The sequence below is a fragment of the Hermetia illucens genome, chromosome 4, assembly GCF_905115235.1.
Source record: "Hermetia illucens chromosome 4, iHerIll2.2.curated.20191125, whole genome shotgun sequence".
NCBI lineage: Eukaryota > Metazoa > Arthropoda > Insecta > Diptera > Stratiomyidae > Hermetia > Hermetia illucens.
Window position 1 is genome coordinate 152,845,102 of NC_051852.1, and position 1,032,186 is coordinate 153,877,287.

The 1,032,186-nt window shown below is 43.7% G+C and overlaps 7 protein-coding genes and 3 long non-coding RNA genes across 19 annotated transcripts; 4 read left to right on the forward strand and 6 right to left on the reverse strand.

Moving 5' to 3' along the window:
- Positions 1-1,352: 1,352 nt before the first annotated feature.
- LOC119655886 (ubiquitin-associated domain-containing protein 1) lies at positions 1,353-10,880 on the reverse strand. Its single transcript, XM_038062032.1, has 6 exons — positions 10,414-10,880; positions 2,583-3,042; positions 2,312-2,517; positions 2,124-2,241; positions 1,742-2,045; positions 1,353-1,581 (listed from the first exon to the last, which is right to left on the reverse strand). Exons 1-6 carry the CDS (start codon positions 10,626-10,628, stop codon positions 1,436-1,438), a joined length of 1,449 nt encoding a protein of 482 aa, XP_037917960.1. The 5' UTR covers positions 10,629-10,880; the 3' UTR covers positions 1,353-1,435.
- Positions 10,881-23,597: 12,717 nt separating this feature from the next.
- On the forward strand, positions 23,598-28,178 carry LOC119655593. Its single transcript, XR_005249925.1, has 2 exons — positions 23,598-27,379; positions 27,634-28,178. It is a non-coding gene; the product is annotated as an uncharacterized LOC119655593 (long non-coding RNA).
- Positions 28,179-34,232: 6,054 nt separating this feature from the next.
- LOC119654866 (centrosomin) lies at positions 34,233-159,493 on the reverse strand. Of its 4 annotated transcripts, XM_038060456.1 has the most exons (13): positions 122,763-123,279; positions 94,392-95,055; positions 75,537-75,580; positions 64,672-64,907; positions 60,717-60,875; positions 60,552-60,650; positions 59,588-59,791; positions 52,726-52,917; positions 43,922-44,110; positions 43,817-43,849; positions 43,327-43,488; positions 41,011-43,066; positions 34,233-35,374 (listed from the first exon to the last, which is right to left on the reverse strand). In XM_038060456.1, the coding sequence occupies exons 2-13, from the start codon at positions 94,463-94,465 to the stop codon at positions 35,034-35,036; spliced, it is 3,789 nt and encodes a 1,262-aa protein (XP_037916384.1). In that variant the 5' UTR covers positions 94,466-95,055; positions 122,763-123,279; the 3' UTR covers positions 34,233-35,033. The 4 variants fall into 4 exon arrangements, with proteins under 4 accessions (XP_037916384.1, XP_037916383.1, XP_037916387.1 ...); XM_038060455.1 differs by lacking the exons at positions 94,392-95,055; positions 122,763-123,279 and adding an exon at positions 159,246-159,493; XM_038060459.1 differs by lacking the exons at positions 52,726-52,917; positions 94,392-95,055; positions 122,763-123,279 and adding an exon at positions 159,246-159,491.
- A 191-nt stretch (positions 159,494-159,684) lies between these two features.
- Positions 159,685-180,725, forward strand: LOC119654867 (golgin subfamily A member 1). Of its 3 annotated transcripts, XM_038060461.1 has the most exons (8): positions 159,685-160,507; positions 160,567-160,929; positions 168,679-169,104; positions 169,195-169,293; positions 169,974-170,408; positions 170,501-170,740; positions 177,931-178,131; positions 179,835-180,725. In XM_038060461.1, the coding sequence occupies exons 1-7, from the start codon at positions 160,355-160,357 to the stop codon at positions 178,090-178,092; spliced, it is 1,878 nt and encodes a 625-aa protein (XP_037916389.1). In that variant the 5' UTR covers positions 159,685-160,354; the 3' UTR covers positions 178,093-178,131; positions 179,835-180,725. The 3 variants fall into 3 exon arrangements, with proteins under 3 accessions (XP_037916389.1, XP_037916390.1, XP_037916388.1); XM_038060462.1 differs by lacking the exon at positions 179,835-180,725 and having other exon boundaries at positions 159,686-160,507; positions 169,195-169,269; positions 177,931-179,022; XM_038060460.1 differs by lacking the exon at positions 179,835-180,725 and having other exon boundaries at positions 159,687-160,507; positions 177,931-179,022.
- A 19,098-nt stretch (positions 180,726-199,823) lies between these two features.
- Positions 199,824-267,649, reverse strand: LOC119655141 (ALK tyrosine kinase receptor). Of its 4 annotated transcripts, XM_038060877.1 has the most exons (16): positions 254,266-254,480; positions 253,637-253,911; positions 236,116-237,098; positions 226,440-226,650; positions 225,508-225,996; positions 224,992-225,311; positions 217,408-217,574; positions 217,150-217,337; positions 216,917-217,082; positions 211,474-211,762; positions 210,813-211,410; positions 210,647-210,748; positions 210,371-210,578; positions 209,699-210,302; positions 209,442-209,642; positions 199,824-203,316 (listed from the first exon to the last, which is right to left on the reverse strand). In XM_038060877.1, exons 3-16 carry the CDS (start codon positions 236,812-236,814, stop codon positions 202,417-202,419), a joined length of 5,142 nt encoding a protein of 1,713 aa, XP_037916805.1. In that variant the 5' UTR covers positions 236,815-237,098; positions 253,637-253,911; positions 254,266-254,480; the 3' UTR covers positions 199,824-202,416. The 4 variants fall into 4 exon arrangements, with proteins under 4 accessions (XP_037916805.1, XP_037916806.1, XP_037916804.1 ...); XM_038060878.1 differs by lacking the exons at positions 253,637-253,911; positions 254,266-254,480 and adding an exon at positions 267,042-267,649; XM_038060876.1 differs by having other exon boundaries at positions 253,637-254,480.
- An 8,478-nt stretch (positions 267,650-276,127) lies between these two features.
- LOC119655992 (periodic tryptophan protein 1 homolog) lies at positions 276,128-289,693 on the reverse strand. The gene is made up of 10 exons (XM_038062229.1): positions 289,480-289,693; positions 289,335-289,393; positions 289,120-289,271; positions 288,983-289,051; positions 288,791-288,886; positions 288,449-288,731; positions 282,534-282,804; positions 282,269-282,444; positions 276,382-276,530; positions 276,128-276,316 (listed from the first exon to the last, which is right to left on the reverse strand). Exons 1-10 carry the CDS (start codon positions 289,567-289,569, stop codon positions 276,282-276,284), a joined length of 1,380 nt encoding a protein of 459 aa, XP_037918157.1. The 5' UTR covers positions 289,570-289,693; the 3' UTR covers positions 276,128-276,281.
- Positions 289,694-304,369: 14,676 nt separating this feature from the next.
- Positions 304,370-773,115, forward strand: LOC119653520 (ras-related protein Rap-2c). The gene is made up of 4 exons (XM_038058188.1): positions 304,370-306,518; positions 747,038-747,175; positions 747,246-747,363; positions 770,772-773,115. The coding sequence occupies exons 1-4, from the start codon at positions 306,384-306,386 to the stop codon at positions 770,927-770,929; spliced, it is 549 nt and encodes a 182-aa protein (XP_037914116.1). The 5' UTR covers positions 304,370-306,383; the 3' UTR covers positions 770,930-773,115.
- LOC119653522 lies at positions 367,983-368,410 on the reverse strand. The gene is made up of 3 exons (XR_005249712.1): positions 368,377-368,410; positions 368,185-368,313; positions 367,983-368,121 (listed from the first exon to the last, which is right to left on the reverse strand). It is a non-coding gene; the product is annotated as an uncharacterized LOC119653522 (long non-coding RNA).
- LOC119653521 lies at positions 599,785-685,091 on the forward strand. 2 transcript variants are annotated; one of them, XR_005249710.1, is made up of 4 exons: positions 599,785-600,034; positions 607,609-607,646; positions 637,247-637,309; positions 684,941-685,091. It is a non-coding gene; the product is annotated as an uncharacterized LOC119653521 (long non-coding RNA). The 2 variants fall into 2 exon arrangements; XR_005249711.1 differs by lacking the exon at positions 607,609-607,646.
- Positions 773,116-796,868: 23,753 nt separating the features above from the next.
- Positions 796,869-797,327, reverse strand: LOC119654125 (ras-interacting protein RIP3-like). The gene has a single exon (XM_038059288.1). The coding sequence runs from the start codon at positions 797,325-797,327 to the stop codon at positions 796,869-796,871; it is 459 nt and encodes a 152-aa protein (XP_037915216.1).
- Positions 797,328-1,032,186: the final 234,859 nt, after the last annotated feature.

Below are 1,032,186 nucleotides of genomic sequence, written 5' to 3' on the forward strand. Positions count from 1 at the left end.
TTGAACGCTAGCCTGGAGATAGGTGGGGACGCCACCTTTAGCTTGGAACCACTGGTATGGATGGATGAAGTGCCAGGATATATGGCAGTAGCGGGAAGCGGAGCGTCATTGGCGACAGGAACGATGTCAAAAAGTGGGGCGGCTGTGTCGCGATTCGTGACTTGCTGAGGAGGCTGCGGAGATTGTCCCGTTGTAGGCGCGATGGAGCGAGACAGGATCGGAGGCTCGGTGGGCCGTAACTCGTCGCATGAGGGCCGTTGGATCAGGGGTGTAGAGCCAGTGGAAGCAAACCTGCTGTAGGGAGGCATTGTAGGTGAATTCAACACAGATTTAGAGGCCTGGTGCATTGATCTTGGAGAGCATCCCGCAGATCCATCCATTAAGCGTCGGGGTTGCCTTGCCGATATTCCCAGTACCAGTCCGCCGCTTCTCCAATAAACAAGGTGTAGGCGTATTCCAATAAAATAGAAAAATTCCCTTGCAGAGTCGAATGATCTAAGGATTCGACTCGGAAAAGGAACTTTTCTATTGGCAGCGATCCCTCGGAGCCGTCATATTTTAAGCCCCAAGAGTTCAAGATGTGCGATATTTTAAAATCCGGTGCGGACCCACGCATCGGAATAGAAGCATGAGGGATCAAAGCGCTCAAAGGATCCCCCACATTCCCGAGCCTGGCTAGCACAGAGGCGTACAAGAACGTGTCGACTGAGCACTTTGATGGAGCTTCAATCTTTGCGGGCGGACCTACACGGTCAATTTCGCCAATTTTTTTTGTCGGTTTGTGGGATAGTTCTGCCCTCTAGGTCGTTGTCGACCACTTAGGTTGATCAACTAATCCTCCTATTTCCCTTAAGTTCATTACAACTGAAAAGTATAAAAAAGTGACTAGAAAATAATCAATACTATCAAGCGAACCAAAAAATAATGCTTTCATGCTTCACCTGTGCGACAAATATCACTAATGCGGTTTTCAGCTCCAACGAAATCAGTATACGCAAGCACCTACTATAGTTGCATTCTCTTTGCTTTTATAAACTCTCAGGTTTGCTAACGAATAATGAGCATTAATTCGGTTATATTTACATGAAATTTATCTAGTATCGACTAATGCCGTCAAATCAAGATAACTGTCGACCGGAAACACTATCTTAACGCAAAATAACGGCTTCAATTCCATTCAGAGTAGCTACCAGTCAAAGGATTGGCTAATTCAAAGTCCAACCAAAAAAAAAATTGAATACTGACATTCGTAGATTTGTATTTCGCTTCAAACCATTATCATCACTTCCTCTCTTCTCGGCAATACCTGGTCTATGTTTCGAAACATCGTTGCGTTTCAATGTGATAGTATCTGTTTCCTTGCATTTATTTTTTCTCAAAATTTTGTTCCTCACATGCTACTTAACTCTAGAAAAGAATAAATGCCCACCGGTAATTATCGAACATTATTAAATTGATTAATGCCTAGAATGTGCTTCTCTTCATGGTACTTTCGTAAAATATGCGATAAAACCGATGAGGTATCATTGTCTCCAAGCCACATACTTAACGCATTATGATTTTCCAACATTGATAGATAGGCTGAGGAGGGAACAAAGAAAACAAAATGAGAAATTAATCCAGGATTAAGGAAATTTTATCGCAGCCCATTGAGCTACTTTGCGGGCTTATCATCAGAAAAATAAGTGGAAATTCACCCGACCTTAGACAAGCGTATTTGTTTGCTACGTGGCGTACTTACCTATAAACATTTTCGGATTGTTAAGACTCAATTGAACCTGAGGTGATTCCATCATTGCTTTAAGAATTGGTGAATCATTTGATAGACCATCTCGTAATTCCGTTAGGCTAGTACTACGATTACCACACAGCCATTCACATGCAGCCGATTGATTATTTCGTGTCATTTTCAATGCTTTTATCACTTCCTTCTCGGTAAAACCCATATCTACAAGCGTTCGAACCATTTCCTGCGGCGGTGGTACATCACGGTGACTATAAGTACGAACAATATCCAATAGAGATTCGATGTTTTCAGCGACATTCTAAATGGATAAATGAAAACGAAAGAGACAAGGGAGGTTGTTGATTGGCCTAGTTGCTTTTTAGTTGATGCTACTCACGGCAGCGTGGAGAGACTTCGAAGTAGACGAAGGCATTTGGGAGGTGTCATCTTCAGGAACTTCCTCTATGCTGTTTTCATTCTCCACCAGCCAATCGAGAGCGGATGCATAGACTCCACTAGAGAAGAACAAATTCATCCAAACAAACCATAAAGCTCTGACAATACGGAGACCAATTTTCTACTCACTTATTAATTTTTAACGAATAAACGACTTTTTCTCTGGGAAATCCCATTTCAACAAGGCACTGGATCGTGTCACTTTGGTGTTTTCGTTTATTTAAAAGTCGTTGCCTTAACATTGAGATTAAACGGGTCGCAAAAGGCCCAGCTCCGATAACATATGCGGACGACATGGCCAAGGAAATCAGTACTTTCCGAACATCAAACTGCAACTGTAAATCGAACAATTCTAGAGTCAGGCAATCCAAATACAATAAAAAAAAATCAACACGCTTACATCAGACTGCAAAACTAATTCATTAATATCAACTCGAGGTGGTGCTGCATCGCTTGTTGGTATATCTTTTGTCGCCACACGTATATCATCTTCAGTTGGTCCATGCAAATTGTCCGTACTATTTAAAGGGTTTGTGCGTTTCGTGCTTAACAAAAATATCTCATTGTCTCTAATATTTGCCTCGTCCAATGTAACACCTTCATTCACCGGCACCGTTGAATCTGGTCGCACTAAACGGTATCGGGTATAAAGTTGCCGAACGTCAGGTGCAAATACTGGTAGCGAACCAGGTGTTTGTTGGAAATTGTCGATTGCTTGATTTTTCAATTCAACCAGTTTGGCATTGAGGGCAATATGAATAACTTGTGATTTACCGGTTGGACTGAAAACCTTAACTTTTCGAAAAGCACCCTTTGAACTTGTAGGAGTTGGTGTTGCAGATGTGTTTTCTTCAGATTTTCTGAAAATTGGATAATGAAGGGGTTCGGATTATTTTTTGTAGCAACCGATGAAATAATAAATTGAAATTTACTACGAACTTGAGGTAAATTACGGACGATGATTGAACAGAGGGAGGGAGGGAGGGGGATTTATTTTGAATATTTCAGAAAGAAAGAAAAAAGATACAACTTTCATGTATGTGATTGCAATTTGTGAACTCGAAAAGGGCCAATAAAATTAATTGCGAACTCTTGGCCGCGTTCGAGAGAAGAATTCTCCGAAGAATTTTTGTCCCCTTACATGAGGAAGGATGATTCTGTAGCCTACATAACGACGAAATCTATGAGCGATACCACGACCGTCTGATTATGAATAAAGGATAATCCAGCCCAAAAAGTCTATAAGATCAATATCTATGGTAGAAACGGTAGAAAGACGAACGATGGCGTAGTTCAGGTCGCCAGACAGCTTTTCGAGGTATTGAATTGGTGGACCTCGGCACAAAACCGAAGTATCTGGAGTTTCTTATTAAGGTAGGCCTAGACCGGATACGGTTGTTGCGTCATTGATGATGATGATAGAATGGACACTCGCAAATAAAGTCCACGGATAATTGTTGTAAAGGCAATAATTTTCCTTTTGTCCAAATTCAAAAATGCGTTCCTATCCCTTATTACCTGCCCTGGTACATATTGGTGACCTAGGTGTAGTCTTGACCAGGGTCCGTCTTCTGAAGAAATATTTACACTCCATCTTGCTTTAGTGTCCCGTTGGAGGATATTGCGTAGCATAGTGCAACTTAGCATTTTGTCGAGCGTAGAAATCATGGCAGAAAACGACCAAGTCCCCCCCCCCACTCCCTCAAAAGTTGAAAGTCCTTCTTCATTCCGTTTACTACAGTTTTGCAAAGTACGTCCTGCTTTGGAGTTTACCATCGTCAATGTGGGGTTCCATTCAAACCGCACCGTTAGAGATATTCAAAAAATAGTTCACGAAATTGCTCTGGGTAACCTGAGTCATGATGCTGATATCATCAAATCACCACCTGAATCCGACAAATACATGACCATCAAACAGTGAATTACCATCGCTTACGTTATATCCGAAGAAGTGGAGATTATTGAGCGTTTGACAAAACGAGAGTTTTGGAATCAAACACTTTCCCAGCTTCTCCGTGCAAAAGAACTAAAAGGAGGAAACGAAGTCGTAAACACATCCCCAAATCACCTTGACTGCAAGATATCCCTAGTCAATGTTCGGGCCATACACAGCATTTCGGAGGCAACCAATCAACCTCACGTTTTTACGGTCGTCGTTTTTATCGCCTGCAATGGTAGAGATCCGAAACCGTCTCAATTAATTAAGTTCGCGTAGATCATGTGAGCATCGTGATGGCGACCGCAGAAGATATCATGTAACAAAACCAGGAATTTTGCCTTATTATCACTGAAAGAGTCGGAAAACGTGTTCATGGATATATAACGCCAAATCTTCCGAAAACTAGAGCGAACATTAACGAATTCGAGAGTACGTCATCATCCAAAGTGGTTTCCAGCAACCTTTCCGGTCTAAGTTTTTAATCGACGTTTTTGTCATTCCACGTAATAAAACCTAAACCTGCTGCAGCCAAACCTTTGCCGCTAATGATGCCATCATCGAAATCTATGGCCAACAAGCGCTGACCGTCCGTCTTGGATCTTACCGGAATTCATCTGAATTTATTTCGTCTCTTGGTGCCGAATTCATTAAGCATTTTGGTTTAATCATCGTCATCAAAGATCCGCGCATTATCCACCCTTAAACAAAGTTGTCTTCACGATGATATCATAAATTCCTCGAACATATTGTTAAAAACGAAACACCACAGCAGCCCTTGGGCATCACCGTTTCATCTTGTGCTCAAGAGGAATGTTATACCTCATCCTTGTGATGATTAGCGACGACTAAATGCCGCAACAAAACCTGATTGAGCCGCGTACTCGTGTTTTCGAAATGGGATCTACCCAGATTGCCCCATTAGATACTCAGCGCCGAATCTGGCATCCCAGAAATAGCAATCACCACACTCTAGGAACTGTTTGAGTTTAACGTTGTGGGATTGGGGGTAAAGGAATACTGTCTAATTGTTTCAATGATTAATGAATGACTTGCATCGAAGTCTCGATTTCTGTTTGTGCTATATTGACAATTTGATAACATCTAGGTCACCGGAGCAACACGTAATGCATCTTCTTTTTGTATTGGAAAGGTTGAGCAGATTCAGAGTTATCATCAATGTCGCCAATAATATATTTACTGTTTCAGAAATCGAATAGCTCGATTATAAGTTACCAGCGGAAAGATAATGAATTCTAAGCCCAAATTTCGTATAGAAGTTCTGCGAAGTTATGAAAGAACATCGATTTCTAAACGACTTCATCACTTTTTTGGAACGATCGGACGCTTGAAATCATCCTAGCAAACACGAAGAAAGCTGGAAAGAGTTCAATTAACTGAATTTCCGATGTCAGCAAAAACTTTGAGACTACCCTTCTGGAGTATTACCAGCCAAATCAAAAGTTTGCTTTTACCGCCGAGGCATCAGATGTAGAAATAGCCCCCAAAAAATTATCGAGACCATAATAGTTACCACTCGCATACTTCCAAAAAAAGTTACACCCCGGGAGTCTCTAGCAGGCGTCGATAGTTCTTTGCCGATGGAGTGATGAGAGCCTGATACTGCCAAGATGACAGTTATGACTTGTATCAGGGTAGTATGCATTGAAATAATCACCAATCGACACTATCTGTTTTCGACTTACTATAATATGGGGGACCTCGTAGCTCAGCAGTAGGACTTTAATCGTTAATCGTGCATAATCTAACTTCACTTATGCTTCGTCAGTTCGAGGTCAAACATGGATTCAAAGGATCTCGGCAGTGCACCCACCGCATTAGTCTTTGGAATCATTACAAGGATTCCTAGAAAATAGATTATAAATGCCAAATATTTCCCGATGTGCACTTGCAAATAAAGTTGGCGGATTATTCGTTGTAAAGGTAATGGTTTTCCTTTGGTCCATATTCGACAATGCGTTCCTCAGAGTGGTCGAAGGGGCTCACCAGGGATTTCTCACTACAACGCATCATCATCATCATCATCAAAGCAGGGGATATATGATCGTGTACTGTTACCAAAATACTCTCGAATTCGGCCTTTCAGATATCTAACTACAAGCAGTTATTTGCTTGTTAATAGGGGCGGAGAAAAACATGTTTAAGATAATGCAGTCAACTTTATTACATCGGTTTAGTACTGATTTTCTTTGCAGAGTGTCCTGATAGCTGAGTGGTTAGAGCACAAGCCTGTCGTACGTAAGATCGCGGTTCAAATCTTACTGGTGGCAGTGGGATTTGATCGTGATGTGACGTCGGATACCAGTCGACTTAGTTGTGAGTGAGTGCCTGGGTCAAATCAGGGTAATAATCTCCTATAAGGTACTATAATCCTGTAGTGTACCGTTACGGTCTTGAATGAAGTGCTCTAATACACTTCAAGGCCCTGATCCAATATGGAATGTTACGCCAACGATTATTATTATTCTTTGCATTACAGAAAAGAATTGCGTAACGGATGCTTAATCAAGAACTGCAGCTATTGAATTGTACCAAACGCAGTCGGTAAATAACGAGCTGAATGAGCTGCATAAAGTTAAAACTGGATAGATCATTATGTGCTATTTATTGTGGCTTTTCAAACAGGTATACCTAGACCGTACATCCCAAAGCCTTTGATATGACGAAGTTGAATTTGCCATCTCGAAGCGCCTAATAACAGCTGATCAATTAGAGCAAGGATGCTTTCGGAAATAACGCTGCGTAATGAAGATTTGGATGGGAGGACGAGACCTTAACGTCACGTTTATCTGTCGGCTATCCTCGTCCTCCAACGTCAGTGATCTAAATATCCCGATTTCGGTTAGCTGTGCACATTAAAATATATCTCTGGATAATGAGATTTTTGTGGATGTTTTGCAATGACGGCGGCAGACGCCCTTCAAGCTTTCAAGCTGACGCCAATATAATCATCCAGAACAAGGTTGGTTCGCGTGGGCGTGAGCCGCAGTTCCGAACAAAGAAATTCGAATCTACGACCCAATTTAAAAAAGTTATCTCCGAACTGAGCCAGGAATTCCTTGCACAAACGTTAAAAGATCGGCCTAGTAACTGGCTTCGCACTCTGGAATCAACAGCGTTCTTAGCAGCATCCTTCGCGCATTGCGATTAAAGAGTCCGTTAACAGTGTCCAAACTGTTCCTTTGGCTACGACGACTATCCGAAAACATACCGAGACTGGACGTGGGCACTCCAAGTCAACCTTGGTTTTGGAGTTAAGGAAGTTTAATGGCAGGAACTTGTTCGTCGGAAGCAGTAAATCATCCCCATTCAACGGCCGACTGTTTGTAACATACGCCCCAGTTTGTACAATTTTACAGTAACAACGTTTGGATTGCGAAACGCCGACCAGTCCTTCCAGTAAATTGAGAATGAGACTTAAGAATTTTTGTGTTTGAAAAGCCCGATGAGCGTGAGTAGCACTTACGTATATAGCGGGGCAGACCCACTCTGTTGCAAACGCCTTATCTCTGGTGGATGAGACAATCAATCTCTTGATCTGAAGCTGCAAAGTTATTATTATCGAAGGATCAATTATTTGGTGCGATGCAATCCTCTCGTCGCCCGAACCGGTTGTTCTTAGAAGCATGCGGAGATGAAATTTCGACGTGTTTTGTCATCATTGGCACCCTACAGCCTGTGTTAACTTCAGGCAAAATCAAGGAGATTCATATAGCCTAGGATACGTAGTAATTTTCGGCAATGGTCACGCTGCGCAATGGTAGCGTTGGGCAGGACAGGAAAGAAGAAATCCAAACTTGCCAGTGCCCAAAAAAAGATTCTAGTAGATCTTTATTAGTATTCAAACTGTTCATATAGTGCGGTGGTTTCAAGTACTCAATCACCTTGCGTGACAGGTTTTCGCGTTGACCTTGGATCTGCCTGTTGAAGGATTAGGTGGCAAACTCGCTTGCTGGAAGGTTCTTTTCTGGAACTCATGCTATAGTGCACCGAGCAGTGTCACGACCAGCGTCGCTGAAAGCTCTCCTAATGCGCCACCAAGTAAAGCAAATTGCCCCCCGCTGCTGCCAAGAGTGTTAATTGGCATACGAAACAGTGTTGAAAGAGATCCTGGGTGCATCGCCTGAATAGTTAGTACTCGGAACTACTCTTCGGTGGCTCGGTGAATGATTCATCAACAGTGAGAACAATATCAGTCATTGCGAGTTCTGTAACAAGTTACAGAAGCATATGCAAGAACTCATCCCCGCCCAACCGCCCGGCCGTAGGATTAGAATACCAGGCGCTCGTTCATAGATTTTTGAATGGATCGACACCGAAATCTTTCATCGTATCGTTAAAAGGACTGGAGACTGGAGACATGAAGAAACACCGGTAGAAGCATCGTCCTCTTTACATTACATTTCTGGAATTAGATAAAGCGTTTGACCGTGTGCCAGACGAACTCATCTGGTACGCTTTACGACAACAATTAGTACCAGAAGAACTCGTGCGCTGAGTTCAATTGCTTTACCACGACCCGAAAAGTAAAGTTCGAAGTATGGCGGGTGTATCAAAACCGCTTCGTGTATCTGTTGGTGTTCATCAAGGAAGCACCCTCTCAACACTCCTTTTTGTTCTTCTTATGGACACCGTCACACGGGACATCCAACGTCTAGCGCCCTACACACTGCTTTATGCAGATGATGTTTTCCTAGCGTCTAATAGCAAAAACCACCTCAAGCAATTTGTCCGAAAATGGAATGATCGCCTCATTCAACACGTTCTCTGATTGAATCTGAATAGAACTGAATTTTAGACGACTGATCCCCATAAAACAGGCGCAATCACTGTCAGCGGCAGTGGTCTGCCCAGAACTGAGCGATTTAAATACCTCGTATCAACGCTATAACCGAATGGAGAACTGCGTTATGAAATTGCTTCATGCATTAACGCAACCTGGATGAAGTGGCGTTCCACAACTGGTGTCCGTTGTGATCGACGTATCAACGAATCAAATCTAAAATTTATTGTAATGTCGTCCGTCCTGTCGTCCTCTATGGTTCTGAGTGTTGGCCGACTGTATAAGACACTGAACGGCGTCTTGCGTTAATGGAGACGAAGATGTTGTGTTGGACTAGTGGCCTGCCACGTTGTGATTACATCCGAAATGGGGATATCCGCGATCGTTATGGGGTTGCACCGATCGTGGAAAAATTGCTAGAGAGGCATCTTCGATAGTATGACCACGCAATTCGCGCTAACGAGAATTCATTTGGCAAGGTTGATCTGAACATCGAAGTCGTTGGTAAACGACCAGAAGGTCGGCCGAAACAACGGCGACTTGATACGTTGGATTGGGATCTCCAGATCCATCGAATGTCACCAATCTTGTAAAAGAGAGTAACGAGAAAGGAAAGCTGCATGCTGCAGGGTATTAGTTTCACTACTGATGTCGACCCAAAACCATAGAACAAGAAATTGAGTTGCCTGACTAGCGAAAAACACCGAAAAAGTGAGATCCGCTGCCGCTTGATCTGTTGGACACTTTTTATTCTTGACGGATGCCACTAGCACGAGCATCCTTCATAGATGCTTTTCCAAAATGCACTACTATTTCTACTCAGCTTCCAATAAGATTCGTCCAAACTAAGTTCAGTGGTTAGAACTCCCAAATGCGAAACTGCTGAGGAAAAAATCTAAGGTTTCAACCTGAGGCAATAAAATTAAAGTTTGGAATGGCTGGCTTAGTCCTTTCCTGAGACGTAAGAGATATCTGCCCTACTAAACTCGTCCTGTAGCCAACCCTATTTACTCCCTACTAAGCGTTGAGCCAAAAGCCAATTCGACGCTGAAAATGTATTATTCTGAGAGAGTAATTATTCTGGCCGTGGTATAATTCTCCTACCTGGACGAACGCCTCGATTGAGTGTTTCCCATGCGCGCCTCTTTCCTTCTTGCCGAATTTCGATACAAACAATTTGCCCAGCTTAGCTACATACACATCCGAAATCAATTTCAATTCCCTCTAAAAGGCGACTACTAACCGTTTTCGGAACATAGAAACCAACTTTTCCATGATTCAACCAACTTTCGCGCGTTTTCTTCGTCGAATTCGGAGATCCCTTCAATGCGAGAGCGGAACGGCCGCGGATGGCATGCCCAGGATCCGCAACTGCTGCAGGCGGTAGGGACAGGTCTTACTTAATTGGGGTGCAGCGGACTAAATCGGGGGTTTTGTCTTGCCTCGGGATCAGAAACAACAGATCAAACACAACAAAATAGAGACACTTACAATTTTGACGTAGTCGCTGACGATTTTTGTTTTTCGCTGACTCGACGACTTGAATTCAGGCTCAGAGCCGGCGATGCACTTGTCGACGCACCCGACGGGATCGCCGATCCTGACGTCGCGCCTAACGTCGATGACGCCACATCGTCATTTCGCTTCCTCGAGGCTAACCATCTTGCGCGACGTTCAGCGAATTTTTCACGAACCCACGGGATCATGGCTCCACCTCGTCCTCCATCTACTCTGCGCTGCTTGTTAGGTCGATTATTTCCACGATTCGCAACCACATCGCATTTTCTCGGGGCTTCCTCTCAATATTGGGGTTTGTATTTGCTGCGAGATTTCGTTGCTGTCATCGTTTGGTAATTAGATGCGATTAGGTTGCATGGGTGATGCAAATCTTAGGGAAACTGCTGATAGAGAAATTTATGTTTTTGTTTATTACCCCCGAAAAATGTCTTTCAGGAAGGGTAAACTGTCAATGTGACAAATGGAATGAGCTATTCGTCCAGCTAGGGGTGGGTTGTAGCTATCGAGGAATGTATAAAATTCATGACCGGAGACATGTTTGCCATAAACTGAGCACAATTTGACCCACATCGGGTAAGTTCCGGTGGGAGGACAACATGTGTGGATATTTGAAGGGACCGCGGTCATTCTTCATTTTGGCGGCATTTGATGTGGTCTACGTTTGTCCTGTTGTGATGTCATCGTTCAAATATAGTAAATTTAACAAAGTGCAAATATATTGTAAGTCGGAGTGGAAGCCAAATTGTTTTTAGTTGTTAATTCACAATGAGCTGTTTACACGATGCACGTGTTCCTCAAGTTATTCCAGAATTTTCTGGAGTCGAAATTCAGAGTTTCGTTTCGAAAGTGGATTATTAAATACAAATGGTAAGCTCCTGCAATCAAGCATCTAGATTCTAGGATTAAATATTCCCTACAAAACCCAGCTTTATCGTTGTGTCTAGTTTGTAACTTTCAGAGGTTAGTGAATAGAATTAATCAGCCTCGCTAGGAGACAACTCCCAAAGCATTATTAAAGTTCTTGTTTCCTCTGCAATACAAGGAGTGCTGAATAAGGAATTAGAATAATCACTTCCCAAGCGTTTCTTTTAATGTTTATTGCTGAAACAGCTTGAGTACTTTGCAAGTCTTGTCTGCCGAGAACCAGACTCTGCCTCTGTATGTTTAGTTTGGATTCACAGGCAATCTCTGTGTCCTTCGAGAAGGCCTTTTCTAATAGGCTGGTTAGACAAAGTATATCGTTATAATATAGTCGAATCCGTATGATATCGTATCAACTCTAGGATATTCCAATAGTTTAAACGATGTCTAAACTAATAGCAACTAACGATATGGGACACTCCCAGTACGAATCGCCTAACAGGTTGTTTGCATATGCAAAAACATCCTAGTGCCAAGGCTGGAACAATATAAAAGGGATTATGTAAGCTCAATGATATTGAAATGTGAAATATCTGTGAACTTTTGGTAGGGCAGGCACAGCAACCCGAACTCGACTGGGAGAGCTGTTTGTCTCAGGCAGTTCAAACCTAACCCAACACATCTCAACCAGAAGTGCAGGATTTCATCGCGTTATATATGGTCTCGACTCGAAGGGAAACTTCTGTTGTCTGGCCTCAAGTCAAAAAAGGTCTATTATTTGCCTCATGGAAAAATCACTAAGTCTAGCTTGGAGTTGGTTAGACCCGTCACATAGGGGACAACCTGGTTGGCAACTTACAGCGGAATTGCAAGCTGTGGTTTTTCGCTTATGCTGCAGCTACGATTACGAAAATATCAATTTTGATATTTGTGAATGGAGCATCAGGTTGGAAACTAAGTTGCACTTTCTGTAGGGTATTATTATTATTATTCTGTGCAGGGAAAGTCACACCGCGTCCTTAAAGAACTATTGTGCCCCTTTTACTGGTTATAGTGTACCTATTGACCATAGTATCTCAAGCAAGCCTATAACCGTCAGCAACTTTAGAATGTTCCCTACTTTCAGATCTTTCAGTTTTGCATCTGGTATTAAGTGTCCTCCCAGGCCTCGACCTATTTTGCACAAGTGCCGGACACTGTCCCAGGATGTATACAGAGGTTTCGTCATACTGTTCACAAAACCTGCAGGCAGTGTCCGTAGATATCCCTAGCTTCCCTAGGTGATAGTTCAGCCGACGATGAGCAGTGAGAATTGTCACTATGATTCGGAGGTTCTTTTTGGTGAGGTTTAAGCAATCCTTTGTGCGCATGGGTTCGTATCCCCCTCCATCCCTGGTAGGCCCGCCCAGTATAGTTCCCTCAACCGTTCCTCTTCATTTCTTAGAGTCATAGCCATGAAACCGTTTCCGATTCCACAGAAGGGTTCTGGCCCGTGTGAAGGCGTCCCTGCTCCCTTCTTGGCTAGTTCGTCCGCTGCCTCGTTGCTTTCCAACCTAGCATGGCCTGGAACCTGAAGTATCTAGACCTTGTTGGACGAGCCGAGTGTATTCAGTCTCTCAAGGCATTCCCATACCAGTTTAGAGTTCACCTGGTTGGACCTAAATGCCTCGATCGCTGCTTGGCTATCGGTGAGAATAGCTATGTTCTGCCCCCTGTAGTTCCTTTGGAGATTAAAGGAGGCACATTTGTCTATGGCGTAAATTTCCGTCTGGTATTTGCTAGTGTACCTGCCCATTGGCTCAAAGTACATTTTCCTTGGACCAATGACACCGGCACCCGCTCCCTCTGCTGTGAGGGATCCGTCAGTGTACCAAGTAATCAGTTGCTGGTTTAAGCCGCATGTCGCAGCCACGCTCTCCCAGTTTGCCTTGTTACTCCAACGTGTTTCAAACTTCTGATCTCCTTAAGTAGCTTAAGTACTGAGGAAGAAAGTAAGTAGCTTTCGAAATACGTATTTACTAACTATTAAAATATATTGTAGTAGGAGCAAGCTATCTAGTTTTATTTTTATTTAGAAGAACTACAAGCATCGGAACGATAACTATTCTCGATGTCATGTTATCCATAATTCGGGATACCGCCTAGAAAGAATATCAATCTTCCTTCGATCTAGACAGCAGTAGGGTAATTTGCAACCTTAATAGGGTAAAACATCTGTACTCCTCAAGATTTAAGAATTCATGATCTGCGGAAAATGAATTGCAATTTGGTTAGTAAACCAGTTGAAAGTCTGTACTTTGCTTTAAAAAAGTGAACTTTCCGGCCGAACCGTGTTTCTCACGGAAAGTTTTCCTTAGTTTTCATTGCTCGGATTCAAAATCCTACCACTAAGAAAAGCGTTTTTTATTATTTTAAATAATTAATCGCTAGAAACACCGCATAATTACACTCAACTTAAGGGTGGGTTTGCAGCCAATTTCTAAAAATTGTAGTAATATACTGTTATTAACTCTTATCTGAACAGAAATATTTTCGATCGTAGACACCATGCAGTGGTAAGCTCTTGATTTTTTTTAAATTCATTCCCCAACTTTCCAACAAATGTCAGAATTAAAACCGGATTCGGAAAGTACTCACCGAGCCCTACACACATGACTATATTTGGTGAAAAAAAATGTCTTACACAAAACCTTAAGGCATTAGACGCTGCGTCATCTTGGAACCAGCGTGACCGGAAATGTGTTTGTGATTGTACAAAAAGGAGCGATTTCCACTTGTTGCTACGTTTAGTCTCGTTATTCTCAGGGCAGAGGTGAAGTAACGTCTGATGAGAGTTGCTTGTTCTGGACGAAATTGTTAGTCGTTTTTTTTTTGCACGTTTCCTAGATATACAAATTGATCGATGCCTTCGATACTTTGTCCATTGATGCAGAAAGGGGAAGTGCGATGATTCGTCGAATTGAGAATCTTGATTTTGCTGGCATTTATCTTTCTCGCTTTCCAAATCCAGTGCCATTTGACGAAGTTCCATGACCCGGTGAGGGACCAAATAGATGTTATCAGCGTAGTCAAGATGTTTGAGAAGAGATATCATCGTCCATTGAACTCCTTCTCCTTACAAGGCAGCAAAACGAACGTCACTGATAACAAGAACAAGAAGAAATAATATTAATGACAATCCTGGCAGACTTCTGTTTGGATCTCAAAGTCCTCCGAGATTTTACCTCGGTGCGGCACATGACCTGCGCCATCATGTCGTTCTGAAAATAACTTTTAGTTTCTCTGAAATGCCCCTCCTGCTTAGAGTATTTCGGATGTACTCCCTGTTCGCACTATCGAAAGCTTTCTCCAAATCGATTTAGAGCAGGAAAATTAGAAATTCATACTCCACGCACTGTTCCAAAATGATCGGCAGGGTGTTGATTTGCTCAATGTAAATAGGAGGATCCGGCCAGGAAGCCAACCTGCTGTCTGTCGATCAATCTCTCGAGGCGATCATCGATGCGTTCCAGGTTAATTTCAGCTATTATCTTTCCAACAACAGGGAGCACGTAGATACCCCCAATTGTCACATTCGAAACGGGTGCCCTTTGGAATCTTAGCGATCGTCCACTCACTGGGGATTCCCAAGATTTCCGTACGAGTGGAAGTAGCAGATATGCAGTAAGTTCAGGTGCAGCGATAAATAACCTTGCGGGAAGATCGTCGAGCTCAGCGACTTTACTCCGTTTGAGTGCTTGATGGCCGAGATGATTCTTGGAGGAACAGTCCGTATCCACATGTCATGGCGGCTAGCTATTTCATCCTCAAGAGGAAAAATTTCATCGGATGTGATGGAGTTAAGAACTACGATGAAGTGTATTTTTCAATTTTTTAGCTGGTCTTCATCATGTACGGAGGTCGACGTTGACGTCCTTCGCAGGACTATCAAGAAATTTGCGACCACATACAAGCTCTTTCGTGATGGGGTCTACACTTCTGAAATCATTACGTTTTGCGGCATCATCCGCTTTCCTCGGCAGCGCAATAACAGCTTCACTTTTGTCACGGCGCACACTACGCTGAATTCTCGCGAATTCGCACGGCATTGGAGTTCGAGTTCGTCACACATGCACGCACAAATATGGTGGTGCGTCGGTTTCCATTTTTTTTTTTCTATATATTGGTGCTTACTCATAATTTTCTTAACGAAAAAGGGGTCCTGATTCGTTAATGGTAATACTCCCCAAACCATTGCAGATGACGGCATGTTTAACGGTTTTCTTAATGCAGGACTCATCAACAAACCTAATATTTTTAAATATTGAATGGTATTGAAAACAGTAAAAACATTAAAATTAATTAAATTTAACGGTTCTGAACGAATACCAATATTCATCTTTTTCCAATATTCTACGCTCAATTTTGAATATCGCTTAACGAATTCAAGTTTCACTTTCTTCATTCTCTTTTTCCGAAGTCCATTTGATCATGGACCGTATGCCAGTGCAGAAGTGAGGCAGCGTCTGGTGAATTGCCTTTTCCTTGGATTGAATCTTCACTCGTATTTTTTTGAAAACTTGATTGCTCTTCAGCCTAAAAAGAGGGAAACAAATTTTCTTCTTAAATGGGCCTCCCTCAACGCCCAAACAAAAAACTAAGTAAATTTTGGCATAAAAATTTGTCCTTATTCAGACCGGACAGAACCCTTAATGTTCTGTAAGAGATCAAATGGGACTAGATTAAATATATCTGCTTAAAATGAACTGCATAAACGCCTTGAAGTTGTGTTTGGTAGATAAGTAGATACAATACGTTTTGGTGTTTTCGCTTATGCAATATAATTTACAAGAAAGTTGTGGACTTGTTGGTTGTTTTGAAATTGAAAGAAAAAAAAATTAAGAAAAGTATGTGGTGCTGAAAAAACCCCAGTTTGGCAAACAATGTGGACAGGGGTTTGGTATGTTAAGGGTTAACGTGTATTTTCTCATTGTTTATTGATGTCGTGGAAATTGTTTATTACTTTTTATGTTTTTATAAATCATAGGTCTAACATTCGATTTCCATTAATTTTGAGTTTTCCTTTTTCAGCATTCACCTCACCTGGAAAATTCAAACTCGAATGGCTACGATGGGGCAAGTTTCCATAAACTACGAACTGGAAGCAGACAAATATATTGTATAACCAATTCGCTTGGCTGATTTAATTTTGCGACATTTATTTTTCGCCTTCTTGAGTAGAAGACGTTGCTTAAGGTAATGGCTTTCGGGGGTAACTCAAATGTTTGGCTTAATTTTGGGGGTCAAAAGTCGTCATTCACACATCTGCATGTACCTTTTTTTTTCTGAGCGGGCATGAGCGTACGGCGTGAAACAACGCAAGAGTTTAACTGCAAACTGATTTCGGGATATACACCGAAATCGCTGGGACCCCTTAATTTTGCATAAAATTCCAACAATCATTGGAACCTTTTGGTACAAATCAGAGTTACCTAGGTCGAAAACCACAGTGAAATTGTTAGAAAAGTTGAAGGAGCAAAAGTTAATCAAACATATTAAGAGTATTTAAAGGCTTAATTGGTCCAGTGTTCTAGTGAGAAAAACTCTTGAATTTAACAGTATATTTAAAATGTAGTCCAGCTAAGCACTCTTAAATTTTGTATGATTGCCATATACCTTCATATGAGACATTACGCTCGCGTGCTGCTGCCGATTGTTGGCAATATGTTCCAGTTCCTTACAAGATTTTCCGAAGAACCTACTAGTTTGATAAATTTGCTGAATCCTGTGTTCAAGATAAAAAAAAATTCGTCACAGTGGCGAAGCAAAGAAGGAAAATTTCCAAAATGAAGAATGCACTGTCCCGTATGTGATAATAAGGTAGGGTTCCGCTCTTACATGACATGAGTATGCTTTGCTTTTTTATTTAATTACCTTACGATGTGAAGAATTTAAAAAGGAAATTGTTTGATTATCGTTGAATAATGCAACATATGAAAGTACCAGACTTCAGGTTTGGTAGAATTATCGGCCGATAGACGGATAAAAAGCATTTCTATCAGAGCCAAGCGATTTTCTCGTCCTCATAAGAAACTGGAATTCGAAAGTTTTGAATTACAGCTCCCCAGAGGACAAGAGTAATCTCTACTCCAAAATACTACACAAAATCTTTCTTTTTGTATAGCATAGGACGGGTTTGATACATGCTAATATCGCCGCAACGAAACCGCGTAACTGGTTTTATCGGTGATTTTTCCCTAAAAGAATTTTCTGAATTATATATGTCCTGTCCAAAACTACTTTCGATCCTTTATCGACTGTGGTAGAAGCTAAGGACTAGATTAAAACATATCTATTAAAATAGCCAAATAATTCACTCTTGAATTGTGCGGTTCGCTGTAATAGACACATTCAATCGCGGTTAGCTTCAAATTTCAAATAAAGTGGAAACTTCCGTCCTTATCAAAACCGAGGAAGAAGATCTACTTATCCTCGGCTGACGAAGGGGACAAGAGCAACTGTCTTGTATTGCCTGCATAGAGTTTCTAACTATGCAGTTGTATGAAGACATACACATACCGTATGCCAACATGAAATACAATAGTCAAAAAAGTTTGTCAAAAATGCCCAATAAAATGAACACAAGGGGAAAAGTATGAAATCAATCTGTTTATTATGCCAGAATGGATTGTAACTCAAAAGAAACATTATTCAATACACATGTAATAATGAAATCAATCGCGCTCAAAAAACAGAATCAAAACAGTTTTTAATACTTCGTGTATCCATCGTTGGCTTTAATTACGGCTAATAACCGACCAGGTATCGATTCCACCAGGGTTCGAAGGTAATGCTTCCCACACATTACCATTATTCCATTCTTCGAGGAGTCGCGTTCTCAGTTCTGCCTTATTTGTGACCGGGTGGGCGCTGACGAATAGGTTTTCAATGGGATTGAGATCCGGTGATTGGGAAGGCGTGGGTGATACTTTAGGCCAGTTGTAAAGGAGCCATGGCCAGATTACATACGCTTTATGTTTCCGATCGTTATCCTGGTACAGCTGGAACGAGTTTAAGGTGCTTAGTTTCTCAGCACTCTGGCGCAGATTTTCTTTTAAAATTTTGATGTAGTCTTTGGCAGGTCATCGTTCCTTCAATAAACTGCAGTGCGCCTATTCTAACGCCGCGAAACAACTCCAAACCATGACGTTTCCGCCACTATGTTTAATGTTCACATTCACATTTTTCTCATTAAATTCAGCGTGTTCTTTTTCGCCAGAATTTTACCTTTCCATCGCTACCCAACAAATTGAATTTGAACTCGTCACAGAAGGTAACCCTTCTCCAAAAAGTTTCGTCTTTCAAGATATACTTTTCTGCAAACTCGAGCCGCTTTTTCTTATTCATTGAGGAGATGTACGGTTTATTGCGAGTGGTTCGGGAATTAAAACTGGTACTTTTCGGCAGGTTTCTAGTTGTTTAACCCAAATTTGTTTACAGTACGTTCCGAGTAATGTGTTCAGCATTTACTTTAGGATTACACTGAACTTTTCGAGGGATTATCCCCTTATCTTGCAACGGCCGTTTTCAGATCGACCAGAGCGTAGTATCCTGTCAATCCTATCCTCGTTTTTATAAGCCCGGAGTATTTTATAAACAATGCATGGTCTCATATGCAATAATTCTGGAATTTTGTAACCCAATAAACCTTTTTCCGAACTAAAAATCACCCAACTGGCGCTTTTCAAAGTATCACAGAATTTACGCAATATCTTTCATTTTTTGTTATTTTACGCGATCACGCGGTGGGAGCTGTGGGCGCTCACGCATACTTTTACGTCGAATTTAAGGGGGAGTCCCCATACATGCAAAAGGGGGGTATACATTTTTTTCATCAAATATAGTCATATGGGGTATCGGTTAGCACTTTCCGAAGCCGGTCTTCATTTTGACATTTGGTGGAAAGGTGTTGATTGCGGGGGGTCCAAAGTGATTATTTCTTTAACGGGCCGATTCTCAGAAACTACCAAACCAAAAAATCAAGAGGCTACCACTATATGGTGCCTAGGCTCCGAAATACCTTCTATACCGATATTCTTTCAAATAAAGCTAATAATAGTATATTATTATAATTTTTGGTAATTGGCTCTACAACCCCCCTTAAATTTATCTTAGCACCACGAAATTGTGCAGTAATGTAGGCTATAACATAGAGCATGATGGAAATCGCACTATTACTAACAAAGTTAACAGGTCAAAGTTGTCTTTGCAAATTCAAGACTGAATTTTAATAACACCCGAAAGTGGATACGCTCACATAATATATGCATATATTACATGCTACGTAATAATGAGGCAAATGCACACTCAAATGTCTTAATATAAGAAATACACAAAACCTTTCATACCTGAAGCGTTCTTTATAAACTTTTTTTTGACCAGTGTAATTGCAAAGATGTTGAAGGGCATTGATAAATGCTGAAAATAGTTGCACATATATGTGGCTGTGACAATGTAATTATGGCAATGTTTGGTAAAAACTTGATCAACCAGAACCTTAAGGTGATGACAATCGTGCAGCGTAGTTTCGGGAAAATATTCAATCAAAATAAAACTGCCAATAAATAAACAAAACAATTTTAAATTTACAGTCCTATTTATAAGCCAGAGAATTTAGTTTAACTAACCTTTGGTAACGTAGTAGGACAAGATTAAATTCTACTCAAAAAAACTATGCAATGTGTTCCAATTTGCATAGGTTTCAAAGTTAGATACAAACTTTTTCATATTAACTAAAGCAAATTTTCATAGATAGCAATAATCGATAAAAAGTGATTGCTTCACGATTTCGTATGACACCAAGTAGTTTCGGACTTAGGATCCCTCAATCAATTCTCAAACAAAAAATAGCAATAATTAGACTTTTTTCCTCTTTCAAACTATAAACTTAAAAAATTTACTCTCCCCTGTACCATAGCGACTTGGAATTTGCAAGTTACATAGATATTCATTCGCTCTTTGCAAGCTAATGCAAGTCTTTCGTCCTTAATGATTGAGAGTAAAAATAAGACCAAATCGTAAGATTCGATTCTGAAAATATAGCCAGAAATCGTCGCCTGAACTGTGCTATCTTATGATGCAGGAGATTTCGTTGCTTTAGCCGTCTTAGGCGCACTGCTTCAAATGGAAATAGTGGAGCAAACTCTTAGGTTTCAAAAAATCAAGCCAACTTTTTTTTTCGAAATATGTCTCCTTTTTATGCTTACAACGGCGGAACATCACAAGGACAAATACAATCATCCATGACGAACTGGCAACGACGAGGTCGAGAGGCTGACGCTTAACTAGCTCGGCCACTGCAACGTTTTTCAAAAACCTAATTTGTAGGATCTCCTCCTAACAGGCAAGAATACATTTCTTTTCATTAAATTAGGACCACTATAAAGCTCTTTTTGAGGGACTTTAACTTTTGCATGTACCGATATTTCGGCAGCCAGATAGTCCTTTCTTCGATGCTTATTTAGATTAGAATTTATTTGATCCTTTTAAACTTGCACTAATTAACATTGTGTAACAATTAAGTTGTAAGCCTTTTATGAAAATATCTGAAATGTTTTGTGCCTTAGGTTTTCCTTGAAAGTTTTGGCAAAACTTCTAAAATTGTAAATTTTCGTTTAAGAATTGAGGGATTCCTAAGTCCGCCATCCACTTAATGGCGGACCGAACCATTTGGAAAGCAACATGCTTTCGCGGCTGTGGTCCACGGAACCCCTAAAATCGTGTTATCTTTACCGATTATCTCAAAATCATGACCTACTAGACATTTGATACAAAGTGGTCCCGAATTCATTGTCATTCTTTTGCTTTAGCGATTACAGGTAAGTACAATCCATAATTATGACAATCTCAAAGTCTTGTTTACAACAGCTTCGGAAAAGTATTACATTTTTCGAAGTTTTAACCGAGACGAAATCAATATCACAGTCGTTATAAACTACATAATGCATTCCAAATTATGGAGCATAGCCGCCTGCTACATTGAACTTACATGCAAACTATCAACCGTCCTTTCCACTACCGCAAGACGAAATCAAAGTCTTATGCGGTATATTTAAGGGACCAGACCAATGTACCTATTCTCAATAGCTAAACAACTAGCATATGGTTGTTAAGTTCATAAAATAGTTACAATACTATAATTCCGAATTACACAGTGCACAGTAACACTGCTTTCGTCCTCATCGTGAACATTTATAGTCTCATCATAACTACCTCTTCGGAATAAGTTTTCTATTGAGGATATAAAACGAGACGATATCAACGTTTTGTAATATATAACCGCGTAATGTTCATAATTTATGTGGCATAATCGACCAAATACATAACGACTTAGATGCGTTTTCTAAACGATATCTGCAGTTCGAGGTAAAGCAGAAGCATATGTCCAGCAGGGAAGCGATTCCACAAAACCATATTCAATTCTGAGAATTTTGGGAGTTGGCCGATATATCAATAAATAAAAAAAATCATTTACCAGAAATGTAATAAGTTATGAAAGTCTAGAAGCTATGATTGTAGTGTTTGTATATCTTGAAAGGAATAAGATGATATCGCTAGGTCACATTTGGTTCAAATCAAGAGAGGATGGTCCGATGCATATAAACTGATTGAAAAAAAAATGGAAACAAATAACGGTGGCCAGGGCAGGAGTACAACATATTTCTTGGGGGAATTTTCGTAACTGAGGGGCCAACACCAACGAGATGTAGACCGCGTTTTTTTTTTCATCGTTATGAAAACCTGACAATCAGTTTCAGTTAAGAGGGATACATCACTAATATACTCTGAGTCGTGTTAACATAATAGTAAGAATTTTTAACTTGTAGTTCGTGCATTTTCTTTAGTCTGGTTTGCTTTTCTCACTCACTTTCCTATTCCTGTGTCACTTTCTCGTTGCAACCAGATCACACCAAAGTCGACAATAACTGAGCTCGTGTGTAACTCCATTTTTGCGTTTGAGCCTTACAATGTGATTATGGACCTGTTTATATTAAGGCTAATTGCAATCGTTCATAAGCCTCAACTAGGCGGGCTTTACACGCATACTCTGGTATAATTTTCGCAATTAGCCTGTCAAATCGAGTTAAGCACACTTTTTTCACGCCTTTTAATATCAGACAGCCCTTCGCGACTTCAGCGGCGTTCTGACTGGCCTGGCGATCCGTAGGTAGCAATGAAATATTCAAATTTCATTCAAAAGAATTTGTAATTTCCCTAATTGATATTGTCACGGGAGATTTTATTTAATTCGATGAGGAAGGGACGTCCAATCCTGCCGTTTACTTCTTTGTGGAATGGAGAACATCAGTTTCATTTCCATCACACTCAATACTGTGATTAGTTTACAGCACGAGGGAAGCACAAAGCCCGCAAACATTCATGACGAATAGGGGTTCGAACTCGAGGCATTGAAATCACGAGGCTTGCGTTCAACCAACTCGACCATCGCACCAGAATATAGCGTTGATGTATTTTCCAAGTATTATGAACGATTTAAGGACTTCGCACCATTAATACGCGGACATCAAATATACATGGGAAGGATTTTTAAAAAAGTACTCTTTATTATATTTCATTTGTAAAAGTATTTTATTCTTCTATATACTCTCTTGCCAAGGCAATGCATTTTTTCCTCCGAATTGAGTTTTTGAATCCGGTTCTCATACAATTTCTTTGGACGTGCTTGAAGCCACTGGCGCGTTGTCGTCAAATCGCTCTCCTCTAAGCGCTTCTCTAAGTGCTGCGAGACAAGTTCGGACTGTATGGATGATGCTCTAAGGTTTCCCAGTCAAAGGGGTCCGATTTTTGATTCGGTGAGTTGGTTACGTTGTCATGAAGAAGATTCACGCTTTTGACGTGTTTTACTTTCTTTTTTCGCCGTAATGCCTTTTTCGCAGCATCCAGTATTTTACAGTAATACTGTGCATAACTAGTGCGCCGAGCATGTAGAGAATCGAGATGAATAACACTTTTCCAATATGAGCTTACGCTTCGATGTTTTCCAGTCCTTATTTATTTCTCGGAGATTTGGGTTCTTAGCAAAAAAACTGCGAACTCTTTGCCGTGTTCGAGAGAAAAATCCTGCGAAGAATTTTAGGCCCCCTACATGAGGATGGACGATTCCGTAGCCTACATAACGACGAAATCTATGAGTGATACAACGACCATCTGGTTGTGGATAAAATCCAGCTGCGGTCGGCAGGTCTTTTAATCCGCATGGATGAGGATGATCCAGCTCGGAAAGTCTATAAGGGCAATATCTGTGGTAGAAAAAGAAGACGAAGCAGGCCCTGCCTGAGATGGACCTCGGCACAAAACCGGGATGTCTGGAGTTCCTTATTAAGGCAAATGCCGGTTGTTGCGGCGTTGATGCTACTGATTCGTCCTTGGGCGGCGATCGTGGCTCAGTTTCTTGACTTTCTCACACTCTCCAGAGAATTTGACACGCAAATACTCGGGCCTCCCCGTTCGCGCAATTTCTCCAGAATTTCGGGCGGATGCACTACCTTCCTGACCAAAAATTTAATTGATTCTTTGCTCCACGGTCACGTGCACTTTTTTTTCGCTTATAATTTCCGTCGATACTTGGGATTCAAAAGAATTATAATCGCTCTCCCATTTTCAATAAAGGCACCGGCTACCTGCACATCAATTCTTTCCAAGTATAAGACCCCATCGAAATCTTAAAAAAAAATCAGCCAGAATGTATCAATCTCATATTTCCGATTTTCTGGTACGTGGAAGAAGTTCTGCCTAGTAACACATGAATTTAATTGGTAATTGTTCATTTAGCAGCGAGAAATGCAGCTTCTTGTTAGTACTCAGTAGACGATCCATAATTACGTACCGTCTGTTTTCTCCTAACGAGAACTATCGAACTCCGAATTTGATGTGCCAATAATTCCCTCGAATAGCCAGGGCCTTAGAAGTTCGTCTACCGTTTTCTTTCCACTTGCGGCCACATATAGCACCCTCAGTGCGATCGGAATATCGTCTTTAAAGATGGTTCCAGTCTACTATTAATTATTTAATTTTTTTTCTTGATAGCACCACGATTTCTCAACGTAAAAGTTTAACTAATTTATTTCGTCTATGTGCGCTGCATCCTTGACTGGTGTTCGTTTCGTTCTTGTGTGTAACTGATTCGAAATTTCTCATTCCTTCAGACTATTCACACACACAGACTATTTTTATTTTAAGGCATGCAGTCCTTTTTTACATGCTAAGCTACAATACATTCTATTATTCTACCTAGCAAAGCCGTAAGTTCTCTCAATACCTTGAAAAATTGTTACAGTAGAACTAAAATAGATACAAAGCTCAAATTAAGCCAGAAATGATCTTGGCGTTGTAGGCTGGCGTAAAATCCTGCTGAAAGCAACAAACATTACCCTCGAAGAATCTTTCATTTAGCATTTAGAGGCTCAACTACGATATCTAACATCTGTTCTTACACTGCTGAGTTGAGGTCTTGATATCGGTTTCACAAAAATGAATATCCGTCACGCCGTGGTAGGAAACTCCCCACCCTACCATCATTAAAGAAGGGTGTGGTACTAACTTTGAATGCGTGGTGCTCAACGTTTAGCCCCTCTCTCGGCCGATCTTCGATGTCATCTGCTTCTCTGTACCGTTGCGTTCTTACAATGCCTTCTGATTCCGGGGTCCTTATACACAAATTTGGTAGAAAATATGAAGTTATCCTGAAACGTAGAGAGAACTAGAAAGTTCCAGAGAAATGTGTGGCGGGATACAACGATGGCTCAAAAACAACACAGGGTTCTGGAGCCGGGGTCTACTTCTCGAATAATAACGGGAAGTGGGTTTTTCCTTTGGGACAATATGCTGCTGGTTTTGAAGCTGCGATCCTAAGGGCAGAACCTGGATGATCGACAAACTGTTGAAGGACAGAAGCATCCTAATCTGTAGCGATACCCACCAGTCGTTTGATCACCTCGAAAATCGTTAAGGAATGTAGAATGGGTAGCATCACATCCATTAACGGAAATACCGCGATACATAAACGAATTCAGGATATTCTTTTAGACGGGGGAGTCGAGCCACCACGGTCTGAGTGCTTAGAGGCTATGCTTCTCCCCCCACCATAAGCACACAAATTCTGGTCTTAATATCTACACCTAAACTGTTTTCTGGAATATACTCTACTATTAGCCGTTTGATTTGTTCATTATAACTAAGGTTTAGTCTTTTCGTTTGGTCTGTGATTTCCGTGAAAAGTACTCCCCATTATTTAGCTTCGTAATTTGAAGATTGCTTTATTCGCTGATTTATCAGTGACATATTTATGGTACGACGTGGTGGTGTCATCGTGCACACACATGCATTCGTGGAAGGATTCCTTTTTATTTCCAGTCAACTTTTATTGATGATTCAATCTTAATACTCGTGCTAATTTGAGTGGTCGTCACGTAGAGTACGAACGTGTTTCAGCGTATGTGATTTTCTGGACGTCGTCGCTCTAATCACTACTCACACTCAATTACTTCCTCGAACTACTTTTTCATACACACTTTGGTGTCGTGCAGTTCCCTTCGTGTTATCATAGTTCTTCAGAGCCTTCATGGTCTCTTGTGTTTTTTTCGTCAAATTAGAAAGGATATCAGATAAGCCGCTAACTTTCGCTTTTGAGTTGTCTTCGAAATTCAATGTTATCTTTTGCCGTATAACAACGGTATTAACCCTCGAATGTTGAAAAAGGTGATATATAGATATCGATGGTATACAAAGATGAAATTTAAGAACTCTATCTTATTTTAGATGTGTCGTCACCGTTTTGTTTGTAACTGACTCGGAATTTCTCATAAACACAAACCAATTTTCTCTTTCTGTTCATTCTCATCTATCCTACATATCTTTAAGTTTGCAGTCCTTTCTTATATGCTAGGCTTCAATAAATTCTATGATTCTTCCTTAATGCCATGAGGCTTATCCCGGGCTTTGGAATCTAGAAAAATCTATATATCTTAAAAGTTAAGTATCACAACAATGTAACAAATTTATATGCACGAGTACGTCTCAATTAAGTTCCGCGGAACTCAATAATAGTTCCTAAATGACTTTAAAATTCGGGACAAGATCAAACATTTTCTGCTTTTCAATATCTGGACAATCAATCATATTGATTCAGAACGCTGAAGTAGATACATACTTTTCAAACAAGTAAAACTTTACGTCCTTTGTGAACGTTAGGGGGAGATCCATTATGATTTCACTGGTCCACATTAAGGACAAGATTATTGGTTCTATGTGTTTGAACTTCACAAAATTCATCTGATTTGTGTAGAAGAAAAAAGGTAGAATACATTTTATTAAAAATATTAAGGATGGACTATCATGTCTCCTAAGGGACTTCGGTTCCACAGATGATATCTGCTTACTTTCTTATCGAGTCATAGATTTCAGATAAATAGTTGCAGATTTAGCAAAAATCCTTGAAAAAAGGTAAGACTGAAGATAAATCGCAATGCATTCAAGGAGTTCATTGCAGCATGTAGGATTTCGAAAGACGTTGGTTGATACACGTCAGACAGTGATGTGAGAACCTCATGACTTCACCCGTATGAGAAGCTTATAATCGAGAGGAAGTGATGATCCAAATCATGACCTGCTACTGAAAGGGAAGAGGCTTAAGGAATACATCACAATAAAAACAGAATTTAGAGCTCTAGTTATAATTAGATATCAATTTTAGTCCCACTCCGGAAGCCTTTAGGAACTCTACACTGCTATTGGGTGAAGTAGTTGGGACAGAGCAAATTAATCTATTTTGAATTTCTGTGCAATGTTTTGAAGTTGCATCGATTGTTAAGGTAGATACATGAACTTGACATGTTCTAACAAAAGAGGCTAAAAAGGAATAAAAAAACCTGACTTAGAATTTTGTATATTTATTGTGGTAAAAAAGAAAGTCATGAGAAATTTGACCATGAAGTTTATCAGTTCCCTGCATTTTCTGCAAGCGTCTGTACTTCAACAAGCTTCGCTCTAAGTGCTCTGAAAATTTCACAGCAAACAGCAGGTACGTATCTTCAAGTTTTTCGGGTGTTACACTTGTAAATTAGTAGTTTACCGTTCAAAAGAAAAAGGTCCTTTCTATCCAAGAGTATTAGTTTATTTTGAAGATGATTGTACTATTTTTGTTTGAGAGTACCAGGTTTCTTGTTTTCGAGATTGCTCGGAAAAGAATCGTATTTTTAGTCCTAGCTAACAACCGAAAAGGTGTTAAATCACGACATCGAAATTATTTATTTAAAAATTTATTTAATCCAATAGCATTGTGCGCCTTTATCAAGAGAATCATTTTGAATGCTCCACCGTAAATGGCTGATTCATTCCCTTAAGGCCTAATCTGGTTTAGAATCCTGGAAGTTGTGACTCTAATCCAGTCCCTTTGAAGTTTGCACATCAGAACTTAATCTGCTGCAATTAAAAATAAAGGGACGAGATAAAATCTAGTCTATCTTATGACGCCTAAACAATGTAACTAATTTGTGTAGATGATATCTAATAGACACAAATTTAAAATTGACCTAATTTTATATTATAATTCTCTGACGTACCATGTAACCATTATCGTGCATTCATTAAAAATGTTTTGCTAGCTTTGTTGAGGCAGAACTCGATTGAATGGACGAAGATTATTATTTATAACCTTTTCACGCTTTACTGTCATCTATTGTCTTTAATATTTGTCAGATAAGGGAAGGTCACAGAGTGATTATAACTTTTTTAATTTAATCTCTTCTGAAATTCATATTTTATTGTAATGATGTTGAAACGATGATATTTCCTTCAATAAAGTGAACAAAGAAAACAAATGAAATTGTTTTTAATTTATAAAACCCTCCCCCATATTTCCTTGATATCCGAATTTTCCTTTGCTAGGATAACAGTAAAATAAAAAAGAATATTGATCTTCGTTTGGAGCGGTCGAAGATTTGGATATATGGTAGGTAAAAATTAGACCTATGTACAGAATTAACTTGCAGAAATGGATTAATAGATGATATAAAACTGGAAATCCGATTGGAAAAAGACGCTTCTCGCCTGAATGACTCAAAAAAAAAAACAGTATTTTAATGAAGCAGCTTGGTGGCGGATTCTAGGTGTAATTACAATTGATGCTATTAATTTCGATGCATTCAATATGTGAGAAAAATATTTCTGCTCTAGATAGGTTTATTTAGCTGCTGAACAGAGACTAAAAGGAACAGTTCCGCAAGGAGACGGCACAATTGAGCAAGCTTCTTCTGCTTACATGCAATAATGGCGAAGATGGCTTCACTTGTTAGGAGAAACAGGCATTTCAACCAGGAAAGGTGAAACTCCGTATATTATACGATTAAAGATCGTGGCAAAGTGTACTTTCCAACTGATGCTATTCACCATCAAGACAAGGAAACCTGAATTCCATCTACCACGGCTGAATAAACAAAGATTGGTTCTTTCCTCTAATGTAAAGTATCTGGGTGTAATCCTGGATCCTAAGCTAAATTGGAGGTTGAACATAGAACTGAGGGTTAAGAAGGCCTGTATAGCCTTCTATACCTGCAAGAAATGGGGTCTCCGGCCGAGGATGGTTCTCTGGATGTACACCGCTGTAGTGCGTCCGACCCTAACGTACGGCTCTATTGTATGGTGGCAGCCTTTGAAGAAGAAATACAATAGAATCAAGCTTAATAGGATTCAAGAACTGTGCGTGCAGGTGCTACGGGGCCTCTGCAGTCCTGCCCGGCAGATGCAATGTACTCCTGCATCTCCTCCCCCTAGACCTCCACATCAAATATGTAGCAGGGTGCAGTGCCGTCAGACTACGTGAGTCCGGACGCTGGACAGCGAAGTCCTACGGCCACAGCAACATCCTAGATGAAATACCTCGGGAAATCTGGGCATCCCCCACGGACTATGTCACACGTAAGCTAAACTTCACGAGAAACTTTGCTGTGGACCTTCCAACCAGGGCAAAGTGGAAGACCGGCGGCATGTTGCAAGACAATGACAAGGTATTCTTTACGGACGGATCAAAGATGGTCTATGGAGTCGGTGCGGTAGTTTTCTCAAATACACACGATGTATCCAAGTCGTATGGTCTCCCCGGTTTCGCCAGTGTATTCCAAGCGGAAGTACTGGCGATATTGAAAGTCTGTCGATGGCTGGAGCGTGATTCGAGCCCCAAGCGTAACATAGCCATTCTGACCGACAGCCAAGCGGCCATCAAAGCCGTGTATTCAACGACGACATCTTCCCGGCTAGTGGGGCGGTGCAGAGACGCGCTCAACCATCTGGGCGGCACGCTCAAGATCACTCTCCCTTGGGTTCCCGGGCAAACATAGAGGGGAATGAGCGGGCTGACGGATTGGCCAGGCGAGGCTCTGCTCTTGCCAGTCCCTCGGCGAATACAGTCAGTGGCGGCTGTCGGAGGCCGAGTCTACTCGCACTACCTAGCAGCCGCGGGCCTGAGATGACGAAGGCTTACAAGCTGTGCCAAGTCAAGGAGAATTTGGCCCGCTTATAACATAGCCCGATCACGAGAGCTCCTGTGCCAGACGCGTGCAAATGCATTCAAGATTACGGCGGTCTGCACGGGGCACTGGCCCATAGGGGACCATGCCGCTAGGCTCGGCATATCCTACAACTCGCATTGCCGAAGCTGCGGAGAAGGAAGGGAATCCCTCATGCACTTTCTCTGCGATTGCCCAGCTCTGGCTAGAGTCAGGCCGCGGACACTGAGTAAACCATTCTTTGGGGACCTCAGAGAGATTTCTGGCAGCAGGGTCGGAGAGCTGCTTTCCTTCGTGAATGCTACGGGCTGGCTCTGAAGATCCGAGCCGGCTGGACTCTGCCTCCCTGCTCACATAACAACAATCACGGTCTTAACAGTTTGTGGCATCAAAACGGCGCGCCAAAGCGCCAATTGGGCTCCTCGGAGCGGCCACTGATACCTACCCGTACTTTCCATGTGATAAGTTGTTCGTTATCGTGAATGAGGAGCATATTATTAAGGAGGTCATCCCGTGTGTTGGATCTGAGGAATCGATTTTTTTTATCAATTGTATCTAGATATAGTGTAGAATATATGAGCAAAGTGATTTTTTGATATTTGGAGTCATTCGGAAATTACAGACTTAAACAGGTAAAATGTCACATGTCACATGCCGTAATAAAACGCGTATTTATCCGTCTGAATGACCGCTAAAATCACAAGAATTGAAACCAAGGTTTTACTTGTGTTTCTTCAAGAGACTTAAGGTTTATGACTAGATATAGCAGATTAATGATCAGTTCAGATTTGCATTCTTCACGAAACTGCATGTTGAAAATCTGCTGCCACCACTGCCCAAAATCTATCCAACGAAATTCTTTGAAATTTTCAGGACTTATTTAGAACATAATTCTACGGTCCGCAAACTACGATAATTGAGATTCATTCAGTAGTTTCGCTTTTATTTATTAAAGAAACCTTGAAAAAACGCCAAAATTCGCAAGAAAAGTTTAACAAGGCGCCAAAAATATAGCCTTCAATATTTTTTAATAATCTTAGTTTGCGGACTGTGATTAAGTCTGCTCGTTGAAATGCCGTTTACATTTTTAAGGTTTTGTGTGAAACAAAACCTTATTAGAATCGAGTCGATGCATGTCTGCCACAGCCGATTTATTCGGAAACGGCTGGACCGATTGTCACGGAACTTGGTTGGAGCATGTGATCTGTTGTTCCCTTTATATACAGCAAGTACCGCCATTTTGTGTTAAGTTTACAGGGGGCCTCCCCATACATGTGAATGGAGGGTGTAAAATTTTTTTTTATAAAATGTGGCCATGTGGAGTATCAAATGAAAGGGCTGAATCAGTACATTTCGAAACTGGTTCCTTATTTGATATTGGGTGAAACATAGGGGAGTAAGGGCTCAAAATAGAGCCCAAAAAAATTGTAGCGGGTCTCGTTCTCAGAACCTATCCAACCGAAAAATCTGAAAAAAAAACCAGTAGTGCATCTACGAAATCTAGGCCTCAAAATACATTCGGTTCCGATATCTCTACAAATAAAGTTAATAATAATAGATTTCCACATTTTAGAAAGTTACCCGGCAACCCCCCTTATGCTCATCCCAGAAGTACAAGATTCGGCACGCGTGTAATGGAGAACATAATGAACAATTTTTATACTCGAAGCGCGAGCTTGCGGTATTCTGACTTGTTTCTTTAAGGTAATCACAGCGCTTTCTAACGTGGCAGCAGAGAACACTTTTTCTGGAGACGGGTGCTATTGGGCTGAAAAAATACTACGCATGCTCATGTCAATAAATATATGGTGAAAAATTCGTATTTGTACCTTCATCCAGTTCTTCACCAAACATTTATAAAAAAAACGGGCTTCACACGGGATGAACCCCTTAACCTCCTTAACTTTGAAGATGCCTCAAATACATCAACGTCAGTGGAATCGATCTACTATCAATCGAACGGAAGTTTATTGACGTAAGATGTCTTAAGGACTGACCACAAAGGATGGCTTCTGGATAAAGTCTTTCCATGACCATTTGCGAACCATCTTGCTGAAGAAATCGGCAAGTTTGCGGAACATGGATTTGCAGATGATTCACGATTTAGTCCCCCCATAAGTTACCGGTAAGTTTAATCGCAGCGAATTGACGCTGCTCGTTGTTGGGCGCAGAAGCGAGAGCTTCAACCAATTCTCGGAAACCTTTGTTTGATTGGCTGCTTTGGGCCTGGGCTGGTCAAACTTTGTGAAAGTTGAGTCACTGTTTGCTTGACTGAAGATTTCCCAGTTGCCTTCCGGGTTTTGGCAGCTCCTCGTCTGGCAACCATCTCTTTATAAGCTGGACACCCACGGTAGCTTGCAGGGTGCCCAGTTTGGCCACAGTTGCAGCAGTGTGGAACTTCCGTCGTGGGTCTTGAGAATTCCCCACGTCGATGGCTCTTTGCCCATTTAATGCATCTGTGCACTTTTGAGCGATATGCCCAAAGTTTTGGCAGTTGTAATACTGCACTTCTTCCACTGATTTGACCTTTTCGAAGGATGAAGAATGTACTTCACCTTGACTAAGTTCTAAGCGGTAAAGGGGTTCTTGTAGTGGCACTAAGCCCTTCCTTTTTAATGAGCGAAAAAAAAATTGGCGTGGTCCCCTGTGGACTCTGCGAAAATGAGACTTCTTTCATCTCTCATATTTTTTATGGACGCCTTTAGGGATTTCAGTAGCTGTGGTAATCAATATTATATGCTGTAAATGGGGAAATTTTCTCCTTTTTGAGCTTTAACGCACTACTGGGCGGAATGGCGAAGTCGCTGCTTGACGTGGCTCGCGCAGTGGAGGATAGTCAGCCGGTAATTCCGTTGGTTTGGTTACGTTCCCGTTCATAGCGGGAAAAACTGTTGCCAGCATAGATTGCAGAGATTTCATTGTGTGCCTAAATTCGCTGATCGTTTTCATTAGCAACTCGATTATTCTCATGTTGCTGCAGCACATCATCGTACTTAGCTCGCATTTCGTCGAGCGCGCTGGCCTTTTTAGGCATTTGTTGCTGTCATTGTCATCGGATACCATTGATAACTCCGGTCCCACCCCATCCTCGGAAACGTCGTTAATACGCCGGGTATCGTTGATTGTTGTACGGCGCTTAGGGCCGCCTTTCTCATTAAAAATCTTTAAAAATAGTTTTCCAAGTTTATGATAGAAAATGAAACTTAATTTTGAAAATTGGTCGATACAGATTGCTTAAAACGTGGTTGACGAGTCACAACGCTCGGCGGCCATCTGGCAGCAATACAAATTTCGGCTCCTATTTATTAGTGTATTCCTTTCCTTTTAGTAAACTCCCAGAAAAAGGTTGAAATCCCATTTTTGGAGCAAAACCATTATGGAAAATTTTCAATATGCTTTTCGCACGGCAGGTGCGGTACGTTGCGCCATCGTGCTGGAATCAATAACTCTCCAAGGCATTTTTCCTCGATTAATTGTTGCAACAACTCGGTGATCATGGATTGGTATCCGTTACCATCATACGGGGTTATATGGCCTTCGCCATCTTCAAGAAAGATTGGTCTTATGATGTGTGTAGCACACAATACTTCCAACAGTGTTTTCAGTGTACTGCAAAGGTTCTTGATGTGCGATTCCAACATTTTCCGGGTCCGAAAACCAGCAATTTTGTTTATTTATCGCCCCGTTAAGACTGAAATGTGCCTCAGCACTCACGATGACTCTATTCCGAAAATATTGGTTATTTTGTACAAATTCAGGCATCTTCTTGCCATATTCCAGGCGGCATTTCAACATACCTTGATCGCTTAAAACAATACGATTCAAGACCGAAGTTCAAGTTGGACTGTTGCACTACCGTTGATGAGAGGTTGTAGCTGACCGGATGTGGGGTCACTTATAATGCTCCGTTCCTCTATAATTTTACTAACAACTTTATTCTTGGACAGCGTAATGAACCCGAAGTTAGTACCATCCATGGCGTGATGGAGATCCAGTTCGGGTGTACTTGTAAATAAATATGAGCGCCCCCTGCGAAGGTCAATTGTCTAAAATATTTAGAATTTCCCCTCATCAACCCTAGATATAAAAAGGGTGATCCCTCGTCAGCCCATGAATTTATTTGTTGCATCTCGTTGTTATCATATTAAGTTTCGTTGCTTTGTCCCAACTCCTGGGTCCCTTTGATTTGTTTCTATTAAGACATAGTTTTGGAAAAGTTTGATATTCTTACTCCTCGAATTTGGAAGTAGTAGGGGCGAGTAAATTAAAATTCCACACTGTATTCGAGGTACAGAGATTAATTAGAAATATTTGAGGAAGAAGAGGGTATAAAGGAATTGTTTAAGATGAAAATTTGAATGAAAAGAACAGTTCTTATCTCAATTAAAATCAAATCAGTATATTCTCTTTTCAAATAGTTAACACAATGAGAATTACATTTAACAATAATTCTAAAGAAAGAAATAAAAGCTGACAATAAAATAAAAAAAATGTTTGAGCATTCGGACCATCATTTAAAAGAAATACTAAAGAAATAGATGTAACTTAGGCAGATAAAACAAAATCATTTACATCCATCTTAGTCGTTATCGATACAGCAAAATTACAAAATGGCACAATAAATAAATACATCCATTTAGATCTAATCATTGAAAAATCATTTTTACATTCTTACATTGACGGGCCTCAAAGTCTTTTAGTTTTCTTAATTAAGAATTTGTTCGAAATCATTCTCACAATAAAATAAATAACATCTGCATCTGCCAAACAAAAATTTAGGATGTGATTGAAAATGAAGATTTTTTCACAATTGAGCATGGTCAAAGTGAGCCGGACGTTAATCTGATCCTGAGCAGGAAAAATGAAAGAAACTGAAATTATCAGCGAAATCTATACCAACTAAAGTAAAGTAAATTAAAAAGTTCATTCAATATGAATGGCACGAGTAATGTTTTCATAGTACATTTTAGTAAAAAAAATATGTGCATTTCTCTGCATTCCGTTTTGTTATGGTGTCCCTTCCGAGTCGTTAACTCCTTCGCTTAAGGTCCTGGTATTAATTACAGTTTTTGAGGTTCAGTGAAACGGATAAAACTTAAACATTCGCAGTCATGGTATTAGAAGATGATGAGTACGGAAGTAGTAAAAACGCAGGCAGAGAGAGAAACCGTTTTACTTTTGTGGGCTCTCCTTTTTGGGGGTTGCTAGTTCAGTTTCGATGTTTGTGCGAACACAGTTCAACACGTTTTGTGTTTTGAGAATTTGCAGCCGGATGCCATGCTCGATCTGTTCCTTACGCTGATTGGCCGCACGTAAGCTATTCCATGTATTCTCCAAGGCACGTTTTTGACGGATGACCTTTCGCCGCAATTCGGCATTCTCCTGATCCACTCTGGCGCAATCATGACCGGTCACGGAAACTGTTGTTTCTAGTGCAACGGTGCTACTGTTGCTGTTAGTTGCATCGATTTTAGTAGATTGAGCAGGGTTAGTGCTTGTTGTGCTGGACACGCCTGTGAAATTTAAGATTTTCGTTAATTTTCAAGAAAGTTAATTGTGGGTCTAGTGTTCATGCAAGTGATAGATTGCTGTATATGATATTTCTAGATTCATGAATTCAAAACCAGCTAAGAGTTCCATTCAGGGTAGACGCTGTCTTACTTCTGCGATGAGAGCAGCGTCGCCGGAAGCAAAGGTACCAAAAGGGAATTGGAAAATGAATGCCTTACTCACGAGCCAAAAGTGTGGGAGACAGTTGATTCCAAACTGCATTGAACCGCAGGGGTCCATTGTACTCGACGTGGAGGAACCGATTTCATATCAAATCAAACATTCGAAAGTATCGGTCCAAAAGTGCAGAAAAGCATTCAATTCAAAAAAGAATCAATCGAGAGGTGGAAAAATATAGAAGGCAATTGAACTGCAACCAACTTCAGACTGCTATAGTTTCCTAACTGTTCATGACAGCGCGCTTAAATTTTGCCTCATGACAGATAATTTTACTGTATACAAATGTGCGATTTGCGTTTAGTGAAAAGAAAAAAAATTCGTGATGGAATTCAAACGCGGTAGCGTGATTGCTTTATATTTGGCTGGAAATTCACAAGTAGCTATTGTTAGAGCCCTACAACACTTCAACGTTAATAAATCATTTGTATCTCGAACCATGGCTCGTTACAAAGATACTGGCAGCATTGCAAAACGCTATGGTGGGTTGGAAAAAATCAGCAACATCGTCAGAAATGGTTCGGAAAGTGAAGAAGCGAATTGAGCGAAATTCCCGTCGCAGTGGCAGAAAATGGCTGATGAGCTTAACATATCCGCTTGAAGTGTGAATATTGCAAAATGAGCTTAAACTGAAGCCTGAAGTTTCAAAAAACACACGATCTTACATCACAACAGAAAAAAGTAAGAGTGGAACGAGCCATAGAGCCTATTTACGATTGGGCAGTTTGTGAACAAACAAAATGATCGAGTTTACTTGCCAGAGAGGTCTTTCTAAAATTAATATCTTCGGCCGGCCACCAGAAAGCAAGTAGCACCAATGGTGATGGGCTGCCATAGCCGCCTAAGGACGCTCTCCGCTCATATTTTTGGACCGTGGCATCAAGATAAATGCAACAATCTTCCGCGAAGCTGTCTTTGAGTATTAAAGCCCTGGGCAGGCAAACATTTCAAGCAAGCGCTTTGTCGGAAATGGACCACAAAACCACTTGCGGGCAGCATGTGATGCTTTCATGTGCCGCCTCAAGGCCATTATTCGCGCCAAAGATAACGATACTAGAGGAGCAAATCCCGTCGGGAGAGTGAGGGAATGAATTTTTTTTAACCCAGAGATTTCTCGCGGCTCCAAAATAGACACTTTAAAAGAATCAGATTGATGATGCATCCCGATTCTGCACTTTCTCCCAACGATCCGCATAAAGCAATCTTAATCGTTGAGCGTCTATTCCCATGATATCCCAATTGTTTGTGATGCCCTCATTAATGAAGATTATTGGCAATCCTTTTTCATGCACTCTTCCGATTGTTTTCCGGGTAATCTACCAACAGACTGCGTGTAGTATCATTTTATGTTGTTGCCATTTCTCTATAATTGCAACCCAATCATGCCCAAGTGCCATCATTGATAGTTTTGTAAAATGTGTTTCAGCTCCCTCCAGGACTTCCCGAGAAGCTTGCACTCTTCCTCCATTATTCTGTGATATATTCTTCGGGGGCGATTCACTTGTCGATCATTTTGAGATAGTGGATTGCCTGGCTTAGGCAGCAACGAACTTGTACTTAATGTGTGTCCTATCCATTCCACTTCCGGTTTTTGCTCAACATGTCTACGGGTATCTGGACTGTGCTGTTGATGTGTCAAGCGACATCAGGTTCGGTGCCGCCATTGGCAGAAAAGATGCTTTCTAGATATACAAATTGATTAATGTCTTCATTCAATGCTGGCCATTAATTTAGATCGGAAGAGAGTGGTGGCCAGTCAGAGTGAAACGAACTGTACTTGCTAAAAACGTCTGTAAAATACATTCCGGCAGAACAAATTCCCAATATTCAGCTAAATTTATTCTACCCCAAAAGCCAACCCAAGATCCAGTTAAATTTACCCTACCCCAACTGCCAGATTTGCACATAGAAGAGATCACCTCCGAAGCACCAATGATGGTGACTAAAGAAATATGGATTTGAAAAAATAGGCTAGCATAAAAATTCAAATGAAATGCGCACCCGATCAGTTACAATGTTCAGCGCTGGGCAATGTTATTATAAAATTCGTTAACAGACAATTCATCAAACACTCGCTACCCAACGAATGACAACATTAAATATGCAGAAGCATTTACAGCCTAACAACTGATTAGACGCTTCAATTTACCCTTATTGAAGTTACCTTGTCCATGTAGGAATGAAATTTCCATTGTAATACCCAAGAAATTTGAGACGACTGCCCTTAAACAACTAGCGATCACCCGTTACTTGAAGTGCTACTACATCTCAAATTTAGAATGTCATCAAAAACGACACTCTTGCCTCCAACAAAATATGATGACCCTTGATTCATCAATGACCTATTTGTTAATGACACGGTACGTTCGCTACTGACCGACGAGCCACGTCGGATACATAGCGGGAATATTTTGAACAGATTTCAAGGGAAGAATTGCCTTATTCATCAACTTCACAAGGGCTACCGAAATCTGAAGCAATTATCACCTGCCAATGCCACAACAATGCGTGGGGAAATGACGTCCTCACTTACTCGAGGAGAGCGACCTGATCCGAATCTGCAAGGGACTCATCTGAAGTGGTTCTTGCAATGAAGCTTCACCGAAGGTTATCCGGTACCATAGGAACCGAGACGGCCCGCTGAGAGCATCTGAATATGATCTCGGCCCGGATATTTGCGATTGACTCTCTTGTGGGTGTTTCATTGTGGTTGCGGCTGCGCCCATATTTTGGGCAGAGGTCTCTACGGACTCAAGCATGGAATTAAGGGAGTACAGTCCGGTCGCCGTATCCCTTAGTTGCGGTAGAGGTGTTAGATAGGCCTCGTATCAATGCTAGTATGAATGTTGAGCCTGTATTCAGTATAAACCAGTACCACTGTGCTAGTCACGGCGGGGTTCTGATTATAGTCTCCAAAATAATCTGTGTCCCAAGAGGACCGTGGGGCTATGTCTACACAGCAGAAACTCGTGTTAGACCGTCAGGACCTTCATGTCAACGCTACAGTAGTTGAAAAATCAATCAAACGAATGAAAATGAGGAAACCAGCAAGACTCTCAACAATCTGATGGACAAATAAACACGACCCCTCCAATATAGGAAAAGAAAAGTAACCTAACATCTCATTATTACCCTATATCATCAAGATTTTTGAACGCATTTGTGGCGAGCACATTTGGGACGTCGTTGAAATACCCGTAAACCAAGTCAGATTTATCAAAAGCTCCTATCAACTTTTGAGGCAGTACACGTTGCACGGTTTTTCATGGAGAAACACCGTGATGCATCATCCTCTTCTTTTCCTTCAGTCTTTGTCTCGTTCACAAGCGGGGTCGGTTTCGCCATTTAATTCTATCGAATGCCTGATCTGAGTGCAATCTCGAGGCTTTTAAAACGCCATCCAGCGTATCAGGCCACCGTTGTTTCAGCCTGCCCCTTGGTCGTTTACCATCGACTCCGATGTTCAGACCAATCTTGGCAAGTGAATTCTCGTTAGCACAAATTGCGTGACCATACCATCGAAGACTCCTTTCTGCCAATTTTTCCACGATCGGTGTAACCCCATAACGATCGCCGATATCCTCTTTTCGGATGTGATGTCCGCGATCGTTATGGGGTTGCATCGATCGTGGAAAAATTGCGAAGGACATCATCCTCTCCACATTACATTTCTGGATCTTGACCGTGTGCCACACAAACTCATCTTACACACTTTGCGGCAATATCTGGTGCCAGAAGAACTAGCTTCTGCCGCAATCCGAAGAGTGAACTTTGAAGTGTGACAGATATATCAACATTGTGCCTCGGTCAGTATTTATCAAGGTAAAGCCCTCTCACTATTTCTCGTTGTTCTTATCACGGACACTATCACACGGAACACCGTTCAGCATTTTACGCACTGCTCTAAACAGATGATGAGCAACTTCTACAAAAGTGTAATACTATATGCCCCTCGGTCTCCGAATCTGAATAAAAACCGAGTTTTTAATGACCGGTCCCAATGAAACAGGCACTAACATCGTCAGAGGTAGCGACTTACAGGGAACTAAACGATTTGAGTTTCTTGGATGCTCTCAGTCAACGGTGAACTACACAATGAAATTGCTTTACATTTCAACGCAACTTGAATGAAGTGGAACAGAGTACCTTTGCGATCAGTTCTTTAACGAACGCGTCATTTCCATCATTCGTTCTGTTGCCCTCTATACTTCTAAATGCTAGTCGACTATCACAGCGGATGAACGCCACCTCGCAGTAGAGAAAATGAAGATGTTGCGTTGGATCATTCGTGATATATACTGATCACATCCAATCAAATCATCAAATTTCTAAAGAGGCTTCGATGGTCCTGCAATTTATGCTGACGAGAGCTCAGTAACTAAGATTGGCCCGAACATCGCAGTCAATCGGAAACGACCAAACGGTGAACGGACACAAACTAGTTCGCTCCACCTGACGAATCATATGACTGAGAAAAGAAGGCAAATTCGATCTAGACGAGGCGAACCCGCTAACGGATGGAGCGAAAAATAAAAACTATCGAAGACCTTTGGTACTATCAGCCATACAACCTCTGGATGAAATCAACCGTGCAGTGCTCATAAATCCTAATGGATTGTCAAACATGTGATCGGCTGATATTCTTTCAAGGAGTTTAGATGAAATCAATCCGAATTTGGTAAAATTAAACAAGATATCGGCCAAAGAGGAGTGAAATTGCCAGCCTTGCTTGAAATGGTGTACGGAGAGAATCTGTGTCTGCCCGCCGACCCTGTGCTGGACATCAGACCAGGGTTAAGCGAATCAGAAATACTGCGTCTGCTTAGGAGGTTGAGGGAAGGAGGGATCATGAGACGTGTAGATACTGCAACTACCATACTAAGACCCCTTTACTGGAACGAGGCGAGCACTCGTTCAAGCTCAACGTCCGAGGCGGGTTCAAGTGGATCTCCTTGTCGAGGCTGAAAGCGTTCGACGAGCGCGTGGTCGTTTCAAAAAGGCATCCGCGAAGCGTTGGATTCGCCCAGTGATCCTCATTGGCGAGATCACGTGGTCGGTTTGCTCCGCTGAATCTGCACGGTTTCAGTTGCGGGCGGAGTGATGTGGCGCCACATCAGAAGCGCGAACCTAGGCACCATTATGAATTCGCCTCCGCGGCTGCATTAACAGCTGACGGACTGACATGGGACGGGGGTGACGAATGTGAACATGTGCGATAGATCAATATAATTGAAACTTCATATACAGCAATTGATTGTGATCTTGCCCTAATATTCATACTTAATTAATTTAAGATTATAAAAAGTATTAGCCTCAAATTTGTTAAAATTAAAAATATTGTATACCCAGACGGTGGGACAGAGAAGTATTGTGTTCGTATTACTTTAAATCGGATGATAAAAAGAGTCCAACAACCACTTACCTTGACCTCCTTCATCGACAATATTCAAAGGATGTACTTCCGCTTTAGGCCTCAGCACCGCTCTGTAAGCGTTCTCCACGATACCAGCTCCATGGTCGGTACTCGATGTACGCCCAGCATCACTTTCAATACCCAAGTCGGGCGAAGAGTTATCCAATCGTTGGACCACGTTTCGCTCGTTCCTACTGATCGCCGCAATAGCTGCATCTTCCGACGTATATCCGGATCTTGTATGCGACAGATCGCTACCACTGGAAGTTCGTTTGACTGCTTTCTTAATCTCCGCCGTGGCATTCATTACTTGATTGTGCAGAATGTTGTTTTGCTCCAAAATTAAATCTCGTTCATGCTTGATAGTTGTTAGCTCTGTCATTAGTTCTTGTAATTGTGCCTCGAGTTGAAGTTTCTCTGTAACGGCTTTTGTGCGTTCAACAACAATCTTAGATGACTGCAATGTAGCCTCATCTAGATTTTGTTTCAGAGTTCGTCGCTGCTTCTCATTCTCAATTAGTTGTTCATTAAGTTCAGTCTCGTTTTCACGTAAGAAGTCAACGGTGAATTGTGCTTCAGTTAGTTTCTTCTGGACATCCTCTAGTTCACGTTTAGTTTGTTCATAGATTACTCTTGATATCCATTCGCGTGCCAGATATTCTTTGTGATTATTTTCGATTTGTTCAAGTTTTTCTTCATATTTTCGAGATAACTCGATTTCCTTGGCATTCATTTTTTCCTGCTCTTTCAGCACTGCCGCTTCTAAGTCATGCTCGTAGTTTTGTTTCAAAGCGTCGTACTCCTCACTTAGCGACTGCATCTTCGATTCAGCCACATGAATATCGGCGGTTAGTTGATCGCGCAGAAGAGTGACTTTGTCGAGAGCCGCTTGCTTCTCTTCAATCTGCTTCTTGTACTGATCCACTTCACCGGCAAATGCCTCGTAATTACTTGTCTGCTCTTTCAACATTTTCATTTCAGCTTCTAACTTGGCGTTGAGTTTGCGATGCTTTTCTAACTCGTCATTGATTTCAAGTCTTCGCAATGTTTCCTTCTTAAGTCTGTTATCAGCATCCACTAAGTCACATTGCGCTTGTAAAATTCTATTTTCCTTCTGAGAAATGATTTGTTCTAATTGAGTGATTTTATCGTGTTGTTTAGCTTTGCTTTTGCGGGTCACATCGGCTAGGCTATCAGTGCTGGTGTTTCCGGTACCACTTTCTTTGGTAGCTTTGGCCACTATTTTTGCCCCAAGAGATTCTTCCAGGCCTATCCGTGCCATGGAAACATTTCTATCTGGCTCAGACCATGCTTCTGATTCAGATTGATTATCAAACTTACTTGGAAGACTGCGTCTCTCTTTTTTAGCCGAGTCTGGCGCTTTCTTTTTCTCCAATTCTTTCTTCAAAGCTTTCACTTCAGCTCTGAGGCTCTCAATAACTTGATTATTTCTCGAGTTTGCAGGCTCATTTAAGCAATTGAAAGTTCGATTTTCCTTATCAGAAGTCTGGTCCAAGATGCTGGTTATGTTTCCAAGAATCTCCAGACCGTGATCGCCTATTGAAGTTACACTGAGTGATAGAGACATGCTGTTCAAGCTTCTCGATAGCTCCAAGGATCGCTCTACAGCCTTTCGCATAGCTTTTCTGCGATCAGCACCCAGTGATCCGAGAATATCCTTGTGACTGAGTAGTGAATCTAAGAAGCCAGCCAATTCTTCAAGTCGCTCGGTTAACACGCTGCACAGATCAGCACATTCTTTACGCCAGCGTTCGGCACGTTCCGCGTCCTCTCGGGCTTCGCGTAATTGTTGCTTCAGTTGCTGAATAGATTGATCCGTATTTCGCTCATTTACAACACTTAGTTTTTGTATTAACTTGTCCACTTTCAGTTGCAAGCGTTTATTCTGCTCTAATGCGTGAATGTAATCTGAATCACTGAATGAGTGTTGCAGTGGATCTACCTCTCGTACGGGACTGCTCGATGTTCGACCATTTGATTTGACTAGTTTAGTTAGGCGCTCGATTTCGCGATTTTTCTCCCACAGTTCTTTGTTGATGAGGGTCTGTGGAGAAAAAAATTCAAGAATAAGTGAATATATGTAGTAGGCTTAGTGAGAATGTCAAATATGAAATAATAAGGAAGGCTCTTCAAGGAGTTTATTGTTTGTAAAGAAACTGATACGTCAAACAATTTGTTTTGTGCGAAAAGTATGACGAAGATGAAATCCACCTAATCAGCTCCAATTGGGACGATATTGAAGCACTTAAGAATCATCAGCCCTTAAGGTCACGCTAGCATTTACAATATCCTTCTCTCCCTTACCTGTAAATTGGCCGTCTTTCTCTTAACCTCCTGTTTCAAATTGACAATCTCGGCATCCTTCTTAACTAACATAGCCTCAAGTTTTCTAGTCGGCGATGTGCTGGCATTGACGTTACTATCGCAGAGTCCAGTTGGGTCTGTCCCGTACGTGGATTCCGTATTCTAAAATGTTAACCCAAGGAAAAATACACATTTAAACTAAAGACTCTCGAATTTAATCGTTGTTTTCTTCATTCATTTTTCCATTTAAACAAGCTTCCAATGAAAATAAATTATTTCAGCCATTTTAAATGAAATAAATATACATTCAACAAAAAAATCGGTTTATTGAGATGAAAGGAATGGTTAAAATATATCATCATTTAGGAGTTTTGCCTCATGGATCAACTTGTTCGATTTCATGAAAAGCTGTGCTCGGGATAAATCGGAAAGGAAGTTCGATGAAAGGAGTGATACAGGTACTGAGAAGCTTTATTGAATGATGAATTACCTCTTTTATGTACGACATTGTTTGAGAGCCGCTCTGTAAAAATAACAAATGAAAATGAGCGAAAATTTAGCTCGTCTAAGTGGCACGATGAGTTTAGTAAGTTACCGATTTTTTTAATTTGTCAACTTCATGTTGAAGTTCTTTGGTGTTCTGCATCAGTTTCTGTATGGCTTTACAGGATTTTTCATATAAAGTCGTCTTTTCTTGGAGCCGTTCTTCCACAGTGCTCAGTTCGCAAATCTTATTGGCCAGCTGACTCTTGCATTCATATAATTCTTCCTTCAGCTTAGTATTCTGAAATGAGAAAAAAGTAAAATAAATATTGAGGCTCATAAATGAAATTAAGTATGTTGCATAAATATTTATCCCCAATATCTATTGGGGCAGAAACACAGAAAAATCAGCTTCCATAACTATATAATCAGTTGGAGTACAAACAAGTTTAATTGTACACCGACGTGAACATGAGACCAGATCTGTTCCTCATGGCACTTAGGAAGTCTGCATCCTGAACAAAATAGGTGCACATTGCGGAAGCTCAACGCAAATTTTTCCATCCGTATATAGCCATAAATCAAATTCATTAGCCCATAGTGTGGTGACTACACCTGATCGGAACATGCCGCAGGACTTAGTGTTTGATTCATTTAGGAGGAGCTCCACGATCCTGCGATCTCCTCCGAAACCAACGTTGATGAAGGAAGGAAATTAGGGAAGCTCCCGGAAGGCTAATAAATACGGAAGTACCCAGTGGGAAAACCAAGCAGAGGAGCAGTGTCAGAATCCGGACGAACCATCGTTTGCTCTACTCGGAGGTAAAATAGTAGAGTTGTCTGAATTTATAAAGGACAAACATAATGTGCACCCGGCCACCAAAAACATGGTCAGTACCATTGATGTACTATACAATAGTGTTGAGGACGAAAAAAATGTCTCGAAGAAATCAAACGTCACCCAGGCACAAGTGACACTCCCTCAAAATCCAAAGGACGGTAAGCTTGAAAAGTGGAATAGAGAGGGCGCGAACGATTCTTTCGGATCCTCACAGGACGCGAAAATGCAAAAAGGCCCCCATCGGCAAAGGGGAAGGCAAACAAAGTTACCAAAATCCTGGAAACTGCGGCGCCGGCTGCAATCGACCCAAGGGAGGTAAAGCCCCAAAAAGGAACCAAGGAAGCATGGACCTAGGTTGGCGGAAAGAAAAGTGCAACACATAAAAGAAGATTACGGTCCGAATTAATTAACATCTCCAAAAAAGGTGATATGACTTACGCCGATATCCTCAGGAAGGTCAAATCCGACCCTGAGCTGATGGACCTTGGAGAAAACGTCAGCGGAATCAGACGCTCTCAACAAGGAGACTTGATGCTGGAGGTGAAGAAATCTCCGGGCAAAACGGTAGAAAATTTCCTCGCCAAGGTGGAGAAGAAGCACAAGTACGGGCCAGAAAGCAGGAGATTGTTATACAATGTAAGAACATTGATAAAATCACGACCATATATCCGTGACGCCTTACAAAAGCAGTTCGAACCACTTGGCTTGCAAGATTCCGCAATCAGGGGACTGAGGAAGGCACACGGAGGCACGCAAACAGCAATTATAAGCTTACCAGCTGAAGCAGCAGTGCTGGCGGCTAGTAAAGTAAAAATAGGTTGGGTCGTATTCCGACTCAGGGAGCAGGTGTCCCTCAAGGGCTGTTTTGGATGCCTGGAATTTGGCCACATAGTGGCGAAACGCACCGGTGACCGTGACAGATCAAAAAGAGCCTTGAATGCAATAAAGAAATAAGGTTAATACAAATCTATGGGACCTCAACCACTGCGAGGCTGCGCAAGACCTTCTCTCGCAGACCATCTATGAGAAGGGAATCGAAGCTGCCATAATCAGCGAGCCTTACCGCAATAATAAGAGCGCTGCCTGGACAGCAGATATAACTGGCAATGCGGCAATATTGGCGTGTGGAAATTAAGCCATTGAAGAAGTGATGGAGTTTCTAGAAGTTGGATTCGTCAGGGCGAAAAAAGCTGGTATCTATATATATAGTTGCTATGCTCCACCAAACGCGACGATGGCAGAATTCGAAAGAATGCTAGATATGCTAGTCTCGGATGCAAGAAGCCGAAACCCCAAGATCAAAGCCTCTGCTCGATATCGTGATGATGCTCTTCTCCCTGGATAAATGGGAGCGCAAACAACACAAGCAAGCATTGGACGTCTACACCATACCTGCGGTAACTGAGGAGGAACTTGCTCAAATTTGACGGAGAATTGGTGATAACAAAGCACCCGCTCTGGATGCTGTTCCCAATAAAGCTCTTAAACTCGCTGTTAGGACCAGACCCGACTGGTTTATCAGTGTTTTTGAAATATGCATTGTAGAAGGAGTTTTCCCCGACCGGTGGAAGAGGCAAAAACTAGTTTTGCTCCCGAAGCCGAATAAGCACCCAGGAGACCCATTACCATGCCGACCGATTTGCCCCATAGACACGGCAGGAAAGATGCTCGAAAGGGTCATCTACAATAGACTGCTCCCTATCTTTGAATATAAGGATGAACTATCGGAGCAACAATTTGGATTTCGACAAGCCCACTCAACGACCGACGTCGTAGACGTTGCTTTGAAGGTGGCTCGAGACGCGATGTCGTCTAAAAAATGCTGTGCCGTGGTGACGTTAGGCACCAAAAATGCATTCAATTCCGCTGGTTGGGAGTGGATAAAAAGCTCACTGACTAAAACGGGTGTCCCTAGTTATTTGACTAAGCTCCCCGACAGTTACCGTTCGGAGAGGACACTTTGGTACAACAAGGATGAGGGTTCCAAGCAGTACACCGTCACCGCAGGAGTACCACAGGGCTCAGTGTTGGGTCCTCTCCTCTGGAACGTCATGTACAATGGGATCCTTGTCCTACCCGTGCCAAAGGAGGCCACGATAATCGGTTTCGTAGATGATCTAGCTGAGTGAACACGTTGAAATGTACGCTAGCGAAACCATTAGCGCTTTTATGCGTGGCTGGGGATGGTTCAGCTTGACCTTGCGGAACAAAAGACGGAGGCGGCCTTATAGCCGTAGGAAGAGGAATACGGTTAACATTCAAGTTGGTGGTCACATCATCACTTCGAAACCGGTTATCAAATACCTAGGGGTAATGATTGACGCTAAAATCAATTCCAAGGGACACCTGGACTATGCCTGTCAGAAAGCGGCAAATACGATCATTAGCGCGGATGATGCTTAACATTGGAGGCCCAAGATAACACATCGTTCAATAAGTCCCGGGACTAGCGTAGAAATGGCGCTAATAATGCCATTTATATACCAAGGTTCAGAAGTACCAACCTTCAGATAAGATGTGTCAAAATTTGATGTAATTCGAAACATAACCAAGAAAGCTATAGTGGTTAAACTGACGCTACCTTTCCAATCGTGAAAAAATGGACCAAAACGAATTGAAATAATAAAAACTTGTTGTTTCTTTTTCGTTGGTGTGGGTATTTATTCTTGCAAATACCGATATTTCGGGAACCACTTGTTCCCTTCATCAGTGCAAACAACTTGTTTGCACACCACACCAACGAAAAAGAAACAACAAGTTTTTATTATTTCAATTAATTAATCGTTGGAAACACCGCATAATTTCACTCTGACCAAAACGAGTTTTGTGTGTTGATAAAACATTGTTTTCTAATGGGGAAAAAACACTGTTCAAGCTCAGCAATGGCTTGAAAAACGTTATCCGGACTCTACTCCGTCGAAAACAACCATTTGTCGGTGGTTTTCGATGTGAAACGCGTACTGATACAAATGATGCGGAACGTTCGGGTCGGCCAAATGAGGGAGTAACTCCCGAAAACACCAAGCAAGTATTGAAAATCGTGATGGGTGACCGCAAAATTAAAGTGCGCGAGATAGCTAAGATGGTGAACATATCAACTGGTAGTGCATTTACTATTTTGCACCAAAAATTGGCTATGAAAAACGGTTTTTCCAAATGGCTGCTGCGTTTGCTCACAATGGAACAAAAGCAACAACGTATTAATGATTCGGAGAGCTGTTTGGCACTGTTTACTCGCAATAAACAGGATTTTTTGCGTCGATATGTGACAGTGGACGAAACATGGATTCACCATTTCACTCCGGAGTCAAGTCGGCAGTCAGCTGAATGGCGTACGACCGGTAAAAGCCGCCTGAAGCGTCCAAAAACACAACAGTCGGCCGGCAAAGTGATGGCGTCCGTATTGTGGGATGCGAATGGTATAATTTTCATTGACTACCTCGAAAAAGGAAAAACTATCAATAGTGACTACTACATGGTGTTATTGGATCGTTTGAAGGCCGAAATAGCAGAAAAACGCCCACACATGAAGAAGAAGAAAGTCATCTTTCATCAAGACAACGCAGCGTGCCACAAGTCAATCAAAACGATGACCAAATTCAACGAATTAGGCTTGCAACTGCTTCCTCATCCTCCGTACTCGCCGGATCTGGCCCCCAGCGACTGCTGGCTCTTTGCGGATCTCAAAAAGATGCTCCAGGGAAAAAGATTTGGCTCAAATGAGGAGGTGATCGCTGCTACTGAGGCTCATTTTTAGTCAAAAGACAAATCGTTCTACAAACATGGCATTGAAAAGTTAGAGAAGCGTTGGAATGATTGTATAACCCTTGAAGGAGATTATGTTGATGAATAATAAAGAATTTTGCCAATAAAATGTTGTTTTCATAGTTAGTCCCGGGACTTATTGAACGATGTGGTACATACACACTATTATACGCACCAGTTTGGGAGGAAGCACTAGCGTGTGAGAGTAATTGCAGGAGCGTAAATATGACTTATAGCTTGGTGGCGCTAAGCGCATTGAGAACAATATCAGGCGACGCAGCGTGTGTTATTGCGGGAATGATCCCAATAGACATTCTGGCAAGTGAGACACGGCGGTTCCGCGGGGAAGGAAGAAAGCGAAAGTGGGGGTGGTTTTAGTGAGTGAGAATACTACAGATACAGATCAGACATTCGATAGAGCTAAATGGCGAAACCGATCACGACGAGCCTACCCCGCTTGTGAACGGGACAAAGGCTGAAGAAAAAGAAGATTTATTAGACTGAATTAAATCAACTAAAACGCATTCACCCAAGATTATAACAAATTTCTAATTTTAATAATATAATTAAGTACAAAATACATTCACTCTGTATGACAGAAAAAAAAAACGGAAATATACAAAACCATTGAGACATACAACGAATAATATCACGAATTAATAAACGAAAATCTCGAATTCCAATAAGTATCACAGATTTTTATCCAAATTGTTGATTAAATTAAACTTCATATTTCAATCACTTATCCCTTTAGTAAATTTTCGATAGATATATTTTATTCCGCATGGTGCAAACATTCTTTTATCCAGAAAACCACCACCACCATCTTCCTGAATAATGTATAAATAAAAAATCTGTTCTATAACCTTTCGAGTATATGGAATGGCAAACTTTTTAAAATTTTGCCAAATACAGAAATTACAAAATAGGAAACAGATAAAAAGAAATTGATGTTAACTTTTCGTTATTTTTTATTGTTTTTTTCTTTGTTTAAAAAATCAAAATTAGTTTTTTTTCTTTTAAATTGAAAGAAAGTCTTAATATTTATATCTTGATTAAAGTCCTGTTTTCGTAATTTCTTCTAAAAATAATTCAACGATTGATTGTCACATTTGTTGAGTTCGCAGGCATAAAAAATAACATTAATTTCTTTTTGTTCTACTAAACTACTTTCATTCACATATTTTCGTGTAGAGAAAATAGTGTTCTTAGCTTTACACACTACAAACCTAAAGGAGATAACGAGCGTTAACATAAAAAAAATTGAATTGCTGGACAAGTTTAACACTAAAGTAAATCATTTGGTTTGTTCAACCATTCAGGCATATCATAAAATGATCATCGCTAGGATCAGCGTTAAGCATACTATCAGTAGAAATCCATACAAGAGCCACAGCAACTTTTGTCTCAACACAATGGAAGATGAGCTGCTATTTACCTTGGGTCTAGCATTGTGTTTTTCTATCTCTGATGCAAGGATGTCATCCCCCAGCTTGAAATTTGCTCCTGTTTCTGGATTCAGGTGACTCAGACATGAAACTAAGCTCGTTTCGCTTGATTCACTTGATATAAGTGCTCCTTCTTGCTGTGAGGGGCTATTTATCACTTTCTCTAATGGCATGGGTCCTTTATTCAGACTCTTCATTGCTCGCTCGAGATTTTTCACAGAATTAATTTCACTTTCATCTTTGACTATTTTGCGTGCACTTCCCCCACCACTACTCGCGATATACTTCATACCATTCAAATTTGCATTGTGGAAGGTTTTCGTCTCCCGAATATAGAAGCCAGGATCTTGGTACACTATGGACTGTGTGTTGATAGTTTTAATTGTGTCGTAGCATAGCTTTTCTTTAAGTCTAAGATCAGTTGTTCGACTGCCTCCGGTGTCTCCTATATTCTCATAATCGCCGGAAAGCTGCCGAAATAGTGGATTCGCTAAAAAATGATTTGAATTGGGCGGTTGCTTTTGATGATTAGGCTGTCCTTCATTTTTATGCGTCCCAGGAAGAAGGCGGCGTCTTTCTAATTGCCGATCCTCCTTTCCCCCAGTATTCATACTTTTTCCTAAATAGATATCTAGATTCCGGGCGGTTTCCATTTCTTTGAGTTTCGAATGCTCTAATTTCACGATAATATCCTTGAGGTTGCGGTTTTCTTTGGACAGTGTTCGTTGCTCGGCTCGCAATTCGCTTATAACCTTCTCATATTCGTCAATGGTTTTTGATAGTTTCATTGAATTGTTTTTTCTGTTTATTATCGTTAACTAGTTGGGAGAAAATCAGATTGTCATGAGATTTTTTTCAAAAGACATCAATATCGGATCATGTTCCTTTCACATTCAATTGTGCACGATGGTGAAATGGCAGGTTTTTACCTTTTTCCAAAATATTTGCAAATGCATTTTTCCGAAATAGTTGCCCAACTGAACGTTGCCGGAATGATCCAAACGAGCAACAAAAGTAACTGAAATAAATTATACTGCAACAATTTGCATTGATGGTGGTGGTGGTGGTGGTTTTTCCTTTTTTCCAAAGTAATTATTGGCAAATCGAATGCTTATACGAGGTTAGACAATTAAGTAATGAGACTGACTTTATTGCCGCGCTTGTGGTAAACCTGCAACCTTCAAATTCCCTTCCCATTTCCCGGCATCCTTCCCCTCTCCATTGATATACATATTCACCATCACCCTCAGCAGGCACACTAAACGAGTTTGCCTGCTGTGTCGTGTTGAGTAGACGTGTGTTGGTGGTGCTCGTCCCAAAAATGGAGAAACGAAATCTAAAGCAACGCGTCGCGATAAAATTTTGCGCCAGATTGGGCGAAATAGCTTCGGAAACGTACGCAAAAATTGTAAAAGTGCATGGTGATAGTGCTCTTAGTCGTGCTCAGGTGTTTCGACGGCATAAAGAGTTTAAGGAGGGGCGTGAAAGCGTGGAAGATGAGGCGGGGAGTGTGAGACCAGTCGAGGTGCGGACTGACGCGAATGCGCAGTGTGTGCGCGCCCTAATCCGTGAAGATCGGCGTTTAGTAGTTCGAATGTTGGCCTCGGAACTGGGTATGAACCGTAAAACAGTCAGACAAATTTTAACATGTGATTTCGGGATGAAAAAGTTGAGCGCGAAGATTGTTCCAAAGAACCTTCCTGAGAAGCAAACGCAGCATCGAACGACCGTCGCAGAAGACTGCAGAGAACAAGTGGAAAACGATCCCACGCTGCTTGATCGAGTTATTACAGGCGATGAGAGCTGGTGTTTCCAATATGACCCGGAAACCAAACGCCAAAGCTCACAATGGTTGTCTCCGCACGCCCCCCGTCCGAAAAAAGCTCGCCTGAGCAAGTCGAAGGTGAAAACCATGATTATTACTTTTTTTGATAGCCGTGGAATCATCCACAAAGAATTTGTTCCACCGAGGTAAACTGTAAATCAAGTTTACTATCGCCAAGTACTCGAAAGATTGCAAAAACGAGTCAACAGGGTGCGCCCAGACATCGTTCTTCACGACACCGCGCCGTGCCACACCGCTCTCAGCGTGTGCCAGTATTTAGCCTCTAAAGGCATCGCCGTGTTGCAACAGCCGCCTTATTCGTTCGATGTCACCCTGTCTTTTTTGTTCCTTAGAACAAAATCGATGGTCTAAGGAACCCATTTTGAGTCAATTACGGGCATCCAAACGGCCGTGACGAGGGTACTCGAGGACATCTCAGTCGAAACGTTACGAAATGTTACGAAGAGTGGAAAATGCGCTGGAATCGCTGTATAGCTGCCCAAGGGGACTACTTTGAAGGGGATGGCAGAATTGTAAAATAATTTTTAAATATAGGGTGTTTATGGAATCAGTCTCATTACTTAATTGTCTAACCTCGTATGGAATAATATTTAAGATTTTGACGATGAGGAATAAAACAATCTCCCGATATGCTTTTGGCTAAAGTGATTGCAAATATCTGCGTCACATGTTGTGCACATGTAAGGCGATGGGCGTTACAAGAGATTATTTTAATAGGAGCGAACTATTCAAGTGAATCCAGCAACAATTTATAATAAAGAAAGCAGAATTTCTGTGTATATCATTGCTGGCAAAAGTCAGTTCTGGCGCACCGACAAAAAACTAGAGGCTAACTCAATTTTTAACATCTTTATATTTTCCCCGGAAATTTTGTACAGTATTTGATCCACTTTTATTTATTTAGCCTCGAAGTATAACATATAACCTCCACGAATTGGAGGATCTCTTTAGTGTAGGTAAAATGCAAAAATGAAACACATTAAAGCGATAAAGCAAATAAGCCATAAAATCCTTACTTGCATCTCTTCCATTAGACGTTGCTGTTCTTTCAATTTTTTATTGCGATCCTCGAAATTCAATTTTTCTCGTTCTAATTCAGCTTTAAGTTTGTCTAGGCTCATATGCAAGGATTTATTTTCAGAGGATAATTTCATTGCTTCGGTTTCTTTTTCGCTTGTCAATTTTCTAGTGCGATCTTCATATTTTTTCTTAAATTATTTGAAAAGGAAAGAAAAGGGAGACGTGAAACACATAATAGTTAGAGAGCAGCTTCAAAATTTGGATTTTGGTCGATTTTGGCGAACAAGAAAGACTAACCCTAAAGAGATTGTTACTTTCTGAAGTTACTCTTAGATCTATTCTTTCGCTATGATAAGGAGCAAAATTTTTGGTGATTATGAAGGAAGCAGGGGGGGAGGGTATGGTCTGGCCGTTTTGCTCTGCCAACGATTATGCACGAGATGGGTATTAAAAGTGGACCAAGTTGTCACGAATGGGCACGTGGAGCCGACAGAATACGCGTAAGTCGAGCGGACGAACAAGCTGCAAATGAGAGCAAAGAAGGTCGATATCGCAGAAGACGAGAGGAAAAAGATGCTTTGGACGTCTTGAATGATAGCTGTTTGCTGTACGGGCCTGGTATCGATGATCCTGTGTAAGTATATAGTAAAAAAATGCAAAAAGTAATTTTTTTCACATGAAAAACTTTAAGGCGATTTTCTTTAAAATCTATTGCATCGACCCTTTTAAAATTTGGTACACATTTTCCCTGTATAATTCACGAGTTAACAAGAATTGACAGCGTTACCCAGAGAAACTCATATACCAATAGAATCACTTTGGCTTTTTGTTTTAGATGATTGAGACATGGGTTATAGTCGGCACCGCAAAACTTTTTTAGACACGTCTCACGAGATTTGCTGCCAACGGTTTAGTATTTAATATTTTTCGCTGAAATTTTTAGCAAATATTCTTAACATGATATTCTATAATATTGTAATATTTTCATTTAATATGCATTGCCTGTATTTCGAAAAAAAAAAAAAAAGAAAAAATTTAAATGAGTCTTCTTTCTACTGTACAGACCGTATCCCCCCCGGCCCCCCCCCCCCCTTAAGAAAAAAAAAATAATTTATGGAAGAGAATACCCAAAATGCTTTCAAATGGTGTTACATGTAAGTGTCTAGAATTACTTCAACCGCGTAGCTATGCGAGAGTGTGCACCATCTGTGTAAACAAGTCAGGTTTTTCCCTAGTGCGTTACCTATGTGGTTTCGGGTCGATCACAATTGTGTGCTGGAGGTAAGGCGAAGCGGTTGATCTGGTGAGTGGCATTTATGAAGTAGTATTTTGGATAAGCGTGTTTGATATTGTATTTTGCGCCCCGGATTAATGGGGTTAGTTCCCCAAGCCCTCTGAATACGGAATGTGTTTCCTGAATAGCGGGATTTGTTCCCTAGGAAATGGGATGTGTTTCCGGTTTGCCTCAACGCAAAAGAGATGTGTTCCCCTTAGTGTATGAGGCTCCTCACTGAGTATTATGTAAACTTATCCTTCTACATCTTTCCAGGTAGTGACTCGAACGATGCGAGGAACTCAACCTGGGCAGCCAACGCTTCCATAAACATAATTAATTAGTGTTCTTGTGTAAACATGTCACTTGTTGTCTTAAAATTTAGTAAAGTCAGTCTATTTGAAAACTGCACGTGTATTATCTTAACAGCTATTGTGAGGGGATATTATTTCAAAATATTAGAGAAAAAAGAGTAGAAAACCCTTGAATCTGGTTCACTTTAATAGAAAAAACAGTTTTATACAGTGCAATGAACACAGGAATGGGGAACACCTAATTTAACAATTGACAACCATGAGAGCCGGCAGAGCTATACAATAATCTGAAAAAAATCGAACATTTTGACTATTCAGATACGACATCATCTAACTGCTGCTCCCACGGAGCAACAATCGGCACCTGCTTAAATATCCTGCCTAGATAGTACGAAAAGATGACTCACATCCGAGTTTACACCGAAATGGATATGAAAACGCAATCACTTTCGAATAAATAAATATTGTACGGCTCGAACGAAATACATATGTAACAAGGGAAAAGGAACAATAAACGACCCGGCAATGTACATAGTCGCTATCTAACGGTAGCTTCTGCGCTAGAAATAATCTTAAGGAAAGCAGTCACGAGAAGTACGGATCTAGCCACAAAATCGTCCAAGATAGGAAAATGGAAGTGAAGATCCTTACGGTGGATGAACAAAATTGGGAGACCTTAATATGATGCACAGAATTAGGAAACTTTCTATGTGCCCAGCCTACAATTTTAATATTAAGATTCTGGTTAACTTTGTCAGTATGGATGGAAAATGTCTCATTTCCCTAGTTATCAATTGAAACAGTATATTTGTAATGATTATTGATTGGAAATTGTAGCGTCTTAATGGCTAGCTAGCGAAAGACTCTATTATGGAAAACGAAAATGATTTGTCTCATTCGCAATAAGGATTCGGCCGAACTCAATCCATTACAGGAAAAACGATAAAATTTGGCAAGAGATGGGGGAATCCCTGCAAATGCTGTGTCTTGTTGGTTTTTAGAAATGTTGAGAGAGGCCAAGAAGACAATAGCGGTGTCAGTATATATTTTAGCTTTCTGCTTCTGTCCCATAAAAACCATCAAAGATAACTGCGGATAATTTTGTAACAGTTGTCATCGTAATACACCCAGAGTGTACACAATACGTGAAGAAACTGCCTAGGCAAACCTTGAATATTTACAGGGCAAAAACATCGATGATGATTTTGTTTCGCTTTTATTTTTAAATTTCATTTCGTGTGTATAGCCTTTTTGATTTGGTCACATGAATGCTTATTACAAGTTGCCAATCGTTTGAGTAGTCTGCGTCGATTTGCATTCAACTTCTAACTGCAAACCGAAGAAGGACTGTAGAGAGGTGCAGCAACAGCGGCGCAACATATACCAAATTTTGCTAGAAATCATCATCATCATCATAAACGGCGCAACAACCGGTATCCGGTCTAGACTTGCCTTAATAAGGAACTCCAGACATCCCAGACCAATTCGATATCCCTAAAAGCTGTCTGGTGTCCTGACCTACGCCATCGCTCCATCTCAGGCAGGGTCTGCCTCGTCTTCTTTTTCTACCATAGATATTGCTCTTATAGACTTTCCGGGCTGGATCATCCTCATCCATATGGATTAAGTGGCCCGCCCACCGTAACCTATTGAGCCGGATTTTATCCACAACCTGACGAGTCATGGTATTGCTCATAGATTTCGTCGTTATGTAGGCTACGGAATCGTCCATCCTCATGTAGAGGGCCAAAAATCCTTCGGTGGTTTCTTTTCTCGAACCCGGCCAAAAGTTTGCAATTTTTCTTCCTAAGAACCCAAGTCTCCGAGGAGTACATGAGCACTGGCAAGATTTGTCTTGTACAGTAAGAGCTTTGACCCTATGGTGAGTCGTTTCGAGCGGAACAGTTTTTGTAAGCGGAAATAGGCTCTGTTGGCTGCCAACAACCGTGCGCGGATTTCATCGTCGTAGCTGTTATCGGTTGTGATTTTCGACGTTAGATGGGAGAAACTATCAACGGTTTCAAAGTAGTAGTCTCCTATCTTTATTCTTCCCGTTTCACCTGTGCGGTTTGATGTTGTCGGTTGATTGGTTTTCGGTGCTAACGTTGCCACCATATATTTTGTCTTGCGTCAATTGATGTGCAGCCTAAGATCTCGCGCCGCTTGCTCGATCTAGATGAAGGCAGTTTGTACATTCCGGGTCGTTTTTTTCCATGATGTCGATATCGTTAACATAGGCCAGTAGTTGGGTCAACTTAAAGAGGATCGTACCTCTTGCATTTACCTCAGAATCACGTATCACTTTCTCCAGGGCCAGATTAAAGAGGACGCATGATAGGGCTTCCCCTTATCGTAGACCGTTGTTGATGTCGAAGGGTCTTGAGAGTGATGCTGCTGCTTTTATCTGGCCTCACACATTGGTCAGGGTCAGCCTAGTCAGTCTAATCAATTTCGTCGGGATATCGAATTCTCTCATGGCCGTGTACAGTTTTACCCTGGCTATGCTATCATAGGCGGCTTTAAAGTCGATGAATAGATGGTGCAACTGGTGTCCATATTCCAACTGTTTTTCCATCGCTTCCCGCAAAGAGAAAATCTGATCTGTTGCTGATTTGCCTGGAGTGAAGCCTCTTTGGTATGGGCCAATGATGTTCTGGGCGTATGGGGCTATCCGGCCTAGCAAGATAGCGGAGAATATCTTATAGAGGGTACTCAGCAACGTGATACCTCTATAATTGTTGGCGGGACCTCCAACGCGCTGATATTCTGGTTTTTCAGTAGCTCATCAAAGTACTCAACCCATCGCTCCAATATGCCGATTTTGTCAGAAATCAGATTTCCCTCTTTTTCTCGGCAAGATGAGCATCGAGGTGTATAAGGCTTCATCCTGTTGACTTGTTGGTAAAACTTCCGCGCCTGGTGCGGTTGCTCCCTGTACTTTTCTCGTTCACAGACTTGTTGGTTCTCCCAGGCTTCCTTTTCCCGTCTGTGAAGTCGCTTCTCCGATTGACGGAGTTCGTGATGCCCGCGTTCTTTGGGAATGCAACATTACTCGGCATGCGGCATTCTTCCGTTCCGTAGCTTCCATTCATCATCAAACTAGCCGTTCCGACTTTTTTGCAGCTGGGGCCAAGTATCTTTGTGGCCGTATCAATGATAACATTCTTCAGGTGGTTGTGAAGATCATTTGTTGATGCTTCATCTCCAGGATCTCTGTTGACTGCGGTTATTGCAGCATCCATTTCCCTCTTGTAGCTGTCGTGGAGGGCTGTGTTGTGAATGGCTTCAGTATTCACTCTCACCTGATTGTCAGAGGGGATTGTAGGTGGTGTCGTAATTTCGAACTCGAAGCACCACGCCAACGAGATAGTGATGCCAGTCTATATTGGCCCCCCCTATATGTTCTGGCATTCATCAAGGTTGGGAGGTGGCGGCGTTCAATCAGCTCGTGGTCAATTTGGTTGAAAGTGGTCCCGTCTGGAGAGGCCCAAGTGTGTTTGTGGATCGCTTTCCGTGCAAACCAGATACTTCGAACAACCATTTCGTGCGATACTACTAACTGAATAATCCGCAGTCTGTTCTCATTGATATCCCTATATAAGCTATGGGAGCCGACGTATCGCCTGAATATGGGCTTCTTTCCTACTTGACTATCTCCAAGTATGATTTTGATATCATACTTGGGACAGGCTTCGAGGGTCCGCTCAACTGCCTCGTAGAAGGTATCCTTCTCCGATTCTGCAGTCTCCTCTGTATGGGCGTGAATATGAGGCTTATATTTCTAAACTTGCCTCGCAAGCGAAAAGTCCATAGCCTTTCGCTTATATTTTCCACGCCGATAACAGCAGGTTTCATTTTTTGGATGACTAAGAAACCTACTCCGAGCACATGGTTTACTGGATGACCGCTAATAGCTAGGAAAATTTTAAAAACAACAAAACAACTCATTGTTTAATAGAAGAAAATATCGCGGTTATTCATTCTAAGAATATGCGGAAAAATTGATGGAAAATTTACAGCGTATATGCCAGCTAATTGTTAATGACGAATAAAGTTGGATTATGTGGCTAAGGGCACGTTAGATATGGCGAAGCCCAGTCAGTATTAACAGGGTAGAAAGAACTAATTGAAAAACGACTGTTGTACTCATATTCGATTAGTATTTTTTTTCTTGAATAAACTGCATATTTCATCATACCAAAAGTACTGGATTTTTATGGAAGACAGAGACAAACCCTCTCTACTAATCTGATTTTCTTCAATTCTGACATATACCCATCTGAAAGAGATATATTTACCGATTTTATAGCATGAACAAATATTCTGGATTATATTCTATCCTTATTATTTCATTTCCTTAACTTATTCTTGTGAAAATCAGCGCTTTGATAACACGTAGCGCGTAACAATTTTCAAATAATTCTCTCTTCTGCATAACCAACGAAAAGTGGAATCCATTATAACTAAAACAATCGTGCTCCGATTTAACAAATTCAAAACCGTAAAAGTCCTCGTTTTAATTCAAGAATAAATGAATACGATCTCCTTTTCTTCTCCCCATCAACTTTCAACAAAAACAGCACAATGGTTACTATTACTACTACTAAATGACAGACAATAAAAAGCATTGCACACATCATTTGCATTCGATACTCTCCCATAAACATATCATATATCACTTTCAAACCGTATTAAACTCATGAAGTACCTCACAATTCACAGATTGGGAGTCAGATTGAAGATTTACGACAGACATGTGGACACTTAAAACGTGATGCTTTATTACTTTAGACAAGAGTCCCGCAATGATACTCACAACGAAAGTGTCTAATTTTAGATGGCAAGTGTCGTGGAAAGGGAATAAAGAAAAAAAAGATTCAAAAAAAATTTAAGACGAATAGAGACGGACGAGCAACCGCATGACCAAGGAAATAGAAAGTCTGAAAAGTATTTTTTCTTTTAAACATTTTCATTGTTACAGGAAATGCAGCCCTTTTTGTCGGAATTTCTATGTGGCGTCCAATGTGACATTTATGACTGACTGCCCAGCATGTTGTTTTCAATTTAGAGAAGAAAATTTTCCTGTAATTTGACTTAATGTCCTAAAATCCATTAGCTCACGGAAAAATTTGTAAAATTTGAAAAGCAGGAAATTCAGGTTTGAATTTGTTTCCAACGGAACTTATCTTTATATAAAACATTTCCCTAGTCTATCTCCATTACCTTTTGGTTACATCTCAAATTCTATAGAAAAGTAGGAAGCAAACTTACCTCCAAACTAGCTGTATCCTTGGCTTTTTCGTCCAGTTGTTCTTGGAGTTCAGCAATTTGAAACTCCAGTTGTTTGATGGTGTTCTCCCGATCTGTTAATGACTCATCTTTATTCGCGACGAGTTGCTCCAATTCGGTCTGTTTACTAATCAATTCGTCAGTCTTTGCTTCATAGTGTTTAACTTGTCCTTCCAATTCGCGAACCTAAGTGAGATGTTAAGGTAATGTTATGGATTTGATGTAGAGAGCTATTATGTGCATAGGAATAGTATTGAGCATTAGGGTTGTATTGATTCCTATGTCTGGGTTGCTTCATCGGGGTACCCTGGCCTGACACTATTTCGAAGCTTTGTCGGCTTAGTGGTCAGGTACCCGTTAACCAGGAGGCAGAAGTGACAGTAAATAGATCACATATCAAGAAGTGGCATCAACTCCATTACCATATGCCATGAAATGGAATCCATTAACCCAGGATAGACGACGAGTGGATCGCGCCAAAAACACATAGCGCATAACAGTGATGGAGGAGTTATGAAAAGAAAAGAAGAGCTGAAGCAACTTCTGAAGTAAAATGCTTCACAAAAGAACAGAAGATAGATATATGTAAGATCCATCCTAAATATGTTTAGCCCTTTCAGAATTATCTGTTTTTTTTTCCGAAAAATCTTCAGGAATGTATATCTCAGTTTGTATTCGAAGCGCAGTCAGTTTTGCATTTTAAAAAGATCCCTGCTTGACTGCACTCTAGCGAAAAAAAAAACAGAACACACTTGAAATAAATTTAAAGCATTCCCACATCAAATAACTAATAACTAATACTAATTTCTTCTATAAAGTCCGGCTTATATCAGTGAAGAAATAAGTACACAATCCAGACAGACAAACAGACATTTGCACAATTTCATGGAAAATAGGAAAAGTGTCGATTTGTGGAAAATCTAGGTAAAAATAGTAGAATAACAACTTTTTGTAGAATGTCAACGTCTCCCATAAGATCGCTGCGTCCCATTAGTTGATCCATGTTCTGTTGGCCTGCTGACCTCTCGAAGTGCTTGTTCTCTTCCTGTAGTAAAAAAAATCAGGCAACGTGAGATTCACTAGTGTATTTTGACTTTCAATATCACAATACCTCCAAATACTGAATTCTTTGATTCAACTCCTCAATAATTCCGTGGCTTTTTTCATCGTTCTCTTTCTGTTGTTCCTCCATCAGTTCCATGGCCTTGGCTGCTTCACATAGAAGCGATTGCTTTTGCTGGAGTTCTTTTTTCAAAATTTCGTTGTCAACCTGGAATTGTGTCAATGTCATGATTGAGTATTCAAAAATTTCTGTGAAAATATTTCGATATAAACTTTGAATTAACATTTAACAATTAAAAAGTATGGTATATAGATTTTTGTAGTATCATATATGTAAGTTGACTTGTACTGACTTATTGAAATTGGGAGTGGCCAGATGACTATCCCGCTTGACCAGAATCAACCATGAGGGGTGAGTTATTCTAAAATGGCGAAATTGTCCTCGAAGTCCCCTAGCAATAGCGTGAAACTCTACTGCAGTGTCCCGTCGAGTGTGGTTTGCACGCCGCAGTATGAGCTAAGCTCGGGAATATGGGGGGGGGGGGGGGGCTCCTTCAGCTCATCATTTAATCTTAAAGCGCGCTCTGGACATCTACTCAAGGATCATACATACACACAATATACTTTAGCTGTCTTTCTGAATATAGAAGAGGCATTCAACAACGTGAATAGCAAAGTTTTTGTTTAGGATATGAGGGATCCTAAGTCCACATCTACTTAATGTTAGATTGGATCAAATGGAGAGCAAGTTACTCCCCGTTCGTCCACGGACCTCTAGGGCATAGCACCCAAGTACACAAAAAGAAAGAAACGCTTTCGGTCCGCTGCTCCCAGGGCAGAGATGAAGTAGCGTGCGCATTGGATAGTATCTATGTTAAGAATCAGGGTAGTTCAACCTCTCCGTCCGGGTAAGGGTGGTGACGCAAGCTGACGAGACTTTGTGATGTTAGTTATTAGTTATCTATAGTATAATATAAGGTTGTTGCATATGAAGTAGCCGTTTTGGCAAACAAGTGAAGTTAGTTCCGATTTTGGTGTATCAAACCACTACCAGTTGACGCTGTTGGTGTTGAATATTGAAGTATAAATACTCCTACATTTAATCAAGGAGTCATTTCAGTTTTGACCATCGTTGAGGTAACAGAGAATAGAAAGGAAAAAAGGATGGGCAAAAGCCAAGAACTTATACTTTTTCTGTATGAGTTCAAACTCCGTCATAAAGCGGCGGAGGCGACCAAGAACATTAACAGCGCATTTGGAGCTGATACGTTAAATGAACGAACCCCACGGCGGTGGTTCGAAAAATTCCAGTCAGGCGACGTAAACGTTCAAAGTGAGCCACGTGGACATCCAGGACCATCGATTGACAACAACGAGTTGCGTTTGCTGGTCGAATCCGACACACGTCAGTCTGTGAGGGACATTGCAGAGAAACTGGGCGTACACTACTCGACAGTTTCCTGGCACTTGCAACAACTTGGAAAGGTGAAAAAGCTCGACAAATGGGTTCCGCAGGCCCTTACGGAGCAAAACATAGCGCTTCGAATAGAAATTTGCAGTTCTCTACTCACCCGCAACAGAACCGATCCCTTTTTGCACAGAATAGTGACATGTGATAAAAGGTGGATATTATATGACAATCGTCGCCAATCAGCACAATGGCTAGATGCTGATGAGCCACCGAAGCATATGCCGAAACCGAGCCTCCATCCGAAAAAGGTTTTGGTGACTGTTTGGTGGTCTATAGTTGGAATTATGCACTATTATTTTTTGGCACCTGAAGAAACGATAAATGTACAGAACTACTGTGCCCAACTCGAGGAAATGCACCAAAAATTGAGTATTCAACGGCCGAGATTGGTCAACAGAGATGATGTGATACTCATTCACGACAATGCACGACCTCATGTTTCCAGAACAACGGTTCAAAAGTTGAACGAATTGCAGTATGAGACTCTGCCTCATCCACTATATCACCGACCTTTCGCGAACTGACTACCAGTTTTTTAAGCATTTGGATCATTTTTTGGCGGAAAAACAATTTAGGAACAAAGAGGCTGTCAAAATTGCCTTCGACGAATTTATCAACACCCGACAGTTGGACTTCCATGAAACTGGCATAAATGCTCTTGAATCTCGCTGGGAGAAGTGTTTTGAATCGACTGGCACCTATTTTGATTAAATAAATAAATTTTTGTAAGCTTTACAGTCGTTTCAAATTTTAGTACAAAAACGGCCATTTCATTTGCAATAACCTAATAGTTATTAGTGCTAGGAAAGGTGTTCCTGTGGGCTGCAAGATGTGAAGCCTGTCATTAAACCAACCGAGTTGAAGCTATTTACCACCAAAACAAGCATGCCCCGATTTCACCTCCACAGCTAAATGTACAATAATGGACATTTTTCCAATGGAATCTGAGTATGCTCCTGGATCCTAAATTGGAGAATTAACATAAAGCTGAGGGTTAAGCGGACCTGCATAGTATTCCACGTCTGCAAGAAGACGTTCCTGATGAAATATGGTCTACGCCAGAGTATGGTTCTTTGGGTAAACACAAACGTGGTCCGTTCCATCCTAAAGTACGATTCTCTTGTGTGATGACATGCGCTGAGTCGGAAATACAATAGGGTAAAGCTTAATAGGATCCAAACAACCGCATGTGCAGTGCTACTGGGACTCTGCAACGCTACCCGGCCTCCCTCTAGATCTTAATATTAAATGCCCTGTATTGTGCTGGCTATAGTAGCATCCTAGATGAAGTAACACGGGAACTCTGGACATTTTCAATAGGCTAAGCTACTCGCAAACTGAGCTTCTAGAGAAATTGTGCTGTGGGGTTTCCAACCAAGGCAGTGTGGAACTGAACCGGCGATATGTTGCGCGATTATGAGAAAGTATTCTTTACCGACAGATGGTCTGTGGAATCGGAGCGGGAGTATTCTCGGATTTGGACAGTGTAGCTGAGTCGTACCTTTTTCTAGCACATGCCAGCACATTCTATGCGAAGGTGCTGGCAATATTGGAGGTCTATTAATGACTGGGGCATGATCCAAGCCCCAAGTAAAACGAAGTTGTTCTGACTGATACCCAAGCAGCCAAAACTTTGGATTGAATGGCGAAATCTTTTAGGCTAGGTTTTAAATTTTTGGAATGGCTTTGCTTTCTTAGTTGACTTGGGGAAGTTCGGATGGTCTATTTGTCCATCGTCCAGTCACAATAATATCCTTTTGAATTACATTGTGGATCAGATGGAATCACAGATTATTTCATTTGAGGACTCCTCCTGTTTCCTGAAATTGAAGGGACATCGCCAAATATTATGACCGGAAGATGCCAAGAAAGGGTGGCGGATCCCAAAGACCGCACCCTCTTAAGATCTGGGGCAGGAGAGACATCCACTGAGATTTCAACCCGTCATGAATTTGCCTTCGTTCCCGGCATCTGGATCACGAATCCTCCGGGTCAACGCGAGTAATCAAACCAATTTTTCTAAATTTCAATTTTCAGGTTCGCGTTACTACTATGTACTGTTTGCGTAATCTCGTGCGATATACTTTTTTTGTACGATGACTGTTTTATAATGACAAGAAACTGAAGTGTGCAAAAGAACCAACACACATTCTCGAGCCAGGGTAGGCTAGGGACATGCAAGCGCGTATCAGGATATATTTCAGTAGGTCGGCCCTTAGGTGACGCGGAGCTTCCGGGTGAATTTCGCAATGATCTTCAGGTTTTCAGATAGCTCAGCCCCCTCTGGATGATCCTGACCTAGGGGTTTATTTAACCATCCCAAACTGTAACAAATTTTAGGAATGTATTATGCTCAGACATCCATTGAACAATATGTTTCCATTCATGCTGGAAAATAGAGTGCAAAGAGAACAATAAACCTTTTAACCTAATTCTCAGTAATATTAATCACACACAGCTATTAAGTGAACCATGAAAACGATGACACAAATATTATAGTTAGCATCTAATATGAATCAGAAAGCATACGAACCTTAAGATCGACATTCTGCTTCAAAAGACTCTCCTGGCCATCTGATGATGAATTTGCCGATGAATTGTACCCGGGTACCTTTTGTTCCACGAAATACAATCGAAGTTTCAGATTGAAATTTTCGTTCCGTAAAGAAGCCATCTGCTCTTCGAATTCCCGAACGGAGCGACCTTGCCCCGGTGATGCATTGCCCCCATGCTGTAAACTCATGCTAGGCGATCGGTATCCAAGAGCATCTGTTTGGAAAGAATAAAAATATCTTTAATGAAACATATTCCTATGACACATACAACTGAATTTGGAAGAAATTAGTTCAATTTTGTTAGCTAAAAGATACTCTCTGGGGAGAAGTTTTAATAACCCTACCCCAAGGAGAACTTTAAGGACGACAGTCTAGTTAGGCAGTGTTTGGTGTGTCCTCTGTCCTTTTTTAAAAGTCACTTATTCACATCCTTATGCACCCGTAGGGAGACACTTAATTTCTACTCTAGATAAAATTAAGTACAAACCATTAATGATTTGTTCTATATCCGAAACAATAACCGTATTATTTGTATCCATTGTTAAGCACGCGTGAATAAACAACTGGAGGAATATTGTACGTTGTAGAAGTTAGATGCGAGGCGATCAGTGTAAAAAACGAACGTAATGTTTGCTTCAAACACGAATTTGAGAAAGAAAAAAAATGAGAAATGATGAAAACTAAAACTTTGAATTTTTCAGTGAAATTTTCGATACGAAGGAACTCTGTGTTATCGTTGAATTTACAAATACAAATGAAAAAAAAATTAATTAATATTTTGATAAATAAACAAAAAATTGCTTTCCTGTCAATTAGACGTACAGAAGTCGTAGTAGTCAAATAACAAAGTAGAAGGGTGAGGATATGCCGCGTTAGGGGGTGTATTTATTTATTGAATGGACAATAAACAGAAAAAAATCCAATTACATATTGCCCTCAGAAGGAGGAAAAAGCCAAAGATAGTAGTTTGCACTGAAAACTAAGAGTCCACGAGACCAAGTTGTCGTGCATTATCGGGGAATGGAAATACGAGGTTAGACAATTAAGTAATGAGACTGATTCTACAAAAACCGTATTTTTAAAAATTATTCAACAACTCTGCCATCCCCTTCAAAGTAGTCCCCTTGGGCAGCTATGCAGCGAGTCCAGCGCATTTTCCACTCTTCGTAACATTTCTGGAACGCTTCGACTGGGATGTCCGCGAGTACCCTCGTCGTGGCCACTTGGGTGTCCGTAATTGACTCAAAATGGGTTCCTTTGACCACCGATTTTGTACAAGGGAATAAAAAAAAGTCACAAGGTGACTTATCGGGCGAATAAGGCGGCTGTTGCAGCACGGCGATGCCTTTAGAGGCTAAATACTGGGACACGCTGAGGGCGATATGGCATGGCGCGTTGTCGTGATGAAGGATTCAGTTAGGAGCGACTCGTTTTCGCAATCCTTCGAATACTTGGCGATAGTAGACTTGATTTACGGTTTGCCCCGGTGGAACAAATTCTTTGTGGACGATTCCACGGCTATCAGAAAAGGTAATAATCATCGTTTTCAGCTTCGACTGGTCTCCCACTCCGCGCTTCATCTTCCACGTTTTCACGCCCGTCCTTAAACTCTTTATGCCATCGAAACACCTGGGCACGACTAAGAGCACTGTCACCAGGCACTTTTACAATTTTAGCGTACGTTTCCGAAGCTGTTTCACCCAATCTAGCGCAAAATTTTATCCCAACGCGTTGCTCTAGATTTCGTTTCTCCATTTTCGTGATGAGCACTACCAACACACGTCTACTTAATATGACACAGAAGGCGAAGATAGAGCGATGGTGAATATATCAATGGAGAGGGGAAGGATACCAGGAAAGGGAGAAGAGAATTTTAAGGTTGCAGGTTTACCACAAGCGCGGCAATAAAATCAGTCTCATTACTTGTCTAACCTACCTCGTAGGCTTCGAGTTCCGCGAAGGGCACACGGAACGATAGCAGCAGAAGCGGAGCAGTTCATCAGGCCTTTAAAGAGTTTATTTCTATTTTGTGGGAAGCAAGGGAGACGAAAGAAACGGAGAGGGCGGGATAGTCAACCCGGGGGAGATTCATCTTGAAGAAGAGCGAGCGAATGAATTTGCGCTGTATCTTTTCCAGGGCAAAATAATCACAATTACAGAAGGAGGGCCAAATCACGGAACAATACTCAAGGATACTTCTCACGAGGGTGTTAAAATGCATTATGGAGGGTTGAACCGAGGTGAAATCAGTACAAGAACGCAGTATGAAACCTGACATTTTGGAAGTATGGTTGGTGATATCAAAACTGTCAAAACAGAGTTTATCGTCGAAGATTACGCCAAGGTTGAGCATAGACTTCAGATAGGAGGGAGAGCAATCACCAAGAGAGTAGAAGGAAGTGTGAGAAGATTTGGGCGAGTAACACATCGAGTGGCATTTGCTGACATTAAGAACCAACTAACTGCGCACCAATGGACCAAAGTATCCAGATTTCCCTGCAGGGAAGCGCAATCCAATGAGGACGAAACGGAGAAAAAAAGCTTGAGGTCATCGGCATATAACAAGCAAGGACAAGTGAGGATAGAGGGGAAGTCGTTAATAAAGAATAAAAATAAAAGAAGTTCTAGAATGGATCCTTGTATCACATCAGAGGAGAGGGAAAAAGGACTAGAAGCGCAACCATCAAAGGAACCGCTACGAGATTGGAAAGAGAGGTAGGAGGCACTTATTACATGGCTAAAAAGTGATGTAGGAATGTTGAGAGAGGCAACTATGGATAATAGTATTTGGTGGGTAGCGGAATAGAAGGCATTAGAAAAGTCCGTGTAAATCTCGTGGACTTCCTGTTGAGAGTTGAGGCATTTGGCCACAAAGTTGGTGAGGTCCAGAAGATTAGTAGCAGTGGATCGACGTTTTATGAAGCCATACGGCCCCTTTGCTATAACATGGCTAAAGTGGATGGTTAGCCAATCACTGACGTACCTCTCGAGGATCTTGGAGCAGGACAAAAGGAGCGAAATAGGGCGAGAATTCTAAGCACGACTATAGTCACCGCCTTTGTATATGGAAAAATAAGGGCTTCTTTCACAGGCTGAGAAAACGACACTCTTCGACGCTCTTATTGAAAATAATGCAGACAGGAAGGGAAATGAACTTAGAGGTTTTAATCAGGAAGAGGTTGAGAAGACTATCGGGGCCGGGTTCGGCATTGGCATCAAGGTTGCCAGTAAGGTACTGCATCAAATAGGGAGCAGAGAGGGGATAGGCAGGAGATCCGGAGGAAGCTATACTCAGAAGGGGGAGAGAGGAAGAAAAGGGAGAGGAGTTATACATCGAGGAGATGTAACTGCAAAGTAAATTACAGGATAGCTGAGGAGAGGTAACAATGGCGCCAGAGAATTTGATGAAAGTGGAAGGGAACTAGGAGGGATTGCGCGCGTTACGGATGTGGGACCAGAAAGGCTTTAAGTTACCACGCGCCAATTCGGCTTCAACACTGTCCAGATAACCCTTCCTAGACTTATCTATCAGCGAGTTAACTGAAGATCGCAGAGCGTAGAAATGGACAGAATCTGCGCGGTTTCCGGTGGTTAAAAACTTTTTCCGCGCAGCTTGCTTTAGACGAATTCTTTTATGGATTTCAGTAGTGAACCATAATAAGTAGCGGCACAAGAATTTGGGGGAGGAAGGAACGTAACTAGGGAGAATGTCAGACAGAATTAAATAAAAAAAGAGGAGGGTTTGGGCGCAGATTAATGGTGAGAGAATGGGAGCCCAGTTCATTGACACCAGAACTAAGTTCAAACCTTCAAAGTTGCCTTTACGAAAGTTAAGCCTAGAGGGCTTGCGCATAGTATTGGAGTTGAGGCGTGGCAGTAGTACCTCGAACTCAAGAGCAAGATGATGGGCATCAGGAACAATATAGGAAAGAGCAAGAAAAGATTGAGAAAGGAGTCGTTCTGTTATGTTGGAGAGAACTAGATCGAGATTGTGATTTAGATGATTTATGGTGGAACTAAAGAGCAGCACAGGTGTTCATGAAAGTGAATAAAGGGAGAGACGGCTGAGAGGAACAAATTGGAAGTTGTAGCGGGCCGGGAATGTGAGGCTAAGAAAACAAAGGGTGGTTAAAGTCATCCTAGACAATGAAGGGAAGAGAGGGGTAAGTCACAGTAAGGACATCTGAAATGCTGTCATTGCACAGATGGGAGGGACGGAGGCAAGGGAAGTACACGCAGCATATAATAAAAAGACTGACGTTGGGAGGGAAAACACGTAAGGTGATACAATCATAAGCGGTAGAAGATGTAGAAAAGATGGAATCGGCTCGTAGGGGGGACACTTAACCTCGATCAAGTTACCTCCACCAGCTGACTTACCTGAGGCTACGCGATCTCTGTCGCAGCGAAAGACAGAGAACGCCTCGAGGAGCTCATCCAACCACGTTTCAGTGATACAGATGAAATGGTTTTGGAAAGTCAGGGCAGAAAGATTGAAACACGACAGCTTGGTACGTAAGCCTCTCACATTTTGATAATGAAGACTTAGGGTACTTGACAAGCTGTTCGACGAGGCAGGCGGGCGACACGAAAATTTGTTCGTAAATTATTCCGCTGGTAAGGCTTAATGAATATTCCCTGCGACCAAAAGAACGGTTGGGCGACGGCATGGATGTCCAGTGGATACGTCACTTTGAAGGATGCAATTACGCGGTCGGATCAGCCATCCTTGGTCAGTTTCATGCACGAAAGAGGCGACGGAGACGAACAAGCTGTACTTTTGATGTAATTAACAACTTCATCAGAAGAAGTAGAGAAGGCAAGTCTGGTAACGAAAAGTTAATTAGGCGGTGAAGTGATTTGCAGCAGAGGGCCACCTGAGAGCTCGGAATGAAGCTGGCTGGATATCTGGTGCACTGCCACGGAAGGCATTGATAATCCGGTGAAGAGATAGTGCGCTGAAGATGGATTAGCTGCCACTGGAAGAGCTATGGAGCTCCCAAGTTCTTCTAACGGCGGATGAACAGCGGCCTCTCCTGAGGAAACACATTCGAAAGGCGAAGTTTGTGCTGGAGGGTTCGTTTGGAAGGTTGAAACCATCCGAGCCGCATCAAAACAGTGCGAAGCAGTAGGAGTAGGCGGGTTACGTGCACGTAGGGGCGAAATGTATCGAAATTTTGATTGGTCCAGACATTTTTACGCTTACATCCGATAAAATTCTGAATAAACACCCTCTGGGATGCTGCTACATCCTCTAACTATATACACGTGTGAGCACATTTTTCACATTTGTATATTTCCCAACATCATACCTTTCCACATGTCCTAAAACGCCTTCAATGCGCAATGAACTAAAGAAACCATCACATAATATTTAATTGTTTTTGAAAGAAAAAAATTCAAAAAATTTTCTAAATTTAAAACAAATTTCTGGACGTTTGCCAAAGCACGAAAAGCTCTTAGACATTGTGTAGTCTCAAGTGGATATTTTTCCATGATTTTTTCAAGCGGAAATATTTTTCTAGTTGCAGAATCGCTACTTCTTAGTTTTCGTCAATGGTCACTTGAAATCAAATCAATTTTCCTTAAGAAAAATCATCTCTGACACGTTCATTTTCTCATTTCCATTTCCTCGTGTTGCCCTAGAACCATCATATCAACATCAAAGGAACAAGAAACTGTATGAGACGGTTGTTGACTTTCTCATGGGTGCATCCTAAAAATCAATTAAAACAGAAAATGAGCTATTGCGTGGTCTTATTCACAGTCTTGGAATTTTGTAGGACTTGTGAGCTAGATGATGGTGCTCGAGGCTAAGATACTTTACTGCTGATGCGCTTGTATATTGACAACATGTAATGCAGATCAGAGTAAGGCGGACCAAAATAATGGAAGTCCTCTTGTTAGCTGTGGTTCTCATGCAAAAGTGCATCATTAGGTATGCGCTCGTACGTAGATTATATTTTAGGTTACGCTAATTAGAACGAATTTCTGTCCAACTTCTCGTAGTGAAAGATTGCATCGCAAGGGGAGAATGATGCACCAGAAAGTTGGCACAGGTGTGAAGACTTTCTGAAATAATTTAATTGTCCACTTGAAGAAGGGAGGCTTCAGTAGAACTGAATTTTTTGGCCTAGTTGAAACCAAATTAAATGGCTAGAATACTACTGTTTTCGACGGAATTTTGATATTACGATGTGGACAATGCAAATTTTGTTGAACACAACAGAAATTTTTCCTAATATTTGGCGCCAACTATGCTTCAATTTTGTGGTAAAACACGTCGTATTTTACAACATGTGTATATATAGCTCTTGGCAAATGGTTTGCGAAATTTTCGAAGCATACAATGCATTTTATTTCATTCGGGTTAACACTTTTACAACATCATGCAAAACGTACAATATTAACCGCGGAATATTACATTAATTCCTATGTGATTGCCAACCGTCGCTTCTGCTGACACATACAAGCTCTTTCACAAGTCCAGTCTTCCATTTTTCTGAGTGCTAAGGAAATGAACTTGGGTACATAGGGGTGAGTCGTTGAAGGTTCAACGTGAGCACCTGTCTAGAAGACTTAATCCCACGGTCTTTTTAAGACACGGATTGATTTTATGATCACCATCAGAGCCCCGCTGTGACAAGCAACAACGGTACCAGTCTATACCAAGTGCATGGCTTAGCATTCATACTGGTGGATGCAAGACCTACCTAAATCTCTACCGAACTAAGGAGTACGGCACCCGTGATGAAACGCAACACCACGCCGAGGCCAGAAGGTCTCTTCTCGCTTGAGCATAACCAACAACCCCCATGAAGCTCCCACTCGGGGGCCAACTGCAAATAACCGAGCTGTACTCACACACAAGGGGAGTTCACCCGAAGTATGAGAGTCCAGGGCCTATTTCGGTTCCCATGGTACCAGTATACCCCTGGTCAGGTTTCGTGAACAATTTGCCACTTCAGATGAGCCCCGTGCAGACTCGGGTCTGATCACCCTGATTAGTCCTTTTGAGCATTCGCCTACTGCATCACGGCCGGCAAACCAAAGTGAGTACAGCGTCTCCCGGTGCCACCACTCCTCGGCCACTTGGTTTGGTTTGGTCTTCCTCACCGCCACCTCTGAGCACCGGGTACATAGAAGTTGGCTCTCTTTCAATCATGAAGGTAGAACTATACCTCACTGAAAATAGGTTAATAGCATATGTTCGGCCAACCCAATTGCAACTACAGAAGTGCCTGCAGGCTGCCATGATATAATAAGCTAGTTGGGAAATCTGGGGGGAGTCCCGACACTTCTGCCTCTTAACCTGCCATTAGTCAAAAAGTTCATGTTGTACGGAAATGGCCATTGAAATTCGCAGTAGAATTGACAAAAAAAAAAAACCGGAACCGCAAAACTGTTTCGGCAAGACTGCAAAATCGAAAAAAACTGACTTAACCACATGCCTGGAATGAAATTACTTCGCATCACCTGGCTTCTTCTTCTGGGGGGTGAGAGCATCTCATATTTTGTTAAGCCAATAGATGTCAGACTGTTGTGGTTTCCTCTTGCTTCATTTGCCATGTCTGGCCTAAACTTACACCATACACACATCAACCAGCTGCCGACATTCACCACCAAGCGATAATATTGTTGTAGTTTTCAAGTCCGCTTACACTCTGACTTAAAGCTGCGTTTTGTATGTTGACATCGTCTGCACCTTCGGCTAGTTTGTCCGCCTCATGGATGTCAAAACTCTGCTCGGCTGAAGTGATTTTTATGACTGGGTCGAGTCCCGCTTCTTCTCCAATCGACTCGACCCATTGGCAAATAAGCGGTACATTCTCAACGACTCGGTTTCCGGGCACGGCCACGCGGTGTAGCGAGTTCAATGGCCACTCGCTGTTGAGAGCTTTAGTGGTGGCATCCGTTGTGCGGTAGCTGCACTTCTACACCGTAAATTAAAATTCAGGCTGTCGCGTCACATCACTCCGCCCTCAGCTGAGACGTGAGGTTTTAGCGACTGAACCCGGAATGTAGCTCCATTTACATGTTAAAGCGTACACGCCGTTAGTTAGGAGTTGTGTCAGATGGAAAGAATGATTTTAGTCTAAATAAGGAGACCGATTTTGGGTAGCCTCCGATCTCGAGCTGGAAAAAATGCTTTGCCCGCTCGAGTACGCGCCCTCATAAGGCGGTTGAAGCGGCTTCCAGAGGCATCCGTCCTGACCAGGATGTGCGCACATTTATCAAGATCTTTAGTTGCGCTGGCTATCGCGGATGCATTACCAGTGGGTGCTGTCGGTTTGATTCTTTTTAAGTTTTCTCTCAGCAGCCGCAGCAATCCTGCGTCCGTGAGACTCGATCTTCTGTCAAAGACTGGGTCATTCGGGAGCCTTAGGCTCTCCCCCTTATACCAGCCCTGTGGGGCTGGCAACAAATTTTTCCCGGCTGCCTGTTCGGAGGTCAGGTAGGACGAGAAGCAAGACCTGCGTCCAGGACGGATCGTCGCGGGCCATGATAGCGGATTTCAGCGTCCGGTGCCAATGTTCTAGCATCCTATTGGATTGCGGGTAGTATGCAGTGGTCCTATGGCGTTTGAATCCCAGGAGTTTGTCTAGCTTCGAGAAAAGGTTCAACTCAAACTGCATTCCCTGATCAGTGATTATCACTGCCGGGACTCCAAAGCGAGGGATCTACTCTCAACAGAGTGCTTCGGCACAAAATTGTGCTGTAATGTCAGCCAGAGCCATTGCTTCAGGCCACCGTGTAAACCTTCCGATGATTGTGAGGCAATACCTGAAGCCGTGCGAATCTCGCAAAGGGCCTATGAGGTCAAGATGGATCGTGTGGAACTGCTTGGTCGTTCGAGGGAATAAGCCCACTTCGTTTCTTACATGCCTGGTGACCTTATACTCTGGCCCAGGAGCTGATGTCCTTGTTCATAGCGGGCCAGAAGTATTTTCCGATAACTAACCGATTCGTTGTCCTGATGCCTAGATGCGCCAAATCGTGAACTGCATGGAACACTTCCTTGCGAAAACGGGCCGGAATGTATGGCCGAGATTCCTTTTCCGAGTCTTCGCAGAAAATAGTGAGGTTTGAGTTGCAAATAGGTAATTCCCGAAATTTATATTTGGGGTTGGACTTGAGGCTCTGAAGTGCTGTATCATCTTCTTGTGCCTTGGCGATAGCCGGAAAGTCAACTGAGGCGGGGATGTTTACTTCGGAGATACGTGACAAAGCGTCAGCAACTATGTTCTCCTTGCCGGACACGTGCTGTATGTAAGAAGTGTACTGGCTTATGAAGCTCAGGTGTTGAAGCTGACGAGGGAAAACTTTGTCGGGCTCTTGTTTTAAAGCATACGTAGAGGCTTGTGGTCCGTGAACAGTGTGAACCGCCTACCTTCTAGGGAGAGACGAAAGTGTTTGATGCTCAAGTACGCGGCGAGCGGTTCTCGATCGTAAGTGCTGTGGTTCCGTTGAGCGGAGTTCAGCTGCTTAGACAAGAAACTCAATGGTTGCATGATTTGATTCACCTTTGGTGAAGAGCAACACCTACTGTGACGTCAGAGGCGTCAACAAATACGGCTAGGGGTGCGTCTAGTTGAAGGAATGACAAGAATGTAGCATCAACCAGCTGCTGTCGGGGTTTTTCAAACGCCTGGACACCCTCTTCAGACCACACAATCACTCGTGTGTCCTTGGTTTTGGGACCAGGCAAGTACGCGTTCAAAACAGACTAGTGTTGGGCGGCCTTGGGCAGGAAACGACGATAGAAGTTCAGCATGCCCAGGAACCTCCGCAGCTCTTTCACTGTCTTAGGACGCGGGAAGCTTGAAATTGCTTGCGCGTTGTCTGGGTTGAGTCGGATTCCGTCAAGGGTATGGAATGACCGAGGAATCTAACTTGATTCTGGAGAAACTTGCATTTGTCCACGTTTAGGAGTAGTCCGGGCTCAAGGAGACATTGGAAAATGCTCAGACTCTGACATCATCCAGGTATACGAAACAGAAATTAAGGTTTCGCAGGGCCGAGTCGAAAAACCATAGAAAGATTTGTGCCGAGTTGCGCAGCCCAAAAGTCAGCCGCATAAACTCGAAGAGTCCAAAGGGTATGCATAATGCCGTCTTCGGAAGCTACAGGGATTTGGTGGTAGGCTTTGGCTAAGTCCAAGGTCGAAAAGATGAAGCAGTTTCCGAGATGGTGCGCAAAGTCGTGGATGAGTGGTATGGGGTATCAGTCTGCAGTGGTCTGGGCGTTTAGCCTTTGGCAGTCCCCACAGGGGCGCCATTGGCAGTTTGACTTAAGGACCATATGGAGTGCTGATGACCAACAGCTGGAATTGGTGGACCTCGGCGCAAAATCAGGATGTCTGGAGTTCCTTATTAAGGCAGGCCTAGGCCGCATACCGGTTGTTGCGCCGTTGATGATGACATGGTGGACCGTTGTGCCGCGGTGATTGGCGGCATTGATAGCTAGCGACATGCGAAGAAGGAAAGTTTGGGCTGCATCATGGAAGGAAAAAATAGTTGCAGAATGAAGGAAACCAGAAAAGCTTGGGCGATGATAAGATAAACAATTTTCATGCTTCCTTTTGGGAGCGCGCGGGACAAGGAAGATTATGTAGTGTACTGAAGAGTGTATTGATTGATAAAGGACTCATATAGTACTAGGAGCTGTGGATGTCATTCATTCTCGCAATAAGTCTTTGTCTTTTTCACAACGCGAATCTGATTAATCAAAGAACTGAAGAAATCTGTTAAGGGAAGAACAAGAAACTTTAGCAAAGCAATTTTACTCAATTAGCTAACAAAATTGTAATTTCTTCTTTAATAAAAACAAATCAACTACTTACAAGTATTATCCATAGTGACATCTTGGAGTTGTCCCGGACTTGTACTGAAAATAGAAAAGAACAAATAATCAATTAGTTGAACGAGCATTTGATATTTAATTTGTCCTGTTGAAAGCAGTACTAAATAATATGTTTTGACTAGAAACCCTACTATTTGCAGACATCTTCTCCATAAAATCATGTAATTAAATTTTAGTTGGCACTTAAGACTACCAACCTAAATTCTAGATTCATTTCTGTGTTTAGCATAATTAAATGGAGGCAGGCCAACAGTATAACTACATTCAATTCAGCAGCGTCGTGAAAGTCATATTTCAGAGCACTATCTTGAGCCAAACAACATGTTCCTTGTTTTGTTTAAATTTAGACATGAAAATTATACAAGCCTACGTGAGCAATGTGGTCAGTTCTTTGTGCTATATGTGGTTACATGCAGTTCTCTCGGAAAGAGGATTGACTAATTCTTAATTTATCGCTGCAGAGATAATCCCTTTTCACGATAAATAAACATTAAACCACAGGAGATTTTCAGAACGTTGGTTTGTGATAATAATCCGTCTGGCCTGGAAATGCAGTATTAAAACGCCATTTTGGAAGGTCAATAATGGTATTTTCCGTTCATGGATTATTTCGTCTAGTGCATTTTACAAATAATAACCACGGGAGACGAAATTTAAAGGTAAGCTAAACAGAAGAACCTATAAATCCTTAACGATGTTTCCTAAAAACTTTTTAACACCCTACCTATTATCTACAGATTTGAACTAAAAAAGAACAAACCAAATCAGTTTTCCATTAAATATCAGGCCATTAACGATCCAGCATAAGTAGACTTGCATAAAACTACTAAGCTGCTGACTTTGAATTGATTTATTTATAGTTGAAGTAGTTCCCCCACTACGCTCATGTTTGAACCGAGGCAATATTCTAGATTTGAACTTAGCAGCACATGCATTAAGTAAAAACAGGGTGACTTGTTTTCGCAATTTTTACTGGACCCAGTACGGAGCCCTATGGGGCACCTGCAGTGATAACGTACTCCTGGGGTCCGTCTTGTAAATAGCTGTTGACAATAGCTGCAAGATAAGCGGGAATACCAATCTTCGCCAGAGATTCCCGTATTAGGTTCCAATTTGCCACCACCACGTAATATTTGCTAGTACTGCCCTTTCCATGGATTGCATTTTCGGCCAAGCTATTTTGATGGCATCATGGTTGATCTGGCTTTACGGCACCCATACTGCCGATCTGAGAGACCTCCCTGGCTTTCAACAACCGGGAGTAATCTATTATAGATTACTCGCTCTAACATTTTGCCCACAGTGTCCAAAAGACAAATAGTTCTGTAGGAGGTTGGCTCATCTGGAGGTATGCCAACCTTAGGCAGTAACACCAACTTCTGTCGATTCCATGATACAGGAAATATCCCCTCGGACATGCACGCTTCGAACAACTCAGCGAACATGTCCAGTCTGGATTTCACGGCAGGCTTACGGGCCCTATTCGGCACACCATCCAGACCCGGAGCTTTTTTATCTCCTATCCTAGCGCAGATATCCAGCAGCTCGCCTTTGGTGACTGGCGGTATAGACGTGTCCTTCAGAGGTTGCTGAAAGCTGTCTATGCCCTCCTCTCGCTGGGGGAATAACCCCTGGATAATTTTTAACAAGAGTGAAGGGCACGGGATCTGCGAAGATGATCAGGCTCTGAATCGCCCCATCACAATTCTATAGGCGCTCCCCCACGGGTTTACGTCCGCTTCTGAACAGAGCTCCTTAAAGCATTCCCTCTTGCTCCGTCGCCTCCTTACAGGCGCGCTCCTTTTGCCGTTGGCCGATTCTGCCTACCGCTCTCTGAGCCTTTTACTGGGAAATGAGTACCTCCTAGGCATGGATGCGTCACACGCTTTGGCGATGCATTGGGCCACACGGACAGCTACTTCCGTAGAGGCGCCTGCTTTATTAGGTTTGTCTAACCACACCTCTATGAAGGTATCTCATCCAGAACTTTAGCGGACCAGCCTGACATCTTTCTTGGTTTTGGGCATGATGGTTTTCTGCCCAGTGACTCCACCCGTAGCCCAAAGATTACCTGGTGATCGCTGTTGGTGTGCTGACGCACCAAGTCATACCACGTGCCAATGCAGGGCTGACAAAAGTTAGGAGTACGATTGAAGGAGACCCCCTTTTTGAAAGGTGTTTACATATCCTTCGTTGGCAAGAATGATATCCGACTGTGCGAAAGCGTCTAATAGACCGCGATCCCCTGCATTTGTCTCTCTGTTACCCCAGTCACGGGCCCAAGCAATGAATTCACCATCAATCACGCTTGGACTACGACCCCTTGCGTCGAGAACAAGACTGTCAAGCATTTCCTCGAATTCGGGCAGTGTCAAGCTTGGTTGGGCGTAACAGCTGTACACACACACCCCGTTTATTTTCGTCAACACAAAGCCGCTGTATGTCTGACCCCCAGTACATTGTATGGCATATCGACCGCATGCCTATATCTCCGCTCCACCAGTCGACTCTGTAACACATACGCCACCGTAACGGTTTCTATAGGGTTCATTAATGATGGGAATTTACACCTCGGATTCATAGATGGTCTGCTCGAGTTAATGTTGAGGCACCCTACAATGATTGAGGTTTATTTGAATAAACCTCATTTTTCATTGAAGTCAGTGCCTTGCTAAATTCCGGGCATTTAGCACTTCCGGCAATATGCCGATAATCCTGTCCCTCACTTCCTTCGCACAATAAGCATTTGGGGTCCCTATTGCACTCTTTGGCAATATGGCCTTTCTCTGCACACCTTCTGCATCGATCGAACTGATCAATACCGCTGGTGCATGCCTTCGCGAAATGACCACACGCGAAGCGCACTTGAAGCACCTCTTTAGAGAAATCTGCTGTCAGACGGCAAACAACCCATCCGATTCGAAACTTCCCGGCCGCCAAAAACTTCTGCGCTGCGTCCACAGGCAATCGCAATGTGGCTTAAGCTTTCCGCAAACTCACAATGGAGTCTTCGGCAAGTTCCTCCAACTTGAACAGTTCCATCAAGGCAGTGCAAATTTCTCCATTGGATGTCGCTTCATCGAGATCCTTACACTTTCTGTGACATTCTCCCCAAGTGAATTCTTAACCTGAGTTCGGAAGCCATCAGTTTTCCCCAAGCTGGTTTTTTTCAGTTCAAACATGAGGTCATCCTTTTGGGTCCTTCGAATCTTGCTCACATTTCCGCCTAGATCTTTTAGGTCGGGGTTGTTGTAGAGCACTTTAATAGCTCTCACCATTTGTTTTATGGTTTGGTGCACGTTGTGCTTGTCCTTGATGAACTCAGACAGCTCCACTATTTTTGCACCAAGCCGTGTGAAGGGTAATTCCTCTGCTTCAGGGCTCTGCTCTCCATGATTCCTAACCAGATTACTACTTTCAAATAGTCCTTCACATTTGGCATTCATTGACCTTCCCTCCGTTTTATCTTTTCTGATGTTTGGCATTGGCGGAGATCTCAAAGTTGACGAACTTCTTCTGAATGGGTCCTTTTCCTGGTCCTGGAGCGCCTGCTGCTGCTGCTCCTCTTGAATATGTGCGGTCGGTGTTGTTGCTGTTTTTGTCGTCCAGCGATCTGCTTTCAATTCATCCTTCTTCGATTTTGTTACTGGTGTTCTTGGTAGAGTGGTACTTCGCTTGGACACTTCCTTTTCAAGATCTAAAACACTTGTAGCATTAGATGAAACGGTAGCCAAGTTGTCCACCACCGAGGCACTGCGTCGAGGGATATCGACGACCGAGCACTCGCTTGCTCACTCCCGCCGGTCGCAGGTACTGGGGTTCCGAGCCCCTGCACCGTAAGTTTTCTCCTTTTCACGTCTTCGATAGTGGTTTTATGTTCTGGGTATCCTTTCCATAGCCATTTTGGTTCGCGCACCAGAGATGAAAGCTCTGGGGGTTTAACGTGAGTACCTGCCGTGTAGGCATAATTCCACGGTCCTCTTCGGACACGGATTGATTTTGGGACAACAATTAGAACCCCGCCGTGACTAGCACAGGTTTATACTCAGTATTCATACCAGTGAATGCGAGGCCTATCTAACACCTCCGCCGCAACCAAGGGGTACGGCACCCGAGTTGTACAGCGCAACTCCACGCTTGAGCTCCGAGGAGCTCTGCCGGCGATGTAGGCATAACCTCATTCACCATGAAACTCCCACAAGGGGGCCAACGGCAAATAACCGGGCCGAGAACACATCCTCCAGGATTTCTCCTGGAGTATATGCTCTCAGAAGGTGATACCGGTTCCCATGGTACCAGATAACTTCCGATGAGGCTTCGTGACAGAGCCACTTCAGATGAGTCCCTTGCAGACTCGGATCTGATCGGCCTCCTTGAGTAGGTGGGGGGAGTGCACCAGAGATAAGCAAACACTAGCCCATGCACAGTCAGAAAAGAAAAGTGCATGAACACATATTTACACATCAATAGGCATGCTCCAATCCGCCAGTTGGATCTGGAGTGAGGAGTTCCTCACAGGAATGTTTGTCTGTCTGTCACACGAACTCTTCTCAGAAACGGCTATACCGATTGAAACGAAATTTGGTGAGAAGATGGGAACTGTGAACGCCCATACATGCAGTGAGTGATATCTTTCTATGTTGAGGTTAAGGGGGGTCCCCATACACGCAACATTAACATTTTTTTTCACCGAATATAGTCACGTTATCAAATGAAAAGTCTTGGTTAGTACTTTTCCAACCCGGTCTTAGTTTTGAGATTTGTTAGAATGGCGGGGAGTGGGAGGATTTCTTTAACGGACCCATTCTCAGAAACTACCCAACCGAAAAATCTAAAAAAAATCATGAAGCCACCTCTATACGGTGTCCAGGCCTCAAAAAAGTTTATCCCAGAGTTATAAAAGTCGGTAGCAGTATAGAGTATAATATGAAGCATATTATCCCCTAGTTTGATCAAAATCATACTATCACTAACAAAGTTACAATAGCTCATCAATATCACACTAAATTCTATACAATTCTGTGATTGACATTTTACGTTTTCTTAGAGCAATTGAAACTTGACTTATCACGAACTCCGTCGAGCGGAGAAGCGACTTCACAGACGGAAAAAGGAAGCCTGGGAGAACCAACAAGTCTGTGAACTAGAAAAGTACAGGGAGCAACCGCACCAGGCGCGGAAGTTTTACCAACAAGTCAGCAGGATGAAGCCTTATACACCTCGATGCTCATCCTGCCGAGACAAAGAGGGAAATCTGATTTCCGACAGAATGGGCATATTAGAGCGATGGGTTGAGTACTTTGATGAGCTACTGAACAACCAGAACATCGGCGAGTTGGAGGTCCCGCCAACTGAAGACGACGGACAAATACTGCCACCACCAAGTTTAGGAGAAACAGTCCGTGCAATTCATCGGCTAAAAAATCATAAGTCGCCAGGAGCCGATGGAATTACAGCCGAATTGGTTAAATATGGAGGCGACCAGTTACACCAAGTGGTTCATCAACTTGTGCTCAAGGTATGGGACAGCGAATCAATGCCTGACGATTGGCAGCGAGGCATAATCTGTCTCATACATAAAAAGGGAGATATCACACAGTGCAGCAATTATAGAGGTATCACGTTGCTGAGTACCATCTATAAGATATTCTCCACTATCTTGCTAGGCCGGATAGCCCCATACGCCCAGAACATCATTGGCCCATACCAAAGAGGCTTCACTCCAGGCAAATCAGCAACAGATCAGATTTTCTCTCTGCGGCAGGCGATGGAAAAACTGTTGGAATATGGACAACAGTTGCACCATCTGTTCATCGACTTTAAAGCCGCCTATGATAGCATAGCCAGGGTAAAACTGTACACGGCCATGAGGGAATTCGGTATCCCGACGAAATTAATAAGACTGACTAGGCTGACCCTGACCAATGTGCGAGGCCAGATAAAAGCAGCAGGATCACTCTCAAGACCATTCGACATCAACAACGGTCTACGACAAGGGGATGCGCTATCATGCGTCCTCTTTAACCTGGCCCTCGAGAAGGTGATCCGTGATGCTGAGGTGAATGCAAGAGGTACGATCCTCTTCAAGTCCACCCAACTACTGGCCTATGCTGACGATATCGACATCATGGGAAGAACCACCCGAGACGTTCAAACTGCCTTCATCCAGATCGAGCAGGCGGCGCGAGATCTTGGGCTGCACATCAATGAAGGCAAGACAAATACATGGTGGCAACGTCAGCACCGAAGACGAATCAACCAACAACATCAAACCGCACTGGTCAAACACAAACACGAACAAGAATAAGGATAGGGGAATACAACTTTGAGACCGTTGACAATTTCTCCTATCTAGGGTCAAAAATCACAACCGATAACAACTACGATGATGAAATCCGCGCCCGGTTGTTGTCAGCCAACAGAGCCTACTTCAGCTTACAAAGACTGTTCCGCTCGAAACGTCTCACCATAGGGTCAAAGCTCTTACTGTACAAGACTATGATCTTGCCAGTCCTCATGTATTCCTCGGAAACTTGGGTTCTTAGCAAGAAAAATTGCGAACTCTTGGCCGCGTTCGAGAGAAGAATCCTCCGAAGAATTTTTGGCCCCCTACATGAGGATGGACGATTCCGTAGCCTACACAATGACGAAATCTATGAGCGATACCATGACCGTCCGGTTGTGGATAAAATCCGGCTCAATAGGTTACGGTGAGCGGGTCACTTAATCCGTATGGATGAAGATGATCCCACCCGGAAAGTCTATAAGGGCAATATCTATGGTAGGAAAAGAAGACGAGGCAGACCCTGCCTAAGATGGAGCGATGGCGTGGGCCAGGACGCCAGACAGCTTTTAGGGATATCGAATTGGTGGACCTCGGCGCAAAACCGGGATGTCTGGAGTTCCTTATTAAGGCAGGCCTAGACCGGATACCGGTTGTTGCGCCGTTGATGATGATGAATTGAAACTTGAACAGATACCAGAGTAAAAAATCAAGAATCCAGACTGTGATCATTTTCCTATTTTAACTCGACCTGTCTGATCATTCCACACTTCTTACTAGACTCAGTGTGCATTCTCACGATCTTGCAGTAAACACCCAAAAGGATATTTACTAGAACCCCAACTATCCCTACTAGTCTACTATAAACTTGTTTATTTCTAGTATTTTTTTCAATGTTTATAAGGCGTCTCAAGATCCAGGAAACTATGCCAATTGTTTACGAGTTCCATGAGACCAACCAATATGAATGCTACAAATATTTTGTCAAGTGCATAGGGCGTGATATGTGGTGCGTTTGTTTAGTCTTCCCGTTGGAGATGGGCACGATGTGTAACCTAAGAAAATTAAGAGGATGAAGGTGGCTAAAATTGCAACATATGCAAAAAGTGTTAATGGATATATGAGCAGTTTATTTTGGAAAAGTAAATACAAACACAATTTACGACCTGCCTGATGAAGACCAATCCTCACCGGATGATTGAATAAATAATGGAGATAGGGATGGGAACTATAAATTTAATTGTTTAATTAAAGCCATGCGGTGAATAGTGTGAAAAGTTTTGGATTTGATTTCGGGCGAGTTTTGAAAGAAGTTTTAATCGCTGAATGTGCATCCAGGTAAAGATAAATAATTGAAGAAAAGAAATATGACTCCGGAGCCAATCTTAATTTGGATTAATTGTTCGGAATTCATGGGGTCTTGAGTCCGCCATCAGCTTGATGGTAAGTCACACCACTGGGGAAGAAATTTTCTCCCACTATTTGTGGTCCACGAGCCCCCTGTTTTGGGCTAGCACCTAATTTGCAAAAAATATAATTTGCGGTTTCGTCCAGGGTAGAGGAGCTAACTCATCAGACGTTGTCTCACCTCTGCCTTGCGAGCATGGTGACCAAAGTGGTTACATGCTAGAATTTTCTCCTTTAAATAAATCCATAATTATATTCAGGTCAAAAGCCATTCAGTAAAATTCAGACCTAAGTTGGCCGAAGCTATTCTATACTTTGTTTAGCTTGTGATCACTTCGGTCACGCTACTACCAGGGCAGAGGTGAAGCAGCGTCTGATGAGTTGCCTCTGCCCTAAACAAGACCGTAAGTCGCACTTAACTTGAAGATTAATATTACCGAGACGAAAATGAGTAATTTATTCTTTTTTCGTCATAAATATGAAAAAAATTTAAGTTTTGTTTAGTTGATATACTAATTTTCCTCTTCTTCAGTCTTTGTCTCGTTCAGAGACGAGATCGGTTTGTCTTGATTGGTTTCACCATTCTGCTCTATCAATGGCCTGATCTGGATGGTGTCACGAGGTCCTCTCTTCACCATCCAGCTTATCAAGCCATCGTTAGGGATTAGATTTTTGTCTGCTACTTAAGTCAAGCCTAAAATGAATAGACAGGGGGTAGCTTTCTCCAAAGGTTTGTTCTGAAGAAGGGGGTAAATGACTCCCGAAATATATCCGTTTAAAACTAAAAATTCTAGTTTGGAGAAAGCTACCCCTTGTCTATGCTGATCACATAGAACGTCAGTTGTGAAGCGCCACTTCATTCAAGTTTTGCTGAAATGTGTCTTTATGTCTTAAGCGATTTCTATTGACATTCTGACCCCCCCCCCCCCCCTTTCCTGTTGAAAGTCAAGTTTCAAAACATTAGATGATGTAAAAAAGGCAAATCTAAAGTTCAGAAGATCGTCTCAAGCTTCATAGTTTTATTCTGGTTCAACAAATCTAAAAACGACCAAAATAAACTGATAAATTAGTTAGGTTTCGAGCGACAACCGATGGTACTAAAATCATTCGAAACTGCATCGAAAATGAGCCATCTACAGAAACTCGTAGGCTTTCTATGAGGTTAACTTATAATGAGTATCTTAGCTTTGACTCTCGTACAACAAAAAAATGCTAAACCACAGACCCTCCCATACGAAGGAAAACTCAGAGAGCACTATACGACTAAACATCTACCAAATCCAGCATACTACTGTGATCAAAAAGTAATAAGACAATTGTTTTGAAATTTCCCGGGCATTAGAAATAGAGATATTTTTATTTTTAAGTCGGTAATACCTCAACTGATATCTATGTCAAATGTTGAGACCATAGCGCTAGTGGTTAATGGGGTACAAATTGTTTACAGAAGGCAAAAAACGCGTTGAGGACGATGAACGTCTTGGTGGTCCTTCCACGTCTACCAATGAGAATGACGTTAACTAGAACAAGGATTTCTTGAACCCAACTTGATGATGATGATGCTAGGTAATGGGATGATGCTTGGTAATGCGGTAATGTTAGATGATGTTGTAATGTTTGGTGATTGTAATGTAATATCATACTTTTAGGGTGGTATCACTTTTGTAATATTACATACTCAGCTCTATTTTGAGGCATCCCCAACCAATATGATTACATACGTATGTATATGTATTTATGGTATATATTAAAAAAAAAAACCTCTTTAATAATAGATGACAAAGCTCGTGGCGTATAATCATGCTATTCGCTGCAACATAGATTGATAGATTGATATGTCCACCAATCACTCAGCGGACATTTCTTACTTCTTTCTTATTTGAAAATCATTGAAATTCCTAGAAAAAGACAAAGCAGAACAATGATTTCCTCTTTAATTTCATTTGATCTTAAATCTCCTCATCGCACTGCACTCAATTACTTCAATAAGAAAATCTATAAAATTATAATTTTCAATTTCCAAGAATTTTCAAAATTGAAAAACTAAAGTATTCCTAGAAATCAATAATCAACACGTATAGCATGCTGGAGTTTTCTAGATGGCTACCAGATTTTCATGACGCCTTTAGCCGTCAACCAATTTTCAGTTTTGATTTGGAAAATGAGGAGAAATGTACAGATGAATCTTTGTTTATTTCAGAGTTTATTTCAGACATTGGTAAACAAAAATTTCAAATTATGCCTCCCCAAGGTTATTTTAAACATGAAATGCGCAGTCAAGTTGAGTCGGGGAGATGTTTGTTAATATTAAATGATCAAATTTAGTAAATGATAGAAATCATATGTGGAATTATATCGTCTGTAAAAATGTAATATTTCGAAATATCAAGTAGCGAATCCAAGGCAGAATTATAAGTAGAAAATGATATGAGAAAAAAGTTCACGAAAGTTAATTCTTTCGAAGGTTTCCCATCTTTTGGATACTAAGGACAAGAATATGGAATAGTAATAAACAATTACTGAGTAACAAAAGTGTTCTGTAATCTTTTTTTTTGTAACTTTCTCTTTGGCAGATTTTGAGATTGAAGATTCTTCTCTGCGTTATATACAGTCTGTCAAGTAAGAGTGTGGTCGACTTCACTGACAGGTAATGGAAGATTTCGCTCTAAGTCCTTCGCGAGCCGATAGAGGAAAGCTTTGTCCTTGATGTGTTGTCAACAAAGATTCAGTTGTCGTTGATCTTTTGAAAGAGAATCACCTTAAACGCCATGAGTGCTAAGTATGCATCGCGCTACGAGGCTGTGTTCCTTTGCATCCACCCGAAAGGTCCCAAAATGTCGCAATCAGCGGCTGCTAAATATATGAGAAAGTCGAAGGCATTTGTACAGAAGTGGATACAGCGATATAAAGTGACTAAAAATGTCGATCATTTACCAGAACGTGGCTCGATAGGAAAAGTGAAGAAAAAAGAATAGTGAATCTGTTTTCGCGGAATCCTGCTTTAACACTGCGGCAAGGACAAGCACAATTAATGGCAAAAGGTTTAGATATATCCTACGAAACTATCCGAACCCATCTTTGTACTCATGATCTGAAATGGCGCAACATAATGACGAAGCCTCTGTTGACTGAAAAACATGTGAAAAAGCGACTCGCTTGGGCGCATGAGAATATTGATAGAGATTTTGAAAATGTCATTTTTACTGATGAATGTTCTATATGGGTACGTTCTGTCCTCACGCGAGCCTGGTCAACTTCCACCAATAGGCTTCTTCAGCGGACCGTAAAACATGGAATAAAAGTGCATCTTTGGGGCACTTTCTCAAAGCAGGGATTCGGCACTTTGCACCTTTTTACTGGCAACCTAAATGCCGAGAAAATGATAAAAATCTACAAAAAGGCTTTACTGCCATTTGCCAAACGATGGTTCATCACAAGAAATGAAGATTGGATTCTGCAGGAGGACAACGATCCAAAACACCGCAGCAAGGTCTGTACTCAGTGGAAGACTCAATCTGGCATCGTTACATTGGATTGGCCGTCGTTGTCGCCAGTTGCAAACCCTATTGAAAATGTGTGGGCATATATTAAACGGAAGCTTCGTGGAAGACGCACATACACTTTCAAGTTTGATATCGCCTTCTGTTTGTAGTTAAGTCCAAAATTAATAGACCATTAGCTTAATCCCAACTACAATTTTATTTTATTATGTATATATATATTTCGGGAGCAACTTACTCCCTTCATCAGTACAAAGCTTTGTACTGATGAAGGGAGTAAGTTGCTCCCGAAATATATATATACAAAGCTTTGTACTGATGAAGGGAGTAAGTTGCTCCCGAAATATATATATACATAATAAAATAAAATTGTAGTTGGGATTAAGCTAATGGTCTATTAGCTTTCAAGTTGTCTTACGAAATTCGTCGGATCTGGAGATCCTTGCCACTAGAATACGCTGTCAAATTAGTAGAAAGCATGCCTTGGAGATGCCAGGCAATTATCGACGCCGGTGGTGACTGGACACATTATTGACCGAATCGCATCATTGTTTGTAATGTGTACAATGAATATATGAATATGAAAGTTTCATCAAATAAAATTTTTTATAAATTAACACGACCACGCTCTTACTTGACAGACTGTAGATATGTAGAACAGATTTCTATTTTATAGATGTGGGTTTTTGGCATTTTTCTGGAAGCGCCTTCCCAATTCTAATCACTTTATTGAATCTTACCTTTAATTTAAAGTAGAAAACCATGGTGTATTTATTTATTATTTATCTCTAATCTGATCCCAAGAGATCGCTGAATTGCTATCAGGGTAGAATCCTGGATAAAATGTCAAAAACCAAAAGACTGAAAGGGTACATCGTGGTTTTAATCGGAAAACACTTTTCCACATGTCATGTTGACGTAAGTTTTGAGAATACCCTTTTAAATAGCGGTCGGTGGGGAGAAATTGGGACGAAAGTGATCGGATGGCACGATGACGGATCGTTTTGTCGATATGGCTCAATGAAATCAAGCAAATGAGAAGTTTGGCCAACGCACACGGAACTTGGGAGATTTATCAGTCTCAGGGCCTAAGGTGAGAGATGATGCTATTGAAAGACCTACAATATAATTTACAAGTTGGCAGACGATGATGACGATGAATGCAATTATCTGAAGTTTTTTCGACCTAATAGACAAACTTGATGATACACGAATCCAAATTATTTCCGAACTATTAATAGATTGCGATGGCCGGAAGACCTTTGACTAGGATGAAAACACGTCAACTGGTATTCCGGACAAAGGAAGAAATGCAAGGTGTTGCGCGAGCAGTAAGCAAGGAATACCAGATATCCGGTGCCTTATGTTCGTCTCACACGTATACGGTTCCATTCGGTTCAGTCAGCCTTACAAATTTTAGGCAGAAGCAATAAATACTGGTAGATGATAGCGGTTTAGCGTTCTTATGTTGCAAGAGAACATTCAAAGAGTCTTCTTGATTTGAATATAAAGTCTATTTTCTGATACCCTGAACGGAGAATACAGTAGATGTATCCACGTGGAGTGTACTTCAGCAGTTGTAAATTGTTCATTATTTATGACGGCAGTTCTTCAAAAAAAAAAATGATTTTTTAGAAGATACCAGAAAATGATCCATGGAATTTTTGAATAACAAACGCGACCCATATTCAATTTTTGTTGACCAGCATTGGACTACTCCAGTGGGAGCGACAGGTGTGAAACACTCAAAGTCTGGTGACCAAGAACAGACTCCAGCAGAAGCGGACGGTACGGAATTACTGAGATTTCGATAAGCATGAACACCACTGGCGCTGACATTTTTCATATTGAAATCTGCCGAGGATGCGAATATTGAACTAACTGAGACTCCGGTTACGCGGAAACGAGGTCCCAGTAGACCACAAACCGAAAAGACAGCAAAAGGGTAACATACCGTAAATTGCACGGGTAGAATCTCACTCAAGAGGAATATGAAAAGATATTCTCCTGGCCGAGATTTCGAAAGATAGAGTAATGGATCTGATGTGAATGATTAGCACTAGGCGTTCGTAGCAGAAATAAAACGATTCCTGAAAAGTAATAATTGAGTTCTGATTGACCTCCCTAAAGACCCCAACAACATTGGTAGGCATGTGCTTCGCGATAAGTTGAATTTAGACGGGACATTTGAAAGGAGGAAAACGTGTTGAGTTTTTCAAAGATTTTACCAAATTATGGTGTCCATTTTTCAGATACTTTTGCCCCAGGGTGCATTATGTTATAAAAGTAATGCGCATTTATCGAGAAAAATAGATGGTACAGATGGTTAAAAATCTTCAAAATAGTCTCCTGTAGCATCGATACACTTACGGAGACGTTTCTGCCACGTCTGAAAAGCGCCTTGAAACTCCTTGACTTGAATGCGTTTCAGGAACCTTGTAACTTAAGCTTGAATGTTTTCCACTGACTCCCAGTGCTTTCCCTTCAGCTCTTTTTTCAGTCGGGGGAACGAAAAAAAGTCACATGGAGCCAAATAAAAGCTGTAAGGAGGCTGGGGCACCACGGAGGTCTTGTTCTGGGTCAGGAAGTTGGTAACGACGAAGGCCGTGTGGCTGGGAGCATTGTAGTCGTGGAGATTTTATACGTCTTTGATATCAGATCTGACGCGTCCGACCCGTCGTTTCAGTCCCTTGAGAACTTCCAGATAAAAGGCTGCGTTGACAATTTGTCTTTGCGGTACAAACTCGAAATGAAAGATTCCTCTGACAAGGCAATCAGTATTGTTTTGTGTTTGGGAGATGACTCTCTGTACCACTCGGAGCTCTGCCTTTTGGATTTGCGCTCTCCTTAAAGGCCTCTTGAAGCATTTGATAAGTTTCGGTTGCATTCTTCCCAAGCCGCACACAGAACTTGATCGCGTACCGCTGTTCCAGTGAGAACTCTATTATGCAGTGACAATCAGAAAACAGACTTCGCACTGCTCAGAGCAAACTGAGACGCATTTGAAAGGGCAGAACGCCCTCCACAATTTCCGCCCCATCTGATCGTGCTGCGATGTATAGTTGCGTCATAATAGAACAATGCGTATTACTTTGATAATGCAGCCTGTATGTGGATTGACAATAAGACTCGCTGCGAAGTTTGGGATAAATATAAGGTATAAACACAGGAACTTCAAGAAGACGTTGTAGAGCATGGCGATATTCGAGGATGACTTCGATTTGAACAAAAAAGTTCGAAATATGCTTAGCGGGTTCGAAAGAAACAAAGTGTGCTTGCTGAAGAAGTTATTAGATGCCATTAAAAGGCGACAGGAAGTGGTATTAGAAGCTAAATGTAACTTTTGAGAAATTATACTTCGTATTGGAACAGGGGAAGACATAACTCTGACAGTTGTGTTCGTTGCTGATGTTTCGATGGTCTTCAGGGATCAGAAGGCCATTTATGCGTGCGGTCGATTTCGCAGTCAAAGCTGGGACCGGAGAGCATCGTATTCATTCAGGGCAATGCTAACAAAAATACATTGAAAAATTCTTCAAATTCGGGATGAACGATTGCTATCCTGGTGTGAAACCTTCGAATCGCCGGAGCAAGCTGTCGAAGGGTAAAATTATCAGCATAAGATGCGACGAAGCAGCAACTTCGTCATGCTATTAACATAGTATGCTGGTCCCAAGCCCAGGTAAAGGAGGAGGGTTTGAGGCAACTTACTCTGTACTATCCGCATTAAAACAAAAATAAAATGCTGAGACCAGGGGAAGAGATAAATAGAGTATAGTTGGAGTTCTCTTGGTGGCAGGTCCCGCGACAGGCCGACCAAGAAAATGCATACAATGTCGTTACAAGCATGATGATAGGATTGAGTCATAAGCCTCGGAGAAATGCTAGGGCGTCCACCTCAGTCGACGCGGCAGGACCGGCCCCGGTCTGGTGCCAAAAGCTGCGACATTGAACGCGAACGTGAATGGTTATAAACTTCTCTATTTTTGTAGCCCACACACTCAATATGGTGTTGGTATTGCCATCTCAGAAGGTTTCCGTGATGCCATTAAAGAATTCGAACGATTTGATGATCGGCTGATGAAACTCACCATTATATCCGCTGATCGCACTATTCACTTCTTCACCGCGTACGCACCACAGAGAGGTCGACAGGATGCCGAGAAAGATGCCTTCTGGGAACTTCTCGATGAAAAGACTTGTCAAGTGCCTGCTGACAACGATATTATCATTGCCGGCGACCGTAATCGTCATGTGGGTGGAAAGGCAAACGGTAACAGGTGCCATGGTGGAAAGGAGTTCAGAGCGCGCAATGAGGGTGGCGAGCGTATAATCGATTTTGCGGACACCCATGACCTTGTATTTATGAAAACATGGTCCATCAAACGATTGTCTCATCTTCCTACATTTTATAGTAGGAAAAGTCAAATGCAAATCGACTATATTCTGATAAGACGCCAAAATTGCACCACTGTCACTGATTGCAAAGCCGATCCCTATGAGACGATCGCACCTCAACATCGACCATTGATTGCCGTCCTGCGAATTAAGTCACCGATAAAACAGCCTGAGGAACGCACTGGCCAGCCGCGTATTAAATGGTGTTTCGTAAGAAGAAAGAGAAATCATCTCACTTACGCGATTACCAATCATTACGAATGTGGAAAAATCGTGGAACCAAATGAAAGACACGATCCACAAAACGATCTCTGCAACCCTCGGGGTCACCAAGGCGGGTAAGCGGTACATCAACCGAGATACTTGGCTTTGGAATGATGATGTTGAAATGAAGGTCAGTGCAAAGAAACGCCTCTATCACAAATTTGTCGATGATAAAACGCTTGCTAATTGGCAAATTTATAAGAATACCAACCGTGAAGCACAGAAAGCAGCCGCTGTCATCCGAGCGAACCATTACAAAAATCTTTACGATAAACTGGACACTAGGGATGGCGAGAGAGATCTGTACCGACTTACTAAAAGCCGTGATGAACGCACACAGGATATCGAACACTTCTGTTGTATTATTGACAAGAACAGTACTTTGCTTACCAACTGTCGACCCGCAACGGATAGATGGCGAGAATACTTCGAGCAGATTTCAACTGAAGAATTTGCTCATCCTCCACTTCCACAATCATTGCCGACATTTGGAGCAATTCCACCAGTCAGCGCAACTGAAGTCGAGGAGGCAATAAAACAAATGAAATCGGGGAAAGCAACAGGACCTGACGACATCGCATCTGAGCTCTGGCAAGCGAAGAGCTGGGACCCAACACTGTGGCTCAGTGAATTCTTTAACCGGGTTATTCAGGAAGGAAGAACACCATCTGACTGGCAAGAAAGTACCACTGTTCCAATATGGAAAAAGAAAGGTAGCCCAGCAGAATGTTCAAATTACCGTCCGATCCGGTTACTTTCCCATACCATGAAGATTTTTGAACGCATTCTTGACAACCATATTCGCGAAATCGTTGAAATAACCATGAATCAAGCCGGATTTGTCAAGAACTGCGGAACTACTGACGCAAATCACGCTGCGCAGTTACTCATGGAGAAACACCGTGAGAAGCATCGCCCTCTTTACATTGCCTTTCTGGATCTAGAGAAAGCGTTTGACCGTGTACCACACGAACTCATCTGGTATGCTTTACGACAACACTTCGTGCCAGAAGAACTCGTGCGCAATTGCTCTACCACGATCCGAAAAGTAAAGTTCGAAGTATGGCGGGTGCATCAAAACCGCTTCGTGTCTCTGTTGGTGTTCATCAAGGAAGTGCCCTCTCACCACTCCTCTTTGTCCTTGTTATGGACACCGTCACACGGGATATCCAACGTCCAGCGCCCTACACACTGCTTTATGCAAATGATGTTTTCCTAGCATCTGATAGCAAAAATGATCTCGAGCAACTTGTCCAAAAATGGAATGATCGCGTCATGCAACGCGGTCTCACATTGAATCTAAACAAAACTGAATTTTTGACGACCGTTCCCCATGAAACAGGCACAATCACTGTCAGCGGCAGTGATCTACCCTGAGCGATCCTTGAGTGATCTGCACTGAGCGATTTAAATACCTCGGATCAACGCTATCAGCCAATGGAGAACTGAGTTATGAAATTGGTTCACGCATTAACGCAACCTGGATGAAATGGCGTTCTACAACTGGTGTTCTTTTTGATCGACGTATCAACGAACGTCTCAAATCTAAAATTTACCGCAATGTCGTTCGACCTGTCACCCTCTATGGTTTATGGTTCTGAATGTTGGCCGACTATAAAAGGCAATGGACGGCGTCTTGCCGTAATGGAGACGAAGATGTTGCGTCGGACTAGTGGCGTGACACGTTTGGATCACATCCGAAATGAGGAAATCCGTGATCGTGATGGGGAGAGGAGTCTTTAATGGTATGGTCACACAATTTCCGCTAATGAAAATTCACTTGCCAAGATTGGTCTGAGCATCGAAGTCGATGGTAAATGACCAAAAGGCTGGCTGAAACAACGGTGGCTTGATACGCTGGATGGGGGAGATTGCACCCAGATCAGGCATTCGATAGAGCCAAATGGCGAAACCGATCATGACGAGCCGATCCCGCTTGTGAACGGGACAAAGATGGAAGAAAAAGAAGAATATTAAAAGGCGGCAGGAACTGATATTAGAAGCTAAATGTAACTTTTGAGAAATTATACTTCGTATTGGGACAGGGGAAGACGATAACTCTGACAGCTGTGTGCGTGGCTGATATTCTGTTAGTCTTCAGGAATCAGAAGGTTATTTCTGCATTCGGTCGATTTCGGTGTCAGAACTTTGTTGTAAAAGATCTGGGGCCTGAGAAGAAATTCCTGAGCATCATGTCCATTCTGGGCAACGCTAACAAAGGTACAATGAGAACTTCTTTAAATTAGGGATAAACGATTACAATCCTGGTGTGAATTCTTTGGATCACTGGAGGAAGCTGCCGAAGGCTCAAAGCCTCAGCATAGGATGTGACGAAGCAGCGATTAAACTGCGAGACGGCAACGCATTGCGCAGCTTCTTAAAGTTACTATATCGTGAATTTGTGAGGGAATTAAGGCATTGTCAACGATGGCATGTTCGGAAATTTCCTTAACAATTTTTACGGCGCAGGGCGTTGGGAAGCTGCACTGGTACGACCCTTGAGAGTAAAAGCTAGTGTTGGACTATCTACGCAGCCAGGTTTGAACCAATTCTTGGATTAGTCGATCCTGGCTGAAGGAGTTGCCAACTACACGGCAACTCCTGCTTGGAGGATGTCTAGTATTTTGCGACTCCAGGAAGAAGAGTGCTTGTTTCGTGGCTTTAAACACGGTGGAACTAGGATACATGGCCATGTCAAATTGTACGGAATAAATGTTTTTAACTAATTTAATTTATTGAATCCACATTGTTGACTATTAAGTCTGCTTTACAGTATATTTATTCCACCGCATATCAACTGACAATTATAAAAGAATTAAAAACAAATGCGGTGTTGACAGCTTTTTTGGCACTTTTTGCTTCGTGACGTGATTATGTGCATATATTGTGCCAAGGTTAATATAATCAAAATATAATAGAATAAAATATGTATAATTGCAATACTTTGAATACTTATTAAATTCTATAATTAATAATATCTTACCAAAATGGACTCAACGTAGTCCGCCGTTTAGGTGTTGAGTTATTTGTCGTATTAAATCGAAACAGTCCCGCCATTTCGATATTTATTTTAAAATTATTACACGAGTTTTAAAATATTTTACTAAATAAATTCGAAACACACAAATATATTTATAAATGAGAACGTTAACTCACAGAACCGATAATTCAACCCGTGTTGTAGAGGATTTAAGATGTTCAGTATATCAAAGGAGTATTTCTAAAAATTTTATTTAAATTCCTTCTCTCAAGTTAAAGCATAAAAAATTGCACTTTATTTCTCACAATGATTTAAAAACATTTTACTGAGTTCACAAACACAATATCTTATAGATACACTAAGCAGTCACATTTTTATTAAAAAAATATGTTATGCATTCTCACGAACATCCACCCATGTGCTTATATGTTAGAACACGTTTATCTGCAGCACCCTAAAGCGGTGCCTTGCCAAATTCTCGATTGTGATAGATTCTATAAAATTTCAAAACAGGTGACATGTTCTGTCCGCACTGGGATAGTTCCTAGATTATCCCTTTTGATATCTTTTTACATTAATGTGATGAATTATTCACAACTTCCACTTCTGGTGGCGATAGAAATTGATTAATGTCTGACCCATTTTACCATGTAATTTTAGATACATTCTGTAAATCAGATTAATATTATTCTAGATTGCAACTGTGATGTTTAGAAATTAACAGGTGCATGTTTGTGTTCAACACATTTTTAGGGATGAAAATGTTACATGTGAAACCGAAGATACAAAGATATTTTTACAAAAACCACTCGTTGCCAGGGAAAATGTGAAAATATGTCAAGAAAATTTTAATCTGCCAAGTACCAAGTAGAACACAGGACATACCTTAATTGAGGTTCTTAAGGACTCGTGGATGTACCAATTTGTCACAATTTCGTTCGTTAACACACCTAAATGAGACTTTTCACTTACAAGAAGTTTCAAGTAGGGCATGTGATGGATTTCGTAGGATTTGTTTTGCCAAACAAAACACTATGGTTACAGAAGGAGAACTCTGCTAAAGGTTACCGAATGAATGGGGATATTTTTGTAGAATTTACTGCAAAAATGATTTCATTTTAATAAAGATGGCGAGGTCATACAACTTTCTTCCATTAAGCATAGCATCTTTGTGCTATTTTTCATCCCACATGCTATTTTTGCTGAGAATATTTCCACCGACAACATGGCGAGCAATCAACAGTTTGTCGAGGCATGATAAATGCATGCGTACATATATGTACATAAGAAAAAAAAATGTAAAGCCCAAGGAGACGGAAAGACATGATGACCCAGAAGTTCATGCCTTATCTATTTTACAGAGAACAAAATATTTATTGGTATCAATATTTCAAGAAAAATCATTACTCAAAAGTTTTGTAAACATGATAAGAACTTTTTTTCATGCTATAAAGTTTTATTGGAGAGCCAGAAGAAATCTAAGATATTTTGTAATATTGCGATATCAATATTGAGCAAGCAAACATCTAATGCTGATGGGAAAACTTGCAGGGAAACTTTTTTTGATGAAGGCTCGGAGCAATATACTAAAAAAAGTATGAAAATATGTAAGCAGCTTGATTTTAGAGCAAGTCTCCCATGTCTTCCAAAGAGAGATAATTTTGTAAACTTCGAACATAAATAGGCAGATAAAAGATAACTATGAAATGATTGGTGGGGTACGAATGTGGAAATATAAAATATAGATTAGAAAAGTCAAATTCCGAATTTTCCAAGCCGAATTCAGGTAAATTACTTTCCCAATTAATTTCAGAATCTGCCAAACCAATTACAGAATTTTCCAAACCAATTTCAGAATTTTTCATTCCAAATTCAGTTTTTTTTCAACATTTTGTTATAAAGTTCCTTGAAAAGTCTGGCCAGCCTCTATTAAGTTACATAATTATTAGAAGGTTAAGTAAGGCGACGACTCCAGGGAAAAGCCAGTCTAACCCTTCAGCAATTAAGTAACCTAGAAGAGAAAGATAACTTTGAGAAAAATGTGAAATAATTAAGGCAGTTCGTGGCTTTTTTGCCACTGGTAAATGAAAGAGAAATTAGTTTTTTAGCGATAATGATGCCAAAGCTCAGGTTCTGAAACATGTAAACACCGCTGACCGGGAAACGTCTGACGTAGTCGACATCAATCTAGAGAATACCGTCAAGACATTGGGTTTGCAATGGATTCCTAGAGACGACATATTCACCTTTAAAGTGAAACTGCCTTACGTCTCAGCGAACGAGCCAGTTACGAAACGAATAATTACATCCAATGCTGCAAGATTATTCGATCCACTTGGTTGGATCCAGCCCATCATAATAGTTAGCAAGATATTTATCCAAAGGTTGTGGCTACAAAAACTGGATTGGGATAAGCCCGTACCTGACCAGTTGAAAATCAAGTGGCTGACCTACATAAAGGAGTGGCCAGCGTTATCCCAACTTCAAATACCACGATACATACATACGTCTGATGGCTGCAAGGTAGAATTCCATGGTTTCTGCGACGCGTCAATGGCAGCTTTTGCAGCGGTATCTGCGAACATATTAACATCGAAATCGAAAGTGGCACTCTTAAAAGTACAGTCAGTACCCCGGCTATAATGGAACGGTGCCGTTTTACTATGCAGATTGATGAAACACGTGAAGCGAGCCTGCGAATTCCCTGCCGACACAGCTGAATTTTACTGGACGGATTCGACCATTGTCCTCGCTTGGTTGAGTGATCACCCAGCACGGTGGAAAACGTTCGTCGCAAATAAGGTGAGCGAAATCCAGGCCACGAGCAACTCTAGTCAATGGAGACACGTCGATACAGAGTGTAATCCGGCGGACATAGCGTCACGGGGAGTGACTGGTTCTCAGCTCCTCAAAAGCGGCGTAGCAGCCAGTAAAGAAATAAAACACCAGTTCATGCAAATGATGAAAATCATTCAGTCCGTGATAGCTAACGACAAAATCACCTGGCACTTCATACCCCCGAGCAGTCCTCATTTCGGAGGATTATGGGAAGCTGGGGTGAAGTCAGTCAAACTGCACCTGCAGAAAGCAATCGGTGACAGCTTGCTAACAATGGAGGAAATGTATACGGTTCTAACCCAGATCGAAGCAGTTCTTAATAGTCGGCCACTCATGCCCATCAGCGACGACGTTAATGATCTGGAAGCACTCACCCCCGCGCATTTTTTGATCGGCTAACCACTCATATCAATCGCGCAAGAAACCCCGAACGAAGAACTAAACCTGCTGGAAAAATGGAAACTGACACAGCAAATTGTAAAACAATTTTGGAACCGGTGGTCAGATGAGTTCATCTCAAGGTTGCAACAAAGGCCAAAATGGATGAAGACAAAGCCGAACATGGAACCCGGACAACTGATGTTAGCTTGAGAATTATCCTCCATCAATGCCCTTTGATGCTATAAAGTTATAGCACAGCCTTGGCGAGGAAAAAGGAAATTAGGGATTAGGACTAAGGGAATGCAGAAGGGGTTGAGCGCGAAGGAAGTGACTATGCACTCCTTGCCTGATGTTGTATGTTGTAGTCAAACGGGAAGACAGAAGATGGTAGTCTGTTCCACATTCATATAATTCGAGATAAAGATTCGTGGTATTTCAGGATGCGACTAGTACTGACCCTTAGAGTATGAAGATAGGCTCTACAAGGGATAGGACCTGATATTTCCTGGGAACAGTCGCGGTTATAATAACGATAGAGGAGAGAACGACATCCAACATTTCGTCTGTGATTAGGGGGCTCAAGTTGTGATGTGATCCTTACATCACCGATGAGTTTAAAAGCTCTTCTTTGAACTTTATCAAGAGCGGACAGTGCAGTTATACCTGCACCCGCCCAAATATGAGAGTTGTATTCGAGTCTAGATCTAATGTGAGTCTTGTATTATAGATCTGCGCTAGATTGAATGGTGAAAAATATTTTTGGCAACGATTCAGAAACCTCAAACATTTCATCGCATTTTTCGCAATGCCGAAGATGTGGTGGGTCCAGCTGAGCTTACTAAGGATGTTAATACCCAGTATATTGAGTGAGGGTAAGTCTAGAATATCCCTACCATCGACAAGATTGTGAGGAGGGGGGAGCACATAGTTTATTCAAAATGGGACAGCCATAGGTTTTAGAAGCATTGAACTGGACACGATTTGCTTTGCCCGAAGCAATAATAGACGATATGTCCTCATTGAATAACTCAAACATGCGCTCCCGGTTGACACGCAATATACTACGACTAGAGCTAGCCAGCGAATTAAACCAATACGCGAAGTCAAGAGTGCTGTCATCAGCAGGTATGGGCTGGACACGAGCAATTTTCCAAACTGATGGAAAGATAGCCTGAGCATAAGAAAGATGAAAAATTTTGCGCAGAGGTCTAGCCAGAGAAGAGGTGAAGCTTTTTAGAACTACGGGCAAGATACCATCAGGACCGACAGATCTGGACACATCGAGCTTGGCTAGTAATTTAAAAACTTCCCTTGTGCGAAAGTGCAAGGATCCTTGATGAGTATCGCAACTTTGTATGTTGGGATAGCTCTGCGAAGGAGGTGGAAGATTAGAGTTCGCAGATAAAATTTCGGCGAATAAATTGACCTTACTCAGTGAGTCACTGAAAATTTAACCATTATTTATGAGAGGTGGAACAGAGGAGCTTGCGAAATTATTTTTCCCTGCTTTTGTAAGTGGCCAAAAACTTTTACTACCCTTTTGGCTGGTGGACATTTTCTGTCTTATACTTTGATCAAACTGGAATTTCGCTTTTTCAATAGTGGACTTGCAAATGTTACGTTTGGATATATGAAAATCTGAACCTATCTACACGACTAGGTTCGCGGTGAATTTTCCTTGGAAAACACTATTTTTTCAATGAAATTTCTATGTCGCACTTTCAGGCCTGACGAGACGGGAGTGGAAAGGCAGAGATTCCCTCCAGGTAGGGAGTTTCTTCGGGAGGTCGAAAAATAAGTTTGAATGAAAAAAATGAAGCAGGGGCCCGCATAATTTTCTCCCCGTGTTCCTACAATTTCCACTCCGGGCCCGAACAGGTAGGGGTAGGGAAGGTATATTTTTTTTGCTATTGTACCGAAGAACAGCGTACAATCAAAAATCAATACTACTCAGAAATATTTTTGAAGAAAGCAAAGGCAATTATAAGAAATAAACGTCGTGGATTTCAGACGATAGTTGTGAATCTCTAGGAAGAAAACGTATGTCCTAACACTGCTCAACTAATCCGTGAAGTCATTAACAAATCAATCAAAATCATCCTCTTTACAGCCTCGATTTAACAACATGTGATTCCCATTTGTTTGGTCAATTGAAAAGTTTCAGGATAACGAGGATGGCAAAAATTTGTGGTAATGTGGTTCAAACACTAAACCAAGAGTTCTTTAAAGTCGCTATAAAATTTTGGGGCAAGGGCATAAAAGCTAGTAATTCCTTAGGACAAGTGCATCGATGTGGGGGGAAATGCCTAGTCTAATCAACGGTGGTACTTGACTGCGTTAGTTGTAGGCAGCCAGGCTGAGAGATCCCCGTAAATTCAACCTAAGGGAACACAATTTTGCAAAAATACAAGTCATAACACAAGCCTTGGAAATAATATAGCGCGGTTACCAAATGTGCTCTTTAGCTAGAATAGTCGCGCATTCAAAGTTACCCAGCGTCGAGCTTCCAGTGTCAGGTTTGTTTAATTTTTTTGCATAGTTTCTTATACTGAATTACATTTTTTCCCAGCGTTTTGGAGGTGTCATCAGCATAAAAAATTAAAAGCTCCCAGCGAATAATTTTCAGATCTAATTCGAAATTCCAGAATTTAAATTGCAAAAACTAAGATACATCTTTGCAAGTTTTAGATATCTGGGTGAGTACACTTTATCAAAACCTATAGCCCGAAATGCAAACACAAACAAATTTGATTACTTTATCAGCACCAACATCCTGCTTGCTGAATGCAGAAGCCATACAAATTAACGAACATTTATTCACATACATCTAGCCATGTTCATACAGAATTTTGTGAATAATTGATTGCACAACTACGGGCATGTTACGTCGGGTGGGTGGTTTGATGTAAGTCTAATGTCAAATCAACATTGTCGTAATATCATTGAGACAAATGATAATCTCCCAATCAACTACGTGTTAGGTGACATACATATTACAATACAACTGTAGAATGCTTGTAGGGCGCCACGGTTTCCCTTGCCTCAATTGATTGAATCTAATCAAGCTATTTGTTTGCGGTGACCGCTTGCTAACTGCTCCCGATGTAAACCGCGAGTTTACACCCTAACAAAAGCGATAAGCATTTTGGAGTGTAAGCTGCCTTTTCATCCGTTACAAGCGTAGTGGTTCAGCAAAGAGGGTTACATATGCGGCGATTTTAAATCATGCATATGTAGAGGAGAGCTGGACCAAAGGGGCGATTGGTTGATTTGTTCGACTCTACAAATGTTAATTGAATCACTTCAACTATTAGGTAGACATATTCCTAGGCCGCGTATTATACGAACGGTTCATACCAATTATATGCAAGCATACAGAGATTTTCGCCTCCGAAGGTAAGTTACCTCACATTAAGGTATCAATGAACTAACAACACAAAACGACGAATTAAATCATCCCTCAGGTTAGGTTAAACTGGCTTGGCGGAGGGAGCTGCAGCTCCGAACACTTAACTCTTTTGCTAGGCTTATTGTACTGTTCGCTCTTCTTCTTTTACTTCAGCCTTTGTCCCGTTCACAAGCGGGGTCGGCTCGTCGTGATCAGTTTTGCCATTTGGTTCAATCAAATGCCTAATCTTAATGCACTCGAGAGGCTTTAAAATCCCCATCAAGCGCATCAAGTAATCGTAGTTTCGGCCGGCCTCTTGGTCGTTTACCATCGACTTCGATGTTTAGACCTATCTTAGCAAGTGAATTCTTGTTAGCGCGAAATCGCGGATATCCTCATTTCAGATGTGATCAATCGCAACATCTTCGTCTCCATTACCGCAAGACGCCGTCCATTGACTTTTATAGTCGGCCAACACTCAGAGCCATAGGGAAGCGACAGGACGGACGACATTGCGGTAAATTGTACTGTTCCATAAATCCCCTATTTAACAATGTCACGCTTGCGGACTTAGCAGGCTTTCGCAAATCTGTGAGCGTTTTCTACCGCGAGTACACAAATTCTGATTTGAAGGAAACCTTTCTAAGTATCTTTTTATAAGGTCTTATGCAAAGAGGCATCTGCATATAAAATGCAGGACCGTCTCTTGCGTACATTGATACAAATAGCTGCGACTACTACCCCAGTGCCCTAGTACTCAAGGCAACTGTATCACTTATACGTGATGAAGGTTCACACTACCCCACATTTTATTATATATTAAACGTCAATCGTTATGATTGAAGAACATTTATACTTACACATACACCAAAAAATCTGCGTACATTTTATAAGTGCTAAATATAGATATAGATATGAATCAAGAAAATGGCCCTGATTTAAACATTCTGAAAACAGGGTACTATCTTGGGAATGCATAAAAGCAGTTTCGATGAAAAACTGTCACAAGAAAAGAAGATATGAAGATGTTCAGCATTCGGGGATTCCCCTAAATATCCAGTGAAAATACATAATTTTCGAGTTAATTTGTGTGAATTAAAAAATATCCTTAACTATGGCTACTTGTGGATAGGAAATAAGTGTTAGTGAGCGTAAACTGATCCTAAATTTGCGGCAAAAAAGGGTAAAAGTTTTCGTGAAATCGCGAATTTAGTCGGAAGAACCTTGTCTATTTGGCATAAAAGGACGCAAATTAGTGTGGAGCAAAAGGAACACAGCGTTCAATGTTCTAAATTTGATTCCACTGTAAAGCATTCTTACATTCTTGTTGAACAAGTGGTTCCCGAAATATCCTTCGCGTTTGAGCAGAAAGCCGACAAAGCCAACTTCGGCACCTAAACTTCATAAGCCAGTTTACTTCGGATATCCAACATGTGTCTGGCAAAGACAATATACAGTATGCAAAATTCGTATTCGTACACCCTATATTTTGCGGGTTTTTGGGTTATTTCTGAGAAATGATAGAAAATTCGTTCAATCTTATATAACAATTTTTTACATAAATATGTATGTAGTTGTTATAGAACATTAATCTTAAATTTTATTTACATCCGTTTGTTCAAGAGAACATTTTCCAAATTCAATCGAAGCAAAATTCGTATTCGTACACCCCGATTAGCGGCTTGAACTCAATCCCTGTACGATATTAATCATTTTGCACTGTAAAATTCTAACGGTAAATTCTTGAAAAAGTGTGGTTGACAGTTCGAGCTAAAGTGTTTTGGGAATTATAAATAAAGAGTTAATTCTTTAACAAATTTTCCAAATGAGTCGAAAAGGTAGTGAATTTTCGAACAGTAATCGTAAGATAGTGATACAGCTATACAAGGACGGTAAATCCTTGAGACAAATTGCAAAAATTATGCATAGGAGTCACTCGACAATTCAATCTGTAGTAAAGATTTACAATTCGTCTGGTAGAATCAAGAAGAAAAAAAGAAATGGAAACAGATTAATTTTGTCAAGGAGACACCAATCCTTTGTTCGGCGTGTTGTTCGACAGGATAACACGATAAGTGCAGTGAAATTAGCAGGACTTTTGCAAAACCAGTTCCAAATTAAAATTACACCCCAAAGTGTTCGGAATTATTTGCGTAGATTCGGTATACAGAGCCGGACTCCTGCTTCTAAGCCATTTATCAATAATGTCAATAGAAGAAAACGGTTAAACTTTGCAAAAAGATATCTAAACAAGGATTTTCGTTATTGGAAACGAGTAATTTTTTCAGACGAGTGCAAAATTAATCTAAAGTTGTCGGACGGACGGGTTCGTATATGGCGACAAAAAAATTAGAGGCTATATCCAAAAAACATGCTTCCTACATTTAAGCATGGAGGTGGTTCGTTGATGATTTGGGGATGTTTTGCAGCTTCTGGTGTTGGAAACTTGCATTTTATTGATGGAATAATGAACGCGAAGCAATATGTGCAAATTCTTAAAACTAATTTACATCAGAGTGCACAAAATTTAGGAATTCGTAGGAAGTATATATTTCAACAGGACAATGATCCGAAGCATACGGCACTTCACACGCGGCTTTGGCTACTCTAAAATTGTCGAAAGTGTTTAAACACGCCTCCACAGAGTCCTGACGTTAACCCAATAGAAAATTTATGGTCTATTTTCAAGAAGAATCTAAAAAATTACAGTATTAGGAATAAAGAAGACCTGAAAACTGCCTTGCAGACCGAATGGCAAAATATTTCACCGAACTTAACCCAAAAATTAGTTCAATCAATGCCAAATAGGCTTAGAGCAATAATAAAACAAAAAGGATTTCCCACGAAGTACTAAAACTATATTTCTAGCACATTTTTTGAAGTCTGTAGGTGTACGAATACGAATTTTGTTTTGAGTTTTATATGAATTACTGTTTTTATTATTAAGTTTAAAATATATTTTATACTTGTTATTATGTACATGAATTAACCTCTTCATTTGCTATAATATTATACAATTTATTTATCTCTTAATGTTATATTTGACTTAAAAATAACAAATAATAGGTAAAAAAATGGGTGTACGAATACGAATTTTGCATACTGTAGTTGTAGACACTTTGTCACGCGTTTCAGAGGTTAAAATCCCTGCCACGGTCGATTTTTTGGCAACCGCCGAGGCACAGAAGGATGACGCAGTGCATCTGAGCCTCAACTCCAAATATAAATTTCGGAAGTTTCCCCTCGGCTCAACCTCCGAAATACTCTGGAAAGAGTCTTAGGCCATATATTTGGGCCGTTTTTGCATTCTACGCAGTACACGATCTTGCGCATCCATACATTCGGACAACGAATCGGCTGGTCACAAGCAAATATTTCTGGCCCTTAATGAATAAGGATGTTAACTCCTGGACCAGAAAGTGCATTGCGTGCCAGAAGTGTAAAGTCATCAAGCACATACAGAAAGAAGTAGACTCATTCCCGGGATCTCCAAAGCGTTTTCACACGATCCACATTATTGGCGCCTTGCGAGATTCGCTTCAAGTATTGCCTCACAATCATTGATAGGTTCACACGGTGACCTGAAGCACCAACTCTGGCCGACATTTGCGCACAATCGTGCGCTGAGGCCCTTTGTCGGGAATGGAATCCACGCTTTGGAGTTCCAGCCGAAGTCATTACTGACCAGAGAATGCAGTTCGAGTCTATCCTGTTCTCGGAGGCTAGGCTTCAAACGCTATCGGACGACTGTGTACCACCCGCAATCCGATGGGATGTTGGAACGCTGGCATAGAACTTTGAAGGCCTCTATAATGATACTTGGCCTACTTACAGCCAATCGTGAGGAGTTTGCCGTCAGCCCCGCCGAGTTAATATACGTGGAGAATTTGAGACTCCACAACAACCCTATGTTCGACACCAGGTCAACCCTTTCCACCATTGGGCTTTCGCGTTTGCTCCGGGGCACCGTGGCCAAATTACAATTACCTTCGCGATGAAGGCTAACACCCCCATGGACCTGAACGTGTGCACGCACGTCTTGGTTCGCGTGGATGTTTCCCGGAAGTCCTTGCAACTACCATATGAGGGCCTTCATGAACAGGGAAGAGCATTTTTTTAGGCTTAATGTCGACAACAGGCCAAAGAACGTCTCCGTGGCCAGGCTAAAGCATTTGTCCCCGGGGCTGAGGTCTCGGAGAAGAAAAGTGCATGACGTGTGAAATTTGATGGGAGCCCCTAAAGTTGGCGGACTCCTGGCCCGCCGAAACCCAGTGTCAGCCGGAGGTGGGGTAGTGTGCAGCCGCTTATCGGAGATTCATTCGAGCTCCACACCCATAGCGACACTTACCATGGCTGGAAACTTCCCCACCTGAGTGGCTCACCTATCTATTGATGGTAGTTTGAGTTAGCTGTCAGCCGTGGAAAAACAAAGGAAAAAAAGAAAACTGACATTAAATGAAATTTGATAAAATTTTGTATTTGTAACTCACATAAAGTGTTCTCTGTAAAAGCTGACTGGAAAGAATACTGTTGCGGGGACTACTATTGCTAACAAATTCGTCTCCATTCCCCAGATAAAGATAGCCTTTCAGTTTCTGTTCTTGGATTGTATCCTCCTTTTTCTTTTACTCTCACATGCATATCAGCGGTAAACCATTTTGGGTTGTTTTTAACAACACACAAGCAGTGCATTTACAGTTATTTTAAAATAGAGCTTTCGCAACAAAACTATGGACCCTATATATATAATTGTCATTTATTCCTCGGCGAGGTCTAGCGCGTCAACCACTCCTACACGCTATCGCTCGTGCTTCGCTGAAATGCGCTTGTTTCCCCAGGATTTTCTGAGATGCGGATTCCACTGCATGGCGTAGCCAGCAATGCAATTGTCGCGCCCTTAATGTGTGACCTATCCACTGCCACCCGCACGTACGGATGACAGGCCTGTATGCCGACCAAGTTCTTCGTTTGAAATAATATCAAGTTAGCGTACTCTGATGATACGACGTTTTCAAGCGACAGTGGGGATCACTTTTCAGATTTTGAACAAGGCAGGCAGCGATGTTCTGCTCATTAATGTAGATAGGTCAATGATCCGGTGGGAGAGCAAACAGATCAGCATAGTCGAGAGGTTTCAGGAAGAATGTTATCGTCCATTGAACTCGTTCACTTCCTCCGAACAGGACACCACATAGAACGCACGAGAACGAGATGCAACCCCGGGGGACATCGCTGCGAAACTGAACTCTGAGGTATTACCTTGTTGCAGCACGTGTTTTGATTAAAAAAAATCAAAGACAGAAGGTGATATTTTCAACATTAGGACAAAACTCAACATTAAGGTTAGGTGCAATAATACTTCTTTTAAGAATGTGATACGGAAGCCATTATGCTATGCTCGATTCGGTGGAGTGTCAGCCTCCCGATCGTATTACTTCCAGCTCGAATTCTCGTTAATCATGGATGTCTGTATTCATCTCTGTACTCCTCGGCTGCTGATGAATTATTACTTGCACAGCATGTGTTGATGACAGCGAAATTGAACCAGACTCTCATTAAACCCCTCCCCATCCCACCTGCCACAAGAAAAAAAAAGTCTAGTGGGCATCGTCCATAACCCCATTGCAAAACACACAATCCGGAGATTGCGTCTTTCCAATCTTGTGCAGGTAAGACTGAAAACCTCCATGACCACTTAAAAATTGGGTAAGGAAATAGTCAGTCTCAACATGTTTCCGATTCAGCCACGCACCTAAGTTGCCGATGAGCCATTGCCGTTCTACACGAGCAACAACATCACATCCCTTGGCTTATCTGTGTTGCGCTTGTATATGGCTTGACGCTCCTTAGCAAGAAAGGCAACCGGGATTACACCCGCGACCGCCATCACGGCCGGTTCAGAGACAGTGCAGTACGCAGACGCCACCCGCAAAGTTCCCCGTTTCTATACTTGCGCAAGACGTTTACGATATACCTCCTTGCTAAGAGCGTCAGCCCATACCTCTGCGCCGTAAAGCAGGACAGACTGCGTTGAGCTCACCAGGAGACGTTGCCTGCTAGACGTATGACCCCCAATGTTTGCCATTAGCCTACTTAACGCCGAAACTCCAGCTGCAGTCTTGTTCGCTGCTGCTTTCATTTGCTCAAAAAAGCTCATCTTTGAGTCAAGAGTCAACCCGAGGTACTTTATCGCTGGTTTTGACTCGATTATCGACTCGCCGAACGATATGAGACGCAGGGTCGGAATTCTCTGTTTAGTCAGGGTGACTACTTCGGCTTTTTCCAGTGCAAGGTTGAAACGATGAGTAGTCTGCTGAGTCAGCTTTGCGTCTGTTCGACAGTGCGTCCAGCAACAAGCGCCGCGACATCATCTGCATAGCCGACCAGGCGCGACTCTTCTGGCATGTCGAGTTTAAGTAGACTATCATAGGTAGCGTTCCAGAGATCCAGCCCTAGGAAGGGTCCCTGTGCTACCCTCGACGTGATCTCCATCCTCCTCTGACCCTCTAGTGTTTCATAGAGCAGGGAGCGGTTCCACAGATAGTCCCTCAATATCCGTAAGAGATAGTTCGGCACGTTGAAAGTATTACCATGCCTAGAATGTCTTTCCTTCTTACAGAATTAAAGGCATTTCTGACGTCAAACGTCACGAGGAGCACCACCCGATGAGTTCGGCGGCTATGTGCCTCCGCTCGTCGAACGGCATCCACGACTTGCATGACAGCATCAACTGTGGATTTCCCTGCTCTAAAACCAAACTGCTGGGGAGATAAATCTCCGGCAGCGCGTATCGCTTCAGCGAGTCTACTTCTGATGAGCTTTTCGAGCACTTTTCCAGCAGTGTCAAGCATACATAGTGGGCGGTATGAAAACGTCAACTCGGGGTCGCCTTTCCCTTTATGGATCGGTGCAAGCCTCGCCACCTTCCAACGAGCCGGGAAAATGCCCTCTTTCAGGCAAGCGTTGAATGCGCCGAGCAGTGGGTCTAAACGGGTTTAAAATACCAGTTTGTATACCTTTGCTGGAATACCATCGGGTATTGGCGTCTTCTTGCTTTTCACTGAGAGGACTGCCTGTTTCAACTCTTTTATAGAAAAAGTGGACAATCCTCTGCGCTCTCCGCGCCGACATCATCATCCCATACGGGGTGCGTAGGGAATAATTCCCGTACAATGCGGTCCATCTGCTCGGCCTTAAGTGAACAGGGTTTCTGCAGAGCCCCGATTTTTCGGGTTACTAGTTTATTACCGAGTTCCCATCCACCTCGTCGACCAGATCTTGCCGTGTCGGGGTGCCGCACACCTAGAGTTTGTATCAACTACTTCCAGAACTCGCCACCCGGCTCTACAAACACCAATCAACACAATTTTCGAGCCTTACAATCACCCAATTAAGGATATTACAATCATACAATAACTGGCATACTTCACTAAGTATATAAACCGCTTTGTCCATCACGTCCCCTACAAAATTATTCATCAAAATTTCCATAACAAATTCTTTCTCAATTAAGTAAGTTCTTGAGAAAGGCTGAGTACTATCTAAAGTTAATATGGGCCCACTCTAAGTTGGCTGCAATTTTATTCGCGCAAGGCCTTGATGTATTGCGAGTAATTATATTATAAAACTGCACTCGAACGCAACAAAAGATTAGATAAAACGGTTTCAGTTTTGCATTTTGTACTGACCCCGTCGTCCAATGACCCGCAATGCATTTTAATTGGCCAGAATTGAAGACATGATATCAAGCGGGCAAGCCATATCACTACCCAAAAAAAAAAAAGAAAAATTAAATGTACTGTCTTTTGTCTGCTTTGTCCAGATAATATACAAAGCGAATATCATGGTAGAAACTTTGATTGACGAGGCAATTTCGGATAGAAAATATAATTATTTCGAACTTCGTATCGCCTACATTTGTCACTCATTTTTGGAGTAATAAAAGTTGATTAGTTAAAATCTGCTCAATTTAAAACAATGTTTAAAATGTGCTAATTATATATTTGAATATTTTTAGATTTGATGTCATCATTCAATCTAATTTTTTCAAAGTCTAAAAAATTAATGAATGCGGCGTTTAGATGCCATAAAAAACGGAAGTACTGCAATCAATTTTGGGGGAAGTGAGCTGATAACAATGAAGCACGTCAGCAGCTATTCCACCTTTCACCGTTTCCTCTGGCTATCGCAAAATATGAAAGAAGCTTTGGGATCTACGTGACTACCATTGGGAATTCTAATCAATAATTTATTGCTTGAATAGAAATTAAATATATAAAAAGCTTTATTTTTGATCGGAAAAAATTTCGAAGTCAACCATAGTGTTATTCAAATGCAGTGGCGTAATTCTATACTGAAGATAGCTTAGAACATTTCAGTGGCCAAAGAAGTCAGTGGAACGGACCGTCCATTAATTAACTGTGGATTGAATGGATGTTGCTGTTCTACGATGCAACTTAAAAAGATATATTTGAATGGAATCATATCTTTATGTTTGATCGGTGAAAAAGGTGATTGCTATGCATGCGAAACCTGAAATACTGAACTGAATGCAGAGCGAACAGAAATAGATATCAGAAAGCCAATCCATTTCTATTCAGATTGTATCTATAATCTTCAGAATTTAGTAGATATTAGTGACTAAATTTTCCAATGTTGCAATAATAAGTGCAGTTTTCCGTATGCATTTGCAAGTAGCTTCCCTCAAACACTGTTCTTCTGAACAAGTGTGATTAACAATGCTTCCCAAAATATTCCTCTGAGCTCCCTTCCGTTTTGTATTCAAATCTACATACATATCAGCAACCTTAGGGCAATTTTCCAAATAGAAGTATCTGTGCTTCTATAGAATAATTAATTAGATGTTAATGTGATCTTTCCGTACTAGGTGATCATATAAACAAATAATATTGCGCATTAGCTGCATGAATGGTGCATGAAAGGCATACGTAATTGAAATGGTTGCAGTTTTAATAGGTTCAATTGATGTCGCATTGGTACGTGAACCATCTGTTTTGTAGTGACGGTCGCCTTCCTATAAACAAAGATGATTCTATGACACAGCCAAATAGGGTAGAATAGAGCATGTTGATAAATAAATGTCCATAAAAATATCCAAATTAATTAGAGTTAGCACAGTCTTTGAGAAGAAAATCGCGTTCCTAAAATAAACTTGAAGGGGGTTTCTCAGATAATTTCCATAATGTGGAATAATGATAATAATAATTTAACACAAGGAGACTATAATAAGCAGGAGCTCGATCTAAGGGTAGAATTTTTATAGGTGAAGTGAAGTACGGCAAAAGATTGGTGGCCTGAGTTGTTAGCCTGTGCAGAAGCGTTCTGCGCATCTTCATGTACGGTCAAATATTTGGGATCACATTAGACCAAAAACTACTCTGGAAACATATGTTGGAAAAGCACAAGGACTCTGACGACTTCCAGGTACATAGCTGGAAAAAAATGAGAATCCACCCCAAAAATGCTGCCCTGGATACAATTCAATAGTAATGCCAATGATTACCTATGGGGCGGTAATTTAGGCAGAAAGAACTTAGCTTAGTAGACCAGCCAGGGAGTTGCACAAACTTCAAAGACTGGGTTGCATGTGTATCAGTGGGACAATGACAACATACTCAACGGTTCCCTAGAGATCCTTCTGGGATTGACTAGTCTCCATCTACAAGTAGAAGAGCAGGCAAGGAGGGCGATCTTCAGAATGTCTGGGAGTACCAGTGAGGTGGGGAGCTGCCAAAATCGAAGGAAAATTTATATTCTTTCTAGGCGGCATTCCGAATTGCTGATACCAAGGGATAACGTGACAACGAGGTTCCACTTCGGTAGGAAGTTTGAAACACGTTGGAGCAACAGGCCAAACTGGGAGAGCGTGGTACACTGAACGATCCTCTACGGTACAGGGAACAGGCGCGAGGGTTATTGGTACAAGGAAAGTGCACTTTGAGCCTATGGGCAAGCATACCTGCATATTTGAGGCAGAAATATACACCATAGGCAGATGTGCCTCCTTCAACCTCGAAAAGAACTATAGGAGGCAGAACATTGCTATTCTAACCGACAGCCAAGGGGCTATTAAAGCATTTAGGTCTTATTAGGTAAATTCCAAACTGGTGTGGGAATGCCTTAACAGACTGAATATGCTCGGCTTGCTCAATAAGGTCTGGATACTCTGGGTTCCAGGCCACATTGGGTTAGAAGGCAATGAAGCAGCGAACGGAGAGGAGTAGCGATGCCTTTACACGGGCCACAGCCATTCTGTGGAGTCTAAACTGGCTCCGACATTGGAAAATTAAGAGGAACGGCTGAGGCAACTTTACTGGACGAACTTACCAGGAATGGAGCAGTCCAGGGTGCTCTTAGGGGAATACGAACCCAAGCGCCCGAAAGATTGTTTAAACCACACCAAGAAGAGACGCCGGATCATAGCTGGGGAATACTCACTGATCACTGCATGATAAACTATCACCTGGGAAAGGTAGGGATATCTACGGACACTGTCTGCAGATTTGATGAGGAGAGTAATGAAACCTTCACGCATATTCTGAGACAGTGTCCGACACTTGTGCAAAGTGGGTTGAGGTACCTGGAAGATGCCAGATTGAAACACTTGGAAGTAGGGAACATAATAAAGTTTCTGTCGGCTATAGATATCAACGACATACTATAGTTTATAGGTATACCCTAACCAGTAAAGGAACGCAATAGTTTTTTTAGGGCGCAATAGGACATCCCTTGACAATATTATCATCTTCATGTACAGGAATGGGTTTTCAGGTGAGCGATGGGGTGCGGTCATACAGTTGCGAGCATGCGTCACACTACATGATCAATTCGAGTGCCAAGTTGACCACGAGGATACGCATACACAAGGAGGCTATAGATTATTCCAGACGTAATGGACGCACTAGCATGCCATACACATAAAGTATGCGCAAAACATGCATATGTCCGTAACTTTTCTTGCACAGCGCACCTATCCCCAAGCTAGTCAGATATTTTCGCCCGTTTTAAATTTCTAGTCAACTTTCCTCTGTATGGTTTTCTCGATATACATACTATGTATTGGGATGGAATGGATTAGGCCTTAGGCTTTACGACGGTAAGGTGAGAAACGACCTGGGACACGACTAGCATTCCAAACAGCGAACATTTGTGTGTTCTGCCTGAGGGTTATGTGTTCTTAGTTCGTATGTCAAATTTTAACTTGTTCTCCTAAGTAGTTTGTCAATATGATTTTTTTTGGGCGCGTTGCGTGTTTCTCTTTAAAAACTAATAAATTCTAATATCGTATTTTTTTTTCGTCTTGAATGGATTCATCCCTAAGGTTCGTTTTACATGTGTACGGTTCCATTTGGTTCGGTTCAGTTTCGGTCATTCGGTACCTAATTGAGACCGTATAGGACCGATTTATCCCATCTGTATGTAGCCCGTTGTGAATATGCATTTAGCATGTCAGACTACTCACTTTAGTGTGATATTGATATTTGGTTGCAGTAAATTTACACGGTGAAGTCAACTTTGAGCTACCGTAACTCTGTTAGTAATAGTATTATTTTGATCAAACTTGGGGATAACGTGCTTCATACTAGAATCTATATTACTACATTTCATAACTCTAGGATAAACTTAAGGGGGGGGGGGTTTATTCAATTTCTCAAAAAACATAGTAATGTACCATTATTGACTTAATTTGAGCAGAGAGTATTTTGAGGCCTGGATACCGTATAGAGGCAGCTTCACGATTTTTTTCCAGATTTTTTCGGGTAGGTAGTTTCTGAGAATGAGTCCATTAAAGAAATCATCACTTCCGATCCCTTCCACTAAGACCAATCAAGACCTTTCATTTGATACCCAACATGACTATATTCGGTGAAAAAAATTGTACACCTCCTTTTACATGTATGCAAACGAAACCGCAGAAAGCAATCAGTTTCGGTTTTGACCTCACAGCGGGAAGATTCTAATAAGTTGTTGTCGTGTTTTTTTTTGGATGAAATGAACAGTTAACCGAATAGGAACCGTGTATACGTGAAAGGGTTTCATTTGGTTCGATTCGTTTTCGGACCAAAACCGTGCCGCGCCGAATGGAACCATATATGATGTGAAACGAACCTAAGGAGGAGGGCAGAGGTCTTGTAAATGAAACATCAACAAATGATCTTCACAATCACTTGAAGAACGTTTTCATTGATACAGCCACAAACATATTTGGCACCAGTCGCAGAAAAAATCGGAACGACTGGTTCGGCGATGAATGTAAGCTAGCAACGGAATGGAAGAATACCGAATAATGTTACACTTCCAAAGAACGCGGACAGGCGCCGAGATTTATCACGAACTTCGTCGAGCGGAAGAGCGATGAAAAAAGGAAGCCTGAAAGAACCAACAGGGCTATGATCTCGAAAGATACACGGAGCAGCCGCACCAGGCTCATGAGATGTACCAGCGCACATGAGACATAGGTTCACCATCACACACCATAAATGAAACAGCAATGAATGTAAGGTGGATCAGTGCCAAAGAAAGTGAAGTCGATCCTCCCTATGCTCGTGATTTGACGCAGATTTCTATCTGCTCCAATACTGAAAGCAATTTGCGTTTGGCAATCGTTTCGCGTCCAATAAAGAAGTTAGAACCCGAAGGTAAATTTACTAAGGGCCTTCTAGTTCATTCTAGAAGTACAAGGTTATATATAAAAGTACTGATAAAAAAAATGAGAATAAATTGGTCTCTTTATTTGGTCTAGGCGGGGAGATCTAGCAGTATCTGATGAGCGAAACCATTAGTCCTTTTTTTGAAAAACTTCATGGATTTTTTCGATTTTAATGACCACAGTGGATTTCTGTTTTGGGAGGTAATGGTCATCTGCGATTACTGCAAATTCATAGGAAAATTCATGAAAAATGCACTGTGACAATGCAATGACGTTATCAATTCGATTGTGCAAAAGAAAATGATCATGATTTCCAAATAAAAATCCCTGTTTAAAAGATATGCTTTTAGCACCATTGAGTCATCAAGTGACATCCAGCACAGACCTTCAAAAAAATCCCAGATACGCCGCCGTTGACTGTACATCAAAACGGAAATTTCGGTGGAATAAGCGTAAGCAAAAGATGCTGGAAAAAATAAATAAATAGCCGTAATGGCAAATCAACAGAAGAATGCCAGATCCGTCCTAATCCAGAGTTAAAAAGTTGGTATGAAACTTGATAGAAAACTATTGAAAAAATTCTGAATTAGAAATGGAAAAGTCTGAAATTGAAATGAAAAATCCGGAAATCGACTTGGAAACGTCTGAATTTAGTTTGGAAATTCTTGAAAAATGTTCGGCAAATTCTGAATTGGTTAGGAAAATTCGGAATTTGATTTGCAAAACGTATAAACCATTTGCAAATGTTTGTTACTGGGTTACTTGGTTTTGCAGCAATAGAATGGCCTTATAATAGATCGATGATGTTGGCGAAAATTCCTAAAATTTTCTCTTTCCACTTCATTTCCAGAAGAAATTGTTCGTAGTATAGTGGTGGCCTTCATCGGGCCAATGTCCAGCTACGGCGCATTTTTAGCAATTTTCAATGCACTAATGACGCCTTTCAATGCGAAGTTCTTAATAAGCTCATCTATGCATAGTAAAAAAAGTCGACGATTATTGTATATAGGATAACATTGGTCATATTTCACTGAAGTATGTTTTTTGCAAATAGACTTATTCTTAATCAAAAGTAAAGCCTTTCTTTTTTTGTAAGGATTTAGTAGAGGAAAGCTTTCTACACACGCTCAAACAATCATGACACATTTAAGGATACTCGACTTTTTCACGTTTTATGTCGTACAAATCGATATAAATAGATTAAATGAGCCGAATTTCTTTGGCGCCGTAAATCTATCATCCTGCCTAAAGTCAATTTCAATTGGTGGCAACTGGAGATCGTTAAACATCTCCTTTCCTCAAAAATATATGCAAAGTGTATATAAAACTCGATTGTGATAGTTTTGCATTCTCTGCCAGCAGCAGGGAGTTCATCACTACAAGCCATGATGATATAATCTCCGTCTCCGCTACTGTTCTCCCATTGAAAGCTAGTTGGTAAATTTTCCTCATTACGATATTACTAGGTCTCACTCTCACGTGCTTTTAGTACTTGCGTAAAAATGCTAGGAATTTGTATCGAATGATTGCAACCCCGTAAAAGGACAATGATGCTAGCACTTGTCAGAAACAGGACGACCTATAAATTCAGTATCGAATGATTGTACGATAAACAAAGGAGACAATTCGATTCACGAGAGACCGATAACTTGAATTGATGTTTAGGATATGCGGGATCCTAAGTCCACATCCATATGATGGTGGACTGGACCAAATGGGAAGCAACTTACACATTTTTTGGTCTACGGATCCCTAGTTTGGGACATAGCACCCAGCCATTCAAAAAACTAAAAAAAAAAACCGTCCAGGGCAGAGGCAACTCTTCAGAAGCTGCCTCACCTCTGCCCTGGGAGCAGCGTGACCGAAAGTGGTAACAGGTGTAAAAAAGCGCCTCCCAGGGCAGAGGTGAGGCAGCGTCTAAAGAGTTGTCTCTGTCCTGGACAAAACCGTTAGCCATTTTTGGTTTTTTGATTTAAATTGATGATTACAAACAAGTATGCTAGAAATAGAAAGGTCTAATGAGAACTTCTGTGGTATTTAGATTTGGTATTTGCAATCTAAATTGCAATTGAATTTTGGGGAGGAAGATAAAGGTAATAAATTCGTTAGTACAACATACATTGAAAATGATGAAAAGAAATGAGGCCTTCATCAGATGTCGAATAAGAATGGTTTACGTTTTTTCTGATCTAATAGCCACTAGCGAAGTGGTTATATTACATAAAAAGTAATATTTTCACACAGGAATACTTCAACATATGTAAAGACCTTCCTCCCTATTTTTGATGAGTATGTAAGAGAATTCCGTAGTCGTGTTTCAGAATAATCTTTGAATATTCTCACCCTTCTCCAAACGGCAATATTTGTACGAAACTCAGTAATAAATCCTTGATCAAAGCTGGTGGTTTTAAAACTCCAACTCCGACCATGACACATATGTTTTACGTCAGTGTACTTGTATTCATATGAGCACCGCATTAAAATTCTTCACATCTTCCCCAATTCAAAAGATTGCATAATCGTCTTTACAACCAATCTAGTATTCAAATTGAAACTAGGCTATCTATCCAACTTAGGAGGAATATCATACATCACACAACACTCTGACGTATTCAGAACGTATCTAAAGTATCGACAGAAGAAAATTAACGACTTCCTGTTGGAAATTTTCGTAGAAATAGTTACGGGAATGCTTATCTTCAGAATCTTCATGGATTTGAACCAGGCCATGATTCAGGGAAAATCTTTCCTCCAAAGTCATTTTTTTTAAGCAAATGGAAACATATGTGTCTAAATTAGTGAATGTTTATATGCGAGTCTTTCCCAAAGATCTCTTTGGAGCATAGTTTAGGGTTTTCTCAAATTTCTTTTCTGTAGTTCAGTTGTCAGCGCTTCTGGCTGTATAAGTCTGCTTAATATTCTCCAGAATATATTCTAGAAAGGGCCGCTACAGATAGCTTTCCACGTAATACGGTGTTGTGATGGAGTGGTGAATGAAAGCTTCGTTTTGATGCCCATTTTTTCTCTATTTATAGAGGACAAAAACCCTGGGGACTATTGCGTCTTTCCTACTTCAAGGAAACACGCTACGTGCCGAAGAAAATTCATACGATTGAATGCCGAGAACTTACTATGTGGGTGGCAATTGGGCGATTTTCAGGGAGTTTTTTGGAAAGGTAAATGAGGAAAAACAAAGATTCGAGCAGAAAACTATGTGCCAGTTGGGAATTGAGGGACTTCCGTAAATATGAGTGATTTTGATTGGTGTTTGATTTATGTGGGATTTAAGTAAGGTCAGGAAGATGAATAAGGGTGTGTCTTATAATTATTTGAATAAAATGCAGTATATGAAGTATCCAATCATCAGATAGTTGCTATACGTGCAGCAAGGGTAATTATAAAAAATTAAAGATTCGTGTGAAATTTCGTACACGACTTGGAAATACGTTTCTGACATTATTGAATGAACTCCAATTTTGAATCTAGAAATAGATTAAAGTGGAGTTGGATATTATAATTAATAGGAAATTGATAGGAATGGCAGCTACAAAAAAAAAACAAAAAACAATATTTTTCCACCTGTTTGCGGGTGCCCAGAGTAATACCAGTGATAACGTACCACATCAATTACGGAGAAAGAAGTGAGAAGGGCCGTTTATATTTTTGGTATATAGACCCCCCTTTTTGGGCAAAGTACACAAATTTTTCAAAATTTACATCTGCACAACTTGCATGAAGTGGCCTTCCACAATAGGTGTTTTTTGTGATCGACATATCAACGAACGTCTCAAATCCAAAGTTGACCGCAGTATCGTCCGCCGTATCACCCTTGTATGGTTCTGAGTGTAGGCCGACTATAAAAAACAACGAACGGCGCCACGCGGTAACGAAGACAAAGATATTGGTTTGAACATCGAAGTCGATGGGAAACTCGTCAGACGCTAGCCCACCTATGTATGTCCTCGGGGAAGCCAATCGTTGATATCTTCGCAATATCTTTAGTAAGAAAAGAAGAAGTGGCAGACCCTGCTTCAGATGGAATTATGACGTAGGCCAGGAAGACCTCGACGCAAAACCGGGAAGTCTGGAAATCCTTACTACGGCACGCCGAGACCGGATACCGGTTGTTGCGCCTTTGATGATGATGATAATTCGCAACGTTCAGCACAGTGAGTTGCGGTGGTTTCCTTACCTATAGATTCTGCTTTTCTTGAGAAAGTATCCAAGGTTTAGCTTACCTAAAAAACTCAAGAATACATAAAATGGGGATTCAAAACGAAAATTGATTGCTGCAGGCGGTTCGGAAGCCGAGAAAAAGATGACAGGCCTCAGTCCATGCCGAAAGGGCTTCATTATTAGACGAACTGATGTGGGCGGTTATTGATCTGAGAGGACCGAGGCAATGCTTTCAGAAAGTCAAGACTGGAAAAGGACTCTAGAAAGAAGAAAAAATAACAGTGTGTATGCTCAACTATGTGGACAAAGGGTCCCAGGGCGAAACGTGGATTGGTACCCACGATGGAGCATAACACCTGAGAAACGTCTGCTGAGCCAGCACCGACAGCTCTATTACCAAATCCTATCTCCACGTAGTGACCGCTGGGAGCTCTTTCTTAACGAAAAGCTACAGACGGAAAAGGATGAAGGCGAGTCTCCCGCGCCTAAAAACGGCACAAATTGTACCAACTGGTCTTCCAGGTTGGAGGTTGGGTAGGCTGACAACCCTACACGGAAAACAATTTGTTACGAAGCCACAACAGGAGCCTCGGACTTGACGGATAACACAACGACGAACTCGGCAACGACAACGGAATAATGATTTGCGTATTTTCTCATGGAACGTGCGCTCCATGTACAAAGATGAAGCTGCCAAGCAGTCAACCGATACCCTGCCCCAATACAGGAGATGCGTTGTGCAGGAACTGATTTCCTGGAGAAGAGTCGCTACACTAAACATTATAGTGGCCATCCAGTAAACCATGTGCTCAGAGTAGGTTTATTAGTCAGCCAAAAAATGAAACCTGCTGTTATCGGCTTTGAAAACATAAGCGGGCGGCTATGCACTCTGCGCTGGCGAGGCAAATCTGGAAATATAAGCTTTATTAACGTTCACGGCTACAGAGGACACTGCAGAATCGGGGAAGGATAGCTTCTACGAGGCAGTAGAACGAAACCTCGAAGTCTGTCCCAGATATGATGTCAAAATCACACTTGTGGATTTTAACATCCAAGTAGGGAAGGAGCCCAGGCCCAGGCGATACTTTGGCGCTCATAGCTCACATCAAAATACAAATGATAACGAACGGCGGATTATTCAATTAGCAGTGCCACAGGAAATGGTTGTTGGAAGTACCTGGTTTGGACCACTTTCAACCAAATTGACCACTGACTAAACGCCGCCTCCTCTCAGCCTTGGTGAATGTCAGAACATATAGGAGGGCCAATATAGACTCGGATCCCTATTTCGTTGGCATGGTGTCCTGAGCTCGAATAACTCCCTGACAATAATCCCTCTGACAATCAGGTGAGAGTTAACACTGAAACCATACACAACACAGCCCTCCGTAACACCTACAAGAGGAAAATTGATGCTGCAATAACCGCAGTCAACAGAGATCTCGGAGATGGAGCATCAACAAATGATCTTCACAATCACCTGAAGAACGTTATCATAAATACGGCCGCAAACATACTTGGCCCCGGCCGCAAAAAGAGCGGGAGCGTCTGGTATGACGATGATTTTAAGCTAGCAACGGAACAAAGGAATGCTGCATACCGAGTAATGTCGCACTCCCAAAGGATGCGGGCACGCGCGGAGACTTATCACGAACTCCGGCGAGCGGAGAAGCTACTTCACAGACGGAAAAAGGAAGCCTGGGAGAACAAATAGGTCTGTGAACTCGAAAAGTTCGGGGAGCAGCCGCACCAGGCGCACAAGTTTTACCGACAAGTCAGCAGGATGAAGGCTTACACACCTCGATCTAGATCCTGGCGAGACAAAAAGGTAAATCTGATTTCCGACAGAATGGGCATATTGGAGCGGTGGGTTGAGTAATTTGATGAACTGCTCAACAACCAAAACATATAAGTTGAAAAAAGAGAACTGGGTTTTTTCCTTATCCTGTAAATACTTTTATTTTTTCCCACATACGATGGCTTCGGAGACCACGTGCTTCCTTCCTCAGTGCTAGTACCTAATCAGAACATCGGCGAGTTGGAGGTCCCGTCAACTGAAGACGAAGGACAAATGCTGCCATCACCAAGCCTTGGCCAATGAGCCAAGGGACAGGTGGACTGCGCGGCTCATCGACAAATTAGACCCATGGTTGGACAGAACGCACGGTGAAATTGATTACTTCCTTACCCAACTTCTAAGTGGGCATGGAGGTTTTCAGTCTTACCTGCACATGTTTGGGAAGGTGGGATCTCCTGATTGTGTGTTCTGCAATGGAGTGGCGGAAGACGCTGAACACACCTTTTTCTCTTGCGAGAGGTGGGACGGACTTCGCTAGCAGCTTTATGCAGACTTAGGGGAGCTCTCTCCAGACAACATTGTCAGAGAGATGCTGAAGAGCGCTGGCAGCGTATTGCGCATTATGTTCGGGCTCTTCTTATTGCGAAGAAGATTGAACTCGACCGGCGGAGTGATCGGACGGTAAGGGGTTCCCTGAACTAACAACAACTCCCTTCCTCCCCTCCCCTCCCATTGGTGAAAGGAATTCCCTGGCATGAAGGCTCCCAAAGCCGGGAGAGCTAGCCTGAAGTAATGTGTCAAATGGTTCCAGGCTAGTTTTCTGATTTAAAAAAAAACACCAAGCATAGAAGAAACAGTCCGTGTAATTCATCGGCTTAAAAATCATAAGTCAGCAGGAGCCGATGGAATTACAGCGGAGTTGATTAAATGTTGAGACGATCACTTACACCAAGTGGTTCATCAACTTGTACTCAAGGTGTGGGACAGCGGATCAATGCCTGACGACTGGCAAAGAGATGTTTCATTTACATAAAAAGGGAGATATCACACAGTACAGCAATTATAGAGGTATCACGTTGTTGAGTAGCATCTATAAGATATTCTCCGCTATCTTGCTAGACCGGATAGCCTCATACGCCCACAACATCATTGGTCCATATCAAAGAGGCTTCACTCCAGGCAAATCAGCAACAGAGCAGATTTTCTCTCTGCGGCAAGCGATGGAAAAACTGTTGGAGTATGGACATCAGTTGCACCATCTTTTCATCGACTTTAAAGCCACCTATGATAGCATAGCCAGGGTGAAACTGTACACGGCTATGGGAGAATTCGGTATCCCGGCGAAATTGATAAGACTGACCAGGCTGACCCTGACCAATGTGCGAGGCCAGATGAAAGCAGCAGGATCACTTTCAAGACTATTCGACATCAACAACGGTCTACGACAAAGGGACGCCCTATCATGCGTCCTCTTTAACCTGACCTGTGTGGTCGGTGATGCTGAGATAAATGCAAGAGGTACGATGCTCTTTAAGTCCACGCGACTACTGGCCTATGCTGACGATATCGACTACATGAGAAGAACCACCCGAGACGTACAAACTACTTTCATCCAGGCGGCGAGATCTTAGGCTGCACATCAATGAAGGCAAGACTAAAGTATATGGTGGCAACGTCAGACCCGAAAACCAATCAACCAACAACATCAAACCGCACTGGTCAAACGGGAAGAATAGAGATAGGAGACTACAACTTTGAGACCGTTGATAATTTCTCTTATCTAGGGTCAAAAACCACAACTGGTAACAGCTATGAAGACGAAATCCGCGCATGGTTCTTGGCAGCCAACAGAGGCTATTAGCTCTTAGTGTACAAGATCATTATCTTTCCAGTCCTCATGTATTCCTCGGAGACTTGGGTCCTTAGCAAGAAGAATTGCGAACTCTTGGCCACGTTCGAGGGAAGAATCCTTCGAAAAATGTTTGGCCCCCTACATGAGGATGGACGATTCCGTAGCCTGCAAAACGACGAAATCTATGAGCGATACCATTCCCCTCAGGTTGTGGATAAAATCCGGCTCAACAGGTTACGGTGGGTGGGTCACTTAATCCGTATGGATGAGGATGATCCAGCCTGGAAAGTCTATAAAGGCAATATCTATGGTAGAAAAAGAAGACGAGGTAGACCCTGTCTGAGATAGAGCGACGGCGTAGGTCAGAATGCCAGGTAGCTTTTAGGGATATCGAATTGGTGGACCTCGGCGCAAAACCGGGATGTAGGGAGTTCCTTATTAAGGCAGGTCTAGACCGGATATCGGTGGTTGCGTCGTTGATAATGATGATGATGGAAACCTTCCAATTTGGGGAAAAGTTCATAAATTTCGACTCGATATCTGTACTCTACTTTTTAATGTAACTTTGGGAATAGAATAAAAGCGAATTTATTCATTGCAATTCAACGAAATGCTGATACAATTTCCAACTGAGACTGAACCAAAAACACAGGATAGCTGACTATATCTTCAAAAGATGATGCTAGATACAGAAGCCCAGATGTTGATAAGATAAATAACGAATTTCAGATTTTTCGAGTGTGAATGATACGTATGATTCCGAGATAACACAACAAATAGACACTTGTACTAATTCGCAACGATTATATGTTTGATGTGCCAAAGTACATAATGACCTCTTTATCCAACTTTATTGGGCTAAATCAAATAACGTATCATCATATGGTAATCATCGTGAGTCAACAGTGTAAACTGTGCGCGGAAATAGCGTGTTTTGGAAATTTTCTTTTCCAAATTGTTCGTTAATCAGTCAGCTGAAGGATGTCAGGATTAGTCACTGTACCTTTTGAAGGGGAAATTAGGGGTTGATTAACTAAGGGTGGGAGTAAATGTCAATGTGGGGGTGGGCAAAAAGGAGGTAGTGTACGATGAATCAGAATATGTACATATAAAGAATTGGTACTTGGCAGGATCTAAAGTGATGCTGTGAGCATCTTTTGTCTACGTTATAATCCAAATTCGTGACGCTATTGCTGAGTAGATGAACACAAACGCAACTCCACTGTCGTATATTATTGGCCTTGTAAATATATTATTAAAAGTGTCCATACACAATTCACCAAAACTACGTTGAGTGCAAGCTTAAATTATTTCACATCCATTGTTACTGTGAAGTAAATTTAATAAAGCTCAATCAAGGAGTCAATATACAAATTTCAATTCGCGTTGATCACAATTTGACCGTTGGAATAAATTTTTGAATGGTAGCCCCTCAAAGATACAAATCACTAAATCACTTTTGAAGTTAAATTTTTGGAGCCCGACTAAAAAGGATTCATTTAATTTATTTTTCTTTTGACTATTCAACAACAATAATTCAAGATAATCAAATCAGGCCACAATGAATCAATCAGTCTACGAATGAGCGAACATTCGAACCGAAAAAAATGTTTATCAACGCGCGTCCAACGAAACCAGAAGCAAGAACAGAACTGAAATCCACGGGCATATTGTATGGTAGAACTCGGGAGAGAAATTTACGAAAACGTTCTTGAGTTCTAATAAAAAAATTCATCAGAGTTCGGTATTGCTCAGACTCAGATACTGAATGTACATTTGTTGAAATGTGTTGCATATGATGTTTATCAGGGGAGAAGCGTCAGAAGCGGACATCATTCGGATTTGTTCGGTTCACTAGTTATCGATGTAGTTTTTGCATAATTGTGGGCAATAAAACCCTTTTAAGAAAGTACGGAGTTTGAAAGGGGGTGGAGCAGATGTTCCTATCTGTTTAACAGTCTGTAGATATCAACACTCGTCGAAGTGTAGCGTTTTGTGACTCACTGGTGATAAAATGATGAATGAGACTAATTACTTTCCTGATAAGCAGATTGACATCGTTCTTAAAACCACTCCACCAAATAACCGAAAGAGGTAATTTATCTATTTAATGACATTTACCCCTAGATTGGATTTACGTGAAACCGATCCCTTTTATGACCATATCTTGCTATCAAGCACAACAAAATGTTTCCACGTTTCAACAACACATTTTCAGACGACTCTCTCTTGCAACATCAATTGCACATGAGCAAACCCAAAAATAACACACATTGAGGGGTTCGTTTTTCACAGCCCCTGTGAGTTGAAGTTTCATTTTGTGCACAGGCCAAGTGTTCGTTTCCCTTTCAACATTCTGAAATCCGAATTCTATTCAAAATAGATGGCATCGTTCCATGTACTCGCAGCAGAGAGACCAGTAGACCAGCATATGGACAGGGAACACTAGGGTTTCCTCCGACTTGAGAATTTACGCCAAGATAGATTCAACGGAGAGTGGTAGTATTTTGTAATAGAAAACACTTTTCGTTTAGTGTGATACCACCCCAGTGACGTAGGATGAGTAGCGCGATGGATTACGTGTAAACGAACAGGCATGTAAAGTTGATAAGAAACACACTATCAGCAGGGAGAGAAACAAACATGAAAAGTGAACTTTGTCAGATTAAATGTGTTTGTTTTATCACTTTTCCTCAACTTCCGTGGAGATTGAAGTGAGCTTGCTTAGTGTAATCTCAGTACACTCATGAAGTGCTTTTCTAATGAACAAGCAAGCACAGGCGTACACAATAATTCGTTTCATCGGTTTAGAATTTCAAAGTCTTTTTCAACAGAAACATGGGGTTATCAAGAAACTGACTTAATATCAACATCGAAATCTGAATATTTTAGTGATAAAAGAGTCACATATCCACTGCAAGTTCTTAATAAATGCACTAATATTTGTAAAACAGGACCAGCAGAGAAGTTCATAGAAGACTATATACTATATGTTTTACAGAAAGGCAATACAATTTAAGCGGTATCTAAAGAGTGGAATTCTATCTTTCCCAGTCATGAACACACCCCACAACATACTATTTAATAAGTGAGGTTCAGCTCACTTAGAGCCCGCGTCACACAAGTTTCGGACACTGACTCAGAACATGTTCAGAAGTTACGTCACTCACTGGATATCCCTAGTTTTGCCAGGTGAAAGTTTAGCCTGCAGTGACCAGTGAGTATTCCCGCTATCATCTTCTTGGTGAGCCTCAAACAATTTTTCGAGCGCTTGGGTGCATATCCCCCATTAGCACTCTGCGATGTTCCATTCTTGATAGATTCACCTAGTACAGTTCCCTCATCTGCTTCTCTTAATTTTTAAAGTAGTAACCATGAACCCATTTCCGACTCCACAGCATGGCTCTGCCTTCCGGAAATTCTGGAGATCGCCCTCTTTCTTTTCATCTGTATGCGCAATGTTTGCACTCCTAGGAGTTCACCTACCACCACACTCCACACTAGTGGCGATAGTACCTCACTTTGAGGACAACCTTGAGATCTCGAGCTGGAAGAAATGCTCTCCCCGCTCTAGAACACAGTACGGACCTTCGTACGGAGGCTGCAGCTGCTTCCGGACAGCATCCGTCCTGACTAGGACGTGCGTCCACGTATCCAGCTCCTTGGGCGCACAGGCAGGTGCGAACGAGTGTCGGGTGGGAGGTGTAGCTTTAATGCGGCGGAGATTGTCTCTCAGCAGGCGCAGCAATCCCAAGTCTGAGACCCGATCTCTTGTCGAAGACCGGATCACTTGGGAACCTTGGGTTCTCCCCGTATACCAGCTCCGCGGGGTTGGCAGCAAATTCCTCTTGGCGGGTTGTTCGGAGGCCAAGTAGGACGAGAGGCAAGACCTGAGTCCAGGACGGATCGTCGTGAGCCATAATGGTGGTTTTCAGCGTCCGGTACCAACGCTCTAGCATCCCATTGGATTGCGGGTGGTATACCGTAGTTCGTTGGCGTTTGAATCCCAGGAGTTTGCCTAACTCCGAGAAAAGGGTGGACTCGAATTGCATTCCCTGGTCAGTGATGACCACTGCAGGGACGACAAAGCGAGGGGTCCACTCTCGACAGAGGGCTTCAGCGCAAGATTGCGCCGTAATGTCCTTCAGAGGTATTGCATCAGACCACCGCGTAAACCTGTCGATGATTGTAAGGCAATACTTGAAACCGTGCGAGTCTCGCAAAGGGCCTACGATGTCGAGGTGTATGGTGTGGAACCGCTTGGTAGTGCGGGGAAATGAGCCCACTTCTTTTCTTACATGCCTGGTGACTTTACACTTCTGGCATGTGATGCACTCTCTGGCCCAGGAGTTGATGTCCTTGTTCATGGAGGGCCAGAAGTATTTCTCGGTGACTAACCGATTTGTGGTCCTGATGCCTGGATGCGGTACGTCGTGAACCGCGTGGAACACTTCCTTGCGAAAGGTAGCCGGAATGTATGGCAGGGGTCTCTTTTCCGAGTCTTCGCAGCAGAGAGAAAGCTTCGAGCCGAAGGTGGGCAACTGCTGCGCCTTGACGATAGCCGAGAAGTCGAGTGAGGCAGGGATGTTAACCTCAGAGACACGTGACAAAGCGTCAGCAACTATGTTGTCCTTGCTGGACACGTGCTGTATGTCGGACGTGAAATGGCGTATAAAGCTCAGGTGTCGAAGCTGACGAGGTGACGCTTTGTCGGGCTTCTGTTTCAAAGCATATGTGAGGGGCTTATGGTCCGTGAACACTGTGAACGACCTGCCTTCTAGGGAGAAGCGGAAGAACTTAATGCTCAAGTACGCGGCGAGGGTTTAACTGTCTGGAGAAGAAGCTCAACGGCTGCCAGATTTGATTCACCTTTTGGTGAAGAGCAGCACCTACTGCAATGTCAGAGGCACCAACAAAAACGGCTAGGGGTGCATCTTGTCGACGAAATGCCAAACATCAGCCAGTTGTCGTCGGGATTTATCAAACGCGCGGATAGCCTCTTCAGACCACACAATCTCTCGTGTGTCCTTTGTTTTGGGGCCAGGCAAGTACGCGTTCAAAACGGACTGGTGTCCGGTGGCTTTGAGCAGGAAACGACGATAGAAGTTTAGCATGCCCAAGAACCTCCGCAAATCCTCCAAAGTTTTTGGACGCGGGAAGCTTGCGATTGCTTACACGTTGTCTGGGTCGGGCTGTATTCCGTCAGGGGAAATGAAGTGGCCGAGGAATCTCACCTGTGTTTGGAGAAACTTGCATTTATCAACGTTTAGGACTAAACCGACCTCAAGGAGACGTTGAACAATGCAATTGAGATGGGCTAAGTGCTCAGACTTTGAGGAAGAAGCGACCAAAACATCATGTAAATATACGAAACAGAAGTCGAGGTTTCGCAGGACCGAGTGAATGAACCTTTGAAAGGTTTGCGCCGCATTGCACAACCCGAAAGTGATCCGTATGAACTCGAAGAGGCCAAAGGGTGCGCTTATTGCCGTCTTTGGAATGTCTTCTGGAGCTACAGGGATTTGGTGATAGGCCTTGGTTAAATCCAAGGTCGAAAAAATGCGGCAGTTTGCAAGATGATGCGCAAAGTCGTGGATGAGCGGAATAGGATATCGAACAGTCTACGCGTTTAGCCTTCTGTAATCCCCACAGGGGCGCCATTCGCCATTTGACTTAGGGACCATATGGAGTGGGGAAAATCAACCGCTGTCCGAAGGTCTGCAGATACCCTGTTGCGTAAGTTGTTCGAACTCTTTCCGTGCAATAGCCAGCTTCTGGGGTGGTAGGGGACGCGCTTTCGAGAAGATAGGGGAACTAGTAGTGTTAATGTGGTGCTGCACATTGTGCTTCACTGGTTTAGAGAGACCACATTCGGTAGTAATCTGGCTGAATTTTTGGAGGAGTGCCCGAACACGAGAGTCAGTAATGTCCTCCAAAAGTACGGAAAGATTGTTGTTAGGAAGAGATTTAGCCTCACGAAATAAGGTTGGTTGTGGAGTCTATATGGGTCCTCCAGCAACCCATAGTGACGCAAGAAGTCTGCGCCTAAAATGGGGAAGCTAACATCCGCCAGGATGAACGTCCTACGCAAGCCAAGTACCCGTAGGTGTTAATTCGGGAGGAATTTGCCGCTGCAAGTTTCAAAAATTGAGGAAATAGCCAATGATGCCTGGGTACGGGAAGAACCGAAACCTGCACACCAGTATCTACAAGACAACTGCGCCTGCTGAGAGGGTCATAAATTGTTAGGCGACGTGGCGCTGCGTTCTGGGTGCCGTCGCCAGGACCCCCCGCGGATCTAGTTTTTTGAGGTAGGCGTGAATTTACACGGGATCGTACATCTGATAGCTTTTTCGCCGAATTTGCGATGGTACCAACAAATGCTTCGGTCTGTAGGTTGTCCTGACGACCTGCTACCCGATCGCTTTATTTCGAGCAGAAGACCGCGAGCGAGCTCGCAACTTGGCGCCCAAACGCTGAGCATCCAGCGTCGTCCTCATCTTAGACGTACTGGCCACAAGCGCGGCCATCTCGCGCTTCAGTTGGCCAACTTCGTCAGAAGCCTGCAGCCGCAGCTGCCAGCGGCCCAAAAAACCGGAGACGCACGGGAGGACCGCCTGGGTGCTATGCGGAAGTCGTCTTGCCCATCGTTTTTTGTTTACACAAAACCTTAAAAATGAAAATAAAAAAAAACACCAGCTCGACAGCGTGTGTGAAGCGGTAAATCTTCGGATCTCAGTGCCGCAGTCGAGGAGGGAAGATCCACGACGGATCACAATTTCGATCCCTGTTTCTCCTGCCTCAGATATTTTTTGAGGCCCCTGAGGTTCCCTCGCTTCCTTGACATCCCCAGGCCATTATCCTGTAGGATGTCCCTAAGTTTTCAACTACTTGTTCACAACACCCGCAAAACTCTCGGATGACAAGAATGCCATCGCAACCTCAAAATTTGTTGCAACATGTGTGCAGAATAACTTCCGCCCACAGTACTTATAATCAAAGAAACAACAGTCGAGTTGGACCCCGTTGCAGATAATTTGATAATAAAAACAGATAAAAGGGATCGCATGATCGGGAGCCCCTGAGGTTCCCTCCCTTCCCTAGGGACATCCTCCTAATAATGGCCTGAGGATGTCAAGGTAGGAAGAGAACCTCAGGGGCCACGACTTCTTGACTATCGGAGGCGGAGGAGGCAATGATTGAAGCTGTGATCCGTCGTGGATCTTCCCCCTCGATCGTGGCACTCGTGTCCGGAGATTTATGGCTCCACACACATCGCTATAGACACGTGAATTTTTGTATAATGGTACGTGAGGGATTGAAGCGCTTAAAGAACCCCTCACATTCCCGAGCATGGGCAGCACAGAGGCGTGCCAGCACGTGTCAACGGAACCCTTTGATGAAGCTTCAGTATTTGCGGGCAGACCTTCAAGGTCAACTTTCAAACCAATTTCTTTTAGGATTTGGGATAGCTCTTACCTCTAGGTCGTCTCCGGCCACAGGGGATGGTCGTTTGACCATCGTATCCCTTTAGGTCATTACACAAATTTTTCCTGTTCAAATTTAATTAATCTTGCGATATATCTTGGGGAAAGTCGTTGATAGATCTAATAGAAGGATCAACACAACAAAGCGCAGACACGCAGTGTTTTCTTGCCTACACATCCTACTGTGATCAAAAGGTAAGGTGAAATTGTCATTTAAACCCCCCGTGCATTAGGAAACAAGGAAATTTTCTTTTCCTAGGTTAGCAGGACTGTTTGTCAAAAGGTTTATTTATCTTCGAGTTAGACGTGTTTTTTTGTAAACAACCAAAAGTGAATTTTTCGATTTTTACAATGGTTGATTTTGTTGAGCAAAGAACTTGCATCAAATTTTGTTTCAGGGACGAACATTCTTGTGCGGATACGTTGAAAATGTTGCGGAAGACCTTTGGTGAGCAAACTATGGCACAAAAAAAAATGTTTTTAAGTGGTACAACGAGTTCAAAGCGGGCCGAGAACGCATTGAAGATGAACCGCACTTTGGACTACCATCAACGTGTACCGACGAGGGACATGTCTAAAAAATTAAAGATTTGGTGCTTAAAAATCGTCGAGTGACAATTAGAGGCCTCGTTGATAGTGTTGGAATATCATTTGGCTCAGAGCAAACCATTGTGAAGGATGTTTTGTGTCTCAAACGCGTCAAGTCTCGATTGGTGCCAAAATCGCTCATTTTTTTGGAAAAAAGCGTTGCGTTGATGTGTGTGAAACTTTACTGTCTGACTATCAGGACCACTTGAAATGCATCATAACTAGAGACGAGACTGATTTGGCTCCGTGCGACTTCTGGCTATTCAGCAAGCTCAAAAGGTCAATGCGGGGACATAAAGCTCTGTCCTCTAAGTTGCCATTAGCTAATTTGGAGGGGTCCCACCATTCGAATCTGTTCCGACAGTCGGTCGGCATTATCAGCACTAAATGGCAACGACATATCAAGCCAGTTGGTGTGCAGTTGTCATCAGGTGCTTCTGAATCTTGGCCAACTGATGTGGGTGCCGGGGCACTCTAACATCGCCGGTAATGAGGAGGCTGATAGACTGGCTCGCCGAGGGTCTGGATCCACAATTATGGGACCAGAACCAGCTCTTGGAATCCGACCATCTACTGTCAAGTCTACTCTGAAGGGTGAAATTGCAAGGATTCACGCAACCGAGTGGAGAAATTTGGACTCTTACCGGCAGGCGAAAATCCTTGTGAAAGAGCCTAGGGCCACTAGAGCGGCATTTTTGTTGTCCCTTAAGCTGTGGGACATGAAAACCCTAGAAGGGGTTTTAACGGGACGCTGCTTCTTAAACTACCATATTGAAAAGATTGGGGTAGTGGTTTCGGCTATATGCAGCCAATGTGAGGAGGAGGAGAAGACAGCCCTGCACTTTTTATGCAGCTGCACAGCATCTCAGACGAAGACACCTTGGCAAGGTTTTCTTCAGTGAAGAATTTGCACACTCTGTCTCTGGGGAATGTTCTCAGATTCGCTAAAGCCTGCGAACACCGTAGGCGGGAAGCCATTGAATAGGCAATTTACGAGGATAGTACAATGGACCTAACAATGGCGTAAGTGCTCGGAGCTGCAGCTCCCCCGAGTAAACTAAACTAACTAGCCAAATTGGAATGTAAATGCCTGTTCCAGATTTTTGACTTCAATTCTATTTCTGACTGAAGAAGGATATTCTCTGTCAAACGATACAATTTTGAAACGATAAGTTCAGCACGCCACTGGTTTTCCTATGATTCATCTCATCCTCATCTTCAAGGGTGCTCTGCTACCATAACAACAACCCAAGGAACACGTGCCTATATTGTGCGCATGTAAGAGCGGACGGACATAAGAACAATGTTTTGCAACCCCTCTCTCGAACAGTTCGCCGGCAACATTTCACCACACACACCGAATTCACATGGTGGTTGGCCTGACTATTAGCATCCTATTTTTTGCAGACTCATACATCCTAATGCAATGTGTAGCGTCTGGTTCAATGTTCTGTTTTGAATCGTTTTTCAAAAACTGCCGGTACTCTTGGCAACCCACTGGGAGAACCTGATCTTTCCCCGATATGAACCTGAAAAACGAACAGAACATTCCAAGGATGTTATCTGACATCCTTTTCTGTAGGCAGGGAAATTGTTGAACACTTATTGCTGGTTGAATTGTATTGGGAAAAAACTAATTTGTCCCTTTCCATTCGTTGTTCATACATATGTACACATATGAGTATCTTTTTATTTCCATAAATTGAAACTGTTTTCTTTGCAGACTGGGATTTAATTGAAGTTCATTATTCGCAAATTGAGGCAAATGCAGGGTAGGTGAAAGGTTAAAACAATAAATGTGCATGAATAAATGAAAGGGGCTGAGGATGGGACTGCAGCTATGTGTTTAAGTGGTTTTTACAGAAGCAAGCCTCCAGTTTAAACTTCCTGTTTGCGGTAGGTTCAGCGCAATGGGGCAAGAATTGCAAATGACATAAACTCAAGTTGTACTCTGAACTCTCACAGGGAATGTAATGCAATTCAGAATTTCAAGAGTACGCAGCTATGAGAAGTAGATTTAAGTGGCTTTTAGATATTCCAATCTTTTATGCATTGTTCCGTATCACGCAAGATAAAACTTCAAATCTTCATCTTTCATCATAATCAGCTCAATGATATGTGCTTGTATGGTATGGAAAATGGGTTGCAAAACGCACATTGTTCAATCATTGACCTATATAAACCCCATTGTCCTCCTTTAATATCTTTCAGCACTTCCGAACGTCGATATCGTTGTGCACACGATGCCATCAGATCTGTAGAATATTAGAAAAATGCATAAACGGAGCTTGAATCATCATAAACTCCAAAAATAGTCACACGTTATTGAAACGCAATGAACCTGAAAGATTTTGAAGGAGATTGGAACCTCAATAAATGCATAGAATTCTCATCTACTCTTCTGTATTTTTCTTATAATTGCAGACCATCTGCTGGCACGTTTTTGGGATCATTAAACAGAGGCAAATGTTTGTCAATAAATTAGATACGTTAACGTTCTGTTTTTTCAAAGTGAAAAAAAGATGTGTGGTAATTTCGGGGAAAATCGAAGCACTGGGCCCAGTTTCAAATATTATTTTATTACTAAACCAATTTACTTTGATGTAATCAAAACAGCCTCTGAATCCAGAGATTCACTGGGCACTTAAACTGCAGCCAATGTAAACGGTAATCAATTATCTGACCACTCGTGGATGTTTCAATTAAATTTATAAAGTTATCGCTGGACCTAATATAAACGAAGATACTAGTCCGATTTGAACGAAACCGAATCGTGTATCTGTTTTCCCATTGCTTAATTGCATTAGGAAACCGTAAGGGAGACTGTTTTCGATAAATAGTAAATTTTCTGGAGATTCGTAGGGATCAAAGGGATGATGATACGAATTGTTTGTTATTTAAACAAACCTCCCGCCGAATGACTGAACGTTTGGCTATGGAAAACCGACGTGTTTTGCTCTTAATCCAAACTATCGAAAATTCTGCTCGATTGTACATCAATTATCCTTCCATTTAACGTAATAATATTATCAACAGTAAACATTTTTCATGCACCATGTTTAGAATATGCCGAACTAAACAACAAGAAGAAAGCGGACCTCATCCAATGGTTCAACAGAACGTCTTCACAATCCCCGGGGTGACCGAGGAGGAACTACGGGAGATCTGTGGACGAATTCAAGAGAGAATAAGGCTCCAAGATTAGAGGGGATTTCGTACGAAGCCCTGAAGTTGGCTGCTCAAATCAGGCCCGCATGGTTCAGAGGTACATTTGAATCATGCATGGTTGAAGGAGTGTTCCCCGCCCAGTGGAAGAGACAAAGGTTGCTTCTGCTCACGAAGCCCCACAAAACACCTGGCGCACCCTCTTCATATCGCCCTATCTGTCTGTTTGACACTATGGGGTAGGTGTTGAAGAGGGGGATATACAACAACCAGCTTTCGTTCGTCAAGCTAGCGGGCGGTCTATCGGAGCAGCAGTATGGGTTTCATAAAGCGCGGTCCACGGTTGATGCCATTGCAACGGTCGTGGATCTGGCCCGGAAGGCATCGGCCGCTGGTAAACGCTGTGCGGTGGTAACCTTGGATGTCAGGAATGCCTTAAGCTCAGCCAACTGGGGTTGGATTAAGGGCGCCCTAGCTAAACTGGGTGTCCTTGGTTACTTAGCTCGGATAATCGAGAATTACTTTTCGGAAAGGCCTTTTTGGTACGATACGGACGACGGACCGAAGAAATATATTGTGACAGCAGGTGTTCCCCAAGGTTCCGTACTGGGGCCCTTGCTGTGGAACATAATGTATGACGGAGTGCTTGGCCTTCGCGTGCCAAGGGAAGCAACATTGATCGGTTTTGCAGACGACCTGGCAGTTGTAGTGGTTGGGAAAGTTGAGAGGTCTGAGGTTTCTAAATATTCTGAAATCGCAGAAGGTACAGAACTTCAAGAGTTAGTGATGATGGACATTGAGATCAAGGAAGAAGGCGCTGATAATAGAGACGAAACGATTCAAAGGCTAAGTAAGGATGGTTTTCGTTGACTAATCCACTCGACTTTAATTTTAATCAATTCTCTTGACAGAATGTGTACCGAGCCAATGCAATCAAATTTGTAGCGGTTTAGGAAAGAAATGTGGTTATTACAAAAATGTACCTACATGTGTTTGTTTAGGATAAAATGATTAAATGTTGTAAACCAGCAGCTGAATAAAAATAAAGATTTTTTTTATAACAATTATCTGAAAATATGGTGTATGAATTTTCTGTAGATTTTTAAAAAAAAACGATATCTTTTTCTATCTCCATCCTTGCAAGTGGGACTTCAGTCTTCGTCGACATACTCCATTGGCACCAAGCTCTCCGCCCACACATTTATTCCAGTGTTGGAAACACGTTTTAGATTGGCTTTGCTGTTCGTTTTACATCGTCGATATCCATAAAAAACTCTCAGTACGATTGGTCGTGCTTCTATGCGCTGAAAGTCCTAGGACTTTATATATCGTTCGCACGCTTGGTTACAACGAGGCAGTACAGCATGAAAGAAAGTATTTTTTCGAATAGCCGAACCAATTTATATCACCTGAACTAATAATCTAGATGTACAATTGAAGTTCTTACTCCATTATCCATATCCATTCCTCCTTTCCCAGTTTATTTTGGATAGATGCGATCATGGAGTTGACCATATCCCAATTCTCTTCTTGTGCTTCCATTCTCGGCACCAGATTGTCTTGTTCCAGCACCTCTCCTAGAGTCTCTTCTAGATTCTTCCTTTCTTCCACAAATCTCGGACAGTAGAAGGATACATGCTCTGGGTCCTCTGGGACTCCATCGCAATTTGGACAGTCGGGTTAGGTCACCAATTTAAACCTGTGCAGCTATTGGCGATATCCTCCGTGCCCCGTGAGAAACTGAATGAAATTATAATCTCACCGTGTCGTCTCTCCAACCACTCCTTAATGGCAGGAATGAGCCCCACCAGGACGTGGAACTGTATGCAAGTGGAACCATTCATACCATCAAAACATGGCTCCACAAATGGTGAAATTGGACCTGGCGGAAGATAAGACGGAGGCAGTCCTTATTATCAATCAGAGGAAAAACAACACTGTCAAAATCTGCGTTGGTAATCACGAGGTCGTTTCAAAATCAATCATTAGATACCTGGGGGTAATGGTCGATGCCAAATTAAGCTTCAAGGGTACCTGTACTATGCTCGCGAAAAGGCAGCAAAGGCTAGTTCATCTCTAGCAAGAATGATGGCAAATATTGGAGGGTCAAAATTTAGTCGCCCGCTGCTTATCGCAGGGGTGGTGAAATCCATCCTGCTATACGCGACTCCTGCCAAGGCGTGAGCACTGGATAACACAGCGAATCGGAAAAGGATAAGTTCGGCATACCGGCCATTCGCGCTGACGGTTTAGTGCAGTGCATATAGAACGATATCAGGTGAGGCAGTGTGTGTCATCGCGGGAATGATTCCCTTGGATCTTTTAGCGAATGAGGCACACTGTCTCTGCCGGAGAAGGAGGGAGAATCCGGCCGAAGCGACTGCGGGCTTCCTAAAAGCCACTAGAAAAGAGCTGTACAAGAGATGGCAGCAACGGTGGGATAATTCCGAAGAAAGCCGCTGGACCCATGCACTGATCCCGACCGCAAGCATGGAGAATTAAATTACTACCTGACGCAGTTCCTTACGAGACATGGTGGATACAAGCGGATTGGATAAGTCCGCTACACCCGAGGATCCCGAGCATGTTATGTTCCACTGTCTGAGATTCGTGAAGAAGATTAAACGATGCCCTCAACGCAGTTATCGGACCCCATAATTTCGTGGAGGAAATACTGAGGTCCGCAGCAAACTGGAACGCGATAAGCAGAACAGTAACTGCGATACAGAAGAAGCTGAATGAACTGGAACGAGCTCGGAAAGCGCGACGAACGCGTGACTTGTTTGTGATGGTGTAAATCAGAGCCCTTTTCGCAAAGTAATACTTCACGGTGGTCCCGTGAGGATATGGGCGGAGAAGTGGGGGTAGTTTTAGTGGGTGAGAATCCCACACACTGCTGCAACCTGGCGCAGCAGCGTCTTTTCAAGAATTCCACCTCCACCCATAAAAAAAAACAAACAAATAATTGAGTGCGACCCATAAAAAAAAACAAACAAATAATTGAGTGCGGCCCTCTTGCTTATCCGTACTCATAATCAACTACGAAGTGCACTTTGATTTTTTAGAGGTAAACGCCAAGAAATACGCACAAGCTTTTACCCTGTCTAAGAAGCTCCAAATGTTATCAAGAAAGTCGTATTCAAATGATTTCTGCGACCATTGTTAGGGAGTGTGGTGCCCATTGTGCACAGAGCTCCAACTAAATCTCTTCCAGTTATTATTCTGTTAAGGGAAAGTCGCACCGCGTCCTTAAAGAACTATTGTGCCCCCTCTTCCAGTTAATCGATGATTTTCCAAAACAACATCCTGTATTTTTACTATGACTCCTGCTTTTGATATCCTTTTTGGACATTTTACACGCGGATTTGCATCAATATTCAAGGAGTCCTCGTACTTTCTCCCAAAAACAAAACTTTTATCCCTGCATCATATTGAACTTTTTTCATTGTCATTCCGAATGGCCAAATTCATAGAACAATCTAATTATAAAGAAACTGGATTGTACACATCTGCCTTTTTCATTCAAACTACTGCTATGCGACCATCGAACCTCGTGGACCTTAAAACCCGATAACCTCAAAGCGATTTCACTGTTAATACGCAGGAGTATCCTCTTAACATGAACGGTAATTGGATGGGTCGAATCGAAATTCGCTAATTGAAAAAATGTTAATTCACGCTTAATAGAAATACATACATCCCAATGGCGCCCGACATGCCGTCTTCTTTGGTTCTGAGTGCCGGACGACTATAAAATGACAATCAACGGCGCCTCGCGGTAATGGGGACCAAATTGTCATCATGATCATCGAAATCAAAGGGAAATGATCAAAAAGCCCACTAAAGCAACGTTGGGTTGATACGCCAGATGGTGATTTGGCACCCTCTCCACTCCGTCTAGATCAGGCGTATGATCGAGGAAAATGGCTAAACCGATCAAGACGAGCCGACACCACTTCTGAACGGGACGAGGATTTTTTAGTGGCGTTCCAGTTCCCCTTGCGATACTCTCATGTTAAAAAGTTCACCAAATCACCAATTCTCCCCCTTCTGTAACCAGTTCTCCCAGAAATGAACTTCCAAGAGAGTCTGCACTGGCTCAACTCTGGTGTCTGTGAAAGTTCCATTTCATTTTCTAAGAGAGTCCAAAAATTGAAAACCTCAATGACTCCCAGGTCGTAAAAACGGCAAAAATGCAAAATCGTCGTATTGCGGTGGATTATACCTCATTGGAGAGAGAAGACGGCCCAGATTCAGAAAATGTAAAATTTTTAGCGGTACGACGTTTGGAACGTGCGATATAGCGAAAAATCTGCAGCTTCGGAGCCCCACGGAAAATCGAAGAAAATTGATAATTTACACGACCCCCGGGTCGTAAAAATGGGCAAAAATGCAAAATCGTTAACGTTGGAGGTTCCTTGAAGAAATAAAACAGAAAGGGCGCCAAGAATCAGTATCAGAAGTTGATCCATATTCTGAACAAAATTGCAAAGAATATGAAGACGGGTATTGTCGATAAGCGTAACGAAAGGGACAATGTTAAATTTCAGGCTACTGTCAGTGAATGCAAAAACCAAAAACTAGCAGAAAAGATATTCTACACACCAGCACAATACCAGACTGTGCAAGGGTACGGAAGCCGAACAATCACAGCAGAATGCAACGTTGGCCGAAGTCCTTCAGCGAATTGGTCAGGTGTTGCTTACAGATAATGCCAGCGGATAATAATTCCAATAGTGACAAACTATCGTTGGAGGTTATTCCACACCTGTGGGGGCCTTATTGTGGGAAATAGTTACCGAGTACTTTCTTGGAAGTGAGGTGGGTAAGGTGAGACCCATCCCATCTTTTAATTTGGGTACCACATCATAGCATAGCGTGGGAAGGATTTGGGAGAAGCTAAAGTCCAAGCTATTGACATAGATTGAGATTCTTAGGAAACTTGTTATCGAATCTGGCTGCCGAAGGTCCACTTTGGCAGGGACAGGCTCATCCAACATCTGCGCTTTTAGAATTCTGCGGTTAATATAGACGACTGGGGGAGAGGGAGCTTTCAACAACGTTAGTACCAACGCCATCGAGGAAGTCTTGACTTGGATTATATCTATGCCAAGTATCAGGATAATCCAGTCGGATTTGGGAGGCAACCACTTGACCAGAGATGTGAACAGAGGCACGCCCCAGGGTGGCGCCTCTCACCGGTGCTCTGGTTAATAATATGCCGACGACTTGGTGATATTAGTGTCAGGGATATTTCCGCCCAAAGATGTGCCTGTGGGCTGCAAGATGCGGACTCGCCATAAACCCAACCAAAACGCAACTGATGCTATTCTCCACCAAGACAAGGATACCTGAATTCCACTTACCACGGCTGAATGAACAGAGATCGGTTCTTTCCTCTCATGTAAAGTATCTGGGTGTAATCCTGGATTAAAAGCTAAATTTGAGATTGAACTGAGGGTTAAGAAGGCCTGTATAGCCTTCTATGCCTGCCAGAGAACCTTTGTAAGGAAATGGGGTCTCCGGTCGAGGATGATTCTCTGGATGTACACCGCTTTAGTGCGTCCGACCCTAACGTACGGCTCTATTGTATGGTGGCAGGCTATGGGTAAAAAATACAATAGGATGAAGCTTAACAGAATTCAGAGAAGCGCATGTGCAGGTGCTACCGGGGATCTGCAGCCCTGCCCGGCAGATGCTCTCAATGTACTCCTACATCTCCTTCCCCTAGACTGCCACATTAAATACGTTGCAGCGTGCAGTGCCGTCAGACTACGTGAGTCCGGATGCCGGGCAGCGAAGTCCTACGGCCACAGTAACATCCTAGACGAAGTACCTCGGGAAATCTGGGCATTCCCCACGGACTATGGCACACACAAGCTGAACTTTACGAGAAATTTTGCTGTGGACTTTCCAACCAGTGCAAAATGGAAGACCGGCGGCGTGTTGCAAGGTTATGACTCAGTATTCTGGGGTATTCTCGAATAAACACAGTGTATCCAAGTCGTATGATCTCCCAGGTTTCGCCAGTGTATTCCAAGCGAAAGTACTGGCGCTATTAGAAGTCTGTCGATGGCAGGAGCGAGATTCGAGCTCCAAGCGTAACATAGCCATTCTGACCGACAGCCAAGCGGCCATCAAGATGGATACAGTCGGTGTTTCGCTGGCGGCTGTCAAGGGAGTCTATTCGCACTACCTAGCAGCCGCGGGCCTAAGATGGCGAAAGCTTACGAGCTGTGCCAAGTCAGGGAGAACATAGCCCGACCACGAGAGCTCCTGTGCTAGACGCGTGCAAATGCATTCAAGATTACGGCGGTCTGCCCTGGGCACTGGCCCATAGGGGACCATGCCGCCAGGCTTGGCATACCCCACAATTCAAATTGCCGAAGCTGCGGAGAAGGAAGGGACACCCTCATGCACTTTCTATGTGATTGCCCAGCTTTAGCTAGAGTTTGGCTATGGACACTTGGTAAACTATTCTTTGGGGACATCAGAGAGATTTCCAGCTGCAGGGTGGGAGAGATGCTTTCCTAAGTGAATGCTAACGGCTGGCTCTGAACATTCGAGCCGGCTAAACTTTGCCTCCCTGCTCTCATAACAGCAGTCACGGTCTTAGGAGTTTGTGGCATCAAAACGGCGCACAACAGCGCTCCTCAGAGTGGCCACTGATACCTACCATACCTACCTACCTAGAGAAGCCCTTTCCATGGTACGGTTCAAAGGCAAACTCACTAACTAGACATTCACAATTGGAGTATTAAAAGATTATAAGTGCCCATCCTGTACAGAGAAAGTGGAATCCACCGAGTAATTCCGAAGTGAATGCCCAGGCTATGCACCCTTCACACGCCAGCTTTTTGATGCTGATGCACTCCAGTTGAAGCGAACGGTATCACATCTACTGATGGAAATCCTGCGGCTTATAAACGAATCTGGGATATTCTGCTAGGCTGGGACGTTAGGTGCCATGGACTATTAGGATTTTCCCCAATTTTTCTTTTTCAAAATCTCCCAAATTCTTTCGACATCAGTCATGGAAGCTGTTTTTCTATAAGCAAGTTCTCAATCACAGCAAAAGCCTGAAACCTAAAGTTTCACTTCAACCTGGGAATCACTTTGTCCACTAATGGTCCTAGTTGCAATGATGAACGTACATTGTTGCCATCAGGACTATTGACGCTACTATGATACTACGATATATAGCTTTATATTCAGTGGGTCTCATTTACAAAGCATACTTCATAGAACTAGATCGCTTATAAGATCATTCAAGTCTCTCAACGCATAAAAGGCATTTTATGTGCAAAATACATATCTGCTGTGAAGAAAAACGTGTGCATTAACGACCATAAATATCTTTTGTAATGAAAGATTCTTTCTCAGGGAAGCTACTCTATAAAGTGAGCCTAATTGAAAGCAATATGACTTATAATCTCTTTATCATATCAACAGCTTGAATTTGCATTATTCAGCTGAAGCGATATGGATTAATTCTGTTTTTCTATCTTACTAGATATACACAGCCAACTACACCCATAATTCCGACTCCATTCCATAGAGAGGCCGTTGGAAGTGAGGAAAACACTCAAATGCACATACGATACGCACTGAAAGCCAAATAGTCCGACGATGATAAATTCATTAACGTTTTGCATCATTTGCCTGGGTTGGCCAAAGAGTCTGCACGATGCCTGCACTATCTACGTAAGCTGTTTTCCAACGGAAAAATCGGCGGAAAATAAAATTTTATGTTCGAGAAGAAGAAATCAAATGATCAAAGCACGCATTTCATCTCCGCCCGAAAAGTAAGATTAATTAAACCGCACTCAATTGCATGAGGAGGAGGTCCTGGCTTTCTCTTTGTATTCAATGACTATTGGAGCTGGGCCAGAAAATTGGATGCGCCAAAAACTAAAGCGAAATTTATAAAGATACGTCTGTGCATAGTTTCAAACAAGACGGCGATGTGGTATTCGTGTGTTAAAGGAAATTCTTTAATTTGCAGTAAAATTTAGTAGACAACGGAGAGTACATAGACGAGACATACAAATTTTTTATTGGAGCATACACTTTACATGGGACTGAGATATTTAAACGTAGAAATGTTTATATTTTGAGTCCGTCTAATGTTCATTTCAGGCCTACTTCCGCACATAAAGAGCTCTTGAGAATGCGCTAAATAAAATGAATTGAAAGCAACTGTAAGGTGTGGCGAGCTGCATACCAAAATAACTCAGATTTTATAGGTAGGCGCTGCAAAAGTTTGAAATTTAGGCAATAAAATTCGCCCTCTTACATAGATATGCGCGCTTTTCGTAAAATTACTATAAAAGAATTTAAGAAGAATACTTGTAAGGATTACAGAAGTTTCAAGAGATCCCTTTGAAGGGGAAAGTACAGCTGAAATATAGGTTAGAAATGTATATTATGGTCATTAATTACAATATTCCTGACATGAAAATAACCTTAAAGGAAGAGCCTCTGAGAAATAGATCGATTGAAAACAGCATTTCCTTTTTTCCTATAACTTTGTTAATAATAGTTTTATTTTCTTCAAACTTGACCAAATTGTGCACTATATTATCCCTTACACCCATGTACTTTTGAGTTAGACATAAGGGGGATTGCCGGGTAAATTTCTAAAAAACTTTATTGTGCAGATATCGGAACCGGATGTATTTTGAGGCCTAGATTTTTCGGTTGGGTAGGTTCTCAGAACGAGACCTGTTACACTTTTTGATGGTCACATTTTGAGCCCTCACTCCCCTACGTTTCATCCAATATCAAATATTGAACCAGTTTCGAAAAGTACTAATTGAGCCCTTTTGTTTGATACCCGACATGGCCACATTTTATGAAAAAAAATTTTGCACCCTCCATTCACAAACTTAAAACTAAATGGCGCCACTTGCTGTATGTAAAGAGAACAAAAAATCACACGCTCCTACCAATTTTACCAATAAACCGAGTGTGGCAGACAGACAGAAGCAGGGGCTCGGAAACACCCGGCGGCTTTTGGGAGTAATTAAGCGGGCTCCCGGTCGTCGATATCCCTCGGCCGCAGTGCCTCGGTGGTGGACAACTTGGCCACCTTGGCATATAATATTACAAGTGATTTGGATCTGGAGAAGGAGGTGTTCAAGCGAAATACGACCTTACCGAGAACACAGTAACAAGGTCAAACAAAGATGAACTGAAGGAAGATCGTTGGACGACGAAAACCGTGATAACAACTACCGCATATGCTCAAGATGCACGACAGCAGGAGGTGCTCCAGGAACGAAAAAGGGACCCATTCAAAAGAAGCTCGTCAACGTTGAGATCTCCACCAATGCCAAAGACGATGAAAGAGAAGGTTCAGGCGAGGTCAATAAACGCCAAAAGTGAAGGAGCGTATAAAAGGAGTAACCCTGCCGGGGCTTATAGGGAGCAGCGTCCCGATCCGGAGGAATTACCCTTCACCCAGCTTGGGGCAAAAATATTTGAGCTGACCGAGTTTATCAAGGACAAGCACAACGTGCATCAACCTATAAAGAATATGGTTAGGGCTATTAGAGTCCTCTATAATAGATCGCAGATGGAGGAAAAGAATAATAAGGATACGCCGAAACCCGTTGTGCCAACAGTGCCACAAGCGACCCAAGTGATGCCTAACCGTACTACCATCGAATCACGGCGAAATAAACGAGTACGTGAAAAAGCGGAGGATCCTCTAAATAATCAGCAGGCGTCTAAGAGGAAAAAAGGCGAACAGGACATTCCGAAAACCAGCACCAACAGCTCAGAAGGAGGAAGGCGTACAGCGAATGTAGGAACCTCGACCAAGGCGAACGAAAATGATGGATGGACTAAAGTTACCAGCAAAAAAGCGAAAAGAAAAGCAACAGTACGAACTCGTCCAGATGCGATTGTTATCTCCAGTAAGGGCAATCTGTCCTACGCGGAGATACTCAAAAACGTCAAAGCTGATCCCGACCTAAAATATCTGAGCGGAAATGTGAATAGAATCCGAAGATCTCATGTTCGAGCTGAAAAGAGTGTATATGTATACAGCTGCTACGCCCCACCAAGTTTGACACTCTCTGAATTCGAGGAAATGCTTGATAATCTTGTTCTCGACGCAATGGCAGGAAATCCAAAAGTGATTGCTGGTGATTTCAATGCTTGGGGCCTAGAGTGGGGTAGCAGAGAATCAAATGCTAGGGGGCGCAGTTTATTAGAAGCTTTTGCGCAGATGGACATAGTTTTGGCTAACGAAGGTACTGTAACATGTATGTGCTGGTGCGTCAGCGAACGCTACGCCCACAGCGATCACCAGGCAATCTTGTTTTGTTGAGCCCCAGGGCGAAGAGCTATCATGCCCGAAACCGAGACAGATTTCAGGCTGGTCTGCAAAATCTTTGGATGAGCAGATCTCCATAGAGGTGTTGTTAAGTCAACCTAATAAAGCAGGCGCGTCTACGGAAAGAGCTGCCCATGTGGCTCAATGCATCGCCAAAGCATGTGACGCTTCCATGCCTAGGAGGTCCTCATTCCCCAGTAGAAGACCAAACTACTGGTGGAATGATGAACTGACCGGCCTTCGATCAGCCTGCCACCGAACCAGGAGAGCGGCTTAGAGGGCGGTAGATAGAGTCGATCAGGGGCAGAAAGAGTGCACATATAAGGCAGCCCGCAAAATCCTCAAGCTCGCCATCCAGCGAAATAAGAGGAAATGCTTTAAGGGCCTCTGTTTGGAAGCGGATGTAAACCTGTGGGGGAGTCCTTATCGAATCGTTCATCTCCGCAGACCGCGTACCCCACCCTCTTGCTGAAAATCATCCAGGGGTTACTTCACCAGCAAGAGGGGAGCACCGACACATTCCAACCACCTCTGAATGTGACGTCAATTCCGCCTGTCACCAGAGACAAGCTGCTGGAGATCTGCGGTAGAATAGGAGACAATAAAGCGCCAGGCCTGGACGGAGTACCGAATAAGGCCCTTAAGCTTGCCCTGAAATCCAGGCCGAACATATTCGCTGAGTTGTTCGAAACGTGCATGTCCGAAGGAATATTTCCAGCCTAAGCCTGGCAAACCTCCAGGTGAACCATCCTCATACCGACCCATATGTCTGTGGGGAAAATGTTAGAGCGGGTAATCTATAATAGATTACTCCCAGTTGTTGTGAGCCAAGGCGGCCTTTCAGATCGGCAGTATGGGTTCCGTAAAGCCAGCTCCACGGAGAGGGTAGTACCAGCAAATATTGCGTGGTAGTAACCCTGGACGGGACAAACGCATGCAATTCGACCAATTGGAATCTAACACGCAAATCCCTAGCGAAGGTCGGTATTCCCGACTATCTCGCTGTTATCGTCGATAGTTATTTAACTGAAAGGAGGCTCGGGTATGACACTGATGACGGACCCCAGGAGTACGTTGTTTCCGCGGTTTTCCCGGGCTCCGTATTGGTCCCACTACTGCGGAACATCATGTACAATGATGTGCTTAACCTTCCCCTTCCGAGGGAGGCCACAGTGGTGGGTTACGCTGACGATATAGCGCTGGTTGTTGTCGCAAAGCATCTCGAAGACGCTGAGTTATACTCAAGCGAGGCTATCAGTGCTATTAAAAGTTGGCTAGAAAGCTCTGGTCAGACACTTCTGGAGGAAAAAACAGAAGCGATCTTCATTACTAAGCGCGGGAGGAGAAATTACGCCTGGTGGTGATAGATAGGAAGCTCAGCTATAAGCAACACGTACAGTATGTTCGCGATAAATCATTCACTGCTAGGATGGCCCCTCTAAATTGCTTATAGCTAGGGTGGTGATCTCAATCATGCTCTATGCGACCCCAGTTTGGAGGAGTTTGGGACAAGAAATGGATCCACTTCAAGTACCCGAAACGCAAAACCATACGTCCTCGCTTTGCAGCGTAGCCTCAATTATGGTGTTCGGAGACACTTGGTGCCCTTCGGCTGGCATGCGATGGAGATGAAGCTCCTACCTTCTGCAGAAAAAAAAAGGTGTGACAGGCATCATCTATCATATCTTTGGACTAAATGCAGTCGGGCGACCATGATTCTGTGCAGGTAAGACTGATGATACCCGCGTTCGCTGAGCAGCTAAGTTAACCTCACCATGCTTTCAATTGAACCACGCTCGCACGTCATTAACAAGATCCGCCCATCGATTCTCCTTCTCAGAATTACTGCCATACGTTAAGAGTACGGGCTTACTTCATGAGCGACGATTTCATTATTTCCCTCTCTTTTTGTGTGGTATATAGACAACTTCCCCTCTGTATGGAGAACCTATCAGAACAACTTCTCCTGTCACCATTACTACTCGCTCTGAAACGATACGATAGGCGGACCCAACTCGCAAAGCTCTTTGCTACTGAATAAGGGGCCTCTGACATTGCTCATCATCCGGAAATTCGCAAACATTCTAGCTGCAGCCTTGTCTGCTGTGTTACCAATCTACTACAATTAACCTCATCTCCGTGTTTGTCATGATGCCGAATTATTTCACCGCCGGCTTCAACCAGACCATGACTTCATCAGCCTAAATAGGGAGAACTGTAAAAACCCTCTTCTTGATCAGGATGACCACTTCGGTATTTCCTGAGCTAGGGAGAATCTATGTTCAATCATTCATCTGCTGATTCGTCACATCACCATTTCCAATGGGGTGGCATTTCGAGTTGTAGCAGATTATCGTGTGAGGCGTTTCAAAGGTCCGGGCTGAGAATACACCCCTGAGTCGACCTCGATGTGACCCTCATTCCACGCTTCCCTTCCTGGGTTCCGTAGAGCAGAGTGCGGTCCTTTAAATAGTTACACAATATCCACAAAAGGTAGACTAGAATATGGGAGCAATTCAGTACCTCGGTATGTCGCACCTCCTCGCAAAATAAATAAATTAAGTGTGATAGGGAGCATCACTTCTCAACAGTGGCAACTGTGTGCCTCAGGCAGTCCCACCAATTGAGCAACTTCCTCAATAGCATCAAGTGCCCCATTCTAAAACCATATTGTCCTGGTGAGACGTCGACCGCAGCATATATTGCGTCAGCTAATCTGGCTTGATAAACTTTTCAAGCAGTTTCCCCGCTGTGTCCAACTTACTAGGGGATGGGTACATTGATAGTGCCCCGTGGTCGCCTTCATCTTTGCTTATCAGCACGAGCCTCACAACTTTTCAGCGGAAGGGAGAACACCCGCTGTCAAAGAAACATTGAACGCGCTAAGTATCATAGTAAGCCTGGCTAATACTTGAATACAAATTTCAGCACTACCTTGCAAATACCATTCGTTACTAGTGCCTATTTTGTCTTTCACTGGCAGGACTTCCTCTGCCAGTTCCTTTGAAGTGAAGAATGGGCATTCCTCAGTACTCTTCCTCTCGTCGACAACTTCAGCCCGATTTCTTTAACGAAGTAGAGTGGTCGATTAGCACCCAGTTTTTTGTTGATCAACTTATACCGGAGGCTTCATGGGTCACTGTTAATGTCACTAGCCAGCTTCTGCTAGAAGCGTGCTTTTTGCTTGATGATTTCATGGCGGAATTTCTTTTTCACTACCTGTATGCTGGGGATCTAAGGACTACTTTGTGTTGTTCTTTTGCGCGCTGTGCAATCTGCTGAAATCTGAAGCAGTTCCTCCGTAGATTTGCAATTTCAGCTGTCCACCAGTACGTGACACGTGACTTCCCGTGAAGAAGTCTCCTTTTGGGGACGAATGCATCGCAAGCTCCAGTGATAAGGTTCATTATTGAGTTTCCTAGCAATTCAGTCGCAGTTCTTTTATCCTTGTCCAGGTCTTGTGGCTCGTTTATCCCTTGTGAGAGAGCTTTGGTAAATTTGCAAATTTGTCAGAGATGGTGCCTTCGCAACCAGGGCTACAAAATGTCGGAGTGGTACCAATATATAAGACAAAAAGTCCCGTCTTTGAGGCCATCTCTAAAAATTTGTGGGTTCACCGGCTGGGCTCTCCACATCTGTAGGACCAGCGGAGAAGTTAGTGTACCAGGAGCTGATGAAACCCGGTGTGACTAACTGGGTTTCACCAGCTCCTAGTACACCAATATCAGCCGCAACTCGTCAACTTGAAATAAGCACTCATTGGAAAAAGACCATAACATGGAGAGACATCAAAGTCATTTTGCAGCAGGATTACACCTTAGTCCAGACTTTGGTGAAAAACACCATTTCCGCCCTTAGCAGAGAATTGGTAACTAACCCTAACTACTCCCCGAATCTCCAGAGAATACCCAACAATACTGTTTACTGCCGTGATGCTGAAATGGATATAGACGATAGGGGTCCATTCTCAAGCACTCTAGGGATTATGAACTGCCGCTTTTTCCACGTGGCACTGACGGTCTCACTACGCACTAACAGTGCAAACGGCGCGCTCGTGCCACTATACTTATCTCTTGAAATGAGGGGGTAGGTACAAGAAACAAGCAAGGTCAATTTTTTTCCGAAATGAGAACCAATAAATAAGCCATTTCGAAAGCCTGTCTGAGGAGATTTGGGTAAGGACTAGATCTTAAAACTGTCACTTGGTTTATATATCATAATTTCTTTGAGGAGGAAACGGGAAATTCTATTCCACTCCAAGCCAAACTTCTCAAACGCTTCGATGCTTTTCTAGTTCGACTAACCCGCAGTTTCCTGATCATGTGTCAAACACATGCTCCCACTTCTCTTTATACCTGCAAACTAAAGACCGCCATTTTGATCCTGCTATCTTATATATTGGCAATTACTCCAAGCCTAATTATCCAACCACCTTTGGACTAGATAAACTCCTCCGGAATAAGATAACGACTTTGAGGCACAGAAAAACATATTTTAATTTAAACACGAAAGCAAACGGCTTACAATACAAACAACCAGAACAGCTGCTATCGCGAATAAACCAAGTGCAATATAAAGTCCCCATTTCGTCCTTTGTATGCTCTCCCTCGCTTTTCGAGCGATTCTATCGTCTGCTTTCATTTCCTGGGAGTACCAAAACACTGGAATGAATACATCTCGTGAAATTCCCTTAGACAATTCGAAATCCTGGCTTGGCCGAAGTCTCAAGTTGAACTGAAGGCGAATATAGCTTTGCAAAAGAAGTCCAGTTTGAATGTCTATGTACATCAAAGACCGATGTATACTTCTGTTCGGATGAATTCCACTCAGCGATTCTACTAAATATGCATCTGCCATAAAAAAATGAGGATAGGACACATAAAAAGGAATTCCACGCCAGCATTTTGAAATATCAACTAAGCCATTTGGTGGGCATCTGTTGTAATCAGAATCCGGACAATAGCATCTAGATTCATTGTAAATCTTACCACTCGCCATTGTCGCTTCATCAAATGTCCATTTAGTGGTATCAGTTTGTTCTTCACCGATATGACCACTATATGACAAGAGAATGGATCGACAAAGCTCTGGAGAGAAAAGAAATTTGTGAATACTTTGTTTAGTCATCGGTGGCCATAGTTCTCCCAGTGATCCTTGCACGATGTCGCAGCCTTCAGCATAAGCTTCAGTCCTGTCTAGACCGTTTAAAAAGTATATATTGCCCAGCGTCGAAAGATTTGTAGATCCCGTAGACATGGTAAAGTTGCCACTGAATCGAGAAAAAGTAAATTCTCCAGTTGGTTGGCCAAGGATCAAATGATCCTCATTAAACAACAAATTTCTGATAGTCGTTGTAACTCTGGCGCGTTTTTTATTTATCGATGCTCTTTTGAGTGGCACTGGCGCTTCTGCAGGGTTTAGGCTTATAATAGTGTCATTCAATGTCCTTCCTTTCGATAAACCACTCAAAAATTTCCAAGATCTTGCTTGGATAAAAGATACTGTACCGTTTGAATGCCATATCCAATTGGTTCGGTTTTTATACTCCTGGAATACGTATGGTCCTAGCTCTTCGAAGTGAGGCTTTACCGATTTATTATAAACGTCATCTGAGTTCGTCCAATTAAAAACGTACACTTTCAAGTAACTTAGCGAAGGATTCGCCACACATGACGCGTAAGATATAGATCCATCACTCAAGACAAAATCTGCTTGAATTAGTTTTTTCACTATACTCGGCCAAACTACTATCACAATCACTCCCAAAACACAGGAAACCAAAGCAAAGAAAAACATGCAAAAGATTCCAAATCTGCAACAGATACAACACATGATTCATCTGATTTTATTGTAGATCGTTCTGGATGAAAGATTGTGTCTTGTCCAGTAGGTCCTTTGTAGTATCAATAATAAATAGATGTTCTTCATAATTTCACTAAACAGGAAAAAATAATTTAATTTTCATTTGAAAAATTGTTTTGTATTTGACAGGAACTTCTTAAAGTAGATATCCAGGAGACATTTGAGACATTTGCATGTGCCAAAATAAATACCTTTAATAAATTGGCGAAACTCAGGATGACATGGCAGTGAAAGGAGGAGTCTTTACACTCAAGGAGGACCTATAAGTTCAGTGCCTGTTCAAACTGTATATGTACATATGTCCAGGTGCTCAGAGGTGGCGGCGAGGAAGATGGGGCGGCAACCCTATCGGCCAAACCAAAACCAAGTGGCCGAGGAGAACCTCCATAGTGGTGGCACCGGGAGACGCTGTAATCACTTTGTTTTGTCGGCCGTGATTCAGTAGGCGAATGCTCCAAAGGCCTAATCAGGGCGATCAGACCCGAGTCTGCACGCGGACTCATCTGAAGTGGCAAATTAGTCACGAAACCTTACCAGGGGTATACTGGTACCATGGGAACCGGGAAAGCCCCTGGACTCACATACTTCGGGTGAACTCCTGTTGTATGTGAGGACAGCTCGGTTATTTGCGGTTGGTCCCCCTACTGGGAGTTTCATGGTGGTTGTGGTTATGCTCAAGCGAGAAGAGACCTTCGGGCCTCGACGTGGTGTTGCATATCAACACGGGTGCCGTACTCCATAGTTCGGTAGAGATTTAGGTAATTCTTGCATCCACCAGTATGAATGCTAAGCCATGCACTTGGTTAGACTGGTACCGTTGTTGCTTGTCTCAGCGGGGCTCTGATTGTGGTCACAAAATCAATCCGTGTCTGAAGAGGACCGTAGGATTAAGTCTCACGACAGGTGCCTACGTAAAACACCATGGGCTTCACTGTACATATGTCCAGAGTGTTGAAAAATCTTATTTCCTTTTGAATTCCAGAATCACCCCCATAGCCCCTTTCAGATGCTTCGGAGAAGGCGTGGATTTAAATGAGCCTCGGTTCTCTGCAAGGCTTGGAAACTTGACATTATTAAGTATTTTGAGCTCCTTTCTAAATGAAACCATTGATGATGAAGGTGCTTCGGCAAGGACTCGTTCTAAGGAAAGCCCTCTTTCTATAGCTGCCATATGAACATCTTCGCAGAAGCGAAGGGTACTTCGACATCTTTCATTAGATGGTTGCTGTACCTCGATAGACTTTTGGGGTATCAAATTAGCGTCGTGACTAATGTCATATCGTATCGACTGCCATGGGGATCATTTCTCCATAGGGTAAGTTAGAACGGCTAGGCATCCTTTTGGAGGCCGAACACGAATTTAGGCAGCTAGAAGCGAAGTAGGATAGACAACAACTCGGACTGGAGGGCTGATATGTCGTTGAAAGACATCGGGAACCACATGCAATATCGTTTTTGCGCTGGCTAGTTTCAGCACCTCATAGTGAGGTATGATGACTTTGACAACGGCTCCTTGTTCGTCTCCCTCATATGGCCCATATTCGCCCATAAGTGGGACGTACTGGACATTGAGTTCAGCCTTCTTCCCTGGGAAATGAATCTTTTTACGGCTGAGTCAACAGAGTTTTGTCGGTGAATGGCAATCGGATAACGAAACTTCCTACTTTATCTCGTTCTGCAGTTTGCAAAAACTGTAACTTGTAGCGTTGCTCGTTGTTGACATTTTCTAGCTCCCACAACGTCGACAATTGATTATTCAATGATTGATTCTCTCTATAAAAACCATATGACGACTCTTGATCAAAGTCTGCGTCGTCAGAAGCCGCGAACTTGCTGATGATGATCCAGCCAAATTTGATTTACCCGATGGAGGGAAACTTCTTATAGAATTCGGCGCCAAATAACAAGTCTAGGCTGGTAAAAGGTTGGCGAATATGTATTGACAAATTGACAGGATCCAATGGCCAGGAAAGTTGAAACCATGCAACTTTATTCATGACAATAGCGACCAGTGGAATCGTGAATCCCTTGATTGAATGGACACCTTGACCTTATGGAATGTAAATATCTTTTAGGCATCACTTCGCTGACGTTAATCCTTTTGCTGATCCGTCTCAACCCCAGGCGGGTGGTTAAATCCTCTGAGAACAGATTTACCAGATTGCCGGAATTTATCTGGGTTCGGCGGTAAACAATTGCAGTGACTAATGGCATGCTACAATCTGGGGAATTGGTTGCGTGTGCTGCGGTAGTTGGGCTTACTTCTGCGGTTAGAAGGTCGCGGTTCAAATCTCGCTGGTGGCATAAAGATTCGTTATCGTGACTGGATGTTGGACACCAGTCGACTCAGCTGTGAAAGAGTACCTAAGTCAAATCAAGGTAACAATCTCGGCCAATATGGATTGTTGCGCCAACGATTTTTATTATTATATATTCCCCGATGTGCATGCATTGCATTTAAGTTTCGCTGATAGGCAAAACAGGCAGATTTTGTACTGTTTAACTAAATCAAGAAACACTGTGGTAACTGCTTCCTGCAGCTTTGTTCAAGGGTGGCATTATTGGATCCCGGCAAATGGAACAGTTTCCTTTCTTATTCATTGTGTAGGAGCAGGTTGCTAGCGCCTCTCGCTATTGATATGAAGGTTAGCCTTTATCGTGCATTGATTCGAATCTGCTGGAATCTGCTGTTGATAAATGGGAGCAATGCATCCTGGAGTTGCAACTCCATGGATTCCTTAACCCCAATTACAGGTAGGGTCCGCATATTTGCGTCTAACTTACAATCGGATTCCAAGCATGCCTATGTTCTCCAGGTACAACAGACATTTCCTGGTGGTGTCATAGAGCGTCTTACTATGGTTTCAACCGTGTGGGTAGGTTAAGAAAGAAGCCGATTGATGAAGGTTGATGTCAAAATACGCTTGCTGCTATAGCAGTTTGCAAGCTGTATGAGGACCTCGGCTTCACCTTGCAGATTGTTTTTAATATACCATAGTTTGGCAATTGTTGTTAGCTTGGCTGTGAACAATTTGCCGTAAAGATTCATGGATCTGAGCCCGCTTCAAATAGACCCCATCGAACTTGGGATATCGTGTCTAGACTATCGTCCTGGCGGAGGTAATTGTTCAATCAGATGATAACTGCTTGTAACTTTTGCTCCGTATGGCAATAAATGTCGGCGGAATAACTAGATCCTGTTGGTCAGTGGCTTTGGTTCGATACTTTTCCTTCAATTCGCAAAACTATATCTTATATCACTCAAGAATCCCAAGATTGATTTCACAGAACTTCCTTATGGATGAAAATTCTTTGATATTGGTGCATCAAACTGCTCCCACAATTCTTGCAATCTCGCCGAGGTTTTTGAAGGAACTCATTGGTGCACCGCTCAAGAGGAAACTTCGTGAAATTGATTATCAACTTCGCAATCTCTTTCCCCAAGAGAACTTTGCTGAGCCGCCAATGACTCCAGTTATCGAAGTACTACTTTCTCTATTTTCCCGACATTGTTGAGGCGAAAAGATGGTGATGAATAGAAGAGACACAAAGTCAGGCGAGGCTCCCTGATCGACGTAGTTGTGCTCCTAAATTGAATAGGTCTAGCTTGAGATAGTGTCTCAAACGTCTTGGAGTTAGTGTCCTAAACGCAACAGGGAGGTGTTTTAAGCGGTGGTTTGGCTGATACATGAGTAAACCACTGTGTGCGCGAACGCATTTCACCTCCCTTGGCGCTTTCTTCAATCGAGCGAAAATTTCAACGATAGAGAGTAAGATCTCTCGCTAATGTGATAACCGCCCAGCAGACAAGTCCACTTCCTTCCGTCTAATTTCTCTGGACATTCCTACCCCTTATGGTGTAGCAATATGCATGCCCTCATTCCAAAAAGGCTTCGTCTTCATAGTGGTTCCGTGTGTCATAGTTCATAGTGTCAGTCCGCTTGGATCAGCTTTTACATACTAGGATGAGACCAATTTCATCCACATTCACAAGCTTCACCTTCTGACAGACAAGAGGAGGGAGACGGCCACGGTTTCGTACCAGGGCAGAGGCTGCCTTCCTTCTGCTCTGGGAACATCGTGACCGAAGCGACTCGCAGGTGTTATCGCTCCCTTTTATAATTCGCAAAACACGACAAGGATGCGAATTATATCCGACGTAGCCGTCTTCGCCCTCTTTTACTTTTTGAACTTTGGGTGTTAAACGCAAAAAGGGGAGTCCGGGGAACATAAAGAGTGGGAGCAAGTTACTCTCCATTTGGTTCGGTCCGACATCAAGTGGATGTGAACTTAGGACTTCTCAATCCGTAAACAAAAATTGTCTTCTGGAAAGTTTAGGCAATAATGCCGTGGACTGACCCCCCTTCTTATTTTGGGGGGTCGTGCTCTCCCTTTGGATTGTAGGCCCTAAGACAAGCCTTCTATCGCAATGAAGAGCATACCTTTCACAAATTTTTCTGAGGGAGGGGGAACATGAATTTGATGAAACCTTCAAAATCAGTGCCTCGTCCACTCAGAGTCACGGGATTACGCAGGCATTGAATTTAGCAAATTTCGGATTGCTGACTAATTTGACGTTATTGGATCAATTGCCAGCTTTACATTATGCGATGCTATACTTACAGGTCAGGACTTGGTGGTAAAAGGGTAATACAAGTCCCAGGGCGAAACGTGGATTGGAACCCACGATGGAGCATAAACACCTGTTGAACCAACTTCCCGATGGGGACTTTGCAGCCAATAAGCTCAGACTTAAGGGAATTAACGGTGAGGGCCCACCGGTTGAATTACGCGAACCCTATTGATTAGGAGTTTGAGAGAGGGAGAGGCTAGTGAGGGCCTGCGCCCGCCCGCTTGTAGGATGGTGTCATCAGCGAAGAGAATCCCTCCTGATGCGGGAGGACCATCGTCGTTGGGGAGAAGGGCAGGTGAAGGGCTGCATGAGTTGCCGCTGGCTTGGGCGATAAGCTTACGGGAGGGAGGGGAATATCGTGGAGGAAGATGTTAAAAACTTTGGGGCCTAGAATAGGTCTCTGAGGGACTCCTGAGTTTACCGGGAAGTCGATGGAGCGAAGTCCATCGAAGCGCACGTGGCAAGTTCTGTTGGAGATGAAGTCTGCGAGGATTCTAAATAAGGGGAGGGGGCAATTGGTCTGAATTAGTTTGTAGAGCAAGCCCTCTTTCCAAACTGAATCAAACACTTTTTCAAGGTCTAAGGCGCAGACTACGGTGCAATGCCTATTTTCCAGGTGATTGCTCAGTGGATCTGAGGTTTTCGAAGCCGAATTGATTGGAAGTGGAGTGGAATGATAGGAGAGTAGTGTCTATTGGGATGACTTAGTAAGATACGTTCGAAGATTTTTCCAATATTGGAAAGAAGAGAGATAGGCCTGATATTTTTGAGATCACCCGAGCACCCCTTCTTAGGGACAGGTATAAGGAGGGCTGATTTCCATGATACCAGGAAGTATCCGTTGTTCAGGCAGTTGTTGAAGAGGATGGCGAGACGTTCACTGATTGTAGGCGATTACTTTCGCAGGACAAAGTCGGGGTCCGAAGATTTTTTATTGTTAGACGGGATGATTGGAAGTTCGACTCCTTCTAGGGAGACAAAGAAGGAGGCAAACGGGCCTATTCTGACTATATCAGTCAGGCAGCTGGAGGAAAAGGAGCAAAGGTAAGACCGTTCCAAGTTCAACCTTTCATCGTTGACAGTAGTGGCGATCAACGAGTTTCAGATGGGGTCCGCTGGCGATTTGGCTCTGAATAAGTGGCTAAGTTGTCTTCCCAAGCGGATATTTTTTCCTCAATGGAGTGAAACTATTTTTATCGGGTGGTAGTTGACGTTAAGAGAAAATTTTTTTCTTCCACCCAATCGATTAATTATTGAGAAAACTTCTGGGCCAGGTTTGAGGGATTTGAGGAGTTTCTTGTACGATGCATTCAGTTCGGACCGAATAGCTCCATTGATTTTGCTGGACAGGTCTTTGATGATTTCAGAGAGGAGACAATAGTCAGAGTTGCATCTGTTGCATAACCATTTCCTGCGCTGCAGTAGTCTGTTTCTATCGCGGACTAAGAGGAGGGTTGAGGGGGAAAGGAACCCGTATTTGTAACAACCAGGTTCTTTAACTGAAGCATGTTTGTCAATTGTAGTTTCGAAGGCAGAGTTGATTTTCCAGATGTATGTATCTAACTCAGCATTAGAGTGGATGCGCGATTTGTCCCAGTGCACTGGATAAGTCGTGTTGGAAATCATCCCAGCTTGGCAGATTGAAGGATCTGAATTTATGCGGTGAGTGAAGGGAGAAGTTGCTGTAAATGCAGAGAGAGGCTGAGGGCATGCTGATCGGAGTGGGCTGCCAAAGAGGAGTTGCTGGTAACATATGCTGGGAGATTGGACGAGATTATAAAGCTGTCTAGGAAATAAGACCCATGAGGGAATAAGGGCACTCCAACATTAATGATGTCCGCGCTAACGAATGGGCCTGACTGAAACCAATAAAAGAGCAATTTGCCGTTTTCGTTGTTAACTGGATCGCCCCAAGATGCGTGCCTCGCGTTGAGGTCACCGCCGAGAATGAAGGCATCGAAATTAGGCGAAATTTTTCAGAGTTCGGACAGAATGGGAACGAGGTGACGACCTGTACCGCCCGGGAAGTAGAGAGAGCCGATTAGGACTCCGAGGACGCCTCCACCCCTAACAGGAAGTCTAACTACCGTTTCATACCGAAACCTGTCTTCATACCAAAACTTGGGAAATATGACTATTCTAATCCAAAGAACTTCAGACAGATCAGCTTGGCTTCATTCTTGCTGAAAGGTTTGGAGAGACTGGTGGAGCGTCACATCCATGGAAACACACTTAGGTCACACCCACTTAGTGAAAACCAACATGCAGAGTGGGAAGTCCTATGAGTCTGCTCTTCATTCTTTGATCACAAAGATAGAGGATGCAACTTTGAATGGTGAGTACGCTATGGGGGTGTTCGTGGACATCGAAGGGGCTTTTGACGCCTTTTCAAAAACTTTGTGATGCCGCCAGAGAACATGGTGTTGATGATGCTTTAATTAAGTGGATCCATGCTGTGCTAACGCAGAGATTGCTGTGCGCTGAGGTGGGTGTCGATCGCTATCTGACTGCAGCCGCATCGCAGGGCTGCCTCCAAGGAGGTGTGCTTTCGCCACTTCTGTGGAGTATGCTGATCGACTCGCTACTATGCGAACTGCAAAATTTGCCAATACATGCTCAAGCTTATGCTGATGACGTGGCTGTACTTGCTGTTGATCGGGATCTTGGAACGGTGTGTAGGAATATACAACGTGCCGTTGATTCCATAGACGGCTGGTGCCTCAGACATAATCTGTCCGTTAATTCAAAAAAAACACAATGGTATTATTTAGAAAAAGGAGGAAACTGAATGGTCTTTGCCTTCCAGAGATGAGGGGCACTACCCATCAACTCTCCGAAGAAGTGAAATATCTGGGAGTCACTCTAGATAAAAAACTTCTTTGGAACAAACATGTAGAGGTAAAGATGAAACGGGCTCTCACAGCTTATGGGTTGTGCAGACGGACCTCGACATGGGGACTCAAGCCTCATGTGGTAATTTGTGGATATACGTTGCCATCATTAGACCGAGTTGGTATCTGCATCCGTAGTGTGGTGGGTTAAGGTGGACAAAAAGGTTTTCACCGTAAACTAGCCGCACTGCAAAGAACTGTGGGTCTGGGTATCACTGGTGCCATGAGCACGACATCCGCCGGCGCAGCTCTGAATACACTACTCAATTTGCAGCCTCTGGATATATTTTTTCAAAGCACTGCCATGAGAGCAGCTCATAGACTAATTCGATTAGATCTATGGAGAAACAACGGATGTGGGGGGCACAGAGCATTGGAAGAGTTACTGGGAGTACTGAATCCAGTTCTTACAATGCCTTCCGATTCTCGTGTCCCCATACATCTGTAGAAGATATGTAGTTACCCTGAAGCGTAGAGAGGACTGGGAAGACCCAGAGGAATGCGTGGCGGGATATATGGAAGTCTTCTACACCGATGGCTCAAAAACAGAAGAGGGTTATGGAGCCGGAGTCTTCCTCTTGAATAAAAACGAGAAATGGGCTTTCCCTTTGGGACAATATGCAACGGTTTTTCAAGTCGAAGTTTATGCGATCCTAAGGGCGGCAAACTGGGTGATTGACGAGCGGTTGAAGAGCAGGCGCATCGCAATCTGCAGTGATAGTCAAACTGCATTGAGGGTGTTGAGTAGTCCTTTGATCACCTCGAAAATCGTCCAGGAATGCAGAAACCGTTTGAACTCTGTTTCTAGATTAAATACGGTGGATTTACTCTGGGTACCTGGTCATTGTAGTGTATAGGTTGCCTTAGCAAAAGACGCTTCAACTTTCCGCATGCCCGGACCGGAACCAGCAATTGGGGTGTCAGTAGTATTGGCTGATGCTGCTTTCAAAAGCTGGGAACAAGCTTCCCATAACAACAGGTGGCGAAGCCTTAATCCTGCTAGACAGACTAAACTTTTCCTGTCAGAGCCAAACAAACAAACTGCAAAGTTTATCCCGTCGAAAAGCAGGAAGACTTGCAGGAGTATTGTGGGCATTCTGACTGGTCATAATTCACTAACTGGGCATATGTTCAGAATAGGAATTACTCAAGATGATACGTGTCCATCCTGTAATGAGGAAGGGGAATCCACGGAGCATTTCTTATGTGAATGGCCTATGGACGCATCAGATCTTTGGTGCCGATGTTCTCCAATTGCGACGGGTAGCATCACATCCACTAACGGAAATCCTGCGATACGCTAACGAATCGGGAATATTCTGTTAGACGAGGATGGCGAGTACAATGGACCAACACGGCCTGAGTGCTCAGAAGCTGTAGCTTCTCCCCCACCACAAACACACGCCGCCCGGGAAGTAGGGAGAGCCGATTAGGACTCGGAGGTCGCCTCCAACCCTAATAGGAAGTCTGACTACTGCTAACAGACAGTTTGATGCCAGTGCAACCGATGGGATGGTATTTGCCCTAAGTTCCGCTTTAACTAGTGTGGCTGTGCCTTTGCCCGTGTCGTTACGGAAAGTAATGTAACTGGGAGCACATAGTTTTACGTTGGGGGCTTCCCCCCAGCCTGGTTTCGTTTAGGAGAGCGAGATTAGGATCGGAATCTTCTTGGACCTTGTGGAGAGCGAAGCATTTGTCGTTAGAAATGAGCAAATTAGTGTTGAGTGTGAGCGCCTTAATTTTGGTTGTCTAGAAATTTGAAGAGGAATTGTAAGTACGTTTCGGGTTTGTCTTCAGGGGGGAGACGAAGATAGATGTGGTAAAAGGTAAGTCAACTCAACCCCTGGCCAATGCGGCGAAAGATGGTGACAGTGAGGGCGGGGCGGTCCAGTTGACAGGAGGCAGAGGGCTAGGCTGAGAGGCACGAACAAAGGAGGGCCTGCCAAGGTTGAGGAAGAACGGAGCATATCGGGAGTGCGGGATGCTTTCAGCTCTCTCTTTGCGCTGGATTGAGTCCCCCCTACGAGGGCACCTCGAGAAGTTGGCTGGGTAACCCAGTTGATTACACATTGCACATTTGAGGTGTCTTGTGAATTCGACCGGGGGCAGTCCCTAGAGGCGTGTGGGCCCGCGCACTTGACGCATCTGGGGTCGTCTCCGCAGTTTGAGGAAACGTGGCCGAGCTCTTGGCAGTTGAAACATTGGGTGACGTCCCCTTTTCTGGGTTTGATCTCTACATCCCAATAAGATTCATTTAGGGTCAAATAGCTCTTTGAAGGGTTTGCACTTGGTTTGGTCATTTTCATCAAATATATGGTTTTGCTTGCTTCCTAACTGCCCTTTTTACTTTGATATATAACATTTACATTATTCACCAATGAAGACAGCCACGACGTTGCAATTACAACTTGGAAACTGCAAATTTTACACCAACAAGACAAACGCAGAAGGTAACCTCCATGACCTGAACCGGTCTCTTAACCTTGGACATTGTTCAAGCAGATCAGGGTCCTAGCTCAATGTCCTTTCATTATTTCTATTGCAGAGGGATAGCATCCTCTTAAAATAAGCTTGTTGTGTTTTTTTATATTCTCATATTCCTATTATTGTGTTAATTTGAAACAAAGTAACGAATTCCCGGTAACCGATTAAGGCAACAGTTACCCCAACGGATGCGACCAAATTAGCTTTTGATTCCCTGAGGCATATACTGAAAACGATAGCCCATCATCAATTGCTTATTTTCCTAGAACAATATTCTGTGAAATAATTCATTTTTCACTCACATTTCCGGCTTTTCTTCTGGAATTTGCTGGCATTCTTCCGCAGCGACACACTGAACAGCTGCTTCTGCCACTTCAACGCTACTTTCCAAGCTCATGACGCACTAGCTTTATTACAAATTTCTATCAAAAAGATAAGATTAATTCCCGTATTTCTTAATCACTCGCGAAATATAAAACAAGAGACAATACACAATCGATAAAATAAAAAACGACCACAATTAATCAAGACAAACGACAACTTCAAATCTGCAGAAGTCAGTTGCAATCAAATAAGAACCGACGAATAAAAATGCTGAGGGGAATTGGTGGATATATGTTCAGGGTGTTTTCCATTCAATGGTGGGAAGAAATCAGTGTTACTCATGTTGGTTGCTGCTTTGGGACTTTACGTTTAGTGCAATTTACGCCGAAATTCATAGAAGTGCATCTTGTATCTTATTTGAAGGGTTTTTTAGACAAATATTTCTGTTTCATTGAAAACGTGACCATTGCCTCTCAGAATATAAGCTTGGCAATGCCCCTCAAGGGTGTTTATCTTGTGCAGTCAAATGACTTGTCAACTGTCAAAGCTGGTCGCGGTCATTGGTGTCCAACAGTCTTATTGGAATTGCAACTCTTCTGACTATCCCGGTTAAAGTGCTCACCCGGCGGTGATCTGTTTACAAACAAACGTCCGGTAACATGGCAATTGCCGAAACTTGCTCTTGAACCAATAAAAGCATTGTGTGTCCCTTTTCCCACAACACACCACCCCCGTCCGCGAGTCGCAGCCGTTCGCTGTGACAAAATCGCAATGAAACGACTTTCTTATCAGCAATTGTGCTTCCCATTGTTTATGCTAATTTGTAACGTGTAAAACGAGTCGCAAGGTGAAGTGGAAATTACGGACGAGATATCTCCACCGTAAGCTCAGTGGTACGAGCGCAATTCAACTGCCGAATGAGCGCCCGAAGAATTTGGTTTCGTCACAACAGTTTTGCAAACGACGACACTGATCACCAGCAGAGATCAGGCGCAGGAATTTCGAAATCGCTGGAGCCACGTCTGGCGCACATTCGTAGGGTAGGGAGGAAACTAGCTACAAAGTCATCACGGAGCAACTAACACAAATGTTCACGTCGCTCAAGAATAAAATCAAGGAGGAAACGGGAAATGAAGTCCCCGCGCTTCCAGCCCGCCTGCCGAGCTCGAGCGGTAGCCGCTACAGCCGTGGCAGGCTATCCTCAGCAGCCAGTATTGCGTCACTCGACGATTGGGAGCAGGTAAGACCAATTGCATCCCCCGATCCGCTCCAATTACTATCTTACAATCCATTTCCCAGAAAGAAACCGAAATCAACAATCTCCGCGTGCAATGCAACGAACTGACCTCCAAGCATTGTGAGCTTTCCGCGCGGCTGGAAAAACTCGAAGAGGAGAAATCGCGTCTCGAGAAAACCAACGAAATCCTTCTGGAATCGGTGCGGGTGGCGCAGACACAGAAGGATTTGATCTGCGCCGAACAGGAGAGCATACAAAACATTCAACAGGCGGAGATCGCCAAACTGAAGTCGTTGCTTTCGTTTCGGGAACAAGAAGCTGTTGATCGATTGGCTGTGATAAAAACAAATCAACAACAAATTGATAATCTCAGAACGGAACTGGAACGACTGAAACCCATTGAGCCGATGGCGGAAGATTTGAAGGTAATTTTCGAGCTGGAACGGGGGTGGTAATGTTCTGGGTTTGCTAATTTAGTTCATGACAATGGGACTCTCTGGGGTAAAGCTTCATCCAGAATCAAGTTTATTTCCATAAAATGAAGGCTTCTTACGGGCTGCACTTTTCTGCTCTAAAGTTTTTATTTTTGTCTGCGTTGCACTAATTGAACACTAGTAATTTTCATTTATATTTCGGAGGTAGTTGAGGGTAAAATGAAGGAAATAAATTAAAAGACGCCGGAGGACATGCGCATACGTTGACTATTGAAATTTGGGTTCTGCTCAGTGTGTGAATATTTTGATAAAAGCTTATACCTATAGATAGTGTCGTTCACCGTCCCGCCCTCTATGATTCTTCGCGTTGGCCGACTATCAAAGACAATGAACGGTGTCTCGCGGTAATGGAGACGAAGATATTGCATTGGACGAGTGGCGTAACACGCCGTGAACACATCCAAAATGAGGGCATCCGCAATCGATATGGAGTTGAACCGATGGTAGAAAAATGTCGAGAGAGACGTTTTCGATGGTGTGAACATGTAATTCGTCCTGACGGAAACTCACTAGTGTGGACATCGAAATCGATGGGAAACGGCCAAAATGATCGCCGCAACAAAGTTGGTTTAATATTGTAGACGGTGATTTGAGAGCTTCTCAACTCCATCCAGATTGGGCCCATGTAGACCAAAATAACGCAACTGATGAAGACGACCCGATTCCTTCTGGACGAATGTGGCGCTGCCTCGAGAAGGCGTTAGCTGCGATGCCGCGAATCATTTTTGAAAAAATTTACTATGCCATTTGCGTGCCTTTTTATACAACAAGGACTTCTTTTTCTTCAGCCTTTGTGCCGTTCACAAGCGGGGCCGGTCCGTCGTGATCGGCCTCGCCATTTGGCCCTATCAAATGCCTGATCTGGATGCAATCGCGAGGATTTTAAATCCCCATCCATTGTATCAAGTCACCGTTGTTTTGGCCGGCCTTTGGTCGCTTACCATCGACGATCGATGTTCAGACCTTGGAAAGTGAATTCTTGGTGGCGCGAATTACGTGACCATACCATCGAAGACGTCTCTCTCGCAGTTTTTCCACGATCGCTGCAACCCAATATTGATCGCGGATATCCTCAATTCGGGTGTGATCAAAACGTGTCACGTCACTACTCCAACGCAACATCTTCGTCTCCATTACGCAAGACGCTCTTCATTGTCTCATATAATCGGCCAACAGTCAGAACCATAGAGAGCGACAGGACGGACGATAGTGCAGTATATTTTAGATTTGAGACGTTCGTTGATACGTCGATCACAAAGAACACCAGCTGTGGAATGCCACTTCATCCAGGTTGCGCTAATCCGTGAAACAATTTCATAGTGCAGTTCTCCATTGGCTGATGGCGTTGACCCAAGGTATTTAAATCGCTAAGTTCTGGGCAGGTCACTGCCGCTGGCAGTGATTGTGGCTGTTTCATGGGGATTGGTCGTCAAAAATTCAATTTTGTTTAGATTCAATCTGAGACCGTGTTGCATGAGGCAATCATTCCAGATTTGGACAAGTTGCTCGGGATCATTTTGGCTATCAGATGCTAGGAAAACATCATCTGCATAAAGAGGTGTAGGACGCAGGACTTGGATATCCCGTGTGACGGTGTCCATAACAAGAAAAAAGAGGCACTGTTGTCGTAGGCATACCAGATGAGTTCGTGTGACACACGGTCTAACGCTTTCTCTAGATCCAAAAATCCAATGTTAAGAGGGCGATGCTTCTCACGGTATTTCTCCATGAGTAACCGCGCAGCGTGAATTACGCCAGTAGTTCCACAGTTCTTGACAAATCCGGCTTGATTCACGGTTATTTCAACAATTTCGCGAATACGGTTGTCAAGAATGCGTTCAAAAATTTTCATGGTATGGGAAAGCAACCGGGTCGGACGGTAATTTGAACATTCTGCTGGGCTACCTTTCTTTTTCCATATTGGAACAGTGGTACTTTGTTGCCAGTCAGATGGTTTACTTCCTTCCTGAATAACTCGATTAAAAAATTCACTGAGCCACAGTGTTGGGTCCCAGCTCTTCGCTTTCCAGAGTTCAGATACGATGTCGTCAGGCCCTGTGGCTTTCCCCGATTTCATTCGTCTTATTGCCTCCTCGACTTCAGTTGCGCTGACAGGTGGAACTGGTCCAAATGTCGGCAATGATTGTGGAAGTGGAGGATGAGCAAATTCTTCAGTTGAAATCTGCTCGAAGTATTCTCGCCCTCTAGCAGAGTACCTTTCTCGTAATTAACGCAACAGAAGTGTTTGATATCCTGTACACGTTCGTTTCGGCTTTTGGCAAGTCGATACAGATTTCTCTCGCCATCGTAAAGATTTTTGTAATGGGCTGCTCGATTGACAGCGATTGCTTTTTTTGCTTCACGGTTTCCTATAAATTTGCTAATTAGCCGGTGTTTTATCGTCGAGAAATTTGTAGTAGAGGCGTTTCTTTTCACGGACCTTCTTTTCAACATCGTCATTCCAAAGCCAAGTATCGCGGTTGATGTACCGCTTACCTGGCTTGGTGACCCCGAGGCTTGTTTTGTGGATCATGTCTTTCATTTGATTACCCTAATCGGTTGAAATTAAAAATCTTCGGCAGAACTTATTTGAGGAATAAAGAAATTGGTAAATTGGTCTTACGTATGGACAGATTACATTTCTCAATCTTTAATGTTAGTAAATACCTTCAGCAGTGCGAAGAGTCGACAGTGAAGAATTCGGCAAGTAAAAACGTGTGTCTTTTCAAGACGATGAAATAACAAACCATACCGCAAATAACACTTGGTATCCAAAATAATGGCAAAGTATTTGTGTCAATTGAAACTGTACGAAATGTCTCAAGAGACTCAAGGACGTCCAAAAGTGAAGAAGCTACACTTACAGTGAGGCATTAAAAACGGCAGCTAGATTTGGCGAATAAGTATAAATCTTATACTATTGAGGAATGGAAGAAGGTTATATAGCCGGACGAAGCGAAAATTAGTAGATTAGGTTCTGAAAGCAAGCAGTAGGCATGGAAACAGAAAGGGTCCAATATCTACTGTAAAATTTGGCGGCGGCTCTCTGATGCCATGTGAGTGTATGAAATAAAGTGGCACTGGTCAGTACAAGAGGATTATGAGCAGAATGACGACATTGGAATAATTTCCCATTTTAGACAAATGTTTATTGGAAATCAAAATAAAATTTTCCAGGAAAGTAGCCACCCCAAACATGCAGCCAAGTTTTCTAGGGAATAGTTTGCAGGGTAAAATGGATATTCTGGACTGGACTCTCCCCCACATCTAAATTCGATAGAACATCTGTGGGGCATTTGAGACGAGAACTGGGCAAAGTGCAAAAAGTCCCTACATACGCCGATGGACGCCCATGACAGAATAAATGCTACATTATGGGGGAAAGGAAGTTATACTAAGTAATAGTGTGAAGTTTCAAAAAATTGATCGAGTATGTTTAGTTCCTGTTTTATTTTAGTTTATATTTTATGTCACGTGGAAGATGGAAACCTGTACCTTTTTTTATAATATAGTTTATTAGATGTAGTTGTCCGGATGGGTCAAGTATTTAGAGGGCTGTTCAAATTCCCCATGTCTGAATGTCAGATACCGGTCAACTTAGCTGTGAATGAGTACCTGAGTCAAATCAGGGTAATAATCTCGGGCGAACGCAATGCTAACCTCATTGCCTCACAGCTGAGTCCACTGGTATCCAACGTCAAATCACTTTACAAATTCCACTGCCACCAGTGAGATTTCAACCGTGACCTTCCGTATGACAGTGCTCTAACCACTCAACTATCCGGACACACATTGAGTCACTGTATATATAAATATAAAGTGGAATATATCGGGAATAGGCTGCAAACATTTATTAAGTTACAGCAAATAGAAGAGCACGCGCCATATTGACATGTATACAAAACGAACATTTTACGCAACACAACTAAGATTCTGTTGAACCGATCGGGTTGAAATTTTCACACATTATTTTACACATCAGTATTTCTTATTTTTATTCTGGGTTTTCAATGAAGAGTAGACGCCATTTGAATACACATTTAGCAAGATAAAATTCCAATTGTGATTCGGACGATAGAGGCAGGCTCCAGATTACTACAAATGGAAGTGTGCTAATGACCAGCGACACACCTTTTCTTTAAAGAAGAGAAGAAGAAGATTTTGACCGTAAAAAAACAAATACAAACGATTATCAAATTCATTAACTGAAAATCTAAAAAGTTTGAACGAATTACATTTATTTTTATCGCCAAAATAAATTCTAAAACAAGTCGGGAAACCGAAAACTGGACGCTTCAGTTATAAAAGGTTTTGTGTTCCCCTATGAGTGCATGACAGCTCCGGGTATAAATAATTAAAAATTCAAATGCGTTCTATTTTTGAAAGAGCCTTTTACACTAATAATTTCTTCTGGAAAGCTCTATGTTGATAATAGTTTCATCACAACCTCTGATTTTTTTGAGACTCATAGGTTGGGTATTTTCCGAAAATGAGTTGTGTCTTACTTCAAGTGTACACATTTTGATTCCTTACTTGCGCATTTTACAATTTACTTAAAAATTTCTACCAGTTTCTGGGAGACCTTTCATTTGACACCCCACATTACTATTTGGTAGAAAAAATTGTGACATCCCCCCTTTGCATATGGGGAGCCCCCCTTTAAACTCTACCTAAATTTGTGTCGCTCGGTGTATGCGTGGGATTTCATAGTTGCCATATGTTCATCGAATTTCGTTTGGATCGATGGACTTGGAACTTGTGGACAAACAGCTCTTAGATTTTACATTACCATAACGCAACGTTGCACAATGCCATCATTATTCTTTAATTATTGACCAAACACATATCGAATACCATCCAAACTCCAACGAATTCATCTGATTTGTCTGCCTGCGATTTTTTTCTAGAATGAAGAAACTATTACGGAGTATGCTTTTCACCAGCGGACAGCAGATAAGAGAAAAACGGATGATGGCTCTAATGGACATAGCAAATACTGAGCATAAAAATATTTTAGTTATTATCAATAAGAAGCACGCAAGCACTTCTCCAGAGTGGTAATTTTCGCCGCGCTGGTCACGACCCCACTTTTCCACTCACTAGACGTTATCAAAATTCTTTAGAGTTGTGAAACAGTAAATAATGGACAGCTTTGCAGAAACTATAGGCATGAAAGATCAAGTAGGAGACTAGACTATCAAGTCTACCCACAGCTTATGGGGGAAACATTTTGTTAAGGGGGAGCAGTTGGTGCTGCGTGCGTGCGTTACGATAATGATTAGCCACTCTATCCACAAGAGGTAAAACTTCACCAGTAGTAATAGATGGCTAACAGCAGTATATAGTTCCATCATCAGACCAGCTAATTGTGATGTTCACAATGTCGGCGCTTTGGGTAGATTCCCCTGCTACTGAGTAACTGCTCTACTTAACCCTTTAGCAATTAGCTAACTATCAGGGAAGAGACCACTTCGGTAGAGAAAAAGTTCAGGTGGTTCCCAACGTTCTAAATCCAAGTAAATATCTGGAAGTAATTAGCACTGACACAGTACTCCCCAGTACAATTACATGGTACCAACATATACCCCGCAGCACGACCTGGGCCGAGAACGTTGACATTTCCGTCTGGATGAATTCACGGAGGGAATTTGCTGCTTGACTGCGCATTTCTCCGTTTGCAGCTTTTTGAGTTGAATTGATAACCGTTGGACTAGCTGGGTTGAACAGGTTTCTTCCGATAAAGATGCTTCTGCGATGCTTGATGTCGAAGGAAGTGCAGGATAAACCTTGTCAGCTAAGTTGGTTGCAGTTTGTAGTGTACTGTACTGTACATCTCGGTTTATTCTTCCCATAATATCAATATCGTCAGCATAGGCCAGTAGTTGAGTGGACTTGAAGAGGATTGTCCCTCCCGCATTTGCATCAACATCGCGGATCACCTTTTCCAGGGCCAGAATGAACGATGTCTTAGATCGTTGTTGATGTTGAATGGTCTCGAGAATCATCCTGCTGCTATTACCTGGCCTCGCACATTGGTCAGTCTAGTCAGTCTTATCAGTTTGATTGGGATACCAAATTCGCTCATGGTCGTGTAGAGTTTCACGCTGGCTATACTAACTATCATTGACGGTCTTGAAGTCGATGAAACGATGGTGCAACTGACAGTCAAATTCCAACAGTTTTTCCATTGCTGGCCACAGAGAGAAAATCTGAGCTCCTGCTGATTTGCGTAGAGTGAAGCCTCTTTGGTATGGGCGGATGACATTCTGGCCATATAGGGCTATCCGGCCTTTCAAGATAGCGGAGAATATTTTATAGATCGTTCTCAACGATGTGATGTCTTTATAATTGCTGCACTCCCCGTTTTATGTATGAGACAGTTACGTCTCCCGCCAACTTAATCCCAAGGTCTTCTTGAGACACAGATTGATTTTGTGACCACAATCAGAGCCCCGCTGACACAAGTACAACAACATAAACTGATATACTGAGTGTATGGCTCAGCATTCATACTGTTGCAAGACCCATCTAAATCTCTACCGAACTAAGGAGTACGGCACCCGTTTTGAAGCAACACATGTTTGAGGCCCATTGGTCTCTGTTCGCTTGAACCTAACCACAATCCCCATGAAGCTCCGACTAGGGGACCAACGGCAACAACCGACCTGACTTCACATGAAACAGGAATTCTCCTGAAACATGGTGACAGTATACCCCTGGTTAGGTTTCGTGCAGACTCGGGTCTTATCGGGCATTCGCCTACTTCATTGTGGCCAGCAAACCGATGTGATACAGCATTTCCCGGTGCCATCACTATGGAGGTTCTCCTCGGCCAGTCTGAGTTTAACTTTGCTGTGCTCCATTTGCGGGTGTATCATTTTTTGTTAGTTGTTGGGTCCTCATGAGCAATTTCAATTTCATAAAAGACATATTGGTGAACAAAATTGACTGACGGTTTCGTTCCCTCTTTTTTGGGCTAACCATCCAACTTTTTTAAAAAAAATTGATTGAGGGGTGCGTGGACCACGAGAGAGGAAGTGAGTTGCTTCCCAAGTGGTCCGGTCCGTCGTCAAGTGGATGCGGACTCAGGACTCCCTGCATCCTCAACAAAAACAGACATTAGTGATTATTGCCCTCATAGTCTTCGAGAACTTTCTAACTTATGGCCCCTCTGGTTAGTCTCTCCGATATCACGGTTATTATGTCCTTGTAATCCGGTCGTCTAAAGATGAATCAGAGTCCTTGTTTGCAACACTAAATGTGTGGCACGTAGAAGACTCTTTCATAAAACATTCAAAATTAGTTACAAAGCGTTGATCCACGGGGCAGGAAACTTTGGGTTCATTTTCTGTATATTAAAACGATTTTCATTATATATAAGTCGCCATAAATTGCCACTAGTTTCATTTTGAATTCAATCTTTCCTAGATTTTTAAGAAAAACCACGCACTATTGCATTCTGCTGCACTTTTCCATTTTATTCATTTTTATCTAAACTTCTTTAATCGTGTTGTCGCCATTTAAATTATTTCAAATTGTTTTTATTTAAAGTGCTTGTTACATGTTTAGTTTTTGGGTTTGATTACACACACACACGCTTTGGGTACGTATTCACGAAATGAAATTTCAATTTCTGCATTCCCCATTGAAGTTGCATAAAAAACGCTTCCTCTTTTCCAGGACGAATTGGAGCGGTTTCGTCATAGTGCTCAGCTCGAAAAAAATAACCTCACAACAACGCTGGCTGCAGTTGAGGAGGAAAATCGTCATTTGAAAAGTCGACTACAAATCGTAGATCAGTCTCGATTAGAGATAGTTGCATCCCTGAATTCTGATGAGAAAGTGCAGGCACTGGCGCAAGAAAGAAAATTACTTGAGCAACATTTAGAAGAGGCTCATCTGCAATTATCGGATATAAAGAGTTCTTGGAGTGGACAGAATTTAGCTTTGGAAACACAATTGAGTCGTCTTTCGAAACAAGTCGCCGAAGAGACGACGGAAAAACGGAAGGCCATCAAAGCTAGGGATGAGATGAGCGAGAAAGTCAAGCAATTGGAATTTGATTTGGCCAAGTGGAAGGAGGAGGTTCAACAACGTGATAATAAGGTAAGGGATGGATTGTTGTGTATATTTTTCAGCACTCGTTTCGGGTGATGTAGAAGAGGATCAGTAATTTTTCCCACTTGTGATCTCCAGATTGCGCTGCTAGAAGATGAAATCGACGAACTAACATCAGCTTTAAGGGAGTGTCGTCTTGAAAATGAGGAGGAGGTAGCATTTTTACGTAATAAAGTCGTAAGTAACGTGGGAAACGGTGACACCTAATCTTAATATTAGCCTTAAAAAGACACAAATTCGCTTCCAAACTTGCTTTTATTAGCCTTATTGTATTTCAATTATTTAATTAATTTTTTTAGTTATTTACTTATGTATTATGTTTGGTAACTAACACACTCCGAAAGTATTATGATTGTTGATATTTTGTGTTAGACAAGTTCTAAGTGTTATTATTCCTTAAATAAATATTTATTAGATCAAATATATCCTTGTTTTCTTTTTTAAATTATGTTTATAGTTATTCTTTTCATTACCAAGTTGGTAACGGGGGGTTGGTGGAAATCTTTTAATGGAACTTGAGTTGGTAATATTTCCATAAAAGTATTCCTTTGAGAAGAGTAACTCTTTGAACCCAGTAAAGGTAATCGATTGTCTGAATCAATATATTTCATTATTCGTTGGTGGAAGAATCGAATCGCCTAGAAAATTCGGGAAAGGGTTGAATGTTCTACGATTTTTTTGCTTAATAGAATTACATTTCACAACCCCACAGAGATTTAGTCACGCAGTAATGGAATGTTCCATTTAAATTCGCTTTTCATTTTGCACTCCATTTACGTATGCTTTCCTACTAACGCCTTAGCTCCACAAGGCACATTTCCATCACACCCAACTCTAGCTGTTAATCCCTTTCACAGGAATCACAAAATGAGGAAATTCTCGATCTGAAAAATCGCCTTAATGCCGCAGATGAACGTTTCAATGAGTTTGTCGAGAAATCGGAGCAGGTCACGCAAGCTTTACGCAAACAAAATACATCCCTTCAAGAGCAGCTACAAAACATTACGAATGCATTTGAAACTGAAAAGCAGGAGAAGCTTACAGCATTATTACGCAATGCAGAAATATCCCAAAGTGAAGAAATCCTTAAAAAGGAACTTCGAATCGAACGGAATGAAGTAACAGAACTACTTGACAAAGTAGAAGAGCTTGAGAAGGCCTTACGAACGAAGGACGATGAAATTTTAGTTTTAAATTCCAAACTAGAGGAATTGAGTGCAGCGATTAGTAGTCAAAGCGATCAAATTGCACACGTGAATGATCTCCATACGCAGCTAAACGAAAAGAACAAGGTACGGCTGAATTAAAACAAACACAATATAAACTTAATTTATTCCAAAAATAAATAAATGTCTCAATGGATTTGTAATCTCTTCCCTTGCAGTCAATAAAGGTGCTCAACCAACGACTGGCTGATTTGAAGAAAACATTGCAGAACGAAATAAAAAGCAGTAATTTTAGCGAAACGAATGTTTTAATGGCCGGATCGGTTATTGGTTCAGAGAAAGCAATTCACAATGAAATCCGAAGTAATGGCAATTCAACAGGCGGCTCTATTATTATGGACGAAGTGAATTTTAAATATTTGAAACATGTGATAGTGAAATTCTTGACTAGTCGAGAGGTGAGTATTTTTATTTTGTTGTTTGTTATTTTAACGAATGTGGATACGCTTTAATTCTGTACTAATTAATCATTGAAATGTTGAAGTTGTCTTATTCTATGGCGCTGCAGTATAATGTCGGTCCTTGGGCTCCTGAAGCCTTCATCTTGCCTCTTTTTGGTCGAGTGATGGCGTCTTCCAATTTCGGAAAATAAGCTGCATATAGCGTATATTGTCCACTGAGCCCTCCCATATGTTTCGTGCTTTTCCTGGCTCTACATCACCTGCCCCGAAGCTGTCGAATCTTAATATGGACGACGGCTGCTGCTTCGTTGTGTGATAGGTACAACTCACTGTTGTATTTTATTTTGCTTCCGCCGTCTATCCTTACTGGGCCTATGAATCTCAACATTCGAAAGCACTGATTTTCTACTCTCCGGCTTGGTTCATCGTTCACGTATCCCGTAATATAGGACGGGCCGGCTTTGTTTTCCTGTGTGCATTTCTAGTTTTCAGATTTGACGGTATGAATGTTTTGTCGGTCTTTTGTGAAAGTGGTGCCTGAATAGACAAAACTGTGGACGTGTTCAAAGTTGTAATCCTTTAATATCGTGTTTGGTCTGATTAGTATCTTCCGTCTGGTTTGTGGAATTATTTTGGCCTTCATTCTCTCTCAATCATGCCAGGATATTTATATTGTGGCGATGCCACGTCCGCCTTTACTAATTATTTTAACTACCTTTCTTTTGGTCTTCTCCCTAAAATTATTTAAATGTTATAGAGATACGTAGAGCGGGCACACTTGCTGCCAGTCGAAATAGATAACGCATACAACCACTTACGCGAACAACTAATAAAGCAGTTGCGTGCCAGTCAGTCGAAGATAACTGGAGGGCACTATCATGAGTCATGATAAACCCTTCTAGCATCTCCGTCGCCTACACAGTCTTGGCCGCACCGCAGTTCTAGAACCACTGATGCAAATTCTATGAGTAAGATACTTATCATCTGCCACTACAAACTGTAGCCTACTGAGCTGATAAATTCTACGTCACAACAGTAACAGAAACCCTTTTCACACAGCTAATCCAATAGTTGTCAAATCAACTGGCAGACCTGCGAACTAAGCTATACGCGGTTAAAGAAGAGTCCCTCTCTGTGAATTTTTCCGGACGTAAACGCGTCCACCCCCATCACGTTCACAATACAGTTCCGAAACTCTTGAACCCATTAAATGCACGAGACCGTGTAACTGGGCCGCGAGGAATGACCTCGATTCATCCTCTTTATGTCATTTGTCTTGTTCAACAAAAACGCGTAGACACGGTTCCTCTTAGAAAGCCGCGCCGATATATGCGTTTATCCGCGCTCTAAATTTTAGGAACCATGCAGAAACACACAATGCGAGCTTTCGGCAGTCAAAGGGCCACAGATTGCCACATACGGAACCACCAACCTAACATTCAACCTTGACCTTCAAAGGAATTTCCCTTGGAGATTCATGATAGTGGACATTTCTAAACCCATGCTCGGCGCATATTTCTTAGCACCGACTATCAGGACAATTACTGGAGGAAGCCTGTACCGATACAATCCACTGGACTTTCCGGGAATAACTCTCCCGGACAGAGCCGGAAGAATGACGTACCAACGAGCTAAGCCTTATGTAGCTACAACATCAGGAAATCAGTTACTTTGAAACCCAAACGCGTTGAGGAAAAGAACTACCGTGAACTAGTTAGCATTCGCGTATTCATCAAATAGTTCATGATCTGCGCTCGTGCATATGGTGTCTAAAAACTAAAAATTACGAGTGCAAATCGTGTAAAGATTATCGCGCGGATTTGCGTCGACTAGTACCTAGTTCAGCACATCCAAGATTTCATCTGAGCGCTCAATGGGAAAAATATCTTTTCAATAATAGATCTAGTAAGAGCATTTAACCAAATCCCGACAAGTGAAGAAGGTATACCAAAAACTGCCATCACAGCACCATTCGACATTTGGCCTGTGAAATACAGCACAAAAGTTCCAGTGATTCATCGAGGCTTTGAGAAGTTTTGTTTCTGCTTTATCACCAACCACTTGAAATCTCAGCTCTATAGGTTGAAACGATATGGAGTGGTAATGAATCTCAACAAACGCATTTTTGATGAGCAAGAGGCCAGTTTCTTAGGATACCATGTCGTTGGCTAACCAAAGTCAAAGTGATCCAATTTTACGTAAAATAGATCAGAGCATTCTTGGGTATCTTAACTTTTAAGAGAAGGTTCACATCCAGAGCTATAGCAGTACCCGGCATTACTCTTCCAGATTTTTCTCAGTAAAATCAATCTAGCGCATTGTTTGGAGCTTTCAAGAAAGCACTCGAACGACCATCGTTGTTTGTGTATCCGAAACTTGACACACTTCTGGCCATCTTCTGCGATAGTCTGGTTGTGATTTGAGCAGCCATTCAACAAAACACCAACTATAGCTGGGAGTCATTGGATTTTTTCCCAAGGAAGCTAGGTCCAATGGAACGTAAATACGAAGTATATTGCCAAAAGCAACTGGTTCTGTACCTAGCGACAAAATACTTTTGTCATATGGTTGAAGCAAGAGAGTTTCCTGTCTTTATGGGTTACAAACCGTTATAAAAAGGGCGAGCCATCCCATCCAGGACAAACGTCAGCGACTATCAAAACCAATCAATAGTAACTCCTCATGTAACTTAGCCAGTCGGGGTCCTTGCGCCACCATAATCTTGATTCGAGCACGTGTATCGGGATGTTATCGTTATGCCTTATTACGAGGGGCAACGCTACTGAGTGACCATGGTAGACCGTTTTTCACGTTGGCCGGAGATAGTGTGGCGGCACATCGGAGGCAAGAACCCGCGACTGCATTGCCGGCGGTGAGATCACCTCTATCAGACGCACTGAATTGCCACCGACACAGCTGGCGACCTGGCACGGAGCCGGCGAGCGCGTTCCTTCTTTCTTCTAGTTTCGACTATCGGCGAGGGCGGAGCTAGTAGAAAAGTGCACATAGTAGTAGTATTTTTTATTCTTTTCTTACCCGCAGTAGTGTGCTTCTTCCGTACAAGTGTTTGGTTGTGATTTTCATCACTAAAATAAAGAGAGAATCTATATTTGCGTCATCAATTTGATCACGTCGGCCACGTGAACATCAAGTAACGCTAAAATAGCACCGCTCCCAACTCAAAAAGCCATCATAATTACCAGAGATTATGGATCTCCAAATTCGCTACACCACTCAGAGTAGGGAAGGTTTCAAGGCCCAACTCGGATCAGAACTATAGCGTACCTTTCTGTAGTTAATAATTTAGTTGACCGTTTTTATCGTTAGTTGAAAGTAATGATACGCTACTACCTTCCTCCACCATATACGGAGTGGAAGCATTACTTATAGTACTACTAAGCAATCGCGCAGCTTCGGAGGAAGACATTGGCACAAGCGCTGCGGAGTGTATGGTAAGCCATTATTTCTCCTAGGTGAATTTTTCGATTCACCATCCAACAATAAAAAGTATACACGCATAACTTTGAACTGCCGACAACAAGTTATGTCATTTCCAACAACAATATCAGGGCCTATTTCAGTAATCAGTTAAACAGGCAAGTTTTTTAAATTGGAAGTTGTCAGGCACCATAGGATCCATCGATCCAAACCTGTTTACGCGATGGGTCACGACATGAAAGGGTATCCGATCTTGAAGAAACACCAGAAAATCATCGTAACAATGTCTGCTTTCTGAAGAGACATCACGAAAATCGGTCAAACTTCCCTTTAGTTCCCACAAATTCCAGTAGACGGGTTAGGTTTCCAAATCGGTACTAGGCAGGAGGTTAGTAATTTCTCGAACCCGGCTGCATGTGGAAATAATATCAACATATATTCTCAGTTAGTATCAGGACACGGCCAGCTCGATTATCGTAATTTCCTTGCATCCAATCACTGACAGTGGAGTCCTGGCGCAGTGCTAATTATAATACTTACAGACATATACTTGAAAAAGAAAATCAGGACCATCTACTTTAATTACCTTCCTTTTCTACCCAAGTGATAGTTTCCCAAAAAGTTGTTTAATTGTTAGAGGGTTGATGAGAGCAATGACCATTTCAGCTGGTAGGCCCCAAAATATCATTCCAGGTAGGCAACTATCTGCGATAATTTGAACGGTAGCGTATAATTTAAATTCGCTGGCAACTTTCGGATTGTATTCTCCAAAATGATGTTGAAAAACGTTGAGGCCAATCCATCGCTTTTCTTTAATTCAGAGTCTGTGCGAAACGCTTGTTAACTTGCTTTGTATCTTCGCTTGAATGCTAGACAGCTCCCGCAGTATAGTTTGTCACATTTCTTATAAATAGGGCAATTGACACTTTGCACTAATCCTCCAGCATAAATGTATTTTTCGGGGGACTTTAGCGATTAAATTAGTTGAAATGTTTAAACGGTTTTTCCTTTTTCGGTAGTGTTTTATTTTAATACATAGAAACCGATATTTCAGTACTACAAAGCCGTGTAGCAAACAATATTTAGGAGCTCATGAAGCTTACTGATCATCTCCACACTAGGCCTGATCAGAGAGGGGGGAAAGGGAGTTATTTCTCCTGGGCCCGAAGTTTTTTCGGTGGACTAGACAATTCCTGCATTATTTTTACTCCAGACACGGTTTTTCTCGTTGTGTTATGCCATTTATCTTGCCAAATCATTGAGGTTCATTTCTGCACTCTATGTTGGGCATAATCTTTCATGGATAATTGCTCTCCACTCAATTTCGCAAAGAGATGGTATTTGTTTCTCTCCATTGTTGGCCATCAAATCGGCGAAGGTGGGCAAGTACACATGTTTTGTTGTTATCACTTCTGTACAAATACTTTATTCCTGAGTCTCTATGGGGTCTTATTTATATTGACAATTATTTGTGCCAACAAAGTTTCCTTCATTGGGTTATTATAAGTTAAAGATCTCTATTCACGTCTTCATATTCCACTAACTAACGGGATTTGTGAAATCGAGGGCAATTCTTACGTAAATCGGCAACCAAGATCATAGAAAGAAACTCCGGATCCGGAGTGAAAATTGTTTAAAAATCAACCTAAACCCCAGATCTGGGAGCAGTTACCTTTACTCGCAATCAGATCGTGCAAATGTCGGAACGTTGCGTTGCGGGACCGTTACCAGATTCGACTGAAATATGCCTCGTTTGAGCACTCTTTCTTTGAAATGTTTTCTAACAAGAACTCGTATTTCCGTACTTTAAACTTCATCTTCCAAAGCCTAAAGCCCATCCCACAAAGCAGATGAAATCAATTCACCAAGAACTTATATGCTGCGAGCTTCCTTGCAAAAATAGGCCTAATTAGAGGAGGAAGGAAAAGGCTATGCCCCTCGAGTTCTGACTGTTTTCACGAGCGTGGAATGGTATCTTCATTGAAATAAAGTAACAATAGGTAGACTCGCATAATTTTCATTCCGGGCACGGATGTTCTCTCCACAGCTCTGCCTATACTCCTTGTTTATGGTAGCTCCACCGGTATTCCATCCACATCCGGTGCCCTGTTGTTTTTCAGTGTTTTAAGCGCATCCTTGATTTTTGAAAGTGCAAGTAGTGAAACAGATGCTTGTATGGCCTCTTCTCCTTCGATGTACGGAAATTAGATTGTGGCGTACAGTGACTCCTCGAAATATTGGGTGAATTGAATTTTTATCTGCTCCATGTCACCGACAAGGATCCCACATACGTTCCTGTAAAATATGGTTCTGGGCTGCAATTCTGCTATTATTCTTTTCATGAATTTGTAAGCGGATCTTGAATTATGTCTTCCAAAGTTTCCGTTCAATCTGCAAATCTCGTCATTTATGTGCTTGCGTTACGTCTTCCTGCAGATGTTGCCAGCGATATGACTTAATTCTATCTATTTGTCTGTTTAAGCTTTTGTGCGTCGCGTTTTTCTCATCGATGACCTACTAGTGTCCTTCTTCAAACTATTCACACCTTTTACGCCAAGGTTCGTATTCGATAGTTTTCCCTGTATCCGTCTTTAAGCTGAATCCACTTTACGTCAATGACATTGGCTTCCTGATGTTGGTTCAGCATCTGTAGGATTTGTGCTTGTAACATTCCGACATATTTCGATATCATCTCCTCATTTTGGGCCTTATCAATCAATGCACTCCTGTTATTTGGTATCCACCATCGATATCTTGCTCTGGTGAAACAGCCACCACTGTCGCAATTTGCCCCGCGGTATGAACTCAGGTCAACGATGCTAGATGCCCAAGTTCTCTTGTAGATTTTGTGGAAAGCAGGTCGATACGATCGCCATATTTCTGCCGTAAGTGAATTTGATGAGGCAGTTCCATTCTTGTCTTTTAAATTGTGGAGAATATGGCGTTGATGTCGCCGTGTGTCGTTCAAAGGCAGTGAATCAAATACTAACCCAAAGCGACGTCGTTATCGTCCCTACCTTCCATTAAAATATATGCGCTGATTAGCCCAACGTTGAAAAATTTATTTTCCACTTGAAGCGCACCAATTCTTTCATTAATTGGTCTGAGGGCGGTAACGCTGCGAGCGAAATTCTTATGAAATACACAAACCATGCAGTATCCTCGCGGTCCAGACTTTTTTCCGCTTTTGTGTGCTAAATAATTTCGTCCCCTGGATTACTTAGACTTCTATCTTATACTTTTCTACCTGTTCGATGAATACTCCAAACACACCAGTTCTGAACAGGGAACGTACGTTCCAGGTCCCGAACTCGGAGACCTTTTTCTATTGGCATAGTCATCGTTGTGTTTCCTATGCGATCCGGAGCTCAGTTTAGGATTCCAAAATAATATTATTTTGTAAACAAGTTTTATTCTGTTGTACGCCCCCAACCTAGAAAACTAGTCGGCTCATCTCTATTTTACCATTCACCATCGCTCCTCTGCTGCTTCACATAGCTAAGGGATCACCAGTGTGGAGGGGAGAGTAGGATTTGATAGTAGGACTGTACTTGTTAAATCAGCGTGCGCTATCCAAGTTTAATAAATCTAAATCTGCAAACCCCCTTAAGAGACATACTACCCTTCTATCTTTATATGATTGTCATGAAGCCTGTTATGGACCATAGCACGTCAACCCCAGAATTTCCTATATCCTAACTACCTTTAGCAAATCAAAATTTCAAATATTTTTTTTGTCTTTATTAAAGGTCGAGGCACGGCACTTAATACGAGCAGTTGCTACTCTACTTCATCTAAATACCGAAGAAGAAAAACTCCTCCACGACACCCTGACGTGGAAGATGAGTTGGTTCGGAACGAAACCGGATCATGGCCATGGCCAGCGGGCATTTTCTATACCGCCAAGTTAATATCGAATAACAGCTGTAGTACTTACTATTCTTATAAAGGATTCGATACGAATCTTCCCATTCTCGGATGGCGCTTCCAGGATAAAATTGTCGCATTAATCATTCACGCACACGATTGCAGAGAACAAAGTTGAAATAGAGAATCCCAATCCGAAAAACAAAAGAAAAAAACATAGAAAATGACAATAAAACATTTTGAAAATTTGAAAGAAAGAAGGAATCTTTCTGAGAAAATTATGAGCAGCTTTAGGAAAAAGATACAGGAGGAATATTGGAAGTATACAATTAGATCTTGATTCGTTTGAGCGAGAGAAGCATCATTTATACGTCACTTAATCGTTAAGAAATAGAATAAAATATTAACCAATTATCACCCAGAAGCTGTTTACTGACCATCACCTACTACGCTGATTCAATTCACATTAGAAGTTAGATTATTGCATGATCAATGTAGATAAGGTTCCCAAGAAATCGAAGCCAACCTAGCAAAAAAGAACCTTGAATTTTGGAATAGATACAATTGTTAACAATTTATTACTATCACTAATGAAACATCACCATCCTAGGCCAGTTCAATTCAACATCGCATTCCAAAACAAAAAGCGACTGAATAGTATTTATCAGTAAATGAGTTAAGCCAAAAATAATATCAGTTATCATATTATTGTATGTATTGAATGAAATGTGTATTAATTATGATAAGTGAATCCAGCATGTACTATATTGTTCATATGTTCATATAATTACGATGCTAACCATGTATTATCCTTTCGCCTCATTTTTCATTTTTTGATTCGAATTTCTTTAGTTTAGAAAATGCTGTGTAATTCGACTAATGGATGGAAATTTGCATTTATTAAGTTTGTGATTTTAACATGATCTTATTGTTTTTGACAAGACTTTTTCAATTAAATTATTATGTAAAACTAAGCGAATGGATTTTATTCTAATTTTACAACCAAACATCGTCTTTTTGAACTGATTCTTAGAATTTTTTCTTAGGAACCGCTAATAATATAACACTATCGAGTAAGAGTTGGTTCCTGAAAAAGGTTGTGCCAATCTTGGCCATTGAAACTCTCCAACCGTAGCATAGGAGCGAACGCAACACGGGCACATGGAATTTCCTTTTGGGTCCATTTCGGCGCCCTTCTTGTTACGTACATCCAAATGACAGCTCATGCGGTGGCGATTAGTTGAATCCCAGCTGACCTTGTACGTTGCTTTAAGGGGGTCATCCGGTGTGAAGGACGTTTTTTTTGGCTTTTTTTAGAATTTTTTTGTGAAGAACTAGATGAAGATACAAATACGAATTTTTCACCATACATTAATTAATATCTTGAGCATGAGTAGTAATTTTTCCAGCCCGATCGCATAGTTCGTTATTGAAATACAGAGCAATTTATACACCCATCACCAAAGAAAGGTGTTTTTCTGCTGCCACGCTAGAGGGCGCTACGATCATCTTAAAGAAAAAAAGTAAACAGCATTTTAACGTCAAGACTTAACTACAGTCCGCAAACTAAAATTATTAAAAAATATTAAAAGCTAAATTTTTGGTGACGTGTTAAACTTTCTTTTCTGAATTTTGGTGTTTTGTTAAGGCTTTTTTAATGAATAAAAAAAACTACTTAATGAATCGCATCCTTGATCAACCGGATCATGGCCATGGCCAGCGGGCATTTTCTATACCGCCAAGTTAATATCGAATAACAGCTGTAGTACTTACTATTCTTATAAAGGATTCGATACGAATCTTCCCATTCTCGGATGGCGCTTCCAGGATAAAATTGTCGCATTAATCATTCACGCACACGATTGCAGAGAACAAAGTTGAAATAGAGAATCCCAATCCGAAAAACAAAAGAAAAAAACATAGAAAATGACAATAAAACATTTTGAAAATTTGAAAGAAAGAAGGAATCTTTCTGAGAAAATTATGAGCAGCTTTAGGAAAAAGATACAGGAGGAATATTGGAAGTATACAATTAGATCTTGATTCGTTTGAGCGAGAGAAGCATCATTTATACGTCACTTAATCGTTAAGAAATAGAATAAAATATTAACCAATTATCACCCAGAAGCTGTTTACTGACCATCACCTACTACGCTGATTCAATTCACATTAGAAGTTAGATTATTGCATGATCAATGTAGATAAGGTTCCCAAGAAATCGAAGCCAACCTAGCAAAAAAGAACCTTGAATTTTGGAATAGATACAATTGTTAACAATTTATTACTATCACTAATGAAACATCACCATCCTAGGCCAGTTCAATTCAACATCGCATTCCAAAACAAAAAGCGACTGAATAGTATTTATCAGTAAATGAGTTAAGCCAAAAATAATATCAGTTATCATATTATTGTATGTATTGAATGAAATGTGTATTAATTATGATAAGTGAATCCAGCATGTACTATATTGTTCATATGTTCATATAATTACGATGCTAACCATGTATTATCCTTTCGCCTCATTTTTCATTTTTTGATTCGAATTTCTTTAGTTTAGAAAATGCTGTGTAATTCGACTAATGGATGGAAATTTGCATTTATTAAGTTTGTGATTTTAACATGATCTTATTGTTTTTGACAAGACTTTTTCAATTAAATTATTATGTAAAACTAAGCGAATGGATTTTATTCTAATTTTACAACCAAACATCGTCTTTTTGAACTGATTCTTAGAATTTTTTCTTAGGAACCGCTAATAATATAACACTATCGAGTAAGAGTTGGTTCCTGAAAAAGGTTGTGCCAATCTTGGCCATTGAAACTCTCCAACCGTAGCATAGGAGCGAACGCAACACGGGCACATGGAATTTCCTTTTGGGTCCATTTCGGCGCCCTTCTTGTTACGTACATCCAAATGACAGCTCATGCGGTGGCGATTAGTTGAATCCCAGCTGACCTTGTACGTTGCTTTAAGGGGGTCATCCGGTGTGAAGGACGTTTTTTTTTGGCTTTTTTTAGAATTTTTTTGTGAAGAACTAGATGAAGATACAAATACGAATTTTTCACCATACATTAATTAATATCTTGAGCATGAGTAGTAATTTTTCCAGCCCGATCGCATAGTTCGTTATTGAAATACAGAGCAATTTATACACCCATCACCAAAGAAAGGTGTTTTTCTGCTGCCACGCTAGAGGGCGCTACGATCATCTTAAAGAAAAAAAGTAAACAGCATTTTAACGTCAAGACTTAACTACAGTCCGCAAACTAAAATTATTAAAAAATATTAAAAGCTAAATTTTTGGTGACGTGTTAAACTTTCTTTTCTGAATTTTGGTGTTTTGTTAAGGCTTTTTTAATGAATAAAAAAAACTACTTAATGAATCGCATCCTTGATCAACCGGATCATGGCCATGGCCAGCGGGCATTTTCTATACCGCCAAGTTAATATCGAATAACAGCTGTAGTACTTACTATTCTTATAAAGGATTCGATACGAATCTTCCCATTCTCGGATGGCGCTTCCAGGATAAAATTGTCGCATTAATCATTCACGCACACGATTGCAGAGAACAAAGTTGAAATAGAGAATCCCAATCCGAAAAACAAAAGAAAAAAACATAGAAAATGACAATAAAACATTTTGAAAATTTGAAAGAAAGAAGGAATCTTTCTGAGAAAATTATGAGCAGCTTTAGGAAAAAGATACAGGAGGAATATTGGAAGTATACAATTAGATCTTGATTCGTTTGAGCGAGAGAAGCATCATTTATACGTCACTTAATCGTTAAGAAATAGAATAAAATATTAACCAATTATCACCCAGAAGCTGTTTACTGACCATCACCTACTACGCTGATTCAATTCACATTAGAAGTTAGATTATTGCATGATCAATGTAGATAAGGTTCCCAAGAAATCGAAGCCAACCTAGCAAAAAAGAACCTTGAATTTTGGAATAGATACAATTGTTAACAATTTATTACTATCACTAATGAAACATCACCATCCTAGGCCAGTTCAATTCAACATCGCATTCCAAAACAAAAAGCGACTGAATAGTATTTATCAGTAAATGAGTTAAGCCAAAAATAATATCAGTTATCATATTATTGTATGTATTGAATGAAATGTGTATTAATTATGATAAGTGAATCCAGCATGTACTATATTGTTCATATGTTCATATAATTACGATGCTAACCATGTATTATCCTTTCGCCTCATTTTTCATTTTTTGATTCGAATTTCTTTAGTTTAGAAAATGCTGTGTAATTCGACTAATGGATGGAAATTTGCATTTATTAAGTTTGTGATTTTAACATGATCTTATTGTTTTTGACAAGACTTTTTCAATTAAATTATTATGTAAAACTAAGCGAATGGATTTTATTCTAATTTTACAACCAAACATCGTCTTTTTGAACTGATTCTTAGAATTTTTTCTTAGGAACCGCTAATAATATAACACTATCGAGTAAGAGTTGGTTCCTGAAAAAGGTTGTGCCAATCTTGGCCATTGAAACTCTCCAACCGTAGCATAGGAGCGAACGCAACACGGGCACATGGAATTTCCTTTTGGGTCCATTTCGGCGCCCTTCTTGTTACGTACATCCAAATGACAGCTCATGCGGTGGCGATTAGTTGAATCCCAGCTGACCTTGTACGTTGCTTTAAGGGGGTCATCCGGTGTGAAGGACGTTTTTTTTTGGCTTTTTTTAGAATTTTTTTGTGAAGAACTAGATGAAGATACAAATACGAATTTTTCACCATACATTAATTAATATCTTGAGCATGAGTAGTAATTTTTCCAGCCCGATCGCATAGTTCGTTATTGAAATACAGAGCAATTTATACACCCATCACCAAAGAAAGGTGTTTTTCTGCTGCCACGCTAGAGGGCGCTACGATCATCTTAAAGAAAAAAAGTAAACAGCATTTTAACGTCAAGACTTAACTACAGTCCGCAAACTAAAATTATTAAAAAATATTAAAAGCTAAATTTTTGGTGACGTGTTAAACTTTCTTTTCTGAATTTTGGTGTTTTGTTAAGGCTTTTTTAATGAATAAAAAAAACTACTTAATGAATCGCAATTATCTTAGTTTGCGGACCGTAGAAAATATGTTCTGCAGAAGTCCTGAAAATTTCAAAGAATTTCGTTGGATAGATTTTGGGGTATGGTGACAGCCGATTTTCAACATGCAGTTTCGAGAAAAACGCATTTAAAAACTAGAATGCGATTTTTAACCATAAAATCTTAACTGGCAATTAATCTGCTATACCTAATCCATAAACCTTAGGTTTCTTCAAGAAGCACATGTACAGCCTTGGCTTCAATTCTTGTCCTTTTAGCGAAGTCATTCGGCAATCGACATAAATCTGGCATGTGACTTATCACGTATTCAACACTATAATTTCCAAACTGCTCCGAATATCAAAAAATCACTTTACCCATATATTCCACACTATATCTAGATACAATTCATGCCAAAAAAAAAAAAATTCGATTCTGCGGATCCGACACACGGGATGACCCCCTTAAGCTTGCCCATTGCACCACCAATCACGGCTGGCACAGACCCAAGAAAACAATAAGCTAGAGCAAGTCGATCGGTCCATAAAGCCCTCAAACTGTTGGGGTGTGCATAATATTTACGTTTTTTTCGACCGAATCTCCTTGAAAACGATGAATTGTTAGTGGCAATGGAGAAGAAGGATGGGTTCAACCTATATCCTAAAACCATAAAAAGAAGAACCCAATCCCTGGGTTACGTTATGAAATTTCTGAAAATTCCTGAGTTCACTACAAATGATCCTCCAAGAGCAAGGAAGACCGTTTGCACAATTGCGTCTGACAGCTGAATGGACAAAAATCACGAGGAATTATTCCTATTTGGTTACTCGGAATGTGGGGTCTTTACAAAACTGTTAAATGCCACAGAGCCGCTTGCAAGAAGAACAGTACACCGCCATCAACATCAAGGGCAGGATTCTCGTAAGGTGTTGTTGTACGTTTGGTGGGATATTCGTGGGAATATTCACCGGTAACTGTTAACACGCAACCAAACTTTAGCGGAACTATAGAGTGCCCACCTAAATTGTTTCAAGGCCGAGTTGGAAAGCGTCCATCCCTGACGAATAGAAGCCAGTGATATTCCAGTTTAGCAAAGCTAGGCAACACAATGCTGAGCTTCCTCAGGGAAAAATCGCGAAGTTACATTGGTGGCAGTTGGTCCAACCTCTGCCCCTGTTCCGCTCCTTGGGCAATTATTTGAAAAGAAAGGAAAGGATTTTTTTAGCGAAGACACTATAAAAATCTACATTTTATCAAAAAGACACGTTTTCAGTATATAATAAGCTTCAAAGGAAACTATTTAATAGATTAAAAATGCAAATATTTTTTTTTTAATTTTGATTTTTATTACAAAAAAAAACTTATGCACGCTCCCAACACTTACAAGCAATAGTGCCTATTACATCAACCGGCATTTCCCTGGAGAAAGGTACTGAAAGGTTGAAGAGACCTATTCAGCGTGAATCGCTAGTAAAATCGGAGGGCAAAACGAAATCCTGACATGGAGTGGCCTTTGCAAAGCATTTGAAAAGGCATTCCTCCCCAATTTACAGATGGGGATGAAAAAATATCTATGGCTTTGCCAAAGAGATTCTCCTTCATTTCGAGCCAATATAATTGCTCGAGTGTCCGTGGTTAAAGTACAAGGCTATCGTACGGAAGGTCGCGGTTCAAATCTCACTGGTGGAAGTGGAATTTGTATCGTGATTTGACGTCGGATACCAGTCGACTCAGCGGTGAATAAGTACCTGAGTCAAATCAGGGTAATAATCTTCGGCGAGCGCAATGCTGACCACATTGCATCCTACAGTATACTGTAGTGTACCGTTTCGTGAATGAAGTGCTCTAACACACTTCAAGCCCTAATCCAATATGGATTATTGCGCCAACGATTATTATTATTATTATAATTGCTCGAATCATTTAAGAACAAGTACATCAAAAGAAAGCTCCAAGGCTTTACCTAATTACAGGGGAGTATCGGGAAAAATATTGAAAAAACTTCCAGGGATCGCAAATCGCCCAACACATGACCCAAATATCTAACGTAATTCTACGTTTCGTCTATTACTTCAAGGCTTGAAAGATTTCTGAAATTACAATAAAACTATTACAATAGGAGGTGATTCATTTAGTGATAAAACCTTGTGTGAAACAAAACCTGGCTTGTCAATAAAAGTCGTAGACTTCACTTTTACCGAGCCAAAAAGTAAAATCAGTCGCCCACCAAAAAAATTCATCGGTTTTCACGCTGTTTGGCAAGTAGCCCCACCTTGTTCAAATCAAAACTTACTAAGATCACGAGCTCCAATTTTATATAGCAAGTAATTCATGATTATGCTTTTATAGCCGTCACCATGGAGATTAGGATTGCGATGGCCAACAGGTCATCCTGAATAGTCGGCGACGAGCAAGAGGCAAGAGTTATCCCAAAAACCTAAAAAGATGGCGAAATTTACCGTGAAAGTCTGCCCGCAAATATTTAAGCCCGTGCTTGCATACCTCTATGCTGGCCAGGCTCGGGAATATGGGGGGGGGGGATCCTTTGAACACTTCGATCCCTCACGCGTTATTATACAAAAATGTACGTGTCTTTTTAATCAATGCGTGGGTCCGCACCAAATCCTGAAAATTCATCAAACATTGGAATTCGCGTAAGCCTTCGGAAAGATCATCCCGGGAGTTAAACCTGAAAAATAAAAAGCAAGTCGTATGAAAGGTTTTGGTTGTATCTTGGGTGAGTATATTTAAGTGCAGAGCTATCCCACCTATACGTAGCCCGTAATGAATATGCATTTAGCATGTCAGGCTACTCAGTTTAGTCTGATACTGATATTTATTGCTTTGAGTTGCAGAAAATTTACACGATAAAGACAACTTTGAGCTACTGTAACTTTGTTAGTAACGGTACGATTTTGATCAAACTTGGGGGTAACATGCTTCATGCTATGGTCTATATTATCGAAAAGTACTAATCAAGACCTTTCATTTGATACTCAACATAGCTATATTCGGCGAAACAAAAATTAACACTCCCCTTTTGCATGTATGAGGTCTTCCTCCTCCTCCCTTAATCTCAACGTAGAAAGATGTAACTCTCTGCATGTCTGGGCATTCACAGTTCCCACCTTCTCACCAAATTTGGTGTCAATCGATACAGCCGTTTTTGAAAACAGTGCATGTGTTTGTAAAACAAAACCTTATTAAGATAAGACAAGACCGCGTAAAACTTCGAATCGAGCACTCAATCAAAAGGAAGTTCCACAATGAATCCCATCTTCTATCGATGTTTCTCTTGCCTCGGATGTGCGGTGAGGCGCGCCCTTGTCCCTGTATCCCTCCTTGTCTTGGGATCCTCAAGCCAATCTATTGGAGCGTGCCCCTAATAAGGAGAGTTTTGCGGGGTCAAATAAGAGGAGATCAGAAACTGGAGAGGTGGCGCCACCCTGAGGCGTACCTCTGCTCATAACTCTGGTGAAGTGGCTGCTTCCCAAATCAGCCCTGAGTATCTTAGCATGGATTAATATCCCATCGTAAAATACCCCTCCTATCCTATACTAATTAAGGCTTCCTTGATGCCATTGGCACTAAAGTGGTTGTCTCCTCTATGTTCTGGAAGTTATCTAGAGTATAAGGCTTGTGCTAATTACCTCATATGTAGAATGGCATTCTCTCCATAATCGTCGTTAAGTGGACGCGCTCTAGGGACTTCGACACGAAAGAAGTAAGGCTGATTGGTGAAAAGTCGGCGCGTACAAATCCAAGAATGTGGTACGTATTTCAAAGAGGTGCAGCTCCGATAAATCTCGACAAGCCACGGGACAACCCTTTTCTGTTGCTTCTGTAGCAAGGCGGAGAAGGTATTTATAGCCTACCTGATTTTACCCTAGGTGATTACCGATTTGATAGTCTCACACGACTGGGGCTGCATACCCGCCGAGCAAGACTCTGACTCACAATCTTCCTCTCAGGCGGAGAAATGCATCTTAACCAATAAGTGCAGGGTTTCACCAGAAACTTCCATTCAGGAGCTTTCCGACTTTTGGGGTTCCTATGTTCCTTGGACGAAATCTTACTGTGTCTCGCAGATCCACTGGTGCTCTCCATGTTCTGAAAATAGTTGAACCAGAGCCGATTATTGGCAGTCTTGATGGTCGACTTGTATTTCTTGAGGCAGTCCTTGCATTACTGCCAATAGTTGTGCCTCTAGGTGCCCCCTGGTCAGTTTCCTGAGGATGAATAGGTCTTCATTCTTCCACGGTGGTAGCGTCTTCTTTCTGTATTTAGCGTCTATCGTGCCAGTATACGTACTTTAGAGTTTGTTCTTGATAACTCGACTAAACTTCCTCCAGTCGATCCTCATGAGGTGTTTGAAAGGACCTTTGCATCGATATTTAGACTGAAAAGTATCCAGCTGTGATCTGAGAAGGATCCTTGGTTAGGCACTCTCCAGCTCTCCACCCTAAAAGTACCATTGTCGGTTAGTAGGGTGATATCAAGGCCCTCCTCCTAACCGTCACAGTTCTCTGAGCTGGGAAAATCGATGGTTAGTGTACTGCCCTGTTATACACCGATATATTTATATTAATAATAAAATCGAACAATGACTCATCTATTTCGTTGATTTCCGAGCTGCCCCGAAGCGTATGCCTTGCATTGGATTCGCAGCCTTAACAGATTGATCTTGTTTGCTGCTATAGTGGTCATCAAATGTTGCAGTTCTTCTGGCGGAGCTGATCGGTCGTGAGGCATGTAGGACGAGGAAATATACACGTTCTCTGCCCCCACCTGCTTCAGTTTGGCCACGACTAGGTTGGTGGAAGTCACAGAAAAGGGTGCAGACTCTTCTTCGCGTGGATACATGCTGAGACTGTCCTGATCACCGTCTCCTGTGCTGTGAAATAAATTATAATATTTGCTTTGGTGCTCTTTGATAGTTCGATTGCCAAGGATCCAGGGCTTCTATACTAATGCGATGTCTTCCTCTAGGAGGAGAAGAGAAGCGGATTAGCCGAGACGCACTTCGAGTGCTGCAAATTTATTTACGTTACCCTCAGCATGATCTAATCTTCGTCGGACCATCGTTCCGCATTTCCTCCTACAGTTCATTGGCGTCGTCGATTGGATGCAGGTCGTTGTCCGGTTTTACAGAGCGGAACACTTCAACCTTTGCTTTTCTGACTCCGAGCCGCACTTTATAGTTTACCTTTTCCAATGCGTCCAGCCGCTCTCCGTTTATAAGAACCAGGAAAGGTTGGCTGTTCATCCATCTGGGGTTCCTCCTCCTTAACAACTTCGTCGTCCATGGAAATCTTGAGGTTTTGAAGGCGCAGGAATTGGATCTTCTTGTCCATGTGGATCTTCGGCAAAAAAATGCGAGCGACCGGTTTCCGGAATTCCGTCGTAGCGGATAACTTTGAACTTTGCTCACTCCCAGGCGTCGCTAATCGACGCACGAACCGAGAAAGTCCCTGGAGAATTGGTCCTCGCAAGCTTTAATGTCGAACTCACGGATCACTTGACAGGAATCAAAGTAGAGGATGGAGCCCGAATGTTCGCCTTTGGACCTCAAATGATGCTTGATGACCATTTCCGACAGTCTGGCCTCAACACTGGTCCACACCGGCGCTAGTTTGCCGCTAGCGGAGTTGTCATCCGTCAACGCTACACGTAAATTGCTCCTGGCCACGTCGCTGAAGGGTTTCGTAGTTTATGGCTCGTCGGCTGGCTATTACTGCTTTCCTCTCTCTAGAGGTTGCTTAGCGTCCGAACTCTTGCCCACTCTGCTCCGCTTGTGTTTTTGTTCGACTTCGTCTTGAGATCGATGGCGATTGAAAGCAGGGGGTTTCACCTTCTGCTTGCCTGCCAGGCGTTTGTTGTTATATTCTTCAGCAATCCCCTGGTATTTAACGAAGTCCTTCTCATCCCGCTCGTCAACAGTACCGGCCTCCGTATTCTTCGCAATCTTGCATTACAAGCTGGAAACCACTTGTCCGTCTGCCGCCTCGCTTCGGGAGATTCCTGCATTTGGTTTCAGCACAGCTCTCTGGGCGGCTACTGTCCCCAGTCTGGATGCCAACTGCTGGTCCTGCGTCCGTTTTTTGTTTTTATTAGTTGAATCCATGTCTTGGTCCTACGAGTAGTCCGGAAAGAATGTTCACCCTTACTAGCCCGGCCACCAGGGTAAGAGTCTTATTTGAAACTGAAGGTTCCCAAGATATTCAGAGTTCGCATACTAAAAACCGAGCTTCAGATTGGCTGCGCAGCCCTCAGCGTATGCTGTTACACTTTGGCTTGGGGCCTGTTAGCATCTTTTGCAGTGCAGGGAAGACGATCTGCGGACTGTTGCTTCGGCTCATTTGGCGCCAAATCTAGCTTTGACCTGAAGTATAATCAGATCAAGCTACCCAATTGAATGCAACATAAGTCTCCTGTTCATTTCTCTTTGGAGTAGAGGATATCCACACAGTCTTTTTCTTCTCTTTGGTCCTTTTCGCCACGCTTTATTTTGAATGATACTACAGTTCAGTTTCATTGACAATTAGTTAATGCTGATCATATGATAAGGATACACCAACGGGATAACCACAAAGCCAAACGCAAACATTTATGATGAGTTTGTTTCGAATCTCAGTCAACAAGATCGAGAGGATGACACTCAACCAGCTCAACTATCACGTAGCCAAAAAGATACAGGAGCAATACATGCACCGCCGAAAATGTGTAAAAACGCAGGAGATCTGAACTAAGTTTCAAATTGGGCTCCAGTATTAGGACTAAACACAATAAAAAAAATACGCTGGTCAAGAACTCAATTGGTAATCAATTTCTAAGGATACTTGATGAAAGTTTACGGAATTTTAGACGGAATAATTAACTAATCTAAATAGTAAAGTAAGTAAAAAGTGTAAAAATAGTTATGAACTAATCGGAATGAAACTCGTGCAAATTTATCAATTTATGTATGTATATTTCTCTTTATTTATATATCAAGTGTTTAATGGGTCATTCTTTTTCATTTTATAATTTTATTCTCTTTTAATAAGTATTATTTTTAAACTTATTTAAATTTTTTATTTGTTTTATTTAAGTTGACAATGCATGGCTATGTTGTTCATGTTTCTATGCAACATTTAAGTATTTGTTTTCTTTTATTTATAATCCTGTAGTATCCTTTTTCTTTTTTCTTCACTATTATTAATTATAATAGATACATTTATGTAATTTCTTTTTTTTTATGTATATTCACGATGATTTTCGTATTTTTTTTCTTGATTTTTTGTGTTTTTTTCTCAAATTAGTTTGTTTTATTGAAAGTTTTTATTATCATTATCTTTTAATATCTGCCTCAAATTTTTGGATTTTTATTTCCTTTTGGTTTTGAAAAAGGAGTTTTGTCAACTTATCTTGATGGGTGTTATTATTGAGGTTGGTATATTGATTTGTTTGTTTTTGTGTTATTTAAACCTCCTCGAAAATGCTTTGATTTCATTTCGACTTTCTACCTTTGTAATTCATTCCTGGCTTTTCTTCTACTTGTTAATGTGCAAATTTTTCCATGGTCAGGAATCAATCTGTATTGTAATGTGAACTTTCTTTAAATAGAGCTTTTTTTAAATGTGGAAATAAATTTAGTTCATTCTATTAATCTTCCTACTATTATCATAAAGCTATAAAAATAAATTATCTTATTTATAATTTTATTATTTTTCTCACTTTTTGTGTACTTTTTTTTGGGTTTTTATTTTTGTTTCGTTCGAAAATTAATTGATAATGTGATATAAATATTATATTCTATTTTTCCTCTCTTTTTGTTCTACATCTGCTGCACTGCTTGCATTCCTTTCTGTTTTATTATTTTTATGAATCTTTCATGAGGTCCTTTTCAATTTAGGCTGTGTGTTTCTTTCTGTTGGTACCTTTTAGGATCTTTTGTGAATATCGTTTATTGTATTTGTTTTATCTTAAATCTTAGAAAGTTCCACTATGGAAATTAATATACTATTCTCAATTTGTTGGGTAAGTTGTAATCATGTGTGCGTAAGGGGAAATGCATATTATTTTTTTTTTTGTTTTCTGCTCAATGGAATTACGTATATTCTATTTCTGTGAGAGACACATTTTGATAGTTAAGTCAATATTAGTTATTACAATTAGTTCTTTTATACTTAGACACAGTTATTTAATACAAAAGTATTGTTATTAAATTATATTTTGTTGTTGACTGGCCAAGTTGTAACATGTCGGTCTGCTTCAAGGGAGTGTGTGTATTCAAAGAATAATGGAATACTAAATTCCAATCCAATTATTAAGGTCTATTGGTTTACTTAAGTAGAAAGCTTAATGATAATGATAATTACTAACTATATGGCATGTATTTAATGTTTTGACGCGTGTACAACGTTTATAACATTTATTTATATTTATATTACCTCTTATGACCTAAAATATATTTTTCTTAATTTTTAAAATTATGCTTGAGTACATACAACTCTCTTTTATATTATTGTATTTTCATATATTTTACCTACATAAAATTCTCTTCACTAAGTATTGTATAACTATACATTCAATTAACTTTACCTTAAAATATATTTTACATGTAGTTAAAGCATTTTGTTTCACATTTTCTTTTATTTTTGATAAACTAAAAAGGACTGAACAAAATTGTCAACAAAAATATCAAATTCATCCAATGAATACATCAAAATATTCGGCTTTTACTGTTTTTTAAAAAAAAACAAATTAACTATTTAATGAGCCCCAAATAAAACATTTAATTAAATAAAAATATTTACATATTTAAAATATTTCTTCACTTCTTTTATTTAAATTCTAGATTATAATTGTCAATTTTATTTGTATCTTGGGAATATCAAGAATAACTATTGACCAATTTATGGGGAAAACTTAAATTTGACTTTAACACAATTTTTATGAGATAATCAATATTTTGGAATGATTCATGTAAGTAGATTATATCTGCATAGCTCAATCAAGTTTATTGGTGAAATTATAATACTGAGAACCGGAAATTATAATACCGAGAACCGGAGCTAGGTGTAGGGAAATTTCAGTTTTCTCATCAGCTTGTGGGTATCTTGTCCAAAGGATAATATTGCATCTAGTGAAAGCAGACTGCCGGCAAAATATCAACTACGTCGGGAGGATTCAAGCGAAGTCTAAAAGAAAGTGATACCCCCTTGTACTAACCTGTGACCTGGATTTGAAACATGCCTCCCCTCCTTAAATTCGACGTTAAAGGATGTAAGTTACTGTATGCGTGAGCGTTCACAGTTCCCACCTTTCTACCAAATTTGGTGTCAATCGCTATAACCGTCCCCGAGAAAAATGACTGTGACGGAGAGACAGACAGACAGACCCCCAGCAAGAGGAGGGCATAGACAGCTTCCAGCGATATTGGTGTGACGGTTGTTGCACGCCTTCTCGAAGAAGTCGAGCTCTATGCAAATTAAGCAGTCTATGAGATTAAATCCTGGTTAGAGAATGCTGGTCAGATTGACTGAAAAATATAGCAAATAAGAGAACGATTGCAGCCTGCATCTTGCATAAGTGTACTCCCAACATGTTGGGGTTACAGAACAATATCCAATGACGAAGCTTACGTAATAGCAGGAATGGTCCCGATTGAGATTCTGGTGAAAGAAATACCACGACTTTACGATCGAGTGTATCTCACTGGAGAATCTCCTGCCCGTCGGCGACAGTTCGCACGAACTGAAACTGTCGCGGTATGGCAAGAAAAGTGGGACGACTCTGAAAAAGGCCGCTGGACTCAAAAAATCATATGGGATATTCGGAAATGGATCGAGCGACCCCACGGCGAAGTAGCTTTCGACCTAACTCAATTCCTGAGCGGACACGGAAGCTATCGAGCATATCTCTATCGATTTGGGCGTGGTGATTCGCCATATCGCCCAAATATTGCAGAGGACGCAGAACACGTTCTTTTTAATTGCCCCAGATTCGAAGCCCAAAGGGCTAATTTAGAAGCTACAACCGGGAAGCACTTTACACCCGAAAATATAATGGAACTTATGGTGAAAGCAAAGGAGATATGGACCGAAGTTGAAAAAGTGATTGCAGCCATCGGAAAGAAGCTTAGGCAGGAAGAAGTCATCCGAAAGAATGAACGCGAGAGAAACACGAATATTAACAGGAGCACAGAATAAATGCTGATCCAGCCCCGCGACGTAATACCAAATGGGAGTCCCGCGGGGAGAGTGGAAGGAGAAGGAGGTGGTTTTAGTGGGTAAGAGTCCCACATAGCCGTGTGACAGAAGCCTGCGGTAGCTTTTGAAGCTTTCCACCTTCCATCGACTAAAAAAAAAGACAGACAATCCCCGAGCAATGGAAGCTACAAAAGCTAATACTCATTCTGAAGGTAGGTAAACCATTGGGTGACCCCTCCTCATATAGACCGATATGTCTGGTCAATACCATTAGCAAACTATTTGAACGAGTAATATATAACAGACTGCTCCCTGTTGCGGAAAAGGAAGGAGGCCTTTCCGACAAACAATTCGGATTTCGTAAGGCGAAATCAACTGTCAACGCAACCAGCATGCTGACTGGCTTGGCTCAGGCTGCAATAGAAGATGGAAAATGCTGCGCAGTAATAACCCTCGACGTAAAAAATGCGTTCAATAGTGCAAAATGGAAAAAAATAATCGAGGCACTCGACAAGATACAGGTCCCGAAGTACATTGTACGCATTGTGGTTGAGTTTCTCCTTGGGAGAAGACTTTACTGCGAATCGGACGATGGGCTAAAAATATTCCCGACAACTTGCGGAGTGGGGAGGGTTCTGTCCTGGGTCCCTTGCTGTGGTTAGTTATGTATAATGGAGTGTTGACGCTACACCTACCGGACAACGTGACAGCTATTGGCTTCGCCGATGATATCGGAATAACAGTGGTTGCAAAGATCCAAGACGAGATCGAGATCTATGCAAATGAAGCGATGGGAGATCAATTCCTGGTTGAGAAAAATTGGCCTTTCACTTCAGATCAATTCCTGGTTGAGAAAAATTGGCCTTTCACTTGCTGAATATAAAACAGAAGTAGTTCTCACTAACAAGAGAAGAAAGAACACAACTGTGAAAATCAAAGTTGGGGAAAAAACAATTTACTCCCAACCCTCGTTCAAATACTTGGGAGGCGGGGGGGGGGGTAGACAAAGTCGACGTCTTCTGCTCTCTAGGGTAGTCAGCTCTGCACTATTCTACGCAGTTCCAGTTTGGGTAACTGTTCTGAATAACAAAGTGAACTGCCGAAAATTGGGAATGGCGTATCGGCTAAGTGCACTCGGGGTATGCCATGCGTATCGGACAAAATTAGGAGAAGCAGGATATGTACTAGTAGGGATGCTCCCCATAGACATCTTGGCGAATGAAGGCCGGCGACTCTACGACAAAACGTATGCAGCACGGTGGGAATCTATCGAAAGGTGGCGAAAGCGATGGGACGAGTCACAAACTGGCCGTTGGACATACCGCATCATTCCGGATATTCGGAGATGGTTTGAACGAAGTCATGGAGAATTAAGCCACGAATTAACACAATTCTTAAGTGGACATGGAGGTTATTGTGCTTATTTACATCGATTTGGTCACGACGAATCACCATGCTGCCCAAGATGTGGTAACGTGGCTGAGAATGCGGAGAATGTCATATTTGATTGCCCCAGGTTCACCGCGCACCGAACAAGAATGGAAGCGGCCGGAGACAGGCGTTTAACACCCGAAAGCATTATGGAGTTCATGCTGGTGACAACGGATGCATGGAACCAGGTTGTAAAGGAACTGCAAGCTATTCGCCAACAGCTTAGGCAGGAAGAACTACGACGAAAATAAGGAAGGGAGAAAACCATAATGAGCCGCAGTTAAAAGCTGATTCAGCCCCGCGACGCAATATTTTGTAGGAGTTCCGTGGGAAGAGTGGAATGAGAGGAGGTGGTTTTAGTGACTAGAAGTCTCACATAACTGCGTGGCAGGAGCCAGCAGTAGGTTTTGAACCTTTCCACCTTCCAACGCCGAAAAAAAGACAGACAGGCAATAAACCGAGGAACGTAGAGATTTGAAAAAAAACTAAATCAGCATACTTTCTAGAAGACAGCAACTTCTTCCTCGCAGTTTGTTTTTGACGAAGTTTTTTGTGAACTTCAGCGGTGAACCAGACGGAGTAAGAGCGTAAGCACTTATTAGAGGAGGGGACGTAACAAGGAAGATCAGAAAAAATGATGCTTGCTCACACGAAAATGAGGAGAAGAGGGGAACCCAGTTGATTGCTGCCAGGGCTGAGTTCAGACCTTCGAAGTTCGCCTTACGAAAGTTGAACTCGGTAGGCATGCCAGCGACAGAAGAGTGGAGTAGGGATATCTGAGCATCGAACTCGAGAGCAGAACGATAGGCATCAGGGGCAATGTGAGACGGAGCATGAAGGTATTAGGAGAGGCAACGCACGCAAAAGTTAGAGAGGACAAGGTCAAGAGGGCGATCTGAGTGGTTCCTAGGAAGGGTAACACGAATTGCGTCACAGGTGTACATAAAAGTGGATAGAGGAAGGGCAGGGTGGGTGGAGTTATTAGGGAAGGAGGGAAGGCCAGGAGAGCATTGGAAGATTAAAGTCGCCACAGAGAATGAAAGGAAGTGAGGGAAACAAACCGCTTAGGACATCTGATAATCTGGCTAAGAAATCCTCGTACAGAGAAGGCGGGCTGAGGCAGGGAAATTATACACACGATATGATAAAGGGGCATTCGTTTGGCGGAATGACTCGTATAGTGACAGAATCGTAGGTGGAGCAGGAGGAGGAAAAGATGATTTCTGCACGGAGAGGGGACTTAACAGCTATTAGGGTACCTCCACCAGTTGTCTTGCCAAGCGCAGCGGAGTCTCTGTCACAACGAAAAACAGAGCAACCTTCGAGGAGCTCAGAATCTAAAATCCTGTCATCCAGTCAGGTTTCAGAAATGCATATGACATGATGTTGGAATGTTAAGGCAGACAGTTTGAAATCCGACAGCTTGGTCCTTAGACCCTTACATTTTGATAAAAGAGTGTGAAGTTGTCAGAATCATTTAGATTCGGCGAGGCAGGCGGGCAGGCAGGAAATTTTCACGAAACTTAATCCTCTGATAAGGCTTGACGAAGACCCCCCGCGGCCAAAAGGCAGATTGGACGATAGCGTCGAAGTCGTGGAGATATGTCACTTTGAAGGAAGCTGTAACTCGGCCAGGAGTAGTCAGCTTCAGACATGAAAGAGGTGACAAAGTTGAATTGGCTTTGCTTCTGGTATAGGCCAGAATTTCGTCGGACGTGGTGGAGTACGCTAGCCTTGACACGAACAGCTGTTTCGGCGGGGCAACGTTCAATTGGCGGCCGCTCGGGCGACATGAGGTCGGAAAGGCCTGCGGTTCAGCGGTGGGGGGAGTCGATGATGCACAGAAGGAAGCGTGTGGTGGTGCTAATGCAGCGACGGTAGGACAATCGCCAGAAGTGCGTAGCATAGCCGATGCTGAGTAGGCAACATGTCCCTCGAATGGAGGACGATTTTTCAGTTGGCTGGCGGAGGTCGTCGGGTTGATACAATCTTTTATAGACGCACTGGAATAGTGCATGGCAGATAATTAGTCGACCGGGGCGACTTAGATATGGTGCCAGTATTGTTGGCTGCAGTCGCTGGCAGGGTATAAGCGGAGCCAGCCAGAGCGTCTCAGGAGCTGAGGCTACGCTGGTGCTCGATGAAGCAGCAGCTTGTGGGAGAAGAATTGACGGTGGTTTTGAAACAGCATGTTGAATCGAACTGTGTGTGTTAATGCAGCAGTTGAATTGCATCAGGCAGCAGGCATTACTACGATAGGTAACGTTCGGTGAACAGTTGGCGTGAACGCAGAGGGAATCTCCAAACATTTGGCGTGGAAGGTCGTACCACAATACCCATCGCAGTCTACAACATTTTGGATTAAGAGTGAATGCCGTACGAGTGTGATTTGTCCTACCTAACAAAAAGGAGTATGAGAATTACAGAGATATATGTTACCATTGCCTTGTACCAGTTATAAAATTTTAGCAAAAGTATTAGAAAGTAAAATCAGTGTAAATGCCGTCAAAATGATTGGCGATTACCAGGAGAGGTTCAAATCTGGTCGATCCACTACCGGAACTCCAAAGAAACGGTCCGACTCACCGGAATGAGTCTGAGTACCTCGGCGACGCAGGTCAGAATCAACAAACATCTAATTAACGGGTTTGACACAGACAACAGACTAAAGCAGGATGACGGACTGGGTCTACTTTTATTTAATCCAGTACAATCTGCCAAAGTATGGCAGAGAACGATGACGAACCGGGTACAACCAGGAGCTTGGACGAAATATTTGACGAGTCAGAAGTTGTAGTGATCATCGAGTTGCAAAAGTTACGTTGGATTGACCAGGTCCAATCCGCAGATAATACGGTAATATCAAAGAAGGTATTCGAGGGAAACCGCGAAGGACAAAAGCCGGTGGAAGAACCAAGGAAACGCTGGGTGGATGGTCAATAGACGAAGATATGGCACCACTGCTCCTATTCAAGGATTGGGTGGGGTACGTTGTCAAAGAATCAGATCTCTTGAAGGTAATAAATTCTGAAGACGAATGACTATGATAGTCAGGGATAACAACAACGATCATCCGGGTTGACTGGAGGCAACTACGAAGACAGAGCTATTTCATAATCCCAATTTCTAAAAGTGGGTCAAATATCGATGGTTTCACTGGCACCGAAATACAACCTTTGCTACCCAGGCTCGGAAATGCGAGAGTTGCACATAAGTGCTGAAGAGGCTGCAACTCAATTTTAGCCATATTTTCAGTTTTTGAGATAGATTTGCCATTCCGGTTCACTCCAGTCAAACCGGGTAGTTTTCTTGTCATCTCCAACTATCATGGTCATTACAACGCACCTAATGCCTTAAGATCGTGAAGTTTTATGAAGATGAACCGCTCGACAGTAACATAGTTCCAGGATCCAGAAAGACTACAGTTTGTAGAATGTTTTTTTTAATGAGTTTTGATGTAGATACGGTAATCTGTTACCATGAAGCATTCCATTGTATAACGTTGAAAGAATAATTCAAAATTTTAATAATCTTCATTTTATCACAATATTCAAATAATTTTGTCTAAGCCAATTAAATTTTATGGTTTTCCCTTTTTTCTATACACATTTACCAAATAATGATCAAAGTATAATAATTATTTGGCAATAGAAGGATAATAACTAGATTTTACAATTGAATCTTGTAAAAAATATAAATATATATAATATAACTATGTGCTTATATTAATCTTTCATAATGAATATTATTTCTTTTGATCTTGAGAACCCATTTTATTTATCTTACAAAATATATTTTATATTTATTTGTTTTATTTTTATTTTATTTTTTTTTTGTTTTTTGTCATTTCTTCGTTGCCAAATTGTTCGACGATTATATTTTTTTGTTATGTAACTATTCGACAATATTTAGTATTTCAGTCTATAAAATAATTTTCATATATACTTTCTACGTTCCTTTGGATATTCAACAAAATATTTAAAAGATTGAATTGAACTCCTTTTGGAGCATATTTAAATCAATGATAATTGAGCCATGAAATACTCTAAAAATTCGCTCAATATCATCAATTCTGAGATATATAGTGACTAAATATTGCGGAATAATTAGATAACAATAATTCACCTGTATGTCTTATATTTATTATCTTCTTCATTTTTTGTTTGTTTGTTTGTCTATGATTCATCTGAAAATTTCACAATATAAATATTATTAGAAAAATGCGTACAAAAATTTTTCATATGCATTGAGCAAAAGCATTTATGCGTGTATAAAATTAGAAAAAAATTCAAAACGTATACTTGTCAAGTTAAACTATTTTTAAATAATTATAACACACTTCAAAATTTCATCTATAAATTCAAAGTAAGTCGTATATAAGCAAGAAATTGATTTGACCTCAAATAATAGTATTTTGTTTCTCGCTAGAGCAAAATAGTAACAAAGTTTTTATTGTTCATGTTTGAAATGTTCGCAACAGATTGAATATGCTTAGTAACTTTAGTTAGATATTTTTCAGATTGATTTGAAAGTTTTCACTTGAATGTAAATGCCGGTTTACGAATGGATAGTTAAATGTAAATAAGATGGACTATCTAGTTAAGACAAAACATAAATTTGATTTAATTGATTGGATTCAAACCCGTTTATTTGAAAATTTATATATGTGTTACTGAGGATTGGAATAATTTATAAAATAGAAGAATTTTACGCGTTTAATCCGAAACTCTTAGTGCAAATAAATGAAACGTATTAGCAAAATAAATGAATAAAAATATATTTATTTATTTTTTCCGGAAAAATAGTTTATTTATTTACGAATTAATAAATTAATGATTAAATAAACAATAATTGAATCAATAAAATAGATAAGACTTGTTAAAAACTTCTGCTTTAAAAATAGATTTAACATAATATAATGAAATAAGACCAATCATTTTTTACCAATTGGCAAATATTTTTAATATTGTTAACATACTTATCATGAATTGTTACAATTCGCATCGATTGCCAACTGTATTTCTGCTTTTAAATTTTACACATGAAAATTAGAAAGAAAAATAATACACATCGTTCCTTTAAAATAAATAATAAATTTTATTCTTTGCTTGCACTTGATTGAAATTCTTAGTTTTGCTACATTTTCAGGTATGAGATTCATATTTTTTGCATGTATAGTGGTTGAAATTTATATATAAATCATGTTTTTACTTTTTCTGGATAGTTTTATTCTATTTACAACACTCTACATGTTATTTATTTTTCTGTTTTCCCACTTAATTTAACAGTTTGCTTTAAATATTTTTACTAAACTTAAACATTATAAATATTACAACCATAAATTTCATTTATTTATTTAATTTATTCAAATATATTTTATTTTCATGTTTTTTTTTCTTTTATATATGCAATTGTAAGTTATTTGTATTATTTTTTTCATCAATAATTATTTATTATATTTAATTTAAGTGACAATGATGTGTACGAACGAGTATGTGGGGTGGAGAGGGGGAAGTATGTGGTGTGTGACTAGTAGCTTTTCGAACGGATGTTTGGCTTCTACTTTTTGCATCAGCTCCGTTTTCAATGATACTTAAAAATCAATCTAATATGTATCTTTTCTCTTATGTATCTACTCTTAATTGTATTCTTACGGATGTATATGTGTTTTTTTTTGTGTTTTCGTTACGAAATACTTTGTTTTAGTGTAATTCCACCATTTAGATTTATATTCTTTTTGAATTTGAATATATATTATATTACATATAATATATCTATATTTTTATATCCTTAAAAATAGTATATGTGTGTATGCTTCAGTGACAAATAAAAAAAACATTGAATTATCGAGAACATATCTATTGGAATTTTTATTCGAAATGAGAGAACAATTATTAGTTTATCCATTTGTAAGAAAACTGTTTGTTTTTTATCCCGAAGCTGATGGGATTCTATGGATTTATTGTATTTTAGGGTCATTGCAACTTAAAAATATTCAAATTTAATAAACATATTACTTCAGGATTGCCTTGAAACTAACCTCCAGAAGTAATGAGTAAAACATCCAAAGGACAATTAATACAAATAGGCGTATGGAACAATGAAACCATACAACATAACCCCAAGGATTATATCAAATTTAATATAATAGAGAGAGTATTGAAAAATTGTTTTAAATTCAGAACAATTTAACTATAAAAAGCTTGGATATAACATTTTTTTTTTAAAATAAAATAGCATTGCTACCACTATTAACATATTTAAAATTATAATTGTAACGCATTTGGACGGGATTCACTTTAGGCAATAAATAACAGCAAATTAGTTAAATATAAACTTAATTGAGAAAATATATGGAAGCATAGAAGGTATTGCAAAATATCTCAATTATTCGGTGAATTGGTTCATTTAAAATTTGCTTTGTTAGTTTTTCGATATTTTTCAGTGAAATGTAGGTCAAAAAGGTAAAATTTAAACCAAAATTAGAGAAAATTCAAACAATTTTCAAATGATACCAATTCGGCAACTATATCTTGTTAGCACATTATAAAAATTTTATCAGGCAATGCATAAAATTTAAATCTATAAAAGCATTTAGCGAAACCATGTTTTGCGTATGAATCTTACTATTGTATCTATTTTCATGTGTTCGTTATAAACTACTTAGTTTAGTTATCATTCTTTTCATTTATATATATGCCTTAAATATTTATGTTTCCATTAATTAATAATGCATATTAAGTATACATTTCATATGCACTGACCAACTTAACTTGTAGCAGTTGATGAAAGTCACGATTTTCAATGTACATTTTCGTTTAACTAAAAAAAAAATTTCAGTAGATTTATAATTTATTAAATCCAATGATAATTATCTCATTGGTTTTCTCTTTTATTTTATTTTATTTATTTAATTAATTTTAATTTATTTATTAATAAATTTTATGAAATTTCGTTTTTCGTTATGAGCAAAAATTCCCTTTCTGCTTACACGCTCATGTATTTTTTACATAATTTCTACAATTTCTTTTTCATTTTAATTCACTTTTATTAATTTCTTTTTTGTGTAACTATCAATAAATGGGGTTTTCTTTTTTGTTTATTTCATTCAGTTTAGATGTAATGAAATATCTTTCTTTCAATATTCAATGTATTATTCTAAAATACAATTCTACGTTTATTACATCAGTTTATTCCATTTATTTAAAATATTTTATCCTAAAACTTACCTAACATAGATGTACATGTATAATAATAAAAATATCTACTTTCAATTCGTTTTTATATAAAAAATAATATATAATTTAATAATTAATATAAAAAACAGTTTAATGATAATGATTTCGAACTAAGTCAGATTGTGGGACGTGTAAATCCAATTGTTCGAGCATTTTCTTCTCTAGAGACGTTTGAATGTGATTTTGTAGTTAATAAAATAATCCTCATATGATTAAGCAATTTACGTAAATATCATTTTGTTTTTATCGGTTCAGCACACTCTCACTCACATGTTACGAGAAAAGATCTTAATGTCTTCACATAGTTTCTTTCGTTAAATGACTTTAGTCTTGTTTGTTGCTTTGTTAGTCCTGGTTGCAATCAGGACAATGACTAGCTACCCTAGTCAGCTCGATTACAACCAAGTAGCAGGTTCTTTGGCAGTCAGTTAACAGCTTATCTCCGAATGGTTCTCCTTGGCAATGTACCGATCGTTGAATCCTTGAATGGCAAATGGGGCTGAGCTGGCACTTATCGTTGAACTGCTTCCATCGAAGCTGTTACTATTTCCATTACCATTCATTTTCTCCGTTGGCGACTGAGGCACCCCATTCGGAGGAGTGGGGGATTGTGTTTGTGTTGTGGATATTTGGTGGTTGCAGTGCTGCTCCCCATTTTTCAGGGAGTTGAGCATTTGTACATTGGCATAGGACAATTTGTTGGCCGGCTGATGCGGCTGCTGTAGATTTCCATGTGTTTTATTAAGTGCAGATGGATCTAGTGTGATTCCATCTATTTGAGCAAATGACACGGGTGGCTTAATTGTGGTAGGGGTTTGCTGTGGTGTATCCAGACTTATCAGAGTTGGTTGATAGTCACCATCATTACTGGTGACTTGGCAGGCAGCGTTATGCTGGGGTGGTTTCTTCTGGAGAAGTTGGTTTTGGTGCGGGAAGTGGTTGTGATTGATGTGGTTGGGGACTGCGTCCAGACCATTCACTTGGGCTTCTTTTGTGGATAAAAGAGGTTGCCCACTATGCGAGTTTGGCATTGTGAACGAGGTCTCCCAACAGCCACCATTCTCATCGCGACATTTCGTTACGGGCGGTGAGGTCACTACAGGTGGGGCGTACATTAGGGCTGTTTCCGATAGTGTAACGCCAGTTGCTTCATTTAATAGCCGTTCGACTGTATTTCTAGCATCTGGTAAGGGTATTAAATAGTCTGACGAATTAGGAGCCTGCAGACAGAATTCATCGCTGCATGGAGGACGTACGATTGTTGTGTCGGTTTCACTCGCTTGTTGGTGAGCTATACTCGGAAGTGGAGCATTCATTACCTCTGGATCCTGTTGAAAAAAAAAAGAATATTTCCATTAAAATAACATAAAAAGCATTTCTCAATAGATAACAACTTCTAGAGCCATATAGCTAGTAATGTTAACTTTGACTAAATTGGTACTAATGTTAGACCACAAAGAAGACCTTTTCTAAACGTTCTTGTTTAGTTTTGGGTACGTAGAGGCCCACACTTAAAAACATGAAAAATAGTTTCAGTATGAAATATTATATCACTCTTAGGCAGAAAATCATCACGGAATTACTACCTTCATTTGCATGCTGCATTATACTAGCTAGAGCCCCTACCAAAAATGGTGGAAGAGAAGCATCGCACATGATCGGCGTTCTACAATCACTTGTGCGTGACAAATTCTGCGTAACATTTTGATGGTGTTGGTGTCGTGTATGTGATGAAGCGATCAAGCAGTGGAATGCAGGATGGACAGAAGCGGAATATAGTTCACTGGGAGCCAACTTGTTTCTTTTTGAGGGTGATATATGGCTGGGAGCCAACCAAGCCTCCTGTCTACCGAAAACGTTAGTGACTGGTGATAGCCACACCCGGTACGAGGTGACTCTACTGATAACAAAACGCTACTGATCTAGACTGAGGAGTCGAAAACACCTTCCTGAATCCAGGGTGCCCTTTGAACCGTGTCTGTTGGACATTTTGCAGTCGAGAGTAACCCTAAGGGGACCAGGAATTCGAATACCTCCTGGTCCCCTGAGGGTGTAAGTTTCACCTTACTGAGCTACGGGGGGATATGGAAAGCAACCAAAAAGCTTGAAAATAATAACAAACAAGCGAAACCCCGTACCACACACAAACTGGCACATCAGACGGCGGCACATCTCCGCAATTGAGAGAGAAATAAGAGCCAGGTGACTACACCTAAAAAAGGAAAAGTTGGGAAATCAAGCTGTGGAGCCCAGGTCAACATTGGAATATTGCGAAGACCGCAACCAACAAAGGCCACTCCTCAGTAGAAATACGTCAAAAATTAGTATATCAGACGCCAGCAAGGAGGCATCGGCAGTAACGCAGGTGCTAAAATCTGGGTTATCTAAAGGAAGGCATGAAACTAAAAGAGCCACTTAAGAAGGTTCAGGGCAGACTAAAGCCTTCAAAATCGGAGCTAAGATAGTGAGAACAGCGGAGATCAATCCACAAGAGAAGAATGTTTTCAAAATACCCAAACCCGAACGTAAGAGGGGCAGAGGTCAGGTCATTCGACTGGCCATAGTACAGAAAACAATGGATTGCGAAGCTCGTGTTCACCGGCATATACTTTCGACCAAGCAGTATACTGATGAACTCCACGATGGAGGACGCTGCGGAATGGCTTAGGATCACAGTTCCTAAATTGCTAAGCTCGAAAGAAGCAGAATGGTCAAGAATTGTGCTTGGCATGATATACCAGGAGCACACATAATGATAGAGTGTCTTCCTAAAGCGGCAGCGGTGGAGACGACGAATCTTATGGGCCTCCTAATTGCTCAAAATGATGACCTCCATTCGCGATTATAAAGAGCCTTCAGAAACAAGGTGGAGGGCAAAGGCAAACTGCTCACAATCGGGGTAAATAAGTGATCGCTGGAGGCAATCAAACGACAAAATTAACTTCTCAATTATTGATTTGGCAACATTCCTGTGTATGTGGAAGGGGTTATTTCGGACATTGGGTGGAGCACCTATCGAAGTCTCCGAAGGAATCACATGGACCAGAGAGGCTGAAAGGGCAGGAAAGTGAACCTGCTCTCCAATGAGTAGAAGAAGCTGGACCTGGATCTTTTGAGCTCAAGGTGTAAAGCGATATGCAAGAAAGCGCCATGTCGTAAAAGGAGGAGGATGACTAATGGACCCAATGACTAGAACTAAGATCGCCCAGGTAAGCCTCCACCATGCAAAAGCTACATTTGCGATGATTACAACGGCAATTTCCAAGGAGAACATTGGAATAGTACTGGTTGGGTGTACCTTGGGCAGATTCGTGGTCTGCAAGCAAGAAGTATGCAAGTAACTTGAGTCTCCTCTTGCGAAAAACCAAGAGCTTCCATAATTTTTAAAATATATATGAACGTCTTTCAGTATTCTGACGGGAGATCTTCTAGCTGTCCAAATTTCAGCCGGAGGAGAACTCGGGAGGAAGACCAAACCGGACTATGAATCACTCGTAACTGATGCAGCAGGAGGAGGGGCTGCGTGTAAATCCAACCAAGACCAATTAGTATCATTTTCTAGGAAACGCAAATTTCATCCCAGAGAGCCAATAGGTTACTTGACATGGAGGTGAAATGAATAATAGAAGTCAAATATTTGGGAATCACACTAAACCAAAAACTACTCTGGATTGTGTCATATGTCGGAAAGGTCTCTGATGACTTGCAGGCCCATAGCAGGGAAAAATTGCAATCCACCTCGGAAGTCCTGCACTAGATACACTGCTATAGAAAGGCCAATGATTATCTATGGGACAGTAATCTGGGCAAACAGGACTGAATTCAGTAAAACAGCCAGGTGAATTCGAAACTAATATGGGGATGCCTTAACAGACTGGACACACTCAGCTCGCTTACTAAGGTCTGGATACTCTGGGTTCGAAGTCATATTGAGTTAAAGGGCAATGAGACAGAACATGGTCGACCAAGAAGGAGCAGGGTGCCGTTATGCTGACCAGAGGCATTCTTTGGAGTCGGAAATGGATTCATGGCGACTACGCTAAAATACGAAAAGGAACGGCTGAGGAAACTACTAGGCGAACTTACCAAGAATGGGTGTGGGGTCCAGGGTGGTCATAGGGAATACGAACCCAAGCCAAGAAGAGCCTCCGGATCATCATCGTAAATTATCATCTGAGCAAACCAAAACCCAAGTAATGCGATAAGTGCAGGGGTCTGGGCCACACCACAAAAATCTGCAAGTCTAGTAATGCGAGATGTTTAAGCTACGGCAAAGAGGATAAATGTGGAGGAGTTGCCAAGAGAAGTCTTGTCTCTTGTGCGAGAGCCCTGAACTAAAGCTGGTGAATTTACGTTGCACGTAAACGTTTCAAGGGCAAGCCAATGACAGTTACGGGAGGATGACCAGATCACGAAGGAATACTCGAGGATACTTTCCACGTGGAAGTTGAAGAGAGTTCAGAGGGTTAGTTGGAGTTAAAGTCAGAGAAGGAGCGAAGAGAATTTTGTAGGTAAAGGAAGTGGGTTAGGATATGAGCGAGTAGCATATAGAGTGATTTCTTACGTTTAGCGCTAAACTATCAGGGGAGTACCAGCGGTCAGATTGAGGGGAGATACAGTCCATAGATGTCGATATATCGGAAAGCAGCTAAGGTGGTTGGGATAGAGCAAGCAGGGACCAGTAAGCAGAGGGAAGGTCGTTGATAATAACTAAAAATAATAGAGTACCAAAATAAAGCTCTGTGGGACGCTAGAGGAGGGTAGAAGGAACGGGATGTGCAACCTTCGAAAGAAATGCAATAGGATCGGTTGGAAAAGTAAGAGGTAAGTCATGAAACAAGTGATATGGGAACGCTGAGAGAGGTGAGTTTGGACACAAGTATCCTATGATTTGTAGGCTTTATAAAAGTCAGTTTAGATAGTATGAACCTCCTGCCGTGAATTTAGACATTTGGCTACGAAGTTAGGGAAGTCGGGCAAGTTGGAAGCAGTGCACCAACGCTTAACAAAGCCATGCTGCTCTTTCACTATTCCCTGGCCAAATTGAATGGTTAACCAGTTGCTAACATGATTTTGGAACAGTAGGAGAGAAGCGCGATGAGACGGTAATTCTCAACAAAAGTGCGATCGCTGTTATTACGAATGGCAATGATGAGAGCCTCTTCCCACAGAATATGAAAATGGTTCTCTTTGAGGCTCTCGACTAATGGAGAAAGGAGAGGAACGGGATTGACCTGTTTTAAGGAGAAAGAAGTTAGGAAGTCCTTCGTGACAAGGACCTACATTGGCGTCAAGCCTGCCAATGACGTATTCGACAAGGAAACGGGTAAGGAGGAGAATGGTAGGAGATACGAGGCAGACTGTAGTATCCATTAGTGGAATAGAAGAAGAGGGAGGAGAGGCAACATAGACTAAGGACAAGTAGTGGCAAAGTAAATCACAAGATAGTTGGATGGAGTTAGCAGAGAAGCTAGAGGATTTAATGAAAGGAGAGTATAGCTGGGCGGAACAGGGGAGCCTTGAAAATCAAACTTGAGAGCAAGATGAAGGCGGCCAAGGGTGCATAGGAAAGTTAAAATCACCACAGAGGATGAAAGGAAGGGAACAAAACGGTTATGACTTCTGATAATGTATGGAAGAAATCTTCGTACAGAGAAGGGGGCTGAGGCACGGAAAATATACACAGGATATGATAAAGGGACATAGGTTTGGCGAAATCTCTCGATGATTTTGAAAGGGAAAGGGGATTTCACAACAGCTATCAAGTCTCCTCTGCAGGTTGTGCAGCGCAGTCACTGTAACAACGAAAGACATAGTAATCTTCGAGGAGTCGGCTATTTAAAATCCTGTCATCCAACTAGGTTTTGAGTAATTAAGATGAGGTGATGTGAGAATGCTAAGGCAGATAATTTGAAATCCGACAGCTCGGTCTTTAGACCAGTTTCATTTTGGTAAAAAAAGTCTTAAATTATGAAAATTATTCAAGGTCGGCAAGGCAGGCGGGCGAACCAGAAATTTCTTCGAAGTTTAGCCCTCTGATAAAGTTTGATGAAGACCTCTTGCGACCAAAAGGAAGATTGGGCGATAGCGTCGAATTCGTGGGGATGTGTAACTTTATAGGAAGCTATCTTTCATCAGCTCCACACACAGCCATCTTTCGTCAGCATCACACGATAGGTCACGACGTTGAATCGGTCTTGCTTCTGATATAGGCCAAAATATCGTCGGAAGTGAGTAAGCTAGACTCGACACCAATAGTTGTCTTATTGGTGAGGCAACGTTCAGCAGAAGCGCGCTGGAGTGACATAGGATCGGGATGACGACATGTGTCTCGCGGTTCAGCGGTAACAGGCATTGGTGGGGCGCTGGAGGAAGTGCACGGAGGCGCCGGTGTAACGACAGTAGGACGATCATCGAAGCTGCGTACCGCAACTAATGCCGAGTAGCAAACGTGTCCATCTGATGGAAAGCGATTCTTAGTTAGTTGTTAACTTGGAGGCACCATCGGGCTAGAGCGATCTTTTATATTTGCACGGGAATGGTAGACTAAGGCGAGAGATTAGTCGGACGAGGCGACTTATGCAGAGCCAGGTAGGGGTGTTTCACAAGCCGAGACTACGGTCATGTCTGATGAAGCAGCAACTTTAGGTAGCAAATTGGATGGTACCGTTGAAATTGCCTATTGAATTGACACTAAAGTAGCCCTTGACGCAGCAGTTGAATCGCACCAGAGAGCGTTGTGATAAAAATGCGTCTAACATATCCCTTCATTTCAGATGTAAATGATGTGGATGGTTTTCCATCCCAGGAAGGTGAGGAGCTAACAAGGCAAAGGTAACATCACGTTCCCCTTGGGTACATCATTTCAAATATCTTCCAAATCGTGAGATATCTGCTTCTCAGTGAGTACCAGGAAACATATGATCTAACTTGAAAAGCGGAACAGAAGTTTGACGTCTTATCTTCATCAATGGCATAACAATCGATGTTCCGTCTAGATCTGCCTAAGAAATTCTAGTTATTCTGGTGTTGCACTGAGGTCAACCAATTATATGTTCTCTTTTTTTCTCTTTTTTAACCTTTGCCGCGTTCAATAGCAATCCGTAGCAATGGATTGCTAGAAGAAAATACGGGACCTGCGGTGAAAAATCAGGCTCAGGGGAACCACCCGCCCTCTTACAAGACTTGGCCTAAAAGTTGTCTGGCGTCATGGCCTACATCATCGTTCCATTTGAGATAGTGTCTACCACATTGTCTTTTTGTCCCTACCGTCTTTCCGAATAGGTCATAGGATAGATCTCCATATTGCCCTTAGATTTCATTGCTGTATAGGCTACAGAATCGTCCATTTGCCAGTAAGAGACCAAACATGGAGATCCTGATTGGTTAACTAAATTTGATATTATAAAATACACACCAAATTTAAATGCTGACAGAAGCTTTTATTACTTACTTGTGTGCAAGCAGTTAATTGCTCCAGTAAAGTTGAAAATGTTGGTCGCTCCTCTGGATTAGGGTTCCAGCATTCAACCATTATCCTATAAATAGCTTGCGGACAGCCCGGTGGTGAGTCCAGACGCCCACCGTGTGTCACCAAGTTCATAACTTCCCTATTCGGAAGTCCTGTATATGGCATTAAACCTAAACTAAATACCTGGAATAAAATTTAACTTTAGTTCGGTTTCAAATTTGACCTGTAATTGCACAAACCTCCCACAGCAATACACCAAACGACCACACATCCGTTTTCGACGTAAAAATACCATCCATAAATGCTTCCGGTGGCATCCACTTTATCGGTAACATCGCCTTGCCACCTTTCCTATAATAGTCGGATCGGTAAATGTCTCTGGCCATACCAAAGTCTGCGATTTTCACCACCCTCCCTGGACCCTTACTACTCAACAAGCAATTTCTAGCCGCTATATCGCGATGGATGAATCTCTTGCTCTCCATGTAGCGGCATCCTTTTGCAACATCCAGTGCACAGAACACCAGATCTTTCATGGTAAGAGCAGATGGTCTTTCGGGCTTGTTGCGCCCCTCTCGGAGGAAATTCTTTAAATCACCCCCAGCTAGAAGTTCCAAGACTATGAAGCGAGGATGACGGTCGAAACACACCCCAATCAGGTGAACGATGTTGGGATGATTGAATTTCGCCATAATTGCAGCTTCCATTAGGAAGTCGGTTTCAGCCTGTCCTGTAGATAATTCGGGTAAGGTTTTAACGGCGACCGGCATTTCAACTGCGTCGCCATCACGATGTCGATATAATCCTTGATATACTTCGCCAAAGGCTCCTTGACCGAGAGCTCTGTAGGGAAAAAGAAGTTTAAATTATTACTGGTACTGAAGCGGATAAGGGTGGTAATTTGTACTCACTTGACTAATCGTAGACTTTCTCTAGCTACTTGTGGTAATGTCTTAACATCGATATTACCATTTAATATTCCATCACAACCGTAATTTGGATTAAAATTAGTTAAAGCTGAATCGTCGGCATTGTGCCGTAAACGACTTAATTGCAAATCTTGCTCTAATAACATTTTGTGTCTTAGAGCAGCCTGTTTTGTTCGTTGATATCGATTATCTGTTGTAGGAAGCCAAAGGAAATGAGTCACTAGGACACAAACTCCTAAGATAGGATGTGATACTTACACAACATAAATATTAATGAAGACAACGCTGCTATCAAAAGTATTGAGATTAACGCCAAAAACGATATCCAATATTGAAGGGGTATTTTATCAACGAAGGGTACTGAAAGAAATTGGGTTGAAAGTCAGCTTTCAGTTGACATCTAAATAGTTTTCCTAAAACTTACATTCGCACGCAGTGTTATTTCGCAATCTCCATCCTTCCGGACAAATACACTGTGTCACGGACCTATATTCATCTAATGCAACACAACGATAATCGCAACCACATCCAACAACAGCCGGAATAATCATAACTGACCCAGCACCACTATTGGCACCTTCGTACACCCCACTCAAACCACGAATGCTTCGTTTCAGTCCAATATATGAAGACCCTCCTTCACCACTCGATATATTCAGAAATGTTGAGCCCCCAGCATATCCCCCTCCGCCACCACCTGTTCGACAACCACCTCCACCACCCCCGAAACCACCTTGTCCATGATATCCACGCAGCTCATAGCAAGGCAATCCACCACGTCCTCCCTCCAGCAAGGCTGCCCCGTAATTAATGTGAGGCTTGGAATAAACTCCATAACCTCGCCAACCCCCTCCCGGTCCAGCTGTTCTATTTGTTTCACCGTATACTCGTCCTATAGTGTCTGACATGTTAGGGTTGATACCCTGACCATGCTGGAAGTCATCGTCCAAATAACGTCCAATTCCTAAGCCACCTCCACCCCCGGCCACAAGAAGTGGAACTGGATTCTTTGCATTATTCAACTGAAATTTCAAATATAAAATTACGTTAGACTTTGATGAAGTAGTTGTTTTGTGATTTCTTACCAAAAATATGAAAGTTCCTCCACCACCTCCTCCGGCGCCATCCTCAATGACAATGTTTCGAACCATGTCCGTCTTAGAATGGTATAACTCGTTGGGCCTTTTCTCTGTCACTTCGCAGCCTTCGTCGCGGTATCCTATCGATTTGATACAGGCATGTTCGCCCGCTTGACCAACCAATAAATAGAGTTCCTCATTTTTATGCAGTTCCAAAACTGCTATTGATATCGCACCACGTGAGGAGCCAACTCCTCCGGATCCAAGACCCCCACCGGCACCTTTCGCTATCAAACTGAAGAAAAAGGAACATTTTATTTATTCAAAAAACTGCAATCTTCGTATATGTGTCTATAAAGGAATCTGAGTAATCAGCACTGAAGGATAACAAATTCTTTCAAGAACGAATTGCCAATGGCCGATACTCATCGGAACAGACTGGGATTCTCCAAAGCCGTCGACAACTCCTTGTCGACGTCGATGAGGTGACGTGAGCCTAGTTCTGCCAGGGTGATAGTTGTGGCGTATATCAGGAGTCAGTCTCTTCGGGACCCTAGTCGGGTACTGTACATTGAGCCGATGTTAATACCGCGTTGTGCCAAGCGAGCGCTAATTCGTCCGTAGGTTCAGCTACACGTAGGTCAGACGCAGAGAACTGCGGTATGTCCCTGAGATTGTACTTGTTCCTGACTATTGCGGTCCTCTCTGTTGCACACGATACGGTGGCAAAAAGAAGAATAGGGACAAGAGAAATAAAGCGGATACGAATAGTGGAGCACCAAAAGAAAAGATACGGAGACGATGGAGGACTAGATAGCCAGTCCTGCTTATTAAGCCGATAGAAGGCAAGACCTTTGCTGGAGTCCTCTGTGGAATACATTATAGGATCAAGTCTCAAGTTAGCGGAGCAAAAGTGCCTTTCATTCGGAAAACGAAAGGTGGTGTAATCCTCATCGAATTAGGCCTAAGACAAAAAACAAAGATACGTTCTATGAAGCGGTCAAGGTGCTATTAGGAGAGAAAGCTTTGATTTCTAGCCTAGAACCTACATCAGTTCGAGAAATCCAAAATCTTAACTGCAATACAGAAAACAACGAAATAGAAGAGGCCATCATGCGCGAAGGTATGGAGGTAACCAATGTGATCGTGGCGCGTCTGGTGAGAGCGTTGCACACACTGTGAGCTAGGGTGCCCAGTCTTCAAAGTAGAACTGGAAAGAGCTAGAACGCGGTTAACATAATCCGCATCCTACAGATCAATATGAACCGGAGTGCAACTGCTCATGAGTTTCTAGCGCAGTTCGCTGCGGAGATCAAAGCTGATCTAATGCCCATCAGTGAACAGTACTGAAGGAAGGACCCAACTTCATGCCACCCAATATATCAGGTATCCCTGTCATCTAAGTTCCGGCATCCACCTTAGGGTTCTTGCTCAATGCCGAGGCTTCGTCTGGATTCGATGTTTACGGGTAAGATTTTTCAATATATATCTAACCCCGAATGAGGCGATGACGGACTTTTGACGTAGGCTTCATGCTCTGGATGATGCCCTCTTGGGCACGGAGGGGGTGACTTTCGTGCCAGAACACTTGAACGGGGCATGCTTCACACCGGCTTCAGAGGGAAGCGAATTCTCGAAATAGCAGTGAGAACAGAATTCGTAATTTTAAGCACCGGATCCACTTCAATGCGGCGGCGCCCAGATTGCGAGGGAAGCATGCCCGACGCAACCTTTACGTCGGGATCACTGGTGTCGCTGGTGGACAGGTGATAAGTCCTGGAAGACTTCTTAGCAAATGTTCATCAATACATCACGTTCGAAGTGATTGAGGCAACCCGTGGGTGTTCACCACTCCGGCGCCCTTCCTATGGGTGGGACGTCGCGAAGATAACCACCGAGAGATTTGTCGCAGCTCTTAGAACAGGTGGAGTTGCGTTGGAGATACTCCGGGGAGTCGTGGCGCTGCAGCAGAAATTGCCATAGATTCAGTTATGAATTTGATAATGGCACCTGCGGAGCTTCTATGCCCAAGAGGGCATCGAGTCATGGCAAACATTTTATGTGTTGAATGGCGGAAATTGCCGAGCTCCGGAAGGAGTATCACAAACTTTGCCCCTTGACACAACGCCGAAATGGCCACAAGGGCTCATGTTACACAATGACAGAGTACAGATCAGTCAAAAAGAGATTCTGCAGCGCGATAAACAGAAGCAAAGCTGGCTGCACCTAATCGACGAGATGAACGGGGACCGGTGGGGACTGGGTTTTAAACTGGTAGCCCAAAAAATCGAGCCTTGTTCACTTAAAGCCAAGCAGATGGACAATATTGTACGGACACTATTTTCTATACATCCCGTACGACCCACTTTTCTCTAGAAAAAAATTGAATGGCAAAATCCTCTCTATGAAAACTAAGAAGCCGCCAGGACCCGATAGTATTTCGACAGAGCTATACAAACTTGTGTTCCAACATCGGCCAGATCTACTGCTCGTGGTATCCAACGCTTGCCTGAAGGAGGTAATTTTTCCTTCTGGCTAGAAGGTAGGCTTTGATTGATCAATAAATGGAAAGCGACACTAAGTTGCCTTCTGCATTATGGAGGTTGATCCCTATGATAATTTGCTTTAAGAGCAGGCGGAAGTACGCGGAAGCCGAGATCGATGGATAGTGCTCCTTATAACCCTCCATGTCACAAATTTCTTTAATTCTATAAGATGGAAAGACATTCTAAGCAAACTAGACAATCCATTCTACTTGCCCAGCTCTTTCTTACGTACATTGAGAGATCTCCTGAGAAACTGATCCCTGTTTTATGGGACGCTAGATGGTCAGGGGAGCATGGAGCGGGAGGCAGCGTAAGGATCTATCCAAGGACCAGACCTCTGGAACGCTTTTTAGTCTGTTAATATTTGACATCCCAGAAGAGTCGAACCTGACACTTTTGCTGGACACACTGTTGATCAGGCGCAAAGCATACTTGGTATATTGATGGGTCGGTTAAGGGTTCAACCTTGCATTGGAAAAGACCCAAGTAATCATCCCGCCTGAAAAGAGAATCCCGACCGTGTGTCCAATGTCGATCGGCGAGTCGATAATCGAGTCTGCAGTTGGCTAATGGCTAAAATTGGGTGTCTTACATTTAGCAAAGCGACGTCTTCTAATGAGTAATGCAGTCTGTTCTGCTCTACGGAGCAGGGTTATGGGCTGATGCTCTTGGCAAAGCGCTTTACGCGGGTACAGCGATGGAGAGCTTTGCAGGTGGCATCGCACTGTCCCTGAACCGTTTGTGATGGATCGCAGAAGTGATCCCCGTTGTTCTTCTTGTTAAGGAGAGTAAAGCACAAGGGAGAAGACAGAAGGGGGAGGGGGGGGGGGGGGGGGGGGCGGTGGTTCATGAAGAGAAGAGCTCTCTCCAGATAACACTGTCGGGGAGATGGCAAGGAGTACTGACGGCATTGCCGTCGGGTTTTTCTTATAGCAAATAAGATGGAGCTCGACCGGTAGAGGAGCCAAATGTCAGGGGGTTCCTTGAACTAACAGTTCCCTTCCTCCTCTCTTCTGCCGTTGGTGAAATGAAATGCATTAAATCGAGCTCTAAAAAGTAGTTGGAAGCCAGGCCTAAATATGCAGATTAAACATTACCTACCCCAGGTTTCATTTCGGTACAATTTTCTATCCTCAACACTCTCAACGGCATATTTTAAACGAGCTCTGTTCCAATTTCGGGAGTAGAATACTCTTTAATGAACAACCGAGTTCACTATTATCAACTAACCTGTCAAAATTCGAAAAATTGGCGAATTATTCAGATCTGCCAGCCCCTAAGTACGGATCCTCCGAAGTATTCGATGATACGCATTTTCTCGCTGGGGTGTTATCAACGTTTCTACATTTTTTTGCTGAACGTGAAGATAGCAAATCTGAAGCTAAGCAATTTGTTGCCCTGAGTGGTCCTGATCGGCTAACGAGAACTGGAGAGGAAAAGCCGAGCACTTTGGTATTTGCGTCGCCAAGTCTTCGACCCCTGAAGATGCGTTCTTAAGCCGCCTTATAATATTGCAGTTTAGTTACTATGCTCGTTTCTGAAAAACATGTACCTCAATTTTAAGTGGTTGATTTGAGTAAGTTGTCCAGATGACATCAAGAAGTTCCATAAAGGACTTAACATGACACTGACAATCACACTTCCAAAGTTTCCTGCCGTTGCAGTAGCCAGTGCAGTGGCTAACCAAGTAGTCCCCGTAACGACGTTTCTGATAATCCCGACTCCAAAGGAATCAAATTTAACTGGCCAGTGTCAGACAACGGGCTTACCAATCCTTGGCACCTTCAGACCAATAATGTCTCTAAAGCTAGTCCACGCCCCTGTCACTGAAGAGCATATATGCATGATGGCATAGCAACGCCGAATTACCGTGCAAAGGCCTTAATTTTAAATGGAAAATGCTCTTATACTGTGGAGATCACATTCCAAATTTGCATCCACCACTCTGCAGATAGGATAGTTTGAAGTTGGGCAACTGGTCCAGGCAGAGAAGGCAAACATCATGCTAATTGAAATGTTTTCGAGGCGAGTGCGTGTCTTCCCAATTAGCAAAGAGAGGCACTTTACGAATGCCATTCACACCTTGGTGGGGTATAGCTCACCGATCACACCCACGCGCCATCGCACACAATGGACTGACTGAAGTCCCGAGGGGCCCGCAATCCTCTTCCACTTTTCTGCGCCCAGTGCTTTTGGGGGACCCACTTGTCAGCTATCTTAGAAGAATGGGTTCCGAAACAAGTTTCGAGTTTGAGGTTCCATTGCATGGCGTAGCCAGTAATGCTATTGTCGGCCCTTCTTAATGATGCTCTCCCTATCAATGGAGATATGGAAAGTACGACCCATCTGACCAAGAATCTTGGTTTTCTTGGTGCCCTAAACGAGGGGTCCGTGGACCAAAAAAAGAGGGTGTAAGTTGCTTCTGGTTTAGTCCGATCCACCATCAAATGGATGCGGACTTAGGGGCCCGCAATTCTTAAAAAATAGAACCCAAGTCGTCTGGGATTTCTTTGAGCAATCAGGATAACATCATACAAAGAGTATAAGTAGGTTAATGAGTCGAACAGCGGGGACAAAAGGAGGCATCTCCCCCGCGTGGCATTCTACAGTCGTGCTCTAATAAGTTTGCTGGAAATCCTGTGCTAATCCTAAGCCTGTGGAAATTTGATGCTGGAGTTGAACCTCCAATGAATTAAATTGATTGGGCATTTTCGCACCCCATTCTCGAATTTTTCCCCACTATGACCCTGCCTTCAACAAATTTAATATTACTGAAAACAGCTTACTTTAATCCTAAAACATCGAATATGGTATTTACCTTAATTGACTAACATTCGTTACAGGATCATTTAGATGCAATTTGACCAACAGGTCACGTATAAAATCTTAAGATATCAACTTACGTGTAATATCCTTCGTTGGGAACCTTCCACACTTGAATTCCTTTATATATGGTGTCATTCAAGACTCTAGTATAGTTTATTACTTCTGTATTGTTGTACGCAACCTGGCACTGCTCCTTCGAAGGACCGTAAATTCCACGCGCTCCACACGTCGTCAGCTCAAACACTTTATCCAATAAAACCCTAGTTAGTTCGTCCGTTCAGAGAAACCGAATTAGTAGTATTGTACTTACTCGTTTTATTCTCAAAATCTTTATGGGGTTCTTTTTGAACCCCAATGCGCGGATCATAGTAATTGTACCCATGAAGATGTTCCGAAGGTATGTTCAAACCAAAACATTCAGGACTCAATGATATATCGTCGACTGCTACGTCTGAAAATATCCTCATTCCCATGCGTGCTTCAAATTGTAGGAAGTACCTAGAAAAGGATAGTTTGACGTATTATATTATAGTGAAAGGTTGTTGAGTATTTCCATTGAAAAACATACTTATGCGTTATATTCGGTAAATACTGTTCTCCTCGAACCCAATCTTCGCCTAGGTTTTTCGAGCTCCACCATAATGTCGTGGTGAAGTTTTCTTTCTCCCGCATCTCCACCACTGAAAGGTTGATGCTTCCTGCATTCATGCCGAATTGATGAACGTGAAATCGTACCTAATAAGGAAAGCAAATTAAGAATAATAAAAAACATTATCTGATTTATGTAAATCCAAATTTTGGGCAAAATTCAATCATACGCTTTAAAGATACAACCTTAATACAACTCTGAAAATATGAGGAATATTGAAAGACGCAAAGGCTGCAGGTACAAGAATATACCTCCCAACCAGATTATCCCAAGGGGCAGATGGTGTAAGAAAGAAGAGCTTACCTATTGCTCCTCAGCGAGCAGTACCGAGACAAGGGTTCACCATCGTGGTATGCCAATATATCTGGCCTTGCTGCCATCTGGGTAAGAGATACGGTAAACTTGCCAGTGCGGGCTCATGGTCGAGGAGATGGCTTCGTTGAGGTTCTTTGCACGGAAGTGACTTTATCCAGCATTTACCTCACACTGAACGAATCTCTGTCCGCTTTTCGGCATAAGCTCGCCGGATTGGAGGATGAGATTAGAAACACAGAAGGGGGCGTTGTAGACGGAGAAGACTTTAACTCCAGAGCCCCGAAATGGGACTTGGCCCAACCAGATTCTCGAATAACACATATTTTGGAGACGGCTTCCAGGACAGGACTTATCCTCCTAAGTATCTATAGTACTCCGACATTCTACTACTACTATCCCTGACGCAACGTTTGCTGCTGAGCCCTTAGTGATGAAAAGTACTGAAAGATTTCACGGCCAGTGACCATCAGTACATTTCCTTCGAAGTGACAAACGGCTTCTCTCAATGTTCTGACGTCCGTCCGGGTAGAACATAAGGCCAATTGAAGTTCGAAAATTTCCAGAAGCTCTCTCAAGAGGGATAAATGAGCCACAAAACCCAAGCATGGACAGAAAAACTGCGCCTAAATCGCTAGTACATTCAGCAATGAGCCTTATCACCACAGTTTGCAATATATCGGCGTCCAAAAGTATTGGTGGAAGGCTAAAATTGCAAGTCTACGAAGGAACTGCTTCAGACGTCGAGAGATTGTTCAGCATGCAAGAAGTCGAGATGAGGTGACTTTCAAATCCGCAGAATATAAGAGAAAGAAAACGGAACTCCTCCACAAAATTAGCAGGCAGAAAACATGCTGCTGGCAGGAGCGTATCACACACAACCCGGCCAACCAGGCGGAGGCACATATCCAAAAACCTGAGAGCCCTGTGATTACACCCAAAAAGTGATAAGTTAGGGCATCAAGCAGTGGAGCCAAGGTCAACACTGGCATACCGCGAAAACCATACCCAACGAAGACCACAGCTCAAAAAACAGGGACAAACAAAATCACGTTTGGAAACAGTATATCAAACGTCAGGAAGGAGGCAGACCTCAGTGGCACAGGTGCTAAATAGTACCTGCGTTATGTGAAGGAAAGCCAGAAACCAGAAGGGACCCCTAAAAATGCTTAGGACAGACTTAAACTATTTTTATCAGAGCCAAGTAAGCGGAGAGCTATTAAGGGCAATTGACTGGCCATACTGTCAAAAACCTTTCATCACTGGTGAGTAGCAGGAAACTATCGAAAAATTTGCCGTCAGGCAGATGTGCAAGGTATGGACTGCGAAGCTTATGTTCATCGGGGTACGCTTTCGACTAGGTCACATACTGGTGGACTGCGCGATTGAGGGCGCTTCTGAATGGCTAAATTGCCAGGCTGGAAAGGAGAACAGTTGACATGTGCTAGGGATGATATACCAGGGGCACACGTGGCGGCAGTGTTTCTTCCTAAAGCCGCAGCACTAGAGACGGAAGATCGTATGATACCCCTAATTGCTCAAAATGAGGATATCCATACGCGATTATGGAGAGCCTTCAGAAGCAACGTAAAGGGCAAGGGTAGACTCCTCACGATCGGTGTGGATGACTGATCCCTGGAAGATCCCACCGGAGTCACCAGACTGGTGAAGTACTCTGAGAAGAGGAATTGGAGGGCGTGGGATGAGCTCTCTATGTTGGATAACCGAATAATCAGATTCGACAATGTGGGCAACTCCGAAGTAAAAAAAATAATCCCAGGAGAATGGATTGCGATTCCTAGGCAACGCACCAGAGCATCAACATGGCTAACCTACAAAGGGGCGGTGATATCAGGAACGAACAGCCAACAGCTGCTAAGATTCTAGCCAGTTGCACAAGTACATCACCATTGCCATCAATAAAATCAGTCACCGCAAGCACAATTGCCCGGCAAGCAGCTGCAAAATCCGCAAGTGCAGCATCCACAACAGCCTTCACCTCAACAGCCACCAAAGCATCATTCACTGTCACAAGAGACAACAACAGAGAGACGGCGCTTTTCTATTTTTCCTCTGCTCTTTCCGCTCGTTTCTCTATTCATTCCACTTGTGTGTTTTCCCTCTTGGGTTGTTCGCTTCCGCTAAACGATGTCCTTCGGACTAAAGTCGGGTCTCTCGGAAACTACCTTGGACGTATGGGTGCCGCCGTTTTGGCGTAGGAGCCCGGCAGTGTGGTTCTTCCAAGTCGAGGTCCAATTCTCTTTGGCCGGCGTCACAGTGGATGCCGTTCGTTTCAATTACGTGCTGGTCGGGCTGGACGAGGAGACGGTTGAGCTTGTCTCCGACGTCCTCGAGGACTGGTCTTATACTCGACTAAAAGAGCAGCTCATAAAACTCCTGTCAGTAAGTGAGACGGTTAAACTTAACCACTTACTAACATAGCTAACACTACTTGACCGTGCGCCAAACCAACTGATGCGTGAAATGAAGCCGTTGAGTGATGACAAAGTCAGCACCCAGCTGCTACAGTCTTTGTGGCTGCAGAAGCTTCCGAAGAACACACAAGCCATTCTGACATGTGCAGATTCGGAGTCTCTGCGTGCGGACAAAGTTCATGAGGTCCACGTACGACCCATGGTTGGCGAGGTGTCTCGCCACAACTCAAGCCAGGTGACTTAGCTGTCTGACTTGGCAGAGGCCGTCGGTGCTAGGTAGGACTAGATCAATGCTTAGATCCGCCTCCTGAAATGGGCAATCGGTTAGTAAGTCGTCGGGATCTTCGGTAAGTACTGGGGCATGCTGATATCATCGTAGGTTCGCTTAAAAAACTACAAAGTGTACTAGCCCCTGCAATTTCTCACCAAATAAATCAGACTTTCCGGAAGTTCTGGCGACTGCTACCCGAAATGCAGCACCACGTCGTCTCATAATCTATGACCCCTTGAGCCGGCGGATCTACCTGGTCGATACAGGCGATGAAATCTCGGTTCTTCCCGTATCCTGGCATAACAATTTAATACCACAATCATTGAAACTCGTGGCAGCAAATCCTTCGTCGATCCGCACGTATGACTACAGGCAAGTAGACTTGAGTTTAGGACTTACACGAGGGTTTTCTTGACTTCATAATCGCGGACATCAGTATACCCATCTTAGGCGTGGATTTCCTGTGCCACTAAGGATCGCTAGTGGATATGCATAATAAGTCCTTCATTGACCCCACAACTTCGCTTGGATCATCAGGAAAAATCTCATCCTGCCCATCCAGCACTCTTTCCATAATTTTTGAAGACGTTGCCGACACACATTTTCGCGCACTTCTTCAAAAATATCGCAACATCACTACCGAGCGTAGCCCCTCTGAGTCCCCATTTTTCTCTAAGGTCCCTAAATCCAGTGGCGAATGGAGACCTTGTGGCGACTACAGACGTCTAAATGCCCATCCGACTCATCCACAATTTTGCGCATCTGAGTTCAAGTATTTAGAACACCTCGAGTGCATTTTTCAACGTCATCTTGAGGTCGGTCAAGTACTTAACGTTGAAAAGTGCAGATTTCTACAATCGCAGGTGAAATTCCTTGGCCCCTTGATTACCTTTGATGGCATCGAACCGGACCTCCTAAAAGTGCAAGAGATTTCGAGCTCCCCACTGTTAAGGATCTCAGAAGATTCTTGGGCATGTTAAACTTCTATCGTCGTTTCTTGCCCAAAGCCGCCCACCATCAATTGATCCTTCAACGCCTTCTTGTCTGGGCCGAAAGCCAAAGACTCCCGTCTGATTATGTGGTTCCCAGAGGCATTTGAGACTACCAAGGAACAGCTGGTGGATGCTGCACTTCTGACATTCCTTCTGCAAGATGTTCCCCTAACCGTTTTCTTCGATGCTTCAGACATCGCCGTAGGTGTCAAGGAAATCAAATCTGACAACCGTTGACCTTTTTCTCCAAACAGCTCAATCCCGCTAAACGGAGCTACAGCACCTATGATCGTGAGTTATAGCCGCGTACCAATTAAATACGTCCGGTATTCCCTTGAAGGTAGGCCGTTCACATTGTTCATGGACTATAAGCCACTCAGTTTTGCTTTGAAACAAAATCCCGATAAAACTTTGGCGCTTGAGCTTTATCAACCAGTTCACTTCCGATATTCAACCCGTGTCAGGCAAAGATAATATGATTGCTGATGGTCGCAGAGGTCAAGATCCCCGCCACATTCGATTTTCCGGCAATCGCCGGGCGCAGAAGGACGATGCAGTTCTTCATAGCTTGAGGACCAAGTCCAAATACACATTTAGGGAGTTTTCTATCTTCGACTCAACATTCCTCGCAGTATATACTGAGCGAGACCTCAGATAAGGGACCAAGCGCATATATTCCGAGTGACTTCCGAAAGAAAGTATTTCACACCGTTCACGACCTGGCGCACCCAGGCATTCGGACAACGAACCGGTTAGTCGCCACAAAGTATTTCTAGTCGTCCATGAACAAGGACATTCATTCTTGGGCAAGATAATGCATCGCATGCCAAAAATGTAAAACTACGATACATGTGAAGCAAGAGGTAGGAGTGTTCCCTCGGTCCACCAAGCGTTTCCACACAATCCACCTCGACATCATTGGCCCTTTACGAAACTCGCACGGTTTCAGGTATTGCCTCACAATCATCGATATGTTCTCGCGATGGCCTGAGGCGATAGCTCTGAAAGATATTACTGCACAATTTTGTCCATAGGCGCTCTATCCTGAATGGATTCCACGCTTTGGTGTGCCGGCAATTATAATCACCTACCAAGGAATGCAATTTGAGTTCTCTCTTTCCTCAGAGTTGGGCAAACTCCTTGGCTTTAAATGGTACCGGACAACCGCGTACCACCCGCAGTCCAATGAGATGTTTGAAAGGTAGCATACGATGCTGAAGGCCGTTACAGTGGCTCAAGACAACCCTTCTTGCCCGCAGGTCCTGCTACTCGTTCTATTTTGCCTCCGGACAGCCAATCGAGAAGAATTTGCTGCAAGTCCCACGGAGGTAATATACGGGGAGGGCCTGAGACTCTCCAGTGATCCTGTTCTCGACATCAGATCTGGATTCAACGCTACCGGTCTGATGGGTTTGCTCAAGAACGCAATGCCAAAACTGAAACCGTCACCACCCACCAGCCACGCAAAAGCCGTGACTGATGTGCTCAGGGATCTCGAATCCTATATGCTTGTCCTAATTAGGATGGATGCTCTTCGGAAGCCGCTGCAACCACCTAACACCGGCCTCGTTCTATTTCAGACTTGTCAGTTAGACCTTACCAATAAGAAGGTACAACGGTCTACGCCAAGGGGATGCCCTATCATGCGTCCTCTTTAACCTGACCCTGGAGAAAGTGATCCGTGATGCTGATGTAAATGCAAGAGGTACGATCCTCTTTAAGACCACCCAACTACTGGCCTATGCTGACGATATCGACATCATGAGAAGAACCACCCGAGACGTTCAAACTGCCTTCATCCAGATCGAGCAGGCGGCGCGAGATCTTGGGCTGCACATCAATGAAGGCAAGACATAATATATGGTGGCAACGTCAGCACCGAAGACGAACCAACCAATAACATCAAACCGCACTGGTCCAACAGGAAGAATAAGGATAGGAGAATACAACTTTGAGACCGTTGACAATTTCTCCTATCTAGGGTCGAAAATCACAACCGATAACAGCTACGATGATGAAATCCGCGTACGGTTGTTGGCAGCGAGCAGAGCCTACAAAAAGCTTACAAAAACTGTTCCGCTCGAAACGTCTCACCGTAGGTTCAAAGCTCTTACTGTACAAAACAATGATCTTGCCAATCCTCATGTTTGCTTGGAGACTTGGGTTCTTAGCAAGAAAAATTGCGAACTCTTAGCCGCGTTCGAGAGAAGAATCCTCCGAAGAACTTTTGGCCCCCTACATGAGAATGGAGGATTCCGTAGCCTATATAACGACAAAATCTATGAGCGATACCATGACCGTCCGGTTGTGGATAAAATTCGGCTCAATAGGTTACGGTGGGCGGGTTACTTAATCCGTATGGATGAGGATGATCCAGGCCGGAAAGTCTATAAGGGCAATATCTATGGTAGAAAAAGAAGACGAGGCAGACCCTGCCTAAGATGAAGCGATGGCGTAGGCCAAGACGCCAGACAGCTTTTAGGGATATCGAATTGGTGGATCTCGTCGTAAAACCGGGATGTCTAGAGTTCCTTATTAAGGCAGACCTAGATCGGATACCGGTTGTTGCGCCGTTGATGATGATAACGACAAATTGCTTACAAAGACCCATTCCGAGTTCTGCAACGATTTTCAAAACGCTTGACCAAAAAATTGACTGATCGAAAAATTATCCAATCCTTGGACCGAAGTAAAATATACCGGAAATACCTCGAAAATCCCAACGCAGTCAACGGAATCTGCTGAACAGAACCTCGAGAACTATAGGACTAAAAGTTGTAGATACACAGAAGTTTCGATTTGATTTCTGATTGTGCGAAGGACATTAGGACAGCGCTGAAAAGGGCTTCAAGCCAATCTCAGCTACGACATCACACTCATCACAAAGACCAACCCTATACTTGACACCATCTACGGGATACCAGTCCCAGCCTCGCTTCGTTGGCAATAAGCCTCTCTCCCTTCTAACTTTCGAAGAAAGACATTGCGAACTGAACGGTTCGGAAAGATCTCGTACATACATTTTAATTTGAGGCCCTTTCTTTCAGTTATTCCTAACTGCAAGTAGGACTAGTCGTCGACCAAGAATTGGGTCTTCCAATATTGCATGGACTTCCATAAAAATGGTGACAGATACATGTTACAGGTTTCCTACAGCAGCATTTCAAAAAAGTTATGTCCTGTCACTTGGCTCTCTTATGTTAAGGGGAAGTCGCACCGCGTCCTTAAAGAACTATGTTAGCGTCATGCAATCATAGCATAAGGTAACAGTCGAAAAAGTCAGGAGTTGAAGTTTTTCCGGAGGAAAAGTACTGTAGACTACAAGGATAATGAAATACTGCAACCTAACAAAGCCAAACGTCGCTCTTCGAATTCTCCTGTAAAAGGCACTATGAAAGCCTCCATTCCTGGACCGCAACAATTTCTGTTTACCACTTGCCTAACCTACTTCCATTCATATGTTACTAAGTCCATCAATGATCCAGATACTCACCATGCACGAGTTCCTGTACGGTGACGACATATTCGAATGAACCGATGGCGGAGGATTGAAAATTACGCTATTCATAATAGCGTTACTTGCAAATCCGACATATTTCCGTTTTTCACTATCGTTCGCATGTTGGTTCATATTCACGTACATATAATAGCCAGTGACGTTTGTATGCTGATACGTATGATCCGTATTTGGTCCTGTTTTATCGGTGGGAGTGGGCCCAGAATGTCGTGACCACATTAATATCGGTTTGTCGGAGTTGTGCCAACCGCACCAGCCACTCTCAAAATCACATCGTCCACCAAACGGAATCTTGTCTATGAAATGGAAAACAGATACAATTAGAATTTTCATAATGGAAAATGGATAGTTCTATTTCGGGTCCTTATGGAGACCGCAAGCTGAAATGGGGGAATTGATTCTTCGTCACATTTTGGACATTTTAGTTCATTGTGATCGAAGGGAATCGATTCCCAATGGAGATAGAGTTTTGATGTTGAATCCATTACTTACCACAATTCAGAAGCTCATCCTCATTTTCATCGCAGTCAACATTGATATCGCATATCCTGGGAACATCAATACACACAGCCACCTTATTCGTGGTGCACTTCACCTCAGACAAATCGCAAGTCTCATTCTTAGCTCCTTCCGGGAAACAATTTCGCATCCTTAAATTATCAATGCTGACATGTCCCCGTTGCGTTTCGCTTGTCGGCCCCGGCACTACTTCGAATAAAATCTGAAAATCCTTTGAAATACGTCCAATACGAAATGTAATCAGTTCCCATCGTCCGAAATCATTGCCGGCTATTTCAGTTGGTACCCAGGATCCTTCGTAGGATCCCAGTGGCTCAATCACTACACGAATACTTCCATGGGCCATCGCGCTCTGATGCAGGTAAACCTCCAGATAGCAGTTCTCGCGGGTGATGCTGAACTGCGGCGAACGGAGGATTGGCTGGGGGGTACCCTTTGTAAGACGCACATGAAGGAAATGACCTGGGCAATAAGGACACAATTTAAATTTAGATGTGAATTTATGGACATGGGGTGGCAGGACATCGGTTCGCTTTAAATACTTCTAATTATCGGGGCTGTCGCGAAAATATGCAAATGCTCGAATAAAACAAGGAGGTCAGATAGAATTCACACTCTAAGGATATATCCCTCCTCAATTGCCGCGAAAATAAAAATAAGTTCTGTCGAGCTCAAATGTATTTTTAGACTCCATCCTGGACTGTCGTTTTCCTTGAATTCAACGACGGTCCCTGATATACATTTAGGAGTAGAGATCTAGGTATATTTCGCGGAAATCTGGACACTCGCTTCACATTAGTAAACTAAGGGAAAGGACTCCCATCAAAATGGGTATTGCGATAACTTTAGTTAGTATCCTGCGCTTATATGTGGAGCGTCCAATCCAAAAACAAATTACTACTCACCGTAAGCATCATTCTTAGGATCGGCATCTGGGCCGGGCATCAGTCCCGTCATATTTTGTTCCCGTAATAATTGGCCGGTGACTACTTGAAATCCATTCGGAATATCCTTATCCCATTTCCAGGCGCATTCCCGTTCAAATGTACACTTAACGCCAAGCATCTCCTCCATATCGATTTCTGGATTATCTTCCGGTGGCGGACGAAGTGCCGGCTGAAAATAGAATTTTCCGTAAATCAATTATGTTCTGGTTTTAACAGGGAATCGAAGAACTTATGGAAGTGTGGTGAATAACAAGGACGAAATGCAGATTTGATGGGCGACTCTATCGACATGACGATGGACAGATACCACCGGGAACCGTGACGAACACTATTAACAATTTTCTAAAATGGTTGGAAGCTAATAGCAAAATAAATGGAAAAATTGAACATTTCATGGATAGGTAATGATAGGATGCGAGGAGCAGGTAATGACAGGATGTAAGCGCAGATAACTGAATTATTTTATGATATTCTCGGGGACTTTAAAAAGTTGGTAATGCTATTAAATGTGAAATGTGTTTTCCTATGCTTTGTGCAAGTTCCGACCAGGACACTTTTCGCACCACTGGATAATTCGTATTGAGTTAGAATAATTGGATCCTGGGAAATACGAGCTAATAACGTTAAACAAACTTGACGAGAAACGCTAATTATTATGATATGAGGATCGAAAATCGATTTCTCAGTTCTCAAAAACAAATGCGTAGTTTTTTACGGAAGTAAATGACGGAAGAAAGAAGAAGGAACTTCGCATACCTCACAGTTTGTTAGTTAGCTATAACTTTGTCTATCACCAATCCTTCTTTCTGGCCCATATATCTGTTCACCAGGCCGTACAAACGCATTCGCGGGTCAATGCAGAGCAGGTCGTCTACCAAAATTTTAAGGGTTTAAAGGGTTTTAAACCATGTTGAAGGAGGAGGTTCTTATTTTTCTCGGATCACCTGTATTCCTGAAACCTGGCTTCATAGTTACGTATTAAGCCCCTAGTTTCCCGAAGAGTGCTTCATTCTCTCGCAGTTACAAGGCTCTGGCTACATCCCCTAAAACCCCCAGGCGGTGGAACTCTAATTGGAAATAAGCATCCCTACCGCGCTGAACCCGTCTACCTCCCTTAGTGATGCGTTACGTGGTTCTTTCCCAATTCTGTTCCGTTTATCGTTTTTTTTTTAGTGTACTTCTCATCTCTCTCTCTCATAACGATTTGCGCATTTTCTCATGGAACGTGCGCTTCCTGCACAGACCGAATATTGCTCAGCAGCTAGCCGATACTCTGTCCCAATATAAGGCTGATGTAACAACGTTGCAAATGATTCGCTAGACAGGGACAGAGAAGAGCCACTACACCATATATTATAGTGGACACATATACTAGTACGCTAAGGGTGTCCAAAAACACATGAAGATGGAAACAAAGGACTTTGAGAAGGTGTCTAAGGCGCGATCAACCAGAAAGGATAGGACAGCAACTCCCTTACTGAGAGGAACTGGAAACCTGACTGCGGCTGTCCAGCCGGTGACACTGTTGCCTAACTCTTCCAAAGAACGGGAAGGGAAGGCTCGGCAGAAGGAAACTTCAGCCGCAGAAGAGAGAGGCCTACAGGCTTGCCTTTCAGAACCTTCCCCTCCGCGTCTACTGGGAAAAGCGGAAGAAAGGGAAGCTGGTGATGTAGACGGAACTGGTCTAATTCCGGTATATGGAAACAGATAAGTGCAGCCCGGATACTGTGAACCTGAGAGGGCCCTCAACCGACAACAACGGAAAGCATTGCGAAAGAAGATGAAGTTTTTTGGGAATGAGGATATGGTCGTTGGTACACCACCAAGTGTGGCGCTGTCCAGAGAAATCGGACGCAAGAAAACGGAACTGTCGGCGAAAGATGAGGACAAACTGGTAACCCCAGTGAGATCTACACTAAACGCAGCAGACTTTTCAGTTAGCGGTGGTTTTCAGAATAGACTGCAAACACAAACATGTCTTCAAAGATAACAGTTGGTCAAATTAACCTGCAGGATGCCAAAGCCTATTCCTATCTACTGGCGGCAAGGATGGCAAAGTTGCAGGACTGTCCTCATACATTTCTGATTCCAGAGCCATTGGTACGTTTTAACAAAATCTGCGGTATTGAATCAGCCAAGGAAACTAGGATGTTCTTCGAAGAAAGGTCCTCGAGAGAGTTGTTAGTAGTCTCACTCTCAGATCACCGATACCTAGAATTCAATCTGACTATTGCGGGTAAAGAGTATGCAATACAAGGACAGAAGGCGAGACTCTAGGCGACTAAAGACTCCTTTAGCGCTGGAAGATGAATTGGAGACTCTGAACTGTACACTGTTGGAGTGCTATGAAGAGGCTTGTTCCATTTACCGAAGCCAAAGCGGTAAAAAGGTTCCTTGGTGGACCCGGCAACTGCGAAAACTCAGGAAATCAACCAGGCGACTTCTGAACCGTGCTTACAAAAGCAATAAGAGCGAGGACTGGTTAAACTTCCGGAACTCATAGCGTGAATATAAGAAGCTCGTTAGATGATCGAAACGAAGTTCCTTTAGAGCGTACTGTGAGGAACTGGAAGGCGAAAGAGAGACTGCAAGGCTGTGCAGAGCCCTTGAAAGGGATGAGTGGGCCAAGTTGGACTCTCTTAGAAAACCCGATGGTACTTTCACAAACTCCAGATCTGAATCAGTACAAACCCTTCTGGAAGTATACCATCCGGGAAAACGAGTGAGAGAAGTGGTAGGGGAGAGTTGACGGTTCTTGCAACCCCTTCAACACGCAAGTGCTACAAGGTGAACTGAAACACTGCGAAAGCAGCTATTACCTATGAAAAGGTGAAAGCTGTCCTTTGAACATTTCAAAGCACCTGGCATGGATGACGTCTATCTAGCAATGCTAAAGGAGTATATGGAGCTCTTAGAGATTGCTAAGAAATTTGTTTCTAACAGGTCTTGCTTTGGGCTATGCGCCTACCTCTTCGCAGAAGGTTAAAGTAGTTTTCATACCGAAGCCTGGGAATGATGACTATTCTAATCGAAAGAACTTCGGACAGATCAGCTTGACTTAATTCTTGTTGACAGGCTTGAAGAGACTGGTTGAGCGTTACATTCGTGGGAACACACTTAGGTCGCACCCACTTAATGAGAACTAATATATTTACCAGCGTGGAAAGTCCTGTGAGTCTGCTCTTCATTCTTTGGTTACAAAGATAGGGGATGCAACCCTGAAGGGAGAGTACGCGATGGGGGTATTCTTCGACATTGAATGGGCGTTTGACTGTGCGCCTTTTCAAAAACTTTGTGATGCTTCCTGAGCGCATGGTGTTGATGATGTGACCAGCATACTCCACGGAAGTGGCGACAGCACACCTCCTTTGAGGAAGTCTTTCGTTGCTTCTGCTGTTTGGTATCCAATCCACTTAACATTGCATTGACAGCAATGACATATCAAGCCAGTTGGTTTGGAGTTGTCAACAGATGTTTCTGAAACTTGGCCGACTGAACGAAACTTTCCTGATGTGGGTACCAGGGCACTCAAACATCTCTGGTAATGAGGGAACTGACAGACTGGCTCACCAGAACCAGCTTTTGGCATCCGACCATCCACTATCGAGTCTACTCTGAAGAGTGAAATTGCAAGGATTCACACTACCGAGTGGAAAAATTTGAACCCTTACCAGCAGGCGAAAATCCTTGTGAAAGAACCTGCCTGGGTTGCCAGGGCGGCATCTTTGTTGTCCCCCAGAAGTAGGACATGAAAACCCTAATAGGGCTCCTTAAACTACCATATGGAAAAAATTAAGGTGGTGTTTTCGGCTTTGTGTAGCCAATGTGCGGAGAAGGAGGAGCCGGCTCTGCACTTTATATGCAGCTGCCCGACATGCTCAGACCTCAAACGAAGATACCTTGGTAAGGGTTTCTTCAACGAAGAGCCTATGCATTCTGTCTCTGGAGAATGTTTTCAGATTCATGAAAGCCTGCGAACGCCGTCAGCGAAAGGCCGATGAATAGGCCATCTCCGGGGATAGTACAATGAGCCAAGCATATGTCTAAGTGCTTGGAACTGCGGCTCCACCCACTAAACTAAACTAACTAACTACAATTTAACTAATTCCGACAGCGAGCGCTGATTCGTCCGTGAATTCCGGGATCAGCTTAGCATAGATCAGGCCTCAGGGAACTGGGGTAGGGTCTGTGCCCCTGAGGGTGCACCCGTTTCTGACCGTACACGATCCGCTGGTGAAGAATGAATATAAACCAATGAAAAACTTCGACGAAATAGCAGGGAAGGAGGAAGGGTTAAGTGCGTTTGGGAGCAGCACAAAACCGCGTCGTTCATCGCGGCGATCAGCGAAAGAGACAGCGAGGGCTGACATAACCGACGTGACGCCGGGACGCCCAAATAAAGAGGAAGCCTTACTAAGTGGCGCGACTGACGATGCGGGAACGGCAACTCTAATACCCTGTAGTGCCCTTGTTCCGAAAAAAAGTCCAGTCCAGTCCAGATTCAGACACGAGTTGAGTGCAAGTGCAGTCGGCCGTCCTAGCTAGAGCCGAAGAGGAAAGGCTCATCAGGAAATACCCAGCAGTGGTGAAGCGTATGCGGTCGGCAACGTTCCTCCAGAGGGACGCCAATAAAAGCGTCAAAAACGGACTGATGGAACTGGATGAGCTATTAGATCATATCTCCTTCTACAGATGAACGTGGAGAGCAGCGGAAGACAATTGAAAAGCAGAAACAGCCGCACTCCCCGCTGAGAACGCTGCTTGCGTCGAACGGACGGCAGGTAGCTCACTGCAAAACGAACGGGAGAAAAAGACGACGACGTGCCTGAAGGAGATTTTATCAAAGTAGTTTCCAGGGTGTAAAAGAAGCGAAGCAATATAAAAGGAAACAACTGACTACCCCGCCAGGAACCCGTCTGTCCAAAGATAAGGAGGCTGCAAACCAAAAACCAGTAGCAGAAAAGGCGAGGAAACGAAGGACTAGGCCGTCGATTCTGCTCATTAAGCCGACGGAAGACAAGACATTTGCAGAAGTCCCTAGTGAAATCCGCTGCAGGATGAAACCCGAAGACAATGGAGCAGAGTTGTCTTGCATACGGAAAACGAAGGCGTGCGGAGCCCTCGTCGAACTGGGTCCGAAGACGACTAGCAAAAGTACGTTCTGCGAAGCGGTTAAGGGGTTATTGGGGGAAAAGCCTCTTCTTTCTAGCCTAGAGCACATACGCTCTCTAAAAATCCGGGATCTTGACAGTCTCACGGAAAAGGTTCAAGTGAAGGAGGCAATAAAGCGTGAATGTCCACAGCTAACCAATGCCCGAATAGGTATCATCTCTGTGAATGCTCCAGACCAAAAACTCGTCGTGGTGGAAGTCCCCGAGCAATATGCGAGGAAACTCCTTAGCAGGAGGAAAATCAAAAATGGATGGGTAGTATGCAGGGAACGTATGCGGATAATCCCCACCAAGTGCTACAGGTGTCTGGACTATAGACACAGGTCACCAATTTGCAAGGGACCGGACAGGACGACAGCATGCGGGAGGTGCGGTCACGTGGGTCATCAAACGAAGACCTGCAATGAAAGCGAAAGTTGCGTTCGCCGCAGAGATCGTGGCGCGTCTAGTGAGAGCGTCACATACACTGCGGACTGCGTATCCAATCTTTAGGGCGGAACTGGAAAGGGCTAGGACGCGAATGGACGCGAAGTGCAATCGCTCACCAGTTGCTAACTCAGTTCGCTGCGGAGGTAAATGCTGATCTAGTGCTAATCACCGATACCGAAACAGGGACCCAGCTTCATGGCATCTCGACTTATCAGGGATCGCTGCCCTCTGGGTTCGGGGCGACGCTCGACTTCGTGTTCTTGCCCAAGGCCGAGGGAATGGGCGTTTAGGGATAACGTTTTTTAGCGTTCACCTGACACCGAATGAGACAATGCCGGACTTTCGACACCGGCTTGATGCTCTGGAGGACCCCGTTTCGAGCGCGGAGGGATGAATTCTACTAGGTGGTGATTTTAATGCTAGGATCCTAGAATGGGACATGTCTCAGCCAGACCCCAAAGGGAAACTGATTCTGGAAATGGCGAGGAGAACCGGACTCGTAGTTTTAAATACTGGATCCACGCCAATGTTTCGGCCCCCAAGCCGTGAAGGAAGCATTCCTGACATCACTTTTGCATCGGAATCTCTGGTGGACGGGTGGCGAGTCCTAGACGACTTCTCGGCAAATAATCACCCGTACATCTCGTTCGAAGTGGTTGACGCTACTTGCCGGCGAGCATCAACCCAACGCTCCCCCCTGCCTGAGGAATATCGTGAGGATGAACATCGGGAAGTGCGTCAAAGCTCTTGGAGCAGGGAGAGCCGCGCTGGAGGGCACCCCGGGGGGTGGTAGCGTCGCAGCTGACACCGTCGTAAATTCAGTGATGAACCTGATGACAACGGTGTGTAAGGCTTCCATGCCACGGAGGGGTCCCAGCCACGACAAGCCTTCTATGTACTGGCAGACGGCAGAAATTGCCGACCTACGGAGGGAGTGTCATAAGCTCCGCCGTTTGGCACAACGTTTACACGCCAACGAGGAGGCATGTGTAATAAAGGTATAGTATAGATCAGCAAAAAGGAAACTCCGCAGTGCGATAAATAAAAGCAAAGCTCGCGACTGGTCAACGAGGTGAATGAGGACCCGTGGGGATTTGGCTATAAGCTTGTCACCCGGAAAGTCGAAGCTCTGCGGAAGCCCTGAATACTAACTACCGACCAAATAGACCGCATTGAACGGGCATTATTCCCCAGACATCCTGTACCGGTTGATGTTAATAGCGCGGAAAGCATCGAGGATTGGCCCCTTTTAACATTGAGAACTGGTGTTCCGCCAACGGCCAGAATTCCTGCTTGTGGCGTTCAACGCTTGCTTAAGGGAGGGCATTTTTCCTTGTCGCTGGAACGTGACCAGATTCGCGCTGATCAGCAAGGGTAAAGAAGACCCGAAGCTTCCGTCTGCATATCGGCTGCTGTATATGCTTGACACGGTCGCGAAAGTGCTCGAGAAGCTCATTAGGAGTAGATTCGCTGAAGCGATCCGCGCTGCCGGCAACTTATCCCCAAATCAGTTCGGGTTCAGAACAGGGAGATCCACAGTGGATGCTATTATGGAGGTCGTAGATGAGGCTTATCGAACCGAGGCACCCAGCCGCCGATCTTGACAGATAGTGCTCCTCGTAACGCTTGATGTCAGAAATACCTTCAATTCCGTAAGATGGGTAGATGTACTAGGCACATTAGAAAACTCATTCCACGTGCCAAGCTATCTCTTATGGATATTGAGGGATTATCTGAAAGACCGCTCCCTGCTCTATGAGACGCTAGAGAGCCAGAGGAGGATGGAAATCACGTCGGGAGTAGCACAGGGCTGGAGCTCTGGAACGCTTCCTACGATAGCCTGCTGAGACTTGATATGCCCGAAGAGACAGATAGATCACTGCTCATGGTTTTAGCCTTGCACTGCAAAAACCGAAATAGTCATCTTGATCAGATAGAAAGAACCCGGACCCTGCATCCCATATCGATCGGCGAGTTGACTATAGAGTCAACACCAGCAGTTAAATACCTTGGTTTAATGCTCGACTCGAGAATGAGCTTCTTCGAGTAAATCAAAGCAGCAGCGGACAGGCTCCAGCTGGAGTCTCGGCCTTGAGTCACCTAATGGCGCATGTTGGGAGCCCTATATCTAATTGGCGGTCTCCTTATGGGAGCAATGCAGTTGGTTCTGCTCCATGGTGCGGAGGAATGGGCTTATGCCCTTGACAAGGAGGTGCAGAGTGGCGGACGACGCTGAAAACACCTTTTTCTCTTGCGAAACGTGGGACAACTTTCGTCAGCAGCTTTATGCAGACACAAGGGAGCTTTCTCCAGACATTGCCGAGGAGATGCTGAGGAGTAGCATCTGAGCTGACAGGTGAAGCCATGTTGCCCATGTTGTCCTTCTCGTCGCCAATAAGATAGAGCTCGACCGGTGGAGGACCCGGATGACAGGGAATTCTTTGAATTGACAGTTCGCTTTCTCCTCTCCCCTCCCGTTGGTGAAAGGAATTCCTCGATTTGAAGACTCCGCAAAACGGAAGAGCGGCAATTTGAGGTTTTTTGAATTTTACACCAAAATATCCTACATATAATTACCGAAGAAACGTAAATTTGTGGTGTCCACTCAATTAAGGTAAACTAAAAATAAAGCTAACGAAGGTAAGAGGTCAAGTCGTTTAGACCCTTGCCAAACTCAGGCGTTAATTATAAATGAACTATCAGTGGGAGGGATTTTGAAGGGTTTAAAACCCATTTCATCACTAGATAAAGTTGTGGTTGTGCATCATTAATTTTGAAAAATTACTGATTTTAATTCCCTAATGTAGTCATCCACTCTCGTTATCATTCAAATAAAGTCGCAACCCCTTTTATCCATTACTCCCCCAACCACGCATCCATCAAATGTCGAGAAAGTGCTCATCAATCGACTCTATTCCTCGTATCGTTACCATTGATATTATCAAAGTTCAAGTTTATTGCGTGAGTATTTATGTAAAATTAAATGTTAAATGGTCACGTTTCGTGGTGTACGTATTGTGGAAAGTGGCTTCACTATACTATAGAGATAGTATACACAGATAAACAAGGAGCGCAACCCCGCATGTAGGCGGGACAGGTACTCCCGGACTCCTGCTTATCCAACCCTGAACAGTTCACTGCACCTATGCGCCCCATGAATGCAAAACTGCCGCAAAATAATGATTACAATTTCAAACCACGTGAAGGACTTCTCGACTTTTTTGCTGCTCTCCACACGATACTTAATACGAACACGATAAGGACAACGTTCAGCATCAAAGTTCGGTGATATATGTCCTGCCTACCTTCAGACACTATTCGCCCCAGCAAGTTAGGGTTTAATATTTCAATGGAAACACATTCAAACATACGAGTATTCACAAAGTCAAAGAAATTTTGATCCTTTAATGTTACATCCAACCGAAAGGCCAACGCGACAGGAAAAAAGGAAAATTAGCGAAAGACATATCCATGTGACTTTGGCATGCTCCATTCGCCATCAGCCATTATTGTTATTGCCACAAGAAAAACACTGATGGGTCCTGTAAACAAAAAGTGTGGAACGGAGACTATTATCATCGTCCCACAAGGACGGCATTTAGACTGTGAACATTAGGAGAAAACGAACTGGCAAAATTCAACACCTACTTGAAAATGCCTTCTCGTATCCTTGCCACGTTGGGATGCGCGACGAAATCGTCTAGGATATGTGTATGCTGCCAGTGAGTAACTCATTAAGATGAATGCGATATTTTCAATAGAATCTGACTTCTGAACGAAAAACTACTCGTAGGTGAGCAAGCCAGGATACTAAGTCTGCACGTTGGGATGGCGAAAGGATATGGTGAAAACGAGTAGGATTAGTCTAGCGTGCATGACAAAGTGAAGAGAAAATTTCATATGATTTAGAGGTTCAGGTACTTAGCGTAGGCCTACAGTTCCTGGAAGTCCTTATGCAACCATGAAAGTATCTCTAAATATGCTTCCTGTAAAAATATCCTTTTTCAAAAAGCTAAAAGATTCGTAATACTTACAAAATGTCCATTTGCATGCAACCTCTCCAGTCGCTTGCTCTGCAACGGTTCCACTATCAGCGGATTTCCGGCCACCGTCCTTTGCGGATCATCACTCTGACCGTCCCCCTTCACCGTCTTCCTCAGCATTTGCATAGGATTCAAATTCGACGACGACGACGAAGGATATTTCTTAATCGCGGGTAACGGCTCATCGGTGTTATTTCCAGCGAACAGACCCCAGTACTGATGCTGCCTCTGTCTGGGGTTGTACCCTATTTCAGAGAAATGTCCATCGGGCGGTCTGTCTGCTGGTAGGAATCCTAGTGGCGATTGTGTTGTAAGGAATTGTCTGAATTTATTGTAGCCTCGATCGCGTGGCTTCTGAAGACGTTCCCGTCCCGAAGGATAGGATATTGGTGGAATGGCAATCGAGTTTGGTCGAAGGGGTGTAATGGTCGATGTATGCGACGAGAGAGGTATTGATGGCGAAAGTATTGCTCGACCCTGTGCACTATTGTACGGTATTTGGGGTAACAGTCCCGTTGATGAGGATAATGATGACGACGATGACGACGACGATGCCGATCCCACGGATGAAGAGGATATGCCCAGGGACGACGAGGACGATACCGGGCTTGTATTGTTGATTAGGGGACGTTGACTCGTTACAAACGATACGAACACTAGCGTTTGTACGATTATCGTAAACTTGTGCATTTTTCCAGTGTTTTTCGTTATTCGTTACATTTGTTTTGAATTATTTGATTTTTCTTATAAAAACGAAATCGCCTAGGGGAGTCGTTAAGCGATATACGGTGATGCTTTGTACTAGAGGATGTTTCTTATTTTACTCCTTTGATTTCGAATTGTATTAACTTTCTACTGAATGTTCCACTGTAGTGTCCATTCTTGAGTAGTTTCTTACTATTTGAGTCTTCGCTTTAAAGTTTGCCATTTTAGAAGGTTTTATCGTAGGAATCATTTATAAAAACAGAGTTCACCTGAAATGGGAAAAAAAATATTGTTAATAAATTTACTACGTAATAAATTTAAGATTACAAAGGATATGATATCCCTGTGTGCAATTGCCAAATCTTTCATTAGGTTCGTCCCTTCGTGCAGATAAGGGGGCGACCAAACTTGGAGGCACAGAGTAAAACTACAATTACAGTGCAAGGCTTTGGAAAACTAGTACCGGCGGCTCTCGACTTTCAACCAAAGCACCTTAGTAGTGGAACCCTTGGCATCGAATGTTACAAGCGCACGGAAAGAACTAAAATTCGTTCCATCGTTGAACATATTCGAGAGAAGCTCGATTCTTCGCTGATCCCTTCCTTTTGGCCACAGGGAGAGAGAGAGTGAATCTGTGGAAGACAGGCTCTCCACTTCAGTGGAAAACCTACACCCGGTGTCTACAGCGCGATCAGCCAAAAAAGATAGTACAAGAACTCCCTCTTCTAAAATACGGGAGAGGAAGGCTCGACAGAAGGAAACTTTAGCCGTAAAGGAGAAGGGACTACAGGTTTGCCTATCAGAACCTTCTCCTCTGTGTGTACTAGGGAAAACGGAAGAAAGCGAAGCTGGTAATGTAGACGCAACTGGTCTAACGCCGGTATGTGAAAACAGATCCATGCAACACGGACTCTGTGAACCTAGGAGGGCTTCTAGCCGACGACAACGGATAGCACCGCGAAAGAAGGTGAAGTTTCTTGGGAATGAGGACATGGACGTTGCTACACCACCAAGTGTGGCGATATCCAGAAAAATCTGACGCAAGAAAGCGGAACTCTCGGCGGAAGGTGAGGACAAGCTAGTAACCCCGGTGAGATCCATACGCAGCAGACTTTTCAGTTAGCGGCGGTTTTCATATTAGACTGCACTTGTGGCTACAAACACAAGAGTTACATAGTCAAATCAACCTACAGCATGCCAAAGCTTCTTCCTATTTACTATCTGGTTCAAGAGCCATGGGTTCATTTTAACAGAATCTGTGATATTGGATCAGCCAAAGGGACGAGGATCTTCTTCGATGAAGGATCCTCCAGACCGAGTTGTTAGAGCCAACAATTCTGTTCCCACGACCTTGTTGCGATCAACTTATGTCCGAATCCCTCCCGCTAGTGGATGTAGCCTGCCCGGCATCGCCTACCATTTCCCTTCTTACCACTCTCCTTGCCGAGTACCTTATTGGCAAACTTGATGCTCTGGCTACGACAATCTTCCAAACCTCTTTTTGCTTAAAACTGGTTAATCCATCTCCCTTCCCCTCTCTCTTATTTTCAACAAAAGCCTCGAAGAGAATCACTTTCCCGGCTTCTCTCATTATCCCCATTTATAAAAGTGGCGATTGTACGCTTGCCGAGCATTACTGCCACATTTCGTTCCTCCCATCCTGTTCCAAAATCTTGGAAAGAAATGTCAGCGACTGGTTGTCCGCCCACTTTGGTCACCATATAGTGAAAGAGCAACACGGCTTTATTAAGCGTAGGGGGTGGACACCTCCAACCTGGTTGACTTTACCAACTTTGTGGCCAAATGTCTAAATTCACGGCAGTGAAGTGAAGTAGATAACAATTACACTGATTTCGCTAAAGCCTTCGACACTGTAAATCACGAGATACTTCTATCCAAACTCTCGTCTCTAAGCGTTCCCATATGATTAATGGTTTAGCGCTAAACGTCAGAAAGTGTCACTCTGTCTGCCATTCCCTAAAATCCTCACCCACTTCTTTCTCCTACTCTTTTAACGGATATTCATTATCCTGCTTAAACTCCACTCAAAACCTCGGAGTCACTTTCGAAAATAAGCTCCGCTTAGACACCCATTGCCTCGAAGTCACCAATCGAGCAGCAAAGTTGTTAGGGCTTATACTTCCCCCTTGTTCTGATGTGGACTCTATCCAACCCTCCTTAGCTCCTTTCAATTCCCTCGTGAGGAATACCTTCGAGTACTGCTCCTTTCCTTCCCGTAACTGTGATTGTCTTGCCTTTGAAAATGTGCAACGTAAATTCAATCTCCTTTAAGAAAAGGTTCCCTCGTGTGGACTACCACTCCCGCCTCCGCTTTCTGAACCTCCCCTTCCTACAACAGCGTAGATCCTATTTGGATTTATGCACATTTTTTAAACTTTCCTCAGGTCTGATGGACTGCTCCGCCGCTAACGACATCACCTGCCGTCCTGCGTCTTATAACGCACGTATCGCAGACATTTTCAACGTGACCTTCACAAAGCTCGAAATCTACTTCCATTCCCCAATTCCTAGGCTTTGCCGAAATTACAACGCACACCAGTTTGGTCCTATTAACTTCTCTACTTTAAGTAGTTTTAAGCATAAGATAAGATTATTGCGTTCTTCTCCTCATGAGGACAATAAGTAATTGGTGTTCACTCTGTTTGTTATCCGCCCAGACGGACGCAAACCCCCGCGATCGAAAGCGGAACTGAGTAGCAGACGGATGTGCAAAGGAAGAAACCTTGTCGCCAAACCACCTCAGCGATGCAAGATGCAGCAACCAATTGATGGCTGCCCTTACCGCAATGGGTTCGTCAAGGAGCTCCAGAATATAAGGGCCATGATAAGTGACATCTCCGACAAGAAGGATACGTTCTACGAGGCAGTGGTTTCCAGCCAAAGGATCTGGATTGTCTCACGAAAACAGAAGAAATGGAGGAAGCGATAAAAAAGGGTTACCCAGATGTGACCAACTTCAAGGTGGGACAAAAAAAAGACTGACGGTTTCATCCAGGGCAGAGGCAACTCATCAGACACTGCCTCACCTCTGCCCTGGAATCAGCATGACTGAAAGTGATAACAGGTGGAAACCACTTCTTTATAAATATAATCGCAAAAACACTACAAGAGTGCGAATTACATCCAAGGTTTTTTTTTGGTCACGCTGCTCCCAGGGCAGAGATGTGGCAACTTCTGATGAGTTGCCTCTGCCCTGGACGAAACCCTCAGTCTTTCCTTTGGTATACTTGGGTGCTGTGCCCCAAACGAAGGGTCCGTGGACCAAAAAACGTGGGAATAAGTTGTTCTCCATTTGGTCCGGTCCAACATCAAGTGGGTGTGGATTTAGGATCCTTCAAACCAAAAAGTCAAGGTTGGAGTTACATTTGTCAACCCCAAAGGGCAAAAATGCGCCATTTTCACTGTCTCTGAGAAGACAGCGAGCCAACTTCTTTATTGCGGGAAAATAAAGATGGGTTGGATCATTTGCAGTATAAGGCGAAGGACAGTTCCAACTCGCCTGTTTTAAAGGCAGGACAGGAGCACTTTATGTTAGAGGGTTAAATGAGCGACAAGAGCCAGGCGGGGATAGAAGAACTACGACCGAATCGCTAGTACATTCAACAATGAGCCTTGCAACACATTGGCCCCTAAAAGGAAACTCCATCGCGGAAAGCTACCTGTGTACTGGTGACCGACTGAAATTGTAAGTCTACGAAGGAACTGGCTCAGACGTTTTATTGCTCAGCGTCCAAGAGGCCAAGATGAGCTAATTCTTAGATCCGCAAAATACACGAGAACGAGAAAGGAACTCTGCACGAAATCGACAGGCTGAAGGCACATTGCTGGCACGAGCTAAGCAGCGACGTAAACAAGAAGCCGTGAGCCCTCCCCCCTCACCCTGTTCCATGAAAGCAGTGAAGATGGAAGAAATCGTGCAGGACCTTTTTCTGTGTACCCCATTCCAGCCGCCAGAGTTGACGCGAGGGAGTGTGTACTCTTCACTGTAAAGCAACCAGAGGAGTAGCCTCGAGAAAGCTTCTCGGTGAAGAGCGAACCGCGAATGACCGGTACACGTCGGGACACACTGGGAGTCTCCGGAGCCGTCGACAACTCTCTGTCGGCGTCGACGGGGTGATGTGAGCGTAGCTCTGCCAAGGTGGTAGTTGCGACGTGTATCAGGAGCCAGCCCCTTCGGGACCCTGGTCGGGAAGTGTGCATTGAACCGGTGTTAGTAGACCGCGTTGCCCCGAGCGAGCGCTGATCCGTCCGTGAATTCCGGGATCAGCTAAGCGTAGGTCAGGCCTCAGGGAACTGGGGTAGGGGCTGTGTCCCCGAGGGTATACCCGTTCTTAACTATTGCGGCCCGCTCCCTTGCACACGATGCGCTGGTAACTTTTTCATGGAGAATGTTCTGACAATTATAAAAAAAAAAGACGAAACAACAGATAAGGAGGAAGAGCTGGGTGCGTTTGGGCGGAGCACAAAGATGCGTCGCTCACCGCAGCGACCAGTGAAAGAGGCAACGAGGGCTGATATACCCGATGAGACACTGGGGCGCCCAAATAAAGAGGAAGCCTCATCAAGTGGTGCGACTGACCGTGCGGGGATGGCAACTCCACTACCTTGCAGTGCCCCTGTCCTGGAAGTAAGCTCAGTGAGAAACGCTAGTCCTGAGCAGATGGATTTGGGCACAAATCGAGTGGAAATGCATTCGACTGTCCTCGCTAGAGCCGAAGAGGAAAGGCTCATCCGAAAGTGCGCAGCAGTGGTGAAGCGTATGCGGTCGGCAACGTTCCTTCAGAGAAACGTCAGCAAAGGCGTCAAAAACGGGCTGATGGAACTGGAGGAACTACTGGACCGCGTTTCCTTTTATAGACGCACGTGGAGAGCAGCGGAAGACGATTGTAGAGCAGAAACAGTCGCACTCCCCGCTGAGAATGCTGCTTGCGTCAAACGGACCGCAGATAGCCCTCTGCAAAGTGAACAGGGGAAAAAGCGGAAAGAGGACGACGTGCCTGAAGGAGACTTTATCGAAGTAGTCTCCAAGGCCCAAAAAAAAAAGGCGAAAAAGGATAAAAAGAAACAACGGACTCCAGCGCCAGAGACACGTCTGCCCAAAAACAAGGAGGCTGCCAACCCAAAGCCAGTAGCGGAAAAAACGACGAAACGAAGAAGGACTAGACCGTCGGCTCTGCTCATTAAGCCGACGGAAGGCAAGACATTTGCGGAAGTCCTTAGTGAAATCCGCTACAGGATGAAACCCGAGGAGAACGGAGCAGAGGTGTCTTCGATACGGAAAACGAGGAGTGGTGGAGTTCTCGTCGAACTGGGCCCAAAGACGACCAACAAGAGCACGTTCTGCGAAGCGGTCAAGGGGCTATTGGGGGAGAAGGCCCTTGTTTCCAGCCTAGAACCCATGTGCTCTCTGGAAATACGGGATCTTGACTGCCTCACAGAAAAGGTCGAAGTAGAGGAGGCGCTAAAGCGCGAATGTCCAGAGGTAACCAATGCCCGGGTAGCTATTACCTCTGTAAATGCTCGAGGCCAAAAACTTGCCGTGGTGGATGTCCCCGAGCAATATGCGAGGAAACTCCTTAACAGCGGGAGAATCAAAATCGGATGGGTAGTATGCAGGGTACGAATGCGGATAGTCCCCACCAAGTGCTACAGGTGTCTGGACTATGGACACACGTCAGCAGCTTGCAAGGGTCCGGACAGGAGGACAGCATGCCGGAGATGCGGCCAAGCGGGTCATCAAGCGAAGACTTGCAAGGAAAGCGAGAGTTGTGTTCTCTGCAGGGATCGTGGTGCGTCTGGCGAAAGCGTCGCACACACTGCGGGCTCGGGACGGTGTCCGATCTTCAGGGCGGAATTGGAGAGGGCTAGGGTGCGAACGCCATGATCCGCATTTTGCAAATTAATATGCACCGGAGTGCAACCGCTCACCAGTTGCTAGCACAGTTCGCTGCGGAAGTAAATGCTGATCTAGTGCTGATTAGCGAGCAATACCGAAACAAGGACCCGTCCTCATGGTATCTGGACTTATCGGGCACCGCTGCCATCTGGGTTCGGGACGACGTTCGACTTCGTGTTCTTGCCGAAGGCCGGGGAGACGGATTTGCCTGGATCCGGTGTTTAGGGATAACGTTTTTTAGCGTTTACCTGACGCCGAATGAGTCGATTCCGGACTTTCAACGTCGGCTTGATGCTCTGGAGGACGCCGTTTCGAGCACGGAGGGACGAATCCTGGTTGGCGGTGATTTTAATGCCAGGGCTCTTGAATGGGGCATGCCTCAATCAGACTCCAGAGGGAAACGGATTCTGGAAATGGCGGCGAGAACCGGACTCGTAATTTTAAACACCGGATCCACGCCAACGTTTCGGCGCTCAGGTTGTGAAGGAAGCATTCCCGACATCACTTTTGCGTCGGAATCTCTGGCATCATCGGTGGACGGGTGGCGAGTCCTAGAAGACTTCTCGGCAAGTGATCATCAGTACATTGCGTTCGAAGTGTTTGACGCTACTTGCCGGCGAGCACCAACACGACGTTCCCCCTGCGTGTGGAATGTCGCGAAGGTGAACATCGGAAGGTTCGTCGAAGCTCTTGGAACAGGTAGGGCCGCACCGGGGGGCACTCCGGGGGGTGGTGGTGTCGCAGCTGACACCGTCGTAAATTCAGTGATGAATCTGATAACGGCGGCGTGTGAGGCTTCCATGCCCCGGAGGGGCCCCAGGCGCGACAAGCCTTCTATGTACTGGTGGACGGCGGAAATTGCCGACCTACGGAAGGAGTGTCATAAGCTCCGCCGTTTGGCACAACGCTTGTACGCCAACGAGGAGGCATGTGCCATAAAGGCACAATATAGATCAGCAAAAAGGAGACTCCGCAGCGCTATAAATAAAAGCAAAGCTCGCGGCTGGCAAAATCTCGTTAATGAGGTGAATGATGACCCGTGGGGACTTGGCTATAAGCTTGTCACTCGGAAAATCGGGGCTCTGCGGAAGCCCTGCATACTGAGCACCGACCAGATGGACCGCATTGTGCGGGCATTGTTCCCCAGACACCCTGTACGGGTTGATGTAAACAGCGCGGAAAGCCTCGTGGATTGCCCCCTTTTCACAATGGGAGAACTCGAAGAAGCGGTTCTCACTATGAAAAACAGGAAGGCGCCAGGCCCTGATGGCATCCCGGCGGAAGTTTACAAACTGGTGTTCCGCCAACGGCCAGAATTGCTACTCGTAGCGTTCAACGCGTGCTTGAAGGAGGGCATTTTTCCTTCTCGCTGGAAAGTGGCCAGACTCGCGTTAATCCGTAAGGGTAAAGGAGATCCGGAGCTCCCGTCTGCATACCGACCGCTGTGTATGCTTGACACGGCCGGAAAAGTGCTCGAGAAGCTCATCAGGGGTAGACTCGCTGAAGCGATCCGTGTTGCCGGGGACTTATCCGCAAGGCAGTTCGGGTTTAGAACAGGGAAATCTACAGTGGATGCTGTTATGGAGGTCGTAGATGCGTTTAATCGAGCCGGGGCACACAGCCGCCGATCTCGACGGATAGTGCTCCTCATAACGCTTGACGTCAGAAATGCCTTCAATTCCGTAAGATGGACAGATATGCTGGGCACACTAGAGAACTCCTTTCACGTGCCAAGCTATCTCTTGCGGATATTGAAGGATTATCTGAAAGACCGCTCCCTGTTCTATGAGACGCTAGAGGGCCAGAGGAGGATGGAAATCACGTCGGGAGTAGCGCAGGGATCCATCCTAGGGCCGGACCTCTGGAACGCTTCCTACGATAGTCTGCTGAGACTCGATATGCCTGAAGAGTCGCGCCTGGTCGGTTATGCAGACGACGTTGCGGCACTTGTTGCCGGACGCACTGTTGAACAGGCGCAAAGCAGACTTGGCATATTGATGCGACGGGTAAGCGGATGGATGACTGCTCACGGTTTCAACCTTGCGCTGGAAAAAACCGAAGTAGTCATTCTGACCAGAAGGAGAATCCCGACCTTGCGTCCCATATCGATCGGCGAGTTGACTATAGAGTCAAAACCAGCGGTTAAATACCTTGGTTTAATGCTCGACTCGAAGATGAGCTTCTTCGAGCAAATCAAAGCAGCCGCGGACAGGGCTGCAACAGGAGTCGCGGCGTTGAGTCGGCTAATGGCGAATGTGGGCGGCCCTATATCAACTAGGAGACGTCTCCTCATGGGAGCAACGCAGTCCGTCCTTCTCTATGGTGCGGAGGTATGGGCTGATGCCCTTGACAAGGAGGTGCATCGTAAACGCCTAGCTCAAGTGCAGAGGCGGGGAGCTCTGCGAGTGGCGTCTGCTTATCGCACTGTCTCCGAACCGGCTGTGATGGTGATTGCGGGAGTGATCCCCGTTGCCCTCCTTGCCAAGGAGCGCAAAGCTATCTATCGCCGTAAGGGCGAAAACTTAAGAGAAGTGGTTGCCCGTGAAGAACGTCAACGCACCCTTAACGAGTGGCAAGTTTCTTGGCAAAATGAGCCAAGGGGCAAGTGGACTGCGCGGCTCATCGACAAAGTAGACCCATGGTTGAACAGAAAGCACGGTGAGATTGATTACTTCCTTACCCAACTTCTAAGTGGGCATGGAGGTTTTCAGTCTTACCTGCACAGGGTTGGGAAGGCGCGATCTCCTGATTGTGTGTTCTGCAATGGAGTGCCGGATGACGCTGAGCACACCTTTTTCTCTTGCGAGAGGTGGGATGGCCTCCGCCAGCAGCTTTATGCAGACACAGGGGAGCTCTCTCCAGACAACATTGTCAGAGAGATGCTGAAGAGCGCTGGCAGCTGGAATCGTATTGCGCATTATGTTCGGGCTCTTCTTACTACGAAGAAGATTGAACTCGACCGGCAGAGGGATCGGACGGTAAGGGGTTCCCTGAACTAACAACTCCCTTCCTCCCCTCCCCTCCCGTTGGTGAAAGGAATTCCTTGACTTGAAGGCTCCCAAAGCCGGGAGAGCGGGAGGGCTAGCCCGAAGTAATGTGTCAAACGGTTCCAGGCTAGTTCTCTGATGACAGGGAGGTGTTTAGTTGGTAGTCCGCCAGCGTGCTTTTGCGGGAGTCCAACACTCTGTGCGTAAACGCATTCACCTACCCTACTCCAAAAAAAAAAAAAAAAAAAAAAAAAACCAGAGGAGGCGGTCCTATCCATCTAGGATCAAAAAGCACCAGGACCGAATGGTATTCCCAACGAATTGCTGAAGGTTCTGTTCAAATATAAGCGGGACTTGCTACTCTACGCATCCAACTCATGTTTGTATTTTCCCCTCCCATTAGAAGATTGCAAGGTCTGTGCTAATAGGCAAGGGCAAAGTCGATATACCGTTCTCTCAGTATGTTGAACACAGCCAAAACTAAGTGACGCCATAAGTGCTGTGGGAGGCTAATCACCAACACAATATGGTTTTAGAGCGGGCGATCCACAATTGATATGATTGAAGAAGTGGTCCAGACGGTGAAACTGGCTGAGACACATAGTCGCCGAGTGCTGAGTGATAGTTTTGTGACAATTCTACAAGGTGCCAAGTACCACCTGAGGCGCTGGAAAATCGTTTCCATACTCCAAACTACCTTTTACAGATATTGAGGAACAATTTGAAGCATGGTGAAAGTATGGATCCGGGAAGGACAGCGTAAAATCAAAATCATATCGGAGCGACTCAGGAATCTGTCGTTGGTCTGGGTGTTTGAAACGCATTATTCAATAGTTTTCTACGACTCAATATGTCTGATGAATTGCATCTGGTCTGGGGATGGTGATGCGGCAAGTCCTGCGAGTTGCATCCGCCTATCGTACTGTATCGGAACCAGCAGCAATGGTGATAGTGGGAGTTATTCCGATCGCTCTCCATGATTTTGAGTGGAAGCGAAAGGAGAACCTGCGCTGTCTTCGCATGCAAGGATGTGGTGATTGATGCCTGCCATACCTTTTTCTTCTACAGAAGATGGGAGCGCCAACACCATCACCTTCCGATGGATGGATTTCAAGCGTCTCCGGACACCACAGTTAAGGCCATGCTGTATAGCGAGGACACGTGGAGCCGAGTGGCACGATACACTCAAAACAGGAGAAAAATGGATAGGAAAGATGCGAGGATAGCTGAGGCCACTTGAATCACGGAGTTGTGCTCCTACACTGAATAGATCTGGCTTGAGTTAATGTGTCAAGCGACTTCAGGCTAGAGTACTAGACCCAGGGGAGTGTTTTAACTGGTAGTCTGTCTAGGACAGGAGTCCGCGACCTTGTTCGTAAATGCATTTCACCTTGGTTGGTGTACGGCAAGGCTCAGAGTGTAGGAGGAGTCAAAGCGGCGAGCATAAAAAAGGGCTAGATGACACAAGTGACGCTCGTTCAAAACAAGAGAGAAGAAAAATCGGGGAAAAGGCTATGCGAACGGTTAAACGAATCAACAGGGCAGCCAACTCCAAATAGAAAAAGGAGCTCAACTCTCAAAGAAGTGAAGCGGGTGAGGAGGACGGCTGAAGCTACCGACGAGAGGCATGTAGCCTTAATTATGGAAAATGGTAGCGGAATTCACAAGGAAGATATGGAAGCTAGGAGGAAGGGGACACTTCAGAGAAGGAGATATCGAAAGAAGATGAAGAACACAAGAACACAAATCGCAAATGAAATTGATACAAATCATCCTGCACCACTGCGAAGCTATAATTAGTGAGCATATCGAAATCATTTGGGGCATTTGAGTCAAAGGCCCAACGTGTATTCTAGGGAAAAGAGGATTATTAATCCACATATATAACTGCTATCCGCCACCCAGCGCTACATTCGTCGGGTATAATCAGATGCTGAGCGCTGTGGTTCTGGACATAAGACATTGACCGAAAAACATAGAAGAGGATTTTGACACGTGGTCTCTCAAATGGAGCAGGTGGACAACACATGAAAGACGATATGTTCTGCTCGGAAAATTTGCAAAGCTAGATGTGGTATTCGCAAATGTCGGGGCCCCACACTCTCTCCGAGAAAGGACCTTGGGATCTATGGTGGAGCCGATATATATCAGTGCCGCATCGGGCAGTAGAGCCGCTTGGCAAGTCAATAGGGATTATAGTCACAGTGACCACGGAGAATCTACATCGAAGTCAAAGGCGAATCAAGTTCAAAAAAGGGCACAGTCAGAATGATGGGTGGTTTGCCCGGCTGGACGACGGGGAGACACGATTTTCGCGGCTTAGATGAGGCAACTGCGGGGCCGCTTAAAAGAGGTGACTCGGAGGATTTAAAAGTACTGACATCAACAGTTGTGCGACCATGGCAATATAAACACTTAGGGTGGATCTTACAGAGTCGTAATGAAAAGATTGCGAAGATCACCTCAGGTGGCCAACCCGCCCTTCCTTAAAGACATTATCGCCACCCTATTTCCTCACCACCTACACACACAACAAACGATGATCCAATTCTACGAGTGCGAGAAACTTCCAGTATGCAAGGATCTAAATATGTAGTAGGATCGACGATTCACAGGCACCAGATTTGGATGGCACCCCTAACAGAGCTCTGACGCTGGCAGTGGAAACTGGGCTCGTTTTTCGCTAACACTTTCGAAGCGAACCTAAAAGAAGGAATATTTCCTGCTCAGTGAAAAAAGCAACAGCTGGGTTTATCGTAGTTCCGGTTCCAGCGGAAAGCAAAGGATATTTAGTGAAAACCGCCCATCGATGTGAAAGAGGAAGAAAAACATTTTGATGAGACTCCGCGGAGCATTAAGTGACAAACAGCATCAGACGAGCATTGAAAGTAGTGAGAACGCTTAAATATAGTTGTCAAGCAAAGATTAGCCTCTGCGGAGACAAGGATGGACGCATAATGAACAAAGATTAATTTGCTAAACAAAAGATGGGCATCCTACTTCTTGGTACTTCATTAGCAGCAACGGAGGAATGTTCTTCCGAAAGTGAACACTCCATCCCTGCTATTGATCCCCCATCTATAAAAGAAAAGAGGTGAGGTCGGTGAGGTGGTAAAATACATCCAAATACTGATGGAATGAAGGGAAATCATTTACCATATCCACAAAGAAGGCGAAAAACTGGCATGTGGAAACTGCAGGTGGATCCTAAAGTATTCACCAATATTTTGAAATTTACGCTGAAAACTTAATTGGCGAATATCGAGTGCTCTGTTAGTTGAGGCCTTAGAAAACACTCAAAGTCTTCCCTGGTTGTCGTACGACGTGACTAAAAGGGATAGAAATTTGTAGACTAACAACCTCCAAATTTTGACACTTTACCGCTACCAAAAGGTCAACAACGCCTCGGATAGGGACTGACCTCATGGCTACGACCTTTGGCTATTGAAAATGGACTATGATTGGTTTCTGGAATTTGCTTACGCTAATCGACAATGGTAGTGAGGGTCCTCAGAATGCTCGCTTTCTCCAACTCGAGCGAGAATTACACCAATATTTTGAACTTAACCGAGATAAGATAGAGGGATTCTTGAGAGTACTTGTCTCCCCATTGTGGCAATGTTCTTTTGTACTCTAGCCGAGCACTAGCAGACACGAATTCAGTGTCGGATTATTTCTGACAGTTACCGCAAGGTGCGCTCTCATGGCCAGGAAGCCGTCTTCTCCAGAATGTCCCTCCTGCGTAGAAGACGCCAGATAGACTTCCTGTTCACGCTGTTCAAAGCTTTCTAGAATTCAATGAAGAGCAGGTGAAGCGGAGATCTAAATTCTGCACACTGTTCCAAAATGATCCATAGAGTGTTGATGTGGTCAATGAAAGAGGATCCAGCGCGAAAACCAGCCTGCTCTCTGTCGACCAAGCTTTCGAAGTATCCTTTGATGTATTACAGGATTATTTTAGCTATTATCTTTGTGACGGCAAGAAGTACGCCGATACCCCTCCAGTTTTCGCACTCAAGATGGGTGCCCTTTTCTGGAATCTCAATGGTCCTCCTCTACTTCTACTCACTGTGAAAGGCCTCAGATTCTCAAGTTTTCCGTACAAGTGGCAGTTGCAGATTGGTAGAAACTGCAAGTGCGGCCATGCCTGATGAGGTGGATGATCCTGACATTGGAATAAAATTTCCACTCTTAATAAAGCGAAGGGGACCTAGGTCAACCTGACAAGAACTGCACCTTTACTAATCGTGTGTGGAATGTAGTGGTGGCCAGCGAAAGCATGCACTTAATTTGACATCATCCTAAAGTTCAATTTAAAAAATATGTCTTCCATGATTGCTGATTGGAGACATTTTTCATTGGAATCCAGCATTAGGTCACTCCCTACCACCTATCCGGATCCTAGCGGAACAAATCGCTACGAAAGGAAGGTGTTACTACTTCTGATCGGCTGCGATGACAGCGCATGTAGTGAAGTTTCGAGAAGCAAAGATATCAACGGAAGAGGCAAGTACTTTCTCGACTCTAATAATGGATAATAATAATAAACCAAAACTGCGCCGCACCCGGTCCCAAGCCCGGTTGTGAAACGAGGAGGGATTCAGTCTCAATTTCTGTACGCCACCGCAGCGTCTCAGGGGGTAGGTGAGGAAAGTGCAGGAACTTTGCAGTCTTGCAGATTACTCACTGAGGAAGCTACACCTGGCAGTTAGGGATAAAATGCACCACCAAAAATGACAAGAAGGAGAATTTTAAGGTCCAGTACGAATAACCGGCGGAAGTCGTCTGACTTAGTGACTGGATCGGACTCGCGTAATGGACAGTACGGCGTCGAAATCGCTAGTCGTGGGGTCGTTCGACGTCTATGCGCCACGACGACCAGGAGTATTGAGTATAGTGATTAACGAGTTTTTGGAAGAGCTAACTAACACTGGAATAAAGATCCAAAGTTGTATTATTGACATTGCAAACTCTATACCATGAAACTCCCAGGAAGGGACAACCGCAAATATGAGGGCCGAGACTACATCCTGCAGGAATTCCTCCTGAACATACGCTCTTAGAACGCTTTCCCGTTCCCATGGAACCAAAAAAGCGTCGAGCAAGAGCCACTTTATAGTAGCTAAAATAATCCCGGAGCGCATTAAAGAACGACTCAGTCGCTTGATCGACAGAGAGCAGGATTATTTCTCCGCAAGATTCTCCTATATTGACCATATCACCACCATTCAGATCTTTTTGGAACAAGGAATGGAATTCAGTTCTACCGTTCACCTGTCTTCATCGATTTCGAGGAGACTTTTGGATCTCAGATGGATACCGAAACAATACACACTCTATACAACCCGCCTTTGAATATTGATGAGCACTTGGCTACCCCTTGGCGCGGTTGAAATTGCCGGCCACGTTAAAAGATCTAGCTGTCTGCGAAAACGTGATAGAGAACCGATGAATGAAGAGACCAGAAGAGACTGCTACGTGTTGGTATGGGTAAGATGCGTTGGGGTTCTGTCACCGTAAAAATGTGCAGAGGATGCTGCAAATAAAAATATACATGACGGTATCCTTCTCATCTATAATGCTGAAGAAGTGGTAGGAGCACTTCACTACAATTTACAATCGAATAACATCCGATGAAACTCCACCTCAAAAACTTGATCGCTGAAGAGCAGGTTGGTTCCGTTTTGGATCTTTCTTTACCAACCACATTAAGACCCTTCGAATCGTTATGAAGCAATATCAGAGGTTTAAATTACCGCTACATCTGCTCTTCGTCGATTTAAAGAAAATTTTCGATAGTGTCAACAGGAAGTGTATATGAGATGCTCTACGGAGGAGGGGCATTCCAGACAAACTGACAGCTATTATCAGAGCGATATATAACGACGCAAAATGACAATTCGAGGTAAATTCTTAGAGGAATGTGAAATTCAAAGTGGAGTTCGTAGGGTTGTATCTTGTCACCGATATTATTTTCCCTTGTTATCGGTGACATTTTTTTAGACAGCCTTGTCCGGAAAACATTGAGGAGCTCAATGTACAATGTCATCTTCCATCCTTCTTGTTGCATTAATTAGTGGAATATCGAAGGCGTCAAACAATTCGCTTACCTAAGAAGCGTTGTTTCTGTCGATGATGCAATGCCTTCGCAGTACTCTGCCCTGACAATAACAAATGAAGTACTTGGCGGAAGTGGAAGTGGATAGGTCACACATTGAAAAAAGGCAGCATGGAGTTATAATTTCACAGAGTTCCTGATCTTTTAACTAATATTCCTTCAAGTTGATTAACCAGCGAATTCATAGGAAATATACCACTCACTAAGTAAGCTAGTGTAAACTATTTCCCAAGTTCTGGCCGGTATTGAAGCAAATAGTTAAGGGCAGTTGAAGGTTTGCGGGGACTTGAAAAAGGAGCTAGGTGTGGAGCAAGACATGAGTGGAATTGAGCAAGATAGGGTATCAACTGGGCGTTATATGTAGCTGAAAATTGGGAGAACCACCAAAACTTAAAAAATCCCTTAACTTGTCCTTAAAATCTGATAATTTGAGGTAAGGTAGACCTTGGGACTTGGCTTCATTTCAACTCCAAAAAAGTCCGTTAAAAAATTATTTTCTCTTCTCATTGCATGTTTCGAACCAAATGTGAAATCAGTCACTGATATTTTCAACCCCCTCCCCCAAAATATCACAAGCTGCATCAAAAATCACCATAGTGGTTACCGAAATCAACAATCGATAAATTACCAGGTCTAATTGGTAGATATGCATCCAAGATGAACAGCGTAAAACCTTTCCTTACACCAGGTCAACATGAAAGGACACCGAGCTACTGCAAAACTCCATCAAAAGGTTAATCATTTCAACGAAGACCGAATAAAAAGGTTAAAGCATCCCACTTGTTCCCTCTGCACACAAAATTCCACACAATAGGATGTATGTACAACATTGAAATCAAAGTGGGTGTACCGAAGCGGGTACAAACGATGCTACAATGGCAAGCGTCCTCTAATCCTCTTAGAACTGACTTTCTTACGGCGCTCTTTCACCCCCACTGCTAATAAACCCTATCAATTACTTAACGAAAATACACTGCATCGCACTTCATCCCCATTGTAAACTGGCTGCAAGTCCCAGCTAAACAAGAAACTGCATTCCAAATTAATGGTGTGGTGATCCATTTAATTTTATTAAGCAGACAAGGGTGACTGGGGTTGGGTCAGTAAGAGATAAGGACAGAGGTTAAATATGCGAGTGCATAGCATGAATTGCGTGCTGGAAGCAAGCAGGGGGGACATGGCCGACCGTTTTTGAGGCCAAATGCCAAATTTCCTATGGCGAAAATTAAGGAGGGTTGGTTTTCCACCGGCTGAAAATTACGATCTCCATCTCAATTCTTATTTTGGTAGCACACCGTCAGAGATACACGTCGGAAGTGACCAGTCTTTCCCGTCCTTGCGGCCCGGACCGGAGGCAACGCTATTCAACGACATTCGGCCGCTGCTGGGGCTGTTGTTGTTGTTGTTGTGTTGTCTGTGACGCAGCTAATTTTCATTTTTCCTTTTGACGCGAGCCGCCGCCGTCGACTTTCCCCATTTTCCCTAGACTCTCTAGACATCACCAGCCGAACTAGATAATCCTCTGTCGCGATGCTTTCAAGATTTATTATGTCGTGTGTGTTTATTTATAGAGACCTTAAACATGCACCGAGAAAATCCATCCATCCATCAATTCGAGTGAAAACTTCCCAAGATTTTCTTGTTTTTCGGAAGTCTGGTTGGGTTTTTGCTGCACCATTCTCCTATTGTAACGGAATGACCGACGCACACAGGATGTGTTTTATAACGCATTAGGACAGGACAAAATCCCATAAAATTACAATTAAATGCAGAAAAGACATTCACCATTGAACAATTTTCCACATTTCCATTATTTTTCACAAACCAACTGGCATTTTCGTATTGTTTTTCACCACCATTTTCAGGACTAGGCACTCCGGGCTACAAAAATTCGAAGGGAGTTCTCCGTCGCATATATGGAAAAACCAGCACCGGAGTCGTTTGTCGCGACGTTTTTCACAATTGGAAACAACCGAAATTTTCATAGATTACACGCACGAAAACCGTTTTACTTTCACTCGTTTCGACACTGACAATTTCTTTTTCGCTTTTCAGCTTTCCTATAAAAATATGAAAAATCACAAACACGGATTTTCTGCTTTTCTATAATCAGTGCGAAAAAATAAGAGGTAACTTTTCGTTCAGGGGATGCTGAAACGATGGGAAAATTTTCCAGTCATCGTAATCCTGTGCTGAGATGCTGCGTCAATGCAAGGTTTTCCTCACTAACACAAACATGTCGACGAAAGAAAATCCTTTCCACACATATCCCTGCTGCTGATGCTGCTGGTCCAACTCCACCTCCTTAAAGTTTGAGGAACCATAGGCAGAGGAAAAAAAACTATCTAACAAGAATTTTTCGGTTTTGGAAGTTCATGTTGCTTTCCTCACTGAATTTTCTGTTTTTCATTTACTTGCATTACGTTTTTTCCGCGTAATCCCAACTATGTGCTTGCAATTTCCCTCGAACGCGACCGTAGCAAGCTGGGAGCGAATTATTCGGGAAAAGAAACAGATTCATAACACAGAACTTTTCCAATGGTACAACGCAACGGACTAGTTAGGATAGGAAAAATGTCCTGTTTTTCCCGACCGACGAAGACTAGCAAACTGCAGAACGTAGCGACAGATTCAGAGATTTTCTCCCCCTCAGCGGAATTGGAAAATATGAGCGGATGCTCCCGGAGTGGTTCTTAGAATCTCGACAAGATGCTCGCGTATCACATACGATGCGAGATGAAAACTCAAAGGGAGGAAAATTCCATCACATTCACGCATACACATACTCTCTCGGGAACATGCAGAGTGAAGTAACATCGTTTTCAATTAGCGGGAAAGCTGTTGAACTTTTGTTTGGGTATGAACCCCAAGCATGGGAAACTCGGCCTTAGATGCCGTCTCCACACAGTGTTAAATTGCAAACTTGCTGTGTCCTAGGGCATGTGAGGACGCAGGCGCTTTTCCGGCCCGACAATTTCCACTCTCGACTCAACTTGACTCTCGGTGTGACAGGTGGATCATTAATTTGCAATAGGGACTAGGCGAATGCTGCGAATGGAGCAGGCCAACCGTTGGGAAGGATGTTACTGTGTACTGAGGACCAAGATAGATCTGTGACTGTGTGGCGGTCGGTACACGGCAAGGATGCTGCAAGTATGCGTTTCAAGGAAATAGATACACTAGATTGTATTATCGGAGGATTCTGAACGAGGGAAACTCGATTTAACGACGAAAGGAAATTTCAAGCGGGAAATTCACTTTTGAAATCAGATTATACGTCCACAGGTTGAAAATATTCTTGGTTGCAGCTTGATTGGAAATGAGAACGGAAATCGATGGTTGAATAACTAAGGAAATAGCTCTAAAGTGGGAAATATCTTTGGATCAGGATCAGGAAGTGAGAATATTTATTTCTTGGTAGGTATTCTGCCTCCGCAACTGGGAAATGCAGCATAAACAAGTAGAACGAGGATTGATGCTTATCGACTTTATTGGGTAGAATGTTGTAACCAGAATGGGGAAAATTAGTTTAAGGACAAAAATAGAGCAGAATATACACTGTGGCGGGCTGATCCTTTACCTGGCTAACTACCTACAATGGGAAATCATCACTCTTACGTTGCCCAGAGTTAAAATTATCACTTTTTTCTTGTTCTCAAAAACGACATCCATAAGCAGCTTTCAGACAGATGGACCGGCATGGAGAAACGAAGCGCAATCGAAAACAGCTTACCAGACCAGTGTGCATCTTACAGAGATGGCGAGGGTCTGTACGGGTGCTGTTTAACATTCTGACCGATGCAGACCATGCAAGGAAAGGGTACTTTACTCGGGAGCGTGACAGGGACCTCAAGGGGGGGTGGAAAGATCACTTGGATAGGATACAAACTGCCGGAAGTATCAAGTGCCCTGAATTCAAAAAATGGGGTTGATTCAAATCAATCTAAGCCATTATAGGATTGCTCATTGCTCACCTACAAATCAGAGGTGCAATTGACTATAATAGGCAAACTCCATAGAGACGCGAGGCTACCGATAGCCCAACCGGCCCAAGCAACCTCAACCTCAACAGCCGAGACCAGCTGCTGCAGCCTCATCTAAGAAGGAGGTACGTCGAAGAATACCTCCACTCATGGTAGTCAAGAACTCGATTGCCTTCAAAGGTATAAAAGAAACCATGTCTCGTGCACTCCCTAATAACTACCTGGTCAAGAAATCAGGTAGTTCCCATCAAATTATTACCAAAATGCCGGAAGATTACTTGACCGCAAAAAAAATCCCTGTGGAGAACAAGAATAAGTTTTTCACGTACACCCTCCCTTCTGAGAAGACGACCAGCCTCATCCTACGAGGCCTTGATACGACGTTCTCCCCTCCGGAGATCGTCGAAGAGTTGAAGGCTCAGGAAGTCTCAAACACTGTGAGCGTAAAACGCTTTGCCACGATCTGGGCAAAGACAAACAGCATCAACCTCGATCTTTGGTTGGTCACTTTTGACGCGACCTTTAGCGAGGAACAGCTGCGAGAAGTTAAGGCTATACAGCACATGATTGTTCGCTTCGAACAAATCAAAAACAAACAAGTGCTAGAGCGCAAAAATTGCCAGCGCATCGGACACGCGACAACCAACTACCACCTCACATACAGGTTTGTTAAGTGCGACCAGCTACACGGCCCTGGCGAATGCGCCAAAACCGAAGTGCGCCGAAGTGCGTTAACTGTGGGGGCAACGACCACCCCGCCAACTACAGAAAGCGCTCATGGTCCAGGTGGTGGCAAGGAAGAACGCACAAAAACGTGCGCCTTCCACCCACCCTTTCCCCGCAACTGCCTCCAGGTGAGCAAGCAGCGAAGTGCGTTAACTGTGGGGCAACGACCACCCCAACAACTACAGAAAGTGCCCACGGTTCGTCCAGGTGGTGGAAAGGAGGAACGCATAAAAACCTACGTCTCCCACCCACCCTCTCCCCACAACTACTTCCCGTTCCACTGGTCGTCCTATCACAAACTCAGCCTTCACCCGACCGTCTGTGTCCTCACCAACATCTCCAATCCAGACTTCCTTGAATTTGCCCGCAGACATGAGTTCGAGCTTTTCCTTGGCGAGCACAAACCCGATATAGTTCTCCTATGTGAAACTAGGTTGAACTATAGATACAATCCTTCCTTTCCCAATTTCATCTTTTTGCGGACTGACCGACCACAGATCAATTTTCCTTCCTCCATCCTTCCTTCCTCGAAACGGTCCCTGGCATCAGCGATCACGATGCCATAATCCTCCGCATCAAACTCCCGGATACAGTCGTTCGGTCCACTCAACCTTCGGTTCCCGACTTCCAGCGCGCAAACTGGAAACACATCAACTTGGCCCTCAAAACCAAACTTCAACCCCTCCTACTCCCAACCAACTGTACAGTTCCTAACGACTCCATTGACGTAACAGTCCGTCAATACACCGAAGCAATTCGGAAAGTATGCGACGAACTAATCTCATCCCGTCCCTTGAACTACCGCAACCAAATCACCTTGCCTGACGACATCCTGGCCAATATCCACTATAAAAAGACTCTCAGGCGGAGATCGTTTAGAAATCATACACAATCAATTTCTCCACAACCGCCTCTCCAACATCGAACTGAATCCTGGTACCTACAAGGAACTAAGGAAAACCTGCCTGCAAATCAGTCCAACAAAACGCGATCCTACCCCAAAACATCCCACCCACAGGAAAAGTGAACGTCCTTGCTCACCACTTCCTCCAAGCCCACCACTGCACCCTCCACTTCCGTGAACCAAGTTTCGACAACGAGGTAAGCGGAAAGATCTCCCAACTCCTGGCCCACCCCTCCTACCTCATTCCCCAACCCACACACATTCCCCAACACACACACGCCCTCGCCGATCCAAGTCAGCGAGAAAATATCCTCCCCATTCACTTTCTCAGTCCAGACTCCGTCAGGGCAGCCATCGCTGCCTCCAAAAACAAAAAATCAGTTGGACTTGACAAAATGCCCTCCATCATCCTCAAGAAATGCGCCGCTAGCATTGCTCTCATTATGTCCTCCACCATCAACCACTGCCTTATCAACGCCCAACTTCCCAACAGATTGGAAGAGTGCACGAATTGTTCCTATTCCAAAAAGGAACCAAAATCCTCTAAATCCCGATAGCTATAGGCCTATCTCAATCCTCTCATCATCTGCCAAGATATTCGAGCGGATCATCAAAGTCATTATCGATGAGCATTGCGACTCCATTCACTCCCACAATTCCAATTCGCCAACCGACCCAAGCACTCGGTTGAGCATGCACTCCTCGTGCTCAATCGAACATCCTCCTCGGCCTCAACCGGAACGCACCGACCATACCCTGTCTTCTCGACATAAAGAAAGCTTTCGACTCCGTATGACAATACGGACTCGCATCCAAGCTTTCCGAAGTTCTCCAGTTCCATCTGCACCTCTGCAAGCTAATTCTTAGCTTTTTTGATGGACGGAAATCCCCCATATTCTAGGCTGGCATCCCTCAGGGATCAGTCCTCTCCGCTACCCTCTTCTCCCTGTTCACCGCAGACCTACCCAAACCAAATCCAATCCGAATCCTCTAATACGCGGATGACCTCATCCTCTACACCTCCACCTGGCTGGGATAGCCGGTGAAGCCCGCCTGAGTTCCTATTTAGACGAGCTCCACCGGTATTTCACCCGCTGAAAACTATCCCTAAACCCGCAAAAATGCGAGATCATCGTATTCTACAGTAACGCTAAAATGACACCGAAAATGAGGAACGACATATCAACCCTATCCCTGAAGATCCACCTGACACCTCCCACATATCACGAAGGCACTAAGCCGTGCAACTGGTGCCTTCAAATCCCTCTACTCAATCCTAAAATATAGCAGCCCCACACCTCAGAAAGTCAAGCTGTTTTGCTACAAGCAGCTTATCCGTCCTCTCCTTATTTTCGGCTTCATTTTCTGGCCCGACACTTCCCCTCACCAAATCGAACGACTCCGTCTCAAAGAGCGCAGAAGCCTACACCACTTTTCGAAACAAGAACGAAGACCGCTCCAAATACATCTCCAATCAGATCCTCTACGACTCCTGTCAAACTCCCCGCATCGACGCCGTCCTAGCCCGTCATGCCCTCAAATGCCTATCCCATCCAAACCCACTTATCTTCCAGACCATGCAGATCCGGATCGTTGAAGAGAATCTTCTACGAACTCATCTATTCCCTCAAATCCTCCTATCTCTCCAGTCCCGAAACCTTCCTTTTGACCCCGATGGTAGAGTAATCTTCTTCAACGGCATCTACTCCTCTTCCCAGTTTTCAAAACCCACCCACCCTCAGCGCAAATCCTAACTTCCTTTCCCAAACCCCTCACGCATCCTCCCTATCCCAGCCCACTTCCTAGTTCCTTCCCCCGCCGGCATGATAGACAGGTTGGTCAAAAATTGGCGGTGACTTTAATGCGTGAGCCAGAGAATGGGGAGTTTCACTAACAAGTGCTAGAAGGCATTACCTATGAGAGCTTAAGCATAAGTCAAGCCTCAGGAAACTGGGGTAGGAGTTTTGCCTCCAAAAGTGTACCTGTTCCCGCCGAGACAGCGGGACACTTAAATAAAGAGGAGATCTTGCAATGTGATGCGGCTGCCCGTGCGGTACCCTGCAGTTCTCCTGTTCGGTAAAAAAGGCAAGAGAAAATCATTAAACCCGAGCAGTTCGAGCAGATAGAATTGGAAGAACGCTTGAACCTATTTCTTTCTACAGGCGAACATTGGCAGCAGCGGAAAACCCGCGAAAAGTAAAAATAGTCGCGGTTGCCGTTGAGAACACTGTGAGCGCCGAACAGATCACAAATAGTCCACTGCACAGCGAACTGCGGAAAAAGCTGAAAGAGAAAAACGCGTCTGAAGGAATCTTCATCCAAGTTGTCTCCAGGGCCCAAAAAAAGAAGACAAAGATGGATTAAAGGAAGCAAAATGCCACTCTATCAGAAAATCGTCTGCCCAAAGTTATGGCAAGTGTAAATGGTAAATCACCAATGAAAAACCGACGGAATGCAAGACATTCGGCGAAAATTCGCAATGAAATCTGCTATAAGAAGAAGCCTAAAAAGAGTGGAGGATAAGTGTCTTTCATACTAAAAATGAAGGCTACCATATTACGATAAATCCTCGCTGAATTAAACTCGAAGACAACTAACAAAAGTACCTTTCTAGGAGACGATTGAGGAGCTACTGGGAGAGAAGGCTCTGGTTTCTAGTCTGGAGCCTATGCGCTGTCTTGAAATCCGAGATCTTAACTGTCTCCTAGAAAAGGTTAAAGTGGAGAAGCACACCAAGTGTAAATGTCCCGAGGTAACCACACAATGCCAGCATAGGTTTCGTTTCTGCGAATTCTAGAGGCCAAAAACCGGCTGTGGTGAAAGTTGTTAAGCAATACCCGAGGAAACTTTTTAAGAAAGACCTTGTGTCTACTGCGCATGCTACGGAAATGCCTAAGACTTTCGGCCAAACTCCCCTCCGATTTCTCGAAAGGTGCGCCTTTACGAAAACCTCACCGGGGGTGCAACTCTAGCAGGTTGCCTTGTTTAACGCCACAGCCACCTCGAGCCCAACTCCACCGTTGAGCGCATACAAAGCATGCCTGGACCATTGTTCAATCCCGAGGCGATTCCTCCTAAGCTGGTGCAATCGTCTGTTTAATTCCTTTAGGGATCTACTGGATTCGGAACTCACTTTCACCTCACATTCGAGGTCGTTATGGCATGCTTGGATACTGCACGTTTTTGGTGGTTACACACTACGATACCCAAGACTTGTCAAAACTCAGCTTTTTCCCTCGCTATTGGTCTAGCATGTTCGTACCAGTGGTACTGTCTCCGCAAGGTTGGATCTTCGTCAAAACAAAACTATTCTATGAACAACAAGGACTTCCTTACTGACAACGAATACCAGATTGTTTGCAACAAGCTCTCCGGGAATTTCAAATGATCAATAAAAGAAACACCTCTGGCTTCATTCATGGCTATTTTGCCGGTTCATTTGTCGTCCTTCTGGAAAGCCAACTCGTAAGTGTGGAAAAGTTTAATTCACCTTCATCAACCATCAAATATGCGTTGAGACTAGGAAAAGGTCGCCGAAATCTTTTGAATACACTAGGGGTAAGCAAGAACAACTATTTTTAGGCGGAATTTTTAAAAGCGTTTAACCAAATTCGCAGATTGCCAGCTCTGCAAAATCGTTGACCAACTAGTCTCTGGGGATAACAACTTGTTCCAGTTCTAGCGTCACTTGAGGACTCTGGACGGATCTCCCGTTACTAACGATATCATCAAGATCAACTAGGCCGGTCTCCTCCTTCAAGCCATCGCTAGCACACTGAAAGTCATCAAATCATTTCCCTTGCCTAGTTAAAGAGCTCGTCCATCACGTTTTCATCCACCACAGTCACCAGCGCGCAATGGCAGTCATGCGCGTTTCCATGACCCAATTTATCCCATTTACTTGAAAGGAGGCGGAAAATCAGCGTCAAAGGCGCTCCAAGTCGACATCATTGAGCCGATCACGCGACAGGTCGGCATCTAAAAGCTCAGAGTGAGACAGCTTTTGCTAGTATCATCGTGTTTACGGTGACCATACCCGTTACCGCTATCTCTGGTATTCTTCCCTGGAATCTAATCAGGGAAAGTACTAGTTCTGTCTTCTACTCAAACGGAGGAGGTCGGCACTACCACAGCTCCCGTAGAAAACCGCCTACATATGTTCGACAAGAATTGAAACATTCCCATCAATATAGATCGTGAAGTCATTGCTTCTAAACGTGTTAAAAAATAAGTGACCGCCTTAAGTCATCAAGTTTACGGTGCCTAATTCCTTATAGAGTGTCAGGTATGGTATTCTGTCCATACAATCCAACCTACGCTTACGCTGAGCCTTCAATTGAACTGTCATCCATGCAGATTTCCTCTCCAACTACAATGTGCCCATCGATCTCTCAGGCCATGGCCTCACATCATAGGGTTACATAGTTTTCACACGAGTTCTCAGCATTTCCGTTATCAGCCATGCGGAGTCATCTCCAGAGGTCCTGAATGTAAACCAGAACAGTGTTTTATAGAAAACGGTCGGAGAAGGCCTTGCCTAAATAAGCGCTGCGGCTGCTTATAACTGCACTAGGCTCTAGATAATAAGAGGATATTTTAATAAAGCCTGTATTGACGAGTATAAGGACGAGAATATCGACAAAATCGACGATATGCGCTATGCCTTCACCTCCATGGCAATATGACAATTGAAATCACCCACTATGAAGGTTTTAGTCGTCGGCGCATTAAAGTTCTTCGTGTCTTTCCTGGCTACGTGTTGCCCGTGAAGGAAGAATAGAAATGATCAGCTGAGCTTCATCAACGGGTCGTCAAATCACTTGACTTGACTAATGACGTCACAGGAACTCTCAGAGATAACACCATATTCAGTGCGTAAATTAATAAGTACACGAGCTTATGACAATTTTTATCACATTCATATTGTATATCGCAGTTTTTGGCACCACACCGTAGATATCGACGCGCCTCTTTCGATGAGCTCCATATTACCACTGAGGGTACCAATAATTAGCTTGCAGACACGGATTTGTATGGTTCGGACTACTTTGCTTACACCCTGACGCCGTGGTTTTTGATGTCAGTATTTCGGGAGCCTCATTAAAGTTCACGCCCCTACAAAGGAGACTGCAGAGTCGGAGAAGGATACCTTCTACGAGGCAGTAGAACGAACCCTCGAAGCCTGTCCCAGATATGATATCAAAATCATACTTGGGGATTTTACCAGCCAAGTAGGGAAGGAGTCCGTATTCAGGCGATAGGTTGGCTCCCACAGTTTACACGAAAAAACAAATGATAACGGACTGCGGATTATTCAATTAGCAGGGTCATACGAAATGGTTGTTGGAAGTACCAGGTTTGCGCGGAAAGCGGTCCACAAACATACGTGGGCCTCTCCAGACGGGACCACTTTCAACCAAATTGACCACGTGTTGATCAAACGCCCCCACCTCTCAGCCTTGATGAATGTCAGAATATATAGGGGGGCCAATATAGACTCGGATCACTATCTCGTTGGTATGGTGCTTCGAGCTCGAGTAACAATACCACCTAGAATCCCCTCTGACAATCAGGTCAGGGTGAATACTGAAGCCATCCACAACACAGTCCTCCGCGACACCTATAAGAGGGAAATGGATGCCGCAATAACCGCAGTCAACAGAGGACCCGGAGATGAAGCATCAACAAATGATCTGCACAATCACCTGAAGAACGTTATCATGGATACGGCCACAAGCATACTTGGCCCTAGCCGCAAAAGGAGTCGGAACGGCTGGTTTGACGATGAATGTAAGCTAACATACATCACTGTCAACACGCTTACCGGGCAGGACGGTCAACTGAAACTGCTCTGTATCAGCTGACAGAGGTACTACGGGACGCCATAGAAACAAAAGAAATTGTACTGTGTGCGTTTTTGGATATCGAAGGAGCATTCGACAACACATCGCACACAGAGATACAGGATGCCCTGAGCCGCAAAGGAGTGGGAAACACCCTGGCACTCTGGATGGGTAAAATGCTAGAAAGCAGATAAATAGAGGTACAAACAGGTACAAATTCTATTATCATGAACACCACTCAAGACTGTCCACAGGGTGGAGTACTATCGCCGCTGATGTGGAGTATGGTAGTGGATGAACTCCTGGACGTGTTAACTAATACTGGAATACAAGTCCAGGGCTACGCGGACGACATTGTTCTAATCTGTAGGGGCAAATATGAAGATACCCTATGTGATAGAATCCAAACTGAATTAAGGGTTACTAGTGCCTGATGCAGGAAGGTGGGACTGCGGATCAACTCAACCAAAACCACCATAGTACCATTCACTAGGAGGCGTAAGCTGGATCACCTGAAAGCCATAACATTACATGATATGGAGGTGAAACGAGAAACATAGGTCAAATATTTGGGAATCACGCTAGACCAAAAATTACTCTGGAAGACACATGTCATAAACACTTGTCGAAAAGCCACGAGGGCTCTGATGACTTGCAGATCCATAGCAGGAAAAAAATGGGGTTGCAGCCCGATGATACTACTTTGGATATATACTGCAATAGTAAGGCCAATGATTGCCTATGGAGCGGTAATCTGGGCAGAAAAACCCAACTCAGCACACAAGCCAAGGAATTACCTAAGCTCCGAAGGCTGGCTTGCGTGTGTATCAGTGGGGCAATGAGGACATGCCCAACGGCATCATCCCTGGAGGTCCTTCTGGGATTAACCCCTGTCCATCTGCACATACAGATGCAGGCAAGGAGATCAATATTCAGGATGGCCGGTAGCATGAGTGAGGCGGGGAGCTGCCTAAATCGAAGGAAGATTGATATCCTTTCTAGGCGGTATCCCGAATCACTGATACCGAGGGACAACATGACAACGAGGTTTCACTTCTATTAGAAGTTTGAAACACGTTGGACTAACAAGGCAAACTGGGAGAGCATGGCTGCGGCATACGGCTTAAACCAGCAACTGGTTACTTGGTACACTGACGGATCCCTCACAGCAGAGGGAGCGGGTGCCGGTGTCATTGGTCCAAGGCTAATGTACTTTGAGCCAATGGGCAGGTACACTAGCATATTCCAGGCGGAAATTTACGCCATAGACAAATGTGCCTACTTTAATCTGCAAAGGAACTACAGGGGGCAGAACATAGCTATTCTCACCGATAGTCAAGCAGCGATCAGGGCACTTAGGTCCAACCAGGTGAACTCTAAACTGGTATGGAAATGCCTTGAGAGACTGAATTCTTTGGGTTCCAGGCCATGCTGGGTTGGAAGGCAACGAGGCAGAGGATAAACTAGTCAAGAAGGGAGCAGGGATGCCTTTACACTGGCCAGAACCCTTCTGTGGAATCAGAAACGATTTCATGGCTATGACTCTAGGAAATGAAGAGGAACGGTTGAGGGAACTATATTGGGCAGGCCTACCAGGGATGGAGCAGTCCAGGGTGCTTATTGGGGGATACGAACCCATGCGTACAAAGGATTGCTTAAACCTCACCAAAAAGAACCTCCGAATCATAGTGGGAATTCTCACTGGTCATTGTTGGCTGAACTATCACTTACGGACACTGCCTGCAGGTTCTGTGAGGAGGAGGACGAAACCTCTATGCACGTGCTGGGACAGTGTCCGGCACTTGTGCAAAGTAGGTCGATTCATCTGGGAGAACACTTAATACCAGATGCAAAGCTGAAACTTCTGGAAGTGGGGAACATACTAAAGTTCCTAACGGTTACAGGCCTGCTTGAGATACTATGATCAACAGGTACACTATAACCAGTAAAAGGGGCACAATAGTTCTTCATGGACGCGGTGCGACTTTCCCTTAACAGAATAATAATAAGCTAGCAACGGAACGGAAGAATGCCGCATGTTGCATTCTCAAAGAACGCGGGCACGCGCAGAGACTTATCACGAACTCCGTCGAGCGGAGAAGCGACTTCACAGACGGAAAAAGGAAGCCTGGGAGAACCAACAAGTCTGTGAACTAGAAAAGTACAGGGAGCAACCGCACCAGGCGCGCAAGTTTTACCAACAAGTCAGCAAGATGAAGCCTTATATACCTCGATGTTCATCCTGCCGAGACAAAGAGCGAAATCTGATTTCCGACAGAATGGACATATTGGAGCGATGGGTTGAGTACTTTGATTAGCTACTGAACAACCAAAACATCGGCGCGTTGAAGACGACGGACAATTACTGCCACCACCAAGTTTAGGAAAGCCAGTCCGTGCAATTCATCGGCTAAAAAATCATAAGTCGTCAGGAGCTGATAGAATTACAGCCGAATTGGTTAAATATGGAGGCGACCAATTACACCAAGTGGTTCATCAACTTGTGCTCAAGGTATGGGACAGCGAATCAATGCCTGACGATTGGCAACGAGGCATTATCTGTCTCATACATAAAAAGGGAGACATCACACAGTGCAGCAATTATAGAGGTATCACGTTGCTGAGTACCATCTATAAGATACTCTCCGCTATCCTGCTAGCCCGGATAGCCCCATACGCCCAGAACATCATTGGCCCATACCAAAGAGGCTTCACTCCAGCCAAATCAGCAACAGGTCAGATTTGCTCTCTGCGGCAAGCGATGGAAAAATTATTGGAATATGGATCTCAGTTGCATCAACTCTTCATCGATAGCATAGCTAAGGTAAAACTGTACACGGCCATGAGAGAATTCGGTATCCCGACGAAACTGATAAGACTGACTAGGCTGACCCTGACCAATGTGCGAGGCCAGATAAAAGCAGCAGGATCACTCTCAAGACCATTCGACATCAACAACGGTCTGCGACAAGGGGATGCCCTATCATGCGTCCTCTTTACCCTGGCCCTCGAGAAAGAGAGGTACGATCCTCTTTAAGTCCACCCAATTACTCGCCTATGCTGACGATATCGATATCGGGTCACTTAATCCGTATGGATGGGGATGATCCCACCCGGGAAGTCTATAAGGGCAATATCTATGGTAGAAAAAGAAGACGCGGCAGACCCTGCCTAAAATGGAGCGATGGCGTAGGTCAGGACGCCAAACAGCTTTTAGGGATATCGAATTGGTGGACCTCGGCGCAAAACCGGGATGTCTGGAGCTCCTTATTAAGGCAGGCCTAGACTGGATACCGGTTGTTGCGCCGTTGTTGATGATGATTTCGGGAGCCAGTTACTTCCTTCCTCATACATAAGAACTGAGGAAGGGAACAACTGGCTCCGGAAATATCGATATATGCGATCAAATATACTAGGATTGTCCCTAATTTAAAAAGCAATCCCATGGTCTCAACAGGACAGGGGTCCATCATGCTGTGGTTTAGATGGGTGTGTTAGAATTTTTTCGAGGCTTGTTAGGTGGGGGGATATGCTTTGAAGAGGATATTGTTACGACCGGGGGCTTTGTAAAGCGCTCCCACTATCTGAATTCATCTTTTTTCTTGGTCCAGTGCCGGAGTAAGGGTATTCAAGTTCTATTTGATCGGACTATCGAAATTATTGCATTCGTTTTGCTATATACAATACTAGGAAATAAAGGTTAAAGCTTGTGCAGGAAGTAGTCAGTAACTTACCAAATATCGATTCAGCATGCGAATATAACTTCTGGCGCATCGCTACAAATCCTTAGTGAACGCTAGTTCTCTAAGGAGTAATCATATCTTGCAGTATTTTCAGTTTAAACTACGAAGAGCATAACTGCGTATATCAGATACAACCGAACTTGCATACCACGATGTACATAGTATCATTTCTAATTTGATATTCAAATTATCTTTGTTACTACCAACTTTAATTACAATCAATCTAGAACCGGATGTACAGCGTCACAATTTTAAATAAATTCAAAATTCACTAAAACCACTTCAGCACTAATTTCCTCCCGTCAGTTGCTCCGTCGTCACCACCATCATCATTTATCGTCACAGAAACGATGACCATAGCCACCGTCGTCTTGAAATAATTCTTGAAGCAGACCAGCGAGAAAGTAGGAAGTTTTCTCCGTGCAAACGTGAAAATATCTCGAGTGTATAAATAATATTCAAGTATCTTGAAGGGGACAATTATAGAAAACCCACAAAGTTTGATAAAATTCGGAGCATCCGTTCAAGTGCACGTTTCCAACGAATACGACGGCTATTAAGGCAGATTCACATGTGCAAATGAATCAAGTCGGACCGGGATCAAGGCATCTTAGAGACTGCATCCCAAGAAAAATAGCTGCGATGAGCACGGCAAGAATTATCAAAGATGCTGAACAGGGTTGGTTGTAGATTTGGTCGGAAAAGAAAATAGCTCTTATATTCGGAAGAACAACCCCAACAAAGACGGATGCGAGTAAGGTTGGGAAGGGAGAAAGTCGCACCACCGGAGGTTGACTGCGCTGTTCAACTACTCCCTTGAATATTGATCTGCCTATCAACGAATAGTTTAACTTCATGGATTTAGGATACGTTACCCGAGTTAGTTGAATATCAGCCTCTCCATCTCGTGCATCCCAGAAAAAAGGAGATCTACCAGCTTTAGACCTAGTCTTCAACAGTGGATATTTCTTGGAATCTGGTGACCCGTATACCCATAGGGATCATCATGCAATCGTCTTGAATCTGAGAAACAAACTAAGAGAGTATCAGGCACACAATCAGCAGAACTCTTGATATACCGGCGTGCGACTAGTCATCGGCCAGACGATACACATATCCCAGTAGAAAGCCCGACTGCCGGTGGAATATCTGACTTTTTGTCAGTGAATCATCTTGCCAGATGAATAACAAGAGCAGTAGGTAGAACTGACTGACTGAGTTGAAATAGCATACCAGCCCAGCCATGGGTTCCATTTAACGAAACCTTCTTGGATGAGAGATCCTAAAGCCATACGTCCAGCTATCAAAATTGTTAGAGGTAACCATGCTGCCATAATTCTGTTCACAGGGCCTAATGGCGGTCATCTTGATATTCCAGGTTAATGTCAGGGGATGAAACGTCATCGTTGCCTCCGCTTACTTATCCTATGTCCTATGATATTTCGTGTCCTCCACCAATGCAAGAATTATGGAATCTGGCTGTGTATGCTGAATCAAGTAGCCTTGCTAGGTTGTGATGCGAAGACTCAACTTAGGTATTTGTTGGGGTAGGAGCATTTCGACGGAAGGCTACTAGAGGAAGAACTGGAAGGCGAAAGACTGACTTCAAAGCTGTGCAAAATTATAAGGATGAGTTGGCAAGGTTGGGCTTTCTTAGAAAACAGATGACAGAAGAGCGGAAGAGGGGGGGGGGGGAGTCGGCGGTTTCAGCAAACCGTTCAACACGAGAGTCTTGCACGGGTAATTGGAACATTGTGAGAGCGGTGGTTATCAATGAAATATAATATAATGCTACAATGTCCTTTGAACCACTTAACTCCGTCATGTTATTTACATAGCATGCTGGTCCGAAGCCCAGGTAAAGGAGAAGGGTTTGAGCCAACATACTTTGTACTATCCTCAGTAAAACAAAAATAAAGTGCTGAGATCAGGGAAAGAGATAAATAAATTATAGTTGGAGTTATTCCACTATGATAAATCCTACCTGACTTCTCTTGGTGACAGGTCCCGCAAAAAACAATATGATCGGATCGAATAACAAGCCTCGCAAAAATGCTAGGGCGTCCACTTCAGTCGGTATTGTCAAAAAATGTGCAAGTGTTTTTGTCGCATTGACGACGTGCCATCTCACCACTCCTCTTTGTTCTTGTTATGGACACCGTCACAAGGGATATCTAACGTTCAGCGCCCTACACACTGCTTTATACAGATGATGTTTTCCTAGCATCTAATAGCAAAAATGATCTCGAGCAACTTGTCCAAAAATCGAATGATCGCCTCATGCAACACGGTCTCAGATTGAATCTAAACAAAACTGAATTTTTGACGACCGATCCCTAAGAAACAGGCACAATCACTGTCAGCGGTAGTGATCTACCCAGAACTGAGCGATTTAAATACCTCGGGTCAACGCTATCAGCCAATGGAGAACTGCGTTATGAAATTGCTTCACGCATTAACGCAACCTGGATGAAGTGGCGTTCCACAACTGGTGTTGTTTGTGATCGACATACCAACGAACGTCTCAAATCTAAAATTTACGCAATGTTGTCCGTCCTGTCGCTCTCTTTGGTTCTAAGTGTTGTCCAACTATAAAAGACAATGAACGGCGTCTTGCGGTAATGGGGACGAAGATGTTGCGTTGGGCTAGCGACGTGACAGGTTTTGATCACATCCGAAATGAGGATACCCACGATCGTTATGGAGTTGCACCGATCGTGGAAAAATTGCGAGAGAGGCATTTTCGATGGTATGGTCACGCAATTCACGCTAACGAGAATTCGATTCCCAAGATTGGTCTGAACATCGAAGAACGATCAAAAGGCAGGTCGAAACAACGGTGGCTTGATACGCTGGATGGAGATTTAAAAGCCTCGAGATTGCACCCAGATCAAGCATTCGATAGAGCCAAATGGCGAAACCAATCACGACGAGCCGACTCCGCTTGTGAACGGGACAACGGCTGAAGAAAAAGAAGAAAGAAGAAGATTGCAGGGTCGTTCAAGATTTATTCGAGCAGACCACCTACGAATGGGAGGTGGAAATTTCCATCATTATCGAACCCTATAAGAACCGTCACGGTGGCGTATGGGTTGCAGATTCAACTGGTGAAGCGGCTATATGGGCATGCGGTCGACAAGCCATACAATGTACTGGGAGTCAGGCATACAGCGTCTTTGTGTGGGCGACAATAAACGGGGTATATGTGTGTAGCTATTACGCACCATCAAGTTTGACACTGTCCGAATTCGAAGAAATGCTTGACAGTTTTGTTCTCGGCGCAAGGGGTATATTCCAAGGGCAATTACTGGTGACTTGCTGGTTGGAGAGAAAAATGCAAGGGGCCGCAGTCTATTAGACGCTTTTGGGCAGTTGGATATAATTCTGGTCAACACAGGTTATGTAAACACCTTTCAAAAACGGGGTCTGCTTCAATCGTAAACCTAACTTTTGTCAGTCCTGCCTCGGCACGTGGTGTGTCCTGGTGCGTCAGGAAGGACTACACCCACAGCGATCACGGGGCAATCTTCTTTGGGCTGTAGGTGGAGTCGCCGGGCAGAAGACCATCGTGCCCGAAACCGAGAAAGATATCAGGCTGGTCTGCTAAAGCTCTGGATGAGAGGACCTTCATAGAGGTATGGTTAGATCAACCTAATAAAGCATCAACCTAATAAAGGAGGAGAAGGCTGCTCATGTGGCCCAATGCATCGCCAAAGTGTGTGCCGCATCCATGCCTAGAAGGTGCTCATTTCCCAGTAGAAGACAAAACTACTGGTGGAATACTGTACTGGCAGCCTTTGATCAGCCTGTCATCTAGCCAGAAGAGTCGTTCAGAGGGCGGTAGGCAGAATCGATCAAGAGCAAAAAGAGCGCGTCTATAAGGAAGTCCGCAAAACCTTCAAGCTCGCCATGCTTTAAGGAGTTCTGTTCGGAAGCGGACATAAACCCGTGGGGGAGCGTCTTAAGAAACGTGACGGGGCGATTCAGAGGACGATCATCTCTGCAGATCACGTGCCCTTCACTCTTGTTGAAAATTATCTAGGGGTTATTCACCCAACAAGAGGAGAACACAGACAGCTTCCAGCAACCTCTGAATGTGACGGCAATACCGCCAGTTCCTAGTGACGAGCTGCTGGAAATCTGCGCTAGAATTGAAAATAACAAAGCTCCGGGTCTGCCCGGCTTGCCGTGAAATCCAGACCGGAAATGTTCGCTGAGTAGTTCGAAGCGTGCATGTCCGTGAGGATATTTCCTGCATCATGGAAGCGACAGAAGTTAATGTTACTTCCTAAGGCTATTTCTCTTTTGGACACTGTGAGTCAAACGCTAGAGCGAGTAATTTATAATAGATTACACCCGGTTTTTGAGAGCCAGGGAGACCTCTCAGATCGACAGTATGGGTTCCGTAAAGCCAGATTAACCATTGATGCCACCAAAATGGTTACTGGCTTACCCGAAGATGCAATCCACGGAAAGTGCAGTACTAGTAAATATTGCGTGGCGATGACCCCGGATGTGAGAAATACAGTCAATTCGGCCAATTGGAATCTAATACGGGAATCCTAGGGGAAGATTGATATTCCCGCTTATCTTGCAGCTATTGTCAACAGATATTTACAAGAATGGAGGCTTTGGTATGACACTGATGACGAACCCCAGGAGTATGTTGTCTCTAGGTGTCCCACGGGGCTCCATACTGGACCCACTGTTGTGGAACATCATGTACAACAATGTCCTTAAACTTCCCCTTCCGGAGGAAGCCACAGTGGTGTGTTACGCTGACGAAATAGCGCTGATTGTGGTCGCAAACCACCTCGTAGATGCTGAGTTATACTCATGCGAAGCGATCAGCGTTGTTAAGGGTTGGCCAGAGAGTTTTGGTCTGACACTTGCGGAGGAAAATACAGAAGGGGTCATCACCAAGCGCCGTAAAAGAAATTTTGATCGCATTCAAATTGGGAATCATACCATCACTTCTAAATCTGCCATCAAATACTTGGCAGTAATGATAGACGGGAAGCTTAGCTATAAGCAACACGTGCAGTATGTTTATAACAAAGCATTCACTGCAAGTGTGGCCCTGGAAAGGATGATGCCGCACGTGCGAGTGCCATGGCATGCTTCCACGTTGTTTATAGCTAGGGCAGTGAGTTGGATCCTGCTCTATGCAGCTCCATTTTGGGGAAAGGCATTGCAGGTTACAGTTAACGGTAACAAACTGAGTTCAGTTTACAGAAGAGCAGCCCTAAGGGTGTGCTCGGCATTCATGACTGTCTCAGATGATGCAGCATTCGTCATCTCTGGAATGATGCCCATTGACATCTTGGATGATGAGATGACGAATATACACAATGCGAAGTCTATCTTTCCTTCATCGCAGACGAAGAACGCCGAAAGGGAGAGACCTCTAAATAGACGGCAAGAGCTTTGGGAACGCTCGAGAAAGGGTCGGTGGACATACAGGCTCATCCCTGCCATCAAGGAGTGGTTGGAGAGACGACACAAATATAATCTTACCCAATTTCTCACGGGGTAGGGAGGATATCGCCAGTACTTGTTCAGGTTTAAATTAGATATGTCACCCGATTGTCCAAATTGCAATAGCGACCCAGAGGGCCCAGAGCATGAATTCTTCCACTGTTCAAGGTTTGTGAAGGAAGAACCTAGAGGAGACTCTAGGAGAGGTGCTCGTACCTGAAAATCTGGTGCATGTCAGGAAGACTGGGGTGACGTCAACTCCATGGTCGTATCTATTCAGAGCAAATTGTGAAAGGCAGAGGAGACTAGAAAAGCGCGGTTACGTACGCCGCGTAGAAATGAAAGGGGGCCAAGCTAAAATGAGCTGATTCCGCCCCGTGGTGTAATACCGTATGGTGGTTCCACAGGGCTTGGGGGAGTCGGAGGTGGTTTTAGTGGGTAAGAATCCCACACGCTGGGGTGTCCAGGCCAGTGTTTTTTGAAGATTTCCACGTCCGCAAAAAAAAGACGGATAAACAGACAGTAAATCGATTTTAATAAGGTTTTGTTTTACACAAAACCTTAACAAGGGCAGATTACACGATTTTGACAGTCTACGCTACTTAAGCGAGCCGCAATTATACCTGATGTCTCGGTCAATATAGTATAATTTGGGATAGAAATTTTGGTTGACATCAATTTGTAACCGTGACTGTTAACGGGAATGGTCAACCAAAAATCTACACCAAGCAATAAGTTTTTGTGAATGCATTACCATCTGAAGAACCTCCTATGCGTTGACCTCCCATATACGGAAATTTTGCTTGCTTCCATAGCCATAAACCCAAAAATGCTCCTCGTCGCTAAAGATGAATCCGTTTAGTGTACAAACGACTTTACGTATGGTCATTAACTTTGAGATCCTAGGTCAGCTTCATTTATGTGGTCGCATGTCCAAGCCCCGACGCAAAATTCGCCAAGTTGAAGTGTGTGACGAACCAGACTTTCTCGGGTTTTCCTCTAAACTTCCATGGATATTTTCGACCAATTTGGCTTTCCTTTGATCTACGAGCGTTGGCTGATTATTTACTGAACCGCCACCTCGAATTTGGCCACTAAATGTTGGAAAAACTTTGAAAGACCACCGCGTCTGTCATAAAGTGAGTGTACTAATGAACACTTATTTTGATAATAAAGTTTGCTGCTGAATCTTTTAGCTTGGTGACTGAATAATATACAACAGATTCGACAGACACCGCGAAGACAACATTGCCCCCATGGTGTATCAGCATGGCCTCTCCCAAGAGAAGACTACACCCAGGAAGAGCAAATTGAGTTTCTAGGCGGCAAGGTTTACGTTCGAAGCAGCTAACTGACGCGTGTGTTGATGACACCTAGATAGTTTTCTGGTGTATGTTTCTTCTTCCCATGCATCCCATACACGACACTAACCTCAGAGTAAATACGCGACATTTTTCACGCGCAATTGATTAAAGAACGTAGAACATGTGCAATGCTTTTTTTCCACCATACAAATTCAAGCAATGCGCTGGTAGACTCCCGTAGGTAGTCTTCTTGACCTATTCCTTTGGAAATGATAATAGTCTCAAAAGATATGATCCCGAAATGTTTAATTTGGAGATTCTTCAAAACACCCTATCTCTCCACTCAACAAGCGTGAAACTAAAAATCACTTTTCGCAGATTTCCTCGTATTTCCAGGGTACATACATAAAACATATGTTGGCATTCCTCTAATGAATGCACCGCCTGTGTCTAATTCCCACTGCACGGAGTCTTCCAGATGATCGCTGGGCTGCACTATAAACAACATGAATGACTACATCGTCATTGATCGTTCGCCAAATAATATTCTCCTAAGATTGTAAATAAACAAGCAGCGACTGAATTCTCGCAGATACCAAAGTATCTGTTGTCTCGTGCGGGAAATGTGGTTTCTAAGATAATCTTGGGTTGGCGTCGTCATTCAATTTTCAACCATGCCCAAGCCTCAGTTAATGCAGTTGGCATCACAGAGACTAATTTCGGATAAGCTTTTGATCTGATTGCGAATAGACTGATTTAATTTAATTTACTTAATCGCTGAGCTGAGGTTGGAGGTTGGACGTAAATATTTTGAAAGAGCCAAGAAAGTGCTAAATTAACTGCAGATTGGAGGATTCAGTGCGCTGAGTGATTTTTCAATATGAGATGTTTTGCGGATACGGGATTTTAACTTTGTTAGATGCAAATTATTTTCTTGAGTTTGGGTTGTTTAGATTTTGGCGAGCCTCATAAAGCGAATTTCGCAGAAACTGAACTGTAAGATGTTTATATCTTTATGAAGTTGAGAACATAAATTTGAATAACGAGAAAATGAAAAATGGATCGAAATATACGAACGAATACTTTTAGTAGGATCAACGATAAGACAGAGAACTTGGCATTGAGATCAGTCTAGTGGGCGCCTCAGTTTATTCGCATATTCTGGCAATTTATTTAAAATGAGGCAAATGGTACCAAAATCACCCGCAAACTTTGTCCTTCATAGTATCTAACTCAGATCTATTTACAGTGTACAAGGGGAGTCACTTTTTTCTTTAACTCAAAAGAAAACAATCACATTTCTGAGGCGCTCATATGTTCACCGTCCCTAATAAATCTTCCTTACAAATTCCAAGTCGCATGTTAGCATTGCAATGAAAAATCGTTTCCACTTTTACCCTAAAAAAACTGCCGACAAAAACATGTGAAAATATCACACTTGAAATTGTTATTAATAAACCACAAAAACTCAGAGCACGGCCATCCCTCTTGGTACCCATAAGCTTGGTGCGTTCATTCATTCATTGAACAAGCGCAACATATCATGCAGGAAAGACGTGCCGAAGAATATGTCAAGCATGCGTGCGGCTGTTTCGTCTTCGACGTCACTCAGCACTCCACCTAGAATTCATGCCAAAATTCGCAAAATCAGGCAAACACGGAGCATGTCCTTCGTCATTACTTTCGATGGTTTTACTGCTAACTCATCTGATGCTCTAATGGTTTTATGCACACATTTGCGTTAACTTCCCATTTGAGTATTTTTAACTTTGGAAATAGAGAAATGATTTCGGGAGAGTGGCGTCCAACTAGTAGGAGATGGTCGCCCTGCAACTAAGCGCCAAAATTTGTCCCCTAATTATATAAATTTCTTTTAAATCGTTGGGCAGCCTTTGTGTGGGTGCTGTTCACACTTTTTAGACAAAAACATTTCCACAAACCACAGAAAATTTGTTTTTTAATCATCAATCATGTAGAAATTAGTTGTGACCGAAATTTAATCCGATCCATTAGCTTAAGGTTGGCAATGGCTCCAATCAGTTCTGCTTGGCAAGCATCTTATGTGGTCCGGATCATGTGTACAGGAAAACTTGGGACGCATCTTTCGCGAAAATATGTGAATTTAGAGACAGAATAGACCTAGGACGGGGTGTTAGCGTCAATTTTCTCGCGTCTGGTCTGGTGACTTCAACGGATTGGAACTGAAATTTATGTTTGTTTCTGCTTCCCGAATCTGTTTCAAATTTTGAGGGTTTGTTGTCGGTTAATTTCAAATCAAAAGATGTTTCGTTGTGTTTCATGTCATCTGGTTTATTCAAAAAATAGATATCCAAATAACAAAATTGGATGTACAAAAATTGAAGAACTTATTCCTCTATTTTGTGTTTTATATACTTTTCACAGTTAAAATAAAAAATTTAATTATAAAGGCGAAGGTGAGATGTTATCGTCATTGCTCACTATCAATTCCGAAGGCAAATCGCACTGCAATTAAAGAAACAGAAAAATTAATCGACAAAATTAATCAAGGCGCAGCTACGTTTCCTTACCTGGTTCGAAATTCTTAATGTTATAGACTTTGAATGGTTGCGATTGCTTTTCTCCTCCAAATGCAAATGTGAAAGGATCCTCTGGACTTTGTTTCATGCATTGTAATCGGCCCAACTTAAAATCGTGGGAGTAAATTTGCTTTAGCTCACTGAAATTAGATTCAAATGGATACATTCAATAAATCAAAGACAGAATAATAAATTAGAATGAAAAATCTTAATTCTGTGGCCCAGCACTCGTATGCACTGTGCACACGAAAGTGGCAGTGGATAGGCCACGCATTACGGAGGGGCGACAATTGCATTGCTGGCTACGCCATACAGTGAAATCCACTCTCCCAAGATGGTCGACAGGTGAGCCATCCCAAGGGCACTTGGCGCAGAAAAGTAGAGAAGGAGTGCAGGCATGTGAGGAAATCATGGGGAAAGCTGCAGTGCATTTAAGGTAACCACAAACGATGGTGCGTAGGTGTGGCTGACGCACTATACCCCACCAATAGTAAATGGCAATCATATATACGATGCCCAGTAAAAATAGAGTAGAATTAATAAAGATTCTGAAGGCTTCCCCAAAATTTCACATCTCTTAAGGCATCACATCTTCTTTGTTTCTAGTCTATTCCGTTTGGTAGCGGGGTCTTCTCGATCGGTTTGACATTTCTCCTGGTCATAAGCTTATTCGGTAAGGCTTGCAAATCAGCATCTAGCATATCATGTCATCGCTATATTGGCTAGTCTTTGGATTGCTTCTCATCGAATAGCATATTTCGCCTCTCTTGCAACATCTTTACAATAGAACAAACAATTCAGACTTGATCATAGCGAGTTATGTTGCCGATCCAGTGCAACATCTTTATCTCTATTACTGCGAGGCGGCGTTCGTTACCTTTAGTGGTCGGCCAGCTCTCGAATTGAAAGAGGACAACAGGACGAATAACGACGCGGTAGTTTTTGAATTTGTGGCGTCCGTTTCTGCATTGATCACAAAGGAAACCAGCTGTGGAGATCCACTTAAGGTAATTCACGACAGCCATTCACCATTGGTTGAAAGCTCTGATTTGAGCTACTTAAATCGGACAGTTCTGGCCAAATAGCTGCAACTCACAGAAACCCTGCCGACCATTGGTGTCGGTTGTCAGAATCTTTGTTTTATTCAAATGTAACTGTAGACCATATTTCACGTCAGCTTTGAGATACCACAGAAATACATCATCTGCGTTTAGCAGCGTGTAAAATTCTTGGTATACACAGTTTGGTTTTGATGTACTTGAACATTTTGAACTCCGCTCTTCGAAATAGAGCAGACGTCCTCGAATAGTAGATGTCACAAAAGCATCTTCTTTTTCTTTAGCCTTTGTTCCGTTCACAAGTGGGGTCGAATCGTCGTGATCGGTTTCGCCATTTGGCTTTATCAAACGGCTGATCTGGGTGCAGTCTCGAGGCTTTTAAATCCCCATCCAGCGTATCAAGCCACCATTGTTTCGGCCTGCCTTTTGGTCGTTTACCATCGACTTCGATGTTCAGACCAATCTTGGCAAGTGAATTCTCGTTAGCAGAAATTGCGTTACCATACCATCGAAGATGCCTCTCTCGCAATTTTTCCATGTTGTCACAAAGCATGCAAGATGAAATTGTGGTAGACAAACAAATGCGGAGCGGAATTTCATTCGCCTTTTTCTGGATTAATTTGTTCAAATAATGCATTCTGTAATCTGCATCTGAATCCGGATAGCTGAGTGGTTAGAGCACAAGGCTGTCGTATGGAAGGAAGGTATTTGTATCGTGATTTGACGTCGGATTCCAATCGACTCAGCTGTGAATGAGTACCTGAATCAAATGAGGGTAATAATCTCGGGCGAGCGCAATTCTGACCACATTGCCTCCTACAGTGTAATGTAGTGTATCGTTACGGTCTCGAATGAAGTGCTCTAACACACTTCAAGGTTCTAATCCAGCATGGATTGTTGGTAGGTTAACGGGAGAATCCGTCGAGAACTCCCCGCAACATCAAGCACGTATGCAGCATGGTCTACTTTTGCATGGTTTGAACCAGACTGTGCGAAAGTCCCAGGACATCAAGGGAAGTCGTGAGGGATTTAGGTACAATACCTGTAGCTGACAATACAACAACCCGCTTGAGACGCCAAGTTTCTCTGATTTCCCGGGCCAATCGCTGATAGTTCACCTTCTTCTTCACGTATTTCTGTTCGATGTTGTTGTTATGGGGGATAGCAACATCAATTATATACACGTCAGGCTTGTTATATAGAGTATGGCGATCAGTCAGAACTTGCCGGTTCCAATACATGCTGTAAGTAGAACTATCACGTACTGGTTCCGGCTCATATCGGGTTTACCGATATGAGGACATGTTCCCGTGATCAGCTCATGCTTGTATGCAACGTTTTGATGGATAACCTTACATACAACATCATGCCTGGTGATGTATTGCAACGGTGCCATAACAGTACAGCCAGAAATGAGATGGTCCAACGTCTCTAACGCCGAACCACACATTCTGCACTGGTCGTTCTCCACCCATTCTTTCATGATGAGCTTTTTATAAGCTCGGGCGGCGACCACGCCATCCTGAATGGCACACATGAACCACTCCGTCTCAGCAAAGAGCTCCCCAGAACACAGCCTATTCGACATATGCAAATCAACAAATGGCTGCCAAAGACAATTCACGTGTTTACCATGCATTGCCTTCGACTTCCATTCATCGATCCGCTCTTGGTCCGACTTCACCCTACTCAGAGAATTGAAAGATTGATCCTTCAAGCTAAGAGGAGACAATCGACAGTCTGCCTTACAGACAGCCGCATGCAAGGGACACGCCTGCTCTTTGCTGTAAAAATAAGCGCGCAGCGAGTCGACTTGGCGATGATGTTGTGCCGTCACGTCAAACACGCCCCTGCTTCCGATGTCACGAGGCAGGTTCATCCACTCCACGGCAGAGTTTGGATGATGTATTCGGAATTTAGACATATTAGTCCGTATCCGCTGGACGTTTTCCAGACCGGTTTTCGCCCACGGAAAATTTCGAATGCATAAGCCAGTGAAGAGATAACGAATACATTCAATGTGCTTATTTTTATTCTTTTCTGAGAGATGCGATTTCAGCACTAGCCTCATTCAGTGTCATGCAAAACCAAAGGGGACTCAATGAATCCCCCTAGAAGATGCCTCTCCGTATGTGGATAGGCTCTGAGATATTAGCACCCACAGATGAAGGCACTGATGAGATGATGTGCCACCCTTTCATGACTGTCGCCAAAAACTTTATTAGTTTGGGATCAATGCGATACAGATGTAGGAAATCAATTAGCCAGGTATGTTGGTACACATTGGCCCTTCCACTAATAGTGGACGTTATGAATTTGTAGAGGATCGGTAAGCAAGTAATCGGTCTTGTGTCTGCGGGTTCCTATGCCGTACCCTTTTTCGGGATAAGATAGGTAATCCCCGCATTATGGGTGGAAATTCCTCCGGCCGACTTGATTTATGTTGTGTGCCAACCGACCATGTGTACTGGTGAACTTTTTGTACCTGAAGTTCTGCACTCGATCCAGACCTAGGCCCCTCCAGTTCTTCGAGCTGTTCATGGCTCGTCGAACTTCCTCTTCGGGAACATCCGCAAAATTTATGCCAGGCGTAGTAGCATGGCGGGTGCGTTCGACGTTCGAATCTTGTGGAGTTTAGGCCATTGCTGCTCCCAAAATTGGTTGGCCTGTAGTTTGGCACTTTAGCTGCTCTGACTTTCCGTAAACCCGTACAGAGAGAAGGCAAGAAAAACAGGCGAGGATCAGAGGAGGCACAAATACGACCCTTGGGAACTATCATTGGACTGGTAACATCACACACCCACCTGTTGATATTGCCAGAGCTGAATTGAGTCAGCCTAGCAATGTTCTGCCTTTGTGAGTCACATCAACATTTCAGACGAATTTTCCATGGTGTATCTCTTCGGTCACTCAAACCAATAACGCGAAAGCGAATCTTCTGATCTTGCAATCTGACAACCGCAACTGCACCACAATACAGAGCGACATATCAGCACATGGTGATCATTGATTTGCGATAGAGTTTTCGGCGTTACTGGGGATGCATAGAGCCTGGGTATACCGGGCAAAGGATCTATTTTCGAGAATTCTATACACGCTCTTTGGAATTCGTCCCGAACCTCAGCGGTGATTTCAGCCGGTCGGTGAAGGACAGTGCTACGGCGAGTATGGAAACTGTTGCCTGCAGTGTGGCGTGGTGTTGTCTATGACGCCACCTCACGTTGTCTATGACGCCACAAGCGTTACTATTGGCAAGGAACTTGTGATGGAGATGTATCTACTCATGGACCTTCATTTGGACATCGGCGACTGATGAATCGCTTTTCGGGCTAGGCTCGATCTACACTTCTTTGACTTTCGTGACAGTCGGCGAAATTATTTTGTCCCTTTTCTCACAAAGCCGCCACCATTTAATTCGCCATGAGTTGATGCATTCTTTGCGTGGTTTGATGCGCAGAATCACAACCAATGGTGAACGGGCTACCAAAATACAAGAATTTAAATTTCTAATCCTTTACCGCGTTCAAGTTCAATATCGCAGTTTCTAACAACTTATCATCGAGAGTTTTGCAGATGTTAATACGCCTCTTCCGAAGGGCTCTCGCAAGTCCCTTCGACTTCCCAGTAAGCACACTAATGATAAGCGTATAGACAAGTATTTTAACCCATATTAGTTTGGTTACGTCCTGGAGTCTTACTCACGTCAAGAAAACTTGCCGATTTCTAGAAAGATGATGAATCGACTATGATGAATTCCGTAGCTTTTTCCCAGGTATAATATGTGGCATTATCACCTTGATGAATGTCATTCTATGAATTACCTTGGTCGACCTGTCACCAGGAGCCATTTTTATAAAAAAAAAACCAGTATAATCGTTGGATGATTTATAGAATTCATCATAAGAATGTCACTCAGCCATTTTAAGATAATAATTTTCCCAGTTTGAGCCGTTAACCGGGATAGGAATGGAAAAGTGCATGTCTTCGATTAGGAAGCACAAGCGGAAGCACTACGCGCATCGTTTCGTGTATTAGCGTACACTTTCAGTTATGTAACCAACTCCCGAGTTTCTTTGTCAATGCCTATCGATAGAAGGCACTTCATGTGTTGCCCTCCCCAGTGCGATAGTATTTCCATATCCTGTATAGAATTAGATAGCTACCAACACTATCAGGAATCAGTGACGGTGGGAAAACCAGGCGACAAAGGCAAAAGGGAATTTTTCTCCAGTCGCATAGCGTACAGACTCGCATCTCTTTCACGTATTGCATGCTTCTCAGTGTAATATGTTTCATTCCGAGTGCTTCCTAAAATTCTATTTCTTCCATACCTGTGTTGCTCTTTAGTCTTTGTCCGAATGGGTGATGAAATCTTCTCGTCTGGATCCAGTTCGCTACTTCTCTTAATATTAAGTTTGGCCCGGGTATAGCCACCTCATATCCCAGTGCGTATGAGTGCCAGGCCTGTGCGCCGACCACTTTTGATTAATTCAGTTTAATCCGATTTGGGGCTCAATTTATTTCCCCTCCTCCGATCCGGTTAAATCTGCTGCTAGATAGAAGTAGCACACAGGCATCTACCCCAAGTGTACATTAATATATTTGTCTAAGAAGAGCCATTATAGTGCTCTAATTCGGGCACAATTTCATAAAAAGGACTACATTAGCATAGGATTCATTGATATCGGAATCCTTTTAGATTTTGTGGTCCGAAATGAATGAAGCCATGTTTTGAGGAAGAGGAACGATTTTTTTTGCTGGTTGCCGTCCCAATTTCGTATTCATTTTTCAATGTGTACCCGCATTAAATTGCCACTTACCTTTCACTATATTTCCATATTTTACAGAATCCATCGGCTGATGACGTAATCAGCATATTTTTTGCTTCTGGATTGAAACATATTCCCGAAATTTCATCTAAATGTGCTTTAACTGACCACAGGGGCTTCTTTTTACGAATGTCAATGTAGTGTACGTTGCCGTCATTGGTGCCAGCCTGTCAAGAGATTAAAATCCAATTTTAATAAAGCCGTTGAAAATAGAGAAGACTGCTATCCAGAACACTTTAGTTAATGCTAAACTTACCATCACAAAACTAGTATTCATAGGATTCCATACAACTTTCTCTACTTCGGCTTCAACTTTCCATTTTTTGCATTCACTCTCAGGATCTCGACAATCGAACAATCTCACGTAACCGTCACAGCTACCTGCCAGCAGATTTTGTGGTTCAGTTGGGTGGAATTCGATCGATTGAACTTTCTCTTCGAATGATTTTATTGTCGTATGGGGTTGACCTTCGTCTAAATCCCATAAGATCACTGATTGATCCACTGATGCGCTGGCTAGAACATGTCTGGAACGAGAGGAAATGTTCACAGTTAATAATATGGCAGTTGCATTTGGAAGCACTGTACAAAAGATTGAATCTTGTATGAAAACAAGAATTCAATAGTTATGAGAGAGATCCTAATGGTAAATAAAATCAATAGAACTCAATGAATACTCCTTCCCGTACGTACTAATGCTCTAAGTGACTGCAATCAGAAGGACATGCTGAAACAGTGATGTAACCCTAATTTCTGATAGAATGGTATAAATTTTGAAGAATGATATAGAAAATATTCGCATAAAGAATTCATCTCGTCCGTTCCATTTGGTGAACTTAAGAACAACGAAAATTCCGCCACCTTCCTGAAATATGAGCGAAGTAGGTTTCAAGCTCATATTGACGGATCCTACATCGGAGCTGAACACAAATGTAGACGGAACTACACGGCTATAATTTGCCAATTTTCCAAAACGGGGAATAACTCATCCCCTCCTAGTTGACAAAACTCAATTAGGGATGATTTTTGACCATCTCAACGCTTCCTATTTATTACGACTCTTTCATACGCTATACTTTACATAAAGAACTAGGTACCCACTTAAAATCAAAGGCGATTGAGTTCCTTGGAGCATTTTTTGATCTGCAAACTTCTCTCTCAGCAAATAGAAGTTGGAGAGCTTTTTCGACGGCTATCCGCTCCAGTGGTAAAAGCAAATTTTTCGCTCTTCGCACGACAATGTATTATTTAGCTACTCTAGTAATGTCCTGCCAATTTTTGTCGACTTTTGGCTAGACTCTCGGCGATTTCGTCTTCCAGTTGATGAAATATAACATTACTTCTATTCACCATGGATGGATGTTTTTCCTTCAGCGCTGCCTCGAGATGCTCTAGCTCACAATATACTTCCGCTGCTAAAATTTGGTTGCGTGGTAGAGGTGGGTAGGCAGTGTACATAATATTACAAACTGATATCATCTTAAAACGTAATATCATATTATCACCATTAAACGTGATTCAAATATTACAAAATCAAACCACCCAATAAAAAAATGATGATATTAGCCTAGTGGCAATATTGACATTACCGAGTAATATCGTTCGATGCATCATACCGTTCTTCTTAGTATAAGTGACGGTTATCCAGTGGCTAACTTTAGCTTCCGAGACTGTGTAATAATTAACTTTTAATTATGGGGTTTTTTTATTCAATGCCAAGCAGAATGAATGAGTACCTGAATCAAATCAGGGTCATAATCTCGGGCGAGCGCAATGCTGATCACATTGCCTCCTACAGTGTACTGTACCATTACGGACTTGAAGAAATGCTTTAACACACTTCAAGGCCCTGATCCAATTAAATTGTTGCGCCAACGATTATTATTAATACGAATAACATAATATAACATAACAATTTGCCGCTTTCAAACTGGTTTGACCCACAAAACCCCGAAATTTACCAAGTGGATAAATATGAAACCGCCATTTATACATAGATGGCGGCAGTTATTCATACATACATGGCTGCAGTAGTCTGTTAGTTTTTTTTACTGTTTTAAATACGGTTAAAAATAAATAACACACTGTTTGTAGTTTCATACAGCAAAATAGTTTTTCATCGCTTTGAAAATTTCGAATCCACCTCCAGGGGGATCTCTAAGAACCTTCTTTGATTTGAAGAAAAGTGCTGGTGAATATAATCATTTATTGGTGGAGGCGTATGGTGAGCATGCTCTATCCCAAACACAGTACAAAGGCTGGTTTCGACGATTCAAATGTGGTAATTTATACTTGAGAAACGAAGAACCTGGAAGACGAATTACAGAAATTACAAACATTGCTCGATGAGGATGTAAGTCAAACTCAAACAAGTCGGAAAACCGGAAGCAGGACGGTTCAGGTATGAAAGGTTTTGTGTATTTCCTTTATAAAGAGTTTTGAGTGGGAGTTTGTCCCATTAGTACGTGAGAATACCCACTTTCGAGTGACATTGACATTCACAGTCTTGAATTTGCAAAAAAGTGCCAATTTTGACCTATTATAACTTTGTTAATAACAGTGCGATTTCCACCAAACTTGGTAGGATCAAGTTCTATATTATAGCCTACAGTACTGCAAAATTTCATGATGCTAAGATGAACTTGAGGGGGGTTCTGTAGCCAATTACTGAAAATTATAGTAATATATTATTATTAACTTTATTTGAAGGGACATCGGTATGAAAGGTATTTCGGAGCCTAGCCACTATATATTGTCAGTCTCTCAATTCAGATTTTTCGATTTGGCAGTTTCTGTGAATGACCCCCTTAAATAAATGATCAGTTTCGACCACCCGAACTCCCTGCCTTTCCAACAAATATCAAAACTAAGACCAGTTCCGGAAAGTACTAATCGAGAGCTTTCATTTGATATCAACCATGATTATATTCGGTGAAAAAAAATTTACAACCCCATTTTGCATGTATGGAGACCTCCCCGTAAATTCGACGTAAAAGGATGTAACTCACTGTATGCGTGAGCGTTCACAATTCTCACCTTTCCAATAAATTTGGTGTCAATCCCTGCTACAGTCTCCGAGAACAGACAGACAGTATATCGATTTTCATAGGGTTTTGTTTTACACAAAACCTTAAAAAAAAATTCGCAGAACAACTGAATGTGACTCGATCGAGCGTCTCCTTACGTTTGAAACTCATGGGAAAAGATCAAAAGTAGGGGAAATGGGTGCCGCATGAATTGAACGAAAGACAGCAAGAAAAATGAAAAACCACTTGTGTAATTCTTCTCGTTAGGCACGAGAGAAAGAGTTTTTTTCCATTGAATCGTCACCGGGGATGATAAATCGATTTATTTCGAGAACCCTAAACGGAAAAAATCATGAGTGGATCCGGGCGAAAAATCAACATCGACTGCAAAGCTGAATTGCTTTGGAAAGAAATACGTTTTTTGTGCGATTACAAGAATGTGATGACGGAAGGTCGAGCTTTTAAAATCAGATGAAACGATTGTTACGCAACGCCACCGGCAGCAAATGATCAATTTGAATCATGCATTGCTTGAAAAGCGACCAAACTGGGACACCAGCCACGAAAGAGTAATTTTTCAACACAACGTCCCTGCAAACACATCAAAACCAGTCAGGGACACCATTGCTGCCCTTCACTGAGATGTCCTACCCCATCCACTCTACTCACAACTTGGTGCCTTCTGACTTCCATTTGTTTGCATCAATGGAACACGCACTTGCTTAGCAACTCTTCGGTTCTTATGAAGGTGGTGGTTCGTCTCAAAAGACCAACACTTCTACTGGCAGGAGGTTGGCAAACAGTCCACAAATTGGCAAAACTATGTAGCTAGCAATACCCAATACTTTGAATAAAGTAAATTTAAACATGTCGGAACGATGAGTGAGAACATTATGGAAAGGATTTTCTCTGAGTAGCGGAAGGTTAGGATGAGAGTTTTGTAATGCACTTTAGCGTGTGGAAGACAGAATGATCAGATAACATTGCCTTGTTATTTATTTCTGGAATTGAGGGTGACCTGGATCTGCCATCGACTTGAACTGAAATCCTTCACGGTTGTAGATTGGTCCTTCCTGGCATTCATGAACTTTAACCTCCAGTGTTCCAAGTTCCCTGCCATTCCTTCGAAGGCCAAGTAATCAATATCGAACATGGTCTGCCCCATGCAGCTCGATGTTTATTATAGTGAGCCCGGGTGGACCGTCAGAACTCAAAGCCGGGATTACTTGCTGGAGCCACTTAAAGCAGCCACATCAGTGCACTCCAAATGGAGAAGCGCATCGGAAAACCTTAACTGTTAATTTTTGGCTTCGTTCCAGGTTCCACCATTTTCACATACCGGCGTTAAGCCAGTAGCATCCACGTCAACAGATTTCCTTCCTTCCGCTCTTTCTGGTAAGGATGAAGGAGAAGGTTCTAACTGACAGGATTTAGTCGGAAGTCCCACCTTCCTTAGTGGCTGAAGTTTCCTTCTTTAGATTGTAATACTGCTGACGGGCCGGCTGTAGTCGGATTTTCAATTTCTCCCAAGGTGAGAGTTTCCGTACCTTCCTTTCTGGCTGACTACGCCGCAGGCACTAAATGCAAGCTTTCCCGTGAGTTGGAAAGTATAAATTTCTTCGTAGGAGGACTTAGATTTTATGAGGCCTCCAAAATCCGCCACCTGATTGCTCATGATCGCGAGTGGATTTGAAATCTTGGTGAGTTCAAACCCATGGCTTCCATATTCATATTTTTTAAGCATCCTTAGTGTAAACTACTACAGGCTCTTCCTCCGCAACAAGGTACTGTCCAAAAGGACATATTTTTCTATTTTCTTTTGTTGTTTTCAATAGTGGTTGTTTGGTTAGTGTCCCGTACTAAATGCACTGATTTGAATTGGATTTAGCGTGTAGCGTGTGATATCGATTCACAAGCCTATACCTGTTTATGGTATCCTTCGCATGCTAACACACGCTGTGGACTATAACCGCAGCCTAACACTTGTTAAAGCAAATAACTCTGGCTTCGGAAGGGCTTACATATCAAACAGACCTTAAGAGTAGAAAAAAAAATGGCTTCGGCAACGAAACTGGACCAGGATAGTCCTCTGAATTTACTTGGTCCATGTACTTTTAGTCTGGTTAGTAGCGGTTGGCCCTAGTGGGAGTGTGGCAAAAAATTTCGAATGTTGTTAATTCGATCGACAGTTGCCACCATCGGTGTTAGCTGCCTCAGGTGACCGCCCTCGCTGTGCGCCTCCCTCCATTTTGGCGACGGAATCCGGAGCTGTGATTCGTCCATCTGCAGGCGCAATTCCAGATGTCCGGGATCACGGCAGACGCAACAAAGTTTACTTACGCGATTGTGGGCCTGGATGAGGAGTCCATGCTCCTGGTGGCAAAATCAGCCTCCTACACAGTATTGAAAATTGAAGAGTTGATCATGCGCCTGTCGGTGAGTCAGCTAAGCTGGATCACTTGCTGGCAAGTTTGACGTTGGGCGATCGTACTCCTAGCCAATTGCTTCGCGAGGTCCACGCGCTCCCACGGTGGCGGCCATTCAGCAGCCTTCAGATGAATTAGGCGAGCTGAAGCGTGAGATGGCTGCTCTTGTGGCCAGCATGTGCAGGGATGAAGGCGACGCTGGACGCTCAGCGTTCGGGCGGCAGGTTGCGAGCTCGCTCGCGGTCTACTGCTCGAAAAGGGCGATCGGGTAGCAGGTCGTCAGGGCAACCACGGACTCCGACCAAATCTATTCTTACCAGTGGAGTTGAACCATTGCTGCTCCTTTGAGTTTGAGTCAAGAGTTAAGCGATCTACGCTGCTCCGACCAACTCTTTCCTAGGCTTCCAAGTCCTTCCACCGGCAGGGATTGGGTACACGTGAACACCACAATAGACTGGTATCCTTGTCATAGCTTGGCTCTAACAACCACTTCACTTACGCCGTTCTCAGGCCAGAGGTAAGGTAGCGTTTCGGTTCCGATAGCCATTGGAATCATCAAGAAGATGAAGTTCTACTTAATTCAACTTTTGACAAAAATATCCTGAAATGTCCCATTCGAGAACTTTAAAATAGTTTTTATGGTGCGCAAATTTATTTGCGAACAGAGAAGGGGACCTCAACAAACAGAAACCATATAAGCTCATGATAAATCAACTTACGGAAAGTTAATGTTCCACGATAAATCTAGCACTGCATCGATGTGTCCATATTTCGGTTTGTTCTTCTTTCTGCTGCCTTTGGAGCCCAGTCTGAAAGTTGGTTCGAATGAGTCCTGAATGTCCAAGTCCCAAATGGTGATGATGGGATCCATGCAACCAATGGCACACATATTTCCGTCCTTATCGCTGCCAGGATCGTGGTTCAGCCATTCTATGCAGAGCGGGAAGCTAGGCAACAAGAAATCGTGGTGCGGATAGAGACTTTCTTCCTCCTCGTTGAATACTGTTCAAAAATGTGGTTAATAGAATGTAAATGGTGAATTTGTGTAGTTTTAAGCTTACCCCACACTTCCATTGTTGAAGAATCGTCTGCGACGTGTCCCAACAACAGCAAGTTGTCTGTTGGTTTGATGATATCGTCCTCAGCTTCAGAGTCCTCTGAAATTTAAGAATTCATTAGTTTATGGATAGGAAGCGGGGGGAGTCTTTCAAACTCCAGGAAATGTGTAGAACTTCTTTCTTTTTTGCACTCACCTTCATCCTCGAGTCGTTCATTCTCATCCACCACTGCAATCGTGGAAAGGCCAGCTACTTGCACACTATCTGCGAAACCAATTTCTCATTAGGACATTTCCATATGGAATTTCACAACAAATGGAAGACAAACAAACCGTCATCGTCGTAGTTGTCCATATTGAACTCGTCACCCTCATTGTGTGGCCTAGGTGCGGACAGGTTGATTTCATTGTTCTCATTGTCTGACGTCTCCATTGCCTCGTTTTCATTATCGTCGCTATCATTTCCATCCTCCTCTTCCGCTTCACTGGAAAATTTAGAAAACATAAATCCGCGGGACTGGACGCATGCCTACAAGTGTTAATCTTACTCAATCTCCTCCTTGGTATCAGCGATTACTCGTGCCAGTTCAGCTGGGGTGAGAACAACCTGAAATACACCGGGAAAGTTAAAATCGGTTCTTCCACATTACCAGATCCTTGAAGGAGGTTCAGGAAGTGCGTCGCATTCCTTACCTTGTCAGGTTTTTCTTTCGCGACGCCACGCTTCACGAAGCAAATGGCTGGGATGAAGTCAATTGTATTTGGCTCTGGCTCGTCAGCCATATTTCAAATATCCGCGACACTGCTTGAAATGCTCGAAGAATTTAGAAATTAGAGCGACCGGCGTGGACCAGATGACTGGCGGAGATGGTTATTTTGAAATTGGTGGAATGACATCGGGAGCTGTCAGCAGATACGCACGTGTTTTTTCCGTCATGTGGTAATGCTTTGTGAATATTTATCGTCGCTGGTGATAAAATTGAAGGAAAGATGTCGCTAAGCAAACTGACGTCAACGAGAACCGTTAAAAATGTTTGCAAAGATAAATTGTCTTTTGCTGATGGAGCTTTTAGGCAGACGGAGCGGAGAAGCGACTTGACAGACGGAAATAGGAAGTCTGGGACAACCATCAAGTCTGTGAACTCGAAAAGTACAACCTGCTGAGACAAAAAGGGAAATCTAAAATAATGGGCATACTAAAGCGATGGGTTGAGTATTTTGATGAACTTCTGAGCAACCAGAACATCGGCGTGTTGAAAGTCCCGTCAACTGAAGACGACGGACAAATACTGCCACCACCAAGTATAGAAGAGACAGTCCGTGCAATTCATCGGCTTAAAAATCATAAGTCGCCAGCAGCCGATGGAATTACATCCGAATTGGTTAAATATGGAGGCCGCCAATTACACCAAGCGGTTCATTAACTTGTACTCAAGGGGGGTGGGACAGCGAATCAATGCCTGACGACTAGCAACGAGGCATTATCTGTCTCATACATAAAAAGGGAGATATCACCCAGTGCAACAATTATAGAGGTATCACGTTGCTGAGTATAAGATATTGTCCGCTATCTTGCTAGGCCGGATAGCCCCATACGCCCAGAACATCATCGGCCCATACAAAAGAGGCTTCACTCCAGGCAAATCGGCAACAGATCAGATTTTCTCTCTGCGGCAAGCAATGGAAAAACTTTTGGAATATGGACAACAGTTGCACCATCTTTTCATTGACTTTTATGATAGCATAGCCAGGGCAAAACTGCACTCGGTCATGAGAGAATTCGGTATCCCGACGAAATTGATAAGACTGACTAGGCTGGCCCTGACCAATGTGCGAGGCCAGATAAAAGCAGCAGGATCACTCTCAAGACCATTCGACATCAACAACGGTGTAAAACAAGGGGATGCCCTATCATGCGTTCTCTTTAACCAGGCTCTGGAAAAAGTGATCCGTGATGGGTAGGTAAGTAGGTATCAATGATCGTTCCGATGAGCCTAATCAGCTCTGTGGTGCACCGTTTTGATGCCACAAACTCCTAAGACTGTGACTGCTGTTATAAGAGCAGGGAGGCAGAGTCTAGCTGACTCGGATCTTCAGACCCAGCCCGTAGCTGCGGAAAGCAGCTCTCCCACCCTGCAGCCAGAAATCACTCTGTGTGTCCATAACCTGACTCTAGCTAGAGCTCAACAATTGCAGCGAAAGTGCATGAGGGTTTCCCTTCCTTCTACGCAGTTTCGGCCATGCGAATTTTAGAGCCCCTATGGGCCAGTGCCCCGTGCAGACCGCCGTAATCTTGAATGCATTTGCACGCGTCTGAAACATGAGCTCTCGTAATCGGGTTATGTTATAAGCGGGCGAAATTCTCCTTGACTTGGCACAGTTCGTATGCCCTCGCCCCCGACTGCTAGATAGTGCGAGTAGACTCCGCCCCTAACCGTCACCAGCGAAAAACTGACTGTATTCATCGAAGAGCAGAGCCTCGCCTGGCCAATCCGTCAGCCCGTTCGTTCCCCTCTATGTTCCTATGCCCGGGAACACAGAGGAAGGTGATCTTGAGCATACCGCCCCGATGGTTCAGTGCGTCGCTACACTGCCCCACCAGCCTGGAAGATATCGTTGCTGAGTATAAGGCCAGTGCATTCCAAGCGGAAATATTGGTGATACTGGAAACCTATTGATTGTTGGGCATGATCTGATCCCCAAGCGTAACATAGCTATTCGCCGCTGATCAGCAGCCAAGCGGCCATTAAGGCCTTGTACTCAGCAACGGCATCCTTTAGGCTGGTGGAGGGGAATGACCGGACTGACGGATTGGCCAGGCGGAACTCTGCTCTTTGCAGTTCTTCGGCGGGTACAGTGGTGTCTCGCTGGCGACTGTCAAGGGCGGAATCTCCTCGCACTAGTTAGCAGCCCCGGGCTTTAGGTGGCGAAGGCTCACCTATACCAAGTCAATGAGGATTTGACCCGCTTATAACATAGCCCGATCACAAGAGCTCATGTGCCAGACCCGTGCAAGATTACGGCGGTCTGCACGGGGCACTGTCCCAGAGGGGACCATGCTGCCAGGCTTGGCATACCCTACAATTCGCATTTGCGAAGTTGTGGAGAAGGGGGAGGGGGACCCCCATTCACTTTCTCTGCGATCGCCGTCGGACATTGGATAAACCATTCTTTAGGGACCTCAGAGAGTTTTCTAGTTGCAGGGTGGGAGAGTTGGCTTTCTTCAAGAATGTGACGGGATGGCTTTAAAGATCCGATCCGCCTGGACTCTGCCTTTCTGCTCTCATAAGAGCAGTCACGGCCTTAGGAGTTTGTGGCATCAAAATGGCGCACCACAGCGCTAATTGGGTTCCTCAGAGTGGCCACTGTTACCTACCTACCTACCTGACTTTGTTCAGGCCAGTCTCTCTGGACAGGTGGTTTAGACTGGAATATGCCTCTTCTAGACATTACGGCACTAACATGGCTCATTTTTCGCACTACGTTGGACGACCTTAATCAGCTGTTCATTCCACGATGGTCAGGCATGGCTTCTAGTTGCAAAATGATACTTCACGGTTTTTGGGACGCCGGCATACAAGTTGTGCTCTGACCGTTTACAGGTACGCGTTTATCTAGGACTGCGAAGGTCACATACAAAAACGGCTCCTCTTAAGGCGGCACAACGCATCATTCTACTATAAGCGGTGCTTCGATTCCTAGATTGAAGCCATAGTCGCGCTTCTGTTGTGGAAAATGTGCGCTCAGGGCTGTCGTTAACAGATGGCCGATTACATATTTGACAGACTCTCAGTGCGTGCTTGGATGGCTTCAGAAGCACTCAACAGAGCCTACGTGGTTAATCGTGTGAGGAAAGTCAAGGACCTCCCCTCAACAGCAGGTTGGGGTTGTGCTGGATTAACTGAGAGTCCCGCCAGTCGTAACCTCTAAATTGCGGAGGTCTCGAACATGCCTTTTGGAGGCAAGGCCTAATTTAGCTCATAATTTCGAAGGCATTTCTCAACAAAATCTTAGTATTACCTATCCCGCGGACTTGGAATCAGATTAAGCTCAACTTGACGAGAATCCTCCGCATTATGATATCAGCGATGGGGGGGGGGGGGAGGGGCGAGTACAATAAACCACGAGGCTCTGAGTGCTCAGAGGTTTTGCCTCAAACACACACAAAGGCACATACATGATATCAGCGATTATCATTTATAGTATGTACTGACCGTTCCTACGTACTGCGCAATCGACAAAACCATAATTTTTCTCTTGGGTCGATTTAGCCAACTCGGGTGTTTGCCGGAATCTATGGCTTTATTTCGGTTTGGGATTCTTTTGCATCGCATTGAAAAAACTGTGGCGGGGCATCGGAGGTGCGAATCTGGGCGCCATTATGGATTCGTCTTCGCTACGAGAAATGAAGCACCTGAATGGGGATAAGGTCGCCTCTGAGCTGCTAAAATCTCTCTGGCTATAACGAGTCCCGGAGAGCACCTGCGCCTTCTTGGCCTGCGCGGACCCGGGATCGCTGGGGGTGTTGTCCGCCATTGCCAACAAAGTACAGGTGTACACGCGTCCCGTGGTCGCGGAAGTTTCCCGAGACAAAATTTGGGAAATCGGTGAGCCTAAGTCGATGTTGTCAATACTAGCCCATGCAGTCACAAAGTTCGCAGCGACAGTTGATACTTTGCGTTCCGGAGGTAGATCTTGATCGGGATCACGGTCTAGGTCTGCTTCCAGAAATGGGCGTTTGGATAGTCGTACGCCGGAACCCTCATCGGCCTCGATGGTTTGTTGGTACCATCGGAAATACGGACGCACACTCTTTTTCCATCCGCACCTATGGCTATAGGCAGGTGGACGTGCGTCTCGGACTGCGCCGAACTTTTTCGTGGCGTTTCATTCTGGCGGACATTAGCATCTCCATATTAGGCGCAGACTTCCTGCGTCACTATGGGCGCTGGTGGAATTACAGAAAAGGACATTGGTAGACCACCAACCTCGTTAAGTACGTCAGAGGAGATTTCTACTTACCAAAGTGACACTCTTTCTATAATTTTCGATGACGTTGCCGACCACCGCATTCGCACACTCCTCCGAAAGTACAGCAACATCACTACTGAAAGTAGTTTCTCTAATCCAGTTGAGCATCACATCAACACTACCGGCTCTCCAATCTTGTCAAAGGTGCTTCCACTTTCACCCCAGAAGCTTGCTGCTGCGAAGAAAGAGTTTGAAGACTTAATGAAACGGGGTATCTGCAGACCATCCAATAGCTGTTGGCCCTCTCCACTTCATTTGGTCCCTAAACCAAACGGCGAATGAAGGCCATGTGTAGATTATAGGCGTCTGAATGCTCAGACAGTTCCAGACCGATATCCCATTCCACTCATCCATGGTTTTACGCACTCGCTAACGAACGGCCGTGTTTTTCACGATTGGTTTAGCCAAGGCGTATCACCAAATCTTTGTCGCTCCCGAAGACATTCCGAAGACGGCTATTTGCACACCTTTCGGACTTTTCGAGTTCACTAAGATGACTTTCGGCTTGCGCAATGCTGCGCAGGCTTTCCAGAGCATCATCCACTCTGTCAGACGAAACTTGAATTTTTGTTTCGTCTACATAGAAGAGGTTTTGGTTGCTTCCTCTTCAGAATCTGAGCACTTAGAACATCTCGAGTGCATTTTTCAACGTCTCCTTGAGGCCGGACTTGTACTCAACGTTAATAATAATAATAATAATCGTTGGCACAACAATGCAAATTCCTCCAGAGGCAGGTGAAATTTCTCGGCCACTTATTAACCCCTGACTGTATCCAACCTGATCCGGACAAGGTTGAGGCGATTCACAGTTTTGCACTACCAACCACGGTGAGGGATCTGCAAAGGTTGTTGGGCATGTTAAACTTCTATCGTCATTTCTTGCCCAGGGCTTCTCATCACCAAGCGATCCTGAACCCCTACTTGTCTGGGCCCAAAACTAAAGACTTCCGCGTGGTTGCGTGGTCTGCTGAGACCATGCCTTGAGACAGTCAAACAACAGCTTGTTGATGCAACACTTCTGGCATTGCCTCAGCCAGATGCACCCCTAGCTTTGGTCGTCGATGCCTCTAATACAGCGGTAGGCGCCGCTCTTCACCAACGGGTGAATTAAATCTGGCAACCATTGAGTTTCTTTTCGAAGCAGCTCAACCCAGCTCAACGCAATTACAGCGCCTATGATCGTGAACTATTCGCCTCGTACCTTGCAACTAAATATTTCCCGTTTGTCCCTTGAGAGCAGGCCGTTCACTGTGTACAAACCCTTACGTTCGCGCTTAGACAAAAGCCCGAGAAAGCGTCCCCTCGTCAACTTCGGCACTTGAGTTATATCATCCAGTTTACTTCTGATATCCAACATGTGTCTGGAAAAAACAAAATGGTTACTGACGCTTTGTCTCAAATCTCGGAGGTCACAGTCCCCGCCACAGTCTATTATACGGCAATCGCCGAGACACAAAAAGACGACGCAGAGCTTCAGAGCCTGAAGGTAAATTACTGATATAAATTCAAGGAATTTCCTATTTTCGGCTCAAACTCTTACTTATTCTGCGAGTCCTCAAATATTGGACCCAGACCATTCATTCCGGCCGATTTTCGCAGGGACGTATTTCACGCGATTCACGATCTTGCGTGCCTAGGAATCAGGACGACAAACCGGTTAGTCACTGATAAATATTTCTGGCCATCCATGAACAAGGACCTAAATTCTTGGGCCAGACCTTGCATCGCGTGCCAGAAGTGCAAGATCAAAAACTACGTTATAAAAGAAGTAGGTGTGTTCCCTCGGTCAACCTAGCGCTTTCACACCATCCATCTCGACACTATCAACCCTTTGCGAGATTCGCACAAATTCAAGTATTGCCTCATAATCATCGACAGGTTTCCGCGGTAGCCTGAAGCAATACCTTTGTCTGATATTACGGTGCAATTATGTGCCGAGGCCCTCTGTCGAGAATGTATCCGGCGCTTTGGTGTACCAGCTGTAATCATCACGGACCTGGGAGCACAGTTTAAGTCTACTGTTTTCTCGGAGTTAGGAAAGCTCCCTGGTTTCAAACCTTACAGGACTACTACATATTATCCGCAGTCCAATGGGATGCTGGAACGTTGGCCCCGGGCGCTGGAGGGCGCTCTAATGACCCGCGACGATCCGTCATGGTCGCGGTCCTTACCTTTCGTCCTCCTCGGCCTCCGTTCAACCTAACGAGAGGAGTTCGCGGGCAGTCCAGCGGAGATGCTTTACAGGGAGAATCTACGCCTCCTCGCCGATCCTGTTCTGGGCAACAGACCAGGGCTAAACGACTTGGGAATGCTGGGTCTGCTTATGGACGCGATTTCCAAGATGCGGCCGACTCCACCGTCCCGGCACGCGACATTGGAGGTCGACACCCCCAGGGGTCTCGAGACGTGTGACCAGGTCCTTATCAGGGCCGACGTCCCTCGCTGCAACCACTATATGAAGACCCTTTCAAAGCTCTGGAACGAGGCGAGCACTCGTTCAAACTTGACGTCCGAGGGGGACCCAAGTGGGTGTTCTTGTCGAAGCTGAAGGCCTTCGATGAGCCGGCGGCCGCTTCGAAAGAGCGCCCGCGAAGCATCAGATTCGCCTGCGGACGGTTTGCCTCGCTGAATCCGCGCGATTTCAGCTGGGGGCGGAGTGATGTAGCGGCACATCGAAGGCGCTAACCTAGGCACCAACATTGATTCGCCTCTATCGCTACATTCAATGGCCGATCCTGTTGGCTTTGTGGCATTCATAATTGTTCGAGCTTAGTATCTCTGGGCAAGTGATTTGCACTGTCTGATTGGCCTAGATTAAACGACAACCGTATATTTCACGGTGGTCAGACATGACTCCTGGTTGTATATCAGTTTTCCATAGTTTTGCGGACACCAACCTAGACCGGTCGTCTATGTGCTTAACCAGGACTGCGAATCTCACGTAGAAAGGTCTCCTCTCTTAAAAAGTCGCAAAGAATCACTCTACACAAGGCGGGGTTACGATTCCCAGGTTGGAGCTCAGGGAAGCGTCTTTACTGTAGTAGAAAACGTGCGTCCAGTGATGTTGTTATTGGATGTCCTGTGCACATATTGGACAGGCTCTCAGATCGAGCTTTGTAGGCTTCGGAAACACCCGATGGAGCCTATGTTGCTAATTGTATGAGAAAAATCTAATCCCCCCTCTACTGCGAAATGACTTTTATTTATTTATTTAACGGACAACAACCAGAGTAATCTCCAATTGCTTATTGCCCTCAGGAGGAGGAGAAAGCAATAATCTTATCTACGTTTAAAACTACTTAAAGACGAGAAGATAAAAGGACCAAGCTAGGATCTACGCTGTTGTAGGAAGGGGAGGTTCAGAAAGTGGAGGCAGGAGGGGTAGTCCACACGAGGGAAGTTTTTCTTAAAGAAGAGGGAACGAGTGAATTTACGTTGGACACTTTCAAGGGCAAGACTATCACAGTTACGGGTAGGTGACCAGATCACGGAGCAGTACTCGAGGGTATTCCTCACGAGCGAATTGAAGAGAGCTCAGAAAGGTTGGGTGGAGTCCAAATCAGAGAAGGAGCGAAGTATAAAGCGTGACAATTTTGCTGCTCGATTGGTGACTTCGAGGCAATGGGTGTCAAAGCGGAGTTTTTTGTCGAAAGTGATTCCGAGGTGTTGAGTGGAAATTAACCAGGATGAGGAATGTTCGTTAAGAGAGTAGGAGAAAGAAGTGGATGAGGATTTTAAGGGGTAGCACAGGAGAGGAGAGGACGTAACAGAGAAGAAGATCAGATAAAATGGTATAGAAGGTGTTGAGTGCTTGGTCACACTTTATTGGAGAGAGGAGGAGGAGTCGATTGCCGCCACGGCTGAGTTCAGACCTTGGTAGGCTTGCGCGCGACAGGTGAGTGGAGTCGGGATATCTGAGCATCGAACTCGAGAGCAGCATGATAGGCGTCAGGGGCAAAGTAAGACGGGGCATGAGGAGATTGGGAAAGGGAGGAAGGTTGTGGAGGACAAGGTCAAGAGTGCGATCTAAGTGGTTTCTAGAAAGGTTAAACTAGAGGGCAACACAGGTTTACATGAAAGTGAATAGAGCAATGGAAGAGTGGGTGGATTTATTAGGAAGGGAGGGAAGGCTAGCAGAGCATGGGAAGATTAAAGTCGCCACAGAGGATGAAAGGAAGTGAGGAGAACAACTTGATTAGAACCTCAGAATCCCCAAACATTTGCTCAAAAGTGACCACACTATTACTTATCGGGTTTAATGCAGGACGCGTGGGAAGTGGCAGCGTTTCCTTCTCAACTCCAGGATTCGCTGAAGTTTGTGAAGTGGCTCACGGATAGTCTGGCTTCAAGGAAGCTCAGCTTATTGAAGCAAGTGGAAACAAATAAGCAGCGCTCTTTGCAGCATCGGTCAACATCTTTAGCTAGTATACTGTCGGTGGAGCTTAGATTGAAACGGCCTCTTTTGGCATGAGGGGAACCAGATTTCTGTTGTAAGGGTATCAGCCAAAAAGGTCAATGACAACGGCTGAAGGCAATGGCAGTGTCTCAGAGGTTTGAAACGCTAGAAGGCTTGAATCTCTGTTTAAAACGCTTCAGACTGGGTCATCCGACTAAAAAAAGTTCGTCAAATAGCTTTCGGTGGCCTAGGAGCGAAAACATACATTATTCCGTCGCATCCCGTCGATGGTTCAATGGTAGGCTTTGATGCAGAAATTGTCCTTTCCTCGACAGCACCGGAGCGTTTCAATGAGTCCTGTCTGATCAGGGACTCTGCCTTCTGGGAGGAATTTCGTGCTTCCTTAGGGACAAGGGGCTAGGTAGTATTTTTGGTGATAGCGCGAGCAGATTTGCCAAGTAATCCAAGCACTTTGCGACTAGGATCAAAGGCGAGTTCAATTATGAAAAATTTTTACCGACGTCGAAGCGGTGGCCGTTGGAGTGACCCTGCTCCCTCGTTTGGAATGATTAGCAGAGGAGAGCATATATTTGTGGTCTCATCGTGGAGAACGGACTCAAAGGCCTGAATTTCATGCGCACGATATTGGCTACAAGATGAGCTTTTTGATGTTGGCCATCAGGATGTACTGAGATTGGTAGTTATGTCATCCAAATCCCATTCCGAGCGGAGATTCCAAACTTGAGTGATCAATTAATGAGGTACAGTGGAGCGGACTCACAATTCAATCTTTCATTTTTCAATTCGAAGTGATATTACCCCCGAACGACGAGAAAATGTTTCTTTAGATGGTATCCGACTATTGTTGTCTACGAGATGGTCTTGAGTTAGCGCACTGCTGTGGTGCGCTCTTGATAACATTGTGTGTTGGCAGCAGCCGCACAAAAAGCTCTCCTTTCTTTGTTATCTGTCAATGCCCTTCTTCTAAACCGCGATACTGAACGATATACATGGCTGGTGACATCGACCGCATCTTTTCAGTAGGCAGATGAATGAGATTTCAGTGGTGGGGTAATCTCTGGTATTTTTGCTTCGTTTGCCGAGTTGACTATCGATCAATTCTCTTCCTGGCCAAGAAGACATCCAACCTCTGACTGATCTGTTCTGAGTAGATCTCCCATCTTTGCCATACCTCGGCAAAATGACAAATGCTTAGCAAGATGGTCAGGCTCTTCGATCCTTTTGACTTTGTTTGGGCCAGTCTCTGTGGTTTGGACTGAAATATGGGGTGTCAGTGACTGAACCCGGAACCACAGTACATCTAATAAGTAGTACCCACACTCAATGGACCGGACTTGGGAGGTATTGGGGAATCTTATCCGTACACAGCATAGGTTCTAAACCACATGAAGATACTGCCAGCTGCTGAGGGCCTATGATGTATACGGATAAGCTTTTCCAAAACATTCGCAAGTCCGGTCCATTGAGTGTGGGTACTGCCTATTAGAAATACTGTGCCCGGAGCTGCGTCCTCCATAATTCGGCGAAGCGAACGCGACATTGATTTGGGGCGTAAACGGGCTTCAGACTGGATAAGGAGACAGCCTTTTTGTGATCCTCAATCTCGAGCTGGAAGAAATGCTCTCCTCGCTCGAGAACACGGTACGGGCGTTCGTATGCAGCGGCTTCCGGACAGTATCCGTTCTGACCAGGACGTGCGTGCACGTGTCCAGCTCCTTGGGAGCGCAGGCAGGTACGGATATGTGTCGCGTGGGAGGTGTAATTTTAAAGTGGTGGAAATTGTCTTTCAGCAGGTGTAGGAATCCCGAATCTGTGACACCCGATCTCTTGTCGAAGACCGGATCATTTGGGAGCCTTGGGTTCTCCCCGTATACCAGCTCCGCGCGTCTGGCAGCAAATTCCTCTCGGCGGGTTGTTCGAAGGCCAAGTAGGATGAGAGGCAAGACCTGAGTCCAGGACGGATCGTCGCGTGCCATAATGGCGGCGCTTCCCACTGGGGTTTGTGAAGCAAATAACCTCGAGCTTAAGGGAATTAACGGTAAGGGCTCACCGGTTGAAATAAGCGATGACCCTATCAGTTAGGAGATTGAGAGAGAGAGGGAGGCTAGTGAGGGCCTGAGACCACTCGCATAAAGGATGGTGTCATCTGCGAAGAGGATCCTCCCTGACGCGGGAGGACCATTGTCGTTGGGGGAAAAGAGTGGGTGAAGGGCTGCCTGAGTTGCCGTTGGCCTGGGGGATATGTTTACGGAAGAGAGGGGAATATCGTGGAGGAAGATGTTAAAAAGTTTGGGGCCTAGAATAGATCCCTGAGGGACTCCTGAGTTTACCGGGAAGTCGATGGAGCGAAGTCCATCGTCTGGACTGAATTCGTTTGTAGATCAATCCCTCTTTCCAAACTGAATCAAATGCTTTTTCGAGATCTATGGCGCAGGCTACGGTGGAATGCCTGTTTTGTTGATTGAGGATATGGTCTTGCAGGTACAGGACTGCCTGCTCGGTGAATCTGAAGTTTTCGAAGCCGAATTGATTAAGTGGAATGATAGGGGAGTAGTGTCTATTGAGGTGACTTAGTAGGATACGTTCGAAGATTTTTCCAAAACGGGAAAGAAGAGAGATAAGCCTCATATCTTTGAGACCGCCCGAACACCCCTTCTTAGGGATAGGTATGAGGAGGACTAATTTCCAAGATACCGGCCGTTGTTCAGGCAGTTGTTGAAGACGATGGCGAGATGTTCACTGATGGTAGGCGCGCATTTCCGCAAGAAAAAAGTTAGAGATGCCGTCGGGGCCCGAAGATTTTTTATTGTTGCACCGGGAGTTTGCAAGTTCGACTTCTTCTAGGGAGGTAAAGAAGGGGGAGAACGGGCCTGTTCTGACTGCATCAGCCGGGCATCTGGGAGAAAAGGGGCAAAGGTAAGACCCTTCCAAGCTCAACCTTTTATCGTTGACAGCATTGGCGACCACCGAGTTCCAGATGGGGTCCGCTGGCGGTTTTGCTCTGAATAAGTGGCTGAAATAGTCTACGCAGGCGGATATTTTTTCCTCGGGGGAGTGACACTGGAGGTTACCTATTTTTATCGGAATGGGGGTGACGTTAATAGAACATTTTCTTCTTTCAGCCAATCAATTAATTATTGAGAAAACTTGTGGGCTAGGTTTGAGGGATTTGAGGAGTTTCTTGTAAGATGCATTCAGTTCGGACCGAATAGCTCCATTGATTTTGCTGGACAGGTGTTTGATGATCTCGGAGAGGAGACGGTAGTCAGCGTTCCATCTGTTCCGTAACCGGCGAAATAATCTTTTCCTACGCTGCAGTAGTCTGTTTCTATCGCGGAGTAAGAGGAGGATTTGGGGGGAAAGGTACCCGTATTTGTAGTAACCAGGTTCCTTAATTGGGGCGTGTTTGTCAATTGTAGTTTCGAAGGCACAGTTCACTTTCCAGATGTATGTATCTTGCTCAACATTAGAGTGAATGCGCGATTTGTCCCAGTGCACTGGATAAGTCGCGTTGGAAACCATCCCAGTTTGTCAGATTGAAGGGTCTGAATTTATGCGGATGGTGGAGTAAAGGGAGAATTTGCTGTAGATGTAGAGAGAGGCTGAGGGCATGGTGGTCTGAGTGGTCTGCTAAAGAGGAGCAGCTAGTGACACATGCTGAGAGATTGAACGAGATTATAAAGCCGTCTAGGAAAGGAGACCCACGAGGAAAAGATGGCACTCTCGCGTTAATGATGTCCGCGCTAAGGATTGAACCCGACTGGAACCAATCGAAGAGCACTTTTCCGTTTTCGTTGTTAACTGAGTCGTCCCAAGATACGTGCCTTTCGATGAGGTCGCCGCCGCGGATTAAGGCGTCGAAACTGGTCGCGATTTCCCAGTAGTAGAGAGAGCCGATTGGGACTCGGAGGACGCCACCACCCCTGACAGGAAGTCTGACTACTGCTAACAGGCAGTTTGACGCCAATGCAGCCGATGGGATGCTATTTGCCCTTAGTCCCGCTTTGACTAGTATGGCTGTGCGTCTGCCCGCGTCGTTGCGGAAAGTACTGTAACCGGGAGCATGTAGTTTTACGTTAGGGGCTTCTCCCAGTCTGGCTTCGTTTAGGAGAGCGAGGTTAGGATCGGAATCCTAGAGGAGCTTGTGGAGAGCGAAACGTTTGTCGTTAGAAATGAGCGAATTAGTGTTGAGTGTGAACATCTTCATTTTGGTTGTATAGCAATTTGCAGAGGAATTGTAAGTACGCTTCGGGTTTATCTTCAGGGGGGAGGCGGAGATAGTTGTGATAGATGTCAGAGGAGAGAATAACATATTGAGTAGGGACCTGGCTTCCAGGAAGAAGCCCCTGGGAATGGAGGAATGTGGGGGCGATAAAGAGCTAAGCGTTTTGGGTTTTACTCGATCCCAGGCCACTGGAAGACGGGGTCAGTGAGGGAGGGGCGGTCCAGTTGGCATGAGGCAGTGTGCTAGGCTGAGAAACACGAACAGACGAGAGTCTGTCAAGTTTGCGAACGAAGCAGATCGGGAGTGCGGGATGCTCTTAGCTCTCTCTTTGCACTGGATTGATTCCAACCTACGAGGGTCTTAAAGAAGTTGGGTGGGTGACCCAGTTAGCCACAGTTTGCATATTTAACGAGTGCTGCCGACTCCTTTTTGGCGTTGTCTTCTACATTCGAATGGAGGCAGTCCCTGGAGGCGTGTGGGACCGCGAACCTCACGCATCTGGGGTCGTATCCGCAGTTTGAGGATACGTGGCCAAATTGCTGGCAATTGAAACATTGGGTGGCGTCCCCTTTTCGGGGTTTCTCCCAGCTAATCCGTTGATAAAGTAGGGTATTTTTTTGTGACTATATTGACCTCTTCCTCAGAGTTGAAAGTCACACGGAAAGGGCTCAGATGGGTGTCATTGGATGGTGACCATGGGGTAGAAAGCCTAGTTACGCGGACAGGCGTAATCTGCGTTAGCTTATTCATTTTCGAAGCCACTTTTTCGGGAGTGAATTCATGGGGGGAGATTCCTCTGAAGATGAGGGTTAGCTTCTTCTCCTCTTTCTGCGTGAAGGAATGACCTTCCAGTCTGGTAATCTTGATTAGGTGGAGTAGTTTCTTATGGATATTGGGACAATTGAGACGAACTTGGTTGGTAATTTCAAATTTGGCATTTTTGTCTATGTTCTTGATTGCAAGGCCCAGTGCCCTGGCTGTCAATCCCTCCAAGAAAATCGGGGGGAGAAAGCTAATTCTATTCTTATATTTAACTAACGGTGGGCTGGCCGTGTTAGCAGATCTCGAGGTTCCGGGACGTGCGTGCGACGCTTCGGGGCAATGCTCGTTGTCAGAGAGAAGATAAAAGCGGTTTTTGTTTGAATTCGTCTTGGAAACCTTGGATGTAATTGACACAATAATTTGCTTCATCGATCCGAGCGTCGGGCTAGTCCCCAGGAGGGAAGCTCTGATCGTCGTCGACGGTTATGGCAGGGCAGTCGTCACTAATCATTTCTTCGGCGATAACGGTCTTGTTGGCCGAATGGAGGAGTTGTGTGGTGATATTAGAATTGCCCAGTCCATGGACGGCGACAGTGTAAGCTGGTTCCGCGCCCTTTACACGCTGTAGTTCCGTGTCCCTCGAGTAAGGATGAGTTCCGTACTCGCGGCGCGAGTATTGCACTGACTTCACTTTGTTATCGAGAAGTCACGTGTGTTAAAACTCTAACTGGCATTCTTTTACCGTTAAATAAAGCCGTTAAGCAAACACGGTTAAACAACTGAATAACGGTTTTCGATCCGTACACAGTCGAGAGCAATCGGCAGAACGAACCATTGGTTTAGGCGAATGCAAGCGAACTCTCCGCAAGATTCTGTAAAGAAAATATTTTTTTAGCGATAATTTGCCTTTGGAATATTTCGGTTACGAACTCGAACGTCAAAATTCTACTCTCGACTAGATGTCAGCCTAAGCGGCAGCCGGCGTAAACTTCACTACTACATCTGCAAACATTCGCCTCCGCCGATGGAGACTACCGTAAGGCGCCAATAGGAAAGAGCGCAACAACCCTACTGTCCGCTTGCGCTATTCGTACACGCCCCGCTCGATGTGTTGGTGAGGGCATTCTTCTGGCTGTTGCCTGCGAGCAGTCATCTCCCGCACGCCTGTCACATCAACGCAGGTTTTTGTGTCGTTCGTGTCGCTGTCGGCGCTTGTTCCGGTTTGTCATGAGCACAGTGGCTCCTTGGAATTTTCGCTAGATTCGCGGTTTCTGTGACTTCGTCTCGATTCTAACAAGTGCGTGCTGGGCTCGCTATCCTGTCGGCCGCTTCGTGCATTCTTCGGTGCGGACAAGACCCGTCCCAAGCGTGGGAATCTCCCAAAAACATATCAGCGGACCAGCGAGCGAGCGGAGTGATTTGTTCCGTTGGGCCTTTGACGTTTTCACGGTGCCAGGATTCGTTTGACGGCCAAGCGTGAGTGCGTGTGCATGCGAGGGTTTGGAAGTTCGTCCTTGTTAAGGCTGTGCTCCGGGAACTCGTCCGTTCCCGCTGAGAATTCTCGAGTTTGAAGGGAGCGATCGAGCCAAACGGCGGTCGGGGCAGTGCAACAGTTCCGGCCGTGGGTTTTGTTGATGGACGAGCGGATTTTCTCTGATGAAATTGCTCAGAACTTGGTGGTGCCGATAAGTCACGGATTCTGCCTTGCGTTTCGTCGAACCGCGGCGACGAGTCCTTGTGTCGTTTGTTGTGTGCGTTTCGTGTAAATTCGCCGTCCTCCGACTCGCTCTCGTGTGGGGTCGGTTGCACTTTGTTGAATTGTTTTTGACGGAAGACCGGACACATTAGGGCGCGAGTAGTGGTGTGCGTGGATGCGAGGTGACGGAGTATTGCCAGATTGAGCGGTTTCAATGCCGTCAAGACGGGAGCGGCGCGACTACGAGCTATGATTCACTGACAAGTGTGGCGGAGGCCCGAGTGTGTGCAAAAATCTTCACCTGCCGAGCCCGTGTTTCTCTCGAGTAGGAAATGACCGATCGCTGCGTGCAGACCCTGTGAGAAGTCGGCTGTGTCCGTGTCCTTTGTGCGGCTGCAACCCGTTGCCCGGCCAGGCATCCCCCGAGGGCGAGACGCTCGCCGTTGCCTTGTTTTGCGTCAAGTGCGTCCTGTGAGAGTGTGAGCGCCGCTTCGCGATTTACCGACACACGCACAGCCGCCAGCGCGCCGTCGTACACGTACACGAGGGTGCGTATAAACCGCTCGTAGGGGTGTGTGCGTCCGTCTCGTCGCTGTCGAGACGAGAACAACAACAAAACTCGGTGCAAGTCCAACGAGACTCGGAGCTTGAGTGCGGCCTTTAACCCCCAGCTGGTCGTGAGCCTGGTCGCCGCCTGCAGGACTGTGTCGCGATCTCGTCCTGCCAATCCACTTCCGATTGCGTGCCGGCCGGACGTAGCAGGCACGACACTGCCGTGCAACGAATCGCCAATGCATTGCGTGAATGCACTCGACGCGTGAGTGTGTGTGATTTTTTCTGTCATCTGTCGCGGGGTTACCAGGTTTGTCGCCCGGTTTGCAAGTGACCCAACACGCCAGGATTATTGCTTATCAGCGAGAACGTGTGCTGCCACAATTACGCATTTATAAACAATTCAAAAAGTGAAATTAGTTCCGGCAGAGAAAGTAATCGTCCGGCAAGGCGTCTCCACCATTCAGTGCTATAATTTTCCAAATATAAAAAAAAAGTATCTTTAATTCAATTTTGTGCATTTCATTTAATTTTCAGTATCTTCCAAGTTTAGCGTTAAGTTCTCAAAGGCAATTGGTGATAGTTTGTTTTTATCTTATATTTTCCCCGAAAGTGCTAGTTAGTTATCTTTTGCGAGCGCACGGTGCATGGGTTCAGTTATTTTCCGTTTATTTCAATATTTCAAATGCAATTCAGTTCAATCTTTATCCGAGCGTTAATCGATATATCTTCGATAATTACGACCTAATATTTGTTAAGTTTACAAAGTGCTAACACGAAACGACCCCGCCAAAGTTGGTCTTATCGAATTGTGCGAGCGAAGATAAAAGCCAGCCAGAAATTGGATAACTTTTGCTTTTCATTGTGTTCGGTGAAAACGTAAGGAAAGTTCTTATCTAATTTCTACTGCAAAAATGCGCGAATTTAAAGTTGTCGTTTTGGGATCCGGCGGAGTCGGTAAATCCGCTCTGACCGTGCAGTTCGTTTCTGGATGCTTTATCGAAAAATATGACCCGACCATTGAGGATTTCTATAGGAAAGAAATTGAGGTGAGTGATTGGTGATTTTTTCTTTTGGAATTTCTAGATTTTATCAATCAGGACTATCCGTAATCAGGACGGACTCTTGGGATCAACTTCGAATGATGAAGGTCCAAATATTTGCTCCGGAAATCGTTCAAATCAGGGTAGAATACTCCTTATGGATCCCAAAGAGTTGTATCTATTTAGTTATCTACAAAGCGGTCAACAAGCAATTATTCTAATTAGATATTGGCCTCAGATAGACAGGACACAAAAAAATGTTAACTATCAAGTGCTGAACTTATAAAAAGTTCCTCCTTGTTTGGCTCCAAAGCGATATCCGGTATTTCGGGAATCAGTTTTTCCCTTCTTCAGTGTGTGAACACGACGAAGGGAACAACTGGTTTCCGATATACCGATTTTTTTTTTAATAAACCCGTTTGAAACCAAAAAAGGGAGTTTTTTCTTCAATTTCGTCGCTGGAAAAACGAGTTTATGCTTAAAACTGGGAAAGGAGGGGAGGAAAACGAGTCTAAGGTTCTCCTTTGTTGAAGGTAACGGGGATTACAATGGGTAGGGAGTTGTCTTTATGAAGAAAGGTCTTCTTAAAGAAGAGGAATCTGGTAGTTTCGCGTTGTACAACTTCAAGAAAAAGGCGATCATAATTGCGGTAGATAGACGGAATGAATAGAGCAGCTTTTTTTTTAAACTAGGCACAACTCTAGTATATTTGATCGCATATCTCGATATTTAGGGACCCAGTTGCTCTATTCCTCAGTGGTTACAATTTTCATTTATTGTAACGGGTGTATCATGTATTTTGGGACTAACGTCAGGCGTTTATTTGATTGCATAAACCAGCACACAAATGTAAACCAATGCACTTGTCACACTTAACTGTACTCCTACTGAACTGTCAAACTCAAATTGTGCAGTTAGATCCATTCAAAATGTCGTACAAGCTCGATTTACGGAAATCTGTCGCCAACATGTTTGGCGGACTAAGTTCTAGTGAAATTCTTGAAATGTTCAAAGACAAGCCAATCTCTCGCAGAACAATTTTCCGTGTTCTGAAGGATTGTCGCGATGGTAAAGAGCCCGAAAACAAAAAGCAATGCGGTGGTCCATCCAAATTAGGTGCCAGAACAGTCATAAGTCTGCTATCAAGTGCGAAAAACAAGGTTGGTCAATCAACACGCAAATTGGGACGAAAATTTGGTGTTTCGAAAGATACAGTCCATCGTATTTTGAAGAAAAACAACGTAATTTATCGTAAACGTCGACGAGCACCAAAATATACACAACAACAACTCGAAAAAATACCAAAATGCTGCCGTGCACTTCGTGACAAACACTTTGCGAATGGAAAATCCATAATTTTGGATGATGAATCGTACTTCACATTCTCGCATCATGAATTGAGTGGCAACGACGGCTTTTATACTGACAACATTGAAGCAACACCAGATGATGTTAAATATGCCGGCAAATCAAAATTTGAACCAAAGGTGTTGGTGTGGGCAGTCCATTGAACCGGTAACACCAGATGATGTTAAATATGCCGGCAAATCAAAATTTGAACCAAAGGTGTTGGTGTGGGCAGCCATTTCATCGAAGGGTGTTTCAGAGCCTTTGATTCGATCAAACAAATCAGAAGCGATCAATGCTGACATTTATATCGGCCAATGCTTGCCGAAATTGAAGCAATTCATCGAAAAACATCATGGTCGTGACGAAATAATGTTTTGGCCGGACCTTGCAAGCTGTCATTATGCAAAAAAAAACATTGAATTGGCTGACTGAGCAAAATATACCATTTGTGCCGAAAAAGGACAATCCCCCAAACGTACCTCAGGCACGTCCAATCGAAAATTTTTGGGCAGTTCTCAAGCGTATGGTCTACGACGGTGGCTGGGAGGCGAACGAGCAACATTTGATTGATCGAATCAAGAGAAAGTTGAAGGAAATCGATCCATCGGTCCGCCAAAACCTGATTCGGAACATTCGCTCCACACTACGAAAAATCGAGGACCATGGTCCATTAAGTGTACTGTAAATGTATTTTTCGACGAATCATGAACAGAATAAAGTACGATTAAAAGGATTTTTCAAATCGATTGTTTGTTTTCGAATGACATGCTTTTGAAGTTAGTGCCAAAATAAATGATACACCCGTTAGGCACTGAGGAATCTTGATTGGTTGTAAGCACTGAGAAAGGGAACAACTGGCTCCCGAAATAACGATATATGGGATCAAATATACTAAGGTTGTCCCTTCCTCAGTGCCTACAATCAATCCAGATTCCTCAGCGCTTAAAAGCAACCGAAATTGTAAGCACTGAGAAAGAAAGCAACTGGCTCCCGAAATATCGATATATGCGATCAAATATACTAGGGTTGTTTCTAATCTAAACAACCATCTGCTCTTTTCATTCAAATATTCAGGACAACTACAAAGTTCGAAACCAAAAACCGCGGGCGGTAGGCTGGTTCACAGGACATTACTCGAGGATGCTTCTAATGAGGAAGCTGTAAAATTTTAAGAAAGGCTGAACAGAACGCAATATAAGGCCTATCATTCTACTAGACAAGAGTGGTGTCATCGAGTGTCGAAGCAGTGGCTGCCGAATCGGACCTTATTGGATGGACTTAAGGTGAACTGTCGGGAGTCGGTGAAGATTTAAGCTTTAAGATTTATTTATGAGTATTTGCTGTCGGCAAGGCTCTACTCATTAATAGAGCACCAGTGGGCAAGATTCTAGAGAAACACAGTCTATTGGGGAATATGCAGAGGAAAAGAGCTTGAAAAATCGAAGTAAGGCAAGAGAGGGAAGAGAGAATGCTGTTCATGAAGAATAAAAAAATAGAGATTTCAGAATGATTCCTGGGAATATGCAATCGTCAAAAGGTTTATTTATTTATTTATAAAAAGGAACAACACGTAGGAGGTAAGGTTCAATCTACATTTTATCCTCAGAGGAAGAACAAAAAAAGTAGTATATTCTACGCTCGAAGCTAATATTCGAGGCGGAGTCGCAGAAACCAAGCTGTAGAGCATTGTAACATCGGCATAATCTCGGGATTTGGAAGTAAAAAGTGGTTATTACTAAGGGAACTTCGAAAATGTGCGCGCTACAAGTGTTATGAGAAACAAATTCTCAAGATCATATCCGAGGAGGCAGGGTCGCCCATTAGACAATAACAGAGCTTGAAAAGAGCATACATATCAAGGAAGATTTGGCGTATTTGCAGGCAAGGAAGATTGAGGAGCTGGGACGGATAGTCTACACAGGGATTTTTTTCTATAAAGAAGAGGGTATAGAGCTTCAAGAGCAAGGTTATCAGAATTGCCGAAAGGAGGCAAAAGGAGGCTCTGTGATTTCACAGAGTAATATTTAAGGGTGTTGAAAAGTGTTAAGGAGAACTAGATGTAGGTAAAGGCCGAGAAGGAACGGAGGATATAACCAGTCATTTTGGGAGCAAAATTTATAATGTGCACGAAGTGGGGATTGAAAAGAAACTTGTAATCGAAAGTTACACCCACATTTTAAAAAGAACATAGAAATATTAGTGGTTGACTACGAATCTAGTGGAAGAACAGTTTTGCGGACTATTTGAGTACATTGAGTGCCATTTGCTGATGTTTATTGTCATTTTCTTCATCGAGAACCATCGCGTACATAAATTGGATTACAAGAAAGAGTGCAAGAAGCAGACAACCTAAGGTCGTTAGTAGAGTAAGCATGCAAAGGTTAATGAAGAGAGGAGTTCATTAATAAAAAATAGGAATAATAGTAGGCCTAGATTAGAGCCTTGGGAAATTTCAGTCCAAGGAAGGAGGGAGTAAAATGGGCAATCAATTGAAGAAATTTTACAGGATTGTTTAGAAAGGTAGGAGACAAGCCATGTGATAATTGATGGGGGGGAATTATCGTAAAGAGAATATTAAGAGAAGTACGTTCGAGTTGATGGAATCAAAGGCTTTGAAGAAATTGGTATCAATGTGTATTTTTTGCCGTGAGTGAGGATACTTAGTAAGGAAGTTGGTAAAATCTAGAAGGTTGAAACGAGTGGATCAATGTTTGCTATGAGATAATTAAAATTCTTGGTCAATCAGTCGTTGTATCTCTTGAGAATTTTGGAAGAAGAAGAGAGAAGTGGGATACTGTGATAGGAGTAATAAGGTACATTTTCCAAATATGCGTCAACTAGCAGCTTTCGAGACTTTTGGTTAAAAATTATGGATAAAGGGAGGGAGATGAACTGCTTCTAGTTAATTAACAAAAGGTTAGAGTGCCTATCGAGGAAAGAAGGAAGGAGGACACGAATGGCGAGCAACTCAGAGTACCCTGCATCTAGAAGAGCCGGTAAAGATATAGGGGGCGAGAAGGCGAACATCGAACAGAAGTAAGAGCAAAGTACATCACAGGAATGACAGAGGACCAAGATTGCAAAATTGGAGTAGTAAAAAGGTGAGTGGGGTTTGGGGAATCGCGAATGCGCGATCAAAACGGCTTGAAATCTCCGCTGGCTTGAACAGTCTCGACGGGCTCATCAAGTATCGTTTATGTTAATAATAATTTCATGAAATTTGTTCTGAAAGTGTTTTTCCAATTTTCAAGTTCTTCCTTTTTTGGCCACAAAGTGATATCACGTATTTCGAGAATTAGTTGTCCCCTTCCTCAATATGCCTTCAGTATACGAAGAAAAACACTATAGGAAAGAACAACTGGTTCCCGAAATGTCTTATTTGTTTTGTAAATCACTTTTTAGTCAAAAAGGGAAGCATCTTCCTTCATTTTGTCGCAAATCTGAGATACCTAGCTGCAGAGTGCTGTAACACTGATATAACCTAGGAATTAGGGAGTGGAAATAGAGTTCAAGCTCCGTGAAAGGCATGCCAAGAATGCCTGCTTTACGAGTGTTATACAAAGTGGTGCGATAGATGGTGTCAGTAGAGATTGAGGTGAGGTCAAAGGAGAGTTTGAAGATGATGCATATATCGTGAAAGATAAGGATAGTACACACGGGGAAAGTTCTCCGGGAAAAAGAGGGATCTGATCAATTTGCGTTGTACACTTCATGAGAAAGACAATCGTGATTCCGGTAGGGAGACCAGATCACTGGACAATAATGGAAGAGTTGTATATTGTTAAGAAAAGCTGAAAAAATCGGAAGACCACAAAGATTACGCTAATTTCTTAGCTTGAATGGAGTTTAAAAAGGACAGAGTTAGATGGGTTAGGGATACATTTGTTATTTTTTAAGCACTTAACAAAATAATCTTCAAGTTTCAACGTTGGGCATGAATTCAGCGAAGGCGAGTAAGTTGCTTACAGTAGGCTACTGACGTCTTACAAGGTCATGATGCTCTTCAGCTGTAAGATGGATGAAGTGCGCGGTATGCATTCAAGAATTTTAAAATAACAAGGGGACGGTAATTCCTTGCCTGAGAATCATCGAAATAATGTAGAATATTTTTTCCCTGAGGAAAATAACACTTGCCAAGCTTACCAAACAAGCTAAGAAGTATCGCTTCTGTGTCAGAGTCGCCTTCAATAGGGACATCAAAAATGTTGATGAGGTCCTTGACTAAGAGGTTATATTACAGAAGATGCAACATAGACTGAACCCAGACAGGATGGAGAAAACTGAGGAAAAGCATTTGGAACACAAGATATTATCATTTGGCTAATCCGCGCTTCAGAGCCCGGAAGGACTCGAAGGATCCGCTCGTCAATTTGACTTCAACGACTTTATCGACGATCACAGGGATTTGAAATGAGTAAAATCTTCGTAGTTCCCGAATTTTTTTACGACTCTCAATTGTGGAAAATGTTTGGCAAGGGCACAGAGCCTATGATGGAAGAAGGTCATATAAAATGGTATAAAAAGTGCAGGGAACTTGATCGCACGTTAAGGGACTGCGGATTGGAGTTCATTTTTTCATAGTAAGTAGTAAGTCCTTTAAGATTTTCTTTTCGAGATCATGTCAAGGTTTACGTTTGGAGATCATGTCAAGGTTTACGTTTGGAGATCATGTCAAGATTGAGGGTGCTATTATCTGACTCGTGGGGTTGTTCTTATTGAGCCTGATAGGTGTTTCTGAAGGTGGGTAAGAGAAAAAAGTGTGGAAGGAATTCTTAGGTAAGGGTAGATAGTCGTCAAATAAACATAAATCACCAACAATGAAGAGAAGATGCAATGTGACAGGGCCGAAGATGGCACTAGTTTTGAGAATGTTGGAGTCCTATGAATACTGTCATCCTTCGTTAGCTTTACATACGATAAAGATCCTGGAAATCAGTTGGGTTGTTCTCTTGATGCAGGGAAAAATATCGTCGGAAAAAATAGAATAACTTTGGCGCTAAAGCAAATAGAAGAGCCCGGAATGCGGGCAGATATAGCCTGCGGAGCTTCTTTGGTAGAAATCAACGGGATGATGGAGATATACCACGTTGGGGCTGGTTCAACAAAAAAAAAGAAAAAATAAACCATAATTCCTCAGAGTGCTACTAACGTCTGGTAAGGATCGTGCCCTTTAGGTGAAGTGTGGTTGCTGGACGAAGTTTGTGTTGGAGGCACCAACATTCATTATCGCACTAGAGCGGTATAGAACGAGGCATAAGTAGAGAGTAAGGGACCGGGAGTTGAAGCACCAGTATTAAGGGCAACATTTGCCGGGAGCTAGACGGAAAGCATGGCAAAATTGGCCCAAACGCTGCGAGGACGTTAGACGAAGTGCTTCTTCATTTTGCAAATGCCGTGTTTCAGGATCCAGTTGTGTTTCGTTGAATAAATTGTTTAGTGTTTTGCGCCTAGTAAAAGGTAGCAATACCATCGGGTTGGAATAAAGATCCATCTATTCTCAGCAAGATTAATAAAGAGATCTTCAATATTTGCTGTGGTTATACAACTGAAGGTGATCAGGATTAGAACTCCTGCCAAAATATTGGCACTAATTGCAAGTCTTCAAAAAAGACATAGGAGTTCATTCGTCCTTAACAAAATTAGGGGTTGATGGGGGGAATCTTCTGGTAAGACTTTGGAGCTTCCAGTGTCGACACAATTTCCCTTGGATAGAGCTGTAACATATATAGGTCAGGACTCCAGGCTAGGAATATCGAATTAGTGGGTTTTGGTCTAAAGCCGAGATGGTTGAAATTCTTTATAGACCTGACCAGATATCGGTTCTTGTCCAGTTGGTGATGAGTTTTGTGAGCTATTTCTTCGTTTGAAGGTTATGCAGTACTAAAAAAAGAAAAGGTTGTTCCGTCGTTATCAAGGATTATTGAAGTTGTATCTCGGTTAGGTATGTAACACACACCGGTGGACGCTTAGGTATAGTTGATAGGCCTTTGAAAGGAAAAAAAGGGTTATAGTTTGTTTACCGGCGTGAAGCGTTGTTTGAAGTTGTTGTTGGAAATGCAAATGCTAATGCAAGGGAAAAGGAAGTATGATTGATGCAGAACTCGTTAGCACGACATTATATAAATGGATTTTGAAAAATAGTGCAGGGTTCTATTTTTAGCTATGCCATCCATATCAAGATTCGAAAGCTCCAAAGGGCAGTCCATGTAGGGCGTAAGGACGACATACGAATTCCGAAGTACCTATGCAAAAGCAAGGCGGAAGGGAAACCAGAAAAACCCCGAGGCAGATGGAAGTTACACGTAGCTCCTTTTCTGAAATAGGATCACCCGGTCGTTGGACCGTGATGACGGAGAGTTCAGTAGGGAAAGAAGAACCTTTCTTTCGAGCTTTTGGAATACGCGTTTGATCTCTTGAGCAAAGTGTGGCTCCTTTTTTTGTTTTCTCCACTGAGCACGTGGAGTACCCATTTTGCCAATTTTTCGGCAAATTTCATCAATTGAAGAGTATTTTTTCGGCCAAGTAATTATCTTACCATCTTCTTTTAAAAATGCTTTGAGACGATCTTCTTTGAATTCTGACCGGAATGACCCGTATTGCGGAGGTCATCCAAGTCGCCATTTTTAAGGTTTTGTGTAAAACAAAGCCTTATTAAAATCGGTTTACTGTGTGTCTGTCTGTCTGTCCGTCTGTTTCTGTTTGTCACACGCATTTTTCTCGGATACGGTTATACCGATTGACACCAGGGACACCGGGAAAGGTGGGAATTGTGAACGCTCGCGCATTCAGTGAGTTACATAATTATACGTTGAATTTAAGGGGGGTCTCCATACATACAAACGAGGGATGCAATTTTTTTGAATTTGGCAAACTATTTCCGTGCTACAGACGCGCCCCTGACGTCATTTCCGCAGAAGTCGCAAATGTTCCAGCCAGATGGAGCAACTTTTAGGCCTCAATGAAAGGTGAGAAACAGCAGATGTGGAAAACGTAATGCGTTCAGGGGGAGGGTGGAGGGTAATAGAATAGGAAGTTGTCACGCAAAATCTCGAATAAAGCCAGACTCCTATTGGTAGGGTTGCGAAAATGTTCGCTCGCAGGTGGCATAATCTTTATTGGTGATTGATCCATCATTCCGAGCGACACTCTTACCGCTCCGCTGCGAACACTGCATACAACCTCGACATGAGGGTTACTAATGTAAACAATAGTGGTTTCTTTTCCTCCTTTGTAATTTATAAAGTTAAAATCTATCTCTTATCTCTCTTAACCAAAAAAGTATGATTTTTATCAACGCTGAACTTTTTAGTGAAAGCAGACGAAGATAGGGTTTTTGAAATGTGCACATGCTCCTCGACAAAGGGATTAAGGGCTTCCGTAAAGCTCACTTCCTCCTACTTGAGCAAAAATTTCCACAATATAAACTTCTTTCCCAGTTTCCCAGTTTCCAGTTTCCCCCAGTTAGACAGATCATACGTTGACGAAGTTCGACAATTTCCTTGCTAACTATGCTGCCCTATAAGTACGTTGCGACGAACCATGGTAGTGAAGGGCAAGCTTCTCGGAAAGTCCTGGTGAAGTTGAGAAGCATTGGTAGGATCTGTTAACGATGGAATGCAGGTTTTGTTGATGGGTTCCCGCTATCTATTTCATGTTCAGTCTTACTAAAATCATCCTTTTCCGATCTTTTCGGTTCCCAATTTTTGATGGCAGCCAAATGATGCTCTTACTTTGTGGTTTTTTGGTTCGGTTCAGCTAAATAAATTCCTTGTAATGTTTACTCTTCATTGCTTTGTGGATCGTTGGGTAGCTACTAATTTTTTCTTTCTTAATTTCATTTTCAATAAAACTCTGCTTAGCCTATAGTAGTGATACAAGCACAAAGGTCCATGACTTAACCGGGATTTGAACCCGAGGAACTAGATTTTTTGATTTATGGGCATTGTCGAACATGGTGGTAATCAAGCAGGTAATTGAGTTTGCTCAGCGTTGGCCTCTCAATTTCGTTGCCCTGGGTTCGAATCCCACCTGTCACACATGTTTATGTTCCTCTTTGTGCTTGTCCCGCTGTTGTAGGCAGGATTTCTGGAAGTTTTAATCTTCGTTCTAATGATCATGTCACTACAATATTATAACCAGATCTTTGAATATTGAAGAAGGAAAGTGAGGAAAATGAGAATTTAGATCGCTGAGGGCATTTTTTTTTGAAGAAGAAGAAGGAAAAACCTTGTTTCCTCAGTTTTCTGTGGGTTTGAATTGTTGCTGGTTATTTATGAAATAAATGTTCAAATTTTGGATACCCCCGAAAGAAAGCTATTTTGAGCAGTATCCAACAAACATAAACATGGAAAACTTCCCAAAACGTGCGCATATTCATTGAAACGTTCTGTTATCTCCATTTTGCAACTATTGGCTCTAAGTGCTAATTATAGCCTCGTTAGCGATTCAATCTCACCACGACTCCTGATTAAAAAATATTATTTGATATCGTAATCATAATCATCAGACGTGCCCATGTTGTGATGGAAATAACCCGTGCGTTAACTCGGACCCCTGTGGGACACCACCTTCTCACTATACCAACGAGAGATCCCGTACATCCCAGCTGAGAGAGTTCCATTCCCTCTTCAAGCCAATCTAGAAATTCACCTTCTAGCCCTGTTACATTCGCTCGAAGCAAATCACGATGGACGCAAGTGTGTCATCAATTATACGCCTAGCGAGCAGGAAAGAAGAGGTTTCGTCATTTCCCTCTTTTCATGCGGTGCAAATTGCCTTCAGCATCGACGTCATGATGTATTTTGGGGACCACGCCTGAAGATTCAGTTGTTCCATGTTGAGGTCGATGAGAAGCTTGAGTTGATGCTGCGCTGATGGAGCACGTAAGCTCCCAGGTTGATGTATCTGTACAAGTCTAGCGAGTCAAGTAGGGGTCGAGAACTATGGATGCATGTTTAGGCCCATTTAGATGCCTGGAGGAGCTAAGCTTGCGCGTAATTACAGACAAAGTGTACAAAATGTGAGCTCCCTCCACTACCTTCCATCACTTCTATCGCGGCCTTAATAAATGACCCAATCAACGTCATGCCGTCATTAATTCGTGCTCTGCGTCCCCGTATCTTTCGCTCTCCTCGAAAAGATAAACATTGTCCGTGCTGGTTTCGTTTGCACCGCGAAAGATTTATGAGTTAAATTTATATTTTACGTATGTGGACTAGGTGCGCACATGTTTGTTTGGCACGATACGGCCACCAAAGCACCTCCATGCCAAGCAAAATATCATCTGGCCCCGAGTGATTATTTCATAAGAAAATAAAAAGCTGTTTTGGTACTGAAGCTGATGCTGATGCCCAAGTTGATGGCCGACTTGAGGAAAGAAATCCAGATCATGATTAAAATTTTGCAATAAACGTATATGGGGTCTGCGCACTGAAATGCATGCGTTGGCGCTTTTGTATGGCGGCAATGGTGCGCGTATTCAGTTTTTGGTGGCATGCAAGAGTTGGTACGACGATGGGACGTCGGATTTTGTCACAAAAATAACTGAATGCGTGGGCATCATCTTTTCAAATTGAAAGTAAAACAGTTTTCTCGTGTGTAGTGGGTTTTTTGGATTCAGGTTTTGGATTCAAGTAGTGTTGTCACCGCAGTGGTGGCTGACCTGGTTGGTATTCTCCAAGAGCTGGTGGTTTTCGTCCCCAGTTTGACAGCCAGAGTAACGAAGGAAGGACTGCAAAGTAGAGCTAAATTCAAGGAGCTCCATTAAATCTTGCTGATCCCCAACTCCCTTGATCTACTGAAACACCTTTCGTGACCTAGTAAGACCCCATCTCTTCCCATTCAGTAGCCTCACATCCAACCTCACGGCGCGAAGACCACTTTCAAGTGGCAACTCTGCTAAAATTCAACAAAATCAATCACACATTATGGAAACCATCAGGCCATGGACATGGCAAGTTTTCAAGCACATTTGCAGCAATCGAATGCTGCCAAGATAAGACAATGCCAAGACGGCCTACTTCACTTGTCTCGCGACTGGCGTCTCAAGGAACAGGTAGACCCGCTGACATGCCAAACCGGAGCGCAGTCTACAATTTAAATTCAACTCCGCTAATAAATCTTCCCTGAAATCCAACCCTCGCAATGTGTCGCCTTGTAAAGGAAATCCACTTTGATCCTATTGAAATCCCAACACTATTCCATTGTAGAGTCGGGGCTGGCCCAAACACAAGATTGAATGAAGGAGAAAGTCATTGTCGAGATAGTTTGTGTGTTATGTATCATAAAAAAGAAAAACTAATTCCGGCTCCTGACTTTCCCATCCACACTTTTCACACGTCCCGGGTATCAGTGCTGACTATGATTTTGGCTGCGTGAATGATATTTTTAGGTCATTAAAATATTCAAGAGCGGCTCTTGCCTCTTCATTAATCTATTTAGTGCCACCGCGATTCAGATTGGATGGATTTAATAGCGCGGCGTGGTACACAGCATCCTCCATCCACTCCACGCCTGAAGATCTTAAGTAGGAAGAATCAATTTTCATTGCACGCCAGGGTGAGGAGGGAGGACCTCTCTAGTTAGTTCGTCAGTCAGCTGTCGGCGGTTCTGAGTGCTTCTTTATGCTTCCTTTTCATAGAGACATTCTTATGATTTATATGGCTCCTGGGTTGAATGATGAGACAGCGGAAAAAAAAACACATTCACCGTGCGAGGACGTGGTTTGTTATCGGAGAAAAGTCTGGGCCGGGGATGTGGTGTCTGTTAATTGATGGGGAAGAAAGCCCAGGAACAAGTGTGCGTAAGCCGTTTCGGCTGCAGTCATCTCGTTTTTGGTGAGGTTTTGATTTCAATATGAGACGAAATTTGATATGAATGCATGCCAAGCGAGCTGTGTAACAATTATGTTCGTTGTGGTAGGTAAAACCGCATGAAATGGCAGAATATTGGAGGGAACGTGATTCAGACGGAAAATGGATTTTCTAGTTGAAAAATGCTTTGAATGTTACATTTTGGTGTATGATTTTCATGACCTTATCAATCCTCGGATTTTTTCAATAATTTTCAATAATCTGCCCCGATGCTAGGCGTTGGTAAAACCTAAAAGCGGATAGAAACCTACAGGCTGCGGCTACCGAAACGTCAATAGCTTCGGATAGGGAGTGACTTTACGGCTTGCCAATGACTATCAAAAAATGATACGATTATTTTTTGGACCGGACAAAGGAATCGAGGACCCCAGAACATTCGCTTTTTCCAATTTAGGACAAAATTCCGGGGGGTTACCAAAGTCAGATGGCAGGACCTTAGAAAGAACATCCATCTTAGGAAAGGTTAGCACTGATAGACGCGAAACCAGGGTCATTACTGACGGTTATCACAAGGCGTGCTCTTAATGGCCTGGGGGATGGTTTTTTGCGGGATCTTCACTACAAGATTCCGGTCTAAGTAAGGGAGGATAATTGTGCACCAACAGAGATTTCTGAAATAGTATAAAAGCAACTACAGTATAGAAGCACAAAGCAGCAGTTCAAGAGAAGCTTATTTAAGGTGACATTGTAATAGTTATGCGGAGATAGACTCTGACAATACCAATACACCACAAGATAAGTTGGATTTCGACTAATCAGTAACGTACATTTAATTAGATCGACCACTTAGCGATTAACATTACATTAAGTAGTTGTCTTCTGATTGTAGAACATCATCAGTCACTTTCGCTATTGCTTGTGCTCGCAAGAGAACAGATCGTAGGCTCCCAAAATTCAATACAGGCCATCTTCGCAACCCGGCTGTCGCCCAGCAATAGGAAAACTTCCTTGCTGTACAAAGGACATAAACTCTACAAACTCGTTTAAGCACTAGGCCGACGCCAAAAATGCCTTTATGAAGTTGTCGATCAAGTCTCAATAGGACGTTGGCTGGCTGCGGGAATCTGGGAGCAGATCAATAAATATAAGGTAGTTGTAAGCCTTTGAACGATATACTTCTCAGTGAGCAGTTAAAATGGTGAAGTTTCATCTCTTGCGGATGACATGATATGACATATTTCCTCCCTCATGGATCTTAGCCAAATGGCATTGTCTTTGGAAAAGAAGGCAAGCAGAGGTAGACTGAAAACAAACGACAAAGTTCTAACTGGTCATTGCACTCTTCCTATTTGCATTAATGCGCGGGTGATGGACAAACCACCAAATCTTGAAACGGAACTATGTCAATATCAACATAAAGATGAGGCCGTTCCACGCCAATATTCTCTCTGGGAGTAGTAAATGGGAAGTGACCATTACACATCGGATTGAAGCTTTCATCAACTCATGCAGGGGAACCCACTATCCCAGTGGAGGAGGCGTGCAAGCAGTAGTGGGGGAGTTGAAGCATGTTGCCGGGAACCAACAACGATGAGGGTTCGGTCTAGACCTGCTGATGTTAGGTACGGCGCTTTTCTAACTTCTTCAACTTTTCTCAATTTACGCTGGGCAGACCTGATGAAGAATTGATTACATCTGAATCCTCCCACTTTTGAAATCAGATTTCGAGACACGCAATTCGCCTACAGTTTGGCCTAGGTTTTTTCTTTGTTCCTCAAGCCTCCGATAGTGGAAAAATACTCCGTCTGAGTTCCAATAATTACGTGAAGTATCCAATTTAGTCCTTTGGAGGTGGTGGATATTCTTTATGCTCAGCAGTGATCAATTTATGTTTCCACCAATTCTTCTTTGAGTGTTCCGTCACCACCCTCTAAAGACTTTCCTGGCACTCATCCACCGTATGCAATCTATCGTAGATTACCCGCTCCAGCACTTTCCCTATTGTGTCTAGAGCACAAATGGATTTCAAAAGGGATTGTTCGCTTGGAGATTTATCAAGCTTGGGCATCGGCTAGTCCTGCCACTTCAATGATGCGAGGAACATTCTCTCCAGCATACGCTCATTGCGAGCTTGGGAATTAGAGAGTTTTATTTTTCCCTATTCTGCTACAGACTTCCAGCAGCTCGTCTTTGGTTGCTGCTGTCGCATCCAGAAGTTTCTAGATGTCGTCAGCGTCCCCCTTTTGTTAGGAGAATAACCGCTGGATATTTGTCAATAATAGTCTGTAGACATCCTCGACAGGTTTACATCCGTTTTGTGAGCAGAGTTTTTAAAGTATTCTCTCTTGTTTTGCCGTATAGCAAGCTGGAAGTTTCTGTGGACTTTCTTATAAATCTGGTCTTTTCCCTTGATCGGTACTACACCTCCTGAGTGGCAAGTCTATCTAAGCATAATCAATTCATTATTGCATCACTTATTCTCTAAAATATTTTTGCGGCTCATTACGCTATATGAAGAACTCTCTCCTCAGAGGTTCTTGCTCTATTAGGCTGATCTGGCCACACCTTCATGCAGGTTGAATGAGTAGCAGAGTGCTGGCCACGCAGATGTTGTTTTTGGTTTTGGCTTGCAACATGACAGGTTCCTGCTTTGTGGCTCCTTCCGTAGTTCAGTGGTATCTTTCTTAATGTTCAGAAGTCAGATATACAACTGGGCCGATTCCCTTTTCTGAAAGGCCCTTACGTTGCTCTCTCGTTTCTAGAAACCCATTTCGTTTGTTCCTCTATTCCTCCACTTGAAGGCCCATGCGTTGAACTTATCAGCAATCATCTTTGGGCTCCGTCTTCTTGCGTAGAAAAGTTTTTGAGCATGTGCTCAAAATCAAGAGTCTGGAATGTGTGACCTAGAATACTGTCAAAATGTGTGCGGAGTTCACTTGTAATGCTAATTTCTATTTCAGATTCGTATACGGTATGCACCAGCAAATCCGGAGTGAGGAGTTTTTTTAATAACCTTCATTTTCTTATTGCAGTTAACATCTTGCAATTTTTAGTAATAGCCTGTTATCCTGACGCTTCTTTCCTTCCCATAATATACATTTCGAGCCCTGTTACACTCCCTAATAATATGTTCTGTTACAAAAATGACATCTTTGAAGCACTATCCACGATCGGCGCAACCCCATAACGATTGCGGATATCCTTATTTCGGATGTGATCAAAATGTGTCACGCCACTAGTCACACTTCGAACTTTACTTTTCGGATCGTGGTAGAGCATTTGAACCCAGCGCACAAGTTCTTCTGGCTCAAAGTGTTGTCATAGAGCATACCAAATGAGTTCGTGTGGTACACGATCAAACGCCTTCTCCAGATCCAGAAATGCATTGTAAAGAGGGCGATGCTCCCCACGGTTTCTCCATGAATAACCGCGCAGGGGGTATTACGTCAGTAGTACCGTAGTTCTTGACGAATCCGGCTTGATTCTAATGCTCCAATCCCTGCATTTTTAATTCGGCATTGGGAAATACAGTGCCCACAACTTCAATACACATCGGCGGCCTTCCACACCGCCCTGATACTTCTTGTTGAACCTTTCTCCCCTTCGTGTAGCCTAATCCATTGTAGATGCCTGGAGTTTCCTTGGTAGCAGGTCGAAAATATTGCTACCTCATTCACAGGGCCTCAATGCAATTCACGGTGCAATCGAAGGAACTGCAAGAGTACATTAAGGGTGTTTTTGTGCAAGATTGTATGGTTAGAGTAGTGTCCAATCCCACCAACCCAATGTCTATAAGCTTAGCCCCATTGTTTTCTTTATTTCGAACAAATCGTAGCATGATCCGCTTTCTATGCCTTGTCGACAATCTGGAAATGCAGTTATAACAACTCCAATATCAAGTTGAGGCTGCTTCGTGCTAGTGTTCTTTCTGTGTTGCTATCTGGGAGCAGCACATAGAAAGTGACTCCCACTGTCACTTGAAAACTCCAAACATTCATGAATACCTGTCTGCATCGTATCATCGGAGTACGCTGGCCTGAGTCAAAGTCAAATAAAGAACTTGGTCGGCGCGCAGGCCTGTCACCTCCAATTTTTATTTGTATCTAAGACCAATTCAAGAAAATTTACATAACACTGTGTCAGTTCAAACCGCGAAAGGTCCAATTTCTTACCACCTTTACTCCATTCGTCGTCCATGACTAACAATCAGAGTACCGGACTGATTGCACCACCTTTAAGCGTTCCTCTATTAACAATACTAGTGAAGTAGCAGCTCCCCAGATCTGATTGGATTATTTTTTACACCGATCTTGTCCACTAAGTACTCTGTACTGTTTCACTCCTGGAAAGTTGTCCCAGTATAGTTCCTCTTGTCTCTTTAGTGTCATAGCACAGCAGCATGTCCCGATTCTGGAGACAGCTCTGATGAAGGGGTGCCAATCCCAGAAAGAATTCTAGGGATGTCCTTGAGCATGTCCTCATAGCCCCGTTATACGTTAAGGTTTCTGTAACTCTCTGTCTGATGTGTGGGGTTTGGTTCTGTCCGCCCAGATTACCAGATTACAGCTACCTATGGGAACTCACCACTACGCTATATGTATACCCAACACAGTATTTTCGGGTTGCACACGCATTTCTTCCCTGCTGTAAACCTGTGAATCATCAAAATTCCTGTAGCTTTGCTACATATGTTCCCGACACGTTTCTTTTAGAGTGGCTTTTAGTCTCCAATATTTTACCTAATAAATGGTACTATTGAGGCTTTAGGCTTTAGGATACGCAATCCTCCTGTTCCAGTTATTTGTAATTCTCCCATATCCCCATACGGATAATTACAATATCGTAACCGTAACCCTTGACCTTTATTCCAGTTCATGTTTATAAGCTCTTTTTGAAATTTGTCAGCTTCCATACTCCACATTAGTTATGATAGTACCCCATCCAGTGGAGAACGTTGGGTTATGTTCAAGGCAGTAGAATTGGTCTTTGCATGGTTCTCTAACCGTTTGGCCTTCCAGAAGGCCAGCGTATTTTTGACTTGCGGATAAGAACATGTGGCGTTTTTCTAAAAGCACCTTCGACATCGCAAAGTAAATAGTGCTATTCTTTTGCTGCATGGCGTAGTACATCCGTCAATTGATGTAGGACAGTTTTGGTTGATTGCCGGTGGATTATACGCTGGAATATTAGGGCTAATGTATTTTTGTAGGGCCTTCTCTACTGTTTTCAATACGAAGGATGTCATGATTCTTTTACCCTCTTTCTGGATGGAGACCACTTTTAAAAGCATGTTCTGTTCTACCAGAGTGCGTCCCCTGATGAAGTGACTGTCCTAACTAGACAACTGGCTTCGTAGGCTTCAGTGATGACTTTTTTTGACGTCTTCTACTACCGCTTCCAGTTCCATTCGTTCTGTATAACACCGTTCAATTCTAGATGAGCTATGTTATTGCGCACATGGTTTACTACATAGGAATCCCAATCTGTTTTCCAGATATTCCTTACTACTTTCTTTAATTCAGAGTTGCTGTCAATGTCTGATATAGAAGGCAGATTTCCTACATTCATATAACTCTGGAGTAATCAGCCTTTCCTCATAATCACCCTCAAATATTCTGTCAGCTTGCGTTCAATGTCGGTTCCCGACGATGTGCTCTAACTGTCTCTACGATTTTAGGAGAAGCTCGCTCTGTTTCTCCACTGCTCTATGCCACGTAGTTCGAGGCTAACTCACTCATTGACCATCCTGGAGTAGTAGGTTCGATTGCATGGCATAAACCGCACTGGAATCCTGGCCCTTCTATGTTTGACGTATCCTCTGACAGTTTCGCTTTCTGGTCAACAATTCCACGGCTTTCTGATCTGTACGCTAAGGCAAAAATCTCGATAAAAGAGTTGGTCCCAAAAGGAAGGGAGGTATTTGATCACCAGATTAAAACCGACAATTACCTCAGAGATTGGGGCCTATCGAGACCTACTCCGAAACGATAAAAGAAAATTCCTGCAAAATCAACGAATATGCGGTGCCTGTGTTATGAAAAGGAAGTTCGAAGGTTAAATGGTGAGAAGATTCAATGTAAGCCTGGTGTCACTACGGAACAAACATCAGAAAAAAATCCCATTCATTCATAAATCTGAAAGTCAATTGATTTGACTTCCTCGAATCATAAAATTGTCACACCTACGTCAGCCTATCTTCATTCATCTCTGAAATCCTCTCTCTTTGACTCATCAATTCAAATTGAAACGCTATCAAAACACCATTGCAAAAGCCCCGAAGATTATTCATCCGATTCCAAGTGAAAAAACCGTCATCAGTTTTATAATAATGTTCACCTTGTCTGAATTCAATATTTACCTTGCTCACCCAGTCCCCCGGATAAAACGCTTAAATCGAGAATATCTAGAGACTTCAGGGCGGACTTCGGAATTAATTATCTTTACTGAGGAAAACCTGCTCGAAAAATTACGCCTGGAAACTGCGTTAGAATACCTGAACGTACCTGGGTCTGTCCACCACTTTCGCCTGTACCTTAAGTAAATATTTTACGAGACCAGCAATGACTACTCAGTGTACGTTGCCTTATCTGACATTCAGTGGTTTCAGCTCTTTTTTTCAGGTGACTTTCAATGCACTTTGTGTTGTTGCTGGTGCACCTTCTGCTTATTTTGTCCAGTGATTTTTCAGCCCCGACGAAGAGTTTCGCTTCGTTACAGGTAATGAGTTTAACGATGTAATTTTATGATGATGCCGGCCGGGATTGGGACGTGAGGCTTCTGTTGCTGCTGTAATGTGTTTAAGTAAACAGGGAAAAAGTCAATATTGGCACCGGGAAAAAGGTAAGTAACTTATGCTCCCATAAGTCGGGAACAGGAATACGAAAAAAGATGCAGCAAAAAGTTGCAAAAAATTCACTGGACAGCAGAGGTTCCATGTTTTAGTGTGAGAAGCTTTGAATTAAATTTAAATAATTTACGGAACGTGAGGCTCTTGATATATAGAAATATCTGTGAAAATAAATAATAAAATGGAAATGTAAATGCCTTTTAGATACAAATAACTTGTGATGTGAATGGTTTCAGCTTCCGAACGATGGAAAGTTATAATAAACTAAACACCTGGCCAGGTTAAGTGTTTTTCTAAGAACAAAAATGTGGGACATCTGCTCCCGAAGCCTTGGGCTCTTCAAAATGGTTCTAAACCTAGTATGAGTTCTTTACATACTGTTTCAAAGTATTGTACGATTTCGTACTCATTTGGGTGAGGGAGATATTCATACAAGCGGAAATGTCCTGCATTGAAATAGTAATATCAATTGTTCAGCTAGAGCGACCTGCTAATAGCAAACCGACTTGTCCCCCAATATAAGATGTGCTAGCGATGAAAACTAAGATTGTTCCACAGGTTAAGAGATTGGCTCGGAAAACATGGGCTCAGTCCTTACTTCGGAACCCAAACCCCAAAAAAACTAACTCGCCCCTGTCAGGATCAATGCAAAGTGTATTCAACACGGAAGCCGCCTGGGTCAGGCCTAAACTGAGGGAAGTAGGACTAATTTTGCTTTAGGATTAAGGCACTCCTGAGTCTGCATGTAATTAATGATAAGTCGAACCAATTGGAGATGGATTGTCTCCCACCTCTTTTAGTCAAAGGACTCCTTGCTCTGGACAAAACCACCTATTTGTCAAAGCTGAGGGCCGGTGGCGTCGTTCAGGGTAGAGGCAGAAAGGTCCTGCATAGAATTCACATCCAAGTTGCTAGCTGACTAGAGGTCAGCGTCTGATGAGTTGCCTCTGCTTTGGATGAATCTGTCAGTCTTAATTTTTGGCTCGAAATGAGGGGTATGTGAACCAAAAACACTGGATGAAAATTTCTCTTCTTATCAACTAGACGCCTTGGTTTTACTTCCCCCACCCCTTCTTTTCATAGACACCGAGCCGAGGCCCATCTTACTTAGTTTACGGACCCTTCCAATGACTGGGATGTCCTTACGATGACGCGAGATCGTTTCCTTATATGATTTGGTACAAAGTGTAAGCTGATCCCGATCGCCGGTGTCCTTATGTCATATAACGTTTCTGTGGTTGTAGTCTTTGCGCCAGCTAGTCCGTGAAGAATTTTTGACAAAAGTCGCTTCTTAGGTCCATATAGATTTTATTCCTATCACCAAGTTGGGTTTCCAGTAACGATTTCTGATTTAGTTCGAGAATCCTGAAAAGTTTATTAAGGTTTCATAAAAGCCAATTAGACTGTGTATGGCTCCGCGTCAGTTGCATGAGAGCGTATTCTTGAGGTTTTGACGATGAAGGATTTACCAATGGATCAGAAAGTTCAAACGACGAAAATCTTCCTGAGAATGAGTTCCATATGTTGCAGGTTCACCAATTCGATATCCCTAAAACCTGTCTGGCGTCCTGAACTACCTCTCCGCTTTTTCTACCATAGATATCACCTTTATAGACTTTCCGGACTGGATCATCGTCATTTATACGGATTAGGTGACCTGCCTACTACAGCCTCTTTAGCCGGATTTTATCCACAACCTGACAGTCATGGTATCGCTCATAGATTTCGTCGTTCTATAGGCTACGGAATCGTCCATCCTCATGTAGGGAGTCGAAAATTCTTCTGAGGATTCCTCCCTCGAAAGCGGCCAAGAGTTCGCAATTTTTCTTGCTAAGGACCCAAGTTTCCGAGGAATACATGAGGACTGGCAAGATCATAGTCTTGTACAGTAAGAGCTTTGACCCTATGGTGAGACGTTTCGAGCGGAACAGTCTTTGTAAGCTGAAATAGGCTCTGTTGGCTGACAACAACCGCGTGCGGATTTCATCGTCGAAGCTGTTATCGGTTATGATTTTCGACCCTAGATAGGAGAAATTATCAACGGTCTCAAAGTTGTAGTCTCCTATCTTTATTCTTCCCGTTTGACCAATGCGGTTTGATGTTGTTGGTTGGTTGGTTTTTGGTGCTGAAGTTGCCACCATATATTTTGTCTTGCCTTCATTGATGTGCACCCCAAGATCTCGCGTCGCCTGCTCGATCTGTATGAAGGCAGTTTGTACATCTCCAGTCGTTCTTCCCATGACGTCGATATCGTCAGCATATGCCAGTAGTTGGGTGGACTTAAAGAGGATCGTACCTCTTGCATTTACCTCAGTATCACGGATCACTTTTTTCAAGGCCAGGTTAAAGAGGGCGTATGATAGGGCATCACCTTGTCGTGTACAGTTTAAATGCTTTAAAGTCGATGAATAGATGGTGCAACTGATGTCCATAACAGTTTTCTCATGGCTTGTCGCAGAGAGAAAATCTGATCTGTTGCTGATTTGCCTGGAATGAAACCTCTTTGGTATGGGCCAATATGTTCTGGGCGTATGGGGCTATCCGGCGTAGCAAGGTTGAGGAGAATATCTTATAGATGGTACTCAGCAACGTGATACCTCTATAATTGCTGTACTGCGTGATATCTCTATTTTTATGTATGATAAAGATAATGCCTCTTTGCCAGTCGTCAGGCATTGATTCGCTGCGCCATACCTTGAGCACAAGTTGATGAACCACTTGGTGTAATTGGTCGCCTCCATATTTAACTAATTCCGCTGTAATTCCATCGGCTCTTAGCGACTTATGATTTTTAAGTGGTTGAATTGCAGGGACTGTTTCTCCTATACATGGTGGTGGCAGTATTTGTCCGTTGTCTTCAGTTGACGGAAACCTCCAACTCGCCGATGTTCTGGTTGTTCAGTAGCTCATCAAAGTACTCAACCAATCGCTCCAATATGCCCCTTCTGTCGGAAATCAGATTTCCCTCTTTGCCTCGGTAGAATGAGCATCGAGGTGTATAAGGCTTCATCCTGCTGACTTGTTGGTAAAACTTGCGCGCCTGGTGCGGTTGCTCCCTAGTTCACAGATTTGTTGGTTCTCCCAGGCTTCGTTTTTCTGTTTGTGAAGTCGCTTCTCCGCTCGACGGAGTTCGTGATAAATCTCTAAGTGTGCCCCCGTTCTTTGAGAATGCAACATTACTCGGTATGCGGCATTCTTCCGTTCCGTAGCTAGCTTACATTCATCGTCAAACCAGCCCTTCCGACTTTTCTTCCGGCTGGGGTCAAGTATCCTTGTGGCCGTATCAATGATAACGTTCTTCAGGTGATTGTGAAGATCATTTGTTGATGCTTCATCTCCAGGGTCTCTGTTTACTGCGATTATTGCGGCATCCATTTCACTCTTATAGGTGTTGCGGAGGTCTGTGTTGTGAATGGCTTCAGTTTTCACTATCACCGGATTTTCAGAGGGGATTGTAGGTGGTGTTGTAATTCGAGCTCGGAGCACTATGCCAACGAGATAGTGATCCGAGTCTATATTGGCCCCCCCTATATGTTCTGACATTCATCAAGGCTGAGAGATGACGGCTTTCGATCAGGACGTGGTCAATGGTCAGTGGTCCCATCTGGAGAGCCCCCCGTACGTTTGTGGACCGCTTTCCGCGCAAACCAGGTACTTCCAAAAACCATTTCGTTATCATTGATATCCCTATGTAAGCTATGAGAGCCGATGTATCGCCTGAATACGGGCTCCGTCCCTACTTGACTGTTGAAATCTCCAAGTATGATTTTGATATCATACTTGGGACAGGCTTTGAAGGTCCGCTCAATTGCCTCGTAGAAGGTATCCTTCTCCGACTCTGCAGCCTTTTGCTTATATTTTTAAAGCCGATAACAGCAGGTTTCATTTTTTGGCTGACTAAGAAACCTACTCCGAGCACATGGTTTACTGGATGGCCGCTATAATATATGGTGCAGCGGCTCTCTCCAGGAAACCGGTCCCTGCTCATCGTATCTCTTGCAACGCTGTTACATCAGCCTTATATTGGGACAGGTTATCGGCTAGCTGCTCAGCAGCATTCGGCCTGTACAGGGAGCGCACGTTCCATGGGAAAATCCGTTGTCGGGTTCGTCGTTTTGAAATCCATCCTGTCCGAGGCTCCTTCCGTGGCTTCGTAACATCGGTTGTCAGCCCTACCCAACCCCCAACCTGGAAAACCAGTTGGTACATTTTGTCCTATTTTTAGGCACGGGAGACTCGCCTTCATCCTTCTCCGTCTGCAGTTTTTCATGAAGAAAGAAGTACCAGCGATTACCAAGTAGAAGTGAAGATAGGGTTTGATAGTAGAGCTGTTGATGTTAGTTCAGCAGGCGTTTCCCAGATTTTATGCTCCATCGTGGGTACCAATCCACGTTTCGCCCTGGGACCAATACTACCCTTTGACCACCTAACCATAACAAAATAGTAATAATAATCTGGGGTGCTAAACGAAAAAACGAAAGGTACCAAAACCGTCAACAGCTATGACCAGAATGGATAATATCCATGCTAAGAACTAGAGTGATCCAATTTGATATCGGTTTGAAGTGACTGACCTGACTATAGCTGTGCCTAAAAGAACCCCCTAGATTGGCGTCATACCTCCGGTACTCTGGTTGTGAGATTGTGAAGAGTGCGTTGGGAGAAGTGTGCCTGTGAGCTACAAGATGTAGATTTGGCATAAATTCTATCAAAACATAGATCATGCTGTTTACCATCAAGCCAAGGGTAGCCCCTTCCAACCTCCCGCGGCTAAATTGACAAAGAGTGGTGCTTTCCTCCAATATGAGGTATCTGAGTGTCATCTTGAGTCGTCAGTTAAATTAAAGACTAAACTAAAAAGGTCTGGCACGCCCGCCACACGATCTTTGTATGGTAATGGGGTTTCCGGCCGAGGATAAAAGCTGATATGCAGTTCTATTGTGTATTGATCGATGCTGAGCTAAAAAAACAATAAAATCCAGCTTAATGGACCAAATAGCCCGCCTGTGCAGGTGCTTCTGGGACTCTATAATACTGTCCATCGTAGGCCGTCAATGTAGTTCTACATCTCTTCCCTCTGGACCTCCATATTAAATACGCTATAACGTGTTGCTCTAAGACTCGGTGGTATGTGGTATGGTATGTTGGACAGCGAAGCCTAAGGGTCATGGTACGAAGCACCTCGGGAATTCTGGGCATTCCCTATGGACTACGCGCAACACGCAAGTCGATTCAACAGAATTTTGCTGTGGGTTTTTGAACCAGGCAGAGTAAAAGACTGGCGATATATTGCGAGGAGATTACGCAGTGTTCCTTATGGATGGTCTTGTACTCTGTAGCAACACTCTCCAGGTTGATGGGGCAGTATAGGGATACGTTGAACAGTCTGGGTGACACGCCTGAAATCATCCATAGGAACATAGAGGTCAATGAACAGGCTGATGGTCTAGCCATGCGGATTTCCGCTTTTGACAGACCCTTGATGCGTATTGTGGTTTTGTAGACTGTCTACTCTCACCATTTAACAGGTATTGACCTCTCTCCTAAAGCATTAAAATAATAATTAACATCTTTCTTTTTGTTCGTCATAAATTATATTGCTCGGTCTTGTACGTACCAGCCAATGCATTTTTGGGTAGCGGATCGGCTCAGGCAATTGCGAAAGATTTATTTATTTGTATACTGCATTTGGCATTATATCCTTGTGCTTGTTTGGAGAGAAAAACTTTAATAGCAAAACACCCTGAGAACACAAGAAAGACGCTTCGAGCACCAGCGTTGCGATTCTGAGCTAAGGTGAAATATCAAAAAGGTTAATTTAAGTGAAGTGTCGTAGAAGATTTAAAGGTGCGGTGAAGTATCAGATATAGATGAAGGAGATGCTGTTGTCTACACTCGGGTGCAAATACCACAATATCGTTCAGTATGAATTTTTGGGTTCTTTCGGAATTTTAGTGTTTCTCAAAATGCATGTTCGGCCATCCAAATACTAAACTGACCAAAAGGAACAAACTGAAAATTTTTCGATATTTCTTTTTATATTTTTGCTTTCGGTGCAGTTCCACAGATCGGATTGAAGGAGATACGAAAATTTTGTGGATGAAATGAGAAGGTCCCTCCCCACATTCTCTAGCCTGGCTAGTAAAGAGAGTGCAATTGCGTGCTGACCGGTCTTTTCAGTGGAGATGCATTAATTGCGGGCGAACTTTTATGGTCGATTTTGTTACTTTCTCTAGATTTTTTGAAATAGATCTGCTTTTCTGGTTGACTTCGGCCAGCCCAAATGGTCATTTGGTAATCCTGGAATCTACGCTATCTACTATGTACTGCACTGGTAGAACTTGAGTAGTCCTCAATCCGTAGAGACTGGTTTTCCTAGTAGACAGGTTGAAGATGGTCCTCGGTCTTATTGTATCACCTGGAGCTCCTAGTACTATTAGGGAGCATCTAGCCAGCTAGTTGAATACTGGGGAAAGGGGTCCTATAATTTGGAAAGAGTTGAATAATTTACCTGTGGGACACCACCCACCAGTATGATCCTTCATTCATTGAAAGCTCGTCAAAACATTCTGCTGTACTTTGAAACCTACCTAAATATCGGTCTATGCATGAATGTGTGCGTTATTAACCACTCAAACCGCTAAAACCTAAATCATTGTTCAAGTACTACACATTACTCTAGCTACTATCTCCAAGCCCACAAATTAGGCCCCCATTAGAACGAGAACAATGCAGTATATATGAAGCGTACTTTGACCCAATTCACGCTACACAGAAATTGACTTGTTGAAACCGTTGTTCTGCTTCCACCACACGTTACATATTCCGCTACCATAATTACACGAACCCGTAGAATATCTCGACTCATCAAGACCGGAAAAACACCAAAATTCCACCGCGAAAAAAAAAGATTAAAGAAGAAAACACCTGAAATTACTGCGCAGATAGCGATCAGGTGTGAGACATGGATGGCTTCAACCGTGTGTCTTTAGCCTCATCAAACTCCGATGACAAAGCGTGTTTCCGTCATTTTTGATATCTCCTCATTTCAATTTCTTTCAATTTTTCTCTTTGTTTTCGGTGAAGCATTTAAAATTTTGTTGAAATTCATTAAAGTCATTCCTTTGGTCGATTTTTGATGGTTTATGGTGTCTAGCCCGTGATTTGGTATTATTATGCAGCTCTAGGTTTCCATAGGTGAGTTCACTAGCCAAAGGTGATGCTGGGTTTCAGATGATTCTGTTGTTGATTAGATGATGATGAACACGATAGTTATTTTGAGATCAATTTGGCGCGCCAAAGTTGGACCATTGATGAAGGTACGTTTAATCATGCAATCTGGGCGAATCCGCGTCAATAGCTGGTACAGGTATTGACTATTTCTGGGTTGCGGTTTTACTTTTTCGGAAATGTAATTAGTGAAAAGGTGTTGGGAGAAATATTGAAAAAAATTTAGAAATATAGAAGAATATCGTTCAGAGATCTGTGCTTGGAAATTGTGGAAAGAACGGTTTCTTGGCACTGTGTGCTCCCGGATGAATGGCCTTCGAGAAAGTTGAGTTTCTTGACACGATCGATATTGATCATGACGGGGTGATTATTCATCATTTCAAATAGTGTTATTCGGTTGAATGATAAATCACAGATTCTTAGATGCGGTCAAACGGTGATCTTGGGGAAGAATATTGAATTGATGCTGGTATACTGGTTGACCCAATTTACTGAAAAAAACTGGAATTTACTGTATAAAATATTTGTACTTGTCATTTAATGGGGAAATGGTTCACAGTTTCTGCTAGTTCTTTAGTAAAGGTTTGCCTTAGATTCAGTACTGACCCCTGCATAATGCATCTTTTATGATGGTCTATGCAATCGAAAAATTTGGCTATGGTTTCTTCCAGGGCACAGGCAAACTTAATTCTAACTTCAGAAAGTGGAAACATAAACGCGGTTAGTAGTCAAGCCTTAGCTTCCAGACGCTAGTGCAGAGTTGTCAAACCAAAGAATTTTATGATGCCTTGGTTCAGTGACCACGGGTGCCCCTTATCAAACCCTCAGTTTACTCTGCTATTTGTATCGATTATATCCCCTCATCGTTCCCGGATGAATGCTATCAGCCAATAGTGAACTTCGTTATGAAATTGCTTCACGTATTAGCGCAATCTGAATAAAATGATGTTCCACAACTGGTGTTCTTTGTGGTCGACGTAACAAACGAACGTCTCAAATCCAAAATTTACTGCGGTAATGTCCGCCCTGTCGCTCTCTATAGTTCTGCGTGTTGGCCGACTATAAAAGACAATGAACGATGTTTCGCGGTTGCACTGAACAGGCGTCTTCGAGTGTGTGGTCACGTAATTCACAGTAACGAAAATTCAATTGTCAAGATTGGTCTGATATCGAAAGTAGGAAATGACCAAAAGGCTGCTCGAAATAACGTTGGCTTGATACACTGGATGATGTTCTGAAACCCTCGCGACTGCATCCAAATCAGGCATTTGACAGAACGAAATAGCGCAACTGATCAAGACGACCCGATCTTGTTTGCGAACGGGACCAAGGCTGGAGAGGAATATTTGTCTGAACAAATTAGACAACTCAGTACTGTCAAGCCTTAACAGTCGATTTCAAGCCTTGTCCTTCAAAATGTCCTTCCTTCAACAATCTTGATTCATAAGTCGCGTCCTCCAAATTTGTCCGTTGAACATTTGTTTCACTGTGTACGCATTTGTTTTTAAAAATCGAGTAGAAGGTTGAGAGTTGGTTGGTTCAGTGTTTTATTTCGTCCACTTCATTTTCATCTTTCGTCAGTGGTACACTTTATATATGATAAAGCTGTCTACACTTGTCAATCGTTATACTTTGACTGGTGGGGGTAATTTTTCGCGTTTACGTCAAAATTTTCGTCTTGTTTTTTTTTAACTCGTAGTCCAACTTCGTTCTCTGTTATGGCGAGGTCTATAAAAATCTCCTTTGCTGATGTGAAAGATCACGTCCTGATGTGCGTATCGCTCGCATATGCGATAATTTGGCAGGACTTATGGAGTAGCGTGCCTTTTGTGTTCACAAACGACTTTGGTATAATCTACTCCAGAGGCAGATTGAACAGTAGAGATACAAGCCCATCTCCTTTCCTTAATCTGAGGTTTGTCTCCAACGCATCTGTCAGGTTTTTGATTCTCACCTGCGTTGCTGAGTGGGGCCGTAAATAACTGGTTGTTTGACCGTAAATAGCTGGTCAATTGTCGAGCTTCAAATCCGAAAACTTTCCTGTAATTCACCAGTCATCCTATCGGCATACAGTCTGATTGTTTTCTCTAGTATTTTCGTGAAGATTTTATACGTAGTGAGACAGTCCTGTGTGGGTAGGGCATATCCCAATTGATATGACCATTCTTGCGAAATCTGCTCTTGGTTCGAGATGGAGAGAACCAAATTATCGATAACTTTCATGGTCCATGGGCCGCCTGATTTACTGAGTTCAGCGGGGATGTCATCTATTCTCGGTGGCTTGTACATTTTTTGACATTTGATGGCTGACTTCTCCTTCTAATGTTCGCGGTTCAACATTCCCATTAAGTTTGACCATAATTCTTGAAGGTTCTGGTAATTACAAAAGGTTGAGGAGGTCTTTGAAATAAGATGCCCAACTCTCAGGTGTTTCCCTTTCGCCCCAATAATTTTTCCGTTTTTGTTTTTACAAAGGATGGTTCTGGATTGACAGTCACGCCTCAGGCTCTTCACTACTTTCTAGGTTTGTCTTGTATTGCTGCTCGTGATGTTGTCGTTACTGTTTTTTGATTCCTCGTAAAATGTTTTCGTTTCTTGTAATGAACTAATGAGGAATAGTGATGGTGAAATGTGAGAGGCCCTTCGAGCGCTACGAACCTCACGCCTCTGCTTCAATAAACATCTGAGGTAGGAGAAACAGAGATCGAAACTGTGGTCAGTCGTGGATCTTCCCCCCTCGATGACGGCACTCGGGCCCGGAGATTTACGTCCGCAGTCGAGCTGTCGTTTTTTTTTAATTTCATTTTTCAGGTTTTAGCTTGTGTTTTGGTTTAACTCGTTAGGCTTACACGAGTCCTTATGTTTGTGCGGTTATTTTAAAGATCTAGTGCGGCCCCACGCGTCGATATAGACATGTCAATTTTGTATAATGACACGTGAGGGATGGTAGCGTTCAAAGGACCCTCCCTCTTTTCCCGAGCCTGGCTAACACAGAGGCGTGCAAGCACGTGTCGACCGAGCGCTCCGATGGAGCTTCTGTATTGGCGGGCAGACCTTCTCGGTCAATGTCGCTAACTTTTTAGGTTTTTAGGATAAATTGTCCCTCTAGGTCGTCTTCGACCACTCAAGATGGTCGTTTGATCATCACTATTCCCCTTTAGTTCCTTACATTCTTTTGCCTTAATATTTTATGATCTGTTCGTCGGAGATTTTCGCAATTTTCGCTCTTCATTCTTGTGCTGCCGGTCAATATGTTGTCTGTACGCCTCGGTTTTCTTGTTAAGGGCGTCCTTTCATTCCTCGTCAATCATCAATGATCTTCCCGACGACCGGATTGATATCCAACCACTCTTCTACTATTGTTTTCATACAGCGTTTTAGGTTATACTAGGTATCATCTATAGGCTTCCTTGTGAAACTCCGGAGAATAGGATCTAATCGATCTTCTAGTTTCGCCTTGTGCTCTTCTGCTATTAAATCATTTTTCAGCTTCTCTAAGTCAAATTTTCTAAGTGGGTTAATTTTTATTCCGCGGGTCGTTGAAATTTTGAACCTGTAGACACTTTTTATCATGTACTGGTCGGAGTCATACTTTGCTCCTCGATATGACCTCATGACGAAGATGCTGAACGATCATCTTTTAATGATGAAAACGTGGTCTGCCTGGTTGAAGGTAATGCCACCTGGGGGAACGATGTCCTTTTGTGAATGTACTTCTGTACCATGTATAATTTTATAATTGAATTTCTGCTACTTGCAAACTCAAAGAACAGCGTTTGCCGTTGTCATTTGATACATCATGGATACTATGCCTTCCGGTTTTTCCTCGATGTGTACCCTTGCTTCCAAATTTGGCTTTGAAATTCCCGAGCAATATTTTGACGTCATTCGGAGGTGATCAATTTTATAATTTTTCCTGGCTATCGTAAAACTGCTTGTGCCCTGATGCAAAGCCCACACAATCCTTCGTGGACATATGTGAAGTCGATAAGATTTGCTTCAAAGTCCCTATCCATGATGAAAACGACTCCAAACTCATGTTCCAATGATAGCTTCCTACTTTTGTTCAACCTCACATCCAATTCGGTTCCTGAATTTTTAGAACCATGAGCTTGTACTTGCTGCCCTGTTAGAGTAGGTCTTTGACAACACCAGATTCTTTTAGTGATCTTCTAGGATCCAAGGGCGTTTTCATTCCTTCGTTTGTGTGGTTGTTTCTGTGGTATCGATCTTATCTGTCTTTTGGGTTTTTGATGGATAACGGTTTGTAAGTCCATCGCTTCGAGCCCCCAATCTGGAGGACCAGGTAAATTTCTTTAAATATCCTTGACGAAGGGGTGTCACCAAGTAGGATGCAGTATGGCGGAGTTATTCTTACTAAGCTGGTCATCTTCCATTACTTCTTTTTTCACTTTCCGCGATTACGGGTTTCACTGATTATGGTACTATCTAGGTTGCCTTAAATAATTTTGCTTTACATGATACCGGCACGCTATTCCTATGATTTGCGGAGTTAGAATATACTTAACTACGTATGCTCAACTTGACAGAGTGTTCATTCTTCATTATCAAGACATAACACATGTTTTACTATTATTTTGTAAAGCTGGAGTTCTATTTGTCTTTGTTCAAATTAAGATTTAATGCCCAGTAGGATTGAGAAGTAATCAATACTGGTTAACTAAATTCATCTTTTGATTTCGCCGTGTCCCTTTCCTTTTTTAAGGTTTTGTGTAAAACAAAACCTTATTAAAATCGGTTTATTGTCTGTTTGTCTGTCCGTCCATCTGTCTGTCCATCACACGAATTTTTTTAGGAGACTGTTGCAGCGATTGACACCAACTTTGATGCAAAGGTAGGAAATGTGAACGCTCACGCATAGAGGGAGTTGCATCCTTTTATGCCGAATTTAAAGGGAGGGTAATTTCTTTTTCATCGAATATAGTCATGTGGGGTATCAAATGAATGACCTCGATTAGTACTTTCCGAGGCCGACCTTAGTTTTGATATTTATTGGAAAGGTGGAGAGTGCGGGGGGTTGAAATTGAACATTTCTTTAACAGACCCATTCTTAGGAACTACTCACCCGAGAAATCTGAAAAAATCACCACGACACACCACGCCACTATATAGTGCCTGGGATCCAACCTCTAACTCCATCCACCTCACTGTTGAGCTAGGCAGGCCTAGACCGGATACCGGTTGTTGCGCCGTTGATGATGATGACTGTTGAGCGACAACTGGATCATACAAACGGTCGATATTGAATTCGGGAGGTCATATTTCTCCAACTCTGCGACAAATGGCGGACGCAACACGCAGTCTAAGGTAAGCGACCATTAGATGATGATCCATTTGAGGCCGACTTTTAATCTATTACTGATCGCAAAGTGTTTAATTTGATTGCCCAGTTGAAACGTTGGCTAACACAGAGGCGTGCAAGCACGTGTCGACCGAGCGCTCCGATGGAGCTTCTGTATTGGCGGGCAGACCTTCTCGGTCAATGTCGCTAACTTTTTAGGTTTTTAGGATAAATTGTCCCTCTAGGTCGTCTTCGACCACTCAAGATGGTCGTTTGATCATCACTATTCCCCTTTAGTTCCTTACATTCTTTTGCCTTAATATTTTATGATCTGTTCGTCGGAGATTTTCGCAATTTTCGCTCTTCATTCTTGTGCTGCCGGTCAATATGTTGTCTGTACGCCTCGGTTTTCTTGTTAAGGGCGTCCTTTCATTCCTCGTCAATCATCAATGATCTTCCCGACGACCGGATTGATATCCAACCACTCTTCTACTATTGTTTTCATACAGCGTTTTAGGTTATACTAGGTATCATCTATAGGCTTCCTTGTGAAACTCCGGAGAATAGGATCTAATCGATCTTCTAGTTTCGCCTTGTGCTCTTCTGCTATTAAATCATTTTTCAGCTTCTCTAAGTCAAATTTTCTAAGTGGGTTAATTTTTATTCCGCGGGTCGTTGAAATTTTGAACCTGTAGACACTTTTTATCATGTACTGGTCGGAGTCATACTTTGCTCCTCGATATGACCTCATGACGAAGATGCTGAACGATCATCTTTTAATGATGAAAACGTGGTCTGCCTGGTTGAAGGTAATGCCACCTGGGGGAACGATGTCCTTTTGTGAATGTACTTCTGTACCATGTATAATTTTATAATTGAATTTCTGCTACTTGCAAACTCAAAGAACAGCGTTTGCCGTTGTCATTTGATACATCATGGATACTATGCCTTCCGGTTTTTCCTCGATGTGTACCCTTGCTTCCAAATTTGGCTTTGAAATTCCCGAGCAATATTTTGACGTCATTCGGAGGTGATCAATTTTATAATTTTTCCTGGCTATCGTAAAACTGCTTGTGCCCTGATGCAAAGCCCACACAATCCTTCGTGGACATATGTGAAGTCGATAAGATTTGCTTCAAAGTCCCTATCCATGATGAAAACGACTCCAAACTCATGTTCCAATGATAGCTTCCTACTTTTGTTCAACCTCACATCCAATTCGGTTCCTGAATTTTTAGAACCATGAGCTTGTACTTGCTGCCCTGTTAGAGTAGGTCTTTGACAACACCAGATTCTTTTAGTGATCTTCTAGGATCCAAGGGCGTTTTCATTCCTTCGTTTGTGTGGTTGTTTCTGTGGTATCGATCTTATCTGTCTTTTGGGTTTTTGATGGATAACGGTTTGTAAGTCCATCGCTTCGAGCCCCCAATCTGGAGGACCAGGTAAATTTCTTTAAATATCCTTGACGAAGGGGTGTCACCAAGTAGGATGCAGTATGGCGGAGTTATTCTTACTAAGCTGGTCATCTTCCATTACTTCTTTTTTCACTTTCCGCGATTACGGGTTTCACTGATTATGGTACTATCTAGGTTGCCTTAAATAATTTTGCTTTACATGATACCGGCACGCTATTCCTATGATTTGCGGAGTTAGAATATACTTAACTACGTATGCTCAACTTGACAGAGTGTTCATTCTTCATTATCAAGACATAACACATGTTTTACTATTATTTTGTAAAGCTGGAGTTCTATTTGTCTTTGTTCAAATTAAGATTTAATGCCCAGTAGGATTGAGAAGTAATCAATACTGGTTAACTAAATTCATCTTTTGATTTCGCCGTGTCCCTTTCCTTTTTTAAGGTTTTGTGTAAAACAAAACCTTATTAAAATCGGTTTATTGTCTGTTTGTCTGTCCGTCCATCTGTCTGTCCATCACACGAATTTTTTTAGGAGACTGTTGCAGCGATTGACACCAACTTTGATGCAAAGGTAGGAAATGTGAACGCTCACGCATAGAGGGAGTTGCATCCTTTTATGCCGAATTTAAAGGGAGGGTAATTTCTTTTTCATCGAATATAGTCATGTGGGGTATCAAATGAATGACCTCGATTAGTACTTTCCGAGGCCGACCTTAGTTTTGATATTTATTGGAAAGGTGGAGAGTGCGGGGGGTTGAAATTGAACATTTCTTTAACAGACCCATTCTTAGGAACTACTCACCCGAGAAATCTGAAAAAATCACCACGACACACCACGCCACTATATAGTGCCTGGGATCCAACCTCTAACTCCATCCACCTCACTGTTGAGCTAGGCAGGCCTAGACCGGATACCGGTTGTTGCGCCGTTGATGATGATGACTGTTGAGCGACAACTGGATCATACAAACGGTCGATATTGAATTCGGGAGGTCATATTTCTCCAACTCTGCGACAAATGGCGGACGCAACACGCAGTCTAAGGTAAGCGACCATTAGATGATGATCCATTTGAGGCCGACTTTTAATCTATTACTGATCGCAAAGTGTTTAATTTGATTGCCCAGTTGAAACCCAACTGACCACCAATGACGAAACCGTGGAAGCTGCAAAAATCTACAAACTCCCCCGCCACTATCGTGCTATATTGCGAAGACCTTTCATATCACTTGTCCAAGCAAGGTGTTGTCGGAGACGAATAGGCACATTATGATTATCTTTAGGAAGCTTCTCCGAAACTGCGTATCATTGTACAATTTTGATGCTCTTTAACCTGAACCGGAATCTTGCAGTCAGAAGTTGATCAGAAACCGGCTCCTAGGTTAAGTAAGCGCTCCTCGCGGTAGCCATCAGAAACAACCCGACACCATCTTTTACCACTTGGCTTTGAAGAGTACAAAAGCACATTGCCCGAAGAGAGAGAGGGGAGTAGTCTCGAGAGTTCCACCATCTTACTTCGCTTAGGCTCAGGATGTCCAGCTAATATCGTTGAAATTCTTACTGGAGTTCTGGAATTCTGAGAATCCTCCCTACCGTTTTCGAGAAGCGGGACCTTCGCCACGAGGTCAGTCCCTACCCGACGTTGTTGACGTTTCAGTAGCAATGTAGTTTCGAAATTTGTAGGCTGCTAGCTCACAAATTTCTTTCCTTTTTTGGACTTATAGAAGAAAAGGATATACCCATCGAAAAGTCGTGGGTCGAAGATTATGTACATCTAACACTGCCTGCATGGTCCTTATCCTTTTCTTATAAGACGCCTCTAGTGTGCTTTAATGAACATCCTCTTAATATAGATTACCTGCTCTTAGATGTTCAGGTCAAAATCCTGATTCCACTCTTTTAACTTAGCTCACAGGCTAAGTGGCGATTTTGAGTGTTAATCATGGCATATTTTAAAGGTCAAAGGTACCGAAATTTCGTACCTACTTATGGAAAGGTTTTATTGAACAATCTAATATCTCGTAGCAATTTTGAGGTCATTAAGGTACCATATCAGGTAGAAATGTGTAATTGATGCACAGAGAGGGTAGTGTGCGTAGTAGTAAAACATATGTGCGGTTTGGAAATTGAGTTTCCTATGAAATTTAGGAAAAAACGTTTTGCGCAATCCTCCTTTCATCTGTTGCTTTTGAAAACAATCATATTTTTAACACCAGCTGACAAAGAGAAGGAAGGATTAAGAATTTTACGGGTGACAAATCTATGATACATCGATATTTCCAAGTATAAATACAAACTCGTCATTTTCGAAAGAAGTTAATAATTTCCTTTCACTTTATAATATAACTAAAGCCGTCCTAGTCCACTCTATTTCAGGAATCCAGTTGTAGAGTTTGTCTCTGCGTAAAATGGACTTAGTATTACACTATATAAGTGAAAAGTTTGGTGTAAATCGTACTATAGTAGTAGCTCGAAAAATCTTTGCTAATTCTAATTCTTCATAATTTTTTATATATTCAAAAAACTCATGATCTACTTGATTTACAAGTTGGAACAGTTCTGCACTTCTTGCCCAAGCCTAAGAGTAGCGAGTGAAATATTGTTTTCGTTTTCATCTTAAAAATCATTTTCTTCAGTCATATTCCTGACAGTGCTATTGGTACATTGATCCAAAGTTTGTTTCAACTCGATTGCAGTACGGCATCCCAAACGGGCTTCAAAAACAGTGACTTCAATGGTAGGGTACTTAAAGGGGACTTGTCTCATCTAGAGTGCAGAGTCTGAGGCTATATCTCGGGGTGCGCAGGCCTGGCACTCAAGAGATACTTTGAAGCTTTCGAAACAGGCATAATCGCCGCGCTGGAAAAAACTTGGGGGTGATGGCACTACAGCTGCTAATGTCGTAAATTCAATTATGAACCCAGCAAGGCACTTGACTCTGACAATCCCTTGTTGCGGCATGTAAGATGCCGAAGATTCCTCACTTTTCCACCTGAAAGACTCTTCCAGGTCCAGGTCTGTCTACAAAAAATGAGAACTTGCCAGGGCCACCATCAGCCGGAGCCGCTGGTCAGCGTATTCAACGTTTATCATGAGGGAGGCATTTTCCTTCTGGAGAAGGAGAGCTCGTAAAGCCTTATCAGGAGGAGACCCGCCGAAGAGATACGTGCTGTCAGGGACTTATCCCCAATACAGTTCGGTTTTAGAGCAGGGAGATCCACAATGGATGCTATTATAGAGTCTATGGATTCTGTACATGGAGCTAAGGCGCCCAGCCAAGTGCTCTTCGTAATTCTTGATGTCTTGATGCTTTCACTTCCGTTAGATGGGCAGATATGCTAGGTAAATTAGAAAACTTATTCCATTTGTTGGGTTGCTTAATGAGATTATTGCTCCCTACTTTATGAGGCAATGGAACGCCGAACGAATATGGTGATCATGTCGGAGGTAACACAGATCTCGAAAATGACCCTCTTCGAGTAATCAGTAGAGGACAAGGCCGTGGTTAAATCGGCTAATGACAAACTTTGGGGGTCCTATCGTCCAGTCCGTTTTACTCTATGGCCCGGAGTTTTGGGCTGATAATCGTAAGCGCCTTGTTCATGCACAGAAACAGGTAGCTTTGGGGGTGATATTTGTCTACCACGAATTGAATGCATAGTGAGATTGATTATTTCTTTACCGAGCTTCTAAGCGGGATGAAGGGCATGTTACCTGTCCAAGATTGGGAAGGCACGATGCCCTGATTTTGCGTTCTGCAATCAGGTGGTGGACCACGCCAATCACATATTTTTTTGTGGAAAGTATAATGAGAAGCGTCAGCATCTTTACACAGATACAGGATAGTTCTCTCCGGATAATAGTGATCAGAGAGGTGTTGACGAGCGCTGACAGATGGACCCACATTGGGCATTATTTTCGAGACTTTGTTGTGAAGAAGATTGGGCTTGAACGTTAGGAGACCAGATGGCAGACCTTTAAACTAACAATTCCCTTCCTCCCCTCTCCTCCATTTGGTGAAAGGAATTCCCTGGCTTGTAGGCCCCCTGAGGCAGAATCAGTTATTCAAATTTGTTTGTTGAGGTTTTCCTTTGAATGGTAATTTCAGGATGTAGCGCAAACCCCTTTCATTATTATGATTGTCATCCATGGAAATTCTCTCAAAGTTCGGCCCAAGCCGCTAAAATGGTAGCGTAAGTGTGTATACATATTTGAGTAATCAATATACAGGGAAAATCATTAATTTCTTTATTGACAAAATTTCACACAAAAAGTCACGTCCACAAGTTCCGAATATACAACGCTTATGTAGAACTTCCATTGAATAAACGCAAATTGGAAGTCAGGTTTTTTCCCTACCTGCTCTCGTCGAATTCACCTTAACATAAAATTTTGATTTTCCATGTAAACCACTAATCTGCAACGTGATGTTGCATCACCCACTGCATTCAACATTTCAGCTGAAACTTTCTGACGCCCCAAACTCAACATTCCGTCTCCATGCACAAATTAAATGCAAATCTCCGGCTATATTTCCGCTTGTCTAAACTTCAGTGGAATCGCAGTCAATATTGCATTCCATGAAGTCGTCACTCCAACCCGAAAACACCAGTGATTTTTTCATAACATTTCCCCGAAAACTGTTGGAAATTCATGATTCCCGGAAAAAAATTAGGCCAAACTACAATACTGCGAAATTCGATCCAATGACCCGTTCAATCGATGGAAAAGTCTTTAAAAAACATTTTCGTCCTCGATAACTCTGGTTTGCACTGTTCTGAATACACTCCGGGCAAAGGACGAATCAACCCCCTCGAAATCAATGCACCCTCATGACAGACTATTGGGACTGAATCTGGTCAAGGATAGTGCTTGGAAAAAAATCCAATTATACATGGAGATAGTCTAGAGAGTAGTGAAAGAATGAAATTTCTCCATTGGATGCACTGAGCCCACTATGAGTGATGTCGGGGTTGTGGTTATTGCTTGACGACGAACTCGTTATGAACTTTTGCATGTTTGCCTACGTCGACTGGTTGTTGAATGACGGTCTGTTTGCTCATCTGCTCCAATAATATCTTGAAGGAGGGTAGGGTTCATATGAACACAAATGGGACCGTCCTGAATGAACAATGTCATCTTAGCTGGGCCTGACCCCATTATTGGGGTCCTGTTTTCTAAGCGAAGATCCAATTATTTTTCATTCTGTCAAAACGTTTTCCGTAGAATGCCAATGGATACATTTTGCCTTGAACTGATTGCAATCAATGCAAGTAGTGTGTAGGGGAGTGTCCCCAGAAAGTGGAATAAAAGGAGGCATACAAATGAGTTGGAAAATTGCTCCTGCTTAAAATTGAATTGCACTTAATTGGTTGGAGACGTTGAAAGGATGTAAAACTTGCTAGGCCCTTTTGAGTTTCGGTTGAGCAGTATCGAATAATAGTAAATCTCGAAGTAATTCCCTCATTCCAGTGATATGAATGCTGATCCTTCACTTGGTATAGAGCCATTAGCCAAATTAGTAAGTGGACAAGTGAGACAGATCTTTTGGTCTTAAGGACTGCTAGGCAAACTAGTAAACTCATTGTTCTATATTCCAAACAGGATGGCGGAAGTAATACCATCCTGAAGAGATTCTGAGGCACAAGAGCTCTTTTTTATGAAGGTTTGATGTCCAGAATTTTTCAGGTACGCTTCATAATGATAGCATTGTATCCTGGTGTGGTGAAGGGGAATGTAGGTTGAATTTAGTCAGAACCTTTGAAGGCAAGTGTTTTGGGATTTCCCAATAAGGTCGGAATCGGAATTGGAACAGATTGTCTTGTAAAGGTACATCGAAATACACCTAAAATCTGCGATGGTTTTTTAGTTACTGGTTTGACTCCAATCTCACCTTTCGGCAGTAACTCCAAGGGGAATACACCTTCGTTTCTGCCGCCCAATTTCTACCCAATTTGTTGCCAATATGAGTTTTCGCAGTACTTAACAGAGGTCCCTGAACCAGTTATATTAAATTCAGCTGGAGTTCGTGGAGATATTCAAATTGATATTAATTGGCACTGCTTATGCAGAGTATATCAGGGGCTTAGGATTCCTAATAGATAAATACATAAACTGTCTTTAGAAGGTCTACTAAACCGTGAGTTCCGTTTAGTTGGAACCCATGATTTCAACAAAACTAGTGTTTATCACGATATTCTAAGACTTTCTTAATATTGCAATCAGATTTTCAGCGCTACGATTTCAAAAGCTGCCGTCGACTCCTGCCAGACGACTATGTAAAACCGCTCTCCTTCCACTCTCCCCGCGGACTCTCATATGGTATTACGTCGCGAAGCTTGATCAGAATGTATCCTGTATTTGTGTTCGTCTTTCGTTCCTTTCTTTTCGGGTGTTAGGTTCTCCCCGATTGCAGCTTCCAATGCAGTCCTTTGAGTTGCGAATCTTGAACCTTGAAATAAGGCGTGTTCTGTGTCCTCTGCTGTGTTTAGGCACTTTGGGCAATATGACGATTCGTCATGCCCAAATCGATAGAGGTGTGCCACGATAACCTCCTTGTCCGCTCAGAAGCTGTGTTAAGTCGAAACCTACTTCCCGTGTGGTTACTCTATCAAATCTCCAAATATCCCTTAAGATTTTGTAGGTTCAGCGGCAATTTTCTCACTTGTCCCCTCTTCTGCCATTTTGCGATAGTTTCGCTTTATCCGAACTGCCATTGACTGTCGGAAGACAGTTCTTCTCTTGCCAAAGAAGTCAGTCATTCACTAGTAATTCTTTCCATGTCCGCCACCCTCATCCATCGCGTTACATAGACTACCAGGAGGCTTGGAACGTATCTAATGTTCTGCTCAATATCCAACAGCAAGCCCCAGCTTAGCAGATTGGTTTTAAAGAGCGTCCTCGAAGATACCTTAAGTATAATTTCGATATTGGGCTTTTATTTCATCACAGGGTTACCGACGACCCTAAGCTCTGGCGAAGAACGGTTTGGTTCGACTTGTTTGTGGCCCACTATCACTGGCGTGCATTATTACCCCGTGATTCATCCAGCAAACCTAGCTGCGAAGATCTTTCACCGAGATCCTAGAAAGCATTCCGTTCGCCGTACTTTTTTCTGTAATCTGTAAACATTACAATCACCATCGAGTTTAACCAGTGGCTCTCTCGGCTATGGTCTTTGTCATAGTCGGTTGATAAGTTTCATTCGCTTCATGTACAATGACTTCGATTGGATTCAATCTTTTAAGCATCTTGAGGTATGCAGGTGGGGAAACCTCTCGGCTGGTAGCTTGGCTAGTCTTCTGTACAGGCGACTCGATTTGATTGTGTCATGTTTGGCCAAACTGCTACATTTCACTCATTTCAGTAACTATGCAGTAACTTGCTATGCATTTTAGTGATGAAAAGCTCCATCTGGACAGTATTCAACACTTCTGGCTGCGAAAGAAGATCTCCTACACTGTCCGCCGACACGCATTTCCACACGCGAAACCAACTATATCCTGCGATTCCGTTCCATACGAAGGTTCCAGATTTTGGTGGCTTTCGAAAGATGGTTCTGGGACAATTTCTGAGCTTTCTGATCTCTGCCGCGTTCATACAAGAAACACGCTGTTTGTTAAGTCTGTCGAGTTCCTACTTCATCCCCAAAATTGGCGGCCAATCATTACGCAGCACCGGCAGTCAGGTTGTAATGGGGTCCAGCCTGGAACGAACTTCTCTTCTGAGGTGTACTTTCATCTTTAGGTGAAGATTGAATTTTCAACTCCATCCCCGGACGGGGCGGGAAATTTATGGAAGGGCAGATCCTCGCTCTTCAAACCCGATGAAAACTCGTGGCACTCACCCCACCTTACGATACCTCAGAGTGTTTTATGTCAACATGGTCAAGTCTGGATTTTCAACCTTACCCTATTAAGGGGAGAGGACGTGAGTATGCAAGAGGAAGGAGAAGGTCCCCCTCCCTGCTCAACCACGATAAGAATTTGTGGCAGCCATCCTCCTTAAAATTTATGGGGTTATATTGTCCAAACAGTAGGGTTCAGCTTTGAACCCCGTCTCCGCAGGCGGAGGAGGTATGTAGGGAGAAGTGGGAGGTCCTCTCTATCAAACCCCTTTAAAGAATCTAAGTGCTCACTCGCCTCCCCTTCTCAATAAAAAGTTATGACGCTTTAAATGGAGGGTATTTTGCTATCATCATGGCAAAGTTTGATTTCTCAGCGTTACCCCTGATAAGGCGAAGGTGATAGATCGGATATGCAGGAGGAAGAAAATGGTCTCCATTTCTAACCCCGTTGAGGAATTGTAGCGGTCATTACTCATTGAAAGGCTATGGCGCCCTGAAAAGGGCTACTTTCGTATCATTAATAACTTTATTGGTAGGGCAATCATCATTGCCATGTACAAGGAATTACAGAGGAGCCCCCTTGCCCTTCTTCTCGCACTCGACTCAGCTTTGAATGAGTACCTGAGTCAAATCAGGTTAATAATCTCGGGCGAGGGCAATGCTGACCACATTGCCTCCTATAGGGTACTGTCATCTTGTAGTGTACCGTTACGGTCTTGAATGAAGTGCTCTAACACACTTCAAGGCCCTAATCCAATTGGATGGTTGCGCCAAGATTATTATTATTATTATTAAAGTGACCATTATGGCTTTTTTGCGGGTAGAAAGTGGGACCTTTTGCTTCCTCTGGCATGTCCTCTTTACTCCTTCCCTTCCGGAGGCTAGACTGATACGTCAAATTTTACCATGATATTATCAAAATGCTTCCTATCATCACTTTTTAAGAGGGGTTAGCGCCGCGACTTCTCACTAGAGTTTCAGAAATATGGCCTCCTGCTTCTCCCTTCTCTCCTTTCCACCTGCGGGGATTGGGGGCGAAGTTACCCTTATCGTTTTGACATGAAAATAGTCCGACTTTGGGGTGCCATAAGCTTCTGAGGGTGGATGGCCACCATAGTTTTTTAAAGGGGTTAGTGAGAGGGAAGCTATAAGCTATTCTATATGTACTTCCCAACCTCCTCGCTTATCGTGGGTAGGGTTAAACTTTCGAAGGACCTACTATGATGATATTAAGAAAACCCTAATTTGAGGGTCCATAAAGGGGTGACTGCCACCAGTTTTCATCGGGTTTGACGACCTCTCTCACTTCCTTCATACACGTTTCATCCTGAAATTGGCCCAGAATCCAGCTGACTGTGCCGGCCATTGCCTCTCTGCGTGGGATTTCCCGACCATCGGCTTAATTTGATTCATTTCATCGAAGACATTTCCTGACTCGAATATGATACTATCATTAGGAGAGCAAGACCAGATTTACTTCGAGAAGAAGGCTCTGACCTTCGTGCAGACCTGGCTGTTCTTCGCTCCTCAATATTCGTTACATAACAATCTATCGACAAGACTGTGTTCTTCTTCATGGATCGCTCCAGCTACCTTTGCCGCGTGTTGGTAATCGCTGATCATTTGCGACCCTGGGCACTCACACTCTCTTTAGGGAACCAGCAATCGGCGTTCTTCCATATAGAGCAAGGCACGGTGTTTCTACCAGGGATGCAGACACTTCGTAGCATCATTCTATTGGCGAAATGGAGTCAGCTTCTATCTATATGATCAAAGTTTGCTGCGTATGGGATGGCAACTTCAAGACGAAAAGCTCTTATCCAAGAAGTGTTTCCCGATGATCGTGTAAAAAATGGTTTGTTTTTGTCAGGCTCCTTTTCAGTCAGATTCGCCACTCCGTTTGTCATGGAGTTGTTAGGAAGTGATTTAGCTTAGCTTGACACGCCTCCAGAGGTGTCTAGGAGCAGTATTTTTACACATCAGAAATAAGCTAGATAGTTAACACAACGAGCGCATGCTGGAAACGCGTGGCGTCCATCGTGACGCCAGCCAACGTAAATTGGGCTTTAAGTTAGCCGAACGATGCTGCCGGGTTTTTTCCCTAAAACCAAATTAAGCCAAATATGAAACTGGGATGGATGCCGACATCATCGCTGTCTTTGTGGGTTAGCCAGCATTCCACGGGAAAATTGTACGATTGAGCTTGTCTTTAATGTGTTGGAAGACGTCGCAGCCGATATACCAACCTGACATTGGCATAGCCTTTGTAAGAGCGAATCATATCCTCTGCAGGATTTAGTACCTTTTGTTGTACCATGGCATTATTTCTTTTCCTCAAGTACTTCTCTCCAGAGACGTTTATGAAAAAAGATACCCAAGTCGACCAAGCAAGATTCGATTTGCCTGGTTGGCAGGTAATTGTAGGTGGTTGCCAGTCGGAAATGAAGGTTGGTCTTTGATTGGAAGATTTCGCTACTAACCCATGCAGTGGCTCTGTGACACAGGCAGTGCTCCCTCTCTGTCGACGGCTGGAACGGGAAGAATGAACGCAGGCGTCGTAGTGTGCGAGGATATAAACGAGTACCCGTGTAAATGACCGCAAATCTTACATATGGCAAAGAATGAAACCACAGAATTCCTCCAACTCAAGAAAATTAGGGTGGTCTGTTTGAGCTGGGTAAGGCAATCAGTATTCGATGGAGAACAATATTCGGGTTTTAAGCCTCAAGAAATCGGGGAGTTGATAGCAACGACGCGTTGATTAATGAAACTGAATCGGAGTTTTATAAAGTTTGCCTTCAGTTTATGTTATCGGCTGTCAAATGAAGGGCTACACCTTCAACAAGCGGAAGTGTGAGAAAACTACCTAAACCCGTGTTGATGAGGAGCGATAAAATCGATACAGAAGACGCAGAAGAAAAGGGGAATGGACTTTGATGGATTCCTACCCAGAAAACCTAATTCCGCACCTATGAAAAGACTGTCAATAAGAGCGTGGAGACATCAACGATTACACACTGTCTTCCAAGTGGAAGCACCAGTTCAAATCGCGTTCTTGCTTGACAATTGAACTGGTGAATGACAACTCTACTTAGCATCGCTGTTCGTTTTGGTTACCGAGACCCAGTTAAAAGGAAGAACAACTTCATGGACTTGGGGGGGTGGGGGGTGATTTGAGGTATCAACTTAGCCTTAGAAGACGCATAAGAAGATCGGAAGATGAGTTTCGAAAAAAGTCCGCAGGGAGCTGCTGCGGTTGCGATTCTATCGTGAAGACCAAGAGAGTCCCGCATGACTAGGTATTGGATCCCATTTGTCAAGGATCAGACGAGAATTGTTAACTTCGAAAGGTCCGGAAAAGAAGTCATAAAACTTGGTCCTCATTATAAAAACCTTCAACTAGGTCCGTTTTCAGCCCAGCTCCCGTGTGTTTAATTTCGCACTTTCTTTTACTGTCTGGCTGCAGGCGTACATATTTCCTGATTTCGCTTCAATAGCTCCTGGCAACGGCATTGAACACTGCAATAATGCGAACCGTACCATTCGAGCCCACTTCAACTAGACACAGAACGGATGGCAACCTGAGAGCGAAAATCCTCTGACCTGAATCAATGGAATTTCCACAGGCCTCGAAGGGCGAGAGGCGTGGAAATTCTCGTCTAGGCCTAGATATCTTCTTTGTTTCGATTTTTCCACTTCCATGTCCATACATAGTTTTCCTATTCGCATTTTTGCTCGGCATCATTTCTACTCTTCTGGATTTTATTGTTTGGAAGAACTGAAGGAATGAACACAAAAAAAACGACACCAGAAAAACACTGAAAAATTCTTATAACGTACGATAATAAATTGTATGTGCTGGGTGAAATGTGTGTTTGAACGGGAGAGCACATATGTTTTATTTTCCGCATGTTTTTTCCCTAATCATAATCCCGGGTTTGTGCCGCTGTTGCTGGAGGATTCTTTGCGTTGCATTCGCTTACGCCGTTTTGTTGTTTAATTTACGGAGAGTTAACAACAGCAAAGTTATGAGCAGATGAACCGCAGAAGGGAGGGTGTGTAATATCTCTTCCCGCCCTAATAATAATTCATGTCATACGCGGCTGTTTGACAGTAGCAAGTCTTGAGGGTCCCGCGAAGAGAACGGGCTCCATTCATGATGTATTTATAAAAGTACGTCCAGTTGGTTCCTCCTGGAGAGTCTTGTGTTTACTTGTCCCAGATGTGATGAGGTCTTTTGTCGATTGTTATAGACAAACTGGTTTGCCGGAGATACTACTTCGTTTCAGTTCTATCCTCTCTAGGAACGCTAGTATCCCATACGCTTTTGCAGATATTCCTCGATTTCGAACCATGTTTCCAGGCAAAGCAAATTGCAGACCCTCATACCCCAGCGACCACAAATATTTTCCAGAAACATTGCCGGCGTCCTGCATTTTCTTCCGTCATCTAACAAGTCGTTTCCTTTTTAGCATCTTTTCATGCAACACAGAACACATCGACCATTAACCCCTGAACCAAGATGACTACCCCATCTCAATCTCAATCGATGTTTTGTTGCAGAAAACCGATATTGCCGTTGACTGTCTTTTGCTGGAGGTTGCTTTTGTGCCCATTTGGTATCCTCCCCAACTGTGTTGGTCCTCCTTCCTGATTCCGACGTCAGGAGCAATTTTCCACTTTACAATGCAGCCTATCGAATTTCGCACAAGGAATTTGTTACTCGTAAAAATTTTATTGGTTTATGGAAACTTATGGTTTGAAAATAGGCCTCTAATCGGTTGCCAGCTGGTGAAAAATGACAGTATGTGCTGGCACCTAAAGTGTTGGGAGCGAAAGCACGACAGGGAATTCAGGCACTTGGAAAATATGAAATGAAAATGAAGAACGGAGCCAGGGAAAAACTCATGCATATGTGGGGAAGGGTTTTTTTGTGGGTTTTCATATCTTCCCTCGTTATTTTTTGCAAGCGAAAGCATGCAGTGAAAATTGAGACATATTTTCCGTTTTCAAGAATTTAATATGTTTATCGATTTTTCTTTTGTTATTTTATTGGGTGGACGAGGAAATTCCAGTGGTTGTATGAAATTCGGGTTATGAATGGTATCATTGGATATGCATATATTTTTTTGGAGTTGTCTAGCACAAATGCAATTTCATGAAAAAAAAAATCGAGAGATCTTCTGATTTGGTCCTCCCTATGTCAGAACATGAAGTCTTAGGTAACTAATGCAGGGCTAAGAAACATTAGCTTAGCTTCTTCAGCCTTTATTCCGTTCAGAAGCGGGGTAGGCTGGTCTTAATCGGTTGCGTCATTTTTCTCGGTCAAAGGTCTGACTTGGAAGGAGTCATGAGGCTCTAAAATCACCGTGGAAGGTATCAAGCCCCCGTTGTTTAGGTCCATATTTTGGTCAATTTTCCATCGATTTCGATGTTCAAACCAATTTGGCTAGTGAGTTCTCGTCATTGGGAATTACATGTCCATACTATCGTGGATGCCCCTCTCGCAATTTTTCAACATCGATGCAACCACATATCGATCGCTGATGTCCTTGTTTCGGATGTGAGCATAGCGTGTTACGCCACTGGTCCAACGTTATATCTTTATCTCTATTATCGCGAGCCATCATTCATTGTTTTTTTATAGTCGGTCAACACTAAGAACTATAAAGAATGAACCGGTGGACGACACACACATAAAGTGTCCTCAAAGCACTATTAGACGATTAGACACATTCACACTCACGTTATTTTTATACGCTAGAGCTTATTCGCAAGGCGGGGCCGTATATAAATATTAGAATCGTGCCACTCTAGCTTGGAGGCCAAAGATCGATTCGTCCTGTTGCAGGATTATCGAAGTGAAGAAAACCACTCCGGCCACGAGTAATTTGTGGTCATATTTCGGGCCTGCTATGTTGTGCATCATTCGCGCTTGTGATACGCTAATATCTGCTGCCTTCTCCCAGTTCAACCATCTTCAGCCATTCTTTAATAGTGTTCATAGTCTTGTGAGCGTATTCCTCAACATTTTCAGGATGTTTTTCGTCGACAATGAGAGTAAAGCCATATTGTGGGTTCATTCTTCATTACATCCCACGTTCTTTAGGTTCTTAATTCTTATCGTAACGAAGCGTTCCTTTCGGAAATTTAATTCTTGCTCACTTAAATAACTAGGAACACTGATTTTAGTGGAATTCAACAATTTTTCGACGTCGAAATTCACCGCGGTGCAACCCTTCCTGAAGACTTTTTCAGCTAATATCAATATTGCGACTAATCAGTTAGATTATTGGGGAAGCCACAATTGCAAGCACTTAAGTCTCTTTTTAGACCCATTGTACTATCTTCTAAAATCGCAGGTTCCATGGCCTCCCGCCTGCGAGATCTGAGATCATCCTCCAGATACAGAGAATTCGCAGATTCATCGTTGAAATGAACATTACTCACGTATTTTCATGTCAAATCTGAGGAGACCAGCCACCTGTATATGAAGTGCGGGGTCACCTTTTCTTTCTCCTCATATTCGCTCATACAGCCAAGACAATCATTCCAATTTTTTCCATGTGATTGTTTAAGTAGTGCCTCCTAGCCCTAGCCCTCCTAAGGTTTTCATGTCCCACTTCTTCACGGACAACAAACATGGCGCTCTAGCAGCGCTAGAGCGGGATGTTTGTTGTCCGCTAGAAATTTCAATTCTTTGTGAAAGACTTTCGCCTCGCAGGAATTGAAATTTCCCCATTCGGCTGCGTCAATCTTCCAGAATAGACTTGACAGTGGATGACCGGATGCCAGATGCTGGCTTTGACTCAACCATTGCGGATCCCTGGCGAGCCAGTCTCTCAATTTCCTCGAGTGACCTGGCACCCACATTAGGAATGTTTCGATTGGTCGGCCAAGTTTCACCAGCAACTGGTGTCAACTCCACTTTAACTAGATTGATAAGTGCTGCTGCTAACACTGCCCAACTGTCGAAACAGATTCGAATGGCGCGACCCTGCCTGTCTCTAAACATATTTCTGTTCCCAATAAAATGACATATATCTCTGTTTGAAATATCGCGCCTGAAGCTTCGTGCAGTTAGGTTACCAGACGATGCACGCATTCATGAAAATAGTACGTCTAGCAGGGGACGTCTTTTGATGAGTTCATTGCAGTCTGTTCTGCTGTACAGCGCAAAGGTATAGGCTGACCATCGTGGCCAGGAGGTATATCATAAGCGTTTTGCACAAATGTAGACACGGGAAGCCTTGCAGGTGGCATCTGCCACTTTCTTTGAACCGGCCGTGGTAGTGATCGCGGGAGTGGTCCCCGTCGCCGTTCTTGCTAAGGAGCATAAAGCTAGGTACAAACGCAAGGAAGAAGGATCAAAGGAGGTGGTTGCTCGTGAAAAACGGCAACGTATACTAGATGAGTGGTAACTCTCTTGGCAAAATGAAACTGGAGGCAGATAGATTGCTCATTAGCAATTTAGGAGCGTGGCTGAATCGGAAAAATGGTTCCTACATAAGATTGGAAAGGCACGCTCTTTTTTCTTGTGGAAGGTGAGATGTGATTCGTCAGCACCTCTATTTAAACATAGGGGATCTCTCTCCAGACAACATTGTCGAGCAGATACTGAAGAGTGCTGACAGGTTGAGCCGTGTTGCGCATTATGTTCTTGTTCTTCCCGCTGCGAGGAAGCTAGAGTTCGACCGGCAGATGGGCTGGAAGGGAGGGGGTTTCTTGAACTAACAGTTGTTTTCCTCCTCTCCCCACCGTTCATGAAAAGAATTCCCTGATTTGAAGGTTCCGCAATGCGGAAGAGCTTGGGGGCTAGTCCGAAGTAATGTGACAAACGGTTCCAGGTTAGCTCTCTGACCATGGGATTTAGTTGGTAGTCCCATGGCACACCGTTTCGGGACTCCAACACTCTGTGCGTAAACGCATTCACCTACCCTACCTCAATTAAAAAAAAGGTACATGAAAATAGGCTTTATTATAGATGAAACTCTTGTGGGGAAAGCCCCCAGGTCTCACCTAACAGAGTCCTATAGCACTGAAAGCATCTTGCAGAATTTCTTATATGATGCTTCCACGTTAGCTTGGAGTGGAGATGTACTCTTAAATACTTGGCTGTTTGTCCCTGATAAGGTGGGTGGTATGTAGCTGCCCTACCTGACGTTCCTATTGACCATAACTATGGATTTCACAGAAATCACAGACTGGACTTTCTGTGGACTGTGGATCACATGCAGGGTTGCATTGGAGCAGTCACATACCGTGTCCCGAAAGATTAATTATATCCCTTGCTGTGCTCTCCTCAAATTTGGTTCACAACACTGGTGAACTACGCAACTCTACTCAGTACTTTCCCCATATTCGGTGCTTCTAATGCCAATTCACGGGAACTATCTTGTTATTAGCTTTCCCTTCACTTTTCGTTGGTGTGCAGCTTTGCATCATCTTACGCTTTTACGTCCCGTGGGGGTTTGACTTGCTTTCTTTGCACCTTTATAAACTAGTTGACACAGACAAGATCGGTCCACTGCCTACAAACTACTCGACTTTACCAATTTTGTTAACGGCAGGATGTGCATTTCATTGGTGTTGATTTTTCTAAAGCCACATCGGAGGCATTATCGTCGGTGAGAACACCCTCATCGGCCCCGAAAATTTACGGTGGTTCCAGCAAATTGTGAGGATGCAATTTCAATACAACAAAAAACTAGGCTCAGTGGATGCTTCGGCGGCGACTAATCGAAGCGCAGTACCACGTCGCCTTACAATTTTCGACCCTCTGAGCAGGCGTCCCTTTCTGGTCGACATGGTTCTTTCCGTTCCCCGTCCAAACGCGTTAATATCGTAAAAACTGCCGCGGACTCCTCTCTCATCCGCACTACGGCTGGACGTGAGTCCCGGATTGCGCCGAACGTTTTCGTGGCGATTCGTTTTGGCGGATATTAGCACTCCGATTTTAGGCGCCGACCTCTTGACCTACAGAACAATGCCTTAACAGATCTCGCCACCTCTTTTAAGTCCTCAAGAAAATTTCCACCTGCGCAAACGGTACTCTTTTCATTGTTTTCGAGGACACTGCCAACCATCCTCCGAAAACAACATTACTACTGAAAACATTTTCTCTCAGCACGATATGCAGCACCACTACCGGCTTCCCGATCTGCTCAAAAGTGCGTCCCCTATCACCCCAGGTTCGAAGATCTCATGAAACAGAGGATTTTTAGACCTTCCAATAGTTATCCCCACTCCATATGCTCCCTAAGCCAAATGGCGAAGGGAGATCTTGCGGAGATTATAGGAGTCTAAATGTTCAGACAATTCCCGACAAATACCTTATTCCGTCGTGTTTTTACGACCTTGGATTTGGTCAAGGTGTATCACCAAATCTCTGTTGCTCTCGAAGATATACCGAAAACGGCTATCTGCAAACCTTTTGCACTCTTCGAGTTCACCAGGATGAAATTTGGCTTGTTCAACGCAGCGCAAAAATTTCAGAGATTCATCTACTTTGTCCTACGAAATTCAACCGGACATGGTACATGGATAATGATTTGGTAGCCTCTTCTTCCGAATCTAAGCATTTGGGGCGTCTCAGATGCGTTTTTCAATGTCTTCTTGAGGCCGGGCTCGTTTTAAACATTGACAAATGAAAATTCAAGTGAAATTTCTCTGCCACATGATCACCCCTGATGGAATTCAACCAGACCCAAACATGGCGATCAAAAACTCTCCCCTACCAACCACGGAGGATCTGCGAAGGTTCTTGGGCATATTAAACTTCTATCGTTGTTTCTTGCCCAAGGCCGGTCATCACCAAGCGATCCTCAACGCTAATTTGCCTGGACCAAAAACAAAATTTTCGCGCGAGGTTGCGTGGTCTATTAAGGCTGTCCAGGTGTTAAAAACAACAACTTGTTGAGGTCAAGCCGTTCACTGTGTTTACGAACCACAAGCTTCCTACTTTCGCGCTTAAACAAAGGCACGATAAAGTGTCTCCTCGCCAGCTTCGGTAACTGAGCTTCATCAACCAGTTTATTTCCGATATCCAACACGTGTTTGGAAAAGACAACGTCGTCGCAGACGCTTTGTCGCAGTCTCCCCCGTGGTCTATTATAAGGCAATCGCTGAGGCACAGAAAGACGACGAGGAGCTTCAGAGCCTAAGGCCAAACTTCAAATTCAAGTTCAGGGTGTTTCTTATCTTCGCTCAAATTCCTACTTGCTCTACGAGATGTTAGACACGTGACCTAGGCCATTTATTTCGGTCGATTTTCGCAAGGACGTATCAGGACGTCAAATCGGTTAGTCACCGGAAAATATTTCTGCCCGACCATGAAAAAGGTCATAATCTCTTGGGCCAGACAGTGCATCGCGTGCCACAAGTGTAAGATCAACAAGCATATAAACATGGAAGTAGGCGTATTTCTTTGGTCGACCAAGTGCTTCCACACCATCCAACTCGATATGATTGGCCCTTTGCGAGGCTCGCACGGATACAAGTATTGCCTCACAATCACCGACAGGTTTACGCGGTGGCCTGAAACAACACTTCTGACTGACATTAATAATAATCGCGTGCATAACAATCCGATTGGATCAGGGCCTTGAAGTTCTACGGTATTCTACAGGATTACAGCACCTTATAGGAGGCAGTGTATAGGTCAGCATTGCGCTCGCCCGAGATTACTATCCTGATTTAACTCAGGTACTCACAGCTTCACAGCTTTTCTCGGAGTTAGGTATGCTCCTGGGTTTCAAAGGTCACAGGACCACTGCATACCATCCACATTCCAATGGGACAATAAAGTGCACGTGCGAAACAGTCGACCACATTATATTTTCGTTTGACTCAACGTCCACCCGCAATGCGTGTTAATACATACGTAGCGCAATTGTTTTTGAGGTTTCCTTTGCGGAGCTCGATATATACGCTCTCTCCTCTCTTCCTTCTGTCAGGAATGTCTGAATTATCCTCATAAATCAGCCGGGTCTGGTTTCAACAACGAAGTCTCCCTTGATTTTCCTGCGAACATTCAGAAGGTTTTTCCCAGTTACGAAAGGTATGGTGAGGTTACCTGCAGGCTTGGTTTCCTGATTTCCTTGTAAATCATATATTGAGGGCTTGTTTTGCAGACCTCGAATAAGTGACCGTCTGCAAATTTCTTGCTTTCTTTCCACCAGTGCATACAACCGGTATGTGGCTAAGTTTAAGGCGTGTGCAACACTGCTTAAGAGACACATGCACTTTGCGTCGGTAAGCTAGTCAGCTTATCTTTTCTTTGCGGTTTGCGTGTCTCTGTAGCCTTCCTGAGTCCCTTATTGCTGACTCTTCTAAACCGAGCAGTTCGAATGGTTTTTCCAAAGTTTTGCGAATTTTCTCCTTTGTCGTGACCCTCTTGTTATTCTTGCATTTTATGGCCATTTCAGACTTTTTGGTTTTGACTTGACCCTGTTCTTTCAAGAACTTCTTTACATTGGAGAGAAACGCCTTCAGCTGGAGCGTCAAATCCTCCTCGTCTGATCCAACTGACGTTTCATCTGAAGCACTGCTCTGAATCGAATTTAATTTTCCTTAAGTTCTTGATGTGTGTCAAATTTACTTTTTCTGCGGTTGACGCAGTCTTTTTAGTCCAGAAGAAGATTGTTCGATGCCTTTGCGGTCATGTGGACTACCAAATGAAAAGTCCAACGGTGTCCGACCCAAACCATAACGAATGGTTGATTTTGGCGATCTTGGCCGGTTGGAGCAGAATCCGGGATTCACTATTGCAAATAATTGTTAAAACTGGCCAAATTGCTGTAGTCTTACTTCCTTATTTTTGTCAGTGGGAGAACATGATTTTTTGACTCTTTTAAGGTTTGATTTTGAGCAACCTTTTCGCAATTTCATTCTATCTACCGATCTTGCGAGTGCTCAAATGCACCCTTTAGATCTCGTTTGACTTGCCTCTGAATGAGCACAGAGTTTCTGGAAGTATTAACGAAACCTTTTCTCTTTCTTCGGTTACTTTCACGTTATGGTCGAGCCTTCGGGAAATCCAATATCAGTTCAGCAAGCAGTTGAGCAAAGGCTCACTTTGTTTTACTATTGGGAATCCTTATCTCACTGAATAGGAAAGCGCCCAATAATTTAATCCCATGGCCCTATTATTGCTTCTTGACTTTTGTTTGCTATTCAGTTTTTGTTAAGAACTCCCGGATAAGCCGATAACTTATTCAGAAGACTCGCTTGCAAAAAGTATCTCCATTGTTATGGCCTCATCATCATTTTGATAGAACTTTTAAGGGCACCTTGGAGCCAGTGCTGAATATAGTTCAGGACAGTTTAGACCACTTTCAGTACTAGTTTGGAGGACAGGTGCAATATGGCGGTCGTAAGCGAGTGTTTCTGTGAATGATATAGTTTTCTCTTGTCAATCGAGAGGCCTATCAGGCAATGTACCTGATCACTATTGTCGACAACATCAAGCTGTATAGAAGCAGATACCCGTTGTCAAGGTTGAAAAAGATTAGAAAACACGAAGAAGAGATTTTCTGATTAGATGCCATAACTTACAAACTCAACGCTGAAGTAGATTTCAAGTGTGGGATCATTGCCTGTCATACCATGACAAAATTGAATTTTATTGAATTTTCTCAACAATATCTACATCAACACATGAGATTTGAACCCGGGGCACGGGATTGAGATTGCGAAGCTGACGTTTTAGTCAGGTCAGACGATCTTCAATATTGTAAATGATATGCCTGTCAAGGGTAAAGAAAAAGTCCCTGAAGGCCAATCAGAAAAAATTATCTTGCTATTTCTAGGCATTACGGGGACTATCGACCTAATTCTACGTATGTTCCAACAAACAGTTCGAACCAAAGGTGACCTCCACATCGTCCTGGTGAAAATGAGAAAATTCAAAGTTAGAGAAAGTCAGCCAACTATTGAAAACCTCAACTCACTGAGGATAATGAAACAAACAACGGAAAAATCCAAAAAATTAGCACTCGGAACGAGCATGTACATTACATAAATTGAACCCCCAAATGTATCTATGAAAAAGTTCCTACATCCGTTGCAAAATAAATACTTTTCCTATGCTTTGTATTTAGTGCATTCTCACTTAACATCACCATTAATTTTTGCCCCATGTGTTGTTCAACTTTCAACTACATAAACAATTCAATAACAACAAAGCAGACCACGGGAAACAGATCACCCAACATCCCAGCCTCACAAAGCACAACCCTCGTATATCACTACAAAGTTTTTGGCACTTTTGTACGTGTGCCAAAATTAATTTTTTTTAATAAGCTTTAATTTTTCCTTTCTTTTCATTTTTGAATTTATAATTTCAAAGGAGAACCATTGAAGCCTTACACAATGTTTATTCGTGTATTCTGTGTCTACGGACTAGCTTAAGTGGGGGCTCTATTTCTAGATTCTCGTGAATCTTGAAACTTCCATTCATTCTTGTTTTTTTCACTAGGAGGAAACTGGACCGAGGGGAGGGAGGGGGAGGGAACAGGAGCGAGAAAACTCGGCCTGAGTTCAATGGAAAGTGACGTTTATGTGTGGGAAAACTCAAAATATCACTGAGACTTTGTTGGATGGTATATGAGCGTAAAATGAGCGACTGTTGATAGATTTTTTTATATAAAGGAATAATGAGGGTGTTGTTTGCTGTGGTTTTTCTTCGAAAGAATTTTTATTAGGAAAATGGCAAGGGAAGGTTATTGCTTGTTGATTAAGGAGATTATTTGGTTATTTTTAGGATGGGAGACACTAGAAATTCAGATGAGATTATGTTTATATAAAATGATATGCTTGGAGATTAAGGAAGTCTTTAAGAAGGCCATGGTTTTTTCAATGGAATATTGAATGTGACATTCATCTATTAATAGAAGATTAGTTTCTTGGCATTATCCTATTTTGTCTGGTTGCCGCAATTAACCCACTTTCTACTTTTATCTATTTGATTTCAGTGGTAGTTAAAAGTTGAGCAATCAGAGCTACGAACTAAAGAGTAATCAGGTTAGCCTGAGGTATCTCCTAATCACTTCGTGTTTTCTGACGAATTTATTCCAACAATGTTCTTTAGAAATATGGTATGTCAATGTCAGGCGAGAAATCCGTGCCTTTCCAAATGATACCTAAGCTATAATAACGAACGTAATATAACAAAATGGGTTTGTGATACTGAATGTGATGTGACACCACATCACCTTCTGAAAAAAGGGATGTTAAAATGTAATATCACAAACATCATCAGTGATATTAAGCCAACGACAGCAAGGAAAATGGAGCCATTTTCATCCAAAAGAAGGAAATTAAAAAAAATCAGCAAAAATAGAGCAAGAAATTTTCATAAATCTTGCAAACAAACAGTCACCTGAACTCCCGTAATGTACTTTTGTGCAAAGAACGGTGTGACATATCGAATGATATATTACAGTTTTAGTCGGTGACGTTGAGTGATGTCTTGCGATATCATACTACATCGGTATGGACATTACCAAACATAACCTATCAAAAGGTGTCATGTCATCGTCACATTTCCATTGGGTGGTGATTGGGATATTTTGATCGGGTGATAATTATCCAGAATGTGATCTACTATAAATTTAAACGACATGGGCCGACAACCACTTTCATTCGTAATTGAAGAAAAGTGATTCAGTGACTTCGATTTCCCACTATATGGACGCAAGTAGTATCTTGCACGGCAAGATCCGACCGGGCAGCACGGTATTCTCCTGTTCGAGCCAAACGAAGATATAATTTTCTCCCCGTTCTGATCCGAGCTGAAATTCTTGCTCAACGGAATTACATCAGGTTCGTGAAAGTTTGAGTACGTTGCTGATAATTTCGACGCTAAACTACTAGTCTGAGCGCGCATCTCATCTCAATCCGTTAGAAAAAAATAAGAATATATATTCTACTACTACGCTCCGTCAGTTGGCTGCTCAAGCCAACATAATGCTTAGGCTTTCACTATCAACACGATTTCGAACCAGGAAGATTCCCTGATCAAATCCTCCTCCTTAATCGACTAGACAAGCTCGAAGCTAACTTGCTTAAAAACTAAGAGCCAAAGCAGAGGACGGTTCAATCGTCAAGGCAGTTCAATGTCTGCACCCAAAAGGAGGTCACTACAATTGCCTTCCTAGGGACCGTTCCAGGAAGTGCCAAACTACTTGCGATTGGACAGAGTCTTCATGTAAAAAGCAAGATAAATAGGAAAGCATCTGCGCGCTCAAGCAGTCCGGGTAACGTCAAAAAGAAATGCTTGAATCTTATGCATTCAATTACACGACTCGTACTTTTAATGGACACTATTGCTGGTGCTTCGGTTGTAGCTAACAAGCATGCTAACAGCAACAAGGAGCCAACTGCCCTTATATTCCTCGTTCTAACGACAAGCTTATCTAGAGTCCTGGTGTACTTCTCATTCTAACGACAAGCTTATCTAGAGTCCTGGTGAGCAACTCTTATTATCGACGAGGTCATCTTTCCTGGACATTTCTCATTGCCGTCATTACCGCACCTCTCTTTCGAGGCGACATTATTCCTAATTTAGGAATCGCCATAGATTTGCAGACCAGGAAGGCCACGGATAAATTGAAAGAGATTTCTGCTTATGACAATGTTGCCTCCAGTGGCTTGTCTATATTTTTTTCAATCGATTGTACGGAACCACACCAGGCCCTTCCCGTGAATTTCGACTGTAACATCAGTCCATCAAATTTTTTTAAGTCAACGAGCATGCTGTGTATCATCACATCCTTTAACAGTTAGTTTAAAGTAGCCAACATAGCTTGCTGCCTTCTTCCTCGTGAGCTGAAGGTAGCCAAGGCTGTAATACATCAACAAGGGCCTGGGTCATCTCTCGAGCAGTTCTTAGTCCAACCTACTGCGTTTAGTTTCAAAGAGCATCAGAAAATTAATGCGTTACAATCTCTCACGGGTCCACGATTTTTCAGCTCCGCTACAAAAGTGTACAATCTTTTCCAAGATAAAACATTTTTTTAAGATAGATTTCACCAAGTTCTAATTCTACCAGTCGATACCTCCAAAACGCAGAATCATATCACCTTTTTCTAATGCTACTTTGACAGGTGCTTCATCGACATCCTGATTGTCTCAAAAAGAAAAAACCAAGTAACATGAGTAGCATCTGAAAACTGTGTTCCAGGTTGACATAGTGGTAGTGGGTTATACTGAGTGCACTCAGCATTCCTGCCAGTGGATTCGAGGCCTATTTAACACCTCTGTCGCAACTAAAGGGTATGGCGGTCGAGTTATACAGCATAACTCCTCGCTTGCATCCGTGATATAGGCGCGACCATCAGGGAACTCCGTCAAAGGGAGCAAACCGCAAATAACCGGGCTCAAAGCACATCACCCAGGGATTCCCATGGAGCATGTGCTCCCAGGGAGCCATTGCAGACTCGGGTCAAAATACCCCCTTAGAGTACGTCAGGTCGGCATTCCCTAATGACTTCATTGGAATCGACCTGGTGCGGAGAACCAAAATGAAATTTGCTCCCCACAGAACACACTCTTGACTGGAGGCAAGGTTCCGCGAGAAAAGAAACTCATTCAAGCTGTCATGTTTCGTCAGGAAAAGGACCTATTTCAAATCCAAAAATCTCCCATTGAGGTCCTTCTGGCAGACGCACATTTTATGTGATCCGACCTTCCCCACATTCGTTCCATATAATCTAACTTGATCTGGTACTACCTGATCACCACTAACTAAGTCCGTTTGCAGCAAAGGTGCACCTCTTCTGATAATGTAGGCTCTGGCATACCGGACTACTCCTAGACCAACACTACTTGTATGGCGTCGATCGAGACCGTGCCACATAAAGGTAGACACGCTGACGGGTGTAGAGTAGGTTGCTGACCTCCACCGTCATCGCAAACATATACAATAGGTGGGACTCGTACGAAGAAGATGCAAGAAAGAGTCCTACATATATGGATCCAGCAGCTACTGCTTAGGCCCCATTAACACCTCATACACCTTGACATACATATCAATTTAATTAAATACTCTCTAAACTCGATCAGGTGTGGGCACAGCGCATTCGTTCCGTGGGTTCAACTCCCAAGTATGCCACTTTCTTCTGGGATTGTAAATTTGCTTCATTCAACTTAACTAGAGGAATTAAGGCGTAGGAGGTGAAATTAACATTTCGAAAGCCATACTGCCATTAGGGTGCCAGATAAGACGTTATCACCTCCTGTCGCTGGACTGTTATCATCTCCAGAACTGTCCCATTGGGCGAGGGAAGAACTATTACCTGCAGGACCAATAATTACTCTTGTCCACAGGTGGTTTCAGAAAAACAACTAATCTTGCTAGTCTTCCGGAATGCAGGGAAATAGTTCTCCCCTAGGCAACACTTATGCAAATATTGAACATAAGATGGGCTCGTTCACCAGTCATCCAACCAGGTGATTTTCGAGACCTGAGCCTCTCAATGATCTTCTCGATCTCACAACACTGCAGGTAAGGAATTCCTTCCATCCCCTTTCAGGGTAATTGTCAGGGGACACTGAATATTCGGATTTCACAGTTAGGAAACAGTTCACCCAGTAAGGTACAAAAAGTATTATGCCGTGTCAGTATAGTCTCTCCGTTCACCTTGACGCCAGCAGTGTCGAGACTTCATTTCCCTTCGGATATCTGGTAGACCCGTCCCCAAGAGCTATTGCTATGTTCAGCAACGAAACGCCTCCAATCTTCTTCTGACAGCCTCAATGGCTGTTAGTAGGAAGAAACACCTCGCCTATATGCCAGCTTGATTTGGTCAATATCTAAAAGAGAGTCCATAGCATTCCGATGGCGCGTCATTTGGAATCTATTCGATGAACTTCCCTACGCTTACTACGTAGAGCATTCGTCCACCACTTGATAAATTTCTCAGTCTTCTATTAGGACTCAGCAGCACTATTCACGGAACGTATCCACAATTCAACAACTTAACTTTTTCATTCACTGACGTGTTAACTCCTTCACCCGAGTAACATATTCCGCTCAGTTACAGCCACGCGTTTTTCAACGAATGGGCGTAAGTGAGGGGTCAACACTCATCTTTACAGTCCTATCGACCAGCAATACTTCAGTAGGAGTATGTGGTTACTGATATCGAATCCAACTAACAATCCTCATGGCAGGACAAACACCTTTGCTGTAACATTTACAAATTTGTAAATATTTGACGGGACATTCAAACCCAACAAATTGTGCTTCAACAGCGTTTCAGGCAATGCTGCTCCCCTATATATATCATGGTGACAAGATTTGGGCTGGGCAATCTTGTTGTGTCAAATAGGCAAGATCGCATTCGCTTCTATGCCCAGGATACCACTATACCACGAAGACGCGGAACCACCTTATCCAGATACCTGATATACTGCTCTAGGTCGTCTATGAGTGGACAGTACATGCCTACAGAAAACTAGCGGCCCAAAGGCGCCGCGATTGAGGCACATATGCTCCACTCATCAGTGAGACTTTCAGCACAGGCATAATGTAGACGCTTATGATTAAGTACAACGGTCGCCTTCGCAGGCAAACCCCGGACGTAGCCATTCACTGTTCAAGGTTCCTGAAACATGACCACCGTAATGCTGCACTCGCGTATGTCCTGGCTGAGATCGTACATTACGACAGTTGTTCTAGCGTAATTGAACTACAGCAGTCTTAGCGATATGACACTTAGTGGCGGAAATCAACCTTGGCTGCCCTTGCGACTGGAAGCCGCTGTAACACGCAATTCGGGCAGTGTTGCAGGACGAGATTATATGTCCACTCTGCTAGGAACGGGCGCACACATGGACTTTCGTGTGACAATCATCCACCCCATGATCGAAAGCGGACATTTAGGGGATGCAAGGAGCAAGTTATGCAGCTTGACTCTCTAAGTGAACCATTTTACATGCACACTCTCAGTGGACGTCCTTCTGTGGATACTCGCGGGCGGTCCGTCTATGGCAGCATTACCCCTTTCTTGAATTACTCGAAGGACATCGGGTCTCCCAAGTAGTTCAATCAATGTATTGGCACTGATGAGGTTCATTTTCTGGGCCATTGACACTTGCATCTCATGTTCGGAAAACTTCGGGTTCTCCACAACCTTCTTAAGGTCCTTCTGTTATGTGCTTTTTTGGAGGCTACCCTAAGGCCACCTCCTCAGACTTCAACGGTTCACGGTATGAAAACTAACTTTCAGTGCAGGAGACACTTCGCACATTACCATTTGTGTGACTTCCTTCGGCGAACCATCTTTATTTCCACTTGACACCAGAATCAACCATGTCTCGACCGGATATGCTATCAGAGAATTTGCCCAACCGATTATAATTACTGACTTTGGGCAGTTTCTCGGCATGATCTACATCTAGAGGTCTCATTCACCCAACACTGCCAAAATTTAGGCAATGCTCCACGCTTGCATCCGTGTAAGTAAAAATAAAGTGACCAATTCTGTGGACTCTGAAAGAGGAGAAGACGTTCAAAACAGCAATTCATTGATGTTACACTCCTGAGAGATAACCTAGGGGAATGCAGAGCTTTTCATCCGCGCTAATGCTTCTGATTGCGTCCTTCAATAATTTTATGACGGAAACTGGGAAATCCTGGGTACATGATGATCATTGAATATGAAGTGATCCCTGACTGGCCTATTATTTCGGCCAATTCACTGCGATTACATAGCGTGAAATATAACATGAGGAACATAATATTCGTATCTTATCTTGGATTGGGATGCAAACTGATTGTTCGCTAAGTCTTTTGCAAACTTTGTATAGCGTTGTGATTAGCACCTATAGGTCCTAGTCAAATAGTCGTAATACAAGTACCTTTCCTTCTTTGAAAGATATTGCTATGGAATCTGCAGAGCTTTAATTTCGTCTGTTTTAGTTGGTTTCATGTCAGAGGTGTACTTCTAATTAAAATGTTGGCCTACGCATCAAGAGGAAGGCGCTCCAACACCTACCTCTTCATATGTTGGTCTTACTTCATTGTTCATTCATCATTGATTCTATAATTTACCGTCTATCTACGCAGAGACAGCGTGAAATAGCAAAAACAACCGGTGTCCTATTTGGTCCTGCTTTAATAAGGAACTCTAAATATCCTGGTTTTGTGCCGAGGTCCACCAATTTGATATATTACCTAGTAGTTGTTTGGTGTCCTGATCGACAGGGTCGCAATCAATCATCGCAACCATCACATCGTCAAAGTTAGCAGCTTTTTCATGATTAATTCTAAAATAAGCCCAAAACGTTAGTTGCACATTGAAAGTGGAAAGTTTGGTGCAAAACATGAAATTACTTACAAAGTTTTTATATGTATACCCAGGAGGTTTTTGTCTAAAGTCCCCCGCAGAGTTGATCAATGTATGGTTTCTGTATTTTTGTGCTTTTTTCCATTTTTTTCTTGCTGGCGCTTTTTTGATCCTAAAGAAGGGAGACATGTTCCTTTTTTAAGGATCGAAATGGCCTAGATGATAATTTTTCAAAGGAGTTTGAGTTCGATTGACCTTCTAGACGTAATTGGATGAAAAAACAAATCTATTCTTGTCCAAACCATTATCACAACTTTTTCATGTCGAAATCTGGTCTTTATTCCAAATCGTATCTTCTTATCTCTGCTAAATTATTAATTAAAAGTTTTGCTTTTCTCTGATTTAAAGTATAGATTGCATTGTTTACCTCTCCAGATTGGGAAAAAAATCTATCAAACCATATTTTCTACACTTTATATTGTAATAAATCCAAATTTTTTGGTGATTATCTTCTAAACGAAAAAAGATTTACAGAAACACAAAGAAGGAAAAAATCTTTTATACGAAATTTTTACCTTGATCAAGTGAATGTCTTTGTTTCCTGTCCGGTATATAAACACAAAACCATACAAGCAAACGTAAATCCACTCTCCAAATTAATTATTTCCAAACTTGATGATTCGAAAATTTACTACGCATCCGTGCTAAAAATAAAATTATCCAAAAAAGATTGCCGCAAAGTGTTTAGTCGCAATTGCAAAGATTACCTGAAATATTCGTGTAATAGGGAAGGAAGAAATAAACTGTTTTTATGGGATCTTTTTTTACGAAAATTTCTACTTGAATATGGCTGAGGTGATTAAGAGAAATATGTGGAAAATGTACATATGTAGGTTCGGTGCTTGGTCTCGCCCGGAAGATATAAATATTTAGATGGGCAATCATCGCATATGGTTTCAGCACGAATTACCTCTCAAATTTGAAGCTATTTACATAATTTTAGTGAGTACTAAATAGATATATTAGTTTATTTATAGTTTTGGATCGGACTGAGTCAGGAAACTATCTTGTTTGCTATTTCATTACAGGTTGTGAATCATTTTTATTTACAGAAATTAGTAGAAGTGGTTAAGGCTCTTCCTTTTCAAAATGAAAAAAATCTTTTTGTGAACTAACATTTTTCCTTTTTTGTCAGGTGAGTTTATGAAAACTTTCTATTGGAGATTCACGTAAGTACACTAGTTGAATGGTACTGAGTGCGCGTTAGCCTGTGTTTTGTGCCACATGTTCACTGTGCTTGTCCCGCTGCTATAGGTTTCTCACTTGCGTAACAAAATGGATGGAAATGAAACCTAAGGAGTGATTTGGTAAGAATTCAGGATATTGCTTACCGTGTGGTCATTCCTTTGGCTATTGATGCCTAACTAATGATGAACTTATTGGGTGTAGTCTCACTAGCGCCTGAGCATTCGGAACAAAAAATCAAACGGCTCCTAGTCAATTGAGCTCCAAGAAGATCCCTCAGGTGTTCTCCTCCATTGCAAAAGTAGAGCCTTTTTCGTTTCATCTATCTTTTCTGAGTCTTTATCTGTCTAACCTCGGTAGTTTTTGGCAGATGTGATCTCCTGCGTTTTGAGTCATTCCTTATCCATATTCAGCTTGTTTCTTTGACAATGTAGTATCGGGTAGACAAATAGTTGGATCATTCAACCCGATGAGAAACATCCCAAAGGTCGACAGAAGCAACCATGGTTTACTGATTCATGCGCCTTTCGACACCCCCTAAACCAAGTTTATGATTGTTGCTACTGAACGGAAAAAGGATAAAAATGAAGTGGGCCCCCTTAACCCTGGGGGATGTCATGTGGATGATACTACTTTATTTCCTGGCACTGATCTCAAAAGGCGTGTCGTTGATTTTGTGTACATACTTCCCTTCTGGAAGCTAACTGAAAATTATAACAGAAAATGAGTGTCAGGTTTTGTCCAAACTGTCTTTCGCGTTCTAGGAGCGAATTTCTTACATCTTATCTTAAGGTAATAGAGCCAGGGGTTGACTGTCCCTAGACTTCTTCCCTATTTATTTTTTGACTGGTTTGATGGTCAAGATGCCTTTTTATACGATGTCTAGGCCTTGAAATTCCTCAATCCAGGTTCAACTTGGATCTACTAAACTTTACAGTAATATATAATATGTGATAGTTTGTTTCGATCCATTGCCTCTGACCTCAGTATCTCCTTTGCAAGATTGTGGGGTCCTACATTTAAGGCGTCTTCTCTTCCATTAGCTGCAGAAAATGGAATATAGAACGTTCCGAGCTTCTATTTGAAGTGGCATATTCGGAATTGGCAGGCTTCTTTCTTGTTTGTAAGAAAGAAGTAAGATTGTCTGGCATGCCCATTGAATGTATCGCCTTCATATGCCATTGGTTTATCTATACTCACATTGATGTAGTCGATCAAGTAGTACTTCGAAAAGATACAACTATGTCTTTGTAAAGAAAACATTCTTTCATAGATTAACGCCGCTGAAAACAGATGAAAGCTTCTAGTTTGAGATCACAGGCTCATTTCTAAGAAGATCCGGACAACGTCCTATCAGGTCGCTTTGAATGGCATAATGAGAACTAGATGCAGGCCCACTCAAAACACATGAGAGGTTCAATGTACTTGTCACTGCCCTGTTGGGATTGTGGCGGAGCAAATGTACGCAATTTCGAGTTGCGTTGGCCACGATTTCGTGAAACAATTTTGGACAGTGAAAATTGTTTTTCGAAGTAATTTCCAACACGACTCGCAGTTGCGTACGTTCGGTGGTAAAGGACACGCCTTCGATAATATTGGGGAGCCAGTAGTGTTGATATGGTACGGAACATCATGGTTAACTGGAAGAAATATTCTACATTCGGTAGTAATGTTACGATATTTTTGGAAGAGTGTGCGAATGGGTTTTTGTCCGTGGTCGCGATAGTATGGTCTGCATGCCAGTAACTCATCCACTCCGCTCCAAGTGATCCAGCTGTTCAGAAAAGCAGCTCGGGTTACGCGGAAAGAGTTTGAACATCTGCTGCAAACCTGTAATGTACTTCAAAACTTTGACTTTTGTTTTGCCTACTTGGATGACATTTTGGTCGCATCTTCCACCAAGATTGAGCATTTGGCACATCTCGAGTGACTCTTTCAACGTCTCCTTGACAATGGCCTAATTCTTAAAAGTGAAAAGTGCAAATTTTTCCAGCAGCGGGTGAAATTGCTTGGCCATTCCATTACCTCTGACGGCATACAACCCGACCTGATTAAGGTCCAAGCGATCGCAAGCTTGCTGTTGCCAAGGACAATCAAAGAAAGTTCTTGGTTATGGTAAACTTCTGCCGTCGTCTCCTGCCTGCTTACTACCATGTTTTACTTAACGCCTTTCTGTCTGGTTCCAAAATCAAAGAACCGCCGAAGACTGTGTGGTCTCCAGACGCTTTGTCTCGGATCTCCGAAATCAACGTTTCGGCCGTAGTTGATTTTTCGCAATTGCTGTGACCCAGAAGGATGACGCAGTTCTTCAGAGCCTGCAATTGGAATCTAAATACAAGTTCAAAGAGTTCCCTATTCCCCGGGTACAATTCTTTATCTATTGCGGGATTTATGAAAAGGGACCTAGGGTTCGGTGCGTTATCTTGTGCACCCTGGCATTCGGACAACGAATCGACTAGTATCCAGCAAGTGTTTCTGGCTGTCCATGAACAAGGACGTGAACTCTTGGGCCAAAGAGTGCATCGCATGTCAAAAGTGTAAAGTCACTAGACATGCTAGGAAGGAATTATGGACTCTTAACAAAGCCGAAGGAACTACAAATCAACAAAGCGCTCAACATGTAGGCTGCTTGCGAGACTTGTAGGGCTAGAAGTATTTCACAAGTATTTTCTGACGATCATTGATCGTTATACGCGGTGGCCTGAAGCAATACTTCTGAGGGATATTAAAGCACGTCGTGAACTGAGGCCTCCGTCGAGAGTGCTTTTTTGTTCCCGTCGTAATCATCACAGACCAGGGAATGCACTTCGAATCAACTCCTTTCTCTGAACTCCTTGGAATCAAACGCCACCGGACAATCGCATACCATTCGCAGTGCAATGAAATGATAAAATGTTGCGCACGACGAACCGTCCTGGTCGCAGTCTTGCCTTTCGTTTCGCTTGGTGTGCTGCCAGCCCTGCTGATTTCGTTTGCGGGGAGAACCTTCGACGCCCAGTTAGCCCGGTCCTTGGCAAAAGAGGTAGCCTTGGAGACACCGGATTGCTGTTCTCAAATTGAAAGCACCTCCGTCATTTTGTCCAGCGGGCCACACTCCTAAGTAGTTTGAAGTCTGCATCGACGTACTGGTGAGGACTGATGCCACTCGAAGGCCGCTGCAGCTACCATACTAGGGTTTATATAAGGTCCTCGACCCTGGGGAGACAGTGTCCTTAGACAGGCTGAAGCCTTTCTTTCAGGAGGCAGACGGCATTGGAAGAAAGCGCGAGCGCCATATACGGTTTGACGTCCGCCAGCCGATCACGGCCGAGTAGCTCCATCGCAGTTCATGTTAATTTGTGGAATGCGGATCATGCTATCATGCTTAACTGCATTCATACCCCTACTCCTCATACCCAACGTTTTCTATTTGAAATCAAGGTAGTTTTTTTTTTGAATAGGATAGATGACTTCCGTGATCACCATTATGACCGGTTCTGGGCCAGTGCGATAAGCAGACGCCACTCGCAAAGCTCCCCGTCTCTGCGCTTCAGCAAGGCACTTACGATGAACCTCCTTGCTAAGAGCATCAGCCCATACCTCCGCGCCATAGGCCAGAATCGACTGGGTGGCTCCCATAAGGAGACGTCTTGTAGTAGATATAGGGCCCCTAACATTTGCCATTAGCCGGCTCAAGGTTGAGACTTCAGCTGCAGCCCTGTCTGCTGCTGCTTTGATTTGCTCTTATCTTTGATTTGAGCACTAAACCAACTCGCCGATCGTTATGGGACACAGGGTCGGGATTCTCTTTGTGGTCAAGATGACTACTTCGCTTTTTCCCACCGCAAGGCTGAAATCAGAAGCAATTATCCATCCGCTTACCCGTCACATTAATATGTCAAGTCCTGCAACAAATGCCGCAACGTTGTCTGCATAACCGACCAGGCGCGACTCTTCTGGTATATCGAGGCTCAGCAGACTATCGCAGGATGCCTTCCACAGGTCCGGTCCTAGGAAGGTTCCTTGATCCATCGAGAGTGGGGGCTATGTGCCTCGGCTCGATGATCCGCACCCATGACTTCCATAACAGCATCCACCGTGCATCTCCTTGTTCTGAACCCGAACTGCATTGAGGTCAGCGCAGCGCGGATCGCTTCAGCGAGTCTAGTCCTGATGAGCTTTTCGAGCACTCTCCCAGACCTGTTAAGCATAAACAGCGGTCGATATGCAGACAGCAGTTCCGGGTCTTAATTTCACTTGCTGATCGGCGCCAGTTTCGCTACCTTCCAGCGACAAGGAAAAATACCCTTCTTCAAGCCCCGAACAACAAGTTTGACAGTTGGCGGAACACCAATTTCTAAACTTCCGCCAGGAAACCATCAGGGCCTGGCGTCTTCTTGTTTTTCATGGCTAGAATCGCTTTTTCGAGCTCTCTCACTTTGAAAAGGGGACAAACCTCGACGCTTTTCGCGCTATTAACATCAACCCAGACGGGATGTCTGGGAAATAATACCCGTACAATGCGGTCTATCTGGTCGGTACTTAGTATTCAAGGCTTCCGCAGAGCCCCGATTTTCTGGGTGACAAGCTTATAGCCAAGTCCCCACGGGTCCCCCCTCGTTGACCAGGTTCCGCTAGCCGCAAGTTTTGCTTTTATTTATCGCGCTGCGGAGTCTCCTTTTTGCTGACCCTATACTTTGCCTTTATGGAGTATGCCTCCTCGCTGGCGTGTAAACTTTGTGCCAAACGGCGGAGCTAATGGCACTCCCTCGGTAGGTCGGTCCAGTACATAGGGGGCTTATCACGGCTGGGCCCCCTCCGGGGCATGGGAGCCTGACACGCCGTTGTTATCAGGTTTATCACTGAGTTTACGACAGTTTCAGCTACAACGCCTGTAGTGCCAACCACTTCGAACACAATGTACTAGTGATCGCTTGCTGAAGTCTTTCAGGATCCATAACTCGTCCACCGATTGTGCCAGAGATTCCGACGTAAAAGTGATGTCAAGGATGCTTCCTTCGCAGCCTGGGTTCCCGAATCTTGGCGTGGATCCGGTTTTCAAAATTACGAGCCATCATTTCCAGAATCCGTTTCCTTCTGGAGTCTGGCTTAGGTATACCCTAGCATTAAATTCACCGCGTTCCAGGATTCGCTCCTCCGTGCCAAAAACAGCGTCCTCAAGAGCATCAAGTCGGCGCCGAAAGTTCGGCATCGTCTCATTCGGCTTCAGGTAAACGCTAAGAAACTTTATCCTTAAACACCGAATTCAGACATTTCTCGACTTTGGGCAAGAACACGAAGTCGAACGTCGTCCCGAATCAGATGGCAGCGTTGCCCGATAAGTTGAGATGCCATGAAGCCGACTCTCTATTCCGGTATTGCTCGCTGATTAGCACTAGATCAGCTTTTACCTCCGCAACGAACTATCCTAGCAGCTGGTGAGCGGTTGCATTCCGGTCCATTGGAATTTGTAGAATGCGGATCATGCTATCATGCTTATCCGCATTCATACCCTGCAATTTTCCCGTTGCTTAAGAGTTTCTTCGCATATTGCTGGGGGATTTCCACCACAGAGAGTTTTTCACCTTGAGCATTTGCAGAGGTAATATCTATCCGGGCATTGGTTACCTCTGGACATTCACGCTTTATGGCCTCCTCCACTTCAACCTTTTTTATGAAGCAGTCAAGACCTTGGATTTCTAGAGAGCACATAGGCACTAGACTAGAAACGAGAGCCTTCCCTCCAAGTAACCCCTTGACGGCAGAATGTACTCTTGCTAGTCGTCTCCGGGCCTAGTTCAACGAGGACTCCGCCACCTTTCATTTTCCTTATGGAAAACACTTCTGCTCAGTTGTCTCCGGGTTTCATTCATAAAGTTTTCCAAAAGATTTTTCGAGTTTTCTTCAATTTCGGCCACTTTTCAACCCATCCCCCATGTACCGGCCTTCAACATCACCCGCACTCTGAACTGCTGATCGCGAATCAAGCTCCCTTTTCTTCTATTTCTCAATATTAAGCGAGATATCGGCCTTCAAAGTTTCAAAAAATTTTTTAACTTTTCTTTAATTTTCGCCACTTTTCGACCGCTCAACCCACATACTGACCTCCAGCCCTCTGAACTGGTAAGCATGAATTAACCTCCTTTTCCTCGAATTTTCAATATTAAGTTAGACATCGGCCTTTAAAGTTTTCCAGAGGATTTTTCAACTTTCCTTCAATTTTCGCCACTTTTGACCCCTCAACCCACCAACGACCTCCAGCCCCATCCGTACTCTGAACTGGTGATCATGAATTAAGTTCCTTTTCCTCGAATTCTCAATATTAAGCAAGATATCGGCCTTTAAAATTTTCCAAAAGATTTTTCAATTTCTTTGAATTTTCGACGATTTCCGACCCCACAAATGTCTTGCCTTCGGTCAGTTTAATAAGAAGAGCCGACGGTGTACTCCTTCGTTTCTTCGTCTTTTCTGCTACTGGCTTTTGTTTGGACGGATGGGTCTCTGACGGCGTAGCCAGTTGTTTCCTTTTATCCTTCTGCGATTTCTTTCTTTGGGCTCTGGAAACTACTTTGGTAACGTCTCCCTCAGGCACGTCGTCCACTTTCCGCTTTTTCCCCAGTTCGCTCTGTAATGGGCTATCTGCGATTCGTTTGGAGCTAGCAGGGTCCTCAGCGGGAAATACGACTGTTTCTGCATTCCACGCGTCTTCCGCTGCTCTCCACGTTCGCCTGTAGAAGGAGATGCGGTCCAGTAGTTCCTCCAGTTCTATCAGTTCGTTTTTGATGCTTTTGCTGATGTTCCTCTGGAGGAATGTTGCCGACCGAATTCGCTTCACCACGGCAGCACATTTTCTGATGAGCCTTTCCCCTTCGGCTCTAGCTAGTACTGTCGATTCCACTTCTACGCGGTTCGTGTCCGAATCCAACTGGTCAGGAGTAGCGATTCTGACTGGGCTGTTTTCCAAAATAGGGATACTACACAGTATTGGAGTTGTGTCCCTGCACTGTCCGTCGCACCACTTGGTAGGGCTTCGTCTCAAACGCAGATGCTCTTCGTCTTTCTCTGCTATTCCGTCGATTTTTTTGTATAATTAGATTTATTCTCCATGGAAATTTCACCAGCGCACCATGTGCAAGGGAGCGGGTCGCAATATTCAGGAACGCATGTACCCTGGGGAACGCAGCCCCTACCCCAGTTTTCTGAGGCCTGACTTACGCTTAGCTGATCTCGGAACTCACGGACGGATCAGCACCCGTTCGGGGCAACATAGTCTTTTAACACCGGTTCAATACACACTTCCCGACCAGGGTCCCGAATGGGTTGATAAAGCTAGACTCACATCACCCCATCGACGTCGACTCCGGGGGCTCCCAGTCTTTCCCGATGTGTAATGATCGCTGACGACTCCTGAGGGAATCAAGGTAGTGAAAACTCGAGAAAGAACATTCTATCTTAAGGGGCTGCTTTTTTTTGCCGATCTCTTCGGGGTCTTTGCTTCCGATTGGTCCGAGGTATCTAATACAATACATACCCTTTAAATCGGTTTGGCTTTTTCTGGCAAAATCCCTTACATCACCAACTGCTAGACATTTTTATGTTTTCAGAAGTTGTACAGTCACGTATGATTCACTGCGTAAACTCAATTTTCTTCGAGATTTGGAATTCCTGCACTTCTGATAGCTATTGAAGTTCGACGACTAACTCGGCAAAACTTCTTGTAGAGGTCTAAGGTGTTGTTGGTGTGAAAGTTATTGAATTTCTTCTAAAATAGAGTTGCAAGTTGGTCACCATATGTTGGGCGAGCTAGCGGTATCGAACTGTAGGGCATTAGGTCTTTCTATCAAATTTTTCAAAAAATAATTGACGTTTTCGTCGATGGTTTTCCGAGCAAATAATGCCTGTAGCCGCTTTTGGTCTTTGGTAGATTGCCTGTAACCTGCAGGAAATTGTCAGTTCCTTTTTAAACGAATGGCCTGAGACTCCTCAATTTTGATATCCGTAGCCATTTTGGATTTTTGGGGTGACTAAAATTTGAAAAATAGAGATTATGGTGCTACTTCAATAGGATTTCGTGATCAACAATTTAATCTTTCCTGAATATAAAATTTGAGAGTTTTGGTGTACCCCGCATAATATTCAACTGAGATGTGACTGACTTGTGGTGCTGAATACACTGTAATCTCATTTTTACAATCTTAAACACGAAGGAACTTTTTTCGACCATAATAAACATTCCTTGCACTTGAATCGACTTCAATAAAATCGCTGAAGTATCATCTTTCATGTGCTAGACGATCTTTATCTTACGTGACTGCACAGTCATTTAATTTTACACAAAAAAGAACCCAAAGTTCACATAAATTTCATTCTTTGAGTGTCCTCCACATGTCCGTACTGTCCTTCGTCACACCAGCCCACGACTTCGTTTTTCAGAATTAAAAGAAACACGAGCGTGGTGTGAGCTCTCAATATAATCTCATTGACGTTCCTTCAGTTCAAGATTGCTTTCAGCGAAACGTGCGCCGGAAGACATCGTCCTTCTACGCAATTTTATGACATCATAAGATATTTAATGAAGTCGTCAGTTGTTGATTCTCTGAATAGTTTTATGCTAATAACCCCCGAGAAGGAGACACGGGGCCTATGGAAACGTGAAAGCATTCACTGGAATTTTATAGTGTTCAGTCCCGGTCGTTTTCTAAAGTGACGACCAAGGACAAAAGGAAAAGTAGCAAAGATATGGTATCGCTGATAAACGTTGACAAAGTCAAGGTGTTCCCATGTTTTGTTGACTTTTAGACTTTGCACGCGAAACGTAAAGTCCTTTGAGGAGATTTTCACGACGAACAAAGTAGAGTCTGCTTCGGCTGGAAGGAGCGACGGCCAGGTAGCAATCAAATGAAAATGAAAAGGAGCTTATTTGGAGCAAGGCAACATGTGTAAAGTACGCGGTAAGAGTAGGGCGATAGGAGTGGCTGCTGGGTCAAGTTTCTCAAGAACGGCACAACAAGGGGGTTATTTACTGTTCAAAGGTGAAAGGTAACCAGGGAGCATTGCGTAAATTTTGCAGAAAACGGGTTGGGCCTGGTGAGCACGTGTGCCTGTACATTGCGAAATTAATTATAGAGAATTCTAAAATAAATATTTATTGAGAAATGGGGGATGATTACGCCTGGTATTTTTCGTATCAGTTAAGGAATGTCAGGACTAGAGGGAGAGGATCTAGTGGGGGCTAGCTTGTATTTGTTGTTATACGAATTCCCTTTATTAGGTATTCGTGTTAGTCCTTCTTCTGTACAGATATACCCAGAGATGCACACGGTGCCGTAGAGACGACTTCGAACATTCCAAACCGTTCCCTTCCGTCAAATTCATTTTTCTTTTAAAATTCAAACAATTTCACATTTTCTGCAATGCATTATTTCATATTCAGAATATTCTCAGTTGACATTCGTTTCTCCGCTGCCAGTTCCATTTCTGTACGAATTCGACCTCTTTCCACCCCAACCGGGGCGTCCTCATAAAATATGCATTCAAAAGAGCTTGTTATCAGTGCTTACCAAGTACCGGAGGCTACAACAAGACCCTGTTTTTTCAACCCTCCCATATGATATTTATCCAAATCGACGAGCAATGAAATGCGTTCTTCCGTCGAGAGAATTTCTGCCACCGTACCGCCTTCTGAACGTCTGCACAATGTCAAGGAATATACAAGATTATCCTCATCCCCTATTTTCAAGAGACTCAAGGAATTTTCAAAACAACAACAAATAACGACGACTCGGCGATGTTAAAAAACGAAAAGGAGTTAGTGGAGTGCTTCTACCTATGAACAGCTACGATGATGGAAAAGTTTTCTTGTTTTCTATGGTCCTGCTGCCCGTACGTCCCTGGCTAGGCTTTCTTTCGACTTTAATACGAATGACGACAAGGACTTGGATTTTTTTCCTCTTATACTTCCAATTTCTCTAAGAGCGAAGTATGCACAATAAATTCTCAGACTATATACCCTGAAATGATAGAAATGTGTCCTGGCTTTTACCGAGACCGTTCTCATTCCACGAGTCCTTTCAATTTTTCTGATAGAGCGGAATAAAATGTCCTTCGCTTTGTATTTATATTTTTTGCCTACCCCGGTTACTTCGACTGTTAGAGAAAAGAAAACGACTATCCTGAAGAAGGACCTGCTCGGGATCTAAGGTACAATAAAATCTAAAAGAATTTAAATATTTGATACTTGTCTGTCATATGAGGCGTATAGATGACTAGGAAAGGATAACACATCGATTGGCCTTCTCTCGTTTTCATGCTTGCCTTAATCTGAGCAACAACAAGTGTATCTGATTATAGAGTTTTCATGAAATTCAGATTGAAAGCGAACCGGTGGAGGAGTTCGGGTATATTGTGACGCATTTCGAAATATCTATTCGCATCTTCCTTTGGGTTTGACATTTGTATTTCGTATCCAAAAGATGTGCTCAGCGATTGGATCGAATTGACAAGTCGAAGCATCAAATAACTCCGGTGAATTCTTCAAGGAGAAGACGCCAATGTTTCGCTAATGGAACTCTGATGTTACTGGATCTTTCGGAAAAATAGATTTTCCCAGCTTCTCTTCTGAAAGCTTATCCTGATCTTCAAAATTTGGCATATTCCTTCCCCACCAAACACTTTAAAATTCATTCCACAAACAGTCAACAAATGGAACCTGAAAATTGAGAAAATCTAATAGAAAATTGATTCTGTGAAAAAGATGGATGGTTGCATGATATCTTCCTCCACTATTCCGGATAGCCTAGATAACAGTAAATCAAATTTCTTGATGTTACAACGTTAGAATATGTGGAAGCAGAAAGTGGTGTAGGCATGTGACGTGTGGAGCAATCTGTTACTCGGGTTCCCTTGTTTTTAGCCATAAATCTTTCATTCACAGTATCTTATATTTGGAAGCAGAAGTGGCTGACAAGCTATGGTTGAAGGTGTATCTCTACAACAGTAGGGACGGGCAGATTTTGAAAACTTTTATGATGGGAAAAAAAAAAGGTGTAGCCGATGTTTGAAAGGGTTTGAGGTGAAATTTGTAGCTAAATTTTCAGGGAAGTTTTGATTGAACACATGTTGCAATAAAATGTTATCTTTTTGGTGAAGTAAGTTCAAGGATAGGCAAACCTCTGAACACTTTTTTCAGCACGGTTTAGAAATGGTTGTCGAGCCTACCAAGTAAGGACCTTTCGCCTCATGATGATGTAATCCATTTCAGGTCTTTCAGTTGCCTTAATCACAGAATCTTAGTATGGGAAATAAGAAAAGTCCACAAGGAGTAAGGTTACATAGAGGAGGGACTCAATAGGATGGAGAGTTGTCGTGGTAGGAAAATCAGCCATCACTCTTCCACCTTTGTACCATTTTGCGATGTATGTTTCTCGGGAAGTCCTAGGTGGATACCCCGAAAGAGGTGAATGGCAAACATATACTGTGCAGCTGTAGGGGAGATATTCGTGGTGAACAACATCCTTAACATCACAGGAAAGTATCAGCGACCACTTTGCCATCGCATCAAACTTGGTGAGCTTCTTTCGGTATTTTGTCCGTTTCTCCCACTCACTGGAACTCCATAAACCTGTGATTCATTACCTGCTATGATCCTTGACAAGAAGGTTTAATCTTCTTCTGGACGACTAAGCATCTCATGACAAACCTGGACGCGGTTCGCTTTTGGGTGGTCGGTCATCAGGTGTTAAGCATGGCAAATGTTTGAGTTGCTGATTTTCTAAGCTTAATATACAATTTCTGCAATAAGTGAGCTAACCAGTTCCTGCATTCTGAAATCCGATAAACGGAAAAAACGGCTACACCATGCGAATTGGAGCAACTGGAGCCACGTAATCCAAATATTTAGATAGATAGTCTCGAAAGTATAATAGTTCCCTCTAGTGAGCAACAAGTGCAATCGATCCCAACATCAGTTAAAGAAGATACGTCTGCCACCAAAATATTTAGGCGTTCGCAATGCAACAAAGGATGTTTCAACTCCCTTTGAAAGCAATAGTCTCTACTAATCTCCGTCTTTTTCGAGAATGGTCTCCTGGATTTACCCAGTTGTAGTTCTTCTCATCTTAACGTACGTTTATATTGCGTGGTGATAAGCGCTGAGTAAGAAGTACAATAAAAGCTTAATAAGATCCAAAGAACCTGGCGTGGTAGTACTATTGGGGCTCTGGAATCCTGCCCGACAGATGCCCTCAATGTAATCGTGAACTCCATCCCTCTGGATGCCCACATTGTTACATTAAAGATGGCATTTGGAGTTGGTGCGGGGGGTTTTCTCGAATACACACAGTATAGCCGAGTCGTACGATCTTCCAGTTTGTCAGTGTATGCTATGCCGATGATTGGAGCGTGATCGGAACAGTAAGGATAACATTTCCCTTTTAGTCGACAACCAAGAGGCGATGAAGGCTTTGTATTCAATGGCGACATCTTCCAGGCTAGCAGAGCAGTGGAGAGACGTGTTGAATACTATGGGTCATACGCTCAAAGTAGTCCTCTTCTGGGTTCGCGGTCATAGGGACATAGAGGGGAATCAATGTGCTGGCGGACTGGTCAGACAGAGCTCTGCTCTTATCAATCCCTCGTTAGAGGCGGGATGTAGTCTCACTGCTTAGCAGCTGTTGACTTCAGATCGCGAAGACTCACTACTCGCATTGCCGAATATGCGAAGAGGAGGAAGAAATCTGACTAACAGAATTGTGAAAACGGATCGCTGGTGAAGTGGTTTAAGGCTCTATTGACCGCTACAAGTGATGGTGGGCGTGGCACGCTTGAACTTTGATATTGAGCGAAATTGCGAGAAGTTCAGTGTAGTGTACGCGGTGACAAAAGCGAATTTCCTATTGCGCTGGTCAGGGAAGCGGAAAAGCAACTGAAGAGGTGCAAAGTTCTTCCAAACAGAAGAGAAATTGTTTCGACCATCAATACATTCAAACGGAGTAAAGCCTCTGGACTTGACGGTGTCCCCGTGGAATTATGTATTGCAGCAGCTGCAGCTACAGTTTCTGCAGATCTGCTGCTTCCACTCATACAGAAATCTTGGACATTCTAGACATTACCCAGAGAGTGGAAAAAGAGGACGATAATTAAGATTCCAAAAAAGTGAACCCGTTCTGAGTGTGACAATTGGGGCGGTATTCGCTTGTTCCCTATTGTTGCAAAGATAACATTCCTGGAACATCTCGGAAGTTTGATTGACAGAGAGCAGGCTGATTTCCGCTCTGGATTCTCCTGCATTGACCACATCAACACGGATCGTTTTTGAATGGTGCGCGGAATTTAGATCTTCACTGCGTCCACTCTTCATCGGTTTCGATAGCCTGAAAAGGAAGTGTGTCTGCAGCGCTCTACATAGGAAAGCCATTACGGAGAAACTAATAGCTATTATCAGAGCGACATATGATGATGTAAAATGTCACGTGCTGCACCGAGGTAAAATTTCGGAGGATTTTGAGGTCCAAAGCGGAGTCCGCCAGGGTTGCATCCTGTCACCAATATTATTTCTTCTTGTTATCGGTGACGTTTTTTATGCTGCCCTGTCTGGAGGACGTGGAGGAATCCAATGGACGATGACGTCTTTCCTCAAACACCTTGGCGACGCTGATGACATCTATTTGCTGTCCGACTGTTCGCTTGGTCGAATGACTCTGGATTTGGAAAGAGAGGTAAGTAGATTTGGACTGAAGACAAACACGAATAAAACAAGGGCTCTCAGTCTTACGGGTGATCGCACTTTCCCTATCTGCATTAATGGGCAGAGCATCAAAATCGTGGATCAATTTGTATATCAAGGAAGCGTGGTTTTTGCCAACGGTGGCACTGAACTAAATGTTGCCCGACGCATTAACAGTGCTAGATCCGCTTTCGCTGCTCTGTCTAAAATCTGGAAATGCAGTTATCTCAACACCAAGATTAAATTGTGTGAGGAGGGCGAGAATTGTATTGAGGACTATGGCATGCAGTCGAATCCACTGTCCCAAGATGGCCGACGAGTGGGTCGGAAGTCCAGAGCATTTATTGTTCCAATCGACCGTCGACCACTGTTAAAACGTTCATGTCACTTGAAACATCCCGTAGGCTCCACAGCCGCCATCTGCCTTAAGCCTGACGTTTCAGTTGCATATTTTACAAGCTTAACACAAAATTTTCGCAGAGAATCAGCTAAGAACCTCTTTCAGAATAATCATTCTGAAATCTGACAAACGGAAAAATCCCACTTTACTGAAACTGTGCAAACCTGGCGACATCATGCAAATTCTCCTGGAGCAACTGGAGCCGCACAATTTAGACAGACCTCATAGTTACTAGCTGCACATAACGTTCGTCAAAACTAAGATATAATTTGATAAATCTTTAATTTTTAGTAAGGACAGTTAAGAGAAAGGGGAGGGAAATTGAACGAGTGCAGAGAAGGAAGAAAATTACGCAGTTCTCCTATAAAATCAACGAAGTTTTCCGAGAGGATAAACGATCTTCGGTTAAGACGCGTTGCTCTTCTTTCTGTTTCAAAATCGTGGATTATTAAATCGTCCTACACCCCAAGAGTCGGTTATCAAATAGGATTAAGTTTCTGTTGTTCGCTTTTGTCTCAAATTTTATATGAGGCTAGTATGATAACACACAATTTGAAGCTCAAATATTTCTCCTTTTTCGTAGAAGCCTCTAACATAAGAGCACTGGGTTAGGGGAAATATGACAATAAAAGGCTCTAAGGCAAACAGTGCAAAATGTTTGACACCGCCAAAAAGATGTCAATAGGGAGAAGCCCAGAACCAGTATTGTTGCCAAACTTTACTGTGTTCTGATCGATTTGACGATGATCAAACTGGAATCCATGTTCCCTCGGCGTACGTGGCTCACAGTTGATCGGCCCCGCCGAATGAGCTACAGCTTCCAGGTTTTTTTTTGTCACTGCACGGAAAGCCAACCTGTTTATTGATTGCGATGTTAATGTTAGGCACATACTATAAGACAGCTTTGAAATCAACGAACGGGGTGATTTTTTATTTTTGGTTTTATTGTTAGTACTGATCCATCGACATGCAACAGAGTCAGAATACCAATATTATGCTTCCCAAGCTCAAGTGTTTATAAGTGTTGGGAGGACGTCTTATTTACTGGCATGGAGACCCATAATGTGGAGGACTGCTGAGTGTCCAATCAGATATCTTCCTTGGATGACAGTTAGGTATTCTTTGGTCCGAATCTTTTAGCATAGACCCTACCTCATTCATAGACTATGAGGTCTAACTGAAGCTATGTCAGATTATCAGAACTTGAGTCAAGGGCTGCGTCTTTAGAGAAGACAATGGGGTCGCCATTAAAGTCGCTGTCAATGACTCGACATTATTCAGACTTCTTTGTTTAAAAATCGAACTGTGGGCTGAATTTCCGTTTGAAGTTTATACAGCTTCACTCTTTAGAGAACGTCGATTCGATAGTCTCAGAACAAAGAATCAAATGGGTAATACCCACCTTTTTATCATATAAATTATTAGCGAAGTATTTTGTAGGATTGAAGGGTGTGTGAGAACCAGCGGAGATTCCAGCGCACGTTGCCTCTAGATGTTGCGGCCCTCTTTATCACCAGTCTCAGCTATCTCTTCGGAACCGTCATGCGACATTGTAATTCTCAAGGCTCTCAATACATTTTAGCGGAAGTTAAAATTGTGTGTCTGATCCTAATTGTACTCCAACGTGTGAAGCGCGGAAATATCGGACATACATAACTCCGCTGAAATTGTCAACGTGTCATCGCGCTTAAACAGACTAAACTCATTCGTTTCCCATCTTGGCCGTTATTTCTGTGCCCTTTTGTGTTACGATCTTCTTGTTTCAAACATGAGTTCCGACGAACTCATTGACTATCAATCCGCTTTATCCGAGCCATCGAGGTTTGTCGCTCGCATCTCCGGTAGCTAGCCAACGGTGAGGCTAACAATTATCCAGCTGCTAGTCGAGTTATCGGACAAAATTCATATGTGGATGATCCGCTAGCGGGTGCTGACACTCCTTCTCAGCTCTTGAATTTCTTAAGGCAGGCGACTTTCCTCTAAGTAAATAGATGGCTAATTACCCCGAGGTCCTATGGTCCCAACCGATCAGCTTGGCATCGCAGACTATCGGACGTGGCCTCCGACCGGCTTTCTACAAACTCTCGGGATTTTATGGCACCATTGGACGATACATTTCGCTGCAAGGAAGCATCGCCGATTTCCGACAGTCTGGACAGCAAACGTCAAGCGCTCTCTATCATTGGGTGTTTCTATGATTCTGTAGGTTGGATCTCGCCCATAACGGTTCGATTCAAAATCTTCATGCACAGCCTCTGGACCCTGAAGATGCCATGAGATGACTCATTACCGCTTGCCTCGTGGGCCCGCTGGAATGTATTGATTCTGCGCCTCTGTGACCTTTCACGGCTGTCTGGGCCACGCTGGATCGACACGTCCAAGGACGAACCGAGATCCTCGGCTTTTGCGACGCATTGGAATTCGCTTGTAGCGCTTTTGTGTATCAAGGGATCTTCTCCGTGGAAGGAGAATCGCGTTGCGTGTTCCTCAACACCAAAACGGAATTTGTACCGCTTAAAAAGGTAGTATTCCTTGAGTTGTGTGCTGTACAGCTACTCGCTCGTCTAGTTCGGAACGTGCTCTTTCGAAGAACGAGCTAATTTGTCATCTCTGGTAGGATTCTATGGTGACGCTTTTATGGATCCGTAGGCATCGTATGCATAGAAAGAATATCAATCTTCCTTTAATTTAGGCAGCTCCCCTCCGCAGGAATACTTCCAGACATTCTACTGATAGCGTTCCTTGCCTCCATCTGTATGTACAGATGAGGAAGAGAATTTCCAGTAGGAACAGTAAGGATGCGGTTGGGCATGTACCAGAGTAGTCATTGGTCTAGTATGATTTTCAAATATTTGACCTCTGTTGATCTAATGGCTCTGAGGAGATCGAAGGTGTGCTTCCTAGTGAGTGGTACTATATCTATCTATCTATCAGGACCTCTGAAAGCTTTAAGTTCCGCTTAAGAATGTTGTAAGTTCCTGGTTTTTCATAAGAGGAATTTCAAATTACCTTTATGCTTCCTAGTTGCAGACCACGAATCCGCCCCCGGTATACCCAGGGTTCTTGAGCCAGCACTATTCCAATGTTATCGTTGGAAATTGCCCTTACAATTATTGTAGATGCAGCTTTTTCGGTGGAGTTTCAGCCCTAGAAAATTGAGATCTAGGTCGTCCAGCTTCTGCCTCTCACTGGGCAGCTGCTTGGTTCTGTTCTTTCAGCCTCTGTGGTCTCCGCAATTCCTTCTAGGACCTTGGTGAGAGATTGATCGTATAGGTTCTAGAAGGGGAAGGAGACAATAAAGAAACAAGATGAGTTACGTGTTGTGAAACTGTGAATACTACATGCATGATCGTTTTCGCCGTCAGGGTAGAGAACAATTCAAATGCTGCTTTATCTCTGCCCAACGAAGGATCCGAACCGAAACACTCAGCAATTTTTATTAAAGGTGGGTATTTGGCTGGAGTAAGTTGCTTCTCAAAGTTAGTGCGGTTCGTCATCAAGTGAATGAGGGATTCAGGACCCTCAATCCTCAAACAAAACAGGTGTTTACTAGTTAGTTTACCAGGTGTTTACCCTCGAGCTTCGCACTCCATCCGTTACACATTTGCCCAATGACAAGGTTCTTGATAACTTCCTGCTCCTCACGAGCGAATGTTTGCTTCGGCAGTTTTCGGTAGTCTATTGAATCGAATGCCCTTGAACGCACCAGCATAGCTAACATGGGGCTTCCTGGTTCCTGTCTTCATTCTTGACCTACACGGCATTTTCCCCCTTTTGCGTTTGTGTTTTTTTTTCGGTCTTTCCCCTCGTGTGGGCTGATCTTCGCTGCTCCCCGATTTTTTGGCTCCGATGTTAAAGTTAAGGTCTGTTCCGAACCTTCTTAAGGAACCCTTCCGGCTTCAGGCCTTCCTTCGGATAGTGTTGATTTCATTTAGCACCTGTGCCACTGAGGTTTGTCTTTTTCTGACGTCTGGTATACTAGCGAGCGTGGCCTTTGCTGGTTGCAGTCTTTGCAATAGGTCAATGTTGATCTTGGTTCCACTGCTAGACTTCCCCTTTTTGGGTGTAGTCACCTGACTCTCAGTATTGCGAAGATATGCCCCCGCCTGGTGGGCCAGTTTATGTGCAGTACGAGGCTCCGCTTCCTTGTTAAGGTCTTGCAAACAAAACCTTATTAAAATCGGTTCAATGTCTGCCTGTCTGTCCGTCTATCTGTCACACGCGCTTTTCTCAGAAACGGTTATACGGATTAACACGAAATTTGGTGAGAAGGTGCAAACTGTGAACGCCCAGGCATGCAGTGAATAAAATCTGTCTACGTTGAGATCAAAGTGGGTCCTCATATCTATAAAAGGGGGGTGCAGAATATTTTCCCACCGAATATAGCCATGTTGAGTATCAAATGAAGGGTCTTGATTCGTACTTCGTCTTAGTTTTGATGTTTATTGGAAAGGTTGGGAGTGGGAGGGCTCGAAAGTGATGATTTCTTTAAAGGACCCATTCTTAGAAACTACCCAACCACCTCAAAATACGCTCCATGCCGATATCTGCTCAAATTAAGTTAATAATAGTATTTTGTTATTTTTTTTCATTAAATATAGTCATGTGGGGTATCAAATGAAAGGTTTCACTTAGTACTGTCAGAAGCCGGTTTTAGTTTTGACATTTGTTGAAAAGGTGAGAAGTGCCCTTCATAACGATATCTGTTCAAATAAAATTAAAAAGAGTATATTACTATAATTTTTAGTACTTGACTGCAAAACCCCCTTGAGTTCATCCTCGAATCGCCAAAGCAGCAATGTACGCTATAAAATAGAGCACGACCTTACCAAGTTTGGTGGAAATCACACTATTACTAGCAAAGTTATAATAGGTCAAAGTTGTCGCTTCTGTGCAAATTCAAAACTTTCAATGTCAGTATCACGCGAAAGTGGATATTCTCACATAATGCTAGGTTCTAATGGGACAAATGTCCACTCAAATATTTTTATATAAGAAATACATAAAACGGTTCATACCTTAAGCGTGAAAAGTTCGTTCTCCATTGATATCGATTTGCCGCTACTGTACATTTTACGCTATGAATGTGACAAATGCAGTGCAAGTATTAGTCTAGTGACAAGTGATGCGGTGGTTGTGATATAACATCACATTTTGTGATATTACTTCCTAATATCACTTTTCTCAAAAAGTGATGTGATATCACATTGCCAACTAAGTTTATGTTTCGCGTATCTCTAGCCGGGTCTTGTACAACGCAGTTACCGCAAAACATCTTTCTTGACATCCTGTTGACCTATCCGATTCGTAGACGATCAGGAAATGACCAGAGAGATCAGGTTGATTTTGCGTATAGGTATAATTTCGTTTGGCCTTTATCTCCTTTCCTATTTTTATGTGTGATCCAAAAAGAAGTCTGTCTCTTGTCCTTTCCTTCCCTCATAATCTCAAGTTATCCAATCATCTTGGATTTCCCATTTTTTGTATTTTAAGCATTGGAATTCTATTATAATTATCTTGTATCTTGTCATCGAAATTTCACTCTTTACCAGAATGCATTCGAAAAATCTCTTCATTTTGCATTATAGTTGACACTATAACAAAAAATACATTGTTTTTCACCCACTTATCCAAGTACTTCACTGGAATACAATTGATCTCCCTCTGTCACTACTATCAACGCATTTATCCAATCTTCGCTCCGTCCATCTAATTGTCCATAATGGCAGCAATAGCATCGCTTGCAGCAAGCGAATTAAAACATTTAATACAACAAAGAAGATGAGTGGATTTGGGGGCCAAAAAGTGACTGTAAGAAGAGAAGTAGATGAAGGCAACTAAGTGTATTTTATAGATGACACAAAAGGAAAGGAATGGAGAAGGAAGCACGAGGACCTGAGAGCAGTGTGATAGGTAAACAGTACAGTATGTTCTAAGAGCGCCTCCCACAAAGTATAAACTGAGACGTTAATATCATTGATAGCAAAATTATCATAGAAAAGGTCTTAAGCGCTCCTTAACGATGAATAAGACGCCTCTCAAAAGAATTCGGAACCAAGATTGAAAATGAAGGTGCTCCTTGACTGTCGCAGTGATACCTGCATTAATATAAAGGGGAATGTGTACACTACTATTGAGCCATTTATCGGATTTTAACGTTTTCAAAGCGGAATCCTTTGCAATCCCAATTAATGCGAAATTTCCATCATTTGGGAGTAATATCTATAAAGGAGCACTTTGAACGTCAACTTAGCCTTACTCCTGCCATCAAATCAAGTAATACCATACCATCTCTATGATTCCCTTAACGAATGCAAACGACAGCGCGTCTTGACTTTGAACCTAAATCTAATAACGTGCACCCTACCCTCTTCCATCCCCCAGATCCCCTTGAATTTCCTTCCCCCAAACCGTCATATTTGTCGTTCTATTTTACAAAATTATGCACCGGGAATCCCCAAAAATGTTCACTAGGTCATTAGTAAATTGCCAACCTGCTGCCAGCAGCCCCTGTACAATGTGAGCCCCTCGAATTGCTCCACGTTTATAGGCTTAACTATTACACTCTCGCGTTCTACAAATTAGCCCCCTGACAACATTTCATGTTCATAGTTGGCTTGAGCCTTTATTAGCTGATGGCCTCCGACAAGGCAGCACCCACCCCGCGATATCCTGTTCCTTGAGCAGAAATGTTCTTGAAATTTGCGACTGACAATTCAAGCGCTCGGGGTTCTATTCACTTTGCCATTTCATAGCGGAAACAAATTATGCTAATTTTCGAGGCTGGATATTTGCAGAAAGGATGCAGGGTAAAGTGGAAGAAGTGCTTGGTCGTCTAAGGACAAAAGTGAGAAGACCAAGTAGCGGTTTTAAAAATAAAAAGTTTTCAGCAGCAGCTTGAGTAAATAAAGCAATTTCGACGGTCAACAAGGGTCGATATTTCTTACCTTTTCATGGTCTGCCTTGGCTTGATAAGGCCATATGCCCTCGTCCATTGAACAATGCCGAGCTCGTTACAGGAGTTCCGTCTGGTGGAGTGGAAATCCCCAGGGATTGAAAATTCGTTTTTCGGTGTACGCGGTGGGGGTTATGATTTCCCATCTACATATTTTTCCTAATCGGTCCTTCGCCGCCGTTCAAATTCAAATCCCTTTCATTTGCGCCAAAAATTTACATTCGAACATGCAATAATCCAGAAGATACATTTAATAGATACTTTTGCTTCTCAATTTCCTTGAGATAAAATTTCAAATTGGGCCATAAAACATGTACGCGAACCTGCGTTCCGCCCTTCGTCGGGGGTCTTCTCCGCCCTCGCAACAATGGCGAATAAAGTTGTGCCAAAGTTTCGTGCTAAGAAGGTAAAAGATCTAAAGAGTTGCGTCGGCTGTTTTGTGGGTCGGTCGTCACTATATCGTGTGGTACTTGAAGGAATTCCAATGGCGGCGCTAATAAATAACTTCCTGTGAGCGATGAAGTTTCATTTTCTTTCAAGAACAGCCCGGCGAGGTGAAGGGGGCAACACGTATGGGCCTTGGTATTCGCTTCATTGGGTTTCCTCATGTGTTCCCTTAAAGACCTCGTATATCTTCAAATTTATCGCTTGATTTAGTCATGCGAGATGGTGAATTTAGAAACGCTAAAAAGACGGTTATGTGGGAGGAAATGGCAGTTGGAAAAGAAATTTTGAAATTTTACAAGTTTGACTTTTGTGAATTGAGTTTTATTGGTAGTTAAACGTTTTTCCGGGCTTTTCCTGAATAAGAACGTTCCCAGAACGGTTGGGTTCGAAAGCAGTAAATTGTCCATGCTTGAATCCTCTTCCCATTGAACGAAGATACTCTTGGAAGCTTTCTCTTTTAGATCTGCGATTTTCAAGTGATTCTAAATCGGTTATCCGCAAGATCCCATTGAAGGAGCTCACCGTGTATAGTCCATTTATTTCAATTCACGCTATTCTCCTGGCCTTTCAAATTCCTCCGGACAATGCTCACCTGAGTCTGCTTAACCCAAGCTGCTCCTGCCTTGCTTACCGTCTTGGAAGACCATTTTTTTTTCTTCCTGCTTTTGAAGACTTTATGTCGGCTCCCATGAAATCTATAAAACGTTTGTCGTTTGGTCGTTTTTATATCGATGGCTAATAAATTCACAAGAGTTATTCGAGGTATTGGGCTCTGGTGCGGTTGCCTGTATGCCGGTTTTGTCCGCCTGTTTGCCTATCCTCATCTAGCTCGGCTGTTCGTCCAATTCATTCCAGATGGTGGAATTCAGGTATGCAATCATGCATAGATAATGTGCTTTGCTATGCTGCTGGGGTCCCATAAAGCAACAGGGCCTTTATGCTATGGGGAGCAGAACCAGATACAAAGATAGATGGGCAGATAGTAGGCGCATGGAGATATGGGTTCACATAGTGTACACCGCAGCCTAGCTCGTGGTATTATGAAATATGATAATATATTGTTGCTCATTTTACTATAGTTTGCACACTTAAAAGTGATAAATTGGCGGACGGCGTCTTTGGAGGAGGACGAAAGAAGAATGGAACAAGATAAAAGCAAAAAGTCCGCTATCGCTTTCATAGATACAACGGATTGTGGATAGGAGGAAAGATTAGAAGGTTTTAGTGTCAATTTGTTTGGTTATTTATTCCATTGCACTTTCGATAAAAAGTTCATTCGGAATTAGTTGTCTACCTGCCTTTCATTTCGAGTGATATCTACTTTGCATATAAACTTTGTAATTATTAATCTTGATCTCTTCGAATGTCGGTCAATATCGCGAATACTTAAATTAGATTGATGTCCATCTTAATAGGTTTTGGATATTTGTCGATGAAACCAATGGAAAAAAAAATTGAATATTTTAGATGTATCTTTTATAATGAAAACTAAGTTCCTATTAATAACTTTTTTTTCTCCTTCCAGGTAAGTTATAATTCACAACGGATAAAGACCCACGTTTTGCCGTAAGTAGAACGAACGTTTCTCACTTTTTCCTTCTATGAATTCATCTACTTTTTCCTTTTGCTATCTTCGGAAGTGAATGGCTAACAAAAAGAAGGTATAGCCTCCTAGAAAAACGAGGGGAGGGGTGTGTGTGGAGTGGGAATAACCAGCCCATGGCTGAATCAGGTCCACCTAGTAACTTTTTTGTTTCAGGATTGAGGGTCCTGGATCCCGGACGTTGGCCGACCTTAATTGCAGGAGACCTTAATGCGTGGGCTCTTGAGTGAGGCAGCCGGACAACTAATGTGAGGGGATGGGCTCTCCTCGAAGTTTTCACGGAGCTAGGGTAAGGAGCCTGGGGTCTATAGTCGACCTGACATTTTTGCTAGTAGAGTCGCTTGGCATGTCAGTGAGGACTGTACTCACAACGACCACCAACCAATCTGCATAGAAATCAAGGGCGGATTGAGCTCGAAAAAAAATTCTCGCAGAATGTTGGGTGGTATGCTCGGCTGGACAGCGAAAGCTTCTGAGGGTGACAGGGTTTCCGCGGCGCTCAAACTCGACATATCGCTGAATAGTACGGCTAGAGAAAAAACCACCCGATGGGCAACAGAAGCATACGATGCTACTATGCCCAGAAGGCGATTGCTCCCGAGTAGGCAACCCAACTACTGGTGAAAGAACGAAAACACAAGCTTGTGAGCCGCATGTTTCCGGGCAAGGAGGCTTTGTCAGAGAATCAGGCCCCGAAAGAAGCCATTCGGAGGAGCAAACACGAACTGCGTCAAACAGCTGTGTGATCGTGCCGACATAAACCCTTGGGGCGAGGCCTTCATGGCTGGGAGATGACCCCAGGTGGTTTGTTCGCGTTTCCTGAAACAGATTGTTACCACTCTATTCTCTCACCACGAAAATAGGGGAAGGCAAATGGTTGTCCAGTTAAATGAAGGTATAATACCTCCAGTAACTGTGGGGGGCCCGACCTTTTCACCAACACCTTCGAGGTGTGCCTAAAAGAAGGAGTATTCCCTGTCCAGTGGAAAAAGCAAAAGTTGGTATTGCTTCCGAAACCTGGCAAACCACCTGGAAACCCAGCATCGTATCGCCCCTACCTGCTTGCTGGGTACAATGGGAAAGATGATGGAGGGAGTCATCTACAACAGACTCCTACCCATCGTCGAAGCCATTGCTGGGTTTGTCGGAACGCCAGTTTAATTTCCGCCGTATCCACTTTACGTTGGACGCAATTAGTGTGGTGGTAAACCAAGCAAAAGGCGCACTGATTTCTGGCGGGTGCTGCGCCGTGTTGGCGCTGGATGTCAAAAATGCATTCAACTCGACAAACTGGAACAGAATTAAAGGGATATTGGCTGACATAGGTGTCCCCGGGTATTTAGCGAATTTGGTGGAAAACTACCTCTCAGAGAGGATTCTCTGGTACGGGGCGAATAAGGGCTGACCTTGGCGGACGCAAAAACGGAAGCGGTTTTAATAACCAACCCCAGGGAAAATAACACTGTAAAAATGAAACTCGGTGGATATACGATCGTATCGAAGCCGGCTATCAAATACCTGGAGGTGATAATTGATACCAAATTAAGCTTTGGGGAACGCCCAGAATATGTATGCCAAAAGGCAGCCAATGCCACCCCGACACTTGCAAAAATGTTGCCGAATGTTGGTGGGCCGAAACACTGTCGCAGGTTGCTTTTAGCCGGAGTGGTGCGTCCCATCCTGCTTTACTCGTTGCCTGTGTGGGCAGAGGCGCTTGCAAACTCTCAGAGACGGAAGCAGGTAATTTCGGTTTGTCGGTTGAAGGCTTTGAGGGTTTGCAGTACCTCTAGAACCCCATCAGATGAGGCAGTATTGATGGTGGCAGGCATGATCCCTGTCGACATCCTGGCAAAAGAAATGAGTGTGCTGTACCATGCCAGACGTATAGAGGGCCACACAGAGTGTAGAAATGCGACAAGGTCAGATTCGCATGATCTCTGGCAATGCAGATGGGACGAATCTACGAAAGGTTGGTGGACGCACAGGCTTATTCTCAACATTAGGGTGTGGCTTGAGCGGAAACATGGGACGACCAATTACCACATTACTCAGTTCCTCACGGGGCAAGGTTGGATGATTCTCTGAATTGCCTTAGATGCGATGGCATACCGGAGGATCCAGAGCATGTGATCTTTTACTGCCCAACATTGTAGTGGAGAGGAGGAGCCTAAACCAACTGTTGGCCAGGAACGTGAGCCCGGAGAACTTATGCAGTTGCGGAGATGCTGAGGTTCGAGGAGATCTGACTTACGGTTTGCTCCACAATCGTGAAAATACAGAAGGAGTTGCTGAAGGAGCAAGGAAGGAGGAAAACTACAAAGAGGAGAAGGACGAGTGCTTAAGGGCAAACCTACTCCGTAATATCTAAATGATGGTCTCGCGGGGTTGGGACTGGAGAGACCGGGGGTGGTTTTTAGTGGGTGCAAATCCCACACACTCCATTCGCTCTCTGAGCCGGCAGTTGACCCAGCCTATCTTTACTTTGCCCGCCGCTAGTATTTTAAACGCTATCTTTGCTAGCAGGTTGATAACTGTAGTCTGCGTACCTCCATAAGCCTTTCGCATCGATTTGACTACCGACTTCTGTAATCTCGGAAGCTCGAACACCTTTTCCAGTGCTGCGCGGACATTCTCCATCGTGGTAACCTCATCGATATCCTTGCCCTCACTAGTTACCTCCTGCCGTCTGGGCTTTACTTCAGCCTGTCGGCCAAGGGATTTTTTCATCTCACCGAGACATTTCTCCGCAGTTTTGTCATTAGATTTCTTTAGTTCCAGCATGAGGTATTCCTCCTGTGACCGCCTAATTCGGTTGACGCCGTTCCTTAGATCCCTAAGCTCTGAGTCCGACTTAACTTGCTTAAGGATGTCGGCATAAATTGCTTTCCTATTTTTGGAAATGACGATCACTTCTGGCCGTAGCTTCCTCCTCTCCTTCCTCTTCTTGGGGACAACCTTGCTCCATGCCTCCGTGTCTCGCACTTCACGCTCTGCCTCCTTTGCAGGCATCACAGTTACCGCCTTTTATTTGACAGTTTTGGCTGTTTTCATTGCCTAGTCCGGTTTCTTTGAAGAAGGGCGTTTCATCCTTTTTGGGTATCTGTTGAGGTCCAGGTATTTCACGGATCCCCTCCCCCCAGCGTTCTCACCGCGTAACCTTTGCAGAGGGGGTGTCACCTGTGCTGCTTGGGTGGCTGTCTTTCCTGGTTTACACGCTCCTTACTCCTCCAGGGCTCTGCCATACGCCATTCGTATAGATACCTCTGATCATAGCCCTAATATTCTGGTGGATGTTCTTCCTATCCTTAATGAATTCGCCATTACCTTCTCACCCAGTGCGGCAAATGTCGCTTCCGAGTGGCCGTTCGCTCGCTGATATTCGTCACACTCACACCAGATGGTATCAGAATCACATCACTGGGCTTGGCTTTTCTCCGTCATTTTCTGACAAACGTCTTGTCCCTCGAGCAATCTCTGTCAACTAGGTGGTGATCTAAGGAGCGTCGAACTCGTTCTGAAAGGATCCGGTACCGAATTTGGCGTCCCCTCCTGAACACCTGCAACCGAGAGTTTAAAGTCGCTGTTGAATGCCTTTTCCAGAGCGAATAGACCTTTTACTCCAGTTGGTCAGTCGCACCAATCTTGCCAATTTGCGCACCGGGGAGTTTGTTCTTAATTACTTAACCAAACTTTTCGCAGTCGATCCTTTTGGGATCTCTTAGGTATTTGCAGGCCTCTGCGACGAGATCTAGGCTGAAAAATATCCAACTGTGATTTTAGAAGAATCTCTGGTCAGACATTCTCCAGTTCTACACCCTAAGAATCACACTGTCGGATAGTAGGGTGATATCAAAGACCTCCTCCCAACCGTAACAGTTCTCCGACCTGGGAAAATGGAAGACTGGTGTAATGCCCCTGTTACCCATAGATAGATTCGTATTAATAATAAAATCGAAGAATGCATCACCTCTCTCGCCTCAAAGTGTATGTTTTGCATTGGAATCGCAATAGGTTGACTTTTTTTGTTGCTATAGTGCTCGTCAAATGTTGTAGTTCTGGCGGAGCTGATCCTTCGTGAGCCATGTAAGCCGAGGAAATATACACGTTCTTTGCCCCCGGCTGCTCCAGTTTGACCACGACTAGGTCGCTGGAACTCTGGTCCGGACACAGAAAAGCATGTAGACTCCTTCTTGCGAATGTGTATCCGCATGCTCTAAGTCTGTCTTGATCAGTGTCTACTGTGCTGCGGATCATATCATATTTGCATTGGAGCCTTTTGATGATTCGGTCGCCTCCAACCCAAGGTTCCTATATTAGTGAGATGTCGCTGTCTTCCTCTAGGAGGAAGACAAGCAAATTAGCCGAGGTGTACTTCGAGTGCTGCAGATAAATCTGCATTACACATGATCTGCTTATGCGGGTCCTCGTCGGACTGATCCTCATCTCCTCCAACAGTTGGTTGGCGACGTCGATTGGATTCTTTTTCGCAGAGCGGAACAATTTCACTTTTGCGTTCTTGACTCCGAATCGCACTTTATAGTCTACCTTTTCCAGTGCCTCCAGGCACTTTCCGTTTATACGGAGGAAAAAGGTTGGCTGTTTGTCTGGTTTCTTGGGAATCTCGTCGTAAGGGATGACTTTGAGCTTTACTCTTTCCCAGGCTTTGCTAATCTTAGCGTCGCACGAACCGAGAAAGTCCCTGAAGAACTGGTCCTACCAAGCTATGGAATCCACCGGCCACCTGAGATGAATCGAAGCAAGGGATGGATCCCGTGTCCAGGAGATGCTCGGTCATCTTCTCCGATAGCCTGGTCTCAACACTGGTCCACACTTCCGGTGCTAGTTTGCCACTAGTGGAATTGCTATCCGCCAGCGCCACACGTAAGTGATTCCTGGCCACGTACGTGTGGCGCTGGGAAAATCAAACTTCCATTTGGTCCTCCATCTAAGTACTAACAATCCTCAACAACGCTTAACTTTGGTAACCAGTTGTCGAGCTCGACTAGTTAGTGTACATAATCCGTAATTTTTACATTGCAAAATATCTGGATTTTACTGGGACGGACCCCTAAGTTCTACTCTTCATTTATTTTACTCAAAACTTTAGGCAGAACAGATAAACTTTCTATCTTAGGTTTGACCTGAAAAGATGTTAGTATCGATCTCGCCGAACTTTGCCAATTTTTTCGCCCCATCTTATGAAAAAAATATCACCAGCATTCCATACGTTCTGAAGTGACTAAAAATGTGGCCCGAAGAGTTTTTAACATATCTCAAATGCCAGGAAAAAAAAAGAACAAAAGATCGCTTAGAAAAAATGTCTAATAATAACAAAAGAGACAAAAAGATTGACTTTTGTGCACCAAAATTCATCTGAGTCCGGATTATCGATTAGCCGAATGCAGAGAAAGCTTCATTCAATCAGTTGCTCGCTCTTTATTTTCATTCATCTCATCGTTCAGATACTCAATCAATCTGACATGAAAGATACAATACAATAGATTTGCATTCACATACAAACCCAGGAGAATTTCTTTCCGCTGATCATACGTTTAAAACGGAGACATTTGTCTGTTTGTATGAAAATTATGGACAGGATTTTTATTGAAATCGATTTTTTGAATGAGGTCTTTTTTTCTCCATCTCTTTGTATGATTGATGCAGTATTTTGAGGCTGATTGTCACCGCGGGGATAAGATAGATGACGACTTATTTTTTCCACTTTCCCTTTTGATACGTCTAGATCAGATGATCTGATCTTAATCGACATGAAAGTGAGAGTCATACGTAGAAATTTAACGGTCCAGGTCCACCACCTGCTATGAAAATTTCCGTCTTATAGATCTATTGGTCAGATAGTTAGTAGCGTGCTGGGTGAGAAGTTTTATCTTTGAAATCGAATCTTCATGTCATTTATCTTTCGAGCATTAAGCGGAATAGGGGCCAGTGTTTTTGTAGATACAGATTGAATCAGAGAAACGACAGAGTATCAACCTTAGCTTGATCATGGAAACACATTCACTGTTCAGGGAAACCGGAATAAAACAAACAACATCACACCAGTCACGGCCAGTGTCACCTTGCCGGATCACAGATTCATATTTGTAATTAGCAGCAAATGAAAGATACATTTATAAAATAATAGAAACAATAAACTTCTAATAATTATGATTAATTACAACAAATATACGTTTTACGACCCTAGTCGGTGATAACTTTATGAACTTCCGTTTACTTCAACAAATTTATGCTCACCTGAAGAAGTCACCTGAAGAGCTTAATTAGATTTTTTTTATCCAAATGGGTATTTACCGTTGTCGATTCATACTTCGTTCGTTGTGTTATCACAATTGCATTACGTGTGAGTTATTTTAAATTCAACTGAGAGAAGGAAGCATGTATGACATCATCCTACACGCGTCATTTCAATCCATCTAAATAAGGTGGTTGGGTGCCTCTATCTTTTCGCTAGTTGGACCGTTTGAAATTAAATTGTATTCGTCGGAATGTTTCTAATTCATTTCAGAAAAACATTCCGTTAAAGTTGCATGAAACAGCGCAGAAATAATTAAAATGTTGATTACACTTACTGTTGGGGTATGTAGCCCTGACTATCGCTCATTATTAATATACTTTCTGGGAGTAGTTATCAGTATCATGGTTCAGAAAGTAAGCTATGGTGTCAACTGCGGGTTTCTAGAGAACCGCAAACTAATTCCTGATAGACAGTGTAAGCAAATTTTAGAGGTATCTATTATAATGATGTCTAATGGGTTACTCATCTGTAACCAGTGAATAGATACTTCCATCTTCGCGGTTATTCCCAGAGTATTATAGCAAACCACTGAGCGAATCTCGTAGACTTTTCCGCTCGACGCAGTAGCAATCCTTTCTGCATCTCTTCTGGGTCCAAAGATTTGGAGAACAATATTTGGAGTTGCATCAGTCACCAATGAACAACATGTAAACGAGTGACAACTTATCAAATGCGGCTGTCCTGGATCATCGCATCCAGTATCATTGCAAGTGGTTTCTAGAGGTTGGTGGCTACCTTATATTAATATCAGTATCGACTGCACTACGCATTTTCGATGATCGTCCTAAGGTCGCCGCTTTCCCGCGCTCCGTCCAGTGTCTCATCGACACCCACCATCGCTCAATCCCGGGTCACAACTACCGTCATCCCGATCTTCTGTCACTCCAGCGGCCCTTTAATAAATGTCGCCACGGAAACGACTATTCGTGTCGTGGTTAGCGTACTCCAGCCCTTCTGACGATATTCTGGCCGAAATCAGAAGCAAGCCTAACTCAACTCGGTCACCTCTCTCATGATAGTTAGCTTTTTTCAAAGTGACAGGACTTCGATGCTGTCGCCCTATCTACCTTTTGGCCACAGGGATCTTCATTAACCCATATCAGAGGACAAAACTTCAAATAAATTACCGGCCCGCGCGCCTGCCTCGTCGAACTTGAATGAGTTTCATAATTTAAGTCCTTTTTTTATCAACATTTAAGGACCAAGCTGTGGGGTTTCAAGTTATCTGCCTTAGCATTACAGCGTTATGTCATCTGCATTACTGGAACCTGGTTGGTTGACAGGATTTTACATTTTGAGCTCCTTAAAGGTTACTCTGTCTTCCATTGTGACAGAGAATGCGTAGGGCTTGGCAGGACAACTGTCGAAGGTACCCTAATGACTGTTAAGTCCCCTCTTCGTGGCGAAACCATCTTTTACTGCTCCTCCTCCAACTACGATTCTGTTACAGTACGAGTAATTTCGCGAAATATATGCTTCTTTTTTTTTGGGTACGGTAGGTAAATATACGTCGTCGAACTATCAACTAAGCACCTCCGCATCGTTAGAGAGCTAGCCTGCAACCGTTTGTCTCATTACCTCGCGTTAGCCCCGAACTTTCCCGGCTTGCAGAGCCTTCAAATCAGGGGATTTCTTTCACCAACAGAAATTGAGAGGGGAAGGGAGCTATCAGTTCCAGGAACCCCCTACCATCCGGCTCCTCCAGCGGTCGAGCTCTATCTTTTTTGTAACGAAAAGGACCCCAACGTAGTGGACAACACGGCTTCACCTGTCAGCACTTTTCAGCATCTCCTCCACTGTGTTGTCTGGGGAGAGATCTCTTCTATTTAAATATAGCTACTGACGAATCCCATCCCATCTTCCAAAAGCAAAAAAAAGTGTGATGGGCGTCGTCCACAACTCCAGAATCCGGAGATCGTACCTTTCCAATCTTGTATAGGTAAGACTGAAAATCTCCGTCCCAACTTAAGAACTGGATAAGGAAACAGTCAGTCTCACTATGCTTCCGATTCAGCCACGCCCCTAAGTTGTCAATTAGCTGCGTAGTCCACCTGCCTCTAGTTTCATTTTCCCAAGAGAGTTGCCACTCAACTAAGGTGCGACGCCGTCCTTTACGAGCAATCACCTCCCTTGGCTCCTCTTCCTTGCGCTTGTATATGGCTTTACGCTCCTTAGTAAAAAGGGAACAGGGATCACTCCCGCGATCACCACCACGGCCGATTCAGAGATAGTGTGATACGCATACGCCACCCACAACGCTCCCCGTATCTATACTTGCGCGAGATGATTACGCTTTTGGCAAGGAGATATTCCTTACAAGCATACGAAGCAGGCGCTATGAAGACGGCAACTCAGGGTCGCCTTTCCCTTTGCCGATTAGCGCAAGCTTGGCCACATTCCAACAAGAAGGGGAAATTCCCTCTTTCAGGTAAGTGTTGAATGCGCCGGGCAGTAGGTCTGGCCGACGTTGGAACACCAGTTTGTGTACCTCTGCTGGAATACTATACTCCTGGTGCCTTCTTGTTTTTCATAGAAAGGACTGCCTGTTCCATCTCTTTTATAAAGAAAAGTGGGTAGTCATCATTCCGTACGAGGTGCGCAAGGAGTAGTGCCCGTGCAATGCGGTCCATGCTCGGCCGTAATTGAACAGGGTTTTCGCAGTACTCCGATTTTTCGGATTACCAGTTTGTAATCGAGTCTCACGGGTCCCCATTCACTTCGTTATCAGATCCAGCATCGAGCTTTGCTCCTGTTTATTGCGCTGCGGAGTTTCTTTTTGGCTGATCTGTACTCTGTTATTATGGTGCATGCTTCCTCCGGGTCGTTGTATTAAGCGACGCAGTCTGTGACACGATACGTCACATTCTAGCAACCGATCCTGATTCAGCATTCGATTAACTGGTCGCTCTAGCAATACAATGCTTATGTGCCCGACTATCTAGCTACGCTGCGATAGTGTAGACTTTTTTCCAAGATAGATTTACACCTGGTATTTGGAAGCCCAAAAGTCATTGGAAGCTAGCAAACAACAATTTGGATATGCAGTACTCCTGAGACATTCCATCGAGAATACAGAGTCTGCCACGCTTTTGACTTATGTAATGGGAGCCGTTTTTGAGCAATTTACGACGGAAAACGGGTGTTGTCCAGCTCAACGAGTGTGTAATACCTCCAGTCACGGCGGAGAAGCTACGGGAAATGTGTGGTAGGATCGGTGAAAACAAGGTCCCAGGTTTGAACGACATCCCTAACAGAGCTTTGAAGCAGTAAAGACTAGGTTCGACCTATTCGCTAACGAATTCGAGGCTTGTCTAACAGAAGGAATATTCCCTACTCAGTAGAAAGGCAAAAGTTGGTTTTGTTTCCCAAACCTAATAAGCCACCTGAAGATCCAGCATCAATGGAAAAGATAACAGAGAGAGCAGGAATGGCTTGTCAGAGTGCCAGTATCGTTTTCGGTGCGTCAAAGGAGCGTTGGCTAACATAGGTGTTCTTGAATATTTAGTGAGTCTAGTCGAAAATTATCTCTCTATGACTGTCTGGTACGAGATAGATAAGGCGGCTCCAAAGAGTACATCGTCACAGCGAGTGTACCAAAGGGTCATGTATAATGGAGTGCTTGCTCTTCTACTTCTAGTCCCATAAGAGGTTACGATTGTTGGTTTTGCGGATGACCTGGCTGTAGTTGTTACAGCAAAGCACCTAGAGGGTGTAGAGGTCTACGCGATGGAAACATTGAGAACAGTAATATCCTGGCTAGAAACAGCCAGGCTGAGTTTGGTGAACGAGAAAACGGAAACGGTCCTAATAACGAACCTTAGTAAGAAGAACACTGTGAAAGTGGAAGTCGGCTGTCTCGAAACCGGCTTTCAAATATCTGGAGGATGATAATTGAAGCCAAACTCCTTCTAGTGCTATCCATTCTACTTGACGCGTCACCTGAAATGGAAGCAGATGAATTTTGTTCACTAGCTGATGGCTCTGAGGATTTGCAGCGCTTTTAGAACAAATCAACCGAGCGGAAGAAATGAGTGTGCCAACTGACTTACAGTTTCCGCTAGAATTGTAAAAATGCAGTTGGAGTTGCTGAAAGAAGAAAGAAGGAGAAGGGCGAAAAGGAGCAGGTACACGAGTGCAAACGCATCACGCGAAATAATACCTAAATGGTGGTCCATTTTTCGATTTTCTATTGGATTGAAGTAACATTCGACATGGGAGGATACCGATAGCTTCGTTCTCCTATTCTTCATCACTGTTCTCAGGTGGAGGACCACATTCGGTTGACTTGGTACAAGGGTAACACTTGTAGTAACCACGAATGAATATGAACTCAAAGGCTAATTTGTAATCAATGTAGGCTGGCGAGATATCTCCTTTTTGACGTACAGCCTGCTTTACAGCGACCGTATCGATTATAAGTTGTTCCTGCTAGTCTAGGCGGCCTTTTGTTTTCAGGTTTTCGCGCATAAAACTGAAGTAAAGACCTTATATATGGTAGGAGGACAAGCAATTGGTCGACATTTTGAAGAGCAAGAGGCACCCTGTTCCTTGGGGACGAAGACAACTATCCCCTTCGTGAAAAATTCTGGAACTAATTTCGGATCGGAAATCATCTGATGATCATCTGGTCATGTTTTACCAATACCCTGTGAGTGTTCTTGAACCCCTTAGCCAGAAGTTGGCACCTTCCAAATACCTGCCTTTTCAATGGCTATTTCTACGTCAACTTCAGTTACGTCAGGTATGGTCATTTCGGGGAGGACCTCGAATGAACGCATAAGGTGTGGGAGCCACGCTGCTCCTAAATTCCAGCGGCTGGGTTCGCTCTAAACACTTCTCCAGAAGTCTTCTGCCTGATTCTGATCGAGGTTATTTTCACGACCTGAGTTAATGAGATTGCTTTTCTCTGAAAGATCTTTTGATACCTTTTGATACGATTGGAGCATACCAGTTTCTGTTTCAGCACCTCCAGGATTTCTTCGAATGGCATACCATCGGACAGATGGTAGTTTCCAATGATGTTGGCAACGCGGGGTCGCCATTCATCGCTTGTGGGGTGTAGCGGGTCAACAGGTTGTTCACTATTGGTATGTACATCACAGTTGAATGTCCTTTTTCACATCCAGTCCATTAATGTCTCAGCCACGATCACTCGGAACTCAAGGTAGCTCAGGTCGCCAACATCGCAGAGTCACTACCAGCTGTTTGTGGTTGAGCATCGCTAAGCAAATTCTTGGCACTGAGAACCTCCGAAATCAAATATCGATTCCAGATTTCGGTTTCAATCAAATCTACATCGATATAGTTGGATCGCTTGCTGAGCTGCGTGGACAATAGCACTAACAGTTTCACCTGCTGACCCGAAGCTACCTCTCTCGATGAATTCATAGTGACATGGATGTCACGTTAAGGGATCTCAGTCATCATCACGAGACTGCATCACATAGTTCGGGAGCGTAATCCTCGAGTCTCTCGCCAAATTGATTGGCTCTTAAAAGACATCACCCAGTGGTGAAAGTCTCTTTTTTTTCTCATGTTTCACTAGAGGAACGGTTAGATCGGAAAACTTCCGTATTCTTGGAGAATCTTTTCTCAACACAGGCCATCCATCAGAGCCGATTTCTGCTCTAAATACACATCCAGAGAGAATGTGTACAATACAATATATTCCCGTGACTCGACATAGTAAACGCTACTCTTTTCTCTTCAAAAGCCATCACATACTGAAATTGCGAATTTCGGTACACATCGCATAATATTTTGCTAATTTTTATACTCTATGTCTTCTGTTTACTATTTTGTGGAACAAAGTGCATCCGCGGAGTCTCTTTTTTCTTGTGTATTTCTAAGGGTTTGTGTCAAATAAATCTTTATCTAAGTCGGTTTGCTGTCGGTCACTGAGTTTATTCAGAATTGTTTCACCTATTGACACCAAATTTAGTGAAAATATTGAATTTCCAATGAATACAGTGAATGGCATTATTCTGAGTTGAATTTAGGGTGGGAGGCGGCCCCTATACATGCGGAAAGATGGTATAACACTTTTTTCAATAACATTTGAGCTCTAGGATCGAGAGGCTGACTTTCAACCCCCTCGGTTATTGATCCTGTTAGGTTAGTAGATATTTCTCTAAAAAAGGATAGGGTTTTTTCTAAAATGGTTGCAAGAATTTTCATAAAAAAGTATTAAGCTTGACGTGTAATAGTTGCAGCTCTACTCAGGACTCCTCAAGGAGTCTGCATCATCACCTATCCGCCTAGATGGGAAAGTGATATGCCATCATACGTTGTTATGAAATAACGCATGAAATCTTTCAAGCCCTACCAATTTGAAGTATGGTTGCATCATCAAGTTGTAGAAGTCTTATATAAAATTGTTTATGGATTAGAAAGACAACGGAATATGATTCTATCTAACGATGATGTAATGATAACTATTCATCGTAATTGCGTAGTCTGAAAAACTTTAATGCGCAGTCACACTACAAAATGATGCAAAAAGCTTATTGAAAAATTAAATTTTATCACTTTTCATTGTCTAACGAACAGGAGAAATCCCCTCTGAGAATTTCAAAGCCATTCCACCGCATTTAATCGCATTATTATAACCCTAATTTCCGATATCTTATCATACGATACAGTCAGGCGATTGCGCATTTCATATCGGAGTTTGTTGTCACCTTGCAAACGACACCTATTAAACATATGATACACATGTCGGCAAATGATTAATGCATACGTGTATATGTAGGACTCTTGGGGTGAGATTGATAAGTTTACTTTAGAGGAAAAAAATTTGATATCTAAAGTCACATTTATCATAAATTTTTACGCTTAAACAGCGAGAAACTGAGTGGAATCAGATTTCACCGCTTCATGGGTAGATATTGACTTTCAAGAGCGTTATATCATTGAAACGGAATTAGGGCACGAAATAATTATTTTTTTTCAAGTGAATGATGCAATTGGGTATTATTTAGTAGGTATTGGGGTTTTATTCAGTTGTTCAGTCCAATTTCTACTCAGAAATGAACTTCAAACTACGCGTAACCGCCATGTGATATGACTTGAAGGCATATTGGCTAGCAATCATCTAAGAATAATAGCCAATCGTGCGGATCGTCACTAGTAGTATTCGCTGCTTCCTGGAACTGAACGAAGTTCCCTTTTCAGGTTTCAGCAGTCTGTGAAATTCTCTTCACCCACTAAAACCACCCTTAATTCTCCATTCATATCCCCGCGGGACCACCGAGAAATATTACTTTGCGGGGAGGTGCGCGCTTTCCGGGCTCGATTCAGTTCTTGATCTTCTCTTGTATCGCAACCTCAGCATCTCCTCCAATAGATTGTTGGATGCAATAAGTACATTGGGGGCTTCACTCAATCTTCTTATTTCATCTACAAATTCCAGATATTGGAACATAGAATTCTCCAGATCCTCTGGTGTAGCGGCACCTTCGGAACAGTCCGGACTCCTTCAATCTGAAGCAGAGAAAGTGCAATGGGAAGCTCTATCATATCCCACAGGGAATTGGGTCAGGTGATAATTCAGTTCTTTGTGTTTTTGTTCGACCCATGATGCCTACCCTCAGCCTAATTGACCGGTATGCTGAACTCATCCCATTTCTTTCCACAAGTTGTCCATTTTTCCTGCGACTAATGATAAAGACTGCTTCCCTATTTTAATTGTGAGGTCCAGTTTAATTATTCGTCATCACAAGTGATTTCACTTCCACAAAGTTCCACGTCCTAGGGGTGCTTCGGAATTACCACCACTAGCTCGTTTGCAAAAGCAATCCACGTTGCTTCCTCTGACTCTTGGCTCGCTTCCACAACAGGGAGGCCGATATAAAACCTTGAGGAAAACCTACTGTCCTGTAATTTTCAATTAACCTAGCTAAGATATCCGCGACCATTGCTATCGCATTCCAATAAAACGCTAGCTAGACGAAGACAGCCTTTTGTATATCACCGTCTCAGCAAAACCAACTTCTCTCTAGCCTCTTCCTGGCTAACCCCTAGGAAGGATTCCTGTGCTGCCGAACCATTGACCGAGGTCCACTTTTGTCTTGCTGTGGAAAAGGGTTGTTATCATTTTGAACAAGAGCCTGGCGCAAAACCAACTTCTCTCTAGCCTCTTCCTGGCTAACCCCTAGGAAGGATTCCTGTGCTGCCGAACCATTGACCGAGGTCCACTTTTGTCTTGCTGTGGAAAAGGGTTGTTATCATTTTGAACAAGAGCCTGGCGATTTTTGGGTAGGCATCTTGTTCATTATAACTTTATAGGCAGGCCCCACAGGTTCGTGTTTGGCTCAAGGCATAACTGCTTATAGCAATTCCGTTTGCTTTTCCGTGTGTCCTTTTAAGGCTACTGCAAAGATGTCGGTATTGTCCCTTTAGCTTCCCCTTCGCCCTTGCGCTCGGTGGCAAGCTCATCTTAACGTGGAGATTGTCTGATTCTACTAGTGGTTTGGTTTCCTACTGTGTTGCAAATGCCTAGATCAGTTGGAAGTTATACATAATCGACTCATCTTTTCCAGTACCGTTTCCTTCGGGTTGTAACCTCGCTAGAGGATATATAATTGTCAGTGATTTCAAGGAAAGACCTTATAGTGGGAAAGTCGGGTGGTGAAGACTTTCCCACTCTAAAGCTCTCACATTGAAACCTTTGACAATAATTGTGCGGGTGTCGCCTCTATTATCCAACATTAGACAGTCTAGGATCTCTCACATTGTACTATTTTTGCACTAGGAGGCGGTTGACAGTTGTAGGTATAGGCACCGTCCTGTCTTTTTATAATCAGCTTCCTGTTTTCCTTGCTTCCTGTGTGGCGTGCCTTCCCCATGCCAATATTGCGTCGTTGTCAGACGTACCCTTCGTAAACGTAGCGCCGGAGAGCTTGCTGCAACCTGTAATCCTGTGCGCATTTGAACGCGTCTGGTTCGAAAGCTTTCACGATCACATAGAGCGTGGTTTACCCTTTGCTTGGCCAGTCCGTGATTCCTGCTCATTCCCCTCTGTGTTTCTATGGCCAGGAACCCAGAGAAAGGCGACTTTGGGTGTGTTGTCCAGTCTATTAAAAGCTTTCGTGCACTATCCCACCAGCCTCAAAGTGTTACCATACACTGTGTCATAACTTTGCAACAGAATCGTCTATCTCTCACTTCGCCCTGGTTAGTAGGCGTACAACATATTTAATATGGAGGTCCAGAGGTAGGCGGTACAGGAACACACTGAAAGCATCTGCCGGACAGAACTGCAGAGCTCGAGTACTTACAAGTTTTTTTTTGAATCCTATTAAACTTGGTTCTATTGTATTTTTTACTTAGCACCGGCCACTTGCGAACCACACCTGTATATATCCAGAGAATCCTCCTTGGCCGAAAACCCAATTTCCTAGCAAAGGTCTTCTTTGACGCATAGAAGACCTTTTTACCACTCAATTCTATGTTTAATTATCAATTTAACTTCAGTTGACATTGGAGGGAAGTACCAAACTGTGTCCATTTAGGCACGTGGAACACCATTCGGGTTCCTCTGTTTTGGCAGTAAATGAAGTCAGCTTCATTTTGGTTGGATTTATGCCGAGTCTCTATCTTGTAGACCAAGCGCACACCTTCCTCCATGCGGCCTCCATGATTTCACTCATGGCGGAAGTTGTAGTTCATTACACTAATATCACCAAGCCGTCGACATACGCCACAATTGCCACTCTGTTCCTGTCCAATATCCGTAGGCTAACATTCATCACTAACAACCAGAGCAAGGACGAGATAACGCCAACCTGGTGTGTCATTCTGCTCACAGTTCTGGTCAAGTGGCTACCTCCTAGATCAGGATTTTGGTATGGATATTACACAAAGGTAAGATATCCTTCAAATCATATTCTGGTTAGAGTCTCCTTGATGGTTTTGGTACAAACTTTGTTGAAAGCTCCCTCTTTATCCAAGAAGGTAGGCTAGTGTATATTACTTGTGGTGTAACGACCTTAACCTTGCGTTCAGGAGGTAATGAACAGCGATTAATGTGGATTTGCCGTTGAGCTAGGAACGCTGAGACTTGAAGAAGGACGACCTCTCTATTGTCGCCCTTAAATGGATGTCTAGGACGCGCTTTAGGGTCTGCAACACGAAAATGGTGAGGCTGGTTGAAAGAATGCCTGTCACCGACTGTGGTCATGAGGCTGCTTTCGGTATCAAAACAACGTGCGTATCGGCAGGACAAAAAGCTCCGATTAATCTTGGCAAGGCAAGGCACAATCGTTGTTTTTTTTTTTCTTTTGCACGGCTGACATTATGTGCATCTGAGCGCATAGATTTTGGTACTGACTCATGAGTAGAACTCCAATGGGCTTCCGCTTTTTTTCTGGCTTCCGGTGACTTATATTCTTGTTTGCCTTTATTTTGAGGGAATCCCGACGTCGACTATTTCGGATTAGGAGTACTGTGGCTGGTGCTCGCTATGTCAGTTCCACAACAGTGGCTTTCAGCTTGAAAGCGACTGTCTGTCAGTCAATCCGCCGCCTTATTTCCGGAAGTCCCAATTGTTGATTTTAGAAAAACGAGACTATGGTTAGCATCGACTGTACTGTCCTCTACGGCTACTGTCTCCCGGCTGGATGCGAGCAGTTCATCCTCCGATGATGCGCTTGGCATTACCACTTCCTCTACCATTTGTTTTTTGTTCTTGTTTGATATCTTCGTGTCACGAGTAATTATTCAGCTACCAGGGTAAGGATCTTATTAGAAACCAACGTATTCAGAGTCTGCATATGAATGACCGAGCTGCCTACTTGCCGTGCGATGCTCGGCATATGCTGTTCCGCCTTGGTTGGTGTCTTATTAGCACCTTTTTCTGTGCAGGGAGGACGATCCCCGTGGGTGCTGCGTCGGTTCATTCTCCCGCCAGATACGCCTGCTCCTAACACATAATCAGCAGGCAAGCAGATTCTCGTTAGCTGCAAATACAAATAATCGGCATTGCACTGTATTTATTATACTTTGAAGCCCTTTGATGGTGCGGCCTCCTGCGACTCAGGGCTGTTACACTAATGCGGCGTCGATGCCTTCCGTTCAGAGGAAGACCGATAGAGTAGCTTATATTCACGCATAATTTGGTTGCGTAGGGAGATCGTTAGTCACTGTCAGATCATCGATCTTCAGATTTTCTAAGAGTTCGTTGGAGGGGTCGATAGGGTCGTCCACTTTCACTTTTGCTTTCTTGATTTCCAACCGCACTTTCTAGTCCGCCTTTTCAAATGCCTCCACGTGCCTTCAATTTATCCGGAGTAGAAAAGAGCGACTGTTCCCCTGGGGTTCCCCCTGCTTGATCATCTTGCGTTGTACACCGTACCAGGCGTTGCTCTCGGAAGAACCGGTCTTCACGTGCTATGATGTTATACTCACGGGACACCAGGGAAGAATGAAAGCTGGGAATACATTCTCCCTGTTTCACCTTGCCGTACAGGAGATGCACGATTATTATCTCTGACATCCTGGCTTCTACTAGTGAAGTTATAATCCCTTAGCAGCTTGGCATATTGCTGAAGGATTTTGCAGTACATGCTTCGTCGGTCGGCCGTTGCAAGTACGGTATTTGCAGAGGTACCTTGGCGTTCGAGCCCTTGCACACAATGCTCCTCTTGTTTTCACGTTCGATTGCGCTTGATGGCAGTAGGTTTCACTTTCTGTCGTTCTGCTGGTTTTGCTGGTTAGCCTGCGTGTCCCCGTATGCCTATTTCATTGCTTTATTGCATTTTGTTCTATTCTTCCATAACCAAACTATTCCTTTATCACAAAACAAATGTCATCTCGTAATGTGACCACGTCTAGATGTTGTTTTTGAGGGTTAATCTCTGTCTGCTCTCCTTTCCCCCATCCTTGGCCAAGAAAAACTATCTGCTGATTTCAGGCTCGATTTATTCAACTCTAGCATCAGATCGTCTTTCTACGTTTACCATATATAACACACATTTCCGCCTCGGTCTACCAATCCGCTTTTATATTTTGCAGGATATCAATGTAGGACATATCTTCTTTTTTCCAAATAATTTTTATTCCCGCACGGACCTTCTTTTTATCCTATTGCTGCCAATCTTGATTTATTCCATGCGTTTATGACTTTTCGATTGTTTCCCTTTTGCCAATGCTGAGGACGTAATCACGGAATTACCAGCTTTTTTTGGGATATTCGATCCGCTAGCTTTTCTCCTTGAAGAAGTTTTTCCTCCTTAGCTGCTTGCTGGGTCTTAAAAGATTGACTACTACCGTCCCTAATCTGTTTTCCATTTTTTCATCTACCTTATGTTAAGAAGGTGTTACCTGTGTCACTATTTGACGTTTAGGTTTTCTTAGTGGTTATTCCGCCTTTCCCTGATAAACTCATACAGTTTATTTATGCGTTCTTCCAGTGATTGAAATACCGTTCCCGGTTACTGGTTCCTATGTTGCACTAGCAGTGTTGATGTCAATCCGCCCCGTGCATCGTAAAAGAACTTCCTTCCTCTCCTCTCACATTTGGTTTATTTTTTGGTTATCCTTCCCATATCAAATGTTTATCCACCGGGCATTCGCCTTAGCGAAGTTAGGTCATTACCAAGCATTTCCTAAATCGTCTATTCCATAGTTATTCCACTTCTGAGCTGATGTTATCTCTTCAACCCGGAAATTAAGGATTTTCGGGTCCTTTCAGTCTTTACATCAAATCTAAATCCTCTCTTAACTTAATTTCTAAATCATGAAACTGAAATTTTTAGATAAGCTCGGGAATCCTCATTTATCTAAATCTGACATACCCCATCCTCTCAACGTTTACTTATGTCATTAGGTTTTCCCAAAGGTCCTTCGCTGTCTTTTCTTAAACCAGCATGAAGTGCTGCGTTGGCCCTTTCGAACCAATTTATAATGAAATCTATGCCGTTGATATTCTATGTAACAAATTATAAAAACCAAAGAAAAGAAAAAATGACTGGCTGTCCCACAAAGCAATCATCCAGCCCCGAATTCCCCCTCCCCCAATCGTCCTGAACACTCATAAAAAATTCATAACTAGATAAATTTCATCACCCCTAAAACACGAGAAGAGAGGAATTCGGGAAAGCCCAAGTTATGTCCACAATTGAATGAATCACAGCATCTTTAAATCTGGCCAAGGATTTCTTTGCGTCATCTTGGTGAAGGATACAATGCCATGCATAGAAGTGAGGCTCTGTTTGTCTACGTCAGATTAGCCATAGTTTGTGTCGTCGGCTCTTGAAAGGACAAGCGGGAAAGGGAGGCGTACAAAACCGGAGAAAATAAAATCCTGGGTATAGTCATTGAAATCTTTAGAAAGCATGAATGAAAGGAATATAAAAATTCTTCCACATTTTTACACCCCATTTATATAGTCCGGGGTAAAAGTACTTAGAATGATGCTCTATAGTAGTGGAATGTTGTCCTGAAGGCGTATAGCGAAAATACATAGAATGAATGGTGCAATGGCTTTACGTCCCCTTTTTTTTGGTGTACTTTACTATCATCTGTCGCTCCCCCTAAAGCAAGCAATAAAGACAACTTCAAAGATCCATGAAGCAGCTTTTCTCCGTTCATTTATATCTTTTTGTCGCTACACAGCTTCAGCTTCCCTCCTGTAAGGAACGGAAAGAAAAATCAACATGTATAAATCGATATAGTCCTGGAGGGTTTTACTTTTTCTAGGGCTAAACATTTTTCTGCATTAACTTTATGAGTACATAATACATTTGAGTCCAGTTGAATTTGTCAAGGACTTGTCGGTAGTTGTATGGCTTGAAGTGGTTAGAGGAAATAAGGATTTGATGGGGCAGTTGAGTTTAGGCTCATTTGGTCATGTTTAAAGGATCTAGTAGTTGTGTTTGAGGACTGCGTTGCTTTAGAATATTGGAGGCTTAAAAAGCACTGGATAACCTGATACCACATGCCGGTCTGCCTTTTTACAATGTAAGGACCTTGATCGTCGATTAGACCGGGCGATAACTCTGAATAGTCATCGAGATAAAATCGAACATGCGCTCCATTTTTTGCCTCTTCAGAGGATTTTTCCTGCAACGAAATAGAGAGTTGCCTGAGGACTATTCAACTGCACCCAGACTTCCCTTAACGACGAAGCTACAAAAGCGTTTCGGACAACTTTAAGAGGGTCATTTGGTCCAGACCAACATCTCTCTGCAATAGTCACGAAACACTACAAACAGCGTTGCAGTTTCATCGCCAGGACCAGCTTCGCTATTTACAACACCGAAAGGAGAATCTCCTTAAAAGGTTTATGGCCTCAAGTAGACAGTTGTGCAATGTTATGTTTCAAGCTCCAATAGTCCTTTTTTCCTGCCCCCAACCATTTACAGATCTATTTGTTATTGCAGCACTCTTTAGCTCGGTCCATGTTGGCATACCACCCCCTCTCGTCCACCCTCATGATGGCCGACAGCTTTAAGCCAGAAAATAAAGAAATTCTGGAAGAACGGCTTTCTCCAGATAACAAAAAAAAAAATTAAAGATGAAGAGCATTAGGATTTACTTCGCAGCGATAAAGATGATAGGGCCAGGCGCGACTGCCTTTATACAATCCACGAAAGCCTCTTGTTGTGCCAAGAAAACAGCAAAATATTACACAGCAAAAAATCGCAGAACTCAAAGCTAGGTTAAGGGAGGAAGGGTGTGTAATGTTGTCGTCCTCAATCTTCTTTGGCATATTGGAAAGCCAAAAGTGTGTGTGAAAGAATAAAAGGGAAAAAAGTGAAGGAATTCCTTAGAAGATGGTTATTATTAAGGAATAAGAATGCTTGAGGCCTTAAACGTATTCTCGTCAATCCCTTTCAAAAGTACAATGTTTCGGGGGTGATTTTTTTGATTGATTTTACTTTGCGAGTTGTCGATAAGATTGTAATGAATCGTTTGAAGGATTTGGAGTTATGATGATGATGGTGCTTGGCTTTTCTTATGTTGGGGGGTTACAGGGGGAAATTTCAAGAAAAGATGAATTAAATTTCCTGTGAAAGGGTGAAGTGGTTGAGTGGAATTCTCCAAGTGCTGAGTTCCATTAACGGATTTTCATGGTCGGTTGAGATTGGTTGATTGATTTCGGCGGATATAATCAAAATTTAATTTAGAGGGTTTGCACCACATTTTGGGAATTTTTGTTTGAGGAATTGTGTTCGGCTCAGTACCATTTTGATGAACTGGTGCTTCATGAAAAGAAAATAATGAAAAAAGAGAATGGTTTGATCAAATTTTCCTACAGTTCCCGCTCCCGTCAATGAAACTATTTCAATTATTTCGAAATTATTTTCCCTTATGAAATATGCATTTGATTGCTTGTTGACAGTGGATACTGCAAAACATTTTTTCCTTTTTTAATGATTTCTGCCTACTAGACTAGACTTAAGAAAGGGTAACTAAATTCAGTCTGAACGTTGAATTTGGAGCCATTGCTGAAGCTGGTGGATGTATCATGGGATTCCCCTCTTTTGATGATGTCTGAATAGAGGGGAATTCGGTTCAGGTTACGTCCTTTCCTTCTCATCGGTTAAGGCAATAAAATATATGTTATGTATTCCGGATTCCTTGCAGTGCTACTTAGGACACCTATATTATACTCTCCGGGGTTTTAATGTTCAGACAGCCTCGGTTTTGAACCAATTTTCTCTCTGGAAATGGTTTGCTCACCCTGCCAACTGCACTTCCTGGGGAATGTGGTTTAGAATCAGTTCGAAATTCTTGATTGACTCCATCGTATGCTGATTGTCGGTGTCCATCTTGACCTCAAGGTTTTCGGCCCGGTCGAAGTCTGCGAAGAATCTTTTCATTGCGGTCAGTTCCTATGCGGTGTGGTTTGCCGAACTCTGACATGCCGAATTCTCAGCTTACCTTGTCAGGTAGCAGTTCGATTATCAATTTCCTCTTGTTTGCTATAATCAGCGATGGTTGGGCACAGTGTCACTCCTCCCAGCGTGACCGAGAAATGGTAATTTTAGCATCTTGACACTTGCATTAAGCTTTGGCGACTCTGTTGCTCTCATCGTCGTGGCCCACCCATGACCTATGAAAGTGGATTCTGCGGGAATGCTATAGCGTAAAGCAATTTCTGCTTAAAACTGCACAGGCGTAGGTTCCTTTCGAGAGCATCGAAAAGTATTATCCTTATCCTGCTTTCTTGCCTTCGACCGATTTTTCAGCCATCTACCACACTTATGTTTCGTCTTCCTTTTATCCTCCCGCTTGGCAGCGGGGTTGGTTTGTCTGGATTATGTAGCTTCATTGATTTTGCCGGTCGCAACCTTGGTCGTCGTCTAGCATTTCGTGCCGTTTTGGTGGCCTTTCGACAATGATTCTCAAGGCAATCTTAGTTAGTGAGTTAACAGTGCGGATTATTTGACCATACCATCGAATATGTCTCCATCAAAAACAGTCTCATGACATATTGATCCAGAGCACTATTCTCTATTACCCCAAATCGAAGTTCATTGCCTTTGGCAGACTGTGAGCACTTGAGACAATAGTAATATTCGCCAGTGATAGAGCCAATGACACTGCATTACACTTTCGATTTGAAATGTTAGCCGATCCGTCAATCGCAAAGGATGTCAATTGTGGAACATAATTTCATCCAAGTTGTGATAACACTTGATGCAGTAAGAGCAACTGGCACTTACAGTGATTGTGCCGACTTTATGAGAGTAGGCCGCCAAAAATCGGATTTGGCCGCACTCCCCGTTCTTGGCTTTCCCATAGCTCGGCTGCAATGTATTCAGGAGGTCTTACGGGATAATAATGGCCTGAGGATACCAGACAGAGGGGGAACCTCGAAGGCCGCGGAGAAATATCGATTGAGGATGCGATTTATCGTGGATCTGACTTTTCGATCGCGGCATTTCGGTCCGGTGTTTTACGGCTCGAGCCGATATTTTTTTATTTTCAGTTTTTCAGTTTGACCTCGTTGGCCATTCGATAGGCTCGCGCGAATTCTCTTATTTATTTTTCAGGATCCGATGCGAGTCCGTGCATTGGAAAGGACTTGTGAATTTTAGTAAAATGACAGGTGAGTGATCGAAGTGTTCGAAGAACTCCCCACATTCCCGAGCCTTGCTAGCACGTGCCAATGGAGCTTCAATATTTGCGGGCGGACCTTTACGGTCAATTTCGCCATTTTTTTAATGTTTGGGGTAGCTCTCCGCTCTTGGTTTTCTTCAACCAATTTGGATCATCTTTCGATCATAGTCCATCGCATTTTGTCATTATACCACGGCTGCTTGACGATTAGTAAGGTGCCGATCTTATCATTAACACAACAGGATATCCTGTGCATCCTGGTGCCGGCTTTTGACAAGATGGTATAGGCCTCATTTGCTTCCGTGATCCGAGAGTCGATTTCTGGCAGAAGTTTCCGGTCGATTTTAAGGAGCACTACAATTGCGCAGTGCTACACACCAATGGAGGTTTCCGATTCCTGTTTCATAAAGGTAACATTGAAGTCGTGACGTATGATTGAAGGGCCAAAGTGGTTCTGACAAACTTCGTATTAGCTTGTAATAAGGAGACATGGTCTTGGATTTCTGCAGTACGCCTCTTCGATATTGGTACTGTATAACTATTCACGTTATTCAATTATCTTCCTCTTAGATAAAGGCCTCCCAACATTGCACTCCGGAAACAGTAAAGAACAAGTAGCACCTTAGAAATATACCGTGGCCCTGCCAGGTTCCACATCACCTGAGCTTCGAGTCTTTTGTCACTCCCAAGTATTTGATGACCGGCCTGAAAGTGGTGATCTGATTTCCAATTTGAACACGGGCATAATCTCTTTTACAGCGCTTGGTGATGAGGACCGTTTTCATTTTTCTCTTCGTAAGCATTAAACTAGAACTCTCTAGACATACCAGCACTGATTGCTTCGCTTAAGTAGAACTTGATATCTTTGAGATGTTTTGCGACTACAGCCAGCACTATATCATCAGCGTAACCACAACACCACTGTCGCTTCTTCCGGGACCGGAAGATTGAAAACATCATTGTATAAGATGTTCCACAGCAGTGGACTCACTACGGAGCCCGGTACGACACCGGGAGAGACAACGTACTCTTGGAGTCCGTCATTGGCGCCATACCAGAGTGCTCGTTCGTGTAAATAACTATTGACAATAGCTACGAGATAGACGGGAATACCAAGATTCACCAGGGATTTCCGTATTAGGTTCCAATTGGCCGACTCGAACACAACTACGCTATATATGCTGGTACTGCCCTTTCCATGAATTGCATCTTCGGCCAAGCTAGTAACCAATTTGATGGCATTAATGGTTGGTCTGGCTTTACGGAATCCATACTGTTAATCTGAAAAGCCCCCTTGGCTCTCAACAACCTGGAGTAATCTATTGCACATTATTCGCTCTAGCACTTTTTGCCCACAGTGTCCAGAAGATTGTCCTTAGGCAGCAGTGTCAACTTTTGTCGCTGGTGGAGGAAATATACCCTCGAACATGCACGCTATGAACAACTCAGTGAACATGTCCGGTCTAGATTTCATGATGAGCTACTCGGTGTTCCATCCAACCCTGGGATTTTGCTTTCTCTTATTCTACCGCAAATCTGCAGTAGTTCATCTCCGGTGACTGGCGGTATTGCCGCTGACATTTACAGGCCATTGAAAACTGTCAGTGCTAGGTGATCTGGTCAAGTAAACCCTGAGCAACTCTGCAATGATTGAGGGTTATTTGAGTAAACCTTATTTTCTCCCAATAGTCAACGCCTTCTTAAATTATGGACTTTTACTACTTTAGGTAATATGTCGGTTATCCCGTCCCCTCTTTCTTTCCTGGCAATATAGCCTTACTCTACATGCCTTTTACATTCGGATCGATCAATGCCACTAGTGCATATCTTCGTGAAGTACAAGTATTCAAAGCATCCTTTTTAGTGAGATCGGTTCTCTTAACTTTTCTGGTCGCTAACACTTTCCGTATTGCCTCCAATCGTAATCGTATTATGGCTGTTTGAGTACCGCTATATATACCGCTAGGTCACATGCACGCATCAGTAGATGTGCGTGTATGGGCATCCTTATGCGTAAGCCAAGTAGGTGGGAAGTAAATGCCCACCCGTGGATAAAAATCGGCTATGGAAAGGACACCCAGAAATCAAATCAAATATGGAGGACGAGAAAGGTAGTTTTTTTACGGTGCAGGGCTTGGAAAACCCAGTACTGGCGGTTTTTGGGAGTGGGCGAGCGTTGATATCCAGTGACAGCAGTGCCTTAATAGTGGGAAACTTGGCTACTTTGGCATCTAATGCTACAAGATATCTTAGTGGAGTGGAAATGAGATCTACACCGGATCCTTTTCGTAAAAGCTCTAAACTTGCGAGGTCACCACTGAAGGCAACATTGCCCCCGGGGCAGTCGAGATTCGTCGTGGGACTCGAAAATGAACTTGGAAAGGCACTGAGGCACAAGATGATCGTGGAAGGCAGCAAACTGCAACAGGGTTTGTTTCACTGGGGGAATGCATAAATTAACTCTATGAGCTCATTAAGAAGAGGCGAAATATCCACTCAAAATATCAGGGTTTTGATAAGTGATATTAAGTTGTTCTAGATGGACCAGAAAAACGACCAAGCATAAGGTAGATCAGAACGTGGGCAAACGGAGTAGGAATGGAATAACTGAATCTCTTGGTGTCAAACAAGCGGCTAAGATGAAAAAAACACTCATTGCCAAAGAGAGTTGGCGAAAGTTCCGGGTAATTCTTCGATGATGGCTCCTACTTTGACAGCTTCGACTTTGGTGAGTGAACACTACACTCACAGTGAACATCAGGTCATCTTTCTCGATATCAGGAACGGAGGAGGCGACAGTCGAGTGACCAACAAAAGGGGAAAAACCTAGATAGCTAGGTGGAACACTGGAGATTTGGAGGCGGCTTTAGGAAGAGGTTACGACAACAATGGGTAACTGTGACATGCGACTCTCCAGTGCCGCGACGCAAGTTCCATCACAGTAGGAAGCCAAACTACTGTTCGAACAAAGAAATCTCGCTTTTGAGAGCTTTATGTGTGCGAGCGAAGAGACTTTGCCAAAGGATAAGAGAGAAGCCAGAATATCGGTAGTCGGAGAAGGAATACCGCGATCTTCGAAGTAGTGTGGGGCGTTGCTTAGAAGGTTGTAATGAACAAGATTCCTGGACAAACATCAATTGTCGAAAATAACCGCAATGCATTTCCCACAACGGGAAGCAAGTGGGGTTCATCCAATAATTCAGCAGGACGTCTTCTCAATCCCCGGGGTGATTGAGGAACTACGGGAGATCTGTGGACGACTTGGGGAAAATAAGGCTCCGAGATTGGACAGGATTCTGAACAAAACCCTGAAGTTGGCAGCTAAAATCAGGCCCGCATGGTTCAGAAGTGCATTTGAATCACGCATAGTCGGATGAGTGTTTCGCGCTTAGTGAAAAGGCGGAGGATGGTTTTGTTACCGAAGCCCTAAAAACCTCCTGGCGTACCCTCTTCATACCGACCTATCTGACTTTTAGACACTATGGGGAAGATGTTGGACAGGATTGTATACAACAGGCTTCTTCCGTTAGTCGAGCTAGCGGGTGGTTTGTCGGAGCGGCAGTATGAATTTCGCAGACAGCGGTCCACAGTCGATGTCATTGCAACAGACGTTGAGTAAGTGCTGCGCAGGGGTGACGCTGGAAGCACACGCTGGCTAAACTGGGTGTCCTTAGTAACTGAGTTTGGATAATTGAGAGTTGCCTCTCGGAGAGACTTCCTTGGCACCAGACGGATGACAGTCCAAAGGAATATGTTGTGACAGCAAGTGTGTATGCAAGCGAAACCATTCATGCCATCAAAGCATAGCTCCAGATGGTGAAATTGGACCTGGCGGAAGATAAGACGGAGGTGGTTCTTATTAAAAATCGCAGGAACAATATTATCAAAATCCGGGTTGGTAGCGCGAGGTTGTTTCAAAATTGATCATTAAATACCTGGGGGTAATGATCGATGCCAAGTTGAGCTTCAAGGAGCACCTGGACTATGCGCGCGCGGCAAATGCTAGTTCATCTCTAGCAAGGATGATGTCAAATATTGAAGGGCCAAACGTAGTTGCCAGCTTCTTATCGCAGGGGTGATGAAAACCACCCTGCTATACGCGGCTCCTGTCTGTGCGGCGCACTCGATAACACTGTGAGCCAGAAAAGGGTAAGTTCAGCACGGGGATGATTCCCTTGGATTTGCTAGCGAATGAATCACAATGTCTCTACCGGAGAAGCAGGATGAATTCGGCCGAAGTGACTGCGGGCTTCCGAAAGGTCACTAGGAAGGAGCTGTACAGGGGATGGCGGCAACGGTGGGATAATTCCGAAAAAGGTTACTGAACCCATACACTGAATTCATGTGTTGAGAGATGGGTTGAGCGCAAACATGGAGAATTAAATTAACACCTTACGGGACACGGTGGATACAGGAAGTACTTGCATCGCTTGGGATTGGATGAATCTCTAGACTGTCCCGAATGCGCCGCTATATCCGAGCACCCGCAGCTTGTTTCATTCCACTGTCCGAGATTCGCGAATGAAAAAGGGAGGTCGATGGCCTCAATGCAGTTATCGGACCCCATAATTTCGTGGAAGAGATGCTGAGGTCCGCAGTAAACTGGAGTGCGATAAACGCAACAATAACTGCGATACAGGTGTAGGAACTGGAATGAGCTCGGAAAGGACGACAGATGCGTGCCTTAGTTGTGCTGGTGTTAACCAGGGCCCTCTTCGCGAAGTAATGCTTCACGGCGGTTCCGCGGGGATATAGGCGGAGAAGTGGAGGTGGTGCTGCAATCTTTTCACCTTCACGCATAAAAAAAGACTGATTCCACTTTGTTCGTTGCGACGGTAGTTTACATGAGTCCATGAGAGAAGTACACTGTGATATATACCTACAAGGCGTTGAAGATCTTAGACCTTCATATTGTTTGACCTTCTCTGCTCCCAATGCCATTACGAATTCTTACATTTTCCAGACGATAACAAAAGAAATTCGACTAGGACAATAAAACCTCCTCTAAACTTACTAACCCAATTCAGTGCCTCTCTGTGTTCTGCTGAAATACAAGAAACACCAGAGACCATTGGAATGAAAACAAGTAGCAAACTAGGCAGTAACTTTTTCAAATCAGACGAACAAGACCATAAAGTTGAAACAATTCTCAACAACACCATTTTCTTGTAAGACAGAAAAAAATATAAACAAAATTAAAAGCTTGGGCAATAAAAATTTTTAAGTGAAAATCCCATAACGAAGGGAACATGAATAGGGTCAAAATGGAATCCATTCCGGCTCGTTACAAAGTTACTTTCAGTCCTCCTCTCGTGTGTCATGGACGACTTTTAACGGTAGTAAAAGTCTATGTAATAACGATAATAACATTCGCGTTTTTATTACCCTCTTATCACTACCCAAAAGAAAAACCCACCGACATGGTGGCGGTTTCTCAAACGATAATGGTTCCATCCCGGCTCTTATGTACACATGCACACTACAAAAATTTACAATGTTATTTGATGGGAAGCATGAGGTTGGAGGCTGTGATATACTCTAGAAGTTATCCAGCACTGCAAGGTTGTTGCTGCTGAGCGAGTCGAGGTTCTATTGAGTGAAGAGGGTTAGTGCTCCAAGGCATTCTCAAGTCTAGACGAAAAATTTTAACATGGTATTGAACTTTTAAATGGTCTTGCGAAAAAGGACGATTTTTCAAGAATTCCAGATGGTTTGATATCCCAACTGTGAAGTCTACAACTCAAATTTGGCTCACAGTAGAACTTGTCTTAGTCAATCGTTCAACCCCTAACTCCCGCAGTGGATACCATTCAATCATTTCCCATTCCAAGGAGGAGGAATCAAGCTGTAAAGCCAGATCCAATTCGTTCACAATTCAATCCAATTGCCGGCATGGGTTAATGGGCAGAAAACACGATATCGAAACAGATTATGACATCTCGGCGCTCCTTAAAGATTGAAGGCGTCATGTGACCCGAATACGTTAAGGCTTACAATTTTATGCTTGGAGGGCGCGTATTATTACAGGAACATAACTCGGGGAGGTTCTAAAACATAATTGGAATTGATCACGTCGGTATCGTCTGTATCTATTTACGCACGGAGTAGAAGGAATCAGGCCGAGGTGGTGTACTCGAACGAAACAAGGTCATAAATTCGCCATAAATAAATCCCTGCTCCCAGCAGTCGTTTTTACCGGCAATGACGTCCGTGGTACAATCAATAAACCACAGAACATAAGTGTCGGACTAATTGAACACCAATCTACTGTACGTCAGGTGTCTATTTCGCCACGTAACATATTGTGTGCTGGAGACGTATGTTCTGTACGAGAAGAGAATGTTCGCGGATGATATAATCTCTAGTCCCACGGGCAAGGAGGGTTGTCAATTTATCCAATGTATGTCATTTGGAATTCAGGATGATTGTGCTTGGAAACTGGCTTGCCTCCTTAGTTCGGTGCGTAGTCCTGGAATCTGGTGAGAAAAGGAGAAAGGAAGAAGCTTAAAACCCAAAGGGGCTAAGAAATGAGAGTCTACAACGCAGGTCACTAGACGAACTTGGCCCTTACAACCTTACAACTCTACTCTTCGTGATAATATATCGACAAAGAGAAGTCTTAAAAGTGAATCCTTACCTCCATTCAGCTATCACTACCTGACTCCTGTTCCAAGACGGTAACTCTAAACTAGACGACACTTTATGAAATCTCCTTTTCTCTGCAGACAATCGACCCTTGAAATAATTTCAATCGAATACGCTTGGGACAACTATCAATCTTAGAAAAATCGATTCGTCACGCGAATTGACAATGCTGGAAGATATTACGGAATCGTTGTCTGAAATGTGAAGACATTCCACACATCTGAGTGCTTCCTCCTGAGAATAGGCTCATAGTGTGCCGTCTATTGTGTCCCGGTGGCAATGACGTTAATGTACCAACATGTTGCTTGAAGGGTGGCAGCAACTGGGACGGTAGCAAACAGGTCTCGAAAATATGTATGTTCTCGGAATGAAATTTTGAAAGTCGAGATAGGGAGGCAGTTTTTCGGAGGAGTCAGTTACCCTGAAAGATATTATCTGAAAGGACTCAGTGCTTTAAAATAAATTTTATGACAAGAGTCCCGAACATTTCGACTCCAGCATTGACGTAGCCTACACTCTTCCTCCTCTATCACCCCCAGCCCATAATTCCCTACACAATACAACTAAACGGGCCTCTTCCATCATCATAGACTATAATAATTTCGATATCAGTTTTCTCATCAACGAAATCGCTACTGCTGATTCCCCTCCAATCAAAACATTGTCCAGATTCTATACCGATCAGGCGGTTATTAAGTGGAGCGCGTGTATTGTGGGGCTCCCGTTGCTGCCTATAATTCGTGAAATAGGGAATATCGCAAAGGTTGATTGATGATGAACGACATTGCTTTGGATGGAAATATGTCTGATAGTGGAATGAAAAATATCTGGGCACTTTGTGTGATAGATTTGGGGTGAAACAATGCAGCATATGGAATTTGGGTGGGCAATGAATTCTGTAGAATGGTGTCATGGTGATTAGTAACAAATGGACTGATTTGAGGGGACGAGATGGAAGTGATTCATGTGATCCATTGTGGAGAGTTAGGAAATCGTTTAGATGAGTTTATTACGAAATGGCTCTTTGAAATGAATAGACAGCCAACGAAGAGCTGCTAACTTTGCTTTAGAAATAAATTTAAATATTGTTATCACACACGACACATTACCTCAGGCGAGGCTTATTTAGTGCAGGAAGAAAACCCCGTGGTTAAAGAGCCTCAGTTATCCTGACATCTCTCCTATTCATATGCCTCCTTTTCGCCTTAAGAACGCCTTAAGTGTAACGTGTCCTCACTCTACAGGATGGTCTCAATTATGGTGTCTGGAGACGCTTAATGCTCTTCCATCGACAGCAATCCTACCTTCTGTAGAAGAAAAAGCTATGGCAGGTCATCGACCACATCCTTGCAATAAATGAACTTGGGGTGGTTAGCCAATAGTCAACCTCACCGTGCTTTCGACTGAATCATTACTACATGTCTTTGATGAGGTGCGCTGTCTATCTACCCTTGATTCTCTGTCCCCAAATTGCTGTCATGCGCAGAGAGTGGGTACTTCCTCTTCAGAAGTGCATCTTCTTTATTTATATAAACCTCTGATCAGCAGCGTGGAGAGCTTCTGCTATTACCATTACTGCTGGCTCCAAAACGATACGATTGGCGGGCACAACTCGCAGATCTACTTGCCACAGTGTTTGCGGTTCATCTCCATACTGAAGGAGTCAGCCTATACATACTTCGAAACCGTAAAGAAGGATGGACTGAGCCGCACTCATTAGCAAACGACCCCTACTGGATCAGGAACCTCCGACATTGGACATCAGCTGGTAAATCACAAACATTCTAGCCATAGCCTTGTCTATGGTGTTGCGAATCTGTTCGAAGAAATTCATCTACGTGTCTATCATGATCCTTAGGTATTTCATCATTGGTTTCGACAAAGCCATGACTTCACCAACCCGAATAGGAAGGACTGTAATAATCCTCTGTTTAGTCAAGGCAATCCATGTTCAGCCATTCATTTGCTAATTGGCGCTGAACTTGCAAAACCGTACGTACCGTACGCGTATCCGACCAAATGCGATTCATCAGGCATCTCGGGTCGTAGAAGACCATCATATTAGACGTTCCAAAGATCCCGCCCAAGAATAGATCCCTGAACCGCACCGATGTGTCCTTCATTTTGTGCAGTTTTTCCCGGGTCTAGTAGGGCAGGGCGCAGCCCTTTAAATAATCCCTTAATATTCGCAAAAGGCAACCTGGAGTTTGGAAACGATTTTCCAGCGCTTCAAGAATATGGCACCACCTCTCAGAATCGAACGCGTTTCTTACGTCTAGGGTCACGGGGGGGATCACTGACAGTGGCGACGGTGTGCTTCAGCCAGTTTCATCAGTTGAACCACTTACTCAATCGCATCAATTGTGGATCGTCCTGCTTTAAAACCGTATTGTGTTGGTGATTAGTCTCCCGCAGCACGTATTGCGTCAGTCGCTGTGTTCAATATAGTGAGAGGACGGCACGCTGATGGCCCCTCAGGGTCGCCTTTTATCCTTACCTATCGACACAAGCCTCGAAATCTTCCGCTGCCAAACATGCGATGAATACGCTGAGTAGTAAGTCCGACTTGCATTTACATGCAAGTTTCAGCACTTCGCAGGGAAAACCATCTGGTCCTGTTGTTTTTTTGTCCTTCATGGACAAGGCCGCCTCCTCTAGCTCCTTTATAGTGAAGAGTGGACATCCCTCTCATCGACAGCGTCAGCTCGAATGGAGTGGACAGACGGAGGTACTGGTACGATTTCTTCCATCTTCATTGCTTCCATGGAACAAAGTGATCGACAGACACCAAATTTTTTGCTAATCAACTTATACCCGAGGCCCCATGGATCTCTGTTAACGCCACTGATTAACTCCTGCCAGCAACGTGCTTTGCTTTGTCTCTTTCACAAGGCTCATTGTTGAATGTACTAGCGATTCGGTCGCAGTTCTTCTGTCCGAGGCTGAGTCTTGTCACTTATTTACCCCTCTTGAGAGAGCTTCTGCAAATTTGCGAACGTAGAGTTTCCCTATGTTCTAGGCGATAGGTGCTTATTGGACGTCAAAACATTGTGAGGCGTCGTTTCTCCAACCAAGAGCACAAATTAAAGCCTAGATTCTAATAATAGATGGAAACCTCAACGCCAAGTACCAAGAAAATGGAAAATACTCCACTGTTTTCTAACAAATGCTTATCCCAGCATCAGCCTTTTCCACTTTAATTCAGCCCTATCCATTTTCCATAAAGGTTAGTTATTTTCATCTCATCTGGACCACTCCAACATTATTGTTAACTCACATCCTAATATCTTTTCTTTCCTGGCGGAGACCATTTAGGAAACGATACTTACTGCAGTCTTCTCACTTCATTGAAGAAATTCGAAACTTTGAAAAGCCAGTTGGCTGACAAACTTTTCAACCTTGCACCACGACTTCGACAAACTTTTTTCCTGCATCGAGCTGAATTTTGGCTTTGAGGGAAATCGGATAAACTTGTGTTGTTTTGCGTAATGCCAATCTTGTAATCCCCAGTCCTAATCTAAGGCATCTTCCTGCCCGATAAGGGCAAATATTCTAGGAAACTACTTCCTCCAAGCTTACTATTGCACTCTGCACATCCCGACTAAGTTTTCAATACCGAGGTCAGTGAATCAATTTTTTGACTTGATTTGATCCCATCATTCTAACACAGCCAATTCACATATGACCTCTTCATCAATCTTGTCACACCGTCGTCCATCGTCACGTCGATTATGACGTCTTGATATAAGAAATCAGTAGGTACCAACAAAACCTCATCAACAGTCCTAAAAAATGTGCTTCAAGCATGTACGCATGTGTCCTCCTTCCTTTCATCAATTGTCAATCACTGTCTCCTTAACGTGCATTTCCCGACTGATTGGGGTAGAGTCTTTATAACTCATCACAAAAAAAATTAATACCCTCTTAATAACAATAGTTACATGACTATCTTCGTTCTGTCTCCCTTGGATCCTGCAAGATCTTCGAGGGAACCATCACGTCCATTATCGATAAGCGCTGAGACCTCAGTTGCATACTTCTCCATTTCTGTTTCGCCAACCGGCCTAACCCTTCGGTTGGAAACGCGCTGCTTGTCCTTTAAATGGTATTCTCCTTCGTGTGAATCGGAAGGTTCCAGCCGTAGCCAGCATCCTAGTCCTAAGAAAAGTTTTGATTCCATATGGAAATATTGACTGCTTTCTAAAACTTTGAACTTCCATTCTCAGCTTCCTTAGATAGGCCGGTATCCCATATTCCATTCATATGCCCAATAGGCATCATCCAAAGTTGAGTTCTTGTCAGTCATCCTGTTTTCTCTATTTACCACTGACTTTTTTAAATCAGGTTCTAACCCTGGTTCCATCAAAGTCCTACAACACGCGAATATCGGACCCTTTACACGTCCACCAAAAAAAATCCTTTGGCAAGGGCCGTTTGAGTTCCCATTTGGACGAGCTTTACCAATGCTTTATTTATTAGGGATTATCCTGTAACCCTCAGAGATGTGAAACAATTGGGTTACGCGGCAACATGACAATGACTTCGAAAATGAGGAGGACATGCCTTCCTCTCCTTCGCATTCCAATTAAGGAAAGGAGGGCATTCGAAGTCACCTCTGTAGGAGTGACAATGAGCTCTCGTCTTTCCTATGTATCTCATATTTCGAAGACACTGAATCGTGAAAACAATGCCAACAGAACTCTGCTCATTTTCCACCTTCTGAACAGAGAGTTCCCCGTCCCAAATAAATTGAAAGACTCTGCCTGAGAACGGAAAATTCTCACCAGTAGACTAGAAGAAGGGTTGTCTGGTTAGGTTAGATGCTGTTTCAGCAATTGACAGGCTTCCCAGATTGAATGTGTGAATCGGCAGAATAAATGTCTCGCAGAGGCTGTGCGATTCCGAGTAGTTCTTCGTTCCGATTCCGCGTGTGTTCAGGAATATGCCAAGACCCTTTACACTGATCCATTATTTTGTTTTTCGTGGTGAACAGCATCACGTCAATTTTACTAAGCATACCTATGTCACAAATCGCAACAAACCTCGTCGAAGCTCCCCTCTAATATTTTACTTATGACGGAGGGTAGCAGTTCTGAAGCTAGTATAACCACTTCGCCAGCTCTAACCCCGATTTTCTTCAGTTTCAGGGATTTTAAGGTTTCATCCATAACCAATAACCAGACGATTGAAGAAATGGCTACACCATTGGAATGTTTCTTTGATGACTGGATAGCCTTGTTAATTGCATTGTTAAAAGTTCCTTCTTTGTCTACAAAGGTGGAAAGCTATACATCTTCATGAAGAGCCGCCCCTGCAAATCTTCTTGTCCTGTCAGGTCTCCTTAAAAGGAACGAAGAATGCACGTTTATGTTACTTGGGCACATTCTTTCCATGTTACAGATATATAACTAGGATCCACTCTTACCCATCTTGATGAGTTTACGGATTTCAAAGCATTCTTGATAAGGCACCATTATTATGCCTGTGAGAAAGTGGCAAACACCAGCGTATCTTGCATAGATGATGCCTAATATTGAAAGTCCAAGAAATTACCGCAAATTATTTGTGGCCGGAGTGGTTTGCTCTACCTTGTTATATGCAGTATAGGTCTGGGAGGAAGTACTAGGGTGTAAGAGCAATTTTCTTCTTTTCCTTCAACCTTTGCCCCGTTTATGAGCGGGCTTGTCTAGTCGTGACCAGTTTCGCCATTTAGCTCTATAGAATGCTTGATCTGGGTGCAATTTCGGGGCTTTTAAATCCCTATCTAGCGTATCAAGACACCGTTGTTTCGGCCTGCCTTTTGGTCGTTTACCATCGACTTCGATGTTCAGACTAATCTTGGCAAGTGAATTCTCGTTAGCGCGAATTAAATGACCATAAAATCGAAGACGCCTCTCTCGCAATTTTTCTACGATCGGTGCAACCCCATAAAGATCGCGGATATCCTCATTTCGAATGTCATCAAACCGTGTCACGCCACTAGTGCAACGCAACATCTTCGTCTCCATTACCGCAAGACGCCGTTCATTGTCTTTATAGTCGGCCAACACTCAGAACCATAGAGAGCGACAGGACGGACGACATTGCGGTAAATTTTAGATTTGAGACGTTCGTTTATACGTCGATGAAAAAGGACACCAGTTGTGGAACGCCACTTCATTCAGGTTGGGGCAGATCACTGCCGCTTGCAGTGATTGTGCCTGTTTTATGGGGTTCGGTCGTCGAAAATTCAGTTTTGTTTGGATTCAATTTGAGACCGTGTTGCATGAGGCGATCATTTCATTTTTGGAAAGTTGCTCGATATCATTTTTGCTATTAGATGGTAGGAAAACATCATCTGCATAAAGCAGTGTGTAGGGTGCTGGACGTTGGATATTCCGTGTGACGCTGTCTGTACGGGGCAAATCTACCTGAAAACGACGCAGAATACCGAAAAGCGGTAACGAGGTTATCGCTGGAAAAGTAGCAACAACGGTGGGATGATTCACAGAGGGGTCCCACATTCTAATTCCCCGTATTGAGGAGGATTCAGCAGCGGCTGAAGATGAACTACCACCTGACTCAATTTCTGTCAGGTCACGATCGTTACAGGAAGTATCTGCATCGATTTAGGTTGGATGATTCACGCTTTTGCCCTGAGATGTGGGCTTTACACTTTAGGATCCAGATCATGTCATGTTCTACTGTCCACGATTTTGCCCAGATTAGCCTGGAAAACGTAAGCCCTCAGAACATCGTCGGGGAAAATCTGAAGTCGAAGGCAATCTTGTGCGCGGTGAATTCCGCAATCAAAAAGAGGACGCGAAGAGTGAAAAGCTCGGTCGCTTAAAATACAGTCCTCTACATGAAGTAACGCGTTGCATCGCTACGTCTATCCATAAAAATGAAAAACAGACGGACTGACAGTAAACCGGTTTTAGACAAAACCTTAAAAAAGATCAAAAGCTGCAGTAAAAGATCTGAGAAAAAGGCATAAGTGTTTGCGTAGAATGTAAGTGCCAAAATGTATCTATTCTCCAACGCCTTTTTGAATTATTTATTTACATTCATCATCAAATTACAATAGAGTAAATCATAAATTTTAATATATACTGAACAAAACTGAAAAGTTTGCTGCAAATCATACCATTATGAAGAAAATTAGAATAGGACAATGTCATAGTTTCTTTGGGGATTTGTAGTTTTATACGAGTAGAATGGAAAAGTATCTTAAACTGAAATTTGATGTCTCAAGGACAGACAATTTTCCAATCTGTCTATTCGTAGTTGTTTCATTAGACACTTTGGCGCGACGATCCAAACAATAGAGACAGAACATTTTGATCTCCCCTCGTTTTATTTTACAAATGGAGATTGCTCCTAAAAGTGTCCCCAGTAGCTTTCTCCGAGGTAGCTAATCAACCCTTGAATGGTCAGGGCTTACCAGTTGGCTCTTCTGAAATTTTCCGGATATTTGCTTCACTTGCATGAATTATTAACAACCTTGAGTGGAATGCAATTTATGCTAATCCTATTTCCAGAGCAAAATGGACACGTTCACGTGCCATGGACTATATGCACACAAATTGAATACTGATCGTAATTTGCACTGAATATTCAATGATTAATCTTATTTTTCCGCTGTCATGAGCACGCGAGATGCATTGTTGTGAAAAATAGCACGTACCGGATAATGGTGGCAATTGCGTTTCCAGGCACCTGTACGCAAAAACGCATACAATACTTGCATATTCGCCTGAATAAAAGCCTACACTTAAGGCACGCAACAAACACGCTAGAAGAGCATTTGAGTGCAACCATTCAATCACGCAGTGCATTCCTATGAAATTTTAATCGATTTTATGTTTTAGATCTAATTAAAATATGTTAATGAGCTGCCAGAATATCCATGGCTGCAAGGTGGGTTGCGTGTCTCCAACGGCGACAGAAAGACCTACACATATGAGCATTAATTAGTTAGTTGATTTCACACGCACTCTGGGGTGCCAGGTATGCCAGGTATTAACGTATTACAGCATGACGACCTCTATGGTAATTAGTGTCGTCCTCCTGTACAACTTATAGTTGTTAATTGCATTTTTAAGTACGGGCCACATACTTTTAAATAGTGTTTTCCCGAATGTGCCATCTGAGCCCCAAATTGGGCAATGATGACTTCACTCTAGCTCTGTGGAGACCATCTGTCTGCTGGTGTTTTATGCTTTTTGGGTTTTTAATTCGGCTGGCGACGAACTCGGATTGGATTCACCTGAGAAGATGGATCAAGTGCTAAAACGTGTAGGCGTACTGTTATTTAGTCACCTACTTTTCGCTTCGGCGAAGGTAACTTAACTCCAATTTCACCTCTAACGGCTGCAGATGATGATGGTAGTGTTGTTGAAAAATTATCGTTATTATTCAAAAGTTTCCATATGAATTAGGAATTTAAGGGTACCATTCAGGAATATTTGGGAAAATGGGAGATCTCTATATCAGGGATCATTTTTCGACCCCATCTCCTTGGAGGGCTCTCCGTAGTTTCAAGACATTTATGTTATCTATTTGAATTCAGAAATGGGTCCTTTCCTAAGCAAGAAAATTACTAATTTCCCGGTAGGCATGGGACCCTTAAATCCCCAGAACTCTCATAAAACCTGAGGAGATAAATCGTTCGAGCAACAGTGGACCTCCGACCCAAGCCTCGAAAACATTGCTTCAAACAACCGCATCAAATGAACACACAATCAAGGCATTCGTAAAACACTAAATAATAATAAATTATTGTTGTTTTGTAAGATGGAGTAATGTAAAACAAGCCAAAGTATTAAGATTCAATTTTACATAATGGCAAAGATTACGCTGATTGCATTTTCGTTTCAATTTAGAGGAGGAAAAAAGTATGTTTTCACTGGGTTTTGTCGATGAGGCACGGTTGGGTGGAGACGAACCATCAACTTTGTTTCTGTAAATGTTGTTGGTTTTGCTGCTACAAGTGTTCAACACAATGTACGCAAAGAAGTATGTCAATTGGAGATTTAACTCTTTGCGCAAAGCCACTAGCCATTTTTATGACTGAAACGAATTAACACGAGATTAGCAACATTGACTTTTGGATTAAGTAATAAAAATGTCACATGAAAGTGAGGAGTATGACTTTGGTGTTTGGAAATTGAAAGTGTTAGGTATTATTGGGACGGATTTTGTTGGAAACTTATTGATCCTTGAGGTCATATAATTAGGTAGAACGCTCTTGGATTCAATTGCCATATGGTCCGAATTCATTTGGAAGTTAGTTGGTAGCTAGTATCTGAGGATAACTTGGAAGTCCGTTGATTTAACTTCATTCACTATTTTGTCAAAGTGAAACAGGACCAGCATCAGAACGTGCTTCTGAAAATGAAGGGGCGAAAATAGCTAACCTCACTGTAGTACTGAGATACTTCTTCTTTAATAGAAAGGACCTCAGTAGTCAAACTAGCTACGAAGATAGTGATTCCAGATCCAATGATCCTTTGCACGCTTAACTTGAATTCAAGCCCGTGTTTGAGTCACAACTGGTCCAAATGCTGATCAATCACTTCTAGTCTTCAGGGGGTTCTAGGTTGAACTCCCAAACTATTTTTCGTAGCAACGAAGTTGAAGATCGCAATGCCGTTTAAAACGAGCGTTGGTTTTTCCTAATCACGAGGTCACAGCTAAAAACCACGAAAAATGAAAGATCCGCAAAAGTGACATCGATATTTGTGTGTACAGTTCTTGTCACTTTTGTCCTTAAACGTTACTTAGAAACCACGCCTTAAATGCGTAGCCTCAAAACCAATATTGGATTGACTTGAAATCTCAAAAATTCGAAAATCACTATTACATCCATGACAGGACCGCAAACGATAAAATTTCCAAAAAAAAAATCACCTCGATTTGGTGTAGGGCCGAACGTGACAAAACTTTTGCGGAAACGCCGGCGAAAGGAGGCGCTATTCATCCCATTCAAATGTCCAATCCAAAAATCTCACGCACCTACATAGAAAGCGCGGTAAGTTTTGATTGTTCGATGGTTAAGGATGGATGCCGTAATGATGACGTCCCATTGGAGAAAGTCGGTGAAAATGGCTTATTCGGATTTATTTCGGTAAAGCAGGTTCGACTCCGTAAGTGGTCGCGGTTTCCTGGCAAATTGTGATCGTCAGTCGCGCAAAGCTAGACCTTAGTTCTAAGTGCTAGCCGACTGCCCAAGACAATGAACGCCACCTCAAAGGCCGACCGAAACAGCAGCTGGAACTTGCTTTGATTGGGAAAAGTGGCTGATTAGATCTGAACAAACCGACGGGCAGTCCAGAGGGGACGGGGCACCAAAATTTCGATAGTTATATAGAAAAATAAAACTAAATCGGCGTCAATTTCGCTTAAGATTCGCATTTTCAGACCATTTTTTTAGGTGAATCCTAGGAATCCCTGCAATGATCTATGGATAATGAATTTAATTGGTGGAACTATAACAACGAATCGGGTGGGCAAATCTTCCTATGGTGGGCGGCGTATATAAGTCTAGCTGCTACGTTTTCCAAAGTATTATTTTGACAGAGCTTAAGAAGATGTTTCACCAGCTTGCGCCCATGATTCGGCGAAAACGCAGAGAACCGCAGTTCTTTGTTAGGTTTTGCGCTCAGGATGGCCGGTAGTATGAGTGAGGCGGGGAGCTGCCTAAATCGAAGGAAGATTGATATTTTTTTCTGGGCGGTATTCCGAATTACTGATACCGAGGGATAACATGACAACGAGGTTTCACTTCGATAAGAAGTTTGAAACACGTTGGAGTAACAAGGCAAACTGGGAGAGCGTGGCTGCGACATACGGCTTAAATCAGCAACTGATTACTTGGTACACTGACGGATCCCTCACAGCAGAGGGAGTGGGTGTCGGTGTCATTGGTCCAAGAAAAATGTACTTTGAGCCAATGGGCAGGTACACTAGCATATTCCAGGCCGAAATATACGCCATAGACAAATGTGCCTCTTTTAATCTGCAAAGGAACTACAGGGGGCAGCACATAGCTATTCTTACCGATAGCCAAGCAGCGATCACCACCAGGTGAACTCTAAACTGGTATGGGAATGCCTTGAGAGACTGAATACACTCGGCTCGTCCAACAAGGTCTGGATACTTCGGGTTCCAGGCCATGCTGGGTTGGAACGCAACGAGGCAGCGGACGAACTAGCCGAGAAGGGAGCTGGGACGCCTTTACACGGGCCAGAACCCTTCTGCAGAATCGGAAACGCTTTCATGGTTATGAATCTAAGAAATGAAGAGAAACGGTTGAGGGAACTATCATATATTGGGCGGGCTTACCAGGGATGGAGCAGTCCAAGGTGCTTATTGGGGGATACGAACCCATGCGTACAAAGGATTGCTTAAACCTCACCAAAAAGAACCTCCGAATCATAGTGGGAATTCTCACTGGTCATTGTCGGCTGAACTATCACCTAGGGAAGCTAGGGATATCTACGGACACTGCCTGTAGGTTTTGTGAGGAGGAGGACAAAACCTCTATACACGTCCTGGGACAGTGTCCGGCACTTGTGCAAAGTAGGTCGAGGCATCTGGGAGAACAAAGCTGAAAGATCTGGAAGTAGGGAACATACTGAGATGCCTAACGGTTATAGGCCTGCTTGAGATACTATGATCAATAGGTACACTATAACCAGTAAAGGGGGCACAATAGTTCTTCAAGGACGCGGTGCGACTTTCCCTTAACAGAATAATAATAATAGGTTTTGCGCTGTTGAACTTGGTAACAAGAAGCCGGTTATGGCTCAGTCGTAGGACTACCTTCTATTGGAACTGCAGGACTATACACATTTTTAGCACTTGAATGAGGCTTATTCTCATTGCGTCCACAAGGCAATTCTACTCCAGCTAGGGAGGGAGTTTCGATCATATTTGGCAAGACCAAAAATCAGTCAAACTATTCGGCTGAGTCAAATTCGGTTGAGTCAAATGCTCGCACAGTGGGAGCTTTATCGAGAATAAAATATAATCCAAACATTCGGCACGTTGGGCAATAAACTGTCCGACTTTCGCTCAGACCGCCGTTACATTGGAACGACTGCCCCGACTAGGGTAAGTAAAACTGATTAAAAAGAGAAGAATAAGCCTGCAAAGAAACCTGAAGTTTCAAGTTGGTTAGTTAGTGAACTGAGGAAGGCTCTTGAAAGCAGACTATTCAGAGACGATGAGTTTGCCGCAGACCTTTAGAAGGCTGTAATTGGTTTACTTACAAATGTGCAGTCACATTATTACAATTTAAGGGTTATTCCTTCAGCAAGGAAGGGATCATGACTATTATAGTAGGCTTGGGGAGATAATAGTAGAAACAGTAGTAATTAAAGAAAAGTCACCGTGAATTTGCCCTAGGATGTTGGGAAACAGAACTTCAGACCCGAAAGGCAAACCTAGTTAATGACCTCAAATTCACAATAACGACTAGATCGAAAATCTTGTTGTCAGAAGCATTGGCGAGAAGATCTTCCAGCATTATGGGAGTAGCAGTATTTTTGCAAATACCGATATTTCGGGAACCACTTGTTCCCTTCATCAGTGCTAACAAGTCTTGAAATCAAAAAATTGGTTACCAATTTAGCGGATGTGAGGAGTGAGGTCAACTGGTTTCAAATCGGAAGGTATAACTGTCTTGTTGCTTTTGTTGACAGCTCCCCGGAGGAAAGACAGCTCTGGTACAAAGCTGTTGGTGAATTCAAAGTCTTCCCGGGTATCCAACAGGACTTTGCACTGTACACGCTATTGTGAAACGTTATGCACAATGATGTCCTCAATTTTCAGCAAGTCACCGTCGTGGATAATGCCAAAGATAGCATTGGTTATGGGAATGCCACCTGAATGTAAATATGACAAGGGTAAATCATTATTATAAAGATAATCGGTTTAATTGTAATCTTTTTTGGAAGTAGCCAAAAATTATATTCTGCCAGAAGTAAACCCTTTTTTTCATGGTGGCCCCGCGGTCAGTCTCTGTTAGATTATTTAAAATTTATAGTTCAAAGCTACATAGTTTCTTCAATTCTCTATGACAGTTATATCAGCTAAACGTTCGGTGTTGCAATTGGGAGGTGAAGTTTGTCGTTCTTGGATTATGTATTGAAGGATACACCTCTCAAGTGGAATTTATTGATGTGATTTAGAAGGTATTAAACTTGCTGTGTACCTTGCCTTGGTCCGAACTCAAATTAGTTGGAAACCATCTGCAAATGCAAGAAAGACGGCTCGGGGTGGTGGCTGTTCGTAAGGAGAGGTAGATGAATTTTGCGGTTCATCGGCACCTAATGTAGGTGCATCGTTGAACCGAAAGCATAGTGAGAGTGATTATTCCCTTACCTAGCTTCCAGTCAGGCATGGAGGATTTTAGTCTTACCTGTAGAAGATGAACAAGTCACGATTCTCTGATCGTGTGTTTTTCAATACAGGGTTTTTTTGTGGAAAGTGGAATCGGATTCGTCAAGAACTTTATGCAGAAACAGTCCAGCTCTTTCCGGACAACATTGGCAAAAGGCCAAAGACCACTGACTGGTATGGGGATTACATTTGGGTGTTTTTCTTCCGAAGAAGGCTGAGCTCGACCGAGGGAGGGGGCAGATGTGGGAGGGGTTCTTTGCATTAACGAGTTCCCCTCCTCCCCTCTTCTCCTGTTGATGAAAGGAATTCCATGGCTTCAAGACTCCCTACGTATACAGCTGTGTACTCATTTCATTATCATTTAGGGGTTATTTGCTCAGCAAGGAAAGGATCGAGGCTGCCAGAGTAGGCGTGGAAAATAATAGTAACAGTCAAAAGAGAGTAGCCACCGAAATTTGCAATAGGATATGGGGAAACAAAACTTCGGGCGCGTAGGGTAAAATTAAACCTGCAGGCCTTCAGGCGAGCCATCCTCTTTCTGCCTCAGACATATTTTTAGCGAGAGTGGGAAAGTGTTGACGTGGACAATGTTAGATTTGATGGCCTAGAGGGTTTTTAGATTGGGAGTTTGATTTCCGCCAACCCATTACCCGAAGGGAAAGCAGTTCTAGTACGACGCTGATGATGATTTTAAAGCCTCTGCGGTATTGACTCTATTGAGAGGTAGATGGGTTGCGCGGCTTATCGGCAACTTGTGTGAATCCTTTCAGTTTTACCTGTAGAAGATAGAGAAGTCACGATTCTCTGATCGAACAATCGAACTCTTTCCGGACAACGCTGGGAAAAGCACTGACGGATGGGGGCGTGTTGCGCAGTACATTCTGGTGTTCTTCTTCCGAAGGAGATTGAATTTGCCCGATGGAGGGAGTTCTTTGCATTAACGAGTTCGCCTCCTCCCCTCTTCTCCCGTTGACGAAAGGAATTCCATGGCATGAAGACCTCCTGCGGCGGAGATTTCTAGGGTTACCCCGAAGTTAGGTTAGTATTCTGGACGAAGAGGCGTTTAGCTGGCAGTCCAAAGGCTTACCATTGCGGGAGTTGAATCCTCAGTCATTTAAAGTCATTCACCCTACAAAAAAGATCAAATTAGTTTATGAAAGATTTAAGTCCGAGTAATGTGCCGCTAATGTTGAAACTTTTAAGGCTGTTAGGAGGGTGGGAGTCACTCGGGGTAACCAAATATCACCTTCTGCTGAAGAGCTAGGAATGCAGATTATCCTTCCAAACTAAGATCCTTTTCGCTAAAAATTTAAGTTGTTGCGTTTTGAGCATTGAGCTACATAACTCGTCGGTATGGAACAGAATTCTCAAAACGGAATTCTGGCAGGGATTTTATTTTAGTATGCCTTGCGTGAATGTGGTTATGCAGAAAATCCTTGCCTTTATTGTCGAAAGGGTGGCTACATTCTGACAATAAATTTTCCCTTCGATTTTTATTGACAAAAAATCAGAAATATCATTCGTTATTATTTCTCATTGTGTAAGCAGTTGGCTCCAAAAAATTGTATATTTTCATCATCTTCTATGTACTAGTATTGACAGTCAATAGCTAACCTAAAATTTACAGAAAGGGGCCATGATTTCGAATCGATTCATTGAGGCTAATGTTAATCAACTATTTAGCTGGAGTGTAGAGTGCTCATTTCTTTGGCTAGCTCTGGTGTTGTCGTCATAGCAACTCTAATCTTCTACCTCCGTCCTTTCTTTTCTCTCAGTGTAGCTTTTTGTAAATATCCTTTGCCTCAAATTTCGGTCTTTACTTCATTTGAAATTAACATTTTCCTTTTTATAGCTTTCATATTCACATAAAGCTTGTCTGCCTGAGGTTTGTTATCCCTCCACTAGCACAAAAAGATCATTGGATGTTCGCTTTGTTGATACTGCTATCATGCTATTGCTGTCATTAGGGGCAACTGAAGGTGCCATACCAACATTATGAAAGGAATTTTTTTTTTGCGTATGAGGCAACAATAAACAGTGCTCACAACCGTTCGTCATAGAGATCAACTGACAGTCGGCAACCAGTTCGAACAGTTGTGTTGTTCATGCAAATCGGTTTAGTTTCTTTTCAGAATAACATCTTTAAAGGAAAGCTCCAAATTGTACGGGAATAAATAACTTTGCGAAAATGCCAATGCATTACTTTATCGTCACTGACTTTGGTGATGAGTTGAAGTTCTAGTGATAGTTCTGTTGCCAGCCTTAAGCGAAATGCTGTAGATAGGTTCACGTGGTAATGTCGCAGCTAACATTAGCTTAAGGGCTTAGGGATTGAATAGTTGTAGTCGCAAACAAAGATACAGTTTAAGAGAAGTTAGTTAGAGTTTTCAATGTGAGAGAAAGGAGGGTTTGTCTGTCTTTTCGTTTGAGTTTCGCCAGACCATGAGATGGCCAAGCTGTTTATGAGTCAGACAATTTCTCGATCAGATTGTTTCAGTCTCCAAATGCACTTTATCTTGGATATTTGGGGTCGTGTTTGTGCTATTCGGTTGCCGGAGACTTATCACTTGCACAACATTGAATTTGATGAAAATATAACTAAAAGACAGCCTCATTGGAAACTGGTTGTGGAAGAAAAAATACGAAAATGAGAGATTGGGAAGTTGACTCACCCTTCATAAAGAGGGACCATGAGAGACATAGATTCATCAAATGATATAACTAGCGACATAAGGGTGGCTTCTTTCTTCAAAGAATCTTACAAAATGAGAAAAGTTTATCAGATTCGTTGCTAAATTCTTCGTGATCCATTTTAGTTGGCGTTGTTCACCATTGAATTGAAAAGATGAAGATGTAATAACAGGGATTGATTTGATCTCAGAGAGGATTTTTTGCAATGTCTACAAGGAATATGGAAGCAAATGGTAAAATATACTAACTTTACTGTCGTAAAAAAGGGCCACAGCACATTACTGCTTCTTGGCATTCGTGTTATACGAAATGAGCTTGAAATGTCGCAGCCTATTCACGCTCATAAAGTACCCCGCTAGAACCACGGAAGAAAAACATGCCTTTATCACTAAGGAAAACCTTCCTATCCTAGTTAATTAGAAGGAGGAAGTGGCACTGGGCAGGTCACATCTTGAGCAAACGCGGCGACAACTGTATTGCGGGTTATGTGATATGCATATCTCAGTGCAAATTAGCAATACCCTAATTTTTAAAGGATTACGGTAAGAAAGGGAATTGAGGAAAATGTTCATTGCTACGCGAGACTAGGCCAGGATCAAAGATATGTCGACCACGAAGGAGCACTGATGATGCCTCTATTTAAATAGTTGAACTAGAAGGACACATGAGACGTGATGTTGTTCAAAAGTTCATTGGACCACAAGATTTTGCTAAGTTAACCCGTTTCATAGGAAGAAAAAAAGACAATAGCTTGGTGAGGTTTGCCAAAGATGGTATACGCTTAGTTGAGGAAAGATTGGCGAAGAGTTGAAATAATGATCGGATTAGAGAACAGAACTTGTTTCCTGAAACATTCACTCATTAAATTCTTCTACTGTCTTTTTTTAGTCCGCCAAAGCTCGATAATATTCTTGAGATCGTTACAACAATGGAAGAAGGTGGAGGATTTCTAATTTTCTTCCATTTTGCAGAATTGAATGCATCTGTGATATCTTCGGTTATGACTGTGCACCAATTCTATTTTGCATTCTGAGCCACGCAAATTCCCATACTGATTGCGTTGACAGTTGATTTCCTCTTACGAAATCCAAATTGCTTGTCAGAAAGGCCTTCTTCTTTTTCCGCAACAGGGAACAGTCCATTGTATATTACTTTTTGAAGAAGATAGCCAGTAGTGTTTATTGGTCTATATTAGGAGGGACCACGAAACAGTTTACCAGCTCTTGGAATAAGTATCAATTTTTGTTGCGTCCATCGCTTGGGGAATTTTCTTTCTTTGAGGCAAACCGTAAAAGCTTTGCGAACCTGATCATTTCCAACAATATTCCCGATAACATCCAACCCTGGGGTCTTATTTTCAACGAATTTACACTTACTGGTGCAGGAACCTCTTTAGAGCTCACATGCACCGCCGATACGTACCTTCTGGCAAACAAATGTTCACTAAATTCTGCAATAACTTAGGAGAAGCAACAGTTTGGAGGGTTTGCATGTTAGTGATGACATCACCGATCTATTTGCGCCACACCACGGATCAGAGTCAGCTTCAAATCCGCTCGGTTTTACTCCTCTCGATAGTTATTTGCAATCTTTTCCTCGTATTTTTTAGATTGTATATGTAGCCTTTCATATTGAGGCGGGAGTGCCTCCTAGCCTTGAAGCAGTTTTCCTGACACACCTCAACTGTTGATTTCCAGCAGAAATTAGGATTGCGTCTATGGAAAGTGCTACGACGTGACATTGATCCATGGATGCCCGCTGCGGTTTATCTATGGCTTTCTGTGCCTTACCTCCAGAAAGTGTTGACTTCCCCAGAGGTTGCTAGTACAGCATTCAAGCGTAAATCATACCTCATATTCAGGCATCTGTCAGCTTATATGGCTGTCTGTCTGTCTATCACATGCACTTTTCTCAATGGTTATACTGACAAGATATTTGGTGAAAAGGTTAAAATTTTGAATTCACACGCATACCCATCGTTGTTCGTTCGAACGGGGAGGTGACCTAGATTCAGGAAATGGAAGGCTTTTCGCGCTACGACGCCCAGAAATCGAGATATCGCGTAAAATGCAAGGGGGCTGGCTGAAATCGACGAAAATTGGTAATTTCCAAGACCCCCGGGTCGTAAAAATTTCCAAAAATTGAGAGAAACGCAAAATCGTCGAATGGGGGCGGGCGATACCTCGTTTGGACGGAAAGGCGGCCTAGAGTCAGGAAATGGAAGAAAATGCACGCCAGGAGGCACTGGCTGAGATCGAGATTTCCACGACCCCCGGGTCGTAAAAATTTGCAAAAATTGGGAAAAATTCAAAATCGTCGGATTGAGGCAGGCGATACCTCGTTCGAACGAGGAGGCGACCTAGATTCAGGAAATGGAAGATTTTTCACGCTATGACGCCCAGAACGCGAGATATCGTGGAAAATGCACGGCGGGAGGGGCTGGCTAAAATCAAGGAAAATTGAAAATTTCCACGAACCCCTGGTCGTAAAAATTTGCAAAAAGTGGGAAAACGCAAAATCGTCAGATTGGGGCAGGCGATACCTCGTTTGAACGGGGAGGCGACTTAGATTTAGGAAATGGAAGATTTTTCAGGCTACGATGCCCAGAACGCGAGATATCGTGGAAAATGCACGGCGGGAGGGGCTGGTTGAAATCAAGGAAAATTGAAAATTTCGACGACCCCCGGGTCGTAATAATTTACCAAAATTGGGAAAAATGCAAAATCGTCGGAGTGAGGCAGGCGATACCTCGTTCGAACGGGGAAGCGACCTAGATTCAGGAAATGGAAGATTTTTCAGGCTACGATGCCCACAACGCGAAATATCGCGGAAAATGCAGGGCGGAAGAGGCTGGCTGAAATCGAAATTTCCACGACCCCCGGGTCGTAAAAATTGGAAAAACGCGAAATAGTCGAATTGGGGCGGGCGATACCTCGTTCGAACGGGAAGGCGACCTAGATTCAGGAAATGGAAGATTTTTCACGCTAGGATGCCCAGAACACGAGATATCACGGAAAATGCACGCCGGGAGGGGCTGGCTGAAATCAAGGAAAATTGAAAATTTCCAAAATTTGCAAAAATTGGGAAAAATGCAAAATCGTCGGATTGGGGCAGGCGATACCTTGTTCGAACGGGGAGGCGACCTAGATTGAGGAAATGGAAGAATTTTCATGCTACGATGCTCAGAACGCGAGATATCGTGGAAAATGCACGGCGGGAGCTGCTGACTGCAATCAAGGAAAAATTGAAAATTTCCAAAATTCGCAAAAATTGGGAAAATGCAAAATCATCTAATTGGGGCGGGCAATACCTCGTTCGAACGGGGAGGCGACCTAGATTCAGGAAATGGAAAATATTTCACGTTACGATTTGAAAAAAACTCGTGATTTTCAACTTCATATCTTCAGGTCCCAAAATACCTCCGCTCTGATATCTACTCAGATAAAATTATTTATGAATAGTATATTATCGTATTTTGGAAATTCACCCGAAATCTTTCTTGAATTCATGTTACAAGTACAAAATTTTACCACAATGTAAATCACAATATATGGCATAATACTGGAAAGTTTGGTGAAAATCGCATACTTATTAATAGAGAAGATAGAAAAATCCCCAGAATCTTCCATATCTGAAGCTTCTGACTTCCGGTTTCCAACTATATGGATGGATACATTCCCTTCTACACAAAATTTTAAATAAACATCCTCTATCAAAGTCATTCGCATTATTAACATATTTTCACTTTCTTCTTATCATTGCAGGTAATAAACCCATCGATATTCTCCGTAGTCAAGCCAAAATAAACATAGATTAGAATGGGTAATGTAAACATTCCGCAGAACACCACTATCGAACCTTCAACCGGAAGTGAAAAGGGGAAACGAAGATAGCCCAACATCATATCAATTTTAAATTATGTTTATCCATTTTTTTCGATTATCATATTTTTTGCACACACAGAAAACCCATACAGAATCTGTTCGCGAATGGAAAATAACATTGTGTAAATATGCATATTTTTAATCTCGTTTATTGATGTACACACAAACATGATTAATATCACAGAATTGGGTAGATTCCGAGGAGTATCTTATGCTCTCCATTCGTCCTATACTTTTGCTACTTTTTACTGGAAAAAGATTGGATGGAATTTGTGAATAATGTAAGAATCCGATATGCCTGCAACTTCTTTCTACGAAAATAATACGAATATCTCGTCCACGTAGATATTTAGATAGATAGAATACGAGTACATGCATGTTTCTGCACAAATCTAGATATTTCTGTCTAACAGATGGAAGTAATCAGATAGAAATCTTTTATTGATTCGCCATCAATTTTCTTGCTGGCTGTGCTTTTCGGGCTTCTGTAAACCCAAATAAATCATTCTGAAATGAAAATAACAACAGATACTCCGCGCTCTATCGAAAGTCTATAATTCAAATAAAATTGGGAAGAAATAAACATTAAAAGGAATATTATTTCCCACTTTTTCCTGTGATTAAAAAAAAAAGTATTTACAGATTGAAAACTGTTTTTCCATAGAATATTACTGCATCTGTACATGTTTGATCGAATTTGATATAATAACGTGTGTATTCAATGTGGTAGCAGAGTTTATTTGAATTTTATTATCTAATTATTTTTTGATATTGGATTTATTGTCTGGATTTTTTTTTATTGAGAGTAAATGTGGAAAATAATTGTTTGAATTTTTTTTGTATTTGGAAGATGGTGCGGTGTTTGCTTTTGAATGCTTGAATATTGAATTTTAATGTTATTATTAAAATATACACTTGTGATAATTTGGTCTATCTCAGTAAGAGAGAGGTTGATGAGTTGTTGCAGCTTTTTGACCTTGTGGCCTGTGTTGACGATGACGGGGATTCTTGGAGAATGCGTTAACTTCGTATTTTCAACTTCATGCCTCGGGTTCGAGTCCCTACAATTATCATGGATGTCTATTATTATGTAAAGCGGATAGATACAATCCGGGCTGGAGAATGTAGGGAGTCCTCGTAGAGTCGGACCACAAAATCATCAAAAGCTAGAAAGGAAAGTAGAAAGCAAAAAAGCCCCCTTCAAATTTCATGCATTGGTCGTCAAAGCTTCCTCCTCTCCATCGGTCAAGGGAACATCATTTCGCCCGAGGCAAAAGTCATCCGAAACAAAGAAACCTGAACAAGCATTGCAAATTGACTCCCGCGCGCAACAACAAAAACTATAGGCTGCGTTTATTGACATTTGAATAATACAAACCGTGTTACGCAGTTTTACAACAGGACATAAATAAATACTTCTGTATTGTCCGATCAATCAATCAGAAATGCATTTGATTGCACGTTAATATGGAAAGGTACACAGCATTACAATGCGATTCACATAAAAAGAAAATATCAATTCGCTTCCTTGCTCGGAAGTCATCATGTTGGTATCGTCGCGAAGCTCCCCACACAAGACCTGTTGGTACTGCTGTTTGAGTTCTGGGAATTAATCCATCCAGACGATTCGGCGGATATTGACGCATTTCTTTTCGGAGTAGTGACATTGATGCACTTTATACTGCAAGAAAACTTTCAGTTTTTAAGCGAAAATGTGTACATGCATTTCAGTGCAGCTCCACTGACTGGTACTGGGAACATTATCACTCAGTAGGTTAGTGTCAGCGAATGGATTCTTAGAGATGAATATCCGAGCATTCTGTCTCACATCGATTTTTGAGAGCAGATATGAATCGAACCTCGAGACGCATTAGGATCATTTGTAAATTACTTATAGACACATATGTAGGATTGTAGCTTGCTTGGAGCATTTATGTCAGGATTTTAAGTTAGTTGAAACTCCTTATAGAGGATAGCGGATCGTATTTACTGTTGAGGATGCTTGGGAGTCCTGAGTCCGCGCCCACTTAGTGACGGACCGGACCACTTGGGAAGCAACTTACTTCCTCTTTTGTAGTCCACGGACTCCTCTTTTTTGGGTTAAACACCCAAGTTTTTAAAAAAGAACGAAAAAGTTGACTCACTGGTTTCATCCAGGGCAGAGGCAACTCATCAGACACTGCTTCACCTCTGCTCTGGAAGCAGCGTGACCGAAATTAACGACAGATAGTAATCACTCCATTTAAATATAATCGCATCCTATTTAGTTGAGTGAATTAGAGACCCAACGTGATAAGTTCGTCGACGGGCACTCTCATGGTATAAATTTATATCGAAGTGAGTCTAAGTTGAGAGTGACCTAGCGAATTCGGGAAAACCCGATGCCATAAGCCGTACTGCTTGTTAAAACTACGACTAATCCGGTCAGCGCTATGCATAAACGAAATGTGCTTTAATCTCAATATCGGCAAATTGGAATGGCGATGTTGTTCTTCCTTACTCAGCCCCTTTCCCTATGGCTGGACTTTTTCAAGCCTGATCTCGCACAAAATCGATTTGCACTTTCAATTTGGTCCCTTATAAAAGATGGCGTCATTAATCAATACAGCTTGAAAATGCACCAGCGAGCAAGGCTCGATGGCGTACTGATAGACTTATTAGTGAAGACGGCACTAGGATAGTCACGAGGTCTTGTGACGCAGCAGGATTAGCAACATTCGAAATTTATTTCGTGCGTCGTGGTCGTGGCCGCCACATAGTTGAATTCTGCAGAAGACGGCCCGTATCAGCACCTCTAAGAGGCGGAAGCCGATCATCCGCGCGCTCAGGAACCCCATCCTCAAAAACGTTGTCAGTGCAAGCCGCCGTATTGAAAAAGTTTTTTTTAAGTTGTAAAATGTTGACATATTCCTCTCGTGTCCTGAATTTCTAGTTAAAGCATAAATAAATATAGAACCGCCGCAAGAGACGTCGAAGGAACCCAGAGCTGTGGTTCGTCCATCTGGAGGCACAATTCCAGATGTTCGGAATCACAGCGGACGCGACCAAGTTTAACCACGCCATTGTAGGCCTGGATGAGCAGACCATCCTCCTTGTGGCAGACATTGTCAAAACGGCCTCCTACAATGTACTCAAAATGGAGCTAATTAAGCGCCTGTGGGTAAGTGAGTCAGCTAAGCTGGATCACTTGCTGGCAGATTTGACGTTGGGCGATCGAACTCCCAGCCAATTGCTTCGCGAAATGAAGCAATTGGGTTGGAGCAGGATCGACGACGATATGCTGAAGTCGCTCTGGCTTCGACGAGTTCCGGAGAGAACCCAGGCGGTCCTCTCGTGCGTCTCCGGTTCTTTGGAGGCGCTAGCCGCTATACAGGTACATGAGGTGCATGCGCGTCCCACGATAACGGCCGTTTAGCAGCCTTCAGAAGAAATAGGCGCCGGTGGAAGCTCAGTGTTCGGGCAGCAGGTCGCGAGCTCGCTCGCGGTCTACCGCCCGAAAAGGACGATCGGGTAACAGGTCGTCAGGACAGCCTACGGACCCAAGCATTTGTTGGTACCAACGTAGATTCGGTGAAAAAGCTACTAGATGTTCGCTCCCGTGTAAATTCGCGCCTACCTCAAAAAACTAGGTCCGCAGGGGGTCCTGGCGAAACCGACCCAGAAGGCAGCGCCACGTCGCCTAACAATTTATGACCCTCTCAGCAGGCGCAGTTATCTTGTTGATATTGGTGCGGAGGTTTCGGTTCTTCCCGTACCCCGGCACCACCGGCTATTCCCACAACCTTTGAAACTTGCGGCGGCAAATTCCTCGCGCATTAACACCTACGGTTATAGGCAAGTGGACGTGAGTCTTGGCTTGCGTAGGACGTTCCCGTGGCGATTCATCCTGGCGGATGTCAGCTATGGGTTGCTAGTGGACTTGCAGAACAGATCCCTCATAAACCCCACAACCAACATTAACTCGTCAGGCAGAATCTTATCTCATCTCAACTACAATCTTCCTGTGCTTTTGGAGGACATTACTAACTCTCGTGTTCGAGCACTCCTCCAAAAATTCAGTTAGATTACTACCGAATGTAGTCTCTCTAAACCATTGAAGCACAATGTGCAACACCACTGCTTCCCCTATCTTTTCAAAGGTGCGCCCACTATTGTCCCAAAAGCTGGCTATTGCACGGAAAGAATTTGAGCAACTTATCCAACAGGGTATCTGCAGATCTTCAGACAGCTTTTGGTCTTCCCCACTCCATATGGTCCCTAAGCCAAACGGCGAATGACGCCCTGGTGGGGATTATAGAAGGCTAAACGCACAGACTGTTCCTGACCGATATCCCATTCCACTCATCCGTGACTTTGCGCATCATCTCGCAAACTGCCGCATCTTTTCGACCTTGGATTTAACCAAGGCGTATCACCAAATCCCTGTAGCTCCAGATGACATTTCAAAGACGGCAATATGTACACCCTTTGGACTCTTCGGGTTCACGCGGATGACTTTCGGGTTGTGTAATGCGGCGCAAACCTTTCAAAGGTTCATTCGCTCAGTCCTGCGAAACCTCGATTTCTGTTTCGTATATTTGAATGATCTTTTGGTTGCTTCTTCCACTGAGTCTGAGCACTTAGCCCATCTCGAGTGCATTTTTCAACGTCTCCTTGAGGCCAGGTTAGTCCGAAACGTTGAGAAATGCAAGTTTCTTCAAACACAAGTGAGATTCCTCGGCCACTTCATTTCCCCTGACGGAATACAGCCGACTCAAGCCAGGTGCAAGCGATTACAAGCTTCCCGCGTCCGAAGCCAGTAAGGGAGTTGCGGAGGTTCTTGGACATGCTAAACTTCTATCGTCGTTTCGCGCTCAAGGCTGTCCAAAATCAGTCCGTTTTGAACGCGTATTTGTCTGGTCTCAAAACAAAAGACACACGAGAGATGGTGTGGTCTGAAGAAGCTGTCCGCGCGTTTGACAAATCCCGACAACTGGCTGATGCTAACCTCTTGGCATTTCAAGACAAGATGCACCCCTAGCCGTTTTTGTTGATGCCTCTTACATCGCAGTAGGTGTTGCACTTCACCAAAAGGTGAATCGAGTCTGGCAGCCGTTGAACTTCTTTAAACAGTTGAACCCCGCTCAACGGAACTACAGCAGCTACGATCGAGAACTGCTCGCCGCGTACTTGAGCAGTTTCTTCCTAGAAGGCAGGCCGTTCACAGTGTTCACGGACCATAAGACTCTCACGTATGCTTTAAAACAAAACCCCCACAAAGCGTCCCATCGTCAGCTTCAACATCTGAGCTTTATAAGCCAGTTGTCGTCCGACATACAGCACGTGTCCGGCAAGGACAACATAGTTGCTGACGCTTTGTAACGTGTCTCCGAGGTAAATATCTCCACCTCACTCGACTTCTTGGCTATCGCCAAGGCGCAGGAGGATGACGCAGTACATCAGAGTCTGAAATCCTACCCTAAATACAAATTTTGGGAGTTGCCCATCTTCGACTCGAACCTCTCTCTCTGCTGCGAGTACTCGGAAAACGGACCCCGGCCACCTTTCGCAAGGAAGTGTTCCACGCAATTCACGACTTAGCGCATCCAGGCATCAGGACGACAAATCGGCTAGTCTCCGAAAAATACTTCTGGCCCTCCATGAATAAGGAGATCAACTACTGGGCCAGAGAGGGCATCGCATCCCAGAAGTGTAAGGTCACCAGGCATGTAAGAAAAGAAGTGGGCTCATTCTCACGCGCTATCAAGCAATTCCACACAGTACACCCCGACATCGTAGGCCCTTTTCGAGACTCGCACGATTTCAATCACTGCCTCACAATCATCGAAAGGTTTACGCGGTGGTCTGAAGCAATACCCCTGAAGGACATTACGGCGCAATATTGTGCCGAAGCACTCTGTCGAGAGTGGATTCCTCACTGCAATTTGAGTCCATCCTTTTTTCGGAGTTAGGCAAACTCCTGGGATTCAAACGCCAGCGGACTGCTGCATACCACCCGCAATCCAATGGGATGGTAGAGTGTTGGCACCGGATCTGAAATCCGCCATTATGGCCCGCGATAATCCGTGCTGGACTCAAGTCTTGCCTCTCGTCCTACTTGGCCTCCGAACAACCCGCCGAGAGAAGTTTGCTGCCAGCCCCGCGGAGCTGGTATACGGGGAGAACCCAAGGCTCCCAAGTGATCCGGTCTTCGAGAAGAGGTCAGGTCTTATAGACTCTGGATTGCTGCATTTGCTGAGAGACAACCTCCACCGCCTTAAAACCACACCTCCCACCCGGCACACATCTGCACCTGGCTGCGCTCCGAAGGAACTGGGCTCGTGCACGCACGTCCTGGTCAGGACGGATGCCGTCCGGAAGCCGCTGCAGCCTTCATACGAAGGCCCCTATCGTGTCCTCGAGCGGGGAGGACATTTCTTCCAGCTCGAGGTCGGGGGACACAGAAAGGCTGTCTCCTTGTCCAGGCAGAAGCCAGTTTGTTCCCCAAATCAACGTCGCGTTCGCTTCGCCGAATAATGGAAGCGCAGTTCCGGGTTCAGTCGCTGAAACTCCTAGGTTTTATCTGGGGGCAGAGTGATGTGACGCAGCGGGATTAGCAACATTCGAAATTTATTTCTAATATAGTTAGTGGAAGACATTTTTTAAGGACGAGCTTATTTGCGACTTCAATTGAAGGAGTTTTAGTCGGAAAACTTGATCTGTCTTTCCAAGAGTTATGTGTGATATCACGATTGTTGAAGGGGTAGAGTATCATTCTGCAAATCTCGTTGCCCTGGGTTCAAATGCTAGCTGTCATGGGTGTTTATGTTCGTCTTTGTGCTTGTCATGCTGTTGTAAATTTATTCCTTACACAGCGTTAAGTGTGATGATAATTAGATTGAAGTCTTCCTGCAAAAAAAGAAATGGGGCCACAAACAATACCAACGAGACTGTAGTGGATCTTCAGGTGTACTCCACGAATAAGTGAACAAAAGACGAGAACAATAAAGTGAAAGGAGAAGTGAGAGACCTAAGTTTGAAAAATTGGGTGCAAGATCTTCAACACGAAATCAATCTGGTTCTAGCTTCCATGTGGTTACGCCAACGCATGTGGTACATGATTGGGCTATTTTTTTAAAAACCAAGCCTCAAGCGAGCATCTTGTTTATGAGGTTTTCACCAACAATGGAGCTAATATCTAGATTTTAGCTAAAGGCTAATCGTTCACTCTGTTTTGAAGAAGAATAAGAACAGCAAACAAACAAATTGCGACGAAAAATATTCTGATAGACAAAGTCAAGGACTATGTTGCCAACTTGTGAACATTTGTATGTTGTGCGTATTTCTGAGTGTTTTTTTTTGGTATTTTTGGCATTGTTTGTAGCAAACACCACTTGCTTACAAGTGTAGTGCTTGAATGCTTGAATGGAGTGCACACTGGTTTGTACACTGAAGCAGTTAATTCCGGCTCTCATTCAAGGTTCCCATTCACATTTTCCCCAGCACCCAACGCTAAAACAAAAAGAAACTCAATGAATAATAATGAGGACTTTATCAAGAGACAACAAATAGGTAAAAAATCCAATTTTTATGCAGTGTCTAGTTCGAAGTCTTCATTTCCATTCACAGACCATCGGACGAGCTAATCTTTTTTTCATTGTTGTTTTTTCCACTTTGTATCTGAATATGATTAAATACGGGATCATGACGGTTTACTCCGGCCCAAACTGTCAATAACTTTGGCTTAGCATAGATCATAGTCAAACGTTGATAATTTCAGAGGACACATTGTTAGAAAGTTGGTCAATAACACGCAATCTAACGTGACAAATCTCTCACACTTCTGAAGAGTTGAGCGACAAAAAACTAGTAAAATATCTCAAAGTATCTTTTACCATTGTACGAGTATCTTATCTGCTTTTGTGTCATTCAGTCCAGATGCGTCAATACTGGTTTCCAAATACACAAAAAGCCGAGGAACAAACAAGCAGCGAACCAAACAACAACCTAACTGCCTCCAACGACTGTTACCGTCGTTTGGTTAGAGTTCTCAACGTTGTATCACATAGGTATCTTCAACAATCTCTAGAAGTATCTATTATTGATTGATATCTATACTAGCAGACAGGTTTGCTTGTTCTTTTCATCCCGGGAAAATCTGGTGAATCATTCTTGTTAGTGTCTTCTTGTGACTCTGCTCTTTCGTTTGGCTCACTATGTGATTCCTTAGGTATTTGTGCAGATCTGGGTTCTGGTAGCTTCTGGCCGCCTGTTAGCAATTTACCTGGAAGCATGAGGTAATGACTGTCTTCTACGGATGGATAGAGTTGGAAAAATAGATAGATGGATGATGGTTGAATGATAATAAAGCACGTCGCTGGCAACTGACGGCGGTATTCTTTTCTTTGCCTAAATTACAGTGGTTCGACTGTATGGCGTGCAGACAGCAACAAGTTCTTCTGTGGTGGCTACCAAATTTGGTTTGCACCGTTGTTTCGTTGTCTATTCATCCTTTTTCATAAAGTGGAAGTTTACTTTTTGTTTTATTTGGAGTGTTTTATGGGCGTTACCGTGCTGCTCCCTATTAAAATAGGTATTTTTTGACAGGTTAGGTGCTTCTCTGCTTCTGTCAAATTTAAGGGCCTTGATTTTTGGGCCGAACTCGAAAGACGTTTTCAGCAAATAGTGGGAATACGCTCAGTAGCTCCAGTAGGTAAAACCAGGAAAACTGACCACCTGCGAACCTCAAAACCAAGTCCAGTCATCTGGCAAACACTTGTTGCCTGCATATCTGCCTCAAAACCTGATCCCAAATGATTCTCGGTAACGAACCCAGACTTTTGAACGCTCTCTATTCAAATTATAACTGAATTATCGCAAGTAACAATTGGCGTCACGTGTTGCGGTCGGGTTACTTAGTGTGCGCCGTTATCGAAGATGGTTATCTTGAAAATTGGTGCTGCATCATATTCACAACCATGTCTGTAATAGCTGTAATTTCGCTATTCGCAGAAACTGTATGCAAGACGAAATAAGCGCAGAAAGAGAGAAAGAGAAAAAAGGGAGAAAAGTAAAATGGTTAAATCAATTATTTATGCGATAAATGTCTTGGCAGTCATCCGTTTTATTTGTCAGCATGTTTATGCCGTACTGTGAAGGTGACTTAATCGTAAAGAAGCTGACTCAAGTGCGTCACGCATTCTCTAGTATATGAGACGCATGGTGATAATGAAGCATTGGTAGTCAGAGCCAAGTGCTAATAAAAGACGTAGTTAGTGTGATCCAAGGTGATACTCGTGAATTGGTTAATAAAGCCATTTGCAGGTTAGCAGTAAGGCAATAATTTATTGACAGAAACTTTAGGTATCTGAGTATTTCTAAGAAGCAACAAATTTATGAATGGAACTTGTTTTTAGAAGCTGATCATAAATTATTCTGAAGGTTCCTAATGTAAATTGAATATATTTAAGTCCTTCCTGTTCTCGAGTTCGAATTTTCTTGTAAAACAACAGACAGGTTTGTCAGATTGTCAAAATCTGCTTCCGTTTTGTATAGATCCTCCAGAGAAGCTTTCACTCCTCCTCTACTGTTCTGCATCGCGCAATTCTAAGCAAACCCATTGGTCGGCCACCCAGGAACAGTGGATTCCATTACATGACATAGTCACTAATGTAGTTATCGACCTTTCTTAAGGTGTGACCTATCCACTGCCCCGATCGCTTGCTAATCAGCACATCTATTGGTATCTGACCCGTACACCAACTCAATTTTTCGTTTGAGATTGTGTCGGGCCAGAGTATGCCAATCATATGGCGGAGACAGATGAAGGGTATGAAGGATCACCTCTCTTGTTCTGCTCCCGTATAAAACCACAGAGAAAATATAGGCACGGGACAACCTCAACTTGATACCGCCGTTGCAATATCTGCACTGTCAGATAATAGACAAAATACCCTCTTCTGGAGACACCTAGGTGTTTAACGGCTATACAGACTGCAGCGATTCTCCACTCCTCTCTCTCAACGGAGTTTGGATCATCTATGGTGAAGTTAAGCAGGACATACCCGCACCTAGCAAGGTCACTTCTTTGTAATTTTGGCAACGTAGATCAGTTCCTTTTTAAAATCGATTCGCAGTCCCTCTGTCTATCTTTTTTTTGTGGATATAGGTGGAAATCTTACAAAGACACTGCCGCACCAGGTTGCAACAGTGTGTGGGAATCTCACCCACAAAACTGCCGCCACTGTCTCCTTTTTCCCTCCCCGAATCCTAACACAATAGCGTCTCCCAGAGAAACTCTCTTTCGAAAGGCCACCCTCCCTTTCTGTGATCTCTGCAAGCCTGTCGTATATGACTTCTTCGAAAAGTTTGCCGTTGCTGTTTAATAAGCATATTGGCCTATAAGACGAAGGATTGGCCAAAGGCTTATTTGGCCAATTTTAGAATTGTCTTGACTATCACGAACTGTTCCTTATTCGGGATGCCGTCTAAGCCTCGAGTTTTACTTTCATTTATTTTTTCCGACATCAAGAACCTCTTCTGTGGTTATCTCGGGAATTTTCTGGAAACCTGGCTGAACGGTGATTAGGTTCGGTTCATTTGGGACTTGTGGGAAAAGTGTACTAACAATATCTCGTCTCAGGGTTCGTGAGTGTTTATCCTTGATCGATGCTATGCCTTGTATGCAGCCCCCCATGGGTCGGTTACAAAACTTTTTGAAGTATTCGGTTGTACTTCTAGAAATGGTTGTTTCATTTGTTTTTTTTGCTGAGGCTTCAAAAGCTACCGTAGGCTCCTGCCACGGTTGCGTGGAACTCCTACCCACTAAAACCACCTCCTTCACCTTAAAATTTTCCCTGCGGGGTCTCCATATGGAATTAAGTCGGGAGGCTGTGTCAGAATTTATCCTGCACTCGCTTTTGCGTTCGTCCACATCACGTAGTCCTTCTTCCGGCTTCTTCTGTCTAAGTTTCCTTTGGGTCACCTTTTCTACTGCAGTCCATATCCCCTTCGGTTTCAACATATGATCATGTTTTCCGGAGTAAAGTGCTCTATAGTTTCAGCTCTTTTAACTGCGAACCTTGGGCTTTGAAATAACACGTATTCTGTGTCCTCTGCAATGTTCGGGCACGTTGAATACTGTGGCGACTCGCCATGCCCAAATTAATAGAGGTATGCTCGAAACCTACTCCGGTGGGGGCCGCTCGATCCATCTCCGAAAACCTCGTATGATTCTGTGTATCCATCGGCCTTCCTCTGACTCTGACCTCTCCTGCCACTCGGTGATAATTTCATTCCGTTCGAACTGTCACCGACGAGCAGGTTTCCCCGCTGAAATACCATTGATCGTAAAGGCGTTATCCATCTACCCCCGGCTCCCATTTTTCTTCTATTTATTTTTCAGTACATCCGCCCACCCTGGGGTTGCATGTAGTAAATCGAACTTCGACCAAAAAATCCGATCGCAAGAGAGAGTTTTGGGGCCACATGTGCAGTTGTGCACAGGATTATAGCGGTATGCACAGGGCACTGTCGATGACGATGCCATCAGACCCGGCACGTCTTCTAGCATTGCGGAAGCTACGGAGAGGGAGAAACCCTCAGTTACTTCCTCTGCGATTGCTCACCTCTTGCTAGAAGCAGGTTGCGGACATTAGGCAAAGAATTCTGTGAGATCTCTAGTTGCAGGGCAGGGGAACTGTAATCCTTCGTGAATGCTACGGAGTAGCTCTGAAGATTTGAATCGACTGGATTCTGCTTGCTTTGCTCTTCCCACAGTAATCACGGTCTTAATAGTTTGTGACATTAAAGCGGGGCATCACAGTGCTGATTGGGTTTCTCAGAGTGGCCACTGATATCTGCCTGCCTACCTGCTTTTCTGTACGCTTCCTCTCCATCTTATGCTTTAAAGCCCGTAATTATAATTTGGATGCCGTTAGAAGGTATCTTTTGGAAGGTTTTGCTAATGCTAAGCTCGTCCTTGACAACACTTTCCTTCTCATCTCACGGACTAGGGCTTTTTTCGTCGTTCAATGCTAGGTTTAAACTGGACAATCAGCTGATTGATTATTTTTTTGTGCTCGTTTTCGGTGGTGCAAATAGTACGTATTGTGAGGTCAGTAACTTCACTAGGAAGCAATTTCTTCTGTCATGACGTCAAGCACGCTTAAAAGCTGGATAAGGACATAGTTAACCTCACCATGTTTTCCATTCCACCGATGGAGCCGCTTAGATCATCCATCTCTTAACTCGTCGTCACAAGTGAGTTGCAATTCATTCAGGGTATGTCCCCATCCCTCATGAGCAACCAGCATTACAATCGACCTTTCGACGGTACGATAGGCAGACACTGCCCATAAAGCTCTACATCTCTCTACCTGTACAAGGGTGCTCACGATGTACCTCTTTACTAAGCGCATTAGCCTATACCCCGTGCCATAGAGTAGCACGAACTGGATCACACTCATAAGAAGGCATCTCCCGCTAGAGGCATCAATATGTCAACTCTGCAACTCTGTTTGACAGTCTCGACCGGCGACAAGTGCCACAACCACATCTGTATAACCGATGGGGCCTGATTGTTTTGACATGCTGAGATTTGGCAGACGATCGTAAGAAGTATTCCACAGATCTCAGAGCAAAAACTGATCTTTCAGATAAATCCTTCAATATCCGGAAGAGGTAGCCTGGCACATGGTATGAATTTTTTTCTGTTCCTAGTATATCTCGAGGAGCTTTGGGAAGTTCAGCCCGAACCCATCCATGGCAACATCCATCGTGGATCTCTTTGACCTAAAACCGGATTGTTTTTGGATAAGCTCCCGGCAGTGTGTATCGGTTCGGCGAGTCTATTCCTGATGCGCTTTTCGAGCGTTTTCCCAGCCGGGTCACGTAGAGCATGCAGAGTGGACGGTTTCCTTTGCTTTTAATGATGAACGCGAGCTTCCTCACCTTCCAACGGCAAGGGAAAATGCCGCTTCTACAGATGGTGGAATACCACTTCGCAAACCTTTACTAACGGCTTCTTATTTCCATAGTATGTAGTGAAAAGTGGACAATGTTCGGTGCCTTTCATGCTGCTGATTTTCTGAGCAGGAAGTGCAAGGAATGATTCCCATACAATGTGGCCCGTTTGTGTGAACAGAATTTTCGTAGATCCCCGATTTTCCGAGTGATCAGTTTATAACTACGCCATCATCGACGAGCATCCATCTCGCGACCAACTTTTCCCAACGCCAAACTTTGCTTTCATTTATCGCGCTGCGTGGTCTCCTTTCAGCTACAGTTTATGACACTCCTTCCAAACTCGGTCTATTAATATATAGAAAGATTGTCACCATTGGATGCTCTCCGGACATGGAAGCCCTTCAAGCGATTATTATCCCCCCTCCCCACAAGTAACTGCCAACTCGCCTGCTCTAAGAGTGAATCTCCCGATGTTTATCTTCGAGAACTCTCACGCGCAGAGAGAGCGTTCGATTGATACACGTGGAGAGTTAACGCCGCTCATCACGACGTAAGTGTTTTTGATAGGAAGGTTACGTCGGAAATGCTTCTTTTACAGCCTGCGTGCCGGGGTGGATTTGACGTTTAAAACTACGAACTCAGTCCTCCCGATTATTTACAGGATCCGTTTCTCTCTGGAGTCTGATAGAGGCCTAACGCATTTATACTCCGGCATTAAAGTCATCTTCAACCAGGACCAGACGAGCGGTCTGACATTAGGAACTCCAACATGTTTGTGCGTCTCCTCATCTTTTCTTCGTTTATCCCACCATTCGTATCCGTCTTGGCAAACAGTTTTGTGTCGAAATGCTGCTTTTTTAGCTGCCGTCTTCGCCGTCTTTTCTGTACCGTGGAGACTTATCTGGATGTATGTCCTATGTAGACGTTAATATGACCCAGTAGCTCTTCGAGTTCCATTAACTCGTTTTTCTTACGTTTGCTGACGTTTTTTGGAGGAAGGTTACAATTCTCTGCAACTACCGTGCATTTCCGGATAAACCATTCTTCTCCAGCTCTGGTGTAGCCAGTTAACTTGGCCCCGTTTCTTGTTGGAAGAGTTCTCTGTATTTGGCCCTACGAATCCTGTAGTCTCGCCGAGTGTTTCAGCGATTGATCCCTTCTTCCCTGGTCACTGTGGCGAATGAGCCATTTATGTACTGGGCCTTAACGTAGCCAGCTCTTATTTCTTGCCTACGTGCTCCTCGGTTCTAATTTTTTTGTTCCCCATGGAGTTTTTACCAGTGCCTGTACAAGGCAGCGGGCAGTAATATTTCGGGAAGGGTGTACCTTCGAAAACAAGGATACTCAACTTTTTAAAGCTTAAAGGCATGGACGAATCTGTGCTTGCTCAGGATGAGGCGGTCTACTAATGCACTTCAATGCGGACTATCTGACCAAGGTCCCGAAGGGGCTGATTCATGATACACTACCACTTTGGTAGAACAAGGTTCGGCTTTGTGGTGGGGAAATTTCAGTGTTTCAACGTATACTGGTCATTTGCGTTTCGCCTTTCATGAAGAATTTTTCTCAAGGCAAATACCTAGGAGGCAAATATGATGCCAGGGTTCGGAGCGAGTTCCTCGGCCACCGTGGGGATGCCATTTCATATATCGTGAACGATTCGTTAATGATCGCAAACGAATTCTGAGTAAACTCGACGGATTAATTATGGTCAAAGAGGCAGAAGACTAATGCAAAGCTATTCTAAAAGCCTTAAAAGTGGCGTGCAGTTCTACTGAAGTATCCGAGATACGCATGCAGGTCTCTGTGTTTGTCACGCTTGGAAAAGTGAGAGAGTCCTTTTGGATACTGGAGTTTTGTCGGAGTCTGACAGTCAGTTGGAGACAGGGGTGGGTAGCACGAGGCAATGCCTAGCTAACTCCAATATTTGTCTCTGGTAAATTTCCTGACTTCAAATGACGAAGATTTTGTGGGCAAGGAGTAAATAGGTGGCACAACATTTAGGTGAATAAGGTGGGTCGTAGCTAGGTCCTGGAGTAGACCATTGGTGCGTCTTCATCACGTTGTGGGGTTCCAGACAAATGAGAGGGAGTATTGGGGCTTTAGTGTTGACTTTGCTCAGTTTACTCCCTTCATCTATGACAGAGGGAAACTCATTTGATGGCTTCTTCTTACTAAGGAGCGGTTGTTCGAATTCTTTGTGCATATTTTGAAAAATTTTGTAAATCTTACTGCTGAGAGGAAGTGTACTTAGGTTCTGGTGAACCTGCATGTTCAATTTTCACGACTTTTCCAGGTTTTTGTGATAGCTCTGGCCTCTCGATTAATCAAAGCCAATCTGGATGGTTATTCTGGTCATACCCCACATCTACGTTCATTATAATACCTTGGGAGGTTTTATCGAAAGTTTTAGGAAATGTCCTTAGATACGTAAAATTCTACGACCAGGACAAGAAGAAAACTGTGGGATTAAAAATATTTGGAGTTAGCACAGTAGGTTCCTTGTGGCCCGGATATTTGAAAATAAGTTTAACTGGAGAGTCCTGTCAATCTACCTCTAATTTATTCATGCGAACACTGGACAACTCAATTAGTTTTAGGGACAAATTTTAGGACTTGAATAACGATTATCATCATCATCAACGGCGCAACAACCGGTATCCGGTCTAGGCCTGCCTTAATAAGGAACTCCAGACATCCCGGTTTTGCGCCGAGGTCCACCAATTTGATATCCCCAAAAGCTGTCTGGCGTCCTGTCCTACGTCATCGCTCCATCTTAGGCAGAGTCTGCCTCGTCTTCTTTTTCTACCATAGATATTGCCCTTATAGACTTTCCATGTGGGATCATCCTCATCCATACGGATTAAGTGACCCGCCCACCGTAACCTATTGAGCCGGATTTTATCCACAACCTGACGGTCATGGTATCGCTCATAGATTTCGTCATTGCGTGGGCTACGGAATCGGCCAAAAGTTGAAAAACGATGAAGGCCTAAATCGCATTATTTCAAAATGAGGAAGCCATCAAAGGCAGTGTTGTTCCCCTTTAAAACCCCTTTCCATTTCAAATTAAATCCAAATCAATAATCTCCACACCATATCATCCCATCATCATTTCTCCCAGTTGAATATCCTTCCAACTCCTTTTCATCGCCCAACGAGCTGAATCATGTGCCGAGTCAAGTCGCCAAGTTCATTAAACCAGATGAAATGCAAAAAGGAAAAAAAAATGAATATTCATACCGGCGAATGAGGAAAAACTGAGAGTCCTGAACTCATACTATGGGCGCCAACAATCGGCCAACCAACCGGGCCAATCCAAAACAGAGTGGTTAAACAGGATTAATGAGTACGGAACAGTGGTTGTGATGTTACGCTACGTTTTGGTGACTGATTACTCCCTCTGGCAGCCGCCAGCCTTTGAGTCGAAGGGGGAAGTCCTACCATACCAAGGACTAGCTACTCTGTTTCAATATATAATTACTGAATAACTGTCTCCTTCCTACGTCAGGGAGTCAGCAGGGTTGCGATTAATTTTCCATTTGTCAAGCCTTGAATTTCTCATTCAAGTTACTCGTATGCATGTTGTTGTAATTTGTTCAAGCGTTGGCTGAGAAGGACTTGTGCAACATGCTGCCAAAATGTTTGGTTGAAGGACATCCTGGGTATTTTCATTTTTCGTTTTAATTTAGGAAAAATATGGCTAAGGGATGTTGGGAGTATAATGGAGCTTTAAACAGGGCCGGAAATATCCAAGCGATCATTTACCTCGAAATTTTCCGAGGAACAATTTTGGTATAAACTTAAGGCAACTCCGCGCTGAGTTGCTGGAACTATTTTCAACTTTATCGGGTTATACGTTTTTAGCCTAGAATCAGAATCCTTTATATTGTCGTAGTTGGTTTTTTGCTTTAGTGAAAGAATGTGTCCCCAGAAAACTCTGCAGGGAAGCTATAAACCCCCATGCTCCCAATGTTTATAGTCCTTACGAACGCAGTAATGCCAGTAAGATTTCATACCAATCCCTGTAAGACTTCAGGGAGCATATTTCCCAATTTTGATCTCTCTGTCAATTTTCTGATCCTCAAAAGCTTCTGATTTAATTCCATTTCATTTGCAATTATTCGGAAAAATACTTGTTCCCGTGGTAGTACACCCTACAATGTCCTTTTCCGAGCCCACCGTATCACAGCATCAAGTAGGCGAACCGTCGAAAATCCTTTCTCCCGTCTCAGCTACCTTACATCCCTCTTCCATTGCTACAATGAAATCCCCCTGGCAACCGGTAGTAAATTTTACGAGCTCAGCCTAGAAGGGAAGTCGAAATCCGTCGGTTTGATTTAGGTGAAATTTAATTAACGACAACTTCTATATGAGAAAGGAATAAAGATTGAAAGGAAGTCAAGCTCAACTCTTCCACTTTCGGTTTGGTAGTTTGTTTTGCACAGCAGGTGGCCCAGAGAATTCTTGGAGAAAGAAACGAGGATTTCTGCATGCATAAGTAAAGCTGACAAGTTAACCGCGAAAAGTGAGCCAAATGTGGGGTTCCATCGCGAGTGCCAGTTAAGTTACTAAAAGGGTTTCTGACGGGGCCCAGGAGGATCCGCCGCTGCTTGTTCAACAAAATTTTTAGTGCATAGTTTGGGGTTTTTGTTTCGTCCTGGATTCCGGCTATTACAACGTAGAATCTGCATCAGTTTGCCAGCAGAGTTGGGTGGAAAACCCAACATCATCATATTCCACTTTTGTTTTTGGTAAGCTTCAGTCGTTAATGTCAGCACAATTTTTTCCTGCAGGATATTTTTTGTGTGGTGAGGGAAGCCGAAATGGAACATTGCTATAATGTGTACTATATGCAGACGGAATATCCGTGTGGAGCCTTCACAGTCTTTGATGAAAATGCTTGGAATTGCATCACATTACCTGAATTAATCCCGCGAGAAATTTCAGTGAAAAATTTGTTTAATAACTGAAAAAAATGTACTGAAAAAAAGGATGGATTATAGCTATTGCTATCCAGAAAGGCTGAGTAGCATCCTGTGATAAAAAATGTTCAAAATATTTTTTCCAGAGGTTGAGAATAGCATGATAAGTTAAGAATACTCTTCTCTAGGGGACGTAAAACTAACTCTCCTAATAGTTTCACTGAATTTTCGTGGTTCGCTGAAATGCGCTTCATTCCCCCACGACTTTCCAAGGTGCCCGCCCTCCTTCTCTACTGTTCTGCGCTAAATGCTGTTGTGGGTCCCACTCGACAGCTGAACTATCTTAGGGGACTGGGTTCCACTGAAGAGGGTCGTGGTCTGTTCACTCGTACGAAGGCTACTAAGTAACTGGGACTCAGATAACCTATAGAATAGATTGGATGATGTCCAGGTAAGTAGCGACAATAACGAAAGTCAATTGCCAATTCTGACGGGCCAAACTGCTCTCTATATCATGACAAATTAACTAAAGCTATAATAGGGTTGACGTGAATTCATCTTTACTAACTAATGCCAAGTAAGGAAGGTATACTGGCTTGGTAAATTCAGCTTTCAGTTCTAGAAAAGGCCAGTGCCCTAGAAATGGCACCAGGTCTTTCCTTTTTTTGGTGGGGGGAACGCCGACGTTTCGTTCGCTTCTTATTGACTTCAATGCTCAGACTAATTTTAGCTAATGAGTTTTTCTCAGCGCGATTTACATGACCACACCATCTAACAATTTTTTCATGATCAGCGCAACCCCATATCGTTCGCGAATATCCTCCTCTTGGATGTGATCTTGACGTCTTACGCCACTTGTTCAAAGCAACCTTTTTGTCTCCATTAGCGCGAAGCGCCGTTCTTTATCTTTTATAGTCGGTTGGTACTCAGAACCATGGAGGACGACACGGTGAACGACACTGCGGTAAATTTTGGATTTAAGATGTTCGTCGATATATCGATCAGAAAGAATACAAGCTATGGAACGCGCGCGCTCGAAATGCCTCGAGGTATGTACAAACCGTTTCATGGGTCGTGTTTTCAATCTGATTCCACGAGTTTTCGACATTCATAATTCACAGTAATTGCGTGAGCTCATTTCTTCTCTTTTCTTACGAAATCTCATGGCGAGCTAGTGCATTGTTTTATCGATGGCTTGATTTGAAAGACAGCACAATCAACGGTCGATCTTCAGGTGCGACGGTCTAAAAGGTAAGGGCTTTGCAGTGAGTGACAGTGGTAAAATACCATCGCTTTATAAGAATGTAATCGATTTGTCTTTTAATCCTCCCATTATGAAATGCAGGAACATGAGACAATCGACAAGGTCATGAGTGTCGGCAAAGTCGACTACTCGCTATCCTCTTTGCGTGCTTCAAGCTTTTGTCCCCTTTGACACTTATTGCCATCTATCCTTTCACCCACCCGCAAGGACGATATAGTGATCGAGTTGAGACTGTTTGCTGCAGTAGCAGTGAGAGCGACACATAGAAAGTGCACACCGTCGTTACTCAAAAGTTCCACATTTTCATGTGTACGACATGTCATCGGGTGCCATCGGGGTACGGTGGCCTAATACAATTTCCAACAAAGTATTTAGTCCGCGCACAGGTCAATTACCTGTAGATAATGTGATCAGAACCCGGAAGTGGCAGTGGATAGATCACATATTAAGGTAGGGGGACAACTTTATTGTTGGATGCGTCATGCAATGGAGTCGACTGTCCCAAAATGGCCGACGCATAGGTCGCCCCAACAACACATGGTGAGAAGTGAAGCATCTCGGATAGTCCCGGAGGAAGGAAGTTGAAGCGCATTTTAACAAACGAGAAATTCTGGCCTATTGACCTTCTCAATTCCCAATTTTTGCCAATTTTACCACGAACGCTATCCGCAGTTCATCCTCTCTCGTGTACGGCGGAAGCATTTACCCACAGTTACCATGAGGATATGACAGTAGGATTTGGTAGCACGATTTTCAATGGCGATTAAGTATACGGTCCAAATTGTCCCGTGTCTTTAAGGACTTTCTTGACTTATTTTTACTAAAATATTAAATTTTTATGAGGAAACCTCCCTTATAATATGAATCGGGAACCTAAGTCTCCCATATACATACTTTTCTATAAAAATTCGCCCAGAAGATTTAATTAAGTCCATTGTTTCTAAAACCATGCACCTGCGTTCGACTTATCTCTTATCTGACGCTCTAAGCATTGGTCCTTACTTGAGCCTGCTGGCCAAGGGATTTTTCCACCTGGCCGAGGAATTTCTGCGCTGTTATATCATTCGACTTTTTTAGCTCCAGCATGAGGTCTCCCCGCTGCGACCACCTAATTCGGTTGACGTTGTTTCTCAGATCCCTAAGCTTTGGGTTCGCCTTAAATTGCTTAAGAATGTCGGCAGAAATTGCTTCCCCCTTTTTGGAAGTGACGATCACTTCTAGCCGTATCCTCCTCCTCCCCTTCCTCTTCTTGGAGACAACCTTGCTCCATACCTCCGTGTCTCGCACTTCATGCTCTGCCTCAGGCAGGCATCACAGCTACCGCCTTTCCTTTAGGATCTTTGGCAGTTTTCAATGTTTGCCTCGGTTTCTTTGGAGAAGGGCGTTTGATCCTTTTGAGGATCTGTTGGGTCCAGGTATTTTACCCATCTCCTCGCGGCTTCTTTTTCCAGCGTTCCCGCCGAGTAGCCTTTGGAGAGAAGGTATCACCTGTGTCGCCTGGGTGACGTTCTTCCTCCTGGGCTCTGCCATACGCCATTCGGATACCTCTGATCATAGCCCTAATATCTTGGTGGATGTTCTTCCTATCCTTAATGAACTCACAGAGCTCCATGATCCAGTGTGGCAAATACCGCTCCCGGGTGGTCGTTCGCTCGCTGACGTTCTTCACACCCATCATCTGGTATCAGAATCACATCGCTGGGATTGGCTTCCTTAAATTTTTCTGTCATTGCCGGACAGACTCCTCGTCCCTCTAGCGATCTCGCTCGATCAGCTGGCGATCAAAGTAGCACTGAACTCCTTCGGAAAGGATTCAGGTACGGGCTCGCGTTTACGGACCACAGCCATGGCAAATACCAGCATTTTGCTTTCCGCTACCCCTGTGCTTCATAGGAAGTCCTATCCCTCCAGCTGTCCTTTCCCCTCTTTAAACTGCCTGCCTACCATCAGCAGGCAGCCGCCGAAGGTTCCGTAGACCTTCAGGAGTAGTCCAACCTGCGCGTCTCCTGAGTTAGCTTAAACTAATGTCCGTCCGTCTGCCTGTCTGTCCGTCCTTTTAGTCAAGTGTTTCCCCTAGTTTAAGGCGCTACCTCCCTAAACCGTGGTTGACCCGTCTCAGGAATGCAGCAAACTGGCGTGTTGGATTCCGGATCCCTTAGGAACCGGCCAGCTGCAACCTTACGCGTGTCGCCGTATCTCCTATGCAGAGAGAAACATGGACGTCCCTCTGACACGTAGGACTGGGAAGACCGCTTACAAGATGATACAACTGGTTGCCGTACCATCGTCAGTAACGTACACCTTTAAATCAAATCCGCCATCCTCCTTTTCTTGAAGGCTTGACTCGCCAGCTGGGTTCTTGAACTCCCTCTACTTAGAAGTACAAAATTCGATGGATGAAATGGTTGGCCACTCAAATGTGCGGAGGAGGACTTCATTTTTGTATCAAAATAAATCTGCGATGGTCATTTTTTTTTGGTATCGCCTGGCAGAATTTGGCTAAAACTCGTCGATCGTGATGCTAGCGGTACAGTTTGGCGGTCATACCACGATGAGTGCTTTACTGGTTTCGTTAAATTAGGAATTTCATTCGGCTCAACAGCCTATGATCTCCGCAAACCTTTTCCAGTTTCACTCTGTTGGAGATGACCCTTCTTTGAAGCACGATATGTAAGTGAACATACCTTGCGAAGAATTCGGGTGAGACTGGTTGTCTTGGACTTTTTTGATATGAAGCAGCGAAGTCGACTGCTATATCACATTCAACAAAACTCTGTCCATAGTAAGATCTGAACCATGAAAGAAAAGGCATACAAACAATTTTTGACCTCTACATAAAACAAGTAACTGTTTGCAGACCCGGATGTGGTAGTTTATTTATAGAACTTTGAGACCAAGATTGGAAACTTACTTTGCGAGTCATATATCTTCGTTTACTGCTGAAGATTACCTAGGGGTCTTTTTTCAACAGAAGCCGGTAGTGATATCAACAGGGATCAACGAAATCTTTCATAAAAGTAGGCGACAAGAAAGCTAAATATATTCTCTCGAGTATTCGAGTTCATACATTAAAGAGGGGCGACAATTACATTGCGGGCTATGCCGTACAGTGGAATCCACTCTCTCAAGATGGCCGACGAGTGGGCCGCCCCAAGAGCACTTGACCCAGAACAGTAGAGAACGAGCGCCAGTGTCTCGGGAAGACGTCGGGGGAGCTGAAGGGCATTTCAGGTTAGCGCGAGCGATGGTGGGTAGGTGTGGTTGGCGCGCTATACTCTACCAAGGGGTGAAGGGCAACCATGTATTCGAGGTAGACATTTATGAAGGTTTTTGAATCCTAAAATTAGCAAAACTTCGAAGATCTCGTCGATTTTTTGGACATTATGGACAACTAATTTACGTATAGAATTGTTTTCCCAATTGGTTGAGGGACGGGAAGGTCTGCAGATTGGCTGGAAGCCGAAGCTCCAGTTGGTCTTAGCTTTATATCTAACAATAGTCGTGACACCTTAAGAAGGATCATCCACGTTGCCTGGTAAATAATGTCTAACCGCCCCATTTATGGACATTTGCTAGGGAACTAAGCTGCGGCTGTACTTGCTGTCTTATTACCTTAATGAAGTCTAAAATTTCGCGAAGTGCAATGTCAACATTACGTTTAATATAATACAGCATTCGATAATGAAGCTTTCACCCAATCATCCTCCCAATCGTCCTATACGTCCTACACAGTGTGAATAAGCGCGTAGGTACTTTTTTCCGACACTTAGGTTTTGACATTTCTTCAAGAACACAACCTCAAAAATTATGTAGTCATCTTTTATCACCAATCCAAAAGAAGAAAAACTTAGTCAACGCTAATCTGGCCAAAAGTACAATATATATATCTTACGATAGTTGATAATAAGGATAGGTAGGTGATGTATGTAATTTTGCAAACGTGAAATCACCTAAAAATGTAATATCACATTAACATCACCAGACCCGATCTGAATATCGCAACATTATTGAGCATCACAACATTAATTAACGTCAGAACATCACCAAACATCACTTAGCATCATATTTGGTAATATTGCCTGCTGAAAGGAGTACCTGACTTTGGTTAGACTAATGAAAGGTGATGTATGTGATATCATTTTGTGATTACATTTTGAAATATCACTTCCTCAAAAAGTGATGTGAATTCACCATATCTCTTGTCCGCATAACAAGCGTTCAAGCAAACTTTTGATATAATTATGAAAATTATGTTTTTTTTGGAGAGCCTCTTGACTTTTCTACTGCCCCAACATTACGGGACACCTCTTAATGTGCTTGGCCTGCTCATCATGAAAATGGATTATAAATCATCGGCAGTTATGACTACCAAAATTTTGTTGTATTTGGCAATGGCAGCGGCTATGGCCCGATTTGGTAGAATGCAGAAATTTTGAGCTGAAGCCTTTCGAAATGGCCATTATTATTCAATTCATGGGCATGGGCCAATTTGATTTCCAATTTTTTCGCTCCTCCGATTGCCTCCCTCTGTTTGAAAACTCAAACAGCAATTGGCTGTTGCCACCAATAGAAACCCTTATCATTTCTGTGACTTCCTTACATTCTCCAAAATCTTCCAGTTGCCGAACCATGCCCATTCTTCCCTAAATTTAAAGAAGGTATTCATCTATGTTGATGTTATCCATTTCCTAGATCTTGTTACGTTAGTTGGCATCGCAGCCGAAGAGACAAAGTAGCGCCGTCTTCTCGCAGTACCCCACAAGTCTAACGACTTGTTCTTATGAAGTCCGGGTATCATCTCCCCGGAAGTAGCCCGATTCCATAGCTTTCTTTCGAGTTCTCCCACTAACGCAAGGTAGACGGTCATCACGTGCTCCCTGATATGTCGTTCCCAGCAATTGTGATAGTCCTTCAGCCTGGCAGTTTGCAGTTTGCTTCTGAACCATTCTGTCATGTCCTTCATCTCGCAGTCCATCAGTATCAGCCCTGCCTGTCGATACGCTCCGGAAATGGTCTGGGTAGAATGGCCAGTGGGATGCCCTCCATCGCGTTTTCATAGTTGAAGTCGAATTTTTTGGGTGCTACCTTCGCATTTTGTCTATACAGGGTTTCCTCCTTCTTGTGTCCGGGTTTGGGTTTCTCGCGAGCATTCCCACCTTGTGGGTTGATCTCTGATTTTCCTTCGGTTCCTTCGTTCAATGCTTAGGTCTTTGAGATTCTCTTCTGGTTCGAGGCCTTTCTTCAGATGGGACAAATACCATGCCTATTTTCTTTCTGACATCTGCTGTGTTAGTCTCAAATATACTTTTCCGAGTTTCTAACGTTGTACTTGGCCCCGCTGCTGACTTCCTACCTTCTTCCTTCTGGGTGATGTGTATTGTGGAGATGTGCCTGATATACCACTTTGCGTGCTGAGGGAGAGTGGTCTATCCTAGGTGAAACTATTATAGGTTCAAATCGTAAGAGCAAAAAAACTTGTAAGACCATTTTGAAGTTCGGATATTCCTGGCTTTTTAAGGCTTTTTTTTGTCAGAAGTGTCATGTCCTTGAGTTAGTGAGAAGGAAATATTGACCGTGTAGGTTGATTGAAATTGGCATTGTGAACTAAATTGATATTTTCAAGCTCCGCTACGTTTAGGTTCTCGCCCATCTAGTGTTGTGACGTTTTCATTAGGATTCCTCTAATCTCTTCAGGATCTACAATGTATGCCAGGGAAAAAGTTACAGTTTTATCTTAACATAAATTCTTTCGTAGAATGAAAATTTCCTTTTTTCCACCAACTGTACTTATCTGTGATATTCAAGTCCTTATAATCCTTTTTTTTCACGTTATTCTCCGGCGAATCTGCTCGTCTGGCGGCTGTCTCTCATATATTCCCTACTTCGAATCGTCCTTGTACTCAACATTTTCGTATCAAGCCTTCCACGAAAACAAACCAAAAGGGGTCCGCTTTCGTTGGTAAGGTTTTTTTTTCAGTTTGCTCAGCTTTCTCGTTGTTGTCAACGTTCTTCCACTAATTACAACCGTCGAGAAGAAAACTGTGAAAATTTTTTTAAATAAAACGGTAATTAGTGTCATCCCTTAAATATTATATGTATACAAGGGGAAATATACCGCGGGGAATAAGTCGAAGTCCTTTCTACCAGACGGAATCCTTTCAAGACCGAGGGGACACAAAAAAACCGACGGTGAATCATGGAAAGATGGAAATTTCAATTCAACTATTAAAGCGATCCAGAAGTGTAGGATTAGTTTTTTCCTCGAGGACATTAATTAATTAGTCGATGATATTTTTTTTGTATTCAGTCTAGGAGAAGCTGACTTGCGATCCTTGCCTAGCTTGCAGTGAAAACATTTATTTTGTTTGTGCCCTTCATTTTGGGATGTTAAGTTTTTTGCTGGGGAGGAAAACGAGCTGTCTGCAGTCTCTAGCTCATCTTGAAAAACTTTTTAATTCGCTTACTAAACAAAATAATCCTTGCGTTCTTAGTTAGTTTGATGCAATTTACCTGTGGTGTTCTCTCCTGGATCGTTGGTAAATGGAATTTGAAAAAGGAGGAATAAACGGGCGGATGAAAGTACAAAACAGACGGATTCACTTGAATCTATTTATTCACACTGTGAAGAGAGATTGGTTTAAATGCCTCAGGAAGGTGTTTGGTGGAAAGTCAGGTGATGCTAGGACGCTCTCAGTGGATGATTTTCGACCTGGGTTGCTTTAACAAACAGTTAGTGAAAGAACTTATGATTGGAGTAAAGCAGTTTAAAACTTCTAATGAAAGAAATTCAATTTAATGCTTGCTGGGAAAAGTCGAAAGAAGGTTGGGGTAGGAGAAAGGATCAGGATTGACGTAGAAGTCCTAAAATTTTGAATTTCAAATCTGAAAGGCACGTATCCTTTGTGGTTTGTATGACACTGCACGACTAGCCAATCAATCATAAGTTAAGGGCTTCACTTATAGTCGTTTTTTGCGAGGGTGCGAGATGAAATGTAGTTACGCACAAAGTGACAGACTTCTTATTCAGACAGACTACTGGCTAAAACACCTCCTTAAGTGCATCTAGGACTTTAACTCCGAACCTTTTGAGACATCCTCAAGCCAGGCCTATTCAGCATAGGAGCACAATTCTGCGGTTCAGGGAGCCTCAGCTATCCTGACATCTCCCCTGTCCATCTTCTTCTTTTTCATCTTAAGAATGTCTTCAGTGTAACGTGCCACTGAACTCTCCTCGGTCTGCAGCGTAAGGTGATGACCATGACGCTACCACCTTTTACAGAAGAAGAAGGTGTGCCAGGGATCATCCATCCTATCCCTGCAATAACTGCAGCCGAGCGATTGTGATTTTCCGGTTGTGTACAGCTGTGACTGAAGATATCCGTGTCTGCTGAGTTAGCTTACAATCAACCTCACTGTGCTTTCGTCCTTGAAGAGATCTGCGGTTCATCAATCCAAGAGAATCTCTTTCCTAAGATTACTACTATAGGCAGACAATGCGGGCTCACTTTTGACAAGCGACGACTCCCTAATTTCCTCCTAAATTTTGGCTCAGCAGTATGAAGAGCGATTTGAATTACTTTGGTATCACCATTACTGCTGGCTTCAAGACGGAACGATGAGCGAGCAAAACTCGCAAAGCCCCGAGTAGTTATAGTTGCGCTTCTTTGCTTGCGGTACACCTCCGTACTCAGGAAGTCTGCCCATACTTCTGAACTGTAAAGAAAGATCGGCAAGCGACCTACTGGCGTTCTAGCTGCAACCTTGTTTGCCTTCTTCCGAATCTCTTCGAAGAAACTCATGTTTGTGTCTATCATGATGCTGAGGTATTTCACCGCGGGCTGCTTCGACAAGACTATGGTGTCACTAACCTGAATAGGGAGGACTGTGGAAACCATTTTCTTCGTCAAAACAACGACTTCGGTTTTCTCCAGAGCTAGGTAAAATCCATGATCAGCTATCCATCTGCTAGTTCCTCGCATCATGACTCTGAGTATGCGCTGAGCCTGTTCGACCGTGCGGTAACCAGTGCCGACCAGATACGGTTCATCAGCCATCTTAAGTCGTAGAAAATTATTGAATAAGGCGTTCCAAAGACATGGATCGAGTATAGATCCCTGAACAGCCACGTTGTGACCTTCATTTTGCACTGTCCTTCTTGGGTGAAACTCAAGCACTATCTGACTGTGTGGATGCCCTATACTCCACTAAATTGTTTATCTGTATCCGTAGTAGGTAACCTGAAGTATGGAAACTGAAGGTGTTTCTTACATCTAGTGACACAAGGAGCACCATACGCCGTCAGTATCATCTGTGTACCTCAGCCAGTTTCACCGCGCTTGGAATACTTCTTCAATCGCATCAACTGCGGACCACTCTGCTCTAGAACCATATTATGTTCATGCAAAACTTATTGTGTCAGTCAGTCTTGGCTCGATGAGCTTATCAAGTAGTTTTCCGCTGTGTCTGATGTACTGAAAGCATAGTACGCTGACAACATTCCAGGGTCCCCTTTGTCCTTGATTATCAGCACAAATTTCGTAGCTTTCCAGCGCGAAGGAAAAACAACTGCTGTTAAACAATGCATTGAGTAGCAGATCCGGCTTGTATTTCCACACAAGTTTCAGCACATCGCTGGGAATACCATCCTGTCCTGGTGATTTTTTGTCGTCCATAGACAAGACTGCCTCCTCTAGTTTCTTTACTGTGAAAAGCTCCAGCACATCGCTGAGAATACCATCCAGTTCTGGTGCTTTTTTGTCGTCCATAGAGAAGGCTGCCTCCTCCAGTTTCTTTACTGTGAAAAGTGAGCATTTCTCAGCATTTATCCTCTCATAGATACCGTCAGCTCGGATGAGGTGAACAGGACTTGTACGATTTTTTCCATCTTTACTGCTTCCATCGAACTGGGTGGTCAACAGGTGCTGAGTTTTTTGGTAACCGGCTAATAGTCAAGGCCCCGTGGCTCCCTGTTAATGTCACTGATTAGTTCCTGGTAGCAACGTACTTTTTGTCACATAATTTCGTGGCGAAGTTTCCTTTTTGTTCTCTTGTATTCTGTGGATCTAAGGATCATCTGATCTTGGCGTCTTATACGCTTAGCAATCCGCCAAAGTCTGAGGCAGTTCCTTCGTAGACTTGCATTTTGAGCCGTCCACCGGTCTACCTTTACAGGGAACTTCCCGAATATAATAGAAATTCAGTCGCACTTCTTCTGTCCGCGGCTGCCTTTTGTTGCTCATTTATCCCTCTTGAGATATCCTAGGTAAATTTTCCAACGTCGATTTTCCTGTTCCAACCGATTGGTGTTTGCCGCATGTCAGAACATTAAGAGGAGTCGTTTGTCACTTCGAAGGACATGTACGATGAACACCAGCGGTGAAATCCTCCAGTACCCTCCGTTGCTGCGCTATTGACACTAAGGTCTCTTTAGCAAAGGTTATATCAGGGAGAGTGCCTTTGCAACCAGGGCTTGAGGACGTCTGAGTTCTACCGATATTTAGGACAGTAAGTCCCGTCCTGGCGGCTATCTCCAAAATCTGTTTGCCTCGAGAATCTGTTTAGAGCGTGCCTCATTCGAGGGCTCTGGCGTTTCTAATTTGGTCCTCCAAACCATTGAGCCTGTTCCGAAAACCGGACATAGATTGTTTCGGTGACACTGACAAAAGTCACTTCCACAAACGAAGCCATTTCTTCAATCATGGGCCTGCACTTACAACCAGATGGCATCAATACCGGATACATCGGCATACCACAATGGTGAGCTCCTCCCTCGATGCTGCTCACTGAAAAGCAACAAGCTAACTCTTCTTTCGTGCACCGTCTGGCCTACCAGGTCGTGAGTAGTTGCTCTCCTATGCATGTTTTGGTTTCGGTTTCTCTGCATGTTTTCTTGCAGGGTCAGGATCATGGTACTTCGCTTTTCACTTTCTGTAACTCTTCTTTGAAGACCTGCCAGCCCCTGTAAACGAGACCATGAGCTACATCTTCCTTTTTCTGACCACGGTCCTTGTAAAAAACACAGCATGTTGCCGATTCAAAAGTTTTCGCTTTGTGCCCGATTTCACCGCACCTGTAGCACAAAGTCTTTTGTCCTGATCTTTGCAATTCCGTGCTATAAGTCCATAGGCTCAGCATTTAAAAGACTGGGGTGGAACTGCCTTTGATCTTATCCTGGAATGAGCCACCCGATTTTTATTTTCTCGCAATGGAGAAGTTGGCTTGCTGTTTTAGAGTTGACAGATGAAACTCCCATCTTAAGGTTGCTCAGATCTAGGTAATCCCTTTTTATCGCTTCCTTCATCTCTTCCGTGTTCTTAAGACAATTAAGGTCTCTTCTTTCAAGGGGGCACATAGGCTCTAGGCTGTTTTCCTGCCTAGAATGCTTTGGATTGTCTTGCAGAACGTACTGTTCTCATCAGTTTTCGATCTAAGTTCCACAAATTTATCGTCAGTTCGAGTTCGCTGGATAGATTTATTGTCTATCTCGGCGTCTTCTGGATTGGCGTTGTTGCGGACTTCTAGAAAAACATTGCGAAAGATAATCTCCCTTCGTTAGGTTTGATGAGAACGACCTTTGGCTGTGGTTTGCGCTTTTTGTTTTCCTTTCTCCTGTTGATGTTGTCATCGTGATTGACTACGACTCTGCTAAAGTGGAGAGACTGTTGTCGCTATTCAATTTACGTTGTTGTTGTTGAATTTTCTCCTTGTTTCGACCCTGCTTGGCCCGTTTGGTTACCACGTGGAATTTTTCTTGCTGCGTCCTCGTCGGCGCGGTTTTCCCCACTCTAGTTTTATCGGTTGTGTGTTCCTCCTCTGGCGGCATAACGTCATTGCGTTTTTCCTCAGCTCCTCTTCGATTGTCTTACAGGAGTTTTTCTGATGTGTAATACCTTATTAGCCAGCAGTTCTTCCATCTCCATTATGCCATTTTTTATATCCATAGAGATGTTTCGCCGGATGATGGTAGCCGCGTTCTTTTCCCATAGGAATACCCCGCACTTCTTGAGTAACCTTTCTTTCTCTACCGTCGCCTTCCAGATGAGGTCTATCTTCTCCGGTTAGATGACTTTCATTTTCGCCCAATTGGGCAGTTCGTCACTCCTTTTTTCCGAGAAAGAAGTGTTATGCAGCTCGGAACTTGCGACGTTTTCTGGTGGTGCTTTTTCTTGCTTTGAATTCGATGTCGGCTCTCTTTTTTGGCCACCAGGACTGTTACTTTCTACGGTATCACTCCCTTTTTGACTACTGGTCGTCTTCTCCGTTGGGATAGTGGGCCTTTCTACTTTTTCAGTAGGTGATCGTCGTAACTTCGCGCTTCTTCCAAGGAGATTAATAGTGGAATCTCCTATTTTAGCTGTCAGAAGTGGTGAGCGCGGTGTATTGTTGTTCCTTCTAAGAATGTTGGCTGTCGCTGTCGTTGATGTTGTCATTGCAGTTTGGGTCCCAGCTGCAGGAATGTGTCTATGCGAGCAGGCATGTGGGTTGACATATAAGGATTGATGTCAACCCAGGAGGTTTTGTACATAGTCGAGATCAGGCGCTTGTCAGGAGTCCATCTTTGTTGAGCCTGCACTGTTAACTTAATGGTGTCATAGCTTTGAATATACTTACAGCCCTGCTAATATGATTATCGGGACGGAGGCAGCTGTAACATTAACGTGAAAGTTGTTTCCACGAGATGTCACTCTGGTGTAGTGAGGTAACATAATGCCACAGCTGTCAGCTAATGTTTGGTAAATCCTAAATTCGTGTCATCCTGGGTCGTCACCCGAGTCGTTACCGCCAGGTTGACTGGTGGTTATCCAAGGCTACTAACTGGGAGATCTAAGTCGACTTGGTTCGGAAATATCAAGGATCATTGTCATCCAGCAACTTTGTCTTGTCTGTCCGAGCGCAGTGACCCGCCCCTTAATGGTCTTAAATGCATTTTCCCCGCTTTAAATTATTCATTTTATAACCTCTTGGAAAGGACCCGATGATTTCAATATAGATTCAACTCACCTTTCCTTTAGTAGACTCCATGGAAAAAAACTGTCAGGACGTCAATTTCACGATTTGAGTTGTTTACTGCCACTGTCCCATCGTCTTTCTGTAATCACTCTGACGAGGCTTCTTTTCCGTTTCTACCATATTATTTCACTGGAGTCTTCTCCCACGGTTCACTCCCATCATGAATGCCAGACTTATAAGCTGGGAAATTGTTTCACATTTTTCCAACACCATATAAACACCATCTCATATAATAGTCCAATCCTACACTAACCTCGCTGCACATCCCTTCCATATGCTCTCCAGCTTGCATGCCATAAAAAATCCTCTCTTCCTCCGGGGCAAATATGCCTTGATGTGACAACAACAAAAAAATAATAAATATCCTTGGAAAAGAACATAAAAACAAAATTCCCCAATGAAAGTACACAATGTTAAGGGATATAGTCCTGTCTGTGATGACCATCCATCCATTCCTCTCGCTTCGTCATTTTCCACTCCTGTAACATGTCTATGATATGTGACATAATATTGCATAAACCAGGACGACATTCAATGGCGGCGGAGTGCCTTAGTCAGGGAATGCTCTAAGGAATAATCTGTCGAATGTTACAGACGGGCAGAAGGGGGAAGGAACTCGGCTACGTACCAACTACCCTTCAGCTAAATAAAAGTTTGAAAACGAATAGGCATGTGTGGAATAAATTCGCAGGGAGAAAAGTTCTTTTCTTGAATGGTATATTCCCGAATTTCAAGGATATGTGATATTTTGCGGTTTCTGTTTTATTTCGTGGGGGAAAAACGTGAAATGATAACCGTTTTAAAATGCAGAAGGAGAGTCTTTGTCTTTCAAGACGGTTTCTTAACTTTTAGGTGGAGTGTATGAAAAAGGACGAAGGATGTCTATACAGGGTGTACGAAATTTAACGAAACAATATGCAAATCCCCGTTTGATTCCTGCCTAAATAATCTAAAAACCTTCGGGAAAGTGTATCTTTCATATTCGAATGCAAGCTGACATTTTTGTTTGAATTCCTTCGTGCAGGACCTCCATCAAAACCTTCATTTCCAGAGCACACTCATGAATAACCACAGCAACTCGTCATCCCTTAAGCAGCACACCCTACTTATCAATTTTCACCCTATCGCTTCCTTCCAATGTTTGCTTCAGTGATGTACGATTAAAGGCTTCACTCGTGAAGATTATCCTTAAATGAAAATTCGATCTTTTCAATGGGAAAACGACATGACGTTTTTGCATTTACAAAGCAAGGATCGGGTGAAAGGACGAGCCGAGGAAAGGTGGCACGGCATATGTACATCCTCTGGAAAATGGCACAACATATATCGCAGAAGAAATTCATCGAGAATTGGGCTTTAAATATTGAAGAAGGTCCTGGGATTACTCGGGAGAGTGTTAGAGGATGATATTTTTATTAGATACCAACATGCATACATACGAGTATCTCCATATATACATGAATATATTTATCCTGGGAGAAACTTTTGAAATGGTAATCGCGCGGAATTTCCCATTCACTCTGAATTCGACTCCAACCGTTCCTCGATGGGATCCTTTTCGCCGGGGCACGGGGTTCAAGTTCGATTTGCGTTTCTTGCTATACATGCCGGGGAGGGGGAGGGGGAAGTATATATTTTTTATGAGTTTACAGGAAATTCGATTTTGAATTCGGTTCGATTCAATCGTCATCGTCTTCGTCCTGTTGTTCCACTTCTTGTCCTGCGGTTACAAATATATTGCGAAGAGATGAAAGAAAAAGGAGGCAACGAAACGATATTGTGGATTTCCGGGTTCTGTTTACGGTCCTATGATTTTGTACTTTTCGAAAGGACATTTTTTTTTGCTGAGAATTTGAATAAACACACATTTGAATGTTTGTTTTGAGGATATCTCTTTCATCTTTATGAAATATAAATTTGTGACAAATTCGTGTTTGCATAAGGACAGGATGGACCCGGGGACGGGAGCTGGATTTTTACTTGATAGTTTTTGTTTGTATGGTGAATCAAAGACTTTGATACTTTAGAAAACTTGAAAATTTGAATTTTAAATTAGGACGTTCCGTTCATGGAATCGAAAAACAAAATGGCAACGTGTCCTTTTCAGAGGGGTGAGGAGTAAATCTCCTTCATACATTGAGAATTGGAATACGTGACGGAATTCTTGTTGGTAGTTCGAATCATGCATTCTGTGTCAGAGAAGCAGATATTTAGTTGAGGATGCTGGGAGTCCTGAGCCCGCATCCACTTGATGACGGTCCGGACCTCTCTCTTGTGGTCCACAGTCTCCTCTTTTGTGGGTTTAACACCCCAGTTTATCAAAAAAAGCGACTTACAGTTTCATCCAGGGCAGGGGCAACTCATCAGACGCTGCCTTACCTCTGTCCTGGGAGAAGCGTGACCGAAAGTATCGACAGGTGGTAATCGCTGAACATGACATGTGTACGAATTATATTGAAGTAAAATCCGACGTTTGCTCTCAGGGCAGAGATGAGGCAGCGATACTTTCGGTCATGCTGCTCCCACGGCAGAGGTGAGGCAGCGTCTGATGAGTTGGCTCTGCCCTGACCGAAACCGTTAGTAGCTTTTTTCAGATATTTAGATTACTGCTGGTGTCAACTGCTTCGAATCCGCCTATATGAGAAATTTAAATTTCCATCAGCAGTTATTCGATACTACTTGAAGCATCTCCGCCCGGTTATTTCCCCAAAGCTATCTCAGAAATCCTGATAATCTTGGTACCACTCCAGAAATTTTTTATCTCGCTTGAGATACGCTTCTAATGAAGGAATGGTCGCAATATTTTCCCGTTTTCACCCTTTGGAAGAAGTCATTCTGTGCTCGATGCTTTCTGTTTCACAAGCTTCAAAAATCCATTCGCCCAAAAGCGAAATGGTAGGATACCATCTAGAAACGCTCATGTCTTGCATCTAAAACCCAGACGATTAACTTCTCCTCGTATTGCTTAGGAGGTGTACCAAAATCTCCGAAATCTCCCAAGTAATACCTATTTACAAGGCTTTTCCACATATATTTTGCGCCGCCTCGCAATAGATAAGTTGCCTTATTCTAAGACATATTAAGTTAAATCTCACCGCTGAAACCGGACCCAGCCTAGCTTATTTTCTGTAGTACAGTTTAGTACCATATCAAGCGACAGACTACTCATGGTTGCCGTTTACTTCTTGATTACTGATTCTCCTAATCCAAGTGCTCAACATTTCATCATCTTAGCGTGTTGAAGGGCATTTTTTTAAGCCTTTAGATTTCAATGGCAAGGACACTTGAGAACGCTCGTTAGTAAATTTTGTTTGGTATTGAGCATCTCTACTATTGTTGATTCACTTAGGTGGTGGAATCTTGTATTGTCAGCGTCGAACAGACGTCATGATAGCAAGCTTATATTGACTGTACCGAGTGAACATTTCCGGCCGGCTCTTGCGCCACCAGATCAAACCTCTGTTCGAGTACCAATCTTGTACATGAGGTAGGCCCACCTCAAAGGAATCGTTGGAATCAATGGTAACTCTTTAATCAGTGAAAACCTTCTTGGGTAGGTCCTCAGAGCATTCGCAACAAGTCAAAGTGAACACAGCGTTCAAAGATATTCAGTGATATTGCTGTTCTTGAAATTATGGTTTAACTCATGGAGACGCCCATTAGCCACCCAAAAAGGGCCAGCTGCGAATAACCGGGCCGAGAACACAAACTCCAGGACATATGCTCCCAGAGGGCCATCTCGATACCAGATAACCAAGAAGTGGCAAGCGGCAGTTGCAAGAACCATTGCATATAACTGCCTTGAAGACTCAGGTCTGATCGCTCTAGGCCTCAGAGCATCGCCTACTGTATCCAGGACCAGCAAGTCGATGTGAATACAGCGTTTCCTTGGTCCACCACTTGGAGGTTCTGCTTTGGCCATTTCATATTGATTAAGCAGACAGGGTTGCTACGTCATCTGATTTTTTGCCACTTCTGAGCACCTACAGCGGTTAACATGAGTAATACAGACTACCGTGGGTCGGCTTGAAAGAAAATATTGGTAAAAATAAAAGGACTTGTTTCAAAAAAATAATGCGAACATGCGAATAGAAACTCTGGTGTTAACAGAGTGGTAATACAAAGGCGGCAGAAATCGTGTCAGGTGACCGGTTCGCGCTTTCTACTAGAAATTGGTACCTCTCTGTTTCCTCACCACCAAAAGAAGCAGAAAGCCCTGGTTACTGACGAGGAGCTGCATGCTGATGTTAAAAGTGCATTCCACCCTACCTACTTAAGCTCAATTAAAGGTGCTTCGGTGGACCTAGAAAGTGAATAATTGGCGAGTCACGAGAATTACCTCTAAGAGAGGACTCTCTGCTACGGGATGGATGAGGACCCCAAGGAAAACATCATCACAGTAGGGATCCCACAGGACCCGGTACTGGGTCCCCCTCTGTTAAATGCTATGTTTGTGTTTTCCATCCCGAGTGTTTTTTTTGTCTGGCTGTAGTTGTTGCAGCAAAGCACCGAGACGGAGACAGTGATAGCGGTGAAGACTTAGTTGAGTGAACCGCAGAAAGAAAAACACATTGAATTTGGAAGTCGGTGGACATATGGTCGTCTTTAAGCTGACTGTAAAATTCATGGGGGTAATAATTGACACTAAACTGCGCTTTTGAGGGCACATAAACTATACTTGTCAAGAGGCAGCTAGTGCACTTGCAAAAATTTTACCAAGTGTTGGGAGACTTTTAATCGGAGTGGTATGATCCGTTCTACGTCACCCATCGTTTGTGTAAGTGTAGATGCAAAGTTTCAGGGAAGGAAACGGGTGAATTCGGTTTGCCTACTGATGACTCTGAAGGTTCGCAGCGCTTTTAGAGGAGACGTTATGGTGGTCACGGGCATGACCCCAGTCGACATTTTTGTCACATTATCTTTGGCAACGTGAATAGGCTTAATTTTCGGAGTGTTTGTCAATGCACAAGCTCATCTTAAACATGGTATTAGGGTGTGTAGCTTGCGCGGAACAACGAAGGCACTAAATATTGCATAACTCAGTTTCTCACAGGGTACTGTGGCTGCTACAAGTAGGGTGTGCACCGATTTGAGCTAGATGATTCGGCTGGCATACTGGAGGATGCAGAATATGTGATTGTTCACTGTCCAAGATTCGCGATGGAGAAAAGGAATCTGAATCAAGCGCTGGGGAGGTTCGTGATCCTGGGAATTGTGGAGGCGCTGAGGTCGAAGGATAATTGGCTGCTGAAGGAAGTAAGCAGAAGGAAAACTAAAAGGCAAATGTGGTCCTGCACCGCTGGATTGGAGAAACCGGGGATGGTTTTTTACAAAGTGGGTGTGAATCCGACACACGCCCCCTCTCGCTTAGACGCTCGGGGGACTAAGCTGGAGTGGTCATGTGTTTCTAAGCCTTTTACACCTTCGTTTAACTGCGATAAACCGAAAATGTGCAGAAAATGTGGAACAGAAGATCATATACTCAAGTAGTGCAAGGTTGACTGTAAATTAATGTTTGGCAAGTAAAAAAAAAAGTAGGAGCAGAGCTTTGATCGTAATAAAGAAATAAGATCGATAAAAATCCATTCCTCATTGTTCAGATCATAGTTGGATACTTTTCAGTCTAGATCTCGTTCCAGAAATGTCTAATCCTTTCAGAGCACCCGCAGAGAACGACTGAAGGAAGTTTGGTTAAGTTACCAAGAACAAACTCTGCGGTGCGCAAATTAGTAAGATATGGATGGATAAGACGAACTGGAGTCAAAGTTTGGGGTCCCGGAAAAGGCATTCGAAACTGCTTTTAAAGTCTCGTTCCCTGCTAATTACAGCAAGAAGACTTTACCACCGTAGTGGAATGACGATATGCCCAGTCTCAGGAAGCTGATCAGGAAAATTTTCAACATCTGCTAGTGGCACAAATATTAGCAGCCATGCAAAGACTCCCTGAAGAAGCGTAAGACGGCCATTAAGGCTGCCAAGAGGGGGTCCTGGTTGGACTATTGTCAGAACATTGCAAATCTGCAAGGCTCCGAATTTTCTAGTGACACCATGCAGCTGCTGGTTCAGACGCACTTCCCCGCCAGCGAGGAGGCCTATGAACTTGAGCCTCGCTTGGAGGGTATATAGCTCTAGTTGTGCGGGACTATAAAATCGGTGACTAATGAAGATGAAATCAACTGGGCTATAAGCAGTTTTTCCATCTCCAAGCTCAGTTGGCATAATGGCAGTCTTGCTACAAAAGTGGCGCGAAAGGGTTGTGCCGTGGCTCGTAGAGATTTAGCGGAGCTCTTTGGGATACGCACCAAAGTCTTGGAGACGTGCATGCATAGTTTTCATATCGAAGGAGGGCAGGCGGGACAATGCGTCCGCGAAGGGCTTTCGACGTCTTCTGTATTGGCGACCCAACAGTGTATCCTGGACATCCACTTAAGGACGATTATGAATCGAAGGCTTTGCTCTAAGTCCCAGCCCACCTACCTTAAGGAACAATCCACAGAATTGGCACCCCACAAGATAATTGGCACGGTTGAGCGTTCATAGCAATATAAGGAATATATTCTAGCTGCCTTGGTAGATATAGAGGAATGTGCGTACCAACGTCATCAAGGAAGCTTGGATCAGTATTTGATTGGAGGGGTATCTTATGTATTGGATAATATCCAGAACCAGCATAATCTAGCCTAATCTGGGAGGTAACATCTTGATCAGAAATGTGAACAAAGCACGCCCCACGGTGACGCCAACTCTCATATTGGAAAGGTGAGAGGGGAAAGGTGGTGGCGTATGCCGACGATTTGATGTTATTTTTGTCAGCAATGGTTCCCTCTATTATGGGTGACATCATGGAAGAAGCGTAATGTGCCTTTGGGCCGGAAGATGCGGACTCAGCATAAATCCAAGCAAAACGGAACTAATGTTATTCACCGTCAAGGCCGTCATCTCCCACGGTTAAATGAACAAAGATTGGTTCTTTCCTTCAATGTAAAGTATCTGAGTGTAATCCTGGATCCGAAGCTAAATTGGAGACATGGAGTATATATAATTTAGGGTTAAGAAAGTAGCCTCCTATTCCTGGAAGAGGACCTTTCCAAGGAAATGAGGTCTTCAACCGAAGATGGTTCTCTGGATGTACACAGCCGTGATATGTTCTATCCTAACGTACAGCTCTATTGAATGGTAGCACGTGCTGAGCAAAGAGTATAATATAACGAAGTTTAATAGGAGTCAAAGAACCGCGTGTGCAGTTGCTGTTAGGGTTCAGCAATCCTGCCTGGCAGATGCTCTCATTCCCCCCAGACTGCGTGAGTCCGGATGTTAAAGAGCGAAGCCCTACGTCGATAATAACATCCTAGATGAAGTACTTCCGGAAATCTGGGCATTCCCCACGGACTACGTTACACGCAAGACAAGCTTTACGAGGAACATTTCTACTAACTTTTCAACCAGAGCAGAGTGGAAGACTGGAGACGTGTTGCAAAACTGTGACACAGTATTCTTCACCAATATATCCAAAATGGTTTGTAGAATCGATCCGAGTCGTTCGGTATATCAGGGTTCGCCAGTGGATTCCAAATAGAAGTACTGATGATATTGCTGCCAATAGCTAAGGCATGATTCGGGTCACAAGCGCAACATAGCCGTTTTCATCGACAGCCAAGCGGCCTTAAGAACAGTGCAGGAACGCGATAAACAGTTTGGGCGGCATGGTCAAGATGAACCTTTATCTGTGTTTCTGGCAAATAGAGGGAAATGGATAGACTCGCCAGGCGGGGCTCTGTTCCTGGTAGTCCTTCGGTGGGTAGTCTTTGTCCCGCGGGCTACTGTCAAGACTCACTACCTGTGCCAAGCCAAGGAGGATTTGGTGTGCCTATAACAAAACGCGGTTGCAAGATCTCTTGTGCCAGACGCGTGCAAATGCCTACAAGATTACGGCGATCTGCACGGGCACTGGCCTATAAGGGGCCATGTCACCAGACTCGGCAATTCCTACAATTTGCATTGTATGAAGAGAGAGAACTCCTCATACACTCCCTTTGCGATTGCCCGGCTACGGACACTAGGTAAACCACTCTTTGAGTACCTCAAAGAGATCTCTAGCTGCAGAGTGGGAGAGCTACTTTCCTTCGTGAATGTTATGGGTTGGCTCAGAAAATCGGAGCCACTTGGACTCTGCCGCTTTCTTCTTATCGCCACCGTCATGGTTTTCGGAGTTTGTGGTATTAAAACGGCGCACCACAGCGTTATTCGGCTCCTCGGAGGCTTTAACTAAGGGCAGATTGCTCCGAACGAAATTTTCGTTTCAACTCCCACTTCATTGAACTAGCCTTGTTTTGCTCTTGACCCTTGATTCATCCACTGGCAAACCTCTCAGACATTGATTCCTGAAAGTTATGATCGTCCAGCGTACAGCAACCACTGCAACCTGGCGGGACTAAGTTCTAACCAATTTATTTTTTGCATTATTTAACTATGTCTGAATTTGCTAAAGGCGAATTATCTAGCTTATTCAAACCTGCTCGCTGTCACCGACTGATTATCTTGTTCAAGCTGACAGTGGGTTGCTCATTATATCATTGCGGTTGACAATCATTATCTGCCAATAGATTTTTTTTAACTTGAATAATATGGAAAAGATAGTATTGGTGTCCTGAGGGTGTTGAATTCGTCCAAGTGGTACGCATAATATCATACAATAAATGGATGCAGCATTATCGCAGTTGTGGGTAGATTTCTTCTGGCAACATTTCTGCGCTTGGTTCAATCTTTTCGGAATCAGGAGCCTGTGCAGTTTACTTTCCAATCAGCCAGGTTTTTGGAATAATCTTCCAGACGACTTGAAATTATTCCAGTTGAGACACTATATGGTTTATGATGCAAACAGTTAAGGTGTCATCCTGATATACCTAGTTTCAGGTTGTCATTTTTCTGAATTTTAGGTCCCTGGCGCTGTTTTCCATTAGAACATTTCTTCACTAAGGGTCCCTAAGCAGACCAAATGGGTCAGTGATATTATGATGCATATCAGTAACTTATAGAACCTTTTTGTGACAAATAGAGGAGTTGTGCCTTGAGAAAGCCAGTTGTTCTGTCACTTACTGTCATGCTCAAACAAAAAAGGACCCAGGGATGAATGGCGTGTCTGATGAAACCTTTAATTAAGCTCGCCAAGCATTGCTGGTGAAATTTGAAGAGTAATGTCAGTCAACCCCAACGTCTCAATTCCCAAGTGAATGTTTACGTTTTCTAGCACCAATATCCCTCCTTCGTTCTGTGAAAAGGGAAGGTAGTTTTTATATTAAATATAGTCTTGTGGGGTATCTAATGAAAGGTCTTCACTTGTATTTTTAGGAACTAACGATAAGGTATGATTATTGATTGATTTATACTGAAGTAAGGTATCAAAATATACTGGCGAAATCAAATCCGCATAAAGTATGAAGTCACTTATGGAAAATTGTTGAAATTGAATCAACACGACGTCTTGCGAATGAATAAACCAACTTAAAATAAAAGAAAGAACTTTAAACTTGTTGTTTACGTTCATTTTTGTACACTGTATTTATGATAAGTATGCTTCCAGCTAACCGCAATTGCGCACCAGTGTCCGCAGACTTTCTTGGTGTTAATTAATTGAAGTGTTTTCTTTCAAGTTGGGTATTTGCTCTTATATTCTGGGGTTTTTCGTTTAGTTACATATCTAGCAATTTGTACTTACTATATAGGCTTCCTTCTCTTGGGTGTAACCAGAAGAAAACACTCGAAAATTGGTAGAAAGTAAGTGGCTACTTAAACTGTTAACCGCGACTAAGTAACAGCAACAAGTGTCGGAAAGTTGCACTTCATTTATGCTGTGGTGATTATAATGATTGTGAAACACAAGCTGTTGTGATTACCAACCCCGATAGCTCCCTCAGTCCCGAGCTACAAAGCTAATTACTTCGCAAATTCACAATATGATGCTGGGAGATGCAAATCTGATGAGCCCTCCATCAATGCCTCCCCTGAACACAATGATTTCATCGGAAATTCTCCCATAACTGCATGAAATTGATAGGACAAAACTAATTCTGCAACAAGCTCAAAACATGGAAACTATTCAATCTTGCAACTGACGAGGATTTCGTATCAGGAAGTCCTTGACGTCCCTAAGTTGCACTTTATACAAGTTCCTATAACGATGCGTTTCGGATTTAGAACTTGCTTAGTGACTTCGAGTTCAATCAATAACGATGGGTCAAGTGGTTGGTTGGCATGAATCCTGGTTGATAATCTCCTTCATCCTTCATCGACTTTTCTAGACCTGTTGGGGAACTTTGCCATAGCTTTACATACCGGTGCTGATTGAATAGGGACGTCTTCATGTCTGGTCTGAAAATCCAGATTTAGGGTAAAATGGGATAACATCCTTAAAAGCAAAATTTGTATTCGATGGAATATGTTGTTTTGTTGTGTCCCCATTTCAACCTGCTGCACGAATGGAATGGAAAAGGGACAAGATTAAAAGGACCCGACAAACGTCCTCCGAGTTTCAGGTTCTAACTCTTGACTCTCGGCTAAAAAAAAGTCCTAGCTCCGTATATTTGCAGCGACTAACGTCTCCCTTCTAACGCTCTGTAAAACACAGTACCCTCCCTACGCACTCGTCCTTATCTTCCTGACTTCTCTCGAAAAATCGTTATCATCCTGCTAGAGCTCTTGATGTTACATCTCTTAGCATCATCATCATCATCGACTTGAGCCATCGAATTCAATCCAGCAGAACGACGCTTGATGTACGTAACTCTTGTGCTCGTCCTCATTCCCATCTATTCGGAAGTCTATTGAAGCCTTTCACTTCACTTCCAATCCGTAGGTACGTCAGTCCCACCCTTCTGAACTATACTATATATAATTTACTTAAATTTAGGTTCATTACAATGAGTTTTGGTCCAACACGGTACCTGAGGCTCCGTAGATACATGCTCTGCATTCAAGGATTTGGAGCGGGATAAGGACATGAAGAACGCTCTCTGCAAAATAGTCTGAACCAATTTCAAATTGAGGAGAGTGCATAGTATGTGGCACTCGGTATGTATAGGGAATGCGGAACCTGACGAGCTCTATTATGCATTCTAACGGAGTCTTAGAACTGATTCTGTATAATCTAATTTTTGGTGGATATCCTCATTCGTTTTTCCGGGTCGAGAGCAATAAAACTTACTTTTCCTCTTTCTCTCCCGTTTTTGCTTCCTGGAAAGAGGAATATTCAAGTGGTTAAGTGGATTTGTTCATCCTGAAAAATGTAAGCTTGCATGGATGAGTGTATATTCAGTAGGAATAGAATTTTTGTGGTTTACCGGAGGAAGCTTTTTCTACCTTTGAGAGAAAATTGAAAAATTAGCAATGCATCTTTTCGTTATATGTATGAAAAATGCAGACCAATTTGATGCGGTTCAAAGTTATAATTTACTCCTTTGCGTATTATACGTTAGTTATCGGGGCGGTTTTCACAATGAAGAACATCGAAGTTCTCTTTAGGCTACTATTACTAAACCAGGTGTCAGATTCAATGACTGATAGAAGGGGGGTGGCCAATGTCTTGCATGATGGAAAATACGAGTATAAGCAAGAAAAACGCAAAAGTGGGGTATAGCGCGTCAACCACACCTACATGCTGAAATGCTCTCCAGCTCCCCTCACGATTTTCCGAGGCGCTCGCACTCTTCCTGCGCCAATTGCCCTTCGGATGATTCTTTCGTCGGCCATCTTGCGAGAGTGGATTCCACTGCATGGCATAACCAAAATAGCCAAAATATAATTGTCGCCCCTTCTTAAAGTGTGACCTATCCACTGCCACTTCCGTCTCCCTATCACATCGCATACTGGTGCCAAGCTTGTGCGCCGATTAAGTAGTTCGCTTGAAATAGTGTCAGGCCAGCATACTCCGATAATAGTAGACAGGTATTGACGAATGCTTGGAGCTTTTGAGTAACAGTGCAGTTCACTTTCCACGTGCTACTCCTATATAGTAAAACAGAAAGAACACTAGTGCCAAACAGTCTTAATTTGTGGTGTTGAAATAACTGCATTTCCAAATTATAGACAGTGCAGTGAAATCGGATCTAGCGCTATTAATGCCTCGGGCAACATCTAGTTCGGTACCACCGTCTGCAGAAACTACGCTTAAGACATGTACAAATTGATCAACGCTTTCGATGCTCTGCAGATAGGGAGAGTGGAAGGGTCTCTTGTATGCAGACTCCGAATACGTTGGGTAGCTTCAGTTTTAATTAAGACCCTTATCCTAGTAAACGGGCTAGCCAGGGTAAGCATTTTATCCAGATTACTCCGGACAAAGACGTGGATTCCCATTTAAAAAACTAATAAACTGAAGATAGAAGAAGAAAAGGTGTTAATACCAGGTGCACCTTCGGAGAACGAGCTGCTGTCATTCAACCAAATTGCCAAGGTATACATGGTGCCTAGAAAATCAAAAGAGGGCGAAAACTGCCGCTTTCAAACACAATTGATCTCAGGATGAGGTCAACCAAGAAAGCAAGAGGAGCAGAGTGCACAGAAGCTCGGACGAAAAGCAACCTCTGGAAACAGTGAAGTAACAACGGGTGGCCTTTGAAGCAAACACTGCGATACCTTTCAGCCACGTGACACTGGAAAAAGTGCACCACTAACTACGGTTCTGAGACAGCGGAACACTTTCGCTTCACAAAACGACCAATCAACATTTACCAACCGACGAGGACTAACAATCTCCCTTTGCAAGCAGATCATGCAAATTTAGCTAATCAGCTGGTCTTCCTTCGTGAACAAGACATTGACGTCACATTGATCCAGGAGCTCTCAATCTGAGGAAGTTCACCCATCACGGGGTTCCAAAGTATATATGAAAAAGTACTCCACATCTAGAACATGTATCCTCGTCAGAAAGAGCCTGCTTACCTTTCTGCATCCAGACCAGAGCTTCAACAACTGTGATTAAACTGGAGCAGGGAAGGGAGATCAGCTCTATCAGTAGAACTAACGCATTCGACGTTCACCTTGAGAGCCATGAAGGCAAAACTGTGGATAGACTGTGACGCCAATGCGGGTCACACGCTATCACACTATCACGGTGGAATGAAATCTGCCTAAGCTTGGGAATACAAATACTGGCAGTCATACAGGGATGGCCAAGGAAGCGGTTTTGCCCGGACTGTCAACATTGAAAACAGCAGTGAGACACCTTTCTTTAAAAGCCGGATGGTTCCTGCACGGAACCTTCTGGTAAGGGCCTGGGGCTGCTAGTGCATACTGACTCCCCCGCCAGCTACGAAGATTGTGTGCTAAGATATGAGTCCCCAGTCATGTAAGTTTGTCGAATCGGTAATTACCGATGATAAAATCAGCTGGGCTGTAAACAGTTTTTCCGCATATAAATCTCCGGGCCTAGGCGGCATAATGGCAGTCATGCTCCAGGAGCAGCAAAAAAAGGTTGTGCCGTGACGTGCGGAGATTTATGAGAGTTGTATTTCATTCGGATACATATCGCGCGGGTACGGCGCGGATTGGCCAATCAGTCTCTCTCTCGGACATCCACTTAAAAGCGATCATGGAGAGGTTATTTTTCTTCGAATTTCAGCACGCTTATCTCAGAGGCAAATCCACAGAGACCGCTTTTCATGAGATGATTAGTACGATGCTCTACAGGCAATATATCCTAGATATACAGGGAGCATTCAACAACGTTAGCACCAAAGTTATCAAGGAGGCTCTAACCAGAATAGGATTGGATGGAAGTCTCACGTTTTCGATAGTGTCCATGAACAGAGCCTGGATAATAAAATTTGGTCTGTTGAGTAGTCGCGAGAGAGACCAGAGCTTCGAGCAGAGGGCGCTTCAGGCCTCAAGTTCATTAAACTTTGTCCAATCCATTTTCCTAGGATTTCGTTTTTGTGTTACATACTGTTTGCCTGCAATAGTCAATTTTAATTTTAAGTAACGGTGATCTGAGAGTGAAATTTCGTATAGCATTCGTCAGTTTCTAATCAACCCTAACCACTTGGAAGTGCAGATTATTAGGTCAATTACTTCATTTTTTCTTGGCCCCATGAATGTAGGAGAGCACCCTACGTTCGTGGCCATCAGACCAGCTGAAGTGACAAAATTAAACAGTTTCTCTCCTTTAGGATTGCATTTGCTACTGCCGCAACAAATATGCTGAGCGTTCGCAGCACAACCTATTAAGAGTTCCAGGCCAGTTGATTCTGCATACACTACCAGATCCCTTAGTTCTTGCGTCGACGGCCTCTCATAATTATATCCAAGAAACTTCACCTTCTTTCGCAATGCCGTCCGTTGTCCTCGGCTGGGAGCCCTCCCAGGCTCACGGTGTCAAAACTGTATGGATCTGTTTTCACATATCGGAATTAGACCACTTCCGTCTACATCACCAGCTTCCCTTTCTTCCGAAAACACGAACGAGTGGCTCACGCAGTACTGCTCCTCCCTCAACGATGTGTGAAAGGATTCGCGACTAACCCTAAAAACGGTCTCTAAGCTACCATCATGCAAAAAGGGCTTCCCCTGGCTCCCAGAAGAAGAATGTAATGTTTCTGAAGTTCTGAAACCACTTAGTGTTCAGAATAACCATGGGTGCCGCTAGGCAAAAAAACAAGAGAGAGAGCCGATATGCCGAGAGAACTTTCCTCATTATCGGCGTTCAACAAACGGGCTGCCGGCTCTACTACGGGTTAGGGACCGTCCCTTTAGTGTCGGCTCCTAAAACCATTAAAGGAGACGCGCAACCCTCGGCATCTTCATCTGAAACGTAGATGAGGTGCCACATTTCCCAAATAAATTTGTAGCATTATAAAGCGGCGACTGCACTTATCAATCGTCGGATCAACAGCTGCAGAACGTTTATATAGCTCATACAAGAATCGTGGCTCGTTGGTGGGGGAGTCACGGGCTTAAACTTCTAACATGCTGACATGTTATACGCCAATGAAAGTGATCGACCTAATTTGACTAACGACCTATGTGATGGCGACACCACACAATGCAAGAGGATCGAGACTACTGGACTATCTAGTAGGAATCGATCTGCAGATCCTTAATTTAGGTAATGAACCCATTTTCTTCAACGTGGTCAGGCGAAAGGTCATCGACTTCACGGTGGCATCCCCTGACATTGCGGCTCTGGTCGGAGAGTGGAGAGTATCAAACGATATCACACTCTCGGATCACAGAAGCATCGATTTCATAATGGTCATGGATTCACTTCCACCCACTCCATTTTGGAATCTGCGGAAGACAGATCGTACGACATATAAAATGGAACTGAGCGCCCGAGTTACGATCCCAGAGAAGCACATCAAATCCATTGCTGGGATCAAGAAGACAACCCAGATGATCACAACTTGCATGAGAGAAACTTTCGAAGAAAGCTCTCCACTCAAGACGCCAAAGAAGGGTAAAACACCAGGGTGGAACTCGAATTTGGCGAATGAGAGGAGACCGACAAGGATGCTCCTCAATCGTGCTCTGAAGTGTGATTCAGCCGCTGGCTGGAATCGCAATAAAGAGGTACAAAGAAGACCATAAGATCGGCTAAACAATCATTGAGACGCTTTTGCGAAGAGAATTACTCTCTTGAGGCAACCTCAAAGCTGAAGCGGATCCTTGGTAAAGATGGTAGCCAGAAGTTGGGTTATTTACGCTTACAGAGCCGGAGGTACACAGAAAGCGATGAAGAAACGGCAAATCATTTGTTTGAAGTGCATTTTCCAGGCAGCATCCGAAACCTCATCTCGGGGCCGACAGATGCATATAGCCCCCAGGCGAGAGGCTGGAATCTGGCAAGCAAAGTAGTATCACTGGAGCGAGTGAAATGGACATTTAACTCGTTCCATAAATACAAATCTTCAGGTCCGGATGACATCATTCCTGCACTAGTAATAAAGGGAATGGATGCCCGAATTTATATAATGCATACCTAGCAGACACTTATATTCCGATTAACTGGCGTGATGTGAAGGTGATATTTATTCCCAAACCAGGGAAATCCACCTACACAGAAGCTTCCGACCGAACAGTCTAATGTCCTTTCTGCTGAAATGACTAAAAAGAAACGACTCATATAGACTCGATATCATTGGCGCGTAGAAAGGCTACCAATCATACGGTCATGTGTCCATCTGGAAATTTCTTGACAAACATCAGGTGGCTCTGATGCCGGCTGATCATATTGTTTCCAAATTCGTCTTTGAAAAGACATACACTGTCGTACTCATCAAAAAAGAAGCATGGTCGAAGACGGAAGGCGAATCGGGCGCAGTGCTCCCGGGGAATCCGATTATGGAACTGGTTCGACCCCTCGAAAAAATGACGACCACATTCCAGGCGGCGATATATGCCATTTCATTGGCAGCAGAAGAATGTCTGTGACAAAAATTGAGGGGCCGCACCATTCGAATCTGTTCCGACAGTCGGGCGGCATTATCAGCACTAAATAGCAACGACATATCAAGCCAGTTGGTGTGGAGTTGCCATCAGATGCTGCTGAAACTTGGCCGACTGAACGAAACATTCTTGCTGTGGGTGCCAGGGCACTCAAACATCGCTGGTAATGGGGAGGGTGATAAACTGGCTCGCCCAGGGTCTGGATCCACAATGGTGGGGCCAGAACCAAATTTTGGCATCCGGCCGGCAGGCGAAAATCCTTGTGAAAAAACCTTGCGCTGCCAGAGCGGCATTTTTGTTGTCTCCGAAGAAATGGGACATGAAAACCCTAATAGATCACGCCTTCCCAATCCTGTGCAGGTAAGACTGAAACTGACTGACTCCATACCCGCTTAGAAGTTGGGTACGGAAGTAATCAATCTCACCCTACGTTCAGCCACGGATCTAAATTGTCGATGAACTGCGCCGTTCATCTGCCCCTTGCGTTGACGTTGTTCACAGGCAACCACCTCTCTTAAGTTCTCGCCCTTACGGCGGTAAATAGTTTTACGCTCTTTGGCAAGGAGGGCAACGTGGATCCCTCCCGTGATCACCATTATGGCCAGTTCAGTGACAGTGCGATAAGCAGATGCCACTCGCAAAGCTCCCCGCCTCTGTACTTGGGCAAGGCGCTTACGATGCACCTCCTTGTCAAGGGCATCAGTCCATACCTCCGCGCCATAGAGCAGAACCGACTGGGTTGCTCCAATAAGGAGATTGATTTGCTCGAAGAAGCTCATTTTCGAGTCGAGCATTAAACCAGGGTATTTAACTCGCCGATCGATATGGGAGGCAGGGTCGGGACTGTCCTTTTGGTCAAGATGACTACTTCGGCTTTTACCAGCGCAAGGCTGAAACCGTGAGCAGCCATCCATTTGCTTACCCATCGCATTAAAATGCCAAGTCTGCTTTGGCTTCCGGCAACAAGCGTCGCAACGTCGTCTGCATAACCGACCAGGCGCGACTCTTCGGGCATATCGAGTCTCAGCAGACTATCGTAGGAAGCGTTCCAGAAATCCGGCCCTAGGCTGGATCCCTGTTTTACTCCTGACGTGATTTCCATTCTCCTTTGGCCCTCTTGCGTCTCGTAGAGCAGGGAGCGGTCTTTCAGATAATCCCTCAATATCCGCATGAGATAGCTTGGCACGTGGAAATGGTTTTCTAATGTGCCTGGCATATCTGTCTATTTAACGGAATTGAAGGAATTTCTGACATCAAGCGTTATGAGGAGTACTATCCGTCCAGCTCAGTGGCTGTGCCTCGGCTTGATGTATTGCACCCACGACCTCCATAATAATATCCACTGTGGTTCCCTGTCCTGAACCGAAACTGCCTTGGCGATAAGTCTTCGGTAGCGTGGATCGCTTCAGCGAGTCTTCTCCTGGTGAGCTTTTCGAGCATTTTCCCGGCCGTGTCAATCAAAGCGCTTGCAACGGGCGGCATGCAGACGGGAGCTCCGGGTCTGCTTTGCCCTTGCTGATCAACGCGAGTCTGGCCACCTTCCAGGGACGAGGAAAATGCGCTCCTTCGAGCAAGCGTTGAACGCCTCAAGTAGCAATTCTGACCGTTGGTGGAACACCAGTTTTTAAACTTCCACCGGGATGCCATCGGGACCTCGCGCCTTCCCGCTTTTCACAATGAGAGCCGGTTCTTCGAGCTCTCTCATTGTGAAAAGGGGGCAATCCTCAACGCTTTCCGCGCTGTTGATTTCAACCCGTACAAGATGTCTGGGAAACAATGTGCAAGGGAGCAGACCGCAATATTCTGGGGTTGACAGTTCCTACGCCAGTTCACTGGGCCCTGACCTACGCTTAGCTGATGCCGGAATTCACGGACGAATTAGCGCTCGCTCGGGGCAACTAACACCTGTTCAATGCACACTACCTGACCAGGATCCTGAAGGGGCTGGCTCTTGATACACGTCACAACTACAGAGCTAGGCTCGCATCATCCCATCGACATGGACGCAGAGCTATCGATGGCCCCGGAGACTCCCAGTGTGTCCCCACGTGTACCGGTCATTCGCGGTTCGCTCTTCACGGAAAAGCTTTCTCGAGGCTACTACCTAAAACGCAGATATACTGCTAGGTAGAGGGTCAGAACTACTTAATCGGGCAGCTCGGGGATGTCACACCCTATATCGTAAGCGACCCGTTAAAGGTCGCTGATGACAGGTATTCAATTCCTCTCATTTAGGGAGTTGCTGTACTATCCTTTCTGGCTGATCACGCAGTAAACATCGGTTGCAGGTTTTCCATTTAGAACCTGTTTTCCGCAGATTTCTCTGTGAGGGAACATGAATCTGGTGAGGACTCAAAAATCCGTGCTTCGGCCACGACCTGATTTCTCAATGTCGCGCTTGGATTCGAAGTCTGTGATTTCTTACCACTTGGAGAGTTACAAGCCTGTGTTTCTATCTTCCTGTGTTTGTGGACATCCTTAGTGTAGTAGTAAATTACCACAGGGTTCCCCCACCTCGTCAAGGTGGTGTCCGAATGGAAGGTCCTGGCCTAGACTATAAGATGGAACTCATAGAGCATTAGAATCAAGTGATGAAAATGGTTGAAGGGGAGAAAAAGTTCTTTTTTCTTGAAAATTTCTAAAAAAAAACTTTTGTAATCCTATTTAGTCGTACTTATAAGAGTTTTTTTCTTTTCCAGGTAAGCTTGAAGCCCTGCTTATATGTCAAGATACATAGATATGAGTAAGTATTGTAAAGTAAAGAAACTATCTCTCCTAGGATGGTCCGCTCCGTTCCGACTATTTATTTCACTTATCGAGGCTCTCAATAATGTTCACAAATCTACACATGAAATCTCTAAAACAATTAGGATTATCAATGGCTGTAATCTAAATATCCTTGTTTTCCGCAGTACCAGTCAAATATCCAAAGGCTGGAGATAATTCGCACATGTTTCCAAGAGCCTTGATCGTTTTCCATCTGAATGGAGTTAATAGCCAATTACCATCTACATCCGCATGAAAACGATTGAATAACAAGGAGACCTCCATACTCCTTCGGGCTTCCACTCAAACAAATAAATTCTAATCCTGATTCAGAAGATTCGATTCCTGCTGGCCGAGAGGTTTTACAGGCTCGATATCATGCTATTTTAATCTTCTCCAATTCTTGGTCTATTGTAGAGAAAAAACAAAACAGAACTATACCAACAAGAGCCAATAATATCGGTGCAAAACACAACATAGTGTGGACTATTAGGGAGAGTCTGCAGGAAGCCTCTCAGCTCCGGAATTAGACTATCATCAAGGCCCATGACTGCTTATGCTTTTGTGCTAGACAAATAAAAGCCATTATGAGAATTATTACAGAGCTCTGTGGCTATGGACCACTACAGATATTACAGATACTTCACACACGCTGTGCCGGATGCTAACTACACTCGTATCTGAGATTCTTCGGGAGATGAAAAGATGAATTTTTGGCCAGTTGCCAACTTATGGCTAGAACTAGGCTGTCGTGTGTTCCTGGGCATTGCTTTCTAGGCAATCGGGGGGGAAAAATCAAGTATTCGGACAAATTTCTCTTCAGATAGTTTCAAGGACACTTCACTCTGAAGTCCTGTTCGGGGCTGGAAGGATAAACTTTTAGCATTTTATGCTCCTCGATTCAGTCCCGGGAAACTATGAATGTTGCATTTTAAAAGCTCCTCTGGTAGCCCCACCGTTCTTTTCTGGTAGAGTGATTGCGACTGTCATAGGAGTGAGCATCGTTACTTTGTTTAAGCTGATATTGAACAAAGGACCAGGCGCAGTTGTGACGATCACAGGGGTGGGGAGATACCGAGCAGACATATGCCTAAGCCTCCTGGCTTGTGAAGACCTTTGAATCGTCGCCAAATGTTCCTTTGTTGTAAACTAGACTAATCTGAGAGTAATAGCTGATGTTGGACTACTTGCACCGTCGACGTTTCTCGTAGTCACTGCATCGTAGCAGAGATTTGCGGATTTTCCGGTGTGGGGGCAGACATACTTTTCCTTGGTACAGGGATGAATGGATGGATGACGGAGCAAGGAGAAGCTATTCGTATGTGTCAAGCTTCCACATAGGAAGAATGAAAAAGTGCCATTATGCATAAATCTGTCATGTAGAACAATGAACAGGCCCGGGTAGCAGTTCCATTAGAGAAAAGTGGCTTCTAACGAAACGCAGACTCGAATTCCATTGACATCAAATATAAAAATAGTTCCACACAAATCTTTGGCCATGACTCATTCCCATGAAATTGAAACTGCCTCATGAAGCCACCATTCGTCAGTCATCACTCAATTGCAAACAACCACTTGAGTCTCGTCGTCAGTATCGTTCGGCAATTATTCAATTAACATTCGAGACTGCTTAGAAATTGTTGATCCCACTCCTAGAATTGGAGTCATCTTGCAGCCAAGTGGCGAGACTTTGCTCATGGAAGGATGTTATCAAGTCTTTCCTCTACTCTTAACCATTTTTTCCTCATCGTCTCAGGTCACTTGATCAACATCCGGTTGCGGCACATTGTAATCGCCACTATGCCTTCACCGGCCCCTATCCCGCTTTTCCGCCAGCCAACCCCCCAAGACAAGACCATGTAAGATTATCGGAATAATGCAAGTTGCAATGTCTAATCCACGCGGCCGTCGTCCGGGGCTCTCCTCTCTTAATCCACACACACAAATCCATCCATTGCATGCTGCCATCGCTGCACTTAACCTTAATTTAAATTCAATCAGAGAAAAATAGGAAAAAGGAAAATGACTGAGTGCAGCTCATGTGGCTGAGTTGCAGCCAGGGAGCGAGTAAAAAAGAAAAGTTGCGTCAATTAAGGTTGAATTCGACGACAATGGGATGGGGCGCAGTGTGCAGAGACGGGTCGAGTGGGCCGGGATGGATGATGGCACGGATGACATTGCTGCCACTGCATTTCCCTTTTCCTCATTTACTTTCAATTTTCAACATGAATACCGAGAAAAGTTGTATTCTGGATGTCCGGAGTTCAGACTTGTGGAGCTGGAGAGCGCCAGGAGTTCAGTGGCCAGAAAGGGTTTCTGCAGAGCGACGAATGGGGGCGAAATTTTTCTGAGGACGCCCAGCCCAATAGTTGATGGGTTTGAAAAGAGTTAGATACTTATCTGTATCTCTAAATTTGGGTCTAGATGCGAATTCCAGTGTCGATTTTTAAGAAAGATACCCTAATGAACATATCCGTTCTCGTTTGTCCAATCTTGCTATGAACATACTCCAAACTTCCATTATCTCCATCTACCTCTTCAAGTTTCGAGCCTCTGATCCCAATTCAACTCCACTCGGCACCCTGCAATCATCATATATGCATGGCGAGTAGCATTCACTTGAATACAATTCTTGTCCAGAAGATTGGACTGCAACGACAGATGAAACTTGAAAAAGTAATGAATAAAACTGGGCAAATTAAAGATGGCTTGGGCTGTGGTTCGATTCTTCGAAGAGGGGAGAGGCTTGTATGCTCTAGTGATGATGTAGAGACTTGGATGGTCAAGGAGAGGCCATCATCATCCGGCGCTTTGGCATCGATCCCATAACACGCAAATGCATGCGATAGTCTCGATCTCGATGATGATGATGATGATGATGCTGAGGATGGTTGCACTTCACAAGTGTATCTGTATTCGAAATAAGGGAAAACAGACTAAGTCTGAATGTCATTTGAATGGCTTTGTACCTTCCGAGAGCGGTTGTAAAGCAATATCTTTGGAGTGGTCTCTTGACCTTGTCAGGTCGACTGAGTTGGATTAGTTAGGAGGATAATTTCGAAATAGGTTTGTTGTGATATTGGAGAAGTTCGTCTGAAACTTGTTTTCAGATAGAAATAAGTGTGTCGCTATTTGGATTCTTTCCTCTTTTTCAACCCATTTCGTTTTAGCAGTTTCGCGATTGAAGTCATGAAGTCCCTGATGTAAGCTCGTTTTCGCTACAGAATGTGGGAGTATATTCTATATTACATCCTTCCTGTTCAGCACGTTCTTTTGAGTCCTTCATTGCTCGGATTGCTTTGAATGACCTCCGACTAATTTTGACAACGAGAAAGACGCACTGTCACTCTCAGCGGTAGTGACTTGCTGAGAAGGAATCCTTGTAGTCAAAGAATCAACCGTCGCCTCAAATCCTAAATTTACCACTGTGCCGTCAGCCCTTAACCCTGGTTTTGAGCACTGACCGACTATCAAAGGTAATGACTGGCACCTCGCGGTAATGGAGACAAAGATATTGTGTTATATCACATCTGAAATGAAGACATTCACGGCCGATATAGGGTTGCAAACCGCGAAAGACATCTTGGATGGTATGGTTATGGAATTCGCGCTACCGGGAACCCACAGGCTAAGAGTGGCCTGTGCATCGAAGTCGATGAGAAATGAGTTGGAAGTCTATCGAAACAAGAATGGCTTGATATGCTAGATGATAATTTGAGAGTACTTCCACTCCACCCAGATCAGCGTTATGATTGACAAAAATGGGCCAATCGAGCCAGATGAGCCGATTCTGCTACTGCGCCGGTCAAAGGCTAAAGAAGATGAAAAGACTTGTTGGTGTACAGTCTGTTTCATCGAAGATTGAATCCTTATACTTTCAGATCGTTTTTTAGTTTAATATCCTGGCTTACCTGTTCTAATCCTTCGTGGGAATTTAAATTTCATTCCATTGAAAGCCCAAGGTACCCGGTTAGCCTTTTCACTTTAATTATATAACCAAGGTTACACCCAGGTCGAGGATAGAGTTCAGATAGTACAGAGAGCAACCACCAAGAGAGTACGAGAGGGGTGGGAGAGGTTGTAAGAGAGTAACACATCGAGTGACATTTGCTGACATTAAGACCCAACTTATTAACTCTGCATTAATGGACTAAGGTATCCAGTTTTGCCTGCAGCGAAGTGCACTCGATTGAGACGAAACAGAAGAAAACAGCTTGAGGTCATCAGCGTATAACAAGCAAGGACAAGTAAGGACACAGGGGAGATTGTTAATAAAGAATAAAGAAAAAAAATAAAATAGGTCCTAGAATGGATTCTTGTGTCACACCAAAGGAAGAAAGGGCTAAAAGTTCAACCATCAAAGGAAACGTTACAGGATAAGAAGCAGAGGTAGGAGGCAAGTCATGTGATAAGTGATGGAGGAATGTTGAGAGAGGAGAGGTTAACGGAATCGAAGGCCTTAAAAAATTCCGTGTAAATGACGTGGACTTCCTGCCGAGAGTTGAGACATTGGCTACAATGTTGTTAAAGTCCAAAAGATTGGTAGCCGTGGATCGACGTTTTATGAAGCCATACTGCTGCTTAGCTGTAAGGTGGCCGAAGTGAGTGGTCGACCAGTCATTGACGTACCTCCTTTTTTTTTATACGTTGGAAGGTGGAAAGGTTCAAAACCTACCCCTGGATCCTGCCATACAGTTATGTGAGACTTTTAGTCACTAAAACCACCTCCTTCTCCTTCGCTTACCTCGCGGGACTGCCATTTCGGTATTACATCGCGGAGCAGCATCAGTTATGAACTGCGGCTTATGTCGTTATTTGTAACTTTCCTCCGAAGCTCCTCCCTCCTCAGCAGATTGTGGATCGCCTTAATTAATTTTTCCACCGCTCTCCAAGATGTTTCAGAGGCTAGCATGCGGTCCACGATATTCTCGGGTGTCAACCGTGCCTCGGCGTCAATTTCTGCCTCCGCTATGTGTGCAGCGAACCGCGGGCAATTAAAAACAACATGCTCCACATCTTCCGGAATCATCACGCATGTCGGGCAATACGGGGAGTCCTCACGCCCGAAGCGATAAAGGTACGCACGGTACCCTCCGTGTTCGCTTAGGAATTGAGTTAGGTGGTAACTAACCTCACCGTGCCTTCGCTTGATCCATTTAGAGATATCTGGAATAATCCCGTGTGTCCAGCATCCTTTAGGAGAATCATCCCACCTTTTCTGCCATTCCAAATTAGAATAACTTCGTGCCAATTGCCGACGATTGGTATAGAAATCACCGATTGCATATGATGGGTCATAGAGGCGTCGGCCCTCGTTCGCCATGATGTCGATGAGGATCATGCCGGCTATGACACAAGCTGCTTCATCTGAAGTTGTACGGTAAGCGCATGACGTACGTAATGCACTCAATCGGTATGGGGTTGCGATTTTTTTTCTATTTGCTTTCACCTTCAAAGACGATGCCCAGACTGAAGCTGCATAAAGCAAGATGGAGCTAACAACACACGAGATCAGGAGCCGACGGTTTTGCCTAGGACCACCTATATTTGGCAACATTCTTGCCAACAATTTAGCCACTCCGGAAGCCTTGGTTGTTAAATTTTCAAGATGAGACTTGAATTTCAGTCTTTGGTTAACCATGACTCCCAGGTACTTGAGCGTTGATTGCGACTGTATTATGTGTTCACCATTCCTGATCTTTATCGACGTCTGCTTCCTTCGCTTTGTAATCAAAACTACCTCGGTTTTATGCTCCGCGAGTGTCAGACCAGCTTCCTCTAGCCAAGACCTGATTTCAAAAATTGCCTCGCTTGTGAGTACCTTGATCTCATCAATGCCTTGGGCCACGATAGTTACTCCGATATCCACGTACCTATCGAGGATCTTGGAACAAGATGAGAGGAGCGAAATAGGGCGGTAATTCTTAGGAAGAGTATGGTCATCGCCTTTGTGTATGGGAAAAATAAGGGCTTCTTTCAACAGGCTCGGAAAATGGCATTCTTCGAGGCTCTTAATGAAAATAATGCAGTGAGGAAGCGAAATGAACGTTTTAATCAGGAAGAGGTTGAGAAGATCATCGGGGCCGGGTCCGACATTGGCTTCAAAGTTGTCAATGAGGTACTCCACCACGGAGGGAGTAAGGAGAGGAATGGTAGGAGATTCGGAGGAAGGTGTACTCAGAACGGGGAGAGAGGAAAACGAGGGAGAGGAGTTATTCACCGAGGAGAAGTAACTGAAAAGTAAATCACAGAATAGCTGAGGAGAGGTAGCAGTGGAGTCAGAGAATTAGATAAAAGTGGGAGGGAACTGGGGGGTATTGCGGGAGTTACGCATGTGAGACCAGAAATGCTTCAAATTACCACTCGCCAATTTAACTTCAACACTATCCAGATAATCTTTGCTATTTCTAACTATCAGCGACTTAACTGAAGTTTGCAGAGCACTGAAATGGTCAGTCTGCAGGGCTTCCGGTGGATCAAAACTTTTTCTTCGCAGCTTGCTTCAGACGAAGTTTTTTATGGATTTCAGTGGTGAACCATAATGGGTAGGAGCTAAAAGGGATTTGAGGGAGGAAGGAGCGTAACTAGGAAGGACGCCAGACAGAGTGGAATAAAAGGAGAGGACGGTTTGGGTACAAGTTAATTGTGGGAGAATGGGAGCTCAGTTGTTTGATGCCAGAGCTAAGTTCAAACCCTCAAAGTTGCCCTTACGAAGGTTGAGCTTAGAAGTCTTGCACGTGGTATGGGAGTTGAGGCGTGGCAGTTGAACCCCGAACTCAAGAACAGGATGATGGGCATTAGGAGCAACATAAGGAAGATCAAGAGAAAATTGAGAAAAGAACCGTTCAGGTATGTTGGAGAGGATTAGATCGAGAGTCCAGATTAATCTGCGTTACCCTCAGCATGATCTGCTTGCGTGGGGGGTCGTCAGTCCATCCTTTGGCGTCTAGGAGATACTCAATGACCATCTCCGACAGCCTGGCCTCAACACTGGTCTACACGTCCGGCTCTAATTTGCCACTAGCAGAATTGCCATTCGCGGCTCTTCGTCACGTCGCTGAAAGGTTTCGCAATTCGTGGCTCGTCGGCTGACTGTTGCTGCTTACTTAGCGTCGGAGCTGTTGCCCACTCTGCTCCACTTGTGTTTTTGTTCAACCTCGTCTTGAGATCGATTGATTTGAGAGTGGTGGGCTTCGTCTTCTGCTCGCCTGCCAGGCGTTTACTGGTATATTCCTTTAAAATCGCCTGGTACTTAGCGTGGTCATTTTCATCCCATGCTGGTGATTAGGACAGCAGTTCCCGGTGACCGACATTCTTGTCGGTTTAATTTTTGCAGGATCCTCCGAAGTCGAGGGTTTCAGGTTAGGAATACTATGTCTGGTACTCGCTATACTCAACGTGATGGCAGTGGATTCCGCGCTGTAAACCACTAGTCCGTCTACCGCCTCTCTTTGGGAGATTCCCGCGGTAGTTTCCAGCACAGCGGTTCTGCTGCTGGTACCGATTGTACTGCTTTCGATGACTACAGTCTCCTGGTTGGATGCTAGTAGCTCCTCCTCTGATGATGCTCCTGGTATCACCATCTCTTCTCTCGTCGGCTTGTCATTTTTTTTTTTTTTGTTTTTAATTGTCTCCATGTTTTGGTCCCACGAGTAATCCGCGAAGAATGTTCACCGTCGTTTTCCCGGCCACCAGGGTGAGGGTCCTATTTGAAACTGAAGATGTCCAAGGTATTCAGAGTTTGCATACTAAAGACCAAAGTCCTCATTGGCTACGGAGCCCTCGGTGTAAGCTGTTCCACCTTAGCTTGGGGTCCTATTAGCACCTTCTTCAGTGCAGGGAGAATGATCCCCGGGCTGTTTCTTCGATTCATTCCCCGCCAGATCCACTTGTTCCTAGCACATGACCAGCAGGCAAGCAGATCTTCGTAAGTTGAATGAGTCTGTTCCCAGCGCGGCCCTACACACTCTTAGCCTATCCGAAGACGGTTACCAGGGGCCGCCTTGAGGAGATCGTGTTAGAACTTGCCGAATTATGCAACTTTAACCTGAAGCGTAATCAGCCCAGAGCGCCTAACTAATCCGGAGGGGCGACGCTTTCTACGAATAGAAGTCGCCTTAAGGCAGACTTTGGTCGTGCTATTAGTAGCAGTCCTGACAGGTAGCACCTGAATAGTATATTCGCAGTGCTAGATGAACCCTTCAGCTTGGATATTTTTTATTCCATCTTGTTTAGTATGTGATGTATTTCATTTTGTGAAAGAAGTCTGAGCGTCCAAGTGCCAGATATAGCTTTCGTTATCCCACAAAACCTGCAGGACTACATGAATTCTAAACTTCCTAGAAAGATTTTATAGAAACACACGCCTGCGACGTTGTTTCGCCTGGGATTTATGGGGTCAAATCGATACTTGTATTCCAATATGAAAATAGATTGTCAACGCCTTCCTTGTCTGAATCTTACCTGGATCTTCTACGTCGGCAACTTTTGTTGAAAGGATTCACTATTCACTCGATGCGTAAATCTACGAGACAGTGGCAAGTGAATTTGGTATTAGAGGTGCCAATGTTTCTCAGAGATCGCATTTCATGTCATTTGTTCTTCACCGATAAACAGCAAGCGTGATTACCAAAGTACCTTCAACTCCAGGTCTTTGATGAATTAGGTTGCAATCTGAGATCCTCGAGATAATGTGAGTTTACTTGGGGCTCATTATCAATCCTTATTCAAGAATGGTTATGCAATCGATTTTCGTCCTTTTAGTGGACCTGCATTTGGAAGAATAATCTATAGTAAAAGGTGGACGTTTTCCTCTTTAGTTCCGAGGTGAAGGGTGCATATGGTGAAATCCTTTGATCTAGACAGCTTCCAGAAGAAACAGTCCTGCTTAGAGTTTATAATGTGGTAATTCGCAAATGACTCCTCATTCAGCAATTAGTGCGTCAAAACCAACATATGATCTTTTCTGACACATAACAACTTCATATTTCCTAATATTCCCCATCAAAAACTTGCTAGTTTCACCTCGAAATTCCTTAATTAAATGAAAGTCCTAAAGTATCATCAAAGGCTATTGCATGGTATCATCTTATTACCGAGAAATTTCAGGACGTTCGAGTCTAATCTTTCTCCCTTCCATTTTCCATAAAATAAATGGTAGCGTTATCGAAACCGAGCGAAATTGCATAATTAAATGTATGCGTCCTTCGTTAGTGGTTTCATTTAGCGTTTGAAATTCTATATGTCCTTCAGGGATATTTTAAGTGCTCTTATAGAGCATCAGAGAAAATGCGGCTTATTACTACAAATTCTCCGAAGAGCAATTCGCAACCGAGCCAGGTGGCGAGACTTGAGTCCTTTGCGTATCCTGTTCTGATTTTCACTGCTTTTCCAGGTGAACGGCGAGGGTGGTTTTGTGGTTGGATGAAGTTGGGGCGAATGGTGTCTGTTGCTAGGCGTTGTAATTTAGCACTTATTAATAGATGCATGCAATGTTCCTTTAAATTTCAAATGGAATGTTGGTGTCACTTAAGGATTTGGGTTTCGTTGCTGAGTTCAGTGTATTTCGTAGTGTTTCCTCCGATAATGACGAATTCAAACTCTTCTGGGATATACTAAAATGAAACTTTTAGGTTTGAAGGATCCCTAACGTACTGTGAACACAAACTATTCCCGATCGCTTCTGCAGGTGTTCGAACCATTTACATATTTCACCATAAACCCATTTCCCTTCCCATCAATAACAAGTACATTCGCCATTGACGTGACATCTTCATCCTTCTCCATCAAAGGGCAAAGCCTGTACCATGCTTTGCATCATACTAAGATTTCCCTTGAAAATATCCCTTGAACCTTAACGTAAAAAGGCAGGAAGAAAGACCGAAGGAATACCAAGCAGCATTCTATATTTATTCTCCCCGATGACACCTTCAACATTTTTTTCATCAATCAAAAAATCTCACCCACATAACGAACATACCCAAAGTGGCATATAATGGTTGATCCTTTCAGAAATCGATTAATGATTGGAAAGAAAGTTGTGGTGTGTGTCCTTCTCAATACAAAATTTCATTCGTGCTTCTTCAACCTAATCACATGTTGACATGGGGCTGCTACGACCTCCACAAAAAATGAAGGAAGAAAAAAAGGACCATCCAACATCCTAAATGTCTCTCGTTCCTGATTCGACTTGAATGCGTTGATCAGAATGAAAATATCCGGGGAGTCCTTAGGTGCTATGAAAAAGGATGAAATGATGAAGATTCTGACTGAGCAAGCATGGGAAATCGGCTGCTCAGCCTTCTTTTTCTCAGCAGTTATGTTGTGCTTTTAATAAAGTATCTGGAACATGACGGAAGGTGAAGTTTATACTTTTTAGCCAGGATAATTGGCTCAAGCACCTCTTCACGAAATTTTCATCTTCTCATGGGAAAAAGGACACGAATTTACATTTGACATTTGGGTAAAATGGGTTTTTGATACGAAAAAAATTGGGTTGTCGTCCAAGCGTAACTTGGTAGTTGCATGGATTGTGAAGGAGCGGTTATTTTTTATTGGACGATACCTAAGTTTTTGATCGGATGGAAATACAATTAATTCGTCGATCTTAAAATAGTGCAGGCGTAGGAAGGTCTATTTGTTGATGCGTTAATTTACTCTTTCGTGCCCAAAATAATCGAAATCGATTGTTTTTTAAGATTTTCTGTAAAACAAATCGGTTCACTCTCTATTGGTCGGTCTGTCTTCTCAGGAAACCATTCCACTTAGAAGCATGTAGTTTTGTAGAGTTATTTGAATTATAAACGCTCATGCATGCAACAAATGACATTAATTGGTGTTACCCCTAATGCAAGTGAGGGAGGAGCGTTTTTTCTGAAACATAAAGACCTTTGGTTGCAAATGACGGGAGATAGACGATTGGGCTAAACGTGTATATTTGAGTCAGAAGAAAAGTCAGTTTGCGCGCAATTTGTCATTTAGTCTCTTGCTATTAATTGTTTTTGTCAGCCTACCTCAAGAGGGTTCTGTGATTTTGATCATGGATAGTTTTGTAGAACAACGTATTTGCCTAAAATTTTGTCTGGAATGGAAAAACAAACATTGACTATATTGCAGCAGAAGGGCTCGTTTTTATTCAAAAGGCAAGCGTACTGTAATGAGTTGTTGGAATGCGAGTTGGCTTAATGATCATTGGGGTCCTTCCCATCAAAAACGAGGGCGAAGCTATCTCAAGACCCAAAGAAAGTAACGGAATTGAGCGTGAAGGTCCGCTATCACTTGAATGCAGCTCTACTGAAATCTCCCATTGGCAAGTGTATGGTCCTTTTTTGCTAGCTAGGCTGCTTTTCTTTGACATTTGAATCTCATGTAATTAACAAAATTTCGTGCGTCCTTGATGTACCCTCACCCAAAAGCAGCTCTACTGAAGTGTGTTGTTGACTCGTGTTTCGTTCCTTCTTTGCTAGCTAGGCTCGGGACCTTGCTTTCCTTTGACATTTTAGTCTCATGTCATAAATAAAAATTTCGCGTGATCTTGATGCGCGAATATTGCGGTAATTTAGCGAAAAATAAACTCGAAATTAAATATTCAAAATAAAAAATTATTGCTTCGACGCGCGCATTGCATTGAAAAACTCGGGATTCGAGTCCTGCGATCAATAGAGGAGATACACGCCGGATCGCGTCCTCAATTAAAGCTTTTCCTGCCCCAGGACTTAAGCCTCCTAAGACTTCATTCAATTTCAATTTTTAAAAATTTTGCAAGCCATGACACAGATGGGCGAAACTAATTTCTGAATCTTTTCTTTCGTAGGGTATCACTCAAGAACTTCTAACGAATCAAGTTTTCGCAAGGAAAACCATTTTCATCTCCCCGACATTTGCTTCTTTTCTCCAACACCTCTAATGTGCATACCCAAAAATTTTTCCATTGCCTTCATGAAGCCGCTAGGCAAATTGCATCCGATGGTATGCAATTAAGAAAAAAATACACGTTTAAATATCATTTTAGTTTGCAATTTATGTAAATTTGGCAGTTACCTAATGGGATTTTAGAGTTGCCGAAATGTTAGGATTTGGGGCTTTTTATAAAGGCTCCAATGTGAAATGTAATAATTTACATAATTTGTGTTGAGGAGGAGTCAGAATGTGCGAAAGGGAATAGGAGATGTGGTTGTAAAGAAAAAAAAAATATTGGGAAACGTTACATCCAATGTAGTGACTTTCTCCGGCGGCAATGAAAGCAAAGGCACAAACAGGTCACAGCTGTTTTTGACATACAAAGCGCATACGAGTGTATTGATTTAGGATGGTAAGCTGAACCCTAATAAATGTTGGTGTACCAAGTCAAATAATGCAGTGGATTTTCAAATTCCTGTCAAAAAAGCATATTAAGGGACACCCTCAAGGCAGACAGGCAAACGGAGTCGAACATAAAAAAAACCGGACCTTTTGAGCGAACTGCAAAGAAAACACTTTAGAACTTCTTTGTAGATAAGAACAGGACCTACTACGCTTCTGAAATTTCATTTCATGTCAGACAGGACGCATGTAGCGTATGCGTAATTGGTTAGATTATTAAATTTCAGCGAAAAAAATTGAGCCATGTTAGGATTATGTTGAACCAAAGGACGATGCCAATTAGTAGTGAATTTGTGGAATAGGAGACCTGAGGACAACTAGCTATGTTTTATGAAACGGATTCACTTCAAGAGTGAATACTGTTTTTCTTTGTTTCTGATCAGTCTCAGCGGTGCTTCAGTTTTCAATTCGCAATCAGGCTGGATTAGCCGCACTTGATTCCTGATTCGCTACTCATGACAGCAGCAAAAAAAATAGGAAATAGGAAGCCTAAATCTGTGCGCTTTTGTCTTAAAGTGGAACTACTGATCTATGCTAAGCCCTCGCTTGGTATTCATACATTAGATGCGAGGAATATCTATAATTTCGGCAGTCCATGGGTGTTGGCATACGGTTGGAAGAAAAGCGTATCTAGATATCAACCGCAAGGAATTTTTAGAAAGTGATGAATTTTTGGGCCTGATGGTAGCTCCGTGTATGATGTTTTACTAACTAGTTCCGAAATGTGGGCGAGGTCTTCTACTCTAACCTGCCTTTCTATTGCCGTTTGATTGAAAATCTACGTGACTGCGGTTTTCTTCGATTTTTATCGCTACGCCCACTCTGATGCTGCATTCAAGAGGACAGAGTTGACGACTCGCGGTAAAAGCAATCGTCGGCTGTGTTTCGAGCCACCTACATTTGGAAGCATCCTTGCCAGTATTGAGCTGGTAGTCGCCGCTTTTTGGCCAGTAAGTTTTAAGTGGGGTTTAGAGCTCAGATTGGAGTCAAATGTTACTCCCAGGTATTCCAGTGATGGCTGAGAGCTAACAACATGCGCTCCGATGGAAATTTCAACAGTTTTCTGTTTCCGTCGCTTTGTAACCAACTCCGTCTTGTGTTTCGGCAAGCTCCAATCCGTGGTCTTTAAGCCAAGACTTGATCGTCCGTATAGTCTCGTTCGCACATATCTCTACTTCGTCAGGGTTTTTGGTTATTATGACCACTCCAACATGATCTGTGAAACCGACGACAACGGCTTGCTTAGCTACTGGGAGCCGTAAAACTCCATTATACATTAGATTTCATAGCAGATAACCCAGAACGGAACTCCTGTCGTTATGACATACATCTTCGACCATTTTCACCAGGCCATCCAGCCGTGGATTTTCCACGATATCTCGCGTTCCTGATGGCGTAGTGTAAGGATGCTCGCATTTCCTCTGGGTTGCCTCCTCGTTCGCCTCGTGTATCGCCAACAAAAATTTGACGATTTTGCATTTTTGCGACCCTAGGGTCGCGGAGATTTTCAATTTTCTTCGATTTTCACCAGAACCTCCAGTCGTGGATTTTTCACGATATCTCGGGTTCTCGATCTCGCAGTGAAAAAATTCTTGCATATCTTGAATCTGGGTCGCTCTCCTTTCGAACGAGGTGCCGCTCACGGAAATCTGACGATTTTGCACTTTTGGCCATTTTTACGGCCTTGAAGTTGTGGAAATTTTCCATGTTCTTCGATTCTCACCAGGCCCTTCAGCCGTGGATTTTCCACGATATCTCACCTTCCCGATGTCGTAGTGTAAAAACTCTTGCATTCCCTGAATCTGGGTTGCCTCCTCGTTCGAAAGAAGTATCGGCCACATAAATCCAACGATTATCATGTTTGTCCATTTTAACGATCCTGGGGCCGCGCCAATTTTCAATTTTCTTTGATTTTTGCTAGGCCCTCCAGTCGCAGATTTTCCACGATATCTCGGGTTTCTGATTTCGCACTGTAAAAATTCTTGCATTTCCTGAATCTGGGTCGCCTCCCCTTTCGAACGAGGTATCGCCCACAGAAATCCAACGATTTTCATGTTTGTCCATTTTTACGACACTGGAGTCGCGGAAATTTTCAATTTTCTTCGATTTCCACGAGGGCTTCCTTCCACGATATCTCGGATTCCCAATATCGCGGTGTAAAAATTCTTGCATCTCTTGAATCTGGGTCGCCTCATCTTTCGAACGAGGTGCCGCAGACAGAAATCCGACGCTCTAAATGAAAATAAGAAAAATAACAGCTCGGCACACGCAATACCCTCTGGAATACATTTGTTGTTTAGGTCTCTTTGGCACTATTCCAAAAGTATGCGCGATTTGCAAACGCTCAATTCAGACTCACTCGCTGTCCCTAGCGATACTCCCCCAGCATACTAACTTTTACCTGTTGACCTCTAACGGGATTCCAAGCGGACAATGGTCTTGCTAGACACATTCGCAATATTTCGCTTTAACCAGAAACAAGCGTTAGGAATGTAGTGCGTAATATGTTATGCAATATGATTAAATCTATATGTAAGCAACGATAGAGATGCTTGAAGATCGGTTTCGAATTATTCCTATATTAACCATGAAATATTTAAATAAATCTTCAGGTTTCGTGGTTCGTTAAAACTGTGGCGGTTTTGTAGATAAAATTGTAAAAATACAAAAATTAAAATTATCATTTTTAAGTTACTATTTTAAAATGGGTGAATGACACGCTGTTAAATATGGGATTGAAAGGAGGGTAACGAGGGTGTTTAAAAGGAGTCAAGTAGACGCAGAAAGAAACATGTTACTTATAAAGAAATGAGCATCCGCTCGTCACAATCAGTTTACTGTTGCCAGTGGTGGCAGAAATGAATGAAAAGAAAGTGATTGGTGTCCCAAAAGACAGTTTGACGCCTAAACAACACTTAACATTTTTTTAACAAGAAAACCAGGGAGGCGGAGCTCTACCCTGGAGTTTAGAGTTCGCCTTCAAGCGTACAACACGCTAACCCAGATTTTGGTTTCAACGACAAATTCTTCACCACAATCAATACCGTACAATACATTGTATGACAATAATGTCTTTATATTCTGTTCCACTATCTTCGGGCTTGATCATACCTCGATGGGGATTTTCACAAAGGTCTTTTCTGGTGCTCCACCATTCGTGTTCGCCTTGTTGTTTGTTTCCTCTGTTTCTTTGCTTTCTACTTTTGAGCGCCGGAGGCTAGCTGGGTGAAGTTTCCTTCAAATGCGCCTTCTTTCCTTCGTTTGTTTTTCGATTTGCTCAGCATTGAACTATCTGCGACCGGTTTGACGCTTACAATGCTCTCAGTGGGGAGTGGGGTTGCTTCTGCTTTTCGCTCATCTTTTATTTCTCTTCATGTCCGCATACGATCCAGGAGTTCCTACAACATCATCAGCCCGTTTTTCATGCATTGGACATTCAAGCACGCTCCCACTCGCAATGCATCCACAAGCATCTGCCCAGTTTCAGTAGTTTCCTCTGTATCTCTTTCTAGAGCAGCAATTATTGTCCCCGCGACGGGTGCTATATTACTTTGCGAGTCTTTCCCTTTATCTGGCTGTGTGCATCCCGATGTCTCATCAGGTATTTCAGTTTTGGCTGCTTTTGTTGTGGAACGACGCGGCAGGCGACCAGGTTTCGTGCTGCGTCTAAATGCAGCCGAATTTTTTTTCCCCTTCCTATAATTTCTTTGGTTTTAAAATTTTTTCTCGAACGCATTTTTTGCAAGAGAGCGAATCGCAATAATCAAGGAGGGATGTGCCCTCAGGAATAAAGCCCCTACCCCACTTCTCTGAGGCCTGGCCAACATTTAGCTGATCTTGGAATTCACAGGCCGATCATCGGTTGCTCAGTTCAATGTACACTCCCCGATCTGGGTCCTGACGAGGCTGGCTCCTAATATACGCCACAACTACCACCTTGGCAGAGTTGCGTTCATATGATCCCATCAGCGTCGAGCAAGAGTTGTCGACGGTCCCGAGTACTCCCAATCTGTCCCTTCGAATATCGGCCACTAGCGCTCCGCTCTTCACTGAGAAACTTTCTCAAGGCTACTTCTTAGAATGCAGGTATAATGCCAGCTAGGGAACTACTTGCTGAGGCACCTCGGGGATGCCACTTCCCCTTTCGTAAGCGATCCACGACGGAACCTACCAATGGACCTTGCAAGCTTAGAGCTTTTACGAAAGCACGATGGATTTCATTTCCACTCCACTTTTATCAGTAGTGGATCACTGGATATCGACAGCCAGGAGCTCACTTGTCTTCTTACAAAAACCGTTTGCGAAAAAAAACCCTCTATCTCCAAAAAAAAAATTTTTCTACGAATGTTTAACACCATTGTCGGGGGAAAAGGAGACTGGAATGATATGCAGGAGGAAAAGCAAGATCCCTCATTTGTAGTCCTGTGAGAAAATTGTAGCGACCTCCCACCTTAAAAAGTAATGAAGCTTTAAAGCGAGATTATTTTGAGATAAAAACGGTTGGATTTAATTTTGAAACCCAGTTGATGCAGGTGGGATGAAAAGTGGGAGGCTCTATTTTTTCAACTCCTTTGAAAAATGTTGGCGGCCATCCCATATCTCATTTAAAAGTTTATGACGCTTCAACAATGGGATGAGGATTTTGATGTCATTCTGGTGAAATTTGATTTGCAAACTCCTATTGCCGAAGAAGAGGAGGTCTGACTGCTCCCAGGACAAAGGTGAGGCAGCGTCTGGTAAGTTGCCTCTGCCCTTTCGGGAGGAGATAACTTCAGTAAAAAAAACGATAATTAAAAATCGGTCAGTTCTCGATTTCGTTGAGATTGGCACTTCAGTTTGTTAACCAGGAACTTGAACGATTTTTCGGATGCCCTTCTCGGAAGTGGGCATTGCCACGGAGGCGTCCTGTCGTTTATAACACCTCAAAGTATCTTCCATTTCCATATTTGCTTAAATAAGCCCCCCTCCTCCTTTTGAGTTCAAACTAGAGTTCTTGTTAAGTAATGTAGACTATAATATGAGGCTCAATACTAGAAAGTTTCTACCGCCTAAAATATCATATGTAGAGATGTCAGCACAATTGGAGTCGTCTTGCAGCCAGATATCCTTACATAAGATGTCCTAAAAATCATTCATACCTGAAGCGCCGAGTTTAGGGTTTCCAAATTGTGTACATCTCAAATCAAACAGTCTCAAATGACAGTTGGGATTATCACTTTTCAAATGATTAACCACGCCAACACGTTGAAATTAAGGGCTCAATAAATAAAAGCAAGCAAGGACTTTCACCGTCATTCAATATTAAAATCTGAACCTGCTGCTGCAAACTGCGTGCTTTCCAGTTGATATATACGTTCCAAAATTGACAATCTGACATTTAAGCAACACGGCAAGGGAAGGGATGAACCAAATTGTTTTTCACTTGAAATTGACTGTCACTGGCCTGATATGGGATATACTCCTACGTATAACCTCTTACCTCCTCCAAGAGTCATTCCGGTCTTTGTCCTTCCTCAATAAATTCGTTCATTCAACTAGTTGACCTCATAAGAACTTTTATATTTTCGCTACAAGTTCCTTCCGCTGCTATCAACAACCTAAAAGACTAAGTCATTCAGCGGAAGTAATTTTTTTGAGTTGAACCTTTCTCGTTAGTTACGATATCCATAAAAGACTTTTCGAGTACACTGAGGAAAATTTACTGTGGAAAAGGCTGTGCTTACTTCTCTTGTTTTTCGTGGAAGGACGCTTGACATACTGAAATAATTTGAAAAGGAAAGTCAGGGGTTGAAATAGGAATGAGAGTAGGTTCGTGCTTGGATTGGTAGGAGAGGTTGGACGGGAAAGTAAGTGGAGATATAGGGAATGAGTTGAGGAACTCTTGCCAATGCCCCTGTGATTAATGAAGGATTGCAAAGAAAAGGTCATTGAATCCTTTTTAAAATGGATTGGAATATGATGGAATATATCCACTATTTCTGGCGTTTAGCTGAATTACCCAATCTACCAAATTTTCTTGTTAAAGAAATTGGAGGATCTTCCGTAAATTTTTTGAAAGTAGCAAGGATACCCTCGTCCGCCAAAGGCTCTATCACTTTTACTTGGTATTCCCTTTTGTTCCTATTCTTTCTCTTGTGTATATGAACAAAAAATTTCCTTTGCAAGGAACTCCGAGGCTCTTAAGAAAGGGAACGTGTTTCTATTGACACCAAGGGTGAAAGCCTCTCTCATAAAATACAAATGTCGCGAAAATTCCGTGAAAATTCTCGGCCATTTTGCTTTCTTCTTTGTGAAAAACATCCTGCTCGTAGTTTGCACAGTGAATAGGTGGCGCATGCATAGTAAATTCTGTGAAAATTAGTAAATAAAAAAGTATTCAAGTTCACATGTGTCTCCTTTCTCACCGTGTATTCTCAAGACGGTCGTTTTGCTTGTGTGATAATGGAGGAGTTAGGTGGAAAGCAAAATATGCAGCTTCCAACGGGTTCCATAGACGCTTCTCTATGTGCTGCTAGTAGTCTTGGAGCATATTATGGCCACTAGCCATCGTACCTGAAGCGAAACTGTTCTCAACACTTCTTTTCAGTCCATGATGGGAATGCTACCAGCAGTTTTTGTTGTTGGTTGGGGCCTCTTGAAAGCTGAAGAGCAGACTAGCTTCTGAATAGATATGGATGCCAGGCTTTTTATGGCGCTTTTGCATCTTCCTCTTACGTGGCTTGATTCTGATGTTCTACATACAAACTAGTTACCAGCCATCTGATGCACTTTTGAGTGCATACCAAACATTGCACTTGAAAATTGAAGAGATTCTGTAGATACGTATGAATGCGACTCTGTACGTGTTATGTTTTGCTGAGATCTATTTTCGTAATCATCAGATTCGTTTTCTATTTGGCATCATTGGTATTTGGAAATTTATCATGTTTTCACTTTCTAGAGAATGCTAAGTATGTTATGTTCTATTTTCAGAGCATATTCTAGGTTATAGTATTTGTGCAATCAGGTGTAGAGTGTATCTAAAATTGTATTTTGAACTGCTGCAGACGTTGACAGAAGCACGTTCTTCTTTTGTTAAAGATGAGTTCTAAAATTTGTCTTTCAACAAAGGCTTGTAAGGCCCTCCGGACCATGTTCCGAATGATCGTCAGGTCTTCCGACCCCCGGACCATGTCAGCAGGTTTTCCGGTCCTGACATTGCCCACCCCAGCAATCCTCTGTTTTTGTAAGCTAATTAAGTTCAATTTTGATTTCAAGATACTCCAATGTCTAACCGTCAGGTAATACATCAACTATTATAGGTGAGAAATCAAAGGGCCATTATGTGAATGGGACTTCAAAATGGTCTTCCTTCCCCTGTATTATCGCCGGTCCCTTTTCTCTTCAATTTGCCAGTCCTCTGAGGCATGCTCTGTTGAGTATGGCTTTTCCACTTGGCGCTTTATCGTCAGAGCAAAACTTATGCCATCTCTTTGGAAAGTGTTTGGAATTGTATCACAAACCTTCTTTTTAAAGGTACTTTGCCTCTTCAGGGTAGTCTCCATTATTCCTGGACATGTGTTTGTTGGCTATTTCAAAAATAGAAGTGATTTGGTATCATTTGTTACTAGCCTCTTCTGGACCTAGATCAGGGGACAGGTTGATTCAAATTGGTCTATGCTTCTGACTTTTTATAATTGGCATTCGTTTTTCCGTCCCCAAGGTATTTTCGCGAAATTGGCTCTGAGCTGCTCAAAAGATACTAATGCTAATCTTTTCTTTATATGCATGAGTGCAAATTATCACGATTGTGAAAGCCGCGTTGTCTAAGGTCATCCTGAAAAATATTGGAATAGACTCAATGTCAAGGACGATGAGTTCGTAGGATGCATTGAAAAACTTAGCACAGTGCCTATCCACGATCACTTGTTAATGAAGATCTATGAAGTCAAATCCAACGACTATGGTCGCATTGCACGTCTCGCAGGTGACGATAGTCATTTATTTTGAAAACTGTCAAGGCAAAATTAGGACGTTGAGTTTCCAATCTTAATGTTCCCTGGAGGTACCGCACTGCAGATTCACTTTCGCCATTGTGCCTAAAATTTGAAAATTCCGTCATCTCAGCAACAAGATTAAGTTGACACTGTTCCTTGCTAGAATTCTTTCTGCGTTGCTATCTGGGAGTAGCGCACTGTCACTCGAAGGGTTGAGGCTTTCGTGAACACTTGTCTGCGTGGTATCATCGGAGGACGCTGACCTGATACTATTACAAACGAAGAACTTGGCCGTTCCACAGGCCTGACACCTTTCGGAAGACGGAAGTGACAGTGGATAGGCCACATATTAAAAAAGCGTGACAATTGCACTGCTGGCTACGCCATGCAGTGAAATCCACTCTCCCAAGATGGCCGACGAGTGGGTGGCCCAAGAGTACTTCGTAGGATTCACAAAAGAACAAATCTCCGAATACATGAGGAGGCAAGATCATTGCTTTGACCTCGAAGGCTGTCATTTTCCTAGCTTATGGAAACACGCTTTCACGATCCCCATACGCAAAAATGATAATCGTTTACTCATCGAGATTTGTCTGCCTTTTTCGCTTCTCTCCTCCTGTTCCAAAATTATTAAAAATGGCATCAACGATTTTATAGCTAGACGACAACACGGTTGTCCATTACAACCAACCGATTCGACTTCACCAACTTCATTTACACGACTAAGAGCCTTAACTCTATTAATCACACGGTACTTCTCTACCCCAAATTCGCCTTTATTAATATTACCCAACCCCCCGCCCCCACCCTCTTGGTTGTGTCATTTTGGTCGGTCATATGCCTGATCTCAACTAAGTCGCGAGGCTGTCAAATCTCGAATTGGGATGATCATATATCCGCTGAGTTCTACTTCTTGATAATGCTCTTTTTTCCATGGGCTGCTCTTCCAAAATGAAACTAGCCCTTTCCAGCCAGGATTTCACCGTTCTCATCGTAATTATTACGTAGGCCTCTGCATGCTTCAAATGTTTTACGGTAGAAACCATTGCCAAGTCGTCTGCGGCATTGCGGTTCTGTCGTTCGGACCGATCGTTACTATTTCCGTGTTTCTTCTTCTTCTTCTGATCCTTTGCATGATCTTCCCTATTGTTTGTAGTAGACAAACAGGGACTATTGGGCACTGAAGATGCCTTCTTTCAGCTAAATAGTTTCAAAACTTTGCTGGCATTGCCATTCGAACCTCGGCGATGCTTTCACTTATTCCCCATAGCTCCTCCGTGATAGCTGAAAATATCCTATGCCATTGTATAGCCCCTTTCAGGTTGCGTCACCTCGGCTGCTGGAGAGCCCTCACCTTCCAAAATGGTGCCATTGAAAGCTTCCTTGCACCTAGTGATTTGAGTGCCTCTTCATTTCAGTACCTAAACGGTTGTTCATTGTTGAGTGGGTTTAGGGAAATGGTTCCTCAATAAAAGTTTTCGCAATTCTATAGCTAATTTATGTTTGATTTGCAAACAAATTACTTAGTAGTTACTATAGGTATAGTATATTATCAGCGAACCGTGGCCAATGATGCACAAACTTCCATCTTTAGAGGTGTTCTTGTTGAGCTATTTGGTCTCAACTGGTAAAGTCCAAAACATTGCTCCATTGCAATAACTGACTCGCGAGATAGCTCCCCTTTAGCTGCACCTCTCATGACAAGTCTCTCAGTTTCAATCTGCGAACCGTCCTCCGACAGATTGGATAGTCCCACGATTGAGGACGCGTTTCCTCACATACCCCTAAAGTTCCATTTTTGTTCTTTTCCTGCCAAAGCGCAATTTCTGAACCAAGTACTCACTTATGTAGCTTCTTTGGCTTCCGTAATCCTCCAATCAACGGACGAAAACAACGTGCTTATTCCCTGTGGGAGCCACATAAAATATCGCTAATGGAATAACATTTTTTTGGACTCTCTAACGGCTTCGAACATCCAAGCACTATGTGTCTCCCCATAAAAATGAAGCGTGACACCTCCTTCTGCTTACTTTTGCAACCAGGGTAATCTCCGGATGGATTACTCCTTACTCAAGTTTTTTTTTTATTTTGGTAGTAGGTTTTTGGAAATATGGTACTAAGACGTTATTATGAGTTCGTTCTCTAGGAACTGATCCAAATCGTCTATTGTTACGAACGGTTAAGGAGAAAGGAATAAAAGGGACGTTTAGGGCTGTGGACCTGATGTTTTCGTGCGATTTCCCGATTATACTTTTCGCGTTATCTGGAGGAAATCTGTGACAGTCTGAATCTCCATCTCAATTAGTGCTCGGCGATTATTGTATCGTCTATCTAAGAGATACACGAGTATCGCACCCAACTCCATGAATACTTCGAACGGGGTATTTCCCATAGCATACCGCCTGTCAGCTGTCTTATAGATGAATCCCCGTATTAACATCGCTGGCTATGATTGGACTGCATTCTTTTGCGTCGGCCACTAGAGGGCTATGAACCTTACAATATTCAGCGAGGTTTCCACTAAAATAATTATATCAGCTGCACCTTCGCTCTTATTAGTTGTGACCTTGGATCCTGAAAGCCCATTTGTTCGTATTGTGCGCCCTGTTTGGTTTTCTAATCAAATGCTATCTTTATAGTTGCAATTCTGTTCGCTAATTATGACCACATCGATATTTTTCTCATAAACTGGGAGAGTATGTCTTGCGTATCTAACCAACTTTCACTCTTTCTTCCATTGTCACAGGTCTTCGCACCGACATCCGCAATCCAGATCCCCTTCCCAAGGCTTAGGCTTCCTATGTAATATCAATATTTATGTATTCGGCTACGTGCTATATACCTCATAGTAAGAGTATAGTGCTTCAACCACACCTACATGCCTCCGGTACCCGAAAACGTGTTACAGCTTCTGCAGCATTTTGTTGTCCTAATGACATCTCTACTTGGTCTAGGTACTTGTTTTCAGCTACATTTTCGAAGTTAGAGTGTGAGATCTCCTAATGTGGCCCACATTTTCCCTAAGGTTGATGAGCTCGTCTGACGTCGTATTTTCTTCGTATCTTTTTGATGTTAGGAGCTATGGTTCTGCAGGGTTCTCCTTTGGAGGGCCACTTTCTATCTTAGGGCAAGGGTGATTTGTTTTTTGCGAACAACTTCATCCGCTTTTCCCACTTGTGTTTTTATCTTTTGGTAGTTTATTCCCCGATCATTCCTGCCAATTCTCTGCAATTATTTTCTACTTCAGTCTCTTGTTTTAAAGAACTTCTTACATGATCGATATGTTCTGGTGTATATTCTCCCTTGATTAATTCATATAGCTCCATTATTTTATCACCAAGTGACTGTAAATTAGGTAAAAGACTTATGTTTTTCGTTCTTTATTAGAATACTTAAATCGCGCTCCTCATCTCCTCTTCAATTTGCCTCTGCATAGCCTTCTGCAATCTCCAGTATATCCTCCTTATATCACCCCAGATACTCTTGAATTCGATGCGCAAATCGCTCGTCTGACCTCCGATGTTTTGTGCAAGGTTTAACTTTCGGAGGACCATCTCCCATCTTCGATTCCTTAACATGCGATCAAGTCGTCAACTCCTTTTATACCATTACTTGCATCTGGACTACTTTCTTGTTACGTTCTTTCGTCCCTTCCTATTCTGGTTCACCATTAAGATCCATACAAATCTCTGTCTGATGCGCATAACATAGAAAAAATTAGGTCTTTTATAGACGACGCTAATTTTATTCACTTTAAAACTTTGCAAATTTGAGTCAAATTATTGATAACCAAGCCCTCCCGCTCGCATTTGCGTGTCAAAACTTCAAGCTCTTCTGGTCCTACTTCCGCAATTCCAGCAACCTCGTCCATCCCTCATCCACTTTTGCAAACTCCCTCAATTACCACTGCTTTTTTTCTCGATATATACTCCCTCTCCTAGTTCTTCTGTTCGCTGACTAGGTGAAGCCTATCTCCTGTAATGTATCTTTTTACTGTTTCTTTGTCGACTACCTGCATACCTTATATTGGATCCTGTCGTGACGGCTTTCTTAACCTCATTAAAAGTCAATTCCGGCCTGTGGAAAGAGGCTCTGTTTATCCCTATGTGCAAAACTGGTCATAATAGCTTCGCTAGGAATTACCGATTAGACGCTTCTATGCTATGCTTGGCAAGAAGCATCTTCCGTGCATACTTTTACCTGTATAAGGGACGCATTTGGTCGGAAATCTTCGAACCAGAAATTTTTTATGTCATCGGAGGAAATTTATGTCATTAGAGAGCATTGACGTGGCAACTAAACTGATTGGATGTAAACTGTCTCGGAAGCCAAGAGCAATCCATATCAGCCCTTCCAAGAAAGTCTCAATGCAGAAGAGTTACCCTCTTACACTCTTTGTAAGACCTTGGTTGACTTCAGTATTTTCGCATTACCTTTCACGTGGAGACTACGAATTCGGAATGGCTATACCACACTTAGGTAGCCTGGTTTTGAAATCGCGAACTATGTCTACTTTAAGTGGTCAAAGGATTAATTATAAAGGACTGAAAATAAATCTTCAGATTTAGAGCTAGATTGTCACTAGTTTTGAAGAATGGTAATCATTGTCTAATTTTTTCTAATGAAGCTCTTTTTTTTGTTGATTGGGGAAGACCTACTTGAGTATCCAGTTTCTGAAGGACTGTGCCAATTGGATCGAAAGCGTTTCCCCTGTCTGTGACGAGGTAGTGTCTAAGTGACGTTTCGAAAAATTTCTTATTAGGGGTTTTCTCAGTGTTGATATGGATCATTTCTTTCAGCTTGTACCATGAAAGCTCCCTCAAGGTGTCACTTTAGCTTAATTTATTAATTTGTCCCTATATTCCTTGGTATCATTCAGTAATATACCTTCTAGTTCTTCGAGTAATTGATTACGAAAAGGTCAATAATCAGCTTCAGGATATAATCCCTCCAAATCTTGAAATCGTATGCAATTTTCTTTCAACCACCTCACCGCAGATTGGTCTATAAAGGCAAATGAGGGATGCAAATGGATGTACGCTTCGGATTGAAGCTTTGCATAAAATTACCTTAATGCAACTAATTGGTATCCCTACCAGAACCTTGTGTGACAGTTCGGTACTCACGACTACTTCGTTAGCTCCATTGAATCACCATTTTTTTCCTGGTGCTAAAAATGGGATTCCGTCTTCTCACCCTCCTCTCACCCCTCTTCTCACCCTTTTTTCTTTTATCCATGAATGACCTAGATCAGCCACGCTATTACAATAGCTTCGTGTGTTCAGCTCCCGCCAACATGGCACGTCCTTCTGACTCAAATCAATTTCTGAATTCAATCCCTAATTTTTGCTCGAAGCAAACTGTCTCAAGGTCTTGCCTAATTATCAGAAAACTTTACGTAATTCATCGGAAATCTCATCCAATGAAAACACCCAAAACAAATACTTGGAAAACTTTCATCAATTATCCTTCGTCTCCTTGAATCGATTCAATCTAGACTGCAACCGTCATTATCCTGACCAATCAAAATCCGCCCTTATCGAAATTAATTTGAACAGAAAACTCAACTGAAATTCTCCCACTTAATTTACTTAAGATTATTTCAAGCGAATCACGAATACTTGCAAATCCTATCGAAGGAATCGCATTTTCTCCTTGAAGAGGACATTAAAAATCAAAAAGCAAAAGGAAAAAGCAAGGATCCATGAGCGAAAACCGAACAGCAGTAAAAGAATGAAAATGTGCAAAGAGGATTAAATGATGTGACAGAGTGGGGGGGATGAATCCTTTTTTCATAATTTGAACGCTAGAAGGGTTGAAGTGATTTCAATGAGCTGATGATGCTGCCAGGATATACGTAAACGAGGGGCGAGTCAATCATGCAGAAATGCAAAGGACATCGATATGACTTTTTTCATATAGCGGAATCGCGAGGATATAAAAAGAGGGTTGAAAATTAGAAGGTGCCAGTCAGAGGGGGTTGCATATTATTCGTGGGAATGGTTAGTCAGGTTAGTGACTTCCTTTTTTGAGGGGATGAATTGTTTATTTCCATTTACAAAGGCATGATTCCGTCTAGAAAGACACGTGAGTACTATAATGTCTTGATAGGGGCGAAAAAAAATGAAGTTCATCCTGACTCGAATAAGAGTATATCCTTTAAAAGCAGGTCTGACAGTTGAGGTACTTTTTGGCAATATATTTAGTGGCTTCAACTTCCTTTTCTCTCCACAATTTCCATATTCTCTCGAGGCAAATGTGAGCTGCATTTTTAATACTCAGAGAAGATGTCATCCCAAATTTCGGGAGCTATCTCCTTGCCTTTATCGTGCTTTGTACTCCATTAAACCAATCGTATCCTTATACCGCAATCCAACCAAATTTTATGATTCCAATAAGCTCACTCTCTCCGGACAGGATTGCAAGTTTTATTAAAATCACAGACGTTCGACCGCAATCCTGCACAACTTATCCGAGACATCTGGTTTTTACTTGCCATATTAAAATATCCTTCACACTTCCACGATCGCATCAGCTTGCTGCTTCCGTATAAAATGAAATTTGTAATATCCCCAAGGACTAAGTAACAAAATGAGTTTCACCACTAGACAGACTCTGTACCTACTGGACCTAATTCGTATAATGTTTGCGCAACAATTGCTGGAGATAGAGCAGGAGACACGGAGAATACGAGATAAGGTTACAAAGTGACTTCCATTTCTTCATTTTTGTCTCGTCTCACTTGGCCTGGGGCCCAAAAGGAGGGGGGAGGCATCACCTTCTTAAAAAGATTAATAAAGAGTACGCACAGTATAGCCCTAAACCGATACACTGTCGGTGTTGGAAAGTATGCTATTCATCCCATATCCTACAATTGGGACATACCATTTAGATGGGAGCAATAAAATTTCCTTGGTCCGTAGATGATGCAGCGTCACGTGAGGGAGGGCAAGGTGACTGAAGGACCTGAGACTGAGATATCTTAAATTACATTCTTCCATGCAATCTAAGGTGGATTAAGAGAGTCCTTAACGGACCGGTGTCGGACGAAGTGAATTAGTTAGACCGAACCAAGTAATGAGATAGAACTGGATAAGGAGGCGGACAGAGAGGAATGATTCAGGTTATGTCGGGGGCAACATGTGGTAGTTTATTTAGTTTTCTGATGGGAATTCTCTATTGCGTATACGATAAATTATGTGGATACCTAAGTTGATGGCATGTACTTTGCTGGAATTGTAAAGCTTGTAGCAATTCGTTTTGGAAAATTCTGGAAAATGCTGGATTCGGGAGATATAGGAGAGAATGTAATTGAAGATTTAATATAAAACGAGGAGAACCCATTCGGTATCTCCAATCTATTTTCTCAGTTTAGGTCTTTTTTTGGTTGCAGTTTCCCAAGATACTTCTTTGGTCGACTACTACTCCCAACAAAGAATAATCCTGAGCCAAAGTACGGCAAGATTTAGGGTGCAGACTTATTGATTTTTGTTCCATGTTTAATTTTATTGTAAACATCCTTTACGCCCTTCAGGGATGCATTATTAGAAAAGGTTTACCAGATGACTACCACAGAAAATGTTGGTTATGAATATGAAAAAGATACATTGGGACTACTGTTTATGGCACGCTAATAAATATTTATAATGAGTAAAAGGTTTCTATTTGGATAAATGTTCTTTAAGGATAACGTGTTTTCTCAAGTGGTCAGGAAACTGTTTAATTTCCTTCGGAAGACCCTGGTATTTATAGTTCAGTGCAAATATGTAGTTTATGCACTCCTATTGTATCAGTTGTAAACAGTTTTCCTGAGGTTTATCCACCGGACGTAAAAAGGAACAATGAAGTCAATAACCACACAGGATATATGGCTTAGAATCTATGAGAGAATATGTCGCGGGATATCCGCCATATGACAGCGATACAAATGAATTTCTCCCATAAACAAAAACCCTAGTTCCTGGACAAAACGAAAATTTTGGGCATATACATATTTGCTTGAGAGGTCAGGTCCAGATGGACAGCGAACCTCGTGGTGTGTGGGCTAGTTTAAGTTGTTAATCTAAGTTCTAGTAATTTTTCTATTAAATGGAGATGCCCCAACATAAACTTGATATTTACTTGAAATTGTCAAAAGGAGCCAGGTATTCCTTGAAAAGCTGTCCATAGAATGCTACCCGTGCTCCTTGCATTGCCTCAGATTTTTGAGTGACGAAGGAACTAGAAAAGGTTTTATCTGGCCTTTAAATATCATAGGAGGGAAGAGAAAATATGAAGAAGAAAAGATTATGCTGACTGGGAACTAAAGATATTACAGATCTTCTGATTGATTGTTTACGAAATCGCCGCAAACCTTTGCTGTTTTGTTTCGGCAATAATTGAAGTACCACTTGGAACTCAGCTTGGCATGGGTTATAAACCCACTGTATTGAATGAGGCCGCCCAATAGTCCCTGACTCAGATGTTGATAGTGTTGTTTATCATACGGAACTCAGCAGAGCGTAGCCCGAGGCGAAGGTAGGGAAAATCTCGGGGCAGTTAGGGGTGAAGGCAGGAGCCAGGAGACCCACCGTTAGCTATACTAATGTGGTAACGAGCTTTCGACTGGTCATACTGTCAAAAACTTTTTCGGACCAAAATCTATATTCGCTTGTGAGAAGCAGGAGATGATTGAGGACTTCATTGTCATGGGGATGTGTGAGGAATGGAATAAGGAGCTCATGTTCACCGACATACGCTTTCGACTAGGTGGTCTACTGATAGACCGCGCAATGGAGGACACAGCGAATCGGCTTAGGACTGTAGTCAGTAAATATGATATACCAAGGCTACACATGGTGGCGGCTTACCTTTCCAAAGCCGCAGCAATTGGTACGACGAAGCTTCTACGCCTCCTCATCACCCAAAAGATCGATTCCCACATGCGGTTACGAAGAATTTTTAAAAGAAAGGAGGAGAGCAAAGGCAAGCTCCTCAAGACTAAGGTAGATGACTAATCGTTGGAGACAACTGAACGTCATAATTGCCTCATCAGTTACAGATTTGATACCATACTTTTGCACGTGGAAAGAGAAACAAAGGAATGACACTTTGGAGGACACATCAGGTGGAAAGCACTCGAGGGTGACAGGGCAGGACCGAGCAGGCAAGTGGACCTGCTACCCACAGAAAAGGAAAAACTGGACGACCAAGACCTAGATCTAAAGTTCACGTTGGACAGTGAAACACAAAGAATTGCCATGTAGGAGGAGGATAATAATACTCTGGCATTAAAGAGGAGCTCCAAGCACTAACGGAGCCGATGGCCAGTACTAAAATCGCCCAAGTAAACCTACATTATACAAAAGCTGCATCTGCAAGGGCAAGTTTCAACGATTATGTTGTAATAGTGAAAAACCAAGAGCTTGCATCATTCTCAAGCGAAACTTGGAATATATCATGTTTAGTTTCTAACTGGAGGCCACGTGGCTGTTCATATCTCACCGGTGGAAGAACTCGCGAGGCAGTCGTCGGATCAGGATACTTCCCACACCCCGACATCTGGATCCCACCGGAATTAGTTGTTAGACTGACGAAGTTCTGCGATAGGAAGGCATTACCATTTTTCCTAGAAAAGTTAGAAATAAATAATGTAAAAAAAAGTCAACTTTCGTGACCAACATCAGGCAAAAGGTACTAAACATGACTCTAGGGAACACTCTTATGAGTGTCTTGGCCAAGAATTGGAAGATGTTGAATAAGCCCTCTGTTTCGAATCAGGAAGTAATCAGACTCGAAAGTAGATAGAATAATAAGGAATCCTAGAAAAATATACACAAGAGACCTCAGTGACAACATGGCTCATCTAATGGTAAGCGGCGGCATCAGGAGCGAAACAGACCTGGAACTCCAGCAAAGTTTTCATTGACGCATATTATGCCAGCTGTCTGACTAACACAGTTAAGTCCTCAAGGGGCGTACCCTGTTGGAACAGAAACCCAGCCAGAATGAAAATGGAACGAACGACGACTGAGCAATTTTTGCTGTTCAGGAACTAGAGAGGACTCTCCTGTCCATGGAAGACAAAAAACGTCGATGCGTAGTAGTATCCTTGGCAAAGTGAGGAAGCATAGGTTACGGTGAGTTAAAGCGCTCAGTGCCGGGCGTGAGTTAATTCCACTTGAAAGCTGCGAGACTAAAGATAATTCTGAGTTGTTTCAACGTATCCTTCTGTCAGTATGTTGAACACCCGGGGAAAGCTGTTCAAAAAGCTCACCAAACCAAAACTGACTAACGAAGAATGTCCTGCGGAAGATTTATGCCGAAATACTATTGTTTTAGAGTAAAGTGACCTAAAATCGATTCGGAAGGAAGTAGTTCAAGCAATGAGACAAATTAAGGAGGAGGGGCGTCACCGCCGACGAGTAGTCCTCCTCGTAACCGTCAATTTTGTGAGGCATTGGGAAATCGTTTTCACATTTTAGGCTATTTCTTCCGGATGTTGAGGAACTACCTACTTAACGAGATTCGGGGGAGAGAATCGAAAATCGAGATAAATGGGTCCAAGAAATCCACCCAATACTGAGAATTGGATGTGAGGAGTAGTGATCGTGAATCGACATGAAATTGGAATCTTAATTTGCGTTGGCATTGGAGTCAAAATGATCGCGGCTACGACTTCGACTAACTTCAAATATTGAGCCTATTAGGGTCAATCAACTGCGGAGAAGTTAGCAAAATTGGCGAGGTAGGCGGACTTCAGGCAACAATTACGGCGAAACCAGCCTAAAGTAGTATAGCAATGTCCCAACACTAGAGGGATTCCCCTCACGCCCTGTTTAAAACTGTCAGTGGATTTGTCTTTATTTCAACTTCGCATCTAGTTTATGGTCCTGCCGTGTTTGCCGACGCATAATGTGTAAGGCCACTCTCGCATTTTCAAGTTAGTACAGAGGTATGCAAGCGCGTGTCGAAAGAAGGTGAAGCTAAACTTAGTTGCTGGCGGATACCACGTTCCTGGTTTTTGATCATAGTCAATCCGGAAGGTTATTTTAGGGCTACTCATTGATTATGCTCATTACACGACTGAATGGAGCAGGAGTTCCAGGGTTCGTCAAACCCTCTGTCAAAACGAAGGGAAAGCTAGAGGACTTTAGACTGAACATTTGGCTACTTAATTTTGATGCCAATTAAAGTTATCATTTGCACTGTAGTCTGGTCTGAGCAGATCATCAGTAAGCAAGTTTTGTAGTTCAAAAATTGTTAGCAAACTTGCGGCACTGAACCAATATTTATATCACTGCGCAAATGGAACCGCATCAACGGGCTAGACGTGTGTCTCAAGGAACAAGCAAAGTTTCAAATAGCACAAGTACCCTATTTTACTAAAGTTTTCACGTGAGTTTCCATTCCAGACCAAGCCATTTTCGGTCTCTAATGTACTCGTGATAGCACCATCGTTGTTTATTAGGCCATTTCTAACGTTCGATGACGTCCTATGTAGCAATAGCTCAACGCCACGAACCATACATGCCTTATATAGTGTGCGGGCGACTTAAGCATCAAGGATCTCTGATATTTGGACCCTAACGTGAATAATAACGGTAGCTATGTATCGCTTGCTAAGATCATGCCCCGTTAGAGGTCACATCTCCCATTTTAGCCCGGCACTCGTTGCTTTCAATTTTTCATTCATATACATTGAATACTTCCTGATAAACAGTGACATTAATGTCCACCCCAATCCAAACAACTTCCTTTTCCTTGAAACCCTTTTGGATAGCAAAGACCATGAAGCCATCATCCTGAGTATATAACTCCTAGATGGAGCCATTCGCTCACAGCGTCTGATTGGATTCAATTTCAATTCCCACAAAATCAGATCGATCAAATAATATAATCGATTGCCCGGTTCGTCAGTACACTAAAATAATTTGGGTTGTATGTGGTGGATTTGTGCCGACACCGACCCTTAATTTTCGTAAACTAATCCCTACATCCTTCAAAATATTCATTATAAAAAACTGTATGTGGGAAACTATTTAGAAGAAGATGTTGTTTGCGGTACTCCTTATTGGATCCACGATTTCGATACTACCTCAATTTGTGAAAAGATTTTGACCCTGTGCAAGGACCTCCCTATAACCACTTTTCCATTATCGAGTTTAACTCAATTACGTACAGGCACCTCAATCCGAGCAGAAACCTTTTACAAAGCTTATTTCTCCGATAAGGTAAAGGTCCTTCCTAGCTACTTTAGGAAAGTTCACTACTCCATTCTCTACATGCTTGACCAAAGTTTGGAAGTTGAAGCTGCAATTAGCATCCTTCAGTCTTCATTCTACCATACACAAACAGCCAGCCAGTTCTCTCTCCGGGTATGTGGTTACCTCCGGCCAAAGTTTTCGAGAAGGACCATTCTTGATAGACGAAGACTTCACTAACGACATTATCTTAGATTCCCAGGTCGCCAAACGAACTGCTGATTCGGCTCAGCACGCCCTACTAGCCTTGAAAACCGATGTTATTCTCGGGATTATTGGCAAGGTGCCTACAATAGCCTGCCTCTTTGACATAAAGAAAGCTTCCGACTAAGTATGGCGACTCATTCATAAGCTAGAAAACCTCCTTCACATCCGCCCAAACCTATACAAGTTAATCCTTAGCTTTCTAGAAAGGTGGTCGTCCCAAGTAAAAATTCGGCAGCGGCTCTCCTTTGTTTACACAAGTTCCATTTAATCAAAGGTTGAGGTTTCCTGTTGTAAAAAAAATAATCCTCCACTTCTCACTTTCGGTCTCATCGTCTGGGCAGACATCCTTTCTAATCAGGTAGACATGGTCTGCGTCAAAGAAAAGTAGATCCTTTTTCACTGTTTCGTCATATTTTAAAACGACCGTCTACGAAATTTCCAAAATAGCGAGCATCGATGCTGCCATAGCCAGGTACGTGATAGAAATCCTTTTCTTATCGAATGTCTGGGGACTAAGATCAGCAAACATCAATTCCCAAGATGACGAAGAACGCAACTTACATACTGAATACTTTTCCGTTCAAGCAAAAAAGGTTGCTCACAATACCAGTCCTCTTCTGCTTCCCTCCTCCAAATCTCCTAAGTTGCCCCAAATCGACAACAGCAACTGCAAATGTTGTTCCAGAAACTCCCTCCGTCATGCGCGATTATAGTTTCGAATCACGCGAAACGCGAAAACTAATGGCTCCTGGATTTAACATCCAACTCAGGAGTTGCACTGCTCAATCCCGCAGCATTGTTGCCCCCAATACGTTCGCGGATCTTCTGACCGGTTGTCAATTTGAAAGTCATGATGAGAAGAGCCAACAACTTAGCATTGGAAATCATATAATAGAGACGATGAGGTCAACACCAAAAAGGATAACACCATCAGATTTGCTTCTTTCCCTGTCAAAATCAACATCAATAACAAAGAATGCGCTCTAGCTCAGTATCGCAAGCGTGTGAGTTAGAATAGCAGCGTGTTGAAAAACCACGTCCAGGTTTTTGTAGCCAATTCGCGTAATCCTCCACATCCTCTGGATTCTTTGCTTCGACAACTAGAGTCAGATTATCAGCGAAACCGACAATCGTAAATGTCTCTGGGAAGGGAAGCACAAGAAAAAGACGTTCCATAGTAAAGGATCCAACACTGAGCCCTGTGGTATCCTCCGTTGTGAGGATGCATTACTCAGGTCCCCCACAAGTCCTGTACTTGAGAGCTCTTTCTGTGAGGTAATTCTCGATCAGACTCACTAGATATCCAGGAACACCTGTATCAGACGGAGTTGAATGCGCTTTTGACATCCATTGGGAATATGGTACAGCAGCTAGCCTCACCTCCGTGCTTATTGCATCTATCCCAGAATGGATTCACCGACACCCATTCTGGTGCTTCGACAGGTTGTCGCCGGTTTTGTCGATGGGTAAGATTCTCTTCTAGATGACTCTCTCCATCATATGCATCCCTGTCTCTACTAGGCAAATCGGGAGATATGATGCTATATCTCCAGGTGATTTATTGAGTTTGGGAAGTAACATCAACTTTTGCTCTTTCAATAGGGCAGGGAGTATACCTTCTTTTAGGTACGCCTCGTTGGTGGGTAGGCGAAAAGGTCGGGTCTAGCCCTCACTACCTGGGACCTTATTAGACGACATAGCGGTCTGTTATATAGTTGGACAATGGAAAGGAAAAGGAGCGCATAGCGTCATACCGTACATCAAGAAGATATTTGTTATTGGGACTCGCCTTACCGCGTTAAATATGGGCTTTATTTCGGGGATACCAATGAATGGGAATATTTAGTGCGTTTTCCTGGTCGTGTTACAGTGGGATTTGCTGGTTATGTCAATTTATTGAAGATAATACGGAGTAAGTAAGTAAGCCAACTTTTTAATGGCGCGGTGACTCGAATTTTTGGCAGACCTCCTTCCTTGCGTCATAAAATCTCTGGAGTGTTCATCCTCCCGTGGTTTATTCATGTCCTTGTTATCCTTAGTAGAAAGATTCTCATCTACTTCGAAAGAAAACGCAAAGTTAATCAAATGAACGTACCTCATTTCACCACCATCTAATATTGTCATCACCTCAAGATTTCATTTAATCCTTCCCCCTCCCTAAAATCTCATTTGTTTCTAATTCTTTCTGTCTTCATGGGATAAGTTTCATCAACAAATTAATGTACCTTTCAAATCCGCAATGGTACTCCTACCCAACATGCATACACGAAACTAACTTTCACTACGTGGCTAGAAAGCCTAATGGGCATCTGCAAAAATAATTGTTTAGGATAATCCGGATATAACAGAAATTGATTAGGGTCAGACATTTTCGTAACCCGATAAAGGATGCCCAGCAATTCTTGCAAGTCAGAGGATGAGTAGGAGAACGCGCGGTGGAGATTAACACGGCCCGCATTTACCTAGGCAAGTTTCGTGATGGCCATCTGCGAGGACTCTGCCTAATATCCTTTCTGGCCACGCATTGTAAAGTGGCAACACGTCCTGGCCAGCCTATATGCAATTAATTCAATCGAGCAAAAGTAGAAATATGAGATCAATATATGCCATCGGTGGACCTGGGATGAACGAATGAGTATGTTCCGGATGAACACGGAGCGGATGATAAACCCATGTAGGGAGCGAGCGTATTGTGTTGACTTATAGTAAATGCTAAAAGGATGTCTGCCTCGTTTGGTGGCTGTTGTTTCTTCGCATACAAGCGCATACGTTTAGCGTACGTGATTTCTCTAATAATCATTTTATTTCCTATTTTCATTTACGGCAGGATGAGGACACAACATGTTTGTCGAGTCGACGACGTGTTGTTTGAGTCCTTTTTCCTCTAGCCTTGTTCTGCCAGTTACATTGTCTATTGAGACTCGTTGTAAAGGGAGTTTGAATAAAAGGTAAACAGCCAATGCACATTATAATACTGATGTGTGTCCTTGTCATCTGCAACGGTTTTACTGGAGAGCCCAGAAATATGGTGGATATTTGCAAGGATTAGAAATAAGTTTTACGGTTTTCATGGACAGTCCAGGAAGCTATTTCAATTTGAGAAAACTACTCTTTTATCTGCAGTAATTCGAAAATGAGAAGGCTTTGATCCATTACTTGATCGAGACTGGTGCCAAATGCGGGATGAATTTGCCAAATCGTTGAATATAGATCATCAGGTTTCAGGAGTACCAATCCACAAGCCTCTATGGAATGGAGCCTATAAGAACCGTAGTTCAGGTGTATCAACTGGACCGAGCGGTCATTGCCTAATATAATTCACATCTATTTGGAGCTAACAAATGGACGTAAGGATGCAACCAAACCATGAACTACTTTTGATCATGATGCCCCGAGGGCACAGATGGGACACCATATGACCATTTGGTTCTGCCTTGAACGAAACCATCACTCCTTTTTTTAATTACCGCTCATTTCCATTGGCCTGGTCCGCCATTCTGTAAATGAAGGCTCAGTTAATCCATAAACAGACTAAGACACATTAAAAGACAATTCTTACTTATGAAAGGTGTCGTAACTATGGAGGAAATGTCTCCATTTTCGAACGGAAAAGTTACCCTCAGTTTTCGTACCACTATATGTACTATTTCCCAGGTTTAGTGGCAGATAATTCGGCCGCATATCAGAGCCTCTGGTACTCTAAAACCATTTAGGATGGGTAGGTAGGTAGGTATCAGTCGGCACTCAGAATATTAGAGCCAGTGTGTAGCATTTATGCAGGATTGCAGCTCCCCAACCCTGCAAAGAGAGATCTCTTCGAGGCCCCCAAAGAATTGGTTACTTTGTGTTTACTTAGTCCTGGCTCTAGCTAGACCCGGCCAGTTGCCAAAGAAGTTCCTCTCCGCAGCCTGCAGAATGTGATTGCTTGGGTATGGTAAGTCTGGCGACGTGGTTCTCCACAGGTCAGTGACCCGTACAAATCGTCATGATACTGTACGCATTGGCACGCGTTGGTTCCAAAAGTTCTCGTGATAGGGTGTTGTAAGTTATAAGAGAACCAAATCGTCCTGAACTTGGCGTGAGTGATGAGCCGAAACGAAGTTAGCAATTCCACCCTTCACAGTCGCCAGCGGGATGCGGATTGCGAGGAACAGTCAAGAGCAGAGAGCTCACTTTTTCCTTTCTATGATCCTATGACCGGGAACCCAGAGGAGAGTGACTTCAAGCGTGCCGCTTAGTCTGATCAGCGCATCATTGCACTGGCACACCAGCTTGGAGGTTGTCGCCACTGAGTACAAGGCCTTGATCGCCACTTGGCTTACGGTCAGAATGGGTATGTTGGGCTTTGGGGCTCAGATCATACCCCAGCCATCGACAGGCTTCCAGTATCGCCAGTATCTACGCTTGGGATGCAATATTGGGAGTCCGTAAAGCACGGATAAACTGTGGGTATTTTTTGAAGCTTGGCTTACGGGTGCCGTAATTCGTTGAGAATCCCTGAGTTTCCGACTCACATAGTTTGACACTTCTGTGGAGATCGAAGAAAGGTTTCTGGTTAGAACCTCCCTGATGACTTCGGTACTAGCGTTGTTGAACGTTGCCTTTATGTCTAGGAAGGCATTTAGGGCTTATTGCCTTAATGTAGGAACCGCTCAGCCGTGCTAATTATCTCGCGGAGAGTGCTTTCCGTGGCTTTGCAAATGAGCTAAGCGTGCTGAGATTGGGAAAAGGGCGTCCTCTTCATGATCATCTTCAAGTTTATCTCCAGTATGCGTTCTAGGGTCCTCAATATGAAAGACCGGGAGCTAATTGGCAGAAAGTCCTTCGCAGACTCTGGTTGTCAAACTAGCACTGGATCATGACTGATATTGTACCATCTGGGATCGGAAATTTGTATGTGGAGTCCAACTGATTTTACCGATTTGATAATTTCCCACGACTGGGGTAGCATATCATCCAAGCAAGGCCCTGACTCACATTGACTAGCAGCTTCCACCCAGGAGCCTTCTGACTTTTAAGAAAGGATAGGTTCTTACGATCTCAACTCAAAATCTTATTGAGTACGCAGACTTGCAGGTGCTTACTCTGTCGACAGTCCAGTCAGCATCGCTGCCTGGCAGTCTTGACGGCTGACTTATACCTTTTTAGGTGGTCCTTGTATGGCTGCGAGTAGCAGACTTCCTGCTCAGCTTCCTGGGGTAGGTCAGAACTTCATTCCACCACTGATGTCTCGAATACTTTTCCTGCTCCTCGCCCTTTAACTCTAATTCCTTTGTCATGCTAAGCTGACCATTACGAACTCCGGAGAATTTGTTCTAAAAACTCCATCCCCTAGTCGATCCTCCTACAGCCAGATTTAGACTGAAAGAATTAAACTGTGATTCGAGAAGGATGTTTAGTCAGACACTTTTCACTTCTCCATCCTGAAATTCCCATTGTCGGTTGGTTAGAAAATCAGATGTTGTAGTTCTTTTGGTGGGGGGTCTTCGGTCGTGAGACATGCTTGCCAAGAGGATATACGTGTACTCTGCTCCCGACTGTTCAAGTTTGACTACGGTTAAGGTGCTGGAACTTAGGGCCGGACACAGCAAGGTGTGGAAGCTCTTTTTGGCAAGGATGCATATTCAAGAACTGTCCTAATCTGTGCTTCTTATGCTATGGAATAAATTGTAATACAATATGTACTTTCGAACTTTTTGATGGCTTGGCCTCCTTCGATCCAACGATCCTGTACCAATGTGACGCCGATGTCTGCCTCTCAGAGAATAACCTGCAGTACTCTCAGCATGATCTGCTTCAGTAGAAAGATCATTACAATCCGTCGGACTCTCATTCTTCATCCCTTGGTGGCATCGGTCCAGTCCAAGTTGTCGTTCGCTTTCGCGAGATGGAACCCTTTTATTTTCACGATGCCGACTCCGAACCGTACTTTGTAGTCCGGCTTTTCTTGTACTTTCAAGTATTCTCTATTTATACGGAGTAGAAAAGACATGCTCTACGTGAGCGTAGAATTCCTCCTCCTGGATCACCATTCAGTCACTTGGCAACCAAATGCAAGCCACTGGTCTCCTGGGAATCTCGTTGTTTGGCATTTCCTTGAGCTTGACGCCCTCGCGGTTACCGAAAAAATCCTTGGAGTGCTGGTTCTTGCATGTTATAACGGACCACCTGGGAGTATTCAAGGCAGGAGATTCATTGCTCCTGATCCTCTTGACCGTCCAAGAGATGTTCGATGAGCCTACCCCTGGTTCGCATCGTCAGTTTGCCATAAACAGAATTACCATCTGCCAATGTCATGTAAGTGGCCACTGGCATGTCGCCGAAGGGTTTCGCAGTACGTGCTTCATCGGCAGTCTCTGTTTATATAGGCTGGCGTCTAATCCCTTGCACACTCTGCAACTCTTCTTTTCTTTTATGGTGTCATTTTGAAATCGATTCTGCTTGGAGTAGGTTTCGCCTTCTGCTGGTTTTCCAGACTTTTGTTGCTTTATTTCTCGACAATCGCCTGGTATTTAACAAGGTCCTTTTCTTTTCTATCGTTGACAGTACCGTCCTTTTCATTTTTCGTAATCTTGCTTATTCTACTTCCAAGACTATTATTCTTGTCGGCCCTTGTTCCTTGGGAGACCTCCCACGTGGGCGGTTTCGTGGTACTTGAGAGATCTAGTTCGAGATAATGGTTTCGAGGGTAGAACCCATTAGTCCGTCTAGAGCTTGGCTGCTGGTGGCCTCCGCTGTTGGTTGTAGTACAGAGATATTAGGGTTGATAACGACTGTACTACCCACAACACCTACTGACTATTATGAATGCCTATTTTCTATCTATCGTCAATGCATTTGATTTGAAATAGAAAATCATGTTTTGGTCCCACGAGTAACACGAGAAAAAAGCTTCCCCAGTATTTTTTTAGAATTGCGGGGTCCTAAACCTGCAACAACTTGATGGCGGTGTGGACGAAATGGGAAGCAACTTACCCCCTTTTTTTTAACCACGGACCCCTCGTTTAGGGTTTAGCATCCAAACTTTTCAAAATATTAGGCGATGACGGCTTTACGGTTTCTTACCAGGGCAGAGGCAAATCGACGCTGCCTTACTCCGCAATTCTTAAAAAAAAATATTTTCAACTCTGGCTAAGCTCTGGTCAATAGTGTGGGCGGATTTACGATCAATATAATTCGTAGTCATGTTGTATAAAGGAGCCCTTAACATCTGCGAGCTGCTTCGGTCACGCTGCTCTCAGGGCAGAGGTGAGGCAGCATTTGATGATTTGCCTCTGCCCTAGTAAGAAACCATAAAGCTGTCATCGCCTAATATGTTTCCCTAGGCTAGCCTAACCAGCAGAGTCCTATTTGAGGGTGCCCAAAGTATTCAGAGTTTGCATACTAGAGACGAAGCTCCTCCTTGACCTCTCTGTAAGCCGTACCAGCTTAGCTTGGGTTCTATTAGCAACTTTTCCAATATAGAGAGGATGGTCGCCGAGCTGTTTATTTACTCCCGGTCAGATGTGCTTGCTTCTAAAACATGACCAGCAGACAAACGGATTTTCATTTGTGGATGAGCCTACTTGCAGTCAAGGACAGTACATTTTTGACCCATCCGAAGAGACTTTCCACCGGTTGCCGAGGGAAAGAGCGAAGCGGTTGAGGACGAATTATGCAACCTGCTTCATTCGAAACATAATTAGACCAGGCCATCCCTGTTGGGTTAGTGCAGCTCTCATATGACTTTTTCGCGGTCAAGAATTAATGCGACAGGTTGATAATCTTCTATTCTTTTGTGGAAAATAGGTTATTTGCACAGTCTCTTCTTCCTAATTTTTCTTCAATTCCATTTTAAATTAGATTTTGCTTGCAGTATGCTCCATTCGACTCCTGCAATGGGATTCTCCAGTTTTTTTCTCTTCAAAAGTGAGGATTCAGGAGGATGTAAAATACCCTCAATGACTGAAACACCCTCCGTAGCCAGTTTTTCTACTGTCAAACAGGGGAGCCTCTCTTTTCACTTTCGGAACATTAAATCTTACTAAAAAGGTGGTAAATGTAATGAAAAGTAAAATAAATTATTAAAGACGAATTGCTTTCGCCACAAATATTTTCGGTGCAAATTGGAAAAGGTTTACGCTTTGCGGGGTGGGTCTCCGCTAAGACCTCCATCACTGTGGTGGACAAATACAGATGCGACAGAAGCGTCCATATTGAGAATCCTTATGTGTGGTTGGGAAATCCAGAGGCGTTTACGTTAGATGTGTGATAAATTCTTGTGTGCTGCTACGCTATGCGTTGTTTTTGACGTAAATTTTTACTGATCTGGGCATTTGTTTATTAGCCCCTTAAATAAAATTTTCTTTAAAATATCTCAAACTAATCTATTTTTTGTTTTCTATTTCCAGGTAAGGAGTAGTTGCTTCTCATGGAATCTAGTAAAGTAAGACAATGTAAGCGCTGGTAAAAATAGATGTAGGTTCCGCAAATATCTCATGGTTTCCTTTCAATGAGTTCAGTTACAAAAGCTTCCTTGAAATAAATGAAGCAATAATTCTATTCTATTTTGGGATCCTTGAGGATAAAATAAAAAAAGATACTAAAGGAATGGATGTTCATCGTCTTTCGTCTGTTAAAGTATCTTCCCTAGAGCGCGTAATTCCATCTTCAACTCAAGCTCAAACATCTTACAACTGCCATCCCCAAATTCCTTCAAAATCACTACTAACCAACTCGTTCAACATCCACCCATCATTTCCATATTTCAAACTATATTTTCATCCTTATCTTTTTCCTCCAATTTCACAACAATCTCATTCTAGTTTCCCTGAATAGAAATTGCTTTCCATTTCTGCATTCTCATCTTTTAATCTAATTCGGGCAAGAAAGGAAATGAATCTCAAGAGACAACTGAATGCTTGGACGTTTCGAGTTCCACTACCGAAATTAAGTCACTTGCAATAGATCTTCAGATGAGAAAATTATCTAAAGATACGTAGATGGAAATCTAGAATTGAGAGATAATTATATAGTGGGTGAGGCGACGGTTTACAATGCCAGTGGCAGGAGCTGTATGCAAATGTGATGAATGAGAAAGGCATCAAAAATTGTTGCGTTCTTTGTTTTGTCATGATCTTCATCTCCATCATCATCATTGTCATGTTACTTGGGAGAATTAACAAAACAAAGATGGATTCGTTTCGAAAAGGTGGAGAATTAATTGTGAAGGTTAAATTGCCCGATGCTGCTTCCTATCCGGAGATTTAGGTGATGGAGGAGGTGCGTTGTAAATGAGATTTTAAATGGCATTTTAAATTGGAAATAAATTTGAAGCTTGGCAGTAACTTTATCGGAGTTAGTCTGAAATGTCTCCTCGCGCGGATGGAAAGCGGTGAGGTAATTAAAGGTATTACTTGATAGAACGGTTTGGATCTTACAAGCTGGAAGGTGGCATTTTTTTAAAGGAAAGAATACTGGTTCCAGCACATAGTCTTTTAGTAGGCTCCTTGCACTTACTATCTTTGCTATCTTACTATCTTTAGGAAAGCGTAAACATCCATGACCGTGATCAGGGTGCGAACTCTTGAGGAATGTGCGAGGGTTCTTGACATAAAAGTAGACGTAGTCTAAGCGATCCTTATCTGTACACTTTATACTAGTACGCTCAATAGTAAAACGGCAGGAGCCCTCCGGAAAAGATGCGTTGATATTTATGTTCCATAACCCATTCCATAGTGCCAAAAACTGAGTACAGAATATGAGCGCGTTAAAAACGCTCACGCTCTCCATATGGTGTCACCCTTGGCACCTTTAATAGCTTCCGTGACGCTGTTAAAAAGCCTAGTAATGAGATCGTAGGTCGACTCGATGCCGAAATAGGAACCTGCTGACAATGATTTGAAAGACAGTAACGAGCTTACCAATGGTTAATAACTTCAGTGGTCATGTCAGGGAAAATAAGATAACAATTGGTGCCAAGAGAGTAAGGATGGTGGATATACTGTCAATTTTTTTGATACTCTTTAATGACAAATGACGCTAATACTGAAGCTTCACCGAAGTGTTCTGCCGATACGTGCTTACTTGCTTTCTTTCTTGGGTCCTTTGTCGTGTCATTTTACAAAATTTTGCGTATCCTTAAATAGATGATCCACGCACGTACCTTAAAAGCAAATAACCTTTGGGATATCGTCTGATATCGAACTAAAGCTGGAATTAGAAAAAAAGGGCTTGATCGTACGTGTGACGCCGAAAATCTCCGGACACGATTGCCGCGATCGAGAGGGAGTGTGCAGTTTTGCAGTTGATTCATTGTCATAAGAAAAGTCTATAGTCCGAATTTTTAGATAGAAGTTTCTTGGCGTCATCAAAGGCATCCTGTTTACGAACGCCTCTACCTTGCTGATTTTCAGTTTTCGAGCCGCAATGAACGACACCTCCGTGTACTTGATGAAATAAATGAAATGCGCCTAATTTCCACGAACGACACAACTCTACTCGACAAGTTCCAATAATGCCGTCTTACGTCCGCAACAGCCTCTAAGTAAATTTTCTCGAGTCAGTATCCTTTGCCACATCTTGCAACTTTATTCTCTACAGCTGAATCGGTGCTCAGCTTTACTGAGGTATCCATCCAAAAACAGTTTCGCTATGTGCTATCATTCGACTTTGCATTTATAAAATTTCACTTTAGCCAGAAGCAAACATTAGTAACGCATTTTGTAATATGCAATATGATTAATTCTATGTGCAAGCAACGACAAAAAGGCTTAACGATCGTTTGCGAAATATTAGAAAATTACTGTATTAATCTTTAAAATATTTAAATTAATTTTAAGGTTTTGTGGGAAGTTAAAAGGTGGTAAGATATTGTAAATACAATTGAAAATAAAAATTTTTTCTACTGTTGTTTGTGCATTTTATCCGGCTTGTTTTTAAGTTGATGGAAGTCGGCCCAGAAGTTATCTAAAACAATGGCGGATTCATAAGCTAGATAATGATCTGAAAGCCTCTCGCCTATACTTTTTCGCCCTGTGATGTGATGTTTCCTGTGTATTTCTCGGTAACAGCTTCCTGGGGTAGCTTAGCATTCTTGTCTTGTTTTGAGGCTGCATGTCTCATTGGCAATTACTTTGCCAAAAGACTCTCGAAACACGCGGTTTAGTGACAATACACTGAAAGGTACTGCTGTCCGAGCTTCTAAGGAATATGTTCCCATACCTTTGTATGGTCAATAGCATTCTTCCTTCCCAATTTGTTGAAAAGTTTCACATTCGTCCTTCTTTGTCAGGAAAAAGGAAAACAACGATTTTGGTGTGTTAATGGAAAATAGGGGTAGATGACTTAGGCTATACCTTATCTGCTGTCAATAATTCATCTGCATTCTGTCCTGAGATTTTGAAAGATAAAGGTTGACTTTTCACATTTCTTTTTTAAATGTTGCCACTCTAATCCTTTATTCCCTGACGAGGGGGAAATCAGTCGATGTGATGATATTGTCAGAGCCGCCTTTGCAGGCAACAAACTAATAGGAGCAAGACCAAAATAACGACCCCAGTTATAATTTCGCGAAGATTTGCCTGATCCCAACACATACTATACTAACTCACACAGTCCCTTCTAACGTTCTATGGAGTGCCAGTTCTTTCAGCGCAGTTGTTTCTGCACTTGAGCGGAGGCTCTCGATGAAAAGTAGCGATCGTACACTTAAACGCTTCCTAGCATGTCATTTCAAAGATCAATAGTGATACCACCTACTATTGCTAATAATGTTGTAGTTTGGCAAGATAAACCAACTGTTGGAAATCGGGCCACTCCTACATCTGATCGCATGTTTTGTATTTCTGGGGGTTAAATTTCACCCTGGTGAGGAGGCTTCCTACAATTCTGAGTTTTTTGAGGTCCGAATGCAGGTCTTATTCAGTTCCACTTTCCAGAATAATTTTCATCTAATGGTATTTTATTTAGGACGATGCGGCCAATTTGTTTTAGGATCCTGATCTTCGAGACATTCTTATAGATCAACCTCGGAGTATACTGTTGGATATCCATCTCTAGGAATGAATTTAGAGTTGACTCTAAAAAGGTTGAATGCTTTTTGATTAATTTTATCCCCGGAAGATGATGTCCTATTTACTACATCCGCCTCATGAAAGAGAACTAGTCGAGCCATTCTGGAGAGGGTTAAGACCTGACCTGATTAGGGCTCTATTCCTAGTGTCCATTGATAAGGTAAGGGAGCTGCAAAGATAGATTCATCAATTTGCAAGCCTGTTTAATGTCTTGGCGACATGGTGTCGTATCTCTCTCTCGACAATTATCTAAGTTTGAAGCCTAGGTTCCTTAAAAAACATCTGACGGGGAGGTATCATCAGCTTGGTCATAGGTATGCTGGGAGGAGGATGTTGAGGATGCTGGGAGTCTTGAGTTCACACCCACTTGGTGACGGACCGGAGCACTTGTAGTCCATGGACTCCTCTTTTTTAGGTTAAACACCCAAGTTTTCCAAAAAAAGTTGACTGACTATAAGCATAATGCAAAATGTGCTCAGATTTAACTACACCTCCCCAAAATGCTGTTTTCACCGCGTTTTTTTTCAATTTTCTTCGATTTTGTATGCAAAAAATGGGGGAACTTAGCACGGAGGAGGTTGATTCGCTTAAGAACATGGTATGGCTGAAAATAAAGCCAAAAAAGTGTCACGGCCGATCATGACGAGCCGACCCCGCTTGTGAACAAGACAGAAGCTGAAGAAAAAGAAGAAGAGATTTATTGCGTCAAGGAAAATTTATGATGAATAACATTTGGTTCGATACGGATGGCCCCGACATTGAAAACAACCTTGTCTCTTTTTCTGGATTCCAAGTACACATGAAGCTTATCAGATCAGATGGCGCAACAACCGGTGTTCGCTCAAGACTTCTCCTAATAAAAAGTTCTAAACATCCCGTTTAGTTTTTCGCCAGGATTCGCTAATTTGATACCTGTGGCAACTGCCTTGCATCCTAGCGTCCGTCATCTCTCCATCTGAAGCTTATCTTTTTCTATCATAGATATTGCCCTTATAGACTTTGCCAACTGGATCATGCTCACTCATATGGGTTAGGTGACCCGATTTCACAACCAAACTGTGGTGGTATTGCTTATAAATTCCATCGTTATATAGGCTATTGAACCGTCCATACTCCTGTAGGAGAGTTCTTCGAAGGATTCTCCTCTCTAATGCGACTAAAATTTCGCAATTTTCAAAATTTACTTAGAAGACAAATTTCCGAGGAATACATAAGGACTAAGGTAACGTTACTGTATTGTACAGCAAAACCTTTCGCTCTATGGTGGAATGTTTCAAGTGGAACAGTTTTTATAAACTCTGTTTGCTACCAACAACTGTTTGTGGATTGCCGTCATAACTATTCTCGATTGAGATTATCGACGCCAGAATATTCTTCGGTTTCGGAATTTTAGTTGCTAACGTTGCTATTGTGTACTTTTTCCTGTCTTTATCATTGTGCAGGTCAAAATCTCGTGCCGGCAATGTTCTCCCAAACAGTTCTTCGCCTGGTGCCCCCGCTTCTCTATAGTTCCAGCAGCTATTAGAAGGAAGAGCTTCCACCTTCTCTTCCAAGTCTTCGGAGACGTCGAAGTTAAAACTTCCTGGTTTTGACTGTTGAAGTTTTGGGTCGGTCGTCTCAGCGAATTTTCGAGCAACTCAACGAACTTGGTAGTTTTCGGATTTGTTAATTCATCCTACTTCCTTCTTCCAGGATCTCCTTAAGGAATAAGCTCAAATTGGAAATCAGCCCACCCTCTGATATGAGACTGAACGAGGTTCAGACATCACACCGTTAGGATCTCTCCAAGGAGAATGTGTCTCTGAGAACTTGTGATGTGTGGCTGCAATCTGGGGATATGCTGAATCACCTAACAATTCCGTGGTTCAATAATGTTTCTGCAATGCCCCCTTGTGATCACCCGCCAGCCCCGTCGTACATGGACAAGCAATAACAACAAAGAGACTATGTTGATGCCTTATATTTCACAAAGGGGCTAATAGGAACCACGCAGGGGTTCATTCCACCGTCTAGCAGAAATTGTCCTTTTCGAGCTCTTCAATCTCCTCTGTAAGAGGGAGAAAGAAATTTGTGTACCGAATTAAGAAACCTACTCCAAGCATAGTTGCTTTTCGAGACAAGGTGTCGGCTAATTACCTAGCAGTTCTTGTCCTATCGTGTAGCGCATGCTACATGAATTGAACATTATTTTGAATCAATTTAAGTGTTGTAAGCGTTATTTAGTGACAACTATTTGTATTGTAGTTCTGGTGGACCATCTGCGGAACGCGTTGCTTCGCAAATTAGTGCGGCTAGCCAATGGTAGATTCGAATACAATGAATTCACGCGGAATACAAAAATTTGACCTTCTATAATCTTGTTAGTAACAATTGGATTGCCTCGAAACTTTCCAGAATTGTGTCTTATATTTTCGCTTATACGCTATATGCTAAATTTCATACTTCTAGCAGAAATTTAAAGGGGGCAAATTTCTAAAATCTAGTTCTGTGTTATTATTAGCTTCGGGCAAATATCGCAATGGGATGTATTGTGAGACTCGAATTTTATAGAGATGCATTGCTGTCACTGTCCATGAGAAAATGCGTAAATCGTTATTCCTTTTTCGCTGCCGGGTTCATCGTTGTGTTATCAGTCCAGTCCGAGGTTCCTGTTGTGCCTTCGCAACTTCGGTTTTCCATGTAGGGTTGACAGCCCTACCCAACCCCCAACCTGGAGGACCAGTTGGTACATTTTGTCCCGTTTTTAGGTACGGGAGACTCGACTTCATTCTTCTCCGTCTGCAGTTTTTCATAAAGAGAGAACTCCCAGCGATCACCACGTGGAGATGGAGATAGGGTTTGGTAGTAGAGCTGTTGATGTTGGTTCAGCGGGCGTTTCCCAGGTTTTATGCTCCATCGTGGGTCCCAATCCACGTTTCGCCCCGGGACCGGTACTACCCTTTGACCACCTTGATACAGCAATGATTGAGGTTTGTTTGAATAAACCTAATTTTCTCAATGTAGCTATCGCCTTCCTGAATTCCGGGCATCTATCATCTACCGCGATCTGCCGGTTATCCTGTCCCTCCTCCACTTCACGCAACTGGGATTTGGGGTTCCTATTACACTCCTTGGCAATATGGACTTTCTTCACACATCTTCTGTATCGATCAGATCGATCAACGCCGCTGGTGCATGCTTGCGAAAAGTGCGCAAACATGAGGCATTTAAAGCAATTCTTTAGTGAAGTTTGTTGTCTTGAATGGCAAACTATTCATCCAATTCGATCTCTTCCGGCCGCCAACCACTTCTGTGCCGCCTCCGCCGGTACCCGTATTGTGGCTATTTGAGTACCACCATAGGGTTCTCGTAAACTCACAATAAACTCCTCCGCAAGTTCTTCTAGCTTGTATTGCTCCCTCAAAGCGGTGCAAACTTCTCCTTTCGGTGTCACTTCATCAAGATCCAATCTTACTCCTCCCTCTCCCCTTTCTCGGAAGTCATGAAGTGGAGACGTTTCAGATCAGGTTGGAAGGAAGCAAGCGTTTCTTAGAATTTTTTTAGCTATCCCAAATCTAACCCCATTCACTTGAAGATGAAACGGAAAGCAGTCAGTGCCGCATATAGACTCCATACAATTGCTACGTAAAAAGGCTGATGTCGGTTGATCCAGATTCGTTTCTGAAAGGACATACTCTTTCGTACTCATCAAAACAGAAAATTATTGATAAACGGCCACGCGTCTTTTGGGACTACAAACCTAATCAGAATCAGTCATTGAAGACGGAGCGGGCGCAGGGGTGTTCTCAGCAAATCTGATTAAGGAAGTGGTTCCACTCCTCTCCTGGCGGGGATATATGCCATTTCATTGACAGCAAAAGAAGGCTTGCGACAAAAATAGCGGAGTCGCTTCATTCGAATCCCTTCCTTCAGTCGGGCAGTGTTATCAGCACTTAACACCAACAGCATATCAAGCCAGTTAGTTTGGCTCGCCAAGGGTCTGGATTCACAATGATGGGGCCAGAGCCAGCGTTTGCAATGTGGAAAAATTGGGGTGATGGTTTCGGCTATATGCAACCAATGTGAGGAGAAGACGATCCTGCAGTTCTTGTGCAGCTGCCCGGCCTCCTCAGATCCCAGACGAAGACACCTCGGTAAGGTTTTCTTCAATAAGGAATTCGCACACTCTCTGGCATTTGCAGAACGGTTTTCAGATTCGCAAAAACCTGCAAACGCCGCAGGGGGGAGACCATTGAATAGGCGATTTCGAGGGGTAATACAATGGGTCTAACAATGGTCTTAGTGTTGGGAGCTACGCGCCCCTTCTTAATGTGTGACCTACCCACTGCCACTTCCGTCTTCCGATCACGTTGCATACGAGTGGCAGGCCTGTGCCTGAGAAAGTGCCAGGTCAGCATACTCCGACTCAACTTTAATTGTAGGAATTTTAATGTAATTAATATGATTAGATGATATCTTATCTTACATAAAAGATTCTGGTCCCTGCTTTTCAGAATCTCATATATTGGTTTCAAGTGGTTTATTTCGAAAACAGGCTATTCAGTGAATCTAATCAAATAAGTTGAAAATAATAAAGACATTTTCCAGAAATCTGAACAAATATCTACTCATTTAGTTGAACAGACACCATTCACTGAACGGAACAATGGACGACTTCCACAGTGCAATCGATAAATCATGCAAACTGGCGTTAATGAATTATCGGAATGAAAATCAGATTGAACAAGCATACCCGCAAGTATTGCAACATAGTTTCAAAATATTTGTAAATCTGAACACAAGGTGTGACCCCCCTTTGAGAACTTGTGAGTACTTTTTGAAAGGAGGCCAATCTCAGCGACCAGATAAATAATGTTCGTATCTTTCCACCGACAGTAACTCGTTTCGCCGCAATTCAATCGCTTCAGCCATTGTAGTCAATTATTTTAACTTCTGGTGTAATAAAGCAAACTTTGAACATACGTAAAATATGTGTTTGCACAAGGCACACCTTGAAAATTCATAAACTACACGAGCCAGGAAAGAATGGATTTGTTTTGAAATTGTTTAACAATGGTTAATGGCTGTCGGCTGCGAGGGGGTTGGGAGGGTGCATCGTAATTGGGGAGTATATAATTGATTGAAGGTTTTGCTCACATAATGAGGGAATGGAGTTAAAAGATACTTGCCTGTCCCGGATATTACCACTCCAAGAAGAACTGTAGTACTAGGATGTGATCATTGGGGCCGAAAACTTTTTCGACCCCTCATTTTTGACCCCCATTTACTGATAAGTAAACTTGAAACTAGCATGATCCCGATGCAGTTCAGACAAATATTTACAATCTACTCGGGTTTGTTGCATTGAACTCTTACAGATTCCTTCCCAGAAGTCATTGATACAACAATCTTTCTTCCAAAGTACTCGCTTGCCCCCAGCATGGGTGAATTGCTGACAATATTCTTAACAACTCATTACAATTTAATGCTATTAATAATCCAGCTGATAAGGCCATTGTTGCTTTCATGTATGTTGGCGTTGTAGACAATATTGTAGAACAACTATTAAAATTTCTGACCTCTAATGCACTTTTGTGCTGGTCTAAGTCCTCTCCTCCCCCGGAGCTGTCCAAGTCTTGGCGTCCCTAAGATGCAATGACGCATGCAAGTGAGTACTTTTATCAGTAAGTTGTTGGACAAGTTTCCTGTTATGTGTTAGTACGTTGGGTACTTGCAAAGCGTGGAAAAATCTAGAGAAATCATTTAATGTTGGAATGTTGGTTGATATCGATTTTTTTGTAATATCCGGACATTTCCCCTTAGCCAATGAAGTTTGGGGAAGTTTGATCCACTTCCATGCTGCCTTTATCAATGTTCTTACTCATTTGCTGGTGGAAAACACGCTCGGAGACCTTGGCTCCATCGTGCATAACATTTCTAGGTACAATATATCTTGTTTACTGGAAATCTTGTATCGATGTATCTCGTGTAAAACTTCACGGAATGCAGTCGAGTATGTAAAAAGTCGATCCATTGCAGCATTTTACATGCAATTGTGTGTGACCAACTGCACACGTAATCTCAGTTCTAAGGATTGATCGTGTGCAGTTAAACGTGCAGTTCTCATTGCCATTGGTTGCTATTTAGAATAAATGCACTGAGAATAATCCACGTGAATGTTACGAATGATTGCCACACTTTTGGTTTTCAATAAAACTCTTTAGATAAATAGATTAGATTGAATTGTTGAAATTTCGTTTAATTTGCCAAAAGGGACGAAGACAGATAGCTGCTATGGGTGAGGCGCTAACTTGACATTTTCGATCTTCTGCCCGTGGTTCGAATCCCGGGGATAGACCTACCAAAGACCTAGATCCTCATCCTAGATCTTCGCGACACAGAATAACGGAACAAGAATATAGACACCTTCGTCCTGTGAAGAATATATTCAAAGTCTTCCCTGCTTGCCATAGGGGACGACTGTAGGCTAGCAACTTGCAAATTTTGACATTTTATCGCTACCAAAACGTCAACAATGCCTTCGATAGGGACAGACCTCACGGGTACGACCTAGGCTATCAAAAACTGACTATGATTGGTTTCTGGAAGTTGCGCACGCTCCTCGACAATGGTAGCGAGGGTCCTCAGAATTCCCACTTTCTTCAACTTGAGCGGGAATTCCAGCGATATAAGCTGGACACTCTGGAGATCGTGGCACTCTGGAAAGCACTCCTTTCTTTCTTGCCCCACTAAGGACAATGGTAACAAACGCGATTCCGGTGTCGGGTTACTCCTGATGGTTATCTCAGGGTGCCCTCTCTTGACTTCTGAGCCTGTTTTTGACAAAATTCTAACTGCAAGATTTTGGTTCAGATTAAGGAGCATCGCAATTGTAAAATGTTACGCACCAAAGGAGACTTCCGATATGATGGAGAAGGATACTTTCTACGAACAATTACAGGCAGCTCAGGGAAGGCTTCCTAAGGGTGTCATTGTGATAGTAGTGGGTAATCTGAATGCCATGGTGGGATCTGATAACACCTTGCGAAGACATGTGATGGCGAAACATGGTCTTGGCCAGGGTAATGATAATGATGGGAGACTTTTGGACTCCTGCAACCTCCACTGCCTCTCTCTTGTAATAAAAATTATGGGATTGCGATGGTCAAACGACCATCATGAGTGGCCAAAGATGATCTAGAGGGAAGAGGTAACTCAAAACCTAAAGAGTTGGCGAAATTGACCGTGAAGGATCTGCCCGCAAATACTGAAGCTACATAGGAGCGGTCGGTCGAAAAGTGCTTGCACATCTTTATGCTAGTCAGGTTCGGGAATGTGGAGGGGGAGGGGGTGTCCTTCGAGCGCTACGATCCCTTACGTTTCAATATTCAAAATTCACGTGTCTGTACCAGTGCGTGGGTCCGCATCGGATGTTTAAAATAACTACACAACTATAGGGATTCGCGTAAGCCTAACAATTCAAATCGGAACGCGAACTTAAACCTGAAAAATGAAAATTAAGAAAAACGATGACTCGACCGCACGCGTGGAGCCGTAAATCTCTGGACCTGAGTTCCACGATCGGGGAGGGGAGATCCACAACGGATCACACTCTCGATCCCTGTTCGTTCTGCCTCAAATGGTTATTGAGGCGGAGGATGTCCCTATTGTGTTGGAGTTTTGCGGGGTTAAGGTGAAGGACAAAAGAAGGAACACCTCAAATTGACATTATATTCATGCGTAGGAAAATATGAGAAACCTCTGACTACTTTTCCTTAGCTGAACTTCCATCGCCGAGTCGCCGCTTCGTCCACGGTAGAACTCAATTCCATTACTTTCTTACTGTTGCTATAGAAGTTCTTCAAATCTTCCTGCTCTTCTCCCGTATATATCCTCACCACTCCTTGTCGCAGGAAACACCAAACGCTTCGACATCAGGCTGGCGTAAGTCCTCAATTCTCCCTGATAAGTGAACTCTCTGGTGATCACCGATAACCTTTCTTTTTCCGCACTCCCAACAATCGACCGGAGAGCAAATCCCCCTTTTTGTCACTCACAACTCCTTGTCTAATAAAACATTTTCAAGCGAAACTGATGCAGAAAAGAACTCAATACTGTTAGTGGCCTTTTTGCGATTCCAGATTTTCCACTCGACTGAGACAAAATTTTGCACTTTCATCACGTTTGGTGACTAACTTTGCACGTTTTCCGGCCATATCGTCACAATTCAGAGAAAAACGTACGAAACAATGGAAAACCGACGAGCTACAATGTCTTTTGATAAATTATCCTTCCGTTCGATGTGACACCGTTGTTAAAAATTCCTTTCGCTTTGTTCCTTTGTTCTTCCCTGCCCATCAGCCGCTTTTCGATCAGCCGGTCTCGCTAAACCTGTACACTATAGAATGGATTATTTGAGCAAATTAATCCCGAAAAAGGCGAATGAAATTCCACTCCCGCCGCCAAGCCGCGCTCACTGCAGTCTTCTGGATGTGCGTAACAAGAGAGGTGCTGACATCGGCCCCGGGATCTAATGGTTGTTTACGTTCGTTTGCGTGTTGAGTCCACCGTATCACGTCCGGTGAGATTCCTTCTATGGCTAGTCCTTCCTTCTATTATATATTGCCAGTCACCGTAATATTCGGATACGGAGTGTTCCTCCAAGTAGAAGAGAAATCATTTCGGCAGTCAACGCACGCAAACGGAGTAAAGTCGCTGAACTTGACGGTCTTTCCGCAGAGTTATTTATCGCTGCACCTGAAGTTCCTGTAGATCTGCTACTTCCGCTCATATGCCTACTATGACAATGCGAATTACAGGATGTGTTAAATCTGGGAGTATGGTCTCCTATGGGCCAATGCCCTGTTCTTGTTGCCGAAGTCATAAAGAAAAATCTTCTACTGAAAAGGGGAACAAATGGTTTTTGAAGAATTTTAGTCTAGGACAGAAAAATTCTACATACGTTTTCATTATATAGGTTTAGGTCCAAATTCCCCATAATTAGACCATTTGGTTCTCCTCCCCCGAATTCCTCAGAGGCATTCCTGGAACCTATTGCGCCACAGCAGTATCCTGCAGAGTGATTTGGTGTAATTGTTTGCAATACCAGACCAGACTGCGTTTCGATTATGCGCTTATAGTCTAAAATAAACTTCCGTGCGTGATCCTCTTTTTCAGGCCTGATGGAAATTCATGCGGTTAGTGGCATGATAGTGGCTTAAAGTCTTGTCTTTTGATACCATTATCTTAACGTTTGAATTTTAAACCAATCTTGGGGAGGAGGGGATGGGTATGGCAATGCGGAAGGTTCGAAAGTTGAGGCGGATGGCCCCACTAAAGATAAGTTATGATGCCTCAAAATGGCTGTTTTGATATCAGGACGGTGGAGTTTAATTATGAATCACACTCTTGTAGGGGTGAGGAAGGGCATGGAGGAAGAAGCAGAAGGTCCCTTGTCTTGAAACATGATTACGTTCAGTCATCCCTCCTTAAAAAGTGATGGTCCCACAAATTGCTTTGTTTATATCATAATGGTCAAAGGAGGATATGTGGAAGAAAAAGGAAGGAATCCTTTATTAATCCCGTTAAATAATTGTGGTGGTCTCTCCGCTTAAAAAGCCCATGACCCCTGAAAGTAGGACTATTCTCATATCAAAGCGGTTGGGTTTAACATTGAATCCCAACATCGCGGAGGTAAAGGAGGATCTGAAGGAAGAAGCAGGAGATCCTATTTCTCAAACCCGTTAAAAAATTGTGGCAGGCGCCACCCCCTCAAAATGTTTTGGCATTTCAAAAAGAGAAGGGAGTGTGAGCGTTCACTGTTCTCACCTTGCCACCAAATTTGATGTCAATCGCGCAATCTGGGAAAAATGGGCTTGACGGACAGACATAAAATAAAGCTTCAAGTCTCGACGGCATTACGAATAAAGCACTGACAGTGCCCGTCAAAGCAGTTCCAAGGTGGTTTGCTGAAACATTTACGACGTGGCTGAAAGATGGGATTTTACCGAAAAAATGGGGGAAACAGGTTTGTGCTGATACCGAAGTGAAATAAACCTTTGGGTGATCCTGCGTCCTATTGGCCTATATGCTTGCTAAACGCCATCGGCAAAAATTTTCGAACGGGCCATCTTCAATAGGCTTGTACCAATCACAGAAAATATGGGTGGTTTTTCAGAAAGCCAGTGCGGATTCCGAAAGACCAGATCTACTGTTAATGCGATCAGCACGGTAATGGAAGTTGCGGAAAATGCAATGGAGGCCAATAAATCTTGCATGGTAGTTGCATGCTTTAGCCAAATTGGATGCTCCTAAATGCCTGGGGCCATCGTCTATCGTCTTAGGTCCTAAATGCCCCAGGCATTTAGGGCCTAAGCTGTATAGAACAACCTGCGGGGTTCCACAAGGGTCAGTCTTTTGTCCTCTCCTGTGGATAATAATGTATGACGGAATTTTAAAGTTGCAACTGCCCAAAAAAGTGAAAATCATTGGCTTTGCAGATTACGTCGAAGTGACTATCGTGGCACAAGATATTGATGAAATCGAGGTACTAACAAACAAGGAAATTTTTGAAATCAGACTGAACATATCATTCAGCCACAGCCAATGCTTAAATACCTAGGAGTCATGGTTGACCAAAGACTGAAATTCAAGTTCCATTTTGATAATTTAACAACGAAAGTTTCCGGGGTGGCTACATTGTTGGTAAGAATATTACCAAATATAGGTGATCCTAGGCAAAGCCATCGGCCCCTAATCTCGAGAATTGTCAGCTCCATCTTGCTTTATGCAGCTCCAGCTTGGGCATCGTCTTCGGAGTTGGAAGCAGATAGAAGAAAAATTGCAGCCTCACATTGACTGAGTGCATTGCAAACGTCGCCTACCGCGCAACATCAGATGAAGCAACCTGTGTGATAGCATGCATGGTCCTTATCGACATTTTGGCGAACGACGGTCGACGCCTCAATGAACGATGAAATCGGCGAGTCCTATACATTTCGTCGGCAGTTACCACGAAGTGAATCTATTTTGGAATGGCAAAAAAGATGGAATGATTTACCTAAAGGGCGCTGGACACAGGATTATTCCAGATGTCTCAAAATAGATCAAACGAAGACACGGTGAGGTTAGTTACTACCTAACTCAATTCCTAAGCGGACATGGAGGGTACCGTGCATACCTTTATCGCTTCAGGCGTGACTACTCCCCGCATTGCATGATGATTCTGGAGGATGCGGAGCATGTTGTTTTTAACTACCCGCAGTTTGCCGCACACAGAGCGGTGGCGAAAATTGATGCCAGGATACAGTTGACACCTGAGAATATTGTGGACAATATCCTAGCCTCTGAAACATCTTGGAGGGCGGTGGAAAAATTAATGAAGGCAATCCACAATCTCCTGAGGAAGGAGGGGCTACGGAGGAAAGTTGCAAATAACGACACGAAGCGCAGTTGGTCCTGCCACGCGACGTAATACCGAAATGGCAGTCCCGCGGAGTAAAATTCTCAAATAACCGTATGGCAGGAACCAGCGATAAGTTTTCAAGCTTTCCACCTTCCATGGCATAAAAAAAAAGACAGACAGATAGGCAGAAAGTGAACCGATTTTAATAAGATTTTGTTTTACACAAAAACCTTAAAAAGGGAACTCTTTCTTCTACACATCCTCGCCATCGTATTCCCTTCAAAGGGTAGGGTTGAAAACTCAACCTTGACTTTGAGGGCAATCATTTTTTTAGGGAGGTTGGTCGCCACGAGTTTTATCAGAAGGGAATTCCCCTTTCCTCCTCCATAAACTTTCCACCCCCTCTCCAGGGTTGGAGTTGAAAATTCAACCTTTACCTTCATAAGTGATGCCTTTTTCCCATTGAAAATGTCCTTGTAACAGCTCAGAAAAGTATGAGCCGTAATATCCTTTCAAGTATTTTCTTCTCGGAATCACTCTGCAAAATTAAACTTGGATTCAACGAAAAACCGCTTCCATTTCCACCATCAAAGAACCACTTCCCAACAGCTGTTTCTTATCTCAACAACTTTTCCATCGAAATTTCCCACAAGCACCGAATAAATGCTAACACACTTCTAATCCTCCAATTCCAGCCTAATTGAATCTTAGCATGCGAATCTTACCGGCGTGTGTTATATCAACAATAAACTGAATCCAAGAAGTAATAAAAACAGTAGGTAGTCCCCCGTCTACGAGCTTTTCCCCGTACTATGTCCAGAGCTAACATCATCTTATTGTTGAAATGCCACGAGCTCGTTATTGTTATTGTTGCCAATGTATGATACCCGTCCACGGTATGGTCTGTACTAGGCGAAATAGGAAGCGTCGTGGAGTCATCGTTGTCGTCGACCATTGACCACACGCCAAAACATAATTAGACCAACGAACGAGCCGAGAGTCTGGGGCCAAGTAAGTGGGGTTCAGTGCAAGTACTCGATAAAGTGCTGTTTTAACACACCAAGCGCGGATGAGTCGACAAACGGAACAAGATAATCCGATCAGCTTACAGAAGCGCGACCAGAACTATGACTTGAAAACACGCCTTGACAGATACTTAGGGGAAAATGGTGTTGGATTTTTCACGCTTTCTTGTCTGCTTCAGTTTCGATATCCCTTTTAATCCCACTAACCAGGGAAGCTAGATAACTTGGCTCATTGCAAAAATAAACACTCGATAAAGTTGATTGATTTAAATAACTCAACATAAAGGGGAATCCCCTTTCTATCTCTTCGCCCCAAACGGCACTAGAATATGCATGGGTAAAGAGAAACAATTTCCTCGACTGCTCGACTCGAGATTCCTCCAACCCCTTTCTAATTAATATGTTAGTATGCAACCCTACATGCTCCCAAACCTCTCCTAAGTACAAGTTTCTTAGCTCAACCGCAAGTGCAACCACATGAACTTTATCCGGATAATGACTCGGAGATTATTTCCTGAACATGCCCAGGACAAGGGATGAGTATGACTAGGTGTAGGCAAGCAGGTATTCGTCACGTGAGTCAACTCAGGCCGTGTCATCATATGAAATTAAATACAGAAAGAATGTTATAATCAGAGCTCATGACATGCTGAAAGAAAGGAAATCGGTCATTGATCGCTCCTGGCCTGCTTCTGGCTAGCACTTAGTCACCAAACTAGTTTACCATGGAAGCACGGTGGACACGGGGATTACCTGCAGAAATCTACCTGTTCTATTTCAAGACTCAACGGTTCACTTTCTCTGGTCGTCTCAAGACAAAGTGCAGTCATTAAAACGTCCGCCTCAGTCATTAGCAGCACCACGACAAGTGTTCTTGCGTGGTTCCCATGGTTGAGGAGTTGATTTCGACCCCATGTACTCCTCGGCCATTAATCGGTCCAAGTGACCACACTTGCTCTTATCGTCCATAACTGCATTCAGACAACAATTAGCAAGGAGCAATCCATTTTTGCTGTGGCATTTAATGACCCGTGGCCAAGTGCATTACACTTGGTTCTGCAGCCCAACCAACAAACCAATCTTGAAGATAACACAACCAGACAACGCGGACTCTTATGAGGCTAGCGAGCGCCTTAGGTGAATTTCCATTTCGTTGACTTCTTCATCTTTCTCCGGATTAGCAGCCAAATGGGTGTGGGTATGTTAATTTTTAATGGATTGGCGCCAAAGCTTTTAAATGCAATTGGCGGTGAAGGCATTTCCTTGTTGTTCTCTTTATTTTTGGGCGACTCAGTTTACACATAATCCGATGACACAAAACTGCGACATATGCAAATGATGCATAAACAACTCCACACTGAGGAACGGAATGATTCACTCCGCAGATATCCACCGAAAAAAAAACTGGTTGTGACATTAAAAATGCCATTAAAACCAGAACTAGAATGACTTGAAGAAAACGACGTGCGCGACGACGTTCCTCGCTTTTTAAGAAACGGAGAGATATGGCAAAAGAGAATGACACCGAGGGGAGAAACATGTTTGTGAAGGGGGACAATGCTTTTGCAATCGAAAGAGTTAATGGCAGATGGTCACTAACTCGTTGAATTTCAGGGACTAAGTCTAATGCAGTGCTCAAAAAAGAGCCCCTAGCTCGAGCTAACCCCCGAACTCTCCCTCCTTACGGAGCCTTTAAATCAAAGAATTATTTTCACCAACGGGAGGAGAGAGGAACTGTTAGTTCAAGGAACCCCCTGTCATCCGGCTTCGCCATCGGTTGAGCTCTATCTGGTTCCATCTGTCAACGCTCTTCAGCGTCTCATTAACAATGTTGTCTGGAGAGAGCTTCCCTGTGTCTAAACAAAGTTGTTGACGAATCCCATTCCCTCTTTCATAAGAAAAAGAGATGTAATCGGCGTCATCGAGAAAGCTACTGTAAAACACACAATCAGGAGATCGTGCCTTCCCAATCTGGTGCAGGTAAGACTGAAAACCTCCATGCCCATTTAGCTCAGTCAGAAAATAGTTAGTCTCATCATGCTTCGGTTCAGTCACGCAACTAAGTTGCCAAAGAGCCGCGCGTCCATCTGTCTTTTGTCTCATTTTGCCAAGAGAGTGTCCACTCATCTAGAGTACGTTATAGTTCTTCACAAGCAACCACCTTCCTTGGCTCTTCTCCTTGCGTTTATATATGACTTTACGTGTGTTAGCAAGAAGACAAAGGTATCACTCCCGCAGTCACACACAGGGTCGGTTCAGAAACAGTGCAGTAGGCAGACGCCTCTCGCAAAGCTCTCCGTCTCTGTATTTGCGCAAGGCGCTGACTATATAATACCTGCTTGTCAAGAGCATTAGCCGATACATTAAAAGACGTCGAATACTAGGCGTAGGACCCCGATCGATCTAAGGCCGAAATTCCAGCCGGAGCCTTGCCCGCTGTTGTTTTGATTTGCTCGTAAAAGCTCATCTCCGAGCCAAGCGTCAGGCCAAGGTACTTACTTAACTGTTGCTTTTGACTCGATTATCGATTCGCCGATCGATATAGGACGCCGGGTCGGGATTCTTCTTTTTTAGCCGGGATGACGACTTCCGTTTTTTCCAGTGAGCAATCATCACTCACCTGTCCTCAATCAATATGCCAAGTCCGCTTTGCGCCAGTTCGACCGTACGTCCAGCATGAAGGGTAGCAACTTCATCTGCATAACTGACCAGGAACAACTCTTCTGACATGTCGATTCTTAGCAGACTATCGTAGAAAGCAGCCTTAGGATCCCTGCGCTATATCCGATGCTACCTCCATCTTCTTCGGTCTCTCTCGTAAAGCAAGGAGAAGTTTCTCAGATAATAAATCCAATCCAATCCAATCCAATAAATCCAATCAAAACGAAACTAATGCTATTCACCACCAAGGCAAGGATACCTGAATTTCACCTACCACGGCTGAATGAACAAAGATCGGTTCTTTCCTCTCATGTAAAGTATCTGGGTGTAATCCTGGATCCAAAACTAAATTGACAATTGAACTCTCAGTTCTATGAGGGTTAGCCGGGTTAGCCTTCTATGCCTGCAAGAGAAGCTTTGCAAAGAAATGGGGTCTCCGGCCGAGGATGGTTTTCTGATGTGCACAGCTGTGGTGCGTCCAACCCTAACGTATAGCTCTATTGTATGGTGGCAGGCTTTGAGCAAAAAATACAATAGAACGAGGCTTAATAGGATTTATGGAACCGCGTGTGCAGGTGCTACTGGGGCTCTGCAGTCCTGCTTGGCAGGTGCTCTCAATGTACTCCTGCATCTCCTCCCCCTCGATGTCCACATTAAATACGTTACAGCGTGCAGTGCCCTCAGACTACGTGAGTCCGAATGCTGGGTAGCGAAGTCCTACGGCCACAGTAACATCCTGGACGAAGTACCTCGGGAAATGTGGACATTCCCCATGCATCATACTTCACGAGAAACTTTGCTGTGGATTTTCTAACCAGGGCAGAGTGGAAGACCTGACTTGCAAAGTTATCATCATCAGGTCTAGGCCTGCCTTAATAAGGAACTCCAGACATCCGGGTTTTGCGCTGAGGTCCACCAATTCGATATCCCTAAAAGCTGTCTGGCGTCGTGACCTCGGGGCGGCCACCGATATCTACCCCAATATCCATAAGAGATAGCTCGGCAAGTGAAATCTATTGTCTTGTGTGCCTAGAATGTGTTTCCACCTTATGGAATTAAAGGCATTTCTGATGTCAAGCATTACGAGGAGCACCACCCGTCGAGCTCGGCGGGCTTGTGCCTCCGCCTGATGCACCGCATCCACGACTTGCATGACAGTATCCACTGTGGATCTACCTGCTCGGAAACCGGACTGAGTTGGGGATGAATCTCCGACAGCACGTATCACTTCGCTGAGTTTACTCTTAATTAGCTTTTCGAGCACTTTCTCGGCCCTTTACACATGCTGGTATGCAGATGGTAGCTTAGGGTTGCTTCTCTTCTTGCTGATCAGTGTAAAATTACTTTCCAGCGGGAAGCACAAATACCCTCCTTCAGGCATGCGTTGAGTTCGCAGAGCAGAAGGTCTGGCCGATTTTATAATACCAGTTCTGTCGGGATAGTAACTTGTCCTGGTACTTTCTTGTTTTTCATAAATAGGACTATCTTTTTCAACTCTTCTACAGAAAAAAATTGGGCACTCCTTGGTGTTTTCTCGCTGCTGTCATCAACCAGTACGGAATGTGCCAGGAATAGTGCCCTTACAATACGGTGCATCTACTCGATTTTTTGGGTAACCAGTCTATAGCCGAATCTCCAAGGATCTCCATTCGCCTAGTCGAGCAGGTCATGCCAGAAGCTTTGCATCTGTTTGTTGTTCTTCTCTTTTCGCTGATCTGTACTTTGTCATTGTAGTACATGTGTCCTCCCGGTAGTTTAAATATTTTTGTACAGAAGCCGAGTTGATGACACCCCTTTCGAAGGTTGACAATTTTCGCCGTCCACCAATATATAGAATGCCACATCTCGATGCCCTCCTGAACGGTCCGCAGGGTCTCGTTATCAGCTTCATAATTAAAATACGACAGTGTCAACTGCAGCACCACCACCTCCATGAGTGCCCTCCAGCGTTGCCCTACCTGCTCCAAGAGCTTTGGCATATCTTCGGGTGTTTATTTTCGCGTCATTCCACGCACAAAACGGGCGAGTTGGCTCACATCGATAGGTTGGGCTGAATATTCCGAATTCGATGTAAAGGACGGGGTGATTCCGATGCAAAGGGAGCGCGTTTATTCGTTGGGGTGATCCTATGAGTTCTGTTGTCGCTGCTATTTCGAGAATTTCTCTCCCCGCTAGGGTGGGGATGGGGGTGGCATTCAAAGGCCCTGGCATTGAAGTCATCTCAACCAGAATCCGCCTCTCCCTGCTCAAGGTAGCGTCCTCCAGAATAACCGGCCTGCGGCGAAAGTCTGGCATCGTTTAATTCGGTGTTAGACAGACACTGAAAAACATTACTCTTAAACACCGAATCTTGACAAAGCCATTCCCTCGGCCTTGGACAAAAACTCTAAGTGGATGGGTGTCCGGAACACAGATGGAAACGGTACCGGATATGGCGTGGTGCTTAAAGTTGAGTTTTTGTTTCGGCACTGTTCAGTATGCGCAGCGCTCTTATCAGGCTCACCACGATGTCTACATGGAACGAAGCTCTCCTTTTTGTTGCAGGTCTTCGCGTTATGACCTGCCTAACCGCATCTACAGCATGCTGTCTTCTTGTCAGGTTCCTGGCAGATTGCAAATGTATGCCCATAATCTAAACATCTGCAACATTTAGTAGTGGCAGCTCGAATTCGCACCCCAAATATTACCCAACCAGTTATGACTTTTCCGCTTTTAGAAGTTTTCTCTCGTATTGTTCGGCAACTTCCAACACAGTGAGTTGTTGGCCTCGGGAGTTCACAGAGGTGATACCAATTCCTTGATGTCAGTCAGATCTCCGATTTCTAAAGAACACGTGAGTTTTAGACTAGAAATAAAAGTTTTCTCTTCCGGTAGCCCCTTGGCCGCTTCACCGAACGTACCTTTATTTATCTTCGGGCCTAATTCAGGGAGGACTTCACCACCCTCCATTTTCCAAATGGAAAATACTTCTGCTTGGCTATCTTCAAGTTTTATCCTATAGTGAATTTCGCTGAGGCCTTCCGCCGACTTTTTGTTTTGGTGCTCCACCATTCATGCCCGCCATAGTTTTAGGTAGAAGTGTTTCTGATGCCGCGGCGCGCGTCCCCCTTCGCCTTTTTCTTTTGATCCCTGGAGAGCACTTGAGTGAAGTCTGCTTCAGTCGTTCGTTTTGTTCCCGGTTCGCCCTGCAACGGACTATCTGCGATACCTTTGGCACTTATGGTAATCCCAGCGAGAACACGCGCATATTCTGTTACTCTCCATGTCCACCTGTAGTATCCGTTTTACACGCTTTTTTTGACGTTGTTTTGGAGGAAAGATGCAGACCGCATGTGCTTTACAACAGCCGCGCATTTCTTGATAAGTCATCCCTCTTCGGCTTTCCCACGAACAGTCGATTTCGCTTCCACTCGGCTCATATTCAAAACGGTCTGTTTCAGGGGTTTTCACTGTGCCTCTTTTCGGGACAATAGCTCTGCATGGTACTGTCTGATATGGCCTCTAGTTATAAAGCTCAAACTTTACATATTGATTTCAGAAGGACTCTGCTGGCGATATGAGCATAAAGACAAATACCTTAAAACTCGCAAAAGGGAGGCCAACCAGAAATAGCCGGGCCGAAAGTTTATCCTCCAGGAGCATTGTAGGCAGTAGAAGGTATTCGGTACACAGAAGTGTCCTCGACACAAATGACAGATGAAGTTGATGCAAATCAATCTTAACCGTTGCGAGGCGGCGCGGGACTTACCCTCGAAGATCATCCCCGGGAACGGTATTGATGTGGTCCATGTCGAACCAGCGCTATGCGATTACGGACACCAGGCCTTTCAGGGAGTAATAAAATCCGGAAGTGGAAGTTATAAAGGCAAAGGTGAAAACAATCCACATATACAACTGATATGCTCCTTCCACAGATCATATCGTTAAAAGCATTTGTTGAGCTGAACGAAAGTTTCAAGTTCAAAATTTACCGCAGTAGGCTCTATCACCTTCTATGGTTCTGAGTGTTGGCCGACTATAAAAGCCAATGAACGTTGCCTCGCGGTAATGGAGACAAAGGTGTTAAGTTGGACCAATGGACAACCGCGATTGATATGGGCTTGCGCCGATCGTGGAAAAACTGCGAGAGAGGCATTTTCAATGGTATGTAATTTATGCTGATGAAAACTCATTTCCCAAGATTGGTCTAAACATCGAAGTCGATGGGAAACGACCATAAGGCCGGCCGAAAGAACTGTGGCTTGACACTGGTGGATGGTGATTTGATAGTCTTTCGACTCCATCCAGATCAGCACATGACCAAATAAAAGAGGACAACCGATCAAGACGAGTCGACCCCCCTTCTAAACGGTAAAAAGGCTGAGGAAGCAGTAGATGTTCATAGGTACATTTTTTTAAAGCAACAGACAGACAGCGGATGCGTATAGACCTAGTTAACAATCCTAGAAAATATGAAGGCGACGGTTTTGCTTTTTCCTTCGTATGGTTAGCTTTATAAATGTAAGCAATGTGCCAACAAGATGTAACTCAGGTCTGATAATCAAAATTACCTCATTTTTGTGCTCTACAAGTACCCCCTGCCTCGTTTGCAAGGAATTTGATTGGAACAACGCGTCACATAATCCGAAAGCTCTTGGTTGATCATCTGAATGACGCACAATGGGCTCAGTAATTTTGTGAGCGCTAGCATTGGAAATATTGGGAGGCGGGTCCTTTTGGACACTTCTTTCCCTCACACATTATCTACAAAAATTTCACGTGTCCTTAATCCGGTTTCGCGGGAACCACACCCAAATCTGAAAACCTATTTAAAACGGACAAGATCGCAGACTTTATCAACACAAGGCGGTCGGAGTGGCGGTTTAAAAAATATGACAGGTGAGGTTCAATTTCGTTCCTATTGAGGTATCAGTTGCAGGGTTCTTATGTGACATCTTATGGTCGTTGCATTGAGAGATGTTCTAACTGAAGAGAACAAAAGAGAGTTCCTACTATGGACTGAAGAATACTGTTTTCAGTTCGCCCAGAAAAGGCTGCAGACAGCGGACGGATTTAAACTGTAAAAAGTCTGGGTTTCAGAACCTGTGCAACTCAACGATTGGCTAAAGGAAGAAAACTGTCTTCGACCGATCAATGAAGTTAAGCGTTCTTGGCTATAGTAAGTTTTTTGATAGGGGACCAAATGGGGGACCGATTTTCCACGTGTTTCTTACATAGAAGTAGCAAAGCAAAATAGTACGATGCGAACAAGGATAGTTTCTGGGATGTCAGTTGAAGAGATAATTGCAAAGCAACGGATACATTTCAAAAAATCAAATGAAAAAAATTTGAGATGAATGTACCAATTCATCTGAAATCCACAATCTCTCAGTTGCTTATTCAGTATCTCACACATTCCCAATAAAATCTGTTGGGAAAAGATATTCAATTGAAGGTCACCCGTGGGGACGTGATTCTACTATTTTCATTCCAACAACACACGACTTGCAACGATATCGTAATGCAATCAGTTATGGGTTTACTACTGAGTAAATTGTGACCAGAAAATTATCTTGTTATAGTCAGCGGATCCATTTGCATTTATGCACATTTGCATTGGAAGTATCTGAGCTAACCAGAACAGAATCTGAGTGGGGCTTAATTCTCGTCTTATTCAATTGCAAATATTTGTTTTCATTTCATTTTGTTTTACTTCAATTGGTTTGTAATCAACGGCGGTATTCGATGACAAATGAAAGTCAGGGCAATAAAAATAATGTAGGAACATTATTGACTGGAAATTGGATGCAATGGGGAGAGGTAGTATTCAGAGTTTATCTGAGATACAATCAGCTTTATTTATTCGGGACCTGAACTAATTACTGAACCAGTAAGTAATAAGTGTGTGCATGCAGCGTTATTTCTCTGGCCTGTTTTCCCATCCAAGTTGATAAAACCAAATCAAACAACAAATTTATGACCTAATCGCTGGGAAGAGCCTGCAGTTCCCATCGAAACCAAATGTACACGCGAAATTTGCCTCTTTATTGGTTTATTGAGCTGTAAAATCGATTCAATTCAGTTCTGAATCAATATAACCTGGACCCCGACAATTTATGGATGCATTTCGTAACATCCTCTTCCAATAGGATTTCAATAAAGGCCGTTCCTGAGGTCCCCTTTGAAATAATTGAATGAGTACCAATAAATCATATTGCTGAATCACTCACCCCCAAATATTGTTTTACATAATTGCTACCGATTAAAAGTGACTCAACCGTTAAACATTCTATTCCCATAACTCAATACATTCCCACTAGCGATAAAAGGGGATGAAGGAATCACCGCAACACCCCAACGATGAAGGTATCAAATGCGAGCGAATGAATGACACCAACCGAATGAGTGTGGCATGACCAGAATCCATTGAATTTACACGTTTTCCCGTGGAAAAGCGGCCCCAGAACAAAGAAAGGGTAACTTCGGCGAAATGCAACCATCAGGCTCACTATTATTCGACTGTGCATCGGGGTCCGAAAAACCAATGAAAATTTCACATCCTTTGTACTCATATATGAACACGGTGGCGCCTCATGCAATTTTCCTGACGCCATGACTATGGTTGTCAGTGTTGCAAGGACTGCTTTCACCATTATCATCAGGAGCCCCTGGTGGAAGGGATATTGGCGCGCATATATGAGTACATATGATAATTTTATATGGTGGTATAAAATGCAATTGTTGCGGGCTTAAGCTCTCCTAACAATGGCCTAGCGTCCAGTGCACCCTAGTAACCCGCCCGGTTAAATGCAAAATTAATGGACTTTGCAAAGAATGGATGCCGTAGACCGCAAAAATAACAACAGGTCGGTTGGCCCCCGATGAAAGCCTAGAATAATTTATGAGGAGTGTCGTGGTTGTGGTGGAAATTCTCCCAGCTTTTTGGTGTGAAGCTAGAATGCTGCTTTAAGTCATGACGGTCTTGAATTTTTTTCTTGGGTGATTAACATCCGTAAGGGTAGTTAGTGCTATCTCTTTGTTGGAGGCCTAAGGGAGCGTTTCATATTTTGTGTTTCCTGCTCCGGCATTTCGGGAAAGTTTGGCCAAAGTTAGAACCCAGTCTGTTCCTTATGTAGGATAATGTTGCGCATAGATTTACAAAGTTTTTTTCCTGGACAAGCCCTTTGAAAAAAACAGATACAATTAAAATCATAAGGGTCGACTTCCAACTACGTAATCACATCACTGGGCTGTAAACGTCGGGAGATTTATTTGATTTGAACGTGTTCCGTGTGCTTGTAAGCAGGAGCTAATAAATTGACCCTTCTCCCAGAAACGGTTGTTAGCCCTATGAGGATAATAACTCCTGAACTCCGTGGTGTATGTGTTAAGAAAGTGAAAGATCCCCGTGCTTCAGAAAGGTTTTTATGTATAATAACCCTTAATAGATCATAGATTTACTGGTTTCACGTTGAATATTTACACTTCCTTCGTTATCTCGAACTTGATAGGCGCTGAGATTCCGAGGCAGAGTCGGTAACCTAAAGGCCAATCCTTATCTTACATCAGGTTATGGGCTAGCATTGCAATAATAACATTGTAAAGGGAAGTCGCACTGCGTCCTAAAAGAACTATTGTCCCCCTACTACTACACTTCAGTCTGTCGTTTGAACCAATAACCGAGAGAAACTTTAGTACGTTCCTCACTCCCAAGTGTTTCAACCTGACATCTGGTATTAAGTAATCTCCCAGGTGCCCCAACCCAGTTTGCACAAATGTTGGGCTTTGTCCTAGGACATGTGTAGCGGTTTCATCACTTTCCTCACAGAATCCGTAGACAGTGTCCGCAAATATCCCTAGCTACTCATCTTTCTTTCAAGCGCTTGGTATCCCTCCCATCAGCACCCTGGACTCTTCCATTCCTGGCATCCTCAGCCGTTTTTCTTCGTTTCTTAGCGTAGTAGTCACGAATCCATTTCCGACTCCCTAGATTGGCTATGGCCCATTTGACGGCGTCACTGCCCCTTTGCTGCCCAACTCGTCCGCTACCTCATTGCCTTGGGGAGACCAAAGTATCCAGACCTTATTGAGCGACCCGATCGTCTTCTGTCTATTAAGAAATTCCCATATCAGTTTGTAATTCATTTGGTAGGATCTAAGTGCCTTAATAGCCGCTTGACTGTCGGTTAAAATAGCAAAGTTCTGTCCTCTTTTTTTTGTGCGTACACGGAGGTGGAAAATCTTAGAAAGACACGTCCGCCGCAGCTCCGCCGCCCGAACGCCTGAACTACAGCGGGCGCGTGTGGGATTCACACCCACTAAAAACCACCCCCGGTCTCTCCAGCCCCAGCCCCGCGGGACCACCATTGAGGTATTACTTCGCGGGGTAGGTTTGCTCTTAGGCACTCATCCTTCTCCTATTTGCAGCTTTCATCCTTCTTTGCTCCTTCAGCAACTCCTCCTGCATTTGGATGATTGCAGAGCCAACCGCAAGCCACTTCTCCTCGGACTCCAGCATCTCAGTAACCAAGCTCTCCGGGGTCCCGCTCCTGTCCAGCACCTGGTTTAAGCTCCTTCTCTCCATCGCAAATCGTGGGCAGTGAAACATCACATGATCTGGATCCTCCGGTATGCCATCGCATCTGGGACAGTTTGGAGAATCAATCAACCCAAAGCGGTGCAGATATTGCCTGTAGCAACCACCGTGTCCCGTGAGGAACTGCGTAATGTGGTAGTTGGTCTCCCCATGTTTTCGCTCAAGCCACACCCTAATGTTGGGAATGAGCCTGTGCGTCCACCGACCTTTCGTAGACTCGTCCCATCTGCGTTACCAGAGATCAAGCGACTCTGACCTTGCCGCATTTCTATGCTGTGCATGCCCCTCCGTACGTCTTGCATTGTACAGGACACTCATTTCTTTGGCCAGAATGTCGACCGGGATCATGCCTGCCACCACCAATACTGCCTCATCTGATGTGGTTCTAAAAGCACTGCAAACCCTCAAAGCCATCCGCCGGTAAACCGAGTTCGCCTGCTTCCATCTCTGATAGTTTGCAAGCACCACTGCCCACACAGGCGACGAGTAGAGCAGGATGGAGCGCACCACTCCGGCTAGCGCCAACCTCCGGCAATGTTTCGGTCCACCAATATTTGGCAACATTTTTGCAAGTGCCGTGGTGGCACTGGCTGCCTTTTGGCAAGCATACTCTAGGTGTTCCCTAAAACTCAATTTGGTGTCAATTATTACCCCCAGGTATTTGATAGCCGGCTTTGATACGACCGTATGTCCACCGACCTCCACTTTCACAGTCAGCCCGGCCTTTTCTAGCCAGGACTTTATCGCTCTCACTGTTTCCGTTGCGTAAACCATCACATCTTCTGGGTGTTTTGCTGCAGCAACCACAGCTAGGTCATCAGCAAAGCCGACAATCGTAGTCCCCTCTGGAACGGGAAGAGCAAGCACCTCATTATACATGATATTACACAACAGGGGACCAAGTACCGATCCCTGTGGTACCACGGCTGTGACAATGTACTCTTTGGGGCCCTCGTCCGTCCCGTACCAGAGAGTCCTCTCTGAGAGGTAGTTTTCCACCAAATTCTCTAAGTATCCGGGGACACCCATGTCAGCCAACGTCCCTTTAATTCTATTCCAGTTGGCCGAGTTGAATGAGTTTTTGACATCCAACGCCACCACGGCACAGCAACCGCCAGAAATCAGTGCACCTTTTGCCAGGTTTACCACCATGCCAATTGCGTCCACCGTAGAGTGGGCGCATTGGAAAAGTTCTGCCCTCTATAGTTTCCCATCTATCTATGTAAACTCGCCTAGGATATGTTGGTATGCTTATCCATTGGTCTAAAGTACGCTTTCCTTGGGCCAATGACTCCAACGGCGCCTATTCTTCTGTCTCAAGGAAACCGTCAGTGTATCAGATAACAATTTGCTGGCTAAAGCCGTATGACAATGCGACGTTCTCCCAGTTTGCCCTCTTCCTCTAACGCGTTTCAAACTTCTTACCGACGTGAAACTTCGTTGTAATGTTACCCCTTGGTGGCAGAGTCACCGGTTTGTTTCGTCCCCTTAACGAATTGTCACACCTCCTTTCTCATTCTGGCTTCCTGTTCCACCCAAGTAGGTACCTTGATGACTTGGCTGTCTTAGCCAGACACTGCTGAGGTTTTCCGCCACTGTTTCTAACTCTATTTCGCTCCCGGTGGTAAGCGATGATTACCTGTAAATGAGCCATGTTGGCACTCAGGTGTCAGGTGTGGGAGTCTCAGTCTGTTCTCCTGGGATTCCTTATTATTTTATCTACTACCGAGTATTGAGGGCATATCGAGTTTGATTATTCCGTGATCCGACATAGAAGCCTCATCCCCCCCCAATTCCTTCACCAAGCCGCTCATCAGAGTGTTTTCTAGACTTATATCTAGTACCTCTTGCCTGGTACTGGTCACGGATGTTGGTATGTTCCCTACATTATGTATTCCTAACGATTAATCCGACGGAATCCGGATGTGTTCTCCTGGTAAGTATCCTGATGTCACGACTGTCTCTCCAGTCTTTCCTCCGGCATCCGATGACACTTAGACAGCCACGAGGTCTTCATTTAGAAACTTTGAATGACATAAATATTTTAAGTTTCTTTTGCGAATGATGCAAGGTGTTGATTTTTCACAAAAAGAATCCCAAATTCTCTGCATGCTTCCTCCCGGCAAACCGGGAATCTGCCCCCGATACATCCAGGGTTCTTATTTCAATGTTATTTTTGCAATTACTGCAGATGTAGCTTCTGCATGGTGGAGATTTACCTGGGCAATTTTAGTGCTGGCCATCGGCTTCGTGAGTGCTTGAAGGAGTATTATCCTCCAATGTGCCATTTCCTTGCGTTTCGTTGTCCGATTTGAGCTCTAGATCGGCTAGGTCTAGGTCGTTCAGCTTCTCCTTTTCTATGGGTAACAAGCCCACTTCCCTGTTCGGTCCTGTTCTGCCAGCTTCTATGCTACCAAATCTACAGTTGTCAAGGCAGTTGTGACGTTTAATTGCCGCCACCCCGATCGTGAGGAGTTTGCTTTTGCCCTCCTTCTTGCTCCTGAGATGTGTGTGGGGATTCATGTTTTGAGTGATAAGGAAGATTAGATGCTTCCTTGTCTTAATCGCTTCGGCTTTGGGAAGGTAGACCATCACTATGTGTGCCCCAGGTATATAATTTCTAGCACATGTGGGCAGTTCCGTTCCTCTCCATCCTGGCACTTTAGGGACTATAGTCTTGAGCCAGTCGGCTATGTCCTCTGTAGCGCAGTATAACAGTATCAGACCTGATCGAAAACGTATGCCGATGAAAACGAGCTCCTTATTCCATCCCTCAAACATCTCCATGACGATGATCCCTGCTGCTTAGTTCTGGTGCTGAAGGTGTAAGTCTATTGTGGGCCTTCTTAATTGCTTCTTCTGGTGTTAGGCCTTCCTTCAGATAGCGTAGATACCATTTAGCACCTGCGCCATTCCTTGCAAACGTCTGATATGCTAACCTCAGATGTACCCTTGCTCGCCCTTGCTTTTTTGAGCGGAGACCTTTGCTGATTTCGGTCTTCGCAGAAGACTAATATTACCCTGAGGCTCACTGCTTGAGTTCTCAACTTCTCCCTTCTTGGGCTCTCAGTATTGCGCCTCATCGGCCCATTTGTGTGCGGTACGGGGCCCCGCTTGTTTGTTGTTAGCTTTTTCTATATTTTTCTTTATTATGGCTGCACTCATTTGAATCCCACGAATATGGGGTCCGCTTTTCCATGGCCCCTCACAACATGGTAATGTCAAGCTTGCTTATTGAGACGACCAGGTATCAGGAATGCTCCGTCCGAATAAAGGGTGTAGTTGTCAGCATCCACTAACGGTCTTGCAAAACGAGAGGCTTGGCTTATGGGGAGCCACATATTAACCCCAGAGAAAGATCGTTTAGCTCTCAGGTCGTTGACCCTCTAGTTTAGTATTAGGCGAGAATGTAACCCATCGTAACTTTTCTTTCTATCGACGGCGGAATCCTGGCAAGTTTCAGCAACCCGCCACGCTTTTCCGAATTAAGTAGGAAAGCGGTGAGTGAGTGCTTGCTGTCGGGTGTTTTAATAAAATTACGTTGTGGTGTTGGAATTTTGGGATAACTATTATCCCAAAATTCCAATACCACATAGCTCCAGCCTTATGATTGGCAATAGGAAACTTGATACACAAGAGAGGCAAAAGCGAGCCAGGCTTATTTCTGATGCACTCCAGAACTTTGCCCGAGAAAGCAGCATATGCCACTCTGGAGACGAAGAACTGTTTTGGTGAAAAGACAACCTTCAACCAAGCAATATTCGGATTAAGGGCAAGACTGGTGTGCCGTGTTACAGCAGAGGCATCGGATATTTGTCAGAACAAGGCTGAAAGTTGAGTGATTATGCAACGTGTGTGTTTGCCAGACTTGTCCTGCTAAAGACCTGCGGCTGTCGAATTATGCCCTTGCCGTTTTTCGTATTAAACTGGTGAGCACGTAGACGATGATAAAGTAATCGGCTGGGGTACCTGAATCAAAGGAGCGAAATGTAGCCATTCTTGAGGATTTTTAGACGTTATGAGACCGATTTCCGATGCTTCAAACGTTGAGAACCCAGGAGGGTCATTAAAGTACGTCACGTTGTAAGGGATTTTTAGTTATTTGTGTCGTCTATGCTGGCTGCTCACGAGTTACATTCACTCGTTTGAAGATTTTTCATTGACGCAAAACCTCTTGGAAAAAGCGGAAGAGAGCCGATAATCAGCCTTACATTTGTTGACCAGGGACTTATTTGAAGGACGATGGACTTAGATCCTACCGTTCCAATCCTGGATACCTACAGAAAGGCAAAAAATGCGGGAGAAATGCATGACTGAGCTAAAGACTATCTGACTTCCTCCTTTTCTGAAGGAATAGTGAAGCTTTTGGTTCGATAGAAAAATGAGCAAATAAGGCAAGTTAGTATTTAATTGCCTTTCGAATCTGTACTGATTTTTGTGAAGAAAATGCGTTTCTGACGAAAAGCACGTTTTTGAACCTAAAAAGTCTTGAAGAAAATAGTTGCTGGACGTAATGTTGCCACTTTCTTGTGTGTTAGGTATTATCCATCAAGATGCCACTTTCTCCATTTCGAGTCTAAAAAACTCTACGACCCTGTACCGTCGAAATCAACTAACCACGGCAACCGCGGGGGCGATCAATTTGCAATTTGTTGGCAGATCACCCAGTTTAGCTTGAGTTGGTACCGAAAATAAAATCGACTCTAAATAAAAGTATTCTTTTGTGACCATCATTTCTGTTCGCCCATTAAGTCTCCATTTCCCTGAAATAGGACCCCGTACTCTACTATTCATAAACAAATATTCGCCGTAAGATTGTCGGGGTCTTATTCAATTTATTTATCCAAGAAATTGTCAAATGCATCGCGCTTTCCACGTTATTCTCCCGGATGTAATCGCCACTATGACCGGACAATTTCCAACCCATCCATACGCAGCTCCTGTCAGTTGTAAGAAAGCCTCCCTAAAAGAGCGTTCACTTCAGTTTGCTAGGTTGCGCTCTTTCGACGATTACCCAGCTTGTCGTGGTGAGCGAGCTCAGTAAGAAAGATCCTCCAGGAAACGAGAGGTGACACCTGAAGCCAAGCGGCAATCAAAATCCTAAGCCAAGGTGTGACTACCGTGCCGAGGGTTGAATGGTCACAGGGGGTTAAGATGTAGCCGAAATGGCGAACGTTGGATACCAAGCGTCCCCCAGTTTCCACAAGCCTTATCTAGGCAAAGAAGGGCTCTGTCGAGATTGACTTATTTTCCCCGATAAAACTGAGGCCATGTCAGCCAATTATGAGAAAACAAAAAAAAAACAAAAACCTTTTAAAAAGCTACCATTACATCTCAATTGTAACGATCCAACCCCGAGTGAAGGGGCAACCCTAAATTTATCGATGGAGAATCTGAGTCTATATTCAAATTCTTCACTTACTCAGGTGGGAACCAATCTAATTGGAACCCAGTCCTTAACGGACGAGCCAAAACACGCCTCTTCTGTCAGCACTCTTGACTCCTGGCTCCAATCGGCGCGACCTGCTGAGGCTAAAGTGTTACCCATGGGTAGCACCTGGCAAGCCGCCTCCAGGCAAATCGTCTTCGAGCAAACCGCTTCCGGTCAAACCGGCTTCGGGCAAATCGAAACCCACGGGCTGTGCCAAGTTCGAGGGGAAAAGAGCGTGCGGGGCACCTGCGGCTAAGGGAAAACCGAAGCGACAACGGTCCTCGGACGGTCCCAACTTTTCGACAAAAAGCCAGCAAAGAGGGCTCGGCCGGCAGCGGCTAGGCCTTCATTTGCAGCCAAGGCTATCGAAGCCGATGGATGGGTCTTGTATGACGACTCTAATCCATCCGGTTACGATATTGAGCTTAGGAGGAAACCCCTCCTAGCTATAAGGACTTCATCCTCGCAAAGCATTAAGCTTTGATTTGAGTCGGTAGGTATATATCGTGAAATGGTACGGTTAAACTTTGCCAACGAAGACACGTACGAGTGGCTCAGAGAGTACTGCTCCTCCCTCAACGATGTGTGGGAGGGTGCGCGGCTAGCTTTGAAAAGGATCTCTGAGCTACCATCGTTAAAAAAAAACAACTTGGTGTGCAGAATAATCTCAACCCCTCCACCTGGATGCTGCTAGGCAGTAAAACAGGAGAGAGAGCCGATAGGCCAAAAACTTTTCTCACTATCAAGGTTAGGGGTTCGTGAACAATCGGGCTACGGCTTTTATTTTTCTTTTGTTTCAAGCCGAACACTTTTACCAAACGGTTTTACTTTGCTTTGCGGTGTCACTTCAACTCTTGTACAGGCTAAAATTCCAAAATGAATGGCCATCTCCTTTGTCTCACAACCACATCTCGGACGCAATTTCCCTAGTTGTATACGGTAGAAAGATTGGTGTTGCTATATTTCATTTATTAGATGAACGATGACAATTTTTGAAAGATGAATAATGGTAACAAATTTTAACAGAAATGAATCATAACAAAAAAAACATTGAAAGAGCTGAAATTCGCCTAGCCAATCCTCCCGCGACATATCAAGCAGTCCGCCCAGATCTCGAGTTGTTACAAAATGCTTTTTTACTTGTATCTAGCCTGTTCCTCTACCCAGTTCTCATTTATCTATGTGGTATTGCTCTGATTTATTTTCGCTAAAGCTAATACCCTTCACTGTGGGTAGTTTAGTCTGGAATTTGTTGTTAAGAATTTCGTTTTTCAGCCGCAGTTCTTTAATTTGAGAGCTAGGCTGTAACGTAAATTCTTTTATCTTGAGCTTTTTTCTATATTTCTCAATTTTCTGGGCACATTAATTCTTTGTCAGTTCACTCAACTTTCTCTTCTTCAAGATTGAACTAAATCTATGACCAAATAGCTGGTCCCCAATTATCACTGCATCGATTTTCATAACTTTAGATACAATTCACAAGTTCTCAAACTAGAACGCATTCCAATTAAGCTGCTAAAAATTTCGGACCAAATTCACAATACGCCACATTAGCACATTATTCAACCCATACTCGTCAAAATTTACAATTTCCCTCTTCAGACTCAAAGCACTCATAGACATAGTACCAAACTCGACTTTCTTCATTGCGAAATATCTAATTCAGATCGTATTGCCACAAAAAGCCCTGAAAAAACTACAATAACATGTAATTGGCCATATGAAAGCGAACTCTTAAATTAAATGAAGTGTGGCTGTTGTTGGGCTCGTATGAAAAACGGAACACAAAAACCAGGCCCAAGGAAAAAATGGCTGCTTCAAAGTATAATTTTCGACCTAAATTTATGTAAATTGCCAGCACAATGTTGCCCAATAAATTGATGTTTATTGTAGATAGTAACAACCGGCAACAACAACACTTTATTAATAATAACAGCCTGAATGGCAGCGAAATCATCACTCTTTCGCGTAAATGCTTTTTAATGTTCGCCGAGGGGTTTTTACAGACAGCGAGCAATTAGATGCTTTTCTAACAGACTACCTCGCTTGGTTGGGAAGTTTGCTGGTGTCAACGCGGGGCCATCGTTTCGGTTTTCTCGCCAATTTGTATCTATTTTGCGGGTTTTCGTTGTGATGATGTCCAAGGTGTCAAAGTAGCACTTTGAAACCATAAAAGTGAAAGCCAGTTGTTCCAGGGAGAAAAGACTCCCTAGAGTTGGTTTGGTACGCCCTATTGATGCAGAGCTAGCACAGGGAAATCTCCTGGGAGATTTAAACTTAAAGATTGCTTCACTTCTTGGAGATACTCTTGGAACGTCCTGTTCTATTTTTCGGTTAGAATAGTCAGCGCTCTTTGCAAATATAATAAATTCATACCCATTTCTTAGCCCCGAAAAAGAAACGCAAGAGTTTTTCATAACGGCTTCTCAAATTTTCTGACACGTGGTTTCATCTCAGATCTGAATTTATGGAATCATATTTTCCTCGAAAGCACTCATATCACAAACAATATGGAAATATGACGGTCTGCAGTCTCCGTAGGACATAAGAAACACACGACATGACCTTAAACCCGCAAAGCACTTTTCGACCTACCAAAAAAAAAGCAACTTTCTTTAAGGTCATATTCCTACAATAAAATTTAATCGGCACCATGAGGCAAAGAAAAAGAAAATCGCCAGATAAATAAGAGAAGAGATCTTGTTGTCTTTCCCGGGGCTGAATTTATATCTTCTTGCAAGAAAAATGCGGTAAGGTTCCATGTAGGGCAATAAGAAGTTGGTAAAGACCACGAAAATGAGCAACATGGAGGAGGAGTAGATGTGCGAAGCGAATGTCGGTGGAGCCAGCAAAATAAAACCGAAAAACAGGAATTTATTGCCATTTTCAGTTGACAGCTTCCAAATATATTTAGTGCTCCATAAAATGGGAGCACGAGAGGCAAAATGTGAATGATGGCCGGGCGTTAAGACGCGAATTAATAAGAATTTATTTGGGGATTGATGGTAATTTTGCTGAGTTCATCTTTGGAGGAGTTTAAAGGTTAGGGAGCTTAGAACTTAGTGTGGTTCAGTGCAAGGGATTTTTCAATAAATACGAATGGCTTTTAAATGGGATACAAACCGACCCCGCTGCTGAACGAGCAAAGGTTAAAGAAGGAGAAGGAGAAGGAGAGATTTAAATTTTCTTGGGAGAGTCTAAATGAATTTTTAGAGACAACTTTTGTCAACACCAGCACTGACACTTAGGTCGGCAAAATCGGAGGCAGGCTTCTGCAGATAAAAAACGTGTGATCAAAATGTAACCAGAATTTTTCAGTTTCGCAGTGCTTATGAATTCAGTCTCAAAAACTGTTTTCACCTTGTTTGTAAACATACATATTTCTGACATATGTTGACATTTACCGCCATTTTGAACCCTTCGTTTTTTTTAACAGTCGACGTTTTGTGATGTACTAGCTGTGATTCTGAAGAGATCAAAGAAATTGAAGATTATGTTAAAATGTAACACCACATTCAAAACGTTGCCTGTGGTGGTTTGGTGAATTTGCTCTGAGTAAGATGTGACTTTACAAGTGGTACAAATGACTCTATGAGGGCGGTGGAAGCGTTGAAATAGCGACTACTCACAGTCTAGCATCAACCAACAAAGAGAAAGTAAAAAAAGGTGTTCCTAGAAAACGTCGCATTATCTCTAGGTATGTTGCTGCTAATGTCAGTGTCTTATTTGGCTCATGTCAAATATATTTTTTCGGATACCTTTGGCTAACTCGAGGACTACTCAATGGTTCAGGACTTCTGAAATTGATCATAACAAAAAAAAAACATCTGAAAGCTCATCAAATGATTTGGTTCTCTTCTTTTGTTTTAAGGTTTTGTTGGAAAGAAAACCTTATTGAAATCGGTTAACTGTCTGTCTCTGTTATTTTTTTTTTTTTTGAAGAGGTGAACCTTTTCAAAAGGACACTGGTCTAAGCACGCCAGCGTGTGAGATTTTTACCTATTAAAATCATCCATGGAGTTGATTGCAATCTAATCCCTTTGACGTGCTATGATTCTCGGCATTCGATTTTCTGGTACCAGCACCTCTTCTAGGGTCTCCTCTAACTTACCTCCTTACTTCCACAAATCTTGGACAGGGGAAGAAGAATACAAGTTCTGGGTTCTCTGGGACTTCATCGAAATTTGGACAGTCGGGTGAGGTCTCCAATTCAAACCTATGCAGGTAATGCCGATATCCTCCATTCTCCGTGAGAAACTGGGAAAGATTATAATTAGTCTCACCGTGTCGTCTTTCCAACCATTCCTTGATGTCAAAAGAGCCAGACCTCCCTTTCTGAAAGGTGTTTACAACACCTTTGTTGGCCAAAATTATATCCATCTGCACTAAAGCTTCTAATAAACTGTGCCTCCTTGCCTTTGATTCTCTGCTGCTCTACTCAAGGGTCCAAGCGTTGAAATCACTAGTAATCACCTTTGAACTTCGTTCCCATGCGTCAAGAACAAGGTTGTCGAGCATTTAATCGAATTCAGACAGTGTCCAACTTGGTGGCGCGTAGCAGCTGCATACATATACATCACTTATTTTCGCCCACATAAAACCACTGGCTGCTGGCTTGCAGTACATATCACCGCTCCACCAGTCAAATCTGTGACCCATATGCCACCGTGACAGTTTCTATTTCGCTCACTTATGATGGCAATTTCCATCTCAGATTCGTACGTGGTCCGCCCAAACAAATCCTATTTTCTCATCGCAGCTAGCGCCTTCCTACCACCTACCACTTCCTGCAACATACTGAGTACACTGTCCTTCACTTTGCACAATAGGCATTTGGGGTCCCTATTACACTCCCTGACAATATGGCCTTTCTCCCCACACCATCTGCATTGATTGGATTGATGAATGCCGCTGGTGAATGCCTTCGCGAAGTATCCAAACATGAGTCATTTAAAGCACCTCTTTAGTGACATTTGTTTTCTTAAACGGGAGATTGCCCCCTTCGTAAACTCACAATGGATACGTCCGCAAGTTCTTCCAACTTGGACTGCTTCTTCAAAGCAGTACAAATTTGTCCTTTCAATGTCACTTCATCGAGGTCCTTATGTTTTCGGCCACGCACTATGGAATCCTGCCAAGTGGGTTTTTAACTTGAGTGGGAAAGTCATCGGTTTTGCCTAACCTGGATCTTCTCAGGTCGAACATGAGATCCCCTTTTTAGGCTCTTCGGATTCTGTTCACATTTCCGCTCGGATCTTATAGGTCGGGATCAGCTTTGAACTTTTTGGGTATCTCCGCGTAGGATAGATTGTCCTTACTGAATATAATAATCGCCTCTGGATGAATTCGCACATTTGCTTTTCCTTTCGTCTTTTTGTCGTTAACGCTGACCGACGTTCGTACAGTAGCTGTATACTTTCACCCTTCTGAATTGTTAGTGCTGGTTTTCGTAATTACTCGGCCACTTTTTTTCTCTTAGGCGCATGCTGATTATTTAGACGATCCCTTTCTTTTTCACGTACTCGCTTATTTCGCCGTGATTCGATGGTAGTTCGGTTAGGCGTCACTTGGGTCGCTTGTGACACTGTTGGCACAGCGGGGTCGGCGTATCCTTATTATTCTTTTCCTCCATCTGCGATCTTTTATTGAGGACTCTAATAGTCCTAATCATATTCTTTATGGCTTGGTGCACATTGTGCTTCTCCTTAATAAACTCGGATAACTCAACTATTTTTGCCCCAAGCTGGGTACAAGGTTCCTCCGGGTCGGTACTCAGCTCCCTATGAGCCCCAACGGGGTTACTCCTTTTACAAGCTCCTTCACCAATGGCATTTATTGACCTTCTCTATACCTTATCCTCTACTGTTTTTCACATTGTTGTAGATCTCAGAGTTGACAAGCTTCTTCTGAATGGGTCTATTTGGTAGTCCTGCCGGTACCTCCTGCTGTCACCTCTTTTGAACATACGGTGTGGATGTTATCACCATTTTTGTCGTCCAACGACCTGCCTTCATTTCATCTTTGTTTGGTTTTGTTACAAGTGTTCTCGGTAAGGTGCTTGAACACCTCCTTTCTCCAAATCCAAATTACTTGTAGCATTAGATGCTACGGCGGCCAAGTTGTCCACCACCGAGAAGCTGCGGCCGAGGGATATCGATAACCGGGAGCCCGTTTGCCACTACACCGTAAGTTTCCTCATTCTCTCTTCCATGGCGGTTTTATGTTTTTTGTATCCTCCCCATAGCTATTTTGGTCTACATACTAGAGATAGGCGAACACTAGTTCATGCACAGTCAGAAAAGAAAGTGCATGAACACATATTTACAAATCAATAGATATGCCCCTATTCGCCTCTTGGGGTGCGCCTGGTGGGAGATCTTGCAATTTCTCACAGATCTGTCTGTCTGTCACTTGCATTTTTCTCGGAAAGGGTTTTATTGATTGACAGCAAATTTTGTGGGAACTATGAACGCACACGTCGCATGCAGTGAGTTAAATCGTTCTACGTTGAAGTTAAGGTGGGTCCTCATACATGCAAAAGGAGATGTACAATTTTTTTTGTAGTCATGTTGGGTATCAAATGGATGGTCTCTCTCTTGTCGAGGCCAGAAAATTATTGGTCTCAATTTTGATATTTAATTCACACGACGGAAGGGAAAGCGGTTATTTCTTTCATGGACCCATTTTCAGAATCTACTCAATCCAAAAATCTGAGAAACAATCAGGAAGCTGCCTTTATATGGTACCGAGGCTCCAAAATAGATGGTTTTATAAAGGAAATACACAAAACCTTTCATATATGAACCGATACCGACTTGTTTATGGATGAAGGTGGAAATCTTAGGAAGATACCGCCAAGTTCCAGCGATGTGTGGGATTCTCGACCACTAAAACTACTCCCGCTTTCTCCTTCTTCGTTCTGCGCGGGATCTTTGTAAAGTATTACTTCGCGACGAGGAATGCGTTTTAAGCGATCAAACCTTCCACTCTTTTGCCCGCACCTCTTCTCCAAGTTCCGCCTATGTGCTTTTGATTGCGGAATTCACCGTGCACCAATTTGCCTCGGAAAGTTGCATTTCCTCGAGGATGTTCTGAGAGTTTATGCTAATTTTATGAAAGTCTTCCGGGCTTTTTCTTTCTGAGCAAAACCGTGGACCGTAAAACATGACATGCTCCGGTTGAAAAGGGGAGAATCATCCAACCAGAATCGATGGAAATGCTTCCAGTAACCACCATGCCCTGACAGGAATTGTGTGAGGCTAGCTAGTGTAGCTAATCTCCCTGTGTCGTCGCTGTCACACCTCAATACGTCCAGTGACTTCTATTCGAGACATCCCACCGTTGTCGCCACTTTTCCAGAGACCTCCGCCTTGTGTCCTTTCGGTATTGTGTATCCTTTTCGGATGGATTCATTCTTCTTTTCTCGTACGCGATCACTTCCGCAATAGCACATACCTACATCCTTAACGCGGTAAGTTATGTTTACCCTCCTCCGACTACTACGCTAGTGCTTGCTACCAGGCCGTTGTTGCGTATAATACGATAGAGTGAACCACTCCGGCCACAAGTAATCTGCGCCTATATCTTGGTCCTCCAATGTCAGCCATCATCCGGACTAACGATACGCTAGTATTTGCCGCTTTTTCGCAGCCATAGTCTGATGATTGACCTTCGTGTCAATCGCCTCGTTCCTAGCAAGCCTCGGGTATGTGGAGGAAGAGGTTCCTTTTTAGCATTCTTCCTATTTGACTAGCAAAATTTTCCATGTGTCGTTAATCCGATGTGTGAGGTCGAACCAGAACCTGAAATTCAAAAAGGTATATTGCACGTCATTTTGCAGACGTCGCGACCCAGGAGCTTAAAAAGGAAAAGTAAGAAGAAAAGGCCGACCCGATTACGCGTGTGGAGCTGAAAACTCATTATCTGAATTCCGCGATGGAAGGGGAAGGTCCACGACGTGTCACCCCAATAATCGATGCTTCTTCTACCTTAGATCTTCATGAGGCGTGGTCGCTGGGATCCCAACCGAGCTTGGCATGGGCTGGTCTATTTTACACTACATAAACAATTTCTAAATTCCAGCGATTTGATGTCAAAACCTATACCATGTGAATTCCTAGTCTTCTTGCCCTGCTCCGAAAAACTGCCTCCGAGGTGCACTTGCTCATGGGTTTTATTTCCCGTAAATTACATACCACGCAATCCCTCAAATAACTGAGTATCTTTTTTTGAAACGGGGCAAAATTGCTGGACGATTTGATAAACTGACCGACAGTCTTCCTGTACAATCGTTTTGATTCAACTTCGAAACATGACTTCCTAAGTCCAAAACGTTTTTGGTCATCGATCAGGGGAGCGACCAGTCGTCTGTAATAAATGTAAATACAAGTGCGTCCTTGACAACATTACAGCCCAAATGCCTCCTAATCACCGGCATTGATCCGCTAGGTTAAATGTACTTATTTGCATGCCTTCATGGGCATGCACATAACATTGTGAATCTGAAAGCGCCTACAATCTCCTATGGTCTTTGACTAAACTAAACTAATTTTTAAGCGATCGTAGAGGATATTGAGTAATTGCATTCCTTCGTCAACGTAACTACATTCAATCAATAATATAACTGAATATTTTTTTTCTTTTGCAGGTAAGTGAAGTCTTTAAGCTCTCAACTTCTTGGAACCGATTCCCTATATTTGTAAGTAATATTTTGAATAAGATTAGAATCAACGTCAGAATGACATTACTACCCTAAACAGGACACAAATAGTATGTCAAATAGTTGTGAGGAATAGCAAGCTGAGTCACGTGCATGCCCAATCGTTTTGCATGAAGTTTACATAATAAAACCGCGAATCTCCACTCACTCTAAGCGCCAAGCTCGCGGTTTGTGACTTGTTTTCACTTAAATATTTCACTTGGGGTGAAATAACCTTCACATTTTTAAATGCTTCATCGAATAGCATGAGCACTAATCAAACTAGTGATCTTGGCTTTTTTTTTTGCAAGTTGAATCACCAAATTCAAACAGCGGAGCCTTATCTTTGCGAATTGCTATGCTATGCAAGTGACAAGTGACAGAAGTGGGCATTTATACTTTAGCAATTATATGGTAGCGGGAATAACGTTTCAAAATCTTATCGTTCCTATTGAAATGAACTTTTTATACATAAGTAATGCTTCATTATTTTTTCATTTAAGTACACAACCATGTTTCCAACTAAATAATTTGCTGACTAAATTGCAAATTCCAAACACGATCGCGTCTATGATTGTATCTTAAAAACTGACGTTCCAGTCAAAAAAGTCAGCATTTAAGACGATAAGAAAACTGACTGGCTGGCGAGCGCTGAACAGAGGAAAGTTGAAAAACAAAATTATTGTATTGTGTTATGATTGTGGTATGAAAAATCTTGTAAGAATTATGCATATCTCATCTATTGTATGCTAATTCTGCATGTACATACATATATGAGTATATAATGGTAGCCTGATGCCAACGACTGTAGAGTAACCCGAGCGACGTCTTCAAACAAGGGAACTACAAAACTGAAGACTCAACTCCGCGATTGTGTTCGTATATGTTATTAACGCTTTGTCCATAAAAGCACGCATGTCCGCTTAGGAAGGTACCTCCAAGGCATTCATCATCTTGGTAACAATACTAAGATCCAATGCATATAATTGTTATTTATTTTCACTTGTATTCTCTATTCTGGCCGGGACTTTTCCTCTTTTTCCCTGGGCAAATGCCGACCCTACGCTGATAGTGACAGCGACAGGCGACATTGTTCGGGGAGCAATAAATAATTTTTTAAGAAAACCCAATGACGAACATGCTTGAAATGCTTAATTAGCCAGGAACATGTGGCTACTGCTTGCTATCTTTGGATCGAGAAGTTAAAAGAAATAACGGATATGCCTTGTAAGGTTTTAGGTGAATGAATTTCCTTGGAAGCGATTAGAATGAATTATAGAGGCTATGAGGGTGTGTTTTAGTATGGAGGCTTGGTATCGTTGGAATCTTCATCGTGATTGTGTCTTTTATGGGTTTCTGGGAGCCGGCGGAACCGAAATTCGTTCAATGACTTGAATCTAGTTTTGAGGTTGTTAGATTCAGATGAACTCGAAGAACGAAATCTGTTTCTCAACATTTTAACTGCCTTCATACAGTTGGTTCATGTGATGGAGTCTGGGGAGGCAGTTTTGCTGCTGCCCAAGGAAAGCAGAACTAACTGAAATATGTGAAACTCTACCTTAGGTCAGATCAGCCAACGTCCAACTGTAGCCCATTAAGAATGGTGAGCAATAAATGGTAGCAAGCTCTTCCGGGGACCAGCTTGAGAAGTGGCAGGTGGAATTTTGGCCTTTCACATTTTTCGCATACCCGGTTAGATGAAAGCCACACTTACTCTTACGGTTCTAGCGACAAAGGAACAGTAGTGATAAGGGGACATATTTGGACTTTGATCCTGGGAGTTTAAATCAGGAGAGATCTTTAAAATTTTCTATAGCTAAAAGTTTCAGAACACTCCTCGTGGAAACCATTAGACAAAATCTATAAAAATAGGCTATTATTATTTCTGCCGGTTTTTCAGTAGGTTTACCGTCCTATCTAATAACTTTAGCCTCTTTTTTACTATCTTTGGAAAACCTCAACCCAGTCGTCATTGACGCATATGAGGCCAGCTGTCCGGCTAAGACAGTTAAGTCATCAAGGGATGTACCATGGTGGAACAGGAACCTGGGCAGAATGAGAACAGAGGCACGAAAACTCTTTACCCGGGCAAAACAAACCGGGGACTGGCAGAGGTACAAAAATGCACTGACTGTGTATAGCAACACAATCAGGGAAGCGAAATGGAACAGCTTCAGGGAATTCTGTGAAGGGATCGAACAGATCACAGAAGCAACCAGGCTGTACAAGGCTGCAGTCAAAGACGGGGGAATATCCTCTGTCTGTTTGAAAAAGGAAGATGGGAGAGAATGAGGAGGACAGGGTACACCTGATTCTCAGAACTCATTTCTCGGAGCCCTACCCCACGGTGGCAGGCGACAACAAGGAGAAGAAAAGAGAACTAGAAACTAGCAAAAGAGGTATGCTCAGAAGCTAGGCTAAGGTGGACAGTGGGAACTTTTAAACCACTGAAATCTCCCGGAGTAGATGGCATTTTCCCAGCACTAATCCAGAGAGGCCTAGTAATAATCTTAGAGTCTCTTCTGAGGGTGGTAAAGGGGGCATAGCACTGAGATATAAACCAAGGGCAACGAGACGGGCAAAAGTGGTCTTTATTTCGAAAGCGGGTAAAAGGGATCCTTTTCACTCTAAATCTTTCAGACCAATTTGCCGAACATCGTTCGTACTCAAAACGATGGAGAAGGTCATAAAGAACTATATTAGAACTAACGTTCTAAAGCGTAATCTCCTACATCGCTGTCAACACGCTTACCGAGCAGGACGTTCAACTCAAACTAGTCTGTATCAGCTGATAGAGGTACTGCGGGATGCCACAGAAACAAAAGAAATTGCACTGTGCGCGTTTTTGGATATCGAAGGAGCATCCGACAACAGATCGCACACAGAGATGCAAAATGCCCTGAGCCGCAAAGGAGTGGGAGGAGGGGAAGTGGCATTCTGGATGGGCAAAATGCTAGAAAGCAAGCAAGCAGAAGTATCGACAGGTACAAATTCTATTGTCATGAACACCACTCAAGGTTGTCCACAGGGGGGGTACTATCGCCGCTTATGTGGAGTGTGGTAGTGGATTAACTCCTGGACGTGCTAACAAATACTGGAATACAAGCCCAGGGTTACGCGGACGATATTGTTTTAATCTGTGGGGGCAAATGTGAAGATACCCTATGTAATAGAATCCAAACTTCACTACGGGTTACTAGTGCCTGGTGCAGGCGTAAGCTTGATCACCTGAGAGCCATAAGATTACATGATATGGAAGTGAAGCGAGAAACAGAGCCGAAATATTTGGGAATTACGTTAGACCAAAAATTACTCTGGAAGACACATGTCGGAAAGCCACAATGGCTTTGATGACTTGCAGATCCATAGCAGGAAAAAATGGGGTTGCAGCCCGAAGATACTACTTTGGATATATACTGCAACAGTAAGGCCAATGATTACCTATAGAGCGATAATCTAGGCAGAACGAACCCAACTCAGCACACAAGCCAGGGAATTACATAAGCTCCAAAGACTGGCTTGCGTGTATATCAGTGGGGCAATGAGGACATGCCCAACGGTATCCCTGGTGGTCCTTCTGGGATTAACCCCTCTCCATCTGCACATACAGATGCAGGCAAGAAGATCAATATTCAGGATGGCCGGTAGTATGAGTGAGGCGGGGAGCTGCCTAAATTGAAGGAAGATTGATATTCTTTCTAGGCGGTATCCCGAATTACTGATACCGAGGGACAACATGACAACGAGGTTTCACTTCGATAAGAAGTTTGAAATACGTTGGAGTAACAAGGCAAACTGGGAGAGCGTGGCTGCGACATACGGCTTAAACCAGCAACTGATTACTTGGTACACTGACGGATCCCTCACAGCAGGAGGAGCGGGTGCCGGTGTCGTCGGTTCAAGGAAAATGTACTTTGAGCCACCAGCATATTCCAGGCGGAAATATACACCCTAGATAAATGTGCCTTCTTTAATCTGCAAAGGAACTATAGGGGGCAGACCATTTCTATTCTCACCGATAGCCAAGCGGCGATCAAGGCACTTAGATCCAACCAGGTGAACTCTAAACTGGTGTGGGAATGCCTTGAGAGACTGAATACACTCGGCTTGTCCAACAAAGTCTAGATACTTTGGGTTCCAGGCCATGCTGGGTTGGAAGGTAATGAGGCGGCGGACGAACTAGCCAAGAAGGAAGCAGGGACGCCTTTACACGGGCCAGAACCCTTTTATAGAATCGGAAACTGCTTCATGACTATGAATCTAAGAAATGAAGAGGAACGGTTGAGGGAATTATACTAGGCGGGCCTACTAGGGATGGAGCAGTCCAGGGTGCTTATTGGGGGATACGGACGCATACGCAAAAAGGATTGCTTAAACGTCACCAAAAAGAACCTCCGAATCATAGTGGCAATTCTCACTGGTCATTGTCGGCTGAACTATCACCTAGGGAAGCTAAGGATACTTACGAACACTGCCTGCAAGTTTTGTGAGTAGGAGGACGAAACCTCTATACACGTCCTGGGACAGTGTCCGGCACTTGTGCAAAGTAGGTCGAGGCATCTGGGAGAACACTTAATACCAGATGCAAAGCTGAAAAATCTGGAAGTGGGGAAGATACTAAAGTTCCTAACGGTTATAGGCCTGCTTGAGATACTATCATCAATAGGTACACTATAACTTGTAAAAGGGCACAATCGTTTTTCAAGGATGCGGCTCATATTTTTGACATTCTCAGTTATATGAAAGGTTTAGCCATCAATATCCGACAGCTTTAGTCTCTTTCGTGTTATCTAGAACGTCAGGTTCAACGAAACCAAAATAAAAGTGATTTTGTTTAAGAGGTACTCTAAAGACATGTTTTAAATAATTTGTCAGGTACACCAAACTGTCAAATTATCCAAAACATCGAAACCGTCAGGGAGACGAAACTTAACTCTGTGCAGAGCTGGTATACCCTCTAGTTGCTATGAGGTAACGTGTTCTGCTTCATCAACTCTTCTTGATACCAAGTTGAATAAGTCAACAATTAACATTGTCCCCGTTAAGGTTGAGGTTCAACTCGTATTCTTTGGGTATAAGGCCCGTAGCAGATCTTTTTCATGTGCGAGAAATTGACATGATCAATAACTTCTGACGAAGCCGTAACCTATGGTTATGGCATGCATGTCCTACCATATGTAGTAGCAATAAACTTTGAGACTGCCAGAGCATTGATGGATGTACGAGTATTCATTAAAAGCAACATCACTTTTTCAACCAAGCAAATTCAAACCTTCATTAATTAGATAATCCACGTATCCTACTAACCCAGGTCTGCCAAAGTGTATATATGAGCACTAAGCACTAAATTTGGGCTGTTTGGATTCATTTCCGTGCCACTTAGTGTTTCACAAATTGACGTTATCTTCGATAATGGTGTCAACGTTATTTTGGACGTTATGTCTCCTAAGTATTGCATCAACAAGGAGAACGAGAACACGAAACGAAAAATCAGGATAACCAGAGCAACTTGTACTTATGTTCAATGCTTTTGAAAAATACAAAATGAAAGATGATAGATTCCATCAAATTATCGTTCTTAAAAAAGAGTTTTTTGGCTCCAATTTAGAGGCGACTGTATATGAGAGTAACTTGAAAAGCCAGGACAAAACTTGAATCCTTGATAATTGGTCAATTAGTCGATAAGAAAAAATCCGATCATCGCCAGGGAGAACAGTAATCAATCTCCAATCCAATCGTATCGAGTTTGATGTGCTTTACCAAAAGATATATCTGGCGGATTCCGAAGTAACTTTCCGGCTAGTGTGTAAATGTAGGTCCCACATTGTTAAGGTTGGAACCGAAGCCTATCTTGCGTCAAGTACACGGAGATTATCCGCTTAGACGTCAACTCCAACAAGTCCTGTCTGGGCCCTATGCAGAGTCTAAAAAAAAATATAGGAAAGTCCACAATTACACGGAGTTCTTCTTTTTCTTCAGCCTTTGTCCCGTTCCGATGCGAATTCGGCTCATCTTGGTCGATTGTACTCCGGCAGAGGGTAGACCTGGATGGAGTCGCAAAGATTTCAAATCCTCATCTAGCGTATCAAGCCATCGTCGTTTCGTCCGATGTTCAGACTTGCATCTTGGCAAGTGATGCCTCGTCAGCGCGAATTAAATACTTATATCATCGAAGAAGCGTCAATTTTTCCACGATCGGTAAAACCCTGTATCGATCGCGGAAATCCTAATTTCTGACGTGACACTGATCCAATGCATAATTTTCGTCTCTATTACTTCGAGGCGCCTTTATAGTCGCCCAACACTCAGAACTATAGAAGGCGACTGGGCGAACAACACTGCGGTAAATATTAGATAAGACATTTGCTGATGCGTCGATTACGTGAGGCATTTGGATAACGCAGTTTACTAGTGGCTGATGCCATTGATCCGAGACCTTTAAATCGTTCAGTTCTGTGCAGCTTCCTAACACTGACAATATCTGTAAATGAGATTGTTATTAATTCTTAGGCAGATTTACCGACATTATTGAACAAATCAAATCTAGGTGGTGTTACCTAAGAAAAACCTAAACATGGATGTTTGTAAGGGGACCTACTATTTATCAGCACCTAAACAGCGAAGCTACAAATTGGATGAAAATAAATCCGCGGTAGCTTGTATCTTGTTCGTTAGCCACTTAAGGAAAAAAGGTATCTTCCCTGGAAGGACACTTCCATGGTATGATGATCTTTGGTTTGAGTGGCGGAACTTTCGATGTGATCATACGTTTTCCATTGATGGCTGCTGAAGCTTTCAGAAATCGTTTCATGAACTAATTCGTACCAGAAGTTAAGTGTAAGCTAAGACAAAAAACTTTGCGTATTCCAAATTGAATCCGACTTCAGCACCTCCTCCATGGGGTTCGTTACGTTAGAGGCGCCGTTTACCCGTCCTATTTTATCTGCGCATCTCAATGAATGGAATATGACGAATATAACATGCTCGGGGTCCTCGTACATAGCGGGTTGGGACAATCGGAGGAGTCGTCCAATCCGAAGCAGTGCTAGTACTTCCTGTATCCACCGTGTTCGTAAGCAACTGTAGGTGGTGATGTTTTTGCTCGACACATATCTCAATACACGGCGTCAGTGTTTGGGTCTAGCGGCCTTTTTCGGAATTATCCACTGCTGTCATCTTCTGTATACCTTCTTCCTAGGGTGTCTTTTTCTGGTAAAATCAGCGGGCCTTATTCGCTAGAAGATCTAATTCCCCCAATGAGACACACTGCCGCATCCGATACTGTCCTATATGCGCTACCTACTTCTCACTCATCCTTCTGTGGTTTGCGCGTTGTTCAGTGCTCCTGCTCAGACTGGACCCGCAATAAGAAGCCCTCCAATATTCTTGTTAGATATGCTGTCTTTTCTCGTGTTTAGTCCAGGTGCCAGGTGCATGGCAACGATTATTGTCCCAGGTCTTTAATTTTTAAATGACCTCGTAATTTTCAACCTAGATTTCAATGAAAATTATTTGTAATCATACTTTCATGGCATGAATGGTTTCATTTTAATAAAGTGCCACTTCCTCGGGATACTTTGCAACTATCACCATCGCCAGGCCGTTTGTAAAACCAATCAACGTTGTCTTCTTTAGTGCGGAAAGGCTAAGGATTTCGTCATATATTATGCTCCACACAAGGGGCCCCAACATGAAGCATTGGAGCATTCCATCACAACATAGTCTTTTGGTTCTTCATCCGTCTCGTACCAAAGAAGGCTCTCTGAGAGGTAAGACTCGATTATCCAAGATAAGCAATCAGGTACATCCAGCTTAACCAAGGTGCCCTTGGTCCAACACTAGTTTGCTGAATTAGAGGCACTCCTGACATCTAGCGCCCCTACCGCACAGCAATTACCACCGGCCAGCATCTCCAGATCAGAGATCTAGGGCAGTTGCTTTTGCATCGACCTGGCTCGTCGAAACCTATGTTGGCGCTCAAATAGACACTAGCTTGACGAGCGAATCAACCTGTTGTATATCACCATCTCCAATATCTTTCCAATAGTGTCTAAGAGACAGATGGAGCGATATGAAGAGGATGCGCCGGATGTTTTTTTGAAGTTTCGGTAGCAGAACTAGCCTCTGCTTCTTCCACTGGTCAGGAAAAACTCTTTCCACCATGAACGATCCAAATGTGGTTATGAACCATGTGGGTCTAACTTTAGCAGCCAATTTCAGGGCTTTGTTCGGAAGTTGGTCGAATGTCGAAACATTATCTCCAATTCGTTTACAGATCTCTTATAGTTCTTCTTCAGTCACCCCATTTGAAATCTCCCCCGATTTATTGCTGGAAAGCATACACAGTCGATAAAAATCGTCATTCTTTGACATTATTATTTTCGCCGATTTTTCAGTAGATTTACCATCACTATCCAAGAACTTTAGTGTTTCTTGTGCTATCTAGAATGTTAGGTTCAATGAAGCCAAAATTAAAGAAAAACTATAACAAGATGCTTGGGTGGGTGCATCTGTCACATTATTCAAAACATCAAAAACGTAAGGGAGTCGAGACGTACCCTTGCACAGACCTGGCATGCTCTCAAGTTGCCTTGAGATAAAGTATTTGATCTGCTTCGCCAGTTGGTGGAGAAAGTTCTTCTTATTGCCAAGTTGGATAAGTCAACAATTTTTGACATTTATCCTGGTGAGGTTGAGATTCAATTCGTATTCTTACGATATAAGGCCTGTATTAGGTCTTCTTCAGAGCGGTTTCAACACAGAAAGGAAACTTAACAGCAATCGTGGCGCCTCTCCCTTTTGACTTGCCTAGTGCAGCGCAGTCTTTGTCATAGCATAAGACATAGCAACTTTCGAGGAGATGGAAATCGAAAATTCCGTTATCCAGCCAGGTTTCAATAATGCAATAATGTAAGATGGGAGAGCTAGAACCCTTTCATTTTGGTATAAAAGTCTTATGCTTCTTATGCATATGAAAAATCACTCAATGTCGGCGGGGCAGGAGAACAGATTGAAAATTTGGTCCTAGTTTGATACTTTCATAAGGCTTGATGAAAACCACTTACAACCAAACGAGAATTTGGGGGACGGCATCGAAGTCATAAGGATATGTCATTTTGAAGGAAGTTATCACTCGGTTGGGAGTGTCATTCTACGTCACTTCACAGGAGAAGTGACGGAGTTGGGCTAGTCTTAGTTCTGATGTAGGCCAGAATAAAGCCGGAAGTTGTGGACTCAGCTTTCAAACGAATACCATAGTTGCTTGAGTGGTGAACAATGTTCAGCAGGAGGCCGGCTGAGTGACAGGAGTCCAGGATGACGGTAAGTGCAGCTTATGGTTCAGCAGTGTCAGACATCGATGAGGCGCTAGAGGGAAAGCAGGGGAGTTCAGCGACAGCGGGAATAATCGACGATGCTCCATAGCGCAAACAGTGCCGAGTAGGAAACGTATCTCTCGGATGGATGCAGTTGTTGGGCAGGAAATAAGAATATTACGAGATGTTTTACAGGAACTGCAGCTCTGACGCATAAACTAATATAAAATACAACAGAAGAAGCCAAACTCAAAGAATTACCATCTTAATCTATCCTGAAACCATCTATCCTTATCTGAGGTTGTACCCAGTGAGTTGGGCTTTAAGAATACACTCAAGGCCTTCCCTGCTTATCGTAAGAGGCGACTAAAAGGGATAGAAATAGCAACCTGTAAATTTTGAAACTCTGCTGCTACGGAAACGTCAACAACGCTTTGGATAGGGATTGACCTCACGGCAACGACATTTTTCTATCGAAAATGGACTATGGTTTCGGGAATATGCGCACTTTCCTCAACAACGGTAGCGAGGGTCCTCAGAATGCTCGCTTTCTCCAATTTGCTCGGGAATTCCAGCGATATAAACTGGACATCTGGGCTTCAGCGAAATTAGATGGTGGGACTCTGGAGAATACTCCTCTCCCTCTTACCACAATGTGCTTTTGTACACTGGAAAAGCAAGTGGTAGCAGAGGCGAATCTGGGGTCGGGTTGTTTTCGACGGCTTTGCTATCGACCGAATTGTTACATTTCGGTCCAAGTTAAGAACATAACAATAGTACAATGCCACGCACCAACGTAGACTTCCGATGTAGTGAGAATGATACCTTTTATGAGCAATTAAACGCGGTTCAGGGGAAGCTTCCTAAGGTTACATTGTGATCATGATGCCAAGGTGGGACCTGACAATACCTTGTTCGGACATATGATGGGGAGCATGGTCGTGGCGAGCGTAACGTAATGGTGGGAGGTTCGTGGATTTTTGTAACTTCCACCGCTTCGTCATTGGGTATGAACTGACCGACGCTGTACGAGCAATCAGATCGACCAATTCGCAATCGGCAGTAGATTTCTGAGTTGTCTTCTGGATGTGCATAACAAGGGAGGCGCTAACATCGGCTTTGAAAGGGGTGATTATCTAATGGTCGCTTACGTTCGCATGCGTGTTGCGTCCGCCGCTTCTCGGAGTTGCGACCCCCTAAAATCAGCATCGACCGCTTGTGCGACCCAGCTGTCACTCGACAGTAGGAGAGCGATGTTGCTGATCGAACGGTAGATCCACTGCGTAACGCGCCTGAGAATATCGACAAGCCTTGGGCCGCCAAAAAAGATGCTCTTTTCTCGGGTGCTGCGTCTCAAAAGGGCGTCATAAGATCTGGTTGACTGCGGGGTCGCGAAAGCGGATCAATGAACGAAAGGGGTTGAAAGCTCTACTGATCGCTGCGAAAAAAAAATTATCCTGGAACGCACCAAGGAACACCTGGAAAGCTTGATCGACAGAGCGCAGACTGGTTTTCGCACCGGATCTTCTTGAGTCAACCACATCAACACCCTGTGGATCATTCTGGAACAGTGTGCGGAATTTAGATCTTGGCTGCATCTGCTCGTCATTGATTTCAAGAAAGCTTTTGATAGCGTAAACAGGGAGTGTATCTGGAGTACTCTACGTAAGAAGGGCATTCCGGAGAAACTAATGGCTATTATCGGAGAGATATATGATGGGCATGCGTATGTCATGTGTTGCATCGAGGCAAAAATCTCTGAGGATTTTCAGACTCAATATGGAGTCTGCCAAAGTTGCATCCTGTTACCGATATTATTCCTTCTTGTTATCGATGACGTTCTTCATGCTGTCCTATTCAGAGGTTGTGAAGGAATTCAATGGACGATGACATCTTTCCTCAAAAGCCTCGACTACGCTGATGACATTTGCTTGTTTTCTCACCGGTTCATAGACTTTGGCTCTGGATTTGGAAAGCGAGGTAAGTAGAGTTGGATTGAAGATCACAACCAAGGTTCTCAGTTTGACGGGCCGTCGCACTCTCCCTATTTGCATTAATGGGCAGAGCATCGAAGGCGTCGATCAAGTTGTATATCTAGGAAGTCGATGGCGGCACCAAACTAGATGTTGCATTAACAGTGCTAGATCCGCTTTCGCTGCCCTGTCTAAAATCTGGAAATGCAGTTACCTTAAAGCTAAGATCAAGTTGAAGTTGTTCTGAGCTAGGGTTCTTTCTGTGTTGCTACATGGGAGCGGGCCATGGAAAGTGCCCTTCACTGATACTCAAAGGTACCAAGTTTTCGTCAATACCTGTCTGGGCCGTATATTTGGAGTACGCTGGGTTGGCACTATCCCAAACGAGGAACTTGGTCGGTGCACATGCTTGGCATTCGTATGCGATGTGTTAGAAGGGGCGACAATTGCATTGCGGGCTATGCAGTGCAGGCTATGCAGTGCAGTGGAATCCACTCTCCCAAGATGGCATACGAGTGGGTCGCCCCAAGGGCACTTGCCACAGAATTGTCGAGGAGGAGTGAGAACGACTCGAGAAGTCATTGGGGGGAGCTGAAGCGCATTTCAGGTAACCAGGAATGATGGCTCGTAGGTGTGGTTGGCGCGCTATACCCCACCAAGGGATGAAAGGGAATCATATATATATATATATATATATATATATTATCTGAGGCCCTGTTTTCCTCTGTAGACCTGGAAATTTCTGTGGCTTAAGAAAAAGCTTTTGATTTATCTAGTTTTCCCAAGTTTTATGTTGATAATTTTTCTTCCTTTCACAAATGGCAGATAATAGGGGGTTATTGCGATGGAACGTATAATTATTTCCTGTGATTTCTTTTCCTTTACCTTTAAACACAGAAAACCGCCCTGAGTCCATGCTGTAAATTTCTATCGTTATTGGCCGCAAACACTTTCCTTGGCTATTACTCCTGGACGTCCACCTACATCAGACCAAAATCATTGAATTCACCTCGCTACACCCACGACCCAACATACTTATATCCTTGCTCGTTTATTCCCGCCTACACACATCTCACCTTGCAATAATTTTCCTCTTTAAGGCCAAGGAGAATTCATTCCTTATCCGGAAAAATTACGCACAAGAGCCAACAGAAACTATAAGCGTGAGCCATTTCAGTTGGTTTTAATGGCGTGATGATCATCCCATAATAACCCGCTTTACTCCAATTTCTATTCATGGGATTACGCGTTGCCAATGTAAATTAAATCCGTCACGGGGTTGAGGTTGATGGAAGAAGGGTTTTTGAAAATTTAATCAAAAAGCTCCAATGCAAGGCCAGGAGCACGCGGTTGAGTGAGTTGGGGGTCGAATTAATGAAGAGTGATGAGGAAGTAGTGGAAGGATACCCGGAACAACGGAGAGCCCCGGAAAATTGAGAAAAATCATTGGAGACGGTGGGTATGGTACGGACGCGAAGAGATTCGCAGAATAGCGAATTTCCCGGAATGAGGGTACTTTGCAAAGAAAACCTTCTTAAGAGTGTTTTGTAAACGATTAGATCTCAATGTCGTCGGGGCTAATTTATTCAAAAATTATATCTGGGAAATTGACCGTTGATATTCTAGGCATGCTTTGAATGGAACATTTCTTCTTTGATTATAAACTCGAGGACTTAGGGAACTGATTTTCCTTCAAATGGGGGGAATCCTTTTAGCTTTACTATGCGGCCGTTCGCGCTTTGAATAGAAATTTTGAGAAAGGAAGCTGCCAGCCAATAGGCCTACTAAGCCGAGGCATATTTATTGGAACATTGTTTCATCTACGTAAATCCTTATATCAAATGATGGTTATTTGTTAGAAGATTCATTTGGTTTAATGTAAATTCTTTTTATGGATTCATCATCCCCTTTGAATCTGTGGTGGCTTCCTTGTTTCTCCGAAACTCTTCTCATCGAATCTACTATCTTCAAATGGGCTGTGCTGTTACCTTGACGCCCCAAAAGGACATTTTAACGTATCTATGGGCCACTAGCCAATAGTACCGAATAAATTGCTCCTTCTACATATCCCCAAGGAAATCTTCTGAATTTTCTCGAAAAGCATATTCTTTAACAGATCATCTCCATTACCGTAAGTATCATTTCAAATAAACTTCCCGCAACCTATCCAAAATTGCTTTCGCATGTTACCCCACAAAGATTCACAAATAATCCTACCTTGAATGCTGTTACATGCTCCTTGAAAAAAGCTCGTCTCACTTGTGGATTGCTACAAAGACCGAAATTCCAGGAACTTGTAAATTCACCTGATATCTTGGGGGCTTAGAAATGAATACGGTCTAAGTTTTTCGTTGCTAACAAAATAATTGAAACCGTGCCACAAGGAAATTAAAAGCAGCTTAAACAGCACCCGCAGGACATATTAGAAATCCTTCAACTCATTGAGAAACCCCCGAAAGCTTGTATGGTTAACCTCCGCATTACTCGCTGCCTATACTCACCCCCTTCCTAACCTCCAAGTTGCTTTCTTCTGTCTTCCGTTTGTCCTCCCTTTTCACACTTGGGCAAACCACAAGGCAATTATTGGAGTCTCATAGAAGCTTCCGTTCTCTTGTTGTCGCCGCTAAAAAGCAATTTCTCCGGGAAATAATAGTCCAAAGGATATTATAATGGCTGCAATGTTAGAGAGGCACATATTCCAGTGTTAGTTGAAAAATTCTAAACGATAGGAAAATTTTTAAACTCCCAAAAAAAGTATGTCCTTTTCGAACTTCTTGGTCCTGTTTGGGATTTGAATGAATTGAATTGCTGTTTGGTATTCTTAAGTATTTAGAATGGACTTTAAATGTCTTCAGAGATCCATATTTATGGTTTGGTTGGGCGGAATTTCCTTGAATTGGATGAAAATTGCGATAGAATTCTCCAGCAGAAAAGATAAAAAAATTATCCTGATATATGGATGTATCTTTTGGGGGAGAATTTCCCACGCCAAATTGGAAAAATTATTGGGACTTTATTTGCAAATTTATTGCTGATAGCTTGAGTGTAGGCGTTTATATGGTGCTGGTAGTTCGGAGGTACTTTGGAGATGAAAGGTCTGGGAGAGATTTATGGACCTTTTTGCCGGAAAGTTTTTCTTTTTTTATCAGACTTCCCGCAAATTGAATATATCCACTTTGAATGGCCACCTTTCTTATGTCGTTATACTTTCTCTCAGCAAGATAGGCCTTTATGATAGGCGAATGCGTGACACGAGAAGTAAATAACGAATTTGTGATGACCCATCAGAAGGTTTCATTGATGTCCCCCGATAATATTTAGGCTTTGTGTAAAAGTAAAACAATAAAAAGAGCGGGGAGAATCTTCCCTCTTTTCCTGTAGCGCCTAGGAAGTTTCTCCTGAATGTAGCTTATTGTGTCACTTACTGCATTTCATAGTTCTTGAGATTCGACGATTAGCGTGTGCTCCTCGTCTCCTCCGTTTGCCAGCTCTCCTTTGACTTCAACATCTCCGCAACTATATTCTTCGTTCCTACGCTTCTCCCAGCGCTTGGTTCAGGCTCCTGCATCGTAAACCTTGGGCAGTGAAGCATTACATCTTTCGGTATGCCAATATATACAAAACAATATGGCCCATAGCAACCACCGTGCCCCGTGAGTAACTGGGTAATGCTGGTTGGTTGGTTGGTTGGTTTCTCCATGTTTCCGCTCAATCCATACCCTGATGCATCCATCGACCGCTCGAAAACTCGTCCCATCTGCGTTGCCAGAGATCATGCCACTTTGGCTTTATCATATTTCTGGGTTCTATGTACCCTTCAATATGTCTTTCGTGGTATAGAATGACAATTTCAGTAGCCAGAATGTCAAGAAGACGGTACACAGGAGATTGAACTCCCAATAAATTCTTTGAAATGTTATGGAGACGAAAAAATCTTGCACATGTTCGACCAGGACGGGAGTTGTGCGAGCGAAATTCCGTGCATAAGGACTGGTGTTAATGCCGTGTATGTGATGCAGTGCATTGGTGTGCGCTCACGTGGCTGCGAGTTGCGGCGAGCAAATGGCAGCAATTGTCATAACAATAGATATTGCACAGCTGTTTATGGCTTCGCAAATTCCAGCGTGACCCTAAAGGCTAAGCTCCCTTAAAGATTCACTGAATCACTGAGCGATTGATGCTTCAAAATTCCTCTATGAGAAGCTTGGTGGAAGCAAACACGCGCAACATTCTCGGCAATAGTTCTATGTATGTTCTCGTATTAAGTAAGGAGGAAATCAATCTTTCGGATGCATCCGTTTCCTGCTAGGATAAGATGAAGAAACACACACAAAAACGATATACAATAAGATTCCATACCCTCTTTGCTGCTGAAGTTGCTCATCCTGTGTATAGTCTTCTTGGCCAATACCCCTGCAACCACGGAATCTCCTGCGTCTTACATTGTTCGGAATACGCTAGCGACTCTTACCGCTTTTGAACGATATACTGCAGTCTCTTCCTATACGTCTTAACAGTAAGGGCCCTCGCCCAAATTATTGCTGCGTTTACTAGAATGGATGTGCATACTCTGGGTAGCAGTTTTCTTGGTGATTTCGACCATTCAGTGTTGGGCATTATGCCAACTAGCACACTTACAGCTTTTCCTCGCTTTCTTGCTTGCATAAGTCTAGTTTTTCGAAAGTTAACCAATGATCCAGCATAAAAGCAAGGTATTCTATATCTGGAACATCGCAGGGACCTATCATATGCTGTCTCACACGAAACTTCAAAACTAGTTTCAGCTTTGTATTCCGCTAGCTTTTGTGATACCACCATTGCTTGATTAACCTGGCCGTTCCAGAGTAATGTGCCCAGTGCTGATCTGTTAGCCACTCAGCCGGTTACCAAATATTCAACTGGTCCTGTGTCGTCTATCCACGACTTAGTTCCTGTTGAATCGCTCAATATACGTGGGCAAATCCAACCAGTAAGGGATCCTATAATATGTTGGCATTCCGCAGAACTGGAAATATTTTATGGTGCCTCTGTGGGGCGGCATCGCGAAACTGGACTGTAACTCTGCTATGTCTACTGCTTCCTACACAATTGACAACGATCTCTTGCATATTATCTATTCCAGCAGCTTTTCCATACTGTCCAGAAAACAATGGAATGGTAAGAGGATGGCGAAGCATTGGGTTTGTTCCTCTTTGGTAGCAGCACCAGCATCTACTTTTCGCACTGATCCGGGAAGATGCCCCTTTCCAAATAGGTATCAAAAGTGGAAATGAATCACTTTGGTATTTCGTCCAGCCCTGGTGCTTTGTTGGCTCCTAAGCTCACAGCTAGAATATTCTTTGGGGCATGCTTTTTTCGATCGCAATAGTACAGCTACCTTGATGTGGGAACAGGCTGGTCACTATCTTCCACAATAAAATTGGGCACTTGGTTTGTTGGGCAGTGCCTTGTTTCAATTTAGTCAGGCAAATTCAGGCCAAACGACGGCAAGCAAGAAGCAAGTACCAACGCCCGAATTGATACCCTGTTACTGTACAGTGAAGAATGACCTACAAACCATGCCATTTGGCCATTTGGCGTAAAGACTCTCGTGAGTGGCTCATATTAACAGAGGACAAGGTTCTTCTTTGCGCAGCGCTGGTGGTAAGCCTTAACCATCTGAAGTCAACGACTGTCAAGAAGTACGAGTAGATCCCACCCTTTCCAGTCAGCACCGGGTTCCAGACTGTGCTATTCCGCAGGCCTGCCCATTCTCCTCTATGCAGCAGGGATTCAGAGGTATGTCTTTGAGCAAGTCGCCCAGACTGTTCAGCGCGTCTCTGCACTACCTCATCAGCTCTGTAGATGTTCTCGCCATAATGCCAAAGTGGCTGTCGATCAGTATGATTACGTCACGCTTAGGGTTTAGATCATTCCCCAGACATCAGCATGCCTTCAATATCAGTGCCATTTCCGCTTGCAATACATTGGCGTACCTCGGAAGACTGTACGATTGGACTACACCATGTGTATTCAAGAGTACCCTATCCTGAGATCATCCTTGATCTGTCGATAGAGAATACCGTGTCGTTATCTCGCAATAATCGTTGGTTTTCCACTCTGCCCTGGATGGAAAGCCCACAACAAAATCTCATTTGAAGCTTAACTTGCGTGTGGCAAAGTTCAATGAAAATGGCCAGAACTTAGAATTATTTTTGTTCGTTCAAGGAGGCGTAAAAATCTTAGAAAGGCAGGGTTCGCTCTTGCCACGTGAACTGGAATGTGTGGGATTCAGGATTCGCATCCATTAGAACCTTCTCCTTTCTCTAGTTCCAGTTCCGCCGAACCACCAATTAAGGATTACTTCATGGGATGGTCCTTTGAGGTTTTTCATCCTAAATACCTTTAGCAGTTGTAATTTTATGATTGCGTAAGAAACCGTGAGTTCTCCTTCGACTTCCTCAGCGCTTGGTTCAGATTTCCTCTCTCCGTCGTAAACCTTGGCCAGTGGAACGTCACATCCTCTGGATCCTCGGGCATGCAACTGCATCCAGAATAATCCGTGGAATCATCCCCGCATTTCTTCGCTCTCCATATGTCTTACATAGTAGAGTACGCTTATTTCTTGCATTAGAATATCGATTGGGATCATGCCTGCCACTACCAATACTGTCTCTTTTGGCATATTCTAAAAACGCATAAAATAGTTCGAAGCCTTCGGCCGGTAAAGCGAGTTCATGTCTGTTTCTGAGAGTTTGCAAGTGCCTCCGTTCACACAACTGACGGTTTAACCAGAATGGAACGCACCACTCCGGCTAGAAACAAACTCTGGCGTTCTCATTAGGTGCTTTGCTGTATCATCTGTCTGTAGTTAGCAGGTGATCGGCGAAGTTGACAATCGTGGCCTCCTCTAGGACGGGAAGCACAGGCGCTCCATTGTACGTGTAATTCCATAGCAAGGAACCTAGTGCTGAGCTCTGTGGTGCCTACTCTGTGACGATGTGCTCTTTCGGGCCATCAATTGTCCCGTAACAGAGAGTCTTTCCTGAGAGATAACATTCGGCTAGACCGGCCAAATATTGAGGAACACCTATATTTGTCAATGCACCTTTAGTTCGGTTTCAGTTGGTGAAGTTGAATGCGTTTTTTTTAAAACCATGCCACGGTAGAGAAGCTACCAAGCGCCAGCGTTCCTTGTACCAGATTTATCATCGCTTACTTATTGTATCTACCCATGCTGCTGCGATAGACGATTGCTGCTTTTGATGATGGGTTACAGCCTGCCCTGAATTACTCTCTTCATTTTCATTCCAACAGGCCGATTGGGTTCGTTAAGGAGTACCAACTTTTGCTTGTTCCATTGAGCATTCCTTCTTTTAAGCACTCCTCAAAGGTGTTGATGAAAAAGTCGGGCCTTGTCTTCACTGCTAACTTCAAATCCTTGTTAGGGATGCCATCCTAACCTGGGGCCTTGTTGTCGCACTGTCTACCACATATTTGCCGCAGTTGTTCCTCGGTAACTGGAGATACTATGCGCTCGTTGATCTGGGTCATCATTTGTCCTACGCTGTTTTGGAAAAGAGTGGCAACGATTTCTTTCAGAAGGCGCAGATACGTCATCTGAGGTGATCTTCAAAAGGTTTCCATTACCACCCTGTAAGCTGCACCCCAAGGGTCTATTTAGGTATTTTCGCAAAATGTTTCAAGCGGTTTCTTTTCTTTCGAATAATAATAATAATAATCGTTGGCACAACAATCCATGTTGGATCAGGGCCTTGAAGTGTGTTAGAGCACTTCATTCAAGACCGTAACGGAACACTAGGAGGCAATGTGGTCAGCATTGTGCTCGCCCGAGATTATTACCCTGATTTGACTCAGGTACTCATTCACAGCTGAGTCGACTGGTATCCGACGTCAAATCACGATACAAAATCCACTGCCACCAGTGAGATTTGAACCGCGACCTTCCGTACGACAGCCTTGCACTCTAACCACGCAGCTATTCCGGACACATTTTTTTTCGAATGTTGTCTTTTAATCGGTTTCGCAATGCCTCTTGTCGATCGTTGCTACTGGGTTTTCTCTCCTCAGCCTTTAAGAAAGGCTCTTTGGTCGAAAATATGCGGCTTGCAAAGTTATAATTGCGTTGCTCCTCCAGTTGCCTACTGGAAAATACAGGTCTGGCCGTACGTATAGTCCTCAGTGACTTGCCAAGCAACTCTTCTGGCAAAAGTGGCGTATGTCAGGTCCATTATAGACCCCAGGTTCTTCTTTCTGAAAGTGTATGGGGTCCTAAAGTTCGCGAATATGGCTCTCTAATTATCGCCGCATCGATATTTTTCTCGCGGATGGTTTGCGAGGGTAGGTCCTACGCCATCTGGCAGTGGTTGAGGTTGAATTGCGTTAAGTACTCTTCTATACTATGTTTAGCTGCTGTTGTTTGGAGTATATCGATGGTTCACACCCTTCTTCCCTTTGCACAGTGAACAACTCCACAGCTCTTGTTGATATGTCTGCTGCTTTGCATTTCCTACAGTGCTTCGGCCTATGATTCACACTGGTACATACCTTCGCGGTGTGACCGTTTCAATGTCACTTGATCTCTAAGTCGATTGTAGCCGTAGGGTTTCGGTGGTTCATAGAGTCTAAGATAGGACGGGAACCTCCTTTTTAACCCTATTTATGTTTGGTCAATAATTTAACTTCCACCAAGATCGCAATCAGACACCTAGCATTGAAGGTAGGTGACAATTTCTTTATTCGTTTAGTCGGAATTTGGGTATCCTTGGCTTCAGGGGCCTGCAGCGATTTTCGTATAATAACTTAAGCAATTGAAATTTATTCACTGGAAAAATTACATATCGCCCACTTAGCCTTTTCTTTCTCATTATAATTCTTGCCTTGCACTCACTATTGCTGATGTGATAAGCCTATATAAATGGGTCAAGCACAATGAAGGACATAAACATCCATGACGCAGCTCGGCCGGGTACGATTAGTAGAGATTGATGCTCGACAATCACAATCATTGGAGATGTTGATTTAGTGACTCTTTTGGAAAAGAAATTACATAAATTGGAAAACGCAATACTTTAATTAATGAACATGGGGTTGTGGACGACCCATAAAGATAGGTATAGAAAAAAAGGAGAGTGTGCGCTACCTCAACAGTATCAAGTTTCATTCCTCACAGCCATTATACGATTATCATCGCCTACATTTCTAATAAGCACGTTTGCCTAGGAATTCAGTTGAAAGCTTCTTAACTATCTTCTTTGCAACCTTCCTTCCCTAGTTCTTCCCGGCAATCCCACCTTTCCAACGAGTATAATAAAACTTTAACAACTTTGGCAATTACAATTGTGTAAACGACTTATTTCGCGTAAAAACAGCTTAGGTGAGACTTACTCGAATATAACTTTGAAAATTTTCCGTGTGAAAATTAGTTCAATTGCTAGGAAAAAGCGCACGTACCTCAAAGTTGCCTTAACTCCACAAATAAGGGCTTGGGGGCCATTGAAGGGCTTCCGAGTATCTTTTCCTATTTCGCTTGAAACTGTCTACAGGAATAATTTCAATTGTTCATATGTCGCTAATTGAGTACAAGAACATTAGTTGATACTCCTACAGCATTTTGTGCAAAAGATAGAAGCTTTCTCCGAAGCATCTTAAGCCGTGGGTGTACTACATGCGATACTAATTGGCTCAATAAACTAAACGAACGCCTGAACGGTAGATACATGGATGAGTTTTCTGCGTTATGGAATTCATCGGAAAAGATGAGTTCAATGGCAAGTGTTGAAGGCGGAAGGGAAGACTCTCAACGAACTAATTAGCGTAATTTATCGGAAAGTATCTGAGGATGTATATAAATAAAATCTGGAAATTGGAGGAAGATATGCAGCTTACCTTCAGTCAATAACTTCTAAAGAGGGTTCTCTACCGGCACTCGTTTAGCTTCCTGGTATTATCCAGCAACCATGGAGAAATTTGATCTGACCGTTGAGACCTCATTACAGGACTTGATGCACTCTTCCTCCAATTTATTTCCTTTCGCTTGCATTCTTAGAAAAAGGAATGTTCTTCATCAGAGAGTTGTGCTTTAAGAAAAACTCGTCAAATTACTTTCCGTCGTAATCCTACACCATCATCTTGAAACCATCGGGGCTTGCACTTTACAACGTTAAGTCCTCTTTTGAACCGTAAGGATTATGGAACCTTTTCCCTTCAAACAGCCAGCAAACATCTTGAGTACAATTCCCTAGTGTTTTCCTACAAACAACCGCGCAATGTGTACGAAACCGCTGCAGGAGGAGTGTATATTTATACTTGAGGTAGTAAGTACTGCACTAGACGCCACTACCACTACCGTTTCGTCACAACGGGAAAATCCAACTGCATCCCATTAGAAAATTTTCCCTGATTGTGCATTTCTTTCGCGAGTTTTCTAAGATCCGAGGAGATGATGTATATTCGCTGTGATGCACTTTCTAGTGGAAGGATAACGGATTCGTTTGCCCTGTCAATTTATAGCTTCACCCGGATTCCTTCTTCAAAGTCATCGTGGTAACCCTTCTTTAGCTTTACATAGTTTTCCTGATTTTACCTTTGCTTTTTGTTCGCAGCATGGTTGCTCCCTTTAGAATTCTATTGTCTGGTTGAAGCTTTCCATCAGTTTTATGGTTGAATGCAAATTTTTCCGAATGGATTTACTGGATCAGATATGAGTGGTAAACGCTAAAAAGGATGGGGGAGGAGAATATGTCATCAAATGTCCCTTGGGAAGCTTTAAAGTGGCTAAGTTTGGAAGACAAAATGATGTTTTACTACTTTTGAAGGATAATTGAAACCACGGAAAGGACACTGCAGATATTTGTTACCACCTTCCCAAAGTGTCACTGAATTTTCGAAGGATAGGTGCTAGCTTTCCCGCTCAAAATAATTTGGCCAAAGTTTTAAGGTTCCTAAACTAGACAGTTAGCCCACTAAAGTCATATCCTATTGGCCAATATCGCTATTCTCAACGGCCGTCAATCTTTTGGAAGGGATTTATGCCAAAAAAGCGATCCTCGATCAGATCGTCCACGAGCACTTGCAAACGTCACAAATGAAGCCAAACACTATGTACGTGTTTGAATTTGCGACGGTTTATTGAGGTTTGGCAAGCGTGCCTGGCATAAATTCTTATGCAAGATATGAGGATGAAATACTAAGGAATGTACTCTGCCGCTGGTGTACCGTAGGGCAGGGTTTTGGATCCATCATTTTTGTATCTTTTGCTTCTTTTTCATTTCATTGGTTGGTTTCGCCAAAGCCTTAATTTGGATGGAGTCACGACGTTCGCTATCTTTGTTTTAGCCTTGATCGTTTCCCATTGGTAACATAACAGAATGGACCACGCTCACCACGACTTTAAGCTTTTATAAAAAGATATTGGGGCGCATATGGACGTAGTGTATTCAGTTTTGGGGCTGCGTCAAGGAAACTGTCTTGAAGGTTGATCACTTTTTCGGAAACAAACTGCTAAGAAGCATTGTAGATGCTCCTTTGTGCATAGGAACCTATGAACACAGATGGTTAGTAGGATCACGAAAGAGTATGCAAGTAAGCATAGTCAGCAGTGTTTATCTTCCCATGAGAATAACGAAATCCAGGAATTGACAGATATTACAACTCTGCCGACACAATAGAAAACAGTATGTATACTCGAATAACTTTTTTCCATAAAGGACCAATTGCCATAGGACTAAAGCTTATGAGGAACGGCCAGTTTCACAGCAAAACTAACCAAGGTTGTGGGCTAAGGACAGTTACGTCCAACCAGGAATTCTCCTGAGACATGTAAATTAAGAGGGCTATTCTCATGATACCAGTATACTCGTGGTTAGTTTTTGTGACTCATTGCCACTTCAGATGAGCCTCCCTGTAGCCTCGGGTCTGATCGCCTATATAAACCTTGGAGCATTCGTCTACTGCATCACGACCAGCAAGTCATAGTGATTGGAGCCTTTTCCAGTGCACCGCATGTAAAACGGAATCAACATGTTTCACTAGTCATCAGTCCAAGTCGTCTTCGTTTCAGTCAGCGTTTTGGTCGTTTCCCATCGACTTCGATGCTCAGACTAATCTTAGTATGTGAGTTCTCGTCAGAACGAATTGCATGGCATGAATGATGCAACCCCACATCGACCGCAGATGTCATCATTTTGGATTTAATCATGGTGTGTTCTGCCCGTGCTACAAACCAACATTTTTGTCTCCATTACCGCGAGGTGAGGTTCATTGCCTTTTTTGGTCAGCTATAACTGTTCAGAATCGTAGATTGCTGAGTGGACGACACCGATAAATTTTGGATTCAGGATGTTCGTTGATGCGTCGATCAAAAAGAACGCCAGTTGTGGGACAACACTCCATCCAAGTTGTGGTGATGCATGGTGAAGGTTATGATTCGAGATATTGGCAGATCGCTGATACTGACGGTGACAGTGCCTGTTCCATTGGGGTCAGGCGTCAAAATTTCGATTTTAGTCAGATTGAGACAGTGCAGTGGATGTTCTCGTGAGAGTGTCCATAATAAGATAAAAGAGGAGTGGCGAGCTCGTATTTCCTTGGTGAACACGACAAGAGCACGAAGTGGTTTTGTTATATAATCCACCTAACTCTCCTTAAGAGACTTCAGCAAATGATTGGGCGGATTTTTTGAGATACTAAAATCTAGGTATCTGAGCGACTATTTAGGGTAAAATACAAAGGAACATACTTTGAATTGAAAAGAAAAATAGTAAGCCGCGGGGAAGGAAGAAGAAGAGCTGGTAAATGCCATGGTGTCGCCAACACGAATGCCATATATTTCAGTGCAAACATATTTTCACTTGCACACCTGTTTGCTCTTCCACCGATTGTTTGCTCTTCCACCGGCAAAACGCTCCTTTGATATTGCTTCGATTTTCAAGCAGCTTCGCGTACTCGCTCATATAATTCCTAAAAGCCATCTTTAGTTAGCCCATACTTATCTGACGCCTCTTTGTTGAAATCACCATTTTAAGGGCGGAGCTATACGTTCTGAAACTGCTTACGCGCCACATAATCCGCGGGTTCACAAGGTGAACCTTAACAAGTAACTGATCATTTGAAACCTGTAATGTCCATCCGTGAATGACCCCTACCTGGTCACCCATGCTGAACTCTGCGAATCCAAATAAAGGAATGGTCCCAGTCAGCTTGTTTGAAGTTCATAAGATAGCTGTTCAGCAAGAAGAGGTAGAAAAGCTCAACAGAAAAACAAACTTATTGTTCCAACTTTTTTTTCTGTTTTTTATTTTTTTCTAAGTAACTTCTAAAGGAGGAGGTGTGTCAACATTTTTGGGTTTCTGTCACTTTTTTCAACGTAAACAAACGTCAAAGCATCTTTTCTGAGCTCTTTGCAGGTCAGTGCTCCTCTATAGCTCTGGTGACCGGTTAGTCTTGAACCTCCACTCCCGGTGTAAAAATTTCGAGGAAAAGTCAAAAGTCGAAAGGGAGTAAACTTCGTTTGCACAGGGTTTGAACTATTTTCGATACCGTAGACCTTTATGTTGTCCACTACAGTGAGTGAAAAAAATCAAAGGAACCATGAGCCTGACTCCATCGCTCATGAAAGGATAAAAAGGTCCTGGCTTGTGCCAAGTAGACACCTGTCATTCATTTCAATGAGTGCGAAACTTATTCAATAGTTCTGGCGTTTTGGGCGTTTATTATCCGATTGGAAAAAAGGAAAACTTCACGCTGAATTCGCAGAGAATTCTTTGCGATCTTGGATGTCAGCCACAATCAACTAGCAGGAACTAGCATAAAAGGCCTTTTGGACCGGGGTTCGTCAAAAGTAAGTTCCTCACTTGGCTTATTTGTATGTAAATTCAAAAGGATATTGAAGACTCCGACTCAAACTCGGCCATTGGAGGATTGTTGTTTGGTTTGCTACGTTTCTCATTGTATAATGGTTGGCATACGCCCTCCCGACAACATGAGATATTTTTGTCCGACACCGTAGTGGTGTATGACTCGCTTGACGAACTAGTCGTTTATTTAGGATTCAAGGTATATTTCGATTCAAGTTCCAATATGGTGTGTTCAAACCACGCGAAATTATATTCAACAACGTATGGATCACCATGGTGCCAAGGACCTTTCCAGCATTTCAAACTGGCTAACGTGTGGCTCACAAACGCTCGTTGACAGGTGCTATGGTGCAGCTTCTGATGACTTCATGGATTGAAGCAAGGGTCAAAAACCACCCGAAGTGGTCGCAGTTGACTCTGCCTCTTTGGCTATTTCAAAAAATCCAAAAAGATGACAAAATTGACCGTGAAGTTCCTCTTACAAATATAGAAGTTGCACTGAATTCTCTCGTTGACATGCACTTGTACGTTTATTTTCTATCTATGGCTCGGGAATGGGGGCGTCCCTTTAGATACCACACTTTCTCACGTGCCATTTAACCGGTACAGGGGCCACAAGGAAAGATTCTGTAGGTTGGGTTGACCCTAGCACTTTCTGGATGCAAGAGTGTCACATAGTATATCGCGTTATGAATCACTGGATTGATTCGAGCGCGATTGGAACACACACCTAATGTATCGAGTGCGACAGATGCTTCCCTATCTTATAATATTAGGCATGACGATAGACACTTTGCGAATAATTTTTACAAACATCACGACAGGTCTGAATCTGATAACTTTTACAGATTTGACAACAGATTCGGGCCTAATGGAACGCCAGGTACTACCTTTTAATACCATCTGTACCACGTTCTGTAATCTAGTTTCTGATGGCACACCAACATTTTTGCCCAACAATCAATTTCTTTTTTGCGTGGAGGCACTGGTCATTCAACAGAGGGGCTACGACTTGCGGTTTTTTTTTGTACACACCCTTTGCAGAGATGGAGCAGCAGATTGGTATTGTGACTACCGCCAGCCTGTGAGAAGAATTGAGGGTACCACTTTTTGTGAGGCTCGATACCAGCAGAACCCGCTGGATGACTGGGATATCCTTCAGTTGATCTGGAGTCACACCCGTGACGTCCGTGTAAGGATTTTGACAGCTACCTTAAAGTAGTGCTTTCGCTAGTTGATAGACTAGAAAATCCCTTAATAGACGACGGATTGGTAGATACCTACATACGTTGTGTGGTGCGATGTTCAAAGATAGCTTCTGTACTTTCCCGCTAGTACCATTCGCAAGATTTGTCACTTAATGCAGTAGAGCGATGATCTACAGAAGAAGCCTCTCTCAGCAAGTATGAATGCAATGAATATGCGGGGCATCTATGTAAATCAATATTTTGATAACGGATTTGTTGGCAGATTTGACATTTGTATGAAGACTGTTTCGAGGATTCCAGAGTCTAAGCCCTCGTTTACAAAATCTCGTGTTCCAGAGCCCAGTCCTGGTTCAGCGCGTTCCTCGCTCGATTTTTTATTTTAGCTAATACGGATGTGAATCTCACTACCGATAGGAGGGAGAGTCATGGGAAACTCCCTTCGAATGGAGGATGCGCAATGATAAAATGGAAGCGATTGAGTGTAAAGCAGGATTAGGTTATTGGCGGTTGAGTGCATAATGCTAAGGATGCTACAGAGGGCTGCGTATAGACGGATGAGGTTGGATTGGACTCTCTTGAGGAATTTTAGGGATCTGACAAGACAAACGTTGAAGCGAATGGTCTTTACTTAATAGGTGCTTTCGTTATTGTATGGATGGGATTGGGGTAGGGATACTAGGAGGAGTCGCCTTTCACATGTTCGTAGGCGCTCCACTAGGGCAGATAAGATCGTACCAGGCGACGAAGCCATACGTGATTATGGAATTCCCGTGTGGGATAGGCGATGGACGGGTGTTTAAATGGATATCTAGTTATTTCTTGGCGAAGGCTGTGAGGAACTTGGCTGCCCCACTTGATAAGTTTGGCCTCACCTCGAAAATCGATAGCTTCGCATTTCGAGGAATTTAGCAATAATTTTCAGGACTTGAGGATTGAGTTTAGGAATTGGATAGTTCCATTTAGCCGGTTTTGAGCAGGTTAAATTTTCCGGGAATAGGTATATAGGATTAGGTCATCATCGTACTGGATTGTTTTAAAGGCGTGAGGAGTGTTAGTAGCTTGCTGGAGAGGGATATCGGCTGTATATAAGGGGAAGAAACTTACTGATAGCACCAATCCTTGCCGAATGCCCGCTGGTGAATTATAGGAGTAGGAGAGAGAATCGTTGATGCAAACTGCGATTATCGACAGGATAATTATTAAGAATTAGTCTACGGAGGTGTGGGTGAAAATTGTTGTTGTGATACGTTTTGTAAAGCAGGAAGTGTTGAGAATTGGAATAGGGTGGTAGCTGCCCAGGGAAGGTGAGGGTCTTTTTCGAAGGATAAGAATCATCGGTCAGGGAGACGTTGGCTCTCTGGCTTTTAGCTAGGAAGCGGCATATGTGCATGAGTGATTAGATTAGAAGCCAAAGTATGAATGGGTGGTCAATGTATAATTGGTTTGTTGGAGAAGGTGTGAGTTTTGGGAGTCCCAGTTGACCAACCTTCTGGCGTTTTTCTTCATGGTGGTATGATACTACGCGTGATATTGGGCGTTTAGATCACCACCAAGTATAAGGGAGACTCATTTGTTCCAAGTTCCCGGGAAGGATTTGGAGTATGGTGCTAGTTTGGTAATGCCGCCTGGATCTTTTGATTGGTTAGGACAGTGGGGACGATGATGATGATGATTGATTTGACTATTAGTTCGAGCGTTGGTGCGATAGATATAAATATCTGTTAAGCGTCCAGAGGTTTGCTATTAAGATAGTGGTTCCTCCGCCTTATCCACCCACGCGAAGTATGCGGAATATGAACTAGTTTATCAGTTGTTGACTTAGTAGAGGAATCAAATGGGGTCGAGCATTTTTTCCACAGGGATGGATACGGAATTCTAGGTAGGCAGGAAGGAGTTGAGTTGGGCGACCAAGCGGGTGGTTGGCATATTGGACAAGGTGTCTAAGGTGAATGCGTTCTTGGGGCGTGTGGCGTTGCTGGCTATGCAGGCGTGAGTGGGTGTCTGAAGCTAGTTCATTAAAGGGTTGATTATTTTGGTTGGTTTGGGTTGAATGCTAGGCTTGGGGTTGGCTTTAGTGGGTTGTGGGGTTGCGTTTGGCACCCGCCAGCCTGAACGAAAAAAGGGTAGTTGTGACTGTTGTTTCTTAGGCATTCGCGTGGACCATGGGTGCCTTACATTGAACGCGGCGATAAGACCCATTGAAAGTTAGGTGCTGTATGTCCTATTTATTGAGTTATAGTTAAGGTACTTTCTGATTTCATGGAATGACACTTCTTCAAACTTTTCCAAGCAGTGAAACATTGCCCTAACTCCCGTGAGGATTGACTGTGGAAATCTTCGTTGGGAGTTAGCTAAAAAGAGGTGTGGGGGTTTTGAGTTACGTCTGGGAGTACTTGTCTCGTATGGGCGGACAATTATTCCATCGGTGAAGCTGAGGCGATGCAACTCATCAAGAATTTCTTGGGAGGAGTACGCGAAGTCGAGTCCTCTCAGAACCAGACTACCTCCTGCTGTGATGACGTTCGAGAAGGAGAGATATCCTCATTCAGAGTTGATATAGCCGCGTCATATTCCGCATGTGTTGAGCCGAGCATGCGAGTTGAGTGGATATTCATGTTCTGGAGGGAAGTCAGATAAGATGGCTGAGATAAGTTTGGTGGTAGTGTTTTTAGATTTTATGGGGTTAGTGCGGATTATAAGGGGCGGGAATTTTTCATGGCTTACTGTGTAATTTTCCTTGCGGCTGTTGTTGTCCACTTTCGCTGCTGGGGGGGTATCAAAGTCACCGTAAGCTGTTTGGTTTTGGAGTTTGCATGGAAAATAATTAGCAATTGTTAGTACAAATGAGAGACATCTATGTCAAGAGGGCCAATGGGACTAGCTACTCCACAGTAGGCAGACTGTCGGCTGACATTACATTTGGTGATCGGACGGAGTTGATCTCATTCCTACCTATCCCGCCGTTAACCCAAGCTTGTACCACGGTGCTGATCTTGTGCGTAAGTTCGAGCTCGCACAAGATTTATTTGCACTTCTCCATATTCAATTGAATATATCGAGACCGTCAATCAACACCACTTGATGACACATTAGCGAGCATAGCTCAATGCTATCATTGGCAGTTTTCCGTCCTTCAAATCGGAGGGCTCAGGTCGTACAAGTCCCATGACATACATCATCGATTTCGGAGGTAATAAACCGATTAAGCAGAGAGCGTTTTCAGTTTCTCACGACATGGGAAAGCTTCTCTATGCCGACATTTATTTGGGAATCGGGGAGCGCCTGGCCTTTCAGTCAAAATTTGAAAGATTAATACTGGCAAATTCCAATGGATGAGGCATGTCAGCATGAAACTGCCTTCACACGACTGTTCTATCAGTTCGGCTTCTGCGATGCGCCTCAAACCATGCAGCGGGTGATGAACAAGGTAATCCTTGCTCACTTGCGACAACAAGTATTTGTTTATTTATAATACGAGGTTAGACAATTAACTAATGGAACTGATTCCATAAAAACCGTATATTTAAAAATTATTCTTCAACTTGGCGATCCCCTTTAAAGTAGTCCCCTTGAGTAGCTGTATAGCGATTCTAGCACGTTTTCCACCCTTCATAACATTTCTGGAACGCTTCGACTGGGATGTCCGCGAGTACCCTCGTCACGGCCGCTTGGATGTCCGTAATTGGCTCAAAATGGGTTCCTTTGACCACCGTTTATATTCCAAGGAACAGAAAAGGTTATCGGGGATGGGGAAGGGAATTTGAAAGTTGCAAGTTTACCATAAGTGTGGCAATAAAATCAGGCTAACCTCGTTCTTGCTGCTGACTTCAGAGACCTTCGACCTCTACTAGTGAAGTAGCTCTTTGTATGAGGCTCGCCGGTTTGACATCGAAAGTCCGGAAATTCAATTTTCGTATGAAGGAGATTGGTAATTAGGGCACATCAGTAGTAATGAGACGATTTGTACCGATCCCGACAAGGTACGTACTATCTCGAGTTTTCAGGGATGAAAATCGTCTAAGACGGTTCGTTGGAAAGTCTGGGTGGTATCATCGAATTGCATCAAATTACGCTTCGCTGACTGCATCGTTCCCAGATATCCTTCAGAAAAGCGTCAACTTTGCTGGTATGAGGTAGTTTCGGTCTTACAGAGTCTCAACTTCTTCAATCCAGGAAGGCAATACAGGCTGTTATGTTAGTGGATCTAAAGGGACAGTAACGGCCAATCTCTCAGTTTTGACGTGTAGTTAAAGTTGGTAATGGTCGAATTGGGTTGATTATTTCCCCTTATTGCTCTTCCCACTTAAAATTAGTCAGAATAGTTCATTAACCCCGCACCCTGAGAGGAAACAAATAATTACATTAACCAAATTGAGGATAATATCCTGATTGCCGGTAATTGTTAATATGGTTTTCATTGCTTCTCCTGCTCCTATAAACCTCAGAGTCAAGATCTTTCCAACTATATAGTCTGCAGGCAACAAAACCGCAATTGAAGGACATCCACCACGTAAATCATTAATGCCCTATGCTTCCCTGCTTCCCATGCTCCTGGTACTTACATGCGTGGTTGCCCTCTAACCACATTCAATTTCCAAGCTTTCGGTGATAATCACTTGACCATTTTGAAGCTCTCAGTCACAAAGTTTAAGGTCTCCTGGTCCTCTTTGCATACTCGTCCTTCCTGCACACGAGCATGAATGTTCACTCAAGAAGCAAACGAACAAGCAACTATGTAGCTTAGCTCTTTTAATATCCCTCTCTAGACATTGAATTTTATAGTTCCGGTCCTCGAAGGTATCCGACATGGTGAATTGTCGACAACGACCATGACGACGACAGGTGAATTTTGCCACCACATATTCGCCCACAATCCACATCTGAATCTGAGTGACCGTAAGACACCTAATTTTATTGTAAGTCGTGTCATGTGCACCTGCACAAAAAGATATTTTCACAACAACCCAACGCCACATATCTATCTGACTTGACCAGCTTAAACCCCAAATTCTACTGGTAATGTGCAGTTTGCTGGAGTGGTTGGGAGTGGATGTAAGTAGATAGACGGTCACATATCGCCGATATAGTGCGTCCGGGTTGGGAACTTTATGGGGTGATTCACTGTCGAGAATGGTACCAGTGGGACATTTGAGAAAGTTGGTTGAGGGAGCGAAATAATGGTGGAAATTGCGCCAGGTAATTTCCGAAGTGCAAAATGGACAACTCAGATGCGGATCTGAAAGTGTTATCCAGGGTTATGTTGGAGGACAATAAATATACCTATTAGGGGGCTCGTTGGATGGTACATTTCCATTTGGTTAGTTATTATGATCGAGAAAGCTGAAATTGTGGAGATAGTACGGGTTGGAGCAATATGGGAGGTATCAGGAAGACACTATCATTTCTGCGGATTAGTGCGTAAATGGCTATTGACTTAGGCAATCACTGAGAGACAGGATTCCTGATATATCCTTGGAGAGTCTCTAGATTCCAAGATGACCCATATGTCAGTAGATGGTTTGACCAGATCAAATGTCTCAACTACGTTCATATCTTCTCCATTCCCGAAGTAACCACTAAGGTTCCAAACTACACCGAAGACTCTACAAGAAACCACTTTCCCATTGGGCTATCACCAACTCCTAAACGCAATAGCGTGCAACTGCTTCATTACGTGCATAATAAAACGCCAATTAGAATGGTGTGCCTACAAACATATTGATAGCAATATTGATGGCAAATTATTTGTATTCGAATGGGAATCGACATGTAATTATTTGGAAGGCTTCCTTGTGTTCTATTGCTCGAGTCAAGCCATAAAGGAATGTCAAAGTCAATAGCCTCCAGTTCATTAGTTTGTACGTTCACGCAGCATTTCATAATGCTATCGCCTATGAGGTTTGGCGTTTACACACATCCCGTTCATGGCTGGACAGTACATATATCAGTATCAGTGCATTTGTGCAATTGCACAATTATATTTAATTGAATTTGATTATCTTTGGGTTGTTGTTGCCCAAAGTCGGATATCATTCGTCTACGCGTGTATCTATTCTTAAATTGTGGTCAAAATGCATGACGACGTTCAATCAAGGCTATTGGCCATAAATTAGTAGCTTGTGTTGCATATTAAGTCAGGGTGGAGGATCCTATGGAAATTAAAGTTATTGTTGATTGGAGTATTGGGGCTCTAATTATTGGTATTTCTACTTCCTTCTGAGGGCTTCCTCTGGTGCATCTTTTTGAATGGATTTTAATGATGTTTGTTAACTACATTTCATACTATACTTCCCATTACTTGCGCAAGATCCTATCAATAATTACTAACAACTTACTCTTTTCTTTTACAGGTGAGTGGAGTCTTTAACCTGCACACAGTAGGCAATTGGTAAGCCGTAAGTAAATCACATAGCCGCAGCTCCGAGCACTAAGGCCATTGTTAGGCCCATTGCACTATCCCCGTAAATCACTTCCCGCCTATGGCGTTCGCAGGCCTTAGTGAATCTGAAAACCTTCTGCAGAAGCGGAGAGTATGCAGATTCTTCTTTGAAGAAAACCTTACCAAGGTGTCTCCGTCTGAGATTTGAAGAGGCCGGGCAGCTGCATAAAAAGTGCAGGGCCGTCTCCTCCTCCTCCTCACATTGGCTGCACATAGCCAAAACCACCACCCCAATCTTTTCCATATGGGAATTGAAGGGGCAGTGTTCCGTTAAAAACTCTACTAGGGTTTTCATGTCCAACTCCTTAAGGGACAACAAAAATGCCGCTCTGGCGACCCCAGGTTCTTTCACAAGGATCCTCGTCTGCCCGCAAGAGTTCAAATTTGTCCACTCGGCTGCGTGAATCCTTGCAATTTCACCCTTCAGAGTAGGCTTGACAGTGGATTTCCGGATTCTAAAAGCCGCTCCTGGCCCCACCATTGTGGATCCAGACCCTCGGCGGGCCAGTCTGTCAGCTCCCTCATTACCAGCGATGTTTCAATGCCTCAGCACCCACATCAGGAATGTTCCGTTTAGTCGGCCAAGTTTCAGCAGCACCTGATGACAACTCCACACCAACTGGCTTGATATGTCGTTGCCGTTTAGTGCTGACAATGCTGCCTCACTCTCGGAACAGATTCGAATGGTGCGACCCCTCCATTTTTGTCGCAGTCATTCTTCTGCTGCCAATGGAATGGTATATAGCTTCGTCTGGAATATGGTCGTCATTTTTCCGAGGGGTCGGGCCAGTTGCATAATCGGATTCCCCGAGAATACCCCTGCGCCCGATCCGTCTTCCATGACTGACCCGTCGGTGAAGACTATTAGGTCTGTAATCTATAAAGACTCATCACCATTTATCAACTATTCTTCTCTTTTCGTGATTACGACAGTGTATGCCTTTTCAAAGACGAATCTAAAAACCATATCATCGGCCTGCATCAGAGCTACCGGATCTTTGTCAAGGAATTTCCAGAAAGGCGTATGACCTAGTGGCGCAGCAGGTACTGACAGATGCCACCACTGGTGTTTTCCGTGGCGGAGTAGGCATCTGTTTAGAAGAAATTGTAAAAGAAATAATAATTGAAGTCTATAGTCAGTTCCCAACCGCTGAGAAAACTCGGCCACTTCATTCCCCCTGACGGAATACAGCCCGACCCAGACAAGTTTCAAGCGATCTCAAGCTTCCTGCGTTCAAAAACTGTGAAGGAGTTGCAGAGATTCTTGGGCATGCTAAACTTCTATCGTCGTTTCCTGCCCAAGGCCGCCCAACACCAGTCCATTTTGAAAGCGTACTTGTCTGGCCCCAAAACAAAAGACACACGAGAGATTGTATGGTCTGAAGAGGCTGTCCGCGCGTTTGATAAATCCCGTCAACAACTGGCCGACGTTACACTCTTGGCATTTCCTCCGCAAGATGCACCCCTAGCTGTTTTTGTTGATGCCTGTGACATCGCAGTAGGTCCTGCTATTCACCAAAAGGTGAATCAAGTCTGGCAGCCGTTGAGATTCTTCTCTAAACAGTTAAACCCCGCTCAACGGAACTACAGGACCTATTATCGAGAACTGCTCGCCGCGTACTTGAGCATTAAATACTTTCGTTTCACGAGCACGATTGAGGAGCATACTTGTCGTTCTCCTCTGTTTTGCCAAATTCGAGTTCCACCATGGTGTTTTACCATTATTTTGCATCTTGAGTGGACAACTTTCTTCGAAGCTTCTTTCATGCTAGTTGTGGTCATCTGGGTTGTCTTCTCAATTCCGGCAATGGATTTGATGCGCTTCCCAGGGATCGTGACTCGGGCGGTCAATTCTATTTTATACGCCGCCTAATCTGTCTTCCGCGGATTCCGAAATGGAGTGGGTGGAAGTGAATCCATGCCCATTACGAAATCAATGCGTCTGTGATCCGAGAGTGTGATATCGTTTGATACTCTCCCCTCTCCGATCAGAACCGCGATGTCAGGGGATGCGACCGTAATGTCGATGACCTCTCGCCTGACAACGTTGAAGAAAATGGGTTCATTATCAAAATTAAGGATTGGCAAATCGGTTCCTACGAGATACTCCAGTAGTCTCGATCCTCTTGCATTGATGCTGGAATTTCCTCAGTATATCTGGTGAGCGTTGAATTCAAATCCTGCTATTACCCCCATACCTTTACTTTTGGCATATTGGATAGTTCTGATGAATGTTCCATTGGGAACTTTTTCTGCGTCATAGGGGAAGTATGCAGAGCACTATAAAAAAGAGATACGCTTTATCTCCCTTTTGGCTTTTCATGGTTAGCTTAGCCGACGTGGTGTCGCCATCACATAGGCCGTTAACCAAATTAGCTTGAAAGTCTTTTGTGACTACCAGCAGGTCAGCATGTTGGAAGTTTAGGAGCCTGATTACCCCGCCAACAACCCACGGTTCTTGTATGGGGTATATAAATGTCTTGTAGCTATTGATGCGAGAATGCTGCAAATTTATTTGGGAACTGCGGCACCTCATCTACGGTTCAGATGAAGATGCCGAGGGCTGCAAGTCCCTTTCAATGATTTTAGGAGCCGAAATCTGTAACGTGACGGTCCCCAATTATTAGTAGGATCGGCAGCCCGATTTTGCCCGAAGCTTGTTAACATCGTGTTCGGGAACGCCGACAGTGAGAAAAGTTCCTGGCCTATCGGCTTTCTCTCCTGTTTCGTTGCCTAGCAGCATCCAGGTGGAGGTATTGATCGCCCGAGGACCGCTGTTGCTTCGATTGCAGGTGCCCCGAACGATCCTTTCCCCTCAACCTCGGCACAACCTATGGGTTATGATTTGCTCGAAGGCGGCTTGCCCGAAGGCTGTTTGCTGTGGACAGGTGCTTACCCATGGGCAAGACTTTAGCCTTAGCAGGTGGCGCCGATTGGACTCTGGGGTCAGGAGTGTTGACAGAAGGGGCCTGCTTCGGCTCGTCCGTTAAGGGTTAAGTCCCAATAGATTGGTTCCCACCTGAGTAAGTGAAGAATCTAGTCTAGATTCAGGTTCTCCCTCGTTGAGCCCCCGCACTCGGGGTTGGATCGTCACGATCGAGATTTAATTGTAAAAGATTTTTGTTTTTTTTGTTTTCTTATAATTGGTTGCCATGACCGCAGTTTTATCGGGAAAAGTAAGTCGATCTCGGCAGAGCCGCTTTTTGCCGAAACAAGGCTAGTTGTAACTGAGGGTCGCCTAGTACCCAGAGGTCACCGTTTACGGCCACATCTTAACCCCTGCGGCCATGGCTTGGCTTGTGGTTTGATTACCGCTTGGCTTCAGGTGTCACTTCTCGTTTCCTGGAGGATCTTCCTTACTGAGCACCCTCACCACGACTAGGTAAGTTATCGTCGAGGGAGGTTGATAGAGCTAGTGAGTGGTTCCCTAATCCTGGCGTCAGTACGATTGGATTGCCTAGATTAGATGACAATGAGGTTATTAGTCGGAAATTTAGTATGGTTTTTATTTCGATGATGGCAGTTTCCAAATTTTCGTAACTTAGAGAAGCTCACAGTAACGTTTTTTAAATGTTTTGTAGACTTAACTGTAAATTTCCATAGTCTCCGAATTTTTCAGTCATCCACTACAATTGCGTTCCTATTTTGCCTGCTGTTGGATCTGGGCTCCGTAAATACATTTTCTTCATTCAAGTCGAGAGAGTTTGGCAAAAATTCAAGAAGTGCTGGTAAATGGCTTCGTAAATTGGCAAGCCTCCATTCTGGATCATAATCGCCATATCTATGTCAATAAATTGACGGACCTTATTGAGGTATTTTGAAAACACTGGGAGGTTATTTTCCCTATAATATCAAAGTACATTTCTTGCTTGACAAAGTGTAATTGGTTTTTCCCCGACTGCTCACTGCGCTAGCTACCATGACTCTTACGCCGAATTTCGCGCTCGTCGACTGGGCGTTATACCCCCAACTCGTGCATATATATTTACATATCGTACTTGATCACAGGCGTTACCACCAGTGAAGCCAAGGTTTCGGAGCTTCTGGAAGTTCAGCCAATGGCGCATACAGAGCTATTTCTTGGTGTTTATTGCATCACTTAGTACATCCATCAACTAATATAGGACAGTTTCAGTTGATCATTCTACCTGGTAAATATGTCGGTATAGATTTAACGGATTACTTGTTAAAACATTGTTTTCCGCGTTGCATTTAAAAACTCTCCACAGCCGTGTATGGCGACCTCCATTGGGGTGATTACGAAGTCTACAAACTCCTCTGTCTATATCGTACCAGCTTTAGAAAGCTATACAGTAACCATGTGTGCCTTCGGTATCTTATTTCCAGCACATGTCAATAGTTATGGTTCCTTCCAGTTTGGAAATTTGGTACTATGGTCCTGAATAATTCCATCGCGCCCTTTGTTTGCTTATAAATATACGCAGCGATAGTATTTTCGATGGTTTCCTGCTCCTCATGAATGAGCAGTTGCTCCGAAAATGATCTGAGGAGAACGGCTTGTCGTATACCCTTTGCCACACAACACTTGGTCTCCTGGTTCCTACCTTGTATGTGCTAAAGGTACCTTATCTCTACTTCAAATTGCCTAATGGGCACGGTTCGCATAACAGCTTGGATACGATTCCCTAGTCTAGATCCAGATCGGTTTCTCATAAAGAAACATTGTGAGAAGCATCGCCGTCTCTCTATGGTTCTGAGTGTTGGTCGACTATAAAAGACAATGAACAGCGTCTTGCGATAATGGAGACGAAGGACTAGTGGCGTGCCATGTTTCGATCATATCCGAAATGAGGATATCGGCGATGGATATGGGGTTGCACTGATCGTGGAAGAAGTGCGAGAGAGACGTCTTTGATGGTATGGTCATGTAATTTGCGTTAAAGAGTATTCAATTCCGAAAATTGGTGTGAGCATCGTGGTCGATGGTGAGCGACCGGCGACCATAAAGCCGGCTTGATACGCTGTAAGCGGATTTAAAAGCCTCGCGATTGCATCTAGATCAGGCATTTGATAAAGCCAAGTGGCGAAATCAATCACGACTAGCCGCGGGGTGGGGGGAGGGGACAAAGGTTGAAGAAAAAGAACAAAATGAAGAAGATTGTCCAACATTTTTCAGTTCATTAATGTAGCATTCCGGAAGGACCTGAAACTAACCAGTCTAAGACTTGTAGTCCAGGCAATCCTGCCTTCCATGAGGGTCTTTTGGAGCGCTTGTTGATGAATCGAAAACGACATGTGTTACCACTGTGGCCATGTGATAAGTAATTGATGTACAGTTTTGATTGCTTCATGATTCCTTATCCACTTCATGGAAATATTTTGAGGATCTGTTGACATGCGTTTATCTGAGTAGTGTAGAGATTGGATTCGTTGTAGATCACGGCTGATGAATTTTAAGTTGATAGGAACGATGGCACTGTTCTTATAATAATCTGGTACTTACATGGGAAAATGCAACTGTCATTGATCCTTGTTTCCGATTCTTCTGACATATCTCCGGGCTTATGTGTCGGTTGATGATTTTTGTTCTTCATTACCTATTTAACCTTGCTATTGTCCCGAATCGCCTTGCTCATAATTGAACCTTGGGGTGCCGTGATAGGCGAGGAATCCATAACTGACGACTTTTTTTTGGTTTTCTTAGTCTATTATGATATTCATTTTTGTTAGAATATCCTCTGACGAATTGTGCCATCACCTTTGTTGAGTCTTTCATAAGATCCTTCCGAGTAGCAAGGGTGGGCAAGGCCTTGATTGTAAATTTCACGAATTTGATTATCTGTGGTATCGAATTTATTCCAGAGCTTATCGCTCCGATTCAATCGCTTTTTCAAGCAGTCGAGATTCTTCTTGTCAGATGAATTCTGCTTATAATTTGTCATCAACTATTTGATTTAAGCGGCAGTGTTGTAAGTTGCGCAAAATAGGATCAGCGTACCGTTCTGCCCTGAGAGCAAATGTGCTCCTTGGGTCATGGGACTGTTTGTACTTTGCCTTTTATCCTTCTTTTAAACGGCTTTACTATTTTGTTTCGGCCCTTTGACACCTCATAGTGATGTCATCTGGTTAAGGTTTTTGAAAGACCGTCTACTTGCCATCCTTGCTTTTTAAGATTCGCTATATGCTATCATCTTCAAGCTGGCGACTTGTCTCTCAAATATCCTTCTTAAATAGTCAGTTGCAATTTGCTTCTTTCCGATTTGCTTTTTCCTTACCTTCGTCAGCTGAAAACAATTTTTTGTATTTCTTTATTTTAGATTTTAGTATTTCTGTTTTTCTTTCTTTCGATTTTCACATTTTAGAGATTCTGTGTCCAATAGACTCATTGGCCTTTTGGAATTGGAGGAGCCAACCTAAATTTGCATCATTCGGCCTCTAATTGGGTGCGAAGTAAATCTACCAATAATTTCATTGTGGGTTCATCCAGGATATGACTAATATCAAATCCATACATCTTCTCATCAGCGACCGTGAGGTCTTCGGCTTCTTTCACGACCGAAAAAAAAAATCTATATTGGTCCTTCGACCACTTTGCTATTGGCTGTGGAGTTTAGGTTTGTGATCTTGAAATCTTTAAACCTCCGTATTGTCTACTCCACAACTGAAGCGCAAACTGGTAAAATTAAAATTATCAGTATTTGAAAGTTAATTCTAAAAGCTTTTTTCACTTCCAATATCCCTTCAAAACCATTAATCCTCACTTTGCTACAAACAACAATTAAATCCTTTTCCCGTTCTTGCTATGAAATTGCCAATACAACGACCAATTAGATGGTTTTCGAAGGCTATTACGAGGGGGTAATATGAGAAGTTGTTCGCGAGATTTCTCAACGTAAATCATTATTTATGCAGAGTCTATTGGATCATTTGCTGGATTTGCGCTAACACGTTTGGTAAAACCCTTGGTCATGTGTCTTCCTCTTAATAGTTTATCAGTCTCTTTTACAATTTTAGCCACGGACTTCTGTTCACAGTGGACTTTCCCAGAAATTACTGTAGTTGACTGCTCTGTATTCGGTGAATCTGATTTTTAGTTAGTTAGTGCTCAAGAAGCGAATGTGGTCCCCGAAATTTACATAGCCAGCAGCAGGTATTGCACTAAAATCACTTCATTTCTGAGTCCTTAGATGACCGTGGACCCTTGTCCAATCGCGTTTCAAAATTTCCGAACTATACAATGTTTTCATCAGTAACTACTTGGCGAATGCATCTGTCAAACTGCTACTAGCTGCGCCTTGAAAAATTTGGAGACATTTAAGATTCTCCGAGCCTATGGATAGGAACTGGCTTTAGTTAAAATGATGATAGCCTTTGATTATAAGGATAAGGATGTTGAAGCGAGTAGTGAGGTAACTGATGTTCTTTGACGTACAATAGATAATATTTACTTCAAAACAAAGAGATGTTCCGCTAAGATATTTGTATATTGCACTACAGATGGTTTGTATACTTCTTGAATAATTTCTTCGAAGTTATGTCCATTTTGTTATCCTTCACTACTGCAGGGCTGGCTACATCATATTTTCTCCGACTCCTTTGCATATTATGGCCTGCAGTACCAAATAGCAATTATCGTCAACCTGGAGGGACGAAGCCTCCTCTTCCTCTCTTCTCTTTGGTCCTTTTCCAAAGTATGCAAATTTTCCATGGCTATCAATCAAACTTCTGTAAAATTCGATTACAAAGTTACTGCACATGTGCGTTTAGTATGACGAACTGAAATTCGTTTTTTCTCACCAATTCCACATGCTTCCATCATGCAATCTCGCCCAGATTTACTCCTTTTATTTTCCGGGGAAAGGGAACTAGTGCATGTCGTTCAAGTGCACTTTTATGCACAATACTCAGTTATTGAGTTTCTGAATTGCATTTCAACTTTTTTTCTCCGGTTTCGTCATGCAAGTATCATCGGGTTGGGTTTTTTTTTGTAGGTAGGATGCAGTGAAACGCGTTTGTTTAGTTCATTGGCGATCAATATCGTGTCAGTGTTTCCGATTTGTGAATAGCGTGGGCATGTTTTTATATTGCGGTACAATAAAGGTTGTCAATGGCTTCATAAGGACATATCCGAACGAGAATGCAGTATAGGATTTTTACATTCCTTCTAGATTCTTATACGATATCCTCCTTGGAATAGTTTGAGAGGAGTCATTAAATAGGGAGGTCTTGTGTCATCTCAGTAAAAAGTCTTCTTAGAAAACTTATTGAAGGAAATTTCGTCAGAGTTAGGGTTAGACGAAAATTAATGAAAATCAATTTTTTGTGACCAGGTTTTCATCCTTCATCCTGCTGAACCCTTAACCTGGAAGTCCTGTTTACTCCACCTCATTTATTAGTTTGCATCGCCTATATTGTCGTTGTGTGAGGGTAGGATTTGGTAGTAAGACCCCCAGTACTAAATAAGGATGCTTTATCCTTTATTACTGAGTATGTGGAAGAAACTGTTAATCATGTTGAGACTCATACTACCCTTCAAACCACTGACTTTTTGTAAACCTTAGTTCCAATTATATCAGTTGACTGAGGCTCGTTTCACATGTATACGGTTTCATTCGGTTCATTTTCGGTCGCTGCCGACAAGTATCAAACGCTGTTTCAGTTTCAATTCGATGTCTATTCGGTGCCCAATTGAAACCGTATAACACCGAATGCTCCTACAACAAGAATAGGTGTTACTTCTTTTGTGTGTTGTGTAATTTGGATGAATTATCATTTGAAGTCAGCTCCATCTTCCTTGTCGCAGTTTTAATAGGGCTTCGCTGCTTTAAGGAAGAACCTAGCAGAATATTTAAGTCATAGGTGTGGCCTTCTTTGTTTCAATTGTCAAATTGAAAAGAATTTCTCTTGCTACGCACTTTTGCGTGCGAAACTGTGATGTTACGTCTAATGTTGTTTTTTCGTCAATAGGACTAGTTTTGCTGAAATGATAGGACGAAGTATGATCCTATCATAGGCCATCGAATGTTTGAAGAGTGTTTATCCTAGTTGAACTTTCAGTTTTTTATGCTCCTATATTCTAAGTTATATCATTGATTTCTCGTGTTCAGTTTAAGGCAAGTTAGTATAACATAAACCTTTCAGAAAATGTGTTGAAGTCGTCTCTTGCATTGAGCGATGTGCATCGCAAGAGTCATTATTAAAAATGCTACAAAGGGACAAGGCAGTAACGCCCAGACTACGGCGGAGACAATACTGAAACTATTGGCGGCAGGAAGCACAAAATAATTAACACGAGGCGTCCAGTACAGGACTTGTTTTCACAGACTATCCGTGAAAAAAAAATATGATGTGATCCTAGAATGTTGTTTTGTTGAGAATTATTGTCCTATTTCAGTACACCCCTCTGCTTCAAGTTACTAAATATAAGTATGCCAATAATTGGTTGATCGGTCCGTTTGATTGCTTACCTATATCTATAGTTTTACAAAATGGCGGCCTATAATGTAATCTTGTTACTTTTACGGCCAAAAAGTCAAAAATTTTTGAAAGGAAATGTACGCTACTTACATCGCTTTCGGCTATAAGGTCTTAGACTCGACAAATAGCAAACTCTGTGTTCAAACTCCTTTCTGTCAATATAAGGTGGTTCGTTCCTTGCTTTTCAAATTGAGGTTTGTTTGTTCTGGTGTACCACAGGGCTCTTTTCTGCGATTATTTTCGTTTTTTATCAATTTCATCGACCTCTTTCCAACTAACTGCCCTTACTTGGTGGACACTGATGATTTACACTGTTCCTGTGATTCGTTGCTAGTGGGCTATGGGATAGTTCTCTCCAATCTCTAATTTAGGCACATAGGTTTTAAGCATTCAATACCTTCTCAGCCTATTTTTCTTCCTGTATTAGTGAATAACCTTCAAAACCTTGGCGTAACTTTCGACGATAACCTCCGCTTTAATAGCTCCTATATCGATGTTTAGCAATCGTGCATCCAGAATCCTGGGCCTTATACTGCGTTTTCTTCACACTTTTACTCGATCTAATGCTCCCCGAAACGTTTTAACTCCTTTGGAAAAAATATCCTGGAGTATGGTCTCCCTTCTGCAGTTTTGAATGCCTTTCATTTGAAGTCGTCTAACGTAAGATTAGGGCACAATAGTTCTTCAAGGACGCGGTGCGACTTTCCCTTAACAGAACGTAAGATTATACGATAACCCTTTTTAGGAAGAACTTTCTGCGCATCAATTACGTCACACGTCTGAGCTTCCTCAAATCTTCTTTACCTGTAACAACGCAAAATCTTTCTTGATATCTGCAAATCTAAAATTCAGGGATTGCTCCCTTATATAGATTCCTTGGATCAATTGACAAGCAACTTATTCCCACTTCTTAGATCCACAGATTTGCCTTTTTAAGGATATGCAGCCAAGTTTTACAAAAAAGAAAGGTCAGGTCAGGTCTGACATTAAGCGGATGCAAAGTCAAGGTCTCTCAATCCTGAATGATAGAATATAGATGTCTTAGCTCTGATAAGAAATACACGTCCTTTAAACTGAATTTACAGCAAACCTGATGTCGAGCAATTCACCCAAAATTGGAATGAATGCCTCATACAAAACAGTATGAAGCTGAATATTAACAAACAAAGTATTTGACGACCGACTCCAATGGTGAACTGCCTTATGAAATTGCTTCACACACCACAACAGGCATTCTTTGTGCTCGATGCATCAACGAACGTCTGAAATCCAAAATTTACTGCAGGGTTCTGATATTGGCCGACTGTAAAGGGCAATGAACGGCACCTCGCGGTAATTGAGACGAAGATGTTGTGTTGAACCAGTGGCATAAGATGCCATGATTACATTCCAAATTAAGACGCCTGCGATTGATATGTGATTGCAGTGATCGTGGGAAAAATTACGAGAGACACATCTTTGATGGGCACTGGCGAAAACTTACTTCCGAAGATTGGTTTGAACATCGAAATTGGAAAACGGCCAAAAGGCAGATCGAAACAACGATGACTTGATACACTGAAAAGGGATTTCAAAGCTTAGCGGCTGCATCCGAGTCTATATTGAGAGAGCAAAATAGCGTAACCGATGCCGACCCCCCTTCTGAACGGCACAAGGGCTGAAGAAGAAGTAGATTAATGATCTTCTCTGTTTACTCACCTGTCCGTTCTTGAAGTACATTGATGATTTTAAGTTGTTTCCACCTGTTTCGTTCAGGTTAAACTGTATTTCTCTGCAATCCGAATTTGACACTTTGGTATACACGTGCTCTGTGAGTAAGCAGACACTAAACATCAGTGAATATTATTTGATAATGGTTAAATTCTCCTCAACCCAATCTTTTAATAGGCGTTCATTCTAGGACCTTGACTTACTCTTTGATGATTAACTCGGTTTTAGCAACTACTTTTCCGATATCTTTTATCGTATTTCTGGAATTTCTGGTCTTGTCCTAGTCTACTCTTTTTAACTTTCATTTTCCTCACTTAGTATTCAGATTACCTATCACGGTCACAGGGCCACCTTTAGGAAGTCTCTCCTGAACTGTATTGAATTGTTCACAAAAAATATCCTTTTCCTTTGCATCGAAAATCCTTTGGTGCATAGTACTCTGCAATATTAAGGTGTCCTTCATTTCGAGTCTATATACTCTGTTTAATATCAGTTTGCGCGCCTAGCGATACGGTGAGCATGGATCGAACGCCCGATCCACGCTTACTTACGACGAGTTTGCCAGAATCCAATAGTGTATTGCCAGAAGACGAAAAGGAATCCTTCCAAAGTCCTTTATCGTGGCGTGATAGCCGTTTCTGCAGCATAAAGAAATTCGAGAATTTAAGTTTGGTAGTCCACAAATTTCGTTCGCTTTTGCGACAAGAAGACTGAGACTGACGATTTAATCATTGGGGTAACGTCAAATTGAGACAAATTAGGAAAGCTGATCATCATCAACGGCGCAACAACCGGTATTCGTTCTCGGCCTGCCTTAATAAGGAACTCCAGACACCCTGGTTTTGCGCCGAGGTCCACCAATTTGATATCCCTACCAGGTGTCGCGACCTATGCCATCGCTGCATCTCAGGCAAGATCTGCCTCGTCTTCTTTTTCTACCATAGATATGCCCCTTATAGACTTTCCGGGACAGGATCATCCTCATCCATACGGATTAGGTGATCCGCCCACCACAACCTGTTGAACCGGATTGTATCCACAACCTGACGGTCGTGGTATTGCTCATTGATTTCGTCGTTATATAGGCTACGGAATCGTCCATCCTCATGTAGGTGGCCAAAAATTCTTATTCTTCGGAGGATTCTTCTTTCGAACGCGGCCAAGAGTTCGCAATTTTTCTTGCTAAGAACCCAAGTCCCCGAGGAATATATGAGGACTGCAAGATCATTGTCTTGTACAGTAAGAGCTTTGACCGTAGGGTCACCATAGGGTAAGACGTTTCGAGCGCAACAGTTTTTGTAAGCTGAAATAGGCTCTGTTGGCTGCCAGGAACCGTGCGCGAATTTCAACATCGCAGTTGTTATCAGTTGTGATTTTCGACTCTAGATAGGAGAAATTATCAACGGTCTCAAAGTTGTATTCTCCTACCGTTATTCTTCCCGCTTGACCAGTGCGGTTTGATGTTGTTGGTTGGTTAGTTTTTGGTCCTGACGTTGCCACCATATATTTTGTCTTGCCTTCATTGATGTGCAGCCCAAGATTTCGCGCCAATCGCCGCCTGTTCTATCTGGATGAAGGCAGTTTGTACGTCTAGGGTGGTTCTTCCCATGATGTCGATATCGTCAGCATAGGCCAGTATTTGGGTGGACTTAAAGAGAATCGTACCTCTTGGTTGATGTCAGCCTCTTCGCAGAGTTCTTTAAAGGAGTTTCTTTTACTGTCACGGATCGCCTTCCGCAGCTCAGCAGTCGCCTGATTTCTTTATTCTATCACGATTTCGGTAATCTGTGAGCGTTATTCCTGTGCCTTGGCATAGAGGCATCACGCAGCCTGTGATACCACGTTTCTGAGAATTTGCTCAGATTTTTCTCTCTCTGTACCGATTGGTGTGGAACTATCCTTAAATATCTCAGCGAACATTTCCGTATCAAACATCTTTGAAACCCACTGCTTCGTCCGGCATGATTCATTACACTAAATAGTATAGCTCGATGGTCGCTATGCGTGTAGTGTTCACTAACTCATCAGGTAATCTCCCTCATCAACGCCCTGTTTATGACGGTAGTATCTACCACTGAAACTATCCTCTCTTTACAGAAGGTATATGTGCTTCTGATATTAGCAAAAACAATGTCCAGCGAAAAAAAAAGCTTCCAGAAACATCAACCATCTGTATTAGAAACGTTGCTTCCTCACTCGATAGACCATGCGTTGAGGTCTCCCGCGATGACAATGGGGGATGGTACGCGTCTAACGCTTGGGGGAGCGTGGCAATTGCAGACACGAACACCTTTAATTTTAGCTGTTACGAACCCATTTCCAGGCGTTGCGGTTATTTCTTCGAATGGGTATCGCTCTGTCATCCAAATTGCGCATTTCCCACTTTTGTCGATGGCCCATATCGCATTATCTTTCCCTCTGTATGGTCCGCTAATAATCGCCACGTGCACATAGAGTTCTTGACCTGACAGGCTCAACAGAGTGTGAGTAGTTGAGATTTTTCTGAATAAACCTCATTTACTTTTTCTTTTAGATCCCTTTCCTTATCATCAAAACCTGCAACTTTACACAACCTGCATTTAAAATCCTTTTCAAAATATCGTGTCAAGTGTCCTTTTCCGCTACACATTTGCATTTTGGAATTCTGTGATAACTTACTTCATCTTTTCTTTCGAGATTTCCTTCGTGGATCTCGATATTTCGATACTTTCAATCTTGATTCTGAGATTATATCTTTTTTGAAGTTTGATCCTTGTGAATCTCTCTCTCTTCTTGGTTTTAAGCGTAACTGTCAAAGTGTGTTAAATTCAGTATAAATCCGGAATCGAAAAAAGGGTTCTGAGAGACACACACTCTAGACAGCTAAAGATAGTGCGTGCACATCGTGGTATACGGGGTATCGGTATCCAAAAGTGTTCTTACAATTCAAAGTCAGTGTCCATCTTTTCGGATCCAAAATCACGTTTCTATGTGAAGCTTTATCAGTGACATCACTTTGAAACTCGAATGTTATCAGCCATGTTCTTTTTCCTACATCTACTCCTCCTTTCTTAAAGTGTGACCTATCCACTGTCACTTTTGCACTCTAATTAACACAGCTACCGATACCTGGCCCGTACGTCGACTCAGCTCGTTGTTCAAGAGTTTCTCAGGGCAAAGTTTGAGCGAAGGTTTGAAGCCTTTGAGTAACAGTGGTGGTGACTTTCCATATGCAGCTCCCATGTAACAACACTGGGAGAACACTAGCGGAGAACAACCTTAACTTCATATTGGTAAAATCATGAAGGCGAATTTAGCACTGCTTTTGCATCAGGTGACATCAAGTTGAGTTCCAGTCTGTCTGTCTGCATAAAAAACATATTGAAAGACGACTTTGTTATTCTGCTCGTTAATGCATATCGGAAAAGGGGGGTGACCAGCCAGACTGTGAACCTTGGTTTTGTTGGTCTTTGTCTTGAGTCCAACTCTGCTCGACTCCTTTTGAAATTCAGAGTCCATATCCGTTGAAGTACGTTATCGGTCAACTGAAACTGACTTTAAAGCAGACTCTGTGTTTCAACAGTGTAACGCTACTGTCATTACGGTTTTCAAGACTGCGTTTTCCTATGATATGACCGAACAAGGTGTTACCAGAGCCCTCGGCAGATCACCTTTCGAAAGTCTCATCAGGACTGCATTGAGTTGCAAAGAATACATTTTAATCAACGGGGTAATGTCAAATCAAGACAAATTAGAAAAGCTGATGAAGTCCCAAAATTGTAAGAGTGGCAAGACATCCCGTTTGCGCAGTGACGCTCATAACTGCATTCTCATATAGTCACATACCTTATATGGGCAAAAGTGTATTTTACCTGTTAATTATTCAGGTATTCCCCGGTCCTCGGCATGCACTATAAGCAGCCGACAACCACTCAATAATAATACCAAGTCGTGGCAACAACAGCACCAAGCCAGCATCAATGGGCTTCTGCTGAGCGCATAGTACGAGACTCTGTAACGTGATTTAACTTGACTAATTGGAATAAAGCTGTCTACAAGGTGATTAAGGTTCCGGGGGGATATTGGGCACTACCACGGAACGTACCAACGGGAAAACAATGAGTCCATAATTTAGCAGTAATGAATAGCGAACATACCTGGCATCTCTACCAGCATCACACGAGCTCACCTGCAAAGCTTCATCTTCGCCGCGATGATGAGATAAAATCTGCATTTCCATTTCTCTGTGTCGGGGGGAAAATGAAATTGAATTATTTTCAATTTTTCTCGTTCGATGGGTGCTTCGTGTGCTGGAAACAATGCGGTTTTACTACCATCTATTAACCACTGAATGCGCAAGAGCGCAGGCACTCGTTGTTTTCGTAACAACGTTTGAGATTTTTGAGCTGTTTACCTTTTATAGGAACTGGAGCTGGCTCGGAGATTTGTTTACAAACTTCATTTTAACAATGTCCAAACAACTCTTTCGTTAACCAAAACATTAAATGATAATATAGCCCCTGCCGTTGTTTGTTGGCCGGTCACGGTTGGTAAATCATGGAACTCATACTTTGGAATAAATTTAGTAAGATTTCATGCTCCCACTTCAAGGAGGGAACTCCAAGGACAAACGACAGGGTGGGGGAGAAGCTACAGCTTCTAAGCACTCAGGTTGTGTTGGCCCAATGAACCCCGTCGTAATTGGAGAGTATAGGCACCAAAGATCTGATGGCTGATGCGTCCTTAGGTGGGGTATTCACATAGGAAATGCTCCCTGGATTCCGCTTCCTAATTACAGGAAGGACACGTATCATCTTGAGAATTTTCCTTTTCTGAACATACGTCCAGCTAGTGAATTATGGCCTGTCAGAATGTCCACAATACACCTGCAAGTCTTCCTGCTTTTCGACAGGATAAACTTTGCGGTACGCATGTTCGGTTCTTGCAGGAAAAGTTTGGTGTGTCGAGCAGCATTCAGGTTCTGCCACCTGTCATTGTGGGAAGCTTGTTCTCAGTTTTTGAAAACAGACTTAGCCAATGCTACTGATACTCCAATTGCTGGCTCCGGTCCCGGCATAGGGGAGATTGACCCCTCTTTCGCTAAAGCATCCGAGATTTCATTTCCCTCTATGCCACAGTGCCCAGCTACCCAGAGTAGTTTCACCGCATGGAATCTAGAGATAGAGTTCAAACGGTTTCTGCATTCCTGAACGATTTTTAAGGTTATCAAAGGACTACTCAATGCCCTCAATGCAGCTTGGCTGTCACTGCAGATGCGCCTACCCTTCAACCGCTCGTCAATCACCCAGTTTGCTGCCCTTAGGGTCGCATAAACTTCGGCTTGAAAAACCGTTGCATATTGTTCCAAAGGAAAAGCTCACTTCTCGTCTTTATTCGAGAGGTAGACTCCGGCTCCAGAACCCTCTTCTGTGTTTAAGCCATCGGTGTAGAAGACTTCCGTATATCCCGCCACGCATTCCTCTGGGTCTTCCTAGTCCTGCTTCAGGGTAACTTCATATCTTCTACCAAACAGATGTATGGGGACACGAGAATCGGAAGGCATTGTAAGAACTGGATTCAGTACTCCCAGTAACTCTTCCAATGCTCTGTGCCCCCGACCTCCGTTGTTTCCCCATAGGTCTAATCGAATTAGTCTATGAGCTGCTCTCATTGCAGTGCTTTGAATAAATATATCTAGGGGCTGCAAATTGAGTAGTGCACAGCTGCCCCGGATGTCGTGCTCATGGCACCTGTGATGCCCAGTCCCACAGTTCTTTGCAGTGCGGCTAGTTTACGGTGAAACCCTTTTTGTCTCACCTTAACCCACCACACTACGGATGCATATACGAACATCGGCCTGAAGATGGCAACGTATATCGATGTCTAAGGCACCAGCTGTTTATCAAATCAACGGCACGTTTTACATATACTCCTACACACCGTTCCAAGATCCCGATCAACAGCAAGCACAGCCAAGCCGTCAGCATAAACTTGAACGTGTATTGGCAAATTTTGCAGTTCGCACAGTAGTGAGTCGATCACCATACTCCACAGAAGTGGCGAAAGCACACCTCCTTGAGGGCAGCCCCTCGTTGCTTCTGCTGTCAGATAGCGATCGACACCCACCTCAGCGCACAGCAATCTCTTCGTTAGCATAGCATGGATCCACTTAATTAAAGCATCATCAACACCATGCTCTCTGGCGGCATCACAAAGTTTTTGAAAAGGTGCACAGTCAAAAGCCCCTTCAATGTCGACGAACACCCCCATCGCGTACTCACCATTCAAAGTTGCATCCTCTATCTTTGTGACCAAAGAATGAAGAGCAGACTCGCAGGACTTTCCACGCTGGTAAGCATGTTGGTTTTCACTAAGTGGGTGTGACCTAAGTGCGTTTCCACGAGTGTGACGCTCCACCAGCCTCTCCAAACCTTTCAGCAAGAATGAAGTCAAGCTGATCTGTCTGAAGTTCTTTGGATTAGAATAGTCATCTTTCCCAGGTTTTGGTATGAAGGCTACCTTAACCTTTTGCCAAGAGGAAGGCACGTAACCCAGAGCAAGACATCCTCGAAAAATATTTCTTAGAAGTCGCTCTAAATGCTCCATGTCCTCCTTTCGCATTGCCGGGTAGATGTCATCCATGGCAGGTGCTTTGAAATGTTCAAAGGACAATATGGCAGCTCTCACCTTTTCATGGGTAACAATCGCTTTCGCAGTGTTCCAGTTCCCCTTGCAGCACTTGCGTGTTGAAGGGGCTGCAAAAAGCGTCAATCCTCCCCCATGCCACTTCTCTCACTCGTTTTCCCGGGTGGTGTACTTCCAGGAGGGTCTGTACTGAATCCAGCCTGGTGCTCGTGAAAGTAGCGTCGGGTTTTCTAAGAGAATTCAACTTGGCTGACTCATCCCTTTTGAGGACTCTGCACAGCCTTGAAGTCTCCCTTTCGCCTTCCAGTTCCTCACATGTACGCTCTAAAGGAGTCTCGTTTCGAACACCTAATGAGCCTCTTATATTCACGTTGTGAGTTCCTGAAATTTAACCAGTCTTCGTTCTTATTACTTTTGGAAGCACGGTTTAAAAGTCGCCTGGTTGACTTCCTAAGTTTTTACTGTTCTCGGTTCCACCAAGGAACCGTTTTACCGCTTTGGTCTCGGGAAATAGGACAGGCCTCTCCATAGCACTCCAAAAGTGTGCAGTTCAGAGTTTTTAATTCATTTTCCAGTGCCAAAGGAGTCCTTAGTCGCCTAGGGAACTGTACTTTATTGCCAAGAAGTTCATTGAACTTTGTCCAATCCGTTCCTTCCGCCGTTCCGTTTTTGTACTGCAGACTGTTCGTCCGCAATAGTCAGATTGAATTCTATGTTAGGTATCAGTGATCTGACAGTGAGACCTCGTCTAGCACTCGCCAGTGTGTAAACAACTCTAACACTTTTGAGGTACACACAATCTGTTAGGCCAATTACTTCGCTTCTTCTCGGTCCCACGAACGTAGGGGCGCACTCTACTTTTGCAGTCATAAGGTCAGCTGAAGTGATGAAATAAAATAGCTTCTCTCTTGGATTGCATTTGCTACTGCTCCAACAAATATGTGGAGCATTCGCATCGCAACCTATTAAGAGCTCGAGACCACTTGATTCTGCATACACCACCAGATCCCTAAGCTCTTGCGTCGGCGGAGGATACAAAGAATCATAAAGTAAATAAGCGGAAGCACCTATGATGTTTTTCCTCTCCTCATTTATCTGGTATTGTGTGGTTATCGTAACTAAATCAGTACTGTCTCAGCATGGTTGCATCTAACCGTCTTGACATCAGGACGTAAGCTTTCGGTCTTATGGATCTTTCATCGTAGGAGATCCTAGTCCCCTTTACTGATCCAATGCCACAGCTCTGTTAAATCGAACCCACGGCTCTTGCACCAGAAAGATGTAAGGAAAATCCTTTCCCATTCTCGCTACCAATAGGTAGGAGGGAGCTTTGGTATACTGCAGGTTTATTTGACTAATCTTTAGTTTTTCGACATAAACTTAGTCTATTGTGTGTGACGGGGGTTTCCTCCACACCGTACCGCCAGAGACTCGATCCTCCCGTGTTTGATTTTTCTGAGAAAAACCGCACTTGAAGATACCGCAGTTCCCATGTCCTCATCCATGAAAAATCTCATCTCATCCCGCAGAGCATTCGTCTGTTTTCCACTTAGCACTTTGACTGGTTTGCGGTGTCCTGGTTGCATAGATTCGATCATTCGAACTGGTATCAAGTCAGTTTCGTTCACTTTTCAGGTTTCCCTTTCTTCCGCTTGTTCCATGAAAGGTGTAGGAGAAATTACTAGCAGATAGGATTCACGCTGTTGTCCCTTCACCAGTGCGAACCCCCATACGGGGCTTCTGTCCCTGTATGCACTATCCGCCGCGCGAACCTCCATTATGGGAATTTGTAATTTGTAATTTGCTCTATATTGTGTGAGTCGAAGACCATCATTGTTCTTCGCTCTCAAAATGGAGATGATGACCTACAGTCTCCTGATATGACTGCATTTCGGTCTATCTAGGAAAAAGTGGAGCACCATATGGTGACTTCCCCTGAGCATATTCAGACTCTTTTGGTCCAGTTCGAATATCAAGTTGAAACCCTCCACGTTTGTAGATTTGCTCTTTCTGGCATTTATGAACTTTACCCTCCAGTGTCCAAAGTCCATTTCTGGCTTCTGTTCACCCAGCATACGGATGATATCCTCTGCCTTCCTTCGAGGGCCCGGTAACCAACATCTGACATGTTCTGTCTTGCGTAGCTCAGTGTTCACAATAGTGAACTTGGGCCGACCGCCGGAACTTATATTTGGGATTACCTGCTGGAGCCACTTTATGGCAGCCTCGTCAGTGCACTCCAAATGGAGAAGCCCATCACGAAAACCTTGATTGTTAAATCGTGGCTTCGTTCCAGGCTCCAGCACTTTTTCCACAGGCATTCCCGAAGGATGGTAAATTGTCCCTCTGACATGTTGCCATTCTTGGAGGAAACTCCCACGGCAGCAGTCAGAACCGAGGCTGCAGCTTGCGCATACGTCCTCTTCCTTCCCGCCTTCGTGTTCGTATTCCTGTGGGAGGGACCAGCTCATTGAGATCTCTCTCGCTGATTTGATCACCTCCCGGCACACCGGTCCTAATCCTTGCGAGACGCGTGAATATAAGCCCTGGTGCGGAGTATAATAAAGCGTTGCCCACAGCAGATGTGTTGGTCTTACGCTTCTTGCGCTACCGCTAACAGAAGAGTCTGGTGCGTCCAGTGTGGATCTTACCGGGGTTTCCAGTTTATCCCCACCTTTCGCCGGAGATTCCGCTTCCTTGCGTCCGATTTCTCTGGACGTTACCGCGCCTAGTGGTACAGCCACGTCCATGTCCTCATTCCCAAGGTGCTTCATCTTCCTTCGCAGTGCTCTCTTCTGCCGCCGGCTTAGGGCCTTTCCAGGTTACGGTGTCCGGTCGCTTGGATCTATTTCCACATACTGGCGTTAAACCAGTAGCGTTCACGTCACCAGCTACCCGTTCTTCCGCTCTTCCTGGTAAGGGTGAAGGAGAAGGTGCTGACAGGCAAGATTCAGCCTGTAGTCCTCCTCCTTAGTGGCCGAAGTTCCCTTCTGCCGAGCCTTCCTCTTCCCTTTGCGGGTAGGTTTGGGCTGTAGTACCGCGGACGGGCTGGCCGTAGTCGGATTTCCAGTTTCTCCCAAGTTGAGAGTTTCCGTACTTTCCTTTCTGGCTAACTTCACCGTAGGCACTAAATGCAAGCTTTCCACTGAGTCGGAAAGCATGCCTTCTCCAGATTTATCTATAGGCGAGTATGAATATGGTGAGGCCTCCAAAATGCGCGTCTCGGCCGCGACGTGATTGCTCATGGTCGCGGGTGGATTCGAAGTCTGTGACTTCTTACCACTTGGAGAGTTTATATCCTTCGTTCCCATATTCATATTTTGGACACCCTTAGTGCAGTAGTGAACTACTACGGGCTCCCCCACCATGACAAGGTGGTGTCCAAGGAGGGGCAGGGTCCTACGAACCTTTCAAATCCAACTCCATTAAGACGGAAAGTTCCTACAACTCCCCCTTTCGCCATTGTGCACAGTAAAAGATGTAAATACTTTTAATCACTTTGCTTACCGAACAACTTTCCTCCCCCTCCCACCCTCCAACTGGTATAGAGTGCAAAATTCTCAAGATTAAAATCAATCACTTGAATGTGCATTCAATTCACCCTGGAAATAAAGAAAACTGAACACCACAAAGTTTAAGGAAATTCCTCCATTCGCCTGGGCATTCTCCCTAAGTCTCAGTTCTCTCTTTGCAGCTCCGCTCTAAGGATAAAGTGCTGGAAAACTCGGAATAATAGTAAGAAATTGAGGAAAAGTTGCAGCAACAAATGCACACAAACAAAAACCAAAAGCTTAAACTGCAATCTGAAAACCTCCCTTCCTGTCCCGCATCCTTGCACCTTTTTGCAAGTCTTGTAGCCAGCACAGGCTCGCGTTTTCGTGACTCCTTTATCCAGGCCCAACCACCAGCAACATCTTGAACGTCCATTAACTTAATTGAAGGTTTAAATTGCATGGAAAACTCTTTGCGCAAACAATGTTCATTGTATGGGTATGATGTGGTTTGCGCGATGGTTGTTACACAAAACCTTTTTCTTGGTCCCGTAAAAAGCGAAATACAAAGGACGGAAGGAGCGGCCGCGTTGGCTGGTCTTCACATCTTTTCTTATAACTGTTTTCCTTTTTTCCTTTCTTCACTGGAGTTTCAGTTTGGATCCTTTTATTGTATTCCTGATATCGGTCCAAATGGAACGCAAACGTCTTCCAAAGTTTTCTCATAACGCCAAAGAGTTTTCCGGAGAGTTTTCTGGTTTTCTGTATTAACACCGGAATACGTATAACCAACGAACCGCAAAACACCTCCGTTTCTTGGAGAATCCAATGTATTACATACGCGAGAATAAAATGAGGTGTGCATGGCAAGATGAGAAGTTGATGCGAAGAAAGGTTTGTTGACGTTTCTTTACATTTTCACGCCATTTGGGAAATATTACGAGGAGAAAAGTTTGCGTGTTGGTAATTGCAAGCGGTTTGGAGTGGATTTAATACAGCTTTGTGTGGCTGCCAACTGAAAATATGGCTCAAAGTAAGGTAATTGCTCCAGCAAATGCTGGGCAGAATAGGAATTAGGTTTAATTAGATTAATTGGAAAAATTGAAGGTAGCTATGGTACGACGCAAGATTCTTTTGTTTTTGAATTAAATGTGGAGGCCAAGCTATAGCGGGATGAATGGAATTATATTTTCATGGAAGAATGCTCCTCATGCTACTACATTCGCTATTTTAGAACCTCTTGGCCATTTATGGTACCGTTAAGATAAAACTACGCTGGAACATTCACTAGTACTATGCGTCCGGTTGACTTCTATTAGCTGAAAAGCTTATTTGTTTGGGGGCTAGGGTAGGCGAATGCATTTAGGCCTAGAGTGTTGGACTCCCGGTTCGGCATGTCGTCGGACTAACAACTAAACACCTTCCCATCGTCAAACAGCTATCCTGGAACCGTTTGTCACATTACTTCAAGTTACACTCCAAACTCTCCCGCCTTGCGGAGCCTTCAATTCAGGGAATTCCTTTCACCAACGAGAGGGGAGGGGAGGAAGGGAACTGTCAGTTCAAGGAACCCTCTACCACCCGGCCTCTCCACCGGTCGACCTCTATCTTCTTAGTAACGAGAAGGACCCGAACGTAATGGGGAACACGGCTCCACTTGTCAGCATCTCCTCGACAATGTTGTCTGGAGAGGGATCCGCTGTGTTTAAATAGAGCTGCTGACCTTCCACATGTGATGGGTGTCATCCACAATTCCATTGCAAAATACACACTCCGGAGATCGCACCTTTCCAATCTTGTGCAGGTAAGGCTGAAAACTTCCATACCCACTTAAAAATTGAGTAAGGAAATAGTCAGTCTCACCATGCTTCCGCTTCAACCACGGCCCTAAGTTGCTGATGAACCGCGCAGTCCATCTGCCTCTAAGTTCATTTTGTCAAGAGAGTGCCACTCGTTCTTCTCTTTTGGCTCTTCTCCGTTGCGCTTGTATATGGCTTTACGCTCCTTAGCAAGAAGGGCACCGGGGATCACTCCGGCGATCACCATCACGGCCGATTCAGAGACAGTGCCTCCCGACGTGACCTCAATCCTCATCTGGCCCTCAAGCGTTTCATAGAGCACTGAGCGGTTCCTCAGATAGTCCCTCAATATCCGTAAGAGATAGTTCGCACGCCTTTAATTCCATCTTACGGAATTAAAGGCGTTTCTGACATCAAGCATTTCGAGCAGCATAACCCGTCGAGTTCGGCGGCTATGTGCCTGCGCTCGTCGAATGGTATCCACGACTTGCATGACAGCATCAACTGTGGATCTCTGCTCTAAAACCGAACTCCCGTGGAGATAAATCTCCGGCACCACGTATCGCTTCACCGTGTCTACTTCTGATGAGCTTTTCGAGCACTTTTCCAGCAGTGTCAAGCGCCCGCGAGTTGGCGTTATGAAGACGGTAACTCGGAGCCGCTTTTCCCTTTGCTGATCAGCGCAAGTCTTGCCACCTTCTAACGAGGAAAATGCCCTCTTTCAGGCAAGCGTTGAATGCGCCGAGCAGTAGGTCTGGCAGGTGTTGGAATACCAGTTTGTATACTTCTGCTGGAATACCATCGGGCCCAGGCACCTTCTTGTTTTTCATAGAGAGGACTGCCTGTTGCAACTCTTTTATAGAGAAAAGGGGACAGTCCTTCGCGCTTTCCTCGCCGACGTCATCATCCCATACGGGGTGCACAGGGAATAGTGCCCGTACAATGCAGTCCATGTATTAGGCCTTAAGTGAACAGGGTTTCCGCAGAGCCCCGATTTTTCGGGTAATCAGTTTGTAACCGAATCCCTTCGGGTCACTTCGTCGAGAACAACCTGCCAGCAGCGAGCTTTGCTCTTGTTTATTGCTCCACGAAGTCCCCTTTTGGCTAATTTGTACTCCATCATTATGGTACATGCTTCCTCCCGGTCGCTTAGACGTTGTGTTATACAGCGGCACCTGTGACACTCCTTCCAGAGCTCTACGATTTCCACCGTCCATAGAAGGTTTGCCACGTCTCGATGCCCTCCAGGACATGGAGGCTCCGTAGGCCTTCGTTATCAGGCTCATAACTGAATTTACGGCAGTGTCGGCAAAGATAAAGAAAGAAACAAATGTCTCCATCAGTCGTGGCTCGGAGTCCACCAAATACTATCTCGTTATTTTGTAGTTTCGGGGTCTGCGTCTCTAAAAGATGTCCACGCTTTTCTAATCATAATCAGGTATATTTTTTTTCCGTATTGCGAGTTAGAGATGGTTCCCTGTGCGGGGTTGCTAGATCTCCCATCAGGCGCGCCCCTTCGTGAATATGCATATGTACGCATTTGGAGGGGTGTGTGCATGGGCATGTTTATGCGCAGGTCGGGTAGGTGGGAGAAAAACACCCACCCGTGGATAAAAATGGCTACGGGAAGAACACCCAGAACAAGAAGCCAATATGGAAGAAGGAAGGAGAGAAAAAGTTACGATGCAGGGACTCGGAACCCCAGTGCCGGCGGATTTTGGGAGTGGGCTAACAGACACCCGGCTGTCGATGTCCCTCAACTGCAGTGTCTCGGTGGTGGATTACTTGGCCACCGTTACATCGAATACTACAAGTAGCCTGGAGAAAGGGGCATTTATAATAAAAGGAGTACATCACTCAAGAGAACGCCTGTTCAAAATACACGAAAAGATGCCCCACAAACTGGTCATTTATTAGCCCATAGTGGGGTGACTACACCTGTCGGAATATACCGCAGGACTTAGTGTTTGATTCATTTAGGAGGAGCTCGACGATCCTGTGATCTCCTCCGAAACCAACGTTGATGGAGGAAGGAAATCAGGGTAGCTCCCGGAAGGCTAATAAATACGCAAGTGCCCAGTGGGAAAACCAAGCAAGGAGCAGTGTCCGGACGAATCATCGTTTGCCTTACTTGGAGGTAGATAAAATCGACCCAAGGGAGGTAAAGCCCCAAAAAGAAACCAAGGAAGCATGGACCAAGGTTGGCGGAAAGAAAAATGCGACACATAAAAGATTACGGCCCGAATTAATTATCATCTCCAAAAAAAGGTGATATGACTTACGCCGATATCCCCAAAAAAGTCAAATCCGATCTGAGCTGAAGGACCTTAGAGAAAACGTCCGCCCAAAAATGAGATGGAGCTGAAGAAGTCTACGGGCAAAACGGTAGAAAACTTCCTCGGCAAGGCGGAGAAGTCCTTAGGAGAAGAGGCACAAGTACAGGCCAGAAAGCAGGAGATTGATATGCAATGTAAGGATGTTTATGAAATCACGACCAAGGATATCCGCGACGCCTTAGAAAAGCAGTTCGGACCACTTGGTTTGTAAGATTCCGCAACCAAAGGACTGAGGAAGGCATGTAAACGGCAACTATAAGCTTACCAGCTGAAGCAGTGCTCAAACTGCTGGCGGCTGGTAAAGTGAAAATTGTTTGGGTCGTTTGCCGACTCAGTGAGCAGGTGTCCCTCAAGCGCTGCTTTAGATGCCTGGAATTTGGCCACATAGCGGTGACTGTGACATGACCTGTAGAAAATGTGGGGGAGAAGGTCATATGTTCAGAGAGTGCAAGGCTGAGCCTGAATGTATGCTTTGCAAGGAGAAAAAGGGCGCCGACTGTCGGCATGTAGCAGACACAGCAGATGCCTAGTATTTAGGAGAGCCTTGAATGCAGTAAAGAAATAAGGTTGATACAAGTCAACCTCAACCAATGCGAGGCAGGGCAAGACCTTCTCTCGCAGATCATCTATGAGAAGGGAATCGAAGCTGCCATAATCAGCGAGCCTTATCGCAATAATAAGAGCGGTGCCTGGACTGCAGATGTAATATGGGCAATATGGGCGTGCGGGAATCAAGCCATTCAAGAAGTGATGGAAAGTTGAATTCGTCAAGGCAAAAATACCTGGTATCTATATATATAGTTGCTAGTCTCGGATGAAAGTCCTGGGGGTTTAACGTGAGTACCTGCCGTGTAGGTATAATCCCACGGTCCTCTTCGGACACGGATTGATTTTGAGACCACAATCAGAGCCCCGCCATGCAGGCACAGCGGTCCTGGTTTATACTGAGTGCAGGCTCAGCATTCACACCAGTGGATGCGAGGCCTATCTAATACCTCTGCCGCAACTAAGGGGTACGGTACCCGAGTTGTACTGCCCAACTCCACGCTTGAGCCCCGAAGAGCTCTGCCCGCGATGTAAGCATAACCACAACCACAATGAAACTCCCACAAGGGGGCCAACCGCAAATAACCGGGCCGAAAACACATCCTCCAGGAGTTCTCCCGGAGCATATGCCCTTAGAAGGCCGTTCCGGTTCCCATGGTACCAGTTAACCTCCGCTGAGGCTTCGTGGCCGAAGCCACTTCAGATGAATCCCTTGCAGACTTGGGTCTGATCGCCCTCCTCGAGTACGTGGGGACGGAACTCCCCAACGGGTTAACTAGAAGCTAGTTTCGGATGCAAGAAGTCCAAACCTCAAGATCAAGAGCTAGACTTGGTGCTTGCAAATACGGGAAACGTTTCCACTTTTCGTGGAACAGGGTCGAGCTCAATAGTCGATCTGACATATGTGAGTACCACATTGGCGAGGAGAATGGTATGGTTTGTCAGTGAGCATTATAATCATAGCGACCACCAGGCGATGAACGTTCCCGCGGAGTTGGAAACCAGGGCTGGTCCGTGAAAAAGTTTGAATAAGATGCATTCATAGAGAGGCCAAAATCCCGGTGGTGCGGCTATAGAAAAGGTAGAGGAAATGATGGGGCATAACGAGAGCATGTGACGCTATTATGCCGAGGCCGCGAGCCGTCGCTAAAAAAGCGCTTAAACTATTGGTGGAATGAAGAGATCGCGGAGTCACGGGATGCATGTTTTCGTGCTAGAAGGATCTAGAGGAAGACTGGACTTCGACGAGAAACGGCAAGTATATGTGAACCTTTGAGGTAGGCTTAAGCAGGCTATGCCGAACATCAAGCGAGAATGCTTCAAGAGAACTTTGCGCAGAGGCAGACAAAAGCGCCTGAGGAACAGCGTACAGGATGGTTATGAAGAGGATGAGAGGGCGAACACCACAACTGACCTGCCCGCATCTTCTGCTCAATATGATGATGGCGCTCTTTCTCCCCGAATAAAGGGGAGCGAAACAACATAAGCAAGCATTGGACGTCTACACCATACCTGTGCTAACTGACGAGGAACTTGCACAAATTTGCCAGAGACTTGGTGATAACAAAGCACCCGGTCTGGATGTTGTTCCCAATAGAGCTCTTAAGCTCCCTGTTACGATCAGACCCGACTGGTTTATCAGCGCATTTCAAATATGCATGGTAGAAGGAGTTTTCCCCGACCGATGGAAGAAACAAAAACTAGTTTTGCTCCCGACCCCGATTAAGCACCCAGGACATCTATCATCATATCGGCCGATTTGCCTCATCGACACGGTAGGAAATATGATCGAAAGTGCCACCTACAATAGACTCCTCTTGTGGAACGTCATGTACAATGGGGTCCTGGCCCTTCCCGTACCAAAGGAGGTCACGATAATCGGTTTCGTAGATGATATAGCTGTGGTTGTCGCCGCGAAACAACTTGAAGACGTCAAAGAACACCTGGACTATGCCTGTGAGAAAGCGGCAAATACCAGCGTATCATTAGCCCGGATGATGCCTAACATTGGCGGCCCAAGATACAGTCGCAGATTACTTGTGGCCGGAGTGGTTGACTCCACACTATTATACGCGGAACCAGTTTGGGAGGAAGCACTAGCATGTGAGAGTAATCGGAGGAGGGTAAATATGACTTACTGCTTAGTAGCGCTAAGGGTGTGCAGCGCCTTCAGAACAATATTAGGCGACGCAGCGTGTGTTATTGCGAGAATGATCCCGATAGACATTCTTGCCAGTGAGACACGCTGCCTGTGCGAGAAAAGGAAAATGAATCCTCCTGAAAAGGATGCAGAATACCGAAAGGCTGGGGGTGGACGACTCGCAGAGGGGTCGCTGGACCCACACTTTGATTCCCCCATTTGAGGAGTGGATCCAGCGACGACACGACGAAATTAACTACCATCTCACGCAATTCCTGTCAGGACATGGTGGTTACAGGAAGTGTTTGTACCAATTCAGGCAGGATGATTCTTCCTTTTGTCCTGAATGTGGTTTCACACCTGAGAAACCGGAGCATGTTATGTTCCACTGTCCACGATTTTTCTCAGAAAGGAGGAGTCTTGAAGACTCCCTGAAAACCAACCTAGGCCCGCAAAACATCGTCGGGGAAATGCTGAAGTCGGAGGGAAACTGGTGTGCGGTGAACTCCGCAATAAAAGGAATACAGAAGGAATATGGAAAAGCGGAGCGCGCAAGGAGGACGCGAAGAACGGAAAGCTTGGTCGTTTAAAGCGCAGTCCACCCCGCGAAGTAATGCTTTACTGCGGTTCCGCGGGGAAGAAAGAAGAAGAAAGTGGGGGTGTTGTTGTTTTAAACAAAGCCTTAAAAAATCGGATGTAGCTTTTATAGAAAATCTATATCTCATAATAGATATCTTTCTAAGTAATCTTAATATCTATCTTAATATGTATGAGTATTTTTTTATCTTTCTACCAACCTTCCAAATTTTCCTAGTTTATAAAGCCACTTTCACGTCAAATATTAAAGGATAAAATTTTCCAGCATTCAGTTTCCACCCCATCCAATCAACGAACTTCACTTTCAGTTTTAATTTCGTGGCCATTATACGTTTTTCTGAATACTGGCTCAAAGTCACAATACTGTCTGGCTGCGTTTCAACCAAGTTGAATTGATTTTTTTACCTTTAGGGGCTTTTTCCCACACAGTTCATTCAAAGATAGTTAATTGATTTCGTAGGAAGTAGCTCTTTCAATTGCAGTCGTGTACAGGCACGGAGTCAGAAGTACCCAGAGTTCGCAGCAGTTCTATTGACCATTTTGAAAAAAGAATCTGCAGGGGACGACTGGAGGCGGAATCGATAAAATTGCGTTTGGAATGATACGCTTGGGTTTGGTTTTTAAGCCTCACAGTAGGAACAGGCGTGAATCTTTTTAGGACCATTTCAAGTATTCTATTTTGCAAATAGTTTAATATTGACCACTTTAATATTGAACATCGCTCCTAAATCTTCTCTATGGTTTTAAATTACGACTTTTATCTGTACCTTCGTCTACTTTTACGTCCTTGATATCTTTAGCATACATTCCACACTTTTACTCCCTCGTATCACTTGATTACTTCTAATCATTTTCCTTCTTCTTTCAGGTAACTTTCTTTGGTGTTCTTATCAACTTCTGTACAAATAGTCAAAAATAACTATAACATCACGTAAGTAGACACTGACCGAAATAAAGATATTTACCCTTATCAAAAATACGTGTTCACTTAATATGTGGCGATAACACCATGTTTTATTTATAAATATTTAATATAATTAAAGATGAGATATGTTCAAAGTCAACACACTTCAATGAAAGTATTTGTACACGTGTTTTCCGCATTGACGCAGGTTGGTATTAGCTTAAAAATCAGGAGATCCAAGTTCCAATCTTCAGCTGAGAAAAAGTTCAATTGGCAGGTGGATTTGTAGAAAATGAATAATTTATTGACGATTATTGGTTATAAGTATTGGGTTATTAGTAAAGTTCTTGCGGTTATTTACCCTTAAACTCAAATCACAAAGGTTTCTAACAGAAGTAAAAACCATCACAATGAACACTCAACACACTTTTGCCAATCAGGAACAAATCTATTTATTCCAATTCATACCTGAACTTCTAGAGCCGATAAAGTCGCTGAGAACATTTTTAAGGTTTTGTGTAAAACATACATGGAAAAGGGGGGGTGTGAATTATTTTTTCATCGAATATAGTCATGTGGGGTATCAAATGAAAGGTCTCGATTAGAACTTTTCGAAGCTCAGTTTTGATATTTGTTGGGACAGTGGGGAGTGAGGGGGGTCGAAAATGATCATTTCTTTAACGGACCAAATCTCAGAAACTGCCCAACCCAACAATCTGATAAAAATCAAGAGGCTGCCACTATATGGTCTCTAGGCTCCGAAATATCTTCCATACCGATTGAACGAAGTTAATAGTAGTATATTCTTATCATTTTTAGTGGTTGGCTGAAAAACCCCCTTAAGTTCATTCTAGCACCGCGAGATTTTGCAACAATGTAGGGTATAAAGCATGATCCTTCCAACTTTGGTGGAAATCGCACTATTACTAACAAAGTTATAATAGGTTAAAGTTGTCGCTTCTTCGCAAATTCAAGACTTTTAATGAGTATTTTGGCAGGCTGGGGTCTTTCCAAGATTTTAGAGAAAATGGGTAACAGAGTGACTGGTCATTAAAAGCCGACCTTAGTTTTGTCCTTTGCGGGCCTTGGAGTTACTGTCATTCTGGAGATTATTTTATCATTTTGGTAGTAAGAGGATTATATCCAAGCACTTTGTATGGATTAGGTCATTTGATTATTTTGGTTAGTGCTGAAAATGTAAATTTTGGTGATACGCCGTTCTCTTTTGCGCTGGAGTTGAGTATTACCGATGGTTTTCTTACTGTACCTTTGGTTTTGGAAACTCTGGCAAAGTAACTAGCAAAGATGTCTGGTTTACAGACCGTTGTTGTTGGACAAAGAGAGAGAAGATACAATTCCAAAAGGACGTTTTATTTATTTTGCTCTAGTTTGTCTGGTACTCCCTCATCGAGGTACAGGTGACTAGTTCCTAGTTCAGAAGTAAGCTCCCGAATAATTCGGCGCGGATTGATTTCGAATAAGGTTCTTGATTGATCATTGTTTATATCCAATAGCCAAACATTCGGGATCGTTATCTTGGAGGTTCAGACAATTTGTTCTGAACACTGTTCCAAATCTGCAGCGACAGTTTGCATTGTCATTCGCCAGCGTTAAGTTAACGCCTGGCAACTTTGCTATGCATAGCGAACGTTTTGTCTTTTGTCGTTTCTTTCTGATGAAGTCATCCGGTCTCCACAATATTCGTCAGATCGGTTATGTTTAGTTGCAATGAAGGGGTCCGTCCGCTTTCTAGGGGTTTATTTTTGCATACAATCATGCAACAAGTATTCAATCATAATCGCTTAGTATTTGGGATCGTCCGTCTTGCCCTCCGCATCGTTCCTCGAGGCCTCTTTATGCATGGGAATTTTGCGTAGAATGTGGTTGGTTATCTGATATTGGCTCTTGAGAAGGATTCCAGGGTCATCACAAGTGATGTTCTTTCTATATTGGTTTCATGGAGTACTTGCTACGCACATTTTGACAACAATGGCTTCCGAGGTAGTAGCTGAAAGTGCGTGTGCGTTTCACTATCAGAAGTCCTTGCAGTTGGCTTTAGCACAGAAGAGCTTTGACGGTGACTATCTTTTCGTTGAACATCTTCCATTTGACATCTTCATTTTTAAGTTTGAGTAGAATCCATGCTTGGTCCTACCAGAAATCTTCGGCAAAAATCCACCCTGGCCAGCCGATTCATCAGGGCTCATTCGAAATCAAAAGTACCTGTAATATTCATATTGGCTTAGCCACGTAGCCCATGGCGTATGCTGTTCCCCTTGGCTTGGGATCTTTTCAGCGCCTTTCATAGTGCAAGAAACTAGACTTCAAGCTGTTGCTTTATTGCGTTCATCTGCCAGCTCCACTTGGTTCTACAAAATGGTCAGCATCTAAGGGGGACCTCGTAGCTGGACGAATTTGCACCCAGCCCAATTTAATTCACTCTTGACCTGTCTGATTCACGTTTAGATTTGGAAGTCTAAAATTAAGGACCTGCACGAACGAACGTAGAAAAATTCCATTTCGAACTTGAAATATCTTCAGTATTTCAGATGCTCTGAGCAAGTTGTCGATGGCATTTTCATAACTTTCAGTCATTTTTTTCTTATTATGGGTCCTGCAACCTTTGTAACAATTATATCACTTTCTAAGGTTTGGCTTGTAAAACAAAATCTTATTAAAATCGGTTCAATGTCTATCTGTCTGTCATATGCACTTTGCTCAGAGTCGGCTGTAACGTTTAACTTGAAATTAGGTGAAAAGGGGGGAACTATAAAGGCTGACACATGTAGTATGTTTCATCCTTCTCTGTTGAGTTGAAAGGACGGGGGGGGGGGGGGGGGGGGGGTCTTCATACCTGCAAAAGGCGGAGTGTACATTTTTTTTCTGCGAATACAGTCATCTTGGGTGTGGCATGAAAGGCCTCGATTAGTACTTTTCGAAGCCGGTGTTAGTTGTGACATTTATTGTCCCATTCTCAGAAATTACCCAACTCGAAAATCTGCAAATCATGAAGCTGCTTATATACGGTATTCAGGCCTCACAATATTCTCAATATCGATATTTACTGAAATTAAGTTAATAATAGCATATTATTATGTTTTTGGGGAAATTGTTTAGAAACCCCCTTGAGTTTATCCTATTACTAATAAAGTTACAGGTGCTCAAAGCTTCCGGTGCCTCGATTTATTTTCCAGTACATTCAGTCCCCAATTTCGTCCCGTTTCCCCGAATCCCTGAATCCCCTCAATTTACGGAAATTTTGTCAACTTTTCTTTATTTTATTCAACACGGAATATTTCCCCTATTTAGAGGCAACAATTGATACACTGATTCCGCATTTGCGGCCCAGTAGCTTGTATGGCAAATTGTATCGGAAAGGTGTGGAGACAGGACCCCCTAACCTAGAAAACGTTGAGAGGGGAGGAAAGAAGTGGACCGCAAACCTAGAAAACGTTGAGAGGGGAGGAAAGAAGTGGACCGCAAATTTCTTAGAAAAAGAAACTTGTTCGAGTTCTGAACAAGTGGTGTAGTCTGGCTAAAGAACACTACAGAGATTCGTCTCCATGTACATTGCTTGAGTTTGTATGGTGGAAAAAATCAATGCACATATTCGACCTTATTCTGTATGTACGCGATAAAAATTGCGCGCATTTTTTCTGGTATTAGTGTCGTATATGTGATGCAGTACATTGGTGTGCCGCTATTTGGTCGCGACAACAGCTGTTTAGGGCTTGTCATATGGGATGGGGCAGCACACATAAGAAAGCCATCTAGGCGCCATAGACACATCAACACATCATTACATGAACCACAAGGGTCATGGGCTAATTAGCTCCCTCGCCTCTACTCCGAGAATACGGGATGGCATACGTGCCCCTTATACACCTGATTTGGTCTTCTTGTATGTAGTCTCCTTGCTCTGGCCTTATATATCGCCTATCCCATCCCATCCCGCCTATCCCCAATTCGGATTAAACAAACATTATCTCTTCTTTGTTGTTATTTGTATTGTTCTAGTGATGCCTAAATAGTTTTTCTTCTTGCAGTTCTTATTGGCACACTCTCTTATCATTTAGATAGCACTACGTAAGATTTTGCTAGGTCCAGTTTGAATTTCAAAATCCTCAAGTTAATCAATTCCGACGATGCGATGTATGAGTTCGTTGAGTATTAGTTTCGCATCGCGGGTAGGTAGGAAAGTAGGTATCAGTTGCCTGAAATCAATATAACCGTGACTGCCATGGGACGGACATAGGGAACAGTATCTATCTGGGGTGGGTGGGGCAGCTCCCCCACCCTACAACCAGAAATCTTTTTGGGGTCCTTAAATAACTGCTTACCTGGTGTTCGCAACCTAGCTCGAACTAGAGCTGGGTAATCGCGAAGAAGGAGGTAGTGGTGGTCCTTTGCCATCTGAAGTCAGTGACTGTAAAGTACTTCGAGTAGATTCTACCCTTCATAGTCGCCAGCAGGACATAGACAGGATCCATGGAGGGATCATCAAGAGCAGAGTTCCGACTAGCCAGTCCGTCGACCTGCTCATTCACCTCTGTGGTCTTATGGTCGAGACAGAAGCCTCGGATCGCATTAGTAGTTAGTACCTCCATTTCCAGGTTTTGCCGAATGCACTGTACGACTGTGTATATCCGGGAATACTCTCGTACCGATTCCGCAAACGTATCTTTGATCCAGCATTAGAAAACACTGTGTCCTAACCTTGCAACACATGCCGGTCTTCCCCCTATTGTGGTAGGAAAGACCACCTTAAAATTCTTCTTGAAGCTAGGGCTGCTTGCCGTTGTATCAGGTTCGAATCCCGGTTGCCCTAGATGTTTCCGTTTACTTTGCCATTTGGGCAAGCATCTGACTATGGTGCAATTCAAGGCTGTCAAAGAAACTACACGGACGGTTGAACTAGGACCTCGCTTGACTTTTTTAGATAGGCCCATGCCATGTTTTATAGCCAAATTAAAATAAGATCCTGCTAGAACTAGGGACAACTTTCAGCCGGGCATTTGCGACCCATTTGTGGGGATGTTGGATATGTCTTGATTTTTGCTCATCATAGGTACAAAATTTAAAACGTTTCCTCCGAATAAATTGGTATTTCTTTGAATCAGAGAAGGCTGATTGCTTGTATTAGGATTTCTATGGAGTTTTTAATCAGGCAGTCGAGTTCGGCCCTTGGGGTCTAACTCCCTCTCTCCCGATTGCTGGTAATCCTGAAAAGGTTTACCAAAAGCCAAATTAAGTCGAAATTCATTACGTTCTCCACTGGCAAAATTAATTATTGAACATTTCGGAAAAGTTTAGTGTTTTGTTTTGCAAATTGTGCAGTTCAAATTGAGAATGGTGTTGACATTGAAGCCTTCAAGCAAAACAAACGAACTCCAACTTTCGCAATTTTGTTCAGAAATCTATTTCGCTTAAAACTTTTTCGAGTAAACTGTTGAAATATTCAATTGACAACTTTCTACTTACTTAGGAGCTCTTACTGCAGGATCTCGGCAACAGTATCAAAAGCACGCTTGAAACTTCTATTAACGTAGCTTCCAAGGTAAACTGGTCATTAGTCTCTGTTCCTCAGCACTACCTACCTGCAAAAGTATATATTCATATCCTATCAGACTTCGCCACTCCTGCTTTCAACTGTACAAGAACTTGTCGCCAAGTTATTCCGGCAAACAACAAAAATATGTAGATTCAAACTTTTTGCATTAATGGAACAGAAAAGCAAAACAAACATGGAACACACGAGAGACGAGAAAACAACTCCCAAAATTTAGATGAGCATTCCAATGCAATTTGTTTTCGGCTGCACTTCACCAGGTATGAATAGACAGGTAGATGCCGTCTACTTGCCGGGCTCAGCCACTAAGGAACATGATATAGGGGTACAACAGTGGAGGTGTCTTAAGTTCACCAGGGTATAAGAGGGACGATAACAAAGTTCAAGTAGGAAGACTGCCTTCAGACGGGGCCCAAAGGACGAGGAGTGAATGGCGTAAAAGCTCACTTGGAGGTGACTCGTCGACGTGAATGTCTATGTTGCAGGTTCGTGATGTTCTCTGTTTGCTGTTTTGCTTTTATTATTTCGCCAAGTTCTTAACTATCCTCATTTATAACGTTCGTAGAACACACAGAAAACATGAATGGTGTTGGTATCGCCTGACGATGCATAAACTTTCCGACAATGACGTACAGCGTTGAAAATTGGAGATTATATAGAATTTTGAATCCTTTCGAATAGAGACTTCCTTGAAATTAATATAAAGGGACGAAACTTTTCCGAATTTTCAATCAATCGATTTTCTATTCCCCATTGTGCTGTCATGGTTACTTATAAAGTTGAGCCCAGAGATTTCATGCTTGAAAGAAATTAGCATTCGGGACGGGGTGGAATCATGCTCAATACATTGGTCAGATCCCTTTTCTCAGTGTGTTTTCAAAGTTTAAACAAGTCTGGCATATCCATCGCCAGAGGATGAAAGGAAAGGATTTTTTGGGGAGCTCCATGATGCAACTCAGTATAGTTTTCTACAAAACTATTCATCTTCTGAACAGTTTTGTCATAAGTGTCATATTGACAGATTGGTACACATGACGTTCAGGTGGATGACCTCCAATGGGATGAGGTTGAGGAAACTCAAATCGTGTGATAAGTTGACTTTTTTTCTCCAATATCAAACCCATATAAAAAATGACCATTTAATACGCTTTCCAGGTAGGTGTAGGTGGTGCGCCTTCCGCCAGTATATTGGGGGTGTTTTTAAGTCTTTACATTTCTAGTGGTGTGAAAAATTATACGATTCTATCGACTCAATTTCAAGTGGAAACTTCAGATTTGTAAAAGGCAGCCTTGTGGCGCTCGATCGTCCAGTGTTTTGCTTTTTTTAGGCTAAGAGGGGCGGCTTCTAATTTTATTTAGCGATGCCAGTGTCGTTGAAGGTGAGTAGAAAATAAGAGTGGGTTATGGTTGCATTCCTACCATCCGGAACATATTTTCAATATCCTCTGAAAGAACAAATTTGTATTTCCTCGATTTAAGCAGGATCTGTTGCAAATGATCCAGCACTTTAGAACCGGTATGAGGCTTGTCATTCAAGCTTCCTAGTAAATGTGGTAGCTGCATTGAAAACCGAACCTACTTCAGTCATTGAACTCTCGAATTTGATAACCGAGTGATGAGGATAGAAGTATACGCCTCGATCCTCCCCTACCTACGAGACCATTTGCCGTATATGGCCCAGATAGATATACTCTTGAAACGCCTTATGATTATGCTTGTTCCTACCGTTCTTCAGTGGTGCAAACCTGGGATCGTCTCTAAATGGCAAGATGACGGCAATTGCCCATCTATGTGCGCGCTTTTGGTAGATGACCTCGCATTTATTCGTTGGCAGCTGGTCAACCTGTGTGTCGTTACTACACTTTGCCAGACAGTATTGGCAGTTTTGTCTCCTGGGCCAACACAGGACTTCCTTTCCTTAGACGATGTTTAATAATCTCCTCGAATCCAATATCATATTAATATCCTTATTGAATTTTGGATCCATTAGTGTCCAATCCAGTCTGGTTTGTGGAGGTAGAGGCTTTTCCTATGTTAACATTGGTATTTTTCTTAAAGTAGAGCGAATCTTGATGTCTGCTGTGTAGGTAATCCCACAGCTTGCCGTTAATGGGAAGCTCTTTACTACCTTTTGCAAAACGAATGTGCTCGCTATCGAATTTCCTCCTAACTATTGGAAGGATCCCAGCTCATGTTTCCGAATTGGGCCATATTGCCAGCAGTTCTCAAATCGAATCTTTTGATATCGATAATAGCATCAAGCTACTCGCTAGTAGCCACGCGATTGTTCGCGAATAGTTTCTCCTAGATTAGAAAAGCTCAAACGAGAAGCACTCTTGCCTTTCTCCTCTGTTTTGCCAAATCTAGTTCCACCATGATGTTTTACTCTCTTTGGCAGTTCGACTGGCGATCGGGTGAACTGCGGGCTCTTCCAGTGTAACTGGCAGGCTCAACTGAACGTGGATGGACAGCCTTATGGAACTTCAGACATCCCACTTTCTGGTCTGACACGTCTTTTTTTCCGATAGATATTGTCCTCTTCGCGCAATACCTTCGCACTTCCCGGGCTGATTTCTCCGTCCATATGGTTTAAGTGGCTCACCGACCGCACCCATTTTTCGATCTGGGACTAATTCAAAGCATATTACCAAATCCCTATTGCTCCTGGGAATATCCCGATTGCGAAAACGGCAATATGCACATCTATCGGGTTCTTCCGCACTAAGATGAATTTGGACTATGCAGTGCAGTGCAAACATTTCAGAGATTCATCCAATCTGGGCTACATAACCTTCACTTTGATCAATTATTTGGATGATGTTTTGGTCGCATCTTCTTCTGAGTCTGAATAGTTAGTGCATTTCCAGTGCAACATCTCCTTGAGGCCGGTCTAATACTCAGTGTTGAGAAATTTAAATTGTTACAATCGCAGATGGGATTCCTTCGCCGCATGATAACTCCTGAAGGTATTCAAGTAGAACCAGTCAAAGTATATGCAATTTCGAGTTTCCCGCTTCCAAAAACGGTTAAGCATCTGATGAGAATCTTGGCGATGTTAGACTTCTATTGTCGTTTCTTGCCCAAAGTCGCTTGCCGTCAGTCGATACTTCACGCTTACTTATATAGGCGAAAGATCAAAGCCTCCCGTCTGATTTCGTGGTTCCCTGAGGTTCCCTAGACATTTGAGGCCATCAGCCGTCGATTTTCTGGCATTCACAAAGGACCTCGTGACCAAAGCCATATTTTCGGGTTAATTTACACAAAGGAGTATTTCATGCCGTTCACCATCTAGCACACCAAGGCAAGTGAATAACGTAGTCGTTACGTTACGTTACGTGATCGCAAAATATTTCTGGCCATCCATCAAAAAGTACGTTAAATTTTGGGTTCGACAGTGAACCGCAGAAACACAAAGCTACAAAACATGTGGGAAAAAGGTAGACGTGCTTCCTCAATTCATCAAGCGGTTTGACAAAATCCATCCCCGCATAATCGGCTCATTGCAAGAAGAAAGAAACGGTGCAGTTTCAAGTATTGCTTTACTCTCATCGGGAGGTTCACGCGGTAGCTTGTACCGATAACCTCTGTTGAGAGTGGTTTCCACGCTTCGGTGTGCCAGCAGTTATAATTCTTCTTTTGCTTCAGCCTTTGTCCCGTTCACAAGCGGGGTCGGCTCGTCGTGATCGGCTTCGCCATTTGGCTCTATCGAATGCCTGATCTGGGTGCAATCTCGAGGCTTTCAAATCCCCATCCAGCGTATCAAGCCACCGTTGCTTAGGTCTGCCTTTTGGTCGTTTACCATCGACTTCGATGTTCAGACCAATCTTTGCAAGTGAATTCTCGTTTGCACGAATTGCGTGACCATACCATCGAAGACGCCTCTCTCGCAACTTTTCCACGATCGGTGCAACCCCATAACGATCGCGGATATCCTCATTTCGGATGTGATCTAAACGTGTGACGCCACTTGTCCAACGTAGCATCTTCGTCTCCATTACCGCAAGACGCCGTTCATTGTCTTTTATGGTCGGCCAACACTCAGAACCATAGAGAGCGACTGGACGGACGACATTGCGGTAAATTTTAGATTTGAGACGTTCGTTGATACGTCGATCACAAAGGACACCAGTTGTGGAACGCCACTTCATCCAGGTTGCGTTAATGCGTGAAGCAATTTCATAACGCAGTTCTCCATTGGGTGATAGCGTTGACCCGAGGTATTTAAATCGCTCAGTTCTGGGCAGATCACTGCTGCTGACAGTGATTGTGCCTGTTTCATGGGGATCGGTTGTCAAAAATTCAGTTTTGTTTAAATTCAATCTGAGACCGTGTTGCATGAGGCGATCATTCCATTTTTGAACAAGTTGCTCGAGATCATTGCTGCTATTAGATGCTAGGGAAACATCATCCGCTTGAAGCAGTTTATAGGACGCTGGATGTTGGACGCCCCATGTGACGGTGTCCATAACAGCAAGACCTTAGACAAGCGACTAGGGCTATATATTCTAGTTGATTTCGGTATTTCGGCCGTTCACGATCTATCACACCCAGGTTTCCGGAAAACGTATCGACTAGTCAATCCTTAGAATTGAGGAAAAACCCTTTGCCGAATCCGATCCAACATGTGGTAAAAGAATTGAATGAATGCTGGTACATCATCGACAACCCTGCCAAACTAGTTATGCCCAACCGCGTACTGCCAAGAATAAAGGGTCTACCTAAGATCCACAAACTTGACAGCCAATTCCGGGGAAATATAGCACTTTTTAGGAACTAGGGGGCTTGCCGCTGGAAAAAGCATCAGGAATAGAGAGGACCTCATCACGCAGCTAAAGGATTCGAAATTGACAACACCGGATGAACGCTAGTGTCATTGGACGTGGGGGCTTTATTTCCAAGTACCCTGGTGAAGGAGGCGCTTCTTTATCTGGAGAAGTTGCTACGAAAATCCTACATCTTTGACGCATGTCAGAGAGCTATCTAGCTTTTAGAGGGAAGTTCTAGAAAGGGGTGAAGGAATGAAATTTTAGAGTGACATATTCATTGACAGCGTTGAAAATAATCTACATTCCAAAGGTCTGTTCACTAAATTCTGGATAAGATATGTAGATCACACTTCCACTATTGTCCATAAAGATGCAATGCTCCACAACTTGTTCCCCGTCTCCTTCATTGCTGAAAGAGTTATAAGAGTTATGAAGGAAAAAAAGGACATCATTGACACCAGACTGAAGGACGGCTTTGAATCATCGATTATTGAAGCTCTAATGAGAAAAGGAGCAAAACTAATACAAGAAATACGGGCACTGACATTCCTTCGGCTTTTAAAAGGAAAGAGGAATATGGGTCACATATTCTGCGACTTCGTAAAAGCTGAAAATAATGATGAAAGAATTAGGTAGGATTAGCAGGATAAACTAACTCAAAAGCAACGTGTCGTACATTGCGGAAAGATCTATACAGGACAATTGAGAAGTGGAAGCGGCCAGGTAGAAGGAAAGGAGGAGCGCCACACTGAAATCACCGACAGCATGGCGAGTAATAAAGGAAGAACACGGCATCACATGGGACAACATAATGTCGCTAAGGAATGCGGGAAAAATTAGAAGTTAGACGCGTAAGAGAGCTTGGCGATCTTAGAGAAACACACAGTAATAAATTGACTAGCCTATTTTTATTTTTGATTTCTGGCCGTCCATGAAAAGGAGCACTAATTTTTGGTCAAATAGTGAATTGCAGGAGTGCAAAGTTACGAAACATATGAGGAAAGAGGTAGTCGTGTTCCCTCTGTCCACCAAGTGCTATCAGACCATCCATCTCGAGATAATTTGCCTTTTGCGAGACTGGCACGGTTTTAAGTGTGGCTTCGTAATCATCTATAAGTTCAAGCGATGGCTATGAAACACAATCCCGCACAACGCTACGCCGAGGCCCTTTGTCGCTTCGGGGTGGCAGCTATTATAATCAGGGAATGTAGTTCAAGTTCTCCCTTTTCATCAGAGCTGTGCAAATTCCTCCGCTATAACGCCAGTGGACAATCGAATCCCGCCCGCAGTCTAAGATAGCACAGGCCGCTGAAAACCGCTATAGGTCAAGTTCTGCCACTTTTCCTATTTAGCCTCCGGATAGCTAATTGCGAGGATTTTGCTGCAAGCCCCGGGAACCTGGAATATGAGGGGAGGGGACCTCAGACTCCGCAGCGAGCGTGTATTCAATATTTAGTCAATCGTGCAATGCGGAAGTTGAAGCCGCCGTCACGTGAAAAACGTGACCAAAATGCCCAAAAATCTCGATTCCTGCACGCACGTCTTAATTAGGACGGACATTTCCCAGAGACCTACGCCATTTTACCTTCGACGTCAGATGTACGCTCAAGAATGTCTCTCTGGCTCGGTTAAAACGCTCTCTCATGATGCGTCCGTTTTGACTTGCGGCAACCTAGTTGAGGGAGTCATGCGTCAGGTTTCTCGGTGAAACTGGGTTCATTAGGGGGTGGAGTGCTGTGTTATTTAATGAATAAAGTTAACATATAGCAATTGATTGTAATTAAAGTAAATGTTTAATCAATCAGGTTACATTGTGTAAAGTTTTTACAACAGAAGTATGACATTTGTGTGTCGTAAGTGTAAATCCGCGGAACTGCTCAGTCTGGCGAATTATAAAATGAAAAACTTTTTATTTTTTAATTTCATTTTTTGAGCATATCCTACTTTAGCCCCACCTACGCTGTTGGTTTTTTTTGGAATCTTTGGAGCTTTTTTAATTATTCTGAAACGTGCACAGAACCAACTTCGTGTGAATAAAATGCATATTCCCACAGTCTTTGTTGTAAAAACATTGAAACAGACAGTCTCATTTTAGATAAGGGGTAGCTTACTTATTGTTGAAAGTGTCATAAACACCACTCCAAATTAGAAATAATGTATTCAATATCACCTTAAAGAGTAATATCACATTATCATCACCGGGCGCGATCCAATACATTACCAAATATCACAATATTACTTAACATCACTTACATTGTATCACAACATCAAGGCACCATCTAGTAGAGAAGAGATGACGATATTACTCTGCGATGCGAAGCCGATTATTGCTTGCAAACCCATAGAGTCAAGATTTCCTGTTCTTTTTCTGGTTTTGGTTTGGTTACTGTGGAGATTCTTTGTAATGCCGATTAAAGCAAAGAAAATGTATCTATTTCTTAGTGATATGTAATGTTGGCCAGTAAAAATCATTATTTCCTGTTGTTTCTGTGTGAAAATATCCTACTTTTTATATTAAATATGGATTTTGGCTTTCTTCTCTTACATGAAGGGTTTGTTCATTCTTCATTCGTACCTACTTGGCGGTGCCGTACATATAACACTGTAAATGGGATAAATTGAAGGTAAATATCGTCTGACGAGTGTAATATGTGATGTTGCTAACATACCATCACGAGTACGTTTAAGATAATGAAAGGTGGTGTTTGTGATATTATTTTTCAATATCACTTGTACCCAAAAGTGATGTGATATCACATCACCTACTAAGGGGATGTCTCGCGCAAATACACTCCAGATCTCAGTTGACATCAAGATTGGACCATTTTCCTACAATTTCCATTGCTTTCTTAGGAAGCCTTTTGTTGAAAACTTTTTCGATCTAGGGACATTTGTCAGCAACCCATTGCAAAAGCCATTACTGAGAAGTCATAGTTGCTAAATATCTGTTTAGGCATATTAAGTTCACAAATCTAACGTTCATTTGTTTGGTTTAATCCATTTTCCATTACAAAATTTAGCTCTTTCGGATGGTATCCAGAACAGTTGAGATGTTGCAGTTTTCTGCTCTTTTGTGTTTACGGTGGAAACCTAATAAGTCTGTGGGCTATATCGGATGACCTTTCTAACTCTATACTAAGCGCAAAATGAAGACCGAATTTATAGTTATATCTGTCTCTGTGTATAAAACCCGCGACGCTGTGAAACGATAGGGGTTCAATAGAATCCACATTTCTGCCCACCTGCTCATTAGGGTTCGTTAAGGACTCCTTCTATGTATAAGCTAGGAGAAGAGTTGGTATACTCCATAGTTCAGTAATTTTCGTGTGCTCACCAATACCAGGCATACCTGCAGTCTTCGTTGTTAATTATAAACCAAATGTTCACATTTCAAGTAAACTCAATGTTAGGCGAAAAAGGACTACAATTAAAACATCCTACCTGAAATATCCTGAAGTTCCAGCGAAAAGGTCCTCTGACAAACCCTCTTTCATTAACTTCCACTCTAGTTCTAACTTGACTCTAAACTATCAAGTTCCACATACCAACATATGTGTCCTCGTCCTGAATTTTCTGATAGAATGAGTTGTTTTTCCCTCACCTTCCGAAAAGAAGGTTTTATTATTCTGCATTCATCGTCCTGTCGTTTGTTTTTCGTATTGCAATGTCGGTACCTGACGTGGTCTGATGCAATTGCATCCTGTACAATTTATTACACTTTTCAATTCACATTTCCACCTGGTTTTCGTGTATTATTGGATACACTACGGAATTTAATTTTAGAGATGTTGAGGTTTTTATTACGATTAAGGAGTGGTAAGAATATGAACGTGGTATGTTGGTAGAATTTCAATTACTGTATGTCCTGAAGGGTACTTGAGAGTTGGAAATTTTGCTCAATTTGCAAATAATTCAGAAGTTTACTCCTCTAAAGATAAATTAAACAAAAAGATATTAGTAATAACTTTGTATATTAAAAGTACGTTTTTTCTAAAAAGGAAGTTAGTTCATGTTTAAAGGACCCGCTAATAAGGATATTAGGAAAATGTTCGTAAAATATCGTCCCCCAGTCCTGTAATCGTCTATGTGTTTATAAACAATTTGTAATAACACGATAAAATATTTTAATATCAACTTCGTTCCCGAGCAACTACTAAATGGTTAAAAGGACATCAGCATCAAAACTAAATATCACCAAAGCACGTTCAAACTGTCATTTGGCATCGTATTCCTTCCATCTTTTTCACACTCCACACAAACTTTATCTTCTCGTCCATAAAATTCCCATCCCCTTCCTGTTATAAACGATAAAATATTTTATACATCCCTGTCAGGGAGTAAGAGATACAACCAGCAAACAACTATTACCAGGACATAGCAATAGAGCAATGCATCTGGTGCATCAAACCCAAGAAGCCGCCCCCAAACTCCAGCATTATTTTCACCAACCCTATCAGCGGCTATATTCCATCTGAAGTGAGACCGATATCGCCTTAAGGGTGGGTGGTAATTTCATGACCTGAAATAGATACAGCTCGACATCGATGGGGCAACTGCAGAAGTTCGCCGGTGAAGTTGTATCCTGAGCGGGCCAACATCTTTTCCCTGGATGCTCCCATTTATACGGTCATGCATGACTGTGCAGTGTGAGAATTCCAGGTGCAACGTAGCTGAACTTGCAATTTATCATGTCAACTTGATGATGGCGAAAGTCTGGATGCTTAATGTATTTTATGTCTGTTATGTTTTCCTAAAGTTGTTGTAAAATTGTTATTGGATGTAATTCAGAAAAATGTCACTTTGGATGATGGGAATTAAAGTTGCTGATGAGACATGGAAAATGGGTTCTGGAAATGGAAATTCATACTTGTGAATGTCTATTTGTGGTTGGGTTGACATTAAGTTGATGCGTGTCTGGGGTTGGTTTAAACTTAATTTGGAAGGACACAAATGAGGTACGTTGTATTTGACATTTACATGTTTGGCGAGTAAGTTACGTTGCAAAAGTTTCGCGTTTTGGCGTAGCTGGTCAGAGTTTGTTTGGAAAGTTGATTTTGGCCTTTAGTTTTATATTTGATGTGATCCTTTGGAAAATAGTAGCGACAGCTTATTAACGAATTGCTTTGCGAAAGTGTCACAATTTTACCTTTTTAGAAACATTTCTTTTTACATTTGGTGGTTAGTCTGCATGGAATACATCACAAAAATCATCTTATGTCTTATATCTTTGACATAAGAGCTCTACTTAACACCTGCATCTTGTTCGTCATCGATGTACTCTGGTCCAGCATAACTTCACGGCATACAGGCCATGCGCCGGTAGACGTACTGAGCAGAAGGTAGAAGTGACAGTCGGTAGGTTCGACAACTTCATTACTAGATATGCTATGTATTGAAAACCACTATTTTAGAGTGGTCGACGAATGGGCCTTCCCAGACACATAGCTTAGAACAGTAGAAGAGTATAGACTGTAATGACAAAATTGTCGTAACTGTCGATGGTCAAATAACGATCCTCAGTGGCCGGAGAGGACTAAGAGAGAAGACCTGTCCCGAAAACCTAAAAAATGGCGAAATTGACCGTGTAGGTCCGCCCGCAAATTTTCAAGCTCCATCGAAGTTTTCCGTCGATACGTGTTTGCACGTCTCTATGCTAAACAGACTCGGCAATGTTGGGGGTGGGAGGTGGTTCGAAAACTTCAATCCTTAACGTGTAATTTTAAAATTCCGGTGTCTTTGTCGGCGCGTGGGTTCGCTCTGGATTCTAAAAAATAAACAAAACAAGGGGGTTCACGCGAGCCTAACAAAATAAACAACTCGCGAGCTAAACGTGGAAATAACAGAAATAAGAAACAAGTCGGAAAACCGGAAGCTGGACGCTTCAGGTATGTAAGGTTTTGTGTATTTCTTTTATAAAGAGATTTGAGTGTGCGTTTGTCGCATTAGAACCTAGCACGTAATATATGCATATATTATGTGAGAAAATCCACTTTCGCGTGATATTTACATTCAAAGTCTTAAATTTGCACAGAAACGGTAACTTTGATCTGTTATAACTTTGCTAGTAATAGTGTGATTTCCACCAAAGTCAACAGAATCATGGCTGACCCATACTATAGCCTACATTGCAGCAAAATTTTGTTATTCTATCATGAACTTAAGGGGGGTTTCGCAGCAAATTACTAAAAATTACCGTAACATACTATTATTAACTTTATTTGAAGAGGTATCGGTATGGAGGGTATTTCGAAACCTAGGCACCATAAAGTGACAGCCTCTTGATTTTTTTCAGATTTTTCTGTCGGGTAGTTTCTGAGAATGGGCTCGTTAAAGAAATGGCCACTTTCGACCCTCCGTACTCCCCACTTTTTCAACAAATATTAAAACTTTCATTTGATACCCCACATGACTATATTTGGTGAAAAAAATGTACACCCCCCTATTGCATGTATGGGGACCCCCCTTAAATTCAATGTAGAAAGATGTAACTTGCTGTATGCGCGTGCGTTGACAGTTGCCATCTTTCCACCAAATTTGGTGTTAATCGCTATAGTCATCTCCGAGAAAAATGCGTGTGACGGACAGATAGACAGGCATTTAATAAGGTTTTGTGTTTATACAATGAATGGGAGACTTTCAGGCCATGCAAAGTCCTTAATAAGGATGAGACGACCAAGTTGGACTCTCTTAGAAAACCGGATGGTGCGCTCACGAACTTCAAAGTTGAGTCTATACAGACTCTATTGGAAGTATACCACTCGAGAACAGGTCTCAAAAGTGAGAGGAAGAGAATTGGCGGTTTCTGCAAACCTTTCAACACGAAGGTGTTATAAAGGGAAGTGGGACACTGCGAGAAGGGTTCCTACCAACTGAAAAGCGAGAGCTGCTATACTATCCTTTGAACACTTCAAAGCAACTGACATAGACGCATCTATCCAGCAATACTAAAGGAGGTTATAGGGCACTTAAATCAACTTCTATAAAACGTTTTTCGGGGATGTCTTGATCTGACCTACGTACCGTCCTTTTAGCAGAAGGTGAAGATAGTCTTCATACCTAAGTCTGGGAGGGATAACTATTCAAATCCAAAGAGTTCCAGGCAGTGCGTTTAATATCCTTTTCGCTGAAATGTCTGGAGAGACTGGTTAAGCGTCACATTCGCGAGAAGGCGCTAAGGTCGCACCCACTAAAGCAACATGGTTACCAACGTGGATTTTCAGTAAATCCAAAAAAAACCACAGTGGCATTATTTACAAAGAGGAGGAAACTGCCTTTGCCTTCCGGAGATGAGAGGTACAACCCTTCAACTCTCCTAAAAATTGAAATATCTGACAAGAAGCTTCTTTGGAACAAACATTAAGAAGTAACAAGTCGGGAAACCGGAAGCTTGACGCTTCAGGTATAAAAGGGTTTGTGTTTCCCTATGTAAGGAGCTTAACGTAGTTCTCCATTGGCTTATAGCATTGACCCGAGATATTAAAATCGCTCAGTTCTGGGCAGGTTACCACCATTGCCAGAACTCAGCGATTTAAATATCTGGAGGGGCAGATTACTGCCATTGAAAGAACTGAGCGATTTAAATATCTCGAGTCAATGCTACCAGCCAATGGAGAACTGCGTAATGAAATGTTTCAAGCATTAACGCCACCTGGATGAAGTGACATTCCGCAACTGGTATTCTTTGCGATCGACGTATCAGCGCACGTCCCAAATCTAAAATTTACTGCAATGTCGTCCGTCTGCCGCTCTCTATAGTTTGAGTGTTGACTAGAAAGGACAATGAACGGCGTCTTGCGGTAATGGGGACGAAGATGTTGCATTGCACTGGTGGCGTGACACGTTTTGATCACGTCTGAAATGAGAATATCCGCGATCGATATGGGTTTGCACCGATCGTGGAAAAACTGCAAGAGAGGCGTTTTCGATGGTGTGGTCACGTAATTCACGCTAACGAGAATTCAACAACCAGTATTGGTCAGAACATCGAAGTCAATGGTAAGCAACCAAAAAGCCAGCCAAAACAATGGTCGCATGATACACTGGATGGGGATTTGAAGGTCTCGCGATTACATCCTGATCAGGCATTTGATAAAATAAAATGACGAAACCGATCACGACGAGCCGACCCCGCTTGTGAACTGAAGGCTGAAGAAAAAGAAGAAGATGTGAGGAGCGATGAGCTTGACAGTTCCGTGTCACATAGTTAAAAATTCGATTGGAATCTATTTTTTAGAAAGTAATTTAAATAAATCATTTGATGGAAAGCCCTGTATTGAAATAGTCAACCTCATACGCTTCACACTCTGAGTTTAATATTATTAGCAAATGCCAACAATTTAACCAACATCAAATATAAAAAAGGGCTAGGGAGAATTAGATTCTTCTTGAATGGAATTTTAATATTTCACTCGAATTTCAATTATTCTCGTTAATTATGACGTCAGTATCTTATTTGTATGGCTTAGGATGCTGTTAATTAGCACGAAATTGATAAGTTTGAACTGCTATAACTTTCCCAATAATAGTTGGATTTTCATGAAACTCGGCATGTGTATGCACGAGGCTGTCCTCTATGTCGGTGCAAAATTTAGTACACTTAGGAGGAACATAAGGGGAGTTTTTTAGTCAATTTCTAAAAGTTGATAATATACTATTAGTAAGTTTATTTGAGCAGATATCGGAATGGGACATATTTTGAGGCCTAGATTTCATCTAGGCGCAGCATCCTGATTTTTATCGGATTTTTAGGTTGGGTAGTTTCCGAAAATGAGTCCTGTCTCACTTCAAGTGCGTACATTTTGACTCATTACTCACGCACTTTGCAATTTATGCCAAAACTAATATCAGTTTCGGAAGTAAATAAATTTTTGAATCCCCCCTTTACATGTATGGGGGGCCCCTCTTTAAACTCCACCTAAATTTATGCCACTCACTGTATGCGTGGGATTTCATAGTTCCCATCTGTCCACCAAATTTCGTTCGGATCGGTTTAGCCGTTTTGGAGAAAAATGCGTTTGACAGACAGACAGACAGACATTGAATCGATTTTAATAAGGTTTTGTTTTACACAAAACCTTAAAAACGGTTTGACCGCGCGCGTGGAGCCGTAAAATTTTGGAACCGAGTGTTGCGATCGAAAGGGAGAATCCACGACGGGTGACATCAGGTGTTTAGTCCCGCCCTTCCTTGACATCGCCAGGCCATTATTTTGGAGGATGTCTCTTGTGGTGAGAGATATTCGGGGTTAAGGAGGAGGAAAGAAAAAGGGGGTCCTAAAATTCATTCCTAAAAAAATTCAGTTAAAACTCATGAGGTCGTATATTCCAACTCAAAAGAAGTGGAAAAAAATAACAATGGATAAATAATAATTAAAAAAAAATAAATCATGTAAAAAAGGAAAAAAAATCGAAAGGAAATAAATAAAACTAATGAGAAAAAAAAATAAATACCAAAAATAAATAAATGAGAAAATACGGACTCCCAATCCCTCACCCAGAGTTCTATGTGATGTTTGCCAAAGTCAGCTTCTAAGCCTATCTCGTTTTTTTGTTTCAATTACTACTACTACGTTACTGAAAGTCGGTAATTTCTTCTAAAAATTTCAGGACATTGCCTGTGAAGCATATATGTTATGCTAGTTTGGATCAATTTTGTGCGTATATTTTCGATAAATCAAACCCACACATGTTCGGCAACCACGTTTGGGTGTAACGATTATAGTAGAGTGCGAATCAGAATCTCAGGAAACGTACAATCTTAAATTTTTAGTTGAATTTCATTGTTGGCAAGACATACATATATACATCTCCATGCTTGTATGTCTTTTTGAAATAAAATAATTGGATGCGATTCCTTTTGCTTGTTTTACGTCTAATCACGGAACCCGTTGAAGACTGGAGCCCGCAATACTCTCAGAATTTGCTAAGTGATTACTTTGACCTTTTCGGTTGGCTACAATAAATATCACGTGAGAACACTTACATGTGTTAATCCTTTCACCTGGGATATTTTAATCCGGATCGGCAGCGCTTCCTTATTGAGTTCTATTGAACCGTCAATTACCACGAACCACGTTCAACTCAATTTCCAATGTCTGTCAGGACAAAGGGGTGCAATCCCGAGTCTTGGTGGATGTGAAGCAGCCAGCAAATATCTAGCACTAATTGTGGCTGTCCTGGCCTTGAACGGTCCGCCCGTTCTGGGCACGAATCACCCGAACAACTCCAAGCAGGTGAAGGTACAACCCCTTTCAGTTGCCTATTCTCAAGTCCGGAAAGTCAAGCGAATCTTCCATTGTTACTTTCGGGCGCGGAGCTCTTTCCGTCAAAGGACGGAGTTAGGAAAAAAGTCAAGACTGACATTCACGCCATTCCGGCTGTTGTTGATCAACCATTCACTCTGCAAACCCTCTGTCCTAAAGCAGTTGTCGTAGAAAGCCTCGTTATTGATGGAGGACGTCTTGTCTGTGCTCCCGACCACTTGGCGCACAGCTTGGCGCTACCACGGTCATTTTTTTGCTGAACCCAACCCACCAGCCAATGCCAGGATAAGCCGGAATCCTTGTAGACAATCACAAAACTCTGTTCTTTCTCGCACACTACACGGTTTCGCTAGTCCCTGCAGCGAAAGTGAATTTCCATTCGACTCAACCAGAACAATCGTTAGGCCTGCATTTCATGACAAGTTTAAATGCTCCCTTTGTTCCCTTTTGATTGGTTATACAATATTCATTGTTATTATGTGCAAATTAACAATTTTTATGTAAATATCTGGAAACGGTGAAAGAAGTACTGCGCATGTATTAGAAGCCGGTAAGGCAGTACTTGAAGAGAGCTGGAATACATTTCGGTGAATCGACACCGATGGTACCGTAAGTGCAGTTCCATCGAAGTGTTGGTCACTTGTAACCCACGGTGTTAGCTATAATAGTTGATCACAATCCCGTACAGTTCGGTTCTTCAGACGTCATTTAATTAAAACGCTGAAAGTATAGGCAAAAAAATTGAAATGTAAATTATATGTTGTGTTCACCAATTTTCACTTTTTAGTGTCTTTTCTTTGACTCAAAATTTATTCCGTAATCCCAGTTTCATCCTTGTCCTTTTTTGAATCCTTCGGGTTCCACTGGTTATTGTATCATCCTTTGAGATTGAGGTTATAATGAAGAAATGGCTGGTCAAAATTTTCTTTGATCTATATAAAAGCACACTAGTTAAAATCGGGAATATTATTCTTATATATCCAATATTTCTTATATGTATATATTATGAAGGTGTTTCAAAGAGCGGGGTTTCCCCTGATTGCAGCAGAATGTATTGTGGTTTTCTATAACTGGCATCATTCTTACTATGTTGGCTCTGGATATTTTAACATCAAGAAGTTGTAGATGCTTTAATTTGGCACTATTGTCACTCTCAATTATTTATAGGTGATTTTGAAGTGATGACAGAGTCTACACTGACTTTTTATGCTCCACGGGTCCCAGTTAATCATTTTCCAGCCATCTCTTTACAGCATTGATTATTTTCACTTGAGTACAACTTACCATCCTCCCTATGTTCTACATTATTCTTTACGTGACTCTTGCTCCGGCTATGCTCTACGAAAGCCAAATAGTCGCTCTGATAAGATTCACAGATTTTCAATAACGGCGAGCACTTTAAGGATGAAATAAAGATTCAAAAGAAATATAGGCTTGTATAACAATAGTTCGCCGATGATTTGCCAGAAAATCACTAACCAACATGCTTTAAAAAATTTCACAAAATATTCGGCCTAGATTTCACGACCAGCTCAAGGACTTCATTAGGTGTATCACCGAGGTCCGATGCCTTATTGTCACCCAATGTGTTGTAGACTCCGAGCAGTTTTTTTCTTATAATAGTATCACTACCGCAATCAAAAAACTTCTGCAGAGAGTCGTCACATCTGTACTCTCGGAGTAACGAATTCTGAGGCAAGGTCGGAGCCTATGATTTACGGCGACAGATGACTTCTGCTTCACTCTTGGGTCTTCTCTCATTGCAAGCACACCTTAGATCGCCGATCTAGTAGGTAACACACTGAAAGAGCAGCAGTTGTACCACCAAGTGGGAAAATATACCATTCCACCATTATTGAGTCGCACACAGTGACAATATCACTCTGACAAAGGGTGTTCCTGGTATTTTGATCCAGCGGAATCTCCATAAACGCTTTCTCGTTTATCGATTTCGGTGGCTAGCCTTACGTCCTCCTAATTATTGGGCAAGCAGATTCCCAGTCTGAGTTAGCGTGAACCGCGTTTGTTCGTTTTCATAAAGCTTTAATTATCGGACCTCGACAATGTCAATTCACTAGTCAAATCGGTTATCTAGACATTGTTACCAAGGTTTTTATGAGCTTGATTATTATAGAACTAACAAAAAATTTTAAAGTCTTTTCGGAAGCAAATTTTAAGCCTAGCGAAAACCACTTACCGCAATCTCGTCCGTCCTGTCGCCTTCTATGGATCTGAATGTTGGCTGAATATAAAAGACAATGAACCGCGTTTTGCGGTAATTGAGACGAAGATGTTGCGTTGGACTAGTGGCGTGACACATTTTGATAACATCCGAAATGAGGATATCTGCGATCGATATGAGGTTGCAAAGATCGTGAAAAAATTGCGGGAGAGGCATTTTCGATGGTATGGTCACGTAATTCGCGCTAATGAGAATCCACTTGCCAAGATTGGTGTGAACATCAATGTCGATCGTAAACGGCCAAAAGGCAAGCCTAAACAACGATGGCTTGATACGCTGGATGGGGATTTAAAAGCCTCGCCATTGCGTCCAGATCAGGCGTTTTTTATTTTATTAAGATAGCGAAACCGATCACGACCAGCCAACGCTGCTTGTGAACAGAGCAAAGACAGAATAAAAAGAAGAAGAAGTCCAATGACTCTCCTTTGAGCGATCCAATTTATTGTTGTCCCCTACTTAGCAATTCCTCACATTCGATCTCCTTCGTATGCCGATCACAAAAATTGGGTTTCTCATCATGAATGTGAGGAATCCTTTCGGTTAGAATATCGATCGGTGGTCCTGAAGGCGCAGTACACTGTTAGGGTGCTTCTTCTCCGTGCCTATGACATTTGTAAGCAGCTTGCGAAAGTATTATCGTTTTTGATATGTAGCGTTATCCTAGCCATGCTGGCTCTAGATGCCTCAACGCAAGCATGTTGCATATGCTGCTTAACGTTAATTTGCCATCTACTATCATCCCCTCTTCTCTCTATGGTCTGCAAGGACAATAATTAGTATCTCGTCAGAACGTTAAGAAATAATATGTCGTTTGCTATTCCACAATAATTTGACCATTCTCCTCGGGTCCTTTCCTTCACATATAAGCCGTCGTCATGTGCCCATTCGTTTTCGGGAAGGCCAATAATGTGGTTCTATGGAGGTCAATTTGTTGCTCTGATAAGTCTCAATAATGGCGAGCAAATCAAGAGTGGAATAATAGTTACAAACCAGCTATTCTAGCATTTTCTTCATAGACTGCAAAAGGCATGTGGTCCTATACAACAATGGTTTCTCTGGGATTTAGCTTGCGTTTCGTCCAGGGCAGAGGCAACTCATCAGAATCTACCTCACCTCTGCCCTAGGAGCAGCGTGATCGAAGTGGTTACAAATTGGTATTTGTTCCTTTATATTAATTCAAAAACACGACATGTGAATGAATTATATTGTAAACAAAACCGCCTTGTAAAATTCAGGCCTAAGCCGGCCGAGGCTAGATTAAATTTTTTTTAAGAATCGAGGGATTCCTAAGTCCGCCATCCACTTAATGGCGGACCGGACTAGTTAGGAAGCAACATGTTTTCTCGGTTGTGGTCCACGGAGGGAAGGATGAGGTCCTTGGACAAGCACCTAAGTTGGAAAATATATGACTTGCAGTTTCATCGTATAAGGTTGCAAATACCACGTTGTAACCACTTCGGTCACGCTGCTCCCTGGGTAGAAGTAAGGCAGCGTCTGATGAGTTACCTCTGTCCTGGACGAAACTGTAAATCATATATTTTGCAACTTGGGTGCTTGCTCAAGGATGAGGGTTCCGTGGACCACAACCGAGAAAGCATGTTGCCATCTCCTGTACAGTTCAATTTCAGCGCCCTTTCAGAAGTTTGCAGTAACTTTGAATAGATTTGTCTTTCTTTTTTGGTAGGGATGGTGTGCCTCGTTCTCCAGGAGTTTTTCATCCTATACGACAGTATCGGTATATGCACTTCACAGTTCTAGCGAAATTGACCGATATGTCGAACCCAGTCTTCCTTGGTTTAGAGCGTTGTCCACTACTCCGATTTAGACAGGAGCCACGTATTGGAGGATGGATTTAACCACGCCTATCATGAGTCATCTGCGACTATACTTTGGCCCCTTAATATTAGGCATCATGCATCATTCTTCTACGGATGGATAGCTTCTACTGTTTTCTTTGCTTCTTCTCACATAGTGTATGCATGCTGTAGAAACTTGGGCCACATATTTGGTGTGCTGACTGCCAGTTTTATAGTCTTATTTTGGATTTCATCGCTAAATCAATGTAGATATTGTTTTTGAATACTGTCTAGGAGAGCAGATTTTAAGCGGCTTTATTTGTGCGAATTTCACTTGCCTCTAGTAGTTAACGTCTTGCTGAACACTGCGATAGAGAGAATGATAGCATCTTTTGTTGCTTTACACAATGCCAGTTTTTGCTTTCATTGCCGTTCTTGGCAAAATACTCTTGCTCTCCATATGGTATTTGAAGTAAGGCTAGAAGTTTTCTCGTGAGTCCGCCAAGAAACCAAACTGTCAGCATCAGAGGCACTGGGCTTTATTCTCCTAGCTGACAGACCTCCCACCTATTACAGACTTTATCTTTTTTTACTGTTTTTGTTCTACTTTTATCTACTAATTATCATCGAATCCTTGCTCAGTTTGACAGCCATTGCATCACCTAGTGATATTTTGCTTAATTTCATAAGTCTTCAGATCCATTTATTTGTCTCTCTGTACAGATTTTTTCTTAAGTGTTGATTTTATTTTTCTGAATCTCCTTTTTTTTCAAGTTTTTCCAGGATTTTTTTAGGCAATTTCATGTGAATATTATTTAGTTTTGCAATTTGTCATCTCATCAGTTCACCCAACCGCGCGGAATATAAAATACCACGATCTATCCTTCATTTGCCTATGTATTTCCTAGGGTGGGTTGGAACGTAAAAAGTAATCAAAACTTTTGTACAGATATGATTTAATGTCCTACTTACGGTGCCATTCCAGAGCAGGAAATTATCCTAGAAGTTATATGAAATGAATTTGTTGCGTTGAATAATGGTCCTGGACTAAGGAGGAACTGTCATTGAGGGAAAATTAGCCACCTTTCCCTGCATGGGGACTTTTATTTGGAGATATTCAAGAAAATGGGTCAAAAGAGTGCTTTCTTGGAGACGTATTTATGACGGGAGACGTAAAGTCAGATTTTGCTCCTGAGTTTTGCAGTATATAGGGATATTCGAGTTAGGACACTAATGTCTTCCAAAAATATGTATCCTGAGGTGAAAATGACGTAACCCACAGTAAATGTGAAAGCGGTGTTCAAAATTGCGTTTTAAGTTGAGGTAGGAAGTTTTGTGTAAAACAAAACCTTATTCAAATCGGAAATGGTTATAGCCATTGACGTCAAATTTGGTGTAAGGGTGGGAGCTGCGAACGCTCACGCATAGAGTGAGTTACATTATCCTACGTCGAATTTAAGGTCGGGGGGTTGTTGTGGGCAAGGTAGTCTCATCAGTGAAAAGTCAAATAAGAATATAGGAGGTGGTTGGTAGGTCTGAAGTATATAGAAGGTATAAGACCGGCCCAAGGCTACTATCTGGAGGAACGCCTGAAGGAAAAGAGCAGGTAACGCTGGTTAGGAGTAGGGTGCTGAGTTTTCGTAGTAGACTTATGGGGTGTGGGGATGACCGTGAACGGGTTCCTAGCTTTAGGGAGAGTATTTCATTCGACGTACTAAATTGAATATGTGATGAATAGCGGTTTTACCACTGCAGGATTCCTTTGACATTTCGCTAGTGTTCTGAGCCTTTAGTGATGTTGAACTTGTTTAGCTCTGCAGTGAGTGAGGGGCAGCTGCTGAAGCGGAGCAATTGATTCATTGTTCTATTTTCTCTCTAAGAGGGTTGTGGTTAGAAATTCCAGCACTGCTGGCCACGGTCTCATACGATAATGCATTGTCGAATCTATTTGGACTGTCAGTCGTCGATTAGGTAAGAAATTAGTTTCGAGGATCTTGTTCCAAGTCGGTTTACTGTTTGTAAGTTTATGCCTAGACATTACATGTTAGTTTGTCTGGAAGTGTTATATTAGGGGGAGTAGTCGAAATGGTTAGGTTGGAAATGTTTGACTTGTCTGTAATCCAGTAGGCAAGAGTACCCCTCCCTGTACTATACAGTACTCTTGGCTGTCAATAAAATATTCCAAATATTGGCGGCATCTATTGAACTCGGATAGTGTTTTAACTTCTCTTCCTTTCCGAATAGAGTTATGTTCCAGTTGCTGGATTATGCTCGACATGTTCGGTTTCACTTTGAGTTCGATATGCTTATCCTAAGGGAATAAATGGATCAACGGCGAGGTTCGCTTAGTTGTTCCTGGTTTCCTGGTGGCGGTAAGTAAAGGTGGCCTCACGTAGTAGCCTGACATCCGTAATGCTGGTTGCAGCCTGTTTTTCAAAAAGAATATGGTCAATTTGATTGAATATATGATTATCTGTCGATGCCCGTACCCTATTGTGAATGTCGCGATGTGGGAAGCAAGTGGAGCTTCTCATCATGTTTTTACTGCTAGCGAAATCAATAAAACGTTGCCCGGTGGCTTTCGTGTCTTCATGGAGGCTGTGCCTTCCAGTTGTTCCTCGATGAGAATCCTCTCCCCCAATCTGGACGTTGAAATCCCCTGACACTATTTTTATATCGTTAGAAGGCAGTGCATCATAAACTCGTTCTGGGGTATTGTAAAACTCGGCCTTGACTTCTTTGAGAAGTTCTCGCAGAGCTCCGATTCTATTTAGACGGCGAAGTTCCAAAAGAGTAAACCATATTCCGTTGCTGAAGTCCTTGCCGTTCAATCCGTCCGGTCGAGGCCGTTGTCTTGGTTGTGCGGCAAAAGGGTATTGTCAGGAGGGGTCGTCGGCTCCTCGCTGGTAGATGAGAATATAGGGTCTCACACTCGCTACAACCGTCGTTGGCATTATTCAGCAGGCATTGAAGGGAGGTTACGGTTCGGTTTTTCTTACCTCGATGCTCTCCTTAGGTTTATTTTTAGAATGACCTTCCCATCACTTTTGCCTTCCGAGGAAGAAATAAGTTCCTGGTAGCTCTGGTACTGCACTGGGTTGGTCCGTTCGTTCCCCGAAGCTTATTCTTCTGGGGAGAATGTGCCGAATACTGTTTGCCTTTAAGTGCTCTGCCATGCTCAGGGGAGAGATCTTAGCTTTATACACAGATTAGCCATAAGTTCTGTCATTACTTTGAAAAATTATTACAGGAATACAAAGCTGAAATTATGCCAGAAAGTACAAAATAGTGTAACAAGTAAGTGTACATAGCGGTTGTTCGAAATTATCGGCACGGTTCTCGATCACTGCACGAACTTTTTTCAGCGGCTTTCACTATACTGGCCTTCAAAGTTGCCAAATTGGAGTGCGGACGATGACAGGCGACCTCTTCAAGCTTATTTCATAGCGAATAATCCAATGAATTCCGGAAGTTCAATTAGGTCAGTCAGCTAATTTTGAATGTTCTCAGCCTTATGGGCTGGCGTAGGATCCTGCTGAAAGCACCAATCATTATCCTCGAACTCAGCTACGGTCTCTAAAATTTTGACATCGGTTTCACAAAAATAAATGTCCGTTACGTCGTGGTTGTCCACTGAAGGAGGGTGGTGCCCCCTTTGAACGCGTGGTGCTCGCTCCGCAGCCTCATAACATGTTCTTTCTTCGATAGAAAAGATTTTTTCATCCGTTAAAATTATTTTGTGATGCTCATTTTTTGTGAAGCGTTTTCTCATTTTTTCGTACCTTTGAAGACTGATTTCTTTTAATTTAGGCGTAAGTAAATGGTTTTTACAGCGTCGGTAGGCCCCTAACTGGAGATGATCGCATAAAAGACGACTCAATGTACGCGTGGAGATGTTTATTTCATGCTTCTGTTTATAGAGCGGATTCCGACAAACTCTTATACGAACAGCCTGCACAAAATTTGGCTGTCATGCAAACCTCGGACGCAACTTTTTCAGTCGATCTTCGATAGCATCTGTTCCTTTGTAGCCGCGGGCCAGTGGGGCGTTCCTCACGCTGTTTTATCGGTGGCTTAACTCGCAGGACAGCAATCAATGGCCGATGTTGAGGTGCGATGGTCTCATAAGGAACGGCTTTGTAGTCACTGACAGTGGTAAAATGTCGGCGTCTTATGAGAATATAGTCGATTTGCGTTTTACTGTTCCCACCATAAAATGTAGGAAGATGAGACAATCGTTTGATGAACCATGTATTCATAAGTACAGGGTCATGGGTGTCCGCAAAATCGATTATACGCTCGCCACCCTCATTGCGCGCTCCTAACCCCTTTTTGCCCATAGCACCTGTTACCGTCTGCCTTTTCACCCATATGTCTATTAAGTCACCGGCAATGATAATATAGTCGTCGCGTTCGTGTTCCATGTCGCAGCTTTTGACACCAGACCATCGGTTTTCTTGCAGAGCGCTGATATCAATGCCCCTTTTCCGAAGGACACTTGCGAGTTCCTCGGTCTTTTCTGTGAGGGTATCAACATTTAGCATGCAGACACGTATTTGTTTGGTTCGTTTTGTTCGGACTAACTTGCTTACGTCCATGCGTCAAGAACCCTTGCCCATTTCTCGATAGGACCGGAGCCCGTCCTGCCACATCAACTAAGGTGGACTCCCTAGCATTTCTCCGAGGTTTGTGACTCAATCCGATTATCATGTTTATAACGACATTGTATGCATTTTCTTGGTCGGCCTCTCGCGGGACCTGTCACCAAGAGAGATCAGGTAGGATTTAGCGTAGTGGAATAACTCCAACTATACTCTATTTATCTTTTTTCCTGATCTAAGCATTTTATTTTTGTTTTACTGAGGATAATATGCCTCAAACCCCTTCTCCTTTACCGAGGCTTGGGACCAGCACTATGTTAATAGCATGGCGGAGTTCATTCCACGACGGGGCCTGGATATCATTTTTCCTAAACTATGCGGGAGATTCAACCATTCAATTCAGGCTCTCTCTGTCCAAAATGACACTCGTTCGCGCATCAGCCTTGAACTGTTGACCCCAAATGGGTTCCTACCCAGATAGTAATCTCTCTCTGCCCAAAATGACACTGCCCAATCCCCTACGCATCAGCCTTTAGTTGTTGATCTCAAACGGGTTTCCAGCTAAATCACAGCATCCGCATGCCCAATATTTCACTTTGGTTAGAAATAAGCGTTCGGAACGCATTTCATAATATACAATATGATTAAATTTATGTGTAAACAACAACAAAAAAAAAGGTTATTGATCATTTTCGAAATGTTTAAAAATTTCTATATCAACATTGAAATATAATATTTAAATTAATTTTAAAGTTTTGCGTGAAGTAAAAAGGTGTGGCGGTTTTGTAGCTAAAATTGAAATTGACCTATTATTTTAAAATGAATGAATGTCTGAATGACAAATAGGAAATTCAAAAAAAAAGGTAATGGAGGCGCTGAAGGGAGTTAAACAGGAGAAAAGCAAGATATGCTGCATACAAGGAAATTTGCTAGTCAGCGCTAATCAGGACAAAGAGAACTGTCAATTATGCGGGTACTGAGAAGCCACAGGCACTATATACCGTCGAGGGATCCCTCTGGGAATATAGGCAATACGTACATATTATAAACCCCCTGACAAAAAGTGTTTCCCAGTTCAAGATCCTAATAAATTGCTTCTTGTAAGTACTCCCCCCTTCCAGCGGTTTACTCGTATTTCTATGAGTCTCGTTAATTAAAATCTAAAGTTCGTTCTGATAACAATTGACGTTTATTTTCTGGTTGGCAAGGAGAGCACGTCTTTACTTATCGTGCATACTTCTTACATATGAAGACTAATATCCCCATCCTAGGCAAAACAGTAGCCTCCGGTAAATGCTCCACTCCACAAAACCCTACCTAAATATCCCCCATAGGTAAAATCAGTAAACATGAACGTGTTGTTGACGAACATAAAATTCCCAAGTAAACTTTAATGGTACATCCACCCCCAAAACTGGCAGTAAAGTGCTCCCAATTAATGAGATTTTCATGATACAGCAACCACCCATCATCTTCCCGTTTTTGCGTTTTCTCACGATGGGAAAAACCGGGGTTTTTTTTCCTTCATCCCCCTTTCTTCCCTCGAATTGATTAATTTCTCTCCGATGTCAGGTTTTTTGGGCTTTGATTAATGAGCTAAAGAGATTATTAGAAGGTGTGTTATATGGTCTGGGAAATCTCATAAATTACCACGACAAGATATCACCGGTGTCTGGAAAGGTGTGTGGATATTTAAAATGTTCTGTACAAGTAATGAGGGAGCCGTAAAAATCACACCTGTGATTCTGTCTGATAATAAATGATGGAGATTCTGCAATGTAGTAAATTAGACTTATATTGGTGCTGCCGGGAGTGACGTCCGGGAATGGAGAACCAATGAGTGATTAATTAGCTATTTTGGCAATAACGGTAATGACTTAGACAAGGAGGTAAATGCTTCATGTCTTATAGCCAGAATCTTATGAGTGAACCAGCAGGGTGTCCCTGTATCACTGTTTTTATTGAACAAGAATGATTTCTTGGGAATTACCTTTAGAAACCTTGAATCATCATGAGAGAGATGATGAATCATGGCTGTCGCCTAAAATCCAAGACGTAGCTTTGTGTTTTTTTAGAAATTGGTAACAAAACAATCTTTTAAAATAACAAAAATAACTTAAATCTAATGGCCACTGTGGGCCACCAAAATCTCTGAATAACTATTTACAGACAGAGAAGGGAAACAGTAAGAAATAAAAATCTTATTTTACAATAAGTTGTCGGGAAACGGTCAAAAACCCCGACAGAATTACAAATTCCCACCAAGAAACAAATGGTAGAACTGAGCACGGCCTCCACTAACTGGCATCCCGCAGCCACCAGAACCAGGATTTCTCTTTTTCAATTGCTCTTGCTCTGGAGTACCTCCATTCGATTTCCGTAGCCCCCACAGTCAAGTTCGTGGGGTATTCTATTCTTTTGTCCGTGGCCCGCCTATGTATATGATATATAACCGGATCACCGGCAGAATCAAGAATTAAACCCTTCCTGTCAAGATACACGAACGCTTCGGAAGGAATGAAACCTGTCGTGAGAGTTTTCTCGAAATACCCATAATTTGGGTAGAACAGCTGCGAAACCCAAGGGTTCTCGCCATGCGAAACAGATTGCACTATATGATTCACTTGACGAAGAGTGTTAGACTACCGCAACGGTACACATCGCCATCGTCAGAGAGCTAGTCTGGAACCGTTTGTCACATTATTTCGGGCTAGTCCTCGAGCTCTTCCGGAGCCTTCAAATCAGGGAATTCCTTTCACCAACAGGAGGGGAGAGGAGAAAGGGAACTGTCAATTCAAAGAACTCCCTGTCATCCGTCTCCTCCACCGGTCGAGCTCTACCTTCTTTGCAACGGGAAGGACTCGAACGTAATGGGCAACACGGCTTCACTTGTCAGCTCAGATGCTGCTCCTCAGCATCTCCTCGACAATGTCTGGAGAGAGATCCCCTGTGTCTGCATGAAGCTGCTGAGTAAAGCCGTTCCACCTTCCGCAAGAGAAAAAGATATTTTCAGTGTCGTCGGCCACTCCATTGCAGAACACACAATCAGGAGATTGCGCCTTCCCAATCCTGTGCAGGTAAGACTGAAAACCTCCATACCCGCTTAGAAGTTGGGTACGGAAGTACCTCTCTGCGTTCGGTTCAGCCAAGAGTATAAATTGTCGATGAGCTGCGCAGTCCATCTGCCTCCAGTTTTATTTTGCCAAGAAATTTGCTACCCATCCAGGGAGCGTTGCCGTTTTTCACGACCAACCACTTCCCTTGGCTAATCTCCCTTGCGTTTGTATATGGCTTTATGCTCCTTAGTAAGAAGGGTAACAGGGATCACTCCCGCGATCACCATCACGGCCGGTTCGGAGAAAGTGTGGTGCGTAGCCGCCACATACAAAGCTCCCCGTCTCTGTAATATCGTGGGACGCTTACGATATACCTCCTTGCCAAAAGCGTCAGTCCACACCTCTGCGCCGTAGAACAGGATAGGGTGCGTTGAACTCATCAAGAGACGTCGCCTGCTATACGTAAGATTCTCAACATTTGCCATTAGCCTCCTAACGTCAGCAGCCTTGTTCGTTACTGTTTTAATCAGTCCAAGGTACTTTACTGTTGGTTTTGACTCGATTATCGACTCGCCGAACGATATGGGACGCAGGGTAAGAATTTTCTTTTTAGGCAGGATGACTACTTCAGTTTTTATCAGTGCAAGGCTGAGACCATGAGCAGTTCATCCATCCATACGCTTACCCGTCGCGTCAAGATGCCAAGTCTACTTTGCGCCTGTTCGACAGTACGCTCAGCAACAAGCGCGGCGACATCATCTGCATAACCGACCAGGCGCGACTCTTCTGGCATGTCGAGTCTAAGCAGACTATCATAGGAAGTGTTCCAGAGTTCCGGCCCTAGAATGGATCCCTGCGCTACCCTCAATGTGGTCTCCATCCTCCTCTGACCCTCTACCGTTTCATAAAGCAGGGAACGATTCCTCAGGTAGTCCCTCAATATCCGTAAGAGATAGTTCAGCACGTGGAAAATATTGTCTAGTGTGCTTAGACTGTCTTTCCATCTTACGGAATTAGAGGCGTTTCTGATGTCAAGGATTACGAGGAACACCACCCGTCGAACTTGGCGGCTATGTGCTTCCGCTCGACGAACGGCATCCACGACTTGCATGACAGTATCAACTGTGGACCTCCCTGCAATAAAATCGAACTGCCGTGGGCGCGTATCACTTCAGCGAGCCTACTTCTGATAAGCTTTTTGAGCACTTTCCCAGCAGTGTCAAGCATAAAAAGAAGGCAGTATTAAGATGGTAACTCAAGCCTGTACAAAGTCTTGTGATAAGCTCCATATCTAGAAACTGGGTTATAGTTGATCTCCAATATGCTCTCTCTCTCTCCAGTCACTATGCGATGGTAAGGGTCAACCCGTATGTCCCCCGGCCCTTTCTGGAGGGTTCCCGTCGCGGTTGTTTTCTATTTGTAAATCTACCCCTTTCAGTGCTCCACATCTGCTATAAAGGAGAAATGGACTTCATGTTATATATGTTTGTGGAAATTATCACTTCGACCTTGCACGTCTAGGCCTGGATATTTAGTGTCCCATATTCCACGACAGATGTCCAGGAATTAGTCTTTTCTTATTACGTGAGTTGGCTTCGTATCCAAAAGTGTCAATCTGATGATAACTGTGTCGATTCTCGGCACAGCAGTAGCTGCATACATCACGTCATTAATTACATAATGCTCATAGTTTGACGAAGTAGTCCTATTAAGCCCCGGGCAAGCATGTAGACATTTCCTTTCAAAGATCCTTCTTTTCTCCATTTGGTTAGCATTCAAATTAAACCAGATAGGACACCTGTAGGTAAGCACCGGTCTAACCAAAGTAAGATAGCATAACTTTAACCTTCCGGCTAAGATGTGTAGCATAAAAGAGTCTTTCAAGAGACATGAATGCCTTCCGAGGGCTTTCTGGCGCGACTTTAACGTGCTCGTTAAATTGGAGACGCTCGTCAAGACGCACACTCAAGTATCTAACGCACTTCTTATGAGGAATGTGCTCAGAACTATCCTCGTTCGCGACAATGTGGAAATCCCTCCAATTCCTTTTCAAGTTCCTACTGGCGTACGCCAAGGAATTTCGAAACAGAGTCGTTTCACACTTTTGCGCATTGATTTTCAGATTTCCGATTTCCGTCCATAATGACAAAGCACTTGCTTGGAAAACTCTTTCTTCAGGAGCCTGAAAATCAGTCCATCCAACCAAACGGTATCAAAGGCCTTCTCCATGTCTATAAGGCAAACGCCTACGCACTCATCATTGCTAATCCGCCAGTAGATATCAGACGTTACCTTTGTTATTGCATGTATTGTCGAATGTCCAGATCGAAATCCGAATTGCACATCCGACAATAATTTCTTCTTCTTGATATGCCCGTTCAAGGTTTTCAATACGAAAACCTCAAACACTTTGATGATGTTAGGCAGCAAACTGTTTGGGCGGTAGCTCTTAGGAGTGGATGAATCCTTCCCTATCTTTAAGATCGGGAATAATCGGGCTTTCTTCCATTGCCCTGGAAAGAAGGAATTGTTTAATAAATTATTGAACAGAATTCAATAATTACGAATGGCAATGTCTGGTTAATACCTGATCACGTTGGGAATGCCACCGGATGATCTTTTATTGTTTACCCTTCTAAATATGCAACGCAGAGCTAAACTGGAGAACCATAGTGCTGTTCAGGCTATATATGTTGAGGATGCTGGGAGTCCTTAGTCTGCATCCACTTGGTGACGGACCGGACCACTTGGGAAGCAACTTACTTTCTCTCTTATGGTCCACGGACTCTTCCTTTTGGGTTAGACACCCAAGTTCAAAAAGAAGACGAAAAAATCTTGACTGACGGTTTCATCACTTCAATATAATTCGCACTCATGTCGTGTTTGTGATTATATATAAATGGAGCGATTACCATCTGTCGCCACTTTCGGTCACGTTGCTACCAGGGCAGAGGGGAGGCAGCGTCTGATGAGTTGCCTCTGCCCTGGATGAAACCGTCAGTTAAGATTTTTTCTTCTTCTTCTATATTTGAAATTGTGGATATCTCGTTCTACAATTTCCGAAAGTCGCGTTCGCTCTAAGTCTATTTTGGGCCGATGCTCCGATTCAAAGTGTTCCCCTATAGGTTCCATCAGGATGTAATTGCCTCCTTCCGCATCAGCAGTTAAACTATTCGTGTGTCAATAAGGTGTTGTAGCTCGCTACCACCGACTGGAGGGCGGCACAGGTGTACATGAAAGTGGATGGGGGAAGGCAAGGACGGTTGGATTTATTAAGGAGGGAGGGAAAGCCAGTAGTAATGAACCAGGAACAAAACGATTAAGACCTCTGCTAATCTGTCAAAGACATCCTCGTACAGAGAAGGCGGACTGAGGCAGAGAAAATATACACAGGATATGATAAAGGGGCATACGTTTGGTGGAATGACTCGTATGGTGACAGAATCGTAGGTGGAAGAAGGGGAGGAAAATATGATTTCGGCACGGAGAGAGGACTTAACAGCTTTTAGGGCACCTCCGCCGGTTGTCCAGCCAGCCAAGCACAGCACAGTCTTTGTCACAACAAAAGATAGAGTAAACTTCGACGAGCTCGAACTCTAACAATCTGTCATCCAACCAGGTTTCAGAAGGGCCGATGATGTGATGTTAGAATGCTAAAGCAGACAGTTCCGACAGCTTGGTCCTTAGACCCCTCACATTTTGATAAAACAGTGAAAAGTTGTCAGAATCATTTAAGTTCGGCGAACCAAGCGGGCGGGCTGGACATTTTTACGAAGGCTTGAAGAAGACCACGGTAAAAATAAGGCTTGAAGAAGACCCCCTGTAAGCAAAAGGACGATTGGACGATAGCATCGAAGTCGTGGGGATACGTCACTTTGAAGGAAGCTATCACTCGGTCAGGAGAGCCATCCTTCGTTAGCTTCACACATGAGAGAGGTGACAAAGTTGAGTTGGGTTTGCTTCTGAGATAGGCCAGAATTTCATCGTACTTGGTGGAGTACGCTAGCCTCGTTACGAACAGCTGTTTCGGCGGCGGGGTGACGTTCCATTGGGGCCCGCTCGAGCGGCATAAGGTCGGAAAGTCCTACGGTTCAGCGGTGGTGGGCATCGATGATGCACAGGAGGAAGCGTGTTGTGGTGCTAATGCAGCGACAGTAGGACAATCGTCAGAAGTGCGTAGTGCAGCCGATGCTGAGTAGGCAACAAATCCGTCGGATGGAGGGCGATTTTTAAGTTGGCTAGCGGACGTTGTTGGGCTGATACAATCTTTTATAGGCCCAGTCGAACAGTGCGAGGCAAGTTTCTAGCTTGAGAAGATACTGAAGTATTTCGTCATTGCTCAAGTTCCTGTGAGCTGGCGCAATTGTACTATCGTTTTCCCCATCAAGAGGTGGGCATTCCTCTCGATGTCCCCGAATAAATCTCTCTTTTAATTTCTTCCAATCTGTTTGTTTAAAGTTCAGCTTGTGGACGCCGCTGTCCATCGGTAGAAGGTGAACTTTTCGTCCATCAAACAGAATCTATAAGTCGCTATCGTAAGCAAGTAGTTTCCGTTCAGGATTCCAGGAATCCAGATAGGAATTTGTCCTGGGTTTCAAATTCAGGTCTATCAATATGCCTGAAACGATAATCGCGACCCACAAGTATTCCGGTACCACCTCCCCCATCACAATTTCGTCTATCGTTCCTCACGAATTCAAAATCTTTGAATGTTATCGAATACCTCGGACTAAGGTGGGTTTCTGAAATCAAGACAATGTCAGGCTGTTGCCTGGCAGCGAAATCAAGCAGCACCGCTCTTCGGTGGATTCCTACGATGGAATTCACATTAATCACGATCGATGACCTGGAGACCATCCAGTGGTACCGCTGTGACTGCAGACCCAGCAGCGGGCATGCTGTTTTTGTAAATATTCTGTTATACTGTTTATTTTTGTATTGTGTACGTGTAGCGTATGTTGCATGTTTTCATACATGGTTAATATTTTATTGACGGTAGTGTTCATCCCGCCACTTACATCTTGTTGGGGCTTTTTACCTCCCCCTTGTCGGATTACTTCTGCAAACGAGATCTCCGGGACGATTGGTGCCGAAGGGACGGTACCGTTCGACGCCGCTGACACCTTCGTCCTTTGAGCTGATCTTGACGTCTGCTGCCTTGCGACCTTAACATTGCGGTATGCAGAGCATCCACGGAACGAAGCCGAATGCCCTCCGCTTCCGCCGTTGACACAGAAGGCTTTTTCTTTCCCCTCTGCTTCAGTCAGCGAACATTCGGCTGCGATATGGCCTTTCCCGCACTTTACACATCGTAAGGTCATTTGACAGTTCAATGCCGAGTGACCATAGCGCTGGCATCCTCGGCACTGGACTATTTCGCCCCTCAGCAGGCGTTTAAAACGATTCGCCTGGTAGTTAAGCGACGTGATGCCGATCAGATCGCTCTCCGGGCTTATCTGCACGAGGAAGTGCGGCAGGATTCCTTTTTCCAAAACGGATATCCCCGTACTAAAGCGTGACATTGAGAGGAATTTGACCTCAGTTCCCGTCTCCCGGAGCATTTTGAGCACCTCATCGGGCTCTTCCTCCGCATCCAAGCCTTTGAAAAGCAAGGTTTGCACTTTCTCTCCTTTGGAGTGTAGGTGAAGTAAGGAGCCTTCACTCGTTCGAGGACCTCCCGTGCTTTCTTGTAATCTGCTATTTTTTACATTTGATTTGGACTGTCTCGGCCTCCGTCTCTTTGATAATAAAATTCGAGAGCCCCGCGCTCCCATTAAGTAGAGTGGCTAAATCTTTACCACCCAATACATTAATGGGGGGCATCCTTTCCCCCTTTTCTTTATTTCGGGTGCTCCTTGTGGCCCCGGTCGGACAATTTTTTAAATTTTCAATCCTACTTAGTTATTTTTTACATCAGTTGACCCTTTTCCTTCATTTCTGTTTTCCCTCTTCAGGGGTATCATTGCCGCTGGTTATCCCTATAACCAGCCTGGTTAGCACCCTCTTCTGGGACATTTCCACCGCCACCGTTGCCACTGTCTCTCGTACCATCAGCCTGATTGTTTTCTGTGTACGGAGGAGTACGGATAGATGCCGAAAACTACCCTCAAGGCAGCCCGGCTCCTCCAAGGCCTGCAGAAGTAGTTGAAGAAAGCTTCACTTTTTTTCCTGGCTACCTTTGGAGGTCCGCCTCCCCAGCCATTAGCTGCTTCGTACGTTTTCAATTTTTTTTATTAACAGTGACATTTCATGTTTTAAGATCTTCGAGTGTCTTCGCCAGCTCGCTATTTGAGGTCTGGATCCTCCTCATTAGGAACTCCACGACCGATCCCAGTGCCCCTAGGTCTTATGGTCGGGAGCCGGTCTAACCCGCCACCAGTCTTTATCAAGCCCTTGATAACACTACTTTCTGCAGAAGAGCCAAATGACGAAATTTTATTACAAAGATCTGTCAGCATTACGACGCTGGTCTACCAGTTTTCAACTTGCTGTAGTCTTCATGTCTAGAAACACAACTAGAAAAATCTGCTAAGATATTTCCTAAAAACAAACATTTCCCAACAATTAAAGATATCCATATAAGTCAACTGCAATGATACGTTTTTTCTCTTTCGTTTTTCGTTATCTTTCCATCAGCAAAAATTACTTATTCATCTCATGAACCTTATTATCCGAATATGGTTAAACTTTTTCCATATACGAAGAAGACAACCTTCAGAGGTAGCAATAGCCGCGGAAACTGGATAGATCAGAGTCTGTTTGTTGCTTGGAGCTGCCTTTTTTTCTCCTGTTCAGTTTTTTTTATCTTGTCTAATCCATCTTCTCTGCGAACGTAGTGGACTATGGTCATACCCACCTGAAGATTTCCATTGTAGTCGGTAGTTGTCTTATCGAAAAGTTGCAACCGTTCGAAATAATTTCGCCATGTTAATTCCAATTTTAATCTCCAGCAAAAAAATACTGGCTGCATTGGACTCTGAGCTGGCTGATTTCAGTGGACGCCATAATTGGCATTCCAGCAGGCAGCCTGATCCCCTTGTGATCAGTTAATCTGTTTTGGTTTAGCCTTTTTAATCTAGAGTCGTTAGATAGCTTAGGCTTGCTTCACACCTCTGAATTACTCGACTGATTGCTCCAAAAGATCTACACCCTTTCGGTTGTCCGGTTAGTGCTACAGAGGCGGACTGCCTCAAGAACGGCTGAAATTGACGGACGAGGTACCTTTTGGTTTAGATATGCCTGATGGCGATCTCCGAACAATCTCACCAAAAGATGCCTACCCCCGGCATAATGTCAGAACTGATTAGACTTTTCCCTTTGCCAGTAGCGTCAAATGAGCCAAACAAAGCCCTGGCATCAACCATCAAAGTTTTCAATGGACCAAACAAGTTTACGTTTAAAGTAGTCGCAGAAGTAGTTATTTCAGTAATTTTCGTAATCGGTCTGAAGCGCTTACGATTGCGATCCACGTATTGTAGTTTGAGAGACGAAGAATTGCACCAAAGCCTGCAAAAGCGGACAAACGAGTAGCAACTACCAGTCGATGTTTTCGTCGATCCAGCGATAAATTACATAAAATGTGCCTAACCCACGTACCTCGCAGGTGTATATGGTGAACATACAGTTGTGAGGTTTATATTAAAATAATGGTAAACGAAATTGTCACGTCTTGCAAGTCGATTGGTATTACTTGGTAATTATATCGACTTATGTTATTGGCGCGATCGGAACACCTGGTGGTCGAGATCAACCTGTCCTCGACTATTAACTTTTCGCGTTTGTAGACAAGACAAAAGATAGATATTGGAGTCATACAGGGTGCTGATTATAGTTTACGCTTTGTCTCTTATTAATCTAGTGTTTCATACTGTTTTTATGTGGTAACAAAAACCCAAGGTCTAGGTTTCCGAATTGCCCATTTGGTACCTTAGACGTACCAAGTCAAATTGGAGTCGAATGCGACATCTTTAGATGCATATCGAAAAAAAGCACAGAAAATATTCAGAGGAATTCCGAACCTTTGGTACTTCTACGGGTGGTATCATGTCAAAAAAAGGCCGCAAGGATGCCTCCGCTTCACAAGATGTATAGGCGAAAGGAGAGCCATACCCCTTTCAAGGAAATATCACTTTCATTATGCTAAGCATAGCGCTGAAGAACCTCTATTTGATTTAGAGTGGTAAGAGCAATGGTGAAGCTTGAAGCTAGCTCTGTAGCTAGTGTCCATAAATGGGGAGATGTAACATTATATGTACGCAAGCTACTGTTAAGTTGAAAGGTGTTAAATTAAAGGGGTTGCCTTGATTCGTCTGATGGGGGATGCCCTCCTACATTTCTTAGTCGCTGTGACTTTTCATGGGTTGCCTGGATGGTCCCTGCGTAAGGTTTGGTTATTGAGGTTAGACTCATGGAGGTTAACATCCAAACGGAAGTTCCAACAGAAAAACTCTACTTACTGCGCTAAAGTAAAGGTCCCACGAAGCATCCACATTTTATCATAAACTGCCACCTTAGTAGGCTCTTTCTCCCCAGGAGGCTTGTTTTTACCCCTATACGATAGTAATCCTCTGGATCGTCTCTTTTGGCAGTTTTGGCTAGTTACTTGGTTGGTTTTCCGTGATAAACCTGGTGTGGTAGCCTCCAAAACTAGAAAAAATAATAGGGGATTGAGGATTACTACATTGCTTTCCAAGAATCTGCAACGGTAACATCGAACAGCATATCCAAGATCGCTCTCGACTGAGAGACGGGCACTTCTCGTAAGTTACTATTTTTCAATGTCATTATGGCCGTGCTCCATTAGGAAAGTCAAGTAAAGCAAGTGCTCTGATCGATGCTAAATCTTCGAACCCATCGTTTCCTCCTCTAATATCCCTTACGACTGCATTACCTTATGCGTTTCTACACCCAACGAAATTAATTTTATCATATCCTCTATTATATTTCCCTAACTTCTCTCATTCGCACGATGGACTTTTCGGTACACTATCATTTTCGTAGCCTGCATCCAAGCGCTCTGTACCTTATATACCATGCTATATGACCTGCTCCAGAGCCTACGTAACTTTCCTCCCCCTTCTTACACTAATATAGAGAGACCTTCTTTTTACACACAACAAAAAATGTTATCCTTGTTTGGTGACGTTATGATTTCTTATAAACTTTTAACCTCCATTTGTGGTTCAATGCCGCGGAATCTTCTTTATTTTCTATTTTCCCCTGAGGGCAGGTGGTATTATAATAGCTATGTAGATATTTCGTGGTTTTGACAGGACTGCATAGTGTTTCGCTGCAAGCATTTCTTCTTATCGGTTCAGGTTTCCTATAGGGATTATTCTCTACTATTTTAGTTATGTTTTGACGATCCTATCGCAGCCCAATCGTTGTATGATAATTTTGGTAAACCTGTTTGGCCATCTTTCGGCCCTTATCCAACTGTAAGATTTGACTTAAGGGATCCTTATGAATGACATAACTCAACTCTTTCCGACATTCAAGCGTAACGAACCTGATTTATTATATTCCGCCTCGCTTTTCTACTCTTTCGTTGGATGACTTTGTCAGCTTGTCAAACTTGATTAATTGCTCTGGTGCTTATCGATCTTCTTGGATTCTTCGTAGGGGATGTCTCGGCTATCTTAGTGGCTGTCCACAGAGAAGGGTTCCCACTTCGGTGTTATGGTTGCTAATAATGAGTACCTTACTCTGGGTTCTGGAGGCTGAGAGAATCATACCAGATTGCTGCAGAACTTCGATAGGTACAATCTAGGGGCTTTCAATTAAATGGGGTCCGTAGATCCATAATAAAGTCTATTTTGATATATCCATTCCTGGATTTAGTTGAAAACGGTAAACTGCTAGTGCAGATCCTGTTGTAGTCACAAAAAAAACGAGTATGATCATGAGACCTGCGCGTTTTTAATGATAACGGCCATAATATCCTTCATGGACTGATTAATTATGGAGGGGAGATGGCTTGAAACTTGGTTATAAAACTGGCCCGCCCTAGGATTTCTACTAGCAACAGGAGAATGTTTGCGATAAAGATGGCGATGTCATATCATTTGAATTTCTTACAATCAATCGGCGTTATTTGCGCACCTTGTCGAGCCAGTTGGTGTGGGATTTCCTTCAGTTGCTGCTTAAATGTTGACTGAAACTGCCCTGATGTGGGTGCCAGGGCACTATGGCATTGTTAGTAATGAGGCTGACTTGCTAGTTCGCACAGGCTAACTTCACAATGATGAGACTACAACTAGGTTTTAGTGTCAAGTTATCTGCGTTAATTCTGCTTGGAACGGTGAAGTTGAGAAGGTACACGCCCATTGAATGGTAATATTTAATAATACCAGCAGACCATTTCTTGTGAAAGAATCTGAGTCCTCTTGGGTGACATTTTATTGTTCTTCCAGCAGGAGGAGAGAGGAACCCTATTAGTGAGTGTGACACGGTTTCATAATCTATCGCTTGAAGAAAGTTAGGGTGGGTGGGTTTGGCTATCTGAAGCCAATGCTTTTTCAAATCTTATACGAGACATACGAGGATACCCAGAAAAAATCCTCTTCTACGAAGAATTAGCGTACTCTCTGCCTTTGGGAAATTAGGTCAAAAGCGGCACGAAAAAAGTCAGGAGATCACCTTGATAGATAGGTCTGCTTGGAGCAGTGTTTCCTCTTATTTCGCTAGTCCCCTGCTAAGGCTAGGAACAATAATGCCTACCATTCACGTTCAGTTCGGCCTGTCAGCTAAGCCCGAAGAGTTCGAATTTGACCGGTGGTCGTAACGGGGATGGGATGCAGCTGGTCTGTCAGTTTTGACTGTTCAGGTCGCTCGTGATCGAATGGAAGATAATTCAGCCAATCAGTGAAATATGTTTGTTTAGGCTATAAGCGAGAATTTCATTGCTGGTGAACATTTTTGATAAATGTTCGTTAAAAAAAAATATCTCAAATTCTGGTCTCATGGCCTTCCACGTCCAGAGTTAAACTAATTGTTTTACAGCTTACCAGTACGTGGATGGTGCATTCAGTTTAACTGGCGGCCGAGTGCATTGCGGATTCTTCCGGCGTAATCGACAGGTAGAACTAAACGTGGATGACGGGCTCAACTCCACTGATGTATAACCAAAGAAACACTTTGATTGGAGATAAAGGAGTTGTGATGGGATGATGCAGGGGCTAGTCATCTCCGCAGATTACGTGCCCTACGCTCTTATTTATTCCCTCAGTAAAAGAGGGGCGCTGACACCTTTCAGAATTCTTTGAATGTGACGGCAATTCCAGCAGTAACCAGAGAAAACAGTTGGAGATTTGCAGCATAGCAAGCTTGCCGTGAAATTCAGACCAGCTATGCTGCATGAGTTGTTCGAAGCGTGCATATCCGTAGGGATATACCCTACAGCATTGTAGTGGCAGAAGTTGGCAATCCTCCTATATGTTTTTCAGACCTTGCGGAAAAAGTGCTGGAGTGGGTAACTTATAATAGATGATTTCCGGTCGTTGAGAGCCAAGGAGGCGTCTCAGACTGACAGTATGGGTTCCGTAAAGCCAGATGAAGCCATCAAATTGGTTACTAGTTTGCTGAAAATATAATTCATGAAAAGGTAGTTCCAGCAAATATTGCGCGGTAGTAAGTCTGAACGTGGAAATGTATTCAATTCGACTAATTGGAGGCGTATATTGATGTTGCCGGCGACAATTGGTCTTCTCGCTGCCATTGTGGGCAGCTATTTGCGAGAATGGACGCTCTGGTATGACAACGATGATGGACTTCAGGAGTACGATGTCTCCGTGGGTGTTCCAAAGGGCTCTGTACTGGGCCGACTAGTGTGGAATATCACGTACAATGATTTTCTTAATCTTCCGGTTCTTGGTGGTGGGCCACGACGATGACATTGCAATTGGTTGTGGTTGCAAAGTATCTCGACGATGCTGAAGTAGTCATGCAAAGCAATCAGTGCTGTTAAGGCTTGTTTGGCTAGTTTCTGGTCCGGCACGCCCGGAGGAAAAGACAGAAGTGGTCCTCTTCACCAAACGCCGGAAGAGAAATTTCGCTCGAATTAGAATCTGGAGTCTGATCATCACTTCCAAGTCGACCATAAAATATTTGTGAGTGATGATAGAGTCAAAACTCAGTTTTAAGCAGCACGTAGAACATATTTGCAAGAATGATACCGAATGTAGGAGGCCCGCGATATATCTGCAGGCTGCTCGTCGCCAGGATAGTGAGCTTCATCTTGCTCTACTTGCTGTATGCAGTGCTAGTTTGGGGGTTAGCCATGCATATCTCATCTATAAGATGCGTTGCTCGTCATCTCCTTTATCGGATGCGAAAAGAGCTGAAAAGGAAAGATCTATAATAAGATAGTGACCGTGATGATAGCGCTATGGTTGAGGCGCTAGAGCGTCCACCTCCAAATTTCCCTGCTCTGGAGTTCGAATCCCAGTCGTCACGGGTATCTGTGTTCGTCTGGTGTTTGTCTCGCTACTGTCAGCTTATCACTTATACAGTGTTAAGGGTGATAATAATGAAACTGAAGCACAATCTGACTGCGTGGATGGCCTGTACGCCATCAATGAGTGATCAACACTAACAGTCTCATGTCAATTATCATTCGTCGCTGCCGGAGCTTTATCTCCCCGGCAGTTTGGTTTTAGGGCAGGGAGATCGACAATTGATGCTGTCATGCAGGTCGTGGACGCCGTTCGACGAGCAGAGGCACATAGCTGCCGAACTCGACGGGTAGTGCTCCTCGTAACGCTTGACGTCAGAAACGCCTTTAATTCTTCCGTAAGATGGAAAGACATTCTAGGCACACTAGACAATACCTTCAACGTGCCGAACTATCTCTTACGGATTTTGAGGGACTATCTGAGGAACCGCTCCCTGCTCTATGAAACACTAGAGGGTCAAAGGTGGATGGAGGTCACGCCGGGGGTAGCACAGGGATCCATCCTAGGGCCGGACCTCTGGAACGCTACCTATGACAGTCTGCTTAAACTCGACATGCCAGAAGAGTCGCGCCTGGTCGGCTACGCAGATGATGTCGCAGCGCTTGTTGCTGGACGCACTGTCGAACAGGCGCAAAGCAGACTCGGCATATTGATGCGACGGGTAAGCGGATGGATGACTACTCATGGTTTCAACCTTGCCCTGGAAAAAACCGAAGTAGTCATCCTGACTAAAAAGACAATTCCGACCCTGCGTCCCATATCGTTTGGCGAGTCGATAATCGAGTCAAAATCAGCAGTAAAGTACCTCGGGTTGACTCTTGACTCAAAGATGAACTTTTCTGAGCAAATCCAAGCAGCAGCGAACAAGGCTTCGGCTGGAGTTTCGGTGTTAAGTAGACTAATGGCAAACATTGGGGGTCCTACGTCTAGTAGGCGACGTCTCCTGATGAGCTCAACGCAGTCTGCCCTGCTCTACGGCGCAGAGGTATGGGCTGGCGCTCTTAACAAGGAGGTATATCGTAGACGCCTCGTGCAAGTACAGAGACGGGGAGCTTTACGGGTGGCGTCTGCGTACCGCACAGTCTCTGAACCGGCCGTGATGGTGATCGTGGGAGTTATCCCCGTTGCCCTTCTTGCTAGGGAGCGTCAGGCCATATACAAACGCACGGGAGATGAGCCAAGGGAGGTGGTTGCTCGCGAAGAACGGCAAGACACTCTAGACGAGTTGCATTTCTTTTGGCAAAATGAAACTAGAGGCAGATGGACTGCGCGGCTCATCGGCAACTTAGGTGCGTGGCTGAATCGGAAGCATGGTGAGACTGACTGTTTCCTTACCCAATTTTTAAGTGGGCATGGAAGTTTTCAGTCTTACCTGCACAAGATTGGAAAGGCGCGTTCTCCGGATTGTGTGTTTTGCAATGGAGTTGTGGACGATGCCCAACACACTTTTTTTTCTTGTGGAAGGTGGGATGGGGTTCGTCAGCAGCTCTATTCAAACATAGGGGATCTCTCTCCAGACAACATTGTGGAAGAGATGCTGAGGACTGCTGACAGGTGGAACCGTGTTGCCCATTACGTTCGGGCCCTTCTCGTTGCTAAGAAGATAGAACTCGACCGGTGGACGAGCCGGATGGCAGACGGCTCCTTGAACTGACAGTTCCATTCCTCCTCTCCCCTCCCGTTGGTGAAAGGAATTCCCTGATCTGAAGGCTCCGCAAGGCGGGAGAGTTCGGGGGCTGGCCCGAAGTAATGTGACAATCGGTTCCAGGCTAGCTCTCTGACGATGGGGAGGTGTTTAGTTGGTAGTCCGACGACGTATCGAATCGGGAGTCCAACATGCCTCGCGTTTTTTGTCAACGATACAGATAGAAATGACTAAGATATGAGTATCCGATGCAAATTCTCTCTAGGTGATAAGGACGTTGAAGATTTTCTTCAGAAGTAACTGCTGTAAAAGAGCGATTTGTTAGAGCCGATCGAGGGCGGAGGTGGGTGGTAAAGTATATATATATCTTCTACCTTTCTTCACTTTAAAGAAAAAATAAGGGTCAGGTCAGTCAGATTCCATGCTCGATCCCTTTTTCTTTATTTGAGGTGAGCTGTCTTTAAAAAAAGCGGGGAGGGAAATCGGTGGTAGTGAATAGAATTCAAAATCCAGAGAAAATTGTCCAGGACACGAACAACACAACCACCTGGGCTCGGAATATGCTGCTGCTGTTCAAAACATAACGATTACAGTTGACGTTGTGGTCACGAGGTTCTCTTCTACTTTGCACGGTCTATTCTGCCAGTTATTCCCTTGTATTGCCGAACAGGCGAACAGGCTATTCCTCTTCCATGAGATCTACTGAAAAATCCATCGTATTATTAAAAAAAAAAACTTCTCTGAAGAAGGCGACAAGTAGTCGCCGAAATCTGCATATTTGCCTTTTAACAAATAATTTTAGTAAAGTATATAGAAACGGTTTTTGGATTTTCTTGACGAATCCCTGATGATCAACAAGCTGTAAGTGAGACATGGTCTGGGCCAGTGCGACAGCTTTAGAACCAACGATTGCCCTTGTCGATTATGTACTATGTAAGAGAAATACATATAGGCAATTCCGCGACCATGGTTACATAAATGTGCTTGGAAAATACATGCAATTGCCCGCTGGCATGGGCAGATAAATAGCATAGCAATGTTACTTACCACACGATTACCATAATATTTTAAAATATGTTAACTATTTTTAATGTGAAGTTAGGAGGAGATCAAAGGTGCTATACAGTGGATATAAGGAAAAATCTTGGATGATTCGTCTCCAGAGTGCAGGAAATATTTTTTTTATTTCTATTTCTGTTCTGTTATTATTATATTATATAATGTTTTGGCTATGAGATTCTAAGTATTATTTTTCTCTTTTTTTTTACAGGTAAGCCGAAGAGGGAGTATGAATAAGTTCAGTTAGGGCAGGTGACGTATTTATAAAATCGTATCATAGTGTGGACACCCTGTCAAACAATCAACTTAAATTATGCAAAATCACATAGATCGCAATTACAATCTAAATTGTTAGTAATGAACTTATTGAGTTTTTATGAAATCATTTTAGATGCCAGAAATAATTGGCATGGTTGCGATATTCAGCATTATTGTCCTGACATTCCAGAAATGCAAATAAGAGGATTTAATCTCGGAGAATGTCTTTCGTAAATTACTGCTAAATCCCTTCAGCTTTGGTTCGTTGTCTGCATAGAAAATTTGATCCTTTTCTCTCTTGCACATCCATGACATCTATTCAGAGTCTTGACGACACAGACCCTTATCCCTGCATTTTCGTTTCAATTCAATTAATGCAAATATTTGCAAATGCAGTTTGTGTCCATACACAGACACAATCAAGGACTTCTCCGTTCATAAAATCCCTGGAACTGCAGTGGATGCGAACCGGAATAAAGGTAAAGGCCAACCATAATTTTGAGAAAAATGAAAATGAAAGCGCATACAAAGATAAAATCTGCATTATTTGAAAGTGAAATGATTTGGGCCGAATAAATGCTTTTTAGGGTGGCTCGTTGGGGTGGTGCATGAGTTGAAAATGCATTTAATTTGGCAAAAGTCTTCTCCCCGGGTGCGATGGAGGCTCTATGGGACTTCAGTGGAATTTTTGGATGGTCAGAGTCGCGGGGCTGACTGGGTCTAGACTAGACTTGATGGCACATTAATGGAATTTTTAAGCTTTATGTACTTTCGCTCCTCTTCGTGTTGATTTTTGATTGTTATGATTGCAGTCAGATGAATCTCGTCGTCATCATTTCATCTTCGCACTCAGCGATTGGACGCAAGAATGAATAGATTGGCAGACATACAGATGGACGGGCAAATAGACACGCAGACACGCAAATGAAAAACACACAATTCCAGGAGTTCAATTTTATATTGTTTGAAGTAATTCTGAAGGATGTGGAGTAGACAAATGGTCGATTTTAATTCGATTAATTAGTTTACTCTGCGCTAGAAAGCTTTTGATGGTGGAGGAGCTAATGCATTGGGACCAATAGAATATTCATTTTTTCAGAGTTTTTGAAAAGTCTATTGCCATTCGATTCAAACGTTTACAAAGATTTGTTCAACCAATTGGGCCCACACCCGCGAAAAGGCCAGAAAGAGGAGCATACTGGAAAAAAAATTAAAGACCTCACCACAACACAAGCGGGCCAGGGTGCAATAGAGGAACCGAAGGAATAATTCATACCCAACTATGTGATCAAGAGATCCACTGAACACTTTATCCAGGAACAGCTTTCACTCTTCAATAAAGGCTTGAACTTCGCCATAAGAGACCCCACTTTCCCCCAAGAGAATATCGTAGTTGACATAGAGGCAGGAATCAAATATACATCACAAGAAGAAAAAGCCGGCACCCGGGAAGAAATTAGGCGACTACCTACCCCCACAAAGCAAATAGCCATAAAGAAAATGCTCTTTTCCAACTATCACAAAACCCTTAAAGAATTAAAAGCGAAACCCCTTTTCTACTTACCAGCAGACAAAGGAAACGCAGTGATCATCATGGACAAAGGAGCATACGACGATTTAGTACATCCAAAATTAGCAGAAAGTAAGTTTCACGTCATCAGGAAGGACCCTCTGCCAGATTTGGTTAAAAGAGTGGGAAAGGCGCTGGCTGAATGCAAGCCCATTATTAAGAAAGCAGCCGAATTGAGAATGCCTAACCCATCTCTGCCCAGAATCAGATGCCTCCCCAAAATACAGAAAGAAGGCAATGAGGTCAGAGAGATAATATCAGCAACGAATTCACCCCCCCAAAATATTGCGAAGTGGCTCTTGGAAGAAGTCAACAGGTTAGGCCTTGAAGTAGGAAAACGGGCAGTGGGAAACGGCAGAGAAGTCATTACCAGGCTCAACGAGGCGGGGGGATTATTATTATTCTGTTATGGGATAGTAGCACCGCGTCTTTGAAGAACTATTGTGCCCTTTTTACTGGTTATAGTGTACCCATTAATCATAGTATCTCAAGCAAGCCTCTAACCGTCAGGAACTTTTGTATGTTCCCTACTTCCAGATCTTTCAATTTTGCATCTGGTATTAAGTGTTCTCCCAGATGTCTCGGCCTACTTTACACAAGTGCCGGCGGAGACTGTCCCAGGACGTGTATAGGGTTTCATCACACTCCGAACAAATCCTGCAGGCAGGGTTCGTAGATATCCCTAGCTTCCCTAGGTGATAGTTGAGCCGACAGTGACCAGTGAGAATTCTCACTATGTTTTGGATATTCTTTTTGGTGAAGTTTAAGCAATCCTTTGTGCGTATGGGTTCGTATCCCCCAATAAGTACTTTGGACTGCTCTATCCCTGGTAGACCCGCCCAGTATAGTTCCCTCAACTGTTCTTCTTCATTTCTTTCTATCATAGCCATGAAACAATTTTCTATTCCACTGAAGGGTTCTGGCGCGTGTAAAGGCGTCGCTGCTCCCTATCCCTTCTTGGCTAGTTCGTCCGCTGCCTCGTTGCCTCCCAACCCAGCATGTCCTGGAACCCAGAGTATCCAGACCTTGTTGGACGATCCGAGTGTATTCAGTCTTTCAAGGCATTCCCACACCAGTTTAGAGTTCACCTGGATGGACCTGCCTTGATCGCTGCTGGGCTATCAGTGAGACTGGCAATGTTCTGTCGCCTGTAGTTCCTCTGCAGATTAAAGGAGGCACATCTGTCTATGGCGTAAAGTTCCGCGTGGAATATGCTAGTGTACCTGCCCATTGGCTCGAAATATATTTTCCCTGGACCAATGACACCGGCACTCGCTCCCTCTGCTGTGAGGGATCCGTCAGCGTACCAAGTAATCAGTTGCTAGTTTAAGCCGTATGTCGCAGTCACGCTCTCCCAGTTTGCCTTGTTACTCCAATGTGTTTCAAACTTCTTATCGATGTTAAACCTCGTTGTCATGTTGTCCCTCGGTATCAGTAATTCGGGATACCGCCTAGAAAGGATATCAATCTTCCTTCGATTTAGGCAGCTCCCCGCCTCACTCATACTACCGGCCATCCTGATTATTGCCCTCCTTGCCTGCATCTGTATGTGCAGATGAAGAGGGGTTAATCCCAGAAGGACCTCCAGGTATGTCGGTGGGCATGCCCTCATTGTCCCACTGATACACACGCAAGCCAATTTTTAGAGCTTATGTAATTCCCTGGCTTGTGTGCTGAGTTCGGTTCTTTCTGCCCAGATTACTGCTCCATAGATAATCATCGGCCTTACTATTGCAGTATATATCCAAATTAGTATCTTCGGGCTGCAACCCCATATTTTCCTGCGCACGGTTGTTGTCAGCCAACAGAGCCTATTTCAGCTTACAAAAACTGTTCCGCTCGAAATGTCTCACCATAGGGTCAAAGCTCTTACTGTACAAGACTATGATCTTGCCAGTCCTCATGTATTCCTCGGAGACTTGGGTTCTTAGCAAGAAGAATTGCGAACTCTTGGCCGCGTTCGAGAGAAGAATCCTCTGAAGAATTTTTGGCCCCCTACATGAGGATGGACGATTCCGTAGCCTACATAACGATGAAATCTATGAGCGATACCATGACCGTCCGGTTGTGGATAAAATCCGGCTCAATAGGTTACGGTGGGCGGGTCACTTAATCCGTATGGATGAGGATGATCCAGTCCGGAAAGTCTATAAGGGCAATATCTGTGGTAGAAAAAGAAGACGAGGCAGACCCTGCCTAAGATGGGGCGATGGCGTAGGTCAGGACGCCAGACAGCTTTTAGGGAATGCCAGAGTGTTTCCCACTCCCTTGCGGCTCAAGGCATCTTGTATTTCTGTGTGCGATGTGTTGCCGAATCTTGTCCTTCGATATCTAAAACCGCGCAGTGCTATTTCCTTTGTTTCTATGGCATCCCGTAATACATCTGTCAGCTGATACAGAGCAATTTCAGTTGACCATCCTGCCCCTTTAGGACGTTAGTTCTAATATAGTTCTCTATGACCTTTTCCACTGTTTTGATTACGAACGATGTTAGGCAAGTTGGTCTGAAAGAGTTAGGGTGAAAACGATCATTTTTATCCGCTTTCCGAATAAAGACCACTTTTGCCCGCCCCCATGCCCTTGGTTTGTATCCCAGTGCTATGCTGTCCCTTACCACCCTCAGAAGAGACTCTAAGATTAGTGCTGGGAAAATGCCATCTTCTGAGCATACCTCTTTTGCTAGTTTCCAGTTCTCCTTTTTTTCCCCTTTTATTCGTCGTTGGGTAGTCAGGTAGAATGTTGTCGCCTGCCACCGTGGGGTAGGGCCCCAGGAAATGAGTTCTGAGAAGCAGGTGTACCCTGTCCTCCTCATTCTCGATGAATGTCCCATCTTCCTTCTTCAAACAGACAGAGGATATTGCCCCGTCTTTGTTTACAGCCTTGTACAGCTTGGTTGCTTCTGTCATCTGTTCGATCCATTCACAGAATCCCCTGAATTTGCTACGTTTTGCTTCCCTGATAGCGTTGCTATACGCAGTCAGTGTATTTTTGTACCTTTACCAGTCCGCGGTTGAAGGGTTTTCGTCCCTTAGTTCTCATTCTAGCCAAGTTCCTGTTTCACGGTTCGTGGTCTTAGCCGGACAACTGACCTCATAAGCATCAATAACAACCGTGTTGAGGTCCGGGGGATACAAAGTGATGAAATATTAGTATCCTTCGACGTAAAAGCGCTTTTTCAAAGTGTACCGATGAAGGAAGCTCTACACCTGTTCGAGGAATGGATCACAACACACGAAAACTCATCCGAATGGAAGAAGAAGGCTAAACTGTATAAGAAACTGGTCTTCACGTGCATGAGTGAATCCTATTTTTCATTCAGGAATAAATTTTTTAAAGCAATCTCCGGGGCAGCAATAGACAACCCCCTCCCACTTCTACTATGCGAGGTATTTATGGAGAACCTGGGGAATGAACTCGAAGAAACTGGGGCACTCCCGAGCAATTATCAAAAGAGAAAAAGCAGGAACAATAATCAAGAAACTCAACCGGGCACACAGGAACATCGATTTCACCATGGAGACCAAAAGGAAGGGGCAATTCCGTTCCTAGACTTAAAAATAATTCGGGAAAGAAAGGATTTTGAATTCGACATCTACAGGAAACCGACCCAGACACAACGAACCATCACATGCACCTCTAACCACGATTTCCACCATAAGATGGCGGCATACAATTTTATGATTCCCAGGATGGTCACAACACCGCTCAATGAGGAGAAAAGAAATAAAGAAATGAATTACATCCTGGAAACAGCCAAGAAAAACGGATACAACCTCATCGAAAATCGGATCAGTAAGCCAAGCCTCAAGACAGCGACTTTCAATAATCTTTGAGTCGGACGCAGAACATCAAAAGATGGCTACATAAACGTGGATTCCGGGCCACCTCGACCAGCAAATGATACCTACTTAGGACCCGGTTACAATCAGTCAAGGACAAAAAAGAGTGTGAGAAAAAGCGGCATTTATAAAAGTTCCTGCCCAGACTGCGAAAAGTGGGGCAAACAAAACGGCTAGTTCAGACCAGGGTGTTAGAACACTTAAAGGAGGCCGAATCCTCTAAACATAAGAATAAACCACACATAAGGTCCGCGGCTGCCAGACATATAACAGAGCAGGGACACCATATGTCGTTGGAAAATGACAATATCTTGAAGGAGGTGAACGACGTTAGGAGACTAGATTCCTATAAGAGTCTTCATCATCATCATCATCAACGGCGCAACAACCGGTATCCGGTCTAGGCCTGCCTTAATAAGGAACTCCAGACATCCCGGTTTTGCGCCGAGGTCCACCAATTCGATATCCCTAAAAGCTGTCTGGCGTCCTGACCCACGCCATCGCTCCATCTTAGGCAGGGTCTGCTTCGTCTTCTTTTCCTACCATAGATATCGCTCTTATAGACTTTCCGGGTGGGATCATCCTCATCCATACGGATTAAGTGACCCGCCCACCGTAACCTATTGAGCCGGATTTTATCTACAACCGGACGGTCATGGTATCGCTCATAGATTTCGTCATTGTGTAGGCTACGGAATCGTCCATCCTCATGTAGGGGGCCAAAAATTCTTCGGAGGATTCTTCTCTCGAACGCGACCAAGAGTTCGCAGTTTTTCTTGCTAAGAACCCAAGTCTCCGAGGAATACATGAGGACTGGCAGGATCATTGTCCTGCACAGTAAAAGCTTTGACTCTATGGTGAGACGTTTCGAACGGAACAGTTTTTGTAAGCTGAAATAGGCTCTGTTGGCTGACAACAACCGTGCGCGGATTTCATCATCGTAGTTGTTATCGGTTGTGATTTTCGACCCTAGATAGGAGAAATTGTCAACGGTCTCAAAGTTGTATTCTCCTATCCTTATTCTTGTTCGTGTTTGTGTTTGACCAGTGCGGTTTGATGTGTTTGTTGATTCGTCTTCGGTGCTGACGTTGCCACCATATATTTTGTCTTGCCTTCATTGATGTGCAGCCCAAGATCTCGCGCCGCCTGCTCGATCTGGATGAAGGCAGTTTGTACGTCTCGGGTGGTTCTTCCCATGATGTCGATATCGTCAGCATAGGCCAGTAGTTGGGTGGACTTGCAGAGGATCGTACCTCTTGCATTCACCTCAGCATCACGGATCACTTTCTCGAGGGCCAGGTTAAAGAGGACGCATGATAGCGCATCGTAGACCGCATGATAGCGCGTCGTAGACCGTTGTTGATGTCGAATGGTCTTGAGAGTGATCCTGCTGCTTTTATCTGGCCTCGCACATTGGTCAGGGTCAGCCTAGTCAGTCTTATTAATTTCGTCGGGATACTCATGGCCGTGTACAGTTTTACCCTGGTTATGCTATCATAGGCGGCTTTAAAGTCGATGAACAGATGGTGTTCTTATTCTAACAGTTTTTCCATCGCAGAGTCTTCACATCTCGAAAATTCCCCCCGAAAAAGGCTAAACCTGGATATGGGCAACAATTTTTCCTCCTTGGTGGAACTTTTAGGAAGGACTAGGAGAAGAATAGAAGCTTAGTTCAAAACCCAAATGGCCAAGGGAGTTTTTCAGAAGATAAGACACTGGAGAAGGGGACAGTTGGTCCGCCAAATACGTATTTGTATAAATTAGATACTTTTAGTCAATAAACAGGAAAAATATCTTCCAAGGCAATCTTTCATTTTAAAATATTTGTTGCCTCTGGAGGGTGGTGAGACAATTCCTCTAACCACTTTTGAAAAATCTGTCAGGACACTTTGACCGAACTCAAAGCAACACATGACAAAAGAACTCAATTTGTAAGTCTGCACTTTGATGTCTTCTTTTTGATCCAGACTCCCGTCGAGTTTCCATTTTGTTGTCCTTCGATTGTTACTTATGATTCTAACGTTTTTTGTCACCTACAGGACTACACCTGCCAATTTTTCACACTAGAGCAATTTATTCTTTCACTTTTGATAGATGTTAAAGCCAGACAATAGCAGATGCTGTAGGATACCATAGCGAAGAAAGTGGGAAGGTGTCAAGTTTTGTTGTGAAACACATCCTAGAATTGTTGTCACATCCTGGATAGTTGTCACGAATGGTATTCATGCGACTGTAGTGAGCAATACAAAAAAGGAAAACCCCCGAATGGAAGACATGTCTACAATTTCCAATGGTTTAGAATAACATCTATTCTCTGCTAAATCCTGCTAAAGATGTAGAGACAGAATTAAGGGAAAGGATCCTTTCAGAACTTCGGATCTAAATAAATGGAAAAATTTAATTATTTTCCTTTATTGTAATCATCAACCTTTCTTTTCCAGCAATGAACACAAAATATAGCCTTGTCCATAACCCAATCGATCCTTTTTTCAGCTACTAAGATATTCAGATATCTAATCGCTGGAAAACAAATTCATCTTTCCACTTTCTCTCAAAGGAAAACCTCCCGACACGGCTGTTGGAACTATTCTCAGTTATCCTGTTCCAGGCTACACACTTTTTCATTGCGTCACAATTCGTGTTTTTTGTTGTGTGGGCTGAAGCAGGTTTATTGTCCTTGCAAAGGACCTTCTGTTTACTTTTATATGTTTTTGTTGGGTTTTGTGTTCGCTTTTGCTTTGAAATCAGTTTCACGGTTCAACGGTCTTGAATCGCTTTCATGATTTCCTCTTTTTCACGCCAGAAATCTAAAAAGTAACTGATACTGTCAGATTGTAGTTGCAGGTGGGTACCACTTTACGATAGAGGACATTGACATGGTTGTCCGCCTCTTTTCGATACGAAGTTTTTAGAGTGGGGAGTTTTGGGAGTAAAGTATTCGTACATAATAAGTTTGGCGGTAGAGCACGTCAATTTTCAAGGTAGAGGAGAATATTTGAGAACAATTACTATTTATATATACTCATATTCAAGGCAGGCTTACGAGTATATTACAAGTATATTGGAATCAAACCATTCGCTTTATAAAAACATAATATTTAACTAAATTTCAAACTGTGTTACTTTTGGGTCTATGTGAATTCAGTATGAGTCCTTACATCGTAGGGGTATACCCGAATGTATGTAGTCATGTGGGAAGACTATCAGAACGAAGGATGAATATTATCTTACTGAGCATGACATTGTCGGAAAGTCTTCCTTACTTTCGAGGCCCACGGATCCTTCTCTTCGGACTAGGCAATCCAGGTTTTGCAAAAGAACTCTGCCCTGGAAGTAGCTTGAGTCAAAGTGGCTTGACGAACTGAATCAATTTTGGACCGTGAAATCCTCTTTTTAGGATCAGCTCCCTTTGTCCGGGCAGGGGTGGCTCATTGGATGCTGCCTCGCCGCTGCCCTGGGAGCGTCGTTTGATGAATTGCTTGGAACTCAAGCAAAAAAAACGAACGACGGTTTCGTTCAGGGCAAAGACAACATATCAGACGTTGCTCCCAGGGCAGATGAAGCAGTGTCCGTTGAGTTGCTTCTGCACTAGAACGTCGGTCGTGCCAGGGTAAAACTGTACACGGCCATGAGAGAATTCGGTATCCCGATGAAATTGATAAGACTGACTAGGCTCAAACTGACCAATGTGCGAGGCCAGATGAAAGCAGCAAGATTACTCTCGAGACCATTCGACGTCAACAACGGTCTACGCCAAAGGGATGCCCTATCGTGCGTCCTCTTTAACCTGGTCCTCGAGAAAGTGATCCATGATGCTGAGGTAAATGCGAGCGTTACGATCCTCTTTAAGTCCACCCAACTACTGGCCTGTGCTGACGATATTGACATCATGGGAAGAACGACCCGATACGTACAAATTGCCTTCATATTTTGGTAACGTCAGCACCAAAAACTAACCAACCAACATTGACATTGAAGTGGCAAGTGGATTGCAAGTTGTTAGTCGCATCAAATTGGTTCGGTGCAAGGCGGGAGGGAAGAAACTCCTCTCCTTCCGGCCTCTACCTTTGTGGAATCATATTACTTTATGGGAAGGTTGTTTATCCCACCACATTCATGTTTGCCTTGCCTCGAGCGTATTTGTCATATACCCCCACTCTTGTGCCGTTGCCGCTTTCTAGTTCTGCCTAATTTCAAGATTTCATGAAACAAGCTCCTGGTTTCACAAGACTTGCTCTTCACCATGAACCTTGGATAATATACCGTTCTGGGTTCATGGGTGTAGCAGTGTATTCAGGACCGTCGTGGGACATTTAAACGAAGGTGATCCAATTTACTTCTCGGTGGTTTCTCAGCACACACGACCAATGTATGGATCTATCGGGTATTTCAGAGTTTTCCTGCCATCTGCTGCACAATTCTCTTTTGGTGACCTTTGAGAAATTTGTATTCACATCGAATGCAAATTGCCCTTAATGCAGTTCCAATTGATCGAATCAAATGGATTGCTTATGTCTAACGTGAATGGTACGAACGCATCATCGGAACTGATGTGGCCGCTTTACTAGACTCTAGAAGCAGTCTGTTCTAAATTGTCTCCCTCCCCAATATTTTTCCTTGATCTCTAATAAATGAATATGGTGACCTGTAGTAGGAACATCCCGGGCTTTTTTATTGGGCGGAAAACATTAATTTCACTATGCATAGTTCAAAAGTGTTAGTGAACCAGTTAATCCTCGTCTTGACAGCAAGCTTAACAAATTCATTCAGAATTCCGTCATGCCTTGGAATCTCTATTATATTCAAAGCCCACCTGTAATTCCTCGTGGATAACTACATATATCGAAAAACATAAATGGGATGAACCATTTGTGACGCCTTGGGATTGCCATCACCGCCACAGTGTTCCCAAAATCGGTAACCGTTGCCTTGTCCGAAACGTGAAGGTGAAACAGTCGATCATACATTGTGCTCCATGAAAAAGGAAGGCTGAGTTAAGTAGTCAAGAACACCCAATTTTGTCAAAGTGTCCTTAAATCTCTCGCAAATGATATCCGAGCCACCACTGCGCAGCAACTGTCGAAGAGCATTGTTTCCTGAATTAGGTCTGCGGCGCTTGCCTTCGTAACGACCGTCAATTGATTTTAGGACTTTTTTTGACAGTTCCCGCGTAAAAGTGGGGTAGATCGGCAAGCTGACATGAAAATCCGAAAAAGAATCGAAGGATTTATTTGTGATTACCTTATGAGAACATATCCTTGTAGCATTCGCAGAATGGTTTAGCTATTGTGTTATGGACAAAGCTTTATAAGAAGCATAAGCGAAGCCTACTGAGGAACACATACCGCTATTACCAATTGGTCGCCGAATCAGCGTTTAAACTGATTAGGAGGGGTGGATATATGCTGAGTGCCGTGTAGACTGCAGGAACAAATGAGTTTCTGCTTCAAATACGTCATTTGACTAGTTTGCAAAAGCGTGCCTCATTGAATGAGACAGGTGAAAAAGATGGTGGAGACAAAGGAAGACCTCTTTATCGACCGTACCGGAGGGCCGCGATTTATGTTTTTCACTGGTGGCTAGGTTTTTGCATGGATGATATCGGTCATAAAAAATATTTGCCAAAACCCATTTTGCCACTGTAATAAACCAATGGATTCTTCAGTACAAGGCAGGAGCTCTTTGTATTTCCCCTCTTCAACACCTTTCCATCCGATCAGAGTTTAAGGTTCTTGCGGAAAAAGGATAGTTACTATTTCGAAAAGAGCCATGAAAAGACAGTTGAAGAGATTTTTATTCGTGTTCTCTGCAAGGTATGTTTTCCTCTAATATTTTTCTGGGTCAATTTTAAGAAAAGGACAGCTGACAACTTTCGTGATAAAATAGAAATGTTTTATCAGTAAGCTGACGCAACAGTTTTACTGAGAGAATAACCGACAATTGCTCCAACCCATAATGAAAGTTTCCGACGCTACCAGGCCGATGTGGTGTTTACTCTACAGGCAGAAATCGGTGAAACATGTAGGAAACTGAAGACATTCAAATCTCAAAGGACACTTCTATGCGAAATCGTTGCCGGTTTTTGGCAAAGTATTTCAACTCTCCCCGGGTTTTCCCAGAAATTCGCATTCTTCCTCCACTGTTCTGCGCAACCTCTTTATTCTACTACTGCGAGCGGGTTTCGCGTTTTGATCAAATATTGTTTTCTCAAGGATAAAACGCCGTTCAGGCCACTGGAAAAATGCTGTTCCTGATTTGCACCATCAATTAATAATAATAATCGTTGGCGCGACAATCCAATTGAATCAGAGCCTTGAAGTGTGTTAGAGTACTTTATTGAAGACCGTAATGGTACACTACAGGAGTACAATACCCTGTAATAGGCAATGCGGTCAGCATTGCGCTTGCCCGTGACTATTACCATGATTTCCCTCAAGTACTCATTCACCCCTGAGCCATAATACAAAACCGACTCTCACCAGTGAGATTTGTATCGCCACCTTCCGTATGACAGACTAGTGCTCTAACCACTGAGCAATCGATTACAACAATGAAATATTGAATATTGAGCGATGGATGCCCCATCCGAGAACACGTAACTTTAGGGTGACCTGTCCGTAGGTCAACCTGGACACATGGCATAATTTTTCGTTAGTAACGTTCTTTTTGAAGGTGTGACCAATCAACTGCCATTTTAGTCGGCTGGGCAACGTTTCAGCCGCTATCTAGCCCGTACGCCAACTAGATACTTCGTTTGATATTGCTTCAGATCAGGTTGTCCCTATGTCATGACAGTTGTGTTTCCTGTTCCTGGGCGAAACCGGGAAACCGCACTTCCACGTTTTCCAGTTAAGGCAGGTGAAGGTCGACGCTTGTAAAAGTAGATAACGGAGAACTTTTTGCGAATTGAGGGATTCCTAACTCCGAAACCCACTTAATGGCGCACCGGACTAGTTGGAAAGCAACATGCTTCCGCGGTTGGGGTCCTCGGAACCCTCATCCTTGGGCAAGCACCCAAGTTGCAAAAAATGTGACTCGCGGTTTTATCCAGGACAGAGGCAACTCATCAGACGCTGCCTCACCTTTGCCCTGGGACCAGCGTGACCGAAGTTACAAGTTGGCATTTGCTCTCTTGCTTCCTCCCCCTCGATTCTCAAACAAAATTCTCGTTTAGCCTCGGCCGGCTTATGCCTGAATTTTACAAGGCGGTTTTTGTCTTCATTATAATTCATACACATGTCGTGTTTTTGAATTATGATAATACAAAGGAGCAAATGCCAACTTGTAACCACTTCGGCAACGCTGCTCCCAGGACAGAGGTGAGGCAGCGTCTGATAAGTTGCATCTGCCCTGGGAGAAACCGCAAATCAAAGATAACAGAGATTTTACTTTACACATGTTTTATACACGTGACATTTTATGGAGGCGTATATAACTTCCTGCTAAATTTCCCTCCTGTGTAGGTGGTAATCTAAATTTCACACATTGTTGTGCAATGATGCGAAGGGCGTTAATGTAGTTTATATAGGAGTATCCAGAGCAAAAACCAGCTTGCTCTCTGTTAATCAAACTTCCGCGGTGCTCGTTCATCCGTGCATGGAATATTGTACTTAAGACGAGTGCGCGTTTTTGGAATCTTAATAATCGTTTCCTTGTTTCATTCATTAGGAAGATCTTAAATTTTCAAAATTCATGAATAAATGGAAGTAGCAGCTTCACAAAAACTGCAGCGGCTATAAGGAACAGCCCTGTAGGAAGTCTGTCAAGGCTGGCGTCTCTAATCCGCTTTACTACTTTTATGATGAGAGATGATTTCCTTTCCGTTCTGGAGGTTCATTCTGTATCCATGTGTTACGGTGCTTTGTTATATCATCCACGAAAGATGAATCTTCATCGGATCTTCAATTGTGTAACAAGTGCTGCTTCCACTTCTTAAGCAGCTCACTATCGTACATCAGAAGCGTATCGTTAATGTTCTTTACAGCATCATCAAATGGCTTACGATCACCTGCAATTTTTTTCATGAAGCGAAATAAGGTACAGTAAGTGTTATCTGCGCCAGACAGAAGCTGTTGGGCAACGCGATGGTATAGTTGCACTTCTCATAATTTATTAAGGTAACTCCAACCTGTGGTACTCAATCCTGCTTGCAGCGATCCACAGAGTCCTCAATTCCTTACGTCTATCGATCCGCTTCCATGTTTCCGTAGTCAGTTAGGCCTGTTCTTTTCAGCCCTACCGCGCCAGGGAGAAAGACGTTTTCTCGGTGACCCAGTGCCCATCAGTATCCTCGTTCGAGCTGTCTAAATTTATGTCGCTTGTGTAGCAAAAAAAGTCCAGCTGCTAAAGGACAACCGTCCCGGGGATGGGATTTCGCATCCTTTTCGCTACGCACATTAAAAGGACAATTCCTAAATCTACCGCTGATCGCAATATGGTGGAACTGATTAAATATTCGTTGCTGGTCAGTTGAAACCCGAGAATTGATCTTATGGTAAGCCACGTGCGCGAACAATTGAAAGCCAATGACGAGGCGGTGGAAGCTGTACAAATGTACAAACCTTTTATTTGCCCACTTTGTCGTCCAGATCAGGAGGCCCATCCTGAACTATCTCTTCCTTTATGTGAAGTTTTCGTTGGTGCGGAGTACTTCTTAACTGTAATGGTCCTCAATCTGACCTGAAGCTACTCAGGCAGCATTCTGTCAGAAACTGGCTAACTCGACTTCCGGCCACTGTCAACATTGGTTTGACATTGGATCGCGTCCACCATCGCTAGGCATTTCAGAAGGCAAACCATAGTCCAAGAGAGAGGAGTGCTCTCGTGACTTAACTCATCTCATCATCAGGGCCTTCGATCGTTTTCAGTAGTGAAAGTTCGTAGTCGCAGTCCATCCCTATCCTAAGCATCTTTGATATTTGATATTTTGGTAGCATAGCATAGTTTCGCAACTTGCAGTTTGCCCACAAATTACGCTCTTTACAGCAACCAAAGATGCCTTGAGTGAGCCCGAAGGGATGCAATTGGCCCGATATCACTTCTTTGGCAACTTAGTTGGTATACTATTGCTTGCACCTTACCTATCGAATGGATGGAATTTCTAATGATTCTGTCAATAAGGTTTCTGTTAAAAAGGAGATTGGAGCATTGTGCCCATCAAGTTTTAATGTTGATAAAGTTATTTGGTCATGGAGGGATTCATGCTTCCAGTTTAAAGTGCCTATCCTAGACTATTTACTATAAGGAGCTAATAGTTTAGAAATGTTTTGGAGTTCTTTCCGATGATTTATAAAGTATGGGACAAAATTCGAGCCCCTGGTGAAAATTATGCAGAAAATCCGAGGTTAAAATTATACGATTACCTCTACAATCTTATTTCGTTAAGGCTTATATCTCCGGCCTTAGGGAGAATTATCCATTTTCCTTCCTTTAACGGCATCTAACATGGGGGCAGAAAAAAACGTTAGACGGCACACAACGTAGAATCCACGAAAATAATCATATGAATCTACCTAGTTAAGGTAGGCTGTTGAAGAAAAACTTTCTTGTGATAGTCCTGGGAATTAGCTTCAAATTTGCAGCCCAGGATTCAGAAGTCTAATGCCTTGATATGGTTTGGCAAAATTGTAGGTCATTCTAGATCTTTAGCGAAATTCTGCTGATAGGGCTCGAGTGGATAAGTGACACTAGGCTGGTTCAGCGACTTGTCGTGGCCGTATTTTGTAAGTCCGAAGTAGGCACATAATGGATCAGCATACAATCAGGCCAGAGGGTAGCCTTATTCCCTATCAGTTCCGTTTCCATTGGGAAGAGAAGAACAGTTCTTGGTGCTTAAATGTGCAGAGTATACATATAGGCCTATATGATACGCTAGCCAAAAGTACTAGGAAAATTGTCCAGGAATTAAAAATGACATTAATGGAAATCAGTCAGTTACATCCTGGTAGTTTACCGTGGGCACATGGCCTTATTAAGACATGGATTGATTTATTGGTCACAATCAGAATTCCGCTGTGAAACAACGGTACTTCATACTGGTGGATGCAAGACCCACCTCAGCCTCTACCGAACTAAGCGCAACTCCACGCTTAAGGCTCGAAGGTCGCTGTTCTATTGGACACAACCACAAACGCCCCTTCCTCCCTACTAGGGGGTAACCGCTAATAACCCGGCTGTGAACACATGCCCCTAGAATTCTCCTGAGAGCTTAGAGAGTTACCTCGGTTCACATGGTCCCAGATATTCTCTGGTGAGGCTTCGTGACCGAAGCCACTTCAGATGAGTTCCCGTGCAAACTTGGTTGTGATTGTCATATTTAGGTCATGGAGCATTCGCCTACTGCATCACGACCATTAAATCATTGTGAGTACAGTGTCTCCCGGTATCACCACGTGGAAGTTCTCCTCGGCCATTTGGTTTTGATTCATTCGTCTATCTCCTTGCCACCTTAGAACACTTAAAAATCGGTCAGGATAGTCACAAGAGACATAACTAAAACCGTTCCTGCTTGTTGCCCCCCTAATACCGCTTAGTACAAGCTCCAAACCGAGTAGAAATTGTGTGAAATCAAAATGTTTGAGGATAAATATTTTGAAAAGGAAAGCCTTTAAAAGTTCTGTAAATTTCCTAGAATAAGAATGGTCTTCACCACAGATTACAATTCTCAAGGTTTTCCTCAACAATACCAACCAAGTCTGCAAACTTTCATCGTCTGACTGAGCTCAATTTTTTTTCTTCGTTTACCCAAAATCAGGAAAAAACTGCGTAAACATACTAAAGTCTGCATATATGCAAATAATAAAATAACCACCCTCACTTCACTATTCAAACCCCCAATGCTTGCTATTTCCTGGCAAAGCTTCTTTGGTTCTTAAAAGTACAAGCCACTTTCAAATTTGTTTGTAAGTTCGTCTTAAGTTTGTTATGTTTGTTTAGTGTGGCTGCGATTTCGGCGCACTCTTCTTGCAAGCACTCCTGCATGAGGAAAACCGATTTGCCTTTGATTTTCACGTAGCGTGTCTGCAGTGGAGCGACTCAGCATCGAGGATTCTACCGTGTGTTCCCTTTTCAAAATTTCATTTTCCGGGAGCAAGTTCTTATGTGTATGGAAAATTTTTCCACTATTTTGACATAGCGGAAATCTGAAAACGTTTTGAATGAGATAGACAGGTGCATGGGAGCGACTTTGAGAAGTCTAGTCTTTTCAAAGTGGGAAATTCCTATTTTTCATGCTTGCATACCTATTCGCCTGTTGGATGGCAGCAGTACGGAATTATACAAGGGAAATACAGGAAAATTCAATTTAGTGATGCGATAATACGATTTCAGCATAAAGTTATTACATTTTTGCGTTTTCCATTTTACTTCCTTTCTTTCAGAAGAATATTTTCACTGGGAAAATTCGGGTGGATTGGGTGGAAGGCGGAGTACAGCGCTTTTAAGAAAGTACTCGTAGTTTTGGGGCAGTACAAAGTGTGACCATGAACGAAAATATTTCCCGACACTTTGAGAATATCCAGAAAATTAAAAACGAAAAAACACTTGAACCAATGAAGCTTTGAATTTCTGTTTCTTTTGCCAGCTTTTGGCTGATTTGGGTCCTTGTTACGCCGAACCTAGGCAAAGAACGTTCCAGGCATTTCCAATATCTTTTTAAATTGAAGTCAACTTCACGAAAGCATACATACTTGAACCTATAATTCTGTCTGAAGTATTCATCCTGGCAAACAACTTTCCCTAATTGCCAATTGATTATTCAAAACATTTCGGCTATGCTCCACTGTAAATAGCATTTTCAAACGGAATATTTGAAAAACAAATTAAATGGCCTTGTGTCCAAACAAATAAGCCATTCTACCATATTTCCATGCACGATTCCATTGAGTTTGTGGCAGGGGTTGAGAGTAAATGAGTCTATGTTTGAAAATAGATACGAGTAGTAATGGCCAGAAAGTAGGAAAATTTGTTTTTCCATGGAATATGATGTAATCTGGTCCAATAGCCCGAAAGGGTGTAATTTTTCCAGTACAAAATGTGTTTTCATAAACTTGGAAAGAAGGAAAGATTTCTTGCTGTTTTCAGCAAAATCACTATTTAGAAAACTTCTGTCCATAAAAAAGGAGGACCCATAGAAAACGATGAGTCCTGTATATGCCCCTGGCTCTAGCCGAACGTATCCTGCCTTTATCTTTGTGTAAAAAGCGACTCTCAAGAAAATGTAAGTGAAAATTGGGCCAGAAATAAGCAGAAATGAAGTTTTATTTAGGTATATGTGGAATATGTGATTAACGATCGGATTCCATTTTATATATGTGTGCATCTCAATGACCAAACTGTCAATTGGTATTATTCCAATAATAGTCACATCATTCGAAATGCTCCTTTGGCGCAAGCATATTGCAGATACTGCTTATAGTTTAGCTTAGCCTCTCTCATCCAAGGTATTTGCAGTCAAACAGTAGCTCTCCTGCGGTGCTCTGGGATGAGCACCGCTATTTAAATCTCCGCGAATGCCAGTCTCCAGCAGGATTCTCCAGGCATTTCTGGATAGCAGTGGTGCCTTCCGAATAATGCAATGCGAACATTCTTGAGATAATCACCAGTATGTTGTCAGAATAGCCCACTATCATGGCCTCTTCAACAGTGCAGAATCCTATAGGACTCCGCTGGAAATAATATTTAGTGTTTTTTACATTTCGCATCGGTGTTACACCAAAATGTCCTTTCTTTCAAGTTGTTGTCAATAGGTGCAGTCAGGTAAGTGGGTACACCCAACGTCATCAGGGTCCTTTTTATTCGGCTACAACTGGTCACATTAGATGCGTTTCGCACATCCAGGGTATCCAATGCGCGATATTTGCATTCCACAGCTGAAACTTTGGCCTGTAGTCAATAGCGTTCGCTACTTTCGCGGGGCGACGTATTGGAGTACATAGAGAGCAAAGTTGGCTTAGCTTCATTATTCTCTTGTGTCAAACTGACAAAAGACAGCAACCTCGACCGAGTGGTAGCTTCTTTTATAGAAATTTATCTTCTTTCTGGCCTGAAGGTGTGTTCATCAAGTTATACAAGCGTCTGAATTCGCGAATAAATTTCAGAACAGCCTGCCTGCTCCGTCGGTCAATGTAATGGGTCTGTTCGCTGTGTTTTATCAAAATATTGGGGGTTTACGAATCCAGCTGGGGACCTTCAATTTGTCTGCGCTAGCTCAGCAGCATAATGTAATCTTTAGTTCTACAACCTGGCTTAACAATAATGTGCTGAACTCGGAACTCCCCAATGAGTATTCTATTTTCCACTGCATCACGTAAGTTCACTGGCGCAATAAAGGATCAACTATGCACCGAAACCGTTTTTTCCTCAGCTAGTTCTCCTTATGATTGTGTTGCAATTCGTGTCTCCATGTCCAGCTCCCTCCCGTTCATTGTATCTTGTATATAAGTTCTCTGTGTTTGCCTTTCCCACCTCATCCCGGAGAATTGTTCGACAGTTTGTCGGAATTCCCTACCGCGAAATTCCCTTTCTTCCTTTGTGAAGATTTTACCCTCGCCACGCTCAACTGGCTTAATCACCCTGGCCTCCCAATTGCTTCTAACAATATCTTCTATTCTTCCTTTTTGCTTTCTTCTTTTATGACCACTTGTTCTGCCCTGAATTTCAAAACTATTAAAAACTCCTTGAGTCGCACTTCCTTTCCAACCTTGCGGAGTGCCATCTCTCTTCATTTCCTTGCACATCGCCGTATGTCAGAACTGACGCTCAATCAATTTTACTGACTCCCCCTATCAATTCCCCCAAACAATCGTGCAATACTCTCTATTTTTAGTTCTTCTCTGCGTTTACTTCCTCGACCACTGCGCCCTCTACGCTTCTTCTTGTTGTAAACTGCTCCGAATCTCTGGTCATTCCTCTCCTTACGCCTTCCTCAGTTCTCAGTCCTCATTAGTAATCTTGGCATCTTGGGACCTGGTCTCGATGGGCTTCCTAAGGTCTTCTTTGTTAACTATAAGCCACACATTTCCTTTCCTCTGTGTATAATCTTCTACAAAAGTTTCGAAGAATTTCTACTTTCCTTATCTTTGGCCAATATCATCCCTATACTCAAGAGCGGAGACCTTTCTCTAGCTGTGAACTACGGATCCATTTCTCTTCTCTCCTCTTGCTCCAAAATCCTCTAAAGACATGTCAACGACTCACCTTCACTATCGGTCACCTCATAGTGAAAGAGCATCATGATTTCATGAAACCTCGACTTACTTTTTCAAAACTTTTGGTCTTTACCAGCTTCGTTGTTAAATGCCTTAATTCCCCACAGGAGGCACACGCTTTTTATACCGATTTTTTCCCAAAACTTTTAATACCGTTGACTTCAATATTCTACTCTCAATCATATCTTGGCTTTCGTTCTACCTTTCATTCTGTTCCTGCAAAATTTCTTTTCATGGTTCCTCATTCCGTTCCTCACTCCTTCCTCGGGTGAGTGAGCCTAAGGCTCTATACTTGGCCCTCACTATTCCTGTTTTTTATTAATGATCTCTGCTCTACCCTCACCTGCCTCTGTTTCATCGCTGCTGGATTGTGTTATTTTGAAGTCCAACCTTGATACTTTGGTCCGTCGGTACTTGGCTAATAAACTGACACTAAATTTCAGCAAATGCCACTGTACCCATGTACTATTCAATTATGGTAAACCCTCCCCAACATCCTTTTCATACCGTCTCGGTGGACAACTTTGTTCACTGCTGACTTTCTTTCAAGACCTGGGTGTAATTTTCGATGACCAACTTGAGTTCAGTTCCCACTTCAAGTCTTCAAAAAGTCTGGTTTTATTCTATGTTTCGCTACCTTAATTTAGTCCACCGCTTTTCAATTCCTTTGTCAGAAACATCCTTGATTATTGCTCTGAATCTGGCCCCCTTTCGCGGTATCGCGCTCTTGAAACTATACAACGTAAATTTTCTCGGATTCTTTTTTTCGAAAAGAGACTTCTTAGTTAGGACTATCCGTCACGGCTCTGCACCCTCAATTTCCCTTCGCTGCAACGACGCCGGATTTTCCTTCATATGTGTGTGTTTTCAAATTCTGTATTTACCTGATGGGCTTCTTTTCCAACTCCGATATTTTTTCTGCATTACCTCTCGTAGTACATGCAGTGTGGACTATTTTTAAGTCTCCTTCGCGGAGCTTGATATCTATTTCCATTGGCCGATCCCAAGACTATGTCGTACAACGCCCTGCAAATTGGGGACTTTCGCTCCGTCTCCTTCTTTAATTTTAAGCGTAAGTTAAATCATTTACTTGCTCCTCCTTCTGAGGACAGATCGTCTTCATTTAATTCGTGCTGCCATATTGACCGCACCCCAGTTGGAAGGAAAATTTTCTACTCGATTTTGACTTTGGGAAAATCTGTGGAACATCGTCACTCCATGCAGTGTAGCGCTGAATTTCAGGACCTTATGTCTCGCAAGCACATTCAAATTAAATTCTATATCTGCTAAGCACTTGCCGGAATATATCGTCATATCGGCTAACATCTGTGTCTGATCACCCCTTATTCCTGGAAGGTCCTGACACTGCTTCCCTAGTCGATCCTAGCTCGTCAAGAATCTTGCCATGAATTTGTTAACCTCTTCCTTCGTCCACTGGTTGAGTTGTGAGTAGTCTTTCTTTTGCTTCCTTCAATGTTTTCAGACTGTTTCCAACTTGACTTTTCTCGGGAATGAGCGCTCCATGAACATTACTAACAAACTCTGTCCGTCAATGGTCTTTTAGACATCCGCTCCCTTGTTTATACTTGCACCTCGAGCGTTGCTTTTCTATCCACCCAGGCTTTGGTTTCCTTTTTCGGAGGGAGAACGTCACGTTTGTGCGAAAACCTCTTGCTAGAAATAAGGCCCTCAATGTTTGCTACTAACCAACTTAAGGCCGAAAAGCCTCCCGCAGTCTTATCAGACATTGTTTTGATTTCTGTGAAAAACTCGTTTTCAAGTTGAGCGTCAATTCAAGGTGCTTGATCATTGGGTGGAAATTCTCTTTCAACTCGAAATCGTAGTCCATCTGCTTACTCATCGCCTCAATATGGAAAGTCTTTTTTGTGACTATTCAACAGAGCAAGAAATGCTACAAAGTCATTCGAATAACTATGTGCGTCTCTTTTAGTATGCCGTGTCTTAGCAAACTATTATGGACTCCTGTGCTGTTCCTGGCGTGATCTCTATGCTCCTCTGATTCTCCAGAGTCTCATAAAATAGGAAACACCAGTCCCCTTGGTTTCCCCTTGATTTATACACGAACCATTTGGTCTGGTTAGACATCTAGTGGATACGAACGTGGACACCTCAATCCTTGAACATAAATGTTTAGCCCTGGCCAAAGTTTGGTCCGATATATGGGCGGGTTTACTTTCAAAATCACATCGTGTTTTGCGATATATATTATATTAAACACTTGCTAACCGCTTTGGTCACGCAGTGTCTGATAAGAGATGTCTGCCCAGTGCTGAGCCCTGTGGAACACCCGCGAAGACAAGGTACTCCTTGGGTCCATCGTAGGTGTCATACTAGGACGTCCGTGGGTAATTATTGACAATAGCTGCGAGATAGGTGGGAACATCAATCGGCACCAGGCACTTTCACCACCACGCAATATTTGCTGGTATAACCCCTTTTGTTAATTTACATTTTTAGCCAAGCATCAGTGGTTGATCTGGCTTTATGGATCCCAAACTGCCGATCTGAAACGTCTCCTTAGATTCTGACGATGGGAAGTAATCTATTGTAAAGTACACGCTCCAACATTTTCCCCAGTGCCCCCCTCCTCCCTTTGTTTAGACAACATATCCGTCTATAAGAGGATAGTTTCCCTGGAGGTTTACCAGCCTTAGGCAGCAGTACCAGCCTCTGTCGCTTCCATGCTGCAGGGAATATCCCCCCGGACATGTACACTTCGAACAATTCAGCAAACAGGTCCGGTATGGATTTTATGGCGAACTTAGGCTGTTAGGTATGCTGTCCAGGCTCGTAGCTTTGTTGTCATCCGTTCTGCTGCAGATCTCCAACAGCACGTTCGTGATTACTGCAGTAATTGTCGTCACATTCGGAGATCTCTGAAATGTGTTAATGCCCCTCTTTTGCTGGGGGAATAATCCCTGGATGATTTTCAACAAAAGAGTAGGGCACCTGATCTGTGGGGATGTCCAGCCTCTCACCCGTCCCATCACAATTCTATAGGCGCTCTCACACGGATTTACATCCGCTTCCGAGTAGACCTCCTTAAAACATTTTTGCTTCGCTGGATGGCAAGCTTGCGGTTTTTGTGGGCTACTTTGTAAATATGCTCCTTTTGTCCTTGATCACTCAAATCTCTGAGCTCTCTGAGCCGTTCGTCTGGCTCGGTGACAGGCTGATCGAAGGCTGACCATTTCACTGTTCCACCAGTAGTTGGGTCTTAGACGCATCACATGCCTTAGTGATGGATTGTGTGATATGGAAAACTCTCCCCGTGGGAGTGCCTGCCTTAGTAGGTTGGCATCTACACACTTCTAAAAAGTTTCTCTGTTCCAATGCTTTTGCAGACCATCCTGATGCCCTTCTCGGATTTTCGGTATTATGTTTGCCTGACTTGTGGCTCCCTCTTCAGTTCAAAGATGATTGCCTGATAATCGCTGCCAGGACATACCACGTGCCAGCCCAGGGTGAGGGCTACGATTGAGGAAGAACCACCTTTGCATCACCTTCATTGGTCAAAACTAATCCCAACTGGGCAAAAGCTTCTAATAGACTTGCCCCTTGCGCTACTCTTACTGCTTCCACACTCGAGGGCCCAAGCATTGAAGTCACCGCAAATCACTTTTGGACTTCGTCGCCTTGCATTGAGAACAAGATTGTCCAACATGTCTTCAAATTCAAACAATGTGAGACTGCACACGTCCATACACATCGCTTATTTTCGCCCGCACAAAACCACTGGCCGTCTGACTCATGACGCATTGTATAGCTTGGCCACCACCACTGATGATGGAAATTTTCATCTGAGATTCATAAGTGGTCTGCTCAAGTAAGTCCTAAGCCACCCTTCAAATATTTGGGTTTATTTGAATAAACCTCATTTTTTCATTGCAATGAATGCCTTCCAGAATTCCGGGCATATGTCGTTTATCCCTTCCTTCCTTTCCTTCGCACAATAGGTATTGGGGGTCTCTATTGCACTCCTTGGCAATATGCCCTTTCTCCCTACTCCTTCTGTATTGATCGGGTTGTTCAACGCCGCTGATGCATACCCTCGCGAAGTCGCCAAACATTGAGCACTTGAAACACCTCTTTAATGAAATTTGGCCCTGCAAGCGGCAGACAACCCATCCAATTCGAACCTTTCCGTTCGACAATAATTTCTGCGCTGCCTCCATTGGTAGTCGGATTGTGCTTGACTTGGGTGCAAAAGGCTTCGGTTTTGCCCAAGCTGGATTTTTTCAGTTCAAAGATGAGGTCGCCTTTTTGGGTCTTTCGGATCTTGCTGACATTTCCACCTAGTCGCGGTCAGATTTCACCTTCTTTAGAATCTCCGCCTACGACAGGTTGCCCTTAGTAGAGATAACAATTGCTTCTGTGCGAATTCGCACTTTTGCTTTTTTCTTCGCCTTTTTATTAACGATCTTTGTCCATCCACCATTTTCGTTCCCCTTAGGTTTTCCTTCGATTGCTGACGCTCGCACTTAGGGCACCGTGCTTTTAGTTTCGTTCTTCGGAATTGTTTGTGTATTTTTTTTCCTCTTAGGTGCCTGCTGATTCCCTAAAGAATCACCGTTTTTCTCCCGGACTTTTTCTTTACTGACAGGCCGCTAACACTACGGTTCGATGTTACTTGGGTCGCCTCTGACACTGTTGGAATGGCAGGTTTGGAATTTTCCTTGGGAACACCATGTTTTTAATAGCTTGGTGTACGTTGTGCTTGTCATTAATGAATTAGGACAGCCCAACTATTTTTGATCCAAGCTGCTTCAAAAATAGTTCCTACGAATCAGGGCTTTGTTCTCTATGAGTCTTGGTCGGATTACTCCTTCTAAACCCACCTTCACCCGTAGCATTTAACGTGCTTTCTTGCGTTTTTTTTTGCCGTTTATGGCATTGGTGGAGATCGGAGAATTAAGAATCTTCTCCTGAGTGGATCAATTTCTTGGTCTCGGAGTACCACCTGTGGTCGTCCCTCTTGGACAAATGCGGTGGGTGTCGAAACCGCCTCGGGGCAATCATCTCAGTTCAACCCATCATTTTTTGATGTTCTTGGCAACGTCTTGATTCGGTTGAACATCTCTTTCTCCAATTTTAAATCACTTGCAGCATTAAAAGCCACGCTGATGAATATATTGACGACCGGGAGCCCTCTTGCTCAATACCAAAAGCGGTCGGTACTGGGGTTCCGTGCCCTTGTACTGTAAGTTTCCTTCTTCTCCCTTCTTCCATGTTGGTTTTATTTTCTGGGTGTCCTTCCCATAGCCATTTTGGTCCACGCACCAGAGATGAGCAAACACTAGTCCATACACAGTCAGAAAAGAAAAGTGCATGAACACATATTTACACATCAATAGGTCTGTGTCGAATTTAAGGGGAGAGGGTCCCCATACATGTAAAAGGAGGTGTACAGTTTTTTTTACCAAATATAGTCATCTGGGTTATCAAATGAAAGGTCTCGGTTAGTACTTTCCGAAGCTGGTCTTAGTTTTGACATTTGTTGGAAAGGTGAGGAATGTTCGAAACGGTGCCAGATTCAGGCCTCGGATGACGTATCAAGTATTGACGGAAGCATTGGCATTAAGGGCTAGCATTCACCTTTCTCTCATACTGAACAAACCTTCTCTTCCCAATTCTTTTTATCCTAAATATTGGAGTCTTTTGGGATATAACACTGGGCTTTTCCGTGCTTCTTAATCCGCCTGACCCCCAGATCATGCGCATCATTGATCACGTCACCAGATTCGCGCTGATTGTCAAAAATTATTCAATCGGACAAGAGAATATTGCTGAAGGAAATAGAGTGTGACAATTTTTATCCTTTAGGTCCAGAATGCCTAGTGAGTCAGAGAGAATGAATATTTCAAAAACTTTGGATGCCATGATGCACATGCCCCTTTCGCAAGTACTGTAGTCACAGGGAGACCATCTACTGATGTTCTACACATAAAGCATAGTCGCCAAGGATCTGAACTGATACCCATTCTGTACTCATGATATTGTCCAGTGTTCCTTGGCCAGATCTATCACCTAATGCACTTTCCGTGTACACTTTTCCTATAATTGACGTCCGCTTCTGAGACGCACGTATGCATGTATCCTTGCTTGTCTTTTAGTTAACATCGCTGCTATTCTACCCTAGATAGTGTAGCTAAAGGACATTCATTTGAATGCATCTATAAGAAAGGACTGAGTGCACTTTTCGAAATATTTTTTATTTCCTTCATTCAATCCTTTTATGGATGCATCGTGCGCTTCTAAGGACTCTAAAAAGGGTAGTCGGGCGACTTTAGTAAAAAATATTGTATCATTTTCAAGGACTTTATCATGAAAATTTAGTTCACTGACTTTTTTTGAGATTTTTTTGAGATGGAATGCTTTCAGGATTTTGGAGTTTGCATTTTATATAGCTTTAATGCACCGATGACAATGTAAGGATGGAAGAAAAGGAAGGGGAAAGAATGTAGCACTATTCGAAGGACAAAGGGGATTGTTCTCTTTTTTTAAGACTTCCTTTAAAGCTGAGTGAAATGAGATTTTTTATGGGTATCGCATGTTATTCAGGTAAGCTTCTAAGATGATCTGAGAAGTAAGGATCGGATAGGTACTGGGCGAATAAAGTTTTTGTTGAATTATTATAGACGCAGAATACATCAGGACTATCCTAACTGTCAACTGCACCAGCCAATCCCCAAATAGCTGGAGGGAATCCTACCAAAAAGTCATAAGGAAGAAAATTTTTTATTAAAAATTAAAGTCTTTCTGTGTTTCAATAAAACTTTATAATGGGAAAAATTCGCTACCATTAATCCATTCCTTTTGTTCGTAACCTCCAGACTGCATCTTACTCAATTTCCTCTCACTGAAAGCAAACTTTGTATAACTTTTATCTTATCATCTCTCCACCATCTCTCTATCAAAACACAGACGAGACGAGCGAGCATCCCAACGCCTTAAGAACAAATCAAGGAACAAATGAACGGAGGACACGTCTTAGACTTTTCCATCTGTCTGGGTGTGAATGCAAAAAGACCTTCAGACCAAAGTTTCTGGAAGAACTGGGCGTTCTGCTCTACATATTGGAGCAGAGACTGAGCACGCTTTCAACTTGATATTAGAATGGGAAATTAAGATTGTCATCTATCCATTCAGGCAGACTTTGATGATTGTATCTGCACAAGAATAAAGTCATCATCTTTACTAAGACTGTAGGGCTCCATCGTCTAGGAATAGGGCTGATGATTGCCACTTTGTTTGAGATGATGATGATGTGCCAACAAGGATCCTTCGTGCCAATTAGGCGTCAGAGCAGTAGTTCGAAAAATCATTCGTGTACAAACGATTGAATCGAGTTATATGATTTCGCTGCAGGTACATATCTTCCTGTATAACATATTCAGATGAGTAATTCTTAACAAAATCTTGCAGAGGAAGATAAACACCATAAACTGAAAAGCAATCAGAGGAGGTCCTGAAAATGAATGGGTCCCTAATTTCCAAATGTACATCATTTGAATGACAATCCGGAACATAAATGTAATTCAGGAAGTTTTCCCATTGAACCCTGCACATGGTCCCATTGAACCCTATCAAACTATTAGACTCTCGCAACGATATCCGCGCCAGGATGAAATCAGCCACGAAACTACTTCCATCTCAAATTAAGGTCATAATGCTTTGAAGATACGAGTTAGTCAGCGAACCAATATGTTAATGGCTCTTCCAGCCTTATTCTGTTATCGCCAGGGCACTTCATGTTCAGAGCTTTTCAGTTTTCCCGGAATAGCAATAAGCCAGAGAGCTATCATCCTGTCGATGCTTTGGCCTTAATGTTCAACATGCAGCAGTAACGGCTGCCTTCTCTGGGGTGTTGAATGTTTTTCAGTTTAATTTCAATAGTTTAGCAATAAATTTCTTGCTTTTCATATCAACCAGGGTATGGATAATGGTTATTCCCGGGTGGAGGGAAGCATTAACGGGTGTGCTGCTTCTAAATGTGTTGAATGTTTGGTAACATGCGATAACTTCGGCCTCATTTCATTAGCAAGTTTTATTCATGTGTAATGCAGCCTCTATGGAACTTGCAAATGGATTAGAAAAAGGTTACCTCATGGTACTTCATGAAATTAGCTTCAGTGAACATTGAAATGAACATTGAAATTGGAATATGCAAATTTAGTAGGTTGAGATTGTTAATCCAAATGGATTGCTATGATTCATTGGGGAAGTAGTCGTTGGATTGTTCGAAAAGGTAGCATTGGTTGCCCTCGAGGCGAACCTTGCTAAAGTGCTAAGTAATGCAGGCTTTTAGAAAGAAGAGAGTCTACCTCAATAAGGAATTGGTGTGTATGGGTTTCACGTTTCAACTTTCTGACCCACCTGCAGCCTTCATGTTTGGCCATGGTCAAGCTTAAAAAGTTTTGTGTTACGGTTGAACACTTTATACCGTTTGGAGGAATGACATTGACAGGGAGACACCAAAAGAAGGAAGAGACTTTCTACTTGTCTTCCATGTTAGCTTCTCGTTGCCTTTTTTGGTATGAAGTCAGTGGCTCCTCACACGTCCTGCCATATATTTCTTCACCATTTCCCTTTTAAGGTCTTGTGTGAAACAAAACTTTACTAAAATCGATTCAATGTCTGTCTGTTCGTCTGTCCATCTTTTTTTTTAAGGAGGTGGAATTCTTCGAAAGACTCTGTCCTGGGCACACCAGAGTGTGTTATTTTTATCCACTAAAACCACTTCCAACTCTACCTACCCCGTGGAACCGCCTTTAGGTATTACATCATGGAGCGGACTTAGCTTACTTTAGCTAGGTCTCCTTCCGTCTAACCGCGGGGTTCGCAACCGCGCCTTCCTCACTTCTTCTCCCTTTTGCAGTTTATTCTGGATTACTGCAATCATTGAATTGACCGCATTCCAGTCTTCCTTCCAGTGATAGCAGTTCACCTAGAGTTTTCTCTAGGTTCCTCCTTTCTTCCACGAACCTCGGACATTGGAAGAATACGCGCTCTGGGTCCCCTGGGACCCCATTGCAATTTGGACAATTAGGTGAGGTGTCCAATTTAAACCTGTACAGGTATTGACGGTATCCTCCATGGCCGGTGAGAAACTGGATGAGATTATAATTGGCCCCGCCGTGCTATCTCTCCAGCCACTCCCCGATGGAAGGAATCAACTTGTAAGTCCAACGACCCTTTTCTGACTGGTCCCACAGCTGTTGCCATCTGCTTATGGATCTCTCCCTTTCGGCTTTTTTCACCTCCGATAAGGGAGAGATGGACCTGGTGTTATAAATGTTAATTATTTCGGTTGCCAGGATGTTAATCGGCATCATTCCCGAGATAACGAACACATTCTTTAGGCTGTTCTTCTGTACACCGTACTCAGTTCATGTGCATTGCCTAAAACCTGCAGCGCTTTTCCCCAAACTTGGGCTGCATATAGCATGATAGAACTCACTACCCTGGCTGTGAGCAGCCTGGAAGTATGCCGCGGTCCTCCTATGTTCGGCATAATCCTTGCGAGAACCATACTCGTGGCGTATGCTCTTTTACAACTACGCTTTATGTGCTGCTTAAAATTGAGTTTTCTTTTGCGGCGCTTAGTGATGAGGACCGCTTCCGTCTTTTCCTCCGCGAATTCCAGCCCAACACTCTCTAACCAAGCCTTAACAACACTGATTGCCTCGCTTGAGTACAACTAAGCACCGCTGTGGCCTCCTCCGGAATCGGAAGGTTAAGTACATCATTATACATGATGTTCCACAGTAGTGGGCCCAGTACAGAGCCCTGTGGGACACCTGCGGAGACAACGTACTCCTTGGGTCCATCATCGGTATTATATCTGGGGGTTCACTCTTGCAAGTAGCTATCGATAATAGCGGCGAGGTAGGTGGGAACACCAATCGTCGCCAGATACTTTCGTATAAGGTTCCAATTGGCCGAGTTGAATGCATTCCTCATATCCTGGGTGACCACCACACAATATTGGTTGATACAACTCCTTCCGTGAAATGCATTTTTGGCCAAACCAGTAACCATTTTGATGGCATCAATGGTTGATCTGGCTTTACGGAACCCATACTGTCTATCTGAAAGTCCCCCTTGACTCTCGACGACTGGGAGTAATCTCTTATAAATAACCCGCTCCAACATTTTCCCCATAGTGTCTAGAAGACATATGGGTCTATAGGACGACGGTTCCCCTGGAGGTTTGCCAGCCTTAGGCAACAGCACCAGCTTTTGCAGCTTCCATGGTGCAGGAAATATACCCTCGGACATGCACGTTTCAAACAGCTCCGCGAACATATTTGGTCTACATTTGACGGCAAGTTATTCCTTAGCCTTATTCGATATGCCGTCAAGACTCGGAGCTTTGCTGTCGCCTATTCGACTGCATATCTCCAGCAGTTCGTCCCTGGTGGCTGGTGGAAACGGTGTCACATTCAGCGGGCTGCTGGAAGGTGTCAGTACCCTCCTCTTGGTTGGGAAATAACCCCTGGATTATTTTCAACAAGAGCATAAGGCACGTAACCTACGGAGATGATCGGCCTCTGAATCGTTCTGTCACGATTTTATAGGCGCTACACCACACATTTATGTCCGCTTCCAAACACAAGCTCCTTAAAACATTCCCTTTCACTCCGCTGGATGGCGAGCTTGAGGTTCTTGCGAGCTTCCCTATAGGCATGCTCCTTTTGCCCTTGATCGATCCTACCTATTGCCGTCTGAGCCGTTCGTCTGGTTCTCTGACAAATCGATCGAAAGCTGGCAAGTTTATTACTCCACCAATAATTGGGTCTTCTACTGCAGAATGAGCATCTCCTAGGCATCGACGCGTCACATGCTTTAGAGATGCTCTGTGTGACATGGGGAGCTCTATTCCTGCAGATGCCAGTTTTGCTAGACAAGTCTAGCCACATGTTTGCTCATCCATCGCTTTTGCAGACCATCCTGGTGACCGTCTGTCCGTCTGTCTGTCTGCCAGGAAACACCTGAACCGATTATCACGAAATTTGTTGAGTATGGTCTGTGAGTCCCTTTATATGCAGCGAGTGGCGCCATTTTGTGTTAAGTTTGAAGGGGGCTCCCCATACATGCGGAATGGGGGTGCAATTGTTTTTTAACATGGCCATGTTACTTTCTCTAATGAAGTGGTATTTTCCACCGAAGGATCAAAAATGAAGCCCGAGCGGGGAACGAACAGGGTGACGGACTAACCAGGCGAAGCTATCTTCTTTTAAATATATCTTTTTCAAATATATCTCCGGTGGTAGGGTCGGGAAGCTTAATTTGGTTCCTCGGACCGGCCAGTCATACCTACCTATCCCCTTTAAATTATTCCTCCTTTATTCTCAACGACTGACATTCTAACTGCATCTGGTTTCATATCATCCAAGCGTCATTCTCGAATGGTATTTTTGCCCTTCGGTTAGGAATTAGATCTGGCGACAGGGTGAAAAATCTAGCACAGTGATCAAATTAAGACCTACAAAATCGAAGACAATCGTTGCTTATGATAATTCATTCTTCAAGGATGAAGAACATGACAGTAGGAGGCAGCATTTGCTTTTTATTCTGGAGGCAGAAACAAGACTTCGAATGTCAAAAAAAGTTATCAGCCTTGGCCTTGATTTTTATCCGACCTTTTTGACATTTTTCCGTTTGTGCGTCACCATTTGCTTCCCATTCCTTTGCTTTTATTTGGAGTTTGGGAGGAGCTTCCTTAGCTTTTATTTAGGGTCATTATTTTTGAAGCACTTTTCCGCAAACTTTTCTTAACCTCAAATGTGTCAGAATTGTGCAGAAGGTTTTCCTGAATTCAATTCATCGGCAACCATTTGGACAGCGAGTCAACGATCGGAAAGCATAATGTACAATCCTTGTGGTTTTTACAGGCCTTACAAAAACTGAGAAATTGCTTGAAAATTGTCGTTTTTTAGGTGCATACGCATGCTAAGTCCCATAAAAATCCGGCTATTAGTGTCAAAATTATAGCAATTCAAACTTATCAATTTCGTGTGAATTTACCGCATCTAAGTCAAATAAGAATAATTGACATTCGAGTGAAATATTAAAATCCCATTCATGAAGAATCTACTTCTCCCCAGTCTTTTGCAAACAAAACCTTATTAAAATCGGTTCAATGTCTGACTGTCTTTTTTTTTATGCGTTGGAAGATTGAAAGGATCAAAACCTACAGCTGGCTTCTGCCATACGGTAATGTGAAACTTTTACTCACTAAAACCACCTCCTTTTCCTTGGCATTACCCCGTGGGACTGCCATTTCGGTATTACGTCGCGGGGCAGGATCAGTTACGAACTGGGCCTCGCGTCGTTATTTGCAACTTTCTTCCGATGCTCCTCCTTCCTCAGCAGATTCTGGACCGTCTTCATTAATTTTTCCATCGATCTCCAAGATGTTTCACAGGCTAGCATGTCATCCACGATATTCTCGGGTGTCAACTGTGTCCCGGCGTTAATTTCCGCCTCCGCTCTGTGTGCGGCGAACCGCAGGCAGTTAAGAACAACATGCAATACGGGGAGTCGTCAAGCCCGAAACGATAAAGGCATGCAAGGTACCCTCCGTGTCCGCTTAGGAATTGAGTTAGGTCATAACTAACCTCACCTCAACCTCGTTTGATCCATTTTGAGACATCTGGAATAATCCTGTGTGTCCAGCGTCCTTTAGATGAATCATCCCATTGCCATTCCAAAATAGATTAACTTCGTGCTAATTGCTAATAGGTATATGACTCGCCGATTGCATATGATGGGTCATAGAGGCGTCGACCTTCGTTCACCAAAGACCATGCCTGCTATCACACAGGCTGCTTCGTCTGATGTGGTACGGTAAGCGCATGACATTCACAATGCTCCCGATTGGTATGAGGTTGCGATTTTACTTTCATTTGCTTCCAGCTTCAAAGACGATCTCCAGACTGTAGGTGTATAAAGCAAGATGGAGCTGGCAACTCTGGAGATAAGGAGCCGATGGCTTGGCCTAGCACCACCTTTATTTGGTAAAATTCTTGTTAACAAAAAAATTCTAGATGGGACTTGAAGTTTAGTCTTTGGTCAACCATGACTTCTCGGTATTTAAGCGTTGGTTGCGACTGTATGATGCGCTCACTAATTCCGATCTTTATCGATGTTTGTTTCCTTCGCTTGGTGATGAAAACTACCTCAGTCGCTCCGCGAGTGTCAAACTAGCTTCCTCAAGCCAAGAGCTGATTTCAAAAATTGTCCCGTTTGTGAGTACCTCGATCTCATCAATATTTTGTGCCACGATAGTCACTCCGATGTCGCCTGTGAAGGCAATGATTGTCACTCCTTTGGGCAGTTGCGACTTTGAAATTCCTTCATACATTATTAACCACAAGACAGGACCGAGGACTGATCCTTGTAGGAGTTTGTTGTTCTATACATCTCGCTCAATTCGTAACAAAATGGCCTCTCTCGAAGAAATTCGATGACTATGTGCACCAGGCATTTAGGAGCGTCCAATTTGGCTAAACCCGAAATTATTTTGCTCCATTTTGCCGTATTGAAGGCACTCTTCACATCAAGTGTAACTATCGCGCAAGATTTATGGGCCTTCATTGCTTTTTCCGCAATTTCCGTCGCCGTCCTGATCACGTTGATAGTAGATCTTGCCTTTCGGAATCCGAACTGTCTGTCTGGAGGACCACCCTCCTTTTCTGTGATTGATACAAGCCTATTGAAGATGACGCGTTTGAAAAGTTTGCCGATGCCGTTTAGCGAGCAAATAAGCCTATAAGACGAAGGATCACCCAAAAAACCATTTGGCTTCGGGATTAGCTCAAACTTCTGTTTCTTCCACTTTTCTGGGAAAATTCCACCTTTGAGGCACGTCGTAAATGTTTGAGCGAACCACCTTGGAACTGTTTTAATGGCCACTGTTAGTGCTTTATTCGGAAACCTGGGGCTTTATTTTCGGCAATCTTCTTCCCGGCTTCCAGGACTTCTTTCGTGGTTATCTCGGGAATTTCACCGGGATCTATCTGAACGGTGCGTAGGTTCGATTCACTCTTGAAACAAGTGGAAAGAGAGTAGTAATGATCTCCCGCTGCAAATGAGGGTTGGTGATCGGTGGTGAGCGCTTTCCCTTGTCTGCCTGCTTGTCCGCCTGTCTGTCTGTCACACGCACTTTTGTCAGAAACGCCTATATCGATTGACACGAAATTTGGTGAGAACTGTGAGCTATGAACGCCCGAACATTCAGTGAGTAACATCTTTCTACATTGAAATTAAAGGGGAAGGGGGGGGGGGGGGGGGCAATCGTCCTCATACATGCAAAAGGGGGGTGCACAAGTTTTTTTTTTTCACTGAAGTTAGTACTTTTCAATGCCCATCTTAGTTTCGACATTTGTTGGGAAGGTGGGGAATGAGAGGGGTCGAAAGTGACGATTTCTTTAGCGGATCCATTCTTATAAACTACGCAACCAAAAAATCTGAAAAAAATATCATGAAGCTGCCTTTATACGGTGTCCAAGCCTCAAAATACTCTCCATATCAATATCTGCTCAAATTAATATAATGATAGTATATTACTACATTTTTAGGGTAATTGACTAGAATCCCCCCTTAAGTTCACCCCGGACTTATAAATGTAGTAAGATAGATAGTATGAAGCATGTCATCGCCAAGTTTTGTCAAAACGGTACTATTACTAACAAAGGTTCAATAGTTAAGCTGCCTTTACCGTGTAAATTTACTGCAATCGAAAATACTAAATATCACACTAAAGTGTCTGACATGCTAAATGGATATACATGCATATACGTTAATTTCTAAAAAAATAGAGGACAATGGAATTATTAACTATGTACACACGGAACTGCCATGCACTCATCGCTCCTAACATAGGGAAACATAAAACCTTTTGTACCTGAAGCGTCTAGCTTCCAGTTTCCCAGCTTGTTTTATAGTTAGCATTGCACTGCTATGTACATTTCCATGCTAACGTGCAATCCGGTGTATTTTATTTAACAGAGTGGTACAGGCAATAAGGCAAAATGTTGATGTATATAAGGTTTTGAAATTGCAAGGCAGTGAGCGAAGCCTGTGACTTTTCGTTGTTGTACGCTATTGATGTCCGTTGGAAGGAAACAATTTGCGCTCTTTGCTTCGGGTTTCTGAAAAGTCAGTGATGTTTTTGAAAAGCTGTAATTGAAAAGGTTTGGAAAATGATAGACGAACTGATTCTTGTGTGATCTAATGATAGAATCGGAAATCATATTGTTGTTGTTGTGAATTAGAGGATTGAATTTTGGAGTATCCACGAAGCATATGGATTCTCACTTATGTAAATTGAAGTGAAGCATTGTTTGGCACATTAATCACGTCGCAAACCAATGCTGCCAGAGCACGGTCAACTTTGGCAACTTTTTTCTAGATTTTTGAAATAGCTCTGCATCCGTAATTGATCATAGCCAATCTGGATGATCATTGTGACCACCTGTAATATTTAAAGTCGTTTATCGAAAATATCTTTTTTTCTCTAAAGCCTAGATTGTATTTTTTCCTCTGCTTCAAGTTAATAGTATCTTAAAATTGATCCTATTAAAGCTGAACTTGATCGTGGAATACGCATATTAAGTCGCTTGCATAGACCTTAAAAAAAAGGCAATCAATTATCTGCCTAATCCATCGTCTAATATCTTAGATCGTGTACATAGAAGGACAAGGTCAACCAATTAACAAACATACTCCACTTCAGGTGAAAATTATCTGGTTATTACCACATACATCGGTAAGACAAAACCCAGTTGAATATATTTTGCTTCCTTTCCTCTTCAAGTTCTTCGTCCAACAGCTACGTCTCTTGACAATGAAGAAGCGAATGAAGGCCTCCTCCATTTGAATGGGATTTACGTTGATTCTACCATTCAGCGACCAACCGTAAGAGCAGGCTCGAGTCCAAACAGTAGCGAGTGCTCAACCTGCCGTGAATTGAAATGAAATTTAAATCAATTGAAATACAATGATGTCAACATCGGTTTCAAGCACATAATTATATCTTTTCCATTATTTTGTGTTGAGTTCACAGACCGGAATAAAGCCGAGTGGATCAGGTGGCATTGGACGTTTACCTTCATCTCCGGTTGCTTTTCAGAAAAAAAAAGTGGTACCATCGACTGGCTACATGGCCTGACGCCTCCAACACAACGCGCTCCCCATTTGTGGTTGATTTGTATGGAGAGACCTCATAAGGTCATGTTTACGCACCTTCGCACTGAGTGCAGTGTGGCTCCACAGATGTATCTGGAAAGTGTGTAAAGATTGGATGCGAGCGTTCAGTAATTTGCTGTTGAGTGTAAAACAACTTTTTGTGGCTTTGTTCGTAGCTAGACGAAATGTTCTGCAATCGATTCCATACGCAAGAACAAACGGTGGAAAACACAAAGCAAATGGAGAGGATAATGGGGCTGAAAATGGGTTATGGCGGTATTATGTTCTGTTACAGTACCTCAAAGAATTTTCCCTTTCATGGTTCTCGCCTCAAAATTACTCAAGAACGTACAAAAGAAAATTGTGAGAAAACACTTTAGAATATTCTCAATTGTGGCTCGAAAGGTGCTAGATGATGATGACGAGTGCTGCAGGGGATATTGCTTCTTGCGAAATAGTTTTCCATGCACGATAGTCTCAGTCCTTGCTGCATGTTCATGGGACCGAAGTATCCATATATGGATCGAAAAGATGCATTGTGCTACCGTGGGCATGTGGTATCTGCCAACTCTTTGTAGCGCTCATTTTCACTGGATTGTTTGCAACCGAGGTCATGTTTGCCTATTTTGTGTTGCTTCATTTTAAGTTGAAAGAAAAGTTCATCTCTCTAACCAATCAGACTCAGAACTTGGCTCCACTCGATACAGTACCAAGTTCAAAACTAAGTTTCCATAAGCCAAAAAGGCAGTAGTGTCAGAAATTGGATTCCACAGTGTCCTCATTTGGCCCCCGGAAGACAATCTGGACCCGGAGTAAGAACAAGGAGAATCGTGCAAAAAACGCTATCACAGTTGACTTGACAACGATTCAAAAGGGTCCAGTCCCCTCGGAAGTCGTAGTCCAATTTGGAATGTTGGTCGAATACTTGAAGGATAAGTTTTCCTAGTTGTCGATGTGATTGAATGTTGGAAATGTAGTCGGCAGACAACTATGTGTTACACCCTTTGCGGACTATTCCCATCGAGCCCTCGGTGGTTGGTGATAAGTTCGTAAACTTGGGGGGGAAACTGTAAGGATTTCCCAGAGAAATTCTTAAGGTTCATGCATGTCGACTGGGGATTAGCAACAAGATACAACTAACAACTCGATCCCGTATTCTCCCAGCTAAACACTAGACATCTTTTTAGATGGCAAGCAATAGTTAGGCAACTATCCACATATATGTACCCGGATTCCTCATGTATCTATCTATCTTTCAAGGAAGTTCCCCATTATGATTATGTCGTGTCTGCTCTTGTGTATATGCGTGTCTGGCGCTTTTGATGCATCCGAGTAAATTGCAGTATTCTTCGCTTAGAATTGAATCTCTTGGATATGTGTTCGGTTTGTGGTTATGCAATTTATGCGAAGTGAATGCATGAATAGTCTTGATAAAAGGGAATTATAAGGCTGCAATTTAGAAAATGGTATGTAAGGTGAAAGGCGCAACAAGATGGGTGGATATGGGGTTTTCAGAGTCAAATAGTTGAACGAGATAATGGTTGATGTGTGGTTATGGTGGTCAGGTAGGAATCACTATGTAATACGGGGTAAAGATGGATTTAGGTTTCGAATAGAGACTTTCTTGTGAAATTGTGGGAGTGAAATCTTCGTGTCGATTTAACGTTCCAGTGTGGTTTGATTGTGGGGGTATCATGCTCAAATATGTTGCAGTAATGGCTTTAATTTTGAGAACTATGCTCACCTAAAATCTAAGTTTTTGCATCCACTAGGCTCTAATTGGAAGAGGTAAAGCATGGTCTTCAAGGTTAAGCGCTCTAGTGAGTGGTTAGTTCTTAGATGGGATCCAGGGAAATATTTCTTTTAATTGAGCTAGGGTTTGAGAATACATTCAAAACTGGGCTCCCATTCTCTCATTATTAACTTGCGACCAAACCCACCTCTCCTTTTATTCCATTCTGTCTGACCTCCTTCCTAGTTACAGTCCTTTCTCCCCCAAAATCCCTGAACTACTACCCATTATGGTTCACCACTGAAATCCATAAAAAGCTTCGTCTTAAGCAAGCTGCGAGGAAAAAGTTTTTATCCACCGGAAGCCGTGCAGGCTTTGACCATTTTATTGTTCGGCGATCTCCAGTTAAGTCACTGATAGTTAAGTCTAGGAAGGATTATCTGGAGAGTGTTGAAATCGATTTAGCGCATGGTAACTTGGTAACGCCCGCAAAGCCTTTCAGTCCCTTCCCGCTTTCATCAAATTCTCTGGTTCCATTGCTACCTGTCCTCAACTATTCTGTGATTTACTTTCCAGTTATTTCTCCTCGGTGCTTAACTCCTTTTCCTCTTCTTCCTCTTTCCCCCTTCTAAGTACAGCTTCTCCCGAATCTCCTGCCATTCCCCTCCTTACTCCCTTTTTGATGGAATACCTCATTGAAAACCTCGATCCCAATGTCGGACCCGACCCCGATGGCCTTCCTAACCTCTTCCGGATTAAAACCTCTAAATTCTAAAAATGAAAGACCAGTAGCTTACTCCAAACTACAATTTTCATTTTACAGTGTATATATATTGGGTTGGGGAAAAAGAAATATCGTATTTTATCAATAGATGGCGACACTTAAACATATCTTGTGTTGTACTTATCGCATCGGGTAGTACTATAAGGCGATTTGAAGACGAAAATCTGCGCTACAAGTGTCTCTTTGGCAGTGTTGTGATCGTACGTTACAGTCTCAAGTTATACCGCGGCAAAGATGGAGTCCACAAAGCAAGAAATTCGTCATATTTTACGTTTTTACTACCTGAGAGGTAAAAATGCAACCAAGGCGGTCGAAAAAATTTGTGAAGTTTATGGGCCGATACTGTGACGATTCGCACAGCACAGCGGTGGTTAGATCGATTTCGTTCTGGTGTAGTGGATGTCGAAGATACACCCCATACTGGTCGTAGAAACTCATCGTAGAAACCGATAAAATCGTCGAAATTATCCAAGTAGACCGGCATGTGAGCATTCGCTCGATGGGCTAGGAACTGGGTATAGACCATAGAACCGTTTGGAATCATTTGCAGAAGATCGGATTCCAAAAAAAGCTGGATGTTTGGCTGCCACACGAGTTGACACAAAAAAATCTCTTGGACCGAATCAACGCCTGCGATGCACTGCTGAAACGGAACAAATTCGATCCATTTTCGAAGCGGATGGTGACTGGTGATGAAAAGTGGATCACGTACGACAACCTCAAGTGAAAAAAAATCGTGGTCGAAGCGCGGCGAGCCGACCAAAACAATCACTAAGCCCGGACTGAGGGCCAGGAAGGTTTTGTTGTGTGTTTGGTGCGACTGGAAGGGAATCATCCACTATGTACTGCTCAACTATGGCCAGACCCTCAATTCGGTCATTTTACTGTGAGCAACTCGACCGTTTGAAGCAGGCGATTGACCAGAAGCGGCCAGAATTGGTCAATAGGAATGGTGTTGTGTTCCACCAGGACAACACTCAGCATCACACATTTTGGATGGGATATCCTATTGCACCTACCGTATAGTTCGGACCTGGCACCAAGTGATTACCATCTCTTCCGGTCCATACAAAGCGCTCTTGGTGCTCCTAAGTTGGCCTCAAAACAGGGTTGCGAAAACTGGCTGTCTGAGTTTTTTGAAAATAAGAACCGGGGGGGGGGGGGGGGGGAGCGTAATGAAACTGCCTTTTAAATGGCAACAAAGTGGCGTATATTTGACTTAAATCGGATAATTCAAAGTATTTTGATCACAAATACGACATTTCTTTTTTCCTCAAACCCAATATTTCGGGGGCAACTTACCCCCTTGATCAATACAAAGCTACTGAAAACAATTGCGATTATACGGTTCTATTTATACTTAAACACTAATTGGCTAAATTACGTTTTAAAAGAACCTTAAATTATTATCCTACTTACCGGTTAATTACCATGAGCCTTTTGAAGGGCAATTACCGGAATCTGTGTTTAATAACCGCGTGGTGTCTTCTCTCAAAATTTCCCAAGGGTCCAAGGTTGTCGTTCGGTTCGGAAGAGAATATCTAACCTCACCTCTAAGTTTATTCCCCTTCGTCTCTGCATTATTCTCAATAAGAGCCTCGAAGGGTGTCATTTTCCTAGTCTGTAGAAAGAAGCCCTTATTTTTCCCATGCACAAAGGCGGTGATCGTACTCTTGTTGAGAATTACCACCCTATTTTGCTCCTCTCATCCTGTTTTAAAATCCTCGAGAGGTACGTCAATGACTGGTTGACCACCCACTTCAGCCACCTTATAGCTAAGGAGCAGCACGGCATCATAAAACGTCGATCCACTGCTACCAATCTTCTGGACTTCACCAACTTTGTAGCTAAATACCTCACCTCTCGGCAGGAAGTCCATGTCATTTACACGGACTTTTCTAAGGCCTTCCATTCTGTTAACCACGAGATACTATTGTCCAAACACGCCTCTCTCAACTTTCCTCCATCACTTATTACATGGCTTACCTTCTACCTCTCCTTCCGATTCTGTTGTGTTTCCTTTGATGGTTGCACTTCTAGTTCTTTTTCTCCCTCCTCTGGTGTGCCACAAGGATGCATTCTAGGACCTATTTTAGTTTTATTCTTTATAACGACCTCCCCTTGCCTGTAATACGCCGATGGCCTCAAACTGTTTTCCTCTGTTTCGTCCCCAATGGATTGCGCTTGCCTGCAGGCAAATCTGGATACTTTGGTCCATTGGTGCATAGTTATTAAGTTGGCTCTTAATGTCAGCAAATGCCACTCGATGTGTTACTCGCTTAAAACTTCCCCACACCCCTTTCTCCTTCTCAGTTGGTGGTTGCTCTCTGCCCTATCTGAACTCTATCCTCGACTTGGGCGTAACTTTCGATGATAAACTCCGTTTTGGCAGCCACTACTTCGATATCACCAACCGTGCTTCCAAAATGTTAGGATTCATAATGCGTTTCTGTACAGATTTCACCTCGGTCCAACCCTCCGTAATACTTTTTAACTCCCTCGTGAGAAGTATCCTTGAGTATTGTTCCATGATTTGGTCCTCCTTCTGTAATTGTGATTGTCTTGCCCTAGAGAAGATACAGCGCAAATTCTTCTCCAAGATGAACCTCCCCCGTGTTGATTATTCCGGCCGCCTCCGTATCATTCGTCTCTCTTGCCTCCAACAACGTAGAATCTTCCTCGATCTTTGTACCCTCTTCAAGCTTTCTACCGGCCTAATAGACTGCTCCGCCTCTGCTGATATCCCACTCGGTCCTGCCGACTTCAAAAGCCAGTTGCATATACAGGAAAGCAAAACTGTTATTGATACATATATGAAACATGAACCCTAGCACAAATTACCAAAAAGCTGGTCAATACCTTCGAGAGGAGGGTCCTGAGGAGAATAATAGGACCTAAATGAGGGGATGACCTATAGAGTCAGATAAAAGCGTGAGTTGCACCAAATATTCGACAACCATGAAGTCTCGAAATTAATCAAACTTCGGAAATTGCAATGGGTTGGCCACGTTCAACGTATAGACGACACTCGAGTTCTTAAAGGAGTATCTGAAGGGAGAGCAGAAGGATGAAGACCGGTAGGAAAACCCCGAGAGCGCTGGGCACATTCTGTTGACGAAGATAGCGCATCATTGCTCGGATTTCAAAATTGGAGGATGCGAGCGATGGATCGAGATGTTTAGAAGAAAGACATCCTAAGCGCTGAGGTCCAAACTGAACCTGAGGTCCTGTAGAGCCTCGATGACGACGAAGAAACTAGTTTCCGCTCTGGATCCTTTTGCATTAATCAAATTAACACCCTCCGGATCATTGTGGAGTAGTGTAAGGAGTTTAGATCATTGCTCTATCTGCTCTTTACCGGTATCGAGAAAGCTTTGGACAGTGTTCTTTTGTAATGCTCTACATAGGACGGTATTCGAGCAACAGCTATCACCAGAGCGACATTGCAAGGTGCATCGAGATAAAATTTCAGGGGAATTTCAAGTCCAAAGGCGAGTCCGATAAGGTTGCATTCTGTCACCGACACTATCCCTAATTGTTATCGATGACGTTCCTTATGTTGACGTGAAAGAGTTCAATGTCATCTTTCCTCAAACACGTCCACTATGTTCATCCCATTTGCTTGTTCAATCAGCGAGTCATGGAGCTTAGTCGAATGGTTCTAGATCTGAAAAAGGACAAGGCGAATTGGGCTGAGAATAAACGCCAGAAAACTTATGGATGCCAGTGTCATTGGTCATCGCACCCTAATTATTTGCATTTGTATATCTAAGAGTCGTTTTTTACGCCAACAGCAGCTCCAAACTTGTTTTTGCTTGATGCATCCACAGCCTTAAATATTTTTTCGCTATTTTGTCAGAAGTTTGGAAATGCAACTATGTCAACACTAACAGCAAGTTGAGGCTGTTCCGCGCCAGTGTTCCCTCTGTGCAGTTATATGGGAACAGCACATGGAAAGTGACCAGAGTTACTCAGATGTGTAAGCTTCGATCAAGTCATATCTGCTCCATGTGATTTGGGTATTCTAATTTAAGGCAAGAACTAAAGAAGAACTGTGTCAAAATATCGGCAAGACACCTAGGCCGTGTTGATAATGACAATAACAAGCAGACGTGGCAGTGAATAGGTCACAAATTAAGAACGAGCGCCAACTCGATTGCAGGTTATGTCATGGAATGGAACCCACTATCCCAGAATGGCCGACGTTGAGGATTTGATCCACATTGCCGAGAACTGGCAGCGATGGCACGTGGTGGGGTTAGCGAGCCATGCTCCATATAAGGTTCAGTTGCAGTTGCTACGCTTCTCTCAGCGGAATAATGACATCATTCGAGCTTACGAAGTAGAATAAGACAGCAAGTCGATGAATGTGAGAGAACATGCATTGTTTGAGCCCCCACGGAGTAGTCATAGTTGGAAGCATGCCTATTGTTCGGGAAAAGGGTCTAAGTCTGGTAGCTGCTACAACAACTTGGCAATGAGTAGGGATTCCTACTTCGCTCAGGCAATTCCTTTCCCATTGTGCAGCTTTACCTAGAGCCAGGCTACTGACACAAGGTAAACCATTCTTTAAGAACCTCAGAGAGATGTCTAGATGTAGAGTGGGAGAACTTCGTTCCCTCGTAAATTCTACGGGCTGGCTTTGAAGAACTGAGCCGAGTTGAACCTACCTCATTGCTCTGATCACAGCAGTTATGGTCTTAGGAGTCGGTGGCATTAAAACGGTGCACCATCGCGCTAATTGGGCTCCTTAGAACGTCCATTGATATCTACCTACCTACCGTACCCTTAGCCATTACCTAGCAGTACTTCTACGGCCTGTTTCTTGTCGTTGTTAGCTGGGTTATATCGGGAAAGTTTCTATGTCGCCAGAGTGAGAGAGATTAGAAGCCGATATAGCGCGCGTTCTTTAACAGGCAACCAAATTACTAGTGAGTTAGGTGAATCGCTGAATAAAGGGTTGCATATCTCCCAGTAAGAAGGCTTCATTAGCTGGCCAGAGGGAGAGCCGATCATGGCGAGCTGAAACAGCAGAATAAGAAACTCCGAGATTGTAAAGCGAATTAGGAGAGATTGCTTTAGTTGACGAAGTTAAAAGGACAAGGCTAACCTGTCTCAGGCTTCTAAGAAAAGTTCCTATCGGGCTTTTTCCTTCCCTTGAAGCAGATAATACCCCATTTCAAACACCACCGAAACCTTGATAATAACAGCGGTTATGAAAGGGAGGGCGCCGAATTTAGATTGCGTTCTCAGCCGGCCATTTCAAATTTTCGAAATACCTATAGCTGAACGAGAGTAGTATTGGAGGCCAAGCAAACAAGAATGGAGTCACTAAACTGGGATTCGCCGATGACCCTACTTAGGTTGTAATTACGAAACATTCTGAGGTTGTGCGAATCAATCCGTTAGCATGATTGCATGACTGGAAGGAATCGGGCTAAATCTGCCAAGAGAAAAGGGGGATTCGACCTTGATCTTTAAGCGAAGGAAGAAAAACAACAGCAGGATACGCGCTGGCAACTAAACAATCACCCTGGGCTGCTTTAGAAAGTATCACGGTATTATGATCGATACGAATCTGAACTCTGTAGTCCCGCAAGGGGAGATATATAAAAATATCATTGGCATGGAGAGTGGTTCACACACGTTGACCAAGTCGTAGCCACAGGCTGCTCATTACGTGAGCAGTACATTTCATCTGACTGTCTATCGCGCGGGTCGGGGGGTGGCATCAGCCATGAAAACATATCGTTCAACTGACCTGAAAGACGTCTCACGGAGAAAATATAATACTTTCATAAAGCCCCGGGGTACAATCTACCCGAACCACCTGGAGAATGTCGAAGGGCAGCCAACAGAACGTCTTATCGAAGGTGTCATCAATATTAGGAAAAGTCACGAATGGGTTGGTGGATGCGGAAGCGGGCTTCCCATAATCAGGCGAAGATTTCTTGCGAGACATTGCGGATTATACAGGAGCTATTTGCTCTTGTTTACCCTTGATGTATTCCCGATTTTCATCCTGGCTGACAATTCACCCGAAAACCCGAAATATGCACGGTTCTATGGAACAACGTTCCAAGAGAATAGCAGGACTGTGATCTGCCTGAGAGAGTTTATTGAGGAATGCTAAAGAAGAGAGATTTGTGATAGACTCCTCAATTAAGACAACGCAAGACTAGTTGTTGAAAGAAACTCGAGCGAGAAGGCATAACAGTTAAGGACCATATCTGCCCTACCAAGCAATACTAGCGGTGCCCCTGTGGAGCAAAATTAGGTGAAAGAGAGAAGTAGGAAAGGAAGTGTAATAGCGGTCATGTTTGTTTATATATGGCGGTGGCCGGCGGCACGGGAAAAAATATGATACTTGTTTCGAATCACTGGACGTGCCGAAGTAGCCAATGTCAAGATTATCCTTCAGTTTACACGAACCTGTCAAAATGAATGCAGGTGAGACATCTATTCAATGGTCAGAATTGTTCTCTGGTGAAAAGTACCCTTGCTGACCTAAGAATGCTCTGAACCGAATTTCTCTGAAGAGAACTATGTCAATAAATGGAGGAAAGAAAAGGGTATGTTCAAGGATCAGCAAGTATTCATAAAATAACCCCTTTTAGCCTCTTGTGACATCCAAAACTTTCCAACTTTCTTTAAACGTTGGACTTGCAACCAAGAAGATTGTAGAAGATTCAACTTGCAGCGCAGTGCTCTAAATTTTAAGGTGGAGAAAAATTATTGCGCATATTTGACCGACTATGGTAATTGCCGGAGAAAAATTGTGTGCATAAACTCTGGTGTTAGTGCCGTGTATGTGATGCAGTGCATTGCCCATGGGGTATTGCACAGCTGTTTATGGCTTGCTACATGCGACGGGGAAACCCTCACAAGAATACCATCTAAGCTCTACCGACACACCAATGCATTAACCATATGGGTCACGGGCCTATTAGCAACCTCGTTCCTATCCCAAAGGTCCTGCATAATGTCTTCTTGCTTCCAACGCATGATTCATTTATCTTATTCATTCATGTGAAACTCCATAATTTCAATCAGAAAGGTCCTTAAAGACTTATAAAAATTTCACAAAAATCTAAATTTGACTCATAAGAACAGAATGCAGTCCTTACCAGCGTACACTCTTTCAAATTTGCATAATATAATCATGTCTGGCTTTCTTATAAGACAAGTACACAAGTTGCACTCTGTGCTTTTCATACTTGATTGCATCCACATCAAGTCCTGAAGCATGTCCTGCGCTCAAATCAGGAAGACTCCTGCAAGTCAGAGCTGTATTGAAATACCACTACACCTTCAGCTGTTTGTATTTCGCTACACTAGCTGACTACGAATTTGCATTGTAAAGATGAAATCATTCTTCGACCAAAGAAAAAGTCATCCACTAACTTCCACTCTGTGACTTTCAAACGGTTATCGAAGCTGATTAAGGATGTGTTGCTAAAGCAACGAGACGTTGTCAGTAGCAGCTTCACTAAAAATGTTGATAACAACAACGGAGTTCTCGTTGCATCCAATTTATTCATCTTCGGTCTAGACCAAAGAGACCTACAAGAGGGTTATCGGCTCACTCCATCGATGCATCCTTGCTCAATACCTGAATACAAAAGGGAACTCTAACGATAAGGATGTCCTTGCAACCTGAAAAGTTTCGAGAGTAGTTGCTGGTACAACTATTTCACCTGGGATGAACTTGGGTATAAAAAGAAGTATTTATCTTTTTATGGAATTATGACTTTCTTCTGGCGATCCAGTTAGTAATAGGACGACTAGATTAAATGTACCAGGCAAAAAGGAGATGAACTTATCAGAGACTTCAGCTCTGAGAGCGTCGATAGAGGACATTGTCAGTAAAAAACCAGCTAAGAATTGGACGATTCCAATATTATGGAAGGAACCCTGCAGGGAACGTAGATATCACTTGATAACTTCTAATTGTCTGCGTCAGATTGAAAATTCAAAATCTCTCAAAGTGCTCTCGAACTTATCTCCTTCATTTTTCACAGTCTGCCACAATGATGACCCTGTCTGGAACTTCCTGGAATAATTAAGGATCTTTTGCTTTTCATCGACTCATTTAATTCACTTTCGTCTATCCTTCTATCTCCTCGAGCATTTCGAGAATATAGTCTTTCACTAAACCACCAGCACTAGGGACTCATGGGGCTTGTACAAGGATATAAGTGCACCTTCAAAACTGCAAGGATACGTACAATAAACAAAAAATCCAGATTAGCAAAATAGCACAGACGATGATGAGGTTATTTGTAGAGGTGAGTCAACACGGCTGCATCCATACTTGGTGGAGTATATGTCCTGATATCAGGAAGACACTTTGCACACATTCCAGAAGGACTGTTTAAGGACTCACACCCGTGCCACTATTAGACGAGATCCAAAAGTGGGATTGGGTATTCCAGTGACTAGATTGAGATGTGGAATTAGCCAAATATTTGGAATGTTTCACGTGTGTTGATTTATAGGAAACATGTAAGTAAACAGTTTGGAAAATTTATAGATATTTACCTAGGACTTAGATAAAGTGAATGTCTAGGACAAACAATGTCTATCTACACGTCACGCTAATATTGGCAATGTGAATGACTGAACAAATTAAGTGGTTTTGACCAGTTTGTCTGGACGATAGATGAGAGTGTGAATGACGTCTGGCAGTTTCGTTTTCCTCTGAGGGTAAATTGGGAAATTGACTCAGATTTGTGTTTCATCTATTATCGTTAGGTTGGGTTCAATTTACTTTTACTCCCACTGCAATTTTTTTCCGAGGAAATAAAAGTATATCATGAGTAATCCTAAGTATATATGCCTGCTATCATCCAGCCAGTAATCTGTGTCTAATGCAAATATCAGCAAATAAATAGCAGCTAAATTCATCGCCTTTCTAATATTCTTTACAAGGGAAAAATGTATCCCTGTTTCTAGGCTGAGAAGATTTTCACCATTTACGTGCCCATGTTAATGTGCTAGGAAATGCATTTTTGCCTAACGAATCGTTTCAGACAATTGCAAAACATTTATGTATTTATGTATTGCTGCGGAGCAGTTGACCGTATGATGCGCCTAGAATGGTTGTTGTGAATGCAATGGAAACTTTTCTTGCGGCTGGGGCTAAGTATCTTTGTGGCCGTATCAATGATAACGTTCTTCAGGTGGTTGTGAAGATCATTTGTTGATGCTTCATCTCCAGGATCTCTGTTGACTGCGGTTATTGCGGCGTCCATTTTGTCCTTATAGTTGTTGCGGAGGGCTGTGTTGTGAATGATTTCAATATTCACTCTCACCTGATTGTCAGAGGGGATTGTAGGTGGTGTCGTAACTCGAGCTCGGAGCACTATGCCAACGAGATAGTGTTCCGAGTCTATATTGACCCCCCTATATGTTCTGACATTCATCAAGGCTGAGAGGTAGCGGCGTTCGATCAGTACGTTTATGAAGCTTATATTTCTAAATTTGCAGACAAGGAGGCAGTAAACCGATTTTAAAAGGGTTTTGTTTTACACAAAACCTCAATTAGTCTAAGGCACACGCTCTGGATTTTCTTCCTCTTTAACCTTTGTCCGGTTCAGCAGCGGAGTTGGCTCCTCTTGACGAAATTCGTTATTCGTCTCGGTCGGTCATAGGTTTATTCTGTGTAGACATGCTCTACATGATCTCCCTGATACAGGTCGCAGAACTGATTTGATTTCGCGGAAGTTGCTCTTCTTTGATTTATTCATATCAACGCTGTCATTCTACTCATGGTGCAATTCTGGTAACGCCCAATTTTCTTTTGAAAAATTCTGCTTCAAGCTATTGTCGGCGAAGTTGGGTATGTAAGCCTCGCCGTTTTTTGTGTTCCCTTCTCCCGAAATCTCTGGAAATGTAGGTCTTGGCGACTATATGCCGAATGGGTTCTCCTCCTGAGTTTCCTGGATGTATCCTTACTTGCCTTTATGTCAATGACGTTGACAGACAAAAGCATCATGAATTGGTTAGCATAGTAACATTCAAGCGTGTATCGGCTCACACTTTTGTGGAGTTACACTTCGACGCGCGCGAGATTTCATGTCCACTAGTCCGCGCTTTTCTGGGTCAGTTCTAGCTTTGCGCACTTGGTTAACGGAAATCGACGATCTTCTGACCAACCCCCCTATTTCAGGCTATGGGCATGTTCTTCTGGTTTAAAATTTCTCTGTTCTTAGTTATACAGTTTTATTCTGCGTGACCGTAACTCAACAAGCAGAAAACAATGCGGCCACTGATGCAGGCATTGGTGGGGCTCTGTAGCCCTGTCCGATGGATGCGCTTAATGTACTGCTACACCTTCTCCCCAGTAACCTTCATATTAAATATCTGATATCGTGCAATGCTGTCAGACTTCGTGAGCCCGGATGTTGGGATGCATAACTTTATATTCTTAGTAAAACTCTAGATAAGGAATCTCGGGAAGAATGGGCATTTCCCACGGATTACGCCCCTTATAAACTGAATTTCAAGTGGAGTTTGGCTGTTGACTTTGCCTCTCTTCGACCAGCGATATAAAGCATTGGTGATCATTTAAACCTATCCTTGGCACACTTCGAGCCCAAACGTAGCATGGCCATTCTGCCCGACAAACAAATGGCTACTCAGGCTTTGTACTCAGTTGCGACAACTTTCATACTGGTGGTGCAGTGCATAGACACCCTGGACAGTCTGGGTAACACGTAAAAAGTTACTTTCCTTCGGATTGCCGGTCATAGGAACATAGAAGCAAGTGGGCGCACAAACAGACTAGTTAGCGGAGCCCCACCTTTGACAGTCTCTCGCTGGGTGCAGTCTGCATCCCGCTGACGACTCCCTACTCGTACTGTTGATACACATTGACTTTAGACAACGAATGCTCGCCAGCTGGACTGCCCCTCCTACAGCAAGACCCGATCATAGAAGGTGCCTACAGGATTACGAGGCACTGATCTGTAGGCGACCGTGCCGTCAGACTCTGCATACCTTACAATTCCCATTGTCGAAGTTGAGGAGAAAAGTGGGAAGTTTTCTGGGACTCCCTTTGTGATTGCCCAGATGTAACTACAGCGAGGCTATGGACATTAGGTAAACAGTTCTTTGGGAGGATTGTAGTTGCAGGGAAGTTGTTATCCATCTTAAATGAAGGATCTAAGCCGGCTCCACTTTGCTTTTTTGCTCACTATCTAACTACCTACCTACCTATCTGCTTACTTTTTTCGTACATTCCTCTGTCCTTTGTTTTCCCTTTCCGTTCTGCTCTTTTGTTCCTTTGTTCTTCTGTACTTCTCTGTTTTTTCTTTGTTTTTCTCTGTTTTTCTCAGTTTTTCTCTTTGTTCTCCGTTTTTCATTGTTCCTTCTCTGCTTCGTTGTCTTTCTCTGGGTTTCTCTATTTTTTCTGTTTTCCTCTATTTTACTATATTTTTCTGTTTTCTTGTTTTTCTATTTTCTGTTGTTTGTTGCCTGCTTATCTGCTTATCTGTTTTTCTGATTTTCTGTTCTTCTATTTCTTCATTTCCTCATTCTTCTGTTTTTTCTGCTTCTTATTTTTCTACGCTGCGCATCTCCGAGCATGTGAGGAAGATCCTTTAGGGAACCAGAGATGATAGCTAAAGCTAAGTGGTAATCACATCGTCAAGCCGGGATGTGACTACCTTACTGAAAGCTGATTGGTCACAGGAGTTACGATATAGCTTTCAACTACACTTATGTGCCCAAATAGGGGTTCTGTCAAGGTCGACTTACCCTTCCTTATCTTAAACCAAAACTAAATTTCGATCATGATGATAACCAACCTTGGCTTCCTGAGCCTAGACTCAAATTCTTCATTCAGGCGGAAGCTTATCTTTCATGGACGAGCCGTAGTAGGTCCTTTCTGTCAGTATTTCTGATTCAGGGCTCCAGTTGCGCCAATTACTAAGGCTAAACTCTGGTCCTCAGGCGAAAATAGCCTCCGAGCAAACAGTCTTCTGGTAAAACAATGCCTCCAGAGAAACCATCTTTGGGAAAACCGCCTCCGGTCAAATTACTTCCGAGCAAACTGCCTTCGGGCAAGTCGCCTCCAGGGGGAACCACAACCCCTGGGTGGTTGTATCAAGGCTAGGGGAATGAAGCGTCCAAGATATCTACAGCTAAGTACAAACTGAAGCGGCAGCGGTCCACTGAGGTTCTCAGTTGTTTGGCCAAAAAGGCAGCAAAGGGGCTAAATCACTAAAGTCTAAGTAGCCAAAGCAATCGAAGCCAATGAATGCGTCTTATATAACGACACCAATCCATCTGGTTACAATATCAAGTAGTGCGAACAGCTTAGGAGGAGACTCCCCTGTGAGGATTGTATCCTCGCAAGGATCATACTTCGCTTTGAGTTCATAGGTGTATACCGGAAAATGTTACGGCATGGATAGTGACTCAGGTAGTATTGCTCCTTCCACAACGATGTGTCGCAAGGTGTGCGACTAACCCTTAAGAATGTCTCTGAGCTGCCATCTTTCTTCTTCTTCCAGAAGAGGAGTGCAGTTATGCTGAGGTTCTGGAACGATTTGGTGTCAAGAATAACCTTAATACCCCCACCTGGATGCTAGGCAACAAAGTAGGAGAGTGCGAGCTGGGAACTTTGGTCCGCTCCTAAAGCCATTATAGGTTACGTGCAGCCCAGGGTATCTTCATTTAAAGTGTAGATGAGGTGTCATATTTTCAAATGAATTTTCAGCATTGTAAAGCAGCCACCGCATTTATGACTTCGGATCGATAACTGTAAGACATTGATATACCTCATGCAAGAACCGTGGGTTGTTTTCGACATACTTACCTGTTATATGCCAATGAAAGTGGTAGAGACCCCGCTTGGGTGTGGTGCTTTCAAAAGGCCTCCAGGCGAACTTACTTAACGACTAATCTGATGGCGACACCACAAGTGTCCCCTTGGGCAGCTATACAGCGAATCCAGCGCGTTTTCCTTTCTGCGTAACATTTCTGGAACGCTTTGACTTGGATGTTCGCGAGTACCCTCGTCACGACCGCTTGGATATCCGTAATTGCTTCAAAATGTTTCCTTTGACCACCGATTTTGTTTTAGGGGACAAAAAAGTCACAGGGTGACATATCGGGCGAATAAGGCAATTGTTGCAAGACGACGATCCCTTTAGAGGTTAAATACTAGTGTGGCACGGCGCGTTGTCGTGATGAAGGATCTAGTTACGAGCGATGTCTAGGCGAACCCTGTTGACTCGTTTTCGCAATTTTTCGAGTATTTGGCGATAGTAGACTTGATTTACGGTTTGCCCCGGTGGAACGGCTATCAAAAAAGGCTATCAAAAAAGGTAATAATCATCGTTTTCACTTTCGACTTGCTCATGTGAGCTTTTTTCCAGCGGGGGGCGTACGGAGACAACCATTGTGAGATTTGGCGTTTGGTTTCCAGGTCGTATTGGAAAAACCAGCTCTCATCGCCCGTAATAACTCGATCAAGCAGCGTGGGATCATTTTCCACTTGTTCCAAACAGTCTTCTGCGACGGTCATTCGATACTGCTTTTGCTCCTCAGACAGGTTCTTTGGAACCATCTTTTTCATCCCGAAATCGCCTGTTAAAATTGTCTGTCTGTTTCACGGTTCATACCCAGTTCCGAGGCCAACATTCGAACTGCTAAATGCCGATCTTCACAGATTAGGCCGCGCACAAGCTGCGCATCCGCGTCAGTCCGCACCTCTCCTACTCCGCGCCTAGTCTTCCACGCTGTCACGCCCCTCCTTAAACGCTTTATGCCATCGAAACGAATGGGGACAACTAAGAACACTATCACCATGCACTTTTACAATTTTAGTGTACGTTTCCGAAGCTGTTTCGCCCAATCTGGGGCAAAATTGTATTGCGACGCGTTGCTCTGGATTTCGTTTCTCCATTTTCGTGACGAGCACCACCAACACACGTCTACTCAACATGATATAGCAGGCGAACTAACTGAGCGATGGTGAATATATCAATGGAGAGGGGAAGGATGCCGGGGAAGGGGAAGGGAACTTGAAGATTGCAGGTATATCACAAGCGCGGCAATAAAATCAGTCTCATTACTTAATCGTCTAACCTCGTAGAGGAGAACCACAAATTGGAATCGATTCAAAGAATCTATTCAGTGTGAAGTTTATTCTGAATGGTGAAATTGCAATAATTCACACAACCGAATCAAGTAATTTGACCAGTTGCGGTCTAGGGCGAAAATCTTTGTAAAAGAACCCAATAACACTAGAGTGTCATTTTTGTTGTTCCTTAGAAAGTCGGACATGAAAATCCTGGTAGAGCTTTTAACGAGATATTGTTCCCTAAGCTACAACATTGAAACAATTGGGATGGTGGTCTCGGTGATACGTAACCAATGCTAGGACGGGGAGACGACCCTGAATTTCATATGTAGCTGCCCGGTTTCCTCAAATCTCAGATGAAGATACCTCAGTAAGCTTTTCTTTAACGAAGAATCTTCGCACTCTTTGCTTCTGGAGAATGTTGTGAGATTCCGAAAAGCCTGCAAGGCAAGAGGCCGTTGAATAAGCAATCTCCGGGGATAGTACAATGGGATAACAAATACTTGGAGGTGCGGCTACCCCCACTGAACTATTAAGTTATTGGACATGAAATGACTGATTTGGCAATCAAGTGAAGTTAGTTGTGATTTTGCTGTATCAAACCACCAACAGTTGGCGCTATTGGTGTCGGATAATGAAGTATAAATACTCCTAGATTTAATCAAGGAGTCATTTCAGTTTTGAACATCGTGAACAATGAATAGAAAGGAAAAAACGATGGAAAAGAGCCAAGAACCTATACTTTTTCTGTATGAGTTCAAACTCGGTCGTAAAGCAACGGAGGCGACCATGAACATTAACAGCGCATTTGGAGCTGATGTGGTAAGCGAACGAACCACACGACGGTGTTTCGAAAAATTCCGATCGGACGACGTAAACCTTAAAAATGAGCCACGTGGACATCCAGGACCATCGATTAACAACGACGAGCTGCGTTTCCTAATCGAATCCGACACACGTCAGTCTGTGAGAGATATTACGGAGAAACTGGTCGTACACTATTCGACAGTTTCCCCGCACTTGCAACAACTTGGGAAGGTGAAAAAGCTCGACAAACGGGTTCCGCATGTCCTTACGGAGCAAAACAAAGCTTCGAATGGAAATTTGCAGTTCTTTACTCTTCCGCAACAGAAGCGATCCCTTTTTTGCACAATAATGGTATGTGATGAAAAGTGGATATTATATGGCAATCGTCGCCGATCAGCACAATGGCTAGATGCTGATGAGCCACCGAAGCATATGCCGAAACCAAGTCTCTATCCGAAGAAGATAATGGTGACTGCTTGCTTGTCTACAGCTGGAGTTATCCACTATTTTGTTTTTGGCACCTGGAGAAACGACAAATGTATAAAAATACTGTGCCCAACTCGAGGAAATGCACCAAAAATTGAGTGTTCAACGGCCGAGATTAGTCAACAGAGATGGTGTGATACTCCTTCACGACAATGCACGACCTCATGTATCCAGAACAACGGTTCAAAAGTTGAACGAATTGGAGAGATTCTGCCTCATCCACCATATTCACCGGGCCTTTCGCCAACCGACTATCATTTTTTTAAGCAGTTGGATCATTTTTGGCGGAAAAACAATTTAGGAATGAAGAGGCCATCAAAATTGCCTTCGACGAATTTATCAACACCCGAAAGTTGGACTTCTACGAAACTGGCATACATGCTCTTGAATCTTGCTGGGAGAAGTGTTTTGAATCGACCAGCCCCTATTTTGATTAATTAAATAAATTTTTGTAAGTTTTACAGTTGTTTCAAATTTTAGTACCAAATCGGCCATTTCATGTGCAACAACCTAATAACTGGGCAGGTATTGACAGTCCTGTTTAGACGGGTCTGAGTTAATTTTTGATTTTGACACTTTGATCCTTAGCCCAATAAATCTCCAATATGTGGGTATCTCGTAGGCTCTGAGCGGACTCAACGTAAGAGTTCGGTTTCCATATTAAAAATTAAAGTCCCCTTAAAATTTCGAGCCGTTTTTTCAACCCTTTCCTTCCTTTACTGGCAATGATGCAGATAGTTCTTCGTAGAGTATATGACCCTGGAAAAACGCTACATAATGACCAAAGTTTGATGAGTTTCAAATATAAATATTTACTCAACTCACTTCAGTTCAGGAGCTCAAGGCAAAGTTCTCAAAAAACAGGAGCCAATAAAGCTTGTTGCGTTCTTACAAATAATTTCCTCAGTTCATCGAAAAATTTTAATTAATCTCTCTCTCCTTTGTTCTGGCACATTTCCCTTTGACTCTAAGAAAATGATACTTTCAGCTAAAGGGTTTCATTATCTCATGACTTTCACTCCTCTTTAAGATTACTCCATCGTGTTTTCATCAGTGATAACTCGGAAACTTTCCTTCCATTCAAGAAAGTGCTTTTACCCTTGGCTTCTTATTCGCTCTAATAACCAGAGACTACAATGAGGTAATTATTCCCAAAGAATCCATTATGGTCCTTATCATAAAGGAAAAAAATTGAAGATGGGGAGGCTTCTTTCAAACAATCCTGCACACAAATCTCCATCAATTTTGTGTCTTAGTTTCTTTTCGCCTTCGCTCTATTAACCCTATCTTCGGTATCTTCCACCGCCATATCTGCAAGACATTCATATCTCGGAGGGAAACATGGCGTTAATGGATGCTTCCTATTATATCACTTATTGTTGTCATTGCTGCTTTCATTCATTTCATCATCACTGATTCGATTTAATCGATATCATATGTGCCTCAAATTCATGGATATTTCGAAGACGTAGTGGGCCTTCTGGCCATGCTTTCTCCCGCGTAGGATGGCCCCGCTTCGTACCAATTGAAGGAGGCCTTGTGTTTAGGAAACAAAGCCAAAAGTAAAACATTTCTGGGAAGCCTTACAAGGGATGTGGGAACGCAACCCAGATAAGAATATCTAGAATGAGGAGATGACATTAGATGAGTATTGAGTTATTTTGGGGAAAGTGTTGCTTTTCGTCTTTGATCGATTTTGTGATGAAAACTTTATGACGTGGAAGCACGTAAAGCTTGATGGACCGATGAAACCCTCTAGGAAGCTGTACGAAATTTGAGATGGCGCTTGATTATTTCAGTTTGCAGACAATGTAGTACTAATAATAGTGAATTCAATGGGGCCGAGAATTTGGGACCAGTTTCATGGAGGTGAGGGTTTATTATTTGATAATGGTTGTAAAATTACACACTATAGAATCGCAAATTCATGAAGATGTTGGAGTATATTAATGAATCTCGATTTCTTCTTTGATTACCCTCGAAAAGCGCAAAGAAAAGCTATCAAACAAAAAGAGATTTCTATTCAATACTGCCTCCATTCATCCGCGATATCCAGTCGAGCGCTTATATTAGTATTCATTTAAACGCTAGTGCGCTTACTACAGTTTCAGTTAAATAGTCTTAATAAGCCATCTTTTATCTTCTGCAATTAACTTGGCAAAAACTTTTCATGGAGGCCACTTAAATCTCGTAAAATTCCCAACCGAATTACTCGCGCATTCTTTCACTGAAGCAGCGTTTTTCCTTGTAGGCAGTATCAACCGTGAAGCTGTTCCACTACTGTGTCGGAGTAGTACTCAGATAACCATTTAATTGCATGTTTGTTGGTAGCGAAAAAAAACTATACATTCTCTGCGCCTTTCGTCTGTTCCTCCACCAAAGTAAAAATTAAACCTCATTTTTGTGCTCCCATTAATTTCTCGGGGGGTAATGTTCGTTTGGAAGAAAATCTGAAAAGAAAAACTCTCTTGGCTGATGGATATTTCTTGCAGGTTTCAGGCATTCATTTAAAATTTAATTATTTCCGACACTAAAGAATGAATGAACGAATTGGTTGGTAGTCGCTGCCCGCTGCTGCTGCACTGAATATTTTATTACGGTGCACAGGCTTCTAGCATCTTTATCGAGCACGAAGTGATTTTGCAAATAGATACATTATCTTGGATTTAATTATCATACACGAAGCCTCAGGAAAGCGCTAGGCCATGCTTTCCAGTGGCTGAAATGTGTAATGGTTTCATGGTGGCTGAATGATATATGTTTCTCGTAAATTTTCGCTAAGGAGGCGTTTAATTTGAATATGATTTGGACTAGTAATCTGAATTCAAGATTTATAATGTATCTTATTGTTCTTTCGTAGCGTCTTCATGAAATTAGTCTCATTGCTGTTGTGAAATTTTGAATGTTTATTGTGCCAGTAGTATCTGAAATAAGCGTCATCAAGTTTATCTGTTTTGTGTCTGTAGCTTACTGAGGGTAATCAAATGGACAGTTCAAGGAAAGAGAAGTGGAAATCTCTCAGATATAAGGGGAGAGATGCAATATCTTCTTGAAACGCAAATGTTGTTTGTTAAAGGAGTTACCAAGTGAAAATAAGAAACGGTAAAAGTAGAATTTTCAACACGGAGGGGGTGGGGAAGCTTATAGAGAGGGGAGAGGAGGTTTCAACACCGATGGAAATTCGTGGCGATCATCTCCTTAAAAAATTATGACGCTTCCAAGAGGGGGGGATATCATCATGGTAAATTTTGATTTGTCAACCCTACTCTCGGAGGTAGAGGAGGTAAGAAGTGTATGCAGCAGGGAGAGGAAGATCCCCCCCTTCAGGGTTAGGGCCTTTAATTAAACCCTACCGGATTCAACGCAGATTTGAGGCGCCATACCTTTTAAAGAGGGGGATATTGCCACAAATCTTTGAAGAGCTAGAAAGTAGAGACTCCGCCCACGGCAATATGCAGAAGTCAGTGAAAGGATAACGAATACATTCAATGCGCTTATCTTATTCTTCCCCGAGAGATGCGATTTCAGCACCAGTTTTACACGTCGCAGGAATTCGGACAGCAGAGCATCCTTCAGATCACCAACTCGAGTACCCATCCCTTGTAGAATTCCTAGGTACTTGTAGAAGTCTGCCTCGGTCATAGCTTCGATGTGGAGGTCACCAATGCTATGTCCGGCATGCGGCTCGTGATGAGCTTTGCGGATAGCTTGGATTCGACACTTGTCTAATCCAAACTACATCCGAATATCACGGCTGAACATTTCAACTATTCGCAACAGACTTCTAAGATGGTCGTCACCATGCCCTCTAGCATGATTCAGTAGCCATGGAAGGGGGTTCAGTGCCATACAAAACCAAAGGGGACTCGACGAATCCCCCTGGAAGATGTCCCTCCGTATATGGATGGGCTCTGAGGTGTTAACACCCTCAGATGTACGCACTGATAAGGTGGTATGCCACACTTCCATGACTGTCCCTAAAAATTTTATTAGTTTCGAATCAATGCGTTACAAATGTAGGACATCGATTAGCCAGGTATGCGGAACGCTATCGAAAGCCTTGGCATAATCGATATAGCAACTAAAGAGGTTTCTTTGGCCTCTGGTTGCTTGTCCTACAATTACCGAGTCGATAATGAGTTGCTGTTTGCAACCCCTTGACCCAACTCAGCAGCCCTTCTGCTCCTCGGACAGGATGTTGTTGGTCTCGAGGTGCGCATTGACCCTTCTCCTAATAATGGACGTAATGAATTTTTAGAAGGTTGGTAAGTAAGTAACCGGTCTTGTGTCTGGGGAGTAGGTTAGGATCCCCGCAGTGAAGAATAGTGGAAATTCCTCCGGCCAACTCATGAACTGGTTTATGCTGTGTGCCAACCGACTGTGTACGCTGGTAAATTTCTTATGCCAGAAATTCAGCACCCGATCCAGACCTTGGCCCCTCCAGTTATTCGAGCTGTTTATTGCTCGTCAAACTTCCTCTTCGGCAACATCCGCAAAATTCATACCAGGCGTATTGGCATGGCGGGTGCCTTCGGTGGTGATCCACTCAGCATGCTCAGAAGGAGATCTGAAAAATCTCCCCTGGTTCCCCGCGTATGTTGCATTCTGGGCACGTCTGGAATGACTTTCGCCATACCGTCCATGGTGGGTCTCTTTGGTCACTCAAACCAATAACACGAAAGCAAATCTTCTGACCGTACAATCTGATAGCCGCAACTGCACCACAATACACAACTGATTGTAGTTACAGCAGCGACATATCAGCACACAGCCGAGATGCAATCTCATCATTGATTTGAGATAGAATTCCCAGGGTTGCTAGAGATGCATTGAGCCTGGGAATACCTGGTCACACGCTGTTTGGAATTTGTCCCGAACCTCAGCGCAATCTTCAGCTGGACGGTGGAGAAGAGTGCTTCGGCGAGTACTGAAACTGTTGCCTGCAGTGCGGCGTGGTGTTGTTGATGCCGCCATCTCTGCCCCCATCGACTCTCGGTCACCAGTTTCCGTGATGACCTCAAGTCCAACACGCTCCCTGATGATGGCCGGTATTGTGTCGCTGCGAGTTATAAAGCGGTTCTGGTCTGCGACTCGCTGCACAGTTACGTGCGTGAATTTCGGGAAATGCTCTACGAATCTCTGGTGTAACAAGGGGCGGTAAGATGTTGTACCCGCCCCGCCGTTATTTCGTAGTAGGAGCAGATAATGAAGAGGTTCATTTCTTCAGTCTACTTCATCTGCTGCCTACGCGAACCTGCTGAAGTGGTCGTTGCAGTGTTCCTGGTCGTCGTGACGTCTAGATGCCGAACCGCCCCACGACTAGCGATTTCGAGGCCATGCTGTCCACTACGAGAGCTCGACCCAGTCACCAAGTCAGACGACTCCCGCCGGTTATCCGTATCCGACCTTAAATTTCTCCTTCTTCTCACTAGATGGATTTGCATTTTATACCTAACTGCCAGGTGTGGGGATCGCTTCCTCAGTGAATAATCTTTAGGATTGCAAAGTTCCTGCGCTTTTCTCGCCTACCCCTTGAGACGCTGTGGTGGCGTACAGCCATTCAGACTGAAGCTATCCATCCCTTCTCCTTTCACAACCTGGCTTGGGACCGGCTACGGCGGAGTTATTATTATTATTTTCTTTTTTTAAAATTGGCAGTACGAGGTAAAATGTTTTGCTGACAAGCAGCAGGTGTTGATTTCGTTTATTTCGCTGTTATCCTTTGGGAGAGTTGTGCCTAAGAACATAAAACTGTCGACTTGTTCGAAGTCGCTTATTGCTTCGTGTCGAGTTTTGTCTGATTGTTATCTTTCATGTGGTTTCTCTCATGATTTTCATCTTCTCTTCGTTTTTCGTTTTTTAGGCCAGCTTCCTCCGCTACTTCATCAAATTTCACCAGGGCTTTCTTCGCCATCTCCTTTAATCATACTAGGATCGGCTTATGTCATTTAGATTCACTAGCTTCGTTCGCATTATGCACTCTAAAGTGATGGTGAATAATGTTGGGCCTAGCCGATCGCGTTTTTCAATCCGAAATCTGTGCTGACACATCTTGGTGGCTGGCTTTGTAGCTTCATTTTAACGCTGGACTGAGCCGTTGTCATTCTGACAAGTCCAAGGAGTTCAAATTCAGACAATATTTTATTCAATATCGAAATATCGACACCACCGTATGCTGTTTGCAGCTAACGGAAATTAATAGCAAATTAATCTGATCAATCGTTGAGTTTTCCTTTTGAAATTCTCCTTGGTATCTGCTAACAATATTCTAGATTTCAAGGTTCTTTTGACTATTTTTGACACTCTTTTATAAAGAGAACAAGTGGCACTTTAACGCCAATCTTCGACAGTTTCGTCATACCAAACTGTGCTTAGGAGCTCGTTTTTCTACTCCTTGTATGATGCTCAGGTATGTTTCTGAGCGTCTTAATTGCATCCTTGACATCTTCGAGGTTAAGTTGTGAAACAATGAGTGGGTCCTCGAAATGTCGGGCCCGTCGATTTTTTCGCTGCTCCATGTCTTAGTTCTACTCATCAATCTCGTTTGGCTCCTGATAGTGCCTGCATGTAGCATTTTTCTCATCGATGGTTTGCTGGCATTCTTCATCAAATCATTCCTTCCCTTTACTCTGAGATTCCTGTTCGATGATTTTCTCTTCTCTTGACGTCATTGTCACCGGCTTCCTGGTCTCGGTACAAGTCTTTTAACGCTCGGAAATATTTTGAGGCCATTTCTTCGTTGGGGTTGGATTGAGCCTGATACTTCTACTATTTGCTATCCGGCATCGGTATCTTGCTCTGCCAAAATTGTAGTCGCCATTTCAATTGCCTCGTGGCATGAACGACCCTCACGGATGCGGAATTTATGTAGGTGGTTTCTCACTAAGGACGTGATCAGCCTGGTTGAAAGCCGTCCTATCTGGTGGGACCCACATTCTCCTGTGGGGAACTGAGCTAACGAGATTGCCATGTTTCTACTGCAGCGAATTCTTTTGGTTCGTGGAATTTCTGGAACACTATTTCGGTGGCTTGGTTTGATGCATCACTGGTGATTGAGAGGGTGACAACTATCACTACGTGTTTGAAAAGAGTTTTGTTTCTTCCATACGATGGTAGCCTTGAGAAAAATTGAGCTTGCATTTCAACTACTCCATGGAACTCCTAGGAACTTTTTGAGTTCTGAAACATGGCACTTGGGTTAATTGCAAATGCAACTGTCGAGCACAGGTAGAGTTCGAATTCCTAATAAATCAATATTACAGCCGGGGTATTTGACTTAAAATTGTGTTTGGTCCAAGTTATATTTGGCGATGTTGATGCTCAGTCCAAATTTGTGAAGACATTTTAAAACGGCTCTTCTTTGGTGGCTTACGAGTAATAAGGATTTCATGTATTTACATATGCTGAGCAAAAATCTAGATCTCGCGGCGCATCATCGATACATCGATGCAATGTCTGAGCTGCACTTCTTATCCCGAAGGTCATTCCAACGAACTCATATAAACCAAATGGTATGATGACCTCGCTTTTTGGTGGAAACTGGGGTCTGATAATACCCTCTAGGCAAGTCAATTATGGAGAACATGGTGTAGCCCCTTAGAACATTACCCTTACCCGCGACTGTGGCAGTATCGGTAGTCTGAGCTATGGTGCCATTTGTTTAAATCATGTGTAGAAAACTGGTCCAATTAATTATTGTCTAAAGGGTTGTTTTTACTTCGGCAAACTTCTCTGGAACAAGACGGTGTGGTGCTCTGAATGCGAAGTCAACTAAATCCGAGTTTTCCCCGTAGGTTGATGTTTTAGAAGTGACGGGGGCTTAGACTGCGGCTTCGGTGTCGATAAGGAACCTCAAATTGCAACCTTTATTTAACAAATGGGATGCTTCTTACCTTGCTTAGTCGTTCCGACGATCTCGTCGTGGGCGGGTTCTTTTAGTTTTCCGTATTAGGTGGTTGGTGTTAAAAACCTAAACTTGTAGCTTGGTGCACTTTGTGACCTTATTGTCAAATTTGCTGTCCCATCAGGTGCACACCGAGATTGCAATTTTGCAGAACACGTCAAATTTTGGTTTCTGAACTTTTTGAATGTAACAGAATTTAGCTCCACAACACGATTATTATACAATCCACATTTACTTTCAAATCGATTAAACTCAGATATCATTTTATTTGGATTTTTTCCGAAAAGTTTCAAGATAAGATATAAAAGATGTGTAAACAACTTTATCAAAAGTAACTTATATTCAAAATCCTAACAACTTATCGTATTTTCATTTTGCACCTAATTAATGCAACAAATTCACCTTCTAATTTCAGGTTGATAATTCACCATGCGTCCTAGAAATTTTAGATACAGCCGGTACAGAACAATTTGCATCGATGCGAGATTTGTATATAAAAAATGGTCATGGCTTTATTGTAATGTATTCATTAACAAATCATCAAACATTTCAAGTAAGTCAATTCTATCGAAGATTACTGAAGGACATAGAATCTAATTTATCTAATTTCTTTTCGATTTTAGGATATAGCAAATATGAAAAGTGTAATTAGTCGTGTAAAAGGTAGTCAACCCGCACCAATCCTCCTAGTCGCAAATAAACTCGATTTAGAATGCCAAAGAGAAGTTTCAACAGCCGAAGGTTAGTAATGATTTTCAGATACTAGAGAAATATTTTATTTACTAAGAATTCAGTCAGATTTCCTCAAAATTAACTGGAACACTAAAGAGAAGAAGCATATTTTAATTTAAATAATATTTTGAAGTCTTCACCCTTAGTACCACCACTTTGCAAGCAATGAGCAACGCATGAAGTTCTCATGGCTCTTTGAATTATCTTCAATACCTATAACAAACGACTCCCAGGAACAATAAATATCAGTCACTCGCTACTGTCATTCCATGGCTGCATGCTGTCCTTTAGCCCCCCCGCCCCCCACTTCTCCTTATGAAGTCTCATGTGGGGTGAACATTGTGTAGACACAAATTGTCGTTCAGTCATTCATTACTCATATTATATACGCTTCTTTCTTCCAGTTTAACAACCGTTTTATTAAGTATAATACATTTATTTAATTAATGTAATTATTTATTAACGGACAATAAGCAGAGTAAAACTCCCTTTTCTTGTTGCCCTCAGAAGGAAGAGAAAGCAAGAAAAGTTTTAGGTAAAGTATCCGAAGTTGGTGAAGTCGAGCAAGTTGGAGGCAGTGAACCTAAGGTTACCAAAGCCGTGTTGATTTTTCACTTTGAGGTGACAAAAATGGGATGGTAATTCTCAGCAAGAATGCGGTAGCCACTTTTGTGAATGAGTATGTTCAAAGCCTCTTTCCACAGGCTAGAAAAATGGTTTATTTCGAGGCTCTTCTTCAAAATAATGCAAAGGGGAAGGGAAATGGACTGACCAGTTTTAAGCAGAATGATATTAGGAAAACCATCGTGACGTGGGCCGACATTGGCGTCAAGCCTGCCAATGAGTTACTCGACATGGACAGGGGTAGGGAAGGGAATGGTAGGAGATTTGGGGCAAGCTGCATTTCCTTCTGGCAGAGAAGAAGCACGAGGACATAGACTCAAGAAAAGTAGTGGTAAATCACAAGATAGTTGCTAGATAGCTTGGCGTGACTGCACGACTCCGCGCTCCAGTGGGTCTTCAAGACTGGCCAGATAATCCTTTCTAGATCTAAGTATTAAGTTTCTGGCTGAGGAACGCAGAGTTTTGGAAAAAACGAATTCAGCAAAGGTTCCAGAAGACAGGAACTTCTTCCTAGCAGTAGATTGTTTTTACGAAGTTTTTTGTTGACTTCAGTTCCAGGGTGAACCAGTAAGTGTAAGAGCGCAGAAACTCAGGAAGTAGTAGAAGATGTTCCAATTTTTGGCTAAAATAACTAAGACATCTAAGAAACATGCGGCTGTATCCTATACGAAGATTAGTCACTCGGAGTTCCAATTATAGTTTCCCCGTTTGTTTAATATAACCAAGACTTCCTATGTTATATAAATGCCTCCTTGACTTAAAGAACTCTCGCTGAAGAATACTGAAGCGCATTGGGCCGCCATTAAAAGTGTTCTTTTCTCTGTCAAAAGTCAGGTTTCCGGGCATGGTTATGAGATCTGGCTGATTGCAGAAGCTTGAAAGCAGATGGACGAACGTAAGCAACTAAAGCGTCATATTGCCGCTGCGTGGTGGGGTACCCTTAAGTTTCGGTACCGCGACGTAACTCGGGAAGTGCAGCACTTCGTGTCCCGTGACAAGAGAGAATTTATTATTGCGTTGGAAGCAAAAGCTCCGTTTAAACGCTGGATTTGACGGTTTCCTCATGAAACTTTTCCTTGCAGCTCCTGCTGTTTCTTTGTAGTTGCTATATCCAATTTTTTGCACATCTTTAGAGTCGAAAGATGGTGAGTAGAAAACGAAAGAGTGCACCCTTTGAATTATTGGGGAGCATTGTGCGAAGTTTACATCCTCACTCCACCTGCTTTTCATCCCTATTTCACTTTACTCTTCATCAAATTCGAGAAGGCATTCTACCGATACTATTCCTAGTCATCATCGATTATCGGTTTGATATTGCCTTGGCGGAGAAGGTGGAAAATTTCAATGGACCATGAAATCTTTCCTCAAACTCATGAGTTTCGCTGATGAATGAACCTTGGCCAAATGGCTCTGGATTTGGGGAAGGAGCCAACGAAAGTCGAACTGAAGATAAATACCAACAAAAGCAATGCTCTCAATCTGATTGGTCGTCGCATTCTTTCTATCTATATTAGTGGGGATAATATCGGGGACATCGATCAATTCGTCTACCTCGGAACAGTTGTTTCTGCTGATAGTAGCACCAAACTCGATGTTACTATACTAATAGATCCGTTTTCGATGTTTTATCTAAAATCTAGACATGAGATACCTGAATGCCAACATCAACTTGAGGCCACTCTCGGTGTTGCATGCTATATGGGAGTAGGACGTGGAATATGGCCGCCATTGCTACTTGGGAGCTCTAGGCCTTTGTCGTTAGCATTTGTCATCACCGTGTCATTGGAATACTCTGGCCCGGTACAATTGTGGGCAAAGAATTACGTTGGCATATGGGCTATTTGTCAGTAGATGTGTTCATGAGAAAACGGAAGAGGCAGTGAGTAGGTCACATTTAGGGCTACGATATATCATGCATTAGAATCTACTATGCCAAAATTATCACCCTAGAAACGCATGGCACATAACAGCGGATGATAAGTGCAAACATCTCGGGGAAAACCTAGAGGGAGTTGAAGCACATTCTCAAAGATCGAAAACCACCCTCAATTTTACGAATTCCGTTTGCCATATAAAGATTTACCTTCATTTAAGAAATGATCCTTCGGATTATAGAATCGTGATAAGTTTCTCTTAAACGGCCTTCTTTTGCAGAATTGTCCAAATGAAAACAACGCGGGAATAATAAGGGAGAGTGATCTAGTTTAGCGCCACTACGATCCATAAGGGTTTTAGTGGTCAACAGGGCACGTTATTTTGCTGCCCCTGAGAAAACTCCATTCCCAGGAAATATTCCCCTTTTGAGTGCCCCTTTTGTCAAGCCTACTTCTAAAAGGAAGTACTTTGGACATCAAAATGATAATAGTACGCCTCTAGTCTCTTTATATTTTTGAGGCAAGAAACTGAAAGCCCTGAATTGTCCTCCAGACAAAAAAAAGTGTAGCAGGTGATAGAAGAACACCTTCCAGATGTGGCCAATGTTGAAATAAGTCTCACAGTCAACGTTCAGTTGAATTCTCGGGAAAAAATCGTGCTTCCGGCTTCTCGAAAAGTGGGAACTAAAAATCGGATGTAGTCCTGTCGAAAAGGAGAGGGTTGGATTCTTCTCAAACTAGAGGTTTGTCGGAGATCGGAATAGGGAGACTTTAACAAAACCAGACTGACTCCTCAAATTGAGTTGAGGCCTGAACTTCCCTTCTATGAGCCTGTCCGTGACATCCAAGTGCTTAGCGAAATGGCTTGATTTGCTTTGTCAGGTAGGCTTTGGGGTCTAGTAGATGAAGTTTGAAGTAAAGAAGTTGAATTTTTGTGAAAAGACATTACGAGAAATGAACTTTTAAATGAGGCATGCCCCATATTTCTGCAATCTGGTTCCGAGGAAATTGTTTTTGACCTGATCTTTACATAAAAATTCTTAGTGGAAATTTCCCAGGGGACAAAAAAATCTAAACAATAGCCAAGGACCCTCAAGATACTATTGAGTTGTCGGTAAGCGCCCGTGCTGATCCGTCTAGAAAAAGGGAGAAGGGAATGATTCCCCCATGCTAGCAACTTTTATTAGGGGCTGGGAATGGAATCTAATAAAATTGGGTTGATTTTGAAATTGAAGCGTAGCTCCCATAAGTTTCTCCTACGACTCTACTGGCCGGTTGAAGTAAAAATTGCCGACAAACTGGTTAAGCATAAAAACGAAGTAAAATTTTTGAGTTAATGAAAACGCTAAGGGAGATCTTTACCTTGTTTTCATGACCTAATTGTTAATACAAATAGACCTAAAAATATGCTGCTTATCCAGAATTTCACAGAATTTCATGCGCTCTCGTCATGCGATTCAATGACGTCATAACATGAAGGGAGATAGCTCGAACATTTCTCCTGCACATTGGTTGCCCTGCTTTTATCGTAGTGGGATGAAGAATACTTATCCATGAAGAAAAGAAATCTCCATCTCATACTTCTAGTGACATCATACACTAGTGACAAATTTAAAAAAAAATATTCTAGAAACCACGCCCTTATTACATGGAGATGGACTTTGATGGTTTGGAATAGTAGAGGACATAATACCAGGGTCGTCAGAATCTGTGCCCGGGAAATCCGAGCGAAAATTGACTATCCTATTCCAAGGCTTGGGAAAAAGTTCGGGGATAATCATCCGCTTTTCCTCCTCTCCTCTCGGACTTGTTCTGATGCTTGTATTAGAGTTTCCGCCCTTCTTTTGTTTAGGAGTATTCGTTGACCCTAATATTATAGTTTTGTTCAGTATCGACCAAGATTTCTCTAGTATGCTTGCAGAACAAAAGTGCTCTTAACAAAGGATACTTTCCTATCAATTTATGTCAGTGACTTGCAAGTTTCTAGTCAGTTCTTCCCTATACGAATCTAGTGCCCAAAGAAGAATTCTTATTAGGCACTATTTGGGAATATAATGAAGTTTATCACTAGGGTGCGAACAGTAAAACTGGTAAGCAAACTGGTTAGTTCCTTACTAACCTAACCTACTAACTTGGCAACTAGAATCAGGATCCATTCATTACAGCGTTGCGTTAGCAATCTTTGACCCTACAAAAATTCTTCTTCTGATCTAGCAACGGATTAATCCTTCCCAATAATTTTTTTACTGCTTCTGCCAAAGTAGTTCCTAGATTCTCCCCAATTCAGTCCTATCATGTCCTTTCTAATATCCAGAAACACTCAGGCAAATTACTGCTGGGCTATCCACAACTTTTTCTCAAAAGGTCACGAGGGCAGCATAGCAGAGTGTCGTCTGTGGAAACGTACTTCTTGGACTTAGTCTCAATCACGGTTCATTTTTCCACTCCTTCCTTACAGTCCGATGTCGGCACTTGGCTACCAAAGTCTTCGTTTCTACTAGGTCGAGCGGCCGCGTTCTCTAATTTCGAAAGCCGAACTGCTCTATTCCACTAGCTCACCCTAACTTTAAGCTTGCATTCAAAATGTCCAGTATTTTTGTTCTGACTGGAAGTCAAATTCGGTAAGCATGCCTGACGGGAAGGGGGATTCCCCCGGCGCGAAGTTTTCTTGGAGGCCTGAAATAAAAATTTCAATGGGAAAAGGGAGGATAAGGAACCCCTCACAATTTTGGCCCCGGGCCCGTTTTTTCTCATAATTATCACCCCGGGCCCATACTTTCTCTCTACGGCCTTGTCGGCAAATATAATACCTGAAAATTTATCTTTAGTTTCCTCTAATAAACCCACTAAACTGGTAGTGTCTTTTGGTGTCGTATCGAGATATATAAGCTTAGTGTTTCCTGTTCACGAGATTGATAGGCTGACGCTATACCTCCTCAACCATCGCACCGTACTTGGTACTTTGATATTGGTTGAAAAGAAAATAAAGGACACGCTGCTGATTGGGGAAAGCTGAGATTCCAAAACCTACTCAGGACAATTTTCATAATAGGATTGAATAATGCGATCACTTTCAAATGTACATATAAAGTGAATTACCCTTTGACTAACTTTGAATTTTCCTTCAAAAGCTTTTTTCCAAAATTTAACGACTATTTGCTCTAGGCTGACGGTCATAATTTCCTTGAAAGTCACAGTCCGCTGAACAAATTGTAGCCAAGCTGGCGTTAATAACTTCACATAGCCCCACAATTTCACATCAGTGATAACAATTTAATTTCACAACTTAATCCATGCTAATATCCCTTCCCACAATCTAATCACACTCGTCCACTGATTAGCTTTTTATTCTCATAATTAATCATATCCTTGAAACAGGACTCAAGCCGCCTTAGGTCTGTCATCAACTTGCCCCACTACCGAAGTGCGTGATTGAGAGAGTGTCCTCTTTGACAAAATCAAGATAGGTCACACCCTAAGTAGTTCATAAAATTAGGGTTAAATCAGAACATAAAGGAGACGATAGGGCACGATGGAGTTGAGGTCAAGTGGTAGTAAACTTGTGACATGTCCTTGAACCTATTTTTGTGGTGAGTGTGACCCGATTTTAGTCCTCGAAATTTTATTTAATCTCAGTGGCCTGTCCTGGCTTGCTTTTTTAAGAGACTTTTCTAAATATATCCTGGAATATGGTTTTAGGAGAATGGTCCGTTATGGGTTTCCGCATAAGTAATCAGGATATTTTATTTTTGTTTGGGATATTTTTATCTTAAGAGGGATATGCGCATTCATTATGGAATCGTATGGAATTATTTAAACATATTCTTTGAAAAGGATTCGTGTCCCTCTTAAAAATGCAAAACGAGATATTCTTAGAATTGGCAGAACCTTAATGCTTTTGATTTGAATCCCAAAAGAGCAGCCTCACAAAAAGATGCATTTACTGAAAGTGTAGGAAGTCCTCTGAATTCTTCCTGACTTCAATGTAAAACATGTTTGAATGCCAGTTTTGGATTCACCCCTTGCACAATCTGTGTCGTTCACCAGGAACTATTAGTTCTATTTAGTTTTAGACTCCTCCTGAGCTCCTCCTTGCCCTTGTTTTCACCACAAACGATGACTACATTTTGATGATTGAAATTGAGGATTACTCCTTTACAAAACCGAAAACCAGAGCAAGTTTGTTTGTGTCGTGTAGCGTTATAGACAACAAGGGACAAAAAACGAAAGCAAGAACAAAAGGGATGATTTAGTTGATTAGGATTCCAATCCCTTCTCGATTGGATAGTGTCCCTTTGTGAAATGAGCTCTGTAACGGCTTCGAGTGTGAACTTTTGCAGATGAATAGCACACATTTGGGAGTTTGTTTGGTCAGATTGAATGATCATCACCAGGGAGGAAGTTTAAATGAGTTGAAGATAAACTTGTTAGAGAAAATTTCGTGTAAGGGTTAGATATATTCAATGTGATTTTTATAGGGATATTATGGGGGTAAAAAGGGTTATTGGTTGTGGTACCAAAAAGAAGAATGGAAGCTGTTTGGGAACTCAAAACTAAGTAAAGAATTTGACGTATCACATACTTTTTTATGTCTATGAGGTTAATTCCACTCAGGAATTTGCCTAGGATAGCGTTTGGCAGAGAGTTACTTCCATCATTTTAAATAGCCTTTTCCATAAAATTTAACGTAATTTAACGTTAGAGAGAAAGAATTGGAAGGAGTACTGTTTTCTACAATACCCATGAATTGAATCCTATCACCAAAAAGATTCAAACGAGGTAACGAGAGACTCCGTCAACGCCCTTTCACTTTAAGATGGAAGCACCAGTCTATGTCAGGTGCATATTTGACATTGATACTACTGGACCGGGAGCTTACGAAGGAAATTATCGTCTCATGTATGGATTCGTGAAAACCAATTTTACCTACAGCTTACAAATAATTGGTGGAACCTCCCTTGATTGTCAAATTTATTTCTAAACTATTGCCGGACGACATGTATCACGTTTGGAAAGATCGGTTTGAAACTGATCCGGTTTTCATGGTCTTTACCGACCATGACTAGACCAACTAGATATAGAAAGTAGGTCCTGTTAGTGGGCGCCTTAGTCAAAACCGAACATCAAGATCAAGTTCACGCGTTTTCTCGCCAAATGTCAAGATCAAACTCATTGGTTTTCTTTTTGGGGCTACAAAGCGAAAAGAGGCCATAAAAGCTCTGCCAATGAATTCTCCCTTCATAATAACTAATTCGGAAACTCATGCCCAAAAAGATCTTTTTGCTTGTCCACATCTGGCTTACTCATCGGATTTAACTCCATTCCACTTTTGCCAAAGATAAGCGTGTTTGTCAACGATTTTATGCCATCCAAGGTGGAAAGGACCACGAAGGAGTAACTGGTTGCCCTTTGAAAAACCCTTTTTCTTTCAATTATATATAAATACATCGCTAGCCAAGGAGACCACTTTAAAGGAGGGTAATTCAAATTTGATCTTCCTGCATTTTTCTATCACATCTCATATGTGAAATACTTTGACGACGATATCGGTAAAGACACTGTCAAGAGAGAAAACCTGGTTACAGTGAACAGTTGACTTTGTGTTTTGCTTAACCCATTGACACATATACCGCCACACTGTGTCCTTTCCCTTCTTACGAGCTACAAATTTGAGCTTACATAGCAGCAGCCCTTCCTTATGAAAAAAGGCAATCTATGGGCCAAATGCCTATATCCCTATACATGACTATAAGGTTGCACTCATATAAAGTAATTCAGGAGGTAAGATGAAGAAAGGATTTGAATACTAAGAGGTTTCAAACAGTTTATTGGTCAAACATGTCATGGAAAAGCGCTGTCTTGGTCTCGGAACGAGAAATAACTTCCATCGTTTGTTTGTTGCCCTCGCTCACTTCCCTGATTGCTATAGAACTTGATCATCATCATCACCGTGGCACTATAGATCGACGTTGAGCCCTGGCCCCCTAGATCGTTGTCCTCCAAATATCTCACTCCCTCTATCACGTCCTCACATCTTGGAAGGCTAGTAGATGCTCGGCGTCTGAATATAGTGTGCTCTCGGTCTTCCTAGTAGTCTCGCTCTGTCGACTCGTCGTTCATTCATAACCTTTTTAGGCATGCGATCGTCGCTCATTCGTTGAACACGCCTTTCCCACTGATGACTTTGTAGTTTAACGAATTTGGAGACTTTTAGCTGATCGTAGAGTCTATAGAACTCATGGTTGTATCGGATACGCTCCACCATCGTCGCGAACTGCTCCGAAAATTCGCCGTAGGACTTTCCTTTCAAATGTGTTTAACAACTTTTCGTAAGTTTGGGTTAGGGTCCAGGTTCCGCATCTATATCATTGCACTGGTCGTTCATTATAGGAAAGACTGAAAAGAAAGTTTTATTTGCTAGCTGTATCCTTCGCTTGACCTGGTCAATCTCATTGGTGTCCTTTGACAGGCTGCTCCTCAAGTATATAAAGCTGTCTACGAATTTGATGTTGAGGTCTCCTACATTGACGCTCGAATGTGCTGGCGTCCTACTTCTTGATTGCATCATTATTTTCGTTTTGTCCTCATTGATGCGAAGTCCAACTCCTTCCGTAGCAGTGTAAAGGGTCTGCGTCGGTTAGTTTTCGAGATATGATGTTGATGTTATATCAGCGTACACTACCAATTGTGTCGACTTAATGAGTAGCGTCCCGCTGGTATTGGTATCCATTGCTTGGATAGCGTATTCGAGTGCTAGGTTGAAGAGCATTGGGGCCAGTCCGCCGCCCTGCTTCAAACCAGTATGTGCTTTCAAAGGATCAGTCAACCTGTTCTGGACTTGAGAGATGGAGTTAGTCATAGTCATTTTCGTCAGTCGTACCAGTTTAGCTGATATACCAAATTGCAGCATTATGTCGTACAGTACTCCACGATCTATACTGTCGTATGCCTGCTTGAAGTCAAGAAAGACTTGGTACACTTCGAAGTTATATTCCCAGAACTTTTGCAGGATTAGTTTAATGTTAAAAAGCTGGTCAGTTATGAAGCGATCTGACCTGAAACCACTTTGTTAATCGCCAATGAGTCGTTCGGCGTATGGTCTTATTCTATTCTCCAGAATTTTCGTCACTATTTTATAGGACGAACAGACTATTGAAATGCCTCTGTAGTTTTCACAACGCAATCTATCTACCCCTTTCTGTGGGTGGGAGAACTGATGCTCCTGCGCAAGTCGTCTAGGATCTCCTTGTCCTCCCAAATTCGCAGCAGTAGTTGGTGTACGCATTTGGTAGATTGGAATCTCGGCCGTCCCCGGCGCTTTGTTTCATCTCGGCGAATGCGCGGCGAGATCCACTTCTTTTGCTATTGAAGGATGTGTAGTGGGGCCAAGATCGCCATTGATTTGGGCTACTTGTATGGGGCACTAGGCCTATCTATGGAGTTGCAAACGCTAGTCCTGGGTTGATAACCGTTCTTAATTGTAACCTATATATACCAGCTATTAGCTAGGTTTTCATTAATGTTCAGCAACTGCTCGTCAAAATATTTCTTTTTCTCCCGTCTAATTCGCCAAAATTCGCTATAACTCGTCATGATTTTCTTTTTTAGCTCCGGTTACACGTTAGATATATTGTCTGTAGGTTTCGTTCTTTACGACGACTGATATTCTGCATTCATCGTCAAACCAGTCAATTTGCATTCGCTGGAATTTGTATCCCATAACCTTCTCTGCGACTTCCTTGATGGTGCCTTTAAGTTCTTTCCAGGACCCGTGTACATCTATGTTGCTGATGTCGTGTAACATAGGTGATTATTTTTCATTCCAGGGGCGGCTGTATATATAGAATTTACAACCAACTAAATTTATCGGTGTTTGCTGAAAAGCTCGAGTAAGGGGTCCTTGCATCAAGGAAATAAATTTCTGAAAATTGTGCAAACCCGCTGTCAAAAATGCATTTGCTCGCGGTGCGAATCCTGATATTAGCCACTTCGAAAAATTCATTTAATGCACCTACAACAAATTTTGTTCTTGCGAAATCCCAGAACATTGTCATAATTTTTCTTTCCATGTAAATATGACAAAACAAAAATTTTTGGGTCCTATTTTCTGTGACCTTGAAAATCCTATTTTCTGTGGGCAAAGGAATACCAACCTATGAAGCTGACATTCAATCGTTGCAGAGTCATACAATTTGGTGAGGTGGTAGTCGAACTGGAAAGAATATCTCAGGAGAAGTAAAATTACAGTTTTTATGCCTGCATTGATAGCAAAAATACTAAAAGTAGCGGACAATCCGCCTATATAAGTAACATCTTTACTGCTGATAGGGCCAGTAAACTCGATTGCAGTTGTCATATCGACAGTCTTGAGAGGAGTGCCTGCGGTGTGCTTTACACTAGAAACTGAGCGCAACTGCGTCGGTATAGATGCCAGTGGGGGAGCTTATTGGATGGTGTAGGGTACAGTAGATATGATTTACATTGAAGAAATGAGAAAATTCGATGGTAGATTTCACAATCAAGTGGAACTTGAACCTACCTACCCAATTTACTTGCTAAAACCGCCGAATAAATATCTCTTAAGTTACAGCTGGGAACTGTTCATGGAGGGATCGAGCATCCACGCAGCTTATGATGATATTGAGGCATGGCATTCTTGGGCGCTTACCTTGGCATTTCGAGGTCTATTTGACTTGAAAAACCCTTTATTAGCTTCGGACCAGCTCACTACACCACCTAAAATCCCCAGACAGACCGTTTTGAGAATTGAATATTTGAAGCAAATCTTTATACTACCGAAAACATTTGAACATGAAACGAATTTATCAGAAAAAAGCGCCCAAATATGTACAATTTGCCAAGCCACTGATCTCACTACGTCTCAAATATTCAATTTGCCAAGCCATTAATCCCACGACTTCTCAAGTATTTCACCCTAGCCGTGGATTATTACAATTACAATTACAAGAGTTCATAAAGTTGACAAATATTAGGAGTCCCCAACGCATTTCTTTTCGCGGATCTTGATTCGATTGTGTAGGCTTTCTTCGTGCTTATCTGGATTCGAACAGGTTCTCATTTTTATTATGATAGATAAGAAAGGGGTTCTGAGTTCTCGAATCTTACACTGCCTAATTACTTATTTTGTGAGCTATGATATTATGAAAAGGAAGGAGTATCAATGGAGAAGAGCATAACGAGGTAGCCAAAAACTTCCGTTCTCACCAACCGATCTGAAGATGACCCGAACTGCCGATTGCAAATATAAATTTATAAGGACCCCGTTTGTTCAAATACAGATTGCATTTAGCTTGAACTCTTCCACTCCATCAATTCGGAGATTGTTCGTTTAATTTTGTGACTTGCGGATCACTAGTCGTCTTCTACCTTCAAGGGACCTAAAACCCTCAAACGGATGGTGCAATTTTTACATTCATGGACCCTGAAGTTCACCGGGGCAGATGGTTCTCGCCGATAGATTGATTTTTCAATAGAGTTCTACCCTACAAGGGAAGTTTCGAATTCTATCCAAGTATTTGCACATGCTGTTGGAGTAGATTTTATGAGAAATGAAATACCCTTAGTCCGTAAAGGAATGTAGTTAGTAAGAGCTGAATCAGCAATCGCGTATCAAATTTTGGTCAAATAACGCGACCGGAATAAAGTGAGAACGTGAAGCTTTCGAAAACTGCTTTTGTGACTTTAAAAAGATGATATTGCGACCGCAGTTGGAGCTATTATAATATAAAACCCTACAGAGACAGTTAAACGTGGTTGGCCCCGGAGCTTGAACTGTACTTTCAAAGGAACCAAATCGCGTATAGGCGATTCAGGGCTAGATCCACCACCACAAATTTTCTCCTATTTGAGAGGGCCAAACGTCTGTGGAAGACGCGAAGCGTTGGCGTGAAATTTGGACTGACTTATTTGTGACAAAAGATGTCAAGTCCTTCCAAAAATCCATGAAGGAATTTCGTGGTTACCTTAGCGGCAAGTGCTAAAAAAAATCTTGAATATCTTGATTTTCTGGCTGGGCAGTACAGCCCTCCTCCCCCTTCTCTTCCGGATATCCTAATATATCCCACTGTTTCTCAGCTAATTTCTCTAGAAGAGTTGACTTCTGCTTTGCTTAGGCACAAGCGTGCCATCGCCCCTGGTACAGATAATATCATTTATTAGCATGTACGCTGGTTGATGCCGGAAACATTCTCTGCTAGAGAGGCTTAACCTCATCTGGTGCAAGCTAAGCCTTCCTGAGGACTGGTCTATTATTCGAGTGGTACCCATCCCAAAAAAAATTAAGAACCCTGAACTTTTCACCAGTTACCGCCCAATTGCTCTCATTAATGTTTTTGGCAAACTGCTTAATTCTATCATCAACGTTTGTATCAATAATTTAATTGGTGAAAGTCTTCCCTGCTAACTGTTATTATTCGGCAGGCAAATCTACGTCTGCTTGCCTCAATGATATCCTTTTACACATTTCGATAGGAAAAGGTAAAGGTCAGCAGGTGTTGGCTGTGGTGCTGGGTGTGAAGAGTGCCGAGGAGAAGGTTAATCTGGCTATCCTCAGCAACAAATTGTCACATTTCTGCTTTCTGCTGAAATTGTTTTATGGGTCAAGGATAATGTCCAATTGACACTTACAACTAGGGCTGGACAGCATTCAAGTTCGAAATGGCATTCCCCAGGGATACGTTTTAAGTCCAATGTTGTTTAATATCTATACAACATCTATACATGATAATAGTGAAATCTTCCAGTATGCGGACTATTTCATGATTTTGGCCACTTGAGACGATTGGTTATCGACTGCGTTTGTTGATGAATCCCGAAGATTGGACTATCAATCAACAAAACCCAATCCCAACCTATATCCTTCAAACGAAGCAGGGTAGCACCCCTGCTCATTAAAATTAATAATTATATCCTTAAGCATGTCAAATCCATCACTTTTTTAAGTAGAGAGGTAACGAGGACGTGTTCGGTCAGAGACCGCTTGAAACCGTAAAAGCATACAGGTTGATTAATTTTTCAACTCGTTTGTTCTTGGGGTCTCTCTCCCCGTAAGGCCATCAATCTCTGAGGTAAGGCCCATTACATGTGGCAGAACCCAGGTGGCAAGTCGATGGGGGTCTCAAATCAAGGGGTTTTCTGGTCCTGGCGTCGGATGCTGCGTTCATGTGTTGGGGGTCTACCTGCGCGATGGTTGGTCCGGATGGGACGCAAGTCTAACGTTTTTCCTTGGGTGTCAGTTTGATTTTGGCGACTGAACTTTTTACCGTGTTTCAAGCCTGATGGCTTGGGTTTTAGGATGGGTGAGGAGAAGGTTGCTATCATTACAGACTCCATACTTGTAAATTACTCAAACAAACTACGCCATCACACCACCTAGTGAGCAAAATACATGTCCTTGCTTCTGATCTTCTTTTTAAGTCTTTAAAAGTCCTATGGTGCCTTGATCCTGGTGTCAGATACCTTTAAACTACCGAGTAGTCTCTATGTGTGCTTGCGTCAAGTTGCTACCGGCTTTCTGATCTGGGCTGGGGGCGGTTCGGATGGAGGATGCAGACAACTTTTGAAGTCACTTGAAGGAATAATGTAATGTAATAATGTAAAGGGAGAAATCTAGCTAGATGTTTAATGAGGTTGAGAGGGTTCATGAGGGTTGCCTCAAAAAAATCATCCCACTTTTTATTCGTGGCCATCCATAATTTCCAACCATAATTTCGATTGAAAATATGACTCAGGGGGACAGTATTAACGCGGAAAAACACTATGGAACCCCAAAGAAAAGGGCTTCTCAAAATAATAGGAAGGACACGCTGAAAAAGGGAGTCTGCCTGATAAGAAGAAGTACGCATAGTATACGGCGGGAAAACGGTAGTATAGGTCCCAGGGCGAAGCGTTGATTTGTACCCACGATGGAGCATAAAACCTGGGAAACGCCTGCTGAACTAATACCAGTAGCTCTACTATCAAACCCTATCTCCACCTCCACATGGTGATCGCTGAGAGTTCTTTCTTAATGAAAAACTGCAGATTGCAGAACATATAGGGGGGCCAATATAGACTCGAACCACTATCTCGTTGGCATAGTGCTCCGAGCTATGAAGCCATTGCATGTAAAACTGCTTCAATATCCCCTCCTCTTTGATTAGGACGAAAACTGCATTAGTTTGCTTCGCTCTTAATTGTTGACCTTCGGGAAGGTATATCCAATTTACTACTGATATTGTCAAGCTCTTGGTTAACGCAGTGCTGTCAGTTGTGGTTTTTCAATTTACTATGCTGACCAATGGAGGTCGCTACAATATTCCAGTTTAGTTCCTGGTGTCCTTCACTTCCAAATGCGAACTGTTTTTTTTTCTGAAGCAGTCAAATAGACCGAGCGACCCAGAATCTTATTGTATCATAATACTATATTTCATATTTCATTCCGTACCTTACGGACCATCATTAGGCACCTGATACTTTGCAGGCTTCACCATCCAGAGATTGCCTATAAGACTTTTCTAGTTCTCCCGGTCATGCCAAAGACAATTCATCACATAAAGGCACACCTACCTCCTGGAATCAGCGTGATCGAGAGTGGTTTCCGGATGTGAATCGCTCTCTTATATATTTAAGGATTGCACCAATTATAGGAAAACTTTGCCTCAGTTTTTTGGATGCTGGGTCCGTATTATTGGGCTAAGCACAAAACTTTTTCCAAAAGACGACTTGCAGTTTCGTCCAGGCAAGAAACTCATTAAGCGTTGTCTCCTTCCTCTCTACAGTTCGTCCTTTTATTTATTCTTGTCTTTCGAACGATCCTCAGTAAACTTTTCGGTATCGCTTCCTACTTTTGAATAGCCGGCATTAAGTTTGATCATCTACAATTATTTGTATCATCTGTCGTCCATCAATGTGCAGTTGAAGTCAATTTTCAATTGTTCCATCAAGCAAGTCTTCCTACATCTTTCGTTAACGAAATTGCCGGGTGTGTTAGTCTTCAGACCCGGTAGGGTCTCCAAAAAAGAGAAACTGAAGAAGAGACCATGTTTTGGCTCCTTGATTTCCTGTATTTACTTATCATTTCACGGTAAATGAAAAATCATAAATAAGAGTCCCCAAATGCGACAAAGTAATGAAATTTGTAGCCATCACCAGATGTAATAAATGCCTAACTCACCAGGTGAAATCTGCATCTCCTATATCAGAATATTGAAAACAATAGCAAGATCGTGATAAGGAAATGCATACAATATCTGCCATAAATCAGCCTGTGACCAAGGACCATTCATCATGCCATCCGTGTCCACCTAAGCCCTGGGACACAATGAACGGCCTTGTATCCTGGTTCAATATGACTTGCAGCCTGAGCACATCCTCTTCCTTCCACATAATTAATTTAGGCGATTAAATTACAGATAAATCGATTTATCAGTTCAATAAGGACTCGCTACGGCTCCTGCTATTATTAATGTCCTTGTTGCAAAGTGAGTTATAATAAAGGCTAACATGAAATGATTTTCGGAAAATGCCGTGGAGCCTTTCATGGTAATCCTTCATGAGCGGATTTTAATTGAATTCAATTATAGTTCTTTGTCCTCACCTGCCGCAGACATGGCTTTTAGAGTGTACCAATTTCGTGTTGAAATATCTGACTTTTGCAGAGTATCCTGATAAATTTGATGCATTAAGTGCTGGAGGATATGAATTTTTCAGGACATGGGACTTCAAAGTGGAAAAATGCATTCAGTAATTATGAAATCCTCAATTTTCACGAAATGATGTTAATTAGCGTTCAATGAGTTGCATAATCCAAATGTTCCAAGGAAACCATTTGTTAACGACCAATCTTTATTTGTGGTAATTAGTTGCCTATTTTCGATATTGCGGAGATCTATGGCTTTACCAAGACATTCCTGTAATTCATCCTTTATTTCCAGGGAAAAATATTAGAATATAATAGTGAAATTATCTTGAGACAGCTATTTCCAAGGAAATTAATCAAAAAGATACATCAATCTTAAGGTTGGAGATGTAATATACGAAGAATTGATTTGGAATTCCTTTGTCCTTTGCAATTGATTCCATAGCAACCTAAGCTTTTTAAGTGAGGCTCAGAGTCAAAAGTCACAGTGATTTATCTTCTTATCTTTCTGATGTTATTTTATTCAATTTTGTATTTTGGAGTTTAGCCTTTCATCTGTTTATAGTTTGGGAAACGAAATCAAGAAGTGTTAAGTAAAGGGAAGGCAGGGAAGAGATAAAATAAAAACCTAAAAAAAGGATGCGAAATTTCTTTTGACCGAATATAGCCATGTGGGGTATCAAATGAAAGATCTTGATTAGTACCTTTCGAATCAGACATTAGTTTTAGATTGGTTGCAAAGGGAAGGAGTGCAGTGGTCCGAAAGGGGTTAATTATTTCAAGGACCCGTTCTCAGAAACTACCTAATCAAAATATCTGAGAAAAATCATGGTAGTCCGTGCACATAGTACTTAGGCCTCAAAATACCCTCCATAACGGTACCTGTTCAAACAAAGTTAATAATAGTATATCATTATTTTTTGAAAATTTACTGCCAACCCTCTTGCGTTCATCCTAAACTTAGGAGGCGCTCCAGAGGTCCGGCTGTAAGATGAATCCGTTTGGTACCCCCGACGTGATTTATATCCTCCTGTAGCCTTCTAGCATTTCATAGAACTGGCACTCTCAACTAGAATCTGCCCTCCGAATCCTTATGCCGTCTTGGACACAGATGGCAGCGGTACTTAATAAGTTGAGATGAAGCTGGTTTGTATGATGCGGATCTTGTCAAGTTCCACCCTAAAGACTAGAAACCATCCCGAGCTCGCAGTTCTCACCAGACACACCAAGAAGAGAGACTGAGAATGAGAGAGTGTAATTTATCTTTTGCATTGCAAGTCGTCTCTTTGTGATCTACTAAGCAGATTATAGACGTGTTCCTATCATACCTATAAAACACCTGTAATACTTAGGCTGCGTGAATTCGTATCCTTTATATCACCCAACAAATTCAGATTTTCTCGCTTAAGAAGTTTCCTCGCGTATTCCCCTACAGTGAGATTGTGGGTTCGAGAATTAGCGAAAGTGATATCTACCCGAGCATTGGTTACTCCTGGGTATTCACGCTTGATGGCCTGTAAAACACATAGACTCTAGGCTAGAAATCAGAGCCTTTTCGTCCAGTAGCTCCTTGATCACCTCACAGAACGTACCCTTCTTTGTTGTCTTCAGATCTAGTTTGACGAGGATTCCTCTATTAACTCACTTCTGCTCCACCAGTTCACCGGTCTAGCCACCCTGTGTTTCCCTGCCTTTTACTTTGGTGCGTATCCGATAGGAAGAAGGTTCCCTAACGTTTTTTAAGACGTGTCTTCCTCTTTCCGCTTTTTCTCCAGTTCGCTTTGCAACGGGATACTTGCAGTCCATGTGACACTTATGGTATTCTCACCGAGGAAATGCAGTCCAGGAGTTCTTCTAGTTCCATCAACCCAATTTTTACATTCTTCTATTGTTTTTCCGGGGGAAGGTTGCAAACCACATGCGCTTCAAAGTTGCCGTGTTGTTCTTGATAAACCTTTCCTCTTTGGCTCTAGCGAGGGCAATTGGATGTGCTCCCACTCGGCTTGTGTCCGAATGCACCTGCTCAGTTTTAATGATTTTCTCTGGGCTATTTCCGGAGTAAGAATACTGGAGTTGCTATTTGCACACCAGTGCCGACATTGCGGGACTTTCTACGCATCCCGGTGTCTTGTCGGGTGTTCCAGCTCGTGACGCCTCCTTCGCTAGGCGATGCAATGAGGGATGCATTTTTTTACTGCATCGAAACGGAGTCACATTTTTCCAGTTCAATTGGGACCTGAGACTCCACAAAGGAGTCTTCTTCTTTTTCTTCAGTCTTTGTCCCGTTCACAAGCGGGGTCGGCTCGTCGTGATCGGTTTCGCCATTTGGCTCTATCAAATGCCTGATCCGGATGCAATCTCGAGGCTTTTAAATCCCCGTCTAGCGTATCAAGCCACTGTTGTTTCGCCTTGCCTTTTGGTCGTTTTCCATCGACTTCGATGTTCAGACCAATCCTGGCAAGTGAATTCTCGTTAGCGCGAATTACCATACCATCGAAGACGCCTCTCTAGTAATTTTTCGACGATCGGTGCAACTCCATAACGATCGCGGATATCCTCATTTCAGATGTGATCAAAACGTGTCACGCCACTAGTTCAACGCAACATCTTCGTCTCTCTTACCGCAAGACACCGTTCATTGTTTTTTATAGTCGGCCAACACTTAGAACCATAGAGAGCGACAGGACGTACGACATTGCGGTAAATTGTAGATTTGAGACGTTCATTGATACGTCGATCACAAAGAACACCAGTTGTGGAACACCACTTAATCCAGGTTGCGTTAATGCGTGAAGCAATTTCAAAACGCAGTTCTCCATTAGCCGATATCGTTGATCCGAGGTATTTAAATCACTCAGTTCTGGGCAGGACATTGCCGCTGACAATGATTGTGTCTGTTTCATGGGGATCAGTTGTCAAAAATTCAATTTTGTTTAATTTCAATCTGAGACTGTGCTGCATGAGGACGCGCTGTAGAGGCCTAATTCTGTCCAGTAGCCTCCCGACTTTTTAGAAAAAAATGGGCTCCCATGGTTCTGGGCCAGAATCTTACTGAGTCTTGCAAACTCGCTAGTGCTTCCAATGGTCTGGCAGTAGTCCAGCCAGGACCACTTTCTGAGATTGAACAGATCTTCATTCCCGCACAGTGGCAATGTCTTTTTGCTGTATTCTGCAGGGTGCGTCCTGTCATTCTCCATTTATTCGGAATAGAAAAATTTGGCTGGGTTCCATCGCTTTGAAAAAGGGCCAATCGCCCATGAAGATCTTGGAGTTTAAAAATGCAGGGACGCGCTTCTGCTTATCCATGTTTGTCTGCGGTAACCAGTTGCGAGCAATCGGTCTCCTGGTAATTTTGTCGTATGCGACAAATTTGAAGCCTGGCCCTGCCAGGTGTGGCTGATCTTAACGTCGCATGAACCGAGAAAGTCCCTGTAGAATTGGCCCTCGCATGCCATCCCGTGGAACTCACGGACCACCTGAGAGGAATTGACGCAGGGGATACGTCCTTCTGTCACTTTTTGCCATTCACGTTCTAAAAGCCACGTCTCCACACTGGTCGACTCCTTTGGCGCATCTTTGTAAGTGACCCTTGACTACGTCGCACAGGGGTTTCACGGTGTGTACCTCGTCGGTTGGCCGCTGCCGCTTCACTGTTTGCTGAAATTGCTTCGTGTCCGAGTCCTTGCAAACTCTGTTTTTGCTTTATTATTTGTCTTGATCTTGAGAGAAGAAATCGGTTGCACTGAAAAGTGGTGGGTTTCGCTTTCTGCTGGTTTCCGAGGCGTTTGCTGTTGTATTCCTTTACTATCGCTTGACTGCTAGCGAGGTCCTTTTCATCCCGCTTGTTGACAGTGCCGGCCTTCTTATTTTTTGCAAACCTGCTCAGAGCGATACATCGCTTCCTGGTACTGACTTTTGAGCAGGATTCCAGCGGACCTTCGGTGGCTTTAGGTCACCGGGGTTATAATCAGCTTTGAGGGATTCCACGACGTCGATAATTTCGGGGTGGGAGTACTGTTATTGGTCGTCGCTACGTCCACTTCGATGATAGTGGTTTTCAAGTTGGAAACCGCTGAGGCTGGCTGTACTGACCTCAACGACGACTGTCTCCTAATTGGAAGCCAGCAACTCGTCCTTCGCTGATGCACTTAGCATCACCACCTCTTCTTCCTGAATACGTTTTTGATGTCAAAAGTCACCAGTGCGCAGTATTTTCCTTCAAAGGCTTTCCTGGCTAGTTCAAAAACCACTTTGATGGTATTAACCGGTGACCGAGCCTTCTGGAAGCCAAACTGCCTATTTGCGTTATCCCAGACTCGTTTTACTGCGTCCAGAACTTCGTCTGCAGTTACTGGAGGGATATTTTCGGCACTTAGTGAGATTGTAGGAAATGTAGTTTCCGGATGTTGAGGAAGCATCGTCGAAACGATCTCTCACAGCAGTCTGGCACACTTAATAGAAGGAGAACTTTGATCTTTTACTGCCAACATAACCGACTTGTACACGCATCTCCGAAGGTCAGAGTCTGCCTTATTACAGAGTCGCTTCAAGCAATCATTTTTACTCTTCGCGATGGCCCAATGCAACTTTTTACGCGCTTTTTTACACTCGAGGTAGTGTTGTTCATATTCAGGCGTTTTACTTCGGCGTTGACTTCGCTTTCTGGCCTTCAAGCATTCCGTCTGGCATTTCGCTATTTCAGGGTTCCACCAGTAGTTGGGACTCCGCTTGGAGAGTGTATACGTCTTGTGATCCTGATAACCAATTTGGTTCTCGTCTCTTCAGTCCTCCGCGCCTAAACGTGTTTACGCTTCCAACATTAGCCAGGGTGATGTTTAGGTAGGAGAACACCTCGGGTAGAATTCTTCCCCTTCCGTTTGTTTCGCGACTTCCCCCACTCCTCTGCTCAGGCATTGAAGTCACCGGCAATTATATTGAGGTTGCGCTCTTTGACGTCTCTCTCGCTAGCCTGACTAGCATTTCGCAATATTCTGATGTTATCATCCTTGGTGCGGTATAGCAGCTGTAAATGTAGAGGTCTTCGATCCCCTCACAAAGTCGTGTTCGCGCTACTCCATTGCTTGTTGCAAAGCTCGGTTTCCGCAGCCTTTCTTCTTGCATCCGTTTCCTAAACGCCTTGGTATTGCTCACAGACAATAGCAACATCAATTTCCTTTTCAAATACTTTTTGTGATAGTAGGTCTTGAGCAGCTTGACAGTGATTTAAATTCAGCTGGATGACTCTCCCTTATGTAAGCTAGTTAAGGCAATCTGACACTACCTGTTATATGGTTATAATTGCGATCTTTAGTTTCCCTGCATAGAAGACAGTAAGGGTCCTTGGTATAGTCAATCGCCAAATGATTTTCTCGTCCACATCTTTGACACAGTTTTGATCTATCGATGGTGCTAGTGCAATCCTTCGCCATGTGTCCGAATTCGAGGCACTTAGAGCACTTTTTTAGGGAAATTTGCTGGTGTAACCTGCGCACGACATATTCTACGCGAACTTTACTCGCTTTCGTAGCTGACGCCATTTGTCTGTCTGTCGGTCACACGTATTTTTCTTGAAAACGGTTATAGTTATTGACACCAAATTTGGTGGCAACGTGGGGACTGTGAACACTCACGCATACAGTGAATTACATCATTCTACGTTGAATTTGGGAGGGTGGACCCCCATACATGAAAAAAGAGGGGTGTAAATTTTTCTTCTAGTCATGCGGGGTATCAAATGAAAGGTCTCGGTTAGTACCGTCGGTCTTAGTTATGACATTTGTCGGAAAGAAGGGGAGTGTGGGGGTCGAAAGTCATCACTTCTTTCACAGACCCATTCTCAGGAACTACCCAACCGAAAAATCTGAAAAAAAAATCAGGAGGCTGCCACTAGATAGGCTCTGAAATATCCACCATATCTCCATATCGATGTCTGTTCAAATAAACTTAATAATAGTATATTACGATAATTTTAAGTAATTTACTGCAAAACTCCCCTTAAGTTCGTCCTAGAACCACGAAATTTCGCAGCAATGTAAGCTATAACAGAGCATAGTCCTACCAAGTTTTGGTGGAAATCATACTATTACTAGCAAAGTTCAAAGTTCTCAAAGGTTAAAGATCTCGCTTCTGTTCGAATTCAAGACTTTGAATAGATAGATATTCTCACATAATATATGCATATATTACGTGCGACATACTAAAGGGACAAATCAAATCTCAATCTCAACTCTCTTTATAAAAGAAATACACAAAACCTTTCATATCTGAAGCGTCTAGCTTTCGGTTTCCCGACTTGTTTGTTTGCCTTTATTGAGTGAGAAGAAGTAGCAGACTCTGCCTCAGATGGAACGATGGCGTAAGTCAAGATGACAGACAACTTGTAGGGATATCGAATTGGTAGTACTCGGCTCAAAACCGGGATGTCTGGAGTTCCTTACTAAGGCAGGCCTAAACTGAATATCGGTTGTTGCGTAGTTGATGATGATGATTTGTTGTTTGTGTCTTGCTTCCACGAGTAATCCGAGGAAAGAGTTCATCCTGGCTAGCCCGGCCACTACGGTAAGGGTCTTACTTGGAGCCGAAGGTGCCCGTGGTATTCAAATTCCGTATACCGGAGACCATGTTCTCCATTGGCCACGCTGCCCGCGACGTATGCTGTTCCACCTTGGCCTGGTGTCCTATTCGCTTAGCTATAACACATGACCAGCAGGCAAACAGCGGCTACCGTGTGGAAGTCATGTCAGACTTGCTGATTATGTAACCTTGACTAACCAGACTAGCGTGGTGCGAATAGCACATGTGTATTCATCAGTGGATTTGAAGCCAATTACCAACTGGTTATGTGCTACTTCTTTGTAACTTTCCGCTATTGCCTGCTTACTCGTTTCGTCCCCTGGGGTGCTAGGATGCCTATGTCATTATGAGATAATTCTTAGCGAAACTCTGACATTGCGTTTGGCGTTCACACATTCCGGGATTCAGAATTATTGCGAGTCAAAGGCTGTGTTCTGGGTTTCTGGGAGTCGTCTTCAACAATTGCTTTGGCGTCCATTGAAGTCTAAATGGGAAGGGGCAACGTGAAAGCTGCGTATGAGGAGCCTCGGACTCTCTTCAGATATCTTTTCTGTATATTTTTCCATTTAAATAAATGAAAACCGCAATGTTCTTTACGCGTTTAGATTATTTCATTTATCTAAGGGCCTTTCTCTCTTTTTCAATGACTTTATTATTAAATAACAAAAATCACTGTTGCTAATCTATTTGTTTTTCTTTAATTTTAGGAAACGGCCTAGCACAACTTTGGGATTGTCCATTTATAGAGGCATCAGCCAAAGACCGTATTAACGTTAACGAAGTATTTGCAACTATCGTACGGGAAATGAATATGACATCGGAAAAACGACAGAAGAAGAGTTACTGTTGTTGTACGCTTTTATAGAAAATTTATTCACATAATCATATAAAAAAACATGAAAATTTCAAAATAAGTAAATAAAGCATAATTGAAAACTAAAAGTAAAATAATGAGGAAACAATAAAGAAAACTATGCATACACACAAAAAATATAAAAAACTCTATATATAAATAAAATAATATTGAATGTAATAATTAAATATAATTATAATAATTGCTATAAGGATAGTATGGAAATATAGAAACGAAAAGTCAACTCAAACGAGAGAAAAACAATAAAGAACGAAATAAGCCCGGGACGGTAACGCTTTCGATACTCGAAGGGGTTAAAAACAAAAGAAGAGAACATATGACTAAATGTAGTAGCGAAACGTGAAAATGCAATTTATATTGAACTGAAGAACTTGAGAATAAAATCTACAACAATAACAAAGGATCTATTTTATAAAAACAATTGAAGAAAAAAAAAATATCGCAAAAAACATATAATTTTTTTACAAATAGAAAGAAAAAATAATGAAGCGAAGGAACCATGGATCTACAATAATAATTATATTTTACTATTAGTGTAAAGAAACGAATGAAAACCATATGATCTTCAAAGTAACATAAAACTAATCTTATAAACTTTCGTATTGAAATGAGAAGTAAATTAATATTAACGGAAACATATTGAGAGTAAAACAAATTCATAACGACATAAAATTCATCCATACATCAAAGAAAGATACAAAAAATCCATATGTTAGTATAAAAATCTATAAATTGTCAATTTCATTTTCACGCCTATCTCTAGACAACTACAGCTAACTCTTTCGTTTTTTTTAAACATTTCTTTCTCACGAGTTTTTCGTTTCACCCTTTTATATATCTTATTTAATTGGATCGATTTGTTACATGTGATTTTTATAAGTAAACTGTTTTAAATGGAAAACTATTTTATCGGAAAAAAGTGGACAGAACGCTTTTTACAGATTTCTATTTACACAAAACTTTGTATCGATTTTTTTTCGAAAATTTATTTTGCTGCTGCTCTAACTTTTGTATAATAATTATCTATTATAATTTTCCACTGGTTTTTATGAAAATTTGTCACTGATTTTTTTTTAAGCTAAACAGAAGAAAAGTAAACGTTGGCATTTTACAAAGAAATTACATTCTCTTTTTCTATTTGTTGCATTCGCTGTGTACTATCTTTTTTGGTTTAATTTTTTCGGAATGCTTTCCTATGTAATTCTACTATTGGATATTATTGAAATAGGTTTCTCCAGAGAATATATTGAAACATGTCCTAAATGTGAAATATAATTACGAAGGAAATTAACACTACGGTGGAGAATTAGGTGAAATTTTAATTTTTGCTGTGAGCTTAAGTAAATACGATGAACTGGGAATATTATTGATATACTGACGACAAACGAAAACCACTTCGACCAGGAGTGAATCGATAAATTTATTATTTAAATTGATAATGAAAAATTTGTTTGTTTTGTTGAATAATTGAATTTGCGATGTAAAATATAAAATGAATATGATTCTAATTTAATGAAATGGAAAGATAATGGGGAAAATTCAATTAGGGATAAATCCCTACAGTTTTGTTTTCCAATTTTCCAATTGATTGCTTTGATTTTTTTTTAATAACTGTCCAGGATCCCTTCAGACCCACAAACCTTTGCATGAAAAAGAAAAAAGAAGACATTCGGCTTCCATGTCTTTCCCTTCGGTTGATTGAATCCTTTTTAGAATAACATTCAAAATTATTTGATATTTATGCTTCCATGTAGCTAATATGGTGCTGCAAATCCACTCGCTTGGATATTCCATATTTCTCGAGACTAAGACCATTTTACAGCATGAATAGAAGTATCTTTAAAATTTACTTCGTTTTTACATTTCTTTAACTCGAAACCATCGAGAGCATCGAAAGTCAAAGCAATCAATTCAATGGTTTAGTAAAATTTAGACAACTTTCGTTACATTTTTTAAAAGTCAAAGAAATAAAAACGAATGGAGTTTTTCTAATGTAAAATGATAGGTTTTAAGAGAGGAGAGAACAGGCACATATTTGCAATGAAGCAGGATCATCGATAAGGATATTACATACTAGTGAAAGCAAACTATTAAAAGATATAATTTTAAATGTAAAAAAATTTAAAACAGACAAAAATTCGTATTATATAAAAAGAAACTGTAAAAAATCAAAAAAATTTGTTTTTATTAATTCAATTTGAGATTCGGAACGTTATATTTAAGCGAAGCCCACTCCACTTTCCCTAAGAAAGGAAAATTGAATAAAAGATATTCATCAATCTCCAAAAATCAAATGCAAACGTTAGCCTTTGCCAACAACAACAGTATTAGCCTTTGTCTAAGTCATCCTTCGGAACTAAAATATGTTAGATGCAGTAACCCGAAGATGAATTCCATACCGCACTGCGAAACGACCCCAAGAAGATTCCTAATAATGGAGGCCAAAAATCTCTCTTCCTCTCAGATGTCGCAAGATATCTTTCTCTGTGGGAGAAAGACGACTGTAGTTCCGTGACTGATAGAGAAAATGCGAACAGGTCTGCTGTGGTATGTAAGCGCTTCATGCTTCATGCTTCAGGAAATGAGCTGCAGGAACAACAGGCTTGGAACCCTTCGATTCCGGAGGAGCTGACGACTGAGGTGATCACCCGTGCCCATAATCATCTGATAAAACCTTGGGTAGACTGCGGTTGTAGTTTTATTGGCCTAAAATGGTTTCCCAGGTCAAGGACTATATCCGGATTTGTGAAACGTGTAAGACGTCAAAAGCTCCTAACCAAACGCCCCAGCCTCTAATGGGAAAAACGCTCATTTCCGATTGGGTGTTTCAAGGCTTGTATATCGAATTGATCGACCCATACCCCAGGTCTCGCGCCTGAAATATAGGAGTAATAGTCGTTCGCGATTTTCTCTCGAAGTTTTCATTTGTGGAGCCGATTAAACGGTTTACCGCGAATGTGCTGACTGAATACTTGGAGAAGAGAATCTTTCATGTGTTTGGAATCCCTGAGCCGATCACATCTGATAATAGGGTACAGTTCAAATCCGTGCTTTTCAACGATCTTTTGAACCAGTGTGGCATTCAACACATTTACACTGGTTCATACTCCCCGCAGGCAAACGCCTCGAAGAGAGTAAATCGCGCACTGTGGGCTGCTATACACGCTTATATCGGTCCTAATCAAAGAGATTGGAATAACAAGTTGTCATCCATCAACTGCGCCCTTCGTTCAGCGAAACACGTCTCGATAGGGATTTCCCCCTATCACGTCGTTTTTAGACAGAGCATAGTCACCCATGGGAGTATCTACGCCCTTTTGCGACAACTGACCGGCTTGCATGATGCGACCTTGGAGGTCTGTTCTCAGGATAAACTTGCTATTCTGAGAGCAGAGGTTCAGAGGCGCATCCTCCAAGCAAGAGAGACACAAGAAAGGGGTCACAACTTGCGATCTTGAGTTCGTGAATTTCAGGTCGAAGATATCGTGTATACGCGGATCCTCAACTTAAGCAGCGCAGCAAAGCGGTACAATGCCAAACTGGATCAGAATTTCGTGAAAGCGAAGGTCATAGGTAGAGTCGGAACAATTTAATACGAGTTGGAAGACATGGAGGCTCGTAACCTGGGCGTTGCTCACGCGAAGGACCTCAAGGCCTAACTCACTTTTGGATCTTTGGCTGCCTTCCTTCGGAAAGCACGGCGATATTCAGCCGCTTACCAGTAGTGATTGTCTCACTGGTCTTCTGTTGTCTTTCTTCGAGCGAGTCTCGGAAACCCAGCTGCCTTGTAGTGATCGCGGCTTCGCGACGGGAGCCTTATCTCATTCTGAATTAATTTGCTCAAATAATGCATTTCATAATGTGTAACTCGTCGCAGATTGCACATTATTGAATGCATTCGGGCGAATTAACCTTGACAGAGGGGAATGATTTGCCTCATCCGTAGGCGCACGCGCATGTTGCTGCAACATGAACTCCCGGAATTCAACAGAGTTTAAGGCGAGCGTAGGGCGGCATAGGGACCGGTTCGTGGGTGAGCAGCTGTGCACCGACCGGGGAGACGTGGAGAAAGGGTTGGATTGGCACCAGGAAGAGCGGTGAAAGCAAAATGATGGGGAAGGATCGAAGAATTTCGATATAACGAGAAGAGGGCTGAAGCGTTTTTTATCTGTGCCCGTTCCGCGGAATAGCGAGTGGGGAGAGTTTTTGTAGTGCAAGGCGCGTGGACGAGAGAAGGAAATTTGAAATCAATTTGTGGAATTGGAGCGAATGAGTTTTTTGCGATTCGGTGTGCCAAACGAAAACAATTTCAGATCGCCAGATTTCTCGAAAAAAGGACTGTAACGAATTAACGATACCACTGTATGAGGTACGAGTGTAGTCGAAGGACTCGTCAGAAGGTTTTTTATTAAAGCTGAGTTGTGTAAGTCGCAAACCAAAGCACAATACGGAGTCTAACTGCAATGTTGAAAGGGTTGGAGCTGATCGTTAGCGTCGCCAGTGCTTAATCATCGTCCCCTTGCAATTGAGGCAATCGAGCGTGACGAACGTTTTGCTCCTTTTTGGGTATTGGACAGACGAAATCCACTTTCATTTGGGCGACAGACAGCGACTAAGTGCTGTCGTACGGCGATTTACTCAGCTTATTCCGGGCCATCCACCAGCCCGTTCATCGGAGTTGATTCAAGGAAAATATCGTTTTGTTTTGTGGCAACCTGTTGGCGTGGTTCATTGCTGCTGCGACGCATCCAAAACCAGCCCTAGAAGAAACCACGAACTCTTAAAGTGATTTTGAAGGGAGAATTCGGTCGAGGAAAATGAGTTAGTAGATAATTTAATTATGCAATTCGTACTTTAGTGGCCTAAATATTTTTATCCAGACAGAAACAGGATAACCATAAACACACGCCACGCCGAGCTCGGAGTGAATCAACGTTTAAGTGTTATTTTTTTGTTTTGATCTCATTTCTTTTCTTTTTTTTCTTACATTTTTTTACTTTGCTTTAATTTAATTTTTTTTTCTTTTATATATTTTTACTATACATTTTCATTTTACATTTTATATATTTTTTAATTTTTTTTTTGAGTGGATGAATATAACATGATTTGTAAAAACTTTTTATTTTTATTTGACGACTTTCTCCCTCTCTCTTCCTCCTTGACTCCCTCAAAACCTTAATAGGAACATCCTCTAATAATGACCTGAGGGTGTCAAAGATTGGAGGGAACCTCAGGGGCCGTGCCTCAATAAATATCTAGGGCAGAAGAAACAATGATCGGGAATGTGATCCTTCGTGAATCTTCTTTCTCGATCGCGGCACTCGGGTGCGGAGACTAACAGCTCCAAGCGCGCGGTCGAGCCGTTTTTTTTATTTTCCAGTTTTAGCTGACGTTCTGGTTTTCATTGTTAGGCCGTGGCGAATTTCTTTGTTTGTACTCTATTTTGAAATTCAGTGCGGACCCACGCATCGGTATAGACACTTTAATTTTATAATAATGACACGTGATGCATCAAAGCGCTCAAAGGGCCCCCTCACATTCTCGAGCCTGGCTTGCACAGAGGCGTGCAAGAGCGTGTCGACCGAGTATTTTGATGGAGTTTCAGTCTTTATGGGCGGACCTTCACGGTCAATTTCGCCAACTTCTTAGGTTTCTGGGATAGCTCTTCCCTCTAGGTCATTCTCACTTAAGATGATCGTCTGGTCCTCCCATTTTTCTTAAGTTCATTACAAATTCCTGTATTCTTTCTGTTTCTGACCAGAATCTGACTAGCCTTACTGTTCGAAACCATGGAGCCCGCAAATCGATTTTATCGTTTGATTGCTTGTAGGTAAGTACTCGCCATGTCGTCACGATTTCATCCATATCTCCGTTATGCATCTAATTATCTTTGCTGACTTTTCTGTAGCTACGTCTTCGAGATTAATGCCTCCTAATAGCACCTATGCGGACGTATTCCCCCCAAATGCTTTCACGGATCAACCTGACATTTCAGCACCTCCTAAGCGAATGTGTATCGCGTAGCCTTTTTCCAATCTGATGGAAAGTTGCCTATTCGTCACTATAAGAGAATGTTCAACAATTACCAGATCAGAAACACAATTGAGTCCTAGTTTGTCCTTCGGAAAGTGGAAGTCTCGAACATGACACGGTCCTTAGTATTTGTGGTTTTCCTGTACCATTCCGTGGCTCAACCCACTATGATTTTGCGATTTTAATTTCTACCATCGGAAATAAACAAACCTAGCATTCTCATATTGTGCTAACGCCGCATAAGAAGGAATCGTGACCTCCGGATCTTCATCATTCTTGGGTAATTCAATTTCCGACTGCCGTCATATCTTTAGCCTAGGCCCGGTTGATGTTGTTTCGATGAGGGTTTCGCACCTAATTCGTGAGAACGGATCAAGATCCGCGTGAGAGGATATTACATACCAGTGAAAGCAAACGATTAAAAGATATAATTTTAAATGTAAAAAATTTAAAACAGACAAAAATTCGTATTATATAAAAAGAAACTGTAAAAAATTAAAAAAAATTGTTTTCATTAATTCGATTCGAGATTGAAAACGTTGCATTCTAGCCCGACTCCCAGAAAAATTAAACAGAACAGGCTTGACGAGATGGGCGCTGAGAAATACCCCCCTTTCTCTGGGGCCACAATTTTTATCGAGCGCCCGAAATAGAAATTTCCGTGAGACAAAGGGATAAAATAAGGTCTGGCATAATTTTTACCCCACACCCGTATAATTTTCAATCCCGACCTTTTTGTTCGCATAATTTTTACCTTAGACCCGAATTGTCTCTCTAGGGCCCTGTGACCACACATCATAAAACGACAATGTTAGTCTATGCCAAGTGAGTAAAGAGTTAACCTAATTCAAATCAACCTCTAGAGCTGAAATAAATTCACTTTGATACTGAACCCGAACCCTGAACAAGAAGATTCGTAATATGGGGAGAACACCGTTCAGGGAGGCGTTCAACTTCGAAAATCGACGAAAACATCGATCGTGTGAACACTCTTGCGATATCAGACAGTCGTTTAACATTAATTTTGAAAATTTGCCGTACAAAGCTACTGAGTATTTGTACATGTGAAAGGTATTATATTACCAAAATGGTGCCAAAAACCTCATAATGGATTCTCCGCCTTAAAAAACAAGATCATGTTTGCAATGATATAAATTGGATTGCCGATGGTCAGACAACCATCCTGAGTGGCCGGAGACGACCAATAGGAAAGAGCTATTCCAAAAACCTAAAAAGATGGTGAAATTGGACAATTGCACAAAATTCAGGTGTCCTTTCCGATTCCGCACCGGATCCTAAAAAAACACAAACAGAACCTAACGAAATAAACAACGCGCGAGCTAAATCTGAAAATCCCCCTCGGATACCACCTCGTTGTGGTTGGGCGGCTTGTGGTAGTTTATTGCTACACTAACAGTGTCCAAAAACACAGATGGAAACGAAGGATTGTAGCTCTCCAAGTAGTAAGAAGTGACAGATTTCAAATCCACCCGCGACTTTGAGAAATCAGGTCGTGGCTGGGGCACGGATTTTGTGGAAGACAGACCCTCTACTTCAATGGAAAACCTACACTCGGTATCTACGGCGCCGTCAGTCAAAAAAGATATTACAGAAACCCCCTTAATGAGAGGAACTAGAAATCTGACTACCGCCGGTCTGTCAGTGACACTGTTACCTAACTATTCTAAAATACGGGAGAGGAAAGATCGGCAGAAGGAAACTTTAGCCGCAAAGGAGAAGAGATTACAGGCTTGCCTGTCAGGACGGAAAAACGGATGAAAAGGAAGCTGATAATGTGGACGCAACTGGTCTAACGCCGGTATATAAAAACAGATCCATGCAGCCCGGACTCCGTGAACTTGGGAGGACTACTAGCCGACGACAACGGAAGGCGCTGCTACACCACCAAGTGTGGTGACATCCTGATAAATCGGACGCAAGAAAATGAAACGTTCAACGTAAAGTGAGAACAAGCTGTTAACCCCTTTGGGATCCACACTGAATGCAACAGACTTTTCAGTTAGCGGCGGTTTTCATAATAGACTGCACTTAGGGCTACAAACATATGAGTTAGTTAAATCAAACTGCAGCATACCAAACCTCCTTTCTATCCACTGGTGGCAAAGCTGCAGGACTGTCCTTATATATTTCTGATTCAAGAGCCATAAACAGCTCGAAGAACTGGAGGTCTGGATCGGGTGCAGAACTTCTGGTACAAAAAGTTCATCAGTATACATAGTCGGTTGGCAAGCAGCATAAATCAGGTCATAAGTCGGCCGGAAGAATTTCCACCCTTCCTCACTGCGGGGATTATCTACCTTATCCTTAGGAAGGAGACAGTGCTGGACTCCGCAAACACAAGACCGATCACTTGCTTACCAATCCTCTATAAATTCATAACGTCCATTATTAGTGCAAGGGTCAATGCGCGCCTCGAGACCAACAACATTCTGTCCGAAGAGCAGAAGGGCTGCCGAGTCGGGCCAAGGGGTTGCAAAGAGCAACTCATTATTGACTCAGTAGTTGTAGGACAAGCAACTAGAGGTCAAAGAAACCTCTTTAGTTGCTACATATACTATGCCAAGGCTTTCAGCAGCGTCCGCATACCTGGCAAATCGACGTCCTACGTCAGTATCGCATTGATAACCTAATAAAGTTTTTAGGACAAGTCACTGTGCTCTTCTGAGGGTGTCAATACCTCAGAGCCTATCCGTATATGGAAGGGCATTTTCCAGGGGGACTCGTTCAGTCCCCTGAGTTCTGCATAGCACTGAACCCCTTTCATGGCTTCTGAATGATGCTAGAGGGCATGGTTTTGCAATAAAATATTACGAAAGCACGAAATGACACACTTGATGTACTTATATGACATCAAGTTGTATGCTGGTACTGACGACCACCTTAGATATCTGCTGCGAATAGTAGACATGGTCAGTCATGATATTCGGATGGAATTTGGATTAGGCAAGTATCGAATCTCATTCGCAAAGGTCATCACGAACCACATGCCAGATATAGTGTTGGTAACTTCCACATCGAAGCTATGATCGAGGCAGACTTCTTGAGTACCTAGAAGTTATGCAAGACACCTATGCTTGAGTTGGTGATCTGAAGGACACTCTGCTGTCTGAATTCCTGTGACGTGTAAGCGCATCTTTCGCGGAAAAATAAAATAGTCGCGGCTTATGCATTCGGAATGTTGCCGTGGATGAAGACCGATCTAGAAAACGTCCAACGGCGGATACGGATTACTATGTCCAAATTCCGAATGCATTAACCAAACTCTACCGTGGAGCGGATGAACCTGCCTCGTGACATAGGAGGTAGGGGCGTGGTTGACGTGGCGGCACAAAAGCATCGCCAAGTCGAATCGTTGCGTGCTTATTTTTTCAGCAAAGAGCAGGCGAGTCTCTTGCATGCGGCTGTTTGTAAGGCAGACTGTGGGTTGATTCCACTTAATTTGAAGGATTCGTCTTTTAATCCTCTGACTAGGGTGGAGTTGGACCAAGAGCGGGTCGATGAATGAAAGTCGAAGGCAATGCACGGTAAACACGCAAATTGTCTTTGGCAACCATTTGTCGATTTGCATTTGTCGAACAGAAGGTTATGTGCTGAGGGGCTCTTTGCTGAGACGGAGTTCATATATAAATTATGAAAAGCTCATCATGAAGAAACGGGTGGGGAACGACCAGTGCAGAATGTGTGGTTCGGCGTTAGAGACGTTGGACCATCTCATTTCTGGCTGTACTGTTATGGCACCGGTGCAATACATCACCCTTCATAATGGTGTATGTAAGGTTGTCCGCAAGCAGTACTTGATAGTTCTGCTTACAGCATATATTGGCACCGACAAGTTCTGACTGATCGCCATACTGCACATAACAAACCTGACGTACTGTTAGTTGACAAGACGGGTCGCTCCGCGTATATAATTGATGTTACTATTCCCGATAACAGCAACATCGAACGGAAATACGTGGAGAAGAAAGTGAACTATGAACCACTGGCTCGAGAAATCAAAAAAATTTGGCGCCTCGGGCGGGTGGTTGTAGTTCCCATAATATTGTCAGCCACAGGTATTGTACCTAAATCCCGCGCGACTTCCCTTGATGTCCCAGGACTCTCACACAGTCTAGTTCAAACCATGCAGAAGTACACCTTTTCTGCATACGTGCTCGATGTTGCGGGGAGTTCTCGACGGATTCACCGACTAACCTACCACCGGCCACCACCACCAACGAAGAAAAAGAGAGCATCCTCTGGACGAAAGTGAATACATTTACGAATTAAAAGAAAATAGAATTGCCCCACAGTCAAGTCAGAGGGCACCAAATACTTTTTCTTATTTAAGTCACCAGTTTTCGTTTCTGGGGACTTTTCTACGACAAATGGCACCCTGTCCAGAGACCTCCCTCTAAATCGTCACCTTCCGCGTGCATTTTTCCAGAAGCACTTGCCACTAATCTCCCCATCCAAAGTGCAAATGTTCACATCATTAACTCCCCAGTCCACCTGTTCCGCTATCAATCGATCAACTGGTCTCGGTCTAGCTGATTTTCGTCTCCGGTACATGGCCTTGAAGTCAAAAGTTCAGGCCAACTCAGCGTCAACAGCAACGCACACTGTTGGGTTGGAGTAGGCACCAGGTCATTCCCTCAACCATGATTAATAGCCTGCCAGCACTAAATAATGTGCAATATGGGCAAGTTTATGAGGGTCAACGAATGGTTGGCCCGGTCAGTTCTGGGAAATTATGAAAAATTAATTTTGCAATTATACGAGTATAGTCAAATTGACCCCGGAAAAGGCAAATGAAATACCGCTCCTGTTGATAAGCTGAGGTCACTACATATTTTTCTTGGCATATCCATGGACGCGTTTTTCCACACATTTGAATAAAAATTCAGCCTATACCTCCGCCCCATAGAGCAGAACGGATTGCGTTGCTCCCATAAGAAGACGCCTCCTAGTGAATATAGGGCCTCCAATGTTAGCCCATAGCCCATAGGCTGAGACTCCAGCTACAGCCCTACGCGTTGCTGCTTTGATTTGCTCGAAGAAGATCATCTTAGAGTCGAGCATTAAACAGTTCGTATTTAACAGCTGCTTTTGGTTATAGTTAACTCGCCAATCGATATGGGACGCTGGGTCGCGATTCTGTTTCTAGTCAAGATGACTACCTCGGGTTTTGCCAGCGAAAGGCTGAAACCATGAGCAGTCTTCCATCCGTTTATCCGTCGCATCAATATGCCAAGTCTGCTTTGCCGCTGTTCAACAGCGCGTCCAGTAACAAGTGCAGCAACGTCGTCTGCATAACCGACGAAGCACGACTATTCTGGTATGTCGAGTCCTAGCAGACTATCGTAAGAAGCGTTCCAGAGGACCGGCCCTTGGCTGATCCGTATGCTACTCCCAGTGAAATCTCCATCCTCCTCTGGCCCTCTAGCGTCTCATGGAGCAGGGAGCGGTGTTTCAGATAATGCTTCAATATATCTTACTAAATTGGAGGCATTTTTGCCACCAAGCGTTATGAGGAGAACTATCCGTCGAGATTGGATGTCTGAGGAATAATATCCATACATTGCGGTCTATCTGGTTTCCGCAGAGCCCCGATTTTTTGGGTGGCAAGTTTATAGGGGGTCTTCATTTATCTCGTTGACTAAGTTTTGCCAGCTGCGAGCTTTGCTTTTATTTCTCGCACTGCGGAGTCTTCTTTTTGCTGATCTATACTCTGCCTTTATGACGCATGCCTCCTTGTGGGCTCCTTCTGTAGATCGGCAATTTTTGCCGTGCGTCCATACATAGGCTTGTTACGGCTGGGGCCCCGGAAGTTGGAAGCCTCACACGCTCATTACTAAGTTTACGGCAATGTCAGCCTCAACGCTATCATCCCCCCCCGCCACCCGAAGCGCCCTAGCATTAAAATCATCGCCTACTAGGCTTCATCCTTCCGTGCCCGAAACGGCATCCTCCAGAGTATCAAGCCGGCGCCGAAAGTTTGACTTTGTGTTATTCGGCGTCAGGAATCCAGACAAATCCATTCCGTCGGTTTTGGGGAAAAACACGAAATCGAATGTCGTCCTAAACCCAGATGGCAGCGGTACTCGATAAGTTGAGCTGTCATGAAGCCGGATTCCTATTCGGGTATTGCTCGCTGATTAGCACTAGATCTGTCTTTACCCGCACAGCGAGCTGTGTTAGCAACTGGTGAGCGCTCTAGCCCTTTCTAGGTCCGCCTTAGAGATTGGATACCGCCCCGAACCCTTACAGACGAAGCCTGATCGCATTTGCGGCATGCTGTCCTCTTATCAGGTCCCTTGCTACTTACTGACGTTTGTTCATAGTCCAGACACCTGTAGCACTTGATTTGGATTATCCACACTTGTACCTTGCATTTTACCCATCCAATGCTGACCACATTGCCTCCTAGTGTACCGTTACGGTCTTGAATGAAGTGCTCTAACACACTTCAAGGCCCTGATCCAATATGGATTGTTGTGCCAACGATTATTATTATTATTATATAATTTGATTTTCCCGCTGCTAAGGAGATTCTTCGCATTATGTTCGGGGACTTCCACCACAACGCGTTTTTGGCCTTCAACATTCACAGAAGTAATACATATCCGAGCATTAGTTACCTCTGGACATTCATACTTTATGGCGTCCTCTACTTTGACCTTTTCTGTGAGGAAGTCAAGATGTCGAATTTGCAGAGAGAGCACATAGGCTGTAGACTAGAAACGAGAGCCTTCTCCCCTTGTAACCCCTTGGCCGCTTCGCAGAATGTACTCTTGCTAGTCGTCTTCGGGCCTCCAAGACTCCACTGTCTTCGGGTTTTATTTTGTAGCGGATTTCACTAAGGACTTCCGTAAATGTCTTGTCTCTTTCCTTTTATACTTGATTGCTTTCGATTTTGAGCCCTGGAAATAAAGTCTCTTCCAGGTACGTCTTCCTATTCCCGCTTTTTCCCCATTTTGCTTTGCAATGTGATATCTGTGATTCGATTGGCGTTGGCAGTGTTCTCACCGGAAAGAGTGGCTGTTTCTGCTTTCCGGGCATTTTCCATCGCTATCCACGTTCGCCTGTAGAAGGAGATGCAGTCCAGTCCAGCCTAGTTCCTCCAGTTCCATTAGCCCGTTTTTGACGCCTTTGCTGACGTTCTTCTAGTGGAATGTTGCCGACCGCATACGCTTTATCATTGTCACGCATTTCCTAATGAGCCTTTCTTCTTCGGCTCTAGCTAGGACGGCCGACTGCACTTCCACTGCTTCACCGGCTCAGGACTAGCGGTTCTGACTGGGCTTTTTTGTTGAACAGAGGCATTACAGGGTATTGGAGTTGCCGTCCCCGCATCATCAGTCGCATCACTTGGTAGGCCTCCTTTTTATTTGGGCGTCCCGGTTTCAGATCGGATATTTCAGCCCTCGCTGCATCTTTCGCTGGTCGATGCGGTGAGCAAGGTTTTTGTGTGTTGCGCCCAAACGCAGTCAGCTCTTCCTCCTTCCCTGATATTTCATCGATCTTTTGTGTTATTATGATTATTCTCCATGGGCATAACTACTGCCCGAAATGCATATGTTCAAAAAATTTACTTATGTTAATCCCGCCTTAGGAAAAAACAACGGAAGGGTTTTTATTCTCTGAAGGTTAGGTGTGGAAAAAATCGACAACTAGAAACTGATCATTTTCTTTTCGATTAACATTGTTTAATAGATACGGAGTTTATCTATCACTGTCCTCTTCAGAGTACTCAATTTTAGCAGAAATTATCGTACTTAGTGTCGATAACATAATCCCTTCTGGCTAAATAACAATGACGCACATCAGTTCCGATGAGGCTCAGAGTCAACATCTGAAAATTAACCTCACACATAACAAGTACGTTGCGAAAAAACGCCAGTATCTTACCTCGTTAGCTGAGCGCAAGATTTATAGATTCGGTAGAGCACATTTATCATTTCTTCATTCACATTTCACATCATTGTCGTTTTTTCCATCCCAACTTTCCGCCGAATTTGAGGTTCAAGGCCTTCACGAGCGTCGCTTCCGATACAAGTTCTGCATGGAAAGTAAGCAAGTTCCTAAGATGCCTATGGAAATGCTTTTTTCCTCCATCCACTGAAGATAAGATACTTGAAGACTGTTAGGCAATGCAAAATATACGCGTGGAGCTCGGTAATCCCCAAAAAAGTGCTAGCAAGGCAGCGACAATGATGACGCTAATAACGAGGGGCGGGTGGAGCTCGTGGCAGTTATGAGGAAATGCAAAAGTTTTTGGAAACATCGCTAACGAGGACCAAACAGGGCATTGTTGTGAACTTGATGTGATGAGGAAATGTTTTTGTATTTTCAGTTTTATGCATTTTTCTGTTGATATCTCATTGACCTTCTGCGACTTTTCGAATATGAAGAATGTGGACGGATAAAAGCCGTTTATGAAATCAAGCGAATGTCATTCAGGGATGAATGAACTTTACCTACATATACTTAAAACTGTAGAAAGTTTATGTTTCTTGTCCATATAAGTTGCCTTCCGGTCTAGGCCTGCCTTTAGTTAGTTAGTTTAGTTAAATGGGGGGAGCCGCAGCTCCGAGCACTCAGGCCATTATTAGGCCCATTGTACTATCCCCGTATGTTGCCTATTCAATGGCTTCCTGCCTACGGTGTTCGCAGGCTTTAGCGAATTTGAGAACATTCTCAAGAGGCAGAGAGTGTGCAGATTCTTCATTGAAGAAAACCTTGCCAAGGTGTCTTCGTCTGAGATCTGAGGATGCCGGGCAGCTGCATAAAAAGTGCAGGGCAGTTTCCTCCTCCTCCTCACATTGGCTGCACACAGCCGAAACCACTACCCCAATCTTTTCCATAGGCCTGCCTTAATAAGGAACTCCAGACATTCCGGTTTTGCGCCGAGGTCCACCAATTCGATATCCCTAAAAGCTCCTGACCTACGCCATCGCTCCATCTTAGGCAGGGTCTGCCTCGTCTTCTTTTGCTACCATAGATATTGCCCTTATAGACTTTTCGGGTGGGATCATCCTCATCCATACGGATTAAGTGACCCGCCCACCGTAACCTATTGAGCCGGATTTTATCCACAACCGGACGGTCATGGTATCGTTCATAGATTTCGTCATTGTGTAGGCTACGGAATCGTCCATCCTCATGTAGGGGGCCAAAAATTCTTCTCGAACGCGGCCAAGAGTTCGCAATTCTTCTTGCTAAGAACCCAAGTCTCCAAGGAATACATGAGGACTGGCAAGATCATAGTCTTGTACAGTAAGAGCTTTGACCCTATGGTGAGACGTTTCGAGTGGAACAGTTTGCGGATGAAGGCAGTTTGTAGGTCTCGGGTTGTTCTTCCCATGATGTCGATATCGTCAGCATAGGCCAGTAATTGGGTGGACTTGAAGAGGATCGTACCTCTCGCATTTACCTCAGCGTCACGGATCACTTTCTCGAGGGCCAGGTTAAAGAGAACGCATGATAGCGCATCCCCTTGTCGTAGACCGTTGTTGATGTCGAATGGTCTTGAGAGTGATCCTGTTGCTTTTATCTGACCTCGCACATTGGTCTGGGTCAGCCTAGTCAGTCTTATTAATTTCGTCGGGATACCGAATTCTCTCATGGCCATGTACAGTTTTACCCTGGCTATGCGATCATAGGCGGCTTTAAAGTCGATGAACAGATGGTGCAACTGTTGTCCATATTCCAACAGTTTTTCCATCGCCTGCCGCAGAGAGAAAATCTGATCTGTCGCTGATTTGCCTGGAGTGAAGCCTCTTTGGTATGGGCCAATGATTTCTGGGCACATGGGGCTATCCGGCCTAGCAAGATAGTGGAGACTACCTTATAGATGGTACTCAGCAACGTGATACCTCTATAATTGCTGCACTGTGTGATATCTCCCTTTTTATGTATGAGACGGATAATGCCTCGTTGCCAATCGTCAGGCATTAATTCGTTGTCCCATACCTTGAGCACAAGTTGATGAACCACTTGGTGTAACTGGTCCCCTCCATATTTAACCAATTCGACTGTAATTTCATCGGCTCCTGGCGACTTGTGATTTTTTAGCCGATGAATTGCACGGACTGTTTCTCCTAAACTTGGTGGTGGCAGTATTTGTCCGTCGTCTTCAGTTGGCGGGACCTCCAACTCGCCGATGTTCTGGTTGTTCAGTAGCTCATCAAAGTACTCAACCCATCGCTCCAATATGCCCATTCTGCCGGAAATCAGATTTCCCTCTTTGTCTCGGCAGGATGAGCATCGAGGTGTATAAGGCTTCATCCTGCTGATTTGTTGTTAAAACTTGCGCGCCTGGTGCGGTTGCTCCCTGTACTTTTCTAGTTCACAGACTTGTTGGTTCTGCCAGACTTCCTTTTTCCGTCTGTGAAGTCGCTTCTCCGCTCGCCGGAGTTCGTGATAAGTCTCAGCGCGTGCCCGCGTTTTTTGAGAATGCAACATTACTCGGTATCCTCTGTTGACTGCGGTTATTGCGGCATCCATTTCCCTCTTATAGGTGTCGCGGAGGGTTGTGTTGTGGATGGCTTCAGTGTTCACTCTCAGCTGATTGTCAGAGGGGCTTCTAGGTGGTATTGTTATTCGAGCTCGGAGCACCATGCCAACGAGATAGTGATCCGAGTCTATATTGGTCCCCCTATATGTTCTGACATTCATCAAGGCTGAGAGGTGCCGGCGTTCGATCAACACGTGGTCAATTTGGTTCAAAGTGGCCCCGTCTGGAGAGGCCCACGTATGTTTGTGGACTCCAACAACCATTTCGTGTGACCCTGCTAATTGAATAGTCCACAGTCCGTTATCATTTGTTTTTTCGTGTAAGCTATGGGGGCCAACGTATCGCCTGAATACGGGCTCCTTCCCTACTTGGCTGTTAAAATCCCCAAGTATGATTTTGATATCATATCTGGGACAGGCTTCGAGGGTTCGTTCTACTGCCTCGTAGAAGGTATCCTTCTCTGACTCTGCAGTCTCCTCTGTAGGGGCGTGAACGTTAATGAGGCTTATATTTCTAAATTTGCCTTGCAAGCGCAGAGTGCATAGCCGTTCGCTTATGTTTTCAAAGCTGATAACAGCAGGTTTCAGTTTTGGCTGACCTACTCCGAGTACATGGTTTACTGGATGACCGCTATAATATATGATGTAGTTCTCCAGGAAACCGGTCCCTGTCCATCGCATCTCTTGCAACGCTGTTATATCAGCCCTATATTGGGCCAGGGTATCGGCTAGCTGCTCGTCAGCTTCATCTTTGTACAGGGAGCGCACGTTCCATGAGAAAATGCGTAAATCGTTATTCCGTGTTCTTTGCCGGGTCCGTCGTTTTAAAATCCGTCCTGTCCGAGGCTCCCGTTGTGGCTTCGTAACAAGTTGTTTTCCGTGTAGGGTTGTCAGCCCTACCCAACCCCCAACCTGGAGGACCAGTTGGTACAATTTGTCCCATTTTTAGGCGCGGAAGACTCACCTTCATCCTTCTCCGTCTGCAGCTTTTCGTTAAGAAAGAGCTCCTAGCGGTCACCACGAGGAGGTGGAGATAGGGTTTGGTAGTAGAGCTGTTGGTGTTGGTTCAACAGGCATTTCCCAAGTTTTATGCTCCATCGTGGGTACCAATCCGCGTTTCGCCCTGGGACCTATACTACCCTTTGACCACCTGCCATGATTTATGAAGAAGCTTATTTTACTAAATTAGGTTAGTTTTTACTATGGCGAAGTATGATGTTCTTAGACCGCTTCCTTTAAGGGGCGTGACGTGTACAAATTTTGATTATTTTACTTTTTTCAAATGGAAGAAAAAGGTAGATATTTTAGTGAGATTTTGCAAAAAATTTCGTCAAAAAATAACAAAATGGCAGCGATTTTTAAAATTTTTCGGTTTTTAGCGTCGAAAAAACTGATGTAAATCAAAATATGTAGCACCTATCTCCTTTTCCGAGGTTCATTCCATTGCTTTGAATGTGTATAATGACATATTAAAATTTCAAAGCGAAAGGTCAATGGTGTCTTTTTTTAATCCTCCACGCAACACAAGAAACGTTGTTTTGACACAAACGCGTTTAAAAATTTACTACGGTGTTGACAGTAGTGACTTTTCAGTGCGCAAGCTGAATCATAACCGGTAAAAGCAGTTTTCAAAGCGTTCCCTTCTATTTGTACAACGTGTTAACAAAGTGAGAATGTGTAATACGCCCATCTAAAGCAGACATTTTGAAGCGAAACGCACGAAGTAAGCAAGAAGGAAGAAGCTCAAAATGCGGCTTATAATATAAAAAAAATATACAAAAATTGAACCCGTCACGCCCATTAACTGTATTAGATTTTCTTGCTCTGGAGCAGTTGAAAATTGCAAAAGTTTCAGTCTGCAGCTATGAATGTCTTTTCTTGAACACAGCCTGTTACAATAACTTATAACTATCATATATAAGACTGGGTTTGGGTTCTTGTCTTGCATTGGAGTTGAACTTTTAACGAAAATTGATCGAAACCTGGTGCATGACCTTGCTATATTTTGGATGAAGTCTAAGGTGGAAGCTTATCAAAGAACTAGTTTAGAATGAAGTTTTCAGTCCAGCTGGAATCCGATGGTTTTTTTCTCGTGACGAGAGGATATAAAGATATATTAAGTTTTCGACAGAAAAAGATTAAAATTTGGTGGACGCTCCTTTAGGGTTTTTACACCAGACTTTTTCGAGTGGCATTATGGCGACAATGGACTTTGGACCTGAAATGCATTGCGCTGCAATTCGGTGTTGTATACCTTCAACGTTTGCACCAATTTTAACTATACTTTATCTAATTCAGACTGGTGAGAACTCATTTGCTAAGATTGATTTGAGTGGGCGGAACGATACTAAGCAGGCGCTCCTGAGCCTTGTCTGGGACGAGCGACCGGGAAACACCAAGAGCGAACGAAATTGGCGACGGCTTGATACGTTAGATGGTGATTTGAGAGCCTCCTGACTCCACCGAGATCAGGCCTATCATCGACAAAAATGGCGGAATTGAAATCGAATCGCAGGTTCCAAGTTTGAAGCAAATATAATTTATTTACCAATGAGGCGAACTACGTAATGTTTAATTTAAACTTTTATTTTATTTCTATCTATGGGGCAAGGGAGCGGGGCTGGAAGAAACGCTGCCGAATGTCACGGTGGGTTGCCATATCATCCATAATTTCCTTTTTGAATCGCCCTAGCAGTGTGTTGCGCTACTGAGTCTCCCCGATATTCGCAGGACAACGCAGGACAATCTGGCGATTCATCGAGACCGAACTTACAGAGGTGTTTCCTGTATCCACCGTGTCCGGTTAAGAACTGAGTCAGACCGTAAGTCGTCTTATAGTTTGTTGTTCAGTAGGCGCAACATGTTCAAACAGCGTTTAGCCGATACGCAGCTTGAAGTTATCTGCGATTTCCTCCGAATTTTATCGTCGGCGCCCACTCTGATGCTGCGTATAAAAGGGCAAAACTGACGACTCGTGGCAAAAGTAATGTTTAGAAACGCCAATATTCGGAAGCATCCTTGCCAGTGTGGAGCTGATACTCACCGCTTTCTGCCTAGTAAGCTTTAAGTGGAGTTTAAAGCTCAGCTTGAAGTTGAATGTTACTCTTAGGTATTTCGACGATGGCTGAGAGCTAACAACATACGTTCCGATGCAAATTTCAACAGTTCTCTGTTTCCGCCGCTTTGTAAAAAACACCAACTACGGCTGCGTCGCCTGACATTGTTTTGAAGGCGCTGCACACCCTTAGCGCCACTAAGCGGTAAGTCAAATTTACCCTCCTACGATTACTCTCACACGCTAGTGCTTCCTCCCAAACTGGTGCCGCGCATAATAGTGTGAAGCGAACCACTCCGGCCACAAGTAATCTGCGACTGTATCTTGGGCCTCCAATGTTAGGCATCATCCGCGCTAATGATATGCTGGTATTTGTCACTTTCTCACAGGCATAGTCCAGGTGTCCCTTGAAATTGATTATAGCATCAATCATCACCCCTAGGTATTTGATAACCGGTTTCGGAATGATGACGTGACCACCAACACGGATATTAACCGTATTCCTCTTCCTACGATTGGTAATCAAGACTGCCTCCGTCTTTTGTTCCGCAAGGTCAAGCTGAATCATCTCCAGCCAAGCTTTTATGGCGCTGAAGGTTTCGTTAGCATATATTTCAAGGTCTTGAGGTTGTTTCGCAACGACAACCACAGCTAGATTATCTACGAAACCGATTATCGTGGTCTCCTTTGGCACGTGACGGACAAGGACCCCATTGTACATGATGTTCCACAGGAGAGGACCCACCACTGAGCCCTATGGTACTCTTGCGGTGACCGTGTACTGCTTAAATCCCTCATCCGTGTCGTCGGCTTCGGGAGCAAAACTAGTTTTTGCCTCTTCACCCGGTCGGGGAAAACTCCTTCAACCATGCATGTTTTAAAAACGCTGATAAACCAGTCGGGTCTGGTCTAAACAGCGAGTTTAAGAGCTTTATTCGGAAAAGCATCCAGACCGGGTGCTTTATTATCACCAATTCTCCGTCAAATTTGCGCAAGCTCTCCTCAGTTACCGCAGGTATGATATAGACGTCCAATGCTTGCTTGTGCTCTTTGCACTCCCCTTTATCCGGGGGAAAGAGCGCCATCACGATATCGAGCAGAAGATGCAGGCAGGTCAGTTGTGGTGTTCGCCCTCTCATCTTCTTCATAACTATCCTGTACATTGTTCCCCAGGGGCTTTGGTCTGCCTCTGCGCAAAGTTCCTTGAAGCATTCAAGCTTGCTGGTCTGTATAGCCTACTTAAACCTACCACGAAGGTTCACATATACTAGCCGTTTCTCGTCGAAGTCCGGTCTTCTTCTAGATCGGTGGCAGATCCTTCCAGCTCGAAAATATGCATCCCGTAACACGGCAATTTCTTCATTCCACCAATAGTTTGAGCGCCTTTTTGCGAGAACTAGTCGCCTCGGCATAGCAGCATCGCATGCTCTCGTTATGCGTCCGATCTACCTTTTCTGTAGGCACACCACCGGGATTTTAGCCTCCCAATAGCATCTCTATGAATGCATCCTCCTCAAACCTTTTCACGGACCAGCCCCGGTTTCCAGCTTCACGGGAACGCACATCGACACTGTCTATCTATCCATCTGTTCGACTGTCTGTCATACTCACTTTCCTCGGAAAAGGTTATACCAATTGACATCAAATTTTATGGGAAATTGGGAACTGTGAAGGTCCACACATGCAGTCAATTTTATCTTTCTATTTAGAACTTAAAGGGGTCTTCATATATGCAAAAGAGGTTTAGAAGTTAATAACAACAATGTTCACTGTTACAACACTTCATTTCAACAATGGAACTGCAATGCTTCAACAAAAGGTGAATTTCATAAGAACTTTTTATAGAATCCTTTCACTATATCCAACGACACAACTGGTGCTCGTTATTTTTATTAATCAAATCACGTCTTGTCTCTTTTCGAATTCACGTTTTTCTCATTGACATCTGACATTTCTCGTCACCTACTCTGCTCTTCACTCTTGTAGCGAGGTCTGGACTGAGTGGAGAGCGCCGGTGACGTCATCTGTCCGCTGGTATTCGCAACATTCGAAATAAATTTCGAATGCCGCGAATCCTGCCGCTCCACAGGGAGGCGTACAATTTTTTTCATCAAATATAGTCATGTGGGATATCAAAGGAAAGGTCTGGATTACAATAGGTTCAAATCAGGGCTTACTTTTGAAGCCAATTGCGACAGGGAGGGGGTGAGGGGGTCGTAAAGGGGACACTGAAATTAAGGGGCCATTCTCAGAAGCTACCTACCAGAAATCTCTGAAAAAAAATCACAATGATGCCCCAATACGACATCTAGGCTCCGATATACCCTCTATACCGATAATAATAATATTTACTGAACTCAACTCTGGGATGTGTGCTTAAGTGTCTAACCAATATAAGACCTATAAATCATACATAGTTTTTCCGATGAATGGTCAATTTATCATTGAAGAGGTCAAAGGTTCGTTGGATTCAACACTATGGTTGCACCCTCAAGGGGTGGTCGGGGCCTCATAGAAACTATGGCATGGCTAGTAGGACATTTTCATGAATATGCTGGGCGCTCTCATGCCGAACTATGAACTTTATTTAGCATTGAGCTCCAGTCGAAACAGGAGCAACCAGAGGGCCATTATGACGTTGTGTAGGTCCGCATGCATGATGTAATAAGTCGACTGGGACGAGAAAATGCTGGCCCACATGTTCTTTATTGATTATCCTACTTTCAGTTAATTAATAGTATTTAGGGGAAATTGTTTCCGATTAGTAATTACCTTTGTTGGTGTTCGACTTTTATTGAGTATCCTTCTTGGGATCCATGCAAGGATATTCGGCTTTTAGTCTTTGATAGTTGAAAGCGATGGACCGTTTCGTGACGATAATTCTAATTTGTTTGTATATTTTTACAAAATGTGCGGCCTTAATTCCGTATAAATTCGATTTTACTAAAAACCGGTTTAAACATTCGAGCCCCGGCCTTGCGTATGTTCTCATCATAAACTCCGCCATTATCCTGATAATGCCATACGCGGCTACTCAGGTTCTTCAGCATTTACCCGTGAAAACTTCGACCCTGCTTGAAGTGGTCCTGCATTTGAACGCTATTTTGTTGTACGCTATTGTTCTGGCGACGTACTTCAATGGATATGTGATCCGCAAACGAATTCTTGATACCTGTTTGAAAACATTGAACCTCGCGCGAAACTTATATAACGGAGAAAGTCCTGGCTGGGAGAATAGCTATCTTTTCAAGTATCTTCTCCTCAAGACCGTTTTGCCGATGAATCAGTTGGTTGTGGCTTATGGTCTTATGATTTATCAATCGACAATCAACAATGTTTGGTCCTATATTGGTCAAGGCTTAATGAGCTTTGTTAATGGAAATGCGTTTATCATTTTAAACTCGACAAGTCTGGGAACCTTGGCATTCCAAGATTTGTTCGACAGAAATGGCGACCGTCTTGAGGCGATTTTCGAGAGCCTTATCAACGGACCAGACTATCAAGGACGAAGAGGCAATTTCCAAAGATGCAATGAAATGAGCACGAGGATCAGACAAATTGCCAAGTACCATTCAACGATTGCTTCTCTAGCCAGGGATATAAACGATATCATGCAGTTCCATTTGTTAACCCTCTTCACTTTAGTTTTCGTCAATAATATTTTCAATTTGTATCATATTTACTTCACGGTGGTGAATACAAGTCATGATGTTCCAATAAGCGTGGCTACAGGATTTGTTATGTTGACGGTGTGGAATTTTGTGGATATCATTATGATCTTTTATGGAGGCTCAATAGTTAACCAAGGATCAATTGCTAGAGCGAAAAGGTGTCTATGCCTGGAGTTTAATTTGCCTAGCTCCAATGCCGATCTGGACAGAACTGTAAGTAGATTATTGTCTATAGTTTTACTTTATATCAAGATTTAATATCACACTTTAAATGGTCCTCTGACTATATAAAAAATAAGAGACGGAAAGTGGCTCTCACTGGAACTTAAGGAGTTTAGCAGGTATGCTTTATAATTACTCGAATATACCCTCAGGATTGCAGCCCATAGCACAAGTATTTAATGCAGGGTCCTTTTCTTTTGATTTGTGTCATGTAGCTCTGGAGGATTCTACCTGTCGATTTTGATGCACAAGGACTCAAATTTACAGAATACAACCTTAATCTTCTTTTTCATCATCATTCGCTCGGTGCCTTATCTGGAAGGAGCCGAGATGACCTCAAATCACCATATTGCGTATCAAGTCAACTTCGATGTTTACAACAATCTTTGCAAGTAAATTTCCATCAGCAATATCCATTACCACGATCGGTGCAACCCCATATTGATGGCGGTTGTCCTCATTTTGGATGTGATGAAGGCATGCTATGCTATTGGTCCAACGCAACATCTTCGTCTCTATCCCCGCGAGGTTTAAGTTTAATTAATATAATTGTACTCAGGCAATTAATCCGGGAGAGCAATGCTTTGTATTCAGCATTAACTTTATTTCCATATTTATGGAAGTTGCGCTTCAGGTTCCTGCGCCAAATCTGTGTGACCTTCATGTGTAGCATGATGTCATGCGGGAGTTTGTTGTATACAAACTCATCGACTTTGATCAGCCTGGTATTTCTGCGTGTAGCAGTATTGATGGCGTCCGTGGCAATGATTGCTTCGTCGATTTCTTTGTCCGACAGATTACGATCTATAGCGAGTTTCTTCAAGTTCAGCATTGGTGCTAAATCTGACTTGAATTTGTCCTAATCAGTGTGGGCGAATGATCTGATGGTTACCTTAACTCGCTTCTGCAGTTGTGAAGTTGAGGCCATTTTGAATTCAACTGCAAAATGGTCGGACATGCCTGGCAAGGTTTTACAGGAAATTATCTGAAAACTTTGCTTGGTTTCATCAGACAGCAGGAAAAAGTCAATGATGGATTGACTAGCGAATCTTGTCGGCGAATCCGGCGAGACCACCTCAAGGTTGGCTGGCGTGAAAGGGTCGTGGATCCAGTTATAAAGGGTTTTCCCATTTAAATTTTTTGCCTTATCGCCCCAGGATTTCTGCCGTGAGTTAAAGTCGCCACCGAAGATAAGATATTTTGATTTTAACTGGAGATCGCCTAAGACCTTTAAGTCATGGCCCAGTTGCCCACTTGGGGAATTGTATTTGAAATAAACGGAAACTACCAAAATCCGTTTATTATCGATAGTTTTAACTATTGCCGCTGCAGCGAAACAGACTAGTAAACCCTCGATGACGACTTCCTCAAAATGGTAGTCTTTTTTGACTAGAAGGGCAGCGCCCGTGTTGCTTTTATGCCGAATAGTGGTATATCCGGTGAAATTGACATTATGTCTGTGGTTTAGGTGAGTCTCCGAAACGCAAAATATGTCTGATTTCAGAGTGTCAAGCAACGCTTGGGCAGTGGCACGTTGGGCGTGTGAGACCAGGGACGCGGAGTAAAATGTGACTATATTTAACTCCATAAATTCATTAGTAGTTGGATTGCGGTAATCTGCCGCTGTTCATTCGTCTGGGCGGAAACGAGGCTTTCGACCAAGTTCCTGAAGGCCAGTTTGTTGCCTTGTGGAGCTTGAGGTGCAGCTCTAGGAAGAGTATTTCTAGCTGCTTGGGCGTACAATACGCGTGGCCGGGACAATCTTTGTGACATCTGTGTCACCGTTTGCTTGGTCCTCGCCGTTTCCGCATTCTTTTTCGCCCTGCCAGCTTCCCTTCTGGCAACCATATCTTTGTATGCTGGGCATCCGCGGTAGTTGGCAGGATGTCCGGTCTGGCCGCAATTGCAGCAATGCGGCGCCTCCGCCGATGGTGTGGGGCATTCCCCGCGGACATGTTTTTTTGCGCACTTCACGCACCTGAGCACAATCGAACAGTTAGGGGCGATGTGGCCGAAATTCTGGCAGTTGTAGCACTGCACTTCTTGAATTGGCTTGACTTTCTCAAGCGAAATCTTTTGGTGAAGTATATATTTAATTTTCAGTACTTCACTGAGCTCTTGGGAGGGCTCGAAAGTGGCTATGAATAATCCCGATTGTGACCTCATCGGGAGCGCCGGGTTCTGGCTGTGTAGAAGCTTGTCTGCTCGCGTGACTAAGTTGGCCACCGTTTTCAATTTCAATTGCGGGTAATCCTTGTTGAGCTCCCGCAATTTGTGCGCTGGATCTGTTTCCCTGTGGAGACAGCGAATGATCAGCGACTTGGTTCTTAGGGTCGGTGGGGTGCTGGTGGTGGCGTGAAGCCCTTTCTCTCTTATGAGAGCAAAAATTGCGGCATGATCTTCGACTGTCTCGGCAAAGATGAGGGTCCTGTCAGCCCTCGTGTTCTTTAGGGTTGCTTTCAACCCTTTTGCTTTGAATCATTGTAGGAATTGCGATACATTTAGTTTGTACCCAGTTATCGGAGGGAGAGGATTGTGGGGTGGTTGGTGGGGCACTTACAATAGTGGCACTAACCTTACTCCTATTGGCTGCCTTTTTCTTCCGCACTACGAAGTTGAAGCGGTCTCCTTCCTCCTCCTCGATGATGACTTCTGGGCACATGCCATCATCTTCTTCGCTCTGCCGCTGTCGTTGCTGTTGCTGCTGCTGTTGTCGCTGCTGCTTCGTTTGCTCCTGCTCTTGTTGCCGCTGCTGTATGATTAGCTGCTGCTGTTGATCCTGTTGTTGATGGGCCGGCTGCTTCCAGGCCATGTTGGCTGCTTGTATTTCAGCCATCTGCTGCTGCAGCTGTTTAATGAGCGCCAACTGGTACTCCAATTGCTGGGCCATGTCGGCCTTTTCCTGTTCCACCTCCGCAATTCACATGAGGAGGCTCGAGTTCTCCTTCATCATCGTTGTAGGGCCCGTGGTTCCCTCCTCTTCCGACGAAATTTTGCCCGGAAGAATCAACTTTGTCCTCTTGGCGGACATTCTGCCCCCAATAATATTGAGCTGCACTGTGTAACTAAATAGAACGATACTCCCTTGAGTATCTGCTTCTTCTTGCACTATATGCTTCTCTTGTCTCCTTCACACTTTCGCACTAACACCACTCACTATTGACTTCTCAATTGATTTTGCCTCAGCTACGACGTCTGTTCGGTTCGATGTCTCGGAGCGAACTCTCACCGCGAGGTGTCGTTCATTGTGTTTTATAGTCCTTCAATGAAAGATCAATGCAGAATCATAGAGGGCGACAAAACGAAACACACTGCGATCAATTTTGGATCTAAGTCGTTCGTTAATGCCTCAATTATCCAAGTTTCACTGATGTGTGCAGCCATTCCATAACTTAGGCTACCACTGGCTGATAGCGTTGATCCAAGATATTTAAATTGCTTGGTACTTGGTGGGTCACTCCCACTGACGGTGGTAATGTCTGTTTCATTGAGGTCCGTCCTCAAAAACTCTGTTTTATTCAGATTCCGTCTGAGACTGTGTTCCATGAAAAAACAACAACTTTGTTATGAGAAAACATCGTCTACATAGAGCAGCGTATGATAGTGCCCACAACCATAATAAATAGGATCAGCAAGAGGGCGCTTCATTGGTGAATACCCACAGAGACATGGGGCGGCTTCGGTACACTTACTAAACTTCGAACTTTAGTCCTCGGAGTGCAGTAGGGCAATTTAAGCCAGCGCATTACTTCCTCTGACACTTGGTGTTTCTGCAGAACACACCAGATGAATTTGTGTGGCACACGGTCAAACGGTTTCTCTAGATCCAGAAATACAATGTAAAGAGGGCGGTGATTCTAACGGTGTTTCTCCATCAGCTCAGCGAGTATTGCGTTAGCAATTCCAGAGTTCTTGACAAACCCGGCTTAATTCAGGTTATTTGAACGATATCGCGAATTAGATTGCCAAGAATGCGTTCAAAAATCTTCATGTTATGGGAGAGCAACCGAATCGGACAGTAATTTGAACATTCTGTTGGTCTCTCTTTCTTTTTTCACACAGGAACAGTGGTGTGTTCTGCCAGTCAGATGTTGTAGTACCCTCCTCAATAATCCGGTTGAGAAATTCACCGAGCGACAGTGTTGAGTTCCAGATCTTCGCTTTCCAGAGTTCAAATGCCAATCTCAGAAAAAGGAAGCCTGGCAGAACTTGAAAAGTACAGAGAGTAACCGCACCAGGCGCGCAAGTTTTACCAACAAGTCAGCAGGATCTTTCATCCTTTGGTTTTCGATAGAATAGGCATATTGGAGCAATGGGTTGAGTACTTTGATGAACTACTGAACAACCAGAACATCGGCGAGTTGGAGGTCCCGCCAACTGAAGACGACGGACTGCCACCACCAAGTATAGAAAAAACGATCCGGGCAATTCATCGGCTTGAAAGTCATAAGTCGCCAGGAGCTGATGGATTTATAGCCGAATTGGTTAGATATGGAGGCAACAATTTACACCAAGTGGTTCAACCACCAATGTGCGAGGTCAGATAAAAGCAGCAGGATCACTCTCAAGACCATTCGAAAACAACAACGCCCTACGACAAGGAGATGCCCTATCATGCGTCCTCTTTAACCTGGCGCTCGAGAAAGTGATCCGTGATGCTGAGGTAAATGCAAGAGGTGCGATCATCTTTAAGTCCACCCAACTACTGACCTATGCTGACGATATCGACATCATGGGAAGAACCACCCGAGACGTACAAACTGCCTTCATCCAGATCGAGCAGGCGGCAGTTGGCGCGAGATCTTGGGCTGCGCATCAATGAAGGCAAGACAAAATATATGGTGGCAACGTCAGCACCGAAGACGAATCAACCAACAACATCAAACCGCGCTGGTCAAGCAGGAAGAATAAGGGTAGGAGAATACAACTTTGAGACCGTTGACAATTTCTCCTATCTAGGGTCGAAAATCGCAACCGATTACAGCTATGATGATGAAATCCGCGCACGGTTGTTGTCAGCCAACAGAGCCTATTTCAGCTTATAAAAACCGTTCCGCTCGAAACGTCTCACCATAGGGTCAAAGCTCTTACTGTACAAGACTATGATCTTGCCAGTCCGCATGTATTCCTCGGAAACTTGGGTTCTTATCAAGAAAAATTGCGAACTCTTGGCCGCGTTCGAGAGAAGAATCCTCCGAAGAATTGTTGGCCCCCTACATGAGGATGGACGATTCCGTAGCCTACGCAATGACGAAATCTATGAGTGATACCATGATCGTCCGGTTGTGGATAAAATCCGGCTCAATAGGTTACGGTAGGCGGGTCACTTAATCGTATGGAAAGTTTATAAGGGCAATATCTATGGTAGAAAAAGAAGACGAGGCAGACCCTGCCTAAGATGGAGCGATGGCGTAGGTCAGGACGCCAGACAGCTTTTAGGGATATCGAATTGGTGGACCTCGGAGCAAAACCGGGATGTCTGGAGTTCCTAATTAAGGCAGGCCTAGTTTAGTTAGTTTAGTTTAGTTAACTGGGGGGAGCCGCAGCTCCGAGCACTCAGGCCATTATTAGGCCCATTGTACTATCCCCGTAAGTTGCCTATTCAATGGCTGCCCGCCTACGGTGTTCGAAGGCTTTAGCGAATCTGAGAACATTGTCAAGAGGCAGAGAGTGTGCAGATTCTTCATTGAGGAAAACCTTGCCTTGTCTTCGTCTGAGATCTGAGGATGCCGGGCAGCTGCATAAAAAGCGCAGGATCGTCTCCTCCTCCTCCTCACATTGGCTGCACACAACCGAAACTACTGCCGCAATCTTTTCCATATGGTAGTTTAAGGGGCAGTGTCCCGTCCAAAGCCCTACTAGGGTTTTCATGTCCTACTTCTTAAGGGACAACAAAAATGCCGCTCTAGTGGCCCTAGGCTCCTTCACAAGGATTTTCGCTTGCCGGCAAGAGTCCAAATTTCTCCACTCGGCTGCGTGAATCTTTGCAATTTCACCCTTCATAGTAAACTTGACAGTAGATGGTCGGATTCCAAGAGCTGGTTCTGGCCCCACCATTGTGGATCCAGACCCTCGGCGAGCCAGTCTGTCAGCCTCCTCATTACCGGCGATGTTAGAGTGCCCCGACACCCACATCACGAATGTTTCGTTCAGTCGGCCAAGTTTCAGCAGCACCTGATGACAACTCCACACCAACTGGCTTGATATGTTGTTGCCATTTAGCGCTGATAATGCCGCCCGACTGTCGGAACAGATTCGAATGGTGCGACCCCTCCATTTTTGTCGCAGACATTCTTCTGCTGCCAAGGAAATGGCATATATCTCCGCCTGGAATATGGTTGTCATTTTTCCGAGGGGTCGGGCCAGTTCTATAATCGGATTCTCCGAGAACACCCCTGCACCCGATCCATCCTCCATGACTGACCCGTCGGTGAAGATTATTAGGTCTGTAATCTGAAAAGACTCATGGCCACTTGTCGACCATTCTTCTCTTTCGGTGATTACGACAGTGTATGTCTTTTCAAAGACGAATCTGGAAACCATATGATCGGTCGGCATCAGGGCTACCGGATGTTTTCCAAGGAATTTCCAGATGGACGCAGGCCCGTTTGATTGGCCGCCTTTCCATTCCATTCCGCCCATTCCCCCAATGGTATCGAGCCCATATGCGTCGTTAGCTGCTTTCCGTTTCACCTCCAAGTGAATGGGGGGTCAATTTAGGATAGCTTTAAGTGCCGCAGTCGGCGTAGTATTCTTTGCTCCAGTAATACTTAGGCAACCAAGTCTTTGAATCTGTTCAGTCTTGGCCACCAGACGATGCATGCATACATCAAAATGGGTTTTATTATGGATGTATACATCCAGTATATCCGTTTAGGTAAAAGTCCCCAGGTCTTACCTATCGCATTCCTGCAGCACCAGAGCAATCTGCAGGATTTCTGATATTGTTCCTGGATATGATGCTTCCACGTTAACTTGGAGTCGAAATGTACTCCTAAGTACTTGACTGTTTGTGCCAGCTGGATTTCCGCCCCTGCTAAGGTGGGTAGCATATCCCCACCTGACGTTCCTAGTGAACATAACTAGTCCAATCTTCCTAGCGTTCACCGTGAGTCCATTGCGGAGGCACCAGCTGTGGATTACATGCAGAGTTGCATTCAAGCGGTAACATACTGTGTCCGCAAACTTCCAGGTAATTATTACGGCCAGGTCGTCCGCAAATGCTTACGCGAAGACTTTTTTGTCCTCCAGGAGCCACAGCAGGGTATCCATCACCAAGAGCCATAACAGTGGAGAGAGAACCCCTCCCTCCCTGTGGGCAGCCCCTGAGACATCCTGCTTCAATAGACTTCTGGCCGACCGATATGTGGATTTTTCTATACTCTAGCATGTGAAGGATCCAACTGATTAGCAGCGGTTCGATTCCATGCTGTCTTGCCGCATCACAAATTGCTGCAAATGAGGCATAATTGAAGGCACCTTCGATGTCCATGAATGCGCCCAAGGCGTATTCTTTTTCGAACATCGCCTTTTCAGGTCAGCCGTAAGTTCTTGGAATTCTGTCTCCGTGGATTTGCCTTTCTGGTAGGCGTGTTGCCTGTGGTGAAGTGGCCACTTAGGAATGTGTGCATCCCTTATGAACCGATCTACTAGTCTTCCTAGTCCTTTTAGCAGAAAGGACGTTAGGCTGATCGGTCGAAAGCTTTTTGCATCTGTGTAGGTGGGTTTTCCTGGTTTGGGAATGAACAACACCTTCACATCCTGCCATTTAATTGGAATATAAGCGTGTGCTAGGCATGCGCGATATATATTCCGAATGTGTAGACCGAGGGCATCCATTCCTTCTATTACTAGCGCAGGGATGATGCCATCCGGACCTGCAGACTTATATCTATGGAACGAGTTAAATGCCCATTTCACTCGGTTGAGGGCTGTATGCACCTGTTGGCCCCGAGATTAGATTTTGGATGCTGCCTGGGAAGTGTACCTCAAGCAAATGATTTGCCGTTTGTTCATCGCTTTCTGTGTACTTCCCATTCTGTAAACGTAAGTAACTCAGTTTCTGGCTACGTTCTTTGACCAGAATCCGCTTCAGCTTTGAGGTTGCCTCAAGAGAGTTAGTCTCTTCGCAAAAGCGTCTCCAAGATTATCGTTTAGCCGATCTTATGCTCTTCTTTAGAGCCTTCTGTGCCTCCTTATAGCGATTTCAGCTAGTGCTTGATTCACCCTTCAAAGCACGATTAAGGAGCATCCTTGTCGTTCTCCTCTGTTTTGCCAAATCCGAGTACCACCATGATGTTTTACCCTTCTTTGGCATCTTGAGTGGACAGCTTTCTTCGAAAGGTTCTCTCAGGCTAGTTGTGATCATCTGGGTTGTCTTCTCAATTCCAGCAATGGATTTGATGCGCTTCCCAGGGATCGTGACTCGGGCGCTCAATTCTGTTTGATACATTACCCAATCTGTCTTGCTCGGATTCCGAAATGGAGTGGGTGGAGGTGGATCCATGCCCATAACGAAATCAATGCGTCTGTGATCCGAGAGTGTGATATCGTTTGATACTCTCCACTCTCCGATCAGAGCCGCGATGTCAGGAGATGCCACCGTGATGCCGATGACCTCTCGCCTGACCACGTTGAAGAAAGTGGGTTCATTACCCACATTTAGGATCTGCAAATCGGTTCCTACTAGATACTCCAGTAGTCTCGATCCTCTTGCATTGATGTTCGAACTTCCCAGCATATGTGGTGAGCGTTAACATCACATCCTGCTATTACCCCCATGCCTCTACTTTTGGCATATTGGATAGCTCTGATGAATGTTCCACTGGGAACGTCTTCTGCGTCGTAGGGGAAATATGCAGAGCACAATAGTATCTCTTTATCTCCCTGTTGACTTTTTATGGTTAGCTTAGCCGATGTGGTGTCGCCATCACATAGGTCGTTAACCAGGTTAACCTGGAAATCTTTGGAGACTACCATGCAGGTGCGGGGTCGATCGCTTCCATTGGCATACAATAGGTCAGCATGTTGGAAGTTTAGGGCCCTGACTGCCCCACCAGGTGTCTCCATATATGCAAAAGAGGGATGTAAAATTTTTTAGTCATGTGGGATATCAAAGGAAAGGTCTGGATTACAATAGGTTCAAATCAGGGCTTACTTTTGAAGCCTATTGCGAAAGGGAGGGATGAGAGAGTCATAAAAGGTTCACTTAAATTAAGGGGCCATTCTCAGAAACTACCTACCAGAAAAATCTAAAAAAAAATCACAATGATGCCCCAATACGGTATTTAGGCTCCGATATACCCTCTATACCGATAATAATAATATTTACTGAACTCAACTCTGGGATGTGTGCTTAAGTGTCTAACCAATATAAGACCTATAAATCGTACATAGTTTTTCCGATGAATGGTCAATTTATCATTGAAGAGGTCAAAGGTTCGTTGGATTCAACACTATGGTTGCACCCTCAAGGGGTGGTCGGGGCCTCATAGAATCTATGGCATGGCTAGTAGGACATATTCATGAATATCCTGGGCGCTTTCATGCCGAACTATGAATTTTATTTAGCATTGAGCTCCAGTCGAAACAGGAGCAACCAGAGGGCCATTATGACGTTGTGTAGGTCCGCATGCATGATGTAATAAGACGACTGGGACGAGAAAATGCTGGCCCACATGTCTTTTATTGATTATCCTACTTTCAGTTAATTAATAATATTTAGGGGAAATTGTTTCCGATTAGTAATTACTTTTGTTGGTGTTCGACTTTTATTGAGTATCCTTCCAGGTATCCATGCAAGGATATTCGGCTTTTAGTCTTTGATAGTTGAAAGCGATGGACCGTTTCGTGGCGATAGTTCTAATTTCTTTGTATATTTTTACAAAATGTGCGGCCCTAATTCCGTATAAATTCGATTTTACTAAAAAGCGGTTTGAACATTCTAGCCCCGGCCTTGCGTATGTTCTCATCATAAACTCCGCCATTATCCTGGTAATGCCATTCACAGCCACTCAGGCTCTTCAGCATTTACCGGTGAAAACTTCGACCCTGCTTGAAGTGGTCCTGCATTTGAACGCTATTTTGTTGTACGCTATTGTTCTGGCGACGTACTTCAATGGATATGTGATCCGCAAACGAGTTTTTAATACCTGCTTGAAAACATTGAACCTCGCGCGAAACTTATACAACGGAGAAAGTCCTGGCTGGGAGAATAGCTGTCTTTTCAAGTATCTTCTCCTGAAGACCGTCTTGCCGATGAATCAGTTGGTCATGGCTCATGCTGTTATCATATATCAATCGACAATTAACAATGTTTGGTCCTTTATTGGTCAAGGCTTGATGAGCTTTGCTTATGGAAATGCGTTTATCATTTTAAACTCGACAAGTCTGGGAACCTTGGCATTCCAAGATTTGTTCAATAGAAATGGCGATCGTCTTGAGGCAATTTTCGAGAGCCTTATCAACGGACCAGACTATCAAGGACGAAGAGGCAATTTCCAAAGATGCAATGAAATGAGCACGAGGATCAGACAAATTGCCAAGTATCATTCGACGATTGCTTCTCTTGCCAGGGATATAAACGATATCATGCAGCTCTATTTGTTAACCCTCCTCACTTTAGTTTTCGTCAATAATATTTTCAGTTTGTACCATATTTACGTCACGGTGGTGAATACAAGTCATGATGTTCCAATAAGCGTGGCTACAGGATTTGTTATGTTGACGGTGTGGAATTTTGTGGATATCATTATGATCTTTTATGGAGGCTCAATAGTTAACCAAGGATCAATTGCTAGAGCGAAAAGGTGTCTATGCCTGGAGTTTAATTTGCCTAGCTCCAATGCCGATCTGGACAGAACTGTAAGTAGATTATTGTCTATAGTTTTACTTTATATCAAGATTTAATATCACGCTTTAACTGGTCCTCTGACTATATAAAAAATAAGAGACGGAAAGTGGCTCTCACTGGAACTTAAGGAGTTTAGCAGGTATGCTTTATAATTACTCGAATATACCCTCAGGATTGCAGCCCATAGCACAAGTATTTAATGCAGGGTCCTTTTCTTTTGATTTGTGTCATGTAGCTCTGGAGGATTCTACCTGTCGATTTTGCTGCACAAGGACTCAAATTTACAGAATACAACCTTAATCTTCTTTTTCATCATCATTCGCTCGGTGTCTTATCTGGAAGGAGCCAAGATGACCTCAAATCACTATATTGCGTATCAAGTCAACTTCGATATTCAGACCAATCTTGGCAAGTAAATTTTCATCAGCCATATCCATTACCACGATCGGTGCAACCCCATATTGATGGCGGTTGTCCTCATTGTGGATGTGATGAAGGCATGCTATGCTATGGGTCTAACGCAACATCTGCGTCTCTATCACCGCGAGGCGTCGTTCATTGTGTTTTTTAGTCCTTCAATGAAAGATGAATGCAGAATCATAGAGGGCGACAAAACGAAACACACTGCGATCAATTTTGGATCTAAGTCATTCGTTAATGCCTCAATTATCCAAGTTGCACTGATGTGTGCAGCTATTCCATAACTTAGGCCACCACTGGCTGATAGCGTTGATCCAAGATATTTAAATTGCTTGGTACTTGGTGGGTCACTGCCACTGACGGTAGTAATGTCTGTTTCATTGAGGTCCGTCGTCAAAAACCCTGTTTTATTCAGATTCAGTCTGAGACTGTGTTCCATGAAAAAACAGCAGCTTTGTTATGAGAGCAGCGTATGATAGTGTCCATAACCATAATAAATAGGATTGGCAAGAGGGCGCTTCATTGGTGAATACCCACAGAGACATGGAGCGGCTTCGGTACACTTGCTACACTTCGAACTTTATTGCTCGGAATGCAGTAGGGCAATTTAAGCCAGCGCACTACTTCCTCTGACACTTGGGGTTTCTGCTGAAGACACCAGATGAATTTGTGTGACACACGGTCAAATGCTTTCTCTAGATCCAGAAATGCAATGTAAAGAGGGCGGTGATTCTAACGGTGTTTCTCCATCAGCTCAGCGAGTATTGCGTTAGCAATTCCAGAGTTCTTGACAAAGCCGGGTTAATTCACGGTTATTTGAACGATATCGCGAATTAGGTTGCCAAGAATACGTTCAAAAATCTTCATGGTATGGGAGAACAACCGAATCGGACGGTAATTTGAACATTCTGCTGGATTCTCCTTCTTGTTTCACATTGGAACACTACTACTCCCCTCAATAATTCGGTTGAGAAACTCACCGAGCCACAGTGTTGAGTCCCAGATCTTCGCTTTTTGGAGCTCAAATGCAATGTCATCAGGCCCGGTTGATTTTTCCGATTTCATTACTTTTATTACTTCCAGTCGCTCTCTATGGTTCTGAGTGTTGGCCGACTATAAAAGACAATGACCGGCGTCTTGCGGTAATGGAGACGAAGATGCTACGTTGGACTAGTGGCGTCACACGTTTAGATCACATCCGAAATGAGGATATCCGCGATCGTTATGGGGTTGCACCGATCGTGGAAAAGTTGTGAGAGAGGCGTCTTCGATGGTATGGTGACGCAATTCGTACCAACGAGAATTCACTCGCCAAGATTGGTCTGAATATCGAAGTTGATGGTAAACGACCAAAAGGCGGACCTAAACAACGGTGGCTTGATACGCTAGATGGGGATTTGAAAGCCTCGAGATTGCATCCAGATCAGGTATTCGATAGAGCAAATGGCGAAGCCAATCACGACGAGCCGACCCTGCTTGTGAACGGGACAAAGGCTGAAGAAAAAGAACAAGGTTAGTTTTATTACTTCCTCGATTTCGTGGTGCTGACATTTCCATCTCGACGGTTTTACATGAGTATCTGCCATGTAGACCTAACCCAACGACCATCTCAAGACATGGATTGATTTTGTGAAAACAACTAGCGTCTCATTGTGACAAGCCCAATGGTACCAGTCTATAGAGAATATAGGTTAAGACTAGTGGATGTAAACCGTACCTAACTAAGGAGTACAGCCCAACTCCTCACTTGTGATTTGAATAACTCCGATTGCAATGTGGACATAGCCATAACCCCCGTGAAACTACCGCTAGGGAGCCAATTGCAAATAACCGAAATAAAATCACATGTCTCAGATATTTTCCTGAGACATATGAACTTACAGGGTTGTCCAGGTTCCCATGGTACCAGATAATCTCTGGCGAGGTTTTGTGACCGAACTCATCTCAGATGAGGAAGGTTGAACGTCCTAGAATTTCTCCGATTCTTTGAATTTCTTCTCAGCATGATCATTTTTGCTTTTAACGATATTGAATGCATTTTCGAGGTCGACCTGTCGCAGCAGGTTGGATCTAGCAGTAGTAGTAATTCCAACTATATATATCTCTTCCTCCGATTTCAGCACTTAATATTTGTTTCACTGAGGATAGTACAAAGTATGCAGCCTCAAACCCTCTTCCTTAGTAGCGGAGTTAGAACCCAATTCTTGTTTTCAAACCGTAATGATAATGCAAGACCCAATTTAAAGCAAGGCTTTGAAGCATTTCGGAACACTTTATTTTGCAGTGCTACACTTACCCAGGATTAGTTAAATGAGTCGAAAGATGTCTGAAATTCTATGAAGACAGAACCCCCATAAGAAGACAATCAAAGGAGATACAGCACCCAGGCCATTCATTCCGGCTGATTTTCGCAGGGAAGTATGCCACGCGATTCACGATCTTACGCACCCAGGTATCAGGACGACGAACCGGTTAGTCACTGAAAAATATTTCTGGCCGTCCATGAACAAGGACGTAAATTTTTGGGCCAGACAGTGCATTGCGTGTCAGAAGTGCAAGATCAACAAGCACGTTCGAAAAGAAGTAGGTGTGTCGGTCAACAAAGTGCTTTCACACCATCCAGCTCGGCGTCATCGGCCCTTTGCGAGATGCGCGCGGATCCCAGTATTGCCTGACAATCATCGACAGGTTTACGCGGTGACCTGAAGCAATACCTCTGTCTGATATTACGGCGTAATCCTGTGCAGAGGAAAGGCCGTCATCATCACGGGCACGGAAATGCAATTCGAATCTACTCTTTTCGCGGAGTTAGGAAAGTTCCTTGGTTTTAAACGGTATAGGACTATTGCATACCAGCCACAGTCCAATGGTATGCTCGAATGTTGGCACCGGACGCTGAAGGCCCCTCTAATGGCTCTTGACGATCCTTCGTGGTCGCAGTCCTTGCCTTCCATCCTCTTCGGCCTCCGTACAGCCCAGCGAGAGGAGTTCGTGGCTAGCCCAGCGGATGATGGTTTACGGGTAGAATCTACGCTTCTCCGCCGATCCTGTTCTGGAGATCAGAACAAGGTTAAACGACTCGGGAATGCTTTGTCAGTTGAGGGATGCGATTTCAAAGATGCAGCTGAGTACACCGTCCCGACACGAAACATTGGAGGTCAACACCCCCAGGGATCTCGGGACGTGTGACCAGGTTCTCATCAGGGTGGACGTTCCCTGGAAGCTGCTGCAACCACCATACGAGGGCCCCTTTAAAGTTCTGGAACGAGGATAGCACCCGTTCAAGTTCGACGCTTGAGGCGGACCCAAGTGGGTATCCTTGTTGAGGTTGAACGTCAGATTCGCCCAGTGATCCCCATTGCCAGGATCATGCGGACGGTTTGCTCGCTGATCCCGCGCGGTTTTAGCTGGGGGCGGTGTGATGTCGCGACACATCGGAGGTGGCCTTTCGTTCGTATCCGCATGTTACTGTGGTTTGTCATATCGTCAACAGGATGTGGAACTTCACCCAATGCTACGGGATATGAAATTGTGTCGTGGTGTCCTTCGACTTCTTTGGCTGCCCCTAACCGTCGATGACAAGTCTACTTCCAACATCCCTTACAGAACTATCGTAAGATGTGTCGCCACATGTAAGTTCTTTCGTGATGTAGTATACAGTTTTGAAATAGTTGTTATCTGTGACAACAAATTACCTTTTGTCCCGGAATTTCACAGGGTATCGGAGTTTTCGAGCACGTCATCCTTGCTACCATTCGCTTACAACAACTTGCAAGCTCTGTCATGTTGCGGTATACGGCGGCGAAATCATTGCTATTTTCACCAGCTTCTGCTTCCCTCATCAACGCAATCACGGAATTCCTTTTATGTACTCTCATACTTTAGTAGACTAACGAAGCTCCAGTGGGTCCAACTTGGCTCCACTGGTAGTCATCAAAACAGCCCTCAGCTCCTTATGTTCATCGACTCACTTCTACATTTCCGCACATAGCCAGGTCATGTGATGTTCTTTTGGGAGATGATTGATAAGTTCTCTTGGACCAGAGATAAAGGCACTTTTGATGGAGTCCTACTGGTATTTAATATTCTTTGGTGGGTTGTTTAGAACTTGTATCGTTTGGGCAGTAAGAAGATTTTCCCATTGTTAGACGAAAACCAGATCGCGCCGGGTTGATCTTGTGTTCCCCAATGCAAACGTAGTGTCGACACGCAAGCAAATGTAAGTAACCATCAGTCGATGATCTCTTTAGAGACCTGATGCTGCCTACTTTTGATCACGATATGGTTAATCTGGAGAGACGTTCGCTGTCAGTCCTTTGAGATCCAACTGAACTTTTAACGGGCCCTGTGTTCGAAAAGTATCCTGCCAGTAACATGATGAGCCGCAGAGGTCTTAACATTTTCCATCGTTGTCGTTGCGGTCATCAAGCCTATACTTTATAGGCCCGACTATGGGTTATCAGAGCTCATCTTGACATTCAGACTCCCCTCCCTTCATGAAGTCTCTCCTGAACTTCACACACTCACAGGGCAAGAGAATGCGTCTTGTATTGGCTGTCTACAGCAGCTCGACACCGGATTTTCATCTACTATCACTAGGCCTTCCAGAGTACAAAAGGACTGTGAAGTAAGGGGAAGAAGCGTACTCTCCCGAGTTCCAGCTTCTACACTTAGGCTCAAAATATCCAGCTTTTATTGTGGAATTTACGCAGACGTTGGATATAGTGAACATTCGATTTGTATTCATTCTTGAAACCAGTTTTAAACCATTTTCGATAATCAGAGGGCGTTAAATTGAGGTCAGTTCGCATCCGGTGCGTTGTTGACAGTACTTCCTAATATAGGTCTATTTTTGTGCAGATTTTCCAATTGGGATGTGATCCCAATATACTTTTGTAAAAGTTTCTTTTGATGTTTCCAAAAAGATTCCTACACATTTCGGAGTCGGGTTGGGATAGAGGTAGGAACACTTTATTGGAGTTATACTTCGGTCCAGATGGACGTGCTTCTTTTTTGTTAGGTTTTTGGGGCTCTGCTCTAATGGTTGATTTTAGCCAACCCGAATGACCATCCTGGTTACCTCAGCCCTTCAAGTTTGTTGCTCCGGTTTCGAATCACGGCTTGTTATGGCTCTTTATCTCCCTTTTTGAACTGTCTCACTGCTATAGGCTTACCACTTGCATGCTATTAGGTGTGATGATAATTTAACTGAAGCAAGCGGATACCCTACACTAGGTGCAAATGAAGCCGCCGCGCCATGCCCTCAAATATTTCCTGAGGGCTTCTGCGGTTCAAACCTTGGTAATCATGGTCGAACGTTTTGACAGTTTCTCAGTCTCAGTCAATGGTACTCCCAGTTGTGCTCAGTGATTCGCATTAGGTGACTTAATCCGTATCCAGCCCGGAAAGTCTAGAAGGACAATATTCATGGTAGAAAAAGAAGATGTCCAGACCCTGCCTTAGTTGGGAGGGAAGAGGACTCCTTTCATGGAGAGCGAATTGCTGGACCTTGGGGCAAAACTGGGATGTCTGGGGTTCCCCACTAAGGCGGGCATAGACCGTATACCGGTTGTTACGCCGTTGATGATAAACGTTATACCTCTGGTTCCATCAGCTGTATGATGAGTGTACACAGTGCAGTGGACTCCTCCGTTCCGGCGAACCTAGCACCTATTTTTGGGGAGTTACAGTTGAAGCTTTATCCTTAAAACTGGACATTCAAGAGATACTAAAGATTTTTTTTCAGTCCAACGTTAGGAAAGTTTGAACACTGGATATCTGATATAAGCTTTATTGGGGTCCTTTAGTTGAAGATACATCTGCAAGGAGTGTAAAAGCAAGTCCTCAAATTGTTCGTGTCTAGAAGAACGTTTTAAGGTGAATCACACATAAATAAATTGCATTTTAATCCCTACCCTTGCCTTAATGAAAAGTATTAATTGTCCTTAAGTCCTTCATTAATGATTTGTGTATACATTTGGAAAGTGCCAGCTATAATGAAGAGGACAATCATAGTGCTTAAGTCATTTTCGATCCATTAACTAATTGATCGAATTAAAGGTAGATTTAGGTCTGCTTATCCTTACAACCAAAGACTAACAGTTATTTATTCTTATTACAACATTGTATCTGGTATTGTTTCGACGATGAACCGGGCCGCGAAAGCAGTTTTCTTTCTTCTTTTCATTTACGCTAAGGTAGTGGGGCTAATGCCTCACAGGCTTAATCTAAAAACAAAGAGGCTCGAATATTCTCGGGCTGGAGCCATATATCTTACATTATTCAATGCCGCTATACTTATTCTTGTACCAATTTCCTGGGGTAAAGGCTTGCGGCACCTTGTGAAATCACGTCAAGGACTATTTGGAATTGTTATATGGATTGACATTGCCTTAATCTATATCATAGTTTTGGTGACCTGTATCGGACGATTCATAAATACGCAACGTTCCTACAAAGCTGTGATTGGAACAATAAATCTCGTCAAGATTGTGTACGGTGAGGAAAGGCCGCCATGGATCCAAAAAATTTTCTTTAAGTTTGTTCTTTTAAAAACACTTTTACCAATCAATCAAATTGTCACTATCTCTGCAACTTCATCACATAAGTTAGAGCCGGATAACTTCTGGGTCGTAGTCGGAGTTGTAACGATAGCGTTCGCGCATGGAAATCTTTGCTTCCTGTTGAACTCATTCAGTTTAGGATCTCTAATTTTCCGGGGTGTTTTTGACACCATCGACGATCGGCTTGAAGCTGTTTTCGCAAGTTTCGAAGAAAGCAATCATTCTTCCAGGGAGAATCAGGCCCATCCCTCGAATCAGAACTACTTGAAGTGCAGTGAAATGAGTGCGAAAATACAGGAACTGATGAAACACTATTCGAAGGTTTGCTATCAAGTTCGTCTGGTAAATAAGATCCTGCAATTTCAGTTATTGGCTGTCGGTTCATTTGTGTTCATTAATAATGTCTTTAATTTGTATGAAATGTACTTCGTCCTGCAAAATCTAAAAGCACATTGGAATACAGACAAGATTCTGAAAATGTGTGTAATTGTATGGTGGAATTTTGTGGACATCTTCATATTGTTTTTTGGCACTTCCCTGGTGAATGAAGGATCAGTTGGAAGGGCAAGGAGAAGTTTGTGGAAGCAATTTTTCGTACCGTATTCAAATATTAATTTGGACAGAACAGTAAGTATCGCATTTTATATATTTTTTATTCTAGTTCGTAGTAGCGTAATCTCAGACTAGCTGGTATCCTCCTCCTCAAGGAACAAGTGGTCAAAAAGTCGGTTCTTTGACGGTGATAGCTTTATGTAGATTGCAATTAATCGCGTCGATATGATGGCTGAGTTGGATGAGCATCAGCCCCCCGATCTCGAGTTCGAATTTCTGGTCATGAGTGTTTGCGTTGTGCTGTCTTATTCCTGTAGGCTTGCTACATGCACAGCATTAAGTGTGATACACTACAAGTTTTAATTTTCAATGCAAACATATTTTTCGGGAGCAACTTACTCCCTTCATCAGTACAAGCTGTCAAAGGATCCTTGACGATTCCCGGTAAATTCCGTAAAGTGGACGATCGACTCGAACCTACGACTTCCAGTTGAAACTTTTTTCTCCAAGCGTGAGAATAGTGCGGTGTAGGCCTATTTTGTTTTTTGATTTGCCTTGCGATCAGTTTCTCACTAGTCTGAGGATTATACCCAGCCGTATTCCGAAAGAGGGTATGTGATCAGTCGGTGAATCGTGCAATTATAGGCTGCCAGATTTTGGGAAAATGTATGTGCGAAGTTACTGGTATCGCTCCCTGCGTGCTGTAGGCTTACGGTATATCTCGAATTTAAGCGTCCCGCTAGAGTTGACGATATTCAGATCGAGGAAGGGTAGTGCCCATTCCTTTTCTATCTCTAATGTAAACCCGATTTTATGATGAATCTTGTTTATAGAGGAGATGACCATGTCGATATCGTCTCTTCTAACAATCGCAAATACGTCGTCTATATACCTAAACCATACTTTAGGCGTTATTCCCCCACCTTTCAGGGAGTAACGACAAGAGGGGATTCCCCATCACTACTCTCGGAGTAGTTTTTTGGAATCTATCTCGAAACGTAAAGTAGTTTTCGTTCGTGCAGAGCCTGGCGAGGTTTGCATAGATTCGAACTTTTCTTCTCCATTCCGGGCAGATCTAAACTGGCTCAGCCATTTCATCAGTTCGAAAATTGACTCTTCCACTGGCGTGTTGGGAAACAATGCCTTCACGTCGAACGACACCATCACCTCGTCGTCAACCCTCCTCTCAATGCGTTGCAGCTTCTCTATTAGTTCATTGGAGTTAGCCACTGAAAACTTACTATTCAATTTCTTCTTAGGGATTGAGGAGTCCTAAGTCCGCATCCATTTAATGTCGGACCGGACCAAATGGAGAGAAACTTGCTCCCACTATTTATGATCCACGGACTCCTCTTTTTGGATTAACACCCACAGTTCAAAAATGAAGAAGGCCGAAGACGGCTACGGTTTCTCACCAGGGCAGAAGCAAATCCTCAGACGCTGCCTCACCTCTGCCCCGGGAGCAGCGTGACTGAAGCGGCTTGCAGGTGTTGAACGCTCCTTTTATAATTAAATCCGCCCATTTCTCGCATCTCGTCCTCCTCCTTGCGGATTTTCGGCATTCGGAGTCGCCCAATATTCGGAAATACCGCACTGCCTTCCTTCAATGCTCGGTCGGCCCTTCTGACAGATTCGGGAAGCGGGTTGCTCCGCAATTGCCAGAAGTTTCCGCTTTCCAGTTTCCGAAAAGCAGTTTGATCATACTTATCTTTGTCCAGAACGACCGTGGTTAACATTGAGGCAGGTAGGACATAGTCATCTCCTCTATAAACAGGATTCATCATCAAATCGAGTTTACATTAGAGAGGTAGAAGAGGATGACCCTTCCCAGATCTGAATATCGTCAACTTTAGCGAGAAGCTTAAGTTCGAGATATACCGTAAGCCTGCAGCACGTAGAGAACGATACCAGCAACTTCGCACCATACATTTTCCCAAAAAATGGCAGCCTATAATTGCATAATTCATCGACTGATCACATACCCTCTTTCGGAATACGGTTTCAATAAGGAACGACAGCATCCTATTTACACCGGAGGAGTGAACATGAGACACACAACCATGAAATTGCCTGCTGGTCGGCACTGGCCCCAAAACTTGAGACTGGCTGCCGCGAACACCTGTCCCATCCGCACTTGTGGATTCACAAAGTCTACGTGTGGATTGTCCTCAGAAAGTTGAACGTGAGTCTCGGATTCCGCCGAACGTTTTCGTGGTGTCCGTTTTGGCTGGTATTTTAGGCGCAGACTTCATGTGTCACTATGAGCTGTTGGTGGACCTGCATAATAATATTGTCTCGGCCGCGGTCGATTATACGGTAATTGCCGAGGCATAGAAAGACGTAAAGCTTCAGAACCTAATGGCGAACTCCAAATACAAATTCATGGAATTTCCTATCTTTGGCTCAAACTCCTACTTACTCTTCGCGACCTCAGGCAAAGGACCTAGGCCATTTATTCCGACCGATTTTCGCAAAGAAATATTTGACGCAGTACACGATTTTGCGCACCCAGCCACCAGGATGACGAGCCGATTAGTCACTGGAAAATACTTCTGGCCGTCTATGAAAAAGGACGTAAACTCTTGGGCCAGACAGTGTATCGCGTGCCAGAAGTGTAAGCTGAGCAAGCATGTAACAAGTCGGGAAACCGGAAGCTTGCCGCTTCAGGTATGAAAGGTTTTGTTTGCTTCTTGTGTGAGTATATTTGACTGTAGAACTATCCCATTTGTACGTAGCCCGTTGAGAATATGCATTTAGCGTACCAGATTTGGTACTTCGGGTTGTAAATTTACACGGTAAGGCAACTTTGAGCTACTGTAAATTTGTTACTAATATTATGATTTTGATCAAACTTGGAGATAATATGCTTCATATTATATTTTATACTACTGCCAAATTTTGCAACTCTGAGATAAACTTAAGGGGGGTTTTACTCAATTTTCCCAAAAATACGGTAATATGCTATTATTAACTTAATTTGAAAAAATATCGATATGGAGAGTATTTTGAGGCCTGGGTACCGTATAGAGGCAGCTGCATGATTTCATTTTCAGATTTTTGGGTTGGGTAGTTTCTGAGAATGGCTCCGTTAAAGAAATCATCACTTTGCACCCCTCCCACTCCCGGCCTTTTTAACAAATCGCAAAACTAACACCGGCTTCAAAAAGTGCTAATCAAGACCTCTCATTTGATACCCCACATGACTATATTTGGTGAAAAAAATTTGTACACCCTCCTTTTACATGTTCCCCCCCCCATAAATCTCATCATAGGAGGATATCACTCACTGCATGTCTGGGGGTCGACAGGTCCCACCTTCTCACCAAATTTCGTGTCAATTGGTATGGCCGTTTCTGAGAAAAGTGCCTGTGACAGGCAGACAGACAGACAGACCTCCTGTGAGGAGTGGCCAGATCTGCCATCAGGCGCGACCCCAGCTGGCGGATTGGGGCATACCTATTGATGTGTTAATAAGTGTTCATGCACTTTTCTTTTCTGACTGTGCATGGGCTAGTGTTTGCTCATCTCTGGTGCGGAGTGGGAGTGAGCAAGCGGGCTCCCGGTCGTCGATATCCCTCGACCGCAGTGCCTCGGTGGTGCTACAAGTGATTTGGATCTGGAGAAGGAGGTATTCAAGCGAAGTACGACTTTACCGAGAACACCAATAACAAGACCAAACAAAGATGAACTAAAAGCAGCTTTTTGGACAACAAAAACAGTGACAACACCACCGCACATGTTCAAGTTGCTCGACAACAGGAGGTGCTCCAGGAACAAGGAACAGATCCTTTCAAAAGAATTTCATCAACTTTGAGATCTCCACCAATGCCAAAGACGAGGAAGGATAAAGTACAGGCCAAAAGTGAAGGACCATGTAAAAGGAGTAACCCTGCCGGGACTTACAGGGAGCAGAGTCCCGATCCGGAGGAATTACCCTTCACCCAGCTTGGGGCAAAAATAGTTGAGCTGTCCGAGTTTATCAAGAACAAGCACAACGTGTACCAAGTCATAAAGAATATGGTGAGAGCTATTAGAGTCCTCTATAATAGATCACAGATGGAGGAAAAGAATAATAAGAACACGCTGAACCCCGTTGTGCCAACAGTATCACAAGCGACCCAAGTGACGCCTAATCGTACTACCATCGAATCTCAGCGAAATAAGCGAGTACGTGAAAAAGAGGGGGATCCAATAAATAATCAGCAGGCGCCTAAGAGTAAAAAAGGTGGACAGGACATTCTAAAAACCAGCACCAACAGCTCAGAAGGAGAAAAGCGTACAGCGAATGAAGGAAAGTCGACCAGCGTTGCGAAGCCCAAGAAGAACGAAAACGATGGATGGACGAAAGTTACCAACAAAAAAGCGAAGCGAAAAGCAAAAGTCCGTACTCGCCCAGATGCAATTGTTATCTCCAGTAAGGGCAATCTGTCCTACGCGGAGATACTCAAAAAGGTCAAAGCTGATCCCGACTTAAAAGATCTGAGCGGAAATCTGAACAGAATTCGAAGAACCCAGAAAGGGGATCTCATGTTCGAGGTGAAAAGATCCAGCGGTGGCAAAACTGATGACTTTCGCATTCAAGTGAAAAACTCACTTGGGGAGAATGCCGCAGGGCGTGGCCAAAAACATGAGATCTATATACAATGTAAGGATCTCGATGAAGTTACATCGAAAGGAGAAATTTGTAATGCTCTGAAGGAGCAATTCAAGTTGAAAGAACTTACCGAGGACTCTGCTGTCGGTCTACGGAAAGCCTATGGTGGTACTCAAACAGCCACCATACGAGTGCCAGTGGAGGCAGCGCAGATGTTGTTAGCTGCCGGAAGGTTCGGATTGGATGGGTTGTCTGCCGTTTAAGGGAGCAAACTTCACTAAAGAGGTGCTTTAAATGCCTCATGTTTGGGCACTTCGCGAAGGCATGCACCAGCAGCATTGATCGGTCCGATCGATGCAGAAGGTGTGGGGAGAAAGGCCATATTGCCAGAGAGTGCAATAGGGACCCCAAATGCTTATTGTGCGAAGCAAAAGAGGGACAGGATAACCGGCACATTGCCGGAAGTGGCAAATGTCCGGAATTTAGGAAGGCGCTCACTGCAATGAGAAAATGAGGTTTATTCCAATAACCTGAATCATTGCAGGGTCGCTCAGGATTTACTTGAGCGGACCACTTTCGAATCTAAGATGGAAGTTGCCATGATAAGTGAACCGTATAGAAACCGTCATGGTGACGTATGGGTCACAGATTCGCCTGGTGGAGCGGCGATATGGGCTTGTGGTCGACAGGCCATACAATGTACGGCAATTCAGGCAGCCAGTGGCTTTGTGTGGGCGAAAATAAGTCGTGTATATGTATGCAGCTGCTACGCCCCACCAAGTTTGACACTGTCTGAATTCGAGCAAATGCTTGATAATCTTGTTCTCGATGCAAGGGGACGAAGTCCAAAGGTAACTGCTGGTGATTTTAATGCTTGGGCCCTAGAGTGGGGTAGCAGAGAATCAAATGCTAGGGGGCGCAGTTTATTAGAAGCTTTTGCGCAGATGGACATGGTTTTGGCTAACGAAGGTGCTGTAAATACCTTTCAGAAAGGGGGGTCAGGCTCGATTGTAGACCAGACCTTTGTCAGCCCTGTGCTGGCACGTGCTATGTCCTGGTGCGTCAGCGAACGTTACACCCACAGCGATCACCAGGCAACCTTCTTTGAGACATGTGTCGAGCCACAGGGCAAAGAGCTATCATGCCCGAAACCGGAAAAGATTTCAGGTTGGTCTGCAAAATCTTTGGATGAGCAGACCTTCATAGAGGTGTGGTTAGATCAACCTGATAGGGCAGGCGCCTCTAGCTTAATGCGTCGCCAAAGCATGTGACGCGTCCATGCCTAAGAGATGCTCATTCCCCAGTAGAAGACCAAACTACTGGTGGAATGATGAACTGACCGGCCTTCGATCAGCCTGCCACCGAGCCAGAAGAGCGTAGAATCGATCAGGGGCAAAAAGAGTGCGCCTATAAAGCAGCCCGCAAAACCCTCAAGCTCGCCATCCAGCGAAGCAAGAGGAAATGCTTTAAGGAGCTCTGCTCAGAAGCGGACATAAACCTGTGGGGGAGTGCTTATAGAATCTTGATGGGGCGATTCAGAGGCCATTCCTCTCCGCAGATCACGTGCCCCACCCTCTTGCTGAAAATCGTCCAGGGGTTATTCCCCCAGCAAGAGGAGAGCACCGACGTATTCCAACCATCTCTCAATGTGACGGCAATTCCTCCAGTCACCAGAGACGAACTGCTGGAGATCTGCGGCAGAATAGGAGACAATAAAGCACCGGGTCTGGACGGAGTACCGAATAAGGCCCTTAAGCTTGCCGTGAAATCCAGGCCTAATCCGAGGAAATATTTCCAGCGGTATGGAAGCAGCAGAAGTTGGTGTAAACCCCCAGGTGAACCATCCTCATACCGACCCATATGACTTTTGGACACGGTGGGGAAAATGTTAGAGCGGGTAATCTATAATAGATTACTCCCGGTAGTTGAGAGCCAAGGCGGCCTTTCAGATCGGCAGTATGGGTTCCGTAAAGCCAGATCAACCATTGATGCCATCAAATTGGTTACTGGCTTGGCCGAAGATGCAATCCACGGAAAGGGTAGTACCAGCAAATATTGCGTGGTAGTAACCCTGGACGCGAAAAATGCATTCAATTCGGCCAATTGGAATCTAATTCGGAAATCCCTAGCGAAGGTTGGTATCCCCGCCTATTTCGCCGCAATTGTCGATAGTTATTTAACTGAAAGGAGGCTCTGGTACGACACTGATGACGGATCGCAGGAGTACGTCGTTTCCGCGGGTGTCCCACAGGGCTCCGTATTGGGCCCACTACTGTGGAACATCATGTACGACGATGTACTTAATCTTCCCCTTCCGGAGGAAGCCACAGTGGGGGGTTACACTGACGACATTGCACTGGTTGTTGTCGCAAAGCATCTCGAAGATGCTGAGTTATACTCAAGCGCTAAAATTTGGCTAAAGAGCTCAGGTCTGACACTGGTGGAGGAAAAAACAAATGCCGTCCTCATCACTAAGCGCCGGAAGAGAAACTATGCCTGTATAAGAATCGGGAATCATATCATCACTTCCAAGCCGACCATCAAATACTTGGGGGTGGTGATAGACAGGAAGCTCAGTTATAAGCAACACGTGCAGTATGTTTGCGATAGATCGTCCACTGCTAGTATGGCCCTAGCGAGGATGATGCCGAACGTGGGAGGGCCACGGCATACCTCTAGGTTGCTTATAGCCAGGGTGGTGACTTCAATCATGCTCTATGCGACCCCAGTTTGGAGGGAGGCATTGCAGATGTCAGTTAACACTAACAAACTGACTGCAGTGTACAGGAGGACAGCCTTGAGGGTATGCTCTGCCTTCAGGACTGTCTCAGATGATGCAGCATTCGTCATCTCTGGAATGATGCCGATTGACATCTTGGCAGATGAGATGGCGAATATATACAATGCGAAGTTAACCTGTCCCTTATTGCAGACGAAGAACACTGAGAGGGAGGGATCCATAAATAGATGGCAAGAGCGGTGGGAACGCTCGGGAAAGGGTCGGTGGACTCACAGGCTCATTCCTGCCATCAAGGAGTGGTTGGAGAGACGACACGGTGAGATTAATTATAAAACCACCTAGTTTCTCACGGGACATGGAGGATATCTCCAATGCCTTCACAGGTTTAAATTGGAGACATCACCCGACTGTCCAAATTGTGATGGAGTCCCGGAGGACCCAGAGCATGTATTCTTCCACTGCCCGAGATTTGTGGAAGAAAGGAGGAATCTAGAGGAGACTCTAGGAGAGGTGCTGGTACCAGAAAATCTGGTGCCGAAAATGCTAGCACATCAAGAGAATTGGGATGCGGTCAACTCCATGATCGCATCTATTCAAGATAAATTGCGAAAGGCAGAGGAAAGGAGAAAAGTGCGGTCACGTACACGTGGAAGAAAGATGACAAAGCTAGAGTGAGCTGACTCCGCCCCGTGATGTAATACCTTATGGTGGTTCCGCGGGGCAGGGAGGGAGTCGAAGGTGGTTTTAGTGGGTAAAAATCCCACACGCTGGTGTGTCCAGACCAGTGTCTTTTGAAGAGGTGGAAACCTCCTCAAAAAAAAAGGAGCCAATAGTAACTTACGCAAGGCACGATTCACGGTTACTTGCTTGTAGCCGTAAATACTTATGCGCGCGGAGTTTGCTGTTGCCAGTTTTAGGTTTTGCAGAAGCAAATTGTTGGGTGGTAATAGGGAAGACCGAGGTCTCCGCGTTCGTATCGACTAGAAAATTGCACTTGTTAGTAGGGTTGAAAACTGGTAGGCAACGTGCCGCCGCGATCCCAAGCGAATCTAGCTTTTTGATGGTGTTGCGGTGAATGTGCATGGGCTGGTATATTTAGTTGCTTTTTCTCTAAATCTGCTAGAGTTCGGTAGGAATCGTGGCGCGATTACCCAACCAACCATTTTGAGAGCGAAGATTCGTCCGAGCTCCATACCAGGTTAGCGAAACTCATGTTCCTGATATGAACAAGTGTTGGTTCCAAATGCTATTTTCAGGTTTTGAGGCAAAAGGGTAACGTCGGCTGCATCAACAAATGGTACCATAAAAAGATTCCAAAAGCGTTTTAATATGATCTGAGCTAAAGACGTTCATTACCCCAAGGGCTTTTTTTGCTGAATCATGTGATAGTATATCACACTTGAATTCCTTCTCCTACTGTTAATGAGAGGGAACAATTGTCCTTATTTGTATCGTTTATCAACGATTTGTTTATGCATACTCTCGTAAATAAGAAGGCGCATAACCTTGGATAGTCATTTTCTACCCATTAACTAATTAACGCAATTAAAGGTTGCTCTGGGCCTGTTTATTCTTACAGCCATAGACCAAAAACTATGCATTGTTATTGAAACATTCTCTCTAGTATTACCTAGAGGATGGATCGGTTTACCAAAAAAGTTTTCTTTCTTCTTTATATATACGCAAAGCTGGTGGGTCTAATGCCTCACAAGTTGAACCTAAAGGAAAGCAAATTTGAATATTCTCGTACGGGAATCATATATCTTACATTATTTAACGGCGCCCTACTTATCCTTTTACCTGTCTCCTGGGCTAAAACTTTGCGGTATTTATTGGAACGACATCAAGGACTCTTTGGAATTCTCATATACACTGATGTGGTCTTAATCTATATAATCATTTTCGTGACCTTTATCGGGCGATTTCTAAACATACAACGTTCCTACAAAGCAACGACTGGAGCGGTAAACCTTGCCAAGGCTGTATACGGTGAAGGAAAGCCACTAAGTGAGCAAGGATTTCTCCTGAAATTTGTTCTCATCAAAACAATTATTCCAATTAATCATATCGTTATCATCTCTGCAACTGCATCGCAGCCTTTTAAGGCAGATACCATTTGGATAGTAGTCGGCATTGTAACGTTAGCTTTCGCCCAAGGGAACCTTTGCTTCCTATTGAACTTCTTCAGTTTGGGATTTCTAACTTTCCGAGATTTGTTTGACACAATTGACGATCGGCTTGAAGTTATTTTTGGGAGTTTCGATCAAAGCAATTACAGGTCCACGGAGAATCAGATCCCTCAATTGAACCAGAACTATTCGAGGTGTAGTGAAATGAGTGTGAAGATACAACAACTGATGAAATATCACTCGAGGATTTCCTTGCAAGCCCGTGAGATAGTGGAGATCCTGCAATTTCAATTATTGACGGTTGGTGCCTACGTGTTTATAAATAATGTTTTTAATTTGTATGAAATGTACTTCGTGCTGCAAAATGAAATGTCAGACTGGGATGCAAATAAAATTTCTAAATTCAGTTTGATGGTATTGTGGAATCTTGTGGACATCTTCATCTTATTTTTTGGTGCCTCACTGGTGAATGAAGGATCAGTTGTAAGGGCAAAGAAAACTTTGTCGAAACAATTTAACGTTCCGTATTCAAACACTAATTTGGACAGAACAGTGAGTACTGCATTTATCCGTTTTTAATCATATTTCATATAATATTAGATAACCTACTTGTCAGTATCCTTGAAACCAGGTGGACAAAAGCGAAATTCTGATAACCGACACTGAATTGATTTGGTCAAGGCGAAACCGTGAAGTAAGAAAATTAATATGGGTGTATCATATTAAGTGTGACTATACAGCGTAGGGTCTTCCAAACTGTATGCACACCTCATCATCATCAATGGTGGAAAAACCGGTATCCGGTCTAGGCCTGTCTTAATAAGGAACACCAGACATCCCAGTTTTGCGCGGAGGTCCACCAATTCGATTTCCCTAAAAGCTGTGTGGCGTCCTGACCTACGCTATCGCTCCATCTCAAGCAGGGTCTGCGTCGTCTTCTTTTTCTACTATAGATATTGCCCTTATAGACTTTCCGGGCTGGATCATCCTTATCTATACGAATTAAGTGACCCGCCTACCGTAACCTATTGAGCCGGATTTTATCCACGACCTGACCGTCATGGTATCGCTCATAGACTTCCTTCGTCCATCCTCATGTAGGGGGCCAAAAATTCTTCAGAGGATTCTTTTCTCGAACGCGGCCAAGGGTTCACAATTTTTCATACTAAGAACCCAAGTCTCGGAGGAATACATGAGGACTGACAAGATCATTGTCTTGTACAGTAAGAGCCTTGACGCAATGGTGAGACGTTTCGAGCGGAACAGTTTTTGTAAGCTGAAATAGACTCTGTTGGATGCCAACAGAGATGCGCGGATTTCATCCTCATAGCTGTTATCGGTTGTGATTTTCGACCCTAGATAGGAGAAATTATCAACGGTCTCAAAATTGTATCCCCTATCCTTGGTTTGATGTTGTTGGTTGGTTGGTTTTTGGTGCTGAAGTTGCCACCGTATACTTTGTCTTGACTTCATTGATGTGCAGCCCAAGACCGCGCGCCAATCGCCGCCTGCTCGATCTGGATGAAGGCAGTTTGTACGTCTCGGGTCGTTCTTCTCATGATGTTGATATCGTCAGCATAGGCCAGTACTTGGGTGGACTTAAAGAGGATCGTGCCTCTTGCATTTACCTCAGCATCACGGATCACGTTCTCGAGGTCCAGGTTAAAGACGACGCGTGATAGGGCATCCCCTTGTCGTAGACCGTTGTTGATGTCGAATGGTCTTGAGAGTGATCCTGCTGTTTTTATATGGCCTCGCTCAATTGTCAGGGTCAGCTAAATCAGTCTTATCAATTTCGTCGGGATACCGAATTCTCTCGTGGCCGTGCATAATTTTACCCTGGCTATGCTATCATAGGCGGCTTTAAAGTCAATGAAAAGATGGTGCAGCTGATGTCCATTTTCCAACAATTTTTCCATCGCTTGCCGCATGCTGATTGCTGTTGATTTGCCTGGAGTGAAGCCTCTTTGATATAGGCCAACGATGTTCTGACCACATGGGGATATTCGGGCTAGCAAGATAGCGGAGAATATAAAGATACATGGTACTCAGCAACGTGATACCTCTATAAATGCTGCACTGTGTGATATCTCCCTTTTTATGTATGAGACGCTGGCCCACATCTTGAGCACAAGTTTATGAACCACTTGGTGTAATTGGTAGCTTCCATATTTAACTAGTTTGACTGTAATTCCATCGGCTTCTGGCGACTTATGATTTTTAAGCCGAAGAATTGCACGGACTGTTTCTTCTCTACTTGGTTGTGGCAGTATTTGACCGTCGTCTACAGTTGGTGGGACATCCAACTCACCGATGCTCTGGTTGTTCAGTAGTTCATCAAAGTACTGAACCCATCGCTCCAATATGCCCATTCTGTCGGAAATCAGATTTCCCTCTTTGTCTCGGCCGGATGAGCATCGAGGTGTATAAGGCTTCATCCTGCTGACTTATTGGTAAATCTTCCGAGCTTGGTGCGGTTGCTCACTGTACTTTTCGAGTTCACAGACCTTTTTCCGTCTGTGAAGTCGCTTCTCGGGTCGACGTAGTTCGTGATAAATATTCGCGCGTGCTCGTTTCCTTCGAGAGTGCAACATTACTCGGTATGCAGCACCCTTCCGTTCCGTTGCTAGCTTACATTCATCGTCGAATCAGCCGTTCCGACTCTTTTTGTGGCCGGTGGCAAGTATGTTTGTAGCCGTATTTGTGATAACGTTCTTCAGGGGATTCATTTGTTGATGCTTCATCTCCAGGATCTCTGTTGACTGCGGTTGTTGTGGCATCCATTTCCCCTCTTATAGGTGTTGCTGAAGGCTGTGTTGTGGATGGCTTCAGTGTTAACTCTCACCTGATTGTCAGAGGGGATTCTGGGTGGTGTTGTAATTCGAGCTCGGAACACCATGCCAACGAGATAGTGATGTGAGTCTATATTGGCCCCCTGTATGTTCTGATATTCATCAAGCCTGAGAGGTGATGACGTTCGATCAACACATGGTCAATTTGGTTGAAAGTGGTCTCGTCTGGAGAGGCCACGTATGTTTGTGGGCCGCTTTCCGCGCAAACCAGGTATTTCCAACAACCATTTCGTGTGACACTGCTAATTGAATGACCAGGCCGTTATCATTTGTATTTTGGTGCAAGCTATGGGAGTCAACTTATTGCCTGAATACGGGCTTTTTCCCTACTTGGCTTTTAAAATCCCCAAGTATAATTTTGATATCATATCTGGGACAGGTTTCGAGGGTTCATTCTACCGCCTCGTATAAGGTATCCTTCTCCGACTCTGCAGTCTCCTCTGTAGGGGCGTGAACATTAATGAGACTTTTCTAAATTTGCCTCGTAAGCGCAGAGTGCATAGCCGTTTACTTATATTTTCAAAGCCGATAACAGCAGGTTTCATTTTTTGGTTGACTAAGTAACCTACTCCGAGCACATGGTTTACTGGATGGCCGCTATAATATATGCTGTAGCGACTTTTCTCCAGGAAACCGGTCCCCATCCAGCGCATCTCCTGTAACGCTCTTACATCAGCCCTATATTGGGACAGGGTATCAGCTAGCCTGCTCAGCAGCTTCTTCTCTGTACAGGTAGCGCACGTTTCATGAATGAATGAATGTGCAAGTCGTTATTCCGTTGTCGTTGCCCGGTTCGTCGTTGTGTGATCCGTCCCGTCCGAGGCTCCTGTCGGGGTTTGGTAACAAGTTGTTTTTCGTGTAGGGTTTTCAGATCCACCCAACCCCCAACCTGGAGGACTAGTTGGTACAATTTGTCTCGTTTTCAGGCGCGGGAGACTCGCCTTCATCCTTCTCCGTCTGCATCTTTTCGGTAAGAAAGAGCTCCCAACGGTCACCACGTGGAGGTGGAGATAAGGTTTGTTAGTAGAGCTGTTGGTGTTGGTTCAGCATGCGTTTCCCAGGTTTTATGCTCCATCGTGGGTACCAATCCACGTTTCGCCCTGGGACCTATACTACCCTTTGACCGCAATGGGTGTAATATTCGACAAACTTCGTTTCAATTCTCACTACGTTGACATAGTCAATCGAGCTTCCAAAATGTTTGGTTTTATCCTACGTTTCTTCTTCGACTTTACCTCAATCCAATCCTCCTTAACACCTTCAACCTCCTTTGTCAGAAAAATCCGCAATCAGCAATATTGAAGCTGTCTAGTCTGGTCCCCCTTCCGGAAAGATGACTACCGCGTCCTTGAAGCTGTACAACTTAAATTCACACGGACCTCTTTTTTCAAAAAAAGGTTTCCTCTTGTAAACTATCCGTGATGACTCCACATCTTCAATCTCCCTTCCCTACAACAACGCCGCATCTTCCCTGAAATGTGTACCCCCCAAATGAATGATAAATTGCTTTGCCAACTCCGATATTATGTAGTACACGTAGTGCGGCCAGTAAAGTCCCCCTGGCGGAACTCGACATCTACTTTCATTCCCCCATCCCGAGGCTATGCCGGTCCTACAACGCTTTCAGATTGGGTCCTTTGTTTCTGTATCTTATCTTAGGTTTAAGCGTTAGTTAAGCCATTTGCACGTCCTTCTGAGGATAATATGTAACTAGGAATTTACTCTCTGTGTATTGCCATTAAATTAAATAAGCTCAGTTTTTATATAAAATATTGAGCATAGTATTGACCCGGGTGATATAGTTGCCGACTTAAAAGCCCAGTAGCACATGTCTAACATTGAGCTCCCACCTAAGGCCAGTATGGAAGCAAAAAGCAAGAGGCCTTTGATCTTTGATTTGAAATTCGGATTGTATTGTAAAATTTCAGTGGGAGAGCTATTTAAGAGAAGTAGAGGAAAAGTAGGAATGACAGGTCGTTCTGAGAAGACTTTCAGGGTGTCGCCAAAACTCTTTAACGTGGCTCTGTACTGCGCCTCAGCCTAGAGAATGCGAAACCGGGTACAAAGTCTCAACGGGTACTTGACTATCGGTCAGAGTGACTGTGTTACACTCGGCACTTGGATCATGGCCCTTGTCATTGACAATTATTCAATGTTAGTATTTACTCCTGGAGTATACTGGTGTATCTTGGATGACCATATGTAATATCAATGATCACTTGAATGTAACTGAGGACGTTGAGAAAATATGTTCTCGAATTCGTTTCAGTACTTTGAGGAGCGTAGCCAATTAATCTTAACTGACAGAGAGTTGCGGTGGGCGGGTCACTTAGGCTTATATCTATGGTAGAAAAAAAGACGAGGCAGATCCTGCCTGGAGCGATGGCGTAGGCAGGACACCAGACAGCTTTTTGGGATATCGAATTGGTGGACCTCGGCGCAAAACCGGGATATCTGGAGTTGTGCCGTTGATGATGACAATTGTAAAATGCTACTCAGCAACGGAGACTTCCGATATAGTGGAGAAGAATGCTTTCTGCGAGCAATTAAACGTAGTTCAGGGGAACTTCATAAAGGTGACATTGTGATCGTGATGAGTAATCTGAATGCCAAGGTGCAACTGACAACACCTGGGACATGCGATGAGAAAACACGGTCTTGAAGACCATAACGATAATGGTGAGAGATTGGTGGAATTCTGCAGCTATCATCGCATCGTCATTGGTGGTACATTGTTCCAGCATAATGCCTGCCATAACGCCAGTTGGGTTTCACTGTACGAGCGATGAGATCAATCACTTTGCGATCAGCAGTAAATTTTGGAGTTGTCTCCTGGATGTGCGTAACAAGAGAAGCGTTCACATTGGCCTCGTAAGGTATTATCATCTGATGATTGCTTACGCGTTGCGTCCTCCTACTTCTCACGAGGTTTGGGAGAGGCGACTCTCTATATACAACATCGACGGCTTGCATGATCCAACTGTCGCTCGACAGTGGGAGAGCTATCTTATTGATTGGACGGCAAATATATTGAGTAAACTGCCTGCGGATATCGATGACCATTGGAATGCCATTAAAAATGCGTTTTTCTCTGGTACTACACAGGTCGCCGGCCACGTCCCGAAAGGGCGTCATAAGATCTGTCCATCGTGGCAAGCGAGAAGCGGAAGATGCCGCAGATCGCAATGATTTCAGAAATGTATACCGTATCACGAACAAGCTTGCATGTGGTCGTAAATCTTTCGATGGTCCTGTGAAGAACGTTAACGGTCGTCTTCTTATGAACTATGATTAGTAACTGAAGAGGTGGAAAGAAGATTTCACAATGGTTCTTAATCGTATCACACCTGATGAAATCTTCGCTACACCTGCTCTTTATCGATTTCAAGCAAGTTTTCAATAGCATGAACAAAGGGTGTATCTGCAGTGCTCTACGCAGGAGGGGCATTCCGCAAAGACTACTAGCTAATATTAGAGGGACATATAATGGCGCCAAATGTTACGTGCTCCACCAAAGTAAAGTATCGGTGGATTTTAAGGTCGAAACCGGGGTCCGTCAAGCTTGTATCCTGTCAGCGATATCATTTCTTCTTGTTCTTGTTATCGGTGACGTTCTTCATGCTGCCTTTTACGGAGGACGTGGAGAAGTTCAATGGGCAATGATATCTTTCCTCAAATACCTCGACTATGCTGATGGCATCTGTTTGCTCCATTACTGAGTCATGGACTTTGGCCAAATATCTCTGGATATGGAAGGAGAGGCAAGTGGAGTTGGACTGAAGGTAAATACTAACAAAATCAAGGTTCTCGGTCTAAAGGGTCATCGCCCTCTCCTTGTCGGCGTTAATGGGCAGAACATCGGATGCGTCGATCAATTTATATATCTAGGAAGCGTGGTTTCTTCAAGATATAGAAAGTAGAAGGTAATCGATCAGCAAAAAGAAACCCCAAAATAGATGGAAGAACTCAGTGGATAACCTAAATAACATGCTGTCTGGTTTCCAAATTTGGAGGGTACGGGAGGAAATCGGACTGTAGCGTCAAAGAGGAACGAGTTTTTTTTTTGGGAGTAGGGTAGGTGAATGCGTTTACACACAGAGTGTTGGACTTCCGCAACAGTACGCTGGCGGACTACCAACTAAATACCTCCCTGTTATCGGAGAACTAGCCTGAAACCGTTTGACACATTACTTCCGGCTAGCCCTCCCGCTCTCCCGGCTTTGGGAGCCTTCAAGTCAAGGAATTCCTTTCACCAACGGGAGGGGAAGGGAGGAAGGGAGTTGCTGTTAGTTCAGGGAACCCCTTACCGTCCGATCCCTCTGTCGGTCGAGTTCAATCTTCTTTGTAATAAGGAGAACCCGAACATAATGCGCAATACGAATCCAGCTGCCAGCGCTCTTCAGCATCTCTCGCACAATGTTGTCTGGAGAGAGCTCCCCTGTGTCTGCATAAAGCTGCTGGCGGAGACCGTGCTGGCGGAGGCCGTCCCACCTCTCGCAAGAGAAAAAGGTGTGTTCAGCATCATCCGCCACTCCATTGCAGAACACACAATCAGGAGATCGCGCTTTCCCAACCGTGTGCAGGTAAGACTGAAAACCTCCATGCCCACTTGGAAGTTGGGTAAGGAAGTAATCAATCTCACCGTGCTTTCTGTTCAACCATGGGTCTAATTTGTCGATGAGCCGCGCAGTTCACTTGCCCCTTGGCTCATTTTGCCAAGAAAGTTGCCACTCGCTAAGGGTGCGTTGACGTTCTTCACGGGCAACCACTTCTCTTAAGTTTTCGCCCTTACGGCGATAGATAACTTTGCGCTCCTTGGCAAGGAGGGCAACGGGGATCACTCTCGCAATCACCATCACAGCCGGTTCGGAGACGGTGCGATAAGCAGACGCCACTCGCAAAGCTCCCCGCCTCTACACTTGAGCGAGGCGTTTACGATGCACCTGCTTGTCAAGGGCATCAGCCCATACCTCCGCACCATAGAGAAGGACGGACTGCGTTGCTCCCATGAGGAGACGTCTCCTAGTTGATATAGGACCCCCGACATTCGCCATTAGCCGACTCAAGGCCGCGACTCCTGGTGCAGCCCTGTTCGCGGCTGCTTTGATTTGCTCGAAGAAGCTCTTCGAGTCGAGCATTAAACCAAGGAATTTAATCGCTGGTTTTGACTCTATAGTCAACTCGCCGATCGATATGGGACGGAAGGTCGGGATTCTCCTTCTGGTCAGGATGACTACTTCGGTTTTTTCCAGCGCAGAAACCGTGAGCATTCATCCATCCGCTTACCCGTCGCATCAATATGCCAAGTCTGCTTTGCGCCTGTTCAACAGTGCATCCGGCAACAAGTGCCGCAACGTCGTCTGCATAACCGACCAGGCGCGACTCTTCGGGCATATCGAGTCTCAGCAGACTATCATAGGAAGCGTTCCAGAGGTCCGGCCCTAGGATGAATCCCTGCGCTACTCCCGACGTGATTTCCATCCTCCTCTGGCCCTCTAGCGTCTCATAGAACAGGTAGCGGTCTTTCAGATAATCCCTCAATATCCGCAAGAGATAGCTTGGCGCGTGAAAGGAGTTCTCTAGTGTGCCTAGCATATCTGTCCATCTTACGGAATTGAAGGCATTTCTGACATCAAGCGTTATGAGGAGCACTATCCGTCGAGATCGGCGGCTGTGTGCCCCGGCTCGATTAAACGCATCTACGACCTCCATAACAGCATCCACTGTAGATTTCCCTGTTCTAAACCCGAACTGCCTTGCGGATAAGTCTCCGGCAGCACGGATCGCTTCAGCGAGTCTACCCCTGATGAGCTTCTCGAGCACTTTTCCGGCCGTGTCAAGCATACACAGCGGTCGGTATGCAGACGGGAGCTCCGGGTCTCCTTTACCTATACTGATCAACGCGAGTCTGGTCACTTCCCAGCGACAAGGAAAAATGCCCTCCTTCAAACACGCGTTGAACGCTTCGAGCAGCAATTCTGGCCGTTGGCCGAACAGCAGTTTGCAAACTTCCGCCGGAATGCCATCAGGATCTGGCGCCTTCCTGTTTTTCATAGTGAGAACCGCTTCTTCGAGTTCTCCGATTGTGAAAAGGGGGCAATCCACGACGCTTTCCGCGCTATTTACATCAACCCGTACAGGGTGTCTGGGGAACAATGTCCGCACAATGCGGTCCATCTGATCGGTGCTCAATATGCAGGGCTTCCGCAGAGCCCCGATTTTCTGAGTGACAAGTTTATAGCCAAGTCCCCACGGGTCATCATTCACCTCATTAACAAGATTTTTCCAGCCGCGAGCTTTGCTTTTATTTATAGCGCTGCGGAGTCTCCTTTTCGCTGATCTATATTGTGCCTTTATGGCACATGCTTCCTCGTTGGCATACAAACGTTATGCCAAACGACGAACCTTATGACACTCTTTCCGTAGGTCGGCAATTTCCACCAGTACATAGAAGGCTTGTCGCGCCTGGGGCCTCTCTGGGGCATGGAAGCCTCACACGCCGTCGTTATCAGATTCATCACTGAATTTACGACGGTGTCAGCTGCGACACCACCACCCCCCGGAGTGCTCCCCAGCGCGGCCTTACCTGCTCCAAGAGCTTCAACGAACCTTCCGATGTTCACCCTCGCGACATTCCACACGCAGGGGAACGTCGTGTTGGTGCTCGCCGGCAAGTAGCGTCAAACACTTCGAACGCAATGTACTGATGATCACTTGCCGAGAAGTCTTCTAGGACTCGCCATCCGTCCACCGATGATACCAGAGATTCCGACACAAAAGTGATGTCAGGAATGCTTCCTTCACAACCTGGGCGCCGAAACTTTTGCGTGGATCCGGTGTTTAAAATTACGAGCCCGGTTCTCGCCGCCATTTCCAGAATCCGTTTCCCTCTGGAGTCTGATTGAGGCATGCCCCATTCAAGAGCCCTGGCATTAAAATCATCGCCAACCAGGATTCGTCCCTCCGTGCTCGAAACGGCGTCCTCCAGAGCATCAAGCCGGTGCTGAAAGTCCGGAATCGACTCATTCGGCGTCAGGTAAACGCTAAAAAACGTTATCCCTAAACACCGGATCCAGACAAACCCGTCCCCCCGGCCTTCGGCAAGAACACGAAGTCAAACGTTGTCCCGAACCCAGATGGCAGCGGTGCCCGATAAGTCGAGATACCATGAGGACGGGTCCTTGTTTCGGTGTTGCTCGCTAATCAGCACTAGATCAGCATTTACTACCGCAGCGAACTGTGCTAGCAACTGGTGAGCGGTTGCACTCCGGTGCATGTTAATTTGCAAAATGCGGATCATGGCGTTCCCAACCTAGCCCTCTCCAATTCCGCCTTAAAGATCGGACACCGTCCCGAGCCCGCAGTGTGTGCGACGCTTTCGCCAGACGCGCCACGATCCCTGCAGAGAACACAACTCTCGCTTTCCTTGCAAGTCTTCGCTTGATGACCCGCTTGGCCGCATCTCCGGCATGCTGTCCTCATGTCCGGACCCTTGCAAGCTGCTGATGTGTGTCCATAGTCCAGACACCTGTAGCACTTGGTGGGGACTATCCGCATTCGTACCCTGCATACTACCCATCCGATTTTGATTCTCCCGCTGTTAAGGAGTTTCCTCGCATATTCTTCGGGGACTTCCACCACGGCGAGCTTCTGGCCTCGAGCATTTACAGAGGTAATGCCTACCCGGGCATTGGTCACCTCTGAACATTCACGCTTTAGCGCCTCCTCTACTTCGGCCTTTTCTGTGAGGCAGTCAAGATCCCGTATTTCTAGAGAGCACATGGGTTCTAGGCTGGAAACAAGAGCCTTATCCCCGAATAGCCCCTTGACCGCTTCGCAGAACGTGCTCTTGTTGGTCATCTTTGGGCCCAGTTCGACGAGAACTCCACCACTCCTCGTTTTCCGTATCGAAGAAACCTCTGCTCCGTTCTCTTCGGGATTCATCCTGTAGCGGATTTCACTAGGGACTTTCGCAAATATCTTGCCTTCCGTCGGCTTAATGAGCAGAGCCGACGGTCCAGTCCTTCTTCGCTTCCTCGTTTTTTCAGCTCCTGGCTTTTGGTTGGCAGCCTCTTTGTTTTTGGACAGACGTGTCTCTGGCGACGGAGTCCGTTGTTTCTTTTTTTCCTTTTTCGCTTTCTTTTTTTGGGCCCTGGAGACTACTTCGATAAAGTCTCCTTCAGGTACGTCGTCCTCTTTCCGCTTTTTACCCAGTTCAGAGGAAGGAGTAAGGGTAGTTCATTTGAACAGAGCTGACACTGTGTATGCTTTGTGTACACACTCAAGGACAACACTATTATGAAAATTCACTTGACAAAATTAAAACCCTTCGAAGTGACGTCAGCCGTTGAACTCTACCATCTATCCACATCCAACTCACTCCATTGGAAAAGCACATTTCCATGTCGCGCTTTCATCAATCTCAAATTGGTATAGCTTCAGGAGTAGCATTAGAAAATTACATCCAAAGCTGCAGCCAATTCTGTTATGAATAGCCAATCACCATTAGCTGATTATGTCAATTAGAAGTATCTTGATATTCACTCAATAGTATTTTTCGAACCTTCACCTACTATTATTGGTGTATCTTTTCTGAGAACTACACCGATCAAGCAAGATGAACCTAACTGTGAAGGTTGCTTTATTTTATTTGTTTGTTTACGCAAGGATAATAGCTTTGATCCCTAATGGATTTAGTTTCCGGAAGTTAAGTTTTGAGCATTCCCCTCTCGGAATAGTGTACATGGTACTGATCAATGTGTCTATTATCACGTTTATGCCTTACGCTACATACCGGTCTCTAAAAGATTTTCCGGGACTGACCAATGGATTATTCAAACTTATCCTTTCCGCGAACACTGCTTTGCTTTACATGATCATACTACTGACGTGTATTGGACGATTCTTGAACCGTGACCGCGCCTTAAAGGCTTTCAATGATGCAATCAACCTTGGAAAAGTTATTTATAATGGAAAAGGACCGAAATTGGAGAAGAATTTCCTTTTCAAGTGTATTATCGTGAAAACGCTTTTGCCAGTGAACCAGGTTATTGTCGCCGTCGTCGGTCTATCACAAATCGATTTAGGGAGCCCTTGGACCACTCTTGGACATGTGATGATCAGCTTCACCTATGGAAACCTTAACTTCCTGTTGAATACTTTCAGTTTAGGGACTTTACTCTTTGCCGATTTCTTCGACGGTGTCAACCAACAATTGGAAAGTATTTTCGAATTTTTAGTGAAAGAAGGCGCACACCGAACCGGCTTTCCCAATGAAAGTTTCTGGAAATGTAGTGAAATGAGTGCGAGGTTTCGACAGCTTACGAAAACCCATTCAATGGTTTGTTATGAGGCGGTGCGAGTCATAGAAATACTCCAATTTCAGTTATTGTCTCTTGTCGCGTATGTTTTCATCACGAATATCTTTAGTTTGTATCAAATATACTTCATGATAAATAACTTGAGTGAGAACTTGATCAATAGCATGAGAATTAGTTTCACGGTTATGGTATGGTGGAACTTAATGGACATTTTTCTATTGTTTTACGGAGGAACATTGGTCAACAGAGGATCCTTCACCAAAGCTATGAATATCTTATGGAATCAATTTCATATGACGTTTTCAAATAATGACTTGGATAGAAGCGTAAGTACAAGCGTTGGTGTTAATTAATTCTAATTATAATGTTTGGTGTCGTTTTGAAATGTTCATTTATTGAAAGTGGAAAGCTGACGAAGGCATACAATTCACTAGAGCTCGAATATTGGTGGCATATTCAGTGTGCAGTTCCTACATAAACTTGGACACGGAACCATAAACACCTCAATATCTTGGAAACTTAGATCTGTATTTCTTAAAAAAAACCTTGTTAAAATATGAAAGCGGCTGAGCACACCCTTTTCAAGGTTTTGTGTAAACACAAAACCTTATTAAAATCGGTTTACTGTCTTCTTTGTTTTTTAAGGGAGTGGAAATCTTCAAAAGACTCTGGTCTGGGCACGCCAGAGTGTGGGATTTTTCCCCCCTACTCCGTGGAACCACCTTTAGGTATTACATCACGGGGCGGAGTTAGCTTACTTTAGCTAGGTCTCCTTCCGTCTTCCCGCGGGGTTCGTAACCGCGCCTTCCTCACTTCTTTTGCTTTTCGCAGTTTCTCCTGGATTACTGCTATCATGGAATTGATTGCATCCCAGTCTTCCTGGCAAGCTACCATTCTCGGGACAAAATGTTCCGGTGATAGCGCTTCACCTAGAGTTTCCTCTAGGTTCCTTCTTTCTTCCACGAACATAGGACATTGGAAGAATACGTGCGCTGGGTACTCTGGGACCCCGTCGCGACAATTAGGCGAGGTGTCCAATTTAAACCTGTACAGGTATTGACGGTATCTCCATGGCCGGTGAGAAACTGGGTGAGATTATAATTAATTTCCCCATGCTTTCTCTCCAGCCACTCCCTAATGGAAGGGACCTGTAAGTCCAACGATCCTTTTCTGACTAGTCGCAACGCTGTTGCCATCTGCTTATGGATCTCTCTCTTTCGACTTTTTTCACCTGCGATAAGGGAGAGATCGACCTGGTGTTGTAATGTTCATCATTTCGGTTGCCAGGATGTCAATTGGCATCATTCCCGAGATGACGAACGCTGCATCGTTTGAAACGGTCCTGAAGGCAGAACACACCCTTAAGGCTGTTCTTCTGTAAACCGTACTCAGTTTATATGCATTGCCTAAAACCTGCAGCGCGTTTCCCCAAACTGGGACTGCATATAGCATGATAGAATTCACCACCCTGGCTATGAGCAGCCTGCAAGTGTGCCGCGGTCCTCCTACGTTCAGCATCATCCTTGCGAGAGCCATACTCGTGGTGGATGCTTTTTTGCAAGTATGCTTTATGTGCTGCTTAAAATTGAGTTTTCCGTCTATCATCACCCCCAAGTATTTGATGGCCGGCTTGGAAGTGATGATACAATTCCCGATTCTAATGTAGGCGTAATTTCTTTTGCGGCGCTTAGTGATGAGGACCGCTTCCGTCTTTTCATCCGCGAGTGCCAGTCCAGGACTCTTTAGCCAAGCCTTAACAACACTGATTGCTTCGCTTGAGTACAACTCAGCATCCTCGAGATGCTATGTCATCGGCGTGACCCACCATCGTGGCCTCCTCCGGAACCGGAAGGTTAAGCACATCATTATACATGATGTTCCACAGTAGTGGGCCCAGTACAGAGCCCTGTGGGACACCCGCGGAAACAACGTACTCCTTGGGTCCATCATCGGCATTATAACAGAGTGTTCGCTCACGCAAATAGCTATCTATAATAGCGGCGAGGTAGGTAGGAACACAAATCGTCGCCAGAGACTTTCGTATAAGGTTCCAATTGGCCGAGTTGAATGCACTCCTCACATCCAGGGTGACCACCACACAATATTTGTTGGTACAACCCCTTCCGTGAATTGCATTTTCGGCCAAGCCAGTAACCATTTCGATGGCATTAATGGTTGATCTGGCTTTACAGAACCCATACTGCTTATCTGAAAGGCCCCCTTGGCTCTCGACAACTGGGAGCAGTGGGAGTAAATAACCCGCTCCAACATTTTCCCCATAGTGTCTAGAAGACATATGGGTCTAAAGGAGGACGGTTCACCTGGTGGTTTGTCAGCCTTAGGCAGCAGCACCAGCTTCTGCCGCTTTCACGGTGTTGGAAAGGTACCCTCGGACATGCACGTTTCGAACAGCTCCGCGAACATATCCGGCCTACATTTGACGGCAAGTTTGAGGGCCTTATTCGGTATGCCGTCCAGACCCGGGGCTTTGCTGTCGCCTATTCGACTGCAGATCTCCAGCAGTTTGCCCCTGGTGACTGGTGGAATCGGCGTCACATTCAGGGCACGCTGGAAAGTGCCAATACCCCCCTCTTCTTGGGGAAATAACCCCTGAATTATTTTCAACAAGAGTGGAGGGCACGTGATCTGCGGAGATGATCGGCCTCTGAATCGTCTCTCGTCTGTCTGTCTGTCCGTCACACGCATTTTTCTCGAAGACGGCTGTAGCGATTGGCATCAAATTTGGTAGAAAGGTGGGAACTGTGCACGCTCACGCATACAGTGAGTTACATCCTTTTACGTTGAATTTAAGGGGGGGGGGGGTCCTCATACATGCAAAAGGGGGGTGTACATTTTTTTTTCATTAAATATAGTCATGTGGGGTATCAAATGAAAGGTCTCGGTTAGTACTTTTCGAAGCCGGTCTTAGTTTTGACATTTGTTGAAAAGGTGGGGAGTGCGGTGGGTTGAAATTGATCATTTTTTTAATCAACCCATTCTCAGAAACTACCTAACCGAAAAATTTGAAAAAAATCAGGGGGCTACCACTATATGGTGCCTAGGCTCCGAAATACCCTCCATACCGATACCTGTTCAAATAAAGTTAATAATAGTACATTACTATAATTTTTTGTAATTGGCAGGAAACCCCCCTTAAGTTCACCCTAGAATTACACAATTTAGCAGCAATGTAGGCTACAGCATAGAGCCTGATCCTGCCAAATTTGGTGACACTATTTTTAACAAAGTTATACTAGGTCAAAACTGTCGCTTCTCTGCAAATTCAAGACTATGAATGTCAATATCACTTGAAAGTGGATATTTTCACATAATATATGCATATTTTACGTGCTACATGCTAATGGGACAAATGCACACTCAAATCTCTTTATAAAAGAAATACACAAAACCTTTGATACCTGAAGCGACTAGCTTTCGGTTTCCCGACTTGTTTTTTAATCGGCTTACTTTCTGCTTGTCTATTGTTCTACCTTTTTTTCGGACGTGGAAAGCATCGAATCTTCGGTTAAACCGCCTCTCGTCACCCACTATGTCCCATGGTACTTTCTATACACATTATATAATGTAGTGGGTTCTACCCCTACCATCGCATTTTTGTCACTCTTCATAGGCCAGATCCTCTGCTGTATTCGCTCTTATACCGTCTATACCATCTCCTAAACCAACTTATTGTTCTTTTCAACTAGTTCGGGTTACAGTCGTAAAAACGGCTAATGAAAAGACCAATCCACAATCTCGCTCCCATTTCAGCAAATGTTGAAAAAGATGTAAATAATGGAAAGAACGTCATTGAAACACGCTCCAGGGAAAAAATGGAAATCTGCCGGAAATCATGTTTCTGTGTGATTTTGGAGATGACAAGCTGCGTTTCCCACTTCCTTGATATCATCAATCAAGCTATCTAACCTTCCTTCAAAATGTTAAACTACCTCATTACAAACATCCTTGAATATTACTCTGTGGTTTGGTCTCCCCTCCGCAACTGTAATTGCCCACAAATTCACTTGATCTCTCTTTCTTTAAAAAGAACATTCCCCTTACGGGGGGGGGGCTAATCTTCCTTGGGACGTGCACCACTTTCAAACTCTGTAATTGACTGATAGACAGCTCGGCCTCTCTCTGCTTCCCGCAGGTCGTGATCTGGTTTGATTACCCTCAGAACCGAGAGTAGGCTCATCCACTTGGTGAAGATTTGGTTGTAACTGGTTGTAGCGAGTACCAGTCACATAACTCCTACCCAAAAAGCAAAGGCCGATGAATGCCAACCACCGGAAAGTATCGAAGAAGCAGAGGTCCGCTGGAGTCCTGACCATGAGTTAGTACCAGAAAGCCCTACATATTGTGAGCAACATTGAAAAGAATAAGGAGGGCGGTTTTACCGATAAGTGTGTTGAAAATAATCTCGTTAAACACCAGCCGATTTTAGAGGAATACGCCAATAAACGTCTATAACCGTCAAGCGCAATTGATCTCAAGATAAGGTTGAGCAACATAGCAAAAGGAGCCAGTGCTGAGCGAAAGCTCGGAAGGCAAGAAACGCCTGAAAACAGCGAAACTGCAGCAGCCGGTCCATGAGGTGCGCGCTGTATGTTAAAACCCTTCAGCGACGTGGCCAAAAGTCATTATTTATGTGTGACGCTGGTGCATGGTAATTCCGCTAGCGTAAACTGCTGAGGGAGGGTGGACCATTGTTTAGGAAAGTCTGTCGGATATGGTCATTGAGAGGATTTTCAGCCAATCAGCTTCTTCTCTTTCGTGCTGAAAATCTTGGAATGCATCGTAGACATCCATTTAAGGAGGGTCATGGAGAGGACACCATTCTCCAAGCCTCAGCACACTTACCTCAAAGGGAAAACCACAAAATTCGTTCTCGACGAAGTCACTACACTGCAAGCAATATATCTGAATTACCTTCCTGGATATGAAAGGAGTATTCGGGAAGTCGGAGCTAGATCCGTCGCTTATGGGATTCGCACCCACTAAAATCTAACCCCGACCCCTCCAGGCCCAGTCGCGCGTAAACGCCATTTAGGTATTACTTCGCGGGGGCAGGTTTGCCTTCAGGTATCCGCACCTCTTTTCCCTACGGCTTCCTTTCTTCTTTCTTCATTTAATGAATCCTGTTGAATCCTTACAATTCCGGAAGAAACAGTAAACCAGTTCTTTTTCCAGCTCAGCATCTCCGCAACTATTTTTTCCGGGGTCACTCTCCTATCCAGCGCTTGGCAAAGATTCTTCTCCATTGCAAATTTGAGTAGGGAGACGTCGCAAACCCTGGATCCTCTGGTATACCATCGCATCCAACCCAAAGCGATGCATATACTGTAGAAACCACTGTGTAATGTTGTAGTTGGTCTCTCCATGATTCCACTCAAAGCAAACCCTAATGTTAGGAATGAGCTTGTGCATTCAGAAACGTTTCGTAGACTTGTTATATCTGCGTTGTCAGAGATAATTCCACTCTGACTTGAGTGCTCCCCCATATGTCTTGAATGGTACAGCACACTCATTTATTCCGCCAGAATGTCTACTAGGATGATGCCACTACCAGTACTGCCACATCTGATGTGGTTATGTGGTACTAAAAGTGCTTCAAATCCTCAAAGCTATCAGCCGGTAAATTCACCGAGTTCACCTATTTCCATCCGTGATATTTTGAAAGTGCAACAACCGGTATTCGGTCAAGGCCTGCCTTAGTAAGGAACTCCAGAACCCCCGGTTTTGCGCCAAGGTCCACGAATTCAATATCTCCAAAAGCTGTCTGGCGTCTTGATCTACGCCATCGCTCCATCTTAGGCTGGGTTTGCCACATCTTCTTTTTCTACCATTGATATTGTCCTTATAGACATTCCGACAGGATCATCCTTGGTTTTTGGCACTAACGTTGCCACCACGTACTTCGTCTTGCCTTCATTAATGTGCAGCCCCAAATCTCGCGTCGCCTGCTCGATCTGGATAAGATAGACTGTACATCTCTGGTTGTTCCTCCCATAATTTCAATATCGTCAGCGTAGGCCAGTAGTTGGTTGGACTTAAAGAGGATGTTGCCTCTCGTATTCACATCTGCATCGCGAATCACTTTCTCCAGGGCCAAGTTAAAGAAGATGCATGATAGGGCATCCCCTTAGTCTTAGATCGTTGTTGATGTTGAATGGTCTCAAGAGTGATCCTGCAGCTTTTATCTGGCTCTACACATTGGTCAGAGTAACCCTAGTCAATTTTATCAACTTCGTTGAGATACCGAATTCCCTGCATTCCCTGCCCGCCCACAGTTTTACCCTGGCTGTGCTGTCACAGACGCCTTTATTGTCGATGAAAAGATGGTGAAACTGATGTCCATATTCTAGCAGTTTTCCAACGCTTGCCGCAGAGAAAAAATCTGATTTGTTGCTGATTTGCTTGGAGCGAAGCCTCTCTGGTATGGGCCAATAATGTTCTGGGCATATGGGGCTACCCAGGCTAGAAAGGTAGTGGAGAATATCTTAAAGAAGGTACTCAGCAACGTAATACATCTATAATTGCTGCACTGTGGGATATCTCCCTTTTTATGCATGGGACAGACAATGCTTCGCTGCCAGTCGTCGGGCATTGATTCGGTATCCCACACATTGAGCATAAGTTGATGAACCGCTTGGTGTAATTGATCCTCACCATATTTAACCAATTCGGCTATAATTCCATTGGCTCCTGACGAAATTGATAAGACTGACTAGGCTGACCCTGACCAATGTCCGAGGACAGATAAAAACAGCAGGATCACTCTCAAGACCATTCGAAACCAACAACGGTCTAAGACAAGGGGATGCCCTATCATGCGTCCTCTTTAACCTGGCCCTCGAGAAAGTGATCCGTGATGCTGAGGTAAATGTAAGAGGTACGATCCTTTTTAAGTCCACCCAACTGCTGGCCTATGCTGACGATATCTACATCATGGGAAGAACCACCCGAGACGTACAAACTGCCTTCATCCAGATCGAGCAGGCGGCTTTGGATGCGAGATCTTGGCCTGCACAACAATGAAAGCAAGCCAAAATATATGGTGGCAACGTCAGCACCGAACACGAATCAACCAACAACATCAAACCGCACTGGTCAAGGAGGAAGGATAAGGATAGGAGAATACAACTTTGAGACCGTTGACAATTTCTCCTATCTAGGGTCGAAAATCACAACCGATAACAGCTACGATGATGAAATCCGCGCACGGTTGTTGTCAGCCAACAGAGCCTATTTCAGCTTACAAAAACTGTTCCGCTCGAAGCGTCTCACCATAGGGTTATATCTGCGTTGTCAAAGCTCTTACTGTACAAGACTATGATCTTGCCAGTCCTGATGTATTCCTCAGAAACTTGTGTTCTTAGCAAGAAAAATTACGAACTCTTGGCCGCGTTCGAGAGAAGAATCCTCCAAAGAATTTTTGGCCCCCTACATGAGGATGGACGATTCCGTAGCCTACATAATGACGAAATCTATGAGCGATACCATGATCGTCCAGTTGTGGATAAAATCCGGCTCAATAGGTTACGGTGGGCGGGTCACTTAATCCGTATGGATGAGGATGATCCCACCCGGAAAGTCTATAAGGGCAATATCTATGGTAGAAAAAGAAGGCGAGGCAGACCCTGCCTAAGATGGAGCGATGGCGTAGGTCAGGACGCCAGACAGCTTTTAGGGATATCGAATTGGTGGACCTCGGCGCTGAGCCGGGATATCTGTCGGGATTAAGACAGGCCTAGACCGGATTCCGGTTGTTGCGCCGTTGATGATGATGATGATTATCCATCCTACGCGAACTTTACTCGCAGACAATGCTTTGGTAGCTGAAGCAAGAGACATAGTTAGAGTTGTGCTGTATGCTCCCTTAGGTACTTCACATCCGTTTTCTGCAGGTTTTCCAGTTTCAGTTGGTCTCTGAGTGCTTCGTAAATTTCCAGCCAGCTTGGACTCGGTTCCTGTTCGCTCCTTTTGCACCAGCACTAGTCACTGGCGTTAGGGATCCTTCTTCATCTTCAAAGGCTTCTCTCACATGCTTTTGAGTTTCCTTTCTCAATTGGGATGGGACCTTTTGAGGCGGACCTCAACTGTTTGAGTTGCTTTTCCCATTGTCGACCCTTTGGGCAGTGTTCTTGGGCTGATGCAATTCATCAGTTGTATAATCAGGATATCTATCCCATCCAGTATACCCCGTCTGTTGCTAGATTCCCAATTTTCTCCAAGGAGAGAGTTGCCGTACTTTTCTTTTTGGCTGGCTCCGCCATAGACTCTCAATGGAAGCTTTACATAGAGATAGAGAGCATGCCTTCCACAGATTACTCCGTAAAAGGGCATCAATTTCCTCCAAAATTCGCGCCTCATAATTGTGGATGAATTCAACGACAACTTTTTAATACTTGTGCACCCTTGGTGTAGTAGTAAACATAATGAGATTGATCAAGGGTCAAAAGACCATCCTGAGTGGCCGGAAATGACCAAGAGAGGAGAGCTATCCCAAAACCTGAAAAACAAAAAGTTGATGAAATTAGCCGTGAAGGTCCGCCAGGAAATACTGAAGCTCCAACCAAGTGTTCCGTGGAGACGCTTTTGTTTGTTCCTACGCTAACTCGGGGGTGGCTTGGAACGCTCTTGTTTGCCTCTATCCTCGGGGGTTGCTTGGAACACATAAGTCCTTAACCGACGATAAATTACGTCAATTTTGATATAGATTAGCGCGCACTCCCGAATTTAACCCTGGATCGTTACTCTTCGACAATGTTAGAGTTGAGTGAGCGTTTGAATCTGCCTTAGGTTTTCACAGCACTTGTTCGAACGACGGTAAATTAAGGCTGATCCTCGACAACGCGTCAGCAGAAAAATGGAAGGATGGATGCACCGATTTTTTGCATACTATAGTACCCCGCTCCTTCTGTGAGGCTGTGGCCGGAACTTGAAACAATGCTCTTCCGATGACAAGAATGACTGGCCGAATTTCAATTAATTTGGGTATTTATTTGACACGTGAACGCTTGTTTTAATTTCGACCCCTTCGTCGGGATGTAAATTAGTCTAGACACCGCTAAATTTTGTTTTCACACTCCTGACCTTGAAATGCACGTTCAATTCGCGGTAGTGAATGCAAAAATTTCCTTTAAATTTTACTCCACCCCGGCCAGAAACAAAATTTAGAATATGCTCCTAGTAAAATGCAGCATGTGGACATCTATGTGAAAGCTTTTCACAATATGAAGAAAAGCTAGTTAAAATTTGAAATATTTGAATGGAAATGGATTTTAGGGGTGGTTTTGGAGAAGGGTACAAGGTTTTTATAAAAAAAAAAAAATTATGATAATGAAAATTAAATTGGCTATTTTAGCAATAAAATTTTTAAAAGTTTGCGGCGGGATAAGAATTAGGAAATAATGAGAGCTGAATTGGAGAATAGTACATGATGACATGCTGCATATTAGCAAATGCACACTCTCTACAGGTTGTTCCTGGACAGGGCGAGCACGGGGTCATGACTAACTAACCCAATATGAGGAATTGTTTGGTTTTCGTAGCTGGATATAACCAAGTTTAGTTAGTTACTTGATCATCCTCCAATCTGTTCACACACGCAGGCGGAAATTGCTTTCCACACCATAAAGAAATGAAATGCCATCTGAAGACTATATCTGATTACGTTTTTATTGTTATAAAGTGCCCCTTCAATATTTATTTAAAGTAGATGATGAAGTTAATTAATTTTTTTAGTTGCTTCCGTTCTCGCTACGAGCAACCAGTCGCTTTAGGCCTCTGTATTAATGTTAACTAATCTTTTAGGAAAGTATTAGCCCACACCTCCTATTTACATTTCTGGCCCATTAGTAAATTAACTTCCAGCACATCTAAGGCAGCATTTCTAGGATTTTTTGTTTAGTTATACGTGGTAAGTGTTTGGTAAATGAACGCTAAGTGAAATCCAAGTAGAAATGGTGATAAAGCTAAACAATTCATTCCTACTCTGTCAAGCTGTAACATCAGCGTATTCAAGGATTTTAGGGATTTTTCCGTTCGTGTTCAATAAAACCACGGGTCGCTTTGAAAAATCCACCTTGGCTACAACATACTCCATCATTCTCAACAGTGTAATCCTGGTGTTGTTCCCAATATCAACGTTCGCAGCGCTTGAGGAACTACCAACTGGCAACAACATGGTGTTCATGGCATCAATATGGGCGGAGGCCGGAACGCTCTACATGATATTTCTGGTGACCTTTTTCGGGAGGACCCTAACTCAAAGGAAACTGCTGAAGGTCATCAACGAGATCAGCTAACTTCAGTCTACGTAGTGACGTCGGAAAATATTCATTCAACTAATTGGGTCCTTCTGGGTCACTTCACTATGATATATGCATATGGCATGCTATTCGCCGTTGTGAATTCCTGGAGTTTAGGAAACCTTTCACTTCGAGTTTATTATGACATAATCAATAACAAATTTGATGAAACCATGAGCAATCTAAGATACCGAAGAGCGACATACTTTCAGAGATTGAAGACGTATTCCAATTTTGTCCCGGGACCGGCCTACAATTGCGGGATTAGTGCTGCGATAGATGAGCTAGCGCTACTCCATTCAGAAATTCACATGCTCGTGCGTCAAACTTATGATATTATGCGGTACCAAATTTTATGGGTTCTGGTGTTTTTGTTTGTGAACAATGTTTCGGGTCTATTTCAACTTTACTTTACCCTTGGAAATTTGCTGGAAAGAGATCTGACTATTATGACCATCGCTATCCGAGTTACGGTCCTATGGAATCTTCTGGATATCTTCTTATTATTTTATGCAGCATCTTTAGTAAACGAGGGATCAGTTTGCGATAGCTGGAGGAACTTATATCGTCAGTTCGATTCCCGGTATAATAACCTGGATTTGGATAGAAGTGTAAGTTATATAAGGATATATATGTAGATACTGATCTTATATAGCAGGTCTAATATTGAGCCTTACGGTCGTCACGGCTATCTTCGCTTTTGGACCGCCCTCGAGCCTTAGCTAGACCGTCGTCTCTCGCAAGCTAAATTTCGACTAGCTTGCCCAATTACTCACTACCTTCAGTTTGGGAGTGATTAAAAGATCAAGTTTACTACGGCTGAGAGGGCGGAGCTATATGCATGTCACTATAAAAACAAAGAATAGGAATTCCCTTTTGGTTTGATATTTAATTCCTTTGATTTGCCTAGCCTGAGCCATCTAGCCATAAGTCATGAAAATTTTGAATTATTCATCAGATCAGACCTTCCTTACTTCCCCTTGAGTAGGGAACTCTGTACAGCTTTAAGTCGCTCCTGACGGTGGGGGCTGAGTTCGAGTGATATGTTTGTTGAGTAGACCATATGCTGACAAACGTGGTTTTGTGAGTTAGTTCCGCTTTCGGGTCGCTGCCAGATGACAACGTGTTGCTTTTTTCGAATAATGTGGAGTAAAATAGACTTGTTCACTTCGTGACTTGGGTGGTGGGTTGGGGGAGAGGCTTAGCTTGTCATGCCATATTCCTCCATGTTACTCGACGACTTGGGATACTCTAATTAAGGGTTATTTATAAATTAAAACCTTATCAAAACCGGTTCACTGTCTGTCTGTCTGGAAACCTTACAATGACATCGCCGCACCAGACTGCAGCAGTGTGTGGGATACGTACACACTCTCACTTTCTCTTTCTTCTTTTTCCACGAGAACGTCCTAAAGCATTACTTCGCGGAAAATCTGCGCTTTAACGGGGCACTAGTATGCCTGCGACTTCAACATTTGACCAAAGATGTTCTGAGGGCTTATACTGATTTAAGAGGGTCTTTCAGGATCCTCTTCTCTGAACAAAATTGTGGACAGTGGAACAAGATATGCTCTTCAGGGGCGTAACCATATTAGGGCAAACGGAGAATCATCCAACCTGAGTTGGTTTATCCGTACATATACTTCCCGTATCCACCATGCCCTAATAGGAATTGAGTAAGGTGGCAGTTAATCTCGTCGTGTCGGCGCTAAATCCATTCCTTAATACGGGGAATCAGAGTGTGGTCCTAGCGACCCTTCTTCGATATTCTGTATCCTTTTCAGGAAAATGTATTCTCCTTTTTTAGTACAGGAAACTTCACTTGCCAGAATCTCCATTGGGACTATTTCCGCAGTAACACATACTGCCTCGTCTCAGTTTGTACAGTGAAGCCCATAGTGTTTTACGTAGGCACCTGTCGTGAGACTTAATCCTGCGGTCCTTTTAAGACACGGATTGATTTTGTGACTACAATCAGAGCCCCGCTGAGACAAGCAACAACGGTACCAGTCTATACCAAGTGCATGGCTTAGCATTCATACTGGTGGATGCAAGAATTACCTAAATCTCTACCGAACTATGGAGTACGGCACAAGTGTTGATACGCAACACCACGTCTAGGCCCGAAGGTCTCTTCCCGCTTGAGCACAACCACAACCACCGTGAAACTCTCACTAGGGGGGCCAACCGCAAATAACCGAGCTGTCCTCACATACAACAGGAGTTCACCCGAAGTATGTGAGTCCAGGGGCTTTCCCGGTTCCCATGGTACCAGTATACTCCTGGTAAGGTTTCGTGACCAATTTCCCATTTCAGATGAGTCCCCGTGCAGACTCGGGTCTGATTAGGCCTTTGGAGCATTCGCCTACTGAATCACGCCCGCAAACCAAAGTGATTACAGCGTCTCCCGGTGCCACCACTATGGAGGTTCTCCTCGGCCACTTGGTTTTGGTTTGGCCGATAGGGTTGCCGCCCCATCTTCTTCGCCGCCACCTCTGAGCACCTCTCAGTTTGTACAGAAGGCGTTGCACACTTCTAGTGCCGCTAGTGCTTCCTCCCAAGCAGGTGTCGCGTATAATAATAGTGTAGAGTGAACCACTTCGGCCACTGCATCTTGGGCCCTAGTGTTAGACATCATTCTCGCTAACGATACACTGGAATTTGTTGCTTTTTCACAGGCATAGTCCAAGGGTTACTTGAAATTGATCTTTGGGTCAATCATCATCCCCAGCTATTTGATAACCGGCTATCAAGTAATCATGTGACCACCAACACGAATAGTAATCGCATTTCTTTTGCTACGATTGGTAATCAAGATCCCCTCCATCTTCTGCTTCGCAAGGGTAAGCTAAATCAACTCCAGCCACATTTTTATGACGCGGATGGTTTTGCTAACATAGTTTTCAACTTCAAAGATAAGGACCCCGTTATACATCACGTTCCACTGGCCCTGTGGTATTCCTCCTGTGACAATATATTGCTGCCCAGAGGTGGCGGTGAGGAAGATGGGGCGGCAACCCTATCGGCCAAACCAAAACCAAGTGGCCGAGGAGAACCTCCATTGTGGTGGCACCGGGAGACGCTGTCATCACTTTGGTTTGCCGGCCGTGATTCAGTAGGCGAATATTCCAAAGACCTAATCAAGGCGATCAGACCCGAGTCTGCACGGGGACTCATCTGAAGTGGGAAATTGGTCACGAAACCTTACCAGGGGTATACTGGTACCATGGGAACCGGGAAAGCCCCTGGACTCACATACTTCGGGTGAACTCCTGTTGTATGTGAGGACAGCTCGGTTATTTGCGGTTGGCCCCCCTAGTGAGAGTTTCATGGTGGTTGTGGTTGTGCTCAAGCGAGAAGAGACCTTCGGGCCTCGACGTGGTGTTGCGTATCAACACGGGTGCCGTATTCCATAGTTCGGTAGAGATTTAGGTAATTCTTGCATCCACCAGTATGAATGCTAAGCCATGCACTTGGTATAGACTGGTACCGTTGTTGCTTGTCTCAGCGGGGCTCTGATTGTGGTCACAAAATCAATCCGTGTCTTAAGAGGACCGTAGGATTAAGTCTCACGACAGGTACCTACGTTAAACACCAAGGACGTAACTGCGACAATATACTGCTTAGGTTCCTCTCCCGTATCGCACTAAAGTGCCCTTTTCGCGAGGTAACGTTCGAGGAGCTTAGTCAAATAACTAGGGACACCCGTTTTAGCCAATGAGCACTTTATCCATTCTCAGCTGGCTGAATTCAACGCATTTTTGCCATGATGGCACAAGTGGTTAGAGCGCTGGGCTATCGAAGCAGAAGGTCGCGGTTCAAACCCCACTGGTGGCAGGGGGATTTGCTATCGTGACTGGATGTCAGATACCACTCGACTCAGCTGTGAAAGAGTACTTGAGTCAAATCAGGGTAATAATCTCGGACGAGCATAATGCTGACCACATTGCCTCCTACAGTGTACTGTAGTGTACCGTTACGGTCTTGAATGAAGTGCTCTAACACACTTCAAGGCCCTGACCCAATATCTACTGTTGCGCCAACGATTATTATTATGATAATCTTTGCGACGGCAGGGAGCACGCAGATACCCCTCCAATTGTCACACTCAAAAGGAGGGCCATTTTTGGAATCTCTCTGATTCCCAGATTTCTGTACAAGTGGATGCAGTAACTACAGGTGCAACGATGAATAACTCTGCGGGGAAACCGTCAAGTCCAGTGGCTTTACTCCGTTTAAGTTTACTGAAGGTCAAAATGTTTCTCTTCTGCTTATAGGAACAGCAAGGATCCGCATGTCGCGGTGACCAGTTATCTCATCCAAAAGAGAAGGAACCTCACCATACAGTTAAGGACTCTGGGGAAGTGTTCTTTCCTCCTCTTCAGTTGTTCATCATCGTGGATGAGAAGTCGACGATTAATGTCCTTCACAGGATCAACAAAAGATTTGTGACCACATGTCAGCTCTTCCGTGATACGGTATACAATTGTGAAATCATTGCGATCTACAACATCTTCCGCTTCCCTCATCAGCGCACATTTTCTTTTGTGACGGCATACACTACGCTGAACTTTTCGGGATTTCGCTGGGTATGGGAGTTCGAGCGCGTCATGCCCGCCATCGCTGGCAGCGATCAGTAGAGTCTTGAGCTCCTTTCATTTTCTGATCCGCTTTTATGACTCCACAGTCAGCCAGATCTTATGGCGCCTTTTCGAGACATGGCCGACGACCTGTGCAGCACCCGAGAAAAGAGCATTTTTTGGCAGCCCAAGGCTTAAGGCCCTGATCCAATATTGATTGTTGCGCCAACGATTATTATATTTTCCGAGTTGTTACAATCTTGGCAGATGCCGGGTTTTACGAAGTACCAAGCTTATAGGCTCGGACGATCCTACCTACTTGAAAACTAAATGGGCGTTGGTAGGTCAATGGGAGAATCCATCGAGAACTACCCGCAACATCGAGCACGTATGCAGAACGGTGTACTTCGGCCTGGTTAGAACCAGACTGTGTAAGAGTCCCAAGATATCAAGTGAAGCCGTGAGGGATTTAGGTACAATGCCTGTAGCTGATAATATTATGGGAATTATAATCACCCGCTCGAAACGCCAAATTTCTTTGATATCCCAAGCCAGTGGCTCATAGTTCACCTTCTTCTCCACGTATTTCCGTTCAGTGTTACTATTATGGGGGATAGCAACATTAATAATATGCGCGGAGCGATCCGTCTTGCCAGCTAACAGCACGTCAGGCTTGTTGTGTGGAATGTGCCGATCAGTTAGAACTTGCCGGTCCCAATGTCTGCTGTAAGCAGAATTACCAAATACTGCTTGCGGCTCATATCGGTAAACCGGACATGTTCCCGTGATCAGCCCATGCTTGTATGCAAGGCTTTGATGGATCACTTTACATAAAGCATTATGTCTGGTGGTGTATTGCACCGGTGCCATTACAGTGCAGCCAGAAATGAGTTGGTCCAACGTCTGCAACGCCGAACCTCACATTATGCACGGTTCGTTCTCCACCGGGTGTTGAGCTCTATGAGCTTTTTATAAGCCTGGGTGGCGACCACGCCATCCACACATGAATCCCTCTATCTCAGCAAAGAACTTCCCAGCTCACAGTCATCTGTTCGACAAATGCAAATCGGTAATGACTGCTAAAGACAATTCACGTGCTTATTGCCTTCGACCTCCATTCATCGATCCGCTCTTGACCCAACTTCACCCCACTCAGAGGATTGAAAAATCGATCCTTCAAGTTGAGTGGAGTCAGTCCACAGTCCGCCTTATAGTCAGCCGTATGCAAGGGACTCACCTGCTCTATGCTGTAAAAATAAGCGCGAGTCGACTTGGCGATGATGTTGCACCGTCACTTCAACCACGCCCCTACTTCCGATGTCACGAGGCAGGTTCATCCGCTCCACGGCAGAGTTTGAATGATGCATTCGGAATTTAGACATAGCGCTGTAGGTTTTGCAGATCGGTCTTCGTCCACGGCAATATTCCGAATGCATAAGCCAGCGAAGGGATAGGGAATACATTCAATTCCTTAATCTTATTCAGTACCATCTTTATACGTCGCAGGAATTCGGACAGCAAAGTATCCTTCAGATCACCAACTCGAACATCCTTTACTTGCAGAATTCCTAGGTACTTGTAAAAGTCTGCCTCCGTCATAGCTTCGATGTGGAGGTCACCAATGCTATGTCCGGAATGCGGCTTCTGATGACCTTTCCGGATACCTTGGATTCGACACTTGTCTAATCTAGATTCCATCCGAATATCACGGCTGTACACCTCTGCTATTCCCAACAGACTTCTAAGATGGTCATCAGTACCAACATACAGCTTGATGTCATCTAAGTACATTAAGTGCATCAGTTCGCACTTAGCAAGTAGGCCACATTTTATTGCAAAACCATTCCCTCTAGCATCATTCAGTATGCCACCGTTCCATGACTGTCACCAAAAACTTTATTAGTTTTGGTCGAAAGCCTTGGCAAATCGATATTGCAACTAAAGAGGTTTCTTTGGCCTCTAGTTGTTTATCCTACAACTACTGAGTCGATAAGAGTTGCCCTTTCCGACCCCTTCACCCAAATCGGCAGCCCGTCTGCTCCTCGGACAGCATGTTGTTGGCCTCGAAGTACGCATTGAACCTTCCACTAATAATGGACGTTATGAAATTGTAGAGGGTTGGTAAGCAAGTAATCGGCCTTGTGTCTGCGGGATCCTGCACCGTGCCCTTCTTAGGGCTAAGGTACGTTATCCCCGCAGTGAGGAAGGGTGGAAATTCCTCCAAGCGACTCATGACCTGATTTATGCTCTGTGTCAATCGACCATGTATGCAGGTGAATTTTTTGCACCAGAGTTCTGCAGCCGATCCAGACCTGGGCCCCTCCAGTTCTTCGAGCTGTTTATGGCTCGTCGATATTCCTCTTCGGTAACATACCAGGCGCATTGGCAGTCGGGCGGTGTAATCCCCAAAGTCCACCCCAATACACTTTCGCTTCCGTCACCTAGAGATCTGACAAAACTCCGCTTGTTCCTCGCGAAAGTTGCATTCTGGCCACTTCTGGAGTGACTTTCGCAATACTATCGTAACCGACTGCATATGACAGAAAGTTTCCACTTTAGTGTGTCCAGAATTTCAACTACGGCTGTTTAACTGGTGGTGGCATAATTCCTGTAAACCCTCTGCACTTTATTTCTCACCCGTCTGCTAGCATTACCAATGCTAATCTGAATCAGTCCAGCAATGTCCTGCAGGGAGCAGCCGCACCAGGGGCGCAAGTTTTACCAACAAGGCAGCAGGATGAAGCCTTGTACAGCTCGATGCGCATCCTGCCGAGACAAAGAAGGATATATGATTTCCGACAGAACGGGTATACTGCAGCGATGGGTTGAGTATTTTGATGGACTGCTCAACAACCAAAATATCGGCGAGTTGGAGGTCCCGTCAACTCAAGACGACGGACAAATGCTGCCTTCACCAAGCATAGAAACCATAAGTCGCCAGGATCCAATGGAATTACAGCCGAATTGGTTAAATATGGAGGCGACCAATTACACTAAGTGGTTCATCAACTGATACTCAAGGGGTGGGACAGTGAATCAATGCCTAACGACTGGCAAAGAGGCATTATCTGCCCCATATATAAAAGGAAGACATCACGCGGTGTAGCAATTATAAAGGTATCACGTTGCTGAGTACCACCTATAAGATATTCTCCGCAATCTTGCTAGGTCGGATAGTCTTTTAATCAACTTTAAAGCTGCCTATGATAGCATAGTCAGGGTAAAACTTTACACGGTAATGAGTGAATTTGGTATCCCGACGAAATTGATAAGACTGACTAAATTGGTAACAGCTATGACAATGAAATCCGCGCACGGTTATCGGCAGGCAACAGAGCTTATTTTACCTTACAAAAACTGTTTCGCTTGAAATCTCTCACCATTGGGCCAAAGCTCTGACTGTACAAGACTATGATCTTGCCAGTCCTCATGTATTCTCCGGAGACTTGGGTTCTTAACAAAGGAAACTGCGAACTCTAGGTCGCTTTCAAGAGAAGAATCCTCCGAAGAATTTTTGGCCCCCTACATGAGGATGGACGATTCCGTCTAGTTGTGGATAAAATCCGGCTCAATAGGTTACGGTGGGCGGGCAACTTAATCCGTATGGATGAAGATGATCCAGCCCAGAAAGTCTATAAGGGCAATATCTATGGTAGAAAAAGAAGACGAGGCAGAGTTTGCCTAAGATGGAGCGATGGCGTAAGTCAGGACGCTAGACAGCTTTTTGGGATATCGAATTTGTAGACCTCGGCATAAAACCGGGATGTCTGGAGTTCCTTATTAAGGCAGGCCTAGACCGGATACCGGTTGTTGCGCCTTTGATGATGATGATGAAGTTCAGGGTTTTCGTCAGAATCCTATCCAATCCTGGAGCCTTATTATCCTAGATTCTTCCACAGATCTCTCGTATTTGCGCCGTTGATGGTGATGATCTCGGAACGGTATGTAAAAGTATACAACCTGCCGTTGGTTTGATTGACAGTCGGTGCCTCAGTAGATGCAAACTAAACCACGCTGGTAATATTTACAAAAAGGAAAAAACTGGATTCAAAGGTGAGGGGTCCGAACAACCCTTCAAGTCCCTGAAGAAGTGAAATATCTGAGAGTTATTCTAGGCAAGAAGCTTCTTTGGAACAAAAAAGTAAAGGTAAAGTTGAAACGAGTTTTCAAGGCCTATAGGCTGTGCAGACGGACATTTGTCTTGACTTGTGGAATCAGATCTCATGTGGTAATGTAGGGGTAAGATAAGCCAAATAAAAACTGGTGGTATTGATTCTCGGGTAGAGGATGTGAAGTTGTCTTGAAAGGTGGAAAGAACTGGAAAGTCCCGGAAGAATGTGAGGCGGGATATACGGAGTCTTCTACAGCCGATGGTTCAAAAACAGGACAGGGTTCTGGAGCCGGAGTCTACCTCCCGCTTTCAAGCTGAAGCATATGCGATCCTAAGGATGGCAACCTGGGTAATTGACGAGCGGTTGGAAGGCCAGGTGCATCACAATCTGCAGCGGAATTAATCTCGGTACTTGCTCAATGTGGTATAAAGGAAAATCGGATGCTTTAGCAAAAGATGTTTTAATCTCCCCATGACAGGACTGGAATCAGTGCCAGTAGTGTTCAGAGGCTATGCTTTCCCTCAACCACAAACACAGGCACATAAACGTTCCCAATGCAGAAAACGTGGATTTCTACCTTATAGAACTAAGAGAATGTCTGCCACATAGTTGAATTAGACTTTCCTTCCATTTTCAGGATATAATTGCCTTTAGTGTATGAGTATTGAAGCGCGGTGATGCATACCACGTTTCAAGGAAGTGTGAAGCACTAATAATAATAAGCATCCAATAAAATGCATGGAATGGAATATTGTTCGCCCATTAGTTAATTGGCCACAGGCAATAACCTTTGTCATCATCTCATTGTAGCACTGAAGCATAGACATTTTTGACAGTTCCTTTTAAGCCCGGAAAGTGACTAGTGCGCCCAAATCAACCTACATATATATATATTGCTAGCCAAAATGGTTACAAACTCGGAACGTTCGATATTTCTTTCGGAAACGATAACTTATGTATATTCAACGATTTTAGGGATTTGTCCTTTTATTTACAACAGGCGTACAAATCAGTTTGAACCTTCCAAAGTGGCAACCGCATACTGTGTTGTCCTAAACACCACTATTCTTGTCCTATTTCCACCTTTTTTGTACGCTATCGTGAGTAATTTTCCTAAGACGGGAAATATTTTATTCGACAGGACGACGTGGGTTGAGAGCTGCAACCTTTATTTAATTTTCGTCGCTACTTACATTGCGAGACTGATGGATCGGGAGAAAATATTGAAACTTATCAATCGAACTCAATCACTGTCAAGGAGGTTATATAACAAGGGATTGCTTCCTGCCCGACATACAATTATTTTCAGGTTTCTCTTGTTGAAAACCCTCCTCCCAGTCAACCAGGCAATGTCTGTTTACTCGATTTTATCAAGCGGATATTATCGGGATACTTGGCTTATTTTGAGCCATTGCGTTGTCGTTTTTACTTTTGGAACACTCTTCGTTGTGGTTAATAGTTTTAGTATGGGAAACCTGTCATTCCGTTTATTTTACGATGCCGTCAATGTTAAGCTCAACGGGATCATGGTCGGTCTAAGAAGCAAACGGGCGACATACTTTCAAAGACTAATGGCATACCCCAATGTTGGTACCAGGTATTCCGACAACTGCGAAATCAGTGCCGCCATAGACAGGGTGGCATCAGTCCATTCTGAGATTTATGAACTCGTGGGTGAAACTCAACAAATTTTTCAGTATCAACTTTTGGGGGTTCTAATTTTCTTATTTGTGACCAACATCGTTAATTTGTTTCAACTGTACGCTATGCTGGAAATCCTAGTTGAAGAAGAATACTTTGCAGTGACGCTGTCTACCGGAATTGTTGTGATTTGGAACCTTATGGACATCTTTCTGTTATTCTATGCAGCTGCACTATTGAACGAAGGATCAGTTGTTGATCGTAGGAGTCTGTATGGCCAATTTGATTCATTGTACACCAACGTGGATTTGGATAGAAGTGTAAGTCAATTATTTTATTTTTGACAGTATGTTTACCATGACAAAAGGATTGTAGTTGGCAACAGGTAGTTTGCATAGACTGGAATTTCATAAAAAGTAAGGGATAATTATTCAAATAACAAATAAAAATTATTTAATCTATGAGAATTTAGTGTATTCTGTGGACCTGTAGTGTCTAGCGCTTCTGTGTCCTACAAAGATTCTACGCCATCCTTTTCATCTGCTACGATGTCGCTTACATGTGGTATATCCACTTGCTCTAATCCTGTTCCGTTCCCACAGCATAACAGTTTTCAGATCCTCCTTACTTAAAATTCCTAGTCTCTGTATTGTTTATCTGACTAAATTATTTGTCAAAACTTTTCCTTTCGAGTATTATCGTCCCAAATTTCTTATTAACCCACTATAAAGAAATAAAAATTGAATTATTTATATTGTTTTCATGCTGTTGCTATCATTAGGAACAGCTGGATGTACAGGTTCTATCTTGCAAACGAAATAATTGATTAGTCCTATTATTATTATTCTGTTAAGGGAAAGTCAACCCAAACGACTTTACAGTTCTAACCCTTCGAGAGAACTTTGGGCTCAAAGAGAATCTCATCCTATCTTCCTTTGGATCCGAACCCATCCGACTGGTAAATCGAAATCTCTACTCTTCTTTTTTATTGAAATGGAATTTTAAAAATACGCTGCTGCGTCAGGTTGCAGGTTGTGTGGTATTCTCTCCCCCCTTATACCAGCCTCACTTCTCCATCCTTATCCTCGCGTAACCACCATACTTGACGGACAGTCTGGGGATTCGCGCAATCCAAAACGACGCAAATATCCTCTGCAACCACTGTGTCCCATAAAGACCCACCTTACATGGTAATTCGAATTTTCCGTGTTTTCGATCGATCCATCTGTTAACACATGGGATCAGTGTATGAATCCAGCGGCCTTTTTCGAAATTATCCTCTTGCTGCATCTTCTACTTCCTAGTAGCTTTCCAGAAGTCCACAATCACATCCATCGGATTTGCCCTCCTTCTCTAGTGCCTTATACGGTAGAAGATCTAATGGTATCATTTTGGGGATGGCACACACTGTCTCATCGGATACTTCCCTACATGCTACAAATGGTTACATGTCCTCGGGGTATTTCGCAGATACTACCATTGCCAGGTCGTCTGCACAGTGAACCAACTTTGCCGTCTTTGGCACGCGAAAGCCAAGCGCTCTGTTACATACCATTAAAATATGCAACCTTGAGGAAAATCTACTGTCACAAACTGATGCCCACCGCAACCTATTTATTTATCGCTCATAGATTTTGTCGTTATGTAGGCTACGGAATCGTCCAACCTCATATAGGGGGCCAAAAATTCTTCGGAGGAGGTTTTTTCGAATGGGGTTCGCAATTTTGTTTGCTAAGAGCTTTTGTCTCCGTGGAATACATAAGGACTGGCAAGATCATTGTCTTGTACAATAAGAGCTTTGACCCTATGGTCAGACGGTCTTTATTATTCTCTTTGTTGCCACCATATATTTCGTCTTGTATTCATTGACACGCAGCCCAAGATCTCTCACCAATCGCGCGTCAGATTCAGAACCTTCGTTTTGTTGGAGTTTATCTTCGTTCCAACTCTACTTGCCTTTCATTCTAAATCCAGAACCATTTGGTCAAGATCCATGACCGGTGGAAAAGCAAACAGACGTCATCAGCGCACTCGAGGTACTTATGGATAGATGTCATAGTCCCTTCAACTCCTCCTAGACCTCCGAAAAAAACAGCATGAGGACCGTCACATAATATCGATAACAAGGTGCAACCCTGGCGGACTCCGGTTTCGACTTCAATATCCTCCGAGATTTTACCTCGAGAGCACGTGACATGTTCTGTCATCTTATGTCGCGCTAAAATTCGCTGTTAGTTTTTCCGGGATGGCACTCTTGGATAGAGCACTCCAGATACACTTCGGTCCAAACTGTCAAAAGCTTCCTCGAAATCGATGGAGAGCAGGGAAGTGAAACGCACTGTTCCAGCATGATCCGTAGGTTGTTGATATGATCAATGCAGGAGGATCCGCAGCGGATACAAGTCTGCTTTCGGTCGATCAAGCTTGCAAGATGTTCTTTGACGCATTGCAGGATTATTTTAGCCAAAATACAACACAACAAGCAAAGGATGAGAAGCTGACCGTTAACGTCCTTCACAGGATCATCGGATCTTTCGTTATGCGGTATATACTTCTGAAATCATTGCGGCATCTTCCGACTGACAGGCGCAATAGTTAATTCACTCTTGTCACGGTGCCCAATACGTTGGAGTTCTGGGGCGTTTCGCTCTGTAGCGGAATTCGGATCACGATCAATCGCAGCCGTCACTATTCTTTTGCGTCGTGGCTGATGACCTGTGTAGCACCCGAGAAAAGAGCATCTTTGATGGCAACCGAATCCTCATCGATATTCTCAGGCGCGTTACTCAGTATATCTGCAGTGCGATCAGCAAAGTAGCTCTTCCCTTGTCGAGCGGCAGCTAGATCGCACTAGCGGTCGATAGTGAACTTGGACGGTCGCAGCGCCCCAAAGGCTGCGAGAAGGGTCAGATGCAACACGCAATAGAACATTTTTTCCTTTTTTATGATGATGCCAAAGCTCAGGAGATGCCCTTTAATGCTATAAAGCCTTCGAAGTACCAAGGGCCTCGTCGTGATTATGAAGACAATGATCCCATTTTTCCATGAGAAATGTCATCAACTGACTGGTCGAGCACATAGAACGAAATCCGTATTATTTGCCAAGATTGGTCATTAATTTAGAGTTGATAAGTTTTCCAAAAACTTTTGACAGAATTGAAGTTAATGCTACTGATCGGTAGTTAGAGGGATCACAAGTCTCTCCTTTTTCAGGTATGGGCTGAGTACGAGCAATTTTCCAAGCCGATGGAAAGATGCCCTGAGCATAAGATAGATGAAAAAGTTTGCGCAGAAGTCTAGTCAGAGAAGAGGCGCAGCTTTTTAGGACTATGGGTGAGATACCGTCAGGACCGGCAGATTTGAACACGCGAAGTTGATTCCTTTCGAGTCAATGCCGGCGCATCTCTTAGTGCGCACATCCAGGAGACAACTCCTAAATCTACTGCTGGTCGCAAAGCGGTTGATCTGATTGCACGTACGGGTCAGTTGGAACTCAACTGACGTTTCAGCAGGATCTGTGTTTGAACAATGTACCCCCAATGACAAGGCGGTAGAAGTTGCAGATACCCATAAATCTCCCACCATTATTGTTACAGTCGCGCCAATACCGTGTTTTCTCCTCACATGTATGAGCAAGGAGTTATCAGATCCTACCTTAGTATTAAGATCATTCATCAAAATCAAAATATCACTTGTAGGAAGCCTCCTCTGAACTACAGGTAATAGTTCGGAGAAAGCATCCTTCTCCACTATTTCGAAAGTCTCCGTTGGTGCGTAGCTTTGTACAATTGTGATGCTTCTTAGCCTGGACCGGAATCTTGTAGTTGAAAGTCTGTCAGTAACCGACCCCCAGGTCAAGAGAGCGGGCGTCTTGCGGTAAGCTCTCCACACATCTTACTTCGCTTAGGACCAACATTTTCAGTTTATGTCTTAGGAATTCCAGCCAAGTTGGAGGAAATGATCATTCTGAGGATCTCGCTACTATTGTTGTGAGACTAATCATAGCTCTTTTTGATAACCAAAGGTCGCAGCCGTTATCCGGGGCGTTGTTGACCTTTCGGTAGCAAGAAAGTTCCGAAAGTTGCAGGTTGCTAGTCAGAAATTTCCACCCTTTTTAACTGCCCTTTATGACAACCAGAAAAGACGTCGCGTGGATTCTTGAACCCCAACTAATAGGACACGACATACATTCATGTAACAGGGGGTGTACATTTTTAAGGTTTTTATTAAAATCGGTTTACTGTCTGTCCGTCCGTCTGCCTATCTGTCTGTCACACGCATTTTTCTCGAAGACGGTTATAGCGATTGACACCAAATTTTGTGGAAACGTGGGAGCTGTGAAAACTCACGCGTTACATCCTTTTTCGTCGAACCTAAGGAGGGTCCCCACATATTTGTAATTTTTTTTTCTCCACCAAATACAGGGTGTGGTAGCATAACTTCCTTTTTTCAAAACTCAATAAAAACTATTGTATACATCGGAAAATATTTATTTATTTTTTATAATTTAGGTACATGTCTAAAGTTTTTATTTACATTGTTTTGAAGATCAAATCTGTTAGGTGACGTCCCCCATTCTCCATACATTGCGTAAACCGATTTCTGGCGTTTGTCATGACTCTTGTTAGCATAGCAGGTGTTATGTTGGCAATTTCTTCTTGGATGTTGGTCTTCAAATCTTGTAGGGTTCTTGGACGGTTCACATAAACACGGGATTTCAAAAAACCCCATAGAAAAAAATCACAAGGGGACAGATCGGGAGAGCGTGCCGGCCATTCCAAATCGCCTCTAATTGAGATAAGGCGCTCTGGAAAGTGTTCCCTCAAAACAGCCATCGATGCTCTTGAAGTGTGTGCTGTTGCACCGTCTTGTTGGAACCAAGTGTCCCCCAAATCCAAATTTTCTACCGGTCCGAATTCACTGTCACTGTAACCTCATTTTCCTCAAAAAACCAGGGACCAATAATTCCAGCTGAGGAGATTGCACACCACACTTTGACTTTGGGTGAATGCAAAGGCTTTCGATGCAATTCTCGAGGGTTGGTGTCAGCCCAGTAGCGCATGTTTTTTTGTTAACCGACCCACACAAATGAAAATGGGCTTCATCGCTAAAAAAAACAATAGCACCCCCGGGAACGACATCAAGAAGAAGCTCACACGCGTTCATCCGAGAATTGAAGTCACGTTCTGAAAGTTCCTGCACTATCGCCATCTTATAGGGATGAAAATGAAGATCATCACGAAGAATTCTTCTCACAGAACGATCGGATAGTCCAAGGGCAGATGCGTGTTTGCGCGCAGAACGCCGTGGCGATCGCAACATTGACGCTCTCACTGCTTCAATGTTCTCAGGTGATCTAACGGGCCGAGGGACTCCAGTTCTTCCTTTTGTCGCACTTGCAGTTTGTCTGAATGTAGTGACCCATGTAACAATTGATTTGCGGTTTGGGACGGGAGCCAACGGGGCTAAATTAAAGCGATTCCGAAATGCACGCTGTGTTGCAATAACCGAACATCCGCTTGAAAAGTAAACCTCAACGGCAAAGGCACACTCCTCACTATTCCAACGCATGATGGCGACTGAACCATGTCGGGACAAAACTTTACAGTATCCCCTCTTGAACAAGACCACTAGCGCTCCGCTATGACATCAACTAACTGAGTGGCGCGCATTTTAAAAAAGGAAGTTATGCTGCCGCACCCTGTACTTCAGTGACCGATCAACAATGCCAATTGTATTGTGGAGAGCGATTTGTGTGGATTTGCTTTTGAGGTAGGCGTGCTGGTACTTAGAGAAAAGCGATCTCTCCGTAACCATCCTAAAGTGGGTGTCTAGGAGGGGCTCGTGGGTCTTCAACCCGATAGAAGTGAGTCTAATTGGTCGAAAGGTCTCCGCGGACTTATGGTCGCGCTTGCCTGCGTTTGGTGTAAAAATAAACGCGTACACATCGCTAGAGTGTGGTACGTATCCCAAAGAGATACAGGTCCCGTAAATCTCAACAAACCACGCTACAACCCTTTTGTGCTTCTTGTGGCATGACTGGCATTATGCCATCTGGGCCCGGAGTTTTATAGGCGAAGAAACTGTTTATAACCACGCCGATCTTATCTTTGGTATTTACCAATTTGATAGATTGCACGGATGGGGTGGCCGCAAATCCTCCTTGCAAGGCTCTGATTCACACGGCTCTTCGCGGGCGGGAAAGTGTGTCTGAACCAGCAGCTCTAAGATTTCACCAGAAAGTTCCGTCTAGGATTCTTTCCACTTTTTAAGAAAGGATGGGATCTTATGTTCCTTGGATAGAATTTTACTGGTGCTCTCGATGTTCTGACAAGACCCCTTCTTAGTCGGTATGCCGTGGCCGACGTTTTTGTCGGTTTTTACTTTTGAGGGATTCTTCGACGTCGAGGGTTTCGGGTTAGGAGTACTATGTCTGATGCTTGCTACAGCAACCAGCTTGACAGCAGCGGATTCCAGGCTGGAAACCACAAGTTTGCCTGTCGCCTCGCTCCGGGAGATTCCTGCAGTAGGTTTCAGAATAGAGGTGCTACGGCTGGCAGCGAGTATGCTGCTCTCGACGGCTACTGTCTCCCAGCTGGATGGAGCTCATCCATCTATGATGCATCTGGCATCACCACCTGTTCTTCTATGATTGGTTTGTTTGTTTTTTCAATAATTGAGTCCCTGTTTTGGCTCCATGAGTAGTCCGGGAAGAATGTCTACCCGGTGTAAGGGTCTTATTTGAAACAGAAGGTGCTCAAAGTATTCAGAGCTTGCATACTAAAGACCAAGCTCCCCATTGGCCACGTAGCCCTCGGCGTATGTTGTTCCACCTTCACTTGGGGTCCTATTAGCATCTACTCCAGTGCATGGAGGACGATTCCCGAGCTGTTGCTTCGGCTCTTCCCCCCGCCAGATCCTGGAGACAAGCAGATTCTCGTCAGCTGGATGAGCCTACTTCTAGCCCCACTTTCGACCCGTCCGAAGACAGTTCGAAGCAGCTACCACGAGGAGGTCGTGTGTTGGTTGACTGGCCGAATTATGTAACTTTAACCTAAAGCATAATCAGACCAGGCCGCCTTAACATTGTAATCATTCGTTAATTTTTCCATTTTCACAGCTAAAGAACGAGCGAATTTCGCACAACGTTACTATCTTTGAGAAATTACTGATTAAATAGAAGTTTGCATTTAATTCTACACATAGAATCACATTATATTTGTAAAAAAATATGTTTGAATCCTTGAGAAGTACATTTTCATATAGATTGGCCTCTGACGAAACCATTCCTAAAAAAACTGATCCTCTCGTGTATGTTTCTTCCCTTCCAATAGAATGGCTTTTCAATTTTCCTGCTGGGACTTCTTCTAGCATCGGAGAAAAATGTTCTTTGGAAGAATTCTAATCTATGCTGTGCTGTATCTGTGCGGATCCGTAACGTACAATCAATCTACATAGATGTGTGCAGCAGTATGGGTTAATAGGAAACGTTCATTTGTTTAGGTTGATCAGGTGTCACCTATCCACTGCCGCTTCTGCCTTCCGTTGACAGTACGTACGAGTGCTATTCATGTGCTCCGACCGAACTCTTCGTTTGTCTGGTCGGTGTACTCCGATAGTACGATGCAGACAGGTGTCAGCAACAGTAACACAGAAAGAACACTAACACAAAACAGTCTCAACTTGATTTTGAGGTTGAGATAAGTGCATTGCCAAATTTTAGACAAGGCGAAGAAAGTAGATCTAAGGCTAGTTCGGCGCCACCGTCGCAGGATATATAAATCGACGCTTTCGAAGCTCCGTTCATTAATGCCGATAGGGAGTGTTCGATGACCCATCAGACGGGGAAGTTTGGTTTTGTTCGTGTATATCTTCAGTCCAACCCTACCTTCCCGGTGAAAGAGCAAAAGGATGTCATCAGCGTAGTCCAGATGTTTGAGGAAACCTCTAATTCGTCTACGTCTTCTGGACAAAGCAGCTTGAAGAACATCACCGACAGCAAAAAGAAATAACATTGATGACAAATTGTAGCCCTGTCCTCTGCTTTGGAGCTCAACCTACTAGGAGATTTTACTTCCGTGTAGCACGTAACATTTTGCGCCATCATATGTCGCTCTAATGATACCTACTAGTTTCTCTGGGATGCCCCTTCTGCGTGGAGCACTTCAGATATGGTCTGTGTTCACCCTACCGAATTTTTTCTTGAAATAGATGAGGAAGAGCAAGTGAAGCGAAGATCTAACTTTCGAGCACTGGCCTAAGGTCTACGTTATCGTAGTTTAAACGCGTTAATGTTAAACGCAACGGTCAATAGATCCTCAATCCTTTCCATTCATCGATCCGCTTCCATGATTTCCCAGTCAGCCAGATCTTATGGTGCCTCATCGGGACGTGGCCGATGACCTGCCAAGCACCCAACAAAAGATTATTTTTGATAGCAGCCCCATGTTCATCGATATTCTCATGCGGGTTCCTCAGTGTATCTTCGATCAGCAGGATAGCTCTCCCACTATCTATCGATAACTAAATCATACAAACAATCGATGCTGAACTTGGGGAGTCGCAGCTTTTCGACTCTGTGAGAATTGGTGGACCCGAGGCAAGCGTACATAAGCGACCATCAGGTGGTGATCCGTTTCGAGACCGATGTCAGCGCCCCTCTTGTTAAGCATATCCAGGAGACAACTTCGGAGTAGCCGATCTGATTGGTCAGTCAGTTGGCTGTGTACTCAAACAATGTTCCAATGACGAGGTGGTGGAAGCTGCAAAATACCATTGCATGGTATAATTGTGATGCTTCTTATCCTCGACCGGAATCTTGAATTTGGAAGTCTGTCAGAAACCGGCTCTCAGGCAAAAAGAGAGCGTCTTGCAGTAGCCGTCAGAAGCAACCCGACACCGGATTTGCGTCTACTACCACTTGGCTTTCCAAAGTATAGAAGCACATTGCCGCAAGAAGGAGAGGAGTACACTCCAAAGTCCCACCATCTTATTTCGCTTAGGCCCAGAATGTCCAGTTTATAACCAGGGAAGGCATTGAGTGATTTCTTAAGCCCCCAACTGACAGGGCACGTCATCGGCTGAAAATTTTTTCCAAAGAATATAATCATGTAGGGTATCAAATGAAAGACCTCAATTAGTACTTTCCAAATCAGGCATAGTTTCCCTTTCGTACCTGAAGCGCGAAGCTTCCGGTTTCCGATCTGTCCTGACTTCTCGAGGAAGAAGTCGGATTTCCAGGATTATAGGGTATGTCGTAATAGTAATTTGGCAGATACTACGATGACTGCTATGGACAGTTTAGCCGGCACCGAAGGAGGACTTTAACTATTAGGTGGACTTCCACACCAGTCTCCGGCCAATCTAGATAAGGTATGTATCAAGCCTAGGTTGCGAAGTTAACAGATATTACACAACAGCCGTGTTTCTAAGAAGCTCTCAAGAAAACGCAGCAAATTTTTGGTAAAGCCTTCAAATATTGGTTTTTTTTTTTGTATGACCAAAGCACGGAAACTATGAACATTCTAGAAAATCATGTATAGGGAGGAGGAAGCGGCTAAATTTCCAAATTAATGGGAAGTTCACTTTCCCAGGGGTAATTACTAATTAATGCTATTTGGTACTGACGTTTATGAATTATCAAAATGAAAGTGTAATCCATATTTAGACGCTCCTTGAATAGGAGAAGAGGAGGACCTAATGAGCGATTAATATTATTCTACCTTCGCAATTAACCTGTCTATTGCTGGTTATTAAATTAATCTCAAATTAATAATTCTAGGTGACATTGAGTATACAGGCCCTCAATAATTCAAATAGAGAGAGGGCCTCTTTCAGTGGTCTTCTGCCGAGCAAGCTCAACTTTCGCATCGAAATGCGTACTAAATTGAATCGCAAAGTGACAATCCTTCTTTCAACAATGTTTATATTCGTAAGGGCAATCGGTGTCTTCCCTTACACTTTGGATAAAAACACAACACAAATTAAACTTTCGAGGAAACTAAACTTGTACTCATTCATTCTTAACGGAGTTGTCCTAGTGATGATGCCTTTCTGCATAGTGTCATTTTACCAAAATTTCCCGATCAAATTGCGCACTGAATTCACTGTAGTCCTATATACACAGTGCATCCTTTTATATGTGATTTCGGCCGCGAGTTTCATATCAAGAATTGCAACACAAAGTCGATATTTGCGAGCTTTCAATGCCAACATAGTTTTGACAGAGATGATATATGCCGATGGCTTCCCACGAATGAAATTTGGTTTCCTGAATAAGCTCATCTTTTTTAAAGCAGTCTTGCCCGCCAATCAATTAGTCGCGGGGTTTATTCTTATTTTGGTGAACATAGGTGGGTCCTTTTGGAGTAATTTTTCCAATTGTGTATTGGTCTTTTCCTATACCCAACTTTTTGTAATTGTGAACACTTGGTGTGTGGGCACCTTAGCTTTTCAGTTAACCTTTGACACCATTAACAGCAGACTTATTAGGACCATCACCAGCCTAGAACGCAAGAATGTCAAAGATGCTCGAAAAACCCATTTTTCCCAAGGGTTGATCCTCTTTAACGGCTGTGAAATTAGTGCCACCATTGACAAACTGGCGGAATTGCATTCTTTTCTTTGCGCCATGTTACAAGAAACTATTCAAAATGTTGATTACCTGTTGTTCCTCATTATCGGGTTTTTGTTTATCAATAACATCGTAGGACTCTTCCAACTCTATTACGTCCTGAAGGTGGCTTTTGCGAAACAGGATTTTCGGATAGCGATCCCATTTGGCATGACTATAGGATGGAATTTGCTTGATATTTTTGTGCTATTTTATGTTTCCTCATTAGTGAATGAAGGGTCACTTTGGAGCAGCTGGAGATATCTCTACGCACAGTTCAACACATCTTACAGCAACGTATATTTAGACAGAAGTGTAAGTAATCTATTTTGTTTCATTTTTTGGTCAACCATACTTTACAGAACTTCTCACCTTCCATTTTCCCTACTTCCAAGTGTTTCAACCTGGCATCCTATATCAAGTATTGTCCCAGGAGCCTGAACCCACTTTGCACAAGTGCCGGACACTTTACGAGAACATTTGTGAACGTTTCATTACTCTCCTCACAGAATCTACAGCACCCGTACCTATCCCTAGCTTCTCCAGGTAATAGTTTAGCTTGTAGTGATTCCCACTGTGATCTGGAGGCTTTTCTTGGTAAGGTTTAAGCAACCTTTACACGGTTTGCACTCGTATCCCCCATGAGCACCCTTGGTTGTTCCCGTTACGGGCAGGTGCACCCAGTACAGTTCCCTCAGCCGTTCTTCTTGGTTTTTCAGCGTCGTAGTCATGAGGGATCTGATCTAACTAGCGGCATCCTTGCTCCTTTCCTGGTTAGATCATCCGTTACCTCATTATCTTTTAACCTAAAGCGATTTGGAACCCAGGATATCCAGACCTTATTGAGCGAGACGAGCGTGATCAGTTTGTTAAGGCATACCAGTTTGTACTTTACCTGGTAGGACCTAAGTGCCTCAATGTTCTGCCCCTTCTAGTTCCTTTCCTGGTTGAAGGAGGTAATCTGTCCACAGTGTTTATTTCCGTCTGAAATATGCTGGTGTGCTTACCCATTGGTTCAAAGCGCGTTTTCCTTGGGCCAATGACCTCGGACGCCTACTCCCCCTGCTGTAAGAGATCTGCCAGTGAATCAGGTAATCAGTCGGTTCCCTGCCCGTCTGCTTGCCTTTTCTTGTTAAGGAGATGGAAATCTACAAAAGACACTGGCCTGAACACACTATAGCGTAGGATTTTTACCCACTAAAACTACCTCCGACTACCCCGCTATCCCTTGAAACCACCCTTAGGTATTACATCACAAGGTGGAGTTAGCTTACTTTCGCTAGGCCTACTTCCTTCTATCCGCGGCAATTGTAACCCCGCCTTCCTGACCTCTTCCGATTTTCACAGTTGACTTTGGATCGTTGCGATCATGGAGTTGATCCCATCCCAATCCTCCGGGCAAACTAAAATTCTCCCGGCAACATTTTTCGATGATGGCATTGTACCTAGAGTTTTCTCCCTTCTTCCACGAATTTCGGTCATTGGAAGAATACGTGCGCTGGGTCCTCAGGTGAGGTATCCAATTTAAACCTAAGATGTATTGACGGTATCCGCGATGACTGGTGAGAAACTGGTCCATTCCCCGACTTTAGAGATCAACCTATGTGTCCACCGGTCTTTTATTGAGTGGTCCCATCGTTGTTGCCTAATTATAGATTTCTCCCTTTCGGCCTTTTTCACTTCCGATAAAGATGGACTTGATATTATATATGTTCGTGATCTCATCTACAAAGATGTCAATCGGCACGATTCCTAAAATGACTGGAACCTCATCATCTAAGACGGTCCGGAAGGCAGAACATACCTTGAGGACTGTTCTTCTATAGACCGTACTCACTTTATGTGTGTTAAATAAAATATGCAGCACTAATCTCAAATTGATACTACATACAGCAAGATGGAACCTCCTACAATCGGCATCATCCTTGCCAGAGCCATAATAGCGGCAGATGCGTTTTCGCAAATATACTCCATATGCTGCTTAAAACTGAGCTTTGCGTCTATCATCTCTCCCAAGTATTTGATGGCTAACTTGGTGATCAGGTCCGCCTCGGTCTTTTCCTCTGGGATTGCTAAATCAGTGCTAACCGACCAAGCCTTAACAGCACTGATTGATTCGCATGAGTGCAACTTAACATCTTCGAGATAATTTGCAGCCACAACCACTACACTCTTCTTCTTTTTTTTTTCTTTTTCTTCAGCCTTTCTCCCGTTCACAAGCGGGATCGGCTTGTCGTGATCGGTTTCGCCATTTGGCGAACCACAACCACTACAAAGTCGTCAGCGTAACCTACCACCGTGGACTCTTCCAGAACCGAAGGTTAAAAAGATCATTGTACATGATGTTACACGGTAGCGAGGAGTAGGAGGGTACTGAGAATACCAGCAAGCCAATCCGGACGCTTGATGGCCGGATCTGCAGGACGCTCTCCTTTATCAATTTCCAGATCGACTGCCAGATATTAATCTCTAGGAGGCGATCCGAAGCCGGACCCAAAACAAATGGCAATCCCTCGTGGATTTTTACCGAGACACTCGACGTCTAGTGTCAAGATTCCAGGAACCGCCCAAGGAGACTGAACTGGTTGAGATCCTGCAGCCCAGTTTGCTTGTCGAAATCATCTTTCCCACTCACATAGCTACAATTCATAAGCTACGTGGATGGGTCGAACATTTTTCCTACTCACATAGCTTCAATTCATAAGCTACGTGGATGGGTCGAACATTTTAAACCAGCAAGATTGCAGGATCGTACGCCAGAGAGTAAAATTTCAATGTCCAAAATGCCATTTGTAGGAAGTTGATGCGGCAGGAACTTCCTGTGTAATGGCAAACCAGGACCTCCTTGGCATTCGGAAAGTGGAGGTCGAAGCCACACTGTCGAACAGCCAGTGGCGAAATTGCACGGGGTAGTTACGTCGTTCGTTTTTGCTACGGCTGTCGAACTTCTAACATCATGAAGCCACAGTGCCCCGCTGCGAGCTCCCACAAAAAGGGGGGGGGGCGGGGGCGCTCCCCTGGGGGAGGGGGCCGCAAAACCCAATATCCACCACAACTTTAGACGTCCCGACTTCCAGTCCTTCCACCGTCTTGAAGCGCTCGGACCCATTTATTGTGGCTTACCCGGATTTGACCCCACCAATCATTGTTTGTAGGAAACCGACGCTTTCTGTGCTGCCGCTTGGGTGGTTCTATGTGTGGCTGTGATGATTTTGTAGCTTGGGGGCGTGATTTTGCTCCTTTGATTTCTTTTTTCTCCGACCGTCGTCAAGTTCCGCATCGATGTTCCACCTCGACTTCGCTCACTAGCACTACATGTCGGGAGAAGGAAAAACCGCGGAAGGCGTAGTACCTCTCTGTGGCAACGGTAGTAATTAGGGTGCCCCCTTTTGGTGGCGCAATCCGGTGGCGTAGTTCCACCAACTGAGACGCAATTTGCGCTCACAGGCGTCACAACGGACGCCACGCTTCTTAATAACACGCTTATCAGTCTCGACGAAAACACCATCGGGCTAGTCGCGGAAGTGTTAGAGGACGGCTTTTACGACCGGCCAAAGGAGCAGTTCATACGTCGGCTGTCAGTAAGTAAGGAAGCGAAAGTGAATCACTCGCTGAACGAGCTGATGCTGAGCGACCCCCAGCCAGCTAATTCGGAAAATGAGACAGGTGGGGGGTCGCGCAATTTTCACCTGCACAAACGACACTCTTTCCATTGGTTTCGAGGGCATTGTGGTCCATCGTATTCGTGCTTTCCGATTCCTCAATCTCCTCAAAGGTGCGTCCCCTGCCACCCCAAAAGCTAGCTGTTGCAAAGAAAGAGCCCGATGATCTCGATATAGCTGTTGGCCATCTCCACTCCATATGATCCCCTAAGCCAAACAGCGAATGGAGGCCTTGCGGAGGTTACAGTCGTCTGAATGCTCAAAGAATTCCCAACCGATACCCTATTCGACTCATCCATGATGTTTTGGTCACCTCTTCTTCCAAATTTGTAAATTTGGACCATCTTCAGTGCATTTTTCAATGTCTTCTTGAGGCCGGGCTCGTTCTGAACGTTGAAAAATGCAAATTCCTACAGAAGCAGGTGAAATTTCTCGGAAAGATGATCACGAGCAACGGAATTCAATCAGACCCAGACAAAGTTCAAGCGATCAAAAAATTTCTCCTGCCAATCACGGTGAAGGATCTGCGAAGGTTCTTGGGCAAGTTAAACTTCTATCGGCGTTTCGTGCCAAATGCCGTTCATTTCCAAGCGATCCTGAAAGTTTACTTGTCTGGGTCCAAAACGAAAGGCTCCCGGGAGGTTGCGAGGTCTGCTGAGCCCGTTCAGGCGTTTGAAACTGTGGAACAACAGCTTGTTGATGCAACACTACTGGCATTTCCTTAACCAGATGTACCCCAGTTGTGTTTGATGATGCCTCAAAAACAGCGGTAGACGCCGTTCTGCACCAATAGGTGAACCAAACCGGGCAACCGTTGAGTATATTTTCGAAACAATTCAACCCATCTCAACTAAACTACAGCACCTCTGATCTTGAACTACTCACCGCGTACCTCTTCATTAAATATTTTCGTTTCTTCTTTGAGGGCAGGCTGTTTACTGACTTCACGGACCACAAGCCCTTTACGTTTGTGCTTTAAAAAAAAAGCTCGACAAAGCGTCTCCTCGCCAACTTCGGTAACTTTATCAGCCAGTTTGCTTCCGACATTCAACACCTGTCTGGACAAGACAACGTTATTGCTAACTGTTTGTCACGAATCTCGAAGGTTACAATCCCTGCCGCGGTTGATTATTAGGCAATCGTCGAGGCGCAGAAAAACGACGCAGAGCTTCAGAGCTTGAGGGCAAATGTCAAATACAAGATCAAGAAGTTTCCTATCTTCGGCTCAAACTCGTACTTACTCTGCGAGACCTCAGGCCTAGGTCATTTATTCCGGATGATGGTCGCAAGGAGGTATTTCACGCAGTCCACGATCTTGCGCATCCAGACATCAGGACGACGAATCAGTTAGTCACTGGAAAATAATTTTGTCCGTCCGTGAACAAAGACCTAAACTCTTGGGCGAGACAGTGCATCACATTGCAAAAGTATAAGATCAAAAAGCACTTAAAAAAGGAAGTAGGCGGAGTCCCTCTGTCAACCAATCACTTTCACACCATCCATCTCATCATCGTTGTCCTTTTGCCGGTCGCGCACGGATACAGGTATTGACTTACAATTATCGACGGGGTTACGCGGTGGCCTGAAGCAATACTTGACTGACATTATGGTACAATCATGCGCGGAAGCCTTCCAGGTCCAAGGAATTTTCTCGAAGTTAGGCAAGCCTCTGGGTTTCAAACGTCACAGGACCGCTGCATTCCATCTGTATTCCAATGGGATGTTGGAACATTGGTTCCGCCTACACTAAAGACAGCCTTAAAGGATCGTGACGATTCCTCATGGTCGCAGTCCTTGCCTTTCGTCCTCTTCGGCCTTCATGGCTCATCGTGAGGAGTTCGCGGCCAGCACCACGGAGATATTGTACGGGGATGCGACTCCCCGCTGACTCTATGCTGGATATCAGAGCCAGGTTAACTGACTCCAGCATACTGCGTCGGCTTAGGAATGCGGTTTAGAAACTGATGCCAACACCACCTTTCCGACATATGAGGTCGAAGTTCTACACCCCCAGGGACCTCGAGACATGCTCGCAGGTCTTCATTAGGGTTTGTGCGATTCTGTCACTTATTTTTGAAAAGCAGTCATATCACATCTGGGAAATGGCTCGTCGAATTGGTCGCGTTAATTCCTATCTTTTCAGGTAAACTTCATAAACGGTTTGTAAAAAGTGCTTTTCACTCCCCGACAATAAAGAGTAAGTACAAAAATGCCAAAATTCAATACGAGTTGGAAAGGGCGTAATGTCGTAATCTGGGCGTCGCTCACGCGAAGGACATCAAAGTCTAACCCACTCTCTCGATCTTTTGAGACCTTTCCTTGAACAGGACTCAAATACCCAGCCGCTTATCAGCAGTGATTGCGTCACTGGCCTCTAGCTGTCTTTCCTTGAGCGGCTTTCGGAAACCCAGTTGCCCTGGATTGGCGATAGTTTAACGCCACGTTGACCGCTATTTGTAATGATTAAAATGTGATGGGAGTGGATAAAGTAGTAAATTGGGAAAGCTAAGGAGTGTTGGGACCAGATTGTTGTTAATGCCGCAAAGTCGCGGCCACACTGAAGAAGTGCGATGCTTTTGTTCCACCGTACAAATTAAAGCAGTGCCCCGAGAGACGAATCTTCTATATGTAGTCGTCTTGGTCAGGTGGTTGAGGTTTTCTTTGCTCTTGGGGACGATTGGTATTGGTAAATATTGGTTAATCCTTTTTATCTAAAAAATACGCCACCGCCGAATTGATAGGCTCGATATGTCAGAGCAGAATGACGACAGCATTACTAATTTCATTTCCTGATGATTTTCATTCAAACGGCCATTCATTATGAGGAATGCTTGTGGAGCAAGGCAGTCATTAGTTGATTAGTTTTCCACACAGGACTTTCACTTTCAGTGCACATTACGCGTTGTAATCTTCGACATTGTCAAGTAACCTCTCTTTGGAATGAGTTTTCAACTAAAGTATCTCATGGTAATCGTGGCCACCGCAATGGTTGTATATGCGAAGATTCTCGCGATTTATCCCTATAAAAACAATCGAAGGACGAATCGACTTGAAATTTCCATCTTTGGGAATGCATATTTTCTTCTTGTTAACGGATTCGTGTTAGTGTCGATGCCATTTTTATTATACTTCATATTCCAGCTTTTGCCTGCACAACCGACGGATGTTTTCGAGATGGCCTTAAGAGCGCAGTGCCTTTTATTGTACGCGATTTCTGTGACTACTTTTATAGGACGATTTAGAAAGCAGGACGAAAATATAGACATCTTAAATGAACATACTAACATAGCAGAGATCTTAGAGGGTGTGAATAACCATGTACCCAAGCATACCTTGCTCTTCATAATAATTACCTTGAAGTGTATCCTTCCAGTGAACCAGTTGAGTGCAATCTTCATTTTCATTCTTGGTGGTGGCTATCATTATTTTTGGATGAATTTCGCCTGTGTCCCGATTTTCTGCTACGGCCAGCTTTTTGTTATAGTTAATGCATGGAGTTTGAGGAACATTTCATGCCGATTATTATACGATACCATCAACGACCGCCTGGCCACTGTTTTCAATAATTTGAAGCATCAAAGACCGATTCGGAAGCAGCGCTTCGACTTTTCATCTGGAATGATCCTTTGCAATGATTGTAAGTTCAGCGCAGCCATTGACGAACTCCTGGACCTCAACTCTGCAATCCACCTGTCAGTACAACGAATAAGCTACGTCACGCCCGCCGTGCACCTGGGAATTGTCGCCTTTTTATTCATAAACAATGTTTTTGAACTATACCAATGTTATCATCTTCTGCAATTGGCATTCACAACTGGACAGTTTGACATGCTCTCCGTCTCTGCGGTGATCGTGGTTTGGAACCTTTCTGATATATTTTTGTTGTTCTACGCTTGTGCACTCGTCAACGAGGGATCCATCTGTGAAGGTTGGAAGACTTTGTATGGAGAATTTGACACCATCTATAGAAATTTTCACCTGGATCGAAGCGTAAGTTGGTTTGAGCTTGTTTGAGTTTGGGATCATCTTCTATTTCGGTGCTAACCAAAAGGAATATTCAGTATTCATTCAATGTTAAATACACGCATGGGAGCTTCCTAACATCTTGCTCCTTAACTTTAGAAAACACATTTCCCTCCCCCTGTTACCCCGTGTTACATTCCCCGTCTCTGGAAAGAGGCGCTTATCATCCCTATCCTCAAGAGCGGAGACCCTTCTCTTGCTGTGAACTATAGGCCCATTTCTCTTCTCTCCTCTTGTTCTAAAATCCTCGAAAGATACGCCAATGACTGGTTGACCGCCCACTTCGCTCACCTCATTGTCAAAGTGCAGCATGATTTCCTAAAACAAAGATCTACGGCTTCCAACCTTCTGGTCTTTACCAACTCTGCTAAATGCTTGAATTCACGACAGGAGGTACATACTATTTATATTTTCTTTTTCTTCAGCCTTTATCCCCTTCACAAGCGGGGTCGGCTCGTCGTGATCGGCTTCGCCATTTGGCTCTATCGAATGCCTGATCTGGGTGCAATCTCGAGGCTTTCAAATCCCCATTCAGCGTATCAAGCCACCGTTGTTTAGGTCTGCCTTTTGGTCGTTTACCATCGACCTCGATGTTCAGACCAATCTTAGCAAGTGAATTCTCGTTTGTACGAATTGCGTGACCATACCATCGAAGACGCCTCTCTCGCAACTTTTCCACGATCGGTGCAACCCCATAACGATCGCGGATATCCTCATTTCGGATGTGATCTAAACGTGTGACGCCACTAGTCCAACGTAGCATCTTCGTCTCCTTTACCGCAAGACGCCGTTCATTGTCTTTTATGGTCGGCCAACACTCAGAACCATAGAGAGCGACTGGACGGACGACATTGCGGTAAATTTTAGATTTGAGACATTCGTTGATACGTCGATGACAAAGAACACCAGTTGTGGAACGCCACTTCATCCAGGTTGCGTTAATGCGTGAAGCAATTTCATAACGCAGTTCTCCATTGGTTGATAGCGTTGACTCGAGGTATTTAAATCGCTCAGTTCTGGGCAGATCACTGCCGCTGACAGTGATTCTGCCTGTTTCATGGGGATCGGTCGTCAAAAATTCAGTTTTGTTTAAATTCAATCTGAGACCGTGTTGCATGAGGCGATCATTCCATTTTTGAACAAGTTGCTCGAGATCATTTTTGCTATCAGATGCTAGGAAAACATCATCTGCATAAAGCAGTGTGCAGGACGCTGGACGTTGGATATCCCGTATGACGGTGTCCATAACAAGGACAAAGAGGAGTGGTGAGATAGCACTTCCTTGATGAACACCAACAGAGACACGAAGCGGTTTTGATACACCCGCCATACTTCGAACTTTACTTTTCGGATCGTGGTAGAGCAATTGAACCCAGCGCACGAGTTCTTCTGGCACGAAGTGTTATCGTAAAGCATACCAGATGAGTTCGTGTGGTACACGGTCAAACGCTTTCTCTAGATCCAGAAAGGCAATGTAAAGAGAGAGGGCGATGCTTCTCACGGTGTTTCTCCATGAGTAACTGCGCAGCGTGTATTGCGTCAGTAGTTCCGCAGTTCTTGACAAATCCGGCTTGATTCACGGTTATTTCAACGATTTCGCGAATACGGTTGTCAAGAATGCGTTCAAAAATCTTCATGGTATGGGAAAGTAACCGGATCGGACAGTAATTTGAACATTCTGCTGGGCTTTCTTTTTCCGTATAGGAACAGTGGTACTTTCTTGCCAGTCAGATGGTGTTCTTCCTTCCTGAATAACCCGGTTAAAGAATTCACTGAGCCACAGTGTTGGGTCCCAGCTTTTCGCTTTCCAGAGCTCAGATGCCATGTCGTCAGGTTCTCTGGCTTTCCCCGATTTCATTTGTTTTATTGCCTCCTTGACTTCAGTTGCGCTGACTGGTAGAACTGCTCCAAATGTCGGCAATGATTGTAGAAGTGGAGGATGAGCAAATTCTTCAGTTGAAATCTGCTCGAAGTATTCTCGCCATCTATCCGTTGCGACTCGATGGTTGGTAAGCAAAGTACCGTTCTTGTCATTAACACAACAGAAGTGTTCGATATCCTGTGTGCGTTCATTGTGGTTTTTAGCAAGTCGATACAGATCTCTTTCGCCATCCCGAGTGTCCAATTTATCGTAAAGATTTTTGAAATGGTTCGCTCGGGTGACAGCGACCGCTTTCTTTGCTTCCCGGTTGGCATTTTTATAAATTTGCCAATTAGCAGGCGTTTTATCGTCGAGAAATTTGTGGTAGAGGCGTTTCTCTTCACGGACCTTCATTTCAACATCATCATTCCAAAGCCAAGTATCTCGTTTGATGTGCCGCTTACCCGGCTTCGTGACCCCGAGGGTTGCAGAGGTCGCTTTATGGATCGTGTCTTTCATTTGGTTCCATGATTCTTCCACATTCGTAATGGTTGGCAATCATATGAGTGAGACCGTTTCTTCTTTCTTCTCACCAAATCGCCACCATTTAATGCGCGGCGGGCCAGTGCGTTCCTCACGCCGTTTTATCGGTGGCTTAATTCGCAGGACAGCAATCAACGGCCGATGTTGAGGTGCGATGGTCTCATAGGGAACGACTTTGCAATCAGTGACAGTGGTAAAATGTTGGCGTCTTATGGAAATATAGTCGATTTGCGTTTTACTGTTCCCACTATAAAATGTGGGAAGATGAGACAATCGTTTGATGAACTATATATTCATAAGTACAAGGTCCACCTTCATTGCGCGCTCCGAACCCCCTTCCCCCATGGCACCTGTTACCGCCTGCCTTTTCACCCACATGACCATTAAGGTCGCCGGCAATGATAATATAGTCGTCAGTAGGCAGGTGACAAGTTTTTTTATTGAGAAGTTGCCAGAAGGCATCTTTCTTGGCATCAGGTCGACCTGTGGTGCAAACGCGGTGAAGAAGTGAATAGTGCGATCAGCTGATATAATGGTCAGCTTCATCAGCCGATCATCAAATCGTTCGACTTCTTTAATTTAATTTTTAATTTATTTAATTAACGGACAACAAACAGAAAGAATTCCAATTAATTATTATCCTCAGGAGGAGGAGACAGCAAAAAACTTATCCTACGTTTAAAACTTCTTAAAGTAGGGAAGTTAAAAGGACCAAGCTGTTTTGCATTATAATTTCGGCAAAGCCTGGGAAACGGGGAATGAAAATAGACTTGGAGCTCCGCGAAGGGCACGTTGAAAATATCTGCGTTACGTGTATTATAAGACGCAGGACGGCAGGTGATCTCGTCAGCGGCGGAGCAGTCCATCAGGCCCGAGGAAAGTTTAAAGAATGTGCATAGATCCAGATAGGATCTACGCTGTTGTAGGAAGGGAAGGTTTAGAAAGCGGAGGCGGGAGGGGTAATCCACACGAGGGAAGCTTTTCTTAAAGAAGAGAAGAGCAAAGGACCCAGAATAGACCCCTGTGGGACGCCAGAAGACGGGGAGAAGGAGCGGGAAGTACAGCCGTCAAAAGAGACGCGGCAGGGTCGGTTGGAAAGGTAAGAGGCAAGCCATAAAACAAGTGGTATGAGAACGTTTATGGACGAGAGTTTGGATAGAAGTATCTTGTGATTTACAGTGTCGAAGGCTTTCGCGAAGTCAGTGTAAATGGTATGCACTTCTTGCCGTGAATTTAGACATTTGGCGACAAAGTTGGTAAAGTCAAGCAGGTTGGAGGCAGTGGACCCACGTTTAACGAAGCCGTGTTGTTCTTTCACTATGTGTTGGCCAAAGTGGGCGGACAACCAGTCGCTGACATATCTTTCCAGGATTTTGGAACAGGAGGAGAGGAGGGAAATGGGACGGTAATTCTCGGCAAGCGAACGATCGCCACTTTTGTGAATGGGGATAATGAGAGCCTCTTTCCATAAGCTGGGAAAATGATTCTCTTCAAGGCTTTTGTTGAAAATAAGAGATAGGGGAAGGGAGATGGACTTACCAGTTTTGATCAAAAAGAGGTTTGGAAGACCATCGTAGCCAGGTCCGACCTTGGCATCAAGTTCGCCAATGAGGTATTCGACAAGGATAGGAGTAAGAAGGGGAATGGTAGGCGATGCGGGGCAGGCTACATCTACTATCGGGAGGGATTCGGAGGAAGGAGGAGGAACATAGACTGACGAAAAGTAGCGGCAGAGTAAATCACAAGATCGTTGGGGGGAGTTAGCTGAGAAGCCAGAGAATTTAATGGACGGAGGGTATAACTGAGCAGGTCAGCGGGAGTTGCGAATGGGACCAGAAAGGGTTCAGATTTCCGCGCTTTAGTGAGTCCACGCTGGACAAATATTCGTTTCTGGACTTACGTATTAAGGATTTGACCGAGGAACGAAGGGATTTGAAAAAAACTAAGTCAGCAACGTTTCTAGAAGACAGGAACTTCTTTCTCGCAGTCTGTTTTTGACGTAGTTTTTTGTGAATTTCAGTGGTGAACCAGACGAGGTAAGAGCGTAAGCACTTAGGAGAGGAGGGAACGTAACAAGGAAGAAGATCAGATAATATGGTATAGAAAGTGTTGAGTGCTTGATCACATGTAAATGGAGAGAGCATGGGGACCCATAGCATCACGGAAACCCTCTGAAATGGCAATGCCAACACCATATTGAGTGTGTGGGTTACCAAAATAGAGAAGTTTGTAGCCATTTTCACCGCGTTCGCGTTCAATGTTGCAGCTTTTGGCACCAGACCATCGGGTTTCTTGCAGAGCGCAGATATCAATGCGCCTTTTCCGAAGGGCTCTTGCGAGTTCCTCGATCTTTCCAGTTAGGGTACCAACATTTAGCGTGCAGACACGTATTTGTTTTGTTCGTTGTGTGCGGACTAACTTGCTTATGTCCTGACGCCGTCCATGCGTCAAGAACCCTTGCCCATTTCTCGACAGGACCGGAGCCCGGCCTGCCGCGTCGACTGAGGTGGACGCCCTAGCATTTCTCCGAGGCTTGTGACTCAATCCATTCATCATGTTTGTAACGACATTGTATGCATTTTCTTGGTCGACCTGTCGCGGGGCCTGTCACCAAGAGATATCAGGTAGGATTTAGCATAGTAGAATAACTCCAACTATACTCTATTTATCTCTTTCCCTGATCTCAGCATTTTATTTTTGTTTTACTGAGGATAGTACAGAGTATGTTGCCTTAACCTGGGCTTGAGACTAGCATACTATGTTAAAAGCATGGCGGAGTTGGGTACATACTATTCGATTGGATCGATTTCTCCAAAGCCTTTGATACCGTTGACCATAACATTCTCCTCTCTAAACTTTCTTTACTAGACTTCCCTCCCTCAGTCATCTCCTGGTTTTCCCCCTATCTCTCAAACCGTCCCTGAAAAGTTTCTTTCCACGGTTGCTCATCTCGTTCCTTCTCTCTTTCCTCTGGTGTTTCCCAAGGCTCTATACTTGGCCCACTACTCTTCCTGTTTTTGATCAATGACATCGCCTTCATCCTCATCTGCCCGTATTTGCTTTACCCAGACGACCTTAAATTGTTCGCCTCTGTTTCGTCACCGCTGAACTATGCTTTTTTACAGTCCAACCTTGATAATTAAGTCCGTTGGTGTTCAGTCAACAAGCTAACACCGAATGTCAACAAATTCCGCTGGATGTGCTATTCGCTTAAACCGTCTCCCCCCATCCTTTTCCTATTTTCTCAGTGGACAACCCCTTTCACTACTGACCCGCTTTACAGACCTGGGTGTAATATTCGACGACAAACTTCGTTTCTATTCCCACTTCGTTGACATCATCAACCATCCAAAATGTCTGGTTTTATCCTACGTTCCTCCTCCGACTTTACCTCAATCCAGCCCTCCTTAACACTTTTCAATTCCCTTGTGAGAAACATCCTTGAATATTGCTGTGTAGTCTGGTCCCCCTTCCGCATTCGTGGCTGCCGCGCTCTTGAAGTTGTGCAACGCAAATTCACCCGGACCCTCTTTTACAAAGAGAACCTTCCACGGGTTGATTATCCGTCACGACTCCGCACCCTCAATTTCCCCTCCCTACAATAAAGCCGTATCTCCCTTGATATGTGTACTCTTTCCACCTCGCCTCGTTTAATAACACACGCAGTGCGGACATTTCTGAAGTACCCTTCGCGGAGCTCGAGATTTACTTCCACTTTCCGATCCCGAGGCTATGCCGGTCTTACAACGCACTACAGCTTGGGTCCTTTGACTCTATTTCCTTCTCTAGTTTTAAGGGTAAAATATGCCATTCACTTTTCACTTTTTTTATTTTCTGTGTATTGTCCTCATTAAATAGATAAATAAATAAATTAAGTGGAAATCGTCAAAAGATATAGACTTAGACACGCTAGCATGTTGGAATTTTACTCCCTAAAACCACCTTCGTCACCCACTACCCCGTTCTAAACTGGGAACTTGTTACCGCGCTTTCCTAGCCTCTTCGCATTACTCATTTTACTATGAATATAAATATCTAATCATGCAGTTGATCACTTCCCAATCTTCTCGAATACAATGGGCCACTACGGGCTGAATGCTCCTTCTGCACCTGATAGATCCCATGTACAATTCCTTAACAGGTTCGTCTGGTCGAATGCTGGTCAGATCAGTGTTTGCCCAGTAATTGGGTCTTCTACTGGGGTATGAGCATTGATGCGTCGTATGGCTATGGTGATTGATTGTGTCACATTAAGAATTCTTTCCGTGAAGTTACCTGCCCTAGTAGGTTCTTCTAGTCACACTTCTATGTAATGTGCTTGCGGCGTCATCCTTGCCAGGGCCACACTTGCAGCAGATAATTTGTCGCAAATATACTGCACGCGTTGCTTATAACTGAGCTTCTTGTCAATTATCACCCCAAGTATTTGATGGTCTGAGGAAGACAATGTCGTTGTCGAGGGCAAAGTCCAAATACAGGTTCAAGGAGTTTCCTATCTTCGGCTCAAACTCCTACTTATTCTGTGAGACCTCAGACAAGGGACCTAAACCATTTATTTTGACGGATTTTCGCAAGGAAGTATTCCACGCAGTACATGATCTTGGACACCGAGGCATCAGGACAATGAACTGGTTAGTCACTAGAAAATGCTTCTGGCCGTCTATGACTAGGGAACTCTTGCGCCACACAGTGAATAGCGTGCCAGAAGTGTAAGATCAACAAGCAGGTAAGAAAGGAAGTAGGCGTATTTCCTCGGTCCACCAAGCGCTTCCACACCATGCACCTCGACATCATTGGTTCTTTGCCAGACTCACACAGTTACAGGTATTGCCTCACAATCATCGACACGTTTACGTGGTAGCCTGAGGCAATAATTCTGACTGGCATACGCACAATCAAGTGTGAGGCCCTATGTAGTACTTTGGTGGCATACTATCCATAGTCCAATGGGATGCGAGGTCGTTGGCACCGGACGCTAAACGCCGCCTTGATGGTCCTTGCCTTTCATCTTCCTCGGCCTTCGAACAGCCCACCGAGAGATGGTGTACGGGGAGAATCGGCGATTCCCCGCCGACCCTGTGCTGGATATCATGGAAGGGTTAAGCAACTCCAGCATATTGCGTCTGCTTAGGGACACGGTTTCGAAACTGCAGACAACTTCATCCGCCCGACATATGACGCCAGAGTTCTACACCCGCAGGGATCTCGAGACATGCTCGCAGGTCGTGATGCGACATTTGCATAGAAAAAATCTGTCACTTATTTTTGAAAAGCAGTCATACCACATTTGCGGGATGGCTCGTCAAATTGGTCGTGTTAACTCCTATCTTATTCAGCTAAACTTGGAAAACGGTTTGCAAAAAATGCTTTTCACTCCCCTACAATAAAGATTAAGTACAAGAGTGCTAAAATTCAATACGCCGTAATCTAGGCGTCGCTCACGCGAAGGACCTCAAAGTTTAACCCACTCTCTGGATCTTTCAACACCTTTCCTCGAACAGGACTCAAATTCCCGGCCGCTTATCAGCAGTGATTGCCTCACTGGTCTCTAGCTGTCTTTCCTTGAGCAGGTCTCGGAGACTGAGCTGCCTTGTAGTGGCCGCGGCTTTTCGCTACGTTGGGCGCCATTAGTAATGATTAAAATGGGACCGGAATGAGTAAATTGAAAGTGGTGGGAAAGCTAAGGAGTGTTAGAACGGGAGAAAACGAAGGAATATTGCATATTATTAAATGCATACTTCGTTCAGATAATCCCTGGACAAGATAAAGATTGTTGTCAACGTCGTAAAGTCGTGGCCACACTGAAGAACGTCGAATATGTGCAATGCTTTTCTTCCACCATACAAATTAAAGCAAAACTCCTTAAAATGGTAAAAGTTTGAGAGGATAATAAGCCAGAAAACATTTTCATGTTCCTAAATATTGGTTAATCCTTTTTATCCAAAAAATACTCCACCGCCGAACTACTAGGATCGATATGTCAGAGCAGGATGAGGAAGGGTTACTAATTTCATTGTAATGATTTTCATTCAAACGGCCATTTACTATGAGGAAAGCTTGTGAAGCAATGCAGTCATTAGTTGATTAGTTTTCCACACAGGACTTTCACTTTCAGTGCACATTACGCGTTCTAGTCTTTGACATTGTTAAGTAACCTCTCTTTAGAATGAATTTTCAACTAAAGTATCTCATGATAATCTTGATCACCGCAATGGTTGTATATGCGAAGGTTCTCGCGATTTATCCCTATAAAAATAACCGAAGGACGAATCGCCTTGAAGTTTCTACCTTTGGGAATGCATATTTCCTTCTTGTTAACGGATTCGTTTTAGTGTCGATGCCATTTTCGTTACATTTATTATTCCAGCTTTTGCCGGCACAACCGACGGATGTTTTCGGGATGGCCGTAAGAGCGCAGTGCTTTTTATTGTACGCGATTTCTGTGACTACTTTTGTAGGACGATTTAGAAAGCAGGACGAAAATATAGACATCTTAAATGAACATACTAACATAGCAGAGATCTTAGAGGATGTGAATAACCATGCACCCAAGCATACCTTACTCTTCATAATAATTACCTTAAAGTGCGTCCTTCCAGTGAACCAGTTGAGTGCAATCTTCATTTTCATTTTTGGTGGTCACCATTATTTTGTGATGAATTTCGCCTGTGTCCTGCTTTTCTGCTACGGCCAGCTTTTTGTAATAGTTAATGCATGGAGTTTGAGGAACATTTCTTGCCGATTATTATATGATACCGTCAACGACCGTCTGGCCACTGTTTTCAACAACTTGAAGCATCAAAGTCCAATTCGGAAGCAGCGCTTCAACTTTTCATCTGGAATGATCCTTTGCAATGATTGTAAATTCAGCGCAGCCATTGACGAACTCCTGGACCTCAACTCTGCAATCCATCTGTCAGTACAACGAATCAGCTACATCACACCCTTTGTGCACCTAGGCATTGTCGCCTTTTTATTCATAAACAATGTTTTTGGACTATATCAATGTTATCATCTTCTCAAATTGGCATTCACAACTGGACAGTTTGACATGCTTTCCGTCTCTGCGGTGACAATGGTTTGGAACTTTTCTGATATATTTGTGCTGTTCTACGCTTGTGCACTCGTCAGCGAGGGATCCATCTGTGAAGGCTGGAAGACTTTGTATGGAGAATTTGACACCACCTATAGAAATTTTCATCTGGATAGAAGCGTAAGTTGGTTTGAGTTGGTTTGAGTTTGGGATCATCTTCTATCTCGGTGCTAACCAAAAGGAATATTCAGTATGCATCCAATGTTAAATAGACGCGTGGGAGCTTCCTAAACTCTTCCTCCTTAACTGTCGAAAACACAGTTACCTTCCCCTGAGTATAATCTATAACAAAAGTTTAGATGAATGCTACTTTCCCCGTCTTTTGAGAGAGGCGCATATCATCCCTATCCTCAAGAGCGGAGACTCTTCTCTTGCTGTGAACTCCCGCCCCATTTCTCTTCTCTCCTCTTGCTCCAAAATCCTCGAAAGATACGTCAACGACTGGTTAATTGCGCACTTCGGTCACCGGCACAAACCTTCTTTGTTGCTAAATGCTTGAATTCAAGACAGGTGGTACATATTATTTATATCGATTTCTCCAAAGCCTTTGATACCGTTGGCCATAACATTCTCTTCCCTAAACTTTCTTTACTAGACTTCCCTCCCTCAGTCATCTCCTGGTTTTCCTCCTATCTCTCATACCGTTCCTGCAAAGTTTCTTTTCATGGTTACTCATTTCGTTCCTTCTCTCCTTCCTCTGGAGTTCCCCACATCTCTATACTTGGCCCGCTACTCTTCCTGTTTTTTAGCAATGACCTCGCCTCCATCCTCACCTGCCCGTATTGGCTTTAAGCAGACGACCTTAAATTGTTTGCTTCTGTTTCGTATCCGTTGGACTGTGCTCTCTTACAGTCCAATCTTGATAATTTAGTCCGTTGGTGTTCGGTCAACAAGCACAGCAACAACAGCAACAAATGCCACTGGATGTGCTATCCGCTTAAACTCTCCCAGATTCAGGAAATGCAAGAGTTTTCACTCTACCATGTCGGAAACGCAAGATATAGCGGAAAAACGACGGCCCGAGGGACTCACGAAAATCGAGAAAAATTGAAAATTTCCACGACCCCCGGGTCGTAAAAATTGGCAAAAATGCAAAATCGACGGATTTCCTCGCGCGATACCTCGTTCGAACGGGGAGGCGGCCCAGATTCAGGAAATGCAAGAGTTTTCACTCTACCATGTCGGAAACGCAAGATATAGCGGAAAAACAACGGCCCGAGGAACTCACGAAAATCGAGGAAAATTGAAAATTTCCACGACCCCCGGGTCGCAAAAATTGGGAAAAATGCAAAATCGACGGATTTCCTCGCGCGGTACCTCGTTCGAATGGGGAGGCGGCCCAGATTCAGGAAATGCAAGAATTTTCACTCTACCATGTCGGAAACGCAAGATATAGCGGAAAAACAACGACCCGAGGGACACGAAAATCGAGGAAAATTGAAAATTTCCACGACCCCCGGATCGTAAAAATTGGCAAAAATGCAAAATCGACGGATTTCCTCGCGCGGTACCTCGTTCGAACGGGGAGGCGGTCCAGATTCAGGAAATGCAAGAATTTTCACTCTACCATGTCGGAAACGCAAGATATAGCGGAAAAACAACGGCCCGAGGAACTCACGAAAATCGAGGAAAATTGAAAATTTCCACGACCCCCGGGTCGTAAAAATTGGGAAAAACGCAAAATCGACGGATTTCCTCGCGCGATACCTCGTTCGAACGGGGAGGCGGCCCAGATTCAGGAAATGCAAGCATTTTCACTCTTCCATGTCGGAAACGCAAGATATAGCGGAAAAACGATGGCCCGAGTGATTCACGAAAATCGAGGAAAATTGAAAATTTCCACGACCCCCGGGTCGTAAAAATTGGGAAAAATGCAAAATCGACGGATTTCCTCGCGCGATACCTCGTTCGAACGGGGAGGCGGCCCAGATTCAGGAAATGCAAGAATTTTCACTCTTCCATGTCGGAAACGCAAGATATAGCGAAAAAACGACGGCCCGAGGGACACGAAAATCGAGGAAAATTGAAAATTTCCACGAACCCCCGGGTCGTAAAAATTGGGAAAAATGCAAAATCGACAGATTTCCCCGCGCGATACCTCGTTCGAACGGGGAGGCGGCCCAGATTCAGGAAATGCAAGAATTTTCACTCTACCATGTCGGAAACGCAAGATATAGCGGAAAAACGACGGCCCGAGGGACTCACGAAAATCGAGGAAAATTGAAAATTTCCACGACCCCCGGGTCGTAAAAATTGGCTAAAATGCAAAATCGACGGATTTCCTCGCGCGATACCTCGTTCGAACGGGGAGGCGGCCCAGATTCAGGAAATGCAAGAATTTTCACTCTACCATGTCGGAAACGCAAGATATAGCGGAAAAACGATGGCCCGAGTGATTCACGAAAATCGAGGAAAATTGAAAATTTCCACGACCCCCGGGTCGTAAAAATTGGGAAAAATGCAAAATCGACGGATTTCCTCGCGCGGTACCTCGTTCGAACGGGGAGGCGGCCCAGATTCAGGAAATGCAAGAATTTTCACTCTACCATGTCGGAAACGCAAGATATAGCGGAAAAACGACGGCCCGAGGGACACGAAAATCGAGGAAAATTGAAAATATCCACGACCCCCGGGTCGTAAAAATTGGCAAAAATGCAAAATCGACGGATTTCCTCGCGCGATACCTCGTTCGAACGGGGAGGCGGCCCAGATTCAGGAAATGCAAGAATTTTCACTCTACCATGTCGGAAACGCAAGATATAGCGGAAAAACGATGGCCCGAGTGATTCACGAAAATCGAGGAAAATTGAAAATTTCCACGACCCCCGGGTCGTAAAAATTGGGAAAAATGCAAAATCGACGGATTTCCTCGCGCGGTACCTCGTTCGAACGGGGAGGCGGCCCAGATTCAGGAAATGCAAGAATTTTCACTCTACCGTGTCGGAAACGCAAGATATAGCGGAAAAACGACGGCCCGAGGGACACGAAAATCGAGGAAAATTGACAATTTCCATGACCCCCGGGTCGTAAAAATTGGGAAAAATGCAAAATCGACGGATTTCCTCGCGCGATACCTCGTTCGAACGGGGAGGCGGCCCAGATTCAGGAAATGCAAGAATTTTCACTCTACCGTGTCGGAAACGCAAGATATAGCGGAAAAACGACGGCCCGAGGGACACGAAAATCGAGGAAAATTGACAATTTCCACGACCCCCGGGTCGTAAAAATTGGGAAAAATGCAAAATCGACGGATTTCCTCGCGCGGTACCTCGTTCGGACGGGGAGCCGGCCCAGATTCAGGAAATGCAAGAATTTTCACTCTACCATGTCGGAAACGCAAGATATAGCGGAAAAGCGACGGCCCGAGGGACTCACGAAAATCGAGGAAAATTGAAAATTTCCACGACCCCCGGGTCGTAAAAATTGGCAAAAATGCAAAATCGACGGATTTCCTCGCGCGATACCTCGTTCGAACGGGGAGGCGGCCCAGATTCAGGAAATGCAAGAATTTTCACTCTACCATGTCGGAAACGCAAGATATAGCGGAAAAACGACGGCCCGAGGGACTCACGAAAATCGAGGAAAATTGAAAATTTCCACGACCCCCGGGTCGTAAAAATTGGGAAAAATGCAAAATCGACGGATTTCCCCGCGCGATACCTCGTTCGAACGGGGAGGCGGCCCAGATTCAGGAAATGCAAGAATTTTCACTCTATCATTTCGGAAACGCAAGATATAGCGGAAAAACGACGGCCCGAGGGACACGAAAATCGAGGAAAATTGAAAATTTCCACGACCCCCGGGTCGTAAAAATTGGCAAAAATGCAAAATCGGCGGATTTCCTCGCGCGATACCTCGTTCGAACGGGGAGGCGGCCCAGATTCAGGAAATGCAAGAATTTTCACTCTACCATGTCGGAAACGCAAGATATAGTGGAAAAACGACGGCCCGAGGGACTCACGAAAATCGAGGAAAATTGAAAATTTCCACGAACCCCGGGTCGTAAAAATTGGCAAAAATGCAAAATCGACGGGTTTCCTCGCGCGATACCTCGTTCGAACGGGGAGGCGGCCCAGATTCAGGAAATGCAAGAATTTTCACTCTTCCATCTCCGAAACGCAAGATATAGCGGAAAAACGATGGCCCGAGGGACTCACGAAAATCGAGGAAAATTGAAAATTTCCACGACCCCCGAAACTCAACATCCTTTTCCTATTCTCTCACTGGACAACCCCTTTCACTACTGACCTGCTTCAAAGACCTGGGTGTAATATTCGACGACAAACTTCGTTTCAATTTCCACTTTGTTGACATCATCACTAGAGCTTTCAAAATGTCTGGTTTTATCCTACGTTCCTACATATCTAATCTCCCAATCTTCTCGAGTACAATTGGCCACGACGGGGTTCCTAATCTTCCTGGCAAATCAGGATTCTCCGCATCACAGTTCCCGGTAAGTATACTTCGTCCAGAACATCAGTTGATGTCCATCGCATGATATTTGAAGTGCCTTTCCCCAATTGAGGATTGGGCTCACTATCCTGGTAGTAGGTTTTTGTTTCCTGTGTGAGAAGCTCGGTTCCCCCGCATTCGGGATCATCTTTCTCTGAGCCATACTTGTCGGGGATTCTTCCCACAATCACACGGTACGGTGCCCAGTGCGCTCTAATTAAACCTTAACAACACTGATTGTTTCGTATGAGTAAGACTCAGTATCACCTAGTGGCTTTTCGACTACAGCTAGTGCTATCATCTGGGAAACCCACCAAGGTGGCCCCTCTCGGAACCGAAAAAATTAAGACATAATTCGATATAACATTCCATGTAAGGGTTGCATTACGGAGCTTAGTGGGACACCTGCGGAAACAACATACGGCTGGGGTCCTCCATTGATGCCTAATTACTGCAGGAATTACCGCTGCATTCATAGACATTTGAAAGCTGTCAGTGCCTCATTCTTGCTTCTATTGCCTATTCTGCCTTCTATTGGCATATGTGCATTGATGCCTCGTACGCTCTGGTGTTGGATTGTGTCGCATTAAGAATTCTTTCCGTGAAGTTACCTGTCCTGGTACGTTCTTCTAGTCACACTTCTATGTAATGCGTTTACTATATCTAACTTGGCAAAACCCTGTCGTAAACTTCGGCCGTTTGCATTAGTTTCCCTGATTGCCCACTTAATTCACTTCCACCTTCAATCACCGCCAATTGCTGTTGTAGATCGAACCCTCGCGTCGAGAACAAAGTTGTCTAATATGTCTTCAAATTCAGACTTTTGTGTTGTGGTTTGTGTAAAGCAAAACCTTATTAAAATCGGTTCACTGTCTGCCTGTCCGTCTGCCTGTCTGGACACACCAGTGTATGAGATTTTTACCCGCAAGGATTTGACCGCATCTCCATTCTCTTGATGTGCTACCATTTTCGGCACTAGATTTTCTAGTACCAGCACCAGGGCACACACACAGGGCTGTCCTTCTCTAGACCCCCGCCTCCTTCCGAACTGGGGTAGCATAGAGGATGATTGAGCTCACCACTCTGGCTGTAAGCAACCTAGAAATATACCGTGGCCCTCCCAAGTTCGACATCATCCTTGCCAGGGTCACACTTGCAATATATAATTTGTCGCAAATATACTGCACGCGTTACTTATAACTGAGCTTCCTCTCTATTACCACCCCAAGTATTTGATGGTCGGCTTGGAAGTGATGATATGATTCCCGATTCTAACACAGGCGTAATTTCTCTTTCGGCGCTTAGTGATGAGGGCCGCTTCCGTTTTTTCCTCTGCAAGTGTCAGACCAGACCTCTCTAGCCAAATTTTAACAGAACTGATTGCCTCGCCTGAGTATGACTCAGCATCTTCGAGATGCTTTGCGACAACAACCAGCGCTATTTCGTCAGCGTAACTCACCGCCGTAGATTCGACCGGAAGGGGAACACATATAGGAGTCTAAATGAGGATGGTTCATTTGGAGGTTTACCAAGTTTAGGTAGAAGTATCAACTTCTGCCGCTTCCATGCCGCTGGAAATATCATTCCACCAGTAGTTTGGTTTTCCACTGGGGTATGTGGACCCTCTAGGCATGGACCCGTCACATGCTTTGGCTCTTTCCGTAGAGGCGCCTGCTTTATCTGGTTGATCTAACCACACCTCCATGAAGATCTGTCCATCCAAAGCAGACCAGCCTGAAGTCTTTCTCGGTTTCGCGCATAATGGGTTTTTGTCCTATGTCTCGACACATGTCTCAAAGAAGATTGTCTCGTGATCGATGGGTGGAGCGTTCGTTGACGCACCGGGACATACCACGCGCCAGCGCAGTGCTGACAAAGGTCAGGTCTACAACCGAACCTAATCCCCATTTCTAAAAAGTATTTACAGCACCTTCATTAGCCAAAACTATGTCTATCTGCTAAAAGCTTCTACTAGACTGCATCCCCTGGCATTTGATTCTCTGCTATCCCACTCAAGGGCTAAGCGTTGAAATCACCAGCAATTGCCTTTGGACTTCGTCTGCTTGCGTCGGGAACAAGATTATCAAGCATTTCCTTGAATTCAGACAGTGTCAAACTTGGTGGAGCATGGCAGCTGTACCCATATACACGCCCATACAAAGCCACAGGTTGCGTGACTCTCAGTACATTGTATGGCCTGTCGACCGCAAGCCCATATCGCCGCTCCATCAGTCGAATCTGTGACCCCATGGCGGTTTCTATACGGTTCACATATGATGTAAAGGTGGGAACTGTGAACGCTCAGTCATGCACTCAGTTACATAATTCTACATCGAATTTAAAGGGGAATCCCCATACATGAAAAAGGGGGATGTCAATTTTTTTTCATCAAATATAACATAGTCATGTGGGGTATCAAATGAAAAGTCTTGGTTAGTACTTCCGAAGCTTTGACAGTTGGAGGGGCATTCTGGAGAAACTAAGAGCTATGTCAATGAAAGGGTCACATATGGTGGTGCAGTCTTACGTATTGAATTTAGGTAAAATTTCACAGGAAAGGGTAGTCCGGAAGGCAGACGTGGCGTGAATAATAATAATAATGTTTTAGGCCCTTGGAGGATGTTAGGACACTTCATTCACCTCGATTTTACTCAGGTATCGGGGAATATTAGTCGCAGCTGAGTCGACTACTTTCCGCCGTCAAATCACGATACTAGTCCAACTGCCACTAGTGGGATTTGAACGGCGACCTTCCGTACGACGGCCTAGCGCTCTAACCATTAAAAGGTGCGACAATTGCATTACTGGATATATTGCAGTGGAACCCAATGTGGGTCGCCCAAGAGCGCATGGTGCTGAATAGTAGAGGAGGAGTGCGGGTGCCTTTAGAATAGCGAACGGTGAAAGATCAAGGCTAGTCTTCTGCGTCTAAAAACGGGACAAGTTGTGCCAGCTAGTCCTGCAGGTTGGGTTGGGTCGGGCTATACAAAGCCACGAAAAGAGCTTCGGTCTGGATGGATTTTGCAACGATGAACCCGAAAATGAAAACCTATTTGCGCATTTTTTCATGGAATGTGCGCCCCCTGTACAGATCGAATGCTGTCCAGTAACTAGCCGATACCCTGATATAACAACTTTACGAGAATTGCGCTGAAGAGCGACCGGATTCCTAGAGAATAATTCTCTTTAAATAACGAATAACCGTCGACAATATCTTTATTCCATTCGTCCGGTTAACACTTTACAAAACTTCAATTCGTTCTTACAGATCCTTACATGCCACTTTTTACACCAATCGACTTTTTTATATGTGTGGCTGCCCGCGCTGGTGGTCTAGTCGGGAGAGAGGTTCTTGATATTTTCTTCTCCTGTCTCTTGTCAGATGGTCCGACGCTTCTCGATGTGTTCAGGGTTTGCACCTCCGATGTGCTTCAACATGACTCCGCTCCCAGCTGAAACCGCACGGGGTCAGCGGAGCAAACCGACAACGTGATCCCACCAATAGACTCACCAAGCGAATCTGATGCTTAGCGGGTTTTTTTTTTAGGCGATCGCCGGCTCATCGAGAACTTTCAGCCTTGACAAGGAGACCCACTTGGGTCCGCCCCGAGCGTCGAGTTAGAACGAGTGCTCGCCTCGCTCCAAAACTCAAAAGGGATCCTCGCATGGTTTCATAGTGGCCTCCGATTAGCGTCCACCCGAATGAGGACCTGTAACCACAACTCGAGATCCCTGGGGGTGTTGACCTTCGTTGTAGTGTGTCAGGAAGGCGAAGTCAGCCGCAGCTTCGAAACCGCGTCCCTGGGCAGATGCAGCATGGCAGGGTCGCTTAACCCTGTCCTGATTGGAGGCTGCTCGGAGGACAAGGAGGTCGAAAGGCAAGGACAGCGACCACGGCGGATCATCGCGAGCCATTAAGGTGGTCTTCAAAGGGGTTCAAACAAACATGGATTTTTCCAGACGGGACCACTTTCAACCATGTTGACCACGTGTTGATTGAACTCCGCAACTACTAAGTTGATGAACGTAAGAACATATAGTGGGCAATATGAACTCGGATCACTATCTCGTTGGCATGGTGCTGCGGGCCCGAATTGTTATTCGGTCTAACACAAAATGCTCGAAATGTTTCCCCTTAGAATAAAAACTCTTACTGCACAAGACAATGATCTTGTCCTTTTGTATTCCTCAGAGACCTGGGTTCTTAGCAACAAAAATTGTGAACTCTTAGTTTCTTTCGAGAAGGAACCCTCCTAAGAATTTTCGGCTCCTACAGGCGGCTGGACGATTTTGTAGCCTATGTAACCACGATGATACCGCGGTTTTGGTATCACCGTCTGGTTGTGGACAAAATCCGAATCAATAGATTACGGTGGGCGGGTCACTTAATGCGTATGGATGAGGATGATCCAGCTCGGAAAGTCTATAAGGGCAATATACAGATAGAAAAAGAAGCCGTGCCTGGCGTAGGACCACGACGCTAGACTGCTTTTACTAGGATCAAATTGGTGGACCTCGGCCCAAAACCGGGCTGTCTTGAGTTCCTCACTAAGGCAGAGCTAGATTGGAAACCGATTGTTGCACCGCTGATGATGATGATGAGAGAAAAAAAAATCATGTCACTATTTGCATTTAGCGCATCCCTTTATCTGGTTTAATGGAGTGAACTGGCTTTTTTGGGGTCTTTGACTTTCTTTTGTTTTTTATTGTCGATGGTCCAGGCCTCGACAACGTTATTTTCCTTTTTGGCGTGAACCGGAGTCCTAATGCGTTCCTATAATGATTCTCCATGTCGGATAGTGTGCGATAGTTTCTATGTCAGTAATGAGTAGGCGAACGTAGCCATTTGTAATGAAATAACCCGAATTGCGGTGGTCAAAACGAGGTGACGACCAAGAGGTGAGAGCAATCCTCGAAAACTTAAGAAGATGGCGAATTTGACAGCGAAGGTTCGCCTGCAAATACTGAAGCTTCATCGACGTGGTCCATGGATACGAGCTTGTTTTCCTTTTTGATTGCCGGGTGGCGGGGGTTGGGGGGTTGATGGCTCGACCGCCGGGCAACTGTAAAACTCTAGACCCGAGTGCCACTATCGAGAGAGTAGATCCACGATGAATTGCCTCCTTTATAGTATGGCAAAGTTCACTCCGTTGTTCAGAAAGTTCATTTGTTGTTCCATGAAGGACTGAGATGACATGAGGTCCTGGTAGTGTCCTCGGCTTCTGCTGATTATAAAACCTCTAACCCCTTTCATGATGATTTGCCGCTTCCATCCACTTTCCTAACGCTATTTTCACTTCGATAAGAAATAAAAAGATCTCTTCGGGATATTGTCGCCTCAGTTTGAAACGAGAGAGATATGCCTTCAGGGTCAGTCTGGGAGAAAGAGGGGAGGGGTTTTTTTCCGCTTAGTTTTCCTCTAAAATGTATGATAATCTTGGATGAAATTTTGTTTTGTATTTTCTTCTTTTCATATAAAATGTAGAAATGCACGTTTTATATTTATTTTCTCATTCGAATTCTGGTAGTCACCCAGTAGGTTTTACCAGTGGAGAAAGTTGGTCGATCCCCCTTTTGGCCGAATAAGGCTCCTTGAAGCGGAAGGGTCGTCTGGTAGAGAGAGGAACTTCACCGTTGGCGACCGCAGCATGCTAGTCACAGCTTAGTTTCGGGTTCTGATTATCGCTTAGCTTCAGGTTACACCTTTGGTTCACCAGAGAATGTTTCTTCCTGAGCTTATTCAGGGACATCAGTGATACTATTTGTAGAGAGTATATAAACGTATTATCTGGTGGTAAGTATTTGTAAACTTTTTGGGCCGATATTGAGGTTTGCTTTCCTCCCTGCTGTACACTGAAATGAATAACTAAAATGTTAGGTAATTTCCTCGCAGGGGCGCCAAATTATTGATTAATTCCTATTATCCATGTAATGGTCCACTGTGGAACTATGTCCATCGGGTATAACCCGATACGGTATGATAGTTTTAGCCGCCCTCATATGACGCATTTGTTAACAATAATCTTGGTATCAGCAAAGATAAAATTAATTTTCCCACCGATGTTCTCCCTTCAAATGCTCAGTCACTGTGATGAAAACTTGCGCAGTAAGGAACGCCTTTTCATCAGTTGATTATTTTCTCCCAAACAGGACTTTCACTTTCAGTGGACATAGTGCCTTGTAATCTTTAATATCGTCAGCTACCTCCTTTTTAAAATGAATTCACGAATGGACTATCTCACAGTAATTTTTCTCACCGCAATATTTGTATATGGAAAAGTTTTCGCGATTTTTCCGTTTAAAGCCAACCGAAGGACGAAGCGCCTTGAAATGTCTGTGCTTGGAAATGTATACTTTGTTTTTGTTAACGGATTCCTACTGGTTACAATGCCATTTGCAATAAACGTAGTATTCCAGGTTTTTCCGGCAGAAACGAACGCAGCTTATGGGGCAGTTTTGAAGGTCCAGTGCCTTCTACTTTACGTGATTTCTGTGGCAACTTTTATAGACCGGCTTAGAAAGCAGGACGAAAACATAGACATGTTGAATGAACATACGAACCTAACAGAGATTTTACAGAGTGGGAATAGCCACGCACCCAAGCATACCTTACTTTTTATATTAATATCCTTGAAGTGTATCCTGCCAGTGAATCAACTAAGCGCAATATTTATCCTAGTTTCTGGCCCCATCCACCCTAACGTTTGGATGAACTTGGCAAATTGCGCCGTGATTTTCTGCTATGGACAGCTTTTCGTCATTGTAAATGCCTGGAGCCTGAGGGTTATTTCTTGTCAATTATTGTATGATACTGTCAACGATCGCCTGTCCACCATTTTCAATAGATTGAAACATCAAGGAGCGACTCGAAAACCGCATTTCGACTTTTCGTCCGGCATAATCCTTTGCAACGATTGTAAGTTCAGCGCAGCCATTGACGAACTCATGGATCTCAACTCTGCAATTTACCTGGCAGTGTCACGAATAAGCCATATCGCACCCTCTGTACACCTAGGCGTTATTGCCTTTGTATTTATTAACAACATTTTCGGGTTGTATGAATGTCAGCATCTTCTGCGATTGGACTTAACAACTGTTGAGTTTAAAATGGTTGCCGTAATTGCAATAACAACGGTCTGGAACTTTTTTGATATATTTGTGTTGTTCTTCGCTTGTTCGCTTGTCAACGAAGGATCAATCTGTGAATCCTGGAAAAGTTTATGTCGAGAGTTTGACACCGTGTATAGGAATTTTCATCTAGACAGAAGCGTAAGTTAATTTCAGATTTGATTTGATTTCTACTCACTTGGCAATATCTAATATCTAAAATCTGAAAGGACTTCCTCCGTGTTATCCAGGCTCGAAAATATGACAGAGTCCTTTTGGATGATAGGTTATCGGTTGTGATTTTCGACCATTAGTAAATATATATACTTGACATTCACCTCTTGGTGGGCTATAGTGCGTCGACCACAAATACGCGCCATTGTTCCCGGTTATCTGAAATGCCCTTCAGCACTCCTCACGACTTCCCCAGACGCTCGCACTCATCCTCTCCTGCTCTGCGCCAAATACCTTTGGGACGACGCATTGGATGGCGTAGCCAGCAATGCAATTGTCGGCTCCCCTTAATATGTGACCTATTCACTGCCACTTCTGCATAATCCGATGATATGATGCAAACAGACACTTACGAAACTTTGGAGCTTTTGAGTTATAGTGGAGTTCATTTTCCATGTGCTACTCCCATATGGCAACACAGAAAAGACGCTAGCACAGAACAGTCCTAACTTGATCTTGGTGTCGAGATACCTGTATTTCCAGATTTCAGACAGGGCAGGCAAGGCAGACCTAGCGGTGCTAATGCGTCGGCAGAAACCACGCTTCCTCGACATACAAATTGATCGACGCTTTCGACGCTCACGCTATTGATGTAGATAGAGGGAATGCGATGATCCGTCTGCCTGAGAATCTAGGTTTTGTCGACTTTCATTTTCAACTCTACTTGCCTCTTTTACCAAATCTAGAGCCATTTGGCCAAGGTGCATGACCCGGTGAGAGAGCAAACAGATGTCATCAGTGGAGCATGTGACATTTTGCGCCATTATATATCGCTGTGGCAACAGCTATTAGTTTCTTTAGAATACCCCCCCCCCCCCCCCCCTTGCTATTATTTTGGTCTCATTCTTTGGAATCTTAATAATTATCCCCAGATTCCATTCTCTGGAGATATCCATACTAGTGGAAGTAGCAGATCTGCAGTAACTACAGGTGCAGCGATAAACAGCTCTGTGGGCGGACCATCACGAACAGCGACTTTACTTCGTTTGAGTACGTTGATGGCTGAAATGGTTTCTCTTCTGCTGGAAGTAACAGTCCGTACCCGTATGTTACGGTGACTAGCCATTTCTTCCAAAGGGGAAGAACTTCGGCAGATGTGATATAGTTAAAAACCTCTTCAGTTGCTTGTCATCGTGGATGAGAAGTCGACCGTTAACATCCTCCACAGGACCTTCGAAAAATGTATGTTCACATGAAAACTCTTTCGTGATGCGATATACACTTCTAAAATCATTGCATTCTCCGAAAATGGCACAGCTTAAATGTCCGGATAATTGAGTCGTTAGAGCACAAGGCTGTCGTACGGGAGGTCGCGGTTCAAATCTCACTGGTGACAGTGGGATTTGTATCATGATTTGACGTCGGATACCAGTCGACTGAGCTGTGAATGAGTACCTGAGTGAAATCAGGGTAATAATCTCGGGCGAGCGCAATGCTGACCACATTACCTCCTATAGGGTATCCTGTAGTGTACCGTTATGGTCTTGAATGAAGTGCTCTAACACACTTCAAGGCCCTGATCCAACATGGATTGTTGCGCCAACGATTATTATTATTCTTAAATGACCAGCACAATATCAAATTCATTCATGTCGCGGCGCACTCTTTACTGAACTTCTCTGGATTTCGGTCGGTATCGAAGTTCGAGCGGTTCATGACAGCCATCCTTCGCAGCGGCTAATGGAGCTTTCAACCCCTTCCGTTGATCGTTCCGCTCTCACAAATCCTCAGTCAGCCACATCTTATGACGTCCTTTCGGCACATGACCGATGTCTTGCGTACCATATGAGAAACGAGCAGTTTTGATGGCGGCCCAATGTTCATCGATATTCTCAGGTGGATTATTCAGTATATCTCCAATCAGCAAGTAGCTCTGCCACTGTTGAGTGAGAACTGGATCAAGCAAGGTTGTCGATGTTAAACTTTGGGGGTCGTAGATCTCCAAACCTGCGGGATGTGCCGAACGCAATACACAAGCGAACGTGAACGATCTGCAGATGGTGATCCCTTTCGAAGCCGGTGTCTGCGCCTCTCTTGTTACGCACAGCCATGAGACAACGCCTGGTAAATAATAATAATAACCGTAGGCGCAATAATCCAAATGGTTCAGGGCCTAAGGGTGCGTTAGAGCACTACAGGATTACAGTACCTTGTAGCAGGCAATGTGGTCAGCATTGTACTCGCCCGAGATTATTACCCTGATTTGGCTCAGGTATTCATTCACAGCGAGATTTGAACTGCGACCCTCCAAACGACAGCCTTGTGCTCTAACCACCCAACTATCCGGACATCGAAATTGGTTGCTAATCCCAATGTGGCCAATCTAATTACTGAAACCCAACTGAACTTATGGCAGTCTCTGAACTCGACCAATATACCAACACCGTGTTTCGCCATCACATTTTCGAGCAAGGTCCCGCCACAGTCCACCTTGGCATTCAGATAGCACATCACGATCACAATGTCACCCTCCCCACTATATTGGACGTATCTGTTGGTGAATAGCATTGTGGAATTTTGATACTCTTTAACTTGGACCGGAATCTTGCAGTTAGAAGTCTGTCAGAAATCGGCTTCCAGGTCATGACAGCGCGTGTTGAAGTAGCCATCAGAAGCAACCCGACACCGGATTCGCGTATACTACCACTTGGTTTTCCAGAGTACAACAGTACATTGCCACTAGTGTGCCAAGAGGGAGATGAGCACGCTCCAGAGTCGTTCGGCAACAAGTGCTGCAATGTTGTCTGCATAACCGACTAGGCGCGACTCTTAGGCTGTAACGAGTCTCAGCAGACTATCATAAGAAGCGTTCCAGAGGTCCGACCCTCGGATGGATCCCTGTGCTACCCTCGACGTGATTTCCATCCTCCTCTAGCCCTGAAGCGTCTTATAGATCAGGGAGCGGTCTTTCAGATAATCCCTCTATATCCGCATGAGATAGCTTGGCACGTGGAATGAGCTTTCTAATGTTCGTAGCATATCTGTCCATCTTATATGAAGGGCACTATTCATCGAGATCGGCGGCTGTGTGCCTCGGCTCGGTGAACTGTATCTACGACCTGTATAATAGCATCCACTACGGATCTCCCTTGTTCTGAATCCGAACTGTTTGGGGATAAGTCTCCGCAGCGGGGATCGCTTGAGCGAGTCTACTCCTAATGAGCTTTTCGAGTATTTTCCCGGCCGTATCAAGCATACACAGCGGTCGGTATGCAAACGGAAGCCCCAGGTCTACTTTACCCTTGCTGATCAGCGCGGGCTGGCCACTTTCTAGGGATGCCCTCTTTCAAGCAAGCGCTAAACGCCTCAGGCCTCCTCTAGCGCGGCTCTGCCTGTTTCAAGAGCTTCGACGAACTTCCCGATGTTCACCTCGTGATATTCCACAGTAGTGTCGCGTTGGTGCTCGCCGACAAGTAGCGTTAACCACTTCGAACGCGATGTACTGGTGATCGCTTGCCGAGAATGATTGGACATCGGTCCATCGATGATGCCAGAGATTCCGACGCAAAAGTGATGTCAGGAATGCTTCCTTCACAGCCTGGGCACCGAATTGTTGGCGTGAATCCGGTGTTCAAAACTACGAGTCCGGTTCTCGCCGCCATTTCCAGAATCCGTTTCCCTCTGGAGTCTGACTGAGGCATGGCCCATTCAAGGGCCCTGGCATTAAAATCACCGCCTACCAGGATTCGTCCCTCCTTGCTCGAAACGGTGTCCTCCAGAGCATCAAGCAAGCGCCAAAAGCTCGGCATCGTCACGTAAACGCTAAAAAACATTATCCCTAACCCCGGATCCAGACAAACCCATTCCCTCGGCCTTCGGCAAGAACACGAAGTCGAACGTCGTCCAGAACCCAGATGGCAGCAGTGCCCGATCAGTGGTGATGCCATGAAACCGGGTCCCTGTTTCGGTAGTGCTCGCTGATTAGCACTAGATCAGTATTCACTTCCGCAGCGAACTGCGCTAACAAGTAGTGAGCGGTTGCACTCCGGTGTATGTTAATTTGTAAAATGCGCATCATATCATTCGCACCTTAGCCCTTTCCAATTCCGCCATGAAGATTGGACACCGTCCCTAGGCTGCAGTGTGTGCGACGCTCCCACAAGATGCACCACGATCCCTGCAGAGAACGCAACTCTCGCTTTCATTGCAGGTCTTCGCTTGATGAGCTACTTGGCCGCATCTGCGGCATGCTGTCCCCCTGTTCAGTCTCCTGCAAGCTGCTGACGTGTGTCCATAGTCCAGACAACTGTAGCACTTGGTGGGGACTATCCATATTTGCACCCTGTATACTACCCATCCACTTTTGATTCTCCCGCTGCTAAGGAGTTTCCTTCCATATTGTTCGGGGACTTCCACCACGGCGAATTTTTGACCTCGAGCATTTACAGAGGTGATACCTATCCGGGCATTCGTTACCTATGGACGCTTTATCGCCTCTTCCACTTCGACCTTTTCTGTGAGTCAATTAAGTTCCCGGATTTCTAGAAAGCACATGGGCTCTAGGCTGGAAACAAAAGTCTTCTCCCCCAATAACCCCTTGACCGTTTCGCAGAACGTACTTCCTAGTCGTCTTCGGGCCCAGTTCGACGAGGACTCGGCCGCTCCTCGTTTTCCGTTTCAGGTTTCGTCCTGTAGCGAATTTCACTAAGGACTTCCGGAAATGTCTTGTCTTCCGTCGAATTAATAAGCAGAGTCGACGGTCTAGTCATTCTTCGTTTCCTCATCTTTTTTGCTCCTAGCTTTTGGATTGCAGCCTCCTTGTCTTTGGACAGAGGGGTCTCTGGCGGCGTAGCCATTTTTTTCTCTTTTCATTCTTCGCCTTCATTTTTTGGACCCCGGAAACTACTTCTATAAAGTCTTCTCCTGCACGTCGTCTTCATTTCGCTTTTTCCCCAGTTCGCTACTGCGGTCCGTTTGACGCAAGTAGTGTTCTTAACGGGGAGTGCGGCTGTTTCTGCTCTCCAATCATCTTTGGCTACTCTCCACGTTCGTCTACAAAGGGAGATGCGGTCCAATGGTTCCTTCAGTTCCATCAGCCCGTTTTTGAAGCTATTGCTGGTGTTCCTCTGGAGGAACGTTGCCGACTGTATACGCTTCACACTTCACTGCAGCGCATTTCCTGATAAGCCTTTTCTCCTCGGCTCTAGCTAAGACGATCATGTGCGCTTACACTCGGTTTGTGTCCGAATCCATCTGCTCAGGACTAACAATTCTGACTGGGCTTTTGTTCGGAACAGGGGCACTACAAGGATTTGGAGTTGCCGTTTCTACACGGTCAGTCGCGCCACTTGATAAGGCTTCCTCCTTATTTGGGTATCCCCGTATCACATCGGGTATGTCACCCCTCGCTGCCTTTTTCGTTGATCGCTGTGGTGAATAACGTATTTTTGTGCTGTGCTCAAACGCACTCAGTTCTTCCTCCTTCCCTGTTTTTTTATTAATTTATGTGTATTCTCCATGGAAAACTCACCAGCGCATCGTGTGAAAGCGAGCGGACCGCAATAGTCAGGAACGGATGTACCCTCGGGGACACAACCTCTACCCCAGTTACCTAAGGCTTGACCTACAATTAGCTGACCCCGGAATTTACGGACGAATCAACACTTGTTCAGGCAACGCGTTCTACTAACACCGGTTCAATGCACACTATCCGACCAGGGTCCCGAAGGGGCTGGCGTGTACTAGTCATTCGCGGTTCGCTCTTTACCAAGAAGCTTTCTCTAGGCCACTACCTAGGATGTAGGTATACTGCAGCTAGAGGGTCAGAACTACTTACTCGAGCACCCCGGGGACGTCACGCCCTGTATCGTAAGCAACCCGTTAAAGGTTGCTGATGACCCTTGAGGGGGGCTATGACAGCATAGCCAGGGTAATACTGTACACGGCCATGAGAGAATTCGGTATTCCGGCGAAATTGATAAGACTGACTAGGCCGACCCTGATTAATGTGCGAGGCTAGATAAAAGCGTCCTATCATGCGTCCTCTTTAACCTGGCCCTGGAGAAAGTGATTCGTGCTGCAAATGTGAATGCAAGCACCTCTTCAAGTCCACTCAATCATTGGCCTACGTTGACAATATTGACATAATGGGAAGTAGATGTACAATCTGCCTTCCTCCAGATCGAGCAGGCGGCGCGAGACCTTGGCCTGTACATTGATGAAGTACATGGTGGAAATGTCGGGGCCAAAAACCAAAGAAACTACAACTTTCAGACCGTTGAAAATTTCTCTTATCTAGAGTCGAAAATCACAACCGATAACAGCTATGACGATGACATCCGCGCACGGTTGTTGACAGCCAACAGAGCCTATTTCAGCTTACAAAAGCTGTTTCGCTCGATACGTCTCACTATAGGATCAAAGCTCTTACTGTACAGGACTATGATTTTGCCAGTCCTTATGTATTCCTCGGAGACTAGGATTCTTAGCAAAAAAAATTGGAAACTCTTGGCCGCGTTCGAGAGAAGAACCCTCCGAATTTTTGGCCCCCTACATGAAGATGGACAACTCCGTGGCGTACATAACGATGGAATCTATGAGCGCTACCACGACCACTTGTAGATTAAATCCAGTTCAGAAACTTGGGATGGGCGGGTCACTTAATCCGTATGGATGAAGATGATCCAGTCCGGAAACTCTATAAGGGGAGTATCTACGGTAGAAAAGAAGACGAGGCAGACCCTGCCTAAGATGGAACGATGGCGTAGATCAGGACGTCAGACTTCTTTTAGGGATATCGTATTGGTGGACCTCGGCGCAAAACCGGGATGTCTGGAGTTGATGATGATTGTTTTGTCTCCAGGTTGCAGTTTCGATTTTTTATGATTCCACGCTTCCTCGACGTTTGTATGTTTCAGGAGTCACGCGAGTGAAACCATTTCCTCGCCTTTCTTGTGAATTCGCCGCAGTTGAAGTGCACATCAAACTTTTTTTGTCTAAGCTGGCAGTATTGTGACAGACATCCACGACTAGTTTTATGTCATTCATTACTTTTTGTTTTACGCTTGGTTATGTACGACGCTAAAAGTGCATGCAGCGATTTTTGCAGTGTCTAATTATATCGGGGAAAAAGGTTGCATTAAATTTTGTCTGTAGAATGAAATTGAGGGTGCGGAAAAGTTCTGGATGACAGAGAAATCTTTCTGGGATCTCGTAAGGAAATGACAGCATAAAATGTTGGAAAATGAGTTCTATAAACTACTGTTCTTGTTTCCAATACTCTTATCTCAAAGAAAGTAAAATTGGAAAAGTGGTCAGTTTCTGTATTCCAAGAAGTACTCCTTTGTGGAACCACTAGAATCGATTTCTAAGGGAAGAATGGCAGTAGGATCAATACACTGTGAAGTATCAAACGGTTACCAATAGCAGCCCTCATATGGCGTATTTATAAATAATGTTGGTATCAACAAAAGCAAAATTATTTTCATTTCCTGATGGTTTCCATTCATACGCCCAGTAACTTTGTTGAAAACCTGCGCAGTAAGGAGCGCCAGGACATTAGTTGATTATTTTTCCACACAGGACTTTTACTTTCAGTGTTCATTTCGCGTTGCAGTCTCTAATACTGTCGAGTAACCTTTCTTTAAAATGAATTTACGACTGAAGTTTCTTACGGCAGTTCTTCCAGCTGCAATGGTTGCATATGCAAAGATTCTTGCGATTTATCCTTTTAAAACCAACCGAAGGACGAAGCGTCTTGAAATTTCGGTGCCTGGAAATATGTATTTCATTCTGGTTAACGGATTTCTGCTAGTAGCTATGCCGTTTGCAATAAATATAGCATTCCGAAACCTTCCGGCCGAAACAGGGGACGTTTTTGGGCCGGCTATGAAAGCCCAGTGTCTTTTACTGTACATGATTTCTGTGGCAACTTTCATAGGACGACTGACAAATCAGCAACAAACCGTAGATATCTTAAATGAACATACGAACCTAACAGAGATTTTGCAGAATGTGAATAGCCACGCACCCAAGCACACGTTACTTTTTTTGTTAATATCCTTGAAGTGTATCCTTCCAGTGAATCAATTGAGTGCAATATTAGTTGTCATTCTTTCAAATATCCATTTTAACACTTGGGCAAGTATGACCAATTGGGTCCTGATTTTCTCCTACGGGCAACTCTTCGCCATCGTGAATACATGGAGCTTCAGGAATATTTCTTGCCGATTATTGTATGACACAGTCAACGACCGTCTTTCCTCAGTTTTCGTAAACTTGAAACACCAAGGACCAATTCGGAAGCAGCGCTTCGATTTTTCATCTGGCATGATCCTTTGCAACGATTGCAAGTTCAGCGCAGCCATTGATGAGCTCCTGGACCTCAACGCCGCAATATCCTTGTCAGTAATACGCATAAGCTGCATTGCACCTACTGTGCGCCTGTGCGTTGTGACAGCTTTATTCGTTAGTAACATTTTTGGGTTATACCAATGCTATTACCTTCTACAATTGGCACTTGCAACTGGATATTTCAAATTGTTTGCCTTTGCTGCGGTCACAATGATCTGGAACTTTTTTGACATATTTTTGTTGTTCTTTGCTTGTTCCCTTGTCAACGAAGGATCAATCTGCGAAAGCTGGAGAAGTTTGTATGAAGAATTTGACACCGTTTACAGTAGTGTCCACCTGGACAGAAGCGTAAGTTGATATAGTGTTTAAGACATGAAATACATTCAGAGATACCATACATAAACCTGGGTTGGTATAACATTGATTTACTGCTTCAAACCTCCTTGACGTTACCAGCTTCGTTGCTAAAAGTCTTAATTCTAAAGCGTTCGATTCGGTCCTCTCCAAAGTCTCCCTGCTTAACTTCCCTTCCTTAATTGTATTTTAGACTCTTTTATTTAAACACTTCAAATTTCAAACTTCAAATGAACAATATTTTCAGGCTCTATTATACTTAAAGTAATTTAGGGGTTTACAGGTCTTTTTGTTTGTACAAATCTTTCAATCTTTCCCTTTTGTTTCCTTCGGTCGGCGGACGTGAGTCCTTTTTCTCGAGACTCTTAACAAAAACTGTCATTCCTGACATTTGTCACCCCGGTCTGACGTCAGTTCGTTAGCTTTTTCTGCGGCCTTTGAATGCAGCGGCGGAGGCGAAATCGTATTGGCGTCTAGGTTCGCACCTCCGATGTGCCGTGCTATCACCCCGCCCCTAGCTGGGGGGGGGGCTTCAGTAAAGCAAATTGTCTGCGTAATGGGGGTCACCGGGTTTGAACGAGTGCTCGCCTGGTTCCAGAACTTTAAAGCGGCCCTCGTATTGTGGTTGCAGGCGTCCACCCTGATGAAGACGTGGTCGCACGTCCAGAGACCCCTGGGGGTGTTGACCTCTAATGTAGTGTGTCTGGACGGTGTGGTCGGCCGCATCTTCGAAATCGCGTCTCTAAATAGATGCAGCATTCCCGAGTGTTTAACCCTGCTCTGATATCCTGAACAGGATCGGCGGGGAGGCGTAGATTCTCCCCGTAAACCACCACCTACGGAGGACGAAAGGCAAGGACCGCCACCACGACGGACTGTCGCGAGCCATTAGACCGGACTTCAGTTTCCGGTGCCAACGTTCCAGCATTCCATTGGACAGTGAATGGTATGCAGTAGTCCTATGCCTTTCAAAGCCAAGGAGTTACCTCGAAAAGAGTAGATTCGAATTGCATTCTCTGGTCCGTGATGATGGCGGCTGGAACACCAAGCGTGGAATTCATTCTCGGCAGAGGACCTCGCCACATGATTGCGCCGTAATATCAGACAGAGGTATTGCTTCAGGCCACCGCGTAAACTTGTCGATGATTGTGAGCCAATACTTGAATCCGTGCGAATCTCGCAAAGGGCCGATGATGGCGAGATGGATGGTGTGAAAGCGTTTGCTTGACCGAACACACCTGCATTTATGTCCTTTTTCATGGACGGCTAGAAATATTTTTTGGTGACTAACCTTGCTTGGGTGCGCAAGATGGTGAATCGCGTGGAATACTTCCCTGCGAAAATCGACCGGAATGAATGGCTTGGATCCCTTATTTGAGGTCTCGCAGAGAAGTAAGTGTTTGAGTCGAAAATAGACAACTCCTTGAACTTCTATTTGGAATTCATTCTCAGATTCTGAAGCCTTCCGTCGTGTTTTTGTGCCTTGTCGATTGCCGTATAATCGACCTAGGGGGAGGGGGGGCTCCGAAATTCGATGCAAAGCGTCTGAAACAACAATGTCTTTACCAGATACATGTTGGATATCAAAAGTAAATTGGCTGATATAACTCAAGTGTCTAAGTTGGCGAGGGGACGCTCTGAATGTAGGGGGCTTGTGTTCCATGAACATAACACATCGTTCAATAAGTCCCGGGACTAACGTAGAAATGGCGCTAATAATGCCATTTATATACCAAGGTTCAGAAGTACCAACCTTCAGCTAAGATGTGTCAAAATTTGATGTAATTCGAAACATAACCAAGAAAGCTATAGTGGTTAAACTGACGCTACCTTTGCAATCGTGAAAAAATGGACCAAAACAAGTTTCGTGTGTTGATAAAACATTGTTTTCTAAAGGGGAAAAAACACTGTTCAAGCTCAGCAATGGCTTGAAAAACGTTATCCGGACTCTACTCCGTCGAAAACAACCATTTGTCGGTGGTTTTCGACGTGAAACGCGGCCGTGCTGATACAAATGATGCGGAACGTTCGGGTCGGCCAAATGAGGGAGTAACTCCCGAAAACACCAAGCAAGTATTGAAAATCGTGATGGGTGACCGCAAAATGAAAGTGCGCGAGATAACTAAGATGGTGAACAAATCAACTGGTAGTGCATTTACTATTTTGCACCAAAAATTGGCTATGAAGAAGGTTTTTCCGAAATGGCTGCCGCGTTTGCTCACAGTGGAATAAAAGCAACAACGTATCAATGATTCGGAGAGCTGTTTGGCACTGTTTACTCGCAATAAGCAGGATTTTTTGCGTCGATATGTGACAGTGGACGAAACATGGATTCACCATTTCACTCCGGAGTCAAGTCGGCAGTCAGCTGAATGGCGTACGACCGGTAAAAGCCGCCCGAAGCCTCCAAAAACACAACAGTCGGCCGGCAAAGTGATGGCGTCCGTATTCTGGGATGCGAATGGTATAATTTTCATTGACTACCTCGAAAAAGGAAAAACCATCAATATCGACTACTACATGGTGTTATTGGATCGTTTGAAGGCCGAAATAGCGAAAAAAACGTCCACACATGAAGAAGAAGAATGTCATCTTTCATCAAGACAACGCACCGTGTCACAAGTCAATCAAAACGATGACCAAATTCAACGAATTAGGCTTCCAACTGCTTCCTCATCCTCCGTACTCGCCGGATCTGGCCCCCAGGGAATGCTGGCTCTTTTCGGATCTCAAAAAGATTCTCCAGGAAAAAAGATTTGGCTCAAATGAGGAGGTGATCGCTGCTACGGAGGTTTATTTTGAGTCAAAATTCAAATCGTTCTACAAACATGGCATTGAAAAGTTAGAGAAGCGTTGGAATGATTGTATAACCCTTGAAGGAGATTATGTTGATGAATAATAGAGAATTTTGCCGATAAAATGTTGTTTTCACAGTTAGTCCCGGGACTTATTGAACGATGTGTTAGTGAACGCCCGCCATCAAGGGAGAAACGGAAGTATTTTATAACGAGGTACCCGGCGAGTAGTTCATTATTGTAGGCGCTGTAATTGCGTTGAGCTGGGTTGAGCTGTTTTAAAAAGAAGCTCAACGGTTGCCAGATTCAATTCACCCGTTGGTGCAGAGCGGCGCCTACCGCAGAGTCTGAGGCATCGACGAACACAGCTAGGGAAGCATCTGGCTGAGGCAATGCCAGCAATGTTGCCTCAAGAAGCTATTGTGTGCCTGTCTCAAACGTATGAACGGCCTTAACAGACCCCACAACCTTGCGGGATTCTTTAGTTTTGGGCCCAGACGAACGCCTACTTGCGTTCAGGATCGCTTGGTAATGAGCGGCCTTGGGCAACAAACGACGAAAACAATTTAAAATGCCCAGTGCTCGGAAAACTCTTAATCGTCTGAACCTTGTTTGGGTCAGGTTAGATACTGTCAGGGGTAACTAATGGCCGAGAAATTTCACCTGCTTCTGTAGAAATCTGCATTTTCACTGTTTAAGACAAGTCCGGCCTCAAGGAGACGTTTAAAAATGCACTCAAGATGCTCTAAGTGCTCAGATTCGGAAGCGGAAGCTACCAAAACATCATCAATGTATACGAAACAAAAGTTTAAGTTTCGTAGAACAGAGTGGATGAACCTCTGGAAAGTCTGCGCAGCGTAGCACAAGCCGAAAGTCATCCTAGTGAACCCGGAAGAGTCACAACAACTGTTGGATGGTCTGCAGATACCCTATTTCATCATATTTTCAAACTCTCTCTTCATAACAACAAGCTTCTTGGGTGAAAGAGGACGCACCTTTGAGCAGATTGGAGAGCCGGTGGTATTGATATGGTGCTGCACATTGTGCATCACCGGTTTGGAAAAACTACTTTCCGTAGTGATGTTGCGAAACTTTCGGTGGGGTGCACGTATGCGATGGTCAGCAACCTCGAAAATCATCGAGAGAGTATCATCTCGGCAGGTGGAAATCTTTCCTGATATCTGTAACGAGGTTGCGGGGTCTATTAAAGTGTTGTTCTGCAAGTCAACCAGTAGCCCATAGTGACACAGCGAGTCTGCGCCTAATATGGGGATGCTCATGTCCTCTAAAATGACGCGCACGAAAACGTTCGGCAGTGTCTCAGACTCACATCTACCTGTCTGTAGCCACAGGTGCTGATGGGAGATGAGTTCGCTGTCGCTAAAAGCGGGTTTTGCGGAATAAGGGTGTTCGGACGGGGTAGAGGGAGAACCGACATCTCAGCGCCCGTATCGACTAGGAAGCAACGCCTGCTTAGGGGGTCGAAGATTGTAGGGTGGTGTGGTACTGCGCTTCGGGTAGCCCTCGTCGAGGCATCCAGTGAGCCTAGTTTTTTATTGCGCTAAACGTGCATCCGGTGGGACATTTAGTCGCTTGAACGAACTCCGTATTTCCGATGGTACCAAGAAACCATCCGATGAGGCCGATGAGGGTCCCGGCGTACGAATATCCGAACCCCCCTTTCGGGAAGCAGACCTCGACCGTGATTGCTATCGAGGTCTACCTCCCGAACGTAAAGAACCTACTGTCGGAGTGAGCTTGATGACCGCGTCGGCCTATGTCGTCACCATCGATTTAACTTAGCCGATTTCTTAAGTTGTGTCCCGGGTATGCGTTTGCGATGTGCCGCCACAATGTCACGGTCTACCTCCTACCTTTCTAGCCGCTCCTGCAGAGTTTATTTTCATGGTTATGCACCCCGTTACTTCTTCCCTTCTCCTGGAAGTATAGAGCTTTGTTATCCTAGTCCCCCAACCTTTTGTCTTCCATCGCTTGGCCGTGTTTACTTTACGCAGACGACCTTAGCCTATTTGCCTCTATTACAATCCAATATAGATGTTCTGGTGCGTTAGGGGCTAGCAAATAAGCTGATATTGTATGTCAAATCCAATATATTAACCGCTTAAATCCTTTCCCAATATCCTACTCTGGTAAACAATCCCTATCACTTCTGAGCATTGTTGAAGAGCGACATTGTCGACTTCATCAATTGCGTTTCCTAAATATCTGGTTTTATCCTACATTGCTCTTCTGACTTTACTTCAATTCAGACCTTTCAATTTCCTTGTTAGAGATATTCTTGAAAATTACTCAGTAATCCGGTTGTCGTTTCGCATCCATGACAAAAAAAGAATCTTCAAAAGGAACTTCTATTGAGTGAACTATTCCCTCGTTCCCCAAAATAAGACAATGTGCCTTGCGGTGGTAACAGCATCAATTTGAGACCGCATTCTACTGCCGCTAGATTAGCCAGTGCCACTCCCAATTCTGAAGGGAGGAGGGATGGATAGCTTCAGTCTGAATGGCTGTAGGCCTTCGCATCGTGTTAGGGGGTAGGTGAGGAAAGTGTAGGAACTTTGCAGTCTTTTAGAATACTCACTGAGGAAGCTATCACCACACCTGGCAGTTAGACATAAAATGAACTACCAAAAATGAGGAGAAGGAGCCTAAAGCCGTAAAGCCGCCGTCGCTTGACTTTTTTTAAAAAAAGTTTGGGTGCAAGCCCTGCGAGGGGTCCGTGGACCAGAAAAGAAGGAGTAAGTTGCTCCTCAATTGGTCCGGTCCTGCATTAAGTTGATGCGGACTTAGGACCTCTCTTCATTCTCAAAACGAATATTTCAGCCATGGCCAGCTTTGGTCAGCAAGGCGGATTTGCGCTCAATATAATTCGTAGGCATGTCGTGTTTTACGAATTATATAAAGGAGCATTCAACATCTGCGAGCCGCTACGGTCACGCTGCTCCCAGGGCAGAGGTGAGGCAGCGTCTGACGATTTGCCTCTGCCCTGGTAAGAAACCGTAAAGCCGCCGTCGCTTGACTTTTTTTAAAAAAAAAGTTTGGGTGCAAGCCCTGCGAGGGGTCCGTGGACCAGAAAAGAAGGAGTAAGTTGCTCCTCAATTGGTCCGGTCCTGCATTAAGTTGATGCGGACTTAGGACCTCTCTTCATTCTCAAAACGGATAATTTTAAGGTTTGGTACGGGTAACCGGCGTGTCGGACTTAGTAACTGGATTGGGCTTCGGTAATGGACAGCACGGCGTTGGAACCGCTAATAGTGGGTGCCACGATAGCCAGAAGCATTGTTCCACCTGCTGCAGCTGTTTCGCCACAATCTGTGGTAACCACTTCAGCAGGTCCGCGTAAGCAGTGCATAAAGTGGACTGAAGAAATGAACCTCTACATCATCTGCTCCTACTACGAAATAACGGCAGGGGGAGGTATAACATATTACCGCCCCTTTTTGTATCAGACATTAGTCGAGCGCTTCCCGCACTTCGCGCACGTGACTGTGCAGCGAGTGGCAGACCAGTACCGCTTTATAACTCTCAGGGACACAATTGAGGCTATGCGCAGGGAGCGTGTTTAACTTGAGGTAATTGCGGAAGCTAATGACCAAGAGTCGATGGGGCAACGGCGGCGACATCAACAACACCATAATGTCCTGCAGGCAGCACTCGCCGAAGCACTCTTCTTCACCGTCTAGCGAGATAGAGTTTCGTAGTAGAGCTGTTGGTTTTGATTCAGCAGGCGTTTCCTAGGTTTTATGCCCCATCGTGGGTCCCAATCCACGTTTCGCCCGTCAGGTCATGAAGGACACTTTAATTGCGAAAGTTGAGTAAGGTTATAAATCTAGAAGCTACAAGATATCTTTTAGACCCTTTTGTCCGAAAAGTATTTCGCTGACTAACCACTCAATTTCTAAGAAAAAACTGGTAGTGGAATTAGAATATGGGGGGTGGGGTCAAGCGATTTACAATGGTAGGCCTCATATGGCGGTATCAACAAAAACTAGATAAATTTCATTTCCTAATGCTTTTCATTCAAACGTCCAGTCAATATGATGACGCAGTAAGGGACGCTTAGTAATTAGTTGATTACTTTTCGACACAGGACTTTCACTTTCAGTTCACATTGTGGGTTGTAACCTCTAACATTGTGAAGCAACCTCTTTTTAACATGAATTCACGACTGAGTTACCTCACGGTAGTTTTTCTTGCCGCAATGGTTGTTTATGCAAAGGTGTTCGCGATTTTTCCCTACAAAAATAACCGCAGGACGAACCGTGTTGAAATTTCCGTCTCCGGCAATGTATACTTCATTCTCGTTAACGGATTGCTATTAGTGTCGATGCCAGTTGCAATGAACGTAGTATTCCAGATCTTACCGGGAGAAACAAACACGGCTTTTGGACCGGCCTTAAGGGCCCAGTGCCTTCTACTGTACATGATTTCCGTGGCAACTTTTATAGGCCGGCTTAGGAAGCAACAGGAAAATATAGAAATGTTAAATGAACATTCGAACCTGTCAGAGATTTTACAAAGTGTGGATAACCAGGCACCCAAGCATCCTTTGCTCTTCATATTAATTATCTTGAAGTGCATCCTGCCAGTGAATCAATTGAATACAGCATTCGTTTTCATTTCTGAATCCCCCCATCCTGACCTTTGTATATATTTGGCCACTTTAGTCATGATGTTCTCCTATGGGCAGCTTTTCGTGATTCTAAACACATGGAACCTGAGGGTTATTTCTTGCCGATTATTATACAATACGGTCAATGATCGATTATCCACCGTTTTCAACAACTTGAAACATCAAGGAGCGACTCCAAAACCACGCTTCAACTTCTCGTCTGGTATGATCCTTTGCAACGATTGCCAGTTCAGCGCAGCCATTGACGAACTCATGGATCTCAACTCAGCGATTTACCTGACAGTTTTGCGGACAAGCTGCAGTGCATCCCTAGTGCATCTGGGAGTTGTGGCCTTTCTGTTCATTAATAACATTTTTGGGTTATACCAATGTTATCACTTTCTGCAATTGGCATTCGCAACTGGAAATTTCAAAATGGTTGCCATGTTTTCCTTTACAATGGCCTGGAACTTTTTAGATATATCTGTGTTATTTTTCGTTTGCTCACTTGTCAACGAAGGATCCATCTGTGATGGCTGGAAAATTTTATTGCAAGAATTTGACACTGTGTATAATAATTCTCACCTGGACAGAAGCGTAAGTTGATTTAGTTTTTAAGGCGTCATAACAGCTCCGTAATTCTATTAACCGTAATTCGTTACCGGGTAGGATTTGTGAAAATTTGGGAAAGAATTAGGTATATTGAAGTATCAGTATTATCCGCATCCTTATTGGTCCTTAGCTATCTTTCCTTTAGCAAGTTTCTGAAACCTACCTGCCTATTAGCTGCACTACACATCTTGTTTTTGCACTATCCTCTTCTCACCCACTTAAACCACCCGCACTTCTCCTCCCATATTCCTACGGGATCATCATCATCATCAATGGTGCAATAACCGGTATTCGGTCTAAGCCTGCCTTAATAATGAACTCCAGACATCCGGGTTTTGCACCGAGGTCCACCAATTCGATATCCCTAAAAGCTGTCTGACGTCCTGACCTACGCCATCACTCCATCATAGGCAGGGTCTGCCTCGTCTTCTTTTTCAACCATAGATATTGCCCTTATAAACTTTCCGGGCAGGATCATCCTCATCCATACGGATTAAGTGACCCGCCCACCGCTCCCTATTGAGCCTGATTTTATCCACAACCTGACGGCGATGGTATCGCTCATGGATTTCGTCGTTATATAAGTTACGGAATCGTCCATCCTCGTGTAGCAATAGATCACCCTTCTGCGTTCGCCTTATTCGGTTCACACTTTCACCTAGCTCTATAAACGACCTTGCGTAGAATATCAGCATACGTAAGTTAATTTTTTTCGTTATTATCAACATCTTTCGCCGAAGGGTCTGGTAGTCTTTCATGTGATTGCTTGCTTATTTGTCGTGGAGGCGTTTTCTCCATTTCCAATTTTCCAATTTTTTTTATCAAATATAGTCATGTGGGGTTTCAAATGAAAGGACTCGGTTAGTACTTTCCAAAACTGGTCTTAGTTTTGACATTTGTTGGAAGGGTGGGGAGTGTGGGGAGAGGGGGTGGTGAAAGTGATAATTTCTTTAACAGACCCATTCTCAGAAACTACTCAACCGAAAAATTTGACAAAAATCAGGAGGCTGCCACTAAATGGTTCCTAGGCTCCGAAATGCCCTACATACCGATATCCTTAATAATAGTATATATATATGGTTGGAAACCCCCCCCCCTTAAGTTCATTCTAGTAACATTTTTTTTTTTTTATGGTTGGAGGTGGAAATCTTAGAAAGACACTGCTGCGCCAGGTTGCAGCAGTGTGTGAGATTCGCACCCACTAAAACCACCCCCACTCTTTCGCCCCTCCACGCGGGGGAGGCTCTGGTTCGCTATACCAGCTCGTCCATGTCACGTCTCCGTCGCGCCACCTTCCGAGTTCGATCCAACTCCACAAGTTTTGCCTACACCACGGCTACTGCCTCATTTACCGCCATCTAGTTTTCCTCCGACTTCAACATCTCTTCCACCAGGTTAGAGGGCTCGATGTCCGCCCCTAAGATGCTGTTTATCCTCCTTTTCTGCCGCAGAAATCTGGAACATAACGTGCTCCCGGTCCTCGGGTGTAGCACCGCACTCAGGACAGTTGGGAGACTCGTCCAACTCGAAGCGATGCAAGTACTTCCTATAGCCACCGTGTCCCGTAAGGAACTGTGTCAGGTGGTAATTCAATGCTCCGTACTTTCGGTTGACCGATTTCTCGATACGCGGGATCAATTTATGGGTCCACCTGCCCTTGTCGGAGTTATCCCATCGTTGTTGCCACTTGCCACACAACTCTCTCCTGATGGCTTTTCGGAAATCCGCATTCACCTCGGCCGGATTCGCCTTCCGTTTTTCGTAGAGCCAGTGTGCCTCACTCGCTAGAAGATCTATAGGGATCATTCCCGCGATGACACACACTACCTCCGTCGACCCCGTCCTAAATGCGCTGCACACCCTTAGCGCAATTGTCCGGTATGCCGAACTTATCTTCCTCTGGTTGACAGCGTGGTTCAACGCTCCCCCCCAGACAGGGGCCGCGTAAAGCAGGATCGACCTCACCACTCCCGCGATGAGTAGCCTGCGACTATACTTCGGCCCTCCCACGTTAGGCATCATCCTTGCAAGGGATGAGCTGGCATTTGCTGCCTTCTCTCGCACATAATCCAAGTGTCCCTTGAAACTCAGCTTGGCATCGACCATCACCCCCAGGTATTTGACAACCGATTTTGAGACGACCTCACGATTACCAACCTGGATGGTAACCGTGTTGTTCTTCCTACGGTTGGTAATGAGGACCGCCTCCGTCTTTTCGTCCGCCAGGTCCAGCTTGGCCACTCGTAACCATGACTTTATGGTATAAATGGCTTCATTTGCATAAAGCTCCACGTTCTCGGGATGCTTTGCAATTGCAACTACCGCCAGGTCGTCCGCAAAACCAATCAGCGTTGTCTCCTCCGGCACGCGAAGGCCAAGCACTCCGTCGTACATTATGTTCCACAGCAGCGGTCCCAATACAGAATCTTGAGGCACACCTGCTGTCACAATGTACTCCTTCGGCCCGTCGTCCGTCTCATACCAGAGAAGTCTGTCCGAAAGGTAACTCTCAATGAGCCGAGCCAAGTAGCTAGGAACACCCAGTTTGGCCAAAGCGCCTTTAATCCAGCGCCAGTTGGCTGAGTTAAAAGCATTTTTGACGTCCAGCGTCACCAGAACACAGCATTTACCCATGGCCATTGCATTTCGAGCCAATTCCACGACCTTTGCTACTGCATCGACCGTAGAACGGGCTCGCCGAAACCCATATTGCCGCTCTGAAAGACCACCCGCAAGCTCGATGAATGGGAGCAGCCTGTTGTATATCACCCTCTCCAACATCTTCCCCATGGTGTCTAAGAGACAAATAGGGCGATATGAAGAGGGCACGCCGGGTGGTTTTCGGGGCTTCGGTAGTAAGACCAGCTTCTGCCTTTTCCACTGGGCGGGAAACACTCCTTCCGCCATGCACGATTCGAATGTGCTTGCGAACCACCTTGGTCTGGCCTTGACCGCCACCTTCAGAGCCCCGTTCGGAATTCCGTCCAATCCCGGAGCCTTGCTATCCCCGATACGTCTGCAGATTTCCCAAAGGTCCTCTTCGGTAACATCAGGGATCGAGAAGACGTCCTGCTGAGCTGCCAGTTGGGGTTCTCTTTCGTCCTGCTCCTGCTGCGGGAAAAGAGTTGTAATTATTTGCAACAAGAGGCGTGGGCATGTCACTTGAGGTGATTTTCGCCCGCGGATCTTGTTCATTACAACTTGGTAGGCTGTACCCCACGGATTCGTATTAGCCTCCATGCAGAGCTTCTGGTAGCATTCCCGCTTGCTTCTCCGAATGGCCTTCTTAAGGTTTCTTTCGCAGATCCCTGTATTCCTCCTCACGCTTCTGGTGCTCCGGCCTTCCCCTTGTCCTGTGGGAAAGTCTCCTCGCGCGGAGACAAGAGGATCTCAAAGCAGCGATCTCCGTGTTCCACCAGTAGTTTGGCTTCTTGCCGTGGTGCAAACGTCGTCGTGGCATCGTAGCGTCGCATGCTTCGGTTACACGCTGAGACCGCTGTGTGACCCTTTCCACCGCTGTTCCATCCGGATCATGGGCTCCCTCTAATGCAGCCAGGAATGTTTCCTCGTCGAAAACTCCGATAGACAAGCCAACTGCCTTAGCCTTTCCACCTCGAGGGCGTCGTTGACTGGTTCCCCGGTTCCCAATGCGGAGGAAGATGGCCTGATGGTCACTGTGGGCATAGTGCTCACTCACTTGCACAGCCACCTCCTCGAAAGGTGGGCACGCATCCAACGTTGGCCAGCACGATGTCCAGCTCCGCAAATGACTCCAACAGAATTTGACCTCTGGTATTCGTCGATCGGCTTCCCCACTCCAGAGCCCACGCGTTGAAATCGCGCGCAATGATTTTAGGGCTGCGGTCTCTAGAGTCCAACACCAGACTGTCTAACATCTCCTCATATTGTGCTAAGGTTGCACTAGGAGGAGCGTAGCAGCTGTAAATATGGACACCATTGACCGCTGCCGGGGGGCCATGACTTCCTGAATGGCGTGTCTTCCGCACGCCCAGATTGCGGCGTTGCCAAACGCATCCACCGCCCAAGTCGCACCGCCGCTCGCAAATAACCGCGACATCCACATTCGACTCTCGAATGGTTTGCGAGAGCAAGTCCTGAGCTGCCTCAAAGTGATTGAGATTGATTTGTATCAATCTCATTTGCCTGTGCGGTTCAGCTCCCTCCTATATACCGGACATCTGCTGCTTCCCGCAACATGCCGGTCGTCCACGCCCTCTTTCCCACTACATAGCATACACCGTGGATCTCCGGTGCAATCTTTGATGAGGTGGCCCTCTTCCCCACACTTCCTGCAACTCCTCGACCTATCATGCTGGCTAGTGCATGCCGCCGTAAAATGGCCGAAATCGAGGCATCTGAAGCATCTCTTTAGAGATATTTGCCCCCTGAGCCTGCACTCGACCCAACCTACTCTTACCTAGCCCGCGGTAATTAACTTAATAGCTGATTCCGCCGGCAAACTAATAATAGCGGTCTGTGTGCCGCCATATGCCTTCTTCATCCTTTTTATGGCACTCTGGTTTATATCGCTGAAGTTGAACTGTTGCTTTAGCGCAGCACAGATGTCCTCTCGTGAGGGAGCTTCCGGGTTCCCGACTTGTTTTTATGTTAACTTACAAATTTAGATCTCGTATTGTCGTCTGGATATATGGTTAGGTGTACGCGATTCCTTGTGATTGTTTATGTCTTATTCAGGATCCGGTGCGGACCCACGCACCGGCAAAAACACGTGAATCTTTGCATAATGACAAGTGAGGGATTGTGGTGTTCGAAGAACTCCCCCTCATTCCCGAGCCTGGCTAGCACACAGGCGTCGAAGCACGTACTAACGGAACACTTTGATGGAGCTTCAAGATTTGCGGGCAGACCTTCTCGCTCAATTTCGCCAATTTTTTTGTTTTTACGTTTTTGGGATAGTTTTGCCCTCTAGGTCGTCTTCGGCCACTCTTGATGGTAATTTGATTGTCGTATTCACATTTCTGCCATTATATGTTTCATAGTAGCGAATGCACTCTCTCGTCAGATTGTCAGTGGACAAGGCTAATAAACTAATATAGTCATTGGCAGACACATTATAGGCCAGCTTATCAAACAGAGGATATTTTTCTCGACAATGGGGTCCGTCTGTGGCACATAAACTTCACCAATCGGTTTTCACATCACGTCAAATCGCAGAGATGAAAATGTCAACACCACGTTAAGTGCGGGCTCTATCAGTAAGTGTGCCAAAATTTAACGAGAAGACACGAATTTGTCTGACTAGGACCCTCGATATTTTCACAATTGAATGAGGACCCATTGATTTAATCCCATTTCTCAGTTCTTTCGTATATTGTTGCTGATGCTGTTCGTCTATCTACCACAGCCTGACTTTTTTGCCTACACCAGTGGACACCCCGTGTTGACCCTATTCGAGGGTCATTGTCTGTTATCTCAAATGGACTCCCATCTTTCCATACTTGAACTGAAGAAAACCTAAATTGCGAAAGTTGAGTAAGGTCCCTTTTGTCCGAAAAGTACTTCACTGACTAACCACTCGAATCGATTTCTAAGAAATGGCAGTGGAATTAGAATAGGGGGGGGGGGTTGTCAAATTCACATTAATATGCCTCATATGACAGAATCAATAAAAGCTAAATTAATTTCTTTTCCCGATGTTCATTTAACGTCCAGTCAATATGATGACAACTGACGCAGTAAGGGATGCTTAGTAATTTGTTGATTACTTTTCGACACAGGACTTTCACTTTCAGTTCACATTGTGGGTCGTAATCTCTAACATTGCGAAGCAACCTCTTTTTAATATGAATTCACGATTGAGTTATTTCACGGTAGTTTTCCCCGCCGCAATGGTTGTTTATGCAAAAGTTTTCGCGATATTTCCCTTCAAAAATAACCGAAGGACGAAGCGTGTTGAAATGTCCGTCCCTGGCAATGTATACTTCATTATCGTTAACGGATTGCTGTTAGTGTCAATGCCATTTGCAATAAACGTAGTATTCCCGATCTTAGAGGCAGAAACAAACACGGCTTTTGGACCGGCCGTAAAGACCCAGTGTCTTCTACTGTACGCGATTTCCGTGGTAACTTTTATAAGCCGGCTTAGGAAGCAACAGGAAAATATAGAAATGTTGAATGACCATACGAACCTAACAGAGATTTTACAAAGTGTGGATAACCAGGCACCCAAGCATACTTTACTCTTCATATTAATTATCATGAAGTGCATCCTGCCAGTGAATCAACTGAGCGCACTATTCATTTTCCTTTCTGGGTGCCTCTATTCCCACTTTTCGATATATTTGGCCGCTTTGGTCATGATTTTCTCCTATGGGCAGCTTTTCGTCATTGTAAGCGCATGGAGCCTGAGGGTTATTTCTTGCCGATTATTATATAATACGGTCAATGATCGATTGTCCACCGTTTTCAATAACTTGAAACATCAAGGACCGACTCCAAAACCGCGCTTCAACTTCTCGTCTGGTATGATCCTTTGCAACGATTGCCAGTTCAGTGCAGCCATTGACGAACTCATGGATCTCAACTCAGCGATTTACCTGACAGTTTTACGGATAAGCTGCATCGCACCCCTAGTGCATCTGGGGGTTGTGGCCTTTCTGTTCATTAATAACATTTTTGGGTGGTATCAATGTTATCACTTTCTGCAAATGGCACTCACAAATGGAGATTTCAAAACGGTTGCCTTGACTTCGTTTTCAATGGGCTGGAACTTTTTAGATATATTTGTATTATTTTTCGTTTGCTCACTTGTCAACGAGGGATCCATCTGTGATGGCTGGAGAATTTTATTGCAAGAATTTGACACTGTGTATAATAATTTTCACCTGGACAGAAGCGTAAGTTGATTTAGTTTTTAAGCCGTAATAACAGCTCCGTCATTCTATTAACTGTAATTCGTTACCGGGTAGAATTTGTGAAAATTTGGGAAAGTATTAGGTATGTTGAAGTGTCAGTATTACCCGCATCCTTATTGGTCCTTAGCTATCTTTCCTTGAGCAAGTCTCTGAAACCTACCTGCCTATTAGCTGCACTACACATCTTGTTTTTGCACTATCCTCTTCTCACCCACTTAAACCACCCGCATTTCTCCTTCCATATTCCTACGGGGTCATCATCGTCATCAATGGCGCAATAACCGGTATCTGGTCTAAGCCTGCCTTAATAAGGAACTCCAGACATCCCGGTTTTGCGCCGAGGTCCACCAATTCGATATCCCTAAAAGCTGTCAGGCGTCCTGACCTACACCATCGCTTCAGGCAGGATCTGCCTCGTCTTCTTTTTCTACCATAGATATTGCCCCTATAGACTTTCCGGGCTGGATCATCTTCATCACTACAGATTAAATGACCCGCCCACCGTAACCGGTTGAGCCGGATTTACAGAATCTTCCATCCTCATGTAGAGGGCCAAAAATTCTTCAGAGAATTCTTCTCTCGAACGCGGCCCGGCCAAGACTTCGCAATTCTTCTTGTTAAGAACCCAAGTCTCCGAGGAATACATGAGGACTGGCAAGATCATTGTCTTGTACAGTAGGTGCTTTGACCCTATGGTGAGACGGGATCGCTGGGAAGTATTACTTTGCGAGGATGACTCTGGTTTACACCAGCCCAACTAAGTCGGACGTCCGTCGCGCTTTCCGCTCCTAGAGCTTTTCTTGTATCACAGATACCATTGCGTTTATTGCACTCCAATTTGCTTTCAATTTCGGCATCCCCTTCACAAAATTATGGGGTCCGATATCTACGTTCAGGGCATTGTTTAACATTCCACTTTTATTGGTGAATCTGATAAAATGTAACATCACATGCTTCGGGTCCTCGGGTCCAATCCGAAGCGATGTAAGTACTTCCTGCTTCTAACGTGGTTATTCAACTCTCCATGCTTTCGCTTGCTGAACCACCAACACCTCTACGATCAAACCCTATCTCCACCTCCACGTGATGATCGCTGGCAGTTCTTTCTTAATGCGGATGATGAAGAGGTTCATTTTTTCAGTTCACTTTCGTCCGCTGCCTGTCGCGAACCTGCTGACGATTGTGGCGAAACAGCTGCAGCAGGCGAAGCAATGCTCCTGGTCGTCGTGGCGCCTAGATGTCGAACCGCCCCACGACTAGCGGTTTCGACACTGTGCTGTCCATTACGGGAGCCCGACCCAATCAGCAACTCAGGCGACTCCCGTCGGTTATCCTTACTGAACCTCAAATTTCTCCTTCTTTTCATTTTTAGTGGGGCGTTTTATCCCTGGCAGCCAGGTGTGTTCATAGCTTCCTCAGTGAGGAATCTACAAGACTGCAAAGTTCCTGCACTTTGTTGACTTACCCCCTAAGACGTTAGGGTGGCGTACAGCCATTTAGACTGAAGCCATCCATCTCTCCTCCTTTCACAGCCGGGCTTGAGACAGGCTACGGCAGAGTTTTTCGATTCTTTTTTTCTCGTTATTTTAATGATTTATTTTTTATTTTATTTTTATATTAGTTTATTTACAATTTTATCTTGAATCAGTACTTTGCTTGCTTGGCTGATTTGATGGGAATATAGGTCGGCACTAGGAATTCTAGGATGTCAAGGAAGGGTAGGAACCTCAGAGGGCGCGCCTTATTGTTATTATTATTCTGTTAAGGGAAAGTCGCACCGCGTCCTCGAAGAACTATTGTGCCTCTTTTACTGGTTACAGTGTACCTGTTAATCATAGTATCTCAAGCAGGCCTGTAACCGTTACGAATTTTAGTATGTTCCCCACTTCCAGAAGTTTCAGCTTTGCATCTGGTATTAAGTGTTCTCCCAGATGTATCAACCTACTTTGCACAAGTGCCGGACACTGTCCCAGGACGTGCATAGAGGTTTCGTCCTCCTCCTCACAGAACCTGCAGGCAGTGTCCGTAGATATCCCTAGCTTCCCTAGGTGATAGTTCAGCCGACAATGACCAGTGAGAATTCCCACTATGATTCGGAGGTTCTTTTTGGTGAGGTTTAAGCAATCCTTTGTACGCATGGGTTCGTATCCCCCAATAAGCATCCTGGACTGCTCCATCCCTGGTAGGCCCGCCCAATATAGTTCCCTCAACCGTTTCTCTTCGTTTCTTAGATTCATAGCCATGAAACCGTTTCCGATTCCACAGAAGGGTTCTAGCCCGTGTAAAGGCATCCCTGCTCCCTTCTTGGCTAGTTCATCCGCTGCCTCATTGCCTTCCAACCCAGCATGGCCTGGAACCCAAAGTATCCACACCTTGTTGGACGAGCCGAGTGTATTCAGTCTCTCAAGGCATTCCCATACCAGTTTAGAGTACACCTGGTTGGACCTAAGTGCCTTGATCGCTGCTTGGCTATCGGTGAGAATAGCTATGTTCTGCCCCCTGTAATTCCTTTGCAGATTAAAGGAGGCACATTTGTCCATGGCGTAAATTTCCGCCTGGAATATGCTAGTGTACCTGTCCATTGGCTCAAAGTACATTTTCCTTGGACCAATGACACCGTCACCCACTTCCTCTGCTGTGAGGGACCCGTCAGTGTACCAAGTAATCAGTTGCTGGTTTAAGCCGTATGTCGCAGCCACGCTCTCCCAGTTTGCCTTGTTATTCCAAAGTGTTTCAAACTTCTTATCGAAGTGAAACCTCGTTGTCATGTTGTCCCTCGGTATCAGTAATTCGGGATACCGCCTAGAAAGGATATCAATCTTCCTTCGATTTAGGCAGCTTTCCGCCTCACTCATACTACCGGCCATCCTGAATATTGATTTCCTTGCCTGCATCTGTATGTGCAGATGGAGAGGGGTTAATCCCAGAAGGACCTCCAGGGATGCCGTTGGGCATGTCCTCATTGCCCCACTGATACACACGCAAGCCAGCCTTTGGAGCTTATGTAATTCCCTGGCTTGTGCGCTGAGTTGGGTTCTTTCTGCCTAGATTACCGCTCCATAGGTAATCATTGGTCTTACTATTGCAGTATATATCCAAAGTAATATCTTCGGGCTGCAACCCCATTTTTTCCTACTATAGATCTGCAAGTCATCAGAGCCCTCGTGGCTTTTCGACAAGTGTTTCCGACATGTGTCTTCCAGAGTAATTTTTGGTCTAGCGTGATTCCCAAATATTTGACCTCTGTTTCTCGTTTCACCTCCATATCATGTAATGTTATGGCTTTCAGGTGATCCAGCTTACGCCTCCTAGTGAATGGTACTATGGTGGTTTTGGTTGGGTTGATCCGCAGTCCCACCTTCCTGCAGCAGGCACTAGTAACCCTTAATCCAGTTTGGATTCTGCCGGATAGGGTATCTTCATATTTGCCCCTGCAGATTAGAACAATGTCGTTCGCGTAGCCCTGGACTTGTATTCCAGTATTAGTTAACACGTCCAGGAGTTCATCCACTACCATACTCCGGCGATAGTACTCGCGGCGATAGTACTCCACCCTGTGGACAGCCTTGAGTGGTGTTCATGATAATAGAATTTGTACCTGTTTGCATCTCTATTTCTGCTTTGTCTGCTTTCTAGCATTTTGCCCATCCAGAGTGCCAGAGTGTTTCCCACTCCTTTGCGGCTCAGGGCATCCTGTATCTCTGTGTGCGATGTGTTGTCGAATGCTCCTTCGATATCCAAAAACACGCACAGTGCAATTTCTTTTGTTTCTATGGCGTCCCGTAGTACCTCTGTCAGCTGATACAGAGCAGTTTCAGTTGACCTTCCTGCCCGGTAAGCGTGTTGACAGTGATGTAGGCGATTACGCTTTAGAACGTTAGTTCTAATATAGTTGTCTATGACCTTCTCCACCGTTTTGGGTACGAACGATTTTAGGCAGATTAGTCTGAAAGATTTAGGGTGAAAAGGATGCTTTTTACCCGCTTTCGGAATAAAGACCACTTTTGCCCGTGTCCATGCCCTTGGTATGTAACCCAGTGCTATGCTCCCCCTTACCACCTTCAGAAGAGACTCTAAGATAATTCCTAGGTCTCTCTGGATAAGTGCTGGGAAAATGCCATCTACTCCGGGAGATTTCATTGGTTGAAAAGTTCCCACTGCCCATCTTAGCCTAGCTTCTGAGCATACCTTTCTTGCTAGTTTCCAGCTCTCTTTCCTTCTCCTTTTATTCGTTGTTGGGGTGTCAGGCAGATTATTGTCGCCTGCCACCGAGGGGTAGGACCCCGGGAAATGAGTTCTGAGAAGCAGGTGTACCCGGTCCTCCTCATTCTCGGTGAATATCCCATCTTCCTTTTTCAAGCAGACAGAGGATATTCCCCCGTCTTTGGCTACAGCCTTGTACAGCCTGGTTGCTTCTGTGATCTGTTCAATCCCTTCACAGAATTCCCTAAAGCTGTTCCGTTTCGCTCCCCTGATCGCGTTGCTATACGCAGTCAGTGCATTTTTATACCTCCACCAGTCCCCGTATATTTCTAACTTATTACTAAGAATAAATTCGAGAAGGTACTCACCCCTACGATTAGTGTCACTGCTTCCCCACACTTCGTGGTGGGCGTTGGCATCGCAGCCTAGAAGAAGTGGTAATGCCCTCTCCTCGCAATACTCCGTCAGCTTTGCGACTTGTTCCGGTGGAGCCCGGCTCTCGTCTCCTGGGAAGTATCCCGATGCTACAACTACCTCTCGAGTGCTCCTCCCGGCTTCCAATGAGACTTGGATAGCCAGAAGGTCCCCGGTTAAGAACTCTGAAAGACATATGTATTTTAAATTACGTTTAAGAATTATGCAAGCTCTTGGTTTTTCACAAGAGGAGTCCCAAATTACCTGCATGTCTCCTCCTTGCAGACCGCGAATCTGCCCCGGTACACCCAGGGCTCCTGAGCCAGCGCTATTCCAATGTTCTCCTTGGAATTTGCCCTTGCAATCACTGCAAATGCAGGTCTCGCATGGTGGAGGTTTATCTGGGCTATCGTAGTGCTGGCCATTGGCTCCGTTATTGTTTGGAGCTCTTCTCCACTGTCGGAGTGTCACCCTCCTCCTCCGACATGACGCTTTCCTGCGCGTCGCTGTCCACCCCGAGCCCTAGGAGTCCTAGGTGTAGGTCGTCCAGCTTCTGCTCTTCACTGAGCAGTAGGTCTATTTCCCTGGTTGATCCAGTTCTTTCCGGCTCTATGGCTTCCGCGACTTCTTCAGGGATCTCGGTAAGTTTTCCACCCGATGCTTCCTCCGAGGTCTCTTTCCTTGGCTTTTCCTTGCGCACATAGACGGGTATGTTGCCAAATCGGTAGTTGATATGACAACTCCCACGTTTAATTGCCTCTAGGGATCGGTCATCTACCCCGATCGTGAGGAGTTTACCCTTTCCCTCCACCTTGCTTCTGAAGACTCTCCATAGTCGAGTATGGAGATCTTCATTCTGAGCAATTAGGCGCGCCTTACTCAACATCTGAGGCAAGAGGAGCAGTGATCAAGGCTGTGATCCGTCGTGGATCATTCCTTCCGATCGCGGCAATCAGGTCTGGAGGTTTATGGCTTCGCGCGTGTGATCGAGCCGCTTTTTAAGGTTTTGTGTGAAACCAAACCTTATTAAAATCGATTGTCTGTCTGTTTTTTTTTTGTTTTTTTTTTGCCGATGGAAGGTGGAAAGCTTCAAAAGCAACCGCAAGCTCCTGCCACACGGTTATATGTGACTCTTATCCACTAAAACCACCTCCTTCTCATTCCTCTCCGTGGGGCTCCCATTTGGTGTTACGTTGCTGGGTTGGATCAAAATTTATTCTGCGGTCGTGTTAACATTCGTGTTTCTATCGCGTTCATTCTTTGGGCTGACTTCTTCCTGCCTAAGCTTCTTACCGATGGTTGCAATCACCTTTTTGACTTCGGTTCATATCCCTTTTGCTTTCACCATCTGTTCCATTATATTTTCGGGTATAAAGCGCTCCCCAGTTGTAGCTTCCAATGCAGCCCTTTGGGCTGCGAATCTCGGGCAATGGAAAAAAACGTGTTCTGCGTTCTCTGCAATATTTGGGCACTTTGGGCAATATGGCGAATCATCACACCCAAATCGATGGAGATATGCTCGATAGCCTCCGTGTCCGCTCAAAAATTGAGTTAGGTCGAAACCTACCTCGCCGTGGGGTCGCTAGATCCATTTCCGGCTATCCCATATGACTCTGTGAGTCCAGCGACCTTTTTCTGACTCTTCCCACTTCTCCCGCCATTCCGAAGGCGAACTGTCACCAACGCACCGGAGATTCTCCGGTGAGATACGCTCGATCGTAAAGTCGTTGTATTTCTTTCGACATGGAACTCCGCATGTCGTTTGGTATAATTTCATTCCTTCTTCTGATTCGCAGCACAGAACCCTATGGATGAGGAAGTCAGCAACGATACCCATCAGGAACTTCACCACACCGTTGATTAGGGACTCAAGTATCTTGCTCCATCTAGCGGAATTGAAGGCGTTCTTCACTCCGAGTGTGATCACTGCACAGCATTTGCTCTCATCAAGTGCGGCCTTAACTGAGTTAGCTACTAGGACAACTGCATCCGTTGTAGACCTCCCCTTTCGAAAACCGAACTGATTCTCGGAGAGACCGTCATCCTTTTCAGTAATTGGAAGTAATTTGTTATAGATTACTCGTTGGAATAGTTTGCCAGTATTCTTTGGAAGACATATCGGCTTGTCGGTCGAAGCTTCTCCCAATGGTTTGTTTGGTTTGGGGATTAGTATTAATTTCTGCTTTTTCCATTTTGTAGGAAATATTCCTCCTTTAACGCATGTGGTGAACGCCAAACATATTTAGAGCTATTTTCACTGTTGCCTTGAGAGCTTGATTGGGGGTGTTATCCAACCCAGGTGCTTTATTTCCAACTATTTTTTCCGCAGCTTCGAGGCCCTCCTTTTCGCTTACCATGGGAACTTTGGTGGTGTCTATTTCGACAGTGAGAACGTTGGCAGTGCCCACTTTCTGTTGGAAAAGATCCATTACTATTCCATTAAGCATAGTAGGGCAAGAAATTGGTGGGGAGCGTTTTCCTTTGACCTGCGATATTTTTGTCCGACAGCGCCACCCCGGGGTCCGTGTCAGCTTCCTTGCACAGTCGCTTAAAGTCATCGCATTTACTTTTTATTATCCCTACATGTAATTTCTTCCGAGCGTTTTTGTATTTTTCATGTAGCTGCTCGTATTCAGATCGGTTTCTATGTCGCTGACTGCACCTTCTGGACTTGAGGAAGGCCTTGTGGCATTCTCCGACCTCAGAGTTCCACTAAAAGTTCGGAACTCGCTTCTGAGATACAACACACCTTGGCATGGAGGCGTCACATGCTCGCCGAAACTTTTCGCCAATCTGTAAAGCTTTATCTTCTGCGCTTCCTCAAGCGCTGTATTTTGCTGTAGAACCTCTTCGAAAATCTCCTTCTCAAACTTATTAGCTGCCCACCTTTCACCTTTCGTCCGGAACCATTTCATTCGTGTACCGTGCATGATTTCAAAAATGAAGGCCTAGTGGTCGCTATGTTTATGTTCTTCACTGACATACCACTGGAGATCCTAAGCTAAAACATCGCTAACAAAAGTGATATCTATCACGGACCCCATTTCTCTCTTTCGGAAAGTGTTCAAGTATCCAGTGTTAGCAACTATAAAATTTAGACGTGAAAGAGTTTCGAGTAATATACGTCCCCTTGCGTTCGTTTCTCGGCTGACAAATTCTTCAGTCCATGCGTTGAAATCGCCAGCCACTATCTTAGGGCTATGGTCGTTTGCAACCAAAGAATGGAACTCCTCCCTCATAAGGGCTTGGAGCCGCATAACAGCTGTAGATGGATATTCCGCGTAGTTTTGCTCTAGTGAAGCCATTCTCGAGAATCTTCGTGGTTCCTTCTATGAATTTTCCGCTTTTATCCGTGTCCAAAACTCCACTGTCTAAATTTTCGTACTGCTCGCAGATAATAGCAACGTCGATTTTGTTTTCCAATACCGTCTGGGAGAGCACGTCTTGAGCCGTTTGGCAATGGTTGAGGTTTAGCTGTAGGAACCTTATTTATGCACTGTGTTGATCGCCTTCCTAAACACCGAACATATGTTGCTTCCTGTGATATGGGCGCTATGAATGTTGTTTATTTGCCTGCAGAACAGACAATTGGGTTTTTCTTCGCAGACTTTTGCAATGTCCTTTTTTTCGCATTTACGACACAGGTCGGACCTATCATGTTTTTTATATTATTCTGTTAAAGAAAAGTCACACCGCGTCCTTAAAGAACTATTGTCCCCCTTTTGCTAGTTATAGTATATCTATCAACCATAGTATCCCAAGCAAGCCTATAACGGTCAAGAACTTTAGTATATTCTCTACTTCCAGATCTTTCAAATTTTCATCTGGTATAAAGTGTTCTCCCAGATGACTCGACCCACTTTGCGCAAGTGCCAGACACAGTCGCAGGATGTGTATAAGGTTTCATCACACTCCGCCTAAAACCTGCAGGCAGCGGCTGTAGACATCCCTAACTTCCCTAAGTGATAGTTTAGCCGACAGTGACCAGAGAGAACTTCCATTTTGATTCGGAGGCTCTTTTTGGTGAGGTTTAAGCAATCCTTTGTGTGCATGGGTTCGTATCCGCCAACAAGCACCCTGGACTGCTCATTCCTGGTAGACCCGCTCAGTATAGTTCCGTCAACCGTTCCTTTCTTCATTTTTTAATGTCATAGCCATGAAACCGTTTTCAATTCCACAGAAAGATTCCCTTCTTAGCTAGTTCATCCGCTGCCTCGTTGCCTTCCAACCCAGCATGGCCTGGAACCTAGAGTATCCAAACCTTGTTGGACGAGCCGAGCGTATTCAGCCTCTCAAGGCATTCCCATACCAGTTTAGAGTTAATCTGGTTGGACCTTGGTGCCTGAATATGCGTGTTCTGACCCTGTAGTTCCTTTCGACATTAAAGTATACCAAATAATCAGTTGCTGGTTTAAGCCGTATGTCACAGCTACGCTTCCCCAGTTTACTTTGTTACTCCAACGTGTCTTAAACTTCTTATCAAAGTGAAACTTTGTTGTCATGTTATCCCTTGGTACCAGCAATTCAGGATACCGCCTAGAAAGAATATCAATCTTCCTTCAATTAAGGCAGCTCCCCGCCTCACTGATACTCCCGGCCGTCCTGAATATTGCCCTTCTTGCCTGCATCTGTATGTGCAGATGGAGAGGGGTTAATCCCAGAAGGACCTCCAGGGATGCTGTTGGTGATGTCCTCATTGCCTTACTGATACACACGCAAGCCAATCTTTGGAGTTTGTGTAATTCCCTGGCTTGTGTGCTGAGTTCGGTTCTTTCTGCCCATCGTGTACGCTAGTACATTTTTTCGCCACGTGCCCCAATTCCAAACACCTGAAGCATCTTTTCAGAGTTATCTGCTCTCGTAGTCGGCAAACGACCCAACCAATCCAAAATCTTCTGGCAGTGATAGCCCTTTGGCCGCTTAGACTCTTAGACTTATGGACACAGTTTCGCGTGCCGCCATATGCCTTCCTTAGCCGTAGATTATCTCGCTCTGGACCGACTATATTCCCAGCTAGAATCGTAGGGCTTGACTAATTTCTTCCTTCATTGTAATCTCGTCCAAGTCCTTACAATCAATAACCACCTGATTTTTACTGAGTGACGACTTGATTTTTTCTGCAAGTCTTCTGACTTGTTTTCATCACCATCATCAACGGCGTAACAACCGTCTAGGCCTGCCTTAATAATGAACTCCAGTCATCCCGGTTTTGCGCCGAGTTCCACCAATTCGATATCCCTAAAAGCTGTCTGACGTCCTGACCTACGCCATCGCTCCATCTTAGGCAGGGTCTGCCTCGTCTTCTTTTTTTACCATAGATATTGTCGTTATAGACTTTCCGAGCTGGATCATCCTCATCCATACGGATTAAGTGACCCGCCCACCGTAACCTATTGAGCCGAATTTTATCCACAACCGGACGGTCATGGTATCGCTCATAGATTTCGTCGTTATGTAGGCTACGGAATCGTCCATCCTCATATAGCAACAGGTCACCCTTCTGCGTTCGCCTTATGCGGTTCACACTTTCACCTAGCTCTATTAACGACCTTGCGCAGAATATCCATAAAAATGAAGGGGCCGCCCCTAGATGGGAGCACTCTTGACATTGACTGCAGTGCTAAAGTTTCTCCCTGTTTCTTACCTTCACTACTTTCTTTTAGTCCCTTTCTTTCTGTCTGTCTTTTTTTTTTTTTTTTTTTTTTTTTCGGCGTTGGAAGGTGGAAAGGTTCAAAACCTACTGCTGGCTCCTGCCACGCAGTTATGTGAGACTTCTACTCACTAAAACCACCTCCTTCTCATTCCACTCTCCCCACGGAACTCCTATCAAGTATTGCATCGCGGGGCTGGATCAGCTTTTAGCTGCGGCTCATTATGGTTCTCTCCCTTCCTTGTTTTCGTCGTAGTTCTTCCTGCCTAAGCTGTTGGTGAATAGCTTGTAGTTCCCTTACAACCTGGTTCCAGGCATCCGTTGACTCCAGCATAAACTCCACAATGTTTTCGGGTGTTAAACGCCTGTCTGCGACCGCTTCCATTCTTGTTCGGTGCGCGGTGAACCTGGGGCAATCAAATATGACATGCTCCGCATTCTCAGCCACGTTACCACATCTTGGGCAGCATGGTGATTCGTCGTGACCAAATCGATGTAAATAAGCACGATAACCTCCATGTCCACTCAAGAATTGTGTTAGCTCGTGGCTTAATTCCCCATGGTTTCGTTCAAACCATCTCCGAATATCCGGAATGATGCGGTATGTCCAACGAGCATTTTGGGACTCGTCCCATCGCTGCTGCCACCGTTCGATAGATTCCCACCGTGCCAGCTGCCGTCGAAATGCGCTAGACTCTCCAGCTGCATACGTTTTGTCGTAGAGTCGCCGACTTTCCTTCGCCAAGATGTCTATGGGGAGCATCCCTGCTAGTACATATGCCGCTTCTCCTGATGTTGTCCGATATGCACTGCATACCCGGAGTGCACTTAACCGATACGCCATTCCTAGTTTTCCGCAGTTTGATTTGTTTTCCAGAACGGTTGCCCAAACTGGAGCTGCGTAGAGTAGCACGGAACTAACTACCCTTGAAATAAGACGACGTCGACGTTGTCTTGGTCCACCAATGTTCGGTAGTATCCTCGAGATCGTTACAGCGATGGAAGATGCTTTAGTTGCAGCGCACTCAATGTGTTTTTTAAAGTTGAGTCTTTTGTCAATCATTACTCCCAAATATTTAAGCGACTCTTGGGAGTAAATTGTTTTTCCACCAACTTTAATTTTCACGGTCGTGTCTTTCCTTCTTTTGCTGATTAGCACTAGTTCCGTTTTATGTTCAGCAAGTGATAGACCGGACTTTTTCAACCAGGAATTTATCTCCCATATCGCTTCATTTGCATAGATTTCGATCTCGTCTAAGCGTTTTGCCACTATTGTTACCCCGATATCGTCCGCAAAACCAATAGTTGTCACGCCGTTAGGAAGGCGTAGCGTCAGCACTCCGTTGTACATAATTAACCACAGTAAGGGACCTAAGACAGACCCCTGTGGTACGCCGCACGTCATTGGGAATAATTTCTCTCCATCGTCCGAGTCGCAATATAATCTTCTTCCAAGAAGAAATGCAACAACGATGCGTACAATGTACTTTGGAACCTTTAGTTTGGTTAGAGCCTCTACGATTTTCGTCCACTTTGCAGTGTTGAAAGCATTTTTTACATCGAGGGTCACCACTGCGCAGCATTTGTCATCTTGTATTGCAGCGCGAGCCAGGCCAGTCACCATGCTGATTGCATCGATGGTTGATCTCCCCTTGCGAAACCCGAATTGCTTGTCGGATAGGCCTCCTTCCTTTTCCGCAACAGCGAGCAGCCTGTTGTATAATACTCGTTCAAATAGTTTACCAATGGTATTGACCAAACATATCGGTCGATATGAGGAGGGGTCTCCCAATGGTTTACCTGGCTTCGGAATAAGTATCAACTTTTGCAGCTTCCATTGCTCGGGGAATTCTCCTTCTCTGAGGCATGCCGTAAAAACTTTAGCAAACATACCTGGTGCTGACCTGGCTGCCACTTTCAGGGCGATATTCGGGATTCCATCTGGCCCTGGGGTCTTATTTTCAGCCAATTTACTTGCTGCATCAAAAATTTCCTCTTCTACCACTTCAGGGATTTCGTCGGGGTTTACATGCACTTTAGGCAGATTTGTGTAGTTCACATCCTCTGGGAAGAGAGTGTCCACTATGTTTTGTAGTAATTTTGGACAGGTAATCGGTGGGGAGCGCTTGCCTTTCAGTGATGACATTACAGACCTGTAGGCGCCACCCCATGGATCAGAATCAGCTTCGGTACACATCCGCTTGAAATGTTCGGATTTGCTCTTCGTGATAGCTACTTGCAATTTTTTCCTCGCGTTCTTGTATTGCATGTGCAGCTCAACGAATTCAGGTTGATTTCTTCTGCGCTGGGAGCATCTCCTAGCTCTGAGGCAGTTTTTCCGACATTCCTCAATTTCTGAATTCCACCAGAAATTGGGATTTCGTCTTCGGAGAGCGCTACGCCGTGGCATAGAGGCATCGCATGCTCGCTGCAATTTTTCCGCGGCCTGTAAAGCTTTTTCTTGTGCGCTTCCCGATACTAATGTGTCATCTAGAAGTACCTCCTTGAACATTTCTTCATCGAATTTGTTAGTTACCCAGCTCATCGTTATTCTTTTTTGTGGCTTCATGTAATTCCTACGCGAGGTTTGGAAGACAATAGCCTGATGATCGCTATGTGTGTACTCTGCGCTAACATGCCACTGCAAGTCTTTGATAAGGGTGTCACTGACGAAAGTGAGGTCTACTACCGATTGTAATTCTCCTCTCCGGTATGTGTTGGCTCCCCCAGAGTTCGCAAGTACGACATTTAGACGCGAGAATGCCTCTAGCAGTATTTGCCCCCTTGCATTTGTTTTTCTGCTTCCCCATTCTTCTGCCCATGAGTTGAAATCACCGGCAATTATTTTGGGATTATAGCGCCTGGCATCAAAGGATAGTTTATCAAGCAACAAAGTGAATTCCTCCAGCGTAAGGCTCGGGGCTGCGTAACAACTATAGATGTATATACCTCCTATTTTGGCACGTGTAAATCCGTTCTCTGGATGTTTTTTTACATCTTCTATAGCTCGACTTCCGCAGCTCCATATCGCGGCTTTGCTGTTTTTGTCAGCTACCCATACTCCGCTATGAAGATTTTCATATTGTTCGCATACAATAGCTACGTCGACATTATTTTCAAACACGCTCTGGGAGAGCAAGTCTTGGGCCGCTCGACAGTGGTTCAGATTTAGTTGCATAAACTTCATTTGTGCTTATTTATGAACGCCTTTCTGAATACTGGGCAATTACTGCTTCCTGCAATGTGGGCGCTGTCGCTATTTTTCATTTCGACACAAAACACGCATTTAGGCTTTCCGTTGCAATCCTTCGCAAAATGGCGTTGCTCTCCGCACTTGCGACACAGACTAGATCTGTCTTGTGAGCTGGTACAGGCTTTCGCAATGTGGCCGAACTGCCAGCACTTAAAACATTTATGCACCTGACTTTGCTCTCGTATCCGACAAACCACCCATCCAATACGAACTTTACCTGCTGCTATAGCCTTTTTTGCTGCTTCGACAGGAAGACTTATCGACGCTATCTGTGTATCCCCGTACGCCTTCCTAAGTCGTAGCACGTTGGCCTCGCTCACTGACTGTATTCCTAATTGAGATTGCAAGGCTTCACAGATCTCCGACTTCGTGGCGATTTCATCCAAGTCCTTACATTCTATCACCACTGAATCTCTGCTCATTTTGATTGCTGCAGCCTCACCTAGTGCCACTTCGATTTTTTTTCGTAGGTTTTCGCCTACATCTTCACCCGCTTTAAGCTCCAGCAACAGATCACCTTTCTGCGTACGTCTGATACGCGTAACATTACCACTTAGTTCAGTCAGGGAGGTATCTGCTTTTACTTTGCGCAAAATCTCCGCGTACGTCAGCTCGCTAGTTTTTGTTATGATCAGCGCGTCTGGCCTGGCTCTCCTTTGCAACCGTTTCTTACCTTCTACTTTAGTCCAGGTAGATTCTTCGGCGCGGTTAGTGGCTTTTTCCGGGTGGGCCGATAAGCTTCCGTCTCCTGTCTTCGTAGGTTGCGCCGGAAGTGGTTTCTCCTTTTTGCGTTTCGCTGTCCGTTGGGGTGATTGTACCTCTTCGTTGGGGTCTCTTTGTCGCTTATTGCGCATTGCTGAGATGTCTCTTTCACCTTGGATACCTTCTTTGTCAAAAAGCCTCTTGGGAAGAGATGTTTTCACCATAGTTTGTGTTGCTACAGTAACCATCACTTTCTGTTGGCTGTTCGGCAGTATACCTTCTTCGCGTGCTTTTACATCCTCTTTAGCCTTAAAGTACGTCGCCCTAATAGAACGCACTTGGTCTTTGATAGCGTGATGGACGTTATTCCGCTGACCAACGTACTCCATCAGATTTTGGATCATTGCTCCCAGCTGCGTGAACGCGTCGGCCTCATTTAAAGAATTGACTCCACCGCTGCTGCTCCTTTGATCCGACATCTGTTTCTCACTCGATTTCGCTGGAGGCGATCGCACTAATTTACCGCTCCGCCTAAAAGGATCATTAAGGCTAAAAACCATCAAAGGCGACTCCCCACTAGCCGTTTTGCTAGTGGGAAGCCCCCCGAAATTCTCGGCTTCCTCCACTGTTTGCAGTGAAATAATTTACAAACAAATTTGTCTGTTGATTCCTACACACTCTTGCTTTGGCTGCAGATCGAACTGAGGGCTATCCACCCGCAAATCTGTCTGTCTGTCACACGCATTTTTTTGGAGACTGTTATAGCGATAGACACAAAATTTGATGGAAAGATGGGAACTGTGAATGCTCAGGCATACAATGAGCTACATAATTTTATATGGAATTTTAGGGAGGGTCCCATGCATGCCAAAGGGGGGTGTAACATTTATTTATCAAATATAGTCATGTGGGGTTTCAAATGAAAGGTCTCGGTTAGTACTTTCCGAAACCGGTCTTAGTTTTGACATTTGTTGGAAGGGTGGGGAGTGCGGGGAGAGGGGGTGGTGAAAGTGATCATTTCTTTAACAGACCCATTCTCAGAAACTACTCAACCGAAAAATCTGAAAAAAATCAGGAGGCTGCCACTAAATGGTGCCCAGGCTCTGAAATCCCCTACATACCGATATCTGTAATAATAGTATATATATATGGTTGGAAACCCTCCCCCTTAAGTTCATTCTAGTACCATGCACTGTAGGCTATAGTATGGAGCATGAGCCTACCAAGTTTGGTGGAAATCGCACTATTAGTAACAAAGTTATAATAGGTCAAAGTTGTCACTTGTTTCCAAAATCCAAGACTTTGAATGTCAATATCACTTGAAAGTGGATATTTTCACAAAATATATGTGTATATTACGCGCTACGTACTAATGGGACAAACGCACACTCAAATGTCTTCATAAAAGAAATATACAAAACCTGAAGCGTCCAGCTTCCGGGTTCCCGACTTCTTTTTATGTTAACTTACAAGTTTAGATCTCGTATTGTCGTGTGGATATATGGTTAGGTGCACGCGATTCCTTGCGATTGTTTATGTCTTATTCAGGATCCGGTGCGGACCCACGCACCGGCAAAAACACGTGAATCTTTGCATAATGTCAAGTGAGGGATTGTGGGGTTTGAAAAACCCCTCCTCATTCCCGAGCCTGGCTAGCACACAGGCGTCGAAGCACGTACTAACGAAACACTTTGATGGAGCTTCAAGATTTGCGGGCAGACCTTCGCGCTCAATTTCGCCAATTTTTTTGTTTTTACGTTTTTGGGATAGTTTTCCTCTCTATGTCGTCTTCGGCCACTCTTGATGGTAATTTGATTGTCGCATTCACATTTCTGCCATTATATGTTTCATAGTAGCGAATGCACTCTCTCGTCAGATTGTCAGTGGACAAGGCTAGTGAACTGATATAGTCGTTGGCAGATACATTGTAGGCCATCTTATCAAACAGAGGATATTTTTCTCGACACCGGGGTCCGTCTGTGGCACATAAACTTCACCAATCGGTCTTCACATCACGTCAAATCGCAGAGATGAAAATGTCAACACCACGTTGAGTCCGTGTCCTATCAGTAAGTGTGCCAAGATTTAACGAGAAGACACAAATTTGTCTGACTAGGACCCCCGATATTTTCACAATTGAATGAGGACCCATTGATTTAATCCCATTTCTCAGTTCTTTCGTATATTGTTGCTGATGCTGTTTGTCTATCTACCACAGCCTGACTTTTTTGCCTACACCAATGGACACCCCGTGTTGACCCTATTCGAGGATCATTGTCTGTTGTCTCAAATTGACTCCCATCTTTCCACACTTGAACTGAAGAAAACCTAAATCGCAAAAGTTGAGTAAGGTCCCTTTTGTCCGAAAAGTACTTCACTGACTAATCACTCGAATCGATCTCTAAGAAATGGCAGTGGAATTAGAATATGGGGGCGGGGGGGGTTGGGGGTGGTGTCAAATGATCCACATTAATAGACCTCATATGACGGCCTTAACAAAAGCTACGCTAATTTCATTTCTCGATGTTCATCTAAACGTTCAGTCAATTTGATGAAAACTGACGCAGTAAGGGACGCTTAGTAATTAGTTGATTACTTTTCGACACAGGACTTTCACTTTCAGTTCCCATTGTGGGTTGTAATCTCTAACATTGCGAAGCAACTTCCTTTTAAGATGAATTCACGACTGAGTTATTTCACGGTAGTTTTTCTTTACGCAATGGTTGTTTATGCAAAGGTGTTCGCGATTTTTCCCTTCAAAAATAACCGAAGGACGAAGCGTGTTGAAATTTCCGTCCCTGGCAATGTATACTTCATTCTTGTTAACGGATTGCTGTTAGTGTCAATGCCATTTGCAATAAACGTAGTATTCCAGATCCTACCGGGGGAAACAAACACGGCTTTTGGTCCGGCCTTAAAGACCGAGTGCCTTCTACTGTATGTAATTTCCGTGGCAACTTTTATAGGCCGACTTAGGAAGCAACAGGAAAATATAGAAATGTTAAATGAACATTCGAACCTGTCAGAGATTTTACAAAGTGTGGATAACCAGGCACCCAAGCATACTTTACTCTTCATATTAATTATCTTGAAGTGCATCCTGCCAGTGAATCAACTGAGCGCAGCTTTCATTTTCCTTTTTGGGTGCCTTCATTCCCACTTTTGGATATATTTGGCCACTTTAGTCATGATTTTCTCCTATGGGCAGCTTTTCGTCATTGTAAACGCATGGAACCTGAGGGTTATTTCTTGCCGATTATTATATAATTCGGTCAATGATCGATTGTCCACTGTTTTCAACAACTTGAAACATCAAGGACCGACTCCAAAACCGCGCTTCAACTTCTCGTCTGGTATGATCCTTTGCAACGATTGCAAGTTCAGTGCAGCCATTGACGAACTCATGGATCTCAACTCAGCGATTTACCTGACAGTTTTACGGATAAGCTGCATCGCACCCCTAGTACATCTGGGGGTTGTGGTCTTTCTGTTCATTAATAACATTTTTGGGTTATACCAATGTTATCACTTTCTGCAAATGGCACTCACAAATGGAAATTTCAAAACGGTTGCCTTGACTTCGTTTTCAATGGGCTGGAACTTTTTAGATATATTTGTGTTATTTTTCGTTTGCTCACTTGTCAACGAAGGATCCATCTGTGATGGCTGGAGAATTTTGTTCCAAGAATTTGACACTGTGTATAATAATTTTCACCTGGACAGAAGCGTAAGTTGATTTAGCCCTTAAGCCGTAATAATAGCTCCGTAAGACTATTAACTGTTATTCGTTACCGGAAAGCATTTATGAAAATTTGGGATAGAATTGGGTATATTGAAGTCTCAGTAGTAGCCGGACCCTTATTGGTCCTTAGCTATCTCTCCTTGAGCAAGTCTCTGAAACCTACCTGCCTATTAGTTGCACTATGTATCTGTTTTTGCATTGTCCTCTTGTGAGCCGCCGAAGATCTTCACTAAATTGTATGCATTATTTCTTTTTTTTTTGTCGTGAAGAGAAGTGTTTTCCGTTCCATTAGCCCATATTCGACTCCCTTCATTCCATTGCAAATCCACGTCTAGGGTATTTTCTTCTTAATGGATAGAGGTGGAAATCTCAAAAAGATGCTGCTCAGCCAGATTACAGCATTTTGTGGGATTCTCACCCGCTTAACGTACCCCCACTTCTCCCCCCATGACCCCGCGGGACCACCATGAAGTATTACTTCGCGAGGATGGCTCTGGTTTACACTAGCACAACTAAGTCCCGCATTCGCCGCGAATTTCGCGCTCGATCCAGTTTCTACAGTTTTCTTGTATCGCAGTTACTGTTGCGTTTATCGCAAACCAATTTTCTTCCGATTTCAGCATCTCCTCCACAAAATTGTGGGGCCCGATAGCTACGTTCAGGATATTGTTTAACATTCCACTTTTATTAGTGAATTTCGTAAAGTGGAACATCACATGCTTCGGGTCCTCGGGTGTAGCGGCGCAGTGGAGACAGTCTGAAGACTCATCCAATCCGAAGGAACTGTGTATTGTGAAAATTCAACTCTCCCTTCTTTCGCTCCCTCAACCAACACCAACAGGTCTACTACCAAACCGTATCTCCACCTCCACGTGGTGATCGCTGGGTGATCTTTCTTCATGACAAATTGCAGACGAAGAACGATGAAGACGAGTCTCCTGCGCCTAAAAACGGGATAAAATGTACAAACTGGTCCTCCAGGTTGGGGGTTGGGTGGGACTGATAACCCTACATGGAAAACCAAAGTTACGAAGTCACGGAAGGAGCTTGCGTTCCCTGTACAGAGATGGAGCTGCCAAGCAACTAGCCGATACCCTGTCCCAATATAAGGCTGACGTAATTGCGTTGCAAGAGATGCACTGGATAGGGACCGGTTTCCTGGAGAAGAGCCGCTACACCATATATTATAGTGGCCATCCAGTAAACCACGTGCTCGAAGTAGGTTTGTTGGTCAGCCAAAAAAAGAAACCTGCTGTTATCGGCTTTGAAAATATAAGCGAAAGGCTATGCCCTCTGCATTTGCGAGGCAAATTTAGAAACATAAGCCTCATAAACCGTTCACGCCCCTACACAGGAGAATACAGAGTCTGAGGAGGATACCTTTTACGAGTCAGTTTAGCCTGTCCCAGATATGATATCAAAATCATACTTGGAGATTTCAACAGTCAAATAGGGACGGAGCCCGTATTCAGGCGATATGTGGGCTCCCATAACTTACATGGAGATACCAATGATAACGGACTCCGGATTATTCAGTTAGCAGTATCACACGAAATGGTTGTTGAAATACCTGGTTTGCGCGGAAAGCGGTCCATAAACATACGTTGGTTTCTCCAGACGGGACCATTTTAAACCAAATTGACCACGTGCTGATTGAACGCCGCTACCTCTCAGCCTTGATGAATGTCAGAACATACAGGAGAGCCAATATAGACACGGACAACTATGTCGTTGGCGTAGTGCTCCGAGCTCCAATTACAACACCACCTACAATCCCCTCAGACAATCAGGTAAGAGTGAATACTGAGACCATTCACAATACTTCCCTCCGTAATACCTATAAGGGCGAAATGGATACCGCAATAACCACAGCCAACAGATGATAGGTGGAGCCTCAAGAGGAATCTCGATCTGTACCGGGCGAAGCACGTGATGCCCAATTTTAGCAATTGCTGGTGAGATTACGCGGGAATCGTTGGTCCGAATTATGTCCAAATCTCCAGGCGGTATCGTTATGGTAAAGGCTGAAATCACCTTCCTTGTCTCCAAAAACGTGGATCTCAAATGTCTGCCGTCTGACAGGATGTCACAGTTATCGTCTGTCTGGATGATGCCGATACCTTTAAATGCAAGTTCGCGGCGCCGGCCATTATAACAAAGGGTGATTGTTGCAGCTCCGTTGGCGACGTATAGCCATGGATGGCTATACGGATGAAACGGATGGATTTCAAACGAGGGACCTATTTTATTACGGACGTAGACCCAGTAGATCTCCACGGCCATAGAGTGTGGCTAGAATTCTGGTGTACCTCGCATCCAGTTTGTCATAATAATTCACTGCCGTTAAATATGCGGATACCACCTGGACACTAAACTCGCAGAGTCGACTCATTTATACCACCTACTCATTCCGTCGACTATTCTCATGACCGAGTTTAGTTTCCCGGTAAACTCTTCCAAACGATGGGATATTGTTGAGTGATACGCCTCTACCCGGGCTTCCAGTGGGATATTCTGTCGGGTGGCTGTTTGGAATGCCAGCGTCGCGTTGAAGTTCATCGATGTCGCGGTCTACTTCGTCGTTTACGCCGAAAAAGGAGGTTAGAATTTTACTCAGTAACCCCCTCTTTTGTCTCTACCGGGACATTGAGCACCTCCTCGATCTTCTGTCTTCATGTCTGAATATGAGATGTCTCAGCAGGGCGTCGCAGTGCTGGGTTGACACTATTTTGGAAGTCTCTTTGCACATGTCTTTCGTCTGCTCCAATACTTCCGTCATTTCTTGACGATCCTTGATCATAACCTGTATTGGAAAGTCCACTTCAATCCTATGGTTTCCATGCACCACCTTTGAGGCTCCCAGTTCCTCCACATAAAGCCGACCTGTGGTGTCCGTATTTTATAGTGATTCGTCGTTATGTTTTCGGCAAACATTGTTCCGAAGGATGTGTGTGTGTGTGTGTGTATGGTGGGGGAGAAGCTACAGCTGCTGAGCACTCAGGCCGTGTTAGCCCATTGTACTCGTCCCCCCGTATCGCAGGATTTCCGTTAGTGGATGTGATGCTACCCGTCGCAATTGGAGGACATCGGCACCAAAGATCTGATGCCTGATGCGTCCATAGGCGGGGCATTCACATAGGAAATGCTCCGTGGATTCCGCTTCCTCATTACAAGAGGGACACGTATCATCTTCGGTAATTCCTATTCTGAACATATGCCCAGCTAGTGAATTATGGCACTTGCAAATCCTCCTGCTTTTCGACAGGATAAACTTTGCGATACGTATGTTGGGTTCTGGCAGGAAAAGTTTGGTGTGTCAAGCAGCATTTAAGCTCTGCCACCTGTCCTTATGGGAAACTTGCTCCCAGTTTTTGAAAACAGATTTAGCCAATGCTACTGATACCCCAATTGCTGGCTCCGGTCCCAGCATAGGGGAGATTGACCCCTCTTTCGCTAAAGCGTCCGAGATTTCATTTCCCTCTATGCCACAGTGACCAGGTACCCAGAGTAGTTCCACCGTATTGAATCTAGACATAGAGTTCAAACGGTTTCTGCATTCCTGAACGATTTTCGAGGTGATCAAAGGATTGCTCAATGCCCTCAGTGCAGCTTGACTGTCACTGTATATTGCGATGAGCCTGCCCTTCAACCGCTCGTCAATCACCCAGTTTGCCACCCTTAGGATCGCATAAACTTCGGCTTGAAAAACCGTTGCATATTGTCCCAAAGGAAAAGCCCACTTCTCGTTTTTATTCGAGAGGTAGACTCCGGCTCCAGAACCCTCTTCTGTTTTTGAGCCATCGGTGTAGAAGACTTCCGTATATCCCGCCACGCATTCCTCTGGGTCTTCCCAGTCCTCTCTACGCTTCAGGGTAACTACATATCTTCTACCAAACAGATGTATGGGGACACGAGAATCGGAAGGCATTGTAAGAACTGGATTTAGTGCTCCCAGTAACTCTTCCAATGCTCTGTGCCCCCCACATCCGTTGTTTTCCCATAGATCTAATCGAATTAGCCTATGAGCTGCTCTCATTGCAGTGCTTTGAATAAATATATCCAGAGGCTGCAAATTGAGTAGTGCATTCAGAGCTGCGCCGGATGTCGTGCTCATGGCACCAGTGATATCCAAACAAACAGTTCTTTGCAGTGCGGCTAGTTTACGGTGAAAACCTTTTTGTCTCACCTTAACCCACCACACTACGGATGCATATACGAACATCGGCCTAATGATGGCAACGTATATCCACATTACCACATAAGGCCTGAGTCCCCATGTCGAGGCAAAGGTCCGTCTGCACAGCCCATAAGCTGTGAGAGCTCGTTTCATCTTTACCTCTACATGTTTGTTCCAAAGAAGTTTTTTATCTAGAGTGACCCCTAGATATTTCACTTGTTCGGAGAGTTGAAGGGTAGTACCCCTCATATCAGGGAGACAAAGTTCATCCAGTTTTCTCCTTTTTGTGAATAAAACCATTGTAGTTTTATTTGGAATAACTGACAAACCATGTCTATCAAATCAACGGCACGTTGTATATTCCTACATACCGTTCCAAGATCCCGATCAACAGCAAGTACAGCCACGTCATCGGCATAAGCTTGAGCGTGTATTGGCAAATTTTGCAGTTCGCATAGCAGTGAGTCGATCAGCATACTCCACAGAAGCGGCGAAAGCACACCTCCTTGGGGGCAGCCCTTCGTTGCTTCCGTAGTCAGGTAGCGATCGACCCCTACCTCAGCGCACAACAATCTTTGCGTTAGCATAGCATGGATCCACTTAATTAAAGCATCATCAACACCATGCGCTCTGGCGGCATCACAAAGTTTTTGAAAAGGCGCAGAGTCAAAAGCCCCTTCAATGTCCACGAACACCCCCATCGCGTACTCACCATTCAAAGTTGCATCCTCTATCTTTGTGATCAAAGAATGAAGAGCAGACTCACAGGACTTTCCACGTTGGTAAGCATGTTGGTTTTTACTAAGTGGGTGTGACCTAAGTGCGTTTCCATGAATGTGACGCTCCACCAGTCTCTCCAAACCTTTCAGCAAGAATGAAGTCAAGCTGATTTGTCTGAAGTTCTTTGGATTAGAATAGTGTTCCGAAGGATAGTATCAGAATAGTTAGATTGAGAAATGCACGCACTCAGGAGCACGGGGCCATCCATGTCCTTTTCGGGTGCTTCACCGCACCGCAATCGGCTGCCATTAGATTTTTCCGAGCTTCGGGGTTCACAGTTGCCAAATTGATATGAACTTCCCGTGGAACGGGGTTCGGGCCCAGTGGTGCGGCAGGACGTTTTCGCTTAGCAGGGTTTGCTTCAAAGGATGCCACTTTATTGTCGTTTGGTATCCGAACTGGCAGGGAATATAGATTTATTGTTCCGATTTGTTTTCTCAAAGACCCGTGATACTCCGATGTTGCCAGTATTACATCCTTCATTTCCTTGTCGATCTGGTTTTTTCTCCGAAAAAATTAGTACCGTGATCTCTGCAGGTTTCGGAGCGCAGGCTTTGTCTCGGAATGAACCTTTTAAATGCAGTCAGAAATGCCTCGGTCGAAGGATCGCTCACTAATCCAAGATGTGCATATACAAAAAGGGGGATATCACGCAGTGCAGCAATTATAGAGGTATCACATTGCCATTTATAAGATATTCTCCGAGGCCATTCAACATAAACTACGGGTTAAACGTCTCACCATGGGGTCAAAGCTCTTACTTTACAAGACAATGATCTTGCCAGTTCTTATGTATTCCTCGGAAACTTGGGTTCTTAGCAAAAAGAATTTTGAACTCTTGACCGCGTTCGAGAGGAGAATCCTCCGAGGAATTCTGGGCCCCTTACACGAGGTTGGACGATTCCTACATAACGACGAAATCTATGAGCAATACCACTACCACGACCACTGTTGAGGATAAAATCCGGCACAACGGGCTGCGGTGGTCGGGTCACTTAATCCGCATGGATGAGGATGATCCGACCCGGAAAGTCTATACGGGCAACATCTATAATGGAAAAATAATACGAGGCAGACCCTGCTTGAGATGGAGCGATGGCGTAGGTCAGCACGCCAGACCGCTTTTAGGGATATCGAATTGGTGGATCTCGGCGCAAACCCGGGGTCTCTGAAGTTCCTTACTAAGGCAGGCCTAGACCGGATACCAGATGTTGCGCCGTTGATGATGATTCCAGAAGGTAGAATACCATCTGATTGGCAAGAAAGTGCCACAGTTCCAATATGGAAAAAGGAAGGTAGTCCAGCAGAATTACTCTTCAATCCGGTTACCTTCCCATACCATGAAGATTTTTGAAAGCATTCTTCAGAACCGTATTCGCGAAACCGATGAAATAACCGTGGATCAAGCCGGATTTGTCAAGAACTGCGGAACTACTGACGCAATACACGCTGCGCGGTTACACATGGAGAAACATTGTGAGATCCAACGCCCTCTTTATATTGCATTTCTGGATCTAGAGAAAGCGTTTGACGTGAACCACACGAACTTACCTGGTGTGCTCTACGACAACACGTAGTGCCGGAAAAATTCGTGCGCGTTCAATTGCTCTATCACGATCCCAAAATAAAAGTTCGAAGTGTGGCGGGTGTATCAAAACCGCTTCGTGCCTCTGTTGGTTTTCATCAAAGAAGCGCCCTCTCACCACTCCTCTTTGTTCTTGTTATGGACACCGTCACACAGGACATCCAACGTCAAGCGCCCTATATACTGCCTTATGCAGATGATGATGATGCAGGAATAATCGTCTCATGCAACACGGTTTCAGATTGAATCTGAAGAAAACTGAATTTTTGACGACCGATCCCCATAAAAAAGGCACAATCACTGTCGGCGCCAGTGACCTGCCCAGAACTGAGACAGAGAACTGCGCTGTGAAATTGTTTCACATATTAACGCAACCTGGATGAAGTGGCGTTCCACAACTGGTGTTCTTTGTGACCGGCGTATCCACGAACGTCTCAAATCTAAAATTTATGGCAATGTCGTCCCCCTGTCGCTCTCTATGGTTCTGAGTGTTGGCCAACTATAAAAGACAATGAACGGCGTCTTGCGGTAATAGAGACGAAGATGTTGCGTTGGACTACTGGTGCGACACGTTTTGATCACATCCGAAATAAGGATATCCGCGATCGATATGGGGTTGTACCGATCATGGAAAAACTGCGAGAGTGGGGTGTTCCATGGTATGGTCACGTAATTCGCGCACTTGCCAAAATTGATCTGAAAGAACGGTGGCTTGATATGTTGAGTGAGGATTTAAAAGCCTCGAGATTGCATCGAGATCAGGCATTTGATAAAATAAAATGGCGAAATATTATCACGACGAGCCGACTCCGCTTGTGAACGGGATAAAGGCTAAAAAAAGGGAAGAAGAAGTGAGCTAACTCCACTCAGTGATGCAATACTTTATGGTGGTTCCACTGGGGAGGTGAGCAATCAGCGCGGTTTCAGTTGATAAAAATCGTGGAAATGTACGACCAACTATTTCTTGTATTTTTAGAATAGCTCTACTTTCGCGGTTGTTACATAATCCTCCCAGATGGCCCTTTGGACAATGCTTAGTGACCCCCAGGTTGCTTTGGTGCTTTCTGGGTCGTAGTTTAGGTTTGATTCCACGTTTCTTCGTCGTTGATATTTTTCGGCAGTCACACGGGTAAGATCACTACCTCCCTTTTGTCGCGTAACCGTCTCATTTAATTTAAGATGGGCCAGTTGTTTCAAGGGTGGTCTGATTGACAGGGCAGCATCCAACGCCCGATGTGCGGTGGTGTCGTATTCAAATGGTGTCGCTGTTCCCAAGTTCTCCTTCCTCCTTTCCAATATTCTTACCTCTAGGAAATTAAAATCGGAAAATTGGGATGAAGTGGTCAGTTTCTCCCTTCTACTGTCGAACCATTAGGATCGATTTCTCAGAGAAGAATGGCGGTGGAGTCAATACGTTGTGAAGAATCAACCCGACCTCATATGGTATATTTACAAATAATGTTGGTACCAACAAAGGCAAAGTCAATTTCATTTCCTGATGCTTTTCATTGAAACGCCCAGTCACTATGATGAGCACTTGCGCAGTAAGTAGCACCTGGTCATTAGTTGATTATTTTCCCCACAGGACTTTCAGTCTATATTACGCGTTATAATCTCCAATATTGTGGAGGAACCTCTCTTTAAAATGTATTCACGACTAAAGCATCTCACAGCAGTCCTTCTTACTGCAATCGCTGTATATGCAAAGGTCCTCGCGATTTATCCCTTTAAAATTAACCGAAGAACAAAACGTCTTGAAATATCTGTCTCTGGCAATATATACTTTATTCTTGTTAACGGATTTTTATTAATTACAATGCCATTTGCAATAAATATAGGATTCCAAATCCTTCCGGCAGAAACAACAGTAGCTTTTGGGCCGGCTATGAAAGCCCAGTGTCTTTTACTCTACGTGATTTCCGTGGCAACTTTCATAGGACGATTGACAAATCAGCAACAAACTGTAGATATCCTAAATGAACATACGAAGCTAACAGAGATTTTACAGAGTGTGAATTCCTACGCACCCAAGCATACCTTACTTTTTATATTAATATCCTTGAAGTGTATCCTTCCAGTGAATCAATTGACTGCAATGTTATTTGTTATCCTTACAAATAATTATTTTAACGTTTCGATAAATCTGGCCAATAGTGTCCTGATTTTCTGCTACGGACAGCTTTTTGTCATTGTAAATACGTGGAGCTTGAGGAATATTTCTTGTCAATTATTGTATGACACAGTCAACGATCGCCTGTTCAACGTTTTCAATAACTTGAAACATCAAGGACCAATTCGGAGGCAGCGCTTCAACTTTTCATCTGGCGTGATCCTTTGCAACGATTGTAAGTTCAGCGCAGCCATTGACGAACTCATGGATCTCAACTCTGCCATTTACCTGTCAGTGTCACGAATAAGCTGCATCGCACCTGTTGTGCGCCTGGGCGTTATGACAGTCCTATTCATTAATAACATTTTTGGGTTATACCAATGTTATTACTTTCTTCAATTGGCACTTAAAATTGGAAATTTCAAAATGGTCACCATTTCAGGTGCCACTTTGACCTGGAACTTTTTTGATATATTTGTGTTGTTCTTTGCTAGTTCAGTTGTCAACGAAGGATCGATCTGTGAAGGCTGGAAAAGTTTATATGGAGAATTTGACACCGTTTACAGCAATGTTCACCTGGACAGAAGCGTAAGTTGATATAGGGTTTAAGACTTAATAATAGCATCTCAACTTCATTAAATTCATGAAGGGATACATCAATAACTGGCTGACCGTATACTTCGGTCACCTCATAGCGAAAGACTAGCAGGGCTTCCTGAAACATCGATCTACTGCTTCAAGTCTTCTTGACTTTACCAACTTTGTTGCCTTTAATTCAGTCAACCACAATATGCTCCACTCCAAACCCTTTCTTTTCTAGGTCTCTACAAAGCTTTTATTTTCATGGTTATGTGGCGCAGCAATTCCGAGTCGAAGACTGGATCATTTGGGAGTCTTGGGTTCTCCCCGTATACCAGCTCCGTGGGGCTGACAGCAAATTCCTCTCGGCGGATTATTCGGAGGCCAAGTAGGACGAGGGCAAGACCTGAGTCCAGAATGGATCGTTGCGACCCATAATGGCGGCTTTCACCGTCCGGTGCCAATGCTCTAGCATCCCATTGGATTTCGAGTGGTATACCGTAATTCGCTGGCGTTTAAATCCCTGGAGTTTGCCTTTTTGCAACTCTTTTGTGACTGGTATGGCATTTATCCGCTCTAGGTAATTCTATGCAAACTCGTTGTTTGGCACCGTGGCGTCAGCCTCGGCATCAGTTTCCGAGCATGGTAGACAATGTCCAGATATTGTGCGTACTCTTTGAACCGATCGATCAAGTGACTATTTGAATGCTCCGCAGATAGAAGTTTCTTGAGGATATTCCGGTATCGGTTTATTGGAAAGTAATATTGTCCGGAAGGTGTGTGTTCTAGAGGATGTTTCACCTCACCTGACAGGAGTTTAACACTCGTGACTAGCGTCTGATTGGATTCGGTATCACGTTCTAGCTTGAAGCAACTTAATATTTGCGTAAGTGTTTCTAGGTAGGGTTAATAAAGCCATTCACGCTATTTTGTTTTCGGCGGTTGCCCATCTTCGGCTCGAATCTCTCTCTCTATCTGCTGCGAATACTCGGAAAAGGGACCCCGGCCATACTTTCCGGCCACCTTTCGAAAGGAAGTGTTCCACGCGGTTCACGACTTAGCGCATTCAGGCATCAGGATAACAAATCGGCTAGTCACTGAAAAATATTTCTAGCCCTCCATGAATAAGGACATCAACTCCTAGGTCAGAGAGTGCATCGCATGCCAGAAGGGTGAGGCCACCAGTCATGTATGAAAAAAAGTGGACTCATTTCCCCGCATTACCAAGCGGTTCCACACCATACACGATGACATCGTAGGCCAGGCTGACGCGGTGGCCTGAGGCAATTCCTCTGAAGAACATTACGGCGCAATCTTGTGCCGAAGCCCTCTATCGAGAGTCAATCCCTTGCATTGGTGTCCCTGCAGTGATCATCAGTGATCAGGCAATGCAATTTGAGTTCACTCTTTTCTCGGAGTTGGGCAAACTCCTGGGATTTAAACACCAGCGAACTACGGCATACCACCTGTAACCCGCCATTATGGCTCGCGACGATCCGTGCTGGACTCAGGTTTTGCCCCTCGTCCTACTTGGCCTCCGATCAACCCGCCGAGAGGAATTTGCTGCCAGCCCCGCGGTGCTGGTATACGGGGAGAAACCAAAGCTCCCAAGTGATCCGGGCTTCGACAAGAGATCGGGTCTCACAGACTCGGGACTTACCCATCCCGCTACTTCACCTCCTTTTCTGGAAAATCCCAAGGCTCTCCCCCTATTATTCCTATATTTTACTAATCCACCTTTTTTCCTCAACTGGCCGTGGTTACATGTGTTGCTCCGTAAATCCTCCCCTACACCCTTTTCTTGCTTTCTCAGTAGGCAATTCCTATCATTTCTGAGCTGCTTCCAAAACTTGTACCTCATAACATATAGCCTTAGATGGGGTCATCAATAGCGCTTTCAAAACATCTGGTTTTATCCTACGTTCGTCCTCCTACTTTACCTCAATCCAATCCTTCCTCACACTATTCAACCCAATCGTAAGAAAGAGTTGAATCTTGCTCTGCAATGTGTATTGGGAAGTCCACTTCAATCCTCCTCACTTCTCTCCACTTCTGACTCTGCGAGTTCCTCCACATAGGGTCGGTACTGCGGGGTGTTCATAGTTTGCAGTTTATGTTTTGCGCAAACATTGTCCCGATGATGCTATCCATCGGGACAATGGTCAAATTGAACAGTGTACGCGTGCTGGAACACGGGGCTATCCTTGGTTTTTTCGCTTGGTTTTTCTGTAGTTCAGGATTGACTGCCGCCAAATTGTCGTTTTACGCGATTGGGGACCGGAGGTGGTAGAGGATGTTTTCGCTTAGCAGGTTCCCACTTCTTGGTAGTTTCATTTCTTAACCGGCAGAAAACACAGGTTTATTGTTCCTACTCGCTTCCCAATAGATCCGTGGTATTAAACCGTAACTGCTTGGATTACGCTGTCATCTCCAGAATATTTAGCTCAGATACACGCTCTTCAGAGCGTTTGATGACTGGCCTTAAGCTGCAGCCATAGTTCAGCAAAGTCCGGAAGAGCGTTGACCGGTTGTCGAACTAAGAAGTGATCAGGAGTCAGAGTCAGAGCTCCAGCGATTGCTAGGGAGCGGAATAAGCGGTTAGGAGTTTAGACGCGCCTTGATTTGACAAAGTATCATAGTAAATTCCTAATGGAATGCGCATTTCAAGTGGTATTTCGCTTACTTTACGGCGATTCACAGAGGCCGCCAAATATGTTGCTAATATCGCTTCCTGCATTTCTCCGTGGATCTATTTTTTACTCCGATAAAGTTAGTTTATAGCTGGGCGGTCTTCATAATTGATACTATAGTGCAGGGAGAAGATTGGACGCTAAGCAAGTCACTCATTAACCACTGACGTATCACCTTTTTTTCGTTGACGATCCAGTGCCGCATTTTCAAATATTTTCGAACTGTGGAAGCGTCTCCTTGCAAAAGTACTCTAATGAGCCTCGTGAATGATTAGGAAAGTCACATCTCCTGGCAAGAGAATCAAATGTTTGTTATCTTTGGGTATATTCACATTCCGTAGCCTGTTTCTAATCCTGAGCAAGCTTTGATGGTCAAGGTTCGAGGTTTGCCTGGACCGCCATTCTTCAAGTCATTGTTCTACTTAGGAAGCTATGTTTCTCGGAGCAACCAGATAATTCTGAGCCGACTTTGTTCGTATTCGGTGCCAAAAATTGATAATACTGAATATTTAGGCCTTGACCTTTACCAATTTTTGAAAATGTCGACTACCCTTCCAAGAATTTCCCTTGGTGAGCAAGCCCCGTTGAACACGATGCCTTCTAAAAGATTCCTCCGTACGGAGCCCATGCCAGAACCCGTCACCACCATAAATCAAGTTTTAACAACTTGGTAGGGGAGATGCCTGTTGAAGCACAGTCCGTAGGATTCTCCTTTGACTTGATGTGAGCCCAAGGCCAGAGTTGCTCACAGAGTTTCTATATCTTAAGATCGTGGTTTGCCACGTAGTTTTGGAGACTCTTTCTTTATCCATGCCGTGATTGTGAAACCGAAATAGCAATATACAGCAGTCTCGTTTAGTGTCTACGTTGATCCCACAAGATGCTTGAGATCAGCGGGAGCAAACTATCGTTAATCCCGGCTTAGCGCAGAGCAATAATGTAGCTGTTTTCCCACTTGAATCAATGATACTGCCGCGTTTGCCGATATGAAAGCATCGCAGAATCCGTGCAGTCCACAGTGATGCCTTCTGGCATAATGGACCAACTGAAGAATTCGGTTGACTTCCAGAATCGGTAACTCTATCTGTAAACGTTTCCAATCTACCAGAATCTCGTCCGAGGGAACCTCATTCCAGCCAATGCTTGACTGCCAAATTTCCTGCATCAGGAATATTGCCGCTATCGTCATCGGTGCCAGCCTTTGTAAAACTTCTAATACCCCGGAAATATCTGCATCTGAAGGCATCCCTTCGTTAGCTTTCTTGATGAATCATACTTCATCTTTCTTAGCGACAGTCGTCCTTCGTAGGATTCTACATCAAACCAAAGGCGGTGATCATAGAACTTTGAACGATCGTCCTCTTTTTTAACTCATTAGCAATATCCCTCCAATAGCTGGGATTATTGATACCCACTTGCGTAAGTTGAATAATTCCGGTGCTTAATATGCCCGACATTTGTTTGACCAGAACTTTCGTCCCCTACGTGATCCTCGCGCCACTTCTTAAATTGTCGATATAAAAGTCTGTCCTCAAATTCTTCGCTGCAAGTAAGAATCTTGCTTCCTCATCTTCGACATACTAGAACCATGTTCTGACAGATAGGAATGTAGTAGGGTCTTCTCCAAATGAAACTCTTGGACTGACATAACCTTTGATATAGGGTTTCCTTACCTGCACAAAGGGACGCGCCTGTTAGGGGATCTGATAACTCCTCACAGGACTGCAAAATTGGGCAATATACGCTTAAGTTTATGCAGATGACAGAGCTGCGCTAACTATTGGTCGGGACCTAGAACAGCCTGTAGAAATATAGGTCGGCCCTTGCTTTGATTAGTATTTGGTACCTCAAGCCTGTGCTTGCAGTAAATACAAATAAAAGGATGGCGGTATTATTTACAAAAAGTAGGGACCTGAAATGTCTTTGCCTTCCAAAGATAAGTGATACAACCTTTCAACTTTCCGAATGAGTGAAATACCTTGGAGTCAGTTTATACAAGAGGCTTCTTTGGAACAAACATGCACAGGTAAAGATGAAACTAGCTCTCTAACTATGAGGGTCAACCTTTGCCTCGTAATGGGGACTTGCGTCTCATGTAATAATGTGGACGTAAGTTGCTGTCATTAGGCCGATGTTCCGCTATGTATCTGGTGTATTTGATGTATGTGGTGGATTATGGTGAGACAGAAAGGTCTTCCCTGTAAGCTAGCTTCACTGTAAGGAGCTGTGTGTCTGGATATTAGCGACTCTGGATATAAATATTCAGGACACTGAGAACAGCTCTGATTCGTTTAGATCTCTGAGGAAATAACGAGCTTGAGAAGCATAGAGAATTCTAAGAGTAATTGAAAGAGTTGAGTCCAGTTCTTGTGATATCTTCTGATTGTCGGATCTTCATCTATCTGTTGGGTTGAGATATAAATTTATTGTAATGCCTAACAAAGGTAAAAAGCTGAGCAGACCAGAAAAATGTTTGAATGACGTTTTCAGCACTGTTGGTTCATAAAAAGAACACGGTTTTAGAGAATGCGTCTACCCTTTGGGGGAAAACAAGAGACTTTTTCTTTAGATAACACACATTGTTCTTTCGGACTGAACTATATGCATTCCTAGGAGCAACAATCTGGGTGATTGATAAACGACTAACAGACAGGTGCATTACGACCCGAAATGATAGCCAATCAACCTTGAAGACGTAGAGCAATCTCTTTATGTTCATAGTTTAAATGAGTCCAGCATCAGGGCCAGCCTGTAGAATTCACGAAGGATAGCAGCTCTCCCACCCTTCAACTAGAGTATTCTTTGACCTCACGACACTGACGGGCACTACAAATCCGATTATGGAACTGGCTCGGCTTCTCCAAAAAACGACAACAACATACCAAGCCAGTTAGTGTGGAGTTGTCATCCGATACTGTTGAAATTAGAGCGACTGAAACGTTCCTGATGTGGGTGTCAGGGCAGTCAACCATCACTGGTAATGAGGAAACTGACAAACTGGCTCGCCGACTGTGTGGATCCGTAATGGTAAAGCCAGACTCAGCTTTTAGCATTCGCACATCCACTGTCTATTCGACTCTGAAGAGGAAAATTACAAGATTTCACGCAGCTGAATGTAGAAAGACGAACATTTTTGTGGAGGAACCCGGAGCCGCAAAAGCGCCGTTTTTGTTGTCCCTTAAGAAGCGGGACATAAGAACCCTAGTAGGGCCTTTAACGGGACACTGCTCCAGAAACTACCATATGAAAAAAATTGGAGGGGTATATGGAGCCAATGTGAGGAGGAGGAAGAGACGGCCCTGCACTTCATATACAGTTGACCGGCCTCCTCAGACCTCAGACGAAGATACATTGATAAGGTTTTCTTCAACGAAGAGTCTGCGGATTCTCTGTCTCAGGAGAATGTTCATAGATTCACGAAAACCCCCGTTTTGCGTTTAATGTCAGAACTGACCAGCATTGAGAGGTACTAATCGAGACCTCTCATTTGATATCCCATGTCACTATAATTGGTGAAAAAAATGTATACTCTCCTTTCGCTCGTGTGGAGTCCCCTCCCCTTAAGTTCCACGAAGAACGATGTACACTGTACATAACCTTAAAAAGGAGAAAATCAAGCTGTAGTGAGCTAACGCCGCTCCGTGATGCAATACCTTATGGTGGTTTCACTGGGGAGGTGAGCAATCAGTGTGATTTTAGTTGGCAAAAATCGTGGAACTTCGCCACCGACTTTGGCTATTTCTTTTGTTTTTGGAATAGCTCTACTCTTGTGGTTGTCACATAATCACCCCAGATGGTCACTTGGGCAATGTTTAGTGACTCCCCAGGTTGCTTAGGTCGCTCTCTGGGTCGTATTTTAGGTTTGATTCCACATTTCTTCGTCGTTGATATTTTTCGGCAGTCATACGAGTAAGATCACTACCTCCATTTTGTCGCGAAACTGTATCATTTAATTCAAGATGGGTCAGTGCGTCCTTCACGTTGTTTCACGGGTGGTCTGATTGGATGGACAGAATCTAATGCCCGATGTGTCGTATTGAAATGGTGTCACTGTTCTCAGGTTCACCTTCCTTTTTTCCAATATTTTTATCTCAAGGAAACTAAAACCGTCCGTAAAGGCCTTAAAGTGTGAGTCAGGTTCTCCCCTGTACTGTCGAACCATTAGGATCGATTTCTCAGAAGAGAATGGCATTGGAGTCAATACGTTGTGAAGAATCAAGCCGACCTCATATAGTATATTTACAAATAACGTTGGTACCAACAAAGGCAAAGTCAATTTCATTTCGTGAAGGTTTTCATTGAAACGCCCAGTCACTATGATGAGCACTTGCGCAGTAAGGAGCACCTGGTCATTAGTTGATTATTTCTCTGCACAGGACTTTTACTTTCAGTCTATATTACGCGTTGTAATCTCCAATATTGTGAAGGAACCTCTCCTTAAAATGTATTCACGGCTGAAGTATCTCACAGCAGTCCTTACTGCAATGGCTGCATATTCAAAGGTCCTCGCGATTTATCCCTTTAAAATTAACCGGAGAACAAAACGTCTTGAAATATCTGTCTCTGGCAATATATATTTTACTCTTGTTAACGGATTTTTATTAGTTACAGTGCCATTTGCAATAAATATAGCATTCCAGACCCTACCGGTAGAAGCAACAGTAGCTTTTGGGCCGGCTATGAAAGCCCGGTGTCTTTTACTGTACGTGGTTTCCGTGGCAACTTTCATAGGACAACTGACAAATCAGCAACAAACTGTAGATATCCTTAATGAACATACGAACCTAACAGAGATTTTACAGAGTGTGAATAACCACGCCCTCAAGCATACCTTACTTTTTGTATTGATATCCTTGAAGTGTATCCTTCCAGTGAATCAATTGACTGCAATTTTAGTTGTTACCCTTGCAAATATTCATTTTAACGTTTGGATGAGTGTGGCTATCAGTATCCTGATTTTCTGCTACGGACAGCTTTTCGTCATTGTAAATACGTGGAGCTTGAGGAATATTTCTTGCCGATTGTTGTATGACACAATCAACGATCGCCTGTTCAACGTTTTCAATAACCTGAAACATCAAGGACCAATTCGGAAGCAGCGCTTCAACTTTTCATCTGGCTTGATCCTTTGCAACGATTGTAAGTTCAGTGCAGCCATTGACGAACTCATGGATCTCAACTCTGCCATTTACCTGTCAGTGTCACGAATAAGCTGCATCGCACCTGCTGTGCGCCTGGGCGTTGTGACAGTTCTATTCATTAATAACATTTTTGGGTTATACCAATGTTATTACCTTCTGCAATTGGCACTTACAACTGTAAATTTCAAAACAATCGCCATTTCAGGTATGACCATGACCTGGAACTTTTTTGATATATTTGTGTTGTTCTTTGCCAGTTCAGTTGTCAACGAAGGATCGATCTGTGAAGGCTGGAAAAATTTATATGGAGAATTTGACACCGTTTACAGTAATGTTCATCTGAACAGAAGCGTAAGTTGATATAGGGTTTAAGACATAATAATTGCATCCCAACTTCATTAAATACATGAAGAGATACATCAAGGACTGGTTGACCGTATTCTTCGGTCACCTCATAGCGAAAGAGCAGCATGGCTTTGTGAAACATCATTCTACTGCTTCAACGTTTCTTGACTTTACCAGCTTTGTTGCCTTTGATTCTGTCAACCACAATATGCTTCTCTCAAAACTCTTTCTGCTCAGGACTCATTTTCCGCATTCTTCACCACTTCCTCTTGAAAATCACAAGGCTCTAAACTAGGCCCCCTATTATTTCCATTTTTACTAGTCACCTTCCCTCTTTTCTCACCTGCCCATGGTTAGGTATATTACTCGCTTAAATCCACCCCAACATTCTTTTCCTGCTTTTTTGGCAGACAATTCCAATCACTTCTAAGCTTCTTCCAAAACTCGTACGTTGTAAGATTTCATCAATGGCGCTTCCAGAATGCCTGGTTTTATCCAACGTTGGTCCTCCAACTTTACCTCAATCCAATCCTCCTTAACACGATCCAACCCAATTGTGCATTAGAAAGTCCACTTCAGTCCTTCACCATTGATTCTCCCTATCTATCCATGGGATTGAACCTTAACTGCTTAGACTACACCGTCATCTAGAGGACGGTTAGAGCAGATGCATGCTAATGACTACTTCATTCAGGGTATTTTCCCTTCCATGAAGCATCAACTCTCCAAGTTTAATATTCGGAACTTCATTGTCTGGTTGATGATGAAATCCGCGCACGGTTGTTGTTAGCCAACAGAGCCTATTTCAGCTTACAAAAACTGTTCCGCTCGAAGCGCCTCACCATAGGGTCAAAGCTCTTACTTTACAAGACAATGATCTTGCCAGTCCTCATGTATTCCTTGGAAACTTAGGGTCTTAGCAAGAAAAATTGCGAACTCTTGGCCGCGTTCGAGAGAAGAATCCTCCGAAAAATGTTTGGCCCCCCACAAGAGGACGGACGATTCCGTAGCCTACACAATGCCGAAATCTATGAGCGATACCATGACCGTCCGGGTGGATAAAATCCGGCTCAATAAGTTACGGTGGGCGAGTCACTTAATCCGTATGGATGAGGATGATCCCACCCGGAAAGTCTATAAGGGCAATATTTATGGTAGAAAAAGAAGACGGCGCAGACCCTGGCTAAGATGGAGCGATGGCGTAGGTCAGGGCGCCAGACAGCTTTTAGGGATATCGAATTAGTGGATCTCGGCGCAAAACGAGATGTCAGGGGTTCTTTATTAAGGCAAGCCTAGACCAGATACCGGTTGTTGTGCCGTTGATGATAATGATGATTGTCTGGTTTAGTCCGGATCTTATGTGATGAGACCTCCTTCTCCAGAGCATTCAGAAAGATCCCGTTGTTTGGGATCAGCCTCCGGAAGAGCGTTGATCGGTTGTTAAACTAAGAAATGATCGTGAGTCAAAGCTTCAGCGTGATTTGGATCGCTAGTAAGCGGAATAGGTAGTTGTAGCATCGGGATACTTCCCAGGAGACGAGAGCCGGGGTCCACCGGAACAAGTCGCAAAGCTGACGGAGTATTGCGAGGAGAGGGCGTTACCACTTCTTCTCGGTTGCGATGCCAACGCCCACCACGAAGTGTGGGGAAGCAGCGACACTAATCGTAGAGGTGAGTACCTTCTCGAATTTATTCTTAGTAATAAGTTAGAGATATACAACGTAGGGAACACTCCAACATTTGTGACCAGCACCAGACAAGAGGTACTAGATACAACTCTAGGAAATACCCTAATGAACGGGATGGTCAGGAATTGGAGGGTGTCGGATGAACCCTCAATATCTGATCACAGGATAATCAGATTCGACATTGAGGGTAACTCCGAAATAAAAAGAATAATAAGGAATCCCAAGAGAACGGATTGGGAATCCTACACAACGCACCTGAGCAACAACATTGCCCACCTTCAAGGGGGAGGTGACATCAGGAGCGAATTGGAATTAGAAACGGTGGTAGAAGACCTCAACACAATCGTCATTGACGCATATGAGGCCAGCTGTCCGGCCAAGACAGTCAAGTCATCAAGGGATATACCATGGTGGAACAGGAACTTAGCCAGAATGAGAACGCAGGTACGAAAACTCTCTAACCGGGCAAAACAAAACGGGAACTGGCGGAGGTATAAAAATGCACTGACTGTGTATAGCAACGCGATCAGGGAAGCGAAAAGGAACAGCTTTAGGGAATTCTGTGAAGGGATTGAACAGATCACAGAAGCAACCAGGCTGTACAAGGCTGTAGCCAAAGACAGGGGAATATCCTCTGTCTGCTTGAAAAAGGAAGATGGGACATTCACCGAGAATGAGGAGGACAGAGTACACCTGCTCCTCAGAACTCATTTCCCGAGGTCCTACCCCTCGGCGGCAGGCGACAATAATCTGCCTGACACCCCAACAACGAATAAAAGGGGAAGGAAAGAGAGCTGGAAACTAGCAAAAGAGGTATGCTCAGAAGCTAGGCTAAGATGGGCACTGGGAACTTTTCAACCAATGTAATCTCCCGGAGTAGATGGCATTTTCCCAGCACTTATCCAGAGAGGCCTAGGAATTATCTTAGAGTCTCTTCTGAAGGTGGTAAGGGGGAGCATAGCACTGGGTTACATACCAAGGGCATGGAGACGGGCAAAAGTGGTCTTTATTCCGAAAGCAGGTAAAAAGGATCCTTTTCACCCTAAATCTTTCAGACCAATCTACCTAACATCGTTCGTACTCAAAACGGTGGAGAAGGTCATAGACAACTATATTAGAACTAACGTTCTAAAGCGTAATCCCCTACATCACTGTCAACACGCTTAGCGGGCAGGAAGGTCAACTGAAACTGCTCTGTATCAGCTGACAGAGGTACTACGGGACGCCATAGAAACAAAAGAAATTGCACTGTGCGCGTTTTTTGATATCGAAGGAGCATTCGACAACACATCGCACACAGAGATACAGGATGCCCTGAGCCACAAAGGAGTGGGAAACACCCTGGCACTCTGGATGGGCAAAATGCTAGAAAGCAGACAAAGCAGAAATAGAGATGCAAACAGGTACAAATTCCATTATCATGAACACCACTCAAGGCTGTCCACAGGGTGGAGTACTATCGCCGCTGATGTGGAGTATGGTAGTGGATGAACTCCTGGACGTGTTAACTAATACTGGAATACAAGTCCAGGGCTACACGGACGACATTGTTTTAATCTGTAGGGGCAAATATGAAGATACCCTATGTGGTAGAACCCAAACTGGATTAAGGGTTACTAGTGCCTGGTGCAGGAAGGTGGGACTGCGGATCAACCCAACCAAAACCACCATAGTACCATTCACTAGGAGGTGTAAGCTGGATCACCTGAAAGCCATAACATTACATTATATGGAGGTGAAACGAGAAACAGAGGTCAAATATTTGGGAATCACGCTAGACCAAAAATTACTCTGGAAGACACATGTCGGAAACACTTGTCGGAAAGCCACGAGGGCTCTCATGACTTGCAGATCCATAGCAGGAAAAAAATGGGGTTGCAGCCCGAAGATACTATTTTGGATATATACTGCAATAGTAAGGCCAATGATTACTTATGGAGCGGTAATCTGGGCGGAAAGAACCCAACTCAGCACACAAGCCGGGGAGTTACCTAAGCTCCAAAGGCTGGCTTGCGTGTGTATCAGTGGGGCAATGAGGACATGCCCAACGGCATCCCTGGAGGTCCTTCTGGGATTAACCCTTCTCCATCTGCACATATAGATGCAGGCAAGGAGATCAATATTCAGGATGGCCGGGAATATGAGTGAGGCGGGGAGCTGCCTAAATCGAAGGAAGATTGATATCCTTTCTAGGCGGTATCCCGAATTACTGATACCGAGGGACAACATAACAACGAGGTTTCACTTCGATAAGAAGTTTGAAACAGGTTGGAGTAACAAGGCAAACTGGGAGAGCGTGGCTGCGACATACGGCTTAAACCAGCAACTGATTACTTGGTACACTGACGGATCCCTTATGGCAGAGGGAGCGGGTGCCGGTGTCATTGGTCCAAGGAAAATGTACTTTGAGCCAATGGGCAGGTACATTAGCATATTCCAGGCGAAAATTTACGACATAGACAAATGTGCCTCCTTTAATCTGCAAAGGAACTACAGGGGGCAGAACATAGCTATTCTCACCGATAGCCAAGCAGCGATCAAGGCACTTAGGTCCAACCTAAACTGGTATGGGGATGCCTTGAGAGACTGAATGCACTCGGCTCGTCCAACAAGGTGTGGATACTTTGGGTTCCAGGCCATGCTGGGTTGGAAGGCAATGAGGCAGCGGATGAACTAGCCAAGAAGGGAGCAGGGATGCCTTTACACGGGCCAGAACCCTTCTGTGGAATCGGAAACGGTTTCATGGCTATGAATCTAAGAAACGAAGAGAAACGGTTAAGGGAACTATACTGGGCGGGCCTACCAGGGATGGAGCAGTCCAGGGTGCTTATTGGGGGATACGAACCCATGCGCACAAAGGATTGCTTAAACCTCACCAAAATGAACCTCCGAATCATAGTGGGAATTCTCACTGGTCATTGTCGGCTGAACTATCACCTAGGGAAGCAAGGGATATCTACGGACACTGCCTGCAGGTTCTGTGAGGAGGAGGACGAAACCTCTATGCACGTCCTGGGACAGTGTCCGGCACTTGTGCAAAGTAGGTCGATACATCTGGGAGAACACTTAATACCAGATGCAAAGCTGAAACTTCTGGAAGTGGGGAACATACTAAAGTTCCTAACGGTTACAGGCTTGCTTGAGATACTATGATCAACAGGTACACTATAACCAGCAAAAGGGGCACAATAGTTCTTCAAGGACGCGGTGCGACTTTCCCTTAACAGAATAATAATATAAGCGGAATAGGTGGCCAGGAGCTCAGGCATGCCCCGATCTGACAGAGTATCATAGTAAATTCCTGGAAAGTTGGAACAATCTTCGCCTAATCGAATACGCGTACTTTACGGCTGCTCCACAGAGGCCGCCAAAATGTGCTGCTAATATTGCCTCCTGCATTTCAATGTCGGTCTGGTTTTTTGCTCCTACAAAGTTAGTTCATAACTGGGCGGTCTGAATAGTTTACGTTGTATTACTGGGAGGAGGTTGGACGGTAGGCAAGTCACCTATCAACCACTGACTTCGCTGTCCAAAACATTTCACAAATATAAGGCACGTACGTATCGCCTTTTGTTCGTTGCCGATCCAGTGCCGCATTTTCAAATAGTTTCGATCTGTAGAAGCGTTACCGAAACGTTTCCAATCTACCAGAATCTCCTCCGAGGGAACCTGCCAAATTTTGACACTAACGTCATCGTTGTCAGCCATTGTAAAACTTCTAATATCCTGGCAATATCTGCTAGAAGACATCTCTTCGTTAGCTTTCTTGATGGATCATCATCGTCATCAATGGCGCAACAACCGGCATCCGGTCTAGACCTGCCTTAATAAGGAACTCCAGACATCCCCGGTTTTGCTCCGAGGTCCACCAATTCGATATCCCTAAAAGCCAGGCCAAAAATTCTTCGGAGGATTCTTCTGTCGAATGCGGCAAGAGTTCTTCCTTTTTTTGCTAAGAACTCAGGTCTCTGAGGTTTGACCCTATGGTGAGACGTTTCGAGCGAAACAGTTTTTGTAAGCTGAAATAGGCTCTGTTGGCAGCCAACAACCGTCCGCGGTGTTCATTGTCATAGCTGTTATCGGTTGTGATTTTCGACCCTAGACAGGAGAAATTTTCAATGATCTCAAAGTTCTAGTCTTCTATCTTTATTGTTCTCGTTTAACCAATGCGATTTGATGTTGTTGGTTCTTTGGTTTATGGGCTGACGTTGTCACCATGTACTTCGTCTTGCCTTCATTAATGTGCAGGCCGAGATCTCGCGCCGCTTGCTCGATCTGGATGAAGGTAAACTGTAAATCTCAGGTTACTCTTCCCATAATGTCATAGGCAACTAGCTGGGTGGACTTGAAGAGGATGGTGCCTCCCGCATTTACATCTACATCGCGAATCAGTTTCTCCAGAGCCAGGTTAAAGAAAACGCATGATAGGGAATCCCCTTGTCTTGGTCAGGATCAGTCTAATCAGCCTTATTAATTTCTTCGAGATACCGAATTCCCTCATGGCCGTGTACAGTTTTACCCTAGCTATGCTGTCATAGGCGGCTTTAAAGTCGATGAATAAATGGTCCATATTCCATCGATTGCCGCAGAGAAAAAAATTCATCTCTTGCTGATTTGCCGGGAGCCTGAAGCCCCTTTGGTATGGGCCAATGATGTTCTGAAGTTATGGGCCTATCCGGCCCAGCAAAATAGCGGAGAATATCTTCTAAATGGTACTCAGCAACGTGATACCTTTATAATTGCTGGACTGCATGATCATCCTTTTTATGTATGGAATAGATAGTGCCTCTTTGTCCCACACCTTGAGCATCTGTTGCTTGGTGTAGTTGGTCGCGTCCATATTCAACCAATTCGGTTCTAATTCCACCGGCTTCTGGCGATTAATGGTCCTTAAGTCGGCAGATTGCCCAGACTGTTTCTTCTATAATTGGTTGTGGTAGCATTTATCCGTCGTTTTCAGTTGGCGGGACCTGCAACTCAGCGATGTTCTAGTTGTTCAGTAGTTCATCAAAATACTCAACCCATCGCTCCAATATGCTCATTCTGTTGGAAATCAGATTTCCCTCTTTGTCTTGACAGGATGATCATCGAGGTGTATAAGGCTTCATCCTGCTGACTTGTTGGTAAAACTTCCGCGCCTGGTGCGGTTGCTCCCTGAACTTTTCGAATTCACAGATCTGTTGGTTCTTCCAGGCTTCCTTTTCCGTCTGTGAAGTCGCTTCTCCACAATTGGTGCCCCATAATGAACTCACTAAGAACATCACAGGGAGCAGCTACACTCTACCCACCTTAGCAGCTAAATATTTAAGAGTGATTTTCGACTCCAAGTCAAAGTAGAAGCACCATTTCCAGGAGCAATACCAGAAATCCAACAGATTGTTCTTGTACAACATGTTCCCTTGCTATTATCGACGGAGACGGTGTTGCATTTTAATTTCTAATGAGTCCTTAATAAACATCAAGTGTCTCTGATGCCCTCCGAACATATGGTTTCTATATTCATTTATAAAAGGACAAAGGATCGGATTACAGACTTAACAATCTTCACTGACGGCTCAGTCATGGATGACGGATCGGGCACTACAAATCCGATTATGGAATTGGCTTGACTTCCCCGAGAAACGACAACGATATACCATGCCAATTAGTGTGGGATTGTCATCCGATGCTGCTGAAATTTGAGCGACTGAACGAAACGTTCCTGATGCGGGTGTCAAGCCAGTCAAACATCGCTGGTAATGAGGAAGCTGACAAACTGGCTCACCGACAGTGTGGATCCACAATAGTAAGGCCAGAATCAGATTTTGGTATTCGACCATCTACTGTCAAAATCCATCCAATGTCAAATTTGCAAGGTTTCACGCAGCCGAATGTAGAAAGGCGAAAATCTTTGTAGAAGAACCTGGAACTGCTAAAGCGGCATTTTGGTTGTCCCTTAAGAAATGGGACATGAAAACCCTAGTAGGACTTTTAACGGGACACTGCTGCTTGAAATACCATATGGAGAAAATTGGAGGGGTGGTCCCGGCTATATGGAGCCAATGTGAGGAGGAGGAAAAGACGGCCCAGCACTTCGTATGCAGCTGTCCGAACGCCTCAGACCTCAGACGAAGATACCTTGGTAAGGTTTTCTTCAACGAAGAGTTTGCGGATTCTCTGTCTCTGGAGAATGTTTACAGATTCACGAAAACCCCCGTTTTGTATTTAATGCATGTTCCACGTAGAACGATGTAACTCATTATATACGAAAGCGCTCACAGTTCCCACCTTCGCACCAAATTTGGTGTCAATCAGTACAATGAAAAAAGTGTGTATGACAGACAGACAGACAGTAAACCGACTTTAAAAAGGTTTCGTTTTACACACAACCTTAAAAAAAGAAGATCAAGCTGCAGTGGGCTAACTCCGCTCAGTGAGGCAATATCTTATGATGGTTTCACTGAGGAGATGGCCACTCAGTGTGGTTTTAATTGGCAACAATCGTGGAACGACCAACTTTGGCTATTTCTTGTGTGAGCTCTACTCACGTGGTTTTTTCGTAATCACCCCAGATAACCATTTGAGCAAGGCTTATGGCTACTTAGGTCGCTCTTTGGGTCGTGTTTTAGGTTTCATCCCACGTTTCAACGTGGTTCATATTTTTTAGGCAATCACGTAAGTAAGATCCCCTTTGTCGCAAAACCGTCCCATTTGTTTCACCGGTGGCCTGATTGGCAGGGCAACATCCAACGCCCGATGTGCGGTGGTGTCATATTGAAATGGCGCCGCTGTTCCGAAGTTCACCTCCCTTGTTTTCAATATACTTATCTCAAGGAGATTAAAATCGGAAAAGTGGTATGAAATGACAAATAATCGTCCGTAAAGCCCTTAAAGTATGGATCAGCTTCTCCCCTCTACTGTCGAACCACTAGGATCGATTTCTCAGTGATGAATGGCGGTGGAGTCAATACGTTGGGAAGAATCAATGAATGAAGAATAATGTTGATACCAACAAAGGCAAAGTCAATTTCATTTCCTGATGCTTTTCATAAAAACGCCCAGTCACTATGATGAGCACTTGCGCAGTAAGGAGGACCTAGTCATTAGTTGATTATTTCTCTGCCCAGGACTTTAATTTTCAGTGCATATTACGCGTTATAATCTCCAATATTGTGGAGGAACCTCTCCTTAAAATGTATTCACGACTGAAGCATCTTACAGCAATCGTTCTCACTGCAATGACGGTATATGCAAAGGTCCTCGCGATTTATCCCTTTAAAACTAACCGAAGAACAAAACGTCTTGAAATATCTGTCTCTGGCAATATATACTTTATTCTTGTTAACGGATTTTTATTAGTTACAATGCCATTTGCAATACATATAGCATTCCAGATCCTTCCGGCAGAAACAACAGTAGCTTTTGGGCCGGCTATGAAAGTCCAGTGTCTTTTACTGTACGTGATTTCCGTGGCAACTTTCATAGGACGATTGACAAATCAGCAACAAACTGTAGATATCCTTAATGAACATACGAAGCTAACAGAGATTTTACAGAGTGTGAATACCTACGCACCCAAGCATACCTTACTTTTTATATTAATATCCTTGAAGTGTATCCTTCCAGTGAATCAATTGACTGCAATGTTAGTTGTTATTATTGCAGATATTCATTTTAACATTTCGATGAGTGTGGCCAATAGTGTCCTGCTTTTCTGCTACGGACAGCTTTTTGTCATTGTAAATACGTGGAGCTTGAGGAATATTTCGTGCCGATTGTTGTATGACACAGTCAACGATCGTCTGTTCAACGTTTTCAATAACTTGAAACACCAAGGACCAATTCGGAGGCAGCGCTTCAACTTTCCATCTGGCTTGATCCTTTGCAACGATTGTAAGTTCAGCGCAGCCATTGACGAACTCATGGATCTCAACTCTGCCATTTACCTGTCAGTGTCACGAATAAGCTGCATCGCACCTATTGTGCGTCTGGGCGTTGTGACAGTTCTATTCATTAATAACATTTTTGGGTTATACCATTGTTATTACCTTCTGCAATTGGCACTTACAACTGGAAATTTCATAGCGATTGCCATATCAGGTATGACCATGACCTGGAACTTTTTTGATATATTTGTGTTGTTCTTTGCTTGTTCACTTGTCAACGAAGGATCCATCTGTGAAGGCTGGAAAAGTTTGCGTGGAGAATTTGACACCGTTTACAGTAATGTTCATCTGGACAGAAGCGTAAGTTGATATAGGGTTTAAGACGTAACAATAGCATCCTCACTTCATTAGATACCTGAAGAGATACATCAAGGACTGGTCGACCGTATTCTTCGGTCACCTCATAGCGAAAGACCAGCATGTCTTTGTGAAACATGGATCCACTGCTTCAAACTTGCTAGGCTTTACCAACTTTGTCACCTTTGATTCTGTCAACAACAATATGCTCCTCTCAAAACTATGTCTGCTCACCTTCTCGTCCTAATTTTTTTGAAGGCTTGCCTCCTATTTTAATAGTCGTTCTTCATTTTCATAGTTACCCATCCCGTTCCTTTACCTCACCTTTTCCGCTGGAAAATCCTAAGGCTCTAAACTAGGCTAGGCTACTATTCCTATTTTTTACTAGTCACCTTATCTCTTTGCTCACCTGGCCGTGGTTACGTATGCTACTCGTTGAAATTGGTAAGCAATTCCTATCGTTTCTGAGCTTCCTCCAAAACTCGTACCTTGTAACATGTAGCCCCAGAAGACGTCATCATGGCACCTTCAAAATGTCTGATTTTATCCTAGGTTCGTCCTCCAACGTTATCTCAATCCAACACTTTCCACGAAGAAACATTGCTGAATATTAGTCTGTAATTTGTGTTGGAAAGTCCACTTCAGTTCCTCCACATAGAGTCGGGGCTGCGAGGTTCATAGTTTTCAGTGGGTTGCCGTTATGTTTGCCCGTTTCGCGGAATTGGGGATAGGAGGTAGGGGAGCACATTTTTGCTTAGTAGGTTTTGCGTCGAATCCCACTTCTTGATCGTTTCATTTCTCAACACAGTTTTATTTTTCCTACTTGTTTCCTCGTAGACCCGCGGTACTGAACCTGCTTGGATTACACCGTCGTCTCCAGGGTGGTTAGGGCAGATACATACATACTAATGACCACCTCATCCAGAGTGTTTTAGCTTCTATGAAGCACCAATTCCCCAGGTTTCATATTCCGCTGGTTGCTATCTGCTTCCGGAAGAGTCATCTTTGGCCACTATAGTTGCTTTCTTTGTTTCCTGTATTTCCTTGTCCATCTCGTTTTTTGCTATGACAAAGTTGTTTGACCGGCCGCTGTAGATGTCGGAGCACAATAAACTGCTTAAAGGCACCAAGATGTACCTCAGTCGAAAGATGGCTCACCAATTCCATACACATAAAGACGCAAAAACATACAATCTGCCTGCCTCTAAACCTAAGCAACCCTTGACAGTAAATCCCCTTCAACTATCAAGGCTTGTAAGCTATGTAATTTCTTAGTGCCCGGACAGTCGACCTTGAAGTCGGTATTCTCCTTAGCAAACTCTGCTTTTTAAAGCAACCAGACAATTCTGAGTGCACCTAACTCGTATTTGGCGACTCGAATTGGATCCTTTTTCCGAGTGCCCAGTCAGAATCGCTAGTCTTGAGCAGATGGATTCGGATACAAAACGAGTGCAAGTGCAGTCGACGGTCTTAGCTAGAGCCGAAGAGGAAAAGCTCATCAGGAAATGCGCAGCAGTGGTGAAGCGTATGCAGTCGGCAACCTTCCTCCAGAGGAACGTCAGCAAAAGCGTCAAAAACGGGCTGGTGGAACCGCAGGAACTATTGGACCGCATCTCCTTCTATAGGCGAACGTGAAGAGCAGCGGAAGACGATTGGAGAGCAGAAACAGCCGCACTCCCCGCTGAGAACGCTGCTTGCGTCAAATGGACCGAAGACAGCCCACTGTACAGCGAAGTGGGGGGAGAGCGGAAAGAAGACAATGTGCCTGAAGGAGCAAAAAAAGGAATTGTAGATGGAAAAAAGAAAACAGTTGACTACGCCATCAGAGACTCATTTGCCCAAAGACAAGGAGCCTGCAAATCAAAAGCCAAGGGCAGAGCAAACGAGGAAACGAAGAAAGACTAGACCGTCGACTCTGTTCATTAAGCCAACGGAAGGCAATACATTTGCGGAAGTCCTTAGTCCGCTACAAGATGAAACCCGAAGACAACGGAGCAAAGGTGTCTTCTATACGAAAAACGAGAAGTGGCGGAGTCATTGTCGAAGTGGGGCCAAAGACGACTAGGAAGAGTACGTTCTGCGAAGCGGTCAAGGGATTATTGGGGAGAAGGCTCTTGTTTCTAGCCTAGAGCCCATGTGCTCTCTAATAATCCGGGATCTTGACTGCCTCACAGAAAAGGTAGAAGTGGAGGAGGCGATAAAGCGTGAATGTCCAAAAAAACTCGCCGTGATGGAAGTCTCCGAGCAATATGTGAGGAAAGTCCTTAGCAGCGGGAGAATCTAAATTGGATGGGTAGTACGCAGGGTACGAATGCAAATAGTCCCCACCATGTGCTCCAGGTGTTTGGACTATGGACACACGTCAGCAACTTGCAAAAGACCGGACAGGAGGACAGCATGCCGGAGATGCTCCCAAGTAGGTCATCAAACGAAGACCTCCATGAAAGCGAAAGTCGCGTTCTCTGCCGGGATCGTGGCGCGTCTAGCGAGAGCGTCGCACAAACTGCGGGCTCGGGACGGTGTCCAATCTTCAGGGCGGAATTGGAAAGAGCTAGGGAGCGAATGACATGATCCGCATTTTACAAATTAACATGCACCGGAGTGCAACCGCTCACCAGTTGCTAGCACAGTTCGCTACGAAGGCAAATGCTGATCGAGTGCTAATTAGCGAGGAATATCGAAACAGGGACTCGGCTTCATGGCATCTCGACTTATCGAGCACAGCTGCCATTTGGGTTCGGAACGACGTTTGACTTCGTGTTCTTGGCCAAGGCCGAGGGAATGGGTTTGTCTGGTTCCCGTGTTTAGAGATCGTCTTTTTGCGTTTACATGACGCTGGACAAGACGATGCCGGACTTTCGGCGTCGGCTTGATGCACTGGAGGATGGCATTTCGAGTACGAAGGGGCGAATCCTGGTAGGCGGTGATTTTAATGCCAGGGCCCTTGAATGGACCATGCCTCAGTCAGACTCCAGAGGTAAACGGATTCTGAAAATGGCGGCGAAAACCGAGCTCGTAATTATAAACACCAGATCCACGGCAACGTTTCGACGCTCAGGCTGTGAAGGAAGCATTTCTGATATCTCTTTTGCTTCGGAGTCTCTTACATCATCGGTGGGCAGGTGTCGAGTACTAGAAGACTTCTCGGCAAGTGATCACTACTTGCCGGCGAGCACCAAACCGACGCTCCTCCTGTCTGTAGAATGTCGCGAGGATCAACATCGGGAAGTTCGTCGAATTTCTTGGAACAGGCAGAGCGGCGTTGGAAGACGCTCCGGGGGATGGTAGCGTCGCAGCTGACACTGTCGTAAATTCAATGATTAACCTGATAATGCGTGTGAGGCTGCCATGCCCCGGAGGAGTCAAGCATTCTATGTATTGGTGTACGGCAGAAATTGCCAACCTACGAAGGGGGTGCCATAAGCTCCACCGTTTGGCACAACGTTTGCACGCCAACGAGAAGGCATGCATCATGAAGGCACAATATAGATCAGCAAAAAGGAGACTCCCCAGCGCTATAAATAAAAGCAAAGCTCGTGGCTGGTAGAACCTGGTTAACGAGTTGAATAAGGGCCCGTGGGGACTTGGCTATAAGCTTGTCACCCGGAAAATCGGGGCTCTGCGGAGGCCCTGCATACTAAATACCGACCAGATGGACCGCATTGTACAGGCATTGTTCCCCCGACATCCTGTACGGGTTGATGTCAATAGCGCGGAAAGCATCGAGAATAGTCCCCTCTTTGTTCGAAGAAGCCGTTCACACTATGAAAAACAAGGCGCCAGGTCCTGATGGCATCCCGACGGGAGTTTACAAACTGGTATTCCGCCAGTGGCCAGACTTGCTGCTTGAGGCGTTCAACGCTTGCTTAAAGGAGGGCATTTTTCCTTGTCGCTGGAAAGTGGCCAGACTCGCGCTGATAAGCAAGGGTAAAGGAGACCCGGAGCTCGCGTCTGCATACCGAATGCTATGTATGCTTGACACGGCCGGGAAAGTGCTCGAGAAGCTCATCAGGAGTAGACTCGCTGAAACGATCGGCGTTGCCGGGGACTTATCCCCAAGGCAGCTCGGGTTCAGAACAGGGAGATTCACAGTGGATGCTATTATGGAGGCCGGAGATGCGCTTCATCGAGCTGAGGCACACAGCCGCCGATCTCGATGGATAGTGCTCCTCATCACGCTTGATGTCAGAAATGCCTTCAATTCCGTAAGAAGGACAGATATGCTAGGCACATTAGAAAACTCATTCCACGTGACAAACTTTCTCTTGCGTATATTAGGGGATTATCTGAAAGACCGCTTCCTGCTCTATCGGACGCTAGAGGGCCAGAGGAGGATGGAATTCACGCCGGGAGGGCCGGACCTCTGGAACGCTTCCTACGATATTTTTCTGTGACGCGATATGCCCGAAGAGTCGCGCCTGGCTGGTTATGCAGACAACGTTGCGGCACTCGTTTGCGGACGTACTGTTGAACAGGCGCAAAGTAGACTTGTCATATTGATGCAGATGGATGCCTGCCCACGGTTTCAGCCTTGTACTGGAAAAAAAACGAAGTTGTCATCTTGACCAAAAGGGGAATCCCGACCCTGCGTCCCATATTGATCGGCGAGTTGACTATACAGTCAAAAGCAGCGGTTAAATACCTTGTTTTAATGATCGACTCGAAGATGAGCTTTTTCGAGCAAATCAAAGCAGCAGCGGACATGGCTGCAGCTGGAGTCCCGGCCTTGATTCGGCTAATGACGAATGTTGGGGGCTCTATATCTACTAGGAGACGCCTCCTTATGGGAGCAACGCAGTCGGTTCTGCTCTATGGCGCGGAGGTATGGGCTTATGTCTTTGACAAGGAGGTGCATCGTAAGCGCCTTGGTCAAGTGCAGAGACGGGGAGCTTTGCGAGTGGCGTCTGCTTATCGCACTATCTCCGAACCGACCGTGATGGTGAGCGCGGGAGTAATCCCCGTTGCCCTCCTTGCCAAGGAGCGTAAAGCTATCTACCGCCATAAAGGTGAGAACTTAAGGGAGATGATTACCCGTACAAAACGTCAACGCACTCTTACCGAGTGGCGCAGCTCATCGACAATTTAGACCCGTGGCTAAACCGAACGTACGGTGATATTGATTACTTCCTTACCCAACTTTTAGGCGGCCATGGAAGTTTTCAGTCTTACCTGCACAGGATTAGGAAGACGCGATCTCCTGATTGTGTGTTTTGCAATGGAGTGGGGGACGACGCTGAACACACCTTTTTCTCCTGCGAGAGGTGGGACGGCTTCCGTCAGCAGCTTTATGCAGACACAGGGGAGCTTTCTCCAGACAACATTGAGATGCTGAACAGCGCTGGTAGCTGGAATCGTATTGCGCATTTTGTTCGGGCTATTCTTATTGCGAAGAAAATTGAGCTCGACCGGCGGAGGGATCGGACGGTAAGGGGTTCTTTGAACTAACAACTCGCGTCCTCCCCTTGGTGAAAGGGATTCCCTGACTGAAAGGCTCCCAACGCCGGCAGAGCGGTAGGGCTGGCCCGAAGTAATGTGTCAAAATTCACTGGCTGGAAAATTCCTTAAGATGGGGACGTGGTGGCTAGTCCGTAGTCCTAAAAACTTTAGTCAGTGTATGCTGTTGCATTGTAACCGCATTATGTGAAGGTTTTTCTTTTTACCTACGTAGTTCCAGCTTTGGGATTCATGGTAAACTCTTGTGCTTCCCTTATGCAAACATGGAAGAATGCTGCAAATCTTACTAAGGATACACCCACGAGCGGATTATCGTTGCTCAACTGCCTCACTACAGAGCCTGTAGGCTTACTACAGAGGGAAGGAAGCTTCCTGTTGATTAGCGGACCTTGAGTTTCCTACTATTTTTGGGTTATAATCAGCGTTAATGTAATTGGGACTTTGCGACGTAACGTAGTTCACTAATTACAGTGTGAAGTATGAAGTATTAATAACGGTAACTGTTCCATAAATTACATCAAATGACATAATTTTCGTCCATTAGTTAATTGGCCAACCTACGTATTCGATACCGGGGATGCAGTCAATTTAAGGCATTTCTGGTAGTTCTCTTTAAGCCGTGCGAGCACCTAGTACGCGAATACCGACTTACATATATTGTCAGTTAAAATGTCAGGAAAATTAGATCGTCAAGTATTCCTTGCCAAAAGGATAACTTACATATATTCAACGATTATAGGGATCTTCCCGTTTATTTACAATAAAGACAGAAATCGATTCGAAGTTTCCAAAGCGGTGACAGTATATTCTCTTATCCTGAATGTCACTATCCTGATAGTATTTCCATTTTGTATATACATTTTTGTGAACAGTACTCAGAGGACGGAAAATGTTTTGACCAACGCAACGTCATGGATTGAGGGCTACAATCTTTATGCAACCTTTTTCGCTACTTTCGTAGAGAGGTTAATGGCCCGGAAGAAAGCACTCCAACTAATCAATCAAACTCAGTCGCTTTCAGAGCGATTGCATAGTAATGAGAACTGTCATATCCTTCCACAACATACTACTATCTCCAGGTTCCTTTTATTGAAAACGGTCCTGCCTGTCAATCAGGTAATTTCTATATCCGCAATGCTATCAGATGGGCAGGTCAGGAACACTTGGACTGTCATCGGTCATTTTGTCGTCATATTTACATTCGCCGTGTTGTTTGCCATTGTGAACACTTTTAGCATGGGGAACTTGTCGTTCCGTTTATCCTATGATGCTATCAATAATGAGTTCAGCAGGATAATGGATAGCCTAAGAAGCAAACGAGCAACATACTTTCAAAGGCTAAGGGCATATCCCAATTTTGGTACTCAGTATTCATATAGCTGTGAAGTCAGCGCCGCCATAGATAACTTGGCATCACTCCATTCAGAAATGTACAAACACGTCGGTGAAACTTACCAAATTTTTCAATACCAAGTTTTGGGGGCCCTAGTTTTCTTATTTGTGACCAACATCGTCAATTTGTTCCAACTGTACTCCATCCTGGGAGTTCTAGTTGAAGCGGAATACTTCACAACGGCGCTTTCTCTCGGAATTTTTGTGGTTTGGAACTTCTCAGATATATTTCTGTTATTCTATGCAGCTTCACTAGTGAACGAAGGATCAGTTTTTGATGGGAGGAATGCCTTATATGTCCAATTTGATTCACTGTACTCCAACATGGAATTGGATAGAAGTGTAAGTCAATGATTTTGTTTTTGAAGGACTAGAGTGCTAAGACTATTTTAATGATTTTTCGAAATATCGCTATAATGTATGTCAAAATCTACCACGTCTAGAAATCCTTTGTTGAAATCAAACCACTCCAGATACTAGAAATCGTGCGGTTTATCACTTTTGCTTGCCGAAAAGTCTGAAAAAAAGAACATGATGATGCCTTTATATGATATCCGGGCCGAAAAATACTCCCTAATCAGCCGAATACAGTTAATAATAGTATATTTTCTAAATTTGCTGGCATCTGCCTTTAAGTTCACGGTAGAATCCTCAAATAGTATAGGCAATGATTTGAATCACAATACTGGAAAGTTTGGTGAAAGTCGTACTATTATTAACAAAATTATTATTGTAACTTTATAACGCACAACCGCTCCAGTCTTCTGTGCTTTTAAGGTTAGAAGAATAGCTTCTGATGGCTTTGGGAAGCAAGATCTCTAGAAGGCGAGTGGAAATAGAAGAATTATAGACTAATCCGGATATGCCTAGGCGGTACGCAAGACCCACAGTCTGAAGAGAACAACGCAGAGATGCCGGCTTTCAATACAGAACCACTGAAAAGGAAACCTCTTGTTCTTCTACCATTATAAATTCGGAGCGAAAGTGTGCAAATGTGATGCGTCATGCGAATGGAGAACTAGGAAGGGAAGGGACGACCTTCCTCGGCAAACCGGCCTAATAGTTAGTGACAGGAAGTCAAAGTATTAATTTTTAGTAGACATAGAAGTGAATATCGTCAGTATTGGATTTAAAACTTTATGCATCTAGCACTGACGACCTTTGCCTACCCTACCTAGCAGATACCCCATTTCTACCGTTGTATTAAGCACGAGATATCAACAAATCCTTCGAGAGCATGTGGAGAGAACGGTTCCATTGAGGCAAGATAAGATGGCAAAGACGAAATATGACATTTCATTATCACAGCACCACATGGGGTACCAAATTGATGCTGAGGGAACCAGGCCCTTGCCAGATAAAGTAGCGGTGAAACAGAATTTCAGCATACCAACGTCAATTGATCAGAAGAGATTTTTGGATATTATAAATTTCTATAGGTTGGAGGAGCTAGTACCAGCTGAAGCAAGAACCTCGAACTTCCAGAGGTGTACCAGTTACGCGAATTCCCGCTGACGAATAGAATTTTTGTCTACTGTGACAAGCAAACGACAATGTGCAACCTTATATTCCCGCCAGCCTAAGGAAACAGAAGTTCGGCACGGAGCAACATATTCGAGTAGTTGAACTACGCGAAAGCCAATTCAACGTAAATAAAACATTTTCCTGTATGACCGAATATTCAGCCTCGTCAGTCATTTTATATAAAAGCTCAATCCAGCCGTCAAGTAGTTAGGCACTTCCGGAACGCTCAAAGTGTTTGTATTGAATTTGGTAAACCACTGTTCTGATCAGAGTGTGAACTTTCTTAGATGCTAGAAAATCGTAGTCTCTACCCGAGCGCTAACCATGGTACTTTTACTGGGCCGTAGTCTACAACGTGTCTAACTGATTATGACGAAGTTCCGCAATATCGCTGTGTACTTCATCGTTGACCCCGAAAACTAAAATTAGTAATTTCCCAAGCAACCCTCTTCTTTGTCTTATGACTACCATCCATTTTTCAAGTGACATCCTTGTATTTAAATGGAAGGTGCCTCAGCGAAGCACCGCAGTGACTTGTTGCTGGCAACTCTACTGTTTCATTGCACATTCTGTTTGTCTGGATTAAAACCTCGAGAACTACTTGGAGCTCTTCAATTACTATCTAAACGGAGATTGATATAGGATGTGTCAATACTTTTGAGATCATCTTCTTCAAAATGATCAGCGTCATACCTTAAACTGCTGCCACCAATTGCGTAAATGTCGTTGAGAAATCATCAGGATTTTAGATTCCGAGTCCTAGAAGGTTACTCTGCCTTTGCTTGTGACAGAAACTGCGTTGCACTTGACAAAGCAACCGCCGAAGTTGCCCTAATAGCTGTAATGTACCTTCTCCGCGATGAAACCGTATTTCCCTCCTCCTCGTCCTGCACCTTCACCTGTTACATCACAAATAATTTCGCCAAATGTATGCCTCTTTATGATATTCTGTGCATATTTTCCCAGATTCAGTTCACTTTCTCTGTACGAAAATTTCTTCGATAGATTATCAAGGGTCCCTTCCCCCTCTCTTCCTTCCATCCTCTGTGGTGTGTTCTCTTGGGCTACTAGTCCCGGACTTCCTTCCCTCCTCAACAATTCCATCCAATCTTCCCTCCCATTATTCACTTTCATGGACACCTGTACTGACCTCCAATTTAACTCTTCAAGAAGTCTTTAAATTACACTTTTGATCTCGTCCTCTCTAACCTTCATATGCGTTCCTTTCCGATCTTCTTATGCCTTGACTTATGTTGCTTCTGTCTTTTTTCATACTGCTATCGAGATTGATGCTCAGATCTCGCAACTACATTTACCTGCCGCGCGGAAGCCTATTTAGTTTAACTTTCGCAAGGCAAATTTCGAAGGTCGGAACCCAACCCTGGCGACTACCAACTGGGTTCCCCTCCTCTCTCCATTATCGTGTGACCAAACACTCAATAGCTTCGATATTATTTTATCAGATCTTCTTCCCTGTTAGAACCTTTTCCCTCCTAAGTCCCTGCGCCCCTGTCTGTCTGGTTCCCCACTGAAATCCACAAAAAAACTTCGTCAAAGACACACTTCAAGAAGGAAGTTTCTCTCCTCTGGAACCTATGCGGACTGGTCAACTTCTGCGTTCCTTGGTCAACTTCTGAATACTTAAGGACAGAAAGGAATATATGGCCATTAAAACTCACTGGAGCGCGGAAACCTCAAATCCTTCTGGTCCCAGATTCGCAACTCCCTCAATCCCGCCTAACTATCTCCTTCTTCCATTAAATTCACTAGCTTCTCCGCTAACTAACTTCCCCCAACTATACTGGGATTTACTCTACCGCTACTTTTCTTCAATCTATATTCCCCCTCCTCCCTCCTCTTTCCTCCCGCTAGTGGATATTGCCTGTCCGGTATCTCCTATCATTCCCTTACTTGCATCTCTTATTGCCGAGTTTGACACCAATGTCGGCCCTAGTTACGACGTCTTCCTAATCTCTAATCGATTAAAACTAGTCAGTCCATCTCCCTTCCCCTCTCCATTATTCTTAGCAAAAGCCTCGAAGGGAACCATTTTCTTATCTTAAGGAAAAATCCCTATTCACAAAAATGGCGATTGCACTCTTGCCGGGAATTACCGTCCTATTTCGCTCCTCTCCACCTGTTCCAAAATCTTTAAAAAGTATGTCAAAGAGTGGTCGGCCACCTACTTTGGCCATCTTGTAGTGAAGCAGCAACACGATTTTATAAGCGTAAGTGCACTGGCACCAACTTGCTAGACTTCACCAACTTTATGGCTAAATGTGTGAATTCATGGCAGGAAGTGCATACTGTCTAGCCTGCGACATTATAAATCCCAAGATGCTTCTGTCCAAACTCTCCTCTCACAGCGTTCCTATATCACCGGTTTAATGGCTTGCTTCTTACGTTTCCAACTGATCCTGCCACGTCTCTTTTGATGTCAGTACATCCCGCCTCTACTCACCCTCCTCTGGCGTCCCGCAGGGATCTATTCTGGGCCCCTAATTATTTTAAAGTTTTATCAACGCCGTCGCTGTTTTCGAGACCGTGCCTGACTTTGGGTTCGGGCCTAAAGGGGGGGATGGCTTTGTGTGGATTTGGTGTGTAGGGATAACACCTTTCAGTGACTATACCAGCCCAGACTGCAAAAAAAAGCAGTCTCGACTTCTCGTCGTAAACAATGGTGTTGTCAGTAAACGGGTTACGAGTTCTGAAAGATATTCCGGTGAACGACCATCAATACATCGCGTCCGGAGTGGTTGGCGCTATTTCCCAACATGCACTAGCCCGGCACTCTCCCTACACGTGGAATATCGTAAAGGTGAACATCAGTAAATTCGTCGAGGCTCTTAAAACCGGCAGCGCCGCGCTGGAGGACTTTTTCGGGGGTGATAGTGTTATAGGAGAAAGACAGCACCTTCTATTGCCGACCTGTAGGAAGAGTGTAATTAGTTTGGCAGGAGGTGGCACGCACCACAATTGCAGGGTAGGTGATTACCAAAAAGATCTAGGCCCTGTCGAAACCTCACTTAATGCTGCATGGAAGGCGCCGTTGATCGCGCATTTTTCACCATAAAAGACCTGTAAAATGCGACCCTCTCTCTAAATAATAATAAAAAGGCACCAGGACCAGAGACTCCAATTCCACCAAAGCTGGACAAGCAGGTGTGTCACTATTGGCAGGACCTACTAGGAGTAGCGCATTCAACTCTTCTCTGGAAGGGGCAATTTTCCTTGTCGATGGGAAGTGTCAAGGCTGGCGCAGATCAGTTAAGCCAAAGAAGACCTTGAGCTGCTGCCTATATACCGATAACTTTGTATGCTTGCTACAGTCGGGAAAATGTTCAAAAAGCTCTTGAGGAGTAGATACGCCGAAGCGATATGTTGCTGACGACATATCCACGGTTCGGTTGTAAAGCAGAGAGCTCCGCAGTGGATGTTGTCTTGCAGGTAATGGACGCATTTATTGAGCTGAGGCGCACAGCCGTTCATGCTGACTCCTAGTAACACTTGATGTTGGAAATGCCTTCAATTCTGTAAAATTGCAGATATACTCGGTATACTAGAAAATTAAATCCCCATGCCGGGTCAGAGAAGGGTGAAAATTACGGATGTAACACTGGGAAACATCCTAGTGCCGAACCTCTCGAATACTTGCTACGAAAGTCTACCAACACTTGGCATGCCAAAAAAGTCTGACATAGGCACAAAGCCCACTCGGGATATCGATGTCATAGGTAAGCAGAGCCTTGTGCTGGAAAAATCGAATCCTGATTCCCTTATCGATTGGCGAGTTAACAGTTAAGTAAATTGGGTTGACCCTCGACTTGAAGATGAGCTTTTTCCAATAAATCAAAGTAGCAGCGCACAAAGTCACAGCTAGAGTTTCGACCTTAAATCGGCTGATGGTAAACGTTGAGGGTCCTACCATGGGAACATGAGGCGTCCTTTCATGGATGCAATGCAGACCGTTTTATTCTATGACACGCAGATTTGGAATGAAGCACTTGGCAAGGAAGTGTATCCCAATTGGCCTGTGCAATTATAGGGGCAGGGAGCTTGGAAGTGGTGTCTGCCTATCGCGCTGTCTCATAATTGGTAATGTTGGTGGTCTCGGGAATGACTACCATTACCCTTTTGCCAAAGAAAGTAAATCAATTTACAACTACAAAGGAAGAGACTTAATGGAGGTGGCTGTTCGTGAAAAATGACAACATAGGCACAGGTGACAGATAAATTGCGCAGCTTACCAGAGACTTAGATCCTTTGTTAAACCGAAGGCATGATGAGATTGATTAGGATTAGGATTGATTAGGAAGCCATGGAGGTTTTCAGTGCATAAGATTATGAAGGTACTGTTCCTTGACTGTGTGTTTTACGATGGGGTGATAAATGACGCTGGTCAGATCTTTTTTCTTGTGGAAGGAAAGTTGGTGGAACTTTACGCGGATACATGGGAGCTCTCTACGGACAACAGCTGTTAAGAAGATGGTGAGGTTGGTGAAAGGAATTCCCTGAATTGTAGACTGCCTAAGGGGAGCGGCTACCGCATTAGAGTCGGGCCACCTCGTATAGGGTGTGGGTATCACCACGCACTAACGGTCTTGGTAGGCGACAGTCTTCACTCCTGGTGGAGCCCATAGCAGCCCTCCAGAGTGCTTCTGCTTCAGTCTCTCTTGTAGTACACTTCTTGATGATACCCTACGCTGCAAGAGTGCAAAGTTGACAGTGTAAAACAGCTAGTGCCAGCTTCGTTACTATGAGTAAAGGCACCCGGCGGCCACAATATCAGTTGCTCCCGCCTTTTTGAACAAAATGTAGTGACTTTTAAGAAAGGTGCTTTTGGGGAAACCTGTGTGTTTTGCAGACAAATCAGACGTCCCATTGGTACGACCCCTCTTTAATTTGCTTTGGGTTCAGGTCTCCCTTGGTCAATAGAAATGAACTGTAATACATTATTTAGGCATGCCTTTATCGAATTAAATGATGAAAATATTCTCATTTGTTATTCCAGATAGACAGACTTTGAAATTTATGAAATAAAAGGGATATTTATTTGATTGATCCTGAAGTCTATAAAAATTATCAAAATGAAACTGTAATTCATATCGAGACACTTCTTGAATAAAGAGCATTAAGTCCTGCCGTCCAGACACACTTGGAGTAGGAGGGACTTAATGGGCAATTATTTACCAATTGGCCTTCAGCGTTAATCTGTTTATTGCTTACATATTTGTCTTTATTCCATCGATAATCAATAATAGTTAATTTCAGCCCCAATTGAGTTATGGCCTGAGGCTTCCCCAACTATTGCCTTTTGTCTAATTTAACCCCAAATGATAAATGCTCGCATAGTTCAATAGAGAGGGTACTCAGTAACTCGAGTAGGGAGGATCTGCGTCATTCCAATTTAGTTGTCTTCTATTTAAGAGGTTTAGCTTTCATCAAAATGGCTATTAAACTGGACCGTAAAGTGATAATCCTTCTTTCAACCATGTATACATACGTAAGGGCGATGGGAATCATCCCCTATAGTTTGAATAAAAGTTCATCACGTTTAGAACTTTCGAGGAAACTAACCTTCTACTCGTCTATTCTCAACGGAGTTATCCTAGTGATGATGCCTTTTTGCATAGTGTCAGTTTGCCAAAATTTTCCGATCCAATTGCACGCTGCATTCACTGCAGTCTTATATACCCAGTGCATCCTCTTATATGTGATTTCTGCTGCAACCTTCATAGTCAGATTTGCAACACAACATCGATTTTTGCGAATTTTCAATGCTAACATAGCTTTGGTAGAGATGGTGCATCCCGAAGGCTTCCCGTCACACAGGTTCAGTGTGCTGCACAAGCTTATCTTTATTAAGGCCATCTTACCCGTCAATCAGTTAATCACGGGATTTATTCTTATTTCGGAGAACATAGATGGGTCCTTATGGAGTAACTTCTCCAATTGTTTACTGATCTTTTCCTATAATCAACTTTTTGTAATAGTGAACACTTGGTGTGTAGGAGCCATAGCCTTCCGACTAGTCTTTGACACCATCAACAGCAGACTATCTATGACCGTCGCTAGCCTAGAACGCAAAAGTGTCAAGGATGCTCGTAAAAATCATTTTTCTACAGGTTTAATCCTCTATGACAAATGTCAAGTGAGTGCCACAATTGACAATCTGGCGACACTTCATTCCTTCCTTTGTGCCGTAATAAACGAAACTATTCAAATTCTGCAATACCTCTTGGTCCTGATTATCACGTTTTTGTTTATCAATAACATCGTAGGACTATTCCAGCTCTATTATATCCTGAAGGTAGCAATTGTGGAACAAAATTTTAGGATTGCAATCGCGTTTGCCATGACAATAGGGTGGAATTTGGTTGATATTTTTGTGTTGTTTTATATTTCCTCATTAGTGAATGCAGGGTCAATGAGGAATAGCTGGAAATACCTCTATGCCCAGTTCAACACGTCCTATAGTAATGCATATTTGGACAAAAGTGTAAGTGGTTTATTTTGTTTCCTTTTTGCCTCATGCACATCTATATTTTTTACGCACTTGTAGTTTCACACACAACTTACTTTAAGGTCGTATAGGAACCTTCTTATGGCTTACCTTTTAACGCAAATCGAACATGGGCTATTTTATATCATCTACTCGCTGCGGCTGACTGCAGGACCCTAAAACGTACGCGGCGCTTCCTTCCAATGCCGTCTGCCTCCTGGAAGAAAGGATGCAGCGTGTCCAGCGAAACCGTTGAGACCGACTTCAAAACTAGTGCTTCCCACGCTCGAAGATATTATAGGGACCCTCGTATGGTGGCTGCAGCGGCCTCCGAGTGGCATCAGTCCTCTTGAGAACGTGGATGCAGACTTCAGCCTCCTCGGTGTGTGCTGCTGGCCGAGCGTGACGAGATGCCATAGGCGGCTTCAATCTGTCTCTCCTGCCGAAGAGCAGGTCGCTAAGAAATCGAAGGTTCTCCCCGTACACAAGATCTGCAAGGTTGGCAGCACACTCTTCGCGGAGGGCTGTGTGGAGGCGAAGCAGATCGGAAGGCAAGGACGACTCGTCGCGCGCTATAATGGCTGCTATCAGCGTCCGATGCCAATATTATAGCATGTCATTGAAGTGGGGATGGTATGCCCTTGTACGCTGGCGTTTAAATCCAAGGAACTTTCCGAGTTCTGTGAAAAGAGTGGATTCGACTAGGAAATGGTTTGAATGTGGCGAGAACACCAAAGCACGTAATCCGCTTTCGACAGGGTGCCTCAGTGCATGACTGTGATGCAATGTCCTTCAGAGGTATTGCCTCAGGCCACCGCATAAACCGATCAATGATCGTGAGGCAATACTTGTAGCCCTGAGAATCTCACAAAGGGCTTATAATGTCATGGTGTATAGTTTGGAAGCTTCTTGTCGACATAGGTCAAATACACCTACTTCCATCCTAGCATGTTTAGTGACTTTACACCTCTGTATGTGATGCCCTCTCTGGCCTAAGAGTCTACGCCCTTGTTTATAGGTGGCCAGAAATACTTGCTGGAGACTAACCGATTCATTGTCCGAAGTCCAGGATGCGTAAAATCGTGCCCGGAATGAAACACTTCCTTACGAAAAGTGGCCTAGGTCCCTTTTCAGAAATCTCGCAATAGATAGAGGAATGTGGGCCGTAGATACCGAACTCCTTCAACTTGAATTTGGAGTCCGATTGCAGGCTCTAAAGAACTGCGTCATCCTTCTGGGCTACAACGATTGCCGAAAAATCGTCTGCGTTAAGTAATGTCTTGTGGTGAGCGGCTTTGGGCAAGAAACGACGATAGAAAGTTACCATACCCAAGAACCTTCTAAGGTCTTTGCCCATCTTTAGAAGCGGAAAGCTCACGATCGCTTGCACCTTGCTTATAATCGGATTGTATGCCGTTAGGGGTCATGGAATGGCTTAGAAATTTTACCTACTGCTGGAGAAATCTACACTTTTCAACATTAAGAATTAAACCATTGTCAACGAGACGTTGGAAAATGCTACAGGAGCTACAGGGATTTGATGGTAAACCTTCAAGGCCAAGAAAAAAAAAGCAAGTTTGCTCAATAATACACAAAATGTTGGATTAGTAGAACAGGTTACTGGTCCGAAATGGTCCGAGCATTTTGGCATCTATAATTTTCACAAGGCCATTCACTGTTGGACTTGATGTGGTGCTGAACATCATGCTTAACTGGCTTACAGAGACTCCGCTGGGTAGTGATGTTACGGCATTTTTGAATAAGTCCTCGAATTCGTGGGTCAACAACGCCTTCAAAAACGATAGGAAAAGTGAAATTTTCCATGACGACCTAAGTAAGGTTGTGGGGTCCCCCCAGCATAGGTCCCTAATAGACATAATGGTGCCTATCCACTAGCAGTCCATAGTGACACAGGAAGTCCGCGCCTAATATGGGGAAACTGATATCAGCCAAAATGGAAGCCCACGCAAAGGTCCTACACAAGCCAAGTCTCACGTCTACCTGCCTGTACCTGTAAGTTGTGATGGGCGCGGAGTTTTCTGCCGCTAATTTCAGCTGCTGAGGGAAAAGCTTGGTGGGTCTGAGGACGGGGAGGACCAAGACCTCCGAGCCCCTGACTACTAGATATTTGTTCTTACTAAGAGAATCAAACACTGTTGCTGAGCTCCGGGGAGAAGTTGCCGCATCCCCCAGCAAACTCAGTTTGAAATTCAAGAGAGAAGTTCATGAGCTGGTAAATTTTAGAACCTGTTCTGTAAACCTATGATGATACCAGCACACGCCGGACTTTGATGCAGATCGCAGCGCGCAGCCGCCCGAACGCTCATTATTTTAGGCGGACCTAGAACTTGTTCACCACTCATCTGCTTCATCCTCCGACGTAGCTGGCTCGGGGTGCGGTTGCGAAGCTTCGGAACCGTAAGCAAGTGATTCAGCTTCGCTGTCTCACTGATTGACAACCATGTTGAGTTGATCCTTCAGCCGGACGTAAGGGCACTCGCTCAGCACGTCGGCGACGAGTGCGAGTGGCACTCTACCACACGCAACGAATATTGTTCACAAAAAAGAAGATGAGAATTATATGAAACAGAACACCTCAACGTGTGACCTAACATCGTCTATTGAATGTTGGCTTGGTTACATAAATGTCATCGTCCTTTGCCAGCTGCTCTTCTTCGAGTAGCTCCTTCTTTATCGGAAATCTGCGTGGAGACCTTCAAATCCAGCGGCTTTAATCAATCAGTTTGAGGGCATTGATGACCGAAATGATTTCTTTTCTGCTTGCAGGAACAGTCCGTATCCGCCTGTTACGGTGACTAGCCATTTCAACCACAAGAGGAGGAACCTCGCCGGATGTAATACGGTTAAGGGTCCTGGTGAAGTTTTCTTTCCACATCTTGAGTTGTTCATCATCGTGGAATAGAAGTTAACCGTTAACGTCCATCACAATACCGTCGAAAGATTTGCGACCGCATGCAAGCTAACCAGCTCAATAGCAAATTATCTTTTGTCGTGGCGTACACTACGATGAACTTCTTGGGATTTTGCTCGATATCGGAGTTCGAGCGTGTCACGAAAGCTATCACTTGCAGCAGTCAGTAGAGCCTTCAACCTCTTCCTTTCACGAATCCGCTTCCACGACACCGCAGTGAGCCAGATATTATGATGCGCTTTCAGGACTTGGTCGACGACCTGTGCAGCCCCCGAGAAAAGAGGCCTTTCAATAGTGGCCCATTACTCATCGATATTCTCAGGAGCGTTACACAGTAGATCCGCCGTTCGATCACTAAGATCCCAATGTCGAGTGAAAGCTGGGTCGTATAAGCGGTCGATGCTGAGCTTCGGAAGTCGTAGCTACCCAACCTTGTGAGAAGTGGCAGACGCAACACGCAAGCAAACGTAAGCCACCATCAGATAGTGATGCCTCTCTTGTTACGCACATCCAGCAGATAACTTCTAAATGTACTGCTGATCGCGAAGTGGTCGATCTAATGGCTCGTACGGTGTCGGTCAGTTTAAACTGACCTTATGGCAGGCTCTGTACGATGCATCCTTCTCCACTACATTAGAAGTGTCCGTTGGTGCGCAGCATTGCACAAATGTGATGTTCCTTAACCTGGACCGAAATCTAGCAGTTAGAAGTCTGTGAGGTTGTTGACTTTTCGGCAACATCAAAGTTTTAAAATTTTCATGTTGCTAGCCCACAAATTTCTGTCCCATTTAGTCGCCTCTTACGAAATGTAGGGAAAGCTTTGAGTGTGTTCTTAAGCCCCAACTCGCAGGGCGCTTACTACTTGGGGAGTTAAAATCCGTTGGATCCATAAGGACAAAATGGTATCCGAGGCTAAAAGTTGGACGAAACTCTCAGATATGTCCTTTGCATTATCCAGATCTAGGTTACCGGCAGAAGGTAAAAAAAAAATTGGGGAAAATCAAAGAAATCTCTAGTTGGAGGATGGGTCAACTACTATCCTCCTCCGCCCTCGCTTCCGCATTCTATCATATTCCTTTGTGACTTCAGAATTCATCATCATCAACGGCGCAACAACCAGTATCTGGTTTTGCGTCGAGGTCCACCAATTCGATATCCCTAAAAGCTGTCTGGCGTCCTGACCTACGCCATTGCTCCATCTTAGGCAGGGTCTACCTCGTCTTCTTTTTCTACCATAGATAGTGCCCTTATAGACTTTCCGGGTGGGATCAGCCTCATCCATACGGATTAAGTGACCCGCCCATCGTAACCTATTGAGCCGGATTTTATCCACAACCGGACGGTCATGGTATCGCTCATAGATTTCGTCATTGTGTAGGCTACGGAATCGTCCATCCTCATGTAGGTTGCCAAAAATTCTTCGGAGGATTCTTCTCTCGAACGCGGCCAAGCCAATTTTTCTTGCTAAGAACCCAAGTTTCCGAGGAATACATGAGGACTGGCAAGATCATAGTCTTGTACAGTAACAGCTTTGACCCTATGGTGAGACGTTTCGAGCGGAACAGTCTTTGTAAGCTGAAATAGGCTCTGTTGGCTGACAACAGCCGTGCGCGGATTTCCTCACCGTAGCTGTTATCGGTTGTGATTTTTGACCCTAGATAGGAGAAATTGTCAACGGTCTCAAAGTTGTATTCTCCTATCCTTATTCTTCTTCGTGTTTGTGTTTGACCAGTGCGGTTTGATGTTGTTGGTTGATTCGTCTTCGGTGCTGACGTTGCCACCATATATTTTGTCTTGCCTTCATTTATGTGCAGCCCAAGATCTCGCGCCAGTTGCCGCCTGCTCGATCTGGATGAAGGCAGTTTGTACGTCTCGGGTGGTTCTTCCCATGATGTCGATACCGTTAGCATAGGCCAGTAGTTGGGTGGACTTGAAGAGGATCGTACCTCTTGCATTTACCTCAGCATCACGGATCACTTTCTCGAGGGCCAGGTTAAAGAGGACGCATGATAGCGCATCCCCTTGTCGTAGACCGTTGTTGATGTCGAATGGTCTTGAGAGTGATCCTGCTGCTTTTATCTGGCCTCGCACATTGGTCAGGGTCATCCTAGTCAGTCTTATTAATTTCGTCGGGATACCGAATTCTCTCATGGCCGTGTACAGTTTTACCCTGGCTATACTATCAAAGGCGACTTTAAAGTCGATGAACAGATGGTGCAACTGTTGTCCATATTCCAACAGTTTTTCCATCGCTTGCCGCAGAGAGAAAATCTGATCTGTTGCTGATTTGCCTGGAGTGAAGCCTCTTTGGTATAGGCCAATGATGTTCTGGGCGTGTGGGGCTATCCGGTCTAGCAAAGAGGGTGGAGAATATCTTATAGAAGGTACTCAGCAACGTGATACCTCTATAATTGCTGCACTGTGTGATATCTTCCTTTTTATGTATAAGACAGATAATGCCTCGTTGCCAATCGTCAGGCATTGATTCGCTGTCCCATACCTTGAGCACAAGTTGATGAACGTTATTGCGGTTATTGCGGCATCCCTTTTTCTCTTATAGGTGTTGCGGAGGGCAGTGTTGTCGATGGCTTCAGTGTTAACTCTCACTTGGTTGTCAGAGGGGATTCTGGATTGTGTTGTTATTCGAGCTCGGAGCGCCATGCCAACGAGATAGGGATCCGAGTCTATATTGACCCCCCTATATGTTTTGACATTCATCAAGGCTGAAGGGTGGCGGCGTTGGTTCAGCACGTGTTCAATTTGATTGAAAGTGGTCCCGTCTGGAAGGGCCCACGTTTGTTTGATAAATGGGCTGGTCAGGAAATGGAGAGTGTCAGATGAACCCTAAATGTCGGATCACAGAATAATCCAATTCAATATTGAGGGCAACTCCGAAATAAAAAAAATAATAAAGAATCCTAGGAGAACGAATTGGGATTGCTATGCAATGCACCTGAGCAACAACATGGCCCACCTACAAAGGAGCGATGATATCGGGAGAGAACTGGAACTGAAAACAATGGTGGAAGCCCTCAAAAAAGTCGTTATTGACGCATATGAGGCGAGCTGTCCGGCTAAGACAGTTAATTCATCAAGAGATGTACTCTGGTGGAACAGGTAGCCAGTATAAGAATAGACCGCGAAAATTATTCAACCGGGCAAAACAAATCGAAGACTGGTAGAGGCACAAAAATGCACTGACTGCTCCAGGGAACACTGTGAAAGGAAAACCACCACAGAAGCAACCAGACTATACAAAACTATAGCCAAAGACAGGGCAACACCTACTGTCTGTCTGAAGAAGGAAGGCGGGACATTTACCAAGAATGAGGAGCTTCTCAGAACTCAATTCCTGGAAGCGGTGCAACCCCATGTTAATCGCGGATGTCCTCATTTCGGATGTGATCAATTTGTGTTACGCCACTAGTCCAACACAACATCTTCGCCTACATTACCACGCGGCGCCGTTCATTGTCTGTGGGGCCCTACCCCATGGCGAAAAGCGACAACCTTCAGCCTGACTTCCCAATGACGAGCAAAAGGTTAAGAAAAGAGAACTGGAAACTATAGGAGCAAAAGAGGTTGGAAACTAAGATGGGTTGGTAATGGGAACCTTTCAACCAAATCACTGCAAATCATCCAGAGTAGATGGCATCTTCTCAGCACTACTCCAAGGAGGCCTAGAAACCATGTTAGAATCTCTTTTAAGGATAGCAAGTGATGTTTATTCCGAAAGCGACCAATTTGCCTAACATGGTCCCATACTCGAAACGGTGGAGAGGGTCATAGACATATATAAGCAAAGAAAATAGCACCGTGTGTGTTTTCAGGCTTCAAAGGTGCGTTCGATAATTTATCGCGCACAGACCCCGCAAAGGAGTGGGAAACACTCTGACTTTCTGGATGGGCAGAATTCAATTGTCATGAATACTAACCAAGGTTGTGCACAAGGCGGGGTACTATCACCGATTAGGTGGAGTATGGTAGTGGACGAACTGCTGGACGAGCTAACAAATACTTGAATACAGATCCAGGATCACGCTGATGACATTGTTTTAATCTTTAGGGGCAAATATGAGGATACTAGTTAGGTTGCTAGTGTCTGGTACAGGAAGGCGGAACTGCGCTTCAATTCACCCAGGACCACTACAGTACGATTTACTAGAAACGTAAGCTTGATCACCTGAGAGCCAATAGGTTACATGACATGGAGGTGAAACGAGGAACAGAGGTTAAATATTTTGGACTAAAAATTACTCTGGAAGATGCATATTGGAAACAGTTGTTGGAAAGCTACAAGGGCTCTGATGACTAGTAAATCCAAAGTAGGAAAAAAAACAAGTTGCACCCCTACTTACATACTACTTTGGATATATACTGCAGACACAGACAAGAAGGACGATCTTCAGGATGGCCTGGGGTATCAGTGAAGCGCGGAGCTGCCTAAATCGAAGGAAGATTGATTAAAAAATGTTAGGCGATGACGGCTTTAAGGTTTCTTACCAAGGCAGAGGCAAATCGTCAGACGCTGTCTCACCTCTGCCTTGAGAGCAGCATGACCGAGCCGGCTCGCAGATACAACATGACTACGAATTATATTGAGCGCAAATCCGCCAATTCTATTGACCGAAACTTGGCCAGAGGTGAAAATCTTTTTTTTGAGAATTGTGGGGTCCTAAGTCCACATCAACTTGATGCCGGACCGGACCAAGATTGATATTCTTTCTAGGCGGTACCCCGAATTACTGGTATCAAAAGATAACATGACAACGAGGTTTCATTTCAATGAGAAGTTTGAAAAACGTTGGGTACTAGGAAACTGGTAGAACGTGGCTGTGAACTGACAACTGATTACCTCACAGAAGAAGGAACAAGCGCCGAGGTGATTGTATCCAGGGAAAATGTACTTAGAAGCAATGAGTGAGCACATTAGCATATTCCAGATGGAAATAAACGCCATAGACAGATGTGTCTCCTTCAAACCCCAAAAGAACTATAGGGGACCCAACATTGCTAATCTGACCGACAGCCAAGTGGCGATCAAGGCACTTAGGTCCAATCAGGAGAACTCACTGCAGTGAGATGCCGGCCAACTTGTCACCTCTTTTGCGTCTTTCGAAGTAATCGTTGGGAGATGTTCGGTTGCTTGGTACATAACAGCGGCGATTTATTTACCTGTTCCTCAATTAAGGTAATCTCAGTTCTGAACTCTTCCATACTATGTTCCTGACATTCTTCTATTGGTATATCTAACATAGTTTGAGCTTTCAATGAAAAGCAACGAACTTCCCCATTGACCAGATGGATATGCATTTCTCTGACATTTGGCTTTCTGTAGGAAACTAAAATTATAAAAACGACACAAAGTAAAATATGGGTCACCCCCACTAGGTTCGATTGCTCAGAACAAAATGCCGATAGCGTTATTAATTTTATTTTCGGCTATTACCATTCAAACATTTAATTATAATGAAAACTTGGACATTCGCTAGGCCCTAGACATTAGTTGATTGTTTTTCCACGAAGGACTTTCACATCAGTACACACTTCGCGTTGTAGTCTCTAATATGGTGAAGGAACCTTTCCTTAAAATGAATTCACGGCTGAATTATCTCGTAGTAGTCTTTCTCTTCGCAATGCTTGTCTATTCAAAGGTTCTCGCGATTTTTCCCTTTAAAAATAACCGAAGGACGAAGCGGGTTGAAACTTCTGTCCCTGGAAACATATACTTTATTCTTGTTAACGGACTTGTCCTGGTGTCAATGCCATTTGCAATATACGGAGTTTTCCTGAATTTTCGATCACAATCGATCACAGTTTTCGCGATGGTTATAAAACCGGAGTGTCTTTTGTTGTACGCGATTTCCGTTACAACTTTTATAGAACAACTCAGGAAGCAGGATGAAAGTATAAACATCTTAAATGAACATATGAACCTGTTGGAGATCTTAAGTGTGAAGAGCCAGGCTCCTAAACACAATTTGCTGTTTATATTAGTATCCTTGAAGTGCATCCTTCCAGTGAATCAACTGAGTGCAATATTTATGATGATTTTCGGACGAGCCCACTCCCACGCTTCGGAGAATATGGCCATTTGTGTCCTGACTTTCTGCTACGGACAGCTTTTTGTTATAGTAAACGGATGGAGCTTGAAGAATATTTCTTGCCGATTGTTGTATGATACCGTCAACGATCGCCTGTCCACCATTTTTAAAAACCTTAAACATCAAGGAGCGATTCCGAAACAGCGTTTTGGCTTTTCATCTGGCATGATCCTTTGCAACGACTGTAAGTTCAGCGCAGCCATTGACGAACTCATGGATCTCAACTCTGCAATCCACCTGTCAGTACTACGAATAAGCTATATTTCACCCACCGTCCACCTCGGGGTTATGATCTTTCTATTCCTAAGCAATATCTTTGGATTATACCAATGTTATCACCTTCTTCAAATGGCACTTACAGCTGGACACTTTAAGATGGTTGCCGTCTCTGCGGTCACAATGATCTGGAACTTTTCTGATATATTTGTGTTGTTTTTCGTCAGCTCACTTGTCAACGAAGGATCCATCCGTGAAGGATGGAAAATTTTGTATGGACAATTTGACACCGCATATAGTAACTTTCACATGGACAGAAGCGTAAGTTGATTTGATATGATTTTTGATAGGTTCATTTTCTATCTATAATAGTATGTAGTGCTCTATCCTTTTCTCCTCTATGGGATAAAAACCCTTTTGAAAAAAAAACCCATAATCGGGGGTCAAGAAATCGACGCATCTATAGGATGAATTGCAGTGATGTGGCATGGTATTTGAGTGGTCTGGTCTAACCTGGTCCGAAGGTTCCAGATCTTTCATGACTAAGGGCAAGTGGTAAACCTTCACCATCTGACGTCGGCGATTGTTAAGTAATATAGGGAGACTCCACCCTTCACAGTCGGTAGTGGGGCGACTACTAAGTCAAGAGCGAAACCGCTGAGACAGCAACGAAACTCCACCTGGTCAGTGCTTTGGCCTGGGCATTCCCCTCCGAAGAGGTTAACTTCTAGCGTCGCGCCTAGACTATTCAGAATGTCCCTCTGTGTATAGCCTTCATCACTGCATGGCTGTCGTTGACAATGACTATGTTATGCCTGACCATGGTCCAGCTATCGAATTACAAAGATTATACGACTCGGCTGCACTGTGCGGATCCGAGAAAACTTACCCACGGACTCGCGGTGAAGAATACTGTACCGTAACATCGCAACACATTACCGGTGTTCCACTCTATCCTGGTTAAGAAAGCCCACAGCAAAATACCTTTTGAAGCTCGGCTTCAGTGTGGCATAATCCTTTGAAAATGCCCAGAGCTCCCGAAATGCTTCGTGTAGGATGTTGTTATGGCCACAGGGTTTCGCTGTCCAAAATCCGAACTCACGTAGTTTGACAGCGCTGCACATTGCAATTTAATGTGGAGCTTCAAGGGGGGAGTAAAAGTACATTAAAGACTTTGACAGACAGGACTTCAGAAGCCCAGGAACCTTTGGATCGTATTAAGCTTGACGCCATAGTATTTATTGCTCAGCATTTGGGGTAGGCAAGCTAAGATTTGAAAACGAGCGGTCTTTCAACGGCTGTCGCGCTCTACCGTCTTCAACATAAAAGAAATGAGGCCGATGGGCCGACAGTCTTTCCCGGGCTCATTGGAATGTCTGCGCGCTTTCGGTATGAAAATCAAGTGCGCATCCCTCCAGAATTGCGAGGCATATCCGAACCAAAAACAGCTCCGGGAACCCTCTGCAAGCCACGCCGCAACGGCAGAAACATCAAAAAATTATGGGGTGTGGTTGCCATTATACGGTGTGGACCCCCGAATTTATGTATGGAAAGGCCCTTTTTACTCTATCTAATTCTTTCCTCGGTGATTGTCGATCCATTTATCTCACACGACTGCCCTAAATAAATTTCAAGCGAGGTTCTGACCAACAGTTTTCCTCGCTGGCTGAGAAGTGCCTATGGCATATCAGCTCCGGGGTCGCAACAAAAGATTCCGTCTATAAACCTTCCGACTACTATTTAAGAACGGACAGTCTCGCAGACTCGCTAATGCCTGCTGTATTGAACTCTGACGCTTCCGAGCATTTCTGATCTCTGGTTTATATATTCAGACAGTTCCTAATGGCCGCAAGTATTTGCGCCTGTTGGAGATGTTGAAGACTCCCCTGGTCTGCTTGTCAGATTTAATGGGTCTTTGTTCCACCACAATGATAATGTTTTCTTCCTAAATTTTGCAGTACTCGAGCATCTGAAGGCGACTTCGAATGTCTATTCCACAGTTCCAACCGTTCTGATCAAACATTCTCTGATTCTCCAGTAGGATGACATCATGGACCTCCACTTAACCGTCAAAGTCTTCCAAGTTGGAGAAATGGGAAAGGAGGAAAGGCTCGCCTGCCGCTGATAGGTTTGTGTTAATAACAAAATCAAGAAGAGGCTCCCCTCTCCGAGGGGAGGGCGTTCCTCGTTCCTGATGAGAAACGTCAGATATTCTAGTTTTTTCGGAGGCAAGTACACGTTCTCCACACCCGTCTAATACAGTTCATGTTCACGGTTAGGTCGATGACATTTCACTGCAGAGACACGAACGAGTGCAGGCTCCATCTGACGAGAATACACGCTCCACTTCTGCTCGGCTTAGTGCCTCTTATGCCATGGAATATATTTTAGTTTTTGTTTTGAAGACGTTTGATAATTTGGCCTCATCTGATCCAGGGTCCTTGTACACCAACAAAAGAATAGCACAGCAGGATCTGCTTGTGTAAACCGTAGACCTCCAACGAGATTGGGCTCAAGTCGTCGTCCTTCTTCGCGCAGAATTTTCATTTGTGCGTTCTCGGTTGAGAACCGTTGTACACCCAGCGCCTTCAAGTATCCTCCACTTGTACGTTTGGCTATTCATGTGAGGTTCTATCCAGTCGTTCGTCAAAATCCACGTGGAACTAATCACGTCATAAAGGACAATCTTGAGCTTCACACCCTTCTAAGTGTCACTGATCTTAGTGACGCACGAAACGAGAAAGCCCCTGGAGAAGTGGTTCTCTCATGCTATTACGTTATACCCACGGAACACTTGGAACAAATCAAAGCAGAAGGATACATCCCCCCTGTTCAACCTTGTCAGCCAGGAGATGGTCCATGTTCATCTCCGATAGCATAATTTCAACGCTAATGCGGCCAGTTTGCCGCTGGTCAAAAGAAAACAATGAAGATAGGAGACTACAACTCCTGTTGATAATTTCTTCTATCTAGGGCCGAAAATCACAATCGATAACAACAATGACGATCAAATCCGCGCACGATTGTTGGCGACCAACAGAGCCTATTTTAGCTTACAAAAACTGTTTCGTTCGAAACGTCTCACCATGGGGTCAAAGTTCTTCCTGTACAAGACTATGATGTTGCCAGTCCTCATATATTCCTCGGAGACTTGGCCAAAAAAATTGCGAACTCTTGGCCGCGTTCGAGAGAAGAATCCTCCGAAGAATTTTTGGCAACCTACGTAAGAATGGACGATTCCGTAGCCTACATAATGACGACATCTATGAGCGATACCGTGACCGTCAAGCTGTGAATAAAATCCGGCTCAATAGGTTACGGTGTCCGGGTAACTTAATCCGTATGCATCAGGATGATCCAGCCTGAAAAGCCTATAATGGCAACGTCTATGGTAGAAAAATAAGACGAAGCAGACCCTGCCAGAGATGGATCGCGCAAGACAGCTTTTAAGGACATCGAGTTGACGGACCTCGGCACAAAACCGGAATGTATGGAGTTCCTTACTAAGACAGGCCTACACCGGATACGGATTGTTGCACCATTGATGATGACTTAAATGTTCCACATTGTAGACCGGAACCTAAATACTAGGTTCTATCGGATATCGGTTCAAGAACAAAAAGATGCAGATAACACTAACCGATCACCAGATTCAAGCTTACTTCCGGCAGGCTCGCTGAAGTTCAAACAAGGTACATTCGGAAGAGCCGCGATACCGAGTTTTCACATTACAAAATCCAATCCATTGACGAAAATAAAAGATCCTAACCGAAAGATTAGCCCAATTCCGAGGCGTGGCATCCGTTTCTGAAGCACGAAAAACTTCGAGATTTGTAGGATCCTTGTTCATAAATCTCTATCCCTTATAATCACCTTTTACCAGAAAATGGGAATGATTTCAGTGAATTCTACAGCCCCTAACTCAAAAGAAAGTTAGGATTGGTCTTCGAATACTCCCCGAGATGCATTTCAGAGTTTCCCTCCTCCTCTTTCAAACCAGTTCGGAACCGTCTATAATGAAGATTGAGTTAATGAAAATCAGCCTGCAAGCGCACGCAAACAACTCGCAAGAAAGGCGCGATAATTGGCAAACCATATCGAAATTATGATGGTAGCATTGGAATCAGAGTCTGATCAGCACTATAGGCGAGCTAGAGAGGCTAGTTCTTGCAGATACTTTACATTAGCGGAAAGAACCAATCTTTGTTCAGTCAGCCGTGGTAGATGGAATTCAGGTATCCTTATCTTGGTGGTGAATAGCATCAGTTGCGTTTTGGTTGGGTTTCTGCAGAGTCCGCATCTTGCGGCCCACAGGCGCACCTTTTGCACGCTCCTTCCATGATGTCGCTCATACTGGACAGAAACATCCCTGATACTAATATCACCAAGTCGTCGGCATACGCCACCACCTTCACCCCGATGCTGTCCAATGTACGTAAAATTTTGTCCATTAGTATTAACCAGAGGACTGGTGAGATGGCGCTACCCTGGGGCGTACCTCTGTTCACAGCTCTGGTCAAGTGGTTGCCTCCCAGATCCGACTGGATTATCCTGGTACTCAGCATGGATATAATCCAATACGTGAGATACCCCTCCAATCCAATTCCGATCAAGGCTTCCTTGATGGCATTGGTACTGACGTTGTTAAAAGCTCCCTCTATATCCAAGAAGGCAGCAAGGGTATACTGCTTGTACTGCAGCGACCGCTCAACCGTGCCAATTACCTCGTGGAGGGCGGTTTCTGTGGATTTTCCTTTGAGGTAGGCATGCTGGGACTTAGAGAAAGGCGTTCTCTCCATAATCGTCCTTAAGTGAATGTCCAGGACGCATTTTAGGGTCTTCAGCACGAAAGAGGTTAGGCTGATTGGACGAAAGTCGAATTTTTCCGTCTCCCTCATACTTAGCATCCTTTAACACCTCCATTCAAAGTCCTACTTCCCATCGTGATATCATATCACATCAAAAACGTTTAGTTTTTAAGGTTTTGTGTAAACACAAAACCTTATTAAAATCGGTTTGCTGTCTGTCTGTCTGTCTTTTTGTTTATTTTTTTATACGTTGGAAGGTGGAAAGGTTCAAAACCTACCGCTGGCTCCTACCATACGGTTATGTGAGACTTTTACTCACTAAAACCACCTCCTTCTCCTTCGCTTACCCCGCGGGACTGTCATTTCGGTATTACATCGCGGGGCAGGATCAGTTATCAACTGCGGCTTCTGTCGTTATTTGTCACTTTCCTCCGAAGCTCCTCCCTCCTCAGCAGATTGTGGATCGCCTTCATTAATTTTTCAACCGCCCTCCAAGATGTTTCAGAGGCTAGCATGTGGTCCGCGACATTCTCGGGTGTCAACCGTGCCTCGGTGTTAATTTCCGCCTCCGCTCTGTGTGCAACGAACCGCGGGCAGTTAAAAACAACATGCTCCGCATCTTCCGGAATCATCACGCATGTTGGGCAATACGGGGAGTCGTCACGTCCGAAGCGGTAAAGGTATGCACGGTACCCTCCGTGTCCGCTTAGGAATTGAGTTAGGTGGTAACTAACCTCACCGTGTCTTCGCTTGATCCATTTAGAGACATCTGAAATAATCCTGTGTGTCCAGCGTCCTTTAAGTGAATCATCCCACCTTTTCTGCCATTCCAAAATAGAATCACTTCGTGCCAATTGCCGACGATTGGCATAAGACTCACCGATTTCATATAATGGGTCATAGAGGCGTCGACCCTCATTCACCAAGATGCCGATGGGGATCATGCCGGCTTTCACACAAGCTGCTTCATCTGAAGTTGTACGGTAAGCGCATGACGTACGTAATGCGCTCAATCGGTATGGGGCTGCGATTTTTCTTCTGTCTGCTTCCACCTTCAAAGACGATGCCCAGACTGGAGCTGCATAAAGCAAGATGGAGCTAACAACTCTCGAGATCAGGAGCCGACGGCTTTGCCTAGGACCACCTATATTTGGCAACATTCTTGCCAACAATGTAGCCAGTCCGGAAGCCTTGGTTGGTAAATTTTCAAGATGAGACTTGAATTTCAGTCTTTGGTCAACCATAACTCCTAGGTATTTAAGTGTTGGCTGCGACTGTATTATGTGTTCTCCAATCCTGACCTTTACCGACGTCTGCTTCCTTCGCTTTGTAATCAAAACTACCTCGGTTTTATCCTTCGCGAGTGTCAGACCAGCTTCCTCTACCCAAGACCTGATTTCAAAAATTGCCTCGTTTGTGAGTACCTCGATCTCATCAATGTCTTGTGCGACGATAGTTACTCCGATATCGTCTGCGAAGCCAATGATTGTCACTCCTTTGGGTAGTTGCAACTTTAGAATTCCGTCATACATTATTATCCACAGGAGAGGACCAAGGACTGATCCTTGTGGAACACCGCAGGTTGTTGTATACGTTTTAGGTCCATCGTCCGAATCGTAACACAATATCCTCTCCCCGAGAAATTTCATGACTATGTGCACCAGATATTTAGGAGCGCCCAATTTGGTTAAAGCCGCAATTATTTTGTTCCATTTTGCCGTATTAAAGGCATTCTTCACATCGAGAGTAACTACCGCGCAAGATTTATTGGCCTCCATTGCTTTTCCCGCAATTTCCGTCACCGTGCTGATGGCATTGACAGTAGATCTTGCCTTTCGGAATCCGAACTGCCTGTCTGAGAGACCACCCTCCCTTTCTGTGATTGGTGCAAGCCTATTGAAGATGACCCGTTCGAAAAGTTTGCCGATGCCGTTTAGCAGGCATATAGGTCTATAAGACGAAGGATCACCCAAAGGTTTATTTGGCTTCGGGATTAGCACAAGCTTCTGTTTCCGCCACTCTTCCGGGAAAATCCCATCTTTGAGGCACGTGGTAAATGTTTCCGAGAACCACCTTGGAACTGTCTTGACGGCCACTGTCAGTGCTTTATTCGGAATGCCGTCTAAACCTGGGGCTTTATTTTCGGCAATCTTCTTCCCGGCTTCCAGGACTTCTTTCGTGGTTACCTCGGGAATTTCACCGGTATCTACCTGGACAGTGGGTAGGTTCGACTCACTTGAAACGTATGGGAAGAGGGTGCTAATGATTTCCCGCAGCAAATCAGAGTTGGTGATCGGCGGTGAGCGCTTTCCCTTGATTGTTGCCATAACTGCCTTGTATGCACCTCCCCATGGGTCGGAGTCCGCTTCCTTGCATAATCTCTTGAAGTGTTCAGTTTTACTTATAGAGATGGCTGCTTGCAATGCTTTCCTCGCCTTCTTATATAGATTGTGCAACTCTTCAGACTCAGACCGGTTTCTGCTACGTTGGCTGTGTCTTCTGGCTTTAAGGCAAACTTTACGAAGTTCTTCGATTTCGGCATTCCACCAGAAGTTGGGCATTGGTTTTTTGAGTACCGTGCGGCAAAGCGTGGAAGCGTCTCAAGCTTTTTGTAACTTTTCAAAGACCTGCACCACCTTTTCTCGTGCATTTCCCACCGGCATCGCTTCCTGCAGAAGTATTTCCTCGAACATTTCCTCATCAAGTTTTTTGGAGGTCCAACCCGATATTGCACTATTCTTGATTCGCTTTGCTCCTGTCGTACGCTCCATCTGGAAGATGATAGCCTGATGGTCACTGTGCGTATATTCCTTGCTCACATGCCATTGGAGATCCTTAGATAATGAATCGCTAACAAAGGTGAAGTCTATTACCGATCCCATAACCCGTCTCCGAAAAGTATTGACGCCACCAGTATTTGCCAGAACAACATTCAAACGTGACGCGACTTCCCCAATCTTCGGCCCAAGCGTTAAAATCGCCAGCTATTATTATTGGGTTGTGGCGGCTTGCTTCGGAAGCTAATTTTTCCAACATCAATGCGAATTCATCTAGCGTGAGGCTCGGCGCAGCGTAGCAGCTGAATACGTGAATGCCGCCTACCTTAGCTCGTGTGAATCCGTCTTCTATCCTATTGCTCGTATTTTCGATCGCTCGGTTCCCGCAAGTCCAGATTGCCGCTTTGCCCCTTCTGTCTGATGCAAAGACATCACTGTGGAAGTCTTTGTAATATTCGCATATAATGGCAACGTCAATTTCATGTTCCAGCACGCTTTGAGAAAGCAGCTCCTGAGCTGCCTAACAAGGGTTTAAATTCAGCTGTAGGAATTTCATTTGCGAAAAGCTGAAATCGCTTTTTTAAACGCCGGACATCGGTAACTGCCTGTGGCATGATCGACGTTACCCTCCTGTGTTTCTCTGCATAGCAGGCATTTAGGATTCGCATTGCACTTTTTGGCAATATGCCCTTCTTCTCCACATCTTCGGCACAACTTAGATCTATCATACTTGCTGGAACAGTTTCTCGATATGTGGCCAAATTCCAGGCACTTGAAACACTTCTTTGGCGATATCTGTTCTCGCAGTCGACAGCTGACCCAGCCGACGCATATTTTGCCAGCAGTAACAGCCTTTTTTGCTGCTTCGAATGGTAGGGCTATTGTGGCCGTCTGAGTACCACCATATGCTTTTCGGAGCCTTATCACATTGGACTCAAGGATCGAATCTAGCCCGAGTTGAGTCTTTAAGGCCTCACAGATCTCCGCTTTTGTGGTGATCTCATCCAGGTCCTTGCATTCAATTAGTATTGAGTCCTGGCTCACCTTTACCTCAGCTACTTTGCCCAGTGATGACTCGATCTTCTTATGTAAATCGTGGGACTTACTCTGTCCTGGCCTAAGCTCAAAGAGCAAATCGCCTTTCTGCGTGCGTCTTATACGGTTCACGTGTTCACCCAAGCCCAAGAGAGAACTGTCTGTTTTTACTTTCCGTAAGATTTCTGCATATGTCAGGCCACTTGTTGATTTTATAATAAGCGCATCGGGCCGTGACCTCTCTTGTGGCCTACCTTTTCGCTCTACTTTAGTCCAAGTAGAGTCACTGACGCGTATCTCCTGATGGTTTGGTAAACTTTCACCGGGAAAGTTTGTTGATTACACTTGCTGCACTTTGCCCTTCTTGCGCTTTGGAGTCCGCTCTGGGGATTCTATATTACCTTCCCTATGCCGTTCTGTCTGTCTGTCTGTCTGCCTGTCTGTCTGTCCGTCATACACACTTTTATCGGAGACGGTTATAGCGATTGACACCAAATTTGGCGAACGCTCACGCATATAGTGAGTTACATCCTTTTGCGGCGAATACATGCAAAAAGGGGGTGTAAATTTTTTTTTCATCAAATACAGTCATGTGGGGTATCAAATTAAAGGTCTCGGTTAGTACTTTTCGAAGCCGGTTTTAGTTTTGACTTTTGTAGAAAAGGTGGGGAGTGCAGGGGGTTGAAAGTGGTCATTTTTTTAACGAACCCATTCTCAGAAACTTCCCAACCGAAAAATCTGAAAAAATCAGTGGGCTGCCACTGTATGGTGCCTAGGCTCCGAAATACCTGAAGCGTCTAGCTTCCGGTTTCCCGACTTGTTTGTAAATATTAATAATTAATGATAACTTGAATTTGCTTTTCAAAACTTTTAATTATAAAACTCTCACAATCGTCAGTAAACCATGAAACTCACCTAAATATTCTCAATTCTTATATAAAATTTTTAGAAAATTCAAAAATGATCATTAACCTTTAACCTGGTATTTACGTAAAAATCGAATTAAACGTATTCCGTGTAGGTGTTACTGGAAAGTGGAAGTGGAAATTAATTCCAAGATTGTCTTATGCTATTTTTCACCTGAATGACCGGCCATTATGATAAGGGATCGAACAGAAGATGACTGTTTGAAATTACTTGATTACTTTTTCGGGCAATGCTTTTGCAATTCAGTACCTTTGGAGCTACGCTAGTGCCCTCACTATGTCTCCACCTAAAACTAATTCACGGATAAATTACCTTATGATAATCCTTCTCGCTGTTATGTACGTGTGCGCCAAGTTTCTCGGAGTGTTCGCCTTTGATTATAACAAAATAACGAAACGCCTTGAAATCTCTGTATCTGGAAGTGCATACTTCATTATTGTCAACCTTTTTACATTGATATCTATCCCATTTGCGATATGGTACATTTACGATTACTACCCAATGCAGACAAGCATAGTTTTCGATGCAGTTTCCAGGGCACAGTGCCTTCTTCTGTACATCATTTCCATTACTTCTTTCCTAGAGCGGCTAAGAATGCTCTACCAAAGTTTAGATGCCATGAATGAACATTCAGATCTAGTAAGGCTTCTAGAGAACACATACAGCCTCATACCCAAGCGAACCTTGTTATTCATAATAATTTCATTGAAGTGCATCTTGCCAGTGAATCAGTTGATTACGCCGTACTTCTTTATTGCTAAAAGTACTAATCTCACCGTTTGGAGGATCTTAGCCAATTGCGTCCTGTTTTTTACCTATGGGCAGCTTTTTATCATTTTAAACACATGGAGCTTGAGGAACCTTTCATTTCGCTTACTGTATGACACCTTAAACAATCGCTTGTCTGCCATTTTCGATAATTTGAAGTACCAGAAAGCGACCTCGGTGCAGCGTTTCAGCTTTGCCTCTGGTATGATCCTTTGTAACAACTGTAAGTTCAGTGCAGCCATTGATGAAATCGCGGATTTCAATTCGGCAATTTACCTATCCCTGCTACGTATTAGCTCCCTCACACCCTATGTGTATCTGGGTGTTATAACCTTTCAGTTCATCAATAACGTTTTCGGGTTGTATCGTTGTTTCAATCTTCTGGATGCGGGCCCTGCAAATGGAGATTTCAAATTTTTCATCATTGCTGGGATCGCTACAGCCTGGAACTTTGTGGATATATTTGTCTTGTTCCTTGTTTGCTCATTGGTCAACGAGGGATCCGCATGTGGAGCCTGGAAAACTTTGGGTAGACAATTTGACACCACCTACAGTAGTGCCCATTTGGACAGAAGTGTAAGTTTATCTCAAATTCGATTCAGGATTTTTTTTAGCACAACTTAACTTTGGAATGACTTAGTAACTCCCCAGAATTGAAATTACGTCTTTCATCATAAACTAAAGCCCCGAGCTTCAGGTGGGTTGTATCTGTGTTTCTTCGACACAAAAGGCAGCAAAGAGGGGTCGGCCGGCAACGGCTAGGCCTTCATTTGCAGTCAAGGCTATCGAAGCCGATGGATGGGTCCTGTATGACGACTCTAATCCATCCGGCTATGATACTGAGCAGTGCGAACAGCTTAGGAGGAAACTCCTCCTAGCTGTAAGGACTGCGTCCGCGGAAGGCATTAAGCTTTACTTTGAGTCGGTAGGTGCGGCAGACGGGCCCCCCACCATAAGGCCTAGGGGCACTCGGATCGGTCGTGGAGTCCGCAACGAGGAGGATCCAGACTTGAAAATAACCAAAGTGAGGATAGCCAATCTGGAAAGAAGAAATGGTGAGCTGGCGAAGACACTCGAAGATTTGAAAAATCAAATGACAATATTGATAAAAAAAATGGAAAGCTTACAGAGCAGCTAATGACTGGGGAGACGGACCCGCCGTGTCCAAAGGTAGCCAGAAAAAAAGTAAAGCTTTCTTCGACTACTTTTGCAATCATGGAGGAACCGGGCTGCCTTGAGGGCGAACAAGTTTTCGGCAGCGAATCTGTCTGTATGGAGGACATAGAGAACAGTAAAGCTGACGATACGAGAGTCAGCGGTGACGATGGAAATGTCCCAGAAGAGGGTGCTGAGTGAGTTTTTGCTCTATGTTTCCAAAAAATTGACGAAAAAAAAACAAAATTCAAGAAAAAATATTAAATAATGTAAAAAATAATGGAAGTACGAGTGAAAATTTAAAAAATGGTCCGACAGGGGATACTTTAACTAAAATAGTCCATTTCTTTGCAAACCACAATTTTTAGGTACACCGGAACATAGACTAGGTTTTTTTACAATCAATACTCGATAGATGTAATTAGAATTTATTAAATTTTAATGAATCAATAAGAGCAAACGACTATTTACACGTTAGAGGCAGAAGAGAATGATTTCGCTTCATGTGTTTCTTTCTGCCCCTAACTCATGGCACACTTTCCTCTCTAGCCTTTGTAGAAACATGAAAAAGTATGTTTTTAAGGTTCTACCCATTTATTCAACAAACACCGAGAAGGTCGAGAGAAAGAGTGGTTATAAGAGTTTTTTTTTTTTTCAATTCAATTCATTTATTTAAATAGTGACTTACAACTAGACAATGGTTACTTAATGCTAGCTTAAATAATGGCTAATTGATCTTAACTCTATCAAACGGGTGACTATTACATTGTTTGGTCAACCCGGCCTTCTCTGTAATTTACTTTACTTACTACTTGACAATTGTAGTATAATCTTGACTTTTCAAAACTGCGCCCGCACTAAAAGCGCGAGAAGGTTGAAATTTACTTACTTAACCTAACTTATTTTAACTTAACCTAGCTTAATCTAACATAATTAATCCTTAACTAATATTTACAATGTGTGTCCGGATAGCTGAGTGGTTAGAGCACAAGGCTGTCGTGCGGAAGGTCGCGGTTCAAATCTCACTGGTGACAGTGGAATTTGTATCGTGATTTGACGTCGGATACCAGTCGACTCAGCTGTGAATGAGTACCTGAGTCAAATCAGGGTAATAATCTCGGGCGAGCGCAATGCTGACCACATTGCCTCCTACAGTATACTGTAGTGTACCGTTACGGTCTTGAATGAAGTGCTGTAACACACTTCAAGGCCTAGATCCAATATGGATTGTTGCGCCAACGATTATTATTATTATTAATATTTACAATAAGCACATTACAATTTCCTGTGCTTAGCCTCTATCCACTCCTACCAGGCAGGGAGTTTCAAAAAGGGTGCGGATTTTCGGTCTGTGGGATGAACTCACGATTTGACAGCGCCTTAAGAATGTGGCCAATGGGGAGGTTTTACCCTGTTGGTAGAGATGCCGAATTAATGGGTTGGGGTGCTCCTCCGTTCTTTCGAAGAACCTTTTCATTATTGTGAGAACGTGTTCTCGAAGTGGTTTGACTTTGGCTCGCCTATACACTTCGGCGTTTTTGCCGATCTTTCTGGTTTTCCAGTTGTAAGACAAGCCTATGCAATGTCTAAGGATTCGGCGTTCGAATGACTCGCATTTTGCCATGGCTTGATTGGAGCATGAGATCCAAGTTGGTGCTCCGTAACAGATAACGGGTCTAATCAGGGTCTTATACAGTGTCAGTTTGGTTTTGGTGCTGAGACCTACTGTCTTGCGAAGAAGAGAGTAGATGCCACTGACTGCACCGCGTGCCTTGCTGATAGCGAGCTGGAGGTGGGGTTTGAACTTGAGGAGTTCATGCAGGGTTACTCCCAAGTATTTGATTGAACTAGATCTGCTCACTGTGGTGTTTCCGATTCTCATTTTCAAGCGTTTAGCTTTCCTGTGGATGCTTCTAGAACCTAAGTATCTAGATTTTCTCCTAAAAGTGCAGATTTGCGTTTTTCCCTCGTTTATCTTGATTCCCCAACTACGGTAGTACCTGCAGAGGACTACAATGTAGTTCTCAACCGCTTTGGCTGCCCTGTTGGGGTGGAGGTTTGAAGCGAAGATAAGCGTGTCATCGACGAATTGGATCAGTTCAACGCCGTTATCGGGGATCGGAACGTCAGCCGTGAAGATGTTGTAGAAAGTTGGCCCAGAAATGGATCCTTGCGGTACACCCGACGTTACCGGCAATAGATCGGAGAATTCATTCCCCACGCTGACATAAAAGTGCCTATCTTCGAAGAAACTTAACGCAAGTCTTATTATCGGGACAGGGAAGTCATTATCTATCAATTTGTATATAAGTCCGTTTACCTACACGGAGTCGAAGGCCTTTTCTAAATCTAACGCACATGCTACTGTGGGTTTGTTGTTGACGTTAAGTCTTGAGACGACCGTGTCGTGAAGGTAGCTCAGCGCGTGCTGGGTTCCGTGTTTAGAGCGGAATCCGAACTGGTGGTCAGAGATAACTTTGTTGAGATTACAATGCTGGACTAGCCCAATTGTCCATGCTTTCTCAAACAATTTGCCAAGGTTCGATAATAGGGAAATGGGCCTGAAATTGCTTGGCTCGTTGGAGGTTCCTTTCTTTCGGATCGCAATAATTTTTGCAACTTTCCATGTGGATGGAAAGTAGCCGTTATTAATCCAGTTGTTGAAAACTGCTAATAAAAACTTCAGTGAGGTTCTGGGGAGGTTCTTTATGATGAAGTTCGGGATTTCATCAGGCCCGGCTGACCTTTTACCGTTGAGGTTTCTGGTTAAGTCAGTGAGTTGAGGTAAACTCAGAAAATGTTGCGATTCCGATGGCTTGACTGAGGTGTTGGTTGTGGTGAATTTTGTTAGCTTCTTGGAGCTCTCAGAGATGAAGGCCTTGATTGTTGAATCAACAATCGACGATATAGCCGGGTTGTTTTAAGGCGGAGGGGAATTGAGCTGAGTCTCAAAAGATTCCGCGAGAACTTGCGCTTTCCTAGCGTCACTGCAGATGTGCTCCCCGTTCTTGGAAAAAGCGATATTGCGGGACTTATGTTTGCCGGTTAGCCTGTTGATATGCTGAAACATATCTGGGCCGGGCTTAATATCTGCTAGTTTCCTTGTCAGTTCTTTGTTGCGGAAATTCGCCACTCTTTGCCGAATTATTGTACTCAGACAATTAATCCGGGAAAGCAATGCTTTATACTCAGCATTAACTTTATTTCCGAGTTTGTGGAAAATCCGTTTGAGTTGCTTACGCCATATTTGCCTGACTTTCAAGTGGAGCATGATATCGTGAGGGACTGAGTTATATTGTAACTCGTCGACTTTGATAAGCCTTGTGTTTCTGCGTGTAGCAGTATTAATGGCATCAGTGGCCAAGGTGATGGCTTCGTCGATCTCTATGTCCGATAGATTGCGGTCAGTTGCGAGTTTTTTCAAGTTCAGCCTTGGTGCAAGGTCTGACTTGAATTTGTCCCAGTCAGTGTGGGCGAAGGACCTTACGGTGGTCATCACTCGCTTTCGCAGTTGGGAGGACGAGGAAAGTTTAAGTAGTACTGCGAGATGGTCAGACATGCCTGGTAAAGTAGTGCACGATATCACTTGAAAGTTCAGTGAAGTTTCCTCCGAAAGGAGGAAGTAGTCAATGGTTGATTGACTACTGGGTCTTGTCGGAGAGTCTGGTAAGACCAAATCGACATAGGCTGGCGAGCAAGGGTCTTGGATCCATTTAAGCAGGGTTTCCCCATTTCTATTGACTGCCGTATCGCCCCAGGAGGTGTGCCTAGAGTTGAAGTCGCCACCGAAAATGAGGTACTTGTACTTTAACTGGAGATTGCCCAAGATCTTAAGATCTTGTCCCAATTGCTCAGTTAGACAGTTGCATTTGATGTAGACGGAAACTACCAAAATCCGTCTACCATCAGTGGTTTTTACTATTGCCGCCGCAGCGGAAGAGGTAAGCAGGTTTCGTATAACGACTTCCTCAAATTCATAATCTTTTCTGACTAAAAGGGCAGCGCCAGTGTTGTTGTCATTCCGGATAATATTATACCCGGCGAATTGCACGTTATGCCTGCTATTGAGGTGAGTTTCTGAAACGCAGTATAAGTCTGCTTTCAGACTGTCGATCAACACTTGGGCAGTGGCACGTTAGGCGTGTGAGATCAGGGACGCGGAGTTAAAGGTAACGATATTTAACTCCATAGATTCATCAAAAGTTTTATTGCAGCGAATTGCCGCCGCTCGTTGGTGGAGGCCGTCGCGAGAGATTGCACCAATTCGCGGAAGGCGTTTGGTGCGGGGGTGGGAGCAGGTTGTGCTGCCACTCTTGGTGCAGAGTTCCTGGCAGCTTGTGCGTACGATACGCTGGGTCTGGCCAAGCTTTGTGACAGTTGTGTCACTGCGTGCTTGGCTCGGGAGCTTTCATTCGCTCTTCTTTGCTTGGCAGCTTCCTTCCTAGCTAACATTTCTTTATAAGCTGGGCACCCGCGGTAACTCGCTGGGTGGCCTGCTTGCCCGCAGTTGCAGCAGAGTACTCCTTCGGCTGCAGTCCTCGTGCATTCCCCACGAGGGTGCGCTTTCGAGCACTTGACACATCTGTGTACTATTGTGCAGTTTTGCGCAATGTGTCCGAAGTTTTGGCAGTTGTAACACTGCCCTTCTTCGAAGCTCATGACTTTTTCCCAGGAGATCTTTTGATGAAGGATGTATCTAACCTTCATCACTTCGGTGAGCTCTTGAGAGGGCTCGAACGTGGCTATAAATAGTCCCGATTGAGATTTCATCGGGAGGATGGGGACTTCTCTGTGCAGAGCTTTGTCTCTGCGGGTAACCAAGTTCGCCACCATGTTGAGTTTGAACTCGGGGTGGTCGGCCTGTAGTTCCTGCAGGATGTCCGTGGGGTCCGTTTCCCTGTGGAGCCCTCGGATAATTAGGGACTTATTTCGCAAGGAAGGGGGGGTCTTAGTTGTGGCGTTAAGCCCTTGCTCTTTCATGAGCGCGAAGACCTGGGCGTGTTCTTCCGCCGTCTCGGTAAAGATGAGGGTTCTATCCGCCCTCGTGTTTTTTAGGGATGCTTTCAATCCCTTGGCTTTGATTAATCGGAGGAAATGGGGCACGTTCAAATTGTAGCCGGTAATGGCTGGAAAAAAAACGGGTGGCTATTACATTGTTTGGTCTGCCCGACCTTCTCTGACATTACTTTTTACTGTGTATTTACTTTACACATAGATCTTGACAATTCATGATTAAAAAAAACTGGACATATATTTGAAAAAAAAGCGCGAGAAGGCTTATTTACTTACTTATTCTAACTTAATCTAATCTAATAAATAATACTTAAATCTAATTCTTATAACTAATGTTTTTATAGCGCTCACAATTTCGCGCTTAACCTCGGTGCACCCCTACCAGGCAAGGAGTGTCGAAGAGAGAGACAATGGCGGGTTTTGATGCAGAGCTCACAATTTGGCAAGGCCTTAAGAATGTGGCCAAAGGGGTGGAGTTACCCTCCAGATAAAGTTGCCTCATGAGTGGATTGGGGTGATTCTCCATTCTTCCGAAGAATCTTTCTAACAGGTTGAGAGCGAACTCTCGAAGAGGTTTGACTTTCGCTCGCCTGTACCCTTCGGCATTGCGGCCGCACTTCTTGGTTTTCCAATTGTACGACAGGCCGACGCAGTGTCTCAAAATTTTGCGCTCGAAGGACTCGGACTTCTTCATAGCTTTGGTCGAGCAAGAGATCCATGTAGGGGCTCCGTAGCAAAGAATCGGTCTTATGAGGACTTTGTATAAGGTCAGTTTAGATTTAGTGCAAAGTCCTACTCTTTTACGAAGAATAGAGTAGATTTTACTTAGTGCACCGCGTGCTCTGCTGAGAACAAGATTAAGATGGGGGTCGAATCGTAGGTGTTCATGAAATAGCATTCCCAGGTATTTCAATTGTTGTGAACTGTTTACTACGGTATTCCCGATGCGTAGCTTTAAGCGTTTAGCTTTTCTGTGGATAGATCTAGATCCCAAGTATCTGGATTTTCTCCGAAGAGTAATAACCTGTGTTTTAGCCTCGTTGATTTTTATCCCCCAGGTCTGGTAGTACTTGCAGAGAATTGTTAAGTATTTCTCAATAGCATAAGCTGCCTTACCGGGTGGGAGGCTCGACGAGAAGATAAGCGTGTCGTCAGCGAACTGTAATAGTTCTGTGCCGCTCTCTGGGATTGGAGCGTCGGCCGTGAAAATGTTGTAGAGTGTAGGTCCTGAAATGGATCCCTGCGGTACTCCAGACCGGTAGGAGATCGGAATAATCATTTCTCACGCTGACGTAAAAATGCCTATCTTCGAAGAAACTTATTATAAGTCGGATCACCGGGATAGGGAAATCAAGGCTGATTAATTTGAAGATAAGTCCGTTGACCCACACGGAATCAAATGCCTTTTCGAGGTCTAATGCACACACTACTGTGGGCTTGTTATTGACGTTAAGTCTACTACTCACTGAATCGTGAAGGTAGCTTAGTGCGTGTTGGGTCCCGTGCTTTGTCCGGAACCCGAATTGATGGTTCGGAATAATGTTTTTCCGGTCGCAATGTTGGACTAATCCCACTGTCCATACTTTTTCGAAGAGCTTGCCCAAGTTGGAGAGGATTGAGATGGGTCTGAAGTTTTGTGGCTCGTGGGAGCCGCCTTTTTTTTTAATGGCGATTATCTTTGCTACTTTCCAAGTAGTGGGAAAGTAACCATTATTGATGCAGTTGTTGAAGACCGCAAGAAGGAACTTCATTGATGCCCTAGGGAGGTTTTTGATGACAATATTAGCTATGTCATCTGGTCCAGTTGATTTTTTGCCGTTAAGGCTTTTAGTGATGGCTGCGAGCTGTGATAAGCTCAAAAAGGTTTTTGAGTCATTTGGTTTGCAGGATGGGTTGCTGCTCATGAAGAAAGTCTTTGATTGTCGTGTCTACAATCGAACTGACGCCTCGGTTGTTACTAGGTGAAGGAGATTTTAGTTGATTTAGGAAAGACTCCGCGAGTATTTGAGCCTTCCTAGCGTCACTGCCGATGTTTTCATTGTTCTTGGTAAGAACGAAGTTTTTGGATCTGTTGCGGCCTGTCAGCCTATTTATATGTACAAACATATTAGATCCGGGTTTCACATGTGCTAGCTTGCGAGTGAGTTCCTCGCTACGGAATTGTTCCACCATTTGACGGATTAATGTACTAAGGCAGTTAATCCGCGAAATTAACACTTTATATTCCGTGTTAGTTCTGTTGCCATTTTTGTGGAAGTTTCGTTTGAGATTTCTGCGCCAGATTTTTCTGACTTTCAGGTGTTTCATTATCTCGTGCGGCAGTTTATTGAACTGAATCTCATCGATTTTGAGGAGCTTTTTGTTTCTGCGTGTAGCAAAGTTGATGGCATCAGTAGCCAAGATGATGGCCTCATCGATTTCTTTGTCCGTTAGGTTTTGCGAGACAGTGATTTTTTTCAGGTTTAGCTGTGGTGCTAATTCTGCCCTGAATTTATCCCAGTTAGTATGGGCGAATGATCTTATTGCGCTGGGTACTCGCTTTTGCAGTTGAGAGTTTAGGGAAAGTATAAGTTCAACTGCGAAGTGATCGGACATTCCTGGTAAAGTTTTGCACGTTAACACCTGCAGTGTGAGAGTGGCGTCTGCGGACATTAGAAAATAGTCAAGTATTGACTGACTTGCAGGCCTTGTGGGTGTGTCTGGCAAGATCATCTCAAGCTGGTTTAATGGACTTTGATTATGGATTCATTTTTCGAGGGCAACCCCATTTCGGTTTTTTGCCAAATCACCCCAGAAAGTGTGCCGTGAGTTAAAGTCCCCACCAAAAATTAGGTATTTAGATTTAGACTGGAGATCGCTCAAGATTTGTAAGTCTTGGCCCAGTTGTTCAGAGGGAGAGTTACATTTTATGTAGACTGCAGCTATTAAGATGCGTCTATTGTCGTTAGTTTTAACTAAGACCGCTGCCGCGGAACAGGTCTGCAGGTTTTTGATGGAGACTTCCTCAAATGCATAGTCTTTTCTGACTAAGAGGGCGGAACCGCTGTTGGTGTCGTCCCGGATAATGTTATATCCGGTAAAATTAACGTGCCTGCTTTTTAAATGTGTCTCTGAAACACAGAAGAAGTCTGCTTTCAAGGAATCGACCAACTCTTGTCGTGTGAGACCAAGGACGCGGCGTTAAATGTGACGACTTTTAACTCCATAAACTCATCAAAAGTTGGATAGCGGCTAATTATCGCTGTTCATTTGTTTGGACCGAAGCGAGAGTTTCGACCAAGTTTTGGAAAGCCAATTTGTTGCCTTGAGGGACTTGAGGGGCTGTAGCTCTAGGAATAGTGTTCCTAGTTGTTTGGGTAAGAGGAGTTTGGGGGGCTGCAGCTCTAGGGAGAGTATTCCTAGCTGCTTGAGCGTAAGAAACGCCCGGTTTGGCCAAGCTTTGTGACATCTGAGTCACCGCCTGTTTGGCTTTCATGGTCTCGGCATCTTTTTTCGCCCTGCCAGCTTCCCTTCTGGCAACCATGTCCTTGTATGCCGGGCATCCGCGGTAGTTGGCGGGGTGTGCGGCCTGGCCGCAATTGCAGCAAGTTGGTTTGTCTGCGGTGGGATTTGAGCATTCCCCTCGCACATGGGTTTTCGTGCACCTCACGCACCGGTGTACGATGGAGCAATTGATGGCGATATGCCCGAAGTTTTGGCAGTTGTAACACTGCACTTCTTGAAACGGCTTGACTTTCTCAAGCGAAATTTTCTGGTGAAGGATATATTTCACCTTAAATGCTTCGTTTAGATCTTGTTCTGGCTCGAAAGTAGCCATGAACAACCCCGATTGCGACTTCAATGGAAGCGCCGGGTTCAGGCTGTGGGCCAGTTTGTCGGCTCGTGTGACTAGATTTGAAACACTTTTCAACTTTAGGTGCGGGTACTCTTCGTTGAATTCGCGCATTATGTCAGCCGGCTCAGTCTCTCTATGAAGACCACGGATGACCAAGGACTGAGTCCTTAAAGCCGGAGGGGTACTGGTCGTGGCATGCAGTCCCTTTTCCTTAATAAGGTTAAAGATCGCTGCATGATCCTCAAGACTTTGAGCAAAAATGAGGGTCCTATCGGCCCTCGTATTTTTTAGGGTTGCTTTTAACCCTTTCTCTTTTAATATCCTCAAGAATTGAGGAACATTAATTTTATACCCAGTGATGGGCGGAACTTTTGCCTTTTTTGGGCGGGTAGTCTGGGGGGAGGGTGCCTGAGGGTTTGCCGGAGGGGCATTAACTCTTACACTCACCTTTTCTTTGTTTCTCTTTTTCCTCCGCTGGACGAAGTTGAACTCGTCGCCTTCCTCTTCTTGGATGACGACGCACATCTCTCCATCTTGATGATGTTGTTGATCCTTCTGTTGTTGCTCCTTCAGTTGTTGCTCGTGTTGTTGTTGTTCATGTTGATGTTGTTCACGATGATGTTGTCGTTGCTGCTGCTCCGACGTTGCGATTGGCATCCTCCCTTCGAGGGATGCCAAGCGATCCTCTAGCCGCTTTATAATTTTTAGCTGACAGTCCAGCTGCTGGACCATCGCAGCCTTTTCTTGTTTTAGCCCCTCGATTTTTTCGAGGAGGGTCGCGTTCATTGCTTGCAGCTCTGGGGAGCTGCCTTCTTCTTCCGATGACATCTCCTCGGGGTGTATCATCTTACACCTCTTGGCGGACATCCTGTCCCCAAGCCCGTACTTTCTGTTGTGCGCAGCAGCTCTGATATGTAACAATATTTTTTTAATTTAATGTTCTTATAATAGTTACCCTTTTTCGGACGCGAATGGCACCACTGTCCAGAACGTATACTTCCTTCTGGATTCTTGTTCAGCTCTGCTCTTAATGACCGTTCGCTTCGAGAGCTCGGAGCGAACTGACAGCAAATGTTAGGGCCAGCCGACAGTTATAATGCCGACGCAACCCATTATTTCAACCAGATCTAGTCACCGATTCAGACGAAACCCGCCGGTTAGCCATATCGAGTAGTGATCCTGGCCATTAGCTTTAACTGTACCGGTACGAATTTCTCAAAGTTTCAACCCCCTTGGCCAATGCGGTGATCTTTCTTTGTTGTAATTGGAGCTGCTGCCCCCTCTCCTCCTCTCGGCTCTGTCAATTGGTCTAGAGAGCAGTTGCGGGTAAAAATACGACACCAGTCCATTCGTTTTAGATACTACCTTCCAAGGCTAAGTAATAATGCTCTCCTGATGATGCTATTTTTCACGTGAATGGCCAGTCATTATGATAATAGTTTGAACACAGTTATTAGTTGATGAGTTTCCACCACAATGCTTTTGCTATTCAGTATCCTTTGAACAACGCTAGGTCTGACGCGATGTTTCCTCCTAAAATTAGTTTCCGAATAAATTACCTTATGGTACTCTTTCTCCCTGTTATGTTCATGTACTCAAAGATTCTCGGTGTTTTTCCCTTGACATTTAACAAAAGGACACGACGCTTCGGATTTTCAATTTCAGGAAGTGCATATTTCATTATTATCAACGGGTTTACATTGATAGCTATGCCTTTCGCGATAGAATTAGTGTTTCAGAACCACCCGATGCGAACAAGCAGAGTCTTCAACATGGCCTTGAGGGGACAGTGTCTTATTCTATACATCATATCCTTGACCTCTTTCGTAGAACGTCTCAGAATGAATCATCGAACTTTGGATGCCCTAAATGAGCACACGGATCTAGCAGATAATTTGCAAAATGCCTACAGCCTGCGGCCCAAGTATACTTTATTGTTAATAATGATCTCATTGAAATGCATCCTGCCAGTGAATCAGTTGTGCATACCGTACGTCTTCATTGCTGAAGGAACTCATTCCAGCATCTGGATGATCTCGGCCACATGCGTCCTTTTTTTTTCCTATGGACAACTTTTCGTCATTGTAAACGCATGGAGTCTGAGAAACGTTTCTTTCCGATTGTTATATGATTCCATCAACAATCACTTGTCCTCCATTTTCGACCAATTGAAACATCAGGGAGCGACTCGGAAGCAGCAGTTCAGCTTTACGCGTGGCTTGATCCTTTGTAACGATTGTAAGTTTAGTAAAGCCATAGATGAACTCGCAGACTTCAACTCAGCAATTTACATATCAGTGCTACGCATAAGCTCCATCACACCCAGAGTTTATCTGGGGGTTGTAACCTTTCAGTTCGTTAATAACATTTTCGGGTTGTATCATTGTTACTACCTTCTGCAAGTCGCGCTTACAACTGGAGATTTCAACGTGATTATTGTCTTTGGGATAACAACCACCTGGAACTTTGTTGATATATTTGTTCTGTTCCTTGTTTGCTCATTGATCAACGAGGGATCCGTCTGTGAAGGCCGGAAAACTTTGTATCGGCAATTCGACACCATTTATGGTAACGTCCATTTGGATAGAAGTGTAAGTTGATCTTAGATTCAATTAAGAGTTTTTTGTAAGAGTCAGTTTTTTCCTCAATACACATAACAAAAACAGTTACTGCAGTCGATAGTTATCTCTCGGGATAGATCCATTCGCTTTTAGCATGAAACGAATGAAGGGCACTGAACTAGCCACAAAAAAAAACCAGAGCATCGAAAAGTACCAGCCAAGTCCTTTCATTTGATACCCAGCATGACTATATTCGGTGAAAAAAGTTTGCACCCCCTTTTGCATGTATCAGGAAAACGCCCCCTCCCCTCCCCCCCACCTTAATCCCAACGTGGACAAATGACACTCACTGCATATCTGGACGTTCACAGTTCCAACCTTTTCACCAAATTTCAAGTCAATCGGTATAGCAGTTTCTGAGAAAAGTGCGTGTGAGAGGTAGACAGACATACAGACGGAGTTGCCAGATCTCCCACCAGGCGCGTCCCTCCGTCCGGATAATGGAATGCTCGGCGGATGGGTAGGAATATGCATTTGTACACATTTGGAGGTGTGCGGGCATGGACATGTATATGCGCAGGTCGGGTAGGTAGGAAAAAAACACCCACCCGTGGACAAAAATGGCTATGGGAAGAACACCCTGAGCAAGAAACCAATATGGAAGAAAGGAGAGAACAATTTACGGTGCAGGGACTGGGAATCCGAATACCGGCGGCTCTTAAACATGGGCAAGCGGGCTCCCGGACATCGATATTCCTTGACTGCAATGCCTGGATGGTGGATTACTTGGTCACCATTGCGTCGAATACTACAAGCAGTCTGGACAAAGAGACATTTAAAAGGAGTACATCACTCCCGAGAACGCCTGTTCAAAAAACACGGGAAGATGCCCCACAAACTGGTCACACATTAGCCCATAGTGGGGTGTAGTCACCTAGTCGGCAGATGTCTCAGGACTTAGTGTTTGATCCATTTAGAAGAAGCGCGACGATCCTGCGATCTCCTCCGAAATCAACGTTGATGAGAGAAGGAAATCACGGAAACTCTCGGAAGGTTAATAAATACGGATGTGCCCAGTGAGAAAACCAAGCAGAGGACCAGTGTCAGAATACGCACGAATCATCGTTTGCCCTACTCGGAAGGAAAATAGTAGAGTTGTCCGAATTTATAAAGGGCAAACAAAATGGTTACCAGGCTTTCAAAAACATGGTCCGCACCATTCGTGTCTCGTGCCTCGTACAAATCAACCCAGGCAACACAAGTGACACCCCCTCAAAATAAAAAACCATTAAGCTTGAAAAGAGGAGTAGAGAGGGCGTGATGATTCTTTCGGATCCTCGTAGGACGCGAAAAGGCAAAAAGATCTCTCACCGGCAAAGGGAAAGGCAAACAAAGTTACCCAAATCGCGGAAGAGAGAGGTAAAGCCCCGAGTTGATTATCATCTCGAAAAAAGGTGATATATTTATGGCAATATCCTCAGGAAGGTCAAATCTTGTCCTGAGCGGATGGACCTTGGAGAAAGCGTTAGCCGCATCAAAAAGGAGATTTGTTGCTAAAGCTGTAGAAATTTCTAAGCAAAACGGTTGAAAATTTCCCTGGCAAGGTGGAGAAGTCCTTACGAAAAGAGGCACAAGTACAGACCAAACAACAGAAGATTATGACACAATGTAAGGAATTGATGAAATCATGAGCAGGGAGGATATCCACGACACCTTAGAAAAGCAGTTCGGACCGCTTGCCCTGCAAAATTCCGCAATCAGAGGACCGAGGAAGGCATACAGAGGAGCAAACGACAACTATTAGCTTGGCAGCTGAAGCAGCATTCAAACTGCTGGCAGCTGGTAAAGTAGAAATAGGTTGGGTGGTTTGCTGACTCAGAGAGCAGGTGCCTATCAAGCACTGCTTTAGATGCCTTGAATTAAATGTGAGGAAAAAGGTCATATGTTCAGGGTGGAAGGGTGAGTCTTTGCAAGGGGAAAAAGGGCGTCGGCTGTATACAATTATTATCGCGCTGCGGAGACTTCTTTTTGCTGATCTACACTCTGCCTTTATGGCGCATGGCTCCTCGCGGGCGGGTAAGCGTTGTGCCAAACGGCGGAGCTTATGACATTTCCTCCGTAGGTTAGCAATTTCCGCCGTCCACCAGTATATAGAAGGCTTGTCATGGCTGGAGTCCCTTCGGGGTCCCCTGCAAGTTACTGACGTGCGTCCATAGTGCAGACACCAGTAGCACTTGGTGCACTTCTGCTTCGTTGTCTTCGAGTTTCATCCTGAAACAGATTTCACTAAGGACTTCCGCCAATGTCTTGCCTTCTACCGGCTTAATGAGCAGAGTCGACGGTCTCGTCCTTCTTCGTTTCCTTGCCTTTTCTGCTACTGGCTTGTGCTTTGTTGCCTCCTGCCTGGTGACGTAGCCAATTGTCCCCTTTCATCCTTCTTCACCTTCTTTTTTGGGTCAGGCAAGTCGTCCTCTTTTCGCCTTTTCCCCAGTTCTCTTTGCAGTGGGCTATCTGCGGTCCGTTTGGAGCTAGCAGTGTTCTCAGCGGGAAGTGCGTCTGTTTCTTTAGACAGAGATACAGTCCTGTAATTCCTCCAGTGCCATCAGCCAGTTTTTGACGCCTTTGCTGACGTTCCTCTGGAGGAACGTTGTTGACTAAATACGTTTCACCACCGCGCATTTCCTGATCAGCCTTTCCTCTTCGGCTCTAGCAAGGTCGGTCGACGGCACTTCTACTCGGTTCGTGTCCGAATCTACCCACTCAGGACTAGCGATTCTGTCTGGGCTCTTTTCCGGAACAGGGGTACTACAAGGTATTGCAGTTGGCGCGCCCGCACCGTCAATTGCGCCACTTGGTAAGATTTCCTCTTTATTTGGGCATCCCGATGTCACATTGGGTATTTCAGCCCTCGCTACCTCTTTCGCCGATCGATGCGGTGAACGACCCATTTTTGTCCTGCGCCAAACGCAGTTAGCACTTCCTCCTTCCCTGCTATTTTGGCACTGCCAGTGTGTCCCCACGTATAACGGTCACACATAGTTCACGAGAGATTTTCTCAAGGCTACTACCTAGGACACAGGTATACTGCGAACTAGGGGGTTAGAACTACTTACTCGGGCACCTCGGGGACATCACTCCCAGTATCGTAAACCACCCCTTAAAAGTCGCTGGGGACCTCTGAACAGTGGCACGTGTTTCAGTCTGCGTTTTTACCCTCGTATCCGTTAAGGTCGACTGGAAAGATGATATAATCATCAGCAGGCTCGTTACGGTCTTTACATCGAGAAGTTGCCAGAAGGTCGACCTGTCTGTGGTGCGTATGCATTGAAGAAATCAATAATGCGATCAGCTAATATAATGGTGAGCTTCATCAGCCGATTATCAGGTAGGTAGGTATCAGTGGCCGCTCGGAGGAGCCTAATTAGCGCTGTGGTGCGCCATATTGATGTTACAAACTCCTAAAACCGTGACCGTGGTGTTATGAAAGGAGGGAGGTAGAGTCCAGCCGGCTCAGATCTCCAGAGTTAGCCCGTAGTATTCACGAAGGAAAGAAGCTCTCCGACCCTGCAGCTAGAAATCTATCTGAGGTCCCCAAAGAATGGTTTGCGCAGTGTGCGTAGCCTGACTCTAGCTAAAGCTGGGCAATCGTAGAGGGAGTACCTAAGAATTCTGGTTAAGTGGTTGCCTTCCAGATCCAACTGGATTATCCTGTTACTTAGCATGAATATAATCCAATGTGTAAGATACCGCTCCAATCCAATACTGGTCAAGGCTTCCTTGATGGCGTTGGTACTAACGTTGTTGAATGCTCTCTCTATATCCAAGAAGGCACCTAGAGTGTACTGCTTGTACTGCAGTGACCACTCAACCGTGCCAATTACCTCGTGGAAAGCGGGTTCTGTGGATCTGCCCTTGAGCTAGGCATATTGTGACTTAGAAAAAGAAGTTCTCTTCATAATCGTCCTTGACGCGCTTTAAGGTCTTCAACACCAAGGAGGGGAGACTGATTGATCGAAAGTCCTTCACAGACTCATGGCTGCGCTTGCCTGCTTTCGGTATGAAAACCACTCATGCGTGTCTCCAAGACTATGGTACGTATCCTAAAGAGATACAGCTCCGGTAAATCTCAACAATCCATGGCACAACCCTTTACGGCTGCTTCTGCTTCTGACCTTTGACTCGTCTGTAGTGCCAATCTTGCCAATTTGCGCTCCGGGGAATTTGTTCTAAATTACTTAACCAAACTTTCTCCAGTCGATTCTCCTAGCGTTTCTGAAGGGTTTGGAGACCTCTGCGATGAGATCTAGACTGAAAAGCATTCAGCCAATATCTGGGAAGGATCTCTGGTTAGACACTTTCCAGTTCTCCACCCTAAGAATCCCATTGTCGGTTATTAGAGTGATATCAAGGACCTCCTCCCAACCGACACAATTTTCCCAGCTGGAGAAATGGAGGGTTGGTGTACTGCCTCTGTTACACCTCGATAGGTTAATAGTAATAATAAAATCAAAGAACAACTCACCTCCTTCGTTGATTTCCGAGCTGCCCCATGTATGAGTTGAATTGGCATCGCAACCTATCAACAGGTTGGCCTTCTTTGCTGCAATTGGACTCGTCAAATATTGTAGTTCTTCTGGCATGCTGATATGTCGTCTCTCCCCCGCCTGGTCCAATTCGACCGCGACTAGGTCGCTGGAACACAAAAAATCGTTCAGACTCTTCTTCTCGAGGATACATGCTCTAGGTCTGTCCTGATCAGCATCTCCTGTGCTGTGGAATAAATTGAAATATTTTCTTTGGAGCACTTTGATAGTTCGGTCGCCTCCGACCCAAGGCTCCTTTATTAGTGGGATGTCGATGTCTTCCTCTAGGATGAAGAAAGGCAGATTAGCCGAAGCGCACTTTAAGTGCTGAAGATGTATCTGCCTTTCCCTCAGCATAATCTGCTTGCGTGGGGGATTCGTCAGCCCCTGTCGGACCGTCGATCCCCATTTCCTCCAACAGCTGAATTTGAATTTAGGTCGTTGTCAGGTATTGCAGAGCGAAACACTTTCACCTTTGCGTTCCTGACTTCAAATCGCACTTTATAGTCGACCTTTTCCAATGCCTCCAAATTCTCTCCGTTTATACGGAGCAGAAAAGTTTGGCTGTTTGCCTCAGGTTCCTCCTGCCTAATAACAACCCAGTTCTCCATGGGAATGCTGGGGTTTTGAAGGAATTGGATGAGCTTTTCCTTACCTTTGCAGATCTTCGGCAACCAAACGTGAGCGACCGGTCTCCAGGAAACCTCGTCGTAGGGCATGACTTTGGGCTTTACGGCATCCCAACCGTCGCTGATCTTAGGGATGTACGAACCGAAAAAGTCCCTAAAGAACTGGTCCTCACAAGCTATAACGTGGCACCCACGGACCACCTGAAAGGAATCGAAGCAATGGATGAATCCCGTGTGTTTGTCTTTGGTGTCGTGCAGATACTCAACGACCATCTCCGACAGCCTGGCCTCAACATTGGTCCACACCTCCGGCTCTAGTTTGTCGCTAGCGGAATTACTATGTCTGGTACTTGCTATACCCAACTTGACGACAATGGATTCCAGACTGGTAACCACTAGTCCGTCGGTCCGTCCTCGTCCCGGGAAGTCTCTGCGGTTGATTTCGACACAGCGGTACGATGACTGGCACCGAATGTGCTGCTCTCGAAGGCTATTGTCTCCTGGCTGGATGCCAACAGCTCGTCCTCCGATGATGCCCCTGGCATCACCTCTTCTTCTATCGTTGGTTTATTTGTTTTTTTTTAAATCGAGTCCATGTGTTGGTCCCACGAGTAGTCCGGGAAGAATTCCACCCTGGCTGGCCCGGCCGCCAGAGTAAGGGTCTTATTTGAAACCGAAGGTGCCCAAGGTATTCAGAATTCGCATACTAAAGACCATCCTCCCCATTGGCCACGCAGCTCTCGGAGTATGCTGTTCCACCTTGGCTTGGGGTCCTATTAGCACCTTCTCCAATGCAGGGAGAACGATCCCTCGGCTGTTACTCATCCCCCCGCCAGATTCAGTTGCCCCCAACAGTTGACCAACAGACAAGCAGATCCTCGTCAGTTGAATGAGCCTACTCCCAACCCGGCCCCGTCCGAAGACAGTTTCCAACCGCCACCGCGAGGATGTCGTGTGAAAGTGAAGCTTAATCATACCAGGCCACCGGTTGTCAAATCGCTCGGTTTCTTCCCATTTTTACCGCGTTCGCATTCTATCTCCGAACTTTTAACACCAGACCATGGGGTTTCTGGAAGGGCGCAGATATCAATGTTCCTTTTCGGAAGAACTCTTGCGAGTTCCACCGTCTTTCCAATCCAGCCAATACTTGTTTTGTTCGGGCTAACTTCCTAACGTCCTGACACCACCCATGTGTCAAAAACACACAGGCTCGGGACTCGTCCTGCCGCATCGACCGAGATGATCACCCTAACGTTTTCACTAGGCTTATGACACAACGTGGTTATTTTCAGACATTAGATACATTTACTTGATAGTCTGTCACGGGACCTGTCACCAAGAGAGATCAGGTAGGATTTCGCATAGTGGAATAACTCCAACTTCAAATATTCGGGTAGAGACTACCTATTTCCCTTCTGTTCACAACTCCCTTTGAAACCGACTACGCAGTTATAAATGATAGCTTTTATATGAGAATCGCACCAAGCCCAGTATAATACCACCTTCATATACTAAGTAGTAATGAGTGGTAAAGGTATTTATTTGTTAATATTTGTATTTACGAAGCCTTTTAATTATGGATGTAAGGACATAATATCAATTCGAATTAGGACGAAGCATTTAGTTGATTAATTTTGACATTATTTCCACCTTCCAGTATCTGAGCAGTTGCGTTAATGTTGCTACGATGCCGCTTCCTAAAATGAATTTACCAATAAAGTATCTTGTGATTATCTTTACCTCTGCAATGTTCGTATATGCAAAGATTCTCGGTATTTTCCCTTTAAAATACAACAGAAAAACGGGCCAATTGAAATTTTCTGTATTGGAAAGTGCATACTCTGTTGTTGTAAACGGATTTATCTTAATATCGATGCCATTTTCGATATGGTTTGTTTCCCAAAACCATTCGGTGCGAAAAAACAAAGTTTTCGACACAGCTTTGCTGGTCCAGTGCGTCCTTCTCTACCTTATTTCCCTGACCGCTTTTATAGGACGACTCGGAATGCAGCACCGGAGCATGATTATCTTAAATCAACATTCGAATCTAACCGAGAGTTTACAGAATACGTACCGCCAGGAACCCAAACGCACCTTCCTGCTCATAATAGTTTCCCTGAAGTGTATCCTGCCAGTGAATCAGATCAGTGCAGTGAACAGCCTAATTTTCGGAGACCATCATTCCAGCCATTGGCTAGTCCTTGCCAATTGCGTCCTTCTTTTCTCCTACGGGCAGCTTTTTGTGATTGTAAACACGTGGAGTTTAGGAAACATTTCTTTCCGATTGATGTATGACACCATCAACGATCATTTGTCCTCCATTTTCGATGGTTTGAAATATCAGAAAGTAACACGGAAGCAGCGGGTCAACTTCGCTCCTGGCATGATCCTTTGTAATGACTGTAAATTCAGTGCAGCCATTAACGAACTCGCAGACTTTAACTCGGCACTTTACCTATCAATACTACGCATCACCTCACTCTCCGTCAAAGTGCACCTGGGCGTCCTTATCTTTCAGTTTATAAACAATATCTTCGGGTTCTATCTATGTTACAACCTCCTGCAAGTGGCAACTGCAACTGGGGATTTTAAGGTGGTTACTTTCTCTGTGGTGACAACAACCTGGAACTTTGTCGATATATTTGTTTTGTTCCTGACTTGTTCGCTCGTCAACGAAGGATCCATCTCTGAAGGCTGGAAAAATCTGTATAGACAGTTTGATACCGCGTACAGCAATGTCCATTTGGATAGAAGTGTAAGTTGGCCTCAGATTTGATTTATAATATTAACAGTGGTTTTTGGGAACAACTTAGTAATTTACTGGATTTGACACCAATGCAGTCCGTGCTTGTTTCATCACACTATGTCCTCATATTGCTGCCTTCCTCTAGACACTATTTGGTCACATTTTATTTGGGAATTGAAGTCCGCCATCCACTTGATAGCGGATTGAACCAGTTTGAATCATTTAGGAGCAACATACTTCCACGATTCTGGTCCACGGACCCTTCATTATTTGGCCTGCTCCCAAGTTGCAACAAGTTGGAAAACCGGAAGCTGGACGCTTCAGGTACGAAAGATTTTGTCTATTTCTTAAAGACATTTGAGTGTGCATTTGTCCCATTAATAAGTAGCGTGTAATCTTCTTCTTCAGCCTTTTTCCCATTCACAAGCGGGGTCGCCTTATCGTGATCGGTTGCACCATTTGGCTCTATCGAATGCCGGATCAGGGTGCAATCTCGAGGCTTTCAAATCCCCATCCAGCATATCAAGCCACCGTTGTTTCGGCCTGCCTTTTGGTTGTTTACCATCGACTTCGATGTTGAGACTAATCTTGGAAAGTGAAATCTCGTTAGCAGAATTGCGTGGCCATACCATCGAAGACGCCCTCCTCGTAACTTTTCCACGATCGGTGTAACCCCATAACGATCGCGGATATCCTCATTTCGGATGTGGTCAAAACGTGCCACGTCACTAGTCCAACGCAACATTTTCGTCTCAATTACCGCAAGACGTCATTCATTGTCTTTTATAGTCGGTCAACATTCAGAACCATAGATAGTGACAAGACGGACGACATTGCAGTGAATTTTAGATTTGAGACGTTCGTTGACCCGTCGATCACAGAAAACACCAGTTGTGGAACACCACTTCATCCAAGTTTCGTTAATGCGTGAAACAATATCATAACGCAGTTCTCCATTGGCTGATAGAATTGACCCGAGGTATTTATATCGCTCAGTTCTGGGCAGATCACTGCCACTGACGGTGTCCATAACAAGAAGAAAGAGGAGTGGTGAGAGAGCGCTTCCTTGATGAACACCAACAGAGACATGAAGCAGTTTTGAGGCACTCGCGACACTTGGAAGTTTAATTTTCGGATCGGATGGTACTAAGTGTTGTCGTAGAGCATACCAGATGAGTTCGTGTGACACACTGTCAAATGCTTTCTCTAGATCCAGAAATGCAATGTAAAGAGGGCGATGCTTCTCACGGTGTTTCTCCATGAGTAACCACGCAACAGTAGTAGTAGTTTCGCAATTTTTGACAATCTCGGCTTGATTCACGGTAATTTCAACGACTTCGCGAATACGGTTGTCAAGAATGCGTTCAAAAATCTTCGTGGTATCCTGTGTGCGTTCGTTGCGGCTTTTAGCAAGTCGATACAGATCTCTCTTGCCATCCCGAATGTCCAGTTTATCGTTAAGATTTTTGAAATGGTCCGCTCGAGTCACAGCGATCGCTGTCTTTGCTTCTCGGTTGGTATTCTTATAAATTTGCCAGTTTGCCAGCGTTTTATCATCGAGAAATTTGTGGTGGAGGCGTTTCTTTTCACGGACCTATATTTCAACATCTTCATTCAAAAACCAAGTATCTCGGTTGATGTAGCCTAGGCACCATATAATGGCAACCTCCTGATTTTTTTCAGATTTTTCAGTTGGGTAGTTTCTGAGAATGGGTCCGTTAAAGAAATCATCAATTTCGGCCCCTCGCACTCCCCACCTCTCCAACAAATGTCAAAACTAATACCGGCTTTGGAAAGTATTCAATACTCCACATGACTGTATTTGATGAAAAAAAATTTACACCCCCTTTTGCATGCATGTGGACCTCCCCTTAAATTCAACCCAAAAGGATGTAACTCACTGTATGCGTGAGCGTCCATAGTTCCCCCCTTTCCACCAAATTTGGTGTCAATCGCTATAACCGTCTCCGAGAAAAATGCATGTGACTGACAGACCGACACACAGATTTTTGGGAGTGAGCAAGCGGACTCCGTCGATATCCCTCGACCGCAGTGCCTCGGCGGTGGACAACTTGGCCACTGTGGCATCTAATGCTACAAGTATTTTAGATTTGGAGAAGTAGGTGTTCAAACGAAGCATAACTCTGCCAAGAACACCAATTGCAAAGACAAAGAAGGATGGGCTAAAAGAAGATAGCTGGCCAAAAAAAGGCAATTGCGAATTCATTGGATCTGTTGAAGAGGTACTCCAGCAGCAGCAAAGAGATCCATTCAGGAGAAGCTCATCAATTTTACGAAGTACTACAATACCAAAGCCGGCAAAAGAGAAAGCTCATGGGAGCACAGCAATTCAAAAAGGTGAACCACACGACGATGCCGGTCAGGCGACGTAAACCTTCAAAGTGAGCCACGTGGACCATCCAGGACCATGATAACGATGAGCTGCGTTTGCTAGTCGAATCCGACACACGTCAGTCTATGAGAGACATTGCAGAGAAACTTGGCGAACACTATTCGGCAGTTTTCCCAATGAAGCGGTCATTTTACACAGCAGTTGGCTTGGCGCGTGGTCACCTAGCGTTAGCTCTGCCAGTAAGTAGTTAAATCTGGCTGTCTTATTTCCTGACGGGCGCTTCATGAGCGACCCCTTTTCTTTTTTTTTTTTTTTGGAAGCAGTTTTCCAGTTCATCGGAGACAAACTCAGTTATCTCTTCATTTGGCCGGACCAGCGCGTGTTTGAAGCACCCGATCCAAAAAAGCATCCCCCATTCAAGTGCCCTAGTATTAAAGTCAACCGAAACTATCCCTTCCCAAGACAGCGTCCTCCAATGCATCAAGCCTGCAACGAAAATCCAGCAACGACTGATTCGGTGTTAGGCAAACGCTGAAAAACATTGTTCCTAAACCCAGAATACAGACAAAGCCGCCTCTCGGCCTTGGGCCCTTAGCCAGAGTCGACCGTCACGCAGGACTTAGTCGAGATGCCAGGTGACTCGGTCCTAATTCGTCTTTTACCTCATCATGTTAACCGCGTTTCAACCCTTTACAGTTCCACTTTAAAAACTCGACATGGTGCGAAGAATGCAGTATGTGTAATTGTGACTACCAATTAAACACCTCCCCATCGTCAGCTAGCTAGCCTGGAACCGTTTGTCACATTACTTCTGGCTAGTGCCCGAAGTCTCCCACCTTGCAGAGCCTTTAATTCAGGAAATTCCTGTCACAAACGGGAAGGGAGAGGAGGAAGAGAACTGTCAGTTCAATGAACCCCCTGCCAGTTGGCTCCTCCACCGGTCAAACTCTGTCTTCTTAGCAACGAGAAGGACCCAAACGTAATGGGCAACATGGCTCCAGCTGTCAGCACTCCTCAGTGTCTCTTCGACAATGTTGTCTGGAGAGAGATCCCTTGTGCTTAAATAGAGCTACTGACGAATCCCATCCCACCTTCCACAAGAAAAAAAAGTGTGATGGGCGTCGTCCACAACTCCATTGCAAAACACACACTCCGGAGATCGTACCTTTCCAATCTTGTGCAGGTAAGACTGAAAACCTCCATGTCCACTTAAAAATTGTGTAAGGAGGTAATCAGTCTCACCATGCTTGCGATTCAGCCACGCACATAAGTTGCCAGCCCATCTGCCTCTAGTTTCATTTTGTCAAGAGAGCTGCTACTCGTCTAGAGTGTGTTGCCGTTCTTCACGAGCAGCCACCGCCCTTGGCTCGCCGCATCAACATGTCAAGTCTGCTTTGTGCCTATTCGACAGTGCGTCCAGCAACAAGCGTCGCGACATCATCTGCATAACCGACCAGGCGCGAATCTTCTGGCATGTCGAGTTTAAGCAGAGTATCATAAGTAGTGTTCTACAGGTCCGGCCCTAGGATGGATCCCTGGGCTACCCCGGACGAGACCTCCATTCTCCTCTTACCCTCTAGCGTTTCATAGACCAGGGAGCGGTTCCCCAGATAGTCCCTCAATATCAATAAAAGATAGTTCGGCACGTGGAAAGTATTGTCCAGTATACCTAGAATGTCTTTCCATCTTAAGGAATTAAAGGCGTTTATGACCTCAAGGGTTAGGAGGCGCACCACCCGTCGAGTTCGGCAGCTATTTGCCTCCGCTCGCCGAATGGCATCCACGACTTGCATGACAGCATCAATTGTGGATCTCCCTGCTCTAAATCCGAACTGCCGGGGAGATAAATCTCCGGCGCCCCGGCTTCCAGGAGTACCCTCCAGCGCGACCCCACCTGTTCCAAGAGTTTCGACAAACCTCCCGGTGTTCACTTTTAGGTGGCATTAAAGGCACCCCCAAGCAGGATCCACCCATCTATGCCTAAGATAGGGTCCTCCAAAGCATCAAGCCTGCTCCGAAAGTCCGACATCATCTCGACGTAAGATAGACACTAAAAAACGTTATCCCTGAACACCGAATTCAGAAAAAGCCGCCCCCTCGGCCTTGGGTAAGAACCCTAAGGAAGGTGCCGTCCCGAACACAGATGACAGCGGTACCTGATATGTCAGGGTGCCATGAAACTGGGTCCTTATCTTGGTACTGTTCACTGATGAGTACTAAATCAGCTTTGGTTTCCGCAGCGAACTGCCCTAACAACTCGTGAGCGGTTGCACTCCGGTGCATATTAATTTGTAGGATGCGAATCATGTTGGCCGCGTCTTAGCTCTTTCCCGCTCTGCTCTGAAAACTGGACACCGCCCCCCATAATCCAAACATCTGTAACATTTGGTTGGGTCGGCCCGGATTCGTAACTTACACACTACCCAACCAATTCTTATTGCTCCGCTCTTCGCGTATTGCTCGGCTACTTCCACAACAGCGAGTTTCTGGCCTCGGGAGTTTGCAGAGGTGATACCAATCCGGACATTCGCGTTTTATGACCTCTTCTACCTCGTTCTTTTCTGTGAGGCAGTCAAGGTCTCGAATTTCTGAGGACACGTGGGTTCCAGGCTGGATACTGAAGCTTTTTCTCCCAGAATCCCCTTGACTGCCTCACAGGAGGTAGCTTTATTTATTCTCCTCGGGCCTAGTTCGACTAGGATTCCACCACCCTTCGTTTTATGAATGAAAAACACTTCTGCTCCGTTATCTTCGGGTTTGATCTTGTAACGGATTTCACAGATCGCAGGCACTTCACAACTGCCGTGCATTTCTCCTCTTCAGCTTGCGCCAGAGTGGTCGACAACTCTCCCACTCGGCTTACATTCGAAACCATTTGGGTAGTTTCGGCAGTTTCCACTGTGCCTCTTTTCACAATTATAGCACTGCGTAGCAAGGTCTGGGTTCCTGTCTCCGTTGCAGGTGCCGTATCATTTTGCGAGTCCGTCTCTTCGTCTGCGCGTCCCGAGATCTGGTCGGGTATTTCAACCCTTGTTGCGTCCTTCGCTGGGCGCTGGGGCGAGCGGCGCATTTTCGTGCTGCGTATAAACGCAGCCAGCTTACTCTCCATTTCCACCCTCCTCGTTTGCTTTGTTTTTGTTCGCCATTTAAGTTGTTTACCAGCGCATCGTGGGCAATGGAACGGGCCGTAATAATCAGGAACAGGTAGACCCGCGGGAACAAAGCCCCTACCCCAGTTCCCTGAGGCCTAACCTACGATTAGCTGATCCCGGAACTCACTGACGGATCAGCGCTCGCTTGGCGCAACGCGACCTACTAATATAGGCTCAATGCACACTACTTGACGAGGCTGCTGATATACGCCACAACTACCACCTTGGCAGAACTAGGCTCACATCACCCCATCGACGTCGACAAGGAGTTGCCTTAGCCAGGTCTCGATTGCTCAGAGTCGCCGGTGTATGTCTGTGAATCCGTTTTTTGTTGCTGATAAAGGGGGAAGCTTACTGGTAAGGGTACTCTTTTGGTAAATCGAGAAACTTATTATGGTTGCCCTCCTTTGTAAGGAGATCAGACAAAGTCGGAGCCTTTACAAAAGACAAACTCCCCGTCAGTAATGTAGGGGTTGGTTAAGTGATACCCATCAACCGATATATAAAAATTATGGAGCAAACAACACCGACCCCATTCTCTTCAATTTCCATATCGTATTTCACAGGGGACCTACTCCCTTTTCTGGTTCAGTCTTTGGATTACTCTCAACGGGTCGATTCCGGCGGTAATGCTATTTGCTATGACCTTCACGTTAGAATTAAATTAATACCAGTGTCCCTGCTGTGAGGTTTCAACCGATTACATCCCACTAACAAAAGTGATGTTAATTTAAACAATGAAGCCTGATACGTTTTCCAAACAAATGGCCGGCCATTACCATAAGAGTTCGACCATAGGATAACACTCTGCAATTAGTTGATTATTTTTCGGTATATCAGTTTTACCATTCAGTACTCCTGGAACTGCGCTAGTGTCGTCGTGATGGCGCGTCCTAAATTGAATTTACGAATAAACTATCTTATGGTATTCTTTCTCGGGGCTATCTTCGTATACTCAAAGATTCTCGGTATTTTCCCCTTGACCTATAACAGGATAACCAGACGCCTTGAATTTTCTGCATCTGGAGTTGCATACTCGGTTGTTATCAATACTTTGGTATTAATATCTATGCCGTTTGCGATGTGGCTAGTGTTCCAGGATCCTCCGGTACGAACAAACGCAATTTCGGATCTGGCTTTAAGGACACAATGCCTTCTTATGTACATCATTTCCATGGCCGCTTTTGTAGGACGACTGGGAATGCAGCATCGAGCCATGCACATCTTAAATCAACATTCGGACCTAGCAGCGATTATAGAGGATCTTTATAGCCAGAAACCCAAGCGCACTTTGCTGCTCATAATGGTATCACTGAAATGCATCCTGCCAGTGAATCAGTTCAGTGCAGCGTATAGCTTAGTTTTGGGAGACACTCGTTCCACCTGGAAGATCATGGCCCACTGTGTCATGCTTTTTTCCTACGGACAGCTTTTTGTGATTATAGGCACATGGAGTCTGAGAAACATTTCCTTCCGATTAATGTATGACAACGTCAACAATCGCCTGTCCTCTATTTTCAATGATTTGAAATATCAGAAAGCAACTCGGAAGAAGCAGTTTAGCTTTGCGTCTGGTATAATCCTGTGTAACGATTGTAAATTCAGTGCAGCCATTGACGAACTCGCAGATTTCAACTCAGCAATCCATCTGTCACTGGAACTCATGTCCTCCCTGACACCGAAAGTGCACGTAGGCGTTCTAATTTTTCAGTTTATCAATAACGTTTTCGGGTGGTACCAGTGTTACAACCTCTTGCAAATCGCGTTTGGAACTGGCGATTTCCAAGTGGTCTTCCTTGCTAGTATGACAACTACCTGGAACTTTGCTGATATATTCGTTTTGTTCCTCACTTGTTCGCTGGTTCATGAGGGGTCCATCAGTGAGGGTTGGAAAACTTTATGCAGGCAATTTGACACCTCCTACAGTAACATTCATTTGGATAGAAGTGTAAGTTGTCCTTAGGTATAGTTTACAATATTTTCCAGCAATCATTTCGAAGAAGTTGTTCTCATTTATAATGAGCAAAGATGTTAGTATAGACCAAGCTGACCATCGGGACTGAGTATCCTTTAGAAAAAGGAGTCAAAGTTGGCCATGATCATCCAGGTCTGTCAGTACCAATGTGCAGTTCCACTGACGTGTATCGTCGAGTCCAGCTTCTGAGCTAGTCCAGCCCGGGACTGTGGTGGGGTCTTTTCGGTTACTTTTGTCCCTGCACGTCATGCTCAAAACTTCATGTGTCTTATATTTGACGCGATGGAAGCACACCAGAATCTGAATGGCTTAACTATGGAGGTAGAGGCGGAAAACTCGGGACCTATCTGCTGCGGTAGAGGAATGAACATTCATAATAGATTACATCCTCATCCGATGTCTATTTTGATTCTTTTCCTTCCTAACTTTGTACATCTAGGAATAATTATCAACATCAGTCATAATCCAAAAACAGGAATTCCAGCCACTTGCTGCCTTTTTCAGCAGAATTCAAATTATTATAAACGGCACCCAACGTGGGTCTATACTCTCCTGTGGGGGATGCCCAGAAAACTCCTGAGGAAAAGAAACAACAAATGAAGATGTAATCCGTCATGGATCTTCCGTCCTCAATTGTAACACATAGGATTTCACACCACTGGGAGGCATCCGCCTCCAGTCTCAAGCTTCTTTTTTGTTTGCCGAATAAAAATGGTGTCAGCCTTTCAACTTTGTCCCAAATTAGAACCTATGTACACCTGGCTTGTCAAGTTCTGTGGAAACCACGAGAGGTTGCCATTTTTGTGTGCTTCTCCGAGCTTGCATTTTCAATAACCGCGCTCGAACATGTGTAGTTGCAGTAATTACAGGAACCAGACTTCCATAATATGGTCCCGGCGCTGACAATTAAACCACCTATGCGTCCACTGGCCCTTTATGACGCTACCCATCAGATCTGGTATGTTATCGATTCGTGACATCTTTTCAGCTAGAATCAAATGGGCTTTGACAAATGTTCTTTCATCCGATATTGTTCAATAGCCACTAATTAACCTTAGGGCACTTATCCTGTATGAAGCGTGCCTGCTTCCTCTGCTTCTTTAGTCGTTAATGCCGCATACCATGCAGTAACCGCATTGAGCTGGGCCGAGCTAATGACTCAAGAATGGAACACTCTGCTGGCGCTGGGGTATAAGCGATGCCTTCAATAGTCATGCACGGACTACTCCTTTTAGGAAAGTATCTACTTTTTTAAAATCAAACAAATCAGGAAACCAGAAGCGGCCAGCGTGATTTACCATTATTAATTTTAATTGAGCATAAATCGGTGTGGTCAGTATTTCGGAGTCTAGACACTGTATAATGGCAGCTTCAATTTTTTTTAGTTGAGTAACTTCGGAGAATGGGTCCCTGAAAAAATCACATTCCTCCTTCCCTTTCCAATCAAATGTCAGAACAGAGTCAACTAATCGAGACCCTTCATTTGATACCATACATGGCTATATTCGACGAAAAAACAAATTTAGACCCTCCTTTTGTATGTACCGGAATCCTCTCTTAACCTCAACGTAGAACAATGTTACTCATGTGTAGGGCCACCTTCTCAGTGTGTATGTCACAGGCAGACAGATGACATGACCAAAGGTTCGGTAATTTCGGGAGAGCATGCACCAGTTGCATTGATCGATCCGATCGATGCAGAAGGTGTGATAAGAAAGGTCATTTTGCCAAAGAGTGCAATCATCATCATCATCAATGGAGCAACAACCGGTATCCGGTCTAGGTCTGCCTTAATAAGGTTTTACGCCGAGGTGCACCAATTCGATATCCCTAAAACCTATCTGGCCAACGCTCTAACTCAGACAGTGTCTGCCTCATCTTCTTTTTCTATCATATATATTGCCTTATGGACTTTCCTGCCTGGATCACTCTCATCCTCAAGTGACACGCTCACCGCAACCTATTGAGCCGGATTTTATCCACCACCAGACGGTTATGGTATCGTTCATAGAATCGTCCATCCTCTTGTAGGGGGCCAAAAATTCTTCGGAGGATTCTTCTCTCTGAACCCAAATCTCCAAGGAATACTATACATAAGGACAACCGTTGTCGATATCGAATGGTCTCGGGAGTGATCCTGTTGCTTTTATCAGGCCTGCCCATTAATTAATCTTATCAATTTGGCCGGGATACCGCAATCTCCCATATACAATTTTACCCTATCTATGCTATCATAGACGGTGTTTTTGTCGTAGCAGCGAAACGATTATTTTACCGTTACCGTGCTTTATCAGCGCAACAGAGCTCCTTGGGAAAGGAAATCGAGAAGCCGATTACCAACCTAAAAAAATCGTCACTGGAGCGGCTTCCTTCAGCGCACCCTGACGCGATTGGAGGAGCTTTGGCAGCAGTTCGATGCCGGCAATACGAATATTCATCGGCTTGACCCTCCAGCTAATTTGCCTTACCTCGCGACGGGCTACTACGGCCAGATAAAGGCAATACATGAGGAGTACAAGTTCCAAATTTCTGAGAGGATGAAGGCATCCCGACCAGCCGCTGCCAAATCTGAACCAGCAATAGCCACCGCCAGCGAGACATTAAAATTCGTTGGAAACAAGTACCTGCTTCGGCAAGAAATACTAGTCCAATCCGTGCAGTGCAGTTTGACACTCATCGAAGCTGAAACTGCGCCCACCCAGGCCTTTTCTGAAATCAATGTGGCAGTACTCCAACGCTACGAAAGCCAGCTATGTGAATTGGAGGAAAAGTTCTGAACCACCGTCACTGACCAACAGTTGGTCTCTTATTCCACTGATGCTTACCATAGCACAGAGCAACGACTACAGGCATCTATCATTCGGCACAAGTACATCCAACTCCAAGGGGATGGGATAATCGACAGGCGACGAATCAATTACCCTGGGAAGCGAGGCCAAAACTTCCCGACAGCGTAATCCCCAAGTTCAATGGAGACTATTTGAAGTGGCCTCAATTCCACGATTTGCTCGGGCAGATGGTGCATAGCCAGTTCATTAGCAATTGCCAAAAGCTGTGGTACTTAAAGCACAATCTACAAGGTGAAACCGAATGCTTCATACGGCACTTCACAATCTCAGACACCACCTATGAAGCGCCTCGACGTTGCTGCAGGATCGCTATAACAACAAACGTCTTCTAACAACAGCCTTCCTGAATCGCCTCTTATCCCAGCCAACCCTTACAGTTGAGACCGCCGCAAGTTTGAAAACGCTCTATGACAACTCTAAGGTGTGTCTGTTGGGTCTGGAAAACATAGGCGTTACCATTAGTACTTGGGATCCAATTATGGTGCACCTGCTCCTTCGCAAGTTGGACAAAAGCACGCGGAGCCTGTGCGAGCAAAGGCTTACTAATTCCAGAGAACTACAATGCTTGGAGGCATTCCTAACGTCCATCGGCAACAGGTTCTAGGCTTTGGAATCAATCCACGACACCCTCATCTCAACGCCAGACACTGGCAGCCTGCTCGTACACACCCAGCCCAAAAGGAGTCTGCTCCGTTTGCCAAGGTTATCATAAGGCTACCGCTTTCAATATATTCCAAGGAGCTATCTCCCCAGAACGGCTCAATATAGTTAAGCAACGCAATTGTTTATCTACCAAACATAAAAGCAATGCATGGAGCAGCTCTGATAGATGCAAACAAAGCAACAAGAAACACAATACACTACTGCACGATTGCTTCCCGGCAACGGGAGCTCAAACAACTGCCAGCCACGGCAATGGTCCACTGCACGTAGCAGGCACACGCCTAATAGAGAAATTGCTCCCTGCAGGGCTTTACTAGATTCAGGTTCTCAGGTAGGCCTAATATCGGAGGAGCTAACGGCTCGCCGAAGACTCAAAAACCTCAAAAAGCGGGTAAATGTCAGTGGAGTTGATGCCAAGAAGCCCTCACATAAAATTAGGCTGTCCATCCAGTCACCTATCACTGGATATAAAGTTTCGATGGACGCTATCATTATGAAGAAGATCACATCGCCTCAACATTCTTGGCTTTTGGACCCCAGCAGTTGGCCAATACCAGGAAACATTCGTGTAGCTGATCCAACATTTTATTAACCGGCTCAGACTGATATCCTAATTGGCGCCGAATTCTACGCTGAACTCCTCTCTGTCGGCCAAATTAAAGTCGGCAACAACTTGTCGATACTCCAAAAAACGCTACTCGGCTGGGTCATTACTGGCAGAGTAGCGACCTCCGCGGACCTAAATACGAAGCAACAGTCTGCCTGTGGCATTTTCACAAAAGAGCAGTCCTTAGACGAGCAGCTATCCAAATTTTGGAAGCTCAAGAAAGTGAACCACCTGCCACGCCCATTAACGACGGCAGAGCGTCGCTGCGAGGAGCATTTCTTGCCAACCACGATACGAGGCAATGAAACGACGGAATTGGAAGATTCGTATAACATGGCCCTCAAGAGGTTTGCTTCTCTAGAAAAGAAGCTAAACAAGTCACCCGGCCTCAAGGCCCAGTACGTAGACTTCATGGACGAATATGCCCAACTAGATCACATGAGAGAGGTTAACGTCAAACAGTCATCAAAGCTTCGCTACTTCATACCTCACCATACCTGAAGCCAACCAAACGACCAAACTACGTGTAGTTTTCGATGCATCCTGTAAGACCACTTCAGGGACCTCCCTCAACGACATATTGGCCACAGGACCAGCCAACCAAGCCAAACTGTTTTCCGTCCCACTTCCTTTCCGGTTGCCTACAACCCTTCCAAACCATCTTGTGGAGAAACGACCCCAGTGAGCGCATTCGCGCATATCAGTTGCAAACAGTTACCTACGACCTGACATCAGCATCTTTTCAGGCTATCCGGTGCCTTGAAAATCAAAGTGAGGAAGGCGCTCGCAAATGCCCGCTTGGTTCTAAAGCCATCAAATGGAATTTTTCTGAGGACAATGCCATGACTGGCGCTGACACCATAAGCGAAGCAATTGAAACTCAACACCAACTGAAAAAGTTGCTAAACACGGCAAGCTTCAACTTGCGCAAATGGTCCATAATCATCTACAGCTACTGCAGGGATTCCCAATGGAAGATATCGAAGCGCCCTTGGATTTCGACCACGATGGAGGCCAACAATGCAACGCTTTAGGATTGGGATGCTCACCCAAACTCGATGTATTCTGCGTTCGAGCTTCGCGGAGCAACTACGGCGCTGCCACAAAACGTAGCGTATGCTCAGATTACGGCCCGTCTGTTTGACCCTCTCGGGATCATGGGCCCAGTTATCGTCATGGCGAAGATGTTCATACAGCAGCTATGGAAAGTATTTTTGTGGCCGTATCAGCAATAACATTCTTCATGTGGTTGTGAGGATCATTTGTAGATGCCCCATCTCCAGGACCTCTCTTGACTGCGCTTATTGTAGCATCCATTTCAGCCTTATAGGTTGGACATGGTATCGGCTAGCTGGTGCGCAGCATTCGATCTGTATAGGGAGAAGAAGAGAGAAAATGTGCAAATCATTAGTCCGTTTGCGTTGTCGGGTACCTCGTTGTAAAATCCATCCAGTACGAGACTTCTCTTGTGGTTTCGTAACAAGTTGTTTTCCGTGTAGAATTGTCAACCCTACCTAATCTCTAATTTGGACAACCAATTGGTACAGTTCTGTCTGGTTTTTTGGCGCGGAAGGCTCGCCTTCATCCTTCTCTATCTGCACTTTTTCATTAAGAAAGATTTCCCAGTGGTCACCTTGTAGAGGTGGAGATAGGGTTTGCTAGTATGGCTGTTGGTGTTGGTTCAGCAAGGGTTTCCCCAGCTCTTGCGCTACATCGTGGGTGCCAATTCACGTTTCGCCCTAGGGCCTATACTACGTTTTGACCACTAAAAATGCAATAAGGTCCCTAAGTGCCTATTGTACGAAGAAAACCAGGGACGGCATAACCAGCATATTACGAAAGGTGTAGGAAGCCGTTGATTACAGTAAAAAATGGAGGTTTATTCAAATAAACCTCAATCACTGCAGGGTCGCTAAGGCTTTATTTTAGCAGATCACCTATTAATGTTAGATAGAAATTGCTATCATAAGTGAACCCAATAGTAAATCTCAGAGTGTAGGGTGTGGTATAGGCCACAGATTCGACTGGTGAAGCAACGATTTGGGCATGGACTCAAGAAGCCATACAATGT

Coding starts and splice junctions, on each gene's coding strand:
- LOC119653520 (XM_038058188.1), top strand. CDS start 306,384: ATGCGCGAATTTAAAGTTGTCGTTTTGGGATCCGGCGGAGTCGGTAAA. Junction 306,519..747,037: donor TCTATAGGAAAGAAATTGAG/GTGAGTGATTGG, acceptor TTCTAATTTCAG/GTTGATAATTCACCATGCGT. Junction 747,364..770,771: donor AGAAGTTTCAACAGCCGAAG/GTTAGTAATGAT, acceptor CTTTAATTTTAG/GAAACGGCCTAGCACAACTT.
- LOC119655886 (XM_038062032.1), bottom strand. CDS start 10,628: ATGATCCCGTGGGTTCGTGAAAAATTCGCTGAACGTCGCGCAAGATGG. Junction 2,242..2,311: donor TATTCGTTAAAAATTAATAA/GTGAGTAGAAAA, acceptor GTTCTTCTCTAG/TGGAGTCTATGCATCCGCTC. Junction 2,046..2,123: donor CGAAGTCTCTCCACGCTGCC/GTGAGTAGCATC, acceptor TTATCCATTTAG/AATGTCGCTGAAAACATCGA.
- LOC119655992 (XM_038062229.1), bottom strand. CDS start 289,569: ATGGCTGACGAGCCAGAGCCAAATACAATTGACTTCATCCCAGCCATT. Junction 288,887..288,982: donor TGAACGACTCGAGGATGAAG/GTGAGTGCAAAA, acceptor CTTAAATTTCAG/AGGACTCTGAAGCTGAGGAC. Junction 276,531..282,268: donor ATATGGAAATATAGTGAAAG/GTAAGTGGCAAT, acceptor ATCTAATTTCAG/TGAGCTAAAGCAAATTTACT.
- LOC119654867 (XM_038060461.1), top strand. CDS start 160,355: ATGTTCACGTCGCTCAAGAATAAAATCAAGGAGGAAACGGGAAATGAA. Junction 169,105..169,194: donor TTCAACAACGTGATAATAAG/GTAAGGGATGGA, acceptor TGTGATCTCCAG/ATTGCGCTGCTAGAAGATGA. Junction 170,741..177,930: donor AATTCTTGACTAGTCGAGAG/GTGAGTATTTTT, acceptor TCTTTATTAAAG/GTCGAGGCACGGCACTTAAT.
- LOC119654125 (XM_038059288.1), bottom strand. CDS start 797,327: ATGGCCCAGCAATTGGAGTACCAGTTGGCGCTCATTAAACAGCTGCAG.
- LOC119654866 (XM_038060455.1), bottom strand. CDS start 159,340: ATGAGCTTGGAAAGTAGCGTTGAAGTGGCAGAAGCAGCTGTTCAGTGT. Junction 60,651..60,716: donor AAAGAATTCAGTATTTGGAG/GTATTGTGATAT, acceptor TTTTTACTACAG/GAAGAGAACAAGCACTTCGA. Junction 59,792..60,551: donor ACGTTGACATTCTACAAAAA/GTTGTTATTCTA, acceptor CATCTCACTTAG/GTTCGCGAATTGGAAGGACA.
- LOC119655141 (XM_038060878.1), bottom strand. CDS start 236,814: ATGCACAAGTTTACGATAATCGTACAAACGCTAGTGTTCGTATCGTTT. Junction 225,997..226,439: donor TCCTAAGAATGATGCTTACG/GTGAGTAGTAAT, acceptor CTTATTGCCCAG/GTCATTTCCTTCATGTGCGT. Junction 203,317..209,441: donor AATTAACTGCTTGCACACAA/GTAAGTAATAAA, acceptor TTTTTTCAACAG/GATCCAGAGGTAATGAATGC.